This window comes from Staurois parvus, unplaced genomic scaffold (assembly GCF_062004578.1).
Source record: "Staurois parvus isolate SC_StPar_1 unplaced genomic scaffold, SC_StPar_1.0 ptg000071l, whole genome shotgun sequence".
NCBI classification, from domain to species: Eukaryota; Metazoa; Chordata; class Amphibia; order Anura; family Ranidae; genus Staurois; species Staurois parvus.
This window is the reverse complement of record NW_028317867.1, coordinates 770,072-1,923,504: the sequence shown is the minus strand read 5'-3', so window position 1 is coordinate 1,923,504 and position 1,153,433 is coordinate 770,072. Positions and strand designations below refer to the sequence as shown.

The window sequence follows — 1,153,433 nt, the reverse complement described above, 5'->3', positions numbered from 1 at the left end:
GAAGTTATAGGGGATATTTGCTTTCGCCGTCCCGGCCACGCACATGTGTGTGCGATCGCTGACCCCTTGCCAGTATGTTAACAGCGGTTGCACCATACATGTGAGGTATCGCCGCGAACGTCCGATCAAGGGCAGTAATTTTAGCACTAGACCTCCTCTGTAAATCTAAAATGGTAGCTTGTAAAGACTTTTAAAGCATTGTCTATGGATATTAAAAATGTATGCAGTGTGTCACCATTGCATGGGGCATGCTCAGTTTTAAAGCATGTCATGTTTGGTATCTATTTACTTGGAATACCATCATCTTTTATATTTTACCAGATAATTGGCCAATATATTGTGTTTTAGTAAAGTAAAGTAAAGTAAAAAAAGCTTTTTTTTTTTTTTTTTAAATTTGCGTTTGAAAAATTGCTGGGAAAGTACTATGTGACATAAAAAAATGCAGCACCCACTATTTTATTCACTAGGGCAGTGGTGGGCAACCTTTTTTTTCAACTGAGCCAAATCTCGCCAAAACCACGATTGAAATTTATTTTGAGAGCCACATTTTTAAAACTGAAAATACATCCTCCATATAGTAATTCATCCCCCATATAGTAATTCATCCCCCATAGTAATTAATCCCCCATATAGTAATTCATCCCCCATAGTAATTAATCCCCCATATAGTAATTCATCCCCCATAGTAATTCATCCCCCATAGTAATTCATCCCCCATATAGTAATTCATCCCCCATATAGTAATTCATCCCCCATAGTAATTCATCCCCCATATAGTAATTCATCCCCCATAGTAATTCATCCCCCATATAGTAATTCATCCCCCCTATAGTAATTCATTCCCCATATTGTGTCAATTCACTTACCGTTGCTCCGTGCGTTCCTCTCGCCGTGTTCCCGCGCCGTTCCGGTCTTCAGGGTGGACTGTGAGAGGAGAGGAGTTTGTCACACTGCCCCGCCTACATCCTGACAGCCAATGTTTGCCACGCTCCACAAGCCGGATTAAAAGGTCCGCAGGCCGTAGTTTGCCCATTGCTGGGCTAGCTGCAGAGTCCTGACTTTTGGGGCGGCCGCCCGAGAGGAGGGAGGGGAGCGGGCGCCCGGCACACAGAAGAGCCGCATTAAAATGTGTAAAGAGCCGCATGTGGCTCGCGAGCCGTGGCTTGCCGACCACTGCACTAGGGTGTTTGCTTTAAAAAAAATATATAATGTTTGGTGGTTCAAAGTAATTTTCTAGAAAAAACACAGTAGAGGTCCCAGGTTCAAGTCCAGGCCCTGACAGTCACGGCTAAAAGGGCTAAGGCCCTGGGCTGCCGATACTTCCTCGAAACAAAATTGGTGCAAGATACCCTTTGACGGACAGTCATTGTTCGGCAATAAATTGGACACAGCCATATTTAGGGTAATGGGAGGAAAGTTCAGTCTGCTCCTGCAGGACAGAAAACAGAGAAGGTCAAGGTTCTTCCCTTTATAGATTCCATTCCGCTCAGTCCAGAGAACCTAGATCCAGCAGTAAATCAAGTTCAAATAGAGGTTGGTAAGGTCCACAATTAGAAGTCCTTGAGTGTGCCGACTAAGCCCTTTTGATGGTTCACATATCCAGACTGTAGCGGTGGGGGCCAGATTGACATCTGAACAGCCACTTGTATGGATTCTTGGGTAAAGGCATTAGTCACTTATGGTCACTCTTGGAAAATCCTGCATGCTCCTCCAGACCATTTCTCTCCCACCAAACTTCTGGATTCTCCACAGAAGAAGGCAGTTCTGCAACAATACATATAGACACTGCAAGCCCAGGGGGCAGTGGTACCAGTTCCTTTCACATAAAAATATACAGGCTTCTATTCAACCCTGTTTATGGTCTATGGACAGAGGTTGGTGACCAGTTATAGATCTAAAGATGTTAAATCGATTCATCTACCTGGAGAAGTTCAAGAAGGAGTTCATCCAGACTACAATTCCTGTGGGGCCTCCCCAGGTTAGAATTCTTCACTTCCTTCATCATCTACAAGCTTTGGAGATATCTGTCTTGGTTCCCACATCCTGAGGGGATGGATGCACTGCTTTTCCCTTGGAACTGCAGTCTGGGTTCTGCGTTCCCTTAAACCGCACTCATAATGAAGTTTCTCTCAATGTTGCTGAGAGAAAACACTTTGGTCATCCTTCTGTATTGGCCAAGCAGACCTTGGTTTCCCCTCATCATCCACTTCAGCACTCAGAGGCCAATCCCTCTCCCGGTATTCCCATGTCTTCTGTTAGAGGACAGCTTAATCCATCCCAACTTGCTCAGGTTGGACCTGTGAGCATGGCTGTTGAAAGGAGGAGACTAGAGAACTTAGGGTGCTCTTCTAGCATGATCTCTGCTCTACTAAATGCTAGAAATCCCTCTACCAATTATATCTATGCAAGAGTCTGGGTCAAATTTGCAGATTTCTCAGCTGGTCGGGCCTTCGATCCCACTTCACCCCACTTTGGTGATTCTTCCGTATTGGCCGAACAGGCCTTGGTTTCCCCTCATCATCCACTTCAGAACTCAGAGGCCAATCCCTCTCCCAGCATTCCCAGATCTGTTGTTAGAGGACGGCTTAATTCATTCCAACTTGCTCCGGTTGGACCTGCGAGCATGGCTGTTGAAAGGAGAAGACTAGAGAACTTAGGGTGCTCTTCTAAAATGATCTCGGCTCTGCTAAATACTAGAAATCCTTCTACCAATTATATCTATGCAAGAATCTGGATCAAATTTGCAGCTTTCTCAGCTGCTCGGACCTTTGATCCCACTTCACCTTCAGTCACAGGCAGGGGCAGACTGACCATTTGGAAACTCGGGCACTGCCCGAGGGCCCAGGGTCAGTAGGGGGCCCCATGAGATGTCCCTGGTACCTTTTTCATAGGCTTTCTTGAGTTTGGGCAAGGACACAGGGGCCCCATGATCCCCTATTGCCCGGGGGCCCCATGACTTGTCAGTCCTCCCCTGGTCACAGGTATTCTGGATTTCCTCCAGACAGGATTGGATATGGGCCTTAGCCTAAGCTCCTTTAAAAGTTCAAGAAGGAGAATCTTTACTCAATGGGATTTATCTATTCTGCTAGAGTGCCTGTTGGCCCAGCCGTTTGCCCCAACAAAACAATCATCCATTTGGGACATTACATATGAAGCATTGTTTCTTACAACAATAACTTCAGGTAGAAGAGTGTCAGAATTGCAGGCCGTGTGGGCCTCGGATAGTTATATCGACTTCTTCCCGATTTCTTCCAAAGCAAAAAGTTAAGGTGTTAAGCTTTAAAATATGCACAAATGCACAAACCAGTAGGATTGAGAGTCCTCTTCCAATCTGAAAGATAATTCAGATACTGTCTTTCATCAGAGGTGGGTTAAAATGTTACTAAACCCACAACAGGAAAATCAGTCTGTATATGCAATAAATCATGCTGGTTATACTCACTGTGGAACCTAAGGGGTTAATCCTCCAAATTCTGTAAAAAGTCTGTTTGATCCTGACTTCTCTGATCCTCCCCTTCTTCCAGTGTCCCCCTCTTATCTCCTTGAGAGACATATCGTGTGTAGTCACACTGCACATGCTCAGTTTGGTGTGTGTTGCTACAGAATTTTTTTTTGCTTGGGAGAGTGCATGTGATCAGCACAGAGCCAATCAGCACTGTCCAGACAAAGGTCAGGGGTCCTGCATTCTCTTAGAGCAGAACTTCTCCTACAAGCTTTAGCTTAGCTGGACACTGATAGAAGTCACAAGACTGCTCTAACTGCTGATGAGAAAAGGTATTTAGCAGTTTACATTTACTAAAATAATTGCATTTCTATGTTGTGTGTACTGTGGGAGACCAGATATAGTGAATGCAGGGTCCGGGGTTTGGTAACATTTTAAGTTATAATTCATCTTTTTTTCAACTATATTACCTTAAATTAGATGTAACACCCTGCTATTATTCAGACTGCAGGATGTTAAAACAGGCACAAGGTGGTAGTGTTGTGCAACTCAGTGGCACACATCCTGGTGAAAAGCTTTATGGATTTTGTAGGCTGAACTGCAGGAATTTGTTAGAAGGCTGCTAATTGGGGGACTACAATTCCCAGGAGAGCTGGTGCATGGGCAGAGGCATATAAATGTAGAAGCCCAGGAACTGAGGCAGGAAGTGTGCAGGGGAGAGCTGGAAGGAAGGTGTGAGGAGAGAGCTGTGCGGAACACCAGAGCACCAGACCAGGTTACAGAGAGAGCAGAGAGAGAGGGAGGAACAGCTGACCACTGACATTGCCAAAGAATCTGGAGAACTACCCTGTCAACCGGTGACCCAGAGTGCTGCAGTCAGGAACAAACTCTACAGCAGAAACCGCTAAGGGCCCCCATTTACAGTGAAACCACCAGCGACTGGAATGATGGGGTGAGCCAATTAGGCTGTCACTGACATTCTCTTGCATCAGCCATTCTCATAGAAACATAGAAAAGTGATGGCAGAAAAAGACTGGTCCATCGAGTCTGCCTGTTTTTGTTTTTTTTTCTTGGGGGGGGTGTTTTTTGTTTTGTTTTTTTTGTTTGTTTTGTTGTTAACTTTTTTGTCTGAGTTTGGATCTATGTTTGTCCCAAGCATGTTTGCAGCTATTTACTGTTGAGTGGCTCAATACCTCTTCTGGAAATTCTACTTCTCTATCTAGTTACTGACATTGTTCACCAGTTACACACGTTGATGCCTAGTTCACCCAGCCTATTAGCAAAGACATCTTCAGCATAATCCAGTCATCAGAGCCTAATTCAGTGTCCACCCTTTGCGGGCCAAGCCACACCACTGTCTTCTCTGCAATTGGCTCACATCCATCACATCCATCAAGGTATACCAATCATTGTTGCCACTTGCTACTGTGGCTTAGAGAGGAATTAATTCTTTGTCATTAAGTGTTTCTGCCCACCCTTTAAACCTCTTGCCTAAAATCTGCATCTCATCTGGTTCTTTAATGATGGGAGCAAGGCATTTCTCTCGTTCTGGGAGGATGTCATATGACATCCTCCCACTCTAACTGCGCATGCTCTGCTCCAGGGGCATGCAGCGTGGCGATCGGTAGTGCGCTGTGTCCCTCGGACACAGTGCATCACCAGTCAGTGAAAAGAGCCGAAGATGTTGGCTCAGTCATGTGATCAGCTACGTCCAATCACAGCTGATCGCATTTAAATAGGGAAATGCCGGTTATCGGCATTTCTCTCCTCATGAGCTGTCACGCTGATAGCTCGAGAGGAGAGGAGAGCCGGTAATCGGCATTACTCAGAGGGGACATGGGCACTGATGATCAGTGTGCCCTCATGATCAATGTAGGCCCAGCAGTGCCACCTGTCAGTGTCCATCAATGCCAGCTGTCAATGCCCATTAATGCCACCTGCCAGTGCCCATCAGTGCCACATCAACGCTACATATCAGTGCCTACCAGTGCACATCAATGCCACATATCAGTGCCCATCTGAGCTGCCTTTCAGTGTTACCTATCAGTGCCAGTCAGTGCCACCTATCAATGCCAGTCAGTGCACCCATCAGTGCTGCCAATCAGTGCCGCCTATCAATGTCAGTCAGTGCCGCCTATCAGTGCCAGTCAGTGCCACCTATCAGTGCGCATCAGTGCTGCCTATCAGTGCCCGTCAGTGCTGCCTATCAGTGCCACCTAACAGTACCAGTCAGGGCCACCTACCAGTGCCAGTCAGTGCCACCTATCAGTGCCGCCTATCAGTGTCACCTATCAGTGCCATATATGAGTGCTGCCTTTCATTGCCCATCAGTGATGCCTGTCAATGCCCATCAGTGCCACCTACCAGTGCCTCCTCATTAATGCCCATCAGTGCCACCTATCAGTGCATCCTATCAGTGCCCATCACTCATCACCTCATTAGCGCACATCAGTGAAGGAGAAAAATCACTTATTTACAAAATTTTATAACAAAAACTAAGAAAAAAACTTTTTTTTCAACATTTTCAGTTGTTTTTGGTTTGTTTAGCAAATAAAAATCCCAGAGGTGATTAAATACCACCAAAAGAAAGCTCTGTCTGTCTCAAAAAAATGATAAACATTTCATATGGGTACAGTGTTGTTTGACTGCGCAATTGTCATTCAAAGTGTGACAGCGCTGAAAGCTGAAAATTAGCCTGGGCAGGAAGGGGGTAGTGCCCGGTAGGCAAGGGGTTAGAGGTACGGTCCAAGTTAAATATCACTTAACAAGATAGAGCTTGTGCTCGCATAAATCCTTTTGAGGAACTTCCACCTGTGGCAACCAAGGAGTTCTGAAGTCTTGTAGTACACCAATTGGGCCCCAGAAAGAGCACAGAAGATCTTTCACTGCAGTTAAAGGGCCACTAGACTTGCCAATTAAAGAGCTCTTTCCCTACCTCAGACTTGAACCTTGTCATCAGCTTCTGAGGGCTGAAAGTGAGCTAGACTCACTCTTTTGTAGTTTTCCTCTGCTCACTGGGGACATAAACATCTCAGAGTTGAGGCCTTTGGTTAAATTCTGAATTGCAGGACTTCCTGAACTGACTAAAATCTTTGTTATATATGTACTGACTGTTGCCTAAAGTTAGTAAGAGTGATAACTGTTATTATTTGCACGCCTATAATTTTGTGCTGTTTTACTCTGCTCATGCTTGACTCTAATATAAACAAAGTATCAGTTCACTGTAACCTGTGTGTGTCTTTTTCTGGTGATACTGGTGAGTTTACTCTGGTAAGAGGTGTACAGTGGTGTCAGCAGGGGCTGGGCTTTCATAGTGGGGCAGGAAGCCCAAAAATAATTTAGCGACCCTTAACCTTCTTAGCGGTTTTCCCGAGTGTAGCTCGGGGTAAAATTTGAGTACCAAGAGCGATAACCCCGAGCTACACTCGGGCTTACCATGCGGAGTTGCTCAGGGAGTCCCTGCAGCACTTACCTTGTCCTTCACTCCCGCGATGTGTCCCCTGCAGCGTCCCTGGCCATCTCCTCCGGCCGATGCCAGCATCCGGCTTCCGTGTTCCGGTCCCTGTGATGTCGGAACGTACGAGCGCCGGAACCGAAGGCAAATTTGAAATTTTAAAAAAATGTCATTTCTGTTTCAATGCATTTCACATATATTTTGTCCCTACTGCTTTGTCATGTGGCCTGCCTGCATTTTGATTGTTCTTTTTGCCTGGAAACTTAGAAAAGTCCATGGCATCCAAAAAGTGTCCCTTTAGGTCAAAAGTGGTTTTAGACCAGCTAGAGAACAGCGATAGTAAATCAGAACCACTTGCAGAATTGAGTGATAATGATTCGTGGGGAAATTCGTCATCAGACACTGAAAACGATTTTGCGACTTTGCTCAGCGATGTGTGAATTTGCCTCTGGATTTCACATTTCAGTGTTTTTGGTTTGATTATAATATTGAATTAAATTTATTATTATTATATTATTATTTTTTATGATTATTTATTAAATTATAATTTATGATTTCGTGTTTCAAGTTTTATCCTACCTGGGATGTTTAATAGTTGTTTGTACAGATTTAAGTGAGTTATTCCTAAAAATTACAGCCGACAATAAAAAACTACATATTTCCATGCAAAAAAATGGTACCGCTTTCAGCACAAAAAATCGGAAAGAATCATACCGCCGAGGAGGTTAAGGAAGTAGTGCTACATAGACAAAAAAAAATAAAAACTTGAAGTAGTTTTGAAGCCTACAACAAATAATAATAAAAGTGCACGAACAATATTGGCCCGGATTGTATACCGCAAGGTCTTTGCAGTGCACTCAAACAAATCGTAAAACTTCAATAAAAACCGTGTTGCTATGTTACTGAATAAGCTTGTCTATGTGCATGCCATATAATAGAAGCAGCATTTTTGGAATAATCTTTTTTAAACACAACGCTCGGGTACGGGTTTTCTGTGCTCTACAGAGCTGCTAGGACCTTTGTGTCTCTCTGTAAAGATGGCGGCGCCCATGGAGCTTTATCATTTTTAGAGCCTTGCCGCAATCCCGACTCCAGTCCATCCATCCAGAGAGGGAAGCACCTGTATACAGGCATCCATAGCCACCTATCCCTTAAAGGGACCTCTGGCTTGCTGGATCCATTCACATCCCTTGAGGGCACATACCCATATTCCTGGAGGGGGAATCATCTCATGTTCCAGCCCAGACCCAGACCTATGAAGGGGACCTTTGCTGATATATACACCGCGTAATTTTATTACGTTTCTGATGAGTGCGCAATTCTTACTTTACCACTGGGAGCACCACCACTGGATTGAAGATTCTATGTCATTCACACGACATAGACTGTCACGCTTTTACAATTTATTTAACATTTAGGACATTTTAATTGGTTTCATTTCGTATTAATCATAGTGCTGCACCATTTTTTACAGTTTGGAGAAATATGCAGCTTTTGTGAGTGCTCAGGATTTGTTGGTTTTGATGTTTCTACTGAGAAATGAACGTGTTTAAAATTTCAGAGCAGATTGTTTTACTTTAGGTGAAATGCCCTTATTAGATTGAAGGTTTTATGATGTAGCGTAAGGCCAAATGTTTCACAGTGCCATATGAGCTATAAAGGAACTATATTTGTTAGTTTTATAGGTCTGGGATTTCAGAATGTATAAACTTATTCTAGGAGTTTGTGAATCTTGCCTGTGTTTTGAAATGTATCTCATGCCGCTAAAATATGTGTTCAGAACTTTCTTTAGCCTACTGTGCCAGGGGGAAAAGCATATTTTCTGTACTTGAAGGCTCACTAAATCCAAGAACAAAAATGTAATATACTGCAGTTTACCAGATTAAATTGGTGGCTGCATTTGTTTTCTTTTTTTCAGGGTAAAGTGTTGCTAACTATTTATAGTGAATACTTGTGAGCTATTATGAATCGAGGTGTTCAATAAACATATAATGAAATCTTAAAGTGTATGGGGTGCGCTGGCACTTACACTGACTCACTTGCTAGTGTGTATGAATGGTAAAGGATGGATTGCGCCGCGCTCCTCTATATTTATATATTCAATTTATACTTCTAAAGTAAATATCAATATCAATTGCAATATCAACAATAGTGAATTGTGACTATAACACTAAACATATATATAAAATATACATATAAATAACATGCATAATGAATAATCCTAAAGTGATAGTGCCTTAATGGGTGCCATGGTGTAAACCCATAATGCACCTCTATATTGCTGTGTGCACTCTATACTTATAGTGCAAAAACATATACAGATGTGCACGTGCTTATAATAAACAAATAAAATGTTAATTAAAGTCTTTCAAAATAAATGTGCAAGTAAATTTTCTGTTCCTTCTTTCCGAGTGCTAGATGGTCTCCCTATATGCTCACCTCTATATTTGCCTGAATGAATCCAGGCAAATACGCTTTTTATCCTTCCAGGATAGATGAAATGGGATGATGACCTTGCTCTAGCCGTCCCAGAAGGTGGACATGCATAAAGATGGATCCTCCTGTTATTTCCTTTGTCTCCCTGTGTATCAATGAGTACACTGATCAGCTCTCTTGGGATCTCCCAATTCCCCTCCTGGGGTTATTTCCTCGTTCACTCCTCCTAATGCCAGCTCGTGGGGTGTTTGGTCAAAAAGAAAAAGCAGACCATAGTGTCTTATCCTTGTACACAAAATGGATTTATTTCTGCCAATTTAAGGTATTGCTCGATGGCATACAGCTCATATGTGATCCAAACAAGCATAGGTGGCAATCAACAGGTAAAAATAAACCACTCTGCAGCTGCCCCTGCAGTGCTGTCTGTCTGCGCTTGTGCTCGGATCAACTCGCTTCTCCAGTGCAATGTCGTGACGTCAGAGCCCCTCCCCTACGCGTTGCGTCACAGGGTCATGTGACTTCATCAGGGGGAATTTGATTGGAACTCAAATTCCAATCAAATTCCCCCTGATGAAGTCACATGACCCTGTGACGCAACGCGTAGGGGAGGGGCTCTGACGTCACGACATTGCACTGGAGAAGCGAGTTGATCCGAGCACAAGCGCAGACAGACAGCACTGCAGGGGCAGCTGCAGAGTGGTTTATTTTTACCTGTTGATTGCCACCTATGCTTGTTTGGATCACATATGAGCTGTATGCCATCGAGCAATACCTTAAATTGGCAGAAATAAATCCATTTTGTGTACAAGGATAAGACACTATGGTCTGCTTTTTCTTTTTGACCAAACACCCCACGAGCTGGCATTAGGAGGAGTGAACGAGGAAATAACCCCAGGAGGGGAATTGGGAGATCCCAAGAGAGCTGATCAGTGTACTCATTGATACACAGGGAGACAAAGGAAATAACAGGAGGATCCATCTTTATGCATGTCCACCTTCTGGGACGGCTAGAGCAAGGTCATCATCCCATTTCATCTATCCTGGAAGGATAAAAAGCGTATTTGCCTGGATTCATTCAGGCAAATATAGAGGTGAGCATATAGGGAGACCATCTAGCACTCGGAAAGAAGGAACAGAAAATTTACTTGCACATTTATTTTGAAAGACTTTAATTAACATTTTATTTGTTTATTATAAGCACGTGCACATCTGTATATGTTTTTGCACTATAAGTATAGAGTGCACACAGCAATATAGAGGTGCATTATGGGTTTACACCATGGCACCCATTAAGGCACTATCACTTTAGGATTATTCATTATGCATGTTATTTATATGTATATTTTATATATATGTTTAGTGTTATAGTCACAATTCACTATTGTTGATATTGCAATTGTTATTGATATTTACTTTAGAAGTATAAATTGAATATATAAATATAGAGGAGCGCGGCGCAATCCAAAGTGTTGCTAACACCACAAAAGTAAAATCAATCTGTATGTGTAGTAAAGCATACTTGTTATACTCACTGTGGAACCTAATTGGTTAATCCTCTGCACTGTGTAATAATACTGTTTAATCCGGTCTTCTCTGATCCTCCTCTTTTTCCACAGTCCCCAATCCTTCTGCTAATAGTACAGAGCCCTAGGAGGCACTCTGCACATGCTCTGTTTGGTGTGTATTGCTAGAGAGTTTTTTTATGTTGGTTTTTTTTTAGGGTGCATGTGATTGGCCCTGTGCCAATCAGCACTGTCCAGAAAGGGGTCAGGCAGCCTCATAGGACAGTCAGAGGAAAATGAAAATTCTTCCTACAAACTTTAACCAGTGCTCGGCTCATAGAAGTCATAAAACTGGAATATCCTGCTGATGAGAAAAGGTATTTAGCAGTTTATATTTATGTAAATAATTGCAGTCTATGTTCTGTGTACTGTAAGAGACCAGATAGAGTGAATGCAGGGTCCTGGGCTTAGTAACATTTTCCGCAAGTGCGCAAAACACCCGTTGGTCCTACCAGAAGTGCAAACTCCTTGTCACTTCCTAATAATTGACCTGAAACCATCTTTCTTGTGTAAACTACTAATCCTAACAACTTCTATGTAGTGAAGATAAACAAAGGCAGACATGTTTGAAGTCCAGCTCAGGTGTCAACCATGACTCCCTCCCAGGGGTGGACCGACAACTCATGGGGCCCCCAGGCAATAGGGGATCATGGGGCCCCTGTGTCCTTGCCCAAACTCAAAAAAGCCTATGAAAAAGGTACCAGGGGCATCTCATGGGGCCCCCTACTGACCCCGGGCCCTCGGGCACTGCCCGAGTTTCCAAATGGTCAGTCCGCCCCTGCTCCCTTCACAGATAACAGAGTAGCAGTGAGCATAGCCACCCTGGAAAAAAGTTATTTGCGGATCACCAGATGAATATAATGGAAAAAGCTTGAAAAAAAAAAGAAACTGAATGCAGCCACCACATCTAAGGAATGTAAGGTGCCATATATTTTTGTAGATTTAACAGTTTCAAAAATCAACCCATCAAGAGTGTGGAGTGTTATAGGGTAAAATTCAACTACATGTCAAAACATTTATTAACCTGTTGTCATCCATGTAACGCATTTGTACCGCGTCAAAAAAGGGTGGTCTGTAAAGTGCACATGCCACACATATGCATCTATGGGCAGCAGAGGTTTCTGTGCTGGGAGCGCAGACCCTTCTGCCCCCCTCCCAGTGAAAGGCAACGCACAGTGGAGCACTTTTTAGAGGGCAGTAGAGCAGCAGCTGCCAGACATTCAGGAGGTGATACACTTTCGCTTGAATGGGTTGCATTTGGGGTTGTACTGTTTGACATAATTTTTGCCAAGGTATGTGTACAACCCTGCTGGGCTGCATGCAATCATTTAGGTGGGAGGTTGGGAGCAGTAAAACGACCTGTTTTTACTTCCCACCCCATCCCCGGAACAAAATCAAATCCGATCAAGCTCTACACATTTGAGTGGCAGGCAGATGACGTTGCACCCTCCAATTCAGGCAGCAAATGGAAGCTTTGTATTCATGTACAGAATTCCCAGCACTTAGACCTACTCCGTTTTGTTCTGGGAGTGGGATGGGAAGTTCCCATCCCACTGCTTGGACACAGCGCTGTATACTGTATTTAGCTGAAGCTTCAGTCAGCTTATACAGCCCTCCCAGCTGCTGCATCTGCTAGTGAAAAAATAGTTCATGTGGATCAGCTTGGGCCAAACAAGCTATTTAAACTACACTATAATCTGCAGATCAGCTTTACTTTTAATGCATGCAAGTAACTTCATTCTCTTGAACAGCTGCAAAATCCTCAGCAACTGAAAAATATTCATTTTCAACACATTTCCAGGGACATAGATCTCCATTATTCCTTCAGCTGCCCTCTACATCTCTGCAGGAAACCGCAATGATGTGGAAGTCAGCAAGAGGAAACAGTGAGGGCTATAGGGGACCCAGAAGACTGAAATTCCCAGTGCACTTCAGAGGACCGTTGCTCACATAGCAGAGTGGGCAGCGTAACAAAATAAGTGTTTCCTCTCTTTACAGCTACATGCTTGATACAGGTAACTTATGTGACAGTGTTGCTTGGACCACAATTGAGACTTCTTAAAACTAGAGATATTTGCATGTTTTACTTCTGTCACCAATCCAAAAATAAGGAGTTTAATATATAACACCCTCCTAGGTAGCTCAGGGGAGCTCTAGCTGTGATTGCTAGTCATGAAGATGATCAGCCTGGGTGTGATAGCCAGGTGGGTCAAATTTAGGTCAGAAACCTAAATTTGGTCTCTGACCAACTCTCTGACCAGCTCTGCAGACCAACTCGCTGGGATTTCCCCCTGCTCTAGAACTTTGGAGAAAGATCTATAAGCAGTGGGCAGAGGTGAGGAGTGGCTGGTTTGTACTCTTAGAGGATCCTGGCCAATCCCCAAAAGGAGGCTTGGCAAGGGGCCAGGACAGCCTTTAAATGTAACTGAGCAGCAGGAGAGTTGGAGGATAATTCAGGTGGAAGATGAGGAAGTGAGGCTGGAAAGCAGAAGCCTGGGAGGGGGCCCAGATGGGAGAGTGGCTCACCTCCAGGCAGGAAACTTGGAAGGAAGAAAGCTTGGGAGTTTACTGACCCTCTGAAAGAGAACCCTCTGTGCAGCAGAGAAGGAGTGGCTCAGTTAGAAGGCCTGGAAGTAGCCACTGGCCCACCAGTAACACAGAAGAACTGAGTGAGGAAATCTGCACCCCCTGGGCCAGATAGAGGAAGGAACACTCTGTTGGGAAATCAGATTAGCGACTACCCGGGACTGTCTTACTTTGAAGTGAAAGGCACTGAATCCCCTGCTCAGGGATTCACCTAGATTGACTGGATTAAGAGAACCTAGGGGCTGGGGTGTTACAACTGGAGACACTAGCTAACTCTCCAAGAAGAGGATTTTGCTGTAAAAAAAAGTGTATAAAGTTCCAGAAAGTTGTCCTCGGTTTCAAAGTTCCATTGGGCATCCTGTACACCCCTAACCCTATCCCAGTTCAGTTCCCCTAGCTACTGTCTCCTGGTTACAAGTTAATGTGGAAATGCGTGTTGCCTAGCTCTGCAGGACTATAGGGGGATCCAAATTTCTAGCGACTCCTAAGGGGGTAGTGCTACAATGGGAAGCAGAAAGCATATTATCTGGCTTTGGAGCACTGGGCGGAATGGGAATTCATGAATTTAGAATTCCCTCACACCTCCACAGGAAAACTGTTGGTGTTTTCAAATTCATGTACTTGTCCGGAACAGGAACATGAATCTTTTTTGGGAGGTGGCAGCACTATGAGTGGAGTGTCCATAGTGGACACTGTCTTGAGTGCAGTTTAGTGTCACTCAGCTCCCTCCGTGGGCCACTGAGGTCAATACACAGACAGGGGCACAGGCAGGGAGTTTTGTACTGGAGTGGGCAGAGCCTGATAAGGAACAAAGACTTGTTACCCATCAGATCCACCTTGCCTGGTATTAAAGGCACATGGCAGTGTGGGCATGGAATTGCATGGAGGTCCACTTCCCATGTCACACATTGCCAAAGCATGAGATTTGCCATATTTAGTTAATTATGTTATCTAGCATCCCCCTTTGTTTACATTCAGGGTTAATCTGGGTAATCTCCTGAACTGCTGGATGGGGCCAAGGATGAGTCACAGAGAAGCCATGGTTGCTGGTGTCCTAGCATCCACAAGCTCTGTGCAAGAAGCTGTGACAATATTAAAAGCTTCCTAGCACAAAGTGCCGTATTGGAGCATTTGCATGAGTACAAATACAAATGCTCATGCAAATGCTCAGTATCGGCAGTGATACCGGTATCTGTACAACCCTAGTCACTACTATTGCCAAAACTGTTGCAAATGCTTCCTGAATTAGGCGCAGATAGGTTTTACAGTGACCTACTGTCGAAAAAGTGTTGTAAATGCTTTACGACGCTTGTAATTTTCCCACTGTGGTCTTAGTGCTATGTAGAAAACAAAAGAGAGAACAGCAGAGACCCACTAGTTTGTCAGTAAGCAGAGGCACTTTAAACAACTGAGAAAGACAGCACATTCTGTAGAATATCATATACCGAATTGCACTTTTAGAGCTCCCTCCTCTCTATTATTGTTTTATAACCTGAAATTCAGCTCTCTGGAGATCTTCAGTGTGCATTTTTCCAAACTACATATGGGTTTTTCATTGACATGGATGGAGTTTGGCCTACAAATGCACCTGGGACAGGGTGTAAGAAGATTGTGGAGAGTTACAAGTTGCAGAGCATTTGGCAGGGACCTGCATTTTAGGTATACTGCAAAACAATGGGATAACTGCACTAAATGATTACATATCTTTTAATTTGTATTAGTTATACAGTACATTTATCAGCTATAACATTATGACCACTGACAGATAAAGTGAATAACATTGGTTAGCTCATTACAGTGAACATGTTATCCCTGAAGTTGATGTGGTAAAAGCAGAAAAAAACAGGCAAGCATAACGATTTCAGTGACTTTGACAAGGGCCATAGTGTAACTGCTAGATGGCTGGGTAAGAGTAACTCTAAAAGGATTTACCAAAAGTGGTCCAGGGAGGATAACAGGTGAATCAGCAACACGATCATGTTCCACCAAAGCACATGGGAAGCGAAGGCTGGCTCATGTAGTCCAATCCAATAAGAGAGCCACTGTAGCTCAGATTGCTGTAAAAGCTAATACTGGTTGTGATAAAAAGGTGTCAAAACACACAGTCCATCTCAGTGTGTTGTGTACTGCATGGGACTGCAGAATGGTCAGGGTGTCCATGCTGACCCATATTCACAGCCAAAAGCACCTACAATGGGCTCGTGAGCATTAGGACTGGATCGCGGATCAGTTGAAGAAAATGGCCTGTTCTGATGAATTGTATTTTTTTTCTTTTTATATCATCTGGATGGCAAGCTGTGTGTGCGACACTTACCTGGGGAAGAGATGGCACCAGAATGCAGTATGGGTAGAAAGCAAGCCGGTAGAGGCAGTGTGATGCTTTGGGCAATGTTCTGCTAGAGAACCCTGGGTTTTAACATTCATTTGGCTGTTACTTTGGAATCAGTGCTTCAAGAGGTCAGGGCTGTTTTGGCAGCAAAAGCGGGACCTACTCTATAGTAGGTACTTGGTCATAATGTTATGGTGCATGATCATAATGTTATGGCTGATCAGTGTGTTTCTATAAATTAAAGCATACCTGTTCTCAAATCCCCCTTCCCTACTCAAAAAAAAAAAAAATCAAATATTTAGATTTACATTTTTGGCTTAAAGTGCAACTGGACTCTTAAAGCTATGCTCAAAAAGACATGGAAAGAAATAATCACCAGTTATGCCCTAAAGTTCAAGGGTGCTCAACCTGTGGCCCTCGGAACCCTCGACCTCAAACAGGGAAGCACACTTCTAATATATCTTGCGGGTTTGGTGCACTTTCTGAAAGCACACAAAACTTCTGAATTCAGGAGTTTTGGTGCACATTCAGAAAGTGCACCACACCCGCAAGATTTATTAGAAATCTATGCCAAAAGAGCAGCTAATCCGCAGGAAGCACAAGGTGTTCCAAAAAGTAATTTGCAATTCAAGCATCTGTGGAGGCATACATCTATATAGAATAATCAACACATGGACACTTAAGAGAAGTTTGTTTGATTTGGTTCAAACCATAGGTGAAGTGCAGCACTTGATTGATATTTTTGTTATTTTACACATTTTGTATGGAAATGTGAATAGTGTGAGCGATTCACAATTTTATAATTACAATTTTGTATCATTGGTTTTGTATAGCAGCTCACAAGATTTTGCACTTTAACCTGGAGGAAAGCTGCAGGTACGCTGTGCTGCACCTGCGGTGCAGGTAAACTGCAGCTCATCAGTGTGAAAGCAGCCTTAAAAGGGGGCTCAGGACTAGAGATGAGCGAATCGAACATGGCGAAGTGGAATTCGTTTCGAATATCAGGAAAAATTCGATTCGCGCCGAATCCGAAAATTAGCAAACTTCGGATGCACGAATCGAATTTTCCCAAAAATGGCGGCGACATGTGTGGCGACGGAGCGGGGATCTCTGGGAAGGCGCGCAGACAAGGCGCGCTGACCCATAATGCATTCATTCATGACATGTGATCGCATTAGCCAATCAGCAGCCAGCCAGCCAGCACTGTGTAATGGTGGAGCTATAAATTGCGGCCATCTTACAATTCTCCATTAGCCTCCGGTCATTCAAGAGAGACAGACCTGTCTGTATTAGGGACAGAGTTAGGGCCAGAGAGACTTTAGGGCCACAGAATCGTTACTTAGGGACACAGAATCGTTACTTAGGGACACAGAATCGTTACTCAGGGACACAGAATTGTTACTCAGGGACACAGAATTGTTACTTAGGGACAGACACAGAATTGTTACTCAGGGACACAGAATTGTTACTGAGGGACACAGAATCGTTACTGAGGGACACAGAATTGTTACTCAAGGACACAGAATTGTTACTCAGGGACACAGAATTGTTACTCAGGGACACAGAATTGTTACTCAGGGACAGACACAGAATTGTTACTGAGGGACACAGAATTGTTACTCAGGGACACAGAATTGTTACTGAGGGACACAGAATTGTTACTCAGGGACACAGAATTGTTACTCAGGGACACAGAATTGTTACTCAGGGACAGACACAGAATTGTTACTCAGGGACAGACACAGAATTGTTACTCAGGGACACTGAATTGTTACTGAGGGACACAGCATTGTTACTCAGGGACACAGAATTGTTACTCAGGGACACAGAATTGTTACTGGGGGACACAGAATCGTTACTCGGGGACACAGAATCGTTACTCAGGGACACAGAATTGTTACTCAGGGACACAGAATTGTTACTGAGGGACACAGAATCGTTACTCAGGGACACAGAATTGTTACTCAGGGACACAGAATTGTTACTCAGGGACACAGAATCGTTACTCAGGGACACAGCATTGTTACTCAGGGACACAGACTTGTTACTGAGGGACACAGAATCGTTACTCAGGGACACAGAATTGTTACTCAGGGACACAGAATTGTTACTCAGGGACAGACACAGAATTGTTACTCAGGGACACAGAATTGTTACTCAGGGACACAGAATCGTTACTGAGGGACACAGAATCGTTACTGAGGGACACAGAATTGTTACTCAGGGACACAGAATTGTTACTCAGGGACACAGAATTGTTACTCAGGGACAGACACAGAATTGTTACTCAGGGACACAGAATCGTTACTCAGGGACACAGAATCGTTACTCAGGGACACAGAATCGTTACTCAGGGACACAGAATTGTTACTCAGGGACACAGAATCGTTACTGAGGGACATAGAATCGTTACTCAGGGACACAGATTCGTTACTCAGGGACACAGAATCGTTACTCAGGGACACAGAATTGTTACTCAGGGACACAGAATCGTTACTCAGGGACACAGAATCGTTACTGAGGGACACAGAATCGTTACTGAGGGACACAGAATTGTTACTCAGGGACACAGAATTGTTACTCAGGGACACAGAATTGTTACTCAGGGACAGACACAGAATTGTTACTCAGGGACAGACACAGAATTGTTACTCAGGGACAGACACAGAATCGTTACTCAGGGACACAGAATCGTTACTGAGGGACACAGAATCGTTACTGAGGGACACAGAATCGTTACTCAGGGACACAGAATTGTTACTCAGGGACACAGAATCGTTACTCAGGGACACAGAATCGTTACTCAGGGACACAGAATCGTTACTGAGGGACACAGAATCGTTACTCAGGGACACAGAATCGTTACTCAGGGACAGAGAATCGTTACTCAGGGACACAGAATCGTTACTCAGGGACACAGAATCGTTACTCAGGGACACAGAATTTTTACTCAGGGACACAGAATCGTTACTGAGGGACACAGAATTGTTACTCAGGGACACAGAATTGTTACTCAGGGACACAGAATCGTTACTCAGGGACAGAGAATTGTTACTCAGGGACACAGAATCGTTACTCAGGGACACAGAATCGTTGAATTAAAGAGTATGTCAGACAACACGCAGAGGAGTGGCAGAGGAGGCAATGTTTCAGGAGCGAGCAGACGTGGCAGCAGAGGAAGGGGTCGAGGCAGCACTTGGTTGGCTCGGTCGTCTTCCTCTTCCCAGGTCACCTCTGACACCTACAGCCAACGGTCGGTGGGTACGTCAGACACAACCGTTAGTTGGCATGGCCCGGGAGCAAGCCCACTGAAATCACGTGTCCTCTACCTGCCCCTGTCCTTTGGTGTTCCCTCACCAAGCAAAGTATCGCATGCTGTGGGCTCAGCCCCACTGTACAGTGAGAAAGAGCTAACAGAGGGCGGTCAGGAACGGGAGGAGACATCCGCCTCTTCAGCAGCCAGGCGAAGAAGTAGTGGCGAGGAGAGTGGCTCGGTAGCCGGTCTAGAGACAGGTCTGTCTCCTGACCCACACGCAGCCGAGGGGGCTAGTAGTGAGGCGGAGACCCTAATTGATGATGATGAGGCTGATCGCACTTGGCAGCCTCGTCGTCATCTGCCAGGCCCGTAATCTGCCATGGGCCCCCGTACCGACTCCTCATGCTGCTGCCAGGCCCGTAATCTGTCATGGGCCCCTGTACCGCCTCCTCATGCTGCTGCCAGGTCCAGAGTGTGTCATGGGTCCCTGTACGGCCTCCCATTGCTGCTGTCTCCATCGCCACACTCTGCCATGTGCCACTTTCAGGTCTCCTCACACTGCTGGTGGGTTCCATTTTGTCATAGGGTGCTGGCAGATTACGGGCCTCCCATTGCTGCTGCCAGGCCCGTAATCTGCCATGGGCCCCCGTACCGACTCCTCATGCTGCTGCCAGGCCCGTAATCTGTCATGGGCCCCTGTACCGCCTCCTCATGCTGCTGCCAGGTCCAGAGTGTGTCATGGGTCCCTGTACGGCCTCCCATTGCTGCTGTCTCCATCGCCACACTCTGCCATGTGCCACTTTCAGGTCTCCTCACACTGCTGGTGGGTTCCATTTTGTCATAGGGTGCTGGCAGATTACGGGCCTCCCATTGCTGCTGCCAGGCCCGTATTCTGCCATGGGCCCCCGTACCGACTCCTCATGCTGCTGCCAGGCCCGTAATCTGTGATGGGCCCCTGTACCGCCTCCTCATGCTGCTGCCAGGTCCAGAGTGTGTCATGGGTCCCTGTACGGCCTCCCATTGCTGCTGTCTCCATCGCCACACTCTGCCATGTGCCACTTTCAGGTCTCCTCACACTGCTGGTGGGTTCCATTTTGTCATAGGGTGCTGGCAGATTACGGGCCTCCCATTGCTGCTGCCAGGCCCGTAATCTGTCATGGGCCCCCGTACCGACTCCTCATGCTGCTGCCAGGCCCGTAATCTGTCATGGGCCCCTGTACCGCCTCCCATTGCTGCTGTCTCCATCGCCACACTCTGCCATGTGCCACTTTCAGGTCTCCTCACACTGCTGGTGGGTTCCATTTTGTCATAGGGTGCTGGCAGATTACGGGCCTCCCATTGCTGCTGCCAGGCCCGTATTCTGCCATGGGCCCCCGTACCGACTCCTCATGCTGCTGCCAGGCCCGTAATCTGTGATGGGCCCCTGTACCGCCTCCTCATGCTGCTGCCAGGTCCAGAGTGTGTCATGGGTCCCTGTACGGCCTCCCATTGCTGCTGTCTCCATCGCCACACTCTGCCATGTGCCACTTTCAGGTCTCCTCACACTGCTGGTGGGTTCCATTTTGTCATAGGGTGCTGGCAGATTACGGGCCTCCCATTGCTGCTGCCAGGCCCGTAATCTGCCATGGGCCCCCGTACCGACTCCTCATGCTGCTGCCAGGCCCGTAATCTGTCATGGGCCCCTGTACCGCCTCCTCATGCTGCTGCCAGGTCCAGAGTGTGTCATGGGTCCCTGTACGGCCTCCCATTGCTGCTGCCAGGCCCGTAATCTGCCATGGGCCCCCGTACCGACTCCTCATGCTGCTGCCAGGCCCGTAATCTGTCATGGGCCCCTGTACCATCTCCTCATGCTGCTGCCAGGTCCAGAGTGTGTCATGGGTCCCTGTACGGCCTCCCATTGCTGCTGTCTCCATCGCCACACTCTGCCATGTGCCACTTTCAGGTCTCCTCACACTGCTGGTGGGTTCCATTTTGTCATAGGGTGCTTGCAGATTATGGGCCTCCCATTGCTGCTGCCAGGCCCGTAATCTGCCATGGGCCCCCGTACCGACTCCTCATGCTGCTGCCAGGCCTGTAATCTGTCATGGGCCCCTGTACCGCCTCCTCATGCTGCTGCCAGGTCCAGAGTGTGTCATGGGTCCCTGTACGGCCTCCCATTGCTGCTGTCTCCATCGCCACACTCTGCCATGTGCCACTTTCAGGTCTCCTCACACTGCTGGTGGGTTCCATTTTTTCATAGGGTGCTGTATGGCCTCCCATTGCTGCTGCCTCCACCGCCACACTGTGGCTCCACACTCTGGTTTTGGCCCCGTGACTGCCCAAATGAGTGAAGTGTGCGGTGATTCTAAGATCGACGGCACTCATCTGCATGTCATACTGACTGACAATATTATTTCTCTTCCCCAGCAGACTCCAAGGGCATTTAAATTAAAGGTACAGTGTTCTGCACTAATATAAAGGCTCTCTGAAGCCTAGAAACACCCTTTTTATAAGTTAAATTCGCAGCGAATATATTAGACTCAAATCTAATATATTCCGCGAATTCGCCGAATCAGCCGAATCGAATTTTTGAATAATTCGCTCATCTCTACTCAGGACAATAAGGGCTCATTTACATTTGTGGTTTTGAGTGTGGTAAAACCCCATAAATGAGATGTGTTTTTACCACACACCCCCAAAGCACTTGTGTAGTGTCATTGGTTTTCATGTTGACCCTGCCCTATGCTTCAGGGGACTTGTGCTTCCTCGCTGCCACATTCTGTTTCACACTTGGACAGGAGGGGCAGCATGGTGGCATATACAGGAATCAATCCTCCCTATTATCCTCCTGCAACCACTGAAATATGTCTTCCCGTCCTCTCCCTCTTTCAGCCAGTGCAGGAGGAAAATGTTCATTATGCCATTCAAAATTTAAAAAAAAATTGAAAATTCTGAACCATTTCATTTCATTGAGGCCCATGGTCGATTACCAAATCACTTAAGTGGCCATCGCTCTTCAAAAAGTTGAGCACCCTTGCTATAGTTGATCTTTTTTCCCCATGACTCACCATGTCTGGTCCTGTACTGCACCAGTCAGAGGCATCAGTACCTTAGCTCTCACATTGCAGATAGACAACTATGAAGCTGTATGCAAATGGATGCCTTGGCGCACTTACATGGCAGGAACTGAATTACTAATTTTCAGAAGGAATTACAGAGAAAAAATTTAGATTTTTCAGAATACATTTATACATGTCCTCTATGATGGCCAAGCTCTACTCTTGAGTTCAGTTTAACTTGTAAAATGTAAAATGTAGCTTGGTTTGATCTTTGTTATTTTTAGGCTGGATCCCAAATATACCAATCTAATTGTTAAGAAAAAAAAGTGTCTTAACAGGGCATCCACAAGTTCAGTAAATACGTTCCTTAATTATTGTGTAAAAAGAAGACATGTATCACATCGTGCAATGCCCAGTCATTGAATATATTTTTTTCCTTGCATAATCTTGCAGAACAGTGTTGGAGATGATTATGTCCTATCATGGTAATATCTAATAACAGACATCATACTTCACCAGTTACATGACCTGTACAGCACAGAGCTATGCTAGAAGAGCATGGGTGAGGAAAATTAATGGACCTTAAAAGCTTCAGTTTAAGTATAAATAATTATTCCAAGACCTTAGCAGTGGTTGTAGTCAATGCATAACTTACCACACTGAGCAGGTCAAGGATGTTCATATCCAGAGACCACCAAGAATATTTGTGTGAGGGCAAATGTTTAAAAAGGAGAGTATAGTCAATTCTTAGCAAGTACAGATTTAAATTATTACCCTTTTACCTGGCAACAGATTTTTAAAGCAACAGTCAGTTTTACTTGGTTGGTGTAGATTATTTTAACAGCTATGTTTTAAATATACATTTTCAGATTTCCTACTGTTGAATGTTATATAGATAGTAAGGGCTAAGGAGGTTGTGGTGGGGGGTGATTTTAACAAAGATGGAGCCATTTGCTGTTTGTATGTGGCAATACTGAGCTATAGTGAAGAGAAGCGGAGTGGTATGGAAGCATGGCCATTTTGTGTGATTTTGAAATTATGAAAACATTATGATGAAGAGAACAAATCTTCAGATAGTATGCTGGAAGATCATTATTTTCATTATTTTATTTGAGAAAACATAACAATTGCAGTAGAGGGTGCAAAAAAAAAATTAGGAAAAAATTAAAAAATAACTATATTTTAACTATTTCTTTAAATAGCCCCCTGCCCCCCACCCCCCACAACTTCCTCTTCAAATCCTACACTTACCAGTCCACGCTCCTCATAAAGTAGATTAGTCCCAATGGTGGATGGTCTTTCCATAAAATTGAGTGGGGAATACACCATGCATGTATGGCCTCTGCTTCCAGTTGGCTATACAGTAGAACTGAAGACAAAACGTTTTAAAAAAAATTTTTGATAGAGTAATGGAGGGTTATAACCGTATCCCATTAGGGAGATTTACCTTCACTTTCTGTCCTCTAGCCAAAATAGGAAGCAAGAGGAAATCTCTTCAAAGTGACATAATCCCTGTCAGTCACCAGAACTAGTGCCCCCATTGGAAAACTTCCCCTCTATTCATGTTCAGGCGACTAATCAAAGTTTGTGATTTTATTTCATTTCCACTTTTGGTGATAACAGTTGCAGAGACAAATAGTGTATTGGGTAGGTGCAGCGACAGTAATCACACAAAGGTCTGGAGTGCTGTAACTGATGTATTGAAGAAATTGCAAATAATACAACAGCCCAGTGGAGACCTCACCCGACCGGGAACTTACAGTCAATGCAGCAGAGAGTCAGCAGTAGTAGGCTCGAACTGAAGACAGCACTTGCCAAGGGAGGAGGAATGTGGCCTGGCAAGTCCAACCAAAGAGGGATCTTGCAGAAATGCAGATGTAGGCCCTGCTCTTTCCCTACTCCTCTGGAACCTCTCCCTACCGCTAGCGCTGTCCCTGACAGGCGGGTATGCTCTTCCTACGCTAGTCACTTCATAAATGCATACCAAAACCCTGGGAGCAGGGACTTAAAAAGACTCTGCACTACCCAACATGGCCACCAAGGTCTCCTGGATGTAATTAAGCCAACCAGATTGCTGCTCCAGGGAGCCGAAGGAACCATAGGAATCCGAGTTTCTATTGACTTCCCCCTTCAGCTGCAATACTGCTCCAAAAGAGGGCACCTACAGTGGAGAATACAGACTGCACCTGCCTACAAGTGGGATTAAATTACTAAAGATAAATATCCAGTTCACTTTGCAAGGGAAGTTGCCCTTTGCAGGGGAATTTCGCCCCAGAGCTTAGTGAATGTGGTGAACTTTTACTTTTTTAAAAATATCTAATCATGTGCAAGGAAATAAAAAGAAAACTGCATTTTTACTCACATATGATTGGATGATGGAAGTCAGCAGAGCTTCACCTGATTTACTAAGCTCTGGGGAAACTTCCCTTGCAAAGTGAAACTTCCCTTGCAAAGTTGACAGACTATTCAACTCCAGTGAAACTCCATAATGGATATTATAAAAAACCTTTGAGCTGTTCTATTGATGTGAGGTCTGCTAATCTTTCTCCACTCTATCTAAAAAAAAAAAAGTTTTGTCTTCAGGTATGCTTTAAAGTGGAATTAAACTGAGCACCACAAACTGCAAGCTCTGTTTAATTAATTTTAATATTGAAATCAAACTCACCCATCCATCCATATCTCCATATTTTAAAAAAACCAACCCCCTAGCATTTCTAACCACAGTCATCTTGAGTAAGGGAAGATAATGTAGAATTTACTTCCTGGAATCCAGCTGCCCTTAGCTTAGGCACTCAGGCCTCCAGATGAAAGAAACAAAAATGCCCATAAAGACTCCTGGGATGTTTGACATCATTTTGGCCTAGACCAGAAACCAGGAAACAACCAAAGCAATGTTAAAAAAAAAAAAAAGTTTAAAACAAGTAAATAAAATGTATAATATACCTTTCTGTCTATTTATGAATGCAAGCAGTATAGGGAATAAAAATAGTTAAATTTGATTGAGAGGATTTTGAAAAGTCCATTAATAGAAAAATAAGGGTTATGATAAATAAGGTTATAGTAGGAACACACAGAGTAACACATTTTGTTTAGTGAATTGACACCACTAGATCGTATCCTCAGCTATGTTTATTTGACTAGCAGTACTATTCTTGATCCAATCCACAGCTATTATGGAACTACATGTATCCATCATGTAAATGAATCCCTTATTAATATTGCCACACGTGTGCCATCTCTGAGGAATGGTGAGATGTTGCTTGGGTCCTAATATTAAAGTCTTGTTTGTGAACTAAGTAGGTTTTCTACGTGCCTACATAACAAGCCATTGGAATTGGTATAAATGAGTCAGCATAGTACTCCTAAACGCTGGCACAAGAGACGAAATTGATGACAACATCTAACAGAACATGTTGATTACAAAATTGGGAGCTTGCTGCTTTGCGTAATTAATCTGGTAATGCAGGAAAATCTTGCTTGTTCACAACATTAAGATCTAGAAATAGGATGTGGTTAATATTAAACATTGGTTTAGAAAACACATTGGCTAAACCAGTTCCCCATCTAGTTTTTTTTTTGGTGTATGTTTGTGTTCTTAATACCAAGACCAAGGTATTTTGCTAAATAAATAAAAAAAAAAAAAAAAGATCAAACTAAAAATAAAACTGGGATTCTTCATTTTATTAAGAAAAATGGCCTTTGTTTTAGGCAGTTTGCTAAAGAGCAACTCTAAAGATAAACAATAAGCAAACAACTAGTTCTATCTGGCCACCACAGTATCTGCCCTAAATATCTGACTGTTCACTCAGTTTCCCCTAACCTGGGAAGTCTGTGATTTACTGCAGCCAGCCCTTAGGGCTCGTTTACACTTGCTTCAAAATGTGGCAAAGGACACACTTTTTTTAAAGCACTTTGAATGTCAATCAAGGCCTCGGTCACTAAATAAAATGGTTAGCTTACAGTCCTGTACACACATTGTGTTTGCTTTGCTTCAAAAATTATAACCCATGTGTGACAGACCCAACTAGAAAAGGGGCTTTTGGAGGGGACTAGGGGCTAGCCTTCTAGCCACGGATTATGGCCCATGGAGAGAGCAGATCATTCTCTAATGATGGACAACAATGTGATGAACACTGAGAGCAAGACTTGGATGTATTATCTGAATAAAAGACAATACAGGTTACCTTCTGGAGTGGATGGAAAGGTGTAATATTAATCTTATACAGGTTAATGGTCGGAGGAAATATGGGGCCCTCCTGCTTTATCAACAATCTCCCTCAAGAAATCTATGAAGATAAATCAATTCCACTTTTTCAGACTGTTGGAATATTGTATGAGGTTTATCTTATGATGGACAGATTATACAAGTGAAAGCAAACACCTGAAGACAGGATGTGTAATGTACTTTGTATATTCAGGGTTGCAGGTTGCGAGCTGTCTGGGATGGGCTCCCTAGCTTGTCTAGGTGCTTGGCTGTTGATTAGCTTGCTGTTAATTAGATCACTGTTACATGTTAGTTGCTGGCTGTTGATTAGCTTACTGTAAATTAGATCACGGTTAGCTGTTGGCTGTACTGTTTACCGTTTGCACTGTTTAGGATAATTTTGATCAAGCTCTCACATAATAATTGTGGTATGTTTATCCCAATGTGTAATATTTGTTTTTTTTCTTCATGTGAGGACTGCCCCAATTTCTGAAGGGTATAAAAACCTGTATTTCTGCTCAATAAAGAGTGGGAGATCCAGTTTTGCACCTAAGCTAGTGTAGCCTAGTCTTGGGTGTGATGCCCAGCTATAATACCTTGGTCCTGTGTCCCAGCAGTGAGGAAGCAGTTCTCCGACAGAGGCACTCAAGCCGGGTGCCGGGCTGTCCATCACACCATGACGCTTTTATGGTGCTTCAAAGCGTCTTCAAAGCCTCGTAGAAGGCTATGACAAAGTTTGCTTACAGCACCTGCAGCTTTTAAGAGGCTTTTATTCAGCTTTAGCTTTACTTTTTTTTGGAGGTATTGTAGGTATGAGATATACCAGGATGAAATTAGAAACCAACAAGTGAAACAGACATCAGCAGCAGTCACTTTCTAATCATGTGTATATATTCTGGAAGTGTCTTGGGCAGACGTCATATCTGGTGTGCAACATGGAGCAGCAGGAAGGTGAGCTGGGTCCAGACTGGAGCAGAGCAACAAGCAGATGGCACACATTGTGTGCCACACGGGAATGCTATAGCGGAAGGTCAGCGGGCCCAGAGAGAGAGCGGACTGAGCGGCGAAGGATCAGCAGAGCAGGCGAACCAGAGCAGGAGATGCACAGCATGGGAGCAATATAGTGGGAGATGAGCAGGGACCAGCGAGAGAGGATGACCAACAAACCAGAGGATCAGCACAGCTGGGGGGCAATACTGAGTGGGGGATCAGCAGAGCTCGGGGGTTACTACTGAGTGGAGGATCAGCATAGCTGGAGGTTACTACTAAGTGGAAGAGGTTGAGCAGAGCTGGGAGTTAGTACACATTGTGCTTGATTAGCGGTTTCCCTGGCTACAGTAGCCAGGGAACAACAGCTCTGAACCTGGAAGTAATGTAGTACAAGTCGCTTCCTGGTTCATTCATTGCTAAGACTGAGGAATGGATCTTCTCCCGCTCCCGAGCGGCATCACCTTCAGAGTCCTCCAGAGACCTCAGATTAGTGCCCCGGTAGACAAGGGTTTAAGCTTTAAAAGACACTATACTCAGGTGTAAATGGGTATCATTGAATAATCCTAGTGTCAAGCATTGATATCAGCACTTTGGGTGAATCATCAAATCAATTTACCTCAGACGTGAACAGGGCCTTATATAGATGGTCACTGGAAGAATGTTTCTGGAAGATTTATTTAAATTGAGATCTGTGAGTGATATATTGTGCACCCCATGCCTAACATTGAATATACAGTGTGAAAATATATATATATATTAGAATGGAACTTTTAAGGTGTCTGATAGCTCTCAGGAATTAAACCACTACCTCATTTGATTAACAACATATAATTTATGCACATAGGTCAACATAACAATGTTAAAAAAGACTTTGCCTTAATCCAGAAAAAGTTTATTGAAAAATAAGATTCCATAAACCATAATATAGTGTAGCACTACCCACATGGGAATTGCTGGATTATTTTTGGGCACCGTGTTGCTCTGGACCCCCCCTCTGAAAGCCCACCTCCTGCTGACACCACCGTACACTCTTAAACAGAATAAATTACCACCAAAAAGTAAACTCAGACACTGATTGGAGTAAACTGGTAAGAGGTTTAGGTGTCCTTTTATCATGCAGTGGTAAATGACCGCTGCTCAATTCTCTGGCATTCTCGGAGAAGACAGTTCTCCTCTGAATGCCTTTTTATGAAGTGGTGTAGATCACTTCTCCAAATGAAGGGAGAAGCGATCTACAAACGCTTTCAATGCTGGAAAATGGCTGCTTTTACTATAATCTCGCAAGATTACTGTAAGAGATCAGTCAAACACTGCTTACTAAACAGCGGTAAATTATCGCTGCTTCGTTTGCGGTTCCTCCGATTCTACAGCCCTGAGCTGGAGAATCTGGAGGGAGAACACAGATCGCCATCGAAGGGCTGAGATCGCTCCTTCATATACTTGCCATCTGTGTGCTGAGATTATCAGCGGAGAACATGTTCTCCGCTGACCATCTCTGTTTCCTAAAAGTCAAACCGTTAATTCTCTTTGGTTTACTGTTTGTAAGAGCGGTGGCTGCTCTTCCTCCTATTCCCCCAACCACTGGTCTTGGCACATCCCTTCTGTAGTTCTTCCTCCAGGAAGCTGTGATCTATTTTCTCCCTGCTCACTGTAGTGGGAGGAGTCAGACTCCTGGTCTGTACCTACCACCAAGGCAGTGTCCCAAGAATGACAACTCAGGACACTCTGGGTCTGTCCCGCCTCCCATAGCTTCAGCTAGGAGTCTCTGCACCTCCTCTACTAGTAACAGTTTATATACAGTACTATACATACTAGGGATGCACCCAGATATCGGTGGCCCAAAATACTGTTATCAGCCTTTTGCCGATAGAAAAAAAGGTGCTGATAATGGCCACTGAAATGCAATTTTACCCATGATTTTGTCACGATATTGCCCACAATTTTACCCAGGATTTTGCTGTGATTTTACCTGCGATTTTACCTGGGATTTTAATCGGAATTTAGCTGCAATTTTTTCATGATTTTACCCGTGATCTTGCCGTGATTTTATCCACAATTTTGCCACACTTTTACCCACAATTTTTACCCGGAATTTTGTGGTGATTGTACCAGTAATTTTGTCACAATTTTACCAGGAATTTTGCCCCGATTTTACTCGCAATTTTGCCCCAATTTTACCCACAATTTTGCTGTGATTTTATCCACGATTTTACCCAGGATTTTGTGCAAAACACACTACAAAATCATGGTAAAACAGACAAAACACAAACTGCACTGGGGTGAACAAGGCCTGAAATGCATTGAAAACACAGCAAAAAGTTTTTAAAAACATACACTTCTTACGTTTTTAATGCATTTTGCATTCTTAATCTGCTCAGTACCAAGTTGGCAAAAAAACGATCAAAAAATGCATAAAAAACCGCATCAAAAACGTGCGTGCAAAAATGCACTGCAAAAACCACTGCAAAACGGACAAAATGCAAACTGCATTGGGGTGAACAAGGCATGAAATTAATTGAAAATGGAGAAAAAAAAGGAATAAAAAAAACACAATTGCTGTGGTTTTGATGGGTTTTTTTTAGTCACATGACCTATGAAAAATGCACCCTAAGCATGGTAAAATCACAGGTAAAATCTTGGTAAAATTGTGAGTAACATTGCGACAAAATTTCGGATAAACTTGCAGCAACATCGTGGGTAAAATCGTGGCAAATTTTCAAGTAAAATTGCAGCAAAATCGTGAGTAAAATCACAGCACAATTGCAGGTAAAATAGTAGAAAAATTCTGGGTGAAAGCACTGCAAAATTTTGGGTAAAATAGAAGCAAAATCGTGGATACAAAAGAAGCAAAACCGTGGGTAAAATTGCAGCAAAGTTTCGGATAAAATTGCGGAACAATCGTGGGTAGTCGTGGGTAATCAGCAAAATCTCATGTAATATTGCAGTAAAATTGCAGCAAAATTCCAGGTAAAATTCCAGGAAAATCGCAGCAAACTTTCAGGAAAAATCTCAGCAAAATCACAGGTAAAATCACGGGTAAAATTATAGCAAAATCTTGAGTAAAAACACGGTAAAATTGCAGAAAAATCCAGGTTAAAATTGCATGTGAAATAGTGGTACAATGTGTTTGTTGTGCAGAAAAACATGTCATAATCACGGCACATAAATACCCCACGTTTTCAGTTGCCACTGAAATCAATGGCACCTGAACGCGCGATTGTGCGTTTTCACATTTTCATATCGTGTTTTCAAACTGCGGGTCGAATCACGGTTTCATTTGAAACGCCCTAGTGTGAATGGAGCCTTATGTCCCAGTGCTTTGTTTCTGTTTTGTTGTGGCCAGCGGTGCGATCACATGGAAGCATACAAGCAGCTGCGACTGCTAGAAAAATAGGAAGAGGAATTCTAATATTTAATTCCAGCAGACAACAGTAGATAAACAATGTAATTCTGGGCACGTGGCCATTTTTATTCTGGATTAAAAACAGAATGTCTGGGAAATTAGTTCCTATTCTGTTGTTACTGAAGGGCAAGTGATCACATGTGAGGATAGCAGTGGCGGCTGGGGAATGTGTGGGCGTGCTTTCTGTTGCAGTGGGTGAGTACACATTCAACATGTACAGGTCTAGTGTACCCACCCACATTCACTACAATTCCCAAAGGTTGATGGGAAGTGTAGTTTCCCGAGAGGAGAGGATATGATGTAATCCCTGCTGTTACACTTCCTCTTTGGCAGAGCAGATGCTGTTATTTTTTGAATTACAGAGATGACTTCCTGAAAATTCAGTTAGACTTTTCTCTTCAATGGTTATGAATTTCACAAATGTATTAACTCTTTAGTGTGTAGGGTGGTGTAATAATGGGTGATTTTTTTGCCTACCCTGAAGCTCTTCTTGAAACAAAGAAAAGACAACACTTATCACAGAGTGTGTTAGCAGGCCTACTTTTCAGAAACTAACCCAATACTTTCAACCTGAGGTGGCTTTATAGTCCCCAGGACCTGATGACAGGGACGTAACCTAACATAAAAGAGCTCTTTACCCCTGCAGTAACCAATGTCTCTTTAAAGACAGTGACGAGTCTTCTGCGGATATGATGGGGCCCAGTTGGTGCACAGTGGGAGGAAGTGTGAATAGTGATTCTCTGAAGAACAATGCAATAAAGCAAAAGCGGAACAGCACTCCCCTTCAAAGTGGCAGTGGACTGGTGTAATATCCATTTTAAGTGCAGTGGTCACTAGTAGATTTGAAGAAAAAAGGATGTTGAGCTGACAGAAGTGATTGTTGATACAGGGTAGCTCCTCTCTGGACTCTAAGACTATTGCCACAATAGGAAAAGGTCTCTTTAAAAGGGTAAATTGATGATGATAGTAACGCGGCTGGGGTCCGGCCTGGGGGATGGCTATCCTGCTATTAGTGCTGGTGTCAAGGCTGTGTCAAGTATGGTTAATCAACAGTGACTGGAGGAAGTAGTAGTGATTGTATGCGAAGTCCACAATTGTGTGGAGGAAATTGCAACTATGGAGCAAGTGTCAGTATTCTTTTCTGCTATGCAAGTTTCGGCACTCTCTCACCCGAGGCATCTGGCTGATCCTTGCGATCTTTCTATCTCTCCAGATGGGGCCCACTCAAACTCTCTGATCTCACCTGCAGTGTTACGTCCGGTCTCCTGCTGGCAGATCAACTCTCTGGATCAAGCTGCAAGGTTAGCGATCAGCAGATTCTGTTTGCCTTCCTTCTCTCTCCTTCTGCGGCCTGGTCTGGTTTTCAGGCAATCAACACACTCCTCTCTCTAGATCTCTCCCCTCTCACTTCCTGTCATGTTTCCCAGGCTTTTACATATATATGCCCACACGCCAGCTCCTCTGGGAAATGTAGTTTCTAATTGCACTGCTCCTCAGCAAAGTCCTGCGATTCAGCATACAATTTCATAGAACTGTTCTTCAACATGAGAATGCCCCTGTTCTGCAGGACACTGCCTTCTTGTGTTGGCTTCAATATACTGCATCAAACATTTATAGCAGGGTGTTACTGTCAGGAAACTAGTGCAGCTAATGCTAATTCTTCTGCAGCTCATGTGAATTCCTCCAGCTAATGCTAATTCCCGTGCAGCTGATGCTCGTTCACGTGTAACAGCACACAGACAAGCCCAGGCTAATATCTAGCATTCACGTCTTCCCTCATTGGTGCCAAGCTGCCTATTTAAAGGAGACTCAGTTGTATACTAAGAGCTGGATGTTCTTCAGCTTCCTGTGACCTGTGTTCCTGTTTGTACTGACTGATCTTCCGTTGCTGACCTGGCTTGCTCTTGACCTTGTTCTGTGGATTCCGGATTCTGACCTCAGCTTGTCTTAGACTACTCTCTGCCTGCTCTCCTGGTGCTGACTCCCAGCTTGCTACTAGACATCACTCTGCTTGCTAACCTGGTACTGACCCTGGCCTGCCTCCTGACCACGCCGCTATCTCACGGTGTATGACTCTGGCACATCTTGATTACATTTCTGACCATGGCAATCACCTGCTATCAAGCTATCGGCACCTGTGCTTCTTTGAGCCTTGTACCTCTGTCACCACATTCAGGGGTGCTCGGACCAGAGCCCAAGGGCAGCCCTCTCATCAACTCGGCCTTCAACCAAGGTACTTGACAGTTACACACTCCACCCACTCAAAGTCTTTGGTCTCCCAAGGAACAAGGGAAGCAAACTGTTAACATTTGGCATAACATATTTACATTTGATAAAGAAATCAACCACATTAATCAGGAGGAACAACAATTGGTAAGTATTCATTGTTAATCAACTTTTGTAATAATGACTCCCACCCAAGGTTAGGAGACTCTAAGGGGTTTATTTACTAAAGCTGGAGAGTCCAAAATCAGACTCCCTTCTGCATAGAAACCGATCAGCTTCTAACCTCAGCTTGTTCAATGAAGCTTTGGCAATGAAACCTGGAAGCTGATTGGTTTCTATGCAGAAGGGAGTCTGATTTTGGACTCTCCAGCTTTAGTAAATAAACCCCTAAGTGTCATCAGAGGGGCTTACAGTTTCTTGGATTTGCTTCAATAAGCTGTAAATGGGAGCTTCTAGAATTCTTTTGCTGGAATGGAAGGTTTCTTCAGAGCTCTCTCCCAACACTTCTTCTTTTATAGACTCTGCTTGAGAACCCTTTGGGGAATCAATCTCTGGCTCAGAAAGCAAGAGGTCTTCAAGTGTGGGGTTTGGCAAAGAGGTAGGCTCAACCAAATTTGCAGGGCCTGTATCTGCAGTGGAAGTAATCTCTGGCAGGAAACTTGTCGAAGGAGTGGGTGAATCTGAAGCAGGGGTGAACATCAAGATATAGTTTTTTAATGATAGTTAGCAGAGGTCGCCAATCTATTGCAATTTCTACCACCCCCCCTCCTCATTGGTCCCCTCCTCCTCTTCTGGAACTACATAGGGCTAAAGAGGGGACAAGGGAGACCTGCATGGCTGAGTCTTCACAGTGGAAGGATTACTTGGCGGTGTTGGGATTCGCACAGCGTCAGACAATGGTAAATGGTGATTTCGGTGCCAAGACTTCACTGGACCTTTCTTCCCCTCCGGGCGGATCTGATAGATGGGCAAATCTGGCAGCTTCTAGCAGATGACATAAGGCAAAGATTTCCAATGAGCTGCTATTTTATGCTTCCCTGCAACCCCAAGCTTTCCTAACAGCCGATCCCCTGGCTATAAATCCTGCAGTTTCACCTTGGAATCATGGCTTTGTTTGTTTTTTTTGCTCTTGAGGACTGGGAAATTTCCTTGGCCTTCTCACATGCGGTCTCTAGCTGATGTTTCAGTCTCTCTACATACCACTGGTGAAATGAGGGGGCAAGGTGGTCAGGAATTGTGCCAAAGGCTAGATCCACTGGTAGCTTGGCTACGATAAGGGGAAAACCCTGTAGCATCATCCTCGGTGCTATTATAGGCATGCCCCACTGCAGCAATATGTTGGCTTCACTGCTGTTTCTTCTCTGATGGCAGCGTGCCAAGCATGTTCAGAAGTGTTCGATTGAACCGCTCTGGTTGAGGATCACCTTGAGGGTGATAGAGAGTGGACAAAGTTAGTAGTTCCTTTATTAATTTGCTTTCAAAGCCTCTCCCCTGATCCAAGTGAATTTTCTGTGGAAGTCCGTAATGCACAGAGAATGTTTCTACTAACACTTTGTCTACCATGGATGCCTGCTGATTTTTTTAAGGAAATTCCTGATCATATTTAGTGCAGTGTTCTATCACTACTAAGACATTCCCCAACCCGCTACAATCTGGTTCTAGACACAAGAAATCTATACACACTAGCTCCATTGGTCCTTGACTTTGAAGATGGCCTAAGGAGGCAGCTTGTTTAGGTAGAGTCTTTCTTTGTATACAATTCAGGCAGATGTGACAGTACTCCACTTCTGTCCTCATCCGCAGCCAGTAGAACCGATCTCTCTCCAGCAAATAGGTCCTCTCCTGGCCTAAGTGTCCATGCTCATCATGCAGTGACCTCAGCACCGTTCTTCTGAACTGGGTAGGCAAAAGGAGTTGCCATAAATCATCACGTTGGTCCGAGGGGCCCCTTTGGTAGACCACCCTGTTCCTCAGTTCTAATCCATGCCACTCCCTATGGATGATTTTGGCATCTGGAGGGTCTTCTACCCAAAGTAGATTAGGTTGCTGCTCCATAAGGATCCTGCTAATCAGTTGGCAGAGGAGATCTTGATCCTGGGATTCCTACATATCTTTAGAGGTGAACTGGAGTAGATGCTCACCCTTCAACTGTGACACATTGCAATAGTACAATGGGATGCAGGCACCTCTGATTCCCACTGCTCCCTGTGTAGGCTACTCCCTTGGCCACATACTCAGCACCCTGACTCATGGCCTGCACCAGTTTTGGGGACACTTGTAACCAGCTTGGTTCAGGGGCCCACTGACCATGGGGCCTCCTAGCCCAGGTCAGCCCTGTAGGCTGAAGCGGAATTGAGACAGGGCAGCCAGCCACCAATGCCCAGTGGTGTCTAGCTTGGCTGTACATAAGTTAGGGGGTTGTTGTCTGTCTTAACCAAGTACTCATCCCCATAGGGATAGTCCTTCAACTCATCCACCACAGCCCACTTCAAAGCAAGGAATTCCTGCTTGTACATCAGGTAACTCCTTTCAGAGGTTCCGGCTCACAAACGTTACAGGCCTTAGCAGCCCATCATGTTCTTGGAACAGAACTGCCCCAAGTCCCTCTCTGCTGGCATCTACATGGAGCTTGTAAGGCTTAAAAGGGCAAACACAGGAGCTTGCGTCAAGCATTGCTTCAGCTTAATAAAAGCTTACTCAAACTGATGAGTCCACTGCTCACTGATAGATTTCCGAGGTCTCTGGGATCCTTTCTTCAGAGGGCCCTTGTTTGATTCACTAGTGCCCCCTTCCATATACTTCAGAAGGTCAGTGAGGTCAGCGGTCATAGCTAATCCCTCCACAAACCAACGGTAGTATGAACAGAAGCCCAAGAACAACCTCAACTCAGTAATGTTGTTCGGTCAAGGCCAGGTAGTCACAGTTTCAATCTTGCTGGGATCAGTGGCCACCCCATCTGCAGAGACTACATGTCCCAGATAGGTGATGAATTTCAGGTAGAATTAGCACTTCTCCAATGACAATTTCAGGCCTTCCTCATGAAGTCTCTGGAACACCTTCTCCAAATCGCTCTTTATGCTTTTCAAGGGTTCTCCCGAACACTATTATGTCATCCAGATAAACTAAGCCCCCGATCAAATTCATGTCCCCCTACTGTACACTCCATAAACGTCTGGAAAGTGACAGGTGCCCCGGATGGACCCTGGGGCATGCGGTTGAATCTAAATAACCCGAATGGGCTGATGAAAGCGGTTTTCTCTCTATCTTCAGGGTGCATAGGGATTTGATAGTATCCGCTTTTCAAATTCAGTACACGAAACCACTTAGCCCTGGATAAGCACTGCAAGGCATCCTCAGTCCGTGGGGTTGCGTATAGATCTGGGAAAGTCCGCTTGTTCAAGGTTCTATATCGATGCACATCCATAGGGTGCCATTCTTCTTGCGTACCACTACAATAGGGGCAACATAGACACTTCTGAATTCCCAGATAATCCCGGCCCTCTTCAGCTCTGCCAACAGCTCTTTCGGGATCCTCCAGGTCCCTAAGAAGGACCCACCAGGCCCGCTACTGGAATGGTTTGTCTTCCTTGAGTCGAATTCGATGTTGGGCACTCTTGGCGCACCCGACATCATAGTCGCTTTTGGAAAACACTCTCTCCCAGTTTGTCAGTCTCTCTCGCTCTTCTCTTCCACACCTCTGACCTTCCTCTAATGGGGTCATCTGGTGACTCATTTGTGCTGACTGGTTTAGCTACATTCACTTGCCCCAACAGAGCCTGGGGTTTTAGGGTTATGGGGTTGGCAGTGTTGTTACAGACTCAAACAAGTACGTTACCCCTGCTTTGCTGCAGAGCCTTTGTAGCAATCACTTTGGGGATGATCTCTACCCCACTTGTCCCTCCTCTGTTTTCCATCTCCAGCACCACAAAGGGCCTGGGCTGATCCCAGCTCAATTTAACTCAGGCTTTCAAACAGGTGACTGCTCCCGACTGGAGCACTTTTGCTTCAGACCCATTCTTCCAAACCTTCCCCACTTACTCTTCTGGAACCCTCAGCTCTCTGACAACTCTTTGATAAACTTGAAGTAATTGTGGGTGGATGCTCTCTATGGGTACAGTGTTCTGCTTGGCCAGTGGAGCAAGTAGCTGCCGAACGCCGAAGTTGGTATTGGTCCCAATTAGTAAAGAAAACTGCTTTATACCCTAGGTCCTATGACAGACTATCAAAAGTCTCAGTTTTCCCTGTCAAGGTTGTGCAGAAAACTAGACGGATGGGTATGTGGGACATAGGGACATTTCTGCATCTCAATTCCCCAAATGTCTAGGTCTTCCTGCTTCCGTAGTGGCATGTGTTTTAAGTGCTTGTCATAGAAATCCCTTTAAAGTAGGGTAATTTCGCCTCCAGTATCCAGCAAAAGTTTCGTGCAGACTCCCTCCACTTGAATGCAGACCACTGGGGATGGGCCTATTAACTTATCTGGCAGTCTTTCTGGTTGAGGTTTTGCACTTCTGATTTGAGATTTCCCAGATTGAGTTGTTCGCTTCCTGGGATTTGGTATTTCTAGCTTTCTGGAGTGGTGTGTATCAATTTCCTGAATCAGAGTACCAGTCAACAGAGTTGGGAGCTGAATGGACTCTAAGGGACAACTGCTAGCGGAAGACTGAGTGGTTATAGTCTCTACAGTCTGTGTTCCCTGAGAATTGGAGCTAAAAATATTCTTTAGCCCATCAGCTGGCTTCTCCTCTGAGGGCCCCTGAAGTTTTCTGCCACATTTGTAAAGAATAATTTCTGTAAGGCTTGTATCACTTCGGCCATGAGATCAACCATTGGTTTAGTTTGTGGGCATTGGACCCGAAAGTGTCCTGGTTCTCTGTACTGAAAGCAACGTCTGTAGTGCCCAGAGCTAGATTCCCCTTGTCCAGATGCCATTGCTAATACTGCTTGTCCCATTTCTGCCATAGATTTCTGCATGGCAACATGAGCTTCCATAACCTACTGTCTTCTGGGCCTCACAGGACGACTGTTGCATCATGGCTTGGGCCTGAGCCAACTGAGACAGGGTCTGCACTATGCCTTCCATTGAGGCTTTGGCCTGCGCCTCATGTACTCCCTCCATGATTGGAATAGCTTGAATGGCACAACAGGAAGCCTTGTGCTGGGTTCTACCCTGGAATTCTGCCTTTCTAGCCTTCTGACTTCTTCAAGGCTTCTTCCTCCCTGATAGTCTTCAACAACTTGGAATATGTCACAGCACCATATGGGTAACAGACTCTGAGCGTTTGTGCAGTTTAATTGAGTGGTTGAGCCCCATTCTGTACTTGTGTCCAGAGAGCCTTGCTGGCACCTTCTGCCTTCACTCCCCTGGGCAACCACCTGATGCAGAATCTTGCCCAGCCTTTGCACACACTCCGATAAATTCTCTTCTTCTCGTTGATATGTGTGTTTGAACAGGTAGGTCAATTACATGCAGTTCTCGACTCACCCAAATACTTCTTGCTGGACCTCATGGCACTCATGGGTGGTACAGCCTGGCTTGTCCCATTTCAGGTTTTGTACAATGTCTGAAGCGGGAGCCCATAGGCTTTCCACGACCCTCTGTCTCTTCACAGAATCTGCTACTTCCCACTCCTCTATGGCCTGGAGGGCCTGTTAGACCCATGTATCGAAGTCATCCTCCCCCAAAGGAGTGGGGGTCCTGCCAGAGAAGGGTCTCAGTCTTCAGTAATTGTGACTAGCAATAGAGGTAGAGTTTTTCAACAGAGTCTCTTTGAACCTTCCCAGTTCAGCCAGTGGAGTAGCAGGTATGCCTCCCACTATGTCTGCTGAGGTGGCTCGGATTCCAGGGTTCCTTCCCTTGAACTCTCTGCACTGCCCTCAGGGAGGATTGGTTGATGCACCCAGGCCATTACTGTATCAGACAGATGTACATTCTCTTGTTCAAGTGGAGGTGGAATTCCTTTCTTCCACTCCATCAGTATCAACACATTAGGAACATCTGGATCACTTCTGATGTCGAGAATACTCACTCTCTGATCAGGGATACTGTCACGACCTATGGTATTGAGCTCTATAGATCTACAGCTTGGGGTTCCCCAGGGCGCGGAATCTAAGCCCCAACCTACTTGTTCACCAGGGCCCCTGATAGTGGGGATGGACTTGCAGCAGGCTGGGACCAGGTCACGGCCCCCAGGTACACCCAGCTGAGGTGGAGGAGACCGCTAGCAGGAGCAGGGTGAAAGGGAGAAGACACAGGGAATCCAATTGGCAAGCCGAGGTCAGGACAGGTGGAAAACTAGCAAGGTCAGGAACGAAGCCGGGGTCAGTACACAGACAATACAGGATTCACAGCGAGAACACACGGGAGCTCCAACAACACGAAGATGCACAGGCAGAGTGGGACAGACTGAGCATGTCTTAAATAAACAAGCCAGCTAGGAGGAGGCCCAGGAAGTGATGAAAGGGAAGGACATAAAACCCAGGGAATAGTAGACACACAGGTGAGCACAGACAAACACACATGTGAAGGAATCAAGAGCAGCAAGGAGGTAAGAGTAAACACACAATAGGCTGAAAGCTAACTTGTGACAGTACCTCCCTCTTATGAGGTCTCCCCACTTTTTTAGGGCCAGGCTTAAGGGGAAACTTCTGATGAAAAAATTCCACCAGACAGGGTGCAGAAACATCAGTAGAAGGAATCCAACACCTCTCCTCAGGACCATATCCCTTCCAGTCAATTCGATACAAGAGCTTCCCTCTGATGAATTTAGAATCCAAGATTTGCTTGACTTCATACTGATCCAAAGTACTCGCTATTGGGGAAGAATGATGATGACGAGAAAATCTGTTGATGATATATGGTCTCAGAAGAGAAACATGGAAAACATTAGGGATTCTCAGATGTGAAGGAAGGCGGAGTTTGAAAGCAACGGGATTGACCTGGTGAAGGATGGTAAGGGGACCAATGAACCGAGGAGTAAATTTTCTTGGTAGAGAGCCAAACCTTGTCACCCGGGAAATATTCGGGACTCACCCGGTGATGACAATCTGCAGCTACTTTGTGCTTAGAAGCTGACAGATGTAAGCTCTTGGAAACATTTGCCTCATGAGTAAGAATAGGAGAACATACGACAGGAAACTGGGCTGGAGCAGACACCAATAACCAGGATGAAGGGACTGATGAGGAGGCAGCCAGGGAGGGCACAGAAGGGTGTATGGGGGCAGGACAGGGGGCAGAAGGCACTGTAGGGTGTAGTGGGGCAGGACAGGGGACAGAGAGTACATTAGCTACTAATGTGGAAACCACGGCTGGGTCCAAAGCAGCTGAAGAGAGTTTTGGGGTCTCAGCATGCAGGGCTCATGAATCTGGGAACTCAGATGGTACAGAGGTCACAGATGTTGGGACCTCCACTCACCCAGAAGGTAGCGGCATAGCAGCTCTGAGCTGCAACATACGTAAAGGGACCGATGGTTTGGGCAGCAAAGAGGGCAAGGAACTAGAGGTAGACAGCACCGGAAGGGGGCCCGCAATTGGAGTAGGCAGGGGAGCAGCCTTACTACAAGAAACATCTTGTAAGGTCTGGCAATGTTGAAGGAGCATTGGAGAGGTGGTGGCCTCAGCCACTGGTACAGTGCGAGGTGGGCAGACAGAACAAGAATTATTTAGATGACCTTCAGCCCCACAGTAAAGGCATAGACCAAATCGTAGGCGACGCGATCGCTTTTGTGGAGTAAGGTGTGTTAGGCCTAACTGCATGGGCTCTTCAGACGTCGGTACAGTTGCAGAGGTAAGTTGATCAGGGACTTTCTGGAAAACAGGAGCAAAAGAACCCACTGGAGTGTGACGTGGATGAGCCCTTTCCATGTCTTGCTCCTGGAAGCAGATATTGATCTGGATGCTAAGAGCAATCAAGTCATCCAGGGAGGTGGGTATAGTTCTTCCAACTAGTTCATCCATAATACGGTCTACTAGACCCTGCCAAGAGGTTGAAGAGAGGGCCTCATTTTTCCATGCCAGTTCCGAGGCTAAGGTGTGAAACAGAACTGCATACTGTTCTGTAGTCCTGCTACCTTGACGAAGCCGAAGAAGAGCTTCTGCGGCAGATGAAATCCTGCCGAGCACATCAAATGTCTACGGAAAGCTTGCAGGAAGACCTGGAGGCTGCAAATGATTGGATCTCGTCGCTCCCACAGTGGCGAGCCCCAAGCCAGTGCTTCACCAGATAGGAGGGAAATCATATACGCCACCTTGGAACGATCAGTAGAAAAATGGTGGGCTGCTAGCTCGAAGTGAATTGAGCATTGATTGATGAAGCCCTGACAAGCCTTGGGATCACCAGAGAAGTGAGATGGTGGAGGCAGCTGGAGTCTCGAAAGACAGTGTTCCACTGGGGGAACAGCGGAAGGCGAAGCAGCTGGAGCCGGGGCCGAAACAGAGGGTGAGGAAGTGGACACACCTGTAGCTGATCCAACCGGGAGGAGAGTTCCTGCAGACAGTGTATGATTTGTTCTTGGAAGGCCTGCTGGACCTCGACTCTCAGCGCAAAAACCTGAAGTTGTTCCAGGACAGGCTGCGGTGTCTCCGAAGAGCTCATGGCCTGAGCAAACTGTCACAACCTATGGTAGTGAGCTCTATAGATCCACAGCTTGGGGTTCCCCAGGGCGCAGAATCTTGCAGCAGGCTGGGACCAGGTCGCGGCCCCCAGGTACACCCAGCTGAGGTGGAGGAGACCGCTAGCGGGAGCAGGGTGAAAGGGAGAAGACACAAGGAAGCTTTCTTTTGGTTGTATTTAACCACCTCTGTGGTTCTTACTTTTTGCTCTATAAACACAAAGACCAAACATTTTGAAAAAAAAGCAATATTTTTCACTTTTGGTTATCAAAAATATCCAATAAACTCAGATATAAATTTAGGCCAAAATGTATTCTGCTACATCTTTGGTAAAAAAAAATCTCAATACATGTATATTAATTGGTTTATGTAAAAGGTATAGCGTGTACAAACTATGGTATATATATTGGAAGTTACTTTCCTTTCCTTTCTGACTGCCTGTCACATTTCTTCAGGTGCTAAAATTCCAGGTCAGTACAACCCCCCCCCCCCACCCAAATTACCCCTTTTTGGAAAGCAGACACCCCCAGGATTTTTTCAGAGAGGCATGGTGAGTTGTTCTGTCTCTCCAATCTAAGCATTGATAGTGTGATCTCTGTAACTTACAGTTGTGATTAGAGATGAGCGAATCGAACATGACGAAGTGGAATTCGTTCCGAAGATTTGGAAAAATTCTATTCGCAACGAATCCGAAGATTAGCAAACTTCGGATGCACGAATCGAATTTTCCCAAAAATGGCGGCGACATGTGTGGCGACAGGAGAAAATGGACAGAGAAGATGGGGCGGGGATCTCTGGGAAGGCGCGCAGACAAGGCGCGCTGACCCATAATGCATTCATGAGTCATGAATCATGACATGTGATCGCATTAGCCAATCAGCAGCAAACCAGCACTGTGTAATGGTGGAGCTATAAATCGCGGCCATCTTAGAATTCTCCATTAGCCTCCGGTCATTCAAGAGAGACAGACCTGTCTGTATTAAGGGACAGAGTTAGGGCCACAGAGACTTTAGGGCCACAGAATCGTTACTCAGGGACACAGAATCGTTACTCAGGGACACAGAATCGTTACTCAGGGACACAGAATCGTTACTCAGGGACACAGAATCGTTACTCAGGGACACAGAATCGTTACTCAGGGCCACAGCTATCAAAGAATCGAAAATTTAAAGTGACATACACCCTTTTTTTTTTTGGTGGCTGTCGTGCACAGTTGGTGCTGCAGTTTGCCGATTGTGCAAAATAAACTGACTTTCTGCTTCACAACCACTATTGTACGTTCAAAGAGTTAAATCCATTTACACGCCGGCTGGCGGTAATATTTTTTGGGTGATTAGTGCATTCCAGTGACACAAACGTACAGTTTCCAGCCAACGGCAAGCTGCAATTGTCCGATTGTGTCCAATAAACTGACTTTCTGCTTCACAACCACTATTGTACGTTCAAAGAGTTAGATCCATTTACACGCCGGGTGGCGGTAATATTTTTTGGGTGATTAGTGCATTCCAGTGACATAAACGTACAGTTTCCAGCCAACGGCAAGCTGCAATTGACCGATTGTGCTAAATAAACTGACTTTCTGCTTCACAACCACTATTGTACGTTCAAAGAGTTAGATCCATTTACACGCCGGGTGGCGGTAATATTTTTTGGGTGATTAGTGCATTCCAGTGACATAAACGTACAGTTTCCAGCCAACGGCAAGCTGCAATTGACCGATTGTGCTAAATAAACTGACTTTCTGCTTCACAACCACTATTGTACGTTCAAAGAGTTAAATCCATATACACGCCGGGTGGCGGTAATATTTTTTGGGTGATTAGTGCATTCCAGTGACATAAACGTACAGTTACCAGCCAACGGCAAGCTGCAATTGACCGATTGTGCTAAATAAACTGACTTTCTGCTTCACAACCACTATTGTACGTTCAAAGAGTTAAATCCATTTACACGCCGGCTGGCGGTAATATTTTTTGGGTGATTAGTGCATTCCAGTGACATAAACGTACAGTTTCCAGCCAACGGCAAGCTGCAATTGACCGATTGTGCTAAATAAACTGACTTTCTGCTTCACAACCACTATTGTACGTTCAAAGAGTTAGATCCATTTACACGCCGGGTGGCGGTAATATTTTTGGGGGGATTAGTGCATTCCAGTGACATAAACGTACAGTTTCCAGCCAACGGCAAGCTGCAATTGACCGATTGTGCTAAATAAACTGACTTTCTGCTTCACAACCACTATTGTACGTTCAAAGAGTTAGATCCATTTACACGCCGGGTGGCGGTAATATTTTTTGGGTGATTAGTGCATTCCAGTGACATAAACGTACAGTTTACAGCCAACGGCAAGCTGCAATTGACCGATTGTGCTAAATAAACTGACTTTCTGCTTCACAACCACTATTGTACGTTCAAAGAGTTAAATCCATTTACACGCCGGCTGGCGGTAATGTTTTTTGGGTGATTAGTGCATTCCAGTGACATAAACGTACAGTTACCAGCCAACGGCAAGCTGCAATTGACCGATTGTGCTAAATAAACTGACTTTCTGCTTCACAACCACTATTGTACGTTCAAAGAGTTAAATCCATATACACGCCGGGTGGCGGTAATATTTTTTGGGTGATTAGTGCATTCCAGTGACATAAACGTACAGTTTCCAGCCAACGGCAAGCTGCAATTGACCGATTGTGCTAAATAAACTGACTTTCTGCTTCACAACCACTATTGTACGTTCAAAGAGTTAAATCCATATACACGCCGGGTGGCGGTAATATTTTTTGGGTGATTAGTGCATTCCAGTGACCTAAACGTACAGTTGCCAGCCAACGGCAAGCTGCAATTGACCGATTGTGCTAAATAAACTGACTTTCTGCTTCACAACCACTATTGTACGTTCAAAGAGTTAGATCCATTTACACGCCGGGTGGCGGTAATATTTTTGGGGGGATTAGTGCATTCCAGTGACATAAACGTACAGTTTCCAGCCAACGGCAAGCTGCAATTGACCGATTGTGCTAAATAAACTGACTTTCTGCTTCACAACCACTATTGTACGTTCAAAGAGTTAAATCCATATACACGCCGGGTGGCGGTAATATTTTTTGGGTGATTAGTGCATTCCAGTGACATAAACGTACAGTTTCCAGCCAACGGCAAGCTGCAATTGACCGATTGTGCTAAATAAACTGACTTTCTGCTTCACAACCACTATTGTACGTTCAAAGAGTTAAATCCATATACACGCCGGGTGGCGGTAATATTTTTTGGGTGATTAGTGCATTCCAGTGACCTAAACGTACAGTTGCCAGCCAACGGCAAGCTGCAATTGACCGATTGTGCTAAATAAACTGACTTTCTGCTTCACAACCACTATTGTACGTTCAAAGAGTTAGATCCATTTACACGCCGGGTGGCGGTAATATTTTTGGGGGGATTAGTGCATTCCAGTGACATAAACGTACAGTTTCCAGCCAACGGCAAGCTGCAATTGACCGATTGTGCTAAATAAACTGACTTTCTGCTTCACAACCACTATTGTACGTTCAAAGAGTTAAATCCATTTACACGCCGGCTGGCGGTAATATTTTTTGAGAGATTAGTGCATTCCAGTGACCTAAACGTACAGTTTCCAGCCAACGGCAAGCTGCAATTGACCGATTGTGCTAAATAAACTGACTTTCTGCTTCACAACCACTATTGTACGTTCAAAGAGTTAAATCCATATACACGCCGGGTGGCGGTAATATTTTTTGGGTGATTAGTGCATTCCAGTGACATAAACGTACAGTTTACAGCCAACGGCAAGCTGCAATTGACCGATTGTGCTAAATAAACTGACTTTCTGCTTCACAACCACTATTGTACGTTCAAAGAGTTAAATCCGTTTTTATTTTTGGGGTGCTTATTGAATTAAAGAGTATGTCAGACAACACGCAGAGGAGGCAATGTTTCAGCAGCGAGCAGACGTGGCAGCAGAGGAAGGGGTCGAGGCAGCACTAGTCGCAGCCAGAGGCCAGTGTTCCCGGTGTCATCCAGCGGTCGTGTCTCCACCGACAACCCTGCCGTCATCGATTGGTTGACTCGGTCATCTTCCTCTTCCAGGTCACCTCTGACACCTACAGCCAACGGTCGGTGGGTACGTCAGACACAACCGTTAGTTGGCATGGCCCGGGAGCAAGCCCACTGAAATCACGTGTCCTCGACCTGCCCCTGTCCTTTGGTGTTCCCTCACCAAGCGAAGTATCGCATGCTGTGGGCTCAGCCCCACTGTACAGTGAGGAAGAGCTAACAGAGGGCGGTCAGGAACGGGGTGAGACATCCGCCTCTTCAGCAGCCAGGCGAAGAAGTACTGGCGAGGATAGTGGCTCGGTAGCCGGTCTAGAGACAGGTCTGTCTCCTGACCCACACGCAACCGAGGGGGCTAGTAGTGACGCGGAGACCCTAATTGATGATGATGAGGCTGATCGCACTTGGCAGCCTCGTCGTCATCAGGCTATTGCTTCCGCATCATCAGGAGAAGAGGGTGCCAGCTTGCCAGCGAGCAAAACAGTCGGTGGGTTGCCCAGGAGGCAGCAGGGTCGCAGCAGTGTCAGTGGAGCCAAACGGCCACGGAGTAGAGCACCAGCTCCACTGCAGCCTACCACCACGGCCAGTAGTGGTGCCGGTGTGCACGGAGGAAGTAGCAGTCAGCCAGTGAGGAGTAGCGGGGGCAAAGTTTCCTACTCGGCGGTGTGGCAATTTTTCGTCAAGCCGCCCGAGGAAGTAAACGTAGCCGTATGTCGACTATGTGGCCAGAAAGTCAAGCGTGGCCAGGGGGCCAATGTTGGGACTACAGCGTTGCATCAGCATATGCAGCGTCGCCATTCGGTGGCCTGGGAAAACCGTGATAAAGATACGGTGGTTCTGCCTGCCCCAGCCCCCGCTCCATCACCCGCTCCGTTACTTGCTCCGTCACCCGACGTCAATCGCCCTCTATCAGCCAGTCAAGGCTCCAACACCTCTGCTGAGGGGAGTTGTCGCTCGTTGGCATCTTCCGCTCGTTCAGATGCTCCTTCTCCTGCTACTCCTCTTCACGGATTCCGTCAGCAGTCTTTCTTGGAATCCGTTTCCAAGAGACAACAGTTTGCGAGCACGCACCCGACGGTGCAGAAGCTGAACGTCCTCCTGTCCAAGTTGCTGGTGCTGCAGTCCCTCCCTTTCCAAGTGGTGGACTCAGCACCTTTCCGAGAAATGATGGCTTGTGCCGAGCCGCGGTGGAGAGTGCCAAGCCGGCATTTCTTCGCCAAAAAGGCAGTGCCAGCCCTGCATTCACATGTAGAAGAGATGGTGGGCCAGTCTTTGAGCATGTCGGTCTCTGCCAAAGTGCACGGCAGCGCCGACGTGTGGAGCTGTAACTACGGTCAGGGACAGTACATGTCATTTACGGCCCACTGGGTGAACGTGGTGCCGGCACAGCCGCACCAGCAACTTGGACAGGTCACGCCGCTTTTGCCTCCACGTTTGCACGTCCTTGGTCCAGCAAAGATGTCCGCCTCTGCCACCTCTTCTTCCGCCGTGTCCTCAGCCGCCACCCCCGTGCCAAGTCCCATTACCCGACCGGCATATCACATGTGCAGGGCGCAACGGTGTCACGCTGTGCTGCACCTGGTATACCTTGGCGAACGTAGTCACACAGGGGAGGAACTTCTGAGTGTAATGAACAGAGAAATCGACAGATGGCTGTCTCCGCGCAAACTGAAAATCTGAACCATGTTGACCGACAACGGAAAGAACATGGTGTCTGCTCTGCGTCAAGGAAGGTTGTGCCATGCGCCATGCATGGCTCACGTGTTCAATCTGGTTGTCAAGCGGTTCCTAAAATCCACCATCCCACTGCAAGACATCCTTAAAATGTCACGTAAACTTTGCATGCATTTCAGCCATTCCTACACCGCAAAGCACACCCTCCTTGAGCTGCAGCGGCAGAACGGAATTCCACAGCATCGCCTGATCTGCGACGTTGCAACAAGGTGGAATTCAACCCTACATATGTTAGACCGCCTTTACGAACAGCGAAAGGCCATCACCGATTTCCTGATGTTACAAGCGGATAAAGGTACTCCCCTGTGTAACTTAGATGTCAGCCATTGGCAGCTCATGCGTGACACCTGCCGCTTGCTCAGGCCCTTTGAGGAGGCCACGCTATTCGTGAGTCGGCAGGACTATGGGATGAACGACGGCATTCAACAAATGCTGTTAACAATGGCTGGTCAGGGTGCGGTAGACGTGGCGCACAGATCTCAACGCCACATGACCCCTGTGGGGGCAGGACAGGAAGAAGAGGAGGAGGTAGAGGAGGACATTGGTGCTCAGGAATTATTGAGTGAAATGGGTGGTTTTTCCACTCAGCGGACAGGAGTGGAGGAGCAGGAGCATCTGGTAGAGGAGGAGGAGGAGACAGAGGACCCAGACGCACCGTGGCAGTATGCTGTGGAGATGGAGGCAGGGAGTCCCTCGCATTCCTTGGCACAAATGGCCCATAGCATGCTCGGTTGCTTGCGTAGCGACAGCCGAATAATACCCATCAGACAGAGGGATGACTTTTGGCTGTCCACCTTGTTGGACCCTCGCTACCTTTCAAAAATGGTGGCCTTTTTCACACCTGCTGAGAGGGAGGCCAAAATAAAGTACTATAAAAACCACCTATGTAGTCAGTTGGTCTCTGCCTTTCTGCGCCAACGTCCATCCTCAGACACTGTGGGCCCTGTGCGCTCGCGTTCCGCTGCCATGGCAGCAGGGGAGGGGTGGGGTGGTAGGAGCAGTGGCAGCTCCACCAGCAGCGGCTGCCTCAGTCTGCAGTCGATGATGAGTAGCTTTCTTCACCAGCGCAGTGAGGAAACTACTAACCAGCCGCAGCAGCAGCAGCATCAGGTGGACCTGGAGCAGGACCTCAAACAACAGGCTTGGGCCTACTTGGACAGCACCCTGCCAACCGAGGTAGACAATCCCCTTGACTACTGGGCAACGAAACTTGACCTTTGGCCCCAACTAGCTGAATTTGCCCTTGAAAGGCTGTCATGCCCGGCCAGTAGCGTGGCATCGGAGCGCGTGTTTAGTGCGGCAGGAGGTATTGTAACTCCGCGGAGGACACGACTGTCCACCCAAAGTGTGGAGAGACTCACGTTTGTGAAAATGAATCAGGCGTGGATTAGTCTGGATTTCAAACCACCAGTTCCTGACACAACTGACCTAATAACCTAGCCGTTCAGGCCACTCCCTGAACACCTCGGGAATTGCTTTGTATATCTGTCGCCTTAGAGGCCGCTGTCTGAACAGCTCATGAATTGCTTTCTATATGTGTCGCCTTTGAGGCCGCTGGCTGGACAGCTGATGAATTGATTTGTATATATGTACTTATTGTCCGCTGTCCGGACAGCTCATGAATTACTTTTTGTATATAGCCTTCCAAACCACTCTCAGAATAAGTCATGATATTCATGCTGTGTATAGCCTTATAGGCCAATGGTCAATCAAGTCATGATTGTTATAGTGTGTATAGCCTTATAGGCCGCTGTCTTTACAACTTTATAATTCCATGCAGTATATAGCCCTATCGGCCACTTTCTGGCATCCAGTTGCTGTAGCCCCCATCACCACACTGTGCCACGGGCCCCTGTACCACCTTCTCATACTGCTGCCAGATCCATCCTCTGCCATGTGCGTCTTTGTCGTCTGCTCACGCTGCTGGGTTCCAGTTTTAAACCTAGGCCTGTGTATGGCTTCCGAATACTGCTGCCTCCACCGCCACCCTGCGCCATGTGTCTCTGTCATCTGCTCACGCTGCTGACGGCTTCCGCTTTTTAACCTAGGCCTGTGTATGGCTTCCGAATACTGCTGCCTCCACCGCCACCCTGCGCCATGTGCCTCTGTCGTCTGCTCACGCTGCTGACGGCTTCCGCTTTTTAAACTAGTCCTGTGTATGTCTTCCGAATACTGCTGCCTCCACCGCCACCCTGCGCCATGTGCCACTTTCAGGTCTCCTTACACTGTTGGTGGGTTCCATTTTGTGATAGGGTGCTGTATGGCCTTCCATTGCTGCTGCCTCCACCGCCACCCTGCGCCATGTGCCTCTGTTGTCTGCTCACGCTGCTGACGGCTTCCGCTTTTTAACCGAGGCCTGTGTTTGGCTTCCGAATACTGCTGCATCCACCGCCACCCTGCACCATGTGTCTCTGTCATCTGCTCACGCTGCTGACGGCTTCCGCTTTTTAACCGAGGCCTGTGTTTGGCTTCCGAATACTGCTGCATCCACCGCCACCCTGCGCCATGTGTCTCTGTCGTCTGCTCACGCTGCTGACGGCTTCCGCTTTTTAACCGAGGCCTGTGTTTGGCTTCCGAATACTGCTGCATCCACCGCCACCCTGCGCCATGTGTCTCTGTCGTCTGCTCACGCTGCTGACGGCTTCCGCTTTTTAACCGAGGCCTGTGTTTGGCTTCTGAATACTGCTGCATCCACCGCCACCCTGCGCCATGTGTCTCTGTCGTCTGCTCACGCTGCTGACGGCTTCCGCTTTTTAACCTAGGCCTGTGTATGGCTTCCGAATACTGCTGCCTCCACCGCCACCCTGCGCCATGTGCCACTTTCAGGTCTCCTTACACTGTTGGTGGGTTCCATTTTGTGATAGGGTGCTGTATGGCCTTCCATTGCTGCTGCCTCCACCGCCACCCTGCGCCATGTGCCTCTGTCGTCTGCTCACGCTGCTGACGGCTTCCGCTTTTTAACCGAGGCCTGTGTTTGGCTTCCGAATACTGCTGCATCCACCGCCACCCTGCGCCATGTGTCTCTGTCGTCTGCTCACGCTGCTGACGGCTTCCGCTTTTTAACCTAGGCCTGTGTATGGCTTCCGAATACTGCTGCCTCCACCGCCACCCTGCGCCATGTGCCTCTGTCGTCTGCTCACGCTGCTGACGGCTTCCGCTTTTTAAACTAGTCCTGTGTATGTCTTCCGAATACTGCTGCCTCCACCGCCACCCTGCGCCATGTGCCACTTTCAGGTCTCCTTACACTGTTGGTGGGTTCCATTTTGTGATAGGGTGCTGTATGGCCTTCCATTGCTGCTGCCTCCACCGCCACCCTGCGCCATGTGCCTCTGTCGTCTGCTCACGCTGCTGACGGCTTCCGCTTTTTAACCGAGGCCTGTGTTTGGCTTCCGAATACTGCTGCATCCACCGCCACCCTGCGCCATGTGTCTCTGTCATCTGCTCACGCTGCTGACGGCTTCCGCTTTTTAACCGAGGCCTGTGTTTGGCTTCCGAATACTGCTGCATCCACCGCCACCCTGCGCCATGTGTCTCTGTCGTCTGCTCACGCTGCTGACGGCTTCCGCTTTTTAACCGAGGCCTGTGTTTGGCTTCCGAATACTGCTGCATCCACCGCCACCCTGCGCCATGTGTCTCTGTCGTCTGCTCACGCTGCTGACGGCTTCCGCTTTTTAACCGAGGCCTGTGTTTGGCTTCCGAATACTGCTGCATCCACCGCCACCCTGCGCCATGTGTCTCTGTCGTCTGCTCACGCTGCTGACGGCTTCCGCTTTTTAACCTAGGCCTGTGTATGGCTTCCGAATACTGCTGCCTCCACCGCCACCCTGCGCCATGTGCCACTTTCAGGTCTCCTTACACTGTTGGTGGGTTCCATTTTGTGATAGGGTGCTGTATGGCCTTCCATTGCTGCTGCCTCCACCGCCACCCTGCGCCATGTGCCTCTGTCGTCTGCTCACGCTGCTGACGGCTTCCGCTTTTTAACCGAGGCCTGTGTTTGGCTTCCGAATACTGCTGCATCCACCGCCACCCTGCGCCATGTGTCTCTGTCGTCTGCTCACGCTGCTGACGGCTTCCGCTTTTTAACCTAGGCCTGTGTATGGCTTCCGAATACTGCTGCCTCCACCGCCACCCTGCGCCATGTGCCTCTGTCGTCTGCTCACGCTGCTGACGGCTTCCGCTTTTTAAACTAGTCCTGTGTATGTCTTCCGAATACTGCTGCCTCCACCGCCACCCTGCGCCATGTGCCACTTTCCGGTCTCCTTACACTGTTGGTGGGTTCCATTTTGTGATAGGGTGCTGTATGGCCTTCCATTGCTGCTGCCTCCACCGCCACCCTGCGCCATGTGCCTCTGTCGTCTGCTCACGCTGCTGACGGCTTCCGCTTTTTAACCGAGGCCTGTGTTTGGCTTCCGAATACTGCTGCATCCACCGCCACCCTGCGCCATGTGTCTCTGTCGTCTGCTCACGCTGCTGACGGCTTCCGCTTTTTAACCTAGGCCTGTGTATGGCCTTCAATTGAAGCTGCTTCTGCTCCGCCACTCTGCCATTGGACTCTTGATAGTCGTCTCCCCACGCTGCTGCTGGGGGGACTTTTTAACATAGGCCTCTGTATGGCCTTCAATTTTAGCTGCTTACGCTCCGCCACTCTGCCATGGGCCCCTGTACCGCCTCCTCATGCTGCTGCCAGGCCCGTAATCTGCCATGGGCCCCCGTACCGACTCCTCATGCTGCTGCCAGGCCCGTAATCTGTCATGGGCCCCTGTACCGCCTCCTCATGCTGCTGCCAGGTCCAGAGTGTGTCATGGGTCCCTGTACGGCCTCCCATTGCTGCTGTCTCCATCGCCACACTCTGCCATGTGCCACTTTCAGGTCTCCTCACACTGCTGGTGGGTTCCATTTTGTCATAGGGTGCTGTATGGCCTCCCATTGCTGCTGCCTCCACCGCCACACTGTGGCTCCACACTCTGGTTTTGGCCCCGTGACTGCCCAAATGAGTGAAGTGTGCGGTGATTCTAAGATCGACGGCACTCATCTGCATGTCATACTGACTGACAGTATTATTTCTCTTCCCCAGCAGACTCCAAGGGCATTTAAATTAAAGGTACAGTGTTCTGCACTAATATAAAGGCTCTCTGAAGCCTAGAAACACCCTTTTTATAAGTTAAATTCGCAGCAAATATATTTGGCACGAAGCGAATTTAATCGGCGAATTTGGCGAATCAGCCAAACCGAATTTTTGAATAATTCGCTCATCTCTAGTTGTGATGAAATAGCAACAACTTCAACCTCAGTTGGATACCACAGTCAGTGACTCAATGAGAATGACATCTTGTAGATCTTGTGAAGTTTATTCCATAAACTGAGAGAATCTTACAATAATGAACAATCCATAGGTCAAAAGATCATACTGTTTCTGCTCCATGCCATGAGGCTTGCTGCAATGCATCTCTGGGAAAGGGGGAGGGCTATCTATACAACATTAACTAAACCAAAGGAAAGGGAGGAGCAGAGACAGGATATAGAAAACATTTAAAGGCATATGACAGTCAATATGACAGTCATGTGAAACATGACATGAGTCCATGGAACATTTTATTTTTTGCCACAAATGTTTTGAAAATGACAAATGTTTTTTTTTTTTAGTTGTCACTTTAATGATATATTGCTCATGCATGCCATGGGTATGTGTGGAATAACACCCCAAAACACATCCTTCTATTTTTCCTGAGTATGGAGATACCATATATAGGAACTTTTTGGGAGCCTAGCTACAAGACCCCAAAATCCAATGACCACCTCCAGACTTTCAAATGACATATTTCCTCATATCACTTCCCCACTACCTATCACAATTTCGGAGGCTCTAAAATGCCAGGATAGGACAAACACAACACCCCCCCCCCAAAATGACCCCTTTTTGGAAAGAAGACATTCCAAGGAATTTGATAGGCATGGTGAGTATTTTACAGATATAATTTTTGTCACAGGGTTTTAAAAAAAAGAAAAGAAAAAATACATTTTTGTTTTCTTTCTTCGTTTTCCAAAAACATGTGGCAACAAATGAGATCTGCAAAATACTCACTATGCCTCTTAGCAAATACCTTGGAGTGTCTACTTTCCAAAAAGGGGTCATTTGGAAGGGTTGCTACTACTATCCTGGTATTTCAGAGTCATCATTAGAAACTTATGCCACACATCACCCACTCTTGAAAACCAAGTCTTTTCTGACACTTTTTGTTCACATGAAAAAAGTTTTTTGCTAGAAAATTACTTTGCACCCCAAACCTTATATATATTTTTTAAATCAGAGGCCCTAGAGAATAAAACGGTGGGTGTTGAAATTTTTTACATCACACATTATTGGCGCAACGATTTTTTGCAAATCTTTAGCAAAAATACACTTTTTGGAATTTTAATGCACAAAAACACAATATATTGCCCAATTGTTTGATAAATTATAAAAGATATGCCGAATAAATAGATACTAAACATGACATGCTTGAAAATTGCGCATGCCGGTGCAATGGCAACAAAGTACATACATTTTTATTATCAATAGGCAAAGCTTTAAAAGCCTTTACAGGTCACCAATTTATATTTACACAGAAGGTCTAGTGCTAGAATTACTGCCCTCGATCTGACGTTCATGGTGATACCTCACATGCATGGTGAAACCGCTGTTTACATACTATCACGGGGTCAACGCCTGAGAGCGCAGATGGGGCAAGGGTGCTTTTTTTTTTTTTGTTTCGTTATTTTGATTTTTTTAATTATTTTTACACTGTCCCTTTAATTTTTTTTTAATCACTTTTAATGCTATCACAGGGAATGCAAATATCCCCTATAACTTCAATGAGCATTGTCATCTCACCAAGATCAGCGTGATCAGATGCTTTCCCAGTTTACAAATGGCGCTGTTTATATCCTGCAAAACTGAAATGATGAAATGCTAGTAGCTTCCGATTTCTTAGACGATTGAAGTCATTCTGGTCTCTGATCAGCTCTATAGTCAGCCAGCGGATCTGTCGGCTGCATTCTCAGATTTCCCTGTGGGACAGGAGAGCCCAAGAAAACTGGAAAGCAGCAGTGGGGGGGATGACAATTCAGCAGCTAATTGGCCACTAGAATTGTTTTTGAATGAAAGCCGACTGCCAGCTGAAAAAAACGGTACCAGAATGATGCCTATAGCGGCAGATATAATCCCGGTATAACCACTCAAAGTCCAGCAACGTACCAGTACATTTCTTGTCCACATTGGACATATATGTAACAGCAGAGAACATGGGCATATGATGAATCAGGCCTGTGGACCAATATGACTGCAATTCATTCTTTTTTGTAATGCCCATGTTGAATGTAAGTCCCAAAAAAAGTTTTAAATTCAGAAACCATGATAGGTTTCCATGTAAATTGTCTGGCAGGAGCTGAATTTGGGTAGGCAGTATATTGTTGTGCGTATAAATTACCTTGGCCCACAATCAATTGGTACAAATCTTCAGTGAAAAACAGCAGAGGGCCTAAACGCTAGTGCTAGCAGCAAACGGGGCTGATTCTGCTAACACTGCGTTTTTGGGGACACTATACAAAGGAAGCACTAGTATAATTCTGTTCGTGATCAATATATTAATCTGTACAAACACTATACTAGTAATGGCGGTGTTCAGTGACCTATAGTGTGAGTGCGATAGTGTGCGGGCAATCTCACACTAGCTGACCCTGGCTGGGAGGGGTGCTAACTGACCCTGATGTTGTCTGATGTCGCTAGTGGCAGGAATATAGTGATCAGTGAAAAATTCTATATACTGACACTGTACTAATGGTACTGGCTGTGTGATGGGGCAATAAAAGAGTTAATAGGGGCAATTAAAGGATTAAATGTGCTAATCGAACGTATGTGTGTAAAGTGTAGTGTTTTTACTTGGTGCTGTGTTCTCTCTTCTCTCCCTGGACTGACCGGGGGGGGGGGGGCGCCAACGTGTTCACACCCCATATAAGGAGCGACGCAAGATTACGTCACTTTCCCAAGAGATGCTGCTTGTCCACAAAATGTGGGTAAGCGGTTGGCAAGTAGTTAAAACCCTTAAAATAATTCTCAATATGGTATTTTTTATTTTTAACATTTAAATTTTTTTTTAATACTTTTATCAGAATAGTACAATGTTACCATAGTAACACTGTACTACTGTGTGTGTGTGTTGATAAGGGATTTCTTTTTTGGCCCTTGCCATGACACTAAAAATTGAGCTCTAGTGCATCCTTTTTCCACTGATCATCCTTGAGATGTTTCCACAACTTGATTGGAGTCCACCTATGGGAAATTCAGTTGATTGGACATAATAAGGAAAGGCATAAACCTGTCTATATAAGGTCCCACAGTTAACAGTGCATGTCAGAGCACAAACCAAACCATGAAGTCCAAGGAATTGTCCATAGACCTCCGAGACAGGATTGTAGGCCGAAAGCCACTCCTGAGTAAAAGGCAAATGGCAGCCCACCTGGAGTTTGCCAAAAGGCACCTGAGGGACTCTCAGACCATGAGAAACAAAACTCTCTGGTCTGATGAACAAAGATTGAACTCTTTGGCCTGAATGCGAAGCGTCATGTCTGGAGGAAACCGGGCACCGCTCAGGACCTGGCCAATACCATGCCTACAGTGAAGCATGTTGGTGGCAGCATCATGCTGTGGGAATATTTTTCAGCGGCAGGAACTGGGAGACTAGTCAGGATCGAAGGAAAGATGAATTCAGCATCCTTGATGAAAACCTGTTCCAGAGCGCTCTGGACCTTAGACTGGGGCGACGGTTCTTCTTTCAACAGGACAACGACCCTAAGCACACAGCCCACATAACAAATGTGTGGCTACGGGCCAACTCTGTGAATGTCCTGGAGTGGCCTAGCCAGAGCCCAGACTTGAACCCGAGTGAACATCTCTGGAGAGATCTGAAAATGGCTGTGCACCGACGCTCCCCATCCAACCTGATGGAGCTTGAGAGGTACTGAAAAGAAGAATGGGAGAGATTGCCCAATAGGTGTGCCAAACTTGTAGCATCATACTCAAAACGACTTGAGGCTGCAATTGGTGCTAAAGGTGCTTCAACAAAGAATTTAGCAAAGGCTGTGAATACTTACTGTATGTACATGTGTTTTTTTTTTTTTTCGTTTTTTATTTTTAATAAATTTCAAAAGATTTCAAAACTAACTTGTTTCATGTTGTCATTATGGGGTATTGTTTTTAGAATGCTGAGGAAAAAAATGAATTTAATCCCTTGTGGAATAAGTCTGTAACATAACAAAATGTGGCAAACGTTAAGCACTGTGAATACTTTTTGGATGCACTGTATAATATTTAAACAACAATAATATGCCAACTAATAAAGTAAAATTATAATTTCAAAAAAGAAAACTTGAGTGAAGATATGTAGTCCAATGAGGCTTATTATACCTATTATACTTGAGCCTTTTATTACAAAAGTGGCTTTAAAATGGTGATCGGGTCACACACCCAAGTGTCATAACTCCCTCCCCCCAGAGCAGCCCAGTTCAGGGCACTTACTAAGTTATACAGTAATAATATAGTACATCATCTTAGGTGGTACATTACATTTTATAAGGGTAAACTATAGACCATTAGGGCATTGTTGGTTATTAACCAATTCAAAATGAACGGCTTGTTTAGGGAATATCATTGGATCCCACTGTTTTTTACAGAAATGGTTTGAAACTGATGGTTTCACTTAAGCCAGGAGGTCTTGTTGTATTAAACGTATGCATTCATTTAATCTCCAGCTGGAGCAATTGTTTGTCAATATCACCACCTCTTTTTGATCCCTCTATCTGTTTCAGAGAAAAAAACTTAAATATTGTGGCATCAAAGCTGTGGTAAAGCACTACATGTCTACTGATAGATGTGGTCATTTTCCCATTCGAGATCAGGTAAACATGTTCATATATACACATCGAAAGGGTCTTTTTGTCTTCCCTACATAAAAGGCTTTACATTAACATAACATCAAATAAACCACTCCAAATTTTTGACAGTTAATGTAGTGGTGCCATTAGGCAATCTATTTTCATTTGTTTTCAAGGATCCAAGGGCAGTGATTACATGCACCACATGCAAAAGTGCCTTCCCTCTCTCTTTGGGGTATCCCTTTGGAGTACAATATAACTCTGTGTAACACATTCTTGTATTGATCTAGCCCATCTAAATATAATTTCTGGCATTCTCCCTATGTGTTTGGCTACTAAAGGTTGAACCCTCAGTAGATGCCAATGTTTTCTGGGTTCGTATATTTTTGAGTTGTTTAGAATAACTTGTAATAATATGCGTGTCAGTAGAAATAGATCTTAATCTTTTCATGTATAAGAAAGAAATATGTCTTAATCTTAATCTTCATGTATAATAGATTCCCTGGTTTAATCTTTAATTTTTTTGAAAAGCTATCTTGAGAGATTTTTTGCTGCAACCCCCGGCCATAAGATGGTCACGTAGTTTTCTAGATTGGACCAGAAAGTCCTCCTCCTTGGTGCAATTTCTTTTGAGTCTTAAACATTGTCCGTATGGAATTATTTTATTCAATGACCTAGAATGGGCACTAGATGTATGGTAGATGGTAATGGCTAACTATATCTTCCTGTATAGATCCAAACATAGGCCAACCATCATCCTGCACCACAATTGGAATATCAAGAAATGTGACTTTTTCATTGTCCTGTTCCATTGTGAACCTTGGGTTATAATGATCATTTTGACTGATCCATACCATAAATTCTTTAAGTTCAGAAAGTATACCCATCTAGATCATCAAAACATAGTTGATGTACCTGTGCAATGACAGAATATGGCACAGGTTCATTGATGACCCTGTACCAAAAAAGAGCTATCGGTCCTACCCCCAGGTACAGGTTGATGTATGATGGGGCACAGCGTGTCCTCATAGCCACTCCCTGCACCTGCAGAAAGTGTAAGTTATTAAACAGATTCATTTCTGGTCCCAATATAATTCAACAGTTTATTTATTACAGGTACTTATATAGCGCCATCAATTTACGAAGTGCTTTACATATATATTGTACATTCACATCAGTCTCTAACCATCAAGGAGTGTACAATCTAAGGTCCCTAACTTACATTCATCCATATACATACTAGGGCCAATTTAGACAGGATCCAATTAACCTACCAACATGTCTTTGGAGTGTGGGAGGAAACTGGAGTACCCGGAGGAAACCCACACAGACACAGGGAGAACATACAAACTACAGGCAGGTGGTGCAGTGGTTGGAACACAAACCAACAACCCTAGTACTGCCAGGTGGAAGTGGTTACCATTTAGTCACTGTGCTGCCCCAATAGACATTTTACTGCATTGTAATATACCTTTCATCACAAGGGCACAAGGGCCCATTTGTTTATTGCAGTGCATTTTACAGAAGCACAGCACATCGTGCTACTGTACAGCCAAACCCATTGGAAATCACGTCATTCAGTGATGTAGATCCTTGTTAATCTAATCGTCCAGCAATGTAGATCCTTGTCAATTATATCTTCCAGCAATGCAGACCCTCGTCAACTACACCTTCCAGCAATGCAGATCATCCTTAATCTCATCATCCAACAATGTAGATCCTTGTCATTTACATGTTCCAGCAATGTAGATACTCATCATGATAAATGGTGCCCAGCAAAAAACACGCAGACACGTCTGATCCAATGACTGCTCACTGCGAATGACAAAAGCGGGGGGGGGGGTACGATTTATCTGGATATCTGGGTCCTCCTTATTTTAAAAAGGGCTTCCAGAATCCAGTAAGCCCCCTGCCCACAGATCCCCACAACCATGTGGCCTAGTATGATTCAGGAAGCGAACACGTGTTTGCCCCCTGGATGCTGCTGATGGAGTTATATACCCTTCCTCTGTTACCATCCATTCATAGAATGCTTGTATTCAAAAAATGCAAGGCCTTTTGTGAATGGATGAGGGGAGATGAAAAGGAGAGTGGGTGTGTCTATTCCTGCACTGTACAGGCTGACAGTAGTAGTTTTTAGCATCCCAGGGTATGTAACCTTTTGATCAGAGCCTTTTGGGTGATTTCTGATGTAGTATTAGAATTTAAAAAGGAGCCAAACAACTCTGTGATAATAAATGGTTTGATATGATCACGATCCATAACTAAAAGATCATTTTTTGGCATGATCAGTCATATTTTCAACATAAATGCCAAAATTGCACAATTTAAGCCAGGGTATGCAAACTTTTGAGCACAACTGTAAATGAATAATATGTAATAATACATATAAAAATAATTAACCCCTAACCTTAACCCTCCAATCCTAAAAAAAAAAAAGTATAATAAATAATAATAAAATAATAATAAACACCCTAGCAAAAAGTAATAATAAGAATAATCTCCTTTTTTTGTTAAAGTTGGGGTGTTTATTATGTTATTATCATTATAATAATATTTTTTTTTACGGTTAGGGGGTAAGGTTATGGGTTAATTATTATTTATTATTACATATTCTTCATTTATTTTATTTTACTAATCTCTATGATTATTTTTATTTGTGAAATGATTTAAAACATTTTATTCATTTTTTATTATTATTTTTATTCCTATATTATTTATTATTATCATCAACAACAGTTCAAGAATAAACTGATTATAGGGCCATAAGGGTTGTTTTTTCTCTTTTAGGAATTCAGCCATAACAGCAATGTTACACTGATGTGGAATAGAACTTTAGAGTGATTCTATATCAATAGTTATAAAGCAAGAACTACGAGGGATCTGAATATCCTCTACTATTCATATTTACATAGTTAGTCTGGCTGAAAAAAGACAAAAGTCCATCCAGTTCAACCATAGAAAAAAGTTATAATCCAATACCCACAGTTGATCCAGAAGAAGGCAATAAAACCCAGCAAAGCATGATGCAATTTGCTCCTGCAGGGGAAAAAATTCCTTCCTGATCCCCCGAGAGACAATTGGATATTCCCTGGATCAACTTCACCTATAAATAGTAACCAATTATATTTTTTGTATCCAAGAAAGAATCAAGGCCTTTTTTAAAGCAATCCACTGAGCAGGCCAGAACCAACTCTTGAGGGAGTCTATTCCACATTTTCACAGCTCTCACTGTGAAGAAACCTTTCCGTGTTTGGAGATTAAATTTATTTTCCTCTAGACGTAAAGAGTGCCCCCTTGTCCTCTGTGATGACTTCAGGGTGAATAGCTCTACACCGAGTTCACTATATGAACCACTGACGTATTTATACATGTTGATCATATCCCCCCTTAATCTCCTCTTCTCAAGAGAGAATAAATTCAGTTCCTCTAATCTTTCCTCATAGCTGAGCTCCTCCATACCTCGTATCAGTTTGGTTGCCCTTCTCTGTACTTTCTCCAGTTCCCCAATGTTATTTTTGTGAATTGGTGCCCAAAACTGAACTGCATATTCCAGATGAGGTCTTACTAATGATTTGTATCGGGGTAATATGATATCTCTCTCTCTGGAGTCTATACCTCTTTTAATACAAGAGAGGATTTTGCTCACTTTAGAAACCACAGCTTGGCATTGCATGCCATTATTAAGCTTGTGATCTACCAGAACCCCCAGATCCTTCTCCACCATTGATTCCCCCAGTTGTACTCCCCCTAGTATGTATGATGCATGCATATTCTTAGCCCCCAAGTGCATCACCTTACATTTATCAACATTAAACCTCATTTGCCACATAGTTGCCCAATTGATGTCAGCTTGTAAATTGGAGACATCCTGCAAGGACGTTATTCCACTGCACAGCTTGGTGTCATCTCTAAAGACTGAAATGGTATTTATAATCCCAGACCCTATATCATGTGTGTATATACAGTGAGGAACAGAAGTATTTGAACACCCTGCAATTTTTCAAGTTCTCCCACTTAGAAATCATGGAGGGGTCTGAAATTCACATTGTAGGTACATTCCCACTCTGAGAGACAGAATTTTTTAAAAAATTCAGAAAATCACATTGTATGATTTTTAAAGAATTTATTTGTCTTGGACTGCTGAACATAAGTATTTGAACACCTGAGAAAATCAGTGTTAATATTTGGTACAGAAGCCTTTGTTTGCAATTACAGAGGTCAAACATTTCCTGTAGTTCTTGACCAGGTTTGCACACACTGCAACAGGGATTTTGGCCCACTCCTCCACATAAATCTCTTCTAGATCTGTCAGGTTTCGGGGCTGTCACTGAGCAACACGGAGTTTCAGCTCCCTCCAAAGATGTTCTATTGGATTTAGGTCTGGAGACTGGCTAGGCCACTCCAGAACCTTGATATGCTTCTTACGGGGCCACTCCTTGGTTATCCTGGCTGTGTGCTTCGGGTCGTTCTCATGTTGGAAGACCCAGACACGACCCATCTTCAATGCTCTGTCTGAGGGAAGGAGGTTGTTGCTCAAAATCTCACAGTAACTGGCCCCATTCATCCTCTCCTTAATACAGTGCAGTCGTCCTGTCCCCTTTGCAGAAAAACACCCCCAAAGCATGATGTTACCACCCCCATGCTTCACAGTAGGGGTGGTGTTCTTGGGATTCAACTCATCCTTTTTCCTGCAAACACGACGAGTGAAGTTTAGACCAAAATGTTCTACTTTGGTCTCATCTGACCACATTACTTTCTCCCATGCCTCCTCTGGATCATCCAGATGGTCATTGGCAAACTTCAGACGGGCCTGGACATGTGATGACTTGAGCAGGGGAACCTTCCGTGCAATGCATGATTTGAAACCATGACGGCTTAGTGTTCTACCGACAGTGACCTTTGAAACTGTGGTCCCAGCTCTATTCATGTCATTGACCAGCTCCTCCCTTGTAGTTCTAGGCTGATTCCTCACCTTTCTTATCATCAGTGATACCCCACGAGGTGAGATCTTGCATGGAGCCCCAGTCCGAGGGAGACTGACAGTTATCTTTAGCCTCTTCCATTTTCTAACAATTGCTCCAACAGTTCATCTATTTTCACCAAGCTGCTTGGCAATTGCCCCATAGCCTTTTCCAGCCTTGTGGAGGTCCACAATTTTGTCTCTGGTGTCTTTTGACAGCTCTTTGGTCTTGCCCATGGTAGTTGTTGGCGTCTGACTGACTGTGGGGTAGACAGATGTCTTTAAAGAGCTCAGACAGGTGCTACTAAGTTAGATTAATGAGTGGAGTAGAGGTGGACTTTTTAAAGGCACAGTAACAGGTCTTTGAGAGCCAGAATTCTTGCTGTTTCTTAGGTGTTCAAATACTTATGTTCAGCAGTCCAAGACAAATAAATTCTTTAAAAATCATACAATGTGATTTGCTGAATTTTTTTTTCAATTCTGTCTCTCAGAGTGGGAATGCACCTACAATGAGAATTTCAGACCCCTCCATGATTTCTAAGTGGGAGAACTTGCAAAATCGCAGGGTGTTCAAATACTTCTGTTCCTCACTGTATATATATAAAAAGTAAGGGTCTCAACACTAATCTTGGGGTACACCACTAACAACCCTAGACCATTTAGCGTATGAATCATTAACCACTACTCTCTGTATACAATCTTTTAGCCAGTTTTCTATCCATTTACATATGGATTTTTCCAAGCCTGTAGACTTTACCTTACACATTAGCCGTGTGTGGGGAACTGTGTCAAACACTTTTGCAAAATCCAAGTATACCACGTCCACCACCACCCCTCTGTCCAAGGTTTTGCTCACCTTCTCATAAAAAGAAATCAGATTTGTTTGACAACTTCTGTCTTTCATGAATCCATTCTGTCTGTTGCTTAAAATATTTTTTTCCAGCAAGAGCTCATCTATGTGGTCTTTTATTAAACTCTCCAGTATCTTCCCAACTATAGAAGTTAAACTAACAGGTCTATAATTACTTGGTAAAAATTTTGACCCCTTTTTAAATATTGGCACCACATTGGCCTTACTCCAATCCAGTGGTACTATGCCAGTCATTAAAGAGTCCTAAATATTAGAAAGAATGGCTTTGAAATGACAGCGCTCAATTCTTTAAGGACCCGTGGGTGTATGCCATCCTGTCCAGGTGCTTTATTCACCTTTATTCTGTCTAAATATTTTTAGATCGTATCATTTGTGAGCCAATGTGGATCATCTGGAGCTGTGTCAATACCATGCCCGTTATGAACAAGAGCTCCCCCATACTCCTTTGTATACACAGAGCTGAAGAAGGTATTAATTAGTTTGCCTTCTCTTTGTCCCCAGTCACCCACTCTAGATTATTTTGTAAATGGTCTACATGCTCGGACCGGACCTTTTTACTATTAATAATTTTTTGGGGTTGGTCCTGCTATCTTTTGCAATCTGTCATTCATTTTCAATTTTTGCCACCGTTATTTCCTTTTTGCATATTCTGTTATATTCTTTGCAATGTTTAAACGATGATAGTGTTCCTTCATTTTCATATTTAATGAAAGCTCTTTTCTTATTATCTATAGCTTTTTTAACTTTGGTCGTAAGCCACATAGGCACACGGCATATAGTGGCGCATCTGCATGTGCAACGGCATGCAAAGCGCAATATCTGCTGGCGTCCAGTGGCCTTTATAAGGACTGCAGCTTCTCTCAGTAATTGCTGGATTAGCATCAGCCTTCTGTTCCTGTGAGAGTTGACTACCCATTACCAACCCGGCTGGCTACTCGGATCTGCTCCTGTCTATTCCTGATTGATGTCTTGTGTATGACCCTGGCTTGCTCCTGACTTCCAAATAATGAATACAAATACTCCTGCGCTTGGCGGTGAACTCGATGCAGTTTTGGATCCATTCTGGAGATCCTGGATGGTGTACGCCTTGCTGCCCTCAAAGGACTGGGGGACTCCAAACACTGAATGCAAAGAAAACAAACAGAGGGCGCAGCAGCCTAATGCATTACCTAAATAACATTTATTGATAAAAATAATAGGTGATATACTCACAAAGGACAAATGTATAAAAGTTCATCATAGAGAACAGCACTGTCCAGTCCGCCTGATACGACTTTCCACACCGGAACCCTGGACCTACAACAGGCTAATGCATTTAGAGGACTTGTATCAGAGACAGCGTACGCAGTGACTGTACCCTCTTTATAAATGGTCAGATATCGAGTCTAAGTGCTACAAATGGACCGTCACCTCCTCGCCCAACTCATATGAAGCGCCCTTCACAGAAATAAATTCAAGTGAACAAGGATAAATATACACAGATCCTTGCAATCCACGAAAGGATAAAACATATATAAAAATCCATATGAATATGTATGTATGTATATATGTGTGTATATATATATATATATATATATATATATATATATGTATATATATATATATACATACATACAAGTGGGGCAAAAAAGTATTTAGTCAGCCACGACTTGTGCAAGTTCTCCCACTTAAAAAGATGAGAGAGGCCTGTAATTGGCATCATAGGTAGACCTCAACTATGAGAAACAAAATGAGAAAAAAAATCCAGACAATCACATTGGCTGATTTGGAAAGAATTTATTTGCAAATTATGGTGGAAAATAAGTATTTGGTCACCTACAAACAAGCAAGATTTCTGGCTCTCACAGACCTGTACCTTCTTCTTTAAGAGGCTCCTCTGTCCTGCACTCATTACCTGTATCAATGGCACCTGTTTGAACTTGTTATCAGTATAAAAGACACCTGTCCACAACCTCAAACAGTCACACTCCAAACTCCACTATGGTGAAGACCAAAGAGCTGTCGAAGGACACCAGAAACAAAATTGTAGACCTGCACCAGGCTGGGAAGACTGAATCTGCAATAGGCAAGCAGCTTGGTGTGAACAAATCAACTGTGGGAGCAATAATTAGAAAATGGAAGACATACAAGACCACTGATAATCTCCCTCGATCTGGGGCTCCACGCAAGATCTCACCCCATGGGGTCAAAATGATCACAAGAACGGTGTGCAAAAATCCCAGGAACACATGGGGGACCTAGTGAATGACCTGCAGAGAGCTGGGACCAACGTAACAAAGGCTACCATCAGTAACACACTACGCCGCCAGGGACTCAGATCCTGCAGTGCCAGGCGTGTCCCCCTGCTTAAGCCAGTACATGTCCGGGCCCATCTGAAGTTTGCTAGAGAGCATTTGGATGATCCAGAAGAGGATTGGGAGAATGTCATATGGTCAGATGAAACCAAAATAGAACTGTTTGGTAGAAACATAACTGGTCGTGTTTGGAGGAGAGAGAATGCTGAGTTGCATCCAAAGAACACCATACCTACTGTGAAGCATGGGGGTGGCAACATCATGCTTTGGGGCTGTTTCTCCGCAAAGGGACCAGGACGACTGATCCATGTACAGGACAGAATGAATGGGGCCATGTATCGTGAGATTTTGAGTGCAAACCTCCTTCCATTAGCAAGGGCATTGAAGATGAAACGTGGCTGAGTCTTCCAACATGACAATGAAACAAACCGCCCGAGCAACGAAGGAGTGGCTTCGTAAGAAGCATTTCAAGGTACTGGAGTGGCCTAGCCAGTCTCCAGATCTCAACCCCATAGAAAACCTTAGGAGGGAGTTGAAAGTCCGTGTTGCCCAGTGACAGCCCCAAAACATCACTGCTCTAGAAGAGATCTGCATGGAGGAATGGGCCAACATACCAGCAACAGTGTGTGCCAACCTTGTGAAGACTTACAGGAAACGTTTGACCTCTGTCATTGCCAACAAAGGATATATAACAAAGTATTGAGATGAACTTTTGATATTGACCAAATACTAATTTTCCACCATAATTTGCAAATAAATTCTTTCCAAATCAGCCAATGTGATTGTCTGGATTTTGTTTCTCATTTTGTCTTTCATAGCTGAGGTCTACCTATGATGCCAATTACAGGCCTCTCTCATCTTTTTAAGTGGGAGAACTTGCACAATTGGTGGCTGACTAAATACTTTTTTGCCCCACTGTAATATATATATAATCTATAGCCAATAAGGTATTCCGCATATAATATGCCGCATATAATGTACCATATACCATGTATGGTTGTATCCCATGGTGCATCCATGCTGGCTACAATGTGTATAAACAGAGTCAATGAAAAACAATGATGTAAAAAGGGTGATAATACAAGAGGGATGAGGAGGAGAATTAATTACAGTAAACTCCCTCTGCTGTGGTGGATGTGATGGTGTGGTACCTCGTGTCTTCCGCAGTTTAAATTGCCAGCTGGAATGCACACCAGCTGGAAATATGGCCACCGTACGTTCCACATAGGATATGTGTGTGATTCTGGAACGCAAACAAGCATGGGAAAGCCTTGGACTGCTAGCCAGTCCCTCCCTCCCGGAAGAACAACCACTGAGAGTGCCCTGCCAGGGAAAGGAAGAGCTCCCCGGCTGCACCAAATGGCTGACTGGGTGTAGTGGCCCCTAGTGGTAGGGGGAGCATGGTAAAGGATACGAGGGATATTCACCCTATCTCCATGACACAGAGACATGCATGCTGAAGCTGCACTCTGTTAGCTGAAGGGGTGATGTGATGACAGAAATGCGGTCAAACAAGGGGAAAGAGATTTGTGTATCACACAGTGTGTGAATGGACAAAGCATGCAAAAGCATGAAATGGGCATGCCAGTACACATGTGAACGAGGATGTCACATACTGTGATAGCATACATGGTATCACAGGCACATTTATATCCACAGTCATGTAAATGCTGAAATATAATATAGATGGAAAATAAAAATATGTAAATCTAAAATAAAATAGATCAATAACAAGATCATTAAAGCCATGATTGGGCCGGACAGTTCACAACAATATAGAACTGTATATAGAAATGTATATGGAGATTATGTATGATAATAGGTGATAAATATATATACACCCATATACATACATTTACATATACACATATATACATACAGACATACATATACATACACATGTACACAAAAATGCACGTACATGGATGTATCAAAATGCACACATGCATACACACATACACAAAAAAGTGCACATGTGCGGAGCTGCACCTGCATGCAAGTTAGATCATAATAAAATCATAAATCTTGAGACTTACAGACTCAGATGTGGAAGACTTAATCATAATAAAAGTGGAATCATAATAAAATCATAAATCTTGAGACTTACAGACTCAGATGTGGAAGACTTAAAAGGCATATGGAAAAAGCGTATGAGTACAGGGCATTGCTGTCAATAGATCAATAAATGTTAGTTAGGTAATGCACTAGGTCGGTGCACCCTCTGTTTGTTTTCTTTGCTCCTGACTTCGCCTCTGCTTCTGTTCCTGATTGATACCCTGTGTTTGACCCCCAGCTCTGGCTTCTGACTACGCTTCCTGCTCTACCCATCTGTCAACATCCGCCAGTCTTCCAGAGAGTCATCTGTTGTATCCTTTCTGCCCATGGGTGTCGTCTCATCTGGAACCACCAAACACATCATTGGCAACACATGCTTCTTTGGGCTCTACACCTTCAGTTACCACCTCCAGGGGTACCTTGCACGTAGCCATAAGGGGAGCCCTCTCACCCTCTAGCCAGGTATGTGACATATTCTCAATAAAGCTCTTGTATTTTGTATATACAGGAAGATAACATGTTCTGTCTCTCTTTTGTAATGTACAGCGCTGAGCGAACTATTGGCGCTTTATAAATACTGTATAATAATAATAATAATAACAAGACTATAGAGCATCCTGGAGGGTCATGCTTTTATATATTTATGTCAGAGAATGTTGTCATTTTTGGGTGTACCATGTGCAAAAATTCAACAGGCGTCCTTGTCAATCAGGTTCTATGTATGTTCTTTCAAAAGGGTGCCATCAATGAGAAAAGTAAAATGCTTACTTCTGATCCTGGCTTCTGTCCACTTCCTGAAGTGTCAGTACTGTCACTGTACCTCGCCGCTGCCTCCCAGGAAAATGGGACATTTGAAATCTTATGAGAATAGTCTTCTCTTGGGTGGAAGTCAGGATCTAATATTACTTTTTCTACAATAACTAATTTCTGTATACTTTTGTAAAATATTTTTAATGGGAGATGAGTGCTGTCATGAAAAATGGACTATGTATTTTCATGCAAGGTCTGCTTTAGGAAACTTGATAGTTCATAACGTTAATAATGTATTGCAATCAGGATGCATTTAAAGAATACTATGATTACATAAATGGGTCATAAAGTTTTAAAAGTATTGCCTATAAGAAAGATCTGTCACATCTGTCAAATTCACTTCTTTATATGACAACACAGAACTTCAGAACAAGAACCAATATTGGACAAATGCCAATATTTAGGATTGATTAACCTCAACCATTTAATAAATTAATATAGGCAAAGAATGTATGTACCTATTCCATCAAGTCATCACTAGCTGTATTTAGCAAACATAGCTAGTAAAGATTTTGCAGATTGTTTTACTTTACCTAACTTGTTTTATAGGGTTCTCATCTCCAAAAATAGGCATCACTCTGTTCTACCTTTGTCAAGGTCCTACCTTTTCCCAGAGGTTATGCTGCTCCATGTGCTGGCATCCATCTTGGGTTTCTGCAAAGCATGGTGGGAGCCTTTTATGCTTTCAGGCCTCTGCGGTCCATCCCCCAGAGGGGTGTGGTTGATCACATTTAAGCCTGTTGTCTGCACTTGCTCTTTGCATTCGTGTCCTGTATGATTGTGTTGTTGCAAGCTCTTGTTCTACTCTCATGGCTGTCCTGGAAACTGACTCGGCTTTGACTAAGACTATTCTCAGCCTTATCCCTTTATCTGACCTCCCGTTGCTGAACCCGGCTTGTGACCTGTGTATTCTTGTCTACCGTTCAGTACTGTCTGTCCCGCTGTTATCGACCCGGCCTGTCCGACTACACTATCGTTCTTATCTGGTTCCTACCAGCTATACGCCATTGGCGGCGGCCATTACCGCAGCTGGGGTTACTCGGGGGCCACAACCTGGTCCCTGGCTGCGTCAAATCAATCCCCACCATCAGGGGCCCTGGTGAAGGGCAGCCTAGGGCTTAGACTCCGCGCCCTGAGGGACACCGGTCTGTGGGTGGTGGTTGCCATTAGGCCTGCCTGTCCATTCCACAGCTCCTGCCCTGACAACCTTGCCCTGCTGAGCTCTACAGATGCCAGAGGACTAGTAATGCTTTTATGATTTTATACAATTTGAGTGCAATTTTACCTTCTTTTTATGGTTTCAAATATATCTACACTTAGATAGCGGTGTCCGCTGTTTCTTTTGTTTTCCAAAAATAGAAAACCTAGCAGCATCTTCAGCTGGACCTTGGTTGTATATCCTGCTACCTGCTAATGTCTATGGCCAACTTAGCACATTGAACTTGGGACTATGGGGTTGGTTTACAAAAGTCAAATAGACTGTTAACCTCCTAAGGGAAGTTGAACTTTGCATGGAAGTTTTCCCTCAAAGCTTAATAAATTGAGATGAAGCTCTGCTGACTTCCATCATTCAGCCACGCACAAGCAAAAATGTTGTTTTTTTTTTTTTTCATTTTCCTTGCACTTGATTAAGTATTCTTAGCAAAGTTAAATTTGATCAAATCTCAAAGCTCAAATATCAAAGCTCTTGCGAAATTCCCCTTGCAAAGTGAACAGTCTATTTGCGTTTAGAAAAACCACCATTATGACTATAAAATTGCTTGTGATTGTGTAAATATTCAGACCTCCTATATGGTACACATTATAATATTTAATCATACATAGACAGTATCTATTGTGCAGGAGGTAAAATGTTAGTTGTCTGTCAGCATCCCAAAGGTGGAAACAGCTATACTGAACTATTCATAAAATATTTTGTGTTTCATTCTTATTCAAATAAACTTGCACATTGCCAACCTAACAAAACTGCTAGTGATTCATTTATTTCTCTACTGCTGAAAAGCAGGACTTGATGCTGCACAGGACTTGGTCACAAGTGTATTTTCTGCCTGGCTGGTATGTTGGAATAAATTGTTATAACTTATGTTAACACCTAAAACTGATGTCCAAAGAATTTCATGGAAAATGAATCCTTTTATTGTAGCTTATAGTTGATTTGTGTAAAACAGGTTTTAAATATGTTTATTGATATAAATCGAACTAAAAAGGTATCAGGAGCTTATCACAGCAACATTTTCCTAGTAAAGTCAGTTGATGCAATATAAATTTAATATTCTATAGAAGTGTACGCTAGTACCACAGAATAGTCTCAACCATCAACTGATCCATACGGTGACCTCCTGAATGAATTATATTTTTTGCTGTGTGTCTCCAATTAGTGAGGTTCACTCTCTCTATTTATCCTGGTGACCAATTTTGCCAAGAGTGAAAAAGAAAAGAAAATCCCAACGTTTGAGTTGTCTCTAATGGGCATACTAGTTCTGGTGACCCTGGTGGCAATCAGGAATTCTTCAGATTGGAAGGATTCCCCTCACTTCCGGTTGTGTCTATGGGACAGGAAGTGAAGGAAATCTCCCCAGTGGGTTAAATATTGAAAAACAACTGGCAGGGGATATAACTATCCCATATTTATCATAAAGCAGAAAAAGGTAGCGCTAACAAATTAAATGTTCAAATTATTTCACAGAGAGAGGAATATTTTGAAAAGCTGGACACTGCTGAGTCTGCCTGCAGAGTATTGCTCCCAGGGCAAAAAAGTGCAATTGCTGGTTTATAATTTAGCTGGCAGTTTGCTCTGGTGAGTTTATTCATTTCTGTTGGTGGTGGATTTGCACAAATCTGTTTTTGTGGTGATGGACACTGTTCACTGTTGATGAAAAAGAGAAAAAGAAAATTTCAAAGACTATTTTTTGTCACAATATCATTTTTCACTGTTTAATTTTATTTTATTATTCATTAATTTGAACATTTAATTTGTTAGCGCTACCTTTTTCTGTTTTATTATTGTAACCTTTATTTTAATGGTAAGGTTTAGCAGCTTATGTTAATTGATTAGATGAGAACACTATTTTGGCGCTATTTCCACTTAAAATTTTTATCCCATATTTATGCCTTTTTTTCTGTACATTTTTTCATGCAAGAGCATATGGCTGCCCTACGAGCATCATGTAGTTTCTGCACCTTTTTTTTCCAGTGAGCCTCACATGTTTTTGTAACGTCTGTTTTGTCACATAATAAAATGCATGTCTGGTAGTGTGTTTGGGGTATCATTAAGAAATAATTTGCCGTGTTTTCTGGAATGCCCATTTCTGGACATGTTCCCAGAAGGTGCTGGTATGAATGGGGCCAGATACAAAATGAAAAAAAAGTTTTGCTTTAGTTCTGCTTTAAATGACATTTTATATTTGCTAAAAATTAGCTGCAATTATTTAGAATGTATCTAAACCTTAAAGCTGTTCTTTAGCATGTTTGGCACCATGCTACAATGTTCACTGCAGTAAATCATTTTTGTGAATCTGTTACAACCAGTGACTGTGTCTGATAAGATGTAGCTACTGTTCAGCTGTTTATTTTCCACCCAACAACAGATGATGGTTGCATGGCCACCCGCAGCTCCATTTTCAGCCAATTCAGCAGGAATCAGCAGTAACTTAAGCCCTTCATGGGGACCTTTAGCCATCACCTCACAATTTGGGCCTGTTCACACATTTGCATTGGGCTGCACTGCTCGAAACAATGCAAAGACAAGGCAACTTACCTTGATTTCTATGAAGCTAGTTCACACCACTGCATTGTGCTGATGTGCGACAAATAATGGTCACTGTACTGTGGTGATGTGTGACAAATAATGGTCACTGCATTGTGGTGCAGTGCAACAAATAATGGTCATTGCATCGTGGAGATGTGTGACAAATAAATGTCACTGTATTTTGGTGTGCGACAAAAAAACTCGCACAACAACAGTAAACAATGCAATGCACTGGAATTGGCGAATTTCCATTGCTCCTCTCAGGACAAACTGGCAGCCATGTGTTTATGTGTCCAAGCTGGCTAAACACCAGTAGAATTTAGCTTGAAAAGAATGTTTCTTTGACTTTGTAATACCTAGTGGGGTCAAATCGACATTAAAAAGTTTGAAAGGGAAGAATGGAAATTTGTTTCTGAACAAATTTCTAACACTGATTGTGATTATCATTCTGGAAAGTCCATTCATTCCAAAATCAAATGCTGAAAGGAATTCAAATTTTGGAGTATTTTCGAAGGACATTTTCAAGTAATTAAATGTACTGGGAATTTTCGTGCGACTGTACATACTAACATTTGTTCATAAATCTACTAGTGTATTCCCAGCCTAAGCAACAGAATTGTCAGTGTTATCAGAGTGACCTGTTAAGAATTCAATGGCCAACTGAAGGAGTGCATATAGCAGGTAGATGATGCCACTGCTAACTGCTAAGAAGCAAAAAAGCTTATGGTTTGAAAAAGGGAATAAAACCGAACCGTTGCTGACAACTTTCTGTCTGCTTTGAATAAAGTTTTCATGTAGTGACTGCAGCCAATTTGCTTTAGAAATGAATGAAAATAATATTCAACATATATGTGAAGATTGTACATCATATCTAGATATGTAAAATTTCCAGACATTTTGAAGTCATGGGGAAAAACTATTTCTTTCCCTACTATTTTCCAGACAAAAATGGAAATTGTTTGAAAAATTAAACGAAATTCAGTTTGGAGCATTTTTAAAAATTGAAAGCCAATCTGTTACACTGGGAACATAAAATGCAGTGTATATAAAAGCATTATGCTTGAAGTAAAAGTACAGCTTGTTCAGTGAATAAACTAAACTTACTTTTTAACATTTGTGATGACGCAGAAGAAAGTGTTTCTAGAATGGAAACTGGATGAAAAATCTTCTTGCACTTCCATTGTGGTCCTAATAATTTAATTCCATAAAGTATTTTTAATGTCTTTAGGGCACCCCTGGCATGCAAGGATGTGTTTTGTCATCCTTGTAGCATTTGATAAAGAATATTTCTTCTCACAATATTTGCAAATTGCAGCTTTGCTCTCAGCAGAAATTGCATTGTAGAAATATTTCCAAACTCTAGATGTTGGTCTCACCATTTTACTGAGAGGAGGAAAAGAAAAAACTATTTACTGACCAGATTATAGACAAACATTAGGCTATGATGGTGGAGAAAATTTCATATGAATCATTCAAAAGTTATAAAGGTAAACTAATTTGTCAGAAAAATGTACCCTCTTACTTGTCGATTAAGGCCTGAGAAGAGGACAGAAATTGGCATCTACTGTATCACAACAAATCACAGAACTGTAGAAGGTACAAGATGGAGCAAACTAAACTGGAGCCTTTCCCATGCAGTGCCCCTTATTGGCAGAAATGAATATTTCTCTTATTCAAGAACTACATTAAGAAGTGCACTGCTACTTGAATTGTATTCCAGGATTTGATTGTCTTCAGCTGAGAGAACTAGCAGTAATTTAAGACTTTACATAAAGTCTCAGTTTTTTTTCATTAAGGTCTTCATGTTATATAGTTTGAATACAATGTCATAGATATAATATTTATCATTGTAAAAGAACAAATTCTACACTCCATTTTTTCAAATTTTTCTGGGAAAAAAAAAACTAACAAAAAATGACTTGGGTTTAAAAACAGAAGAAAAGTGTGTTTTTTTCTCAATTTTTCCATTCTTTTCAAAGCCTTCCCATCTCTAATCATATCTCATATTTTCAAAAACATAGAAACTATTGCTATGTTGTAAGAGAATTTGAAAAACTGAGTTATCTGTTTGTAACTGAACAAACCAGTTTGATTTATCAAAGGAAAAGCTAAAACTTATTTCAGAAAAAAACAGAATTGAGAGAATCATGATATATTTGTTTACATAGTTATAAAATACTACTAGCAGGAAGCAGAAAAATAACAAGCTGTCCCTCCTCCTGTTTTTCTTCCATTTCTAATTTAGCATCTGGTGCTGACTAGCCGGTATCTCTCAGGAAGTGCTAACAAATAAAGATGACCCTTTCATTAATTCCAAATACAATATTCCATAAAAAACATGACATTTCATCCTTAATCGACATTTAGAATCTAGGCAGGGTACCACACATACAGTGTAAACACCACAACTTGTATATCTTGCTGACTTATATCCTACACAGCTGGAATCCCCAGTGTGAACTTATGCTTTCAGCATTACCACCAGCATAAAATGAAATTCAGGATATCAGTTATATCTTACTCTGTATAATGCAATCAGTGAAAGTCAAGAACCAAGTATTTGCAGTTTCACGTTCTCTTTGGGACCACTGGTTTCAAAATTCCCCAAAAAAAAGAAGCACAAAAAAAAACTAAAATTAAAAAGGTGCACTGTGACATTCCATGGAAGTGACAGAATCCCTGTAAAGGGCTCCCTCCCACCTCCATTATATTCATCTTAGCACTGATCCCTCACCACTCCTTCTCCTGTCAATGAAATCACTAAAATCAATATTAGCTACCATGGGGAACAACGATATCAGGTGACATCTCTCAGGCCTATGATTGGCTATGAGACCCAAGCACAGTAATAGAGTAGGAGTTCATAGCTCCTCTATACCAGTACCAGGTATTGTCGCCAACTGCGAAGTAGGATGGTGTTTTTTGGCGTGTGCTGGCAAAGTAAGTATATGGTGGATGGGGGGAGCTAATTCCAAAACCATGGTCACTTTGACCTGCATGGTTACAGTGACAATGTAGTATATAAACAGCGCAAATCAACCTCCTCACCATATACAATATCAGTCAAAGATATGTTAATATCAATCAAAAAAATATAGTTCAATCAAAAAATATATATAAAAATATATATATAATAGTGAAATAAAGATAAAAATAATTAAATAATAAATAATTAATTAGTGTACAAAAAAAATTAATTTTGTGTGCAAAAACAAATTCTTTCTTCCCAAAACACAAGTAAAAAATCTTCTCCAAAAGAAATGCGCTTCCACCTTCACCAGTGTGAAATCAACATCAACCGCACTCACCAGATATTAGTGAGTATTGCGCCTTTTAGGATTTTAGGGATCCTACTCCCCCTCTATATCTTCCAAAGCTCCTTTCACCCTGTATGGCTTGATGTGCTCCTTCCATATACTCCTAATAAAAACTACATACCGGTGCAAAAGAGAAAACAACCATAGTGTAATACTGCTAGTAACATGTATGGTATTAAATAACACCAGGCCACTCACATGTTTATATATATATATATACACACACTATATTGCCAAAAGTAATGGGACGCCTCCGTTTACACACATATTAACTTTAATGGCATCCCAGTCTTAGTCCATTGGATTCAGTATTGACCTGGCCCACCCTTTGCAGCTATAACAACTTCAACTCTTCTGGGAAGTCTGTCTAAGGTTTAAAAGTGTGTCTATGGGAATGTTTGACCATTCTTCCAGAAGCGCATTTGTGAGGTCAAGAACTGTTTTCTTTTGGGGTTTTTTTAATCCGCGGAGGTGCGCAAAAACAAAAACACATTAAGTTTACTAAAAAAAAAGGAATAAGTGCAAGAACACCAACACAAAAAAGTGCACTTAGGGGGTGTGCTTTTAGTCCACCCCCCCCCCCCCCCGAAGGGGTAGGACCTTTACCCTGATCCCCCGGGGCACAACGCTCCTGACAGGGACAAAGGTTTCCAGCATGGTCCACCTAGCCAAAAGGACTGGCAGACCCCTTTTCTTGTGATCAGCCAAAGCCGACCACCAAGTACTTAGTCGAGGGGCTCTCCCAAAGAGAGACCCCTCAAGGATTGGGGACGGAGGGAACCTGAGGGCCACACATGCTCCCCCTGGACTTCAGGGTAGGCCCAAGGACCCACACCCTCCATCAAGTAAGGGAAAAAAAAGACAACCACACACATAAGTGAAAGTGAGACAAACATGAGGAAAAAAATAAATAAAATAAATAAGTGGCCATGCAATTGTGCACTGGCTAGGACCTGAGGCATGTAGCAAAAAAATTGCCCTGGACTTTGCCAAAAGGCCTAGCTCTAAAAGGCGCACTGCAGAAAAAGCGTCTGAAACAGTGCCCATGTGCACTTTTCACACGTGGGATCCCATCCCCATGTGTTACTAAGAGCACCCCTGGAGAGACTGCACCGCAGACTCTGCCTCCCAGGCCCCTGGCCAGACAAAGTAGATCTATTCAGATCAGGAGGAACTTGGAAACTCCGGTTTTCCCAGGGGAATTACTCCCAGGCCCCAACAGCCTGTGGGTGCTTCAGTTTCTCTTCCAGCCGGTAGTAGCCTTCAGAGTCCCATCATACTAGCAGTGGTACAATACAGCCAACCATCCTCACCAAAGAGCAAAAATGACAGTGGAGCACCCCTACTGGACACTGATAAGAACAGATACTACACTTGATCTTAGCCAAAGGCTGAGAAGCGATATTGGAAGAGAAGGCCTGGCTTGCAGTCTCCACCCGAATACATCCTAAAGGTGTTCTATTGGGTTGAGGTCAGGACTATGTGCAGGCCAGTCAAGTTCCTCCACCCCAAAATCGCTCATCCATATTTTTATGCACCTTGCTTTGTGCACTGGTGCACGGTCATGTTGAAACAGGAAGGGGCAATCCCCAAACTGTTCCAGCAAAGTTGGGAGCATGAAATTGTCCAAATTGTTTTGGTATGTTGATGTCTTAAGAGTTCCCTTCACTAGAACTAAGGGGCCAAACCCAACCCCTGAAAAACAACCCCAAACTATAATCCCCCTTCCACCAAACTTTACACTTGGCAAAATGCAGTCAGGCAAGCACCGTTCTCCTGGCAACCGGCAAACCCAGATGCATCCATTGGATTGCCAGACAGAGAAGCGTGATTCATCACTCCAGAGAACACGTCTCCACTGCTCTAGAGTCCAGAGGCGGCATGCTTTACACCACTGCATCTGACGCTTTGCATTGCACTTGGTGATGTAAGGCTTGGATGCAGCTGCTCGGCCATGGAAACCCATTCCATAAAGCTTTCTATGCACATTTGTACTAATCTGAAGGCCACACAAAGTTTGGAGGTCTTTAGCTATTGACTCTGCAGACCGTTGGCGGCTTCTGAACACTGTGCTCTTCAGCATGCGCTGACCCCGATCTGTCATTTTACATGGCCTACCACTTGATGGCTGAGTTGCTGTTGTTCCCAGTTGCTTCAACTTTGTTATAATACCACCAAAAGTTGACCGTGGAATATTTAGTAGCAAGGAAATTTCACGGATGGACTTATTGCATAGGTGGCAACCTATCACAGTACCACGCTTGAATTCACTGAGCTCTAAAAGTTAGTAGAAGCAGTCTGTATGCCTAGGTGCTTGATTTTATACACCTGTGGCCATGGAGGTGTTTGGAACACCTGAAGACAATGATTTGGAGGGACGTCCCAATACTTTCGGTACCGCGCTTCAATTCACTGAGCTACTGAGAGCAACCCACTCTTTCACAAATGTTTGTAGAAGCAGTCTGCATGCTCAGGTGCTTGATTTTGTACACCTGTGGCCATGGAGGTGATGGAATACCTCATTATAGTGTATGACATCCAACCTGATGCACCGGTTATGGTGCAGTGGCCATGCAAATGCTGCTTTCCCTTAAATTTGCATTTAATGGCAAGAGGATAACTTCAGTAGAACCATATATAAAGTACTTATCAGTCAATGTAAATAGCAGTTCTGGATGACTGTGGTTGTCAGAGTAGATTGAAAGCATCCTGACCTTTTTCACCAGTCACTCCCAACTGTATCAGAAGTAAGCGAATAAATGAGGGGATCTCTTTCCAGAAACACTGTCACTTCACCCTGCATGGGAAAGGTGGAAATGTTCCTTTAAGGAAACAGATGTATAAAATAGTAAGTCATTCTCCCTATCATTAATAATTAGGAAGAGAAAGAAATTAGTTTACCCAAAATAATATGATGAGTCAGAATGAGGCAGGCAAAGACAATGCATGACACCCTTGCAATGACCCCACAGAAACCTCACTGAACAACTGAAGCAGTCTCACAGTGAAATTCACCATCCAATCGGCTGCACACTGAAGATATTCCAACTCCTGCAATGGTTTATTGCAATATCAGCACACCCATGATTAAGCCCTGCTGTGAGGGAAACATGTTGGAAGCATGGCTTTGGGTGGAAGTGAACAGTGTGCTGTCATTGCAACAAACCTTGGCTGGAGTTGAATATCTTTGATAGATTTCAGTGGGGAAATAGTGGACTCTAGGGCCTTGGCACCCAGCTGATTGCAGGGAATCAAGGAGGACACAGGCTGGTCTGTGAGCAGTAAAAGGGGTTGGCCATCTCTAACATAGGTGTCTGTTTAAGAAAGATAGAAAAGCCAAGATCCTGATGATCACTGCTGATCTGTCAGGTGTGCCAGTTTATGAAGCTGAGATGAGGAGTGGAAAACATTTTCATCACTTCTCATCACAGGACACACCCTTCTGTCATTCACTTTTAGAGAGAAGGCCAATTTATGAAGGTAAGATCAGAAGATCTCACTGACCATCTCCATTCCAGATTATCCAGCCCAGTGCTGCTGTGATGTGAGGAGGAAGAAGGCTTCTTTCTTGTGAATATCAGCACCAGTGGGGTTAAACATTGACATAAATTACAACTATATATGTTTATGTATGCATATACTGTATGGATATTTGTGTTGTTATTTATAGTGTACATGTATATATACATATATACACACACATATGTATACACACACACAGTATAGTTATAGTGTATTGTCTTTTAGAACTGCTGTTAGCGACATGCATTTTGCTGCACATTTTGTAATTTGACAAATACACTATCAGCACATGAAAATGCGAATTGAAAAAACACACAACACTCCATGCCCAAAAAAGATTCAGTTTGGCTTTTTTGGGCCTTTTCAATGCACATGGTGCAATTTTTAACCACCTACCGCCCGTCATATAGGGACATGATAAGCGGGCAGCGGTTCTCTTGTTCTGGGAGGACGTCCTATGACATCCTCTCACTGTAACTGCGCATGCGTGCCCCCGGCGATCATTGGTGTGCTGTGTCCCTGAATAAAGAGCCAGTTGACGTTGGTTCTGTCATGTCCAATCACAGCTGATCGCATGTAAACAAGGAAATGCTGGTTATTGGCAGTTCTCTCCTCACACGCTGTCAGCATCTCTCAGAGGGGACATCTACACTGATCATCAGTGTAGCCCCATCAATGCCACCTGTACATGCCCATCAATGCCACATACCAGTGCACATCAATGCCACATATCAGTGCCTACCAGTGCACATCAATGCCACATATCAGTGCCCATCAGAGCTGCCTTTTAGTGCCGCCTATCAGTGCCACCTGTCAGTTTCAATCAGTCCTGTCTAACAGTGCCAGTCAGTGCTGCCAGTCAGTGCCACCTATCAGTGCCATATATGAGTGCTGCCTTTCAGTGCCCATCAGTGATGCCTTTCAATGCCCATCAATGCCACCTAACAGTGCTTCCTCATCAGTGCCCATCAGTGCAGCCTCATTAGCGCACATCAGTGAAGGAGAAACATTACTTATTTACAAAATTTTATAAGTGAAACTAAGAAAAAACTTTTTTTTTTTTAATTTCTGTCTTTTTTTAGTTTGTTTAGCAAAAAAATAAAAAAAAACAGTGGTGATTAAATACCACCAAAAGAAAGCTCTATCTATCTCAAAAAAATTATAAAAATTTTGTTTGTGTACAATGTTGCAAGACCGCGCAATTGTCATTCAAAGTGCCACAGAACTGAAAGCTGAAAATTGGCCTGGGCAGGAAGGGGGTAAAAGTGCCCAGTAGACAAGTTAACAAACATTTTGCTGCCTTTTTCAACACACATTTAAAAAAAAATTTTGACATTTTTATGTGCTTTTTTAACATGTATTTTGGCTCATTTTTTACCTGCGTTTGTGTGTGGGTTCTGGTAACGCACGCAAAATGCATGTCATGTTCACGGTGCCATTATTTGTTAATGGCACCCAAAAGTGGCTAGCAGATGTGCACTTTGCCAAAATATGCATGGAAACCAAATCAAAATGCTTTTTAAAAAAGTGCCAAAATACCTGCTAAGAAAAGTGCCAAAATGTGCATTACAAACCACACTGCATGTTAAAATAATCTGTGCCAAAATGTGCATTAAAGTGCCTAAATGTGTGTTTAGAAAAGTGCCAAAATGCACATATCGTTCTTTAAGGCAAAAATAAGCATATGTTGGATTTAAAGCACAAGCATCCGTGTGATTGCTGAAGGCACGTAAAGGACCGAATTCTAACAAAACAAGATATGTGCATATAATCATCAGCAATTCCTCTATACAAAAAAAAAAGTGCAAATACATATTCTTGATTGCATGGACTGCTGCCTATGAGTGCATGTTGTAATAAATGCCTTTATTTATGGTGTCTTATTTGCTATCTTCCACAGCTATTTGCATTTGTATGTCATTCAGAAACAATACAACATGAAGTGCACTTGACATCCCTAAAAGTGGCCAGAGCAAATACACATTCTTGATTGCATGCACTGTGGCCTGTGAATGTAATAAATACTCTCACTTATGGAGCCTTACATGCTTTGAAAGCACATTTTAAAAAATCTGTTGGGAGTTGCTCCTTTTTTGATGCATGTGCCTTTTACAGTGTGTCATTTTATTTTTTAAGTAAGTGATCTTGATTTTGTTGCATTCATTCTTTCTTTTATTTTTACATAGAGAATGTAAATACACATGCTACTGCATTGGGTTTCATAGGAAGTGAAATGTGTAGCACCCTCCTAGTCAGCTAAGGGGAGCAAGACCTCAACTGTTACCCAGGAAGACGGAGTAGCAGCCTGTGTGTGATAGCTAGCAGAGGTCAAACTTTGGTCAGAGCTGGGAGGCTCTGCAGGCTCACCCTCTGGAATTTCCCCCCTGCCCTAGAACTTTGGAGAAAGGTTTAGAAACAGTGGGTGGTTCTGAGGAGTGGCTGATCTGCACTTTTAAGGGAGCCTGGCAAATCTCCAACAGGAGGCTTGGCAAGGGGCCAGGACAACCCTTAAAATTGATTGAGCCTGCTTAGCTGCAGGAGAGTTTAGGGGAAAACAGAGTGAGAGAATGTGAGGCTGAAGGCAAGAACTTGGAAGGGGGCCCTGATAGACATGTGCAGTTCATTTCATTCCGAATCAAAATGATCCATTATTTGGAGATTTGAATGTATCCGAATGTCAATAGTAATGAATTTAAACGAATCTGAAATAACAAAATGAAATTTGGCCAAACTTCAGATCAATTCGAATTTGAAAACCAATTCAAATTTGAAAAACAATTTGAATTTGAAAACAAGAATAGAATAATAGAATAAAATAGAACAGAATATAGAGAAATAGAAAATAATAGAATGAAATATAAAATAAAAGACTAGAATAAAAAAGGATAGAGGAAAAAAGAACAGAATCAAAAATAAAAGAATAGAACAGATTACAGTAGAAATTATAGAATAAAACAGAACAAAATAGAATAGAAAATAAAGGAATAAAAAAATAATAGAATCCATTAGAATTGTAACGGAACGGACCCAGACTGCGCTTGAGTACTTCCGTTAGAATACTGCTTCCCCATCCGAACACCGACAACAGACACCACAGCCGACCATACAAGACTAGATGACACCAGTCTTGAAATAAGCCAGTAGGTAGACTACTATATTTGAACACAGATAAAAGATGTAAACACTCGGGGGACATTCCCTCCCTCCTCCCTGCATAATGACACAGGGAGGGCCAATCTATATTTAGTAACAAGAGACACACAGGCATTCAGACTTCACACCAGCAGACAGTCCCATCAGGAGGGAGGGCTGCTGGAGACACCCCCCCCCCAAGCTAATACACATAAACACATACATCCCATAATAGTTTGCTCCCAAGCCAGACACACAATAGAACAATGGGATGCAGCCACATAACATTAAACAATCAACAACCCCCACACAATATTAGGACAGATCACCCTGTACAGAGGGATATGGGGAGCTGAGACAAGGGTCTCCCCACCTCTCCAAAGTGAACTGGGTTCCAAGGGCCCTCCACCCAAAGTGACTCCCATCACAAGAATAAAATAGAAAAGATTAGAATAGAAAAACAAAGAATAGAATAGGAAAAAATACAATAGGTTAGAATAGAAAATCAAAGAATAGAATAGAAAAGAATAGAATCAATTAGAAATGAAAAGAAAAATACTAGAATAGAAAATCAAAGAATACTGTAGAATAGAAAATAATAGAGTAAAAAAGAACAGAAAATAAAGTAATCAATTAGAATAGAATAAAAAATCAAAGAATAGAATAGAAAAGATTAGACTAGAGAATCAAAGAATAGAATAGAATAAAATAGAATATAGCTACCTTCCGAAATTCAAATTTTAATTAGAATAATTTTGAATTTGAACAGACTACATTAGAATACAATGTAAAATAATAGAATAGTTTAGGCAAGACTAAAATACTTCAGTGACCTGAATAGTGATCAAAAGCACTGTGAAAATTTAGCTGAAATAGAAATTTCTGCAGCAACAGATCACTAGTGATTACAGTCAGTAATAGATCACCACAATTAATTATGTTGTAGTTAATGCAGAGCAGCATGGAGGAGAGGCTTGATCAGCTCTCCCTTCACCTGATCCTGAAGACCTATAGAAAAAAAAAGTTCTCCAAAATATTCCACAGATCCCAACAATTTAAGTTGGATGATCAGGATGACATTTGCTTTAGTGACCCTCAAATGCTCATGTAATCAAGCAATGTCATAGAGAATTTAAGCAATCGCAAACCTGTGAAAATGCCACCATTGTGCTCATTTGTGTTCAGGCACAACTCTGCTTGATTTCATAAGAAAATCCTAATGCTGCATGTGAGCTTTGGATAGTCCTGTAAAATAATGGAAATATTACTAAGTAACTGTAGTAAACATATATGTAAATCTGAGAGCTCTACAGATTGTAGGCTGTAATTGTTGATCACTGTATCTGCGGATACATTCAATGAGCCCTCCTCATAGAGAACCAGGTGTGAGCTTTCCTTACCCCATCTGCATATCAATAGCATTCTCCAGCAAGGCTTACCTGCCTGCAGAGGCGTGCCCTATGAGGTCATTGAATGCTCTGTGAGAATAACCTCCTAATTCATTTACAGGAAGAGTCCTGAGGTGTTTTCACCTTGTATCTGGAAAAAACACGTCAACTCCGAGGAAACTATATTCAGAAAAAATGGCTGTGCGAATCACAGGACCTAACAGCCCTGGATTTTGTACATGAAGGTAAAGTAGTACATTTTATTGATAGGTTTATAGGAGTTACTTTTTAATGCTGTGTTCACGTAATACTGTGTTATGAGCTAGTGAAACATTGTGATATAGGAACTGTGGTACAACTGGAGCAACCGGCATAGGCAGTGGCTGGGCTGTGTGTGTGATAGGTTCATCTACCTGTACTAGTTGTATTTTACACATTGTGATCAATTTGGCCATTACATATGACAGACACATAAGTGGTGATTTGCTGAACAAGGATACATTTCACTTGGATAAGTGAACCTGTGTTCATTTTGTACACCCAATGTGTACAAGAGGAACTAAAAAAAAGTTTGCACATGATTGAAGTGACAACAGCTTCACTGAACTAATTAATCAATGTATTCCATTTGTAAGTTAACCCCATAGGGTTTGGAACATGTAAGGAACCTGCCACAAACCACTAAAAACACAGTAACTGAAGATATTTTCAACTGTAAATATTCCATGATCTTCAGTGGTGCAAGTGCAGGTCTGTATTAATATAATGGCACTCATGGGCCAATGCCAAGGGCAGTAGGGTAAGGCTGGCCATACATGGATCAATATATTTTTGATCAGCCAGCAGGCTGATTGAAAAAAAAAAAACTGAACAGTTTTCCTCATCCACACAAGCGAGGTGGATGGAGGAATCCCTGATGTGTTAATGTGTTCTGACAGTGAGGACTCCGCTGTCAAAATACACTGATCAGCACTGTAGCCATTTGGCTGTAGCACTGGTCAAAGGAAAATTTTCCAACAAGCCAGTTTGAGAGAAGTCGATCATTAGATCAACCTCTCTGGAACTGATCAGTACTGTAGCCATTTGATTGTAGCGCTGGTCAAAGGAAAAACTTCCAACAAGCTAGTTTGAGAGAAGTCGATCATTAGACTAACCCCTCTGGCTCTATGGCTGACCGGCCATAGATAGAACGAAATTCAGCCAGTCCCTGCTCTACCAGCCAAATTTTTATCCATCTATAGCTAGCTTAACCCCTTGATGCCGACCGCATGCAAATATGCGGCCTCTCAGCGTCTGGGTCTTGACGCTGAACAGCCACATATTTGCGTGCCATTAGAAAATACGTATGTGCTAAGAGCACGCGGCCTACGTTCTCCCAGCACATATGTCTGTGACTCACAGAAAGGTCTCAATCTCCCCTTGCGATCGGGACCTTTTCCAATCATGTGACCGCCATGATGGCGAATCACGGCAGTCACTTGACCCTAAAACCCAGCCCACCTCCCGGCTTCTGAAACTTTTAAAGGGCCAGGAGGTGCCGGAACTGAGAGGTTAAGGACTTCGCCAAGCCTCGAAACAGACACGTTGTGATATTTTTGCTTTGGTTTGTTTTCCTTTTGTAAACATGTGTTTATAGATTCAAAAAGCATACTGTATGGTGGAAGGGGGTACAGGATTACATAAACCGAATTATTGCTACCGCCAGGGCGAGCGGCTGACGCATTCAACCTGCAGTGCTCTCTTTGGGGCTGCAGAACCTTGCCTGGTGCGATAGAGCTTCCAGCTCACAATCAAAGAATTTTATGAAAAGTATTTGGCATTCACAAACTTGCACCAAAACTGCTTTGATACCGTGAACTTGTCTCAATTTGCCAGAAGTGGGTACAAAAGTTGAATGGAGTCAGAAGGCTCTTTATAATTAAGGAAAACGCATACCACCTTCCTTTTCTTTATTTTGCAATACTCTGAGAGACAGTCAGCCGCTGCGGCTAGGTGGTGAACTAACGTGTACGGCAGTATGCACCCAGGGCTAAATACCAATGTGCATGAGGCCCAAGCAACTATAGTCAAAGCCTACCTAGTAGTAGTTAGCCACATTCAGCTTGACTTTTGTAGTGTTAAACAATGCTACAAAATACGTCCAGCTGAATGTGGCTACTACTACTAGCTATACCATGATCTGGATTACATTGCTTCACAGAATTAGCTGCTCTCATAGAAGCCTTCATGATCTGCTAGTCAATGGCCAGCCAAAACACTCCTATCCATTGTTACCTACACAGGCTATGGCCTGAGGGTTCTAATGAAAACTTGGTGATGTCCATGGTAACCCTCTAAGTTCACCCTTAGGAAGGTTACAAAAGAAAGCTTATAGGTTGCTATGGGCAGTGCCAGCAGTTTCGCTTTTACAAAATAGGACTTAGTCACTTAGAAAAAAAAATTATGTTGACTATTCAATGATCATAATATTATATTTATATACTGCATTCATTTGTTATTGTTACTTTTATTATGTTAGCACAGACAAAAGTCCATTTCTTACCTTGGTTTATAGATTTTATGACAAGGATCAGAGAAGTGCTGGGACATGTAGTTACTTGGGGTAAGAAACCACTAAGAACTAAGTAGATGTCCACTTGAGAAGCCATCTGTGCCACCCTTTCATTGTTGGCTTTTCCAAACACAGTGTAAAGATTAGCTCGTGAACTACTAAGATGGTTTGCACTGCAACCAGCAAACCATTCAAGAACACGGCAAGGCTGCTGCTCCTAAGGTTAAATTAACCACATAATCAATGGGGTACTATTCCAGCTATGGTGAATTCAGTTTGATGCAGGCATGGCCAAGAAGGCCAAACACCCATCTAAGGATACAAAGAAAACAAACAGAGGGCGCACCGGCCTAGTGAATTATCATAAAAAATATTTATTTAAAGGATAAAAAGTAAGTATCGTACCCACAATTGACATATGGGTCAAAGGAACAACACACTGAACAACAGTGTCCAATCCACAACTGGAACCCTGGACTTCCAACAGGCTAACGCTTTTCGAGGACTAAGGCTGGCCATACACTATACAATTTTCTGTCCAATTTCTGCCCAATTTCCTTTAGATTTACCTTCACCTATGTAGTGCAAGGGCCTGCCTAATTGGATACAATTGAAAGTGTTGTTAGGTTTGACCTCCTATTATATGGTTTTTGGTAAATCTAAACCAAAAATCTCAAGAAAATTGTATAATGTATGGCCAGCCTGAGCCTCTTCCTCAGAGCCAAGATGGCCAAACACCCATCTACACCTGCCCTTCATGAGTAGAGCTGTTAGTATATGCTGAGAAGCAAGTCAAACATGGAATGGGTTGCAATTACCATTAGTCAAAGTGAATAATTCATGGCAAGGGCAACACCAAACACAAGTGTATACTGCTCCATGCGATCCAAGCCAAAATTCACACACTGCTTCCCTGAAAATGCTCCATGGACCCATTTCTGAAGAACAATAGATATGTCCTTACTAAGCCTAACTGATGTCAGATGGGCACCTTGAAGGCAATTAGTGAAAGGTATGTAAGATAAAATGTCTCAAATGAAGTGCAGCCAATCGGCTTTTAAGATTTCATCTCTAAGCTGTGTGCAAAAAAATGAAAGATAGAACCTGATTTGTTGCTATAGCCACTAGTCCAGATAAAACATGTCTCAAAGACTTTTTATTAAGAAAGACACATTGAAGGCATGCAATGAATGATAACTTTCACAAGTGCTTGTGCTTTCAACCGAACTGTCAGGCCATCAAATGCCTGGTGTCATAGCTGATCACTTGTGCAGCAGCATTGCAAGTGCAGATTAAACAGAGGCTAAAATGACAGCTACCTTGGTTGAAAAGTATAGAAGGATTTGGTTCTGCTTTAGTCCCCCCCTTGTTGTGCACCACGTGTGAAAGCTAAAATGTCTGAATCATTTTAAGAAGTAGTTAACTTGCATTCTATGTCACTACAATCTATAATAAATGCTTCATGCAGGGTTTTCCTTTACGTAATCTGCCCATTTGCTCGTTTGGTACACGTTGAGTGAAATGGAACAATAAAACCATGCTAAATGCACCTTTAGATATCAGTCAGTAAGTGTAATTAAAGATCACAAAACTGTACCTATATGTGGACTATATTGAAAATTAAAATACCCCCTTCTTTTTTACAAAGGTGTGGTGGCAACTTCAGTTCCTCTCTGTATACATTATAAAGTCGGCTCTGGCTTTGAATATACATTTTCTGTTGTGATTCCTCTATGTCTGACTTCAATGGGGAAATACTAATACTATGTTAAAGTGTTACTAAACCCACAATAGTAAAATGAGTCTGTATATGCATTAAAGCATACTTGTTATATGTACTGTGGATACTAAGGGGTTAATCCTCCACACTGTAAAAAGGATGTTTGATCCTGTCTTCTCTGATCCTCGCCTTCTACTGTCCCCAATCCAACTGCTGATAGAACAGAGCCTTGGGGGCAAGCTGCACATGCTCTGTTTGGTATGTATTGCTAGATAGTTTGTTTTTCTTTCTTTTACTAAAATAGTTGCATATCCATGTTCTGTGTACTGTGGAAGACCAGATATAGTGAATGCAGGGTCCTGGGTGTAGTAACACTTTATCTGCTTTCAGAAAAGTCATTTGTAGAAGTTAAATGGCGTATTATAGTGTATTTGTTTATAAAAATACCGCAATTAGAGCAATAGACATATTAACCAATAAAGCCACATGCTGATGGGTTGATCACTGAAAGCTGCTAATATAACCTTGTTATTCTAGTACAGCACTGCAGCCATACAATAAGTGCAGGTAATGTGAATCAAAGTGCAGATAAATGATGCCTTTTATTTTTCAAAGTTCTGGTGAAACTACCTGCTATACATGGAGATAGCCTGGACAGGATCATTGATACATTTCTCATTGCAGCTCTAGAGGGTCATCCAGAGATCTAGGATGCTTTATGATAACCCGCTCTTTGACTACTGGCAGAAAGTGATTGCATCTGTAACAATTTGCTATTTAAATTATATTCAGCTTGGAAGCCAGCACTCAAATGTTATCAATATAGATGTATGCATGTTGTGCCTAGATATGTTCATGTACCAAAACATAGGAATATTTGCATAAATATGCAATATGCTGTGATCTTGGATAAGTGATCATAATGGACAAGAATCCCAATTTGGCGAGAATGATGTGATATGTTTTAGTTACCAAGCGAGCATTGATTCATGGACGTGTAGTTACAGTGGGGGTCAAAAGGCCAACATTGTCTAGCCTTTAAAACAGTATTAAACCCAAAAGCAAACATTTATTATATTGCAGTATACCAATTCTTAGATGTGATTCATTAGCTTTCTTTTTTAGGCTTGATTTCTCCTAGTTTAATCTGGTGATTCAGCCAGAAAGTCTGCTGTTTTTCAATAGCTCAAGCTCTCCAGCAGTGTGTATTAGTTTACAGGGATGAGACCATCCATTTACTGCTGACAGGGGTGATTAAAATGTTCAGCTTTTATTTGTTCATGTAAAGCAGACTTTCTCAACACAGAGGAACCCTTGAAATACTTTTCTGGTCTCTGGGAACCCCTGCTAAAAATTACTATATGTACAGCTCATGATGCACTAATGCAGGGGTCTCCAAACATTTTAAACAAAGGGCCAGTTTACTGTCTGTCAGACTTTAGGGGGCCGGACATTGGTATGAGTGGGAGGAATACCGCTTCATCATTGGTAGTGGGAGTAATAGTACTCCATTGTAGGTGTCAGTGGGAGGAATAGTGCCCCATTGTTGGTGTCCATGGGAGGAATAGCGCCCAATCATTGGTGTCAGTGGGAGGAATAGTGTCCCATCATTGGTGTCAGTGGGAGGAATAGTGTCCCATCATTGGTGTCAGTGGGAGGAATAGTGTCCCATCATTGGTGTCAGTGGGAGGAATAGTGCCCCATCATTGGTGTCAGTGGGAGGAATAGTGCCCCATCATTGGTGTCAGTGGGAGGAAGAGTGTCTCTAATCGTTGGTATCAGTGAGAGGAATAGTGCCCCATCATTGGTAGTGGGAGGAATAGTACACCATTGCTGGTGTCAGTGGGAGCAATAATGCCCCATCATTGGTGTCAGTGGGAGGAATATTACCCCATTGTTGATGTCAGTGGGGGGAATAGTGCCCCATCATTGGTGTCAGTGGGAGGAATAGTGTCCCATGATTGGTGTCAGTGGGAGGAATAACGTCCCATCATTGGTGTCAGTGGGAGGAATAGCGCCCCATCATTGGTGTCAGTGGGAGAAATAATGTCTCATTATTGGTATCAGTGAGAGGAATAGTGCCCCATCATTGTTGTCAGTGGGAGGAATATTACCCCATTGTTGGTGTCAGTAGGGGGAATAGTGCCCCATGATTGGTGTCAGTGGGAGGAATAGTGCCCCATGATTGGTGTCAGTGGGAGGAAAAATGTCCCATCATTGGTGTCAGTGGGAGGAATAGTCCCCCATCATTGGTATAAGTGCCAGGAATAGTGCCCCATCATTGGTATAAGTGCCAGGAATAGTGCCCCATCATTGGTAGTGGAAGGAATAGTGCCCATTCATTGGTGTCACTGGGAGGAATAGTGTCATGTACTAGTGAGAGGGCTAGATAAAGGCAAACAGAGGGCTGAATCTGGCCCTCGGGCCACAGTTTGGAGACCACTGCATTAATGTATTGGTCAGTGGGAAGAGTGCTCCTTACACTTGTGGTCATTGGGAAGGATTACTCATTTACAAGTAGTTAAAAATATCAACGGTGTTAGTAGGAACTTATCTAAGAGGCAAAAACTGGTCATTGTTCAAGGAATCCCTGGCATCCTTTTGAGGAACCTGAGGGTTGAGAAACCCTGATGTAAAGCTTTTAACCCAAAAGGAAAAAAAATGTTTGTTGTAACTGATTATAAATTGAGAGCTGAAGTTTGGCTTCAATTTTTTTTTGTATTCAAATCTGCTAATATGTTAACACTCCCCCCCTTCCCCCCCCCCCCCAAACTGACAATGCTGCTGTGTCCTGTGCCCATTGCTCCATAGTGGTGTCTCACTAATACAGAAGGTGTGTTACTGTCAACATCACCAGATGAAAACAGAGTGAAAAAAGCCAAAGAACACTGATGCAGCCACCACAGCTAATGATTGGCAAGCTGCAATATTTTACATTTTTGGGTTTAATATCATTTTTAAAATAGCCAATACTGATCCCACAAGCAGGATTTATCCTGATTCCTGTCACAACTGCTGGTATCTGGGTATATGCTTATTTTGTAAAGTGCTGTGCAAAGTGATAGCGCTATATAAAGTCTGTATAATAATTAAAAAAAATGATGCTAAAATGCCAACTGCGCTAACTAAAAACCTCCCAGTTGAATTTGATACTGGGATTCCAGTAAGAAGATTCTCCCGAAGGGTGGTAAGACTCAAGAGGGACTGAAGGCCCAAAGCCCAAAATTCCAGTACTGTGAAAGCAAACTAAAGGTTGGCTAAAGTAAGTATTGGTTGCAAGTAAGAGTCTTAGGCTTGGTTCACACTTGGGATCTGACTTGTGAGACCCCAAGTCACAAGACATGTGAAATCCCATGTTGGTTAATGAGAGCTGTCTTAATTAACACTGAAGTCTACTCTGACGTTAGAAAAGGTTGCTGTACTACTTCAAGGCGACTTGTGCCCATAGACTTTATTGGAAGTCGCCTCAAAGACAGATCCTCATCTATATTGACATTACAGGAAGATTACCCAGGCATTCCCTGAAAGTTCCTTCAAAGTTGCATCAAAGTAGTACTCAAGTCACCTGGAAAAGTCGCACTGTAAGTGGCACAACTTTCAGGTTGCTGTAGTGTGAACCGAGACTTAATCATGAAGCAAAAACTGATTTACCCAAATTGATTAGAATCTGTTGTGTGGTTGTTTAAACAAATCTCTGGTCGATCAATTGTTCATTGTTTATTCCAGGTACTTATATAGCGCCATCAATTTACGCAGTGCTTTACATATATATTGTACATTCACATCACTCCCTAACCCTCAAGGGGTGTACAAACTAAAGTCCCTGACTTACATTAATACATACTAGGACCAATTTAGACAGGATACAATTAACCTACCAGCATGTCTTTGGAGTGTGGGAGGAAACCGGATTACCCGGAGGAAACAAATGCAGGCACAGGGAGAACATGCAAACTCCAGGCAGGTGGTGACGTGGTTGGGATTCGAACCAACAACCTTAGTACTGCCAGGTGGAAAAATACTAACCATTAAAATGTCCTGGACTTGAAGTGGGTAAAAGTTCATGGCTGCAGCTGCAGCCATGAGTTTGTTGTCATATTTTTAAGCCGGCGGGTGGCTGCTCAGTAAAAATGATCTGGGCGGCTCCACAGCTGCATGATCGTTTTTATAGCGATGGAAAGAGCTGAAACTGCCAAGATTTTATTCTACAGCTTTTAGAAAATATATAGTATTTGGGGGTTATAAGTAATTTTCTAGCAAAAATGCTGATTCGTTTTTTTTAACATGCATGTGTAAAAATGTAAAATTGCCCCAGATGCCAAGTAGTTTAAGTATCTCTAAGCACTGGTCCAAGGCATTTAGCATCCTTATTATTTTCCTTAAAATGGTCAAAGATGAGACAAGACTATTGTCTATAGTTTGCAAATGTTCCTAGATGATGATTGCAGTCTAGTGTAGCACCCTCCTAGATAGGTTGCTAGGAAAGCTAGGTAAATCTAGTTCTTTTTGGTTCCACTGTAGTCAGCAGAACAGGCTGTGATTGCTTTGGGCTATTCTGTGCATTGCAGGTTGCAGGTTTAATTGCTTCCTCCTCTTTTCTAGGGGATTCCAGAATATAGTGGGTGGGGGGAGGCAGTTCAGCAGTCTTAATATTTATGTAGCTTCAGCCAATCCCTGGGGCAGGATACTCAGAAGGTTGTTGGGGAGTGCGTAAATAGTTTGCAGCCTGAGGCAGTCCTGTTTTCGTCCAGGAGACGTTCTCGGCAAGTGCCTTCTAGGCATCCCAGCTGAAAATTAAACCTGTGCTCATCGAGCTCCCAGTTGTGGCAGAGCTGGGGGGCCTGTTCTGCTAAACTCATCAAAGCTAAGCAAGGGATTTCACTGGGGATCTGGCCTGGTATATTCACTGAATTATCTGTCTGATATTGGAGGGAGGCATTCAAGTATCCAGGGACATTGTAAGTACAGACCTGAATGGTGGATCCTATTAACTGTTGCTGTTGATATCACCAGCATATCAATACTAGTGCTTGCCCGGCGTGGGACATTTCTGAAGGTGTCCCAGTGCTGTTCATTTTTTTGGTCTTTGCTGGATTGACTGTCATGAGAAGTAGTAGTACAGTAAAGAGCATCCTTAATTTGTTGCTCATGGAGTTCCCCACAGCTCCCTATGTTCTATCCAAGTTAACTGGCAATACATTTTAAAAAAGACAACCATCAGACTGTTCAGTGAGCCAGAAGAGTGGCTGCTGCTGTGTGCCTGGCTGCTATTGTATTATTCTGGGAAAGGAACCAGGGACATACACTATATTGCCAAAAGTATTGGGACGCCTGCCTTTACATGCACATGAACTTTAATAACATCCCAGTCTTAGTCTGTAGGGTTCAGTATTGAGTTGGCCCACCCTTTGCAGCTATAACAGCTTCAACTCTTCTGGGAAGGCTGTCCACAAGGTTTAACCTCCTTGGCGGTATGATTCCTTCTGATTTTTTGTGCTGAAAGCGGTACCATTTTTTCGCATGGAAATAGTTTTTTATTGTAGGCTGTAATTTTTAGGAAAATTTCCCCACAAATCATTATCACTCAATTCTGTAAGTGGTTCTGATTTACTATCGCTGTTCTCTAGCCGGTCTAAAACCGCTTTTGACGTAAAGGGACGCTTTTTGGACGCCATGGACTTTTCTAAGTTTCCAGGCAGAAAGAACAGACAAAATGCAGGCAGGGCACAGGGCAAAGCACTAGGGACAATATGTATGTGAAATGGGATGAAACAGCAATGTTTTACTATTTAAAATTGAAAAAAAAAAAATGACATTTTTTAAATTTTTTAAATTTCCCGCCGCCGGCGGCGCCCGTACGTCCCGACGTCACGGGAACCGGAACACAGAAGCCGGATGCCGGCATCGGCCGGAGGAGATGGCCGGGGACGCTGCAGGGGACACATCGCGGGAGCGAAGGACAAGGTAAGTGCTGCAGGGACCCCCAGATCAGTGCCGCATGGTAAGCCCGAGTGTAGCTCGGGGTTACCGCTTGTGGTATAGAAATTCTACCCCGGGCTACACTCGGGAAAACCGCCAGGGAGGTTAAGAGTGTGTCTATGGGAATGTTTGACCATTCTTCCAGAAGTGCATTTGTGAGGTCATGCAAAGATGTTGAACGAGACGGTCTGGCTCGCACTCTCTGCTGTAATTCATTCCAAAGGTGTTCTATCGAATTGAGGTCAGGCCAGTCAAGTTCCTCCACCCCAAACTCGCTCATCCATGTCTTTATGGACCTTGCTTTGTGCACTGGTGTGCAGTCATATTGGAACAGGGGGGCCATCCCCAAACTGTTCCCACAAAGTTGGGAGCATGAAATTATCTTAAGACTTCCCTTCACTGGAACTAAGGAGCTCAGCTCAACCCCTGAAAAACAACCCCTCACCATAACCCCTCCTCCACCAAACTTTACACTTGGCACAATGCAGTCAGGCAAGTACCGTTCTCCTTGCATCCGCCAGACCCAGACACATCCATCGGATTGCCAGACAGAGAAGCATGAATCGTCACTCCAGAGAACACGTCTCCAGTGCTCTAGAGTCCAGTGGCAGTGTGCTTTACACCACTTCATCCAACGCTTTGTATTGCACTTGGTGATGTAAAGCCATGAAAACCCATTCCATGAAGCTCTCTATGCACTGTTGTTGTAATCTGAAGGCCACAAGAAGTTTGGAGGTCTTTACCTAGTGACTCTGCAGACAGTTGGCAACTTCTGTGCAATGTGCGCATCAGCTGACCCTGTTCTGTCATTTTACATGGCCTACCACTTGATGGTTGAGCTTCTGTTGTTCCCAGCTGCTTCCACTTTGTTATACCACTAACAGTTGACCATGGAATATTTAGTAGCCAGGAAATTTCATGGATGGATTTATTGCAAAGGTGGCAACCTATCACGGTACCACGCTTGAATTCACCGAGCTCCTGAGAGTGATCCATTCTTTCACAAATGTTTGTAGAAGCAGTGTGCATGCCTAGGTGTTTGACTTTATACACATGTGGCCATGGAGGTGATTGGAACAACTGAATCCAATGATTTGGATGAGTATCCCAATACTTTGTGCAATATAGTGTATCATCAGCCTTTACGGTGCTGAACGCTACACTACTTCAGTGGACTAGAAGGTTTCTTGTGTCGTTTTTTGATGACAGAGTAGAGGGAGATACAGATAACCTAGTGCTTCTTTGTCGTCATAGGCTGTATTGGGGAATTATCCCAACCTACAGGGAATAGATTTGTATGCTAGCTGAATCTTTAAACGGTCTCATTATTAGTATCTGACATATCACATCCCTCAATCTATGACCTTTTTAAGATCAGGTTTCTTTCAGCCATGAAAGAATAAATACTAGTGGAGTGTAGATCACCTGTAGTTTACTGTAGGCCAAGTGTGACTTATAAATTGATGACCAAGAATGAGTCAGTGTGATCTTATTGTTTTACAAGAAAATCAAGAACATACTTTTAAAGGACATAAAATTATGAACACTCAACTCAGGGTTGCCAATGCATTGCTTTAATTAGTGACACCACTATTTATACAAGTTCTGTAGCTAAGTGGATTCAACAGAATCCATGTCATTTATGTATGTTTGTAATTATGGCAATACAATGGCAACACTGATACTCCTGAAGATAATTAACCTTTATAATTTCTTTAAGGGGATAACAGCATAGAGATTGAAGAAACTTGTTGTGTGGAAATCGAAACTATTTAGAACGGGTTGGGGCCTGTTGCAGACACATCGTCCTGTAAAATGACATTGACTAGAGGAGTCTGTAGCAGCATGTCTAAAAATGCACACATAGATACATTGGTCATGACATGTCAGCTAATTGTCCCACATACATTTGCTCTGCTTTTTATTTATTTTATCTGCTGTGTTCTCTTGATGAAGATAAGGCCTCTCCTTTGATACACATTATGATTACACAATCACTCATTATGAATGCTGTAGGCACTTCTGTGGAATATTCGTGAGGTTGTTAAATCTTACTATAAATACTCCCTCTGTACAACATGCATCAAACCCATGCAATGCATTTGTGATGTCAACACAGAGAATAAGATAAATAGAAAATTAAGATTTTTATTCTTATCGCTTTGATATGTTTCAGGTAAAGAGTACGTAGGAAAAATAATCTATCTGGTGTAGTCATGAAATGTATCCAGTTAAAGCTGAACTAAAGGCAAATTGTGAAATGCACAGCTAAATGAATGTTTTTTTACCAGTCAAATGTTTGTATTTCTGTTCAGCCAGGCTTCAGATTTACACACCCCTGCCAAACAGCACTGCTAAGCAGGTGGCCAGACTTTTTTTCTACTTCAGTTAGTGAGTGTTAACCTTAAAGTGATTATAAATTTTTTTTTTTAAATAACAAACATGTTATACTTACCTGCTTTGTGTAATGTTTTAGCACAGAACAGCCCCAATCCTCTTCTTTTGGGGTCCCCCCCCAGCAGTACTGGTTCCTTCCCCCTAGGGGGGCACTCGAGCAGGCTTGCTCCCAAGCCGCATTCCTGTTAATGAAAACTGTCTATTTACACACAGCACAACTTGGCCCCGCCCCCTGCTCTCCATTCACTGGCTCATTGGCTGTGATCGACAGGGGCTCTCATGCACATCATTGGATTGACATGGGGCTCGGCTAGGTATAAGGGGGGCTGAGGGGGGAGCCGCACCCAGAAGGTTTTTCTTTTACCTTCATGCATAGAATGTATGAAAACAAAGACCTTCTCTCTTTAGAACCACTTTATATTGCAGTTTACCAATTCTTAGAAGTGATGGCTTCATTAATTTTCTTTTTTTAGGCTTGTTTTCTTCTATTTTAATCTGGTGGTCCAGCCTTTAAGTTTTTGTTTTAAGAAAAAAAACAAGGTTTCTATCAGAATATATCAGTTACAGAGATTAGACAAACCATTTACCATTGATGGGTTGCTTACTATGATACTTACAATGATTAGCAGTTATTTATTATTACAAATGGTCTACAGTAGGTGCAGAGAAGAGACTTTGATGGAGTAGTTTGGCTGCTGTGACAGGGAGTTGACATTCTGGAGAGGTGTGTGAAGAATCTGAGGCATAAGATACAACTGAGTGTCTGGAACTGTTGTCTCTTTCGTTTTCACTAGCGGCTTGTTCTAAGACCCTTAATCTTGCCATGGCTGTGGCATGTTCACATTGTTTTTCCAAAACTTCAGTTTCTGCCTTTTGGTATGTGGCTTCAGCTTCTTTCTCTGCTTTCTGATGTGCAGCCTGAGCCTCCATTTCTGCGGCCTGAGCCTCCATTTGTTCTTTCTTCTGTGCGGCCTGAGCCTCCATTTGTGCTTTCTGATGTGCGGCCTGAGCCTCCATTTCTGCTTTCTGATGTGCGGCCTGAGCCTCCATTTCTGCTTTCTGATGTGCGGCCTGAGCCTCCATTTCTGCTTTCTTATGTGTGGCCTGAGCCTTCATTTCTGCTTTCTTATGTGCGGTCTGAGCCTCCATTTCTGCTTTCTGATGTGCGGCCTGAGCGTCCATTTCTTGCGGCCTGAGCCTCCATTTCTGCTTTCTTATCTGCGGCCTGAGCCTCCATTTGTGCTTTCTTATGTGCGGCCTGAGCCTCCATTTCTGCTTTCTGATGTGCGGCCTGAGCCTCCATTTCTGCAGCCTGAGCCTCCATTTCTGCTTTCTTATGTGCGGCCTGAGCCTCCATTTCTGCTTTCTGATGTGTGGCCTGAGCCTCCATTTGTGCTTTCTGATGTGCTGCCTGAGCCTCCATTTGTGCTTTCTTATGTGCGGCCTGAGCCTCCATTTCTGCTTTCTGATGTGCGGCCTGAGCCTCCATTTCTGCAGCCTGAGCCTCCATTTCTGCTTTCTTATGTGTGGCCTGAGCCTCCATTTCTGCTTTCTGATGTGCGGCCTGAGCCTCCATTTCTGCTTTCTGATGTGCGGCCTGAGCCTCCATTTCTGCTTTCTGATGTGCGGCCTGAGCCTCCATTTCTGCTTTCTGATGTGCGGCCTGAGCCTCCATTTCTGCTTTCTGATGTGTGGCCTGAGCCTCCATTTTTGCTTTCTGATGTGCGGCCTGAGCGTCCATTTCTGCGGCCTGAGCCTCCATTTGTGCTTTCTTATGTGCGGCCTGAGCCTCCATTTGTGCTTTCTTATGTGCGGCCTGAGCCTCCATTTGTGCTTTCTTATGTGCGGCCTGAACCTCCATTTCTGCTTTCTGATGTGCGGCCTGAGCGTCCATTTCTTGCGGCCTGAGCCTCCATTTCTGCTTTCTTATCTGCGGCCTGAGCCTCCATTTGTGCTTTCTTATGTGCGGCCTGAGCCTCCATTTCTACTTTCTGATGTGCAGCCTGAGCCTCCATTTCTGCAGCCTGAGCCTCCATTTCTGCTTTCTTATGTGCGGCCTGAGCCTCCATTTCTGCTTTCTGATGTGTGGCCTGAGCCTCCATTTCTGTGGCCTGAGCCTCCATTTGTGCTTTCTTATGTGCGGCCTGAGCCTCCATTTCTGCAGCCTGAGCCTCCATTTCTGCTTTCTTATGTGCGGCCTGAGCCTCCATTTCTGCTTTCTGATGTGTGGCCTGAGCCTCCATTTGTGCTTTCTGATGTGCTGCCTGAGCCTCCATTTGTGCTTTCTTATGTGCGGCCTGAGCCTCCATTTCTGCTTTCTGATGTGCGGCCTGAGCCTCCATTTCTGCAGCCTGAGCCTCCATTTCTGCTTTCTTATGTGTGGCCTGAGCCTCCATTTCTGCTTTCTGATGTGCGGCCTGAGCCTCCATTTCTGCTTTCTGATGTGCGGCCTGAGCCTCCATTTCTGCTTTCTGATGTGCGGCCTGAGCCTCCATTTCTGCTTTCTGATGTGCGGCCTGAGCCTCCATTTCTGCTTTCTGATGTGTGGCCTGAGCCTCCATTTTTGCTTTCTGATGTGCGGCCTGAGCGTCCATTTCTGCGGCCTGAGCCTCCATTTGTGCTTTCTTATGTGCGGCCTGAGCCTCCATTTGTGCTTTCTTATGTGCGGCCTGAGCCTCCATTTGTGCTTTCTTATGTGCGGCCTGAACCTCCATTTCTGCTTTCTGATGTGCGGCCTGAGCGTCCATTTCTTGCGGCCTGAGCCTCCATTTCTGCTTTCTTATCTGCGGCCTGAGCCTCCATTTGTGCTTTCTTATGTGCGGCCTGAGCCTCCATTTCTACTTTCTGATGTGCAGCCTGAGCCTCCATTTCTGCAGCCTGAGCCTCCATTTCTGCTTTCTTATGTGCGGCCTGAGCCTCCATTTCTGCTTTCTGATGTGTGGCCTGAGCCTCCATTTCTGTGGCCTGAGCCTCCATTTGTGCTTTCTTATGTGCGGCCTGAGCCTCCATTTCTGCTTTCTGATGTGTGGCCTGAGCCTCCATTTCTGCTTTCTGATGTGTGGCCTGAGCCTCCATTTCTGCTTTCTGATGTGCGGCCTGAGCCTCCATTTCTGCTTTCTGATGTGCGGCCTGAGCCTCCATTTCTGCTTTCTGATGTGTGGCCTGAGCCTCCATATCTGCTTTCTGATGTGCGGCCTGAGCCTCCATTTCTGCTTTCTGATGTGCGGCCTGAGCCTCCATTTCTGCTTTCTGATGTGTGGCCTGAGCCTCCATTTCTGCTTTCTGATGTGCGGCCTGAGCCTCCATTTCTGCGGCCTGAGCCTCCATTTCTGCGGCCTGAGCCTCCATTTCTGCTTTCTTATGTGTGGCCTGAGCCTTCATTTCTGCTTTCTTATGTGCGGCCTGAGCCTCCATTTCTGATTTCTGATGTGCGGCCTGAGCGTCCATTTCTTGCGGCCTGAGCCTCCATTTCTGCTTTCTTATCTGCGGCCTGAGCCTCCATTTGTGCTTTCTTATGTGCGGCCTGAGCCTCCATTTCTACTTTCTGATGTGCGGCCTGAGCCTCCATTTCTGCAGCCTGAGCCTCCATTTCTGCTTTCTTATGTGCGGCCTGAGCCTCCATTTCTGCTTTCTGATGTGTGGCCTGAGCCTCCATTTGTGCTTTCTGATGTGCTGCCTGAGCCTCCATTTGTGCTTTCTTATGTGCGGCCTGAGCCTCCATTTCTGCTTTCTGATGTGCGGCCTGAGCCTCCATTTCTGCAGCCTGAGCCTCCATTTCTGCTTTCTTATGTGCGGCCTGAGCCTCCATTTCTGCTTTTTGATGTGTGGCCTGAGCCTCCATTTCTGCTTTCTGATGTGTGGCCTGAGCCTCCATTTCTGCTTTCTGATGTGTGGCCTGAGCCTCCATTTCTGCTTTCTGATGTGTGGCCTGAGCCTCCATTTTTGCTTTCTGATGTGCGGCCTGAGCGTCCATTTCTGCGGCCTGAGCCTCCATTTGTGCTTTCTTATGTGCGGCCTGAGCCTCCATTTGTGCTTTCTTATGTGCGGCCTGAACCTCCATTTCTGCTTTCTTATGTGCGGCCTGAGCCTCCATTTCTGCTTTCTGATGTGCGGCCTGAGCCTCCATTTCTGCGACCTGAGCCTCCATTTCTGCTTTCTTATGTGCGGCCTGAGCCTCCATTTCTGCTTTCTGATGTGTGGCCTGAGCCTCCATTTCTGTGGCCTGAGCCTCCATTTGTGCTTTCTTATGTGCGGCCTGAGCCTCCATTTCTGCTTTCTGATGTGCGGCCTGAGCCTCCATTTCTGCTTTCTGATGTGCGGCCTGAGCCTCCATTTCTGCTTTCTTATGTGCGGCCTGAGCCTCCATTTCTGCTTTCTGATGTGTGGCCTGAGCCTCCATTTCTGCTTTCTGATGTGCGGCCTGAGCCTCCATTTCTGCTTTCTGATGTATGGCCTGAGCCTCCATTTCTGCTTTCTGATGTGTGGCCTGAGCCTCCATTTCTGCGGCCTGAGCCTCCATTTCTGCTTTCTTATATGCAGCCTGAGCCTCCATTTCTGCTTTCTTATGTGCGGCCTGAGCCTCCATTTCTGCTTTCTGATGTGTGGCCTGAGCCTCCATTTCTGCTTTCTGATGTGTGGCCTGAGCCTCCATTTCTGCGGCCTGAGCCTCCATTTCTGCTTTCTTATATGCAGCCTGAGCCTCCATTTCTGCTTTCCTTTGGGCAAAAGCTGCCTGAATTTTAGAAGCTTCAGTATCAGCACGGGCTTTTATTAGTTGTTGAATGAGTGTAGAAGACCTTGATTGTAGGCATTTAGAAGATCTTGAGGATAGTAGATGCAGAGTGATAAGATCTGCATTCATGGAGCTGTGTTATTCTCACTTCTGCCTTTGTCTTTGTTCGCACCACTAAATTGTCTCTTTCAAGATTGAGCTCCTCAAAACTCATTAATTCTTCCAATGACCTATGAGTGTTGTACCGCTTTAACAGAGCAATATATTTAACACAGTCTTTGATAATTCTCATAAGCAATATTCAATTGCTGGATAGCGCCCTCTAGTTGTATTAGCTCATGAGATTGTTGGGAGAGAGCAGACATGCATTTAACAGTATTAGACCATAAGTCATTGATATTAGACAGCAATTCCAACTTGTCAGTATCAAGATTTCTTGCACTTCTTAAGCGTTTTTCTCTTTTATCTAAGTCCTACTCTGGATGAAGCTCTGATTGTGGTTGTGTATTGGTTTCCCCAGACTGTATATTACTTTTCTGAAATATCATGTTAGCAAGGAGAGGGGTTGATAGAAAGTTTACATAGAAATGTATCACTTTTTCTGTGGGTGAGTTTAGGTTTCCTAGGCAATGATTGCACAAAGGTTTTCTTTTTCTTTCTTATAAATTCACAAACAATCCATATGGTAATGCATACACATGCAGTGTATAAACTTGCAGTTGTAAAATATTCATATCAATAATTTGTCCTGACACTGATGAGTGTTATGCTAGGATATACTTGGAGACATGTACAGACTTGTGTAGTGGTGGCTGCACTCTCTATAGCTGTTATATCCAGTATCCATATAACATCTCACTGTGTATTGTAGCTAGCAAGGACTCTATGAAGCATTCCACAGATCTTTTGACTAGCCAGGATCCTATGAAGCATTCCACTGATCTTTTGACTGTTCTGTGTCTCCAATCTAAGCATTGATAGTGTGATCTTTGTAACTTACAGTTGTGATGAGATAGCGATAACTTCAACTTCAGTTGGATACCACAGTCAGTGACTCAATTGATAAGACATCTAGTAGATCTTGTGAAGTTTATTCCATAAACTGAGAGAATCTTACAACAATGAACATTCGATAGGTCAAAAGATCATAATGTGATCTACTTCATGACATGAGGCTAGAGCTGCAATGCATTACTGGGAAGGGGGAGGGCTCTCTATACAGCATTAACTAAACCAAAGAAAAGGGAGGAGCAGAAACAAAATATAGAAACACTTAAAGGCATATGACAGTCAATATGACAGTCATGTGAAACATGACAGGAAGTTCCACTTTAATGCTTTGTCCCCTGCTTCCCATTAAGGATTGGCACCTTTGGGGACTGGGTACCCAAATTTGACAGGTACCCGTTCCCACTTTCGCTGCTATCGCCTAGGCAATTGGAAGTTGTCCTCCCTCCCCGTAGTCTTCTGGGACACATGACAGGTCCCAGAAGACTACGGGACCATTCACAAAGTGCAGCGCTTCTCACGCATGCTCAGTGGACACTTGGCTGTGAAGCCGCAAGCTGTCACAGCTGGGTTCCCACGCTAAAGATGTTGGCACCAGGGAAAGAAGATGGCTGGTGAAATCAGCGGTGGTGTGGACACCGCTGGACCGAGGGACGGGTAAGTGGGTGTATTTTAAGAGTCAGCAGCTACAGTTTTTGTAGCTGCTGACTTTTTTTTTTTTTCAGCTGGAACTCCGCTTTAACTAATTGCATTTCTTTTAAACAAATACATACTATAACTGTATTAAATGTTTAATTTCTTGAGCTCAGCTTTAATGTTTAAGCAGACTGAAAGCTTTATGTTTACTCACTGCATTATGCTTGTGTTATGTATTGTCTGCCACCTAACCACTTTCTGAGAATTCAAGGTTGTTCTGCTTGCTTGATAAGTTTAATGGATGAGTCTGCAAGGCAGATGGAAATACAAAGGTTTTCATTTAATAGGATGGTACAAAGAGCCCAGAGGTGCATACAACAAACCAGCTAAACTGCACCTTAATTAATATGCCTTCACTAAACTGCGAAATGGTTGCTATGGCATACATAGTTGTCAGCATTATACATTTCCAAGGTCACTTTACCAATACTCTCTTCCCAACATTGATTTTAATTAGCAGTAAACAGAAATGCATTATGCATTTTAATTGCTACTCCTGAATAAAATATTACCTTGAAAGAGACCCTGTTACTGTAATTGTTATAAATAAATAAATGAAGGACCTCTGTAAGAAGTGTTCATACCTAACTCTTTGACTTGGATAGCTCCTTTGCAGATTGAACCACAGCATACAACTCCAGGCAAACAGCAAAATACTGCCAGATAGCACAGCCAGGTTGGTGATCTTACTTTTCTCTACCTAAGTTAAGCAATACAGCTGATTACAGCTAGGTTATTTTTTATTAAATTGGGGGTATTGCAAGTGGAGCATTCACTTGTTGCTGATCATTTGTTCTTTAGACTGTCTTTTGTTATCAGCACACTGCTTTATTGCTTATCAAACATTTTGTTCCTAAACCACCTCACTTTGACTCACATTCAATACACCTCCTATCCTCACAGATAAATTAAAGTTAGGTATACACCATTTAAGCCTTTTATCCCTGATTAAAACAGTCCTGCTGCTGGCCAGTTTTGCCCAGCTGTATCTTGTGTAGCACTACCTGTACTTTTTTTCTCAAGTGCATTTCAGACAATTATCTTGTCTCAATTAAAATGTCCATGTTCAGGTTGCTGTGTCATCTTTGATCTCTTGATTCTTAATAAGAGCTTGAAAGAAAGTGGCCAGTGGCAGTACAGTTTTGCACTGGCAAAAACAAGGACAATCAAAGCAAACTACTGGTCAGTTTCTATTGGCCAGTCAAAATGATCCTTTTATCATTTGATGAAAGAGTATGAGTCATTGCTAAAGCTATTTTCAAAAGGCCTTTTTTTATTCAGCTTCTAGTGCTGCTGGTGTATGTAAGCCAAACTAGTGTACAGCCAGTGTAAAGTGCCACTGCATATTTCAGAAAAAGTTAAAGGATTTACGTTTTTAATGTCGACCTCAAAATCTCTTAAGAAGATCTTCTCCAGGTATTACTATTGTTTTTTAAATTTTTGCATTAGTACATTTCCCTCCTGGCAGTGCCCAGCCTCCCATTCCTTTTTTGTTGCTTCACTATTAGTCCTAAAAATGGTTAGAATTTAACAGTAAAATTTGCCACTAAAGACTTCAGTAGGATTCCCCTCTAAATTAGGGTTTGCTGAATTTTGAAGATTTGAAAAACCCACATTTGCCCAAGGCTATTAGTAACTATTAGGCCTTGTGCACATTGCAGCTAAAAAGTTCCCATTTTACAGGATTTTGAAAATGTTTTTTCTCTCCCTAAATGCCCATCTATGCTAGCCTTTGCACACGTAGGAGCTTACAGGCATTTAGAGGTAGAAGTGTTTTAGGGGAAAAAATCTGAACACACCAAAATTGCATTTAGGAGAGAAGGGACAGAAAAAAATCACCTGACGTGGCTAAACATGTGAATGCACCTGAATGTTAGGCATGTTTAGAGCTTGAGAGTTCATTTATTTCAATGGCCAGCATAAAACTATATTCTGGCCAATGAAATGAACACGCAAACGCTTAACGCTCCTGAACACTTCTAAACGCTCCTAAACAAATTTGAAAAAACACGGCTTTAGGTGTGTTTTTAATGCTGCTTTTTGTGCAAAGAAAACTGAGCCTGGTTCAAATATAGCAGAAGTAATAAAACTGCAGAATGTTTGAAGTGGACCTTCCAAGAAAATTAGCTTAAATTACACTACCTCTAATTAAAGGGGTAACCAGAAGCAAAAAAACCAATGCTCTTTGGAGGTGCATTTGATGTCACCATGCCACCAGCTACATGCTAGAAGAGTTGGGTGCTCATAAATTCTACACAAAATGCCTTTCTGCTCTGTGTTTACCACTGTAAATTCAACTTTTTTTTTAATACAGGTGATATTGGGTCATCTAAGCAGACCTTAGTACGCAAACAGAGGTCCTAAATGGGGTATTCATACTCCTTGGGGGTGTGAGAAGCAAATGATAGGTGTATGGGAATAGATCTCTGAATAATTAATGAAAACAAAAAATAAAACAGAGCTTTCTGCACTATTGAATTTGAAATAATACTAAAGAAATTGACTTGATTTATCAGATAATATGCAAGTAACATTGTCAATAACTATCCATGATTTGATTTCGCAAAAGCAACTGCTAAAATCTCACCAGCTTGTGTTTGTATTTTGCTGTTTTTATATCATTTAAATTCAAATTTTCATTTGTCTATTCTGTTCTGTTCCAAGCTAGCTATAATGTAGGACAAGGCACCTGACATATTTTAAAATCATACTAGTACCTAATCAACCTGATAATGATTTTGATGGTCTAGCAAAAGGGATATAGGGGCATATTTAAATAATAATAAGTCCAGCTGACTATTACAGCTCCTTATCCCCATAGTGTAAATATTGAAAACAAAAAGAAGAGTACTGGGATTTTAACGTGTTACTAAATCCAGGACCCGCTGGTCTCCCACAGTACACACTACATGGAAATGCAATTATTTTAATAACTATAAATTGCCAAATAACTTTTCTCATCAGCAGTTAGAGCAGTCTTGGAACTTCTATCAGTGTTCAGCAGAGCACTGGTTAAAGCTTGTAGGAGGAGTTTTCATTTTACTTTAGGAGGATGCAGAACTCCTGACCTCTGCCTGGACAGTGCTGAAAGGCCCTGTGCTGATCACATGCATTCTTCCAAGAAAAAAAAAACAACTCTCTAGCAATACACACTAAACTGAGCATATGCAGAGTGTCTCCACACGATATATCTTAACAGGAGATAAGAGGGGGATACTGGAAGAAGGGGAGGATCAGAGAAGTCCAAATCAAACAGCATATTTTAGCAATGCAGAGGATTAATTCCTAAGGTTTCCCCAGTGGGTATAACAAGCATGCTTTACTGCATATACAGACTGATTTTCATGTTGTGGGTTTAGTAACACTTTAACCGAGATTCTCCCTCTCATAAGAATTTAATCATAAAACACAGAAATGTTTGTTATCTTAAAATATTTTAGGGTACATAGCCCCTAAAAAGCATAATGATGAAACACATATAAACTCGTTTATAGATGATACATAATGTATAAAATGCAGCACAATCATATGACATAGGGGAAGGGAAGTGCACTTGATGTACGAGTTAATCCACACATTTCACATTAAGCTTCTTCAGGGGTGCAAAGCAAACTTTATTTCACTGCATCACCCATTCCTTAAGGTTACACTGGGCCTACCTTATGTTACATATGGACAACGTTTGATGTGCTTACTCCTATGGATGAGTTCTAATATATACTGTATGAAGAGCCCTATATCATACAGTATTTTGAAAGTACTACGAGGGGAGAGTGATCTATGGTCTCCTCCCCTCCTGTATTTGGACCGCCACTTCATTTGGGAAGGACTAATGGGCACTGTATCTGCCTCACATATTTTATCTGACCTTCAGTCTTACCAGTTGTGTTTTTTTTGGGCATCCACCAAATAGAAATTAGGCACCCTTTTGAGAGCTGTGATCAACCACAGTTAATCTCTGTCTCCTGAATCCCCGAAGAAGTTTAATGTGAAACGCGTTGGATTAAAGCCTACATCAAGTGCATTTTATGCATTATGTATCATCTATAAAAAAAGTTTATATATTATTATTATACAGTATTTATATAGCGCCAGAAGGTTTGCTCAGCGCTGTACATTATAGGGGGGACAGAACATGAGACAACACAGTAACAAAACAATACATGAGGGGTTCGAGGGCACTGCTCTTTCGAGCTTACAATCTATGTTTATACATGTGTAGGGGAAGTGGTTGTTTGGGTGGAGAAACTGTGATTTCCTCATTACTGTTTTTAAGGGCTATGCACCCCAAAATATTTTAATAAACATTTCTGTGTGTTATGATTTAGTTCTTATGGTTATTTTTCTGAGAGGGAGAATCTCGGTTCCATTAAAATCCCAGTACTCTTTTTGTTTTCAATAGGGGCATATTTGCCAATCCATTTGGGGGTCAGTAATCATAAAAAGGTTGAGCCCCTGGTCTAGGCATTTGTTCATTTAGTCTCTACTGAAGGGGAAGACTGGTCAATGTAAACGTAACCACCTAAGACATCCTAAGTGGAAGAGTAGAAACATAGGGAGGAGCAATGATAAGCCCTTCACAGCCTGGCACCTGGTCAATTTTTTAATTTCTAATTTTTTTCCCCCAAAAGCTTTATTGTAACTGTGTATAACTACTAGCATAGAATGATTTATGTTTTACTAATTTTCAAGCAAAATGGTGTACCCCCAACCCCCCATGCACAGCTACAGGTACTTGGTAATACAACGTATTTTTATCAGACATTCATAAGCACAAGCAATCAGCACTAGCTTTAGTCATCATGCACGCTGGATGTTGTTACAGCTGCTGTTTTTGGCTTTTGGCGTTTTTTTTACAGCCATTAAACTCCCCAGCATGTTATCCTATGTGTCCATGCACACACAGACTGTAATCAGTGTTTTTTGGCTGGAAAAAAAACCCAGAACTAGTGGGTTTCTAAGAGGGCTTTTTTAGCTGTAAAAATGCTCTAATGCTGAAAAATGCAGCAAAACACGGTAAATCGCGACAAACCAGCGTTTTTGGATTCTTTTTTGAGCAGAAAAAATATTTTTTTTTTGTAAAAAAAAAAAAAAGCTAAAAAAACACTGCTAAACGCGAATGCAAAAACAGTAAAAACTGCTGAAAAACGTTTTTAACATGACTTTACACAGGTAACACCAGCATTATTAAACGCCCAGTGTGCATGGAGCCTTAGTCTGCATTATGGAGTTAAAAATTTGCCTTTGCTCTTTTCAGACAAGTTCCCACACTACAGAACTGGCAAAGTCTTTTTCAAGATATGAGATAAGTTTGTCTTCCACTCACTGAAGGTCTCTTGTGTGTCTGGACTGGATGACAATGGCTTACACCCAGTATTTTTCCATTCAGACTAGTACATTAGAAAGGTTTTAAAAATGTACTTAAAAAGAAACTCTACACAACTGTGTTGAAAAGAGGAGAGTAAGGAAAGGTTGATGTGTTAATTTCACATGCTTTTTGAAAAGGCCCATTCACATAAAATGGAAGGTGGAAAGCATTGTAGAAACACCCATTCTTTTGTGGCGCTAGTGGATTCAGTAGACCACGCAAGGCAATATACTGAAATGTGGCATGCAAGACTTTTTCTGATGATCAAAACTCTACCAGTACTTAGAATTCCAGTAGAAAAGAATGGATCTTCACTTCTCCATACATTCTGCCTTCATGAATATATAAAAGTGGACAAACACTAGAACATCATGTATTCATTAACAAAACTTTAATGTATTTATAAAGCTAGGGTAGGTCTCTGAATTGGACTTGATATCACCCCCCTGCAATGTCCTGTACAGCAGCACTCAAATGGAAAAAAGGAAAGCAGCACATCAGGTGTTCTGCAGATGTGCTGACAAGGAAAACACTGACAGGAGGTGAAAGCAAAAGACAGAGGGTCATCTGCTGCTGCTCAATCATTGCCCAAACACATAGGATGGGGAGGTGGCCTAACTTTTTTTGTATATATAACCCCAAGAAAAAATATATTTTGCAGCTTGCTTGTCCTGAGATGTAGTGGTTGCATTAATTTTCTTTTTTCAGGCTAAGTATATTGTTTGTAAGTGCAGAAAAATACATGTTCTTATCAGAAATCTAATGTTCTTGTAGCTTCTTGTGCACTGAACTAAAATACCAAACAATGTAATCAGCCTTCTCAGCTATCTTGTGTGACATCACAATTAAAAGTAATGGGAGACTACCAGCTCCCACAGCTAATTGCAGCCTCTTGCATGTAATCTCTCATTTGACTGGATGCAGGCAGTCTGCTTCCAGGGCCAATCACTTGCATGCGATCACTGTGGGAGCCATCAGCCTCCCATTGCTTTTAATAGGGCTGCCTTCTGCATCTAAACTCGGGAACCCCCGCTGAAGTTCTGGCATCTAATCCTAGTGCCGGTGCATTCGTATATAAGCTGGCTGGCGAGTTGATTCTTAAACCCCTTTTTTTTTTATTTCCTTTTTTTACTGACATGCGTTGCCGGTTCACGTAGTCCTTGCTTCATAAGCCAGTTATAGACTGGAGCGGGTGCCATGTTTTATTTTATTATTGGTTTTAAGATGAGCGGGTGCACTAGACGCCCTGGCTGCCATTGTGCTACATGCTGGGTGTTCTTTGCACTCCTGTACCTTTTAAGAGGGGTGGGCTCCCTGATGTGCACCTGCCCTTTGTCTATCCTTTAAATACATGTGCCTCTACTATGGGGACTCTCAAATTTGTAGAGTTAGGACCACAGAATATCGGTGTGCCGTGATGTGGCTCTGTGGCTTACATATGTATTTGCAAATGTGTGCTAACTAAACCCCTGTTTTTAACGCATACTGTTAGACAGGCTAATTTGGTTGTTGGCAAGCTGGCTGGCGAGTTGATTCTTGAACCCCTTTTTTTTTTATTTTCCTTTTTTTACTGACATGTGTTGCCCGGTTTACGTAGTCCTTGCTTCATAAGCCAGTTATAGACTGGGGCGGGTGCCATGTTTTATGTTATTTTTTTTTGTTTTATTTTAGTATATGTGAATGTACCTTTTAAGCTTTAGCCAAGAAAAAAAAATCTTTGTTGAATTTTGTGTTGTACTAGATATCTCCAAATAGTGTTGGGTCCCTTCAGCTCACAATCTTGCTTGGGTAATTGCCTCTACACCTCTGCCTCTGTTCACATTTTATGTCTGTTCTGAAGTTTGTATCTGAAGCTCTGAAAAATGAAATTTTCGTCCAAAAAACAAAACCAAACGCACATGTCTATTGGCTGTTTTCTCTGAAATATAGGTTTGTATATCGGACGGTTTAGTCTTTGTGTTGGAGGACCTAATAAACATTTTCAAGGCTTTATACATAGTGAGTGGTTCCCTCGTCATTTTGGAGTCTTGTATGGTCCAGAATATGGCTGCTTCAGTTGTGTAATGATGCTAATTTTTGTATGCAGTTCATAAGCTCCCTGTCCATTCTTTTTTTCATTTCATAAAATCATATTTTCACCTTTGCACATCTTTTTAGATCATTGTAACAATACATTTTTTTATCCTTTTGTCATTTATATTCAGGCATAGAAATACAGGGATTTTAGGGAGCAGATGGTAGTGGAATTTTAAATGCAAGTAAAAGATGAAACATGTTGCTCTAGCATCCTGCACATGCAAGATGTCAGAACTTTCGGAAATACTCGGCTGTCATATTCCACTGCTGCTGGAAAATATGATCTGTTACTCAGGAGAAAAAGGATGATTATGTCATTGAAAGAATTATGATGATAGTTAAGAAATATGCCAGGATATTTTAATTCCCATCTAATGTTACAGGCTCCTGTCAATAATAACAGTAACCTTTTACATTTTCGCCTACTCTACATCAGATGCTCTGTCTTTTAGGGAATTCTTCTCTGGTATTAGGAGATGGAAATCTGCTTCTGAGGATTTTTATGTTCTTTATTTCTTATCTGTATTATGAAGCACTTGGTTTAGATGTTATTTCCTCTTTAGCGCAGATCCCTCTGGTGATTATTACTCTCTTTCTTATTGCTGAAATGGGAGCAATCCATTATTCTAGCTTTCACTATGACATACAGGGTAAATGTTTTACTGAATAAAATGTACATTTCTACCCTTTGTAGCTTCTGTACTGGTACATGTGTAACTCCTAAGTGATTTTTCGCAGTAGAATATCATGTAAGAACGTCAACATAAAAATACAACATGGATATACTGAATGGGCAGCTGTCATCTTTCATTATATTTTCTGAAATGACATATAATTAAGCTTTGAAATGCTGTACATTGCAACAAACAACATTCCCCAGCAGTGACTATACTGAATGGTATATTGTAAGAGCAAATAGAATATACAATGCCAGTAGCCTAAGGTTGTTGCTGGTGTTTCTGTAGTTCTGGTTTTCATGGACTAGTAATCTAACACCCTGTACAGAAGTGTTATGAAACAATATTGTGCATTTCATTTCACATGTCTCTTTCACCTTAATTCCCTGCACAAAAGCTGTGAGAATGGGAGAGGGAGAGTCAGCACTCTGCGCCAATAGGACTCATTGTACATTGATATCATCCTAACGCAATGGACAGGAGGGAAGAGCAAGAGTGATCTGACAAATATGCTGCTTATCCTTCATTGTCCAATCACAAGTAGGAGAAGGTCCTGGACCAGGCCATACTGCTTAACTGCTGTTTAATATGCAAGGAGATGCTGGATCTGGTTGTGCTCTCTGAATCACCAGGTAAATGGTAAAAGTTCCATTTCAGTCTTTGCAGATGACACCAAGCTGTGCAGTGGAATAACGTCCTTACAGGTCGTCTCCAACTTACAAGCCAACCAATGCACTATTTATTTGGGTAACTATGTGGCAAATGAGGTTTAATATTGTTAAATGTAAAGTTAGGCACTTGGGGGATAAAATACACATGCAACATACATGTTAGGAGGAGAAGGAAAATCAATGGTGTCAAAGGATCTTGGTGTTCTAGTAGATTGTAGGCTTAATAATAGCATGAAATGCCAAGCTGCGGTTTCCAAAGCGAGCAAAATCCTTTTTTGAGATATAATTTTACCCCTGTAGAAATCATTAGTAATACCTCATCTGGAATATGCAGTTCAGTTTTGGGCACCAATTCACAAAAAGGATATCGGGGATCTGAGGATGGTGCAGAGAAGGGCAACCAAACTGATACGAGGCATGGAGGAGCTCAGCTATGAGGAAATATTAGAGGAACTAAATTTATTCTCTCTTGACAAGAGGAGATTCAGGGGGGATATGTTCCACATTTCTAAATACATAAGTGTTCCATATAGTGAACTTGGTGTAGAGTTATTAACTTTAAGGTCATCACAGAGGACAAGGGGGCAAGCTTTACGTTTGGTGGAAAAAGATTTAATCTCTAAATACGGAAAGGTTTCTTCACAGTAAGAGCTGTGAAAATGTGGAATGGACTCCCTCAAGAGCTGGTTCCGGTCTACTCAGTAGATTGTTTTAAAAAAGGCCTGGATTCTTTCCTAAATGCACAAAATATACAGGCATACTAATATTTATAGGTAAAGTTGATGCAGGCAATATTCAATTGCCTCCCGGAGACCAAGAAGTGATTTTTTTCCCTGCTGGAGCAAATTGGATCATGCTTTATTAGGGTTTTTTGTCTTTCTCTGGAGCAACCGGGGCAATAGGACTGTGCATATGGGATTGTATATATATTTTTTCCCCCTTCTGTTGGTTGAACTGGATGGTCTTTTTTTCAGCCAGGCTAACTATGTAACCAGGTTGACTGAAGAGAAATACAAATCCGTTGAGAATAAAATTGTGGACATCATATTTTTCCTGAAGTTTCAATACCTGATATGCGGTGTATATACTGTGAAATTATCCACAAACAGAGAGGAGGGTGTTCATTAACTAAAGGCAAATAGACTGTTCACTTTGCAAGTGCATTTGCATTTTGCAAGAGAATTTTCTCAAGAGCTTAGTAAATGAGGGGAAGCTCTGCTGACTTCTATCATCAAATTATGTGCAAGCAGAAATGCTGTGTTTGCTAAATTTTTCTTGCATGTGATTGGACATTCTTTGCAAAATGCATAACTCATTTGCTAAGAACAATTTCCCTTTTAGAGTGCAACTGCACTTGCAAAGTACTCAGTTTATTTGCCTCAACCCAAAGGAATACCACAAGTGCACGTAAATGTCCATTTCATCTTACCCATCATTTTAGCCAGTAGCTTATCTATTTCCAATCTAAGTACGGGAATAGGGAATGAGCATGCATATCTGCAAGGGGTAAGGTAAGTGAGCGCAATCAGAAAGAGTGAGCAGCTAACATACAGGGTAATCCTCAACACCTTGAATCGTAAAAATATATAAATGGGGTATGTAGCGCTAGAGAGTATATAAATCAATCAAAAAAATGTATCACCATACATAATAAGTTACTATATAACACTTCTATTATAGAGGTATAAGGTCAAATAGACGTAAAATGTTCATATAGTATATCAGGAGAGGTATTGGATGTAATCCCAATGTGCTTCAAATCCAACTTGATAGAATGGAAAAAAATATAGTGAGGTTATGCGCTTACCACGTAGACATACAATTTTGGCATTGTATGTAAATCATCATAAGCTGGACATCAAGGTCTGGTCAGCAGCATGAGCAGCATCTGGTCACCATAGTGGACACTCAGGGATGGTGGTACACACACTCTCGAGGGTCCCCTCAGACTCACCAGCAGGTCCAACGTTGTCCAGGTATCTAATGGCCCTTCATTCCAGAACACCACCTTGCAAAGCTCATCATAAACGAGCCAGGAGGCAAGAAGGTACCAATAGTGAAGTACGTTTATTCAAAGTAGTGCAAACAAACAGAAAAGGAAGGAACTCACATAAGCATAAAAACATCCAGGTCTGATTCCCAGGCTACCTGGTGGCTAGTGGTTCCCTGGTGGTAAAAGGCGTCAATTGGGTGGATCCCCAAAAATGCATCTCTGTGTTAGCCAATGGAAAAAATTATTATCATTATTATACAGGATTTATATAGCGCCAACAGTTTGCTCAGCGCTTTACAATATAACGGGAGACAATACAGCAACAATACAGTTCAATACAAGAGGGAAAGGAGGGCCCTGCTCCTTGGAGCTTACAATCTAGGAGGGAGGGGCTAGTGGTACAAAAGGTAGTAACTGTGGGGGATGGACTGGTTGGAAGAGTAGAAGATTCCATTATTAGCTGAGGGCAGGATAGGCTTCCCTGTAGAGATAGGTTTTCAGAGATCGCCTAAAAGTGAGCAGAGTAGGTGATAGTCTGATAAATAGGGGTAGAGAGTTCCAGAGGATGGGGGAAGCTCTGGAAAAGTTCTGGAGATGAGCATGGGAGGAGGAGACAAGGGAGCTAGAGAGCAGGCGGTCTTGCGAGTTGCTTTAGACTTCTAATCACCATCCACTGTCTATGGCCACCTTAATACCACAGTGTTTTTTTAAACACAATGGATTCCCCCTGCAGGTGAAGTTTCATTTTATGTATTACATTGTTTTTCATTTCTGTTTTTCTTGTCTTCTTTCTCCTGTTTTGTAACACATTGATCTTCTGTTCTCATTGCAGTGGTAGCTTTGCCAGTAGTCATTTTGGAATATAAACCTTCAGTTGGACATCAGTAATGGAATTCTGTGACAGAATTGAAGTATTGGATAATGCCCTTCCTCAGTCACTATGTACTGTATGTGGACAGCAACATTCCACAGAAGAAAACCATTTTTACACATACACCGAAGAAGTGGATGATGATTTAACTTGCCACATTTGTCTTCATGCACTGATACAACCTCTGGATACCCCATGTGGTCACACATTCTGCACTCTCTGCCTCACAAACTTCCTTATACATGAGAACTTCTGTCCTATGGATAGGAAACATGTCATGCTGCAGTCCTGCAAAAAGTCCACTGTGCTAGTAAGGAACTTGCTGGATAAACTTTTGGTTGCTTGCCCCTTAAAGGAATATTGTAATGAAGTCCTTCAAAGATGTGACCTTGAAGATCACTTCCTGAACAGGTATGTTTCATCCCACAGGCAAGAGATCATTTTATTCTAACAGGTTTTTAACAAGCTCAATCATTTCATTCCTTTAGAGTTGCTGGGTCATCCTAGTACTCTAAGGCTCTATGCACACTAGCATTTTTTAAAGCTAAAAAAACACTGGTAATAGTGTTTTGTAGTAGCGTTTTAGTAACGTTTAGGAGCGTTAGCGTTTTATTAGCATTTTTACAGTACATGTAGAAAAAGGCGTTTAGGAGCATTTAGCTTTTTATTTCTGCTGGAAAAATGCTCCAAAACACTCTACAAAGACTATTTTTTTTCCTGTTTCTAGACGCTGAAGCTCAAAAATGCTAATACCCCAAAGTAGTGTGCATGAACACATAGGATAACACTATTTTAGCTTCTAAGAGCAGAAACAAATGCTAATAACAGCTTCTAGGAGCTTAAAAAAATTAAAAATACTGTGCATGGTGACTTAGAACCTTAGTCGTTATGCTTTTGATGGTGTGTGTACAAAGTGTCCAGAGAGATATGCCTCCTACTGCTGCCTCATTGTACTGTCCTTTTGGCTGGGTGAGTGGTCCCTGGGAGAGGAAAGTCTGACACATTGCTTCCTCCTGCCTGCAGCAGAGTGATGACATCATTCTTGGATAGTATTTTTCATGACCTTCTTAGGTAGCTTTGAGAGGTTGTGCCTTGGCGTGGTCATTTGGCTGGAGCTCAGGAACTGCTTTTTAAAGATAAATGGTGGCCTTTGTTATATGAGTGGTTGCTGTATATTTCATGACATGTCACTAATTTATCCATGCCGATGTATAAATGTACTCATAGGCCTGCCTTTACATGTTTTAATAGTTGCTGAGATCTGCTTTGTTTCTCTAGATCAAGAGACTCAAAACTATGGCCCTCGGTCACATCTGGTTTGCTACATGATTTTATCTGGCCTACAGCTAGGGTCACTGGCATATACTCAATGTCCACAGATTGAGGGTTAAGGTCAGAAGAGGCTGCATGTGGTCTCCACTTCTGATGTAAGGGGACCCTGATAAGGGGGTACTAGTAGGGTTCTTGATGTAAGGAAGGACTGAAGGGGACCCTAATGTAAGGGAGAACTCTGATGGGGACCCTAATGAAAGGGAGACTTGGTTGTAAGGAGTGGACTCTGATGAGGACCTTAATGTAATCTCTTAGATTGTAAGCTCCAAGACGCAGGGCCCTCCGAACTCTCTTGTATTGAACTGTATTGTTGCTCTATTGTTTCCCTTTTATATTGTAAAGCACTCAGCAAACTGCTGGCGCTAATGTAAGGAAGGACTCTGATGGGGACCCTGAAGTAAGGGGGGGATACTGACGGAGAGCCTAATGTAAGGGAGGACTCTATTGAGGACCCTCATATAAGGGTGAACTCTGATAAAGACCGTAAGGGTGGACTCTGATGGGGAAGCCTGATATCCGGATGGACTGTGATGTAAGTGGGACCCTGATGAAATGGGAACTGTAATTGGATGTATGTAATGGAGGTTCTAATCAGGATTTTTATTTATATTTGTAAAATATGCAATGTGGCCCCAAACTACCAAAATGTTTGGAGACCCATGATCTACATACAGGTACTGGTTTAAGAAACTGGATAAAATGGAGGAATTGCTCTAAGAAGCCAATTAAACTGTGTACTTTACTCAATGCAAATAGGAAGTGAACACTCTAGATTGGATACAGCGAGAATCACCTCTTTTATTGATTTTCACCATATTTCATAAATCAGCTACAGAGTACCATGTATCACAAAAGAGAATTTCTAGAAAAAGCTTCTAAATACTGGTAACAAAAAAAAATTGAAATAATTGTTTCCTGAAGCTCAGCATGTATTTTCCTGTGTAAAATACGCAGGTATGTCGGAAATAGGATCACTTATTTTGTGAGTTATTGCATAATATTACCTTTATCTTGTTTATGGTTGTAATTAACACTCATATAAGCAGACTCCTGGGAAATTTAAAATAAGCTGCTTCCTTACAGACAGTTTATTTGTGTTTATTGCATGTTCACTACCGACAGGATGCGAGCCTGCCAAACAGATAATGCAGCAATGTGTGTACTTGTAGTAAGGATTAGCTGTAAAGAGAAAGAATAGTGCTCACTAAATCCTTGTACCACAGAGGGATCTATGTGTGGTTTGCATGTGGTTACATTAGCGTGCTATGCAACACCTGCTTTGTGTTAGGTACGGATTCTACAATGGTGTATCTATTTTGCTTCAAAAATACCTACAACAAATAAAAATTGAGTAATGCTCGTAGGAATTGCGGTGGACTCTGGTATGAGCATAACTATAAAAGAAGCCCCCCTATAGAAAAGGATTCTACAGATTCATTCTAGTAAGACATTCTAGTACAATGGTTTGTATTGCATTATCCCTAAATATTTGACAAATACTATTGCTTCCTGGATTATGCATTATGCCGCAATCACAATGAATCAGTGCTGTCACATGGAAGGAAGAGTAGGGAGTCACATGATCCCCTATAACCAGGAATACTGTATATTTTTCTTCACTCCTGGCAGAAGAACAGACTAGTGGATAGGTGATTTGAAAGTAAGCAAAAGCAGCTGCTGGATCTGCCCTTAAAGCAGAGTTCCAGTGCAAATAAAAAAATAAGTCAGCAGTTACAAAAACTGTAGCTGCTGACTTTTAAAAAACGGACACTTAACTGTCCCTCAATCCCGCAGTGTCCTCCTCGCAGCCCGTTTCACCGGCCACCCCGTGTTCCCAGCATTGGCATGTTCAGTGTGGGCACCAGGCTGTGACATCTTGTGGCTTCAAAGCCGGGTGCTCACTGCACATGTGCGAGTAGCGCTGCACTTTGTGAATGGTTCCGTAGTCTTCTGGGACCTGTCACGTGTCCCAGAAGACTACGGGGAGGGAGGGGAGGGAGGACAATTTCCACTTCCAATCGCCTAGGTGATCAGTGAAAGCGGGTACCTGTCAATTTCGGGTACCCGCTCCACCAATAAGGATTGGTACCTTTAGGGAGTCCTTAAAGCGGTGCTTCCCCTTTTGGGTGGAGCTCCACTTTAAAGGACAGCTTGCCATTTAGTAAAGCTGTCCTTTATATTTCCCCACACTCTTAGGACCATAGTTGTACTTCTCTGGATGGCTGAGAACTTGCAGGACCTAGGTCAGGTCTTTTTCCCAAACTTACATTTGTCCAACTTGGACTGATGTAAGTATCCATATCTTATATCCGACGGGTAGGGATGCTGAAAATCGCTGTAGTAGTCCTACTTCAGTGGCTCCCCTCTGCAGACTGACCATAGGGAGTTGCTCACTTGGCACCACCGTTATGGGTTGTATATTTTTTTAAATTATTTAATCATATAATTTAATTAACCCCCCTGGCGGTATTCCCAAGTGTAGCTCGGGGTAAAGTTTCAGTACCACAAGCGGTAACCCCGAGCTACACTCGGCGCTGCTTCGGGATCCCTCGATCACTTACCTTGTCCTGCGCGCCCACGATGTCCCTCCTGCAGTGTCCCCAGCAATGTAATCCGGCGGATGCCGGCATATGTCATCTGGGTTCTGTCCCCTGCGAGCGTCGGGATGTATGGGGACGGAACGGCGGGAAATTTGAAAATTACATATTGTGATATTCACTCAATACACTAAAATAACATAGTAAAACACTACTGTATCAAACCATTTCACATACATTTGTCCCTAGTGCTGTGTCCTGTGCCCTGCCTGCATTTTTACCATTCTTTCTGCGTGGAAACTATGAAATGTCCATGACGTCCAAAAAGCGTCCCTTTACGTCAAAAGTGGTTTTAGACCAGCTAGAGAACAGCGAGAGTAAATTAGAACTACTTGCAGAATTGAATGATAATGATTCATGGAGAAATTCATCATCAGACACGGAAAATGATTCTGCGACTTTGCTCAGTGGTGTGCGAACTTGGCGCTATATTTCAAATTTCAGTGTTTTTGGTTTGATTATATTATTGAAATAAATGTATTATTATTATTTTTTATGATTATTTATTAAATTATAATTTATGATTTTGTGTTTCAAATTTTAACATACCCGGGATGTTTACTAGACTCTTGTTCAGACAGATTTCAGTGAGTTATTCCTGAAAATTACAGGCCTACAATAAAAAAATACATATTCCCATGCAAAAAAATGTACCGCTTTGAGCACAGAAATATGGACATAATCAGACCACTATGGAGGTTAATACAAGGCAATATTTTATTGGATAAGGTGGAGATCCACGTCATCCACCCTTCCACCTTATTCCTTCTGGGCAGTATGACAGTTTATCATAGTGATGGGCCAACAGAAATGTTCAGGGGAGTTGGAGGTATAAGCAAGCTCTGACACATCCTGGAAATATTGGAGTTGTACCTGTTAGAACAGCCCAGCATTCAGCCATAAAATAGTGATGCAGGTATGTGGACCTCTTGATACCTGCATTCAATATCTGCAGCAGCCTTTCTTAACTCAAAATATGCAGCTGTTTCATAAAAGGCACACTATTTTAAGATTTCTTATAGATGATTCATTATTATTACTAAACAGATAGTGTAACAATAACTGTTCAAATAACACAAATTTCTAATATAATTGTTGTAAACAATTGACAGTCATACAAGCATTGTCATAAATGGCATCACAGATCTTACTGGCAATTAATACTTGGTCAGTGTCCAAGGTTCCTTTGTAAACATACAAGCTGCTTTCATGCCTTTGAATGTGATTCAATGACATCATTGTGCATTGCATGCCAGTGCCACTGTTGGCATGCTCTCTCAAGGTAGGGCATTTAGTGGATCAGAATGATCAACAGTGATAAAATGTCAGGAATGGCTTTTACCTGCAGTTTAACTCTGGTAGCCTTGGTGGTCCAGGAGCCTTTATTCTCTTGCAAGATCCTGTGGATGTAAATTAAATGACTTGTTGTTATATCTAGGTTTGTTTATACAAACAACCAACACTAAAATATCCAGCTAAAAAGTGTTTTAAGTGTTAAAATGTAATTAAACCCAGACTATGAAAAACTGTCATTGCATGCTGTATAACAGACTGTGCATACTCAAAAAGCCACTAAAGCTTTCATTTTGTATAGAGTAAAATATAACTGATTGATCCTATCTCCAGCTGTCCCTCCCATCTTCTCTATGTCCCCATTGCAGCCTGAGATTGTGTAAACCAGCTGGTGTCCCCTACTGAGCATGCTCATATTTCAGTTCCCTTCTAAACTCTTAATTTGCCCCTATTTCTGTGCAGCCCGCATGACTATGGAGTAACACATGTGGGTGCATACACAGCAGGGCGGACTGACCATTCGAGCACTCGGGCACTGCCCGAGGGCCTGGGGTCAGTAGGGGGCCTCATGAAATGCCCCTGGTACCTTTTTTATAGGCTTTTTTGAGTGTGGGCAAGGACACAGGGGCCCCATGATCCCCTATTGCCCGGGGGCCCCATGAGTTGTCAGTCTGCCCCTGATACACAGTGGTAAATTATATAACATGCTGATTGATTACATTCATTAAAAAACTCATAAAAAGCTTAGCTTTAATATATAAAATAGAAGCCCCTCACAAGGATCTCCTTCTGCAGATGCCAAAGAACAGGGAAAGATCACTGCAGGAATAAGTTATTAGAGGATTAAAAAAATACAGTGGCATAATATACAGTATATGGTATATGTGAATGAATTATGGCAATTAACACTTCTGTTTAGTATCACTTTAAGCCAAATGGATGGAGTAGGAAAGATTAGTACTCCTATTAAGTTTTTACTGCTATCCAGGTCTCTGTTAGAAATGTTTCCCCAACAGCCAGCAATAATAACACTTCTGTTAGCATAGTAGGGGAAGAGGACAAGGAAGCACTCTTTACATCTGGAGGAAAAGAAATGTAATCTCCAAACACGGAAAGGTTTCTTCACAGTGAAAGCTGTGAAAATGTGGAATAGATTCCCTGAAGAGTTGGTTCTGGCCAGCTTAGTGGATTGCTTTAAAAAAGGCCTGGATTCTTTCTTAGATACACAGAATATAACTGGATACTAACATTTATAGGTAAGGTTGATCCAGGGAATATCTGATTGCACTTAAACGACATAAGTATGTTGTTCATTGACCACACACTGATGTACAGACTTGTCTAACGCTAACGTTTGCCCTACCTGCTTGTGGGGAGGTGCAGCATGGTGTAGTAAATATGCAGAGTCTTGGAAATTTTATTGAATAGAATGGCAATGTTACAAACACTCTAGTGGCAGGCTTTCAGTTCAATGCAGTCAGGTGTGGCTGAGGAGAGGTGTTCCAGAGGGAGAAGTGCAGCCTGGCCGATCCAGTCCCAAGGAGGGGGACTTCTCAGAATAGCAAGTCCCTAAACTTTCCTTCCTAATCAGGAAGCTTTCCCTACCATTAGTTACTCTCCCTAGCAAGCTGGGTCTCTCTCCCTACACTAGCCACTCTCAACAATGCCCGCTAAAACCCGGAGTCAGGGACCCTGCTGACCCAGGATGGCCGCTGGTGTAGCCAACCAGAATGCTGCTCCAACAATCCAGGAAACCATACAGACACCATGGGGTTTATTTACTAAAGCTGGAGAGTCCAAAATCAGACTCCCTTCTGCATAGAAGCTTCCAGGTTTCATTGCCAAAGCTTCATTGAACAAGCTGAGGTTAGAAGCTGATTGGTTTCTATGCAGAAGGGAGTCTGATTTTGGACTCTCCAGCTTTAGTAAATAAACCCCCATGTTTCCTTTGGACTTCTTCTCTAGGCTGTGGTGCCACTCAGGTTGAGCGCCACCTACAGTGGAGAAAACAGACTGCACCTGCCTGCATACCTCTTAGAGTCACTACTAATTCTACAAAGCACTTGGTCGGGTTAACACCCGTGCACTGCAGTTTGAGTGCAGCATGATTTAACCTTGTTTTACATGCAGTTTTACATGCACTCCCATTGACTTCTATTAGACCGTATGTTTTCTGAAAGCTTAATCAAAGATGCAGTATGCAGGACTTTGATGTGCTTTCATGATAATGTACGGTTTAATAGAAGTCAATGGGAGCGAACCTAAAGCTGTGTGTATTACAAAGAAAAATTGTGCTGCACCCAAACAACAGCACACTGGTGTGAACCGGCTCTTAACCACTTGCTAACCGCACTATAGCCAAATGACAGCTACAGCATGGTTATCCAGTTCTGGGAGGGCGTCATATGACACCCTCCTGCGCGCCCCCAGCGGCGCGCATCCGGCAATCTCTGTGATCACTGTGTCCTACGGACACAGCTGAGCATGTGATGAGGTAAAAGGTCAATCACAGTGGCATTTAACCATGTGATCAGCTGTGTCCAATGACACAGCAGATCACGGAGTAAATGCAGTTGCTGGTTATCAGCAGCACTTTCCTGATGCTGTCACCGCGTGAGGAAAGTACTGCCTGCAACCGGCAGCTGTTACAGAGCTGATCGGCACTGATGATCAGTGCCCTGATGATAAGTGCCCTGCAGTGCCACCCTTCAGTGCCACCCAGCAGTGCAACTCATCAGTGCTGCCTAGCAGTTGTTCCCATCAGTGCCGCCCATCAATGCCCAACAGTGCTGCCAGTCAGTGCCATCAGTCAGTGCTGCCAGTCATTGCTGTCAATCAGTGCTGTCAGTCAGCATCGCCCATCAGTGCCACCTATCAGTGACCATCATTGCTGCATATCAGTGCAGAATCATCAGTGCCTCCTCGTCAATGCCCACCAGTGCCCCCTCATCAGTGCCACCTCATCAGTGCAGCCTATCACTGCTGCCTATTCGTGCCCATCAGTGCTGCCTATCAGTGCAGCCTCATCAACACACATCAGGAAGGAGAAAAATTACCTGTTTGCAAACTTTTATAATAGAAACAAAGAAACATTTTTTTTTTTAAATGTTTTGCTATTTTTTGTTTATAGTGCAAAAAATAAAACTCCCAGCAGCGATTAAAAGAAAGCTCTATTTGTGTGAAACAAATGATAAAAATGTCATATGGGTGCAGTGTTGCATGACCACGCAATTGTCATTCAAAGTGCGACAGCACTGAAAGCTGACAATTGGCCTGGGCACAAAGGGAGTATAAGTGCCCGGTAGGCAAGATAACTGGCCCATAACTCATTTGCCAGCCTGCCGTGTAGTTCATCATGGAATCTCAACAGTCTTAAGCTTGGTGACACAAGTAGTTGTCAGATTGCAGACATTCAGCCTAGACTTCAGTGTTGTTTATGTGGACCAAAAACATGCAGTATAATAAATATCTGTCTTCTAACAATAACATCATGGTCATAGCAGACAATTCTACCATCTAAGATTTCCAATGGTACCATCCAGACTGAATACTAGCACAGCACTGCAGCATTACTGCCTACACATTGAAGCACTTGTTGGGAATCATGCTGTAACAATATTGCATTGTCATGCTGTTAAGACTGGTGGTGAAGTCGGATAAGATTATTTCTTGTAATCTCTTGTTTGCAGGTAATTATAGAAACCTGCATCACTGCTTCTGTTGTACCTTCCAGCCAATTCCCACTCCTCCAGTTTCAGATTGCTCAAGACATTTCCTGTACTTTTCAGATTCATATTCTGTTTTCATACCATACCCATGGCAACAACTGAGTAGTTATTATATCATCTGACCATCATTTAACATAAATTAAAGTAACTTAAAGCGTATGTTAGAAAAATAAATGCAGTACATCTCTATGGAAATGAACATGTTAATTTTAGCAACTCATAATAACCTTTTTTTTTTTTTTTTAAAAAGGTATTTTACAAAAGGGAAACACATTAATTGTTACAAACAGCATGGATATTGTTCTGTTTCAAATGTCACTTAGACCCTAGAGGGGAGATTTACTAATTCTGGTGCACAGAGAATTTGGTGCTGCTGGCTGTGCATAGTAACCAATCAGCTTCTAAGTTTTATCGTCAAAGCTTAATTGAACAAGCTGAAGTTAGAAGCTGATTGGTTACTATGTACAGTTGCACCAGAGTCTGTTTGCACTAGTTTTAGTAATTCTCCCCCTATCTGTCCAGACAGTATGGTTACCTGCTGACACCATTCACAGAAGGTTTAGCTCTTCAATAAGACACAGATGTCAGGCTTTAGACATGTGCAGTGCAGAGATTGTTTTTACAGTCTTTTGAAGTGTAAGAAGACAATGACTTTCATGAGCTTTGTGAAGAACTAACACTCACTGACAGAACATGGAAGAAACAGGGAGGGCCTAGCTAGAACTGAATTAACTAGCACTAAATAGGAGGGAATGACAAAGGGAGATACCAAATCACATAAATAAACAAATTGTAGTGGCCCTAAACCACTGCTAGATGTCAGCATACATCAGAATTATAGTTGCGTGAAACAGTTTCCAGAAAAATATATTTTAAATATATTTAAAAAATATTCTTCCCAAATATATTGTCATATATTTGAAATACAACAATTTTGGCCATATGCAATATATTTGCATGTCCTCAGAGGGGAGACCAACCTTCGCTCCCCTCCCCTCTGAGGACGTGCATGGCACAGAAAGCTATAGGAGGAGCCAACACACCGTGACGTCACGCCGCCGGAGCCTCATGTATGTCCGGCGGCCATCTTTGATTTTGGTCAGTGCTGCTCAAACTCTGCAATACTGTCATGTTTACTTGATTTTAAAACTCATATTTTCCATAGAATAAATTATTAAAATTTTAAAATACTGCACTATGGGCACTTTTTGTTTGGTTCCTATATGGAGCTACTGATTCACATAGCCAACTTCTGAGCCTGGCCCTTTCAAGTACCCAGAGGAGGGAGTCCCTGTAATACAGGCTGCAGACCCATCCATCCTTAAAGGGGACCCAAGAGTTTCTGCTGTGCTGTTTAACACCCTGAAGGAAGTTAACCACACACCTGGCATATCCCGTTCCCTAAAGTGGACTGTGTTGGATATATTTATATGTGCATATTCTCTGGTGAGTGCGCTTTTTTACTATACCTTCAAAGCACAAGCACTTAAATATCGCTGCGGTTGGGATCCTGTATCACTCCTTGTATATATTGTATAAAGTTGTTGAGGCTACATAGAATTGTTTTGGTGCATGGCTATTGGTAAGATAGTATAATCTACTGCATGTCAGCATCATTAGATAGTATTACATTTTATGATCAATTTAGAAAAATTCTTAGGTTTTGAGTAGATCTATACCCAATCGGTATAATATCATATATACGTACACTCACTGGCCACTTTATTAGATACACCTTGCTAATGCCAAGAAAATATCCCTCACACCATTACACCACCACCAGCCTGAACCGTTGATACAAGGCAGGATGGATCCATGCTTTCATGTTGTTTACACCAAATTCTGACCCTACCATCTGAAGGATGCATCAAGCAGTCTGCCCATTCTCCTCTGACCTCCGATATCAACAAGGCATTTTTGTCCACACAACTGCTGCTCACTGGATATTTTCTCTTTTTTGGACCATTCTCTGTAAACCATAGAGATGGTTGTGCGTGAAAATCCCAGTAGATCAGCAGTTTTTGAAATACTCAGACCAGCTTGTCTGGCACCAACAGCCATGCCATGCTCAAAGTCACTTAAATGTCCTTTCTTCCCCATTCTGATGCGCGGTTTGAACTTCAGCAAATTGTTTTCACGACGTCTAGATGCCTAAATGCATTGAGGTGTTTGGCTGATTAGCAATTTGTGTTACCAAGCAATTGAACAGGTGTACCTAATAAAGTGGTCAGTGACTTTGTTTACTATGTTAATATAATTTCCCAAGTCTTTCTTTTTTGTTCTATAAAAATTATACTTGATGATCCTGCCATTAAAGTGATTATAAAACAGCCCATTCAGTTTAAAATAGAGATGAAAGTAAAACATTTTTGTTTAGCTATTTATAAAAACATTCTAAATACCTTTTTCCCCTTTTTTATAAGTGATTACCCTCAGTTCTCAGTTGCATAAGCTGGGGCAGGAGAAACAGAAGTACACTGATCTTACTAGTGAAAGGCTGTGTGGGGGGTATCAGAACAAGTCTCATCAATGGAGGAGAGCAGGCTGAGTTCCCAGCACAGCTCTAGTAGTCAATCTATAATTGTCTACATTTAAAAGATTAGAAAAATATAGACTCGTTAGCATCTAAAAATGTGAGTCACTTCAAAATCTAAAGATCTAAACCCACTATATAAGCTTTGTAATAAAGTTTCAAGTAATTTTCAATATCAATATACAGCTTATTAAAATAATACATGGGGATCCCACCATGAAGGTCCTCGCTCAGGTACTCCCTCTCGTTTGGTGACCATGGTCTGTCCCCATCGCTCCTGTATGGTCACCCTACAGACTACAAGTGGTTGTTGCAACAAAGTCCACTGTTGTCACCATCAGGAAACCCATCCTGTGAAATGTTATGCAGCAATTGCTGGTATGCATGTAGTCAGAATGTGGCTGTAATAAGGCTGCAGGAGATCAGCAGCACTAAAACAAAAAAAAATTAAAATTAAAAAAAAGTGAAAATCGCATTTTATCTGCTTCTGCACTACCCTACTGCAGATATACTGCTACAGGGTGGCTAGGGTGCGCAAAATCACACATATATATGTGTGTGTGTGTGTGTGTGTGTGTGTGTGTGTGTGATTTTGCAGTTCTGGGTAGGGGGTGAATGCACCCTATCCGCGCCGCCATTCGTGGCTTCGGCTGTCAATCACCGGGTCCCAGCCGTTGATTCCCCGCTGGCACCCAGTGATCGCCGAGGATTTCCGAAGGGGAAGAGATCTGTATGTAAACATTACAGATCTGTCCCCTGTCAGCTCCTGCACAGTGCTTACAGTGAAGCACACACACAGCACCCATAGTAAAACAGCACACAGTTAACCCTTTGGTCGCCCCACATGTTAACCCCTTCCTGCCCAGTGCCATTAGTACAGTGTCAGTGCTTTTTATTAGCACTGATCACTGTATTGCTGTCACTGGGGATGTCAGTGACACCAAGTCAGTTCCTCCCAGTGTCAGAATGCCCGTCGCAGTCCCGCTATAAGTTGCTTATTGCCGCCATTACTAGTAAAAAATAAATAAATAAAATTCCAGTATATATACTACCATTTGTAAACGCTATAACTTCCACATAAACCAATTAATCTACACGTATTGGGATTTTTTTTTTAGCAAAGACATAGAAGAATACATTTTGGCCTAAATTTATGTCGAAATTTGATTTCTTTTTTATTTTTTACTGGACTTGTTTAATAGCAAAAAGTCAAAAATATTGGGGTTTTTTTTCAAAATTGTTGGTCTTTTTTTGTTTATAGCGCAAATAATAAAAAACGCACAGGTGATCAAATACCACCAAAAGAAAGCTCTATTTGTGGGGAAAAAGGACGTAAGTTTAATTTGGGTGCAGCATTGTATGACCACGCAATTGTCAGTTAAAGTAACGCAGCGCCGTATCGCAAAAAGTTGCCGGCCAGGAAGGGGGGTAAATCATGTGGAGGGCAAGTGGTTAAAAAAGCCATTTGTATATAATATAAAGTGCTTTAGCAAACTAAAGTTGGCTATAGATGGATCTTAATTTAGCTAGTTCAGCAGAAACTAGCTTGATTTCGATCCACGGTTGCCACTTCCGTTTTACAGAAGTCGATCTAGTAATTGACTTCTGTCAAATGGGCTTGTTGTGAAATTTTTCTTGATCAGTGGCTGCAACCAATGGGCTGCAGCCACTGATCAGTGTTGTCTGATAGCAGAGCATCCCCGCTGTCAGAGTACAATGTCACAGCGGGGAAGATTCCTCCATCCACCTCCACCTCCACTGTGTGGACTGCCAGCCTAAATGTCATTCAGTTATAGTTTACATATACTTGAAGCTATACATTGCAATAAAAATGTTACATATGTCTTCTCTGAAAATATGACTTTGCTTTACCACTCTGAGAATGCTTATTGAAGGTGTGTTCTCTCTGATAACGTGCCAATGCTAGCAATGTACAAAGCTTATCACATAAAATAATTGTCAGCGGCATCATGTGGTCTTGGTATTTGTCTTCTAATGAGCCATAACACATGTTAGCATAACGAACTGATCCGGAAAATGTAGAGTAGACATCCAGAACACGTGCAGGAACACAACTGGAAAAATATCTTCTAGCCTGAAGGCAAATGACGTTAAATTACTATCAATGAATGTAATCCTTGCTCTAAGAGCAGGGCAAAGCTTGGAAACGAGCTATTTTTAGTTGCTCAATAACCTAGCCAGATTATTGTTACAACTGTATGCCTGCAGATCCAAATACACAAAGAATGTCAATACCCTGCACATATCATTACACAAAACCTTAGCCAGAGACAAGTAGCAGTTCCCATCACCTAAAATGCATGGATGGAACTCTTCAAACAGCTGCTGGCTCCAACAGTTTCTATCTCCTTCTTTTTTTTTTTTACAGTATTTTTCTCCCCATAGCTTATCAAGGAATAAAAGCTTCCGGTGTATGTAAATTCACAGCTCTGTAGGACACCACTGGCTGTTTGCAAAAGAATGATTTCAGGATGGAGGGCTTTCACATCATACTATCTTTCTTAGTGAAAAGAATGTTCCCCAAAGACCAGTGCTGAGGTCATTGCCGAGGCAATCTGACTGCTTGTGTTTTCTTGACGATAACAAAAGAATTCTAAGATCATGTCCTTGTTTGTTAATATGAGCTATCCGCTTGCCTTTGGATGTTCCATAAAGCGTCTGGATTTTGCAGCCATCATTTTAAATAATAGGATATTTAAAGACAAACTCCTGGAAGATTCAGTTTTGATACAGTTAAAGTGTTTGTAAACCTCAGACATGACATATGAACAAAGCATATCCCTCTATAGTGTGTATTTGTGTCAATTAAGAGCACTAAGTGTTTTTTCTGTCTGCTGCGTAGTTCCTCTGCTATGAGCATGACTCACTTCTGACATGTTTTCCTGACACCAAGAGAAAATAGGTGACAGGGGAGGGGCCTCCAGCAGATAGACAGCCTCAGCTCTGTTCCTGTGTGCTGCGGGTGTGTCTCTTCCCTTCAATCAGCTCTCAGATGTCTCCTCACTGAGATCTGCAGAGTGAAATTTCAGCTCCCCACCCCCTTTTTTGAACTCTCAGACAAGCTTTATAAATTCTGGACTTTGAACGTATGTAAAGAAGAGAAGACTGCAGAAAGACAAGTACAACTTATGTAGGATTTATTTATTTCAGGTACTTATATAGTGCTGTCGATTTACGCAGCGCTTTACATATACATATTGTACATTCACATCAGTCCCTAACCCTCAACGGGTGTACAATCTAAGGTCCCTAACTCACATTCATACATACATATATTAGTGCCAATTTAGACAGGATCCAATTAACCTACCAGCATGTCTTTGGAGTGTGGGAGGAAACTAGAGTACCCGGAGGAAACCCACGCAGGCACAGGGAGAACATGCAAACTCCAGGCAGGGGGTGCCATGGTTGGTATTCGAACCAACGACCCTAGTACTGCCAGGCAGAAGTGCCAACCATTTACCCACTGTGCTGCTGATGTAGGATGATTTGTTTAATCTCTGTGTATCACCTGAGGCCAGTCATTTCACTGTGTAAATGTAAGGGTCAGGGGCGGACTGACCATTTAGAAACTCGGGCACTGCTCGAGGGCCCAGGGTCAGTAGGGGGCCCCATGAGATGCCCCTGGTACCTTTTTTGATAGACTTTTTTTGAGTTTGGGCAAGGACACAGGGGCCCCATGATCCCTATTGCCCGGGGGCCCCATGAGTTGTCAATCCGCCCCTGGTAAGGGTTTACAGCCACTTTAAAGGAAATCGATCATAGGACCCCTTCTCCTGAAACAGCTAATTGACTGGCTTTAATCCAGTTGCTTTGACTCTGCCAAGTCCCTGACCTTTAATAAGTATGGAAATTAGGGTTTCTGCCTTTTTCAGACACTCACTTATTGCATTTTGGTTTGTCTGTAGAGGTATTGAAGCCAGACGCAAACAGATAACTAGCATTTTCAAAAGACGTTAAGCAATGACAGCCACCATTTTTCATTAACGACACATACTTTATGTATTCATTAAAAAATCATTAAAGCCCAAAGGAACATTTAGTTTAAATCAACTAAATATATTCAAGGTGCATCAAAACAAATAGGGTGTGGAAAGTCTTACATTTTGTTTTCTTAACCACTTTAATACCATCTAACACAAACCGTATATGCAAAAAGGTGGACTTTAATGCCCACAGGCCGCACAAATGCGTAAATGGATGACTGATGTTTCTGTGCTGAGAGTGCACTCACTGCGCGTTCCCAGCACAGAAACCAAGCTATGAAAGACAGCTCTTGGTGCCCATGGTCAGCAGCTGGCAGGACCAGCTCCTGGTCATGTGACTACAGCTAGTCAATCTTTCCCGCCCTCCAGCATTCAGAACTTTAAAAGGGACACTGGGCTGGGTGGGAAAGGGTTATAAAAGCAAGAACCAAAAAAAAAAGGTATCAGTACAGCCTCACAGGTGTCTCAATTAGGTCAATGTTTCAACATCTCAAATGTACTACAGAAAATAACCAAAAAAAGGATTATTTTAAAAATGTGTAAAAAAAAAAAAAAAAAAAAGATATTTCATTGAGTGATATATGTAGTTCTTCAAAAGACTTTATTTGTTTTCTGTCCTTAAAAATAGCAATCACCAAAGCCTGTCCCCTGCCTTCATTCTGCAGAATGGGACCAGTAGCAGTTGAGGGGTTGAACAAGCTATCTTGGTGAATCCCTCCGTAAACCTTCTGTATTAGGAGCAGAAATTTCAACAATCTCAGCTCCATGATGGGCCTTGGCTAACAGGCGATGGTTTCTAATTTCTTGGGGACAGTGGCAACTCACTCACCAGAGACAACATACCGCAGATAAGTGACAGATGCTGGGCAGAACTGAAGGTTCTCTGGGCAAAGTTCCAATTTTTCTTCCTGAACTTGCATTAACACTTTCTCCAGCCATTCCTCATGCTCTTTCAGCACCCTTCTGAAGACAATTATATCATCCAGATATACCCGAACTTCTATTAGATTTATGGCTACCACTGTTTGCTTCATCAGAAATTGGAAGGTTGCAGGGAGCCCAGTCAGGCCTTGCGGCATCCTGTTGTACTCCTACAAACCCAGCAAACAATTTTCTGTCTGTCCTGAGGATGCATGAGATTCTAGTGGTATCCACTCCAACACACTAAGCCACTTAGCCCCAGTTAGACATTGTAGAGCATCTTCTTTCCATGGAATGGTATACTAGTCTGGAATGGTCCTCCAACTGAGGGTGCGATAGTCAGTGCACATCTAAAGACATTCTTCTTTGGGACAGCCACTATAGGATAGACATATGGGCTCCTGAACTTTCTGATAACCCTGGTTCTCTTCAACTGTCTGAGCTTTTAGATCCCCTAATTGGATTCAACAACACCTCATCCTGAATGGATTATCTTACTGCAGATGTATACAATGCTGGGTACTCTTTGCACATCCCACCATGTCAGTATCAGGGTTTGTAGTCTGTTTTTCCATTCTGATGACACAGGAGCATTCACTGGGTAGAAATTCTCTGCAGAGATCTCTCCTTTGACTCCCTCCACCAAAAACAGATGAAAGTGAGATGAGGGTAAATATGTTCACTAACCATAGTAGCAGTTGGGCTCATAACTTCACAGGACAGTCGGTGGTGCTGGACACTGACTGGGGCTTACTCTCAGGCCTACTGCAATACTCTTGCCAAGATTATTTTGGGGATCAATTCTATTCCAGAAACCACCTCACCATTTAGATTAGCTTCTAACACAATGTAAGGGCCCAGCAGGTCCAAACTCATCTTTATTGAAGCTCAAAGACAAACCACCTCTGTCTTTTTCAGCTGCCATATTCTTCCCACGATTCCGTCTGGGTCCTTCTGTTCCTTGACTAAACACTGGTACACTGATCTCAATATAGGATGCACACCTTCTGATATAAGGTCACTTTCTGAGGCATTAGAGGCCCAGAGTTATCTCAATGGTTCTGTGTTCATCTTTATGACAGAGGAGCTCCTGGTGCTGGAGGGGGCTGGAGGTTATTAAAGTGAATCTGTTGATTTGCCCTGCATGAGCAAATCACAAGTTAACCTTAAAGCATATACTCATCTTTTCTTTGTTTCCACATGGCTCCTTTCATCAGCAGAGAGCAGAAAAACCCACCCTATTAAAGCTATGATTCTCTCAAGTCATAGCTTACACTGGACTATGTATCTTAACATTTTGACTGCACTGGTGCATGACGATTGGCCCTACACTGTCACATGGAATGAGTGATATGCTCCACCATACCCAAACGTACTGTGTATTCCTTCATCATGGCCAATAAAAGGAGCAGAACCTTAAAGCAAACCTATATGGGCTTTAAGTGTCAGAAAATCCCCAAATTCTTTTTTGTGTCATTACCTGTAAAAGTATGGCCTATACCTGGCTGAGTAACCTTTCTATCATGCATATTTTTATTGTTAGTAAATACCTGGCTGATCCTGCTGTTTCAATGGAATTCCCTTTTCTGAGTGGCAACACTGTAGCAGCCAAATTTCTTTCTGCTCCTTTGCCATTTTTGAGCTCATTCCCACCCCCTGTTTAAAAGTATATCTAAAGGCAAAACATTGTTTTTGGTTTTTGGATACAGTGGAGATGGATTACAACACCTGTCATGTTTTTATTGCTTTCTGTGCCCCAGTTAGGGAGATTCACCCTCTCTATCTGTCTTGTCTACCATTATCAAAAGTGAAAGTAAAATAAAATCCTGAATTTTATTTTGTCCCGAGAACAGTAACAGAGAAGAAATCTCCCAATGGGGACAGTAGTTCTGGTGACCTGAGGGCCCCAGTGGTTTCTCTTAATTTGCAGGGATTTTCTCTCACTTTCTGTTGTGACTATGGGACAGAAAGTGAAGGTAAATCTTCTCAGTGGGACATATGTAATCAGGCTGCAATTTATGTGGTTAGGTGCTGCCCTGGACAGGAGGGTTAGGGTTAACTTTATTCCCAGGTATTTTGGTTTTCGCTGGATTTGTGGGTCTGATCCACTGGTCCTGTGTATACAAAGAGGACAATGGTTTGAAGCCAAGGGTCGCTGCCTGCTGGATGGAAGAGAGGGCACAGCAATCCCGCACGATGTAATCTCCAGCTGCTACAGAGAGCTTACACCTGAAGAATTCTGCCGATGAGCGGAGCAGCACCACACAGGGAAAGAACTGACCATTTGGAAACTCGGGTACTGCCCGAGGGCTCGGGGTCAGTAGGTGGCCCCACGAGATGCCCCTGGTACCTTTTCATAGGCTTTTTTCAGTTTGAGCAAGGACACAGGGGCCCCATGATCCCCTATTGTCCAGGGGCCCCCATGAGTTGTCAGTCCGCCCCTGGCACCACGTCTTCAATGTAGAATGATTCCTGGAACCTGTAGTCTGCCCTGGAGATGCCAGCTGCTGCATTATGCCAAAGCATGAACTTTGCCACTAATGGACCTGAACGCACACGGACTCTACCTTTGCAGGTACTCCGGGGTAAACTTTGCCTTCTGCTTGGTCTGAAGTTTTTTAAAAAGGGTGCACTGCAAGTAATAGGCACTATTGCACACTTACAGTAATCTACAGTTTGGATCACTGGCACATGGGATATGAAGAGTTAACATGCTTAAATTCACCTTAATGCAAGTTATACATGTGGTTGCTATGAGCAGCGAAGGTACGTAAGGTCATAAATGTGTATCTGTTATATGGGGAATTGCCTCTAGCCACGAGGGAAATGGTGTTGGCACTTCACTGCATTCTGTCTCCCAGAGCAACAGGAATGGAACTGCATGTTGGAGCCCGCGCACAGTGGGGTTCCATGATGTTACCGGGACCGATAGTGGGAAACGCTGGACAGGTGGCTGTAGTGTTCAGCATGGCCCGCCTAATTGCAAACTACAGTGGAAAGATGTACATTTACATGAGGATCAGAGAGTAACTGGAGGACACTTGTTCAAGTGTACATCTAAAATCAGACCTTAGCCTTGTCCCAGGACATTGATGAAACGGCACTAAAGCAAAGGTACCCCATGTGTAGGAGAGCAATCTTGTCTCAGGTGCCTAGTGTAGCCCAAAAGAACCCACCATGGGGATAGTCCTCTTATGTGACCCAGACTTGGAGCCCAACTAGTTAATTGGGAAGACATGGAGGAAGGTCCACTACAACACGCTTTTACCCCATGCTGGCCCACACACAGAGGGCAAAATAAAAAATAACTGACACAGGTTATAACCCTCCTTTACTCCATCTAAAATGAAAAAAAAAATGTTTTGCGTATAGTTCTGGTTTAACTCTACAGAGACTAAAGCACAGCATGGCAACCACTTGCATTGCATGTGGTTTCCGGGCAGTTGCCGTTGGCTCATATGCATAAAAGAACTGCATTTGACTGTAGTAATGCCCACTGAATGTGACATGGGGTTTCATTTTTTACACAACTGTGGAGCAATGCATCGTGGCCCTGGCATATTTACAACCCTGAGCAGCTGCATGCCTTTCTTTAGATGGGTGCTCAAGTGGTAGTAAAACCATTGCTCATCCATTTACTTTTACTGCTCCCCTGACCACCCGTGTGAACAAACCCTGCTCCTCTATGAATGTGCCTTGTTCTGTGTTAGGAAGCGGTTTACTTCCTCCTTTCTGCTCTGTAAGCTGCACCATGTGATACTTTTCTGTTTCTTATGGGGCAACTTTTGCTATCTGGTGTAAATTCTTGGAAATAAAATAGTGTGCTATTTTTTTTCCTCTGACAACATATGACCACAACAAACGCAACAGTTAATCTGTCATCACAGGATGCCTGTAGCTCCACCCACTGGTCTCACAGTGCGCGTAGAGCAAGGGCTGCAGAATTACGTCACCAAATAACAGATGGAAAAAAAGGTATTTGGCAACAATTTTATGTAGCAATCTATACATATTTGTTTACTTTGTTCGATTTACTGCTTTTACGGTATACTGGAACACTTTGTGATGAGCTTACTGACACTTTAAGCACGGTTTGTGCTTTGTGTTTAGCAGATTGGAAGAAAAGGACAGTTTGTAATATTCTTCTATAGCACAGGGCAGCCCTCTAGTTGTTGCCAAACTACAAGTCCCATGAGGCATTGCAAGATTAGCAGTTACAAGCATGACTCCCAAAGGCAGATGCATGATGGGACTTGTAGTTTCACAACAGTTGGAGGGCCACCAGTTTGACACCCCTGTTCTATAGTTACTTAACAGAAAGAAGGTCAGGTGTGTGTTGCAAAGTATAATTTTCTAAAGTTTTCTAAAGAACAAGTGATTCTAAAGGATTTTTTTAATATCAAACACCTCATACTAACCTGCTCTGTGAAATGGTTTTACACAGAGCAGCCCTGATCCCCCTCTTCAGGGGTACTATGGGTGCTATGGGGGCACTCATGCGGGCTCAACACAGAGCATGGCTCAGACCTGACAACCCGCTCTCTCCTCACTGGCTGTGATTGATGGCAGCAAGAGTCACTGGCCCCTGCTGCTGCCTCTCTGTCCAGTGAGGGGGGGGATCTGAGGGAGGGGGGAGCTGCACAGAGAAGGCACTGCTGAGGTGTTATGGAAGACCAGGATGCTTCAATAGCGGCCTTCAGCTCTTCTGCATTGTTTAGTCTCATGTCTCTCATCTTTCTCTTGGCAATGCCCCATAGATTCTCTATGGGGTTCAGGTCAGGCGAGTTTGCTGGCCAATCAAGCACAGTAATCCCACGGTCATTGAACCAGGTTTTGGTGCTTTTGGCAGTGTGAGCAAGTGCCAAGTCCTGCTGGAAGATGAAGTCCGCATGCCCATAAAGCTCATCTGCGAAAGGAAGCATGAAGTGCTCCAAAATCTCTTGGTAGACAGCTGCGTTGACCCTGGACTTAATGAAGCACAGTGGACCAACACCAGCAGATAACATGGCTCCCCAAATCAACACAGACTGTGGAAACTTCACACTGGACTTCAAACATCTTGCAGTGTGTGCCTCTCCATTCTTCCTCTATACTCTGGGTCCTTGGTTTCCAAATGAGATGCAAAAGTTGCTCTCATCAGTAAAGAGGACTTTGGACCACTGAGCAACAGACCAGGTCTGTTTTTCTTTAACCCAGATAAGATGCTTCTGACGTTGTTTGTTGTTCAGGAGCGGTTTGACAAGAGGAATATGACATTTGAAGCCCATGTCCAGGATCTGTCTGTGTGTGGTGGCTCTTGATGCACTGACTCCAGCCTCAGTCCACTCCTTGTGAAAGTCCCCAGCACTTTTGAATGGCCTTTTCCTGACAATCCTCTCCAGGCTGCGGTCATACCTGCTGCTTGTGCACCTTTTTCTTACACACTTTTCCCTTCCACATAACTTTCTATCAATGTGCTTTGATACAGCACTTTGGGAACATCCAACTTCTTTTGCAATTACCTTTTGAGGCTTTCCCTCCTTATGGAGGGTGTCAATGATGGTTTTCTGCACAACTGTCAGGTCAGCAGTCTTTCCCATGATTGTGATTCCTACTGAACCAGACTAAGAGACCATTTAAAGGCTCAGGAACCCTTTGCAGGTGTTATGGCTTAATTAGCTGATTAGAGTGGGACACTTTGAGCCTAGAATATTGCACCTTTTCACAATATTCTAATTTTCTGAGATTGTGGATTTGGGATTTTCATGAGCTGTAAGCCATAATCATCACAATTATGACAAATCACGGCTTGAACTATATTGCTTTGCATGTAATGAGTCTATCTCATATATTAGTTTCACCTTTTAAGTTGCATTATGAAATAAATGAACTTTTGCACAATATTCTAATTTTTTGAGTTTCACTTGTAAATATCTTATCTTTTGGGTGGATCTGAACCACTTGTCACATGTTTCCACGCTTTCCTTACATGTGTCCAGATACAGAAAGGTGCGTTAACCAGTAAGGACACTTGTATTCCTTACTAGGCTCAGAATTAGTAGCCCTAGGAGACAAAAATAATGCAAATTAAAGGGATTTAGATTGCAGGGTAGACTGGTTCAGAAAATTAATAGAGAATGGAAAGAACTGTTCAGTAGTTAGGATGCATTATTTGAGTCAGTGGAACAGGAGCGGACTGACCCTTTGGAAACTCGGGTACTGCCCGAGGGTCTGGGGTCAGTAGGGGGCCCCATGAGATGCCCCTGGTACCTTTTTCATAGGCTTTTTTGAGTTTGGGCAAGGAAACAGGAACCCCATGATCCCCTATTGCCCGGGGGCCCCATGAGTTGTCAGTCCGCCCCTGCAGTGGAAATACTTCATTTTAATATTTAACTGGGCTGTTCCTTGAAACTACTACCACATTTCTAATATTACAAAAGTATTATTATCGGATTGGCATGTATAATATGTTAGCTTAGCAATTCTGGTTTTCTGTTGTTGGTGTTCCTGCATAAAACATGCATCTAATAAAGTTTTACAAGACTTCGCAATCTAGCACTGAAATGTTCTAGTGTGAAAGCTAAGGCTTTGCCGTACAGAGTTCGAATTTTGGCTGCTTCCTACTGAATGGTCTGAAATGCAAACCATGGGTGGCCCTGTGGTTACCACCTGGCTCTACAAACCTTGATTGAAAAATTGAAAGAGCTGTCTGGAAAATTGTCCACCAAATAGTATATGCATCCAATCAGTCACACTCAACGTTCGGTTATTCAGAAAGCCGCAAGGGCTGAATACAATAACCAGCAGGGAAGATTCCTCCATCTTGCTGTTTAGCGTAGATGGAGAAATCTATTAGACATCCTTTGTTCTGCCCATGGATCAAATTAGGGAAATCTATGCATGTATGGCTAGCTTCAGATTTCACTTCTATTCAATAAATATTGTTATGACAGTTTCTATGTCACCCAAAGCCTATATTTCAGTTTTTGGTGGGCATCAGTTGGTTAACCCTCCTACCGGTTTCTTAGAGACTTCAGGCTTTTTCTTCTTCCTACAAGTCTATACAAAGAATTTACCCCCTTGAAGCTGGATTTCCCAGTGATCTCACTTTCTATAATGAAGATTCTGGCAGCATCGTTTCCCTTTGTCACCACAACAATGGGATAAGGCTATGAACCCCAGTGGGGATAGCTCTTCCTCCACTTCTGATTTTGGACAATGTCTGTAATATTCAGATAATTGCTAATGAATTACAGGGCAATATCAGTACCTTTGTTGTTTGATGAAGCTCATTATTGCTTTGGGAGATTTTCCAACGAGTGCATCTAATCCTTTAAACTCCTACGAAGAGGACCAAAGGATTAACAGTACTGCACATGTGTCATCAAGCAAGAATTGTGACCGGTCCCATGTCTATGGCTACCCTAGGAAATCAGCAGGTCATTCACCTTGTCAGAAACTAAACGGTTATATCAGTTGTGAGTGGAGCTGTTCACTTTAACAGTATGCAACAAAAAACTTTGAGGATTTTCCATGAACACATTATCATTTTCCTAAAATATTACAGAGCTCAGTAATATACACGGATTGCAAAGGTTCATGTATTGAAAGAGGTTGTACCACAGTACAGTATATATGTACATTGCACAGCATCAAGCAGTCAGAGCTTGTTGGTTGCCTAAGCTCTCACAACCCATCTGCTTCTAGCCAGTGATGTAAATGTACCAGCTGTTTATAAAGAACCACTCTGTGTCGTGCAGGAGGCTGGTCCCTTTACCTTACATCAGCCTTGTTTCCCAGCATAAGTCACTGTCTCGCCATCCATGCTGCATTGTCTCTAAACCGTCCACATCTCTAGCAATCTAGCATCCAAATGAACTAATCCTCTTACAGGTCAATGATTTTTTTTTTCCTGCTTTGCTTAGTTTGAAATTACAATCAGAACCATGATGTGCTACATCTGATATTACCAAGCAGCAAACCAACTGCAAAAAAATACTGGAAACCTCTTTTTTTGTTTAAAAGCTGTCAAGAAATTGGTCAGGAGGAAGCCATATCAACGTTGTGCTCAAAAATGAAGGCTCTTCTCTTATTGGTTCTACCTTGGCTAAGCCCTGCCAACTATATAGACAATATGGGCAATCTACATTTCCTGTATTCTGAACTGTGAGTACTCACAGTGAACCTATATGTGTGTCTGTGTGTGATGTCCACATATGTGTCCAAGACCTCCCTGTTGTGATCATTCAAGGTAAATGTGTTTTTTTGTGTACATTCAACAATGGTAATTTGCAATCAGAACTCTTGTGTTCATTAAAACATGTAATTTATTGTGTGCATTTTCCCCATTTGTCTTGGTGTTTTTAATGGCAGACCGTGCAAAGTATGTCAAAGCACAGCACAGGTTGGTGTGGAAGGAGTTAAAAGCTATTTGCAGTTTGCATTTATATTTACTATTATGTCAGGAAATGCTAAGGGTTATTGCTTTATCATTATTACTTTATTATTATTTAGATTATTATTTTGAATAATGTGGATATATATTGTATAGTGTGTGTTTATGTGTGTGTATACATACTGTATATTAATAATATTGCTACTACTAGAATGTTTAAGTGTTATATTACAGCATAGCCATTAACTTAAGGTCAATAGGAGACACTTCTTTTTATCAATACAGCTTATTATTGTAGTACTGTAGTAAATCAGTGACACGACGGTGTGAGAATTTTGCCCTCGTTAGCCACCATTCTCGTTCCTCACATTTGCCTGTCCCTTTAAGGGACCTGATTTGTATGCTTAGAGTACATAGTCAGTGTCCTCTTATACAAGAAGAATGTTCGCCTTTCCTCATGAATAAGCAATGAAAAAAAAAAAATCATGTGTTTGCTGACAAGGAAACAATCCCATTTCTTGAGAGATTAGCATACAGCAACAATAAAGTGACCGGGATGTGCATGAGTGTGAAATATTTATGTGATACATTGATATCTCCATGACCGTTTTACTTGAAAAATCATAAAAAAAATATAGACCACATGTGAAATGACCTCTCAACTGGTCAGTAAGTTCCGCCAGATGGATTAGCCTTGGTGACTGGAAGGATTGGGTTAAATTGACATTTCAAGAGCAGTTCAATCCAGCATCTACACTTGACAGCAAGTGAGACTGGCCCTGATCAAGCAGACCTAATAAATAGGGACAGGAACAAAGAGCTTGTTGTCGAATCCATCTCCATCCCTAAAGCACATCGTTAATCATTAATTAATAGCTGTGTAATTGCACATACTATGGCTGAAAAAGGTGCCACAGAAGCCATGCCTATTCCTCAATTAGCCCTGTGTGAAGTCTGAATCAACAGCTATTTTTTGTCACGTGTCCTTCTGTTTACGTTTAGTGATCTGTATTTGAGATATGGTTAGATGAAGACGTAAGTAGGTGGAATTGTTTTAATAGTCATAGCTCACTAGCACAGATGAGAGTTAATCCAGCACAGCGTAGACTCTGCAACGTCAACAGATTAATGTAAGAACTGGAAGTAAGTAGTACTGCCACTGACATTGTCATTAGTAATTTAAAAGGAAACTGTATGGAAACAATACAAAGACTGTAAATGCTGACATCTTCTTCTGGCAATCTGAGTTATTGGGCTGTCATGCTGATCCAGTGACTTCGGTACTTTCTGATGTGCAGACCTAGAACAAACCGGCAAAATGGGACCTTTAACTTTGTAGATCTGAATGCTTGTTCCAGGTCAGTGACTCAGAAAATAATAAAGCCAGAGACATCCAGGCAGGTCAGCAATGGCAGCCCCAGTATTTCCCATTATGTAACAGGGATGCTGCCATTACTGGGCACTGTGTAATAGATCAAAGATAGCGCCAAATGAAAAATCCTTAGGAGTCTAAAGTCTTTGTTGTTCAACTGGTTATAACAAGCAGGGCAAAGGACATCCAACACGTTTTGACGGCCACAAAATCCCCCTTCATCAGGGCTGGCTGAAATGGCAAAATGGTAAATGGACTCAAAAGTACTCCTAAGCAGACTGATCTGCAGGCAGAGTATGTTATAGACAACAGTCAGTGCTGGTGGTCACAGTCGAAATAGCAAGGTCCCTTTCGCTTTGTACGCCTAAGGATTTTTCGTTTGGTGTTCTCTTTGACCTATTACTTTTGGATTTCTCCATTCAGGTGAATATCCTCCCCTGGAGGATCTCCAGTCTCTGGTAAGCTGCTAAATATAGGCCAGTTGGGTTCAAGTAATGACTTTGTCCATGTTCTGAAAATCTGAGTCAAGCACCCCTATTCCACTACCTCTTGGACCATTGTTTGGTACTGTGTCAATTATACTCTTCAGTTGAATGTGAACATTTTGCTGGATGATTCTACTTTTCATCCCAAAAGGTATCTTGTATTCATATAGCTGACTGTCTTCCTAGCTAAATCCCTACTGTTTTCTTTCTTCCTGACCATGAATCTGTGTTCCCTGGTTCTCTACCCCTCCCTCTGTATTCCTCAGTGAAGGGTGGTTTAGAACAGGATCATGAAGTGACATGGGACTTCAGGAAACCTCCCCCCCCCCCCCTTCCTGAAGGACTGTGAAAGCTTTCTGAAGCTGACTGCAATGCCTCACATAAACCTTGGAATGAGTTATCACATTGGTTGTTGTGTGGTGTGCTCTGCCCAATGCACTACTGCAGACCAAAATTTATGCAAAGTGCGCTGAGAAGGTACATCAGGGTTCCTTTCAGAATGAACTCTGTGTTGCATTCACGCATGCATTGCCCCACCATAGTGGTGTGAACAGGCTCTGAGGGTAAACATAATGCACATTATAGCTATATCTACTGAAATTCATGAGCTTTTCCCTGACTGAAATCCATGCACATCTTGCATCAGGAATGTCCAGCTCTTTACAAGTTACCCTTACTCATATAATGCAACATTTTGTCACCAACAAATCTTGACTATTTTAGTAATATATTGCAAAAACTGTCTTCACACCATCAGGAATATACCATGCTCACCTACAAAATCCCCACTCCTTATTCCATTTGTTAAAAGTCAAGGACACAGCTTTATTGAAACTTACAAGCAAATCAACCAATAGTGATGTCCAACAGACTGAAAACTACCAGTTTACAACCCAAACTAGTGCCGTCCACAGATTCACTGAGGGCACCCAACTTAACATGTATTCAAAGTCTGTCCTAACCATAAGTTCAACACAGACATCCCAGCTAAACAAATCCCAAATAGGGGATCATGCAGATGTCTTTTATCGCTGGCAAGGTAAAAGCCCACTAATAAAGACATGTCAATGTTTATATTGGAAAGGAGGGAAGATCATCTGAGGCTGAAGAAGGTCCTTCGGCAGATGTGCATTCAGGTGAAAGTGATCATGCATGTGCACTGCTATAAGCTAAACCCTTTTTACAGACCCACGCCAATCACCTGCAACTTCTTTGATACCTAATAACACCTTCCTACCCACTGCCATGATCCCATTGGTCAAGAGCCCCTCTCACTAAAGCTTGTGGGCTCAAACATTATCAGTGGTGCTCATGTCTGGTCCTCAAAGCCAACTAATAGTGAATGTTTTATTCATTACCAATTGGGGGAACAGCTACATTAACTGGCACTTTCATCCCTTCCTTAGCAATAGAATCCTGGAAATTAATTTCTTATGATCACTAATGGAAGTCACTCTTTAGTACCTGTTGTGTGTATCCGTGGTAATCAGCATTTGCTATGCTGATTGTGCTATACCACAGAAATGAGAGTGGAATAGGGTAAACATGATCACTTGACTTATAGACCTTAGAATATTGTTGCCAAGCCAGACCACCAGCTTAAAATTAGAATTTTTGTTTTGGAGGTCTGTTGATAAATCAAAGAGGTCAGTTATTATCAAAAAATGTACTTATTTCTACTTTAACAATTTAATCAAATTTTCTGGGTTGTTTGGCTAAATAGAGAGCACACTCTCCCAATATCAGGTTTGATATTTTTGGAGCACTGATGAGCACAAGAGCACACAATTATTAATCCCTGTTACGGTTCTTCCAAAAGCTGGATGAAAATATGTGCTTGGCAAATAAAATAAATCTCAACACAACATCTCCCACAAATGCAACTGCCTGTGAATACACATAAAAATTAAATAAAAGGCATTCATCAATGGCAAATAAACCCTTTCTATACCAAGCATGCTACACAAAAATACTCTTTGCTGCTTCTTTTATATAGATAGATCATGCAGCTCGAGGTTAAAAAGGACTAACTTTATTGGCAAACAGTGGAACAATATTTAGGGATAAAAAATATGAATATCCTCGCGCTCACCTATTTGATTTATGTGAATGTAATAAAGCTGCAGCACAAAAAGTTACCAACCTTCTTCAAATAACAAATGCCACAAGTGCCGTGCTATTTTAGAGTGTAGATTCAACGCAAAGTCTCTACGCTACAAATAAATACATGTATGTGAAAATATTGATTGTAAATGCATGTATCAAATTTCAATATATATATATATCAGTGTTTCTCAACTCCAGTCCTCATGGACCCCCAACAGGTCATGTTTTCAGGATTTCCTTTATTTTGCACAGGTGATTTGATCAGTTTCACTGCCTTAGTAATTACCACAGCTGTTTCATCTGAGGGAAATCCTGAAAACATGACCTGTTGGGGGTCCATGAGGACTGGAGTTGAGAAACACTGATATATACAGTGGGGCAAAAAGTATTTAGTCAGCCACCAATTGTGCAAGTTCTCCCACTTAAAAAGATGAGAGAGGCCTGTAATTGGCATTATAGGTAGACCTCAACTATGAGAGACAAAATGAGAAAAAAAATCCAGACAATCACATTGGCTGATTTGGAAAGAATTTATTTGCAAATTATGGTGGAAAATAAGTATTTGGTCACCTACAAACAAGCAAGATTTCTGGCTCTCACAGACCTGTACCTTCTTCTTTAAGAGACTCCTCTGTCCTGCACTCATTACCTGTATCAATGGCACCTGTTTGAACTTGTTATCAGTATAAAAGACACCTGTCCACAACCTCAAACAGTCACACTCCAAACTCCACTATGGTGAAGACCAAAGAGCTGTCGAAGGACACCAGAAACAAAATTGTAGACCTGCACTAGGCTGGGAAGACTGAATCTGCAATAGGCAAGCAGCTTGGTGTGAACAAATCAACTGTGGGAGCAATAATTAGAAAATGGAAGACATACAAGACCACTGATAATCTCCCTCGATCTGGGGCTCCACGCAAGATCTCACCCCGTGGGGTCAAAATGATCACAAGAACGGTGAACAAAAATCCCAGGACCACACGGAGGGACCTAGTGAATGACCTGCAGAGACCTGGGACCAACGTAACAAAGGCTACCATCAGTAACACACTACGCCGCCAGGGACACAGATCCTGCAGTCCCAGACGTGTCCCCCTGCTTAAGCTAGTACATGTCCGGGCCCGTCTGAAGTTTGCTAGAGAGCATTTGGATGATCCAGAAGAGGATTGGGAGAATGTCATATGGTCAGATGAAACCAAAATAGAACTGTTTGCTAGAAACACAACTCGTCGTGTTTGGAGGAGAGAGAATGCTGAGTTGCATCCAAAGAACACCATACCTACTGTAAAGCATGGGGGTGGTGACATCTTGCTTTGGGGCTGTTTCTCCGCAAAGGGACCAGGAAAACTGATCCATGTACAGGACAGAATGAATGGGGCCATGTATCGTGAGATTTTGAGTGCAAACCTCCTTCCATCAGCAAGGGCATTGAAATGAAACGTGGCTGGGTCTTCCAACATGACAATGATCCCAAACATACCACCCAGGCAATGAAGGAGTGGCTTCGTAAGAAGCATTTCAAGGTCCTGAAGTGGCCTAGCCAGTCTCCAGATCCCAACCCCATAGAAAACCTTTGGAGGGAGTTGAAAGTCTGTGTTGCCACAGCCCCAAAACATCACTGCATGGAGGAATGGGCCAACATACCAGCAACAGTGTGTGCCAACCTTGTGAAGACTTACAGGAAACGTTTGACCTCTGTCATTGCCAACAAAGGATATATAACAAAGTATTGAGATGAACTTTTGATATTGACCAAATACTTATTTTCCACCATAATTTGCAAATAAATTCTTTCCAAATCAGCCAATGTGATTGTCTGGATTTTTTTTCTCATTTTGTCTCTCATAGTTGAGGTCTACCTATGATGCCAATTACAGGTCTCTCTCATCTTTTTAAGTGGGAGAACTTGCACAATTGGTGGCTGACTAAATACTTTTTTGCCCCACTGTGTGTGTGTGTGTATATATATATATATATATATATATATATATATATATATATATATATATATATAATTATCAGTCCATGACCAGTGGGTCTAATAATAAATCTTAACAAAAACAAGTGAAAATTGTGACCAGTCTTCACATGAACATCACCAAGAAGATGATGATTCCACCACCATGAACAAAAGATGGGTGCTCACCTTTAGTTATGGACCCTTAAAGAATAAAAGTCATCATGCATGCGTTTCCCTTTAATAACCGGGATAAATTCTGATAAACTCACAGCTGAAACTGGTAAAGACCGCCGTGTTAGTGAAAATGATCCACCACCTAGAAAAAATTAGCCTTAAATTCTATACCCTTAAAAATGAAGCCCCTGTTCACACCGGGTGTGACTTGTCATGTGACTTGACAGATCCAAGTCGCATGACAAGTCCCACCCTATTTGCCACTAAGGAACTGTTTGAATTGGTGCGATGATTTTTGTGCTTTGAAATTGCGACCCTGGCAGAAATTGTGACATTTTGGCAGTTATATTGAAAATATGACTGATCATGCCAAAAAAAACTGTCTTTTATTTAAGTATAGTGGTCATATGAAGCCATTTATTATCACATAGTTGTTTGGCTCCTTTTTAAATCATAATGATAACAGAAATCACCCGAATGGCCCTAATCAAAAGTTTACATACCCTGGAATGTTTGGCCTTGGTACAGACACACATGGGTTAAAATAGAAATTAAACTTTCATTTCCCACATCTGTGAATTTTTTAAACTGTTATTAGTGTCTGTGTATAAATAGTCAAGGAGTTTGTTAGCTCTCATGTGGATGCACTGAGCAGGCTAGATACTGAGCCATGGGGAGCAGAAAAGAATTGTCAAAAGACCTGCGCAACAAGGTAATGGAACTTTATAAAGATGGAAAAGGATATAAAAGATATCCAAAGCATTGAATATGCCAGTCAGTACTGATCGGTCACTTATTAAGAAGTGGAAAGTTAGGGGATCTCTTGATACCAAGCCACGGTCAGGTAGATCAAGAAAGATTGCAGCCATAACTGATAGAATAATTGTTTGAGATATAAAGAAAAACCCACAGGTAACTTCAGGAGAAATATAGGCTGTTCTTTAAAAAGAGCTGCATACTCAAGTTGCCAGAAAGAAGCCTTTACTGAACCAATGCCACAGAAAAGCATGGTGAGGCATGTCAAGGTGCTGTCGTTCATATTGTAACTGGGTTTTTTGTTGCATTGGCTCAGTAAAGGCTTCTTTGTGGCAACTCCACTATCCAGCTCATTTTTGTTCAAGTATTGTCATATTGTGCTCTTTAAAAAAAACAGTCTTTTTCAAGAGCACACTCTATTTGTCCTGAGTTTACCTGTAGGTTTTTCTTTGTATCTTGAACAATTCTTCTGGCGGTTGTGGCTGCAATCTTTCTTGGTCTAAAATGCATCAGTGTGAAAGAGCCCTTAAGCTGAAAAAAGAGCATCAAAAGCACATCATAGTGAAAGGGCCCCTTTCCTACAGGAAGGTTAGCACCATCTTTTCTTGGATAGTAGTAGTGTCTATTCTTGGCTGTGCACAGTTTATTCCAAACAATGCTGTCCTTCTGTTGTTGCCTCTCACCTGTTACAAGGTTACATCAGTCCCATGGAATGATCATTAGATGCAGGGAAACTGAGGAAATGCTTTCTTCCTGCCTGCAGCTAACTAATGTATTTATTACAGGTACTTATATAGTGCTGTCAATTTTCACAGTGCGATATATATATATATATATATATATATATATATATATATATATATATATATAAAATCATAAATGCGTTCACCTCCGCAGATTTGTCAGAAAACTTTCACTTTCCTTTCAGAATCAACATTTTCTATGGGACACTATACTACAAAATACTCCCAGAAATGCAGGCCATTTTTTGCAAACAAAATTTGTTAATTTGCACACACAAAGTATTTTTCCTAATAAATTAATTCAAGAGCATGTTGCAAAAATGAATACACCCCAATGAAAGTCTTAGGAGCAAAGCTAACTTTTAGACAATATCCTAATTAACAAGAATTCAAATACATATGAGTCTAATCATTCATTAAACAGGTGTCCAGCAGACAGTTGATTATAAAAGGGCGTTAATTAACAATGAAAACCCCTTCCTATTTTATGTAGTCGGCAATGGCACCACTTGGAAGAGAAATGTGACAAGGCCTGAGAAAGATAATACGTTCTTTACACAAGAAAGGTGAAGGCTACAAGAAGATCAGCAAAGCTTTACTTATCAGTCAGAATACTGTAGCAAAAGTGATACAAAAATTTAACAAAGATGGAACTGCAACCATCTCAGAGAGTCGTCCAGGTCAGCCATGGAAGTTAACAGGAGCGTCTTCTAATGAGAGGGGTTGAAGAAATTTGCTATGCAAGTTCACTGCAGTTAGCCTAAGAAGTAGAAAGCCAGACTGGGGTGATTGCTTCCCCTGACACAATACGGCTTACACTGTAGAGGAATGGCATGCATGGGTGTTGTCCAAGAAGGAACGTGTCCTAAAGCCTATGCACAACAAAGCCAGCCTAGAATTTGCCAGGGCCCATGCTGAAAAAGAAGACTACTGGGAATCTACTCTGGAGTGATGAAACCAAGATAAATATTTTTGGAACTGATGGCTTCAAAACTGTATGGTGTTGCAAAGCTGAGAAGTTCAAAGAAAAATTCATGGTGCCTACAGTGAAATATGGTGGTGGCAGTGTCCTTCTGTGGGGCTGCATGAGTTTTGCTGGTGTCGGGGAGCTGCATTTCATTAATGGTATCATGAATTCACAGATGTACTGCTCTATATTGAAAGAGAATATGCTACCATCACTCTGTGCCCCTGGTCGTCATTCATTTTTCCAACAGGACAATGATCCAAAACAGACATCTAAGCCTACTGTTGCATATCTGAAGAAGAACAGGGTGAAAGTGATTCAGTGGCCAAATATGTCTCGTGATCTGAACCCAATTGAACACCTATGAGGAATTCTGAAGAAGTAAATTGAACATCACTCTCCATGCAGCATCCAGGCTCTAAAAGAGGTCATTCTTGAAGAATGGAAAAAGGTAGATGTTGCAATAAGTCACCAACTTGTTCATTCCAGGCCTAGAAGACTTGGTGCTGTCCTTACAAATCATGGAGGTCATACAAAATACTAGATGTAGTAGTTTTTTTGTGGGGTGTATTTATTTTTGCATCAATTTGAGTAAAGCTGAAGATTTTGTGATCTAAGTTATATTATTAACCTTACCTTCATGTAATGAGCTAAACGAATGTTCTATAAAACTCAGTTTTAAATTGTGTAAATTGTTCTTGTATATTGTACATTCACATTAATCCCTAATCCTCAAGGAACATACAACCTAAGGTCCATAACTTACATTCATACATTCACTAGGGCCAATTTAGACAGGATCCAATTAACTTACCAGCATGTCTTTGGAGTGTGGTAGGAAACTGGAGTACCTGGAGGAAACCCACGCAGGCACAGAGAGAACATGCAAACTCCAGGCAGGTAATGCCGTGGTTTGGATTCATACCAATGACCGTAGTGCTGCCTAGGCGGAAGTGCTAACGATTTAGCCACTGTGCTGCCCAATTACATTTTTCTTAAAATTATACCAAGGCACAGTCACCTGACTTTAAAGTGGAACTAAACCCTTTTATCCTTTACAGACATGGAAGCTGCAATCTTAGCCTATGTTAGATCTGCAACTGTCATGGTGCTACACATATGATCAGTTATGAAACCAGTTATTTGATGGCTTGACAGTTCACTTGAGAGCAAAGGCAGCTTTGGCAGTTATCCTTCATTTAATGCCTTGAATGTAACTTTTTTGAGAAACGATTAAATCATTAGGTTTAGCTCCACTTTAAGGATTTCTTTTTAATGATAAAAGGAACATGACAAAAGGTAAATGTGATATGTTAGGTGTCTAAAGTCACCAAAGGTCCACTTTAGTTACTAATGGTCCAACTGTAACATTATACTTAATGATGTGACTGAAAAAGACATATCTATGCAAAAATAGGTAGACATACATAGACAGTATTTGTAAGTGCTTGTCTTATTTTTGCAGAATTCACCTTAATGTTTTGGTACACAAAGATCTGCTTCAGATCAACATGCAAATCAGGGTGATTCCAGTCAGAACCCCCCCCCCTTCCCCCCTAACTGATTTATTCCAAGTATTATCTATGCGTGCAGCTAAAAAAGCTTTTTAAGATCAATTCGTCCTCGTATAAACTGAGACAATGTAGAGTGATCATCCCACTCTATTTAATGAACAAGTAATTACTTGCTTGTATATGTTTAGCAAGGAAGATAACAAGAGATGTGCCTAGAATTATAGTAGGTTGTGGTATGACACAATGAACATAGAGAGGGAGATTTAATAAAATTTATGCACACTGAATCTGAGGCAGCTCTGCATAGTAACCAATCGGCTTCTAGGTTTTATTGTTAAAACTTAATTTGAACAAGCTGAAGTTAGTAGCTGACTAGTTTTATGCAGGCCATAGACGGGTCGATTATCGGCCGAAATTTTTGTCCGACCAAAAAATCGGCCGATACTCACACCGTTAGTGGGGCAATGCCGTCGGCCATTTTTCACGGATCTTCTCGTTTCTTTTTATCAGTCATGCTGAAAACTCCATAAAAAACGGCTGTTTTTCATAAGCATTGGTGGCAGCATCCATGGCAGCAACGACTGATTTTTTTCGTTTATCGGCCAACAATTCGGCCTATAAACGGCCCATCTATGGCCAGCCTAAGTGAGTCTACCCCAAAGTGTTGATACTAAGCAGTGGGTGTGCATTGTCTATTTACTTGTCACTGAGCACTGGAGCAATGGGTAGCATTTTCTAGTCATTTATAGAGATTTTCCTGCAAAAACTGGATGATTTTGGGAAAATTTCCCCACTTTGATCAAATGTAATACAGTCAAAAAGGAGGGCAAAACTAAGGTATTTTTGTGTTTTCTAAGGATGCAGTTGGTTTTACATTGCTTCTAAAGGTTACAGAAGATCCTTTCAACTATCTTTTACCTGTGTGTTAAAAAATGGTCCCTTGTTAAATTCAATATTTTACATTTTTCTTAACAAAAAGATGAAATAAAACATTTTATAGCATCGGTGCAGAAATAACCAAATTCACAAGTAAGATGGAAAGCACAAATTCAAACACTAAATTAACCTAAACACTTGCCCATTACAACAAGGTGGTGCCTGCTAGAACCTGTGTTAGTATTCAAATTATTCCCTGTGGAGTCCTGTTGTATTTAATACCAAACTGTACATGGTTTCTCACCTAACTCAGATTGGTTCTAAGACCCTGCCAGAGCCTATTCTGTCCACTATAGTTTTGCCATTTATCAGATAAATGAAGGAGGTGTTCCTTTGAGGGCAGGGATTAATCTGTACTTGAATAGAAGCCAAGATTCCATGCACAGCCTGAGCTTATGGCTCAAGAAGCTCTGCAAAACTGGTCTGAATACCAACAAAGGTACTTCACTGTTGATACCTATAAAACCCAGACCCATCCAGGTTAGGCTCACATTAGGCTTGGACCTGGTGATGTCCTGACTCCTGATTATTAAATGTTGTCATAAATACTTGACTACAGAAAAATGTATCCTTTAGAAAATTAACTAAATACATTGTTGTGTTTTTGTTTATGTGCTTTTACTTTTTTCTCTCCAAAATGATTTTGCATTCTATTACTGTTCAGTCACACATTCATCACTAGCCTGATATATCTCTATCATTGTGCAAAATAGCTTTCAATGCCCTATAGAAACCCATCAGATATGAAAGTTCTGGCAAGAGTCTTTCAGGTTTCACTCCACATCTGTGCTAGAACCTCTTAGCAAGCAAACTTAATTACCTTTTTGTAGGAAAGTAATCCCAGCTGTTAGTGTCATGGTAAATAAACCTCAATTGCGCAACAGTGTACGGTCTGTAATTACTTGGCCAGGCTTGTTACCATCTTTGTAGAGATATGGAAATGAAGATTTCATAAATATAATGCCATGGAAGAGAATATATTAAAGTTATTTGTAGGTTCTTAACAAGTGCACCTGTTGTGAGAGAAGTAGTGAGAATGCTATTGGTGGTCTCATTCTGAAAATGTTTCTTGTTTGGCTGTGTCTGGCTTCAAGACTCTGAACATGCATGCTGTAAATAAGTATCAAAAGTTAGAAACAATTAGAATTCCTTATCTCTATACTTGTCCCGGTTCTAAAAGCACTTGCATCAGCATGACAGTCAAGCAACAAGTGTATTTTAAGTATTGATTATAAAAATCCACTTTCTATCTTTTTTTCATTTTTCTTTGCTGTAAGTGTAGTATTTTTCCACACTCTGATCCTGCGCCCCATGGTTTACTCTCATTATAAAAACCCAGTATGATAAGTGTTACTTTTTCAATTCCACTTAAAGGGGACATATTTCAAAACAATGTGGATAAGTGCTTCAAAGTAGGCCAAGCCTCAACTTGAAACTTTCTTTAGGCTGGGACCAGTACCTGACTGGAGCAAAATGCATCCCAGGAATGTGGAAAACTAACCAATATTACTCAAGCACTTTAGAATCTGATTGAACAAGCTGTTTACAATATCATTATAAATCATTATAAATCTGCAAAAACTATGTAGTACAGGACCCTACCTAAACAATCTATTCAACTGTTATACCCTAACATTATACCATAGATGGATAAATCCATTGGAGACTTGGTAACACAAATTGCTGATCAGCCAATGGCATGGCAGTAACGCAATGCATGTAGGCATGTAGATGTAGCAAAGACAACTGAAATTCAAACTAAGCATCAGAATGGGGGAGAAAGGGGATTTAAGTGACTTTGAACATGACATAATATCCAGCAAATGGCAGTTGTGTGGACACAAATGCCTTATTGATGTCAGAGGAGAATGGGCAGTCTGGTTGCTGCGGCATTCAGATGTCATATGTTAGGGTCAGAATTTGGCATAAACAACAAGAAAGCATGGATCCATTCTGCCTTGTATCAACGGTTCAGACTGGTGGTGATGGTGTAATGGTGTGGGGGATATTTTCTTGCCACTAGTTATACCTAATAAAGTAGCCGTGAGTGTATATATACAGTGCCTTGAAAACGTTTTTATAATCCTTGACATTTTCCACTTTTTGTCATGTTGCAACCAAAAACATAAATGTATTTTTTGGGGATTTTATGTGATAGACCAACACAAAGTGGCACATAATTGTGAAGTGCAAGGATACTGATAAATGGTTTTCAAAATTTTTTACAAATATAAATATGTGAAAAGTGTGGCGTGCATTTGTATTCAGCCCCCCTGAGTCAATACTTTATAGAAGCACCTTTCACTGCAATTTGAGCTGCAAGCCTTTTTGGGGATGTCTCTACTAGCTATGCACATCTGACATTTTTGCCCATTTTTCTTTGCAAAATTGCTCAAGCTGTCAGATTGGATAGAGAGCATCTGTGAACAGCAATGTTCCAGTCTTGCCACAGATTTTCAATTATTATTATTATACAGTATTTATATAGCGCCGATAGTTTGCTCAGCGCTGTACATTATAGTGGGAGACAGTACAGTAACAATACAATGCGATACACCAGGGGATCGAGGGCCCTGCTCCTTGGAGCTTACAATCTAGGAGGGAGGGGAGAGTGGTACAGGAGGAAATAGCTGTGGGGGATGGAGTTGTGGGAAGAGCGGAGGAGATCAGCAATTAGGTGGGGGCTGGGTAGGCTTCTCTGAAGAGATGGGTTTTCAGGGTGCGCCTAAAGGTGAGGAGGGTAGGTGACAGTCTGATGGATTGGGGTAGCAAGTTCCAGAGGATGGGGGAAGCCCTGGATAAATCCTGGAGATGGGCATGGGAGGAGGAGACCAGGGAACTGGAGAGTAGGAGGTCTTGTGAGGAGCGGAGAGTGCGTTTTGGGTGGTAGATGGATATCAGGTTGGTGATATAGTTTGGGGCAGTGTTATGAACAGCTTTGCACGTCAATGTTAATATTTTCAATTTTATGCGTTGGGCAATCGGAAACCAGTGGAGGGATTGGCAGCGGGGGGAGGCGGATACGGAGCGGTTGGTGAGGTGGATGAGTCTGGCCGCAGAATTCAGGATAGACTGAAGCGAGGATAGCCTGTGTTGGGGTAGGCCGGCGAGGAGGGAGTTGCAGTAGTCAAGTTGTGATATGATAAGGGAGTGGATGAGTTGCTTTGTGGTTTCTGGAGTTAGGAACGTGCGTATTTTGGAGATGTTGCGGAGGTGGAGTCTGCATGAATTTGTCAGCGATTGGATCTGGGGCTGGAAAGACAGATTGGAGTCTAGAATGACACCTAGTACTTTGGTTTGTGGAGTGGGGCTGATGGTGGCGTTGTTGGTCGTGATTAGATTTAGGTCTGGACTTTGACTGGACCATTCTAACACATGAATATTCTGCCTTATATCAACGGTTCAGGCTAGTGGTGGTGGTGTAATGGTGTGGGGGATATTTTCTTGCCGCTAGGTATACCTAATAAAGTAGCCGGTGACTTAAACCATTCCATTGTAGCTCTGGCTGTATGTTTAGGGTCGTTGTCCTGCTGGATGTGAACCGCTGATCCAGTCTCTGTCTTTTGCAGACTCTAACAGGTTTTCTTCTAAGATTGCCCTGTATTTGGCTCCATCCATCTTCCCATCAACTGTGACCAGCTTCCCTGTCCCTGATGAAAAAAAGCATCCCCACAACATGATTCTGCCACCACCATGTTTCACGGTGGGAATGGTGTGTTCAGGGTGATGTGCAGTGTTAGATTTCCACCACACATAGCGTTTTGCTCTTAGGCCAAAAAGTTCAATTTTGGACTCATCTGACCAGAGCACCTTTTTCCACATGTTTGCTGTGTCCCCCACATGGCTTCTCGCAAACTCCAAATGAGACTTCGTATGGCTTTCTCTCGACAAAGGCTTTCTTCTTGCCACTCTTCCATATAGGCCAGATTTGTGGAGTGCACGACTAATAGTTGTCCTGTGCACAGATTCTCCCACCTGAGTTGTGGATCTCTGCAGTTCCTCAAGAGTTACCATGGGCTTCTTGGCTGCTTCTTTGATTAATGCTCTCTTTGCCCAGCCTGTCACCTGCATTAGGGGCTATGGAAGCAATTGGGCGGCTGCTTCCACCTGACAGCCACCAGATTGTGTATAAAGCTCCCCTGCTGTCAAGTCCATATGATGTACGGACCTGGTGGTGAAAGGGTTAATGCTAAACTCCAGACAAACACATACATCTTGGAAGCCTAAATCTTCTCTACTGCAGTCAAGTAATACAACTAAATATTGCCATTGCCTTCACCCTTTGACTGGATAGTGAAAGGAGAACCAGTAAAATCTTCTCCCTGTCATTTTATCAGCATATTTCTTATTAGCACATGAACACTGCAGCTTATTGGTCTGTCTCCCCATGTCCCAGTCTGAGCTCTGCTGTACAAGGACTGCAAGAGGATAACATTGAGTAAAATTAAGATACTTACACTAAAAATGGCCCTGGAAAGCTGGCAACCAGTGACAGTCATGAGCGGCCAAGGATCATTTATGCACATGGGGAGCGAAGGCTGGCTTGTGTAGTCCAATCCAGTAACAGAGCTACTACTGCAGCTCAAATTGCTGAAAAAGTTAATGCTGGTTCTAATAGAAAGGTGTCAGGACACACAGTGCATAACATTTTGTTGCATATGGGGCTGCGTAGCCGCAGATCGGTCAGGGCGCCCATGCTGGCCCCTTGGACACAGCCAAAAGCGCCTACAATGGGCATGTGAACATCAAGACTGGACCACAGAGCAATTAAAGATGGTGGCCTGCTTTGATGAATCACATTTTCTTTTACATCATGTGAATGGCCAGGTGCATATGCATTGCTTACCCGGGGAAGAGATAACATCAGAATGCACTATGGGAAGAAGGCAAGCTGGAGGAGGTAGTGTGGTTTGCAGGACATAAAGGATCTGCTACTGACAGGTTTTGTGTTCATGCCTCAATGAGTTAGGGCTGTTTTGGTGGCAAAAGAAGGGCCACGGCAAGAATATGAGATGGGTGATCCTAATGTTATGGCGGATGGGTGTATATCCCTTAATCCTGGGCCTCCATCATTTTACTTTGACTAACACACCCAGCACTCCCATCCACTGGAAGCAGCTGCAATCCACACAACCTGATTTCTATTCCTCTTCTTTCTAGAACCAGTCTTTACTCAATAATTTCAATAACTCAATAATATTTCAATAAAGTGTTTCAATATTTTCAATAAGTAATAATTAAAAAATAGATATATAATAATTATATAAAAAATACTTTTTTTACTGTACTTTTAGCCATAATTTATCTCACCTATAAGATAGCCATGAGTTCAAATACATCATATAAATCTGGGGAGATGTAGTAAAACAAAATTTCATACAGGATACTTAACAGTCACCATAGGAAGAAGGAGGGCAAGATGTATAAAATATTGAGGTCATAAAAAATAAATAAATAGACTGTTCCCAATGGGAAAGTAATGATGTTCCCATTCAAAGCAATGATGAAAAACATAAAAAATGAATGATTGTAATTGGTTAAAATTAATTGAAGGTCACTTTGAAGAATTAGCATTGAAGTGTATTCTTTGTATAAGGAGGAGCAAAATTCCATGTTTCTATTGGACCACCTACAGGTAAAATACAAAAAAAATAAATTATGATATAAAACCAACATTAATAATTATATTTTTTCTGAATGGCTACAATAACACTGAGAACAGGAAGCTATTTTTGCATTGATTTACAGCAAAACATAACCAATTCCCCACCTGGTTACTGTACAGTATACCCTTTCAGCACTCCTCACCAACCTATTAGCCTGATCACACTCTGTAGCTAACAGGGAGGGAAACAGAACAGCAAGGGGTGGACTACGTAGCAACCAAGAAATGACTCAACTTTGTGCGTTAACTGTGTATGCAGTTGCCATCACTTTTCTTAGACTAAGCTAGCTGAAAACAAGTCTGCAATTTCTTCTCTCGGCAGTACTTCAGCAAAATGCTAATTGCACGTTTGACATACAGGCAGTTGCTAAACAGAACACTTAAAACCTTTATATTAAATAACATCTAGAAAAAAATCAGCAACTTAAAAGGCAAATAAAAAATTGCTTTCAGGCACACATTTAAGTAATTACTCAAAACGACATATGGACATCAAGAGCAAATGGAGGTGTCAAATCAGTTGTCATTACTAGTTCCTACCCTATCCAGAACAACTGCAAGTCAGTTAAATGGCTTTGATGAGAATGTAAAGACTAACACCCCGGTCTCACGAATCCAGACTTTGAAATTGTGCAACTTACAGTAAAGTCGCACGATTTCAAAGTCAGGGACATGCCCATTTCAAGTGCAATTTGCAAGACATCTGACATAGATGTATATGCAAATCGCACATAAAGTAGTGCATGGCCCCAACCAAGTCGGGACCGCACTGATTTGACCGTTAATTGCGGGCAATAGGGTGCGACTTGGCATACGATTTGCATGCCAAGCTGCACCCAGTGCCACCGGGGTGTTAGGCTCCCTTAGGTTCACACCTAAGCAGTTTGCTTTTTGTCCATTCTGCAGTGCTTTTCGCAGTTCGTTTTGCGTTTTTCTACATGCGTTTTTGCAGCAATTTGGCTGCATTTTGTTCAGCTCTTTTTTTTTTTTTCTTAAAGTGGAATTTTTTTTGCTGGGCAGAATAAAAATGCAAAGCGCGGCAAGAACACACTACCATGCAGTTCAGCAGATTCTTCATTGAACTCTATTGTAGCAAACACATTGCTTTTAAAAAAGTCCCTGACCCTTTCCAAAGACGCAGCAGCTCAACAAAGCATGGATGTGAACATGTTCCATAGAAAACCATGTTAAATGGACTGTAGTGCGTTTCTGTAGAAAGCACTAAAAAACACATTGGTGTGAACGGAGCCTTCTAAGACACAGTCTGTCATACATAGAGATTTTCTTGTGTTCCTTTTAATGGTCCTCCATATCTCTGCCATAGAGCCTTTTCCATTTTGTCACAAGTTTCACTAGGTATATTATTTAAAGTGATACTAAACCTGAAACTGTTTTTTTACCTTAAAGCATTCCTTGCAATAAGGTAAAAAAAAAAAAAAGGTTTTCAGTTTCTCTGTCCTCCCCCTCCCCTGTGAGAAGGGGAAGAGAAGGGAAAAGAGATCAAGCACTGTGCACCACTGCATCTCTTCTTCCCTTGCTTCCTCTTCACACAGGGACTCCAGCTGCTGTCAATCAAATGCAGTGAAGTGAAAGTAGGGCTCAGTCCCACATTGTGTGTCTATGGAGTGTGGCACCGTAGATACAGAGCTTGGGAGTGAGCAGACACCGTGTGCCCCATAACAAACAGCTTGCTATGGGGACACACGAACAAGAGGAGATGCCAAGATCACCACAGAGGGTCCCAAGAAGAGGAGGATCTGGGCTCTGCATCACCACTGCATCGAGCAGGTATGATATGTTTGTTATTTTCATTTAAAAACAAATTCAGACTTTAGTAGCACTTTAATTTTTTTGCAGACTGTGTCAGATCACTCACAGAGATTGTCTTAGGAAAATTTGTACTAAAATTCTCAGGGTATTTGAATGATGTTTGAAAGATTTAGTTTGCTTTTAAAATTTGATTTTGGAATGAATGGACAATACTGAAGGAAAGCCACATACACTGTTATACTGTATATGGATCTTGAGGAAGGGCAGATGATTCATGTAGCATATACTTCCTGGAATCCACCTGCCCTTAGCTCATGCATGCAGGCAGGAGGTTGTGCTTAGCTGAGAAAGCCTCTCCTCCAAATGAAAGAAAAATGAAGACTCCTGGGATGTATGATGTTATCTTTCGTATTGCAAAAAATTTGTAAATCGAAACATGGTTTCCCATAGGAATGCATTGAAAACCAATTAATCCGTTCCGGAGATCAGAAAAAAGTAAAAAAAAAAGTATTTTATCTGTTCAAAACTCTTTATAGAGTGCACTTTAAAGGCATAAATACTGTACTGGGACATGATTAAAAATTTCCAGAATGGCTCCAAAACTCGATGAAAAAACCACTCCAACACCTCCACATTCGACGCCATGTGCTACCCACAGACTCCAGCATGCACGGGGTCGGCGCTATAAACCTCCCAGCCGCAATTCATCCTGGGGAAACTTGCTTTGTATTGCGAAAAAAAAATTGTGAATGCATTGAAAACCAATTAATCCGTTCCAGAGGTCAGAAAAAAGTAAGAAAAAAAGTCTTATCTGTTCAAAACCCTTTATAAAGTGCACTTTAAAAGCACGGGGCCGGCACTATAAACCTTGGATTTTCATTTGTAAACCGAAAATTACATTCGTAAACCGAGGTACTCCTGTACCTTACTACAGTATATATTTACTAATTATAGTTGGTGGTCAGGCACTATAGCTAGCTTCTGTGTTCTCTGCTGAAAGCAGCCCCCCTCCCATAAAATAAGCAGGCCTACCGGTACACAGTTGGCCCCAGGTCCTATACTCAGTGCTATAGTGCCTGGCTACCACACTGGGGCACAGGGGCAGGCACGAACTAAGCACAGTAAACAGGTACTTGCGTTTAGCAGACAGGCAGATTTGTCTAGTGGCAGTCCGGGTTCAGGCAATATTCACAGAGTAATCAGATCAAATCCGTGGTCAAAAGGCAGGCTCAGTTCAGAGAGTAGTCAAAAGTCCAATCTGAGGTCAATAACAAGGAAATCCAAGCTAGCTGGCAGGGCAAATCTCTGGAGAAGATGAGGGTCAAGGCGCTGGAGCAAGGCAGGGGAATCACCCTGCAGGTCAGACAGGGAGAGTGCAGCTCAGCCAGGACCAGAATGTTGGAATGAGACCAGCAGCTACCATGGGTCAGAAGCATTTCTTTCTCCTGACAAGCATAAGGATTAAAAATAGTTAATGTTGGTAGAGAAAGTTTAATTCCTCTTTAAGCAGACAGGATGGTAGGTATCCAGATAGGCAGTATAATCATAATCATAATTCTGAAATTTAAAGGATCTGTATATCTCCCAAAGAGTGAAGGACTTGTCAAAAGTGAAAGGGGTCTTTACAAATGTGGTCAAACTGGAAATGGGCTTTGTGAACATTAGGGAGTGGATTATATGCATCCTATTTTTGGATTACTTTATTCTGTACTCCAGAAGAGTCCCTCCTGCTCTGGGTCTCCCTAAGCCTCAGTTACCCTCGCCACGTACAGTGCAGGGCAAATGAAGACATCGAGAGACAGCTCACAGACTTCGGGGGACAGAGGGCAGCACCAAAGTGAGGAATAGGGTAAGTAATTCTTCCTGTTCCTCTACCCCTAGACATAGAGGATTTAACTCTTGCACTGTGGTGGTGATGGTGGTAGAGTTGCACTGTGGTGGTACAAGGGTAGACTTAATCTGATTCCTGGAGTTCGGCTTGAAGTAGTAAGTGCATTTTTCCCAGATAATAGGGCAGACAGAGGCGGACTGACAACTCATGGTGCCCCCGGGCAATAGGGGATCATGGGGCCCCTATGTCCTTGCCCAAACTCAAAAAAGCCTATGAAAAAGGTACCAGGGGCATCTCATGGGGCCCCCTACTGACCCCGGGCCCTCAGGTCGTGCCCAAATTTCCAAATGGTCAGTCCGCCCCTGAGGGCAGATAGACATTTGTATCTTTAATGGATAAGTTCACCTTTGGGAACATGTTATATGTTTCACTTCTACCCATTTTTAAGGTGGAACATGCAACATGTTCCCACTGCTGCCGCTCGTTGTCCTCTCTCCCTGTGAGAGCAGTATGGGGAAAAGTTCTCTGTATTAGCTGTCACCTTTTGAAACCAGTGCAGCCGTACTGGGTACCCACACGGCCGCATCATTCATTCACAGGGTTCCGTGAATGAATGAACTACAAGTCTCGACAGTCTTTGTGGTTCTTGGCTTGCAGTTCTCAGTGAAGTGCTGTTGAGTGCTGTGGTCGAGCCTTTCTGTCAGACTGTTTCTGCTTGCCCGTATGGGCACACAGATACAGTACACTGATAGGTTTGCAGGAATCCTGCACGGCACCGATCTGCTGATAACTGGTGCAATGCTTTCCAGGACCCCCTCCCCCCAAAAATAGTCAATTCACATTTTTTACCTGCAAAGTTTTCTTAAAGTGAACTTATGCTTTAATCATTGTAAAGAGGACTTTTCAATTCCCTAATCCTTTTAATAATGATAATATTATACATAGCTTAATCATGTTGTTTAGTCTGTGTCTTGTGGTTAACAACATCCTGTCTTAAATCTTCCATTTTAAGCAGTTGTTTTAAAGCTAGAATGAAAGGAATTTCCTACCATAGCTGTAAGAATATTACATTTTGGAAAGCTGGTCAATTTGACCAGATTAGACATCTGTAAAGGCATGCTGCGGCAGTCATATTTACGGAAAGTGGACTGGATTTTTTTCAGTATGTCTGGATTCAGTCTGTCAGCCTGCTTAATTCAAACTATTTGTTGCAACATGCAGGACACGAGCAGAAAAGTCCCATTAGGCGCCATAATGTTTACTACTGGTGTCTTGAGGTCACCAAAGTCCCTTTTTATGATGTGTGTGGCTTCTATAATACACACAAATACAGCAAATTAACATTGAAGGCCTAAAAACAAAGCTCTGAAATCTGAATTGATATATTGTGAGTTTGTTAAAAATACAAGCCTGCCCAACAGCTACAGTTACTTCCATATATATTTGGACACAGGCACAGTTTAGTTTTTTCAGGTATTTACTAAAACATATTCAAGCTATAGTTATATAATGGACTGAAAGGGCACAGTCTCAGGTTTAATTTGAGGGTATGTACATCCAAATTGGAGGAAGGGTTTAGGAGTTACAGCTCTTAAGAGTAGCTATCTCCCCTTTTTGAAGAGACCAAAAGTAATTGGACAATTGAATCAAAAGCTGTTTTATGGCCAGGTGTGGGCTACTCCATTATTTCTTCATCAATTAGGCAGTGAAAAGGTCTGGAGTTGATTCTAAGTGTGGTATTTGCATTTGGAATCTATTGCTGTGAACCTACATCATGTGTTCAAAGGATCTGTCCATGCAAATGAAACATACCATTGTAAGGCTTCAAAAACTAAACAAATCCATAAGAGAGACAGCAGCAACATTAGGAGTGGCCAAATAAACAGTTTGGTACATTCTGAGGAAAGAAGAAAGCACTGGTGAGCTCAGCAACATAGAAAGGCATGGACCTCCACGAAAGACAACAGTGGTAGATGATCACAGGATCCTCTCTATGGTAAAGAAAAGCTCATTTACAACATCCAGACAAGTGAAGGACACTTTCCAGGAGGTGGGCATATCATTGTCAAAGTCTACAATCAAGAGAAGACTTCACAAAAGCAAATACAGAGAGTTCACCACAAGGTGCAAACCATTCATAAGCCTGAAGAATAGAAAAGCCAGATTAGACTTTGCCAAAAACCATCTAAAAAAGTTAGACCAGTCTGTTTGGATTGAAAAAAAAAAGCCAGACCAGTTCTGGAAAAGCACTCTTTGGACTGATAAATATTAGATTAATCTGTACCAGAATGATGGGAAGAAAAAATTGTGGAGAAGGCTTGGAACAGCTCATGATCCAAAGCACACACCATCATCTGTAAAACATGGTGAAGGAAGTGTGATGGCATGGGCATGCATGGCTTCTAGTGGCACTGGGTCATTGGTGTTTATTGATGATGTGACAGAAGACAGAAGCAGCTGGATGAATCCTGTAGTGTTTAGAGTTATACTGTCAGCCAGGGGCGGACTGACAACTCATGGGGCCCCCGGGCAATAGGGGATAATGGGGCCCCTGTGTCCTTGCCCAAATTCAAAAAAGCCTATGAAAAAGGTACTAGGGGCATCTCATGGGGCCCCTTATGACCCCGGGCCCTCGGGCAGCGCCCGAGTTTCCAAATGGTCAGTCCGTCCCTGCTGTCAGCCCAGATTCAGCCAAATGCAGCAAAGTTGATTGGAGGGCGCTTCACAGTACAGATGGACAATGATCCAAAACACTGCAAAAGCAGCCCAGCAGCTTTTGAAGGAAAAGAAGTGGAATATTCTGCAATGGCTGAGTCAATCACCTGATCTCAACCAAATTGAGCATGCATTTCACTTGCTGAATGCAAAACTAAAGGCAGAAAGACCCACAAAGAACAACTGAAGACAGCTGCAGTTAGAGCCTGGCAAAGCATCAGAAAGGAGGAAACCCAGTCTTTGGTAATGTCCATGGGTTCCAGACTTCAGGCAGTCATTGGCAGTAAAGGATTCTCAACAAAATATTAAAAATGAACATTTTATTTATGATTATAGTCATTTGTTCAATTACATTTAAGCCCCTGAAAATGAATGGACTGTGTATAAAAATGGTTGCAGTTCCTACAATTTGTACTTGATATTTATGTTCAACCCCTTGAATTAAAGCTGAAATTCTGCATTTCAAATTCATTTGGATTGTTTAGTTTTTTTCATTATGGTGGCATACAGAGCCAAAAGTCTGAAAATGGTGCCTGTGTCCAAATATATATGGACATATCTGTATATCCCAGGGTGCCATAAGTAACTGCAAAGATAGGTCAAAATGATCATTACTTGTTATCACAGATATTGCTGATCTGTGCTGGTCTCTGGTCTGCAACACACAGAAACAAATGAAAGACAGATTTAAACCTTGTCCACTGCCAACTACTGGCATAGGTAAAGAAAACCCTGTAGCATGGCCAAATAGGGACATTCTGTATTGTACTATGTCCAAGTAGGGACATACATGAACTGTGCTAGTCCCAATTGGAGATTCATCTGAACTGTAGTATGCTCGATTACAGAACTACTCCAACTGTACTATACCCAATTATGGAAATACCCGAACTGTACTATGTCCATGTATGTAATTACCCGAACTGTACTATGTCCATGTATGTAATTACCCGAACTGTATTATGTCCAATTAGAGAAGTACCCGAACTGTATTGTGCCCAATTAGAGAAATACCCGAACTGTACTGTGCCCAATTAGAGAAATACTCAAACTGTACTGTGGCTGTTTAGGGAAATACACAAACAGTTCAATGCCCAATTATAGAAATACTCAAACTGTACTATACCTAATTAAGGAAATGCCCAAACTGTTCTATGCCCAGGTATGGAAATACCCAAACTGTACTATGCCCAGGTATGGAAATACCCAAACTGTACTATGCCCAATTACAGAAATGTCATACTATGCCTAGTTAAGGGCTTATCTGTACTATGCTATGCCCATTCATCCGCATCAGAGAAAAGATGTCACATTCTCCCTAGTACTTGGAAGTCTTGGTATCTCACTGTGCTCTGGTGGGCAAGTAGGGTGACAGGCAAGGATGGGAAAGATAAGTATCAGCAGCACAGGGAGCAAGCTATCAAGTGAACTTGTCACTTTGCCCTTATTGGGAAAAGTACAGATGTGCTTTAAGGGATCAGTACACCCCAAAAAAATGACATTTTAGATATAAGTGTATAGTAATATTCTAACAGCATTCTTTTTTTTTCCTATTGGTTGAACTGGATGGACTCGTGTCTCTTTTTTTCAACCTGTTACTATGTAATAAGCTCTATCTCAAACTGTTTACAGAGGTGCAGCACTCAGATTGATTTCTGTATTTTTAAGCACAACTGATTTTCGTTTTCTAGAATCTCTCTTTTCCTGCTGCATTCTCCATATCAAGATTAGATAGGATGTGGCTAATTCAGTCGGTCAGTTTTACTATATTTTATACATATATACACAGTATATGCATACAGTATACATACTTTCATCATATATGTATTATATATTTTTTTTTGCTTTTTCTATTTTCTTCAGCTTAAAGAACCAGAAATTGTATTCTAACATGCTGCCAATCCCAAAAAAGCAACCTATAATTAGGAAATGACAAGAAATAAAGGTGACTGACAGTTCCATTGACGTGTAGCTGATATTTTTCAGCAGCACTTGTCAAGGAGATGAAACCCATCCCTGTACATGACATCTTATTATTTTATACATTATAGTCTGCACACTCTGACTGCATTGGATAATGATCACTAAAAAATGTGGTATAAAAGAAATGCTTTGATATCTGGACAATTAGAAATCTCAACTTAATGAAATCTTTGAAAGAGTAAAAAACTAATTTTTAAAGGCAATCCCTATCCAAATACCAACATTTCAGCTTTGCTTGTTTGCTGGCAAGTTGAATAATGTCCTGGTGTATAATATCACTCAGAGCCTTTAGTGAAAGCAGATTCCCAGTGGAGATACCTTGTTCAGATGTGAGAGGAAAACAAATATTGTTTTATTCTGTACAGAATGCAATACGAGCAGGCATCTGAAGCAGTTCTAATTGAACATTGTCCCTGTTATTCCCCCCTCTATTGTCATATTGTAGGGGTTAACCACCGTCATTTTTCACAGTGCTGTAGAAAGGGAGGTTTTGGGGTCCATGCACCCTATTGTGCTATGGTAATGTGTGTTACATAAGTTGTCGCGATGCAGTACCATTCCTTCTGCCAATGGACGTGCTTGGTTATGCAGTCACCAAAAAATCCTGCGTGCACCTTTGTTGCTGTGTTAGGCAGCCCATTCAAAATGAAGGGGCTGTCTTAATGTACTACACATTGGCAAATTGCTCATATGGTTAACACACTGCAATGGTGTGAATGGGCAATAGCTATGTGGACCAGGCATTTAAACTTACATGTCACATGAATCAGTAGTCTGCATATCAAGATGGCCATACTACAAATCTGTACCTATTTGGTGCCCAAAAAAGCAGTTCCCAACCTTCCTTTTGTGACCTAAAACGTAGGTAATCACCTCATGGTCCTGAGGTTCTTGGGATTGTGTGTGTTTACATCATTACAGACTGAAGAGAGTCTAATGTTTATAATTAAAAAGACCCTGTCTGATTGACATGCACTAAAAGTATCGGCAAAGTACAAAACAGTTCTGCAGCAGGAAGCAGTCTGCACATGTAATATGGTGCCCTGTGTACATACTGTACAGTATATAGTTACAAATGATACATGGAAACGGCATCAAGTTTGGTAAATGTATATACCATATCTGGCTAACGCTCTTGGAAGCTGGAAATCCCTGAAGTAGACACGGCTAGTCCATTGATCTCAATTTGCTTCTTGGTCCAGTGCCAAGAAAAACCAGGAGGTCAGCTGCATAGCACGGGTGCCATTCAGAGAATTATCTTCTGGACGGTAAGAGCACAGTGTGAAAGCAAGAAAACACAGACACTTGGATTGCAATAAAAAGCTTTATTTGACCATGACATGAATTAAGGGTCACAAGATTCGGGGAGAGAGTTTAAAAAACCTTTTTAATGTAAGACTAGGATTGATGATATGAGACTCTATTATTGAGTTAATATTGAAGCTCTGGTGTACCCATGCTTACTGCCATTCGGAGTATTGCATATTCTGAATTAATCCAAAGTATTCTATAAATGTAAAATGTGGAGAGTGTGATGTCACGGGCCCCCCTTCTCCACCACATCCAATCAGTGAATGCTTTGCATTCATTCAAAAAATACAAAGCATTCTCTGAATGGTGACCGACCGTGCTGAGCGGTCAACCTCGTGTGTTCAGAATACAGCAGGGCAGCTGCTCGGCGTAGGACCCAGAAGCAAATGGAGATCACTGTAGAAGCAGTGTCTATTTCAGTAATTTCCAGCTTCTAAGGGTATGGCATACACAGTATATGGTTACATTGGTCCAAGCTAGACCACTGTAGCTATGCATAATATATCTATACCAGGAATTCATCATTAGTTTCTGAAGCTTTGTTTTTAGCACTTCCCTATGCTTTGATAAGACATCATGACTTCTCACTGACAATCATTTGTTGCAAGCTTGTCCTGGATGTGTAACTTAGAAATATTTTAAAAATGACGGCCAGGCCTTTGGTATTTTCAGCAGGAGAGGTCCGCAATGGGCTGCTCATGAAGGGTATAGTTTAAAAGAAAAGCTAGTACGTTCTCTTTTAAAATATACACAATTATTTATATGGAGATGCAATATATACAATATATAAATATACAGTACAAAATGATACTATTTATAAGGTCTATGAAATTTCTATATAAAAAAAAATATTCTGTTTGGCAGAACTGTCTCATTCAGTAACTGTATTTGGACACATCCGCTAAACGCTGTGTATTTGTTCCTTGGGAAACAAGAAGAATCATTGATATTGCAGGAGCAGAGCTCTCTTGATGGCAGAGAAATCCCCCTCGGCTGTAAAAGTGGGAGATTTAGTATCTTTCGTGCTGAAAAATGAACACAGAACACAAAACACCTTCCTCCAAGTTATAGTTAATGAATTCTGTAGCTACCCAGCATTTGAAGACTGCAGTATCTGACAGAAATACTGGTCATAGCAACCAATCAGATTGTTGCTTCCATTTCCCTTTCAGTAAGAAAATGTTAGCTGGAATCTAATTGGTTACGTGCCTTTCTTGCACTGCGTAAACATGAAGATTCTTCTTGCAGTTACTTTATGGATGATACTCACAATACTCCTGTAGTGCCCTCCTAGTTTGCAAGGGGGAGCTAGTTAGAGAGGAGGGCTGAGTAGCAGCCTGAGTGCAATAGTCAGGAGGTCAAATTGTGGTCAGGGCTGAGAAGCTCTGCAGGCCAGCCCCTCTGGCATTTCCCCCTGCTCTAGAGCATTGGAGGAAGGTCTATAGGCAGCAGGAGGATCTGAGAAGTGGCTGGCTTCTACTTTTGAGGGATTCTGGCCAATCCCCAACAGGAGGTTGGGACAACCCTTAAAGGTGTTTGAGCCTGCTCAGCGGAGGAGGAGAGGAGACATTGGGTGGAAGACAGTGAGGAAAATGTAAGGCTGAAGGCAGGAGCCTGGGAGAGGGCCAAGATGGAGAGAGGGGCCCACCTACATGCAGCTGAGCTGGAAAGGAAGAAATCTGAGAGCTTCACTGGGCCCTTGAGCGAGGACCACCTGTACAGCAGGGAAGGAGCGGCCCAGCTAAAAGGCCTGGTAGCAGCGACCAACCCATCAGCGGTACAGGAGATAATCTGAGTGACTACCCCTGCACTACCTCGGCAGATAGGGGAAGGATAACTCTGATGGAAAACTAGATTGGCCACCTACCTGGGACTGTCCATTTCTTAAAGTGACAGGAACTGGATCCCCTGTTCAAGGATACCTCCAGATTGCTGCGTGAAGGAAGAGGCATTCATCTAGGGTCTGAGGTGGTACTTTAGGAGATGCTGGCTAGTTCTTCAACAGAGACTGTGTTGCAGTGAAGGCTTGTAAATAGTTCCAGGACATTCTCAGTTCATCAGTTCCCTGGGGCATCCTGTGCACTCCTAATCCTATCCCAGTTCAAATCCCCTAAATAAAAATAACAAAACCAAAGTTCAAGGACTGATCTCTGACTCTGCTTGCAAGTCTATATGGAAATGTGTGTTTCCTGGCTGTGCAGGACTACAGGGGGACCAAAATCTCTTTGAAACTCCTAAGGGGGTAGTGCTACACTCTGTATGGGTATACTTTCTAGAGAAGGAAACTACAGAGATGAACAGTAGTTTGTCATTGCCACTCCTGTGTTATCACCATCTGAGTAGGGACTCATTAAATATTAGATATAAAGCCTTTTCTTAGGTATACCATTATTAGAAATGGCCTTATCATTTGCATGAAGTACTATTTATTTTCTAATGGACAATATTAATGTACGTACAGTATATCTATAAAATTAAATAGACATCCAGTCTTACGGTTGGATGTAAGGAAGGAATGAAGTATTAGTTATTACTGGTTAGGGATTCAACTTTAGTAGAATGACATTCCTACTGACTGTCTATCACTGATGCAACTAAATTCACTCCACTCAAATGCTCCAGGTCTGCTTATGCTACTTGTTGGACTCCAACTCTTTGGACTCATTTACATTTGTGATTGGGAATCGATGGTGTGGGTTTTTAGGTGAGGAGACAATATACAGCTTCCTTTCCGCCTGTTAAATATCCTCTGAAGAGCATTCCACTGTAGATTTCTCTTCAGAGGGCAACAAAAGGCTAAACAAGCCCATACACTGCCTGCTGGGCCTGCTATGGATTCAGGGTAGTCCCCACAAATATACAGGGTAGCAATATAAGATTCCTATGCTGTTCATACATATACTGCTCATCAATCAACTCATTTAGTCAACTGGATGTCAAAAATGATTGTTTGCTTATGAAAAAGTGTTAAATAGAATCTATCACTTTTTCCAGTTACAGGACCTGTTAAGACCTGCCCCACACCACTTCATCTGTTAGAGTCCTTAAAAATAGCCAGTATTTCAAGGAATGGGGTAGCATATGACCTTCTCCTCTTTCTTCCAGAAAGTCAATCACTAGGTCATGTGGAGGAGGGGACAATGTCATTAACCCAACACAGGCTAGCATGGATCTTAAACAGGGATTAGACTAAACCCAGACAAACATGAATCGAAATTTGGACAGTTCTGCAGGGACCGGCGGAATATTGTTCCATGTATGGGAAGGTTGATTGTGTCCAAGTCAATCCTTCAATCAACTTGGGTACAACCAGCCAGTTGGATTTTTTTTACATGTAATTTCTGCTGGCAGCTCTAGCCGCTAGCAGTAATCATTGTGTTCTGTCAGCCGGGAAGGCTTCCCATGCCCCCCTGCTGGCAGAACACAATAGAACTGCAAGAGACATTCCCCCACCAACACTGACTGCATTGATGGGGGAATTGAGTGATTTTTCTTTCCTGCAACCCATGGTGGAAGGAAAGAAAATCAAATCATCTATGGGCTACCTAAGTGCTTCCACAGGTGAAAGCAGGGGAATACAAGGAAGTATCAGTGGGTGGGGGTCCCTACCATGAGAATCTTTTACATTTTCATAACAGGGAAAAGTGAAATATCATCTTTAATAAGGCTAATAATAAACAAATTGATAAATGTTATTACATTGCATTTTTTTAATTTTTTATTTATGAAAAGAATTCAGAGTTCACAACCATAATGCAGGTATTACAACAATACACAGCAACATAAATTAGTGTACATGTCTGTACTGATAATGCATTTGGTGAGATTTGCAACAGGGAGAACAACAATACAGTTATGCCAAAGTACAGTATTCAAAGACCACCTAGATTGGCAGTGGATTGAGTATATGGCCAGTGAACCGGGGATAACAGCGCATACAAAAGAATAGTAGGTTGTACACGTGCCACAAAAAAAAAGAGTGACATACAGTTAGAATAAAGGGGGGGTTTAATTCTCATTTTTTTCATGTTTTCTATGGGGCTATAGAGAAGGGGAGTGATGGAGGGGAAGATCAGTAGTAGGAGAATCAAGAAAAAAAATGTAGGTGTGGAGGAGGGAGGTTATCGAGCTCCAGGATGGCAATAGGCATGCCTTCTTGGTCAGGCCCAAACAGATCCTTTCCCTCAACAGAATATTTGATAGTGTTCCAGTGAAACTAGGTTTTGGTGTAGGTTTCATGTTGGTTGTAAGAGGACGAGGTCTTCCATGTTGGTTATTTCTTCAACTTTAGAGACCCATAGTGATATGGAGGGAGGGTGCTAGTCTTTCCATGTTATTGAGATGCAAGATGATAGCATTGATTAAGTGACCCAGAAGCTATTTCTTATATGGTTTAGTTGGTGTCTCTAAAAAATGTAGGAGGACAAATGAGGGGTCCTCAGGAAGGATGTAGTCCATGAATTTTTGGGAAATCCTCCGTACTTCTCTCCAGAAATTTGTTACCTTCTGGTAGGATATCTCCTCTGTCCCCCTTTCACCCCCAGCAATGAGAACGAGTGAGAAAATGTATATTGGATGGAGGAGGTATGATACCACCTTGATAGGAGCTTGAAGTTGAATTCCTGCACTCTAGTGGATATGGAGGATTCCATGGAAAACCTAATGATTTGTCTCCATGGTTCTGAGTTAAAGGATTTATTCAGATCAACTTCCCATTTTTGAATGTTGGATGTTTTATAGTCTTTTCGTGGGGGGGTTGAGTATACATTTGAAAAAGAAAGTGTCTATCAAGCCTGTTTTCAAACATAGTTTTTTCTAAGGGGGATAAAGCTGGTTGGATCTCATGGGGTTGGGGTGAAATGATCCAAGGAAATACCTAATCTGATTCGCTCTCCAGGTCCAGTTTGAACTAGCCAGAGGTTTGCATGAGAGAAGTGACAGAAGGCCATTGGGAAGCTTCTAGTAATTGAGAGGCTTGGGAGCATTTAGAGCTTAGCAGAGATCGGAATGGGCCACCTAGTAAGCCTAAGCCTTGTGGATTCCCTATTATAGGGTAAAGGGGAGAATGGTTAGGAGTTGAGGGGGGATTGGGCAAGAGTCTTAGCACTCACTTTCAGGGTAGGGACGACTATTGGGTGTGATCTTAGAGGAAGCGAGAGGTAAGTGTAGCACTGAGGAGCACTGGGTAGTGGGCTGTTAAATTGGGTCTGTTTGATTTGAGGCCAGTGTTTAGAGTTTTGTATGTCTGCACCAATCGATTAATCTGATGAGGTGTGTGGCCTGGTAGTATTTTGTGCAGTCAGGCAGCGCAAGGCCACTGTACCATTTAGGTAATGTTAATAAGCATCAGGGAACTCTCTGCATCTTGCCTGCCCAGATGAAATGAGTAAAGAGAGCGTTAATTTGTTTAAAAATTGAGGGAGGCAAATAAATTTGTAAGGCCTGAAAGATGTAAGAGACGTTTGGATGGACAGACATTTTGTTACATCAGCTGAACCAAGAGAATAGGCCTGATTGCTATTTCTTGAGTAGCGTCCGGGCTGTCGAAAGGAGGGGGGGGGGGAATTGAGGTAGAAAACTTAGCTATATGCAGGTGCCTCAGTACTTCAGGGTGTGGGTCCATTTAAATTTGTAGGTACATTGCAAGTGAGTTGTTTGAGAAGGGTTCTTAGCTATCCCCATCACCTCAGGTTTGGAGAAATTAATCTTCAAGTTAGAAATGGCCCCATATTGATCAAATTCACTGAGGAGGTTTGACAGCAACATCATGGTATTAGTAAGGGAGTACAGCAAGTCCTCTGCGTAAACAGAGACTTTAACTTGGGAGGTCCCTGCAGGTATGCTGGAGATGTTGGGGTTGTGTCTAACCTTGCATAATAAGGATTCTAAAGAAAATGTGAAAAGGAGCCAGGAGTGGGGACAACCTTGTGTAGTTCTGTGTTATTAGATGTAGTGTTTCAGAAAAATAGTGCTCAAAATATTATAAAAAAAGCAAATTATTAGAAAAATCCAAAGCAAATCAGAATCGGTAATGCTATAGTTTTATTTCACTGAAATTCATTTTATAAGGATCTTGTTATGCATGAACTTTACATTGAAGATAAATATATTCAGAATGATTAGTAGCTGTGAGGTTCTTTCCCACCCACATAAATCACTAGCTGTGAAAAAAGAGATCTCCCACATGACAGTTACTGAATGCAGGCAAGTGAGAATATTTACCTATGGGTCTATCTATAGATGCATAGAACAGTCAGGTTTGAATATGACTGAATCACTCAGAAGGCACCCTAAATATAAAGAAAACAAAAGTTCTTATTGCATCATCGTTACATTCATTTTACATAATAAGGTGATTGTAAATCCTCACTTTGTAAAACAACCCATTCAGTCTAAAATAGAAATGAAAGGCAAAGCATGTGTGCATCTATATATAAAAAACACTTTTCTTCCCTTTTTTATAAGTGATTACATATCCTCTGTTCTCAGCTGGGGGGGATTTCACGCACAGGAAGCAATACAAATAAAACAGGATACTTTTTCACACAAGTATATGGTACAGCAGGCACATATCAGGAATATGAAATGTTGGGTTTACATATTCTTTAAGTCACTGAAAAGACTGTTCATTTTCCTTAACATTGGTCAATAACTAGAATGCAAGCAGTCTTGCGTGGCTTGATCCCCTGCCTGACAATGTCTGCATAGTTCCAGGACCAATTGTACTTGGCAGAGCCAGAAGCAATGGAGACTCTCTTCTCTTAAACAAGTAACCATTAACACCAATTAACTCTAACTGAGCTCCTATTGACCACCAATATAAGTGGACACCTTACCACTTATCACCAATATCTGGACTTCATCACTGACCACCAATTTAAAACAGTCACTTAACTTATTGCCAATGTAAAGAGATCCTTCAAGACTGATCTAATTTAAAGGGGACATGTCTCAACAAACCACCTATGTAAAGGGGAATATCCCCGCACAAATGTAAGTAAACATTTAGCAACTGACCCTCAAAGTAAGAAGATACTTCTCTGTTGTCCACCAATGTATTGAAAGCATTTTACCATTGACCAATGTATGGGAACACTTCTCCATTGATGGCCAAGACACAGAGGGACTTTCCATTGAACAACAGTATACAGAGACACTACACTGACCACCAATGTAAGGTCTACATTCTGTAGCTCTGTATCTTCGGCTACAATTTTGATAATCTGAATTCAAAATGTCCTGTTATTTAATTTTTATGCTTCAATTAAAGTGAATGTAAACCCCAACCTTGAATGTCTCTTATTTGGTCCCTTTTGGCATGGTAAAGAAAAAGTTACGGCGCTGTAACTATAAATAACTTATAAAGAATAATTAATTTTTTTGCTTCGTTTCTATGCGATCAAGTGACCACAAAGCCCCAGCCCCTCTGTGTGATGTGCAGCTGGTGGGAGGAGATTCTTTCCCGCTTCGATAATGCTTAGAGTAGTGAAAGTCAGTGGGTTACATCACTGCTCTAAGGAATTCCATTCCGTGGTTAGCTCCACACATTACATAGCGGGCCAAAGGGGAGCACTGTTCTGTGTTCTCTGCACACTTTCTCTGTTATCTCAAAGAGGATATTTAGCCCTCTTAATTGATATTATGGACTACACAATGATTAGCTTTTATGTTGTAGAGATCTGAGAGTAGGAGTGGTGTGTAGCTTAGCAAGTTAATCCACAAAAATGCTGTCTTGTCAGCACACAATAAGAAATTAAGAGCTACGTGCATTTTTGGAAGAACAGATATTTTATGTATTTATTTCAGGTATTTGTAAAGCGCTGTCAATTTACGCAGTGCTTTACATATAAATTGTACATTCACATCAGTCCCTAACTCTCAAGGGGCGTACATTCTAAGGTTCCTAACTCACATTCATACATACACATATTAGGGCCAATTTAGACAGCAGCCAATTAACCTACCAGCATGTCTTTGGAGTGTGATAGGAAACCAGAGTACCTAAATGAAACCCATGCAGGCACAGGGAGAACATGCAAACTCCAGGCAGGAGGTCAATCCAATGACCCTAGTACTGCCAGGCGGAAGTACTAACCATTTAGCCACTGTGCTGCCATTTTTATGTAGTTCTGCAGAGATGTACAATTTTTTTTTCTTCATTTTACTTTGAACTCCATATCCACTCATTCTGAAGAAATTTTGGATAGAACATAGAAAGTGTTAAACTGAGTTACATATTGCAGTAAAAAGTTCAGAAATTGATAGCCTTTCCTGCTGTATCCAAAACATAAAAAAGGGCCGTGGCTGGAGTCCCACTTTAATATCTCATAACTTTAGATAAACCCAGATACCTTGTGTTTGTTACTTAATAAAAATGAACATTCTTACCTCTAAGTCTTTTGCTAACTTTAGGCAACTCTAGCATGGTCGATTCTGGTCTCAGTGAGCAGTGCAACATTGCTGCACATTACTGGCATTTCCTCTTTTTCAGTGAGATGACATTTTAGAATTTAACCTGCTATAATTGTTTTCCAGTCCTGCTATTACTCTACTTTCTGAAAGGCAACATTAGTGAAAGTGCCAATTTTCAGCCAACTTTTTGTAACATTAGCAGTGTGTACACTCTCTCAATGTTACATATGAATTCTTTGCCATTCCTAAATTTAGAAACCCATTTTCTGGCACTGCTGGAAGAAAGAAGTTGCCCTGAATGGTTGCCAGCTCACAATGAGTGTCTGAAACTATTTCTTATAAAAAAAATAACCATTAATGACAGCATGTTCTATAGCAGTGTCAAAATACAGATAACAAGGATCACAGTGGCATGAATAGGTTAGATTTCTGGTGCCAACAACCCAGACTGTGAGAAATGCTACACTCCAAAGAACAGCCCAAGCAATAAATCCAAAATCTAGATCATTATTACTACATATGCAAACACATCATAAGCATCAAAAAGTTGTATTGAACAGGAGTGTTTCAAATCGGGCTAGATCTAAAGTGTTGTCAGCTTTCATGTGTCTTTACATTATGCTTCCCATTAGACACAATGCTGACTAGCCCTTTTTCATACATTGGATGAGAAGGTCTGCAATCTGAAGGACTAGGCCATTGCCATGCCAACAATTCCCTGCTAAGCTCATCAAGACCATTACAGCTCATACAATTGAGCTGGATGCTGAACTGCTATGGTTAAAACCCAACTTCAGTAAAGAAAATAGATATTCAATCAGATAGACAATGCACTAAGAACTTCCTTTTCATAGTCTTACTTTACTTTCCTGTTACACCAATTGTGATGGGTATCTAGCTAAAATTGTACTGTCCAATAGGCACCAGTATTAGACCAAGTCATCTTCGTAAACATCACTCTGTTAAAAACCTGGTCAGGCACAACTCCCTCTCTTCTTCTGCATCACTCCTCAGAGTGAGAACATCTATAATGAGGAGACGTGACTGTTACTAAACTATGCCAGCACAGAGCACTGGAGTAGGAGGGCCAGAAGTAGCAGAAAAAAAGGTATTTAAAGTGGTACTTCACCCTAGAAATAAAAATTTAAAAGTCAGCAGATACAAATACTGTAGCTTCTGACTTTTAATAATAGGACACTTACCTGTCCAAGGATCCAGCGCGGTCCTCTCCCATGCTGGCTCTTCGAGTTCCTAGTGCTGGTATGTTTACTTTGTGAAGCCGGTTGTGACTGCCTGTGGCTTCCTATAAAAAGAGTCAGGATACAGAGGTTCATTCGAAGATTATACTTAAAAGAGAAGAGTTAAAAGACCTATTGGAACAGGAATCAAGGAAGATTTTTAATAGGGTTTCAAAGGAAAGATATCAATTGGGGAATAAACCAGGAAAATATACGAGCCACACTGAGCTTTGTGAATGGTCCTGCAGCTTTCTGGGACCTGTAACATGTCCTAGAAGGCTGCAGAGGTAGGGGGGGGATAACATTTTTTATTATTATTATACAGGATTTATATAGCGCCAACAGTTTGCTCAGTGCTTTACAATATAAAGGGAGACAATACAGCAACAATACAGTTCAATACAAGAGGGTTAGGAGGGCCCTGCTCCTTGGAGCTTACAATCTAAGAGGGAGAGGCTGGTGGTACAAAAGGTAAAAACTGTGGGGAATGAACTGATAGGAGGAACTGAAGATTCCGTTACTAGCTGAAGGCAGGATAGGCTTCCCTGAAGAGAGGTTTTCAGAGATCGTCTAAAAGTGGGCAGAGTAGGCGATAGTCGGATAGATTGGGGTAGAGAGTTCCAGAGGATGGGGGAAGCTCTGGAGGAGTCCTGAAGATGACCATGGGAGGAGGAGACAAGGGAGCTAGAGAGCAGGAGGTCGTGGGAGGAGTGGAGAGGACGGTTTGGGTGATATTTGGAGACAAGATTGGTGATGTAATTTGGGACAGAGTTATAAATGGCTTTATATGTTATTGTTAATGTTTTGAATTTTATTCATTGGGCAATGGGAAGCCAGTGAAGGGATTGGCAGAGAGGGATGGCAGATATGGAACGGTTAGTAAGGTGGATGAATCTGGCAGAAGCATTCATGATAGACTGAAGTGGGGATAGCCTGCGATTAGGTAGACCAATGATTGGATCCATGCTGATATGTCACTTAGAAGGTTAGTAATGTGAGAGGAGACTGAAGGGGCGAGGTGAGGAGTAGAAAGATAGATCTCAGATCTGACCGGAAGTGGGAGCAGGTACCTGGCAAAACCAGGTAACTGCTCCCCATAAATAACATTATAAAAAGTGCCAATTCTGAAAGGAGGAGTGGAGGAGGCAGACAAAGGGAATTTCCTCTTTTGGGTGAAGTTCCGCTCTAAAGGCATTCTTATCTGAAAAAAGCCACAAAGCAGAACATGCAGATCAGTACTATAAAGAGATCAGAAGGTGTGAGACTTTAATTTGGCGTAAGCAATTTATGCAGACTCTTGCTGAACCCTGCATCAGATGCTACCTTGTGCAAATAAACAAGACTAAAAAGACAGACAGAAGCACCAATGGCTCCATGCGTTCCTTTCATTGAAGTGCAAGACACCTTCTACTGGGTTTGCTACTAAAGCCTACCATAGTAGCCAGCCTGTTTGTAAAATGGGGAAGCATGTGTGGACCTGATTAGTGTCAGTTGCCATCTGAGGCCTAAATTACTGTGACTTGCCTATAATTCCTGCCTTAAAGTGTAACTAAACCCAGGACCCTGCATTCACTATATCTGGTCTCCCACGGAACACAAAACATGGAAATGCAATTATTTTAATAAATATAAACTGCTAAATACCTTTTATCAGCAGTTAGAGCAGCCTTGTGACTTCTATCAGCGTTTAGCAGAGCACTGGTTAAAGCTTGTAGGAGGTGTTTTAGTTCTGCTCTAGGAGGATGCAGAACCCCTGACCTCTGTCTAGACAGTGCTGATTGGCCCTGTGCTGATCACATGCACTCTCCCAAGAAAGAAAAAAACCCTCTCTAGCAATACAAACTAAACTGAGCATGTGCAGAGTGACTCCACACTATATGTCTGATCAGGAGATAAGAGGAGGCCACTGGAAGAAGGGGACGACCAGAGAAGACAGGATCAAACATCAGTTTTACACAATGTGGAGGATTAACCTATTAGGTTTCACAGTGAGTATAACAAGCATGCTTTACTGCATATACAGACTGATTTTACTGTTGTGGGTTTAGTAACACTTTAACAATAACAGAATAGTTTGCATAGCAAGTAAAGAATTGTACTACAACATATTTAGTTTAGCCTCTTGGTCATTAGTCCTTTGCCTTCTGCTCTTTGTCATTGGATGTCATGGAGCAATGTAAAAATAAATTAACATATACAGAAGATCTATCATACATAGATGTGGACAGAATGCATATTGCCTAGCTTCTTTTGTACATTTTTCTTATAAAATATATTTTTTAGCCTATCCACAGACTATTTTCTTTCTTTTTCATTTCTTTTCATCCAAATATGAGCTGTTTCTGTAATATTCTTGATAAAAGGCAAACATATAACCAAAGTGAATGGAGTAGACCAACTACTTAAAATGGTCTATGGACAGTTTCCAAAATCATCTCATAACTAATTTCATGAACGTGTAATCTGTATGTCATCAGCTCCAAGTGATACTGCCCAGATGCAGCAGCTTCACTGCAAGGATGACAGTCCCATACCCTAGGAATCCGAAAAGATTTACACAGAAGCAGCCTCTCTATGAACATAGAGGGAAAACAGATGTGTATGAGACTACTGAAGATGACCAGGTTCTTTACTACCTTCCAGGGCCCCTGAAACAAGCAATGGGGCAGTGGCATAGCCATAATAACTCCTGATGTAGTGACATATAAATGGGCATTCCCTAAAATATTGAACTGGAACAACCTGGCAAGGGTGGCAAGCAACACTACAGTCTGGCTTCTGGTGATTACCTAGGAATGAGTCATGCAGCAAGAGAAATACCTATTATTCCTATTTATGGAGATGTGCTAAGATATTAACATGCATACAATATATGTTCTATGTAGCCAAAGTTATGTTATTGTTTTTAACTTTTTTTTTCTGCGCTGTTTTTGTCCCATTGGGGAGATTTCCACATTATGCTTGCAGTCCCAGGGTTACAATAGGAGGTCCTGAAAAGAAATCTCTATAAAGAGAGAGGAACTCCCATCTCAGTTGCCACCTTAAGAGGTGTTCCCATTGGAAGATAAACTCTAACATTCTTGCTCTCATGACAGTTATACAATTTTAGCTTTCCCATCAATTTCTGTCTTGGTGGCAATGGTAGGCAGTACAAAAAGGGAGGATGACAGAGACAGCAATACAACTTGACAGGAGTTTTAATTTTTCTCTTACTCTAGCCAAATCTAAAACTAAGGTTTTGGCTATATGTACACTTTAATATTTAAACTTAAAGTGGAACTGAACTCAAAAACTAAAGCTTTGCCATGTTGTAGGGAATCTCTAAAAGTGTTAAATGTGCATAAAAATACTCTTTTGTCCTTAATTTCTCATGAACAGTAGCAGTGCACTTCCTGGTATGTGAGTGTGCCTAGGCACTCCTGTTTTGTATCCTCATAGTTGTAAGTCAGTAACCAGAAAGAATCAGCTGCATAGAGACAGCAGATAGTATTGGTGGCTAGTAGGATGTTCTTGAGGTGTTTTTGGATCTCAGAAACAATGTTATTTCCTCCTCCTCTCTCTCTTTTCACCAGAGTCTGGCTCAGCTTTCCTTTTTTACTCTATTCTGGGTATTGTATTCCAGTATGTATTTCTGAACAGCAGCTCTTACACGGTTTAAGTATAGCTCTTAGCACCTATATGCATGCATATTCTTTGCTGTTATTCAACAATGGAATCTCTGTTGCATTATGCTTGATGTTAAATGACATACTTGGTTATTTGTACCTGGTAGGTGATTGTGTGTACTGTATATGCCTAATACAAACATATTGCTAAAGCAGTTTGGCTATGTGGTGTGTTTGCTTACTCTACACATTAAAAACAGATTTATACACTGTTGAGAAGTTTATGCACCCTAAATAATAATATATTGCTGTTTGTTGAATGATGTAGTTAGTAGTAGCATGCAGACCTTTATTGTTAATTGCATAGTCCTTTGCCCTCCCCTTGGCTTTTTCTGGCCAACTATAACCTGTAGTAATCATTTTTTTTATATAATATAGAAACCTGAATAGTCAGAAGTGACCATTAGGTCTTGAGATGTGTACAGGCAACACAATCTTCCTACCCCATCTTCCAGTTTTATGTAGATATTGCTGTAGTACCCCACCACATCCAACTCCATTTGTTGGTAATGTTGCAATCTAGAAATCTTTGCTTGTGATGCAGGACAAAAATTCCCAAACACACCCACTGCAGACTCCTTGCTATCTCTCACACTCATTAAAAGATGTCTCACAGCCTCCAATCAGATTCAAACCTGCCTTCCAAGTTGCAGAGAACTTGGACTAAGGTTAATTAAGTAAACTTTATTAGTTTCTTGCTTTTCAATGAACCATTCATATCAAGCTGAACCCACAAAAACCATAATAATTTTTCTAACACAGAATCACACACATGCTGATATCAGCAATTATCCTGCCCATTTGTTTTTGGATTGTGCATTTGGATTTAGAGATACAATCAGACCACCATGAAGAAACCCATACAAATAAAGCGAAAACATAAATGCTTTTTTGGCAATACCAAAAATAAATTACACTAAATTAGAAAAAACAGGTCATGTATGTTTGCTGTTACAAAAAATGACAGACAATCCAACATTCATCCAACCATACAGTATGGTACTTTAAAGGTACCAAATCATATTTACAGTATACGGCACTGTTACAAATCCAAACATTTATTCAAGTTCATATAAAACATTAAAATACCACATGATCTTAGCCATGCATGACTTCCTTTATGAATTACAATATATTCCACAATAAAGGAAAACGTTGTTCCACAGTGTACCATTGATCTTCCCGACCTACTGTGGAGCTAATTTACTAAAATTGGAGAGTGCAAAATGTGGTGCAGCTTTGCGTAGAAACCAGTCGACTTCCAGATTTTTTGTCAAAGCCTAATTGAAAAAATTGAATTTAGAAGCTGATTGGATACCATGCACAGCTGCACCAGATTTTGCACTCTCAAGTTTTAGTAAATCAACCCCTACATATTGTTTGAATCCTTTGTTTTAATCGAACCAATACTTTACAGGGTTCTTGATGTCAATCATAGGGGAAATTAACATTTTTTTGCAACGCATTTCATGGATGCCCATGTGTCACACTTCCTCAGGTTCTGTGAAACTATAAAATAGAAATGTAATCAATTCCCATTTAATAAAATAATTGGAATCCACAATTAATATACTTTAACATAAATTTAACACAAAATATTTTAATTACATTTACACAAACACAGGGATCAGGAGCTTGGGAAACCACCACTACACCAGACCAAAGGTGGTGGCTTTTTCCTTAAAGCAAATGTATTACTTTTAATACAATTGTTTTTTCACATGGGATCAATTAAAGGCAGTGGATAAAACATTTGGATAAAGAAACGCGAGTCAACCCGTCAGAAATCATGACTCATAGAGCTTCTCTAAACTGATTACTGAAGTCACACCTTTTATGTTATATGTTAGTAAATAATCCAAGTTAACATATTTGTAGGTAAGGTTGTAAGTTTTCCATAGAGCACATATCTATAATATGCATGAAAGTGTGTACAGAAATACCTATTTCAAAACAGATGGTATGTTATGTGAATTGCTACACATAAACCAGCAAAATATATAGTTCTCTGCAGGAGATGGACATTAACATGAGTACAGGTCAACAAATCAGTTGTTTGAACCACTAAGTGGGTTCTAGGCAGGAGATCATTCACTACTGCTTTTCATTAATAGCTCCAGGAATATATCTCCCCTGCAGGAAGAAAACATCACCTGGTCCCAGTTTATGAACTTTCACAAATTGTTGTCTTTGTTCATTTTCACTTCCACACACAATCACAAAACACAAATAAATATACTACTTTACAATATTCATTTCTAATGTCCCTGTCATCCACAGTTCGACAGCAGTAGTATTGAAGTCACTTCTAAACACTCTCAGAATTTCTAGTGCCTTTTCTTAAAGCAAAAAAGTAGCCAAATTTGTTGTTCTAGCTCTTGAGGGCATGGCCAAAATTTAGAACATGTAAGTTTTAACAGTTGTCTGGGTCCTTGCTAGTTGGAGTCACCATTTTTCCTTGTGACCATTGTCACTACAGCTGGCCATAATCTATTTGATTTTTTTCAGTCTGCCTGCAGTCTGAACAAAGGAAATCTAACGGATTCCTCCATCCACAATACACAGCACCTAAAGTTTGAGTGCAAAGTGTTTCTGTTGTATCGGAAAATTCAACAAGAAAAATAAGTTTTCCTTAGTGTCAAGCACACTCCTCTCCTTTATTTTTGTAATGGTTATAATTGAATCAAGAACTGTCTCCAGAGTTTATATGTTTAGATTTTTTTGTGAGTTAGTAATGAGCCAGATGTTGAAGTCCATTAAGAAATGGTCAGCCAGGAGCGACATGTAAAATTTACAATGCAGATACAGCATTTACGAAATTCTCAGCTAAACAGTAAAGGCTAATCAAGAAAATTGTTGTGACAACCTCAAGCGCCAAGAGCTGCATTTCCCTTGAGATCTGTAATTCTCAAAAAGAAGCTGTCCATTGCCCAACCACTTGATGCATGGTTGAGTTCTACTAGCTTGAAGGCATCTATAATTCATAACTAGATTGTGAACTAAGAGAAATGGTTTTCGCTGGAGATATGCTTAGTGAGACACTACATACCTTCTAAAATTCAAATCAAGTGTCCAGATATATGAAAACAGAGTTACATTAACTGAAGTTAGGTTATTGAAAAAATACAAAACAAAGTCCTTATTCACTAGTGCCAGAGTTCACAGTATTGCCTAGAAGTTCTCTAACTCTGGACTACATTTCTATAAAAGTGTATACAGTATAAACAGGTAGGGGTTATACAGTATTTGACAAAGTGACCAATATTGTTTAACCTCCAAACTGACCGTAAATGGAGGTTGTGCATTAACGTCTTTCACTTTACAATTCGAATTCTGCAATTAGCAAATCTCATGGCCCCCGCTGAATGGAGAACTCTAGTTTTGATTCAGTGGGGTGGGATAGGATGTGACACATTGAACCACATCAGAGTAATTCTTTGCTCTGTCTTTTGCATCAACTTGACACCTTGTTGCTACTTTCCTGTGCCGAGCTGTAGCAGTAATCATCCAGCTTCCAGTTTCCCACTGCCACCCTTGATAGCACATTCTACAGCAAAGTTTAAAAAATAGATTTGGACCACCTAGAATTTGCCACTGGTTCACCAGTGTTGAAAAGCAATGTTGTAGTGGGGTAGCCATAATATAGTAAACTCACTTTTGGCCCACCTTAAACCTATATAAAACCAATCAATAAAATTATTGGTGACAAAAACAACTTTGCTTTGAGCCAAGCAGAGAAGACCTAGCACAGGATCAAACTCTGAACCACTCATGTGAAATTAAAAAAAATATAATTTTGGGTTGTGTTCCTCTACGGTTTTAAGTGCAGTTGGTGTATTTGATCGTATCCTTACCCCTCAGGTGTATTGACATAGATGATTATTTTGACATATTTCCTTATCAAACACATTTATCTTTCTCAACACAATCTGCAGAAGATTATTTCTAGCAGAATCCCAATTCCATAGAAACTCTTCAATCTCCGCCTACATCACTATAAACAGTGGTTTTTCTGCTGATTGCTTCAGAAATGCTTCACTTGGGTAAAAGATACTTAAGACAAGCAGGGAAGTTGTGCCCATTCCTGATTCCACAGAATAAAGTATCTTGATACATTATTTCTATTTTGCACAAAGCCAGATACACTTAAAAGCCGCTTTCATTTTCAGATAATAAAGCGAGGAGTTTTCCTGACAGAGAAATTGTAATGATTATTGCAATGATTAGAGTTCCAATTCTTTCCACAGAAGACATAATGTTGTTATAAAAGCATGCATTGTTGTCAGCAATGGAGAAAGATATTGCAAAGGAGTCGCTGTATGTGTAATCTGCTTTGCAGCTAACTCAGGTATACTTATTAAGGCAGTGCTAAAAGCATTGGTTATTTGCAGAGTGCAATTGTCCTCAGTAACATTCATTTGTTCTGAGCAATTGGCTGCTGGGTGCTACTAAATGTTATGCATTGCTCTTTGCTCTCTTGTAAACTGAGGATATTTCGATTATTTAGGTACAGGGGTGGACTGACCATTTGGAAACTTGGGCATTGCCCGAGGGCCTGGAGTCAGTAGAGGGCCCCATGAGATGCCCCTGGTACCTTTTTCAGTTTTGAGTTTGGGCAAGGACACAGGGGCCCCATGATCCCCTATTGCCCGGGGGCACCCTTAGTTGTAAGTCCACCCCTGTTTGGGTAGGAAAAAAGTGAGAGATCAAAAATAAGTAGAATGCAATTTCATTATGAAAGTTCCAAAGTACAGGCGTACCTCGGTTTACAAATGTAATTAGTTCCGCGGGACTTTTCGTATTGCGAAAAATTCATAAACCGAAACGTGGTTTCCCATAGGAATGCATTGAAAACCAATTAATCCATTCCAGAAGTCAGGAAAAAGTAAAAAAAAGTATTTTATCTGTTCAAAACTCTTTTTACAGTGCACTTTAAAGGCATAAATACGGTACAGGGACATGATTAAAAATTAATTTGTAATAGCATTGAAAATCAATTAATCCGTTCGTATTGCAAAAACAATTCGTAAATGCATTGAAAACCAATTAATCCATTCCAGAGGTCAAAAAAAGTCTTATCTGTTCAAAACTCTTTATAAAATGAACTTTAAAGGCATAGTACTGTACAGGGACATGATAAAAAAAATTTTGTAACTTGAAACCAATTAATCTGTTTGTATTGCGGAAAACATTCATACACTGAGCAATTATTTTCAATGAATTTTTATTCGTAAACCAAAAATTCCATTAACCGAGGCGTTCGTAAACCGAGGTATTCCTGTACTACATAACTGTGTAGCTGGTCAGTGGGCTCCATGGCCCTGATTCACTATTGGGCGTGGGCGCATATTTATGGGCTTAAGCCCAATTTTCATGGGCGTCCGTCCATTTTTGACCCTGCAACCTAATTCACTATTGAGCAGAGCCCATAAGCAGACGCCCAATCTAATTCACAAAAAGACACACGCCCGGAATCAGACTCACAAAAGCAGACTTGCTAAGAAGCACGTCTAACACCATGAAAAATCACTGTAGAGACATGTTCACTTAGAAATTTGCTTTGCCAAATATCAGGACTTCACTTTAAACAATATCTGCTATTTCCAAAAAAATTAAGAATGTGTTAAAAATCGTTTTTCTCAAGGAAATCGACACAGTAAAAATCTAGATGCCCGTGCAGTGTCTTTGGCAGATAGAACTGAGCATGTGCAGAACACCTTTTAGTCCTCTGCCATGGGCGTTTGCTTTTTAGCCACTGACTAATAGTGAATCTGATTGTGGATTCCTCTGACAGCCGGCACTCGGTCGCGACTACTGTGTTTAATAAACAGCATTAAGCATATCTTCATGTAATCTAATTAGATTTCCTTCGTTTTAGTGATTATATTTTTGTTTCTTATCCTTTATAATTATTTCTGTTATGATTTTACTTATTTTGAAGGTCTAGATAAAATTTATTTTGAAAGCTGAATGTAAAAATAAAGGTCCGCAATAAAAAAAAAAAAAAAAAAAAACAGCGTGGGTCCCCCCTCTCATCCATACCAAGCCCTTCAGGTCTGGTATGGATATTAAGGGGGAACTCTATGCTGAAATTTAAAAAAAAAACAGCGTGGGTCCCCCTCAATATCCATACCAGACCTTTATCCGAGCATGCAGCCCGGCAGGTCAGGAAAGGGGGGGGGGACGAGCGAGCGCCCCCCCCCTCCTGAACCATACCAGGCCACATGCCCTCAACATGGGGGGGGTGCTTTGGGGCAGGGGGGCTCCCCCCCCCAAAGCACCTTGTCCCCATGTTGATGAGGACAAGGGCCTCTTCCCCACAACCCTGGCCGGTGGTTGTGGGGGTCTGCGGGCGGGGGGCTTATCAGAATCTGGAAGCCCCCTTTAACAAGGGGGCCCCCAGATCCCGGTCCCCCCCCCTACGTGAATGATTCTGCGGTACACGGTCCACAGACTCATTCACAAAAAAACTAAGTGTGGTGTAAAAAAAACACAGTACAGGGTCTTTGACAAGTCCTTTATTAAAACAATGTCCCCCGAAGTAGATCCAACGTCAATCGCGGCGGCGGCGACCCGAAAAAAGGAAAAAAAAAAAAAGGTTCCGCTCCCGTCCAAGGCTTCCAGCCTAGTGAAGAAAAGCCTAGCTGACAGTTCTTATATAGGTATGGGGCGGGGCCAGCCGGGAACAGCAAGCATGTGACATGGGGCGGGTCACTGGGATGATGTCCCCGGCTGGCCCCGCCCATACCTATATAAGAACTGTCAGCTAGGCTTTTCTTCACTAGGCTGGAAGCCTCGGACGGGAGCGGAACCTTTTTTTTTTTACCTTTTTTCGGGTCGCCGCCGCCGCGATTGACGTTGGATCTACTTCGGGGGACATTGTTTTAATAAAGGACTTGTCAAAGACCCTGTACTGTGTTTTTTTTACACCACACTTAGTTTTTTTGTGAATGAGTCTGCGGACCGTGTACCGCGGAATCATTCACGTAGGGGGGGGGACCGGGATCTGGGGGCCCCCTTGTTAAAGGGGGCTTCCAGATTCTGATAAGCCCCCCGCCCGCAGACCCCCACAACCACCGGCCAGGGTTGTGGGGAAGAGGCCCTTGTCCTCATCAACATGGGGACAAGGTGCTTTGGGGGGGGAGCCCCCCCTGCCCCAAAGCACCCCCCCCATGTTGAGGGCATGTGGCCTGGTATGGTTCAGGAGGGGGGGGCGCTCGCTCGTCCCCCCCCTTTCCTGACCTGCCGGGCTGCATGCTCGGATAAAGGTCTGGTATGGATATTGAGGGGGACCCACGCTGGTTTTTTTTTTAATTCCAGCGTGGAGTTCCCCCTTAATATTCATACCAGATCCGAAGGGCTTGGTACAGATGGGAGGGGGGACCCCACGCTTTTTTTTTTATTATTTATGCAATAAAGGGAATTATTTTACATTCAGCTGTCAGTGGGGAACCCCGCTGACAGATGAAACATTAACTCATGGCTGTCGCTCCTACAATCCCGCATGAGTTATGTTATCAACTCATGCAGCATTTTAGTAATGAAAACCAATGCAGCGCTCATGTTTCAGCTGTCGGCGGATTTCCCCACTGACAGTTGAATGTCAAAGTATTGCAGTGATTTATAAACTGTTCTTTAAATAACTGGCGTGGGGTCCCCCCTCCCATCCATACTAAGCCCTTCGGGTCTCGTATGGATGTTAAGGGGTAACTCCACGCTGAAATTAAATAAAAAACAGCATGGGGTACCCCCCTAAATCCATAACACATACTTATCCGAGCATGCAGCCCGGCAGGTCAGGAAAGGGGGGGACGACGACGAGCGAGTGCCTCCCCCCCTCCTGAACCATACCAGGCCACATGCCCATACCAAATTATTCAAACATTTGTAAACAGACCAATTAACTGAAATGGTTTGACATTTGTACCCCAAATATGACGTTCCCTGAGGCGTTGGTAAACCGAGGTACGCCTGTATTAGTATTGCAATCCTTTGTATTGGGATACATAGAACCAACATACATCTGAATTGGCAACATAGCACAACATTTGTGTCACATTGGAGATATCTGGCTAGTTAAACTGACCATGCCCAGGGACCTAGGATTGATTCACAGCACAGAAATACAGGCTGGGTTAGCAATGTAGCTCCGTGGATTAGTGGTTAGCACTGCTGCCTTACAACTCTAGGGTTGTCGGTTCGAATCCCACCCCCGGCGAGGTAGTAGCATGATCTCCGTGTGTGGCTGTCTTCACATACATGTTCTGGCAACATCTTTGCATTCTGTCTAAATGATCCCTAAAATGTGAATTAGAATGAGGCCTTGTCTGTTGAAACACCTTCAAAGCTGCACCTTATGTGAATGTCATACAATGGGATAAGATAAGGGCCTGAATTATTTGATAATGATGGTTTACACTCCACCCACTTTTGTGAAGGATTTGGCAAGCAAAGAGCTGACAGAGAGAGAGAAGAGTGAGACGAAGAAGAGTGAGCGAGAGATACATATGAAGAGTGATAAAGAGAGACATTCAGAAGAGTGAGCGAGAGAGAAGAGCGAGCCAGTGAGACAAAGAAGAGTGAGCAAGAGATACATACTGAAGAGTGATAAAGAGAGACATTCAGAAGAGTGAACGAGAGAGAAAAGACTTGGTTGGTGAATCCACACATCAAACTTGTCACAAATCCTGGCGTGCATTTTTCCCCCAAATGCATAGCAGACCCTTATCCCAGCAGGCAGGTACCGCACGCCTTCAAAGATTTATTTCCTTTGTTGATTTTCCTGCTTCGCTCACACTATATGCAATTGAAAATTACTCTTTAAGTTGCCAATTTTACTGTGTTTTCTAGAGAATTACTAACTAGTTGTGTTTTCAATTGTGTGTAGCATTGCGATTTCTATTTGAGTCTAGATGTTAAATTGCTAATAAATGGCCACAATTCTCAAATACCTTTGAACTCTCGCTGCAACAAATGGTGTATGTTAATACACTCACATTCATTATATCCAATATCAGGTACGATGTCAATGCACAAATCGCACCTGAAATTGCACACCCTGGATGTGACTTGTCATGTGATTGGCATGGCCAGCAGCTTGCTCTCTGCATGGCAAATTGCACCCAATGTTACTGGGGGCCAACACCACTGTCACATCTAATCCGATGCGGCAATTGTCCAACTTACAGTGAAGTTGCACGAGTTCACAATCCAATTGGATGTGAACAGAGCCTACAGTGGCCAATAGGGTGCGACTTGGTCTACGATTTGCAAGTCGCCTGTCATGCCAATTGCATGGCAATCGCAAACAATGTTACTGGGGGCTACCCGGTCACATTAAAGCAGATTTCTAAGTGGTGTTATTGACACCACAGTCACATCATGTGACTTGCATAGAAGATGCATGATTTCAAAGTCAGGGTACATGGTGATTTCAAGTGCAATTTGCAAGACATTCGACATCGATCTCTCAGCAAATTGCATGAAAAGTAGTGTATTCATTACTCTATTATTACTTGCGGCTCCTACCAAGTTTGAACCACAACAATATGAACGCTCCAATAGCGTGCTCATTGAGTGGGACTTGGCATGTGATTTGCACAACATGCAAGCTGTAAATCGTCTGCAAAGTCGCACCCTATTGTCTGCTATTAGAGTGACCACATGGGTGCATTTCAAACACTGATTTCTATAGTAGTACATGTACTACTTTAGTGGCAATTTGCATAGAGATCTGTGTCAGATGTCTTGAAAATTGCATTGAAATGGTCAACTTTACTGTAAGTCGCATGATTTGTAAATCAGCTTTGCCCAGAGTGTAATGTTTGGTGATGTTTGATTTCTGGAGTGTTTTACCAATTGATGGGAAATTCACCATACTAGTCAAATCGATTTGTCATTTTCAGTATTGCATGCAAGATGTGGTCATGTGACTGTCTTAACTCATGCGAGAATCTGGAGGGAATTGTGACCATAGTAGCAATAAAGGTTCCAATTGGGGTTCCCTTTCACATCCCTGCTCAATGTTCTGTTGTATGCTGCACACGTACATTTCACTGTATATTTCTTTCTGATTTGTGGGGCCTGTATACCAAGGGTTAATGCAGGTAGGAAGCCGATTCATCAGGTGAAAACACTTTCACTGACCAAACTAAGGTCAGTGGTGGGTGTGGCTTCATTGGGTGTGGGGCCTTGTTTGGCGTGCTCCAAATACAACCTAGCTTATATAAAGATGTGCAGTAGGGAGTGATTTGGCCTGTTACTAGGCCGGGTGGTTTGTGACTAAGTCCTTGCTTGTAGTGGTTTGGAGGAGGAAGAGATTTTGTGCTGAATTGCCCCAGACACCACTCAGGCTGTGTTTGGAAGTGGGCTGGAAATGTTTGCATATTTTTGGCCTTGTAAAGTGTGTTTGTGTGTTATTGCACAATGATTGTGTTTTTTCTTTTTGCATTGAAAGCCTCACACATGTCAATCGTTTTGTTTAAAATCTGCTCTTGTTTTAATTTTGCTTGCTTATTTAGACTCAAATGCATTTTTCTTACAAACCTGCTGACAAATGTATGTGTAGGGGGTTTGTAGAGGTGGGAGGGGTTTTTCACATATGTCTTGTTTTCTTTATATTTTGATGTGTAGACTTTTTTGTGAATGGATCTTTATACTAAATGATTGTGTAAGTAAACCTTATTTGCACGAAAATGTTACTTGATTCATCTTCCCCTTTGTTTCCTGCTATAACCTGAGCACACACAGTTCATTAGAAGTATCTTTAGATTGTAAGCTCTTATGAGCAGGAGTGTTTTATTTTTGCCACATCAATCCTATTTTTGTGACTCACCAAGATATTGACTGTACCTACTTGTTCCTGCTGACCAAATAAATGAAGATATATTTGATCAATAAATGTCTGACCGATGTTTTTGTGTTTATTTTATGTTCAATATATGAACAACCTTAATAGTTACTTTGTATACTTATATAATCTGCTCAAATGTAGCTTGTAAGAGCGTGAATATGCAAGTGGGTGCAAACTGGCTTTTTCAAAACCAAACAAAAAAATAAAAAACCTGCTTGCACCACAATATTATGTACTAATGAATATGTCACATTCACTGTGCAGCCAGCTACAGGTTTTCTACAATTTGATTTACAGTAATAAAATAGTCCCCACTGTATGTTGATTTTTGGCCTTTGGCAACAAAGATATATTAGCCAAGGTTTAAAAAGAAAAAAAATCACTAAAACACACATTCGCGAAAGCTATCATAGCCGTGCATAGAAATGAGCGATCGTGCATAGATATGCGCGATCGTGCACAAATAAACGCCAAACAGGTGTCCCCCATGGCGCACGAGCAGCTATCCTCCTGGAAGTCCGTCATCTGGTGCGCACGCACCCGGAAGTGGTTGTGGGGAGTGTAAGTGGATGACAAGTGGTTGGAGGTTTTGTGTTGGTTGAAAATTTTGATAACTTTATTGGCATTTGGACATGGCGAGAGCACAGTTCTCAACTGAGGAGATGATCCTTATATGTAAAGTAACTGTGGCCATTGCAAATATGTTTATAACATGTGAGGGACAAGTAATTGTAATTTTGTGGGTGGGGCCTAGCAGAATCTCACTTGGTGCACATGCTACTTATCTGTACATTAGCTCCTGGGTATTGATGGGTCAATTATATTAACCACTTGCCTACTGGGTACTCCTACCCCCTTCCTGTCCTGGCCAATTTTCATCTTTCTGCACTGTTACCCTTTGAATGACAATTGTGCGGTCATGCCACATTGTACCCATCTTAAATTTGTATCAGTTTTTTCAGACAAATAGAGCTTTCTTTGGGTGGTATTGACTTGCTGCTGTGAGTTTTACTTTTTGCTCGATAAACCACAAAATAGCTCATAATGAATAAAAGGCTGTTTATATTATAACATTTGGTAAACTGGTAATTTAGCAACACTGATGTGCGTTGATGAGGCGGCACTGCTGGCCACAGGTGGGCGGAACTGTTGGGTGGCACTGGTGGGCACTGATCATCGGGGCCGACCCCTGCTTTGATAACTGCTGGTTCTCGGCAGTACTTTCCACACATTCTGACAGCGTGATGAAAGTGCAGCCAAGACCCGGCAAATGCATTTCCCGGTGATCAGCGTGTCATTGGACATGGCTGATCACATGGTGAAAAGCCGCTGTGATTGGTCTTTACCACATCACGTGATCAGCTGTGTCCTTAGGACACAGCAATCACGGAGAGCGCGTTCTGCCAGGATGTCATATGACACCCTCCCAGAGCTGCCTGGATGCAGTGTAGCGTTATTCGGCTATCTGCGGTCGCCAAATAGGAAACCAGCTAGGCCTTCATGGCTAATCTTTGAATATCTGGACATGTATACTGCGTATAATGCATTACATTCTACAATGTGTTGGTGTACATGGTATAACAGTGTGCAATGCGTTGCTGGATTCTGCATGACAGTGGACAGCGTATCACAGTGTGCAATGCGTAGCTCCAGCCTGCATGACAGTGTACAGTGCATTACAGTCTACAATGTGTGGGTGTACACGGTATCACAGTGTGCAATGCGTTGCTCCATCCTGCATGACAGTGTACAGTGCATTACAGTCTACAATGTGTGGGTGTACACGGTATCACAGTGTGCAATGCGTAGCTCCAGCCTGCATGACAGTGTACAGTGCATTACAGTCTACAATGTGTGGGTGTACATGGTATCACAGTGTGCAATGCGTTGCTCCATCCTGCATGACAGTGTACAGTGCATTACAGTCTACAATGTGTGGGTGTACACGGTATTACTTTGTACAGAGTATTACAGTGTGCAATGCGTTGTACACTGCAGTGTGCACTAAAGCATTTTACACTCATGCACTGTACACACTAACGCATTTGACATTTCTAGTGTGCAATGCATTAGTGTGCAATGCCTTGGACAGTACAATGCATTTGCAGTATTGGTGTATGTTTATTAAGCACAGATAATTACTCTGATTTTAGTTATCAAGGAGAAGTCTTCTCTGTCCCCCTGTTTATGAGGTGGAGGACAATTGTTTTCCGAAGAGGAGAGGAGACATTTTTTCAAGGAGATCTGTATAGATTTCCAGAGATATGTGTAGATGGTTGAGGGGCTGCATGTGATCTCCGGAGATAATTGTGATTAATGATCACCTGAGTTAAACCAGTGAATGAAAAGTGTAAAAAAACATGGATTGAAAATAATCTGCACTGACCACTGTGCTTTGTCAAGCCACATATTGGCACATTCTGGTGTCACACAGATGCCATGTGAAATTTGCAGTGTTTTCTGTGCAAGCGCTGCACCGCATCACAACCGCAACCCCTTCATGCCACCTGCTGCGGCTTTCTAGGTGAAGTTACCAACACACCAATATTGGTACACAAAGCGTATTGCGATTTGCCAAATTGGATGGCATGCCTATTCACACCCATGTGCATACCCTGAAAAAGGGTCCTGCACATTTTTGGCCCGGATGCGGTGCAATTTGAGGTGTGCAAAATGTTTGTCTCTAATTGCAACGCACACAAATTGCATGTGATTTGCCCAGGAGTGCGGTGTTAGACCACAATGCATGTATGTGAAGCCAGAATAAAAGGATGTGGATTTTGTCTATTTTTACTTGCGCATGTTAACATTATGTAAGTGCATTTTTCTTCTGTTTAACATGCTATAGAAATGCAACATGCATTTGGATGGAGTGTTTTTGTATGTGCATTTTGGAAGTATTCTAAACACACATTGACCCTAGGGCCACACCATATCTTATGCAGGCCATAGATGGGTCGAAAATCGGCCGATTTTTCGTCCGAAAATAAAATCGGCCGATTTTCGGATCGTTGGTGGGCTATTTGTTCGGCTGTTTTTCGGTATTTTGGCAGATTTTTTTTTTCGGTAAAGTTGGAAAAAAACGGCCGAATTTGCCGATCGGCCGATTTTTGCGGCAATGATGGGCAAATCGGCCGATTTTTTTACTGATAAAAAATCTGCACATGAGCAGTGACCTGCAAGAGGAAGACAAAAAGAAGAAAAAGAAGAAGAGGATGATGATGATGAAGATGATGAAGAAGAGGATGATGATGAAGAAGAAGAAGAAGATGATGAAGAGGAAGAAGAGGATGATGATGAAGAAGAAGAGGAAGAAGAAGGATGAAAAATGAGAGGAATTCCAGTATGGCAAAAAGTGTCCCTGCAGAGAGCTCCGCTATTTCTTTGACAGTTCCTTGACATTTACAGCGGTTGCAACATTGTATCTATTTGTTTCCGAATAAAAACATCTGTATCCGAAATGGATACAAATACATTGTTGCAACCGCTATAAATGTCAAAGAACTGTCAAAGAAATAGCGGAGCTCTCTGCAGGGACACTTTTTGCCGGCTGTAGACGGGATGAAAATCGGCCGATTTTTTTTTTACCATTGCTGGTAACGTCGGCCGCTTGAACAACCGATTTTTCATTTTTTAAAAGAAAAATCGGCTGTTTTTCTCCCCGTCTATGGCCTGCATAAGCATTAGTGTGCCTGGGGGAGGGGGGGACCTTTGGCCTTTCCAAACACAGTAGATGCTCCAAGAATGTTTCCTTAAACTCTTGAAATGGTTAAAAAGGAAAGACACTCTAGATAGCCTGCACTGAGAATTGACTGTCATGATGACGTGTCAATGATTATTTGCTCTCATTTTTCAGGAGTGGTACTGCTTGCGGTTGAAGCTGGTAGAAATCCACCTTCACGTCCTCCACTCACCTTCACTTGTGGCTAGTGGATATTTTGTGGCCGCAGGCAAGAACTGGCATCGAGGACCTGCATAATGACCCTGGCATGCCAGAGGTGGTTTGGAAGCAGCACAGCAATTTGACCATCCCTTTCCTCTATGTTGGTTTTAGGGGTGCAGAATTGCTTCTCGTTCGTGAACGGACTGTCGCCGGATATCAGAGTCCCCATATTTTCAAGATATGTTTTAGCCATGTTGGCTTATTTTTATGTTATTTTCCAAGTGTGTCGCACCTAACCGCACAGTAGTGTGGTGCCATGCGTATTTGTGGCTGTGAATGGGGCTGTTTTTAATAGACGTGTGTAGGTGCAACAACGTTTTCATCATGGTACCTGCGCACATCTACACAGGGCATTGCATTTCTTTGCTGTGCTGGAAAATGTGTGTTCTTGCATGCGTTTCTGCACCACCAATGGTGTGAACAAGTCCTAAGGGCTGGTTCACACTATAGAAACAGTCTAGATGTGTTCCTGATGGGTTTTTTTCATGCCCTTTTGGCATGCATGTTTAGTGTGTTCCAGTACATTTTGGATGCGTTTTGGACATGTTTACATTGCATTTTTGTATCCCTTCCACTTATTTTTTTCTATTTTCTTTGTATTCAATGTAGTTAGGGACATGTGCGTTTTAGTACATTCAAGGACGTTTCAATGTGTTCCAGTACAGTTCTGTGCAGAAACAATGCAGCGTGGTCAACTTTGTTTACAGCACCTGCAATGCATTGAAAATGCAAGCGCTGGTGTGAACTATGACATTGACAACCATATAACCTTCTTTCTGTGCGTTTGTGATGCTGAAAAAGCAACTGAAACACATGTAGTGTGAACTGGCCCTAAAGGTTATTAGAGGTCAGGGAACAGGACTGACCAGGAATTGTGAATTCAATCAGACTAGTGGTGAGATACAATCAGCAATTGTATAATAATGTGAGATCTGAGCTGTAGCTGATAGAAAATGAGACACATTCACTTGATCAGTAAATAGATAGTTAAAGAGTGGGGCGGTGATCCATAGATTTGCATATGGGACAGGTGATGATGGGGTGGGGGAGGGGGTCAAGTTGTATAAGGAGACAGATTTAAAAGAGAAAAAAGTTACAATGAAATATACACGGCATGAAACTTGCACATGACCTAATTGGCAGAAGAACAGTACGCAAGTAACATTCATCCACTTTCTAGTCATTAGGCAAAATCATAATTGATTGATCAATATTCCTGCCACAACCCAGAAAATTGATCTCCATTTTTTTGGGATGTTGCCAAGACTGGGATTAGAACCCATGACCCAAGTGCTGTAAGTTCTGAGCTCTAACCACTAAACCACTGTGGGAAACACAGTTTGAGTTATAATGTAGAATAGTTACATTGTTTAAAAATGATAAAGCGAGCGCTGGTCAAATGATATAGACTAGTAAAATGGTCTTACACAAGATAAATATAACCACGAACAGTAGTGCATGAACTCGTGAAAGGTCATCCACCCCTGTGACAGTGTACTACACTATTGAGCACCTTTCTGGCTCCTGTGGCTGAGCTAATTCCTCCCCAGGACCATTTGGGCACCCACCCTGATGGATGGATGGATGGATGGATGGATGGAGCTGGATGACTAACCCATAGCTGCCAGCATACCGCTGCACCCCCAGATGTGCGATGTGTATAACCCATGCACATTAATACTTTTGTTCTGGTGAGTGTAGACCAGTCCCAAGGGTGGTTTACCTTTCACGAGTTCATGCACTACTGTCCGTCACGGAGAGAACACATGTGCCATTCATAGGCACTCTCTGAGTTGGTACTCTCACACCAAGGACATTCCATTATTCAGGAATAATTATATGAACTTATTTTAGCACGATTTACCAGTTTACATCATTATTGCAATTCTTTACACTTTTTGGTTTTTACATGCGTTCATTATTGATCACATGCATTTATAGCACTGCACTTGTCTTTAACATAGAATAGTTATGTGATTAAAGAGAATGAAGATATATAACTATATTGGGAAATTAGAAGTATATAAATTATTTGAGATATAAGTGTGAAAATGTTTAACATTTGAAAATAGAATGTATGACATTCATTAGTAAATGCAATACTTTCCTGAACATTTTGGAGAAACAGCAAAAAAAAAAAATAGCAAAAGAGAATTTTCAGAATGTAATAGTACAGCTGTATTAGAATTTTCTATCAGAAAAACGCCAATGTTAATAAAGCCCGCGCTTGTGCGCCATCTAGCGAATATATCCGGTATTGCACCTAAAAATGTGCCAGACAGGATACCTCATTCACTAATGGCAAAGTAGTCAGTAGACGCTCGTTAATGAGCTTGCTAGACGCTGGTCAGACCACTGATTGATTGACCGGAGTCTGCCTGAATGGTCAGTCTCTGCTATTACACTCACATCTTAGTGAATCAGGGCCCATGTGTCCCTGGACCCATAGCAGTTGTGTGGCTATAGAATCCTTTGGAAATTTAAACCACATGACAACTTCTTATATTTCTCAGAGATGTTACTAGAGAGAGTGCTGCACTTGTGTTACTATGTGTAAACACTTTCTATGGCCATTATAAAGGGTTTATCTTTCTCTGTGAGTTGTTTTATTTATTTTACAGTATATTCTAAACAATGTAACAGGAGGAGCTGGAGCACACAAAAAAAAAGTGGCCAGAAATACTCATAACTTCCAAGAGAGTTGGACATTATCACAGAGAGTTCTAGCTAAAATATCACTTTTAGGTGAACTGACCCTTTAAATGTCCTTTACTATGTAACTGACCAAATGTCATATTCTAACACTGGGGTTAGATGTTCATTTGGTATTAATAAGACATTTACCTCCTGTGTTACATCTACTATATATAGTACAAATAAAAGCTGACTTTTAATTGCATGCTGGGATACAGTAGTAATTTGACAAAATTACAATGTACATCTCCTCCCATTTTCTATATGCAACTCTTTGCAAAGCCATTAAAGCAGAACTTCACTCTCTCAATCAACACCGAGTATTTTAATCATTATGTTGCTAGGATTAATAAATAGATTGGAAAATATATCATATTTTCTCATTTTAATTTTTTTTTTTACATTTCTTCAATTACTTCCTGGTTTCCAGGCCTAGACAAATGATGGTATACATCCAATCAGTCTTCAGGAGGAAAGGAGTGGCTTTCTCAGCTAAGCACACCTTCCGGCCTGCGTGCCTGAGCTAAAGGCAGATGGATACCAGGAAGTAAGCGCTACATAAATCATCTGCCATTACTCAAGATGGCCATGGCCAGAAATGCTAAGAGGTGTTTTTCAAAGTGTGTTCCCACCAAAACAAAGCATGGAGACATGGATGGATGGATGGATGGATGGGTGAGTTTGCTTTGAATATTGAAAATGAATTAAATAGCATTTTGAGTTTGTGGTGCTCAGATACAGTGTAGTTCTGCTTTAAGGAGAAAGGAAAACCACATCTCTAGCCACATCTCCAGTTACTGATCTTTGCCATCCCAATCTTCTTAATAATAAATATGTTTAGAGACACAGTAATAAAATACTATTTAGGAGACAAAGAAATCATGCTGAGTCTGTTTTCTTATTATGATATATTTTTAACTATGTAGCTTTAAATGTATAAATATGTGTATATAGGTATTAGATCTCTTTTTGTCTCTCCTTATGCTACAATATAGTGTACAGTAAGACAAGTGGAGCTTGCCATATGTTTTCTTGTTTTCCTGCAGGAACATTTTGTGAAATAATAAGAACTACGAGAAGACTTTTTGCCTGTGCATTGTTCAGTAAGGTACAATTGGAATATCAATGAGCAGGATTTTGTCTGCTAGCTAATCTGTCATGTATTGTTTGGTATTTAGTGCCTTCTTACCTAGAAAAGCTTCCAGTGTGAATTTTTACAATATAAGGCTGGTAGTATATAAAGGCAATCTTTGATTTATTAGATGGGAATCTTTATCTGTTATAGCATGTAGTAACAATACCATAGGGGTTGCATCTGCTCATGGGCCCCAAGGGTTGAATATGGATCTACTTATCTCTACTTGACAGAGAGAAAAAATTAGAAGAACTGAACACATCATTTTCCTTCAATGCAAGGGCTGCTCACATCCCCCCAATCCTATACTGTATACACAATGAAATTAAAGTGATATTAAAGGCAATTATAATAAAAAATAATAAACATTATTTACCTGTTCTGTGCAGCGGTTTTGTACAGAGCAGCCCAATCCTCCTCTTCTTGGGTCCCTCGCCAGTACTCTTGACCCTTTCCTCCTGCCGAATGACCCCAGAACAGGCAGCTTGCTATAGGGGCACCCAAGCAGGCTCACTCCTTAGCCACTGCTCTGCATATACATTCACACACAAATCCCTGCCCCACCCCCTCTCTTCATTCTCTCACTGGCTGTGATTGACAGCAGCTGGAGCCAATGGCTATGTGGCTTAGGTAAATATTTGGGGGGGGATGGGGACTGCTGCACACAGAAGGTTTCTACCTTCGTGCATAGAATGTATGAAGGTAAAAAGACATTGAGACTTTACAACCACTTTAAACAGGGCACTCCCCATGTGCGTGCTTTATTTGCACATTTGTTGTGGTCTCAGTGCTGGATGCCCTTTTTGTACACCAACTACAACAAGGTCATCTCGTACATAAGCAGTATTTATGCCCATACAACTAAAAATCACATTAATGACTCATCATGTATACATTTCAGGGGGTTATCAGCACAGAAGCTATTTCAAATTAAGGGGGCAAAATGGCAGTGAAGACTACCAACTGTTTTGCTATTTTCTAAGAAGGCACAGAGGAGTGGGCTGTATCCAAGTCATATAATTGAGGTAGATGTAAACCCTAAATAAATGACATTTAGTTTTCTAAAGTACTGTTTATCATAAACAATTGCCATTTTTTAAGTAAAATAATTCTTTTTGTCCTTTTCATCCTTTGTTGCCACTGAAAAGCTGCACTCTTTGCAGTCACTTCTTACCTACATGCATGCATTACAGCGATTACCTCATGTCATTTTTCAGGATGGTCTCCCTGTTGGTGACAACAGTGGACTATGCCTACAAAATGTTTGTTGAAACCACCACTAGTAGTCTCTATTGGAAGCTCATATGGCACAGTGACTAAACGGGAACACCAATGGAAAACATAGCATTGCCACCTTGTAACAGGAAGTACCTAAATAAGGACTTTCATGGCAGGGTCACCAGGTATTATGTGAATGATTTTAGTGATTGGGTTTATATAGGTTTAAGGTGGGTCAATGTCCATGCTGATCACATAGACTTTAAGCAATATTAGCACTAAACACTACAGGATGCAACACTTGAATATTAGTACAAATTGGTTGTCCACTGTGTTGTCATTACCTAAGTCTCTGAGTTTTCAGTCAAAGAAAATCTTCCCCAATCTGTACAGTGAAGTCTCAGAATAATTACGTTTTTGTTTTTTGAGGGGCTGTTTACAACACTATAACTGTGTTTGCCCGCCTGTACAAATTTTTGACATTTATTAAGCCTTGTTTCACATTATGAACCACATACGAATCACACAGGAACCGCACCACATTTTAATGTGAACCTAGGCTTAGAGAGGACTGTGGGGGTGCAGAAGGCAGATTGGGGAGGATTCCGTGTTTGACTGGAAACTCTGAATCAGATTAAGTGTGATGTTTTGGGCAATGTTCTGATGGGAAAACTTGGGTCCTGCTATTTATGTGTTTGTTACTTGAGAAGTATCATTTACCTAAGCACTGTTGCTGACCAAGTACACGCCTTCATGGAAATGGTATTCTCTGATGGCAATATTTGACCCATGTGTACCCAGCTTTCTGGATTCTTCCCGCAAATTCAAGATTATTACAGCTCTCAAGTAGAAGCAATAGATGGGCGTTTCATTCCTGTGAGTCAATAAGATGACTGTTTCAGCTGTGTGTATAACCTTACACCATATTTTAAAGATAATAAAACATTTCTAAGCAAAGTACATTTATATTAGAATCCGATTTATTGGGTAAGTATGTACAGGCATACAAGGATTTTTCTTTTTTTCATTTTAAAGTTTGAAGATTTATAATGGCTCTCAGTGTACTTTGCACATAGCTGAACATTAATGCGTACGCGTATGCATACACACTCCTATTGAAACAACATCACAATATGCAAGACTTAGTTGCACACATTTACTATATATAGTACATTTTTGTAATAATCAATATTTCCCTAACTAAAAAGAAATTCAAAAATCAAAGTGTTATTTATTTATTTTTTGTTTAGTGGATATAATCATAAAATCAAATATATGGAGAGACCTATTCATCCCTGTAAGGCATTATCACACTTCGCTTTGAAATAAGTGTAAGGGGCAGCTTTAAATTTTAATTTGTAGTTAGCATTTTTCCCCTCTGGATTGCAGAAACCTCCGTAATGAAAGCAAGCCCAAGGAGCTGTATTTTAATCTGTTATCATTGTAGCTTACTGAGATTACATGACCAGATTGTAGCTTCAAGATTGTTTGATTAAAATTATAAGGCTTCATGTGTACTCTATTTCACTGTAATCTGAAGATTGTCATCCGACCAGAGAAATACAATTATACAAAGATATATCAAGTCATTCGAAAAGAGAAAAAAAGCATGCAGAGAAAGTAAAGCCAATGCTTAGGATTGCAATGGATGTATGTGACAAAGTGGATCTGTAATCATACTGGGTGGCTTTTCTGTGACCGCTACCATAGGATCTCCATAATAATCTTATATTTGTATACATTAATACATCTAAACAACCAAAATGCAGAAAGTAGGACAAGCTGTCTTTATGTGCGTTGTCTGGTTCGATTTATACGAATGGATTAAATGATCATATTAAACCAAAAGTACGGTATAGCCAGTATAGCTGCAACATATGAAGTTCTACAGGGTTCTTTCTATAAACACTTTACATAGCCTATCGCTTACCTACATACTGTATATACAGGGGTTGGAAAAAAATGTGCAAACACTACATGATTTGCAGGTGTGAAAAAGACGACATTTTGCATTGAAATTGGAAGTGATATAACATTCTTTTGCTTCCATTGTGTTATGAGACACCTAGTTAACAGGTGGGAAGCCTCACTTTCTCCATTTACTGCATGCGCTGATAGTAATACGGAGTTGTGTCAGAGCTTACTGAGCTTCAAAAAGGGCAAATTGTTGGTGCCTACTTAGCTGGTGCCTCTGTGACTGAAGTTGCAAATTTATTTGCTGTGTCACGGGGTACAGCATCAAAGGTTATGATGGCATATACAGTTTACGGGAAAACGTTGTCTAATAAGCATAAGCGTGTTTGACATGGTCAATTGACAGAATAAAAAAAACAGGTGCTGCAAAAGTCACTGCAGAGCTCAATCTCAGTCTTCTCAAGCCCAAGTCCGCAAAAACTGTGCAGAGGGAACTCCTTAAGCAAAAAGTTCACAGGCATGTTGCAATTGTTGAACCACAAGTGACTGACATTAATGCTCAGAAGAGGAGAAAGCGGTGCAATACCCATAAATCGTAAACTATCGATCAATGGGAGACTTTCAATGTGGTCTGATAAATCGAGCTTCACACTGTTCCCAATCACTGTATGTGTTTAAGTGTGGCGAACACCATCCCATGCTTAAGACCAGGACTGTCTTGTGCCAATGGTAAAGCATGGTGGAGGCACAATCATGGCTTGAGCAGCCATATCTTGGAATTTTGCAGGCCTCATCATCACCTTGAAAGGTAGAGTCACTGCCAGCGACCATATACAAATTCTGGCCGACCGCACCATTCACCAAGAAGATAATGCTCCAATTCACACATCTGGTGTTGTCAAATTGTGGTTTAACAAGCATGCAGATGAAGTCTCGCACCTCCATGGGCGCCGCAGTGCCAGACCTCAATATTATAGAGTCACTATGGTAAATTTTGGAGAACACGGTTCAGGCTCATTTTCCACCTCTGGCATTTCTGCGAGAACTGGAATGATTTTTGCGTGAAGAGTGCTATCAGATTACATTATCCACCATCCAAGACTTATATTTGTCAGTTGGACAAATCTGGCCATCTTGGATGCCAAAGGTAGTCTAACACTATATTAGGTAACATATTAGGTAACATAATTTTGCTCAACCCTTGCAAATATCTTTTTGCTGAGATGTACCTGTTGCAGGTGGTCATGGCCTTTGTTTTCAATGGCATTTCTGTCTTCTATTTGACGTTTTCTCCTCTCTTTCTGCTTTCTATATTTATGATATCTCCAAAATTGATGGACTTGAAGCCATGCCTTATAAAGCAATGGTGATCTGGACTGGAGGTCAGGGGGCATTTGCTGCTTAGGCCAGCAAAAGTAATATATTTAGGGTTGGTGGAGTGGAGATACTCCCCCATTCTGACCTTCATTAGTAAGTGATGACCGCTGGCCATCATATAGCCAACTACTCCCTGTTCAGACCTGTAATAGAAACGCCTGGCAGAGGGAAGTCTTCCATCATTGACTTCCTTTGTGACTCTGGGATGTTATGTGACCAAAAGTGGAGCAAAGGAGGTCAGTCTTTAAAAGATGCAAAACTGTGAGATGTGCTGCCATTCATTCAGGGAAGTGGAATGAAAAGGATTATTAGTGATGATGTCATGGAATTTTACACAGTATTTTGTTAAGGTAAGTCCATACAATTTTCCCTGAGCAGAGGTCATCTTGTTCAGCTCATAAAGTACAACATATTTTTAATGCAGCTCTCCACAAAAGGACCCAGAAAACAATGGATTTCTGTGTGCTATGTTTGTACTTCCAGACTGCTGGGCAGAGCAGTGCAGAAAAATGCAGACATGTTGCATTTTTCCACACTGCTCCGTAGCCATCTGCGTGACTGAGTATTTATGCATGGCAGTGGAGCTGCTGGGCAAAGAAATGAATGGAAAGACAATTTGTAACATTCCATTAAAGTTTACAAAAAAAAAAAAGGGAAACAGTGGCTTGCATTTTTCCCCTAGCTGTGATCACTACCCGCAGAGAAAAACAGAACATTATGTGGGTAATGTGATCCTGCCTTTACAGTTCAACCCTGAAAATCCCCTTTCTAACATATACTTCACATGTGAAAAACTGTGACAATAAACTAGGTTCATCAAAAAAACACCTACTTCTCACTATGGTCACCAGTCATCGTGGCACACTTTGTATGCTGAACTTTCTTTAGCTCACAAGAAGGGGCTAGTTGGTTGTGTTTGTTTTTCACGCCAAATGTTCTTAGTCCACCCATGTTTTAAAGAATTAAAGATGAATTCTGGGATAAGGAAGAACTGTCTATTGTCAGGGGTCTCCAAACTTTTTTAATCAAGGGACATTTTACTGTCTTTCAGACTCTAGGGGGGCCAAACTGTGGCCACTGGTAGTAGAAAATGCCCCAGCATTAATGAGAGTAGACAGTGTCTCAGACTTGGCTTTCAGTGGATTAAAAAAAAAATACATGGTATATGTGGTCAGTAGGAAGAGGAATAGTGCGCCTTCATTGGTGTCAGTGGGGAAAAATAGTGCCCCTTCATTGGTGTCAGTGGGAGGAATAGTGCTCCCTTATTGGTGTCAGCGAGAGGAATTATGTCCCATTGTTGGTGTCAATGGGAGGAATAATGACCCACTGTTGGTGTCAGCAAAAGGAATTGTGACTCATTTTTTATGTCAGTGGGAGGAACAGTACCTTGCATCAGTGAGAGGAAGAGTGTCCCAGGGGGCAGATAAAGTGAAGTAAAGGGCCGCCGTTTGGAAACCACAGGTCTAAATATAAGCAGCATGTGTGTTCTCACATGCATTTTGGTGTGCTTTATGTATTTCTCCCAGATCTGTGCAGTGATCCAGTGTGAAATTTTGTTTCTGTGCAGGAGCTTCCTGTAATAAAAGCTGGTCAATACTTCTCTCTCTCCTTGTGCATGGTGACTGACCTTTTCTCCATTTCTCACATAGTTTTCTTCCCTTACACAGCTCTGCCCTCTGCGCAGACTATGTGCTGCACTGTGCTGATGTCACTACCATTTTATAAGGCAATATCTGGGTTTACAAAGGCATTTGGTGCACATAAAGAGGATGTATATCCATTGTGGATGTTGAGGAATATATTTAAATTAGGTATTTCTGCCTGAAGTTCAGCTTTAAACTTCCTGATCAGCCAACTCTGCCCAATATGAGCCTTCCTGTCCTTTAGAGTTCCCGAACTGCAAACTAAACCATGTACAGTATGTATATCTGAAAATGAAACCTGTAAAACTCTGCTCCTTTTTCCCTGCTTATAAGATGACACAACAAAGAATTTGTATTAAAAAAAATGCATGAAACCTTTTACAGTCACCTTGGCTGAAGTACAAGGTGAAAAATTTCTAAAATCTTTTTGAAGCCCATTGACCATGTTTGGCATCCAGAAGAAGGCTGTTAGACTGCAGTGCACATTTATTTTTGTTCACATTTAGAGTACATGTAAATCCTAACTAAATAGTGTTTAGTTTGCTAACACACTGTATATGATAAACAATTGCCATTTTTATACTATTTTCATGTTTTTAACATCCTTTAATCTCCTGCATCCTCTTTGCTTCAACTTCTTACCTACTGTAATACCCTCCAACATGGTATTTCTCAGGGTGACAACAGTGGAAAATGCCTGTGCAATGTGCATCACTTTTAATATCCATTGGTGGGATGTATAACAGGGTAATAATGCAGGAGAACAATTGGGGCACAGGGGCAGAGCATTATCACACTATAACAGTGTATATCTACACAGAGACCTTCATGGTATCATTACTAGGCATTATTTTAATGAATAGGCTTACATTTAGTGATCAGTCTTATATATACATTAAGGCAGTTTTCTCCAAATTGAAGCCCGGGGACCAGATGTGTCACTTTGCTTGCTGTATCCAGCTCATGGGGCACTATATCTCCCACTGATAAGAAGTAATATTCCTCCCACTGACACCAACAATGGGGCAATAATTCCTGCACCCACGTATACAATGGGGCACTATAGCTTCCAGTGACACCATTGATGGGGCAATATTCCTCCCCCTTCTGTATCCACTGGCCACAGTCATTGTCCACCCCCCTCCCCCCCAAAGTTTGAAGGACAGAAAACGGAACTGGCCATTTGTTTAGAACATTTGGAGACCCCTGCATTAAGGCAATCCTTTCCTTTTCTAGTGTTTACAGAAACTGTTGCAAAAGATGAACAATCAATTTCATAACTCACTACTTATTCGGGACACAAAACCTCTGCTCCAGTGCTCCAGACTTTCCTCCAAGACCCAGTAATTGCCCCATTGGACGTCAGAATTGTCCCTCTTATATAGTATTGAGAGGTCAAAGTAGGCTGTCAATCAATATCCACACAAAAAAGACACCTCTGCCTTTCCAGTCACATTTTATTGCTTTCTGTAGGTCACTAGGCAAACATCAGCTGCTAAGGGGAATAGTCATAGGCAGAGATGAAGGCTTAAGCTGGCCATACATTAATCAAAATTCATCCAGCTCAGCAGGGACCAGCCGAATTTTGTCCTTGTATGGGCTAGATCAGGGGTCTCCAAACTTTTCAAGCAAAGGGCCAGTTTACTGTCCTTCAGACTTTAGAGGGGCTGGACTGTGTCCAGTGGGAGTAGAAAATGCCCCAGGCTCGGCATCAATGAGAATAAACATTGCCTCAGGGATGGAGGTCAGTTACAAGGTGCCTATTTTCAGTAGGAGAAGGAATAGAGACCCATCATTGTATCAGTTGGAGGAATAGTACCCCATCATTGTTATTACTGGGAGGAATAGTACCCATCATTGGTATTACTGGAAGGAACAGTGCCCCATCATTGATATTAGTGGGAGGAATGCTCCATCATTGGTGTCAGTGACAGAAATTATGCCACATTGTTGGTGTTAGTGGGAGAAATAGTGCCTCACATTTGTGGGAGGATTACTGCCCCAAGGGCTGGTTAAAGGCCTGCAAAGGGCTGCATCCGGCCCTCGGGCCACAGTTTGAAGACCACTGGGCTAGATGATTGTACGCAATTACATCTATCAATCAACTTGAATACAATCAGTCTGTCAAGTTTTTCCTGGCTGCTTAGTGCCGCTGACTATTGCCAGCAACACTGATCATTGTATTTTGCCAATGGGGAGAACACAATAGCACAGCAGGAAGGATTCCCTCATCAGCACTGAGTGTGTTGATAGGGGAATTGCCATATCAACCATATGGTTGAATATAAAAAGGTGTATAACGTATGGCCTGCCTTATTGGTTGACTTTTGACAAAATGTTGAAATGTTTATATCTTCAAGATTGCTCTTTAGTCTGCCTTGGATGTTTGGATAAAAAAGGAATGTAATTGAAACAGCTGATGGAGGGAATTATAGAGGTACTGCTAAGTTTGGTAACTGACCAGTAAAAAGGTTCACTTTAAAAGATTCATAGAATACTCAGTAGAAATTCACTCTGAGCTGCTGCAAATTTTTGACATACAAAATCTTTGCAGAGCTAACAGCAGTTGGAGCCAAACATAGGACAGGGTGAAATGATCACTGTATATTCACTAGTACATATACTTTATATTAATAATGCATGTTTTTTAAGAGTTGTTGCCGCTTTTGGCAGTGTGATAAAAGTGTTTTCTTAAAGTGTTACTTACATACTGCAGTTTGAACCTGTCTCCTCTTAGTATAACACATTTCACTTCAACATAATGCATAGTTACAAATGATATGCTAAAGACGTGATTTGTCAAATACAAGCTGTGATCAAAGTGCTGCAGCTCTGATCAGAAAACACATCACAGTCTGATATTAATGTGGACGCTTGCTGCCACATTAGTATTTTAGTCTTGTGACAAGTCTTTTGTGTTGGAAAACATCTATACCTTATATAGAAATGAAAATTGTCATCATACGGTAGTTCACGCAGAACTCCATGAGCCTGTCCAGGCTGCTGCATCAGCTGGATACCAAAAAAGACAGGAGAGATAAAACACCAGTTCCATCTTTCTGCAGCAAAACGTCAACATACATCTAAAAATGTGATATACATAAGTACTGTATTCAGAGCTAATAGCTACTGCTTTGATAGTTTGCAACTGGTGAACATGTGTTAACTGTAAAGAGATCCTTTTGAATACGTCTCATCAATCATATGACAGTAAAGGGCTCTGTTTGTTATTAGCCCAGCTCGGGATCTTTTGCAAGCCTCCACTGTGTGCAGATGATTTTATTGTAGGATTTATCTGATTACAGGAGTGCTACACACCTAACAACTATGTGGGAAAACTATGGCCTCTGGTTCCATGTTCCTTTGTCTTAGTGCATGTTTATGGATCAGGCCTGACTCGACTGAGAGCAGTAGACTTGCTACAAGAACAAAAATGTAGCATATTGCAGCTTACCAGTTCTTAGATGTGATGGATGCATACGTTTTCTTTTTTTAAGGCTTTTTTTCTTTTATTTTCACCTGGTGACCTGGCCAGTAAGTCTGTTAGTTTTCAACTTCCTTTACCAGACCAAGCTGTCCAGACAAAGTGTCAGCTACAGTCAAAATATTTAACTCTGACAGTGATGCTTACATTGGTTCATTGATGTAAAACCTTTATCCCAAAAGGAAAAAAAACAGTTGCTGTGATGGCTTAATAAGCATTAGCTTTAGTTTGTTAGTGCAGTGGTCTCCAGTGGTTTGTTAGTGCAGTGCTGCAGTGGTCTCCAAACTGGCCCAGGGACCGGATGCAGCCCTTTGCTTGCTTTTATCTGGCCCTTGGGGAATTATTTTCCCCACCATCAGCAACAGTGGGGTATAGTTCCCACCACTGACACCAACAATGGGGCACTATTCCTTCCACTAACCCCAATAATGGGGCATTATTCCTCCCACTGACACCAATGATGGGGCACTATTCCTCCCACTGGCACTAACAATGGGTAACTAATCCTCCCACTGATACCAGTGATGGGGCACTATGTCTCCCATTAATACCAATGATGAGGCATTGTTTACTCCCACTGATGCCAGGACATTTTCTTCTCCCACTGGCCACAGTCCGGCCCCCTAAAGTCTGAAGGACAGTAAAATGCCCTTTGTTCATAAAGCTTGGAGACCCCTGGTCTAGTGCATCTAACTCTACCCATCTCCTACAACAATACTGCTGTCTATGGGTGTCCATTTCTCTTCTATCCAGAGGGGAGATGCTCTAAAACCGGCCATAGATGGAAGGACTAGCTGAGATTTGATCCTTCTATGGGAATCTGATTGTACCCAAGTTGATCCATCAATCGACTTGGGTATAGCCAGCATGTTGGATCTTTAGCATGTGATTATTGCCAGGGGCAATACAATAAACGTTGTTTTCTCTCAGCAGGGATGGCTCCTCGTGCCCCCCGTCATGAGAACAAAATAGCTTTGCAGGAAGGATTCCTCCCATCAACACTGATTGTGTTGATGGGGGAATCCTAAATAAATGGGCCTAAAGCAGCCCATAAATTATGCAATTTTCATTCTTTCCACCACAGATCGTCAGCTGAAAATAAAGGAAAAAACTAAAATAGAAATAAATACAGCCACCACATTTAAGGATTGGTAAGCTACAATATATAACATTTTTGTTTCTGTGTGTATTATGGCTTTAAACTGCACCTAGGTTCAGATATTGTTTCTTATTCATGTGTATTCATACTGTAACTTGTAACATCCTTTATTTGTTCTTTTTGGTTGGGAAAATGTACCACTGAAAATGCTTTGTAACCAGAAAGCAAGAGGGTCATACGCCGAAGACATCACTAGGCTTATAACCAATTTTATTTAGGCCATGCTTACATGGTACTGAGTAATGCCTTGGAATCACCCCACACTGATGTGTATCACACATATGGACTTATTAGTAGAGAGGAGTGAAATGCGTCAAAGCAGGTTTTCAAGGCAGGACTCACCAGCATGTGTGGTATGTGTGGCCTGGATAAAGTTGGTGTTATGCCTAGATTGCCATCGGTATGCAGTCCTCCTGTTTTCTGGTTACATGATTCACCTGTGGCTGGAGAGGAAATGAACTTTTTGCACCGGTGTTATTTTCCTTTGATTAGACTAACTGAAAATGTTTTGTTATTTTGGACTAACACGCTATCTTTAAAATATTTGCATCATGTCTGCATCTCTTCATATGCCATTTGCCTTACACTGTAAGGTTTAGGCAGTACAAAGTCAATGTATTTAATTTGACAACATTCTTGTATAATTGTTGACTTTGGTGTCCACCAAGAGCAAGCACTATTTGGAGTATGCTATTCTGTTACCATGTAAATATTCCAGTGAATGATTATCTCCAAACCACAGTCCAGTGTATCCACTTGCCCTGGTTGACCAAGATCTCCAGAAAGTATGCAAAGAACGTAACCTGATGTTACGATTAGTCTGCACAGAAATAAACGGGTGGCAGAACACTCTTAAGGAATATCGAGCTTAAACTATGCATGAAGATCTCCTAAAATTCTACCTATTTGGCTGTTAAGTTGACCTACTGGCTTCATAACTGTTTATGTCAATGACTCAAAACAGCCATGCAGATAAGGATTCCCAATTTTTCTTTGACTTTCCTAATCCACATACTTGTTCTAGGTCAGAATGTATTGAATCCAGGGAGTCACAACCAACTACTGTTTAAAGAATAAGGTCAGCAATGGCAGACCCCATATTTTTCATGTCTGGTTTACTTTAATTTGATCTGCTCAAAATAGGATAAAAAACAGAAGATCCTAGGTCTCTCCATAGCTTGTGGATACTATGGGATTCATTTTCTAATGGCAAAGGGAAGAAAATTTTCACCACATTCACTAAGCTAAGGGAAATTTTCTTGGCAAAGTGAACAGCCTCAGGGCCCCCAAGCTGCCATTTTCAGGTCTCATATTAGAGAGGAATATGAATTGGCCATATCATAGCCAACATAACTCACATAAAAATCCTCTCAAAATTTTTTAAGATAATCGTGTTATTATTAATCAGGACACATCATGGCTAATATTTAATTTTGCCCCTCCCTAGAATCAATTATTGCATTCACCATAAACTCACTTTATTGGAAATATATCACCCTTATAGTTTGTTTTTGCTGGCACAAGGCATTTGCTGCTAAGTGACACCTGGATCTTTGATAGAGGCAACACAAGTTCTTACCTAATCTGTCCTCCCATAACTATTCCAGTGGTCATTGTGTTCTTGAATACTCTATAGAAAGAATGAAGGTCCAGTAAACTCCTAAGCTGGACACACACCTTTTAGATTTCTTTTGTTCAGCCTGTGGAATGAATGAAAGAAATCTAACAGATTCCTCAAATCGTGCTAAATAGTAGGGATTGACAGACCTACCACTGGTGATTATTGTATTTTGATAGCTGGCAACATCGTTCAGAATACTGGAACATTGTTTGCATCTGACTGGATGAAATTATTGTTCTGTTGACAATTTCCTTCCTGGCTTCTTCAATTTTTCAACTGAAGGACATTGGGTGGAGTGGTGCTGACAGCACCATCTTTTAATTGAATACAGGTATTTGGATAATGTTTTCGTACTTCCATATTCCTTTTTTTAATTTGTTGGTTTTTGTTTTGCTTGCTTCCAGTGTCCTTAGTTGTTCAAATAGCAAACAAATCATTGTGAGCATTTACCTCTCTACTGTCACACATTCATCCAAGATGTCGAAAAAAAGGGACAGAGTAAAAGTATTTATTTTACTTGGAAATAGTTTATTTTGTTTCATGTGATGATATAACATGCAGAAAAAACATCTGACAATCACAATGAGATGTTTACAAAGATTCTGCTTTTTGGAAAGACATAAAAGGATGAACTAGAAAAACACTTTTATGAAGAAAGGAAATAATACCAAAATGGAATCCGCAGTACACAAAACAGTGATTGATTTACTAAAGGAACAAAGAATCCTAAGCCAACCATGTGCAACAATCATGTGGTCCTCGTTTCCTTCACAAATGACAGGAAATTCAAATTGAACAAGTGGATATCATCTACTGCTTTACTAAGGATTTCGCATTGTCAAGGTGTATTTCATATGACAATGTGGGTAGTGATGATGTTCTGTAACTCATAGCAGACATTCAGGAATTGGCAGACCAGGGCTAATGGGACTTGGTCCTTTCATTATCCATCATATCAACCATCATTATTATTATTATACAGGATTCTTATAGTGCCAAGAGTTTGCACAGTGCTTTACAATGTTGAGGGCATACAGTACAATTACAATACAATGCAATACAGTAGGAAACAGAGGGCCCTTCTCGTAAGAGCTTAAAATCTAAAAGGGAGGGCCAATTGATACAAAAGGCAATTATGCAGAAAATAAAGTACAGATATTAGGTGGAGGCAGGAAAGGCGTGTTTGAAGAGCTGGCTTTTCAGGGATCGTCTAAATGTAGACAGAGAAGGAGACAGTCGGACAGATTTTGAATTCCATAAAGTGGGAGAGACTCGGGAGAAGTCCTGGAGGTAAGCATGGGAGGAGCATCAATATTATTATCCATCATATCAGTGAAAGAGAGAAAGATCCAGCACAATACACAGTAGCATCACATAAAGAAAAAATCTACTTTCCTAACTAATTTTGACTCTCCAGAGATGGGGAAAAAATGTCACTAAAACCACAGCTCTGAAGATTCTCCTGTCTCTGTTCATGCTGAGACCAGGGAACAAAGGATCCATTTTCTTATACAAAACTATTGTTCTTTTACCATAGTAATGATAACTTTGACTCTGACTTCTGCTAGAAAGCATGACAGGGGTGATGTGTGCTAAGTAATACTTGTGTGGCCGCAACATAAAGAAAACCTATGTTGGGAGAATTAGTCAGCCTGCCATTGTTGTCCTCTACTTCTACTTGTGTTCCTGTGGCTTCAAATCTTCCTGAGCCACTGACTTGGAACGTGTGCAGATCTAGAGTCCTGACTTTACTTGCTAAGTCCTGGTTTCAGGTAAGAGACTTAAAATATTGAAATAATTAGAATACTATGATCAGTGCCATTCCTTCTATGGTACGGAGGCTGGAGTGTCCACATCCATACTCCGGCCTCAGCACTGTTCTGTAAGGCTGAGTCTGGTAAAACCATAGGCTCAGTGTTACTGAGCTCCCTGCACAGCTGCTGCCCCTGTCACACAGTGACCAAGGCTCCTACGTAACACTGAGCCTGTTAAGAGTGCAGAATCAATGTCGCCATGAACAGCGCTGCTGGCCTCTTCACCTGCCTGTTTGAGTCTTTTACTTAGTGATGCAGTGATGCTGAGCCCACACTTTGTACGAGCTCAGTGCCAATGAGATGACCATTTTTGCTGCAGGGAATGGGGGGAGGTGCAGAAAAATGTTACCTTTGGTGGCCTCTGCCACCAGCATGACTAGAAATTAACAATTTCAAAAGACAGTTAGCAATGGCACACCTCCATACTTCTCTCAGTATGCAATTCCTTTAATACATTCTGATTGGTAACCATCAATTACTGGATACCATTGCAGTCTCACTGCTCTTGGCAGCACATAAGCTGATTATCCCATATAGTTTAATATATACAAGAGGGTCAGCCTGCATGAAATCAGTGAAATCAGTGAACTGCTGTTGTAATTTAGGAAGCATTGTAACTACATCTGAAAGCCATCGTAATTCACCGTTACATGTGACATAACTGTGCTTCTCATGCTGTTTGTGGGTAGAAATGTATCCTCTTGTCACATGACTCATGAATTTTAGCTCTGTGCTGGATGCAGCATCCCTTCCATGTTCCAATATTTGTGGGCGAAGTTTCAGAAAAAGGCAGATGCTGGAACCATGGAACACACTGATCAGCATTGTTGTAGGTTGAAACATAGGGCTTCCCACAAAATATGTTTGCCAGTAACATGGAATTAACTAGCTAAGTAGCCAGATATAGAATTAGAGTGGCAGGCTGACAGGTATATTGCATGAAAACATTTTGTGTATCATTAAGTGAACCTTTAAATAACCTATTTCCATAAACCTCACAAATTAAATCTTTCTGGTGTTGCATATATACTTGATTGTTCCAGCTGAACTATAACCACTAAAGCAGAATATTTTTTTTTTCTCACAGGTGTAAAGGTGCATCACACTATGGCCTTACCAAAGAGCGCAAAAGACGTTCACAGGATGGTTCCCCAGACTGCAGCTCTTCATTAGACTTAACCATAGCAGCAGTGTCGCCAGAACTATCAGCTGCGTCTGCAGCTGCAGCCTTAGTAAATGATGAAGCAGGTCAGGACAACCCTGTATATAGCTCACCCACAGGAGACAGCCATCTGGGAGTTGGATCTGAAGAACACTTTAGAATAAACCGGAATAGGAGTAAGTCATGATCACCTTGCTTAAGACTTATTGCTTTTAATATCAAAGCTATCACAGGTGCCATGTCCTATTAGCATTTATTTACAGTGCCATTAATTATGGCTTTTAAATGAGACCTGCTTCATATCAAAGTCCTAAAGGAAATGTACAGTCTTTACAAATATTTCTAGATTTGTATTTGAAATTGATCAGCTTGATGTTTTATAGTCACATCTATGTGTGTTAAGGTTTTTAAAAATCTTACTTCTGTGAATACAGAATGGAGGCTCTGCTTCCTTCTTTTGTTTTCACCCAGGATTCACATGTTTTTCCATTGCATCTAAGTAAAAGGATGTGTGTAACTTGTGTGAATCTTGGGTGAAAACATCTATAAAGAGACCTATAGGCTTTCATAGTGAGAAGGAATAATAGTATGCACTGCTGCAAAGCAGGAAGCAGAGCCCGTATATGTAATAAAACATCATGGCTGCTCTCATGTACATAATTGCAAACTACTGTATTCACAGAATGTCATCTGATCCTGAGGACAAACATCAGTGCAATGATAACACAAAATATTTGCTCATTGAAAATACACTATCATTTCCCTTTAAATAAGCTATGGTAGTAGCTCATGCTTTTAACGGAAGAAAATAGTAAAAATCCCCACCTGGCTGTGAATGAATTCTTCTTCAGCAATGATAATAGGGATAGTTTGTACCTGAAACATCAGAATTTAGGCCTGGATAACACCTTAGCTATGACTAAAGCCCCCCCGGGGCAGAAATGCGTCAGTCTTTTCCTTGTATCTTGGAAGCTTTTAACCGCTAGTACTCAATAAGGTACTTTTTATGCTGTTCATTTGCTTACTATATTTTTGGCTTTATTCATATCACCTATCTATTATTTTTAATATAAAGCATATGTAAGTCCTACCAGTAAACATTTCCATACCCCCCTTTGGTTTTCTAAATATGCGATTGAAAGTGTTTTGCTATGTCTACTCAATAAGTGCACAAGATTACCTAAAATGTAAAAAGCGATTAAGGATTGTTTATCATAATCGCCTTATTATTTATGTTGGTGGTGGAGTGATACAGTTGTAGTCATATATATACATATATATATATATATATATATCTTTATTTGTATTTTTATTTTATTTATTAATTTTATATATGTCTCTTGGTTTTCATCCCAAGTTGTATGGATATGTAAGGAGTTGTCACACAGGTCATGTGTTGGTTCACTTGATAACTACAGGGGCAGCGCTACACTATTCACTTTGTTTTTTTACATTACATGCCATACATTACATACATACTGTATTGTTCTTGGGTTTAAATGTACTGGAGTTTGAATTTAGTTTTGAATTTTCTTCAGCTTCATATACTGTACACAATGTACCCTAACATAAATACTTTTTTCTTTACAGGTCGTAATTTTGAACGTTCCACAGTCAGGAGTCTTTCATTTAAAAAGCTAAACCGAGCACTCAGTGTCCTTCGAAGAACAAAAAGTGGAAGTGCCGTCATACACTCCGCAGACCGAGAACGAGCAAGCCTGCAAAATGCAAATATTACAGAAGATTGTATAGGTTTGAACCATTGTTTTATACATCCAGTTAAAAGTCATAAATATGGTTAATAAAAAACAACAAAAAGGAGCTGATCAATGACAGTCTTGGAACGGGAAAGCATTTATGTTCCCTATTTTAGCAAATGAGCGTCTTCATTTCTTCATTTTATTTTACAATCTCATCACTATTAATCTGCCCTAGAAAGATGACACTTTGAGGACATGTTTACACCATAATACTTATAATGTGAGAATGTGTTCTGTTTAAAAGCATTGCCTTCTGCATTGCTTAGATTTTCACCTACATTGAAAAATAAAGGGTTTCTCTACTAGTGTGGGCAAGCCATCAAAGTTGACGTTTGTATAGTATTACTATACTGTAATGTTCTGAATTACAGGCATCCACTTTGGTGATATATTTCATATTTTTAGGCTTTTGTATCTTGGCATCCAGTTCCAGTTGTCATTGCAAGCATTTTAAATAATATTCCAGCTCTAAAGCATTCTTAATGCCCACTGCTAGGGAACACACAGGGTCAGAGGCGTCCATAGGGTTGATGTCACCCGGTGCGGTAACACTTGGTGACACCCCCTCTGATGATCCCCGCAGAATGGATTGGATCTGCGGATTGAGCATAATGGATTGGAATTTGATCCATTCTGCTCAATCCGCAGATCCGATCCATCCTGCGGGGATCGTCGGCTTTCTTTACAACTTACCTTTTCTTGGAGCGGGTTTGGTGTCACCCCGTATAGGTTGCATGCCGATGATCCCCGCAGGATGGTTCGGATCTGAGGATTGAGCATAATGGATCGGAGTCTGATCCATTATGCTCCCCAATTCGCAGATCCGATCCATCCTACGGGGATTGTCGGCATACAACCTATACGGGGGACACAAAACCCGCTCCAAGAAAAGGTAAGTTGTAAAGAAAGCCGACGATCCCCGCAGGATGGATCGGATCCATTCTGCGTTAATGGTTGGCTTGCTTTACAACTTACCTTTTCGTGGAGCGGGTCCAGTGTCACCCCGTGCGGTCGGTGTCACCCGTTGCGAGCTGCACCCCCCGCACCTGCCTTGGGACGCCACTGCACAGGGTGACATGCAAAGTCCAATTGTTGCAACTGATAAGTGCAATTCCAGGGTTGCTTGGGATGAGCAGGCAAGGTCTAGAACATGTGTTTTCATAGAGTGTTATAATAAAGTTGATTTACTAAACGAATATAGACTGCGTTCTGCAAGGGCACTTGCTCCAGAGCTTAGTAAATGAGGGTAGTTCTGCTGACATCTATTATTCACACATGTGCAAGCTAAATGCTGTTTATTTTTCTTGTTTCTATGTAATTGAGTATTCTTTGCAAAGTGAAGCTTCACTTTATTTACTAGGCTCTGGAGTAAATGCCTTTGCAGAGTGCAACTGTACTTGCGAAGTGCACAGTCTATTTGCCTTTAGAAAATCAACCCCTGTGAATGCTTTCAAAACAGTTCATTATCATACAAAGATGTTACTACTTGTTTTTCTGTAAAAAATTGAGAATAAAATATTCCTCCATGAACTGACTCAGGAAAAATATCACATTGGGTCTCATTGGCTTAGCTGTGTGTTTGAAGATCAGCAGACATTTCAACATCTGCTCTTCTTAGTGAGACATCTGTCTGTCTGTGGGTTACTTTAGATGTGCAGTGTTGGATGTCTGGGGAAGGTATTTAAACCTTGTTACAGAACTTACCAGTGTTAAAAGAAAAGTAAAAGGCCCAAATGCATTACTGTTTATGCAGTCCTGCTGCATTATTACAGTAATAAACATTGAGGGTTCAATTGGGTTTTAACATTTATGATTTACCACGGCTTACTAATCATTAGTTAATCCAGGAAGAGTGTGTTAAATGTTTTGGGTCACCTGACGTGGGTGGTCGAGCAATATATACACCCCCAGGGGTTCTGCTGCTTGCTGTATTCTCTGAAAAGCTTTATTGAAGGCCAAGATCCACAGAAAGCACACAAAGGCCATGCTGCAAGTAAATCTAGAAAGTATTTAATTTATTCTTATCTAAAGCTACAGACACAATTACAGTACAATCCTTATATATTGCATGAAAAAATGATTAAAATATTTAAGTTGTGTCACACAAGGACATATATTCAGATTTCTGTCCTAGAAAAACACAAGGTATCTTATTATTTTGAAGAAAAACAATATAGCAGACATCGAAGTCTCTGGAAATACTAAAAACAAAGCAATAAGGAATCTTCCAGCTATCACAATATAGTGTTATTACTTTATACATGGATGTTAGCGCAATAATGCAACGGAGGTCTGGTTATAAGTGTATAAAAAGGAGAAAAATCCATATTCTATAACCCATGACATGGTTACACATTTACACAAGTACTGAAAGGTCCTATACACAAAAGATGGTACCTGTAGGCTATTAGTGCCAAGTGCTTTTCTGATAGAAAAGAGGGTCCTATTTATCTTATATTCTATGCTTGGCAGATATTAATGCTGCAGCACAAGTGCTGGCTAATAGCTCCCAATGGGAATTCAAAGTTAGACTTTTTATAACCACAACACGTGGTATCAAAGAGTTATTGGGAAGAATCTGGAGGCAGAAGACATGATGGTTGTTACAATACCAAGTGCTGGTATCCTGCAAAAGCAGGTGTAGCTGGATCAGTGCAGCTGCACAGAGGAAACAGGATTCAAACTAAGTGCAAACCAGATTTATTAGGAACATAGCTTGTGGCAAAAAACCCACAATAGCTGAAACAAATACCAACAATAGTGAAACACATGTGATGAGTAAAACCTAGTGAGAAACTAACTATTCTAAATTATATACAAAGCAGAGGGAGAGATCAGGTAAGACTGGGTCAAGTGGGAGAGGGCATGGGGCACTGGGTAAGAAGTCAGGAATGGTGGCATAGCAAGGATCTGGTAGAAGTGGAATTTGTGGAGGCAACAGGATCAGGGTTACAGGTTCAAGTAGTGGGAATATGTACAAGGTAGTTGGGTTAGGGTGACAGGTATGAGGCAGCAATGGTCAGAGTAACAGATACAAGGCACAGGTAAAGGATCAGGATCACTGGATTCAAGGCAGCAATCAGGCAGTTTGGACACATATGAAAAATTATAAGGCATTGTGAAAACTTGGAGAGGGAGCTAAATACCCTTCCAGCAGCCAGCAGATCTTCTGTCTGCTGGGGGACGCTGGGACTACACCCTTCAGGTTTGGGAACCATACAGGTGATCCAAATCCTAACGATGGCCCACTAGATTTATTGAACAGGATACAGTATCATTATTTTTATTACTAATTTTTTTGCTATATTTTATTTATAAAGCACAAGACTCAAATCTGAGAAAAAATTATTTATATGGACTATATTGAAGTTCACTGAAATAGTGTCTACATGTATTAAAGGTGCAAGAAATTGTATATTTTAAATGTCTTGCTTGTGTTATGCTTGTGATTCAGCATCAATTCCAGTAGAAAATCCCCAGCCCCAGAAATAGGTTGCAAATTCAGACCGCTGTGCTGTGTGTGACATCAGAGGTCTATCTGCAGCTGGTCCAGCACTTGCATTCCTTACTATAAAAACCCTGAAAGCAGCAACATTCATGCTTCCTGCCCAGGAAAACACAACGAAGCAGAGGCAAAGACATAACAATGTCAGACTGGTTTCTCACAAAAGCACTGTGGTCTCTATCCGCAGCCTATTGCCAGGGCACAGGACATTGTAGTGGCACTGGAACTAAATTATAAACAAAACACAGGAAAGACATTTCAAATATCTTCCACCTTCAGTTTATCTAGATACAGCAGTCCTATATAATCATTGAGCAATTTATTAGGAACACTATACTAATACTGGGTAGGGCCTTATTTTCATCTCAAAACAATTTTGTTGCATGGATTCCACAAACATTCTTTTGTGATTATAGTCGATGTAATGGTCAAAAATACCTGAGATAACATAGTTTCCCCACTCCCAATAGGCCTCCTGTTATGGCTCCCTCACAGGGAGCGTCGGTCCATTTTGAGCCCCTCTTTGTCACATTCTCTACATCTCTGGGACACAGCGTGCAAACTATATCCTTTGAAATCACCTCACACTCTGGTGGCCCCTCTTTTTAATAATCCTTATTTCCCCCAGGGCAGAATCTCCATCAGTTTGCCTGGTGGGTCCATAAGGGACGCTATAGGATAGTGCATTTTATAGATCACAGAGGGATCAGACAGTCTTTCTACTTTTTACAAATGTTTCGGATGCCCGCCACACTTCCACTTGTGTTAAATTATTATTATTAGTATACAGGATTTATATAGCGCCAACAGTTTTCTCAGCGCTTTACAATATACGGGAGACAATACAGCAACAATACAGTTCAATACAAGAGGGAAAGGAGGGCCCTGTTCCTTGGAGCTTACAATCTAGGAGGGAGGGGCTAGTGGTACAAAAGGTAGTAACTGTGGGGGATGGACTGGTTGGAGGAGTAGAAGATTCCATTATTAGTTAAGGGCAGGATAGGCTTCCTTGAAGAGATAGGTTTTCAGAGATCGCCTAAAAGTGAGTAGAGTAGGTGATAGTCTAATAAATTGGGGTAGAGAGTTCCAGAGGATGGGGGAAGCTCTGGAAAAGTCCTGGAGACAAGCATGGGAAGAGGAGACAAGGGAGCTAGAGAGCAGGAGGTCTTGCGAGGAGCAGAGAGTACGGTTAGGGTGATATTTAGAGACAAGATCGTTGATGTAATTTGGGGCAGAATTATAAATGGCTTTATAGGTTATTGTTAATGTTTTAAATTTTATCCGTTGGGCAACGGGAAGCCAGTAGAGGGATTGGCAGAGAGGGGTGGCAGATACAGAATGGTTAGTAATGTGGATAAGTCTGGCAGCTGAAGAGGGGATAGCCTACGATGAGGTAGGCCAATGAGAAGGGAGTTGCAATAGTCAAGGTGAGATATAACAAGGGAGTGAATAAGTTGCTTAGTGGTTTCCGAGGTTAGGAACGGTCGTATCTTGGAGATGTTTTGGAGGTGAAGTCTACAAGATTTGGACAATGATTGGATTTGGGGGTGAAAGGACAGATGGGAGTCTAGGATTACATCTAATACCCTGGCATGAGGGGAGGGACTGATGATTGTGTTTTTGATCTTGATGGAGAAGTCAAGGGAGCTCAGTTTTGGAAATATTGAGTTTGAGGAAGTGGAGTGACATCCATGCTGATATGTCGCTTAGTAGGTTAGTAATGCGAGAGGAGACTGAAGGGGTGAGGTGAAGGGTAAAAAGATAGATTTGTGTGTCATCAGCATAGAGATGGTACTTAAAGCCATGGGAGTTTATCAAGTGACCAAGGGAGGAGGTGTAGATAGAGAAGAGAAAGGGTCCAAGGACAGAACATTGAGGGACCCCTACAGAAAGAGGGAGTAAAGAGGAGGAAGCAGCGTTATAGGTAACACTGAAGGAGCGCTGCGATAGGTAGGTGGAGAACCAGGAGAGAGCAGAGTCTCCGAGGCCAAGAGAGAGGAGTTTTTTCAGGAGGAGGGGATGGTCATCCGTATCAAAAGCCGCAGAGAGGTCAAGTAGTAAGAGTACAGAGTAGTGGCCATTGGTTTTAGCTGTTAGTAGATCATTAGTGAGTTTTAGTAGGGCAGTTTCAGTGGAGTGTAGTGAGCAAAAGCCAGACTGTAAAGGGTCAAGAAGGTTGTTGTCAATGAGGTGGGAGCTCAGGCGATTGTAGACTAAGCGTTCTAAGAGTTTAGAGGTAAATGGCAGCAGGGAGATGGGTCTTAAGTTGTTCAGGTTGGTGGGGTCCAGGGAGGGCTTTTTGAGTATGGGAGTGATGTGTGCATGCTATAGAGGGGAGGGGAAGGCACCAGTAGAGAGGGAAAGATTGAAGATGTGAGTGAGGGAGCATAGGATGGAAGAAGAGGGTTACCGTAGTAGTTGTGAGGGGACAGGATCCAGGGGGCAGGTAGTGAAACGGGCTTCTGAGACCTCTTCGGTAGTAGCAAGGTCAAAAGAGGAAAGTGTTGAGGGAGGTTTAGTATAAGGTATGCTAAGTGGGATGGATGTGTGTGCAGTGGCGATGCCCCTAAGAATTGCATCAATCTTGTTTTTGAAATGATTTGCAGTGAGTGAGGTACTGGGTGGAGGTGGAGAAAGTAGAGAGTTAAAAGAAGAGAAGAAACGACGAGGACTGGATGCCAAGGTATTAATAAGAGTGACAAAGTAGGCTTGTTTGGCAGCATGAAGGGAAGAATTGTATGTTAAGAAAGCAGATTTACATCAAGTGAATGCTTTCTGGGATTTGGTTTTACGCCACAATCGCTCCAGAGCACGACTATGTCGTTTAAGATTTCTGGTGTCGTCAGTCTGCCAAGGTTGTAACGGTCGGGGCCTGATGCTTCTTGTTGTTAGAGGAGCAAGTGAGTCTAATGCAGATGAAAGCAAATTGTTGTAGACAGCAGTGGCCAGGTCAGGGCAGGACAGGGGCGAGATTCTGTCATAGAGTTGGTCAGGTGCAGAGTGGAAAGGAGCAGGGTTCAAGTTGTGAAGGTTTCTGCGGTTAATTGTTTGCTGCTTGGAGGGATAGGTGTTTGAAGGCGAGGACACTGTGAAGGTGATAAGATTGTGATAAGAGAGAGGAGAGGGGGTGTTTGTGAGGTTGTAGGGAAGGCAGAGATGGGAGAAACCAAGGTCTAATGTATTCCCATCAGAGTGAGTGGAGGACTGTATACACTGCTAATGCAAAAGATGAGATTAGGTTGAGGAGTTGGGATGTAGCCGGGTTGTTGACATTAATAGGTATGTTAAAATCTCTGAGAATGATAGTGGGTAGTTCAGAGGAGAGAAAGTAGGGTAGCCAGGTGGCAAAATCATCAAAAAAGCGGGACACCAGTGCCTCCCATAAATCACTAATTTCTTACAAACACTACATAGGGACCAGGTGGATACTGTATGTCCACTAGGACTTTATTTGAAAAATCAAACAGCATGGGAGTCGAACCTGGGTGAAGCTATAGAGAATTGGATATATTGGTTGACCACAGTGCACAGGAGAATAAGGAGATTACCTCCCTAGTAGAACCAAATTACAAGGTGTTGTCCCATTGGTACCTTATTCCGACAATGTTGGAAAATATCTACCCTGCCACCTTGCCCCTGTGCTTTCAAGGATGCAGGCAATAGGGCAATTTGTTTCATGTCTGGTGGTCTTGTCTGAAGGTTCAGTGATTCTGGATCAGAATACTCAATCTTACCTATTCAGTGACAGGGATGAACATACCCAAAAATGCCAAAACAGTGTTGTTCACCAATCTGTCGGATGAGATCCCCAGACATCTCTGAACCCTCATCTTCTTCATTTTTCCAGCAGCTAAAATTACCATAGTGCGAACGTGGAAATCACCCATGGTTAATGTTGCATTGGTCAAACACAAAATTTCTTGGATTATGATCAATGAAAAATTGACCAATATCCTTATGGATAAACAAGTCAGGTTTGAAAAAGTGTAGAATCCCTGGATTAAATACCTTCAAGCTCCTTAGTAACCAGGAGTTAGATGCCTGGGTCGAGGGGACCCATCTCCATCTTTTTCTCTGTTTTTCCCCTCTTCTTTGCTCTTTTCTCATTTTCTTTATGACCTTGATAATTTTTATATGAATCCCATTGTGGAGGCCAATGTGGGGGCCATAGAGCCTTTCCCGACCTCACATATATTTAGGCTTTCAGTATAGCAGGGGCAATACTTGAATTGCAGTTTAATAACACACATCTGTGGAGTCATGACTTTATTCTATTGTAACTGGGTAATTACAATTGTTGAGCTCTGCACCCTTGGTATGCTACTGTTCAGTTTGGCAGAGCCTGCCTGTCTGGATTGGTTCTTTTATTGTCTATATGTAACTTGACTGAGACGTGCTGGCCCCTGACCATGCTTGAGGGCACATCCATCTTTTGACATCTATTTGATAAAGTTTGTACCTTTTTATATTTTGCAAAATTTCTTGAATGAAAATTTAATGAAAGGGAAATGTTAAACTAGTTTGATTGTAAATAGAGATGAGCGAATCGAACCTGGCGAAGTGGAATTCGTTTCGAATATCAGGAAAAATTCGATTCGCATCGAATCCGAATTTTAGCAAACTTCGGGTGCACGAATCAAATTTTTCCCGATCAGCCGGCAAAAGTGTCCCTGCAGAGAGCTCCACTATTTCTGACAGTTCTGACAGTTCATTTACAGCAGTTGAAACATTGTATCTATTTGTTTCCATTTAGGATACAGATGTTTTTATTTGGAATTAAATAGATACAATGTTTCAACCGCTGTAAATGTGAAGGAACTGTCAGAGAACTGTCAGAAATAGCGGAGCTCTCTGCAGATACACTTTTTGCTGTACTTTAATTCTTCTTCTTTTCATTCTTCTTCTTCTTTTCATTCTTCTTCTTCTTCTTTTCATTCTTCTTCTTCTTCTTTTCATTCTTCTTCTTCTTCTTTTCATTCTTCTTTTCATTCTTCTTCTTCTTCTTTTCATTCTTCTTCTTCTTCTTTTCATTCTTCTTTTCATTCTTCTTCTTCTTCTTTTCATTCTTCTTCTTCTTCTTTTCATTCTTCTTCTTCTTTTCATTCTTCTTTTCGTTCTTCTTCTTCTTCTTTTCATTCTTCTTCTTCTTCTTTTCATTCTTCTTTTCATTCTTCTTCTTCTTTTCATTCTACTTCTTCTTCTTTTCATTCTTCTTCTTCTTCTTTTCATTCTTCTTTTCATTCTTCTTCTTCTTTTCATTCTTCTTTTCATTCTTCTTCTTCTTCTTTTCATTCTTCTTTTCATTCTTCTTTTCATTCTTCTTTTCATTCTTCTTTTCATTCTTCTTCTCATTCTTCTTTTCATTCTTCTTCTTCTTCTTTTCATTCTTCTTCTTCTTCTTTTCATTCTTCTTCTTCTTCTTCTTCGTCGTGCCCCGTGACTGCCCAAATGAGTGAAGTGTGCGGTGATTCTAAGATCGACGGCACTCATCTGCATGTCATACTGACTGACAGTATTATTTCTCTTCCCCAGCAGACTCCAAGGGCATTTAAATTAAAGGTACAGTGTTCTGCACTAATATAAAGGCTCTCTGAAGCCTAGAAACCCGTTTAATAAGTTAAATTCGCGGCGAATAAATTTGCATCGAATCGAATTTCTCCCGCAAATTCGGCGAATCAGCCGAATCGAATTTTTGAATAAATCGCTCATCTCTAATTGTAAATATGATGTTGTAGAATTAATATTAAAAATTGATGCCAGATATTTTTTCTATATTGACTTAGCTACATGTAATTATGAGAAAAATCCTTCTGACTTAACTTTACCCTATATTTATGTCTCCCAGTTCTGCCGAATCTGTCACATCTTATTCCTGATGGAGAGATAACCTGCATTAAAATCAATCGCTCTGATCCCAATGAATGTCTTGGAATTAGGATTGTGGGTGGAAATGAAACCCCTCTGACTCAAATCATCATACAACATATCTATCAGGATGGTGTCATTGCTCGTGATGGGAGGCTCCTTCCTGGAGACATGATCTTAAAGGTGAGTTTCCTTTTGTACCTTATTTATAGACAAAACAGTGCTTCAAATTCAATGTTTTGAGACTTCTTTAATACTTCCTTTAGCCTGTGTTAAACAGAAAAATCCAAAATCAACTCAACATAGTTCTGCTATGATTAGCTCCCCTCCCCCTTCAAAAACTGCTAAACACAATATTTTTTAGATGACCAATACCCCCACATTTGTCTGAATGAAGAAAGGGAATGTCATTCACACCTATGCAAAGTGGATGCAACTTTTATCAGCTCCTCAAGAGAGAAGGAGAACCTGTAGCTAAAACTATTTGTGCCTCTGGACTGTTTTATTAGATAGTTTCGTATATTTTGTCTTATATTTGTTTGGCTGGGTTATGAAAAAGACAAAATCCTTACTTCTCTTATAAACAGTAAAATAATTTACACTCTAAAACAATAAAAATAGGAGCAGTCACCAAAAGCCATTGTTGTATGCCAGTCCCGCACCTTAGCCTTATTTTAACTTTTTGAAGACCATCACATTATTATTGCTTTTAATATAAAATGTCCCAGGTTACCACAGAAATCAGCCTTATTATTTTCTTCCACGTCTGGAGAGCATGTTTCTTTTGTGGAAGAAGCCAGGTAAATACTGTAACATCATTTTTATTCTGTATTTACAATAATGCAAATAAAGTAATAGTATAATTCACTGCTAGTACGTACATTTACAGTTTTCTGCTTGCATAAATATACCTACGGTTACATAAAAATTGTCAAAATCCATTGATGCCTCATAACACTAACCTCCAGTTGACTCAAGTCAGTTTTGCTCTTTTCTTGAATCAGTCATTCCTCATTTTGTGCCTATTTTAATGGGAAAAAAAATAAAAGGGTTATCTGCTAATTTCATACTATTTACTAAAATCAACATAGATGCTTTTACTATGCACTAATTTGTATCTATTGAAGGCAGAACTGATATCTGAGTTTTATCTGGTTGCAGGTAAGTTCAAGGACATGCTGGCTTCTTGGTTACCCTAGTCTTGAGATATCTATACTTGAATACCTGGTTTTACCCAACTCCATTACAATGCCATAATATGTAATCCATAATAAATAAAAATGAAAAATATTGTGGAATCCAGCAGCCATTTTGGTCTTGTAGAAGCAGGTTTAGACATAAACTGCTGTGGAATAGTCTTTCTATTGCAGTGTCCAAGAGATAAAAAGGTGAAGGGTGATCTGAATATCCAATTTCACCCAACTCCATTACAGAAATGGTGATATGCTGTCCTGGTGGATTCTCTGAAATGTAAAATATTGGAGAATACAGCTGCAAGAGAGTAACCCCATTGTTATGGCCTTGTAAGAGAAGGTGAGACATAACTACTGTATGGAAGTCTTCTTCCCAGTGGGGATGGTGGGTTGTGTGAGCAATGTCTGACAGCAACAATTTACTAAGTACCATCCACTGATGTCCAGTAACATTTATTGTTAAATACTACTTTATATAGCTGTGACTCTCACTCTCAAACCTCCCGTATTGTTTCTTCTTCTCAAGCCCCCTGCGTTGTTTAACTTGTGGAAGTACTATCATGCCTTTGTGTATACATCTGGCCATTTAAACTTTCTGGGGATAAGAAGGAATACAAGTTTGTATAAAGACAGTGTGTGCTATGCACATAGAATCAATACAAATGCTAGCTTTATTTATGCTGGTTCTAGCTCCAGGCACTCAACCCAGCAAGATGCCTTTCTCAACATCTCTCTCTGATCTCAAGATCTGTTGATGCCTTTAATGTTTCTTCAATCACGTATGCTGAGGACAAGGCTTAGGTATCATGCAGCTGCACAGCTGCTGGTTGACTACATACCCCAGCATTCCTTGACATCTCTTTATTATCATCACAGAACAGAAATAGGAATATATGTTTTTTTTTATTTTTGTACAATAAAACCACAATGACAATCTTTGAATTGGAGAACTCCTTTTCTGAACTTTTCTGAATAAAGTCATTTTAGGTAAATATCTATTTATAATTTATCGATGACAGGTATAAATATAGTGGTAACAGTCCCTGCCCTCAAGGAGCTTAAAATCTATAGTCCCTATTTAACATGCACACACATACACTCACATAGTAGAACTTATTAGGACAGGAGTCGATAAATCTACCGGCATGACTTTTGGAGTGTGGGAGGAAACCGGAGTACCCAGAGGAAACTTAGGCAAGCACAGGGAGAACATGCATACTTCTTGCAGATAAATATCGTATGTATTTATCTAAAATAATTCCAAAGCAAAATGTTCATATTAATATAAAACACCAATAAATATATTTAGCTGTTCTTTTTACTTTCTATGTGAACAGCTATTATAGTGTATATTACAGCTTACACTGGATCAGAAAAGAAGAAGCTCCCATTAACATTATATCACAAAATGGCTTGTGTAGCAATTGCATGTGTTTTTTTTTTTTTATTGCTAGATTTTTTCATTGATAGGAGAGTTATCCCTTAAGTAGGCTGGCATCACATGAATACTTGAATTAACTACTTTACTGAAAATTCTTAAACTGTATATAAATAAAAACTTTTTCAGTTTTGGGTAGAAAAGGGGAAAGGTTTGTTTGTTTGTTTTTTTACGCCCATGTCCTGCTGGGAAGATTTCTTATTACCTCCTATTCTGCAGATGCAACAGGAAATCTCCCCAATCTTAGAGAGTTGTTTTAAGAACAGGTGCCCCCACTGGAAGATTCCCACTCACCTCTTACTCTGGTACACTATAAGTGCAAAAACAATTACCTATCAAAGTGATTATTATCCCCTGCTGTCTCTGAAATCTCCTTCCCCTATGTTATGGAGATGAACAGTTGGGGAGATGTTCTGTAGCCCGAATAGATTTCCTGTTGTAGGGTGACAGCATTGTTCCTCCATAGATAGAGTACAGGAAGTGAAAGTTTTCACTCCTGAACAGGAAATGTGTTACTGGCAGGATCATCAGATGAAAATATAGCCTGGAATCCAGCTGTCCATAGCTCTGACATACAGGGGGGGGGAGGTGCTTAGCTGAGAAAACCCCTCCTCCAGATGAAAATGAAAAAAAAATGCCCATAAAGACTCCTGGGATGTATGACATCATTTTGGCCTAGGCTAGAAAACAGGAAGCAACTAAAAAAATGTAAAAGAAAGGCTTAAACAGGTAAATACAATATACTTTCCTATCTATTTTCTATCTATTTTCTAATGCTAGCAGCATAAGAATTAAAAATAGTTAATGATGATTGAGAGTGTAACGTTCTGCTAGAATAAGGCTTAAAATACCTCATCATAAAAGTGAAACTTAAGTCCTTTATTGGGAAATCTCTCTAAGTACTATTGGTGCCCCTGTTTAATTTACTTACACTCTGTATTGCTTAATTGATACGTTCATACATATGATACCACTAATGTAAGGAGTCCACATTTTATACACACATTCTAAACAAAAAACCTAGCATGTAGCCTTTGCCAAAAGACATTTAAATTACCAAAGAAGAAAATAGAGTTCATCTGGGTCTCCTGAAATATGTAATATTTGATCATATTTCATCATGTTTTCCATGGGATTTTCAGCCATAAAAACCTTCTTCTAATCATTCTAATATGCAAGGCATGAGTGGCTTTGTATCTTTACCCAAATAGCTGACTGCTCAGATTTTCTGTGATACAGTCATCTGAGAAATGAGAAGGACTTAGCTCATTTTAAAGTTAAATATATGTGGAAAGAATGACGGCATGGGGCAGGTGAGTGAAAAATTGATGTGATGTTTAACTGTTTAATGTCGAGAAGAGGGAACATCACTATACATAGATTGTAAGAGACATTATCCACGTCAATATAATAAAAAAAAAATGTAACTTATGTAAAAATAAAGTTATGAATTTATACTATAAAAAAGTGGAATTTAATATTTATAAAAGACAAAGAAACAAACAAAGCACCAAAAAAAAAGCCCAGTCCAATATTAAATAGAACAATTGTGTTAGCCTAGTGCAGCAAAATGTAAGGAAAACGGAACTGGAGATTGCAATGTGGATATTCACTATGCTGAAAGTGAATCTGTGTTTAGTCTATGTAGGGCAAATCAATAGAATCACGTTTTTGTGGACCTTCCCAGACTTTAATGTATACCTTTAACAATACAAAATGTATACTTTAAAGCTAAAGTGTTTTTTCTTTTTTTTGGGGGGGGGGGGTACAACACCAAACACATTAGGTATACTGTATATAATGAAGCATTTCCCATTAACTGCATACAGCTGCATACCTTCTGCCTCCTTCACATTGGTTTAATATTGTCCTGAGCAACTGTCTTCCAGTGCTATAAAAGGTTAACAGCAGCCACTGCTACTGAGAAAAGTTGCACCAATTGCCCGCCATTTTCATTCACAAAACTCATATTACTGTTCTCACACCATGCATTGCATTCTGTGAATGGAGGAGGAGCATTTGAATGACCGGATCTTCACCGGCCATTCACAGAAAATGATGCACGTTGGGAGAATAGTAATATCAGTTTTGTGAATGGCAGAGAGGGCAGAAAGGTGAGGGCAAGTGACACAACTTTTCTCAGTAGCAGCAACTGCTGTTAACTCTCATAAAGTCAGAATATAGACACTCAGGGTAGTATGTGGCAGCTATGAAGGGGACACTGCAGGGGAAAATGTTTACCAGAAGCAGCCACCTACAGGTAATGACATACACACCGTTACACTTAACTAATATGTTTGTTGCTGCAAGCTGAAACCAAAAAAAATAATGTTCAGCTTTAACGCTGTCAAATATTTAGTATTGTATATATTGTCAGTGATAAATAAATACCAGTCATAAATAAATCGGTATGAGCTCCTCTCAGCCACCAGCAAAGCCCTGTGTAAGTTTAATTTGGTGAAGCAGTAGCATACACACAGGGCTAGAAATGCACCTCTGATAGTGCTGATTAGCTAGTATTTTCAGAAAGAAATCATTAATGACAACTTTTGTACTCCTCTATCTTTTAAAGCAGGGGTCTCCAAACTTTCTAAACATAGGGCCAGTTTACTGTCCATCAGAATTTCGGGGGGCCAAACTGTTGCCATTGGGAGTAGAAATTGTCCCAGCATCAGTGGGGGTAAACAATGCATCTTTGTTATTAGGGGGAGGAATAGCGCCTCTTCATTTGTGTAAGTGGGAGGAATAGTGCCAAATTGTTGGTGTCAGTGGGAGGAATAGTGCCCCATCATTGGTGTCAGTTTAAGGAATAGTGTCCTATTGTTGGTGTAATTGGGGGGAAATAGTGCCCCATCATTGGTGTCGGTGGCAGGAATAGTGCCCAATCATTTGTGTCGGTGGGAGGAATAGTATCCTATTGTTGGTGACAGTGGAGGGAAATAGTGCCTCATCAATGGTGTCAGTGGGAGGAATAGTGCCCTATCGTTGGTGTCAGTGGGAGAATTAGTGCCTCACTGTTGACGTTAGTAGCAGTAATTATGCCCCATTGTTGGTGGGAGGAAAGAAATAGTATCTTGTATCAGTGGGAGGAAAAGTGCCCCGAGGGCCAGATAAAGGCAAGCAAAAGGACCACATCTGGGCTATGTGCTGCAGTTTGGAGACCAAAAAGGATGTTTTAATGATCGGTTCAGCCAAAACTTGATTTGGGCCATGGGCAGATGCTGGTAGGGTAGGTCACCAATCAGCTCCTCCTCAGTCATGCATTATATTTGTAGGTTTAGTATACACACTTTGTATGGCTCATTTTGTATGGCTCAAATTGCATCGCATTCGCACCATAGAGGTGCAGGACCCTTTTTTTTTTTTTACCCGCACCTGAATCGTTCTCACCCATGCAATGCAATTTCTGGCAATCACACTGTATTTTGCAATCTGTTTCGGGGTGTCATTAATTTAACATTGATGCCCGCACCAGATCTCGAATGCCATACGATTGCCATGCGGTGTGGGAAATGCACAGGATTTGCATTGTTTCCCACACCATATCAATGTGAGCCAGGTCTTAAGGTGATTTTTTGAAGTAAGTTTATATTGGATTGTCAAAAATAACTTGTTCCTATTGCTGTTGCAATCCTGATATTCTAAAATGAAAGTGTATGCTGTGATTGATCTCCTTTACCTTTTTTAAGTTGTATTTAGGTGACTGGTCTGCATAATTCTGCGCTGCAATCATTCTTAGCCATTTTTGTTTTCCTTTACAGCATATAAATCTTTTGATATTCCATGCATTAACTTATTATTATTCTCCACTAAAAAGCTCCTTCCTAAATCTATTTGCACTTTAGCTCGGAATTAGGCCAGCACTCAGTAACTGCTCTGTTATGAAGGTTTTTACTAACTCAAAATAATATGCTATAATAATTCTTCTTCCAATCTTGTGTTTTGTAGGTCAATGGCATCGACATCAGCAATGTACCTCACACTTATGCACTTTCCGTCCTCAGACAGCCCTGTCAGGTGTTGAAGCTTACAGTTCTCAGGGAGCAGAGATACAAATGTAGGAGTAATGGCATCAGTACAGAGTCACAAACCCCCCGGGATGACAGCATCCATGTTGTCCTAAGTAAAAGCAGTCAAGACGTGCAGCTTGGGATAAAGTTGGTCCGTAAACGGGATGAGCCAGGAATATTTATTTTTAACTTGCTGGAAGGAGGTGTTGCTGCTCGAGACGGTTACCTGCAGGAAAATGATCGAGTTTTAGCCATCAATGGTCATGATGTGCGCAATGGGACACCAGAGATTGCAGCTCAACTAATACAGGTTAGTAAGACTCCAATTATCTGATAGCAACTTATCAAACTGGTTTCTGAAAGTGAATTAGATTTTAAAAAATGGCTTGCTAAGAAATCTTACAATGTAAGGTAGAAGGTTCCCTATTTAGGTATATTTTTAAAGATATATGTTGTAGCGATCTTACAAATAAGGACACCAATGAAGCATACACCAAAATACTTATTAATTCTGGACTACACAGGTAAATGTTTATCAGGACTCCAGGACTTTTAACAGGATATTGTTAGGTAGTATTTAAAATAAATTACCTCTGTCAGCATAGGGATCCAACTGCATGCCTGTAAAACAAGAGTGAGTATGCTTACCCTACCGGTGGCCAATGTGCTCAAATGCTGGTGTGTGGACTACATGCTCCTCCATAGCATTGTAGTTTCACCCAGCTGCTAATACATCACTACAGGACATACGTGTTGGTTGGGGGGAACCATAGTGCTCTGCAGGATAAACAGGTATATGATCCACTCAAAGGATCGAATACTTGCAATAGCCAGAGAACAGCACTTTGCAACACATTGGCTGCCAGAATGGTAAGAATATATACTCTTCTTTTACAAGCCCCCACCGGTTGTAATTTGCAAATCTGGGTGATAGTTAGACATTTTATATAGTATGAAAGATCAAAATATATAACTGACTTTCAGATGAAAAGTTAATTTGCCAAGGATTTTTTTTTATTTATTTACACATTTTCCAGACTGCAAGTACAGGTGAAAAACCAGATTCCACATTAACAGTTTGTTATTTTATATTCATAGTTTATGGGTTAAGGTTGACACCAAAAGAAAAAAACAAGATCTTATGATGGTCAGTTTGTTTAGAAGTGACTGAATGTCACCTATTAAGCACCGATACCTTAATACAGTATATACTGTAAATATATAGCTACCCAGACTAGGCCTAATTTTTTAATTAGAAAAAAGGAGCCTAGCTAAATGCACAGCATATTCTAATGATTCTAAATGACTTTTGTTCAGTAACTGAACTGGGGCTAGAAAAGAAAACTGTGTATTTGGATGATTTTATCAGCTCTTTCATTTTGAGAATACTGTTAATACTAGAGGTCCTAGTAAATCAAAATGATTCATCCTATGTTTTAGAACCCCCATTCAGGTATAGTTCTACATTTTAGGACCAGAGCTTGCCATATTTGAACTTGCATTGAATATACGTATCAGTTAGGGTGTCCAGAATAGCAACAAAACTGAAACTTTGGACATCCCAGAGCAGTGACACACCTACACCTGGGGTTCTAACTTCGGATCAGCAACACTTGATTAAAGTATATCAATCATATAAGCCTTGTGTATTCTTGGAATGTTCTCTGCTGGCTCTATTTATCAGTATGTAATAACCATGATCATTTTTCTACCCTCCTTAACTTTGGTGTAGCCTTTATGGGGTGTTCTTCAAATTCATCTTTCTACATCATACTAAATTTCCAATTTAATTTTGTTAATGCATTACAGATCTCTAATATTACGCCCTTATTGTCTGCAAAATCTGCATTGAATCATTCTATGTGTAATGTAACATCTGCTCATCTCTTCAGTTATATCTAATAGTCTTTTTTATGTCAGATTTTGACTTTCTAAAATGTTGGCAGGATTACATTTACTTTCATACAGCATGTTGAGCATCTCACAATAATCAGTCTGCTGCTGTGTGTTTTCTTTTGTCTCAAGTTCGTGCTTTTGTCTGAATTACAATTATTCCCAAACTTTACTGCTTGTATGTCATGTTGGTTGGTCGTAAGCTTATAAATTGTGCATAGTGATTAGTGGATCAGTCACATCAACCTCAGACTTTATTGTAGAGGACTAAAAATTACTCTTCAAGAATTAAAATCAAGGGTTCATCAAAATAGTACTAAACCATCTCCATGACTATAGCACCAGGTTCAGTTTTTCCCATGAAAAGATCAGTGTCTCTACTGTATGTAGGAAAATTGATAGGATATCAATGACTCCGTCAACTCCGATTTTCCCAGAGTAAAAGAGCTAGAGAGTTTGGGAGGCCAGAGTGGCAGATAGCTGTTTTTATTATTTTTAATTATTAATGTTTATTATGAAGTCTTAGTGAAAATACTGATCAAATATAGTATGATATGTATTTTGCCATTGTTCTTTATTGTTATACATGTGTTGCTTTTGTGAGTGTTGCAGGGCAGTGATTTAAATAAGAACGTCGAAATAGGCAAACAAAATCACCCGTTAGTACACCCTTCTACACAAAACACTAAACAGTTAATACAAATTTTAAAATCTGTGCCATTTAGGAGAAAAGTCTAATTTAATTTTTATGACCTCACCTCTGTAATTAAAAAAATAACAGCATATGCTCTGGCAAGGAGGAGGCGTAACAGCCAGGGATTACATCATATCCTCTCCTCTCTCTCTGCAGTAAAAGGAAACTACAGCTCCCATTCACCGCAGGAAATTGTAGTGAATGTGGGCGGGTACTCTAGGCCTGTACATGTTTAATGTTTCTGAGAGTCTCAGTCTGGCCACCACTGCAAGTGGGGCTGAATTACATCACTGCTTCCTGGAGAAAGAACTACAGAAGGGTTGTGCCAAGATTAGTGGCTTAGGAATAGGAGGCATAGCAGCCACTGGTCTTACAAACAGGAAACCAAAGAGAATTACCGGTTTGATTTGAAAATGAATAGGCTATTTCATAGCACCTACTGAGTGAATCAGAAAATGGGTGGCATATTCACTGAAGGTAAGAAATCAGCAACATGGACATGTAAAGAAGTTTTTGCCCGGAGTTCTGTTTTAAGTCATTCCAATGGAGTTACAAGATGTAAAAATATTCTGCCAAAAACAGCATTTTGTTTAATGGAATTTATTGGTAATCCAAAGATAATGGATGATCAGTTGAGTTGTTGACATCACAAATTTTTAGAATATAGTTAGTCTCTGCTTATAAAACATGGCTTCACGTAAACAGCTGGGTCTCTTTCTGTGTCTATATATACATTTCCACATTGCAAGGCTAATCTTACTGTTATCCTGGCTTTAGGATCCAGACTACTTATTTAATATAAGACATTTAGAACTTTAACTCTGCCAAGTAGAGGGGAGAAATGAAATCTGGAAAACCATTGGGATCTGGTCTTCTGACACTTACTCAGCTATGCAATTATAAAATTCCTACTCTCATGAAAGCTGTCCAGGCAGCGACATAGAGCAGACCCAGTGGGGCTCTCTTGTAATATCTATCACTGCCATCACAGCCATTCATTCTGCTCACCATTGACTCCAGAAGTCTCTGACAAGTTGCCAAGAAGGCATTTGTAATTTGTAGAGTACAACACCTGAAAGTGATTATGCAGCTTATATGTGGTGCCTCTTTGCAGAGTCACTGAGGTTACCAAAAGGCCAGAGAGACTGTGCAGGCATTGGGGAAGTTTATATAGAAATCATGCTTTGCTTTAGGAGATTTTCCTAAAAGTGGGATTGCAGAAATGTCACCCCTGCAGAGTAGTATTCATATAAATGTATTTTATTGATGTAGTAATATACGGAATGTAATGGAGATTATAGGCTAACAAGGTTTTGCTGTAAATACAATGAGGTTTTGCTTAAGTACAATACAGTTTTATATGCTAAGTAGATGGACAAATCACTTTCTGAACTCCTTATGCCCCTTCATTACTTACTGTAATGCTTTAATATATTGGTTCCTGAAATATGCAAGAGATAGGAAGTCCTTAAAAATAAGACTAAACATTCATACCATTTCAACTGACTTTAAATGTTGGCCAAACAGTTGAATACACAAATAGTGTGTGATCTATTTTACCCACTAAAATGTTTGTAATTTTATTCAACCACTTTTGTAATTCACATACCCATATGACACTATATACATGATGAGGTGCTCCCTTTTGTCTTCACTCTCCTGTACTTTATAAACCACCCCTCCAGCTCCCAGTGGCTGGAATCTCACAATCTATTAGAACCTGACTTGCTTGAATTTAAAGTGTTCGTAAACCTGAAAAAATAATTTTACGGAGTCTTTAATGTATATTAATGTGCTCTTTAATGTCACTATTTTATTTGTGCCTGCCGGGGTTCTCCAATACCTGGTTGATCCTGCCTGTGACCCTCCTCCAGAGAGTAAAATGACCTAGACATGGCAGTTGATTCATGCTAGCATGGTCAGTTCACATTTTGTGTCATCCCATTGTTAGTGTGTCAGGTACATTTTTGTTTCATTGCCTTGGAAACGTGGACTCCTGGAGACAAGCGTCATTTTTTTCAATGACGTAGATGCCCCACTGCGTACATGCCCACTAGCAGGTCCATTAATTGCTTGGGAACATACAGCAATCATGCGACCTGCTCTTTAAAAGCTAGAAAACACATTATAGTTATAAGGTTTTTTTTTTTTGTTTTTTTTGTTTTTTTAAAGAAACATGGATGTGTTATATGATTATATTTATCTACTGAAAAAAGTTTTAACATTAATGAAGTTCGCAATTACTTTATGTTGCCTCAAGTGCAGCACCTGACATGATCAAAGGCCAGCTTCTTATATTTAGCATCTGACAGAGACTGCAGATATGTAGCAAGAGGCAGACAAGCACAACAGACATGCTGAAAGAGGCAGTCAGAGACTGTTGAGATGGTGAACATCCATAGGAGACCATCATAGATTTGGAACATGCTGCAGAAGACAATCAGGCTCTGTGAACACACTGTAGGAGATGGTCAGAGACTGTAGACGTACTGCAGGAGAGGGTCAGGGACTGTGTACAATACTGAAAGAGATGGTCAAAGACTGCAGACATTCTTCTGAAAGAAATGAACAGAGACTGTGGAGGTGCTGTAGGAAATGGTCAGGGACTGGGGATATGTAAAGCAGATGGATAGAGACTACGAACGTGCTGCAGCAGATGGTTAACATTCTGCAGAAATTGGTCATAGACTGTGCAGGTGCTGCAGTAGATGGCCAAGGACTGTGGATATGCAACAGGAGATGGTTAGGAACTGTACACATGTGCATTGGATGGTCAGAGACTGTGAACATTCTGCAAAAAAAGGTCGAGGGCTGTCACCATGCTGCAGGAGATGTCATAAACTCTGGTCATTCTTGAAGTAGGCAATCAGGGATAAAAAATGGGCTGCAAGGGATGTTTTTAGATCAAACCTTTACAAGAATCAAAGTTTACACAGTTTATTTACTGAATCGATCTTTTTTGCAAAATGTCATAGACATCAGTGTACAGTATCTGTATTTTCTTCCTATGTTCAGGCGCCCTGACTTCTATGTCTGCAGTACAGTTGACCATTATATACCACTTCAGTGGCACTGCTCTGCAGCAGGCATGGTGTCACATTCTTCTTCCTTCCGTGGGTCACCAGATGACATCCCAGCCATGGTACTGTAGCGGGACACAGGATGCAGCTATTATGACCAGTTCTGTAGTAATCAGGAGGTGCAGCAATGGTAGTGAGGATGTTTGAATGATGTGGGACCATGCAGTATACTGGCTGTGGGTTGTGCACCAGTTTACAACAGGAAAGTCCAGTTAAACACCCTAAAACAGGTCTGTGTCAAAAACTATGAGGATATATCATCTGATCAGTAGCTCATTGGCAAGAGCAATCATTCTCACCATAAAGATAAGGACAACTATCCTACCTGAATAGTGCTCAGTGTCATAAGCCAAATACATAAATAAAATACATAAATACCACTCCAGAACTCATGTCCCCTTAGTAAGGTTTCCCCTCTAACCCTGTTCTGGTGACCACTCAAATTTTGTGATTTTCTTTCACTTTTATTCTCTGTGATGACAGTAAACAAGAAAAACAGAGAAGATGAATATCCCTAATGGGGGGCACAGATAGCAATAAAATGTTGACAGGTGTTAGAATCTTTGTCCAATCTATCTGAAACAGAAAAAAAGGTTTGCTTTTAGTTATACGTAAAGCACAGGGTTTCCTCATGTTCTGATTGATCAGAAACTGCACTCACTAGAGTTCTTGCAAGGCCTGTAGTGCAGTGCTATGAACACTTTTAAGACAATGACAAGAACATGGTTTTGGATGTGCTTTAGGACATGATCATGAATCCGTTCCGGATGTAACATTAGAATTGGAAAGTTTTCTCTTCACTTTATAAATCATTTCCTACCTAGTATACTGAGTACAGCTATCTCCAGGTTTGTGATACATCAGAGCAGGAACAAAATCTTTAAGCAGGTCTTCTGGGATCTGGATTGTGTTGGAGCACTATTTTCCCAGAAAGTTAAATCTTCAGTTCAAACTTATGTTGTAAAATGATATATAAAGAGTTGATCTGTGTGATCCTGCAGGGAACCCAATTAAAGTAAAATGGGCCCTTGAAAAAGTAGCAGCTTGGGGCCCCCCTGGCTTGGATCACTATTTTCTGAGATACTTTTGCGCTCTCAAATATTACCTATCCATTATACTGTATGTTAATAATTATTTCATATAATACAGGCAATTATAAACTTCTATCAGGCAATCTATAATTATATAATACTAGGTATGTATTGTGCTTACCGCTGAAAATATACATGGGTCTCCCAATAAAGTACAGAGGTTGCCAGATACACAAGCTCAGTCCCATGCACACCAACAATTCATACTAAGTCTAAGGGATGTCTTTTTAGTATTTATTGCTGAAGAACTTTAACAGAAGAGGGGTTTAGGGTCACAAGATGCTCCAAATCGATCAGTAGCAAAATAGTGAAAGGACAAACTTCTCACTAATCTTCTAATAACCACTTTTCCTGGAGGTAACAAGGGATGGCTAATATGTTTTTGGACCCTAAAGTAGAAGTTCATATAGCACTTACACAATAGTCCCCAGCAAGATCTTTATTCACAATGTCCTAGAACCTTTAAGCCACCCAGCATCCACAGGTAGATCCTCAGTGAGGGAAATAACAAGATCCTTCCCCAGACCAGAATTTAACAGCAATGCCTTCCAGCAAGTATAATCCTTTGGCAATCTTCTTCAGGCCCTCAGCCCATAAGCTGCTGAGGCCCAGACTGCAGTTTCTTGTCTTGTCTCTTTCCCAAGGACAACAGCCCCCAGGAGAATGAAATGCTCCCTGAAGAGGAAAAACACCCTGCCAAAAGCTTCCAAAACATTTATCACTTCCTCATCCACCTTCTGGATACCTCCTTTAAGGGATTGGCTGGGAAATGAAAAATATTCACACTGATCATCTGAATCTCTTTGCCCTATACTCTAGAAATGTCTTTCAATGGCAGGTGGGATGAATCAAATTCTCAGCTCAGGAAACCCTGAACGGACCAAAACAATTGCTCCACTCACTACAATGGGGCCAAAAATTATCTATATCAGTGCAGGAGTTGTTGAGAAGTATGGAGGTGAACAAAAAGAATGATAATAGGAATTCACACATTTTTAAAGAGGACCTGAAATTATCCTCCCCCCACAAACTTCCATTTATGCATTTACGATTAGAATATGACCGTAAAAAGGGTTAGGTGGTAAACAATTAAGGTAAACCTGTATTATACTGCCAAAATGAAAAGTAACATACACCCCCATCAAACCTGGGTCATCACTGCCGTCCTGAGAAAATCCCAGTACTTCTGGGTATGGGGTACATGTATAGACTCCGCCCAGTCTCACGCAGTGCTTACTGACCTTCACATGGACCATCTTTTAAAGGTTGACATTTTCAACATTATAGCTGAGGCTGAGGGAACAGTATCTGCTATGCAGCATGTGTATTTTTTTGCATTCAAGCACAAAGTACAGATTCAAAGTTGTCAAAATTACAGATGTTAACCTGCAGCTCATTAAGGATGTTTCTTCCTAGATTTACACTATGTAGAGTAAGATGTTGCTTTTGGAAGATTGATAATGCTTAGCACAAGGTGGGGTTCTTTTACTCATGTCTAATATATACTTTATTTGTAAAGGGGCTGTAAAAGCAGTGATCTTTAGCAGTCCCATGTGACAGGTCCCCAGTCTCTGACTGTCTCCTGTAGCATGTCCCCACTCTCCAACTTCACTTTTAGTATGTCCACAGACTTTGACATCCATTCTGTTATGTCTGCAGTCTCTGAACATCTCTTGTGATCAGGGGCGGACTGACCGTTTAGCCATTCGGGCACTGCCCGAGGGCCCGGGGTCAGTATGGGGCCCCATGAGATGCCCCTGGTACCTTTTTTAGGCTTTTATGGGTGTGGTTTGAGTGTGGGCAAGGACACAGGGGCCCCATGATTTCCTATTGCCCGGGGGCCCCATGAGTTGTCAGTCCACCCCTGATTGTGATATGTCTGTACTCTCTGAAAGTCGTACATAGAATCACTTTTACTGAATATTGATGGTATTAGGGGCTGCACTTTTGAACCGCTATCTAGTATACTGATCAGGGCATTAGATCAGGGTGGTAGCCATAACACCCAGAAGAAATCCACGTACATGTGGACACAGGATCCCAGTCTAGCAAGGCGAAGTTCTAGACTTTCTAACCTCTTCGCTTCTGTGCATTATTGTACTTTTTAGTGATGATTATGTTTCTAAATAATAATACTGCCTTGAGTAAATACTTATGTAAGTGCCAATATCGCACAATAGCAAGCCACAGTATATGCTGATCAGGAAATAAGTTGAAAATCACTGGAAACCTGTATACTTCATATTAATTTGTGGCATTGTACTGGCATTCATATGCAGGGCTTTTTTCAGCAGGAATGAGGGAGAATGCACTTCTGACACCTCCAGCACTGACTATTTTTTAGTAAGGTCTATTGTTGCTGGGGGTGTTTTTTGTTGCTGGCGGGGGGGTCTTATGTTGCTGGGGGTTCCGTTTTTGCTGAGAGGTGTCTACTGTTGAGAGAAAGGTCTGTTGATGGTTGCTAGGAGAACTGTTGCATCTGGTGGGGGTCTATTGTTGCTGGGGTGGTAATTTCTTGTGGGGGGTCCACTGTTGCTTTGGGGGTCTATTGTTGTAAAGGGGATCTGTTGTTGCTGGAGGGGGTCTATTGTTGTTAGGGGATCTTTTCTTGCTGGAGTACCTATTGTTGCTGGCTGTAGGGTATCTATTTAAAAAAGATGTTTGTTATTTAAAATTCCATACAAATTACTTGGTATATACTTGATTCTATATTCTCTAAAAGGGGCAGTACTGAGAGGTGGTTAAGGGGTGGAACCAAGGGACTCTGCTGGGAGGTAGGTATGGGTCGGACAACAAGGGTTGATTCAGAAAGGGGGAGTTCCTGCACCTATTCTCTGAGAGGAAAAAAACCCTGCTCATCAGTCTGGTAAAGGTGAAATCCAGGCACTCAAAAGCCACAAAGGATATAAATTCACTTTGTGTGTACTAAATGCCTTTGCAAACCCAAATATTGCCTGATAATGTGACAGCGACATCATCAATGTGCTGTACATAGCCTGTGCAGAGTGCACAAGGAGAGAAAGCAGCAGTGACCAGTCTTTATTATAGGAAGCTTCTATACATAGTCAAAGTTTTACTCTGGATTACAGCTCAGAGCTGGAATAAATACACAAAGCACACAAAGACTGAAGTAAGAATATAAATTGTATTTAGATTATATTTGTTTATTCCGGAGTTCAGCTTTAAGGTGGTTCTAAAGGCTGAAAGTTTTTGTGCCTTAATGCATTCTATGCATTAAGGTAAAAAAAAAACCCTCTGCATGCACCCCCCCAGCCCCTTTTATATGGTCCTCTCTCTCCCTCTTCATTGGCTCAGAGACAGCAGTAGGAGCCATTGGCTCCCACTGCTGCCAATCACAGCCAGTGAGGAGGGAGCACGGGGTGGGACTGAGCCACGCTCTGTGTGTCTCCACAGCTGGCTTGGGAGTGAGTCTGCATGAATGTCCCCATAGCAAGTGGTTTGCTATGCGGGCACTCAACAGTGAGGAGGAGCCATGAGTGCCGGCAGGGGACCCCAGAAGAGGAGGATTGGGGCTGCTCTTCGCAAAACCATTGCAAAGAGCAGGTAGGTATGACATGTTTATTATTTAAAAAAATAAATAAAATTTGATCTTTTACATTCACTTTAAAATCACAAGCTCATCAGATAAAATTTGACATTAAAACTGAATGATGTCTTGAAGCAGAGCATCCATACTGAACTTCTTGCCCACATGCCTGGTCTACTAATCATTTCATTTTCTCTGCCTCTGATTTTTTTTTATCTTTTGATTTTTTAATATGCAAGCTTAGTTATGGAGTTTAAACACTCTAACTGCATTGCCTATTAAGTACATTCCATTTTTTATATGCTATTGTTTGATGTAAGAGTGGGACAGAATCCAGCGCGCCCGTTCATTTATTTATAATCAAAGTATGCGTCGCAGTTTACATTGTGTTGGCTTTTTTGTTTACCTCCTGTGACTTATGTGTTCATAGCTATAATGGAATGTGGGATTGCAGCTTGATGTTTACATACTTTTGTTGTACTCTTATCAGGGAAGTGATTCATGTTAATTATATAGGGTCAAGTTAGCAGTTACAGCATTCATATTAATTTCAGAGTCAGCCTATTGTCTTCAGAGAAGCACTAATTACTAAAAGGCTGTTTGGTAACATCACAACCCCTTCATCATAGCAGTCTACATTAAAGAACTTCACTGTGCTGTTTGGATCTGCAGCCACAAAACATATCCTCAATGCAGTTTAGGAATAACCACAATGTTGTCTGTAAAAAAAAAAAAACGTAATCTGCCAAACATTTGTTTCAGCGCCAGAGATCAAGTTTTTGGCACTGAAATCGGAGCCAGAGTCATGGTGAGGAAATTGGAAAATGACTCCACTAAAGCTATTCTTTGCCCTTACCGCCTACCTATTCTTCATATACAGTTGCAAGAAAAAGTATGTGAACCCCTTGGGAATATGTGGAGTTTTGCATGAATTGGGCATAAAATGTGCTCTGAACGTCATCTAAGTCACAACAATAGAAGAACACAGTCTGCTGAACATAATACTACACAAACATTAGATGTTGCCATGGTTTAATTGCACATAACATGGAAACATTCACAGTGCAGGGAGGAAAAAGTATGTGAGGCCCTAGCTTAATGACTTCTCTCAGAGCTAATTGGAGCCAGGAGTGAGCCAACCTTGACTCCAATCAGTGTGATGATATTGGATGTGTTGCTGACAGCTGTCCTACCCTTAAAAAACACACACCTGTTTTGGGTTTACTGGTTTCAAGAAGCACTGTCTGATGTGAACCATGCCTCGCAGAAAAGAGCTCTCAGAAGACCTACGATCAAGAATTGTTGACTTGCATGAAGCTGGAAAGGGTTACAAAAGTATCTCCAAAAGCCTTGATGTTCATGTGTCCACGGTAAGAAAGACTGTCTACAAATGGAGAAAGTTTAGCACTGTTGCTACTCTCCCTAGGCTTGGTCATCCTGTAAAAATGACTGCAAGAGCACAGCGCAGAATGCTGTAATGAGGCAAAGAAGAATCCCAGAGTGTCAGCTAAAGACCTACAGAAATCTCTGGCACATGCTAACATTTTTGTTGACACATCTACAATAAGGAAAACATTAAACAAGAATGGAGTACATGGGAGGACACCACGGAGGAAGCCATTGCTGTCCAAAAAGAATATTGCAGCACGTTTGAAGTTTGCAAAAGAGCACCTGGATGTCCCACAGCACTACTGGCAAAATATACTATGGACAGATGAAACCAAGATTGAGTTGTTTGGGAAGAACACACAACACTATGTGTGGAGAAAAAAAGGCACAGCACACCAACATCAAAACCTCATCCCCACTGTAAAACATGGCGGAGGGAGCATCATGGTTTGGGGCTGCTTTGCTGCCTCAGGGCCTGGACGGATTGTTGTCATTGATGGGAAAATGAATTCCAGAGTTTATCAAGACATTTTGCAGGAAAACATACGACCATCTGTCCGCCAACTGAAGCTCCGCAGAGGATGGGTGATGCAACAGGACAATGACCCAAAGCATACAAGTAATTCAACAAAACAATGGCTGCAACAGCACAGAATACGCCTTCTGGAGTGGCCCAGTCAGAGTCCTGACCTCAACCCGATTGAAATGCTGTGGCATGACCTTAAGAGAGCGATTCACACCAAACATCCCAAGAATATTGCTACACTGAAACAGTTTTGTGAAGAGGAGTGGTCCAAAATGACTCCAGATCATTGTGCAGGTCTGATCTGCAACTACAGGAAACGTTTGGTTGAGGTTATTGCTGCCAAAGGAGGGTCAACCAGTATTGAGTCCAAAGGTTTACATACTTTTTCCTCCCTGCACTGTGAATGTTTACATGTTATGTGCAATTAAACCATGGCAACATCTAATGTTTGTGTAGTATTATGTTCAGCAGACTGTGTTCTTCTATTGTTGTGACTTAGATGATGTTCAGAGCACATTTTATGCCCAATTCATGCAAAACTCCACGTAATCCCAAGGGGTTCACATACTTTTTCTTGCAACTGTAGCATTTACTCACACATTATAGATTCAGTGCCATCCCCTCTTTTGAATGTCTGCAGCCAGCTCTGTTAAATTTGTTGTCCTGAAATAGGTAAAGTGTATTACTAGATAAAACATTTTGATTTAATCTTGTATAGAGTAGGTAATAAATAGAGACCTCTTTCATATTTGTATTCTTCAAAAGAAATTATTAAATATATAAAAGATATTATTTCAAATTTTTTATCTATCTGCAATAGATCGGATGTACATTATAGGATAGTAGCAGTATACGGAAGGCTGGAACCAGATAACCATGGCCACAAAAACATGGCAAAACTACATTTACTGAGTCTATGACTTCCCTCTTTCAAATTTTTATTGTCATTTAGAAATAAAGTGAGGGAAATACCCAATTTTGGAGATTAATTTTGAGGGTGTCGCCAGTAGAAGAAGTAAAGTGAGATCTTTCAATGGGGACACCTGATTCAAGGACAACTGTCTAAGAAGGGAAATTCCAATTTTCCTAATTTTGGGAGAAATCCTCTAACATATTGTTGCATCTCTGGAACAGAAAGTAAATTTGGAATTTCTCCAATGGCACACAAAAAATAAACTATCAGGAATTTTAACTCCCTTCCCTACTTCTCTTCCCTACTCTGTCCATAAATTGAAAAACAAATGCGGTATACATACACCTTAAAGCTGTAGTTTTTAGTTTCATTTTTGTTTTTGCTATTCAACAGTAGAGACAGAATTCACCTCTAATGAAGCATGCCCATGACCAACTGGCTGCTGGATAGTGTAGAGATCTTCTACCCACTGCTGCCATGTCCTCCCAACAGCACTGATCTTCCCATGCTGATATGTGTACTGAACCATTTGGCTTGGTATATTTGATTTAAACCTACTGTTTGTGGTACATTTGGCAGGGGTTGGATCTGCCTGGCAATCACCCAACAACCATTATAAGTGCCTTGGAGATCTCTTGGAGATGACTTGGAGACCTCTTGCTGTCTCTAGCTGTGAGATCCCTGTGCTGAGATTATGGTTTTGTTCTTACCCACTTTCGGGTTCTTGGTGTTCCATTGTCTTTTGCTGTATTCTCCGCTGTAACAATAAATAAATACATTGTTATTTTAGTTAAATAATTGTATTTTTTATTTAAACTAGAGAGTAGAACCCTTCCATAATTGGCTTTGCAGGTCTATGGACCAAGAAAGTTAAGAGCAAAGATCTATGGCAAGCCTTCACTGTTTGCCTATACTAACTCAGGAAGCAATAGAAGTGAAAGCTGCAAATTTAGGGAAAAGTAAAAAAACAAACAATGCTTTGTTGTAATACTAAATGCCAATTATAAATAACCAAAAAGGAAATATTGAAACTTAGATTTGTAAGAACCTGTAGTAATTCACCTTTCGACCAAAGATTGCTTTACATCCTTCCATCGTTTGTCAGCTTGTATGTGAAGCATTGGCTGTCATTTTGATGAACCAGGTGCTCTGAAAATTTCCAACTGCTCCTACCATCTTAAATTACAACTTGATGATTTCCTTGAAGCATTTATGTTTTTTTTTACCAAATGAGAATTTGAGTAGAGATCTGTAAACGTCAACCGCTAGAAGTCAGAGCAGCTCTAATCACACGTAGGTTAAAGTTCCCCATCAATTTGTATTGCATGCTAAATCTCAGTAATAATGTAGACAAAATTGTTTAATCGGCCTGTGATCATTCCATGGAGATATGCCTAATAGTACATTTCTGTTCTTCTCAGCTAAACCTATTGTCCTTAAAAAAAAATGAATAATCGCTTTTGAATTTTTATTAGCTAATCCATTAGTTTTGATTACAAAGGTATACATAATTTAGAAATGTTTTTATTAAAAATAATTACATGTTTACGCAGAGCTGTAATCATTAGCTAATTGCCAATAAGATCATCATTTAACCCACTTGTATGTGTGAGCATTTGCTCTTAAGAAACTGGATACTTTAATCGCACAAAGGCATTTATTTATTTAATAGACCTGATGTACTAAAGTGGAGGAAAAGTAAACCTTTACGTGCTTGAAACGTCCAAACCTGCTGGGGAATTTCAAAAGCAATAGAGATTCTTCATCACGTAACTGGGTGTTTGAAGTGAACAGAGATTCACTTTAACCTAAGTAATACCATTGTAAATGAAGCCCATATTTAATTGGATCAGCTGTCTGTGGCTATGATTAGTTGCATACCTGTGTATACAGTAGTACTGACATTTATGTTATATTGTAGATAATCATATAATGATGTTTTTATATTATCCACAGTGTCAGTGGATTACTTTGAAGGGAACTATTTACAGTTAAAGCTGTAGAGGGTCCCCTGACCCTTTGCATATGGGGTGCATAGCATACGTGCACATTGAAGCAAACGTACCCCTTAGTTGTCTAATTCAGAAGATCACAAAATTTTCATATTAGCAGCCTTCCCAGGTTTGGAATCTGTGACAAATTTGTTAATACATTGGTGTGAAGAAGTCCAATTATTTTAGAATGGCACACCAGCACACCTACAGAAGACCCCTGCATTGCAACATACCACAATGCACAATGTGGGGTGCACTAAAAAAAATGAAGTGGGACCTATTTTTTGTACATTGCGGTGCACTGAAGCCAAATCATTTTGACGCAATGCAATTTGATGCAACATTTCATTGCAGTGCAGTGTGTGTGTGTGTGTGTGTGTGTGTGTGTGTGTGTGTGACCTTAGCTATCTAAATAGTTCAAAAATTGAAAACAAAATAACAGTTTCTGTTTTGAATTACCAAGTTATGTTAATTATACCCATAAATGTGTATGTTAAAAATTACAAACTGAATCACTTCCACTCTACAATTGGAAAACAAAATCCCAAAATATTGTAACATTTGAAGCTAATGAACTTGGTAAACGCTTATTTGATCTCTTAACTGGAACATTTCTGTAACTTTTTAAAATTTTTCTTTTAGATGTTTATTCTTACTTTAATTGTTTTATATAAGTGCCGCCACACATAATCTGTGTGCACTTTATTGCCATTGATTTGATCCCTTCTGTGAACTTGTATAATAGACTGACCAACAGTTTGGCTTTACTTTCTTGCCAAAACATTTAATTTCTGAAATTGGATAAGTTGAAATTGAACTCTTTCAAGTCAGTCTAAACTTATTAAAATGTTATTTTTTGGCTGAGAGACCATGGTTCTCCTGCTGCATGGTCCTCAAGAGACATCTTAAATTATAGGGTAGAGTTTAAAAAAAAATGGCTAAAAATATAAACTTTGATTCGGAGCAGTGCACCTTAAAGTCCCGTGCAGAGGCAAACAGAGATTGCCTTTGAATTTGCTTGTTTGTCTGAACTTTTAGGGTCAGCTCATGATAGATTGCTTACATTCACATCACTCTGCTTATGCCACAGTGCATTAGTGCATGGACTAGGTACACAGATGTGGCTGATTATTTCAAGTCAATTGTAAATCTTTAAGTGGAAGACATAACACATTTGTTGGGTGACAAATGAATACAGTTTCTGCTGCTGTTTCCCAGAAGACTTTACATGTTGCATTATCTCCAAAACTGCTTTAAGAGATAGGTGGACTACAGGTCTTCTGCCATCTTTGATCAAGACAGGATATATATTCTGTACTAAACTATCTACTGAAACATGATTCAGTCGCTTCTCGGCCTTTTGGCTAAGATCAAGTGTAGTATCTGTTCTTATCAGTGTCCAGTAGGGGTGCTCCACCATCATTCCTGCTTGCGGGGATGATTGGTTGTATAGTACCCCTGCTGGTAGGATGGGGGTCCTGATGGTTAATACAGGGCGGAACAGAAACTGAGGTGCCCACAGGCAGTTGGGGCCCGGGAGTAATCCCCCCCCCCCCAGGAACGCCAGAGGGGCCCAGTTCCTCCTGATTTGAGCGGATCTACCTTGTCTGGCCAGGGGCCGGGGAGGCAGAGAGTCCACGGAACAGTGCCCCCTGAGTGGTTGCCTCAGGGGTGCTCTTAGTAGCACATGGGGATGAGATCCCACGTGTGAAACGTGCACATGGTCACTGTTCTAAACACTTTTTCTGCACTGCGCCTTTTAGGGCTAGGCCTTTTGGCTGAGTCCAGGGCAATTTTTTATGCTACGGGCCTCAGGGCCTAGCCAGTGCACAATTACACGGCCACTTTTTTATTTTTTATTTATTTAACTTATTTTTCTCCCACGTTTTGTCATTTTTCACTTATGTGTGTGTTTTTTTTCCTCACGGATGGTAGGGTGTGGGTTCTCGGGCCTACCGTGAAGTCTAGGGGAGGATGTGTGGCCTTTTGGTTCCTTCCTCCCCTGTACCTAGGGTGGCTTCTCTTTGGGAGAGCCCCCTTACCAAGTACTTGGTGGCTAGTTTAGGCTAGCCACAAGGAAAGGGGTCCGCCAGGCCTTTTGGCTAGGTGGATCACATGGGAACCTTAGTCCCTGTCAGGAGCTTCGTGCCCCGGGGGATCAGGGTAGAGGTCCTACCCCTTCGGGGGTGGACAAAGCACACCCCTAAGTGCACCTTTTTGTGTTGGTTTTGCACTAGCACATTTTTTGTCCACTTACGGGTTTTCGTTTTTTCGCACTTCTGTGGACTTTAAAAAAAAAATGACTGAAATGATGAAAGAACGGGCTGCAATAAGTACCTACACATACGTTTAAATATATTCTACAGTGTCCTCAAGCATGTTAATGTAAAATATCTGTTTCTAGTTTTGATGCCATAGTTCTTTCATGTCCCCTCCCTTTGGCATCCCTCAGTAAAGTGCTTTGAGCCTTTTTACGCTTTCCATTGTAGCAGAGGTAGGGGGACATCTTGATAGAGAACTTCAACTTCAGAATCCCAAGCTAAGATTTGAATACAGAGCTCATGGACTTTACTAGAGGATGTATAAACGTGCTTGCTTATATGTAACAGAGTCAGCTTTAAGGCTCCATGCACACTTGCTTAGAAAACAATGCTCCTAGAAGAGTTTAGTAATTTTTCCCTGTAGATCCATCTAATGTTAACCTATATGTCCATGCATATTATGTACTCTAGAGGTGTTTTTTAGGCTAAGTGTTTAGAGCCAGAAGAAAAACCTTTCTGTTTGTTTTTTTAGAGCGTTTTTCTGGCAGAAGAATATGTTAAATGCTCCTAAACAATAGTACAAAAATGTTCAAAATTATTGTTTTTTTCTGCCAAGAGCACTGGCGTTTTTTTTAGATCAGTGTGCATGGTTCTTTAGCACATATACACTTTAAAAAAAAAGCTAAGAGCAAAAATAATTTTAAACAGAACACCAAAACAAATCAGATACACTTTAAACTAAATCACCAAACTGAATGCGGGGGGGCAAGAAAGAAAGTCACCTAGTAAAGACACAGAATGTACACCATAACAACAAACATATTTCAAATGGCTACCACAAATAAGTCATAAAATAAAAAATAAAAAAAATATTAATAGGGGATATATAGCCATACAGGTGGGACCATAAATTTATATAGTAAATACACTGGCTCTAGACATATCAAAAGTGATAGAAATGCCTTTTATGCAATATGCAGAATGCACAAAAATTAAACAATGTGAGATACAAGCAGAAGATGCTAGCATAACTATATCAGCAAAATCTGAACAAACTTAACAGTAATTTAAATAAGTCACAATATTAACCCCTCCTCGCAGATTGTACATAATATTTATTTATCTATTTTTATCTTTATTTTTACTATCACTATCATTCTCGGAGATTTTAACATCCTTATTAATGTCAATAACCCGGCTACATCCCAACTCTTCAACCTAACCTCATCTTTTGCATTAGCACAGTGTATACAGTCCTCCACTCACTCTGATGGGTATACATTAGACCTTGTTTTCTCCCATCTTTGCACTCCCTACAACCTCACAAACACCTCCTTTCCTCTCTCTGATCACAATCTCATCACCTTCACAGTGTCCTCGTCTTCAAACACCTATCCCTCCAAACAGCAAACAATTACCCACAGAAACCTTCACAACTTGAACCTTGCTCCTTTCCACTCTGCAACTGACCGACTCTATGACAGAATCTCTCCCCTGTCCTGCCCTAACCTAGCCACTGCTGTATAGAACAGTTCGCTTTCATCCGCATTAGACTCACTTGCTCCTCTAACAACACGAAGCATCAAGCCCCGACCGTTACAACCTTGGCAGACTGACGACACCAGGAATCTTAAACGACATAGTCATGCACTGGAGCGATTGTGGCGTAAAACCAAATCCCAGCAAGCATTCACCCTATATAAATCTGCTTTTTTAACATACAATTCCTCCCTCCATGCTGCAAAACAAGCCTACTTTGTCACTCTTATTAATACCTTGTCATCCAGTCCTCGTTGTCTCTTCTCTACTTTTAACTCTCTACTTTCTCCACCTCCACCTAGTACAGTTGTGTTCAAAATAATAGCAGTGTGTTGAAAAAAGTGAATAAAGCTCAAAATCCTTCTAATCGCTTTTATTTCCATGCACACAAATGCATTGGGAACACTAAATATTCTATTCCAAATCAAAACATGAAGAAAAATATATCACATTTGTGTTGTTAATCTAACAAAATTGAAGAAAAGTGAATATTAGACTCTTGAAAAAAATAGCAGTGTTTGTGTTCTTCTTTACAAACTCAAACATTCACTATATAAACTGAAAAATGTATGAAGATTTTGCTTTCCTTTGAATCACCTAATTAATATTTAGTTGTATAACCACTGTTTCTGTGAACTGGGAGATTGATCTTAAGTTGTTCAGGTTGGTGGGGTCCTGCAACTGGGAGATGGATCTTAAGTTGTTAAGGTTGGTGGGGTCCTGCATCCACACAAGTGATGTGGATGCTGGAATCTCCCCAGTCGCAACCCTGTATGCTAACAGTAGGGGTCCGTGCCCTGTCAGAATACACAGATCAGCTCCTCGGCCATTGGCTGCAAGCACTGATTGAATACTGGTTTTCCAGAATGACTTTTCAACAGAAGCCTTTCATTAGATTGGCTTCTGTTAAACAGAGAGGATTACATACTGTACATACTGAAAGTTTGCCAGTTCCTGCAGAGCCAGTGGAATTTCAGTAGGGGTTTACCTGGCTTAAGTTTGTAAATGAGACAACCATTTTGTCACAGGCAGTTCCAATGAAGGTGGACCTATCAACTAAGGCCCCTTTTTCACGGGTAGACCATTCATTGCACTCTATGGGATGGCGGATGTAAATGGACGTGTCCATTTACACCCGCCTGCATCTGATTGGATCCACTCAAAACAGGCAGATGGGGATCTGTTCCCATCCGTCTAGTGGATCAGATGAGAATCAGATGTAAACGGACAGGTGATCCGTTTACATCCAACCACCCATAGAGGAAAGCAGGCTGTGTCTGTGTCCACTCTGAATAAGCAGAGCGGACACAGACCTGTCATCTACCTGCTCAGCAGGGATCAGCGAACAAATTCCCCCCCCACTGAGCAGGCTGATCCGCTGGTGGAGGCTGCCCATGTGAAAGGGGCCTTAGCAAATAGTTTGAGAAAGGACATGCAGTATTCTCAGAGCACAAAATGTTGCAAAAATTCCTTTTATCTAGATTTATCTCAAAAGTATGATTCATATATAACTTTATACATCTTCTTAAATTCTGTTAGTATTTTTAGGCTATTAGTGATTGGAATTTAAGTCAGCAAAGGGGTGTGTGATGATGATCTAAATGGTCCGTATAAGTGCAGCAAAAACTAAAGTGGGCTGTGGAGGTATTAGACCGTTTTCCTTGTCAGCTCTTCCTTGTTAAGAAGCGCAGTGGATGTACACAAAGGGTCACAGGGCCTATTCCATTACTTGTTTTTCACATCCTCCAGTTGTCAAACTACTTTGTACTGTGTCTGCCTTGTCAGGACAAAGTATTACAACATTCCATGTTTCATGTGTCATGTCGTTGTTTAGCTCTGTGTTGTTGAAATAGCTGACCTTGTGTCATTGTTCTTTATGTTCAGTTGTCTTATTTGACATGGGCTGCCAGTAATTGTAAAGAGGATATAACCAATGATAGTATGTCTAAAAGATTCTTTTAGTTAAAGCAGATTTCAGTTTAGTTTAGTTTGCCTATTGTGCAATAATTTACACCCTACTGGAAATGATAAATATATTATGATTGCTTGGGTGCCATTTGAGGCTCTTTTTATACGAGTTCCAATATCCTCCCTTGGATTCTGGATATTCTGTGTCAGAATATCAAATCTTGGTACCTGTTTTCATTTACATAATTTTTTACATGACTAAACTTCATGCTAGTCCTAATTATCTCTGCGGCACACGAATTTGAAATTGTCTGGCAATGTTTTATTCTTTTTTCATCTACCATTCTTCATTTTTCCTCCAACACAATCTACAGATTTTGCATTCACTCACTGTATCTATTGATGATCTGAAATGCATTAATCTTAAAACATCCTAAAAACATTAATTTATTGTTAATACAATTGATTTCTTTGTCAAATGTTCTCAAAACGTACTGTGGTTCATTAATTATATAACCTCTTTTTCTTTTTCAGCTCTTCTTTATTAACACTTTTATTCTTTGCTTACTTGTGATTAATATTCGTTGGTGTGTGTTTACCTTTTTCATAGACATTTAGGACTGGAATCTGAATGGAGGTTTGTACTGGCTGAGGCTTGCACAGATTATGCATGTACATGATAAAGCTTCTTAGACAATCTTAGACAAATAACTGAAGTTCTTGATGATCTCTTTGCCATGGGTGTAACAGTGGAGGTGAATATTTAGTAAACTGTTTTTTAGTCCGTCATTTTGATTTGAACTCGGGTCATCACTCCATAAAGAGTTACAGAGGTTGATATACTATAGATAAATAGGCTGTTCACATTGCAAGGGAATTTTTCCTTAGTTTAGTATAAACATTCAGATTGCAAAGAATACCCAATCATGTGCAAGGAGAATGAAAAAAAAACTGTATTTATGCTTGCACACGAATGGATGATTGAAGTCAGCGGAACTCCCCTCATTCATTAAGCTTGGAGTAAATTCCTTGACAGACTGCAAAATCCCTTGCAATGGTACAGCCTATATGCCATTAGTAAATCAACCTCATATAGTTTTAGTGCCATTCTGTGCCACAGTAAGTGCTGCCTAAAAAAACAATGGGCTCATTCAGACCTCACTGTCCCAAATTACAGAATTTAACATCCCACCTTTGCACAGGAGCACCTGCCAATCCATGGGCCAGATAGTTTGATAATCTGTTGGGTTTCAGTTCTTGCCTTTACGCATAAAGTGAATATCCTGGAAAGGTCCAAAACTCTTTTTTTATGTTAATGGTAACCAGCCTGTGCAAGCCTCAGCAAGCTCTTCATGCTAGCTATTTCAAATTCAACCAAATTATGTTTCTGTTTTTATAATTAAAGGAATTCATAACTTGTCAAATATAACAGCTATGGGCTTAGTCTGTGTGTGTAAAACACTTTAAGAGCTGAATGTGTTTGAGATAAAGTTTCTGATTCTGAAGGATTTTTTTGTCCCACTACATGGCTGACTTTCTGTAATAAAGCACCTTCTTTAGTTCTAATGAGTGTCAGGAACATACCCTAGTATTCTTAGTCAGATGGGTACCATCACCTTAATCCAACCATCATGGACTGTGGCAAGGCAAATGTTGATTGTCCAAGAACATGATGGGGAGGAAACATTTGTGTTATAAGTACATAATCCATTCCCACAGATAATGAATGGTAAGCTTCAGGTGTAATATACCAAAACTGACCTTATGAAAGTGGGTATTTGCATAGGCCTGAGCACACACCTCCTTCTCTGCCCCCTTAATGACAGTGCTCAGGTTTAACAGGGGAGTGTGCACAATATACCAAAGGTTTTCAGGGGGCTGCATGGGTAGATGGGAAGGAAGATAGTACTATCAGGGTAGTTGCAGGCACATTATGGTGTCTGACTGTACACTGCAGGTTTTAATTTGATTAGTATTGCCTAATTACAGGTTTCCTTTAATACAAACTGTCCTCGAGTATGGGACTATTGCATATTTTTAATGTATTTAGAAACATTTTATTTGAGGTAACTTGAGTTTTTACTGGTGCGTGACCGAAATCTAACATTTGTAATGGTTCATTTTTTTAACAATGTAGTAAAGTGGATTTTAGCCTTATTCCACCATAGTAATTTAAGACAGCATTGCAGTAATGCTGTAAAGCATATTATCAGTGATAAAAAGGCCTACATTTCGATTGCTGGAAGCAATAGCCTTGTGCCCAGGAAATCCCTTATCAGTTTTTTCATTAACAAAGCAAAGGAGAGCAACCTTTTACACATCAGGGTCTTCTTACTTACTAAATTTGAATCAACCTATTTTACTGTGCAAAGGATGACAAGTTTTCATATGAATAAGAGAGCAACCTTTGATGGAAACTGAACAGTTTGCTCCTTTTTATTACAGAGCAAATGTCTATTCAAAAGCTTTAGGCAATGTAAAATGACTCTAACATATCTATGGCCACCTATACTGTAGGGCTATCCCTAGAAATCAGTTTAAACAATACAAACTATCCACTCATGGGACTTTTAAAGCACATTTACCAGACAGAATGATATAAAACATTATTTTATTTGAACATGTTTTTACATAAAAGAATATTGGCTGATAATGTTTTTTTAGTGTTAAAAAAATGTTATTAGGCTTTAAACATGTCAGCTTATGCATACACACTGTAAAGTAAAAAGGTGCCAAAAATCTGTGAGCGGAAAGTAGCTTGTAAAGAGTAGACCACTAGAATACAGACATCACTACTAGATCAGCCAAACAAAGTGCAACGTAAATAAAGTGCAACAATTGCATAGAAGATCTACTAGTAGAGAACACCCACAAACAGAGATCAGTAAAAGAAAAGTGTGGCTCAGTGGTAGCCATAGCTCCAGGACTAACTTTGAGCCAATCCATGCTGGGAGAATGTCCAGAGTGCAATGAAGGGGTCATCGAAGAAGAAGACAAAAGAGGAGGAGAGGAGGAGGGAGATGGTTCCAGGGGTCCTCCGGCAGCAATCTAGGGGTGTTATTGAAGGATATATGCAGTAGTGGGGTCACGGTTCCAAGAGTCACCAACGTTAGGGGGCAAGTATTTCTTGATCCAGGGCTGCCATACTTTAGAGTATCGTCTCAGCGTATTTTGCAGGGTTGCCTCTATTTGAGCATGTAATTTTTGGGTAATTTTTAGTAGCGCTAACACAAAGCAGTGATGTCTTCCAGGACCTGGCGATGGTCTATTTTGCAACGATCATGATATAAAAGAGGAGGGCTGATATAGTTTCTCATGCAATCACCAAGTCCATTCTCATCTCTATATTCACACATCTTAAAGTTAAATCTATTGCATTGCATTCATCTGTGGAAACAGAAGCCTAGTGCATTGCTAAAAACTCTTCCTCATGGAATTGAATGAGATCATGCCTATATATATATATATATATATATATACACACACACACTCTCTCACACACACACACCATCATCATCATAATTCAGGCCCCTGAGGAAGTGTTTTATAAAACGCATTGCACTTCTGTTTCCACAGATGCAAGCAATGCAACAGATTTAACTTAAAAATTTGGCAATATATTGTAGAGATGAGAGATGAACTTGATGATTCTATAAAAAAAACTACATCAGCCAATATTCTTTTTTTGGAAAAACATTTTATGACGTACAGTATTTTTAAATAAAATTATTTCTTAATATTATTCTGTCTGGTAAATATTCCTTCCCATTCAGCCATATTTTAGAATTTGGAGGGATATTGGCACATATCACAAGTTATTCATCACCTCTAGGTTAACTAAAATTACTAGAAAGAAGTTTGTGCAGCATTATAGCTGTACTTTCAAGTCTTGTACTGGCCAGGAATGCTCAAAAGTGCAAGATCTTAAATCTCTTCTTTATAATCATCTTCATATTTAGTTTTTTTGCCTTTAACCCTTTATTTGTACGTCTTGGACCACATCTTTTGATGATTGAGATTTAGAATGTCAGTCTTTACACGTTAAAGTGTATTTCCAATATGTTATTGCTTAAGATTATGGAAAAACATGTTAGCCCTTCTCCTCCAAATATTTACCTGTGAGAAAGTGTCCTCGATAGTAAAATTACGTGGCTGTAGGTCAAAGGACCATTACAACTCAAGTTGCCTCACATAAAAACAATATTTAGAATAATAATGTATACACAAGAAACCATACTCTGAAAGCATTGATATACAGTAGAAAAGTTTATGTTCTTTGCAGGAAATGGTGAGGAGTGGAATCTTAAATGGGATTATAATATCTGCCCCCACAATCTTACCTTTATCTCAAATACTTTCATATCTTATTAGCTTCTCAAGCTCTTATAAATGTTATTCATAGCTCTACTTTATAAGCGGGTTTGTATTTTGGTTTGATTGGCCCTTTCACTGACCTCTCTGAACTTGAAAGAAAGTTGCTGTCTGGGTCAGAAAAACAGCAGCATTGACATCTGTCTTTCATCACACAGGCCAGCGAGGAGGGGGTTTACTTAGTAGTTTCACGACAGACCAGACATCAGACCCCTGATATCTTGCAGGAGGCTGGTTGGCATAACAACAGCAGCCCGCCGCAATGTCCCAATGAGAGAAACCATTTTAACAAGGTATTTCACTTTTAGCAAAAAAACATTATTGTATGTTTGCATGATTCCCCTCTTTGATAGTTAAAGCGTACCTAAACCCAACAACAAACATTTTATGTATTACAGCTTATGAGTCACTAGATATAGTTTCTGCATTAGTTTTCTGTTCTCAGGCTTTCCTTTCCTTCATTTTTATCTGGTAACCCTGCTAATAACATATTTCATATCCTAGGATTGCTACACTGACTCAGTCCACTGTATCTATGGAGGAGCCATGGTTCTCACTAGGTGACTTTCCTAATTTGAGCTACTAACCCTAACTCCACTCTTCATCATTATTATTATTATTATTATACAGTATTTATAAAGCGCCAATAGTTCGCTCAGCGCTGTACATTACAAAGGGGGACAGAACATGTGACAGAACAATACCAATACAATGCAAAACATGAGGGGATTGAGGGCCCTGCTCTTTCGAGCTTACAATCTAGGAGGTTTAATCATGTGTTTAATACATCAGTTCATACACAGGATTTTACAAGGACATTTTAATTCTGGCAAGATAATACAGCTATTTTTCTGTACTTGCAGAAAATGTACTTAGCTTCCTAACAAAAAAAAATAAGGCAGCCACCACTTCTAAAAACTGGTAAGCTGCAATATATTCAGGGGCAGACTGACCATTTGGAAACTCGGGCACTGCCCGAGGGCCAGGGTCATTAGTGGGCCCCATGAGATGCCCCTGGTACCTTTTTCATAGACTTTTTTGAGTTTGGGCAAGGACACGGGGGCCCATTGATCCCCTATTGCCTGAGGGCCCCATGAGTTGTCAGTCCGCCCCTGAATATGTTACTTTCTTGTTTTGGGGTTTAGCTACCCTTTCATTTTGAACACTGTTATAAGAAACCTACGTACATCTGGGAGAAGTGGCATGAGAGAAATAAGTTACAAAGTGCTGGTGCCGTACAGCACCGATGTGAAGACCTGTATGTGAAGTGCTTTTCATCATCCCAATGGCAAATTTCTTCATTGTGTAGACAACCAAAACAATTTGACCACCAAGGGGAGCAAAAATCACACAGCAAAAAGGGTGACTATGATATCTATGGATAAGGAACAGGAACCATGGCTGTGACTCACTGGAGAGATTTCCCATCACTTCCTGTCCTGGAGACGTCAAAGGAAAGTAGAGGAAATCAATGGATTTTCCCATAACTTATGGTCTGTTGACAACTCAAAAGTTTTGGCTTTCTTCTCACTTTCTGTCCTGTGACATTGACAAACAATGGGGCGAATCACCCCAGCAGGGATATAGATCACAATGAAAACTTGAAAAAGGATCTAACCCTTTCCTACTCTAGCCAAAACTATTAAAATGTTTTTTAAATACACTTTAAATTTCATGGTTTCCATCTCCCATGGTCATATGTAGGTAGTGGTGAAGCTGGCTTCTATATATGTTGGCAGACACAATGTCTATACATGATTTAAATATATAAAAGTACCCAGCAGGCAGCTATTACTCACTGCTTATCTAGGTTTGTGGTGCTTCTCAGTAGATACTTTCTGATGCTGGTGGGGTGGTGCATACCGCAGTGTTATAGGGCTTAGGAGCTGTTCCTGAAAGGCAAATATCATTTTGCATACATGCAGCCCTCAGAACCATCCATTGACAGTGAAATGGTAGGGTTTATCTAAGAGAGAGTTACATTATTTCTGTTTTAGGGGAAGGCAATAGTTTAATGATTTACAACCTTCAGCTCATTACCTTTCACTAATGAACCACTTGGCGACATCTGAATCCAGCATTACATTTGCTACCTTACAATCATACTGGGAGAAGCTGTCTTAGATAATAATACAGTTATATAAATAGGTACACCAGCACCTCCCCTACCAACCTGTATATCTATTTACATTTGATTTTGGATTATGGCTTAAATGGGACTCTTATATGGGACTCTGGGTATTTATCAGAAATGAAGCAGACAGGACATGCAGCAGCTGTGCATGGCAACCAATCAGCTTCTATCTTTCATTTTCAAGGCTCACCTTAACAAGTTGAAGATAGACCCCGATTGGTAGTCATGCATAGCTGCTCCTGTTTTGATAAATTCCCCCCAGGGTGCTCCTGGATCTCTTGTGTAAGCTAATGGCCCTCTGATTTCTCTTGTATTGAATTGCATTTTAACTGTAATGTCTGCCATTTTGTAAAGTGCTGCCCAAACTGTTGGCACTATATAAATCTAGCACATCAATATTAATAATAATAATGAGCTGAGGGATGCAGATTACTAAGAAGCCCCCTCTGCCAAAGACTCTATTTCCTGGAGAACATTTTTAACAATTTTGGATGTATGTCTCCTAATGTTGTTTTTTTATGAAGAAGCTTATATCTTTATATAACTGACTTTTTGGGTGACTACCCTAATTTCTAAAGCATTAAGGATTATTAGTTTAGTATCTGGTAATCTTCTCTTTCTATGTCATGACAAGTACTTCTTAGCACGCCAAAGAATCCATGCATTTCCTGTGTAACTAGTCAAATTCCATGAGTGTTTGAGAAAAGCTCCTGCGTTCATCTTGTATTAGATGTTCATTAGGATAAAACAAAGTCTCATTCACTGGGAAGAGTATAATTTGCATATGATAAAATGGACCCGTTCTAGGTCTGCTTCTTCTGTCCTGGGTTCTGCAGATGTGAACCCAGGCTGAGCACAATGATAGTCCTGTCTCTTATATCAAAATGTAACGTGTTATGATAACAGCTGTAAGAGGCTTAACTTCTTTGCTGTGTCTGGATTAAAGCCTAGATCAAGAACCTTGTGACCACATCCCAGCATCTGGTTCATAGCACTCCAACTCCTCCAGCTATCATTCATCCCTATATTGAAGATGATTGGTCATTGAAGAAAACAAATGTTAGTGCAAGCCAGTGATTTGCATGCTGAGAAGTGGAGTGCACAGCTGGGTCACCAATCTGTCTGAGACAGGAGGAAGAAATGTCTCTCCCTAATGACGTGTTTAAGCAGCCATTCTTTAAACAAAGACACATCTGGGCAAACTGTTGATAGAAGGGAAATGTTACAGTTGAATCAAAGTGACTTTAATAAAGCAGCCGTGTAATCATTGTGGTCAAGCGTTTGTAAACAGGACAGATCCAAAAGTTCTTCAGGATAAGTCATTTTTTTTACCGTAAAATAGGTTTTAGTTAATGCAGAGACAGTAGCATTCCAGCATAGGTGAAATATGTTTATTGAAAGAGCCAGAGCCATTCCTTCAAGAGACAATATGAGAATCCTAGAATGTGCACACAAAACACCATTCTTCCCTCTTGCATTCATCGATCATCTGCCTTTCCAGAGAATGGGGAGACACTATTGAAGATTTCCCGATAGCAAGTACGGCTACAACAAAAAAGGACAAGGCATGGAGGAAAGGGATGGGGTTGTAGCATGGAAAGGTCTTAGCACCAGTGGGGGTATGTTATAAAATATATATAACCCCCCCACCGTGCTTTTTTCCGCTTTCTACTGCCCTAGACCCTTTCTTACCTACACCTATACCTGTTGCCCCCTCTCTCACCTCTCATTAAGACCTACAACCAAATTAGGGTTCCCCCTGTTCAACAGGTATTAAAAAATAAAAACACTCTCTTTTTGGGTCTTACAACTCTGTATACTTTATCCTACAAATTGACACCCACCCCACGGGCAACAGAACTCAAGGGGCACAGATATCAAGTAATGCAACTTTGTTGTCCTCTCAAATATGTGCATATCATTGTAGGATACCAGTGTTACATACTACTATTCACCTTTAAAAATAATAAATGCTCATATTTTTGTGCACTTATTGTTTTTTTTCCAGCAGCCTACAAAGCATTGCAACCATGATCAGTGGATCATAGCTGCAACATCAGACTTCTGCAAACTCTTCCTCCAGCTCCTCCCCTTACCTCTGTACAGGCTTGTCAGTTAGTGAGCTGGAGGAGTGTCAATGGACTATGAGTTCGGTGATCACCCCACCTGTATTCCACTGAGAGCTAAAAGTCTGTCTGTCTCGATGGCAGACAGGACTTGTAGATCACTCATTCACAGATTGTGATGAAATGTGAATGAATGCCATGACTGTGCGAGCAGAGCCACACACAGCCACACCAATTTCAAATTTGACAGCTGCTGCATGGGAGAAGATCCCCCGCATGCTGTCATGGATGGGGGGGGGGTGCGTAGGAGATGTTACACCCTAAATATGAGTGTAATATGTTTCTAAAGGTGGAGTTAGCCTTTATATAAAGAATTATAAAAAAAATTAAACAAAAAAAAGAGATATACTCTTATCACAAATCCACATATTGACTACCTATACCACACCAAGGCTGAAATTTGGGCAAGTGATCTGTGGTAGTACAATGTGATGACTGCATTGCCTTCCAATTATTGATAAATCTGCATATTGCTACATTCTTCAAATTCTCAGAAGGCAGTACAATAATAAAATTGCATGTCCAATGCCTTCCAACTATTGATAAATCTGCATATTGCTGCATCCTTCAAATCCTCAGAAGGCAGTACAATAATAAAATTGGAAGTCCAATGTCATTTCGTAGCCTGGAGTCAAGATAATATGCATATAACAAATAATCTTATAGGCTGGGGTGTGGGACGAGTCAATCCCCTGCCTCATTCATCTGTGTGTGTAATATGAGCTTTAGCTACTCAGCTCTGTAAACAGGCTTTTTTCTCTAAAGTAGTTATGGTCAGTCTAGTAGATGTGAAATTGGCCCTACGTGTCTAGGAACTGGAATAGTACATTTATTATTTCCTTTTAATCTTACTTCTACAATTTTCTAAAGCCCATCATTCAACGTGCCTCTCAATCACAAATCTATGTGCTGCATTATTTTATAATATTAGACCTGTCCTACATTGACACTGTACTGTGCTACCTCAGTATACATGAATTACAGATTGCACTGTGGCATTTATCTTGCAGAGATCTGCCTGCCCTACATTTTTCTATCCGCATACAAAAATATGTCTGTTTTTCACATTCAGCTCTGTTCAGTGGCTCATCCACGTGTGCGTTGTAACAGTGTTTCTAAACTTAGAGCAGCACACATGTTGGAAAAATAGAATAACATTTGCACTTACCAGCAGTGCCCTTTATTTGACATGAAAGGATACTTTCACTAAGAATTAGGAAAACATAAAAGTCTTTTAATCCATTTTGCAGAGTCACTTCATGGGATTTCATCTGAATTACAATGAATCAGTGCAATTGTCATCTAGGCAGTCTAATGACGTTATCCAAAATACTTCATATTCCCTTAAATATGTATTTCTGTATAAAATGTGTATTGCTGTTTTTATACACATTTCACAAGCAGCAAATAATTGCAAAAAAAACCCCTTATCAAAATAAATAATTGTAGTATTATTGAAGTATTGTTAATGGCTTTATTTTTGACAATTATGAATTTTAAACAAATAAAGAAAAAATCCTTTTGCACTGCCAAACCTAATATGATAACATAAGAGTGGCTGAAAACACTAAATTGTGTTCCTACACCACTAAAAAATAAATGAATGATAAATAGTGCTGCGCTACTCACTAAACCAAACCATAAAGCAAAAAGTAAACTACTGACAGAGCCCCCAACTAAGGTGATATAAGTGCATACCTAAAGAATAACCAAACACAAGTGAATAAAAATATCCAAACAGACTAGATGACCTGCTAGGCAATACCGAATATGAACAAATCAATAAGTGAAACTTCAACATATGTGCAAATAAACAATCTGAGTGATATATATCAAGGCATATATAAAAATAATAACAATACTAATGATAATTATATATAAAAATATATATAAAATAAAGCACACAAAATAAAAGAAAAATAAAATGATGAATAATAAACACCCGGCTCAGCCCTCAACCCAGTGACAATCTGTGAATAAATGTCTGTAAATGTAATAAAATTCAAGATCTGTAATGCAGACAAATCTTAAAATCAGCATATTGTCCACGTGTGACTTGAACAGTGATCACCCTTAAAAAATGCTCCCCCAGCTAGTGTGCACGTTCACTTCCCATTTTGACCTACAGGGAATATAGCTCAAATGCGCTTTAATAACAACCCAAAATCCAACCAGTTCTCCTCTGTAAGCGTACATTACTGGCTCCTTCTCCAATTCCTTATCAGAAATCCATGTTGAAACATCAAAACATCAAAGGACATCTTGTAGTGTAATATGTCCATGTTTAATGTAAAAATACCAGGTAAAGAATACTCAACTTTTAAAATCAGGCCAGGAGACCCAAACAAGCATTGGTAATAAAATAAATAGGAACAGGTGTACCAAGATGGCAGCTGCCGTCCATCCAGAAATTATGTCCGCACACTTCCTTCCTACATGTTACATCACGAATTATATGACTTTCTCAGGGATAGGTTTTATGCACATTTCACAAGCAGTAAATAATCACAAAAAAACCTTATCAAAATAAATAATTGTAGCATTATGGAAGTATTGCTAATGGCTTTATTTATGACATTTATGCATTTTAACTTCTTGCCAACCGCAGATAGCCGAATGACGGCTACACTGCAGCCGGCCAGTTCTAGGAGGGTGTCATATGACGTCCTCCCAGAACACGCTCTCCTGAACTGATGATCAGTGCCCTGATGATCAATGCCCAGCAGTGCCACCCACCAGTTCCGCCCACCTGTGCCCAGCAGTGCACCCTCCTGCGCCAAGCAGTGCATCCACCTGTGCCACAAAAGCAGTGCCACACACCTGTGCCCAGCAGTGCCACCTACCTGTGCCCAGCAGTGCCACCCACATGTGCCCACCAGTGCCACCCACCTGTGCCCACCAGTGCCACCCACCAGTGCCCATCAGTGCAGCCCAGCAGTGCTGCCAGTCAGTGCCACCAGTCAGTGCCCAGCGGTTGTGCCAGTCAGTGCCCAGCAGTTGCGCCAGTCAATGCCTAGCAGTGCCGCCAGTCAGTGCCCAGCAGTGATGCCAGTCAGTGCCACCTATCAGTGCCGCCTATCCGTGCCACCTCATTAGTGCTGCCTATCCGTGCTGCCTATCAGTGCCCATTAGTGCTGCCTATCAGTTCCCATCAGTGCCGTCTATTAGTGCCCATCAGTGCTGCCTCATCAATGCACATCAGTGAAGGAGAAAAATTACCTGTTTGAAAAATTTTATAATAGAAACGAAAAAAACTTTTTTTTTTTGTTTATAGCGCAAAAGTAAAGTGCCCAGCAGCGATTAAATATCACCAAAAGAAAGCTCTATTTGTGAGAAAAAAATGATAAAAATTTCATATGGGTACAATCTTGCATGACCGCGCAATTGTCAAAGTGCGGCAGCGCTGAAAGCTGAAAATTGGCCTGGTAAAGAAGGGGGTATAAGTGCCCGGTAGGCAAGTGGTTAAACAAATGCATTATAATTATTTTTTAGTATACCTACAAAATCCTAATTATTTTTCAAACTAACATTAAGTGCAAGGCGCATGGCACAGAATCGCAGATAATTATTGTTGCTCTGGACCTATTTGAACAGAACAGGCATGTAGGAAGCACATAAGCTTATGAATCATTGAATTGTGTGTGTAAATTGGAGCTTGAGCTGTTAAAGTAGAACTATAGGCAAAACATATTTTTCATTTTGAATATAGTAAAGATAGGTTATATCCCCTGTAAAGTTTATTTTTGCCATCTGTGTCCCATTGGGAGATTTCTCTTCACTTCCTGTCCCATAGCCAAACAGGAAGTGAGAGGAAATCTCTTCAAATTAAGGGAATCTCTTGGGGCCCCCAAGGTCACCAGAATGAATGTCCCCATAGGAACATTTCCTTTCTATTAATTTTCTGGGCACAACCCAAAATTTGGGATTTTCTTTTACTTTCAATGGTAAACAGAACAGAGAGGGTGAATCTCCCTAACGAGCGCACAAACAACAGGAAAAACTGATAGATTTTCTAATCCCTCTCCCCTCTATCCAAAACTTAAAAAAAGCTTTGCCTTTAGTTATACTTTAAGCGCTATAAAACAGTCTTTTTGTTAACAAAACAGCTAAGAATATACAGGTAAACACATGAAAATTTGAGATCCACCCACTAAAAGGAAATTTAAAAGTTTTAGCTGTATATTCATACAGAATATTTTTTATCTAACAAAATAATAATTAAAAAAAAGTTTAATTTCTGAATATATTACAGAAAATATATGAAAAAAGCACTAAATCTTTAAAAAAAAATATTGAGCAGTCTAGGGATGTTAACCTCCTTGGCGGTATTCCCGAGTGTAGCTCGGGGTAACATTTCAGTACCAAGAGCGGTAACCCCGAGCTACACTCGGGAATACCATGCGGCACTGCTCTGGCATCTGTTCTTCACTTACCTTACCCTGCGCTCCCACGATGTGTCCCCTGCAGCGTCCCCGGCCATCTCCTTCGGCCGATGCCGGCATCCGGCTTCTGTGTCCTGTCCCTGTGACGTCGGGACGTACGGGCGGGAAATTTAAAAATTTTAAAAAATGTCTTTTTTTTTTTTTTTTCATTTTACACAGTAAAACATTGCTGTTTCAACCTATTTCACATACATTTTGTCCCTACTGCTTTGTCCTGCCCCCCACCTGCATTTTGTCTGTTCTTTCTGCCTGGAAACTGAGAAACGTCCATGGAGTCCAAAAAGTGTCCCTTTAGGTCAAAAGCGGTTTAGATCAGCTAGAGAACAGCGATAGTAAATCAGAACCACTTGCAGAATTGAGTGATAATGATTTGTGGGGAAATTCGTCATCAGACACTGAAAACGATTTTGCGAATTTGCTCAGCGATGTGCGAACTTGGCGCTATATTTCAAATTTCAGTGTTTTTGGTTTGATTATATTATTGAATTAAATGTATTATTATTATATTATTATTTTTTATGATTATTTATTAAATTATAATTTATGATTTTGTGTTTCAAATTTTATCATACCCGGGATGTTTAATAGACTCTTGTTCGGACAGATTTCAGTGAGTTATTCCTAAATATTACAGCCTACAATAAAAAAACTATATATTTCCATGCAAAATAATGGTACCGCTTTCAGCACCAAAAATCTGAAATAATCATACCGCCAGGGAGGTTAAGCTAATATAAAAAGTACATCTACTGAATAATATAGATCAAGGGCGGACTGACCATTCGAGCACTCGGGCGCTGCCCGAGGGCCCGGGGTCAATAGGGGGCCCCATAAAATGCCCCTGGAACCTTTTATAGGCTTTTTTTGAGTGTGGGCAAGGACACAGGGGCCCCGTGATCCCCTATTGCCTGGGGGCCCCATGAGTTGTCAGTCCGCCCCTGATATAGATATTATTACATAGAAAACGTTTTTGGCTGGAAGCTTTAGAAAATAATTCTGTATTTTGGTTTAGTTTATTTTAGTACAAGTGAGTCCAATAGTAGAAAATAATCAATGTACAGAGCCCAAACACACCATCATAACTCATTCCCTGAGTGATATATACATGCTATTAATAAGCACATCATTTTGGCTGTGAAGAATGGAAGAATTCAGTATTTGAATACATAGGTATGATTAACTATCATAACTCATTTTATTGACAAAGCTATAAACAATTTGATAATGATGTCAAATAAAATATAGTTTTCATTGAGCGTTTTTAAATTGTTACCATATTTTACAAAGCATCTTAGTATGTTTGATTTCTTATGAAGGCAATAATAGCAAAAAAGCAATCTTAGATTCCCATGGAAAAAATATAGTTTACAAGTTTGGTAAGCTGAAAACTTTCTTCCAAAATGTCATTACTACTGGACTTAAACCATTTAAATACTTTTTCTGGTAAAGATAAATTTTGTCTAACAGAATAATGAGTCACCAGATTTTTCTTAAACCGTAATGTAGCTCTCATCCTAAATCACTTTTCCAGGTGCACGGCCCAATAAGATGACTTTTTAGTGTGTTCTGCAAGTGCTTTATTAAGCCCCCCACAGACTTGATCCTTTATGTACAAAGGTCCCCGTAGAAGCTTCAGCAAGTTAGCCTGAGAGATTTAGTGCCCTCTCACACCTATGCATATGCAGTAACACATGCTTTTAATAGATTCAAGTGCATTTTTATTTGATTTAAACACACATTTGTGTGTATGTGTTATGCAGACAAACAGAGGAGAATTCAAGAAAATAGATTTTCCATGGTGCAAGATATGCTTAAAAGCACAAAAAATGCATATAGCATTAAGTTCAATGGGCCTGTTGAAGGAAAATCCATATTTCTTTTCTGATTCTCCACTGAAGTCTTTCATGGATTATATATCCGATCTGCACCTTATAGTGGTTGTAAAGGCTCAATGTTTTTTATCTTCATGCATTCTATGCATGAAGGTAAAAAACCTTCTGTGTTTAGCTCCCCCTCCTTCCCAATACCTAAGGCTGCTCGGGTGCACCCATAGCAAGCTGCTTGATATGGAGGCACTAGGCAGGAGTGCCAGTGGGGGACCTGAGAAGAGGAGGATAAAAAACAAAGCACAGACCAAGTAAGTATAACTTGTTTGTTATTTGATAAAGAAATCTGCCTTTACAATCACTTTAAGTGGTATTTGGCAATTGTATATGTAATTGTCTACATTACTACATTAGTACATAACAAGGAAAAAAAGCTGTATATGTACCACCATCTTGCTCACTCTTCAGCCAGCTTGGGTACAGAGAAGTGTGTCCACAAGCTGGATCTTTGCAAGATATCCCTCTCAGAGAACCAGACAGCAAAAGGAGGATCTGTGCATCCACAATATGATTATTGGGAGCTTCTGTACAGAAAAGGGTGGGCTTACCTTCTGACTTTCCTAAAGTCATATAAGATGCAGCTTATAAAGCACTCAGACATAAGAAGGAGAAAGGGAAGCACTTTCAGTGGGCTAATTTCATGTCCTAATAAATCAAAAGAATGGAGCACAACATATATACTAAATAGTAAATACAGATACACTTGAAGCTCAACATGCGTATATACTAAATACAGATACACTTTAATACCCCGTAACATTACATTAAAAAAATATATAAGTTGCAGTGCTTAGATTTGAACTAACCATACAGCATTGAGTGGTATCTCCCATGATGTAAAATAAATGCCTTTTCATATGCTTCCCCCCAGCCCGCACACCACCCCCCATTGACTTCTCCATCACATCCAACAACGCCACCATCAAACCCGCCCCACAGGCCAGAGTACTTGGTGTCATTCTGGACTCCAACCTATCCTTCCAGCCCCAAGTCCAATCTTTAACAAACTTGTGCAGACTCCACCTCCGCAACATCGACAAAATCCGCACGTTCCTAACCCCAGAAAACACTAAACAGCTCATCCACTCCCTCATCAAATCACGACTCGACTACTGCAACTCCCTCCTTATTGGCCTGCCTCACCGCTGGCTATCCCCGCTTCAGTCGATCCTGAATACGGCTGCCAGACTCATTCACCTTTCCAACCGCTCCGTTTCCGCCAACCCCCTCTGCCAATCCCTCCACTGGCTTCCGATTGCGCAACGGATCAAATTCAAAATCCTAACACTGACGTACAAAGCTGTCCACCATACTGCCCCGAACTACATCACTGACCTATTATCCAAGTACCGCCCAGCACGCACACTCCGCTCCTCACAAGACCTCCTTCTCTCTAGTTCCCTGGTCTCCTCCTCCCATGCCCGCCACCAGGACTTCTCCAGGGTGTCACCCATCCTCTGGAACTCCCTGCCCCAACCCATCAGATTCTCACCTACTCTCCTCTCCTTTAGGTGCACCCTGAAAACCCATCTCTTCAGGGAAGCCTACCCCACCCCCTGCTAACTTGCTGACCTCCTCCACTCTTCCTACCACTCCATTCCCCACAGCTATCTCCTCCTGTGCCACCATCCCCTCCCTCCTAGATTGTAAGCTCGAAAGAGCCCTCAATCCCCTCATGTTTTGCATTGTATTGGTATTGTTCTGTCACATGTTCTGTCCCCCTTTGTAATGTACAGCGCTGAGCGAACTATTGGCGCTTTATAAATACTGTATAATAATAATAATAATAATATGCTAAAAATCTACCCATTAAGTCTTACTGTGGCCTGACAACACACAGCGTTTTTGTGGACAGAGTGTTGCCAGCCCTCCCCAGTGTATTTAACTGAACTACTCAACTCTGCACTGTTCTTCTCCTCCAGCACTCATTGGAGCACCAGGCAGCAGAAGCGGCAGGCACAATTGGCTCCAGCTCTCAGTCATGGGCCTAGAGATAGATCCTGACAATATTGTCGGGATCCTTCCAGAGCTTAGATTGGCTCTGCTCCATCAGCCAATAGCAGGCAATAGCTTTGGGTCACTATGTACAAAAGTACAGAAGTGTTCTCTTGTGACCCTAAAGAGAAGTGTAACCAAAAAAGCTTTGGCCATACTTCTCTTAAAGTAGCAACAACCTTTTTTTTTCTTTTTAATTAAACTTTAAAGTGGCTTGTGTTACAATTACACTCACCAGCCACTTCATCATTATTATTATTATTATACAGGATTTATATAGCGCAAACAGTGTGCTCAGCGCTTTACAATATGATTAGTTATAGCGGTTCAATTGCTTGATAACTCAAATTGCTAATCAGCCAATCAATGCAACAACTCAATGCATTTAGGCATGTAGACGTGGTGAAGATGACTTGCTGAAGTTCAAACCGAGCATCAAAATGGGAAAGAAAGGGGATTTAAGTGACTCTGAACATGGCATGGTTGTTGGTGCCAGACGGGCTGGTCTGAGTATTTCAAAATCTGTTGATCTACTGGGATTTTCACACACAACGATCTCTAGGGTTTACAGAGAATGGTCTGAAAAAGTGAAAAAATCCAGTGAGCGGAAGTTGTGTGGACAAAAATGCCTTGTTGATGTCAGAGGTCAGAGGAGAATGGGCAGACTGGTTGCTGTGACATTGAGATGGCAGGGTCAAAATTTAGCGTAAACAACATGAAAACATGGATCCATCCTGCCTTGTATCAATGGTTCAGGCTGGTGGTGGTGTAATGGTGTGGAGGATATTTTCTTGGCACTAGCAAAGGTGTACCTAATAAAGTGGCTGGTGAGCGTATATACTGTATGTTATATCACTTTGTTAATGTGTCACTTTACTGCTGTTCCACAGACCTACAAGATAAGAAAGAATAGGATATGATGAGAAAAGCTGGAGGAGAAACAACTTCTAAAGAGATAGACAAGCCTCTAATCACTTTCTATTTTCACTTTTCCCTCTGCAGCTCCAGGGCTTTTTCATCAATGTGTGACACTGCTGCCTCCATGAAACTAACATAAGATAAGAAACTCCATCTCCACTTTATCAGTTACACAATCTAGATTCAAGGAAATACATAGTGAAAGAAGAGTTGGCTGAAACTCACCTCCTTTGTTGAGAAAAGCATTCATAATTAACATTTTAAAATGTGTAATACATGCCCATTTAAAATAAAACGATAGACCGTTGAAGAAAGATAGAGCAACTAATGAACTGAAATAATGACTATTTCCAGACTCTAATGCATTGTTAAAAACTCATTATATTGAATTTGACAGAAATAGGTCAAAATCTGTATGAAGCCTTTTCTCTTTTGGGTCTTTAACCAAATCCTTGTAATGTGCAGATAAATATAAGAGAGGGAGAGTGATGTGCTGCCTTCCCTTCCATCCTTACATGTTGGGCTGCCTGTCCAGCAGCTGCAGGGAGTGGCTCCCTCTCCTTCTGCTCCTAGCTCACACGCAGCTGTGACATGTGTGTGCGACACGTGTTACAACTTTCACATTGTGTTTTTCCGATATAAATATTTATCTTACCATAAACATAAAAATTGTGTTGTTTGTCATGCTTTGAAGGGGTCTTTATGAAAGGACAGCGGGTTTAAAAACTGGAGATAAAGAATAAAATAATAATACTAAGATTGGTTTACATTTTAGAGGAAATGTCATTTTTTGTGTTTTCTATTTTTTTGCCAGCTTTTTGCATCTTAATAAAGTAGATTTGCAAACCTGGAAAAGCAGCCTTATGGTCATATTTTTTTTTAAATGTTCTTATGCTGATATTATTAAACAAATTTGTGTGTACATTACCCGAAAATTTAGGGGCTATATAAAGCAATCTTGTCCCATTAATGCAGGCCATAAATGGTTCCTTTATTGGCCGATTTTTCGTTCGAAAAACAAAACCTCATTCGTTCTGTAAACCAATGTTGCCACCAATGATTTCAAAAATCGGTCGTTTTTCACGAATTTTCCAGCCTGACCGATAAACGAAATGAGTAGGAACCACAAAATCAGCCAATGCCATTGCCCCACTAACAATGCAAAAAACAACCAATTATTCTTTCAGACGAAAAATCGTCTGATAAACAAACCATCTATGGCCTGCATAACACTGAACCATAAAATAACCATGAAGGGAAAACTATGGACCAGTAGATCAATGCTGCTCCCTATAAAACCACCACCAGGTACCTGTAGATCTGTGCTTATAATAAGCAAAGTTCTTGGCTACAATATATTTCCATTATCAGAAAAAATAGTTATATCATATAAATCATTTGAAAATTATTTCAATTTTAAGCCAGGTCAGGACAAGCAAAACAATGAATTTGTTATCATGATTGTGATTTTGTATAATTGAAAATATATAGCTGCATTGCATAATATATTTATATAATTAATATTATATTTTAAACCAATTCAACTGATTTTAAGTGCATTATTAATATTATTATTATTTATAATTATTATTTATTTCACATTAATTAGTTCATTCTATCCTTCAGCAAAGCCTATACTGTATGTTCTTATGCAGTTACTACTGTCTTCTTGCTGTTAATAAAACATAACTGCTGCTATCACCTAAAATGTACCTTTCTCTAGAGAAGTAGTTTAATGAACTGCATGGAGATTCCAGTTTGGAGACTCATCTAAAGATAATACTGCAGCAATAATTAATTTTTGGTGCTATCTTAACATTAGTATAAATATTCTTTGTGAATTAAGTGATATTTTGTACGTCCTATTTCATAGGATAATAGCACACTGAATTTGAGTGATCCTCCCCTGGTACTGTGTTCCTTTTGGTGTCACTGGTGCCCATTGTCATAGGGGGTAATTCTGCAATCTGTTGGAAAAATGCATATGAATGGGACCTGAAAAAAGGGAAGGATCAAAGTCATGTGGTGAACAAGAGAGGCAGCAGTCTGAAGTGGCCAATTCTATCGGCACTTTCTGTTCAAATTATGGAAATACATATGCACACTTACAAATACAACTTGTCAATCTGGATTTGAAATGTGTTAGAGGGTCATTTATCAATCCTGTCCCAGGGAAAAGCAATGTAGACTAGAAGCAGCGAGTCCTAAATTCCCTCTTTTGACTGGTCTAAAATCGCATTTGTGACTGAATGAAACCCATCCGTGGCGACTTCTTAATTATGCATTTGTTTAGGGTGTAAATCTGCCTTATCTTCAGTAATAAATCTGTTTTTGAACTTTGCAAACTGTCACACATGGCTGCTCAGGAATACAGATGCACAGGTCTGTAAACCTGCGCAGAGACTTTGCTGAATTGATTATTAGGAAATTGTGTCTCTAACTTGTGTGATAAATGATCCAGTTTATTAGGCCTCTTTCACACTGACGGTCCAATCGGGTCCACCTGTCAGTTTTTCAAGTGGACCAGATTGGACCATCCCTAGCCCACTATGGACCAGCGGGTGTCAGCAGACATGTGTCCACTGACACCTGCCGGCATCCAATCTGATCCTGTACGCTAAAAACAGACAGATGGGGTTCCCCATCCGTCTAGCAGGTGGGGTGATAGCTGGGTGGAAACGGACAAGGCTGTCCGTTTCCAGCTAACCGCCCCATAGAAAACAGCATGCTGTGTCTGTTCTGCAGCAGAGGAGCAGACACAGACCTGTCATCTGCCTGCTCAGTGGGGATCAGTGGAGAGATCCACTGCTGAGCAATCGGATCCACTGACAGGTCCACCCCATCTGAAAGGGGCCTTAGTGTCAATGCGTGGGCATAGGTGTTGAGTGTGGATGTGTCTAACAGTTTTACTTTTTAGTATTTGCTCTCCTTATTGTATCATCCCTATACAGTATGTAACAATTTATTTTATGTAACTCACATGACTGTTATTTCTGAACTTATAATTTAGGCTTCTTTCCTTTTATTTTCACATTATGTGTGTTCTAATACACAAGTTAATTACAGTATGTGTTGTTTTTACACAGAATGCTAATCGGACGATCCTGTGTGTGGAGAAAGTTGTGAATATTGTAAAGGACCATACAGAGTCCCTGGGAATGACAGTGGCTGGTGGTGTGTCAAATTGGGAATGGGACCTGCCTATCTTTGTCACAAGTGTAGATCCTGATGGAGTAATTGGGAAAGACAGCAGAGTAAAAACAGGTAAAATGTCTCATAAAATCCTGATGTTTATTTTAAAATGTGTAATTCATTTCTTTGTTATATTATCAAATGTTTTTAAGGATTAGTATTCCCTTTGGCAGTAAGTCTCTTTTCCTTTTGTGCTACAAACATAGAATTAGTAAGAAACGGGCAGCAACAAACAGGCCATTGTCAAAATTTATAGGAAAAAACTGGAAACCTTTACAATATGCTCTATTTGTTTTGAGGCTGAGGACCCTTTTTCGTACAAGGTCAGGTCCAGGATATTTGAAATGAGCTTAATGAACACAGGCATTAGATCAGTGGTCTCCAAACTGCGGCCTGTGGGCCAGATGTGGCCCTTTGCTTGCCTTTATCTGGCCCTTGGGGCACCCTTCCATCCACTGACACCAATAATGGGGGACCATTCCTTCCACAGGCACCAAAGATGGGGCACCAATAAGTAATATTGCAAAAAACTGTGAATAGTGCAGCGCTATAAACAAAATCTATCTAATAAGTAAAAATAAGTGTTAAATATTGCTTGCCATGCAAACACAATGGTGCTCAGTGAAAAATTATTGCAAACGAATTCATCTCATTCAACAAATATATAAGTGAAACATAACCTTATTATGGTGAAAAAATACAAATAGTAGTGAAGTGGTTCTTTAATGAGAGTAAAAAAAAAACAAAAACATCCAATGCTATATATCAATCTCTACAAATCAAATTCTGTGTTTTGAAAACATAAGGTCCATGCAAGTGAGACCGTGCTGATGTGACCTTCACTCCAGTGAAAATTAAACAGAAATCCTCAAATGGCAGCAATGCCTGCTCACCTCCACACATTGACCCACGCAGGGCCACAGGGCTATATTTAATAGTAACAGATCCTCTTCACTCCACTCCTCATCACAGGGACTTTGGAATAGGGTAAAGACCTCTGCCCAGCGCACCTTATTCACTCCACCTCCACTCAAGATTGCATATATAGGGTATAAAGCAAGAAACCTTCCATAGTGCAGTATCCTTTTATTTAAATTGCAGATAAAAGTAGGTAAAGCACTCACATGTATCCCCAGTAACAAAAACGCCTGTCACCACATTCTATGGGTGTACTGCATGGTATACTGGGTGCAGCAAGATGGCCGCTGCCGGAAGTGCGTCACCTCATACTGGAAATGGCGTACCGACGCGTTGCGTCACGTGACTCGTGACTTCATCAGGGTTAACGCCTACTGGTGCCATGATACTTATATATAGGAGCACTCAGGGGATGTACTAATGAAGGGGCGGGCTCGCGGCAGCCATTTTACCAGAGCCTGACGTCCATACCATGGAGTTAATATTTGTACATTCCCCTGGATAATCTTACATAGACAAAATGATTCATAGCTCCAAAAGCTGGCATATATGAACGAATATGGACATTATTATGGGGCATTATTCCTCAGATTAAAACCAACAATGGGGCATTGTTCCTCTGACTAAAACCAACAATGGGGCATTATTCCTCCCACTAAAAGCAAGACTGGGGCATTATTCCTCCCGCTAAAACCAAGGATGGGGCATTGTTTACTTCAACTGACGCTGGGGCTTTTTTTTACTCCCACTGGGAACAGTCCGGCCCCCCAAAGCCTAAAGGACAGTAAACTGGCCCTTTGTTTAAAAGGTTTGGAGACCCCTGCTGTAGATTATTCAATTTTCTTTCCTGTAACCACAGGTTGCAGGAAAGAAAGTTGTTCGATATCCCCATCAGCACAGAAAGTGTTGATGGGGGAATCCTTCCCCCAAAACTATTGTGTTCTTCCAGCGGAGGGAGGTGGTTGCAGGGAGCCGTCCCTGCCACGAGAGTACAGTGATTATTACTAGCCACTGCCAATAATGGCATGCTAGAAATCTGACATGCTGGTTTTTGCCCTAGTCGATCCAATCAGCCTGCCCACATGTGGATCAAATCTTGGCTGGTCTCTGCTGAACTCTTACAAGCAATTTAAAGAATTTCATAGGCTTCAGCCCTAATCAGTGATATGCTGATAATGAATTCTCATAGAGGGGCAAACATTCCAATTATTGCACACAGATCTGGAATTTAAAAGCATTAGCACTCCAAAGTACAGTTAGGCTGGTGTATTTTTTTATCTACTATGGTGTTGTGTTATATGCTATATGTACTTATCTCTGGAATCCCAGTAGTAAGCTCTCTTACTTAAAGTTGCTTTGCCAAATCACAGGGGCAACTACCATCTTATGGTAAAGCACACAGGCAAAGGGTAATTATAACTCTAGTAAACCATGCAAGTGCTACATGACCAGCAGCTCAAAGGTCCATATGCTGTTGCTGCATAATGGTTTACCCAGAAAGCAACTGCATTTACATCAAACTTGTTCAAACATAGTAAAGTGTCACAATGTATCCCTTAAAGAATAACTCCAATTTTGCTGAGAAAGAACAATCCCTCCTGAGTGATCAATGTACATTGCAGGGATTTAAACATCCTTTGTTACATATTCCCAATTGTTTATGCCCTGAAAAAAGCCATTTGTTCCACTTTTTGTCTTTAGATTCTGAATCTGAATGTGAGCCACTAATTAATTTTAATCAGCTGGTGCACTTCCATGGTCCTGATGTAAAAAAGCTGCAGTGTCTGCATCCCTGTAGAAGTGGTTAGCCTTTAGGGAATATCTAACTAAAAATGACATTTTTATTGGAGAGGATGACTTGTATCTTAGTACAGACTCCTTCACACAAGCCGGATGTGACATTTCTGGAGGCGTTCTATACACCAATTCTGTTGGGAACACCTCCAGGAGCCATACTGCATTGAATTTAGAAAATTACAGCAACCGCAGGAAAAAGTGTTTAATAATTACAATATGCATTTCCAGCAGCTGTATATGTTGTATTAATTTTTTAATTTCTATAATTTTTTCCAACAAAAGCAGAGTTATTCTTTAAATGCAACCTGTTATTTGTGCATAGAGTACAAAGCATCAGGTTTGCTTTAATACCCCCTCCGCAGTACCTTCTGTAAGTCACCAGGAGCAAGAAAAGAAGCAATGTGAAATCTAAAAATCACTCTTAATGTCCCCTCTTGATGTGACAGTACTGGACCAAACTCCAAGCACTAAATCTGTCACATGATAAGAGGAGGGGGCTGAGTCATGTTTTTTTACACTAGTAAGTACTGGGTATTTTTTTTTTGTTCACTGCTTACACTCCGATCACAGCAAGCCCGACTTTGAAATCGTGCGACTTACAGTGAACTCGCACAATTTCAAAGTCGGGTGAGATGCTGATTTCAGGTGCGATCTGCAAGACATCTGACACAGATGTCCATGCAAATCGCACCAAATGTAGTGCATATACTGCTTTAGAAATTGGTGTGCTCCGACCAAGTCAGAACTGCAGCGATATGACTGCAGTAATTGCGGACAATAGGGTGTGACTTGGCATGCGATTTGCAATTCGCATGGCATGCAAATTGCATGCCAAGTCACACCCAGTGTGACCGGGGTCTAATGGCTGAAGCAAAAGAAAAGGGAGTAAGTGCAGCTGGGGAGCTGTTATGGTATATATGTATTACACTATAACAGGATAGAGGCCAGGGCTCAGTAGAAGACATCAAAGTATATCTAAACCCAACATAAAAAAATGTATATATTGCAGCTTAGATGTAGTGGCTGCATTCGTTCGAGGATTGAAACAATTTATTGCTGACAGGGATGCTTACAATGATCAGCTTTTATTTATTTATGTAAAACCTTTATCCCAAAAGGAAAAACATGTTACTGTAACTAAATGGGTAAGAAACTCCTGCACCAACTCAATATAGTGCCTCAATGTGTCAATAAATGTGTGCTGCTGCTAACATCTGCATGTGTTCCCACATAGTGTGTGCAAAATATATTAAAAAATGATGTAGAGCTGCTTACTAAAGCGTAGAAAATAAATATATATCATTTTTGTGCAAAAAATAAATATAACCTTAACAAACAAGATGTGAATAATAAGTTTGACTTCATTAAATCAATCCATCATATCACATAAATGTCCAACACCAATGATATTCAAAGTGCTCGTGCTTAAAATCCACTTTGTGCAATCTTGTGCCAACAAAGTGCTCCCAGAACTCTTACCTCCAATAGCTACCGTAGTTGGAGGCAGACCACAACAGGAGGTGATACATGGAGGCTGGATATGGGAATACAAATGCTTTTTTATGCTGTTTTTATGTAAGAGCAATAAATTATATTGGTTTTAAAGTTTAATGCACCATATGAAGCGTTATTTCTTGCATGTGTGAATGAGTTGATACGGCTCATCAAAGGTAGAAGGGGTGCTTCTGATGTGGGCAGGCATTTAAGAGAAGAGGTGTATGGAGCATTCATGAGGAGTGGAGGAGAATAACGGAAATATATTCATATATGCTATTCCAAAGAGCTTTGGAGGTGAGAGTTCTGGGAGCACTTTGTTGGCACAAGATTGCACAAAGTGGATTTTAAGCACGAGCACTTTGAATATCATTGGTGTTGGATATTTATGTGATATGATGGACTGATTTAATGAAGTCAAACTTATTATTCACATCTTGTTTGTTAAAGTTATATTTATTTTTTGCACAAAAGTGACATATATATTTATTTTTCACCACCCCCCATTGACTTCTCCATCACATCCAACAACGCCACCATCAAACCCGCCCCGCAGGCCAGAGTACTTGGTGTCATTTTGGACTCCAACCTATCCTTCCAGCCCCAAGTCCAATCACTAACAAACTCATGTAGACTCCACCTCCGCAACATCACCAAAATCCGCACGTTCCTAACCCCAGAAACCACTAAACAGCTCATCCACTCCCTCATCATATCACGACTCGATTACTGCAACTCCCTCCTCACTGGCCTGCCTTGCCGCTGGCTATCCCCGCTTCAGTCGATCCTGAATACGGCTGCCAGACTCCTTCACTTTTCCAACCGCTCCATCTCCGCCACCCCCCTCTGCCAATCCCTCCACTGGCTTCCGATTGCGCAACGGATCAAATTCAAAATCCTAACACTGACGTACAAAGCTGTCCACCATACTGCCCCAAACTACATCACTGACCTATTATCCAAGTACCGCCCAGCACGCACACTCCGCTCCTCACAAGACCTCCTTCTCTCTAGTTCCCTGGTCTCCTCCTCCCATGCCTGCCTCCAGGACATCTCCAGGGTCTCACCCATTCTCTGGAACTCCCTGCCCCAACCCATCAGATTATCATCTACTCTCCTCTCCTTTAGGCGCACCCTGAAACCCCATCTCTTCAGGGAAGCCTACCCCACCCCCTGCTAACCTGCCGATCTCCTGCACTCTTCCTACCACTCCATCCCCCACAGCTATCTCCTCCTGTGCCACCATCCCCTCCCTCCTAGATTGTAAGCTCGAAAGAGCAGGGCCCTCAATCCCCTCATGTTTTGCATTGTATTGGTATTGTTCTGTCACATGTTCTGTCCCCCTTTGTAATGTACAGCGCTGAGCAAACTATTGGTGCTTTATAAATACTGTATAATAATAATAATAATTTTTCAGGCAGCACAGTGGCTACATGGTTAGCACTTAAACCTGGCAGTACTAGGGTTGTTGGTTCGAATCCCAACCATGGCACCACCTGCCTGAAATTTGTATGTTCTCCCTGTGCCTGCGTGGGTTTCCTCCAGGTACTCTAGTTTCCTCCCACACTCCAAAGACATGGTGGTAGGTTAATTGGATCCTGTCTAAATTGTCCCTAATATGTGCATGTATGAATGTAAATAAGGGACCTTAGATTGTACTCTCCTTGAGGGTTAGGGACTTGTGTGAATGTACAATATATATGTAAAATGCCACATAAATTGGCGGCACTATATGAGTACCTGTAATTTTTATATGCTTGAGTAAGAAGTGCTACATGATTAGTTTATATATGTTACTGTAACTGCTTAAAATGTTTTAACTGAAATTAAGCTTTAATATGTTAGTCACGTGTGTAAAGTTCATCTGAATCTACTAGTCTAGCTAACATTACCCTCTACAATGTTGTTAACCAAGGGTGGCTATGTTGCTGCTCCATAAATACAGTGAATGAGTGAGTGTAGCCATTCTAAGAAAGAAAGTGTGTTATAGGCCAGATCACCAGGTGAAAATGAAGAGGGAAAAGCCTAAAAACAGGGAAACTAATACAGTTACCACATCTAAGGATTGGCAAGCCTTGTATAACAGCCTTGTATAACAAATGAAAGGCAAAACATTTGTATACTGAGATACATAAATATACAAAATATTATAAATACCTTTTTTTTTTCCTTTTTTATGCGTGATCACATATGCTCTGTTCACAGCTGTATAAGAGCTGGGAGAGGAGAAACAGCAGTACCCTGATCTTCCCAGTGAATAGCTGTGTGGGCGAGGGGGAGACATGGTACAGCAGGCACATATCAGGAATATGAAATGTTGGGTTTACTTATTGTTTAATGTTCACTTTTCTCACTAGGTTTAGTTTTTTTTTTCACTTAAAGTGGAAGTAAACTTAATTTTTTTTTAAATTTGCTGACAAGCAGGGTATGTATGACAGAAGATACCCTATCAGTCTCTTCTGCCATAAATGCATCCTCCTACAAAATGATTAAAAGCGACAATCTAATCTACAATCAACTAGGGCTAAGAAGAAGCCCAATATGAAGTTACTAGGCGGACCAGGCATGCATAAATGTATCCTCCTGCCTGTCAGCTGTCATATTCACTGAGCAGCGCATGCACAGCTCAGCTAATATTTACAGCCCTGATCTGTGCCGGGGCAATGTGACTCTTGTGCGCATGCGCAGGAGTGATGTCATCGTGGCCAGACCTATCAAATGGCCAAAGATAGGGAACATGGAAGGAAGACTGTGCAAAGATGGATGCCTCTGAGCTCCGCTAGATCGATTCCTCCGCAGCTCTGGAGGGCACTGTTTGACAGTCAAGTCTGCCATAATGTACTAATATGCTGTGCATACTAGCACATTTTTGCATAACCCACCTGAGGGCCCCTACAAAGAAAATTACGTAGCAGAGATAAATACAGCTTTAAGATCTGTGTTGCTTTGTTACAGAAAGTTAATAATACATTTTAGCTATGGGTTAGCAACTGATACATTTCAGAATCCATAATGTTTGAAAGTTATAACAACTTCATGAGATGGGAGTCATACAGATTTCTGTGGCTTGGCAGCTCCCTAGCTGTTCTTCAGTATCAGAACTGTCTTCTTCTGGCTCTGGCCCCTGTGTTAAATCAGCAAAAGAGGACAAAAATGTGGACAAAGTACGTAAGTGGGCTTTGAGTTACTCACTTAGCCCTTATCGGTATTTTGTGCACATTCCATATTTCCCAAGACAGCCCCAGTCCCAAACGCAGTCTCCCACTTTCCTGTAAACCTTGTTAAACAAGATGTATCATCACTTTGTGGCATGTTACTGGAAGGGTCATGGATGCTCTGCAGTAACTACTTTGAAGCTGTTTTCTGCATTGGACTGACCTCTAATAGAGGGGAGGATGGCTGTGCTGTTTTTAGTCTCAGTGAAATGTTGCTGTAGTACATGTGGTCTATTGCCTGCTGTGCTAAAACTGAGAGGCACAAATGTATTGACACCTACTAGGGATTTTCAAGACTGACAGTGCAATCAGAAAATGAGCTTACAATAAAATGCAGAGAGGTATTCATTAAACACAAACAGACATATTCCATTTTTTATTCCTTGACCTATTTAATGCGTCTATATTTTTTAACACACATTTATGTGTGGACGCCTAACTAGGCAAATTGAAGACGTTTCTCTTTACAGTGCCTTACTGAATAATTTCAGGACTCTTTTATTTATTTCTATGTTTCACAGTGACATGGAGCATTCACACCAGAGACTGAGCGGATGAACTCATGCACAGACTCTGAGGCCAATTCTGGACACAATTAACCTTGACATATTTCTGGACTGTGGTAGAGAATATACTGTATATCTATAGTGTACAGTATACAGATAGAAAGGGGATGTGGATACAGGAAGAGGGGAAGGCAGAAGAAAGGAAGGACGGAACTGACTTGTGTGTTGGGAAGAAAACTAAAGCTGAAAACACATTAGAGCTTGTTCATACCACAATGCAGATACAAATGCACAAAAAAAATGTGTTAAAGCGTGTTGCCATGCATTTTTGATGTGTTGCACTGCTGCATTTTACTGTGTATTGGCCTGCATGTTTGATAAGTTGTGCTGCATTTTACTGTGTATTGGCCTGCATGTTTGATAAGTTGTGCTGCATTTTACTACGTATTGGCCTGCATGTTTTATAAGTTGTTCTGCATTTTACTGTGTGTTGGCCTGCATGTCTGATATGTTGTGCTGCATTTTACTGCGTATTGGCCTGCATGTTTGATCAATTGTGCTGCATTTTACTGCATATTGGCCTGCATGTTTGATAAGTTGTGCTGCATTTTACTGCGTATTGGCCTGCATGTTTGATAAGTTGTGCTGCATTTTACTGCGTATTGGCCTGCATGTTTGATCAATTGTGCTGCATTTTACTGCGTATTGGCCTGCATGTTTGATCAATTGTGTTGCATTTTACTGCGTATTGGCCTGCATGTTTGATAAATTGTGCTGCATTTTACTGCGTATTGGCCTGCATGTTTGATAAGTTGTGCTGCATTTTACTGCGTATTGGCCTGCATGTTTGATAAGTTGTGCTGCATTTTACTGTGTATTGGCCTGCATGTTTGCTAAATTGTGCTGCATTTTTCTGTGTATTGGCCTGCATGTTTGATAAGTTGTGCTGCATTTTACTGTGTATTGGCCTGCATGTTTGATAAGTTGTGCTGCATTTTACTGCGTATTGGCCTGCATGTTTGATAAGTTGTGCTGCATTTTACTGCGTATTGGCCTGCATTTTTGATACGTTGTGCTACATTTAACTGCATGTTGGCCTGCATTTTTTAACTGTTTTTTTTCTCTCTACAAGGCCTAAATTATTAAGATTTTTTTTGTATATTGATAGGCTTGCATTGACGCATGTTGACACACGTTTTTCTGCATTGTGCTGGGTAAAATGCAGCCTGCCTACATTTTTCCTCAACACACACCAACTCACTAGTGTGGCGTGAATGGGGCAAATACACAGCAATTGTTTTGGAGTGTCTTTCCGTTGAGCCTGTATTCATCAATGCAGATCACCGTAGCTCAAAGCACGTGGTGTGAACAAACCCTTGCTGTACCCATTAACTTATATGAGGCATGTCCACTGATGGCCTCCCAGCTTATTAGTTATCAGCAATGCAATGGCCCGTTCCAGATTAGGTGAATGTCACATACCTAGGACTTGGAAACCAGAGCACTCCGATAGTAGCGTTAGGTTTCCAGCTTTTATATTTGCCAAGCAGTATAGAACCTAATGTAGAGCCTTTTTTTTTTAGTTTTGGAGTAAGCCAATGTGGGTTAAAGTCACTGGCATTCAGTAGGGTAAGAGGTTAAAAGTTGCATATCTCAGTAAAACTCTGTGAGGAAGTGTATGATAGCCTCAGCTCGGACTCCAACCATCCCCATGATTAAGCTCTGGTGGTGAAGTGAAACGTGTTGGGGTTGTGTGGCCTGTTTGGAGCCTGGGCTGAGCCTGTCACAAATTTCCCCACAGGGTTTTGCTGTGATGTGTGACTTTTAGGACTGTCTTCCCCTACTGAATCATTTGAGCTGGATGAGCTCTGTCCTTGATGGTACTCCTAGCGGTTTGTCATGCAAGAGGACATGGTGGAGCCTTGAGCGGCATCTGTCATTTTTATTGTAGGTCAAGTCACTGGCAGTTATATGTATAGCTGTCCAGGTCCCTGTCAGGGCGATCTTACGAGGTCCCTTTTGCAACCACCACACAGGAAGTGAGGGCAATGTGAATGTGGACACCCTGACAGAGGTTCTAACTCTTCTCTATATTAGTAAAAGTAAGGGGAAAGCTCCCTATTGGGACCTAGAAAGTAGTTATTGTAATAGTGACTTATCCCTTCCTGAGACCTCTATGCTTGTGACCAGGGTTGTTGTTAGAAACCACGGGGCCCCATACAGCCAACCTGACCCCCTCCAAAAAAAAAAACGTTTACTATGCTTCAGTTATGAGTGAACACAGTGAGTAATTGGCACCGATCACTCATTGTGTTCATTCCGAAAACGAAAGGACTGGTAAAGCTGATACATTTACTGGACCCCTCCCCCACTCTCCATCCTGAAGAATCCTATTGTGTGCTTTCAACTTCTGGTGGGATGGAGAGAAAGACAGCCGGCAGCAATGCGGGGTGGAGGGCACAGGGGGGCACAGTGCATAAGGAAGGGTGATGGGGGGGGCAATTATGACTACCGATCCCCTGTATGGCTCTCTCTGCAGCAGGTGAAAGCCAGCGTGAGGGAGAGAAGAAGCCAGCTTTCTACTGCTGCAGAAAGAGCCATAAAGGGGATCGGTTCCAGAATTGTCCCACCCCCTGCTCACATCCGATTCACCCAGACATAGCCTCAAGTTGCTCCTCTGGACTGCATGTTTACGTTATATATATATATTTTTCATCTAACACGCATGTCCCCTTTGAAAGGCACATCACTACAATTCATGAATTGTCTTTTACAATGGGGGCTTCATTGGTTCTACCTTGCAATATGGAGCTGATATAGTTACTATGGAATGATACATATTTCAATGTTTGGTTCACTATGTTCCCCAACCTTAGGAGTTTAGTATGGGATCTGTGGAGTGTGGTGCTTTATTGTTTTGTTTTGAATGTTTTTAAAGATGTTTTTTCATTAAAGAAGCTGCTCACTGAATAACCTTTTTACCATCAGCCTGTGTATCTATGCCAGTACACTATGAACAAGTATTACATATATATAAAAAACCCATGAGTCCTGGTTGCATCCATAACCAATTTCTTCAGTTTGGTATGCATATGGATGCAGCACATACTGTATATACTAATTTGAAATGTAAAGCAGATTGACTCTTGCTCTCCTAGTACTCTCTTAGGTTATATCTGCACCAAGATTGTTTTTCACCTCATCCTGGCAAATGATACCGAACAATGCATTAACTTATTCAGTAAGGCAATGAATGGTGCAATGATGCAACCCAGAACAGATAATCAGAAATAATTATTGGTTCCTGTGAATGATTGTAATTATCTTTGCACTAACTTACTAAATAAGATGCAAAGGTATAGATGATATGCAGCCGAGTTGGGAGACAGGTAATGGAATTCTTGGAACTACTGCCAATGGTTTGATAACACTTGTCTTAGCACATATGTGAAAGAGTTATTGATCTGTGACTGACATAAACTCTCTTTATCTTGTTTGATCTTCAGGGGATATTTTATTAAACGTCAATGGCATAGATCTAACTGGAGTCAGCCGTAGTGAAGCTGTGTCGTTGTTAAAAAACCCTTCTTCCTCATGTGTGGTTCTGAGAGCCTTGGAAACAAAAGAATATGAGCCAGAGGAAGACTTAAGCAACAACTCCCTGTCAATGGAATTGGTCCAGAATAGCTTTGAGAGCAGAGAATGGTCACCAGTCTGGGTCATGTGGCTCAAGCTGCCTCGGTACGTTAAAACATCGCATCCCATCTCCTACAGGAGAGTAGGCGGAAAGATTTATGTTTCTTGGTCTGTTCCCTCTGCTGGGTTTATTATTCTCTATGGTGATGTGTCCTAATTAAAGCCAGATTTGGCTTTAGGACTTTGCAAAGAGTATGTTTTCTTTTTTCTAATTGGATGTATACAGGGCCTCAGTTAAGACCCTACACAGGAAACACTAGAGCTATTCATAAGAAGCTCTAAATTAATAAGACATTGATTGCATCCCTTTATCATCGTTCTTAGTTGTCAGTTCACTTACATGTGTCTGCATTGATTACTTCCTATGAAATAGTTTTTTATAGATCTAAAATAATTGGTAATCATTGATAACCATTGCATACTGTATATGGACATCCCCAGACTTTTGTATTTCTTCATTATTCGCAATCAATCGAGCACGATGCAAAATCAGATTACACAGTAATTGCATTGGCACCCCTGTGCAGTTATCTTGCACATTTTTTTTGTCCTTTAAAAGATGGTAGGTAAGGCTATATCTGTTAAAATTCAGGCAGCCTGAGACCCAGCCTGTGTTTTGATGGGTGACTTAATCATTCCTCCGACAGCTAGATTTAGGTCAATAACTGTCCTTGTAGTGACAATATTGTGCACATACATCCAGTGCTGCTGGTACATATAACCATGTAGCAAATTATTTATTACAGGTACTTATATAGCCATCAATTTACGCAGCACTTTACATATACATTGTACATTCACTTCAGTCCCTGCTCTCAAGCAGCTTACAATCTAAGGTTCCTAACTTTCATTCATACATATATACTAGGGCCAATTTGGATCCAATTAACCTACCAGCATGTCTTTGGAGTGTGGTAGGAAACCGGAGTACCCAGAGGAAACTCACGCAGGCACAGGGAGAACATGCAAACTGCAGGCAGGTAGTGTTATGGTTGGTTTTCGAACCAACGACCCTAGTGCTGCCATCCAGAAGTCTAATCACTTAGAGTATTTTTGCATGTTCTAAAACATATGCAGTTTCATTCAAAAAGCTGCAATCCCTCTTGGTTTCCTGGCTTATTTATGTTATATGTGAATAATATGTGCCATGTCTGCAACTCTCAAAGCCATTAAGCTCAGCTTCACCTCTGTGGTTAGAGGTCATTGCTCTAGGGATCGCTATTTAGGATAACTCTGAATGAACCCGTGGGTCGGTGCCGGTGATGTGTAGATTTATTATTTCATGAAAAGATGCCAGAGCAATGAATGGACAAAAAGTAACCTGTTGGATTAATAGTAGGACTAAGTGCTTAGGACTGGAGCTGCAGAACATTTTGCATCAAGCTGCAACATCACATACTACATGCTAAAAATAGGATATCAAACAATATATTACTTACGGTAGTTGTCAGAGGCAAATATTTCAAGAATTATTAAAGATCCTCACTATAGCTAGTATATAGCATTGTGTTTCTTAGGTATCATGCACACGGGGCATCTTAAAAAGGCCCTCTGAATGCCAGAACTGCTGGCAGGAAATTGTGGCAAAAAAAAAAGAAGTGATGATAGCTGCATATTGTATTGTTTATGTGTGTATAGCCTTTGAGCATAAATGCATTCTACTATCCAGAATATTAATTTTTTCTGGCCATTGGAATGCATTTATACACATACATTTTACACACTGCACATTTAAGCGTGTTTGGATGTGTTTAGGTGAATAGGCGTGTTTTTTCTGCTGAAATTCTTCTCTCATGAATGCACCTTTGGTGCTTTTTTCTCCCTGTAAATGCTCTTCTTCTAATACAACTGTAAACACCTGTGTGCATGGACACATAGACTTTCATGGAGATGCTGTTACAGGCTGAAAAAAAAAAAGCTCAACGCCTGTGTAAGCGTCATATTTTCAGCTCTGTGTGCATGAGGCCTAAACGTTCATTTTAAACTTGCATACATTTTATGGTAAAATAATGTGCATTACTTATGTTTATGTGTATTTGTATGCAAACAGAATCTGTGGGAGAATAATGCATCATATGAAAAGCAGAAGCAGTCCAAAGCAAAACCTTTTTTACACAGCATTTTTTACCTGTTGATGGTTATATCAATTCCATAGTGTCTGGGAGCTTAAACTCCCCTTTTTTTTGTGTAATTTAAAGGATAACTGAAACAAAAAAAAAACAAGAAAGTAATAGATTTTATCCTTATGGTGGCTGGCATATTTTTCTTTTTTTTAAGATAAGACCATTTTCAGCAAACACAGTTGATCTTGACAGAAATGGAGTATCGTTGTCAATTTTTGTGAGATGCACAAAAGAATATCTTGTTTTCTAGCCCTCTTCTATAAACTACCAATTGCCCAGGCCCCATATAATGGAGATGAAGATATGCAGATATTTCTGTAGGCCACATTGGGAAAGCAGCCTAGGGCAACAACCGTGGCTCCCTCCATAGATACAGTGGACTGACATAACCACCGACAGGCAGGAAGTGTGTTATTTGCAGGTGTCACGTACCTTGGCTGGAGGCCGAGTTGACAAGCAGGCTTCCCTTGCGGCTCCGGTCTGAGCACACCTGAATGTGGTGATAGAGGAGCAAAGAAGCACAGGTGCTGGTAACTATAGCAGGTGATAGATAGCAGGTAACTGCCATGGTTAAGGACGTAATCAAGAAGAGCCAGGGTCATACACGGTGAGACCGTGGCGTGGTCAGGAAGCAGGCCAAGGTCAGTACCATGGAATCAGACAGAGCAAGGTCCAGTAGCAGGCCGAGGTCAGCACCAGGGAAGCAGGCAGAGAATAGTCAGAGGCAAGCCAAGGTCAGAATCCACAAAGCAAGGTCAGGAACAACCTAGGTCAGCAATGGAAGACCAGTCAACAAAAGCAGGAACAAGCATCACAGGGAGGTGAAGAACATCCACCTATTAGCACACAGCAGGATCTCCTTTAAATAGGCAGCTTGGTACCAATGCATGAGGATGTGTGTGCTAATGTGCCCTGGGACACACAAATTCACCTAGGTGTCAGTGCATGCTGGATGTTAGCCCAAGCTTGTCTGTGTGCTAGTACATGTTCACAAGCATTAGCTGCACAAGAATGAGCAATAGCTGCATGAGAATTAGCATTAGCTGTATTAGTTTCCTGACAGTAGGATTGCCAGGAGAAACTAAAGCAAAAAAAAGCTTGAAAAGGCAACCACGACATCAAGGACTAGTAATCTGCAATATATTACATTTTATTACACTTTAACAAAGGCGTGGACCCCTGTTTGGGACCCAGTTGCAGTGATGTGGAACTGTGTTTGCAGGGGATGCAGCTGGGGGTGACTAGCTCCCTTCTCCAGGGAGGGCACAGAACAATAAACTTTCATGGCTGGGGATGTAGCAACCATAGCACACAAGGAAAGATGGTAAATGGCAGGGATGCAGGCAAAGGCATGGGCCTCCATTTTGTCACTACACCTTGTTAAAGGGACCTTTCACAATCCTGAAATGTTGGGATTTTCATTATGATGCCTTTGTTCATCTAATAAACATATTTCTTTGCTATAGAAAGGTTTGCTGGTGATGAATATTTTCTTGAATTTGGTCATGTGATATCAGATTAGGTCACATGCCCAAGTACAAGGAGCAAATGAGATGTGTCATTGTGCCCAAATTATACCTTCTCTGAAGAGATCTACATTGTGTTCATCTACTTTTGCACCCTCTGCTTGCTCTGTCCACAGTAGAATGGTTAAGTAGTAAAGGAGACAATACCTAACAAAGAAAGTTTCCAACGAAGCCATTAGACATTGGCAACAAGCTACTTCCTGCACCCCTTTAGCATGCGTTTTAGCCACAGTCTCGGGAATGAATCAGACATTTTCCTTGGGTCATACACCCTAAACCCCTCTGAGAAGGAAGTTGGGACAAACCATTCAATAGAACTGATGTTGCATTTGTTTATCTGCGTTCTTATACTGGATACATTACCTAATGCTCTTGTATTAACACATTCTGCTTAATTAACCCTTTTTAGCCCCTTTGTCTTGAAAGCTCCTACAGTCGTTAGAAGCACAGATCAAGCAACACTTATAGAGGTCTTTGTGTATGGGGCCGTATAAAGGGGTACATAAGTTGTAGACCTTATATGAGTATTCCAATGGGGAATGCTTTTGAAGGAAAACCTACATCAATGTAGTTTAAGTATTCATTTGCATAATCAGGCTAAATGTAAGAAATAGCGCCTCCAACAACCCTTTCCTGTAACATATTTAGTACATTATGATTAAAGCTCATTCAGTTATAATACTGTAAATTTTCACTAAAAGAAACTTTCATTACTAGAAAGGGATTCCATTCAACCAGCATCCAGCATAGAAAGAGTTGTACAGTAATTGCCTGACTGAGCCCAGATGTTCAGCACAAATTCCAGTAAAGAACTTGCTGTGTTCTTAGAACCTTTGGTTTTTATGCACTGTGTATATATTCTTTTTTTCATTCAGGAAGCAGCTGTGTGTTTGTAAATCAGATCCCACTCCAGTGAATTGTAAAAGTAAGCAATGTGTGTATGTGGAGAGGCTATGCTGCAAACTAAGCAGTTTAAAGCCTTTTTTGTGACCGGTCTAAGAAAAAATCATCAACGTATCACTTTCTCCTAACAGTGAGGAGTTGCTGATCAAAGGCATCACATTCTCAATGATCTCTGAAGCTTTTTTCTGTTCTTTCTGCACAAAGGTATATTTGCAAATGTATTGCAAATAGGCAAAGTTAAAGGAAATCTCCAGGAAACTTCTCTATGGAGTAAACTTTTTGGGGGGATAAGTGTACACTTACCTCCATTCTGTGCTTTCTGAGATACACCTCTCTGTAAACTGGAACTGGAGTGCAATGGTACTAATGGCTCAATGTCTTCAGCCCCTGCAATTTCTCTGACAGCATAGAGCTAATGGTGTTTCTGGGCTGTCTGCACAGTTTTCAGAAGAACATAACTTGCAAAAATGTAAGTGTATGTACAGCTGAAACTTATCTTTAATTGGACATAAAGTGGAAAAGGGTTAGACCTCATTTTTTATTGCTGCCCTGTTACCTAGATTGACTTTTAATTTATACTGATGACCACATTCATAGAGATAGCATCAGAAAGTGAGGGGAAATACATGGGGAGTTCAAGTCAATCTGGGACTTTTGAGTTTCAATAATAGAAGAACAAAGGAGTGGAAACAGCTTTTATTTATCAACATACTCCCCTGCTACATTTATGCACTTATCCCGGTGTTTAACTAATGCCTGGGAAGCTTCGACATAGAAAGATTTGTCAGTACGCCTGAACCATCCTAGGACAGCGTGCTTCACTTCGTCATGATTGTGTTCACCGTTCCCACAGAAAGATTTGTTTCTTGTAAAATTTGCACGGTAGGTTATGTGTCGATTATCCAGGATTAGGCGTTCCATGTGCTAAAAGTTCACAGGAATGACTGCTGTGGGCTGGGAATCACCACATCACTTATGGATGTACAGCCATCTTTGAAACGTTTGCACCATTCAAATGTCTTACTGTGGCTGAGCGCCTCATCACCATACTGTGCTTGATGTCTTCTGTAGATATCTGCGGGTTTTCGCCTTCATTCACAAGAAACTTCATCACCAAACACTGTTCAATGCATGCACTAACAATGTTGTCTGCCATCTTGAATAATGGTCTCTGGATTGGCCCGTGAAATGTGTGCCACCTATCAGTAATAGGACACACTTGCCACTTACTACTGCATGTACTACTGCCATGCTAGCATCCTTTTGATACCCGTAACATTAAAAGTCCCCGTTTGACTTACATGCCCCTTGTACATAATTTATTGGTGTCACCAGAATAAGAGGTGAAGGTAAAGTTTCCAATGGAGACACTTGCTCTGGTGACATCTGTCATATAAGGGAATTCCCCTCATTTTGTAGAAATTTCCTTTCACTTCCTGTTGGGGCAGAAAGTAAAAGGAAATCTCATAACGGCAATGAATGCAAATAAAATAAAAGCTGTTTTATTCCTTTACCTTCTGTCCAAAAGTAAAAAAATGGCCATTTTTTTGTGGAGTCACGTCTTTGTTCTGTCACTCCCACCTATGCAATATGCCAGGAAAATGTGACCACATTTTGTAAATCAACACCTGCTGTCTAAGGCATGCAGAATGATGTGTGTTGATAAATCTTCCAAGTGCCTGAAGCATGAGACTAACAGATCTCTGGTGCATTAAGTCCAGTTCACACAAGCAAGATGGCTCATAAGTCCTTTCCTCCATCTACTACAGTATAGTAGTTATATACAACATTCATTATTTATTAGTGCATTATTATACTATATTTTGGCTTATTAACATAGTCATATAAAGAAAGGTTGAATGAAAAACCAATTTTGATTAAATGTATTATGTTCTAAAAACTGTCCTACTGTTGATGTTGATCCCCAAGAAGGAAGAATGAGGGCCTCAATGGCAGTGTTTCAAATTTCTTAATCATTTCATTGTCTAATCCTGGGTTTTTTAGCTGTAAATGCCATTTCTAGTAAGAAAAAAAATCTATTCCACAATTTAATTCATTATACTAGTGGTCTCCAAACTGTGGCCCAGGGGCCACATGTGACCCCTTGCTTTTATCTGGCCCTTAGGGCAACTTTTCATCCTCTGACACCAACAATGGGGCATAATTCACCCACTAACACCAACAAAGGGGCACAATTCCTCCTAGTGACACCAATGATGGGGTATGATTCTTTCCACACAATGTCACCAACCATTTCTGTCACTGAAGATGGGGCATTGTTTACTCCGACTTGTGCCGGGACATTTTCTTCTTGCAATGACCACAGTCTGGCCCCCCTAAAGTCTGCAGGACAGTAAACTGGCCCTTTGTTTACTACGTTTGGAGACCCCTGCATTATACCATTGCCCATCACCCCTTTCCTTGGTAAAGAATTCAAAAGTGTGATCACTTTTATAATGAAGAATCCCAGTCTATGCTGGTTTATATTGTATCTACACAACCCACTTAATTAAATCTCATCTTTTTTTTGTTTTTGGTTGTGGTATGAGACTAGCATTTGTCTGAATTTCATGTTTTGGCAATACAATTACCTTAAAGTGGATCTTCACACATACAGCTAATAACACATTTGAAATGCATATACTGTATGTCTTATCCACCACTGGATTTGTCATTCAGTTTAGCAAGTCCTGTGATTCATGCATCTCTGCCTCACTGCATTGCCAAGCAGATAACGTGTCTGGCAATTTAGTTTTAAGGTTTAACCTAGTTCACCATCTCTAGCCTTTCATTTTAATCAGCACCATCAGCTCTGTCAAATAAGCAGAAAATTAAGTGAAAGTGCTTGTAAACCTCTGAAATGAAAAATGAACAGAGCCTGTACAGTGTATACTGCCTCAATCCAAAGCACCTAATGTGATTGCTGTCTACGTTTCCATTCCCCTGCTATGCGCATGACTCACTTCTGACAGATCATGCTGTCACTATGGAACCACAGAGGAGATGGCCCTGCTCCAGCACAGAGAAACTGATTGACAGCTTCAGCTGTGCTTGTTTCCCTATGAGACTGTGGGGGGGTCTATTCCCTCCATTTCTCATCTCAGATTGCAATCACCTTTCCTTTCTATGTTGTGCAGTGTGTGACGTCAGATTCCTTTTCCAAGTGTTTAGTGTATCGGCTGGAGTATATAGTCAAATTGGAATATCCTATGCGTATTTGACCTTCTTTGTGAAAAGAGGTCATTTTAGTCTGGTGAGTGTGGTATGATTTCGTTTGAGAAAAACACTTTTGTCCTATTGGGTGTTTTTCATAACTTTGCACGGCACGGCTGTGGACCATGAGCACAGAGCACTTTTTATGGACATTTGTTAAATACTAAGTTATGTTTACATGAATATTTTGCACAATAATATGTATGTTATTCTTACACTCGGTTTTTGTTGGAATCAGGCACTTTAGTATTAATATGTAGTCTTCATATATATATTTATCATATTTATTGATTTTGGGGATTGTTATATATTGTTTGCACATACACTGCACAAAAAAATAAAGGAACACTTAGAAAACATCAGATATTAATGGGGAAAAATATCATACTGCATATCTATACTGATGTGGACTGGGTAATGTGTTAGGAACATAAGGATGCCCCATCATTTGATGGAAATTAAAATTACTAGCCTACAGAGGACGAAATTCAAAGACACCCCGAAAATCAAAGCAAAAAAAATTATGCAGCAGGCTAGTCCATTTTGCTGAAATTTCATTGCAGCAACTCAAAATGGTTCTCAGTAGTTTGTATGGCCCCCACGTTCTTGTATGCATGCCTGACAATGTCGGGGCATGCTCCTAATGAGACGACGGATGGTGTGCTGGGGTATTTCCTCCCAGATCTGGACCAGGGCATCACTGAGCTCCTGGACAGTCTGAGGTGCAACCTGGTGGTGTTGGATGGTTTGAAACATGATATTCCAGAGATTTTCTATTGGATTTAGGTCAGGCGAGTGTGGGGGCCATTCAATGGTATCAATTCTTTCATCCTCCAGAAACTGCCTGCATACTCTCACCACATGAGGCCAGGCATTGTCGTACACCAGGAGGAACCCAGGACACACTGCACCAGCGTAGGGTCTGACAATGGCTCCAAGGATTTCATCCCGATACGTAATGGCAGTCAGGGTGCCATTGTCTAGCCTGTAGAGGTCTGTGCATCCCTCCGTGAATATGCCTCCCCAGACCATCACTGACCCACCACCAAAATGGTCATGCTGAACGATGTTTCAGGCAGCATAACATTCTCCATGGCTTCTCCAGACCCTTTCACGTCTGTCACATGTGCTCAGGGTGAACTTGCTCTCATCTGTGAAAAGCACAGGGCTCCAGTGGAGAACCTGACAATTCTGATGTTCTATGGCAAATGCCAATCGAGCGCTATGGTACTAGGCAGTGAGCACAGGGCTCACTAGAGGACGCCAGGCCCTCAGGCCACCCTCATGAAGTCTGTTTCTGATTGTTTGGTCAGAGACATTCACACCAGTGGCCTGCTGGACATCATTTTGTAGGAAGTGTGTGGTCCATTTTTGTTTGTGAATCTCGGTCTATATTTATGGGCTGATTGACGTGCTGCTCTTTAGCTTTAGTTTTATTTACACATATATTTATTTCATATATATATATATATATATATATATATATATACACATAGAGAGAGCACAGTCTTCTTTTTTCTATTCAATCAATTTCTAATAGTAGAGGAATAAAAGAAAGGCAAGCATGAAGAATCAAATACACAACGACAGGGAAACATATTTTATGATTAACGTTGCTTACAGACTTACAATGATCTGGCAGAGCAACACAAGAGGAGCATTTTGTCCCCTATCCGCAGTAAAATGTTTATTGCTATATACAGTCTGATTGAAGGGGTATGGTATAAATGATGCTGGGGATAAATATTGTTACAGCTTTCACTCCTCACATGTTCGTAGTGGTGGGGAGTGGAGCACTGTAACCACTGACCTACAGCAGTCCTTGTTATGTGTTTGTGAAAGGAAGTGACCCTGGAAGACTTTCATATGCACATTGTGTCTGTTTTACACCATCGCGTCATTTAAGTGTGTGATCTACTTTGACTTTACATATACTATTTTAATAAAGAAAATCTGTAGATGTTAAGCCAGTTTAAATAGTGCATCTTTTACACAGAAGTTTGAGTCCGACTGTATTGGCCTGTAACCCATCTACTTGGATGCAGAGCTGAAATTCAATGGCAAGTTTATAGCCAAGCCTCCTTTGGGCTTATTTAATGATGGAGCAAAAATAAGGGGGTGTTGTACAACACGACAACCAATGAGCTATGAGGGTCCGTACTTTATTCTTACTATAGATTTAAAGTGATTGTGAAACCTCACCTTTGAATAAACCCATTCAGTTTAAAATAGAAATAAAAGGCAAAACATTTGTGCATAGGTATAAAAACATAATGATTATTTATAAAATGTTTTCCTTTTTTTTATAAGTGATCACATACCCTCTGTTATCACCTGCATAAAAACTGGAGGAGGAGAAACAGCAGCACACTGATATTCCCAGTCACTGACTTGGCTTTGGGGGGGGGGGGGTTGTCAGGACAAGTCTGAGCATTGGAGGAGAACAGGCTGAGTTCCCAGCACAACTAGAGAACTGACCACGGTGTGTTCTCCTGCTTGTGGTCAGTTTTTAATAGGAAAGCAGAGGGACTGGCAGGAACACCAGGGATTTCACACAAAGGAAACAATAGAAAGATAACAGGATATTTTGTCAAACAAGTACATGGTACAGCAGGCACATATCAGGAATATGAAATGTTAGGTTTACACATTCTTTAACCCCTTGATGCTGACATAACACAAATATGCGGCCTCACAGAACTGGGCTTTTTTCCGTGGGGCCGCATATTTGAATACCTGTCTTTCTGCTGGGAGCGCGCTGCATGGCGTGCTCCCAGCACAAAGACCGCGGTATCACTGAGAGCACCGGGTCCCGTTCTAACGATCGGGACCCGGGACTCCAGATTCCGAGTCACATGATCGCTGTGATAGCCTCTGATTTGCTATCACAGCAATCAGTCACTGTACAGCCCGGCCCCCTTGTTTTTTCTTTCTCTCTATCAATGGAGGAGAGAGATACATACATTGTATCTTTCTAACTCCTGGCATAGAAGGGAAAAAAATATTTGTAAAAAAAAAGAAAGATAAATATTAAAAAATAAAATAAAAAATAAAGAAAAAATACCTAGATTAAGGTTTGATCTAGTTTAGTGCCAGGGTAAGTGTTTGGGACAAGGTCAGGTTCAAAGATCAAGGTCAAAAGGTCAGGGTCAAAGGTCAGGATTTAAAAAAAATTGGTGTCAGTGTGTTTTAGGTAAAAAAAAAAGGACAAAAACAAAATGCACACTATTATATCTTGGCTGTACTATGGGTACAAACAACAAATAACATATGCATATATGGTATCACTGCAATCGTCAAGAGCTTGAGAATTTATTTTGGGTTGTTCTTTGGTGGTAGGTTATGGTAGCAATGAGGAACACACAGCTAAATAAAAAAATTATTTTTTTTTACTATTTGGGCCAGTTTTCCTTTGATGATAAAAAAAAATCAGAAGATATCCGTTACCATTTACCACCAAAATAAAGCCCAATTTGTCCTGAAAAAAACAAAGTATAATTCACCTGGATGCACAAAGTAGTTGTGATGATATGTACGGTTTTACTAACACAAAGTTGCAAAATTGTGCTTAGGCATTTAGATTTGTTTTACCCTTAGGTGTGAAGGGGTTAAGATAGTCGTCAGACATGTGGGCTTATTATGACCAATCAGCGATCAGGATGTACCATATATTGCCCATTTCCCAAGCAAACTTGCCTTTTGACCTAGCTTTCAATACCCAGGGGCTTGTGTCTCTCGGTACCCTTTGTGTTGATAAGAGTATAAAGGTTATATATCCTGAAACCTGGCATCTAACAACATGAAGGTAGACTAGGGAGCACTTGACTTATGTTTGGAATTTTGGAGTCCATTGTGTCCCCATTTTTTTGCACCTATTCATACTTGTAGAGTTCTTTGAATTGCTGCACAGCAATGTTTTTTTAGCACTACCACTGGTGTTGAAATCTGTAGCCTGCTCCGCTCTAGGATGATAGGAAACTGTTACAAGACTTTGTGAAATGAATCTTCAAGAGGCAATTCATCCCAGAAGGGTTCAGCAACCTGGCTCAATTACAGCATTGCACAACTCTGCAGGTTTGATCTTAGAGAGACATGATTAACAATCTCCTGCCTTGACAGGCTGTATAGAGATTAGAGTGAGACAAACAAAGCAGAGGTTCACAGGAGGTTTTAGAAGCCTAATCCTAAATGACCGATATAAGGTTAGCCTGAAAATGGACTTCTGAAGAATTCTTCAACTAAACTACAACCACACTTTCATAGAGCTGTCAGTGGAATACAGACCAGGGTGGAAATTATTATCACATTCTTACTCCTCTTTTCCTCACCATTTATTCCAATTATAGATTCATCAATGCTCAACTAAAGGAAAGTGCTGTTCATTCATATTTTTAGATGTTAAAGCTGAACTCCAGATAGATATATAAACCCCACCAATAAATACAGTGGTGTGCTTATTGTAAAATCTGAAATGCATTTTTAAAAGCAGCCAGTGTAAGTGCCTGAATTGACCTTGGTGTCAGCCTCTTGCAACCCCCAGTATGGCTGCCCTAAGGCTGGTATTTAAAGGGGCAATACTAGGACCCAATTAGATGTACTGCATGCACAAGTGTTGGCTAGAGGCATGCACGAGCATGTGAGCAAAGGGGTGAACTGCTGCTGCTCCGTCATGGTCCAATCACAAGCCTGGGGTCCAGAGGGTCACCTAGTTTTATTGCATAATTGAAGTGCCCCTCTGTCCAGATCAGATCTGCCTCCCAACCGCTGCCCTGCTACTAGAGCTGTAAGCTGTAAATCCTCTGATGAGAAGAAGGGATTCTATGTTGGAGGCTGTCATGTCTAGGGGTGCCTCTAATGTATAGCAGGGACTTTGATGGGAAGGGAGGGGCTTCTGATCTGATGAAAGGATTCTGTGATGAGGGGACTCTGATGTAATGGGGGGACATCTAATAGGAAGGGGAGCTGCTAATGTGATGGAAAGATTCTGATGTCATGGAAAGACCTCTGATGTGATGAGGAGGCCTTTGATGAGATGGAGGGACTGAGATTTAGGGACTCTAATGTGACAGGGGGGACTCTGATGAGAAGGGGAACTCTGACATACCATAAGACTTGGGTGCCTTGACATTTGGCAAAATGTGCTTGATTTGCTCTTGAAGTGTGCTGTGAATTAACAAAATGTTGAGAAAGCTGAATCTGTGATTCTGGGTACGTAGTATGTCATCCACATCCACACATCTGCTATTCTGTTAGCAGCAAGCTTGAGATAAAAGTAGTTTAAATTTAAAATAAATGAAAATAATACAGAAAGCAGCAGGTTAGTTTTCCAGATTGATGATGAAAATATTCTCTGTGCTTGCACAGCACTTCTGCATCTATTGTCTATGTATAATTAGGTATGCAGAATTCAGTTTCCAAACATATTGGCTGCCAAGAATATGGAGACTTGATTATCTCATCCTATAAAGCAGATATAAAGCCCAGCTTTATAGCATTTTGGAACTGATCCAATTCATTTGTGGGTTTTTTTTTTTATTTATTTTTTTATAGAAAGCATTTTCCTACTCCAGATAAGAAGTATTGTCTGGAAATCCATCATGTTGTTTTAATCAGCATTACTGTAACACAATTATTTACTATAATATGCAGACCCTGTTAGGCAGCACTAGGTCACATGGGCTGCTGTGGTAATAATATTGTTGGTGCTGGCATCTGCAAAGAACTGCCACTTACCTGTCCCACGATCCCGCGGTGTCCTCACCACCACTGGTTTCACTGGCTATCTTCTCCCCCCGGCGCCGACATCTTGCGGCTTCACATCTGAGTGCCCTCTGCGCATGCGTGAGTAGTGCTGCAGCTTGTGAATGGTCCCATAGCCTTCTGGGCCTGTCACGTGTCCCAGAAGACTACGGGGGAGGGAGGGGGGGGAGACAACTTCCACTTCCAATCGCCTTAGTTGATCACACTGGAAGTGGAATCGGGTACCTGTCAAAATTTGGGTACCCACTATCCCTCTTGCACCCCAAAGGTGCCAATCCTTGACAAGGAGTGGGGAACAAAGCCTTAAAGCAGAACTTCTCCTTTTGGGTGGAGCCCCGCTTAAATATCCCTTTTTGTGCAAGGTCATTGGTTAAAGAAGTTATTTATAAACCACAGTTCCACTGCCTCATTTTGCCCTAGCTAACCAAAATCATCCATATACTCTATTGTTCATGCAAATTGGTTGATTAACTAAAGGAAAATAGGCTATTCAAATTGCAAGTGAATTTTCACTTTGCAAAGACTACCCAATCATGTTCAAGGAGAATTTTTAAAAAACTCTGTAGTTATACTGGCACGTGATTGGATGATGGACATCATCAGAGCTTCACCTCATTCACCAAACTCAGGGGAAAATTCCCTTGTAAAGTGCACTTTCATTGCAAAGTGATCAGTCTATTTAAAATCATCCCCATAGTCTCTAATGAGGTGCTGTTAGCTCACATTAGAGAAGAACAAGACAAACTGGAAATGAGCATTCACTCTGCTGGATAATGCTGGCCATATAAACAACAGTTTTCAAGATATGTTATCAAATTATATACTTATTACTATGTATACTTTTAAAAAAGTATATATAAAATATATACTTTTTCACAATACCAAACAAACATATTTAGGAAACATGTTTCCTTTGGTTTTAATGGTTTCACAGTTTTAATGGACACTATTGGTGGTAGGTTGCATTATTTATTTATTACAGTTACTTTTACGCAGCACTTTACAGTACATATAGTACATTCACATCAGTCCCTAACCCTCAAGGGGTGTACAATCTAAGGTCCCTAACTCACATTCATACATACACATACTAGGGCTGATTTAGACAGGAGCTAATTAACCTACCAGCATGTCTTCAGAATGTGGGAGGAAACCAGAGTACCTGGAGGAAACCCACGCAGACACAGGGAGAACATGCAAACTCCAGGCAGGTAGTGCCATGGTTGTGATTCAATCCGTCAACCCTAGTGCTGCTAGGCAGAAGTGTTAATCAACTAGCCACTGATCTGGTCAGCCAATTTTGTGACTGAAAACTGGTTGGAAGAGATTGCAGTTGCTTTAATATTAACGTATGTGCTCGGTATAAGGTTCAAAAATAGAAATAGAAATCCATCCCGGACAAAGTAATCTTGTGCCCAGGGCAAGGATGCTAAAATGATGTCTATCCCGGAAAAAAGACAGTTGTCATCTGAAATTCTTAATCTGATTAGTGTTTGTAGAGAAATACCAGGGTTGATTTACTAAAACTGGAGAGTGCAAAATCTGGTGCAGCTGTGCATGGTCGCCAGTCAGCTTCTAACTTCAGCTTGTTCAATTAAGTTTTGACTAAAAAAAACTGAAAGCTGATTGGTTTCTATGCAGAGCTGAACCAGATTTTGCACTCTCCAGTTTTAGTAAATCAACCTCTCCATGTCTTAGTACTGACACTTTGTTAGGTGAGACCCATGAGTGTCATCAGAATAGGTATAGTGATGAGATGGGAACTATTGGGTTCAACGGGCAGCACTGTAATTGTAATCTGAATAAGCACACAATCTGCACATGTTCCTAAATGTAAAATGTAAGATTAGTGCTTCCTTTGTATGCTGGCTGTTCTTGCTGTGAAAGGAATGACAAGCTTTTAAATGAATGTCCTATACAACAAAGAATTTAGAGTGTTACATGGCCTTTCCTGACTCAGAACACCAAAGGCGACCATAGGTTAATTTAAATCCCAAGTGGATGGCACACTGATTTGCAGACCTGCCATTTATGTATATGAAATGTACTCAGAAGTCTTTACTGTTCTTACAAGGGATTGTCTGTGAAGGATAGCACTAATCCAAGTCATAGTATATCTACTAGAGGTTGGTCATATTTAAACGGACTTGTTCTGCAATGTTAAAAAACATTGTATAGCTACGAAAGTGTAACTATGAAACATCTTCAACATTAGGAAACAAGTTCAGTTGAATGTAACTACTCCTAGATCTTGGAAGGGATTGTTTGCAAAGACTGCCCAGCAAGCTAACTACTACTAGATCTTGGACAAGATTGGAAAGATCTCCCAACAAGCTAATTAGATCTTGAAAGTGATTGTTTACATAGACCTCCCAGGATGGAGATCGTTTGGAAAAGATCTTCCAGCAAACTAACTACTACTAGATATTGGTAGAGATTGTTTGGAAGATCTCCTAGCAAGATAACTAGTACTAGATTATTGAATGGGTTGTTTGGAAAGATCTCCTAACAAACTTACTAGTACTAGACCATTGAAGGGGTTGTTTGCATAGACCTCCCAGGAAGCTAACTACTACCAGATCATAGAAGGGATTGTTTGCATAGATTCCCAGTGTGCTAACTATTGCTTGATCTTGGAAGAGATTGTTTGCATAGATCCCTCAACATGTTAACTACTGCTATACTTAGAAGTGATAGTTTGCACATACCTCCCTGCATGCTAACTATTGCTAGTTTATTTATTTATAACAGGTACTTATATAGCGCCGTCAAACAAGAAGTGCCTTACATATATATTGTACATTCACATCAGTCCCTAACCCTCAAGGGGTGTACAATCTAATGTCCCTAACTTACATTCATACATACACATATTAGGGCCAATTTAGACAGGATCCAATTAACCTCCCAGCATGTCTTTGGCGTGTGGGAGGAAACCCACGCAGGCACAGGGAGAACATGCAAACTCCAGGCAGGTGGTTCCGTGGTTGGGATTTGAACTGACAACCCTAGTACTGCCAGGCGGAAGTGCTAACCATTTAGCCGCTGTGCTGCCCGTCTTGGAAGGGATTGTTTGCATAGATCTCCCAGTTAGTTGACTACTATTACATCTTGGAAGGGATTGTATAGATCTGCCAGGAAACTAACTACTACTTAATTCTGGAAGAGATTTTTTTCATAGATCTCACAGCAAACATAGCCTGAAGTCTAGTTTCTTTTATTTATTACCCTAGTAAACTGATATAGGTTAGAAATGGGGCTGGATTGATGAAAAGTAGAACAAATGAAATTGGAGCAAAGGTGCATGTTTCCCACAACAGCTACTCGTATGCCATGTTATATTTAAATGAAGAAAGCTGAGTGGTAAACATGCAATATACAGTTGTGTTCAAAATAATAGCAGTGTGTTGAAAAAAGTGAATAAAGCTCAAAATCCTTCTAATAGCTTTTATTTTCATACACACAAATGCATTGGGAACACTACACATTCTATTCCAAATCAAAACATGAAGAAAAATATTTCAAATTTGTGTTGTTCCTCTAACAAAAATTAAACTCTAAAATAATTGAAGAAAAGTGAATATTAGACTGTTCAAAAAAATAGCAGTGTTTGTATTCTTCTTTACAAACTCAAACATTCACTATATAAACTGAAAAAAATGTTTGAAGATTTTGCTTTCCTTTCCTTTGAATCACTTAATTAATATTTAGTTGTAGTCGCACTGTTTCTGAGAACTGCTGTACATCTGTGTTGCATGGAGTCAACCAACTTCTGGCACCTGTGAACAGGTATTCCAGCCCAGGATGATTGGACTACATTCCACAGTTCTTCTTTATTTCTTGGTTTTGCCTCAGAAACTGCATGTTTGATGTCACCCCACAAGTTTTCTATTGGATTAAGATCCGGGGATTGGGCTGGCCACTCCATAACGTCAATCTTGTTGGTCTGGAACCAAGATGTTGCTCGTTTACTGGTGTGTTTGGGGTCGTTGTCTTGTTAGAACATCCATTTCAAGGGCATTTCCTCTTCAGCATAAGGCAGCATGACCTCTTCAAGTATTCTGATGTATTCAAACTGATCCATGATCCCTGGTATGCGATAAATAGGCCCAACACCATAGTATAATAAGCATCCCCATATCATGATGCTTGCACAACCATGCTTCACTGTCTTCACAGTGTACTGTGGTTTGAATTCAGTGTTTGGGGTCGTCTGACAAACTGTCTCCGGCCACTAGACCCAAAAAGAACAATCTTACTTTCATCAGTCCACAAAATGTTGCGCCATTTCTCTTTAGGCCAGTCAATGTGCTCTTTGGCAAATTGTAACCTCTTCAGCACATGTCTTTTTTTCAACAGTGGGACTTTGCGGGGGCTTCTTGCAGATAGCTTGGCTTCACATAGGCGTCTTCTAATTGTGACAGTACTCACAGGTAACTTTAGACCTTCTTTGATCTTCCTGGAGCTGATTGATGGCTGAGTCCTTGCCATTTTGGCTATTCTATCCATTCGAATGGTAGTTTTTAGCTTTCTTCCACGTCTTTCAGGTTTTGGTTGCCATTTTAAAGCATTTGCGATCATTTTAGCTTAGCAGCCTATCATTTTCTGCACTTCTTTATATGTTTTCCCCTCTCCAATCAACTTTGTAATCAATGTACACTGTTCTTCTGAACACTGTCTGGAACGACCCATTTTCCTCAGAATTTCGGAGAGAAATGCACTGTAACCAGCATGTACAACATTTGCTGCCTTCCTTAAATAAGGGCAATAATTGCCACCTGTTTTTCAAAGAATGAATGACCTCACTAATAGAACTCCACACTGCTATTATTTTGAACATGCCCCTTTCAATTAGTGATTCAATTACACAGAATCAGCAGCATGCATGTCATGACTGTTGGGTCTGTTGGATTTCTATTACTCTACTACACCTGCTAGTAAATTATTTGCCATGTAGAAATATCATTTCTACCAAAAACAGTGATTGATCAGGTTAGTGATGTCTGACTGCTATTATTTTGAACAGAACTGTAGCTCTTTATTTAGAGAGGATTTGCTATATTTTCTTGAAGCTCCACAATATGTGTCGTATTTAGGCAGCAAGACTCCTCTGCTTGATTTTAATTATGGTAGACTATATTAATATATTGCAGACATTCACTGAATAAGGCACGTTGGAAGCTAAAGGAGTCATTATAGCGTGAATGAGGCAGCATATAGGATGTGATAGTTCAGCTCCAGTAGCTTCCAGTGGAGAATTAACCAATAAGTGTCCCTTTTGAAGTGAATTGAATTTGAGATCTTTTTAGTTAAGTTACAGGAAAGCTGAATTTATAAGGATGGAGGAAACACAGATTTAACATTTTTTAGCATGGTAATACTACATTGGTCTAGCCAGTCAAAACATTCAGAGTTGTAGTTTGAGTTGTTACAACTTTTCAATTTAATTTGCAGACCTTTTTGATATTTGAAAATTATTGATTAATAGGAAACAATGGCTTGATGTAACAATCAATCTACTTTATTCAGTGTTTAAGAGGGGTTTTATTGTTTATCAACAGCTGCTCTGGGTATCACTGTGTAGCTTTTCCCTATCATCACCCTTTTTAACATGAATTAAATGAACTTGGTTATTATAGACCCTATTTATAAATGTATGGGAGGGAAAAATTGTCTACGGCAGGCAGACTCTGATTCCAAGGTATGAAAGGGTGACATTGAGAACCTGATTGTTTGCTATGTCGATTGCCTAAGAAAATAAATATTTCACTTCTATTTGTGAGGTCCAGTGTTGCTTACAGGTGTCCATCATCTCTTATCTCGTTGAAGTTCCATCCTAAGAACAAGCATAGGCAGCTACACAAAAAGCTGTAGAGAACTCCAACAGAATGTAATCCTATTTTACAATCCCAAGGAAAACCAGGATAGAGATATAGCAACTAAATGTACTGTATTTTAACAGTTTTGAAATCGCCTTTCCCAAGAGTAAACTGTACAAGAAAAAATGTTTCTTTGTTATATAATGTACAATATTCAGCATTTTCATGTCATTCTGACAGTCATAACCCTCACCCAACCCTAGAAAGTAACTAACCCTAGGACTTAACCTCCCTAGCAGTCTGATTATGTCAGTATTTTTGTGCTCAAAGCGGTACATTTTTTTGCATGGAAATATGTATTTTTTTTGTTGTAGGCCTGTAATTCTTAGGAATAACTCACTGAAATCTGTCCGAACAAGAGTCTATTAAACATTCCGGATATGATAAAATTTGAAACGCAAAATCATAAATTATAATTTAATAAATAATCATAAAAAATAATAATAATAAATTTAATTCAATAATATAATCAAACCAAAAACACTGAAATTTGAAATACAGCGCCAAGTTCGCACATTGCTGAGCAAAGTCGCAAAATCGTTTTCAGTGTCTGATGACGAATTTCCCCACGAATCATCACTCAATTCTGCAAGTGGTTCTGATTTACTATCGCTGTTCTCTAGCTGGTCTAAAATCACTTTTGACCTAAAGGGATGCTTTTTGGACGCCATGGACTTTTTTCAGTTTCCAGGCAGAAAGAACAGTAAAAATGCAGGCAGGGCACAGGACAAAGCAGTAGGGACAAAATGTATGTGAAATGCTTTGATACAGTAATGTTATACTTTGAGATTTTAGTATATTGAGTGAATGCCACTTTTTAAATTTTTGAATTTCCCGCCGGTTCCATCCCCCGTACGTACTGACGCTCGCAGGGAACGGAACCCGGAAAACAGATGCCGTAAGGATAGAGTAAGGGAGGGTTATAACCCCTGTCAGATTTTTTGTCACCATGTGTCCCATTGAGATTTTCCTTCACTTCCTGTTCCATAGCCAAACAGGAAGTAAGAGGAAATCTCTGCAAATTAAGGGAATTCCTTGAGGACCACCAGGTCACAAGTTGGAAGATTACTTTTCTGGGGACAACCCAAAATATGGGATTTTCTTTTACTTTCACTTTCAATGATAATGGTAAACAGGACAAATGGAGAGGGTGAATCTCCCTAAAAGGGGCACAGACAGCAATAAAAACCAAATAGGTGATCTAATTAACACGCAACACTACTTGAACAATTTCAGGCTAAAAATATGAAAGAGAGACCAAATTAATAGTGATTTAAGAGTCCAGATAATTTTTCCTTGCAGCTGTTACTATGGTGGACCCTAGACAACTTTGAAAAGTTGTTAAAATTAAAATTATTAATTGAATAAAATATATTTGTAGGAAATCAATTTGAGTTATAAATCTCCATTAGCATAGTTTACATTTCACATGTTTTACTGCAGTCAGTGTCTCCACTGGAGAGATTTTTCTCTTACTTCCCGTTAGGACAGGAAGCGATGGGAAATCTATTTAGTGGGGACAGAGACTGCAACAAAGCACTCCTTTTTCAGTAAAAAAATGAGAGTTACAACCTTATATATTATTACTATCTGTGCCCTGACTCAAGTGACAACCTCTCTCACAGGAACAAGAAGTAAGCTGAAATTTCCTTAATAAAGTCAGAAACAACATTACAAACTTGATGGACATGTTTACTTTTCCCATGTGTATGCTGTTGGGGGTCTAGCACATTGTACTTTTGAAAAGGTTCTTTAGAACCTCCTCTTTAATGTAATGTGTATAGTGCTCTAGACAAATTTACACCTATAAATTACACATACACATATCTTTTCTACACAAGTAAGTCTTGAGATGCATACAGGGAGTAGAGCTTTCCTACTCAGTACTTTAGTTTGTTTATATATATATATATATATATATATATATATATATATATATATATATGTGTCTTTATCTTAAAGGGTATGCATCGAAACAGACACATTGAAATTCACATCTATGAGGGTCAAAAGCCATCCTGGACAACGTAAACCAAAATTCAAATAATCGTCACAAGAAAAATAGATGACAAGCAGGGTATTAAAGAGAGTGACTGAATAGGTGAAATATCGGGTCATAGGAAATATGAAATATTATGATGCTACCCAGCTTTTTCCAACTTTTGGATACAGGGAGAGGGGCAGGCATAGGGTGTCTGAGGGGGTACCTCAAAATGGAAAGAAACAGAAACTAAATTGAGGGGAAGAAATAGAGAGCTACACAGCATTCTTCTCGAAGGAAACTGCCAGTAATGGGTGGAAGAGAAGAGAGAGAAAATGAAAAGAAAAAAGGAGAACGAAGGGGAAGGAGAGGGCTACACTAAAAATCAACAATGTCAAAGTACTTTAGTTTTTATTTATACTGTATTTGTCTTTTGTGAAAAATGCCAAGGTGAGAGTCTCATGCAAAAACTGGCAATTCAATATAGCACATAATTGGCATTAAAGAAGGGATTTCTCATTAACTCCCCTTAGGAGAGATCAAAAAGCTTCTCTTGTGCTAAGAGAACAATGTGAGCTGTCAGTTGAGGGACAACACTTACAGTATTTAAAGCTTTTGGCAAGTTCTCATTCTTTTTGTCCAGTACTTCAGTTTGTTGCAATCAGGTAGTCTGTGAGCCCTTTGTGATATAGTAGACTTATTCTTTAACACATGCACTGTAGGCACTTTGTTGTATCCAATATACACAAAGATGAAACATGTCAGCATTAACAAGCTCCTCAAAGTCACTAATCAAGTTCCAAAGTTTTAATGTGATTGTGATTGGAAAAAGACAGAAGGTGAAAATTACAATACATAGTTTTTAGGAAGTACACTCCCAGTGACCTTTCTGGTACTCTTTGGATTATTGTTGCTGGGAATTACAGAACAAAGATTAAACAAAACTGAGTGTATTTTTTTAATTTTTTAACATTTTTTTAGTGTTGGCTGGAGTGTGTTATTATCAACTGATTTCAGCTCTTGCCTGCAGTTTCTTTTAGAGTGGAACTCCATATGGCAAAAAAGTGATCTCACATATATAGGATATAATTAGAGATGAGCGAATCGAACTAGGCGAACCGGAATTCGAGTCGAATTTCAGGAAATATTCGATTCGTGTCGAAACCGAAATTTTGCCTACTTCGGGTGCGCGAATCGAACATTTCCCGATCAGCCGGCAAAAGTGTCCCTGCAGTGAGCTCCGCTATTTCTGACAGTTCTCTGACAGAAGGAACACATGTTTAGCGGTTGAAACATTGTATCTATTAGTTTACATTTAGGATACAGATGTTTCAACCACTGTACATGTGAAGAAGTTGTGAGAGAACTGTCAGAAATAGAGGAACTCTGCACATACACTTTTTGCCGGCTTGGAATTATTCTTCTTTTCATCCTACTTCTTCTTCTTCTTCATCCTCAGAAGAAGAGGATGAGGATGAGGATGAAGAAGAAGAAGAAGAAGAAGAAGAAGAAGAAGAAGTAGGATGAAAAGAAGAATAATTCCAAGCCGGCAAAAAGTGTATGTGCAGAGTTCCTCTATTTCTGACAGTTCTCTCACAGCTTCTTCACATGTACAGCGGTTGAAACATCTGTATCCTAAATGGAAACTAATAGATACAATTTGTATCTATTAGTTTCCATTTAGGATACAGATATTTCAACCGCTGTACATGTGAAGAAGCTGTGAGAGAACTGTCAGAAATAGAGGAACTCTGCACATACACTTTTTGCCGGCTTGGAATTATTCTTCTTTTCATTCTTCTTCTTCTTCCTCATCCTCATCCTCATCCTCATCCTCTTCTTCTGAGGATGAGGATGAAGAAGAAGAAGAAGAAGAAGTAGGATGAAAAGAAGAATAATTCCAAGCCGGCAAAAAGTGTATGTGCAGAGTTCCTCTATTCTGCAGATACACTTAGAGGAGCTCTGCAGATACACTTAGAGGAGCTCTGCACATACACTTTTTGCCGGCTTGGAATTAATCTTATTTTCATCCTACTTCTTCTTCTTCTTCTTCTTCTTCTTCATCCTCATCCTCAGAAGAAGAAGAGGATGAGGATGAGGATGAAGAAGAAGAAGAAGAAGTAGGATGAAAATAAGAATAATTCCAAACCGGAAAAAAGTGTATGTGCAGAGCTCCTCTAAGTGTATCTGCAGAGCTCCTCTAAGTGTATCTGCAGAATAGAGGAACTCTGCACATACACTTTTTGCCGGAATGGATCCATTTATGGAAACAAATACATACAATGTTTCAACCGCTGCATGGAAGGACAGTCCCAGAACTGTCATTAATAGTCTATTTCTGACAGTTCCATGACATTCCCTCCATACAGCGGTTAAAACAGCTGTATGGAGTGAATGTCCCAGATCTATCAGAAATAGACTATTTATGACAGTTCTGGGACATTCACTGCATACAGCTGTTTTAACCGCTGTATGGAGGGAATGTCATGGAACTGTCAGAAATAGACTATTAATGACAGTTCTGGGACTGTCCTTCCATGCAGCGGTTGAAACATTGTATGTATTTGTTTCCATAAATGGATCCATTTATGGAAACAAATACATACAATGTTTCAACCGCTGTATGGAAGGACAGTCCCACAACTGTCATTAATAGTCTATTTCTGACAGTTCCATGACATTCCCTCCATACAGCGGTTAAAACAGCTGTATGGAGTGAATGTCCCAGATCTATCAGAAATAGACTATTTATGACAGTTCTGGGACATTCACTGCATACAGCTGTTTTAACCGCTGTATGGAGGGAATGTCATGGAACTGTCAGAAATAGACTATTAATGACAGTTCTGGGACTGTCCTTCAATGCAGCGGTTGAAACATTGTATGTATTTGTTTCCATAAATGGATCCATTTATGGAAACAAATACATACAATGTTTCAACCGCTGCATGGAAGGACAGTCCCAGAACTGTCATTAATAGTCTATTTCTGACAGTTCCATGACATTCCCTCCATACAGCGGTTAAAACAGCTGTATGGAGTGAATGTCCCAGATCTATCAGAAATAGACTATTTATGACAGTTCTGGGACATTCACTGCATACAGCTGTTTTAACCGCTGTATGGAGGGAATGTCATGGAACTGTCAGAAATAGACTATTAATGACAGTTCTGGGACTGTCCTTCAATGCAGCGGTTGAAACATTGTATGTATTTGTTTCCATAAATGGATCCATTTATGGAAACAAATACATACAATGTTTCAACCGCTGCATGGAAGGACAGTCCCAGAACTGTCATTAATAGTCTATTTCTGACAGTTCCATGACATTCCCTCCATACAGCGGTTAAAACAGCTGTATGCAGTGAATGTCCCAGATCTATCAGAAATAGACTATTTATGACAGTTCTGGGACATTCACTGCATACAGCTGTTTTAACCGCTGTATGGAGGGAATGTCATGGAACTGTCAGAAATAGACTATTAATGACAGTTCTGGGACTGTCCTTCAATGCAGCGGTTGAAACATTGTATGTATTTGTTTCCATAAATGGATCCATTTATGGAAACAAATACATACAATGTTTCAACCGCTGTATGGAAGGACAGTCCCACAACTGTCATTAATAGTCTATTTCTGACAGTTCCATGACATTCCCTCCATACAGCGGTTAAAACAGCTGTATGGAGTGAATGTCCCAGATCTATCAGAAATAGACTATTTATGACAGTTCTGGGACATTCACTGCATACAGCTGTTTTAACCGCTGTATGGAGGGAATGTCATGGAACTGTCAGAAATAGACTATTAATGACAGTTCTGGGACTGTCCTTCAATGCAGCGGTTGAAACATTGTATGTATTTGTTTCCATAAATGGATCCATTTATGGAAACAAATACATACAATGTTTCAACCGCTGCATGGAAGGACAGTCCCAGAACTGTCATTAATAGTCTATTTCTGACAGTTCCATGACATTCCCTCCATACAGCGGTTAAAACAGCTGTATGGAGTGAATGTCCCAGATCTATCAGAAATAGACTATTTATGACAGTTCTGGGACATTCACTGCATACAGCTGTTTTAACCGCTGTATGGAGGGAATGTCATGGAACTGTCAGAAATAGACTATTAATGACAGTTCTGGGACTGTCCTTCAATGCAGCGGTTGAAACATTGTATGTATTTGTTTCCATAAATGGATCCATTTATGGAAACAAATACATACAATGTTTCAACCGCTGCATGGAAGGACAGTCCCAGAACTGTCATTAATAGTCTATTTCTGACAGTTCCATGACATTCCCTCCATACAGCGGTTAAAACAGCTGTATGGAGTGAATGTCCCAGATCTATCAGAAATAGACTATTTATGACAGTTCTGGGACATTCACTGCATACAGCTGTTTTAACCGCTGTATGGAGGGAATGTCATGGAACTGTCAGAAATAGACTATTAATGACAGTTCTGGGACTGTCCTTCAATGCAGCGGTTGAAACATTGTATGTATTTGTTTCCATAAATGGATCCATTTATGGAAACAAATACATACAATGTTTCAACCGCTGCATGGAAGGACAGTCCCAGAACTGTCATTAATAGTCTATTTCTGACAGTTCCATGACATTCCCTCCATACAGCGGTTAAAACAGCTGTATGCAGTGAATGTCCCAGATCTATCAGAAATAGACTATTTATGACAGTTCTGGGACATTCACTGCATACAGCTGTTTTAACCGCTGTATGGAGGGAATGTCATGGAACTGTCAGAAATAGACTATTAATGACAGTTCTGGGACTGTCCTTCAATGCAGCGGTTGAAACATTGTATGTATTTGTTTCCATAAATGGATCCATTTATGGAAACAAATACATACAATGTTTCAACCGCTGTATGGAAGGACAGTCCCACAACTGTCATTAATAGTCTATTTCTGACAGTTCCATGACATTCCCTCCATACAGCGGTTAAAACAGCTGTATGGAGTGAATGTCCCAGATCTATCAGAAATAGACTATTTATGACAGTTCTGGGACATTCACTGCATACAGCTGTTTTAACCGCTGTATGGAGGGAATGTCATGGAACTGTCAGAAATAGACTATTAATGACAGTTCTGGGACTGTCCTTCAATGCAGCGGTTGAAACATTGTATGTATTTGTTTCCATAAATGGATCCATTTATGGAAACAAATACATACAATGTTTCAACCGCTGCATGGAAGGACAGTCCCAGAACTGTCATTAATAGTCTATTTCTGACAGTTCCATGACATTCCCTCCATACAGCGGTTAAAACAGCTGTATGGAGTGAATGTCCCAGATCTATCAGAAATAGACTATTTATGACAGTTCTGGGACATTCACTGCATACAGCTGTTTTAACCGCTGTATGGAGGGAATGTCATGGAACTGTCAGAAATAGACTATTAATGACAGTTCTGGGACTGTCCTTCCATGCAGCGGTTGAAACATTGTATGTATTTGTTTCCATAAATGGATCCATTTATGGAAACAAATACATACAATGTTTCAACCGCTGCATGGAAGGACAGTCCCAGAACTGTCATTAATAGTCTATTTCTGACAGTTCTATGACATTCCCTCCATACAGCGGTTGAAACCGCTGTATGGAGTGAATGTCCCAGAACTGTCAGAAATAGACAGAAACTGTCACAGAACTGTCCTTCTTCTCATCCTTCTCCTTCTTCTCATCCTTCTTCTCATCCTTCTTCTCATCCTTCTCCTTCTTCTCATCCTTCTCCTTCTGCTCATCCTTCTTCTCATCCTTCTCCTTCTTCTCATCCTTCTCCTTCTCCTTCTTCTCATCCTTCTCCTTCTCCTTCTTCTCATCCTTCTCCTTCTCATCCTTCTCCTTCTCCTTCTCATCCTTCTCCTTCTTCTCATCCTTCTCCTTCTTCTCATCCTTCTCCTTCTCCTTCTTCTCATCCTTCTCCTTCTCCTTCTCATCCTTCTCCTTCTTCTCATCCTTCTCCTTCTCCTCATCCTTTTTCTTCTCATCCTTCTCCTTCTCCTTCTTCTCATCCTTCTCCTTCTTCTCATCCTTCTCCTTCTTCTCATCCTTCTCCTTCTTCTCATCCTTCTCCTTCTTCTCCTTCTTCTCATCATTCTCCTTCTTCTCATCCTTCTCCTTCTTCTCATCCTTCTCATCCTTCTTCTCATCCTTCTTCTTCTCATCCTTCTCCTTCTTCTCATCCTTCTCCTTCTCCTTCTTCTCATCCTTCTCCTTCTTCTCATCCTTCTCCTTCTTCTCATCCTTCTCCTTCTCATCCTTCTCCTTCTCCTTCTTCTCTTCCTTCTCCTTCTTCTCATCCTTCTCCTTCTTCTCATCCTTCTTCTTCTCATCCTTCTCCTCCTTCTTCTCATCCTTCTTCTCATCCTTCTTCTTCTCATCCTTCTCCTTCTTCTCATCCTTCTCCTTCTCCTTCTTCTCATCCTTCTCCTTCTTCTCATCCTTCTCCTTCTTCTCATCCTTCTCCTTCTTCTCATCCTTCTCCTTCTTCTCATCCTTCTCCTTCTCCTTCTTCTCTTCCTTCTCCTTCTTATCATCCTTCTCCTTCTTCTCATCATTCTCCTTCTTCTCATCCTTCTCCTTCTTCTCATCCTTCTTCTTCTCATCCTTTTCCTTCTTCTCATCCTTCTTCTTCTCATCCTTCTTCTTCTCATCCTTCTCCTTCTCATCCTTCTCTTTCTTCTCATCCTTCTCCTTCTCCTTCTTCTCATCCTTCTCCTTCTTCTCATCCTTCTCCTTCTCCTTCTTCTCATCCTTCTCCTTATTCTCAGCCTTCTTCTTCTCATCCTTCTCCTTCTCATCCTTCTCCTTCTCATCCTTCTCCTTCTTCTCATCCTTCTCCTTCTTCTCATCCTTCTCCTTCTCCTTCTTCTCATCCTTCTCCTTCTCCTTCTTCTCATCCTTCTCCTTCTCCTTCTTCTCATCCTTCTCCTTCTTCTCATCCTTCTCCTTCTTCTCATCCTTCTCCTTCTCCTTCTTCTCATCCTTCTCCTTCTCCTCATCCTTTTTCTTCTCATCCTTCTCCTTCTCCTTCTTCTCATCCTTCTCCTTCTTCTCATCCTTCTCCTTCTTCTCATCCTTCTCCTTCTTCTCATCCTTCTCCTTCTTCTCATCCTTCTCCTTCTCCTTCTTCTCTTCCTTCTCCTTCTTATCATCCTTCTCCTTCTTCTCATCATTCTCCTTCTTCTCATCCTTCTTCTTCTTCTCATCCTTCTTCTTCTCATCCTTTTCCTTCTTCTCATCCTTCTTCTTCTCATCCTTCTTCTTCTCATCCTTCTCCTTCTCATCCTTCTCTTTCTTCTCATCCTTCTCCTTCTCCTTCTTCTCATCCTTCTCCTTCTTCTCATCCTTCTCCTTCTTCTCATCCTTCTCCTTATTCTCAGCCTTCTTCTTCTCATCCTTCTCCTTCTCATCCTTCTCCTTCTCATCCTTCTCCTTCTTCTCATCCTTCTCCTTCTTCTCATCCTTCTCCTTCTCCTTCTTCTCATCCTTCTCCTTCTCCTTCTTCTCATCCTTCTCCTTCTCCTTCTTCTCATCCTTCTCCTTCTTCTCATCCTTCTCCTTCTTCTCATCCTTCTCCTTCTCCTTCTTCTCATCCTTCTCCTTCTCCTCATCCTTTTTCTTCTCATCCTTCTCCTTCTCCTTCTTCTCATCCTTCTCCTTCTTCTCATCCTTCTCCTTCTTCTCATCCTTCTCCTTCTTCTCATCCTTCTCCTTCTTCTCCTTCTTCTCATCATTCTCCTTCTTCTCATCCTTCTCCTTCTTCTCATCCTTCTCATCCTTCTTCTCATCCTTCTTCTTCTCATCCTTCTCCTTCTTCTCATCCTTCTCCTTCTCCTTCTTCTCATCCTTCTCCTTCTTCTCATCCTTCTCCTTCTCATCCTTCTCCTTCTCCTTCTTCTCTTCCTTCTCCTTCTTCTCATCCTTCTCCTTCTTCTCATCCTTCTTCTTCTCATCCTTCTCCTCCTTCTTCTCATCCTTCTTCTCATCCTTCTTCTTCTCATCCTTCTCCTTCTTCTCATCCTTCTCCTTCTCCTTCTTCTCATCCTTCTCCTTCTTCTCATCCTTCTCCTTCTTCTCATCCTTCTCCTTCTTCTCATCCTTCTCCTTCTTCTCATCCTTCTCCTTCTCCTTCTTCTCTTCCTTGTCCTTCTTATCATCCTTCTCCTTCTTCTCATCATTCTCCTTCTTCTCATCCTTCTCCTTCTTCTCATCCTTCTTCTTCTCATCCTTTTCCTTCTTCTCATCCTTCTTCTTCTCATCCTTCTTCTTCTCATCCTTCTCCTTCTCATCCTTCTCTTTCTTCTCATCCTTCTCCTTCTCCTTCTTCTCATCCTTCTCCTTCTTCTCATCCTTCTCCTTCTCCTTCTTCTCATCCTTCTCCTTATTCTCAGCCTTCTTCTTCTCATCCTTCTCCTTCTCATCCTTCTCCTTCTCATCCTTCTCCTTCTTCTCATCCTTCTCCTTCTTCTCATCCTTCTCCTTCTCCTTCTTCTCATCCTTCTCCTTCTCCTTCTTCTCATCCTTCTCCTTCTCCTTCTTCTCATCCTTCTCCTTCTTCTCATCCTTCTCCTTCTTCTCACCCTTCTCCTTCTCCTTCTTCTCATCCTTCTCCTTCTCCTTCTTCTCATCCTTCTCCTTCTCCTTCTCCTTCCTCATCTCCAAGGGCATTTAAATTAAAGGTACAGTGTTCTGCACTAATTTAAAGGCTCTCTGAAGCCTAGAAACCCTTTAAATAAGTCATCTTCGTAGCGGAGAAATTCGCATCGAATCGAATTTCACACTGGAATTCGCCGAATCAGCCGAATCGAATTTTTCATTTCTTCGCTCATCTCTAGATATAATGCTCTTTTTTCTGGGGGCTTTAATAGAGCTTCTTCCCCCCAATTCTGATAGTGACAATCAGTCCCCGAAAGCCTCTCCTCTTCTTCATTTGTGGCAACATCATCCTGTACATATTATTATATTATTATTATTATACGGGATTTATTTAGTGCCAACAGTTTGCTCAGCGCTTTACAATATAACGGGAGACAATACAGCAACAACACAGTTCAAAACAAGAGGGATAGGAGGGCCCTGCTCCTTGGCGCTTACAATCTAGGATACAGGATAAGAATTTTTATTTTTTGGACCAGCCCAGAGATGGGCTTTGAAATACTGCAGATAACTATATATAGGTCACTGATTTATAACATATCTTATATATGTCTTATAACCTCATTTGCATAATGGCAAATACATTAGAAAGTAAATGTTTTGGAACTTTTCTATTGTCTTTAAAACCAAAACTTGATCTCTCCTTATAACTAGCCTCAGGGTAAATGAAATGTTCAACACAATTCAGATCCATGTAGTATTTATGTTGTAGACACCTATTAGACTACATTAATCAAAAGTGTCCCATCACAACTAGGATTGCTGTCTCCTCCTATTTTATCATCACCAAATGTATGTGACTCACTTTGGTGCCTGGTGACCTTGAGTGTTAACTTATGCGACCTTGCAGGCCTCAGATTCCACATCTGGAATTCCTTTCAGTGTCCCTGCCAAAATGTGCATTACACAGTGAAAGCAAGTCATTTCTCCATAACCTCAACTCATCATCTCTCCTTTAACACACATCCTTTTGGGACCACTTATCAGAGGTTCCAAGCTGTAAATATGGTGTCCTGAATTTATAAGGGAGGAAAGTTATATGTTGTTTTTGCTGGAATGGTTGTGATACATATGATACAATTAGTATCTGTGCATTTTTAGCTGTAATACTTGGACAAGTAACATCTTAGCCCCACTGCGAGTTATAAGATGAAACAAAGGAGCCATTCACAAGATGGATGTCCCATACTGTTCATTTATGGTGTTCCGAGCACTGCTGAAGTCACGTTCTACTGGAAAATAGTTTCTGCTTTTAGTATGTAACATGAAACCTTTTATTGTCTTTCACTTTCTAATGATTAAACATTCAGGAGCTCTTTAATTTACCAATTTACCACTACCAGGAAAAATTGCTGGATTGAGCCACAAAGAAAATTATTCAACATAAATACATGTTCATCTGAGAATATCCAAACCTAAAGGGAAAAAGTATTATAGCCAAACGTTTTATTTCTGGATAAAATGAGTAAAGTTTTGAACCTTGTTCAAAATCGTACAGCTGAGAAATTAGACATTTACCCTCATTCCCTGTCTTAGTGACACCATGCATGACATTGGGGTTGACTTTGTAAAACTGAAGAGTATGAAATCTGGTGCAGCTGTGCATAGAAACCAATTATCTCCCAGGTTTATTTGTCAATTGAACATGGTCCAGTTTTAGTATTCAACGCCATTGTGTCAGTGGGACAACAACTGAGACTAAAGCCTACTAGGCAGGGAAAACAGCCTGCTTATGTAATATGTAATAATGGATGGTGCCATGTACATCTAAATTTAAAAACACATGAAAACAAGGTATTTAAAGAATTAACATATACCCCGTGGGTTGTATTTGATTCTTCTAGTTGTTCTGTAGTAAATAACAAATTATACATAGAAACAGTATTAACATACTTTGCTAAACATACTTTAAGTGTGTGTGAGCTCCAAGCAAATCCCAGACAATCCTTTTTATACATCTGTGTAGCCAGTTTTGTGATCCAGTCACCCCTGCCAGACAGCACATCCTTATCCTTGACCTCTGCTGCAGCAGCACAGGTTGGTCAAGAACACCCCCCCCATTCTGCTTATTAGAAAAACAGCCCCCCAATGTCTTCATTCTGCTCACTTCTCTCCTCATGGTCACTCATCATGTGCACTGCACAGTTCCTAGTGTTGCCCTCCTTCTCCCAGTCCTGCTGTACAAGATACTAAAATAGACAACTCCAAATGTACTTACACTCATTTACCTGATCGGCCATTTATTTTTTTAAAGAATGTATAACTGCATTAGTTGGTGTTTTCTAATACTTGGAACTTCAGCTTGAAGGCTAGGTTCACAGTAGTGTGGGCAGTGCGGCACGCGTTTGCACGTGCACTTTAGCCTATTCATTTGCATGGGCTGCTGTGCCTGCGTTTCACAGTGCATGCACCTTTTCAAAAATGCATCTGCAGGGAAACCACATGATCTTTTTGACAATGCAGTTTCACTGCAGTTCCCATACCCGCGATTGTGCTCCTGGCTAAAATGCTTAGGGATGTAATTCAGAATGAATGCAGCCTCGCACACCACGCAAGAGCATCGAAATTCGGCTGCTAGTGGTTGCGGATGCAGGAACAGATGCGATTCCTGCACCCACAACCAGCCTGTGGGCTGGCGTGAACGAGGACTAAGGGAGGGCACTTTTAATAAAGTCTTTGCAAATGGTGTATGGTGCTAGGAGGGACTACACAAGTAAGATCACTGGAATGGGGAGGAAGGTAAGTCTTTCAATAAAGGGCAACATTACTAAAAGTACAGTTGCCCATTAAGTAGAACCTGTTTCTGATTATATCTGTGTGCCTTCTAAAGAATACTAGAAACACAAATCATTATTAGTTCTCATATGGATAGCATTAGTAGTAGTGGTCATATGGACAATGTTATCCTTTTTTCCTATGACATCCTTAATATATATTTCTATAGACAATTCCTGAAAATGGCACTTGGTTGCCAACATTCAGGAATCCCATCTCTCTGGAGATCTATGTGTGTGTTATTTTAGTACTGCTGCTTGATGAAGACCACAGGAGGTTAGAGGCTGGAGGTCAGGCTCCTTGTCATGCCTTCAACGCCTAACAGGTTGCATATGTAAAATGCATATTAAATTATTATATAGTAAAACACTCTTAGAAGTTCATCTGTGCACATCATAAATAACTGATAGACTTGGTTTTATTGATGACTGCTTGTTGGCTATAAAGAAAATTAAGCGAATACATTGAAGCAGAAGTCACACATTGTATTGGCATTAGCCTTGTAATATAATCCCATTTAAATTGTAGAAACACATGAGACCTTTCCTCTAATTGTATGATGCATGTGCAGAAATGTTGTGGTCAATCTTCCACCTTTCGTATTCCACACCTTTGCACGTCTGGACCAGAAACAAAAGATCACCTAATATTTTTCAGTGGGATGCTCTGTACAGTGATCCTGCATTAGCTTTGCTTTTATCAGTATATAGGGACCTGGTGGGCATCATTTGGGAACAGTTATGAAAAAGTTGGTAATTTGCCTTTTAGTTGTACTGTAAAGAAAACTGCTAAAAGTGTTTAATTGTTATAGCTGATTATTCATCAGGTTCATATTTCTAGGCAATATTCTATATCTAGTTAGATCATAGTTTTTATTTTTCCATTTATCCAATGAGATTTATATTTAAGATGGTACAACATTCATAACATATAACATTGCAGGGGTAGTTGTTTCATTTCTAATGGCTTGATGTTGGTAAAAAAATAGTTCTATTTGCTGCTAGTGCTTTGCCCTTGCTTTTGTTATAATGACAACCCAAGTCTGCCACCTAGTGCTAATATATTGTAAAATACCATGTTGGGTCCTGTGCCTTTAAATATTTTACAGAATGGTGACTCAACAAAATTACTGAAAGTTCTGCAGTGAGATAAGAATTCTCCCTTCTATTGCATGAAGATAAGTTCATAAAAAGATGAAAAAGTAAAATATGTGAATTCTGCATAAAAGATAAAACAAAGTGCCAAGTAAAAAGACTCTCCTCAGAAGCTTTTGCAGTACAAAACTAGAATTGTTTTACCCTTCTTGATAGTAAAAGCGATTTGCAATGTTCTTATTGCATTATTTTGAGCCATGCTTAAATTTGCATGTACTGCTGCTACAAAATATTCCAATATTTATGGAAACCACGAGGACTGTGCTTGACTGGCACCTGGCATCCCACAGTGTGATGACAACCGGCATTTACATTGCTTCTATGACACATTAGGGGGTGGGGGATTTATAAAACTGGTGCACACAGAGTCTAGAAACAGCTGTGCATAGTAACCAATCAGCTTCTAACTTTAGCTTGTTCAATTAAACTTTGAAAATAAAGCCTGGAAGCTGATTGGATACAACTCCAGATTCTGTGTGCGCCATGTTTTGTAAATCTCCCCTTCTGTATTTAACCACTTCAACCCCTTTTGGCCCAGAGAAATGTTCACACCCCTCCTACTATGGGCCTGTTTATTCAGTTATAATTTTGTCACTACTTAGGCCCTATGCACAGTGGTTGTTTAGCTCTGGTGCATGAGACTCCAGCGTTTAGGTGTGGGCAGAAGGACCAGGTACACAATCCAGCTCTGTCGCTGGCAGCTTGCTAAAGAGTGACTCCACTTTCGTTGTGAAAAAAAATCCTCCTCTGGGTGATTGCGTTATATTACATAGTTACATAGTTATCATTGTATGGCTGAAAAAAGACAAAAGTCCATCCAGTTCAACCTTAGAAAAAAAAAAGTTATAATCCTATACCCACAGTTGATCCAGAGGAAGGCAAAAAAAACCCAGCAAAGCATGATCCAATTTGCTCCTGCTGGGAAAAAAAATCCTTCCTGATCCCCCGAGAGGCAATCGGATATTCCCTGAATCAACGTTACCTATAAATGTTAGTAACCAGTTATATTCTGTGTATCTAGGAAGGAATCCAGGCCTTTTTTGAAGCAATCCACTGAGCTGGCCAGAACCAACTCTTGAGGGAGTCTATTCAACATTTTCACAGCTTTCACTGTGAAGAAACCTTTCCGTGTTTGGAGATTACATTTCTTTTCTTACATACGTAAAGAGTGCCCCCTTGTCCTCTGTGATGACCTCAGGGTGAATAACTGTACACCGAGTTCACTATATGAACCACTGATGTATTTATACATGTTGATCATATCCACCCTTAATCTCCTCTTCTCAAGAGAGAATAAATGCAGTTCCTCTAATCTTTCCTCATAGCTGAGCTCATCCATGCCTCTTATCCGTTTGGTTGCCCTTCTCTGTACTTTCTCAAGTTCCCCAATGTTCTTTTTGTGAATTGGTGCCCAAAACTGAACTGCATATTCCAGATGAGGTCTTACTAATAATTTGTACAGGGGTAAAATTATCTCTCTCTCTGGAGTCTATACCTCTTTTAATACAAGAGAGGATTTTGCTTGCTTTAGAAACCGCAGCTTGGCATTGCATGCCATTATTAAGCTTGTGATCTACCAGAACTTCCAGATCCTTCTCCACCATTGATTCCCCCAGTTGTACCCCCCCTAGTATGTATGATGCATGCATATTCTTAGCCCTTAAGTGCATAACCTTACATTTATCAACATTACACCTCATTTGCCACATAGTTGCCCAATTAAACAGTGCATTGAGGTCGGCTTGTAAGTTGGAGACATCCTGTAAGGACGTTATTCCACTGCACAGCTTGGTGTCATCTGCAAAGACTGAAATGGGATTTCTAATCCCAGACCCTATATCGTTTATAAATGTATTAAAAAGTAAGGGTCCCAACACTGAGCCTTGGGGTACACCACTGATGACCCTAGACCATTCAGAGTATGAATCATTAACCACTACTCTCTGAATACGATCTTTTAGCCAGTTTTCTATCCATTTACATACAGATTTTTCCAAGCCTGTAGACTTTACCTTACACATTAGCCGTGTGTGGGGAACTGTTGCAAACACTTTTGCAAAATCCAAGTATACCACGTCCACCGCCACCCCTCTGTCCAAGGTTTTGCTCAGCCCCTCATAAAAAGAAATCAGATTTGTTTGACAACTTCTGTCTTTCATGAATCCATGCTGTCTGTTGCTTAAAATATTTTTTTCCAGCAAAAACTCATCTACAAGAACTCATCTATGTTGTCTTTTATTAAACTCTCCAGTATCTTTACAACTATAGAAGTTAAACTAACAGGTCTATAATTACTTGGTAAAGATTTTGACCCCTTTTTAAATATTGGCACCACATTGGCCTTACGCCAATCCAGTGGTACTATGCCAGTCATTAAAGCAATTAAAACAATGGCTTTGAAATGACAGAGCTCAATTCTTTAAGGACCCGTGGGTATATGCCATCCAGTCCAGGTGCTTTATTCACCTTTATATTGTCTAAATATTTTTGGATCATATCAGACGTGAGCCAATGTGGATCATCTGGAGCTGTTTCAATACCATGCCCATTATGGACAAGAGCTCCCCCATGCTCCTTTGTATACACAGAGCTGAAGAAGGTATTAATTAGTTTGCCTTCTCTTTGTCCCCAGTCACCCACTTTAGATTATTTTGTAAAGGGCCTACATGCTCGGACCGGACCTTTTTACTATTAATATATTTGAAGAATTTTTTGGGGTTGGTCCTGCTATCTTTTGCAATCTGTCAATCTTTTTCAATTTTTGCGGCCTTTATTTCCTTTTCGCATATTCTGTTATATTCGTTGTAATGTTTAAACGATGATAGCGTTCCTTCATTTTTATATTGAATAAAAGCTCTTTTCTTATTATCTATAGCCTTTTTAACTTTGGCCGTAAGCCACATAGGTTTGATTTTTAGCCTTTTAAACTTGTTTCCCATGGGAATATATTTTGCAGTGTGTTTACACACAGTCTTTTTGAATAACTCCCATTTCTGTGTTGTGTTTATCAATGCCAATATTCCCTCCCAGTCTAAGTCTTGGAGAGCAGCTCTCAGCCTTGGAAAAATAGCTCTCTTGAAATTGAGCGTTTTTATTTTTCCCATATGTGCTTGCTGTTTACAGCTAACAATAAATTAAATCATGTTATGGTCACTGCTACCCAGATGTTCTTTTATATGGACATTCATAATAAGCTATGCATGGTTTGAGATTACCAGGTCCAGCAGAGCATCATTCTTAGTAGGGGCCTCTATGAACTGTACCATAAAATTGTCCTGTAGCAGGTTTAAATATTTTTGCCCTTTAACTGTTCCTGCAGTACTATTACTCCAGTCAATTTCCAGGTAGTCAAAATCCCCCATTATTATCACTGTCCCAGCCCTTGCAGCCCTTTCGATCTGTGCAAGGAGCTGAGTTTCCACCTCCTCATTAACACTGGGAGGCTTATACCAAACTCCAATGATTACCTTTGTAGTACACACCCCCAAGGATGTGAACAAACTTTGTTGCAGATTACTACTATTTATTTTCTGAAGTAATAGCTGTTTGTATCTAACCATAACTGAAATGTTGCAGAGGATGCCCAAAATCTGATTTGTATCTTAGTGCATACTTGTGGGAAAACCAGTGAGCCAATCACACAAGCAGGAAATCACATTTCTGGGGGCATTCCATACACCCATCTGTGTACAGAACTCCTTCAGGTTGCCATATTGCACTGCATTTTACAGAAAATGGCAGCACAAATTACAGTACAGATTGAAAAGGAAAGGTACTTTTTTATAACATTTATATTACAATAAGGCTTGTATCACAATTGTATATGCTAGACTATTTTTTTTATTTGCAATATCTTTCCCCCACGAAAGTGGAGTTACCCTTTAAAGCTCTATGTCAGGATGAAAGCTACAATGGCTGTACAGTGCACCAAGTAGTTTCTCCAAGAGCAAATAGTGCCCTAAACATCACTACCACTCAGTGCACTGCCCAGCTCTGTACAGTCGTAGCAGCAGCAGCTTTCAGCCTCTCATAGAGTTGAACATCAGGGCTAAATGCCCAGTGGCATGAGGAATTAAAATAACAATGCAATACATTGTACATGAGGAGTTTTTGTGAATAAACAAGGCTTTCTTTTGATGATATTATCTTGCAAAACAACTATGAGCCAGGTGGCAAAGGCAGCAGAAATTGGGTAGGTGTTAACAGACCCTGGCCTGGAAGACAGCAGACTGGCTGCTGCTTGGTTGGCAGATGACAGGTTGCCGGTGCTGGGCAGTCTGGGGAGAACCAATCAATGGGCAATTGGTAGACAGGATAGAGCAGGATTCAGAGTCAGGCACGCCAAGTCAGTAACCAATGGTCAGATCAGACATAAGCATCAGACAGAAGAATAGTCAGGACACAGGCCAAGGTCAACAGTGGTGAAGCAGATCAGGTAGGGCAGGAGGTAGAGGCAGGTTCCAGAGGTAAGCTGGGGTTGGGGTAGGTAGTGTTCAGGCAGAGTCAGAGGCAAGCAACAAGGAGTCAACTACAGGAACTGGTAACAGGTTACACAGAAACACTGTAGATCAGGCAGCAATGAGCCACTAGAGCAGCCCCATTTAAATAGTCCATTTGGGGGCCAGTGTTTGTGACAGATGTGCACACGTCCAGGCCTGTGCACATTCGTGTACATAAGCACATGCCTGCGCATACCTGCATGGCTACCCGCTGGCCAGCACACCCGTATCTGTCTCGGAGCTCCTGTATCAGCTTCAGACAGACACAACACCATTAAAAACACTTTTCTATTTTAATAATGTCTAGAGCATCTGTATGCTTTTTATTGCTGGTGAAGTGACATCATGGATTAATTTCCTCTTTATCTTCACCCTAAATGCTGTAGAGAACAGTGTCATGTAATGATGTGGCAGGTGTGTCCTTCTTGTCCTAGGTTTACAGGCAGTGTCATGTACCTGGTGAAGACAGGAATGTAGTGGAGGCCTCTTTTGCACCTCCTGCCAAAAAACTCCAGAGGATGGAGACAGAGAGTGTGAGGACACAGAGTGGTATGAATGACTATGTAGCTGGCTGGTGGTGTCTGCTCTTCAGGTGGATAGGGTTGGAAGTTACAGTCCTTAGGACAGGATGCTGGAACAGCATGTCACCAGAGCAGGAAATGGAAGCAAAGCCAGCAAGCAGTCAGTGACAACTGGGCTGCATGGAACTGAATCGGCAGACAGAGCAAGTCCAGGAGGCAGGCCGGGGTCAGTATCACAAGTCTGGTAAATAGGCCGATGTCAGAGTAATGAGATGACCAAGGTTGAGGCAAAGAGCAGAAGCGAAGTCCAGGGATATCCCAGGTAATACACAGGCAGGCAAATATAGATCAGGTCTCACACACAGGACAAGCTGAAGACCATTCAGCTACTTCAACCAGTGGCACATCCATTTAAATAGGCTACTGGGCACCAAGTGTGCACACCAATTGCTACGTGCACATGCACACGCACACCAGGTCAACACTGCACATCTGGGGTTGCTCTTCCACCCAGAAGTACAAGCAGAGCAATCACGGGCATGAGCATAAGTCCACACTGGTTTCCTGAGAATTCAGTTTATCTTACAGGCAGTAAGGACCAGTGCTAGAACCCACAATGAGTCTCCAGGAACAGTGCTGATAATATGGCAAGTATTGTTTTTTTTATTGTAACTAGTTCAGGGAACTGCTTTTTTTAAAATATATAATGGGGTTTAGCTTTAAGAAAATGGATATACAGCCTGAACAGTTGCCTAAGGCCAGGAGTTTGTTGAGTCCATCTGCCCTTACTCAGATTTATAAAAGCACATATCTTCCTGGAGATCACCAAAGGTTTGCTACTCCTCGCTTGGAGAGTCCAACTTCTACCAGTCTCTGTATCTCTCCTCCCAAAAACTGGTTCTCACAGTGCCTCTGAATAGTATCCAAACAGTAAACACCATGCTCACCATGCTCACATGCTGTATATGTCCGTTGTACAATTCAAATCACCACTTTAATTGAATAACAGTTTGAGATGAACTATGGATATATGTGTGGGCTGGATTGAAAGTATACTGTTTTTATATTTGTTTTTGTAGAAGAGGGTTGCACTTCCGACACATTCAGCAAGCACTTCATAAACTTGTTTCATTTACCAGCAGACATTGTCTGTAATATAGCCAATTCAATCATATGAATGAAAGTCAGGGAACTGGCACCTTCTAATCAAATCAGAAATGTGGCCTGTTCTTGCCATTTACTGTTAGCAAAGGTGTTTTTTATGTATTTGGTTCTTTGTCTCCTGTGGAGGTCTGCTGCACCAAAAAGTACATTTTTAAAACCTGTATCTTTCTGTTTGCAAAAATGCATGTGTTATATTATTATATCATGTATTTACTGAAACCATGATGACCGTGTGATGTGATGTCCCTCATTGATGACCATGTCCTCATATTCTGCACATATAACACTGTTCAACAAATTTTTATTTTTTGCCAGTTTTGAAAACAAAAGGATCCATTTCTTAATGAATTTCACATTCTGAGTTCAAATATAACAATGAAATTTGTCAATTGGCTCTAGTTTTTCTGTAAACGGAAAGTTTTCTACTATAGGCGTAATGACTACATAATGCACAATAATTATATAGATAGATGTCTTTCCACAAATATAAAGCAAGTGATATTGACTACATAACAAAGCCTAAATGGCATAATATATTGCATAGGATTACCAAGAAAAATTATAGCCATAAGCTAAGTTGAATCATTTTAATACTTAGGATTCTCACTAGTTTTGTCTTCAGTTTGTGTCGGTTTTGCTTCTCTTGGCTTTTCTCTTGTATTCGAGGAAAGGGCTATCTCTTACAACTGCACGTGACTACACGCTTCAGGTTCTTCCTCACTTGACTCAACCACGAAGGATTCTGGTGCTTTAGGAATTGGTAGCCCCTCTCCATGAGGAACTGGACGTATTGCCGATGGAATATTTGGATAGTGCACAGATAACTTTTTCTTCTTATTTAGCCCTTTTACAATTGGAGGCACCATACAAAAGTAACAATTACTAACATGATCTGTTGGCTCTCTCCAAATCATTGGCACAGCGAAGGGCATAGATGCCTTTTTTCCATTCAACCATTGCTCCAGTGCCGTCCCACAAGAATTGCAGCATATATGTGGTGCCCAGCTCTTGTCCTGGTCTCCTACAGTCATGGCCGAAATTGTTGGCACCCTTGATATTTTTCCTGAAAATCAAGTATTTCACACAAAAAAGGTATTGCATTAACACATGTTTTGCTATACACATGTTTATTCCCTTTGTATGTATTGGAACAAATATAAAACAGAGGCAGAAAAGCAAATATGACATAATGTCACACAAAACCCCAAAAATGGGCTGGACAAAAGTATTGGCACCCTTAACTTAATATTTGGTTGCACACCCTTTGGAAAACATAACTGAAATCAGTCGCTTCCTATAACCATCAATAAGCTTCTGACACCTCTCACCCGGAATTTTGGACCACTCTTCCTTTGCAAACAGCTCCAGGTCTCTCTTATTGGAAGGACACCTTTTCCCAACAGCAATTTTAAGATCTCTCCACAGGTGTTCAATGGGATTTAGATCTGGGCTCATTGCTGGCCACTTCAGAACTCTCCAGCGCTTCTTTGCCATCCATTTCTGAGTGCTTTTTGACGTATGTTTGGGGTCATTGTCCTGCTGGAAGACCCAGGATCTTGGACGCAAACCCAGCTTTCTGACACTGGGCCCTACAGTGCGACCCAAAATCCTTTGGTAATCCTCAGATTTCATGATGCCTTGCACACAGTCAAGGCACCCAGTGCCAGAGGCAGCAAAACAACCCCAAAACATCATTGAACCTCCACCATATTTTACCGTAGGTACTGTGTTTTGTTCTTTGTAGGCCTCATTCCGTTTTCGGTAAACAGTAGAATGATGTGCTTTACCGAAAAGCTCTATCTTGGTCTCATCTGTCCACAAGACGTTTTCCCAGAAGGCTTTTGGCTTACTCAAGTACATTTTGGCAAACTGTAGTCTTGCTTTTTTATGTCTCTGTGTCAGCAGTGGGGTCCTCCTGGGTCTCCTGCCATAGCGTTTCATTTCATTTAAATGTCGACGGATAGTTCGCGCTGACACTGATGCTCCCTGAGCCTGCAGGACAGCTTGAATGTCTTTGGAACATGTTTGGGGCTGCTTATCCACCATCCGGACTATTCTGCGTTGCAATCTTTCATCAATTTTCCTCATCCGTCCACGACCAGGGAGATTAGCTACAGTGCCATGGGTTGCAAACTTCTTGATAATGTTGCGCACTGTGGACAAAGGCAAATCTAGTTCTCTGGAGATGGACTTGTAACCTTGAGATTGTTGATATTTTGCCACAATTTTGGTTCTCAGGTCCTCAGACAGTTCTCGTCTCCTCTTTCTGTTGTCCATGCTTAGTGTGGCACAGACAGACACACAATGCAAAGGTTAAGTGAACGTCTCTCCTTTTTATCTGCTTTCAGGTGTGATTTCTATATTGCCCACACCTGTTACTTGCCCCAGGTGAGTTTACAGGAGCATCACATGCTTGTAACATTCTTATTTATCCGCAGTTGTGAAAGGGTGCCAATACTTTTGTCCAGCCCATTTTTGGAGGTTTGTGTGACATTATGTCGAATTTGCTTTCTTTCCTCCCTTTTTTTGTTTTGTCCCAATACACACAAAGGGAATAAACATGTGTATAGCAAAACATGTGTTAATGCAATACGTTTCGTGAGAAATACATGATTTCCTGGAGAAATATCAAGGGTGCCAACAATTTCGGCCATGACTGTATCTTGCAGCCAAAATACAAGTTGTAGGCTTTCTTAATCATTCCTGTTATCCTCCTTTTTTGTGAGATAAAAGTTATTTCACCGCAGATATAGCAGAAATTATCTGCTTTATTCACACAAGTTCGAGGCATTACTGAGTAGCCTATATAAGCATAAAACGAAATGTAAAGACGCTGTCGAACTACAATCAGCTACAGATACTGCAGCTTTTATGCAGTGAAGTGATGCAATTAAAGGCTAATATTGCATCATCTCAGTATACATGCAATTTTCTATTGGTCACCAGTATCAATTGCGCAATATGCAGCTGAAGTTGCATCATAATTTTGAATGGCTTACGTCATTAGATGGGTGAATATATCATGGAAACTAGAGCCAATCAACATTTTTTAGGGACATTTTCGTTTTCAGCACCCCAAAATTATGTAAGATTAGCTAATTTTATGCCCAAAACTTTTTACCTGTTGAACAGTGAATCAGAAGGCTCATTGTTATTGTAGGAAGTTATGAACAGAACATGTAATAGAAGATATACTTTGGTCCAATCAAAACAGTAACACAATAAAGAAAGATTTGAGTGTGATTAAGAGATGAATAAAAACTTCCATTTCTCCATGTTTAGGTATTTATACAGCTGCAGAGAAATAGTGCTGAGGAGGAATACAGCAGGGAGCCTGGGCTTTAGCATTGTAGGAGGTTCTGAGGACTGCAACCGGAACAAACCATTCTTTATTAAATCCATACTAGAGGGCACCCCCGCTTACAATGATGGAAGAATCAGGTAATTCATGTTGGTTCCTTCTTTACATGACTTTGTAAGTGGTATTCGTTACAGTCACCTTTCAGCAGAAGGTTTCTTCAGAATTTTAATTCTTAAAAATTCTTAAGAATACCCAGTCATGCTTGAATGATTCTGCTTCTTAACAATTGGTTTATAACATGTTTTTATTATTAATATGAATACAGTAAACTTACATGTGTAATTAGGTTGAATTAATATAAACCAGAAAGAAATGTTCTTAAAATCTTAAACAGATTTTAATTTTTGGTTTGGTTCCATTATCTCAAAACATGTTGAAATTGTATCCTTTAACTGCTTTGACACCAGAGCCTACATGATGGGACAAATTTGGGGCTGAACCTTCTGTATGAAGAAGGCTTTTTGGGCCAGTAAAACAAAATAGACAGGCCTTTAAATTCGGGATGTGCCAATACTGAGTATTTGCACAAGTCAATTGCACCGCAAAGTTTAGCCTGCGATTTGAACAGGAATCTGATTCCTGTTCAAATTACATGCAGTTTCCCTACTGCTCTTGTGTAAATCCAGCCTTGTTCACACAGGAGTGGTGCAGGAAACCTTCCTGTAGGCATCCCATGCTTAGCAGAGAGTGGGCGTGTGGGGATGTATACTGAAGCACACTGTCCATATTCTCAGCGGTAGGAGAGGAGAGAAAGCAGCGGGGATTTTAAATCCATGACACTTTCGCTCCTCTCCTTGCAGGGATGACAGTTCAGGCCAGAGGGCTTTTGATTGATCAGCACCATCACATAGACGGTGCTGACCAATCAGATGCCGTCTAGCCCATACTGTCATCGCTGCAAGGAGAGGAGAGAAAGCCACAGGTATTTGAAATCCTCAGACCTGTAAAGCGGCTTTCTCTCCTCTCCTTGCAGGGATGACTGTACGGGCTAGACGGCATCTGATTGGTCAGCACTGTCCATGTGACGGTGCTGACCAACCAAAAGTGCTCTAGCCCGAACTGTCATACTGAGTGTTTGAAGAAATGGCTGTTTATTGGTAGTAGGTAAAAAACGCCATGGTTATGTTTTTATGGCTCTCAAATGTCCACTTCATCAGGACATGTGTGTACAATACACTTCAAAAGGGTGGGCATTTTTCTCCTTTCTGTGGCTAGCAGTGTACTGTATTGACAGTGTGATCTACCTTCTGCAGTTGTCAATAAACATCCATTTCTTGACAAGATAAGTCTTGGACAAGATAAGTCTTGTCAATTTCCTCTGATAAGGGCACCTCTGTTGATTCCGTTCTGGATTTCCTTTTTGTGGCCTAAATTTTCCATACCATCCTTTATAATTAAGCCATTTTGGTTAAAGTCATCATGAGTCTAAATCATTCTCATTTATGTCTTTTGTTCGAATTTTAATTTGTTTCCCCTACACCATGTCCTATAACCCTGTTTTTTGCCTGCAGGTGTGGGGATATGCTTCTGGCTGTAAATGGAAGATGCACATCTGTAATGACCTATTCCCACCTAGTAAGGATGCTGAAGGAATTGAAAGGAAGAGTGGTACTTACAATAGTGTCATGGCCTGGATCCTTCTCATAGCCAATGAGACACTGTCACTTCTTCTACATTCCACACCACTTCTCACGTGTTCTTACAGCTGGTATTAGTTTTCTAACACTTGCATTTGTCTGTCAGTATTGGGTATAAATGGCTACCAATGTTATCATGCATGCCAGAAAATGAGCTCTTTAAAATTCAGACATCAAGCACTTCTACACCAACCTTATGTGGAATATAACTGCATAGATGTTGTCTGTTTTATTCTGTCTGACAGAATTATCTGTGTTTTGCTCCCAGTATTGACTCTGTTTAAGCTGAGTGTGTTGTGTATTACATGGACATGATGTGTACATCATTCAGCTTGTACTGTCTGTAAAGTGTAGCAGTGTGAACAATAATGTGGAAAGGCAGTCACTATAGCCATGGCTATCACTAGCAGAGATGAACTTTGTCATTTGTCATTGTTATTTTGTCAGTTCTTCATGAATCCATCTTATCTGCAAGGTAATGCAGTCAAATACTATAATTATGGTACGCTTTTGCTGTGCAGTCAAAATATAGATAGGATTGATTGTTTTTTTATGGGACAAATGAAAACTAGGTTGGATGAAGCTTGCAGTCTCCGTGTATGGGGGTTATTGTATAACCACATGATTGCAAGAGGTTTGAAATAATGAACAGATTGAACAGACGTCTCCACTTATCACATTAATTTTTCATCCTCATATTTTGGTTGGATTCCTATTGTGCTTGTACTTTTCAGTAGAGTCTCCGTGTTTGTATTAGTCTGGATGTTTTACTTGTCAGATGTTGAAGTCCATTTTGTGCTCTAAAGAAGGGTTGAATCCAATGCACTTAATCCTAAGAATGACAGGTGGCTTTTGATTGGACAAGAACTCATCCACCTATTCTGGTGCTCTTTATAGAAAACATAGTGTTGAAGCCTATACGTTTCAGCTGCACCAGCAACACTACCGCAGTTAGCTTCCAGCAGGGACAATGGAAGATGATACCGAGTGATCAGCGCTGATTGGAATATGTTTCAATGGGTAGAGTGAAAAGCCTGGAGGCAGAAACCCTTCACAGCATGTAATGCCTAAAGTATGATAAAAGCACCTTTAATTACTGTGACATGTATTCACCTCTTAGACCTGTAAGGTGAAGCAAGATTCAGAACAAATTAACAAATATATGACAGTGGCTATGCAGATCTGTTTTGAATTTCTTGTTATGTGTGGTTTTGTTAGCAATTGAAGATCATATGATGATGAAGCAGTGCAGTGAAATCATATCTTATGTCATAGTAATGCTCCTTCATTTGTATTCAACACACAACAGTCAAACTCCAAAGCGATTAAGCTGCCGTCCTTTGGATGGATTTGTGCACACAGTATACTGTTAGGAGAATTAATAATGGTGCAAACCAGTTCAGGCTCCTATACAGAGAAAAGCTGTCTTACATCCACCAAGGGATTTGTCATAGTTGTGTGTTTGAGAGCCTGGATGCCTGTAGTCCTTGACAGTCAAGTGCTCAACACTTTGCATACATTTGGGCCAAAGTTATCATTATGCATACATCTTTCAATGAAAATGGGTCCACATATAAAGTGTAATACAAGTTTTTATTAATGCATTGCTACTTTTAAAGGGGAATCAATCTAACTATAATTATACTGTAAATCTGTCTCCTTTTCTTTTATTCCGTGTTTTTCATCAGAGCTCAAATCATGGAGCATTATCTACTGTGTGTGGCACGCTATCTATACAAGAGAATTGTCAGGTCCTCAAACTCCTCTAGCTATATCAGACACAGATGATGATGTTATACTGTAGCTACACTTCATGTAGAATACACAAAATGTTTCTGTTTTACAATCCAATTGTCCAGTCTGTAGAAACTCATACCATTTGAAACATATCTATGGACAAATCATATATTAAAAGATAAGTATGCTCTTTTTTTTAATTCATTCTTACCTAGGTTGGATCAATGCTGCATCTGTCCCCTGCTGGTTCTAAGGGTGAGAACTGAGTGACCAGGCACCACTGATTGCTCAGTTCTGAGCAGAGAATGATGACTGTCGGTCACCGCTGTCTGCTCTGCCCCTCCTTCAATGCTCACTGGAGAACTGGACTGTGGAAGGGATGGGATCGGCTGGCTCAGGCGATACTGATCCAGGTGCCAGTCTAGACATCTGGGTGGACCCTGACCATATGGTCACAATCCTTCCCCAGGCTGGTCCAGCTGAGTGACATAAACCGCCAGGGAATTTTAGCCCGCTGTCAGCTGAAAACAGGTCAAAGGAGTGCAGAATGAGAAAGAGTGCACTGTGATCCACAGGACAAGTACAGCCAATCGAGCTTTGCCTGCAATTCTCCCTTAATTTCCACATTGTATTTGTTATTTCTAGCTTTCTCCTATTAATATGAATTATCTTGGAAATTTGTAAACATACTTTTTCAAGATTCTGTGACATGTAATCGCTATGTCCTGTGAGCAGTCACTGCTGTGTCACACATTTCACAGAGCCTACCTTCTGAACTACAGAGGTGCTGGGAGGAGGAGTTTCAGAAGGTGGAGTCAGTACAGGAATCACTGCTTGCAGGAAGCAAGGTGCCATGGGATATGTAGTTTTTAGAGACTGAACTAGCAGAGAAGAAGCTGCAGAGCATGCAGGGAATACAAGAAGCCAGCACTAATAACATGAAAGGATATTATGAAAGTGTATGCTGTGACCAGAGAACTGTTTTGACACAGAGCAGACACATCTGCGTTTATCTAGACCTATTAACAATGGGTCAATCAAGGTTTTTCTTGATTTGATCATTGTGAGATTCTGTGTTAACATCATTTCCACAACCAGAGACCTTTCTTTTACTTTCATCAGCATTACCTATTCACAGCACATTCATCCAGCTGTGCCAACCTACTAGGAACAAAATTCAAAGATGGTTTAATAGAATGACCATGGGTTACCTATACTTGTATGGGATTCTAAATGATCAAACATTCCTTGGTGAACTATACTTTAACATTCCTTTAAAAAGTATTAAGACATTCAGGGATACAATGGACCAAACGTTCATCAAACAATCTCAAGTAATGCAAAGGTGTGTGTTTATATGTATGTTTTTCATGGTCATAATTCCAGTAATAAAGAACACCAGCATGTTTAATCTTGCCAATAAAGTTTTTGTTGCACTTTATATTGACGCTAATCAATCCAGTAAAAATGTTAAAGGAGAACTCTGTTAAGCACTGTTTATGCCTAAATTAATCATTGGCATGTGAGAAGGCTGTTTTAAAGGAACCTTCTACCAAGTAAGGATTTTCTGCCTGAAGGAGAAGATCCTAATGCTTACAACCTGTATTCATTCTGCTCTTGGCTCAGATAGTAGCTCTTAAATAGCCATGGTGCCAAGGTATAAACATAACAGAACTACGTGGTCAAGAACAGTTGATCATAAACATAAGTGTAGGCTGCTGCTCTATATGCCTGGGATGATTTGCAATTCCAGTCCACTATTGGTTGCTGCTTGCACTGCAACCTAAAATGAGGTAGTATACTTCCCACCATTGCACCATAGAGGACAAATCACTGTAAGGAGATGTCCAAAATATCTTAAAAAATCTGTCACTCATACCTTGTGGTAATGTTATTTGCTCACCCCTGTACAGTGCCCTAATTCAGTTGTACAGATATTCTATCCATTTGCCCTACAGAGGCATTGTTCATGTTGTTTGGTCAGGGATGTTCTTTCATGAACACTGAAATATCTTTTGGCTATCTGTTGCCAAGAGGGGATATTTGCTCTGTTTATTCTGTAACATAAAGATTTGTATGGTGAATGGTATGATAAAGCCACATAGTGTGTTGTACTAGTAAAGAAGTGAAATGTTTTTGGTGAATATTATTAAGTTAGTTAATTTGACTCATTACCAATCAGACTTGGATTGAATTTAGGCTAGGTTTATACAGGGACAATCAATCACAGTCAAAGAAGAAAGTAAAAGTACTCTAGGATAAAAAGCTGTAATCTGTGTTTATTGATGGATCTGACGTACAGCAGACCACCTTAACTCTTCCCTCTGACGCATTTCACTGGTAATGATCTTATTCATAGAGCTGTGCTATCAGGTGAAGGGATCTCTTTGTACTTACATCAATCAAACCATTAAAACAAATTAATAACATTATAGAAAACAGCCCAGTTAGACAACATCTTAATAATCTTAAAGGGTACAAAATGTATCCAACTGATCTCTAAACAAACAAGATACTAAATAACAACCACACTATAAGATGAAGCCACTGTTAGGCACAGAGATAAACATCTCATTCATATTTCTGTGATAACGAAACAGACAGTAAACAATATTTATCAATGCAAAACCTGCAGGCTAGGTTCATAGTATAGTGGCTCTGTGAGCCCCGTTTTGCGCGGACACACCAGCCCATTCATTTGAATGGGCTGTTGTGCCTCCTGAAACACAGAGAAAAAGGTCCCTGCTCCATTTTTTATATCGCAGCCTGCACAGAAACCGCATGTGCAGTGCGGGAGTGATTTTCGTTACGCGTGAGAGCCATTAGGACTAGGATTATTGACAACTGCACACATCTCTTGCATTTTTCTGAGTGGGTGGTTGAGGCTGCGGGAACAGGAGCAATCACCCACACAGATGTAAACCTAGCCTTAGAATTATTAATGCTCATTTAAATGCTCCCCATTGTTATAGATAGTACTTTCTTTCCTTGACGGTTGCTCTGTCAGTTCATGCACTGTATACAGGGCTGCTGTTAGAAATCATGGGGCCCCATACAGCCAACCTCACAGCCCCCCCCCCCCCCCCCCCCCCAAAAAAAAGTTCACTATGCATCAGTTATGAACACAGTGATCTGTATCAATCACTCATTGTGTTCATTCAGGAGAGAAAGGGCTGGTAAATGTGACATATTTACCAGAACTTTCCCCCACTCTCCATCCTGCAGGATCCTATTGTGTGCTTGCAGCTGCCAGTGGGAAGGAGAAGAGAGAAACTGGCAGCACTGCAGGGGTGGGGGCACACAGGGAGCCTAGGCAGCAGGGGGAAATGTATGGTGCACAAGGAGAGTGATGGGTGAGGGGCAATTACTGGAATTGATCCCCTGTAAGGCTGTCAGCTGCTGCAGAGGCATAGATATTTAATATTGTGTGTTTTTGTGTCTAGCTGGGCTGTTTTCTATAATGTTGCTAATTTGGTATAATGTCTTGATTAATACGAGTGCAAAGAGATCCCCTCAACTGATAGCTCCTACTCTATAACTAAGCTCATTATGAGTGATGCATCCAAAGGAGGAGCTCAGGTGGTCTGCTGTACATCAGATCCATCCATTAATCAACACAGATTACAGCTTTTTTTAATCTGGAGTGCTGCTTTCTTCTTTGGCTGAAATGTATTATAGAGTGGAGGGCAAATCACATAGGTGCCAGAACCTGGGGATAGGTTTATGTGTGGGCGTTTGTATCTGCAGTGGAGCATTCAAATTCTTCTGATGTTTGACATTATTCAGGGGACAGTCTCATGGAAAACCATTCTTGTGGTTGGCAGGGCTGCATATCCATGATTAATCTGTCAGAATAGGTACAGTACAGCATGATACGAAAGACTAACATTTTTAGCGCCAAACGTTTTAAAAATATTTTTTGCCTGCTATATCTTGTATGACAAAAGAGCAGCTATAAGATATCTCCAAATACAAACAAATATTTGCAGCTCAGTCCACATCTGACTGCTTAGTTTGTCTTTCATGAACCCGTCAATACAGAGTATATAGAGAGGAGGTGGAGTACTCTACACAGCAAACTATCTTCAGCATATCTATAACACCCAAGACATGCAGTGGGGGTTGATATACTAAAGGCAAATACACTGTGTGTTGCTCTAGATCAGAGGGGAAGCTCTGCTGATTTCTATCTTCCAATCATGTGCCAACAAAAATATTTTTTTTTTTTTAATTTTCCATGCATGTGATTGGGAATTCTTTGCAAAGTGAAGCTTTACCCTATTTACTAAGCTTTGGCGCAAGTGCACTTGCAGTACATAGTATATTTGCCTTAGGAAATCAACCCTATAGTCTTTGGTTCATTGTTCAAGGAGGCATCAAATTACTATAAAACTATGGTGCCTATACAACCTTTAATTAACCTAGCACATGTGAACAGCCATCACCCAAACGTCTATAACTGTTTGCCTAGGCAACTCTGGCATCATAGGAACCAGAGAAAAGGTTGTGAAGGTTAGTGTTAATGCCCAATTGGTTCACATTCCCAGATTTCCCAGGGTTGAGGCAAATGTAACTACTCCACTTTCCAAGCCATCGTATATAAACAAGGCTACGTATGCCAAACAATGCACATAAGCAACTGGTGAAACATTATTTCTTCTGTTTCTACTTTCCATTCCGGGTTGTGGGTCTCCAATTATCTCTGTACCATGAATTATCACAACTTACCTAAAGACTTTACATTATGGAAGAAGAGGTCTGAATATAGTGAGGATACAGTTCAAGGATGGGTGCACTTTCAAATAATGATCCCTAGTCAATGATAGCGATTGACCAATGGACACCCCAGTGCACCATGGATTGCAAAGTCTGGTTGATGTTTACAGCCGGCTGTTTTATTCTAATAAATTGTACATGCTGGCAATAGATTATAATAACCCGTTCATATGGGGGGGGGGGGGGGTGGTATGCTAGGTGCCTTTATTTGACCTGTACCTATTCCCGAAGGCTGACTTCACAAATTTGCATTTGGGATTATAATGCATTTTTTAAATTTTGTGTTACGTGAACTCACCCCATTGAAAACATGCATGGGATTGAATGAGCCCTAAAGGTAACCTGTTAAAAAGAAAAAAGGGTCTACCATTAGTGAGCTCATTAAAAAAAAAAATGGTAAGTTGTCTTGCTGTTGTGCTGATCCCCACTGCAGCTCTGATCTGAAACAAGCATATGCAGGTGAGTTTGGACATTTCTGATCTGGAAAAAGCATTGAAGCCAGTGAGGTGGAATAAACAGCCAGGAAACTAGTATCTTCTAGTAGGTAGCAGTATCAGACCCTTTATTTTTCCCATGACAGGTTTACTTTATGGGACAAAAGCAATCATGACCATGGAACACTGTATGCAGCTTTACTTGAGCATTTATATATTTTGTGGCTAATGTCTGAACAGAGATAGGCCCATCACAGATGTAATAGTACTCTATGCTGGATATCAGTGTTAGAGGTCAGTGATACTTTTGATAAGGGCTGTAGATGCTTAGAAAAGAAACAAATAGCCTCCGATGTGCTTGTAGAAGTCAAAGACCACTGTTCCTGAGTGCTTACACCCTCTTCTAACTGCCTCTATTGTACATACAACTCTAATACTGAAACTGCCAGGGCAAAATTGGATATGAAGAAGAAGGGAACAGTGTCAGAAGCTTATGAACATGAGACCTTAGAGGGTATATGTTGAGGGATACTTGGAGAAGTTTGGCTGAACAATACCTGACTTAGCTGGAGGACAGTGACTACACCACTGTTTACAAACGTAATATTGAACATTGCGCATTACTTCTCTTTCTTGACTAATATTAAATACAAAATTCCCAATATCACAAAATGTGCCTGATAGTGTTTTCAATACAGATCTAAAGGAAACTCCTTTCTGTCTAACACTTTTTTTGTCTTTGCCGTTGTATTTTTAAAAGTCAGTCTTACATTGTTATTTACAGACGAACCGTTTTGTATTGTGCCGTGTAAATTTTAAATAAAAGTGATTTTTTTCGGACTGGTAACTGCATGTCATAAACCATTTAAACTATTTTTCTAATCTAGATAATGGGTTTCTACAAATGTAACTGTTGAATATTTTTTTCTCATGTGTCAACAAGATTATTTTTTTGTAAAGTAATGTTTCTTAAAATGTGGAAAAGTGAATAAAATTATATTTGCTGTCAATAAAAGTCAACGTCATATTTTATATCGATCGCATGATTAATAGAATTACAACATTAAAAATATCAAATTGTATTACGGATTTGGGTGGAACAGACTAGATGAACGATTAGGAGAACAAGAAGTTAAAAGAAAGTTAACTTCTTTCTTCCAGAGCTTATAAACAAGCCTCACAGTAAGACATCTAACATCCGCACACATGAAGATGCTGCATTTTCTACATGAAATGCTCCTACTTTTCTTGCCCTGTTGTGATACTTTTTCCACTCACCGTGGGGAAGGCCATGGGAGGACTCAAAATTTCTTTCCTGCAGCCATGTGTTCCAGGAAAGAAAATTGCTCGATTCCCCCAACAACACAGTCAGCATTGACGAGGAAATCCCTTCCGCAGTGCTATTGTGTTCTGCAGAACACAATGCTTACTGCTAACGGCAATAGCCTCCAGCAGTAATCGCATACAAAAATATCCAACAGACTGGTTGGATCGACTTTAGTACAACCAGCTTGCTCATACATGGATGGAATCTCTGCCGAGCTTGGCCTTCCTGAACCGGCTGAGCTTCAATCAATTTATGGCCAGCTTTGGACTGTATTTGATTTACAAACGGATGAAAAAGCATAAGAGCAACAAATACTTTATTTTGAAGTCTCACAAGCAGGGGTGACTGCTCCACTTAGTCAAATTGTTTTTAAACTAGTCCCACTTGGGAGAGCTTTACAGTGCCACTATTACCAGCACAGTGCACAGTGGTAAAATAACACCCATCTAAACTGATTGCCATGAAGGAGCTCAGACATAATGAAATGACATCTGTTTCTGATGCCTGTCAGCTTGGATTCAGGAATAAGAGTACCTTCTTTTCAAGTCATCATTCCTCATCCATGGCCTCAAGAATTCTCCTGCTGCACCTACATATAGAACTCTCCTCTACAAAATATTCAGCACCCAATAAGCCATCATTCTTAAAGGAAAAGGGCATCCTAGCTCCACACTGCCTGTAACTGGAATCTTATGAACAGTTCCCAAACCTTAAATCACTTCAATGCAAAGCCTTACTGAAGGCCAGCAGGGCAAAAGACAGGCTTTCCGTTAAAGTAAATGAAGGCCCCACACATGTATAAGTGCAGCTTTGAATATTTCCAATGATTATGGACAAAGACTATGATGTTGGGCAGGCCACACAGTGAAATTCTCCAGATAGGTGTGTTGAAAGTATCATACACAGAGAATGCTGGCAAAGGGGAGGGAGGTAGAAAGGGCAAGTGCTCTTTTTCCTTTAATGACCATCCATGGACAAAAAGAACAGTTCCTTGTGTATTTTTTTATCTTGAGCCCCATTGTCCCAATCCATTGCAACAGAGGCTTTAAATGTTCAACACACTGTATAGCATGGTCACCTTCATACAGCATCCACTTGTATAGACAAATATACTGTTAGTACAACTATAATATAAAAGACACCCCCCAGCATCTTATACTTATGTCCTCGTTCCTGCTAGACCTTTGCTATGTGGCCCATGGGAAGCTGCACAACTGCTGCTGCAAAGTGTTCTGGCTAGGCAGCTTCTTTTCCACAAGTGTAGAAAAAAAGCTCCATTCCCTTCCTTTGGAAAGGTGGTCTTTCCTATGGGATGCATAACAACATCTCCATGGGAATACACATATATTTTTCCACATGTGCTCAGAAGATGCTGCCCAAGGAGACGATTGCTGTGTTGCTCCCACACAGAGAATATCTGGAAGCAGAAAGGACAGCAGTGCTGGGAGGCCAGTTATAGAACAACTTCACTAAAAATTATTGTTATCAAAAGGAACCTGCCATTGACAAGTTCTCCTAAAAGTGTAATTGCCGAGCTATTGAGCTGACCCTTTGCATCACTTTGCAGGTATTTTCCTGATCTTCGTACTGTTCTAGATTAGTGATGTAAAAGGCAGTAGATCAGCAAAATAGCCAGGTAGCATTTCCAGGTGGAAAATGGCAATGGCATCTTCTGTTCTTCTCTTTCAACATATTTTAACATAGATTCGCCTATATGCTAGGTGAAAGTGCTAACAAACAAGTTGCTGTGTAAGATCCGTCCTAGTCCTGAAGGATTACAGATTAATACACAAGCTGAACCAATATTTGTACGAAGAATTATGACCAAACTTGGTTGTAAAGACAAGCAATTAATCAGCACAATATAAGCAGGTTTGCCATAAGATTTAGGAATAACTCTAGACTTGGCACAAGAATAAAGGGATGTACACGCGCTAAAATCCCTAAACACCATTACTATTTTCCTTATGAGTTCATGAACTGGCCTCCAAGATTGTGACAAACAGAAAGAACCATAAAAGACTTGTACAAAAACATGGAAAAAAAAAAATCACTCTTTATTTTCCCCAGAAAAATACAAAAAGAAAATTTCAAACAAAAGACATGCTAACAAACATTTTTAAGAGTAATTTTTTTTTTAATACCCTGGAAAAAAACATTCCTAGCAATGTATCCTGGCCCATAAATCAAGCAGGTAAAACTTGTTGTGATCCCCACACATTAATTTGGGGGTATTAATCAGCAGATGCCTCAACACTCTCAGGTTCGGGGGCAGGCTCGCTTCCCGCATCTTTCCCTTCCTTGCTTCGTTTGGATTTTTTGTGCTTGTGTCTCCTGTGACTGTCACCTTCTTCACTGTCATGGCGCCGCCTGCTGCTGCTAACAGAATGGACAAAGATTAGTGCATTAAACCAATTAAAGTACACAAGCCATTTTAAAAGGCAATCTGTAGCATAAAAGATCTTTTTGATAACATTGATATACCTGTTATGTTTGCTGGCTTTAATTATTTTTAATGATTTATTTTGCAAGTTGTATACGTGAATCAATCGGTTGATGTGCCTGTTGCTTTAGCCGGCCATAGATGGATTAAAACTCAACTCGTTCAGCAGGAACCAGCCAAGATTCAATCTATGGGCAGGCTGGTTGTACTGAAGTCAACCCATCAATCCACTTTAGTACAACCAGCCTGTCTAATTATTTTCATGCGATTGCTGCTGGCAGGTACAGTTGCTAGCAGTGACCATTGTGTTCTGCCCGAAGAGAAGGCTTCCCACCAGCAGAAAACAGCACTGCAGGAGGGATTCCCTCATCAACACTTTGGTAATCAAGCAATTTTCTTTCCTGCCACCTGTGGTGGCAGGAAAGAAAATTGCATAATCTATGGGCTGCTGCACCACAATTTCATAGAGGGATTTTGTGCAACTGCAGAGGCCAGCCATACAGACACAGAGGAGGAAGTATGTCTTGTCACAGGCCCTTCCCTCTTTATATAGCCTATTTGTGACATTAGGGATGGTGCTGGGAAAAACCACACCAGCTCCAAGCACTAGTTGTCCTCATCATCCCCTTTGTCTAAACAGTAAACCCGGTTTGCGTGTCCTACTGTAATCAGGCTCCGATGCACAATATGGTGGCCACTGGCGTGTGCATGGCTGATAAGCCCCCTATGTGATAGTAAATTTTGTGGTGACACATCCTCTTTAAAATGAGACATCAGAGTTCTACTAAACCCCAAATGTCACCTCTACATTCCACTGCAGCTAATCAATCACAGATTAGCCTCAATTAGCTGCCTCTTGGGCCATGGCAGCTACAATATGACATCTCTGAACTTAGGGTTCATACAGTAAAGTGAGGATCAGCAAGTGGTATGTCATTGAACTCAATCCACTTTACCTGCCATGGCTGCCTCAGACTCACAGAAGGGACATTAAAACATAATGAATCCATTCTTCTACCTCTACTCACAGAAATACTTATGATAAACATTTCTAGGTTTGAGTCCAAATATCAGGTAATCACATATCACCTACATACTACAACTCTCAGGTAACCGGGTATTTGAGCATTTTATATGCAGTTTCAAATGGATTTTCTCATTCAGTTGCAAATGTTTCTTCTTCGTTGTGTTTTTGTTGTGTGGAAGAGTAAGGCAGCCCGTACATTATAAATAACTCAGCAGGAAGGATTTCGACAGTGGGGAGGCTTCGCCGCCATCATTCTACAATGATCAGTGCTGCCACCTTCAGCCGGCGGTACTGATCCATCAGGAAAAACCCTGAAGGCTGGTTGTCCAGAAGTTGATTGGTTGATCAATTTCTGTACAACCAGCCTGTTGATACATGGATCGACAGCCACTTCGTGCTAAAGAGAGCATATGGGTCAGTACAGTGAGACTATGAGAACATATAGGGGGCAGCAGTGTGAGAGAGCATTCAGTTAGTACTGTAAGGGAACATATGGGTCAGTACTGTGAATGTAAGAACATATGGGTCAGTATTGAAGGAGGAAGTGACAGGACATATGACTCAGTAGTGTGAGATTGAGGAACATATGGGTCAGTACTATGAAACTACATATGGATCAGTACTGTGATTGTAAGAAACACATCGGTTAGAACCATGAGTGGGCACATGGGTTGGAACCGTGAGTGGGCACATGGGTCGGAACCGTGAGTGGGCACATGGGTCGGAACCGTGAGAGGGCACATGGGTTGGACCCGTGAAAGAATACATGGGTCGGAACCGCGAGAGTAAGAAACACATAGGTTTCGAGTAGGAGTCAGTACTGCACGTGTGTGCAAGTATGGAACAGTATTGTGTGTGGGATTGACAAAATAAATAACATAGCAGAAGCAGCCAGGATGTGTCTGGGTCAGTTTTCCTGATATTTACACACACTACTTTGTGTTTGTGGATTTGTGTAAATATTTCAGTAAAATGAGACTGGGAAATGCCAAACTAACTGGCGGCCAGCTGTAGTTTTCAATCTCCTAACTTGTTGAGCTGGCTACTAGATCTCTGCGAGATTTGTTCGGGCCGATTGTAAAGTCACCAATGTTTCAGGAACATGTAGGGTCAAGCTTTGTCATGCAGACAAACTTATTTACATTCCTCACCTTTGGTACAAATTTCCTTTAAAGTCCAACTCTGGCCACAGAGATTCTGGTGTGCTTGGGTGTAATACATGGCCAAATCACATCAACGTACTTTAACAATCAATGCTTTTCTTTCTGGGTTGTACAGCGGTGTGCCCAGTGGTGGACACACTTTTGCCCAGTGGTGGGCACATTTTAAGAAAATTTTGGTGTGCTGATGAAACACAATCTACTATTTGAAGTAAATGGCAAAATCTTCTGAAAGCAGTACCCTCATTACTGAAACCAGGTCACCAGTACCATTTTTTGTGCATCTGGAACTTTTCTTAAATAACTGTTTTGACCACTTAATAAAAAGCCCAATAGTTAAAAAGAACACATATACCTAGACAAAACATATACCATCACACCTCACTACAACACTAATACCTGCCATGCAAACAGTCACTTCCAGAAAATCACAACCAGCTCTCAATGAAAAACAAAATGACCAAATAGATAAAGGAAACCTACCAATAACAATTTCTATCAACCCCTTGAAAATATCCAAAATGTTGGTGGCAGGCTGCAATTAAAAACTGGCTAACAATGGCTGAAACTTAGTAAAACTTGCATGCATAAGACCAGCATAATACTTAGCCTCTGAATTCTAGTTGACCTTAGGGATAAGTTCACTCAGGTGCTGGAGGGCAAAGAGTGCACGTGTTTTCTTCTGTGTGGCCTACACTGCCATCAATAGGCAGAGAAAGCATCAATATAAAGGCTTAGTGTGGCTGAAACAAGGTTCATAAGGCAGAAAGTTGGCCAAAGACTTAGTGTTCTGTTTTTTAGCCCACTGGCTGAATTCAAAAACACTAAGATTTATCTATTCACAAAAACAAGGTAGAGGACTCCATCCCACCAGACATTGCATTCTGTATTGTACTGCTGTCAGAATACACTGATGAGTAGCTGCTGTTTAAGAAAAGTTATCCAACTTGTCCATTGGACAGACGTCAATCGAACCATCAATTTCTGTTGAAAAGGGACGTCCACACACTGAATCTTACCGTGTGCACTAAGCAACAACTTTTGTACATCCTTTAGTCCCTGGTGGTTTAGGGGTGCACAGCAGGCACTGAAAACCCATTCTAAGAACCCACTTTTAGCAAGTGTGAACTTCGTCCTTAAAGCCTCATTGTGCCTTTTTGTTTACTACTGTTAGGAATTCTGGCTGCATGAAAAGTTAAAGTGGAACTTTAGGTAAGGATTAAAAATGGGCACACAGCCAGGATTTTTAATGCAAAAGGGACATGCTTTGCTTCCTACCTGTCCAACCCGCACAGGCGCAGCTCACTGTACAAATTTGGCAATGCTGAATTTAAAGAAACTCCTGTGCATGCACGGGAGTGACGTCATCCCTGCCCAGCCAATGACAGCGGCCGGCGTTTGAGACCCGGAAGCTGGCCGCCCAAAAAGGTCAGTGGCCAGGTTGGGAGCTCAATAACATTAAAAAAAAAAGTAAACTGGCAATATCAGGCACTTTTTACCCCCTTCCTGCCCAGGCCAATTTTCAGGTTTCAGCGCTCTCACACTTTGAATGACAATTGCGCGGTCATGCAACACTGTACCCAAACTAAATTTTTATCATTTTGTTCACACAACTAGAGCTTTTTTTTTTTTTTTTACACGATTTAATTGCTTATAGCAAAGAATCTCTTTGCTATAAGCAAGCATTTAACTGAATTAAATCAAACAGTTCAGGATTCTTTGTTGTGATTAGCTGTGGCCAATCACAGCTAATCACATGACACAGATGGGCTGTGATTGGCCCAGCCTGTGCATGTGAACACTGTGGCCATTCGCAGCTACACACACTTGTATACAATGGATGGCAGGAAAGGAAGCCATCCATTGTTTATAACTGTCATGTGACCTGATGCGATTGGTCACGGCAGGTCGCATGGTACTGGCAATGAGGACGGTACACAAAATTTGTCTTTGGCTGTGTCCAAGGTACACAGCTGGTGGCAGATCTCGCCACAGCGCAGCCCTGCAGGCACGCAAAAGGTGCGATCCAGGAAGGAAGTCATAGGACGCCTTCCCAGATCGAGGAGAGTCCTGCCCAGCCATCATTTTCCTATAGGCTAGGCAGGAAGTGGTTAATAGGTTACCATTAAAAAAAATTAACACCCATTAACTTAAAACCTTAAAGGATAAGTTAACCTTTTCAAGCAGAATTTCACTTTTCATAATAAATAGAAGCCTTTTTTAACATTTTTTTTGCCCAAGTAATCCCAAATCATCATGTGAAAAAAAAGCATTCTGATTCCATTATTTCCTGTATCATCATGTGAAAATCCAGGAAGCTTTATCTTCCATCGTGCACAGCCTTAGTGCATCTCGGAATACTGGGTGTATTACCACTCTGGGCCACATCTCCATCATTACTATACCACCTCCTGTTTTATTTCCACCCATTTCCCTACTTCATCCTTTAAGGTGGCCATACACTATACAATCTGATTGTAAAATCTCCTTTAGATCTACCATTAGCTATATAGTGAAAGGGCCTGTCTGATTCAATACAAATCAAATGGATTGTTCAGGTGTATCCTCCTATTCCATAGTTTGGCTAAATATAAGAGAAACTGTAAAGAGATTGTACAGTGCTCAGCATAAATGAGTACGCCCCAACAGATTTGTCAGAAAACCTTTACTTTTCTTTCAGAATCAACATTTTCTATAGGATACTATACTGCAAAATAATCCCACAAATGCAGGTCATTGATTGCAAACAAGATTTGTTAATTTGCACACACAAAAAAGTATTTTTCCTAACAAATTCATTAAAGACCATGTTGCAAAAATTAAAACACCCCAAACAACAAAATTCTAATTAACAGGAATTCAACTACAGGTAAGTCTAATTATTCATTATACAGGTTTCCAGCAGACAGTTGATTATAAAAGGGCATTAAAGAAAACCCCTCCCATTTCATGTTGTCAGCAAAGGCACAACATGGAAGAGAAATGTCACAAGGCCTGAGAACGAAAATAATTTTACACAATAAAGGTGAAGGCTACAAGAAGATCAGCAAAGCTTTACTTATCAGTGAGAAAACTGTAGCAAAAGTGATACAAAAATTTAACAAAGAAGGAACTGGAACCATCTCACAGAGATGTCCAGGCTGTCCATGGAAGTTAATACCTCGACAGGAGTGTCTTCTGATGAGAAGGGTTGAAGAAAATCTCCCTCCATGCCAGTTCACTGCAGTTAGCTAAAGAAGTAGAAAGCCAAACTGGACTTATTGTTTAGTGTGGCACGGGAATACGGCGTACACTGCAGAGGAATGGCATTGGCATGCACGGGTGTTGTCCATGAAGGAACACTCTCCTAAAGCCCATGCAGAAAAAAGCCCATCTAGAATTTGCTAGGACCCATGCTGAAAAAGAAGGCAACTACTGGGACTCTGTACTCTAGAGTGATGAGACCAAGATAAATGTTTTTGGAACTGATGGATTCAAAATTATATGGCGTCACAAAAGTGAAGAGTACAAAGAAAAATGCATGGTGCCTACAGTAAACATAGTGGTGGCAGTGTCCTTCTGTGGGGCTGCATGGGTGCTTCTGATGTCAGGGAGCTGCATTTCATAGATGGTATCATGAATTCACAGATGTACTGCTCTATAATGAAAGAGAAGATGCTACCATCACTCTGTGCCCTTGGTCGTCGTGCACTTTTCCAGCATGACGATGATCCAAAACACACACTGCTGCATTTCTGAAGAACAGAGTGAAAGTGATTCAGTGGCCAAGTATGTCTCCTGATCTGAACCCAATCGAACACCTATGGGGAATTCTGAACAGACAAGTTGACCATCACTCTCCATCCAGCATCCAGGCTGTAAAAGAGGTCGTTCTTGAAGAATGGAAAAAGATAGATGTTGCAATATGTCGCCAACTTGTTCATTCCATGCCTAGAAGACTTGGTGCTGTCCTTACAAATCATGGAGGTCATACATAATACTAGATGGAATAGTTGTTGTTGGGGGGTGTATTCATTTTTGCATCAACTAATTTGAGTAAAACTGAAGATTTTGTAATCTAAATTATATTATGAACCTTACTTTCATGTAATGAGATAAACAAATGTTCTATAAAACTCTAAAAAATCTTACTCTTTAAAAGGGGTTTACTCATTTATGCTGGGTACTGTACAATCAGATTGCATAGTGTATGGTCAGCTTTATTCAAGTACATAGGAGGGAGTGGACAGAGACACTTAGCTGTCAGGCCCCATTGACATCTCTGTGAATTTGCATTTCCTGCATACGTTTTTTTTTGGGAGCGTTTCTGCTCGTTGCACATAGGACAGCCCACTCACTTGAATGGGCTGCTCTATGTGCGACAAACGCTAGCAATGTTTTTATGGAGTGGAGTGTGGCACTTTTTATTACTGCGCTTGCAGCATGTTTGTCACACTGCAGATTTGCACCTGCTACCCACGCTTGGGGCGTCATGAGCATTTAATTGTAACACAAGTGTAATGTACATTTGCAGCGTGTTTCCAAAACGTGAGTCAACGCATGCGGTTTCTATGTGGTTTGTCATTCATTCAGAAACACACAGATGTGTAAGGAGCCTCATTGTTCTTATGTAAACACACCAATTTCACTTTCAGGCCCCAATCACATCTAGCGTAGTGGGAGCGCACATTATTTTGGCTCGTTTTTCCCGTAATACACATAGGGCAGCCTATTGATTTCAATGGGCTCCCCTACATGTGGCAAAGTAGCCTATGGGACATTTTGGTGTGTTATGGTTTGCACCTCTTTGCTGCTTTACACGTGGCAAAATGTGTGTTTTCTTCTGCATTTGAAGTGCCATTAACAATTACAGCCACCAGAAGCGCAAGTAGTTTATTTTAGGTGTATAAAGGTGGCCATACACTATACAATCTGATTGTACAATCTCTGTACATCCTTCTTTAGATTTGCCAAAACTATATAGGACACACCTATATATCCAATCAGACAGGCCCTTGCACTACTACTATGGTGGATCTAAAGGAGACTGTACAATCAGATTGTAGAACGTATGATGAGCTTCTGTTTTCGATACTACTGCTCTGCTCCACATAGGCTGTTATATGATCGATCTATGCAAGAAAAAGGTAAGGCACAAAGAGGCAGACCCTGGCTGTGTATTCAGTGAGAAAGTTGTTCATTGACAATATCTGTACGTGAGTACAGAGGTGGGTGGATGGGAGCAATCTCCTGAAGGGGGAGGGCAGCTACAGGGTGTGTTAATGAGGTCAGCTGGTGAACTACTTCATTTTAATGGCTTTTCTGTCCCAAATACCAAATTCCAGGACGGGTAATGTAGGAGTTTTCAATAAGAACTGGAGGCTGAGGTAAAGGCTGTCCTAGGACACAGAAAACATTTTGTTTTCTGCAACAGTGGTACATTAACGGTATACTGGTACACCGGAAAGTGGGAATTTAGAAAAAAAAAAAAAAGTGAACTTAGCCTTTAAGGATCATACTTTGTCAGGTGCATGAAGTAGCAGAACTGAAACATACCACTCCTATGTCGAGATATAATTGCCAAAACCGTCATTAATAAGCTAAAATGCTATTAAGATGATCCCCAGAAACGGCTATAGCTGTGCACTAAACTAGTTAAAACATTCATCCACCCCCCAAGCTGTCCATATACAAGAGAGCTGTCATTTTATCCTTCCAGTTTCCCCAAGAACGCAAGATAACATTTGTACAATAATAAACTCATTGCTTTCACTTGATACATATTTCCTCTACATTACCTTCTGGATGATTTGTGGCGTGAGGACTCTTCCTTTTCTCGATGCCTCCTTTCCCTATGCCGTTCTTCCTTCTCTCTGCTGATCCTCTCCCTATGGCGCTCATAGCCCCTTTCTGTTCTATCCGCATACTCCTTATACCGGTATCGTTCTTCTTCACTGTGAAGCAAACATTGGCAAAACGTAAGATTTATTAAAAGAAAAAAAAAAAGAGAACTGCATGATTGCACATTAGCACTCGGTGTAGTCATATATACATTTACACACACACTATAACAAACACAACTTTGCACAATCGTACTGACTAGTATGCCGATGTTTCTCTTCTGCCTCAGTTTCTCTCCATTATGCAGCTAATGTGACCCCAGTGCTGACTGAGAGGGGCAAATAAGGATGCTGTGCAGGAACCTTCCTTACCAATCAATGATGTCACTGGTTGTTAGGATGCCGGTAAGCTAGAAGGTTGTAATGGTGCACAATGAAAACCTAAGGCTTTGTGTAACTAAAAGGCAGGCTCTTCATGCACCAGCTGGCTTGTATACAGTATTTGGGCAATTTTTAGGCAACATTGAAGAAACCTGAAGGCATTCCAGGGTGGTTGAAAAAGGTTGGTTTAAAAGAACAAAGAATTCCAGAGACAACCAATCCAGATAGTTTACCTTAGCAACATCCCCCCACCCACCAGATTAGCTACTATGAGAATTTGTCCAGTCCTGAAAGAACAACATAAATTGGTCATATTAGTTTGACTATAGTAGCGTAAAAACTGTTTAGATGTGTAGTAACTGAAATTCCAGTTCCATAAAAAAGCGTATATCAGTAAGTAAAATAAAATACAAAATAGCCATTTACGGTTTGTACAAAAAAAAAAGTGTCCATCAAAGAATGAGTGCAAACTCATCAAGGTGCTGAGTGAATCTTTGACAAGCTTCAGTGTTCCACCACCAAGATCACACCAGAGCATCTTACCAAAAGTTCAGACCCCAAACAGGAGGTCCAACGAGGCTCAATGGCACCCACACACTCCAGAAATATCGTACACATGTATCTCAGCTGCTTACCACCAGCAACCACCGCTCGATCACAACAAATGTCTGATGAAATGCACTGGATGAGCTAAGCAGTGACGTCAGTACGCCCGATCGATTTTCACTGGTAGTCTGTTTCATATACATCTATATGTGAGAACTTTCCTTAATGAATAAATTGTTTATCATACATATTACACCATGGATTTCATATGTTTTATTCCTTATGGTGGCCTTCTTATGAAACTACATGTTTAAAAGGGATGCTACAGCACATCTTTATTCTTTTGTATTTTGATTTATTGTAGTATTCAGACACCAGTGAGTGCTGCTGCCTTCTGTATTATCTTTAAAGAGGTTTTTAGTTTATTTAGCACTTCGTGCTGATTTTTTTCTATCTATAATCCTACAGCTCAGCCCACATCACTAGGTCATTTCCAGGTCTCCAAGGTGCAAGGGGGCTTCTGGCATACCGAGTGTCATTTTGAATCTCTCACATAAGCCCTGTAACAGTGGCAAACAGGGGAACAATCCATGTCTTTTCAACATAAATGTGCAGCTATATATTATTATTACTACTACTACAGGTACTTAATATACAGTTGCAAGAAAAAGTATGTGTTCTTCTATTGTTGTGACTTAGATGACGTTCAGAGCACATTTTATGCCCAATTCATGCAAAACTCCACGTAATCCCAAGGGGTTCACATACTTTTTCTTGCAACTGTAGTGCTGTCAATTTACACAGCGCTTTACATATATATTAAACATTCACATCAGTCCCCAACCCTCAAGCAGCATACAATCTAAGGTCCTTAACTTACATTCATACATACACATACTAGGGCCAATTTAGACAGGAGCCAATTAACCTACCAGCATGTCTTTAGAGTGTGGGAGAAAACCGGAGTACCCAGAGGAAACCCACGCAGGCACTGGGAGAACATGCAAACTCCAAGCAGGTGGTGCCGTGGCTCGGATTCGAACCAACGACCCGAGTACTGTCAGGTGGAAGTGCTAACCATTTAGCCATATATGCATAGACTAAAACTTTACAGATACTTTAAATCTCTAGAGAACCATTAAAAGCTAAATCTTTTAAGAGTTCATGCTTTCACAAGGATGCTAAGCAGTGTCAGCATGCATAATCATATTAGAAACAATGAATATACAGTTTCTTCTTCCAGATTTCTTTCAAAAGTGACAAATGTTGATCTTCTAAAGAGTATTAGACTGAGTGATGGTGCTTCAGAAGGTCTTTCATGAAAGGGAGTACAAAATGATAGCCACGGAATAGGTATACCCATTTCCCACATGTACAATTGCTTGGTCTTTTCCTACCAATAATAAGGGTCCTAAACTAGACAAAATGAATAGGAGGGAAGAGGTAAAAGCACAAAACCAACAAGGCTTCTTTTTCTCAAATTCAGAAAGATAAAAAAAGATTTATTTTCCCATTTTCAAATTTACATCTCAAGGTGTTTGAGGAACACTGCTGTATAGACAAAACTGAAGGAATGATTTGCTAAAAACTGTAGCTAAAGTGTGAGTCATTTATAATATTACAATGTGGTGTAAACCGATCCATCAGACTTAATCCAACATTCTCAGAAAAAATGAAACGTGGAATCCTATTGGTTGTGTGGTCAAGATTTCTATTTTGGTGCTGCTTTTGAAAGACGCGCAGGGTTGCCATTCTTTCTGAATGTTACCTCCACAAATCTCACCCCGCACAGTGAGGAACTGCAGGGAAACCGCATGGTCAAAAAGACCCGCACTTGCTCAATCCATGGTCTTAAGACTGCTAGTACCACAATGTGTTAGCACATCTAATCAGTGTTCAACCATCTAATCTTCTAACATAAATGTCTGCCAAACATATCCTCACTTCTTAGGACATCACAAATGACATACAACAAAATTCAAGAACTAGAATTATTTTTTTAATGCTCAAAAACCAAGAAACATATTTACTTAACCCTACACAGCAGCTCTGCCAGTGATATTTATCAAATTTTGTAATAATTTCCAGAACTATACTGAGACAAATGCAAATTTGTATGCTGCAGATATTTTACTTGGTGCCCAAATTTTGTAAAGGAATTCCGTAGAACAGATATATACTGTAGGTGCTACTATTTAAAGGCAAAATCACGTAAGCTCTTCAGTGACTCAATTCTGCAGTGTTTTGGACTGTTAAATCAATCTGCGAATTGCCAAGCTGCAAATAACATGGAGTGGGTAGTACCAGCATCCATAACTGAAGACAGTAGACTGTAAAACAGGTATCTTTTGCTATACACATCTCATTTATATTACAAAGCCGAGAAAGCAATGTAGATGATAGTGTTAGAGGGTAATAGTGTTCCTCTTTAATTAGGCATGAATCTTTGGCACCCATGAGCTCTCATTTGCTATGCCCATGCTGTCATAGTATTGCATAATGCAAACTGTAAACATTTTGTACTGAATCCTAAGCTGTCACATCCTGGAAATTGAATTGCAGCCCTCTGGCTACATACAGTTCAGAGCAGTGAAGTCTTGGAGATGGAGACTGAAATGTCTGCTTTATTTCGACTCCTGAAAACTCATTATTGAATCTTGATCTGAATCGTCACACTAAGCAAATAGAAAAGAAGCCTGTAAAAAAAGCCTTGTATAACAATTAACCAATTATGAGGAGTGTACATGACAGCTATAAAATAGCATTGAATGACTGTGTGTCTGCCACAATTCTAACACAAACAAGGTAGGTGATCCATACTGGAAGCATTCAATATTTCCATACATCCTGTAAGATCACTTTGCATGCATTTCTGAAGAGAACTCCTAAATAAAGTACAGCTACACTGCACTCTTTAGTCCTCATGCATACTTGATGTTTTTACAGCAGCTGTTTTTGGCTTTTGACATTTTTTTCTACAGTAAACTCCCCAGCATGTTATCGTATGTGTCCATGCACACATAGAATGTAATCAACATTTTTTGGCTGGTACATTTTTTGGCTGGAAAAAAACCCAGGACTAGTGGGTTTCTAGGGAGGTTTTTAGCTGTAAAAACGCACTAATGCTGAAAAACGCGGTAAAAACTGCAAAAATAATTTTTTTTTGGTGAAAAAAAACACTCGCAAATGAGGAGAAACGCCGCTAGATGTGGCAAAACACCATTAAACGCTAATGCAAAAACGCTAAAAAAAACTTCAGTTTTTAACGTGACTTTACACAGCTAACGTTACCAGCATTATCAAAACGTCCCGTATGCATGAGGACTAAGTGGCATTCCAGAAAGGCAGAAAATTGGTGGAGAGACAGCAATGGGTGGATCATCTACATGTGAACAAATGCTCACAAACTAAAAGTCCTGCAAAAGTGGCTAAATACCGCAGACTACAGTACAGATGGAGCACCTAATACAGGTACCTATGGCTGTCAAAATGAATGCTACAATCTCATGCATTCCAATTTTTTCATAAAATCCAGACCTGAAAGAGGAACAAGATAAAACCAGAAGTAAGCATATTTGGTTCATTTACATTTGGTATTTTTAATATCTCGCAGGGTTTTTGCAGCAGCTGCATGGACTGCATGGAATATTTTATTTAATGGAAACTATGTCTCTGGCCTATGTTATTTTTTTTTTTTTTACATAGTTAGTCTGGCTGAAAAAAGACAAGTATCCAGCTATAATCCTACTCCCGCAGCTGATTCAGAGGAAGGCAAAAAAACCCAGCAAAGCATGATCCAATTCGCTCCTGATCCCCAGAGAGACAATCGGATATTCCCTGGATCAATTTTACCTATAAATGTTAGTATTCTGTGTATCTAGAAAAAAATCCAGGCCTTTTTTTAAAGCAATCCACTCAGCTGACCAGAACCAACTTCTGAGGGAGTTTATTACACATTTTCACAGCTCTTACTGTGAAGAAACCTTTCCATATTTGGAGATTAAATTTCTTTTCCTTCAGACGTAAAGAGTGCCCCCTTGTCCTCTGATGACCTCAAGGTGAATAACTCTACACTGAGTTCACTATATGAACCACTGATGTATTTATAATGTTGATCATATCCCCCCTTAATTTCCTATTCTCAAGAGAGAATAAATTCAGTTCTTCTAATCCTTCCTCATAGCTGAGCTCCTCCATGCCTCTTATCAGTCTGGTTGCTCTTCTCTGTACTTTTTCCAGTTCCCCAATGTCCTTTTTGTGAATTGGTGACCAAAATTGAACTGCATATTCCAGATGGGATTTTACTAATGATTTGTAGAGGGGTAAAATCTCTCTCTGAAGTCTATACCTCTGAATACAAGAGAGGATTTTGCTTGCTTTAAAAACCGCAGCGTGGCATTGCATTCCATTATTAAGCTTGTGATCTACCAGAACCCCCAGATCCTTCTCCACCATTGATTCCCCCAGTTGTACTCCCCCTAGTATGTATGATGCATGTATATTCTTAGCCCCCAAGTGCATAACCTTACATTTATCGACATTAAACCTCATTTGCCACATAGTTGCCCAATTAAACAGTGCATTGAGGTCAGCTTGAGACATCCTGTAAGGACGTTATTCCACTGCACAGCTTGGGGTCATGTGCAAAGACTGAAATTGTATTTTTAATCCAAGACCCTATATAATTTATAAATATATTAAAAATTAAGGGTCCCAACACTGAACCTTGGGGTACACTACTAACAACCCCAGGTATTTAAACTGATTGTTAATCACTTTTCAAAAAATATTACCATCTCATCTGTAGAGGGACATAAAAGTGTTTAACCTTGGTGACATTCAAAGCAGTCTGAGGGTTTTGAAACAGTAAACAAACACTAACAGACCCAAGAAAAAAAAAAAAAAGAGAATTGGGGACTGCCTGCAGCTCAAAAAGCCACCTGAAATATCTTTACACACCCAAAGCTGGCATCAGATTAGGCCTAAATAACCACTTGGTACAACTTAAGGAAATGTGAACAGAAGGCAAGGTGGCAGTCTGGCAAATTTGGGGAACAGCAGTCTGATGCCAAAAACCCGAGGAGGCACTCACAGATTTAATAGAGTATACCTTGATGGGAAGCAGTGGAATCCAATCCTTCAGACCATACTGTTGAATAAATGAGTTGCCTCCTAAGGATGGTGCTTGCTGGGACCATCTCAAAAGCTAAAAACATAGTCAATCTTTCTGAAGGAAACAGTGGTTGAGAAATAGACTCTCACAGCCCCCACCGCATCAAGGAAATGAAGAGAAATCATCTTATGATGAACTGGACAGAGGGAAGAAAGAATGAGGTTTTCCTTAAGATGAAAAGGCAGAAACTAGGATGTTCTGGGTTTCAACACCATCTTGTCTTTGTGTGAGACCAGAAAAGGTTCTCCACAGGATAAGGCTGCCAGCTCAGACTCTCACCTCACAGAGATGTCTACAAGAAACACTACCCTGGGGATGAGAGTGGTAAGGAGAATGTCTCCCACTTGGTTTCAGATGGTGGCTTTTGAAGAGCTGAGAGCACCAGATTCAGTTGCCACAGGGTTAAGAACTGGGGAAGTCACATAGGAGACACCTTGAGCAAAGGTTTTAATCACAGAATGAGAAGCCAAGGTCTCTGAAATAAAAAGCCTAATGCTGGTCTAGGCCAAGCTGCAGGAAGGAAAGAATATGTCACATTGAGAATCTTCTAGGGTGGAAACTTTGAGGCTCACAACAAATGAAGCATGTCTTCCACTTACAATGGTAGACCTTACAGGATGTAGACTTCCTAGCTTTTAGCATTGTGGGAATAATCAGTTCTGAGATGTCCCGGTTTCTTAGACCCTGGGCTTCAGCAATCAGTCCACTAAAGCCAGAGACCATGAAGCAGGATGGTAAATTGATCTTTGAGAGACAGAGGATCTGGAAAATCTGGAAGAGGCCATGATGCCTGCAACTGAAGACAAACGTGTCAAGGTTATTGTTAGAACAAGAAGAAGGGTCAGCCGCACACCAGAGGATTTATGAATATAGTGTGTATTTATTGATCCATATGACACACAAAACACCAGGACATGAATACAGGACCTGTTAACTCGTTTCACACGATCTAGTGCTTAATCATAAGTTAATCACAGGCTGCTAGGAAGGTCTGTCAAAGTATAATTCAAGGCCATGAGACATAAGGAACATGTACTGGTCAGGGAGAGAATAAGCAGTACGGGGGAAACAGCATAACAAAGGAATTAGGATCAAGGAGCAAAGGCATAGGTCTGTGGTTTAAAAAAAAGCAAACACACAATTTTACTGTTTATACAAATAGTATTAATTATTAACTGACATGAAGAACTTCACATCCATGTACAGATATCAGGGCATGAGCCAGGCTGAATATAAGAAGGCACCTGTAATATGTAAACTATTGCCTTTTGCTAGGAAAATCAGATTCCAGTTCAGCTCTGGAAAATACATTGCTCTATTTTTTTTGAAATTCTCAGCCAACTCTTAAAATAAAGCCATTGATGTGGAAAATATATGTACCCAACACTAGAAACCAGCATACAGCTGAGCAGTGGATAAGACCAAAATTGTGTTCCACAACCCTATGGCTGTCTTTAATCATGGGCTTGTTCATTCGGGAAAAGCCATATGGCAGTGGTGAAGAGAGTGGACAATTTAAACAGAGAAAGGAAAAAAAACAAAAAACTGAGGCCTCCCCTTGGATGCCTCAGTGTTTTCATAGCTGGCTGAAGCACAGAGACTTGGCATTGTCTGGAACCGATTAAGTCCGCTAAGCTTAACCATTTCAGAGCAAAATGCTTTACAAGTAACACAACTGAGTTATGAAGCAATGTTCTTTACATTCTGGATGGGAGTCAAGGTGTCTGTTCAACATATGTGGAGATGGTTCCTTAACTTCAAAACACTCATCCTGTAATTTGTAACACAAGACGCACGCCATTTACAGGACCATAACACTGAGACTACACAGCTAAAACAAAAACGTACTAGTTAAGAGCATTTAATCTGCATGTTGATATGCTGCATTTACCCAACACCACAATGTATTTAAAAGAAAAACAAAAACCTCATAAACACTGTAAACAATTTCTAGAAAAGGCAACACTGACTCCTAGTGCTTCCACTCAGCAATGTGCTAGAAATCCTAGACACTCATAGCAGAGTTAATGACTACCATATGGACACTTCCAAGGAGGGGGGGGGGGATAGGGGCAAGAAGAAGGTGGGGGGGGGGGGGGGAACAATCTGTTTCTGCAACCTTTGAGAAAAGGAGGGATTCTGGGTAGGGGCTGGCTTAGTACATGAAATCTCTCTTGCTGTCCTTCAGTAATGATGCACAGAAAACACACTTAACATAAGTATATCAAAATATTCATAATCACATGTCTAACGATTCCTACACAATGTGATTGTTTCCATATGTAATTTTGTTATCCATTGAGTTGTTTTGGCTATGTCACTCTATTCTAATATTCTTCAAAATAAAGAATATCAGCTTGTCATGTTTGCATAAAAAGAGAAAAAACAATATGTAAAATAAAAACTGGTCTAAACAATCAGTTTCCAAATTTTCTAAACATAACTGTAATAATTTTGTCTCAGTTCCATTAACAGACTTGGCTGTTATGCCTATTTAACAACCCTTAAGCCAATACCTGGAAAAATATGTTGTATGTGTCTACTCCGCTTTTAGATACATGGCAGAACATGGAACCTATACTACTATATATGTGCCCAACCCACTTTTTACAATTCTGGCGTGCATTTAAAGTGGTTGTAAATGCTTATATATACACCCAGTTAAGTGATTGACCTCAGGTGATACACAGAGATGAAATAAATCCTCCTCCATAAGTTGTATCTGTTAAATCTACAGCTGTCTTTCCCCTATATCCAAAGTGCAGACTTTACACAGTATCTCTCAGCTTTGAACAGCAGGGACGGAGAGCTGAAGTTACACCAGTGAGGAGAGCTCTGAGAGCTGATTGGAGCAAAGAGACACACTCCCCTCCAAACAGCAACAGAGCGGAGACTGTCGATCACAGGGTGGGAGGGCGTGGGCCCTCCCCCTCACCATTTTTCTCTTGGTGTCAGGAAAACTGGTCAGAAATGACTCATGCTGATAGCAGAGAAAACAGAGAAATGACACTTTGTGTTCTGGATTGAGACAAGTATACACTATAAGGGATGTGTTTTATTCTTATTTCAGGTCAGAAGTTCACAACTGCTTTAAGTAGGGCACTGCAGGTTCCACAGCAAGAACCACACACTTTTTAATGAAAGCACCTTCCATCTGGTATGAAATGCCTTATCCGCATGGGCACAGTCCCTGTACAGATTCTCTTCAGAACGAGAATGCAACAGAAAAGACTTTCCCCAAAACCTGATACCTTGGGCCCAGAGAGTTTTGGTAGTGACAGTTTTAAGTTCCTATGGACAACTCTGTGTAAACGCTCGCTGAGGACTGTTGAGATGGAGGAATATGAAAGTCCTTGGTGTCCTCAGAGTTTACAGAGTACGGGTGTCAAATTGACGGCCCTCCAGCTGTTGCCAAACTACAAGTCCCATGAGGCAATGCAAGATTGACAGTTACAAGCATAACTCCCAAAGGTAGAGGCATGATGGGACTTGTAGTTTTGCAACAGCTGGAGGGCTGCTAGTTTGACACCCCTGCTGTAGAGGGATATGCTTTGTTCATATCTCATGTCTGAGGTTTACAACCACTTTAAATCTGAAATCCAGACTAAGTAAAAATTGTCTAAATGCAAGAGGCATGAGTGTTCTTCCTTTAATCTTGATGTGCTGTGTGTATCTCTTCTAGATCTGCAAAGTAATCCAGTGCCTCAACTTTGCTGGTCTCCACTGCTCTCTCCTTCTGCAGGGTGACTGGTCTGGTCTTTGACCGCCTGTAGTTGTTTACAGGAAACCTATAGTGGTTGGGCCCCCCACAGCTCTGCTCTTTGCACAGACTGTGTGCAGCACAGTGATGATGTCACCACTACTTTTACAAAGTTATAACCAGGTGTACATAGGCATTTGGTGCACAAAAAGTGGGTTTTTGTCTTTCGTGGCTATTGAGATATATATATATATATCCACACACACGTTTTTTGTGCCTTGAGTTTAGCTTTAAGTGCTCTAGAGTGCTCTAATACAACACCACCTTCTACTAGCAATTGCACCATTAGACACACGAGGTTGGTAATAGCTCCTGAATAGAAGTTAGTGTTTGCTTATTAGGTTTAGGAGTTCTAAAGACCCACTAAAAAATATTACAATTCTGGTGCCAATTGTGGATGAGTGCAATTACTCTTCAGTGAATTCTGAAGGATGATTTCAGGCTAAAATTAATTGGTAAATATTGTTGTTTTGTTTGTTTTTTTACATCAGCAGACATCCATTTGAAATATTACCTTCTAGTTCAGTTTCAAACAAGATCAATTAACCACTTGCCTACCGTGCACTTATACCCCCTTCCTTACAAGGCCAATTTTCAGCTTTCAGCGCTGTTGCACTTTGAATGACAATTGCGCAGTCATACAACATTGTACCCATATGAAATTTTTATCAATTTTTTTCTCACAAATAGAGCTTTCTTTCGGTGTTATTTACTTTCTGCTGGGTGTTTTACTTTTTGCGCTATAAACAAAAAAACAAGAGCAAAAAATTTGAAAGAAAAAAAAAAGTTTCTTTGTTTCTATTATAAAATTTTGCAAACAGGTAATTTTTCTCCTTCACTGATGTGTGTTGATGAGGCTGCACTGATAGGGAGCACTGATGGGCACTTATAGGCGGCACTGATAGGCAGCATTAATGAGGTGGCACTGATAGGCGGCACTGATGATGGGTACTGATAGTCAGCACTGACAGGTGGCACTGCTGAGCACTGACTGGCGGTACTGCTGGGCAAAGGTGGGTGGCACTGCGGGGCGGCACTGCTGGGCACAGGTGGGCGGAGCTGGTGGGTGCCCTGATGATCGATGCTGATCCCTGCTCTGACAACTGCCGGTTCTCGGCAGTACTTTCCTCATGCTCTGACAGCGTGAGGAAAGTGCAGCCGAAAACTGGCAATTGCATTTCCCTGTGATCAGTGTGTCATTGGACATGGCTGATAACGTGGTAAAAGGCTGCTGTGATTGGCCTTTTACCACATCACATGATCAGCTGTGTCCGTAGGACAAAGCGATCACGGAGATCTCCGGGGGCACGCAGGAGAGCGCGTTCTGGGAGGACGTCATATGACACCCTACCAGAGCTGGCCGGCCGCAGTGTAGCCGTCATTCGGCTATCTGCGGTCGGCAACTAGTTAAACCACACACAGTTAAACGGAGAGGATTGACCACATTTGACCAATCAGAAGCAGGATAACAAGATAAGCCATATATTTTGTGTAAGCAAGTTTTTTTTCTCAACAATGACATGAGGTTGGGGATGGGATAGTTGGCTGCACAAGCAGAGCAAAAATAAGGGTCCCTAGAAGATGACTCTTGAGGAGCACACACCCTGAGATTGTGTATTTTTTTTTCACCAATAACTCCCATTTTCACAAAGTTCACTTTGACATCACAATTTCTCATTATTTTACCAGAAAAAAAAAATCAGCTTTTAAAAGTGCATGACATAACAAAAAGCAATTTTTTACCCAACCTTTACAAATAGGCCCCTAACTGTTTATAGATCTGTTGGAAGCTCTTATGAAATTCAAATGGGGTTATGTTATGAGAGCAAAAGATAACAATAGTGCTTACTGGAGTTTGTTATGCTGGTAGCCGAATGCACTATTACTGGCAGAAATTGAAGCACAAACTGTAGTCAGTCCTTGGGCTTTGCAATAAACCAGATATGTAATATTGCACAAAAGACCTTTACCTGTTGTAGGCTCCCACACTGGGACTATGATCACGATCTCTCTCTCTTTCTCGATCCCTTTCCCGTGGACGCTCTCGTTCTCGTTCCCTATCGCGATCCCTTTCACGTTCGCGATCTCTGTCACGGTCTCTATCTTTATCTCTTCGAGGATAGTAGTCCCAAGGTTTGGATGTCTCTACCATACTCGACCATGGTCCGCCAGAACCAGGCATGTGTGGGAAAGACACTATATGAATATAAAAAAAGAAAGAACATTGAACTGGACTATATGATGCAAAATCACAGATTTTATATTTGCCGTTACATAAATGGACCTGGTTAAACACTAAAAATGTTAATTGTAGCAACCCAGGTTGACACCAGACCAGTACAAGAGATTTTAATTGGTTGCTATAAATATTCACTTTGCACTTAACTTGCTACACTGTTTTACTGATTAGGGCGTTGAATATAAGTCCTATCTAGTGATGTACTATTGAGAGACCTTACAGTATATACAAAGCACCTAATCAACATGATACGCACAATCCTCTGTATAACAATAATCATAAGCTTGGGTGCTTAATTTCTGCTCTGATTCATTGTGCTAATATTAATCAGAGGACCAATGCCAAGTGGAGACTGGGAACAAGTCCAGAAGTGCCATTAAATGTAAAACAACTAAACTGTGAGATATTTTATTATACAGAAGGATTTGTGTCATGAAAGAATGTTACTACTTCTTATACTTTAATTGCTTTGCACAATGGCCAAACTGTCCACGGTTAGCTTCACTGTTTTGTTCATCTATCTCTGGATTGGTACATCATCTAGCACTAAAAGATAAATTGCTAAAAAAAAAAAAAAAAATTAGTACGGTGGATAAATGCCAATGAACAGTTTAAAAAATGGTGTCGAGAAGTGAGTATAAAAGTGTCCATTATATTCCAGTACAGATTGGGGGGGAAGAAAAGAAAATCACACACCAGATTGGCTACTCTGGGCATACCCTTCTGACAGCTGTAGTCTGTGTACTAGTAGTATTCGCTGGAACAACAAAAATGGCAACACATTGCAGTTGTAGACCAAAGCTATCGCTTAGACCAGGGTTCTGTGGTTCCTCCAGAGGTTGCCAACTCCCAGTAATCGCTGATATCAAATAAAATGCAGCGCTTTACATTCATACAGTATATAGGAAAAACTACATAAGTGAATACTGTAAATGCTAAAAGCCCAAGTAGAGTCCAAAAAATCATTAACACCCCAAACGTGACCAAAGAGACTGACTTTAGCACTATCCATCCACATCATTCACCAGTAATGAGCACACAGAGCCTCTTACCAAGGAATATTGACCCTATGCGCCTTTACCACATTACATCAAAGTGGAACTAAATTTCACTTTACTTAACTCCAACACTACAACATAAGTAAGCTCCCTCATTGCAGCAGTCTTGACATCTTCTTATGGGTTTTAAATCTTTAGACATTTTGATTGACCAGCCCAGGGTGGTCATTCAGGAACCAAAGAAGATTGTACAGTGCACAAGGCTGTGTAAGCGTACCATCTTTAAAAGGACTTGCTTGCGTGCAGTGCATATGGAAGCCGGATACTTGTGGATTGCTGGTGCGAAGTGAGTTCCAATTTTCTAAGGAAAGGTCTAGCTGAACGTGTGCGAACGGATCAGATTGGGTGGAGGCAATGGAACCTTGGAGGTTTATTTTAAAGTGCTATTTGACCACTTCTTATGACGATGGTCAATATTCTTTGGTAAGAGGCTCTGCGTGCTCACTAATGATGGACGTTGTTGTGTGTCGACAGCACTACAGTCTGTCTCTTTGGGCGTATTTAAGGTGCTCATGATTTTTTTTGGACTGTTTACTTGGACTTTTAGAATTCACAGCATTTATTAACTTAGGTTGTTTTTCCTATATATGCATGTAAAGCGTAGCACTATATTTTTTATTTGCTGTTGGAATTTGTTGCAAAAAATTGTGTAAGCTTTTTTTTTTTTCTCTTATAAGAATCAAGGTGCGGGTGTGTTTTGAACTTTTCTGGATATTAATCGCTGATATTAATCATCTTTTAAGCGGTTTGTATGGGGGCACTTTTCCCAGAAGTCAACAATGTGAGAGTGTTCTCTTCCCATTAGCCCCCAATGTATGGGACCACTGAACTGACTACCAATGTAAGTGGGCACTTTTCCATTGACCACTAATGTAAGGGGCACTACAATTTTCACTGTTGGTGTTTTTATGGCCATTATTATTTTTCCCATTTCATGATTGTTACTGAAACTATTTTTTCTTATACAGTAGGTGTTCTGGGTGTAAAATATGCTAGCTACGCTACAATCTTTATTCTTTTAAATATCATTACATTTACAACCAACTGCCCATGAACTAGAGATGTACTAATTTAACAGGGCTTCTGTATTAAAACAGTTGAGAAAGGTTGGCTTAGAGACATAAAGTTGACTATAGACCATTTGGATTTTTTTTGATTCTTGATTTTGACTGAGCCAGGTGAACAATTATCAGCCAAACAGTGATTGCATCTTATCAGATGCAGTCACTGTTCAGCATTGCCACTGTATTCAGGCAGCTATGGTTGTGGCAGCTGCCTAAATACAAGTGGAGCATCCTCCTATTATTAATAAGGTCACACATTTGAAATATCAGTCTTTTCGATACAATCCCTAAGTTCCTGAATGTCTGGAATCCCTGGGTAGAGTGTTTCCTCCCGCAAAATTTTGATGAATCCCTCCTTCTACCCTGATTCATAAGCAACAAATCTTCCGCTTTTTCCAGATACCATCCCTAGCCAGGCAAACAACCTAACTTCACTCTTCCCCACAAATCATGGAGCCACCTTCCTCACCACCCTTCTCCCTCCCTCCCTCCCTTTTCCTTGGTCGTTCCCTGTCTCCCCCTAATTCCCCACGTAGCTCTGGAGAGTCCTTATCCCCTTTTTTTTTTCTCTTCTTACTAATATATTTAACAATATAAGTTATGCTACATTGTTACCTTGACTCTCTCTCCCTCTTTATTTGAAGACAGTAATACTGTCCATTCATTTTCCCGATACTCTGTTGTCAATATGCTGTCTATTGCCTACAATTATTGTCTTTACCCTTATGTTTTGATACCAATAAAAAGTTTGAACAAGAAATATCAGTCTTTAACCACTTGAGCTCCTGAGGATTTACCCCCCTTAATGACCAGGCCTCTTTTTACTACTCGGCGCTGCAGTAATTCAACTAATAATTGCGCGGTCATGCAATGCTGCACCTAAACGAAATTTACGTCCTTTTTTTCACACAAATAGAGATTTCTTTCGGTGGTATTTGATCACCTGTGCGCTTTTTATTTTTCACGCTATAAACAAAAAAAGACCAAATATTTTGAAGAAAAACGATATTTTTTACTTTCAGCTATAAAAAATATATAGTAAACTCAAAGTTAGTTATAAATTTAGGCCAAAATGTATTCTGCTACATGTTTTTGGTAAAAAAAAATCCCAAAAAGTGTATATTGATTGCTTTGTGTGAAAGTTATAGCGTCTACAAACTATGGTATAGATACTGCAATTTACGACATTTTTTTGCTATACAGCGCTGCGCTAGTTTAATGGACAATTGCACGGTCATGCAATACGGTACATAAATTAAATTTATGTCCTTTTTTTAACACAAATAGAGCATTCATTTGGTGGTATTTGATCACCTGTGCACGTTTTATTTTTGGCGCTATAACCAGAAAAATTTTGAAGAAAAAGGTTTTTTTTTGAAAAAAACTATATTTTCTCATTTTGGTCATAAAAAATATCTAAACAAACTAAAATTTCATCATAAATTTAGGCCAAAATGTATTCTGCTACATGTTCTTGGTTAAACAAATCCTAATAAGTGTATATTGATTGCTTTGTGTGAAAGTTATAGCATCTACAAACTATGGTATAGATCAGGGGTCTGCAACCTTTAAGACATAAAGAGCCACTTGGACCCGTTTCCGAGAGGGAAAAAAAGACTGGGAGCCGCAAAACCATTGCAACATTTAAAACAAATCTGACACTGCATGTATTGCAAAAAGCGCTCTGGTCATGAAGGGGGTTTAAGGGCCCAGTAAGCAAAGGGTTAATCAGGGCCACAGTGTATCGTCATAATCACAATCATAGCCTGGTGGGCAACCTTTTTTTTCAACTGAGCCAAATCTCGCCAAAACCACGATTGAAATTTATTTTGAGAGCCACATTTTTAAAACTGAAAATACATCCCCCATATAGTAATTCATCCCCCATAGTAATTCATCCCCCCTATAGTAATTCATCCCCCATATAGTAATTAATCCCCCATATAGTAATTCATCCCCCATATTAAGTCCCCCCTGTGTCAATTCACTTACCTTTGCTCCGCGCGTTCCTCTCGCCGTGTTCCCGCGCCGTTCCGGTGTAGCATGAAAATCTGTCTCCTATGAGGATCTGTCCCCCTCGACGTATCTGCGCATGTGCCAGTTTCAGGCATTAGCAGCCGATCGGCGATCTCCGGCACATGCGCAGATACGTCGAGGGGGACAGATCCTCATAGGAGACAGATTTTCATGCTACACCGGTCTTCAGGGCGGACTGTGAGAGGAGCCTAACGGGAGCCTAGCTCCGCGGGCCGGATTAAAAGGTCCGCCAGGCCGTAGTTTGCCCATTGCTGCCCTATTGCCTGTCACCTGGTGGGCAGTGTGCTCCGGAGCCGCAGCCAAGGTGAAAAAGAGCCCCATGCGGCTCTGGAGCTGCGGGTTGCCGACACCCGGTATAGATAATGGAATTTACATAGGTTTTACTTTGACTGCCCATCACATTTCTTGAGGTGCTAAAATACCAGAATAGTACAAACACCCTCAAATGACCCCTTTTCGGAAATTAGACACCCTAAGCTATCTGCTGAGAGGCATATTGAGTCCATGGAAGATTAATTTTTTTCCATAAGTTTCTGGAAAATGACAAAAACTTTTTTTTTTTTTTTACACGAAGTTGTCATTTAAATAATTTATTTCTCGCACAAGCCATGGGTATATGTGGAATTACACCCCAAAATACATTCTGCTACTTCTACTGAGTATGGGGATACCACGTGTGTGAGATGTTTTGGGAGCCTAGCCACATACAGGAGCCTGAAATCCAATGACCACTTTGAAAGCCTGAAGGTGCGTAACTTCCTCATTACACTTCCTCACTACCTATCACAGTTTTGAAGGCCCTGACATGCCAGGATAGCCCCAAACCCCCCCCCAAATGACCCCTTTCTGGAAAGTAGACACCCCAAGGAATTTAAAAAGAGGCATGGTGAGTATTTTGCAGATCTCATTTTTTCTCACAAGGTTTTGAAATATAAAAAAAATAGAAAAAAATATGTTTTTGTTTTTTGTCTTCATTTTCCAAAAACTTGTGGCAACAAATGAGATCGGCAAAATACTCACCATGCTTCTTATCAAATTCCTTGGGGTGTCTACTTTCCAAAAAGGGGTAATTTAGGGGGGTTAGGTGCTACCCTGGCATTTCAGGGCCTCCGAAACTGTGATAGGTAGTCTGGAATTGTAATGAGGAAATAAAGCCCTTTAAAAGCCTGAAGGTGCTTATTGGATTTTGGGGTCCTGTACTTGGCTAGACTGCCAAAAAGTCTCTCACATGTGGTACCCCCATACTCGGGAGAAGTGGCAAAATATATTTTGGGGAGTAATTCCACATATACCCATGGCATGTGTGAGCAGTAAATCATTTAAGTGACAATTGTGTGTAAAAAAAAAAAAAAAAAATATTTATTTGTCATTTTCCAAAAACTTGTGGTAAAAAAATTAATTCTTCTATTGATTCAACATTCCTCTCAGCAAATAGTTTGGGGTGACTACTTTCCAAAAAGGGGTGGTTTTGGGTGGTGGGGGCGTTTTATGCCCAGCATTAAAAGTTTATGCCACACATCATTCACTCTTCTAACCACCTGAAGACCAAGCCTTTTTGTTCACATGAAAAAAATCAGTATTTTTTGCTAGTAAATTAATTTAAACCCCCAAACATTATATATTTATTTAAAGCAGGCACCCTAGTGAATAAAATGGTGGGTACTATAATTTTTTATGGCACATAGTACTCGCGCAGCGATTTTTCAAAAGCAATTTTTAAAAAAAAAATACACTTTTTTTACTTTTAATGCACAAAAACACAATATATTGGCCAATTGTTTGGTAAAATATAAAAGATAACGGTATGCTGAGTAAATAGATACCAAACATGACATGCTTTAAAACTGCGCATGCCCCGTGCAATGGCGACAAACTGCAAACATTTTTAATATCCATAGGCAGCGCTTTAAAAGCCTTTAAAAGCTACCATTTTGGATTTACAGAGGAGGTCTAGTGTTAGAATTACTGCCCTTGATCTGACGTTCACGGCAATACCTCACATGCATGGTGCAACCGCTGTTTACATAACGGCACAGGTTCAAGGCTTGTGCACAGAGGTGTGCGCGCATGGGAGGGTCAATTAATTTTTTTTTTTTTTTTTAATTATTTTGATTTTTTTTTTTTAGTTATTTTGATTTTTTTTAAATTATTTTTACATTGTACCTTTCATTTTTTTTTATCACTTTTAATGCTATAACAGGGAATGCAAATAACCCCTATAACTTCAAGGGAATTGTCATAAATTTTTTTTTTGAGAAACCTGGGGTCTATCAGACTCTGGATATCTTCTCTGCCCTTACATTATCTAATCAAACCAAAATCGGTGTGATCAAATGCTTTCCTAAATTACAAATGGCGCTGTTTATATCCTGCGAAACTGAAGTGATGAAATGCTTGTAGCTTCCGAATTCTTAGACTATAGAGATGATTGTCACCATTCTGGTCTCCAATCAGCTCTATGATCAGCTGGCAGAAACACCAGCTGCATTCTCAGGTTCCCCTGATGGCACGGGACTGCCTGAGAAGGTCGTGGGAAGGCAGCAGGGGAGGGGGGACATCATCTCCCACTGCTTGTAAAAGCAATCTTGCAGCTAATTAGCCACTAGGATTGCACTTACATGGAAGCCGATCGCCGGCTGAAAAAAACAATACCAGGATGATGCCTGCAGCTGTAGGCATCATCCTGGTATAACCATTCAAATCCAGTGATGTACCAGTACATCGCTGGTCCTTGTTGGTTATTATATATGCTATGTTCTGACTGAATGAAAAAATGAGAAGAAATCTCTGGCAGAAAAAGTGTGTGGTATGCCCACCATTAGAATATACCACCTGCATCCACCCACTTCTCATGGTGGGCACACATTAGGTCACACTTTGCCACAAGTGCCAGTTCCAAGATTGAATAAATGTCTAAATAGTGGCACGCTTGAATAAAAATTGTCCACGTATAAGTGGTACCCCATATGGAGAAATGATGACACCAAGGCCCAAACTATCTTGCCACCGCTCCCCATGTAGTCTGGGCATCCAGGGGGCTCCACATGACTATCTTTTCCCTTGTAAATCCGAAACTTATAAGTATAGCCTGTTGTCCTCTCACAGGTCTTCTACATCTTGACCCCATATCTGGCACGCTTGCAGGGGAGAAATTGTTTGAATGCAAGGCGGCCAGAAAAATGAATGAGGGACTCCTCAATGCAGATGTTTTGCTGGGGAGCATAGACATCTGCAAATTTTAGGTTAAGGTGATTTGCAAGGGGCTGAATTTTGTGCAGCCGTCAAATTCAGAGTTACCCGAGGATGACAGAGTGTATTGTCGCTGAAATGCATAAAACACATTATACTCTCATATCTATGCCTGGCCGTGGCAGCAGAGAACACGGGCATATGATGAATGGTGTCTATGGACCAATACAACCGCAATTCATTTCTTTTAGTAATGTCCATGTTGAGGGTTAGGCCCAAAAAAAATGTAAATTTGAAAACCGTAATGAGTTTCCATGCGAATGGTCTGGCAAGGTTTGAATTTGGGTTGGCGGCAATAAATTGTTGTGCATATAAACTGCTTTGATCCACAATCAACGCATACAGATATTCTGTGAAAAACAGCTTAAAAAATCAAGGAGGTATGTGAAAGACCAAGATGTACTAGACCGCTGGTACTCGCCAGTTCACCAAAAGGTAGTGTGGCACTAGTACTGGCACTCTGCTGCATATGAGAGTCATCAAAATTTACCAGCAAGTGCTAACAGAGATCAGGCCTGATTCTGCGAACACTGCGGTTTTGTGTGCAATGTATCAAGTGACAGTGACCTACTGACACTGCACTTGCTGGGGGAGAAGGGGGGTAAGCGTAGGGGCTAAACGCAGGTGTTGGCAGGTACAGGGGCTGATCTCGCTAATGCTGCATTTTTGGGGATGCTATACTAATGTGAACGCTGGTATAGTGCTGACCTGATGAAAGATATTGACCCGTTCAGACACTATACTAGCAATGGAGGTTTATTGTACATGAGCGTGCTCCTGTCAATCAAGGGGTTAAATGTGATGACTGGTGTACTGACGGGCAATCTGACGCTATCTGGGAGGGGTGTGACAACCACGGGAGCGCGAATCACGTATATACATATATATATATATATATATATATATATATATATATGTGTGTGATTTTGCATACCCATGCCGCCCTGTAGCAGTATTTCTGCAGTAGGGTGGTCAGGAAGCGGTTACAGAAGTGGTTTGTGTTACGGCGATGCGTTACTTTAACTGACAATTGCGCGGTCATGCAACACTGCACCCAAATTAAATTTACATCCTTTTTATCCCACAAATTGAGCTTTCTTTCGGTGGTATTTGATCGCCTGTGCGCTTTTAATTTTTTGCGCTATAAAAAAAAAAAGGCTGACAATTTTGAGGAAAAAAAACAATATTTTGGACTTTTTGCTATAAAACATGTCCAGTAAAAAAAATTAAAAAAATCACATTTTGTCACAAATTTCATCCAAAATGCATTCTGCAACATGTCTTTGCTAAAAAAAAATCCCAATACGTGTAAATTAATTGGTTTACATGAAAATTATAGCGTTTACAAATGGCGGGAAAGATACTGGGATTTTTAATTTTTTTTTATACTAATAATGGCGGCGATCAGCGACCTATGGCAGGACTGCGGCGGACATTTTGACACTGGGTGGGAACTGACTTGGGGTCACTGACATCCCCAGTGACACCAATACAGTGATCAGTGAAAAAAAAACCCCACTGACACTGTACTAATGGCACTGGGGAGGAAGGGGTTAACATTTTTTTTCACTGAAAGGGTTAACTGTGTGAGGGGAGTGTTTTAATAGGGAGCGGGGGGGGGGGGTGTGCGGGGCGGGGGCAGGCTGATCAGGAGAGATAAACTCTTCTCTCCCTCTTCAGCTTGTCAGGAGCTGACAGGCAACTGACAGAGAGCAGGGCTGTGTGTAAACAATGCAGCTGTGCTCTCTGTCAGCGATTTCCGCTAATCGCGGGGAAACGGCCGGTAATGACAGGCCGTGACCCGGCGGCTGAGACCCGCTGCAACCGTTTTAATGCAGTGGCTGGGGCTCAAGCAGTTAATAGGTCAAGCAAAGTAAAAAGAAATCATTAAAAAACATCAACAAAACGTAGTAGTAAAAATAGATGCATCACAAGCAGAAACACACTTCTTGTTGACAGACAGCCACCCTTACACTTTAAACAAGACAAAGAAAAGAACAGGAAAACCATCCCTCCTCTTCTCCACTATAAGCTCATACATACAGTATCTCACAGAAGTGAGTACAGCCCTCACATTTGTGTAAATATTTTATTCTATCTTTTCATGTGACAACACTGAAGAAATGAGACTTTGGTACAATGTAATGTAGTGACTGTACAGCTTGTATAACAGTGTAAATTTGCTGTCCCCTCAAAATAACTCAACACACAGCCATTAATGTCTAAACCGCTGGCAACAAAAGTGAGTACACCCCTAAGTGAAAATGTCCAAAATGGGCCCCATTTTCCCTCCCCGATGTCATGTGACTCATTAGTGTTACAAGGTTTCAGGTGTGAATGGGGAGCAGGTGTGTTAAATTTGGTGTTATCGCTCTCACTCTCTCAAACTGGTCACTGGAGGTTCAACATTTACATTGCTACATTACATTGTAGCAAAGTGTCATTTCTTCAGTGTTGTCACATGAAAAAATAGAATAAAATAATTACACAAATGTGAGGGGTGTACTCACTTCTGTGAGATACTGTATATGTAAATATTTTTTCTTCTTTCTTTTCTATTAGAGCAGGTTATACACAAAACCCCTAAACAATACACACACTATCTAGTGTATGAAATTATGAAAAATATACAATCTTGAAATATTCCCAAGCATGGATGTAAAAATATATCTAATCAACCTGACTTATAAGGGTTAAAGTGGAGTTTAATATCCTATAGTGTACATCTGCCAATAGACAAATTCTCCACACAGGAAAAAGAGCCAGAAATATAATGAAGCAGCTGGATTTGCAGGCCCAATAATTTCCTTGACTTGCCATGATGTCAACAAGATGTGCAGTGTCTTATGGGGATTTACATTTAATATGCAATCTAATAGATTTGTTTCAATCTAGGAGTCGGCTTTCATCCTAATGGTTTCAAGTTTGCAGTTTTTACTTCAGAAACCCAGGTAATTATTTTACTTGCAAGGCACAATAATTTGCCGTGCTATATTGGGATTACTTAGTTCTGCCTCTGTGGTACGCTACTGGGAAGCCACAGTAAAAGATTTTAGAATGTCATTCCAACACAGAGATTTTAAACCCGATTAGAGGCAAATAAAAACCCATCAGTGTACTAATACAGCAACCAAAAAGTAAAAAACCAAAACCAAACCAAACGAGGAGTATTAAATATTGAAGGGACAATTACCATTAAGGAAATAAGGCTGGGGGTGGGAGAGTATATAGTCTAAACCAGTGGTCTCCAAATTGCAACCCTTTGCTTGCCTATATCTGCCCCTTGTGGCACTGTTCCTTCTGCTGATACAAGACACCATTCCTTTAACACCAATGACGGGGCACTATTACACACACTGAAAACAATTGGGGCACCCTTTCGTCCACAGATACCAATGATGGGACACTATTCCTTCAACGGACAACAATATTTCTCTTTCCAACACCAATGATTGAGCACTTTCCCTCCTACTGACCACAGGTGCAGCAAAGGCACTGGTAGGACCTCTCGATCTACAAAACGGAAGGAAGTACGGATCTGTAAATGTGTACAAGCTTGCCTGGAGGGTATTTTTGCTTTTCAATGAAACTAGAGTTTAACTTTAAATTGCAACTCAAGGAATTACAACAAAAAAAAAAACCTAGCCTTACAGTGGGGCTCCTTCTCAAATGCTCATTAACTCTAGAGGATAAGGAACCAAATGTAATTCTTATTTTCCTTGCTCCTGGAGACTCTGGCTCTTGCCAATGCTACAGGTTATAAGCTGTCCCTAGGCGTCCCCACATATAATGAAGGGCTTTTAATCCGTCCTTGTTGACATCACTCTGCAACTACTAGCTGGAGTCTCTTATCAAAGACGTTTTGGGGGATGGTCACACAAGATGGAGGGAGCCTACCAGAGTGAGAAATAGGGAAAGTATCTTATTCCTCATTCCCCAGACTTAACAAGCATTTGACCCTTGGAGGAGGGTCTACTGCAAGGGTAGATTTTTTTTTTTTCTGTAATTCCCAGGAATTTAAGTAAATTAAGTCATACAGTATGGCTATAAAAGCACCATTATTTTATTTTGTTGGGAAGCAGTTGTGCAATTTATGTTGTAAACAAGTGATAGGAAATACACCATATACAAGCCATGTACTGGAAGCTGCTAATGCTCAGAGTTTAATTTGTACTTATCTTCCCTTCAGCAAGGACAATGCAGACAGCATCAGTGTTCTTAGCCTGATCTACTCCCTTAAAACCAATGACACCCAGAGCACTCAAGAGAGAGGCCAGATAAAGCGCTTTCCGAGCTCTTGGAAAAAACAATGCAGAGGCAGCTGGTGGCAATCTAAAAACATTGCTCAACAAGTTGGACGTTTTTCTGCACATTTCGTGCTTACTATTCAAAGCTGTTCTGAATATTCGAAGTAGAGGAATTTATCATTTTTAGCTTATTATGTCTAGAAATTTTTAGAAAATTATACGCATTTATATACGGACCAGTCATTTTCTTTTTTGGTACAAAGTGACTCAGCCGTTCCTCTACGCCAGATCATATAAAAATTACACTTACTAAAGTAAGAGAATACTATTTTCCCGTGAAAAAGAAAGCAACTATTTCCTGAGCTGAGCATATGGTCACTATTAGCTTATGCAAAGTTGTAATGACATTTTAAGAATAATCATGTATAATTACATTATTAATCTGACAGAATGTATATTCAGCTGCACAATAAAACACGTAAAATATACAATGGAAAATATACAGTGCACATTTAAAAAATCCATGCATATTGAACAAAAAAATTATCAAAACACAGATAAAGGTCACATGTAAAAGGACATGAGAGTTTTAGAAAGTCAAATGCAACAGATTTAAACAGTCACAGACTTGCCAATTTGAGTAAGCTTATACTTTTCAAAGACCCCCCTTATTTATTCAGCACTTAGTTGTTAAACGCCGCAGTCTGAATGTGCCTATACAAATTAGCCTTAAAGCTCAACTTCAAGCAAGCAGCTAAATACACAGATGAAAAACATAACAGGGCCTTTTAACCTTTCAAAGAATATTTATTACGGTCTATCCAGTTCTAAGGTTTACAAAGCTCCACCCCACCATACAGCCCTACCTGGCAGATCAACAACACTGTGTGCTCATTGGCGGCCTCAGCTGTCGATCACTGGGTCCCGCCCGGTGATACCCCGCCAGCACCAGGCGATCGCTGTGTATTTTTTTTTTTTTGTTTGTTTGTACACCTTATGATTATAGGGCGGATTTTGCAGCTGGTAAAATAGATATTGGTTATTTAGCTAATAAGTTTAAGTTTTTTTTCTGCGGCGCCATTTATATTTACTTATCATAATCGCTGTGTATCACCAGCGGGGGAGAGACATGTATTTAAACAATACAAATATCTCACCTGTCAGCTCCTGCACACTGCTGTCTATGGCTCTGCATATCAGAGCCATACAAAGCACTGTGCTTACACAGTAAAAACACAACACAGCACACAGTTAACCCTTTGATCGCCCCAGATGGTAACCCCCTTCCTGCCCAGTGTCATTAGTACAGTATCGGTGCTTTTTATTAACACTGATCACTGTATTGGTGTCACTGGGGATGTCAGGGACAGTTAGTCCTCCCCCAGTGTCAGAATGCCTGCCGCAGTCCCACTATAAGTCGCCACCATTACTAGTATAAAGAAAAAAAAATCCAGTATCTATATCGCCATTTGTAGACGCTACAACTGCCATGTAAACCAATTACTTTACACGTATTAGGATTTTTTTTTTTTTTTTTTAGCAAAGACATGTAGCAGAATACATTTTGTCCTAAATTTATGATGAAATTTGATTTAAAAAAATTTTTTTACTGGACATGTTTAATAGCAAAAAAATCTAAAATATTGTTTTTTTCTCAAACTTGTCAATCTTTTTTTTTTTTGCTTTAGCACAAAAAATAAAAAACCGCAGAGGAGATCAAATACCACTGAAAGAAAGCTCTATTTGTGGGGAAAAAAGGAAACATTTTATCTGGGTGCAGTGTTGCATGACTGCGCAATTGTCATTTAAAATAACCCAGCCCTGTATTGCAAAAAATGGCCTGGTCAGGCAGGGGGGGTAAGTCCTCTGGAGGACAAGTGGTTAAGCTGTTAAGCTGCATTCGCATGAGCACCTAGCCACTCGGCTAATCCCAAAGGCAACAATCTTCTGATTCCTGCAACTGGAATTGTATTGTATACCTTCTTTATTGCTAATTAGACAAGGAACAACTGAGAAGACCCCCCACAGGGACACCTGTAGGACTTTTGGTCAAGGCCTAGACATTCGCCTGGTAAAACTTATCAAAAGTATAAGCAAAAAAAGACAAGTGGCTGCCTTACAGACCTGGGAAACTGAGGCATGATGTTGAAAAGCCCACAAAGAGCCAATACTTCTGGGAAAGTAAGCCTTTACTGGAAAGAAGAATCCTGGCTTTCATAACTTAAGCCTGAACAATGATTTGACAAATCTACCTAGCAATTGTGAATCAAGAGGCAGCCTGTGCCTTCTGGAAGCTTTCAGGTAGGCTTACACAGCCATATCGACATCCAGGCAGTGGAGAGCAATCTCCTTCGGATGTTTTGGAGGCGGACAAAACGAAGGCAATATTATGTCTTATTTAAATGAAACAAGGCTATCTTAGGCAGGAAGGAGTTTTATAGTCTCAAAATAACCTTGACCTTGTGAAGCACATGAAAAGATTCTTTACAAGTTAAAGCTGCAAGCTCAGACACCTTCCTAACCAAGGTGGTAGTCACATGAAAGGCAACCTTGCATGAGAGAGAGAAATATCCCAAATGCGTTCAAACGGTAGCCTCTGAGGGATCAACACCACCATATTGAGGTTCCACAGAGTAAGAGGGGAGCATAAATGGTGCAGCAATGTGACCCACCCCTTGCACAAAGGCTCTGACCAAGGAGTGTGAAGCACATGGTCTCTGAAAGAGCACTACCAAGGTGGAAACCTGACCTTTTATAATCCTCAGGGCTAAAGGACTTGTCCAGTCCCAACTGAAGGAAGCAAAAATGAAAAAACAAAAACAACATGTCATGGGGTATTTTCTGGGATTAAACATTTCCTTTTCGCATTAAACAAAGTATGCTTTCAACATACAGTGGTAAAAGGGCTTTCTGGCCTTCAGCAAAGTGGGAACAAGTGCTCAGGGCTTGGGCTTCAACAGCCAAGCCGCCAAAGCCAGCTTTTTGCAACAGAATGGAACCTGATAAAGTCCGGGTGGTCCAGTAGGGCCCACTAAGAGTCCTGCCAGATATGAGTCCATGTCCGAAAACCACGCCCTCTATAAGAATCTCTAGAATGCCCTGAGGCACCCACCCCGAAGGCCTGAGGTCGACACAAACCTGTAGTCTGTGGTTGAGTTTAAAGGTCATTAGATCTACACCTGGGGATCACCACTGGAGAGAGAGTTGGTAAACCCCTCTGTGTGGAGGGACTGCTTGGTGGGATACAGCTGCTGGCGTGGTTCCCACACCTTGGACCAAAAGATCTGAAGCTTTTCCTGGTGAAGAAAAAAACCTGTGCCAATCGTGTGAAAACTTCTTGGTTAACTTCTTAAGATTAAGGACCCAGTTGAAGTCCTGCAGGATTCAAACTCGCTGCTGCACATTTGCCCAGAGGCCTTCTCACAATTGCTCCCGAATGAGTAGATCATCTAGATATTCCAGAATGGGATATCCCCCTGGCTCAGATAAGAGCCAAAACCTTGGCCACCACCATGTGAACACTTGTGCTGCTGTTCCTAGCCCAAAGGACAGAGTCACACACACAAAAAATATTGTACCCCCACTGCAAAGCAAACGTAATGCGAGTGAATCAGAAAAGTTAGGGATATGTAAGCAAGCATCCTTGATGTCTACTGAGGCAAGGAAATCCCCTAAATGAAGGGTAACTATCACTGACATCACAAATTTCACACAGAATTTCTGAACCTGTTCAAGCGTTTCATGTCCAAAACTGGCCACACCTCACCATTTAGCTTGGGCACTGTGAATAGGTTGGAATTAGTATCGAAACCTGATACTAGAATCTGCAATCACCCCGAGAACGCAACTGATCCAGTGCAGCAAAAAAGGCTATTTTTTTGTTGGTGCAGTAGGCAAGTAGGCATGTTTGGCAGCATGAACTGTGGAGGAGGCAAGATGCAAAACTGCAGTCTGTAGCCTCTGGACACAACTGCCAAAAGTCTCTTTAGTGGGAAGGAGGTCTGTTGCTTATCTTGGAAGGCTTGAGGCTTCAGGACTTTTTTCAAAAGGAAAGTTTCTGTTGTGTCCCCCAGTTCTGAAGGAACCTTTCTGGGATCTAGAGAAAGACCACTAATGATTTGGAGGTTTGTTCTGATTTGGGACTTCACCAAAGAGGCATTCCCCTTTAAAAGACAGACATACATTCCAATGGTTTCTTGCAGGAGAGCTCAGCTAAGCAGCATTTAAGCCACAGCAATTACCTCATGTGCACTGATGTATAAGGGGGTGGGGGGTCGGTGAGAGGGAGAAGAAAAAAGGTACAATGGGGTGGGGGGGGGGGGATTGTTAGGGGGTAAGAGGGAGGGAAGTGTACTGAGAGCAAGTGACCCACAAAAGGGCCTGCATTGAAGTAATTTAATCTAGCCCATTGCGTCGGAGCAGGCCAAACGTGATTGGAAAATGAAGCCAACTTGCCCATAGATTATAAAAATGAGAAATCCTATCTTGGGAGATGTCAATCCGTTCCTCCAGGTTCATAATTTTGTTGATATGCCAAAACCAGTCCACTATGGTCAGTGTATGCGTCATACATCAGTGGATGGGAATGTACATTCTGGTTGCATTTACCATGTGCATGGCCAAAAATGTATAATTTAGGCATTTAGACATTCCATGACTGCGACTGTTATGTGATGAACCTCTTTCCAGAACTCTGTCGGGGTCGGGCACTGCCACCATATGTGCAGCAGCGACCAAGGCCCCAATAGTCACCACCAACATTGATGGGCAACTTCCCGGCACAGTTTATGAACTACAGTTTGGGTACGGTACTACTGAGTTTGCAGCTTATATCATTTTCCTGAATGTTGATATTCAGGGCTCCTTTGTGCATAGTCACATATTTGTTCCCAGTCCTCGTCCGAAAGAGCAGACCCTAAATATCTTTACCAATTCGTGTGCAGGTTTGACCAGGAAGATAACGTGAGGCGGAATAAAAACAGATAAATGGAGAAGATCAAGTGTGCTTGAGCAAGCAATTTCAAAAGCTGTCGTAGTTCCAATGTAAAGAGAAAAGCCCAGGGGGGCATTAAGGAAGTTCCCAATTTGGAAAAAAGCCCAAATAGGGGATATGCTGATCTAGGGACAAGGTTAAAAAGTGCTATGCAAACCATGGGAAGTGCTATAAGAGCCACCTCTGTCACCTTTTTACCTCCTGGTCTTGGGGAAACTTGTCAAAAGGTGACTCATGCAGATAGAGAATAAGACAGCAGACACTTAGCTACTTAGTGCTCTGGATTGCACACTATGGAGGCTATGTTTTGTTCGTATTTCATGTTAAATTTACGACCACATTAAGTAGGGCACTGCAGGCTCCAAAACAGGGCTTGCCCACTTTTTTGATGCAAGTGCCTTCTATCTGGTATGAAATACCTTATCTAAATGTGCCCAGTCCCTGTACAGATCCTCTTCAAAACCAGGATGCAACAGAAAGGACTTCCCAAGACCTCAAACCTGATACCTTGGGCCCAGGAAGTTTTAATAGTGACCATTTTAAGTTCCAATGGACATCTTTCTGAGAATGCTCACTATGGACTATTGAGATGGAGGCATATGAGAGTCTTCTGTGTCCTCAGAAGATATGTCTGTCTCATAGGAGTTAGTCTGTTTCCTCAGACCGTCCCTCTAACAGCCAAAAAAGGTTGGTAAAGAAGAGTCACAAGGTAGTAACTCTGGGACATTCACGGTCATCTCTCTGTAAATTCCTACTGATATCGACCAGCTGTTCCAACAGTGAAAAAGGTAATGGAGAATTCCTCTGTGGACAAGAAGGTTCCTGAGGATAGAGCTCCTGAAGAAGTTTTGAGAAATCTGATGTTGCCTTATTACACACAGTTCTGGGTGCTGGAAATGTGTGTAAATACGACAGGCCAACTGTCAGATGGAAGGATTACTTCCACACACCCCCATGAGCATCTGTTTGCTTATCTCCCCTTTCTACTATGAACCCAAATGCAATCTGCACTTCATTAGCTTCACTAGAGGGCAAGTGACCCCTGATGACTCATTAACGAGAACCTATCAAAAAGAAAGAAAAATCGCATATCAGATACTATGTCTGCCCCCACATACACACACAAGGAGCTGGAATATGTGAGAGGAAATTGGCCATGTTTGTGTCGGTATGTGGGGGGAGACAGTGTACAATATATGATTTTTTTTTTTTTTTTGTAATCCTCAAAAAATCAATTGTACTACATGTTGCATATCACTGAGAATGCTGGAGTGAGAATAACTCTAGGCCCTTTATTTATAGTTACAGTGGTTATAAAGCCTAAACATTTTTACCTTAATGCATTCCTTGCATAACAGTAAAAAATATTTAGGCATTAGTAGTCCCCCTGACCTCCACCCCCCTTTTTACTTACCGGAGCCCTCATTTGATCCAGTGATGTGCATTTCTGCAGCTCTTTTCTCCCATCACTTCCTAGATGCAGATAGCGAGGCTCAGGAGAGAGCCTGCACGAGTGCCCCCAAAGAAAAGGGCTTTCTTTGGGGGCACTCGGAGGGGAGGAGCCAGGAGCGCCGGTAAAGGACCCGAAAAGAGGGTATAAAAAAAAAAGGCATAAACCGGTTTGTAAATGTTTATTTTTTTTTGTTACTTAAACACTAACTCCAAACTGATAACCTGTAGGGGCTTTCGAAGTGTATCCTATGAAAAATTTAGAGTTTGTCAAAGTTTCGTGGTGGCACATAATTTGAGAGTTTGGCATGTTGGGTATCTAATAAACAAAACAATGGCATGAATGGGTATTAGAAACACCACATCCCTGGATATACCTAAGAATATGTATATGTAGAGAGATGGGACTTTTAAGGTGCTGGTAACCTCAGGAATGAACACCAACAATTACTTTGTTAAAAATATCATTTTATCAGATAGAGACATTAAAAAAAATTGAACATTAAAAAGGTATAAATTAGAGCTTCATTTAGTTAGTTATACCAGTATGTCAACTCAAAAGCATTTACTGTGTGTCAATGCATGCTAAACGCAATTCGAGTGGTTTGCACGTAAAACACATTTTGCTCATTCAGGGCAAAGCAATTGGTTTATTTCAAAAGGCAGCCCCAGAAGCATCGTACACTTATCTTACATTTACTTCTCCCACAGTTCCATTCACCATCAAAAGTGAGGAAAAGAAGGCCTGTGAAAGTGCCAAGTAGAACGCAGTCGAACCATGTCTCCATGTGTTAGAGCTGGTGGCTGAGCAGTCAACTGCCATGTACCAGCACTGTCACATGGAAAGGAGAAAAGTGAGCAACATGATCCACTATACCAAGAACTACCAGTTAAAACCAACAAGAGACAGATCATATCAATAAAACAGTCACTATGATCACGTGGCGAGTTCATCATTATCATTAAGTTATAAAAACAAATGTTTGCTTACCACTACCATAAGGGAAAGCAGGCGTTGACCGTCCATCATACCCAGACGAATGACCACTAGAAGAAAGAATAATCAATACATCTATGTCTTATGTCTGGTATACAACTTTGTGTTAAAATCCTGCAGTGAGCATGACAAAAAGCACACAATAGAGTGTTGTGTATGTTTTAACAAAAGCAAAGCCAAGAGCTTTATTCAAAACCTTCAGAAATGTACCTTCCTAGATTTAGGCAACCAATAGACCATTCATAATGTGTGTCTACCACCTCACCTTCCCTGACAGAGCTAACAACCCACACACTCAGATGCATGCTTGAGCCTCAGAATTACAAGCAGTTTTTGTAGCAGCCTTGTGACATGCATTGGATCATGGATATTATGGGAGGAGGTGCAAATGTGTACCTGCCCAGTGACATCCCTCAGCTCTAATTGAAAAGCTAGGAATGTATAATTGGGCAGGCAACCTTCTACACTACTACCCTTACTTGCTTTCCTGCCCATAATATGGATCCATCTTGACAAACACTGGAATATATAGCTATGAAGCAGCCCTTGCATCACTGCCTTGTGGCATAAGCTGTGTGGACTCTTACAAGGAGATGAGTTCACACAGCAATATTTGAGATCCTCTTCTGCAGAAAAACATACCTGGAAACATGATTCAATGTCACCCCACAATGGGAAAACCACAGGTCCTCAAACAATTCCAGACCTTAGTAAACACTCTTGGGGCCATAAAACAGGTGAAAGCCAATGCCATAAGCTGATAGTGGCGATGAAAAATTGTTGGCAATTCTGGAAAATTGTGATGTGAAGGTAAGCATCCTTGATATCTGCCAGAACCAGGAAGTACCCATTATGAAGCAAACCAATCACTGACCAAGTAGACTCCATCCAGAATTTCTGTACTTTTAGGAACTTGTAGAAACTTTCAAGGTCCTGAATAGGCCAGACATCTCTGTCTGGCTTAGGAAATGAACAGGTTGGAACAGAAGCCGTAAGACTCCTCCTCATCAGAGCTTGTGGACCTGAGGTCCAATTCTTTTATGGAACTGGGGCATGGGATTCTGCTTAGAGCCCAAGACTGGTTACTTATGAAAGAAACTCTTCTTGGATTAAGGTGGCATCACCAATTTTTTAAATGTTACCTTCCTTAGTGGTAAGAACATCTTTTTTACCCAATCTTCTGGATGAAGGCGTCTCCAAGGATGGCAAAATAAGTTTTCACCTTCAAAAGGGCAGCCTATTTGCTTTGCAGAGACGTTCTTCTGACCAACACTTGAGCCAAAGGATCCTTCTCATGTGGACTGACATAGCCCTTTACCCATGAAAACGGTCTTCCAAGGCATCCTCAGAGAAACATCACAGCAGAGCCACTCCTAGCAGAGAGGACAACGCACTAATGTGGGACTGCAACCTCATACCTGTGGCATCTTTAAAGAGAGAGATCTCATGCACCAGGATGGTCAGAGTGTTATTTAAGTAGACAATAACTGGGTCAGCAGAGAACCCCATTTTTTTTTTTTTTTTGCAGAATGCCTCCTCCATGGCAAATCGGGGAGTGTAATGAGGATTCAAGTAGTGGTAACTTAAGGTTAGTGTGTATCACATCCCCTTGGAGGTCAACCATGGTCTTCTGTGTTTGAGGCAACCCCCTGGACCCCAAGATTCCTCCCGAGAGGACTCATCCATAAACGATTACTCAACAGTCTTCTACCTCTTCATGGATTTTCTTTGATGACTCACCACTGAGATCCCCCAAGAGCTGATCACGAAATCCACACATGGCTGCAATGAAACAAAGGAAGTGGAGGATTGTGCTCCTGAAATCCTGCCCTTATCTGGTAATTCCACTGGTTCAGAACTAAGCTGACCCTTTGGGAAGCCATTGCAGGGCAAACTATGCAGGGGGTCCTCCGTACCAAATTGAGGGATGTGACAGCTGACCCCATCGTCCATATCCCCACCTCTGCCTGCACAAGGTCATGGCTGGCTGAGGGTTACATCAACCTATAAACCCCCGGAAGGAAGCAGCCACACAGCTAACCGTGTCAGCTCAGTCACGTCCAGTAGCCTAACAAGTGTCCCAGTACTGAGAGCTGTCAGAGAGAGCTGTCAGAGATGAATGCAGAAACGCTGTATCTGGCTGTCTCTCAGAGCAATGCCATCTGATCCCCCACAGACAGTAAGCTCAGGCAGCTTTAACATATGTTGTGGGCTGACTTAAACTGGTGTCTGCATGGCATACTGGACTGCCCCCATAAGCTCCGCCAAAGCTGCTGCAGTCCCATACAGCAAAAACTGTTCAGATGTTCCAATGTACCACAAAAAAAAAAAAAAAAAACAAAACACTCTGAGGGAACTGCTATCTGCTCCACTATACACAGAGGTACTTGTTATTCCTGCTGCAGTCTTCACCCACCAAGGGAGGTGTGTGGGTCCTTTAGGGACTTGACTTCCATCCAAGGGTATATAACTGCCTTGAAACTGTAGAGTACAATGCCAGTGGGGTCCCCAGGTACACTGTACATCAGAGATCACTGCCTGCTGCATCTAGTACTGGCCAGCAGATAGTACAGGCTGTCCTTGCTTATTCATTTGGGGTTTGGGTATTGGCCGATAAGGCCCACCTCTGACCCAAGAGGAGTGTAAGGAACAGGCCAAGAGTAATGGGAACACAGCCCTACAAAAGGATCAGCAGAGAAACTCAGGGATGTACTCTATGTTCATCACAACTTTAAACTTCAGCACAAAACTGAGCTGAACAAAAATAGAGAGGGGGGAGGTTATGCCTGGGTGGGGATTCCTGACTTTTTTGGCCAGTGTCCACTCACCTGAAGGTGGCAACATAAACATGTAGTCATGAATATTAATTCTTCTGTGTCTTGTGATGTACAATTAAGAAATAACATTTTTAACATGCCTGGACCCAAGCTTAAATTATACTACAAAGCAAAACAATAAAAGGTTATAGGCAAGTGTAACACAATGAACAAGATGGAAACAAATGCAGTTCAGGCAAAGATATTCTACCGATTACTACAGGCTACTATTCTCTATACTCCATTATGGGAAAAACTTCTCTATTGTACACTTCATAGCACAAATTCTGCTGAGAGAAACTGAATGAACCCAGAAAATCTAGAAACCAGGTGTCTCATGTATGTAACAAAGCTGAAAAGAGGATACAGGAAAAGCTCAAATACTGTCAGCAAACACTCTGAAGACTGGCACTTATGTCAGTATTAAAATGCGGTGAAAATTGCAGAATATCTACTTTTCAATGTTTTCTGGCATCACTTTTTGCTCTCACGATGACTCTTCTATCATGGGAGTTTGTATTCTGTTCCAGAGAACATGGAGAGTGTAAGCTGCACTTGCTTTACTGTGAGCTTTCAGCAGCTGATTTAAATCAGAATATTGGTGCCTATTCCAATTTCTTCTACCAATACCTGTTAACATCTGTTTGGTTTCTACATTGGCAGGAAAACATTAACCGTCACCAGGCTTCTCTTTCCATTGACAGCAGATTCAATCCAAATGTCACATTTTTCTATTTTGATTACGGAAATGTAGGCAAGTATCTGTTATGTTATGATAGGGAACACATCCACTGTACTCTAACTCCATTCTTTAAAATACCTTTGTAAGTTTCACTTCATTAATGTAAAGCTACTACTTACATGTACAGGATTGCTTATATGAATTAAACGTGTAACACATATTCCAGCTGTCACTTTTGCAGGCCAAGTTAAACAATGAAAGCAAGAATCTGAAGCATTGCTAAAGAAATATTCCTCACCTCTGCTATTCAAGAATGCCTCTGTGAGCTATATTTTGTGTAGTTTAAATATTCTTGAATAAGTGATTACATGGACTGTGCTTTAAAGTGGTTGTAAATCTCATACTTAAAATATGAACAAAGCACATCCCTGTATAGTGTGTACTTGTCTCAATTAAAAAGCACTAAGTGTCATTTATGTCTGTTGCTTTGTTCCTTTGCTATCCGCATGAATCTCTTCCGACAACTTTTTCTGACACCAAGAGTAAAATGGTGCCAGGGAAGGGACCTCCAGCAGACTGACAGCTGTGTGGAGAGGGAGAGTTCCTGTGAGCTGTTTGGAGAGGGGTGTGTCTCTTCCCTCCAATCAACTCTCACAGCTGTCCACTGAGCTCTGCAGAGTGTAATTTCAGCTCTCCTATCCCTTTTTTCTGAACGCTCAGACAAGCTTATAAATTCAGCACTTTGAACAGATATAGAAAAGACTACAGATAAACGGGTACACCTTCCATAGGAGGATTTGTTTAATCTCTGTGTATCACCGGAGGCTAGTCACTTCACTTGGTATATGTAAGGGTTTACAACCACTTTAAAAATATCTACTGCAGTAAACAGTATGGACAAGCAGGGATCACCATATGTTTCTGGAGAGAACGTCCTCCCCCAAAACACACAACAGTACACCATCATTTAGCTATCACACACTACTGTCAGCGAGTAGTCACCATATGAAAATCGTGCTGGAGACAGTGCCTCTCTCATATACACACAATGGTACGGGTGATTTAGTAAACCTTCAAACGCATTGACATCCTCTATTTTTATGCCTATTTAAATTGTCCACCTATGTAGTTTGCGTTTGATCTGTTTCTGCAGTGCTTTTTGCGGTGTGTTTTTACACATGCGTTTGCCTAGTAACAAAAAAAAAAAAAAAAAACGCAAAACGTGTCAGATTAAAATGCATCAAAAACTCACTACATGCTTTTCTGCAGCATCTCCATTAAAGTCTATGGAACCAAAAATGCAACGTTTTGCGTTTAAAAAAGTCCCTGACCCTTTCCAAAAAATGCACTGGGTGAAAACGTGGAGATGTGAACTTATCCCATAGGACAGTGTTTCTCAACCTTTTTTCAGTCAAGAAAAATTATGGACAATTTCAAGGCACCCTCTAAAATTTTGTACAGTCCCGAGGCACCCTATAAAATTATGGACAGTCCCGAGGCATCCCATTCTAAAATGCAAAAAAATATTTTAACAGTTTTATATAATGCAGCAACATCTACACATGGACACCCATTGCTAGAGGTGATTTATTCTTCCAAATCAAATACACTGGTCCTGACTAGTATTACAGTGTTTCTCTCAGTTTTACTCCATCACTGAACAAAAATTGCCGTGCAGGCAACTGACATCTTATCAACTGATGTTATTGGTTGTAAGGACGCCAGTGGCTAGAAGGTCGTAATGGCATATAATGAAAGTCTGTGGCTTTGTGTAACTAAAAGTCAGGCTTCTTCCATCCGCTGGCTTGTATACAAGTTTTGTGCAACTTTTAGACATTTTGCCAAGGCACCCTGGTTGAGAAAGGCTGCCATAGGAAATCATGTTAAATGGACTGTAGTGCGTTTCTACAAAACGCTGCAGAAAACGCTTAGGTGTGAACCTACACTAAGGCAGTGTTATTGAAAGTGACTGTAAACCCTCACCTTGTAAAACAACCCAATCAGTTTAAAATATGAATGAAAGGTAAAACACTTGTGTATAGATATAAAAAAAACATTTTAAATACCCTTTATCCCTTTTTTATAATTGATTACATTTTCTGTTCTCCGCTGCATAGAGAGGTGGGGGAGGAGAAACAGCAGTACACTTATTATCCCAGTAAAACGTCTGGGGGAAGGTGATTCAGGAGGGTGTGATCATTGGAGGAAAGCAGGCAGAGTTCCCAGCACAGCTAGAAAACTGACTGCACTGTGCTCTCCTGCCTAGTGTGTTCAGTTTTTAAAAAGCACTGGCAAGAACACCTGGGATTTCAGACAAAGAAAGCAATACAAAGAGAACAAGATGCTTTTTTCATATAAGTATACAGTGCCTTGAAAAAGTATTCATAACCCTTGAAATTTTCCACATTTTTTCATGTTACAACCAAAAATGTAAATGTATTTTATTGAGATTTTATGTGATAGACCAACACAAAGTGGCACATAATTGTGAAGTGGAAGGAAAATGATAAATCGTTTTCAAATATTTTTATTCATTTGTATTCAGTCCCTTTTACTCTGATTACCCCTAACTAAAATCTAGTGGAGCCAATTGCCTTCAGAAGTCACCTAATTAGTAAATAGAGTCCACCTGTGTGTAATTTATTCTCAGTATAAATACAGCTGTTCTGTGAAGCCCTCAGAGGTTTGTTAGAGAACATTAGTGAACAAACAGCATCATGAAGGCCAAGGAACACACAAGACAGGTCAGGGATAAAGTTGTGGAAAAGTTTAAAGCAGAGTTAGGTTATAAAAATATATCCCAAGCTTTGAACATCTCACGAAGCACTGTTCAATCCATTATCCGAAAATGGAAAGGGTATGGCACAACTGCAAACCTACCAAGACATGGCTGTCCACCTAAACTGACAGGCCGGGCAAGGAGAGCATTATTTAAAGAAGCAGCCAAGAGACCCATGGTAACTCTGGAGGAGCTGCAAAGATCCACAGCTCAGGTGGGAGAATCTGTTCACAGGACAACTATTAGTCGTGCACTCCACAAATATGGACTTTATGGAAGAGTGGCAAAAATTAAGTCATTGTTGAACGAAAGCCATAAGAAGTCCCGTTTGCAGTTTGCTAGAAGCCATGTGGGGGACATAGCAAACGTGGAAGAAGGTGCTCTGGTCAGATGAGACCAAAATTGAACTTTTTGGCCTAAAAGCAAAACGCTATGTGTGGCGGAAAACTAACACTGCACATCACCCTGAACACACCATGCCCATCGTGAAACATGGTGGTGGCAGCATCATGTTGTGGGGATGCTTTTCTTCAGCAGAGACAGGGAAGCTGGTCAGAGTTGATGGGAAGATGGATGGAGCCAAATACAGGGCAATCTTAAAAGAAATATGTTAGAGTCTGCAAAAGACTTGAGACTGGGGCAGAGGTTTACCTTCCAGCAGGACAATGAACATACAGCCAGAGCTACAATGGAATGGTTTAGATCAAAGCATATTCATATGTTAGAATGGCCCAGTCAAAGTCCAGACCTAAATCCAATTGAGAATCTGTGCCAAGACTTGAAAATTGCTGTTCACAGATGCTCTCCATTCAATCTAACAGAGTTAGTTTGCAAAGAAGAATGGGCAAAAAAATTAGCTCTCTAGATGTGCAAAGCTGGTAGAGACATACCCAAAAAGACTTGCAGCTGTAATTGCAGCGAAAAATGGTTCTACAAAGTATTGACTCAGGGGGGCTGAATACAAATGCACACCACACTTTTCAGGTATTTATTTGTAAAAAAATTTTGAAAACCAATTATTTTCCTTCCCCTTCACAATTATGTGCCACTTTGTGTTGGTCTATCACATAAAATCCCAATAAAATACATTTAGGTTTTTGGTTGTAACATGACAAAATGTGGAAAATTTCAAGGGGTATGAGTACTTTTTTCAAGACACTGTATGGTACAGCATGCACATAGATTAAGTATTCAAGATATTGCAAATTCTGTAAAACTGCATGATATACCTCTCTATGGTTGGTATCAGTGATGGTGGTGGTCCGCCATGAGGAGGAGGAAAACCTGGAATTGACAAAAACAGGATCACAGTTCAATAAACATACACATATACATATATATATACAGTGGGGATAGAAAGTTTGGGCACCCCAGCTAAACATTTGTATTAATGTGCATAGAGAAGCCAAGGAAAGATGGAAAAATCTCCAAAAGGCATCAAATTACAGATTAGACATTCTTATAATATGTCAACAAAAGTTAGATTTTATTTCCATCATTTACACTTTCAAAATAACAGAAAACAAAAAAATGGCGTCTGCAAAAGTTTGGGCACCCTGCAAAATTTATAGCATGCACTGCCCCCTTTGCAGAGCTGAGACCTGCCAGTGTCATGGATTGTTCTCAATCATCGTCTGGGAAGACCAGGTGATGTCAATCTCAAAGGTTTTAAATGCCCAGACTCATCTGACCTTGCCCCAACAATCAGCACCATGGGTTCTTCTAAGCAGTTGTCTAGAAAACTGAAACTGAAAATAGTTGACGCTCACAAAGCTGGAAAAGGCTATAAGAAGATAGCAAAGCGTTTTCAGATGTCAATATCCTCTGTTCGGAATGTAATTAAGAAATGTCAGTCATCAGGAACAGTGGAAGTTAAAGCAAGATCTGGAAGACCAAGAAAAATATCAGACAGAACAGCTCACAGGATTGTGAGAAAAACAATTCAAAACCCACGTTTGACTGCACGATCCCTCCAGAAAGATCTGGCAGACACTGGAGTTGTGGTACACTATTCCACTATAAAGAGATACTTGTACAAATATGGTCTTCATGGAAGAGTCATCAGAAGAAAACCTCTTCTACGTCCTCACCACAAAAATCATCGTTTGAACTTTGCAAATGAACATATAGACAAGCCTGATGCATTTTGGAAACAAGTTCTGTGGACCGATGAGGTTAAAATTGAACTTTAGCCGGAATAAGCAAAGGTACGTTTGGAGAAGAAGGGGCACAGAATTTAATGAAAAGAACCTCTGTCCAACTGTTAAGCATGGGGTTGGATCAATCATGCTTTGGGGTTGTGTTGCAGCCAGTGGCACAGGGAACATCTCATGAGTAGAAGGAAAAATGGATTCAATAAAATTTCAGCAAATTTTGGATGGTAACTTGATGCCATCTGTGAAAAAGCTAAAGTTAAAGAGAGGATGGCTTCTACAAATGGATAATGATCCTAAACACACCTTGAAATCCACGGGGGATTACATCAAGAGGCGTAAACTGAAGGTTTTGCCATGGCCTTCACAATCTCCTGACCTCAACATAATTGAAAATCTATGGATAGACCTTAAAAGAGCAGTGCGTGACAGACAGCCCAGAAATCTCAAAGAACTGGAAGACTTTTGTAAGGAAGAATGGGCAAAGATACCCCAAACAAGAATTGAAAGACTTGGCTGGCTACAAAAAGCGTTTACAAGCTGTGATACTTGCCAAAGGGGGCACTACAAGATATTAACTCTGCAGGGTGCCCAAACTTTTGCAGACAACATTTTTTTGTTTTCTGTTATTTAGAAAGTGTAAATGATGGAAATAAAATCTAACTTTTGTTGACATGTTATAAGAATGTCTAATCTGTAATTTGATACCTTTTGGAGATTTTTCCATCTTTCCTTGGCTTCTTTATGCACATTAATACAAATTTTTAGCTGGGGTGCCCAAACTTTCGATCCCCACTGTATATGTAATGAATGTCTTTAATGCAGTGAAGTACCCTACACTAAACCAGAGGAGCAGGTGTCCTGTGCACATGATTGTCTCTTGTTTGCACCCGGATTCCTTTCTTTCACCAGTCTTCAATATATGCATGGCAGGAATTGCTTTAAAGTAAAAGCTTTACAAATACATATTCATATGGTACTACATTTCATAACTATTTGCAGGCCCTAAGGTTTCTTCTAAATAGGAGGAAAAATTGAGCACTCCACCAAAGGAATTGGAATGGGATAAAATATTGAAATGTAACCACAAAATGTCCAACTCTGCACTACATTAGGAAGTAATTATCAGATCCTGTCACAGTGGTATCGCTGCTCTACAATGGATCATTTTATACCAAACACATGATCAAGATGCCAAGTGACCACTGAAACGATGACCCAAATTTGGGGAACACGTCCATTAATTATTCCCTTCTGGGATAAAATGTCAATATATCATATGCTAATAGGTGACAGGATTCCAAACAGACCACAAATTACCTTTCTTTACATAATTGGCTCTTAAAACGGAGTTCATCTCAAAAGCGGAAGCGCTGCTCATTTGCCTACTCCCCCCTCTACTGCCATATTTGGCACCTTTTGAGGGGGGAGCAGATACCTGGTTTTGACAGGTACTTGCTCCCACATCCGGTTCAATTCGCCGCGGCGAAGTGAGCCAAAAATGCAACCCCTCCTTCCTCCCGCAGTCTCCTGGGAACCTTCATAGGTCCCAGAAGGCTGCTGGACCAATGAGAATGCGCAGCGGGACTTGTGCAAGCGAAGTGGGCACCCGACTGTGAAGCCGCAGGCTGTCACAGCCCGGTGCCCACAGTTGTGATGCCGGTGTCGGGGAGAGAAGAGGCAGAGAAGGGACTGCGCGGGTGAGTACATTGCTGGACCCTGGGACAGGTGTGTGTTTATTAAAAGTCAGCAGCTACAGTTTTTGTAGCTGCTGACTTAATAAACACAGAACTGACTGTAACTCCGCTTTAACAAATTTAAAACAGTATACTTTGCCTTAGTTTGGTTTCTGCTCACACTATTTGTAGATGTTGGTGTAAACTAGGTACTCCTCCCGCTGTCGGAATGGACTTGCAAGATGGATTCCACCTACCACCTGGAGAGGATGCTCTCCAGGTATAGAGGCACTTCTTATTCTTTTACATGTACAAGATCCATATAGGTTAATTTTAACCCCCTCATGACCAAAGGCAAAAAAAACCTTAAAGTGGAACTTGACTCTCTCAATCAACATGGACTATTTTTAATCCTTATGCTGCTAGCATTAGTAAATAGATTGGAAAGTACATCATATTTACTTGTTTTAAACTTTTTTTTTTAAACCTTTCTTCAGTTATTTCCTGGTTTCCTGCCTAGGCAAATAATGACATACATCCCAGCAGTCTTCAGGAGGGCAGGGAGGGTTCTCAGCTCAGCCAAAGCCTGAGTTAAGGACAAATGGATTCCATGAAGTAAATGCTATCTGAATCATCTGTCCCTACTCAAGATGGCTACTGCCAGAAATGCTAGCGGGTGTTCAATTTTTTTAACATTAACAATGAATTAAAGATCATTTTTGGTTTGTGGTGCTCAGATGCAGTGCAGTTCCACTTTAAGGTGTTAAAGTCTGTTTTTTTTGTTTTGTCTTTTTTTAAATTAAAATGCCAAACATGTTCTACTCACCTGCGCTGTGCTGGATCTATTCTCTCTCTTCCTCTTCACACAGGGAAGGGAGAGGACAGAAATAAAAATATATGTTTTACCTTGATGCAAGGAATGCATTAAAGTAAAAAATATTTTTAGGTTTAGTGTCACATGTTCAGATCCAATTTTGCAACTTTGATATGTGTTAATATAACTGTACATATCATTGCAATAACTTAGTGTAGACAAGTGAATTAAACTTTTTTTTTTTTTTTTTTTTTTTTAAGACAGACTGCCCTTTCATTCAGTGGTTAATATTAATGGATATCTTCTGATTTTGTTTTATGAAAAGAAAAAGATAAAAAAAAAAAAAATTTATCTTAGAAAAGGTTACTTCCAGCAAAACATTCACCAACAAGACAGCATCTCCCTTATAGGTTTAGAAAGATGAGCTTATCATCACTGACATGTCTATACTACATAGGAGAAGGCTGCTAACTGCTGACCAAAATCTATTGCATTCTTGTCAGGAATATCAGACAATCGGAGTGCAAAATCACTGACAATTTCTGCCTGTGTGTACCGTCTTTTAAATACACTGCTCAAAAAAAATGAAAGAAACACTTTGAAAACACATCAGATCTCAATGGGGAAAAATCACATGATGGAAATTAAATTTATCAACCTACAGAAGACTGAATTCAAAGACATCCCAAAAATCAAAGTGAAAAAATGATGCAGCAGGCTAGTCCATTTTGCTGAAATTTCATTGTAGCAACTCAAAATGGTACTCCGTTTGTATGGCCCCCACGTGCTTGTATGCATGTCTGACAACGTCGGGGCATGCTCCTAATGAGACAACGTATTTCCTCCCAGATCTGGGCCACGGCATCACTGAGCTCCTGGACAGTCTGAGGTGCAAACTGGTGGCGTCAGATGGACTGAAACATGATATCCCAGAGGTTTTCTATTGGATTTAGGTCAGCCGAGTGTGGAGGCCATGCAATGGTATCAATTCCTGCATACTCTCGCCACATGAGGTTGGGCATTGTCATGCACCAGGACCAACCCAGAAACCACTGCACCAGTGGGTCTGACAATGGGTCCAAGGACTTCATCCCGATACCTAATGGCAGTCAGGGTGCCATTGTCTAGCCTGTAGAGGTCTGTGCGTCCCTCCATGGATATGCATCCCCAGACCATCACTGACCCACCACCAAAATGGTCATGCTGAACGATGTTACAGGCAGCATAACGTTCTCCAAGGCTTCTCCAGACCCTTTCACATCTGTCTCATGCTCAGGGTGAACCTGCTGTCATCTGTGAAAAGCACAGGGTGCCAGTGGTAGACCTGCCATTCAATAGCAAATGCCAATCGAGCTCTAAGGTGCCGGGCAGTGAGAACAGGGCCCACTAGAGGACATCGGGGCCTCAGGCTAGCCTCATGAAGTCTGTTTCTGATTGTTTGGTCAGAGACATTCACACCAGTGGCCTGCTGGAGATCATTTTGTAGGGCTCTGGCAGTGCTCATCCTGTTCCTCCTTGCACAAAGAAGCAGATACCGGTCCTGCTGATGGCTTAAGGACCTTCTATGGCCCTGTCCCACTCTCGTAGAGTAATTGCCTGTCTCTTGAAATCTCCTCCATGCTCTTGAGACTGTGCTGGGAGATACAGCAAACCTTCTGGCAATGGCACGTATTGATGTGCTCTCCTGGAGGAGTTGGACTGCCTGTGCAACCTCTGTAGGGTCCAGGTATCGCCTCATTCTACCAGTAGTGACACTGAAAAACTGGTGAGAAACAGTCAGAAAAGATGAGTAGGGAAAAAAATGTCAGTGGCCTCCACCTGTAAAACCATTACGGTGTTGGGGGACATCTCATTGTTGCCCATCTAGTGCACCTGTTGTAAATTTCAATAACACCAAAGCAGCTGAAACTGAGTAACAACCCAACTGCTACTAAACTGACCAGATCAATATCCCAGGAGTTTGACTTGATGCTATACTCTGATTGAAAAGTGTTACTTTAATTTTTTTGAGCAGTGTATATGAAATATACCCAACATCTCTAGAAGTTTTTTTTAGCCCACTTCAATATTGCAGTATTTCATTTACTGAGCTCCTGCTGTTGGGTACAAATGGCATGGTCAGTCTACATATGAAACAACAGATTCTCTGAAACTTCTCAAATTCCTACATGAAGGTAAAGCGTTACTAAACCCACAACAGTAAAATCAGTCTGCATATGCAGTAAAGCATGCTTGTTATACTCACTGTAAAGCCTAAGAGGTTAATCCTCTGCATTGTGTAAAAGGGATGTTTGTCTTCTCTGATCCTCCCCCCTTCTTCTACTGTCCTCAATCCATCTTCTGATAAAACAGAGCCTTGGGAACAAGCTGCACATGCTCAGTTTGGGGTATAATGCTACAGTATTTTTTTTCTTGGGAGAGTGCATGTGACAACCACAGGACCAATCACCACTGTCCAGAGGGTCAGAGGTCATTTAGCCTTATAGGACAATCAGGGGAGAATGAAAACTAAAAGCTTTAACCAGTGCTCAGCTGGACACTGATAGAAGTCATAGGACTGCCATATACTGCTGATGAGAAAAGGTATTTAGCAATTTATATTTACTAAAATAATTGCATTGCCATGTTCTGTGTAACGTGGGAGACCAGATATAGTGAATGCAGGGTCCTGGGTTTAGTGACACTTTAAGATACCATACATAATGCAGGCTGAAAAACAGAATCATAAACGTTCAAGGAGCCAGACACAATGTGCTTTAAGTACATGGATGGCTGCTACACTGGGCTGATTATCTTCTGCTTTCCTTTTCATATGGTTACCATCAATCTGAATGATATACTATCTATTTCACAAATAAAAATACTGTCAATAAGAACATATAACGAACTGTTAGCACACTACACAATCTTTGAAATACTTGCCTGGTGGCGGCACTGTGATCGGTATTCCTAGAAAAAGAAGGTAAATCTTAGCGTCTGTTTTTTTTAACTTATATAAAAACAATTTTGCTAGATTCAAGTTTTAATTTAAAAATGATTTCCCCTGAAAATCAGGTGATTGACAATATTTATTAATAGCCAGCTAATCTAAAAAAATTTTTTTTTTTGTTACACAGGATTCTAAGTGGAACTCTATCTGTTTCTGCCTCATAATGCAAGCAAACAAACGGTACATAGATTTAAAGTGCACCTATACATAAATAGTGGCAAATCCTTTATAAAAACTTAGTCATAACATTGACATTATAGTAGCATTAAGTACATACTTACCTCTGCACCCTTAGATGTAATGGACCCTGCACCCTTAGATGTAATGGGACACACTATGTCTGTTGTAAGGTAAACTACTGCACAAGAGATGAAAGGCAAACATGCTGCAATAGGGGGAGAGGATGTGCTGTCTCACAGATATATTCCTTACCTTCCTGAGCTTTTGGCAAGAGATAAGAAGCCAGTCTTGAGTTGATGAATGTGAAATGTGAGGGTGGGGAATGGTAGTCTGATGCTAAAAAGCCAAATAAGTGTTCACAGATCTAGTAGAGTATGCCTTGATAGAATTGGATCACTCTACTAGGGAATCAGTCATTCTGAAAGGTACAGTGGAGGGAAAGACTCTTACAAGCCTTCTTGCAGCATGGACCACATTAAAGCAATGGAGGGGAATCTCCTTTTGATAGCTGAAGCAAGAGAGAGGGAATGTTGAATGGGTGAAAGGGAGGTAAAAGGACTAAACTACAATAGGTGGGAAGGAAGCTCTGGTCCTCAGCAACACCTTGTCTGTTCTAAACCAGAAAAGATTCTACGCAGAAGTGATAGCTATGAGGAAGACCACCTTGTGAGAATACGGAGGTGAATGACAAGATAGCAATAGCAGAACAGCTGACCCTTAATGGTGCAGAGGGCCAAATGCTGGTCTAGACCCAGCTTTAGCAGGAAGATGATCTGTCCCCACAGGGAATCTCCCAGGATGGAAGCCCCTGAGACTCACACTAGGTGATGTATGCCTTTTATGTATGAAGATAAACCCTGCGAGAAGCAGACTTCCTAGTTTTTATCATCATTGAAATCTTAGATTTAGAGATGCCCCCATCACTCAGAAACTGGGTTTCAACAGTAATGTAGTTTAAGTCACTTTCAAGTGTATGGTAAATCAGTCCTTGAGACAGAAGGCCTGGACAATCTGGAAGAGCCCACAGAGCGTCCGTCAGAAGCTGGAGTGCCTCATCTGACTGATCCAATGAGGATCACCAGGAACGCCTTCCATCTTGATCCTGCAAAGCAGACGAGGAAGACATTTCAGAGAAGGGATAGCATAGCACATAGTGTACAGATTCCAGACAGAATCTGCTTCTCCTCCCTGATGGGATGCCACTGCTGTGGCATTATTCAACTGAACCAGGATAGGATGACCCTCCAAGCAGGATGGTCAAATGCTGCAAGGAAAGCTAAATTGTTCGATACACTAGGATGTTAATCAGATTCCTCTGATGTCCATGTCCCCAAGACTCCTCCTCAGCCCAAAAATCTGTCAACCATTAGAAGGCTCTTCCAAAAGATGGGAAGGAATGATTTTCTCAATTCCAGGACCATATTAAGAAGTCACTAGACCAAGGATAACCTGGTCCTCAGTACCAAACAAACCAGTCTGTCCAGGGACTGGACAGAGTTGTCCCACAACAAAATATTACATTGTACAGTCCTGGAGTGAAAATGGGTAAATGGGGAGTGTCTAGAAAGAGACTACCATTAGGCCAAGAACTTTCACACAAACACAGGGAGTCAAACGACTCCTGGAAGGAATAGCACGAGTCTGAGAGCTGGGCAGAAAAACTCTGGCCTCAGCTGTGTCTAGGACTAGATCCAGGTACTACAAGCGATGGGTTGATTTCAGCATCAAATTTTGAAGGTTCAGGAACCATCTGAACCGCTGTAATGTCTGGGACAGTCGAGGCCACATTATCCATCAGATCTTGTACTGACTGTTCACTCAGCAGGAAAGCCAAGAATCCCACAGGGTAGTACTTGAGCCAGCACCTTGTGAACACCCAAGGTGCAGAAGAGAAGCAGAATGGAAGGGCCATAAACAAAGTGCAGGGGACGCAAAGGAAATGCTGGTGCACTGAAAATATGGGAATATGAAGGTAGGCGTTATTTATATTCACAAAAGTCCGGAAGTCTCCCTGGTAAAGGGAGGCTATGACAGACAGATCCCAAGCAGAATTTATGAACTTAACTGAAGACATTCAGTGCTTTGAAATCCAAGGTGGGACAGAATTCTCCTTTGAGTTTGGGAACCGTGACCAGGTTACACAAATTAGCGTTAAAACCTGTGAAACAAGATAGCAGCCCCTGGAAAACAAAGAGTTTGCAAAGGTTAATAGACTCCACTCCCATTTCGGAAAGTGGGGCACACCTTCATGCCAAGAAAACAGTCTGAGGGTTTCACAGACTGAGATCCAGGCTTTGTGGATGGACTGGATTTGACTTTTGTTAACCTCCAGTGAAGGATGATCATTCCCAGGCTGCCTTAGGCTTCTTTGGCTGAGGAAGATGGGTGCTTTTGCCACCAGCAGTGTAATTAATAATAGTATACAGAAGAGAACCAAAGAGCCTTTGTCCTTTGAAGACCATGGAGAGAAAGAATTTCCTAGATGCGTATTCTGCAGTTCAAACACTTTAACCAAAGTATTCTACACATGTGTACTGATAGAAACCCATGCAGGAGATGAGATCGGTAACTTCCAATAGCCCATCAGAAGTGTAGCTTAAAGTTACAATAATTTGTTTCAAATGTTCTATGATCAAGAGACCAACTGCAGTAGTGACCAGATCCCTTTTAATAGAAATTAACTAGTCAGCCAGAGTTTGATAAAGCAAATAGGGAAAACAGGGTGAAGAGCAGAATGTGCCAGTGAACATTGCTCTATAGTGGAATTCCAACCACATATCAGTTGGGTCTTTAAAGACAGACTCCACCAGAAAGGTGGTCAATTCATTAAAGCAAAACACTGACAGATCCAGAGTGGGGAATTTAATGTCCTCTTCAAATGGATACAAAGATAATAAGTGCTTAAGGAGAGCAAACCTCTTGTTAAGGTGTTTCCAATCTCCATAGAGATAGACTTGGAACAGCGAGGGAACCAGAAAAGTCTAGGTAATCTTAGGGTCTCTAAATGACCCCAGACAAACTAAAAGATCAACCTGGTGCTTCTAACACCACTGTTCCTAGAGTGATGAATGTAGGAACTGAAACACTCTTAATTTGGGATTAATGGCAGAAGACCGGCAGGCAGGCTCATCCTGCAAAGACTGGAGTGACTTAGAATCAGAGAGTCAACAACAGATGGCTCAGAGGCTGTGGGCAGATCAGAGTCTGCCGGGGAAGGTCCTGGTTCACACTCGTAGCCTCTGCATTATGAGTCTGTAAATAACCGTGTAATTTGGGCCAGAAAGTAATGCAAGACTGCAGTAAAAACCTGTTGTGAAAGGGCAGAAGAGCCAGCCACACCCAGTTCCATGGAGTTCTATGTGGCTCTTTGCAATATAAGAGCAGCAATGGGAATTGCTTTCTCTGAATTTTGGGAGTGAGGCGCATGTGTGACACTTGGTCCTGGGGTCAACTCAGTCCCCCAGCATTAACCCCCCTCTACCACAGGAACTGTCCAAAAGCATGAACTTTAAAGGTGCCAAAAGGTCTGTGCAAATAAGGTAGCTTCCAATGCTTAGCTGTTGGGCCTATTCTTAAGGTTAGTTCTCAGAGAGGATAAGCACAGAGACAATTCCAATAGCTCTGGAACTTGAAAGTTCTGTGGCTTGTTACTAGAATGGGGGGGTCTGGAAAGCGTCTTACATGGAACCCTGTGTCTGAAGGTCACTTCCAGGCTATTCCCACAATGTTCAGTCCAGCCGAACTGGATAGCTGCAAAGAGAGGAAATTTGTAACTGAAGAAAAATGCTAGCAAAAAATAGGTAGTCTTAACAGCAGTGCTAACAAGATCCTCCTAGGACACTAGCATGCTAGTATAGTAGTATGAGGGGTTATCCCAGGCTGGCCGACAATTTTTTTTTTTTTTTTAACCAGTGTATAGTCCCTCCTGTAGACAGCAGCATAACCAGAAAAGGTTTAAAGTGGTTGTAAAGGCTGAAGGTTTTCTTGTACCTTCATAAATTCCATGTATGAAGGTATATAACCTTCAGTGTGCCGTTCCCCCCAGGCCTGGTTCACACCAATACAGTTTGCTTTTGATCTGTTTTTGCGATGCTTTTTGCTTTGCATTTTTACACACGCAATTCAATTGCTTTTTTTGTTAAAGGGGAAATGTATTTTTGCTGGGCAGAATAAAAACGCGGCAAAAATGCACTACATGCATTTCAGCAGCATCTACTGTACATTGAACTCTATTGTAACAAAAATGCTTTCTGCATTTAAAAAGTCCCTGACTCTTTCTGAAAACGCAGCTGCTCAAAAAGGCATCGATGTGAACGTGTCCCGTAGGAAACCACGTTAAATAGAATGTAGTGCAGTTCTGTAAAAAGCACTAAGAAACGCAGTGGTATGAACCAGGTCTAATACTTACCAAAGTCCAATCTTGATCCAGCGATGAGCAGCGGCTCTCCCAAGTCTCTCCCTCCTCACTGGTTGAGACACAGCAGTAGAAGCCATTGGCTCCAGCTGCTGTCTATCACAACCAGTGAGCAGGGGCAGGACCCAAGCCATGCTGTGTGTTTTATGGACACACAGAATGCCCCAGAGCAAGCAGCTTGCTCTAAGGGCACTCAGCAGGTGGGAGGAGCCAGGGGTGTTTGCAGGGGACCCCAAAAGAGGAGGATCTGGGTTGCTCTGTGCAAAACCATTGCACAGAGCAGGTGAAATATGACAGGTTTGTTATTTATAAAAAAAAAAACAAACAAAAAACTGAACCTTTAGAAATACTTTAAGATTTCATGCGTCCATCAAAGACACAGAAAAGTAATAAATGCAATTCATGGCATGCTTTTTGTAGCTCTATTACACTATACCATAGCGATTGTTGGTTGAATGTACAGAAGTCATCCAAATCAAATAATGATCATATTTTATCTACAGATCCCTCAAGAGCAGCTTTTGTACTAAAGTTGATACAATTTTCACGTCAGAAAGCCTCCAAAAAATCTTTACTGCAAAAAGGATTTAAAATCTTCATGGGTTGCTTATGTATTTTGTACAGCTAAATTCTTAAATATTGAACAGCAAGATTAAATGAATTTTATGGGGAATTTTTATAAAGCAATGAATCCAACATTCACCAAAAGCATCACTTTAAGTAAATCTTCATGGAGCAGGAGTTTTAAATGACAGTGACTGATTCACCACATAGACCTTTCACTGCTATATAAATATGCCCCAAAAAATATGTCCAGCTAAATCAGAGACCCTGTCCAGGTTTTACTGATATCAGGTTCCTACTACCATTTTAAATGTTATTATAAATCATCATTATAGGTGCGCTTTAACTGATGAAATAAAACCGTTGTTAGCTTTCATAAAAAAAGCAGAATTCAGAGCGATATCCAATTTCCAGTGTTTACTCATGCACATTGCAATAACATATCATGAAGTGAGATGAAAGATCAGGTTAGATCAGGAATAGTGTAAAATCAAAATATTAACATCTTCCAAGCAGCATGAGTTTACAAGACTTTTGAGTCACTTTTCCATGAGCTTAAAACAAATGATTGAAGAACTCTATGGTCACTTATAAATTGAAGTCTCCAAGACACAGTGGAAATGTGCCATACACTGTTCAGAAACTCTACCTGTCCTATGTAGGTCCTCTAAATGATAAAAGTCTGGCAATAAGGCAAAGACACATTACAGCTCAATGTTCAGTTTGACATATTTTCATCAAACTGAACTGATGTTGCTCAATATGCAAACTCCAAAAGTTATCAAAACAAGGCAGGCAATGAGGGATTTAAAAGGATCAGCAAACCTAAAGTACAAGCTAGGTTCATAAACAGCTATAAAAACAATCCTTGCACTCATATAAAAAGTTAATATTTATAGAAAGCAGGTTTTTACCAAAACTAAATAAGATTCTGGGAAAATAAATTGAACTACACACACTACCATCCTATTTACTATTTTTGTTAAGGGCACCTTCCTTTTCTCTAATATGGCTGAAAAAGTCACCGAGAGCTTCACATAAAATGTTATGCCTCAAGTTCTGGTACATTTACATGTTTTTTCTTTGAAAAGTAAAGCTGTAGGTGCTTTTTGTTGGTATACATTTCCTTATACAATTTATGTTTAGTGCCAGTACTTTGGAAATAATTTGGAAATATTCACCATAAGCAATAGCAAATACAGCATCTATAAGCTAGCCCACTCCCTGGACACCAACAGACTAAAATGTGTCTTTTTAGATGTTCACAAACAAAGAGAAACATGAGTTACCAACATTCCTGGTGTTGAATACAACACAGTCACATTTATACTTTTGAAACCGTCGCTGACCGTGGAACATCTCAGCAAGCAAATATTAGACCATCAAAGTCACAATGGTCATACACAAGTATTATACATTTCAGCCTCACTGTTCTAAAGAAGACTCAACAGAGGATGAAACAGCTTCCTAAACCTAGTGCAGTAGCTGGTATGGGTAGCTGTGGGCTTGTGTTTTTGTAAACGACCGGGCTGCTCTCCAGAGTAGTCATTCACAGCACAAGCTGCCAACATTTACAACCTTAAATATAATAGCATGCTGTCAACAGGCAATTTGGTTTGTAATCAGCATTTGAGTGCTCTTCTTTCCAGGCTGCTGCTGGAGGGGCTTGGAGATAGCTATGAGAACTTTTTCCTTATGACACCTACCATTCTTTTTCTGAAACCCTACCCCATTCTGTGGTTCCTCTGTAAGCCCTGCATGTGTGGATTCTGGACCCTTCCACAACTCCTGGACTAAACTTCTTTGATGGAGACATCCCACTGCACCCAAATGTCCAACCGATGTTCCTGTCTAGTTTGATGATTTTCAGTTGGTGTATATATGATCAGCATAAATAAAATATCTCCTGAAGAAGCGAACGGTGCTTTTTGAAACGCATCAAGATTTGTGGCATTGCTGATCATCCCTGCCTTGCTTTTAATGTTGCTATATAGCACTTGTGTATATGAATTTCTGAAAAACATACTTCTGCAACATTTTAATGGTTTTGTATACTAACATTAATGTTCAATACTTATAGTCTGCTTTTGAATAAAAATTGGAAGATATTTTATACAGTCGAGGCACTGGGCTTTACTATTAAAATGGCAGAACTGCAGATTTTGCCTTCTCATTTGGCAGCTTTCAGAGGAAGAAGGGGCTGGGATTGTACAAGCTGTATGCACACTGTAGAGCAAGGGTTCATTGTTGTAGCTCCTCCACAGGAATGCCCATGATTTGGGCTTCAGCATGGAGCAGAGCCACATACTTCATAGACAGGAAAAATAATATTTTTTTATTTGAAAATGCCTGCACAAATTGGAAATGGCCCAAGAAAGATATGCACTGGGTCCCGTCGGGGGTTTAAAAAGCATATTCATCTTTTGTTGAGAGTTCTTTAAGCTGGCAAAAGTCAGATATAAAAATATATGCTATCTTCAAATTTTTACCAACAGAAAATTCTATCCAGGTAGATCTTGTATGTCGAAAGTGTCCCAAACATAACTCAAAAGGAAACCATGACTACTCAATGACATCCAAACTATTGCCCAACCAAAACATTTTATGTAGGTCTCAAACAATACTATTATCCATGCATGGGTAATGGTAAATGAAACCTTAGAAAGTAGCAGCTGGTATCTAGCAAGATTTCAGCAATGAGTAGTCAATACCTTAGTGAAAGCACAAAAACATGCTAGCAACCTGGCAGAGCAAAAATGGCCTTTATTATGCATTTTCAGACCCAAATATATATAATTCAGAAATAGAAATTAATAACTCCGTATTTTAAACCACAAGCAAAAAACAATAGCCTTCACTGTACTGTCAACACATAAGTATGAAAAAATAATTTAGGAAAGAAAAATAACTTAGCAGGTAAACTGATGATACTTGGAATCTTGATTCATTTGGCTTACACAACACACACACTCACTCACAAGTCAACAACACAATCACTATGCATCACCCTTATCTGTATGATCGACAGCCATTTCTATTCCCATGTCAAATCAAGATAACTCTATAAATTCATTAGTATTAGCAAAATCCACTATACCATATCTAGATGGTTTTTGCATGGAGAAAGATAGCTGCAATCCAGATCCTAGAAGAAGGGGAAATAATGGCATGATTTACATAGTCACTTGGTACCCATCATTACATAATTGCTGGCAAGATAACATTGACGGCTGCAAGTAGCCTGGAATAAAAGCACATTCCAGACTCTGGGGCAGGAATTGGTTCCTGGGATACTCAGTGGATGCTCTGATAATAGGCAAAAGGATGACTAAGTTATTAAAATACCATTAAGTTCTAGTACAGATGCCACATCTGCATCCATTTTTAAAACAATCACACAATTAGAGAGGCGATGCAGCTTGGGAACGGTTTGCTTCTATTAATGCTTTAATCAGAGCAATGCTCAACAAAACCACACATTACAAAGTTAGACATGTTCCTGCCAGCACAGCAAAATGCATACAATGTTTATACTACTCATATTAAGAAAGCCCAGATGTTAGAGGCTTGGGTGACCCAAAAACAGCTGCATGGCAAGGAAGGTGTTAAATGGAAACCCTAGGTCACCTTGCTGGGACGAATCAAGGAGAATTTCTCTTGCAATGAGCTTCAGAAGGAAGAAAATACAGTCAATGATGCAGACTTCAAAGCAGCTTCTGCTTTCCAAAGAACTTCCACAGGATGTTTTATATTTGCAATTCTTGATTTTTGGCGAAGTCTTCTAGCTAATATGCAGTACAACTGTGCCTTCCTCCCCCCACCCCAACTGAACAGGGGAGGTATGGCACAGTGCTATTTTTGTAACGGCTTTGAAGATAAAGCCATGGCTGCGGCACAAATAAAACAGGGCCCATAGGGAGCCAAAGCCTCAGGCCTGCATGGTTTGTTACAGATGTACAGCAGTACTGTACTGATTTATATGAATAGTAGAATGTCAGAAACCTGCTCTTACTCTTACATGGGGGTCTGTAGATCATGAGGTGCTGACACAAGTAGGAACATAAAGGAGTTTCTTCTGAATGCAATCATGTTTCAGAACAATCAAAGGGATGCTATACACAGCAAAATTTCAAATGGACATTCACCACAAATATGGCAGCCAGTGATATCTGCAGCACAGGTTAGCAAATGAACATAGGAATCAAAGATGTGCCAGGTAATATGAGCCGCCTGTACTATAGTTGTTATACAGTATCTGTTCATAATCAAATATACTAGCAAAGCAACTGTAAAGTAATGTGGAAAGATTAAGCTGCATGGGGTACAAGTAAAGATTAAGGGTAATGGGGGGTACAAGACTTTTCTGAAAATTGCTTAGCCAAAATTACATTTTAAATAATGACTAGCACAGTAGCTCTGGAAGGGCTGGTTTGAGCAATCCAGTCCTAATCCAGGTGAGGTAAAAGTATTTTGCATGCCTCTGCAAACCCCAAAAATATCCTTACAAAAAGGCATGTTTCCTATCAGGAGCAGACTAATCATTGTTTAACCTTAAAATTCCATCAATCCTGCTAGTTACTGACCAAAAAGTAGCCCTTCTATGAGCATTATGCTTTCAAGATGATAAAACCAGATAGAACATTCAGTTTACTTAGTAGTGCAGTATCCAGAGCAAACAACTTTACATTTTTTGAGGTTTAACAAAGACTATTTCTCTTTGGTTCTTATAGGCTAATGTACTTTAATTACTCTTTGCATTACCAAAGAAGCCTGAAAGTTCCCTTACAGGATTGGCCAGGCAACTAGGAATTTCATGATGTTTTTAGATAGATTCCACATGTAATATAAAGATAGTTGGGGGTTTGAAAGATAACCAAAAAACATGATTAAAACACTTTGATGTGCATTAGAGGCATACATGTCGATCTTACCTGGTGGAGGGATTAGTGGAGGGGCAGTGCTGACATTTGGGGGAGGTGGGAATAATGGAGGTGGTGGGAGATGAGTGGGAGGAGCACCAGGAGGGAAAAATGGTGGAGGCGGCTTAATGAAATTATCCACTTCTGAAGGAGACTGCTCTGTAACTACCTGCAATGTAAAAAAAAAAAAAAGTTAGAACTATGAATGATGATGAATAAAAAAACAAAAACAAAAAAAAAAAAAGACAAAATATCTAAATGCAATAGAAAGAACATTGTCTCTTTATCTAGTGCCTTTGTAGTGCAAAAAGTAACTCTTTCTACCAACTGATACTACCTTCCATCTACTGGCCTTCCATCTACAAGGTCACAAAGCTAAATGCTCTGCATTGCAATCACCACAGCACTGTAACCCTATGCAGGCATAGAAACCACAGCACTGGGTTGTTACCACAGTCGAGCAGGAGGGTTTTCAGTAACCCTTTTCCTAACTTATGAGGCACCCAACACTGATCTGATTACACGCTTACAAGTGTATTGATAAGCATGTCACCATGGGCAGGAGGAACCATAGTGGCTGGGGGAAAAGAGTGTGTGTGTGTGCGAGAGTGTGTGTGTGAGGGTGTGTGTGTGAGTGTGAGTGTGTGTGTGTGTTGTAGTCAGGGTGATACATGCTATTCCACATACCCCCACTATAGCATGAACTGCCAAACTGTTTTGTACTACACTATTTACTTCAAGACTTTTGTTATTTTGTTGACCCCCTGACAATGTTGCTTTCAGACTACAAATCCTTCTTAACCGCCTCCTGCCCGCGATATAGTCCAATGACGGGCGCAAGGTGGCTCTCTCGTTTTGGGAGGACGTCATATGATGTCCTCCCATTCTCGCCGCACATGCACAGCTCCGGGAGCGCGCTATTGTTATCGTTTTGTCACATGTTCTGTCCCCCTTTGTAATGTACAGCGCTGAGCGAACTATTGGCGCTTTTTAAATACTGAATAATAATAATATGGGTACAGTGTTGCATGACCACGCAATTGTCATTCAAAGTGTGACAGCGCTGAAAGCTGGAAATTGGCCTGGGCAAGAAGGGGGTATAAGTGCCCTGTAGGCTAGTGGTTAAAGCAGGTCAACATTAAATGGTCCCCACTAGGCCAGAAAAACTGCCGGTATGATGTGATCCAACCAAAAAAGCATATATGTTTTTAAAGGCTTACCCCTGCTTCATGCCAATGCTTTTAGTGCTTTTTGCAGAAACACACTACAGTCCATTTAACATTGTTTCCTAAGGGACATGTTCACATCTATGCTTTTTGAGCTGCTACGTTTTTGGAAAGGGTCAGGGGACTTTTTTTAAACGCAAAAAGCAGCATTTTTGCTACAATTGAGTTCAATGGAGAAGCTGCTGAAATGCATTTTTACTGCGTTTTGCATTTTTTACTTCTGCCCAGTAAAAAAAAAACATTACCACTTTAACAAAAAAAATGTGGTAAAAAAAAGCGGCAAAAAACGTGTGAGTAAAAAACGCAAAGAACAATGTAAAAAGCATTATAAAACAGATCAAAAGCAAACAGCATAGGTGTGAACCAAGCCCAAATTCGGAACTTTCTGAACGTCACACGTTACACCCGTATTTAGGAAGTGACATGTTCAGCATCCACCCTTTCCTCCCCGCTTTCCCTGAGACAGTTGGCAGGGGACCTTCTCCCAGCACCTGCTGTCACAATTTGAAACCCGTGTGGCCTTGTGATTTATTTAATGAGTTCTGTGAATGAATGAACTTAAATCTCCTAGATTGTAAGCTCGAAAGAGCAGGGCCCACGATCCCCTTATGTTTTGCATTGTATTGTATTGTTATTGTTCTGTCCCCCATTGTAATGTACAGCGCTGAGCGAACTATTGGCGCTTTATAAATACTGTATAATAATAATAACTACAGTCAGCCATTGCGGCTGACAGCTTGCAGTTCTCAATGAACTAAGAGGGCACTGGTGAGAGCTCTTGTAGTTCATTGATCATCCTGCTCTCAGGTAACAGCCTGCTTGTACGGGAAGGCAACTATCCCAGGAGTCTGCAGGTGCCTGACATTGCAATGCTTTACAGGCTCCTTTGAAAAAATACATGCACGTTTTTCAACCTGCATTTTCTTTTTTTTTTTTTTTAAAGTGAAATTATCCGTCAAGGGAATTTCTTTATATTATTTTGTACAGGGGTGTCGAAATTTTTTTTAGAAACTACTATTCCAGCAGAGTAAATTGGGTTCCCAATCTATTTGTCCTGATAAAAAAACATAATTTTTAAAGCATAGACCCTAGAGAATAAATTGGTGGGTGTTGCAATTTTTTATGTCTCACAGCATTTTCGCAGCAGTTTTTCAAGCGCAATTTTTTTGGGAAAAAAAATACTTTATTTTAATGCAAACAATACATAAACCCAATTTTTTTGTAAGGTATAAAAGATGATGTTATGCCAAGTAAATAAACATGTCACACTTTAAAATTGTGCACCCCCAAGCAACAGCAACAAACAACATAAATTTTACTACCCATAGGCGATGCTTTAAAAGCCTTTACAGATTACCACTTTAGATATACACAGGAGGTCTAGTTCTAGAATTACTTCCCATGATCTGTCATTAGCGATGATACTTTCACATGTGTGGGACGATCGCTGTCTGCATGCATGTGGGACCGAAGCATTCCTGGTGACGGAGATGCTTAAACTATTTAATTATGCTTTAATTATTTGTATTTTTACACTGTTGCACTTTTATTGCTGCCACAAGGAATGTAAACATCCCTTGTGAAAGCAATAGGCAGTGAAGGGTACTCTTATGTAGAGATCTGGGGTCAAAAAGACCTCAGATCCCTCCTCTGCCCTTAAAAGCATTTGATCACACCAAGATCAGTGTGATCAAATGCTTTTCATTTGAAAAAAAAAAGGTGGTGTTACATCCAGGGAAACAGGAAGTGAATTATGCTCATCGCTTCCTGTTTCCTATATCATAGAGGTGGACAGAGCAGTACTGGTCTCAGTCCGCCTCTATGATCAGCCGGAGGAAGCGCCTGCTGGTTGATTGGGTGTCGTCAAGATGCGACAGGCGGCGGAAGGCACATGTCCTGGTGTTGGGTGATAGGAACTGCACATCCCTGTTTGCAGCAGATAAATATTAAAATGACTACTCAGTTTTATTAACCAATATAAATTTTTGAAGATTTTGCAAATTCATTTTACATATAAAAAGGCAAACAAAGGTTTCTTATAAAACCATTCAATGTTTAAACAAATATGAACACACTTATGTTTCACAATTTAAACATTTGCCATTACTCTGCCAACAAAATTTGCCTTGTCATTTGAATATCAGAAATGAGAAAACAAAGATCCTTTTGCTCATAATGCTGAATGTGCTGCGATCACACAAAGAAAAGAGGCCGCTTCATTTGTAAGTTATGAGCACACCATGGAAAGCCGCCAAAGGAAACACTTCCCCCAGTATCGAAATTCACAAGAGCAAGCAGTTCCCTCTCATTTTAAGGTTAATTGTACCACACTTGCAAAAGGAAATTCTCATATATCAGAGAGCACTTGCAAATCAAGAACATTATTTCCTTCCCTTTGCTTTCTCTGCTTTCTTTCTTTAGAATTTTTTGAACAGGTAACAGACTACTGACTGAGTAACCCATAAAAATTATAGAATAAAACGCACAAGTAAAATTATATTTGATATGATAGCATAACTGATTGTGAGTTTCATGTATAAAGCAAATAAAGCACAAAAGGCCAAGAATAGGCGGTAACTGGCGCTTTTTTTTTTTAGAAATTAATTAACAAGGCCTAACCAAATATTAAGAAAAATATAATTTAATAAATAACAATTTAGCCTACCTTAAAAGTAAAGTGTCAGTCAGTAGAGCAGTGGACAGTGTCAGTAGGGCAATGGATGGTGTCAGTAGGTGAGAGGGCGGTGTCCAGCGGAGCAGTGAACGGTGTCCGTAGAACAGTGGATGGTGTCAGTAGGGTAGTAATGACGTCAGTTTTAAATATTTTTTTTAATTTATTATTTTTTACAAAAGTTTCTTTAGCAGCCCTGTTGGGGCTTTACTAACACTGGTGCAAGCAGGATCTGGTGCAGCTATGCATGGTAGCCAATCAGCTCCTAACTTCAGCTTGTTCAATTAAGCTTTTGATAAAAACCTGGAAGATAGATTTTGCACTCTCCAGTTTGAGTGACTGGTATCGATCGCGTTCATTCAGAAAATGGCATTTAACGGACCCTTCCGCTGCTCTCCATCCTGAAACATTACCCGCAGCAGCCAGCTGGAGAGAAGAGCTGGCAGCGCTGCTGCTGGACCAGGGGAGCACAAGGGGGACCGAGCAGCAGAAAGAAGGGGAACTTGGACAGGAGGGGCGGCATTCATTAGAACCAATCCTGCAGCAACTGAATGCTAGTTGGAGGGAGAGGAGGAGAAGCCGGTTTCATCTGCTGCAGGATCAGTTCCAGGAAATGACACCGCCTCTCCCGTTCAGGTTCCTGGGGTCAGCAAGAAAGAATCTCCATCTGTCACCTGCCCACAATCAACAGGTTGCCAACCCCTGGACTAGACTAGTCTCAAGCCACACATTTCAGTCAAGAAACATTTGGTACTTTTAAATTTCAAACAGGACCAGTCTTAGTCATCTGATACACAATACTGCACAATGCACAGCATTCTGAGTTCAGCACAATTCTTCCACTTGGGACAGAGGGCTGTAAAGCTGAGAGAATGTATGGAAATTATCCCTGTGATATCTGCAGGATATCAACACATGAAAAAAAAAAAAAAAAAACCCACAACTGAACACTTTCATTATCTACAGTTTAGCCACTTCCAGTCCGGACACTTTTACCCCCTTCCTGACCGGGGCAATTTTCAGCGCTATCACACTTTGAATGACAATTGCGCGGTCATGCAACACTATACCCATATGAATTTTTTACCATTTTTTTGAGACAGATAAAAACTTTATTTTGGTGGTATTTATTCACCGCTGGGGTTTTTATTTTTTTTGTTATGTAAATGAAAATGTCCAAAAATTTTGAAAAAAAAAAAGTGTTTTTCTTATAAAATTTTGCAAATAAATAATATTTCATCATAAATCTTGGCCAAAATGTATTCCGTTATCTTTTTAGTAAAAAAAAATAAATAAAATAAGCCAAATTAGTTTATAACCAAAAATTATAAATTTTAAACTTTTTTACATTTTTATTTTTTTTTTATTTTATTATTATTTTTTTTTTACATACGGTCACCCTAGCAGTACAGTGTCACCATGGTGACACTGTAGTACTTTTGGGGGGTGATGAAGATTTTTTTTTTTTTTACACCGATTGCTTTTACACCCATATAGGATGGGTTTCTGTCTGCATTCTTGCAGCCATTGAGAAGTACTGAGTGAGCTGTGATTGGTCACAGCTTGTCACATGGTACAAGGCTGTTGTGAATAGCCTTGTACCATGTGACCTCTGTGATCATTCACAGATTTCACATGTAGTAAGCAATGATGTCACGGGTGACATCGGTCGCCCGTCCGACGATCGGTGTTTCACTGTGTCCAAAGGACACAGTGGGCACCGGATCGCGGTGCTGCGCGCTCCTCGGTAGCGCACGCAAGCAGGGTGCGGGGAGGCCGTTTATAAACAGCCACCCGACCCTGCAGTTCCACTGTCTGGCCGTTTATATACAACGGCCGGTCGGGAAGTGGTTAAGCACTGGCTAACACCTACGTAAGTTGGGGGCATTTACTTATACGAAACCCGTGTCTAGACATACCTGCTTGCATTCTCTGGGGGACTCTTAGGCTGATATTGATTATATTAAAACTTGAACACCCAAGGCACCCTCTCCTCCCTTTCCTATGCAACACACTGGGAGTGAGACTTATCAATAACTCTGGACATGGAAGACTGGAGTAAGTCGCGGTCATATATTGATAAATGCTCCTTTAACCTCCCTAGTGGTATGATGTCAAAATTTCTGTACTCAGAGGTAAATTTTTTTGCATGGAAATATGTCGTTTTTTTTTTATTGTAGGCCTGTAATTCTTAGGAAGAACTCACTGAAATCTGTCTGAACAAGAGTCTAGTAAACATCCCGGGTATGATAAAATTTGAAACACGAAATCATAAATTATAATATAATAATCATAAAAAACAACAAAAAATTTAATTCAATAATGTAATCAAACCAAAAACACTGAAATTTGAAATATAGCGCCGAGTTCGCACATCACTGAGCTTAGTCACAAAATCGTTTTCAGCGTCTGATGACGAATTTCCCCACAAATCATCACTCAATTCTGCAAGTGGTTCTGATTTACTATCGCTTTTCTCTAGCTGGTCTAAAACCGCTTTTGACCTAAAGGGACGCTTTTTGGACGCCATGGACTTTTCTCAGTTTCCAGGCAGAAAGAACAGAAAAATTGCAGGCAGGGCACAGGACAAAGCACTAGGGACAAAATGTATGTGAAATGGTTTGATACAGTAATGTTATAGATTTTAGTGTATTGAGTGAATGTCACATTTTAAAATTTTTTAATTACCCACCGGTTCCATCCCCTCGTACGTCCTGACGCTCGCAGGGAACGGATGCGGGGGGGGGGGGGTGTTAATACCTCAGTTTGAGTTCGCTTACATGGTCCTCTTTTGGCAGTATTGGGTGCCAGCTCGGATTGCCTTAGCGAATCCAGCCTATAATGACAGATGTTTTCGAGGCAGTGGTCTAAGGGGAGAAGTAGACCATACATAGTATTCCTATCCAAAATTAATTGCGTATTGGTCCAGAGTCTTTTTTACAATCACTCTTTCACCTCATCGTTCCCACAGATGCTCGCTTGACTTTTCTACATTTACCATTCCGGGCCTACACCCAATGCAGCAGAAAGTGGCTGGATATCGGTTTCTAGAAAATAAACAAGTGATAGCAAGAGCCTGGAAAAAACCCACGGTTCCACTTCAATAGGTGAAACAAATTTCTGAAAATTTCTGAAAAACCACTCCATATGCATATTCGGGTAGCCTGACTGCTCTGATTTTTTTCTGCCAGATCTTCCAAGCTGCATCAGAGCTGGACTCTGACCCTTTCTCCCCACTCTTTTTTTCTTCTCTTCCCACTCCCACCTCCTATTTCTCTTCTCCTGGGATTTTTGGCACTACTGTCATAGGCAGTTTCTGGGTGCTTTGTGTTTGATGATTTACAGGTTGCTGTGTTTGTTGTGTTCTGGCATCTTGCTGAGGAACCCCATTCCATGCTTACTATACCATGTGTTTTACTTTTTGGTGTAGAATTTCTTGTTCATTACTGTGCCCATGCGTGGGCAGAACTTCCACTGTTGTTTCTTTATTTTAAAAACCAATAAAAAGAATTACACTGAAAAAAAACAAACTGTATATAGGGCTATAAAAACGTTATCCAAACCAAAGCGATCTATGCTTTTGATTTACTGAAGAATGATTGCCTGTTCTGAGTTACTTTAGTAAATTAGCATCTTTAAACAAGACAAAGACAATATGATGACCCAGGATAAGCAGAGAATAACACCACTTTCCATGCCAGACTCAATTAAAGTCATGCGTAGGTCTGGTAATCTACACTAGAGAGTGCGATGATAATGAGGTCTGTGGGGGAAATGGGGACCAAACAATATTACCCTATTTTATCCTTCACAGTCCAAAATCAGTAACAAGATGGTCTGATGAAAATTGTCTGTGCTCAGCAACTGAAGAAAGCACATTTGAGAAAAAACAGTCCAGTTAGAAGTAATGCAAAAACATAAACCTCTACTAGCCCAGGGCCTTTACAGGACTTCTGATGAGGCCCTGTTGTAAACTGTCAAGTCATAAGTGGTCCAGTCTACAGTTTACAGCACTTTATATCTGATTGTAGTAACTAAATAGCTGAATGGCACCCTTATGTTTACCTTGGCATAGGCATTCAAAGCCGCTGCTCTCATTCGCATCACCGTAATTGTCAATGTAAGCAGGGTTGTACTGTTTACAATGTGTAACCCTCCCCTTTCATGTAGCATTTACTTCCTAGAATCCATTTACCCTCCATACAGACAGGAGGTGGTTAAAGCGCATTCCACCCAAAAGGAAAGTTCCGTTTTAAAGACTGGTCCCCCACTCCCCAGTAAGGATTGGCACCTTCGGTAGAAGTTGTCCTCCTACCCTCCCTTCCCACAGTCTTCTGGGACACATGACAGGTCCCAGAAGACTACAGGGCCATTAAGGAAGCGCAGCACTAGATGCGTATGCACAGTGGGCATCCAGCTGTGAAGTCGCAAGCTGTCACAGCCAGGTGCCCACACTGAAGATGCCGGCGCCAGGAACACAGGACGGCCAGTGAAACTGGCTGCGGGGAGGACACCGCGGGATCATGGGACAGGTGAGTGGTTGTTTTTTTTTTAAAAGTCAGCAGCTACGGTTTTTGTAGCTCCTGACTTATTTTTTTTAGTGTGAGTGGAACTCCACTTTAAGGAATACAAATCTGTAAGATTGGTAAATTGACTTACAGCTCAACTCTTCATAGCCAAACTCCATACACATTCCAGTTCCTACTGTGTCAAAGTTATTTCTAAAAGTACCTCCCGTGAGATAAATACATCAGTTATATCATGTTTGATACCTAATGCCCCCTAATATGTGCCTGCCGTGCCATATACTTGTATGAAAAAGTATCCTGTTCTCTTTGTATTGCTTCCTTTGTGTGAAATCCCTGGTGTTCCTGCCAGTCCCTCTGCTTTCCTAATAGAAAACTGACCACATTAAGCAGAACACACCATGGTCAGTTCTACAGAATTGCTGGGAGCTTCGCCTGCTCTCCTTCAATGATCAGATGTGTCCTGACACACCTCCCTGCACAGCTACTAAGAAGTTTGGTGTGATGCCGTTTCTCCTCCCCCACATCTTATGCAGCTGAGAACAGATGTGATCACTTATTAAAAAAAAAATAAAATAAAAAGTATATAGATATAATTATACATGATATAAATATATTTATATCTACACACCAAAGTTTTGCCTTTCATTTCTATTTTAAACTGAATGGGTTGTTTTCCAAGGTGAAGGTTTACATATACTTTTATTTCAGATTGTGAAATCTTATATGGAAAAATATATGTTTCCAGGAGTTGGCAATAGGGGTGTGTCTGTAGAGTATTATAAAACACTCCATTACCCCTACAACACACCCTCAGACCTTTTGTTTTGTTGGAGTTAACGCAGGACCATCCTGGCCAGGGCACAAGCAGAAGAAGCTGCCACAGCTCTCGTTTGACCATCAAAACTATTAAAGGATACGTTCACCATTTCACCTTTCACATAATTTTGCAGGTAGGAAAAAAAAAAATCAGCATTATTTTATTTGGATCCTGTAAAGCACTGCAATGCAGGACTCCTGCAGACATGTCAGTGTACCTGTCTGCTCGTACCTTGTATGGATAGGCAGATACACACTGACAGGAAGAGACAATGAACTACCAGAAAGCTAAAAATAGTGACAGAGCGGGGGGAGAAGATCCCCACTTGATGTCACTAGAGGCAGCGGCTGCAGAAGTGGGAACATGTAACATATTCCAAAAGGTGAACATATCCTTTAAGGAATAATAAGACTAATTTATGACAGTCAGCGACTCTTTCAACATCAGACTGGGCTTAGTCTTCAAGTGACCTGAACAAAGTAAAACTGTTCCATGCATGTGCACTAAACAATGTAGGTGGCCCACTTAGTGAAGCTTTTAAAAGCTAGAAAAACCTAAAGGGGGTAGTTACATCTAGCACATGGGCCTACCTAGCCAGGCACTCAACCAGGAGGGGAGTCTCCATAACAATTCTTATATCAGAAATATTTCACCCAACTCTTTCTGGGGATTCTTAAAAATGAGAACACAAAACTCAAAAACAAAAGAAACAAAAAGATGAGAATATGTTGACCAGTCAAATGTTATGTTTTATGAAAATAAAAGAAACTGATCATTTTAGGCAACCTTCACATTGCTCATAGTGTTTTCCTAAACATATTTTTCTAAATAGCTTCTTTACTTGTCAAGCTAAGAATAGCTACAACAGTGTGGACATTGCCTATATAACGGATTCCCTTAAAACGTTTCCTGTGATGTGGAAAGATAAAATTCAAAGCCTCAGATATGGGTTTTTGCCAAAGAGGACTGTTCACACAACCCTTATAGGAACGGAAATTTTAGATTTTTATTATTGCATTTTAACTATAAAATACGCTTTTTGTATGGAAATCCATCAGTACAGATATTCTATCATTAGCAAAAAATTGTAAAGATTGCATGTACGGTATTTCACAGAAAAAAATTTATAACATATTTATTATTGCTATTTTAGGCATTTTTATAGTGGACAGTTTACACAGTGTTTTACATGCTGTACATTCAAATCAATTTCTGCCCTCAAGGAGGCTAAGGTACCTATTTCACATGCATAGAGATACATGCACACACATACTAGGACCAATTCCGACAGGAGCCAATTAACCCACCAGCATGTCATTGGAGGGTAGGAGTACTCAGAAGTAACCTACACAAGAGACATGTAAACTCCATGCAAACAGTGTCTTGGACAGGACTCGATGAGAGACCCCCAGTGCTACAAGGCAGAAGTGCGTAAGCCATTTTACAAATTACCCCTAAATTTACAAAACAAATGCAGATAATAAAAATAACCCAATATTTATTTGATTTAGATCAAAGCAAAACACATACTTTAAAATAATATGCCAAAGCTTTCATCATGTACAAAAAAAGTATGTCTATTTGCACCGAAAACCTGAAGTCAATGATAAAACTGACTATATTTAGTCTGAAAAAGAATGAAAATTTAGAAAAGTAAGACCCCTCCTAAAAAAAAAAAAAAAAAAAAAAAATACTTAGATTTCTTGCACAAGGAGTAAGTCAAGAGGCTTTGGGAAAATGGGTTCATCACACCTGGCCTGGCCCCTGTGCAAACACTGCAAAATCTCCTCTAGACCTACCAATAATTACAGTGATTCGACTGACCAAAACAGCCCAGTTTATATCCAGTCAGTAAAGCTGGGTATAAACTAGTAGAATTTAATTCACTATTATTGATTTTAAGAATGTTAATTTTTCTAATCATATACCGTATTTTCCGGCATATAAGACGACTTTTTACCCCTTGAAAATCTTCTCAAAAGTCGGGAGTCGTCTTATACGCAGGTATACGGCATGCTGACACTTTTTAGGGACACTAAGTACAGGGGTGGGCAGGGGCTGCTGTTTCTTACCTGGCTCTGGTCCCACGACGATCTGGTCCAGGAAGCGCGGCTGCTCCTTCATTCGGTTCAGCTACTGGATGTTCACGCAGCTGCTCGGCTCCGCCTCCTCACCGGTGATTGGCCGCCAGGCACACAGGCGGCCAATCACCGGCCAAGAGGCGGAGCCGAGCGGCCCTGCGAAAATTGAGTGAAGGAGCGGCCAGGAAAGTGTGCCGTACAGAGGTGCTGCTGCAACCACATATGCTGGCTGCAGCAGCACCATACTGGAACAGGGGTCAGCAAGTGTCATTGGTGTCAGTGGGAGGAACAGTGCCCCATCATTGGGGCATTATTCCTCCCACTGACACCAACGATGGGGCACTTTTCCTCCCCCCCACTGACACCAACGATGGGGCACTATCCCCCCCCCCCCACTGACACCAATGATGGGGCACTATTCCCCCCCCCCCACTGACACCAATGATGGAGCACTATTCCTCCCATCCCCACTGACACCAATGATGGGGCACTATTCCTCCACCCCCCACTGACACCAATGATGGGATACTATTCCTCCCACTGACACCAACGATGGGGCACTTTTCCTCCCCCCCACTGACACCAACGATGGGGCACTATTCCCCCCCCCCCCCCCACTGACACCAATGATGGGGCACTATTCTCCCCCCCCCACTGACACCAATGATGGGGCACTATTCCTCCCATCCCCACTGACACCAATGATGGGGCACTATTCCTCCACCCCCCACTGACACCAATGATGGGATACTATTCCTCCCACTGACACCAATGTTGGGATACTATTCCTCCCACTGACACCAATGATGGGGCACGATTCCTCCCACTGACACCAAAGATGGGGCACTATTCCCCCCACTGATACTAATGATGGGGCACTATTCCTGCCACTGATACCAATGATGGGGCACTATTCCTCCCACTAATACCAATGATGGGGCACTATTCCTCCCACTAATACCAATGATGGGGCACTATTCCTCCCACTAATACCAATGATGGGGGACTATTCCTCTCACGAATACCAATGATGGGGCACTATTCCTCCCACTGACACCAATGATGGGGCACGATTCTTCCAACTGGTGTGCATTGGAAGAGGGGTAGACTTATACGGCGAGTATAGCCCAAACACTACATTTTAACAGGAAAAGTAGGGGGTCGTCTTATACGCCCAGTCGTCTTATACGCCGGAAAATACGGTATTTGTTTTCGAGAGCAATGACAAAAAAAATAAATTGAAGACGTAGGACGAAAAAAATTGTCAAAAGTATGAATTTCTAATAGTGTATGCTGTTATTCAGTAAAGCCCATTCATTCCAAAATCAAATGTTAAAAGCAAATTAAACCTTGAACTATTTTTGAACGTTCAAAAGGTACTGGGAATTTTTTCCTAAGAAATTGTGTATAAATTTTTGTTCGCAATTTTACTAGTGTACACCCAGCTGTAGGTCCTTGCACTACATTGTCGGTAAATCATCACAATCAGTTTAGAACATAATTGGTTAGTTTAATGTCCTCGATCAACTGACTAGATAATTTCCGCTTAGAAAAATAGGGACGAGGCCAAAAAAAAAAGAGAAAAAAATTAAACAAGGAACCACATGATGCACACACCTGGATATTGCTTTCATTAGCACCTCGCCGCCGCCCTTCAACACGTGTGATGGTGGTTGTTTGTCCAATAACATCAATTGTACCTGAGAGTTTTCTACTGTAAATTAAGAGTAAAAAATTATTTAAGAAAAATACTGCATATAATATATAAGGTGTAATGATTAATCCAAATAAATTGTTGAAAGCTGATACGTAGATTCACTCATGAAAAATACTCTGTGCACAAATTAACAATAATTCTTCAGAATAATTCAGGGATACATATATAAACAATTGATTACTGATGTGATACTTTTTTTATTTGCACTAACATACAATTTTGAGTACTGCCTGGACCTTGAAGAGAACATACCAGGAAAGCTTGTCCTCAAAATTGTATGGTAGTGCAAATAAAAAAAAGTATCACATCAGTACTCAATTGTTTCTGTCGCAAGTGCACTAATATGGCTACAATCACCTCAGGGATACATATACACATTCTTCAAATCACAGACATGCCCCTGTCTATTAAAAAACAAAAAACAAAAATGTAGGGAGGATCAGAAGGAGGATCAGAGCTGCTCAGAGCAGGTGGTATAACAAGTTTTTGTTTTTTTTTTAATAACAAAGGATTCTTTGTAATGAGACTCATTCACATCTATGCAGTGTTCTTTTGTGTCTAATCAAGCACCAATCACACATGGACATCACAATGTATTGTAAGCAACTGATCAAGTGTGTTTAGGTTTAAAACACCCCATTGAACATCTGGATAAAAGAGGCGCCACCCTGCTCTGTTCACCATGTGTTCCTTATGAGAGGGATAAAATCGTGCCTCATGAAATATCCATCAGATCATCACTTGTTGAGGCTGCTGTTTCAGCAGAGTGGGGCTCTTCAACATATGTATGTGATGATCTCAAGCAGGTACATTCAATAACAATGTATTTTTCTTTATAAAACAGTATATTGTCTATTTCGTTTGATACAATCATGATACACAGACGCCCCTTAACTACAGGATGACCTCCAGCCTGCTTGTACATATACTTTTCAGGAAGCTGGAGTGTAAAAAAAACAAAAAAAAACAAAAAGGTTGTCAGAGTCGTAATTTGAAAACAAAATCTAGCACAGACACAGTATATAAGTATATATAAGCAATGGCTACTGAACACAAGCCAGAAATGCGCACAAAGGAATGACACTTCTAATGTGAACTCATGGAAAAGACACTGCAACAATTTGAATACTGTATTAGGCATTACAAAACTCTAAAAATAAACACATTTGTCTTCCAAAATCATGTCAAAGAAGTGGCATATGCAATCACTCCGTCCTGGGTGCTGGAATCAGCATCAGATTGGGTAAAGCCATCTATTTTGACATATGGTAAAAAGTAAATTAAGCTTGCTAATTTTATGGCAACAGCAATTGCTGAGACATTACTACATAATGAACCCAGGCTCATCAACAGGAGTTAACAACAACTGTGAATGCAATCTCCCACAGTACTTCAGTGCAGCACAGTAATGGAATATCCTTACAACAAAACTATAGATTTCTATTAGTCTGTGGATTTTACTGCAGTAAAAAACTGTTTCACATCCATGAAATGGGTAAAGCTGAAACCTGGTTACTTATGTTGTTTGGATATAGAAACTCATTACCAACCCACCTGGGAGGTGCAACATTAGATTTAAATAACGTTGTGGGGGATGTGAACTCTGGCTTTGTCGTCTGTAACACAGTCTCTTTCTCTGAGTTTCCAGTTCTGCCCTGCTGTACCTGTTTGTACAAAAAAGGAAAAAAATTATACAAAAAAGAACTAGAACCAAAGAAGAAGATCACAGCAATGTGACCACACAGAAGGCAATTTCTGTGAATACATCCAAATAAGAGATACAAATTACTATCAATGTATTACATTTCATTTAGAATATACAACACAAAATCATTTTACAGGAATTTGAAAAAAGGAGCCCTTCCAAATGGCAAAAAATACAACATAAAAAAAAATATAACCACCTGATAAAATTACATTCATTAGGCAGAAAGCTGCCTTACCAGCATTGCTGTATATAATGATATTGCATTACTGAGAAGTCACCTGTTTTAAAGACATACAGCTTAAAGGTTAAGAGTGGTAAAAGTAGCCGTTTTCCGACCTAAACAGAGGCAATTAGATGGAAGACGGCTAATTTTCTTTTTTGTTTCCAAAAATAATGAATGCCCTTTAGCTTTCAAGTATAATTAAAGGCAAAGAATTCTAGTGTTTTTGTAGTTTCCTGTGCAATGAAGTGAAATCCGCTGTTTACTCTAAACTACAAAGCAACTTTTCTTATGTAATAGAGGCATAGGGGTGTTTGTAGTTCAATTCAGGAGAGCAGTCTACGGTGACAGGTTGTTCCTCCATAGATACGATGCAGTCAGTGAACATTGTCACCTTAAAGTGGTTCTAAAGGGTCAAGGTTTTTTACCTTCAAGTATTCTTTGCATGAAAGTAAAAAATCTTCTGTTTGCAGTGGCCCTCCCAACAATTACCTGAGCCCCCTCCGATCCAGCAATGTTCTCGACAGCTTCTGCTGTCTTTGAACTCTTCCTCCTCATTGGCTGAGACAGCCAATGGGCTCTCGCTGCTGTCAATCACAGCCAGTGAGCCAATAAGGCACAGGTGTCAAACTGGCAGCCCTCCAGCTGTTGTCAAACTACAAGTCCCATGAGGCATTGCAAGATCGACAGTTACAAGCATGACTCCCAAAGGCAGAGGCATGATCGGACTTGTAGTTTCTCAACAGCTGGAGGGCCGCCAGTTTGACACCCCTGCAATAAGGAGAGAGCGAGGGGGTGGGGCCGAGCCGCTGCTGTGTGTCTATCTCTGACCCGCGTCATCTCTAAGACCGAGAACTAAGCGATCAATGACCGCCGATCACTCAGTTCTTGGTCTTAACTGAGCAGAGAGATGGTGGCTGTCAGTCACCGGCTCTCTGCTCCGCTCCTCCAGCACCCATTGGAGCTTCAGGCTGTGGAGAGGGCGGGAGTGGATGGCTCAGGCTTGCTGAGAGACTGAGCCAACTGCCTGTCCAGGCATATAGGTGGATCCAACCTTTAAAGTCATGATCTTTCCTGAGTCTGGACAGGCTGAGTGATGTCAGCCGACTGTGGACTTTAGTCTGCTGTTGGCTGAAATTGAGGCAAAGGAGTGCAGAATGAAGTGCACTCCTGTGACCCATAGGGGACGTATATCCAAAACATCTTTGCCTATACTTTTCCTTTAAGAAATTGTCCTCATAAAGACGGTAACAAATGATCATCATATTTGTACTAGTTTAAAAAAATTGAACAATTTTTTAAGCCACTAGATCAGCACCACAGCCAGGGAACTAGCATGTTCAGCAGAAGACATCAAAAGAAAAGTGGAAGCTTGCACAGTTCTCTCAAAACAGTTCTGTGTGCACAGGCTTTAAATTTACGTACAAATTAATCTTAGCACTAGTTCTCTGTATGAAATATATTTAAGATGCATTCAAATTACCTATGTATGGAGGGAATGAAGGCGAAGCAACAACAAAGTCAAATCTGCTCTGCTCCCTAAAAGTTCACATCAAACCCTGCATTCCAAATCATCCAAAAATGCTTCACTAACCAACATTAAAAACACAAATGCTTGTGTATTCTCAAGCAATAAGTTGGAATGGCTAAAGATAAAATCAATGTGCAATCAAAATTGTTCTAGAAATATCTATAAATGTAAAATGTCATGAAACATGAGCTTGTCGAGTTATTGATTGTATTGATGTAGCAGTGACAGGGTAAAGGGTGAGTTGGACCTCTGCAGAGACTGCTGTTCTCACACAGAACACAGCACTGAATTCTAAAAGTAAGATCTGCTGATTCATTTTTGGCTGCACAAGAATTTTGTCTTCAGCATTTCCCAAAAAAACAAAAAAAAAAACTTTAGTTTGGATTTACAGTTGAAGTCCAGCAAAAATATTTTGTCTTTTGGATAGTGGGGAAGAGTCAAAACCCCTGAACCATAAAGTGCTCAGGGCTGAACGCTTTTAAGTACATTCTTCACAGGGAAAATCTTGCATCTTCCATAGCATTTAGCCCTGGTTCACACCAGTGTAGCTTTGAAGTTGCACTACTTCAGCGTGATTTAAAGGCCAATGACTAATGCAATTTTAATGTGCGATTCATTGAGGCTTGCGACATTATTAAACAGATGTTAATGCAAGTCGCAATGAAATCACACAAACAGTGCAGGAACCTTTTCCAAAGTCGCAATAATTTGAACAGTTCCATTGCCGCAAATGGGGTGCGACTTGGCATGCGGTTTTGACCTGTCAAATCGCACAGATATGAACCAGGGCTTAGAAGCGATTGCATCAGATCTACTACAAGACCAGCAGAAAAGAGATCTAAGCAAGCTCTAACCTGCTTGTTTACATGCTGCATTGATGAATGCAAAAGCAGCTTGATACTCAGCCCTGATTCACACCAAATGCGGCTTTGAAATCGCGGTACTTCAGCAGAAAACTCATTACCAACCCACCTGGGAGGTGCAACATTAGATTAGATGCTGGTCAGTGCGATTTCATGTGCGGCTTGCTGACATCGGTGCAATTTCATGCATAGATGTCATTGCAAGTAACACAAGAAATCACCAACAACTAAGCAGGAACCTTTTTCAAAAGTGATGTCAGAGTCACAACAATTTGAACGGTTCCATAGGCACAAATCGGATATGAATTGTCATGCGATTTTGAACTGTCAAATCGCATTGGTGAGAATGGGGGCTCACTCATACAACACGGGATCTAAGAATATTAGTACCTGAAGTGGAGGAAAGCAAGGAGAACAGATGTGAGACACCACCAGAAGGCTGAAGACAGAGTGGAAGTGAATGATCCCCCTTCTTAAAGAGGAAAATGAAATTTGACCTATTATTTATAGGTTATAAAAAATAAACGAAGGTGAGCAGTTAGGGTAAATGGCGGACACAAAGGTGATCACGATCCAATATGTGAAGAATTGGGTAGGAGTCACAAGGAAGAGTCACTAGTGGTGGTGGTGGGGATTTACTAAAACTGGTTAACTGGTTAACACAAAACCCGGTGCAGCTGTACATAGAAACCAATCAGCTTTCAGGTTTTATAGTCAAAGCTTAATTGAACAAGCTGAAGTTAGAAGCCGATTGGCTACCATGCACAGCAGCACCAGATTCTGAGTGCACCAATTTTAGTAAATCTCCCCCTAAGAGACCGTACATATCTGTGGAACAATCTTATCACGAGCGCATGTGAAGATATCACTTATATTGATGTCATATTTTTAAGTCTTGTATTGTATTACGTAGGAATTTTTCAATATACAGGATACTTTTTTGTTCAGTAATTATACATGTAGAGAGCATGTTTTTTATTACTTGCTTTTATGGCAGCATGCCTATGCGGACCACACACGTGAGACATTGCTCCCCCCGCAGATAAGCAAAATCGTGTATTGTTTCAACCCATGTGGGTGCAACAAACATAAGTGTTCTATTTAGTGATCCTGTTGCTGGTTAGCTGATGTACTGTATATAGAGTAGATGTCTGTCTGTCTATTGAGCCTTCTAGAGTGAAGTGCGGTAGGGGGGGGAGTGCTAGGGCGGGGACAGTCATTGCAATGTGGTCATTGATCTTTCCAGAGTGGGGCAGTTCCTTTTCCTTCCAAGGAGTTTGTGAGTGTGGAGTACTCCGTTTGCCTCCGGCATCCAGAGTTTGGCAGTGTGAAGGAGCAGCAAGCCACCTTTTAAATGTTATCTTATTGTTTAATATAACGCTGAGAGATTTAAATGGAGGTTTTACATGTCATATGCACCCATGTCTCATTGGCTACCTGAGTACGTCAATATTACAAAAAATAAATAAGAATTTATATACATACATACAAACAAAAACTGAAGTTAGAAGCTGATTGGCTGCCATACACAACTGACCAGACTCTCCAAAGCGAAGACAATGTTACTTTCAGTATAGTGCCTAAGGGTCCGTACATAATGGCCTCTTTCAGATAATTGCACATCTCTAATTTTTTAACAACTGCCATTATAAAACACCAACATCTTGTGACCAGCTTTGTGTTCAACATAAAAGAACATTAATGTTGATGGCTTGTTGACATTCTATTATTATTCTTGCTAGGATTTCAGTATTGGAATGTTGCAGCTGGAGAAAAAAAATGCTATAAATATATTCCCCTGATTTATTCAAACATACTGTAATTTTATTTGTAGTTGAAGAGACTGGGAGCGCTTCTAGGCCCATCCGTAGTCGCTTCTGTTTTTCACAGTACGCCTTCCAAGTGTCTTCATTAAAACCATAATTGAAGTAATCTGAAAGGTCAGCACCTATAGTTGGAAGGAAAAAAAAAAACACAACATTTACCAAAAACAGAGTCTAATTTGCTAATTCCACCATTAAACATGGTTACTTTGCTTAGAAGACTCTATTAAAACGGGTTTAAAGGGTTGCTATCTTCACTTTTGTGGCCATTTAGAAAATGTTAGAACCTCCGTGAGATTTTGACTACTGTATGTGTACCCTAACAAGCTTTGACCAAAATTAATCTTTAATGTCTGAGTGTCCTGATACAGACAATTAACTAAGAATTCTTGACCTACACACTTGTGCTGGGTCAATGATTTGTTATAAAAGGGAGGCAATGGTAATGGGCACAAAACTCATACTCCCATTCTCATAGGTTCCCCTTCACATTGGACATTATATATCAATTCATTCCCTTCTGGACAACTTATAGGGAGAATCCCCAGTAGATTTACATGTTTCCCTTGTAGCTTCTGGGTGGGTTCTTGGCATCTAGAACAGTGTTTCTAAAACAGGGTTCCGCCGCAAATTCACCATTGTGGCGGATGTATATCCGCCCAATGGTGAATTCAATGTGCACTGACAGTGAGCACTGCTGTCTGTGACATCACTGCAGAGGGCAGATAAGGACAAAAGGAGAGCGTATGTTTTCCTCCCTCATCAGCAGCTAACCCTAACTGAACTCCACTGATCCCCACCAACTCACCTCTTCTGTCCATCCCAGGCACTTGACACCACCAGGAATGATCAGCGTACTAAAACCGTCATGTACCAGCAACTGCCCTCAGCAGCTCTGAATGAGGAAGAAACTAAACAGTACTACAACAGACCCCCTGTGCCCTGATCTGGTAACCCTCCTTCCGTGCTCTGCCCTGTTGATACCCTTGCTCCCTTCCCTGGTGACCCCTCTGCACCCTGACCTGGTGGATCCCCCCCCCCCAATGCCCTGACGACTCTGCTGTGCCCTGACCTGGTGACACCCCTGTGCCCTGACCTGATGATTCCTCCATGCTTTATACCTGGTGGACCCCCCCGTGCCCTGACCTGGTGACACTCTCCCCATGAACTGACCTGGTGACCCTCCTTGTGCCCTAACCTGGTGACCCCCCATCCATGCCCTGGGTCCCCCCCATGCCCTGATCTGGTGACACTCCCCGTGCCCCCTGACCTGGTGACTCCCCTGTGCTTTATACTTGGTGACACTCCCCCCATGCCCTGACCTAGTGACGACAACCCTGTGCCCTGACCTGGTAACCCCCCCGTGCCCTGCCCTGGTGACTTCCCCCTGACCTGGTGACTCCCCTATGCTCTGCCCTGGTGACACCCCTCTGCCCTGACCTGATGATTCCTCCGTGCTTTATACCTGGTGGACCCCCCCCGTGCCCTGACCTGGTGACACTCTCCCCATGAACTGACCTGGTGACCCTCCTTGTGCCCTAACCTGGTGACCCCCCATCCGTGCCCTGGGTCCCCCCCCATGCCCTGATCTGGTGACACTCCCCCTGTGCCCCCTGAACTGGTGACTCCCCTGTGCTTTATACTTGGTGACACTCCCCCCATGCCCTGACCTAGTGACGACAACCCTGTGCCCTGACCTGGTGACTCCCCTATGCTCTGCCCTGGTGACACCCCTGTGCCCTGACCTGATGATTCCTCGTGCTTTATACCTGGTGGACCCCCCATTCCCTGACCTGGTGACACTCTCCCCATGAACTGACCTGGCGACCTTCCTTCTGCCCTAACCTGGTGACCCCCCATCCGTGCCCTGGTTGCCCCCCCATGCCCTGACCTGGTGACACTCCCCCTGTGCTTTCTGACCTGGTGACTCCCCTGTGCTTCATACTTGGTGACACTCCCCCCATGCCCTGACCTAGTGACGACTACCCTGTGCCCTGATCTGGTGACACTCCCCCAGTGCCCCCTGACCTGGTGACTCAGCTGTGCTCTGCCCTGGTGACACCCCTGTGCCCTGACCTGATGATTCCTCCGTGCTTTATACCTGGTGGACCCCCCGTTCCCTGACCTGGTGACACTCTCCCCATGAACTGACCTGGCGACCTTCCTTGTGCCCTAACCTGGTGACCCCCCCATCTGTGCCCTGGTAGCCCCCCCCATGCCCTGACCTGGTGACACTCCCCCTGTGCCCCCTGACCTGGTGACTCCCCTGTGCTTTATACCTGGTGACACTCCCCCCATGCCCTGACCTAGTGACGACTACCCTGTGCCCTGATCTGGTGACTCCCCTGTGCTTTATACCTGGTGACACTCCCCCCATGCCCTGACCTAGTGACGACAACCCTGTGCTCTGACCTGGTAACCCCCCCCCCCCCCCCTGCCCTGATGACCCCCCCCCCCATGCCCTGACCTGGTGACACTCCCCCTGTGCCCCCTGACCTGGTGACTCCCCTGTGCTTTATACCTGGTGACACTCCCCCCATGCCCTGACCTAGTGACGACAACCCTGTGCCCTGACCTGGTAACCCCCCCTGCCCTGATGACCCCCCCCCCCGTGCCCTGCCCTGGGGACTTCCCCCTGACCTGGTGACTCCCGTGTGCCCTGCCCTGGTGACTCCCCTATGCTCTGCCCTGGTGACACCCCTGTGCCCTGACCTGATGATTCCTCCGTGCTTTATACCTGGTGGACCCCCCGTTCCCTGACCTGGTGACACTCTCCCCATGAACTGACCTGGCGACCTTCCTTGTGCCCTAACCTGGTGACCCCCCATCCGTGCCCTGGTTGCCCCCCCCATGCCCTGACCTGGTGACACTCCCCCTGTGCCCCCTGACCTGGTGACTCCCCTGTGCTTTATACTTGGTGACACTCCCCCCATGCCCTGACCTAGTGACGACTACCCTGTGCCCTGACCTGGTGACCCCCCCTCTGTGCCCTGCCCTGGTGACACCCTTGTTTAGTTTGTTGAAATTCATGTGTGCATATCCCAAATTCGACCAAAGCATCTGTGCAGAAAAAAAAAACAGCCCAAATTTCATGCTATTTCTAAAAATAATCATTGTTATATCAACAGCTTGCTGATCACACCGATGTTCCGTGAGCTGTAGATCTGAAAATCATTTCAGGGGTTCCCTGATTTTGCCAGGGGTTCCTCGAAGGCAAAAAGGTTGAGAAACACTGATTTAGAGTCAACCCTGTTTCCCTGAATAAGAGTGGTGAGATAGAGGTAAAAAAAAAAAGGGGGTAATGGATTTACAAGAATGATGAGCAGAGGGTGATGTTTTATCAGTATCATCTGTGGACACCATGGGGTTTATTCACTAAAGCTGGAGGGTGCAAAATCAGGCTCACTTCTGCATAGAAACCAATCAGCTTCCAGGTTTTATTACCAAAGCTTAATTAAGCAAGCTGAGATTAGAAGCTGATTGGTTTCTATGCAGAAGTGAGCCCGATTTTGGACTCTTCAGTGTTAGTAAATAAACCCTTCTGTAGATGACGTGCTAGTTAGGTGGTGTGCAATGTATTTCAAGTAATTTTAGTAGCCCCATTCTCAAAAATAACTATAATCAAAAACGTAAAACAAATGAAGTCCAACTAAATCATAGTGAATAAAAAAAAAAATGTCTGTTACGACTACACACAACTACAGAAATTTGTAAACAAGCATAAGCATGGCCACATACAACAATAGATCATTACCTGGTTTTCTCCAAGGCTTGTCCTCAAAGGAATCCAAGTCCACCTCCACTAGAGGAACACCATTAATACTGCCTGGGGCATCCAAATCTACTCCTTTGACCTTCCCACCTACAAAACAGAAAACAAAACAGTCTAATATATTTAATAAATTCTACCTGCCTACACAGTTGAATCTACAATGTTGTATTTTTGCAAACATATTTTGTAAATGAAACACATCAAAGTGGCACTAAAGGCTATACATTTTACCTTAATTCACAGCATTAGGTGGGAAAAACACTGCAGTACATTTCCTTTTTTAACAGTATGTACATAAAAGGAAACAGGAGTTACATTTCTGGATACTGGCATTTCCACCTTAACCACTAAAGCTCCAGAAGGTTTTACCCCCTTCATGACCAGGCCATTTTTTTCTATTCAGCACTGTGCTACTTTAACTGGCAATTGTGTGATCATGCAACACTGTACACAAATGAAATTTATATAATTTTTTTTCACACAAATAGAGCTTTCTTTTGGTGGTATTTGTTCACCACTGGGTATTTTACTTTTTATTATATAAATGCAAAATGACCTAAAATCTTAAAAAAAATACTTTCTACTGTTATAAAACATATCCAATGAAAAAAAAAATTCTTCATAATTTTATGCCAAAGTGTATTCTGCTATATGTCTGGTAAAATAAAAATCCCAATAAGTGTATATTAATTGGTCTGTGTGATAGCGTCTGAGGTCTGTAGGTTTAGTGTCTACATGGTATATATACTGGAATTTAAGCAGCTCTGATGCTATAATGGTAATGGCGGTGATCAGTAACTTATAATGGGACTGTGTTACTATGGCAGGCAATATGGCGCTAGCTGATGATGACTGGGAGGGACACTGACTGACACTGATATCAATAGTGACACTAATAACCATGGCCAATACCGTACACTGTCATTGTACTGACACTGGTTGGGAAGGGGTTAACATCTAGGGGCAACCAAAGGGTTAACTGTGTACCTAACAATATGTAATATGTGCTGCTTTTAGGAATAGATGTGGCTGTTTTTTTCTCCCTGCTTTCAGAGAGAAAAAACAGCCACATTGCTGCTTTCTGTACAGAGCCGTGTGTTGTTAGTAAACGCAGGGCTCTGGGCTGTGACTGGCTAAGACGATCACCAGGCCGCGACCATAAATCATTGGCCGGGACTTGCTGACTGACTTGTGCTGTACTGAATAACAGCACAGATCGGGTGGGGTCCCACGCCCCATATACCCGTAAATGCTGGATCCAGTATAGAAGGGCCGCCCACAGTAAAAGTACAGTGAGCGGTCCTTAAAGCGGAGCTCCAAACAAAAAGGGGAAGTTCATCTTTAAACATTGGTCCCCCACTCCCCATTAAGGATTGGCACCTTCAGGGAGCGGGTACCCGAAATTGGCAGGTACCCGCTCCCACTTCCGCTGTGATCACCTAGCTGATCGGAAGTTGTCCTCCTACCCTCCCTCCCTGTAGTCTTCTGGGACACGAGAGGTCACAGAAGACGATGGGGCCATTCAGGAAGCGCAGCGCTACTCGCGCATGCGCAGTGGCCCCCCGGCTGTGAAGCCGCAAACTGTCACAGCCCACACTGAAGATGCCGACACCTGGAACACAGGACGGCCGGTGAAACAGGCTGCGGGGAGGACACCATGGGATCGTGAGACAGGTGAGTGGCTGTTTTTTTTAAAAGTCAGCAGCTACAGTTTTTGTAGCTGCTGACTTATTTTTTTACAGTGTGAGTGGAAGATTCTAAAGGTTCTTTTTATTTGTAAAATAACAAGCATGTCTATACTTATCTGCTGTGTACAGTGGTTTTGCACAGAGCAGCCTGGATCCTCCTCAGGTCCCCCGCAGGCTCTCCTGGCACCTCCTGTTTGTAGGGTGCCCCCACAGCAAGCAGCTTGCTATGGGGGCAACCACTGCTCTGTGTGTCCATTCACACACGGAGCAGTGGCTTGGCCCCACCCCTTCTCTCTCCTCACTCACTGACTGGCTATGATTAACAGCAGCGGGAGCCAATTTGCTGTATCAGCCAATGAAGAAGCAGAGACCTAGGAAAGCTGAGGCTGTCATTCACATAGCTGGATCACGACGAGGCTCAGGTAAGTATTGAGGGAGCTGGGGGCACTGCTGCACACAAAAAGGTTTTTTTACAAACCTTCAGCCTTTACAATGACTTTATTTGGTCAAAAATTAATGTCAGGCAGCTAGTGGGAAAAAAAAACAAAAAAACAAAAAAAAAAAAAAACACAGAAAGAAACAAATACTGTCAAGTAAATACTGCAATTGAGCTAAAACGGGGAACTTTCTTCAGTTAATGTTCTTCCGTGTTCTTTGTAATGAAAGCAAGATTTTCAGAGATAAGCTAACAAGGTCATTAGACGTAAACTTCAGGTTTTGTAACTGAGAAAGTTTAAAAAAAAGATGTTTTTACATCTGGCTGTATAATAGACATTGTGAGAAGAGGTTGAAGAGAGTTGAGAGGTTACAGAAGTTTCCATGCAAAAGTAGAAAGAGGAGAGAAGGGTAAGTGCTAGTAGGAAACACTGGAATCTACTTTCCTGTGTATTTTTCACTAGTAGTTAAACGAGCAGGACATTAGGATTAAAAATTCCTATGACAGGCATCATCCATGACAGAAACTTTAAAAAAACCAATCTAGTATAGGCTTATATAAAAATATTAATATACAGTCTTAAGGGTCAATCCACTCAAAGTGCTATTTTGGTTAGGTGGAGCCTGATGTGATGATTCAGACAATGAATTGCGACAGTGAGAACTCCCTTAGAACTTTAGCTGGAAGTTTGGGGGTTTTTCAGCTCCTTCTTTTGCATTCACTATAACATAAAATAAAGAAAATCCATAAAGGACAAGGGGAACCCCCATAACGGCCACATCACGAGTGCACACTTTGGAACTCAAGCACATAAACTTCTTGAGAGGTATAAGAAACTCTCAGATGTTTGATTCTCCAGCACCAACAAAAAAGGGAAATATTAGTTCTGAATCAAATTGCTCTTGAACTAGTTTACTGGCACATCCAAAGTGAAGAAGTTAAAAAACTGATGTCTGCAGTGACAGCCTAGAGCTTGTTTCTGTTTTTTATTAGCTGACTTAGTTCTGTACTGTAAAACCGATCCTACAAGGATCATGGCTGCCATAATTCCATGCAGCAGCACAATAAATAACGACTGGATGATGAGTGGCAAGAGCTCAGGGAACATCCATTCTCTAGTCTCCTCCACAGGAGTGTGCTTAGTGCTTCCAATTCAGAGCTGTCAGAATACTGGCTAGAAAGCCAGGTAAAAAGCATATGGATCACAGTCCTGTGCTTGGTTGGCTGTAGCAGAGGACGGGGAGACTTTGTGGGCACAAAAGACCCTGAAAAAAAATAAAAAAGACCTTTCAATTGTTCAGTTGCCCAATGCTATCAAACGGGGGTTGTTTTAGTAATAAAGTTCTAAAAAAAAAAAAAATTAAAAATGTTTTTTTAAATAGAAATAAATAAAAATAGCAAAAACGTTAAGCACCCACTGATGGCTGCATAGAAAAAGAAAGAAAAAATATACACTGTAGAAACGATCAGGCAGATGTATAGATATCAGCAGACGACAACTATTGTAACATCCCTTCTGTACGTTACAGAGAACCAACAAGAAAAAAAACATCACACAGAGCACACCACAACTTTCATATACAATTTTTAATCCTTGAAAATAGCTTACCGGCTGGTCCATAAATTCTACCTCCAGTTTTAATGTTCAAGTTAACAGGGGCAGTACCATAGCTCCTAAAACATAAAAAAAGCCATAAGAACAGATGTCCTACACATGTCTGCAATGAACACCAGCTATCTAGAATGGTTGGTAATGTGTTACCTACCCATACTGAGGTGCTGTTTTAATATCTCCAATAGTAACATGAACATCGTCATCATCATCATCACTATCACTGTCACTGTCATCTTCGGTCTCTGTCACCTTGAACAATTATCAAAACAAATAAGATTAAACACATTTCTCTTTGTACAATATAGAATGCTGTGTAAGACTATGCCCTGGTTCACACCAGTGCAACTTGCGATCTGACAGTTAAAAATTGCATGACAAGTCGCACCCTATTGTCAGCAATGGAACCATTCAAATCAGTGCCACGCCAATTTGAAAAAAAAAAAAAAAAAAAAAAAAAAAAAAAAAAAGGTTCCTGCTCTGTTTTTTTAAATGAGGCTGCACAGATGTCAGCCAAGTCACACCTGATATAGCACTGATCTGCAGCTTTGAAATCATGTATCTATTTGATATGTACCTATTTCTTTTTGTTTTTAAAAGTGTAACTATAGTCAGAAAATTAAGTCCTGATAGATCACTTTATGTTGGCCTGCTTTGCAGGTATGGCTATGTAAAATATGAAAAAAAACGGCCTATGCTGTTTAAAATCCATTAATGCATTGTCTCGCCCTGTTCTCTACATGCTCATTCTTGGCACTGTGCATAAAATCAAAGCCACGAGAGGCCGATCAGCTGACAGCTTTAAGATTTACAGTTGCTGAAGGGGGAAGAAAGCAACCAGGAGCAATGCTGGAGTCAACTTACAGCACACACTAATATTGGTAGCATAATTATTAATGTGGAATGTATGTTTTTTGGTTACAGAAAATGACACAGAATTAAGAGAAGTTTTTGTTTTTTTTTCTTTTAAGAAATCATACTTACCTAGGTGGATGCAGCACTGGTCCAATGCTGCATGTGTCTCGCACTGGCTCTAAGACTGAGAACTGAGCGATCAAATACCACTCCCTCAGTTCTCAGTAAGTAGAGAGCTGGTGTGTGTCAGTCACAGCTGTCTACTTACTGTGCCCCTGCAATGCTCACTGGAAAGCTGAGCTGTGGAGGGGGTGGAAGAAGCTGGCTCAGACGCTCAGCGGATCACTGAGAGGCTCTGCCAGGTGCTGGTCCAGGATCCTGGGTGGATCTCGACCATACAGCTTTCCCCAGCCTGGACTGGTTTTGTGACGGCTGAAAAACGGGACACAAGAGTGCAGAACAAAATGCATTTCTGTGATCCACAGTAGATGTACAGCCAAACAAACTTTAAGGACCCAAAATGATCCAATAAGAGCAATTCTCATCAATACTTTCATACTGCAATTTGTGTCCCTTATGTTTTTCCTTTGAACACAGTGCAAGTGAGAATGTCCTTCAAAGCACAATAATGCAATGCATCTTCCTGTATGAATTTTGGGAGAACAAGCTCTATACCTTGAACGCTACTCCCTCCTTGAACCAATCAATCACCATATAGGCTGCAGTCATCTATGCAAGTACTTTTTTCATAACGACTATCACTACAAGCTTGCTTCCCAGAAAACACCAAACTTAACATTACTTGTTAATTGGGACATTACCGGTTTTGCAACACCATTTTCAGTAGTTTCAGCTTCAACACTGGTTACTGGATGAGAGCTAAAGAATATAAACACAACAAAACAGAATGTGATAAAACAGGAGGATTACACAAATTAACTTACAAAGAGAAAAAAACTAATATTGCAAAATGCACTAACAAAGGACAACCAGAGTTCACATTTCTTCACTGCAGAGTAGAAGGTAATGGCATGTTTGTTGTTATAATTACTGTCAAACAGAAATGCTCCTGCGCTTGGGGATGGACTCGATGCAGGCTACAACCACATTAAGAATGTCCTGGAACATGCACACCTTGCTGCCCTCAGGGCACTGAGGAAAGAGGCAAGTCCTCAAAACGCGTCAGTCTATTGGATGTCTACACTCCCTATTGCGGACTGTTACTCAGCGTAGTGTTGACCAAGCTGTTCTTTTATGATGTGCCTTGACTTTATTGTCGTTTGTGAGTACAACACCTACTTTTATTTCTTATTAAACATTTTTTATGGTAATGTACTAGGCCTGTGCGCCCTCTATTTGTTCTTTCCTCGTTCATTAAAATTACTGTGCCTGCTCTTTGCTTATCAAGTCAAAAGACATGACAACACATATAATTAAAGTGAAGTCCAGGATTTTTTTTTTCTCTGTTTGGTTCAGATAATTTACCTTTAAAAGTAGATGTAAAGCCTTAATTTTTACTTTAATGCATTCTGTGCGCTAAAGGTTAAAATCCTTCTGTGACTGGAATCCTCCCATTCCCCCCATACTTACCTGAGCCCCTATGGGGGCACTGGATGAAGAAGAGGAACATGGAGAGCCAGCAGGGGGACTGAGAAAAGGAGGATTGGGGCTACTCTGTGCAAAACCATTGCACAGAGCAGGCAAGTATGACATGTTTGTTATTTAAAAAAAATAAATGAAGCTTTACAATCACTTTAATGCTGGTTATACTATGTTTGGGAGATTGCTGGGGATCCTAAAAGTCTAGTTGTATTAATTCAAGACACTACCATCAACTTTGACCTTGTGACTCCGCTGGTGTTAGTTCCAGCACTTGTACAATAAAGGATAAGGTCACTTATTCTCCCCCTCATTAATATATAATGACTTATGCTAGAGTAGTACATCGAGCACTGGAAGTTAGCTGCACCAATCATTTGTACGAAACATTCTTTTCTAGAGCTCCACTCTAATGTGAGGGTCCCTTAAAAGTTCAATTTAGTTATAAACAAATGAATACAATTCTCACCTTGTTATATCCTCTTCATCATCATCGGGCCCTGCAGCTTCATTTTCATCTACAAAAGAATACAAAATAAAAGCATACCAGTCACCTTCAATGGACGTGAAACATTTTTGTACAAAGTAAACCTCATTAGACCTAGTGTGAAAAATAGAAGGGGACAAGTTTCTTCAAGCAACATAACTATTTTCAGATTCTTCCATCTCCTGCACTACAAGCTCATCCATTTCTGGTATCTACAGGCAACACAGACCTGTTCCTCTGGATCTCATATCAAATGCTTATGTACAGCATAGATGGGAAATAAGAAAGAATACATTATTAGTCAAACACTGGGTTAATATTTTGATTCAGAGGAAGTATTATTAGATATAACAAATAATAAAGGATGGTTTAGAGTTGTCTAACTGTAGTTACAGTGAAAATGGTATAATGGTTAATTCTGGCCCAAATATTTTCTTTAGAATAAGTGGGGAAGGATAAGAAACAGGAAGGAAGTGAGAAGAACCCTGCACCCCCACATGACAGCAATAAATACCTGACTGAGGTTGTAACCCTTTGCCACGCTACTAGAAAAATGTTTAATGCTGTATCCCCTTGGGGCAACTACCCCTCACTTTTATTCTGTCACACACCGGACAGAATTTCCACATATGGGATCCGTGCTTTATAAAGTCAGGGAAAATTGCTTTTATAGTACGATTCAAGTGTTTAACTGGAACAGAGGGATTCTACAACTTTCACACCTCCCATCCTGTTCTTGGATGATTAACATTATAAACTAAATGGAGACTGGATAAAGGGTGTCAGTGCCAGCTAAGGGGGTTGATATACTAAAGGCAATTAGTCTGTGCACTCTACAAATGCAGTTGCTCCAGAGCTTAGCAAATGAGCAGAAGCTCTGCTGACTTCCATCATCCAATCATGTGCAGGCAAAAATGCGGTTTTTAATTTTCCTTGCATGTGACTGGGTATTCTTGGCAAAGGGAAGCTTTACCTCATTTACTATGCTAGGAGCAACTGCCCTTGCAGAGTGCAATTGCACTTTCCAAAGTGCACAGTCTATTTGCCTTTAGTAAATCAACCCCTACGTGTATATAAATGCTTGGTGTATCGTCCTGACAATCCTTGGAATTGAAGATGTGGCTTGCAGAAGTTAAAAACAAACATCTCCAACATTACAGAACAAGTCCAGTTCAACATAACTAACCACTACTGGATATACCATGACCGAGATCTCCAACATTACAGGGCAAGTCCAGTTCAATGTGAATAACTACTACTAGATAAAGGAGAACTTTCATAGACATACAAAGCTTATGGTGGTCATACAAGGTGCGATAAAACTGAACCATTCTGACACGCCTCAAAAATTACAGATGTGGCATGCAAAAGTTAAAAAACAACATCTCTGACATAATAGAACAAGTTCATTGCAATGCGATTAACCACTCCTGGATATACCAGGGCCTGGATCTTCAACATTACAGGACAGGTCCAACTGAGTGTGACTACTACCAGATAAATGAGAGCCTTCACAGACATTCAAAGCTTATGGAGGCCATACACGTGTGCTAAAACTGTTGATGTCCAAAGCAACTGAACACCGATTGAACACAACAAAAATTACATGGCTGAAAAAAAAAAAAAAATCTAACTGGGTCAATTCATGTATTTTTCAAATCCTTGCAAATCATCTATTACTGATCCACGTGTATGTATAAGGGCACAAAAACACCATCTATCAACCCTGAATGATCATTTTATTTTGCAGTCACAAGCAATCAACTTGGGTTGATCAAAGCTGTCACTATGTTGCTTATTGCTCATCAATGCCATTTTTGTCTTGCTCAGGGATGTCCAAATTTGCTAATTTTGGTAAATTGAACATTGATCATTCAGTATACACTATATGGCCACTACAAGCCAATCAAAAGAACAAAGTAACACATTGCATAAACACAAGATATTTTCATTTACATGAGCAACCCTGTTCAGTGATCACAGTTGGCTGTATTTACCTATAGGTCTGTCCGCGCGCCCCCCCCCCCCCCCCAACAACCAGATTCACACCTTCACTGAGAATTAGAAGAATTTGGATGGCAGTTGTATGAGAAAATAAAAGTTAGCAAATATTACTCTGGGATTCCAGAACACTGACAAACAACATATCATTTCCATGAGAGAAAATTGAAGCCGTGTGCTACATACAGTCATGGCCAAAAATACTGGCACCCCTGCATTTCTGTTAGACAATTCCCCACTTCGCCCAGAAAATTGTTGCAATTACAAATGTTTAGGCATTCTCATGTTTATTCCTTTTGTTTGTATTGGTATGAGACAAAAAAGTGGGAACAAAAAGCCAAATCTGACATATTCCTTCCAAGACTCCAAAAATGGACTGGACAAAATTATTGGCACCTTCTCAAAACTGTAAGAAATAATCTATTTCAAAGTTTGTTACAGTTGAGCTTTTATTTACAAATTACAGGAGAATTACATTTAGCAGGTGCTGACAATATAGAAATCACACGGGCAACCAGTTAAAATGGTGAAACATTGACTCAACTTTTCTGTTGTCTGTCTGTGTGTCACATGGAGCATGGAGCAGAGAAAAGAGAAGCAAATAATTGTCTGAGGATTTGAGAACAAAATTTGTGGAAAAGGATGGACAATCTCAAGGTTACAAGTCCATCTCCAGAGATCTATATGTTTCTGTGTCCACTGTGAGCAACATTGTCAAGAAGTTTACAGCCCACGGCACTGTAACTAATCTTCATGGACAAAAGAAAAAGAAAATGATCAAAGATTGCAATCAGGGCTTGTTCGAATGGTGAATAAAGAACTTTGATCAACATCCAGACAAATTCGAGCTGACCTTCAGGCACAAGGTACAACTGTGTCAGCTCACACTATACATCTCCATCTGAATGAAAAGGAACGCTATGGTAGGAGACCCAGGAGGACCCCACTGCGGACATAGAAACATAAAAAAGGCAGAGGCGGAGTTTACCAAAACATACCTAAGGAAGCCAAAATCCTTTTGGGAGAATGTGATGTAGACAGAAAAAACAAAATTTTAGCTTTTTGGTAAAGCCCATCATTCTACGGTTTTCAGAAAAAGCAATGAGTGCTTTTAAAAAAAATAAAAGTAAAGAATACTGTCCCTATAGTCAAAGATGGTGGAGGTTCACTGACGATTTTGGGTTGCTTTGCTTCTCCAGGCACTTGATGTCTTGACCGTCTGCATGATATTAGAAAATCTGAAGACTACCAGAGAATTCTGGGGTGCAATGTAGGACCCAGTGTCAGAAAGCTGGGTCTCTGTCAGAGGTCATGGGTCTTATAGCAGGACAATGACCCAAAGCACATGACAAAAAGCACCCAGAAATGGTTTCAATCACTGGAGAATACTGAACTGGCCAGCAATGAGTCCATATCTCAATCCCATAGAGCACCTGTGGAGAGATCCCAAAACAGCAGCTGGGTAAAGGAACCCTTCCAATCTGAGAGACTTGGAAAAGTGGCCTAAGATTCCAGTTTAGAGGTGTAAGATACTCATTGATGGTTACAGGAAGCAATTGATTTTAGTTATTTCTCCAAGGGGTGTGCTACCAAATATTACATTTAGATTCCAATAATTTTGCCCAGTTTATTTCTGGAGTTTTGGATGGAATGTGTCAGATTTGGCTTTTTGTTTCTACACTTTGTGTCATACCAATACAACCAAAATAAAGAAACAAGAGAATGCCTAAACATTTGTAAATGCAACAATTTTCTGGGCGAAGTGGTGCATTATCTGACAAAAATGTAGGGGTGACAATATTTTTGGCAATGACTGTAGTTGTATAGTATAGTTGTTGGTATAGCTATATAGTTCTGTCTATACCAATTCCATTGATAAAAGTATCTGACAACACATTTTAATTTCTAGTCATAAAATAGCACATGAACTGCTTTTGTACACAAGTGTATTATGTTTGCTGTGGAGCGCCATGGTAGTTCATTGATTCTTCCTGTCAGTATATCTGCTTGCTAGTACATCCCTTACAAGCAAGTAGATATTCTGACAGATCTGCAGGAGACCTGCATGGCACCAGCGATCTGCAGATTGCTGGTGCAATGCTTTACATGCTCCTGCAGACAATAATAATAATAAATGAATAAATGTATTTAAAAAAAATGAATAAATCATTTATTTTTACTAAAAGTTGAACTTATCCTTTAAAGATTTTATATCTTGTGATAGGGGGTAGTATATGCCCTCAAATGTCCACTGTATATATATATACATATATATATACACACACACACAGTCAGGTCCATAAATATTGGGACATCAACACAATTCTAACATTTTTGGCTCTATACACCACCACAATGGATTTGAAATGAAATAAACAAGATGTGCTTTAGCTGCAGACTGTCAGCTTTAATTTGAGGGTATTTACATCCAAATCAGGTGAACGGTGTAGGAATTACAACAGTTTGCATATGTGCCTCCCACTTGTTAAGGGACCAAAAGTAATGGGACAATTGGCTTCTCAGCTGTTCCATGGCCAGGTGTGTGTTATTCCCTCATTATCCCAATTACATTGAGCAGATAAAAGGTCCAGAGTTCATTTCAAGTATGCTATTTGCATTTGGAATCTGTTGCTGTCAACTCTCAAGATGAGATCCAAAGAGCTGTCACTATCAGTGAAGCAAGCCATCATTAGGCTGAAAAAACAAAACAAACCCATCAGAGAGATAACAAAAACATTAGGCGTGGCCAAAATAACTGTTTGGAACATTCTTAAAAAGAAGGAATGCACCGGTGAGCTCAGCAACACCAAAAGACCCGGAAGACCACGGAAAACAACTGTGGTGGATGACCGAAGAATTCTTTCCCAGGTGAAGAAATCACCCTTCACAACGGTTGGCCAGATCAAGAACACTCTCCAGGAGGTAGGTGTATGTGTGTCAAAGTCAACAATCAAGAGAAGACTTCACCAGAGTGAATACAGAGGGTTCACCACAAGATGGAAACCATTGGTGAGCCTCAAAAACAGGAAGGCCAGATTAGAGTTTGCCAAACGACATCTAAAAAAGCCTTCACAGTTCTGGAACAACATCCTATGGACAGATGAGACCAACATCAACTTGTACCAGAGTGATGGGAAGAGAAGAGTATGGAGAAGGAAAGGAACTGCTCATGTTCCTAAGCATACCACCTCATCAGTAAAGCATGGTGGTGGTAGTGTCATGGCGTGGGCATGTATGGCTGCCAATGGAACTGGTTCTCTTGTATTTATTGATGATGTGACTGCTGACAAAAGCAGCAGGATGAATTCTGAAGTGTTTCGGGCGATATTATCTGCTCATATTCAGCCAAATGCTTCACAACTCATTGGACGCTGCTTCACAGTGCAGATGGACAATGACCCAAAGTATACTGCAAAAGCAACCAAAGAGTTTTTTAAGGGAAAGAAGTGGAATGTTATGCAATGGCCAAGTCAATCACCTGACCTAAAACCGATTGAGCATGCATTTCACTTGCTGAAGACAAAACTGAAGGGAAAATGCCCCAAGAACAAGCAGGAACTGAAGACAGTTGCAGTAGAGGCCTGGCAGAGCATCACCAGGGATGAAAGCCAGCGTCTGGTGATGTCTATGCGTTCCAGACTTCAGGCTGTAATTGACTGCAAAGGATTTGCAACCAAGTATTAAAAAGTGAAAGTTTGATTTATAATTATTCTGTCCCATTACTTTTGGTCCCTTAACAAGTGGGAGGCACATATGTAAACTGTTGTAATTCCTACACCATTCACCTGATTTGGATGAAATACCCTCAAATTAAAGGTGACAGTCTGCAGTTAAAGCACATCTTGTTCGTTTCATTTCAAATCCATTGTGGTGGTGTATAGAGCCAAAAATGTTAGAATTGTGTCGATGTCCCAATATTTACGGACCTGACATACACACACACACACATATTATATATATATATATATATATATATATATATATATATATATAGACAAAGTGGGCTCAGATAGGATTAAAGAGCATTTATATAAGATTAGTGTGTGGTATGAAAAACATTTTTTCAACAATACATTTCCAAAATGTACACAATAAGGACTATTGAGGTCTTCAATTCTAGGGAATAGAAGTGTATAAAAATCATTAGAGGGGCAGTAATAAAGTAAGAGAACTCAGTAAAAAAGAATAATGGTGGATCCATGAGCTTGGATCTTTGGCCCCTACAGGTCTTAATAAAAAATTTGATGTCACTTGTTTTCTTAGTAACTATTAAATACAAAGATATATGGTAGTTAGTATTATGACCAATAGAAAATGGAGGGACAGTTTCATTAAATTAGTGTAGGATGGTGGTACTAATAGGGATGTATAGATATATAATCCTAGATATATAAATATACATGTACAGAGGATTTAGATATGCATATCATTTTATTTAATTGCATTAATTTTATTATTATTAATAGAATTAATTTGTCAGTTATAATATAGCTCACATTTACATAAGAGCAATATTTTTTAAAAGAGTAATTAAATATTTTAGTACATAATTATTACTATTTTATTTTCATTTGTATATAATGGCATTCCATAACACCTTACAGCACGGGGGTCAAACTGGTGGCCCCTCCAGCTGTTGCCAAACTACAAGTCCCATGAGGCATTGGAAGGCTGGCAGCTACAAGTACGACTCCCAAAGACAGAAGCATGATGGGACTTGTTTTGCAACAGCTGGACGGCTGCCAGTTTGACATCCCCGCCTTACCAGTTATGTGCATGGTATGAATTTATTAATGATGGATATACATTAAAGACCAGTTATATGTATAGAGTGCACATCGGCATCAGTAGTTTCCAATTACACCCCGGTATACACCGGGGTGTAGTTAAATAAGTACCAGTTTAGTAGATAGGAGTATGGTACTATTAAATTATAGCAGGCATTCTTACCCAAGGAAAATGGCACATTCAGATGTGGGGGAGATGTGGACTACAATAAAATGGCGCCAATGTATCCCTATATGTATGAAGAGCAAGTTGACATCCAAAAGAATCCCCCTGAGGAAGCCTCGTGACCCTGCGGCATAACGTGTAGGGGAGGGGCATATGACATCACAATGCTCTACACGTGAATAGGAGTGATCCATGCATGGAGTGAGGATACATGATTGAATACTCAAATGGAGGAGAGGAGTAATTGGAGAGATTTGGAGCAATTTATCCTTTTGGAGTATCATATTTGGTGCCTGAGGGACAGGCGCTTAGTGATTATACTATAATAGTAAGGTCAGTTGATCCCAGGCAAGAGGACATCCAGTAGAGGGTGACCACACTGGCATCAAGTATTGGAGCACTTAATGGTGATGACAGTAAGGGATACTAAGAAAAGATTAAGATTTGAAGATTGGACTGTTGTTTTCAGACTATAATTGTCTGCCCACTGTAATTATTTAAAGAAATGCAGAAGTTTTTTTAAGGATTATAATTTTCTATGATGAAATAAGATGGTTGTATGCACGTTGATTTATTTATACACAGTGGATATAAAAAGTCTACACACCCGTTAAAATGTCAGGTTTCTGTGATGTCAAAAAATGAGACAAGGAAATAAATTAAGAACTTTTTCCACCTTTAACCACCTCCCGTCCGGCCATTGCAAATAAATGGCCAGACGGTGGCAGTGCAGGGGCAGGTGGCCATTTATAAACGGCCTCTCCGCCCCCTGCTTGTGCACGCTTCCTGGGAGCGCGGAGCACAGCGATCCGGTGCCCGCTGTGTCCTCCGTACACAGTGGAACACTTGATCGTCGTACGGGACATCTGTGAGAGTTCCTGATCATGCGATCACCGATTGGCCAATCACATGCACAGTAGTAAGCAAGATGTCACTTGTGACATCATTGCTTACTACGTGTGAAATCTGTGAATGATCACAGAGGTCTTATGGTACAAGGCTATTCACAACAGCCTTGTACCATGTGACAAGCTGTGACCAATCACTGCTCACACAGTATTTCTCAATGGCTGCAAGAACGCAGCCAGAGAGGAGTAATGATTGCTTTTACAGCCTTTATGGGTGTAAAAGCAATCAGTGTAAAAAAAAAAATCTTCATCACCCCCCCTTAAGTAGTACAGTGTCCCCATGGTGACACTGTACTGCTAGGGTGACAGTATGTAAAAAAAAAAACAAATATAAAAATAATAAAAATGTAAAAAAAAAAATTTTTAAAAATGTTTTGGTAATAAACTAATTGGGTTTTTTTTTTTTTACTGAAAAGGTAACTCAATAAATTTTGGCAAAGATTTATGATGAAATATTATTTATTTGCAAAATTTTATAAGAGAAAAAACTTTTTTTCAAAATATTTGGACGTTTTCATTTATATAGCAAAAAAAAATAAAAATACCTGTGGTGAATAAATACCACCAAAATAAAGCTTTATCTGTCTCAAAAAAAATGCTAAAAAATTCATATGGGTACAGTGTTGCATGACCGCGCAATTGTCATTCAAAATGTTATAGCACTGAAAGCTGAAAATTGGCCTGGACAGGAAAGGGGTAAAAGTGTCCGGACAGGAAGTGGTTAATGTAACCTATAAACTGTACAACTCAGTTAAACAACAAACTGAAATCTTTCAGGTGGAGGGGAGTCAAAATAAAAAACGAATATAATATGGTTACATAAGTGTGCACACCCTTAAACTAATACTGTGTTAAAGCACCTATTGATTTTCTTACAGCACTCAGTCTTTTTGGATATGAGTCTATCAGTATGGCACATCATGACTTGGCAATATTTGCCCACTCTTCCTTGCAAAAACACTCCAAATCTGTCAGATTGCGAGGGCATCTCCTGTGCACAACCCCTCTTCAGATCACCCCACAGATTTTCCATCGGATTCAGGTCTGGGCTTTGGCTGGGCCATTCCACAACTTTAATCTTCTTCTGGTGAAGCCATTCCTTTGTTGATTTGGATGTATGCTTTGGGTCCTTGTCATGCTGAAAGATGAAGTTCCTCTTCATGTTCAGGTTTCTAGCAGAAGCTTGAAGGTTTTGTGCCAATATTGACTGGTAATTGGAACGGTTCATAATTCCCTCTACCTTGACTAAGGCCCCAGTTCCAGCTGAAGAATAACATCCCCAAAGCATGATGCTGCCACCACCATGCTTCACTGTAGGTATGGTGTTCTTTTGGTGATGTGCAGTGTTGTTTTTAAGCCAAACATATCTTTTTGGAATTATGGCCAAAAGGTTCAACTTTGGTTTCATCAGACCAAAACACATTTTCCCACATGCTTTTGGGAGACTTCAGATGTGATTTTGCAAAATTTAGCCGGGCTTGGATGTTTTTCTTTGGAAGAAAAAGCATCCATCTCGCCACTCTACCCCATAGCCCAGACATATGAAGAATACGGGAGATTGTTGTCACATGTACCACACAGCCAGTACTTGCCAGATATTCCTGCAGCTCCTTTAATATTGCTGTAGGCCTCTTGGCAGTTCTCACCAGTTTTCTTCTCGTCTTTTCATCAATTTTGGAGGGACGTCCAGTTCTTGGTAATGTCACTGTTGCACCATATTTTCTCCACTTGATGATGACTGTCTTCACTGTGTTCCATGGTATATCTAATGCCTTGGAAATTATTTTGCATCCTTCTCCTGATACCCTTTAACAATGAGATCCCTCTGATGCTTTGGAAGCTCTCTGCAGACCATGGCTTTTACTGTAGGACGGGACTAAGAAAATGTCAGGAAAGACCTACTAGAACAGCTGAACTTTATTTGGGGTTAATAAGAGGTACTTTAAATGATGGCAGGTGTGTACTGACTCCTATTTAACATGATTTTGAGTGTGATCATTTAATTCTGAACACAGCTACATCCCCAGTTATAAGAAGGTGTGGTTATGCAACCACATTTTATTTTTTTACATTTACTGCCCCCCCCCCCAAAGATTTCAGTTTGTTTTTCAATTGAGTTGTACAGTTTATAGGTTACATTAAAGGTGGAAAAAGTTCTGAAATGATTTATCTTTGACTCGTTTTCTTTACAACACAGAAACCTAACATTTTAACAGGGGTGTGTAAACTTTTTATATCCACTATATGTTTAGGTATATTAGAGCGACACAGTGTTATTGATCTATTATAGGCGCACGCAAATTTATGGGATTGTGTTTTGGATCAGCAGCTTATAATTTAATTGAGACTAGCACATATAGCAAAATTACACAAATATTTATTTTATACAGGGATTATAAATCTCCCTTACGTCCAAAATGAAAAACACATAAAACGTTTTCCTATAGTTCTACATTAAGGTTAGGTTCATACTGTAGTGGGCCTGTGCGTCGCGGTTCTGGTGAGCATGGCAGCAGACCAATTGTTTGAATGGGCTGCTGTGCTGCCGGAATTGCAGGGAAAAGGTTCATGCGCCATTTTTTTTAAATTGCAGCCTGCACGAGAACTGCAGTGCGGTTGCCAGTACTGCTGCAATTTCCAGTGCGCGCGGGTACCATGGCACCAGCACACATTCAGCTGGCTATTCTGTGCGGTTGCAGGAACAGGTGCGGTAATGCACCAGCAAAAACCTGCACAGATGTGAACCTAGCCTAAGGGTCCATTCAAACCAGCCACCTCTTTATAAAGTGGAGGCTGGTGTGCAGTCCGACACGTATCACCACTGTTTTGTTTTTTTTTTTAAATCAAACTTTATTAAAATGTCACACAGACATGATCAATTGGCTGCCTGTGATGTGAGGCATTGCCTTGTGCTGCGCTGATACAGAGTAGTGCATGCAGTGGTTTGATTCGGGCACACGAGAGAGAAGGCATTTTGCCTTGTCATGCGGTGGGACAGTGCTGGAATAACCAATCAGTGCAGTCTCACAGCATCTGGTGTGAATGAACCCTAAAATTCACCCGATACCGTGTTTGTAGCTGCTGATTTTTTACTATTTTTTTTTAAACCTGTAGTTCCGTAGTTTACGGCGGGTGTGTTTACTTCATGAGGTGGACTGAGCCTTTAAGCACTAAAAGATGAATGATGTCAAAGGACACATTAGTAGCCCTTATCCAGCCTCTGTGGGAAGTGCACTTAGTGCTCGGATATAAGGAGACCCCCACCCCGGGAACCTGACCTCTGACCCTCATATATATATATATATATATATATATATATACACACACACTTGCTGTGAGGTGACCAGGTGCCCCCTCCCCCGCACAAACCCGTACCCCCATACAGCCACTCTTCCTCATCATCCCCGCCGCCTCCTCCTCCTCCTTCGGTCACGGTGCTCGTGGCGGCGGCAGCTGTAGAGGAGGTGGTTGAGGAAGGAACAGCTGCAGCAGCACCGTTGCCGCTCATTTCCGCCGACACCACCATCCGCTCCAACACTTCTCCGCCGGCAGACATCTTTCCTCCAGGGGCTGAGAGACACAGCTATCGCGAGACCTGGCCAGCCTGTGACGGCCAGTGCCTGGTATTACCTTCCAGCGATTGGAGGACCCGAATTGCATCACATGACAGAGTAGTTACAACGCAGGCAGCCATGTTAGCTGAGGGCAAAGGAAACGGTTCCCGGGGAGCTATATGCGCATTGAAGGCAAACAACGTGTTGCCTTTCCTTACATGCTGGGAATCAAAGTACAAACATAAACAATATTTAGACAGCACTGGGTATCATAAATCATGTGTTTTCAATACAATGCTTGTTTTCGTGTTGTTTTATTGCTTTGTTGTGTTTAATTGCAATAGGAATAGCTTCCTGTCCTAATACAATGGGCATTCTGGGCTCCAGACTTTTATTTTAGGTACTTATATTACGTTGTCAATTTACGCAGCGCTTTACATTTATATTGTACATTCACATCAGTCCCTAACCCTCAAGAGGCCTACAATCTAAGGTCCCTAACTTACATCCAGACTTCAATGGCTATTATTATTATTATACAGGATTTATATAGCACCAACAGTTTGCACAGTACTTTACAATATAAGGGAGACAGTACAATTACAATACATTTCAGTACAGAAGGAATAGGAGGGCCCTGCTCACGGAGCTTACAATCTAAAGGAAGCGGGAGGTGATACAAAAGGTGATAGTTGCGGGGGATGATCTGATGGAGGTGGCTCAAGTACAGTTCTTAGGTGGTGGTGGGGTAGGCTTCCCAGAATAAGTGAGTTTTCAAAGATCACCTAAAGGCAGACAGGGTGGGGGCTGACCGGACATACTGGGGTAGGGAGTTTCAGAAGATGAGAGAGGATCTGGAGAAGTCCTGGAGGCGAGCGTGGGAAGAGGTGACGAGGGCGCTAGAGAGCAAGATGTCTTGCCCATAAATGCTTGAATCCAGCTTTTCTCAGCGTTTTTCAGGCATTTTTTTAGTCTGTAAGAACTGGTCTCCTGCCTCTAGTGGTTTAAATTGGGTAAAAAAATGCCTGAAGCTTGAATGCACATGTAAACACTTGAAATACGCTTCTAAACCGCTTGTATACGTGCACAGAAACGCTAAATTAAAAACGCTTCAATAATGACTCTGCTCAGGTGGGAATGCAGCCTGAGGACCAACCTCACACTAACCCCAATGGTAAGTCACTAAGCTCCGCCCACTGCCACCTGGTCACCATGGCAACCGTGTGACATCACAGGGTTCCAGAGGCTTCACGCTTCAGTCTTTCACAGACCTTCCCACTAGCAGCAGCACTTGGTTTGGCTCTGCGACTTTGTGCTTCAGCTTGTGGATATTCTCTGTGCTACCATGGTGAGATTTGAAATCTACAGGATTTTCATGAAGAAGGAGGAGGAGGAGAGGAGAGAAGGACAGAAGGAGAAGATGAAGAATGAAGATGGTCAGAAATGCTCGGATAAACTCAGAGCTTTTCTCGGGATGAAGAAGTCCCAGACACCCAGAAAGTCACTACAGGAGACAACAGCGTCTCCTAAGAATGATGTGATCTCCATAAAGGTAGGTACCTTTGTTTACTGCACACCAGCCATATATTTAGACCAAAATGTATTCTGATACACGACTTTGCTAAAACAAAATCCCAATACAGGTAAATTAATTAGTTTACATGAAATTTATAGCATTTACAAATGGTGGTATATATACTGGAATTTTTTTTTTATATACATAAATACCACTAATGGCGGCGATCAGCGACTCATAGTGGAACTGTGAGACTGCGGCGGGCATTCTGACACTGGGTGGGAACTGACTAACTGCCACTGACATCCCAATGACACTAATACAGTGATCAGTGCTAATAAAAAGCACTGACACTGTACTAATGACACTAGGCAGGAATGGGTTAACATCTGGGGCAATCAAAAGGTTAACTGTGTGTTGTTTTACATCATGTACTGTGTGTGTTTTAAAAGGGAAACATGCTGCTGTGTATTTCTCTGCTCTGCAGAGCTGTGCAGCCCCCTTTACTCTTAATACCCCTAATTACAATGTAGTGGAACCAATTGCCTTCAGATGTCACCTAATTAGTAAATAGTCCACCTGTGTGTAATTTAATCTCAGTATAAATACAGCTGTTCTGTGAAGCCCTTAGAGTTTTTTTTAGAGAACATTAGTGAACAAACAGCATCATGAAGGCCAAGGAACACACCAGACAGGTCAGGGATAAAGTTGCGGGGAGGTGTAAAGTAGGGTTAGGCTAAAAAAAAAATCCCAGAAAGGACTGCCCCTCTGAAAAACAGTTCATGCTCAGATTGCTTTTCAGAGGCATTTGACAGGAGGTGAAGAGGCACTATGTTGCCTCTGTAGGGCGTTGCAGCGGTGGCCCTGTTCTCCGGGGGGTATACTTATTGCCAGGGCCACAGTATGTCTACGACCTATGCAGGTAAAAAAAGAGCAGTTGGGGGTGGTAAAAACTTGGCTGAAACACATGGCTTTTACTATCCCCTAACCTCACGTTTGAACGAGCACTTGGTTCAGAGCTGTATGCTGCAGGTAGGGCACCCTATTCATTTCAGAAGCCCCTTACCCTTTTTTTTTTTTAAGGTCATGCTGCACGGCATCTGACAATGCGCGGGAGTTCTATTAAGAATTAATGGCACCCCTTCGCATCTGCTTAGGAGCAGGTGTGTGTACGTGTCAAGAACGTGTTCGTGTTCCCGACATGCAGTAATGTGAACCAAGGCTTAGACTGGGGTGCCTCAAGACTAAATATACTTTTCAAGGATGCGCTGCTCCAGACAACAGGCTCCACGCAACTTACCCTCCTGAGGATTTACCCCCCTTCCTGACCAGGCCATTTTTTGTGTTACGGCGCTGTGTTATTTTAACTGAAAATTGTGTGGTCATGCAATGCTGCATCCAAATGAAATTTACATCCTTTTTTCCCCACAAATGGAGCTTTCTTTTGGTGGTATTTGATCGCCTGTGCATTTTTAATGTTTTGCTCTATAAAAAAAAAAAGACCGACAATTTTGAGGAAAAAACATGTTTTGGAATTTTTGCTATTAAAATAGTCCAGTAAAAAAAATTTCAAAATCAAGTTTCGTCATAAATTTAGGCCAAAATGTATTCTGCTACATGTTATCTAAGAAAAAATCCCAAGTGTAAGTGTAAGTTAATTGGTTTACGTGAAAATTATAGAGTTTACAAATGGCGGTATAGATACTGGGATTTTTTTTTTCTACTAGCAATGGTGGCGATCAGCGACTTTTAGCGGGACTGCGGCGCACATTCTGACACTGGGGGGGAACTAATTTGGTGTCACCGACGCCCCAGTGACACCAATACAGTGATCAGTGCTAAAACTAAGCACTGACGCTGTACTAATGACACTGAGCAGGAAGGGGTTTACATGAGAGGTAATCAAAGGGTTAACTATATGTAGGGAGTGTTTTACTAGGGGGCAGGGGTGGGGCTTCACTTTAATAATAATACAGGATTTATATAGCGCCAACAGTTTGCTCAGCGCTTTACAATGTAAACTATATGTAGGGAGTGTTTTACTAGGGGGTGGGGCTTCACTTTAAGCACACTGATCAGCAATGTGTCTGAGCTGACAGGGAGGAAGTCTGTAAACAAAATAGTTTTCCTCCCCATCAGTGATGGTCGGTAATCACCGGGCGCTGGCGGGTACTTACCAGCCAGGACCCAGTGATTGACAGCCGCGGACACGAATGGCGGCGCGGATAGGACTCACGCGCCCCCTACCTGAAAATGCAAAATCACGTATATATACGTGATTTTGCACACCCGTGCCGCCCTGTAGCAGTATTTCTGCTATAGGGCGGTTGGGAAGCAGTTAATTAATGGCACCCCAGATTGCAAAATGCAGTGTGATTACAAGAATCAGATCTCATGGGTGTGAACAGCCATGCCATCCAATTCTGGTGCGGCAAAATGAAAAGGCTCTAATTGCACTGCAAAGAATTGCGTGTGATTTGAACAGGAATGTGGTGCGATTCCGGCCTGAATCACATGCGATTTCCCTTACTGCTATAATGTGAATCTACTCTTATAGTCTTGTGACTGTCACTTTTAAAGTGATTGTAAAGGCTGAAGGTTTTTTACCGTCATGCATTCTATGCAAAAAGGTAAACAAACCTGTGTGCTGCTCTCCCCACAGCACCCCCCATCCCCCACAGCTGTGTATTCAATAATACATCATGAACTACTTTGCATATATGCGGCTCTTCGGTGGGTGAGCTTTAACACTGAGCGGCTGCATACATACATGCCTATGTAAACACTTTGCTGTTTTGAGTGTGCTCCCAGGTACCAGAAAGCTCCCGATGGGGGAGCTTTCCGATCATGTGAACGCTGTGACTGCCAATCACAGCAGTCACATGATTGGAATGCCCTTTTCCGTCCCCCAGTATTTACAACCTCATAAAGGGCAAGGAGGCAGCGGCAGGAAGGGGTTAAATGTATTTCTTTAACCGCTAGCCTACAGGGCACTTATACCCCCTTCCTGCCCAGGCCAATTTCCAGCTTTCAGCGCTGTCGCACTTTGAATGACAATTGCGCAGTTATACAAAACTGTACCCATATGAAATTTTTATCATTTTTTTTGTGACAGATAGAACTTTCTTTTGGTGGTATGTAATCACCTCTGGATTTTTTATTTTTTCTTAAACTAAAAACCACTGAAAATTTTGGAAAAAAAAGTTTTTTCTTAGTTTTTATTATAAAATTTTGTAAATAAGTGATTTTTCTCCTTCACTGATATGCGCTAATGAGGCTGCAGTGGTGGGCACTGATAGGCTGCACTGATGGACATTGATAGGTGGCACTGATGGGCACTGATGAGGAGGCAGATTCTGCTCTCTCTTGGCTCTCGTCCTACCTATCACAACGCTCCTTCAGTGTTACCTATAACGCTACCACCTCCCCCTCGCTCCCCCTCTCTGTTGGGGTCCCTCAAGGCTCCGTCCTCAGGCCCCTTCTCTTCTCCATCTACACCTCCTCCCTTGGCCAACTCATACACTCTCACGGTTTCAACTACCAGCTCTATGCCGACGACACACAAATCTATCTCTCTACCCCTCGCCTCACCAGCTCTGTCTCCGCCCGAATCACAAACCTACGAAATGACATATCAGACTGGAAGTCGCTCCACTTCCTTAAACTGAACCTCTCCAAAACCCAGCTCCTAGTCTTCCCCCCAGCTTGCACACCACACCCCACTGACTTCTCCATCACGTCGAACAATGCCACTATCAGGCCCGCCCCACAGGCCAGAGTACTTGGTGTCATTCTGGACTCCAACCTATCCTTCCAGCCCCAAGTCCAATCACTAACAAACTCATGCAGACTCCACCTCCACAACATCGCCAAAATCCGCACGTTCCTAACCCTAGAAACCACTAAACAGCTCATCCACTCCCTCATCATATCACGACTCGATTATTGCAACTCCCTCCTCACTGGCCTGCCTCGCCACAGGCTATCCCCGTTTCAGTCGATCCTGAACACGAACATGGTGTATATACCAATAATTACATCACAATGCATATATTTTTACTCTTTCACTTTCTGTACATTCAAAAGACTTTCTAAACTGTGCAAAACATAGCCTTGAATACCAGCTACAGATAAGAATGCCAGCTACAGGCTGGAACACATTACTTCACAGGAAATAAGGGAGGGGGAAGTGAGCTGATAACTTTGCTTTTCAAACAGATGCTGTTAGAAATGTTAAAACTTATGGGGAACTCTACAATATTTGGGTGCTGCCACAGTATCTAAACCACACATTTTATTGTGCGTTTGGATGTAGTAAAGAAGTGTTAGAACCTCCTATTGGAGAGACTTTCCTTCACTTCTTGTACAGGAGACACAACAAGAAGAGGGGAGATATTTCGCCAAAATGAGGAAAACTGCATCCTGTTCTGGTGGCAACTGTAATGCAATATATCTCTCACCATATTGCCTTCAAGTTCTCTCTCAGTGACAAGGGTTGGCCTAGTGCTGTCACACATGCCATAATGAAAGAGTACTGCATGGCTTTGAAATATTGATCACATTCTGGTGTGATTTGATCAGGTAGTAAATATGAATTTACTATTAGAAGTTTGGTGCACTGGTGACATATTCTACTGATGTCAATGCCAGTTGCTGGTCTATTACAGCACAATGGTGGATTTGGTATAGTGTGCAACAGAAATATGAGTATTTATTGTCACATGGAGTAAGTCGCATGTGCCTCCATAAACGGGTATTTCCTTTTGCACCTGGAGCTGAATGGGATCAGTGGAGGAGAGGAAAGCTAAATACATGTTGGGAGGGGGATATTAAAACATATGGACAGTGTGGCACAAGCTTGCATTAAAGTATCTTTTATAGATTGTTGTTCTGAATATTGAAAACAATGCTGTTCAACTTTATTGATCAAAAAATACTAACAAATCTCTGCAATCCAAAACAGGTGAAATCAGCAACCAGTAACATTGAAAGACTCTTGGAAGATCCAGGGGAGAGCTGCAATAAGCTCCAGTCAAGGAAGCATTTGAAGAAAATGCGCAGCCCATTCTGGAGGAAGATTCAAAATCTTTTCAGGACACAGAAACAGAAAAAAGAAGAACCGGAGATCAAACAGCCTGAAAAATCTGCAGTTCTCAATGTCCAAGAAGATAAAGAACCAACAGACGAACATACATATAGACTAACACAGGGTGCAAAGAATGAGATCTGCATTAAGACACTTTGCATGACCCAGTGCAAAAAGAGATTCAGGTCCGAGGAAGACATTGGCTTCCTTTCTGAACCATTTCATAAGAAATGCAGGTCTGGAAAGATACACAAAACAACTGTAGAGAAGGTAGAAGACAAAGACCTTTTTGAAAAATCAACCACCGCAATCCCTGAACCGGAAATCGTGATTCGCGAAGATGGCGATAAGCTGGGTCCCAGACAGTCCTTCATTACCTGTATGTCAGACCCGGTTGAAATGAAGGCTGAAAACTTCAATTTCCATAGTGTCCTTGGAGAAGGGGGCTTTGCTAAGGTAATATTAGCAACAGATCATGTGCGAGGGAAAGAAGTGGCCATAAAAATATCAAAAAAGCCACTATTCAGATGTAAACACCTCATGGTTGAGCAGAGGGTCCTGCAGCTGTCACATGAATGCCCCTTCCTCATCCATGGCTATGGAGCATTCCAGACACACAAGTATGTATGTTATGTGATGGAGCTGGCCAGGCGTGGGACCCTGTTTGACCTCTTTTGTGAGATTGCATCCCTGAAGACTGAGGTGACAATGCATATTACTGCGGAATTAATCTGTGGTATCCAGTTTTTACATGGAAAAGGGATAATCCATAGAGACCTGAAACTCGAAAATGTTTTATTCCTCAGTGATGGCCATGTCAAAATCGCAGATTTTGGAATTGCTGTGGAAAATGTTTTTGGAAGAGAGAAAAAGTACGGAAGAATTGGGACATTGGGATATATGGCCCCTGAGGTCCTAAGAGGCCGGCCCTACAATGAGGGCGCAGATTGGTTTTCATTAGGTGTGATGGTATACGAATTGCTCACCCTATGTAGTCCCTTTGAGGGAAATGCAATGAAAACAATAATCAGTACCCTTAACACAGAGCCATGTTACAAGGCTCTTGACCAAGTAAAGGCCGATTTTTTGAAGGGGCTGTTGTGTAAAGACCCATCTCAGCGATTAGGAGTCCATGGAGATATAAGGGGGCACCCATTTTTTGAGCGCATTCAGTGGAGGGAACTGGAGGCTGGCCATGTTCCCCTCCCCCTAGCACTCCAGAAACTACCAAGAGACACCATCAATAACCATTTGCATGAAAGGATAGATGTAGCTCTTGGCACAGCCCAACAGAAATGTCTCTTTAAAAGGAAAGATCTGAGGTTTAAGGAATTTGGCTTTGTTTCTCCAGCCTGGGCTGCTGATTACTACATCCCCTCCCTTGTAGAAGAGTGATCATCTACAAATTCTCATGCACAATATTAGGTCAACGCTACAATCAAAAAAACTATCTTAGGCCCCATTTACAAAGCCATATAGGGCCATACACCACCCAGATCAGAGTATTTATGGGACAGGTATGGCCTGCTGTTTGTAATCAGTTGTGGCTACTCAGCCTGTCACAGGAAGGTGTCAGGGTCCTGTCCACAGCAGGAGTTCTGGCATTTCTGCCAATACTCTACATGTCCGCAGAAGGAAAGCCTCAGTCTGGTGCCAGACGGCCTTTATAAGGAGACTCATCACTCATCTGTTCTGTTCCCCACCCGGTACCTGACCTTGGCTCGAACTGACAAACCAGCAAACATCCAAATCCCGGAAGGCTTGCATACCACGCACAGGCGCCTCCAGTCTGCAAACCTATCCCCGTGCACCAGCTGTGCTCCTGAGTGGACCACGAACCAGCACTCCTACAGGCGACCTGTGCAACTTTGGGCCTGACTCCTGCTGTCCTACTCTCAGGGGAGTCCGGAACTTAGCCGCAAGGGAAGCCCTGTCTCCATTGGCCTCCATCACCAGGTACGTGATAAAGGGGGCAGTAGGACAGGAGGAGGGCAGTGTCACAAGAGGGGGCTGGAGGGCAGGGGGAAGTGTCAGCAGCTGATTCTCTTTTATGTAAAAGCAATTCTAGCCGCTAATTAGCAATGGATTGCTTTTACTGCAGGCGGAAGGAGGCCCTCCCCCCCCACTGCCGCAACCTTCTGGTGCTTCTCCGGGCTGTCCCATCCCGGCTGGGAACCTGGCCCTGAAGCCAGCATCTGGAACATCCCCGATCATCTCTATGGTATAGGAAATGTACATGTATGTCGCCAGTTCGGAAGCTTATACTAGGATCATCTCTATGGTATAGAAAACTGGAAGCAACAAGGGTTTTGTCACTTCCGGTATCACCAGATGCCAACAAAGCCATTTTTGACTTGGGAAAGCATCTGATCACACCGATCTTGGTGTGAGCAGATGCTATTAAAGAGTAGAGAAGAGATCTAGGGTTTAATAGTCCCCAGATCTCTTCATAAAGAGGACCTATTACTGCTTGCTTACATTCCTTGTGATAACAATAAATGTGATCAAACAAATTAAAGAGACAGTGTAAATTAATAAAATACAAATAAAATAAATAATATATATATTTTTTTAAAGCACCCCTGTCCCGCAGTGCTGGTACACAAAGGCGAAAACAATGCTGCATCAGTCCCCCGCCCCCTCTAAGACTGAGAATGGAGTGATCAAAGACCACTGATTGCTAAGTTCTCGGTCTTCAGTTCGCATATAGGCTCTGTGCTCTGCCCCTCCAGCATTCACAGGAGTGCCGGGCTGTGCAGGGAGCAGGAGTAAAAAAGGGGATTGGAGTCAGACATAATGGTTGGAGGGGTGGGGGTCAGGTGTGGTGGTTAGAGGGGTGGGTGGGGCTGGGGCTTGGGTGTCGTGGTTAGGGGAGGGGTTACATTAATAAAGGCCGAATTTCCTAACAACCTTCAGAAGAAGGATCTGTGGACTGGAGCCAGGGTGAGAAGGGACTAGTGAATGGGATCTGGTGTCATCTGGGACACAACCAGAGTGAGAATAAGTCTTGGTGAGTGGAGAACAGATGCTGAATTCCACTGGGGGTTAGTCAGGTAATGACTGTGCTGTCACAGTGAGATCTGAGGCAGAGGGGACTTACTATTATTCACTGGGGGAAACGTTCTACCACTAATGAATGTCAGAGGTTCTGTTCCTTTCTTTTTTGGGCACTTCTGGAAAGGTGCTGGATGACATTATTCACATAAACATTTGATATAAGGAGCAATATCAGTGAGAGGAGCCTTCTGTCTGCTACTCTGATTTGTGGTCTTGGCTTAAACAAAGATGCTACAAGAATTTTTTTTAATGAAATGATTGTTCTAATATTGCACATGATAATTTGTGAGAGTAATCGCTCGGTGGAGAGTGTGAGTGAGGTGCTTTACTGAACAGATTTTGGATCACTGTCCACACTGACATTATTATTATTATTATTATTATACAGGATTTATATAGCGCCAATGTTTGCTCAGTACTTTACAATATAAAAGGAGACAATACAGCAACAATACAGTTTAATACAAGAGGGTTAGGAGGGCCCTGCTCCTTGGAGCTTACAATCTAAGATGGAGGGGCTGGTGGTACAAAAGGTAATGGGGGATGGACTAGTAGGAAGAATAGAAGATTCAGTTGTTAGCTGAAGACAGGATAGGCTTCCCTGAAGAGATAGGTTTTCAGAGATCGCCTAAAAGTGGGCAGAGTAGGCGATAGTCTGATAGATTGGGGTAGAGAGTTCCAGAGGATGTGGAAAGCTCTGCAGAAGTCCTGGAGATGAGCATGGGAGGAGGAGACAAGGGCAAGAGCAGGAGGTCGTGGGAGAAGAGGAGAGGACGGTTTGGGTGATATTTGGAGACAAGATTGGTGATGTAATTTGGGAAAGAGTTATAAATGGTTTTATATGTTATTGTTAATGTTTTGAATTTTATTCATTGGGCAATGGTAAGCCAGTGGAGGGATTGGCAGAGAGGGATGGCAGATCTGGAACGGTTGGTAAGGTGGATGAGTCTGGCAACAGCATTCATGATAGACTGAAGAGGGGATAGCCTGCGATTAGGTGGGCCAATGAGGAGGGAGTTACCAGAGAGATAACCAGGGAGTGAATAAGTTGCTTAGTAGTTTCAGAGGTTAAGAACGGGTGTATCTTGGACATGTTGCAGAGGTGAAGTCTACAAGATTTGGACAGTGATTGGATTTGGGGCTAAAAGGACAAATGGGAGTCTAGGACTACACCTAGTACCCTCGCATGAGGGGAGGGACTGATGGTTGCATTATTGATCTTGATGGAGAAGTCAGGGGAGGGGGCACGGGACGGAGGGAATAGTATGAGCTCCGTTTTATAAAGATTTAGTTTGAGGAAATGGAGTGACATCCATGCAGATATGTCACTTAGTAGGTTAGTAATGTGAGAGGAGACTGAAGGGGTGAGGTGAGGAGTAGAAAGATAGATTTGTGTGTCATCAACATAGAGATGGTACTTAAAGCCATGGGAGTTTATCAAATGGAGGTGTAGATGGAGAAGAGAAGGGGTCCAAAGACAGAACCTTGAGTGACCCCTACAGAAAGAAGAAGTAGAGAGGAGGAGACAAACTTATAGGTAACGCTGAAGGAGCGTTGAGATAGGTAGGAGGAGAACAGAGTCTCGGAGGCCAAGAGAGTGGAGTTTTTTTGAGGAGGAGGGGATGGTCAACCGTATCAAAAGCCGCAGAGAGGTCAAGTAGTAAGAGTATGGAGTAATGGCCATTGGTTTTAGCAGTTAGCAAATCATTAGTGAGTTTTAGTAGGACAGTTTCAGTGGAGTGTAGTGAGCGAAAGCCAGACTGTAAAGGGTCAAGAAGGTCGTTGTCAGAGAGGCAGAAGCTCAGGCGATTATAGACTAAGCGTTCTAAGAGTTTAGAGGTAAACGGGAACAGGGAGATGGGTCTTAAGTTGATCAGGTTGATGGGGTCCAGCGAGGGCTTTTTAAGTATGTTAGTGATGTGTGCATGCTTTAGAGGGGTGAGGAAGGTACCATTAGAGAGGGAGAGATTGAAGATGTGAGGGAGGGAGTGTAGGATAGAAGAAGAGGGTGACCATAGTAGTTGTGAGGGGACAGGATCCAGGGGGCAGGTGGTAAGACAGGCTTCTGAGAAACTGTAGTGACCTCTTCAGTAGTAGCAAGGCCAAAAGAGGTTAGTGTTGAGGGAGGTTTAGTATAAGGTATGATAAGTGCAATAGATAACTGGAAAAAAAGGCGCTGTGGAAAATGCTCTCAGACAAGCACCTTAGTGGAGGTGCATCTTTATTGGGTGAGATAAAGTAGCAAGTATAATAAAATTAACCAGCCTGAAGTGGACAGTGTGACTCCAATGGACGGCCCGTCTGCTCTGAGGGGAGCTGAGATCAAAGAATGCTCCTGTCGGCTTCAAATCACGTGGTGTCAGCGTACCAGCGTCCTGGGTGGTGTCACCATGGCAAACGAAGGCAGTGTCCGGCGTTGGCTTCAGCTGGGAGCATATGTGGGGTTACCAAGACGACATGTTTCACGCAGTTGCGCTTTGTCAAGACCAATAATGGCATAGAATTAATTGAAGGGCCAATAATCTATCGCAAATCTCAATTTAAGATCCCAAACTAGTCGTAATTTAAAAAGAATACGATAGTAACAAACAACCAGATAATATAAGGTAATAAAACCTATAAACGGATATATTAAAAGGATATTAAAATCTAAAATCTAACTATATATATATATATATATATAATACCATAATAGTAACGTCAAATACATATGCGATGCGATTAGACAGATATAGTAAGATATTATAAGGTTAAAACAACCTATAAACGGATATTATAAACGGATATTAAATCCATCTACATATCTATTAGTATTACCGAATACATAGGTGGACCAATAATATATAGCACCCCCAATCTAGGCTAAACATAGCTATAGCTAAAAACAAATATAATAAACAGCCAGATAATGGTGATATCGAATACATAGGAGGACCAATTTAATTTATAGCAAACCCCAATCTAACATATTAAGCTAGTCATAGATAGAGAAAAAAGTCGAATATAATCAACAGCCAGATGATCTATGGTAGTGAAAAACTATAAACGGATATTGTAAACGGATATTAATCCATCTACTTATCTAATACCAAATTAATTCTAACAAAGAATGTATCATTCAACTATAGTACAGAAAAAAAACATTCAAAAATTAGTCAGAAAACAGATTAAATCGATGTCAATATTCAAACCGTTTGGTTTTAAGGAGTTTAATTCATATATCCAGAATGTTTCCCTTCTGGAGATCTCATTAATCATATTGGTACCTCTCCAACATCTTTTGACCTTATCTATTCCATAGAAAGTCAACAGACTAAGATCACTGTTATGTTTAAATTTAAAGTGCCCGGAAACACTATGTTTATCATAGCCCTTTTTTATATTATTTAAATGTTCACCTATTCTGGTTCTCAATAATCTCCCTGTCCTTCCTACATACTGAAAATGACATGGGCATTCTAACACGTATACCACGTGTGAAGAATTGCAGGAAATCAATGAATCTATCTTGTAATCTTTATTCGTGGATGCTGAATGAAAGTGTTTTCTCTTTATTTTCGAATCTCTTTTAACTATTTTACATGCCTTACATTTATTGCAATGAAAAAAGCCTTGTAGGTTGGGGAAAAGGTTAATCTCTTTGGGCGGATCTATGACATTATGTGCTATTATAGTACGCAACGATCAATTCTTCCTATAGATAAACTTAGGTCTTGAAGGGATAACTTGTTTGAGGGTCTCATCTTTCAACAAAATTGGCCAGTATTTTTTAAAAATAGCTTCAATATTTAGATATTGGTTATTATAATCAGTAATGAAAGCTGTATTATCCATATTCCTTTTTTCTTTCCTATTTATTAAAAGAGAATCTCTATCTTTTTGATTAATCAGTTCCCTTTCCAATTCCAAAAAAAGGCCTATCGTAACCCTTTTCTAAGAATCTATTGATCAAAACGTCAATCTGATCCATAAAATCAGTATGTGTGCTACAATTTCTTTTGATCCTCGTGAATTGGCTTCTCGGAGTGGAAAAGAACCACCTGGGATGATGCCCACTAGACTTTGGGTTGTAGCTATTCTTGTCTACATTCTTAAAAAAGGTTTTGGTAAAGATAAGTTCATTGTGTTTATATAGTGTTAAATCTAAAAAATTCACTGTTTCAGGATCACTAAAAACGGTAAACTTCAATCCATAAACATTATCATTTATACACTTTGTAAATCTGTCAAGATCTGTTTCTGAACCTTTCCAAATCATTATAATATCATCAATATATCGCCTATACATTAACATTTCTGGCCATTTATCAAAAATGCATTCCTCTTCCCATTTGTCTAAGACCAAATTGGCCATACTGGGAGCATACTTGGCCCCCATTACAACACCTCTGCATTGTTGAAAGAAGGTATTCTTATACCAAAAGAAATTGTTTGACATAGCAAATTCTAATATCTCTGTAATAAAACTTCTCTGGACCTTTTTAAGTTTAGATTTGTGTTTTAATGCCCACTTAACCGCTTTAATACCATCCTTCTGATTGATGCTGGCGTATAAAGATTCTACATCAATAGTAACCAATATACAATTAGCGATATCTCCTACTGATTTTAAAATATTAATAAGTTCACCACTATCTCTTAGAAAAGATTGGTTGGCCCTAACTATAGTCTGTAGAAAAAAATCTACATATTCACCAATGCGGGAAAAAATGGAATTGATCCCGCTGACAATGGGCCTTCCGGGAGGATTTAATTTGTCTTTATGTACCTTGGGTAGATAATAAATGGTTGGAATTCTGGGATGTTTTTTATACAAATATCTAGCCTCTTTTTCATTTAAGACACCCAAATCCTTTCCTTTTTTAATCAGTTGTTTTAAATGGCATTTCAATTTTCTTGTTGGATTAGATGTCAATATTTTGTAGGCGTCTTTAACATTCAAAAGCCTATCCATTTCTCTTTCATAGTCGATCTTATTCAAAATGAAAATACTACCTCCTTTATCTTCACTTCTAATAATGATATTTTTTCTATTTTCTAAATCTTTAATCCCTTGTGTGATGTCCTTGGGGGTATAATCTTTCTTTTTGACAATGTTTTTAATATCGGCTTCCACCGTTCTTTTAAAGACATCCAAAAATTCATTACCAACATTATTCGGATTGAAAGTGGAAGAGTTTTTAAGCGAACTATGTTCATAAATACTTGGCGGTTTTCGCGGTTCGGGGGGGCGCACACACGCCCCCGCTAACTCACAGGTGTCCCGATTCGATCCCCGAGAGATCAACCATTTGATTTTGGCCAGTGATGTCCGGCCTAAGTCGGATGATCGATCCCTGACCTATCCTGTCCTGTGTTGACAGTTACACAGGATAGGAAATGATGTTAATCTTCTCTGCCTGGGCACATTCAGTCCCAGAGAGAGAAGAAAGAACACCAACTATGGTTACAAGCACTACACAAATCCAGTTAGAACACACTAGGACACATTTAACCCCTTGATTGCCCCCCCCAGTTAACCCCTTCACTGCCCTTTCACCAGTGTCATTATTTACAGTGTAAAGATATTTTGCTGATCACTGTATTAGTGTCGCTGGCGACTTCAGATAGTGTTAGCGTCAGCGCCCCTCCCAGGCAGCGTCACATTGCCCGTTAGTACACCAATAATCACATTTAATCCCTTGATTGCCAGGAACACACTCACTTTCACAATAAACCTCCATTGCTAATATAGTGTCTGAACAGATAAATATCTTTGACCAGATCAGAACTATACCAGCGTTCACATTAGTATAGTGTCCCCAAAAACGCAGTGTTAGCGGGATCAGTCCCAGCACCTGCGTTTAGTCCCTACATTTACCCCCCACTGCTGCTCCAGGAAGTGCAGTGTCAGTAGATCACTGTCACTTGGTACATTGCACACAAAACTGGTGTTCACAGAATCAGGCTTGATCTCTGTTAGCAGTTGTCAGTAAATTTTTTGTAGCAGTTGAAGCAGTCCCTGACAGCCAGGCGCTCTTTTTCCCGTGAGTCACACTAGGTACCTATAAATTTAGTGGCCAAAATGTCCAATGAAAGGTACACTAGTGAAGAGGCCTACAGGATTCTGAGCATGTCAGGTGGATGCCCAGACTACATGGGGATCAGTGGCAAGATAGTTTGGGACTTGGTGTCATCCTTTTTCCCTATGGGGTACCACTTATACGTGGACAATTTTTATCCAAGCATGCCACTATTTAGACATTTGTACAATCTGGAATTGGCGCATTCCCCCAACGGCTTGTAAATACCCGTCTTAGAAAAGGGGAATTGCTTGCAGTGAAGTAGAAGGACAAACGGGATGTTTATTTATTTCAATTGACTCTATATAACGCTTTTGTGCTTTACAAAGCAACTGGATGAAGTGGATCCTTCCTAAAATTCCAGGAAGAGATCATCACGGCCCTTTTGTATCCAGAAGGTGCTGTGGCCCAAACCCCCAACCCAGTTGCAGTTAGCCGGTTGCATGAGAGGCATTTTCCTGATGCCATTCCTGGTACCCTAACACAAAAGGCACCCCAAAGAAGATGTTGTGTTTGTAGCAGACATGGAATTAGGTGTGACACCCGCTTTTTTTGTTCCCCCTGTCCTGACTAACCTGGTCTCTGCCTCAAGGACTGCTTCCATCGCTTCCACACACTAGTGGAGTATTAGTATAGGGTACAGCACGGCACAGTTCAGGGCACATATTTACACAGGGTCTCAAAAGATGTTAGGTAGTCAAGAAAAAAAAATAAAAAGTACAAATTCCAAAAAAAAACAAAAATAGTTATAGTTTTTCTTGTTGTCATTGTTGTTACTGTTCTACTTTTACTGTTTTATTGTCACTGTTTTATTATTAACCATTGCTGTTGTCTTTGCAGGAATGCTTTCAGCTGCAGCGCCAACCCGTTTATTATGACAGCAACAGGAACTTGCTCTCAGAATATATATAAGTGTGGGCAGCGCTGTTGGATGAGATTTTTCATCCGCAGTTAAAAAACAGCATATATGCCAAAGCATGGGGGCCTGGGGTGGCCAGTGGGTGGATGGCCCCTATTCTTCGGCATATATATTTTATAATATTTGTTGGCACATTTCATGTGTGTCCACCATTAGAAGTGGGTGGATGCAGGGAGGTATATTCTGATGGTGGGCATACCACACACTTTTTCTCACAGAGATTTCCTCTCTGTTTTTCATTCAGCCCACAGGCTGCATAAAAAAAAAGAAAATAGAGTATACATCCAACAAGGACCAGCGACGTACTAAGGGGCGTATTTGCCACGAGACAAACAAGGCGTTTGCCTAGGGCGGCACTTTTCAAGAGGCGGTGCGGTGGTGGCACCGCCCCCCCCCCCCTTTCCCCACGAAAGGGACACGTCCATAGGAAAGGGACAGTAGCTTCTGTGTCTTACCTGTGTCCGTGACTCCGTGCCCACTTCGATCCGGTCCACAAGGCGCTGCTAGAGGAGTGGTGCAGAGGGTGTCCGTCCGGTGTCTTCATCTTTCTGGATCTTGATCACGATGTGAGCCGGATGACAAGCCACCCCTCTCAGCTGGCCACACCCCCGGGATCACTGGGCAGCCTATGGAAGCCTGTCCCTCTCTCTGCAAGCTCCGAGTTGACACTCCACGAGGTGAGATCTTGCATGGTGCACCAGGCCTATGTAGACTGACAGTTGTTTTGTATTTCTTCCATTTGCAAATGATTGCACCAACTGTTGCCACCTTCTCACCAAGCTGCTTGGTGATAGTTTGGTAGCCCAGTCCAGCCTTGTGTATGTCTACTATCTTGTCCCTGACATCCCTGGACAGGTCTTTGCCATGGTGGAGAGTTTGGAATCTAATTGATTGCTCCTGTGGACAGGTGACTTTTATACAGGTAACCAAATGAGAATAGCAGCACTCCCTTTATAAGACTGCTTCTAATCTCAGCTTGTTACCTGTATGAGACACCTGGTAGCCAGAAAACCTGCTGAATGATAGGGGATCAAATACTTATTTCCTTCACTGTACCTATTTGTTGCTGCAGTATGTGTTGAATTTACAGGCTTTTATACTCCAGAGCTGTGACAATTCTCCTTGTGTACCCTATTTGCTGCATAGCATTTTGCCATTGTATTGGCTTGACAAGTATAATTTGTATGTGCAATTTTTTTCAATAAACTAAGTTTAAAAAAAAAAAAAAAAGAACCAACGCCATTGGCTCTTTGCCGTGATCGGTGATGCTCTGCGTCCAAGGGACACTGATCACCATGCTGCATGCCAATGAATGTGAGGACATCGTATGATGTATTTCCAGAAAGAGAGCGGTCCCGCCTGATGGTCATTTTCCTATACTGCAGGCGGGAAGCTGCTAAAGTATAACTAAAAGCAACTTTTCATTTATTTATTTTTACTTTTTGCATATAGAGTGGAGAGGGATTAGAATCGGTCAGGTTTTGTTTCCATCTGTACCCCTTGTCAGGGAGATTCAGCCTGTTTTCATCCTGTTTATTATTCTCATTTAAAGTGAAAGAAAATCACACATATTGGGTTGTCTCCAGAACAGAAATAGAAGGGAAATCTTCCAATGGGGACACTAGCGATTCCCTCACTTTGGAGAGCTTTCCTCACTTCCTGTTTTGGCTATGGGACAGGAAGTGAAGGGAAGTTTCCCCATTTTGACACAGAGGGCAAAAATAAAACTGACAGGAGTTATAACCCTCCATTTTGCTCTCCAAAATGAAGAAAAAAAAGTATTGCCTTTAGCTCTACTTTAATGCTTGTATTCTCAGGTTTAATTTGTTTGTTTTTTTACTTCTGTGTTGTAAATACATTTGGAAATCAGGAGGTGTAAAGATAATTGCAATGAAAAAAAATATTACCTAATGGTATTTACTTGTCAACATAGTAATTCACCGGATTGATTCACTTGTCAATATAGTTAACATAGTTTAAAAGTTTTATTTAAATATATATAAAAATATATATATATTTTTTTTATATATATATTTAAATAAAATTTTTAAACTATGTTAACTATATTGACAAGTGAATCAATCCAGTGAATTAACAGACAAGTACCTAATGGAGAATGATTCAGAAGCTACCGTTGTCACTACAAAGCTGTGAACAGGTCCCAGTTCCTGCATGGCTTCAGGTCTGGTCCCTCATCAGGTCCTCAGTGACTACCAACCCACCACCTAGCAGTGAGCTCCGCCTGTGTTTTGTGATGATGTGTAATGTGCGCGCCGTCCACGTGGTGACACGTCACGTGTTGTCATTGCCGGCTGTCACTATGGCGAGTGGAGCGGGGCTGGCGGCGTTTGCGGTGAAGGTGTGGGAGCCGGTGGTGGCCAAGTCCCGGCGGGCGGTGGTGTTCATGGACGATCCGTGTGCGGAGGTCCTGCACTGGTGTGGCGGTCCCGAGCTCTTCCTGGCGGCCGGGGCTCTGAACGTCAAGGAGTTCTCCAGCTTCGAGTCCGGAGCCTCCAACCAGCCCAAAGCCGTGTTCGTGGTGAGCGGGCCTGTGCGGAGCCGAGCCCTGGAGGTCATCCGAGATGTGGTGAGCCAGAGCTCCTTCCAGTACTGCATTGTGGTGAGTGCAGTGAGCCCCGGGGAGGCTGAGGCCCGGCCAGCGCAGGAACAGCTGGAGGAGAAGCTGTGTCAGTGGATGGGGAACATGGGCTACACCGCCGAGGTCCTCTGGGCCCCCCTACTGCTGGCCCCGCTCAGCCCTCATCTTCTTCTCACTCCGGCCTTCCATGACCTCTTCCCCCTCCTGCCGGATCTGGACCTACACGCCCTGAACCGCAGCCGGCCCGACAAGAAGAGGTTCCCGGCCCTGGCCGACGTAGACTTCCCTTCCCTACCCCCCGAGTTTCAGACCCGTATACGGAGCCTGGTGTGTGAGCTCAGCATGATCATGGAGGGCATCGGAGTACGGGAGGAATGCTTTTCTGTGGGTCATCTCAGCAGGATCATTGCAGGAGAACTGGCCGGCTACCCTCAGGCCAAGAACCGACGGAAGCTGGCACAGAACAAGGCCTCGCTGGTCTTCATAGACCGGAGTCTGGATATGACGGGTATGAGGAATACCTTCTAGCATTGTGTGGGGTGAGTGCTGGACACAGGCCCCGCGGTAGTCTGGTTTCCTGTGGATGATGTCATCAGAACTTTAAGCGATCCCCAGAGTCGGACTAGGACAGTGGATCTGTAGGTCAACGTATGACTGACATCACCTATAACACGGTGTCACTGGATACGATCAACGTTGTTCAATGTATCATATCTCAGTCTGATGAAGAGCTCCGGGGGGCACATTCACACCATCCACACAATAAATGCTACCTTTTAGTGTAGGTAGCTGTCAGTTTTGCCCTGCGGTGAAGGGGCGGCACGATGCTCTGGTTTTTTTACTTTTTTTTTTGAAGAGTTACTTCATTCATGGTGTCGCACAGCATGAAATGTGTGGTAGCTTCCTCTGCACTGCATTTAAATAAGTTCACCTTTACAAATAAAATAAAACATGCATTTTTTTTTTTTTTGCGGGTAAAACAATATGCATTTGTTTTTTTGTTAGGAGCCTGTAAAGTTTTGTACCCACAATTATGGTTGCAAGGCCACAGTCCTGCAGACTGTGTAGCTGTCTGTCCGTCCCGCCGATGTGGGCAGGCAGTTACGCAATGACAGGAAGCTCAATGAGCTATCTAGGGAGCTCAACAGCACTCTGGTAGTTCATTGAGAACTGCAAGCCGACAGCCACAAAGGCTGGCAGAACTTGCAGTTTTAAATACTTTAAATAAATGATGCAGCCAGGTGGGTGCAGCATGTGAACATATATCCACTTTTGCAGCCTCTCCCCAATCTGCCAAAAAGAAACAGTAAACTACGAAAGTACTCACTAGCACCCTCAAAGTTCATTGAGAACTACAAACCATCTGCCTCAATAGCAGATGGTACTTGTAGTGAATTCATTCACAGAACTGTGTGAATGAATGATGCAGCTGTGTGGGCAGAGCCCCGCATGACTGCGCTGTATTTTAACTGTTACAGCAGGTGTAGGGAGAAGATCCCCTGCCTACTGTGACAATGTGGGATTAGGTCGGGGTGCCTGCAGGTGCTTTAATAATATGTTACACCCTGAATATGGGTGTAACATATTATTAAAAGTGAACTTATCTCTTCATTGTTTTTTTATGTGCCCTCGTGGTGACTTGTGTTTATCCAGCACAGAAAAACACTGGTCACCACATTATGTGTAAACGATCTCCAAAGGAAACCAGGTTACCACGGGTGTCCTGATAACATGTCACAAACCTTCACAAAATGACTTTTTATGTAACTTGCTCTGAAATATGTCAAACAAATCTCGGGTTATTTTATTGAGAGAAAATTAATTGTTGAAATGCATTTATTAATGCCGAGCAACATTTCAGTCTTCGGGCTAATGCCCACAGACACAAAAAGCTGCATTTTTAATAGTACTTCATTTATTTTATGGTTCTGAGTACAGTTCTATTATAGACCTATACACAGGGATCAGTAAATTTGTGCTGCATTCAGATCTCTAAAATCAAAGGTCTCCTTCACATGGGCACTGTGATCTGTATGCCCATGCAATGGGCATATGTGTTATGTGCAGGGTCATGCAGGTAGCCTGTCACAATCAGTGACAACCGGCCTGCTGCACTGACCTGAACACACATCTTGGAGTGTAAATCTGTGTGGGTCCGCTGCATGGATCTGGATACAGACAGATTACGATTGGATCCGTACAGCTGGCCCGTTTTTATGATTTTAATAGGCTGCCTGCACAGAACACCTGTGCAGTCCTGGGCGACTGAAAACAGCCCTTTGCATGGGTGTACGGATTGCTACGCCTGCATTAATGAGGCCAAAATAGAAATAAATCTGCACCCAAGGGCAGTAAACTATGCATGTACACATATGAACCCATGTACATGTGTATAAGCCTACGTATTTAAATTTCACAAAGTGGAAGTAGAATTTGACACTTCTAGATGCTATACGGATCTTTCTGCATCTAAATGCAAGCATATTATGAACTACTTTGTGCCATTTTTAAGCAGGATCTTTCTGCAAGCCACTTCTTACATAGATGGGCATTCATTTTATTTCAATGCATGTACCCTTAAGTAAAAATGATTTTTTTAAGTTAGGTACGGGAAGCTTTTTTACTGTCTGTTTCACTGGTGCAGAGTTTCCTCTTTTCCTGTCTAATAAAAGGCTTGTTCTCAGAACAATAAGTGAAGGAAAATCTGGATAGTAGTAAAACCTGACAGGGGTTGTAACCTTTCCTCATTCTATCCAAAATGTAAAAAGTGGCCTCAAAATGATTTGGCTTAAAACAGTATTAAACCCCAAAGCAAACATTTATTATATTGCAGCTTACCAATTCATAGATGAGATGGCTGCATTAGTTTTCTTTAATTTAGGCTTTCTTTCTTCTAGTTTAATCTGGTGATCCAGCCAGTAAGCCTGTTTTTCCAAAAGAACAAGTTCTCTTCTAGATGTTTCAGTTTACAGGGATGAGACAAACTATTTTCCACTGGCAGGGGTGCTTACAGTGATCCACTTTTTTGGGGTAAAACCTTTATCCTAAAAGGACAAAAACTGTTTGCTGCAACTGAAAATAAAGTTTGAGCTGGAGTTTGGCTTTCGTTTGTTAGTGTATCTAAATCTACTAGTACATTTAACACTTGCTTACCCTAGAAGACAATGCTGGTGTCTGCTGTACCCCCTGTGCTCATTCATCCAGAGCAGGGGCACTCTAATACAGGAGGTATGTTAGTGGCCACATCACCAGGAGAAAATAAAGGGGGAAAAGCATTAAAGAAAAGGAATGCAGCTATCACATTAAATGACTGGTAAGCTGCAATATATTACAGTTTTGGGATTTTATAGTGCTCAGCACGATGAGGAAAGAGTTGAAAACTGGTTTGTGAAAAATGTTGTCAAAGAGCAATATTTAGTATTTACAGAAGAAGCCGAATACAGTCTAAAGGAAGATTTGTTTGATAACTAGCTTGCAGATTGCTAAGTAAATCTGTTTGCCCTTACTGTGCAGCTGAAATAAACAATATTTGCACCTTTTAGGTGTATTTTGTGGTCACTATGTGACACTAGAGTATTTATGTAGTTTAATAAACATATTACTATTTTACATGTGTTTGGACATTGTCTTTTTTTTATGTGTTAGGCTGTGTTCATTTACTAATGAAGAGCTCAAATGCCAGTATATATTTTTTGTGTGCATGTATGCAATTTAAATCAGTATTAAACCCAAAAGCAAACATTTTTCTATAGCAGCTTGCCAATTCTTAGATGTGGTGGCTGCATTTGTTTTATATTTTTTTGGCTTTCTTCTGTTTTCATCTGGTGTTCTGGCCAGTAAGTCTGTTCTTTTTCAATAAAACAAGCTCTCTGGCAAATGTTAGGAGTGTTGCAACAACCATTTGCCACTGACAGGGGTGCTAAAAAGATCAGCTTTTATTGATGTAAAACATTTATTCCAAAAGGGATAAGCTATTTTTTTGTGGCAGTGCAGCATTTTGCTATAATGCTACATAAGAGTCTATTAACCACCCTTAAAATGCAAATTCCCCCACGGTTCAGTGTATCCTATGATCAGTGCTACTAATGGTAGTGGGTACATTGGCATTTAGCACTGGCTTAGCACATTAGCTTTTCCCACAATGCCTACACATCACCTTTATCAGGATCAATTCTGATTATCGCTATAGTCAAGGCTGTGAGGCTTTGAGGGAGATTTACTACATGCAATCAGAATCTGGTGCATTGTAGCCAATCAGCTTCTAACTTCAGCTTGTCCAATTAAGCTTTGGAAGATGATTGGTTTCTATGCAGAGCTGCCCTAGATTTCAGTAAACAACCCCATTGTCTAATAGTGCGCATCTGATCTGATTAGCCTACTTTAGAAAATCTGGAGAAAAGCAAAGAATAATATATATAATCTAAACAGTAGAAGATGTTTGTTTTGTTTTTTTCTTGTCTACATTGTGTTAGAGAGATTTCCACTCACTTCTTGTCACAGAGTCTGAACAGGAACTGAGAGGAAGCTTTATTTCCTTTAAAGTGTTATTCAACCCACATCATAAAAACTATGAATAAATGCTGTATTACATGCTGTTCATACTCATTTACTATGGGATTTTTTTTCTGTGTTCTGCAAAAAACTTGAAGACCCCTTAGGGACTGTGCCCATCGAGAGGGCATGGATTGGGCTTGATCCTACACATTCTGTTTTGCTGACTAGGAAAAGCTGCAGGCATCAGTGGTAACTCTGGGCTGTACCGTATTTGAAACCCAGTATGCTGTCACTTCTGTCCCTAAAAGGTTAGCATGTGCAACACTGGCTGAGACCCATTCAGCCACAGCCAGCAGCAAAAATAGTTGTCACCCTCTCAAGCTGCCAGGGCTCTCAAGGTACACAAATACGTCAATATTTGATTTAGTTCTTACACAGTGAAGACAATTAAGCCTTAAAGTGGTTCTAAAGCCTCAAGGTTTTTTACCTTTATGCATGAAGGTAAAAAACCTGTGTGTAGCAACACCCCCCCCCAATATTTACCTGAGCCTCATCTTGATCCAGTGATGTCCATGAGAGCCTCAGTGCTCCTGGGACTCTCATTGGCAGAGGCAACAGTGGGAGCCATTGGCTCCCACTGCTGTCAATCGGCGCCAGTGAGCCAATCAGGAGTGTAAGGGGTCAGGGCCGAGCCATGACTCTTTTTGTGAATGGACACGCAGAGCCATGGATCAGGAGCATGCCTGCTCGGGTGCCCCCATAGCAAGCTGCTACCTGTGGGGGCACCCTACAGGAGGGAGGGGCCAGGAGGGCTGGTTGGGGAACCGAGAAGAGGAGAATCTGGGTTACTCTGTGCTAAACCACCTCACAGAGCAGGTACGTATACTATGTTTGTACTAATGTTTTTAAATTTTATATCACTTTAAAGATAGTTGCAACTGCCACTATGAAATCATTTTAATCCCCTCAGAGGCTGACTCCAATAGGGCAGCCTGTGCATTGTGGTTTATTTATTTTTTTTTCATTCAACCAGTGCCTCGATTTTCCCATGCACATATTTGAGGTGAATCAGGGAATCTCTCCTGCTCTGCTATTGTATTCTGTCACCCGGGAACCTTTCCTACCATCAAAATACGATCTTTGTTGCCCAGGGCACTGATTGTTTGGGAAATCAGCTAAATTTAGATCTATGTATGGTTTAATGCTCAGTGCAGACAACTCATTTAACACTGACAGGGGTCTTTACAATGGTCAGCTTCTGTTAATTTATGTACAACCTTTATCCCAATGGAAAAAAAAATGTTGCTGTAACAGTTAAAAAAAGAAAAGTGTTAGCTGGAGGTTTAATTTGTTCCTACACAGTGGGGACAGCCTAAGAGAAGGAAGTGTGTTACTGGCCAGATTGGTAGATCTGCAGTGATAGTTGTGAGTACCCATAGTGGGATAATCACGAGGAGGACAATTTGGCTCATATGTTGGTTTGTGAAACTTCCTTGCAAGAAGAGTTTTTCTGTGAATGCCCTTTTAAGGGGGCCACCTTTTTAGAAAATCTATGGATCAACAGATCAAGGGAGGGAAGTGTACCCTTTAGCCCCTGAAGAAGTATACCAAAGCTCCTGCTAATAAGCTTTGGACCCAAGCATTGAAATAGAGTTCCATTCTTTTGTCTCAGGCATTGGGGTCCAAAACCAGGCCCTGAATGCAGTTCCACAGCAGTAACTGGATCTCCAAACCTACTTAGTCCAAGAACAAATCCTCTTCTCACTTGTCAAAGTGGGGGGATGTCTGCCGGCCTTCACAGCTATGAGGTCCTGCACATTTCAGCTGCTTGGGTTCAGACTAGAGTTTCATTCTCTGCCACACCGAAAAACCTTTCAGAACTTCACGTCCCAGCTCTGACTGTTATGCACATCCCAGATGTGGAAAATTGGCAGGCAGACTTCCTGAGTCCTCGCCTTCTGGACCTCGGAGGTATTTCAAGCTCTCTGTCACAGGTGGGAATGTCAGACATGGACATTTTGACTTCCAAATTCAATGACAAACTGGACAGATATGTCACTAGAAGCAGGTATCCTCTGGGCTTTGTAGTGAATGCTCTGGTGACTCTGTGTGATCAGTTCACCCTGACCTATGTCTTTCATTGAAGCTCCTTCCTCTTCTGGTTTACACGGTTGATCTAGATGTTTCCGATGGTCCTCATTGTACCGAACTGGCCCAGGATGATGTGGTAATCGGACATAGGCTTTTGGAAGACTCCCCATGGGCTGTCTTGGATTGTTTGGATCTTCTGTCCCAAGCATCGGCTACTAGGTCACTAGCTTTAATAGCTTGGCTGTTGAAGCCCTGATTCTGAGAAATGGGCCTATCTGACTTGGTCATCCCTATGCTCTTAAAGGCTAGGAAGTTGACTTCTCATAAAGAAAATTCCATTCCAAGATGTTCTCCATGGGATGAATCCTTATGTTTCTCCAGTCTGGTCTAGAACAGCATTTGGCCTTGCATACGCTTATAGTTAAGGTTTTGGCCTTAGCCAATCTTTTCCAAACACAGCTTGTCTGTCATTCTTAGTTGTGATGGACAGCAGAAATATTATTTTATTTTGTGTTTTGTTGAACTCAACAGTGTGTCAAGCAGTCAGCTTGTTTGCCCAATTAAATCTAGAAGTTCCTGTGCCCCACGGGGTGTGAGATGAGGTTAATATCAGCAGGAGGCACAGACATCAGTGTCCTGTAGCTGGATAAAGTCAGACGTGATGGCACCGGGTGCTTGAGGTTTGCTTGAATTGAAAGGACAATATAATGTCCCTATGCTGGCAGAAAAAGGCTCAAACCTTTTTCTGAGTTTACTCCTGTGATGGACACACAGGAGGGCTGCATGTCTTCCTAGAAGGAAGTTAGAAGATGAGCAGAACTGCTGAGAAAGATAGTCTTGTATGAGCTGTGCTTCGCTTTCTAAACTGCTGGGACTAGTAGTTTCATATTGTCTGTGGCCTCCTGGACACTGGATCTCTCTCCCCCCTGCTCACTCTATTCCTCCCGTGCTGTTGTGCGGTGAGAGATTTTGTGCTGCGTCCATATCCTACAGCCCCCTCTCCATCCGTGGACCTCTGAGGAGCCTGGCTGGCCTCCCACTGCTACCGGCTCTCTCCACCACTCGCCAGAGTTCTGCTTTCTTGCTCTGTGCCAACCCCTGCGCTGAGGATTTAACCCGGACATAAACCTTGCCCACCAGAGTTCTGCCTCCTTGCTGTGTGCCAACCTCTGCGCTGAGGATTTAACCTGGACTTAACCCTTGCCTGCAAGACTTCTGTTTCCTTGCCATGTGCCAACCCCTGTGCTACATAAGTGGATTAATAGCTCATATAAATAAAAAAAAATTAAATTTTTTTATTTTTGGTCTGATCCTTTTAATCCATATAATATTTTTTTTTTATTATGTTATATTTTTTAATTTTTTTTTATGAGTTATTAATCTTCTTATATAAAAGGCAAGATAAATATCATGCATAGTACATATTTTGTTTTATACATGTTATTTATTCTTCTGTTGCTCCCTTTATGTATTGTTCCAACAGATGATGTTTTACTCAGTATGATTATTACACCGTCCCTTTAATCCTTGCTGGGCATTGTTGTTCCCACGACGATGGCATTTTTCTATTTAAGTAGTTCCTATCACAAGTACCATTAGGCCTGTAGAAGGAGCTAGAGGATCTGAGCGTGTAGCCTGTTTCTCTGTCTGTGTTCCTGGTATCCTTCACATCTGACCCTCCACCTCTTCTGGTGATGGCACTTCCGCCAGTGCACTCCACGTTAGTGTGGACTCTTCCGGGTGTAAGACGCCATCAGATCTGCTCCACCATACTCTTACACACCAGGAAGATCTCCCCTACTGCACCAATGGCTCCATGCCACCTAGCCGACATCTATGGCATGACCGGTGGTACCTGCAGGACGGATAGGAGTGATCATATCCCCATACACAGATGAGCGTCTTTATTGTTTCTTGTGAGTGTTTTTAATCCTACAAAATTAAATATAACATTTGCCACTGCACTTAGATTGGCGCCTCCTGTTTTCTTTCCAAGATTTCCCTTCAACTTTCTGGTGACATCTGTAATTGTGTTTTCTGTTGCTTACTGTCCTTGTGACTATGGTCACCAGGACAAATGGAAAAGGTAAATCTCCCCAATGAAAACACAGAGAGAACTAAAAATCCAACAGACGTTCCAACACTCCTCTAATTTTTGTTAGCAAAATGTTTAACGTTTAATTTTCCTTGTCTTGATTCTGAGTAGTGCTGTGCAAAATGGCTCCACATTTCCTAGTTCTAGTTTGAAGAAATCAATTCCTAAGTGTTTTTACCTCTCAGTACATTGACACCACATCTATTTTCGTGCTGAGGGAATGCTGGATGTTCGGCTTCTCTGCATGTTGTGAGAACAGCGTAGAGATGCATTTTATCAACTAGTGATCTTCTTTGGCAATCTTAGAATTGTCATGCAGGTCATACAGGCCTCTCATATCTCTGCTGTGCAGTGCAATATGTTACAAAAAACATAAGGCTGGGAATAACACATCATTACACCAGCTACTACAGAGGAGGAATGGAACATGTTTTCCAGCTACCTGGGTGCATTTCTTATTCATTATGTGGTCCTGGCAAGAGGCATCTGTTTAGTCTGGGTATACAATGATGAGTGTCTGTTCATGTTGATTACAAATTGTCAAATTGCCTTCCTAATAGCACAGGTTGCAAAATTAAAGCAGACAACTGTTTACTCAGTTAAAATTTGTTTTCTTTTGCTAAATTTCTTGCAAATTAGTTGACACTGTGTAACAGTAGCCTTATGGCATCTGTCTGTGCATTTAAAACACATTAGCTCTTTCAATGCAGCCAAGAACAACAAGCAACTTCACAAAACATAGCTTCTTAACTCTTTGATTCCTATTTGAGAGATGTAATAACAGGCCAGTTTACACCTCTCTATGTGCATTAATACAAGCGCTTAACACTTTTTTTTTTACATGCCCACCCCCCTCCATATAGTAATACATGTGGTATTTTGTCAGAATTTAAAGTTACTAAAGCCATGACCCTGCATTCACTATATCTGGTTTTCCACAGTACACAGAACTTGAAAGTGCAATTGTTTTAGTAAATATAAACTGCTAAATACCTTTTTCTCATCAGCAGTTAGAGCAGTCTTGTGACTTCTGTCAGTGTTCAGAAGAGCACTGGTTAAAGCTTGTAGGAGGAGTTTTATTTCTGCTCTTGCAGGATGCAAACCCCTGACCTTTCTGGACAGTGCTGATCACATGCACTCTCCCTAGAAAAAAAAAACCTCTAGCAATACACACTAAACTAAGCATGTGCAGAATGGCTACTGTTCAGTCTGTCTTATCAGGAGATAAAATGTGGACATTTGAACAAGAGGAGGAGCAGAGAAGACAGGATCAAATGGCCTTTTTACACAATGCAGAGGATTAACCCCTTAGGTTCCACAGTGAGTATACCAAGCATGCTTTACTGCATATATAGACTGATTTTACTGTTGTGGGTTTAGTAACACCTTAACAACAATATATAGATAATGACTTGAGCTCACCTAAAACAGGTCTGATATTCTAAAAAGCACACACAGTCCCCCCCCCCCCATACATTCTTTGCTATAATACACTTATCACTTTTGTTTTAGGGGCTGTTGGGCATCATGGAGACAGTTTAGTGGAGAAGATCTTGTCTGTTCTTCCCTGTATTCCTGGACAAGCAAGCGATGTGATGATTAACATGGATGAGCTCACAGACCTGCGAATTGATGGTGAAAATGAGGGCATAATTGCTCCTGGATGCTTGTCACAGCCACAGTAAGTACCTAGATTATACACTTTCATAATGGGTAAACCTGAGGATTTTAGAGTAGAAAGCATTGAGGTGTGATGGTCATCCACACCTCCTCCAGTCACAACACACATTGCATTCTATGAACAGAATGAAAGCAATGCTGAATGAGCTACCTACTATGATCCATGTACTACAGCTGGATCTGTAAGTTTCAACAGCGAACGTTTAGCGCTTAATGTACTGTATAGACTAGATGAAAGTGAATTTTTTACCTAATAAAGCAGCAGCCACACATCAAACCGCTCATTAGTAGTATATTTTTACAGTGCAATGTCCAAAAATCATTTTCAGACAGAGTTTGGCATTAACAAATTGCCGCTCAGCCACTGCCTCCCTGTTTTGGGCACTTCTCCTTGGCCTCGGGGCTGCACGGGGGCACGATCTGTGGCTACTGTCATGGATATAAAGAAATCCTAATCACCCCACCCCACAGTGTTATTTTGGTGACACTGCACTGCTCTGGGGACAGTATGTAAAATAAAGATAAAAAATATATATTGTGGAAGGTCTAGGTACTGTCACTGTGAGAATCAAGGATATATCCCAGGATTCTCAACTAAACAGGTTGAGGGACTCCAGAGGGTTTACTTAATGCAGAGGAAACTGGCTTTTCATTTCCTCATTTGTTCATAAAGTCCATTTTGGGATCTGGAGCCTGGAGATTTCAAAGTGATCTGGGAGGGACGAAATCTCCAATCCTGGGTCCATGTTTTATGAACCCCCAGCACACTAATTGTACAGGTGTGTGCAGGGCTTTAAGTAATAACCTGATTGGGGTTCTGGGCTCCACCCCGGCAGATAGGAGGTCATTGCCCAGGAGTCAGGAGAGCACCATCTAGGAGAGGTGGGAGCCAGAGCAGCAAGTGGCTGCTAGTTGTGTGCAAAACAGCCATTTAGGAAGGAGTGTGCAGGAGACAGCTGTGAGCCTGAAGTGGAAGGCCAGAGCGGCAGAATTGTGTGTACAAGCCAGGAGGCTAAATATCTGTGTGTTTGGGTTTTTTTTTGAAGAGTGAAATGCTGAAAGCCCCTGTGAGGGAATTGTATGGAACTTTCTTTTAAATAAAATTGGGCAAAAAATGAGCTTAAAACAAAGAAGAAAACGAGTGGCTGTGTGCTTTAAAGCTCTACCATTGCTGTTCTCTCTCTTTTTTACAAATTGTCACTAGAGCAAGTGCAGTATCACTATAGTAAGTTCATACTGCTGTGGCGGTGATGATGTACAATGTCTGGTTACTCTGATATCTCCTAGATTGTAAGCTCGAAAGAGCAGGGCCATCAATCCCCTCATGTTTTGCATTGTATTGGTATTGTTCTGTCACATGTTCTGTCCCCCTTTGTAATGTACAGTGATGAGCGAACCATTGGCGCTTTATAAATACTGTATAATAATAATAATATCACTGTATGTTGGAGCCACCAGCCTTTGTCTCTGATTACCAGACCACTGCAGCAAGCCAGCATCCCTAATCACCCCCACCCACTCACAGGGTCCCTGATCACCACCACACCAATCACAGTGTTCCTGATCACATCACACAGGTTACAGTGTCCCTGTGCACCGCCACCCCAGTCATATTGTCACCATAAAGACTTGTTCACATGTGTCATGCTCTCTGAAGAGCCCTCTGTGTTTGGATGGCTATTCGGAGAGTATTTGACAGGCAGTAAGAAGGTGTTGTATCGCCTCCTCACCACCTTTAACCACTTGGACCCCCCCCCACAATTTACTTGAATGGGTTGCAATTGACGGGTGTACAGGGGGTATAATTCCTTATGCAAAAGTGCAGTGCTAATCAAACAAAACAACCACCACCAAAAAGTAAATATAAGTGAGCCCTAAAATAAAGTGCAAAATTATAAACTCCCAAAATGACAGGAGTGGGAATTTGCATCAACAGAATGCAATGGCTCTTTCTTTAATTAACCACCTTAGTGATCTGCCACCACATGCTCTTACAAACCCGATTACCAGAATATATTAACTCTCTGCATCAGCAGAGTCAAAAGCGCATCTGTGTCTGTAAGGTCCCACATGGGATAGTATAACCCTCCTCCGGTCTGGCTACTTCATCAACAGTCATCCTTCTCCAACATCCAAAACTCTGCCTCAAATCATAAGCTTATGTATAAGTTTATATGTGTCAAGTTGTATCAATTGATGTGCTTGCTCTTCTAATTTTTTTTATTTGGGCTATAGATGTCTACAGATGTGATGAAGCAAATCATCACATCTGTGGTATGTGCATACCTCTGTCCACTGCCTCTGCAGCTAAAGGGGGTAGCAGTTGAGCGATAAAGCTGCAGCTCAACTGCAAGTTTTTATCTCCCGCCCCCCCCCCCCCCAACCTCACATATGAATGAGCCCTAATAGTGCAGCCAGTCACAGTTCTTCGATCCCCCCCACACCAGCCATAGTGTCACCAGACCAGTATCTAGAATCTGTTTCTGATTGCCACCACACCAGACTAGTGCAGCAAACAGTACTCTTCATCATCGTCACACCAGTTCTAGTGTCAGCAGACCAGTGTGTGCCAGCAACAGAGTTCCTTATCTCCGGCACACCAGTTGCAGTATTGTCACACAATGTAAGCAAGCACCAGTGCCCCTGATTGTCGCCACACCATTCCCTGTGTCACCAGACCACTGTAAGTCAGCAGCAGTATTCCTGATTGCTGCCACACCAGACCAGTTCAGCCAGCAACCGTTTTCTTGATCACCACTGCAGTATTGCATCAGCCTGTCGCCTGTACTAACCCTGGGTCTGTTTATTGACCATGTGTCTGCCTGCTGCCTGGACCAACCTCTTGCCTGTTTGTTAAACATGTCTCTGCCTGAACTTGACCCACCTGCACATCCTACTACCAAAAAATATGACATTTTCAAAAGACTTGCTATGCCTTTCAGAAAATACCTTGGAGTGTTTGCTTAACAAAATGTGGGTATTTTTGGGTGTTTCTCCTGTCCTGGCAAATCAGGGACTCAAGAAATCTGATCGGTAGTTAGAAAATTAGATGCATATTTTATGCTCCATGAAAACCCAAACATGCTCATTGGGTTTTGGGCCCCTCTATGCATCCAGGCTGTGAAAAAGTCTCTCTCACTTGTGTGGTATCCCTATAGTCTGGAGGAGTAGCAGAATGTATGTTGGAGGGTAATTGTAAGTATGTCTGTGCTGTGTGTTAGACATCATTTGTTAACAAAACAACTTTGTGGGAAAAAAACACATTTTATTTAATTTCTTAATTTTTTAAAAAATTGGGACAAAAAAATTACAACTTCAAAAAACTCACTATGCCTCTTACTAAATATCTTGGACTGTCAACATTTGGGGGATATTTGTATTGTCCTGGCATTTTGGAACCAGAAGCATTGAGGCAGTCAGTACATCCTGCATCAATGCCACAAAAAAGCCCAGTTACAATATGCCTGACAACACCTTGACATGCCTAACCAGGCCTTTTTGTGTCATTGATGCAGTAAAGGCTTCTTTCTAGCACCTCGACCATGCAGCTCATTTTTGTTTAAGTCTCATCATATTGTGCTCCTTCAAAACAACCACACTGTCTTTTTCCAGAGCAGCCTGTATTTTTCTTGTGCTCTTTTATTGATCAGTCATATTTTCAATATCAATGCCCAAATTTCACAATTTCTGCCAGGGTATGCAAACTTTTGAGCTCAACTGTATATGAATTCAGATTATTTGCAAAATTTTATAACCGAAACTAAGAAAAATGTTTTTCCCCAAAAAATGTTAAGGAAATGACTGACAGGCGGTGGTTCTCTCGCTCTGGGAGGATGTCATATGATGTCCGCGCAGTGATCAGTGGTGCGCTGTGTCCCTGGAAAGCGGACAGAGCCGATGACTTCGGCTCTGTCATGTGATCAGCTGTGTCCAATCACAGCTGATCGCATGTAAGTAAGGAAATGTCAGTTATCGGCATTCCTCTCCTCACGCTGACAGCTCGTGAGGAGAAGACAGCCGGTAATTGGTTCAGTGTAGCCCCGTCAGTGCCACCTGTCAGTGCACATCAAGGCTCTGTCCTCGGGCCCCTTCTCTTCTCCATCTACACCTCCTCCCTTAGCCAACTGATACACTTTCATGTCTTCAACTACCATCTCTATGCCGACGACACGCAAATCTATCTCTCGACCCCTCGCCTCACCCCCTCTGTCTCTGCCCGAATCACTAGCCTGCTGAACGACATATCAGATTGGATGTCGCTCCACTTCCTTAAACTGAACCTCTCCAAAATCGAGCTCCTAGTTTTCCCCCCAGCCCGCGCACCCCCCCCCCCCCCACTGACTTCTCCATCACGTCCAAAAATGCCACCATCAAGCCCACCCCGGAAGCCAGAGTACTTGGTGTCATTCTGGACTCCAATCTATCCTTCCTGCCCCAAGTCCAATCGTTAACAAACTCGTGCAGACTCCACCTCCACAACATCGCCAAAATACGCCCATTCCTAACCCCAGAAACCACTAAACAGCTCATCCACTCCCTCATCATATCACGACTCGACTACTGCAACTCCCTCCTCGCTGGCCTCCCTCACCGCAGACTATCCCCGCTTCAGTGGATCCTGAATACGGCAGCCAGACTCATCCACCTTACCAACCGCTCCGTTTCCGCCACCCCCCTCTGCCAATCCCTCCACTGGCTTCCGATTGCCCAACGGATCAAATTCAAAATGCTTACACTGACGTACAAAGCTGTCAATAATAGTGCCCCAAATTACATAACCGATCTGATATCCAAATACCACCCAACACGTACTCTTCGCTCCTCACAAGACCTCCTACTCTCCAGTTCCCTGGTCTCCTCCTCCCATGCCCGCCTCCAGGGCATCTCCCATCCTCTGGAACTCCCTACCCCAATCCATCAGACTATCACCTACTCTCCTCTCCTTTAGGCGCACCCTGAAAACCCACCTCTTCAGGGAAGCCTACCCCGCCCCCTGCTAATTGCCGATCTCCTCCACTCTTCCTACCACTCCATCCCCCACAGCTTTTCCTCCCGTTCCACTATCCCCTCCCTCCCTAGATTGTAAGCTCCAAGGAGCAGGGCCCTCGAACCGCTCGTGTATTGCACTGTATTGTTATTGTACTGTCTCATGTATTGTCTCCCATTGTAATGTACAGCGCTGAGCAAACTATTGGCGCTTTATAAATACTGTATAATAATAATAAATGCCACATGTGAGTGCCTACCAGTGCACATCAATGCCACTTATCAGTTCCCATCTGATCTGCCTTTCAGTGCCACCTAACAGTGCCTGTCAGTGCCCCCCTTTCAGTGCTGCCTAACAGTTCCAGTCAGTGCCACCTAACAGTGCAATATGAGTACTGCCTTTACGTGCCCATCAATGATGTCTGTCAATGCCCACCAAAGATGCCTATCAATGCTCAGCATTGCACATCCGTGCAGCCTCATTAGTGCACATCAGTGAAGGAGGAAAATTACTCATTTACAAAATTTTATAACAGAAACTAAGAAAAAAAAACTTTTTCTTTTTTTAAAATTTTCAGTTTTTGGTTTGTTCAGCAAAAATTAAAAAACTCAGTGGTGATTAAATACCACTAAAAGAAAGCTCTATCTGTCTCAAAAAATGATAAAAATTTAGTATGGGTACAGTGTTGCATGACTGCGCAATTGTCATTCGAAGTGTGACAGCGCTGAAAGCTGAAAATTGGCCTGGGCAGGAAGGGAGTAAAAGGGCCCGGTAGGCAAGTGGTTAAATACCACTAAAAGAAAGTTCTTTCTGTCTCCAGCAATGACAAAAATGTATTTTGGGTACGGTGTTGTAAGCTTGAGTATCTGTCATTCAAAGTGTGACAGTGCTGAAAACTGGCCTGTGCAGATTGGAGTAAACAGTGTGGTCTTGAGTTGTTAGTATATGGAGCACATTAAAATAAACCTACCCTAATAAACTAATTGTAAAATTCTTACTGCAGCACTTGGAGTTTACAACTTTCAATGCTTGCTGGATCCTGTTCTCTCAGTGCTGCTTCCCATGCTTTCTCGAACGTCTGGCCTTCACATGACAGTCCACAGTGGACAGTTCCATTTCCAGTCAGTCTGTTAAGTAGGAGAAGGTGGGGGAAGGGGAGAAAGGAAAACCATGGGAGTGCCTTGGAATCGGGGGCTATGGGACTGTATTTCTATTGTCAGTAGCTGGACTCACAAAGTCCCGCCCACTGCTCTGACAGCACTCCCTCTGCTGCTGAAACCCTCCCCCTGTGAGCTGCAGTGTCTGGTAAGGGGGAACATATGAGATATAATTGAAGGAGGAGTCGCTAGTCATCTCTGACACACCTGGCTGTCAGATACTAGGAAGGGTTTATGATTTATTAGCGCATTTAAAATGCAGGTACTACACCTCACTTGTACAAACATCCCTGTTCAGTTAGTTTGTTTTGTCCAACTGATGGGTGTTTTATTTCTGCTCTGTGTATAATAATGATGACTATGTTGTAAGTTTTCCATGGCTTTTCAGTCTGAATGCTGGCTCATGTGTGGTCTACAAAAACTGAAAATAAAGAATTTAAATTATTATTCTTAAAAAAAGTAAATAAATGAAGGAGGAATTGGCTTAGTCAGGGAAGGTAAGGGAAGTTTGTTGTATACTTTGAGACTTGTGCATCACATAGTATCTTAATTTGGTACTTGTTTAGACTGTCATAGGAAATGTTACTTGTACTTTAGAGGCAGCTACAGTGCCATGAAAAAGTATTTATTTCCTTTGAAATTTTCCACATTTTCATGTTACAACCAAAAAGTAAATGTATTTTATTGGGATTTTATGTGATAGACCAGCACAAAGTGGCACATATCATCATCGGGAATAAAAAAGCGCTGTCTTTAGCGTGAAATGCATTTACCTGCCAGTCCCCCGCTGTATTTCCACTGTCTAGATTGGTTTTATCCTGGTTCAATAAAGTGGATTATTTGGAGTGCAGCCAATCGGATTTCCTTTATCTATGCAGCACACAAGCTGGGCTAGCACCTACAGGAGTAGTTGTGCTTGGAGATTGGGAGTCTCTCTACCATGACCAGCGGCAAACATATATGTGACAAAGTGGCACATAATTGTGAAGTGAAAGGAAAATGATTTCCAAAATTTTTTACAAATAAAAAAAATGAAAAGTGTGGCATGCATTTGTATTCAGCCCCCTTTACTTTTGTACCCCTAACTAAAATCTAGTGGAACCAATTGCCTTCAGAAGTCACCTAATTAGTACAGGCCAGGGATAAAGTTGTGGAGTAGTTTAAAGCAGGGTTAGGTTATAAAAAAAAACAAAAAAAACAGGCTTTGAACATCTCATGGAGCACTGTTCAATCCATCATCTGAAAATGGAAAGAGTATGGAAAAACTACAAACCTACCAAGACATGGCCGTCCACCTAAACTGACAGGCCAGGCAAGGAGAGCATTAATCAGAGAAGCAGCCAAGAGGCCCATGGTAACTCTGGAGGAGCTGCAGAGCTCAGGTGGGAGACTCTGTCCACAGGACAACTATTAGCTGTGCACTCCACAAATCTGGCCTTTATGGAAGAATGACAAGAAGAAAGCCATTGTTGAAAGAGCCACAAGAAGTCCCATTTGCAGTGTGTGAGAAGTCATATGGGGGACACAGCAAACATGTGGAAGAAGGTGCTCTGGTCAGATGGGACCAAAATTGAACTTTTTGGCCTAAAAGCAAAACGCTATGTGTGGCGAAAATCTAACACTGCACATCACCCTGAACACACCATTCCCACCGTGAAACATGGTGGTGGTGGCCTCATGTTGTGGAGATGGATCATAAAAGGCCTTTATGAATAAGTCAAGTGACGAAACGCGTCAAAGGGAAGTGACGTCAGGACGCACAGCAAAGCTGGAAGTTACAGGATGGCCATCTTGGATCTTGGAATTCTCATTCAGTACACAGAAGGAGCGCTCCTGAGGATCCGCAGAGGGTCTGGCTTATTTTCTATTATTTCCTTTATGATGGTAATCCATTTTATTTAATAAAGATATTTTGGCTTCACTTGGACTGGATCATTGCCTAGTCCTATATGGTGGCACGGTTCAGAGTATATGCATATAGAGGATCATTTATCTATTGGTTGAGCCTATCATGGACTGAAACATTATCTAGCCCTATATGGTGGCATTGTGTGAAGTTTAATGTGGCCGGAGGAGCATTGATTCATTGCCTGAGCCTACCAGGCTGTTGTTTTCTTATTTGGATGATTACATGCTGGTTTATATTCACGCTCTGGTCCGATCTCAGGAATCGCTTTGAAAGCATCTCCTTGCTGGAAGGTTTTTTTTGGATTTTCTTTGTATGACTATTTTTGGAAAGACTTTTTTTGAAAGACTATTATTTTCAAGGATTTTATTTTATTTATTTTTGTACCTTTTTATTTACCTTCATTTATTTATATATTTCAGCATATACTTTATATGATTGTGAATAAAGGATCTTATTTTGTTTCCATAAAAACTTTTTAGTGATTGTTTTTTCTTTTATGTATAGTCACTGATTAATGTTTTGAGCGAGGGTGGTTTTATATTATATTTTCTCAGCGATTATAATGTTTTATGTTTTCTACCAATATCAAAGCTTGGCCACTTTTTCTATGACAGTTGAATTTTATCTTCTGTTCACACACAGATAAATGTTCAGTGTCACATGTTTTTTATCTAAAGACTCATGGAATCCTTCTAAAATGACATATGGATATTTGTGAGCCGAGCTATATATGCATGTCCGAGAGTTCTGGATAGACATTTACTTTATATGGTATAAATGAAGTAGTCTTGGCCTCTGGAGTCTTTCTACGTGTTCTAAAATGATTTTAATTCCTTGGGGATATAGATAGCGAAACTTGTGGTTACCAGAAAGAAGGGACCCATGCTAACAGACTTGGTTTGTCATTTTGATATTTTATTTACTATCTTGAAAGCACAATCTACCCAAAACTGCTGTTCTACATTTGAGCTTAATGATGCAGGACTTTTTATTGTGCTTTTTATTGGAGTTTTGCTGCTGCTTAGCAGATGGCTCTGATACCCACCATGCACCTAGGAAATTCTGGTTTCTAAATGTGTATACTGAGACAAGTAGTTCAGGTCCTTTGCAGATGGGGATGTGGCATTGTGGCAAGCTTAAAATGTTCAATTGATCAAACTATGGCTTCTATCGACAAGAGAGATACAGGCTAAGTGCTTATTATCTCTTTCTCATGTATGGTCTCTCTCACATCCGATTAGATCATTCTTAGTGGTTCAAACAGATCCATCTGTTATGTACATGACTGGCCCTTTAAATTAGTAATCTCTGGTCTATGGTAAAAACTCTCACAAAAGAGGGGCCCCCCTGATGTAGTATATAAAGGAATCCCATTTATTGAATAAAAAATTTACTTGCAAACTGTTAAGACAATTCGCATGACTGTGAGTCACAGAGCTAGAGCTCACGCATCACTTCCAATGCGATTTAGACTTTGAAACATGGGAATTTGTTGATTGTATGTAATGTATGCATTTGCTCTTTGTAATCATCAGCACTTTTCCGTAGAATATTTTTCAGTTTGCATAATAATTGAAAGTTTTTTTGGTACTCAGGGAGGAGTGGCAATGCACATATTTAAATACTGATTTTTGGTGGGAACAGTTTTTGTTGCAAGCAGCCACCCATATTGAGAGAAAAAATAGACACATAGGTTTTGTGGTGCGGGATTAATATACACATTCTCTAGTCTTGAGAATTGGCGTAGTATTTCTCTGTTGATCTTTATGCTGGGTACACACTGGCTGAATACTGGCCAAAATCAGACGGTACTGTAGAAACTGACTAACGTTTGTCCTTGTTTATAGCTGCCTGTGGGACAGAAGTCAATCTCACGACTGGCTTCTGTCGAAAGAGCATGCTGAAAAACCAAAAGGTGGCGGTAAGCGCTGATCAGTTTTTTACTGGTTAGGGGTGCAGTCCCCCTGTTAAAACACAATAGCACAACGGGGAAGATCGCTGCACTAACATCTCATGTGTTAATACAGCAATCTGTCAATTTTCTTTGGTTCAGCTTGCCAGGTTGAACGAAAAAAAAAAATTATAGTGCATATGAGGATTTAGAGTGGTTAGTTATTTTCTTCCCTCTGGTTATTCTCTGGGAGCTCTGGCATATGTGTTCAGCAACAACCTCTACATGTTGTGTCTGTTGCCAAAGTACATTTGGGGAACTGAGTTTGCAAGAAGAATTTCTCCAAACAACTTGAGGTTTTGGAACCAAGTTGGGATGATCTGATAATGCTTGTTAAACTCTGTGTACATTATGTGATCTTTAGTCAAGACATCATTATTGTGCAATATTTTATGTCAAGGAACCATGGTGATCACAATACTGTTATTCCAAAATATCTGCGGGAGCTAAAATAATTGACAGCTCTCTGAAATTTCCCTCATAGACTACAGTGACAAAACTGAAACTCATAGCAGAGAATCACAGGCTAACTTTCACTACATTCGTTTGACAAATAAGATTTAATTTGTCCTTGATACAATGGATAATGCATGTAAGGCATGTTTATTTTTGGGGCACATGGAAAGGCGAAACTCAACTACCGTATTTTTCGCTCCAGAAGACGCACCTGACTGTAAGACGCACCTAGGTTTTAGAGGAGGAAAACAAGAAAAAAAATATTCTGAATCAAGACTACAGACATACTACAGGAGATGACCAGAGACTGCGGACATACTACAGGAGATGACCAGAGACTGCGGACATACTACAGGAGATGACCAGAGACTGCGGACATAGTACAGGAGATGACCAGAGACTGCCGACATAGTACAGACGATGATCAGAGACTGCAAGCATAGTACGGGAGATGATCAGACTGCGGACATATTACAGGAGATGATCAGACTGCGGACATATTACGGGAGATGATCAGAGACTGCGGACACAGTACGGGAGATGATCAGATACTGCGGACACAGTACGGGAGATGATCAGAGACTGCGGACACAGTACGGGAGATGATCAGAGACTGCGGACACAGTACGGGAGATGACCAGAGACTGCGGACACAGTACGGGAGATGACCAGAGACTGCGGACACAGTATGGGAGATGACCAGAGACTGCGGACACAGTATGGGAGATGACCAGAGACTGCGGACACAGTACGGGAGATGACCAGAGACTGCGGACACAGTACGGGAGATGACCAGAGACTGCGGACACAGTACGGGAGATGATCAGAGACTGTCAACCACATCACATGTGCATTCCATATTCCAGTACACACAGTTCATTCCCAAGTATCCCAGCAAACACAGAGGCCTGATCCTCAGTACACACAGTTCATTCCTCAGTGTCCATTTCTGCACAGAGGTCTGCTCCTCAATACACGCAGCTTACTTTCCAGTATCCATGCCAGCAAAAAGGCCAGCTCTCCAGTACACACACTTCACTCCCCAGTACCCATGCCAGCGTGAGGGCTACTCATTGATATTCAATGCTGAACTCCAGTATCCTTGCCATAAAAGAGGTTGGCTCCTTAGTTTGGCCATACATTATACAATTGTCTGTACAATTTCCTTTAGATTTACATTCAACTATGTAGTGCACCCAGTACACACAGCTCACTTACCAATATCCATATGAGCAGACAGGTCTGTGCTCCAGTACCCACAACTCACTTACCATTATCTATTTACCACCCACTCTCCTTCATGTCTAACAAGGAAATCGTGCATACATTTACATAAGTCCACCTTTGGAACATGTTTCACTCATATTTAAGGTTGAACACATGAAGTGTTCCAGCTTCTCCCTCCTCTCCCCCTGATCCCCCCACCCTATGACAGCAGGCGGGGGGTCTCCACTCCGCATCCGCTGTCACAATTTAAAAACAACGCAGCTGAGTGGGGCTCCACCCACAAGGCTGAATCATTCATTCACTGAGTTTTATCAGTGAAAGAACTACAAGTACTGTCAGCCATTGCAGCAGGCAAATTGCAGTTCTTAACCCCTTGATGCCAACGTCACACAAATATGCAGCCTCACGGAACTGGGATTTTTTCCGTGGGGCCGCATATTTGCGTACCTGTCTTTGTGCTGGGAGCGTGGAGCACAGAGACCGTGGTGTCACTGAGAGCCCCGGGTCCCATTCTAACGATCGGGACCCGGGACTCCAGATTACGGGTCACATGATCGCTGTGATAGCCTCTGATTGGCTATCACAGTGATCAGTAACTGTACAGCCCGGCCCCCTTGCTTTTTTTCTCTCTCTATGAATGGAGAAGAGAGATACATTGTATCTCTCTAACTCCTGGCATAGAGAGAAAAAAAAAATGTTTGTAAAAAATAAAATAAAGAAATAAATATTAAAAAATAAAGAAAAATAGCTAGATCAAGGTTTGATCTAATTCAGTGCCAAGGTAATTGTTTGGGTCAGGGTCAAAGGTCAGGATTTAAAAAAAAAATTGGTATCAGTGTCAGAGTTAGTGTCAGTTTAGGAGAAAAAAAAGACAAAAACAAAATGCGCACTATTGTTTCTGGGCTGTACTAAGGGTAACAAACAGCAAATAACATACACATATATAGTATCGCTGTGATCGTCAAGAGCTGGAGAATTTTTTTTGGTTGTTCTTTGGTGGTAGGTTATGGTAGTAACAAGAAATGCACAGCTAAATAAAAAAAATGATTTTTTTTTTTACTATTGGGCCAGTTTTCCTTTTGATAATAAATAAAAATCAGGAGCTATCCATTACCATTTACCACCAAATGAAAGCCCAATTCATCCTGAAAAAACCAAGGTATAATCCACCTGTATATACAAAATAGTTGTGGTGATATGTACGGTTTTACTATCACATGTCAACGTTGCAGAATTGTGCTTAGGCATTTAGATTTGTTTTACCCTTAGGCGTGAAGGGGTTAATGAACTGTGAGGGCACAGGTGAGCGCTCTCATAGTTAATTGATTCTTCCTGCAATTCAGTAACTGCTTCTCATACAGGAGATATGGGCAGACAGTGTACTGAGAGTCTGCAGGAGCCTGCCATTGTGCTCGCTATCTGCTGATCATGTGTGCAATGCTTTACAGGCTCCAGTGTACAAAAATAATAAATGCGCGTTTTTTTTTACCTGCAAAAAGATGTGCATTTATTATTTTTTCATAAAAAGTGAACTTATCCTATTAAACTGCCCAAACACTTTACATTTGGATTGTACAAACTACTAGAGTTAGGTAGAATGGTACAAAAATGAAAAAAAAAAAATTAATTCAAGAAAACTGGTTAAAGAAGAGATTTAATACTAGATGGCCACACTATTACAGTGCAATATCAATGCAATCTCTATAGATTTACAACTTTGTAGCATGAATTCTTAAAGCGGAGTCCCAGCCATTTTTGTGTTTAATAAAAGTCAGCAGATACAAAAACTGTAGCTTACTGACTTTTAATAAACACACACTTACCTGTCCCAGGGTCCAGTGATGTACTCACCCGCTCTGTCCCTTCTCTTCTTCTCTCCTCCACAGCACCGGCATCTCAAATGTGGGCACCAGGCTGTGGCAGCTTGTGGATTCACAGCCTGGTGCCCACTGTGCATGCGTAAGTCGCTCTGCGCCTCCTGATTGGTACAGCAGTCTTCTGGGACCTGTGAAAGTTCCCAGGAGACTGGGGGGAGAAAGGAGGGGGCTGAACTTCCGGCTGACTTCGCCGCGCTGAACTGAGCCGGAAGTGGGATCGGGTACCTGTCAAAAACAGGTATCCGCTCCCCCCCAAAAGGTGCCAAATATGGCAGTGGAGGGGGGGGATGAGTCAAATAAGTGGAGCTTCCGCTTTTGAGTGGAATTCCATTTTAACTAAACAATCTATTATATTTGTATTCAATCAGGTAAACCCTTGCACTACATAATCTTATTGTAACATCTTTGATCTGACTTACCTATGTTCTAACATGGACAATTAGGGGTTTATTTACTAAAGCTGGAAAGTCCAAAATCAGACTCCCTTCTGCATAGAAACCAATCCGCTTCCAGGTTTCATTGCCAAAGCTTCATTGAACAAGCTGAGGTTAGAAGCTGATTGGTTTCTATGCAGAAGGGAGTCTGATTTTGGACTCTCCAGCTTTAGTAAATAAACCACTTCGTGTCTTCTACTACTCAATCCTAAATTCATGGATGTATTTAATCCAATGTGAGCCCACACACCTTTACATGTTTGTACTATCCCATCTAAAAGTTCGAAAATTGCAAAAACAATTTCTATATGTATGGCACATTCTTAAACAAAAAAAAAAAAATCAATGTTTTTACCTGACCCATTGTCACAGAAACCGGAAGTAAAGGTCCTTAAGGGGACAAAGACAGCAATTAAAACTTGATAGAGATTTTTACCCTTACTCATTCAATTCAAAACTAAAAGGTTTTGGCTTAAAGCGGTTCTTCAGTCATTCTTAGAAAAATTAAAAATCAGCAGCTACAAAAACTGCAGCTGCTGACTTTTAAAAATAGGATACCTATCCCAGGAACCAGCACTGTCCTCACCTTGCCGGTTTATTCACCCGGGTTCAGTCCTTGGTGCTGGCATACTAACTGTGGTCAGCCAGCTGTGACTGCTTGCAGCTTCACAGGCGGCTGCCCACTGCACATGTTCAAACCATTTCCCAGAAGGCTGCAGGGGGAAAAAGGGGGGGGGGGGGCAATACCATGTACCCCCAAAAAATATAAAAGGTCCATAGTGAAGGAGGGGGTGTGGAGAGGAGGAGGAAGAACCAAATTTCCCCTTTTGGGTGAAGTTCTGCTTTAAAGCAGAATTAAGAAAAAAAATAACTCCGACAGGAGAGATCCTATAAAGCTGACCATAGATGGATTGAAATTTGTCTGGTTCAGCAGAGACTGGATGTATTTTGATCCATTTATGGCCGTTCCCTCCAATGATCGTCTTATGTCAATCAGCACTGTTCGAAAACTTTAATTCGATCAATTTATTTTGAGAGTGAAGGCATTCCTGCTGTTAGAATACAATAGCACAGTGGAGAGGATTCCTCCATCCAACTTGCTTGTGTGGATGGGGGAATGCGTTCTTTTTTTTGTGCCTCTAGCTGATGACCAAAAAAATGAATTATCGATGGCCAACCTTAGTCTTTTTGTCAAAGACCCTACTCCCTGCCTGTCCGCATTTGTGTTCACTGAGCCGCACATGCTCAACGCAGCATACAGGACTGGCTGTGCCGTAATGAAGTGACTCCTGTGTACATGCGCAGGAATAACATCATCATGGTCTGGCGAACCAAGCAGTCGAAGAGTCAAAACCTGAAAGGAAAACTGGAAAAAGATGGCAGTGCCTGCCACTGATGGGAGCATAGACATCGGGCCTCTAGTCATTTTCAGATTGGTACTTTTTCCTATGGAAATTGTAAGCTATGGGTAGTTGATAGTACCTAGTAGGTCTAATTCTAGTAGTTATACTTAGAAGTTAGAACTTCAAGAGCAGGAAAATTGTTGCAGTTGCAGGGTCAGCAACAAGAGAACCTAGCAAATATTACTGGCAGACACAACAGACTGCAGCTGGACCATGGAGCTCTGGCTTATAATGTGCGGTTGAAAAGTTTCAGCAACTCGTTGTAATTATCTAATGTGGTGCTGAAAGCCTGCATCTGACCCCCTTGTATGTCAATGTACACTTGCATTTAGTTACAGTGCTGCAATTTTTTTTTTAATGGAGTAACCACTGATTTCAAAGTGATGCTTTCCATCTGCAGTTGGGCGTAAGATGGTCAGATGTATTTACCTTTTGATCGTTTTGCGGCCCGCACAGCATTGTGAAGTTCTGTCTTTTTTTCTTGTTGATTTTCCAGCACTTGAATAAACTCCAACAAATAAACAGTGTTAGAAATGTGTTCTGTTCTAAATTTGACTGATTCATTCATAGCTGGCCTAATATTCGAGAAACTCTGCTATTTCCAAACACATTTATGCAATTAGCATTTCCTGTTGGCTGATAATCACAAACATATTGTGAGACTTCCGAGCCATTGCTGGGATTTTAACAAATGCAAATATAATTTGGTGTCTAAAGTTTTGAAAATTGCAGAACCATTAAAACTAGATTTGTAACTAGTGGTTATAAATATTTATTTTGTGGATGCACTAAGGCTATGTGCCTGATCGTTGATGTATGTCATTCGGAATTGTGTGTGTTCTAGATTTATTTTGCTCTGGAACTGATCACTGAACTACTTAATTCTGTGCAATTTTCTTCTTAGAACTACAGGGGGCAATGCTGAGGCACATATGAGACTTAGAGTCTATTCACACTTGTGCGACTTGCCTTGCGACTTTGAACATGTCACACCTCATGTTTCCCAATTAGTACCATTCAAGTCACAGTGACTTGAAAGTAGTTCCTACACTACTTTGGTACGACTTTTTATGTGACTTTAGTCCAGCGAATGTAAATTCGGATCAGAGGTGCACCAAAAGTCGCATTGGAAATGGCGCGACTTTGGAGACATGCTTATCCTAATTATTTCTAAGGGTCAGATTTAATTTTTATATTGCCATAATTCCTTCCAAGAGCCAGCCCACTGCTTGCATTAGGACTTAGGATTCTTGAGAGGAGTACTGAGGCAGAGTACTGTAATGCACCCTGCCTGCCCATCCCACCAGATATGATCTGCCTGCATTGCATAGAGTAGCACAGAGAACCAATGATGAAACAGAATAGTTTTGATTAAAAATGTTATTAGCTTGTTAATAAAGGGAGAGGCAGCTTGCACATTTTCAGAAGGATGTAAGCAATGGGGCTTACAAGTTATTCAGTTTATAGCTGAATATCTAAATATATAGATAACACTACATAAGGAAGCTTTCCTTTTCATTTCTATCCATTTATACCTGAGAGTTACACAACCCTGGCAGACAACATAGCTGGGTGGATAACACTTCTTTCTCTGGTTCAATAGAGGAATAAACTATTGACACCACCCTTCCTTCAGCCTGTGATAGGACAGTGAGGGAGCAACAGCAGACTGATTGGGTCATCTTGTAGGAGCGTTCAAGTCAAACTGGTCGTTTATATAATATAATATAATAACAAATTACAAGGAGTGGAAACTGCATTTATTTTTTTACATACTCCCCTGCTACATTTTTACACTTATCCCAGCATTTATCTCATATGTGGAAAGCTTCATCATAGAAAGCTTTGTCAGTATGCTTGAACAATCCTAGGACAGCCTGCTTCACTACGGTATCATTGTGTTCAACATTCCCACAGAAAGATTTGTCTCTTGTGCAATTTCACGACAGGTTATGTGTTGATTATCAAGGATCAGGCGTTCCACTTGCTGAAAGTTCACAGGAATGACTGCTGTGGGCTGGGAACCACTACAGCCGGGATTGCCACTGATGGATGTACAGCCATCTTTGAAACAATTACATCATTCAAATGTCTTACTGCGGCTGAGCATCTCATCACCGTTCTGCGCTCGAAGTCTTCTGTAGATATCCGTGTGTTTTTTGCCTTCGTCTCTGTACTGGTCTGCAACATGTGGGTTACCTTTCAGTAATAGGACACACTTGCCACCTACTATTGCATGTAGTACTACCACTCTAGCATCACTTTTTTACCTGTAAAATTAAAAGTCCCGGTTTGACTTGAATGCCCCTCATAGGTATATTAGTAATACATCTACTAAAACACACTAATGATTTAATAACTGCTAAAACCAATGGGCACTACTCTGTACTCTTACTACTTGACCTCTCTGCGGCTTTTGATACTGTTCACCATCCCCTCCTAAAAAAAACTCCACTCTCTTGGCCTCAGAGACTCTGCTCTCTCCTGGTTCTCCTACCTATCGCAGCGCTCCTTCAGCGTTACCTATAACTCTGTCTCCTCTCCTCCACTTCCTCTTTCTGTAGGGGTCCCTCAAGGTTCTGTCCTTGGACCCCTTCTCTTCTCTATCTACACCTCCTCCCTTGGTCACTTGATAAACTCCCATGGCTTTAAGTACCATCTCTATGCTGATGACACACAAATCTATCTTTCTATTCCTCACCTCACGTCTTCAGTCTCCTCTCGCATTACTAACCTACTAAGTGACATATTGCCATGGATGTCACTCCACTTCCTCAAACTCAATCTTTCGAAAACTGAGCTCTTGCTATTCCCTCCAGCCCATGCCCCTCCCTTGACTTCTCCATCAAGATCAATAATACAACTATCAGTCCCTCCCCTCATGCCAGGGTACTAGGTGTAATCCTCGATTCCCATCTGTCCTTTCAGCCCCAAATCCAATTACTGTCCAAATCATGTAGACTTCACCTCCGCAACATCTCCAAGATTCACCCATTCTTAACCTTTGAAACTACTAAGCAACTTATTCACTCGCTTGTTATCTCTTTCCTTGACTATTGTAACTCCCTCCTCATTGGCCTACCTAATCGCAAGCTATCCCCTCTTTAGTCTATCATGAATGCTGTTGCCAGACTCATCCACCTTACCAGCCATTCCATATCTGCCATCCCTCTCTGCCAATCTCTCCACTGGCTTCCCATTGCCCAACAAATAAAATTCAAAACATTAACAATCACATATAAAACCATTTATAACTCTGCTCCAAATTACATCACCAATCTTGTCTCCAAATATCACCCACACTGTCCTCTCCACTCCACCCACAACCTCCCTGCTCTCTAGCTCCCATGCTCATCTCCAGGACTTCTCCAGAGCCTCCCCCATCCTCTGGAACTCTCTACCCCAATCTATCAGACTATCGCCTACTCTGCCCACTTTTAGGCAATCTCTGAAAACCTATCTCTTCAGGAAAGCCTATCCTGCCTTCAGCTAATACGGAATCTTCTATTCCTTCTACCAGTCCACCTCCCACAGTTATTACCTTTTGTACCACCAGCCCTTTCCTCTTAGATTGTAAGCTTCGAGGAGCAGGGCCCTCCTAATCCTCTTGTATAGAACTGTATCGTGGCTGTATTGTCTCCCTTTATATTGTAAAATGCTAAGCAAAACTGTTGGCACTATATAAATCCTGTATAATAATAATCTAATATACTAGTGAATACAGAGATGCATTAATGCTGTCTCCAATATCTGACTTTGAAGTCTCACACATTTCTATCTCTTTATAATCCTGCAGCTCATCGTGTTATGATTTATGTCTGATTTTAACTTGGAAATACTTTAAAGCCTAGCTCCAAGATAAAGATAAAAACCCCTCAGCATTGCAGGGGTTAAATTCTTGTTAACTCTAGAAGCGTATTTAGAATATTCAGTAAATCCCTGACCTTTTGGGTTTACAAACCAAACACAATAAACAATATTATGCTATTATGCATTATGGAAAAGTGTCTTTTCCATAATGTTGATATACATATGCTATATCTTTTCCACTAACCATAAAGGGGAGACTCTTGAGCTTCAGAAGGAAGGGAGGGGGTGGGGAAGTGGGTGCAGGAAACTTTCTCTTCTATCCTCCTAATCAGAAGCCAGTTGTAATTATCAATTTCTTTATTATCCTAATGCACCCTACATAACAAAATAGTTATTGGAGCCTTAAATTCTAACTCCATGTTTAATTTCCCTTTATTTCATTTGGACCAAGGTGGCCCAAACAAACTATTTACTGCAACAGATGAACTTGCTAGGTGTGCTTTATTAACTGTGTTTACAGCTACATACAGTATACAGCGTTGTGTTCCAGCATTGGGACTGGAACTTCCAGTCCCACTCCCAGAACAAAATAGAGTCGAGCCATTCAAAAGAAGCTTTGTATTCTGTGGATGAATACAAAGCTTCCTCTGGCTGTGGCGGAGAGGTGGGTGGATGACTCCATGATCGCCACCTCAGCCAATCAGAGGAGGTTTTGTGATTACTTTGCACCACCACATATGCTTTCTCTTTATCTACACTGTGATTGTTTAAACCATTTTTCTTTGTAGCCTCTTCCACAGAATCTCAATCCATCTGCTTCTTTTTTTAAACGGCTGAAAATGGGTACAGTTCCTGTGAGTATGAGGGTACTTTCATGCTGGTAAATGCTAATTAGGGGTTCTGTGAAAACTGTCAGCACAGCACATAGTTTGAAGCTGTGTGTTTCCTAAACATCCTGGTATTGATTACTCCACCCATTTCAACTTCTGTTCTGAAGTCCAAAAAAATTAACTGTAATCTTACTAAATACTAGACTACTTGTAAATTTCATATGTAAAGAGTTTTTAAATAAAAGATGCCACCTCCTCCTTATTCTCCATCCACAGGATGAGAACATCATCAATGTACCTGTACCAAGCTGAAATCTTGGACAGGTACACCAAAACTCCATGATAATCTGGTGTTTCTTTTCCCAAAGGTAAAGATATATGCTGGAGCAGTTTTTGCGCCCATGGCTGTTCCTTGAGTGTAGCAGTGATGGCTTTTATTTATCAAAATGGTGCATTTAGGAGTGGCATGGACACTGTAATTTATACCTAGTTTGCCAACTATTTGCTTGCATATTGGTGGCTTAATATTTGTAAGGTCAACTCTTTAAAGTGACCGTAAATATATTTTTTTGGTGTGTAAAAAAAAAAAGTTATATTTACCTGCTCAGAGTGATCCTTTATCTCCTCTACTGGAGTCCACTGTCCACCAGGTTGTGTGCTTCAATAGACACAAACAGGGCCTGTGAGCAATGCTCCTGGTCTCTTCTCACAGGAATTTGACAGACAACAGCAGGAGCCTGTTGTTCTCTCTGTTCTCAGTGTCTCCCGTGAAACAAGGAGGTGAGGGAACAGTGCAGCAGCTGGGACAGTGCTGGATCGCTGAGAGGAGCCAGGAAAGTGTTTTAGGGATGAGATCAAGTAGTGGGCAATATCTTACTTTAATGCAGTAAATGCATTTAGGGTTTAAAAAAAAAACCTTTTTGACTTTAAAACCACTTTAAGGCCTAATAATTGTTTTGTTATGTATGATGAATTAGAACAATTAGGAAATTGATCATTACAACTCTCTTCCTGTTATGAGGATATGAGTATGTTTATCCCCTTTACATTAGGCGGGATTAGGTGATACATTGAAGCTCAATGGCCCTCTTTAATGGTTAAGGCAGTGGTGGTCAACTGGACAGGCAACCTCCAGCATCACCAAAGGACCACATGTAAAATTCAGTGAATTATAATTATCAGAGACAGCAGATATGCAACAGGATGAAGTAATGTTACAGGAGACGGGCATGTTATAAAAGATGGTCAGAGACTGTGGACATGATAAAAGAGATTGTCACAGACTGCAGACATGATACCAGAGATTGCAGATATGATACCAGAGATGGTCAGAGACTGCAGACATTCTGCAGGAATTGGTCAGAATGTGAACATGCTATATGAGTTCCAGGAGACTGGGGACCTACTCTAGGAGACAGTCATAGATTGTAGACATATTACATGAGGCTGCTAGAGTTCAGTATAATAGGGCAATAGGAAAACACAGATTAGTTTTTGCAGGGGCCCCAAGGTCACACAAAAAGTTCCAAGGGGCCACAGGTTGGGCACCAAGGGGTTAGAGGAAAGGTTAGAGAATATGTATATCACCATTATGGAAAAGGTACCTTGACAAATACATAAACATTTACAATATCGGATGGTGTAAATTCCATGTCTCAGCTGGATAAGTACCCATTTGTCTGGAATATTTTAATGTAACATGATACATATTTTTAAAGTTTTGTATGAATAAAACATTTTTTTCAAATGGGATAAAGTCTGTTGTTTTTCCGTATTTATATCTTCGATCATTTTTTCTTTATTGTGTTTGGTCCATAAAAGTTCAGAAGGAGTTGAGTGCTAACTCAGAAGAGGCTGATGGTCTATGCTGTGGGCAGTTCCTTAGTGTCATCAAGCTCAGTGCAGGACTATCAGTCCTGCATTGTATGCGAGGAGGTAAACATGCAGGTTGAGGCACCTTAGAAAGGAGCCTACAGGGGACTGGTCGTACAGATGGAGGGAACCTGCCAGAGTGACAAATAAGACAATGATTACACCTTATTACTCTGTCCCTAGACTTAACAGGCATTGAACTCTTGCAGTGTGGTAGGAGGCCCACTGCAAGGGTAATTTTTTTTCTTATGTCCAGAGTTTGGCTTTAAAATACCTTATTTTTCTCTTATTGAAAATGCTGCTTCCTGCTCTCTCACTCCAGTGCTCCATACTGACATAGCTGAGTAATATCCACACCTCTCATCACAATTGCCTTCACACAGACTTGTGTTGCAAGAAAAAGAGGGTTACGTCTCTGACCATTTCTGTTACTGAGTGCTGATTACCAAGAACACTAGGTCTGTTAGACTGCACAGTCATATTTAGGCAACATGTACAACTGCTGTAATAGGAAAGTGGAGGTGAGATTGTGAAAACTGAGGTTGTTAATGCAATGTCTATTTAACTGAATATTTTTAATGTGGCTTCACTTGGACTAGGCCCACCCTTTAAATTGGAGAGAAAAGCTTGAATCAGACATGTTATTCAGCAGGCTTCCAAGGTTGGGGCAGCATTGCTATGAGCAAGTTATGATCTACACAAACTCAGCCAAAACTGCATCCAAATGCACTTGTTAGAGTTTCACTCAGCTATTCTCAGACAGCAGTATACCTTCATGTTTCTTGCTGAAATAGACATCCATTTTAAATTTCTCTGTCTACGTCCAATGGTGTTTTCACACATTAGGCAGAATTCCAGGGTTTGGATATTTTCTGCAATAAATACAACAGCTGCAGATAGTCACTATAGACAAATGTAATATTTATGTTATATGTGGTATTTGAACACCAGAAGATATTTTTGCTCTTGTCATATGCATGCATCTGCACAACCTTTTACTTTTGTATCATTTCATACAATCTCTTTTATTTAGAGTAATATTAATCCTGCCAAAAGAACATAAACTGTATGTAAATGTATAACCATGTGGGTTTAGGATGAGTTATTTATTTCTAAGAGTTTTTAATGAAATCATGTGGTTTATTCTGCATCTGTTGCCCAGATGAGTACTGTATGTACATAAAGGAGCTCAATATTTCATTTATTATGAGAATATTCATAAGTTTGTTTGTTGCGTGCTGCTAGAAAACTTTCGGATGAAAACAATTAATTTTACATAACAGTTGTTTTTTGTTATTGTTATTGTTGTATTATATTTCTTGCCCTCATTTGTAGTGAGCCTGCTGCCAAGGCATTGTGGGAGTCCATGATGAACATGAAACAGAAGGAAGCAGTGATGGAAGTGCGAAGGTGTCTTGTAGACACAGCCAGCAGAGAGAAACTGCCAATTAAGATGAGCATGGGTGAGTAGAGTGACTGTTACAGTATAGCTGGTCATACACTAGTAGATTTTCAAAAGAATATTTATACAAACATAAATAGAAAAAGTTTAGGAATACTCAATGCATTGGCGAATGTCATTTGAAAGTACATTTTGTTTGATTTTAAGATTCGATTTTAGAACAAATGGACTTTACCAAACAAAAACCACATATACTGTTACAAATTCATTTGTTGGAGAAAAAATGTCCTATCCACTCCTTTGAACGAAATTTTAGGAGTCTATAGGCAGCTTAAAGTAGTTGTAAAGGTTGAAGGTTTTTGACCTTCATGCAGTGTCTATACATGAAGGTAAAAAACTTTCTGTGTGCTGCTCTCCCCACAGCCCCCCCCCCATACTTATCTGCGCCCAATCTTGATCCACTGTGCACGGGAGCCTCGACTCTCCTGGGTTTCGTTCACCTCATTGGCTGAGGCACAGCAGTGGGAGCCATTGGCTCCCGCAGCTGTCAAAGAGGGGGCGGGTCTGAGCCACACTCTGTGTGTCTTATAGACACAAAGAGCGGCGTTTGGTAGTGAGCACGCAAAAGTGCCCCCAGAGCAAGGGGCATGGACCAGGAGAGCCAGACCAGAGAAGAGGAGGATCAGGGCAGATAAGTATGACATCTTTATTTTTTTATTCAATCCGAGCCTTTAATATCACTTAAATATTTACCTGTCCATAATGGGTGCTGCTTTATAATGCAGAGACGAGGCTTACTGATTTGAAGTTGTGATTTTTCTGGACATAGATGTGGCAGAGTGATCTGGAAATTATATGCGATAAACACAAATGCTTTTCTGGGGCGTGTATCCATTGATATACCTTTTTCCTGCAAAAATATCTAGACTTTTTCTGTTTTTTCATTTGGCTTCAACTTTCAGTCATCCTCCTATCTATGAGCCCTTTCTCTCCCACCTCCTACTTTTTTAAAAGGTCCCGCATTTATACCTTAGAGCTGTTGAGTAGATGTTTGCATTGACCACCAACTGCTTATTTGGTGTGTTTAAAAATAGTAATTTGCAACAACAAGGCAGTAAATGCTCTAGATATGAGGAAAAATTAGCAGACCTACACCTTTGCGTATTATTTGAGGCAAGTTTTTATTATCAAACATGGACAAGAAGGACAGAGGAAAACACAAAGCAGTAGAAGGACTAAGACATTATTCTGGATGTATTTAAAGCTTACCTGGAAACAAACTGTTACAAGGCCATTGTTATTTGAGGAGACCTGGAATAAAACTGCAAAAGTGAAGAAAAAAATGTCAGGTATAAAACACATATCATGAGGAAGATACTGTTGGACATCAGACAGAAAATAAAAAAAAGGTTATTAAATGCAGTACCAGGCATGATAAATGAAGAAGAGGAGCTTCCCCAAGCAGTTGGGACATCAGCTTATAATATTATAATACAGCTAATTATATTAAAATATGAAAATGCCTGATCAACACACAAAGCAAAGGAAACTCTTCTGTAGAAAAGACACAATTAAATTAAGATAACGGCACTGTTAATGCATCACAGTAGTGCAGCTTAGGAGAAGAAACAACATTATCAACATTGATCCCCCAAGACGTGGGTATCCACATATCCCAGAACCTGAAATATACAGGTGAAACTCAAAAAATTAGAATATCGTTCAAAAGTACATTTATTTCAGTAATGCTAAAAGAGCTAATACCGAGAAATGTTTGGCAAAAATTGGCTGCCCATACCGAAGACCTTAAAGGCTTGGTATACATCATTCTATCTGAAAAGCAGATCTTGGAACCTGCACTGCACTTATGAAAGGTATCCTTTCAAGAAGTACAGGTGAAACTCGAAAAATTAGAATATCGTGCAAAAGTTAATTTATTTCAGTAATGCAGCTTAATAGGTGAAACTAATATATGAGATAGACTCATTACATGCAAAGCAAGATAGTTCAAGCCGTGATTTGTCATAATTGGGATGATTATGGCTTACAGTTCATGAAAACCCCAAATCCACAATCTCAGAAAATTAGAATATTACATGCAATCAATAAAACAAGGATTGTACATAGAACAATATCGGACCTCTGAAAAGTATAAGCATGCATTTGTACTAAGTACTTGGTTTGGGCCCCTTTTGCAGCAATTACTGCCTCAAAGCATGGAAGCTATCAGCCTGTGGTACTACTGAGGTGTTATAGAAGACCAGGATGCTTCAATAGCGGCCTTCAGCTCTTCTGCATTGTTCGGTCTCATGTCTCTCATCTTTCTCTTGGCAATGCCCCATAGACTCTCTATGGGGTTCAGGTCTGGCGAGTTTCTGGCCAATCAAGCACAGTAATCCCACGGTCATTGAACCAGGTTTTGGTGCTCTTGACAGTGTGGGCAGGTGCCAAGTCCTGCTGGAAAATGAAGTCCGCATCCCATAAAGCTCATCTGCGGAAGGAAGCATGAAGTGCTCCAAAATCTCCTGGTAGACGGCTGTGTTGACTCTGGACTTAATGAAGCACAGTGGACCAACACCAGCAGATGACATGGCTCCCCAAATCAACACAGACTGTGGAAACTTCACACTGGATTTCAAGCATCTTGCAGTGTGTGCCTCTCCATTCTTCCTCCATACTCTGGGTCCTTGGTTTTCAAATGACATGCAAACGTTGCTCTCATCAGAAAAGAGGACTTTGGACCACTGAGCAACAGACCAGGTCTGTTTTTCTTTAGCCCAGGTAAGACGCTTCTGACGTTGTTTGTTGTTCAGGAGCGGCTTGACAAGAGGAATATGACATTTGAAGCCCATGTCCAGGATCCGTCTGTGTGTTGTGGCTCTTGATGCACTGACTCCAGCCTCAGTCCACTCCTTGTGAAAGTCCCCAACACTTTTGAATGGCCTTTTCCTGACAATCCTCTCCAGGCTGCGGTCATCCCTGCTGCTTGTGCACCTTTTTCTTCCACACTTTTCCTTTCCACATAACTTTCTATTAATGTGCTTTGATACAGCACTTTGGAAACATCCAATTTCTTTTGCAATTACCTTTTGAGGCTTTCCCTCCTTATGGATGGTGTCAGTGATGGTTTTCTGCACAACTGTCAGGTCAGCAGCCTTTCCCATGATTGTGATTCCTACTGAACCAGACTGAGAGACCATTTAAAGGCTCAGGAACCCTTTGCAGGTGTTATGGCTTAATTAGCTGATTAGAGTGGGACACTTTGAGCCTAGAATATTGCACCTTTTCACAATATTCTAATTTTCTGAGATTGTGGATTTGGGGTTTTCATGAGCTGTAATCCATAATCATCACAATTATGACAAATCACAGCTTGAACTATCTTGTTTTGCTTGTAATGAGTCTATCTCATATATTCGTTTCACCTTTTAAGTTGCATTACTGAAATAAATGAACTTTTTTACAATATTCTAATTTTTCGAGTTTCACATGTATACAACCTATACATGAATCCTGCTTCATGGAAGACTATAGCTAGTAAAAAGAGTTACGGAACCTGACAGTATTGCATCTAACCAAGTTCCCATACCACCTTCTTACTTCCATCATTAAAACTGTTGTGAAAGCATTTTAGAGGAATGCAAAGAATGCAATGCCATTCACCAGCCTAAAGAAGACCTATCTGAAAGTCACACTTAGCGTAGTATTCTTAAAGAATACACTACCCCAACATTTCATATTCCTGATATGTGTCTGCTGTACCATGTACCTTTGTTAAAATGTCTCCTGTTCTCTATGTATTGCTTCCGTTGTGTAAAGTACCTGGTGATCCTGCCTGACCTTTTTGCTTTCCTATTTCAAACTATCCACGCTAGGCATGAGAGCACATCCATACCAGTGTGGTCAGTTTTCTGGCTGTGCTGGGAGAACAGCCTGCCTGTCCTCCAATATGCCCCCACTTCACAGCCATTCACCGGGAAGACCAGTGTATAGCAGAATCTCAACCTCCTCCTCTCCAAACCCCTTATGCAACTAAGATCAGAATTTATGTGATCACTTATAAAAAAAAAAGAAAAAAAGGCATTTATAATGTTATATATACATACAGTACTTTAATGTTAATTAAATTGTAGCCCCCAAAATGCATTAAAAAATAAAAGCCACTAGGGTGTGTCCAGAAAGTATTGAGAATGATGTTTCAATAAAATTATTTTATTGAAAAATGTTACAATTGAACATTGTCTCCTTCAAAGTATGCACCTTGTGAGTGTACACAAGCTCCAAGTGATTTTTCCATTCTTCATAGCATCCCTGGAAGTCTTCAAGAGGGATGGCGTTCAGAGCCTGTGTAGTGGCTGTTTGAACATTATCTACACTACCAAAATGGTGTCCCTTCAAACACTTTTTCATCTTTGGGAATATGATTTTGTTTGAAGCAGCCAAGTCGGGTCTGTAGGGTGTATGGGGAAGTACAATGTGTTTTTCAGCCAAAAACTCTCTGACAGCCAAAGCACTATGACTCGCTGCATTGTCACGATGAAGGATCCAAGCCAATCAAAGGACGCACATTAAAAACTCTTTGTTTAAGCGACCAAGAACTTCCAGGTAAAATCTTTGATTCACAGTTTGACCAGTAGGTACAAATTCCTTATGGACAATTCCACATGAATAAAAAAAAAAAGAAACAATGACCATTGATTTGACTTTTGATTTGCTCATTCTGAACTTTGTTTCTTTGTCTCGGGTTCATACTCAAACACCCAGGATTCATCTCCCGTGATCACTTGACTTAAAAAAATCAGGCTCTCTTTCCAAGTGGGCTAACAGGTTTTGGCAAACAAGTTGACAGTGTTCCTTCTGATCAGGTGACAAGTTCTTTGGAAAAAGTTCTGCACACACCTTTCTCATATTCAAACCCCAAGTCACTTTTTCATGAACAATTAACTTAATAATTCCTATTTAATTTGCATTCATTCTGATAGTGAGTCGTCAGTCATGGTTGAGACTCGCTGTTGCAGACTCGCTTGCATTTTTTTAATATGAGGCACTTGAACAGAATGTCACAAAAAATAATATCTCTGTAGCAATTGTGCACACAGATATGGACGCAGTCATCCATCTTGCTCAAGATTCCCCATCTTGTATCATTCTCTCTCCCTCCAATCCCCCTCCCTCAGGAATGTGGTGTGTGTGTGCTGGGTTCACAAAAGATATCAGGCACAGCTGGATACACTTCATGGTTGTAATCGCAATTAACTGGTGCCCGGGTGTCTGTTAGCTTCTTGATCTGAGATGATCATAAAGCTATAAACCAGTCCTTCATTGGACATGAAATACATTCCAGAATAGCCGTAAAACATATGTCCCATTTAAAAACCACTTTTCATAACTTAAAATAGGAAATACATACAATCGAACAAAGCATATATTCGGATAGCTCAGTTTAATGTGAGCCGCCTGATATCTTACACCCCTAGATTAAGTCTACCCGAGAGCAGAAAGGGATATCTCTTTAACCGTCAGAGGTAGATATGTCATATCTGGTATATAGACGTTCAGCAGATGATTCTGCATATTATCCTACTAGTGGATAGGATGCTCCACGTACCTATGGAAGATTATTGACCATGGTATAAACGTGTGAGGGATTTGATCATAGCAGAGTTCCCCGCCTAAACATCCTCCCCAAATGAGGCGATTGGTTCTCTGCTTTAAGGAGACACCCTGCTGGTGGACTAGAAAATAGGCTTTCAGGCCTGAGAGAGATAAGTTGAAGAATTCTCCCTTTTTAACATCAGGAACCAACTTCGGGAGAAAAGGCACCCTTTTGCTCAGGACCCTTGAAGCTGCTTGAACCAGGATTTCTGCAAGTATTCTACCTCTCTAAACTTCTTTCTGTTATCTCTCTGTTGTGGTATTGCTCTCTGTATGTATGTGTGTGTGTGTGTGTGTATATATATATATATATATATATATATATATATATATATATATATATGCTATATCTTTTGCTGTAAATATTTTTATTGCACCATTTTTACCTTTTTAGTAATAAATCCTATTATCTGAAAAGTGTTGAACTGTTTCTAAAGCTCTTTAATGCAAACTAAGAATCCCTGTCTCTGAAGAGCTCTACTCTGTGTTTTAAACTTCTGAATACATCTGCCTGTGGTGACAGTGTGTATACAGACGCTTATTCAAACATCATAGTGTTACTGCTAAGATTGGCGAGTTTCCTCTTTCTACGTACAAAAAGGCGGTGGTGGCAGTGCGAAGGATTAATTGCATAATTAACCTGACTCAGTAACAATCGCTCTCAGGCTGCGGTACATAGATTGTGGTCCATTAGCTGGAAAATCTTTGTGCAGGGTGCAGCTGAGCGTGGTATTGTTAGGCACGTGACAGCGCGGTTTTAGATTGGCTAGTGCTTTGGTCACGAGTTGGTGAGAAGGGCTGGGGGTCTGATGCCGTGACCGTCACAGTCTCGACTCTGACAGGGCTGGAATGCTACTGATCAATGTTCTAAAGTATACCTGGCACCCCACCCCAAATTACCTTGGCCAGCTTCTCCTTTCACAGAGCCCTTCTTGAGTGTAGGAACTTTATTCTAATTAAATTCTGGACACACCTTATATTGCTCCTTCTCTGACAAAAACAGGCTGAATTTCTACCTCAAAATTTTGTATTGACCAAATGTACACACCCTGTATAATCGTTTTCACCTTAATCACACTTTCCACTCATTATTCTGATAGACTTGAGTACATAAAACCATTACTCAACTCATAACTGGAAGAAAATATCTCAAAATATCATCTTATGTATGATTGTACATACTGTATATATAATGAATGGAAAATGGAGCATGCTGATTATGCAGGGTCAGCATTTCTTTGGTTCCCTATTTGTTAAGCATCATAAAGATCGAACCTGGTGAACTTGAAATGAAGCAATCAAAGCGAAAACCATGGGCAAAACGAAGGAAATCTTGCATCATGACCGATTATCAAGAGTATACATTTTGTCAAAAGGGGCACAGATGGCAATTAAAATCCTGATAGAGGGTCTGGCCACACTATCCAAAATGAAAAATAAAAATAGCTGGAGGTTTAATTTAACTGTTCCAATATAGTTACCCTTTTTTAGTGCTGAAGGCTCTCAATACTAAAGACGCTGCAATAGTTATACACAAAAGAACAAAATTTAGGAAACCCTGCTCTGTACATTTTTATTCTCACCTAAATCCACTTTTTGTGCATTTGTAAAAGTAGCCTAGTGGTTTTGTCTTCTCATCTTTTAAGAAAAGTTCAGCGGTAACAAGCAAAACATATTGTAAATATGCATTCCTATTCAGGGAATGTGCAAGCAATACATTCTCATAAAACTATTTATGTAGTTTTCTGTATTTGTGGACATAGGAGGTTTGTGCGGGAAACTTTAGATAATTTTTGTTTTGGTGGGCATGCTGGACTCTAGGGAGAATTTGTCTACTGCTTCCACTCTGGTCCTCTCTTTGTGTCGGCAGGGTGTCCTCTCCACATTCCGGAAGAGAACTGCATATTATAGTACCTCCTGGATTAAAGGGAGTTAGGAGATTCTGTTAAAGAATTGATATAAACAGGAAGCCGGTTTCCAACACATCAAAAGAATTATTATTTAAATGTTCTGTGATAGAAATTCTGTTAGTCAGCATCAATAATTCAAATTACCATCACTGGATATTTTTTGTGAAATTTTGTTCTTAGCCACATAAAATACTATACATTCTCAATTATTTCACCTATTATCCAGCTTAATCAATTTGTGGAAGAATACAATTACAATAGAATTCAAGCGCCGTAGTGACGATAAGTTATGTTGTATTTCTGCACAGCTTAACAATTTTGATATTGAATGAACCTACCTCAGGGAGTACTGGAGAATTGTTTCCTTCATTTCTGGCAAAATTGTATGATGGGTTACTGACTCAGACTTCATTGCACACCCAGCCAAACATGAATTTAAAGTATAGAAAAAATGAAAGTGCAGCGCTAAGAAAAATTGCCCGTGTGCAAAATTAGCAATAAGTAATCATGAATAAATAATGACCAATATCTTAAAAATAAAGGTGACAGTCTGTGCAGATATAAATTCTCTGTAAGAATCCAGTGGTGGTGCTCCGAATAGTGTAGTAAAATTATGCACTCACCAGATGCGTAATGTAAGTACGCATTATATAAACAAGCAGAAGTCTCCTTTAAAGGTCTGGTCTGGGGCAGAGATAATCCTCCCCCTGGATGGGTGGTGTTGTCTGGAGCACACAGGGAAGTGTAAGGATCCAGCTGACCAGAGGTCCCTTTAAGGGATGGATGGGTGCAGATGCCTGTGTACAGGAACTCCCTTCTCTGGAAACTTAGGTTGGCTGGATCAGGCAGGCTCTATGGATAAATAGCTCCTCCTTGCTGCAGTGCTGCTCACAGGTGAGCACAGACAAACACACATGTGAAAGGGATCAGGAACAGCACTGCAGCAAGGAGGAGCTATTTATCCATAGATTTTCAATCTGTAGCTTTTAATAAAATTGCTGTTATGGGTTGACAGCTGTCTCCCAACTGTGCTCCTGTATTGTCACCAAGAGCACAGTGTCAGGGGCACCCTTGGTGGGGACTACAAATGGAAGTGTCAACATAAAATAGCACATAATTACTATATACAAAATGCTCTCCAATGATATTGCTACAATATACAGTATTTATGAATAGTCAGCAAGCACTGCTTGGAACCCTTAACTGTAAAGTCTTGATTATTTTTCAGTTCAAGTAATGAACATGTTGTATTTACCTGCTCTGTGCAATAGATTTGCACAGAGCAGCCCTGAACCTCCTCTTCTCAGGTCCCCTGCCTGTGGTCCTGGCTCCTCCTTCTCTGTGTGCCCCCATAGAAAGCCGTTTAGTGAGTGCTTGCTCCTGAGCTGTCTGTGTTCATATACATACACAGCTTGGCTCAGTCCCGACCCCCGATCCCTCCTCACGGCAACATTTGATTAACAGCCAAATCCCTGTGTAAAGTCCAAGTCCCTTTGAGAGGAGGAAGAGAAGGGAGAGAAGACTGCAACTGCTGGATCCTTTTTTTTTTTTTTTGGGGGGGGGCGGGGTTAGTAGGGTATTTTTGATTTTAATGCAGGGAATGCATTAAGGTAAAAAACACCCCGCCTTTAGAGCCACTTTAATAACACAGTCAGCCGCTGTCAGATTTCTGGGGTGTACCTCATCCTCATTGGGTATCAATGTATCCTATTTTTAAACTAAGCCACCTTATAGAGTTGGTGGTCAGACAGCTCAAGCAGTGTAGTATTTCTTCTGCCTTCATTCTCAAGAGTTTAGCTCCAGAAACATTTAAATGATCATGATGTGGTTTCTCACACATCAGCAACAGACCATATTACTGATTTGTTAATAACTGCCAGTTTAATAAACCCAGCTGTGATGGAAGGTAGGCAGGACAGAACACACAGAATAGATGGCAAATGCACGAAGCTTTATTGAGGCAAACAGATGAGTCACTGAATAGGTGAGTTAGCAGGGAGGGTGAATACATCAGTAAAGGGTAGCAAGGAGGGGCCAACACACATAAAGTCCAACACCGAGAGCCAAGGAAGAGTCTCTGTAGCAATTGTAATCCAACAGGGGGAGTGGGGGGCCAGGACAGGAAAAGTTCAAGTGAAGCAGGGAGAGAGCATGTACTCACGGATCCGACAGGGTGCCTTGTCTCCCACTGGGGATCTCTGGCAGCTGGTAGGCAACTTGCAATTTCTCCCCTAGCCTGGGGGTATCTGGATCCCTGGCAGCTAGCAGGCAGTCCCGCACTCTCTCCCCTAGGCTGGGGGTCTCTGGATCCCTGGTGGCTCACAGGCAGTCTTCCCCTGCTCTGGGGGTCTCTGGATCCCTGGTGGTTAGCAGGCAGTCTTCCCCTGCTCTGGGGGTCTCTGGATCCCTGGTGGTTAGCAGGCAGTATTCCCCTGCTCTAGGGGTCTCTGGATCCCTGGTGGCTAGCAGGCAGTCTTCCCCTGCTCTGGGGGGGGGGTCTTAGGCAGGCTGGGGTCTCTGCAGAGTCTGGCCACAAAGGTCCCGCCGCAGCTGGGGCTCCTTCAGTGGCTGCACAGCGGTGAATACCCCGGGAGCGCCCGGCATCAGCTTCTTAAGCTGATGTCGGATGCCCCCTAGTCGCCTAGGCAACCGGGGCGGTCCAGAGCTGGCGTGCCTCTTTGCCCGGCAATGAGGCAAGCCCCCTGGGCAGGGGCCGCGCCTCTGTGAACGGAGCCTTTGTCCAGGGACATCCGCAAATGCGGCAATTTCCCGCGCTGCGGATGTCAGGGCTTGCGCGGCTCCAGCCTGTTGCAGGGATGCCTTTCATCTCTGCAGGAGGTGAGAGGGGCCGCACCTCTCGTCCTGAGGCTCGGCTTCAAAGAGCCGCGCCGGGACAGCAGGGGGGGACTGAGGGGAAGGAGGAGGGATGGCAGAGACAGCAGGGGAGCCTGAGGGGAAGGACGAGGGATGGCAGGGACAGCAGCTGTGACACTAGCCATAGATGAATCTAAATTTGGCTGGTTCAGCAGGGACCAGCCAAATTTTAATCCATCTTTGGGCAGTCTGATTCATTGATCGACTGCAGTACAATCAGCCTCTGGGGGTTTTTTGTTCGATCATTGCTGGTGGCTATACCTGGCAGTGATCATTGTATTCTTATGGCTGGGAAACCTCCCTCTATCAGAATACAAAAGCTCAGTAGGAGAGATTCCCCCATCAACAATGAATGTGCTGATGGGGGGAATTGAGGCATTTTCTTTCCTGTAACCCGTGGTTGCTGGAAAGAAAATTGCTTAAACTGGAATTTTAGGCTAGAAAATGACTGGCAAGGCAGAATTTTTATAACAGAAGAGACCTGCTTCTGCATTAAGCCCTGGTTCACACTGGATGTGACTTGGCATGTGATTTGCACCAATGAGACTTGCAAATTGCATGCCTAGTCACACAGAATTGTCCGCAATTGGAGTGGTCATATTGGTGCGGTTCCAACTTGGTCGGAGCCGCACCAATTTCAAAAGTAGTACATGCACTATTTTTGGCACAGTTTGCATAGACATCTCTATCAGATGTCTTGCAAATCGCACCTGAAATCGACGGGTCCTCCAACTTTGAAATCGTGCAACTTCACTGTAAGTCACACAATTTCAAAGTCGGGCTTGATGTGAACGGAGGGTAAAGCTACTTACCTGCCTGTCCACCCCTGTTCAGTAATCTACGCAGGTGTAGCTAACTGCACTAATTCGGCAATGTCGAAGCTGACAGAACCACCACACATTCATTAGTGACAGCTGCTGGCGATCAAGCCCCGGAAGCCAGCTGCCCGAAAATGTCAGCAGCCAGCAGGGAGTTCTGGGGATGGTGTATCGTGGGATCCAAGGTGAGAACAGTTCCACTTTAATGTATAGCCTGCCTAAGATTACTCAGTGTATAAATTATCTTATATTTTCTTACAGTTTACTTTGCCTAATGATATACAGTACTTTTATATATTATAAAGCAACAGTTTTCCCATATATGTATTAATGGAAAATAAAATCTCTTTAATAGATCAATTTGTATTAAGTAAAACAAGATGGAAGGTGACTTCTTCATTTAAAAAGCATATGGAAAGGAAGCTGATGCCAGGGCACTATTTTATGTGTTTTGGAAAGCCAGTACACCTACTGCCAAATCTCAGCATGTGTCATGGCTAGAACTGCCAACTGTCAGATGCTGAAATAGAGTGTGGGTGGACCACCGTGTTTGCTGGAAGGATTGACTGTACTCTGCCATCCTGTCCACAAATCAGAAAAGGTGGAATGTCACTTTTCACCATTCATTATGGGGCTGGAGAAAGCAATCTACTATAAATATTGATGAACATAATTTTAACTCCTGAGCCATGCAGACTGTTATGATTTGACATGACTGCTCATTGTGCCAGTGTTTCAGTTGTATTTAAATTTTGTATTAAAATCATTAAGATAAATCAAGTCCTGTCTTTCATTATTCACTATAACATTGTGTTTTATTGTGTTTATTTTGGCTAGCATGTTATATATGCATTGTCTGTTTGTCTTTAATAATTTGTCATTCCTTCACTCCATGGCTTGGGGATGCTGTAGTTAGTTCCATCCTTTTTCTTCATGCTTTAGCCTCCACTCACCACATGTACTGCATTCTGCTAGAGCTAGACACACTATGATTTCTTTTACCTATGTGATGTTCATCTGATATGATCTGAACAAGTTTTTGGATTAAAAGGTTCTACGATCTGCAAAATTTCATTTGGATCGAGTCACTATCTGCCAAGAGTCTGTAAATTAATCCAATCTCACCACAACTGAGTCAGATCACACTTTCAATGCTTAGATTATGAAAGCAGAACAGTCAAAAATATCATTTAGCTCCAGTAGAAAATAATTTAACTCTAGGAAAAAATAATTTACCTCCAATCAAAACCATCAATATATCAATCAATCAAATCAAATATAAGTTAAGACAGTACAGCCATTGTCATTCAAGCCTGTACATGTCTGCAAGCTTATCACAGCAGCCCACAGCCTACAGGAGGGCAACAATGCAAGGACAGACTGATAGTTGTGCCATCAATCTTGACAGAGAAGTCAATAGAAGAGACGGAATAGAGAAGAAAAGGGTTAAAGCAGCTAAGGTTTCTATAGGTAACTGTTAGGCGGTTGGGGGTAGAGGAGGTGGAAGACAGGGAGAGAGTGAAACTATTAAGGTAGTGATCAGAGAGAGGAAAAGGATTGTTGGAGAGGTTGCATGGAGTGCATAGGTAGGAGAACATAAGGCCAAGGGTGTTGCCATTGGAGTGAGTAGAAGTATCTATCTATTGCTTCCAGTCAAAATAGGACGTTAGAGTGAGAATTTACCTAAAAGATTGTTATGTAAAATGGATGTATCATTTTCTTCAAATTGGATAGGTTGTTTTGTGTCAGAAATTGTTGAACACGTTTTTATTGCATCTCTCCCACATGAAAAAATGTATTCCACTCAAAAATATAACATGCTCTGATTATTCAATTACAGCACAAGAGGTGTGCTAAATTTTCTTCCCAGTTGGTAATACAGTTTATATCTTAAAGCTGAATTGCTGCCAGCGCAAATATACTACAGTGACAAGCCAAAGACTTACCTTTACATATATAGCTTAGCGATATCTGGCAGCATTGTCTATGTACAGAATCCTCAAACTTGTACATCTAACAGTTTCAGGAGAGCAGTTTCTGGTCATGATAACCATTTGCCGCTTCTTGCCCCTACTCAGCAAGATGACTATTCTTCCTACCTTCCTTGTGGGGACTTTGTTTCAGGTGCATGTTCATCGATAGGATGTGACATTGGGTGCCTTACAATATCCTGCTTTCACAGCCAGACCTAGGCAGGAATGGGAATTTAGCATTGATATCATAGACAAAAAAAGTAGAGTATTCTGGCCACAGAAGCAGTAAAATGATGAAATCTGGTGTTTTGCCTGTGCAAAAAGCGAGAAGATTTTAATGAAAGCTGCAGATTTACAAATAATGAGTTAAGCCTCCAGTGTTATCACAGGTTGATGAATCAGGACCTTTATAAACTGACTGGCAATGTCAAATCTATCTCCTAAGTATGTCTCAGCCTTAACCTTCCATCTAACCTGTAATCTGTACCTAACATTTAAAAAATCTTAATATGGTATTATTAATGGCAATCAGGTACTAAAAATACCAGCCAGTGGCTTCTTGATAAAGCTAGAGACTTGAAACCTGGAAAGGTTTTTTACGCTTACTGTATGTTGGCTTTGCTTTCTAAAGTCATAGTCGGATAGATAGTAGTTATTGACCTGGATTGTAGTATTCGTTGTAGTAGATAGTGGGGTCGTGGTGGTCCAGGGACTCTCCAGAAGGCATTGATAGGTACAGTATGTGCAGCCAGTTGAGGGTTCCTGTATCTCTTTATCTACAATTTCTGTTTTCCTACCTATTTCATTAACCCATAACCTTAACTTAAAACTGTCCTAAAGAATCTGGAGACATTTATGTTATTATGGTGATAAATACTTTGTGATCATAGATATAATTATAGTCCTATCAAATTAGTGGTGAAAATCCACTATGACCACCTTCCAAAGCTCAAATGACAATCTTTGACGCCTATTTACAGCGAACCAGATTATCAGTGCTTACATTTGTTTGCCAAAACCTGCAATGTCAAATGATGTAACATTTTTCTACTTCCTTTTAAATAAATAGAGTGAAGCTGGCATTTGCTTTGCTTGTTAGTAACTATTATGATGGTCTTAAGTCCTTAATATTCTCACAGCCTAAATAGTAAGTCATGGTCTTTCCAGGCTGTCTTGGTTTTCAGTGTCTGAATGTGTCAGCATTAGGTCCCTGTTCTCCATGAAGAAACTGATGCTTGCACAGCACAGCGTGGAGTACCTTTCATGTGGCAAAATCTTTCTTTTAATCTTATTTCAAATATTTCCCTTCTTGGCCACAGAAAACCATGGCAAAACAAAGGCTTTATTAACTAAACATGTCTGGAAATCGTCAGAAATTCTGCATTCACTTTTTGTTAAAGGTATGTTTTTCTAGGCATCGTCATTCAGCAGAATTACTTAGGTCAACAATGTTACCTTATAGGACCTTACTGTCCAAAGTAGTATTTATATGTTTATAGGTCCATGATGGTACCTTTTAGAACTCTATTGTCCCATCTAGTTTTTATATGTTTATATGTCTGCAGTGTTACCCTATAGGATTCTACTGTCCAGCCTAGATTTGACAGGTTTTTAGGTCCAGAATATTACCTTATAAGACTCTACTGTCCCACCTTGTTTTTATGTTTATACGGTCATGATATTACCTTATAGGACTGTCCCAACTAGTTTTTTAATTCTTGAAAATTATTCTTGAAATTAAGTTTTTGAAAAGGACAGGAAAGTGAGCACAGACCCACTAATATATTGCATAGATACAAGTAATAAAAGAAATATATGCAAATGGCACAAGTTAAATGGAATATTCCAGAAATGTGACACAGGAAATATATCAAAACAACAACAATAGTTTGGTTGGTTGGTGGCATGGCACCTTTCTAGTTCTATTATTAAAGAAAATGAACCAAAAAGCAGAACTGGAGAAAAATTAAAGGAGCACAGATGGAAATATCAGACATTGCAGGCTGATGTCTGAAAATGCATTGACCACATTTGTTGAAATCTTGAATCACCTCATAGCTGGATACAATTGTTGATGTAGACATGTAATTTAGTAATTTTACAAAGTTTACAAAAGCCCGTTGATCGCAGTATCCTGTTGCAGTATAGTAGTGCAGATCTCAGATGCCTGGTCAAAGGTCTGTCCATTTTACAACTTCTTTGATTGTTTAGTATCTGCTCACAAACTGATAACTGTGAGATTAAAACCATGTATATTTTGCATAAACTCTGGCAACATTTGCAATTCCAGTATTTTGAGTGAATACTTTTATCACCTCCATAGTGGGAAATCTTATCAGATACAGGGTTTCATTACTTGTGACATGGCATTCTGTGGGTACCTGTTACGTTCTTCAAGCTCTCTGGTCTATATAAGTTAAACTATTGGCCTCCTTAACCACTTTCCTACTGGGCACTTTTACCCCCTTCCTACCCAGGCCAATTTCCATCTTTCAATTGCAATTTAAATGACAATTGTGCGGTCATGTAGCACTGTACCCAGATTACATTATTTTTTTCACACAAATAGAGATTTCTTTTGGTGGTATTTAATCATCACTGGGTTTTTTTATGTTTTGCGCTATAAACAAAAAAAGACAGAAAATTTTGAAAAAAAGCGTTTTTTTTTTCATTTCGATTGTTATAACATTTTTCAAAAAAATCATCTTTCTACACAGATTTAGGCCAAAATGTATTCTGTTACAAGTCTTTGGTGAAAATAACCCAAATTAGTATTTGTCATTCAGTTGGTAAGAAAGTTATAGAGTCCACAAACTATGATATATATCTAAAAATTGGTACAGTGCCTTGAAAATGTCAGGGACATATTGGCCATGGCATAGCTGAGGCTCGTAGCCGAACGCACGGGCCTGCGGATGCTCGTACTGTTGTGTGTGGCCGTACACATATGCGCATGCGTGGGCATACACGCACGGAAATGTGCATTGGCTAAATCTGGCGCCCACTGGCCTATAAAGCTGCATCAGTTGCACTAGTGAATTGCTGTCTGATCTGCAGCTCCCCCTCCTGTATTCCTGTGCCTGTTCCTGTGATTACCTGTGATTGACCCCAGCTTGTTTCTTGGACTCCGCCTCTGTCTTCTGACTCTGCCTGATCTGCTCCCACCATCACTGACCCTGGCTTGTGACCCGACCATTCTTCTGCCTGCCGTTCATGTCTGATCTGCTTATCTGTTACCGACCCGGCTTGTCTGACCCTGCATACAGTCTGCTACCAGCCTGCTCCACTGCCTGCTTGCTCTGCTACCAGTCTGTTGCCAGCCAATCCAGCCATCCCATCGGCCAGCGAAGTGCTAGCAATCCCCGCACAGACTACAGGACTGACCAGGCACTCATACCCCACCGTGCTCTTGTGGTTGCTCTCCCACTTTCAGTGGCCCTTGAGCCGGAGCCGTACGAGAGGCCTTCCTCTGCCTTCAGGCTCACGAGTAAGGTACGTGACAGAAAAAGTATTCATACCCCTTGAAATTTTGAACATTTTATCATGTTATAAGCAATAAATGAATTTTAGTGGGATTTTATGTGATAGACCAACTCAAAATGGCACATAATTGTGAAGGGGAAGAAAAATAAATGGTTTTCAAATTTTTTTACAAATATCTGAAAAGTGTGGCATTTGTATTCAGCCCCCTTTATAATGGTACCCCTAACTAAAATCTAGTGGAGCCAATTGCCTTCAGAAGTCACCTAATTAGTTAAGTGTCCAACTGTGTCTAATTTAACCTCAGTATGAATACAGCTGTTCTGTGAAGCCCTCAGAGGTTTGTTAGAGAACATTCGTGAACAAACAGCATCATGAAGGCCAAGGAACACACCAGACACATCAGTAATGTGCTGGAGAGGTTTAAAGCAGGGTTAGGTTTTAAAAAAAAAAAAAAAAATATCTCAGGCTTTGAACATCTCACGGAGCAAATAAAAAAAATGAAAAGTGTGGCATGCATTTGTATTCAGCCCCCTTTACTTTTGTACCCCTAACTAAAATCTAGTGGAACCAATTGCCTTCAGAAGTCACCTAATTAGTACAGGCCAGGGATAAAGTTGTGGAGTAGTTTAAAGCAGGGTTAGGTTATAAAAAAAAAACAAAAAACAGGCTTTGAACATCTCATGGAGCACTGTTCAATCCACATCTGAAAATGAAAGGAGTATTGCACAACTGCAAACCTACCAAGACATGGCCGTCCACCTAAACTGACAGGCAGGGCAAGGAGAGCATTAATCAGAGAAGCAGCCAAGAGGCCCATGGTAACTCTGGAAGAGCTGCAGAGATCCACAGCTGAGGTGGGAGAATCTATCCACAGGAAAACTATTAGTCGTACACTCCACAAATCTGACCTTTATGAAAGAGTGGCAAAAAGAAAGCCATTGTTAAAAGAAAACCATAAGAAGTTTCGAGAAGCCATGTGAGGGACACAGCAATGATGTGGAATGGCCCAGTCAAAGTTCAGACCTAAATCCAATTAGGAATCTGTGGCAAGATATGAAAATTGCTGTTCACAGATGCTCTCCATCCAATCTGACAGAGCTTGAGCTATTTTGCAAAGAAGAATGGGCAAAAATGTCACTCTCTAGATGTGCAAAGCTGATAGAGACATCCCCGAAAGACTTGCAGCTGTAATTGCAGCAAAAGGTGGTCCTACAAAGTATTGACTCAGGGGGGCTGAATACAAATGCACGCCACACTTTTAAAATATTTATTTGTAAAAAATTGAAAACCATTTTTCAGTTGACTTCCACTGCACAATTATGTGCCACTTTGTGTTGATCTATCACATGAAATCCCAATAATACACATTTACATCTTTGGTTGTAACATGACAAAATGTGGAAAATGTCAAATGGTATGAATGCTTTTTCAAGGCACTTTAAATCCTGATGTACTGACGGCTGATCTCAATTCTTGAGGTCCAAAGACACCAGGACAGTACAAATACCCCCAAAATGACTGTTTTTCGGAAAGCAGACAGTCGACAGTCTGAGGTATTTAGTAAGAGGCATGGCGAGTTTTTTAAAGTTACCATTTTTGTGATAATTTTGTGGAAAATGAAAAAAAAAGTCGCTTTTTTTTTTTTACATACTGTCACCAATGCAGTACAGCGTCATCCATATAACTGGCACGGCGGTGATCAGGGACACTGACTGGTGACAGTGTAAAAATAATAATTATAATAATTTATTACATCTTTAAAAAATGTTTTACTTTTTTTTTCTACACCTGTGACCATTGTACTAGTCTGGGCAAGTGATCAGGATTTTTTTCTTTTTTTTTCTACATATTATGCTTGCTTATGCCTACAAATTACATTGGTATAAGCAAGCATTTTTACTGAATGAAACTAATTCAGTAGCTTTTGTTGTGATCAGCTGTGATTGGACATAGCTGATCACATGCTACAGATGGGCTGTGATTGGCCCAGTCTGTACATGTGATCATTGTGACCAATCACAGCTCGCAGCACATATGTAAGCAATAAATGGTGTGTAAGGTAGCCATTCATTGTTTATAACTGTCATGTGATCAGCTGTGATTGGACATAGCTGATCACATGCTACAGATGGGCTGTGATTGGCCCAGTCTGTACATGTGATCATTGTGACCAATCACAGCTCGCAGCACATATGTAAGCAATAAATGGTGTGTAAGGTAGCCATTCATTGTTTATAACGGTCATGTGATCAGCTGTGATTGGTCACAGCGATCACATGACATTGGCAGTGGGCTGATGTAGTGATCTGTCATCAGTGTGTCCCGTGGACACAACGCAGCCCTGGAGGTCATCATATGACGTCCTCCCAGGATAATAGGCTTTCTTCTCGGCCGTCATTGTACAATAGACCTGGTGGGAAGGAGTTAAGAAATGCTTCCAGAAACACTGTTCATACATTTGGTTAGCACACTGTTAGAAAGCAATCACTGAACACATGGGACTATCTATTTTAAAGGATAATTTTACCTTTGCAACATATTATATGTTACACCTCATGGGTGTGGAAATTTTTTGTCCAAAGGACTAAATCAGGGTCACAATCTGCTTGTCTTTCATGACAATCTATTTGTCCTGATAAAAAAAAAATAAAATTTTGCCAGGATGGAAAAAATTAAGGGTTTGATTTTTTTTTTCATTAGACAGAGGTGCTTATAGGAATGTATGGGGCTTTTAAAAATGAAAGGCATTTTATGCGTCTTAAACTTTTAATGTTTTTAACGTTGCACTGTTTATCTCCTACTCATTTCCCTCCCTGTCTCCAGCACTGCACCCGGGGACTAGCAGGGAGGGGAGAGACTGTGCGGTGTGTTGAGCAATGCTTTAAAATATTTTTTAATTATTTGTTAATTTTTTTTTTAAATCTCTTTTATTACTGTCAGAAGGAACATAAACATCCCTTGTGACAGCAATAGGCAGTGACAGCTACTCTTTATGTAGAGATCTGGTGTCAATAAGACCCAAGATTGGTGTGATCAAATGCTTTCCATTTTTAAAAATGGAGCTGTTTACATCTGGGGAAACCAGAAGTGATGTATGGTCATCACTTCCTGTTTCCTATATCAGAGGAGGACAGAGCAGTTGCAGTCATTGTCTCCCTCTATAATCGGGTGTCCTGGTGGGACAGGACAGGACAGCCCGAGAAAGCCACGGGAGGGGGGGTGGGGCAGCCACTCCCACTGCTCCTAAAAGCAGTCCAGCTGCTTGTTAGTTGCTCAGATTGTTTATACAAAAGAGCTGACATCATATCTAAAAATAGTTTTAAAAAAATCGACCTACCTGGAGCCCAGAACTGCATGTCCAGGTGTCGGGTTATATGATTTGCGCATCCCTGCACCTGTATTTAGACTGTAACATGCATCACGTTCAAGCTGGTGCTCTGCTCACACCCCCCCCCATCCCAGTCCACTGTGACAGAGGATGGGGATCCTCTTCCTGCACTCACTGTCACATTTTAAAAACAGTGCAGAGGTCTGTAAATGAAAAACTACAAGTTCCATCTTCTACTGCAGACAGACTTGTAATTCTCAATTGACTATGAGGGCTCTGATGAGCGCCTTTTATTCATTCATGCTTTCTTCAGCTTTGCAATTGAAAGCCCGTACGGAGGAAGGGCCACAAAGCTGGAGTGAGTGTGCAGGAGCCTGACATGAAACCTGTGATCTGCTGATCTCAGGTATGAAGCTTTGCAGGCTCTTGTAGTAAACAATAAATTAACATTGTTTCTGCAAAAAAAGCTTTTAGCCTTTAAATATGGCCCATTCTTATCCATTCTTTATGGATGAGACGTAAATATGGTCATTTAATGGTAGTATGCCAGTGTACTAAAACTGTGAAATACATGGATTCAGGAGCCACTGATTAATGTTAGGTAATATGTATCCGAAGTCTGGGCAAATGCCCTCCATGAATTACAGACTATACCAAAATGCTTGTACAAAAAGGGTAGAGTTTAGGGGACGTGCCCAACCCTCCAGGTACAAGTTGGACAACTTATTTAATGGGAGGAGTGTGTGTGTGTGTTTTTTTTCTTATCATATAAGAGTTCAGTGATGATTTGAAATCGTATATGGACCGTTAATATATTGTTTTGTATTTTTTTTTGTGTACTCTCAAATGCTAGTTATATTGTCACTAGCTTGCTCTTCCTCCTGGACCAAAGTAACTATGCAGTGCTTAAAGCGGAACTCCATTTTTAAAATAAACAGCCAGGCATATTAGAAAATATAAAAAAAACAGCTGCATATACCTACAGCAGAATCTCTGCCCCATTGCAAGTCCTTTCTGGCTGAACCATGGCCATCTTTATGAAGTATCCTTTGTGTGAGCCCAGTCTTCTAGACACCCCCCTGATGGTGCATCACTACGTTGGCCTGCTTCACAGAGCAATACTTCAGAGAAAAGTGCTGATCTAATAACGTCAGCGCTGCTTCCTGCAGTACTGAAAACCACTCGCCACAAATGCAAGGAGGAGGACACAAGAACATCATTTCAGCTAGGGATGCACCGATACCAATTTTTTTACAGCGAGTACAAACACTGTTACTTTTTTTTTTTGTACTTGCCGATACCAATTACTGATTCCTGCCAGCAACTGTATTGTTTACATTTAAACTGTCAGCAGGGAAACCCCCACTTCAGCTCTCACACCTATTCACCCCTTATGGACCAAAGCAATTTTTAAATTTCTAATATGGACCTGTTTATTTGGCAATAACTTTGTCATTACTTAAGATAACAATGTAATACATATATTGTTTTTTTTTAAGGACAAACAAGGCTTTCTTTTCATTAATATTGTCTTGCAACATTGAGGCTGGGTTCACACTGATCTGGTGCAGAATTCGCAGCGTTTTCTGTGTGAATTCGCACTGCATCAGAATCGCACCCTGTTCATGTGAACCGATGCGGTGTGTATGTTAACAACATTCCTAAATTGGTCCGCAAAACGCTGTGCGATGTGCAGAATCGGATCGCATAGACATGAATACCCATGCGATCCAATTCTAGTGCGGATCCAAAAAAGGGTCCTGCACCTTTTTGGTGTGGGTGCAGCGCAATTTGAGCTATACATAATGTATGGCTCCAATTGCACCGCACACAAATCGCATGTATTTGCACAGGAATGCGGTGCGGTTCCTGTGCGAATCACATGCGATATACCGCACCGCATATATGTGAGCCAAGGATGATATTTTTTTCACAATCCTTAGACCATTAAATCTAACAAAACTAATAAAAATGCTTTTTTTTGAGCAGTGTTAGTTTAAAAATAAATAGTGTTACTGAACATAAAAAGTGTGCATTTTATTCTGTAATTTGTCCTTTTTAAAATGACACTAAAATTATGATTCTGGTACAAAGCATTGAAAAGTTATTTACAAATAAAAATGTTTTTTTTCAATTTTGCACTTTTTTCTATGTGAAACATGTCAATTAATATTATTATATTATTATTATTATACAGGATTTATATAGCACCCACAGTTTGCTCAGCGCTTTACAATATAAAGGGAGACAATACAGCAACGATACAGTTCAATACAAGAGGGTTAGGAGGGCCCTGCTCCTTGGAGCTTACAATCTAAGAGGGAGGGGCTGGTGGTACAAAAGGTAATAACTGGTGGGGATTAACTGATAGGAGAAATATAAAATTCGGTTATTAGCTGGTGGCAGGACAGGCTTCCCTGAAGAGAGAGGTTTTTAGAGGTCTCCTAAAAGTGGGCAGAGTAGGCGATAGTCAGATTGGGGTAGAGAGTTCCAGAGGATGGGGGAGGCTCTGGAGATTCCTGGAGACGAGCATGGGAGGAGGAGACAAGGGAGCTCAAGAGTAGGAGGTCGTGGGAGGAGTGGAGAGGACAGTTTGGGTGATATTTGGAGACAAGATTGATGTAATTTGGGGCAAAGTTATAAATGGCTTCATATGTTATTGTTAATGTTTTGAATTTTATTTGTTGGGCAATGGGAAGCCAATGAAGGGATTGGCAGAGACGGATTGCAGATATGGAACGGTTGGTAAGGTGGATGAGTCTGGCAGCAGCATTCACGATAGTCTGAAGAGGGGATAACCTGCGATTAGGCGGGCCAATAAGGAGGGAGTTACAATAGTCAAGGCAAGAGATAACAAGGAAGTGAATAAGTTGCTTAGTGGTTCCAGAGGTTAAGAATGAGCGTATCTTGGAGATGTTGTGAAGGGGATGTCTACAAGATTTGGACAGTATTTGGATTTGGGGCTGAAAGGACAGATGGGAGTCCAGGATCAAACCCAGTACCCTGGCATGAGTGGAGGGACTGATGGTTGTAATATTGATCTTGATGGAGGGGAGGGGGCAGGGGCTGGAGGGAATAGTGTGAGCTCAGTTTTAGAAAGATTTCGTTTGAGGAAGTGGAGTGACATCCATGCTGATATGTCACTTAATAGGTTAGTAATATGCGAGGAGACTGAAGGGGCGAGGTGAGGAGTAGAAGGATAGATTTGTGTGTCATCAGCATAGAGAGGGTACTCAAAGCTATGGAAGCTTGTCAAGTGACCAAGGGAGGAGGTGTAGATGGAAAAGAGAAGGGGTCCAAGGACAGAACCTTGAGGTACCCCTACAGAAAGAGGAAGTAGAGAGGAGGAGGCAGCGTTATCGGTAACGCTGAAGAAGCGCTGCGATAGGTAGGAGGAGAACCAGGAGAGAGCAGAGTCTCGGAGGCCAAGAGAGTGGAGTTTTTGAGGAGGAGGGGATGGTCAACAGTATCAAAATCCGCAGAGAGGTCAAGTAGTAAGAGTATGGAGTAGTGGCCATTGGTTTTTGCAGTTAGTAAATGATTAGTGAGTATTAGTTTGGCAGTTTCAATGGAGTGTAGTGAGCGAAAGCCAGACTGTAAAGGGTCAAGAAGGTCATTGTCAGTGATGTAAGAGCTCAGGTGTTTGTAGACTAAGCATTCTAACAGTTTAGAGGTCAATGCTTGTTAAAGGTGTAAAAATATTAATGAACAAAGCAAACAAAAACAAAAAAAGTTTTAATTATTAATAGTTTATAAAAAAGAAATTAACAAAAAAAATCAGCAGGAAAATAATTAAATGGAGAAGGAGAATAAGGAGTTAATTAGGACGAATTAAAGTAAATTAAAGGTTAATAAGGGGTTAAACAGAAGAACATTTAATTAAAACAAAAAAGCACTTTTTTAACTTGACAGATTGCTTTTAACTGACTTCATCCCTTTGATCTGTAGATGAATAAACAGAAAGATACAAAAAGAAACGATGTTTCTTTTATTCTTTCTGTTTTAGGCTGTGCAATGTTGGTAAACATTGTAAGGTTGCTTTTTTCCCCACAGTTCCAATTGCCAGAACTTGTTTACATATCAGCTGTCAGCAGGAAACCCTCTGACAGCTGAATGAGTCATCAGTGGTTAAGAGCCCTGCAGCCTGCTCCTTAACCTTTTTTAAATTTACATTTCAGCTGCAAGTGGGGAATCCCTGCAGACAGCTGAAAGAACCAAGTCTGAAGGTATCAATTTCAGGTATTGGAGCATTTAAAAAAAAGTACTGATACTCATGCAAATGCTTAGTTTCGGCACTGATACCAATACTTGTATCAGTATCAGTGCAACCCTAATGTCAACTGAAGTAAGACAGCTCAGTTTAATATCTTTAAGGATAATTAAAAACAAACTATGGGAGGGAGGAAAAGTTTTTTTGTTTTGTTTTTTTAATCTATAATATTGAGAAAATGCCCAGATGTTATGCACAAATCTTGTCTGTATACCAGGGGTTGGCAACCAGTCGATTGCGGTCTACCTGACTGCAGGCAGGTGACAGGTCGACCGTAAACAAGAGAAAATGTCACCAGCCACCGGGGATCTCCAACATGGGTCCAAAAGTTTTAATGAATGATCACATAGTTACAGCAAGGTGACGTTTTGGAGTCTCGCAGGTCACATACCTGATGAAGGGGTCCTGCGAGAGTCCCAAACGTCGCCTTGCTGTAACTATGTGATCGTTCATTAAAACTTTTGGACTCATATTGGTGATCCTCGGTGTGCTGGTGACATTTTCCCTTGCTGATTCTGTTCGGTTCCAGCCGATGGTCGCTGCACCACCACACAGCCATTTTTAATGCAGGAACGTGTGCATTTGGATTGTACACTCACAGGTAGACTGTAAACAGGTCCCTCTCCTCCCTTTCCCCCAGCCTCCTCAGCTGCTGCTGTCATCCTCAGTGCACAGCGGAGAGCGGAAGACAGCAGGGCTCAGGAAGAGGGTGAAAGGAGGAGCTGGCCAAATGAACTTTTCATATTAACCTGCAGATGATTGATTGCTAGGTTGGTCCTAGCTGGGGATGGAGGGGGCCAGAGGTCACTGCTATGGGGGAAAGGGGGGGCAGAGGATACTACTGGGGGGTGATATGCAGAGGACACTGCTATGGGCAGGGCCACCCCCATAGCAGTGTCCTCTACCTCCCTTCATATCACCCGCCCCCCCCACAGTAGTGTCCTGCCCCCCTTTCCCCCATAGCACTGACCTTTGGCCCCCTTCTCCCCCCTCCAGTAGTGTCCTCTGCCCTCTTTCTCCCATACCAGTGACCTCCAGCCCCCCTTCTCCCTCACTAGCAATAAGAAAAAAAAAATCCTGAATGAATCGATTTCATTCAAGTAAATGCTTGCTTATAGCAAAGTAATTCTTTGCTATAAGCAAATTGTGTAAAAAAAAAACCAAAATATAGATCGCTTCCCCAAAGTAGTACAATGTTACTATGGTAACATTATACTACTTTGGTCATGGTGAAATATGAAAAAAAAAACCTTAAAAAAGAGAAATAATAAATGTAATGAAAAAAATTATAATTTTTTTTTCGTACTGTCACCAGTCAGTGTCCCTGATCACCACCATGCCAGTTATATGATGACACTGTACTGCACTGGTGACAGTATGTAAAAAAAACCTGAAATAGTGAAAATCATTTTTTTTTTAATTATTTCCAAAAACTTATGACAAAAAAATTACAACTTCAAAAAACTCGCCATGCCTGTTATGAAATATGTCGGACTGTCTACTTTGCAAAAAGGGGTCATTTGGGGGTATCTGTACTGTTCTGACATTCTTGGACCTCAAGAAATGAGATTGGCTGTTAGTACTTCAGGATTGATCAATTTTCAGATACATACCATAGTTTATGAACTCTATAACTTTCCTACAGACTAAATAATAAATAATAATTTGGGTTATTTTCACCAAATAAATGTAGTAGAATACATTTTGGCCTAAATTTATGAAGAATAATTATTTATTTGCAAACTTTTATAACAGAAACAAAGAAAAAAACTTGTTTTTTTTCAAAATGTTTTGTGTTTTTTTTTGTTAATTTAGCAAAAAATAAAAACCCCAGCGGTGATTAAATACCACCAAAAGAAAGCTCTAATTGTGTGAAGAAAATGATAAAATTTTAGTTTGGGTACAGTGTTGTATGACCGCGCAATTGTCATTCAGAGTGTGAGAGCGCTGAAACCTGAAAACTGGCCTGGGCAGGAAGGGAGTAAAAGTGCCCTGTATGGAAGTGGTTAAAAATCTGAATTCCCAGAAAGTGGCTGTGGATTGGGATTTGTCTTCCCCCCCAGCTACCCTGGTGCCCTAAGGCAGCTGCCTAAGTAGGCTTATGCTGCTTAGGGCACCAGGGTAGCGGGGGGCATAAAAATCCCGATCCCCAGCCACTTGCTGGGAATTCAGATTTTTAAAATACCTGCCTTCTGACTGTCCCCTTTATTGTCGTCCTGGAGCAGCTGAAAGCTAGCATCTCTTCTTCGCCCTCCCACCAGCGTGTACAGCTGCCGCAGGAGGAAAATCCAGGGGATCAGTTCTAGTAAACACCTCCCCTGCTGCCCTTCCCATTCTTGTTCCTCCTTTTTTCTGCTGCCTGGACCCTCCTCCAAGTGCTCCCCTTACAACAGGGCTCCTATAAAATTGTGAAAAATATTAAAAAATAAAAATCTAAAAATAAAAACTACTGACACCAACCTCTGCCCTACTGACACTGTCTACTGCTCTACTGACACAGTCCACTGCCCTACTGACTGACACTGTGCATTTTTAAGGTAGGCTGAGTTTGTATTTTTGACATTTGTTTTATTATATTTTTCTCCATTTTCCTTTCTATTTACTTAGGCCTTGCTAGTTTTTCTTGTTTTTTTTTAAATGGTGCTGCACCCTGGTGATCTTTGATCTCTTTCATGCTGTTTAGGTAGCTCTCCACCACTCAAAGGTTGCCTACCCCTTCTACATACAGTATGTGTGTGTCTGTAAATGTACACCCCCCAACTCTTTAGAGACTACATAGTTCAGATGTGCCAGCCATATTACAAATAACCTATAATCTCATTATATATATAGCAAGTGACCAAAACAGCTGGAATTACTTCCAGCCACTGTGGGATCTAGCATTATGCTTGTGATGAGTCTTTCCTCTAATCTCACACTGTCATCAGGCTAGTTTAATGGATTCAAGTGGGCAATGAAAAGTGGTACTTTGAGGGCTGCATTTTATGTCTTAATTGCATCTGAGGCTAAATATAAATTCTGTTCTTGTCTTTCAACAGAAAGCCCTCAAGAAAGCAAGCCATCTTAATGTGGGAATTTGCAGTGATGCGTGCATAGAAAATGTAAAATATGTTCTAGGAATTTTTTCCTCTTCCTTATCCCCCCTCCCCCAATCCCTTTTTGTTTCTGCCTTTTTCTGTATCATACACTGCATACTCCAAAAACTCCAAAACTTGTGCTCACCTTGTTTGCATCATTAGGTTTCCCTGATGCAGCAGCTCATATTTTTCTGCTTTTCATAGGTTTATCGGATTATTTTAAATCACCCTAAACATATATAAAGTTTTATTTTCAATAGAGAGAGGCAGGAAAACAAACTTTCCTTGGGATAGTGCAATTTATTTTACAGCTGTTTGAATGGTCAGCCCGTGATGATGTCTCAAACATGGCACATCGCTCTCTGCATTGATGGCATACTCCATGTACATTGCAGGGAGCACTGACATAATTGGCTCCTGCCAATGGGAATATCTACCTAACGGTGCAAGTTTAACAAATATTCACTGTAGCTATGGGTAAGTCTTGTTAAAGGGTTAAACTGTAGGTATAAGTGAAAAATCTGACTTTACTACTGCTTTCATTTCCATGGCTTCTGGGCGACCTGGGAACTTAGAGATTTCCTTGCAAATGCTTCCCAGAAATATGCAAAGCCAGTAAGTAACAGGGGCGGACTGACAACTCATGGGGCCCCCTGGCAATAGGGGATCATGGGGTCCCTGTGTCCTTGCCCAAACTCAAAAAAGCCTATGAAAAAGGTACCAGGGGCATCTCATGGGGCCCCCTATTGACCCCGGGCCCTCGGGCAGTGTCCGAGTTTCCAAATAGTCAGTCTGCCCCTGGTAAGTAATTCAGTCTACTAGTATCACCCAAAAATGAATGACCAGTTTTAGGTAGGCTGACCTTTTAAGGAGAAGGTGTTGGACTGAAACTATAATTCTTCATATTTTTTCTTAAGCAGCTAAGTTGCATACCAGCCACCCAGAAATAAAAGCCATGCTTTTTGGTAACAGCACAATTATCATGTTACATAAGGCTCAGAACTCAGATGTGGTATTTTACATTACACCTCAGCAGAATTTAAGACTTTTTACGTTACACCATATTTTTCTTTTTAGAGAAATTATGCTTACTTTGAACAAAATTGCTTTTTTTTTTGCTTTTTCTTATGTTTGTAAAAGAGATATTACAGAACTTAGATTTGAAAGCATTCTTGTACCACATGTTCATTTTTCTTTATGCTGGCTGCAGGGAGGGAATTAAAATAATTGAGCTAATCATTGTAATTGAGTGCCTTAATGCAGCTAATTACGTACTTACTGTGGACCTGAACTCATGGAGTGTTCTTATACGAAACATATAGAAATGTTAAACTGTGGTTGTAAAGGCTCAAGGTTTTTTACCTTCATGCATTCTATGCATGAAGATAGAAAACCTTCAGTGTGCAGTCCCCAGGTTAAGAACAAAATAGGTTCTGTAGGTTCATTCTTAACTTGAATTTGTGTGCAAGTTGGAACATTTTTTAAGTGTAACTCCAGCCAAAAAACTATTTTTACATTTTGGATAGCATAGGGAAGGGTTTAGTGGCCATGCAGTGATGTGGGATTGCTGACAGGTCTGTGGGACAGTATGTGGCAGCATGCGGTGAGCAGCAAGATGGATGCCTGGCTGTTTCCGGGACCAGAGTGACCTTACGCTCTGTCTGCTCTTAAAGCGGAGTTCCACCCAAAAGGGGTAGCTCCGCTTGTCTGCCTCCTCCCCCTCCACTGTTACATTTGGCACTTTTCGCCCTCCTCCTTCCCCCCGCAGTCCTCTGGACACTTCATAGGTTCGAGAAGACTGCCTGCCAATCAGGAGGTGCAACATGACTCGCACATGCGCGAGTTGGCCACCCTTTGCAGCTATAACAGCTTCAACTCTTCTTGGAAGGCTGTCCACAAGGTTTAGGAGTGTCTACGGGAATGTTTGACCATTCTTCCAGAAGTGCATTTGTGAGGTCAGGCACTGACTTCAGACAAAGAACCAGAAAACACAAATGCTCCTGCGCTTGGGAATGGATTCAATGCAGGTTACAACCACATTAAGAATGTCCTGGAACATGCACACCTTGCTGCCCTCAAATAGACCGGGGGAATACAAATATACTGAATGAGAAAAGAACAAACAGAGGGCGCACAGGCCTAGTGCACTACCATAAAAATTGTTTAATAAGAAATAAAGTAGGTGTTGTACTCACAAACGACAAAGGCACATCATAAAAGAACAGCTGGGTCAACACCACGCTGAGTAACAGTCCGCAATAGGGAGTGTAGACATCCAATAGGCTGACACGTTTCGAGGACTTGCCTCTTTCTCAGAGCCAGTGACTGTATATTGATGCTGCTGGTGTAAAATAAGTGTCTGCACCTGTCACAGACACTTGTTATAAGTGTGGACTATGCCTGCCTTCTCTGCCCCCCTGTGTTTCTTTCATAGAAGCTATAATATCAGTTCCCACAATGAAAAGCGACCTATGAATGAAGGAAAAGTGAACAAATGAAAGGTCCACCTCTATTCATAGACAGCTTTTCATTATGTGAACGGCGTCTATGAAGGGAAGAGGGGGGCAGAAAGAGCAGGCATAGTGTGCACTTTCTACAAGTACCTGTAAAGGGCACAGCTGCTCATATTAACCCCCTCACCTCTAGAAGATCACAGCTGCGGGGTTGTTTGGGCACACAGAGCTGAAGATTTAGACCAGATACAGCAGCCACCGCAGGACACTTTTTGTTCATTGTAAGTACGGTCCCTGATGCTTAAAAAAAATTATATGTAATATATTCACAAAATTTCAGCTTTAACAATAATAAAATTACACTGCACTCAGTGTGTATAAAGTTCCAGCAATTTTTTTGCAGGCAGCGCCCTCTAGGCTTTCTATCTGCCTAGCTAGATACATTTTACAAGTGACATGTTTGCTTATGTTTCATAAAGGAAATGAAAAGCATATGCTGAAATGCCTAAGGATTTCATTCATTTTTTTTTCATGGGTCTAAAGGCTGCTGCCTTGTAACTTATCAGTTACCTTCTATCCCAACTTATTGTCCTAGGCCTTGTTTATCCATATAGTTTTTTTCATTATAATTATAAGACAGCCTTGCAAATTATTTCTGTCAACCATTAAAGGCTGAACCACACTGTGTATTTCCCAGGGTGTTTTTTTTTTTTGTTTGTAAGTGGCATAAAACATTGAGCCCACTGGTTAGACCCCCCCTTCACTCTGTGCCCTATGGTTTATTAACCCACCAGCTCGGAGTTCCTCTTACTGAGGTCTGAGTGTTTTGGCTGAATGCAGCCTCAGACCAGTGTGTTATTTCAGGTGTTGATTCATGTTTGCTTTAAAGATTTTTTTTTTTTTGCACTATAATTTGACTGATTAATGTTGAACGCTTTTGAAGAATGTTATTTGTTAGACCACAATTTGCTTTAAAATATGTGTTTTGTTTTTTAGCAATTTTCTCCTTCCAAAAACATTTTATACCAATTTGTCTCAGAGACAAGAGAAATGCATAGTTATTTGTGGTCGATATAATTTAAAGACATGGCTTTTGCAAATTAGTAATGTCGGCCCAGTAGATTCCTGTTTATCTTCTTTCTTCACTAAAACAATAAATGAAATCAGCAGAATTTCCATTGCTATTCAAGTAGTCTTTTAGGAATGTGTGTACTTTTTTATTTTGTTGTTTCTATTTGAGACTCATAACAAGGTTTCCCCTACTCCCTAGAACTATCATGGTGACTCTGATACTGCTAGATATTATGGAGTATTTACTGTTAAAATCCCAGCCCATTGCTGTTGTTTAACGCCTTGGCGCCGACGCCTCCCAGCCCTTCAAGGGGTTTCTCATGCCTGAAGGCAGGGCTGTGTTTAGGGTCATGTGATTGCCATGATTGACTGTCACAGCGATCACATGATTGGAAGCTTTCCGTGAGGTACTGGTAATTGTGCCTGGAGCACGCAGAGCGAGTGCTTTCGGAACACGTTTGTTTACATTGGGTACGCAAATATGTGGCCCCTCGGCGTCAAGGCCCAGTCGCCAAGAGGCCACATATTTGCATACCGCCGGTGTGAAGGAGTTAAGGTATACATTTAACTTTGACAATGTAGGGATGTGGTGCTTTGGTGTAAGGGAATTCCAGTAAGGCGATTGGTAAATAGATGTGCACATGTTCATAGCATTAGCTCAATGAACTGAGCATAGGTACACATACGTGCAGGAGCGTGTCCACAGTTTCTGGTGCCAGACTGGCTTTTTAAGGGATGCTCTTGCTCATTGCCAGTACTGACTAGTCTTCAGCTTTTCCTGTGTCCTGAGTGTATCCTGTATCTGATTTCCGTTGATGACCTGGCTTATTACAAACCTGATTCTGGATTTTGCTTGTACCTTTGCCAACCTGTTCCTGAACTTGGCTTCGTTCCTGACCATGCTTCTGTACCTCGTTGCCTGCCTGCTACTGACCTTGGCTATCTCTGTGACCTCGCTTTTGTCTCTGACTTGGCTTCATAATACATTTGAGTGTCTGGTGCGGCTGTCCTTCCTAACTGATCCAGTCTTCGCAGCGTGTTCCTGCCTAAAGCCTGCTGAAAGCTTCGACAAGACACTCTTCCAGAACCTACAGTACATGTGGAGTGCCCCTTTAGCCTTGGCTGGTCCAGCATACATAATTTCTGTTCTTGGCCTGATGTCCTGCCTGACTTCTCAAGCCTGCATTACTTGCTGCAAGTTCTGCTATCAACCCCTGCCAGCACTTGAGTTCCTCCTTTTGCTTGGCACGATCTGTTCCACCTTCAGTGGGTCCTGGGCTGGACATACAAGAGAGACCAACCTTGTCAATCCAGTCTCCTACCAGGCACGTGACACTTTGTCAGCCCCTATAATATCTGAGGCTTTTAACATTTACATTTTCTTCCTCTTTATTACTCATACAATAGTAAGCAATAGTAACTCATAGAAACACTATGAGAGAGTCATTGTATTTAAAGCCCAAATGAATCCTAATCTAATGAATATACCTCTTGTTTACCTTTTTATTTTCTAAGTGTTACAGCAAAGGTATAGATTTCTCTTGTTCAGTCTGCAGGCTGAAAGTGAGAAATCTAGTAGATACCCTTATCCACACTCCACCTTCATCTGGTGGGGACATTGAATTTGCTCTGCCAGCTATTGTATTCTGACAGCTTGCACCAGCGGCTGTCCGAATACGTGACAAGTAACTGGATCTGACTGGATAGTGTCACTCTTCGGCCAACATTTTTCCACCCAGCTGCTTCTGTTTTTCATTTGAAGTCAGGTGAAACAGGTGTTGCCATGAAGCCATGTATGGTGGGCTACATGGGACCAAGACCAGAGTGATTAGAGCAGTGTTCAGGTGAATGTGTTATACCATGATAGAACCAGGTGTGTGAGATCCACAGTCCAAATCTTCTAAGGTTGTTTCACTCATCTAAATCCCAAAGTGCATATAGCACTGAGTACCATGATTTAGGTGTAGCAAAGGCTGAAATCCAGAGGCTGACAATGTGCTTCCTCCTATTTCCATCAATGCTATATAAAGGAAAAATACATTTTGATGGATGGCTCTTGTCTCCCTTTCCCTGCACTTTCTTGAGACAAGTGCATTCACAGAAATTCAAGTGTGCCATCACAGGAACACAGTCAGTGGAAAGGGCTATCTTGGTAAAGGACAACCCAGGTGCGCTCACATCAGAGCTCTGTCTTTGCTGCTCACACTTGCTTGCTATGTGTACATAGGTTAAAAGAACAAGGCTTCTCATCCTAATACACTACACAGACCATTGCTGATAAAGATAATGTGTTTTTTTTTTATAGAAAATGAATGTGCTTTTCAGAACAAATAATACAAGGTAATTCTACCTATAATTCATTTTTAAATGTATCATGAAATTTTTGTTTTAATCCTTGCTGATATAAGAAAAAATAAAGGTAGAGATATGTAATTCTGTATATACAGTAATAAATTAAGAGGGCTCAGTTAAGCTTAAAGTGGTTGTAAACTTCAGACAAGAAATTTGAACAAAGCATATCCTTCTATAGTGTGTGCTTGTCTCAATCCAGAGCACTGAGTGTCATTTCTGGCTGCTGCCTTGTTCCTCTGCTATAAGCATGAGTCACTTCTGATGAGTTTTCTAGACACCAAGAGACAAATGGTGACAGGGTAGGGCACAGCCTGTGATTGACAGCCTCAGCTCTGTTCCTTTGTGCTGTGCGAAGGAGAGTGTTAATGGATGTTGGGGAAAGACAACGGTAGATAAACAGGTACAACTTATGTAGGAGGATTTGTTTCTTCTCTGTGTATCATCTGAGGCAAGTCACTTCACTGGGTAGATGTCAGGGTTTGCAACCACTTTAATAGGAAGGAGGTCATAAGGTGGGCATTTGTTCTAGAAAAGTGACAGTGACAGACCTGCTTATTAAGCATGCATAAATATTAATGGATATTATGAAAAATGGATTGTTAGTCTCTTGTATGAATGTAGGTTACCCAGGAAATTCTTAAAGACCCAAAACATTACTTTCCTAAGTCGTCCTCCAGGATGGACACAAGAGAAATAGATTCCCCCTCCTACAGGATACAAAAGTACATAAAGGTTAAAAACTCCCTACCATTTGATGCCACTCAGTTCTTGTGTTTCATTTTATCGTTTTTTTCTCCTTTTCTTTTTTTAATTCTCCTTTTCTTTTTTGCTTTGTTGAAGCACCTTTGGCAGCAATTACAGCTTCAAGTCTTTTTGGGTATGACTCGACAAGCTTTGCACACCTGGATTCGGTGATTTTCTGCCATTCTTTGCAAATCCTCTCAAGCTCAGTCAGCTTGCATGAGGACCATCAGTGGACAGCTATTTTCAAGTCTCTCCAGAGATGTTCAATAGGGTTCAAGTCAGTGCTCTGGTAGGGCCACAGAGTTGTCCCTAAGCCTTACCTGTGGTGTCTTGGCTGTGTGCTTAGGATCGTTGTCATGTTGGAAGGTGAACCTTCGGCCCAATCTGAGGTCCTGAGTGCTGTGGAATAGGTTTTAATTGAGGATATCTCTGTACTTTGCTTCATTCAGCTCTCCCTCGAACCTTTGTCCAGTCTCCCAGTCCCTGCTGCTGAAAAACATCCCCACTGCGTAGGCTGCCACCACCATGATTCACTGTGGGGATGGTATTGGACAGGTGATGAGCAACACCCGGCTTTCTCCAGACATATCCTTTAGAATTGAGGCCTAACAGTTCAATCTTGGTTTTATCAGACCAGAGAATCTTGTTCCTCACAGTCTGAGAGTCTTTCAGGTGCTTTTTTTTTTTGCAAACTCCAAGCGGGCCTTCATGTGTTTTGCACTGAGGAGAGGCTTCTGTCTAGCCACTCTGCTACAAAGCCCAAATCAGTGGAGGGCTGCAGTGGTGGTTGTCCTTCTGGAACTTTGTTCCATCTCCACACAGGATCTCTGGAACTTAGTCACAAGTCACCATGGGGTTCTTGGTCACCTCTGTTACTAAGGCCCTTCTCCCCTGATTGCTGTTTGGTTGGGCAACCAGCTCTTGGAAGAGTCCTGGCTGTGCAAAACGTCTTCCATTTGAGAATTATAGAGGCCACTTTGCCCTTGGGAGACTTCAGTGCTGCAGAATGTTTTTGCAGCCTTCCCCAAATCTATGCTGTGCAGTAATCCTGTCTCTGAGCTCTGCAGGCAGTTCCTTTTGGCCTCTTGGCTTTTGCTCTGACACGGTATACATTGTCAGCTGTGAGGCCTTTTATAGAGAAGTGTGTGCCTTTCCAAATCATGTCCAGTCAATTTAATTTACTACAGGTGGACTCCAATCAAGGTGTAGAATTATCTCAGCAACGATCAAGAGAAATGGGAGGCACCTGAGCTAAATTTCTAGTGTTGTTGCAAAGGGTCAGAATACTTATGCCAATGTGATAGTTCAGTTTTTCCTTTTTCATACATTTGCAAACATTTTTAAAATTATATTTTGTTTTGTCATTATGGGGTACTGAGTGTAGATTGACGGGAAAAAAAAAAAGAATTTAAACAACTATAGTATCGAGCTGCAACATAACAAAATTGAAAAAATGAAGGGGGTCTGAATACTTTTTGAATGCACTGTAAGCCCCTTTTTTTACATTAATTTTCTATGCAACATATTTTTTTAGTCTTTAATAGTAAGGGTTAATGTTTATCATTTGCAGGAAGAGTCACACCTGAGCAGCTTCGATCATATATCATGCTGTTTAAAGAAAAGCAAGAAGCTCTAGAAAACCACTGCGGCCTACTCCAGTTAGCCTGCGCCACAGTCCAGACACTAAAAAATCCACAGTGTGCCAAGTGGGACAATTTCCTTGCATTTGAAAGAGCCATCTTACAGGTAAGGACTTTGTGTTTCAAACATAATGCAATTAAGGCTGAAGTTTTAATCTGATTTTATTTAGCTTTACTTGGTTCCTTCTCCCCCTACATTAATATGACATTTGTTCTTTAAATATTTATTTTAGAGCCAGTAACATCTTTGTGCTTCCATATGCAATGCAGGCAGATCAAGGCTGGTGTGAGGGGTCACTATGGTGCTGTACAGAGCTTTCAGTAAAAAAAAAAGGCAGTTAAGATTAACCCAACAAAGCAGCTGAAAGAAAGGGGCTGTACAAATGCCACAGCAAAACTATTTTGCCTGTCACTGAACGAGACCCATTCAAGTGATCCATTCCAGCGCTGCAGGATTACGGGATTAAAACAGGTGGTGTGGAGGTGATGTATCACTTCCCAGCTAGCTGCCAAATGCCTTCTGAAAAGAATTCTACTATGGATCACTTTTTAGAGGGGTAGCATGGGCTGTCACAAGTGTAATCTAATCATTGCTGCACTCAGAATGTCAGCATCTGTGCTGATCCATTGATCTACTGATCTTTGGTACAGCTACATGTTTATGCAGCAAACAATTAAACCTTGATTGTGTCATTTTACAGTCCTCCAATCCCTCAACTTAACTCAAACTCTAGAGAAGACAAAGATCTTTTTGAGTTCCCCTCAATGCATTGGGTGTTGATTACTTCTTGTAAGCAAATATCGATGTTAAAAGCTTTTAGACTCTTTGACCTTCCGTTTGGTGCTGTCATTGGACTTCTTTATCTTTGATGGGCACATCAACTAGGACGAGCCAGTATAGAGCTCTTAATGTAGAAGTTTTAAAGAGTTTACCTATGCCAATGGGCAGTTAAGTCAGAATCCACCCAGAACTGAAATTACCATTTTGGGTGTTTTAATTCAACAAAATGTCTGACCAGTTTATTGTTCTATGTGACCTCTTGGAATATTTGTGCCACGAAGTATTGCTTCACAATGTTTTAACTTTAGAATTTCTAGACACTGATGCTTGTTATAAAATAATATGTTGTGATGTTGTTTTGTAACCAGAGCAAACCACAAATTAGACTGTTAGCAAACAAATATTTAACATTTTACACCATGACCGGTTTGTGTTACCACAGTCTATGGTCTGGAAGGTTGCGTAATATATGTTTGTTATTTTTTAGTTTCACAGGCAATAAATGGATGGCAGTTTTTGTCCTAGAGCATCTCTTCTGTGTACACTATGTTAATTGTTGTAGAGATAGGCTTGATTAAATTTGGCATATTCATACAGATGCTTTTTTATATGGCGCACACTTTATTATTAGAGCAGCATGGTGTAAAGTGTTACTAAACCCACAACAGTAAAATCAGTCTGTATATGCAGTAAAGCATGCTTGCTATATTCACTGTGGAACCTAAGGGGTTAATCCTCCGCACTGTGTAAAAAGGATGTTTGATCCTGTCTGCTCTGTTCCTCCCCTTCTTCCACAGTCCCTAGTCCATCTGCTGATAAACAGAGCCTTGGGGCAAGCTGCACACACTCTGTTTGGTGTGTATTGCTAGGGAGTTTTTTTTACTTGGGAGAATGCATGTGATCACCACAGGGTCTTGTAGCCTCGTAGGACAATCAGGGCAGAATGAAATCTCCTCCTACAAGCTTTATCCAGTGCTCTGCTGGAAACTGATAGAAGTCACAAGACTGCTATATACTGCTGATAAGAAAAGGTATTTAGCATTTTATATTTATAAAATAATTGCTTTTCCATGTTCTGTGTACTGTGGGAGACTAGATATGGCAAATGCAAGGTCATGAGTTTAGAAGCACTTGTAAGTAAGCACATTTGCCTTGCAGATTTGGGAGTCTCAGTTTTAGTTGCAACAAAGGACACAATTTGCATGGCATGTAGAGACACTATATTGCCAAGTATTGGTTCACCCCTTCAAGTCATTGGATTCAGGTGTTCCAATTACCTCCATGGCCACAGGTGTATAAAATCAAGCACCTAGGCATGCAGACTGCTTCTACAAATATCTGTGGAAGAATGGTTCACTCTCAGGAGCTCAGTGAATTCAAGTGTGGTACGGCGATAGGTTGCCACCTGTGCAATAAATCCATCCATGAAATTTCCTTGCTACTAAATATTCCACGGTCACCTGTTAGTGGTATTATAACAAAGTGGAAGCAACCTCAAACATTAGCAACTCAGCCACCAAGTGGTTGGCCACATAAAATGACAGATCGGGGTCAGCGTATGCTGAAGCGCACAGACTGCAGAAGTCACCAACTGTCTGCAGAGTCAATAGCTAAAGAGCTCCAAACTTCATGTGGCTTTCAGATTAGCACAACAGTGCATAGAGAGCTTCATGGAATGGGTTTCCATGGCCGAGCAGCTGCATCCAAGCCTTACATCACCAAATGCAATGCAAAGCATCGGATGCAGTGATGTACAGCACAGCACCACTGGACTCTAGAACAGCGGAGATGTGTTCTCTGGAGTGATGAATCACGCTTCTCTGTCTGGCAATCTGATAGATACGTCTGGGTTTGGCGGTTACCAGGAGAACGGTACTTGGTTGACAGCATTGTCCCATGTGTACAGATTGGTGGGATTGTGCCGTGAGGTTGTTTTTCAGGGGTTGGGCTTGGCCCCTTAGTTCCAGTGAAGGGAACTCTTGAGGCGTCAGCATACCAAGACATTTTTGACAATCTCCTGCTGCCAACTTTGTGGGAACAGTTTGGGGATGGCCCCTTCCTGTTCCAACATGACTGCGCACCAGTGTACCAAGCAAGGTTCATAAAGACATGGATGAGTGAGTTTGCGGTGGAGAAACTTGACTGGCCTGACCTCAATCTGATAGAACACTTTTGGGATGAATTAGAGTGGAGACTGTGAGCCAGGCATTCTCGTGCAACATCAGTGACTGACATCACAAATGTGCTTCTGGAAGAATGGTCAAACATTCCCATAGACACACTCCTAAACCTTGTGGACAGCCTTCCCAGAAGAGTTGAAGCTGTTATAGCTGCAAAGGGGGGGCCAACTCAATATTAAACTCTACGGACTAAGACTGGGATGCCATTAAAGTTCATGTGCGTGTAAAGGCAGGCCGACCAATACTTTTGGCAATATAGCGTATGTTTTAGTATAAAGAAAAACAAAGACTGTAGGCCTATCTATATGACATATTGGTTAACTCAGTGAGAGACTAATTTTTCCCGTTTTTACAAGTGGGTATTTACCTACCCATTAAAGAAAATGTAAACCTAACTTTTTTTCACATTTCTGATATGTGCCTGCTGTACCATATACTTGTATGAAAAAGAATCCTATTCTCTTTGTATTGCTTCGTCTTGTGTGAAATCCCTGGTTGTCCTACCAGTCCCTCTGCTTTTGTTTTAAAAACTGACCACACTAGACAGGAGAGCACATGAGAGCACTGCGTGGTCAGTTTTAAGCCTGCTTTCCTCCAATCATCAGACTTGTCCTGACACCCCCCCCCCCCCCAACCACCACCATCACCACTGCACAGCTATTCACCGAGAAGATCAGTGTAGTGCTCTTTCTCCTCCCCCAGCTCTCTGAGCTCCTTATGCAGCTGAGAACAGAGGGTGTGTGACCACTTATTAAAAAAAGGGGGAAATAAGATATTTACAATGTTTTTATATGTACTCGAATGTTTTGCCCTTCCTTTCTATTTTAAACTAAGTGGTCTGCTTTACAAGGTGAGGGTTTGCATATACTTTAATTCAGCCATAAAAACCAAAAAGGAAAAAAAGTTGGTAGGTAGTTGAGTGCAATCAAAAAATATAAATGTACTTTATTTTTAATCCAATAAATACACAAATCCACACAAAAAAACATACTTAATGCTAACGTGTACAGTGTCACCATTAAATGTCATTGTATCTAAAACAGCATTTCTCAACTAGGGTTCTTCTAGAAGTCGCTGGGGGTTCCTTTGAGAAATGCACAATTTCTTCTCTAAAATCAGTAATCACTGACACCAATTAAAGGATAAGTTCAACTTTGGAACATGTTATATGATCCCCTCATTTTTAGAGTGGAACATGTAACTTGTTCCCATAGCTGCAGCCGTGCCCCACCTCCTCTAACAGATAATACGGGGAGAAGTTTCCCCGTACTGTCGGTCATATTTGAAAACCGCGCGGCTATGTGGGGCTCTGCCCACACGGCCGCATCATTCATTCACAGACTTCTGTGAATGAATGAACTGCAAGTCCCGACAGCTTTAGCTGTGGTAGTTCATTGAAGCTTCCTGTCAGAATATCTGCTTAGCAGTACATCCCGTATGGCAAGCAGATATTCTGATTGGTCTGCAGGAGGCAAGTATGGCATCAGCAATCTACTGATCACTGGTACAATGTTTTGGAGGCTCCTTTGGGCAAAAATATTAAATGCACATTTTTTTACCTGCAAAAAATGTGCATTTATTATTTTTGTCCAAAAGGTGAACTTATCCGTTAACTTTTGAGCTCTCTGAGGGAGGGATATGCTTCCCATTGACTACCAATGTAAATAGCATTCTTCTCAAATGGGGCTATTCTCTCACTACCAGTGTAACTGACTACTAGTGTAAGAGTCCGTTTCTCAATGATCACAAATGTAAAGGGAGTCCTTTTCCCTCTGACCACCAATCTAAGGAGTCCATTCTCTACTGACTACTAATAGAAGGAGAGATCTTCAATGATCACCAATGTGTAAAGGGAGTCGTTATCCCACTGACCACTAATCTAAAGGGTCCCATCTCTACTGTCCACCAATATAAGGGAGCTCCTCAATGATTACCAATATAAAGGGGCACTTTTCCACAGACCACAAATGTAAGGGCTCGTTTATACTTGTGGTACCTTCTGAAGAGTGATCCATGGTAGAAGACTTTTCAGAGGGTGTTTGGTGGTAAGGACGCAGTATGTCACCTCACTGCCTGTTTTAAACCCTACAGTCCTGCACCATCATGCTGCAACCACATGCATTGCATGCAGCTGTGCAGCCCTATTTAGTTGAGTGGTTCACGTTCGTAAGGTGCTACTGCCCTCTGAGTACTACAGAGGGGATACGTTTTGCTACCTAACGAAGCAAAGCATCCCAGCGCAGCATGTGTACACCCCCATTCGCTGTCTTGGAGGGCAGCAAAAACGTTGCTGAACCCTGTGTATTTACCACCCCCAAATGCTTAATATATAATTTACAAAGTCCTGCATGATCATATCATTCGGATCCCTCGAGGTTCTTTTACTAAAGCCAAAAAAAGCTCTTTGCAAAGGAAGTTACATTTTGCAAGGGAATTTTCCCTAGAACTAGGTGAATGTGGTGACATTTAATTTTCAAAGAACCAAATCATGTGCAAGGAAAAAAACAACATTTTTTGCTTATTCCTGATTGAATGTTGGAATTTAGCAGAGCTTTACCGCTGCCACTAAGCTCTGGGGAAAATTCCCTTGCAAAGGGTAACTTTCCTTGCAAATTGAACAGTCTGATTCACTTTAGTAAATCCAACCCACTTGTCCCTTCAATGATGTTGACTCAGAACAAATGTGATACAACCCAGCTTTTATACAGCCTGCTGAAGTGCTTTACACAGCCTGCTGAAGTACTTCACACATAACATTTGACATATATCAGTGGTATCGTTGTAAATCAATCATTTTTTCCAACTTCCTTTAACCACCTTCCACACGCACCAGCAGTATCTGTGTGATCAATATTTAGCTTTCACTTAAAGAGTTACTAAACTCGCAACAGTAAAATCAGTCTGTATATGCAGTAAAGCATGCTTGTTATACTCACTGTGGAACCTAAGGGGTTAATCCTCCGCATTGTGTAAAAACGCTGTTTGATCCTGACTTCTCTGATCCTCCCCTTCTTCCAGTATCCCCCTGTTATCTCCTGATAAGACATATTGTGTGGAGTCACTCTGCACAGGCTCAGTTTGGTGTGCATTGCTAGAGAGTTTTTTTTTTTTTCTTCAGCACTTTCCAGACACAGGTCAGGGGTTCTGCATCTTCCTAGAGCATAATAAAAACTCCTCCTACAAGGTTTAACCAGTGCTCTGCTGGACGCTATTAGAAGTCACAAGACTGCTCTAACTGCTGATGAGAAAACACATTTAGCAGTTTATATTTTCTAAAATAATTTCATTTCCATGTTCTGTGTACTGTGGGAGACCAGATGTAGTGAATGCAGAGTCCTGGGTTTAGTAAAACTTTAAGAAAACTTTAATCTAAAATCCTGTTTTTCTATGGCTATAGAGTCAACCTTGTTGTAAGAGTCATAATCACCCAGTAACCTGCTGGCCATGGTCCCAGAGGCCCTGATTGTACTCCTGCTCCTTCCTCCACAAAGTCTAGACTAATCTTTCCACTGCCTTAGAGGCAGCTGGCCCCTTTTTTGCAATGACCATTTCTAACTATGAATCACTCTAATCTCTCGGTGCAGGGACCATCTTTGGGGATCCACAGTCTTCTGCAATGGCATAGCTCCCAACTCTCCCTGCTTTGGAGAGACTGTCCCTGATTTGGAAAAAAGTCCCTAGTTTCTCCTCATTTGTTCCTCATTTTGATCTGATGTATAGATCTGTATATAAAATTCTCTATTTATTTAACATAAAGCATTTTACAGTGCTAAACCTTTGATCCAATTTTTAAATTGTTGTTTTTGTAAATTACAGAAGCCCATATAAAGGCTAAGTAATGGTGTAAAAAGCACTTGTGGGTTTAACAAATAATTTTTCATGTATTCTCCATGCAATGGGGCGTGGCAGGCTGTGTCCTATGCCTATATATGTTTGCTAATATGTGTCCCTCTTTGGGAAGTATGCTATTGTCTCAGATTTAGACTAGCCTATTTTGGCTTTTATTAATGTATTATGGAGTGCACTGCCTCCAGGAAATCAGCCTGCTGTCTCATGCCTTGGATCTTTTGCAGAATCCCTACAGCTGCAAACATCTTCCCATTACATCTGCTCTTTCAGGTATTCCTGGATACTCCCTGAGCAATTACTGGATTTGTACCCCTTTGCAAAAGATTTTGTCATCTATACCAACTGAGGATCTGCCAGTGACCCACCTAAACAAGGATACTACTAGGTCAGTATAGGGTGTTCTTACATTCAGGAATTCTACAGACCAACAGTTGGAATCGCTCTTTAAAACCCAGTTCCCAGTGATGGGCCTGGCCTTTCTCCCTTGTCTAGCTCTGACCTTAATTTTTCAAACTGTGGCAGAATGGTCTAAATCCCTCAAAAAGGATCTATCCACCACGGCACTTGATTCTTTTCTGACTGAACCTGTGGAGAATATGTAAGAAGCTTTACATTTCAACTGCTGTAGTATGCTGGAAGCATTTCAACTTGTCTCCCATATGGGTCTGTTTTCCATACAAATTGCAGGGCACTCTTGTTCAAAAAAGCTGAAATGCAGACACTGTGTCCAAGGAGCACTTGACTCTTCTGGTCTTTGAAGGATCTTCAGACCTATCCTTGACACAACTATGAAGGACTTTACTAGAGGCTAAAGCATACACCTGCTTCAGGTAAAGAATTCTAGAGAAAGATCAATTAAATCCCTTTCCCTTTTTTTTCCTTTGTTGGCAAACCCAGGTGTTTCTAGCCTGGTTCTCTGGCCATCAGACAAGGTTGGGAGTAAGAAGTCCACTTAACTCTCAGGTAAGCTTTTATTAACATGAAGATACACGGTTACTTTTCTAAGTAAGTCACTCATTACAGACTCCAGGGTAATTTACCCTTCAGGCATTTAGGTGTAGAGCAGGGTGTTCAACCTTTGAAGAGCGAGGGCCACTTAATTGATTTGGTAACCAGTCGCGGGCCACAATGAAATGGTTCACAATTACATTTTTATTTTGAATATCATAATGAACATTTTCCTCCTGCAGCTGCTAAATGCTGGCGGGAGGGAGAAGAGGAGAAGTTGGCGTTCAGCGGTTGCAAGAGGAAAATGGAGAGGATCAGTTCCTCTATATGGCACTTCTCCTGTCCAAGTGTAAAACAGAATGTGACATGGAGCAAGGGTTTCCATTGCGACCCCTGAAACTACACCAGTGGTTGTGTGGGTGTGGTAAAACACATCTCAGCTATGGGATTCCCCCCCCCCCCCAAATGTAAATGAGCCCTTACTGTCCCGAGCCCCCCATAAGTCTTTCACACTGATGTGCTGCAGTTTACCCAGGATATAATAGAAGTGTGCTTCCCTGGTTTGAGGTCGAGGGCCACATTAGAGAGCTCTTTGGGCCACAGGTTAAGCACCCCTGGTATAGAGCGTGCCCTCTCAAGATTACTGACTGAACCCTCACAAACAGTGCCCTCTTCGGCTTCTCACCTTCTACATTTCTCTGCTACTGCACAGATAAACAGACCTACCTTTGCTTCTTTATGGTCTCCTAGACCTAAATATGCTTGTTCTAGTTCCTGTGCCAATGTAGCCTTAGGTGCTGTATCCCAACCTGTCTCAGAGTAGACATTTATTTCCTTTGGGATATGTAAGTCCAGCAGTTTTTTATGATACGCATCAGATCTTTCATCCTCCTTTCCTCCCAAAGAGACTCTGACTTTTGTGGTCACCTTAGACATGTTCAGATTGATCACTGTCCTCTTGAGGCTCTAATTGTTCAATTCCAATGTTTCTCCAGAGTGCTAGCCCTAGTGTTTCGCATAATGCCTTCTCATGGCATCCACATTTGCCATCCAGATAGGTCTCTTGATTGTGGCTACACAGTCTCTGATGCATTGTTGGAACTAAGCAGTCAGGAGTATCTCTAGCTCTGTATCGCTTTGAGGTTCAAGGATAGGCAGGATATTCAGGGTGATTATCCTTTAGGGCTTCATCCCAGGAGTGTCACCTCCTTGCTGATGGGAGTGTTGAGCTTGGGCTCCAGCTATATCAAGATGTAGGCTTTCTTACAGTTTTATGGTGAGAAAATCCACCTTTACACGTACCTTAGCCTGTTAGGCATGCTGACTTTGTGGAATTGAATCCTTGGTTACCCAGGTAATTTCAGGAGTCAAAGGTTCACTCCTTTTTTTTTTTTTTTTGTAGTAAAAATTTTTATTGTGTGCTTCAGCAAGACAAGACATCTTACAGAAACAAAAAATCAAATAAGGAAAAAAGAAGGTGCAATATATCCAAACAAGGAATAACAACCAATGTCACTAGTCAGACACAACAATAATCCGACATATTACCAGATATAGGACAGTAAATAAAGAGAACTGTTATACAGTATGTAAGTAAAAGTGGTGCTGACTAGATCAGAATTTGCTATCCATCTGATTGATACCCTCGAACTTAAAGAACCAATTAGTGCTATGTGTTATGTAAACATATCATTACAACACTTCTCCCGTATAGTCTTGCTATCGTACATTTTCCTTTTTTCGTACAAAAAAAAGAGAAAGAAAGAAGAGGCAATTAAAGAAAGAGAGTGAGAAGAAGAGGAGAGAGAGAGGGGAAAAAAAGGGGGGGGGGGCAGGGGGGCAGGTGGGATTGGATCTGCAGGGAATACCCCTGTCAAAAATGTATGGGGGGGGGGGGGGGGCACGATGGTTCCCTGCTTTGAAGGTTTTTCTGAACTGAGCAATTCTCGGGGTCTGTTCTGACAGTCATTCCAGGTATACAGTTACTTGTTTCTCTGATGCTTTTGGGATCAAGTGAGTTGAGGCTTAGGGCCTTTCCTTCTTAGACCACCTATGGTCTTCCATCTACTAGGACATAGTTCTTAGTCTCTTGTATCTGATACTAGTTTTTACAAGAAAGCTCTCTCTTCTTGTTGACCACATTAATGTTGTAAGTCTTTTCCCTATAGGGAAATTGTCGTTTGTTTTACCTTTCTGGTTGGATCAAATTCAGTAACATGCTTATAATCTATGATCCAGTGTTTCTCTGAAACCTCCTTTACTGATTGTGTGAGCATTCTTCTTGCTCCTTAATCCTGATCTTCCCTTCCCTTCAGTCTAATCTTAGGGGATTTGGCCCTTTCATGGATGCAATTGAGGGACACAGGTCCTACCCCTCTTTTTGTGATCATGTTCTTGGTACTGGTTGGTATAACTGAGGTATGCTTGTTGTAGAGGGGGCTATCCTGGGCTGGCTTATTGTTTTGTTTGCCAGTGTCTAATTGCCCTGTAGGTGGCAGTATAACCCAACAGTTTATGATTTTCCTGTGTCCCTCAATGATGTCAAGAAAAGGATTTTATGGTAAATGCAGAAATCCTATTATGTAGTGCAAGAGTTTAACAAAGTAATGTATTCATAAATATTAATAATAGATGTGTTGATTCAGTAGGTTCTTGCAGTACACTGTTGTTGGTAAATGTAACAGTTTGCACAGTCAAACTGTTGTGTATGTGACCAGAGATTTAGATATAAAAACATAAATCACTTATTAGGTTGGTAAGAGGTTTCTATTAAACATGCCATCAAAGGAACAGGTTCACCTAACAGCTGGAATAGTAAGCAACCTGCATTTACCTTTCCATTGACCCTGCTGTCTGATCTACCACCAAAGCCTGGTATGAAGAAACACATGGCAGTACTGCTGGAATCCCACAATATATTGCTCAGTGTTTGAAATGCCAACCATTAGTCGTGAGTACTTACATATGTTGGCTGGGGGCATGTATGTTTGTGTAAGTTTTGACTTCTCAATAAGTTTCTTAGGGGTTCTGCTAGCAAATCATGGGAGTTTAGGGCAGGTAATGTTTATATGAGTCTTGCTCTTAGCATCTATTTATAAAGGTTTTTAATGCAAGATTCCCTTAACGTTCACTCAGGATTCACACATTTTCCCACTGAATTATGTTGGATAACATTTTGAATCTTGGGTTGAAGTTCTATAGTTGTATATCTTCTCTACAAATTAAATCTTACCTTCAGTGGGCAAAAGTACAAGCTCAGATTAAGTTCATAGCAGAAAATCTATTTTTATACATTATTCTTTGATTTGCCCTTTTTAAAATAAATAATTCTATTTGCATATTTTCATAAATCAGTCCCTGGGACTTAAGATAACCATACATTAGCAAATCTGAATGTGTATCTAAAGATTTTGATGAACTTACACATGCTAACAAAAACATTTTGTAAAAATCCCAATCAAAATTATGGCAAAAGTAAAGCAATTGTAATGCTCTAGTATTAATCCACTAAAAAATTACTGTTGGTGTGTATCATTTCTGCAGTTATGATTTGTAGTGGGAATCCCTTTCAAAATAATTATGTCATCTAACAGCTTTGTTTTCCTCTATCAGTTTTTAATAGCATCACTTTTTTCTAATAGCAGCACATTAAAACTTCTATATTTTTTAGAAATACATTAGGACAAAAGCTGTGTTTATCTAACGTATAAGGTCATTGCTCATACATGACTCCTACATTTCCTGTTTTGGGGCAGATTTTTTTTTTTTACTTTCCTCTTCTTTTTTTTTACTTTTCCTAGAAATGATTTTTTAGGAAGGTGGGCACATCATCTTATAAGGATTATTTTAGAAAGAAATGACAAAGTACACATGGATTTATCATGCAGATGTGTTCCACACTATTGGACCACTTCCCAGAAATAACCATTAGGAACATCTCATTAATTCTTTTTATCATTAGTTTTATTTTATATGTGTAATGTGAAAGATCAGGATGCTGGGGCAATGAACTGAGCAATTCTGTAGGGTAACATTTAAGCTGTTCAGTTTGGTAAGGGTAAGCATAACCAGAGCTGAGTCAGTGAATAAATAAGTTTAGTGCTCCCTCTACTACAACAAATTAATGCTAATCCTTTAATTCTTATATATTTTTTTCTATATAACCACGCAATGTGTGCAAATAAACACATTAATATATAAACAATAAATAGACAATATGTAAAAAAAAACAAAGCTGAGACACTCTATATTCTAAGCATCTCAAAAATACACTAAAAAAATGCAGATAATACAAACTTGCTGGCATTACACAGATAATTGTGATGTCTTTTAAATGCAATACAATAAACCTTTAAAATTCAACTCCTTCCAATTGGCCAGTGTTGGGTTGAATTTGTATGTCTTTTAGAGACTTTATTGTCTATACTGCATTGATGTAGTTAAGTCATCACTTTCTTCTGCTGGACTATCAGTTATTTGCTTATTTTATGTCACTCTAGCCTGAGACTATTATTAGGCTTTATCTTAAGCACAGCTGTTAGGTGGAGCTGGGAATTAGTTGAGACATCCCTATCAATAGAGTTAGCTTTGTTCTCAGAAGAAACAAAGGAAGATTGACTGTGGTTCAGCTTGCTAAGAACCACCTAAAACTGATATATTGGTGATGAATTTCCACTTGAGAAATCTATAAATGACCACAGAATAAGCTGGCATATACTGCGTATACAGAAGAAACAGATTTCCTGTGTTTCCAAACTATGTTCTGTTCCAAAAAGTAACACATACCCGACTTCTCATCATTCTACTATAGCATTGGAAGAATTCCAGAAGGCAGGTAGGTAATACAGCATGCATCCAAATTGATGTGTTGCTTCTTTTGTTTGGTTAGTGGAGACACACCCCACATACTAATCCAGATATTGGAAGCAGTGAGGCTGAAATGCAGTTTGCCGCATGTGTTAATATATCTAGAACATGGGAGGCAAGGTTAGAGAGGCGGATATTTACTTTAAGTACACTGAAACAACTAAAGATCTACCATTACAATTTTAGTTATTATACTCTTTGGAGTATGAAAATAAATAAAAACAGAGCAGAAGTAACGGTAACCTGTTATAAGGGATAGTAGTATGCCAACATCCAATTGTATTCTTGTATATATGTCTTTTCCCCCTGTGCATGCATTCTGTAGCTTTTTTCCATTAATGTAAATATAGGTTGCAGCCCCCAAAGCTGACCAAACTAAACATGCAATTTTTTTTAAACTTGTTTTTCCTGCAGTTTAAACCTCTCTTTATTCCCAGATATCTTCTAGTTAGTAGAGCAAAATTTGAGTCCCAGAGTGTGCACACTGTAAGCATTCAGTACACTCTTCCATCAGCAAATGCAGGCATGGGCAGTTAATGATTCATAATGTTGTGTTACTAACAGCAGCACAATGTGGGGTGGCTGGGTGCCCCCCTTGGCTGCCCCTCCAATTTAAGTGATTGTAAAGGGTTTTTTTAATAACAAACATGGTATACTTACCTGTTTTGTGCAATTGTGTTGCACACAGCAGCCCCCATCCTCCTGTTCTGGGGTCCTCCACCAGCGCCTCCCTTCTGCTGAGTACCTCCCTAGCAAGTCGCTTGCTAGGGGTGCACTCATGCTGTCTCGATCCTGAGCGTCTATTGACACACACAGCGTGGCTCAGCCCTGCCACCACTCCCTCATTACTGGATTTGTTTGACAGCAGCAGGAGCCAATGGCTATTGGTGATCTCACTGAGCCCAGTGAGGAGGGAGAGAGAGCAGCTCTGCTGCTCTTGGGCAGAGCGCTGGATGGAGCTTGGGCTCAGGTAAGTATTTACGGGGGGAGGGGGTTGGATGCAGAGAATGCATTAAGGTAAAAAGTCTTTAGCCTTTACAACCACTTTTAGGCAACATTCTATGCAAGAATTCAGCTTTAAACATAAAAATATCTTATGTTTAAAAGGGGTATATATATTTGCCCTACATCCCTTTATATATTCATATAAGCAATCCTAAAGCATTGATAGTGGGATATCTTTAAAGCAATACAGCACCAGCTCAGGTATACTTCTATAATTTAAGCTGCACATACAGTATGTACTGTATAGTTAGGCTAATGTGTACCAGCATATACTGCACTTCATCCAGGTTAATGTCGGTGGTATACTCAAAGGACTTTTACATCTGAAAATTATTTTCACTACACATCTTTGAACTTCTGACAAGGTAATGTTAATGTAATTGGTCAATTTCTTTGTTCATACTTAATCAAATGACTTCAAAGCTACCACCGTCTTAATCAGGGAAGAACATTTCAAGGACAGCATTAAAGGAGTGATAAAAGTCTGTTGGAAGATACTGCACAAGTTGTTGTACATGCTTTCTAAGCTTAAGTCTAATTGGTTTTGGGAGTATAGTAATTGCTTAGTTCGTTGATCATTCTGTAAATGGTAACCTGTTGCTCTTTCCTGTTTCAATTGACTAAAATTTAGTTTGTTTTAAGGGTGAGCTATTGTATTTTACAGTTTTTAAGCCTAAATATAATGTTAGCAGCTTTATGTAAATTATCTTATCACTAAACGTAACAGCCTACTCACACTTGTCCATTTTTCTGCATAGAAGTCCATGTACATTTCCTAGCTTGCTACAGAGTAGTGATAGGACCAGAATCATGTCAAGCAATAATAAGCATTATAATAAAAACTCATATGTGCACACTCAAGTTGAAAAGCAGATATGAAAGACACAAATGAATGGTGCCCTGTGATCATTTAAATGTATTTTTTTAATGCAGGCAGTGTTAGTACCTTAATTTGACTATCACGTACCTGGTGATGGAGGCCAATGGAGAGAGGGCTTCCCTTGCGGCTTAGTTCCGGACTCTCCTGAGACTGGGACAGCAGGAGTCGGGCCCAAAGTCACACAGTTCGCCTGTAGGAGTGCTGGTTGGTGGTCTGTTCAGAAGCACAGCTGGTGCACGGAGATAGGTCTGCAGACAGGAGGCGCCTATGCGTGGTATGCAAGCCCTTTTGGGATTTAGATGTTTACTGGGTAGTCGGTTCAAGTCAAGGTCAGGTACCAAGTGGGAATCAGAGCAGTTGTAGTCAGATGGGATAGCCGAGGTCATACACGGAAGAGTGAGAGAAAGAGATTATCTGTAAGCCAGGCCGAGGTCAGATCAGGGGTAAGGCAGAGCAGACAGGTCCAGGAGCAAGCCGAGTCGGTAACAGGAAATCACGGGTCAAAGTCACAGGGAACAGAGCTAGAGATCATCCAGCAACTTGAGGAAGTGATGAGCCTCCTTATAAAGTCTGTCTGGCACTAAACTGAGGCTGATGTGTCCTTCTGCGTCCATGCAGAGTACTGGCAGAAGCGCCAGATCTTCCAGAACTTCTGCCGTGGACAGGACCCTGACATTGACCAAGTATCAGCCCCTCTTAGTGGCAAGCTCTGACACTACCCAGAAATGTAAGAGCTTTACTCTTCAAAAGGCCCAGTATTTGACTGTAGAATTGTAGTTTTAGAGGTAGCTGCAGGTCTGTCCAGGCATAGCTAGGTGTCTATAAATTTTATTCCATACCCATTGGGTAAAACTACATTCCTGACCGATGCGTTCCATCCTACCTGGGACACATTGGATGTTAAAAATGCCTCCAGCTTCACTAGGAGTGAGCATTCTCCATTTTTCACAAACTGGGCCATGAACAGTGCGCTCTTCTTCCCCCAGTTCCAGCAGAGCTTGCCTATGTACAGTATATTAAAGTGGAAGAAAAGCCTAACACTATTCCTAAAAACGTTCCCTGTTTCCTCCTTCTCCGTACCCTGCATACCCTGTATATAAAAAAAATGTATACTTACCTTTTTGTTTTAATTTGGTACAGTCACATGATCCTGCAGCTCCGGCATCCATGGTTCAGCCAATGTTGGTGCTCTCTCCTTTTCCTTGCAGCAGCTGTTTACTTACGTGGGAGCTGGAGCTACAAAATCAAGTGACCAGACCATAGCAAATTAAAAAGAGGTAAGTACACGGTATGCAGGATAGGTAGGAGTAGGGGGGAGGGAACATTTTTAAAGACTAAGTTCACCTTTTACAAGAAAATAATAAATGCACATCTTTTTGCAGGTAAAAAAAAATGTGCATTTATCATTTTTTTTTTACGATGCAGCCTGTAAGGCATTGCATCTGCGATCAGCAGATCATGGGTGCAGCACCTGGATCCTGCACACACTCAGCTGTCTGTCTGTACCTCATACATGCATGCAGTTAATGAATGTCAGGAAGAATCAATGGACTAAGAGTGCTTACCAGTGCCCTCACAGTTCATTGAGAATTACCACCTGTCGGCTATAGAGACTGATGGCAGATGTAGTTTAGTTCATTCACAGAGCTCTGTGAATGGATGATGTAGCCACATGGGCAGAGCCCCGTGCATCTGTGTTGGTTTAAATTGTGACAGTAGGTGCGGGGCGAAGATCCTCTGCCCGCTGTCACAGGGAAGGGGGGTTAAGGGGAGAGGAGTTAGGAGCTCAAACATGTTATGTGTTCCACAATAAATAAGGGTGGAACATGTAATATTTTTTAAAGGTGAACTTACAGTTGTGTCCAAAATTATTCAACCCCCACTGAAATTGAGTGTTTTGGCCAGTTTGACATTGCTTTTGATCATTCAGTCATCTTGCTTACATTTACATTAAAGAGGCACTTGTAGGTCAGACAAATATAACATAACAGTTATAATGAAATAACCACAAATGTCTTTTCTGTGCTCACAGCATTATCAGTTTTATTCAACCCCCAAGTGACATTCAATCTTAGTACTTAGTACAGCATCCTTTTACAGTTATAACAGCTTTTAAACGTGAAGCATAGCTTGACACAAGTGTCTTGCAGCGATCTACGGGTATCTTCGCCCATTCTTCATGGGCAAAGGCCTCCAGTTCAGTCACATTCTTAGGCTTGCGCACTGCAACTGCTTTCTTTAAGTCCCACCAGAGGTTCTCAATCGGATTTAAGTCTGGTGACTGCGATGGCCACTCCAAAATGTTCCAGCCTTTCCTCTGCAACCATGCTCTAGTGGACTTGGAGGTATGCTTGGGATCATTGTCCTGTTGAAAGGTCCAACGTCTCCCAAGCCTCAGGTGTGTGACGGACTGCATCACGTTTCCATCCAATATCTCCTGGTACTGAAGAGAATTCATGGTACCTTGCACACGCTGAAGCTTCCCTGTACCTGCAGAAGCAAAACAGCCCCAAAGCATGATTGACCCTCCACCATGCTTCACAGTAGGCAAGGTGTTCTTTTCATCATAGGCCTTGTTCTTCCTCCTCCAAACATAGCGTTGATCCATGGGCCCAAACAGTTCTAATTTTGTTTCATCAGTCCACAGAACACTATCCCACAACTTTTGTGGTTTGTCCACATGGCTTTTGGCATACTGCAGTCGACTCTTCTTATTCTTTGGAGACAGCAAGGGGGTACGCCTGGGAGTTCTGGCACGGAGGCCTTCATTACGCAGTGTGCGTCTTATTGTCTGGGCTGAAACTTCTGTACCCACATCTGACAAATCTTTTCTCAGTTCCTCAGCAGTCACACGGGGACTTCTCTCCACTCTACGCTTCAGGTAGCGCACAGCAGTCGAAGTCAGCATCTTCTTTCTGCCACGACCAGGTAGCGTTTCAACAGTGCCCTTTGCCTTGAATTTGCGAATGATGCTTCCTAAGGTGTCTCTTGGTATGTTTAACATCTTTGCAATCTTCTTATAGCCATTGCCCTTCCTGTGAAGAGAAATCACCTCTTCTCTTGTCTTCCTGGACCATTCTCTTGCCTTCACCATGTTTGTAACCACACCAGTAAATGTCTAGAAGGAGCTGAGTATCACAGTCATTTTAAAGCTGCCTAATTGGTGCTTATTATGCTTGATTGCTGCTCGGTGACATCCACAGGTGTTTTCAATACCTGATGGAAAGCACCTGTATGAACCTCTGTTCTTCAGAGTGGTAGTCTTTAAGGGGTTGAATAATTGTGGCAATGAAGAAACCACATAAGAACCATTTACTACTGTATTACATAAACAATTGATGTCATTTTAGTTGCATTTGGGTAGTTACAACGTCCTTGCAGGATTTGATTCTGAATACAATTCCAAATGTACACTATAGTCCCTAAACCCCTTTACAGCATTGGGGGTTGAATAATTTTGGACACAACTGTATCCTTTAACCCCTTGGCGCCAGCACCTCCTGGCCCTTTAAGGGGTTTCAGATGCCAAGAGGCGGGATTTATGATCAGGTGACTGTCGTGATTGGCTGTCACAGCACAGTAGCTAAATGGTTAGCGCTTCCGCCTGGCAGTACTCGGGTCATTGGCTCGAATCCCAACCACGGCACCACCTGCCTTGAGTTTGCATGTTCTCCCTGTGCCTGCGTGGGTTTCCTCCGGGTACTCCGGTTTCCTCCCACACTCCAAAGACATGTTGGTAGTTGAATTGGCTCCTGTCTAAATTGGCCCTAGTATGTGTATGTATGAATGTGAGTTAGGGACCTTAGATTGTACGCCCCTTGAGGGTTAGGGACTGATGTGAATGTACAATATATATGTAAAGTGCTGCGTAAATTGACAGCGCTATGTAAGTACCTGTAATAAGTAAATAAATTAAATAAATAAATAACCTGATCTGAAAACTCGCAAGTAGCTATCGGGAGCTGCCTGTAAATGTGCTGGGAGCTCGTAGGGGGCACGCTTTTGGCTCAGCAATATTTCCATATTGGTAAGCATATATGCAACCTCTTGGTATTAAGGCCCACCTGCCGGGAGGTCGCATATATGCGTTCTGTTGGTGTTCAGGAGTTAAGCATAGTTAGTGTTAGGCTTTTCTTCCATTCTAAGCCTAGAACATTTGGCATAGGCAAGCAAAATTAAGTGGGAGGTTCACCAAACCAATATGTACCTAAAATTGAAATATCACTTTTTGCCAGACTAATCTTTTATTTCTGTGTCTGTTAATTTGTGCCGTACTGTCAGAACGCATGCTAACCTGAAACCTAAGCAGACCCTGCAGCTTTGTTAGTTTTGGTGGGGCAGTGCTCATTTGCCCTCGTGAACTCCTTTTTGTTATTGAGTATATCTCATTTATTACACTTAACTTTTCAGTTAGTGAATGAAACAAAACAGCACATAATGACCTCATAAGGGAGAGATTGGAAACAACTGGGTGCGGTTCCTCATTTAAAATAACAACTCTAAACTCCTTATGGACGCTGAACTGGATGCAAATAGTCCAGCATATGAAGAGACACAAAAGCAGTTGCATTTTTACAGTGTCCAAAACACGATCCCAAAATGATATTTATTTAGAGTTTCTGGTAATTGTGCAATGAGGAATTTCTCAGCATTTGCCATAGTTATAGGTAATGTCTCCTTTCTGGCTTACATATGTTCAACACTTTTAGGCGCAAGCGGCTACTATTCATCTACAAGTGGAAAATTACTTTGTGTGACCAATGTGGTTTTATGTACAGACATAAAAAAGCTTCCTGAGACACATAGGAAAAAATGTGGACAGTTACTAAGTCACAGACTCCACTTCAAGGCAAACTGCTGAAGTAGCAGCAGATTTGTGTGAAAGCTACTGGTGACACAGGCAAGTGTCTAGAAATGCATGGGGGACATGGAACATTGCTTCTTCCATTGTTTTGAAAGCCAAATTAAACCCTCAGCTCTGTCAAATGAGTGAAATATGTAAATTTACATCAGTTGGTGTTACAGAGTAGTCCTGTTCAGACTGGGCTGCAAAATGGAACACACTGTGGCACTTTTCACACAATGAATGCTACTCTGCTGGTCCGTGGCCCTTGCGATGTAAAGTAAGTATACAAAGGACAGTAGAGATTTCAGCCCTGAAGTTATGAGAATTGGAGACTATCCTGTATACAATAGAAATAAGGGACTGTCCCCTTAAATAGAAACAACATTCCAGTTTTAGATTATTTGTATAACAATCTAAAATTAATAAGATGCTCATTATTCTTCATTCATACCACGTTTTTAGCCATTTTTGAACTTTGGCGTTTTTTTATTAGCCAATAGAGAAAAATATCATCTGTTGTATCATTTGTTGCTAGGTTTTTCAGTTTTTTTTTTATCAGCTTTTAGTTTTTTTATTATTATTATTCATTTTTTATTATTTTGTTTTTTGTTAGGGTATGGGGTTAGCGTTAAAGTTAGGTTAGAGTTAGGGTTTGGGTTGGAGTTAGTATTTTATTTATTATTTTCTTATTTTTAGTATTTTATTTTCTTATTTATTTTTGTTACGATTAGGGAGATGATGATGATAATGTAAAATAAAAAAAAATCATAAATGAATACTTGTATTAATAAATTAATAATTAACCTATAACCTTAACCCCCTAAAACCTAAAAAAGTAATAAAATAATTCCAATGTATTTTTATTATTATTATTATTATTATTATTATTAATAATAATAATAATAATAATAATAATAATGTACTTTTTTTGTTCAGGTGTTTATTATTATTATTATTATTATTAATAATAATAATAATAATAATATTTTTTAAGTTTAGGGGTTAATTATTTATTTATGATTTATTTATCATGATTTTTTAGTTGTGTATTTATTTTACATTTATTTATTCATATATTATTACTATTTTTTTTTTTTCAATTTTCATTTGAGCAGAAAATCACTCAAAACATGCATTAAAAAATACACCAGTTGTGCGTTTCTATTCTTTTCTAGAAAAAAACATGTGAATCTGTCCAATTTGAGCTGCAAAAGTAGCTTCAAAACTTTTTTGAGATTCAGGTGTTCTGCTTCAGGTGACTCGGAGTAAAGATGTGAACCATCTCCATAGAGTAATATTGATTTTTTTTTTTTCTCCCCCTGAGCATTTTGGAGCTTTGAGCTACAAAACGCTCAGGTGTGAATGGGGTCTTATTGTCAAAGATTAATTGAACAACTTGAAGTTAGAAGCTGACTGGTCACCATGCACAGCTGCACCAGGTTCTGTGTGCACCAGTTTTAGTAAATTTTCCCATTTGCAGTTTACCAATCCTTAAGCAGACCATACATTGTGCAATTTTTTTTTTCATTCACCTCAGGTGAAAGGAAAGAAAATTGCTCAACTCCCCCACCACCACTGTCAATGTTAATAGAGAATTCCTCCCACAGCGCTATTGTCTTCTGCTTGCAGAATACAGTGATCACAGCTAATGGCTATACTGTAGCTGTTGGCAGGAGTCGGTTTACTGAAGTTGACTGACGGATCGACTTCAGGACAACTAGCCTGCCCATAGATGGATTGAATCTTGGCCTGTCCCTGTTGAACCAGCCATGATTCAATCCTATGGATGACTTTAGATGTGGTGGCTGTATTGATTTTTTTTTTTCCCTTTATTTTCACTTACTGATCTGATCTGTAACTCACCTCCTGTCTTTTGGGTATCGTCATTCCGGATGGAAATGACGATGAAAAACCTTTGGACAGCAGCATTCTCAGTTTGGAGAGAGGGCTGTGTTAGATTAACTAGCAAATTTAGATGGACTTGACTAACAAATTATAACCAAACTCCAGCTAACACTTTTTGACCAGTTTTAGCAACAGTTTTTCCTTTTGGGATAGTTTTACATAAATTAATTAAAAGCTGATCATTGTAGGCACTCCTGTCAGTGTTAAATAGTTTGTCTTATCCCTCTAAATGCTACTTTTGCTGGACTGCTTGGTCTGTTAAAGGAAATTGAAAAATAACAGACTGAATGGCTGGATCGCCAGGTGACAATAAAGCAAAAAAGCCTAAAATAAAAGAATGCAGCCATCACATCTAAGGATTGTAAGCTGCAACAGGATACATTTTTGCTTTTGGGTTTAGATACACTTCAAACAACTGTCATTTACTTTAGTTAAAGTGGATGTAAACCAAACTGAATGACATTTAGTTTGCTAAATTGCTGTGTATCACTAATCTGAATAAAAGAATAAAAACAGAAAATGTGTTACTTTGCTGTACACAATCTTTGATTGTTTCGCTGCCATATGAATTCATATGTCACTGTCACATTTGCTAGTATTTCCTGCTGTCTAGCAGTGCACAGAATGGAACAGATTACATTTAACTTTATCATCTTTGGCAAAGATATTCTTTATTCGGCACCAAGGATTATTTTTGTGGTTTGGTCAAAGTTTCCCATGCTGGCTCTCTTGAAAATCTAGCGTATTCTCCTGTGTATCAAATGTGGCAGATTGAAAAATATTTGGGCCAACAATTAGAAAAAGTCATTGTGAAATCCAAATTGATAATTACCTGGCCTCTCAAGGCATAAAGTAAATAAATAATGTGAGCAGTGTTCTTAATTACTGTTCTCAGCATCAGTGTGTAAATGAATGTGAGTCAAAGCAAAGTCATGGACTTCGTGGAGTCATGGAGTATTGGGTATCAACAGCACCTTGGAATGTTTCCGACCCACATACACAAACATTTCATTTTATATTATGTTGTGAGCGTCAGCTTTCTTTCCATACATGTGTTCAGGAATATCTCATGTGTGACTATATTTTGCTTTTCACTTATTATCCTGAATCCTTTCTGTGTTTTGGGTTATGACCAATATAATTTATTTCCATATATCTATAAAGTTTTATAGTAACATTCTAAAAATTACAAATATATGCTTATTGTGTTACATATTGTACAGAACAAAATTTGACATTTGCCTTTCCTTCACCTGACATGTTTTGTTTGACCTTTTGGTTTATGGCATGCCATTTTATGCGCTTAATGTGTTTAGTGATCTGAGCAATGAATGACATGTCTTCCCAACAAGAAGTGACATGATACATTTTGGGAAAACAATGCTCTGTAATTATCTATTGATGTTAAAGCAGAAGTGCAGCCAAAGCTCTTTTGGCTGTATTTCTGTGGATTACAGGAGTGCAGTTTGTTCTGCACTCCTGTGACCTGTTTTCAGCTGACAGTGGACTGAAGTCCGCTGTCTGCTGACATCACTCAATTGGTCCAGGCTGGGGAAAGATCCCGACTTCAAAGTCGGGATTCACCCCAGTGTCTGAAGTGGCACCTGGCTCAGCCTTTCAGTAAAGAGCTGAGAGCCTGAGCCAGCCGCTCCCTCCCCCTGTATAGCCCAGTGCTCCAGTGAGTGTTTGGGGGAGCTGGACAGACAGTGGTGACTGACAGCTCCTGTGAGAACTCAACGATCAGCGGTCATGAGCCGGCGGGAGGACAGATGCAGCATCAGACCGATGCTGCATTCACCTAGGCAAGTATACATGGGGGGAAAAAAAGCCCTATTTTTCTTTTTAAAAGTAATAGATCATCCAAAAGCCATGTGCAATAACTAATCACAACAAAATATTGGCTGTTGGAGATATATCTTGAACATGGATACTTTCACTTTTTCAGATTTTTTAATTTGATTTTTATTATACCATTACAAAAATAAGCAGGGTGTTCAGTTTTAAAGTGGGAGCTCAGCCTCATGGCAAGTTATTTGTGCTGTGCGGCCTTCATGAATGAATAATTCTTCTCTAAATGATCAGAGGAGTGCAAAACAGAATTGTGGCGCAAATGTAAAAAGAGTGGGTTTACATATTGGGATATATGCTGGCACTGCACTTGCAGGTGGAGGAAACTGGGAATTTGGAGCTCCCCAACCTACATATTTGTATACTTGTGGACAGAATTGCAGGTTTCGATGTCTTCTTTGTGATGAAAAGGTAAATACTGTATGAACAAACACATTTTTGGGATTTTAACGAAAAAAAAAGCATTACTATATATGCCTATGTGTTATGCAGCATTGTACATTAGATCAGTGTTTCTCAACCTTTTTTCAGTCAAGGCACCCTTTAAAATTATGGACAATCTCAAGGCAACCTATTCTAAAATATAAAAAATTATTCTAATAGTTTTACATAATGCACCAACATCCACACATGTAGGACACCCAACATTAGAGGTGATTTATTCTTCCAAAGCAAATACACTTTTTCACACTGGTACTGACTAGTATTTCAATGTTCCTCTTCTTACTGAGCTAATGTGATCCCAGTGCTGATGGAGAGGGGCAAACAAGGATGCTGTGCAGGTGCCCAATGTCCTCCTTATCAACTAATGATGTCATTGGTTGTTAAGATGCCGGCAGCTGGCAGGTTGTAAAAGTTCACAATGAAAACCTGTGACTTTGTGTAACTAAAAGGAAGGCTTGATCCAGCTGCTGGCTTGTATACAATTTTTGGGCAGTTTCTAAGCATTTTGCCAAGCACCCCTGAAAAAGCCTAAAGGCACCCTGGTTGAGAAAGGCTGCATTAGATAACAACATTATATAACGAGGTTTGAAATTAGAGAATCTTGACAAAAACAAATACAAAGATATAATACAGAAAGAGAAGACAAGCCTTCCCCTACAAGTTAAGTGGTAAGAAAACATTAAGCCAACCATAGATGGATCAAATCTTGGCCGGTTCAGCAGGGACCGGATGAGATTTGATCCATCTATGGACAGACTGGTTGTATCGAAGTTGATCCATTGCTCGACTTTAGTACAACCTGTCTGTCAGATTTTTGCACGTGATTACTGCCACTGGCTATAGTTACTAGCAGTGATCATTGTTTTCTGCTGGCAGAACACAGTAGCCCTGCAGGATAGATTCCCCCATCAACACTGACTGTATTGATGGGGGAATCGAGCAATTTCCTTTCCTGCAACTTGTGGTTGCAGGAAATAAAATTGCATCATCAGTGTCTTGCCTTACACACAAAAGGTAAAATAGATAAAAATGGCTTCAGGATGTTGGAGTTGATTGCATAGTTTTTAATGTTTTAGAGGCATTTATTAATCGAGGGCTTTAAAGAACTGTTTAAAGATATGAAAGTGGAGGCCCATATAATAGGACCATCTAAGGAGTCGGCCCATCGAAGGAGTCCTGCATAGGAAAATGTTGTATGTGAGGAGGCCACTATTAGGTCAGAGAAGGAGTGGAAAAAGCGGTTTAGAGAGAGGTTAGATATACAGGAAGTACTGTGACTTATTAGCACTTCTGCCTTGCATCATTAGGGTAATAAGCCAGTTTAAGTTCAGACAACCATATTGATATACAGAATTGTGAAAAAGTAAGTACACCCCATAGGAATTGACTTTTTTAGCATGTTTGAACATGCAAGCATTAGATCTTCATCCAGAGGGTGCCTGCAGATACAAGTGTAATATACACATGATACATAAAATTGGCATGGGGAATGAACTGTCATAATCTAAATAACAAAAAATCTGATTTGTCACATGGAAAAAAGTAAGTACATCCCGACATTTGCATCCATTTTGAATCTATGTAAATAGAAATTAGGTGTTTCAGGTTAGGTGCCAATGATTAGAACCTTCTTAACAAGTATGGAGGTGGAGCCTGTCTTATATAAACTAGATATCTGGGGTCTGTTGCACTCTTTGCTATTGACATGTGTGGTATCATCATGCCAGGGTCAAAAGAGCTCTCTGAGGCTTTCAGAAAGAAGGATATGGATACCTATAAGCTTGCCTAGTAATTTAAAAAAGAACCACAAATTGTTTGAAATTGTTCATTCCACTATAAGGTAAATGATCTGCAAGTGGCATAGATTTCAGATGACTGATGACCATTTAATGCTAAAAGAAAACTCCAAGAACCCCAAAATGTTTTTGGAAGATCTTAAGGTAACTCCTACAACAGTTGGTGTCAAAGTGTATGCATCTGTAATCAAAAAGAGATTGCACCAAATTAACTTGCAGGGGAAGCATGTCAGAAAAAAAGCCTTTTCTGTCCAAAAAGAACTTTACAGCAAGACAACAGTTTGCCATCTAGCATATAGACAAATACCAGGCCTTCTGAGATAATGTGCTGTGGGCTGATGAATCTAAAAAAAGAGTTTGGCACAAACACAGCATTTTAGGAGTAGAACCTCATGCCAACTGTGAAGCAAAGTGGTGTAAAAATGATGGGGTTACTTTGCTGTCTCAGAGCCTGAGAATGTAGGACTATCTGTCTGAAAATTGAAGTTAAACCAAAATTGGATATTTTAACATGATAATGATCTGAGGGACACTAGAAAATCCACAAACGGTGGTTATGGACTGGCCTAGTGAAATATAGTATACAGTATACATATATTTTAAGTTTAATGATATCAAGTATCAATGTAATTAATATTAAATTGACATTGCATAGCAGGCAGCTTCACAAATTCTTTGGCACTCTACAAATATCATGTAAGTTGCTGTAGCTGAGAGTTCTAATGCACACCTTTCTGCCTTCAGCCCAACATTATTGATTGGTGAGGCCACTCATTTCAGTAATGAGTCAATAGTGTGCTGAGCCATGCATGTTACAACAGAAGCTCTTTGCTTAACAAAGTGTCCTAGTTTTGAGTCATCCGGAATACACTAGATCAGTGGTTCTTAAAAACTAGGCCATGGTCCACTGTCGAGTCTCCAGCTAACTACAGATCCCTTAACCTCCTGCATTGCCCCCCCCCCAGCTACCAAAGTGCCCACCAACCTCCTATATTGGCCCATAGTGCCTGCAGTCATTCTTTGGGCTCTTGGCCTTCACAATGATCCTCAACCTCCAACATTATCATCCAACATCCCACATTGTCCCACAGCCTGCTGCAGAAACCTCATCTCATACATGACCACCAAGTCTGCTACAGATTCACCTAACCCACTCCACAACACCCACCCTTCTACAGTGACACCGAGAACCATCCAGAGCCTTCCAGCATTTCAATACTTGTTTTGCATTCCCATGCTTTTTCTTGTGTGAGTATAATACATTTTAGTTCCATATAGACAGACCTTCATTGAAAACAGTCAACTCTTTTGCATTAATGTAAGAGAACAAGCAAGGCACAACCAAGAAGTAGACGAGCCTGTATGTGCAAGAAGAAAGTATGGATACCCCTTATACATACATACATACTTGAAAGTGATGCATGTTTTAGAATGCACACATTAGTTGTAGATATGTGTTTGTTCCACTAATCTCTTTGACATGTATATATAAAGAAATATCAAAAAGACAATAGTTCCCTTTTAGGAGATGCTTGAAGTTGTGGTGGTTTGTGTACACATGCACACATCCTCCATCTGTATAACATGTGTCTTAACATGCTTTATCGTTTTTCTGTGTTCCATACACAATTGTATTGTTCTGTAGTGCATTGCAGATGTTGCTGTTCCCCAAAGATAGTGTGAAATAAAAAGCCCACAGTGCTGATTGTATGAGAAAATGATTGTATTTAATCTTTGTGCAACACCTACATTTATGATTTATTACATAAAAACAAACAGTATATGTTGTCCTGCAGCATTAACATAGATGGAATGATCTACATGTCTATATTCTAGAATTAAATGTTACAAAATTTGTTAGTCTGAAAATTACCTACATTGTACAAAACCCTGTGTTTACAAAGAAATAACTGATGAAGAAAATATAACACAAAATACCTTCCCACCTAGCCTCCCTCCCACCATAACCCCAGCAACTCTCCCCTCCTCTGACCTCGCAACCGCCCTACCCCCCACCACACCTAACGTCCCGCACACTATAACCTCCCCAACACTCCGCTCCTTCAGCCCTGCTACCACTGAGGAGGTCACTAAGGTCTTCTCAGAAGCCCGCCTCACCACTTGCCCCCTTGACCCTGTTCCCACACAACTCCTCCAGTCACCCTCCTCCTCTATCCTACGCTCCCTCACCCACATCTTCAATCTCTCTCTCTCTACTGGCGCATTCCCTTCCCCCCCTAAAGCACGCGCACATCACCCCCATACTCAAAAAACCCTCCCTGGACCCCACCGACCTGAACAACCTTAGACCCATCTCCCTGCTGCCATTTACTTCCAAGCTCCTTGAGCGCTTAGTCTACAATCGCCTATGTGCCCACCTCACTGACAACAACCTCCTCGATCCACTACATTCTGGCTTCCGTCCCCTACACTCCACCAAAACCGCCCTGCTCAAAATCACTAATGACCTGCAAACCGCCAAAGCTAATGGCCACTACTCAGTCGTCTTACTCCTCGACCTTTCTGCGGCCTTCGACACAGTCGACCACCCCCTCTTCCTTAACAAACTACACTCCCTCGGCATCAGAGACTCCGCTCTCTCCTGGCTCTCCTATCTATCCCAACGCTCCTTCAGCGTTACCTATAACGCTACCACCTGCCCCTCTCTCCCCTCTCTTTTGGGGTCCCCCAAGGCTCGGTCCTTGGGCCCCTTCTCTTCTCCATCTACACCTCCTCCCTCGGCAAACTGATACACTCCCACGGCTTCAACTATCACTTCTACGCCGATGACACACAAATTTTCCTCTCCACCCCTCGCCTCACCCCTTCAGTCTCCGCCCGTTTCACCCACCTACTGAACGACATATCAGACTGGATGTCGCTCCATTTCCTCAAATTGAACCTTTCCAAAACCGAGCTCCTGATTTTCTCCCCAGCACGTGCCCCCCTCCCCCCCACCCTCTCGTAACAAAGGCTACCATCAGTAACACACTACGCCGCCAGGGACTCAGATCCTGCAGTGCCAGACGTGTCCCCCTGCTTATGCCAGTACATGTCCGGGCCTGTCTGAAGTTTGCTAGAGAGCATTTGGATGATCCAGAAGAGGATTGGGAGAATGTCATATAGTCAGGTGAAACCAAAAGAGAACTGTTTGGTAGCAACACAACTCGTCGTGTTTGGAGGAAAAAGAATGCTGAGTTGCATCCAAAGAACACCATACCTACTGTGAAGCATGCGGGTGGCAACATCATGCTTTGGGACTGTTTCCCCGCAAAGGGACCAGGACAAGTGATCCATGTACAGGACAGAATGAATGGGGCTATGTATCGTGAGATTGAGTGCAAACCTCCTTCCATCAGCAAGGGCATTGAAGATGAAACGTGGCTGGGTCTTCCAACATGACAATGATCCCAAACATACCGCCCGGGCAACGAAGGAGTGGCTTCGTAAGAAGCATTTCAAGGTCCTGGAGTGCCCAACGACAGCCCCAAAACATTACTGCTCTAGAGGAGATCTGCATGGAGGAATGGGCCAACATACCAGCAACAGTGTATGCCAACCTTGTGAATACTTACAGGAAACATTTGACCTCTGTCATTGCCATCAGAATTTGTGAAGAACTGGTTACTTGATAGAACTTACAAATTGTTAATTGCCTGGCTGTCATACTGACCTTCTAGCCTTAGAACAACAAGCATACTGATAAAGACTTCCAACTTTTCACTGATGTGCATTTGTTGTCCTATATTCAGTGAAAAATTACCAAAGTGGAGGATAACAGACAAATAGCATGTTCAGAAGTAGGTCAATGACAATCGCTGATTTATTTTATGATAGGTTTACTTCTGCTAAAAAGTTGCCACTAGGACAGGAAGTAAGGTTAAATCTGTCTGGCAGAGCACCTGTAACAGTAAAAACTGAAAATATGGTTTAAAAGGGTTTTTCATGGACTACAATGGCTGTGTCTGTGATATTCAGTGTTTCTCACTCCAAAAACTGGTGTTACATACTATTCATATTCCTGATCCCCTGCAATTCTCATATTTTTGCTTGGGTTTCTACTCTATTGACTTTTTTAAAAAAAAATAGTGAAAATCAGTGTTCTAGACACCAGGGTTGCATCGGTGACAACTATCACTGGGCCTTTGCTGTAGGGTACTGGATCCTACTCCCCTCCACTGCCCTGCCATCCAACATATCCCCTTCTTATTCATAACTGCAGCTCCACAATTAATGGGTTTTGTAAGCTATGCTGATTGTAGAGCTGTAGTTGTCTTACCACGCAAGCATGTATATCAATCAACTGCAGAGAGGCCGCTGCTTCCAGAAAGAGTGCCGTGGTGTGTGTGTACAGTGCTCAGCATAACTGACTACACCCCTTTTTGAAAAGCAAGATTTTTATCAATATCTCAATGAACAAAAGAACAATTTCCAAAATTTGACAAAACTGGGTTTTATAGAACATTTGTTTAGCTCATTACATGAAAGCAAGGTTAATAATATAACTAAGATTAAAAAGGCTTCAGTTTTACTCAAATTAGTTGATGCAAAAATGACTACACCCCACAACAAAAACTACTACATCTAGTATTTCGTATGACCTCCATGATTTACAAGGACAGCACCAAGTCTTCTAGGCATGGAATGAACAAGTTGGCGACATTTTACAATATCTATCTTTTTTCATTCTTCAAGAAAGACCTTTTTTAGAGCCTGGATGCTGGATGGAGAGCGATGCTCGACTTGTCTCTTCAGAATTCCCCATAGGTGTTCGAGATCAGGATACATACTTGGTCATTGAATTACTTTCATCTTGTTCTTCAGAAATGCAACATGTGTGTTTTGGATCATTGTCATGTTGGAAAAGTACAGGACAACCAAGGACATGGAGTGATTGTAGCATCTTTTCTTTCAGTATAGAGAAGTATATCTGTGAGTTCATGATACCATCAATGAAATGCAGCTCCCTGACACCAGCAGTACTCATGCAGCCCCACAGAAGGACACTGCCACCACCATGTTTCACTCCAGGCACCATGCATTTTTCTTTGTACTCCTCACCTTTGCGGCACCATACAGTTTTGAAGTCATCAGTTCCAAAAACATTTATTTTGGTCTCATCACTCCAGAGTACAGACTCCCAGTGTCTTATTCTTTTTCAGCATGGGCCCTGGCAAGTGCTAGGTGGGCTTTTTGTACATGGACTTTAGGAGAGGCTTCCTTCATGGATGACACCCTTGCATGATAATCCTCAGCTGTGTATGCTGTATTGTGTAACCGGAAACAGTCACCGTACTTTGGCTTTCTGCTTCTTTAGCTAACTTAAGTAAACTTACATGGTGATTTTCTTCAACCCTTCTCATCAGAAGATGCTCCCGTCGAGGTGTTAACGTCCGTGGATGGGTGGGACAAAGCCTCTACCCCTGTGCTCCGCTCCTACCTGACCAAGGCCCTAAGCCTGATGTACCTGCCTGCTACCTAGACCAATACTTTGGCTGTGCTGACCATATATCTACCTACTGCCTGTACTGACCCAGGACCTTTTTATGAGCCATGTTCCTGCTTTCTGCCTGGACAAAAACTTTGGCTGTGCTGACCATATCTCTGCCTGATGCCTGTAATGACCCATGACATTTTATGGACCATATTCCTACCTGCTGCCTGGACAAATACTTTGGCTGTGATGACCATATCTCTGCCTGCTGCTTGTAATGACCCAGGATATTCTACGGACCATGTCCCTGCCTGCTGCCTGTACTGACCTGGACCAATGCTGCCTTCAAATTACAGGTAATCATTTGTTTACATAGTTTTCTTTTGTGTTACACTTCTTGCAATGTTGGGCACATAATCTGTTCAGACATTGAAAAGAATCTTGCACATGTGATATCCCCATAATCAGGAGTAGTTGCAGAATGTATTTTGGGGTGTAATTCTTGGTATGTCCATGCTGTTTGTTAAAAATATCTTATAGATTGACAACTTTGTGTTAAAAAATAAATGATCATTTTCTTTCCACATATTCCGAAAACTTGTGGAAAAAAAATTAAACGTTCACAAGACTCATTATGCCTTACAAAAAATATGTTGGAGTGTTTGCTTTCCAAAATGGGGTCATTTTGTGGCTTTTTCCACTGTCCTGGTGATCCAGGGCCTTCAAAAATGTGATAGGTTGTCAGGAAATTAGGTGTGTAATTTTTGCTCCTAGAGCACCTAAAGTTGCTACTTGGATGTTGGGGCTCTCTATGTGGCCAAGCTATAGAAAAGTCTCATACGTGGTATCCCCATATACAGGAGGAGTAGCAGAATGTATTTTGGGGTGTAATTTTTGGTATGTACGTGCTATGTGTTGAAAATATCTTAGAAATGGACAACTTTGTGTAAAAAAAAAAAAAAAAAAAGAAATATAATAATTGACTGATAAATGACTGAGTGATTGTCAGTCAAAGTATGACAGCTCTGAAAATTGGTCTGACCAGGAAGGGGAAGTGGGTCTAAGTGCACAGTACGCAAGTGGTTAAAAACAATTAGCCTTTAGAATCACTTTAAATATAAATGCAATATGATGATTCTTTTTGTTGCATTAGTGTCCCAATGTATACTTAGATCCATCTCAGATCAGAAGAGAATGCATGTTTATGCACTAAGGCAGTCCATAGATGAGTCGAATACCAAACATTCTGTTGATTGAACAACAAAATGGTGCATATGATTGCGCATCATTTGTTTCTTTTTCTAAACAAAATCCAGCATGTTGGATCCAGGTGCTTTAGATTGTGACACGAAAATTGCATGTCGCAGCCGACACTAACATTGTGAAAAATGAACAACCAAGAATTTTCATTCAGTTTTTCACTGGTCTATAGCCTGCTCGAGCAAACAGCCCTAATTATCTGTATCTTGGAAGTACAATAGTGAAAGGGCAGAGATACCAGACCTGGTCAATGGATTTTCCCTCTTTGCCTTACTCAGCCTGCAAATATACTTTAATACCAACCATTCTGTCTCTGGTTCAGCACCCTAAGCATTTAAAAGTAAATCTGAATATAACTGCATGTGCTTGTTGGAATATTATACCTGTATTCCATTGGTGAACTTTGATCTCTTTGAATGTGTTATGAATGTGAAGATAGCCTCAAGAAAAGTCTCTGTGAATGTGTTGAACACATCTGTTCTTCTTTGTCTGAATGTGTGTGATACACCAAGAAATAAGTGACTTTCAGCTTTGGTGTGGGACCAGTATTGAGTTTACAGGCTTTTGAACTAAGGATGAGTGTATGACTACCACTAATTGTTCTATGAGTTGACTTTGACTGCAGGGCCTAATCAGAGATAGACATTATGTTGTTATACAAGCTTTACATCTTTCTGTTAATGATTATAATGTCGTCAAATCTAATATATCCTTTATATTTATTCTATTAATCATTGAAGCATTACCAATTGAAACATATGGTGTCCATATAGATTGCTTAAGTAGACCACAGGAACGGGGGTGGTACATAACTGTTCACAGAATTTCTCTGTTCTTCATCTATTCTTTTAGTTTTTAAACATGTTTTCTTGTCTCGGTACTCAAGTAAAAGGATAAGCCATTGTTTGGTTGCTTTACTCTCTGTAAAATACTACTTAGAACTTTAGGCTGATATATTGAGAGACCTTCTGATTCTGATAATGTTTTAGCTTATTATGATCCATATGAGAATTATGACAAATCGCATTCCTAATAAGGCTACAAACAAGCTGACATGTGAAAAGTGTCCTTATTGTTTGTCCTTATTCTAAGTTGGTATTGTCCACACCATTGCACTACAGTGAGATCCTCTGAAAGAAGTCTTGCCTGCTACAGTTTATTGACCCAAAACAGATCTACAATTTGCTTAAAACTCATGCATCTAGTGTTAACATAATTTTTGTGAAATGGTTGTGGTTTACCATTTCATCAGTTGTTGTGGTGGTCAGGCAACAGAAAAGTGTAGGTGAAGATTGAAAAAAAACAAATCAGCACAAGGTACACGACTTACATTTCATGGGAAGTGTCTAGTTGAAATCTTAAGTCCTCTGCCATACGCCCCCCCTCCCCCCATACCCCTGCAGTCAAAGTCTTTCAGTGCTGCTGGGGTTAATACGAGTGGGGGACCACTCATCAAAAATGCTGACTATGCCCCAGGGGCGGACTGACAACTCATGGTGCCCACGGGCACTAGGGGATCATGGGGCCCCTGTGTCCTCGTCCACACTCAAACCACAACCAAAAAAAACTATGAAAAGGTACCAGGGGCATCTCATGGGGCCCCTTACTGACCCCGGGCCCTCGGGCAGTGCCCGAGTTTCTGAATGGTCAGTCCGCCCCTGCTATGCCCACCCTTTCTCCCTACCTCCTCCATTCATAGAAGCTGTACTTTAGCTTCTATTAATGAAAAGCTATCTATGAATGAAGGGGGTGGAGCTTTCATCTGCCCATCCCTTGTGCTGATTTTTTTTTTAACGTTTAGCTACATACATACTTAAGAAGAAAACATTATTTTTTACATTTTTTTAATTTTGTAAAACTATAAAGAGCTATACCTTTTTTTTATTGCCATCTCTATTCCTGTTGGGGAGATTTTATGAGGTTGCACAGAGAAAGTAAGGGGAACCTAACCAAACAGAGACCAAGACTGCAGCAAACTTCTTGGAAGTTAGGTGAAATTTCTCCAGTGAGGTCACAACAAAAAAATTTGGTTAGAAATTGACATGATAAAGTCATACAAAGACCAACCACATCTTTACTAGGGGATATACGCTTTCTGGAAATATGACAATAGTACTGGGTTTTCTTTTAGAAACTCAGGATGCTTCTCAAATAAAGGGTTATGAGTGTCCCTTGTAAAAAAATTTATTTGCTGAAATAAAGGTCTGATACAATTAAAAACATGATAGAATAGATATAAACTTCCAATGGAAAAACCTTTCCCTTTACATTAATGCATAAGACATTACAAAGCTATTTGTCAAAGTCAAAACATAGGCACATTTGTGTTTCGTTACGTCTAGGACCTTCTATAAGCCAGCTTGGGGGTGTTTTTGTTTTATAGGACTCTGCTGGAATATAAAAGTTATATTGCGAACGTTTTTTTTTTATGGTTTGAATATTACTTCTTTAACAGCAACAGTGTTGTAATTACTGCAAATATAATGCAGTGCTAACTAGACAAGCAGCCAGATTTATATTAAATGTTTATATATAGATATAGCTGAAGTGATTTTGGCAGTAAAAAATGTTTGACAGACTGATTAGAAAACGTTATTAAAATCATAAATCCTTGGGTGATTTCTTTGTTGAAGCTGAATCATAAATACAGTGTATTAGAGTTTTCACCAAGTAGTTTCTTTCTGGTGGGACATGAACCAATTTGTTTTTTGTGTTGAATTATTTATTCATCAGACCATTGACATTCTAAACAGATGGGACTAAAAAATTATTCTCAGAAAATTACGAACCTGATTGTTTCATGTATCTCAATGGTAAACATATATTCCTCGAATATTACATCATTGTCCTTTTATATAAACAAATTCATTTTTCAATTTTCAAAGCATAATACCCATTCCTGGCCTCATTCAGGTTATTTTGAAGGGTCATTTGTGATATCTGTAATTACAAGTATTGCTTATCTTTGATAGAGACTTTGTTAATCATCCAGTCCTCATCACTAACATATACATAACAAAGGGAAATCAATGTCATCATTGAGTGATGACCTTAAGGGGATTGATTGTTTGCTTGTGAAAGTTGATATACCTTTTTTCTTTTTTTTTGTGGATTCGATTTTAAACAGCTACTTCATATACAGTGGTCGCTTAGTATGGTGTGGAGCTCTAATGCCTCTAACTGCCATGACCCATGGGGGGACCCATGGGGGAAGGGTCAGGTAAATATGCCGCATTTACCAGCCCCTTTACTTGTCACCATGTCACAGCTACATATGGCTGAATATACAAACAGAAAAAAAGCTTGGCTTCCAACATGCATTACAAGCATTCATTGGTTTGCTTTATGTAAGTTGTGCTGTCTATGTGATGTTATTAATGGGGACAAGAGTCATAAGAAAAGATGGAAAAACTGTTTTTGATATTATTTATTTACAAATAAAATTTAACATGAATTTTCTATATGAAAAATAATAATTTTCGTTCTGCTTTACCATCCCCAATTCTTTTAATACCCTGACACTTTGCTGCAATGTAAAGTAGTGAGCGTACAGCCTGTATAACAGTGTAAATTTGCTGTCCCCTCAAAATAACTCAGCACACAGCCAATAATGTCTAAACCGCTGGCAACAAAAGTGGGTACACCACTAAGTGAAAATGTGTAGGCTGAATGTTTTTTCCCATGATACATATTGCACTGATATGCATTAATACAGAATCAGAAAATAGTGTAAGGTCATTGTGGTTGGGGAAGAGGTTATAAGATGCTGATCATGGACTTTGAGGGAAAAAAGGCAAGGCATAATAGCAACTGAAAATGGAACTGAAGTGCTATGAGAAGACTGAGGACAACTATTTGTGGGCAGGGGACATAGAAGTGAAAGTTGTTCATGACATAGTAAAGGAGAGCGACAGCTGACCATTATTAACCACATGCCGCCCAGCCACTGTAGAAATACATTGGCAGGGCGGCACGGCTGGGCAAAACCACGTTTTAAAACGTGTGTTTGCAAAACAGGTAGGGGGCGCGCACGCGAGGCACGCCACCACCCTACCTGTCTTGCCGATCATGGCCGCGGATGTCAGTCGCCGGGTCACAGCCGGTCATTACCGGCTGTGTCCCACCGATTAGCGGCAATAACTGACAGAGAGCAGGGCTGCAGTAGCTCTGCTTTCTGTCAGTTCCCTGTCAGCTCCTGACATGCTGAGCCGGAGAGAAGAGTTTATCTCTCCCGATCAACTGTCCCCCGCCCCCTAGAAAAACACTCCCCTCACACAGTTAACCCTTTCAGTAAATAAAAGTTAACCCCTTCCTCCCCAGTGCCATTAGTACAGTGTCTGTTTTTTTTTTTTTGCACTGATCACTGTATTGGTGTCACTGGGGATGTCAGTGACCCCAAGTCAGTTCCCCCCCAGTGTCAGAATGTCCGCCGCAGTCTCGCAGTCCCGCCATAAGTCACTGATCACCGCCATAAGTCACTGATCACCGCCATAAGTCGTTGATCGCCGCCATTATTAGTATAAAAAAAAATTCAAAATCCCAGTATCTTTACTGCCATTTGTAAATGCTATAGCTTTACCGTAAACCAATTAATTTACACGTATTGGGGTTTTTTTTTTAGCAAAGACATGTCGCAGAATACATTTTGGCCGAAATTTGTGCCGAAATTTGATTTTTAAATTTTTTTACTGGACATGTTTTATAGCAAAAAGTATAAAATATTTTCTTTTTTCAAAATTGTCAGCCTTTTTTTTTTTTTTTTTTTTTTTATAGCGCAAAAAATAAAAAATGCACAGGCAATCAAATACCACCGAAAAAAGTTCTATTTGTGTGAAAAAAAGGACATAAATTTCATTTATGTACCGTATTGCATGACCGCACAATTGTCCGTTAAACTAGCGCAGCGCTGTATAGCAAAAAAATGGCGTAAATTGCAGTATCTATACTATAGTTTGTAGACGCTATAACTTTCACACAAAGCAATCAATATACACTTATTGGGATTTTTTTTTACCAAAAACATGTAGCAGAATACATTTTGGCCTAAATTTATAACTAACTTTGAGTTTACTATATATTTTCTATAGCTGAAAGTAAAAAATATTGTTTTTCTTCAAAATTTTGGGGTTTTTTTGTTTATAGCGTGAAAAATAAAAAGCGCGACAGTACAGTTACAATACAATTAAAGATAAGGGGTTAAGGACAACCTTGCTTTTGAGAGCTTACAATCTAAAAGGAGGGGCAAGTTAGACGAAAGGCAATAACTGTCAGGTATGACCAGTTAGAGGAAGTAAAATTCTATTTGCGCGGTAAAGACCGGATAAGCTTAGTGAGATGATTTTTTTCAAGAATCGCCTAAGGGCAGACAGCAGGAGATAGTCATACCGGTGGTGGTATGGAGTTCTGGAGAATAGGAGAGGCTCTGGAGAATCATACTCCAGTAAATGGATTGGCAGACAGAAGTGACGAAAACTGAGCAGTTGGTAAGGTAATTGAATCTGGCAACATAATTAATGAAATGGGGTGGTCTATGTACAGGTAAGCCAATGACGATAGATAACACGTGATTGAATTAGTAGCTTAGTTATGTTATTAGTTAAGAAGAGGTGTATTTTAGAAACGTTACAGAGAGGAAGGTGGTAAGATGGGGATAGTGATTGGATGTGGGGCTGAATGGAGAGTTCAGAATTTAGGATAATACTTCGTACCCTGGCATGAGTGAAGGGAAGGGTGGCTGTTTTTTTTTCTGATGGAAAAGTCTGGGAAGGGGCCTTGAGGGGAACATTGGTCGAGGCAGAAACGGCAGAGTATAAAATGATTGGTGCAGAAAGAGACGAGGTAGAAAATGAGTTGAATAAGTAAGGAGAGTGAGTAAATAATACAGTAAGTAGATGATGCATGTGGGAGAAGAGAAGGGAGGCAGAGTGTGAACTCAAGTACTGGAAAGAGAGAAAGCAAGTGAATGTTCATGGATAGGGGAAGATTGAGGTGACAGGGGGATCTGCTTGTAAACACGGAATGGAGGAGTGTGATAGGTTCATGCACCAATGAGAGAATAGGTAAAATGGAGCAAAGTTAGAGTGCAAAGGGGAATATGATTGTGCCTGTAAGGAAAGTGAGGTAAAAACTTGGAGCTGACAGTGGACACAGGAGACAGTGTGAGAACTAATTATTGTTGATGGCTGAAGTGAAGGGAGGACTGGCAGCTGATTATGTTCTGCTGGGAAAGGATGCAAATCAGAGACTAGTTGTGTAATAGAGGGTGAATAGAGAGGAATATGGACTGATTTGAAAAGTAATATAAAAACTGTGTCTCTTCATTTAACTGGAGGACAAACAACAATTCATACTTTTTTGGAAGGTGTGAAATCTTGTATCAGCTGCTTACACCAGCCATGTTACACATCTGGTATAGGTAAGGCTAATTGGGAATGGGTTGTATCTCATATCTGCTTAAAAGTTGTTGCCAGTGTAACAGCCAGGGGACAGTGGTAAATTTTCATGTAATCTTGGCAGCAGTGGGAGAACTGCCAGGGAAATGAGAGCAGACAGTGCTGGGAGAGCTGCTACAGAGGTGAATGCAGCCACTGGGGAAAGAGTTGCAACACAGTGGTTTGCATAGTTTGTAGTGTTGTGGACACTGGTTAGGGAATGACGTGTGGTGTGATTGTGGACACTGACAATAGGGCAGCAACAATACTAGTGCGCTCTACCGAGCGAACAATGTGCTGGGAGTTTATCAGCACTGCAAAACTCTGGAAAGGACATAAAATGAGGCACACATTTTTGCCTGCTATATCCATTCTTGATAGAAGATTCCTCCATCTAAGATATTAAACATGAAATCCTCTCTTCATATCAAACTAAGTAATGAAATCCACATGTCCTTTAAGCACTTGGACAGACGTTCAACATGTGCTGTGAACAGCTTGGTCAGAAATGATCGCACAGTTTAGAGCTGTGCTCTGTGAACTGAGCAATCAAAGGAAAATAGTGGCAGAAGTCCCACTGATAAGAGGAAATGTCAATCCCTTTTAAATTATATATATTTTGTAGCTCTTCTAGAAACCAGTGTTTACCAAGAACTCCATGGTGAGGTTCACCCTTTCTTGAGTGCTTCATGATAGACCTGCATTTATTTTTCAGTAGAAAAAAGACCAATGGTAACTCTAAATGGACTTTAGACCGCCAATAAAAAAAAAAGAAAAAGAAAGCTTTGGAAATTCCAGTGTAATGTGCCAAAGTTTGTAGAAAACCCAGTGTGCCAAAATTTTACAGTGCCTTGAAAAAGTATTCATACCCCTTGACATTTTCCACATTTTGTCATGTTACAACCAAAAATGTAAATGTATTTTATGGGTTTTTATGTGATAGACCAACACAGTCGCACATAATTGTGAAATGGAAGTAAAATAATAAATAGTTTTCAAATTTTTTTACAAATAAATATCTGAAAAGTGTGGCGTGCAATTGTATTCAACCCCCTGAGTCAATACTTTTGTAAAACCATCTTTCACTCCAATTACAGCTGCAAGTCTTTTTGGGGATGTCTCCACCAGCTTTGTATTCAGCCCCCTTTACTCTGATACCCCTAAATAAAATCTAGTGGAACCAGTTGCCTTCAGAAGTCACCTAATTAGTAAATAGAGTCCACCTGTGTGTAATTTAATCTCAGTATAAATACAGCTGTTCTGTGAAGCCCTCAGAGGTTTGTTAGAGAACATTAGTGAACAAACAGCATCATAAAGGCCAAGGAACACACCAGACAGGTCAAGGATAGAGTTGTGGAGAAGTTTAAAACAGGGTTAGGTTATAAAAAAAATATAAGCTTTGAACATCTCACGGAGCACTGTTCAATCCATCATCCAAAAATGAAAAAAATGTGGCACAACTGCAAACCTACCAAGACATGGCCGTCCACCGAAACTGCCAGGCAAGGATTGCATTAGTCGGAGAAGCAGCCAAGAGGCCCATGGTAACTCTGGAGGAGCTGCAGAGACCCACAGCTCAGGTGGGAGTCCACAGGACAACTATTAGTCATGCAGTCCACAAATCTGGCCTTTATGGAAGAGTGGCAAGAAGAAAGCAAGAAGTCCAGTTTGTGAGAAGCCATGAGGGGGACACAGCAAACATGTGGAAGAAGGTGCTCTGGTCAGATGAGACCAAAATTGAATGACCCAGACCTAAATCCAATTGAGCATCTGTGGCAAGACTTGAAAATTGCTGTTCACAGACGCTCTCCATCCAATCTGACAGAGCTTGAGCTATTTTGCAAAGAGGAATGGGCAAAAAGTTCACTCTCTAGATGTGCAGATCTGGTAGAGACATACTCAAAAAGACTTGCAGCTGTAATTGAAGCGAAAGGTGGTTCTACAAAGTATTGAGTCAGGGGGACTAAATACAAATGCACGCCACATTTTTCAGATATTTATTTGTAACAAATTTTGAAAATCATTTATCATTTTCGTTCCACTTCACAATTACTGTATGTGCCACTTTCTGCTGGTCTATCACATAAAATCCCAATAAAATACATTTACATTTTTGGTTGTAACATGACAAAATATGGAACATTTTAAGGGGTATGAATACTTTTTCATGGCACTGTATGACTAAGAAACAGAATTACTGTATATGAGAAGAAAAGGGATTTTTTTGGTGCTCAACAAATTTTACACTTAGCATGTACTAAAATCAATACAAAGCTTTATTCCATATTAACATAGAAAAAACTGCATCACATTAGTAGTTTTGAAAAATATCAAATCAACATGATACTTCATATGGCTTGAAGTTCACAATGTATCAATTCCAACTCGACATGTTTCGCCTAATTTCTGGCTTCTTCAGGAGTTTTACAGGTAGTTGCATGTAATTGCCACTAGAAAACTAAAATGCAAACAATAAACAATTTTGACTTTACAGAATTACAAAAAATAGTAACAGAATTCATCCATACAATACATATAAAATCAATGTCTATTAAATGTGGGTTTTTATGGGGTTTACCAGCCGAGGCTGTTCTTACCAGGTGTGTCTTGATATATGGAAAACGCAGCAAACAAGCATCCACTTCTATATCCTCAAAAGAGTCCAAGATGAGCCAAAAGAGGGAAAAAGCTGCGACCCACCAATGCGGACCTCTCTACTAACAAACATAACATCTCAATACAGCAAAAAAAATAAAAAAAATTTATATATATATATATATACACACATATATACAGGGGCGGACTGACAACTCATGGGGCCCCCGGGCAATAGGGGATCATGGGGCCCCTGTGTCTTTGCAAACACTCAAACTACACCCAAAAAAAGCCTATGAAAGGTACCAAGGGCATCTAATGGGGCCCACTGCTGACCCCGGGCCCTCGGGCAGTGCCCGAGTGCCCAAATGGTCAGTCCGCCCCTGTGTGTGTGTATATATATATATATATATGTACACACACATGCATATATATCCCCATATCCAACTAGGTAAAATATCCAACACCTACCACAAAAACTGTAGAGCCCAAAACCCCCTATTGCAAGCTTATTCACCTCAGGGAATCCAGCAATAAAAGTCAGCAACAAAATACTTTTAAGGATGCAGGAGAAACCCCACCATACAGTCATAGAGACCTTCAAATTAAAGATAGAAAAAAAGGATCAAAAATAAGTATTTAACTAAACACAACCTCGGTGGTTTAACCCCATAAAAACCCACAATTAGTAGACATTGATTTTGTATGTATTGTATGGATGATTCTGTTACTATTTTTTGTAATAATGTAAAGTCAAAATTGTTTTTTGTTTGTATTTTAGTTTTCTAGTGGCAATTACATGCAACTACCTGTAAAACTGAAGCCAGAAATTTGGCGAAACATGTCGAGTTGGAATCCCTTTTCTTCTCATATAATGCTGGATATTCACAATATGGGATATGGTACTAGCTGATCTCTAGCCCACCTGAAATAAACATAGAATTTATAACTAAGAAACAGCAAAAACTTTGAGGTTCTCTTGTACATGAGATCTTATTTAAACTCTTGACTTTTGCACAAACCACTGTGTGTGGTGGAAAGCCAATTCTGAAAATGCTATCCACACAAGGCTGCAAGGATTGGGAAAATGATAATGACATCCTAACAGAATAATAACCCTAATGCAGGCCAAATATGGGTCGAATTCAGAACTAATTTTATTTAGAAAATCAGAAATGTTGTGCTTTTTGTAATCTGATGGTGCCACCATTGATTTGGAGATTTGACCAAGCCTTCAATTTCACATGTTGCTACAGAAAAGATTTTTTGTGGTTGGGAATCTTCTTTTCTTTCCAAGTTACAGCTCATGCTCATTTCTTTTTCAAATATTTATGTCGCACGATTCTCCCATCATTAATTAGAAATTAGTTTGTTTTATCCAAAAATTTCCCACACGCCTGATCACCCGTATCTGATGGCTGGACGAAAATTGGCTGATGCTGCAACCTACTAATGGTGCGAAATTTGATAGAAAATTCTTAGTTACGATTTTCGAAAGAAAATTCTTTTAGAATTTGACCCATGTATGGCCTGCATTAATCCAAAACTAATCTGGAGTAATTTAGGGCTGGCTTCACACTATTGTCCTGTGGATGGTAACACCTGTGTGAGGCACTTCACAACCCTAAAAAAAAGGGTATGGCTCCTGTTTTCTGTTCTGTTCCAGTGTGTTGCCATTTCATGTTAACATGTGTGCAGTAGTGTGAAGGGACTATTAAGCCAACATCCATGCATGTGGCTCAAGGCCCAAATAGGAATTTGTAACAAGAATTGCTGTACATCTATGATCTTTATTCTGCCTTATGGCTAGAGCAGTTTTTCCAAGATGGATGGGTAAAATTGCAAGATTTAGATGTGCAGAGCTGATAAAAACTAACCCAAAAATAAACACTGCTATAGTTATAGCCAAAGGTTGTTATACTATATATGGAAACTATTGGGAGGGGCAAAGATACGTATTCAACCAATAAATGCCTGTTTTTTTTTTTAATAGAAATTTACTTTTTTGCTCTAATAAAAATATTTGCTACCAACATGTTATGTACTGTATACTGTTATACAAATCAAATGCTAAAAGTCTAAATTCATTTAATTTTAATTCTACTTGTAACTGTAAAAATGTTCAAAAAAGTCCAAGAAACTGTATATGTATCCACAGGCTTAGGCCATAAGCAGCTAGAGCATTGAAGCTCTGTACACACCTATCATTAGCAGCCATACAAGATTTGTTCTGCAGATAATACTGTACAGTATTTGGGTGACAAGCACCTGATGTATAACATGATCACAGAGCTCAGATAGTAGCACAAACGTTTGTATCAGACAGGGACAGCTGTGCCAATTATTCTGCCCTAACGCTTGGCAAATTACAGTCACTATTAGGTTGTCATTAACCCCATGCACCCACACTCAATCATACCCACCAGTGTTCAATTGGCAGTACGTGTAATGCTTTATTTGTTCAAGGTTTAACATTTCACATGTGTAATTATCAGTAATTACGGCTAGGTGCGTGGCACTGTTTACACACGTGGCTGACCAGAAGGTTAAACTGGTAAACAATTTGCCACCTTGCTCATTAGCTCATCTGCATATATATGTATATAAAAACATGTCTTTTTCATGTTCAAGGGCCAAAAGTCAAAGAGCAGTACTTAGCCAACAATAAGTTCTGGTAGTAGTCTGGATTCAGTAAAGTAAATTCTGGCTGGGTGGATAATTTACATTTTTGGGGTGTGTTAATGTGCATTATGTCAAGGCAGCTTGTTTAAAAAATAAAATTGGCTGCCAACAAACATGAACATACTTCACTACTGGCCTATCAGGCACTTATACCGCCTTCCTTATCAGGCCAATTTTCAGCTTTCAGATTTGTCGCACTTTGAATGATAATTGCGTGGTCATGCAACACTGCACCCATATGGAATTTTTATCATTTTTTTCACACAAAGAGCTTTCTTTTGGTGGTATTTACCCACTGTGTTTTATTTTTTGTGCTAAAACAAAAAAAAAAGCAAAAAATTTGAAAAAAAAGTTTATTTCTATTATATAATTTTGCAAACAGGTAATTTTTCTCCTTCACTGATGTGCGTTGATGAGGCTGCACGTATAGGCGGCACTGATGAGGTGGCACGGATAGGTGGCACTGATGAGGTGACATGGATAGGCGGCACTGATGGGCAGCACTGATGATGGTCACTGACTGGCGGCACTGCTGGGCATTGATAGATGGCACTGCTGGGTTGCACTGATGGGCACGGGTGGGTGGCACTGCTGGGCATAGGTGGGTGGCACTGCTGGGCACTGATTATCAGGGCACTCAGCACTGTGACAGTGTGAGGAAAGTGCAGCCGATAACCGGCAATTGCATTTCCCGGTGATCAGTGTGTCATTGGACACGGCTGATCACGTGGTAAAAGGCGGCTGTGATTTGCCTTTTACCATATCACGCTGGGTGCGTGCCCTTGGGGGCGCGCAGGAGAGCTTGTTCTGGGAGGACATCATATGATATCCACCCAGAACTGGCCGGCCACAGCGAAGCCGTCATTTGGCTATCTGCGGTCGGCAAGAGGTTAAAATTGCACATGACTTTTTTTTTTTTTCTAATGTAATGCACAACTCATTGCCATGTGATGTGGTACACTGCAACACAGATGTATTGCCTTAGTGCTTGAAGTGCCATTTATTATCAGACACTGCAGTGCATTTTATGTATACACCCTGTTCCAAGTTATTATGCAAATGATATTTTTCTCATTTACTTAAATAATTGATGTAACAAAACAGTCAGCATAATTCTCATGTTATCAACTATTAAAAGTAAAATTCAAATTTTATTGAACAAACCTCCTAATGATAACAGTATTTTTTTTTTTAACATAAAAAACTTACAATGCACTGTTCCAAATTATTACGCACAGTAAGTTTCAAAACACATTCTAGGTTGTAAAGAACTGAAAATTTGTTGCGTTTGCAGCATATTTACTGAAATCAAAAGCTATTTCAATCTAACTTTTAACAACATTTTAACATAGGACCCCTTATTTGATAGCAGCTTCACAAGTCTTGCATCCATTCAACTTGTGAGTTTTTGGACAGTTTCTGCTTGAATTTGTTTGCAAGATGTCAGAATAGCCTCCCAGAGCTGCTGTTTGGATGTAAACTGCCTCCCACTCTCATAGATCTTTTGCTTGAGGATGCTCCAAAGGTTCGCAATAGGATTGAGGTCAAGGGAGGATGGAGGCCACACCATGACTTTCTCTCCTTTTATCCCCATAGCAGCCATTGATGCAGAGGTATTTTTTGCAGCATGAGATGGTACATTGTCATGCATGAAGATGATTTTATTATGGAAAGCATAGTTCTTCCTTCTGTACCAGGGAAGAAAGTGGTCAGTCATAAACTCCACATACTTTTCAGAGGTCATCTTTACACCTTCGGGGACCCTAAAGGGGCCGACCAGCTCTGTTCCCATGATTCCTGCCCAAAACATGACTCCACCACCGCCTTGCGGACGTCTCAGCCTTGTTGGAACAGGGTGGCCGTCCACCAACCATCCACTACTCCATCCATCTGGACCATCCAGGGTTGCACAGCACTCATCAGTGCACAGGACTGTTTAAAAATTAGTCTTCATGTATTTTTCTGCCCAATGCAGCCATTTCTGCTTGTAAGCATTGGTTAGTGGTGGCCGAATAGAAGGTTTATGCACAGTTGCAAGGCTCTGGAGGACTCTACACCTTGATGTCCGTGGGACTCCAGAGGCACCAGCAGCTTCAAATATCTGTTTGCTGCTATGTAATGGTATTTTAGCAGCTGCTCTCTTGATCCGATGCATGGATCTGGCAGAAATCTTCCTCAATGTGCCTTTATCTGCACAAACCCGTCTGTGCTCTGAATCAGCCACAAATCTCTGTGTGATGATCATGCTTAAGTTTTTGTGAAATATCTAATGTTTTCATACCTCGTCCAAGGCATTGAACTATTTCACTCTTTTCGGCAGCAGAGAGATCCTTTTTCATCCCCATATTGCTTGAAAATGGTGCTCTGCTTAATAATGTGGAACACCCTCCTTTAGCAGTTTTTGCCTTAAATTGAGCTCATCTGCCAATCTAATTATCAGAGATGTCCGAGATTGTTTTCAGTGATCAAAAGAGCCCTGAGACACAATGCCATCCACGTGTTAAACTGAAAAACAAAATATTTAATCTTTGTGACACTTAAATAGAATTTGCATAATAATTTGGAACAGGGTGTAAACAATGCTGGAATGTGAATCTGAAGTCTTTAATGATCAGTTACATTATTTTCAAAGACCTCACTTACTTTACCAGACATTGTAGAATGTATGGGGAGAAGGGCACCCATTGATACAGTACATATATTAGGGACTGCAACATCAGAGCCTATACATTGATGGTATACTAATAAAATTATGTGGTTCTTGTGATTAGGGGCATATAACTGCAAACTAAAATCTAATTAACGTGAAAGAGGTTTCAAAATGAAACATAAGTACGTTCAACAGTCTTTTGTTTTTTGGAATTAAGTCTCATGCCCCTGGCTGTTAAAACGATAAACGTCTTCCAGCATATTAATACTTTACTTACAGTTGCAAGCAGTTTATTATAAAGAAAGCGTATTATATAATCAGATATTTAGTAGTACTCTAATTTGAGCATGTGGTCTTTATTTAATAACAATTATTTTGGAAAGGAATGGTTCCCACTGTCATGGTCTGGCATGGTATGTACCCATGAGGATGGTTGTTTATAAAATCTAGGCATTTAGTGCACACAGCTTCTTTTTCCAATTTGCTCTTATTAAGTTTAACAGAAATGCTGAGCATGTAAGCTGTTCTTTATACAACTTAATTGCATTTACTGTAACTAGTATTTTATAGGGCTGTTTATTTTTTAGGCAGTAATTAGATAAAATATAATGCAAATAAAAAAACAATGTTGTAGTCTATGCTAATTTTGTTGCACAAACATTACAGCTATTTGCAAATCACTGCGTATGCAAGAGAAACTCTGTCCAATCACCTGCTATGTCCTCGCTGCTCTCTGTAACCCCAACAGAGAGTGGGCACATGGTATCCTCAACGCAGCCAGGACAGTCTCTTAGGGGAATGGTTTTTTCATTTGTCTTGTGTACCCTTTAGTAGATTCTCCATATATATACAGGGTGATTGAAAAGTAACTCCTTATTTTAAAATTCGTATAATTTATTTTTTAATCATTACTTTTCCAAAAAATGAATATGAGAAGAACACACATAACATGGAGTTTTATTTAAAATTCGATATGTGCACCAGCGTTCGCCTGCAGCTTCTGAAGCCGCTCGGGAATCGCATCAACTGATCTTCACAGGAACTCTTGTGGGATGGCAGAAATAACTTCTCGTAGTCGTCCTTCAAGTTCTTCTAAAGTCTTTGGTTTCTTAGATTAAACTTGTTCCTTCAACCAACACCAAAGAAAAAAGTTGCAAGGTGTTAAATCAGGGCTTCTGGCCGGCCACTCATGCGGACCACGTCGACCCAACCATCTCCCAGGAAAATGTTCATTCAGCCATTCACGAACAATAATAGCAAAATGTGGAGGAGCACCATCTTGCATAAAAATCAAGTCTTCAATATTCTCCCAGGTTTTGACAACTGGCCAGATTTCATCTTGCAGCATAGTGAGATACCTTTCGGCATTCATGGTATCGCAAATTTAATTGTCATAGATTGAGGAATATATATTAAAGAATTGAGAAAAAAGTAACTTCATAAAAAAAATGTATAAATAGTTTAAAATAGGGAGTTAGTTTTCAATCACCTGTAGAATATGACAATCAAAGTCAAGTTTTCAGTTGTTTTTGTAAAATATGTGAAGTTTGATAACTTATTTTAAAAAAGGTGCTTGGTCTTCTGGCATTTAGATCCAAAGACCATAGACACATGGTGGGGTGGATTGCTGGAACAACATACAGAGCTAACAACCCAACCCCACCAATTGATTTTAGCTCTAGGTCAAGATAATGCAGTCTGAATTGAATTCAACTATGTATTTTACTGTATACCTGTGACTATGGAAAATGATATCCTTGTATTGGATTTATTGTGGATGCAATTAGACAGCGTTTTCTCTTTATGTATTGATTTTACATGTGTACAGTCTATGACCCCTAAGCTTGGCTCTATAATGACAATTTCACAGGGGTCATGTTAATTTGGGTGGCGTTCACTTGGTTTCAGTTAAAAGTGGGTCTCTCAATTAAAACACTAGCCCATAGCAAGTGCTGGTAAGTTCCTACCCTCACCCCAGAAAAGTGGTATAATGGTAAGTAGGTCCTAAAAATTATTATTTGTTTATCCAATGTGCATTAAAGTAAAAAAAAATGAAAACTTTCTCCCTTCACCTTTTTATTTAGAGAGGTGAGGTAAAAATAATTGACAGCCTATAAACTCTGTGCTGAAGTGCAATTGAATCTCAATAGACATCTCAATAGACATTGCACCTTAGCACAGAGTTGTGGTGTAAACATGGCACATAGAAATCTTTGCTTTGAGACTGCAGGCCAATGGACATGGTAAGAAGGACCCCATAGAGAAAGAGAAGATTTGAAACAGTGTACCAAACTTATGCAGTACTTTCATTTTAACAAAGATTAAAATAATTCTAAAGGCGGAAGAACCTTTTTTCCCTTAATGCATTCTATGCATTAAGGTAAAAAAAAACCTTCCCTGTCCCCCAGCCCTACCTTATTCCTACCTGAGCCTGATCTCAATCCAGTGCTGTACCTGAGAGCAGCAGCTCTCTCCTCATTGGACATGGAGGAAACAGCGGGAGACATTTGCTCCTGCTCTGTCACTTAAAGCTAGTGAGGTGATAAAGGGGGGGGGGGGGGGGGGTTGAGCCACACAGTACCCGACTCAGGAGCGAACCAGCACGAGTGGCTCCTTAGCAAGAAGCTTGCTATGGTGCACTCGGAATGGGGGAAGAGCCAGGAGAACCAGCGAGGCGAGGGACCCTATAACGGTCTACTATCTGAACGTTCTGCGCAACTTCCGGTGCGGTGAGTGGAACGTACACCGAGCGGTGCGTTCCAAGTGGCCATATTGGGATCTGCCTGTATCATGCATTGTCATCTTCTGCTAGCCAAACTGTGAGGTTTCTGAGAGCTATTTCTGGATGGTGATGGTCTTTATTGGTCGATGGAGGATAATAAAACCTACTTTTATTAAATTTGGAAAATGTGAGTGGCCTGGTATATATCTATATGTTTTGATGATCATTGGCAATATTACACTATATGATATTTTTTCTTTGATACAACGTTGGAGGGAGCTGGTTTGGAGGTCCTGATCTAGGAGGGAGTGGAAGGACTACGCTAGCCCTGTATGGTGGAATGGAGGTCTGGAGACTATGGAGGGGGTGTAGGATCCCTGAAAATCCTAAAAGGCAGAAGATCATTTCTTTTGTCTAAGTACTTTGTCTAAGTACTTTGAAGGCTGGGAAAAAGGATTTTGGACTTATTTTTATTAAAAATTTATTTATATATTTTATTTTTTAAATGAATTGAGTTGTTTTGGGCACATTTATTCATTTATTAATATATATTTTTTTATTTATTTTTCTGATTTGAGTGTGTTACACTTATATATACATAATTTTTGCACATTTATGTATCCAGTTTGGAATATTGAATTGGTTTAGGTATTATTTGCGCTGTTTATTTTTGTTTTTTTCTTAATCCCTCTATATAACCAGTTCACTTCTGCAAAAAATTCTGAAGTGTAAACTCTGGCACTGCTGTGTTGATACATGTAGGATAAGTCTGTCAAGCAGTAACTGCAATTTTCTCTCTACTTAAAACAAAAAAAGCAGTTACACAATTTTGAAAAGCAATTAGAAAGGAGATTACAGATGTTGACATTTTCAACAAGACATTCTATATTACTGTAGGAGTACCTAGAACAGAAAGATCTTTATTAATGGGAATAGATTCATGTGACATTGCCAATAACATAACCCACTTATGAACTCCCCCCCCCCCCCTTTTTACTAGGGTGTTGCCTCTTTTCATTACTGATATATCAGTTTTTTTGTTTTAGTAATCCCATTCTAAAGAACAAGGACCTTCTTTCTGTCCTGCTGGCTGATGTTTTTGTTATTAAAAGAGAAGTATGGCCAAAGTTTATTTGGTCATATTTCTCTTCTGAGTCACAGGAGTATACTTATCGTATTTTTCGCTCCATAAGATGCACCTGACCATAAGACGCATCTAGGTTTTAGAGGAGGAAAACAAGAAAAAAATATTTTGAACCAATGAAATGCAGACATAGTTCAGGAAATGACCAGAGACTGCGGATGTACTACAGGAGATGACAAGAGACTGCAGACATAGTACAGGAGATGACCAGAGACTGCGGACACAGTACAGGAAATGACCAGAGACTTTGGACATAGTACAGGAAATGACTAGAGACTGCGGACATAGTACAGGAAATGACCAGAGACTGCGGACATAGTACAGGAGATGACCAGAGACTGCGGACATAGTACAGGAGATGACCAGAGACTGCGGACATAGTACAGGAGATGACCAGAGACTGCGGACATAGTACAGGAGATGACCAGAGACTGCGGACATAGTACAGGAGATGACCAGAGACTGCGGACATAGTACAGGAGATGACCAGAGACTGCGGACATAGTTCAGGAAATGACCAGAGACTGCGGACATAGTTCAGGAAATGACCAGAGACTGCGGACATAGTTCAGGAAATGACCATAGACTGCAGATCTTTGGGGAGCGAGGGGGGGCCTAGGCGATCAGAAGCGGAAGTTGTCCTCTCTCCCTCCCCACCCGTAGTCTTCAGGGACACGTGACAGGTACCAGAAGACTACAGGACCATCAACAAAGCACAGCGCTGCTCGCGCATGCGCAGTGGGCACTCGGCTATGAAGCCACAAGCTATCACAGCCGGGTGCCCACATTAAAGATGCCGGTGCCAGGGAGAGAAGACAGCCGGTGAAACCAGTGGTGGTGAGGACACCGCTGGACCGAGGAACAGGTAAGTGACTATACAGTTTTTGCAGCTGCTGACTTTTTTTTTTCTGCTGGAACTCTGTTTTAAGGGGCAGCTGCTTCACTGCTGATTCGGACTCCTCTCTTTTACCACAGAAGATCCGAGTGACCAGCCCGGTATTCTAACACGGCGGCAGGGAGGGGAGTCCTGGTCAATATTCGTTCCATAAGATGCACATACATTTCCCCCCATTTTTTGGGGGGAAAGAAGTGTGTCTTATGGAGCAAAAAATACGGTACTTTTGCACTCTTGTGTCCTAGAATCAGCCAACAGTGGGCTAAAGCCCACTGTTGGCTAAAAGCACAGAGCTGCTTCAGGCTCTGGAAGGATCAGGGCCATATTGTCACTGAGAGCCTGAGCCAGCTGCTCCCACCCCCTGTAGAGCCTGGCACTCCAGCACTCCAGTCACCGCTCTCTGCTCAGAGCAGACCGACAACTGAGCAAGCAGCAGACTTGTGATTGATCAGTTTTTGGGCTTAGAGCCTGCCGAGGACGGCTGAAGCATTGGACCAATGCTGCATCTATATAGGAGAGTAAGTATGTTTGTTTTTTTGTAATCCTGCACTTCTCCTTTATGATCAATGTGTGTATTTTTTAATTCCCATATACCAAAAATGTAATTTTGGAATACGGGAATAAATGTAAACAATTATAAGTGTTTATTGTTTTTGGATTCCAAAATGGGATTCTTGTTGGGGCACATGCACACTTGGTGTTTAGCCCATATGCTTCTAATCCCTGCATTTTCATGCGCCTGGGAGGCACAGTTGCAGGATCCAGCTCTGCTGTCTGCAGTCTGTCAAAGTGTAATATAGACTGAGTTACATTGCGGCTGTACCAAGTGGTACTTGCGTATAGGGCTGTATGCTTTCACAGGAGAGTAGGTATTTTTCATTCTGCACATATATCCATGAAGCATAGGGCTCTAAGCATGAGTAGAAAAAACTGGCAAAGAAAAAACTGGTCACCTACCCAGGTCTATAACTGGCTTTTTAAACAGTGAACATGGAAGGCGTCACAAAGTAAAAAATAGGACTATCCAGTTCAACTTGCCAGCCTACCCCAGTCTAATAATGGCTATTGTCGGAAAGGAACATGGATAAGTATAACTTATCAAAAGAGGGGAATAAGAAAGCCAGTTCAAACTGCCAGCCAGTTAGCCAACTATCAAAAACCAAATTAACCTGTCTAAGAACATGTGTTTAAAAACGGGTTTAGTTAGCACACATTTGCAAATACATACGCAAGCCACAGAGCCATATCACGGCACCCTGAGTACCACTTGGTACAGCATCCAGTGACGGCATATTTTAGCCTGTCCTAGACTTTGAACAGGCTGCAAGTTGCAGGACTAGACGCTACAGAAAAATTGGACACGGGCTAAACGCCCAGTGTGCATTAGGTTTAAAACCAAGGAAAACTATACAATTGTATTCACTATATGACTATGTTTTGGTAAACACCCGCATTGTGCCCCCTCATGTGTTGTCCCCAAAGTACAGTTGTGCACCCAACCAGCTACCTGCATCTACAATGTTGAATGCACAGTATTAGTATTTTTTTTTATTCTATGTGGTTTGTCCTCTTTACCCTTAGCTTAACAGCAATTTGTAATGAGAAAAATACTTGCATTGCCATTTTGAACCTATTTCAGAAACAAACTTGGTTGTATTTAGGCAAGACCAAAATATGTATCACATCTTAGCCATGTGTAGTATCTAAACTAGAGAAAGTAGGTTGTGGAATATAATTCACCATCAGGGTTTAGCAAAAGTTTTTATTTTGCCAGAATTTTGGTGTAAATCAGGAGGTTTTAAGGTTTCAAAGAACTTTATTAACAAAAAAAGTTAAAGAAGGTACAGTTGCACAACAGATTGCACAGTAAGTGATACACGCTATACAACAGGGATAAATCCAATAAACTTTTGAGAGTGCAAAAAAAAAAAAAAAAAAAAAACAGACAATGGGCACAGCATTGTTCAAGCAAGATTACAACGGAATCGGACACTCCACACCAGGATGTAGGCTGGTGAAATAATTCTGTTAGGAGGGACAGGGGAAAACTGGTCACAAGTACACCTGCTCAATTAAGTCACACCAGTAGTAGGTGCATCAAGCCATCTATCCAATATTTTGTTATATTTCATGGGGCAATCCCTATGTATATAAATCAATTTCTTACATGAAAGTGGAATTAACTTCAATCAACCATGCTTGAGGGGTAAGAGGTGTCGCCTGCATCCAATGGCGCGCAACTAATTTCCTGGCACTAAAGAGGGTCTCATGTAGAAGGGTAACAAGGAACTTGTTTTCAGGTAAGTCCGGGAGGAGACCAAGCAGACACGACTTGGGATCTAATTGTAGAGGAGAGCCCATGTGATCATGCAAGAACTTGTTAATTTGTTCCCAGTATGCCTGAATAACTGGACAGGACCATAATAGATGAAAAAAGGTACCTGTTTCCCTTAGACTTCGTGGGCACAAGGGGCTCTGCTTAGAGCAAAATCTGGAGACTCTAAGTGGGGTGAGGTAAGCTCGGTGCACTATATAGAGCTGGATAAGCCTATTAGGTAGTCTCAGTGAGACCAGCTTGGTGCCATCCAACAACTCGTCCCAGTCCTCTGCTTCCAATGGCCCAACATTGAACTCCCAACGGGGTTTGGCCCTATCTACTAATCGGGCCACCGTAGAGGTGCGCAACGCAGTGTGTAGAGCTGAAATCAGTTTGGTGGGCTCAGTACCTGTAACAAAGAGAGGGACTGCAGAGAATGGGGGCAGCCTGCAGGGCGTGCCATAACTGTAGATATCTGAATAGCATATAATTGGGAAGATCAGATTCCTCTTTTAGGGTTTGAAATGGCTTGGGCCTGGAGGGCAGAAGTACCTGATATAGATACATGACCCCCCTAGAGGTCCATATCTCAGGATTAGGAATAGTAATGAGTTCAGGCAGCTGGGGGTTGTGCCAGAGGGGAACATGGGAATGATAGGAAGGGGCATACATTCTTCTAAGAGTTAGCTCCCAAATGCGTTTATGATGGTGTAATAACGGTTCGCATGTTGCAAGGACACTGGAGTGCCCGCTGCCCCTTAAAACCAATTGTAGAGGGGAAAATTATGTGTGACCTACAAACCAAGGCCCAATACCGGGGGCCTCAGATTGATCTAAGTGGTAAAAATGAGACAGCTGTGCTCCCATCGTGGTGGGATTTTTAAGTGTGAGTCAGTGGAGCTTATGCCTACCCGAACCCCAAATAAACAAATTGAGGATTCCGTCAAGCGTTTTGAAGTTTTTCAAAGGTAGTATTACAGGGGAATGCCAAAACATATACAGGAATTTGGGCAGAAGGATCAGTTTAACTAGGTTAATTCTCCCCATGACCCCTGGTGGGAGTCTTTCCCAGTATTCAGTGCGTGCCTTCTGGATGGTAAACAGCTCAATGTTGAGATTAGGATAATCCCAGAGATTCCTGTTTACATGAACCCCTAAATACTGAATTGCAGAGAGACTGCGCAGAGGCAGGGAACCAGAAATATATGACAGAGGATGGACATCTAGAGGGAGGATCTGTGACTTACTCCAATTGATACGCAGCCCAGAGTGCGCTCCAAAGTCCTCAATGACCTGTAAAGCGGCCTGCATCCTCCAGGTAGAATATCATATGATCCGTGTACATTCCTATGGTTTCCACTAGGGGGGCCCACCTAGAGGTCCCTAATATCAGGATGCAGTCTGAGCAAAATGGCTAAGGTTTTTGACGTGAGTGCATACAGTAATGGGGACAAGGGGCAACCCTGTCATGTCCCTCAAACCAAGGGGAAAGGAGTCTTGAGATCCACCCGTTTACAGCTACCTTGGCAATAGGGGAGTACCCATTTAATGAAATTGGGACAAAAACCAAATCCCCCTAGGCATTCCCAGGGGTACCCCTACTCCACGGAGTCAAACGCCTTTGTGGCAACCAGTGCCACCACTGCTCTGGTACCCACTGCGTCATGAGAAGCTTAAATATCCATATATAATCAGCGAATATTCATGGCAGTATTTTTACCTGGCATGAATCCTGTTTGGTCAGGGTGTATAAGATATATGATAACCTGATTGAGGCGTAAGGCCAGAATTTTAAGATCTTAATATCTACCTGTAATAGGGAGATAGGACTATAGGATTCTGGGAGGGAAAGGTACTTGCCAGATTTGGGAATCTCTATAATCAGGGCTTCTCTCATAGAATCTTGCAGGACTCCCTCTTTGAAAATGCATTCATAGTGGGACTGCAGTTCCAGAATTAGGACTTCCGATTATCTGGAATAGAAATCCAGGGGGAGACTGTCCCGGCCGGGAGCTTTAGGGGGGGCCAGGATAGAAATAGCAGTGGGGATTTCCTCTGTGGAGATGGGGGCGTGAAGGATGTCCCTTTGGGAAGCAGTCAACTGAGTCACAGCTCGGGAAACCCATTCTTTCTTGCAAGGTATATCTCTCACCTTGCAAGGAAGAATGGGTTTCCTGAGCTGTGATCGCTACATGGGAGGAATATAAAGAGGCATAGTATGTACAAAATTCTGAGACGTGATGGGTCAGTAATTCGGGTATCTCTGGAGTCCAACAAGGTGATGACCACCAGTGGCCATGAATCCTCATGGGCAAAATAGGCCAACAATAGTATAGAGATGATCCTCCTGTGCTGCCTACCTACCCTAAGTGCCCCCCCCCCCCAAAAAAAAGAAGTGGCCGTTTACACTTAACTATATTCCAAATAATGACAAATAATAATGACTAACAGGGTGTTGCGCTACTAAGTGGTTGATAAGTGGAAAAATAAATAAATCGCATAAACGAAGTAAAAATGAATCTACACTCAACCAGGTGTGAGCGTGACATAAATGTGTACATCTAGGGTGATCAAAGTGTTAAGTGTGTGCATAGCTATGTGCTTGGTGTACACTAGGTGGTACTGCCACAAGGGGAAGTGATGGATTGTGTTATTGCTCTGCAAGTACACACAATCAATCACCCCCTGTCAGAAACAGAGCTGTGCCTATGTAAACATAGGCAGGGCTCTGTTCTTCCTCCCTGCCCAGCAATCTGTGGGTGCCGGTGAACATCTGTCAATAGGGTCTAGCAGATTGGTTTCTGCTGTGACAGTTCACAGCAAAAGCAATCTGCCAGCGATGCACATGCCCCGTGTGGCAGAAGTGCAAAATCATGTATATATACATGATTTTGCACAGGAGGACCACACTGTAGTTGTAAAAACTGCTATTGGATGGTTTTAACTTTAGCTAATTTCATCTAGTAGTGTTGCACTGAAAATTTAGTGAAATTAGAGGCTAATTCTCAAGGATGATTACTTAATTATATGTTTGTTTTTTTGTATATACAGTACATACGATATTTTGGCATTTCTGGACAGTTTCCTGTTCACCCAATATCCAGAGGACAGAGAGATCTAAAGTTCATTTGCACATTGTGCTTGGTATCCTGGAAAAAATTCCACAAAACAAAGCACTTCTCACATAAACTAGAGCCAATCTCCAGCTTCCAGTTTTGTTTTTTGTTTTTATTTTTTATGCCCTCCCTGTCCATCTAAAGTAAAAAAAAAAAAAGAAAACTGTTTGCAAAGCTATACACAATTTCCCTATGGTGCAGCACTGCCCCACACACCCTCCTCCGCCTTGCTCTCTTTCAAGGTTGAGTGATGCTCAACATCATTCAGCCCATGTTTATTAAGCTCAGAGCATCAGACACCCTCTACCCAGGGGTATGTCATCAAGCCATACCGGGCCCACAGTATAATGCTGCAGAGAGCAGCATCACATTACATGGTTAAGAACCCATTGTCTGCCAGAGGAAGGGAACACATGACATTGTGATTGGGCCCATGGAAGAACAATATTTATTCTAAAATGTATAACAATTCCATGCTGAGGGAAAGGGTTGGGCGACGGCACTGAAGTTGTATATAAAATCTTTATCTCTCCAGTCATTTTTGCATTTGGACTTATATTTAGACCTTGATTCTTAAAAAGCACCATTAAGCCCAGAGAACTAAAACAGTTGTGTAAGCTGGCAAAAAACTAAGTCCGTTGAGTATAATTTCTCCTCTTAAATGTCTCTAGTATTCTCCTTTTTAAATCCCTAACATTCTTACTTTTCAATTCCAGTTCTGTTGGCTAACTGACTTGAATAGAGTCCCCTCCTACTATTCCCTTTTCATCTCTTCTCGACTTAAATGTTCTGTTACTTATATAAGTACATTTTAAGAATCTGTCTCTGCCCTTTTTATGCCAATGTCAGTTATTTTTGCCTTAGGTTTTGCCCTTTGTGTAATGAATGGAAGTATAACAAGCATCAAGAGATGAAATTTATGAACTACTAATCAAAATGGCTGTATGGAGAGAAACTCGTTCAGAGATTCTCAGAATCTATCTAGGTCCACACCCTGCTACTTTTAGCTGAATCCAAAACTACATCCAGGAAAATATTTTGACTCCCTTGTTGACTTTCACATGATATTTTGTTTTTGGATCTTTTTCTTAGACATGCTAAGGCTCCTGCCAGACAGAAATACAGCCTGCCTAGTCATAAATAAACTTCTACACTCTCTTACAGAAGTCTACCCAAAATATTGTCTATTGTTTCTAAGGATGGTGAACCCCCTTAATATAAATAAGAAATAGTAATTGTAACAGTTTTTAAGCACTGTTTCACCTGGTAAGGTGTCAAATGGGAAAGTGAATGACGTGGTTGAGACTAAATTCCTGGTGAGTGTTCCAACCAGGTATGAGCAGAACATGAAAATATTTTTCTGCATTCGGGAATGTGTTTTCTGAATTCGGGAATGTGTTTTCAGCTACTAGATATATTAACCTTTGGGAGCTTACCAAATGGACAAATTCTCAGAACAACATAGTCCTCAATGCTGGAGAAACTGTGGTCAGATTGGTACTCTATTACATATATTATTGACATGTAAAAATATTAGAAGCTATTGGTATAAAGTCTTCCACATGATATCGGAAATTACTGGGATATTAAAACAACCAGATCCTACCCTAGTCATTCTGAATATAAATATAGATACATATCCAATCCATTATCTACTCTTAGTGACACACATTCTTCTAGCGCAGTGGTTCTCAACCTTTCTAATGCCGCGACCCCTTAATACAGTTCCTCATGTTGTGGTGACCCCCAAACATAAAATTATTTTCGTTGCTACTTCATAACTGTAATTTTGCAGTGGGAGGAATAGTGCCTCATCATTGGTATCAGTGGGAGGAATAGTGCCCCATCACTGATGTCAATGGGAGGAATAGTGCCCCATCATTGGTGTCAGTGGTAGGAATAGTGCCCCCATCATTGGTGTCAGTGGTAGGAATAGTGCCCCATCATTGGTGTCAGTGGGAGGAATAGTGCCCCATCATTGGTGTCAGTGGGAGGAATAGTGCCCCATCGTTGGTGTCAGTGGGAGGAATAGTGCCCCATCGTTGGTGTCAGTGGGAGGAATAGTGCCCCATCGTTGGTGTCAGTGGGAGGAATAGTGCCCCATCGTTGGTGTCAGTGGGGGGAGGAATAGTGCCCCATCGTTGGTGTCAATGGGAGGAATAGTGCCCCATCATAGGTGTCAGTGGGGGGAATAGTGCCCCATCATTGGTGTCAGTGGGGGGAATAGTGCCCCATCATTGGTGTCAGTGGGGGGAATAGTGCCCCATCATTGGTGTCAGTGGGGGGAATAGTGCCCCATCATTGGTGTCAGTGGGGGGAATAGTGCCCCATCATTGGTGTCAGTGGGGGGAATAGTGCCCCATCATTGGTGTCAGTGGGGGGAATAGTGCCCCATCATTGGTGTCAGTGGGAGGAATAGTGCCCCATCACTGGTGTCAGTGGGAGGAATAGTGTCACATCACTGGTGTCAGTGGGAGGAATAGTGTCCCATCACTGGTGTCAGTGGGAGGAATAGTGCCCCATCACTGGTGTCAGTGGGAGGAATAGTGCCCCATCACTGGTGTCAGTGGGAGGAATAGTGCCCCATCACTGGTGTCAGTGGGAGGAATAGTGCCCCATCACTGGTGTCAGTGGGAGGAATAGTGCCCCATCACTGGTGTCAGTGGGAGGAATAGTGCCCCATCATTGGTGTCAATGGGGGGAATACGGCCCCATTATTGGTGTCAGTGGGAGGAATAGTGCCCCATCATTGGTGTCAGTGGGAGGAATAGTGCCCCATCATTGGTATCAGTGGGAGGAATAGTGCCCCCATCATTGGTGTCAGTGGGAGGAATAGTGCCCCATCGCTAGCATCAGGGGGAGCAATAGTGCCCCAACATTGGTGTCAGTGGGAGGAATAGTGCCCCATCGTTGGTATCAGAGGGAAGTATAGTGCCACATCGTTGGTGTCAGTGGATGGAATAGTGCCCCATCGTTGGTGTCAGTGGGAGGAATAGTGCCCCATCGTTGGTGTCAGTTGGAGGAATAGTGCCCCATCGTTGGTGTCAGTGGGAGGAATAGTGCCCCATCGTTGGTGTCAGTGGGAGGAATAGTGCCCCATCGTTGGTGTCAGTGGGAGGAATAGTGCCCCATCGTTGGTGTCAGTGGGGGGAGGAATAGTGCCCCATCGTTGGTGTCAGTGGGGGGAGGAATAGTGCCCCATCATAGGTGTCAGTGGGAGGAATAGTGCCCCATCATTGGTGTCAGTGGGGGGAATAGTGCCCCATCATTGGTGTCAGTGGGGGGAATAGTGCCCCATCATTGGTGTCAGTGGGGGGAATAGTGCCCCATCATTGGTGTCAGTGGGGGGAATAGTGCCCCATCATTGGTGTCAGTGGGGGGACTAGTGCCCCATCACTGGTGTCAGTGGGGGGAATAGTGCCCCATCACTGGTGTCAGTGGGAGGAATAGTGTCCCATCATTGGTGTCAGTGGGAGGAAAAGTGCCCCGTCATTGGTGTCAGTGGGAGGAATAGTGCCCCATCATTGGTATCAGAGGGAAGTATAGTGCCCCATCGTTGGTGTCAGTGGGAGGAATAGTGCCCCATCGTTGGTGTCAGTGGGAGGAATAGTGCCCCATCGTTGGTGTCAGTGGGAGGAATAGTGCCCCATCGTTGGTGTCAGTGGGAGGAATAGTGCCCCATCGTTGGTGTCAGTGGGAGGAATAGTGCCCCATCGTTGGTGTCAGTGGGAGGAATAGTGCCCCATCATTGGTGTCAGTGGGAGGAATAGTGCCCCATCGTTGGTGTCAGTGGGAGGAATAGTGCCCCATCGTTGGTGTCAGTGGGGGGAGGAATAGTGCCCCATCATTGGTAATAGTGACACCAATGATTGGGCACTATTCCTCCCACTGACACCAATGATACTTACCTTGCTGACCCCTGCTCCAGCCTGGGCTCGCTCCCTCCCTCTCCCATGGTACAAACACTTACCAGTCAGATGGCTTCCTTCTCCGACCGCTTTCCTCCTCTTCACTCGCTCGTGCTTCGCGGTGCCGCTCGGCTCCTCCTTTCCAAGCTCCACCTCCTTGCCGGTGATTGGCCGCCTGTGTGCCTCTCTTGAGCTACAGTTCCGGCGGCCAATCACCGACGAGGAAGGATTGATCCCGGGGGTGTGTCCAGATGACAGAGACGGCATGTCATCCCGCCCACACCTGCAGACGGATCAAAGAGCGGTGTCTCGGTTCCTAAGGCCATCGGAAATATGTGTTTTCCGATGGTCTTAGGCGACCCCTGGGAAAGTGTCGTTCGACCCCCAAAGGGGTCGCGACCCCCAGGTTGAGAACCGCTGTTCTAGCATCAAGACTTACCATTACTAGACACTGGAAATAAGACTTAGCCCCTGCTCTAAAAGAAGTCATTGAGCTAGTCCAGACCCACTTCATCTATGAGAAATCTTTAGCTTACCTAAACGATAGATTTACTATATTTGACAAAGCTTGGAACCCTGGTCCGACTGGTTCAGAACTGTAACCTAAGATATTATTATGTTTAACCTTTTTTCGGATGCTCTAAAATGATTATTTCGTGGAATTAGTAGGACTGTTAGGAATTATTCAATATTTCCTTTTTTCTCTTTGTTAAACTTTACAGCAACACCTATACTGTGATATTGTGTAGCTTTTCACTGTCCTAGTTTTGTTTTTGTTGTTGTTGTAACTATATTTGTACAACCAAATAAATATTTATTATGGAAAAAATATATATTTTTCCAATGCCTAACGTTTGGAAGCCTAGGAAATCTTTCAGTTTAAGGCCAGTAAATGGAAACATTGTATTCATATGTAAGTCTTTTCAACATTTTTTTTTTTTAAATGTATCATGCAAACATATAAGGTCTACACTGTGCATAGCCACTCTAAACTGTGTATACCACTCTTATGGTACAGCTAAAGTCCGCTATGACTATTTCCTTCTAATCCAGTAGAGGAACCATAGGGTTCCCAGTGAATGAAGTTGAGCCAGACTCCATGGGCTGGATTTGGTCTTTTAGCTTTCAGTAGTCTGACACTTGGCACTTTTACCTTTGCAGAGCTCTTTGCGAACATACTTAAGCATAGTTGTAAGCAGGACACTGCCAGTAATAGAACCACATTCGAATATTATCTACTTCAGAGAAGGGAAAAATAGGAAAAAGGAAAAACAGACTTTACAGGTACCAGGAAAACCACAACAATTAAAAATGACAAAGCTTATACATAACATATCCCTAGTATGTGGTCACATCTCTCATGATTACAAACATGGTGTAAATATTTCAACACGTAACTTTAAAGTATGGCAGTCCAAAAAAGGTCAACGCATTTCACGTGGGTACTTCTCAGGACCTTTTTTTACATGTTCATGAGGGAGTAACCTATCTAAGAAAATACATATTAGATAGTCACATTACAACTTGCATTTTATTATGAACAATCATGTGGTTCCTTTTATGTAGGAAAGACTATACCCAATTTTTGGCACAGAATTTATGACCACATCTACTACGTTTGGAAAAACTTTCTTTACACACCAATTGGTAAACATGTAGCGCTAAAGCATACCCATGCTTCCTCCATGATTTGTTGTGCGGCTCTTAATAAAGTCTATGAAGACCCTAGAGGGGGAGATCTTGATAAAAGGATATTAGAGAGGAGCCAGATGGATATATAATCTAAAGGCCATGACCCCCTTTGGGTTTAAATAAAGTACTCAGTTTCAAATCATTTCTCTAAAATTGGTGTGTTTATACTCTCCCTGCCTGGCAGTAGAAAAAATATGGTCCTAGTTGAGGAATTTGGTGTGGAACTGTATACACTCTTTTTATAAATGTATCTGGGTTCAGAACATCTATCTAAGCTTCTTCATTGATAATTTCTATGTTTAATTTTTCCCTTTTCTGATGTACACTTAAGCATAGAAAATACCAAAATGGTTTCAGTCATACAATAATGTTGAGTGATCCGGACTGGCCAGGGCTCCCATTTTGGGTGATAGGAATATACTGTGATTTAGATTAACCATTCAGATGAAGAATTTACTAGAATTTACTGGATCATCAGTAAAAAATAGAGTGTACCAGAGCAATGCATGAGCAGCCTGGGCTTTACAGGAGTGAATTGCATACTATAGATTGATCAGACATTATTTATTTTATTTATTACATGTACTTATATAGCTCCATCAATATTATGCATCGCCTTACATATATATTGTACATTCACATTAGTCCCTAACCCTCGATCTAAGATCCCTAACTTATATTCATACTGTACATACACATACTGGGGCCAATTTAGAAAGGAGCCAAGTCACCTACCAGCATGTCTTTGAAGTGTGGGAGGAAACCCACGCAGGCACAGGGAGAACATGCAAACTCCTGGAAGGTGGTGCCGTGGTTGAGATTCGAACCAACGACCCTTGTACTACCATGCAAAAGTGTTAACCATTTAGTCACCATGCTGTACTAATAATTCAAAAGTGAATCTCGACTCTAGAAATAATGAATCTGAAGCTAGTTAGCCAAGGTACGTCTTTCACACACAGGGTTTGGGAGTTACATTTTATTGCAGGTAGTGGAAGGCTGTGGTATGCAGCACTTTAAGAAGAGAATTCATGCATATAGGGTAATAGTAGTGACCTGCAATAAGGGTCCCATCTGTTTTTCTGCACAGAGTCAATGTCCATCTATGATTGCTTTTACTATAATGAATCAAATCAGGCTGTAAACCAGTGGAGTACAGTTCTGATTATTGCCAGAAATGACATTAATGTTTACTAATCTCACTTAACAGAAAAAGAGCTAGTGTTTTCTTTCTCGCAAGCATCCAAGTACATACTGTATATTGTGAGAGGGAATCTGGCTCAGTTGTGTATTCGGAATTGGCATGGTTTAGAGTGTAACTTCCCTGGTGAATGACTTCTCAGTTATCTTTATTGCTTACAATGTGTGTTCCAAAAAATCATGCCACGTTTCTTCTGCGCATAAAGAGTCCTGAAATATTGTAGGGAGGGATTCTCTCTGAAAGACTGTTATTTTCCGGCCTTGAAGATCAGAGACAATACTAGTGCAACAGTGACATCTATTGGTTTGACTGGTCATTTATACCCGCAAAAAAGCCAAAAGACAAATCTCGCTACCACATAACATGTTAAGACCCCATAACCCTAATGTATTTTCAGAACAATCATCCTGTAAAAAAACAAAATGGATAACTTTAAAAATGAGAACAGAAACCACGTGGGTGCAGCATATCTGAGCAGAAGTGAGCCATCAGAATTTTTGCTGACTGTATTTTTCTTTATGATAAAAGCACTATAATGTTGACACAGAATGCCCCCCCCCCCCCCCACTGGCAATTGAATCAAAAAATTCTCCTTTCATTAAAATAGCCTGCTGCTATCATCGTTCCGTGTCAGTTTCCTGCACCTTATTCTAATTGCACAGCTATGATCTGCAGTGAGTGTCCGTGCAAAGTTAATAAAACAAACAATTTCTTGTTCAGAATTTTTAGTGCAAAGTTAATAACACCTCAAATGCAGGTCACAAACGCAGTGTTTACCTGCAACGGATCGCATGCTTGAAAAAAACGTTGCAGTGCGTTTCTAAAAGTAGTGAATGCAATACTTTTGGTGCAGTGCTGTGTGACTTCAACCCATTCAAACGCTGTGTGTTTGCCTGCAAACGATTGCATGGTTGAAAAAAAAGTTGCAGTGCGTTTCTAAAAGTAGTGAATGCAATACTTTTGGTGCCGTGCGACTTCAACCCATTCAAATTTAATGAGCTGAAATATCGCACTGAACTGCACCGCATGTGTATCATACAGGAACTGCTGCGGTTCCTGTGCAATTTACATGCAGTTCCTAGTGTGAATGGGCCCTAAATGCAAGGCTGGCATTTTTGAATGTAACTGCATGGCTCTTCAAACCTCTACTAAGGCATGTCTTCTCCAAAAAATACAATACTGTACAGGTGTGCCTCAGTGCGTATTTAAATAGGGCATTTATTTATATAAATTAAAAAATGGAAGGATTTGGATCTAAAAGAGGTTTGGTTAGGAGTACTGACTATAGGAAATACATCTTCTGCCCCCTGTGTTTAAGAAGATTTTCCTGTTCTATATTCCAGGTATTTCTATTCTCCTCACCACCATATTGTGTACAAAGTAAGGTGGGCATCTTCAGCAGCCACAAGAGAGGTAGGCAAGGAGGGTATATAATGCAGCAAGCATGATAGAGTTGGTAGTCTTTCGCCTAATACAGCACCAGCTAATTTAATGTTTCTTGGGCACTTGGCAGAAAACTGTCTCTGCATACCCACAACTGTCTTGCTGGCATTGGTTTGTCTGCTGCCAGAAATAAAAAATTTTTTAAAAGCAAAAGTAAAGTTTTCCTTTAAGCCCATCTAACTAAAACATAATACGTCAGCCAATTAAATGTTTATAGATTTAGCAGAGATGCATTCAAAATAGTTTATTTGTGTGCGATAATATAATGCTTTTTCTTTTATAGATCATTTTTACAGAATAAAAAGTATGTAAAAGAGAATGTACAGCATGTAGACTATATCAAAATAGTTCTTTGTGTTTCTTGCTTGAGGCATAGCTTTGGAGTCCTTAGAGACCAACAGGGCTGCCGGAGTGTCCTCAGGTAGCCTAGCTAACTAGTTCAAAATTGCTGCTCTGCTGAGCAGAGAGAGGCAGCAAATTAATGATTCAGTGACAAATGAAGGATTTTGAAAGGAAAAGCATTAGAAGAAGCCTACAGCAATCTCTTCCGTCTCTATATGTTTCTTCCCTGGGAAGATCTCTGATTTGAACAGACGCTGCTTTTGTGTTGACGTAGCTACATCGTTCTTGATTTTCAGCTTGATTCCGAGAAACTTCATTCGTCTGCAATGTTGAACTTGGCAAAACCTGGACCACAAGGCTAAGCTGAATCATTTTACCTCATCCCCAGGCTGAGAAAAGAGCTTTACAGAGAGTACAAAAATGACAAATGCAGCAATGATTAGACTAGGCCTGTAAACTATTATTTGAGGTGATATTTGGTTCAGGGTCCTGACAAAAAGAAATTAAAACTAAAAACAGAAATGAAACATGGGAGCTTCTGTTTTATCATTGTCAACAAATTGCTTTTTTCGTGGGTTCCTTACAGCAAAATGAACAAATAGTTCTCCGCAGCATGGGTGCAGCGCAGTGTAGTTGCAGGTTAGCTGTAGACTTCTATTAGATCGGGTGTTTTTGGTGCGTTTTCTGAAGGTACACCCAAAGTCCTGCATGCTGTAGAAAACGCACCAAAAATACCAGATAGAAGTCTGGGAAAGTGCGGGTAACCTGCAAGAATACCACACTGATCTGCAAACATGCTGTGATGAAACCACAACGGGGTAGTGTGAAAGGCGCCGCCTTTTTTTTTTTACAGCGAAAATAAAACTGTTGCTTTATTTTTAAAAAGTCGCCAATGCTTACATTTTTTTTTCCAAAAAATATTTTTATTAGAAGAAAGCAGGCATAACAATACATATACAAACGTAAATCCAAAATCGGACAGATTCCTGTATGTCGGCAATACAAAACATAACGTTGTAAAACATTTAGTCAACATAATATTACAATCCAGGAAATGTACCACAAATAAGAAATGAGTTAGGAGATATATTGTCTTTTGACCGTTAAGCAGGATTTTCTGTCAGGGAAGTGTGTGATATCGAATATGAACAGCATCTATGGAAGCCTTAGATCCATTTCACGTGTCCAAGAATTGGAAGTGTAAGTGTTATGGAGCGTAATACGTCTATTTGAGGTACAGCATTCCGTATTGGTTATGGTACGAAGATAAGAGTAGAACACAGGCGAGAGCTAAAGATCAGGTAGAAAGAGGGTTAGTTAGAAAGTAGAGTAACTTGGTGTTAACGTAAGTATATAGAAAGGGAGAAGGAAGAAAGAGAGAAAAAAAAAAGGGGGGGGGGAGAGATAGGGAGGGGAGGGAAGGGCTTATGGTATGGTAAAACGAAAAAAAGGAGTATATTCTTGTGGGTAGGTGGCTTTCAACATGTGAAACACGTCACAATAGAAATATCAGCTTATAGTTGAAGCCATGGTGCAAATCAAGACAGTCAACCGGGTAATATGCGGATACAAGTTCCAAAGGAGCAAGCCTTGGTGAAGGACAAAGGTATATCTAAGCATAGATCGCGAGGTATCTCAGACATTCTCCAATATCAGAATAGGTCTAGTCAATCATTGCTGCTGTCAGGGATCGCGGCGTCCTGTAGGCCGGCGCATGCGCGCTGGCAACGGCTCACGCCGGGACACAAGCACCAGGTCCCGGCGAGCCGCGGATGACAGGACGCCGCGCATGCGCAGTGGGAGCCACGGGCGTGCCTCGGGCGGCCAATGACAGCCCGGGGGCGCGTCCTGGGCGGCCAATGACAGTGCAGGGCGCGATATTTAAAGATGCCCTGCACTGTCACTGATCGCCGCAAGGTCTTTTGAGTTCCTGAGTCCTGTACCTGTGTTTTTGATCCTGATTGACCCTGACTACGCTGCCTTCTCCTGCATTTTACCCGGATTGTCCTGACTACTCTGCCTTCTCCTGCATTTGACCCGGATTGTCCCTGACTACTCTGCCTTCTCCCATCCTGACCCTTGTTGAACCTATCTACGGACTGACTTATCCTGCTGACCCTGCGTGTGACCTGCCGATTCTCCGCCTGCCGATTCTGTACCTCGCCTACCCCACGGACCACTGCTCGCGATCTATCCTGCTAGGCCCTGCCGTCCTCCTCACATCTGGCTCTCCCGGTACCAATACATCCCCGGAGGTTCCCCCTGCCACTGGTGGGCCTGCTCAGAGGTCGTGACCTGGTCCTGGTCTGTTTCAAGTCCATCCCCACCATCAGGGGCCCCGGTGAAAGCACAGACCGGGACTTAGACTCCACGCTTCGGGTAGGTCTGTCAAGTGGGCAGCCAGAGGCACCACCTGGCGGATCATAACAGCTGCATTAGTAGGTGGTAGGTAGGGGTGGTTTTAAAATGATACACCCTTCGCTTTTATCTCTGTATTGACTGAATGATATGCTGTTGGGTAGTAAAAATTGGAGAATTTAGGAATATGATCCGCATGAAAGTGAGTTTCTTGAATGAAGAGCACATCTGCACGGAGATGTTTCATATATTTCAGGAGTTGTGAGCGTTTTTCAGGTATATTTAGGCCTCTTGCGTTCAGAGATGCCACGGAAAGCATACGGTGCGCACGTCAGGGTGCGTGATTGGTAGACATTGTCAAGTATTAGGGAAACTTAATTGCTTAGACTCCTAATCCGTAGACAGGGGAAGCGAAAAAAAAAAAGAAGAAAAGAAGAGGGGGGGGGAATGGGTGAGCGGAGAAGGGGAAAACAGAAAAAAAAGAGTTAGGTTAGGAAAGAGATGAGAGGTAGAGTCAGAAAGTCAGGAATTAGGAAAGTTAGAGAGTGTTAATGGTGTACACTCAAGAATGGGCGTGTAAGGCGAGAAAGAACCTTAACACTACTCTAGGAGAGCAAAATCCGGTGACTAAGTTCCAGCTACACAGTCCTGTGTCGCATACCTAAGTTATCAATAAGATAAATGACGTATTTGGTATAATTGTATAAGTAAAATCGGAAATGTGTCGGACCCAGAGATGGATGCAGTGAGGGAGGACAAAACAATCCTAGCAAGATCGTCAGGGATCTACCAGGTGTCGCATGGGTAAAAAGAGTGTGATGGAAAGGATCCAGTACAAGATGGTGGAGATACACGGAGTCGAATATATGTCAGCGAATTGTAAGGAGAGATATTCAAGTCAGAGTAGGGTGCATCTCAAAAGGTAGTATAAAGGAAAGGATGTGTTAGCAGTAGTGTTATGGGTCAGCAAGTGCATATAGCTATAGGGGTGTTATATCTGGAAAGATAGTAGTAATATATCTATAAGGATGTAGTGCCTTCTCGGGAAGACAGTGTGGTATTGTTATGTAGTAGAAAGTAACATAGGTATAAGGCAAACATACAATAATGGCAATAGGGAAATCAAGAGCATGAATGATAGATTACATTTTATAATCATACAGAAATCCTGTAATGCAATCAAGGAGGAACAATTGCAAGTAAAACTCATTCCTACTATGTCGGGTCAATCAGAAAATATCAGCCCTGCAGGTACTCAAGCGGTGCAAACAAAGATATATAGGGCTCCAGTGAGTGAAAGTGCAGGTCGCGGTCTGACCGCATAGCGGAGCCACGTTCCTACAGTCCCAATCCAAGGGGTTTAGTAGTCCCAACTAAGACTCGATACGCTATACAACAGGTCACTTCCACGATTATAGGTTAACCTACACGTACAAGGGGTTGGAAGCAGTCACTGAAGAAGTGTCGTGGAACTGTGGCCTGTTGAAAGCGCATTTCTAAGAGAATCAGATATATATAAATAGGACAACCATAAAAGAACAGCAAACCTGCAATTAACCGAAGGTTATGAAGGTCACCTGCCTTAGATAGAATTCAACACTTCGTCCAAGGTCAGTGAGTAAATAAGCCAGCAAAGTAGTCTACACCCAATTTGGGAGTAATACAGAGGCAAATTAAAGTATACAGGGAGGGGGAGGAAATGCCCAATGGGGGATGTTGTAATGGGAAAACTGGAATTAATACATTGCGTCTGATATATCAAGCTATGCCACCCAAATCATAGAATGCTCACGGCTGTTGTGGGAAGCTGTATCATTAATAAGGGGTCTCTGTGTGGTCATAGGTGCTCAAAAAGCTCATGGTGAACCGTTATGTGTAGTATAAGAATCGAAATTCTACGTGGCAGCCCAGTACCGACCCTCAAGAACAGTGACAGAAACCAGCAAACGAAAATATAAAGCTCATACTGAAGGAGCTAGTGGGGTATACACTGTGTGTTTTAGGTGACCAATTTAGGAAGGCCTCAATAGATTACCCTGTCATAGATGCAAGATTGTGGTCATGGGAAAGTTCTCATACAGGGGTACTATCGTTTGTAAGTACCAAGCTTCAACGATACGGGTCAACCTGGCGGTGAACTGGCAGCCTACATCACTAAAACCCAGGCTAATAAAGATTCTAGGCTCACTTATGGCTATCAGGAAGGTGTATTAGGCCACCACGAACTAGAAAACCAAGTGTTAAAGTTGGTGAGGTTATGGGCCAGAGCTCTAGGGATGTCAATACCATGCAGCTCGGTTATAGCAAAAATTGGTACGGTCTCAGTATCTATTTGCAACGGTGGTAAACCCATATAACAAACATGCAATGAGTGTAAGGAGAGAGACCCTATAATGCACACACCCACATTTCCCACCCCATGGCGGGCTTTACTCTATTCGAGGTGCCTTAAGATCCCTATTCAGATAGAGGCCGTGAGACATGAATGTGTGTGCGAACAACCAAACAAATAAAGGGATGGCAATGCAGAAATATGGAAAAGCAGGGGAACTTAGCAAAGTCAATCATGACATGGCTTATGGTGGGCTGGTGAGGGTGGAAGACAGTCCCCGGTGATGAGTCTTCTTCGGACAGCAGAGGACGAGAGGCGTAGAGACGGTCTGCGTCTTCTTGCTCCTCCAGGATGTCCAGCCGATTGAGCTTCCATTGGACTTTCTTCTGGCGAGGGAGGCAGGTGAGGATTACTTGACCAGTTAGGTATGTCTATAATAGGAATATCAAGAGCTTCACAAAACGGTGCAATATCTTCCAATAATTTCAGAAGGGCTGAACGTCCCGTAGGTGTTGCTGAGAGACCAAAAGGAAATATCCAGCGGTAAGCAATCCCTCTGGAGCGGAGTAGCTCCAACAGAGGGCGCAATTTCTTTCTGCGTTGCAAAGTGAGATGAGAGAGGTCCTGAAAAAGCTTGATTTCTGCTCCATTATATAGCACGTGATTGCGACCTCTTGCTCTGTGTGATATTTCTTCTTTAAGTTGAAAGTCGACTAAGCAGCATATTATATCTCTCGATGGATCAGCGTCTCTGCCTCTCGGACGCAGTGCCCTATAGTTGCGTTCCAACTCAATTTGAAGATTCTAGTGGTCTCTCTAAAAGGTCATTGAAGATGGACAGTACCGTTTGGGTGAGATGGCCGGACTCAATCGCTTCAGGGACACCACGCACCCTGAGATTATGTCTCTGTCCCCTGTTGTGTGCGTATCCACCAGTTTGTGCATATTATGAATGGCAAGTTCCTGAATGGATACTCTATCCTCTACTGCTTCAAGCCTTTGGGCCACTGCCTGCATGTCAATATGTAACTCAGCGATTGCAGCAGAGAGGGTCTCCTTAATATCTGATGCTACTGCTTTCAAATCCCCTATAGTGAGAGGGGAGGTTTCAGGATGGCCAGCGGCGGAAGTCGCGGTCGAATTTTTGCTGTGAGAGCCGGACACTCTGGGAGGCTGATGTGGGGGAGAGGCTGCGTTGTCAGACTCAGAGTGTTCCGGGGTCTGAGACCGAAATAATTCCGGGATGCTATGACTGGTAGGGCCACTCGGCCGGCGAGGAGATCTGGACCGTGGGGTGGTTATTCTCTTATCTGTTTTCCCCATCTCAGCTGCGTCCCTCCTTCCTTGTATTATGTGTATCCGCCTCCGTGTATCAGGGCTGTAGTAATTAGGTTGTCATTTGCCTGGGCTTAAGGTAGGCCCCCCAGTAGTTGTAAACTTATGAACTAACAAATACAGGTTGTAGAGGGTACGGGGGATCAGAAGCAGGCGTCTGAGATTGTGAGGATGATACTAGGTGCAGAATTGAAGAATGTATAGGCTCCTTTTGTGAGATGTAAGCTGTATCAGATTCCCCCAGACCCTGCAAGGGGGGAGGAAGAGGGGGGGCTGCAACCAGCACTGCTCCATCTCCAAGGCATCTGCTTTTTGGTACTGAGCAGCTGCAGGCCCAATGGGGGCCTCAGGCTTATAAATGTGCCTCAGAGCCTTTATAGCAGGTTTTGTCTCTGGGTCTGGGTGGGGGAAGCCCAGTAGGCTGTGCGGGCATTCGGAGGACCGGGTGAGGGAGGTGTGGTGCCAGCGCTCACCTCCCTCCTCCACGGTCTGCACTCACCCTGCTGCTGGGTCCCGGATCGGGGCGGCGTGAGTCCTGCGGCTTCAAAAGGCCACAACTCTCCGATGCCGCGGAGGGGGGCCAAAACGACCCCACACCCCTCCGCTGTGTCATCGCTGTCTCGGCGGGACCTCCGCACTGCCGATCACGGCTGCTGCTACCCGGATGGCCTCGGATGGTGAACGACTCGGCCGGAGCTCCGAATTAAGCAGCCGGCCCGGTCGCCATCTTGGACACGCCCCAACCATGCTTACATTTTTTAAAAGAGCTTTTTTTTTTAAATCATACCTACCTAGGTGGGTGCAGTATCGATCTGATGCTGCATCTGTTCCCCAGCTCTAAGAGTGAGAACTGAGCAAACAGACACAACTGATCGTTCAGTTCTCCTCGCCGCTCTGAGCAAAGAGCGGTGACTGGAGCGCTGGGCTGTGGAGCGGGTAGGAGCGGCTGACTCAGGCTCTCAACGGCTTGCTGAAAGGCTGAGCCATTGGCTGGTCCAGGCTCCTGGATCCCAACAAAATGGTTACTATCCTTCCCCAGCCTGGACTGGCACTGTGACGTCAGTCGACAGTGGGCTTTAGTCCTTTGTCAGCTGAAAACAGGTCACAGGAGTGCAGAACAAACTGCACTCCTGTGATCCACAGGGGAAGTACAACAAAACAAGCTTTGGCTGTACTTCTCCTTTAAAGGAATAAAAACATTATTACAGATTTTTTTCTTACTAATTTCCAGCGATACAGTTTGGAGTCTTGGATTCCTGTTATCAGGGCCGTGGATAAGGGGGTACCACTGGTCCTCCTGTACGGGGGCCCAAGCCAGCAGGGTTCTGGAGGAATTGAATGTGGGCAGGGAGGGTGATTGGCACAGCAGGGGGGCAATTACTGGAATCAATCCCCTGTATGGCTCTCTCTGCAGCAGCTGAAAGCTGGCTTCTTTTCCTTCCCTTCCCACCAGCTTTTAGCTGCTGCAGAGAACCATACCGGGAATCAGTTCCAGTAACTGCCGCACTGATCACCCTTGCTGTGCACCATACATTTTCCCCTGTGTCCCCCCTTACCCCCACAGTGCTGCTGGCTTCCCTCCTCTTCTTTCCACCGGCAGTTGCAAGAACACAATAGGATCCTTTAGGATGGAGAGTGGGGGCAGGGTCCTGTAGATATGTCACATTTACAGCCCCTTCCTTATCCTAATGAACACAATGAGAGATTGGCACCAGTCACTCACTGTGTACATTCATAACTGATGCATAGTAAACTGTGCTTATTGGGGGGGGCTGTCAGGTTGGCTGTATGGGGCCCCGTGGTTTCCAACAGCAGCCCTGCCTGTTACTGAAATGTTTCCAGCTTCAAGCAGGAGGTGCTGTATTTATATTAACACACATTCTGTGTCATTATTTCATCTGTGGTTGGACTTCTAGTACTGTAGTGTATAGTGAACTTTTTTTCTGAAAACAATATGAGAAGGAAAATACAGTGCAAACCACCAGATTGTAGTATCATTAATAAAAGTGCTTTATTAAAAGACAAATTCCTACTGACAGGCTATGTGACATAGCACACATGGGGATTGCCAAGCAGGGGATTGAAAGACCATACACCATCTACAAGACCCGGGCATGTAAACTGGGAAAGCAGTTTCTGGGAAGTCTGCACAGACAGGCTCGGCTTGGCAATGCAGAAACCTTATTGGAATCATTCTTGTCCCAGAGCCTGGCCCCTGTATGACATCACTCCACGTGTATGTGCAGTATTCTCTTCAAGGTGGCTGCCTCATCATCAGCTGCAACTTTTTCTGATGAACTTGGCTTCCTACACTAAAATAGGATTCATTTAGGATAACTAGTTCATTGTAAGGTTTTATGGAACTTGGACTTTCAACTTTATTCACCGCTAAGGAAATGCTGAAGGTGCTTGCAAGGAAATGCTGGGCCAGTTACAGAAGCAGAACAGAATTCTGGGAACTACTTTAAGCCAGCAGATGAAGCTTTCAGCTACTTTTCCAGTGCTTCCCACTTTCTCCTTACTTTTTGTTGATCTTTTGGAATCCTTTCCCAGGGCCCCATTAAGAACTATAGTATATCTTCATTTTCAAAACAAAAATGTGTGTATATATACACACAAACAGGTTTTATCCATGTATACATTTAAGAAAAAAAAAGCTTAATATATTTTGGCTGTGAAAGAGGAGTATGTGGTTTCAAATAAACAGTTATACTTATGTAGGTGTTCCCCGCTACATCTAAGACTTAGAACTGAACGATCAAGACCACTGATTGCTCAGTTCCCAGTCTTCAATGAGCAGAAAGCCAGTGACTATCAGTCACTGGCTCTCTGCTTTGACCCTCCAGGGCTCACTGGAGCTCTGGGTTGTAGAGGGGGTGGGAATGGCTGTCTCAGGCTTTAAGCGGCTCACTGAGAGGCTGAACCAGCTGCCGATTCAGGTATCTGGGTGAATCTCGATTGTAAAGCTGGGATTGATCCAGAGCCTGGAGCGGCTGCAAATGGGTAACAGCAGTGCAGAACGAATTGCACTCCTGTGATCCATAGGAGAAGTAGGGCCAAAAAAGCTTTGGCCCCACTTCAAGGTAAACCTTTAAAAACATATATTCAAACAACACCCACCCCCTTCCCCCTCAGTTGTGTACAATACACCGGCTGCTTCTATCTGCTGCCGTGGTCACTACTGTTGACCCTGCAAAGATCTTATGCAAATACCAGCAATATCATACTTTTGGTATATGCATTTAAAGTGATATTAAAGGATTTTTTTCCCTTTAAAATACCACATGTTATACTTACCTGATCTGTGCAATGGTTTTGCACAGAGCAGCTCCCGCTGCTGTATCTAAGCCAATGAGGCACAAGAAGATCTAGCTCAGGCAGGCCCCTGGGCAATAGGAGATCATGGGGCCCCTGTGTCCTTGCCCAAACTCAAAAAAGCCTATGAAAAAGGTACCAGGGGCATCTCATGGGGCCCTCTACTGACCCCGAGCCCTCGGGCAGTGCCTGAGTTTCCAAATGGTCAGTCTGCCCCTGAGCTCAGGTATATTTAGGGGGGTCTGCGGGGGAAGCTGCAGTAGGGTAAAAAACCTTCTGCCTTTACAACCACTTTAAAATAAGCATACTCTCCCACCGTGAGAGCACTCATTGGAGGCTGGGCAGATAGGCACCAAGCACAGCATTGTGAGGAGATTGGAGAAGCTTGGTTGGGTTAGCAACTAAGTTGAAAAAGGAAGTAACTGGAGGGTAACTTGTACATGGAGTGTATGCGTGAGGATTTTTTTTTTTTTTTTTTAACTATGTTTTAAGTACAACAGTATTTCATGTTCAGTCCTTTGGAAATTGATGTTCCAGAGCTTGATGGATCCTTCTTTGAATATACAGAAATATTTATTCTATACATTTCTAAAATGCTCCAGTGACCCTATACCCTTATCACAGTTCCTGTTTCATATTACTACCGGTAGAAACTAAATATATTGGTTCCAACCAGTAGTGAGAGTGAAATCATGGAAGTGAAAATTGTAAACTGCTTTTAGTAAAATGTGATAGTTGCTTCTCATGTCTTCTGAGAAATTGGTAGCAAAATATTACAATGCCTACATTTCTAGTATAAATTTTCCGTCTCAAAAGTCATTTTATTGCATGTATTACAGATGTATATAGATGGAAAAGAGCAGTTAAATTTGGTTGCTATGGGTTACTGCACTTTGCATTCCATCTCAACTCTTATACTGCAATAATATTAAAACCTTTATTTATATTAAGAGTGCTGCCACCAGAAGCAATTACAATTTAAAGTTTGTAGAATTACTGATGAGAAAATTATAATGTGATGTTTCCATGCAGTGGTATCGTCATTAATTCTCCTTGTACCTGCTTCTCTGCTTCCGTCTTTGCATGTTATTTTCTTCCTGTGCTCTTGTGGCTCCTTAAAAACTTACAAACAAGCACTTAGTATTTCTGTGGAGAAAGCATTATGGTGCACGCAGGCATAAAATACATCTATCATCCTTTCCAGTGCATGAGTGAATGTTCAGCTTTTATGATGGGCATCTGAGCCATGGCTCCTAATTGTGGTTTACAGGATGTAGCTAATTAGACCTGAGTGACTACTTCTGTAGTTATTCTCACTAGCAATTAAACCCTATGTCCCAGTGACTCCGGCAGCAATAATAATACATACTGCTATTAATTCAGGAATAAAGCAGATTAAATAGTTGGGGGTAGAACAGCAATTAGCCTCTAAACGTGACTCAGTGTCTTGTAATTGGCTCCTTCCTGCTTCTAACAGCAAACCTGCAAGATCATAGATTTTGCTTTGGAATAGGCTGTTTGCAGCTCCCCAGCTACTGATATGAGGCTGGGCTCGCTGCAGATTTAGGTCCCATAGAAGCCAACAGTATCTTGCAAGGTGCCCGGTTTCAGTGCCCATGTGTTTTCGAATGTTATAGATTTTTTTATTATTACAGGTATTTATTATATGGCGCCAAAGCTTAAGTTTGTGAATTCACTTCAGCCCCTGCCCTCACGGAGCTTGGAGTCTAAGATGTCTAGCATGTAAATATCAATTTAGACAGGAGCCAATTATCCTACCAGCATGTCATTGGAATGTGGGAGAAAGAAACCCACGCAGGCACAGGGAGAACATACAAACTCCATGTAGATAGTGTGCTGGCTGGGATTCAACCCAGGACCTTGGCGCTGCAAGGTAGGAGTGCTAAGTGCTAAGCCACTCTGCTGCCCCACGTATTGATATTATTTACCTTAGAAAAAGAAGCTTGCAAGCCCTGCCCCATCTTATTACTCCTTACCTAAAACACATTAAGAACCCAAATGTTCTTTTCTGTTGGCAATAGAGGGTTCCCACTAAGTCTCATTGGAATGCGAAATCTGGTATTCTTTTGGATCTGTCTGTGATGAGATCTGTGTGAGGGAGAGCCTCACTGATTGGATACCCTACTACTGCTATAACCAAGTTTCTGCTCCTGGCCTTAAAGCGGAGTTCCAGTCTCCTAGCCAACATTGCAGTAATAGCATTGCAGGGGTCATTGTAATTCCTCATAAGCATAATGAATAATGTTGCCCATGTACACATTGTAACTACTTACAGACTGCTTATTTTTCTTTTGTCGCCCCCGATTCTGGCTGTGGCAATGCAGGATGTGGGCAGCTGAAGCCAGCCTGGCTTCATTTCCTGGATTTCGTGCAGCTGGCTACCCAGCATGCACCTCAGGATCTTGTGCCTGCGCAGTAATGACACTGTGAGGCACGCTTTGTGTACCTGCATTAGATGCCCAAAGACTCCTGGGATCGATGACATAGATATCCCAGGAGTCAGTGACACAATCGCCTAGGTGGCCACGACTAGAAGTCACAGGGAGCACTATTAAAAAAGGTACTTTCAGCAAGAAATTTCTACATTTCAATATCCAAACCTTAATTCACTAGTGGTGTAAGTTACAATGTGGGTAATTCTTAAAAATTACTGGAACTCTGCTTTACCTAGTTTAAGGGCACACACAGAATAGGTGTGATATTAAGACCTCATTCCAATTATTAGGAACATAAATTAAAAAATAAGTAGCATGGGCATTACAATTTTTTTCTATAGAGTTTAGTCATACTTTATCATCAAAGGAATACCTATATTAAAAAAATGTTTTGAAATTGACAGCAGAAAAATGCAAGTACTTTTGTTTGGCTGCCCTCTTGGGAATGTAATTCCAATAGGAATGTGTGTCAGAATGAAGTTGGCGGACGTATTCTCTCACTTAAATAACAGGGATGGAGCTTTGCCTGTTCAAAATGGCCAACATTTGATTTAAATCCTGTTATGTACAGTTACTCTAAAGTAGAGCTTCATGCACAAGGGGAAGTTTGGCTTTAAGGTTGCTCCCTGATAAGGATTGGCGCCTTTGGGGAGCGGGTACCCGATTGTGACAGGTACCCTCTCCCACTTCTGCTGTGATCGCCTAGGCGATTAGAAGCGGAGGTTGTCCTCCCATCAACCCCCCCATAGTCTTCTGGGACATGTGACAGGTCCCAGAAGACTACGGGACCATTCACAAGGCGCAGCGCTACTCGCGCATGCATAGTGAGCACCCGAGTGTGAAGCCGCAAGCTGTCACAGCCGAGTGCCCACATTTACGATGCCGGCGCCTGGGAGAGAGGACGACCGGTGAAACCGGCTGCGGTGAGGACATCGCTGGATCGAGGGACAGGTGTCTGTTTTTTAAAAGTCAGCAGCTACTATTTTTGTAGCTGCTGACTTTTATTTTTTTACATTTTGACTGGACAACTGCTTTACATTTCCTGCACTTTACACCTACTAGCAACTCTCATCAGAGACATCACCCGTTCACTTAAACCACAGAAAACCTTTAATGCTTATTAATGTATACAGTGCACTTATAAATTATTAAAAACCCCTTCACTTTTTTAAATGTACTTATGTTGCAGCCTGATACTGCAGTTGTTTAGATTCATTTTGTTTTCTTAATCTACACTCAGTATCCCATAATGACATAGTGAAAACAAAATTTTTGAAGTGTCTGTGAGTTTATTAAAAAGAAAACCTGAAATATCACATGTACTTTAGTATTCAGACCCTTTACTCTTACCCTTTTACTGAATGCACTGTATTTAAACCCTCACCTTGTAAAACAACCTGTGCAGTTTAAAATAGAAATGCAAGGCAAAATATTTGTTTATACATATAAAAAAAAAATTATGAATACATTTTTTTCCTGTTTTATAAGTAAACACATATCCTCTAAGCTTCTTATGCAGCTTAGAACAGAGAGCTAGGGAGGAGAAACAGCAGTATACTAATCTTTCCAGTGAATGACTGTGCAGGGGGGGGGATGCATGTGAGCAGAAGTCTAATCATTGGAAGAGAGAACACTGAGTTCCCAGCACAGCTAGAACTGACCATACTGTCCTCTCATGTCTAGAGTACTCACTTGTAATAGGAAAGCAGAGGTACTGGCGGAAACACCAGGAGTTGCACACAAAGGAAACAATACAAAGAGAACAGGATACTTTTTCATACAAGCACATGGTACAGCAGGCACATATCAGGAATATGAAATGTTGGGTTTATATACTCTTTACCTGGCATCTTTAAATATATTATACAAAATTTATACAGTACCAACAGTTTGTGCAGTGCTTTACAAAATAAAGGGAGAAAGTACAGTTACAATACAAGTCAAGACAAAAGGGATAGGAGGGGGCTTATCATGAAAGCTTACAATCTAAAGGAAAGAGCATGTAATAGAGAAGGTATTAACTGTGGGGGAATGAGTTGTGTGAAAAAGTAAAATTCAGTTGATAGATAGAGGTGGGACTTTCTTCCATGAAGAAATGAGTTTTCAGGGATCGCCTAAAGGCGTACAGAGTAGAAGATAGCTGTACATAGATAACATACATCATAAATACATGAAAACAAAACCTGAACAAAACATAAAATTAAGCAAACTTTGTAGAATGACAGTTTACTTTCACAAACGTTTTTTTCTGGTTTAGTGTAATTTGTTGTGAAGCAGCTTTGTTAATAGGAAATATGTAAATAAATATGTTTCCCATGAAAATTTTTCAATGTATACATTTTGACCATTTAAGAGACCCCTTAAATAGAATTCTCTTCCCACAAAACACTTGTTCTGGCATCCCTCCGTAGCTGTATCTATATTACAGAGTCTCTATAATGAGGTGATACAGGGGTAGGCAGTTCTTACATTCCTGCCTGGGAAAACAAATCAAAATCCACTTAACACATGAATCATTGATTGGGTCGCTAGTGATCTGGAGCATTAAACTTGCTCGTAAAAAACCAAGGAGAGGACAGGACGTCAAACCCAGATTTAAAATTAGTTCCAGCCTGGCTCATACAGCAGACAGAAAAGGAAACAGGTTATTTATTATCCTCAGAATAGTTGGAAAAGTCAGTATTGTGTTCAGAGTATTTAAATTCTGTGTATGTGGGCTGCGTCTCTTGGAACTTTTTTACTAACTGCTGGTCTAGTCTGTAGATTGATTGGGACAAATTTATACATTTTTGTAGAGCACACCGCGATCATTGTAATTACCATAATATAATGTTAGGATTTTGCTTTTTTGTGTTAATATTTAAAATGTTTTGTTTACATTAGGAGAAATGTGGGATTTTTTTGCCCATTCTATGCATGAAGGTAAAAAAACCTTCTTTGTGTAGTCCCCTTCCTTCTTTGTTCTTTCTGGTGATATGGAGTCATCTTCCTTCTACCCAGGACCTTTTCCAAACTCCCTTATGTACTGTATTAGTTAGCCGCAAAGCACTCTTCAAGTTTTGGAGTGTGGTAGGTCTCTAAGGGCTCCCCTGTCTATGTTTGAGTAATGGTTTCTTCTAGTGAAAGGGTTCATGTACTGCAGAATTTCATGCTGCATCACTAACTACAGCATCGTGCACACACTGTATATATTGGGCTCCCAGGTTTTTCAGCATGAGGCAGCATCTTTCCACCATAGCTCTAGTTACAAGGGACACGTGGTTTTCACCCCAGTTATTCCTTGCTGCCACCTACAGTGATCATGTCTCCTCTGACCATTAACTTCTCCTGCTTTCAACAGCTAGTTTTAGAATTCCTAGTTCTCTTGCTGTTTTCAATTGAGTTGCCTCAGTCAAGTGTTGTCCCTCTACAATGATCCACTATCAGCTTTGGGGCATCCTACTGTGTCCCTCCATAAGGGAGGAAACAGAAGTCTTGCCACAGCAGAAGAGGCAGAAAGGATTCTAGCCTGGGTAGAATTTAGTGTTCCATAATTGTCTGTTGTTTACATCTCAGGTGTAGCCAGTTGGCAGGAAGTCTACCTCAGTTGGCAATGCCTAGACTTGGGAGAATGGTCTCTTCATCCAGGGGTTTTTCTGGACTTTTTTTGCAAGTGGGGGACAGCAGATAAAGACCTCCTGGTCTCCAGATTTAACACCGAACTGCACAGGTTTGTCTCCTGATGCAGAGATCTTCTTGCAGAAGCAGCAAATGCCTTTTGGGATCAGTACATCCTTATCTTTGCCTTTCCTTTTCTAAAACTTCTACCTCATCTGGCCTGCAGGATCTAGATGGAGGGCATTCCTGCGATACTCATAGCACTCAATTGGTCCAGACAGATGTGGTACATAAACCTTTTCTGACTCCTAGTTTTTTATGTCATGGCTGTTGAAACCTAAAACCTTGGTCTTGAGATACAGGGTTCTTTCTGAACTGGTGATTCCTTTGCTGTTAATCTAGAAAGCCTACATCTTGCAAGGTCTATCAGCGTACATGAAGAAAAAGGTTTTCAGCCCATGAAGCACTCAATGGCTAGAATCCTGATCTTTCTGCAGTCTGGCCTGGACATTTGGACCTGCGTGCCATCAAGACACAAATTTGGGCCATTACAATCATGTTCCAAAGACCACTAGCTTTCCCTTCTTTGGGTGACTTTAGTACAACCACCAGAGAGAACTTAATGGATGGATGAATCTTAATGGATATTCTCCTTTCTACTCTTGCTCACAAGGTTATCATTCTTATTGCCATCACCTCAGTAAGGAATGTGTCCGAGCAAGCTGCCATTGTAAAAATAATTTTTTGACCCTATACAAAGACAAAGTTTTGTTCCTTCCTTCCTGAAGTGGTTTTGACTTTTCACCTCAACCCAGGACATTGTACTTCCATCCCTCTGTCCTGACCCTGTACATCTAAAGGAGATTTCTCTACTTGGATGTGTTTTATGCTGTTCGTGCCTATCTTGCAGCTACTGCTTCTATTAGAAAGTTTGATGAATTTTTTTTTTTTATCATTCCGTCACCCATTTCTCGGTGACAGATCATTGTTTAAGCATACCACCTGAAGACAAGGTTCTGCCTTTCCTTTTAAAGCAAACTCCACAAGGTTTGTATGCGCTTCTTCGGCCTTTTGGCAACAAGTAGCTGTTTCTCAAATTTGAAAGGCCACTGCCTGAACTTCTGTTCAAACGTTCTGTAAGTTTTACTAGCTTTACGTACGGGAATTGGTAGATGCCAGCTTTAAGCGTAAGGTCCATTATACAGGTCTTTGACTTGCAGGCTGCCTTTAAGTTTTTTACTTCTTTTATTATGTGGACCTGTTAGTGTTTTGTTGTTGTTGCCCACCTGTCAGTTGGACTGTCTTTTTAATTTCTGCAGATGCTGTGTCCCATAAAGTGTTACTAAACCCATGACCCTACATTCACTATATTTGGTCTACCACAGTATACAGAAAATCGAAATACAATTATTTTAGTAAATATAAACTGCTAAATACCTTTTCTTATCAGCAGTTAGAACAGTCATGTGACGTCTATTAATGTCCAGCTGAGCACTGGTTAAAGCTTGTAGGAGAAGTTTTCATTCTGCTCTAGGAGGATGCAGTACCCCTGACCTCTGTCTTAAGAGGCTGCATGACCCCGACCCTCTGTCTAGACAGTGCTGATTGGCCCTGTGTTGATCATATGCACCCTCCCAAAGAAATAAAAAACTTTGTGGCAATACACGCTAAACCCCCTAGGTTTCACAGTAAGTTTAACAAGCATGCTTTAATGCACATACAGACTGATTTGTGGGTTGACTGACTGTTGTGGGTTTGGTTGAAAAGACTGACTGTTTTGGGTTTAGTAACACTTTAATAAGGGATAAAAAAAACAGGATTTTTGAACTTACCATAAAATTAATTTACTTAAGGAACACAGGTTCCACCCCTTTTTGTTTGTGATCTACCCCTACTAAGGCTGTTCATTGGCTATTTTTTTGTGATTGTGCAATTCCTCCTGAAGGCAGCAGTATAACCTAATTGTCAAATGGCCGGTTCATACCATGCCCACACAAGAATGTGCTGTGCGTTCCTGTGCAATTCAGACCACATGCAAAAAGCACTCAATTTGTGATCTACAGCAGGTGTCAATAGAAAGCTAACAACACCCTATACGCAGATTTCAAACCTAGTGCATTTGCCCACACCAGATCGCATGGTGCTTTGGTACCATGCGATCCGGTTACAGTGAATTTTAAAAAGTTGTACATGCACTACTTTGAGTACGGTGTGATTTTAGCCCATTTAACCACTTTACAACCATGCAGTAGCTGAATGACGGCTACAGAGCGGTCGTTCAGTTCTGGGAAGGCGTCCTATGACATTCTCCCAGAACGTGCCCCCCACACCCCCAGCAGCGCCCACCCGGCGCTGTCAGTGATCGCTGTGTCCTACGGACACAACTGATCACGTGACTAGGTAAAAGACCAATCACAGCGGCCTTTTACCACATGATCAGCTGTATACAATGACACAGCAGATCACAAAGTAAATACAGTTGCTGGTTATCGGCAGCACTTTCCTCACGTTGTCACAGTGTGAGGAAAGTACTGCCGATAATCAGCAAATGTTTCAGAGGACACCTGCACTGATAATCAGGGCACTGATGATCAGTGTCCTGATCATCAGTGCTGCCCATCAGTGCCACCCAGCAGTGCAGCCTATCAGTGCCTCCTCATCAATGCCTACCAGTAAGGCCTCATCAGTGCAGCCTATCAGTGCTCCCTATCTGTGCCGCCTCATCAGTGCCCATCAGTGTTGCCTGTCAGTGCAGCCTCATCAACGTGCATTGGTGAAGGAGACAAATTACCTGTTTGTAAAATTTTATAATAGAAACAAAGAAAAACTTTTTTTTTCACGTTTTGCTCCTTTTTTGTTTATAGCGCAAACAATAAAAACCCCAGTGGGAAGTAAATACCACCAAAAGAAAGTTCTGTTTGTATGAAAAAGATGATAAAAATGTCATATGGGTACATTGTTGCATGACCGCGCAATTGCCATTCAAAGTGCAACAGCACTGAAAGCTGAAAATTGGCCTGGGCACAAAGGGGGTAAAAGTGACCAGTAGGCAAGTGGTTAAAATGAATGGGCTGAAATCGCACCAAACAGAACCGCATGTGGAACACACAGCAGGCATAATGTGAAATGGTCCTAAAAGTTTCTACTGATATTGTGTCCTTTAATGAATTTCAAGAAACAGATTTTTATGGGGTTTATATATTTCCTTTTTACCTGACTAAAAAAAAAGAAAATATATCTTTTTTTAAAATGTGTAAATGCTACTTATAGTCCTGATCATACAGGAATAAATAACATGGAGATGTCTATTCATGTCTTAGATTGTAAGCTCCAAGGAGCAGGGCCCTCCTAACCCTCATGTAATGAACTATATTGTTGCTGTATTGTCTCCCTTTATATTGTAAAGCGCTGAGAAAACTGTTGGCGCTATATAAATCCTGTATAATAATAATATAATAATGTCTTATATATGAAAATTAAATAAATTAAAGCAAAACTCCAATATCTGTTAATGCCTGTTTATGCGATAAACGCTGTCAGCAATACGCTGTGAACGAGTTAACTATATGTTTTTTTATTGCAAAGAGGAACTTTGTTTACGTAGAAATCAAGTCAAATTTTCCTTTCAGCTCAACACCACCTTATAATCCTGTTTAAAGAGCTTTTCCACCCTGGCAGAATAACCCAATTACATGCCAACTTTTTTCCTTCACTGGTAAAAAAAAAAAAAAGAACTGCTTGTGTAGTTCCGGCTGTCCAACTGGATACTGCATACAGAGTAGCATAACACACAACAGTGCACCATGCACCTCGCAGTGCTTCGCAGTGCCATTTATTTTGAAAGGCACTGCATGACTGGCACCCCATCACATCCCTAAAATGCAGTTGCATTAGAGCACACCATGGTGCGCTGCAAAAAAAATGCAGCCATACCTATTTTAATATGAGATGAAGTGCAATGACAACCCAATAATTGTGAATAGGTGCCTAATGCAGCACACCTCAATGTGCATTGTGGCACACTTCATTTTGGGGTCAATGGGCTCTAAAGGAGAGTAATGTGCTTAGGTCTATCGAAAGACTTCTTATAATATAAGGCAGCATGCAGTGTGCAATGTGATATGTTTGTTTTTCTGTGCATCTACTGTAGTAGTTTGTGATTATTTATTTTGCTTCTAGACTATACAGCTGTTTTCAGTTGACCTTTTTGCAAGTTTGAGTTCCTTTCAGCCACAGGAATGCAGCAAAGCAAATGTTTTGCAGTATCTTCAGTAAACACTGATGCTGTAGTAGAAATGGTGGCTGTTTCTGGGACGGGGGAACTGACTACCCTAGCACCAGAAATCATGCCACACTCCAACTCATGTGTAATCCTGCCACCCAGAGCAGTGCCCCACTCAGGGGCGGACTGACAGCTTATGGGGCCCCCAGGCAATAGGGGATCATGGGGCCCCTGTGTTCTCACCCACACTCAAAACCACACCCAAAAAAGCCTATGAAAGGTATTAGGGGCATCTCATGGGGCCCTCTACTGACCCTGGGCCCTCGGGCAGTGCCCTAGTGCCCAAATGGTCAGCCCGCCCCGGCCAGCCTGGCCACACTGAAATGTAAGCCTTCAGACTAATACAGGGAGCACCGTCTACATAATCAGCAGTTTAGTCATTTATCCAGGCTTATCTATAGGTTGCTGTTCCACCTCACTTCATTTTGTTGGTAATTTGGTGAGCTGGAAACGCATATTGTTTTTCTTTTTTTTAAGTAGGACTCACCCAGTGGAGGCTGTTTCTAACCAACAGAATGCCTAATAATTCCAACAACCAACATTTAGATTCAGACCTGTTATGGAAATTTGAATTACAGCACACAAAGTGAGAGGAAGTACCTAATGGTCCTCTCACTGAACATGTTAGGAGCTGTGTATTGATCTAATTGCAGCAATATATGATAAGAAATTAACTTCAGCGCAGTTGTAGTGTTTACGAGATAGCATTACTGGTCCACAATTTGTCCAGAACTGCACTTAGTGTTACTAAACCCACAACAGTAAAATCAGTCTGTATATGCAGTAAAGCATGCTTATTATACTCACTGTGGAACCTAAGGGGTTAATCCTCTGCATTGTGTAATAAAGCCTTTTGATCCTGACTTCTCTGCTCCATCTCTTGTTCAAATGTCCACACCTTATCTCCTGATAAGACAGACTGAACCGTAGCCATTCTGCACATGCTTAACTTAATGTGTATTGCTAGAGGGGGTTATTTTTTCTTGGGAGAGTACATGTGATCAACACAGGGCCCATCAGCACTGTCCAGACAGAGGTCAGGGGCTTTGCATCCTCCTAGAGCAGAAAGGAAACTCCTCCTACAAGCTTTAACCAGTGCTCTGCTGAACACTGATAGTAGTCACAAGACTGTTCTAACTGCTGATGAGAAAAGGTATTTAGTAGTTTATATTTACTAAAATAATTGCACTTCTGTGTACTGTGGGGGGAATAGTGAATGCAGGGTCTTGGGTTTTAGTAACACGTTAACCCTTTTGCTGCCAGAGCCGGTTTTGCATCTTTTTTTTTTGTACACATGTTTAAAAAATAATTTTAGGCTTGAAGATTACACAAAACCCCTAAACATTATGTAGTTTCTGAAAGCAGACACCCTAGAGCGGTTCCAATTTTTTATGTCACAAGATATTATTGCAAAGGTCTAGGAAACAAAGCATTTCATTAGAAATCACACTAAAGTGAATTTTAGAGCAAACAAACAAAATAAATTACCCAATTTTTTGGTAAAATATAAAAGATGAGGTTGTGCCAAGTAAATAGGTACCCAACATGTCAAACCTTAAATTTGTGTGCGCCTATGAAATTGCATCAAAGTTCAGTGCCCTATATTTTCTATAGGTCATCAGTTTAGCGTTACAGAGGAGGTCTGGTGCTAGAATTATTGCTCTCATTCCACCGTGTGTGGCGATATGTAACGCAATGTATCGCAATCGACGGTTTCACATGTAGGTGCCCTGATCGGTGCGGCTAAGTTCGTATGTGCGTATAAGTAGGGGTGGGGGGGCCTCAAAAAAATATTTTTTTTTTTTGGTGGGAAGGTTTGGATGTTATGCACTTGGGTGTAACTTTATTTTTATTTTTACAAAAAAAAAAATTAATGTTTTTTTTTTACTTTTTCTTGTTTCATTATGATTTTTTGGTGATAGGTTCTCTTTGAGACATGCAGGTTCTAAAAGACCCTGCATGTCTGCTCTGTGATCCATGAGATGTATTGTAATGCCAACCACAGTGCAATACATCTTTCCCCGGCTATTCTAGCTGGGAAAGTGACAGCCATGAACCAGAAGTGACATCATGGATGTTGCCTTCCAGGTCACACAAAGAAGGGGAAGGGAGCTGATGCTTGTCCGCTCTCCTCTCTCCCCTGCACCCGCCATGGCTCTCCCGGGCCTGCAGATGGGCAATCGGAGCCCAGCTACATGGCAGGAGCGCACCCACGGGGGGGGCACACTGGAACCGAGGGCTGTGGAAGCAATCATCGACAGCAGAGCCACCTGACTGCTTTTCACACAACAGGCAGGTGCCTGTCAGCTGGAGTCTGTTAGCTGCAGCCACTGGATTATGGGCAGCACAGTGGCTTAATGTTAGCACTTCCGCCTGGCAGTACTAGGGTCGTTGGTTCGAATTCCAACCACGGCACCTCCTGCCTGGAGTTTGCATGTTCTCCCTGTGCCTGCGTGGGTTTCCTCCAGGTACTCCGGTTTCCTCCCACACTCCAAAAGACATGCTGGTAGGTTAACTGGACCCTGTCTAAATTGGCCCTTGTATATGAATGTGAGTTAGGGACCTTAGATTGTACACCCCTTGAGGGTTAGGAACTGATGTGAATGTACAATATATATGTAAAGTGCTGCGTAAATTGACGGAGCTATACAAGTACCTGAAATAAATAAATTGTGTATAGAATCCCCTACTGTCAGGCAGCTTCCCAACTCTTAAAAATGATGGCTGCATTAGTTTTCTTTTCTTAGGCTTTCATTTATTTTCACTTGGTTATCCAGCAAATAAGTTTGTTGTTTTTCAACAGAACAAGCCATCCTGCAGTTGTAGTAGTGGTTGAGACAAACCACTTACCACTGACAGGGGTGCTTACAATGATCAGCTTTTATTTATTTATGTAAAACCTTTATCTCAGAAGAAAAAAAAACAGTTTGCTGTAACTGATTATAAAGTGTTAGCTGGAGCTTGGCTTCAATAAGTTTAGTGTATTTAAATCTGCAAGTCCATCTAACACTCCCCCTAGGTTAACAATGCTGCTGTCCAAAGGTACTCCCTTGGATCCTTCATCCAAAGTGGGGGCACCCTAATATATGTGTTACAGGCCAGATCACCAGATGAAAACCGAGAGGAAAAAGCCTAAAAAAAGAAGAAAACTAATGAAGTTACCACATCAAGTGATTGGTAAGCTGCAATATATTTCACTTTTAGTTTGGGGTCTAATACCATTTTAACTGCCAGAGGAACTGATCTGTGAACAAGATTCACTAACTTGACTGGGGGTGGAGGTCTACTTAAGCAGTTGTTGACCATGCACTGCACGTAAATGTTGACAGTGCGGGCCCACTGTGCTGGATCATGTACAGTGGATATAAAAAGCCTACACACCCCTGTTAAAATATCAGGTTTCTGTGATGTAAAAAAATGATTCATTTCAGAAATTTTTTCACCTTTAATGTGAACTATTAACTGTACAACAAAATTGAAATACAAACTGAAATCTTTTAGGGGGGGGAGTAAAAGTAAAAAACTAAAATAATGTGGTTGCATAAGTGTGCACACCCTCTTATAACTGGGGATGTAGCTGTGTTCAGAATTAAGCACTCACATTCAAAATCATGTTAAATAGGAGTCAGTACACACCTGCCATCATTTAAAGTGCCTCTGATTAACCCCAAATAAAGTTCAGCTGTTCTAGTAGGTCTTTCCTCACATTTTCTTAGTTACATCCTACAGCAAAAGCCATGGTCCGCAGAGAGCTTCCAAAACATCAGAGGGATCTCATTGTTAAAAGGGATCAGTCAGGAGAAGGGTACAAAAGAATTTCCAAGGCATTAGATATATCATGGAACACAGTGAAGACAGTCATTATCAAGTGGAGAAAATATGGCACAACAGTGACACAACCAAGAACTGGATGTCCCTCCAAAATTGAAGAATAGACAAGAAGAAAACTGGGTTGGGAGGCTGCCAAGAGGCCTACAGCAATATTAAAGAGGCTGCAGGAATATCTGGCAAGTATTGGCTATGTGGTACATGTGACAACAATCTCCCGTATTCTTCATATTTCTGGGTTATGGGGTAGAGTGGCAAGACAGAAGCCTTTTCTTATGAGGAAAAACATCCAAGCCCAGCTAAATTTTGCAAAAACACATCTGAAGTCTCCCAAAAGCATGTGGGAAAATGTGTTATGGTCTGATGAAACCAAGGTTGAACGTTTTGGCCACAGTGAAGCATGGTGGTGGCAGCATCATGCTTTGGGGCTGTTTTTCTTCAGCTGGAACTGGGGCCTTAGTCAAGGTAGAGGGAATTATGAACAGTTCCATATACCAGTCAGTATTGGCACAAAACCTTCAGGCTTCTGCTAGAAAGGTGAACATGAAGAGGAACTTCATCTGTCAGTATGACAAGGACCCAAAGCATACATCCAAATCAACAAAGGAATGGCTTCACCAGAAGAAGGTTAAAGTTTTGGAATGGCCCAGCCAGAGCCCAGACCTGAATCTGATGTAAAATCTGTGGGGTGATCTGAAGAGGGCTGTGCATAGGAGATGTCCTCACAATCTGACAGATTTGGAGTATTTTTCCAAGGAAGAGTGCTGTAATAAAATCAAAAGGTGCTTCAACAAAGTATTAGTTTAAGGGTGTGCACACTTAGGCAACCATATTATTTATTTATTTATTTTATTTTACTTCCCTCCACCTAAAATATTTCAATTTGTTGTTCAACTGAGTTGTACAGTATATAGGTTACATTAAAGGTGGAAATCGTTCTGAAATGGTTTCTTTGTCTCATTTTTTTACATCACAAAAACCTGACATTTTAACAGGGGTGTGTAGACTTTTTATATTCACTGTATGTGATCCTGCATTTCCGGGTAGGGGGCACATGTGCCGCCACCCTGGCACCCGCTGATTGGGGGAGTAAATAATAGAAGAGAGCTCTGTGTTGTTAAACAACACAGAGCTCTCTATAGACAGCAGTGATGTGCCATTTTTTTTCTCACTGCATAGCAGGAAGTAAAAACCAGCGCATTCCTTAGTAAGAGCACCTCACAGTAAACACAATAAACATTGTTAGGCACACAGGTAACCATTTGATTGCCTCTAAATGTTAACCCCTTAACAGCCAGGGTTATTAGTACAGTGGCAGTGCACACTCACCAGCCACTTTATTTTACATCTTGCTAGTGCCAAAAAAATATCCCCCACACTATTACACCACCACCACCACCATTCTTTCATGTTGCTTACGCCAACTTCTGACCCTACCATCTGAATGTCGCAGCAACCAGTCTGCCCATTCTCCTCTGACATCAACAAGGCTTTTTCGTCCACACATCTGCCACTCACTGGATATTTTCTCTTTTTCGGATCATTCTCTGTAAACCCTAGAGATGGTTGTGCGTGAAAATCCCAGTAGATCAGCAGTTTTTGAAATACTCAGACCAGCCCGTGTGGCACCAACAACCATGCTACGTTCAAATTCACTTAAATCCCCTTTCTTCCCTATTCTGATGCTCAATTTGAACTTCAGCAAGTTGTCTTCACCATGTGTAGCTGCCATGTGATCGGCTGATTAGCAATTTGTGTTACCAAGAAATTGAACAGGTGTGCCTAGTAAAGTGGCCGGTGAGTGTATATTAGTATCACTGATCACTGTATTAGTGTCACTGGAGATGTCAGTGGCAGTTCCCAGAAAGTGTCAGTTAGTGTCAGGATGCACAGGCCCACTATAAGTCTCTGATTGCCACCATTACTGCTATAAAAAAGTTTGTGGACACTATAATATTCACACAAACCAATTAATATACATTTATTGGGATTTTTTTTTACCAAAGACGTGGTAGAATACATTTTGGCGTACATTTGCTTATTAGATGTTTTATAGCAAAAAGTAAAAATAAAAATGTCAGTCTTTTTTTCGTTCATATAATAAAAAAATAAAAGCCCAGCGGTGATGAAATACCACCAAAAGAAAGCTCTATTTGTGTGAAAAAAAATGATATAAATTTAATTTGGGTATAGCACTGCATGACCGCACAATTGCCAGTTAAAGTAACACAGTGCCGAATGCAAAAAATGGCTTGGAGGAGCGTAAATTCTTCTAGGTTTTAAATGGTTAATCATGTTGAACTAGGTGAACGTATAAAAACCATATAACAAAACAAGAACCTTTTTTTCCATATGTTTGCAGTTACAACCTTAGAAAATGTGGAATTGGAAAAAAAACAAAAAGGTGGAAGAACGTGTTTATTCCAGAACAGGTGGACTTCAGTTTACTAGTTTGAAATGAAGTGAAGGAAGCCAAAGTAGCTATCTTATTTCTTGTTTTTTCTTGTTGTCAGATCTTAATACGCCAGTTAGAAAGAATCCTTGCATACCCATCGATAAAATCAGGGATTAACATTTGGCGCACACTCATTATGGACTCTTTGTACTCCAATCAGTAAACAGTCAGATATTTCCTCGTGATAAACACGCTGCTTGATGTTTTTAACTAACCACAAGTCGTAAGAACGGATGTTATGGATGCTGCTCGTTTCTGGTAGTACTCCAACAAAAATAAATACATAATGCACATGGGGGATGAAGTTTGGTCATTAATTCATTTTTTTTTTTTTCGTTAAATAATTTTGTTTTATAAATGATCATTATCACTGTGGACCGAATCCACATCCTTCCTATAAAAAGCTTTTTGTAAACTGTTCATTTTCACATACAAACAATACATGTAAGTACTTTTGGTACCACAGACAATACAGGTTTTATTTTCCTGGCCTAATATTGTTTTCATTGGACAATTATGTCACAAACTATAAAGAAAAAATACCGTACATATACTCTAAACCCAGCACACTGGAATTGCAGATGATTGTCAAAGATTATCACATCATGGGTACAATTGAAACCTGGCTGGATAAGTCTTCAGTGCATGATTGATTTGAAAGGCTTCAGTGTGTCAGGGAAGTCAGGTAAAACAATTTAAAGTGTTGCTAAACCCCCAAAAACATTTAAATCAGTCTAGATATGCAGTAAGGCATGCTTGTTAGACTCACTGTGGAACCGAAGAGGTTAATCCTCTGCATTGTGTAAAAAGGCTGTTTGATCCTGACTGCTCTGATCCTCCCCTTCTTCTACTGTCCTCAATCAGCTGTCATAATAAAGAGCAGCAGTGGCAAGTCTGCACATGATCTGTTTGGTGTGTATGGCTATAGAGGGTTTTTTTTTTTTTGGGAGGGTGAACGTGATCAGCACAGGGCCAATCAGTGATGCCTGAAATAGAGGGTCAGAGGTCATGCAGCCTCATAGAACAATCAGGGGAGAATGACAACTCCTCCTACAAGATTAAGCAGTGCTCGGCCAGACACTGATAGAAATTACAAGACTGCTCTAACTGCTGATGTTAATAATTGCATTTCCATGTTCTGTGTACTGTGGGAGACCAGATATAGTGAATGCAGGGTCCGGGGTTTAGTATCTTTAATGCAGTTCTGTATGTACACATCATTACATGTACTTTTTTTATTAAATACAAACAGTGTTAAAGCGGAACTAAACTGTACCTAAGCATCACAAACTGAAATACTTTTAAAATAATTTCTAATATTCAAAGCAAACGTGCCCATTCATCGATGTCTCCATGTGTTATTTTGTTGAGAAATCACTTTAACAAATACCCCCCTAATGTTTCTAGCTGTGCCCATCTTGAGTAAGGGCAGATGATTCGTGTAGGATTTCCTTCCTAGAATCCATCTACCCTTAGCTCAGGCATGCATTCAGGAGGGTGTGCTTAGCTGAGAAAACTCCTCCAAGTGCATAAAATATACAGGGGGTGCGCAAAGTTATGGAAACACCAGGTAAAAGAACGACATTACTAGTACTGCATGCAGTGAATGACAAAAGTGAGGCTTCACACCTATTAGCTGGGTGTCTCATCATACAGCAGAAGCAAAAGTATGTTACATCTCTTTGCTTTCAATGCAATACATGTTGTCACTTTCACACATGCAAATCCTGTAGTGTTTCCATATTTTTATCCAACCCCTTTACCTTCCTATTTACTAGAGCTAGCAGCATAAGGATTAAAAATAGTTAAAGTGGATATAAAGGCTGAAGCTTTCTTACCTTCATGCATTTTATTCATGAAGGTAAAAAACCTTCTGTGTGCTGCAGTGCCCCCAGCCCCCTCAATACTTACCTGAGCCTCAACGTGATCCAGCAGTAAATGTAAAATGGCGGAGAAGCAAGTGGTTAAACATGAATGTTTATCAGAATGCTCCTCAACAGCAAACTGAGTGGCTACTTTTTTCTCTCCCACCCTGAGTTTTGCTGTACAGTGGGTTACAAAAAGTCAAATTCAGGGTCAAATTAAGAAAGCTGAACTTAATGCTCTCAATTAACATTAAAGTGATTCTAAAGGTGCTTTATATTTTTTTGTAAAATACCAAACATGTCTATACTTACCTACTGTGTGCAGCGGTTTTGCACAGAGCAGCCTGGATCCTCCTCTTCTTGGGTCCCCTGCAGTATCTCCTGGGCCCTCACTCCTGTTGGGAGCCCCCAGAGCAAGCAGCTTGCTATGGGGGCACCCACTGCTCCATGTGGCCATTCACACACGGAGCCGTGGCTTGGCCCACTTCCTCTCTCCCCTCATTGGTTGACTGGCTGTGATTGACAGTAGCGGGAGCCAATGGATCCCGCTTGCTGTCTCAGCCATTGAGGAGACAACCTGAGACAACCGAGCCTGTCATTCATATCGCTGGATCGCGATGAGGCTCAGGTAAGTATTGAGGGGGCTGGGGGCACTGCTGCACACAGAAGGTTTTTTTTTTATCTTTGTGCATAGAATGCATGAAGGTAAAAAACCTTCAGCCTTTACAACCACTTTAATGTGTTATTAAACCTAAAAACAGCTTGCTATGGGGACACACAAAGAAATCGAGGCGGTTCGGAGCTGCTCTGTGCAATACCACTGCACAGAGCAGGTGAGTAGAACATGTTTGTTGTTTAAATTTTTTTTTAATTCTGCCTTTAGTATCACTTTATATTTTCGACCATAGATACATTTTAAATTGATGTACTTACATTGCCTACACATTAAGCCTGGGTTCACACTGATGCGGTGTGGAATTCGCACCGGTTTCTGTGCGACTTCTGCACCGCATCATAGTTGCACCCCGTTCATATGGACCACTGCGGGTGTGTACTTTAAGTTTATAACACCCCAAAATCAGTTCACAAAACGCAGTCACCTTCTCATCAAGCTGCTAACTACAAGAAACATCTGACCTCTGTGATTGCCAACAAGGGATTTGCCACCAAGTACTAAGTCATGTTTTATGAAGGGGATCAAATACTTATTTTCCTCATGAATATGCAAATCAGTGCATAATTATTTAGACATGCATTTCTTTCTCAGTGTTTCAGTACACCTACCATTTGATTTTTAGACTGATCATTTCTTTGTGAGTGGGCAAACATTCAAAAACAGCAGGGGATCAAATACTTATTTCCTTCACTGTATATTATTTATGTCCTGTATATCTTTGTATTATAAGTTTTTATATATTATTTTATTTTTTGTGCTGTTATGGTAAATTTTATTAGTGTGTTTTCACAGAATGAAATAATCCCTATATTCCTATCCAGCTGTAGTTCTCTTGTCCATATGATGTTTCATCATCTGCTTGTAAAAACCTAAAACATGTCTCCAAACAAAAGGAAAGTCACATTGCTCGCTATACTATATGATCTTCCACTGGCTGGCGGCTTGTTTTATGGTCACAAGAGGTATGTGTCTCTTTTCAGGAGGATCAGCTCATTGTTCTATTTCCAGTAAAAGCTGCAAGTTGTCATTATAACACATAAACAGCAGGCCAATAGCTGTATATTTCCAGTTGCAATGCGAGACTTGTTTCCTGTTTATGATGGATGGTGCGGGGTCAGCCAACTTGATACTTATTTATAAGTGGAACAGCGGTCAACAGGACTCTGAGCGAATATTTCATAAATTATATTTTACTCTAGTGGTTGAGGGACTTCCAAAACAAATGCAGAGTTCTGTATATTGTAACAGTCATAATAGTTTTTTTTATTTTAGGAGAATAGGTGAGAAACTGTTTGGTGCTTGATATGAAAAATGATCAATGTATGGAATTAAGGCACTCTTCTGTTAACCCCTAGATGCCCAGTGCACGCAAATATGCGGCCTCTCTGTGTCTGGGCCTTGACATATGTAGTGAGAGCGCACGCCCTGCGCACTCCCAACACGTGTCCGTGACTCACAGAAAGGTCCCGATCTCCCCTTGCGATCGGGACCTTTTCGGATCATGTGACCGCCGTGACAGCGAATCATGGTGGTCACATGGCCCTAAAATCCCACCCCGTCTCCCGGCTTCTGAAACTTTTAAAGGGTCGGGAGGCCCCCGTGCAAAGGGGTTAAAGTGGCATTATACCTACAACTAAAATTGTAATATATTGTGGCTTACCAGTCATTAGATGTCGTGACTGCTTAAGTTTTTTCTTTTTGAAGGTTTTTCCCTCTGATTTCACCTCCTGTAGGCCTACATTCTGGTTGAAGGAGCAACAGAGACACCTTTGGACAGCAGCAATGTTAATATGGGGGGAGGGGAGCGTTAGATGTACTAGCAGATTTCGATACACTAACAAATTGCAGCCAAACTCCACTTATTCTTTATAACCAGTTACAGCAACAGTTTTTTCCCTTTGGGATAAAGGTTTTACATAAATAAAAGCTGACAATTGTAAGCACCCCTGTCAGTGTTAAATAGTTATGTCAACTCTCTAACTGCTACAACTGCAGCACAGCTTGAAAAACAACAGATTCACTGGCCGAATCACCAGGTAAAAATAAAAGAAAGCAAGTCTAAAAAAGAAAACTAATACAACAATTACATCTAAGAATTGGTAAGCTGCAATTGAATACACTTTTGATTTTGGATTTAATACCATTTTAAAGTGATTCTAAAGGGAGAAGGTATTTTACCTCAATGCATTCTGTGCATTAAAGTAAAAAACCTTCTGCAAGCAGCTTCCCCCCAGCCCCATAAACACTTACATGAGGCCTATCTCAATCCAGTACTGTGCACGAGAGCAGAGGCTCTTATGGATCTCTCTCTCCTCATTGGCTCAGACACAGCAGTGGGAGCCATTGGCTCCTGCTGTTGTCAATCAAAGCCAGTGGGCGTGGGACCAAGTCACGTTCCGTGTGTCTTATGTCTATGGACACGGAGTCAGCTCAGGAGCGAGCATGCACGAGTGCCGTCATAGCAGCTACCTTGGAAACCAAGAAGGGGTGGTTCGGGGCTTTCAGGAAGCTTTCTGAGGACACACTCAGCGCAAAATGCATTGAGGCTTGAGCCACACACATCAGTTTTGGTTTCCTCTGACATCACATCTGGTTGCTGGAATGCATACTGGCTGTGGGAATAGCGGCAGTGTGAGGAGAGGGATCCCCCGAGTGAGCTGTTTGGGTTGCTGCTCCTTGTGGCACCAGTAATATGTGAGCGCATTATATTTATTCCTCAATGTATCGGTTTTTGATAAAAATTACTACAATATGAATATTTCTGTGGGCTTTTTACTGAGAGTTATGCTGGTGATGGAGGAGATCCTATAGTGGTGCTTGTTTGGATGGGCTCGGAAGGATTCGGCTAAACTGGGCATGCCTGCTAACACACAAGATCTGACCGTATATGCTTGCTGGCTACTCCGTTGACCTACAGTGAGGAACAGAAGTATTTGAACACCCTTCAATTTTGCAAGTTCTCCCACTTAGAAATCATGGAGGGGTCTGAAATTCACATTGTAGGTGCATTCCCACTCTGAGAGACAGAATTAAAAAAAAAAAAATTCAGGAAATCACATTGTATGATTTTTAAAGATTTTGAGAGAAGGATGAGAAGGCGGGAATTGGCTGGGGAAGATGAAGGTCCCCTTTAGCTGTTTCAACTGCACTTTGTCAATGGGGCTTCCATGGAAAAGTTTAATCTGGAGGTTCCTATATGGGGACAACTAAAGGCAACTTAGAACGTGACTGCCTGCTAATTTAGCTAGAACTATTATTATAGGTTACTTTTAAATAGAATCAAGCACACATAACAGTCCACTTAGAGATGACCACATTTATGTAAGAAATATACTTATAAGCCATGCCTACTATAAAATGTAAAGTGTTTATTGTGTTTGTCAGGAATGGTTGTATCATGTTGATCTTGCCATCACTGGTTTAAATCAACCCAAGCAGAGCTGGGGATTAAACGAGTCATTACGGAATGGTGCAGGAAAACGTACAACTTTTTACTCATTTCTTCACGACGACGTGATGGAATTTCTCTGAAAGCTGACTCGCTTTGTGTTTTAAACATTTGAAATGGTCCAGAGCTTTTTAATTTATTCTCATCACAGAATAAAGTTTTTCTACTTTAAATGATGGAAGCTAGGGGTTTAATGATATGTACATTCTTTGAACAATCTTCAGTATATAAGAGCATACGTGAATTTATTTTATTTGTGCAGGGTGTACAATTTGTTACAGAATTTAAAACCTACATACACATTCTATATGTCAAAGGCATAGGGTTTGATTTACTTTAACTGGAGAGTGCAAACCCTGGTACAGCTGTGCGTGGTAGCCAATCAGCTTCTAACTTCAGCCTGTTCAATGAAAGTGGTAGTGAAGTCACAGTGTTGATTTTTACCTAAAGGTAAGCTTATAATAAGGTTTGCCTGCAGGTAAAAGGAATAGCTCCTAAATGTGCACCGTTTAGGAGAAATTGTAGCAAGCAGCAGTCTGTGATATCACCAGCGCATGCACTGTGAAGGAACGGCATACCCATGCTGTTCCTTCAGAGCTGTGTGCCATGGCCAAGACTCCTGCGCACATACACGGGAGTGACATCGTCGCAGCTCGGCCATTCAAGCGGCTGCAGCCCTTGAACCCGGAAGGAAAACAGAGTGAAGATAGATGCCCTGTCAATGGTGACAGCTTACAGCTGGAGGGCTTCATTTCAAGGTAAATCTTCCATAATGTGCTAGAATGAGATGCATACTAGCACATTATATTCCCTTGCAGAAGAAAACTTTTTTTTTAAGAGTTTACTACTGTTTTAAGCGTTGAGAAAAAAAACTGGAAGCTGGTTGGTTTCTGTGCAGAGCTGCACCAGATTTTGCACTCTCCAATTTTAACTCAACCCCATTGTGTTCATCTCTGCACTGGAATTGAAAACTGGGTAGAGGTTTCAAGCGTTATCTCTTAAAATAAGTAAAAACAGAGGACCCATAGGTAACAGTCAGAGTTCCTGGGGCAGAATGGCCATACTGTCGTTCAGATACAATACAACATTTGCAACTGCCATCAATCACTGGATTTTCTAAGTTTAAACTAGTAGAGGGTCAGCTTTCTTGATATGGAGGGCTCAAGTGCAGTCTCAAGAGAATAAGGACATGCTCCTGGAGGCAGTCATAAACTAGAAACATATTACATGAGACTGCTATTACAGCCCCTATACAGATTAATACTTCCACGTCCTTGCTCCCTACTGCCCCCTCTTAAAAAATACTTAGTCACATTTTATATTTCTCTCATCATGATTAATTATAAAAATCAGAGGTTAAAAAAACAGAAGATCACAGATGACCAGCACAGAAAAATAAGACAGTGTGAAAGAAATACACCAAACTATTAGGACCTATTCTAAATAATACTTTTACGGCCAGTTATTATTATTATACAGGATTTATATAGCACCAACAGTTTGCTCAGCGCTTATAATATAACATTGCTCACATATATAATATTGCTCACAATATAACGGGAGACAATACAGCAACAATACAGTTCAATACAATAGGGATAGGAGGGTCCTGCTCCTTGGAGCTTACAATCTAGGAGGGAGGGGCTAGTGGTACAAAAGGTAGTAACTGTGGGGGATGGACTGGTTGGAAGAGTAGAAGATTCCATTATTAGTTGAGGACAGGATAGGCTTCCTTGAAGAGATAGGTTTTCAGAGATCGCCTAAAAGTGAGCAGAGTAGGCGATAGTCTGATAAATTGGGGTAGAGAGTTCCAGAGGATGAGGGAAGCTCTGGAGAAGTCCTGGAGGTGAGCATAGTAGGAGGAGACAATGGAGCTAGAGAGTAGGACGTTTTGCGAGGAGCGGAGAGTACAGTTTGGGTGATATTTAGAGACAAGATCGATGATGTAATTTTGGGCAGTGTTATAAATGGCTTTATATGTTATTGTTAATGTTTTGAATTTTTATCCGTTGGGCAATGGGAAGCCAGTGGAGGAATTGGCAGAGAGGGGTGGCAGATACAGAACAGTTAGTAAGGTGGATGAGTCTGGCAGCAGCATTCATGATAGACTGCGATTAGGTAGGCCAATGAGGAGGGAGCTACAATAGTCAAGGCGAGATATAACAAGGGAGTGAATAAGTTGCTTATTGGTTTCCAAGGTTAGGAACTGGCATATCTTCGAGATGTTGCATAGGTGAAGTCTACAAGATTTGGACAGCGATTGGATTTGGGGCTGAAAGGACAGATGGGAGTCAAGGATTACACCTAGTACCCCAGCATGAGGGGAGGTACTGATGATTGTGTTATTGATCTTGATGGATAAGTCAGGGAAGGGGGCATGGGCTGGGGGGAATACTAAGAGCTCAGTTTTGGAAAGATTTAGTTTGAGGAAGTTGAGTGACATCCATGCCGATATGTTACTTAGTAAGTTAGTAATGCGAGAGGAGACTGAAGGGGTGAGGTGGGGGGTAGAAAGATATATTTGTGTGTCATCAGCATAGAGATGGTACTTAAAGCCATGGGAGTTTATCAAGTGACCAAGGGAGGAGGTGTAGATGGAGAAGAGAAAGGGTCCAAGGGCAGAACCTTGAGGGACCCCTACAGAAATAGGGAGTGAAGAGGAGGAGCAGCGTTATAGGTAATGCTGAAGGAGCGCTGCGATAGGTAGGAGGAGAACCAGGAGAGAGGAGAGTCTCGGAGGCCAATAGAGTGGAGTTTTTTGAGGAGGGGATGGTCAACCATATCAAAAGCCACAGAGAGGTCAAGTAGTAAGAGTATGGAGTAGTGGCCATTGGTTTTAGCAGTTAGTAGATTATTAGTGAGTTTTAGTAGGGCAGTTTCAGTGGAGTGGAGTGAGCGAAAGCCAGACTGTAAAGGGTCAAGAAGGTTGTTGTCAGCAGGGAGATGGGTCTTAAATTGTTCAGGTTGGTGGGGTCCAGCGAGGGCTTTTTAAGTATGGGAGTGATGTGTGCATGCTTTAGAGGGGAGGGGAAGGCACCAGTAGAGAGGGAAAGATTGAAGATGTGAGTGAGGGAGCATAGGATGCAAGAAGAGGGTGACCGTAGTAGTTGTGAGGGGACAGGATCCAGGGGGCAGGTAGTGAGACGGGCTTCTGAGAAAACCTTAGTGACCTCTTCGGTAGTAGCAAGGTCGAAAGAGGAAAGTGTTGAGGGAGGTTTAGTATAAGGTATGCTAAGTTGGATGGATGTCTGTACAGGGGCGATGCCCCTACGAATTGCGTCAATCTTGTTTTTGAAATGATTTGCAATCTCGTGAGCAGTAAGTGAGGTACTGGGTGGAGGTGGAGAAAGTAAAGAATTAAAAGTAGAGAAGAGATGACGAGGACTGGATGACAAGGTATTAATAAGAGTGACAGTGGCCAGTTGATATCTTTATGTATTAGATGCTTGAGGTGAGATTTACGAAAGCTGGAGCACTCAGAATCAGGTGCAGCTTTGCGTGGTAGCCAATCAGCTTCTAACTTCAGCTTGTTCAATTGAGCTTTGGCAATAAAACCTGGAAGCTGATTGGTTTCTATGCAGAGTTGCACCAGATTTTGCACTCTCCAGATTTAGTAAATAATCCCATTGGGGTCTGTTTATTCAATTTGTTACACAAGAATCACATGTTTGCAATTGGATTCAATTTGAAAATTGTGCTAATCCTTGGTAAAAATTGTGTGAATCTTGTATGGAAAAATAAATAGACCCCTCGGTACCTGGTTTTGACTCTTGCAAAGAACACATGCTTTAACATACCCTGCATTAAATTGCATTGGGTTAGTACTTTTCAGATGTGCTGTGCTTTTGAAGGCCATTATTTCATGTCATTTGACTGGAAAATTGTGTACACCACAATTTGCTAAGTGATTGTCAGCTAAGGGCTTGTGTACCAACAAATGTAGATAGTGAATGTAGCCAATAAGTGAGCAAATGATTAAGCAACCTGACTTGAAGACATTACCATTCCAGTGTCAACAGGAGTCTGCAAAGCTTTGTCACTAAAATGCACCTGGCAAAACTAAGTGGAGAGGTTAGTTGAAGTGTCCAGCCATCCAGCACACAGCTAATCAAGGAAATGCTGCCACTACAACAGTTAATAGGCAGCATTTCCTATGAAATTAAAAGCAAATGGAACAGGTTGCTGGATCACTTACTTCAATATTTTTCTGCCTGGAAAACAACTTTAATGCCTGGTTCACACTAGTGTGGGCTGCTTTGTCACGTATCCTGCACAAAAAAGGTGCATGCACCTTTTTAAATATGCGACCACAGGGAAAGTGCATGTTTTTTTTTATGATGCGGTTTCTGTGCGGTTCACGTGCCCCAGGAGTGGAATAACAACTCATGGGGCCCCTGGGCAATAAGAGATAATGGGGCCCTCGGTGTCTCCGCCTACACTCAAGCCAAAACCACACCCACACAACACCCCACCTACATATTGCAGCTCAGCTGCATAGAAAGGGCATTAAAATAATAAAACGTTGTGGGGTCCCCCCTCCATTCATACCAAGCCCTTCGGGTCTGGTATGGGTTTTGAGGGGAACTTCCATGCCAAAATTTAAAAAAAATGGCATGGCCCCCCCCCTCCAAGATCCATACCAGCCCGGCAGGTCTGTTGATGGGCACAAAGGCCTCTTCCCCACAACCCTGGGCTGTGGTTGCTGGGGTCTGTGGGTGGGGGGCTTATCGGAATCTGGAAGATTCCCAGATCCCCCCTCACATGTGAATGAATATGAGTAAAAAAAAGTGTACTGTGAAAAAAAGACAGGAGACAGTCTTTGACAAGTCCTTTATTAAAAGAAGAAAAATAAAAGAATGTCCCCAAAGTAGATCCAACATCAATCACGATGCCCGCCGCCGCTACCTGAAAAAAGAAAAAAAATGTCTTCGCTCCCGACGCCGGCTCCTGGCCATCTGCCTGCTCCGCTGGCTTGATAGTTCCTCTGCCCCAAAGCACCCCCCCATGTTGAGGGCATGTGGCCTGGTATGGTTCAGGAGTGGAGCCCCTCGTTTCCTGACCTGCCAGGCTGCATGCTCGGATAAGTGTCTGGTATGGATCTTGGGAGGACCACGCCGTTTTTTTTTTTAAATTGCCGGCAATTCGTTCTTTTACATTCAGCTGTCAGTGAGGAACTCCTGCTGACAGCTGAAACATTAAGGCATGGTTTCCACTACTAAAATACTGCATGACTTAATAAAATAACTCATGCGGTATTTTAGTAGCGTTTTTTGGTGAATTCAAACTTTTTTTTTTTTTTTAAATGCTATCTGGTAAGATACCGCTTAATGAATTGTGCCCAGTCCAGGAAAGCCCCAAATGGTCAGTTTGTCCCTGCCGTGCCCGCAATCACACTGCGGGCTGAGATGTGTGGGGGTGCCATTCAGAATGAATGACAGCCCCACACATCTCACAAGAGCAGCTGCAGGTGGTGCGGATTCTTGAACAGATGCGATTCCTACACCCACAACCAGCCCCCAGCCTGTGAGCTATTGTGAACCTAACATACCAATGACACATCTTTATGTTATTTTCGTGCTGAATCAAAAACTGATTTATGGCTGGTTAACACCCTAATTTCTGCATTCCAGATGCATTTTTGAATGAGGGTTTTTGATGCATTATGGTGCATTTTTGATGTGTTATTCCATGCGTTCTAGTGTGCTTTTCCTCTTTTTTTTCATCTCAGTTGAGGACGTGCTTTACAGTGTATTTGCTGCGGTTTGCTGCGTTCCATACAGAAAAAAATGCAGCATGTTCTATTTTTGTTGACTGCACCGGAACACACTGCACTGGTGTAAACTAAGGCCATTGGAATCCATGTTAAACACTGTCCTTGTGTTTTTGATGCAGAATAAAAATGCACTGGGCTACATCTGGTGTGAATTAGCACTTAAGGAAGCCATAGATGGATCGAATGTTGGCTGGTTCAGAAAAAAAAGTGCAAGATTCATTCCATCTATGGACAGGCTGGTTGTACTAAAGTCGATCCATTGATCGACTTCAGTACAACCAGCCTGTCTGATTTTTTCATGTGATCACTGCCAATGGCTATAGCTGCCAGCAGTAATCATTATGCTCCCCCGACGAGAGAACACAATAGCGCTGCGGAAGGGATGAAAGAAAATTGCTTGTTTCTCCCATCAATGTTGATGGGGGAGTCAAGCAATTTTCTTTCATTCAACCCATGGTGGAAGGAAAAAAAATTGTGTAATCTTCGGGCTGCTTTAGATTTGAAGAACATAACCTGCAGGAATCATGAATGTAACTGAAGCAATTGCTAGCAGTGGGAGAGTATGAGGCCCACCTGGAGTTCTGCAGTCAGAGAAGGAAAATTTCTGGACTCTGCCAACAGTAGACACGTCATCAGAAGCAAGACCAGATCTAGGGGGTTGCTGGGGTGGTCTGTGCCCCCCCAGATTTTAGATGTATCCCCCAAAGCCAACCCTAACCTGCCACTATACTGCTAGTATACTACCCTAACCTGCCACTATGCTGTCCTAAATTAACACAATACCACCCTACTCTGATACTTTACCGCTCTAGTTTGAAATTATACTGCCCTAGCCTAAAACTATACTGTCCTTGACTGACCCTATACTGATCTCAGTGTGCATTGTGTGGGGAGGAGGAGCTCTGCTGCCTGTGCCCAGGCTGTGTGCAGTGCAGGGATGGGAGAAAGGGCTGTCCTTTGCTTTGCCAGCCGTGACCCCTGTCTTCTTCCCTGCCAGCCGTGACCCTGCCTTCTGTCCTGCCAGCATTGACCCCTGTCCTCTGCCCTGCTGACCTCCCATTTGTGACAAACGCCGTGCCAGACCTCATGCCCTTCTCACCAACTCATGACAAAGGACCTGGCAATCTCACACCGTGCTGTCACTTGCGCAAGAATGCCACTTTCAGCTGCACCCTGCACAAAGATTTTCCAGCTCGCGGGACCACATTCTATGTGCCAGCAGCCTGAGAGCGACTGTCACTGGGTTAGGTTAATTACGCAATTAACCCTTCACACTGCCACCAGATAGCTTTGAGCCTATCAATCTTTCACAATGTTAGCAAGAACAAATGTGAAAAATAAACGTCTGTAACACACACTCTCACCACAGACATATATATTTACACATTCAACATTTTTCAAAATAGGGTTTATTACTAAAAAGGTCAAAATGGTGCAATTAAAATATTTACAGAAAGGTATGTTACAAAGACATAAATAGAACAATAAAGCAACAAAGAGATAAAAGAAAGGAGTTAAGAAGGCAAAATACTTGCAGAGTCCTTGGTGTTAGCAGAGTCCAATTGTCCGAGCAAAAACATTGCCTTGGCTCTCAAGTCCGTTAAGATGTTCCTTGGTTGATTTTAAATGAGAGTTCCATCTTAACAAGTCCTGTCATCCACTTTTCTATGATATCAAAGGGGTGTGGACAGAGACCAACTGACCAATAATCCGGTTTAGGGGATGGGTGCTAGGAGGTCACCAAATTTATGACCAAGTCCCAACTACAGTTTCATACTAATATTAACAACTTCCAATATGTGCAGGTGGTATTCTAGCAACTGGCATATTATTATTCAGAATTATATTTCGAACCCAGGGATACCAAATACAGTGCACCTTTGTCACCCAGTTGGGAAGAGACTATTTTCTCCCCTTTCCTATGTGCTAACAGAGTCATGTATGACCTTGATTTGTTCGGTATGATATCCCCTATTCAAATATATACCTACTATTAATGTGCCCTGTTCCTGTTGCATTCTATGAATTGTATGTGGAATTATTACATGTGGAATAGACGTTTTATAGCATGCTCTGCATTCCTAGAGCTCTAGTGGCCTTACAGGTCATGTGTGACTGCTTTGACTGAGTTATTATTGTTTTACAATAGGGCAGAGGAAAGTGTTTTTCATGGTTCATGGAAACAGACATCTTGCCAAGACTAATTAGCTGTTTACAGCCCTGGACACTAGCGTCTATTTGTGTTTTTATTAAGATAAGAGGCTCTTTTGAAGTGCGTTAAAAGTTACAGCTACAAATTTAATAGTTTACAAAGGAAGAAGGGAAGAATAGGATCACTGCTCATGAAACCAAAATGTTGAGACCTTAACAAGATGGCTGTCATGTACAGCATCCATGTCTCTATTGCGCCCAATTGTTACACCATCCTCTGCCCTCCTGACATTTTTTACTGCACCCCCACATCGGACAGGCTAGATCCAGCCCTGATTAGAAGCACCTGAGTCTGGAAAGCCCATCTCCAGAACAACTGATAGTTTGTTTTAAACTTGGCTGCAGGGTATCTTCCCAGTATTCACTCAAATGTTCCTCTTGATGAGGAAAATATTTAGTAGGCGGGTGCAGATTGTGAAGCACAATAAGACAGGCTGATAGTGAGAACAGTCACATGATATTCCAAACATAACATCAAGATAAGAGGCAAATTGTAGTAAACAGCCAGACCAGAAATAAATCTCAAGACAGAAGTAGTGACAAAACAGAAGTCCGCTTGTAATCGGGAAATGGTATGTGGTCAGCAAAGGAGGAAACACAAACAGGCATGGTGCCAGAGCAAACAGCAAATTTGTGGCCAAGAGCTGGGCCAAGTTCAGCAATGTCACACATAATGTCATGACAATGATAAGTGGCTAAGCCATGTTGTGTCCAGGTAAACAATAGCATTATGGTAATTAGAACCAGGACAGTGGTTAGAGTAGAGGCAATGAGCAAGTCATTTCAATGGCTAGTGCTTGGTTGATGGTGCACAAATACGTCAATGTTTATGCAACACATGGCCAACACATATGTTCCTGCAAAAGCCCAATTTACCATCTAGTTTCCCAGTACATGTGTTGATGCTTAGATTGCTTTTTGTGCTTTTTATGACAGTAAGCTGGGGTGTTATAGTCCAAACCAGTGCCAGAATTTGTCGTCTAAAAATAATTGTGTTCAAAGTTTCAAGTACCATATGAATTGGTCAATGTACCCATGCTGTTGGTTTTATAATATCACATCTGTGTTTAGTAAAGTCTTGAGTAACTGAAATGCCAGCAAGAGGGAAAAACATTTCCTAGACATGATTGCTTAATATGGTGGAAGGGCTTTGTTTGTGGAAACTTGTCAGATGAACTCCATGATCGAGCTGCATTGCTCATTACAGCTGTTGACAATAAGGGTTCAAGGTTGTTCATAACCACATACAACTTGAATGCTCGCAGTTTAGGAGACAAACCATTTTGGCTCTCAATTACTTTAAAGGCTGATTCACATCCTTTGTTCATGCAGATTTGTTTTTTCTTTTGGAATTGTCCAGGTTTTTGATACACACTTAACATCCTGTTACTATCGCTGCTTTAAAATCCATTAGATGAGTTGCTGTACAGCTGTAAACCTGTACTGTCCCCACGATAACATGTAGCAGTGGACTTTGAAGTTTATAAATCATACAGGATCTCTGTTTGTTTCTGCTTTATATCACTATACAGATTGCAGCATCTGTGTTTATTTAAAAGGTGTGATGACTGGTCACTAGTAGCCACAAATGTTTTTTTCATTTCTCACTGAGGTGCACCTAAGTTACTTAGGAAAATGGTACATTTAAAGTGTATCAAAACTATAAAAAAATATATATTAGTTTACCGATCCTTAAAGGCTTTTTTGCACTTTTGGTCAGACGGAGGTAAAAATTGGCAGTTGAGCCAAAATTAGGGTCACTCCGCTCTATGGATGAGCCTTTGGATAGCAGTATTGTCAACGTGTGGAGAGGATAGAGGATGCACTAACAAATTTAGATAGACTTGTCTAAAAAATTAAAGCTGAACTCCAGTTAACACTTCTAAGGAGTTACAGAAACATTTTTTACTTTTTGGAATAAAGGTTTTCCATTTGCTACTTTTGCTGGACAGCTTGGTCTGTTAAAGGAAATTGAAAAATAACAGACTTATGCAGGCCATACATGGGTCGAATTCCGAATTAATTTTCTTTAGAAAATCAGAAATTTCATGTGTTTTTGTAATCTGATGGTGCCACCATTGATTTTGAAATTCAACCATCCAAGCCTTTAATTTCACCTCATGTTGCTACAGAAAAGAATTTTCGTGGCCAAGAATTTTCTTTTCTTTCTTTTTTTCTTTTTCAGTTACATTTATTGCACAATTCTTCCATCACTGATTAAACATTTTTTTTTCAAAAAATTTCCAACAAGCCCGATCTCTCCAATTCTATGGTCGCTCGAAAATTGGCCGTTGATGTGGCCCACTAATGGAAATCAAACAAATTTTAAACAAATTTCTTTTGAAATTCGACCCATGTATGGCCTGCTTTACTGATTGGTTACCACACCAGGTGAAAATAAAGGAAAGAAAACCTAAAAAGAACACAAATGCAGCCACCACATATGTAAGCAGAATTATATTAAATTGTTTTGCTATTTGGTTTAGATACACTTTAGGCTCCATGCACACTGGCTTAAAAAAACGCTGCTTCTAGAGGAGTTTCGCTTTTTGCCTGTAGAAGCAGCTAATGTTATCCTATGTGTCCATGCACATTAGGACATTTAGAGGCATTTTTTAAGCTCTGCATTTAGAGAAAGGAAAAAAAACCTTCCATGATGTGTTTTTAATTTTCACTCAAAATTACCTTTATCTTTTTCTGCTAAGAGCACTGGGTTTTTATTAAGCTAGCATGCACAGACCCTTAAAATGCAACTATGGCCAAAATAAAAAATGACATACAATCTGTCAGTAGCATTATACATGGTGATCTAGCCAGCAAATCTGTTGCTTTTCAACTCCCTTCAACAGTCCAAACTGTCCAGCAAAGGTGGCAGTTAGAGGGTTGAGACAAAACATTTCACACTGACAGGGATGCTTATAATAGTTTAATAAAAACAATAATTTCACAAACTACCTGCATCTGCCACATGTGTCAGTAAAGCTACTGAAATGGGCACATACCGCCAGAAAGTGTTGTTAATGCGTCATTGACTGAATGTCAATTTTTTATTTCAGATCTTCTTTACTTTACAGAAGTAATTATGTGCTTGTGGTTTAAAAAAAAACAAAAAGTTGTGCAAATAGTTATTCCACAAAAAATGATTACCAATTAATTCTTAGAGGTCCCACATGTCTCTGTCATGGATATGAAGAGAGTGAGAACAGGGTGGAGAACATATTCTGGCTTCTGTTGGCTGTTACTTTCCTCTCATTTGTCATCTTTGTCTGGATAACTGTTCCTTACTTCCTTTTACTTTTTATTCCAGATGTAAGGGTGGGGTTCTATTTTTATAATAAAAAATTATTTAATTAGGATGCCCTGGCCATGACTTTTAAATGACACCTGAACAAGAGTTAAAAACACGCTTTGGGTCAGGAGATGATTATTTATTTTCTGTATTTATTTCAGATACTTATATAGCTCAATATAATAATAAATATAATTGATATAGATCAATTTATGCAGCGCTTTACATATATATTGTACATTCACATCAATCCCTAACCCTCAAAGGGTGTACAATCTAAAGTCCCTAACTTACATTCATACATACACATACTAGGGACAATTTAGATCCAATTAACCTACCAGCATGTCTTTGGAGTGACTATCTAGTGAATAGGTACATGAAAGTATAAGCAAATTAATTTGGTTAACTGTCTTTGCGTCTTAAAATGGTTCTATAGCCTGGACATTGTATACTATAACACATTCCCTGCATTAAGGTAAAAAATGTCCCAGTGTTTGTGTCGCCCTCTCACCCTCTTCTATACACACCTGAGTTCTGTCTCGATCCATCACTGTGCCCATCTGCATCATCTCCTTCGTCTCTCTTTCTGCTCACAGAGACAACAGTGGGAGCCATTGGCTCCTGCAGCTGTCAATTAAATCCTGTGCGGAGAGCAGGGGGGGGGGGGGAATTGGAGATCTGAACAGCGCTGTATGTGGCAATAGACGCACACAGTCTTGCCAGGGATTAGTTTGCCGGTGTGCCCCCATAGCAGGTGGCTTGCTATGGGGGCACACAAAAGAGGAGGAGCAAAGAGCCTTGACGGGGGACCTAAGAAAACCATTGCACAGAGAAGGTAAGTATAACATGTTTGTTATTTTAATAGTAATTAGAAAAAATACCTTTTATAAACAATTTCAGGAAGGCCTATTCTTAAATTAAGGTTAATAATAACAGTTTTGATTGGATGCATAACTAGAGAGTTAAAGGACAGAAACACTTATATGTCCTCGGGAAATGTTGCACTAGGCTCTTCCCATAAACAAAAGCTTGGGTGTTTGATCAGATGATCTCTGCTGAATAAAAGTACCAAACAGTTCTGAACCCTGACCCTCTCCTTTAGCAAGTATCACCTGAATAAATGCCTAGGATCTTGGTCATGTGAGCCTGGAGCAGCATTTTCTCCAAGAGACTAAACACTTTAGTCCTTCTGCTACTATTACTCTTAATCTAAGTAACATTGCTTGTGAGTATAGGTCCTTTCTACAATAGTATGTGTAGGTATCAGAGAGTGAGTATATTTTTTTCTTAGCTTCTTGGCTTTGTTTTTTTTTAACGACTAGCTGTTATTGCTACTTTGTGTAGATTCTGAGAATGCGGCTTTAATTTATCCATTTTGTAATTTATTTACTCCTGACTTTTGTATTAGTCACCAGTCACTGGTTTTAATATCACACGATTTGTGTGCAATTTCAGGTGCGATTTCTGAAGACTTTATTGCTACTTGTGAACATTTTCAATGATTTTGCAATTTGCAGTGTGATTTCCATTATATTCTATGTATGTGAAATCGCAACAAAACTGCAGAAAAAGTCACGCAAGAACTACTTTAGAAATCGCACTGCAGCAAATCGCACATTTTAAGACACTGACATTCACATTTATTAGATGCAATTTCAGGTGCCATTTCAATTCCAAAATCGCACCTGAAATCTCACCGGTATGACCGGGCACTTACAATTATTTCCATAACTGAATGTTTTCTGGGTTCAGGCCCCATTCACATGTGTGATTGGGGCAATTTGCGATTAGATGCAGGAGCTGTAGCTTCCCACAGCTAATTGCAAAAAACCCTCCATTGGGTCTAATCACAAATGGCGCCATTCGCAGTTGTGAATAGGACCTTAAAGAGAACCTTTACCCAGAATATTCAAATGAAATTAATTACATATTATGAACAAATCTTTGTTTTGATCTTTGAGGATTTCTGAAAATTAATTACTTCACATTATATTACAAGCAGCTAGAGAGATAAGTGAGGGGCTTGTTTTAACATTTGGATTGTTTTTGATGAATATGTTAATACTTTAAGGGCTTGTTCACACTTGACTTGAATTTCTAACTCTTACCAAATGCTCCTATAGCATTGGTATAGACATTAAGGTGTTAGGCTTTAATGAGCTTTAGTAGGGGCATTAGGCTGGCTTTTTACAAGCGTCAAAAATGCTTCTCAAACGTATGTGCAGTTTTCAAGCGTTTTATAAGCGTTTCACAAGCATTAAAACCACAGCACAAACCAAATAAACAGTAATGTTACTGATGTTCTGCAAATGCCCCGCAAACGCCTGCCAGTGCATTTGAGGAGCATAACCATAGACTTCAATGGGAGGCGCTTGAAAGGCTTCAAACTCCTCCTGACTTGACATGAGGCTTCAAATCTGAAGCCTCGCGATGCTAATGCTTCATGATTTGATAATGTGAACAGTGCTGTGTACTGCTTTCAATGCCAGTGTGAACTAAGGCCTAATGTCCATAGTTTTGGTACAGGCTGTGGTAGCTGAATTAGTTTTCTTTTTTTTCAGGCTAATTACACGTTCAAGTGAAGGAAAAATCCTATTACACCTGCTAGAAATATGTTGTAACCTTGTAACTTTCTCTGCATTGAAATTAATTCGCTTTCCCAGCTGTTCCCTGTGAGCTACAAAAACATCTTCCCTCTATGTAATGGAGATGAGGAAGGGTGTGGGGGTTGTATTTGTATCTTAGGGTGACAATGCTGCTGCTCCTTAGATACAGTATGGCAAGTGAGTGCTGTCCCACCAGGGTAGTAATGGCAGTATCACCAGAAAACAAAAGGAGAAAACCTGAAAAAAGAAACCTAATGCAGCCAACACATCTAAAGTCTGGTAAGCTGCAAATCATATATTAACTATTTTTGTGGTTTAGATGACCCTTAACATCAAACACACTGACTTTTTTTTATAAAAGATTTGTGAACACAGGAGTTATCAAGATCAAGATATTTCTACTGTCACCTTGTTGTCGATTGTACAGGTTGTCTTTCTTCTGTTATTTGTAAGACAAAGATGAGCATTTATTAATTGAAAAGAAAACAAAGCAGTCCTAAACAGGAGCAGATTATGAATCCGTTACTATGAGTTCAACCTATTTCATGAACTCCAACAGTTTCTCTAAAGTAACTCTGCAACAGAATAAATCATGTCCCCCATTCCTTATTGTGATTCTGTTTAGACTGAACATCTGTCTTATCTTTAGTGCTAAATCTCTCCATACATTAGTAGAATTTAGTTTAAAAATTGTCTTCTTGTTTGATTTCTTTAATTAGTGGGTTCCAGTCAAAGTTTGTTTTTGAACACAGTGATGAGAACATTTAAAGGTCCAGGATCAAAGATTTTTTAACAAATCTTTATGTGGTTTTTGCATTAATTCTGAAGTTAAAAGCCAACAAAATTACAAAGTATGTTAGAACAACATTCGTTAAGCCATTGAATATACAAAGCATTTTTGTATAAAATTTGTACACATTTTCGTACTAACCCCTGTTCAAGAATCTACTAGTCCAGTGGTGGGCAACCTTTTTTTTCAACTGAGCCAAATCTCGCCAAAACCACGATTGAAATTTATTTTGAGAGCCACATTTTTAAAACTGAAAATACATCCCCCATATAGTAATTCATCCCCCATAGTAATTCATCCCCCATATAGTAATTCATCCCCCATAGTAATTCATCCCCCATATAGTAATTCATCCCCCATAGTAATTCATCCTCCATAGTAATTCATCCCCCATATAGTAATTCATCCCCCATATAGTAATTCATCCCCCATATAGTAATTCATCCCCCATAGTAATTCATCCCCCATATAGTAATTCATCCCCCATATAGTAATTCATCCCCCATATAGTAATTCATCCCCCATAGTAATTCATCCCCCATATAGTAATTCATCCCCCCTATAGTAATTCATCCCCCATATAGTAATTCATCCCCCATAGTAATTCATCCCCCATATAGTAATTCACCCCCCCTATAGTAATTCATTCCCCATATTGTGTCAATTCACTTACCTTCGCTCCGCGCGTTCCTCTCGCCGTGTTCCCGCGCCGTTCCGGTCTTCAGGGCGGACTGTGAGAGGAGAGGAGTTCGTCACGCTGCCCCGCCTACATCCTGACAGCCAATGTTTGCCACGCTCCGCGGGCCGGATTAAAAGGTCCGCCGGGCCGTAGTTTGCCCATTGCTGGGCTAGCTGCAGAGTCCTGACTTTTGGGGCGGCCGCCCGAGAGGAGGGAGGGGAGCGGGCGCCCGGCACACAGAAGAGCCGCATTAAAGTGTGTAAAGAGCCGCATGTGGCTCGCGAGCCGCGGTTTGCCGACCACTGTACTAGTCTATTGCCAGCTTTAGCCTGTCTCAGACCTTTGTAAAACTGTCTTTGTGTGCTGCTCGGGATTCCAACTGCAGTAGTTTCAAATCCACCTGAAACGTCTTACGTAGACATTTCTAAATGAGAAGCAGCCTAATTTGGGTCTAATGTTGCGCACAAATTTCTTGATAAATATAATTCCTAGAATACCAGTGGTACTGAATGTTATTCATTTATAAAATCAGATTGTAGACTGATGTAGTTTTAGGAACAAAAAATAATAATTTGCGCTAGTAAGTAAAAAATATACACCCCAAATGCACAAATGTGAATCTAACCAAAAATAAATAAAAAAAAAAAATGTAATAAATAAATAAAGTGTCCCAAAAAAAAGTCCAAAATTAATATCTTTAAAGTTCAAAAAAAGTGTGAAAAAAAAGTTTTTTCCTGACAGTCCATCACCAAATTGCACTAAATAAACTCACCAGAGCTGAATGATAAATCAGCATAAAACACTAATTTCTCAGATCCGCGCCGTGAGGACGTCGATGACGAAACGCGTAGGACGGGGTCTGATTGATGTGACGTCATTACGTTTCCCAGCGATCTACTGCGCATGTGCCGAGTGGCTGGGTTCGTTTATTGTGGGTTTTACATGCTGATAACGCTGGTGTCGGCTGGGACACCTTTTGAGTTAAGTGCAATGAGTACATAATAAATGAAGTTGTTTTAAAGTACTGCACTATGAAGTTGTTATTGTTCTTTTCTGAGTGCCTGGCCTAATACCCTTTGGATATGAATAAGGTGGAGTCTGGGAGAAGTGGATTTCCTTAGTGGTACTTTTCAATACAGATCATTGCTTCCTTCATTTTGGTTTGCTTCTGCTGAACATCACCCTCTGGAAGTGGCTCATCATCCTGCAGAGTATTGCTCCCAGGGAAATTAGTGTTTTATGCTGATTTATCATTCAGCTCTGGTGGGTTTATTTAGTGCAATTTGGTGGTGGACTGTCAGGAAAAAAAAATTTTTTCACACTTTTTTTGGACTTTAAAGATATTAATTTTGGACTTTTTTTGGGACACTTATTCATTTATTTATTACATTTTTTGTTTTTTTTTTGTTGTATTTATTTTTGGTTAGATTCACCTTTGTGCATTTGGGGTGTATATTTTTTACTTACTAGTGCAAATTATTATTTTTTGTTCCTTGTTACACACTATATTTATTAGGGTGGAGTTTGCAGCTGGTAGATTAGGTTATATCTCATTTATACCCTTTCCTAGGCGCCATTATATTCACCTTTTATTGATGTAGTTTTAGGCCTTTAGAAACCCTTTTAGAATTTGGAAATGATAAACTTCAGTAGCTTTGTTTCTTTTGTTCTTCTGTGTCTCCCAAACATCTTTTGATTGGCCCACCATTGCACTGAAACAGAATTTCACCAAAAAGTTTTTATTACTTTTTTAACTCTTAGGACTCATGTACACTACAGCTGCTAAACTCACATTTAGGAGCTTTTCAGCGTTTTTTTCAGCAGCCCCTGAACTCACCCTAATGTTTTTCTATGTGTCCATGTACACTATGTCGTTTACAGGCAGTTGAGTTTACAGTCCTTTTTTTGAATGCAGAAAACTTGAGTTCAGCAGTAGATTTTATCAGTGTTTCAAACGCCAAACGCTTCTAAACTCGGCTGACCGCGTTTATAAGCGTTTGCATTTGAAATTTTTTTTTACTTTTCCATTTCCAGATGCTGTCCAGAGCCTTTTTCATCATGAAAAATGCATGCAAAGCATTTTCCCAATACTCAAATGGACCTGGTACACCATACTTTGAGATTTTGCATGAAAGAAAATATGTTAGACACTGCTGCAATAATTTCTGCACAGAAATGAGCTGGAACATATCCAAACACCACGAAACAAAAAGACAGCTAATCTCAACAAATACTGCTCTCTGTGCTTCTGCTCTCTCTATTTCTCTCAAAATGTTTGAAATTGTTTATTTTTTACTGTTTTTCAGTGCATTTTGGGCATTTTGGAAGTTCTCCTGAGGTTATGTATAAAAAATGCTCATAAACGCGGTATGCAAACGCTGCTAAACAGACGTTTTTTAACCTACACTTTCCAGCAGTCAGTTTCCATTGTTCAGAAGTGTCCCGTGTACAAGGGGCCTTAGTGGGCAGGTTAAACTCACAGTTAAACCCATCAGAACACCTGACTCAATAACTTTTAATACCTGGCTCTAATTACCCTCATTTAAGTTGTCATTTTAAAGATTCACATTTATAAATGTTTATTATAAATCCTAGCGACACTAGTGGAACTAAGTGAAGGGATTTGAAGTAGCAGATTGAGCTGTCATTCACATTGACAGCTTCTTTCTACAACAGGGGTGTTCAACATTTTGAAGAGCCACTTTGTAACCAGTCACGGGCCTTAATGAACTGCAAACGTAAATGAGCCCTTACTGTCCTGAGTGCCCTACAAGACTGCTTTCACACTGATATACTGCACTTTACCCGCACTGTGGGTGCAGCACAGTGCACTTTTGACTTCTCTGTAGGTTAGCTGCACTTTGCCATAGACATCTATTACATCTTGAGGGAGTGGTGCACTTTCAGAAAGTACAGTATCACAGGATATAATAGAAATCTCATCACTCATTGCAGATAACCCCCCAGGAAAGCTGCAGGTACACTGTGCTGTACTTGTGGATCAGTGTGAAAACAGCCTAATAGTTGTTAACCCTTTTATAGTCGCTTATATGTCCATTGTAAAAGTTATTATGCCCAGTGTATGTGTTGCTTAATACGCTGACCTTTTCCTCTTGCAGCTGCTGCTGGCATCACTCTTTAGGCTGCTAGAAAGGGCCCAAGCAAAATGCAGTTGGTATCACTCTACATGGGACAGGAGCCAGCGCTACAGAGAATGCATCAGCTTATGCGGCTCCTGATCCCTCCGCTGCTGGCGCCGGCTACCTGCACTCTGATTCTCTGGGATGGCAGGTCAGCCAGCTTAGGTCATGATCAATTGATTGCCAACCCCAAGCATACACTTCCCTGGCTTGAGGTTGCGGCCCACATCAGAGGACTCCATGGGCCACGAGTTGAGAACCTCTGCTCTACAAGAACCTGTTGGGGGCATTCCCGCACACTGAGATACATTGGAGGGAGGAAACTTCACAAACTACAAAGCATTATGTTCTATCATTTTTTTATTGGCTAAATTTAATAATATAACTTTAAATGAAAACAATTGATTTAGAGATTCAAACATTTCCCAAGGGTTTTCAAACATTTTCCTACAACTGTTTGTGTAGTATGATATTTGTAGACCTGAGACCGTCACTTAAAATAATATAGAAAACCGCAGATATGAAGACTTTCATCTCCCAGTAGATGTTGAGGTTTGGCGGAAATATAATTTGGCTTGTTCTTAAGATTGTTTTCATGTCCCCGATTTGAGTGCTGTCTGTTATAGTAATGAAACCTCATTTAAGTACAAGGATGTTTTCATGTATTTCACACCACACAACCTCAGCCTCTTGTCACATATTCCAGTGCAAAGCACACAACTCTGAGTAGGCCACAGAAATGATAGAAAAACCATCAGCAGAGGAAAGTGTGAAAAAATGAGATGCAACCTTATGGACTAAAGATGTTCTCCAGAAAACCAGCCATATTATTATCTTCCATGGCTGAAAGTTCTCTGACTATACATCTGTAATCCTCACGGGGCCATACACTGTACAACATTGTCATTTTAAAGCAAGATAGCTGAACAACCTCATTGTAGCTTTTTCTAGTTGTTTGCATTTTTAATTGGCATAAATAATTATGTTCATACTTTTATTGAATAATTCTAGCCAAATGATATGTGTGCACGCACTCTGTTTCTGCTGTGGCAGTTTACCCAATGCTAGGCCTCTATTGCAGCCATCCTGTGTGCTAATGCAAGGATTCTGCCATAGAAATCAGTGGAATACCCATCTCCTTATGGGTTTTACAAATGTAACTTCTAGATAAATGCAGTTTCGCTCTTCAATGATCCACTTCTCTTTTTTTTGGTGAAGAAAATCTGTTTGATATTTGAATGCTATAAAACCATATTGATGTTTTTCCATGTCTGGTTTTACTTGACTATTGAATACAGGCTACGCAGCACATACTTTTATGTCTCTGTTTGATTTCTCCCCCTCTGTCCTAAAGTAACTTCACACCCCTGGGGAGACCTTGGAACATTTACAACAACTACATGTTGTTCATGCACACAAGAAGTTGATCGTTATCTCAGTTCATGAAATATGTTCCCTGTTTATCACTGTATTGTCTTTTGTGTCAAATATTGATGGTATATGCCTGTCGCATTTTATGCAAGATAGGCAAAATAATCTTTTTTTTTTTTTTTTTTTTTATCCAGTAGTTGCATGTATAATGTAAGAGTGTAAAGCAGCGCTAGCTGTTGACTTCAGTGGTTATTCCACATTTAAGATATCTATACTGCATATAAAAATAAATAAATATATACAGTGAGGAAAAGAAGTATTTGAACACCCTGCGATTTTGCAAGTTCTCCCACTTAGAAATCATGGAGGGGTCTGAAATTCACATTGCAGGTGCATTCCCCCTCTGAGAGACAGAATTAAAAAAAAAATTCAGGAAATCACATTGTATGATTTTTAAAGAATTTATTTGTCTTGCACTGCTGAACATAAGTATTTGAACACCTAAGAAACAGCAAGAATTCTGGCTCTCAAAGACCTGTTACTGTGCCTTTAAAAAGTCCACCTCTACTCCACTCATTAATCTAACTTAGTAGCACCTGTCTGAGCTCTTTAAAGACACCTGGCCACCCCACAGTCAGTCAGACGCCACCTACTACCATGGGCAAGACCGAAAAGCTGTCAAAAGACACCAGAGACAAAATTGTGGACCTCCACAAGGGTGGAAAGGGCTACGGGGCAATTGCCAAGCAGCTTGGTGAAAATAGATCAACTGTTGGAGCAATTGTTAGAAAATGGAAGAGACTAAAGACGACTGTCAGTCTCCCTCAGACTGGGGCTCCATGCAAGATCTCACCTCGTGGGGTATCACTGATAAGAAAGGTGAGGAATCAGCCCAGAACTACAAGGGAGGAGCTGGTCAATAACATGAAGAGAGCTGGGACAACAGTTTCAAAGGTCACTGTCTGTAGAACACTACGCCATCATGGTTTCAAATCATGCATTGCACGGAACATTCCCCTGCTCAAGTCATCACATGTCCAAGCCCGTCTGAAGTTTGCCAATGACTATCTGGATGATCCAGAGGAGGCATGGGAGAAAGTCATGTGGTCAGATGAGACCAAAGTAGAACTTTTTGGTCTAAACTTCACTCATGTTTGGAGGAAAAAGGATGAGTTGCATCCCAAGAACACCATCCCTACTGTGAAGCATGGGGGTGGTAACATCATGCTTTGGTGGTGCTTTTCTGTGAAGGGGACAGGACGACTGCACTGTATTAAGGAGAGGGTGAATGGGGCCATTTATTGTGAGATTTTGAGCAACAACCTCCTTCCCTCAGTCAGAGCATTGAAGATGGGTCGTGGCTGGGTCTTCCAACATGACATCGACCCGAAGCACACAGCCAGGATAACCAAGAAGTGGCTCCATAAGAAGCATATCAAGGTTCTGGAGTGGCCTAGCCAGTCTCCAGACCTAAATCCAATAGAACATCTTTAGAGGGAGCTGAAACTCCGTGTTGCTTAGCGACAGCCGCAAAACCTGACAGATCTAGAGGAGAACTGTGTGGAGGAGTGGGCCAAAATCCCTGTTGCAGTGTGCAAACCTGGTCAAGAACTACAGGAAACATTTGACCTCTGTAATTGCAAACAAAGGCTTCTGTACCAAATATTAACACTGATTTTCTTAGGTGTTCAAATACTTATGTTCTGCAATGCAAGACCAATAAATTCTTTAAAAATCATACAATTTGATTTCCTGATTTTTTTTTTTAAATTCTGTCTCTCAGAGTGGGAATGCACCTACAATGTGAATTTCAGATCCCTCCATGATTTCTAAGTGGGAGAACTTGCAAAATCGCAGGGTGTTCAAATACTTCTGTTCCTCACTGTATGTCATTAAGCAAATGTCACAAAATGCTAAAACTTGATTTACTGGTGAGGCACCCATTTGTTATTGATTTCAAATCATCTATTTTGTCCCTTGGGAAAAGCCTTTCTGTGGCAATAGAACTGAATGTTGAGACACAGAATGGTGAGGTGGGCTAAAAAGAACCAAAAAACTCCCCTAAAACTAACCTGACGCATTTCTTAAGGGGAAGTGATGAAACGCGTCAGTGACACGTGACGTCTGACGCATCGACATCCACTGGAAGTGCGATTGCGGCCATTTTGGAAGTGGGAACATGCGGTTGTTCCCTTGCTTCACAAACACATAGTGGAATTGTCTCTGTCATGAAGAGCTGTTTTCTCCAATTTTTAATGTAAGTTGCTGAATAAATAAGTATTATATTTTATCCACCATATCTAATTGCGGATTTATTTATGAGGGAAATGGAGGAGAAATCTAAGGACTGAGTTGGATCCTGGAGAAAGATGTCATCTTAGCTTACGATATGCCCTTCTGATATACTTATAGGATAATTATTCACTGCTACACGAGTTTGGGTGTTTATATTGTGATTTTGTGGGTCTAAGGTGATCACTCTTTTGTATATAGTGTGGCTATACACATTATTTGAGTGAGTCACTGATTTGTTGCAGTGGACACAATTGGAGTGATTTCAGGTTTGGAGGATTTATATAATATATATGTAGATATAATATATATATATATATATATATATATATATTTTATTTTTTTTTTTTGCACTAGTTATGTGTTTTGCATGATTCACAGTGAGTGGCACATATTTATTTTATAAAGGGTATGACACTATCTTGAGTTGTTTTTTCAAGGTATATGATCATTGGAAACTTCACGAATTGAGATAGAGATTCATTTTGAAAGAAGAAAAAAATACTTTATTATATGGAATTACATATGGTGATTTAGGACATTGGGGACATTATTGGTATGGGTATTTGATTTAGTATTTGTATAAGAAAAGGTGTTTATATATTGCGATTAACTTTCGAGGGTGGAAGTGAGTGACTTTTCTTTAAGAGTGGGATTTATATGGTTAGTTTTGTGCTGATTGATAAGTATATACTTAAAGTGGTTGTAAACCTCAGACATGAAATCTGAACAAAGCATATATTTCTGTGTTTCTGTAGTGTTTACTTGCTTCTCTCCAAAGCGTTGTCATTTCTCTCTGCTGCCTAGTTCCTCAGTTATTACCTTCATTCACTTCTGACAAGTTTTCCTGACTGCAAGAGCTAAAAAAGTGACAGGGGAGGGATCTCCAGCTGATTTACAGTCTCAGCACAGTTCCTGTGTGCTGTATGAAGGGGGGTGTGTCTCTTCTCTCCAATCAGCTCTTAGAGTTCTTGTACAGTGTTTAACTGCAGCTCCCTGCTTACTTGCTTTGTGAGTGTCAGGGACCCCAGATCTGGCCGCGATCGCGCACAGAGATTTGCGCATGCGCGGTGTGCCCGGCCGCACTAGGGTTGTCAGGAACCATCGCGACGCATGGGTCTACACATGCGTAGGTGTCTGCCGAGACGTATAGGTGGCAGGGCACTAGGACCCAGGCGTACCTGTCGTCTGGACAGTACTAGACAGGCACTAGGACCCAGGCTACGCCTGTCAGGTGCAGGGCGGCCTATTTAAGCTAGCCCTGCACAGACACTTGTTGCCGAATGGTCTTTGTATCCTGTTACCTGTGTGTGAGTACTTCTGATCTGGATTGTTTTGACCTTGTTGCCTTCTCCCGTCCTGACCCCTTGGCTTGCCTGACTCTGCTCCCGGATGTTCCCGTTTAGATCTGACCTCCTGGTATTGACCCTGCGTGTGACCCGACTATCCTTTGCCTACCGTTTTGTACCTTACCGATCCTCTAGTTATTGTCCCGGCCTGCATGACTCTGATTTAGCTCATCCATCCATCCACCCCGCAGGGATCACTAGGCTCCCTTACATCAGACTCCTAGCTCTCTGGAGCCCCTGTCAGACTCCTCTACCCCTGTTGGAGATACCTGGTAGTTGCGACCTGGTACCGGAGCGCTCCAAGTCCATCCCCACCATCAGGGGCCCTGGTGAACAAGTGCTCCGGTGCTTAGACTCCGCACGCTGGGAAGGCTCTACCGGGGGACTGATAGAGGTGCTGTCAGGCGGTCCCTTACAGTACCATTCGGCCATGTCTGAGTCTGGAGGGTCGCCTTCTCCATGGGATGAGATGTGCCAACATTTGTCCGGACTGACCCAGGCAGTAACTAACCTGCAGGACAAGTGTAGTCGGTTAGAAAATCAATTTGACACCCTAACGTTATCTGGAGTGTCCCCTCAGAGTCAGGCCTCAGCTATTGACACTAGGGCGGTTTCTGAATCTCCCAGTGGGGCTGCGGCTGCAGCTCCACCAGCCGAACCCCGCGTTCCCATGCCTGAACATTTTCAGGGAGATCGAGCACGTTTTAGAACGTTCAAAAACGCATGTTACTTGTTTTTTGAACTGCAACCACGTGCGTTTACCACAGAGTCGGTCAAGGTGGGATTTGTAATTTCTCTTCTACAGGATGAGCCCCAGGACTGGGCCCTTAGACTAAGGGAAACGCAGGACCCTCAGTTACAGACCTTAGACGCATTTTTTAAGGCCATGTCAGTTCTGTACGATGACCCCCAGCGGGCGGTTTCGGCTGAAACCACCCTTTATGCCCTACGACAGGGTCGTCGAGCTGCGGAGGAATACGCCTCCGAGTTCAGGCGATGGATGGGGGACACACACTGGAATGACGCCGCCCTACGTCACCAATTTAGGGTCGGACTCTCGGAGGGCCTAAAAGATGAGTTAGCTCGGGTTGGCCTCCCCGGGTCTCTAAAGGACTTGATCGACCTGGCGATTCAGATTGATCGCAGGTTAAGGGAACGCCGGTCTGAGAGGACAGGTCAAGGCCAGGGTCAAGGAGTTACCTGGATACCCCCCAAAGGCACAGGTCATTCTGTCCCTGCTACTGTTCCACCAGTTGTCTCCACTGATGTGCCAGAACCGATGCAGCTGGGTTTGGCGCGGCAGACCCTTACTCCAGAAGAACGCCAGAGACGGCGGGCCAAGAACCTGTGTTTCTATTGCGGGGGAGCTGGACATGCAGTGCGAAACTGTCCAGTGAAGACATGTAAGTCTCGATCTTTGGTTCCTGTTTCCTTGAGTAATATAAGTCAGTCCAATTACTTAGCGGTACCCCTTTTGTTTCAGCTGCCAGAGAAAACCGTGGTAACCACTGCAATCATTGATTCAGGGGCCTGCAGTTGCTTCCTGGACCTTGACTTTGCCCGCCAGCAGGAGATACCATTACAGGCCAGGAAATGGGGGCTCAATTTGTTCTTGGCTGATGGTTCCCAAATAAAATCAGGTTTAGTGGACCAAGAGACCCCTCCCATACTCACCACCGTAATGGGCTCCCATCGGGAATTACTACACTTTGACGCCATTGCGTCACCCCTTTTTCCAGTGATCCTGGGGCTTCCGTGGCTGCAGGCCCACAACCCCCAGATCGACTGGAAAACCGGGTCCCTTAGTTTTTCTTCAGACTATTGTCAGAAAAACTGCCAGGCCTCTGGGCCCCGGGCCCCCCAGATCCTCTTATGTGCAGAAGAGGACGCTAACCTAAGACAGATTGTACCAACCGTATATCATGAATATTTAGACGTGTTCAGTAGACGAGGGGCTGATACACTACCACCACATCGACCATATGATTGTCCCATTGACTTATTGCCAGGTTCTGAGATTCCTTTTGGCCGTATCTTCCCGCTATCAGAAAAGGAATTAGGGGTACTGAAGGACTATATTGAGGAGAACCTCCAGAAAAAGTTTATTCGCCCTTCCACATCTCCGGCAGGGGCGGGTATCTTCTTTGTGGAGAAGAAAGATAAAACCTTGAGACCCTGTATTGACTATAGGGAATTAAATCGGGTGACCATCAAGAACCGCTACCCTCTACCTCTGGTCCCAGAGTTATTCCAGAGTCTGGGGACAGCGGTCTGCTTTACGAAGCTGGATCTGCGTGGGGCATACAATCTGGTCCGCATCCGGGAGGGGGATGAGTGGAAAACAGCTTTCCGTACTCGATTTGGGCACTTCGAGTACCTGGTCATGCCGTTTGGACTTTGCAATGCCCCAGCCACGTTCCAACACTTCATAAATGACGTGTTGCGTGATTTCTTGGACATTTTCGTTATCGTCTACCTAGACGATATTCTGATCTTTTTTCCATCTCTAGATGTCCACAGAAACCATGTAATCAAGGTTCTGGAACGGCTGCGCCTGCACGGCCTATATGCCAAGGCAGAAAAATGCAGCTTTGAGCAGCAAAGCATTGCGTTTTTAGGAATGATTATCTCCCCTGCGGGGATCGCAATGGATCCCCAAAAGATCTCGGCAATTCTTGATTGGCCAATTCCAGCCGATAAGAAAGGCGTCCAAAGGTTCATTGGATTTGCCAATTTTTACCGTAAATTCATCAGGAATTTTTCAGGTCTGGTTTCCCCCATAACGCAGTTAACCAAGTCAGGAAATCGCTTCAAGTGGACACCAGGAGCTCAAGAAGCATTTGAGACTCTGAAGCGACTGTTCACCACCGCTCCCATTTTGGGCCACCCGGATACGGCTCTGCCTTTTGTGCTAGAGGTAGACGCATCCGAAAACGCGGTTGGATCCATCCTCTCCCAAAGAAAGGGTCCCAAGGAACTTCTACACCCAGTGGCGTTCTTTTCCAGAAAACTAACCCCGGCAGAACGCAATTATGACATCGGGGACCGGGAACTATTGACCATCAAGACGGCATTGGCAGAATGGAGATATTTACTGGAAGGAGCTGCTCACCCAATCCTGATCTTCACAGACCACAAGAACCTTGAGTACTTGAAAACAGCTAAACGCCTAAGACCACGCCAAGCCAGGTGGGCCCTGTTTTTCTCGCGGTTCACCTTTCACATTACATATAGGCCCGGTTCAAAGAATACAAAGCCTGACGCCCTGTCTCGCATGTTTGAGGACCCTGAGGAGGAACTCAAACCGGATACCATCCTGTCTGCTGGTAATTTTTTGGCTCTGCAAACGGAACTAAGGGCTAGGTTGCAGGACGCATCTGAAACTTGTTCCACAATGCCAGACATGCCACTCTCCCGCCAGGAAGGGTTAATACGGAAAGAAGGACTGATTGTGGTTCCAAAGGAGGTGCAGACACAGGTGTTAGGGCACTGCCATGATCACCCCATGGCAGGGCACTTCGGAACGGCAAAGACTCTGGAGTTACTCAAACGCACCTTTTGGTGGCCTAAGATGAACCAGGATTGCAAAAGATACGTGGAATCTTGCGAGATCTGCCAGAGGAATAAACCGACCAGAAACAAGGCCTGGGGGCTGCTACGCCCACTACCCATACCTACACGATGCTGGCAAAAAATTGCCATGGATTTTATAGTGGAGCTACCCCCATCCCAGGGTCATACGGCAATTTTTGTTATCGTGGACAGATTGTCAAAAATGGCCCACTTCATACCGCTAAGGGGGACCCCTTCAGCAGAAGAAACGGCCAGGATCTTCATCAAAGAAGTAGTTAGACTACATGGGGTTCCTGAAGATGTGGTATCCGACCGTGGGGTGCAATTCACCTCAAGATTCTAGAGAGCCCTGTGCAAAGCTCTGGACATTAAGCTTTCGCTTTCCTCCGCCTTCCATCCTCAGACGAACGGGCAGACAGAGAGAACCAATCAGACGCTGGAACAATACCTGAGGTGTTATACATCTTTTGTACAGGACGACTGGCTGACACTCTTACCCATGGCGGAATTCGCATTCAATAACGCGAATCACTCGGCTACAGGGCAGTCTCCGTTTTTTTCAAATTACGGGTTCCATCCCACGTTCATGCCTGACCTGTTGGCAGAAAGTACGGTGCCAGCCACTCAAAGCATGTTGGAGTTCTTCTCGGACAACAACAAACGGCTAGAAGAAGCTATGACTAAAGCCCAGGAGGACAACAAGGAGGCATTCGATAAGAAACGAAGGGGAGACTTAATTTTGCAGCCCGGAGACAAGGTCTGGTTGGCAACAACTAACCTGAAACTACAGTGTCCATCCAAGAAATTAGGACCAAAATTCTTAGGTCCCTTCCCGGTGAAACGCATGATTAATGAGGTTGCTTATGAGCTGATCCTTCCTGAAACATTTAAGATCCATCCTGTGTTTCACGTCTCCTTGTTGAAACCAGTAGCCACAGACCCATTTCCAGATCGAGAAGCCAGACCCCCAGAGGCTATTACAGTAGGGGATCAGGAAGAGTTTGAGGTGGAAGCAATCCTGAACTGTCGTAGAAGGGGGGGCCAGACCCAAGTCCTGATAAAGTGGAAAGGTTATGGTCCTGAGGAAAATTCTTGGGAACCTGTTCAAAATGTTCATGCTCCTAGACTTATGCGGGAATTCGTGCGTGGTCACCCGCAGTGGAGAGATCAATTGGGCACCCGGAGGGTACCCATAGGGGGGGGGCAATGTCAGGAACCATCGCGACGCATGGGTCTACACATGCGTAGGTGTCTGCCGAGACGTATAGGTGGCAGGGCACTAGGACCCAGGCGTACCTGTCGTCTGGACAGTACTAGACAGGCACTAGGACCCAGGCTACGCCTTTCAGGTGCAGGGCGGCCTATTTAAGCTAGCCCTGCACAGACACTTGTTGCCGAATGGTCTTTGTATCCTGTTACCTGTGTGTGAGTACTTCTGATCTGGATTGTTTTGACCTTGTTGCCTTCTCCCGTCCTGACCCCTTGGCTTGCCTGACTCTGCTCCCGGATGTTCCCGTTTAGATCTGACCTCCTGGTATTGACCCTGCGTGTGACCCGACTATCCTTTGCCTACCGTTTTGTACCTTACCGATCCTCTAGTTATCGTCCCGGCCTGCATGACTCTGATTTAGCTCATCCATCCATCCACCCCGCAGGGATCACTAGGCTCCCTTACATCAGACTCCTAGCTCTCTGGAGCCCCTGTCAGACTCCTCTACCCCTGTTGGAGATACCTGGTAGTTGCGACCTGGTACCGGAGCGCTCCAAGTCCATCCCCACCATCAGGGGCCCTGGTGAACAAGTGCTCCGGTGCTTAGACTCCGCACGCTGGGAAGGCTCTACCGGGGGACTGATAGAGGTGCTGTCAGGCGGTCCCTTACAAGGGTGCGAGCATTGGGACCTGGGCACCCGCAACGGCAGCAGCGTGCACGCATGCGCAATCGCAGATGCGCACCTGGCACCAATCAGGGCGCGGGGCGCCCTATTTAAAGCAGGTCAGGTCTGGCTCTAATTGCCGTATGGTCTTACCTGTATCCTGTGTTCCTGTATTTGAGATTGCCTTGTTGCCGACCCTGCCTGACCCTGATTTGCTGTCTGCCTCCTGTTCTGATCCCTGGCTTGTCTGACCATTCTCCTGTTTAATCCTGCACGTCTGATCTCCTGTTACCGAACCCGGCTTGTGACCTGTTTATTCTTCTGTCTGCTGTTTTGGTACCGTTCTGCCTCCACCGTTACTGACCTGGCCTGCCCGACTCTGCTCTCGCTACCTCCTCACATCGGGCTCTCACCTGCCATATACCTCCGATGGTGCTTCTACGACAGCTGGGCGAACCCAGGGGTCGCGACCTGGTCTCGGCCTGCTCCAAGTCCATCCCCACCATCAGGGGCCCTGGTGAACAAGCAGGTTGGGACTTAGATTCCGCGCCTTGGACGAGTCTGGTCTGTGGAATGCTAGAGGCTACCGCCGGCAGGGACATAACAGTGAGTCTGTGAAGATTTCTTTTTATCTCTGAGTTTTACAAGGATGTAGAGGACAAATGGCTGCAAATAAGTACTTAACTTACGTGAGGGGATATCAATATCTTCAACAGATTCCAAGAATCTGGAAAAATCTCTGTACGCAAGGGACCAGGCCAAAATGCAATATTGGATGTCTGTGATCTTCATGCCCTCAGACTGCACTGTATTCTGTGATGGACATCACTACATGGGATCAGGAGTACATCCAAAAATCACTGTCTGTGAACAATGTGCCATCCAACAATGCAAGGTAAAGCTCCTTTTTACACAATGCAGAGGAATAACCCCTTAGGTTCCACAGTGAGTATAACTTTACTGCACATACAGACTGATTTAATTGCTGTGGTTTTAGTATCACTTTAACTGGCCTGCCTGCAGTCCAGAGCTTTCACCAATGGAAAATATGTCAAAAAGATCCAGGACTATTGAGCAATTTGAATCCTACTTCAGGCAAGAATTGGATATGAATTACAAGCTGTGTGCTGGAGCTCCCTCCACATCGCCTTTTTCTCTCTTGGTGTCAGTAAAACCTATCAGAAGTGACTCATGCTGATAGCAGAGGAACTAAACAAAGAAATGACACTATTGTATTGTGAACTTAACTGAGGGTTCAGAAGTGTATACAGTGCATTCATAAAGTATGCAGACCCCCTTCATTTTTTTCACTTTTGTTATGTTGCAGCCTGATAATACAGTTTTTTAAATTCATGTATGTTTTCATTAATCTGCACTCAGTACCCTATAATGACAAAGTGAAAACAGAATTTTAGAAGTGTCTGAATTTATGATAAAGGAAAAACTGAAATATCACATTGACATGTACTCAGACCCTTTGCTACAACACTTAAAATTCAGGTCAGGTGTCTCCCATTATCGTTGCTGAGATGTTTCTACCCTGATTGAGGTCCAACTGTGGTAAATTAAATTGGTTGGACATTTGGAAAGGCACACACCTCACAGCTGATAATGCATACGGTATCAAAGCAAAAGCCATGAGGTCAAAGGAACTGCCTGCAGAGCTCAGAGACAGGATTATTGTAAGGCACAGATCTGGGGAAGGCTACACAAAATTAATCTGCTGCACCAAAGGTTCCCAACACCACAGTGACCTCCATAATTTGCAAATGAAAAAAGTTTGGCACAGCCATGATTTGATCACCTGGCCAAACTGAGCAATTAGGGGAGAAGGGCCTTGGTAAGAGAGATGGCCAAGAACCTGATGGTCACTGTGACTGAGCTCCAGAGATCCTGTGTGGAGATGGGACAAAGTTCCAGAAGGACAACCATCACTGCAGCCCTCCACTGATCTATTTTCTATTTAATAAATTCACAGACATTTCTAAAATTTTATTTTCAGTTGTTATTATGAAGTAGATTAATGTAGATCGTGGGTCGGCAACCGCTTCATCACGGTCTACCTGTTGACCACAGGCAGGTGACAGGTAAACCGCGAACAGGTCCCTCTCCCCCCTTTTCCCAGTCCCCTCTGCTGCTGCTGTCATCCTCCATGCACAACGGAGAGTGGAATACAGCACAGCTCAGGACGTAGGGCGGGAGGAGGAGCTGGCCAAATTAACTTTTCATGTTAACAAGCTGGTAACTGGCTGCTAGGACTGAGCTAGCAACCAATCCCCTGCGGGTTAATTTGAAAAGTTCATTTAGCCAGCTCCTTCTCCTACCCTCCGTCCTGAGCTGTGTTGTCTTTCACTCTCCGTTGTGCACTGAGGATGACAGCAGCAGCAGAGGAGACTGGGGAAAAGGGGTGCTAAGACACTGCTGGGAGGGGCAGAGGTCACTGCTATGGGGGAAAGGGGGGTCAGAGGACACTACTGGGGGGGGAGGTGGTGTGCAGAGGAAACTGCTATGGGCAGGGTGACCCCCATAGCAATGCCCTCTACCTCCCTTCATATCACCCCCCTTCCACAGTAGTGACCTGTGGCCTCGCTTTCCACCATAGCAGTGACCTCTGGCCCCCTTCTCCCCCTAAAGCAATGTCCTCTTCCCCCTTTCCCCTCATAGCAGTGACCTCTAGCCCCCCTTCCCCCCACCAGCAGTGTCCTCTCCCCCCCTTCCCCCTCCCATGGACAGGTATTTTAAAAATCTGAACTCCCAGCAAGTAGCAGCTGCCTAGACAACTGCCTTAGGGCACCAGGGTAGCTGGGGGGCAGAAAAATCCCAATCCCCAGCCACTTGCTGGGAGTTCAGATTTTTAAAATACCTGCCTTTCAATGATCCCCTTTATTGTCGTCTGGAGCAGCTGAAAGCCAGCATCTCCTCCTCGCCCTCCCACCAGTGTACAGCTGTCCTTTTTTCTGCTGCCTGGCCTTTCCCCCAAATGAAAAATAGTGAAAAATATAAAAAAATGATAATGTAAAAATAAAAACTACTGACACCAACTTCTGCCCTACTGACATTGTCCACTGCCCTGCTGACTGACACCATCCACTGCCCTGCTGACTGACACCATCCACTGCCCTGCTGACTGACACCATCCACTGCTCTGCTGACTGACGACAACCTCTGCCCTACTGACACTGTCCACTGCCTTGCTGACTAACACTGTCCATTTTTAAAGTAGGCTAAGATTGCATTTTTACAGTGACCTTTTTTTTTTTCCATATATATATATATATATATATATATATATATATATATATTTCTTCATTTTCCTTACTATTTAGTTAGGCCTTGCTAGTTAATTATTTTTAAATAGCGCTGAACCCTGGTGATCTTTGATATCTTTCATGTTGTCTCAATGCTTCAGGTATGGGAAATGTAGTTTGGCCACTGTTTGATTAGAATACGTTTCATATAAATTGATTGTAGTATTTACAATGGAACATTTTCATAATTTCATCTGCTCACAAATACAGTGCCTTGAAAAAGTATTCATACCCCTTGAAATTTTCCAGATTTTGTCATGTTACAACCCAAAACGTAATTTATTTTATTAGGATTTTATGGGATAGGCCAACACAAAGTAGCACATAATTGTGAAGTGCAAGGAAAATGATAAATGGTTTTCAAAATTTTTTTTACAAATACATAACTGAAAAGTTATTTGCTGCAATTACAGCTAAAAGTCTTTTTGGGGATGTCTCTACCAGCTTTTCTCATCACAGTGAGTGACATTTTGCCCATTCTTCTTTGCAAAATAGCCTAAGCTCTGTCAGGTTGGATTGAGAGCATCTGTGAACAGCAATTTTCAAGTCTTGCCACAGATTCTCAATTGGATTTAGGTCTGGACTTTGACTGGGCCATTCTAAGACATGAATATGCTTTGATCTAAACCATTCCCTTGTAGCTCTGGCTGTATGTTTAGGGTTGTTGTCCTGCTGGAAGGTAAACCTTCGCCCCAGTCCCAAGTCTTTTGCAGAATCTAACAGATTTTCTTCTAAGATTGCCCTGTATTTGGCTCCATCCATCTTCGCATTAACTCTGACCAGCTTCCCTGTCCCTGCTGAAGAGAAGCATCCCCACATGACGCTGCCACCATCATGTTTCAAGGTGGGGATGGTGTGTTCAGGGTGACGTGCAGTGTTAGTTTTCCACCACACATAGCGTTTTGCTTTTAGTCCAAAAAGTTCAATTTTGGTCTCATCTGACCAGAGCACCTTCTTCCACGTTTGCTGTGTCCCCCAAGTGGCTTTTCACAAACTGCAAATTTGAATTCTTATGGCTTTCTTTCAACAATGACTTTTGTCTTGCTACTCTTCCATAAAGGCCAGATTTGTGGAGTGCACCACTAATAGTTGTCCTGTGGACAATCTCTTCCATCTGAGATGTGGATCTTTGCAGCTCCTCCAGAGTTACCATGGGCCTCTTGGTTGCTTCTCTACTTAATGCTCTCCTTGCACAGCCTATCAGTTTCGGTGGAAGGCCCTGTCTTGTTAGGTTTGCAGTTGTGCTATATCCTTTCCATTTTCGGATGATGGATTGAACAGTGCTCCATGAGATGTTCAAAGCTTGAGGTAATTTTTTATAACCTAACCGTGCTTTAAACTTCTCCACAAATTTATCCCTGACCTTTCTGGTTTGTTCCTTGGCCTTCATGATGCTGTTTGTTCACTAATATTCTCTAACAAACCTCTGAACAGCTGTATTTATACTGAGATTAAATTACACACAGGTGGACTCTATTTACTAATTAGGTGACTTCTGAAGGTGATTGGTTCCACTAGATTTTAGTTAAAGGAATTAGAGTAAAGAGGGCTGAATACAATTGCACGCCACACTTTTCACATATTTATTTGTAAAAACATTTTGAAAACCATTTATCATGTTCCTTCCACTTCTCAATTATGTTCCACTTTGTGTTGGTCTATCACATAATATCCCAATAAAATACATTTACGTTTTTGGTTGTAACATGACAAAATGTGGAAAATTTCAAGGGGTATGAATACTTTTTCAAGGCAATGTAATAGCCAGCCTGAAACCATTATCTTATTTCGTTGTTATTCTTACAGTGTCTCAGCAGGCATGATTAGAAAGGAGATTAACAAAACAAATAAAACTTCATAGCACACTTTAGCTGATTGCATGACTTAATATATCTATCATGCTAGCACATCATGTATTACACGTGGGGACGGCTTACTCCTTTATTGTGCAGTATATTCTGGAATCAATTATCAGGTCACATACAGTGTAATCCTCTTGTATGTGCATTGGACACATTCTTTGATAATTTACTTGTAACAAGATTATAGTGCCAATAATTCCTATGTTTTTTTTATCCTACAGTATTATTAAAAGAACAGAGGTTCATAAAGTCTCTTTTCTGTTTCTCAGGTTTCATTGATGTCACATATGAAATATTAAACATTTTGGACCATCTGGTTTAAAGCGTGTCTGGGCAAAAAAAGAAAAAAAGACAAAACAAACATATTTACTACATATCTGCAATACATGGACATTTCAATGTTTTTTTCTTTTTAAAACTGCTGTAGAAAGAACACTGGTTGAACTTGCCAGAAATCCAGTGGGCTCCTAACTTCCTGTAGTGAGCTAACAACACTGGCTTTGCTGGACTGAAGAATACCTCCCCTGTGTACTGTTTGGATGAGGAGAGGTGAGGTGTTCTGCAGTCCAGCAGAAGAGAACTTTGCACATTATGCAAGACATTTTCACAAATCGCAGAGCTCCCATGTGTGCATGGTTATGCCTATTTATTTATTTCAGGTACTTGTATAGCGACGTCAATTTACACAGCACTTTTACATATGTATATTGTACATACAATTTAAGGTCCCTAACTCGCATTCATACATACACATACCAGGGCCAATTTAGACAGGATCCAATGAACCTACCAGTATGTCTTATGAGTGTGGGAGGAAACCAGAGTACCTGGAGGAAACCCACGCAGGCACAGGGAGAACATGCAAACTCCAGGCAGGTGGTGCCATATCAATTAGGGAGGAGATCCCCAAGGTACAACTGGTGTTTGTTTTATTAAGGGGAAACCAGTAGGGATTGGTGGATAAATACAACTTATCTGATTGATTGATTCTTCAATGTTTGGAGCAGACGGGGAAATAATACAGCTCTAAATCATTACATTATATAACCATAAACATCCCAATCATTAGAAGACCACTTTATATAATTAATAACCTTTTTTGAATTATTTTAATGGGTTGTCTTTATTCAAGATAACAACGTAAAGTTCATGCTGGACCTTTTTGAATTCAACAAAACATGCTATTTTGTATGCTGTTTTAAACTCCTCCCCCACCACCAGTGCTCAATAATCTCAGTTAAGTACAGTTTCAAGACATAGTGTATGTGGCATGTATATATGAACATATTAGCAGTTATTGTTCTGTGCACAGTTTAGTACAATGTTTGTGTAGATCAGCAGTTTCAATGATGAGTATGTCTCTAAAAAAACAGCGCCATTAAAGCTGGTCGTAGACTTGGCAATAAGATTAGCTATCAAAGATTGTCAAAATTGTGAAGTAATTAAATATATAAAATGGTGATTTTAATTGAACACAGGGTGATAGGATTGAAATTGCCCAAATGAAACCCGACAGAGAAATATGATCACTTTCTATTAAATTGGCATAGTTTTTTTTTTTTTTAAACATTTTGGATTTCATCTTTCAACAACTGTTTTGAAGCTTTCAATTTATTGCCTAGTTTTGACTTTGCAACCATTTGAATTCTGGTGGTTGATCGATCTTGTGAGTGGTAGATTGCTTTCTTTCCAATGATTACTCGTGATGGTAAGTGTGATTCCTCTCAGATGGAATATGGCTGAAATTGACTGAAAATTGCCTTGTCTATGCCCAGCTGAAGAACTGTGAGAGGTGAAGATCTCAATGTGTAAACTATACAGGGGGCTGGTCACATAGAGCATTTCTATTTTTATTTCCTCTGCTTTGTCTTTTTAAAATATCTAGTGAGTCTGTGCTATGCTCTAAAATAGAGTTTAGCATAACTGCCATTATTCATTTGACACAATTGCTACATTACTGTAACCTGAAAGCAACCAATGTAAGCTTTATAACAGCCCGTGGGCTAGATTTATGTTACTTAAATGGCTAATAAAAAGTCCAGATAAATTACAGTCAGCAAGCCAGAAATTGCTCTATATCATATAACATATGCATCAGGTTTCATTGGCGTAAACTTTTCCTCATCCTGATCAGGCCCTATTCTCCTTAGTGCTTCCAAGCAGAGTGTGATCAATCCCATCACTCTCCTTCAATGTTTATTTTACTTTTGTGACCATGGAGGATAACATTCCTTGGAATGGTCAACAGCAAGCACTGATAGCTGCCTAATTGAGTATTTCATCTAAATACCATGTTTTATTTAACTGGCGTATCATGAGCATAAGGTATATAGTTTTTAAATGAATCTCATTATTTGCAGAAGTAGAAATTAGAGATCTGTGTTGTAGAACTTTTGTTTTTCGATAAAGCAAAGCAAATATGTTCATTTCTAAATGGCCGAACTATAACTTGAGCAGAGATCATGTAGGCAATTTCTAAGCTTTTTCATTGGGAACCCTTAAAATGATACTAAAAACACTGTTTAATTTACATTGTCCCTTCTATTTCTGTATATGGATGATGGCACTGTAATTATTGTAATAAAAAAAATAAAAAATCTGAGTACCTTATTCCTAATTGATATACAACTGTCACATGACCCAGATCTTTCCCAGCCTTTCTGCAGGGAAACAGTGGCAGGAGGAGCTTATAGTCCTCTCTACTGATCACATGTTCAAAATAAAAAATCAGTCTTTGGAACACACAGTAAAAATAAATATCAATAAACTGTTTAAATCATCATACAAACATATATTTGAAATCCAAATTATTTTTGGCAGTAACACGATATGGGTGGATTTCTGCCAGTCACAAGCTGCGTCACATCCCTCCAGCCTGTGTCTGAGAATAAGAGAGAGGTGAAGCCTCCAAAAATCTACATGTAATATCCCAACCTCATTGTGTTTAGCTGGTTAGCATGCAGGAGGAGGAAGGGAGTGTGCTGTCATTTACTACTGTGTATACGCCCACATGTGTGACTGCATGGTCACATGGGCTGCTCAGATGTGAAAAGGAGCAAATGCTCAGCATAGAAACTCACTGAAAACTGAGCATGTGCAAAGCTTCCAACACTGTTCTGCAAAATCCCCAACTGCACTGGGGACATGGACAGAAGGGGAGATAGAGAACAGCAGGATCAACCAGGTTTTTTGCAGAATAAAAAAAAAAAATCTCATAGTAACTGTGAGTATGAACAGCATGTAATACAGCATTTATGAGTTTTTTGATGTGGGTTTAGTGACACTTTAAAGAAGTGCGTTTTTTTTAGTTGACATATTTATGCCCTCCTCCCACCAAGTATGGTATGCCTATCATGCAGCGATGCCAGAGTCGCAGAATGGTAAGGTGTGAACCGATAAAGGGAATTGTGTGCCGCTCAGGCTATAATGTATAGTAATCCTGTGGCCATTGCTGGCCAGGGAAGGGGCTTGTCTTGGCTCCAAACATCGGTTTGACAAAAGGTGTATCCCATTTGCTACACATCAATGCAGACCCACTTGAATGGAGGTAAATGGCAGTCTCAGCCTGGGTTCCCACCAGGCTATGCTCCCAACATGTTTCCCCCCCACTCCTCAGAGCTTAGTCATGGGGCAAACCGCGTTATAATCAGCTGGGGATCAGTCCGTGGATAAGAGCAGAGCGTGTGAATGACAGGTCTGTCTGATCAGTTTCTGCAGAGCGGACATAGAACCTGCTCCCTGCTATGGACCTGCAGGTCTAAACGGACAGTGGAGTCCTTGAATCCGATCTGCCTAGATGAAAGGGGACAGATCCCTTTCCATTTTTTGTTAATGACTGGATCAGACCAGGCCATAGGAGTGAATGGAGAGATCAGGTCTGCCTTAAAAACTGACAGGCAGACCTGATCGGACCCTTCGTGTGAAAGGGGCCTTATGCTTTGAGAGGACATGACCAATAAAGAAAAAGGAAATTAAACTGAAAAATGCATTGTTTAGCATTGCTTCCAATGGCCACTCTAGTGTTGATGCTGCATTTATTCTGCAGCCTCACTAATATCACTTTGTACAAGAGTCCTGAAATATTTTTTATCTTTGTTGCTTTCTAAAGTAAATGTGTTTAGTTCTTGTGAGTGCGATTCTCCAATATGAGTTTTTTTCAATTGCCTTTTCATGAAAAAAATAATGTAACCAAAAAAGTTCTTAGTAGAAATGTTTGGGAGTTGTATTGGATTGAATATGTCTGAGCAACCTTTAGACTTTGGTCAAAATGCAGAATCTAAAATTAATTTCCACATTGGCTATCAGTTATTTCTAGCCTACTCCTATTAATCTGAATGATCTTGAAGTTCAAAATTTTCTTTTTGAAGAACCCCAAACATTTATGCAGTGACACATATTCATTACGCCTTTTGAGTAGGCACTGCTGTGTCACACATTTCACAGACCCAACCTTCTGAACTACAGCGATGCTGAGAGTAGAAGTTTCAGGAGGCAGAGTCAGTACAGGAATCACTGTCTGCAGACAAGGTACCATGGGATATGTAGTTCTTAAAAGCTGAATGTAAGCAGCAGAGGAGAAGCTGCAAAGCATGCAGGGAATCCAGGAAGTCATGGAATAGATGGTCAACCAACAGGCAGCACTCACAACATGAAAGGAGACTTTTCAAGTAAGCTTATATTGGATTGTCAAAAATAACTAGATTTTATATTTCTGTTACAATGCTGATGTTGTAAAATGAAAGTGTATTGTGTGACTTTAGATTTCCTTTCAGTAAGAATACAAAGAATACAGTTACACTGTGTTGTCTGTTGACCATTGGGTTTTTTTTTAGGCGAAGCACTGTTTTATTGCATTAATGTATTTTTGGAAACCATTTGTGCAGAAGCATATTGTACTATTGTTTGTTTTATTTTTCCCATTAGGGATCGTTAATTGTTCTTTCCTAATTCACTGAAGATCATGTCTAAACACTACAGCAATAAAACAGAGAACAGCTGGGTAACTAAGCTTTTAGCTGGCACAGGTTTGAGTAGTGTGTAAATGTAGTTTAGTTCTTTGAAAGCTCTCCAGTTCATTTTTGGTTTATAGGTCCCTTTGACAGTAGATAAACAATAGTATAACTAGCAGATGATATACTTGGCAGGAAATGTGGTCTAAATGAACTACTTAGAAACAAAGACACAAATATAGACATGTTAATTGACAATATTAAGGCAAAGGATGATTAACCGACATAAATAATTAAAAGATGACAAACCAGTTAACTTGTACAAACTTGAATAATGTGTTTCAGTTTGTCCAAATCACAGAGGTTGTCCACCTAAAGCTTTTAACATTCCTTGATATTGGTAGCAGAGTGCCCATGTCACTGTTTCTGTGGGTATCTGTGAGTGCACCTGAAGTCTAGAGGTCTATTTGAACTCCACTTGGAACTGACTTGGAATTGTTTAATATTATGTCACAAATGTTATGCTTATAGACAGAAAAAATGGTTATGGTAAAAAAGGGAGACTTGAAACTTTTTGGATTTTGGGTTAAACCAAGGTATGTGACCAACCACGCTTTAGTCAATAGCTCATAAATGAAGCTATGGTAAAAAGGAAGTAGTCAAAGTATGTTAGGCCAATGCTTCAAAGCTTGCAAGGAGTAATTTTTCCCTTTCATTGCGGCCCTTGACCAGCTTTGTTTAAAGTGTCTGTAAACACCATGCCATTAAATGGTCTCTTTCTGCAATTTATATGTATCACTAGCAGGGCAGGGATGATCTGCAGGGCACAATTCCACCATCAATTTAAGGCTAACAACAGTTAAAGCTTGCGTGGAGTATGAAGGCCAGGGAGGGTTTCCAAGGGGAAGAATCTGTGGGCCCAAATGAGAGGAAATGTATGTGCAGAACACTTGGTCCTAGATTTCCAGCAGAAAGACTACAAAGAGGGGAAGTGTGTGACAAAGTAGTAGATGTATCAGTCAGACCCAGGGAAGGCACTCAAGGCGTATAAGTGTAGAATGCTGCTCCATAAATGCCCACAGTTTAGTACGGGTATGGAAGAAACCAGCCTCTGATACAGTTTAGGACAACTGCTGTACAGTAGAGTTCAAAATGAGGCAGTCCAGTCCTACCCTTCTGTTTGAGGAGCCCAGTGGTAAAGAAGTAGGGATGAACACAGTGCAAAAAGGGTGAAGGATCCCAACATGTAGGAATCATTGCAACTGCACGAAGAGGTCAGCTGACATATGGGTGCCTATAAAGGTAGATAATTAAGGTTGAAAAGCTTTGCCTTTGTTTGCCAGAATATGAACACCAAGGTATTTGATGAAGGGGGGGCACCAAGCGGAAGGGAAATGTGTCCTGTAGTAAGGATTGTTCATGAAGTTGCAGGGAGATATCTAGGCATTCTGATTTTTGTGGCATTAATGTTAAAGTTTCTAAGATGACCAAAGAGCTCTAGTTCCTGAATAGGAAAGGGAAAGCCATTCTTGCGTTAAAAACATATAGAAGCAAGTCATTCAAGAGATTCAATTTATGAGTGGTGTTCTCAAACATTATATGATGAATTGAGCTGTTAAAGCAGTAATAAACTCAGAAGCAAACCTTTATTATATTGCAGTTTATGAATTCTTAGATGTGAGGACTGTATTCATTTTCCTTTTATTAAATTTATTTTTTAGTCTTTCTTTCTTTTATTTCTAATTGGTGATCTAGCCAGTATGTCAAAACAAGCTGTCCTGCGGAATTAGCAGTTGGAGGGTTGAGACAAACTATTCAACAATGACAGTGGTACTTACAATGAGCATCTTTTATTTATTTATGTAAAACCTTTATCCCAAAGGAGCAAAACTGTATTCTGTAAATTCTTTAACCACCTCCCGCCATATAGTAATATGACGGGCGCAAGGTGGTTTTCTCGTTCTGGGAGGACGTCATATGACGTCCTCCCATTCTCACTGCGCATGCGCGGCTTAGGGAGCGCGCAGCGATCGGTGGTGCGCTGTGTCCCTCGGACACAGCGGATCACCGATCACGGAAAGAGCCGAAGATGTCGGCTCGGTCATGTGAACAGCTGTGTCCCAATCACAGCTGATCACATGTAAACAGGGATATGCCGGTTATCAGCATTTCTCTCCTCTCGAGCTGTCACGCTGACAGCTCAAGAGGAGAGGAGAGCCGGTAATCAGCTTTCCGTGGAGGGGACGTGTACACTGATCATCAGGGCACCACTGATCATCAGCAGTGACACCTGTCAGTGTCCATCAGTGCCAGATGTCAGTGCTGAACAGTGCCACGTATCAGTGCCACATCAATGCCACATATCAGTGCCCATCTGAGCTGCCTTTTAGTGTCACCCATCAGTGCCAGTAAGTGGCACCTATCAGTGCCAGTCAGTGCCGCCTGTCAGTGCCACCTAACAGTACCAGTCAGTGCCGCCTAACAATGCCAGTCAGTGCCGCCTGTCAGTGCCGCCTATTAGTGCCAGTCAGTGCTGCCCTTCAGTGCCCATCAGTGATGCCTGTCAATGCCCATCAGTGCCACCTACCAGTGCCTCCTCATCAGTGCCCATCAGTGCCACCTATCAGTGTCCATCAGTGCAGCCTATCAGTGCCCATCAGTGCAGCCTCATTAGCGGACATCAGTGAAGGAGAAAAATCACTTATTTACAAAATTGTATTACAAAAACTAAGAAAAAACATTTTCTTTTCAAAATTTTCAGTGGTTTTTGGTTTGTTTAAGAAAAAATATAAAACCCAGAGGTGATTAAATACCACCAAAATAAAGCTCTATCTGTCACAAAAAAAATGATAAAAGTTTCATATGGGTACAGTGTTGTTTGACCGCGCAATTGTCATTCAAAGTGTGACAGCGCTGAAAGCTGGAAATTGGCCTGGGCAGGAAGGGGGTATAGGTGCCCTGTAGGCTAGCGGTTAAACATGTCAGCTGGAGTTCAGCTTTCAGCTTTTGAGGCTAAATGGTTAGCACTTCCACCTGACAGTATTAGGGTCATTGGTTTGAATCCCAACCACGGCACCACCTGCCTGGAGTTTGCCTCTGGAGTGTGGGAGGAAACCGTAATACCTGAAGGAAACCCACACAGGCAAAGACATGCTGGTAGGTGAATTGGCTCCTGTCTAAATTGGTCCTAGTATGTGTATGAATGTAAGTTAGGGATTTGGATTGTACGCCCCTTGAGGGTTAGGGACTGATGTGAATGTACAATATATATATATAAGTAAAAGCGCAGCATAAATTGATGGCGCTATATAAGTACCTGTAATAAATAATTTGTTAGCGTATCTAAATCTGCTAGTGCATCTAACAATACCTTTCCCCCAATCTGACAATGCTGCTGTCAAAATATCTCTGTTGCTCTTTCATCCAGAGCGTAAGCACCCTAATACAGAAAGTATGTTAATGGCCAGATCACCAGATGAAAACAGAGGGGAAAAGCTTAAAAAAAGAAAACAAATGCTGCCACCACATCTAATAATTGGTAAACTGCAATATATTACCTTTTTGGTTTAGGGTTTAATACTGCTTTAAGGCATTGCAGAGATGTTCCAAGGCTAAGATATACAGATATGGGATAGGGGGCAGCCCTGATGTCTCATTGGATATGGGTGCTGAATCAGAGAAAAGCCCACTGAACCTAATCCTGGCAATGGGAGGTATAAAGTGCCATTATTTTGTTTATGAAGACAGTGGCCAAGTCTATTTGGGTTAAAATCTGCAGACTTCAAAGTGAAGGGGTCTGTTTGTAAGCTTGTATTATTACAAATGCGTACTAATACTGTTGAGAAACACTGCCTCATTCTAAAATAGAAGTTTACATTTTGTACAGATGTAAATCCAAAAACAGTTTTTTTTTGTTTTTTCTCAAAACAAAATATTTGTTTCTTTGTGAATATTGCATCATCTGTTATGAGCAGAAAACTGCACATACAGCAAATGTTGATTTTTGTTATTCTGGGAATAATAGTAATATTGCCTAATTTATAGGTCCTGCCTATAGATATTCCATATGTTTAATGTCTTTTAAAGGTGCTAAGATCCAGCTGTGAGCAGAGGCCTGACACTGGCTGTAGTCCAGGCTTTTGTCTGTTTTACCACTTTTTATTATTAGTGGTGGAACCTTATGACTGGTATGCTGCAAGCACTTTCAGGGTCTATATTAAAAATCCAGTATAGGTTAATTAAAGGAGAATTCCAGCATAGCACAGTGGTTGACTTTAAGTTGTGACAGTCAAAAAAATTATGATTTCCACGTTGTTTTGTTACCTTTTGCAGCCTTTAAAATTATGTACTGCCCAAAGAAAATTCCCGAATACCACTGTTTTGTAAACATTGGTTAACCTTTTGGCCTTGGATTGTATTTGATGACCACCAGCCTGAGTGTCTTAAGCCAGCCATACATGGATCATAATTCGGCCAGTTCATCAGAGAGCGGCTGAGATTCAATCCATGTATGGGCAGGCTGACTGCACCCAAGTCAATCCATTCATCAACTTGGGTACAACCAACCTGTCGTATTTTTTAACATGCAATTACATCCAGCAGCTATAGCTGATAGCAGTAATCATTGAGTTCTTGGGGCCAGGAAGGTGCCCCCCCCACCGGCAGAACACAATAGCGCTGCAGGAGGCATGATGGGGGAATTGAGCGATTTTCTTTCCTTCCACTTATGATGGAAGGAAAGAAAATCAAATCATCTATGGGCTGTCTTAGAGCAGAGGCTGCAAGGGACTTGTCACATAGAGGAAGAAAGTACTACACCTCATTAATCTACCCCTAGACTTAACGAGCATTTAACCCTTGCAGTGCAGTGACCCCCCCCTACAAAGGCAGTGTTTGTGTAATACTGCGAGTGGGCCACGCAAAGATGTTTCACTTTCAGATTTGACAGGAGGTGGCAGGAAGAAGAACCCCACAAAGCTGTGGGGGGGCCAGTTTGTTGTCAGGGGTCTGTACATTCTGACTATGTTTCATGTTACCCCCTAAATGTGTCATTACATGAAACGTGGTATAAATGATAGAGTTAGCATTTGAAAGGGTGACATGGGCAAAATAAAAGAATGCTCCCCTGAGACGAGTTTGTGATTTATACTTATTATTGCAATTTTTTTCAGGATACATAGCTCTTCCCATCTGTTCATCACAAGCCTTGTACCCTTTTAGTGTAGCCAGAGTAGTAGCACACTATTGAAGAAGGTGGGAGAAGCTGCAGTGTAGGATGAAGATGAAGGAAGGCATTTTATTCCAGTAATGGAAAAGCCACACAGAAGCCTTTTTAAGGATTTGACAGCTGTCTACTTTGCAGCCATGAAAAATATACACAGATCAGCCATAACATGATGATCACCCACATAATATTGATTAGGTCCTCTATTTGCCACTAAGACAGCCCTGTTGATGCATGGACTCCACTAGACCTCTGAATGTATGCTGTGGTATCTGTCAGCAAGCCGTCAGTAGTAGATCCTTTAAGTCCTGTAAGTTGTGAGGTGGTACCTCTGTGAATCTGACTTTTTTTCCAGCACATTCCAAAGATGCTTGTTTCGATTGAGATCTGAAGAATTTGAAGGCCAGGTCAACACCCCAAACTCTTTGTTGTGCTCCTTAAACCATTCTTGAAGCATTTTTGTAGTATGGTAGGGTGCATTATCCTGCTGAAAGAGACCACTGCCATCAGAGAATACTGTTTCCATGAAGGAGTGTACTTGGTCAGCAACAATGTTTAGATAGGTGGTATGTGTCAAGTAACATCTACATGAATGTCAGAACCCAAGATTTCTCAACAGAACATTGCCCAAAGCTCCTTGCCACCTTGCTTTCTTCCCATAGTGCATCCTGGTGCCATATCTTGCCCAGGTTAGTGACACACACACACACTGAGCCATCTACATGAAGTAAACAAAAAATGTATTTCATCACCTTCTTCCATTGCTCTATGGTGCAGTTCTGATGCTCACCTGCCCAATGTAGGCACTTATGGCTGTGGACACAGGTCAGCATGGGTACCCTGACCAGTCTGCAATTACATAGCACCATACACAACAAACTGTGATGCCCATTTTTTCTGCTTTCAACACATCATCTTCAGGAACAACATGTTTACTTGCTGCCTAATATATCCCATTGACTTTCAGATGCCATCGTACCAAGATAATCAATATTATTCACTTAACTTGTCAGTACTCATAAAGTTATGGCCAAGCAGTGTATTACACTAGTGTGAATTGATACTTCAACTGCCCTTTTTTTTTATTTTCAATAGTTTTTATTAAAGTGGAAGTCCAGGATTTTCCTATGTTCAAACCTGCTCCCACCACATTCTAACTCCTATTCTAACTGCCCTGTGAATATATGTATACTTACCTATTCTGACGGTGCTCCAGTCCAGTCACATGATTGGCTCCCAGTGGCAGCTACAGGGGAGAGGAGGGACAGCTGACAACAGATGCCCCCTAATAAGCCTATGAGTGACATCACTGCACAGGCATTTCAGCCTTTGTGGGTGATCTCTTCTCTTCTTTGAAGCCTGCTGCTGGGCAGATCATGTGAGGTAGTTCCTTTCACAGGGTAGTTAGAATAGGTGTTTTAATTGGTGGGTGGGAGGTGGGAGCAGGTTTAAGCATAGTTAGGAATAGCCTGGACATCCACATTAAAGTTAAAATTATGCAATACGGTTGTATACAACATATACAAAAATATGTGTCTTCATTTCTTAAGGATATTAAGTTACATGGTACATACATATGATTTTGAAATTAAAAGTCATTTTGACATTAGACATCTAGCACAGAATTTTCAGGCAGGAAAAGAACAGTACATCTCAAAATATGTAGGGGCTTTTTGTATTCATCCCAACAGCTCCAAAGGTAATGACCAAAATTAGAGTAGATTAGAAATAAACTATCATGACATTTCTGCTAAACTCAAATACTAAGGTCTGACCATATCTTTATCTTAGGAGAAAAGGGGATATTATATATACAGAAAGACACTCTCCAGAGGGTTCAGTCCAGTGAACAACATCTAGTCCTCTCATAGAATAATGCTTGGGTTTTTGTTGTGTCAACCTGTTTGTTGTTTGGAGATAGTGACACTAGGGATAGTAATTTCAGGATCTCCCCCATTGATTTTCCAAAATATCGCTCAAATCCTCCAACCATCTGCACTTACATTGCAAATAAAATTTAACTTGTTAGGAAGGAGATGAGAGTATAAAAATGAAATTAGACCTTTAGAATTGTCTGCTTTGCCAAGTTTATCTGTTATAGGGGTTGTGTAAAAGTTAGAGGATTTTACTTGAATTTGGAGGGACAAAACAAATATTGAGGGCCTGAACTGTGGAGGATGTGCCCAAAAAAGGCAAACAGAGGGCAAAGGACACCAGTACTGCCTGTGAGCTCTTTGCAGCTGGTCATTTCCCCATGTTTGAAGCTATTCTCTGTTGACTGTCTCATTACCACTGCTGGAAGTGTATTCCAAGCATCAACTAGTCTTTCTGTAAAGTAGTACTTTCTGAGATTACTTTTGAACCTTCCTCCAGTTAGTTTAAGGTCATGTCCCCATGCTCTTGATTTTGGTTTCGTGTTGAAAATACTGCCCTCCTTAACCTTATTCACACCCTTGATGTATTTAAAGGTTCAATCATGTTTCCTCTTTCCCCTTATTTCCTCTATACTGTACAAGTTAAGTTCCTGAAGTTGCTCTTGATATGTTTTATCCACCAGACCTTTCACCATTTTTCTTACCCGTCTCTGGACTCGTTCTATCTTATCAATATCTTTTTATAAGTGAGGTCTCCAGAACTGGACACAGTATTCTAAATGAGGTCTCACTAAAGATCTATATAGGGGTATCAGGAACTCCTTCCTTCTGCTGGTGGCCCCTCTAGTGATGCATCCTAGAATTTTTTTTGCTTTCCTCACTGTCTGGCCATACTGTTTTCTCATTTTAGAATCGTCTGAAATAAGTACCTTCAAGTCTTTTTCCTCTGAAGTGCTGGTCAACATTGTACCCACAATATTGTACTTTCTCAAGCGATTCTTTTCCCCCAGGAGCAGTTCTGACATGAGGAAACTTTGTTTCCTCATGTCAGAACTGCTCCATGCTGCAATGATGAGTGGTGGGAGAATATTAAAAAATGCATGGGTGCAGCCTCAATTTGAATCTGCCTTTAGTTCCTTAATGCAGACACAGGACTCATACTACTGCTCTGCCAAAACCTGAGAAAGATCCTTCTCTCTACACAAGCTACAGGCCAATCTCTCTTTTCAATGTGGACTTGAAGTTGTTTACAGAAATATTAGCGTCAAGACTTTTACCTTACAAGTTATCCACCTGGATCAGTCCAATTTTATGCTAGAGAGAAAGGCATGGGATATTACTACCAGAGCCCTCAATCTTATTTATTTTTGCAATTCTACCCAACTTCCTACACTTCTCTTTTCTACAGATGCTGAGAAGGCATTTGATAGGGTGATTTGGAGATTTATCAGGTGTACTCTTTTGCCCCTCATATTTACACTCACTCTAGAGCCGCTGTTTTTACACGTAAGACCTACTACAGGTATGCAGGTCGGAAAGACATCTAACAAAGTATCTGCACTTGCAGATGGCTTGCTCTTTTTTGTGATCATCCCAGAAACATCAATACCCAATTTAATCAAAGAACTGAATTTTTATTCACAATTATTAAATTATAAAATAAACTTTGCTAAATCTGAAGTACTGAATCTCACAGTCCCTGCGACCAATGTATCTATTTTGAAATCAAGCTTCCCATTCAAATGGGCGATGGGGAAACTTAATTACTTAGGGATTTTTTATTACATATTCCTTAAAGGACAAATACCAGAGTAATTTTCCACAGCTGCTTTTTAGTATTAGATGGGATCTTCGGTGTTGGCGACATCTTACATAAACCTGGTTAGTTGTTCCTCCGGACTCTTTTATTCCCTCTTTTGTTACAGCATGGGGAAGAGATCTAAATATGGCATTATCTGTGGACCAAAGAGACTTTATATTTTACTTTATACACAAATCATCTTTGTCATTGGAACTGCAGGAATCCGGATATACACTATATTGCCAAAAGTATTGGAATGCCTGCTTTTACACGCACATGAACTTTAATGGCATCCCAGTCTTAGTCTGCAGGGATCAATATTGAGTTGGCCCACCCTTTGCAGCTATAACCACTTCAACTCTTCTGAGAAGGGTGTCCACAAGGTTTAGGAGTGTGTCTATGGGAATGTTTAACCATTCTTCCAGAATTGCATTTTTAAGGTCAGGCACTGATGTCGAATGAGAAGGCCTGGCTCACAGTCTCCACTCTAATTCATCCCAAAGGTGTTCTATCGGGTTGAGGTCAGGACTTTGTGCAGGCCAGTTAAGTTCCTCCACCCCAAACTCGGTCATCCATGTCTTTATGGACCTTGCTTTGTGCACTGGTGTGCAGTCATGTTGGAACAGGAAGGGACCAAGCCCAACTCCTGAAAAATCCTGGCAACCACCAAACCCAGACACATCCATCAATTTGCCAGACAGAGAAGCGTGATTCGGCACTTCAGAGAACATGTCTCCACTGCTCTAGTGTCCAGTGCCGGTGTGCTTTACGCCACTGCATCCAACGTTTTGCATTGTACTTGATGATTTAAGGCTTGGATGCAGCTGCTTGGCCATGGAAATCCATTCCATGAAGCTCTCTATGTACTGTTGTGCTAATCTGAAGGCCACATGAAGTTTGGAGGTCTTTAGCTATTGACTCTGCAGACAATTGGCGACTTCTGCTTAGTATGTGCTTCAGCATGCGCAGACCCCGCTCTGTCATTTTATGTGGCCTACCACTTCATGGCTGAGTGGCTGTTGTTCCCATTTGCTTCCACTTTATTATAATACCACTAACAGTTGACCGTGGAATATTTAGTAGCAAGGAAATTTTACGGATGGACTTAGTGCACAGGTGGCAACCTATCACGGTACCATGCTTGAATTTGCTGTGCTCCTGAGAGCAACCCATTCTTTCACAAATGTTTGTAGAAGCAATCTGCATGCCTATTGGAACACCTGAATCCAATGATTTGGAGGGGGGGGTCCAAATACTTTTGGCAATATAGTGTAAGCTGCTGACTAGATGGTATAAAATTTCAGAGAGACTACATAGAGTGTTTCCTACTGTCGACCCCACCTGCTGGTGAGGGGAAGACAGGGGAAAGCTCTATCATATTTTTTGGACTTGCCCTTAGTTTGATCTTACTGGCAGGATGTATGTACTTTGATTGAAGATCTTATGGACCTTTCCCTTATCCATATAAAAACATTTTTTACTTGTGAGCCAATAAGGTGTATAGTAAACGGCTTCTATCAATAAGATCGCAGGCTATCTTGCTCACCCTCATAAATGTGAGTTATCAGTGCATACAAATGAAGAAAATATAGATGCCGTGCTCTATCAAGACCTATTACCTGTATATAGTATAAAAACTGTATTTGCATTAAATCTCTAATAGCTGCATGATCTATAATGTGTAACCATACATGATTGTAATGCCAATCAATACCCAAACATGTGTTGATAATAGTGAATAAATGAATTTGAAAAATATATAACAAAGTTGGTGATAAAAATTTTTTTTAAGTCTGTGCAAAATTATTCAAATTTGTGTCCTTCGATGATTAAATAAATAATCCAATTAATAAATAAATATCAAAAATAAAAAGTGAGAAATATGGAAAATAAATAAAAGGTAAAAATTCAATGAATTTTGTGCAAAAACGCAAAACAAACTTGGTGCAGAGTTCAGCAGGGATGAAATATCTGTGTGCTCTCCTTCCAATCAGCCTGAGGTGATGCAGGTGAAGGTTGCAGATAGAGGGCTACTATGTAAGCCTGAATGGTCATATGGATCTCTACCTCCTCAGATCTTTCCTTGATCCAGCCCCTTAAGTATTCCTCATACGGATCATGTAAATAGAGAAAAGTGCATAGTGCTTTATCGTTGATAAAAATAAACACTTTAATATGCGCTCAATATGCACTCACTATGCACTCACATTGATTAAAAACAATCTGCACTTTGTATAATAGCCGCTTAAAGCGGTGAAGACCAGCCTCTCGGGTGTGCTCGCATACACTACCAGTGCTCGCCGTGTAAGGATGTGTGGTGATGTCACTGCCACTCCCCAACGCGTATCTCCACTGGGATTCGTGGCTTTGTTCCTTCATCCTCCAGGAACTGCGTGCATACTTTTGCTATATGAGGCTAGGCATTGTCGTGCACCAGGAGGAACCCAGGACACACTGCACCAGTGTAGGGTCTGACAGTGGGTCCAAGGATTTCATCCTGATACCTAATGGCAGTCAGGGTGCCATTGTCTAGCCTGCAGAGGTCTGTGCGTCCCTCCATGAATATGCCTCTCAGGACCATCACTGACCCACCACCAAAATGGTCATGCTGAAGGATGTTACAGGCAGCATAACATTCTCCACGGCTTCTCCAGACCCTTTCACGTCTGTCACATGTGCTCAGGGTGAGCCAGCTCTCAAAGGGCACCAGTGGCAGACCTGCCAATTCTAATGTTCAATGGCAAATGCCAATCGAGCTCTATGGTGCCGGGGAGTGAACACAGGGCCCACTAGAGGACGTCTGGCCCTCAGGCCATCCTCATGAAGTCTGTTTCTGATTGTTTGGTCAGAGACATTCACACCAGTGGCCTGCTTGAGTTAATTTTGTAAGGCTCTGGCAGTGCTCATCTTGTTCCTCCTTGCACAAAGGAGCAGATACTGATTCTGATGGGTTAAGGACCTTCTACAGCCCTGTCCAGCTCTCCTAGAGTAACTGCCTGTCTCCTGGAATCTCTACCATGCTCTTGAGACTGTGCTGGGAGACACAGCAAACCTTCTGACGATGGCACTTATTAATGTGCCATCCTGGAGGAGTTGGACTGCCTGTGCAACCTCTGTAGGGTCCAGGTATCCCCTCGCTACCAGTAGTGACACTGACCCTAGCCAAATGAAAAAATAGTAAAAAACAGTCAGAAAAGATGTGTAGGGAAAAAATATCAGTGTCCTCCACCTGTAAAACCATTCTTGTTTTGGTCATTGTTGCCCATCTAGTGCACCTGTTGTTAATTTCATTAACGCCAAAGCAGCTGAAACTGATTAGCAACCCCCTGTGCTATTTAACATACCAGATCAATATCCCAGCAGTTTAATTGACTTGATGCTTTACTCTGTAAATGATTCCAAAGCATTGAACTGAGCAGACTCACTGGATATATAACTTAATTTGCTTTTTCTTTTATTTTGGCTTATTTTTGTATTATGTAATAATGATGCATTAATGGACAATCATATCGTATACATTATAAATCTGGATAAGTGGGCATTTTTGTGTATTAAGGAATGTGATTGTGTGTACTTAATATAATTTGTCATTTTAAATAAAGAATAAAAAAAATGGGGTGCAGGAAGAACAGATCTTACACTGTAGATTATACTGTACATCTATGAGGCTGAGGTCACAGGAAAGAAGTAGACTGCTATTTTTTAGGGGGTTTTCAGGACAAAATAAAAAAAATTATGAATATTATAATTTCCATGGGGTTTCCTTGCCTCTACACTCAGACACTCAAAAATAAAATAAAAAAAACAAGGTTTTGGTCACTCTTCCCCCTCAGAATGTCATTGTTCACATACACAGCTCTTGCTGACTCTACTATACCTTATCATATTATTTCATACGACACTTGTACTAGATTAACTTTAACAAAGGGATTAGTACTAATGATATGATTTCATACAGAATGCTATCAAAAACACAAGCTGTGCACTGTTTGGGTACTCTTAACTACTTGTCATTCCAGTTCCTGGCTGCAGAGCTGATTTTGGTTTTTACAATTGCTTGCAGGGTTTAGTGTATTTGAAGAATTAGCTCCAGGCACATGAATATACTGCTGGGATTCATGACATCTTAAGTGTTATCCTTGGAGAAAGACACATACTGTTCTTGTACTGTTTTTTTTGTATTTTTTTTATATTATTCAGGGCAGTAATTATCACAGGACATTTGTGAACCAGTTGTGCAGGGCAGAGAAGTAACACAGAACTGCAGAGACATAAGGTATTTAATTCTCACACTTTTTTGTATTTATGCCTTTCTGGCAACCTCTGAACTATAATTCATCTGCAAGGGGTATGGTGCTCCTGGGTGGAATTACAGGAAGCCATAATTTAATTAACATGTAGCTCATGTTAGATGGTTGATACAATTAATTTGCAGCCCTGTCTATGAAGCAGACTGCATTCTACCTTCAGTAGAATGGAGTCATATCTGTATAGATTTGTGTTGTTGCCCACGTTTCTCCAAGGGCATCATAATTTATAAAAACAGCCTTACACATTTTTATATATATTTTTCATATTTTGTTTTTTTATTTGATTCATAAAGATCAATTCCAGGCAAGCTTTCAAACCAGTCAGAGAACTAGACAATACATAATATGTAAACATTAACAATACTCATAACAGCAACCTACCCGGCATTATCGTTTAAAGTGTGTGCGTGTGAGGGGGGTCAGGCTCACCTACAGGAAGGCTGGGAGCAAAAGTTTGAAGATGCCTTCTGTGGCGAAGACCTGTCTACTAGCCATTTTCTTTCCCAGGCAAGGTACAATTAGTATGGAGGAGGGCAGGGACTTTACCCCCAAAATATTTTACATTTCACATGATGTCCAATTCAACAGCAAAGGACCATCAAGCAAACAACTTGGTAGCCAGTGTCTGTACTCCAGCATAATGTCTCCTGGGCCCATATCACATCTGTGTTGTGTCTTCTCCGATTCTAATCTGGTTTCTGTGCTGGAGACCGGGACAAGTTATAGCCCCCATTGGCTGAGGAGGCAGTGGAATTCCGGGCAGCTGTAGCTATAGTTATTTTTTGAATCCCTCTGTCCTACTAATGCTGGGTGATGTTATATACACTATATTGCCAAAGGTATTGGGACACCTCTCCAAATCATTGGATTCAGGTGTTCCAATCACCTCCATGGCCTCAGGTGTATAAAATCAAGCACCTAGGCATGCAGACTGCTTCTACAAACATTTGTGAAAGAATGGGTCACTTTCAAAAGCTTAGTGAATTCAAGCATGGTACTGTGATAGGTTGCCACCTGTGCAATTTGTGCAAGTCCATCTATGAAATTTCCTTTCTACTAAATATTCCACGGTCAACTGTTAGTGGTATTATAACAAAGCGGAAGCAACTGGATACAACAGCAACTCAGCCATGAAGTGGTAGGCCACGTAAAATGTCAGCAGGGTCAGCACATGCTGAAGCGCACAGTGTGCAGAAGTCGCCAACTGTCTGCAGAGTCAATAGCTAAAGACCTCCAAACTTCATGTGGCCTTCAGATTAGAACAACAACCGTGCATAGAGAGCTTCATGGAATGGGTTTCCATGGCCGAGCAGCTGCATCCAAACCTTACATCACCAAGTGCAATGCAAAGCACCAGATGTAGTGGTGTAAAGCATGACGCCACTGGACTCTAGAGCAGTGGAGATGAGTTCTCTGGAGTAAGGAATCATGCTTCTCTGGCAATCTGATGGATGTGTCTGGGTTTGGAAATTGCCAGGAGAACGGTACTTGCCTGACTGCATTGTGTTTAGTGTAAAGTTTTTTGGGGGGATTATGGTGTGGGGTTATTTTTCAGGAGTTGGGCTTGGCCCCTTAGTTCCAGTGAAGGGAACTCTTAAGGTGTCGGCATAACAAGACATTTTAGACAATTTCATGCTCCCAACTTTGTGGTAACAGTTTGGGGATGGCCCCTTCCTGTTCCAACATGACTGCACACTGTTGCACAAAGCAAGGTCCATAAAGACATGGATGAGTGAGTTTGGGGTGGAGGAACTTGACTGGCCTGCACCCGATAGAACACCTTTGGAATTAGAGCAGAGACTGTGAGCCAGGCCTTCTCGTCCAACATCAGTGCCTGACCTCACAAATGTGCTTCTAGAAGAATGGTCAAACATTCCCATAGGCTAATCCTTGTGGACAGCCTTCCTGGAAGAGTTGAAGCTGTTATAGCTGCCAAGGGTGGGCCGGCCAACTCAATATCGAACCTTATGGATTAAGACTTTGATACCATTAAAGTTCATGTGCGTGTAAAGGCAGGTGGCCCAATACTTTTGGCAATATTGTGTATGTGATGTAAGCCTGTTTGCTACTTTTCGCTGCCATATCTACTGGCTCTGGATACTGAAAGATTCTATATTATTTTGAACACTTGTTCTCTTCTTGGACATTTACAGAAGGGAGCAAAAAAAAAAAACAGGGATATTTTTTACAAACTATCTGTCCATTAAAAGACAGTTGGCAGCCCTGCCATGCAGAGTTTTTCTGGTTCAAAAGAGCAACCTGCAGCATGTTTACCAATCAATGAATCAGCATCATCATCTATGCCCAACTATTCAGGAAGCAGCTGAACTAGAAAGTAGTGGATTTATCTCCTCATCTGTGCAGTTTGACAGAGCTATCAATATCACAATAGTGGATAAACAGAATTACAGATTTTTGGCAAGTAAAATAAGGATGTATATTTATGTCAGTCTTGCATTTAACTGTTTGTCTGCGGTTCCATTTTAATTTGAGTTTTCTGTAATTCTCTTAAACCCTCCCCATCAAGCTTACTAGGAGTGTACTTCTGGAAACCTGATCTATGTAACATCTTTGTTATGTCCAAAATGTCACTTTTTGCAAAAAAGGCATAGCTCCTGAGACCTAATGTATACAGACAGTATTACAACTTTCTGACTTGAAAAGATCCACAGCAAGCATCCCAACTGACCAAGAAGACTCAGAGTAGAATCATATATAGTTCTTTCAGGCTTAGAAATGAGAGGATCTGAAATGTGGAAAGAGATTTTGTTTTCAAAAAGCCTTGTTACACCATAACTGCCGTCTCATAATAGTGAGAGTGAAAGTAAACTTAACTCCACATGGGGAAGCAATGGGGATGCCAACTAGGCACTTATTCTATAAGTTGAAAGGGGAAAACCGTAAAATGTACCAAGGTACAAAAATCAAACAATAATCCAGCAATAGCAGCCACATTCATATTTCCACAAGAGGTTTAAACATAGAGGCTTTGGAGAGCGGAAGACTGCAGTACATGTGTTTGCGAATTCCTCTCCAGTATCTCAATCTAGGGTTCTTAAGTAAATAGATTGCCCAGGACACAGAATAGGATGAATTGTGCACTATAGTAATGTCTGGATAAAACCTATAGTACCAATAATGTAAAATGTGCTCTCCATATGCTACTCAAGATTTCATTCTTATTTTTTTTTTTTTTAATTGTTATAGTTGTAAGTGATCATTAGACCATTAAATTCATCCAAATGTCAAATTCCAGATATTTTTCATTAATCCCCAGACTGACAGTCTGGCAACTCTAGCTACCTAGAGGATTGATGTGCCTAAGACTCTATGTAGACTGGCATGAGTTCCAATGGACTGTTTATTGCAGCCTTCTCACTCTCTGATCCCAAAAGTTTTGCAGAGTGGATAATGTGGACAGTGTGTGAATATTACCTATCATTGTACTGTCTTTGGAAATTTTCTCACTTACATGATGTGAGCTACTGTGTTAGAAATGCTAGGACGTCTTTGTATTCCAATCCTGATACTGTGGGCTACTATTCACTTTGAAGCTTTTGTTGTGTATGAACTGGGCTGCCAGTGTAAGAGCTTAATACGTACATGTACAGTTGCAAGAAAAAGTATGTGAACCCCTTGGGATTACGTGGAGTTTTGCATGAATTGGGCATAAAATGTGCTCTGAACATCATCTAAGTCACAACAATAGAAGAACACAGTCTGCTGAACATAATACTACACAAACATTAGATGTTGCCATGGTTTAATTGCACATAACATGTAAACATTCACACTGCACAACGATCTGGAGTAATTTTGGACCACTCCTCTTCACAAAACTGTTTCAATGTAGCAATATTCTTGGGATGTTTGGTGTGAATCGCTCTCTTAAGGTCATGCCACGGCATTTCAATCGGGTTGAGGTCAGGACTCTGACTGGGCCACTCCAGAAGGCGTATTCTGTGCTGTTGCAGCCATTGTTTTGTTGAATTACTTGTATGCTTTGGGTCATTGTCCTGTTGCATCACCCATCCTCTGCGGAGCTTCAGTTGGTGGACAGATGGTCGTATGTTTTCCTGCAAAATGTCTTGATAAACTCTGGAATTCATTTTCCCATCAATGACAACAATCCGTCCAGGCCCTGAGGCAGCAAAGCAGCCCCAAACCATGATGCTCCCTCCGCCATGTTTTACAGTGGGGATGAGGTTTTGATGTTGGTGTGCTGTGCCTTTTTTTCTCCACACATAGTGTTGTGTGTTCTTCCCAAACAACTCAATCTTGGTTTCATCTGTCCAACAGTATATTTTGCCAGTAGTGCTGTGGAACATCCAGGTGCTCTTTTGCAAACTTCGAACGTGCTGCAATATTCTTTTTGGGCAGCAATGGCTTTCTCCGTGGTGTCCTCCCATGTACTCCATTCTTGTTTAATGTTTTCCTTATTGTAGAGGGAGAGTAGCAACAGTGCTAAACTTTCTCCATTTGTAGACAGTCTGTCTTACCGTGGACACATGAACATCAAGACTTTTAGAGATACTTTTGTAACCCTTTCCAGCTTCATGCAAGTCAACAATTCTTGATCGTAGGTCTTCTGAGAGCTCTTTTCTGCGAGGCATGGTTCACATCAGACAGTGCTTCTTGAAACCAGTAAACCCAAAACAGGTGTGTGTTTTTTAAGGGCAGGACATCTGTCAGCAACACATCCAATATCACACTGATTGGAGTCAAGGTTGGCTCACTCCTGGCTCCAATTAGCTCTGGGAGAAGTCATTAAGCTAGGGCCTCACATACTTTTTTCCTCCCTGCACTGTGAATGTTTACATGTTATGTGCAATTAAACCATGGCAACATCTAATGTTTGTGTAGTATTATGTTCAGCAGACTGTGTACTTCTATTGTTGTGACTTAGATGACGTTCAGAGCACATTTTATGCCCAATTCATGCAAAACTCCACGTAATCCCAAGGGGTTCACATACTTTTTCTTGCAACTGTACTTGCAGTATCTGTAATAAACACTCCAATCTGCCATCATGTTTCTCCAGAGCATAGGCTCTGATTACATTTACCTTCGGTTGGGTAATGTTGGATATTATGGACAGTGTAGAAGTTCATTCTTTGTGGAGAAAAGCTTTGGCATGTTTTTGCTAAATAATGAGTAAAATACTTTGTAGCTTGGACAGTAAATTGTTTCTTATATTTTCATGAGATAAACATAAAGGATGCTTTGCAGATTTCTGCGTGTGAAAAATGCTTGTTGTCTGGTTGTTATCCAGATCCTCTTACCTTAATACTTGCAACAAGCAACTTTTGTATGATTTTCCAAATCTGTATATTTGTTCATGGTTGATGCCTCAAAGTACTTAAGCCAGATTGTCAGCATGGCACCAGGCAATGAGCATCTTTAAAATTTGGGCAACAAAGGCAGCCCTTGTATTTCTATCATCTTATATGAAACAGACAAACATAACGGTGATGTGTATATTTATTAATTGTGCTGTGTTATTTTGTATGCACCATTAATTTTCAGATAGACATTTTAAGTTGTGGTATTAATCTATTTGTATATCTGAAACAAATGGAACCCAGTGATGCTTGCTAGCATTAATAGAATCAAGCTTTTATACTGGCACATGAAAATGGAAATTCCAATCTTCTTTTGGCGGTCATAAGCGCAGATATTTCTTAGCATCGTTAAATATTTGTACATATAATTTCATCAATTCACTCTGCTGCATCCTGTTTGTTTTTTATGGCTTCTTCTGTCATGGCATTTGAAAATGCATTGTTTTACCATTTGTTTTTCTGTTTTTTTATTGCAGAGTACTGGGAAATCAGAACTACCAGCAGTCCTCAACCAGCTATACCCTATGATTAAATCTTATAAGGAAAGAAATGCTGATGACTATAGTATAGAGGACATTCTTGTCCTTTTGGTCTATATCTACTCTGTGACTGGAGAGATCCAGCAGAATAATGAGCTGGAAATCTTGGAAAGGGAAGTAAGGAAAGTTCTCATTCAGAGTTTATGTGATGAGCCCAAGCTGAGCCCTCTGCTACAGAATATAACAGGTTAGTCTATTATATAAACACTTTGAAGAAAACAATTTTTTTAATGAAACTCCTATTACAGATGAATGTGCTATACAGTATTCAGGTTCTTGTTAACATAGAAGCTTCCAAGTTCCCTAACCTATTCTAAGCCTATCCCTTCTCACCCAGGTACCTACTTACCTTTTTTTTTACAGCTGTGGTTGCTCATGCTGCAGAAATTATGTTCTATGTAGTCTGCACTTGTAGGGTTCTATTGACTCAAATGAACCTATACCCTAGGAGTCAGGCTTCATTTAAGTCTATAGAAAGTCAATACCCACAGGAACTCACGTACAAAAATAATTGTTCAGTTATTGCCTTTTATCTGACACCAGTTCCCCCCAGCCCCTGAATTTTATCTTCATCCTTTCTCTTTGGTGGTTTCCTGTTTTTTTTTTTTTTTTTTCTTTTTGTTACCATTAATTTTTATTAGCAAGTATTAAAGGTTTCAGAGAAATATTAAAGGTTACAGACATTACAATTTCAAACAGATGTAAAGCCATAATCAAAATGAGAAAGAAGAATAGTGTAAACTGTGTGATTCAAAAGCTCGATATCAAGATTCCAGGAGCACTTATGGAATCAGAGTACTTCCTGAAAGATAGATGATCCAAAGTTCCCAAATCTTTTCAAACTGAGGTATTTTATCATTAAGGATAGCTGACAGTTTCTGTCAGGGCTCCAGGTATGACCAGAGGTGTGTGGCCCGACACAGGGAAACACAGACTTCAGGTATAGCATGTAAAACAATATATTTTATTAAGGCAACACAGACATAAACGCAGTGCAACAAACCAAACCCAAAACTAACACAAATACGTACAACAAGGTGCAACAAACCCAAACCTTAACTGATATATACAGTTGTGGCCAAAATTATTCAACCCCCAATGCTGTAAAGGGGTTTAGGGACTATAGTGTACATTTGGAATTGTATTCAGAATCAAATCCTACAAGGACGTTGTAACTACCCAAATGCAACTAAAATGACATCAATTGTTTATGTAATACAGTAGTAAATGGTTCTTATGTGGTTTCTTCATTGCCACAATTATTCAACCCCTTAAAGACTACCACTCTGAAGAACAGAGGTTCATACAGGTGCTTTCCATCAGGTATTGAAAACACCTGTGGATGTCACCGAGCAGCAATCAAGCATAATAAGCACCAATTAGGCAGCTTTAAAATGACTGTGATACTCAGCTCCTTCTAGACATTTACTGGTGTGGTTACAAACATGGTGAAGGCAAGAGAATGGTCCAGGAAGACAAGAGAAGAGGTGATTTCTCTTCACAGGAAGGGCAATGGCTATAAGAAGATTGCAAAGATGTTAAACATACCAAGAGACACCTTAGGAAGCATCATTCGCAAATTCAAGGCAAAGGGCACTGTTGAAACGCTACCTGGTCGTGGCAGAAAGAAGATGCTGACTTCGACTGCTGTGCGCTACCTGAAGCGTAGAGTGGAGAGAAGTCCCCGTGTGACTGCTGAGGAACTGAGAAAAGATTTGTCAGATGTGGGTACAGAAGTTTCAGCCCAGACAATAAGACGCACACTGCGTAATGAAGGCCTCCGTGCCAGAACTCCCAGGCGTACCCCCTTGCTGTCTCCAAAGAATAAGAAGAGTCGACTGCAGTATGCCAAAAGCCATGTGGACAAACCACAAAAGTTGTGGGATAGTGTTCTGTGGACTGATGAAACAAAATTAGAACTGTTTGGGCCCATGGATCAACGCTATGTTTGGAGGAGGAAGAACAAGGCCTATGATGAAAAGAACACCTTGCCTACTGTGAAGCATGGTGGAGGGTCAATCATGCTTTGGGGCTGTTTTGCTTCTGCAGGTACAGGGAAGCTTCAGCGTGTGCAAGGTACCATGAATTCTCTTCAGTACCAGGAGATATTGGATGGAAACGTGATGCAGTCCGTCACACACCTGAGGCTTGGGAGACGTTGGACCTTTCAACAGGACAATGATCCCAAGCATACCTCCAAGTCCACTAGAGCATGGTTGCAGAGGAAAGGCTGGAACATTTTGGAGTGGCCATCGCAGTCACCAGACTTAAATCCGATTGAGAACCTCTGGTGGGACTTAAAGAAAGCAGTTGCAGTGCGCAAGCCTAAGAATGTGACTGAACTGGAGGCCTTTGCCCATGAAGAATGGGCGAAGATACCCGTAGATCGCTGCAAGACACTTGTGTCAAGCTATGCTTCACGTTTAAAAGCTGTTATAACTGTAAAAGGATGCTGTACTAAGTACTAAGATTGAATGTCACTTGGGGGTTGAATAAAACTGATAATGCTGTGAGCACAGAAAAGACATTTGTGGTTATTTCATTATAACTGTTATGTTATATTTGTCTGACCTACAAGTGCCTCTTTAATGTAAATGTAAGCAAGATGACTGAATGATCAAAAGCAATGTCAAACTGGCCAAAACACTCAATTTCAGTGGGGGTTGAATAATTTTGGCCACAACTGTATGGAGCACAACGTAGTCAGCCAGGCCGGTTTGGTAGCAAACGGGCAGACAAGGCACAAGGGGTAGGCAGAAGATTGGTCAGGAGTAGCCGAGGTCGGTGCAGGCAGAGTTCAAGCAGAGTCAGGATCAAGCAGAGTCAGGATCAGGCAGGAAGCAGACAGGATGCAGGTACAGGGGCTCATGGGAACAATACACCAAGGCCCTGACTGCAGGCCTGGCCATTCCTTAAATACACCTCCAGCAATCAGCCTCAGGTGATGGCTTGTTTGCAGGAGTGAGCTTCTGGCTGCTGAGAGCACCCGCTGGCCAGCCCTGGTACTGCAGCCCACAAGGCAGGTGAGTCCCACCACCAATGGCGAGTCCATTCCTGGCAGTTTCTCATTGACCATTATCCAGGAGAGTTTGGTCTTAATCACATCAAACAATATGGTGGGAGATTTCCACAACCTAGCTTTCGCTATACGAGCTGCTAATAGTCCAAAGAGATGTATTTCCAGGCAAAAAACACCTATTTAGTACTGTAAATCTCTGGAATGCACACATATTTCCCCATGTATTATCTCCTTAAGCATGCTTCAAGTACAGAACAATATCTGAGCCAGAAATATAGTATGCTCCTTCCTTACTCTTTGACATGAAAAAAATGGCTTTGAATTCCTAATGACATGGTGTCAGCCCTTCCTATTTCATTTCTGATTAATTACAAAGAATATGGACTTGTCCTCACCCCCTCCCCCCAATCTCATCTCTATGACCCCTTCTTGCATACAAGCAGAGAGCACAGAGAGTTATTAGATCACAAAGTTTCTGGCAAAATCAACTGGTATTTTTTTTTACTTATTGAACAGATAGGGATGTAAAATTTCCAGAAATGTTGAAGCCATGAGAAATTTTTCCCCTCTGTTTTTTTCTGGAAAAACTGGAAATTTTGGAAAATTTTAAAAAATACAGTGTGGAGTTTTACAAATTGAAAGTCATTTTGTTACACTGGGAATGTAGAATACAGTGTATAAACGTATTACGCTTGAAATTAAAGTACAGATTATTCAGTAAAACTAAACTTGCTTTTTAAAATTGTATTTTTTATTACAATTGGAATAACAAGGAGTGTACAGTTCATTTACAAAGTATTCAGATCCCTTCACTTTTTTCAATTTTGTTATGTTGCAGCCTGATACTACAGTTGTTTAAATTATTTTTTTTCTCTAATTAATCTACACTCAGTACCCCATAATGACAAAGTGAAAACAGAATTTTAGAAATGTCTGTGAATTTATTAAAAAGTAAAGCATGAAATATCACATGTTCTTAAGTATTCAGACCCTTTACTCGGCACTTTGTTGAAGCTAATTTGTCATCAATCACAGCCTTGAGTATTTTTGGGTATGACACGACACACCTGGATTAGGGGATTTTATTCCATTCTTCTTTGCAAATACCTCAGTCAGGTTGGATAGGGACCATCCGTGGACAGCCGTTTTCAGGTTTTTCCAGAGAATTTCAGTAGGGTTCAAGTCAGGGCTCTGGCTTAGCCATTTTAGGACATTCATAGAATTTTCCCTAATCCACTCCTGTGTTGTCTTAGTTGTGTGCTTAGGATCGTTGTCATGCTGCAAGGTGAACCTTTGGATCAGTCTGAGGTCCAGAGCACTGTGGAACAGGTTTTCACTGAGGATATCTATGTATTTTGCGCCATTCAGCTTACCCTCAACCCTGACCAGTCTCCTAGTCCCTGTTGTTGTAAAACACCTCCACAGCATGATGCTGCCACCACTATGATTCACTGTTGTAATGGTATTGGGCAGGTGATGAGCGGTGCCTGGTTTCCTCAAGATATAACATTTAGAATTGAGGCCAAACAGTCCAATCTTGGTTCCATCAGACCAGACAATCTTGTTCCTCAGTCTGAGAGTTCTTCAGGCGCTTTTTTGCAAACTCCAAGTGGGATTTCAGTATTTGTGAATAATACACAAAAAAAACACCCGCGCCTAATAGCAAATAATAGCAATTAATGAGAAATAAATTTATGACTGCAGCTGCTATCCCTTATCTTAAAAGATATCTTAGTTACCATATACAGCCAATAGCGTTTGCTAAATAATGCTCAATATAATGTCAAAAACTTGTAAGATAAATGTGCTCTAAAAAACATATTTCATATATCCACTTATGAGTACAAAGTCCATAATAAATCCACAAAACAATTTTATGTGCAAATTTCCAAATTAAGTGTGCTTGCATCAATTTAAAAATCATAAATTATATAGAATGTTCATAAAAGGAGTGCTCTATCCACCGATCCCACTGTTAAGTGTTCCACCACCAGTGAATGTAAACTCTCCTCACTCACCAGATTCCATTAACCTCCTTGTTCTACAACAAGAAAAGTCACATTGCACTTTGTGGCCCCCCAGGGGCCTGCTTGGTTCTCCTGCCCGGCACCTCTCTGCTCTGTTACCTCCTCAGCAAGTTATGTTTCAAAAAAGAGAGAAGAGCAACTCTTGAAACTCTGGAGGGAAAAGCTACGTGCACTATCATTATGGTCCTCATTTAATTCCATAAAGTAATTTTTAATTTATTTAGGTCACTTCTGGCATGCAAGGTGTGTTTGTCATCCTAGTAGCATTTGGAAAAAATTTTTCTTTTCAGAATATTTGCAAATTGCAGCTTTGCTGTTAGCAGAATTTACAATGTGGAAATGTTTCCAAACTCTAGATGTTGGCTCACCGTTTTACTGAGAGGAGGGGAAAAAAAAACAGTTTACTAACCAGACTATAGGTAAACATTATGGTGTGATAGTAGAGAACATTATTAGGAATCATTTAAAGGTTAAAAAAGATAAACTAAATTGTCAGACAAATCTACCCTCTAACCATTCCAAAATTTAGTGCTTCTTAACCATTTCGCGCCGGCGCCTCCCATCCCTTTAAGAGTTTCAGAAGCCGGGAGGTGGGCTGGGTTTTAGGGTCACGGCGGTCACATGATCAGAAAAGGTCCTGATCGAAAGGGGAGATCAGGACCTTTCCGTGAGTCACGGACATATGTGGTGGGAGCACGCAGGGCACGTGCTCTTAGCACATATGTATTTTCTAATTGCACGCTAATATGCGGCTGCTCGGCGTCAAGGCCCAGGCGCTGAGAGGCTGCATATTTGTGTGCGCTCGGCATCAAGGGGTTAAAATTCTTCCTTTACAAGTGTATCATACCAATAACTGCTTTACACGCACCCCCGTTTCTGACCTCTCTATATGTAACACAGCCATGGTGTTATACTCTTTAATTCTAGAGTTCTGTGCACTCTACCAATAATTGGCTAAAAACAAACCCCAAACTGACCTATCTTATCAAAAATTCAATGTGTAATGCAGCCATTCTGTTGTCATACTCTTTAATTCTAGATTTCTGTAGGTCCGTAGCTTAGCCTCTGCTGGGAGAAAGCTGTATTTGGAGCATATGACAGATGACCCCAGGTTCAGTCAATGCAGCTTCCCAGCTTTCTACATGGAACAGCTTCATACTCCCAGGGCTCGATAATTTTCCTTCCACAAATGTAACAGCCTGTAGACTATACAACTATGCAGGTGGAACAAAACTTCCACAGTTGTGATTGGTTCAAAAAATGTACAAAAGGAGGAGATACCTTGTGTAGTAAGTTTACTCAAAATTAAAATCACATTTTAAAGAAATGAAAAAATTAGTCCAGCTGTATTCTGACATGTTTCTTCAGTCAAAAGTTGTCAGAATCCTTCTAGTATGTCATTAATTGTATAAAATTATTTTAGCCCTCATTCTGCCCCTGGATTACTTGCGGTGTAAACCCATGAGTGGGTAAAAAGACTACAACCCTCACTCTGCCCTTGGATTACTTGCTGTGTAAACTCATGAGTGGGTAAAAAGACTACAGCCCTCACTCTGCCCTTGGATTACTTGCTGTGAAAACCCATGAGTGGATAAAAAGACTACAGCCCTCACTCTGCCCTTGGAATACTTGCTGTGTAAACCCATGAGTGGGTAAAAAGACTACAGCCCTCACTCTGCCCTTGGATTACTTGCTGTGTAAACCCATGAGTGGGTAAAAAGACTACAGCCAGAAGGAAAGTCAGGAAGGTCAATTTTGCTTAATTGAGCTCCAGAATGCTGATAAACCTTTAATCTTTCTAACTCTCTACACATTCAAGAACACTATTGTAATATATTCATAGACTAACAGTGTAGCAATCATTTTAAATATTTCAAAACATTTGTGTTGTGCATTCCATAAACCTTTAAAAATCAAATAATACAATCTACATTGTAGCCTACCTCATATAACATTGTTATTACATTAATTAAAGGGAAAATACAAACTTCAATCAATTATTTGTAAATTTAGGTTTCCAAATTTATCGTTCTCATGACATAATACATATACAGTATAATGGGGTTGAATTTATCAAAACTGGAGCAGCTGTGCATAGTAACCAGTTAGCTTCTATCTTTAGCCTGTTCAGTTAGGTTTGGAAAATGAAAGATAGAAGTTGATTGGTTGCTGTGTACAGCTGCTCCAGATTTTGTCTGCTCCAGTTTTGATAAATTCCTTGTTTTACAAAGAAATATTTAATACATGAGAAAAAGGTTTCCAAAAACGTATCCCATTGGAAATCCCATTTTAGGTACCTCTTAGCTGTTGTATGTTGAGAAGCTGGGGTTCATGCTACTTAGCAAATCACATTTGTTTCAGCATGGCTAAAGTACATTATCATAGTTATGTGTTTCTGCACAAGCATCATGTGGCAAATGAAGTGAGAGCATACTTTGGCTGTGAGAACTCCACCTGCATTATTTTGTATTTACCGTCCAGGAATTTTTTTATGCTTGCTACTATACATTCACTTTCATTTAGGTCTGTTCCAAGGCACTTTTTGTAAGGTTTATTTAATCCATTGTGATGTTATTTCTGTTGGAATACAATGTTCATGTATTTTTGCATTCTAGATTTTCAAAATCTGCTTTTAAATGTCCTTGTTTCTTGCACACAAGACATCCACATGTTTCTTGTTGCATGTTACTGTTTCTATTTTTCATCTTTAAAGCAGACTCTGTGATGGAGGCACCATCGCTGTTAATTCTTTTCGTTTTACGCTTATATTCATCAATGAGCTTACCTTTAACAAATCTAATATCAGTTGGGTGTGCATCACGTGCTGAGACAAGCATTTCATAACTTTTAAAGCACAAGTAATAGTGCTGTAATAGTGCTGTGACATGAAAGTCTTTTTTTTTCTTCTCCTATACCTCTCAGGTGTTTAACCATTTCCAAGGTGTGCCTTATGTAATCCTGCATATCATGGCCTTTCACCAGCTTGGTTAGGTATAGTTTTCTATTCAAATACAGTTTATTGCTGAAATTAGCTCTTTCATGCACCTTTTGTAATCTGTCACACATTTCTTGAGCAATTTCACACTTACAGTGTATGTATGTGTGTGTGTGTAGTGTATACAGTGGGGATCGAAAGTTTGGGCACCCCAGCTAGAAGTTTGTATTAATGTGCATAAAGAAGCCAAGGAAAGATGGAAAAATCTCCAAAAGGCATCAAATTACAGATGAGACATTCTTATAATATGTCAACAAAAGTCAGATTTTATTTCCATCATTTACACTTTCAAAATAACAGAAAACAAAAAAATGGCATCTGCAAAAGTTTGGGCACCCTGAAGAGTTAATATCTTGTACTGCCCCCTTTGGCAAGTATCACAGCTTGTTGTAGCCAGCCTAGAGTCTTTCAATTCTTGTTTGAGGTATCTTTGCCCATTCTTCCTTACAAAAGTCTTCCAGTTCTTTGAGATTTCTGGGCTGTCTGTCAAGCACTGCTCTTTTAAGGTCTATCCATAGATTTTCACTTATGTTGAGGTCAGGAGATTGTGAAGGCCATGGCAAAACCTTCAGTTTACACCTCTTGATGTAATCCCCCGTGGATTTTGAGGTGTGTTTAGGATCATTATCTATTTGTAGAAGCCATCCTCTCTTTAATTTCAGCTTACAAAATATTGACACTTTGGGCCCAATTTGGACATTTTCACTTAGGGGTGTACCCACTTTTGTTGCCTGCGGTTTAGACATTAATGGCTGTGTGTTGAGTTATTTTGAGTGGACAGCAAATTTACACTGTTATACAGGCTGTACACTCACTACTTTACATTGTAGCAAAGTGTAATTTCTTCTGTGTTGTCACATGAAAAGATATAATAAAATATTTACAAAAATGTGAGGGGTGGACTCACTTCTGGGAGATACTGTATATATATGCATGATTTGGTTATCTTCTATGCTAAGAAAGACAGATTGTGCTCTGAGTTTTCTGATCCTTCTGTATCCACTCATCTGTAGGGTGTTCTAGCTTGACTTAATTTATACATTTCTACGGTACCTTCTCTTATTAGCAGCATCTTGAATTTCCAAGACTGGTAGTTCTGGTTTGTCAGGTTTGCAAAGAAAAACTTTGTTGTGTTACTTTCCATTTTCTTTTATTCTGTTGCAGTCTTCTTTCTGTTGCTGTATCTTGCACTTCTTTGCTGTAGCTGGCTACAACTGTGTGTCTGGGCACATAACCTGTTAGAGATTCTGTATATAGCCCTACAGAACAGAGGGACAGCAAACCTATGTGGACTGTGCACTGTCTGTAGGGCTATATACAACAGCAAGAAACAGCAAGAAACTCTACTGCATGCTGGACAGACTGCAAGCAAACACCCTGGGAAACATCTCTTACATGCCTGAGTCCCACTCTGTGTACCTTTTATATAATACACTCCTCTTCATATTACTATCCTCTGTTCCCAAATCTCATTTCTTTACCCCTCTGCTCCACCCCAAAACTTGCACGTCTCCCCCTCATTGCTATCATCTCCCTACTACTGCTCTCATCACCCCCCAAAATGCCTCTTCTACTCCTCCTTCTCATTTTCCTCTCCTCCATTCCCAAAATCCATTCACTATATCCCTCTGCTCCTCCTAAACATTTGTATATTGTGTCCTCACTGCTTCCTTCGCCCCTCTATGGCACCCACCACCTCCTCCTATTATTCCACTCTCCCGCTGACCCCAACACCTCCACTAGGAGTTTCTCACGCTCCTGCACATCCCGCTCCCATGCCACCTTTCTCACCCTTCTCCTCCTCCTAGCCGCGGGAGACATCTCCCCGAATCCTGGCCCTCCACCACCTCCCTCACCCGCACAACACCCTCCCGCCTCCATGTCCTACCGCAACCCCCGCAACCTAGTATCTGTCCCCCTGCTCCCTAAAATCTCCCCCCGTTTTCATGTGCACTCCTGAACTCCCGATCGGTGTGCAACAAGCTTACCGCCATCCACGACCTCTTTGTTTCCCGCTCCCTCAACCTCCTGGCAATTACGGAAACCTGGATCCAGCCCACTGACTCTACCTCCCCTGCTGCACTCTCCTATGGAGGTCTCACCTGGACCCACTCACCCAGACCTAACGGTCGTAAAGGTGGTGGGGTTGGTCTGCTCCTGTCACCGCAGAGCACCTTCCGAGTCCTCCCAAACCCCCCTCCCTATCCTTCTCCTCCTTCGAGGCCCACTGCGTCCGACTATTCTCCCCAACCCCCCTGAAGATTGCTGTGATATACCGGCCTCCTGGATTCATACCCCGCTTCCTGGATGACTTTTCCTCCTGGCTACCCTTCTTCCTCTCCTCTGAGCTACCCACCATCATTCTTGGGGATTTCAACATCCCTGTCAACCTTGACAACCCAGACACAGCCCGTCTCCTCCACTTAACCTCCTCCTTTGCACTTGCACAGTGCATACAATCCACCACCCACTCCGACGGTAATATCCTTGATCTTGTCTTCTCCAACCACTGCGCTCCCCACAACCTCACTAACACCCCCTTCCCTCTCTCTGACCACAACCTGATCACCTTCTCTATCTCCTCGTCCTCCAACGCCTACCCCTCCAAATGTCACACTACTACCAGCCGTAACCTCCGCAACCTTAACCCTGCCCCCCTCCACTCTGCAGCTGATCAACTCCATGACAGCATCCTCCCCCTGTCCTGCCCCGACTTGGCTATGACTGCCTACAACAACGCGCTGTCAGCAGCCCTTGACTCACTAGCGCCTTTAACCACACGCAACATCAGAACCCGACCGCTCCAGCCCTGGCAGACTGATCACACCAAATCCCTCAAACGACGCAGTCGTGCCCTGTAGCGACTATGGCGCAAAACCAAATCCCAACAAGCTTTCACCCGCTACAAATCTGCCTTCCACACCTACACCTCCTCCCTCCACGCAGCCAAACAAGCCTACTTCCTGACCCTCATCAAGACCCTCTCCTCCAACCCTCGCCGACTCTTCTCCACCTTCAACTCTCTACTCTCTCCACCCCCACCTCCACCCAGCACCTCACTCACTGCCCTTGAGATTGCCAATCACTTCAAAAACAAGATTGACACAATTCGCAAGGACATTGCCGCAACTCACACGCCCTCTCAACCCGTCCCCTCTCACACAGCTACCCCCTCATCCCCCCTCCCCCTCGACATTACCCACAGGGACTTCGTCACTGCTCAAACTCCCTCCAACCCCGTTCCCCCTCACTCAGCTACCCCCTCATCACCCCTCTCCCACGGCCCCACCACTGCTCTGACTCCCACCCCACCCTACATTCCTCATACTGAAGCTCCCCCAACACTCCACACCTTTGACCTTACTACCATCGAGGAAGTCTCCAAGATCCTCTCTGATGCCCGCCTCACCACCTGCCCCCTCGACCCTATCCCCTCACAATTCCTACGACCTCCCTCCCCCTCCATCCTACGCTCCCTCACCCACATCTTTAATCTCTCCCTCTCCTCCGGCACTTTCCCCTCCCCACTGAAGCATGCGCACATCACCCCCATACTTAAAAAGCCCTCCCTGGACCCCAATGACCCGAACAACCTCAGACCCATCTCCCTGCTCCCACTTACATCTAAACTCCTCGAGCGCCTCGTCTACACCCGCCTATGCTCTCACCTCAACAACAACAACCTCCTCGATCCCCTACAGTCTGGCTTCCGCCCCCTACACTCCACCGAAACCGCCTTACTCAAACTCTCCAACGACCTTCTAACCGCCAAAGCTAATGGCCACTATTCAGTGCTCCTACTCCTTGACCTCTCTGCGGCCTTCGACACAGTTGACCACCCCCTCCTCCTCAAAATACTACACTCCCTCGGCCTCAGAGATTCTGCTCTCTCCTGGCTCTCATCCTACCTGTCACAACGCTCTTTCAGCGTTACCTATAATGCTACCACCTCCCCCTCACTCCCCCTCTCTGTTGGGGTCCCTCAAGGCTCTGTCCTTGGGCCCCTTCTCTTCTCCATCTACACCTCCTCCCTTGGCCAACTCATACACTCTCACGGCTTCAACTACCACCTCTATGCCGACGACACACAAATCTATCTCTCAACCCCCCACCTCACCCCCTCGGTCTCTGTCCAAATCACACACCTACTGAGCGACATATCAGATTGGATGTCGCTCCACTTCCTTAAACTGAATCTCTCCAAAACCGAGCTCCTTGTCTTCCCCCCAGCCCGAACCCCACCCCCCATTGACTTCTACATCACATCCAACAACGCCAATATCAAACCCGCTCTGCAGGCCAGAGTACTTGGTGTCATTCTGGACTCCAACCTATCCTTCCAGCCCCAAGTCCAATCTTTAACAAACTCGTGCAGACTCCACCTCCGCAACATTGCCAAAATCCGCACGTTCCTAACCCCAGAAACCACTAAACAGCTCATCCACTCCCTCATCATATCACGACTCGACTACTGCAACTCCCTCCTCATTGGCCTGCCTCGCCGCTGGCTATCCCCGCTTCAGTCGATCCTGAATACAGCTGCCAGACTCATTCACCTTTCCAACCGCTCCATTTCCGCCACCCCCCTCTGCCAATCCCTCCACTGGCTTCCGATTGCGCAACGGATCAAATTTAAAATCCTAACACTGACGTACAAAGCTGTCCACCATACTGCCCCGAACTACATTACTGACCTAATATCCAAGTACCGCCCAGCACGCACACTCCGCTCCTCACAAGACCTCCTTCTCTCTAGTTCCCTGGTCTCCTCCTCCCATGCCCGCCTCCAGGACTTCTCCAGGGTGTCACCCATCCTCTGGAACTCCCTTCCCCAACCCATCAGATTATCACCTACTCTCCTCTCCTTTAGGCGCACCCTGAAAACCCATCTCTTCAGGGAAGCCTACCTCACCCCCTGCTAACTTGCTGACCTCCTCTACTCTTCCTACCACTCCATCCCCCACAGCTATCTCCTCCTGTACCACTATCCCGTCCCTTCTAGATTGTAAGCTCGAAAGAGCAGGGCCCTCGATCTCCTCATGTTTTGCATTGTATTGGTATTGTTCTGTCACATGTTCTGTCCCCCTTTGTAATGTACAGCGCTGAGTGAACTATTGGCGCTTTATAAATACTTTATAATAATAATAATAATAATATACAGAATCTCTAACAATTTCTAAGCAAGAATCTCCTATTTCTCTATCCTGCTTTCTCTCTTTTTCGCCCTCTGAGACAGTTTGTCGATCATAAATTGGTTATCAGTAACTGTCAGGTGATTGCAGGAAACCAATAGAATATTGCCCATCATTGTCATCCTCCTGGCTATATTGGTTCACTGCTCTCTTACAATACTCAAGAGATTTTGCAAGCATTGTTTTCTGACACATCATTTATTCTAAGCTGCCTGCTTTACCTTTCTCAAACATCATCTCTTAGTCGATGGAGATTCATGCTATGTCAATTTTCTTCTCTATAATATATTGTGAATGTTTTACTTCTCCCAGAACTTTGATGCATTACGTCAACCATTCACTGATGTGTTTGATGGGTTTTAAACACAATGGTCCTTGCTTAAGTTGATGCATGTCTTTTTGACGCATCTGGAATTTTACTTAAACCTTCTTAAAATTAATACGATCTCTCTTGCCTGGTAATCCTCAAGGGTAGAGTTTAGGCTCAAGCTGTGGATTTATTTCTTTTGTTTCTCTTTCTTCAAAAAATAAATTGTAAAACAATTCTTTACCTGTAATCATAACTTCTACATTTCCTGCATGCAGATTTTAAAGGAGCAGCAACAAACTAGTTTTAACTGTTACTGTAAAGTGTTCCTAAACCCATAACAGTAAAATCAATCTGTATATGAAGTAAAGCATGCTTGGTAAACCCACTGTAAAACCCATGGGGTTAATCTTCTGCATTGTGTAAAAATGCTGTTTGATCCTGACTTCTCTGATCCTCCCTTTCTTCCAGTGTCCCCCTCTTATCTCCTGATAAGACATATCCTGTGGAGTCACTCTGCACATGCTCAGTTTGGTGTGTATTGCTAGAGAGGTTTTTTTTTTTTTATTGGGAGAGTGCTTTTGATCAGCACAGAGCAGAAAGCAAAATCCTCCTGCAAGCTTTAACCAGTGCTCTGCTGAGCACTGATTGAAGTCACAAGACTGCTCTGACTGCTGATGAGAAAAGGTATTTAGCAGTTATAATTGCTAAAATAATTGCATTTCCATGTAGTGTGTACTGTGGGAGACCAGATAGAATGCAGGGTTCTGGGTTTAGTAACACTTTAAAGCATAACTAAAGGCAAAACCTTTTTTTTTAGTTTTGGATAGAGTGGAGAGGGATTAGAATTCTTGTAAGTTTTTATTGTTGTCTGTGTCCTCATTAAGGAAACTCACCTTCTCTATTTGTCCTGTTTACCATTATCATTGAAAGTAAAAAAAAATCTAAAAGTTTGTGTTTTCCCCAGAAAAGTAATAGAGGGGGACTCTTCAAATGGGGACACTAGTTCTGGTGACCTGGGGGTCCCCATAGAATTCCCTTAATTTGCAGGGATTTCCTTTCACTTCTTGTTTGACAGGAAGTGAAGGGAAATCTCCACAAGGGTCACAGATGGCAAAAAAATCTGCCAGGGGTTATAACCCTACCTTTCTCTATCCAAAATGAAAAAAGGTTTTGCCTATAGCTCTACTTTAAATGGACAAAGTGTGTTGTTCAAAAAAGTTCTGTGGTCACGGTATAAAAAAAGAATGAAAAGGATTTAAACATTGTGATTCTAAAGCTGCATACTTACTGTTCTTTGTAAGACTTGGGGTGGCTACAATTCCACTTGATCTTGCCCATTTTGTTGTTTGGGCTGTTTTAAAAAATTGTCTGTTTAGGAATATTCTAGCAAGCTCTTACCAGTTCTGAGCTGAAAATTTTACAGAGTTTAAAGGGACTCATCTTTCATTCTTCTCAGTGCCAGCACAAAAGTAGAGTTATGTCTCTGCATGTGTCACCTCTGTTTATTGGTCAAGTCACAAACAAAACAGAGATGGGCTGTAGAACATCAGTTCTCAACCTTTGTATGACCAGCGCCCAGTAAAGATTTCAAAAAGCTTTGATTCCCCAACCGTAAATATTTCAAGATACTTTAATGCCCCAAAAGTACAAAAAAGTTTATACTCATAGAATAAAAATATGGGAATGCAAAACATGTATTATTGTTCATTTTTATGTATTTCTATGGTTTCATTTGTATCTCAATCTACCCTAGTGATCCCATCACTGGCCATTTGATGCCAGCAACAGGATTGTAACAACTGCATTTTTGTAATTCAACAGCATATTTTACAATAAAATTATTTTTAAATTAGGTAATCAGACTATCACCCAATAGCATACAATCTTTTCAATTCCATTCTCCAGTAATTCCCAATCCATACAAACGTGCTATAAGTGTAATCTCTAGCAACCCAGTAATTTGTAATTCATATCAGAAACCATACTTCTTCCATTCCATGTATCACTGCTGAGCAACCCCATTCATTACCTTTCTCCAGTGATCCCCAACCTCAACACGAGTACCTTGAATTTAATCGGAGCAAATTGTAACCAACTGCAGAACCGCCTTTCCCCCCCTCCCACCCAAAACTTCAGTGCTTCAGCCCTTAACTTGCTAGCTGCTTCTCCCATCCACCTGCTGTTCAACAGGTCAGTGTTCCATTCACACAGCACTTCAGACCTTCTCATGCTGTATTCTGCATCCTGTAAGGTAGGTTTGCCTACCTACCAGGCAACAACAAATTTAAACCGCACCAAATAGAAAGACTGTTCAGAGAGCAGGTAAGAGAGACTCTGCAGAAATTGTGATAGCAGTAGATGTCCAGCTGTAGTCCAGCAGGGGGGAACCAGTCAATGCTTGCACACAGAAATAAAAATGTCAAGTTTGCAAAGACTGATAAAAATAGTGTGACAGCTATCAATCCGCAGCCTGGCAGGAGAGAGGCTGCGGTCCGCTTGTTTAAAAACAGTGCTATAGAGTATAGGCAGATTTCTCTCTGCTTGTGGTCCCTGGAGACATCTGGCTGTTTAAACCCAGCCTTGGTTTTTCCCATAGACTGCATTGTATTTTCCTTCTGTCCTTGATTGATGATTGTGTAATACATTCTATCCTTGTCAAACGTAATACCAACTGAATGTGATCCCAGTGACTGACAGCATGGAGAGCTTTGTAAATGATCATAAATGGAGCACTAATGGTTAAAACAAACACTTATTTTTTTGGAATTGTTTTGTAGTCCATTTAATATACCCACAAAAATAGACCCTTGACTTCTCAACAATTATAAAAAGAATCAGAGTCGGATCAGTACCAGATATGCAAATGTACCGTATTTAGCAAGACGTGTCCAAGAAATCAGACATATTTGTAAAAAAAATATGAAAAAAGTCGGCTCTTCGTGGTAAAAAGGTCAGCTGCTGGCACGTACAGGTAAATATGCCTAAATCTTGAGATAAAATTAAGTGTGAAAAAATGAAAAAAGTACAGTGCTCAAAATACATAAAGAAGTTCCATAACATTAGCACACATATACAAAGAGTTTATCCAGTTCATGTAGTCATAAATTCAGTGAAATATCAGTTTTCATTAAATCCTCCACCAAAAAGTCCTCAGTGAGTCCCACTACCACTCAAATGCACTCACCAGAGAGAGTTGCTGCACAAATTATAGGCAGCAAATTGAGCTCAACCACATTCCCAGTAGATGGGCAAAGATACCTCAAACAAGAACTGAAAGACTATTGGCTGGCTACAAAAAGCGTTTACAAGCTGTGATACTTGCCAAAGGGGGCAGTACAAGATATTAACTCTGCAGGGTGCCCAAACTTTTGCAGATGCCATTTTTTGGTTTTCTGTTATTTTGAAAGTGTAAATGATGGAAATAAAATCTAACTTTTGTTGACATATTATAAGAATGTCTAATCTGTAATTTGATGCCTTTTGGAGATTTTTCCATCTTTCCTTGGCTTCTTTATGCACATTAATACAAATTTTTAGCTGGGGTGCCCAAACTTTCGATCCCCACTGTAGATGGTGAGACTAGAAGCAGGGGGACAAATGCTCCCCAAAGGTAAAATTACATATATAGTATAGTAGGTTGTTTATAAAAAGAGTGAGTAAAGTGAACCAACTTAAAACTAACTATGAATCTCTACGTGTTGTACCACCACCAATCCAATGCACTCACCATACAAAATGGCTGTACATCATGTGAACAGCAAATGGGCACAATATCAATCGCCAGAACTTCACAACAAACACTTTTAAGGAGAAAGCATCTTGGTGCAGCATCGGCCAGAGTTGATGTCACATATGAGCATCCAAACGATCAGTAGAACTGTATGGAACAAAGAGCAGAACCAAAATGGAGGTATATAGTGTAGTATTTATTAAAATATTAAAAGCAAGCAGGATAAAAAAAACATATAGCGTTCAGAACTTACAACTATACCCGCCACAAGCAGACATGCGGTGTCGATGACGTTGGCACTCTAACTCCACCCAAGGCATTTCATGCTCTAGCACATCTTCAGGGGTCGAACATATTTTTATATTTAAGCTTCTCATATTGTGCTAGTAAAATGATTATCTACTCATTACTGTTTAGTGTGACCTGCCTAACAAGAGCTTTACACAGAATGGCCACCAGTCCTGGTACATATATTATTAAATGCCTAGTGCCCTTAAGAGGTCATTAGCACTACCAAATGATATTGTTCCCATCTCAGTAGCTGCCTGAAATTTGGCCAAATTTTTGCAATGTGTGTGTTTCTGTTTGTTTAGTTTTATTTTTGTTGGATGCAAAATTAGATTCATTTAGTTCTCTCCTGACTAAGCTCTTTTTAATGGAGTGAAACATGTTGACTTTTTGGCACTCTTTTATTTTTTTGTTTGGGGGACACACATGATTCAGTAGGATGGAGACATACCACTCTAATGTGTCCTTTGGTCAGTAATGAAGCAGTTTTTTTTTTTTAGAGGTTTTTCAGTCAGTTTATCTTCTTGGCTTTATTTTGAAACAGGCAAGGTGGGGGCTGTGAGAGTTGAGAGGATCGTTAATTTTACCACTCTAACAGTTTCTTTTTTCCACGTGCTTGTTTTGTTTGTACCTGCCTTGTGGTATCTGTTATAGGTCATTTGTTCTCCCGGTGGATTTTGGTGCGCTAGTATACGCATTTCTACTTCCAGTTTAAATATATGTACAAGCCATATTTGGGGAGTTTTGGAGTTGTTCAATATAGTAGGCAATAGTTCAAATACAATTTAATAATTTCAGACTGTAATACTTCCTGTTGTGTTGGAATAGTAGTGTAAAGGCAGTGGCAGAGAGGTTGGGACCAGTGATGTGGCAGTACACCCAGCAACACACCAGTTTTTACCTAAAAATCTTTTAAGCCCTTTTTGAGAGTTCAAGTTGCTCAATGCTTGATGAGTTTACAGTTTTCATTTTGAAAAGTCAGAAAAAGGTTTTGTTTCTTTTTTTTTTTTTTTTTAACTTTTGCTATTCCCTGTTTTCATTCCAAAGTAAATGTGTTTTGTGGATTTTGAGGACAAGTCAAAGTACAAGGAAACTGCATGAAACCACATATTTATGGGAGACAGCAATACTTTATTCCCATTTTTATTTTTTTTATATAACATCAGCTATCTAGCACATTGCTTTGTAAGTTTAAATCTCAGAGGCACTGAAAGGGAGAACTTTGCCTAGTTTCCCTGTAGAGAACTCAGCCTTTGTTTATCCAGTCTTAACTACACATACATTGGATAGACAGTATGTAGACTGCAGTTTGTGGTTTCAGAAAATGTTTTCAAATAACTTTCTATTAAACTAAGCATGATATAGTACATTGTGACCTTGTAAATCTCATTTTCATTAAAGACTGGAGACTTGACTTTGAATCTCTTGTTGGCTTTTTTGGCCTTGTGCCGACATCTGCCCCCCTATTAACTATACTAATAGCTCACGGTAACATTATCCTTTGCAGTAGACACTTCTCCCATCTGTCATTCATGAGATTTACCATAAAGTATGTTTTATGAGGTACTTATGAGTCATGTCAAGTGCTGTTAGAAATAGTATGCATATCAATACTACTACTATCCAAAGCTTGGGTCAGGAGGTGGCCATGCTGGACTGGGGCAAAGATTGTGATACAATAATATTGTTGGGATATTTTTTTTTTCCTACATGACATACACATCACCAGTTCACTACATGTTGAATGATTTCCCTGTAGTCCCAATGGGGGAACATAGGGTTATCACTACTGAACCTGTGTAGCAGTCAAGCAGAGCTTTCCAGCCTTGTACTTCACTCCTATCAGTGATATTAGTATCTTGAGTCACCCAGGCTTGTACAGGCAAGAGTACAATGAAGCATATATAGTAGACCTACCCAAGAGGTGCAATTACTATAGATTAGAATTTACTATTTCATCATGGGAGGCTCTCCTAAAATGGAAAACTTTTGAGAAACTCGACCCTATGGTTATGTTATTCCCATTTTGGGGAAATTACTTGGTCTCTCCTTTTGGTCTGGCCTGCCTCTTTAAACTCTACATTTTTTCTTGTGTTTTCTTTACTCTTTTTTGCATGTTTTTTAAAATTTGTGTTTTATCTTTTATCTATTGATATTTTACTAAAATAATTCCTTCTGGACTTCCCTTCCAGACCCTCCAGTGTCTGATTTAAAAGAGAAATGTCGTCAAGTTTTGTTAACGTTTTGATGCTTGACATCAATGTATCAAATGTATTAATGATTGTTCATTCCTATAAACAACCATTAACTGCCGGATGTTGCTTATTTCATGTTAGACTGTATTTCATTCTCTGTTTATGCCCATCGCTGCTGTGATATGAAAAGCTCAGCTCTGGATGAATCCTTTATTTGAATATATGGAAAAAAAATTTTCTTGTTAAATCATTCTGCCAATGACAATGGTATACCATAGTGATGTGTAGGTAATCTAGAATCTTCTTACTGAGATTATGAAGATGTTTGAATAAAACTGATAGGTATCAGCCTTCACCATACATGTCAATAAATATTTAAGAAAAAGTACAATGGTTGTGGGTGAATATTTTATATATATATATATATATATATATATATATATATATATATATATAAATATAAAATATATATATTTTTTTAATTACTTAAGGTCCAGAAGGTTTTATCCCCTTCATAATAAGGGCATTTTTTGCTATTTAGCACTGCGCTAAACTGGTAATTGCACAGTCATGCAACACTCAACCCAAATTAAATTTATATAATTTTTCCACTCAAATAGAACTTACTTTTGGTGGTATTTGATCACCGCTGGGTTTTTAACTCTGTTTCATCCTTTTCCCTGCTTTGCAGAGAGAAGAAACACACAGGTTGTTCCTTCTGTACAGAGCCCTGTGCTGTTTGTCAACACAGGGCTCTGGACTGTGATTGGACACAGCTGTTAAGCAGGTGTCAACCATGAATCATTGGCTGAAATTTGCTGACAAAATCCTGCTGTACTCAATTACAGTGGGAGTCGATGGGGGGCGCACGCACTGAACTTGGAAGAAGGTGCCAGCCTACAGGTATGTGACTGTGCCTGTACGAGCCGCCCACCCACAGTAAAATTACTGTGGGTGGTCAGCAAGTGGTTAAAGTAGAACCAAAGGCAAATCTTTTTTTTTAGCTTTGGATAGAGTGGGGAGGGATTAGAAGACCTATTGGGTTTTTATATCTTTCTGTGCCCCTGTTAGGGAGATTCACTCTCTCTAATGTTTTCTGCTATCACCAAGAGTGAAACTGAAAGAAAATCTCAAATTATGGGTTGTCACCAGAAAAGGAATAAAAGTGTATTCTACTTTACAGCTGGCTTCCTCTGACTGAAAATTCAAACTGAACCATCCCATCAGGGTGGGTCACTTTTGATGAGTTTTTCAGTTCTGTGTGTGAGTTTCAGCTTGATTTACTGATTTCTGTAAACAAGAGGCTACTTATAATTGACTACTAGGCAATGTCTGGAGGACCTATATATATAACATAGATAAAAGCTCCACCTGCTGGTTAAAATGATTGGTTTTTTTTCCCTGATTATTTATGTCTTTATTTATTTCAGGTGCTTATATAGTGCCGTCAATTTACAGAGCGCTTTACATATATATATTATACATTCACATCAGTCCCTAACCCTCAAGGGGTGTACAATTTAAGGTCCCTAGCTTACATTCATACATACACATACTAGGGACAATTTTAGTCCGGAGCCAATTCACCTACAGCATGTCTTTGGAGTGTGGGAGGAAACCCGAGTATCCGGAGGAAACCCACGCAGTCACAGGGAGAACATGCAAACTCCAGGCAGGAGGTGCCATGGCTGGGATTCGAACCAACGACCCTAGTACTGCCAGGCGGAAGTGATAACCATTTAGCCACTGTGCTGCCCATGATTATAATAATAGATAAAAGAAATATGTACAAAAATCTATATGTTCCTATTTTAACTCACAGCCACTGGTGCACTTGGTAAACTTTTGTTGGAATACAGTGTTCATGTATTCCAACTACATCAGTATTCAGGAGAGACATATTCTTTAACCAGTAGATGGCAGTGTTTGTAGCTGTATCTATGGAAAACTATATGTCTTTTCTCTGAATAAAGTTTCCTGTTTCCTGGTTGCAGTGGAGTAGAAAAACACATGTGGACTGTGCACTGTCTGTTCTGTAGGGCTATATGCAGAATTTCTAATATTTTTAAGATGATGGGTCTCTTTGTTGATGGCCAACCTGAGGAACCGTTATAAAAAATGTAAGCAGGATTGTGTAGTTTGTGCTTTTTTTCACTGCATTTTTTAATTTTCCTTGGAACAACCATGAAATAAGTTGCAGACTCATGTGGCTTTAACAGGCCTGATGGATTTATTCTGCTTTGTGTGTTCATACCCTGGACGCTTTCCAACACCAGTTTACTAGCCTGCTCTGCACAGTACAACTTTCCAAATTAGTTCTTCATCCAGTGCTCGGATGAATATCTATATAATCTCCGTTCTCTTTTTTCCCTCCCTCTTCTTTCTGAGTTCATATGTTACCTATTTATTCTTCATTCAGCACCTGGTCTGAATTGGCCTTAAACTGAATGGTAATTTTCATTGAAGTGTTTATAACATGCAGTCTTTCTTAACATGAGACATATGCCTGGAGCTGTGCAGGCCCCCTGTACCTCTGCCAACTTTTCAAGTCCGCCAACTAGAGCAGGAAATCAATATACTGCTACATTCATTAGTCTGACATTATTATTTTAATTTTTTTTTCTTTTCTTGAACATGCAAACGTCCAAGGGATTTTTTTTTCCAGAACCTTAATGTCTTGCAAGACAAAAAAAGATTATGGGAAATTATGTTTGGTCTTGAACTTGGGTAAACCTGTTACACACATACAATACACCTGTTTTCATTTGTGTTTCTCAACATATATAACAATAACCAGCAAACAATGCCCACAAATTGGCAAACACTGTTGGATGCCCAAAATCAGTTTGAGATATCAAGTCTCATTTCTAAATGGGTCTAACATTATATTTGCATTAGACTTTAGGTGAAGGCCAGATGTGAGATATTACCTGAGTGCCAAGTTCATCTTTTTAAAGTTTTTATATGATGTAGGAGTCAAAGCAGGACAAGAGGTAGGCCCTATTTTGTAAAAGATAATAGAATTCAATTGAAGGAATTCATTCTAGGCAGTCAAGGGTTGTCTTCTTTTCCAATAGACACAACAACAATAATAACTATCAATTTTTTGAGCCAAAACCAACTTCAGGATCCCTGCTCTGGCATTTCTGTCCCCCATTCAGTATATTCCATGGAGCGTGCAGGTCAGGCTAGGTGTCCATCCTGACTCCATATAATCCACAGAACAAGGAGAGAAATCTCAGCCACTGCACGCTATGCAAGCTCACATGTAATAGGCGATAGCAGCCTCAGCCTACCTCCATCCAGTCCTTGGCCCCCGACATGTTTTGCCCCACCCATGGGACTTAGCCATGGAGGTCCATTGACACAGACAGTGACAGTGACACAGACTCGGCCCCACCCCCACGGCTCCCTCGTCACTAGCTATGATTGACAGCAGTGGGAGCCAATGGCTCCTGCTGTCTCAACAAAGCCTGTGAAGCCCAGACATGAAGGGAAAGAAGAGCTGCAGATGTGCACAGTGCTGGATTGAATGAGGGATCAGGTAAGTATAAGTATAGGTGAGGGGCCAATACCGATGTCTAAACATTTTTTACCTTAATGCAAGGAATGCATTAAGGTAAAAAAAACTTCCTGTTTTGGCTATGGGACAGGAAGTGAACGTAAATCTCCCTTACCCCCTTTTCATCTAAAATGAAAAAAAAACGTTTTGCCTATAGTTCTACTTTAATACTAGTACAAGTACATATTTTCTTTGTAGGGTGTCAAAAGTGGGATGCTGCAGTGCACATGATGCTGTGTAAAATACACTGCTGCAGTCTACATGTGGTGTCCTTTCCAGTACTGCAGACCTGAGCCCTATCTGCTTGTTCTGTGAGGGGAAAAGGATGCATGTTTTTCTTTATTCATCACTTCTTCTGCCCAAGACTTACTCCAGCCTGACTAATAACTGAGGAAATTGCTTGTTTCCCAAAGTCAGAAGCCCACTTGGGGTCTCTTACATAGTTCTGGTCCTGCCCACCCCAGCAGTAAAGGTCTTACTGTAATTGGATGCAGCTCTGTTCCCTGGGGTGGTCACATTTTGCCGTAGTTCTTTTATTTATGGTTTATAGCAGTAATCTCCAAACTGAAGCCCAGGAGCCGGATACAGCCCTTTCCTTGCCACTGACATCAACAATGGGGTATAATTCATGGTAATGACACCAACAACAGAGTACTTTTCCTCCCACTGACACAAACAATCGGACATAATTCCCTCCACTGACACCAACAGTCAGGCACTATTCCTCCCACTGAAACCAATGATGGGGCAGTATTTCTTTCCCTAATACTAAACACGGGACAAACAAAATAAACAAACATAGTGTAGTAAATTCGGATATGCTATAATTCGTGATACACCCGTGTGCCAACTGTACACCGCCAAAAAAGTGTTCAGACTAAAAAAAAACACACTCCGTAATTAGTAATCACTAATTACTCTTACCCTCACAGGGTGAATTATGTGCATATAGTCAGGATATCACTCCCCATCAATATATCTTAAACTCTTGATTGAAGTATAATCGTGCACCATCCACCTCCATCCACATGTTCTTCCCTTCCACTTTTAGATATTCACCTTACCCTGCATACCTCGATATGTGCCTTCAGTCCATAATACAATCTTCACTCTACTCCTCTCCTGAACGAGTTTTCATATACTCTCAATCGCCATATAAAATCAAATATACAAGTCCATAGTGCAGTAGTAATGTAAAATGACATATTTATTATTAAAATTGCGTTTACATGGATGAAGAATGTAAACAACCTGTTCCAAAATGGCCACCGTGGCACTTCCAGTTATGTCTGACGTCACTTATGTCTGACGTCACTTATGTCTGACGCATTTCATCATCAAACTGACTTTCTTCAACTGCACCATTGCTATAGCAACCTGCAATACACATAGTGTGCTGCGATTAGCTCCCACTGCACATGTGCATGATAGGGAGGTGCATGCTTGAAAGTCAGCTGCACATAACCCCAGAAGAAATTCCTAGCAGGCTTCAGATGCCCACACTCTTAATGGCCGTTTACATGATCCAGAGGATGCCGTAAGTAATGCTATATTTTTTGGAAAAAAAAAAAAAGATTACAAATATACAGTACGCTGGTTTAGTGTATAGTTGCAGCCACAATTGCAGGGGTGATTTAAAAAAAACTTACAAGATGGCTGGAGTATTTGGGGGGGGAGTGTCTTGAAGCCAAACATGCTATATGTAGTTTATATTAACAAGTGACAGAGTATTACTTTTTTCGTGGCTCATGAAATCTTTTAACTATGATTCATTACATGAAAAACATAAGTTGACTTGCCTACAATTGTAATTCACAGTTGAGTCAGGAAACCTAAACCTATGGCAGTCAGTAGACTAACAACACATCTGCTATTGATTTATTACCTGGCATACAAGTGTGGTCTACATTCTTCAATTGTCATCTCATCAGATGAGCTCTATGGTAAGTTATTTGGTATGTCAGATTTATATATAACTACTAGTATGGTGCAATTGTCTATTGCTTTAATAAAACAAACAACTAAATACAACTGAAAACAAAATACCTTTCTAAAACCTGTGCCAGCAAAACGTGGAGTCAATTTATAAAAAATGCTCTGTGATTTCACTTCTGTTTGTCCTGTTGTAGAATTTTTGAATATATCAGTAGTCTGGCTACTTCCCTAATCAAAAGGCTGGAATACTTTAGGAGTCACCGATTCAAAATAAGTAAACAGATTAGGATTTTTTTGCTTCCTTCTGACTTTAGTAACTACATGCTTGCATGGCCACCTTAACAAAATTCACATTGACAAACAATATAACATGCATTTTACGCAATGGAGGTCAGCATTGGCAGCCTACGTATTTCACTTTGTGTGTGTCCAGCAATTCCTTATAGCGTGTCTACAAGACCATGACACAGCTAGTGCCATGATAAAAAAGTCAACTGACTCCAAATATCCTGGCCACCCCTCCGAACCTCTCTGCAAATAGCAGCCGTGATACTGTGTGCTATCAGTATAGATGTTTGTACACTGCAATATACAGCCTCAGCGTAAGTATCCATCAAAATGCTCACAATGGCAAGCGCTTGTTGGTCAGTGTGACCATGTTCTAATTGCAGCAAAGTATGGAGGGCATTTTGAAGTTAGTTCAACTTTTCATTTTTCCTGAAAAAGTAAACTTACCCTGTAAAGCCAAATCGAACCTTCAGTTTAAATTTGCTAAATACATTCCAGGTGCATCAAAATTACAAGTGGTTTAATGCCTTACAGTTTTCAGACTGAGGAAAAAGCCAGAGGGACCTTCTGGGTAGAAGCAGTGGACTAAAATTTTGACTAAACTCTGCAATCAGCAAAACTCAGCAGGGAACCTGTCAGACCCCTGCAACAAGACCATTGCTTTCCCACAGAGTGCAAGGATACTACTCTGCACATCCTAGCAGGACACTTGCTTTTCTTCATAGTCAGTGGCTGCTCAGAAAAAATAGTAAGATTTTGAACGTCCTTTGTTTTTGACTACTTCAAGTCCAGACACTTTCACCCACCAATTTTCAGCTTTCAGCATTATCACACTTTGAGTGACAAATACTCAGTCATGCAATGCTGTAACCATATGAAATCTTTATAATTTTTTCATGATATTTGACCAGCACTGGGTTTTAAATGTTTTGCTATATAAATTTAAAAAATACCAAAAATTTTTAAACAAAATCATTTTTATGTTTTAAAATTTTACAAGTTATTTTTCTTCAGAAATTTAAGCCAAGAAGTATTCTGCTACATTTTCTTGGTACAAATAACCGAAAACAGTGTATATTTTTTAGTCTGTGTGAAAGCTATAAAGTCTACAAACTATGGGATATATATTTGAAAACTGATCAGTTGAGACCCTAAAACGCTGGTATGACGTATGGCAGTGATAAGGATGCTGGTATGGTGGTGATCTGGATGTTAGCATGAGGTATGGCGGTATTCAGGAAGCTGGTATGGCATATGGGGAGATCAGGATGCTGGTATAGGATATTGTGATGATTAGAACGCTGGTATTGGGTATGGTGGTGATCAGGATGCTGGTATGCCATATTGGGTGATCAGGATGCTGGTATGGGGCATTGTGATGATCAGAACGCTGGTATGGGGTATGGTGGTGATCAGGATGCTGGTATGCCATATTGGGTGATCAGGATGCTGGTATGGGGCATGGTGGTGATCAGAATGCTGGTTTGGCATATGGGGTAATCAGGATGCTGGTATGGGGCTTGGTGGTGATCAGAATGCTGGTATGGCATATGGGGTAATCAGGATGCTGGTATGGGGCTTGGTGGTGATCAGAATGCTGGTATGGCATATGGGGTAATCAGGATGCTGGTATGGGGTATGGTGGTGATCAGGATGCTGGTATGCCATATTGGGTGATCAGGATGCTGGTATGGGGCATGGTGGTGATCAGAATGCTGGTTTGGCATATGGGGTAATCAGGATGCTGGTATGGGGCTTGATGGTGATCAGAATGCTGGTATGGCATATGGGGTAATCAGGATGCTGGTATGGGGCTTGGTGGTGATCAGGATGCTGGTATTGTGTATGACAGTGATCAGGGTGCTGGTATGGGGTATGGCGATGATCAGGACACTGGTATGGCGGTGAGCAGGACATTGAGTATACAAGCAGCCTAACAGGCTGCTGTGCACTCTCAGGCTACTGCATCTGTTCTCTTTGCTCTCACAGAGAGTAAAACACCATGTGATTGCCCGGACACAGCGGTAATGTGATCTGCTGTGTCCAGGCGACATACTGAACACTGGGGCTCCGGGTGCACGCTCTGTGGGCCGCACAGGAGCCGCTAATGCGGGTTGATGTAGAGGTACGTTAGCCCGCACCAGCACTTTCTATAGACTATGGGCAGACGGGAAGCAGTTACAATGGATTTGGCTAAAGTAGTCTGAAGGTTAAATTGGGATTTAGGTTAGAGTTTGTTGTTACTGCGTTTATGAGAGGATACGCATATTGCAACCTGTGTTTTTAGTGACTCTTTGCCCTCAGATGCTGTAGAAGGTGCATCTGTGAGACAGATGTGAGTGCAGCGTGTCCTCCAGTGACACCCACAAGTGCCATTGTGGACTGTTGTTGACAGCTGGATCGCGGAGTGTTCATTGTCAGTGGAAAGCGAATGACTGAACATTAAAGAACACATCATCCTCTGTCAGCTCTCTGAAGTGCGATATAAACAGTATTTATTTGTGAGCATTCAAACAAGTAAGGATGATGTATTTTCTCTTGTCAACAACACAACACGACAGCAATCCAGACGTACAGCCTGCTGTTCAAAGACATTTCCAGCAATAACATCAGATGTATTACAGTTATAACATCAGATGTATTACAGTTATAAAAATAACACTGTAAAGGGGACAGATATAATGGATATATCATTTTGTTTGACTGAAGCCATGCTGCTAACAATAACGCATAGATGGCATTGTTGTGATGTTTACACATTTTGAAGGTTATAAAGGATAAAACCCTGACTTATTATGACTTTTACATTCATGATAGCCAAGTCAAGGTGCATTTGTTTGTATAGTATTAATATATTAAAAAGTGCCTAAATGTAACTTTGGCTGAAATCTTTGCCACAATTAAAATTTCCCATCAGCGGATGAAGAGAGTGTGGATTTTAGGTTAAAATCCTGATGTGCAGGACAATTGAATTGATTGGCCATTACAAAGCTGCAAACTTGTGACACCATTTGAGGCTGGCAGCTGTAACATTTATTGCTTTATAAACATTGCAAATATTTCTGTAGCCTAGATCTTTCATTGAAAAATTACAGATCCAAGCTTTACTTTCTGTTCAAGCTCCTCCCTTGAAATTAATAGGTAATACATTTATTTCACAACCTTACTGGATATTCAAAATGTAAATTTATGTTTACTGGTATGTTTGTAGATCAGCTTTGCTTTAGAGTTATTGGCATTTGTTACAAATAATTTATGTAGCAGATCTCATGTTTGTCCTTGTATGTATCTGTTTTCAGCCGTTTTAGACTCCATTCACCATATCATGTAGCAGGAATGCTCGTTCCAGTTACGTGATTTTAAAAGAGCTATTCTCACTCGATTTTGCATGTCGCTTAGGGCCTGTACATTCACTTAAATGTGCTGCCCTATGCACGTTTGAAGCCTGGTGAGAATCTCCTGCTCCTTTTCAAGTGACATGCCATTTTTAGACATGGTTTGCCACGATCGCTGCATGATCCTGTCACATTATGATCACATTATGATCGTGGCAGAATCGCGTTGCGTTTGGAGTGCCATTAAAATATGACACCTAAACGTGCATATTGTGTTGTGCAGCAATTAATAAATTCAAGTAGCTTTTTAAATGGAGAGTCAGGGTTTCGTACATAATGTCTATCTTTGGATGTGGAGCATGAGTTATTATTTTTATTTCTGATAAGAGCTTAAATATGTATCTGTAAAGCTGCAATTTCCATTTTCTTTACTTTAAAAATAAATGATGTCATGTTTCTGTGTGTGATCAGATATAGGTTATGTATTCAGCATGGGCCAATGACTTGATAGGTATAATGTGACGCTGCATGGGCCAGTTCAACTAGAACTTGTATTATAGGTATTGGTACTTAGGAGATATTTTGAAAGATTTACTGACATTTTTATTTATCAAGTCCTCCAGTGATTTTTTTTTTAGTAGTTTTGAATTAATTAGGAAACGATTGAAACTCTGACATTTTATTTTTTGCTGTCTCTGACTCTTTTGGGAGATTTTCATACAAGTCCTGTCCCTCCTCTATACTTGCTGTTCCTGAGACACAACTGGATATGAGAGGAAATTGCTAAAATGAAGTGAAATTGCCCTTTTATTTGTCAATTAAACAGGTATGTGTCCCCATTGGAAGATTTACCTTTACTTCCCTTCTTTTTCTTGTAACAATTGTAGAATTTGGATTTCTTGTTGCTTTTTTTTAGATAAGAATAGTTACCAGTATAAATGAAGGGAGTGACATGGGCAGCTATAAAAATTGACAGGGGTTCAAACCTGCCCCTACTTCATTCAAGTTTGGGCTGTACATTCACTTTGAGTTCCCAACTCTGCCCAGTAAGCTGGAAAATGTGGTAAGGAGGTCTAGCTAAAGAGTTCCCAAAGCCTATTAATTATTCAGCTTAACAACCACCTGTTATAGCAGTTTTAGATGAACAGTCTTTATAATATCCTTAATAGTGAAATAACCAGAACAGCCATGTTACTGCTCATCAGTATGAGTAATACAAAGAGGACTGGCATCACTGTGTACAAGTACTAAAATTCCATATAATCTTTATTGTAAATTCATCAAAACATAGAAAGGAAGCAGCCCTCAGCCTATTCCTGGACCTTAGTCGTAATGATGACTGGCCTTAGTGGTTATAACTGAGGCCCATGAAAGGGCTGAAACGTGTCAACCTTGTTTTGTATTGGATTCCTTTCCATGATCTACAATAAAGATTATATCGAATTTTAGTACTTGTATACCGTGATACTTTTTCTTGCTCTGGGCAGTGTGTGCAGAGGCTGTCCAGGCACAGGTGTTTTACTTCATCCAGTCAAGTATACTCATTATCTGGTTAGTAGCATCACACTTGTCTAGTCTGATGTTACTGTTCAGGTACTAAATCTGAGGATGTAACTGTCAGTAAAAGCACTTTGAGCACTTAACCCCTTCATGCCTAAGGCAAAAACAAATCGTAATGCCTAAGCACAATTTTGCAACGTTGACATGTGTTAGTAAAACCTTACATATCATCGCAACTACTTTGTACATCCAGGTGAATTATACCTTGTTTTTTCAGGACAAATTGGGCTTTCATTTGGTGGTAAATGGCTATGGATGTCTCCTGATTTTTTTTTTTATCAAAGGAAAACTGTCCCAAAATAGTAAAAAAAAAAAATAAATTTTTTTAAATTTTGCTGTGTGCCTCTTGTTACTACCATAACCTACCACCAAAGAACAACCCAAAACAATTTTTCCAGCTCTTGACGATAGCAGCGATACTATATATGTGTATGTTATTTGTTGTTTGTACCCATAGTACAGCCCAGAAACTATAGTGCGTGTTTTTTTTTTTTTTTTAAAACACACTGACACTAACTGACACTGATACCAATTTAAAAAAAAAAAATCCTGACCCTGACCTTGCCCTTTGACCCTGACCTTGACCCAAACACTAACCCTGGCACTGAACTAGACCAAACCTTGATCTAGGTATTTTTTCTTTATTTTTTAATTTTATCTTTTTTTTTTTTAAACAAACATTTTTTTTCTCTATGCAAAGAGTTAGAGAGATACAATGTATCTCCTCCATTCATAGAGAAAAACAAACAAGAGGGGTGGGCTATACAGTGGTTGATCACTGTGATAGCCAATCAGATACTATCACAGCAATCATATGACCCGGAATCAGAAGTCCCGGGTCCCGATCGTTAGAACGGAACCCGGGGCTCTCAGTGACACCCCAGTCTTTGTGTTGGGAGCGTGCTGTGTAGCGCGCTCCCAGCTGAAAGCCAGGTATGCAAATATGCGGCCCCACAGAAAAAGGCCCAGTTCTGTGAAGCTGCATATTTGTGTGACGTCTGCGTCAAGGGGTTAACCCCTTCACGCCGACGCCTCCTGGCCCTTTAAGTGTTTCAGAAGCCGGGAGGCGGGGCAGGGTTTAGGGTCATGTGACACGCCGTCTTGGCGGTCACATGATCGGGAAAGGTCCCAATCGAAACAGGAGATTGGGACCTTTCCGTGAGTACTGGACATGTGTGCTGGGAGCACGCAGGGTGCGTGCTCCCAGCACATATGTTCTTTTTTAATAGAACGCAAATTGCGGCCGCTCAGCCGCCGGGAGGCTGCACATTTGTGTTCAGCCGGCGTGAAGAGGTTAAACACCAACCTTTTTGGGTTGACTCGTGAGTGATTTACTAAAGGCAAATAGGCTGTTCCAGGGGTGGACTGACAACTCATGGGGCCCCCATGCAATAGGGGATCATGGGGCACCTGTGTCCTTGCCCAAACTCAAAAAAGCCTATGAAAAAGGTACCAGGGGCATCTCATGGGGCCCCCTACTGACACCAGGCCCTCGGGCAGCGCCCGAGTTTCCAAATGGTCAGTCCGCCCCTGGGCTGTACCCTTTGCAAAGGAATTTCCCCTTAACTCATTGAATGAGGTGAAGCTCTGCTCAATTCCATCATCCAACCATGTGTAAACAAAAGCAGTTTTTTAAAATATTTCCTTGCAGGTGATTGGTTTTTCTCTGCAAAGTGAATTTTCACCGAAATCACTAAGCTAAGTATAATTCCCTTGCAAAATTGAACACCCTATTTGCTTTTAATAAATCAACCCCATTGACCAGTTTAATGCAAAACAATAAATGCTTGAATTATTCATCACAACAAAAAAATAGAGACAAATTTGGTAAAATGCACCTGGACTTTCCATCCTACCCAATCAATTTGCTGAAAAATGTATCTGAAAATGACGTCACATTGCGTTTATTTTTGATATTCGCTTTTCCCAACCAGATGTGTTTAGAAAACTATTACACCATCATACCTGAAACTAAGATTCCTCCTGCTGCAAAATAATTCACTGCAGAAGTCTTAGAGTTAACAGGAAATCATTAGACGATATCACTTAAAAATAATATATACAAATGCTGCTTTTATTCTCTCTCAAGCCTACGCATCCCCACAGATATGATAAAGAACATGACTAACCTCCTCAGAAGCCCCATTAATTTAGCGAGACTGTTTTCTCTGTCATTGGGCCGCCCCTCTAGTTAACAGAGCAGACAGAATAACATTAGTGCAGTGTTATCTGGTCTAACAAGAAGGCTGTTGTGGCAGGGACTGCAGCTGTGTGCGCTCCTTTCACTCGGGCGGATCAATGCTGCACTTTGTATGTGCCATTTGTATGTGGGAGATGGGTCTTCCTGAGGAAACAGATGCTTTGTGAACATCCATTGTGAAAGCTGCTAATTAATAGGGCTGGAATAAAACATGTCTTCAGCCATGTGAATTAATGGATGAAGCGCAGGAGATGCTAATGTGTGGGAAGAGAAAAGGTGATCGAGACAGATACACACAGAGGCTAGAAAGAGGGCCAAGATTCACGTGCAGGTCCATGGTGGCAGCCAGTCACCACAGCTGTGCAGGGCTTGGCCTGACTGGTCATCTTATATACATAATAAGGGCAATTCACTCATGTGTTCCTAAATACACCCTCTGTGGGTATCATTTCCCTTCATTTCCATTATTCTCAGGGAAAGATGTTCTGTTGAGAAAGAAAAATGCCACCAACCCAAAAGATATTATAAATACGTAGCTTCCATGGCTATCATTTCCTTCACTGACCTTGTGCTGCAATAAAATAAACCTTGGAAACAAAACATAAGATGCATTTAGTGCAAACACAACTAAAGTAAAGTATTATCGTAAATATTTCAAATAGCATGGTTGAGAAGGAAATTTGGAAGATACATTCCAGGCAAACATAAACTCACTGAAGACAAGATCAACTGAATGGCCCTAATTTTCAGCTTGCTTGCTGAATCTCTACCTTTGCCATATCTTTATTTTCAGAATGTCCCTAAATTTGAGCTAATGTAAATACAAATCTAGGGCTAAAACAACTAATCGACAATCGATTTTAATCAATTAAATAAATAGTTGTCAACTATTTTCATAATCTATTAGTTGGTCAGTTGATTAGTTGTCCTGTACACAGAATGCATTATTCGCCTACCTATCAGAAAATACAGTGCAGCACACGTGCAGCTCAGTACACCATTCATACATGTTAGTATACACAGCGCAGCACACATACAGCTCAGTACACTGTCCATACATTATTATTATTATTATACAGTATTTATAAAGTGCCAATGGTTCGCTCAGCGCTGTACATTACAAAGGGGGACAGAACATGTGACAGAACAATACCAATACAATGCAAAACATGAGGGTATCGAGGGCCCTGCTCTTTCGAGCTTACAATCTAGGAGGGAGGGGATAGTGGTACAGGAGGAGATAGCTGGGGGGGGATGGAGTGGTAGGAAGAGTGGAGGAGGTCGGCAGGTTAGCAGGGGGTGGGGTAGGCTTCCCTGAAGAGATGGGTTTTCAAGGTGCGCCTAAAGGAGAGGAGAGTAGGTGATAATCTGATGGGTTGGGGCAGGGAGTTCCAGAGGATGGGTGACACCCTGGAGAAGTCTTGGAGGCGGGCATTGGAGGAGGAGACCAGGGAACTAGAGAGAAGGAGGTCTTGTGAGGAGCGGAGTGCGTGTGCTGGGCGGTACTTGGATATTAGGTCAGTGATGTAGTACGGGGCAGTATGGTGGACAGCTTTGAATGTCAGTGTTAGGATTTTGAATTTGATCTGTTGCACAATCGAAAGCCAGTGGAGGGATTGGCAGAGGGGGGTGGCGGAGATGGAGCGGTTGGAAAGGTGAATGAATCTGGCAGCTGTATTCAGGATCGACTGAAGCGGGGATAGCCAGCGGCGAGGCAGGCCATTGAGGAGGGAGTTGCAGTAGTCGAGTCGTGATATGATGAGGGAGTGGATGAGCTGTTTAGTGGTTTCTGGGGTTAGGAACATGCGTATTTTGGCGATATTGCGGAGGTGGAGTCTGCACGAGTTTGTTAAAAATTGGATTTGGGGCTGGAAGGATAGGTTGGAGTCCAGAATGACACCAAGTACTCTGGCCTGCGGGGCGGGTTTGATGGTGGCGTTGTTGGATGTGACGGAGAAGTCAATGGGGGGTGATGTCCGGGCTGGAGGGAAGACAAGAAACTCTGTTTTGGAGAGGTTCAGTTTAAGGAAGTGGAGCGACATCCAGTCTGATATGTTGCTCAGTAGGTGTGTGATTAGGGCGGAGACCGAGGGGGTGAGGTGGGGGGTTGAGAGATAGATTTGTGTGTCGTCGGCATAGAGGTGGTAGTTGAAGCCGTGAGAGTGTATGAGTTGGCCAAGGGAGGAGGTGTAGATGGAGAAGAGAAGGGACCTGAGGACAGAGCCTTGAGGGACCCCAACAGAGAGGGGGAGTGAGGGGGAGGTGGTAGCATTATAGGTAATGCTGAAAGAGCGTTGTGACAGGTAGGATGAGAGCCAGGAGAGAGCAGAATCTCTGAGGCCAAGGGAGTGTAGTTTTTTGAGGAGAAGGGGGTGGTCGACTGTGTTGAAGGCCGCAGAGAGGTCAAGGAGTAGGAGCACTGAATAGTGGCCATTAGCTTTGGCGGTTAGCAGGTCGTTGGAGAGTTTGAGTAAGGTAGTTTCGGTGGAGTGTAGGGGACTGAAGCCAGACTGTAGGGGATCGAGGAGGTTGTTGTTGTTGAGGTGAGAGCTTAGGCGGGTGTAGACTAGGCACTCGAGGAGTTTAGATGTAAATGGGAGCAGGGAGATGGGTCTGAGGTTGTTCGGGTCATTGGGGTCCAGGGAGGGCTTTTTAAGTATGGGGGTGATGTGTGCATGTTTCAGAGGGGAGGGGAAAGTGCCGGAGGAGAGGGAGAGATTAAAGATGTGGGTGAGGGAGCCTAGGATGGAGGGGGAGGGAGGTCGTAGGAGTTGTGAGGGGATAGGGTTGAGGGGGCAGGTGGTGAGGCGGGCATCAGAGAGGATCTTGGAGACTTCCTCGATGGTAGTAAGGTCAAAGGTGCGGAGTGTTGGGGGGGCTTCAGTATGAGGAATGTAGGGTGGGGTGGAAGTGGAGGTCAGAGCAGTGGTGGGGCCGTGGGAGTGTCAGTAAGTGCTTGAGAATTTGTGAATTTGAATATGTGAGAAGTGATGCCTCATGGAACATGTAGTCCTTGGTAGGAGCAGTAAGTGATTTAAAGTGATTCTGTAGGCAGAAGTTTTTCTTTTTACTTTGCTATAGGGGCACTCTCTGCTATACTTTGCAGCTTGCTATAGGGGCACTCTGATGGCAGGAGGAGCCAGTAGCGCTGGTGTGGGACCCCAAAAGAGGAGAATCGAGGCTGCTCTGTGCAAAACCATTACACAGATCAGGTAAGTATAACATATTTGCTGCACAGCCCAGCCATCCAGAGCGATGTGCGTACAGTGAAGCACCAACACACTGCCCCCCAGTAAAACACTCCCAGCACACAGTTAACCCTTTGATTGCCCTTCATGTTAAGCCCTTCCTGCACAGTGCCATTAGTACAGTGTCAGTGTTTTTTTCTAGTACTGATCACTGTATTGGTGTCAATGGGGATGTCAGTGACACCAAGTCGGTTCCCCCCAGTGTCAGAATGCCTCCCGCAGTCCCACTATAAGTCGCTGATCGCCGCCATTACTAGTAAAAAAAAAAAAAGTGGCATAAAATTTAATTTTTTTAATTTTTTTTGCTGGACATGTTTAATAGCAAAAAGTCAAAAATATTGTTTTTTTTCTCAAAATTGACAGTATTTTTTTTGTATAGCGTAAAAATTAAAAATGCACAGGTGATCAAATACCACCAAAAGAAAGCTCAATTCATGGGAAAATAAGGATGTAAATGTCATTTGAGTGCAGCATTGCATGACCGCGCAATTGTCCGTTAAAGTAACACAGCGCCGTAACACAAAAAAATGGCCTGGTCGGGAAGGGGGGTAAATCCTCAGGAGGGCAAGTGGTTAAAGGGCTCTGTGCAGGGAAGATCAGCATCTGAACCCAGAGAAGCTGGGGGCTGAAAGGCTGGAGGTAATGTAAGACATTACAATTAAATTTAGAGTAAAACTATAGGCAAAACTTTTTTTTTTTCATTTTGGATAGAGCAGTGGTTCTCAGCCTTCCTAATGCCGCAACCCTTTAATACAGTTCCTCATGTTGTGGTGACCCCCAACCATAAGATTATTTTTGTTGCTACTTCATAACTGTAATTTTGCTACTATTATGAATCGTAATGTAAATATTTGATATGCAGTTCTATATTTTAGGCGATGACTAGAGTGTGGTTTGCGATCACTCCCACTGGGATCATTACGTGTATCACCACCATACAGGAGATCGCACAATCAGATTGTACCAGGTGTGATTGGACGATTCCATTGCAGACACCATACAATAGATCGGATACAATGATCCCCTCCAATATAAGAAGCTCCTCTATACATAACCCCAGCTTGGATGACTGATCGTACGATGACCGCACACACACATGCAATGACTGGCCATGAACGATAGATATATATATGTACACACACACACTGACTGGTGCTCCCCATTCTACAGGTTGCCGCTCAGTACCTGCACTGGAGGACTGGTCTCCGCACACATCTGCCCACCTTGTCCATCCAACGATCTCCGATCCTCCCGCGCTAGATCTCTGGGGTGACAGCCGTACACAGCCCGCCAGCCATTAGCTCCCGAGTGGCCGCCCACAGCAGTGAGCACAGAGCCGCCAGAGCAGCAGGACAGCTCAGAGGCTCCGAGATATCTCCTAGGAGACAGGCCCCACCCTCCGCACATGCCTCTGCCTTCCTCCCAGTGCCTTGCCACCTCCTCCTGGAGACTGATAGTGGAGCGGTGTCTCGGTTCCTAAGACCATCGGAAATATGTGCTTTCCGATGGTCTTAGGCGACCCCTGTGAAAGGGTCCTTTGACCACCAAATGGGTCGCGACCCACAGGTTGAGAACCGCTGGGATAGAGTAAGGGGGGGTAATAACCCCTGTAAGTTTTTTTTTTTTTTTTGCCATCTGTGTCCCATTGAGGATATTTCACTTCCTGTCCCATAGCCAAAGAGGAAGTGAAAGGAAATCCTTGCAAGATTTATTGGGGTTCACAGGTCACCAGAACTACATTGGAAGATTTCCCCTCTATTACTTTTCTGGGGACAACGCAACATTTGAGATTTTCTCTTACTTTCACTTTCAATGATATTGATAAACAGGACAAATAGAGAGGGGGAATTTCCCTAATGGGGGAACAGACAGCAATAAAAACCTGACAAGCGTTCTGATCCCTCTCCAGTTTTGCCTTTCGTTACACTTTAAAGTAAAAGGTTACCAGTATTTTGTATTATATCTATAATGATTATATCCTTGAAAAAAAAAGTCTCAACCTGTAGTGCTTTTATTACAAAATATTTACATATTTTCATTATAGCTTCATGGCTGACTCCAAATTAAAATACCCTGTATATCCTACTTTTGGTACAGTGAGGAACAGAAGTATTTGAACATCCTGCGATTTGGCAAGTTCTCCCACTTAGAAATCATGTAGGGGTCTGAAATTCACATTGTAGGTGCATTCCCACTCTGAGAGACAGAATTTAATAAAAAGAATTCAGGAAATCACATTGTATGATTTTTAAAGAATGTATTTGTCTTGCACTGCTGAACATAAGTATTTGAACACCTAAGAAACAGCAAGAATTCTGGCTCTCAAATACCTGTTACTGGGCCTTTAAAAAGTTCACCTCTACTCCACTCATTAATCTAACTTAGTAGCACCTGTCTGAGCTCTTTAAAGACTACTGTCCACCCCACAGTCAGCCAGATGCCAACTACTACCATGGGCAAGACTAAAAAGCTGTCAAAAGACACCAGAGACAAAATTGTGGACCTCCACAAGGCTGGAAAGGGCTACGGGGCAATTGCCAAGCAGCTTGGTGAAAATAGATCAACTGTTGGAGCAATTGTTAGGAAATGGAAGAGGCTAAAGACGACTGTCAGTCTCCCTCGGACTGGGGCTCCATGCAAGATCTCACCTCGTGGGGTATCACTGATGATAAGAAAGGTGAGGAATCAGCTCAGAACTACAAGGGAGGAGCTGGTCAATGACATGAAGAGAGCTGGTACCACAGTTTTAAAGGTCACTGTCGGTAGAACACTACGCCGTCATGGTTTCAAATCATTCATTGCACGGAAGGTTCCCCTGCTCAAGTCATCACATGTCCAGGCCCGTCTGAAGTTTGCCAATGACCATCTGGATGATCCAGAGGAGGCATGGGAGAAAGTCATGTGGTCAGATGAGACCAAAGTAGAGCTTTTTGGTCTAAACTTCACTTGTCGTGTTTGGAGGAAAAAGGATGAGTTGCATCCCAAGAACACCATCCCTACTGTGAAGCATGGGGGTGGTAACATCATGCTTTGGGGGTGCTTTTCTGCGAAGGGGACAGGACGACTGCACTGTATTAAGGAGAGGATGAATGGGGCCATTTATTGTGAGATTTTGAGCAACAACCTCCTTCCCTCAGTCAGAGCATTGAAGATGGGTCATAGCTGGGTCTTCCAACATGACAACGACCCGAAGCACACAGCCAGAATAACCAAGGAGTGGCTCCGTAAGAAGCATATCAAGGTTCTGGAGTGGCCTAACCAGTCTCCAGACCTAAATCCAATAGTACATCTTTGGAAGGAGCTGAAACTCCGTGTTGCTCAGCGACAGCCCCGAAACCTGACAGATCTAGAGGAGATCTGTGTGGAGGAGTGGGCCAAAATCCCTGTTGCAGTGTGTGCAAACCTGGTCAGGAACTACAGGAAACGTTTGACCTCTGTAATTGCAAACAAAGGCTTCTGTACCAAATACTGTACCAAATGTTCAAATACTTATGTTCAGCAGTGCAAGACAAATAAATTCTTTAAAAATCATACAATGTGATTTCCTGATTTTTTTTTTAAATTCTGTCTCTCAGAGTGGGAATGCGCCTACAATGTGAATTTCAGACCCCTCCATGATTTCTAAGTGGGAGAACTTGCAAAATCGCAGGGTGTTCAAATACTTCTGTTCCTCACTGATCGATTTTCGTACAAGAATATTCGTACAACAAACTTTCTTAAAACAAAAATTTTCGAACAAAAAATTTGTGTATGGCCAACATAAGTGACAGCAGGCGCAGGTAGCTTGTAACAAGCTATCTGCCTATGACAAGGGAGTCTGCCATGCATACAATTATATTACAATCCAGTCTGAAAATCTGAAAAACATTGTTTCTTTAAATAAAAATTTTTGATCTTTGAGTCTGATGGTACCAGATTCAACCTCTAATAGATCTAATACATCTCTTCTGTCTGTTATTCTCAGACTGGATTAGATATTTTGTTCCCTAACCATATAGCTGGTTATTTATATTTACCAGTACATATGGGTATTTAAGAAAAAATTTTCTTTTTTTTACATTTTGCATATTAACTAGATTATAAACCACACTGTTTTGAAAATTGTTATCAGATTAATGGATTCATCAAAATGATAATTGGCCAATTAATTTATTATGAAAGTAATCGTTAGTTGCAGCCCTAAACAGGTCAGTATATCTGGCTCAAGTACTGCCTTAACTCTGAGCCTTTTGGAGCATATGGGAGAGGCTGTAGATACTCAGACCATCTAGGACAGTGTTTCTCAACCTTTTTTCAGTCAAGACACCCTTTAAAATTCTGCACAATCTCAAGGCACCCTTTAAATTTCTGCACAATCTCAAGGCATCCCAATCTAAAATGTGAAAAACTATTCTACACACATCCAGTACACACAACATTAGAGGCAATGTATTCTTCCAAAGCAAATACACCTTTGTACACTGGTACCGACTATTCCAGTGTGTCTCTCTCATTTTCTCTCCTTCACTCTGCTAATGTGACCCCAGTGCTGACAGAGAGGGGCAGGGGAGGGCCAAAAAAAGATGATGTGCGGGCACCCGATGTCCTCATCAGCTGATGATGTCATTAGTTGTTAGGATGCTGGCAGCTAAAAATTCATAAAAGTGCACAATGAAAACCTGTGGCTTTTTGTACTAGAAGGCAGGATTGATCCACCTGCTAGCTTGTATACAATTTTTGGGCATTTTGTCAAGGCACCCCTGAGGAAGCCTGAAGACACCCCAGGGTGCCTGGGCACCCCGGTTGAGAAAGGCTGGTCTAGGATTCTGCAGGTTGAAACAGAAAATATATGACTATGACAGTACACATAAATAGATGTTGGCCAACTTCACGGCGCTACCAAAAGCAGAAAGAATATTGTGTGATAAGTTAGGGAAGGAAAACGTAACAATGAACTGATCCATTTTAGTGATTGGTACTCCCATTAGCAATTAAAAAAAAACAGTGGTTATATATGTACTGTATATACAGTATATATCATACACAGTGGGTGTGATGACCTAGGAGCACAGAGAGAGAGCACATGGAGGCCAATAACATGAAACCCAACATGCAGGCATTTATTGGGGAAACTCAGTGTCCAGACAATAGAAAAACTAGTCCACAGAACAACACAAGACACAGCAATGCAGAATGATCATCAGGGTGGCAATATGGGGCAGCAGAGGGCAGGTAGTCCACAGCACAGGCAGGGTGCAGGGGTTTAAGCCCTTGGGCAAAGGTTTCAGGCAGAACAGGGTTAAGTCCAGCACACAGGGCAAAGTCCTTGGCACAGGGTAGCAATTCAAGGACTCGCCAGCCAGCAGTGGCCTCAGAAGAGGAAGTCTAGGCAGATAGGCATGAAGAAGAAAGTCCAGCAGGTAGGGGTCTTTCACCAACTCCTCACAGGTCTTTGGAGGACTGTGTGTCCTTGTCGCAGCTTCAAGACCCCACATGCAACTGTTGACAGAAGAGCAGAAGGCAGAATAAAGTCCCAGTGTCTGGAAAGCCACACAGACAATATAGAACTACAAGTCCCAGCACTGCAAAAAGCAAAGTACAGTTCAATGCATCTCCTAGCGAGGCCTGCAGCCATGAGCTGCTCTGTCCATCCTGACTTAAGCTCTGCATGTTCTGAGAGTTTTCTCCCAGCATAGGGACATTATATTGTACTTGACCAAGCCTCAAGCTCCCCGATGCCAACACATCTGTTTTTTTCAGCTGCAGGACACCCTGCTGTCTGTGCCTCCTGCTGAGATCAACCTCATCTCTCACCCCCTGTGGGGCACAGGAACTCATAGATTTAATTAAGCAGACAAGCTGACTGCTTGACACACTTGTTGATTTCAACAAAACAACACTAAAATAAAATAATATTGATGATCTCCGTCACAGTGGGTAAAATAAGTATTGAACATGTCACCATTTTTCTCAGTAAGCATATTTCTAAAGGTGCTATTGATATAAAATTTTCACCATATGTCGGTAAAACCCCATGCAATCCGTACATACAAAGAAACCAAAACAAATAAGTTCAGAAATTAAGTTATGTGTAATTAAATGGAATGACACAGGGAAAAAGTGCTGAATGCGCTAAATGAAATTTATGTAATATTTTGTACAAAATCCTTTGTTCGTAATGACAGCTTCAAGACACCTCCTGTTGTATGGAGGAACTAGTCGCATGCATTGCTCAGAAGTGATTTCGGCCCATTCTTCCACACAAACAGTCCTCAATTGTTGAAGGTTATGTTGACCTTGTCTATGAACTCTGATCTTTAGTTCTTTCAATAGATTTTCTGTTGGATTCAAGTCAGGTGATTGGCCATTCTAGCAGCTTTATTTTCTTTCTTTGAAACCTTTTGAGAATTTCCTTGGCTTTGTGTTTGGGATCATTGTCTTGCTGAAATGTCCACCCTCATTTCATCTTCACCATCCTGGGAGATGTCAGCAAATTTTTATCAAGAATGTCTTGGTACATTTTTTAATTCATCCCTCCTTCAATTACATCAGATTTTCCATTACCATATGCTGAAAAACAGCCCCACACCATGATGTTCCCACCTCCATGCTTCACTGTTGGTATGGTGTTTCTGAGGTAATGTGCAGTGCCATTTGACCTCCAAACATGGTGTGTATTATGGCATACAAAGAGTTCAATTTTGATCTTATCTGACCAGACTACGTTCTCCAAGTATTTCACAGGCTTGTCTAAATGTTGTGCAGCAAACTTTAAACAAGCTTCAACATGCTTTTGCTTCAGCAATGGAGTCTTGCGTAGTGAGCGTGCATACAGGCCATGGTGGTTGAGTGCACTACTTATTGTTTTCTTTGAAACAACTGCACCTGATAATTCCAGGTCTTTCTGAAGGTTTCCACAGGTGGTCCTTGGCTCTTGGACAAATCTTCTGATAATTATTTTCACTCCTCTGTTAGAAATCTTGTGAGGAGCACCTGGTCATGACAGGTTTATGGTGAAATAATGTTCTTTCCACTTCCGGATTATGGTCCCAACAGTACTCCCTGGAACATTCAGAAGTGTAGAAATCTTTATGTAACCAATGCCATCAGTATTTTTGCAACAATAGGTTTGTGAAGGTCTTGAAAGAGCTTTTTACTTTTAGCCATAATGAGATGTTACTTGTGTGGCACCTTGGTAATGAGACATCTTTTTATAGGCCATCAGTTGAGACTGAACCAGCTGACGTTAATTTGCACTGAGAAGGGGCAGGTTTGCTTTCGAATTACTGATAGATTTTAGCTGGTGTCATGCCTTTTGGCACTTCCCTTTCTTCATGTATTCAATACTTTTTCCCTGTTTCATTCCATTTTATTACACATAACTTAATTTCTGAACTTATTTGTTTTGGTTTCTTTACATGTATGGTTTGCATGGGTTGTTACCGACGTGGTGAAAATATCATCTCAATAGCACCTTTAGAAAAATATTTACCTAGAAAAATAGTCACGTGTTAAATACTTATTTTACCCGCTGTATATATATATGAAAACACTTTATTTCAATTGCTAATGGGAGTACCAATTGAAATAATTGCTACTCCAATAATTTCAATTGCTAGTACTGCCTATAGGAACCAAGTTCATTGGTTCCTATAGGCAGTACTATGTTCATATTGCTCATATCGCACTTTCATCCTCATAAAACAATTTGCCCTTAGTAAAGTTCTTTCATATAATATTCTCCCACATTAAGATGATGTTGACTGATTTAATGTCTGTCATGTGGTAAGCATTGTTGATTAATATTATACAAACATGACAAGGATATTGTAGTATGAAGAATTACCTTGTGGAGATGCAGGTCTCTAGGGTCTGAACGTTAGCAGGTCTATAATTAGACTCTAGTTGTTTCTAGAGAGTGACTCACATAATGTATGAAGTGTAGAAACCAAATCTGGAAAATGTTCTACACAGGTATGTTGTTTCATGCTTCTAATTCTGGGAGAGGGATTTATGCTGAAGACTTTTCACCTTCAGGTGCTCCATTATACAGTCCCAGAGCATTGCTCAGGCATCCCTGTGGGAATAACCGCTACAAAAAAGACATTTATATTCCTACAGTTTCACAGAATGTAGAAGTTTGTTCCTCTGTCTGCTATGACTTACCAACACCTTCACAAAGTAAATGAAAGCGTTTTCATCTTTTGTGACTAAAAATTTACTAATAGTCTGTTATATTTCCTGTAATGAACTTACGGTATGTATTTTCACTGTAAAAAAAAGTCCCAATGAGTTGAGTCTTAAAGTGTCTGGTGGAAGTGATGTGCTTAATGCTTATAGTTTATCAGTGGTTGAAATACATAATATGGGAACTGTTTTCCTAGCCAAGAATTTGTAAGTCTGTGCAATCAGTGTTGTGATCTACCCAAGCCTTCAAGTCTTCACAGTCTGATCTTCAACCTTTTGCTGCAGCTGAGTTTGGTCAGGAGCATTAAATAAGAGATGCCACCAGCTTGCTGGACAGTGGCAGGGAGGCCACATACTAATGAGGTTATCTTTCTGCTGACTTTGTTCTCATCTCTTATAGCTGCAAAGTCTTTTCGTTTTTGTTGATGGAACAGTATGGAGTTTTTTTTACTTTGGATCTGACATGTACAATACAACCAAACTACTAACAATGTAGGAGAGCAGTTTGCCCTGCTGTAGATTCAGGGTAGGCAGCTCATCATTGTAATATACCAATCTCCAACATCTACCTAGTAGTTCTCAAGGCAGTAGGAGCTGAAGCTTTAATGAAGATGGAAAACTTGCAAGTTTAAGGAAATGACAAACTCTACCTTCTGGCCAATAGTAATGCATTACAGCCTTCATTTTTTTAAGTGGGAAATAGAGCACAAGGAGGTTTCACAGAGTGACGAAAGACATGCATAAATGAAAGGCAGCACACCAAACAGCTTAGTGTTAACCATTCATTTTTATTTTATATACTACAGGTACTTATATAATGCTATCAATATATATAGTAAATTCACACCAGTCTCCAACCTCAAGGAGCTTACAATCTAAGGTCCCTATTGGAGACCAGTGGCTGAGAACGTCAGGCTAAAGAGGTTGAACTGTGTGAACCTCTAGACAAATGATCAGTGTCAAAGTCACTAGCCAAGGTTGATGCAGGAGAACAGTTTTGTAGTCAGGGTCACAAGCAAAGGTCAATGCAGGAGAAGAGTTTCATAGTCGGGGGTCACAAACCAAGGTCGATTCCAAGTAGTAATAGAGGTAGCTCAAGGCTGCCGGTAAAAATACTGAGAGGAGCATAATAATCTGGCAACAGGAAGTGCAGAGGCATGGCTTAAATCAGGAAGTGAATAGGAGAAAAGAGTTTAAGGTTCAAGAAATACAAGGTTCATAACAGAATCATCCAAGGATTTGTTCAGGGAACTGTCCAGCATTCAAGGTGGCTCAACAAGAAGAGACCCTGCCTGACACAGCAGGTTCAAACCCAGTCCCTGACAGCCAATTTAGACAAGAGCCTACTGACCTACCAGCATGTCTTTGTAGTGTGTGAGGAAACCGGAGTACCCTGAGGAAACCCACATAGGCACAGGGAGAACATGCAGACTCCAGGCAGGTAGTGCCATTTTTCTTTTATACAGACTGTTATATCGTGGTGATTAAATTCAGTGGTGGTGGTCATATTAATGAGTTCACATCAGTACAAAACTGTATTTTCGAGCATGACAGCTCACTTTTATTTCAACAAACAAAACTCCACAAACAGTAGTTTGGCCAAACCATAAATTCTCTCCAGCAAAACAACTGAAAATACTAAGCCACCTGGCACTCTTATTAGCAGGGCCTCTATCGCTTCTGGTCTCGCACACCATGAGCTCTTCAGGCTCACTTAGCATTGGTTACAGCAACTCGGTGCACATGCCCACCCCTGGCCTCTAGATATTGCACTCCTAGCCCTAAGCTTGCTCACTCTTCCAGAGACTTACAGACTGGCTGCCAACCTCAGCTTTCTCAGTCTCCATAGACTCGTGCAGTAGTCCCGATTCTTCTAATCCTGTGGCAAGGAGTCCCCCCAATGTTGAGTCTCTTGGCTGGAACACACAGCTCTCTCCTGATGGTGCTCTGTCTCCAAAATGAAAGCCCTGAGCTTTGCTTAGGCTTGGCTTTTAACAAACCTGCACACCTGTGCATTCACATGGCCTGAAGATTCCCAGTAAAACCTGGACAAAATATGAAGAATGCTTAAAACACAGCTTTTCTCATCAAACATAAACAAGCTTCTTAAACTTTTACTTTGAATACCTTGTGTCATGTCTATATCCATTTCCTAAACTGACAGTGTAACAGAACCTAGAACTATAACAAGACGGAATACAGTTAACAACATCACCATCGAGATCATGAAACTAGACATAAGCAAATCTTGCCACATAGTACAACAGTGCATTATCCAGTGTCAGGGTGGCAAGGTTCTGAGTGTCCATAAATGTGCATAAAGATGGTAACAGAAAGGTACCAGAGATAAAGTGGCTCACTGGTATGTTGACACCTGGATACCAAGATGGAGGAAGCCAACAATATTTCAGGGAGAACCCCTTTCTCAAGTCAGACATGTACAGTACAGGAATGCTATTTAGATACTGCCAAACATGATCCCAGAAAACAGGTCACTTCCTTGATTTTTAGGAAATAAGGAGTCTTCTTTAATTTACAACTATTGTCTTTATTGCTTACCGCAGCCGAGTCTGGTCAGGAGCACTAAATAAGACACGCCACCAGTTTGTTAATTGAATAGTGACAGGGAAGCAGTCCTGGAGCTGCTTTACATTAACTGCTCACAGGACCATTACAGACTGACTTGTCTGTTCTTACGAATCCTTGCTTTATTTCTGATTTAAAAGAGAAGTTTGGAAATAGAAAAAAATAAGCAATCATACTCACCTAGATAACTGCAGCACCGATCCTAGCTGCAGCTGTGTCCCGCCGGCTCTACACAGGGAACTGAGTGACCAAAGACTGCTGATCGCTCAGTTCTAGGTATTCAAATTGCAGAGAGTCCATCTCTGAGAGGCTGAGTGAGCTGCAGGCATCTGGGTGGATCCCAACTTTAAAGTCGGAATCTTTCCAGAGCCTGATCCAGCTAAGTGACGTAAGCCAACAGTGAGCTTTAGCATGCTTTTGGCTGAAAATGGGTCACAGGGGTGCAGAACAAAGTGCAAGTATGATCCATAGGAGAAGTTGGGCCACAATAGCTTTGACCATACTTCTCCTTTAAGTCTGTCTACTATGTACTATCTTCCCAATCTACCAAACGGTACTTGATTACTTTTTAACGAGTCCTGTTTGCTTAATTGCCAAATATCTGCTCAATTTCTTATTAAAAATGTCAGGTAAACCAACTGAGATATTGAAGATGGCTTATCTTTAGTAAAATTTTTGAACAATATTGCTTCTAAAGAGGTTTTCCAAATTTCAAGCAGAACCTTGGAAATCTGGGTCCATGCACCTGATTGCTGCTTGGCAAATGTCTCAGATTTTTAAGCAGCACCATAAATGCAACCGTGGACCTTGAATTAGCTTTCTTCAGTTCAGCTTAGCTAAGCCTCGGTTTTTCAGTGAAATGCTTAGCTGTGTGTACATGGCTGAAACTGTGCACTTGATTTACTAAAGGTGTAGAGACTGTTTACTTAGAAAATGTATATTCACTTTGAAATTATATTCCCTTTAGTGTGATACTGTCTATCTTGGTCAACGTCACACAGAAAGCAAAGCATTTTTCCAAGTAGTAGTAGCCTGGGATCTTAATTACAGCACCTGAAACTATAATATAATGTACAGTGTATTCCTATATTTCCAGCTTAACATTACTATTTGCTAAGAATCTAAAATCATACATAATTTTTCTTACAGTATAATTTGAGTATTTCAGTTTTGTTAGGATAGACTTCCGCCTCTCTGTGGCTTCTTATTGCTAGTCATGATGTACAGAGGCTGAGTGGGCAAATTTTGTATTACAGCCTCTAAACCTCCATCTATAGCATGGTAGGATGGAGTGGCACAAGACAACTGACTTAGGAGAGCTGCAGTATAATTCATCCTTGTTCCTTTTCTGTTCTTTCATCCTACTAAATGAGTTGAATCATTGTCCCGAATATGTCTGTGCATGTTAGCAAAGTCACTAAATAGTGAAGAAAGTATAAGGATGAACGTCCTGGAGCCTCCACCTCAGAAATAAGGTGGTGGCATCTCCCAAATTTTATAAGTTAGCTGGGTCATGGCTTCAGTGGTGGAATAAGAAGAAATTTTGGCATGAGATCTTGTTGAAATCTACAGATTTAAGAAATCAGCAAAAGCTGTTTCTGCTTTGTGTGGACTAAAGGTACACTACAGTCAATCATAAGAATACTTTATTTACTTGTAGACTCACTTGGTAGACACCACCTTTATAACTGTATAGTTATAATTTTATTTTGGCATTCATTCAATGCAGCTATCTTCCCTACTAGCTGAATCTGCATAATTTCTCATATCTTCATTTTTAATGGGCACCAAATTGAGCTTGTTAAACTGCAGACTTTTTTTCTGTTAATGCATTCACAATAGAGAATCATATAATAAAGGTCTGCAGTTACAATTAGAAGCATTTGTAAATGTAATACATATTTAAAGTGATATTAAAGCTTTGGTTTGGTTTTTGGTTTTTTTAATACCAAAGATGTCATATTTACCTGGATTTGCACAGAGCAGCCCCCATCCTCTTCTTCTCAGGTCTTCCGCCACTCCTGGCTCCTCCCACTCAACCCGTGCCCCCAATAGAAAGCTAATTGCTATGGGGGCACTGGTGTATGCTCACTTCCGAGCCCCGCTGTATGTGTCCATAAGGCACAAAGAGCGATGTTTCGGCCCTGCTCTCTCTTCATTGGCTCAGTGACTGTGATTGACAGCAGTGTGAACCAATGGCTCCCGCTGCTGTATCTTAGCCAATGAAGAGAGAGAAACCTAGGACAGCTGAAGCTCCTGTGCACATCGCCAGATTGAAAGGGGGCTCAGGTGAATATGGGGGGCGGGGGCTGTGGGGTAAAAAAAACCTTCAGCCTTTGCAATCACTTAAACCTAGGACAGCTGAAGCTCCTGTGCACATCGCCAGATTGAAAGGGGGCTCAGGTGAATATGGGGGGCGGGGGCTGTGGGGTAAAAAAAACCTTCAGCCTTTGCAATCACTTTAATTTAAACAAATCACCCTATATATTAAATTCATTTGATGTTTTAAGGCTGGAATTGAATGTAACGACAGACACCAGGATGGGCTTTCAGTAAAGGCTGCACTAAGAGGGTGTTTTCTTTAGTCACATATCATTTCATCTAACTGCTAACTCTTAAGTGGTGCTCACACAAGGAATACAGATTTAGCATGTGAAAAAAGTTTGATTTTTTACTTCTAGATCTGTCCATTGTACATGTTACTCTTTTCTCTAGGCATTGGCCAATACCACATAGTAAACACAGCCACTGCTGTGTTTGGGTATGTTTAATGTAATGTTTTTAATTCACATGTTTTTAACTCACATATAATCTCTGTTTTACAAATAAATGTTTAATATGGGGCAACAAAGCAGGTTTTTCGAAAGAGAGAACACAGCAGTAGCTATTTGCTTCACTCTATTTAAATGAAATGTTGAAAAGTGCAACATTGAAAACAGAACGAGGGACCTGGAGGTAGTGGTATGAATCAGTACTATGACTAGCTTGAGCTATTCAGCTCTGTAAACAATGGGTATCTATCAGCAAAACAGAAAAGGGTTGACAAGTGAGCATGTAAATAGCAGAAGAGAGCTCCACATGCAGCCTGCATATAAAAATACTAAATATTTGTGGCTTTGTTTCATATTTATTTTTTAATCCTTACCAGAATAAATAGAGAAGTAATATATGCTGAACCAGAAAATACAGCAGAAAATCGTGTTTTATAAAAGCAAAAAAAGAGTGGATTTGTGTACCCAAATGAACAAGTGTCCATGTGTTAGTGGTACATTTATACTCTTGGTTACTGCGTACGTTATCTGACCTTCTCTATTCATTAAACTTTTCAAGTATGACTATCAAAGCTTTACTACCATGCAACAGTTAACTCACTCGGCAGTGATTAAGAGATTACCACAAACATGATGTTCTTACAAGTATTTTTCTTGAGTGACAGGAATGTGTTTTCTGGGCCACAAGGAAGGTTTTGAGTTGTGTATGACTGGTTTCCTTCCCGTTCTCTTTCTGGCGCTAACACAGAGCTCTAATTATTAAAGACATGACTAGCATTCTTTGTTGTACAAGAGCTCAGCCATGTTTCTCGCCTCTTCACAAATGTTTAAATTCACATTTTCTAAATCCCCAGTGAAAGCTGGCCCGTACAAACCTCGGTAAGACTGCATATTACAATTCAAAACATAAATATTCTGAAACAGTTCATTAAGTGACTGATGCCATGTACATTGTACTATCTTAGTCCTATTTTTTTTTTTAGACAATTAATATGTTCTGACTTCTGTCATCAATAATTGTTGGGTTTAGAAAGATCACTCTAGATTTTTTATGTTCAGAATTTGTTGATTTTTTTTTCAAAAACTCATATCGGTAAAGGGTTTTAGTTTTGTTTCATTAGATATGGAATTGGGAATCTTGGCGGATATGTGCAATTTAATATAAAGTGCACTTATCCTTTTTGCTTCCTTTCCTAACCTAAATTATCCCACTCTACCCATCCTCAGATAAAAACTCCCTGATTTGGCTGTGGCCACCAACGTTTGACATCCTGACACAAAAATCTTCTGTGAGCTGACTGCACCAGTGCAGTAGCTCTCCATAGACCTCTATAGGGCCTTGTCTTAATGCTAGAGGTGCTTGGGGTACAGTCCCATAGAAGTATATTTAGAGCTACTGTGCAGGCTCAGCCAGAACACCGAAAGTTGGATTGGGTTGTAAACAAATGCTGAAGCTTTTGGCCACTGGATCAAGTGTGCATTTGGGGAAGGTGGGCTAGTATAGGTCAGGGAAGGAGACAAATAGTATAACTTTGTTTTACAATGCACTCATTCTTTAAATTTAAAAACTAGGCAGATATAATACAAATTACTGCAATTTATTTGCATAATTCAATGTATTTCTTTTGCAAGTAGCTTTAAGTGGATGTAAAGGCCCTAGGTTTTTTACCTTCATGCATTCTATGTATGAAGGTAAAAAACCTTCTGTGTGCAGCTCCCCCCACAGCCCCCTAATATTCACCTGAGCCCCATCTCAATCCAGCAATGTGCATGAGAGCAGCGGCTCTCCGGGGACTCTTCCTCATTGGCTGAGACAGTAGCAAATGGCTTCCGCTACTGTCAATCACAGCCAGTGAGCCAATAAGGAGGGAGTGGGGTCTGAGTAATGTGTGAATGGACACACACAGAGTAATGGCTCAGGAGCCTCCATAGCAATCTCTTTGCTATGGGAGCACTCGGCAGAAAGGGGTGGCCGGGAGCGCTGGCGGGGGACCCGAGAAGAGGAGGATTGGGGCTGCTCTGTGCAAAACCACTGCACAGAGCAGGTAAATATAACATGTTTGTTGTTTAAAAAAAGTCTGCCTTTAATATCACTTTAAGTACCTGAATTTCACCTGGTATCTTGCAGTCTCTGTACAGCAGGGCTGGTGTGTGGTAAAGAAGCAGCAGAATGAGCCACTCAGTTCATGTGCTGACCACAAACATGCTCATAGAAGGAGAAAGCAGAGTGACAGAGATTAGCTCATCAATGTGTTCCTTCTGCTTTCACTGTCCAGCAACAGGTCCATGACAGTTTGAGCTCAAAGGAAATGGGTTAAATAATGCTGGCCATCAGATGGCATTTTATGGTGGCAAAGAAGTACAGCTGAGTAAAGCTTAAAAATAAATATTGCATCAAAAGCTGGTTTTTATTCCTTATATCTTATAATGGGCTATTACCTTTTGTGAAGAATATAGTGCTGTACTACTGCGGAAGTCATGTTTGAGTGGTGGTTTATTCAAAGAATGGATATATCTCCCAGAGGATGTAGGCTCTGCCCCCGGCATTCTTTGCCCATAATTGGGTTTAGTTGTAGAGGAATGATTCTTCATTCTTGGGAGAGGGATGTTGAGAGCATTGGCACCTGCTGTTGGTCTTTGTAGGTTATATGAGCCTGGAGCAGTACCTTCAGCACACAGCTAGCCTTCAGTTTGTACTATTAATTTTATCTGGTTATTTTTGGCTGGAGTTCTGCTTTAAAGGAATTGGGCATGGCATAAAGTTGGGTATTCATATTTTTCAAAATGATTTAAGTTCGCTAGCAGACTGCATCTTACAAAGTAGTAGAGTATCACATTTTCTTTGTTTGAAACTAAGATTTTGTAGAATGAGCTCCTATTTAATACTATGTTAGAGGCCTTTTTCAACATTAAAAAATCTCTAGCCATTAAAGTAAATATGTCTTTCGTAAATGGGATTCATTATCGCAGTAGAGAGATAATGCATTCAGGCCCCTGTGAATTAGAACAAGATGTGCAGATTCATATTTCAGTGATATTTGATTCTTCCGACATTTGTATAATGATTTGAGGTTCATGCAGTCTGAGCTGTATAAAATATGAACAATGCAGATTAGGTTTAGTTTTCCTAAAATGACATTTCACTCTGCTGAATATATATTATGTATTATTAAAGCTGAATATTATATTATAAAATTCTAAACTAACGTAAAAACTAAGCAAAGTTGTAAGCTTCTAGCCAACAAAATATACAGATTTTACAGTGGAAATTGCAGTATTAAATATGAGATTTAGCCGTCATGCACACTTAACGTTTTTATAACTCTAGTAACGTTAGCTGTGTAAAGTCACATTTAAAACGTTTTTTGCAGGTTTTTTTACCAAAAATAAACATTTTTCTAGTAACAAAAAGTCCAAAATGCCAGGTTTGCAGTGTTTTACCATGTTTTTCAGTGTTAGAGGGTTCTTATAGCTAAAAAACAACTCTAGAAACCCACTAGTATTGGGGTCTTTTTCCAGCAAAAAAACGTCCCAGCCAAAAAACGTTGATTACAGTCTATGTGTGCATGGACACATAGGATAACATGCTGATGAGTTTATTGACTGTAGAAAAAAATTTCAAACAACAAAAACAACAGCTGTAAAAAGTCAAATGTTCATAAGGGCTTAAATTTTACAGGGATCATAAAATGTATCTATCCTGTATATCAAGATTGATTGCTAACTGACTTTAGAGCACTTCACATAAAATGTATTTTTTTATTTAATGTTATGGATAGGTAATGGTGTTTGATTGTCTTCAAGCATCTTATGTCTCTTCAACACTTCAGTGGCAAGATACCCTTCTATTAGTTTTTACTTTTCTTTTCCCTTTTATGAGATCAAAACGATGGTGTCGCCTTCATGCACCTGGAATTCACAATTATATGTTTACTGTATGTTACTGCAATACATTGGGACATGAGTGGTACTGTTAATTTATATTTTAATGGTTGTGCATTTGGGCAGACTTGGGAATTCCAATGGAGATATCTTGCCACTGTAGTAACTGTGATATATAACATGCTGATGTAATGTGATTCAGTTTGCCAGGAGCCATGCTATTTAATGGTAAGACCACCCAAACGTATGTTATTGATTATTGGTCGAGATTAGAGAGTTAAACCACCTAACTTGTTCTTATACAGTATCTTATTAAGTACTTTGTTGGCAAGATTTGTATACTTAAGTTTCCAAGCTTGTACAGCTGACTTTACAAGGAGGTCTCACTCTCCCTGTTGGTTTTTTCATTTGCTGCAGAAAGAGAAGTATAACACCCAAAGATCCAAGGTGGGTGGGAACAGATCCAAGATTTTGAGTCTCCATTGGATTTAAAAAGCCAAAGGGTGACTCAGCCCAGGACACCCGTTTACTATTAGAATTATAATCTTTAAAAAAAACATTACCACTGTTGTTTAACCATTTCTTTGTTTCATGAAATTATCTAACTTATTTCTAGCTTGTCTTTGTTGGTAAGATTACCCAAGCAACAGGTGAAGTCTGAGTTAATAACTGGTTTCATCCCACAGATAATACATTCAGAAAATTTACCAACATAAAGTCTAACGCCTTTTCCACTTACCTTGGACTGGTTCTTTCCAGGAGTTCACACTCCCATTTTGGCATTGTTTATAATATAAAATTCATTACAGTGGTTGTAAACTAATACATATACCCACTGAAGTGACTAGCCTTACTCTAGGTGATACACGTGATCAAACAAATCTTACTTTATAAGTTGCATCTGTTTATCTCTCTCTTTTCCAGCACCAATTAACGTACACAAATTCATAAGCTTTTTTGAGCTCCAGGAGTAAGGGTACAGAGATTTGACATCACATACTGCACAGTATAGAGCAGGGAGCTGGGTGTAATCTGAGACCTGAGTGGAGGAAAAGGACACACCCTCCTCTACACAGTCTCATAGGGAAACATGCACAGCTGAAGTTGTCAATCTCCTGCTGCTGTGTGCTGGAGGCAGCATGGGCATCCCTCAGGGTTTTATGCTGTCGGCATAACCTGCTAGAAGTGATTTATGCAGATAGCAGTGGGAAGCCAAAGCACACACTATAGAGGGATATACTGTGTTCATTTGTCATTTCAAAGGTTTAAAGCCACTTGAAATACCAACAGGAAAAGAGTGGACTATGTAGGGTAAAGCAACAGGGTCACTTAAAGCGGAGTTCCAGCTGAAAAAAAAAAAATAAAAGTTAGCAGCTACAAAAACTGTAGCTGGTAACTTTTAAAATACACCCACTTACCCGTCCCTCGGTCCAGTGGTGTCCTCACCATGGCTGGTTTCACTGACCATCTTCTCTCCCTGGTGCCAGCATGTTTAGTGTGGACACCCGGATGTGACAGCTTGTGGCTTCACAGCCGGGTGCCCACTGCACATGCACGAGAAGCACTGCGTATAGTGAATGGCCCTGTAGTCTTCTGGGACCTGTCGCGTGTCCCAGAAGACTACAGGGAGGGATGGGGGGAGGACAACTTCCGTTTCCAATCGCCTTGGCGATCGCACTGGAAGTGGGAGCGGGCACCTGTTAAATTCAGGTACCTGCTCCCCAAAGGTGCCAATTCTTTGTGGGGAGCAGATGACAAAGCATTAAAGTGGAACTTCCCTTTATAAGTGAAGCTTCGCTTTATATATGTTCTACACTTTTTTTCCCCAGACCCTGACCGCTGATACTTACCTTTCCTTTGTTTCCCACTGCTCTTTTTAAAGCAGGGAGAGGCAGCTTTGTGTAAGATCTAAGTCGCATTCAAGACTGTTCAGATTAATAGAAGTAGGCTAGAAATAATTGAAATTCAAGGTGGAAATGAATATATGATTTAAAATTTTCACCATAGATGCACTTTAAGCTTCATTAACATGAAGTGGGCACTTGGCATGACTTTTCATCATCTGCACCTAAAAAGGGTGTATTAAGCCAACCCAAAAATTACATGCAATATTTACTCCATGCTCTCCCCTTCATTTCCATTGCTTCAGCTAATCTCAACTTGGAGAACATTGTCAGGCAGGCCAGATTGTGCCTTCAAAATACAGGTGGTGGATGCTGGTCTGGAAGTTTAGTCTTTTGTGTTCAATGATTTCACTGAGACCAACATGACCAACCATAATCAATTACTGCCTCAGCAACATCAGTGCCTAGGCCCCTGGATGTCTTTGTAGATTGTATTTTATATCTGTAACTTGTTTTAAATTTGGCAATAAACAAAATGAGGTTGATTTATTAAAGACAAATTGATTGTGGAGTTGCATTCTTTTTCCGCAGAGCTTAATGAATGTGGTGAATATTCACTTTGTAAGGAATACCCAATCAGATGCAAGGAAAAGAAAAAAAAACACATTTTTGCTTGCACATAAAATCAGCAGTGCTTTACCATATTCAGTAAGTGGAAAATGGGTGCAACTGCACTTGCAAAGTGCACAGTCTGCACAGTCTGTTTGCCTTTAGTAAATCAACCCCTATGCTTTTAAGGAGGAGGGTAGGGATAGATAGTGCTTTGACTCTTACAAGGGTGAAAATGTTGGCATATTTTGGAAATGTCCTGTTTTAGGCACATTCTGGACCCCATGGTTGTTTTGGGAGGTTAGGTAGGATTGATTCAACTTTTAATAGGTCACAGATGTCTGCAAGTCACACTAAACACCACTCATTAAAGCTGGTGTTGTACTTTGCATATACAACAGTATAGCTTTATAGCAAGCCTTCCAATCTATTCTTAAAAAGTTTCAGAATGTAAACCTCCTCTTTCATCTCTTATCACTTGCTACAAAATAAATGTTGCATTTGAATCTTTTTGTGTTCTATTTTGAGAAGTTAAACTTTCCTTTACATTCATACTTTTCTGTATTTAATATTTTTTCTGCTTATTTGTTACTTTCACAAACAAAACGTCACATTGATTTTTCTATGTTTATATAAGAGCTGAACTTCAGATCTAGTTACATAAATGAAACACTTGAAAAGTAGACAGATATATAACAAACTGGAAACACATGCTTTCACCGACACAAGTTCATCAAACTGCTATTTCCCATTATGCTCTGATTCTTGAAAAAAAGAGTTGGTTATAGCTCGGTATTTGGTCTGTCAAATGAACCCAATTAACTGAATTTTACAGAGGGGGATGGGGGCATCTAATGTGATTGTGGAATTGAAGCAAAATTAAATTATGGGGCCAAACAGTGGGGTTGAGGAGTAGAGGTTGTTAACTCAGCAAAGGGAATGTTCGTAAATTATTATTATTATTATACATTATTTATATAGCGCCAAAAGGTTTGCTCAGCGCTGTACATTATAGTGGGGGACAGTACATGAGACAATACAGTAACAAGACAAAACACGAGGGGTTCGAGGGCCCTACTCTTTCGAGCTTACAATCTAGGAGTAAATAAGGCGAACCTGTATTCAAATTGAATACCCAATCACGTCAGGGAAAAACCAGGTATTTGTTTTGTTAGCATGTGGTATTGAAAGTGAGCATTGCTGCACCTTAGTCACTTAACTTTGCAAACTATCCCTTTAGTAAATCAACCCCAGTGTGTTTATTGACTTTGATGTTTGATGTTGCATCAACAGGAAACAATACAGATGAGCAATTCTGAATCAGAAAATTCTAAACAATAATCCAGGATGTGATTATGGCTGTCATCAAGACATATTCCTGAAGACAGAATTCTTTTCATTTAACGCCTTGCACTGCCTGGAATCTAGTTATTATGGGAAGACTGAGTTTTTATTTCTTTCTATCCTTTTGGCACAGGAGGTCCATTGTATTATTTAGATCAGTGTTTCTCAACCTTTTTTCAGTCAAGGCACCCCGGGGTGCCTCAAGACTGTCCATAATTTTAAAAGGGCACTACATTCTAAAATGTGAAAAACTAATCTAGTTTTATATAACGCAGCAACATCAACACATGTAGGACACCCAACATTAGAGGTGATTTATTCTTCCAAAGCAAATACACTTTTGCACACTGGTACTGACTAGTATTCCAGTGTTTCTCTTCTCCCTCAGTTTTCCCCCAGCACTGATGGTGAGGGGCAGGGGAGGGTAAAACTAGGACGCTGTGCAAGCAGCTGGCATCCTCCTTATCAACTGATGCTGTCATTGGTTGTCAGGACGCCGGTGGCTAGAAGGTCGTAATGGTGCATAATGAAAACCTGTGGCTTTGTGTAACTAAAAGGCAGGCTTGTTGTACCCGCTGGCTTGTATACAAGTTTTGGGCAATTTTTAGACATTTTGCCAAGGCACCCCTGAAGAAACCTCAAGGCAACCCAGGGTGCCTGGGCACCCTAGTTGAGCAAGGCTGATTTACATTACTTGTCATATTAGTGGCCAGTGATGATACCAAGCTGACAAGCAGGTCTTGTATGATCTGGTAACCTTCCTATACTGTTCACCTCCTAGATTGTAAGCTCAAAGGAGCAGGGCCCTCCTATCCCTCTTGTATTGAACTGTATTGTTGCTGTATTGTCTCCCGTTATATTGTAAAGCGCTGAGCAAACTGTTGTGCTATATAAATCCTGTATTATAATAATTTTGAAAGATGTGGCTTCCAATTTTTTCTGATTAGAAAGAAATATGTGTTTCAAATAGAGCTGGAATGTGTGAGAAATGATAAGCTACCATGTACTGTTTATGCAAACGAGAGTATCCCAACAAAAGATAAAATCTAGGATTTAGTATTAGGCTGTATATCCCCCGGAGACGTTGTTCCAACAAAACATGTTGGGCGTGGCTTGTGTGTGACATCATCATGCAGAGATGATGGTCCATGCGGTTGCCGGTTTGACTTGGCGTTCTAAATGAAGGAGCTATCAGCCTGTCAGATTGCTGTATTTATGTAAGAAAGTCTTTTTACCATTACTTCACTTTTGCTTATTTGTGGATGTGAACATTTTTTTTTAATAGATGAGAGGGTTTTAAATGTACTTCACCATGGAGGAATGTTTATTTTTTTATCCACTGGTGACATCGATTACTAAGTATATTGGTTTGCCATGGAAGCGCTGTTTCCGTTTATGATGTGCTGAGCATATCATGACCATTTATAATCTGATGGTCCACCTTTTCTGGTAAGAGGCCTTTTCTTATCATGGTAAAAGGTGGTGGATGCTGAAAGTGATTCTTCAATGCTGACGCACTATACTGCACCAAGTGGTAGAATTTATTTTTTCACCTTCACTTGATGGATTGATTTACCCTTCGAAAAAAGGCGGTCTATTTTTTTATTTATATATTTCATTTAGTGTATGGACACTTTATTGTAATTTGGCACATTCTGAGAGTTTATTTTCACATTGTGTATTATTATCACTTGATTACTGCTACTTTGTTATATATTTTGTTTAATTGGTATCACAGGTTTAAAGTGGCTGCTTATACACATGTATTGTTGACCTAGCGTGAATTTAATCTGGTTATATTTAAAGTGGTTCTAAAGGCTCAAGGCTTTTTTTTACTTTCATGCATTCTGTGCATAAATGTAGAAAAACTTTCTGTATGTAGCAGCCCCCTAACACTTACCTGAGCTTCATCCTGATCCAGGCATGTACATGAGAGCCTTGGTTCTCCGGGGACTTTCACTCCTGAATAGCTGAAGCAACAGTGGGAGCCATTGGTTCCGGGGGCTGTCATTCACAAGTACTGAGCCAATCAGGAGAGGGATGGGGCGGGGTCAAGCCACGGCTCTGTGTGTGAATGGACACTCAGAGCCGCAGAGCAGGAGTGTGCCTGCTCGGGTGCACCCATAGCAAACTGTTTGCTATGGGGGCACCCAACAGGAGGGAGGGGCCAGGAGTGCCAGTCAGGGACCTGAGAAGCGGAGGTTCTGGGCTGCTCTGTGCAAAACCACTGCACACAGCAGGTAGGTATGACATGTTTGTTGTTTATTTAAAAAAAGAAACAACCCAAGACTTTAGTATTACTTTCATCATATAACTCAAACAAAGGCATAACAATATAGCAGATAAAATGACATGTACAATATTAGTCATATTTTCCATATAGATAATGGTGTTGCAGCTGCACAAGATGAAGACTATTAAAATCTGTCTTGGCCTTTTGCTGAGATGCAGGGAGTAGAGCTGTGTATTATTTTTCTGCTGATTTATCAGAGGTATTAGGTTTATGAAAGTTTAATCCAAATTTGAGCTTCCCAACTTTTTTTGTGCTTTAACAAAAGATGATCAGTATTGTATAGAAAAACTATGCGCTGTTAGCAAAGACAACTGGATCAGCAAATGCCCCCCTAGTGACCCTTTAGCAGTAACCATGATCCTCTTGATGAGCCCCCATGGGTAAGGAAACAGAGATTTCATGGTCATGGAGCAGGCGTAGGCTCGGCATCCGGAATCATTCTTCTAATGCATATTTTCACGTGATGCATACTAAGTCAGCACTTAAATATTTAACCAGTTTTGATCCAGAAAACGGTTTCTAGTATTAAAAAATGTTAATGTGTATTACATCACAACTCTCCAAGTGTGTACTCTGGGAGGGGTGCACATAGAGCTTTGGAATTCTGTTAGGCTGTGTCCCCATGAGGGCCAGCACACATTTGTACAGTGCCTTTTTAGGCGCATTTTACATGCATTTTAGCTTCACTTGGGGCCCAAGTTAAATTGTAAATGTGGTAATTGTCCCTCAAACCATCACTGCAAAATCCTGATTTAACAGATTGACCTTTTAAATTTTGTGGTACCCCTGTTGGCCTAGTTTCATAAACTAGTTATTTTTAGGCTACTTTCATGTCTTTGGACTTTGGCAAAGAACTTTGCTAGGGATACCCTTAGTACAAGCTAATGAAACACTCTGTGGAATCCAGTTTTGGCTAGTGTCCTTAGGATGGACCTCCTGTCCTTTGGAGAAGTTTTTTTTTCTTTTTAAACTATTCCTTTTTTCTTCAGACTCTTTAATCAAGGTTTGACTGTTTATTGCCCTGGGCTATCTAGCCATTTCCTGGATCCCTCTGTGTTTACTTTGGGGACACCTAGACTCGTCACTGTAGTGGGGCCTGTAATGTTTGCTTCAGGCACTGGATCCTGCATTAGGATATGTATATGTAAGCCTTTACAACTACTTTAATAGGCCCAGCAACATGGACAATGTAAGAGAAGGGTTTCTCCATAATTTGATATGTTCCTGGCTATATACAACCTGCAGTGCTGAGTGCAGGTGAGGTTTTTTTTTACCTAATTTTAAATTTGGTGCTCTTTTCCCACCATGCTTTGTCTCAGGATGGTAACATAGTTGGCCTCCTGTCTGATGCACTTTCACCTCCACATCAGGCAAACCAACCTGTTCTGCTAGTAGATCTTTCTGCCCAAAATCCTTCTCCTGCTTTGCTGTGGAGGATGCTTGATACATGATGGCTACTCTTTATGTGTGTATTAAAGAGAAGTATAGTTAAAGCTTTTTTGGCTATTTCTTCTATGGATCACAGGAGTGCAGTTAGTTCACTCAGTGCGCTGCGCTTTGTGAATGGGCCACAGTCGTCTGTGAAATGTCACAGTGGCGAACTGAGCTGGCAGTGGGAGCAGATACCTGTCAAAACCAAGTACACCTCCCCCCAAAAGGTGGCAAATGTGGTAGAGGGGGGGAGGGCAGATTAGTGGAGCTTCCACTTTTGCATCAGTAATTCAATGCCTAGGAGTCACAGGTGTAACATACATACTCTGCTAGCAGTCTGACAAAATCGATGACAGGCTGAAATATGCAATGGATGCTTGCGGTCGGGTCAGTGCAAAAGTCTCTGTATTCAAGTAGCACTTGGACATATCTGCATACAGCTGCTGTGTATTTCAGCCTGTCATTGACTTTGACAAGCTGCTGGCAGCAGGCTGTATATGGCACCAATGACTCCCAGATAGAGAATTATGGTCAAAAATATGCTGTACGTCCCTCTTGCCGCTTGTGATTGAAGTGTATCTCTAGGCAAAACATTTTTTAATTTCATTTGAATGTTTGGAGAGTAGTGAAGGGTTAGATACTCTGTCAACTTTTTCTTGTCCCAACTGGGGAAACTCACCACTCTTTGTCCTGCTGACCATTTTTGCTGAAAAAGATAGTGAAGGTGGAAAGATTGTCCCCAGAACAAGATGTAAGGGTAAATCTTTAAATAGGGGAACCTGCATTGGGGACAGATGGTTGAGGTGGGAAATCCCCTCACTTTGGGAGATTTCTTCTGACTTCTTGTTGCATTTCTGGAGCAGTGGAAAGAAAATTTCCTCAATGGTACATGGACAGCAAAAAATAAACTGCTTGATTTTAACCCTTCCTTATTCAATCTAAAACTAAATAAAAAATTATGGGTACGTTTATACCTTAGGGTGGATTTAGACGTGCATCTAAATCTCCCTTGCCTCTGAAGCTTGATCCACTCCTGAATCAAGCTCCAGAGGCTACTGACAGGAGGTGAGGAAGCGATGCGATGCCTCCTCACATTTTAGTGCCATTTGTGCAGACAATCACACCCCAACCATTAGCATTGTGAGTGACTGCAGGGTGTTTGCGGTGCTTCCCCATGGACTTGAATATGTAGCGATCGTTACATGTTGGGCCAACTTAGCCACGGTCACAAAACAAAGCATCGCAGCCACAGCATGTAAACCTCCCTCTCTGCTGCCTATTGCAGATTAAGGGGGTGGGGGGTGTTGGTTGATGGGTGCCAAAAATGAGGCTCAACAACACATTCTTGCTGCCTGCCTGCCAACCGCAAGTCTAAATGAGGCCTTAAAGAATATGTAAGCCCAACATTTCACATTCATGGCATGTACCTGCTGTACTTGTATGAAAAAGTATATTGTTCTCTTTATGTTGCTTCATTTATGTGAAATCCCTGGTGTTCCTGCCAGTCCCTCTACGTTCCTATTAGAAACTGAAAACACCAGGCATGAGAGCACAGCATAGTCAATTTTCTGTATGTATTAGGAACTCGGCCTGCTCTCTTCCAATGATCAGACTTGTCCTGACATGCCCCCCTGCACAGCCATTCACTGTGAAGATCAGTGTGCTGCTGTTTCTCCTCCATGAACTCTTTATGCAGCTGAGAACAGAGGGAATGTGGTCACTTATAAAAAAAAAGGGGAAAAAAGGATATTTGTATTGGGTTTTTTTTTATTACACTGCTCAAAAAAATTAAAGGAAGACTTTGAAAACACATCAGATCTCAATGGGGAAAAATCTAATGCTGGATATCTATACTGATATGTACTGGGTATTGTGTTAGGAACACAAAGATGCCCCATCGTTTGATGGAAATGAAAATTATCATTCTACAGAGGACTGAATTCAAAGACAACCCAAAAATCAAAGTGAAAAAATGATGCAGCACGCTAATCCATTTTGCTGAAATTTCATTTCTGTAACTCAAAATGGTACTCAGTAGTAGTTTGTATGGCCCCCACGTGCTTGTATGCATGCCTGACCACGTCGGGCATGCTCCTAATGAGATGATGGATGGTGTCCTGGGGTACTTCCTCCCAGATCTGAACTAGGGCATCACTGTGCAACCTAGCGGCGTCGGATGGACCAAAACAAAGTATTGACTAAGGGGGGCTAAATACAAATACACGCCACACTTTTCAGATATTTATTTGTAAAAAAAAGTGAAAACCATTTATCATTTTCCTTCCACTTCACAATTATGTGCCACTTTGTGTTGGTTTATCACATAAAATCCCAATAAAATACATCTATGGTTGTAACATGACAAAGTATGGAAAATTTCAAGGGCTATGACTACTTTTTCAAGGCACTGTAGCTTTAAATGTTTCAGTTAGCACAGGCAAGTTCTAATTCCAGGTATAGGATATCATTAATGCTCCAGGTTGTCCTTTTCTGGGTTAACTAATAAAGCCTATAATCAGTAGTATATAAACAGTTTGTTATTCTTTGTTTAATGTCACTGGAGGTCACATTGTCACACAATTCCAGCTTTTTAGAACTGGATGCTTTCTGTATCATTCTAAATCACTTAAATTATTCTGTAACGTAATCATAAACCATAATAGTGAAATGAAGTTGTTGCCTTGGGTTAGAATTTGTATTATGCTGGAGACTTCAAAAACCACAAATTGAATTACTTTGTACAAATTTACATTACATATTTTAAGTGAGGATAGTAATTTCGAAGTACAAAAATAAGTTTTGTTTCTAATGATTTCATGTGTTCAGCAGAGTAAAAAAGTTGATAAAACACTAAAGAAGCGTCTCTGGCCAAAACTTTTTTTTTATAAGTCAGTATAAGGTTTTGGCTTTTACTCTTGTACATTATGTAGAGGGCAATAAAAACAACCATGTAAAGACCCTATTATTGGAGAATTTCTAATTGACATAAATAGCCCTCACACCAGATTCTAACAATCAGCAGTAATAGCAGGAGTGAGGGTAGGGGCTCATCCAACTTGCTTGCTTTATCTAAATTGCTGGACTGCAATCATAAATATATATATTTGTCTACATAATTCTAGCTACATGAAGCTCTATTTTCCCTCCAGTGTGGACTGGCTGTCTCAGATCTATAGTACTTGAGCTATTTTTCCTGATGATGCCCTGGATCAGAAACCCATTAGGTTTTTGCTTTGTTTTTAAAAAGGTTGATTTTAAAACCGTGCAGGCTGATTTTTTTTAAAGCCCAAGAGGAGCTGATTGATGGGGATTTACCATTACTGAGTTTTCTGCTGATCTAAACTATAAGGGCCAGATCACATTACATGTGTTTCAGTTGCTTTTTTTCTGCATCCAAAACGCACAGGAAGTAGGTTATATGGTTGTCAATGTCATAGTTCACATCAGTGCTTGCAGTTCAAGCGTGTTCTGGATTCAGCAAAAAAAGTAGAACATGCTACATTTTTTCTGCACAGAACTGCACTGGAACGTGGTAAAATGCATCAAAAACGCACTGGAATGCACCAAAAACTCACTGGAATGTCCCTATTTCAATTGAAGAAAAAGAGAGGGGAAAAATGAATTGGAATGCATAAAAAATGCATTGGAATGCATCAAAAATTCAAAATGTGGCAAAGCCTTGCATGCAATAACGCATCCGGACGGCATAGTGTGAACCGGTCCTAAGCCAATACAGAGATTATCCACCTTCTTATGTAAATCAGAGTTAAAGCTAGTGTTTAACTGTGCATAGGATAAAAAAAAAAATTCTGCCTGAACTTATAAAAAAAACTTATACTTGCCTGAGCCCGATGTTGATCCCCCACTGTGCTCAAAAGCCAAGGCTCTTCTTTGACTCTCCCTCCTCATTGGCTCAGAGACAGGAGTGGTAGCTTTCACTGCTGCCCATCACAGCCACACGGAGTGTCGGGCAGAGCCGACCCACATTCTGTGCGTCTATGGACACACAGAGAGCAACTTGGGAGTGAGTTCGCTAAGGGCTTGCTATGGGGGCATTTGGTAGGGCAGAGGAGCCAGGAGCAACGGTGAAGGACCCAAGAAGAAGAGGATCGGGTCTCATAGCTCCCAAAAACATAGCTCCCAATGGCCAGGTATCTGGAAACTTTTTGATTCATGTGAATAAGAACACTTCAATTCCTTTCTGGCCAAGACCTCACAATGTCTAAAATTTGAATATCCATCTCCCTACCTCATCTCTTTGTACACAGGCAGGGAGCACAGGAAGTTGCAGCTCACAAGATTTATGGCAACTTTTTTGCACTTGTTGAACAGATAGCTACACATTTTCAATGGTATATTTAGCAAACCAAAAGGGAGCAAAAAAGTAAAGTTCTTTTTTAGAGTATATATTTTAAAATTTTACATTTTAAATGTAATGGATTTAAATTTAAAGTACCAGGGTTTGAAGAGGTCTTACACCAAAGGCCCCATGCACACGGGACACTTCTGAACTATGGAAACTGACTGCTGGAAAACGTAGGTTAAAAAAAGTCTGTTTAGCCTCATTTGCATACCGCGTTATGCACGTTTGCATTTAGAAACGTTTTTTAAAGATAAGCACAGGAGAACGTCCTAAATGCCCAGAATGCACTGAAAAGTGGTAAATTATTAACTATTTCAAACTGTTTCAGAGAAATACAGAGAGTAGAAGCAGAGAGAGCAGTATGTGTTGAGATTAGCTTAGGTGTGAGTTGCTCATTAACATTTCTTTTGTTTCCAAGGGTGGGAAAGGTGTCTGGTGGAGTGAGTCATTAAGGGCACCTGGCAGGAGGTCTTCATGAGGAATTTGAGGTGTGAATGGTCATTACCATATCTTTTGTTTCCGAGGGTGGGAGAAGTCTGAGGTATGAATTGGTCATTACAATGTGTGAAAAGCTTGGTAGGAACATCCTCTGTTCAGTGTTTTGTCCATTTGAGTACCTTGCAAACGCATTCCATGCATTTTTCATGATGAAAAAAGGCTCTGGACAGCAGAAGAGTTAGAAAAAATTTCCAGACACTTATAAACACGATTTGCTGCGTTTAGCTGCTTTTACAAGCATTTTCTATTTGAAACACTGATAAAATCAACTGCTGAACACAAGTTTTCTGCGTTCAAAAAAAGACTGTAAATTCATATGCCTGTAAACGACTGTAAACCAAGATGTGCACATGGACACATAGGAAAACATTAGGGTGAGTTCAGGGGCTGCTGAAAAAAACGCTGAACAGCTTCTAAGCATAAATTTATCAGCTGCAGTGTACATGAGCCCAAAGGCCCTAAAAAGTGGTGAAGCATAGTTCAGCCCCAAGGTGGAAATTTTCTACGGTTGGAAAAGTGACAAAGCTTCTCATATCTTAAATACCCCTTTAGTGGCGACTGAGAGAACACACATCAGGATCACATTTTCTGTGTCAGTACATAGGAGGATGCTTGTTTTTTTTACAAATATTAATGATTAATCTAAATTCCAATAGCCAAGTAGCCAGAGCCTTTTCAATTGTTGTAAATGATAGCAAATTTGTTCTGGCTTAGTGTTGGACTACCTAAAAAATTCCATATTCCAAACCTTACAACAATTTAAATCAGAATTATTAAAAGGAACCAACGTTACCTTCTGTTTATTTCTGCCTAAGTGTATAAAAATTTAAACTAAAGTCTAAAGATCTGTTAACCCTAATTTAGGAAGATAAGGTGCAGTTTTATTTATATATATATATATATATATATATATATATATATATATATAAAATACTGTATTTTTTTTATTATACAGTATTTTTTATATTTGTAACATTATTTTTTAGCTGAAAAACAACAAAAGGTACATTTTAACGTATTAGATATTTAGCTTTTCTCCATTTCTCATCCATGTGAATTAATTGCTTTGCTGGCATTGCGGTTTTGCTCCTCATAAAATAATGCTGTTTTTCATTTGCTATGAAAATACTTATGTTGGTTTAAAAGAATTTGCACATTGAGAAGGGCAATGTTTTCGTACAACACATTACAGAAAAGATCTGTTTATGAGTCGCTCTTGTTAATTAGAATATTCATTTGCATATGCCCGTTGAAATCTGTGAGGTCAACTAATCAGGATCTGCGGCAATGAATCAGTACATCATTGTGCACTATGATCCAGTGAATAAACCATTTATTTCAGCACAAGCATTTGCTTTCTCATTACTAATCAGATCTGCGAGGATGACTCTATCCCTCTGTAAAAAAAAAAGCTACTTTTTGTATAGCTGTGAATGTATTGTGCTGTTATCAGAATTATGAGCATAGTCTTATTGATTCAAAAATAGTTTCCTCTCCATCGAACATTGAATAGTTAGGACTGGAAAATTTCCTGCTTATGGAAGAGATGAACGGTCTGAATCAGGTACCTTACCAATGCAAATGATTTCTATGGCATATCGAAGCAAATTTGTGCATTTTTTTTTTTGTATTTGAACCTTGTAACATGGTGATTAGTGAGGGTCTGGAAAATTGTCAGTTCCAAATTTATTGTTTGAGCTGAAATATTTTTCCATTTTAAACATGAGTACATAATCAACTGGCTATAGACTAGTAGAATAACATTTTAACATTTTTCACTTTAAGAATGTTCATTTGATTTTGAAACTTTTTAAGTGTAAGTGGTTTTCATTTAAGAAAGTCCATTCTCATAATCGAATGTCAACCACTTGCCACCTTGCCACAATACATTTACTGTGGCGGGGCAGCACGTGCAGGCTCAGTCACATATATTTTTATCATATCCAATCATTTGGTTGCCATTAATTCTTAATGGCAACCAAAATGCGGCCAGCAGACAAACATGCAACAAATGCACCAAAATGTGTGATGCTCAATGCCTGAAAAGGCGCAGGAGCTACTTTGGTGCATTTGTTGTGCGTAGGGCAGTCCATACAAGAGAATGGGGCCTTAAAACTGTCCCCTCCCCCCTCCTAACACCTATGCTTAGTATCCTGTGTAAGAGAGATGTATATACTTACATTTTTAAAGAAGCGCCCCCTTTATTCTCATTACTTGTACAATCAAATTAGTATACTGTTGCAAGTGTAATCAATTTTTTTATTTCTAAATATGTCATTACTCACAGAATCCCCTCAGGCAGGCAGCAGCCAATTATGATGTGGGCATCTGAAGCCCTCTCCTATTTGTTTCCGGAATTCGATGCAGCTGGACACCCAGCATGCACCTCCAGATCTTGTGCCTGCGCAGTAATGGCACTGACGATTACAGGTTGCCATAGCAATGACAGCGTTGGCAGAAGTTCCCGCCCCATTGTTATGGCAACCTGTCAATCAATTAATCCAGCGGTGTCCTAAACACAGCGTCTGTACTTCCTCCCAGCAGATCCTATTTTTCAAAAATGGCACCTAACTCCTCCCCATCGCGTCATTTCCGGTCTCTAAATACCTTGAGATTTCATTATTAGGCTTCACAAGGACTGCTGGGATAGATGGCGCTGATATCCTAGGAGACCTCGGGAATTGCCTAATGATGAAAACTCCTAGGCAGCTGGGACTGGAAGTGCTGCCTCAATACAGGAATAAAAGTTATTTATAAAAAAAAAAAGATATCCATTTATATGGGTACTATGGGTGGGCTTTCTAAAATCAACTACATGTAAAAATGGGTGGAACTCTGCTTGGTCTGGACATATGATACAGCTCCCCTGTGCCATCCAGCACAGCTGCAGGGGAGACAAGGAAGTGCGACAACAGATAGGCCATGATAGCCTATGGGTGATGTCAGTGACCCAGGCTTTACCAGCCATTATCAGAGCTCCCTCTTCTCTCCCCTGAAGCTGGTGCTGGCTGACACGGTGGGAAGGGGGGGGGGTGTATACAGAATATACATACATCATCCAGGTGTAAGCTGGAATTTCTTTTCTATTTGTAAGCTGGAATTCTACTTTAACTATTATTCTTTTCTATATTACTGGGTGTTATAATGAGCAATATCATCTTCTTTTAAACATTCTCTGGTTTGAATTTTAGTTATAATATTAGGAGGATATGGTTATTATAGGCAGCATACTATTTAGAATTGAACTATAGGTATGATTTTTATTGCATTGTTACATTGGTCCAGTTTGTACCAATGTAAGTGTACAAAGCTCCTTCCTGAGTGTTTGTTGTGAAAGCTGCAAATCACTGTAGTAGTTGGTGCTACTGCATTCATAGCAGCGATCTTCAGGGTTCCTCTTCTGCTCACTGACCACAGTTGTTCACTCACTTGGCACTGTCATCATTCACAGAACACCTTATATATTTTTTTCATTGATGCAAGGTAATCACGCAGTGGAGAGGAGAGGCTGTGATGTCACAATTTCTGCCTTGTCCATTCAGAGTACATTCATTGAAAAAAATATAAGGTGTTCTGTGAATAACCGTAATACCAAGTGACTGACCCCCCGGGTGGTTACTATGCAGAAGGGACACTGCCCAGCCCAAGCCCTGGAAGATCCCTGCTAGCACTGCTTTAGTGCCGACTACTACAGTGGATGTCAGCCTGATGGCTCAGGTATGAGATATACTTACTTCCCATGGTCCAAGCTTGACCAAAGCAATCAAATCATACCTAGAGTTCAGCTTGAAGCCTTCTGTGGTTATGGTAGAACCTCTGTATGGTTCTTTATTGCTGTGTTCTATTAAATGTTGTGAATGCGTGGGCAGTCAGGGTATGTAACCTTTTTTAAGGAAACATTAAAAGCATATGTGGGAGATTGTTTTTATCTTTAATTGTGGAAACTTGGCTTTTTGATATTACACAGCTTCATTATGCCAAAGAAGCGTGGTTTGCTTTAGTTGTTTCCAGACAAAACTTCACTGAAGGTTAAGTGAATGATTAAGAAGCATGTTTGTGAACGTTTTACTTTTAAAGAGGCATACTGCAATAAATTTTAGCTGATTCTATTGCTGTCTAGAGTGCCATATAGGCAAAATAGTCATCTTCCTAAGACAGCAGCACTGGTATCTTAAAGTGTTATTAAGCTCAGAAACAAAAATGTAATGTATGGCAGCTTAGCAACTCTTACATTTGATCGCTGCATTAGTTTTCATTTTTAGGCTTTTTGTCCTTAATTTTCACCTAGTGACCTGGCCAATAACACAGTCTTGGGGTAGCTCTACTCCACTGGAGGAGCAATGGAGACAACTTTGGACAACCACATTGTCAGTCTGTGCAGAGGGTGGTTTTAGATGGCCTTGACTAACAAATTATAGCGGTTATAAAGGTTAGGTTTTTTTAAATAACAAACATGGTATACTTACAGTACCTGCTCTGTGAAAGATAGCCCTGAATTAGGTCTCTCTGTTTGTAAATGTTGAGCATGCTGCTCCTGATCGTTTCCTGCAGGATGTTTCTTACGGTCTTTGCACTTGGTACTGTTGTATGAATGCTGGATTTTGTAAGCTGAAAGCTTCTGTGCAAAAATGGCAAGTATGGTCCATATAGTGTGCTCGTTTACACGCATAAAGATTCTTCTAGATATAATATAGTCCATTATTCAGTAGGAGGTGTGATATATGTGCATAAAATACTGACTAATAGGAATGAGCGCGGGGCCCAGTCCAAACCCACCAGTAAGCCACAACTGCAAACCACCAATAGTAAGCAGCCGAGGCATTCCCCGTCCCATAGCTGCACATATACAAGGGGAGTGTGTATGTATGGCTGTGGGGTACACACTGATTGGTGGTGTACAGTTCTCAGTTTCCTGACAGGATAGCTCAAGTGAGTTGGGACTAGGATCTCAACATGCCTAAGGTCATCACTGCTGACCATTAATGTAAGTTTTATATTGATATAAATATGAGGTCAGTTTAGTGAGGACTGGCTGTCTCATTTTTGAGGCAGAGAAACAGAATGAAGACATAGATTTCTCAGTCCCCTTCCTGCAGCCTTAGTTGCACTAGAGATGAATGAATAGGAAATGCTCTGAGGCTTCCTGTTCAGTCAGAAACTGAATCATAGTAAACACAGTTTACTATGCCTGAGTGATGAATGAACACAGTTGGGACTGACATATTTACTGCTCCCCCACTCTCCAACCTAAAATGACCCCCCTGTGTGCCCTCAGCAGCTGCTGTCAGGAGGAAGAGGAGGGAAGCCAACAGCCCTGTGAAGGAAAGGGCACACAAGGGAGCCTGGATAGCAGGCGAAAGGGGGGCCTGGACAACAGGGGGGTGGGGGTGATCAGAGCGGTTGGGGGAGGTGCAAATACTAGAACCGATTCCCCTTCAGTGCAGCTGGAGTGAGAGGAGGAGAAGCCAGAAACACTGCAGGGGGAGCCACAAGAGGACCAGTGTCAGCAATAAAGCAGTACAGCCAGTCCTCCTGTCCAGTAGAGGCCTAGGCCCCCTTTTGAAATGATGGGGCGTGGAATCGGGGCGTGGAATCGGTTCAGGATGGCTAGCTGTGCTGTCTTATCAGTGACCCTGTAAATTATCTGCCATTACTCAGGATAGCCATATCCAGAAATACTAGGGGGAGTTTTTCAAGGTGGTTTCTCAGCAAAATAAAGCATGAAGACATGGAAGGATGGGTGAGTTTGCTTTAAATATTAAAAATGAATTGGATAGCGGTTTTGGTGCATAGATGCAGTGTAGTTCCTCTTTAAGTCTGTGTTTTACTGCCTTTCACATGCTTGTAGTGAAGATACAGGGCTTAGGGAGATGCTCAGCACGAATACCTGAAGAGACCCACTCACTGGCCACTTTTTTTTTATGTACACCCTGCTAGTACCATGTTGTACCCCCTTTTGCATTCAGAACTGCCTTAATTCTTCATGGCATAGATTCAACAAGGTGTTGATATTCCTCAGATATTTTGGTCCATATTGACATGAGTTACTGTTGCCCTTCTATCATCTCGAACCAGTCTGCCCATTCTCCTCTGACATCAACAAGGCATTTTTGTCCACACAGCTGCCACTCACTGGATATTGTCTCTTTTTCAGACCATTCTCTGTAAACCCTAGAGATGGTTATGCGTGAAAATCCCAGTAGATCAGCAGTTTTTTGAAGTATTCAGACCAGCCTGTCTGGCACCAACATCTGTGCCACGTTCAAAGTCACTTAGACCCACTTTCTTTCCCATTCTGATGTTTGGTTTAAACTTCATCAAGTCATTTTTACCACATCTAGATGCCTAAATGCATTGAGTTTCTGCCATGTGATTGTCTGATTAGCAATTTGAGCTCCCAAACAATTGAAGTGTACATATTAAAGTGGCCGGAGAGTGTGCATTGATGGAGGCAGATATTCAGGGCCATTCAGAAAATAAGGATACTGACAACCATAGAAATCTAGTAAGCCGATGAATTTGCAGGACGAAAATTAGAAACACTCAACAAGTAATGCCTTGTCATGTGGTTTCAATAAAAAAACTTTTATATTTGACAATAGGCTTACCTTTTAAAAGGCATATATATCTTTTGCACACTTTATGTCAAAACTAAACTAAGAAGTGAAAACTTAGTCCTAAAAGGGACATGGAGGTCCCTCTAGGTAAATGTAGCAGCTGGAATATGTCTCTCTCTTGTCATGCTGCTGACAAATGCTGGAGCTGGAAACAGGGCTGCAGCGGCAAATATATGTGAAGGCCAAAGGTCAGACATTAGGCTGTCTGATTTACGAAGCATATTCTACAATGTAGTGGGAAGAACATATTTCTCTTTGAGATATTTATTTTTCTGTCATGTGTGCAGCAGTCATTTTTCACCCTTGTCCAAAGGGCCAAGATTTCCTGCAAAGTGTTGGGTGAAGTATTGTTTGACAGTCCGACATGGCAAGTTGTCTGCATGTGATGTTTTAGTTTGCTGTGTGTCACAATAGATATATTGTATCTTGAATCTGAGATTATATGGTGGTCGAGGTTTTGGTAATTTCAATTTTTAAAAAATTGAAACCGTAAGAAAACATACTGAAAAAGCAACTCCAACTAATACTGACCATTTCAATAGGGAGGAGGTGAGTGTGCTATGGGGAACATTTGTCAGTTTTATGGCACAGCTTCATTCACAAATTCCCCTCTTAGTTTCTGTAAGGTCTCACAGAGTATAACCTGCCCCTGAACATTTCTTAGTTGTGCATCAGTTTGGAGTGCAGATCTCACAAAGTAGATACTGTCATTCATCTGCCCCCCCCCCCCATTGCATTCTGAGATGAGAATACTAGTTGTGTGAATGGTCAAGGGGACAGGAAGGGGAGAGCGAGTGGCAAGATCCTTTACAGTCACAGACGCTACTGTTAACCCCCACAGCGCTGGAAGATCACTGGTGTGGGTAGTATCTAGTGGCATTGGGAGGGAGGATTTTTTCAGTAGCCAGCAGAACATGTCACTTTATTAGAAGTAACTTTTGTGTCTGGGTTGTAAGCATTTTAATGGAGTTCAGCTTTAGCCCTGGTTCACACTTGTGTAACTTGCCATGTGATTTGATAGTTCCAAATTGCATGTCGAGTTGCATCCTGTTGTCAGCAATGGAACCAAATTAGTGTGACTCAGTCTTTGCCGTGCTGCACCGATTTAAAAAAAAAGGTTCCTGCACTATTTTTTATGATTTTAGATGTGACTTGCATAGACATCTGTGCATGAAGTTGCAAATCGCACCTGAAATCATACTGACCTGTGGATTTGAAATCGTGCGACTTCCAGTAAAGTTACATGATTTCAAAGTTGGATTAAGTGTGAAAAAGCAGTCCTTCACTCAAAACATAAAGTGCTGCTTATCCTTTACCTCCCCCCAGCTCCCAACTAATTTCCAGACATTTTTTTATTTTTTTTTTTTTTAATTTTTGGCTAGCTAGTACTTTTTTTTCTTGACAGATCCACTTCCTTAATTCTGGCCTTGGCAAGGATAATATCAGTTTGGCCCTCCCATCCCTGCCTGCCCGGATGAAGGACTAATCAATATCACACATGTGCAGGGTAGAGCCGGCTGTGAGACCCCTCACACCCAAGACAGTGGATCTGGGCATCCGAAGCCTAACTAAGAATCAACTCCCGACAAGACATTGTTGGATTTCATGGGCTGGTAAGTAGTTTGTTAAAAGTCAGCAGAAAAAAAAAAAGCTTTATAAGAATCTTATAACTTGGCTTAGGCACATTTATGTAGCTGCTTTTCTCCCACCAGGAGAAAACCATTTATAAAAACCCCAGTGTGTGTGAAACCTAATGCTCAACAAGATTGCCAGGTGATGAACAAGTATACCTTGGACACCTAACAACCAAATTCCAAAGCTCCCAACTGTCCCTGATTTGGAACAAAGTCCCTCTGTCCCTCTTTGCTTTTTATTTGTCCCTCTTTTTGGTCTGATCTATATAATTGCATATAAAATGCACTGTTTAGCTATCAAAACGTGTTACAGCACTAAACCTTTCATCCAGTTTCTAAATTGCTGCATTTTAAATTTCAACAGCCAATATAAAGGAATAGTAGTGGTTAAAAAAAAAAGCACTTGTGGGTTTAAACCAATCATTTTTTTCTATAATTCTCCTTTAAGGGGGCGTGGCAGGGTGTGTCCTTTGCATACATACTTTTGCTAATAGGGGTCTCTCATTCCCATCTCAAAAAGCTGGGATGTATGCAATTCTTCACTTACAGTGAATAGGACATACAGTATATCTATTGCGGGAATTTCTTATAACAATGTCTGCATAGCCATTGAAATCGTTCTGTTTCTTTAGAGGTAGAAGCAAATGAAATAGCTCCTATAAATAGCAATTTGCTAAGTCATAGAACAGTTATTTCACTTCTCAGGCATTCATAAATAAATAGAAAGTGGAAACATAGACAAGATCTGAAATGGAACCCTTGGCAAAAAGCTTGATATACAGTTTAATTGCATGTTGATTGTTTTACTTGCCAAAGGATTTGTAATCCTGTGCAGCCAGTTATTTTCTCACTTTTGCTACACATTGTATAGGTAGGATGGGGTCATGGCTACATTCTGTTTTGGCTTTGTACCTGTCTGTATTATACATTTGTGCATTAGACAGCAAAGCCTTTTGGCCATGGTTATTTACATGCTGACAAATCTTCTAGTGTAAAATTCTCAGTGCTTTCCTGCACCCAGGGAGCCACATGCACCACATACAGCCACCATTACAAGTGAATGACTGTATGAGGTTGTATTCATGTAAACACCAATGTCGAAAGCAGTATATTTGCAGAAACACCCTGTACGTGAATGCACGGGTAAGCACTGATGCCATCTGATACACATCAAATACTCATATGCACTATTTGATAGTAATTTAATGAAAAAAAATTGAAAATTTTTTTTTGTTGGTCCTGTAGGTTGACCATGGACCTAATCCTTGTCATATCTATATGGAAACATGCATGGTTAGATCACTTGAGCCTGTTATTTTACGTCACTCAATGAGGGTTCTGTGGTACCCTACTGTTCCTTCAGAGTTTGCTAAGGGTTCTTTGAGCTGTGGCTGACTGACTTCACATTTGATGCTGCCTGCATAGTTCTGGGGTTAATGCCACTTGACAGAGCCAGCGACATTGCACCAATGATCTCTTACTTCTAAGGCTCGATTCACACTGCCGTGACTTGGGATCCCACTTGTGAGATCCCAAGTTGCATGACGTGTAATCCCATGTAAGTCAATGAGAGCTGTGTTAATTAGCACTACTGAAGTCACTCCGAGTTTAGAAAAGGTTCCTGTACTACTTCAAGGCGACCTCTATCCAACTTGTGCCCATAGACTATAATGGAAAAGGCCTCCAAGTCGGATCCTCATCTATTTTGATGTGATTTGGATCTGACATTACAGGAAGATTACCAAGGCATTCCCTGAAAGTTGCTTCAAAGTAGTACTCAAGTCACCTGGCAAAGTCGCATGACTTTCAGGTCAGGTCGCAGTAGTGTGAACCGAGATTTAGGGTGGCATTCCTACCATCGCTGTAAGAGAGACATTCTTCCACTAACCATCAACGTAATATGTATTTTTCCCACTGACCCCGATGAATTGGTTTTATCTGAGTTCCCGAATACCGGAAATTTATTTCAAGGTTTCCTCTAGCGTAAAAAGGTTGGGAAAGGCTGGTTCACATTAATACATGCTGACCCTGACACCTAAGGTGTCTACACATTTTAGAGAAAACAATGATTTCCTGAAAATATGCTGATTACAGTATCTCCCAAGGTCAGTCCACTGGAGGTGACTGATGCGGTCTGATAGCACTCAGAAACATAAGGATCAACACCCAGTCCTGCCACAATGAATCATCTCATATATAAATACTTATTTTTTTGTGCTAGTTTTATTTCTAATTATGTCAATTAGGATGTGCATATTTTGTTGTGTTGTCTCATTTGTGCTGTGAACACTTTGTTAGTCATGGCTAAAATCTCTTTGTGTAACAAAGTGTTCATTATTGGCTAAATGAATTCATCATACAGAGTATCATGTCATGGCTTTATAACTAAAGGAGGTAAGGAGACATGCTGAAAAGATTGAGTAACATTAAAGACACATGTAGACCCGTCTACTATAGAATGAGTTTAGACATAACAGCCCTATAATACTGCGATCTAATATACGGTGACTGTTTCATCTAGATGGACAACTAGATTGCAGTATCTATAGATCTTCATGGAAGAGAGTTGGTAAAGATTGATTTATAACAACTGACAGAAGGGCAAATATCTGTGTTGCTCATCTGTCATAGTTTTAATAGAAACTAGAAGATGAAAAAGAAAATAGGACTGGTTTCTATGGATTAAAAATAAGTATATTTCGTCCAGTTTTTATTAAAAAGCCCCAATGTTTTTACACAAGCTGTGAATTGTGCCTTCACTGTCTCAAGTCTTCATAAATAGATAGCCAAAATAAATTATAGATAATATTTAAGAACAGAGAAATTTGTAAGAGGGACCTTACATTGTTGAATAGTAAGTAAAAAATGTAGAGGCTAGCATTAAATTCCATATTATGATAATAAGTTATAATAAGTGCCTGTACATGAAAAGTCTTGTTTGATGCAGCAAAAGATCAGATTTTGGTAATCCTCTATGCTTTAGGGTTTGCACACACATCCAGAATTGAGTTTCTGCCATCTTTAATATTGCAACAACCAATTCTGCTGTCTTAAATAACTTGTCACCACGTTATTTTCCTAAAAGATCAACTGAAGGTGTCCATAGACAGGATGGGCAATCCAGCATCTATGGGGCAGTGCTCAAGAGCCTTAACCAATTGTACAAGCTTGAAGACCATGCTCAATCTGTTTTTTTCCTCATTGCCAGGACTGGCATGCAGCTTCCCCTCCCTCCTCCAATACCCTAAACAGGAGTGCTCATATAACTTCAGTACATCTTAATACTGTTGGAGTGCACATGGAAGTCTGACCGTTCACTAATGCATAAGTATGCATACTTTATTATACTTGCATTTTAAAGTTTGCTAAAGTAAATGACTTCTGTCCAGGACATTGCAGGATGCTGCTTATCTCTATTCCTCCACTAAAGTCCATTCTGGGTCCACCTTGCTTAAAGTGGAACTCCAGTCAAACTGCTAAATGCATTGTTAAGATACATTTGTTTACCTGCCAAATCATTGTAGTTTAGTCTAGCCAGTCTTGAGATTTACAGAAACCAGACAGCAGTAGCAGACTACTGATATGCCATTCTTCTGCTTTCTCCCCCTCATTTCAGTGTTTTCTTTTTTTGTACATTTACATGTAACACATCTGATTGGTTTATGGTTCTGCCCCCCCCCCTCCCCCAGTCTGAGCTCTATGCATAGGGGGCTGCAAGAGGCTGATACTAAGTGAAATTCAGCTACTTAAACTGCTTACATTTAAAAAAAATATATTTGTTAATGTTTTAACAAATACCTGAATTAATTGGTGTATTTTTAAAATAACCTGCCTGGAGTTCAGCATTAGCAATAATGTTAAAGAGAGGTATGTGCAGTCATTGGTGAAATTCAAGTGTTCCTGGCATTTGGTTAATGGGCCCCATAGCTTCTTGAGGGATTAAAGGCAAAGAGTGTTTCCTCAGCATTATGCCATTGGCTGGTGTGTTCCTTTCATAGTTCTAATTAATTGTTTTGAAATATTTAAGGCTTTCTTCTAGTCCTTAATGCAGAATCACTGGGAAAAAATGGGTTCGGAATCACAATGATGTACACTGTATTAAAGGATAAGGGAAAAAACTATTTTTAAAAAAAAAATGTGCTCTGTACAAACAAGTCACCTTTAATTATGATAAGGTTTAATTATTGATTCTGGAAAGTACACTCAGCACCATACTTCTGGCACTGTGGCTGAGAGCAGTGGCTCTCATACAGGAAAGCTGTACTGTTCTTTGTCCACCCCCTCCTCTCCCCTTGCTCATTCACAAAACACTCCACTGTTCACAGAATGCTAGGTGTTCTGTGAATTAACAAGGGGAGAGAAGGAATAGGTAAGTAATAGGATTTCCCCTTGTCCATTCACAGAATGCCTCATATTTTGTGTAGAGAGTACAAGGTGTTTTGTTAATGGACAAGGGGAGACAAAAGGGGAGCGTAAATGATACAATCTCTTTATTGTTACAACGCAGCTCTCACTCCCACAGCACTGAAAGTGCAGCTGGCTGTATTTTCTGGTATCGGTGAAACTAAGATTTTTACACTACACATCAGTGATCAAGACCTAGGATTACCAGCATTAGAGGTAACTTGTTTGTACAGAGCACAATTACAAGAAGAACTTTTCCTGGAGTTCCACTTTATTACAGTGTACATCATGTGTACTTTCACGCAATGACTCATGCATTACTGTTAAACAGTGCATGCTCAATACCATATGTGAGACAATCTTGTACTTCTCAACAATCTGAAACACTCAGCAATGTTTAAAGCATTTTTTTTTTTGCATTTTTCATATAACCATGGTGACTCAGGTCAGAGGATTTTCCAAATTTTCCCCATCTGAGATTTTGTAGCTACATCTGGAAGTTATCTATACCTTTTCTGGGAAAACATTAGCATTAAACAATGGCTCATTTAACAAAAAAATAAGTCTATGGTGCACTTGGCTAGGTAAGGCAGTATGTGTACATAACATGGTAAATGAGCTTCATAAATAATGATGATCATTTGCCTTTGATACTGGAATTAGTAGTTGTGAAGTGCTCGTCGAAAGGCTGTAAGAGTACTACTTGGATTGTTTTTTTCTGAGGACACGTGAAGGTTTTCCTTAGTTGCAAACTAGTGCTGCACTCTCCAGCCTGGTTGCAAATTCACTAGAAGCTCTTGGGCTCCTCAGATGTGGTTCACATCAGTCCTTAAGTGGACGATAGCTTTATTGTTTCAGTTAAATACATGATGGCTTATACAACCATATTGTCCTCAACAAGATTTTTCAATTAGTGCAAATTCATAAAAACATTCAGAATGATTGCATTCTAGAGTTAGAAACATAGAGACAAATCACGCAAACTGTATATGGTGCTCAAAGAACTCAATCACCAAAACTCCATCTAAACTTATTTATTGACATTAATTTTCTGCATTAAAACCACATCCTGCAATTATATTTACAAAAAGATGTTTCCTCTGCCCTTAAAAGCTTCAGATCATACCAAGATCGATATGATCCAATGCTTTTTACAAACCAACTTACAACTGGCCAAACCGGAAATGCCAACATACTCATCACATCTGTTTTCTTAGACCATGCAGATGATTGGGGCTGCCAGCTTCAATTCGGTTCCCCTGTGGGATGGAAGAGCCCACGAATGTGGCAGGAGAGGGGTGACCCCCTCCTGCCACTTGCAAGAGGAATCCAATGGCTATTTAGCTGCTAGGATTGCTTTTACAAGAAAGTGTTCTGACAACTGTAAAAAAAAATACCGTAATGATGCCTACAGCTGCAGTCGTTATCCCTGTATAGCCAATCAAAGTCAGGCAAAATATGGACATGATGCCTGGAATTAAGTAGTAAATATTCAGAGCAAACTCACCCATCCATCCATTTGTCCATGATTTTTTTTGTTGAGAAATCACTTTGAAGATCCCACCCCTAGAATTTCTAGCCGTGGCCATCTTGAGTAAGGGCAAATGATTCATGTAGCATATACTTCCTGGAATCCATCTGCCCTTAGCTCAGACATGCAGGCAGGAGAGGGTACCTAGTCGAGAAATCCCCTCCTCGTGATAAAAGAAAAAAAATGCCCGTGAAGACTCCTGGGATGTATGACGTCATTTTAGCCTAGGCCAGAAACCAGTAAGCAACTGAAGAAATGTAAAACTAGTAAAAGACAAAAAAGTAAATATAATATACCTTCCTATCTGTGTACTAATGCTAACAGCATAAGGATTAAAAATCATTATTGTTGATTGAGAGAGTTTAGGTCCTCTTTAAACCAGCATTCAGGCTATGGCTTGGACTAAGAAACCAAATAAGGAGAAACTGAATTTAAAATATCAACATTTGCTATGTTATAGGGAACACCTGGAAATATTAATTGTCCCTAAGCTGTACCGTGAAAGATTTACCTTTTGTCTGGATTTTTTTCTGGTATGTGAGTGTGTACTGCTTTTCCTAAAGCCTTGTAACTGTATATCTGCAATATAAGATGTAACACCCAACCCTGGGCAAAACTCAAAACTTCAGCATTCTATATTTGACGTTACTGTTCCATGCTCCTTTCACTTGCCCATTTGTAGCCCATTCCACAGTGCACTGACACAAAGCTGAAGATTCCTTCTGCCCTAAATAATATATTCTGTCCTTGTTTTCAGATAATTGGGAGTCCTATATTTCCCTGTCTCCACCATCCCAGCAACTGATAGCTGTAGCATGCTGTATAGTAATAGTTGTACACAAATGTACAGGTATTTTAGAGACCCGGTGTATTTTCCTGGCACTTTCCCATGCCCAGTGAGCCACACTTACCGCTTACAGCTTGCTATGCAAGTGAATGGCTGTATCCAATTGTGCTCCTGAAAATGTCAATGCTTCTCTGCTTTCACACATGCCTGTGTATGCCCCATGTGCATGGACCCATAATGTTTTTCTAAAGAAGACAGTTGGAATTTAATTGATACCCTTTATTGACTAAATGTCAATGAACCCAATTGTAAAAGTATGGTCTGAGTGGCAGCACTGTAGCAGACAATCCTTTGTCTGCACTGTTGTCAATTTCAGTGTGCATGCTCTGCCAGCTCCCCGGTAAAAAGCAAATCGGTTTCCATCAGTTTTCTGCACTTATGGTGTGAAAGAAGCCTTAAAGTTATACATTTTGAAGTCATGATAACAGTACAATTTGAGTTCAGTTTACTAAGTTTTTATAGAAGGAAATGGATCTTTATTTCAGTCATGTGACTATAATTATCAAATCTCATTGGACTCTGCTGGATATAACTGTCACTTTTTGATAATAAAGATCATTATCTTGGTATGTTGTGCCCTCTGGAATATCAATCACTTTGACACTATAAGATATTGAATGGTTCAATCAAAAAACATTGGACTGTCTATAGGCACCTCAAGAAACCCCTGAGCGCCAACAATAAACTTTTCTATCAAAAGCTGGGATAGAGGATTAAGCTCAAACTCTACTACTATTCCTATTTTGGAAGGTAACTAAGTATTCCAGAAGGACTTAATCAGTGCAGCTTACAGATCTACCTGCTCCAAGTTTGTATTCCCAAGTCAGATGTACACATGTTGGAAGCAATCGTGAAACACAAAAACACATTACACCCATAAAACCTCCAGGCCTGCAGATTTAGAAGCACTATGGGATGTTGTCCTGAATTTTTATGAGTCTTTGGTGTTGCGCGTTTGTATCTGGTAAATAAAGAATCAAGACATGTTTTATGTAGTTGCTGTCACTTATACTGAAAGCACTTGAAGCTGGAAGATGCCTTTTGGCTTAGCATTTGTTTGATTACCACACTTGTCTTAAACATGTGTCTTCCCATAATGATAATGATTACATGCTTTGACTTTATGTTCTTCTACTTTTATAGTTGGTCCAAGTTTGTTGAAACACACGTAGTAATCACTAGCTAGAGATATACAGTTTACATAAAGTAATGTTTGTACAGTTGTGGCCAAAATTATTCAACCCCCACTGAAATTGAGTGTTTTGGCCAGTTTGACATTGCTTTTGATCATTCAGTCATCTTGCTTACATTTACATTAAAGAGGCACTTGTAGGTCAGACAAATATAACATAACAGTTATAATGAAATAACCACAAATGTCTTTTCTGTGCTCACAGCATTATCAGTTTTATTCAACCCCCAAGTGACATTCAATCTTAGTACTTAGTACAGCATCCTTTTACAGTTATAACAGCTTTTAAACGTGAAGCATAGCTTGACACAAGTGTCTTGCAGCGATCTACGGGTATCTTCGCCCATTCTTCATGGGCAAAGGCCTCCAGTTCAGTCACATTCTTAGGCTTGCGCACTGCAACTGCTTTCTTTAAGTCCCACCAGAGGTTCTCAATCGGATTTAAGTCTGGTGACTGCGATGGCCACTCCAAAATGTTCCAGCCTTTCCTCTGCAACCATGCTCTAGTGGACTTGGAGGTATGCTTGGGATCATTGTCCTGTTGAAAGGTCCAACGTCTCCCAAGCCTCAGGTGTGTGACGGACTGCATCACGTTTCCATCCAATATCTCCTGGTACTGAAGAGAATTCATGGTACCTTGCACACGCTGAAGCTTCCCTGTACCTGCAGAAGCAAAACAGCCCCAAAGCATGATTGACCCTCCACCATGCTTCACAGTAGGCAAGGTGTTCTTTTCATCATAGGCCTTGTTCTTCCTCCTCCAAACATAGCGTTGATCCATGGGCCCAAACAGTTCTAATTTTGTTTCATCAGTCCACAGAACACTATCCCACAACTTTTGTGGTTTGTCCACATGGCTTTTGGCATACTGCAGTCGACTCTTCTTATTCTTTGGAGACAGCAAGGGGGTACGCCTGGGAGTTCTGGCACGGAGGCCTTCATTACGCAGTGTGCGTCTTATTGTCTGGGCTGAAACTTCTGTACCCACATCTGACAAATCTTTTCTCAGTTCCTCAGCAGTCACACGGGGACTTCTCTCCACTCTACGCTTCAGGTAGCGCACAGCAGTCGAAGTCAGCATCTTCTTTCTGCCACGACCAGGTAGCGTTTCAACAGTGCCCTTTGCCTTGAATTTGCGAATGATGCTTCCTAAGGTGTCTCTTGGTATGTTTAACATCTTTGCAATCTTCTTATAGCCATTGCCCTTCCTGTGAAGAGAAATCACCTCTTCTCTTGTCTTCCTGGACCATTCTCTTGCCTTCACCATGTTTGTAACCACACCAGTAAATGTCTAGAAGGAGCTGAGTATCACAGTCATTTTAAAGCTGCCTAATTGGTGCTTATTATGCTTGATTGCTGCTCGGTGACATCCACAGGTGTTTTCAATACCTGATGGAAAGCACCTGTATGAACCTCTGTTCTTCAGAGTGGTAGTCTTTAAGGGGTTGAATAATTGTGGCAATGAAGAAACCACATAAGAACCATTTACTACTGTATTACATAAACAATTGATGTCATTTTAGTTGCATTTGGGTAGTTACAACGTCCTTGTAGGATTTGATTCTGAATACAATTCCAAATGTACACTATAGTCCCTAAACCCCTTTACAGCATTGGGGGTTGAATAATTTTGGACACAACTGTAAATGCTGCCCCAGTTGCAGCTGTAGCTGTTAAATTGGAAACAAACATTAACCATTATTATACGGTAAGCCAGTGGTGAATATGTGTAGTAGTAGATCGCTAGGTTATTCTAGACTTGTGGTGTTGGACATTAGTCATTTTACCCATATCTATATAACGTAATGTCCTTTACACACAGCAAACTGACACATAGATACATTTATCCCATGCAGAAAAAAGAATTTCAGATCTGCCCTGCAACGCCCTTGGCATTTTCCACGCACAAATGTGGAGACTGAAAGGTCCGATGTTATACTCTAATCTAAAAATACTAACAACATGTTAATATTGTGAAAGGCAGACTGAATAGAAACACATGTTTTTGTAGCATGACTCATGTAGAAAAGTCTGTGAGTTGTCAAATCTTGGTGAAAATTTCATGCATTGACTGGGTGAAACCTACCCCTGCCAGTTTAACTGGAAGATGATTGCTAGCATATTCCATAATGATTGCACCTTAATCTTTCAGTGTTTTCACACTCTTATTCTTGACTTACTTTGTGTGGATGGAAATGTCCTTCTAATGTCTTCCACATGTTGACTTGATTCATTGAAGGTTTGGGAAGATCTTGATTTCTGAGTGACTGTTGCACAGAAAAATCTAAGTGGCAGAACATTAGGGATGAGCATTAGTTTATGTAAAATTTTGATGAAGTTTTTCATTTTGTCAAAATGCATTATGCCAGTGGGCAAGAAAAAATTAAGGTGGTTTTGGTGTTTTCTTAAGGATTCTATAGGCTTTAAAGCATATCTAAACCCCAAAGCAAAAATGTAATGCATTGAAACTTACCGATCCTTCAATGTATTGCAAGCATTAGTTTTCTTTTTAATGCTTTTTTTCCCCTTCATTTTCACCTGATGAACTGGCCAATCCTGTGATATCTTGTCTTAGTGTAGCTCCACTCTATGGAGGAGCAATGGAACCACCTTTGGACAGCAGCATTGTTAACCTATGGACAGGGCAGTGTTACATAGACTTGACTAACAAAAAGAAGCCAAACTCTAGCTAACACTTTATAAGCAGTTAAAGCCACAGTTTTTTCTTTTTGGGATAAAGGTTTTACATAAATGAATAGAATCTGGCCATTGTAATCACCCATGTCAGTGTTAAATGGTTTGTGTCAACCCTTTAACTGCCACTTTTGGAGGACTTCTTTCTTTGGAAAAAAAAAAGTAAACTAATGAGGCTTGCTTGGAATCATTTTTGGAACAAGAACAGGTCCAGGATAGCTGAAAAGAGTTTGTGTAATCTTTATGAGCTATTTAAAGCGTATCTAAACTCAAAAGCATAATTGTAACATTTAAAGAACATTATTTAAGATAAATGAAACAACCCTAAATACACCAAAACAATAAAAAGCATATGCTCTACATAGAGGAAAACAACATTTTTCTTCAAGGAAATTTCATCTAAGCAATGAAATTACAGTTTCCTCTTTGGTGAAACCTCGCATATGAGCAAAATTCAATTTTAACAAATCAGTCCAATTCACCTTTAGCCTAGACTTCCTAACGCTTTAAACACTGATACCCCATAGTCACCTAAGCCCCCTGTTTGTCTCCTTCACTAGAGGTCACTATTGGGGTGTCCCAAGTTAAGGAAAATGTCCTAGCATAGTGACACCTAAGCCATTTCTCCCTTCTCCATTCTTCTCTCTCCCTTCTCTTTTCCCTTCTTCTCTTCTTTTCCTTCACCTTTACAGTATGTGGTTATAACTGCACACCTTGGTTACTTTTGCTTTTACTATATTCTGGTATTGTTTCTGCTATATTCTTGATAATAGCTTATGCTATTATAGGTCACATATATTGGGGGGGGGGGTTTGCTAAATCTAAAACGGTTTGTTGATTTTTATACGCCAACATATCCTACAGCATTGAGCAAAGTGAGAACATTGAGAAGATTTGTGCTAACTTGGGTGGCTCTGGCAGGGTTAGAAATGTGTTTTCCCTGTGTCCTCGGGTTACAAGGGTTGGACAAAATTATGAAAACAGCCAGTAAAAGAACAAAATATTACCTAATTTGGTGTTGGACCACCTTTGGCATTTAAAAGACATCCTGCATTCTCTGGGAATTGACAAATAGTCTTGGATGGTGGATAATGGAATCTGATACCACTCTTCATGTAAAAATTGTTCCAGTTCTCACAGAGATGCTGGAGGTGGAAAACGAGCCCGAACCTTGTTCTCCAAAGTTGACCATAGTAGCTTTATAATATTGAGGTCCAGCAATTGCGGCTCCCAGGGAAGGTGTGAGACTTCGTCGGCATGCTCGTCTAACCACAATTTGAAGCTCAATTCATCAGACCATATTACAGTCTTTCATTGATCGTTAGTCATTGATTTGTGGGTGTTGCACCACTCTCTCCTCTTCTGAGCATTAATATTGGTCACTAGTGGTTTGGCAATTGCAGCTCGCCTGTGAATGTTTTGCTTAGCAATTCCCTCCGTACAGTTTTTGTGGACATGGGCTTTGGAAGACTGAGATTGAACTCTGAAGTCACCATGTCATCCACGCTTATGCTTATCAGATGATGTTTTCCCGGAAACTGTATGTGCTGTCATAACCTTTGATACTGTATCTCATGACATGGCAATTAAATTGCAACTTAAGTCACAGAAGCACCAGCTAAGCAGCCTTAACGAGTTGCCCTCTTTGAAACTCAGTAAGCTCTCCATATTACTAGCTGCGCATGCAGTGAATGACGAAAGTGAGGATTCCCACCCATTAGCTAGGTGTCTCATCACACAGTAAAAGCCAAAAAATGTTACACCACTTCCGCTTTCAACATAAGACGTCATCACTTTCACACTTGCAAGTCATGTAGTGTTTCCATATTTTGTCCAACCCCCTGTATGCTATATTTACTACACCTGTCTAAGCCTCTGGCAAACTTGAGTTTCGATCTGTGAGAGCCAAAATGGTTGGATCTTGAGCTTCCTCTATTCTTCATCTATGGACCCATTACACAAGAAAACAATGCACTGCTGGGGCAACCCCACCAAAAGGGAGGAATGATACTTTTCCCAAATCAGGCTTTACGGGCTAAGTCCACCTTCTAGAAAAAAATAACTTCATATACTGTGTATTTGCAGGACAAATTTGCACTTTTATTATTATTTTTGCATAGGAGCCTGCAAAGCATTGCACCTGTAATCAGTGAATGAATGACACTGCTGTGTAAATGTAACATGGTTTGAAAGGTGGAGTTAGCATTTAAGATTTAGGGTAATAAGGGATAGAATTAAGGTTAAAGCGGAACTATACTTACCTTGGCTATAGTGACATCTCTGGCCAGCTGGCTTCTGGGTTTCAATCACTGGCTGCTGTCATTGGCCAGGCGGGGATGACGTCACTGGGAGTTCATTCAGATTCGCCATTGCCAAATTGCTCACTGTACAAGGGCGGACAGGCTGGTAAGTATTTTTAATGCAGAAGAAACAAAGCATGTCTCTTCTGCATTAACATTCCTGCCTCTTCGCCCTTTTTAATTTTTGTTCTGTTCTGTAAAGTTCCACTTTAAGGGAAAATAATAAGCTATGTAGAAATTGTCAGTGTGTATTGTCAGCTGATAGTTGTTTAAATAGTGGTAACTAAAGAAAATATTTTAAGCCAGATCATATTCTTTTCTGAAAATCTGAGCTTTAAGGGTGCAGTAGACACTTTGATTTTTGTAATAAAAAAAATGGTTGCAAAAAAATGTCAACTGTAGCTATCTGCAAATCATGAGAGAAAATGAGCTGAGAGATTTGTAAATGTTACAAATCTCTACTACAAAGTTTCTGGTGTTCCATTGCTGTACTAAACTGAATTCTAGAAACTTTGCTCCCCTACACAAAAAACAAACAATACTAAAACAGAGGGCTGTGTCTCTGAATAGAGGCAGCTATCTTGATAGAGGCAGGGTTTTTCTTTCTTATGTCAGAACCTCCAGGAGGGAGAACAGTAAGCAGAACAGTAATAATGTCACAAAATCTCACTCTAAATCTCCTGATACTAGCGATACGTGGCAGCAGTGTCTTACTTGTGCACTGCATTATATTCACACTGCAGATATACAGCTATAAGGCACTGGATGGGCCTAGATACACACATACCAGAAAAAACATGGATTTTTAAAAATGTTTTTAGGACAAAGGGTACAGTTTTTAGGGTACTTCTTAGGCACAATTCATACTTTTTGGTGTTTACTTTCCTTCAGCATTTTTGAGCTCAGGTCCGCTTAAAGTTGCTAGAGTTGGGTTACATCTAAATTTTAAGGGTATGGTGTGAGGTTTAAGGTTAATTTTTAGCCATATAGTCATCTGTCATCATTCCCTATTGTACATCTGCTACACAGACAAATCTGTACAATTTGGCGTCCACATCTGGCTTAATAAGAGATACATGTTGTCGGTTACGTCAGACAGCATTATCTGTGGGCAGTACGCTTACATGATACAGTTAGATTTTGTTTACAATCTAACAAGAGAACACATATTGTTCCACAGTTTATATACAGTATTTGTAAGTAGAAAGTCATAAAGCATTATTGTAAGATGGAGACTGCATAGTTATGTAGACTCCCAATAACTTAAGGAAAATGACTGTTTTATTCTTCAACAAAGTATAGAAAAATCATTAAAGAAACTGATACTAATGACATTATAATTGATGGAGGAATCTGTAGTAGCACATTAATCTTGATTTTCATCAACACAAATGACATCCATGGACTTATTCGTGCATTTGAAAAGAATGGCATCAAGCCACCACAACAGCACAAATGTTTCTCAAAATCCAAAGCAGATGTTAATAAACCACACCTAAATTTATCCCCGAATGGGCGCGCAGCTGCCTAAAAGTGTGTTCAGGAGACTTATTATGTATTCCAAGGAGCAAGGCAACACTTCCATGTGAACTCAATAAGCAAGATCATTATCCAGTGTTTTCCAGCTGTTGTGCTATAGCCTCCACCACACTCAGCCAAAACATGTATCTTCCATTAGGTGTTAATTTACAATGTATATGCTCTAGTTTATATTGTAAAGGGGTGAAGACAAGATATAACTGTGCTAGTTATTTAACAGTGGCTAGTGGCAGCTATCATTCTGTATTTCAAATATAGAGTTTCTTCTCAGAATCAAAGGGGAGCAAGTATTACAGAGTTCAGGAGCTAAAAAGTCTACATTAGGCTTTATTCACATGAGCATACTTAGGTGTAAATGCACGCGATGAGCTATGAATGCAGACAGTGTGTGTTCGGGGACACACACTTGCGCAGCCATCAAATCAGGGCCAGCGACTGCATCAGTACAGCCGCTGAACCCCAGTGGTAATAAATGACTGCCTGCACGCAAAGGCATGGAACACCCAGCAGCGGACTGACAACTCATGGGGCCCCCGGGCAATAGGGGATCATGGGGCCCCTGTGTCCTTGCCCAAACTCAAAAAAGCCTATGAAAAAGGTACCAGGGGCATCTCATGGGGCCCCCTACTGACCCTGGGACCTCGGGCAGTGCCCGAGTTTCCAAATGGTCAGTCCGCCCCTGGGAACACCTGTGCATCGCATACGGAGAAACACAGCCTTTCGTCGAAATGTTCGCTTAATTACACTTGTGCGAATGAAGCCTTAGAAGCCAACATGCAGTTTTACTGAGGCAAGGTTCCTCCGGAATAGTTGAAAATAAATAGACTTTAAAGCAAAAGTCTCACTAAACAAATCTTTATTACCTCCTGTCACCTATGGGATATAGTGCATGTAAACTGTATCCCATTTTAATAGGATGCTGAGATAATGTGACTGGCTTAGCTCATTTCCTCTTTCCATTGAAAGCAAATACAGCTGATGCTTGGTCAGAGCAGTGTATTAGCAACAAAGCTTGTCTGGAGGTACAAAATAGAAATGCCCACAAATCGGACTTCTGACACGGGAGGATCTGATAGGCAGTAATTGGAAAGAAAAATAATGGATTTACTGCACAATTATACAGATTTTCTTTACACAAACAGATAAGCCTTCCTATTAGGGATGCACCGATACCATTTTTTGTTACAGCGAGTAGGAGTACCAATTTTTTTTTAGTACTTGCGATACCAATTACAGATACCTGCTGGCAACGCTTTTGTTTATACTTCATCTGTCAGCTGCGAAACCCCACTGACAGCTGAATGAGTGATCGGTTGTTAAGGACATGGTGGACCCACTCCTTAACCACCTGCAGTGCAGGGGTGGGTGGCAATTTATCAACGGCCTCCCCGCCCTCTGCTTGTGCACGCTCCCTGGGAGCGCGAAGCACCGCAATCCAGTGCCCGCTGTGTCCTCCGGACACAGTGGAACATCAATTATCGTACGGGACCTCTGTGTGAGGTCCCGATCATGTGATCACTGATTGGCCAATCAGTGATCACATGCAGAGTAGTAAGCAAGATGTCACTTCTGACATCATTGCTTACTACGTGTAAAATCTGTGAATGATCACAGAGGTCACATGGTACAAGGCTTTTCACATCAGCCTTGTACCATGTGACAGTCTGTGACCAATCACAGCTCACACAGTATTTCTCCATGGCTGCAAGAATGCAGCCAGAAAGAAGGACAGATGATTGCTTTTCCAGCCTTTATGGGTGTAAATGCAATCAGTGTAAAAAAAAAAAAAAATCTTCATCACCCCCCCACAAGTAGTACAGTGTCACACTGTACTGCTAGGGTGACAGTATCTAAAACAAAAAAATATATAAAAAATTAAAATAAAAATGTAAAATACATTTTTTAAAAAATTATAATTTTTGGTTATAAACTAATTTGGGTTATTTTTTTTTACTAAAAAGATAACTGAATAAATTTTGGCCAAGATTTATGATGAAATATTATTTATTTGCAAAATTTTATAAGAGAAACACTTTTTTTCAAAATTTTGGGACATTTTCATTTATATGGCAAAAAGAATTAAAATCCCAGTAGTGAATAAAAACCACCAAATTAAAGCTTTATCTGTCTCAAAAAAATACTAAAAATTTAATATGGGTACAGTGTTGCATGACCACGCAATTGTCATTCAAAGTGTGATAGCGCTGAAAGCTGAAAATTGGCCTGGACAGGCAGGGGGTAAAAGTGTCCAGACTTGAAGTGGTTAACCACTTCAGCTTTCATACCTGTTCACCCCTATGGACCAGAGCAATTTTTTGCATTTCTGCTATGAACTTGTTTATTCGCTGATAACTTTGTCATTACTTAAGATAACATAATACATATATTCTTTTTTAAGGACAAACAAGGCTTTCTTTTGGTGAATATTGTCTTGCAACAGTTTTATTTTTTCACAATCCTTAGACAATTAAATGTAACAAAACTAAAAAAAAAAACCATTCACTTTTGCTTTTTTTGAGCCATGTTAGTTTAAAAATAAATAGTGTTACTGCAAATGACAAGTGTGCATTGTATTCTGTAATTTGTCCTGTTTAAAACTGCACTAAAATTCTGATTTACAAATTAATTTATTTTTTTTTAAATTGTGCGCTTTTTTTCAATGTGAAACATGTAAATATATGTTAAAGGTATAAAAAAGATTACCGAACAAAGCAAACAAAAAAAAGTTTTGATTAATAGTAGTTTATAAAATATAAATGAGCAAAAAATATCAGCAGGAAAATGAAAATTAAATGAAGAATGAGAATTAGGGCTGATTAGAGTAAATTATTTAAGGATTAATAACAGGTTAAACAGAGAAACATTTAATTAAAAAAACAAAACCCTTTTTTTTTTTTTTTTTTTTTTTTACTTGACAGGTTGCCTTTAACTGACTTCATCTATTTCATCCCATTTAATCTGTGGATAAATAAACAGATACAAAATGAAACAATGTTTCTTTTTATCGTTATGTTTTAGCTGAGCCAAATTGTTGATCAACCCCTCTGACAGCTGAATGAGCCATTGGTTGTTAAGGACGCGGTGGCCCCACTCCTTAACAACCAGTAATTGCCAGCATTTTTTAAATTTCCCGAGCCTGACGCTTACTGTTTCATGTATTGGAGCATTTGCATGAGTTGTAATACTTTTTTAAGATCACTGATTCCACAGGCAATGTTTAGCACATCTGAACATATTTATCTCTGCTTTTAAATGGATCTCAGCCTTTAAGATGGCTATGCTCTTTCTGCTTTAACAATGTTGTTGGAGATCAAGTGACCTGCCAAGACTTACGTTTTTCGCTGTAACATGACCAGGCTTGGATCATAATTTGAAATCTCTCCATCTAATTTACCAGGCAGCAGCTCTTTAGGTCGGCTTTCAATCTGCAGCCAACTCTAGCAGACTGGGTATCACTTAACATTGTGGGGCAGCGAGGTAATTTATCATCTGGTTAGCATTTAGTTAAATGGCTTCAACTGTGATTTCTCTATTGTATAGCAGTGTGCCTTGATTCGTCAAGCTCAGTCATTTCCACTGTAATAAGTGTCAGAAAAATTTGCATGGAAGATTGAGCCTCCAACTCTTGGCTTTGTAGTGCCCAAATCAAACTTATGGGCAAGTGCCACAGGGCAAACTCTTCCAGTCAACTGAATGTGTCTGGAAGATGGTTGCACTGCTTTATATGGCATGCTCATTAGACTGCACTCTGTACTACTGCGGCTTTGTAAATAAAGCTTGCAAGTATTAAAATGTCAGTGATCCCAAGGCAGACTATATAAATAACCAATAGAGGAGGGTTTGCTGTACGGTGCTGGATAAACATACTGGAAAATGCCTCTCAACTCTATTGAGTCATGTTATAATCCAATGTTCAAGTGCTGCCTACAGCAATGTCAAATATGTAAGGAAAAAACTCAGGGAAATTTTAAAGCTACTCGTATAGATATTCAAAAAGCAATAAATATTTTTTTCATCTAATACATCTACCTTGAATATGTTTTTCTGTTAAGTTGAATTTGGGTTTCTAGAGGGCACCTACTGTTACAAATGATAGAAGGGCAAAATAATTATATGGACTTACAGTAGGGATAGAGCCCATGATGAATGGCGTGATAACGTGCACAAGTAGGTCAAAGTGAGGTGGTAGTATAGAGTTTGCTGAATTCCAGGGATGGGGAAGGATGGTGAGGAAATGCAGTAATGCAAAAGTGGCCACACTTGCAGTGTGTCTCCTGCAAATCTTAGGGGATTATTTTGGTTCAAATGCTTTTAACATCTATATGACATAATGGGGTTGATTTACTAAAACTTCATGGTGTAAAATCTGGTGCAGCCTGCATAGTAACCAATCAGCTTCCAGGTTTTATTGTCAAAGTTTAATTGAACAAGCTGAATTTAGAAGCTGATTGGCTACCGTGCACAGTTACACCAGGTTTTGCACTCTCCAGTTTTAGTAAATCAACCCAACAGAGGGAGATTTACTAAAACTGGTGCACACAGAATCTGGTGCAGCTGTGCATAGTAACCAATCAGCTTTTACCTTCAGCTTGTTCAATTAAGCTTTGACAATTAAACCTGGAAGCTGATTGGTTACTATGCACTGCTGCAGATTCTGTGTGCACCAGTTTTAGTAAATCTCCCCCCATGTGTTATTAGTGTATCTGGTACTTTACAGTTATACATGGTGCAATTAGGTAGGTGAGTTGCAGTGGATATGCACAGATTTTGCAGGGGTGAGTGTTCAGGCTCCTGGAACTTGGGAGGAGCAGACTGTGTTCACAAATGTTGTGATTACAAACTCAGCTTCTGCAGCGTAAAGGCTGCATGATGAAAGTGCACAGATTCTGTAGGACAAGTGTGGGAAATTGATGTTATGCCAGGATTCTGATAGGATAGGAGTGGAGGATATGTACTGGATATGCACAGAATCTGTTAAAATGATTAAAGGATAAGTGAGAGTACCTTGTGACAGTGGGTGGGGGTTCCTCTCTCTGCACCCGCTGATACAATTTTAAAACAGAGCAGCTGTGTGGGGCTTCTCCCACACAAATGCATCATTCATTCACAGAGATCTGTGAATGAATGAACAAGTCCCATCTGCTACTGTGATACTTATCAAGGAACTACCAGGCCGCTCATCAGCACCCTTGTAGTCCATACAATTCCTGCAGCTGAGTAACTATCTGCTTGTACGGAGGTATGGGCAGACAGCTGTCAGGGTTTTCTGCAAGAGTCTGACGTTGCACCCATGGTCTACTGATGGAGGTGTGCAATGCTTTGCAGGCACCATGGTAAAAAAATAATAAATACACATTATTTTAGATGCAAAGTTATGTGCATTTTTTTTTTTTAACAAAAGGTGAACTTTTAAATGCTGGTGAAGTAGCATGGATGTGTCGGGGTTCTGAAAGACTTGGGAGTCCCAGGGCAGGGTATAAGATAGAGGGGTTCAATAGGAGGGAGGGTAGATTGCCTGTTCATGTTCCGTGGGGTGGAGATTTTAATGGAAGAATTGAGGATGGAGAATACAAGCGCAAAGGAATTATTTATTACAGGTATTATCTGTATATTATGCCAACAATTTACACAGAGCTGTACAAATGATACATTCACATTCCTTGCCCTCGAGGAGTATTCAGTCTAAGGCTCATATGTTACATCCATAAACACAAACTAAAACCAACTTGGAAAGGATCTGAGAACTTACTTAGCATGCCTTTGGAGTGTGGAAGGAAACGGGAGTAGCCAGAGGAAACCCACGCAAGCAAAGGGAGAACAAGCCAACTCCATGCAAACATTGTCCTAATTAGCACTTGAACCAGATGAGGGTGTATTCAGGTTCTATGGGAGTGGACAATCATAGGACAGGGGCAGTATAGAATATATATTCAGGTTCTGGGGGGGTGGACAATCGTAGGACAGGGGCAGTATAGAATATTTATTCAGGTTCTGTGGGGGTGGCCAATCGTAGGACAGGGGCAGTATAGAATATATATTCAGGTTCTGTGGGGGTGGACAATCGTAGGACAGGGGCAGTATAGAATATTTATTCAGGTTCTGTGGGGGTGGCCAATCGTAGGACAGGGGCAGTATAGAATATATATTCAGGTTCTGTGGGGGTGGACAATCGTAGGACAGGGGCAGTATAGAATATATATTCAGGTTCTGTGGGGGTGGACAATCGTAGGACAGGGGCAGTATAGAATATATATTCAGGTTCTGTGGGGGTGGACAATCGTAGGAGAGGGGCAGTATAGAATATTTATTCAGGTTCTGTGGGGGTGGACAATCGTAGGACAGGGGCAGTATAGAATATATATTCAGGTTCTGTGGGGGTGGGGAACCCTAGTGCTGGGCATAGAGGATTTTTTTAGGTTCTGTAAGAGTGAAAAGTTTTAGGCATGTTTGATTGGGATCTTGGCTCATCCCTTGTAAAGCTGGTGGGTGTTGCTTCGGTTTTGTTTGATTGTATGTATATTGCACATATGCCTCTCTTAGGCAGACAGCAGAACTTACAACACACTGTAGAAAAGTCTTAAAAGACAGCTGTACCGTTATATAAAAATTCTTCTGTGGTACCCTAACCTCCGCTTAGCATACAAAGCATCAGGCTTCAGATGTAGTGCACTTCCCCCTACATTCTCCGACTTTGGGTGGTGCTGGGCATTGTTCCCATCAATGGGTCTCCAATTCCATAGAGATGAATGTGAGAGCCCAGCTCTATCAAAGTGGGAGGAGGGAAGTGGGGGTACATAGAGGGATTTTATAAGGTACAGCTGCACTTTAATAATTGCAGCAATTAAAAGGTTTTGCACCACTGCTCCATCTGTACACATTCTCACTTTGCTGATGTATGTACAGTATATCTGTCATTTTATGTTGTATAATATTTATATTACAACTAAGTAGGTGGGTCCTATTACATATTATGATGTATTAAATCCTTTTAATGGGCTTTTATTTTTTGGCTGTTAACTGATCTACCTAGAGCCCATACAGTACCAAAGAAACAGAAAGTCCTATAAAATATGGATAGATCAGCTGGGGTAACATTTCAGGGTTACTCCAGCACTTCCTACCAATAACAATCCAAGACAGCTAGAAAAGATTTAATCCAGCCTATGTCAATAACATTTCTATCCCGCGTATTCCCCCAACTGCTCTACAGATATTTCCTGTGAATTTCTATCTGATTAATCTGTTATGTAGATCATAAATAAACCTTACAAAGAATGTACAGGAAATATAAGCAGAACGCATCATGTGCTGGCATGACTTTGCGTCTTAACATACAATAGATACCAAAATAATATAGCAAGACATAAAGTATATAGTCAATCTTGTATGCATCATGCATCTGGATTCTGCTATGAGGCTGACAGAGGAGACATTATTCATTTCACATCTGCAGATTTTTGTGTATTGATGTATGTATGTGTATATAGTATATTTTTTTTCCACTATCTTTTTTCAATTATCCAACCTTAAAGCCCATCTACAGGGAGAACAAATATGCAGGTTTAGGTATAGGGGACCAGGACCATCAGTTTAACTTACCTGACACTCCACTCCCTGGCAGCCACTACTCTACTCTCTGCACTCCAGCTGTGGACTGTCCCTTTGCATTCTCACGTCCAGTGCAGGGCTATGGACTCTGTATTGGTCTTGATAACATCAGAGGGCATACGACCACCAGAGTGTATGGCAGAAGAGCTTGGGGAGGACCTGTCTTATAATTCAGTAGAGCCTTTGATATTGGATTTGATGTGAAAGTTTTTTTTATTTGCCATTTTGCTTACTTTTCCACATTAATTTATATCAACTTTGAAAATGCAGTATTCTGTGTATAATGTTTATATCAAGAAGGGGAAACATCACAAATGTGCTCTCTTTGCCGGTGACCTGCTTCTTTTTGTCACTTCACCCCATATCATTCTCCCAAGTTCGATGGCTCTTCTCAATAGTTTTGAAGCGATATCTGCCCCTAAGTGAATCCTGAGAAATCAGAGGCTTTGAATGTTAATTTGGAGGACAGAAACATGGAGAGTCTCAAGTCTCAATTTTCCTTTTTGTGGCAACCACACACTCTGCCTTACTTGGGGGTCAAATTGATGTCTTCAGTTTCTATGTACAAGTTGAATTACCCACCCTTATTTGCTAAACTTTTAGAGGAGGTTGAACTATGGTCGATTAAGTCCCTATCATGGTTAGGTAGAATTGCAGCAGTTAAGATAGTAGGCTTGCCAAGGCTATTATCTTACTTTGCACTCTACCAATTCAAATCCCTCTTACCGATCTCGTGAAATTTCAGTATTATGTGCTGAAGTTTATTTGGGGTACTAGCAGGGGTGGACTGACAACTCATGGGGCCCCCAGGCAATAGGGGATCACGGGGCCCCTGTGCCTTTGCCCAAACTCAAAAAAGCCTATGAAAAAGGTAACAGGGGCATCTCATGGGGCCCCCTACTGACCCCGGGCCCTCGGGCAGCGCCCGAGTTTCCAAATTGTCAGTCTGCCCCTGGGTACTAGGGGGTGTAGATTTGTCTGTAGCACATTTTATGATCTTAATTTTGTTGAATAAAATAATTATTTTGCTGCATAATCACCAGGTTACCAACTATGGTGTCCTTTTATCATGCAGCGGTAAATAACCGCTGCTCAGTTCTCCGGCATTCTCAGAGGAGACAGTTCTCCTCTTAATGCCTGTTCATGAAGCGGTGTAGATCACTTCTCCTAATGAGGAGAGAAGCGATCTACAAATGCTGTGAACTCTAGAAAACAGCTGCTGTTACTGTAATTTTGCGAGATTACAGTAAGAGATCAGTCAAACACACAGTTTACTAAGCAGCAGTAAATTACCGCTGCTTCATTTTCAGCTCCCCCGATTCTCCACCTCTGGGCTGGAGAATATGGAGGGATAAATTTCAGACATATCGCAAGTGAAGGGCTGACATCGCTCCTTCATACACTGGCCGTTTCTGACAGATTCTCTGTGTGCTGAAATGATCAGTGGAGAACATGTTCTCTGCTGATCATCTTTGTTTCCTAAACCACTAATGATCTGAGATCAGCAACGATCCTTAGGATCACCACTGATCTCAGTTTCAGAAAAAGACACCATTATTCTTATTGGGATTTTGTACACAAGTGGCTTGTGGAAAGCTTGAGTCAGGCACTGGTGCTGTGTTAACCTCCTCAGGTCTGGATTACAGGCTAAGCAGCACCTGGCATTTTTTTTGTATATTTTCATATATTTTTTCATGGTCAGTATATTATTCTATAAATATAAAACAGTTTTTACATTGTCACATAGATGTAGTGAGAGAAAGCATAACTTGGGTAATAAAGCGTTCTAACGCAAATCAATCCTCATGATGTTTCCACATCCCAGGTACTGGGTACACATATGGCTTCCTAAAATTGTCAGTGTGGATGAAGTTTTCAGTTATTGAATAGGAAATTATTTTTAGAATTTTTTGACCCCTCCTTAACATGGCATGGAAAGGTCTTGTCTCCTGCAGATCCCTGTGATCTCAATAATGGCATATCTGTAATTCACCTGCCATGCCACCTGCTGGTAAAATTTGTAATCACAAATCCTCTTCTACAATCCTCTAGTCTGCGATGTGTAATTGGGTAAATTTTATTCCCTTGAGTATATACTGTACAAATATGGGTGAGGCAAGATTCACGGATTGTTTACAAAGGATGTGCTGGATTTGGAAACCCTTCATCTTACATCATTGTTTCACATGGACAACCCTTTTAAAAGCTCATACTTTGCTTAGGTATACTTTGTTTTAAATGGAAATCACAGCTTGAATAGAAAGTCTGAAAAGTGTCTGGAAAGAGTAGTGTTAGCCTGCCCGCCTTGCTGGTAGAAGACAGAGGATTCCAGATGTGTGCTGGAAGAGCTTTACAAAAACACACAGATCTTTCATCACACAACCTCCCCATCAATGGACTATGTGCACCAAAGCTAGACTGTGATTTATGTTCATTCTACAAGTGGAGGTGGCTTTTACCAAAGAAAATGCTACAGTGCCAGAGCAAAAAAATACTACAGGAAAAATATAGTGAAAGTTTAAATTCTATGAACATCCAGGCAAGCATTCATGACTGAATGTGGGATGTATAATAATAAATACCGATGATAACACATGGAAGAACTTGTTCAGTATACACATAAAAAAATAGAATAAACCCACATTGGTTCAAGAAATTTACATAGCACGATAATATCTTTTTTACATTTTATATGAATTTAAAATTATGCATTGGCTAGTAAACCTGCAAAGTGCCCCACATTTTCCATCCTGTAAGTGTAATTAGCAGGTTTTTGTGGGCTGCGAGACTGAAATTACAATCTTTCAAGTGTTTCTAATTATAACTGAAACAAAATACAGCGAAGGAATTTTTTTATTTCAATGAGAACCTTTTCTTTTAATTTAAATGAAAACTTTGTCACTGTAAACCTATACAGTCAAGCAGACCGTTACTGTAAAGTCTTGTTCCATTACAAGTCCTTATCTCCTCATTGTGGTCAAGCGTCTAACCTGACAAACATCTGCATTCCAACAAAAGCAGCTGTCTTATTTTATTTATATATATATATATATATATATATATATATATATATATATATATTTTTAGAAAAGTACTCTTTGTACATTATGAATAGAATGAGGCCTTTTAGAGCAAAGCAAAGCTTGTTTGAAAGGACGGGTACATGCTGCCACCTAGTGGTATTATATATGCACTACTGTTTGTCCAGTACTACAGTTTGAGATCTGTAAGGGGAATGATTGTTAATCATTTGCTATGGCAAGAAATCAGTTCATTGCTTCTGTAGCAGTTTCAATAAAAGGTTTCAAAGAAATGTTTTTTCTGATAAACAATATTTGTTTATATTAGCTGGACTGAGATATTAAAGTGTTACTAAACCCACAACAGTAGAATCTGTCTGTATATGAAGTAAAGCATGCCTGTTATACTTACTGTGGAACCTATGGGGTTAATCCTCTACATTGTGTAAAAATGCTGTCTGATCCTTACTACTCTGATACTCCCCTTCTTTCAGTGTCCCCCTCTTATCTCCTGATAAGACATATCGTGTGGAGTCATGCTCAGTTTGGTGTGTATTGCTAGAGAGTTTTTTTTTTTTCTTGGTAGAGTGCATGTGATCAGCACGGGGCCAATCAGCACTGTCCAGACAGAGGTCAGGGGTTTTGCATTCTCCTAGAGCAGAAAGAAAAATCCTCCTACAATCTTTAACCAGTGCTCTGCTGAAGTCACAAGACTGCTCTAACTGCTGATGAGAAAAGGTATTTAGCAGTTTATATTTAGTAAAATAATTGCACTTCCATGTTCTGTGTACTGTGGGAGACCAGATATAGTGAATGCAGGGTCCTGGTTTTAGTAACACTTTAAAATAGAACTACATAAATATTTTAGATAGCATAAGGTTTTTGTTTTGTTTTTTTTTCCAACCAACTGTGTCACATTTGGAAGATTTCCATTTACTTCCCATCCCATAGCTACAACAGAAAGTTAGGGAAAGTCCCTTTAAAGTGCGGGTATCCCTGGTTGTCACCAAAAATAGTGTCTCTTTGGAAGATTTCCCCTCTGCTCCTTTTCCGATGACATTCTGAAATTTATTATTTTATTTCACTTTCACTCTTTGTCTTTTTTGTGTGTCTGATTACAGTTTCTTATCAGTTCTCCTTGGCGCCTTGTTATTGTCTTTCTCTGATGCCTCTATGTCCTTTTCCTCCATCATTTATTTTATTACAGGTACTTATATAGTGCCGTCAATTTGCGCAGCGCTTTTTATATATATTGTACATTCACATCAGTCCCTGTCCTCAAAGAGCTTACAATCTAAGATCCCTAACTCACATTCATAAACATACTAAGGCCAATTAAGACAGGAGCCATTTAACCTACCAACATGTCTTTGGAGTGTAGGAGGAACTGGAGTAACGAAGGAAACCCACACAGGCACAGGGAGAACATGCAAACTCCAGGCAAGTAGTGCCGTGGTTGGGATTTGAATCAATGACCCTAGTGATGCTAGGCAGAAGGGATGACCACTTAGCCACTGTGCTGTTCTTATATTGTACAGTTTCAGAGCTGCAGCTCTACTTATGTTCAATGCGTGACAAGATGTGAAGGACCGAATGTTGTCCTATTTGTAGAGCAGGTTAGAAACTTGTTGTCTGACATGCTTAGGTGACATCCCTGAAATGGTGGCAGGGTTAAAGTAACTTCACCGTTTGTTTATGTAAAGGTGGCAGATTCTTGAGTTTTGATATTGAATGCCTTGTCTGGATATTTCTATCAGGGTAAGGTCAGCTGTGACATACTAAAAAAATAATTTTAGGTTGTGATTTACTCTGAATGTATAGAAACACTACCAATAATGTATTTTTTTTTTCATCTTTCTGAGTTGCATAAGGCAGTTTTTTTAATCAGGCCCTGTCACTATTTTCGAATCCCGAGCCAAAGCCAAGCCTCCCACTGCTCACATCACCAATATCCATTGTCTTCCGAAGCTGCACTGGCTGAAAAATCATCTGAATCTGACTCTTCTGAGAGTGTCAGGTGCTAGGCCCCTTGTCCAAGCTGTGGTTCTTTCCTATGAATTCTAAATTACAGGATGCAGTTGTGGGATCAGAAACCACTGTCAGAGTGTTATGTAACACTCTGATAGTGGTCACATGATCACTGATCCTTCTTGCCACCCAGGTGTTCCAAACTGTTTAAAAGATCAGAGGAATAAAATTTTGTCAATTTTTTATGGTGTATGATATTTATGCTTATCCAAAATATAGATATTTATAAGATGGGGTTGTTTTGAGTAAATAGATACCAAACATGTCAAGTCTCAAAATTGCATGTGCCTGTTAAATGGCAAAAAACTAAAGTACCCAATATTGTCCATAGGCGAAGCTTTAAAGGTTATCTTGTTAATGAAGCATGATCATGATGTCATTGTTTGGCTTCTTCACCTCATCCAATCAGAGAATGCCCTGTATTTATTGATAAGATACAAGGTGTTCTGTGAATAGCAGCAGAACCGAGTGAAGCAACCCCCTGTGGTCAGTATGCAGTGGTGCAGCTGGTGAGCACTGAACCTGGAAGATCATGGTAATCGATTTAGTAGCGCTGATTACTACAGTGATTGTGAGCTTCTACAATAGTCCACCGGGTATGAAAAACGATATGCATTTTTACATTGATCCAAACTGGACCATTGTAACTTTGCAATTAAGATCATACCTGGAGTTGAGCTTTAAGCTTGAATGAATTATACCTTTAAGGATCAGAGTGTATAAATTAGGCAAAACATTCCATTATAACTTATAAAATATGACTACCTTGAGGACAGATCATGGAATGTCTTGATTTTATATTAGTTTGATGATAAACTATATTATAAGACCCAAATAAATTATTTTCCACAGGCAACAAAGGTTATGTTTCTTTAGATCATTTTTTTTCAACCAGGGTGCCTTCAAATTTCTTCAGGGGTGCCTTGGAAAAAAGAAAATATGACCATCTTGAGGACAGATCATGGAATGCCTTGATTTTATTTCAGTTTGCTGATAAACTATATTAAAAGACCCAAATAAATTATTTTCCACAGGCAACAAAGGTTGTGTTTCCTTAGATCATCCTTTTTCAACAAGGGTGCCTTCAGATTTCTTCAGGGGTGCCTTGGAAAAAAGAAAATATGACCACCTTGACAGATTATGGAACGTATTGATTTTATTTCAGTTTGCTGATAAACTATATTAAAAGACCCCAATAAATTATTTTCCACAGGCAACAGATCATCCTTTTTCAACAAGGGTGCCTTCAGATTTCTTCAGAGGTGCCTTGGAAAAATGCCTAAAAAGTGTATACTAGCCAGCAGGTGGCTGGCCTCTTCTTTTAGTTACACGAAGCCACAGGTTTTCATTGTGCACCATTACAACATTCTAGCCGCCAGTGTCCTGACAACCAATGGCGTCATCTGTTGGTAAGGAAGGCATTGGGGAGTGCCTGCACAGCATCCTTGTTTACGCCTACCCTGCCCCTCTCTACCAGCACTGGGGTAACATTAGCTGAGTGAGGGAGAGAAACTGATGGAGAAGAGAAACATTGGAATGCTAGTTGGCACCAGTGTGCAAAAGTGTTTTTGCTTTGGAAGAATAAATCACCTCTCTTGGGTGTCCTATGTGTGTGGATATTGCTGCGATATGTAAAACTATTAGTTTTTTTTTTTACATTTTAGAATGGGGTGCCTTGAAGTTGTGCATCAGTTTAAAGGGTGCCTTATCTGGTAAAAAGTTGAGAAACCCTGCCTTAGATGCTGTTGAGGTGAAGTATATGGGGAGGGCTAGAAGTTTTCAGTGGTAGCTGTTCCATGTTTAGTTTCTATCAGCCGGACTGTGTCGGGGTACTGTGCCGAGAAGGCCCCTTCCTGCCATAAATAAGATTACTTTCATTTCGCTTGTGGAGTGGACCATTCCTCTGAGTAATGAATTTCCTCTGTGCCTCTGAGTAGATAAACATGGTTCTCATTAAATTTTTTTTCCAGACTCTGTCACAGTTAAATTATTAAGCAGACTGTTAACTCTGCAAAGGCATTTGAATTTTGAACTTTATGTCCCAAAAAGTCTCACAACGTGTGTCTGACCAGCGCTGCACATAACAGAAAACAGAACACGCTAGCCACAACTCTGTCCCAGGAGAGCAATGGAGTTAGAAAGAAAAACACACACATGTTGAGTGTGTTTACTGATCAGCATGTGCCTTCACTTCTGCATAGATGTGTTTATTTTTAACAACTTGTTGTCCTCTCCTATGCATTGAAGTCCCACATTTAGCTGTCTTTTGCTGTGTCATTCTTCAATGATGTCACAGCACCCAATGGACTGGGAATGTGTGCTTTTACGTTTTCAAAGAAACTTCCTTTTTTTTTTTTTTTTTGTTACGTTTATACAAACCTTCCAAATTTTGAAGATGAGGGACACGCTGGCTAGGCAAAAAAAAAAAGAATGTGGCCTAATTTGCACTGAATTTTAAGTGTGACTTAAAAGAAGAGGGGTGCATTGCTAAAGTGGTTGTAAACCCAAATATACCAAAAAAATTACTTATTGCCAATGAATACATTTTAATGTAAACATACATACAGCTGTGAGTGCACCTCAGAAAAATCCTCCCTTAGCTTGTCTCAGCCTTCAAAAAACTGCTGGTCTGTGGGCGTGACCTAGGACCAGAGAATAGTAGGTGGAGATGTGATGTCACACAATCCCTCAGTTATACTCACCCTCGGCTCAAGAACGTGCACAGCTATCTGACATCTCTATGCCTGCGAGCATATCTCCTGAGTTATTCAGGGGAATACACAGGTGCCAGTGACTATGTCAGCTCAGCTTAAAGCCTAGGATCTGTGCTAAGCAAGAGAAAGCTGGTAGGAAGGGGTTAATGTTAAAAATCCTAGGAATCCTGCAGCATAAAGTGGCAATGTGGACCAGGAAACATTCTCATGTAAAACTCTGTAAACAGCAATTCACAAGCTAGGTGCTGTGAATAGAGCAGGACAATAATCGGCTGCCAGCAGACTTACCTGTCTGTGCGTGAGTCAATGGTGGAGAAGGATCTGGGAGTTCTGGTAGATCACAAGCTTAATAATGGCATGCAATGCCAAGCTGCAGTTTGTAAAGCGAGCAAAATCCTCTCTTGTATTAAAAGAGGTATAGACTCCAGAGAGACTCCATATTACCACTGTACAAATCATTAGTAATACCTCATCTGGAATATGCAGTTCAGTTTTGGGCACCAATTCACAAAAAGAACATTGGGGAACTGGAGAAAGTACAGAGAAGGGCAACCAAATTGATAAGAGGCATGGAGGAACTCAACTATGAGGAAAGATTAGAGGAACTGAATTTATTCTCTCTTGAGAAGAGGATATTAAGGGGGAATATGATCAACATGTATAAATACTGTACATCAGTGGTTCATATAGTGAACTCGGTGTAGAGTTATTCACACTTAGGTCATCACAGAGGACAAGGGGTCACTACGTCTGGAGGAAAAGAGATTTACTCCCCAAATATGGAAAGGTTTCTTCACAGTAAGAGCTGTGAAAATGTGGAATAGACGCCCTCAAAAGTTGGTTCTGTTACAATGAGATTAAAAATGAGTGGGGTGCAGAACAAAGCATATGCATGGAAATTAAATTACACACTTATTCAAGATCAAGAGATAGAAAGGAGAATACGAGAGGAAATAGAACAATATTTCCTAGCAAATGAAACGGGTGGAATCTTGGCAGCCACAGTATGGGAGGCACACAAGGCGTATATAAGGGGTATTCTGATCGCTATAGGAGTGGAAAAAAAAGGTCAGAAAGGCTAAAAAGGTTAATAGAGGAATTATTTACACTGGAGCAATCACATAAAAAGAGAAAAGAAATAGAGGTACAACATAAGATTGTTATAAAAAGAGAGGAACTAAGTAATTTGCTAGAAAGAGAAACAAATAACTGTAATAGGGTGCTTAGAAAGATATCAGTGGGGAAATAGACCGGGAAAATTCTTGGCAAGGTTAGTAAGAAAAAAGAAATCAGTAAATTGTATAGAGAAAATCAGAAATGAAATCGGAGAATTGGTGTATCCAACTAAAATAATTGCTAGTGTATTTCAAAACTATTATAGCTCCTTATATACAGTTAAATCAAAAAAAGAAAGATTTGGAAGGATAGAGAAATAAAAAAATTCATACATATTTGAAAGAGGCGGGATTACCTAGAATATCAAGATCAAGAAAGATGAATTATGTTAGAGAGACCAATAACACAAGAGGAAGTACAAGCTGCAGTAGGGAATACAGCAGCAGGTAAGAGCCCTGGACCAGATGTATTCACAGTAAGATATTACAGGAAATTTAAAGAGCTATTATTGCCAACAATTGTTATTCATATGGACGCACTGGGAGGAGGAGGACAGATGAGAGTGTCATTGATGACACATATTACAATATTACCAAAGGAAGGCAAAGATTTGTTGCTATGTGCCAGCTACAGACCAATCTCACTATTAAATGTAGATGTGAAATTATATGCTAAAATTATTACTAATGGGTTGAAGGATTTAATGCCGGAACTGATGCATTTAAATCAGGTTGGGTTTATACTGGGGAGGGAAGGCAGAGATAATGGACTGAGATCGCTGTTACAAAAAGCAAGAAAGAGAAATCGCCAGTGGTACTCCTGTCGATAGATGCTGAAAAAGCTTTCGACAGGGTAGATTGGGGATTTATGATGCGTACCCTAGAGGTAATAGGGCTTGGGCGCAAAATGTTTCAATGGATAAAATCTTTATACAGTCACCCATCAGCAGCAGTAAAGATCAATGGTACATTGTCAGAACCCTTTGAAATGTACAATGGAACAAGGCAGGGCTGTCCACTTTCACCTCTTTTGTTCGTTTTAACTTTGGAACCACTGTTAGCAAGGATAAGGAAAAGTGTAGACATTAAAGGGATCCGCTTGGGGGAGGGGGAACATAAAGTGGCAGCGTATGACGACATGCTATTTTATGTGGTTATCCCTAGAATAATGCTGCAAAATTGAATACAAACGTTAAAAAGGTATGGAGAACTATCAAATTTGAAAATCAATCTCACAAAATTGGAGATCCTAGATATTAATACAGTGGAACCTCAACTTACGAGTTTAATTAGTTCCGTGGCCGAGCTCGTAACTTAATATGCTCGCTCGTTAAATCAGTTTTCCCCATAAGAAATAATGGAAACGGCCGTAATCCGTTCCAACCCTCAAAATGGCACCTCATATTTTTCATTTTTCTTGTTATTTCATAAGGAAAAAAGCTTTTTACATAACTAATATTATATAAAAACAAAATAGAAAGAAAATATGAAGATATAACAAGGTTGTATACAATTTACTTACCTTGGAGATGATTTTTGTTTTCGCCTAATTCTCATTACTCTCTTCACTTTCACTAGTTCTTGGCCTTTTTGCCACACTTTGCTCACTTCGAGCTGAAGGCCTTTTCTTAAGAAACATGTCTAAGGAAGTCTGTTTCATTCTCCCTTTGAGAATGTTTCTGAAACGACGTAGGCACGTGTCGTTGAAAAGCTCTGTCGCACGACTCGTTGCAATTTTTTCAGGATGGTTCTTTTCAACAAAACCTGCCACCCTCTCCCACATTGCCAAAATATCCTTGAGGTCTTTTGTACTGATTATCTCCGGCTCTGTCTCCTCTCCCTCCGAAGTAGCTTCAGTTAATGCTTCTGTGTGCCGTTGCTCTTGTAACTCCTTTAACTCGTCAGTCGTAAGTTCCTCGGAGTGCTCCTCAACGAGTTCCTCGATGTCTCTTTCATCCACCTCCAGACCTATAGTCTTGCCAATGGACACGATCTCTTCCTCCACTGGCTCCTCTTCTTCCTCAATCTCAAACCCTTCAAAATCTCTTTCAGCCACATTTTCAGGCCACAGCTTCTTCCAAGCAGAGGTCAAGGTCCTTTTCGTAACCCCCTGCCAGGCAATATCGATGATTTTGAGGCCTATTGCTATGTTAAAATGCTCCTTCCAAAACTCTCGAAGGGTGAGGTTTGTGTTCTCCGTCACCTCAAAGCAACGGCGAAACAGGTGCTTGGTGTAGAGTTTCTTGAAATTTGATATTACCTGTTGGTCCATTGGCTGGAGGATAGGGGTGGTGTTTGGAGGAAGGTAGAGAACCTTCACAAAATTATACTCGTCGAGTATTTCTTCCTTGATCTGTGGTGGATGTGCAGGAGCATTGTCGAGTACGAGAAGGGCTCGCAGGGGCAGGTTGTTGTTCTTCAAATATTTCTTCACCGAAGGACCAAACACAAGGTTTACCCAGTCGATAAAGAACTGCCTGGTGACCCACGCCTTAGGGTTTGCCCTCCACATAACATGGAGTTTCTCCTTTATTATCTTGTGTGTTTTAAAGGCTCTGGGGTTCTCCGAATGGTATACGAGTAGCGGCTTTATTTTGCAGTCGCCACTCGCATTGGCACACAGGGCGAGGGTCAACCTATCCTTCATAGGTTTGTGTCCTGGCATCCTCTTCTCCTCTTCGGTGATGTATGTTCTCCTCGGCATCTTCTTCCAGAACAGCCCTGTCTCGTCACAGTTGAAGATTTGCTGGGGGATGTATCCTTCTTCCTCGACGAATTCTGTGAACGTTTTCACGAACTCCTCTGCTGCCTTTACATCAGCACTTGCTGCCTCACCATGCCTAACAACGGAGTGAATCCCCGTCCTTTTCTTAAAATTATCAAACCAGCCCCGACTGGCTTTAAAGGATTCCTCCTCCGTTGAAGTGCCTGGGGTTTGCTGTTGTAAATCTGAAAAAATACTGCGCGCCTCCTCGCAGATTATTCCCTCGGTGACGGTATCTCCGGCAAGTTGTTTTTCCGTCAGCCACACCAACAGCAGATTCTCCATCTTCTCATGCACATCTGTACGGCACTTTGAAATAATCTTGACACCTTTGGCTGGCTTAATTTTCTTTAGGGACTCCTTCTGCTTTAAGATGGTGCAGATCGTTGACGTTGTACGGTCGTAGTGCTTGGCCAGTTCCTTTACTCGCATGCCTTGCTCATGCTTCTCGACGATTTCAAGCTTTATTTCGAGGGACATCATCCTCCTCTTCTCGGTACTACCACTTGCTTTCTTTGGTGCCATAGTTACAACAAAGTTAGAAGTTGGGATTTCAATCACATGTAGACAGCGAGAGAGAGAGGCTCGGAGATGGGATGCTGTGACTCATACCCTCTGAGCTGCGCGCGCCTCGAAAATATACACTTAGAGCTGCGCGCGCCTCGAACTTGTATCTTAAAATTCTGCTCGCGTGCTGAAGCAAAAAATCGTCCGAGCGACTGCTCGTATCTCGGAAAACTCGCACGTTAGTTCGCTCGTAGGTTGAGGTTCCACTGTATACGGAAAGTGGACATACAAGTACTACAAGAAAAATTTCCCTTTAAATAGCAAGGTAAAAAGTTAAAGTGCCCAGGAGTAACGTTAACCCCATCAATTAAGAGTATTTATCAAACGAACAATATACCATTACTGAATTAAATAAAAGAGGAGTTGAAGAAAATATCAAAAGGCTCTTTTTCCTGGATAGGCTGAATTAATATGGTTAAAATGGTGATACTTCCTAAAATCCTGTATAAATTCCAAATGCTTCCAATTTATCTGCCGCAAGAGTTTCTTAGGGTATTAAAAAGAATAATAATAGGATACGTATGGATGAATAATAAACTAATAATAATAATAAAATAATAAAGAGTGAAATTTGAGATTTTATGTAAAGATAAAATAAATGGGGGATTAAATACGCCAGAGATTAAAAGATATTACTAAGCAGTAATTTTGTCACAGATAATGGATTGGGTGTATAAGGGAAGGGAAAAGTTGGGTTGGGATTGAACAGACACTGAGTGATGCACAGTTAGGTAAAGTAATTTGTGTTCCACAACAACACCAAAGGCTTTCTGTAAATATGAGCGATTTAATAATACCTAATGATCCCACCATTAAGGTCCTTGTTCAGGCATTTCCTGCTATAGTGTGACAACACTCTTTATATTTCTATCAATTGTTCTCCTGGGTGACAAGCTCTTCCAACGGAGACAATAAGCAGCCATTTAGATGTGCCTTGCACAGCCATTATTCACTGTTGTTACCATCAAGAAATCCACCCTGAGAAATGCCATGCAATAATTACTGAAGTGCTTGCATGTAAACCGAAAGCCATTCCGGACTGGAATTCAATAACACAGGGCTGCAAAAAAATGATGAAATTAGTATTTTATTTTAAAAAATGGCAGTTGTTTTTGATGGACAGCAATTAGCAAACTAAAGGTCAATTATGTAGGGTTTGCATTTACTTTAATTATTAGTATATACATGGTTTATGATAATATTATAGAAATACTATAAGACAGATGAACAGATTAATGGTTAAAACAGAATTGTGGAATTTAAATTTCACAGACTGTTGGAGTATTTTTTTCCTGTTACTCAAATATATCAAAAAGATTTACACTGACTGCACAATATTTACAGTATACCTGCTATGGCCAGATTAGGGCAATCTTAGGTTTTCTGGGATCCCTTGGTCTCTATATTGCAAACAAAATGAGTGATGTCACTAGGGAGCTGAAAAGTTTTTGGATTGTAGATTGCCCAACAATGTCCAGTACTGGCATGCTTTTCTGAAAAAAAAAAGAGGCACATAAAGCATTAGGTAGCTAATCTTGATCCAAGTTTAATGATTTATTAATATAAACTGTAGAACAAGAACATGATTTCTTATTGCAGGAGTATTTCGTTTTTGTTTTTCCTGGCTTTCTTTTAGGAAGCTGTTATGAAGATCACATTCCAGCCACTGCTTTGTCAGAAAGGAAAATAAACTTTAATACATTTGTCCACAAGCATTAAAAAGTCTACGTGTCAACTCACAGAAAAGTGTTTAGCATCGCCAGTAAAGTCCTAATACTGTGTAAAGTAACCACTGTTTTTGAAACTGAGGTACCATATAGGCTAGTAGAACAGAAAAGATAATAGCAATGTTATAGGGAGGTTGAGTTCTTCTTTTGTGACCCTGGCTGAATACAAGGAGATATTAGTCCATTTAGGAACCAAATAAAGGCTCAAGAAGGCAGTTTGTGGTGCCTGCTCGTAAACATTGTTATTAGACTTGTACCTTTTTGACATTTCTCTGTTCATCATTAATGAGCTGAAATATGTTTCAGTTACCTGAATAATGTTGCTAATTTTTTCTTCCAGTTACCTGAACCAAGTTGTTAATTTTTTCTTCCTGTGTCCTGGAACTCCCCCTTACATTGGTAGTCTGCGTAAAAGTGTTCCTTTGCACTGGTTCTCTTCTCGCAATTGTTCATCCCCTATGGACCAGAGTAGTTTTTCAATTCTGCCATGGACCTATTTATTCAGTAAAACCTTTGTAAATACTTAACATTATAAGGTAATACAGTGCCTTGAAAAAGTATTCATAACCCTTGAAATTTTCCACAATTTGTCATGTTACATCCAAAAATGTAAATCTATTTTATTTGGGATTTTATGTGATAGACCAACACAAAGTGGCACATAATTGTGAAGTGAAATGAAAATGATAAATGGTTTTCTGAAAAGAGAGGTGTGCATTTGTATTCAGCTCCCTTTACTCTGATACCCCTAACTAAAATTGCCTTCAGAAGTCACTTAATTGGTAAATAGAGTCCACCTGTGTGTAATTTAATCTCAGTATAAATACAGCGGTTCTGAGAACATTAGTGGATAAACAGCATCATGAAGGCCAAGGAACACACCGGGCAGGTCAGGGATAAAATTGTGGAGAGGTTTAAAGCAGAGTTAGGTTATAAAAAAATATCTCAAGCTTTGAACATCTCAGGGCCTCGAAACTCTGATAGGTAGCCAGGAAGTGTACTGAGGAAATAACACCCTTTAACCACTTGCCTACCAGGCACCTATACCCCTTTCCTTACCAGGCCAATTTTCAACTTTCAGTGTTATCGCACTTTGAATGGCAATTGCGCGGTCATGCAACATTACACCCATATGAAATTTATTTCATTTTTTTCTCAGAAATAGAGCTTTCTTTTGGTGGTATTTACTTGTCGTTGGGTGTTTTACTTTTTGCGCTATAAACAAAAAACAAGAGCAAAAAAATGTGAACTAAAAAAAGTTTCTTTGTTTCTATTATAAAATTTTGCAAACGGGTAATTTTTGCCCTTCACTGATGTGCATTGATGAGGCTGCACTGATAGGCAGTACTGATAGGCAGCACTAATGAGGCGGCACTGCTGGGCGGCAATGACTGGCAACACAGGTGGGTGGCACTGCTGGGCACAGGTGGGTGGCACTGCTGGGCACTTGTGGGCGGAACTGGTGGGTGGCACTGCTGGGTATCAATCATCTGGGCACTGATCATCAGTGCCCTGATGATCGGTGCTGATCCCTGCTCTGACAACTGCCGGTTCTTGGCAGTACTTTCCTCACGCTCTGACAGCATGAGGAAAGTGCAGCCGAGAACCGGCAATTGCAGTTCACGGTGATAAGCGTGTCATTGAACACGGCTCATCACGTGGTAAAAGGCCGCTGTGATTGGCCTTTTACCACATCACGTGATCAGCTGTGTCCATAGGATACAGCGATCACGAAGATCGCCGGGTGCGTGCCCCCGGCGGCATGCAGAAGAGCGCGTTCTGGGAGGATGTCATATGATGGCCTCCCAGAACTAGCCAGCCGCAGTGCAGCCGTCATTCGGCTATCTGCGGTCAGCAACTAGTTAAAAGCCCAAAGGTGCTTATTTGATTTTGGGGTCCTGTACGTGGCTAGACTTCCGAAAAGTATCTCATGGTATCCTCATACTCAATAGAAGTAGATGTTTTTTGCCGTGTAATTCCACATATACCTACGGCATGTGTGAGAAATATCTTATTAAACTGACAACTTTGTGTAAAAAAAAAATTAAATAAAATTGTCATTTTCCAAACATTTTTAAAATATTTCACATTCATAGTGGGATTTTAAAGGCAACCCTTTGACACAAAATTGTTTCTTTAAAATGACAATGACAATATTTGTACAAATTAAAAAAAAAGAATGTACCAAATATAAAAAACTCAATTGTTCACTCCAAATAATACTAGAGAATTGTCAAAGTTACTTATTGAATTTTAACAATGTAACATAACATGGGTCCAGTGGTATCCCCGTAGTTGACTTTCGTCATACAACCATTTCTTGTTCAAACATTTTATTGGCATTATAACATATGGAGAAAAACATTAACAGTAGGCATTGGACATTATATTGACAGCAAGATACAGGGGAAAAGTATGTACAGTGTCGATGTCCTTATATAGAGGGGGAGAGAAAGGGTCAAGAAAACAATGCTGCACAACTTATGGTGTCAGGTAAGCAAAAGTTATTAACAAGAGGAATTAACATATCGCAATGAGAATGATCAGCGGGGGTAATGACTCTCCCGTGCTGCATGGGGAGTTAGGGGCAGACAGAGGAGGACCAAGGAGGGGAGGGGGGTGGGAGGAGGGTGACGGGGTGTGTCACGACCCGCGGTCGCTGCCACCAACAGGGCGACAATCGCACAGCCGCGACTAACAGTAATACGTCACGCCCACGGCGTCAGACCCCAGACCTTCTCACCAAACTCGTGACCGAAGGGCCGGCCGATCCAAAACCGCGGTGTGACGCGCGTAACAAGGCCCCACCCAGCTGCACCCTACACAGCGATTGCCCAGCTAATGGACTACAATCGGTGCCTGCAGCCTGAATGCGCTTGTTACTGGGTCGGGTTAGTTACGCAACTAACCCTCTACTGCCACCACCACTTTTGTCGGAGACTGGGAAACTCCCGTTATCAAATATACACTATAATGATTGAAATATTGATCTATATAGCACGGCCCGCGGACCTACTATACAGAAATATAACCACAGTAGCGTCTCTTCAAAGGCAGGGATTCGTGAATTGCAAGTAAGCGCTTAGAAACAGTTTAACACTTTCAGAAAGAAAGATTTATTACTAAAAGCGTTGGATGCAAAATAAATATGTACAAAGAGATATCACAAAAATATATATATATGTATATAAAGACACAGCAAACATAGAATAGCGAGGGAATTAAACGCTATGAACATGAAAACGAGGGTTGAGGGGGAACTCCGCTCCAATTCTGATGAGCAAGTTTGCCACACCTCCCTCTTAAGTGGTTGCCAAGGAGTGAGCTACAAGTTCTCTCCTGACGCAACCGACCTCTGTCCAGAGGTTCCTCTTGGGACGTCCTGGTACCGCTGTACTGCGGGAGAACCGAATTCCATCTGAACAGGAAGCCGTTCTCTCCAGCAGCACTGCTGGGCCGACCAAGTGAGTGGTCACGGGTGGGTACCAGTCGGCTGTGGCTATCCGAATCCCGTGGCAACTGCCGGGGTGCCCACCTGTTCACAAAACACTTCGGCTCAGGGGTGTCCTTTGCTAACATATTAATATGTAGCTTCTTGTCGAGGTAGAGAAGAAGATTTCCCTCTCCTACCTTCTTCCTCAGGCTTAGGACTACATCTGGCCTGAAGGTAGTAGCGTCCGTGTGCACCGGAACCAGACAGGCGAATTCTGGGCCTCGCCTCCTAGTGGTGATCACAGGTACCTTCAGCCAAGATGGACAATCCTCGTTACCTGCTAGCATCCAGGACACCAGTTCCTCCAGTTTCCTGTCTGCTAGGTCAGTCACAGGTCCAGCTGAGCCATGATCATCGCATCCAGGCATCTTACCGTAGCCAGCTGTACCCGCGACTGACGTAACCTGCTTTTTGGCCTGGGGAGCAGACCAGGCCTCAACTGCCTCAGTCTCCCCACGCCCAGACCTCTGGGGGTCTCTTTTTACTGATGGGTTCTTAAACTGAACCAATGACATGCCCCTCTGACAGTTACCCTTCTTGGCTGTCAGACTGGGCACAGGCGGTTTGTTCCAGCCTAGTGACAGGGGCCCAAGTGGCTCTTCCCAGACAGGGCCGAGCACCGCGAGGTCCCTATAGTGGACAACTGCACCCAGGTCCACTGCGCATTGCGGGCCACTCCTGACCGCGGGAGTGGCGGTCAGTGCCTTCTCAACCCCAACTAGCTTTCCAATGGATTCAGGCAAGCCACATGGGGTAGTGAAGGCTGGCTCGTCTGGAGCTTGCTGGGTTAGAGATGGTGGCCCATGCTCCTTGCTCAGGCCCATGATGGCAAAACAGTAGGCACCTTCCGGATGCTCCATTGCCTCATGGCTCCTGGGCATGGGGTAGGCCACAAACCCAGGGCTGGTGTTCAGTTTCCCAAGGTTCTCAGAAAACCTGGTCATCATATCCTGCTGGAGGACCGTGACCACTAGGACAGCCCAGACTCTAGCTGATCCCTGGATTCCTGACTGTGCCATTCCCTTTGCCTCTGTGGCCCAATCAGCCAGCACCTTCTGAATCCAGACACCATCTATCAGAGGCCTGGGCAGCTGCTCCGGACCCCAAGTGCTAGGGAAGGGTGATTGGGTCTGGGCCCGGAGGCCCTCTCCCTGTAACCCAAGCATCAACCTTCCTTCCACTCGTAATCCAGGCCTGCTGCCTCTGACCTCTGTCTGTCTGCCTGTGAACACACCTTGACAAGTGGGATTAACTGACCGGCTTTCAGGCTCCCAGCCCCCACTGACTAGGCCAGTCATTCTAGCCTCCTTGCTCTTTTGTTTACTCTTCCCAGCAGGGGGGCTCACACCTAGCCCTGGAATAAAATTTCCATCTGAATGGCTTTCCAGAGCAGTCTTCCCTGTGGGACTACAAAGCTTGGTTAGCTTATCTCTGAAGGTCCTTTGAGACTCACTTTTCAGGGCTGCCTGAAGTGTGGAACTACAAGTACCCGCCAGCTTACCTCTGAAGGTCCTTTGGGACTCACTTTTCAGGGCCGCCTGAAGTGTGAAACTGCAAGTCCCAGCCAGCTTACCTTTGAAGGTCCTTTGGGACTCACTTTTCAGGGCTGCCTGAAGTGTGAAACTGCAAGTCCCAGCCAGCTTACCTCTGAAGGTCTTTTGGGACTCACTTTTCAGGGCCGCCTGAGGTGTGAAACTACAAGTCCCAGCCAGCTGTGGTGTGCCTTCCTTAGCAGGGCAACTCACAGTTAGCGGACCTCTGAAGCTCCTTTGGGAATTGCTTTTCAGTGCTGCCGGAGGCGTGGAACTACAAGTCCCAGCCAGCTGCCTAGTCCTATGCAAGGCCAACGGCTGGGCACTTATCAAGGCACAATGTTCTGAGCCTGGGCAAGGGATAGGCCTATCCAGACAATCCCCTTGCTCAGCCCCCAGAGACTGTACCTCAGCCCCCAACACTGAAAATGCATCCTTTGTTTCATCACAAATCTCATTGTTAGCATTACCAACATTGCCGTCAACAATACAAACATTATCAATGACATTACCATCAATGCTACTGATATGATCCATGACATTCCTATCAATGCTACTGATATTATTACTGACATTCCAGACTGTATTCCCAATGTTACTAACATTAGTAAGATCACCCTCAGTGTCACCACAACGATCCTCAACAGTCATGTTCATAATATCAGTGACACATGAGTTCAATACCTCCCCAGGCAAGGGGATTTCTTCTGGTTCTCCAGCTAATGGAGACTCCTGTAGCCCCACACCATTCCCAGCCCCCTCCCTCTGTCCATCCACAGGTTGCCCAGACATTACCCCAATATCTGTCCACAGTACCTTGGCTTGTCCAGAGAGTTCCAGAGGGCCCTTCCGGGTCTTCTCGGCAGGAGCATAATACGAAAGAAGAGTGCCTAGGTCAGCACCCAACAAAACAGGGGTGGGCAGTTCATCCGAGACCCCCACCTCTCTCATCCCCCTCCCCGCACCCCAATCTAGGAATACCTTTGCACAGGGTATGTGTGAACGGGTCCCCCCAACTCCTGTGAGGGTCAGGAACTTTCCTGGGATGAGGTTCTGTTGCTCAATCAGCTCTGGTCGGATCAAAGTGACGTCTGCCCCGGTGTCCCGGAAACCAGTTGCAGACCGGTTGCCCACGGTAACGGGCTGCAAGTTGTCGGGGGTTACCCGCATCTTCCTGCGAACGAACAGCACAGAAGAAGAGTTGCTGGCCGGCTGGCCAGGTGATGTCGTCTGCTTCTGCTCAGGACACTGCGTCCTGAGATGTCCGGCTTTCCCACAGGTGAAACATCTGCGGGTGTCAGGCAGGAATGGCTTGGCTTCAAGCGCTGCAGGGTTGGGCGGAGGTGAAGCTTGACTCACCAAAGTAGGAGAGGTTGCTAGGGACGATTTCCCCCTTTTCCAGCTGTTTGGAGGAGCCTTGCGAGGTTCAGGCACTCGCGTGTGGACGAAGGTATCGGCCAGATCTGCTGCAACTGTAGTAGATGCCGGCTCCCTCTCCAAGACGAACTGTCTGACGTCTGCTGGACAAATGTGCAGGAGTTGATCTCTGATCATGAGATCCTCCAAAGATTCATAAGAATCAACTTTCGGTCCCTTAGTCCACTGTCGGAATGTGGTACGTAAGCGACTTGCCACATCCGTGTAAGAGTCCCCAGGTCCTTTCTGCATGGACCTGAACCGCTTGCGGTACACTTCCGGGGTCATCTGGTACTTCCGGATAATGGCATCTTTTAAACGTTCATAGTCATCATCTTGCCCCTCTGGCAATTCAACAAACGCTTCCAGGGCCTTGCTTTGTAGCCCTGGTGTCAGGTACCGAACCCATTGAGCTTGGGGCACATGGTACTGACGGCACGTTTTTTCAAAGGACAGTAAGTAAGTGTCAATGTCACTGTCCTTTTCCATCACTGGAAACTTGGCTGCGCCCACGGAAAGAGTGCCGTCCCTGTGATCTAGGGCCCCGAGGTTCTGACCCGGTCGCTGCTGGAGCCTTGCCATCTCCAGCTCATGCCGACGATCAGCTTCCCTCTGCACTGCCTCCCTCTCAGCTTGGCGTTCCTCTCGCTCAGCTTGGCGCACTGCAGTTTCTCTGTCAGCCGCTGCTTGGCGCTCTGCAGTCTCTCTGTCAGCCTGGCGTTCCATGAACCGCAGGTATGCCTCCAGATCTGTCTCCATGAGGCGTTTCAAGGCCTCCTGCATCTGAGAAGAGTCTCTGCTGGTTCCAGGCACCACGGTGTTAGCGCACTCAGGCGGTGGTGTGACGTTAACCTTTGGTGATCCTCCAGTGTCAGTCTCTGTATGCCCATCCTGTGAGGCCGTCTCTGAGCCACTGGCAATGTGGGTAACGGGAACCCCTCCATGTTCAAGTTCCCCCGAGTTCTGATTTGCTCGGATATCATACTCCACTAGATCACTAATCAAATCTTCACGAGTTTTGCGACCGACGTCCAATCCTCGTGAGGCACATTCAACTTTCAAATCACCTTTGCTCATTTTCTCGTAATCTGCTTCACCAGGCATAATTGCAAGCAAAGATAGAAGAGAAAAGTAGGAAAGAAAATAGCTGTTGCTATGTGTCTCTATATATATACACACATATATATAAACTAAAATATGCACCGCTGGTTTCTAAGGACTGTTTCCATAAAGGTTACAATCCTTCAGTGCAGAGCCAACTTTTAACACTGCACTGAAGCTCTTAATGCAATTATCCCACGTACGTTGCCAACAATATGTCACGACCCGCGGTCGCCGCCACCAACAGGGCGACAATTGCACAGCCGCGACTAACAGTAATACGTCACGCCCACGGCGTCAGACCCCAGACCTTCTCACCAAACTCGTGACCGAAGGGCCGGCCGATCCAAAACCGCGGTGTGACGCGCGTAACAAGGCCCCACCCAGCTGCACCCTACACAGCGATTGCCCAGCTAATGGACTACAATCGGTGCCTGCAGCCTGAATGCGCTTGTTACTGGGTCGGGTTAGTTACGCAACTAACCCTCTACTGCCACCACCACTTTTGTCGGAGACTGGGAAACTCCCGTTATCAAATATACACTATAATGATTGAAATATTGATCTATATAGCACGGCCCGCGGACCTACTATACAGAAATATAACCACAGTAGCGTCTCTTCAAAGGCAGGGATTCGTGAATTGCAAGTAAGCGCTTAGAAACAGTTTAACACTTTCAGAAAGAAAGATTTATTACTAAAAGCATTGGATGCAAAATAAATATGTACAACAAAGAGATATCACAAAAATATATATATATGTATATAAAGACACAGCAAACATAGAATAGCGAGGAAATTACAGGGTAAGTTACTTGCCTTGCCTGGTTTTAGCAAATTCAAGATGCAGAGCAGAAAGGTTCTTTGATCTCCCCTTGTTACGATGTTGCTGGGAGATCCCTGTGAGTGAGTCTAACTCACTTACTCTCTTAAAAGGTCCCTCTCAAAGGGGAGGGGGGCTCTGACTTGGGAGTGGTCATTGGGAAACTCTACACTAAATTACTAGCTTCATATCCCGTGATATGACCTCAGGACTGTGCACTTATTCTGGTCGGTTTGATAATGAGTGGGCTTATATAGTTTTGGGTGATAAAAGTGACACCTTTGCAGACTGGCCGGCTCCACTTCTCATGTCTTAGGTTGTTCCACACCATTTGCCAGGAGATAAAGTCTGCCTCACAGGAATGCAGGGGGGATGTGAGGATTCCAGGAAGACCTCAAATACACAGACAGAACATGAAAACGAGGGTTGAGGGGGAACTCCGCTCCAATTCTGATGAGCAAGTTTGCCACAGGGTGATTCCATGGTTGTCAGGGAAGGATATAGTAATTTGTGTGTTCAGTTAGAAGTGGTACCAGATTAGTGCTGAAAATATACAGTTTGCATATCAGGGAAGAAGAAGGGATTCATCAAAATTTTGCGGGAGGAAACACTCTACCCAGGGATTCCAAACATTCAGGAACTTAGGGACTGTATCAAGGATTGTGGCTTGCACCTTTGTGTGTATCATGGCTTGTGTTACTCTAGTTTTAACAGCAGCAATGCTTAGAGTGGGGGATTTCCAGGATTTTGCTATAACCTGCTTAGCTGCTGTGGTTACTTGCAGGATGAGTTTGAATTGCGATACAGTTACGCCAGGGGGACGTAGATTGTGAAGAGCAGTTGGGGTAGGTTGAAGCGGGTGTGCGCAAAGTTTGGATATCATATTAAAGACATCAGCCCAGAAGGTTTGGGCTATTTAGCAGTCCCAACATATGTGATAGTGTGTTCCCGAGTCTGCACAGCCTCTAAAACAGTTAGGGGAGTAGTTAGGGTGTATTTTGCGATTCTCGCTGGAACCAAGTACCATCGAGTTAAAACTTTATAGTTGGTTTCCAAGGCTATAATATTCTGTGAAGATGATTTCGTGCTGGCCCAGATGTGGTCCCAATCAGATGGATCTAATTGTCTGTTTAGGTCTGTTTCCCATCTGTGGGTTTATGGAGGGGGGGATGCGGTGGCCGAAGTTGTGAGAAGGGAATACAGGCATGAAATGAGGCCGCGTATATGGGGATCTTTATGACAGACCCGTTCAAAGGGAGGCATGGCATTAGTTTGGTTAGATGTTATAGTGTAGGGGCCGTAAAAGTGTTGTAATTGTAAGGATCTGAATATTTCAGATGCTGGGAGGCTATGTGTTTCTTGTAAGGAGGCGAAGGATTTGAATTTGTTTCTTTGCAGGAAATGATGGGTGCGGAGAAGGTTTGCAGAGGTCCATATTTTGAATGAGGTTGGCGATGACCATGCTGGGGGAAAAGCTGGGTTCTTGAGATGCGAAAGTAAGGGGTTATGTAATTACTGGAGAAGGTAGCGAGTCTTCAGTTTGTCCCACAATGATAGAAAGTGGGAGGTGATGGGATTTGTTACTGAGCGGCGGTCAATTGGTCTTAGCCAAAGTAAATTAGCTGTGGACAGGGGGTCACATTCTATGCATTCAAGAACAACCCATTGAGGAATTTCATAGGTCGCATGGTATTTTGGTAACTGTGCTAAGTGTGCCGCCTGGTAATATTTACTGATATCGGGAAGACCAAGACCGCCGCTGAGTTTGGATCGGTAAAGCGTGGAGCGGGGTACGCGGGGGCGGACAGTGCCCCATACGTAGGAGAAAATATGATGCTGTAGTATGCGAAGATAATGGGAGGGTACTGGGATTGGGAGTACTCTGAATAAATATAAAATTTTTAGAAGGATTGACATCTTTATGACTGCTATTCTGCCTAGCCATGTGAGTGGTAAAGAGGACCATTTAATCATAAGAGCAGTTAGATGAGTTGGCATAGGAGTATAGTTAGCTGCATAAAGATCTGATATGTTGGGGGTCAGTTTGATTCCCAAGAAAGGAATATGATGCTGTGACCAAGAAAATGGGAGGATCTGCTTCAGATGGGCCAACGCTTTAGGGGGGAGGGAAATATTACGTGCCGTAGATTTATGGGAATTGATTACAAGGCCAGAGAGTGAGCCAAACCTCTCGAGAAGCCGGAGGAGGGAGGGAGAGGAAGTCAAGGGAGAAGTGAGAAAAAGTAGAACGTCATCTGCAAATAGGCATAATTTGTTGTGAGAGCCACCTAGTTCGAGTCCCGGACACCCGGATTAGCTCTGATTAGGAGGGCTAGCGGTTCTATGGCCAATGCAAAGAGTAAGGGGGAAAGAGGGCAGCCTTGTCTTGTGCCACGGGAGATTGGGAAATGAGCAGACCTGTGTCCCAGATATCTAACTCTGGCCGAGGGCTCTCGATATAGTGAGAAAACCAAGGTTAAAAAGTGAGGGCCAAAGCCCCAACGGTGCAGAATGTAGTGCAGATATGGCCATGATACCGTATCAAATGCCTTCCGGATGTTCAAGGACAGGAAACAGTCAGGAATGTTGCGGGATTTAGCAATATGTGCCAGGAGGGTTGCGCGTCTGACGTTATCTCCGGCCTGTCGAGTTGGAATAAAGCCCACTTGGTCATTATGGATTAGAGAACCTATACACATGTTAAGGCGTGTGGAAAGGATTTTGGCTAGTAGTTTGATGTCAATGTTGAGGAGAGAGATCAGCCTGTAGTTAGACCACTGCGTGTCATCCGAGTTGGGTTTTGGGATCATTGAGATGTTAGCTTGGAGTGTTTCTAGGTTGTGTCAAGGTCCTACCTTTCCTCAGGGCTGTGCTGCTCCATGTGCTGGCATCCATCTTAGGTGTCTGCAAAGCATTGTGGGATCCTTTATGCTTTCAGTCCTCTGCTGCATCTCCCCCCAGGAGGTGGCAGCTTATCACATATAAGTCTGCTATTTGTAGCTGTCCATTGCATTCGTGTCCTGTCTCTTGCACAGCAACAAGCTCCTGTTTAGCTACTCTTTGCTTTCCTGGATACCGACTCGGCTTTGGCTAAGACTCCTCCTGGCTTCTGACCCCGGCTCTAGCGACCATTCTTCCTGGCTCCTGATCCCGACTCTGTTGACGATTCTTCCTGGCTCCTGATCCCGGCTCTGGTGACGATTCTTCCTGGCTCCTGATCCCGGCTCTGGCGACGATTCTTCCTGGCTCTTGATCCCGGCTTTGGCTACGATTTACGCTGTTGGACTTGCATAGACTCTTGTCTTATTTTTATATTAATAAACCTACCTTTAATTGCACCTCCTTGTGTGTCTAGCTCCTCGCTTCCTGACAGGTTGAAGGTATGGCCCGACAGTATCGCGTTAAAAGCATTAGTAAGGATGGGCGATAGAAGGTGGGCAAATTTTTTGTAATATGTGGCGTAAAAACCATCAGGTCCTGGGGGTTTACGAGGCTATAAATTTTTAATAGCGTTTAAGGTTTCGGTTGGGGTGATGGGTTGTTTTAACGCTGCTAGGTGGTGTTCAGAAAGTGTCGGGAATGAGATGGAGGCCAGGAGAGTGTCAGCCTGGGTGGGGTCAAAGGGTGTGGAGTGAGAGTAAAGTCGTGAAAGATGTTTGTGAAAGATTTGCAGAATGCGTTCCGGATTACTAGTGAGGTTGCCAGAGGAGGTGCGTAATCGAATAGGTCTAATAATCTGATCAGGCCTATGAAGCGAAAGAGCAAGGAAAGTATTGGGTTTATTAGCTTTCGTATAATATTTGTGCCTAGATTTGCGAAGTGAAAGCTCCTCCTGGTCCGTGATAAAAAGATCCAGAGCTAATCGAGCTCGCTCTAGAGCTTCACGGTTGGCCGGTGTGGTGGTCGCTTGGAAGGCTTGATGGGATTGGTTGTAGGTTCATTCCAGAGAGAGGCATTGCTGTCTTCTCACTTTATTTAAAAAGGATTCTTTGCTAATACAGAAGCCTCGTAGAACCGGTTTATGTGCTTCCCAGAGGAGTTAAGAGCGGCTTCGACTTCCGCGCAGTGGGTTGGGTTTGCTAGTAGGTTGTCATTAATGATCCAAGTAGGATCAGAAGGGGATTGGGCTAGGGAGGCCATGGAAGTAAATACGACGCTATGGTCTTACCAAGGGATTGTAAGTATTTCAGAGGTCAGAAGCTGGGAGGAGGAGCTGGCAGTTATAAGAATGTGATCTATCCTAGAGAAGGTCTTATGGGGGTGAGAGTAGAAAGTGTATTGGCGTTTAGTTGGGTTAAGTTCCCTCCAGGTGTCTATCATGGAATGACACTGCAGCACAGCTTGAAGGGTTTGCTTAGAGGTAGGGAGGGGGGAAGGATGAGGAGATTTGTCAAGGAAGGGTCATAAAGTGCAGTTTGAGTCTCCGCAAACAGAGTACCTCGCTTGTGGTGGTCAATTACCGATAACAGGTGGGAAAGGAATGGTAAGGGACCTTAGTTCGGGGCATAATATGTAGCAATGGTGACGTCTACATCTAAGAGTTGTCCTATTAGCAGGAGATAGCGACCCTCTGGGTCTTTGATTTCATTACATAGCGTAAAGGGTGTTGTGCGGTGGAAGGCGATTAGTACCCCTCTGCATTTGGTTGTGGCTGAGGCCGTGTAGATCTGCGGGTAACGGGGGCCGAAGAACTTGGGTGTAGAGTTGGGAGTGTAGTGTGTTTCTTGCAGGCAAACCACATTAAGTGATGCAAAAGAGCTTTGTTGCGTTTCTACGGCGTATTGAGGCACTGAATGTTTAGGGTGAGGATATTTAACGAGCCCATAGGGAGAGTGTATGGTGTATTGCTTAATAAAGAATTGCCTGTTGGGAGAGGGTCTGGCAGTCACTATGTGAGATAGTCTGATTGAATAGGAGGTTGGGTGAGGTCATGGAGCCATATGAAGGGGAGGGTGGGGGGATATAATTAGGGGAAGGTATCAGGAAAAGGGTGTAAGGGGCCATTCTAGGCCTAAGGAGTGGTCTCCAGGGGCACCCAGAATTGGGGTGGACCGGGGAGCAGTAATAGCCCAGGTGCTATTAAATAGACAATAGCACAGGGGCTAGTGGAGAGTGCACAGGTACGCGGGCTGTGGGGATGACAGCGTTTTAATAAATGCACAATAAGGTGATCCCGGAAAAGAGTAAGTAAATGCATACCCAAACAATTCGAGGGGTCCTGAGCTCGGGTGGCATCGGTTATGGAGGCAGACCAATAAGAGTGGAGAGGAGTGGTATCCTACGCCACCAGAGCTGAGGTCCCCATACACAACCTAAGATATAACCTAGGTAAAATAATGCCAAAAGCAGTATATACGGTTCAACAGGCTCTCAAAAATAAAGGAGAGACAAAAAGGTAAAGTAATCATCAACTTGTGGGAAAAACCAGAAGGAAAGGGTTTTCCAAGAATATATATAAACAAAGGGGAGAAAAAAGGGAGGTTAAACAAGCCCAGGGGGGCTTGCATAGGGGTACACAGCGCCTGCATCAGAGCGTGAGGCAGGGAAAGTAGGCACCATGGGCAGTAACTTCAATACTGGCTAGATGATACGTAGTCTGGTGTACATGGTAAAGTAGAATTTGAAGGACGTGGTTCAGTCCATGGCATCTTGTGGAGATGGGCCTGGTGATGAGAAATGCCCTCGCTTGTGGATGCTGAGCTGACCATCGGCGGAGTGTGAGGGATAGGATTTCTGCGATGCGGTCAGAGGTTTGCTTCAGTGCTTTGTGTAGCATCCTCTCAAAGCGTGCCAGAAGGTCTGGGGGTGTAAAGTCAGGTGTTGAAGCGTGAGCGGGGGTGTCTGGGTCAATATCTGACTCGCCCTCCGATGCACAGGGGTGGCTGGGCTGTGTATCCTGCAGGGCTTCATAAGGTTTTGCAGCCTGCTTGCTGCCACGTACTGGAGCGGAGGCCATCTTGGAGGAGGCCTTTGCCAGTGCCTCCTTAATAGTTTTAGTCTGCAGTGGGGCCTGATGGCGGGGTGCTCCCCTAACTATCTCCACTTTGCCAGGGGGGTTGCCACTGTGATCAGGGCTCGATCTTTTTGCCCTGTGATACTATATGGGTGCAGACCTGAGGGCGGTGGGCAGGTCTTTACTCAGCCAGCGGTGGAGACAGAGCTGCAGCTCCCTGTCACTGTCCCCGCTGGCCGCCGATCGAACCAGAACGGGTCTGGGCGGGGTTGTCTAGGCAACAGGTATCTCCCGATACCTCTCCTGCAGTTGCGCTGGCCGGGATCCGCGGACGGACTGCTGTGTCACCCGACGGGGCGATGGAGCTCTATCCCGGCATGTCCATTACCCCATAGTGGAATGACCGTTTTGGTATGCAAGGGCCGCCAGACTCATCACTACATAACTGCCGTAATAAAGAATGAGGTTTAATATATCTTTCTAATAATAATATTCATCACCATAATGTACTAAAATGGTAAAAATTATGAAAAGATCCCAAGGATCTCCTCCAGCAGAGACTATAACAAGTTCTATATGAGGCTAAGGCTAATTTTTATAATTTGTACAAATAAATATTGTCATTTTAAAGAAACAATTTTGTGTCAGAATGTTGCTTTTAAAGTCCCACTATGAGTGTAGAAAATCTTTGATGTTATGTAAATAAGGATGATGGCAACCACCAAATTATACACTAAATTATTTATACAGTATTTGCAAAAATTTGTGGCAAAAAATAAAATCTTCCATGCACTCAACATATCTGTTTTCCAAAAAGGGGTCATTTTTGGGGGTGTTTGAACTGTCCTGGCATTTTGTACCCACCATAAGAAGATTATGCCACACATCGCCAACTCTTCTAATCACTTAAAGACCAAGCCTTTTCTGACACTTTTTTACTTGAAAAAAATTGGGGTTTTTTTGCTAGAAAATTACTTTGAACCCTCAAACATTAGATATTTTTTTAAAGCAGAGGCCCTAGAGAACAAAATGGTGGGTGTTGCAATTTTTTATGTCACACATAAATGTGCAGTGATTTTTCAAACGCAAATATTTTATAAAAAATACACTTTTTGAATTTTAACGCACAAAAACACAACATATTGCCCAACTGTTTAGTAGCATATAAAAGATGTTTCAAATTGCGCACGCCCATGCAACGGCGACAAACTACATACATTTTAATATCCATTGGTGACACTTTAAAAGTCTTTACAGGTTTCCACTTTAGATTTACATAGGGCGTCTAGTGCTAGAATCACTCCCCTCGATCTGATGTCAGCTCACATGCATGGTGCAGTTGCTGTTTACATAACGGCACGTGACTGATGCTTGCATTAGTTTTTGTACAGGAGGGACAGGATGCTTTAATGGAAAATTAATTTAATTAATAGAAAATTATCTTCTTATATTGGTGAGCAGAGTAGTGGTCCCTTATACTGCTGTTCAGTGTAAAAGAAGTGTTCTCAGTGGAGAAGTGTTCCATCACATTGGTGGTCAGCAGGAACAAAAATGTCCTGCTAATTGGTGTACAGTTGAATGAGAAATGGCTGCTTGTTTTGGTGGCCATTGTAGTGCCCCCATTCTCACACTGGTGGCCAGCAGCAGGAAGAACATCCCATTACACCAGTAGTCAGTGGAGGAGACACATCCCTTTCATTTGGTGATCAGAACAGAAGCCTCATAACATTGGTGGTCAGTGGGAGGAAAAATGCCTCATTACATTGGAGATCAGTGAGATTAAGGTTCCACCAAATTATTCCAGGGGTTACTTACCCAAGAGAGGAGAAGAGATGAGACCCTCTGCTGAATAATGTCAGTGCTGAACCTATGCAGGTGGCATTGACAGAAGAACAATGTGCCCATGTACTGCATGTAGTGTGCAGACAGGCAGTCCACAGCAATGATGTGTAGCAGAAGCTGATGCAAGTGTATGGAGATAGTAAGTAGCTCAAACAGGCTGGAAATTAGCTGCACTGAGATGTAAACCAAGAATGAAAAAAGGTGAAAATAGCATTTTATTAATAAAAGGAGTGAGTTGCTTATGAAATATATTCCCCTTTAATAAAAGTACTTATGCACAATAAATTTCATCCAGTTAGGGTTTAGATCTACTTTAGCGGACCAGTATATTGATGCAGATTCCTTATTATTGCACTTATTCCTCACTTTAGAAAGGATCCGGGCTACATTTACCACAATGCAATAGTGTGTTAGTGCTTAGGGAAGAAGGAGCAGTACCAGAACTCAAATTGTTAATGTTTTAATAAATGTTACAGCTTTTATCCACCTCAGCAAGATAACTCTAGGGGGTACAGGGAATGTTAAAAGGAAGAGAGGGAGGTGTTTCAAACCAGTTATGTTTCTGAGTGCTGATTATTGACAGCACTGGGTCTAATTGGTGCCTATTGAACTGCACAGTCATATTTAGACACACTACACCACAATTGTAACAGGAAAAAGGGGTTACGACTATGATAATGGAAGGTGTTAGTACAATGTATACCTGTTTCTGTGACTTTAATTGGGCTTTAACCAAAAGCACAGGTTCCTTTACTGTTAACAAGTTCTCTTCTGTTTCTCCTGAATGCAGAGAATTGTTTCCAATGATGAAGCAGAGCTTTTCTTCTATAGCCATTTCTGACCTCCATTTGACTGGTCAATGGTGAGCTGTATCTGAAAGAGAGTTGTATTTTGTCACATGGAGCTGTGAAAATTTAAAAGGGTAAAAAAGACACTTACAAACCTGTCTATTCGTCATACCCATTATAGCCTAATGGCTGAATCTATGGCGAAAAGTCTCTATACCGTCTAGAGTGAGAGGCATTGGCAGGCCTCCATATAGGGCTTGCCGTTCCTATGGACTGCTGTGCCATTTTCACTTTATTTTTAGCATTCAGCAGGTTATGTTTCTTCAATTTCATAGTATGACTGTGTGGGTCTGCATCTCTTGTCCATTATATCACTGTTTGGATTGGATGAGAGAATGGCTCTGCTGAAATCCCCAGGCACGGTACAGTTCTGCAGCTGTGGAAAGTTGGAACCATTCGCGTGTACTTTGCTTGTAACGCTATAGTGTAATTCATCAGGTGAGCGGGGACGTGCTGTGACAGTTTTATTGCCAGCGTGACCCACAACAATACAGCATTATAAAAAGGAATCAAATTATTTCAATTGTCAGAGGAAATAATATGAAATAATGGCCTGTACAAAAGAAACAGCAATAGCCTAGTCAGTGATGAGAGAGTATAATGTTCCATCATGGCTCGTTACAGGTTATATTGTGTACAGAGTACACAGGGACCATACTGTGTATTTCATTGAAGCTTTTAGATTCAGAAAAATGGTGTGACCTGAGAAAAGGTTCATGTTGTAGACATTTTATTAAGTTACCAATATGACAAGCCCATTGTTAAATAACATACAGTATGTCTCAGTATGTGAGCAAGTAGTCAGATTAATTTGTACATGTAGTTTTATTTATTTTTTTTTTTTTATTGAAAAAATCAGAATAGAATTGTGGAATCTTCATTTGTTTTAAAATGTTTTATTAAGTAATAAGTGAATCCTGCTTGCCATGCCATTAAGCCCTGTCCATAACAACTAAACCTTGCCTAATGTGCCATTAAACTCAGTCCATAACAAAAAAAAAACATCCTCCCATGCCATTAAATCTTACCCATAACAACTAATTCCTGCTTCCCATGTGATTAAAAGAGAAGTTTGTGAATTAAAAAAAAAACACTCATGTTCACCTACTGTAGGTGGATGCAGCATTGATCCATGCTGCATCTTTCTCCCGCCATCTCTAAGACTGAGAAATGAGTGACTAAACACCGCTGATCACTCAGCTCTCGGTCTTCAGTCTGCAGAGAAACAATGACTGTCAGTCACCAGCTCTCTGCCCTGCCCCTCCTTTCACTGGAGACCAGGCAGTAGAGGGGGGCAGGAGCAACTTGTTCTTTCAGAGGCTGAGCCATCTACCAGTCCAGGCATCTGGGTGGATCCTGACTTTAATGTTGGGATCTTTCCTGAGCCTTGACCTGCTGAGTGACACCAAACGTGTCACAGGAGTGCAGAACGAAGTGCACTCTTGTGACCCATAGGGGAAGTAATTCCAAAATAGCTTTGGCCATCCTTTAAGCCCTGCCAATAACAAATAAACCCTGCCTCTCCTGCCAATAATTCCTGCACTTAAAGAAAATCTATCATTATAATTGTTATTTTACAGTTCTGTCCCCCTATGGGACAAAGTAGATGTAGTAATTTGTCCCATATTTCTAAGTACTTTCTAACCCTAAATAGAAGTACCAACCTGCCCCCCTATTTTTCCTGACATGACATATCGGAAAGCAGCTATGAAGGAGACAGTGGCAACAGGAATTCATAGGCTGATATGTCCCCCCTCCCTCTGCATTTCTTTTGTCATTGCTTGTCTCAGTAAAGTTCTCACAGCTGAGACAAGCTGTAGCTATGAATCAACTGTCTCCTTCAAAGCTGTTGTCAGATCATCCATGGCTGGAGGGAGTGGGGCAAGTCGGACCTCATAACTAGGGTTAGAAAGTAATTAGAAACATGGGACAGAATACTACATGTACTTTGTCCCATAGGGGAAATATCCCATGGAAGTATGGGTTAAGTAACAAAAAAACATTCATGCTTACCTAGGTGGATGCAGCATTGATCCTTCCCCGTCGGCTCTAAGACTAAGAACTGAGAGATCAAATGCTGCTGATCGCTCAGTTCTCAGTGTTCAATGAGCAAAGAGCCAGTGACTGTCAGTCTCCAGCTCTGTGCTCTGCCCCTCCAGTGCTCACTGGAGCACAGGGCTGTGGAGGGGGCTGGAGCGCCAGGTTCTGGGCCAGGCTCCTAGGCTCATCCCAACCATATGGTCGGGATCTTTTCAGAGCCTGGACCAGCTCTGTGATAGCCGACAGCAGGCTTCAGCTCGCTGTTGACTGACAACGTGTCACAGCAGTGCAGCAGAACGCATTGCACTCCTGTGATCCTCAGGAAAAGTATAGCCAAAAAAAGTTTTGACTATACTTCTCCTTTAAACCTGCTAAAACATTTAACACTACCTTTGTCCCCAGACTGACAATGCTGCTGTCTGCTGTGCCTCCAGTGCTCATTCATCCAGTCTGATATCTCACTAATAGAGAAGGTGTGCTATTGGCCAGATCACCGTGGGGAAAAAAACAAAGAAAAGAAAACTGATGCAGCCACCACATCTTATGATTGGTAAGCTGCAATAAAATATATTTTTGGTTTAATATTGCTTCAAGCCCTACTATACATGGACTGAAAGAGGCTGATACCAAGTCACATTGAGGTACTTGCACTGCTCGCATTTAAATTAATATATGTAATGATTCATTAATGACTACAGAGCCTTTGTTTCTTTAATATCTGACTAGAGTTCAGCTTTACGTCCTACCCACAACTAAACCCTGCCTCCCATGCCAGCTTTGCCCATAAATAAGAAGTTGTATTGTATCTGCTGCACAGATTGCAGGATTTCCCACGTTTTTTTAGTTAATGTAGGGTGCTGTAGGGGATTGGTCGATGGTACTGGTGTCATACATTCATAAGAAAACACAAATCTTCACCAGCGCACCTTGGTATAGTGGTAGTTGTGTCCTTTATTTACATAAACCAGCAAGCATCACAAGCCATGATGCATCTTTGATGCCTTGGGCTCACAGAAAGTGGGTTGATTGATGATGGGCATCTTTTAGAGGCAAATACTGTATGCCTTTAATAATAATATATATTGAAACTGTACAAGAGAAGAAAAAAAACATCAAATTGGTACAAGGTACACTGTCTAGAGAAAAGTTCTAATAACATTGACATAGAGGTATCACATAACATGGTACAATCAAGGATTGTACCATGGGTTCAGGGGCCTGAACCCATAGGACGATGGGCATCTTTTAATCCAGAAGAGCAGCACTACTGGATTGGAGTCTGCAGGGGACATCTCCAGAGATCTGGTGAGTGTAGCAGCTGAAGCTACCTTTGTTATTTTTAATTACTGCTAAGGACTGAACATTTTTTTATTTTCTGCCAAAGCTGGAGCTAAAGTTCAATTGCAGGCCAGCCTCAGCCATGTAGTCTAACTGGCTAGAGCGCAAGCGAAAATACGTATCTGCATAATGTAATGATTTGGATTTCGAGGCTCCTGAGATGCAAAGGGGAAAATTTAAAGCTAGTAATCCACTTGGCTACAACCAGTTTATCACATGTGTAACACTTCCTCCTTAGGAGTCGCTGAGATTTGGGTCTCCCTATAGTTCTATATAGACAGTAACCAGTCCCTGAACTTGTTTATTTTTATTTTATTAGGGGATGAATAACTTGAATGAGGTAAGGGGTGTATGGGATGCCCAAGAAGATGGCAGCTGAGGACAATCTTCCCAGAACTATGTACAAGTCTCTTTAACCTCCCTAGCGGTATTCCCGAGTGTAGCTCAGGGTAAAATGTCTGTACCAAAAGCGGTAATCCCGAGCTACACTCGGGCTTACCATGCGGCGCTGCATAGGGAGTCCCTGCAGAGCTTACCTTGTTCTTCGCTCTCGCGATGTATCCCCTGCAGCGTCCCCAGCCATCTCCTCCAGCTGCTGCCGGCATCCGGCTTCTGTGTTCCGTCCCCTGTGACGTCGGGACATACGGGCGGCAGCGGGAAATTTGAAAATTTAAAAAAAATGTAATTTTTTTCAAAACGAATTTTACATAGTAAAACATTGCTGTTTCAAACCATTTCACATACATTTTGTCCCTAGTGCTTTGTCCTGTCCCCTGTCTGCATTTTGACTGTTTTTTCTGCCTGGAAACTTAGAAAAGTCCATGGCGTCCAAAAAGCGTCCCTTTAGGTCAAAAGCGGGTTTAGATCAGCTAGAGAACAGCGATAGTAAATCAGAACCACTTGCAGAATTGAGTGATAATGATTCGTGGAGAAATTCGTCATCAGACACTGAAAACGATTTTGCGACTTTGCTCAGCAATGTGCGAACTTGGCGCTGTATTTCAAATTTCAGTGTTTTTGGTTTGATTATATTATTGAATTAAATGTATTATTATTATTTTTTATGATTATTTATTAAATTATAATTTATGATTTTGCGTTTCAAATTTTATCATACCCGGGATGTTTAATAGACTCTTGTTCGGACAGATTTCAGTGAGTTATTCCTAAATATTACAGCCTACAATAAAAAAAACTACATATTTCCATGCAAAATAATGGTACCGCTTTCAGCACCAAAAATCTGAAATAATCATACCGCTAGGGAGGTTAAACAGCAAAAGAAAATATTCTCTTCTTGGAGAGATAGCCAACTTCTCCTAGTGTACCACCCCAGACCCCAGATACTCCTTTATCCAGCTGTCTGAAGAAATTTTTGTACAGAGGATCCAGTGCCTGGCACTTTAAATGTAAGATAGTCTCAGGTAGAAAGCTAATCCATTTTCCCACTAGAGTGTTCCTTCCCCTTACTGGCCCGCGGGGTGTAGGTCTACTCACTCAGTCCTCTGCCTATGAGTTGGTGGGTCGGTAGGTGCTCCTAGGCCTTCTGCTGGGCTGCTCCTTCCCTGCTGCCTAGGTGGTCCTTGCTCTGGGGGCCAGTGAGGTCCTGAGCTTTCCTCCTTTCTAGTGCCACTGTCTGAAGGTGAGCCCCTTCCCATCTGGGGCCCCTCCCAAGACTCCTGCTCTTCAGCCTCTCACTTTATCTTCCACCTGGGCTCTGCTGCTGCTGAGCAGGCTCCAGCACATTTAAAGTCTTCCCTGGCCCCATGCCAAGCCTCCTGTTTGGGGATTGGCCAGGGTCTCCTAAGTGTGCAGGCAAGCCCCTTTCCACTCCCGCCCACTACTTCTAGAATCTTTTCCAGGATTCTAGAGCAGGGGGAGGTGTTAAAGAACTGACCTGCAGAGCCTCTCAGCTCTGACCTGAAATAACCCTCTTGCTCAGCCCAGGCTGCTATTCAGTCTTTCTAGCTGAAAAATCTACCGTAGCTCCCCCTAGCTATCTAGGAGTGTGCTACACATGTACGGCAATTCATCTGATAACATTTTCTGAGTAATGGGGGGTATATTGGTGCATTGACGGATTCTGAAAATGGACCCACCTCAACATATAGAACTGCCATTCCTAACAAGCAAAAGCCAAGAATGCATTTAGGTTAGGTGATCCTGCCTTGATACAAGTGCAGCTTTTCCTACATTTTTATAAAGTCTTCTATCTCTGGCTATCATACAGATCATGAAGTATCTCTGGCTATCATACAGATCATGAAGTATACAGGTCTTATTCTGGTTAATGACTATATAATAAAGTCGGGGAATGACATTGATAGCCAAGTAGAAATCACATATAAAAAAAAAGCAGTGCCTGCATTTCTGACTTGACAGGTTCACTTTATAGTGAATAATATTTTTTATGAGCATGTTTGATCTAGCATGTGAACTGCAATCCATCTTTGTATTATGCGGTATCTGTGCGCCTAAACTAATTTTCGAATGACAGATGATAATCCATGTAACCTTATAGAGCTTACAAAACCTGTATGCTTATACATTGGAGGTTTTTACTGGGATAAGAGGCAGGAAATTATTTTTAGATTTATTTCAAGGTAATCCAATATAGAACATCTGTTCAATTCCACTATACATAAATTCAGATTTTATTCCATTTTTACAATTTATTTAGGAATAGGATATTGCCCAATAAATACTGTACATTTCATTATATTTCTCCCAAGACACAGAGCTATTTCAGTAAAGAAGTTTAAAAAAACAATAGTGATGTGCGAAGCATAGTAACTGTAGTACCCTGCATCTTTGACTGCAGTAAACTAAAATGTAGTTGCAATAGATCCTGCACTTTGCACCCTCCTGCTGAATACACTTGGCAGGCATCTAGCAGGGAAGACATTATGAAAATGTAAATTCAGAGTACATATCTACCAACTGTTTTGTCTTGTATTAACAGGCAAATTGTTGGTAATGATTTAGTCTAAACTGGGAAGCTTGGACTAAGTGTAAGGGGATGGTAATCTAGTATAATGTAAACCTATGGTTATTAGGTATTTATTATTACCGGTACTTATATAGCACTATTAATTTACAGTGGTCCCTAACTTACATTCATACATACACATACTAGGGCCAATTTAAACAGGATCCAATTAACCTAACAGCATGTCTTTGGAGTGTTGGAGGAAACCGGAGTACACTGAGGAAACCCACGAAGGCACAGGGAGAACATGCAAACTCCAGGCAGGTGGTGCAGTGGTTGGCATTCGAACCAACGACCCTAGTCCTGCCAGGTGGAAGTGCTAACCATTTAGCCACTGTGCTGCCCCACCACGGCACCACCTGCCTGGAGTTTGCATGTTCTCCCTGGGCCTGCATGGGTTTTCTCTGGGTACTCTGGTTTCCTCCCACACTCCATAGACATGCTGGTAGGTGAATTGGTATGTGTATGTGTGAATGTAAGTTAGGAACTTTAGATTGTACACCCCTTGAGGGTTAGGGACTGATGTAAATGTACAATATTTACATGTAAGCGCTGAGTAAATTGACGGCGCTATATGGGTCCATATTTATTTGGACACAGGCACAATTTTAGTTTAGTCTGAAACCCATGGACATTACCAAAGACTGGGCTTCCTCCTTTCTGATGCTATGCTAGACTCTAACTGTAGCGGTCTTCAGTTGTTCTTTGTTTGTGGGTCTTTCTGCCCTTAGTTTTGCCTTCAGCCAGTGAAATTTATGCTCAATTGGGTTGAGATCAGGTGATTGACTCGGCCATTGCAGAATATTTCACTTCTTTTCCTTCAAAAGCTCATGGGTTGCTTTTGCAGTGTGTTTTGGATCATTGTCCATCTGTACTATGAAGCAGCGTCCAATCAACCATGCTGCATTTGGCTGAATCTGGGCTGACAGTATATCTCTAAACACTGCAGAATTCATCCAGCTGCTTCTGTCTTCTGTCACATCATCAATAAACTCCAATGACGCAGTGCTACTGGAAGCCATGAATGCCCATGCCACCACACTGCCTCCACCATGTTTTACAGATGACGTTGTGTGCTTTGGATCATGAGCTGTTCTATGCCTTCTCCACACTTTTCTTCCCATCATTCTGGTACAGATTAACCACTTGCCGTCCGGCCGCTGTATATAAACGGCCGGACGGTGGCAGTCCAGGGGCAGGTTGCCGTTCATAAACAGCACCCGCCATTATGGACTGTGCGCACTCCCCGGGAGTGCGCAGCACCGCGATCCGGTGCCCACTGTGTCCGGAGGACACAGTGGAAGATCGATCGCCGTACGGGAGGTCCTGATCATGTGATCACTGATTGGCCAATCAATGATCACTTGCAGAGTAGTAAGCAAGATGTCACTTCTGACAACACTTTTTAGGTGTTTTTTTGGCAAAGTCTAATCTGGCTTTTCTATTCTTCAGGCTTATGAATGGTTTGCACCTTGTGGTGAACCCTCTGTATTTGCTCTTGTGACGTCTTCTCTTGATTGTAGACTTTGACAAGGATACGCCCACCTCCTGGAGAGTGTCCTTCACTTGTCTGGATGTTGTGAATGGGTTTTTCTTTACCATAGAGAAGATCCTGCGATCATCCACCACTGTTGTCTTCCGTGGACATTCATGCCTTTTTATGTTGCTGAGCTCACTGGTGCGTTGTTCTTTCCTCAGAATGTACCAAACTGTTGATTTGGCCACTCCTAATGTTGCTGTTATCTCTCTGATGGATTTGTTTTGTTTTTGAAGCCTTACAATGGCCTGTTTCAGTTGCATGGACAGCTCCTTTGAACACATGATGTAGGTTCACAGCAATAGATTCCAAATGCAAATACCACACTTAGAATCAGCTCCAGACCTTTTACCTGCTTAATAGATGAAGAATTAATGAAGGAGCAGCCCACACTTGGCCATGAAACAGCTTTTGATTCACTTGTCCAATTACTTTTGGTCCTTTGAAAAAAGGGGAGATGGCTACTCTTAAGAGCTGTAATTCCTAAACCCTTCCTCCAATTTGGATATACATACCCTCAAAGTAAACCTGAGAGTGTGCACTTTCAGTTCATATCATTATATACAGTGGGGATCGAAAGTTTGGGCACCCGAGCTAAAAATTTGTATTAATGTGCATAAAGAAGCCAAGGAAAGATGGAAAAATCTCCAAAAGGCATCAAATTACAGATTAGACATTCTTATAATATGTCAACAAAAGTTAGATTTTATTTCCATCATTTACACTTTCAAAATAACAGAAAACAAAAAAATGGCGTCTGCAAAAGTTTGGGCACCCTGCAGAGTTAATATCTTGTACTGCCCCCTTTGACAAGTATCACAGCTTGTAAACGCTTTTTGTAGCCAGCCAAGAGTCTTTCAATTCTTGTCTGAGGTATCTTTGCCCATTCTTTCTTACAAAAGTCTTCCAGTTCTTTGAGATTTCTGGGCTGTCTGTCACGTGCTGCTCTTTTAAGGTCTATCCATAGATTTTCAATTATGTTGAGGTCAGGAGATTGTGAAGGCCATGGCAAAACCTTCAGTTTACGCCTCTTGATGTAATCCCCTGTGGATTTCGAGGTGTGTTTAGGATCATTATCCATTTGTAGAAGCCATCCTCTCTTTAACTTCAGCTTTTTCACAGATGGCATCAAGTTACCATCCAAAATTTGCTGAAATTTTATTGAATCCATTTTTCCTTCTACTCGTGAGATGTTCCCTGTGCCACTGGCTGCAACACAACCCCAAAGCATGATTGATCCAACCCCATGCTTAACAGTTGGACAGAGGTTCTTTTCATTAAATTCTGTGCCCCTTCTTCTCCAAACGTACCTTTGCTCATTCCGGCCAAAACGTTCAATTTTAACCTCATCGGTCCACAGAACTTGTTTCCAAAATGTATCAGGCTTGTCTATATGTTCATTTGCAAAGTTCAAATGATGATTTTTGTGGTGAGGACGTAGAAGAGGTTTTCTTCTGATGACTCTTCCATGAAGACCATATTTGTACAAGTATCTCTTTATAGTGGAATAGTGTACCACAACTCCAGTGTCTGCCAGATCTTTCTGGAGGGATCGTGCAGTCAAACGTGGGTTTTGAATTGTTTTTCTCACAATCCTGTGAGCTGTTCTGTCTGATATTTTTCTTGGTCTTAAAGATCTTGTTTTAACTTTCACTGTTCCTGATGACTGCCATTTCTTAATTACATTCCGAACAGAGGATATTGACATCTGAAAACGCTTTGCTATCTTCTTATAGCCTTCTCCAGCTTTGTGAGTGTCAACTATTTTCAGTTTCAGTTTTCTAGACAACTGCTTAGAAGAACCCATGGTGCTGATTGTTGGGGCAAGGTCAGATGAGTCTGGGCATTTAAAACCTTTGAGATTGACATCACCTGGTCTTCCCAGACGATGATTGAGAACAATCCATGACACTGGCAGGTCTCAACTTTGCAAAGGGGGCAGTGCATGCTATAAATTCTGCAGGGTGCCCAAACTTTTGCAGACGCTATTTTTTTGTTTTCTGTTATTTTGAAAGTGTAAATGATGGAAATAAAATCTAACTTTTGTTGACATATTATAAGAATGTCTGATCTGTAATTTGATGCCTTTTGGAGATTTTTCAATCTTTCCTTGGTTTCTTTATGCACATTAATACACATTTTTAGCTGGGGTGCCCAAACTTTCGATCCCCACTGTAACTATAGCTTGAATCTGTTTTGGTAAATACCTGAAAATAACTAAAGTTGTGCCCGTGTCCAGATTAATATGGACCTAATTGTAAGTACCTGTGATAATAAATACCTAATAACCATAGGTTTGCATTATACTAGGTTACCATCCCCTTACACCTAGTCCAAGCCAGGGGCAGACTGACCATTTGGAAACTCGGGCACTGGCCGGGGGTCAGTAGGGGGCCCCATGAGATGCCCCTGGTACCTTTTTCATAGGCTTTTTTGAGTTTGGGCAAGGACACAGGGGCCCCATGATCCCCTATTGCCCGGGGGCCCCATAAGTTCTCAGTCTGCCCCTGGTCCAAGCTTCCCAGTTTAGACAAAATATGGTAGTTTTTGCGTAAAGTAGGGAAGGGTTAGACTGTTTGTCAGGTTTTCATTTCTGTCTGTGTCCCCACTGGGGAGCATCACCCCTCCATTATGGGCTGTTGTCAGAACAAGACCAGAGGGAAAACTGATCCTATGACAACTCTCTAAGACGGGAATTCCACTGAAGAAGAAATAAAGTTCTGTTGTCACAAACTGCGATCAGGATGGCTCTTTATTGCAAAAGAGATATCCAATATCTCTTCTGCAATAAAATAAACCGAACTGCGTGCTTGTAGTGATCTCTGGAATGTAAACGGAGCTACAGTAGGAACACTGTACATTACATATTCGCCACACGTTGTATATTATGCTGTATATTCCATACTCCTGACAGCTGCACTTTAAATGTAGTGGAGTACATTGTATACTCCTGATTGCTGTGCTCCCAGCATGCAGAGTTTAGTAGGCAGCTACTTAACACACAGCACAGAGTGTAGCATACAGATGTATGTAACTTACAACTCAGTTGTAAGTTCATTTATTGCAAAGTTCAAGAGTAATTCCCCTGCACCTGTTCAGCCACCACACAAGCAAAATTTCCTCTCTATTCTCACCCCAAGTGAAATATTTTACCCACCAGAGCACCATTTTCCTTAAAAAAAATATATATATACCCCCTACACCTCTGTCCAAGAAAAACTCCCTTTCCCCTACAAGCAAAAATTCCCCCTCTGTCACCCCCATATTGCTGGCAAAAACACCACCACAAGCAAAGTTTTGACCCTCAGCAAAAATCCTTGCTCATTTCCCTCCCTTTCCCCCCAAGGAAAAATTCCCACACCCAAAAAATAATCTCCATTTCATGATCTTCTCAACAACACCAAGCAAAAATCCCTTACCCAGAGAAAAATAGGAGTGTTTCCTTCAGCTCTGGGCTGCAGCTTTAACGGGTAAGTGAGTGGAACTGGAGCCTCTTCTCAGGTACTTGCCGAGAAGGAAGTGCACTGGTGTGGTATCCCATTCATGTCTAAAACTAACCCAATCCCCCCATCCACACCTTCAAGGGTTTTGTTGTGATTTCACATTCATAGAATATAATGGAAATCGCACTGCAAATTGCAGGAAATCATTGAAAATCTTCACAAGTAGCAATAAAGTCTTCAAAAATCACACCTGAAATTGCCCACAAATCGCACGGTTTAAAATCACAGCGGTGTGACTTGTGGCTTAGCGTTTGATCTGAAGTCGCCATTGTGCTGCACACGTGATCGGCTATGACACCAACCATTTGATGGTTTGACAGATTGGTTGAGAGCTGACATAAGCAGACTAGTAACTGTAGCATTTATCATTCAAAGCATGCCTTGAATTCAACTGCTTTAGGAGACAGTTAAATCTGTGGTTTTAATTCCAATTTAAATTGTTACTTTGCAGACATGGATTTATGTACTATAAACTGACAGCAATATGATTTGTGTTTTAACTGAAAGTTTAATTTTGTACTGTATACATTAAGTGGTTGTAAACCCTTATATATACCCAGTGAAATGATTGGCTGCAGATGATGCACAGAGATTAACTAAATCCTCCTACATAAGTTGCACCTGTTTATCTGCTGTCTTCTCTATATATTTTCAAAGTGTTCAGAAAAAAAGGGGCAGAGAGCTGAAATTCTACATTGCAGAGAGAACTCTGAGAAATGATTGGAAGGAAGAGACTGCCCCCCCCCCCCCCCCCACACACACACACAGATCACAGGGACAGAGCTTAGGCTGTCAATCTGCTGGAGGTCCCTTCCTCTGTCACCATTTTTCTCTTGGTGTCAGGAAAAGTTATTAGAAGTGATTAATGCTGATAGTAGAGGAATGAGTACGCAGACAGAAACGGCACTTAGTGCTTTTAATTGAGACAAGTGCATATTATAGAGGGATATGCTTTGTTCATATTTCATGTCTAAAATCTGCAACCAATTTAATGAATAATAAAAAATAATGTTTAAAATAATATTAATAATAATAAAATGCAGAAAATGAGTAAGTTTTATTAGTATCCTTGCCCAGTACATTGCATAATTTAAAGAATAAGTTCACCTTTGGGAACATGTTACATATTTCGCCCGTTTGCAATGCTTTACAGGCTCCTGCAACAAAACATAATAAATGTACATTTTTTACCTGCAAAAAAATATGCATTTTTTTTTCAAAAGGTGAACTTGTCCTTTAAAAACTGTAATGCTACTATTTCTAAAACCATACATTACAATATTAAAATTATAGTATATTATCACACTATACCTATAGCCAGGGATATTTGTTTCCAAAAGATTAGTAATGTTTTGTGTTTCTGATTTGTTTATAATAAATATTTATGGATCAGAAGCATCATTTGATATAAATAAAGGGCTAATAAAAGTCTGTTGTCATTGTTAAATGTGTACAGCAGAGGTCGCCCTTCCTCCAGAATGAAGAATTGATTTCTACATGCTGGTGGAGCTGGCGGTGTTCTCCATAGCAGTCTATTCTGTTTTCTGTATAATACAGTCTGGGTGCCTCTACACATTTACTTCAGGCTATATAAGGGCAGCAATATACTGGTGATTAGATCACCTGAATCCTATGACCAGTGCGCTCTCTCTTATGCAAGCCTTTCAATATAAAATATTCCTACTGGGATGTTTTGCACTACATTAAGTAAAACACTTCATACGGTTTGGGACCAAGAAGAGTGGTTTCTTCTAAATTATTTTTGCAGTGAAGTTACCAATATTGCCCTCAAATAATTTTTTTTGGTTTAGATGGGTTGTTTTTAATTTAATGTATTTTCCTTTAACTTATTTAGTGTTCTTTTGTATTTTTTTTTCTTTTTGTTGTGTAAGTAATCATTATTTGTGTTATTTAACATTATTATGTATTTATTTATTTTACTACAGACTCTATACTCCTTTAAAAAAAACACAAAGTAAGGGTAATTGAGGGGGTTAGGTTTGGGGGCACACAAACAGGTTCAAAATAGTTGAAAGGAGCTTCCATAACCCTCAGGAGCCATTTGAAGCCTATTGCATTCTTCAAAAGCACTAAAAAAACACCCAAAGGATATCTAAACCTAAGAATAAAATTGTTATGTATTTCAGCATACAAGTCCTTAGTTGTTGTGGGCTGCATTTATTTAAGTTTTTCAGGCTAAAAGGATTTTTAAGTGCAAAAAACAGCTGCTGACCCTGCCAGAAATGCAGAATTCTTGTCACTCCCTGTGAGATGAACAGAAAGCACAAACAATCTTATTACTGTATATTCCTTCCGATCCCCCATGTAATGTAGATGAAGAGATGAAGGTGTTTGTAGTCCAGATCATCCAGGGTGCCAACCATGGCTCTCTTTATAAATACAGTGATGTGTAGCCACAACAGGACAGGAAGCGTGTTGTTTACAGGATTACCATGTGAAAAAAAAGGGAAAAAAAGAAATTAAATGCAGCCATCAGATCAAATTACTTTTTGTTTATGGGTTTAGATAGCTATAATTTCCCTTTCCCCATTAACTCCAAAGTAGCCAAAATGGTGAAGTTGCACTATTATTTTAAGAAACTAACGCCCTCATATCCATTGATTCGTAGTAGGGATCAGTGAATCAAACAGCATTCATAGCTATCTGGAAGTAAAATATTTTATTGTTCTCATTGAACTCTTTCCATTTCTTAGATGATGCTCATTAAAATGTAAATAATGCATTTCACCATAAATTGGTTGTGTATAGATAAACTTCTGAAAATATCACTTAATGTTTTTCTTGCACAATTATAATGTATTTATCCAGCAGACAGCAGATGTATTTTAAATTCATGTGTAATTTATATTTTGGCCACGCAGGGGCACTGTATGTCCATCATATTATATATTATATATCATATTGTAGCTGATTTGCACAGGCAAAGAGTGAATTAGAGCTCAATGTACACTGCAGCTGTTAAACTGACGTTCAGGAGCTTTTGAGCATTTGTTTTCAGCAGCTCCTGCATCCTCCTTTATGTTTTCCTATGTGTCCATGTACACATAGTCGTTTACAGTTGTTTACAGGCAGTTGAGTTTACAGTTGCTTTTTTGAAAGCACCAAAATTGCATTCAGTAGATTTTTCCGGCGTTTCAAACACCAAATGTTTGTAACCGCAGTTAACCGCATTTACAAGCATTTGCATTTAGACGCGTTTTTTTTGACAGGTCCATATCCAGTTGCTGTCCAGAGCTTTTTTTTCTTCTTCAAAAATGCATGCAAAGCATGTATTCAAATGGACCCGGTACACCAGTGCAGTCAGTTCCAGGTTTATACCCACTTCCTGTGATCCCCGGCTGTCATGGACACACCCACTGAGTACGTCATCATAAAAGCCAGGATAATAACATACTTCCCATGTGCCCGGGCGTGAAGGAAAAAATTGTAGAATGTGCTGCATTATGCTCATGATGGGATCCATAGTGAATACGAAGAAAAGGCAGGTAATCTCAACATATACTGCTCTCCTCTCTACTTCTGCTCTCTCTATTTCTCTCAAAATGTCTGAAATTGTAAATTATTTACTATTTTGTGGTGCATTCTAGGCATTTGGGAGGGTCTCCTGAGGTTATCTTTTTAAAATACTTCTAAACGTAAACATGCATAAACGCAGTATGCAAACGTGGCTAAACAGATGTTTTTTTAACCTACGTTTTCTAGCAGTCAGTTTCCAGCGGTCAAAAGAGTTTTCCAAATGCCCCGTGTACATGAGCCCTTAGTGTTGGTATCAAATATTGCTCTGAAGGTGATTAATTTGTGAAAATAATATTATTGGTATGTTTTGAGCTCTGTTACAAGTTACATAAGATAGTTAAAGTGGAATTCCACCCAAAAGTGGAAGTTCTGCTTATCTAGCTCCTCCCCCCCTTCACTGCCACAACTGTCACCTTTTTGGGGGAGCTGGCATCTGGTTTTGTCTGAGCCAGAAGTACGCCCCCCCCCCTTTCTGGGAAACTCAACAGGTCCCAGAGGACTGCGGCCCATTCTCAAAGCACAGCAAGCTTTGAGCATGCGCAGTAGGAAACCGCTAGATCCCTGGACAGGAAAGTGCCTTACTACAGTATTTGTAGCTGCTGACTTTTAATTTTTTTTTTTGGGGGGGGGGTGGCAGGACTGGAACACCACTTTAAGAGACAAAAGGGGCCCAATTCTCAATGTATTTTTTTCATCAATTTATATAGAGCTGACCTAGTACACGCTGTTTAAATGTAGTACCATTCACATCATCGTCAGTATCCGATTATCCTATCATAGTCACAGTCCTTCCAGCTAGATCCTGGTAATGCTGAGTAGCCTAAATATCATGGAAAATTTCTTCAGAATAGTCTTCTTGTGAGATTTGAGAGCCTCAAGTTAGTTTCAGAGATTCTAACTAGTTGAAGAGTAGGCTTTTTAAAATAGAATTCCAGGAAGAAATAAGCATTTAGGAATGAAAAATCAGTTCTTGCTGAAACAATCAACTTTAATCTAGAGCTGTCACAACCCTACCAGCAGAAAGTACTTTTCTTCTGTAGATGATGCTCCTCTTCCAGGTAGAAGAACTGTCAGCGTAATACCCACTTTCTGTGATCCCCGGCTGTCATGGACACACCCACTGAGTACGTCATCATAAAAGCCAGGATAATAACATACTTCCCATGTGCCCGGTCTGTCAGGAACAGAGCCCCTGCTTTACTCTGTAGTATAAAATGCTGATCACACTATTACATGAGTGAAATTCTTGTGATCAGGAGCTTTCCGATCATGTGACTGACAGCAGTTACAAGATTGGAATGCCCGCCTCCGCCTCTTGGCATTTAGATCCTGTTAGAGGGCAGGGTTTTGGCAAAGGAAGGGGCTAAAGACAGCTAAAAATATAATTGTGTCATGATACTGGTTTTGCCATGAAGTGTTGGACCTAGACCTGATCAGATAGGAGGTCATCTAGACACAGCTCAAGGAGAGGTGTTCCTCTGGAGGAACTCTAGGGTTTCACTAAACTCTGGATGAGAACGACTTCTCTATTTTATGCAGTAGCAAAAATATGGAGGAGTAAGTATTCAAAAATGTAAAAGGACAAAGTATTCTAAGCTTCAATAATAATATGCTCACTGGAAATACTTTCCCTTTATGCATTGGAGCAAAAAAGTTCGTATAGTAGTGGAGCTACTGATACTGAATTTATAATGGATAATGCTATTAGTTTTGGTGTTTAGAATTTTGCTATGAGCATGAGATTAATGTGGTTAAAGCTTGGACATAAAAAAATGAACAAAACATATCCTTCTATACTATGTACTTGCCTCAATCCAAAGCAATTAGTGTGATTTCTGTTTTCTGCCTCCCTGCTCTGCTATCTGCATGAGTCATTTTCGAGAGCTAATATCGACTCCAATGGATGGAGAGGGGAGGGCGAGATCCAGCACACAGCCTGTGATTGACAGCCTCAGCTGTGCATGTTTGTGTGGAGGGGGTGTGTCCATTCCTTTCACTCAGGGTGGATTTTCACATGTGCATTGCGAATTGAAGCTCTTTTTTCACAGCTAATTGACACAGTAGTTGTTCAGCGGTTCAGGTCAAGTTTAGATCAGGATCAAAAAGGTATCAAAATGTAGTGAGTGCAAAGGAAAAAAGAAACTAATTAACAAGCAGCTAGCACAAAATGGTGAACCCACTTCATCCACAAAAACAATGAAAATATACAGAAAAGTGCAGTGCTGGTGCCTAGATCATATAGTGAAGACATGTAAACACAAAAATATATACCTATACAATCCTGACAAAGATGCGGTCAAAAATGTATATAAAACGTGTTAGTGTGGCTGTTCTGTTTTTATGTGCTCCACGTGGATGTAACTGCGTTTTTACAGAATAAAAATACTACACTCTATGCTACCTTTCCTGGGCTCCGGTCCGTGAGCTCTTTTCTCTAGGATCCACCACCATCAGACTCTTAGTTTATTCATGCACTGAAGAATTCATACATTCTTCAGAGGGATTTCTATACAGAGCCCAGCTGCATCTGTTATCTGATACACTTCCATTCCTGCAGTGGAGAGGTCACATCTTCTGGAGGGATTTCTGTATAGAGCTCAGTTGTTTCTGGCTTCTGGTGAGTGCATTGTCGTGGAGGATTGCCATGGATGTACTCTTCACAGATGTCACTCCATTCCATTGGTTATGATTGATTTAAGCAACACTGTTGAACACTTCACTTTTGGAATTTTTCATATTTTTCTAATTATTATGTAAATTATAAGTTCGCACAGGAATATTTTTGTGTTTTCACGTCTTCACTATATGGTCTAGGCACCAGAGCTGCACTTTTATGTATATGTTTAGATCAGGATCAGGTCAGGTCAGGTTTAGATCACAATCAAGAGAGAAAACTGGCCTGAAATCTTGTTCACAAATTGATGATGTGCAATTCAGAAGCAATTCCCATAGAAGTCAATGAGCCTGTAATCCGCTCCTGAACCAGACGGCACTGCTCAGAAATCAGACAGGACTCTTTTTTCAATCTGCAGTTTATCCACACTGCCAGTGCATCATATGTATTTGAACAGGCACCATAGGAAGCAATGTTATTTAGCATGTCATGTGGATTGGATGTGGGTCATATACAGTGCTCAGCATAAATGAGTACACCCCAACAGATTTGTCAGAAAACTTTTACTTTCCTTTCAAAATTAACATTTTCTATGGGACACTATACTACAAAATACTGCCACAAATGCGGGTCATTGATTGCAAACAAGATTTGTTAATTTGCACACACAAAAAAGTATTTTTCCTAACAAATTCATTCAAGACCATGTTGCAAAATTGAATACACCCCAACGAAAGTCTTAGGAGCAAAACTAAATTTTAGACAACAAAATTTTAATTATCAAGAATTCAACTACAGGTGAGTATAATTATTCATTATACAGGTGTCCAGCAGACATTTAATTATAAAAGGGCGTTTCTTAACAAAGAAAACCCCTTCCCATTTCATGCTGTCAGCAATGGCACCACATGGAAGAGAAATGTCACAAGGCCTGAGAAAAAAATTATTTCTTTACACAAGAAAGGTGAAGGCTACAAGAAGATCAGCAAAGTTTTACTTATCAGTCAGAATACTGTAGTAAAAGTGAAACAAAAATTTAACAAAGATGGAACTGCAACCACCTCACAGAAATGTCCAGGCCGTCCATGGAAGTTAACACCTCGACAGGTGTGTCTTACGATGAGAAGGGTTGAAGAAAATCGCCATGCAAGTTTACTGCATTCAGTTAAAGAAGTATAAAGACAAACTGGGGTGATTGTTTCCCATACACTGCAGAAGAATGGCATGCAAGGGTGTTGTCCACGAAGGAAATCTCTACTAAAGCCCATGCACAAAAGAGCCTGCCTAGAATTTGTCATGGGCCCATGCTGAAAAAGAAGAAGACTATTGGGACTCTTTACTGTGGAGTGATGAGACCAAGATAAATGTTTTTGGAACTGATGGCTTCAAAACTGTATGGTGCCGCAAAGGTGAGTAGTACAAAGAAAAATGCATGGTGCCTACAGTAAACATGGCGGTGGCAGTGTCCTTCTGTGGGGCTGCATGAGTGCTGCTGGTGTCAGGGAGCTGTATTTCATTGATGGTATCCCGAATTCACAGATATACTACTTTATAATGAAAGATAGGATGCTACCATCACTCCATGCCCTTGGCCATCTTGCACTTTACCAACATGACAATGATTCAAAACACATCTAAGACCACTGTTTCATTTCTGAAGAAGAACCGGGTGAAAGTGATTCCGTGACCAAGTATGTCTCGTGATCTAAACCCAATCAAACACCTATGGAGAATTCTGAAGAGACAAGCTGAGCGTCACTCTCCATCCAGCATCCAGGCTTTAAAAGAGGTAATTCTTGAATGGAAAAAGATAGATGTTGCAATATGTAGCCAACTTGTTCATTCCATGCCTAGAATACTTGGTGCTGTCCTTACAAATCATAGAGATCATACAAAATACTAGATGCAGTAGGTTTTGTTGGGGGGTGTATTCATTTTTGCATCAACTAATTTGAGTAGAACTGAAGATTTTGTTATCTAAGTTATATTATGAACCTTATTTTCATGTAATGAGCTAAACAAATGTTCTATAAAACTGAATTTTGTCAAAATTTTGGATATTGATCTTGTGTTCATTGAGATATTGATTAAAATCTTACTTTTCAAAAGGGGTGTACTCATTTAAGCTGAGCACTGTATTTGAACCGGCTCTTGAGTTTCAGGTTACAGTCAGCTCCCTGCTATGTGCTCTGCAGTGCGTGATGTCTGATCCCCACCCCCTGCCAGCTAGAGCTCAGAGATGCTTTGTAAAATATGTGCTTTAGGAGGCTGTAGAGGATAGATTGGCTACAGATAAAAAAGTACAATGTATGTAGGTGGATTTATTTATTCATTGTGTTATCACCTGAGGCTGGTCTCACACTGAGTATATTATGTAAGGGTTTAAAACCACTTTAAAAGAGATCAAGTTATCCACAGTGCTAGCCACAAGCCCTTAGAGCAGCCATGGCATGTGCTAGTGGTATAGATTATCAGTTTGGTGTTGAAATCATCACTGGATTGCTATTGAACCTTGTAGGTTAGCCCTTCTACCTCATAGATATGAAGATTAAATGGCAGTTCTTAGTTAAATGAAGATGACAAATGTAAATAGCATGGCACCCAGATTCATCATTTCATTTGTACATTATACATAAAGTCTGAAAATAATATAGGAAGGCTGAAAAAGTGGGCAAAGCAGATTATTAATTAAAAGTCACAAAGTTCACTGTGTTAGCTGTTTATCAATGAGGGAGAGGAGACAGCCTGGGGCGAAGGTGTTTCTCTGATTTTCCACAGTATAGATGGTAAAGGGAAGATGAGTTCAGTAATTATTTCTTCCAAGTGCATTTCTAAAGGTTATGTAACAAAATAGCCCCAGATTTTCAATTTGACTTGACGCCTTATTTACATAAAATTACAGCTTGTGATCAACAAATATTCAGCTCGCTAGACTTACATGTCTTGATCTATATATTGCATCCACATTCCTGAAAGAAAATGCATTCATCTTTTTTTCATTTGAAAACAGGCAGCAGCGGCAGTTTAATAGAAAGATGTCTTTTTCTGGTTTAAAGGATACGTTTTTAAAATAATAAATGCACGTTTTTTACAGGTAGCAAAATGTGCATCTATTATTTTTTCAATTAGAAACCTGCAGAGCATTACACCCACGATCAATATATAGTGAATGCAATGCCAGGCTCCTGCAGGCTCTCAATACAGCTTTGTCCATACCCCCCATATGGGCAGACTGAATGGAAGTCCAGGAAGAATCAATGAACTACAAAAGTACTCACCAGCGCCTTCTTAGTTCATTGAGAACTAAAAACCATCTGCCGCAGTGGCAGACGGTGCTTGTAATTCATTCATTCGCAGAACACTGTGAATGAATGAATCGGCTGTGTAGGTGGAGCCCCTCACAGCCATGTTGCTTTTAAATTGTGACAGCGGGTGTTGGGAGAAGATCCCCCCCTGCTGTCCCAATGGAGGATTGGGTCGGGGTGTAGTCAGGTGCTTTAGTAACATGTGACATGTTAATTAAGGTGAACTTTTACTTTAGAGAGTTTCTTTTTCCAACTTTCAGTCACGTCCTGCTACATGGTATGTTGAAACAGGTGCAAGTAGTTCCTTGACAGCTCATCATAATTCATGTTCTGTGCCTTTAAAAAGATGTAACTTTGCCCATTCAATCTTTTAGTGGCGTAGGAGTACTGAACCTTATGGTAACATGTTATAATGTGTAATGGGTGATGTGTGGTCCTAGAGGCTGCTCATCAGCAAATGTGGTGTCCTTGTGGACCTTCAGAAGAGTTCACTAAAGTGTTGAAAGGATGGGAGCACCACACTACCTTGCACTTTCCTTTGAAAGGTTTTATTTTGCACAGCAAATGTGTTTTTGGGTGCTCAGCACTTCTCCTTCATCAGGTCTAAAGATCTTGCAGACACCAAAATTGAAAAAGCTTTTTTAATCCAGGCGCCTGCATGATCTGTTTCGTATCCCTGATGAAGCCTTGTTGGCTGTTGCAAAATGAAATCTTTTTGTACAAGCTAATGTGGTGCCGCCATTCCTTCAAAAATGTGCCCATTCAGTGCAGTCTTCTGATAGCCCATTCCTCAGCAAGGTATACTCACGGATCCGTGCTTCCTTGTTGCCGTCCCACAGCAGGAGTCCACTGGTAGGCCTAGTGTTGGATTGTGTCATAGCTTACCTGGGTGGATGATCTCACTGCCCCTCACTACATGACCATATTTGATCTGAGCTGTTGGCTACTCAGTCCCATGTACTCCCATGTGGAGGTGGCCGCATGCTAACCTATAGCTGTATACCATGTTTCATGAGTGCAGTGGCATGATGGCTCTGGTGTAGTGGGGAAGTAGCAATGGAGTATGGATTGGTGAGTATATCTTGCTTGGGATTGGGCAAAATAAAAGTGTTTTCTTTAATTTTTGTGAGTGGCTGTCTCATTTGGTCTTCAAAAGCAATTGACAATAGGGGAAATTATCAAGAGATACCTTGCACTTGAGAAAATCTAGCTGAAAGAAAACTAGATTGCTGAAGAAAACCTAAAAAAAGAAATATTTCAAGGATTTGGAGCATGGTTGTTGCATGTATTAGACCCTATGTACAAAGGAACAGCAATGCCTTCATAAACACATGCTCATTATAGCTCAGAGATGCAATGTGCTTGGCTCTCAGGTGCATACAGTATACAGATTGACAGTCATGTTTTATTCCTTTAACTTTTGAACTTTTATGTAAGAGTAGTAACAGATCTGCCCTTCCAACACCGTGCTACTCTTAGATTTTAAGAACTAAAGGCTCAATCTGAATTATTCTGTTTTGATGGAGTAGTGTATCCACTAGTATGATCCCCAACAGGTGGTGAAAAGGCTCTGCCACCCCAACAGTGTAATCTGTTACCACCCTTGCTGTACAGGTGAAAGGCTCTGCTTTAATCTGCGAAGCAATGTCATATTAAACGATCTAGATTGGAGTAAGAGACATCACTGTTTTATCACCTGCCCTCCGTTGGATTTAACATATGAATATATAGTGAATTTTCTTTTTACCAGGTGACAGTGACATTACTCTAAATCTAAGCAGAGCTTTTAATGGGCACAATAGGAGTATAGGCATATCCCCTGGTTCAGGACCTAGAGTATTTACATAAGTAGGGCCAAAGCTCTTTTGGCCCTACTTCTCTTGGGGATCACAGGAGTGCACTTAGTTCTGCACTATGCTCATACGCTGTTGGCTGACAACACAGAGCCAATCCAGACTCTGGAGGGATCCTGACTTTAATGTCGGGATCTACACAGTTGCCTGACTGGCAGCTGGCTCAGCCTCCCAGCGCTCCACTGAGAATCTTAGCCAGCCATTCTTGCCCCCTTCACAGCCCAGAGTTAAAGGGAGCAATGAAGGGGCAGAGCAAAGAGCCGGTGACTGACAATCACTGAAGATCTATAACTGAGCAATCAACGTCTTAGAGCTGGTAGGGGACAGATGCAGCATTTGACCGATGCTGCATCACCTAGGTGAGCATGATTGTTTCTTTTTTATTCCCATGCTTCTCTTTTAACCGCTTCTCGACTGCCCTATAGCAGATATACTTCAACAGGGCGGCAAGGGTGTGCAAAATCACGTATATTATTATTATTACATCTAGTTTATATAGCGCCAAAGGGTTTGCTCAGCGCTGTACAATAGAGGGGTGGACAATACATGAAACATTACAGCACCTACAAACAGCACACGAGGGGTTATAGGGCCCTACTCTTTCGAGCTTACAATCTAGGAGGGAGGGGGTAGTGGTACAGGAGGAAGTGGCTGTGGGGGATGGAGTGGTAGGAGGAATGAAGGAGAGCAGCAGTTAGGTGAGGGTGGGGTAGGCTTCCCTGAAGAGGTGGGTTTTCAGGGAGCGCCTGAAGGTGAGGAGGGAAGGTGACAGTCTGATGGATTGGGGTAGTGAGTTCCAGAGGATGGGGGAGGACCTGGAGAAGTCTTGCAGACGTGCGTGTGAGGAGGAGACCAGGGAGCAAGATAGGAGGTCCTGTGAAGAGCGAAGGGTACGGGTAGGGTGGTACTTGGGAATCAGGTTGGTGAGGTAGTTAGGGGCAGTGTTGTGAAGGGCTTTGTAGGTCAGAGTGAGTAGTTTGAATTTGATGCGCTGGGCGATAGGGAGCCAGTGGAGGGATAGGCAGAGGGGGGTGGCAGAGGTGGAGCGGGTGGTGAGGTGGATGAGTCTGGCCGCTGAGTTCAGGATGGTCTGAAGCGGGGAGAGCCTGCACTGGGGTAGGCCGGTGAGGAGGGAGTTGCAGTAGTCAAGGCGTGAGATAATCAGGGAGTGTACGAGTAGTTTAGTGGTGTCTGGGGTAAGGACGGAGCGTATTTTGGCGATGTTCCGGAGGTGGAGCCTGCATGTGTTTGTAAGTGATTTGACATGAGGTTGGAAGGAGAGGTTAGAGTCCAGAATGACTCCAAGGACTTTGGCTTGCGGGGCGGGATTGATGGTGGTGATGTTAGTAGTGATGGATAGGATGGGGGGGGGGGGGGGCGCGGGCAGGAGGGAAGACGAGAAGCTCGGTTTTGGAGAGGTTAAGCTTGAGGAAATGGAGCGACATGCAGTCAGAGATGTCGTTTAGGAGGTGAGTGATGCGGGCGGAGAATGTGGGGGTGAGGTGGGGGGTGGAGAGGTAAATTTGAGTGTCATCAGCGTAGAGGTGGTAGTTGAAGCTGTGGGAGTGTATGAGTTTGCCAAGGGAGGAGGTGTAGATGGAGAAGAGAAGGGGTCCAAGGACAGATCCCTGGGGGACCCCAACAGAGAGCGGGAGGGAAGGGGAGGTGGCACCATTGTAGGAAGCGCTGAAGGAGCGTCGGGATAGGTAAGAGGAGAACCAGGAGAGAGCGGTGTCTCTGATGCCAAGGGAGAGTAGTTTATTAAGGAGGAGGGGGTGGTCAACTGTGTTGAAGGCTGCGGAGAGGTCCAGGAGGAGGAGGACAGAGTAGTCGCCTTTGGCTTTGGCGGTTAGTAGGTCGTTGGTGATTTTGAGGAGGGCGGTTTCGGTGGAGTGTAGGGGACGGAAGCCGGACTGTAGTGGATCAAGGAGGTTGTTGTCAGTTAGGTGGGCGCTTAGGCGGTCGTAGACTAAGCGCTTCAGGAGTTTGGAAGTGAGTGGCAGCAGGGAGATGGGTCTGAGGTTGTTTGGGTCAGAGGGGTCCAGGGAGGGCTTTTTGAGTATGGGGGTGATGTGCGCATGCTTTAGGGGGGAGGGGAATACGCCAGTAGAGAGGGAGAGATTGAAGATGTGGGTGAGGGAGCAGATGAGGGAAGAGGGGGGTGACTGGAGGAGTCGAGAGGGGATAGGGTCCAGGGGGTAGGTAGTGAGGCGGGCTTCTGAGAAGACCCTGGTGACTTCCTCAGTGGTAGCGGGGCTGAAGGAATGCAGAGCTGGGGGGGTTACGGTAAGCGGGGTCTTGGGTGTGGAGGGGGGCAGTGCGGTTGTGAGGTCAGAGGAGGGAAGAGATGAGGGGGAGATGGGGGGGGGGGCTAGGTGGGGAGGTAGATTGCGAGTTGACTATGTCCTGACGGATTGCATCAATCTTGTTGTGGAAATGAGTGGCAATTTCGTGGGCGGTGAGTGAGGTACTGAGTGGAGGGGGGGGGGGGAGAGTAGGGAGTTGAAGGTGGAGAAGAGTCAGCGAGGGCAGGAGGAGAGGGTGTTGATCAGGTTTACGATCTATATATATATATACGTGATTTAGCATTTCCGGGCAGGGGGCACGCGCGCGAGCTGCCTACGTACCCTACACGCGTCGCCATGCGCAGCCGTCAATCACCGGGTGATTACCCACCGGTGCCCGGTGATTACCGAGCATCCCTGATGGAGAAGAGGACTGTTTTGTTTATGAACAGCTCTCCTGTCAGTTCGGGCACACTGCTTTGGATGGCTGTGCACAGCAAAGCTATCCAAAGCCGTGTTCTTACAGTGCAGCACACTGACACGGTTCCCTAGTAAATCACTCCCAGCACACGGTTAACCCTTTGATTGCCGCTCATTTAACCCCTTCCTGCCCAGTGCCATTAATACAGTGTCAGTGCTTTTTTTTTTTAGCACTGATCACTGTATTGGTGTCACTGGGGATGTCAGTGACACCAATACAGTGTCAGAATGTCTGCCGCAGTCCTGCTATAAGCTGTTGATCGCCACCATTACTAGTAGAAAAAAAAATTCCAGTATTTATACAGCCATTTGTAAACGCTATAACTTTCACATAAACCTATTAACCACTTCCAGACCGGACACTTTTACCCCCTTCCTGACCAGGGCAATTTTCAGCTTTTAGCGCTATCACACTTTGAATGACAATTGCGCGGTCATGCAACACTGTACCCAAATGAATTTTTTACCATTTTTTTTAGATAGATAAAGCTTTATTTTGGTGGTATTTATTCACCACTGGGATTTGTACTTTTTTTGCTATGTAAATGAAATATCCAAAAAATTTTAAAAAAGTGTTTTTTTTATAAAATTTTGCAAATAAATAATATTTCATCATAAATCTTAGCCAAAATTTATTCTGTTATCTTTTTAGTAAAAAAAAAAAATTCACATTAGTTTATAAGCAAAAATTATAATTTTTAAACATTTTTTTTTACATTTTTATTTTATTTTTTTATATTATTATTTTTTATTTTTATTTTATTTTTTTACATACTGTCACCCTAGCAGTACAGCGTACAGGGAGGGGTACACTTCACAAACACGCAGTCACCTTGATCTGAATGTCTCTTTAAAGACCCTTTCAGACAGGGCGGGCTCCGTCAAGGGGATCCGCCTGCTTAGCTGGGGATCTGTCCACTGATCCCCACTGAGCAGGAGGATGACAGGTCCATGTCCGCTCTGCTAGGCAGAGCAGACACAGCCCACTGTTTTCTATGGGGTGGTCTGATGGAAACGGACCACCTGTCCATTGCCATCCGACTGTCATCCGATCCGATCGAATCCGATCTGCAATCTATCTGTTTTTAGCTTACAGGTTTGGACCGGATGCCGGCGGATGTCAGCTGTCACCTGCCGCTCCATAGAGAGCTATGGATAGTCCAATCGGGTCTGCCTGAAAAATTGACAGGCAAATCTGATTGGACCATCAGTGTGAAAGGGGCCTTAGCCTTTCTTATTTCACACCAATTTAGCAATCTCTTATTTCCAGGATGCTCTCATTTCCATAATGCTCAAATTCCAGAAGTTACAGCGTTTGTGCTCGTGTCAGTTCAGATATGTACCACACTGTTTCCCAATGCTCCTTGATGCTATACAAAGAAATCAAAAGGCTCCCTACGTTCTACAAATGGCAACAGTGCCGAGTGAGCATACTATTCTGGTCCGTGTGCCGCGGGGCAGCCTCTAGTCGCAGGATCCAGAAGATTGTGACTTTATAAGCTTTTCTGAGCTGGACCAATGTAACTATGCAATTAAGATCATACCTGGAGTTCAGCATAAAGATGAGCATACACTATACAATCTGATTGTACACTCTCCTTTTTATCTACTACTATGTAGTACAATGGCCTGCTTTATTTGATAGTATTTTGGGTTGTTTTACTAAAGGCAAATAGACAGTGCACTTTGCAAGTTCAGTTGCACTTTGCTTAGTAAATGAGGAGAAGCTCGTCTGACTTCTATTATCCAATTACAGTTGCAAGAAAAAGTATGTGAACCCCTTGGGATTACATGGAGTTTTGCATGAATTGGGCATAAAATGTGCTCTGAACGTCATCTAAGTCAAAACAATAGAAGAACACAGTCTGCTGAACATAATACTACACAAACATTAGATGTTGCCATGGTTTAATTGCACATAACATGTAAACATTCACAGTGCAGGGAGGAAAAAGTATGTGAACCGTTGGACTAAATAACTAGTTGACTCTCCTTTGGCAGCAATAACCTCAACCAAACGTTTCCTGTAGTTGCAGATCAGACCTGCACAATGATCTGGAGTAATTTTGGACCACTCCTCTTCACAAAACTGTTTCAGTGTAGCAATTTTCTTGGGATGTCTGGTGTGAATCGCTCTCTTAAGGTCATGCCACAGCATTTCAATCGGGTTGAGGTCAGGACTCTGACTGGGCCACTCCAGAAGGCGTATTCTGTGCTGTTGCAGCCATTGTTTTGTTGAATTACTTGTATGCTTTGGGTCATTGTCCTGTTGCATCACCCATCCTCTGCGGAGCTTCAGTTGGCGGACAGATGGTCGTACGTTTTCCTGCAAAATGTCTTGATAAACTCTAGAATTCATTTTCCCATCAATGACAACAATCCGTCCAGGCCCTGAGGCAGCAAAGAAGCCCCAAACCATGATGCTCCCTCCGCCATGTTTTACAGTGGGGATAAGGTTTTGATGTTGGTGTGCTGTGCCTTTTTTTCTCCACACATAGTGTTGTGTGTTCTTCCCAAACAACTCAATCTTGGTTTTATCTGTCCACAGTATATTTTGCCAGTAGTGCTGTGGAACATCCAGGTGCTCTTTTGCAAACTTCAAACGTGCTGCAATATTCTTTTTGGACAGCAATGGCTTCCTCCGTGGTGTCCTCCCATGTACTCCATTCTTGTTTAATGTGTTCCTTATTGTAGATGTGTCAACAAAAATGTTAGCATGTGCCAGAGATTTCTGTAGGTCTTTAGCTGACACTCTGGGATTCTTCTTTACCTCATGCAGCATTCTGCGCTGTGCTCTTGCAGTCATTTTTACAGGACGACCACGCCTAGGGAGAGTAGCAACAGTGCTAAACTTTCTCCATTTGTAGACAATCTGTCTTACCGTGGACACATGAACATCAAGGCTTTTGGAGATACTTTTGTAACCCTTTCCAGCTTCATGCAAGTCAACAATTCTTGATCGTAGGTCTTCTGAGAGCTCTTTTCTGCGAGGCATGGTTCACATCAGACAGTTCTTCTTGAAACCAGTAAACCCAAAACAGGTGTATGTTTTTTAAGGGCAGGACAGCTGTCAGCAACACATCCAATATCATCACACTGATTGGAGTCAAGGTTGGCTCACTCCTGGCTCCAATTAGCTCTGGGAGAAGTCATTAAGCTAGGGCCTCACATACTTTTTCCTCCCTGCACTGTGAATGTTTACATGTTATGTGCAATTAAACCATGGCAACATCTAATGTTTGTGTAGTATTATGTTCAGCAGACTGTGTTCTTCTATTGTTGTGACTTAGATGATGTTCAGAACACATTTTATGCCCAATTCATGCAAAACTCCACGTAATCCCAAGGGGTTCACATACTTTTTCTTGCAACTGTATGTGCAAGAAAAAATGTTTTGTTTTATTTTCCATGCATGTGATTGCTTATTCTTTGCAAAGTGAAGCTGAATTTATTTTCTCGAGAAGAGGAGATTAAGGGGGGATATGATCAACATGTATAAATACATCAGTGGTTCATATAGTGAACTCGGTGTAGAGCTATTCACCCTGAGGTCATCACAGAGGACAAGGGGGCACGCTTTACGTCTGGAGGAAAAGAAATGTAATCCCCAAACACGGAAAGGTTTCTTCATGGTAAGAGCTGAGAAAATGTGGAATAGACTCCCTCAAGAGTTGATTCTGTCCAGCTCAGTGGATTGCTTTAAAAAAAGGCCTGGATAATTTCTTGGATACACAGAATATAACTGGATACTAACATTTATAAGTAAAGTTGATCCAGGGAATATCCAATTACTTCTCAGGTATCAGAAAGGAATATTTTCCCAGCAGGAGCAGATTAGATCATACTTTGTTTGGTTTTTATGCCTTCCTCTGGATCAACTATCGGTGTAGGATTATAACGCTTTTTTTTTTTTTTTTTTTTGAGCTGGATGGACTTTTGTCTTTTTTCAGCCAGACTAACTATGTAACCTCATTTACTAAGTTCTGGAGCAACTGCACAGTCTATTTCTCTTTAGTTAATCAACCCAGTTGAATGACTTGTTTAGGTTTTTCTTTCTATCACATGGTTTTTGCTAAATATAAAGGGGAATTTTATGTATTACCTGTCTTTCCTGGCCTACTGTGATTTAAGCATATATCTGACTTATTCCTATATCCATTTAATGAGCAAGAAAACCAAGAAAAATGGCATTATTTAATGAGAAAAAGGGAAAAATTGTGGAATCCATAGGAAATTTATCACAACTAAAATTTCACTGATGTGGTCTGGAACCTGAATGTATGCTGTGGGTTACAGCACTGATATCATCTCCATGCCTTCTAATTAAAGTGTACATGTGAAAACAGTGACAACACACAGATCCAGACTTTGTACTGATGAGAAACTAATGCAAAAAATACTTCCGCTCTTATACATAAACACCCCAGGTACTTTTGCATAAATTCCTTGATAAAATTAAATAAAAGTGACCGGTGCTCATTGAATGGAGATGGCTCTATTCATGTTAATGAAAGGAAGAGCGAACATTGATGAATGAAGGCTGTGGATGCTAAATTTAGATGAGGGTCACGTTGTACTGTCAACACAAAGAGGATTTCAGCAATGATTTGCAATTCTGTTCTGTTTTATATATATATATATATATAAGTACCACTTACAGTATGTCACTATGACATACTTATGTCCGTGTAAAACAATGAATAGCCCAGCAACAATGACGATTTCCCTGCCATCAGCAAGTATTGTACATGAGGCAGTGAATCTCTCTGCCCCTTAGTAGGCCATCTGTTCAGATATTTAACTTTACTAAAAGTAGAATTCAATGAAAAAAGAACTGTAATCCACTAAATGTATTTTAAATACTGTCAGGCTCCGTTCACACTTGTGCAACTTCAAAATCGTGCGATTTTCATTCCGACTTTACAGTGCGACTTGATGCGACTTTGATGCAACCTTGGATGAGTACAACTTTGGCTTTGACCAAGGATGATTGTACTGTACAAAGTCACATGTATATCATACAGTTGTGACTTTCATGTGACTTTGGAGGGTTTACATTGAAGTTTATGGCCTTCAAGTCGCATGAAAGTAGGACCAAAGTAATGCAGGAACTACTTTCAAGTCACTGTGACTTGAAGTCACACATAAATGAATGGGAAACTTGGGCTGCGACTTGTCATATGACTTTGGTTCTTAAAGTTGCATGACAAATCACACAAGTGTGAAGGTGCTCTAAATAAAAGTTATGTTTATGACCTTCTCACAGTGCTCCAAGGCACAAAGGCTCGGTTCACACTGCTGTGACCTAAAAGTTGTGCGACTTATGGTGCTACTTTGCCAGACGAGTTCCTGGCAATTTGCTGGCGACTTGATGCAACTTGAGTACAACTTTGATGCAACTTTCATGCCATGTGACTTTGCCTGGGTAATCTTCCTTTAATGTCGGATCCAAATCACGTCGATATAGATGAGGATCTGACTTGGAGGTGTGGGAGGTGATACATTTCAGTTAGAGTTTGTTACCTTGTACCAGGCTGCCAATCTTAACATATGTACTGAAAGCTGGGATAGGTTTGATGTGAGGTTTTTGGGAGGGTGCATGTGATCAACACAGGGCAAATCAGCGCTGTCCAGACAGACGGTCAGGGGTTATGCAGCTTCATAGGACAGTCAGAGGAGAATGAAAACTCCTCCTACAAGATTAACCAGTACTCGGCCAGACACTGATAGAAGTCACAAGACTGCTCTAACTGCTGATAAGAAAAGGTATTTAGCAATTTATATTTACTAAAATAATTGCATTCCATGTTCTGTGTACTATGGGAGACCAGATATAGAGAATGCAGGTTCCTGGGTTTAGTAACACTTTCATATTTACAGCAATGTCATGCATTGTGCTGATCTAGTTTTTTAAAAGTACTCTACTGTTAAAGTGATTCTAAAGGCTTATTTTTTTTTTAAGAAAAAATAACAAACATGTCTATACTTACCTGCTGTGTGCAGTGGTTTTGCACAGAGCAGCCTGGAACCTCCTCTTCTCGAGTCCCCCTCTGGCACTCCTGGCCCCTCTCTCCTGTTGGGTGCACCCAGAGCAAGCAGCTTGCTATGGGGGCACACACTGTTCCATGTGTCCATTCACACATGGAGCTGTGGCTCGACCCCGCCTCCCCCCTTCTTCTCACTGGCACAGCCAGAGAGGAGAGGGAGTCCCGGGATAGCTGAGACTCCAGTGCACATCACTGGATTGAGAGGGGGCTTAGGTGAGTATTAGCAGGGGGCTGGGGGGGATGCTGCACAGAGAAGATTTTTTTTTACCTTCATGCATAGAATGCATGATGGTAAAAAAAACTTGAACCTTTAGAACCACTTTAAGCCATTCTAAACAGAAGTCAATATACTTTTTAATGTTTTGTGGTCAGATCTTCCCAAACCATTCAGCTCCTCTTCAGACATTTCATTTTTCCATTAGCTGAAATGTCTAAAATCTGATATGTACAGGCCAATAGATTAGAGCACTTATCTATCATCAGGTTCCCACAAAATTAAATAATACCATGGCAGGGGGTATTATTCTTCTAGACGTAATCCATCTAAAATGGCACTTGTGGAAATCAAAGGGAAATAAATGACCAGAAGTAAATCATTTTTACTTTACAATGAAATATGCATTTAATCAATGGACCATTAGTCATCCTGGAGGAAATAGCAGGCAATTTATACATTCCCGGGACTGCTAAAACACATAAGCAAATATGTCCAGATAGCAGCACATAGCAGATAACACTGACAATGTGTCTCAGCTGTAGTGGCCAAAAGTGCAATCTGTCACTGTGAGGCTGCAACACTGCAGCACTAATGTGTTATTTAATCATAAATACTGTTTTCACAAGCCTTAACACCTTTATGTCTTTCCAGGATAATAAAATCTTAAGATCAGAACAAACAACAGATAAGTGAATTCTTGGAGGAATGTACAGTTTTAAAATGTCAGCCTATTAATTGATGGCGCATCTTAGAAGCACCGTCCGTTGACATTCATTGATTTTCATAATGGATAAGGATGCTGCTGTGATTTAACCATTAATCTGTAAGGCAAGTCATGAACCCCCCCCCCCCCTTCCGCCCCAGAGAATGATATTCCATGGGAATGATATTCCGTATTATTCTCGTCTTCCTGACAAAGTGCCGCAGAAATGCTGTTGTAGTCTGCCAGCTGACAAATGATGAACCATTAGTTTGGTGAACTTTCACATAGCCCAGAGTCAGCCATATTTTGCACATAATGATCGCATTGCGATTTAAAAACATTGTCCCGAGGGATTGTTTTTAAAATTTTTCACCTCAATGAAACTCCAAACTTTCCAGTTTGTACAATACTATGGGAGATCTTGTTGCCATATATTTGCTTTTTGATTTTAATCATGAGAAATAAAATGTACATATTTACATGAGGAGGAAGTCTTTGTGTTGGCTTCCCATTAAACCTAACCTTGAAATAGGTTTCAGGTCTCAGGAAACGCCCACTAAAATGATTAGAACTGCAGTTTATGGTACATTGGTGCGATCAGTAGGTTTTAGAGATTGTTCAATAAAACATATATTTACTGGATAATTATGAAATTAGATGAATAACAATAATGTCCAGAAAAACAAAACAGTGGCAGTGAAAATTGTAGTAACCTGTTACAATGGTAATCAGTGTAGAAGTGACCTCTACATTCTACATTGGTGGACAGTGTAGAAGGGTAGAGGTGATAAATTGATCCCTTACATTGGTGGACAGTGTAGAGGTGATCCCTTACATTGGTGGACAGTGTAGAGGTGACCCCTTACATTGGTGACCCCATGAAGTGGAATTTACTGACAGGATGCCCAAAATTTACAAGCAGGACAAAATATATTTTTTTTTCTGACAGAGCCACATTTTTTACTGACACTCCAAAAAATAGTACATAACATGGCCATTTTAAGTGCAAAACAGTGCAAATATCAATACTTAGGCTATAAATGTATAGCTAGTGCTATTAGTAATGTGTTTAAGTTATAAGAAAAGTAAAAAAACATATTTCTCCATTTCAGTGAATGTCAGGCTAATATAACCCAGCAGTTTTGTCACCTTTGTCCACCTGGAGAGATTTCCCTTCAATTTTAGTCCCATAGACAATTAGCCACCAATACAGAAATTGAGGGGAAATCCCAGGTAGCCACCAGGATCAATAGAATAGAGGTCCCCTCAATTTCTGTTCTAGATTTGGTGGAATGGTAAACAGGGCAAGTGGAGGGTGAATCCTCCCAGCTGGAGAACAGAGACGTCATTAAAAACTGACATAGCAGTTACCAAAGAGATAGTAATGTTTAAATAACAATTTGTTAAGCGTGCTTGCAGCAGTTTTCAGTCGAACATGTGTCCCCGTGTGTGGGTTTCTCCTCACCACCTGTTCCAGTGAAAACTACTGCAAGAGATATATAGAAAACCATTTAGACTTGGAGTGGCCATAACTGTAACCAATATTTTCAGAAGTCAAACTGTTTTCAGTGGAACAGGTGTCACCACCTGTTCCACTGAAAACTGTTGCAACAGAACATCTTCCGCAGAGTGAATACACTATGATAAAAGGGTGGTTACTGATATAAGGGGGAACCTTTATATCAGTGTCCCCCTTACATCAGTGACCCCCCCCAAACTGGCTTAGCGGCACTGTCACTGTCCTCCTCTCGGGTGCACCGTGCAGGGCTCAGTCATACTGTCCTTCCCGGGTTCCAGCTTGGCGGCTTTGGTTTTATCCCATACAAATTCTCCTCTCCAAACTCCACATACGTCTGAGTCCTCCGGTGACCCCCGCTCTTGACTCCACTGCAGTCTCCCCCTTAGATACTGCAGACATGATACAAGAGATGGTCAGTGACTGCAGACATGTTACAAGAGATGGTCAGAGACTGCAGACATGATACAAGAGATGGTTAGAGATTGTGGACATGTTACAAGAGATGGTCAGAGACTTCAGACATGATACAAGAGATGGTTAGAGATTGTGGACATGTTATAAGAGATGGCCAGAGACTGCAGACATGATACAAGAAATGGTTAGATATTGTGGACATGATAGAAGAGATGGTCAGAGATTGTGGACATGATACAAGAGATTTTTAGATTTTGTGGACTTGATACAAGAGATGGTTAGAGATTGTGGACATGATACAAGAAATGGTCAGAGATTGTGAACATGATACAAGAGATGGTTAGAGATTGCGGACAGGGTACAAGAGATTGTTAGAGGCCATGGAGAGGATACAGGAAATGGTTAGAGGCTGTGAAAATGGTACAGGAGATAGTTAGAGGCTGTGCACATGGTACAGGAGATGGTTACAGGCTGCAGACAGGATACAGGAGATGGTTAGAGGCTGTGGAGTGCAGACATAATACAGGAGATGGTTAGAGGCTGGGGGCAGGATACAAGACATGGTTAGGGGCTGTGAACATGGTACGGTTGAAATCTCACCACTGTGCCTGGCTGCCGTGTCCATGCTTGCTCTCTTTTGCAGCAGCATGTAATACCTATTCCTTCTGTCTGGTGCTGCCACTGACAGAGAGTCCCCACTGAGACCCCCCGCGGGCGGCTCTCCCGCCTCCCTATCCAGTTCTCCCAAGTCCTGCTGAGACTCCGGTGTCGAAGGGCAACTCTCCCGCCTTCCCATCCAGTCCTTCTACCCTAGTCTGGCTGTTGTGGACTCGGAGATGATTCAAAAATGCACCTATGACGTCACTGGCCATGCACCTTTTTCCACTGCTTGAGTCCAGCCGAGTTTACCTGGGCCGGCTTCAGAACTGCGCGCATGCGCAATGACAGACTCGGCCAAAGGAGGCTTTTTTTTTTTTTTTTTTAAGGGACAGCCACCACCTGTAAATGGACATTTACGGATGGGACATAAACGATTAAAATTTACAGACTGTCCGTAAATTTATGGACAGATGGCAGCTCTGCTTGGTGGACAGTATAGAGGTGACCCTTTACATTGGTGGCCAGTGTGGGAATGTCCCCTTACATTGGTGGACAGTGTAGATGTGACCCCTTACATTGGTGAACAGTGTAGAGGTGACCCTTTACAATTGTGAACAATGTAGAGAAGACCCTATACTTTGGTGGTAAGTGTAGAGGTGACCCCTTACTTTGGTGGTAAGTGTAGAGGTGTCCCCTAATGTAAGGGGTCACCTCTACACTGTCTACCAATGTAAGGGCTCACCTCTACACTGTCTACCAATGTAAGGGGTCACCTCTAAACTGTCTACCAATGTAAGGGGTCACCTCTACACTGTCTACCAAGGTAAGGGGTCACCTCTACACTGTCCATCAACGTAAGGGGCCATTTCTTCAAGGACCAACAATATAAAGAGTCACCTCTACACTCTCCACCAATGTAAGGGGACATTTACACAGTTTGGAGGTGACCCCTTACATTGGTAGACAGTGTAGAGGTGACCCTTTACATTGGTAGACAGTGTAGAGGTGACCCTTTACATTTGTGGACAATGTAGAGGTGACCTTTTACTTTGGTGGTCAGTGTAAAAGTGACCCCTTATATCGGTGGTCAATGTATGTAGGAGGTTAATCAGCCACTGCACTCTTTTCAAGAAGCCTTTAGCAAATTCTGGTGGAACCTTGGTTGACAAAGGCTGGCATAACAGTGACCACTTCAAGCTGTTTGCCTAAGGGAAGTACATGTTTGAGCTTCAAAATGTCTTATATCTTATGATTAATAACGTGCTGGCTATTCGTACAATATCTTCACAGGTTTTTGTTAACATCAGAACTACTTCTGTCCCTATGCAGGACCAAAGTCAGAAAGTCAAACTGCACCTGTCATTTAATTCCAAATTATCTCAGAAGCTTCTCAAAAGGCTCATTAGCATAGGCCAAAAGACATCGACAATGCCCTGAAAAAGTTCACAGAAGTTCTAGTCTACTCTTATAAAAAAATTAAAAAAATAGTCTCTGTGTTGTAGATTTTCCCTCACTACGCGTCTGTTGAAAATGTTGCCACAATGACAGCAAAGGGAAACATATTTCACCCGAGATTGCAGGAAAACCTGGCAGAGGTTCTGATCCTTCTCCACTGTATCCAAAAGGTTTTGGTTGGACATACAAATTAAGGCCTGCTTCTCCTTTCAAGTACACATGGTTTAAGCCTGCTGCAGAGTTTGCCCAACCTTCTACCTAGACCACACATGTTCAAAGAATAGAGGATGCATTCCACATTCTAGAAGGAGGGAACTGACAACCTGTTGCTTGCTGGTGGATCAATATGGGGTGAGGCCTCTGTTATTTCTGTTTGAACACACAGGACTCAAATGAACAAGGTATAAGAACATTTGTTGCATAAGGATCGCATACATTGACTTTTGATATGATGGGCATTTGATATGGGTCACTTTTTGGAAAACTTGGTCACACTCGTTCCTTGTATGTGTAATAACTCAGAATTTATTATAATTTTTAATATAGGATAATATGAGGGAAGAGTCATTGTATTTGTTTGGCAGGTTACTACTGATCAAGTTTATTACAGTGCTGAAAAATATGCTGCCCACATCAAACAATTGTTTACGTAGTAGTGCCTCAAACAATAAAGGCTTGTTTTATTGCTCACAGACCACATTTATGCTATATGAAGTGGTTTGGCACAGGTTCTAGGTCACATTTACGATAGAAGTATAAATAAAAACTGCTGCTCACCACACAGTCAGGTGTTATTACTCTACAATTCTGAGGTTTGGGATGCAGCCATATTAAATTCCAAGTGTGTCTACAGTCACGTTGGCCTTACAAATACAGTAAATGTCTAAGAAGTATACCTGGTCCTTATGGTGATCATAAATTGTTGCCTTTTGTGAAAGTTAAATGAGGTAAAGTTAACATTAATGTTAACATTTTTTTTCCAAGACAGGATTGCCTACATGCACCTTGAAAAGATCTGACCTGACAACCCCTGTCCCAGTGGTAGGTTAAAGTGGAACAATCTGATAAAAAAAAATATATATATTCTTTAGCAAGGAACATGCATTCCACATTAATAATTACGCTACCAAAGTGAGTGTGTGCTGTAAATTCCCTCCTGCATTGTTCCTGTTTCTTCTTGCTGGAGGCTGCCATTTTCCTGAAGCCCAGTAAATTAGGCTGTCAGCAGATTGGCCTCTACATTTTTGGCACAGTGCCCAAAAATAGAGGGCAAATGAGCATGTGCAGAGCAGGGTGAAACAGTGTATTACTAGATTTTAACACTACAGGCACTTATTTTTAATGTTTTAATAGCTATACCTGCAAAGGGGGCCACCCTGAAGTGATCTAACAGGACTAAAGTGCCACTTTAAATGATAGTACCAACTCGACAGTCACTAAAAAAATATGTCTGACAACAACTCCTCTATAGCTCCTAGTGACAGAGCTGTTTAAAACATGGATTGTATTTTTTTCAGTTCCTAAAGCTAGAATGGTACTCATTTTCAAATGAGCTTATTTATAAACCAGACAAAAACTGGTCAGTTTCTGCCTGATTTCAAAGATTGAGTTTCTGCTTCCTAACAGTAAATTGCATATGGGAAAATTCTGAAAATCAGAACTATTGTGTTGTCACACTTCCTTCTCAGCATTGTATTGCTATGTCAACCCTACCATTGACAGCTGTGACATACTGAGAAGAAAGTGTTGCCATACACAAGTCCTGATTCTGAATATGTTCCATATGCTTGTAGCTATTGGAGCCATGGTAACCCAATACACAGTAACTACTTTTTGTCACAGAAAAACTTGAATTTTCCCTAACATTACATTAGGTTTATATTAAAGAGACTCATTGAAATATGAATTGGAAACAAAAACACCTGGAAAAAGAAGAGGCTTCAAACTTTCCTGTCCCAGCACTCATTGCCTGAAACTTCACACTCTTGATGAGCAAAGTCACATTAAAGCCAGCCATAGATGAATCGAATCTCAGACGGTTTAGCAGGGACCAGCCGAGATTCAATCCATCTATGGGCAGACTGATTGTACCCAAGTCAATCCAGCGGTCGACTTGGGTAAAACCAGTGTGTCGGATTTTAAGCATGCAATTATTGCTATTGGCTATAGCAGCTAGCAATATTCATTGTATTGTCCTAGCAGGGATGGCTTCCTGTGGGCCCACCCCCCTGCTGGGAGCACACAATAGCTTCATGAGAGGGATTTCCCTTTCAACACTGACTGTGTTGATGGGGAAATCGAGTGATTTTCTTTCCTGTAACCACAGAAAATCAAATAATCTATGGCTTGCCTACGATTGTTCACCCTGCAGCCCCTATATGTCACCACTGTGTCTTATAGTAACGTATAGCCTTTGTAACGGTAAGGTTGCTCAGTTTTGCCGTTTTATCTTACTATCATTCAAAGCAGTTCAAAGCAAAAGGGGGGTGGCCAATTTTTGTGTTGCCTACTGCAGCTCACAGACGAAATACACCAATGACTGTAATATCATTAAGCAAGTGCAACATCATGGAATGTTTTGTTTGTTTTTCTTTTGTGCTGAATAAAACCATGGAATGTTTTAATGGGGCTCATCTCTTTAAGTGGTCCATTCCCTTAAAAGGTTTACATGAAATCGCTAAAATACTTTCCTAGAATGTAGCTTATAAATTAATACCTCTAATAACAAATGACTGTATTAATATTTGAGCAGAAAGCGTAAGAACACAAATACAGAATTTCGGCACAAAAACCAGGTCAGCTTAGAGACACACATGCATTTTATTTTGAGGGCAAAGTTCCCTTGTCTTTGAAGTTGTTGGTAACACAGTAAAATGGATAAAATGAGATGTAAACATATAATTAATGCAAAGTTATGCACCCCTGCGACATATGCAACTACACTTTCAGGAAATAACATGATTATGTGCATGTAAAATATAATTTTTGTATTGGGTAATAATACCATTACTTTTATTTTGAGATGACTGATGTCATTTATCTAAATTACAACTTTTTTTAAGTAAACCTGTCACAGACATGGGTCATTCAAACTGAGCGTATGATACAAAATTGCATAAGCAGAGGTTACCTTCAGTGAAAACCGTATGCTGAAACATTTAGTAGATCCAGGCCTATAGAGAGCTGAAGTTCACTTTTCCTGTTGAAGTCAAGCTTCACTTTTCCCCTATTGGTCCTTTAAAATGGTGGGTAGTCTCATGGACAAGTAGAAAGGCTCAGGGAATAGGATAGGTTGGGGTCAAACTGGACGTCTTCTGGGAATGTTGTATCTAAAGTTTTTTGTAGTTTTAGGATAGAATAGGAAGGGGTCTGATCCCCTGTCTGAATTTTTTAATGTCTGTATCCCTGCTAGGGAGTCATCGCTAAAAATGAATAATGGGGAAACCTTCCAATGTGATCACTAAATGTATACAGTGGATATAAAAAGTCTACACACCCCTGTTAAAATGTCAGGTTTCTGTGATGTAAAACAATGAGACAAAGATAAATAATTTCAGAACCTTTTCCATCTTTTAATGTGACCTATGAACTGTACAACTCAATTGAAAAACAAACTGAAATCTTTTAAGTAAGTAAACATAAAGAACTAAAATAATGTGGTTGCATAAGTGTGCACATCCTCTTATAACTGGGGATGTAGCTGTGTTCAGAATTTAGCAATCACATTCAAAATCATGTTAAATAGGAGTCAGTACACACCTGCCATCATTTAAAGTGCCTCTGATTAACCCCAAATAAAGTTCAGCTGTTCTAGTAGGTCTTTCCTGACATTTTCTTAATCGCATCCTACAGCAAAAGCCATGGTCCGCAGAGAGCTTCCAAAGCATCAGAGGGATCTCATTGTTAAAAGGTATCAGTCAGGAGAAGGGTACAAAAGAATTTCCAAGATAATAGATATACCATTGAACACAGTGAAGACAGTTATCATCAAGTGAAGCATGGTGGTGGCAGCATCATGCTTTGGAGCTGTTTTTCTTCAGCTGGAACTGGGGCCTTAGTCAAGGTAGAGGGAATTATGAACAGTTCCAAATACCAGTCAATATTGGCACAAAACCTTCAGGCTTCACTAGAAAGGTGAACATGAAGAGGAACTTTATCTTTCAGCATGACAACGACCCAAAGCATACATCCAAATCAACAAAGGAATGGCTTCACCAGAAGATTAAAGTTTTGGAATGGCCCAGCCCGAGCCCAGACCTGAATCCGATCGAAAATCGGTGGGGTGATCTGAAGAGGGCTGTACACAGAAGATGCCCTTGCAATCTGACAGATTTGGAGTGTTTTTGAAAGAAAGACTAGGAAAATAGGAAGAGTTGCCAAGTCAAGATGTGCCATGCTGATAGACTCATACCCAAAAGACTGAGTGCTGTAAGAAAATCAAAAGGTGCTTCAACAAAGTATTAGTTTAAGGGTGTGCACACGTATGCAACCATATTATTTTAGTTTTTTATTTTTACTTCCCTCCACCTAAAAGATTTCAGTTTGTTTTTCAACTGAGCTGTACAGTTTATAGGTTACATTAAAGGTGGAAAAAGTTCTGAAATAATTTATCTTCGTCTCATTTTTTTACATCACAGAAACCTGACATTTTAACAGGGGTGTGTAGAATTTTTATACCCACTGTATGTAACAGGTGAAGTGACAGTGGGACCCCGATGGCAAATACAATTCTTCCCTGCTTTATCCTCTTGTTGTAATATGTGTTTTCAGTTAAGGTAACCTCTGTTTTAGCCTTTAGCATTTTTGGGGTACACTCAGACAGGTGGCAAGTTTATTTAAATAAGTTCACTTTTTGGAACATGTTTCACTTACCGTCAGGTTACTCTCAGTGTGACACTGGGGATCTTCTCCTGAAACAGTGCAGCTGTGCAGGACTCAACCCGCATGGCCACACCATTCATTCACAGTTTCCTATGAATTAATGAACTACAAGTACCATCAGCCACCACGGCAGATGGCTTGTAGTTCTGAATGATCTGTGAGGGTGCTGATGAGCACCCTTGTAGTTCATTCACAAACCCTGCAGCTTTCAAACTGAGAGACCATATGGAGGTTCAGACTGAAAACTGCAGGGCTTGTCTGCAGAAGCCTGACATTGCACCCATGATCCACTGATCTCGTGCAGAAAAAAATAATAAATGCACATTTTTTTCTGCAAAAATTTTTGATTGTATTATTTTTTCCTAAAAAGGTGAACGTAGCCTTTAAATTCTTCCCTTTTTTGTTTTCAGCATTTCATTAGATAAAATGTGCATCAATCAGCATCTGTACTTTCCGACCTTCTTCCAAACCTCAGATACAACCTCATTCACCTAATGAAACATGAATTTAACTTAAAAGAGAAGTATGGACTTTGAAAAAAAAGAAAACCAAACATTTATACTCGCCTAGACTTGGGCCAGCTCTGTGACATCAGCCAACAGCGGGCTTTAGCCATTGTTGGCTGAAACCGCGTAATAGGAGTGCAGAACGAAATACAGTCCTGTGATCCATAGAAGTACAGCCTAAAAAGCTTTGGCCATACTTCTCCTTGAATATGTATTTGCTACACTACAAGAGATTTCTCATTTCTTTTTATGATTCATATTGTCCTGTGCTGATCTTTGGATTATTTTTTAAACAAGATGTTTTAACTCACGGAGTTTGATGTTAAGTGTAATTAATCTTGCTGATCATTGCAGGTCTGTAAGTGTTGTGAGTTCATTTATGATACTTTTGGTGAGTTGTTGGTTGAACACGTGATAACGGAGAAGATTTATTTATTCTTCACTGGCTGCATTGAGAAAAGTACTTTCACTGATTACACTGCCTGTAAACAGTCTGTGAATGAGGAGAGAAGGAGCAGGGCCCTCCTAACCAGGGGCGGACTGGCCATTTGGAAACTCGGGCACTGCCCGAGGGCCCGGGGTCAGTAGGGGGCCCCATGAAATGCCCCTGGTACCTTTTTCATAGGCTTTTTTGAGTTTGGGCAAGGACACAGGGGCCCCATGATCCCCTATTGCCCGGGGGCCTCATGAGTTGTCAGTCCGCCCCTGCTCCTAACCCTCTTGTATTGAACTGTATTGTTGCTGTATTGTCTCCCTTTGTTTTGTAAAGTGCTGAGCAAACTGTTGGCGCTATATAAATCCTGTATAATAATAATAATCCTGTGACTGATTAGACTCTCACCCATTCACAGATTGTGTTAGAGGCATTGTAATCCATGAAAGAACTCTTCTCAATGGAGGAGAGGGCAGGAGCGGGCGAGTCTCAGAGAGATCATCTTTAGTGCAGCTGAGCCTGGAAACCAAAACTGTAAACATGACTGTAGACAGTGCAGCCCTGCATTGAACATGTCTACAGAATCCAGAAACCTGCACATTGTGGGACACAGCTTTAAAGTGGTTCTAAAGTCTAAACATTTTCTACTCTAATGCATTCCCTGCATTAAGGTGCAAAAAATGTTTAGGAACAGGGGAGGTAGAAAAGGTAGCTAAACACTAAAGTAGGCCATACATTGGGCATTTTTGATGTGTTGATGGGGGAATAGAGCAATTTTCTTTTCTGCAGGCCCTCCCACAGAGCTTTTGTATTCTGAAAATCAAATCTGTGAGGAGAGAATGGGGGTGTGACTGAGCTGCGCTGTGTGTGTCTTTAGACACACACAGTCCAGTTTGGAAGAGCACCTGTACAGGTGCCCCAATAGCACATGGCTTGCTAAGGGGGCACTTGTGGGAAGCAGACGGGGGACTGAAAAGAAGAGGTAAGGGACCGCTCTGTGCAATATTGTTGCACAGGGCAGGTACTGTAAGTATAAACCTCTTTTTTTATTTTAATTTAAAAAAAGATAAGCGTTAATATCACTTTAAGGTATCTGAGGGGCAAAGCTTTAAGTATCTGAGCTAGTTATTCATCTATGAGTATATTTATCCTAATTTGATTTCCTGTCTCTCCACAACTCTTCTTAGAAAACAAGAAGGGACCAGCAATTAAACCATCAGTTAAGGAAGATATACTGTATAGGCACATGTGTGTGCAGGTATTTTACAAATCTCTCATTGTGTAAGGTATGCCAGTGTGTTTACACCGTACGTTACTCACATGCTTTCTAGACAGCAGGTCTTGGTGCCAGCATAACTCACACTGCCAGGTAAATTTGATTCATATGAGTTCTTAAAGGTTTTTATGATGTCTTTAAGAATGGTGGGATTGTTACTTGGTTTGTACAGTATAGTTGCATAAATACTAGCATTTACCATTTGCCAAGAAGCTGGATTTATTGGCAGGTTAATGTAGGTAACTGTTTTTTTTTTATTATATCTTTTATTAAATTTAATTTCAGTACAAAATAAATCACAATAACATTAGCCAATTCCAAAACATTCATGGAACCTCATTCCCACCCACCTACCCTCCCCCAACCCTCCCTTCCCAGTACTTAACCCTGTCCATTAAGATCTTCCTTATTTCTTCTCTAAGGCTGTCTACATCACTCATTCAGAGCTATAAGTTCTATTTCACCAATACTACTTTCCCAGCTAATCATTTTCTTTCTCCACCTCAACTTCCGGATCTCTCATATCTCATAATATTTTTCTGAGGCCTTAAAAGCATCCCACTTTCTTCAATCCTTTCTAAATGTTTCCACTCCGTTATCATCTATATGGAATAACTCCTCCATCCTGTATATATATTCTATCCTGTTGATCCATTCTCTCATCCTTGGGGGGTCCTGTGCCTTCCATAATTTAGGGATCAAAACTTTAGCAGCGCTAATTAAACTGTTTCACTGATACATCTGTACTATAAAATAAACATACCCATGGATCTTTTTGGATACTCGCTCCCACAATCTCCTGTATACAAACAATTACATCCTGCCAATATTTCTGGATTTTTATACACTCCCACCAAATGTGCGACATAGTCCCTCTTTCTCTACAATCCCTCCAACATAATGACGAAACTTCTTCCCTTAATTTATGTGCAATATTCGGTGTACAATACCATCTTGTCAAACATTTATAGTTAATTTCCACCGTGTTCAAGTTTACAATCCCGTGCACCAATTTAAACACTTTATCCTTCTGTTGCTCATCCATCTTTGTGCCCAATTCTCTTTCCCAGTTCTCTAAGAATCTTGGAGGCTCTGATTCCATCAACTCGTTGAGCATCTTGTATATTCTAGTACAGTACATGTTTACAAGCTGTATCCTGGCTCAACATTGTAGGTAACTGTTTTGATGTATAAACTTCCCTATGGCCCAAATATAAAGCTGGCAGAGATGTGAAGATTCAAATGCTTTGTGGCTAATTTTTTATACTCAACTGAACCGTGGTTTGTTTTTATTCCAAGTGGCTCCTTTTCACCAGTATTGAGAGCTCTCGATAGAAAAAGGCATTCAAAATCTTTCACTTCAAGCATTGGTGAATTTGCAGTGATTTGAACTATAAACCCAGCAGGGAATATTGAACTAAATACAACATGATTTTCAGAGCTAGAACTGAATTGGGGCAGTAGTCAGTTGTCACACAACACAGACCAGGTAATCACTGGCTGCCAGATACAAAGTGGATTGTGTACCACAGCATGCAAGCGCTGTGCATAGAAAACGGCACAGTAGCCATATGCAACAAGGATTTTTGAGCTTGCATATTACATGGGTTCTGTTGTACAGGATGGGGTTTAAAAAGCAAGCAATCTGTGATATAGACCTTGTGACCTCCATCTGTGGCTATGTTCCAATACCCCAAGAACTCTTGATCTACATTTTTTCTCTGGGTCAGTAACTCAAAGTAATTTAGCCAGTGGATCAGCATAGAAAGTAACCATTTGATGCCCGGCCTATGGCAAAATGGCGTCCGCAAAAATGTATTAGCTTTCTGTGAGGCCGCCATATGGCGTCCTCCCACACATGCGCAGTTCGCGCGCTTGCAGAGCCGCGCAGTGGCCCGATCTGTCACCGGCCGTGTACCTCGGATACGGCCGATGACAGATCTGAGTACCGGCCCCCGTTGCCGGTACTATGTGACCTGCTGTGACCAATCACAGCAGGTCACATGACAGTTGTATACAATGGATGGCTTCATTCATGCCATCCATTGTATACTAGTGTCTAGCTGTGAATGGTCACAGCTAATCACATGCACATGTCATGTGATTAGCTGTGGCCAAATCACAGCTAAGCACAAAAAAAAAAAAACCCTGAATGAATCAGTCATTCAGGTAAATGCTTGCTTATAGCAAAGTAATTCTTTGCTATAAGCAAATTGTGTAAAAAAAAAAATACTGATCACTTCCCCAAAGTAGTACAATGTTACTATGGTAACATTGTACTACTGTGGACATAGTGAAATATGAAAAAAAAAATCTTAAAAAGAGAAAAAAAATGTAATAAGAAATGTAAAATAAAAAAAAATATACATACATTTTTTTTTTCACACTGTCACCAGTCAGTGTCCCTGATCACCGCCATGCCAGTTATATGATGACGCTGTACTGCACTGGTGACAGTATGTAAAAAAAAAATAGTGAAAATAATTTTTTTTATTTTTTCATTTTCCGAAAAATTATGACAAAAAAACAAAACAACTTCAAAAAACTCGCCATGCCTCTTATGAAGTACGTCGGACTGTCTACTCTGCAAAAAGTGGTCATTTGGGGATATCTGTACTATTCTGACATTCTTGGACCTCAAGAAATTAGATTGGCTGTCAGTACTTCAGGATTGATCAATATTCAGATCTATACCATAGTTTGTGAACTCTATAACTTTCCTACAACCTAAAAAATACATCCTAATTTGGGTTATTTTCACCAAAGACATGTAGTAGAATACATCTCGGCCTAAATTTATGAAGAACAATTATTTATTTGCAAACTTTTATAACAGAAACAAAGAAAAACGTGGGTTTTTTTTTCAAAATTTTCGGTCTTTTTTGTTAATTTAGCAAAAAATAAAAACCCCAGCGGTGATTAAATACCACCAAAAGAAAGCTCTAGTTGTGTGAAGAAAATGATAAAATTTTAGTTTGGGTACAATGTTGTATGACTGCACAATTGTCATTCAAAGTGTGAGAGCGCTGAAACCTGAAAAATGGCCTGGGCAGGAAGGGGGTAAAATTGCTCGGTATTGAATTGGTTAACAGGTTAGAAATGGGGTAGAAATGGTAGTCTATAAATTTTTGTTATGACAGGGGTGCTCTAAAGCTAAATTTCAGGCAGATACCTGCATAAAAGACACATATGAATGCAGCTCTGTATTAGGAATACACCATGAAATATATTTATTTAAATGCATGCTCTGTAAGTAGCTAAATATGAGCCACATGTATTCGTCTGAACAGCAATGCTTAGAGTGCGAGACGGGGAAAGCAGCACAAGGAGCCATTTAGTTATGGTGCAGGGGTACTAACAAGGAACATGATGTAAGGAAGAGAGAGCAATGGCAAATAAAGGAGCTCATCAGTCTGCTCCTCTTCCTTTCACTGGCAATCACAGGCAGAGGGATAGACAAGACCTGTAAGTATTTATTAGCTACAGCAGAGAAAAATCATGTTTCCTTCCCTACCAGACATGGCTGAGCTGTGTAAATCTCAGAACTGGATAGACAAAAATAAAAATCCTTAGGCAGGTAGGACAACTTCCTTATATGTATTTCATCTGTGTGTTTAGCTCTTTGCGTCAAGTTCATCTATAATGGTTTCAGGGTCCCTGCTGAACAGACTAAAAAATTAGTTATATTTGTCATGATACAGATGTTAATGTTTATATCTGTCTCATAAAGAAAAAAAATACTTAGCTTGTAAAATAGTATTGTCTTTTCTAATTTTCTTGAAATAACAAGATTCTTCTTTAAAAGTAGCACACATTTTGTATCTTCCTTCCATCCTTTTCATTCAGCCATTTCACACACGCACAGTTTTCCAAATAGTAACATTCATATGTTCAATTACATTCCATGGTATGTTGATTGGTGATCACTTCTGATGAATATCTGGAAAGCGGCCATGCTTAGTTTTTGTGGATAAAGGAGTCACCAGATGTCTTGGTCTTGCCCTGGGAAGATCCAGTATCACATTAGTATTAATGGTACATGAAAACCATGTTGGTTTTTCTTTTGAGGCATGTGCCATCTTTTAACCTCAGGCTTGATTTGGTTCTTTAGAATTTTAATTGGAAAAAGGTTTATTTGTTCATATTTCATCATCGATTTCCTGCTTTTCATCGGCTGGTTTTTGTCTTCTGTATGACAGTTGTCTATTGACTGCCATGGTTGTAGTCATTATTATTAAGGATAATGATTCAGACTTCTGGAGGTCAAGGACTGCCAACTCTGAGGTATAATGTATCTGCAGTCTGGGTTTGATTAGGGGAATTATGGTGATTTATAGTTGAATGTGTCCCCAGGGGACCCACCACTTAGGTAAATTGGGGTACATCTTAAATATCTCACTTGTTTTCCTTCACTTCACTAGGGATGAGAAAGATGCATCTTTTTTCCTTTTACAAAACCGGAGCCCTCACTGTGCAAACAGACTTTCAGGACAAACGCAGTACACTGGGGGCCTTTCTTTAGAAATTAGGAATTTGCATTGTGGGATACAAGGAGAATTGTAAAACAATGACTACTGGCTGCAATTTTCATTTTAAGCATCATAGGTTCAGATGCAACCAGGAGGAAATTTAGGACAAAAAAAAAGTATCCATAAAGCTGTCTTATGTGTATTTTGCTGATTGATAGGTTTACGTTAAAGAGGAACTGAACTCTGGAAGATGTGGCAATAAAAAGACAGACAGAAGACTAAGGACTACTCACAAGCATTGTACTTGGTTTTTCTGCTGTTGATCTATCTCCCAGTACTGACATACCATGCCCTTTTCTGCTGCTTGTCTTTGTGTAAAGCTGGATATTTGGTAGAAGCAGGGCTTTGTTTCTTCATGTCAAAACCTCCAGCAAGGAGAACAGTGAACAGCACAGAAGTGAAATGAAATCACCAAAAACTAGCATTCAGAGGTAGCAATGCCTTAAAGATTAACTCCACTTTTGTGGTAAAAAAAAAAGCAAATAAAAAAAATATACATTATAGCAAATACAATTGCTGTACACAAGCCATATTGTAATTGGATGGTATTGAAAATGTAATTTCCTTTTCAATCTGCAGCACTGTAATTTTCTGTAAAATGCAATATGGCACCCTGGAGCATCTTGTACACAAATGGTGTAAGGAACACCTCCCAGAAATGCCATTTCCTGCTTGTGTGATTGAGTAACTGGTTTTCCTAGAAGTCTGCACTAAGATACAAGTCAGTTTTTGGGCATTCTCTGCAACAAACAGTTGCTTCTAAAGGGATCCAGACCCTGCCACTTTCCGAAGTAGAATTTTGCAAATACATCATCTGCTTGATAATTATAAAGTCATTCCCATTCAAATTCAGTTTGCACATGGACACAGATAAGCAAACAGCTATTTCTTCAGACTGACAAAAGGTAGGAATCTGCAAAAACGTTTTTAAAATCTCTGCAATGTACATAGATCACCAAGAAGAGAATGTTTTTTCAACAAAAGTGGAGTTATTTCCAGGATATACCTAACTAATCTAAAAAATGCTCCTTTCCTTCTCCTATCCTCTATGCCAGTGGTGGGCAACCTTTTTTTTCAACTGAGCCAAATCTCGCCAAAACCACGATTGAAATTTATTTTGAGAGCCACATTTTTAAAACTGAAAATACATAGGATGGTACACTGTTTTTAGTTTCAATAAGTTTTTATAGTAATTCATCCCCCATAGTAATTCATCCCCCATATAGTAATTCATCCCCCATATAGTAATTCATCCCCCATATTAATTCATCCCCCATATAGTAATTCATCCCCCATAGTAATTCATCCCCCATAGTAATTCATCCCCCATAGTAATTCATCCCCCATAGTAATTCATCCCCCATATAGTAATTCATCCCCCATAGTAATTCATCCCCCATAGTAATTCATCCCCCATAGTAATTCATCCCCCATATAGTAATTCATCCCCCATATAGTAATTCATTCCCCATAGTAATTCATCCCCCATATAGTAATTCATCCCCCATAGTAATTCATCCACCATATAGTAATTCATCCCCCATATAGTAATTCATCCCCCCTATAGTAATTCATCCCCCATATTAATTCATCCCCCATATTAATTCATCCCCCATATAGTAATTCATCCCCCATATTAATTCATCCCCCATAGTAATTCATCCCCCCTATAGTAATTCATCCCCCATATTAATTCATCCCCCCTATAGTAATTCATCCCCCATATTAATTCATCCCTCATATAGTAGTAGTAAGTAAGTAGCAAGTAGTAAGCCAAGTCCCCCCTGTGTCAATTCACTTACCTTTGCTCCGCGCGTTCCTCTCGCCGTGTTCCCTCGCCTTTCCGGTCTTCAGGGCGGACTGTGAGAGGAGCCTAGCTCCTCTCACGTTCGTCACGCTGCCCCGCCTACACACATCCTGACAGCCAATCACTGGCTATCAGGATGTGAGTGGCAGCGAGACTGGCCAATCATTGCATTTGAGCGCGCTGCCCTGGCTGTTTTTTTTTTGGATCACGCTGCAGAGTCCCTGCCGCCAGAGAGGAGGGAGGGGAGCGGGCGCCCGGCACACAAGAGCCGCATTAAAGTGTGTAAAGAGCCGCATGTGGCTCGCGAGCCACGGCTTGCCGACCACTGCTCTATGCTAACTAAGCTCTGTAAGAAAGTTCTATATACTTATCTGTTTTCAAGTCGCTCCAGTCCAGTCACACTATTCAGATCCCCTGTGTCAGCCAGTGGCAGACGGATGGGCTATAGTAGGTCTATGGGTGATTTCATTTCTCACTGGCATTGCCTGGTTCATGCTTACAAAATGCTGCTACAAAATAATAATAGTCCTGCAGATATATAGCTATAATACTGTAGGTCCAGGGGTGCATAGGCCTGCTCACATACCAAGAAGGGCACTGTTATTGTCTAGGCAAAATGCAAGGCATTGGTCAGGGAACTGCTTAGGGACATTTTTAATTTTTTTAAGTTCTTTTTAACATAACATATCTACTTTTTTTAGTTTAGGTCCAATTTAAGCACTTAAACCACTGGAAAGCGTTTTTGGTTTTAATTACCATACCACATTGCTCTTTGCACTTTAATGCCTTACACAGTTTATATGTGATACCCTTAAAATAATTTTCCCGTCTCAGGGAATCCTTACTAAAAATGACTATATCTACAGTTCATGATACATTACTGTGATGGTCATTGGGAGGAATGTTCCTTTCAGTTTTGGTCTTTGGGAAGAACCACCCCATTACAGATAGCTAAAAATATCAATGGTGGAACCCCAAGCAACCCTAAGGTTCCATGGAACCCTGATTGAGAAACTCTGATTCAGACTTAAGCTATTGGGCTTAGTCTAAATGCAGCTATGTTTTTGAGCACATTTGAGCTTTATATCAGCTTTATTATTATTATACAGGATTATATAGCACCAACAGTTTACGCAGCACTTTACAACATATGGGCAGGCAGTACAATTACAATACAAATTAATACAGGAGGGCTCAGATCCCTGCTCGTTAGATCTTACAATCTAAGAGCTTTAGATAAATAATTCCTTCTAGTACATCACACACTAAATCTACTTTTAAGAAAACTAGGTAACAGAAATAACGCTTAAAAGTTATGTTACTTAACAGTTTATGTTCTCTGTTTATATAAAATGTTCTTGAGCATTCTTTCTGTTCTCAAGATAGAACAGTCACTGATCTGTCCAGCAGAGATGCTCTAACTAGCTGTTCCTGCAGCAAAGAAATGAGTCCTTACTATTACTCATTATTCAATAATCAGGTGTTGAGAGCATTGAAAGACAGCAGCAACATTACATAATGTTGGAAGAGTCAGCTGAATCATTTGTGGTTCTTGCTAGCTTTTGATAAATGATCAGCAGGTAACAGCTTTATTTCATTCATGTTTTTAGAGTGCTTGAGTGATAGAGAGCCATTCTCAAAGACAGCATTACAAAAGGGTTTCAATGCACCGTCCAATCCTTGTAAAGCCGTATTGTAGTAATGTACAGAATGACTCTTCAAGCTGCCAGTAATCCTGTGATACAAGTTTGCTTATATAAAACTGTAATATTGGTGCTTGGCTAAAATACAAAGGAAGCATCTTGAAAGTAATTGCAACATAAAAAAGAGAGCAAACTACACACCTGGGTATACTTATTCATAGTCTGCATCCTTTATGCCTCTTTGGTGGGGGAGGACATTTTGGGCCGAACAAAAGGCTGGAATTACTTGAATTTTGGTCATACTTTGCAAGTTCAGATACTCAACTATGGAAAAATGTATTTTTTCCCTTTTGAAGCGTCCTAATTTACCTCAATAACTGTTCTGTGTTTAGTCAAATTTACTTTAAAGTAATTTTGTGCAGCAAAAATGTGCCCATTCCAGAACAGACAGGGTTATGGTGTGAAGAGTGTGCAGTGGTGAAAGCAGGGGATTGGGAATGAGGTTCAGGGGCAGGAGTAGGTGACAGCATGCAGGCATAGAGTAAGAGTGGGTTTGGGGCATGGACAGGCCTAGTGAGACAGCAGGAACAAGCACAGTGGTGAAGGGGGAGGGGAGCAGGCATGGTAGTAAGCAGGGAAGGTGAAGATACAGTATCTCACAGAAGTGAGTACACCCATCACATTTTTGTAAACATTTTATTATATCTTTTCATGTGACAACACTGAAGAAATTATGCTTTGCTACAATGTAAAGTGGTGAGTGTACAGCTTGTATAACATGTAAATTTGCTGTCCCCTCAAAATAACTCAACACACAGCCATTAATGTCTAAACGGTTGGCAACAAAAGTGAGTGCTCTGTGGGTTCTCTATGGGTGCATCATATTTTGCTTTCCCTAGAAATTGCTACTGGAGGCAGAATCTGACTATATTATTAAGGAGAACAGATAGGGATATACAGATTTGTAGACTAGCCTCAATAAAAGGTACTAGATCGCACATTGTTTTCAGTTTATCAGACCTGAATAAAGCAGCTTATAGAAATTACATGGCTACCAGTGGAGCATGCATGATCCACCTACTGAATAGTCTTCCTAAAGATAGATCCTGGTACAAACATGCATGTTCACATTGGCTTAAACATACATTTGTACCTATGTAGAGGTGAGATAGAGCAGCTACCAGATATCTCCATCACTTAAGAAAACATTAGCAATCAAATGGAAAGAATCCATACACCCGAGAATGTGTGGGCAGGGGATATCAGAAACAGTCAGTTACTGCTGCAATCTGCTACTTCAAGTTTTCCTAGATACCGTATGACCAAAAAATCCAGATCGGACAAACATTTCTCAATGTCTTAAGGCACCTCGATATATTAGAGAAATGAACAGTAAGCACAACCTCATTACATAATTTTAAAACAGAAAACATAGTCAGCATATGCAGTCAGCAAATGTGACTTATACTGTTTACATATATATTTAAAAATGATACACAGAAATAAATTCTGTTAGCACAGTTGTGAAATCATTCTTGCACCATTGAATGTATATTTTTTAAATTCAAGCAGTGTAAGTCCTTAGTTTTGACTTGAATAATCATTTTTTAGTCTACTGCACATCAGAGCTCCAACAGGGGGAGGCAGAAGAAGCATAAAGTGCCAATCAGGTGTGCTGCACTACAAGAAGCATTCTGATAGGAGCAGATTGACCGAGTGATGTCATCAATGCACTGCTTCTTCTTTCACTGTCTGGTTATCGGGTGGTGGTTGGGAAGAGACCTGTAAGTAAAAGTGAAACTTCAGCAGAGTAAGCTCAGGTCACCTTCCCTGCCAGCTTAGATGGTGCTGTGTTGGCTGAACTGTGAAAATATGGGTGTAAAGAATTACATTTGTATTTGTGAGCTTTAAATACTAACAGATACAGTGCTCAGCATAAACGAGTACACCCCAACAGATTTGTTAGAAAAGCTTTACTTTCCTTTCATAATCAACAATTTCTATGGGGCACTATACTACAAAATACTCCCACAAATGCAGGACATTGATCGCAAACAGGATTTGTTAATTTTCACACACAAAAAAGTATTTTTCTTAACAAATTAATTCAAGACCATGTTGCAAAAATGAATGCACCCCAATGAAAGTCTTAGGAGGAAAACTAAATTTTAGACAACAAAATTTTAATTAACAAGAATTCAACTAGGGGTGAGTCTAATTATTCATTAAACAGGTGTCCAGCAGACAGCTGATTATAAAAGGGTGTTACTTAACAAGGAAAGCCCCTTCCCATTCCATGCTGTCAGCAATGGCACCACATGAAAGAGAAATATGACAAGGCCTAAGAAAGAAAATAATTTCTTTACACAAGAAAGGTGAAGGCTGCAAGATCACCAAAGCTTTACTTATCAGTTAAAATACTGTAGCAAAAGTGACACAAATACAAAAATGTAACAAAGATGGAACTGTAACCATTTCACAGAGATGTCCAGGCTATCCACAGAAGATAACACCTTGGCAGGGTGTCCTCTGATGAGAAGGGTTGAAGAAAATCGCTATGCAAGTTCACTGCAGTTAGCTTAAGAAGTAGAAAGCTAAACTGGGGTGATTGTTTCCCGTGACATAATATGGTGTACACTGAAAAGGAGTGGCATGCATGGGTGCCGTCCAGGAAGGAAGCCTCTCCTAAAGTCCATGCACAAAAAAGCCAGCCTAGAATTTGCAAGGGCCCATGCTGAAAAAGAAGAAGACTACTGGGACTCTGTACTCTGAAGTGATGAGACCAAGATAAATGTTTTTGGAACTGATGGCTTCAAAACTGTATGGCATCACAAAGGTGAGAAGTACAAAGAAAAATGCATGGTGCCTACAGTGAACATGGTGTTGACCGTGTCCTTCTGTGGGGCTGCAGGTGTCGGGGAGCGTTGCATTTTATTGATGTTACCATGAATGCACAGATATACTGCTCTATACTGAAAGAGAAGATGCTACCATTACTCCGTGCCCTTGGTCATCATGCACTTTTCCAACATAATGATCCAAAACACACATCTAAAGCCACTGCTGCATTTCTGAAGAAGAACAGGGTGAAAGTGATTTAGTGGCCAAGTATGGCTCCTGATCTGAACCCAGTTGAACACCTATGGGGAATTCTGAATGGACAAGTTGAGCATCACTCTCCATCCAGTATCCAGGCTCTAAAAGAAGTTGTTCTTGAAGAATGGAAAAAGATAGTTGTTGCAATACGTCACCAACTTGTTCATTCCATGCCTAGAAGACTTGGTGTTGTCTTTACAAATCATGAAGGTCATACAAAATACTACATGTAGTAGTTTTTGTTGTATGGTGTATTCATTTTTGCATCAACTATTTTGAGTAAAACTGAAGATTTTGTATTCTAAGTTATATTATTAACCTTACTTTCTTGTAATGAGCTAAACAGATGTTCTATGAAACTCAGTTTTGTCAAAATTTTGGAAATTGTTCATTTGTTCATTGAGATATTGATTAAAATCTTACTTTTCAAAATGGGTGTTCTTATTTATGCTGAGAACTGTAATGAGATCACCATATATATTAGGCAAATCAATTTTACATGTACATCTTAAAAACAGTGATAAAAAATGATTGAAGATTTGGATATTGAAAGTGAGGGTTAGAGAAACAATTTTTTATTCTTCTGTGTGTCCCCTGTTGGAGACATTTCCATTGTTTCCTGTCCTATAGACACAAGAAGCAGTGGGGGAATATCACTTTAACCACTTCTATTCCAGGCCAATTCTGACATTTCTTTCCTACATGTAAAAAAACATAATTTTTTGCTTGGAAACTATATACAGCCCCCAAACGTATATTTTTAAGCAGAGGTCTTAGAGAATAAAATGGTGGGCTTTGCAATTTTTATTTATCTCACATGGTATTTGAGCAGCAGTTTTTCAAATGCAATTTTTTGGGTTTGAAAAAATACAATTTAATGATTTTTTTAATACACAAAATTCTATATAATTCCCAGTTTTTTTGGTAAAATATTAAAGATGATGTTACACCGAGTAAATAGATACCTAACATGTCACTCTTTAAAATTGTGCATGCTTGTGGAATGGTGCCAAACTACAGTACTTAAAAAATCTCCATAGGTGAAGCTTTAAAAACCTTTACTGTTTAAAAATTTAGAGTTACACGGGAGGTTTGGTGCTAAAATTATTGCTCTTGCTCTAACATTCGCAGCGATACCTCACGTGTGGTGCGATTGGTGTTTACATATGTGTGCGGGACTGAAGCGTGCACTCACCATTGCACGTGAGGGCTGGGGCACTTAATTTTTTTTTCTCCATAATATTTTTATTCGTAAGTACCAACAGAAAAACACAACATAATACCACAGTGGGACCCTTTCAGGGTACTGGCACAAGTACGAGAGTCCTCAAGACAATCAATGGGCTGTCATCGACCTAGAAAGATCAGCCAGAAATGTAGGGTGCAACCCACAGTACATACCAGTTGTTACAGAACAAAGTCAAAATAAGTAAACAAAAGTAAAAGCAGAAACAGAAACCACATTAGTGACATAAAATTAACAAATATTCAAGGTTGAGATCCCGAAGTATCCGCTGGGAAACAGTAACGACACAATCTCAAAATAATACATAGCCCCGACAACAATGCACATATTTGGGGTCCAGGAAACTTCTTTGAGCCCACAGAAAAAAAGTGGGGTGGACTGAGAGGGGTAGGAGGAGAGCAGAAAGAGAATGGTATAGTACGCAACTGAAAGGAAGGTGAGTAAAAATGATTGTCATGGTCGGTCGGGCGCCTGCGCGCATCAGAGAACAAACATTCCCCTGCCATACCCATCCATCAACTGTGTGCACAGGTGGAGCAATGCAAAGAAAAACCTAGTATTGAGATCATGGGCAACCCCAGCATGAACCTCAGCTCCATAAACTACCTAAATCAAGGACATAGGATGTTTGAAGGTGTCTGTGGTTTTATAATGTATCCAGCATGCCCAAGTTGTGGTAAATTATGAGATCCTGTCTTGGGCTGTCAGGATCAGCTCCTCCATTAACTGCAATCTGTTCACATGGATAAACCATTCCTTCACGCTTGGAGGTGAAATGTCCATCCAGTGCACCAGAACACACAATCTTGCAGCGTTAATTATGTGGATCTGAAAGGACTTTTGCATGTTTCCACCAAAAGGGCCAAATGTTGGAGCGGGTATTGGCTTGGCACGAAGTCTATTGCCATTCCCATTCCTGGTTGTAATGTCATGTACCATGGTCCAAAAAAGGATCAGTCCAGGACAGGTCCACCAAATGTAGAGAAATGTGCCTCCAGCCGTGAGGCATCGGCAGCAATGGTCTGTAACCGCGGGGGAGATTTTATGTGGTAGGTGCAGTACCTTGTACCAGCGGGTACAACTTTTGTATGGGCGTATGGGCATTGAGTGGGCCCTTGTGTACCTACATATTAATACACTCCCAGTCCTGTGCCCGTAACTGACAATCCAGGTCCTTTTTCCAAGCCTAACATGCACCTCCACTATTGGGAGAAAGCGCGGCAAAAAACAGGGCATAAATATCAGATGCTAAATGTTGTTGGGGAGATGATCGCATACAGATGGAATCAAAGGCAGTGCAGTCTCTTGAAAATCTTCCCCAACCTCTTGAGCCATTGAGGTAATGCCGGACTTGTAAATAAGTCCACTGAGAAACATTTATATCAGGGACTCGGCTGCCAAGGGCCACCCAGTCAATCAAACGACCCCTGTGAAAAAACTGATAGGCCCTGCTTACAAATGTTTTAATATTATTATTTAATTTATTAGAATTTTTTATTTTCACACTGTCTCTTTAATTTTTTTTGTATCACTTTTATTGTTATCACAAGGAATGTAAACATTCCTTGTGATAACAATAAGCAGTGACAGGTCCTCTTACTGAGACATCTAGGGTCTATTAGACCACAAATGTCTCCTGTGCCCTTGAAAGCTTCAAATGAAACTCAGATTGGTTTGATATGAAGCTTTCCCAAGCTGGTAATGGCTGGTAAACAAAAGAGCAAGTCTGGAAGTAACTAAATCCTCATCGCTTCCAGTTTCTGACATCACACAGTGGGAGGAACAACATCCATTACTCTTACAGTGTGCCCAGAGTCAGATGTTGCCAGCTGTATCCTTACTAAGCTCCTCAATCATATAAGAGAACCCAGTAAAAGGGGACCCTCTTCCAAAGCCTGTAAAAGTAATCCAACAGCTCTTTAGCCATTTCAATTACTTTTACTTTGTACAGAATCGCTGGCTGGAAAGAATATTATCTTGGTCATCACTGCAGCTGCAATGATGACCAAGATATCATCCTTCCTATCCAAGGATGTTTAAACCGTTTCTCACTCTGGAACAAGAAAAAAAGGTTTTGGTTCTAGTTCCACTTTTAAAACAAAAATCTAAAGGTTTATTTAGAGTTTTACAATTTTGAGTCTCAAGCTCTACAAGACAGGATCTATGTGCATGTAGCCGCTGTGCTACCCCGTTGAATCTAGTCACCAAACATTGAGTAGATACAAATTACTTACAAAGTGAAGACAACTTTTGGTGAGATATGTTTTATAACTCTGAGTTCTGAGGGAGCTGATGTCCATTTTATGCATTAACAACATTGGGAAAGTTTCATTAAAAAAATTCAGTAAAAAATATGAGGGCTGATTTCAAGTCACTGATCAAGAGCAAGTATTCAGCAAAAGAAAACTGGAAAAGTAGTTGGAATTTTTTGCCTTTTTGTTCAAGGTCAAGTGACTCAGAAGTATTGAAGCCAAAACATCAGCAGAAAAGATAAGTAGCATTTTCAGTAGAAGAGTTTAGCAATGGCAGCCTAGATGGTTTCTTTTAAAATGTTTAGAGTAGGAGTGGTATACATTCTCAAAGAAAATCTAGCAAGAAATGTTTTACATAATTGTCTTCCTAAATTTGAGACATCCTGGATAGCCAATTTCCAGATAAGAGATCTGTGCATGTAGTTTTCAGTTAGAATGACCGGTGCATACCTCCGTGGAGAGTTGTGAGTGTATTGTGGGCAGTATTTCCTTGGAATGACCCTTGGGCTACTGAATGGAAATGTACAACCTGGAAACAGAAATTAATTAAAATACTTGGCATTGTTCATATGAAAACAGTCCTTTCTTTCCTTACATATTAGAAAAAAAAAACTTTGAATAGAGACTCTCTTTAGAGGATCATTTAAAGGTCATTTAGCGAATGAGTAGTGCTTGCACATAAAATATATAGAAGGAGGTTTTACAGAGCCATACAAGCAGCTATTCTTTTCAGCTAGCAAGAGAATGTGTATTGTTACTGGGAAGAGTACTGGGTCTGTCAGCTGGTTAGTATCCTTGGTTTGTGTGATATGCTGTAGCTGTTCACGTTCATTCAGATATGAGGGGATGGAGCACACAGAATCTGGTGCAGCAGGGCATAGGTAACCTGTCATCTTCTAGGTTTTATTGTCAATGCTTAATTGAACAAGCTAAAGTGAAAAGCTGATTGGTTAATATGCACAGCTGCACCAGATTCTGTGTGCACCAGTTTTAGCAAATCCCCCATAGTGTTTTATTGCTAGTGTAGCACTACCCCTGTAGGAGCTTCTAAATAGGATGGGTTCTCTGTTCTTTGCCTCAACCTTCTCAAGAACCTCAGCCCACCTGACACACCAGGTTGGATGTACAGACATACAACATCACAGGAATTCAGTGAAAGTAATTCTTGGTACCCAATAGTAGCTCTATATCAAAGAAAACAGGCGCCAAATTAGGTAGTAAAGGCAAACTTAACATATGTCACCCAATATGGCTGGTAACCAGAGAAGCATAAAATGGATTAACAATGGTTATACTACAATATAGTATGCAAAGGGGTTAACAGTAAGGGCTAGTCATAAGATGATATTTGGCTTTCAGAGCAGCATAGGCAGTAGCAAGGCCACCTCAAGTGCAGCAGTGAGCAGTAGTAAAGTTTAATCTACTGAGTGCTGGAACTATACTGCCGGAGTGCATTTGTGGCAGCAATTCTAGTCCTGGACCGACTGGGTATGCACTATCCAAAAGAAAAGGAGGAAGGCAGCAAAATGGCAGGGGAATGAAGAGGAAGAGAATAAATATTACAGGAGGGGCAGCCCTTTGAGATGTTCTTCTGCTGCCCATCATTGGAGCCATTTAAGAGAATCGGTGCACTTAATGACAGTCCAAGTTAACCTGCATGCAGTATACATACAGTATAGTCTCAGAATAGGTGCAAGGTAGATGTGGTTCAGATGCGGTGAAGGTTCAGCATATGTGCAATCTAGGTTTGGAATAAGTGCAGTAGAGTGTTCAGTATGGGTGCGGTATGCATTGGGTACACTTGGTGTCCAGATCTCAGTGGCTCAGTCCCTGCTAGCAGTATCAGCAGAGGGTGAATAGCCCTCTCACCAGTCCCCAGGATGCTGCAGTGACCTCTCACTGTAGAATATGGGGGACCCCTCATTCTCCCAAAAAAGCGTCCAGTAATCAGCAGTGGAAAGCAGAGGGTGATGTGGGTGCTGCTGCGCTGCCCCCGAGTGTCCTCACTCCCAGTCTTAGACTTGGATCTGTGCTGGCATTGTCTCCAGCTGGCAGGCAAATAATCAGACAGAGGTGCTCTCTCTATAACTCCCTTGGTGCCAAGAGGAAGAACTTTCCCAGGCAGTTTAATAAAAAATCATCTCTACACACCACCTACTGCACAGTGCATATTGGAATCTGCAGTCTATTTGTCCCTTTATATAACTACGATCTCAATCTACAACTCCCAGGATTTTCAGCTCTCTGCATAGAAGTCTTTTGGCTTGCTTGGCTTTAGCTCTCCCCCTGCTGGCTGGAGGAGAATGGTGCAGCATAACATCAGTTTTTCATTAGAGAAAGAGAAGAATACACAGCAATGTTTCCTTCTCCATGTTGCTGTAACCCAGCACCTGGCTACACTAGGTGGTTATACATCATTCAATACCAAAAACAAACGATTAGGCGCTAATGCCCTCAAACAGCAGCGGGTAAACAAGAGTGAAGGAAAGGCAGGCAATCCCACAGCTACTCCAATGACCATTGAGAGTATGTAGTCAAAAGAAAAGCATAAAAAATCAAATACTTATATTAAAAGGGGACGAAAAATAAAGAGAGGGGGGAGAAAACAGAATAGAGTATAATGGATACACCCCTTTTAATCTATTCTGTTCCCCCACCCCCTCTCTTTTTTTTTTCTCATCCCCTTTTAATATAAGTATTTGCATTGTGATTATATAATTATTATGTAAATTAGATTTGACCATGATTATGATTGTTTTTATTATTTTTAATAGTGGTATATAATAGTGCTCTATAGAGACATAAGTTATCTGTAACTCTTTTTATTGTGTTTTTTGGTTTATCTTATTCATCCATGTTGTATTTTTTATAATTATTGAATTACTTATAACAATAGGTATTTTGCATGAGGCTTGTGGGACCGGCTTACATTGTTAAAAATTAGGTACTTGTGCCTTTAAATTTCTGGTCCCTTCTTTCCTGGGGCCTGCCCCACTTTACTAGTTCATTATATATTCCTCCTTATCCTGGTTACCAATTGACTGTGATAAAGCACTATATAGTGCGAAACGCGTTGGCAACTGGGACTTGTTGAGATTGGTCTCCTTTCTACTGAGGATTTCCGATGGTTGTTCCTGGCTTCTTTGTGTTCTACTAAGGTCACTTCCGGTGTGCTGTGACATCACTTCCGGTGCACAATCTCCGGCAACCAAGGAGGTCCATCCTGCTCCTCTCATCCCTCCTGTGGGGTTTCCTTTAGACCACTGGCCTTGGACACCTGTACACCATCTATTGTGGCTCTCTCACCTTCCATCTACAGAGCTCACCATCCAGGCTCTCCATTTCTAGGTCTACAAAACAGTAAGCCGCTCCTGTCATTCCTTCAGTCTATGGTTTGCACTGATCCCTGTTTGACATCCATTCCTGGATACATCCTTTTGGTGATTCTTGCTTTTATTGCTCCACTGTTTTATATTGTCTGCTGGTCATGAGCATTATTGTTTTTTATTCTGGACATTCGCCACTAGCGCTCTGATTTTTTATGCTTATACATCATTCAAACCTTTTCCTAAACTAATGTTTTTAAGTGATAGTAATTCAGTCTGAGAAGTATAGCAGCTGTTATTTTCTGTGGGTTAAATATTACATCCCAGAAGGAGGACAGTGTTTCACTTACAGTTACAAATTACATTTCTAAGATAAATTATAAATGAATTATACAGTACTAATTTTAAAACATGCTCAATTGTTTGCTGCAAGAATCTGTTCTTAAAGAGTAACTTCACCCCTTGATCCCAGATGGAAAAGGCTAGGTTTTAAGCTAAGCATTTACTTCTGTGACAGGTAAAGCTTGGATTTTCAGTTGTGCTGACCTTAGTCACCATTCTCATTATTTGTTCCTGATATTCCTAGAGAGAATGTACCAGATGATAGACAATGCCACTTCTCAGTGTTCTTAACTGTCTTTAGTGCTTTGTTACCTACTGGTATTGAGCTGCACAGAGATGCATAGGATGAATTAAACACCAGTATTTTATCCAGACCCTTGGAACCCCCCCTGCCTGCTGCTGTCCAGATCTGTTTAGTGTGAGAGGTGACAGATCAGTAATTATCACAATCAATATGATATTTATTTTTGCTAGTGAGCATCTGTACATTGGAGAGCAAAAAAAGACCAGTTTCTTAATGGCCAGAATTTAACATGATGTGCCTGACTTTTTTCAACACAAAGAAAAGGAGGACAGCTCAAGGCATATCATTACATTGCAGAAACAGCATCCCACTTTATTTTTTTTAAGGTGGGATAGACTGTATCTAAAAGCCCCCCATCAAAAAGAGAAAAAAGTTGTCTTTAGTAACTAATCAGAAGTATTTCAGCTTCTGTAGAGGAAAACATGAACCAGACAGATTGCTAGCTAAAACAAGCATTTCCACTTTTGCTCCACCTTTTCACAGCTCCAGTTTTAACACTGATCTCCAGATGAAAAGGGAATCTATCCCACCCCATTCAAATTTTCTTAATAAACACTTATGATCCTTTCTGGTGAAGTAGATGCTTCCCATTTATGATTGATTAGAAGAATACTTAAGTAGGGTCCTCACAGGGTCTTAAAGAATGATACGGATGTGACATCACAATGCAAAGGGAAGGCAACACAACATGTCAGTGGACCTGTACTGTAGTGACAGATCACCATTCTCCACTATAGCACAGTAAAGCAAGTAAAAAAGGGTGTTATAAGGATTTTTCACATTTGTGACTAGATGGAGGGGTGAATGATGGAGGTTTGATTTTGCCTGGAGATGGGATATAATAATGTCATTATTGTTGCTGTGCGATGGCAGCAAGCAGGAGGTGGCATGTGGTGGCTGCCTTTGAGATGGGGCATGCATGAAAATGGTAAAATAAAAAGAACATATGAAAGGTAAGCCAAGAGAAAAATGTTATATGTTACATACATTCTTCAAGAAAGCTTTGGTAACCTCACTAGTAAAGGACAGCTGACATCCATAACCTCTTTTCCCGCTTTCCATTATTTTCTATAATTTCTACATACCTTATGAAATGTTTTTGGTGTACAGCACTGCATAGTATGCTGACAGTTTATAAATCATGGATGATTCTAAGTAGCTGGATGGGGAAGGAGTCAGGGTTACTCCACTAGCAAAGAATTTCTATATTTCATGCGCAGCATGACTTTGTTGTGAAATCTGTATGCTGAAGTTCAAGGTGTAAGTTATTTACAAGTGTTTCTATTAATTTCTGTTGATTTGTTAATAAACACAGTTGGCATGCATTTGTTTCTAAATATAAGGAATAGATCTCCAATAATCCTTCTCAGCATTTTTTTCTCCTTTCAGTGTAGGTAGCAAAGAATTCTACGAATGATGTTCTATTGATGTCAGAGGCAGAGTGAAGGTCGTTTCTATAAAACGGCTCATTAGCTTTTAAAGGGATTGAGGCAGCAACTCTGAAATAAACATGTTGTGATGAGACCTGTTACAGCTCTGAAACATGCTTTCCGTTTCTTAAGAAATCTTTGTTTCAGAACTATTCTATATGCTATATTATAGTTGTTCTAAAGGCAGATGGTTTTTTATGCATTAAGATAGAAAAACCTTCTGCGTTCAGCCCCCCATAACCCCCTCATACTTAACTGAGCCCAATCCTTGGTCCAGCGCTGTGCCTGAGACCAGCGTGTCTCCTCTCTCTCCCTCCTCACTGGACATGGAGGAAGCAGGGGGAGCTATTGCCTCCTGCTGTCACTCAGCCTGTGAGGAGGGAGAGGGGGGGGGTTAGCCACGCTGTATGTGTCAATGGAAACACAGAGCCTTGCTCAGGATTGAGCCCGCATGTGTGCCCCATAGCAAGCTCCTTACTATGGGGGCACTCAGAAGGGGGAAGAGCTAGGACTACTGGCAGCAGACTCCAGAATAGGAGGATCAGGACTGCTCTGTGCAAAACCATTGCACAGAAGAGGTAAGTATGATATGTTTATTATTTAAAAATATAATTATTTTTTCCTTTACAATCGCTTTAAGACATTTATATAGCCATGTGCTTCATGCATCTATAGTATCTAGAAGAACAGCAATGTCTGTCTTTCTTTAACTCATTCATGCTGCCTCCCCACGTCCTATTATAATACATGGATACAATGCGACTTCTTTATTTTGTGACCACTGTCACAGCAGTCACATAATTGGAAGCCTGTTGTGCTGGCTTCCCATCAGAAGCCATGACCAAGAGCTGTCTATGATGAGTAAACATTCTGAGAATGAGAATTCATTGAGAATGTTGTCAGCACACAGCCTCAGACTGTCATAGATGCATATGTGTAATGGCTGGGCGATGAGGCCCACCCTATCTGCCACTGCACATATGCATTACATGCTCGATACACACAGAAAAAAAAAAACTAGGTTCCTTAACCATTCCCCACTGTGTCTAAATCAAACAAAAATATGGCTTTACATATACTTTAAAACATGAAACCAAAAATTTGACTAATTACAGTGGGCAACAAGTTCTTCCCTTTCTTTCAAAACATGGGTCTAACAGTGTCAATCAAATTTCAGCTTTGCAATTAGTCATAGAGTCGTCAAGGCAATTTTTCATCTGTAGCAATTCCTACAACTAATTAATGTGCCCTACCTGTTATGTTTTTGTGCTGCACCAAGAACTCTTGATATATTAGACACTATAACACAATAAAATGCCAAGTGTGCCACTTTGGGCGCCACCATAGCTCAGACAGTGTACTGAAGGTTGAATCCTCCAGTGACATCAGTGATTCCCCCAGCATAATACCTCTTTGTGTAATTCCCATTCTGAACATCTCTTCCCATATTCATGTGATTGTATCACATGCCCATATAGTGCCTTTAAAGCAACCATTCCTCCTGGGCTGTATCTTTTGAAATTAGGACACCAGAAGGATCATGTGACCTGACTTTGGAAAATGATTTTATTACACCTTCACAATTAATTTTTATTAATGCATGTATGAAGAGCTTCTTGACTATGACTATTCTGAATTATTCTGAAATTTCTATGACAACCTGAGGTTACTTTAAGCGTACCTTTGTCCAAAGCACCATGATGTCAGCAATGTTGAGGGCTGAACCAATACTCAACTACTAGTTTGGTAAAAGTAATTATGAGATAGTATATAGTATATATATATATATATCATACTACTATAGCTTTTTTTTCTTGAATTTTTCACTGGAAAGATGAAATCTGAAGTACCACCAAAGGGAACTCTGCATTCCTCTGAAACATTTCTTTCCTGAGATGCTTTATTAAATTATTTTTACTTTATCATTGATGTAGCAGTTCTCTTCAAATATTTGAATTCTGACATGAGAACATGTCCATATAGATAACACAGGAACATAAATAGAACACACTTTCCAGTGCTTTAACATTTTCCACACCATAGTGCTAACAAGCAGATGGCCCAGTTAGAGCAAAAAATGTGCTCATCATACAGAAGTAGTTAAGGAGTATTTCCTGCTGTAGGCAGGGTTCCAAAAACTGCCCATAGTTTATTGACTGACTGCAATGTTTTAAGAATTTTGGTGTCTCTCGACTGTTCTCAGAGCTATTTATTAAGAGACTATGTTATGGACTTAAGCTGTTCTGTAACCGCCGCAAGCTGGTCTGAACCAGATTATTCTAAATTCTATGAGTAACATTCTTCTCAATCCTTAGGAACAGAGAGAGGGCTATGTTGAATTTTGTGGGATTAAGGCACTGGTGACATTTTATTTATTTTTGGCAGTTGTCACTATACCAAGTGATTAATTAGGTACTTTAGCATCTTATTCAGACTAGTTTACCAAAACACCATACTTTATTTTTAGTGTAATTTTGACATGACCTGAAGGAAGATGGAGAATTGTTCTTAGCCTGTATTCCTAAAATCCACATTAGTGCTTTGCAGCTTAGCATGATGAGCATTAGGAAATATATAATTAAAGCAAATCAGGATGAAAACACAGGAACAGCCACTAATGACATGTTTATGAAGGTTCAAGCTCTTGGGCTCTCTTCCCTGTTCTTGCATCACTCCTTAGTAAGTGACTCATCAGGAGTAAGCTTGTGTTTATCACAGGTTCCAACACCTAGTATATACAGTGCCTAGTTTTTTTTTGTTCAATATATTTATCAAAAAAGTACAAATACAACAAGGCGCTTCAGGTGTGAACATTGGAAACATATAAGTTCACAGCTCTGATCACTAAAGCATGCAATAACAGATAATAAAATACAAAAGGAGAAGACTCATCAAACATCGTAAACATCTGTATGAAAATCAATAACAGACAGGTAAATGGTATCAGGCCATGTTGGTAATGCTATAACAAGGATCCTAGGTGAGAACCTGGCCCTAGTAAGAATTCTGCCAATGAGCACTAAAAGTAGAAGAAATAGGAAAGGAGGGGAAAAAGAACAAAGTGGCGGTGGAGGGAAGGGGAGGGGGGAAAGACGGTCGAGGGGTAACCTCAGTTCAGCCTACAGACCCAAACCAAGGCTGCTTCAAAAATTAAGGTTCAAGAAGCCGATGGTCGAAGACCCTCAGGGGAAAATAAGAGACCCAGGAATCTCAAATTCTGTTAAATGTTTCCATGATTCTTTGCATTTTAGCAGTTAGCCTTGGTTGACTAAGGCCCATTGCATGCGAGAGTTAACTTTGGATATCAATAATGTATCAGATAACTATGCCTTTGCTGCCGCCTGTTTCGCTGCTGTCAAGACATGGCTGATTGAGGCGTTTTGCTGCTCAGTAATCTCTGCTGGACATAGATTAAGAAGACCTTCTTGTGGATGCAAAGGGATTGCTTTTTTCAATAATTTGTGCAAGATTTTGTAAACTGAAGCCCAAAACATTTGTTTCACTGGGCAGGACCACCAGATATTGAAATATGACCTCATATCCAGATTTAATACAGTGATTTATAAATATATCTATATATATATATATATATATAGGCAAAAAAATCACAGATCCTCCTGGCTTCACAGTTCTGTATTTCTCCTCTAATTGATTTCAAATAAAAGGTTAATTTCTTATGTTTTTCTTATGACTTACCTAAAATACAAAGATGATAAAATAATGAAACAAGCAACAGACTGCTACTTTCCCTAAAATGTCACCACCATAGGTCACAGCCTAGCTTTCCCACAAGTCTGCAACCTGGATGGGTGGTCCAGGTTGTTTCCTATGTTACCTTTTAGCCCAGCCATAAGCTGTTTGAGCAAGCTATAAAAATATTTAAGTCTGTGGTTTACACCAGGAATTAAATATATTGCTTGGTATTTTGATGCGGATCCTTTGACCACCCGCAGCTGCCTCACTTTCCTGAATACATTCCTAATTAAACCATACCTTGAATGAAAATAATGGTTCTGCATATCTTGTAGAACCCCATTCCCCATGGTAAAAAATAGCAGCGTTTAAAAAAAAATAAATCAAACATTAAGAAAAATATACATTTAACTAACACCCAGGTTCCAGCTGCTGCAAGGGTGACATCATTTGGCCTTCTAAAGGGATCTTGGGAGATCTGAGGACCCCAAATCTCAAAAGAATGTCCTCCAGCACTGCAAAGGAGAGTCTTCTCAAGAAATTTCTGCCCTCTGCTCTCCAGAGATCCTGAGATGAAAGACAACAGCTAGAAGCTGGATGCATACGTTTTACATTTAATTTTCTTGTTTTTTTTCTCCTAATTTAATTTTTTTTAAATATGTATTTTACATGGTGTGATGAGGATCAGCAAGATAAGTGGACCTTGTATTTTCATGCAAGGTGTGCTTTACTGCTTTTCAGCCCTTGCCGCTGCCTTAATGGCTACCTTTCCATCACAGCTGATAGCACTCTCTTGCACTTATGGGTATAGAAGAACTTGTAACCTGCTCTCCTGTGATAGTGCATGGGCCTCACAACTGATCGCTAGGCCTGAGCACTGTCACATGAGTGTGACATCACCCTTCGCCAAATTGCTGACACAGATGATTTCAGTGCCAACAGCGATGGAGAAAGAATTGGCAAGGAGCAAACAAGGTGAGTATAATAGGGTTGGAGGGTGTGACAGACTCAACCAGGAGAGGGGCTTTTGGAGGGTACTAGGGGCTAGCCTTCTACCCACTGATTATGGCCCATGGAGAGAGCAGATCATTCTCTAATGATGGACAACAATGTGATGAATGCTGAGATCTAGGCTTGGAATAATTCTCTGAATGAAGATAATACAGCTTCCCTTCTGGAGTGGATGGAAAGGTGTAATATTATTATTATTATTATACAGTATTTATAAAGCGCCAATAGTTCACTCAGCGCTGTACATTACAAAGGGGGACAGAACATGTGACAGAACAATACCAATACAATGCAAAACATGAGGGGATTGAGGGCCCTGCTCTTTCGAGCTTACAATCTAGGAGAATTAACCTTGTACAGGTTAATGGTCAGATGAAATATGGGGCCCTCTTGCTGACTGGGTTTGAAAAGCTCTTCAACTTGAGACAGAAATATTTATCAACAATCTCCCTCAAGAAATCTATAAAGATAAATTATTTCCACTTTTTAAGACTGTTGGAATATTGTATAAGTTTGTCTTATGATGGACAGATTATATAAGTGAAAGCAAACACCTAAAAGACAGCATGTGTAATGGACATGGTGTATTCAGGGTTCAGGTTGGAGGTGTCGGGCTGTCTGGAGTGGTCTCCCTAGCTTGTCTAGGTGCTTGACTGTTGATTTTCTTACTGTTAATTAGATCACCGTTAACTGTTGGCTGTACTGTTTACCCAAGCATATAGGAGAGAACCTCACTCCTTCAAAATAGGACTTTATGGGTGTAGGCCATTCAAACACTACACAATTGTTAGGGTAAAACCAATGAAGATTTTATTACAAATGTAGAATTAAAAATCCACATGAAGAAATATTAAAAACAATGCAAGACATAACGTTCAATGGGTCTCACAGGTTAATGGTTCCAACCAATTAAGTATATTGTGTGATAAATCCCGACTTTTTTACCAATTGGGCTTCTTCAGGGGCTACAGCTGTATCAAACTGTGGCGGAACTAAAAAATTATAATTAATAATCTATAAATACACAGCAGTACGACACACATTACAACAGTTTTTATGTGGGTTCAAATACACATCTTACTGTACTGTTTACCATTTGCACTCTTTAGGATAGTGTGATCAAGCTTTTACCTAATCAGTCTGGGATGTTTATCCCAATGTATAATATTTGTTTTATTGGTCATGCGGGGACTTCCCATATTTCTAAAGTGTATAAAAACCTGTATTTCTGTTCAACTAGTGTCGCCTAGTCGTGGGTGTGATGCCCATCTATAATACCTTGGTCCTGTGTCCCAGCAGCAAGGAAGCAGTTTTCTTACAGAGGCACTCAAGCAGTGTTCCAGACGGTTTATCACAGGGGGCCTTTGCAGAGACACTGCCACTTGTTTTCTGCATGGACTTGGTGACGGAGTCTATTTATGACAAGTGCTACTATAGAAAGAAGGGGAGAGAGATTTCTGGGCTCCATTACGGAATGTAGACACTACCATACTTGTGGCTCCTGGGAATATATATGGAAATGTAAGACTGGCAAACTCTGTGTTTATGAAGGGGCTCAATTCAACTGCCCACTTGGCAGATACTCTGTGTGTAATCTTTCAAATAGGTCATCTCTAGTTTGGAATGATCATGGTCTCTTAGCTGTTTCATGAATAACCAGATGCTGTCTCCTGAGATGTGTGTTAAATCTCCCTGAGGAAGCAGGCTTTTGTCCTGCAAAATGCGTTGGAGAAATCCAAAAAGAAACATATGCTTTATACACATATCTGTTAAGTTATATATGGAATGTTTGGAGCGATCTACAAAGGCTTGATGTGCTGTATAGCTACAATATGTAATAGTTACATGTTTTTATCAATGGGGCTGTTTTGATGCTCAATATCTTTATCACAATCATGTTTTTTTTTCAAATAGTTTTTACTCAAAATTTTCCAAGTTTACAAAAATCCAAAAAGAATACAGTATAAAACTCCAAGCAGATCATGATATACAGTAGCAAACATACAATTTCACAGTACCAGCATGTCATGCGTTTAGCACTGTGTGTGAGAATAGGGATAGAGACAATATTACTCTTAGATTGTAAGCTCCAAGGAGCAGGGCCCTCCTAACCATCTTGTATTGAACTGTATTGTTGCTGTATTGTCTCTTGTTATATTGTAAAGCATTGAGAAAACTGTTGGCGCTATATAAATCCTGTATTATAATAATAATAATATTACCTTAAAACAGTAAAACATAAAACTTTGGGAAATCATCACCACATCCTTCAAACTTACATTGCATCTAAGAACACAAATAGAATTCATGATCGCAGATGAAGAAACCACATATTGCCCCCAGCACCATCTGATAATATATATTGACCCATTATCAGACACCATTCTCATCCTGCCCTGTATCCCCGGCTACTGTTATCAATTTTAGCATTGGAAAATTCATATGGATATTAGGGACTGAGGGGCTAACCCTGGTACTTGCAGCCAGGGGTCCCAAAACTTAATAAATTGGTGAGGAATACCTCACTACTGCAAGATTTGTCGCTCCTTGAGCAAATTGATATTAACCTGTTCTCTCCAGAACTCAAATGTTGGACAAGAAGGAGAGATCCATTTCAGTAAAATACATTTGCGGGCTATAATAGTCTGGAGATAGAAGTCCAGGTATGAGGGGTAAAAATCTCCTCATCCAGGAATCTGAGTATGCAAATTAGTGGATCATTATGTAGTTGTGTCTGAAATGCTTGATTAATTATATCGATTATATTGCGCCAATATCTAACTAGTTTTGGGCATTTCCAAGTATGTGGAGGAGGTCCGCAGTGGAACCTCTACATCTAGACCATTCCGGAGTCTCCCTGCGATGCCATTGGTATAACGTATATGGTGGTCGGTATATTCTGTGTATAATAAAAAGCTGGGACAATCTTTGGGACAGTGAAAGGGACACCAGTGTAACCTGCTGCAGAATAGCCTTCCAAATCTCCTCATCCAGAAAATCAATATCCTTAGCCCCCCCTGACCTACCATTTAGCTGAATATTTCCAATGGAATTGTGCAGTAGTGATTGATATGGAGACTAGATAGGCCCCCTATTGTTGTTGAAGCTAAATGATCTAGCTTGTACAGATAGGGCGTGACTAAGCTGGAGAAACTGATAGAACCTTTGGGGTGGAAGACCAAATTCTCTCTGTATGTCTTTGAATTATTTTAATTGATTTTTTATGTATAACTGATGGAGAAAGAGAATGCCCTTGGCATACTATCCTTCAAAACCTTGCAATTTCTGTAACTCGGCTAACCGCCCCCTCTCCCACAGAGGTAAGTGGCTAGTCCTTCCCTCATACCTCATAATCCTCTTAATTTCCTCCCAGACTGTAAAAATAAGAATTAAGGTGGGATATTGGGAATCATCCCAAAATCTCCCTGTTTCTAATTGAGCCATTAACAAATATTTATCTTCCCAAAAGTATGGCTTGTATAGAGTCTCGTATGTTAATAGCACCCCAGCCAGAAAGGCCTGAAGCTGAGCTGCCAGGAAATATAGTCTCGCTGAAGGAATGGACAGGCCTCCACTATCTTTGAGCAACTGGAAAATAGGTAAGCGAATTCTTGGGTTCTTACCCCTCCATATTAATGCCCTACAAATGGAGTCTATACTTTTAAACCATTTCTGGCTAATCCAAATTGTAGAGTTATGCAGCACACAGAGCAATTGTGGGGCACAAATCATTTTAATAAGATTTTACCTGCCTACAACGGATAGGGGAAGTTTACTCCAAGCCTTACTTTTCAGATTAAATTTATCCAGTAGGGGCTGTAAATTGTAATGTAAGTAATTGTCAGGAATGGACTGGCCAGCAATGGTGGGACTCACCTGCCTTTTGATCTGCAGTACCAGGGCTGGCCAGCGGATGCTCCCAGCAATCAGAGACTCAACTTTGCAGCCAGCTAACACCTGGAACTGATTATGCTGGGGTATTTAAGGGATGGCCAGACCCACAGACTCTGCCTTGGTGTTGTGTTTGTCCTGGGCCCTGTATCCTGTTTCTGTCCTGCATCCTGTTTCTGAACCGCTGCTGACTTCTCCTGCTCCGATCCCGGCTCGCTCCTGACCATCCCTCTGCCTGACCCTCTGTACCACGCTGCTTGCTATCTGTTCTGATCCCTGGCTTGTGACCCTGACCATCCCTCTGCCTGACCCTCTGTACTACGCTGCTTGCTACCTGCTGAACCTGGCCTGTGACCCCGACCAATCTCCGCTTGCTCCCCCTGTACCTACCTGCCCTATTGATATTGACCCGGCCTGCCTGACGACGCTTGCTTGTATGTACTCTTATCTGTGGGTGGTTGGTTTGGTTTGGTTGCACTGTATTATGTTTTAGTATTGCACTGCGTTTATGTTTGTATGGTTAGTGTTAATAAATTATATTGTTTATAACATATCTGAGGTCTGCGTTTCCCTGCGTCAGCCACACACCTCTGGTCACACCTGGGAGCCCTGACATTACACCAAGGCCAATCCTGACCAGAAGTGGCTGCACAGGGAAGCCATCTTGGCTTGTTGCTGGGAAGGATGGATCTGGATGAGGTTGTGTATTTATATCTGCTAGTGTTTGATGACAGGGAGTATGCTTATCAAACTCTGAAGGAGTATCCCAGGGATCAACTACTAGAATGTATACGGCTCGCTCATGTTCTAGTAGATCAGGGCACAGAGTTCTCTGAGGTGCAGCCTTTGATTGAGGTTTGTGCTGAGTTGGTTTCATCTGGTTCCCCCGAATGCAGGGATGAATTTTTGCCACCATTTAGTGCAGACCAGGTAGAGTCCCTGGTGTGGTTATTAGAGGATGATGTGGGTTACTTTCTGGAGCGTTATTCCACATGTTCACCACAGACACTAAGAGATTGTATAAATGCAGTGCAGTCATTGACCAGACAGGCTTTGTGTAAGCTCAGCTTTGTTCAACCCCTACTGCAGACATGGACAGACTTGTTGCACCCAGCCTCAGTCAGCTTACAAAAACCCAGTCCTGCTTCTAACTCTACTCCAGTATTCCCACCAGCTCCTCCAGTTACAGCCCAGTATACTTGGCTATCTACCGCATGTCAGTACCCTGTTCCCACTCGCTGCACCTATCCTGCCTTTAACCCTGTAAAAAAGCCCTCTGTAGCAACTGCTCCCTCTCCTGTTCCATCCTCCAGTTTTTCTCTGTCTCCAGCTGCTCCATTCGTTTGCAGACCTGCGTTTACTTGCAGTGCTCCAGTAGTTAAAACCAGAAAAAAGCGAAAATTCTTTCCAACCAATACCATCCTGCCAGTATCCAAACCGGTGAACCTGCCTTCCGTGACTCAGCCTGAAGCCTCTACTCAGCCTGAAGCCTCTACTCAGCCTGAAGCCTCTCTTCAGCCGGATGCCTCTCTTCAGCCGGATGCCTCTCTTCAGCCGGATGCCTCTCTTCAGCCTGAAGCCTCTCCTCAGCCGGATGCCTCTCCTCAGCCTGAAGCCTCTCCTCAGCCTGAAGCCTCTCCTCAGCCTGAAGCCTCTCCTCAGTCTGAAGCCTCTCCTCAGCCTGAAGCCTCCACTCAGCCTGATGCCTGCATTCAGCCTGATGCCGCTACTCAGCATGATGAACTGATCCAGCCCGACGATCCTATTAGGCCAGTTGACTCGATGCCCGCTGTTGATCCAGATGATCCGGTACCTGACCCAGTGCCCGCTGTCGTGCCAATTGACTCAGAGCCCGCTGTCATACCTGGTGACCCGGTGCCCACTGCCTTGCCAGATGACGCGGTGCCCGCTGGCAAGCCAAATGACCTGATGCCTGGTGACCCAGTGCCCGCTGTCATACCTGGTGACCCGATGCCCGCTGTCGAGCCAGACAATCCGATACCTGATGACCCGGTGCTCACTGTCGTGCCTGTTGACTCGGAGCCCACTGTCTTGCCAGACGACTCGGTGCCCGCTGTTCCGCCAGTCGACTCGGTGCCCGCAGTCTTGCCAGACCACTCGGTGCCCGCAGTCTTGCCAGACGACTCGGTGCCCGCAGTCTTGCCAGACGACTCGATGCCCGCTGTTCCGCCAGTTGACTCGGGGGCCCGAGGCCTGTCGCCCCGCCCGGGGCCCGAGGCCTGTCGCCCTGCCTGGGGGTCCGATGCCTGTCGCCCCGCCTGGGGGTCCGATGCCTGTCGCCCCGCCTGGGGGTCCGATGCCTGTCGCCCCGCCTGGGGGTCCTGCGCCCGCCGCTCCGCCTGAGGGCCCGAGGCCTGTCGCTCCATCTGGGGGTCCGGAGCCCGCCTCTCCGCCTGAGGGCCCGAGACCTGTCGCTCCATCTGGGGGTCCGGCGCCCGCCGCTCCGCCTGAGGGCCCGAGGCCTGTCGCTCCTTCTGGGGGTCCGGCGCCCGCCGCTCCGCCTGAGGGCCCGAGACCTGTAGTTCCGCCTGGGGGTCCGGCGCCCGCCGCCCCGCCTGGGGGCCCGAGGCCTGTCGCCCCGCCCGGGGGCCCAAGGCCTGTCGCCCCGCCCGGGGGCCCGAGGCCTGTCGCCCCGCCCGGGGGCCCGGTGCCTGCCGCTCCACCCGGGGCCCGGTGCCTGCCGCTCCGCCTGGTGGCCCGCTGCCTGCTGCTTCTCCTGTTAGCCCGATGTGCCTCTGCCCGGAGTCCTGCCCGATGTGCCTCTGCCCGGAGTCCAGCCCGATGTGCCTCCATCTGGGGGTCCGGCGCCCGCCTCTCCGCCTGAGGGCCCGAGACCTGTCGCTCCATCTGGGGGTCCGGCGCCCGCCGCCCCGCCCGGGGGCCCGAGGCCCGCCGCCCCGCCCGGGGGCCCGAGGCCCGCCGCCCCGCCCGAGGCCCGCCGCCCCGCCCGGGGGCCCGAGGCCCGCCGCCCCGCCCGGGGGCTCGAGGCCCGCCGCCCCGCCCGGGGGCCCGGTGCCTGTCGCCCCGCCCGGGGGCCCGGTGCCTGTCGCCCCGCCCGGGGGTCCGGTGCCTGCCGCCCCGCCCGGGGGCCCGGTGCCTGCCGCTCCGCCTGGTGGCCCGCTGCCTGCCGCTTCTCCTGGTAGCCCGATGTGCCTCTGCCCGGAGTCCTGCCCGATGTGCCTCTGCCCGATGTGCCTCTGCCCGGAGTCCAGCCCGATGTGCCTCTGCCTGGAGTCCAGCCCGATGTGCCTCTGCCCGGAGTCCAGCCCGATGTGCCTCTGCCCGGAGTCCAGCCCGATGTGCCTCTGCCCGGAGTCCAGCCCGATGTGCCTCTGCCCGGAGTCCAGCCCGATGTGCCTCTGCCCGGAGTCCAGCCCGATGTGCCTCTGCCCGGAGTCCAGCCCGGTGTGCCTCTGCCCGGTGTGCCTCTGCCCGGAGTCCTGCCCGGTGTGCCAGTCTTTGATATCCCGCCAGTTACCAGACCCGGGCGGTGGAACATTTTTCCCAGCTAGGACTGTTTGGAGCGTCCTGAGGCCGCTCCTTGAGGGGGGGGTACTGTCAGGAATGGACTGGCCAGCAATGGTGGGACTCACCTGCCTTTTGATCTGCAGTACCAGGGCTGGCCAGCGAATGCTCCCAGCAATCAGAGACTCAACTTTGCAGCCAGCTAACACCTGGAACTGATTATGCTGGGGTATTTAAGGGATGGCCAGACCCACAGACTCTGCCTTGGTGTTGTGTTTGTCCTGGGCCCTGTATCCTGTTTCTGTCCTGCATCCTGTTTCTGAACCGCTGCTGACTTCTCCTGCTCTGATCCCGGCTCGCTCCTGACCATCCCTCTGCCTGACCCTCTGTACCACGCTGCTTGCTACCTGTTCTGATCCCTGGCTTGTGACCCTGACCATCCCTCTGCCTGACCCTCTGTACTACGCTGCTTGCTACCTGCTGAACCTGGCCTGTGACCCCGACCAATCTCCGCTTGCTCCCCCTGTACCTACCTGCCCTATTGATATTGACCCGGCCTGCCTGACGACGCTTGCTTGTATGTACTCTTATCTGTGGGTGGTTGGTTTGGTTTGGTTTGGTTGCACTGTATTATGTTTTAGTATTGCACTGCGTTTATGTTTGTATGGTTAGTGTTAATAAATTATATTGTTTATAACATATCTGAGGTCTGCGTTTCCCTGCGTCAGCCACACACCTCTGGTCACACCTGGGAGCCCTGACAGTAATCCTCCACAGTGGGATGGATCCAGACTATTTGAATTTGGACACAATTTTAATCTGCCTAGCACATGGGGGACAACATTATATTTTGTGAGTCTAAGGAAAGTAAGACAGATTTGTCCCAATTTATTACAAAGCCATAAAAGGATCAAAATCTCACTATAGTAAACATAAGAGCAGACAAGGATGAGCCCATGTCTCCCAGAAACAGTAAGGCATCGTCAGCATACAGGGTAAGCTTCTCTTCCCTGTCTTCCCTCCTAAAGCCAACAATAGATAGCAACTGAGGAATAGTCTCGGCAACAGATTCTATCGCCAAAGCGGAGGAGAGGAAACAACCCTGTCGTGTGTCCCTGTGTAGAGAAAAGGAGGCAGATAGGGACCTGTTAATCAACATTGTGGCTCGGGGTGCAGAGTATAATAGTTTCACCCAGCCTATAAATCTAGCTCCCAGACAAAAGAGGTCCAGTACCTTCCAAAGATAGGGCCACTCCACACTATCAGGGTGCACCAATTTCTGCATAACCTTGCTAAATCTATTGACCAGCACCTTAGCTAGTAATTTAACATCAGAGTTTCGAAGAGAGATAGGGTGATAGGATTCTGGAAGCAAATTTATCCTTTACCCAGTTTTGAAAGAACAATAAAATGATAACAATAGGCCGAGTTCAATACTGCCAGCAGTTCTGGTAGCAAAACTTCCCCAAACGTCTTGTAGATCTCTGACTGGGGGTCGTCCAGGTCTGATGCTTTGTAAGTAGGGGCCGCATCTGCCACTGCACTCAGTTCCTCTAAGGTGATAGAGGAGTTTAATAATTTCCTATCTGCAGCCATCAAGACTGGCAATCGAATTGGGCTTAGGAAATCAATCAAGTGTTGCTTGGCGTAATGCACTTTGCTACAGTATAAGTCGCTATAAAACTTTAGGAAGGTATCACAGATCACACCAGAGTCATGAGCCTCCTGTAGCAGTGGTAATAGAAGCTACGTGGTGTGGCTGGTCTTTGGAGCTGGCTATAACTGCCAGGACAAGTAATAAATCGATCCTCCTGCGCTTAAATGGAGCCCTAACCCTAAGCTGCTGACACTAGAACTTAAACCCAATTAAGTTCAAATGATAAAATATATAAACACAGCGTAGCGCTTAATAAATAATATACTCAAATGAAATAATCATATAACATGATATGATCTTCATACAATCAATCAGTGCAATAAAATGATAAAAGTGAATAAGTATCAATAAGTGCACATACACTCAATCCTCTCTTAATCCACAATTGAGGGATCCAATATTCTTATATGCGTTAGTGCAAAACGTGAATCCCCACTATGGAGATATAAATAATACAAAACGTGCTGTCACACAAATATATACATATAATAAAAAAACCCCAAATAAAGATAATAATAAGTCCAAAATAATTATATATGACACGTGTTCCAACTTCAATTACATGCAAGTGATGATATGTGTAGGTGGTCACAGCAATAGTGTCAATCCTTCAGTGGCCACAATGCCCCCCCCTTCTCCTTGCATTGACCACAAAGGACCAGCTCACTTTTGGGATCACACCGATCCTTGCAGGTATTAATTCCTCACAGGATCCCCCTCAATGATGGTATATGCTCCTCTTAAAAAGCCTCCTCCACATAGATGTCAGTAAAACCGCTCTCCCATAAAGGATCATAATGAGACAAAAAGATCCTCCATAGTGCAATTATGTTTAATAATTATATGTAATTCACATAAACAAATGCCCACTCATGTTTTGTTCATATAATGACAGCTTTCTACCTCATGCTATGGGTGCACTGCATGGGTATTCAAAAGGTGAGTAAAAAATTGTTTGCTCTCCACCTTGTCCTGCGCCTTCTGTTTATTATTATTATACAGGATTTATATAGTGTCAACAGTTTCCTCAGTGCTTTACAATATAAAGGGAGACAATACAGCAACAATACAGTTCAATACAAGAGGGTTATGAGGGCCCTGCTCCTTGGAGCTTAGAATCTAAGGGAGGTGCTGGTGGTACAAAAGGTAATAACTGTGGGGGATGAACTGATAGGGGAAATAGAGGATTTGGTTATTAGCTGAAGGCAGGATAGGCTTCCCTGAAGAGATAGGTTTTCAGGAATCGCCTAAAAGTGGGCAGAATAGGCGATAGATTGGGGTAGAGAGTTCCAGAGGATGGGGAGGCTCTGGAAAAGTCCTGGAGATGAGCATGTGAGGAGGAGACAAGGGAGCTAAAGAGCAGGAGGTCGTGGGAGGAGTGGAGAGGACGGTTTGGGTGATATTTGGAGACAAGATGATTGGGGGCAGAGTTATAAATGGCTTTATATATTATTGTTAATGGTTTAAATTTTTTTCGTTAGGCAATGGGAAGCCAGTGAAGGGATTGGCAGAGAGGGGTGGCAGATATGGAATGGTTGATAAGGTGGATGAGTCTGGCAGCAGCATTCATGATAGACTGAAGAGGGGATAGCCTGCGATTAGGTAGGCCAATGAGGAGGGAGTTACAACAGTCAAGGCGAGAGATAACAAGGGAGTTAATAAGTTGCTTAATGGTTTCAGTGGTTAAAATGGGCATATCTTTGAGATGTTACAGAGGTGAAGTCTACAAGATTTGGACAGTGATTGGATTTGGGGCTGAAAGGACAGATGGGAGTCTAGGATTACACCTAGTACCCAGGCATGAGGGGAGGGACTGATCGTTGTGTTATTGATCTTGATGGTGAAGTCAGGGGAGGGGGCATAGGCTGGAGGGAATATTATGAGCTTAGTTTTAGAAAGACTGAGTTTGAGGAAGTGGAGTGACATTTATGCTGATATGTCACTTAGTAGGTTAGTAATTTCAGAGGAGACTGAAGGGGTGAGGTGAGGAAATATAGATTTGTGTGTCATCAGCATAGAGATGGTACTTGAAACCATGGGAGTTTATCAAGTGACCAAAGCAGGAGATATAGATGGAGAAGAGAAGAGGTGCAAGGACAGAACCTTGAGGTACCCCTACAGAAAGTTATAAGCAATAGTTCTCAAATAGGTAGGAGGATAACCAGGAGAGAGCAGAGTCTTGGAGGCCGAGAGAATGGAGTTTTTTGAGGAGGAGGGGATGGTCAACTGTATCAAAAGCCACAGAGAGGTCAAGTAGTAAGAATATAGAGCAGTGGCCATTGGTTTTAGCAGTTAGTAAATCATTAGTGAGTTTTAGTAGGGCAGTTTCAGTGAAGTGTAGTGAGTGAAAGCCAGACTGTAAGGGGTCAAGAAGGTCGTTGTCAGTGAGGTAGGAACTCAGGCAATTGTAGACTAGTTGTTATAAGAGTTTAGAGATAAACGGGAGCAGGGAGATGGGTCTTAAGTTGTTAAGGTTGGTGGAGTCCAGTGAAGACTTTTTAAGTATGGGAGTAATCTGAGGGGAGGGGAAGGTATCAGTAGAGAGGGAGAGATTGAAGATGTGAGTGAGGGAGCACAGGATAGAAGAGGGTGACCATAGTAGTTGTGAGGGAACAGAATCCAGGGGGCAGGTGGTGAGCCGGACTTCTGAGAAAACTTTAGTGACCTCTTCAGTAGTAGCAAGGTCAAAAGAGGAAATTGTTGAGGGAGGTTTAGATAAGGTATGCTACATGTGAGAGGTGTCTTTGCAGTGGAAATGCCCCCACGAATTGCATCAATCTTGTTTTTGAAATGATTGGCAATCTTGTAAGCAGTAAGTGAGTTACTGGGTGGAGGTGGCTGTGCAGAAAGTATAGAGTTAAAAGTAGAGAAGAGACGATGAGGACTGGATGACAAGGTATTAATAAGAGTGACAAAGTAGGCTTGTTTGGCAGCATGGAGGGGGAATTGTATTTTAAGAAAGCAGATTTATATAGGTTGAATGCTTGCTGGGATCTGGTTTTTATGGCACAATCGCTCCAGTGCACAGCTGATTTCTGGTGTCGTCAGTCTGCCAAGGTTGTAATGGTCGGGGCCTGATACTTCGTGTAGTTAGAGGAGCAAGTGAGTCTAGTGGGCAGCACAGTGGCTAAGTGGTTAGCAGTTCCACCTGGCAGTACTAGGGTCGTTGGTTCAAATTCCAACCACAGCACCACCTGCCTGGAGTTTGCATGTTCTCACTGTGCCTGTGTGGGTTTCCTCCAGGTACTCAGGTTTCCTCCCACGCTCCAAAGACATGCTGGTAGGTTAATTGGCTCCTGTCTAAATTGGCCCTAGTAATTGTATATATGAATGTGAGTTAGGGACCTTAGATTGTATGCCCCTTGTGGGTTAGGGACGGATATGAATGTACAATATATATGTAAAGTGCTGCGTAAATTGACAGCACTATATAATTGCCTGGAATAAATAAATAATAAATAATAGTGTGCATGAAAGTGAACTGTTGTAAAAATAAGAGGTCAGGGCAGGACAGAGGAGAGATTCTGTCATATAGGTGGTCAGTTGCAGAGTATAAAACAGAAAGGTTAAGGTTGTGAAGGTTTCTGCGGGTAATTGTTTGCTGTTTGGAGGGATAAGTGTTTGAAGACGAGGACACTGTGAAGGTGATGAGATTGTGATCAAAAAGAGGAAAGGGGGTGTTTGTGAGGTTGTAGGGAGTGCAAATATGGGAGAAAACAAGGTCTAATGTATTCCCATCAGAGTGATGTGAGGACTGCGTCCATTGTGTTAAGGCAAAAGATGAGGTTGGGTTGAAGAGTTGGGATGTAGCTGGGTTGCTAACATTAATGGAATGTTAAAATCACCACAATGATAGTGGGTATTTCAGAGGAGAGAAAGTAGGGTAGCCAGGCAGAGAAGTCATCAAGAAAGTGCAGCACCGGTCCAGGAGGCCGATAGATCACTGCAATCCTCAGAGAAATGGGAGAAAACAGCCGAATATAGTCAGTCTGGAAAGAAGAGAAGGATAAAGAGGGAGGGGTAAGGAGAACTTGAAAGGTGCTCAGTGTGGATAGAAGCAAACCAACTCCACCTCCTTTCCGATCACTGGGTCTGTATGAGTGAGTCCAGTGGAGACCTCCATAGGAAAGTGCTGCCGGAGAAGCAGAATTTGATGTTTGAAGCCAGGTTTCTGTAATTGATAGTAGGCTGAGGGAGTGGGAGACAAAAAGGTCATGGACAGAGGTGAGCTTGTTGCAGACAGAGCGCACATGAACAAGGGAGGGTGGTTTTTAGGAGCAAGAGCATTGAGATTAAATTGAGTAGATTGTGGATTTTGTTATATCTGTTGGAGTTGGAGCTGTTTGTCTCCATGAAATACACATCCACAGATTGACATTTTTACACTTTGGAGTCGGTTCACTATCTTATTTCCTGTCATGTTTGCAATAATAAATGTTAAAAATGAATAAATGTATTTAACAGGTTGATTTGTGACTTGGCTATTTTTATGTAGCAGCTTAATTTGACATAACACACAGTTAAACCATGATTATGTTTCAAATACTGTTTGATGCCTTGAAGTTTAGCTTGTAAGGGAGTCTTGCTTATTTAGTTTTTTATGTTGTTGATGACTATTGTAGATGTCTGATAATATAGGAAAAAAAATATTTTACAGGTGAAGTATTGATGATAAATCTGGTGTGAGTGGTTGACTGATCACTTAGGATATTATGTGAAGATTTTTGTCATCATTTAGCCCTCATGCACACTTGACATTTTTACAGCTGCTGTTTTTGGCTTTTGACATTTTTTTCTACAGCCAGTAAACCCCTCAGCATGTTATCCTATGTGTGCATGCACACATAGACTGTAATCAGCGTTTTTTGACTGGAAAAAAAAAACCAGGACTAGTGGGTTTCTAGAGTAGTATTTTAGCTGTAAAAACGCTCTAATGCTAAAAAACGCGATAAAACTCCACAAAACAGCATTTGTGGACTTTTTTTGACCACAAAAATAATTTTAAAAAACTGCAAAAAATGCAAACACTAAAAAATGTGGGAACACGCAGCTAATCCTGGCTAAACGCTAATGTAAAAACACAAAAAAAGCTGAAAACTCACGTTTTTAACGTGACTTTAAACAGCTAACGTTACCAGCATTATCAAAACGTCCAGTGTGCATGAGGGCTTAAAGTAGAAGGAAAGGCAGCCCATATATAGTAGTCCAAATGGTACCACTTTCCTAGTTTTGTGGCTTTACTAAAGGACTGTCCAGCCTGCGACCCTCAGGCTCCATGCTTTTCCCCTATATTGGCATTGTGTCCACAGTAGCATTTACGTAGGCAGAGCAGAGTAGGATTGGCCATAGAGGGATTACTTTAATACAGTTGGCCAGCTTAAACATGTATTGCAATATGTGTGAACCAAATATCCCTATTCTTTATTGAAAGGTCTGCTTGAAAGGGTATATACCAGTGTGCAGAGGGTCCTTATGAATTCTTCGGGCTCCATGTGACCCAAGATGGCAATAGATGCGGCCCAACACAAAATCATCAACTTACATAAAAATGTTGATTTTTGGGGGGAATTTTTTGTAAAATTGCGTATCCCACTCATCACAACTACACGTTATTCATGTCATCGTTTTTCAGTAGCACCTTGTGAGCAATTATTTTCAAGGGTGAAGCACACGAAGGGCAAAATTAGAACTAAAATATCCGGTGAGCACCTTGAGAATTCATTGAGAATTGCTACGAGCGCTCCGTGAGGACGTTGATGACGAAACGAGTAGGATGGAGCCTTTGGATGTGACGTCAGCACGCTCCCAGGTCGTTGGTACAGCGCATGCGCAGCCAGGCTGGGTCCATGTTTATATTACAGATCACACTGTTTGTGCTGGTGTCGGCATAGACACCGCTTCTTGGAAGTGCAATAGTTTTTATTAAATTGGAAGTTTTATGATGTACTGCACCATGAGTCTTTATTTCTTTATATCCCGAGTGGAGGTCTGATCATCCTAAGGATTTGGTGGCTGATTTCTTGAAGTGGATCTTTATGGTACACAGTCCTGCAGAGTATTGCTCCCTGGAGACCAGATTCAAAGTTCCTAGTGTTGCCTCAACCATTTGCAGATTATTGCTCCCAGAGCAGAAAGTGCTATATGCTGATTTATAACATGATCAGCATATTGCTCTGGTGAGTTTATTTAACCGTTTTTGGTGGCGGATTCACTTTGGTGGAATTTGTTTGAACACTTTTTCAAATATTATGTATTATATCACTCTGGACTTTTGCTTTGGACTTTATATTATTCCTGTGATTTAATTGAGATATATTTATTTGGATATATTTTTATTAGCGCAACCTGATTTTTCACATATTATCTATATTGGTGATCGTCAACTTGTGATCTGCTTGACTTTTTCTGCTCATCAGCTATCCTAATTGTTAGTTTATTTTATGTGTAGTCCAAGAAAATTCCTCTGCTTCCAGTGTGACCCAGGAAGGTCAAAAGGTTGGACACCCCTTCTCTACTATGTTACAATTTTAGAAACCATCTTTGAAATACCTTATGTTCCTTTGTTTCACATGACTGCTAACCGGCCAACTAGGTCTTTTTAAAGAGGGAGTGGCAGGTGGAGCTTTCTTTGAAGCTTGATGTCAGAACTGGAACTGAAGTCGCCACTGGCCTAAAATTGTCTATGTTAGTGAATACTGGTACATAGATATATAGTATGTCTGTGATCACTGAGCATTCTTATAAGATACCAACGCATGTGCAATAGTGACAAAGTCTGAGTGGTATAGAAAAGATTATGCAGTAATAAAGTGCTGATACTTCGGGTCCCGACAACGTTTAGGAAATCAACCATTAGACTACTGGCTGAGGAGGGTTGTTGGGCCGGCACAGGAATCCAGATAAATGTAAGGGGGAGAACAGGATCTTGAGGTAATAAACATACAGTTACATTGTCAGTCTGTTTAAAAAAAGTCACAAGTCCATCTAGTTCAACCGACAGAAAAAAAAAACACCTATAAAAAATCGTATAATACCATTGTTAAGAGATAGTGAAAACATTGCTTATGATTTTTTTTTTTCCAATTTTGCCCTGAGAGACACTTTGAGTGGCCTATACCAAAACAAACTCTACTGACACATGTTTACTGTGCTATTATGTATAGCTAGTTCTGTACAATTATTTTGTTATTTTGGTTTTTTTTTGCAAACAAGGCTGCTTCTGAAAGTTTATGAAAGTATAGAATTCTATTGTAATTATCCTTGGCCCTGTAGATTTGTGAACAGAAAACCATTATACCACTAGTTCTCGAAAGAGAACATAGCCTGAGTTTTTGTGTGTACAGAAAGGCTGGCTTGTGCAGTATGAGCTGTGGTGGGAGGCATTCTGTAAGCTCTACACTGACTTGTACAGATTTGTTTGGATCCATACAAAAGATAATCTTCACATGGGTTTATAAATAGCAGTAACTGGGTAGTGTTGGAAAAATAAAAGATGTTAGAGGAAAAATATAGCAGTGTGAACATTTGTGTCAGAAGTTCCAACAGGAACAGCTACTGTTTTTCTTTTGGGCCTTTGCCTGTAAAATGCTGAAACTAAAAAGGATGGAACTTTCCAAGATTTTACACCTTTTCCAGACAACTCCATAGACACATTCTTTTGTGCAAAAAAGTTCAGTGTTGGGAAACATATGGCATACCATCTTGTGAGGAACTACAATCAGAGCAGTAGTGGGCTGAGGTGTTAGGGAAACTTGATAAAATATGCGCCTGCTTTCCTCTCATATAATGGCTGCCTCTTAGCTCTTTGCAGATTTTACTGCATCAGTAAGCAGCAAAATCTTCTCCTTCTCTCCTTATTTTAGCAGTCTGACTAGTATTTCCTTCTAGTAAGGGGAAATGGAATGTGTATGACTGGCTCCTGATCGATCAATGCCAACAGCTTCACCCTGCAGTTTAAGTGCCCAAAGCTGAGAAGCTTCTAGAAAACTATGCAAGTGCCTTACTTGCTTGCAGATCTAAAGTTTGCTATATAAAAAAAATGTTATTAATTTTGTGATATGATTGTAACCGCTGAGCAGCCCAATAAATGATACTTTAACCATACACAGATGTAAGGATTGGCAAAAAAAATTACAATAATTTTTCCATTATCAGGAGTCTGTAACTTATTTTGATTTCATGATTATAATATGATTTGAAGACATGATTTTAGTCAGGGCTGGGACAAGGGGAGGGCAGGACAGACAGCTGCCCTGGGCGCAGTGGTATCATGTGATGTGGGGGGGAGCACTGCATGGAGAGTTCCTACCTACATGCTGGCAGGATTAGTGGCAGCAGTTTCAGAGTAACAAACACTAGTGCTGGGGATGAGGGTATTTGTGCTCGGTAGGGAAGGGAGATGATGATTAGTGCTAGGAGGGAGTTTGGGGGGGGAAGGGGAGAGGATATGTACTAGGAGGGAGGAATAATGGGGGGGGGGGATTTGTACTGGGAGAAGGAAATTTGGTGACGGCAGTGGTGTACAAATTATTTTAGGAGGCAAAATTGTGGGGGGGGGGGGGGGTGCTAAAGAGGAGATTTTGGAGGGAGGATTTGTGTTAGGAAGGGGGATTTGGGAGGATGATTTTGTGCTAGTAGGGATGATTGGGGAGGATTTGTGCTAGGAGGGGAAATAGTGTGGGGGGGGGATCTGTACTAGGAGGAGGGATTTGGAGAGGGGGAGAGGATTATGATCAGAGGGGAAATTTGAGGGGTCGAGGATTTGTGCAAGGAGGAAGGGATTTGGGGAGAGAGGATTTAAGCTGGGAGGGGTGATGGTAGGGGCAAAGATTTGTGCTGGGTTGGTGATTTCAGTGGGGAGGATGATTTGTACTGGAAGAGGGTATTTTTTGTTTGGGGAGAATTTTGGCTTGTAAAGGGAATAGAGTGCAGATTAGTGCTCACTTTTTTTGGTGGGGAGGATTATTGCTGACACATAATGCTCGTAATTTTTTTCTAGTGGATGGTTGGCATCTTCGCCCTGGGCACTAGATGAACTTGTTCTGGCACTGATTGTAGTATTAAAGGATCTTTTTATCTATGTATCGATAAATGAGCAGTACAGTCAGTACATAGTGCAATCATAGCACCTACTGAACTAATTCTAGGGAAAGATAGAAAAAATTGAGAATCTGGTACCAGGGCTGAATATGTAAATGCAAGGAGTGGATTTGCAGTCACTGATTGCTTGAATATATGCTTGAAAATATGTATGTTAGGTGACGTTAATAATGAGTAGTTATTGTAATGATTTGCTTTAGGTTTTGAATTCTGCATCAGTTTATACTTTATGAAAGTCATTGTCCTATTAGATTACTGAGACCAATTTAGTTGTTCGATTAAACCCAATGTAGATACTCCATTTTCTTCTTGCCACTTATTATAGCCTTAGTTTTAATGCCTTAGGTCTAGTGCCTCTAACTGGTGCTCTTGGTATTTTATGGAAGGAAATATCTTGTACGGTAGGTACCCTGTGCAATGGAGTTTTCTCAATAAACAGAGTGTCTCAAGGAAACATTTTAAAGTGCCTAAAATTGGTAATTCCGTTTGAGTCATGTCAGTGAGTTGAAGGACCAAATGACTTGTATCCTATCTGAGATTAAATTAAATTACCTGAAAAGAACATTTTTTTAAATGCTAAAATGAATTAGAATGCGGGGCTGTATGTAAGAAAAATTAATAAGTTTCACAGCCACAATATGTACTGCCAGAGTAAGCTGTTGCTGTGACTATCCATGAGACTTGTACAGTTCCAAAAAGCCACATACAGCTTTAAGGCATTCCCAAACGTATAATTTAAAGGATTTTTTTTTGCATGTTGCCCTTGAAGATGCATGAAAGGAATCCTCTTCCAACTGTACAGTATTATTAAAGATTTGATTTGCCACGTGTTCCCTATGGCATTGCCAAGCTGTCCAAGCATTTTTCTGACAATAACTTGGCAATTAGACCTAAAAATGGCAAGACTTGATTAACAAGATTGCATATGGGATTCACATCTACAGTATGTATGGGTTCTCCAGATTTCAAACGGTATTTATCAAACCCAGACAGATTTGTTCATCACTAACTGCTGTATGAATAAATGCTTTATGTCTAGTATTCTTTATCATTTTCATACGTTTTGTCCCACAGGACTGGAAGCCCTATTCCTTCATCTTGCTTCATAGCAGCACTGAACAGGCCAGACCATGTTGGGGAAGTTATGTTATAACATCATTTAAAGTATCCTATTCCAGTGCTGAGGCCTAGGAGGGTGGTTTTTGACTTTTAGTATAAAAGTACAGTGATCATTGTGTTTGAGGATTGAAGTTTAGTGGAAGCAGCCATTCACTGACTAATATGTCCAATATTTCTTCCAAATGGCTATTTAGTGAACGTTTCTTCACTCAGAACCAATATGCAGCACACAACTCAGAGTGTGGCTGCTCCCATTAAGCTTAGTCACAATTATGTTGTCTTGGTTTTAAAGTGTATCTCTGGGCAAACCCTTCTTTATAGTGTTGAACCAACACATGAACAAAATGTAAGGATTTGAAGGGTGCCAAGCATATTCACCAGATAATAAATATCCCAAAACTATTTTATTATATATATTTAAAATTAATATTTATTAACATTACTTCATGTCAGGGCAGGAGCTGAGGAACGGACAGGCAGGCCTAACAATGTAACGCACTGGCTGACGACAACCACCACCCACAGACCGAAGTCCCTCAGGGCGCGGAGTCTAAGTCCCAGGCTGCCCTTCACCAGGGCCCCTGATGGTGGGGATGGACTTGACGCAGCCAGGAACCAGGTCGCGGCCCCCGAGACACCTCAGCTGCGGTAATGGCCGCCGCCAATGGCGTGTAGCTGGTGGAAGAGACAAAAGAGTAGTCAGACAAGCCGGGGTCAACAACAACAGGACAAAACAGTACAGTACAGCAGACGAGAATCACAGGTCACGAGCCGGGTTCAGCAACAGAGGGTCAGATCAAAGGAGAATACAAAGAATAGTCAAGTCACAAGCCGAATCAGATACCAGGAGAGTCACGAGAGTCAGAACAGAGTAATAGCAACACAAAGACACAAGCCACAAGTGCAAAGAGCATGTGCGGGCCACAGGCTTATATGTCATCAGCCACACCCCTCTGGGGGATGGACCACAGAAACCTGAAGGCATAAAAGGATTCCCATAATGCACAGCAGAATCCAAGATGGACGCCAGCACATGGAGTAACATAACCTCAGGGAAAAGGTAGGACCTTGACACTTCATAAACATTAGTGAGGGGGCGACATCTCCAACCCTGTGTACGCTCCAACACAGAGCTTACACAGGCTTAGGACCAGGGGCGGACTGACAACTCATGGGGCCCCCGGGTAATAGGGGATCATGGGGCCCCTGTGTCCTTGCCCAAACTCAAAAAAGCCTACGAAAAAGGTACCAGGGGCATCTCATGGGGCCACCTACTGACCCCGGGCCCTCGGGCAGTGCCGAGTTTACAAATGGTCAGTCCAACCCTGCTTAGGACTATAGAGAACTGAAGTAGCAACTTTGTGCAGGAAATGTGAGAATACATGTGTCAAGGGGTTAAGGAAAGGGTAAAATGACAGACTCTATTTAACCTGTTGCCACCCGCATAACAAATATGTGCAGCAACAAAAGAGTGGGCTTTGACGACTACACGCCGCACATATATGTCACTGTGCGTTTTACGTTTCTGTGCTGACAGCACACTCACTGTGTGCCCCCAGCACAGGTATTAAGCTGTCCAAGACAGCTCCTGGTCCCCACTAATGATCCGATCAAAATCCAATCACAGTAGTCACATGATTGCTGATCCTTTCCTCCCCCTGGGCATTCAGAACCTTTTAAGGGGCAGGTGGGAATGGGTCATTGAGAAAGTAGTATAAGAATTGAGATCCTTTTGCCTAGTATTTATTTATTACAGATACTTATATAGCACCATCAATCTACACAGCTCTTTACACATATACTGTATTGTACATTCACATCAGTCCCTGCCCTTAAGGAGCTTACAATCCAAGAGCAATCTATACATAGGCGTACTAAGGCAAATTTAGACAGGAGCCAGTTAACCTACCAGCATGTTTTTGGAGTGTGGGAGGAAAGCGGAGTACCTGCACAAGAAAAGGGAGAACATGCAAACTCCAGGCAGGTAGTGACTTGGTTGGGATTCAAACTGATGACCCTAATGTTACTAGGTAGAAGTGCTAACCACTTAGCCATTGTGCTGCCTGCCTAGTATCATGATTGCAGTGAAAGATGAATTCTGGTTGTGTGCATTCCTACGCTTTTAACACATCCCTTTTATACTCCGATCATCCATAAATATGACTGCATTAAATACTCTATATAAAATACTTGCATAGCATTCTGTCAAAAATAAACATTTATGTTCTACCGTTTGAAGCAAGCCTTTATAGTAAATATTTTAGTTTCAGAAGAAATGCCATAAAAATGCTTGAAATGAGCTTGTATATTTTACAGTCTCCACTCCACACTCCATTGACTGCTCTCACCTTGCTAGTCTTATCTGTAACAACACTACGCCCCCCTCTTCCTACAAAACCTTATTAGGAGACATATCCGTCTTTATCACAGACACCAAAGCTGTTCTAGTATTTACGCCTCTACTGAATGTACAAGATGTTACAGTCTTTTTTTTCTGGTATTGTGACACAAAATAAACTCAGTGATTCAAAAGAAAATGTTTAGACCAAAAACAGACATGTAACAAATAAATATACAGCCAATAGGAACACACACTTAGACTTTCTGCTCACTTTTTTGTTTTTAATTCAAGTCACAGTTATTTAAAGTGATATTAAAGGCATTTTTTTTAAATAATAACATGTCATACTTACCTGCTCTGTGCAGTGGTTTTGCACAGAGCAGCCCTGATCCTCCTCTTCCCAGGTCCCCTGCCAGCGCTCCTGGCCCCTCCCTCCTGCCAAATGCCCCCGTTGCAAGCAGCTTGCTATGGGGGCACCCAAGCAGGCTCGCTCCTGAGTTGCTGCTCTGCATGTCTATTCACACACAGAGCCGTGGCTCTGCCCAGACCCCACTCTCTCTCTCATCATTGGCTCACTGGCTGTGATTGACAGTAGCCTCCCGCTGCTCTCTCAGCCAATGAGGAGGTAGAGTCCCCGGAGAGCTGAGGCTCTTGTGTATATCACTGGATTGCGATGGGTCTCAGGTAAGTATTAGGGACATAGAAGATTTTTTCTATTTTCTTAATTCTGTGCATAAAGGAAAAAAGCCTTTACAACCACTTTAAAGGAATCTTCAGAAATGTAGTTGAGTAGGAAAGAGTTATAACCTGTGTTAGGCTTTTGTTGTTGGTGTAGCACCATAAGGAACATTTCTATTAATTTCCTCTCCTTCTAACACTTTGTCAGGGTGTGACATTATGTCACAGGGACAGAAGGCAATGTAGTGACAAATAAAATCTGAAAAAGGTTCTAAATATTTCCATCTCTATCCCAAAAACAAATGTCTGGATTAGAGTTAGGCTTTATTCTCTTGATGGTGTAATGCATTTCTGCAGGAGTAAGAAGAGTGGGCTTTGACACCCGGTCAGTGTAAATATGAGTCCACAGCAGACTGAGGTTGTGTGCTGGGAGTGGGCTCATTGTGCGCTCCCTGCACACTGACTCAGCTGTGGCCAACAGGTCTTGGTCACAGCTTCTGATCAGGGCCAGTGAGACAAGCTCCTAATCAGGTGACTGCTGTAGGAGCCAATCATAGTTTCCACAAAATACAGAAGCCTAGCAGCCCTAGGCATTAAAGCCCACTTAAAGGGCCATCGGGAGGTGGTGTTAAAGGGCGCCGATATTTTCACAGCTAAAGTTTACGCAACGGCAACACTTTCTTTTTGAGTAAAGTGGGGCATACTTGTACCCACTGCTAATGTTTTATTAATGTCTGTGTCCCTGCTTCGGAAATCACCCCTCTGTCATCCTGCTGAAAATTTTCAACAAAACAAAGTAAGGGGAAATCCTAAATTTTACAGTTGCCACAAGACTTAAAGGTGAGGGGAAATCGTCCATTGAGGACAAATGTTTTGAAAACAGCTTATCTAAGAGGGAAACTCCTCTAACTTTGGAGAAAAATTTTCTCACTTCCTATTGAGTCTTCTAGACAGGAAGTGAAGAGAAATCTCCCCAAAAAACAGCAAGATATAACCTCAAAGGGGTTTAACCCTTCCCTGCTTTGTCCAAAACGTTTTGGCTATTGTGAGAACTAGCATCAAGGGTAGAGCTTTAACCACTTGTCTACAGGGCACTTTTACCCCCTTCCTGCCCAGGCCAATTTCCAGCTTTCAGCGCTGTCACACTTTGAATGACAATTGCGCGGTCATGCAACACTGTACCCATATGAAATTTTTATCATTTTTTTGTGACATTTAGAGCTTTATTTTGGTGCTATTTAATCACCTCTGGGTTTTTTATTTTTTCTTAAACCAAAAACCGCTGAAAATTTTGAGAAAAAAAAAACGTTTTTTCCTAGTTTTTGTTATAAAATTTTGGAAATAAGTGAATTTTCTCCTTCACTGATGTGCACTAATGAGGCTGTAGTGATGGGCACTGATAGGCTGCACTGATGAGGAGGCACTTGTAGGTGGCACTGATGGGCATTGACAGGCATCACTGATGGTCACTGAAAGGCAGCACTCATATATGTCACTGATAGGCGGCACTAACTGGCACTGTTAGGTGGCACTGATAGGCAGCACTGACGGGCACTGATAGGTGGCACTGATGCACACTGATAGACGGCACTGACTGGCACTGATAGGCGGCACTGACTGGCATTGATAGGTGGCACTGATGGGTGACACTGAAAGGCAGCTCAGATGGGCACTGATATGTGGTATTGATGTGCACTGAAATGTGGCACTGATGGGCACTGGCAGGTGGCATGGATGAGCACTGACAGCTGGCACTGATGGACACTGATAGGTGGCACTGCTGGGGCTACACAGATCATCAGGGCACACTGATCATCAGTGCTCTGATGATCAGTGTACATGTCCCCTCCGAAGAATGCCGATTACGGCTCTCCTCTCCTCTTGAACTCTCAGTGTGACAGCTCGTGAGGAGAGAAATGCCGATAACCGGCATTTCCCTGTTTACATGTAATCAGCTGTGATTGGACACAGCTGATCACTTGACCGAGCCGACATCTTTGGCTCTTTCCGTTGATCGGTGATGCGCTCCCGGAGCCGCGCATGCACGGTTAGAATGGGACGACGTCATATCACGTCCTCCCAGAACGAGAGAACCACCTTGCGCCCGTCATTGTACTATATGGCGGGCGGCAGGTGGTTAAAGTACACTGCAACTCACTTTCTTCTTTTTTAAGGGCCGTTCTTGCTCAATTTTATTTAAAAGAAAGTTCCATAAACCCCTCACAGGGGTTTTCAGCATTTCTCTCTTTCAAACACATAGACATTTAGTCTCCTGGCTTATACATACAATCCTGCCGCTCTGGCCTTCCACTTCAGGCTCACATCTGTCTCCTGCAGACTCTTTTCTACACAGCTAGCAACCCCTTGCTGCTTTGGCTCCCACCTCTCCTCGGTTGAGCTCTCCTGACTTCTAGGCAACGACCTCCTGTCTGCCGGGGTGGATCCCAGAACCCTAGTCAGGTTATTACTTAAAGCCCTGCACACACCTGTACAATTAGTGTGCTGGGGGTTCTCAAAACATGGACCTAGGATTGGAGATTTCATCCCTCCCAAATCACTTTAAAATGTCCAGGCTCCAGATCCCAAAACGGACTTTATGAACAAATAAGGAAAGTGAAAAGCCAGTTTCCTCTGCATTAAGCAAACCCCCTGGAGCCCCTCAACCTGTTTAGTTGAGAATCCTGGGATATAAGCTTGATTCACGTTGTGGGAGTGCCCAGAACTGCCACACTATACATACACACTCTCTATTACACAGATAAATTATAGTGATGGAAAGTGATTATTGCCATCAATCAAAGGCTACCAAAGTGAAAGATGAAAATGAGCAGGAACTGTTTTCCTATAATCGTTTTATTCATTCACCAGGCAAAAGGGCACAGTATATTAATATAATTAAAAATCACGGACATTTGATGGGTTTATGTTGGTAATCAGTGATATCCCGTCTATAGACTGTTAAATCCTTGCAGAATAACTGACATATGTACAAAATAATTGTGTTGAGGCAGAAAAGGAAATTTGCTGGCCAAGACACACTGAGATGTGGTTTCGAGGAAAATCATTGTTGGATGTCGATAGCTATTCCACAGTAGTCAGCTTCAAGTAATGCCAGCACCATAATACTGTATGTCTAGTAAGTCTATATTATATAACTATATACGTACAAATAGTCAGGAAATACTTTTGTTTCTGGAAAGATGGAATAAGGTCAAATTCTTTATATTCCAATTTTACAGTCAGAGTTCTAATACCACACAGTTGTTATGCTGTAGCTACATTGGGAAACAAGGTTTTGGAAATGTTATGTAGGTTAAATGTGTTAAAGTAATTGAAAGGCTATACTGTGGCCCTCCCTGCCTTCATTATTGTTAACATGAGTGATTTTGCCTTAATACTCGCATGCCACTGGCAAGTTTGGTTTGGTATAGCCTGTGGAATTATGATGTATGTTCATGTTTCTTCTCCACAGTCTACACCTGTTTTGAAAAAATATATCTCCCATTTAAAATCTCTTCTTGTGGCACTTGGATTACTGATGTGTGCTTAGTGGCATACTACTATTAGGTGTTCTTGGTTAAATTGCTTTTATTACTTGCAGTGGGTTATTGTAGCTTCTACACTGAGGTGGTTGGACATGGGCTTCTGCCCCTCACCCATGACCTCTCCTCTGTAGACATCGTACCTTTATTCTAGAAATTACTTTTCAGTATTCAGACATGCAGTCATACTGTTACACAGAGTATGACCAGAAGAGAGGATCTGCCATTTGCAATAAAACTATTTTTGCCAAAGTTGATATTTTTATTACCTTCCTATAACTCCCTTTCCAGTAGCTCTAAAATGTAGTGAGGATTGGCCTACACTTACAGAATAAAGCATGGAAATGGCCTTATTAGTGTGCTGCTGATCCTTAGAACCCATTCACTTGCGTGGCTACCGGCAAGAATCACAGATTCAGGCAGGGAATCCAATGCCCACTGTGTGTGAACAGCCCCTGGCAGCAGCAGCAAGATCAGATGTGTGCCCCATACAAATCAATTGCTGTTTACATGTAAACGCTTGTAACAAATTTCCTTTAGTTATACTTTAACTCTTTTCTTTGCAGTTAAAGAATATGTAAAATATATATTCATTGACTTAAACCCAAAAAGATTTTGTTTTTTGAGGTATTTGAAGAGCACCTGTGATTGATTTGCATCTTCTTCAGTGGAGTAGGAAGCGTCTTCCTATCAAGAAATTGATCTTTGTTTGGACACATTATTTGGACACTTTGCATATTGGGACTTTATTTATTTTTGTTCTTTTATATATATTTGATATTTTTTATTTTTTGGGTAATCTCTTTGGGTTTTGATCTTTTCACTATAATTGTGGGTTTTTGGGTTTAAGTCAATGAATATATATTTTATTAGTACTTCAGGGGAAGGATATTGATATGACTTTAAGGGATTCTTGAGGATTTTATATATATATGTGTGCTGATTTATATTTATTCTAAAGAATATGTAAACCCAACATTTCATATTCCTGATGTGTCTGCTGTACCATGTACTTGTATGAAAAAGTATCCTGTTCTCTTTGTATCAGACTTGACCTGACATGCTCTCTAACCCCACCCCAAACAAACAAACACACACACACCTACCTTTCATTGGGACCAGGGGTGGACTGACAACTCATGGGGTTCCCGGGCAATAGGGGATCATGGGGCCCCTGTGTCCTTGCCCACAATCAAACCACACCCAAAAAAGCCTATCAAAAGGTACTAGGGGCATCTCATGGGGCCCCCTACTGACCCAGGGCCCTCGGGTAGTGCCCGAGTTCCCAACTGGTCAGTCCGGCCCTGATTGGGACTATTGGTGTACTGCTGTTTCCCTTCCCCTAGCTCTTATGCAGCTGAGAACAGCAGGAATGTGACCATTTATAAAAAAGGGAAACAGTATTTGTTATGTTTTTTATATCTATATACAAATGTTTTTCCTTTAATTTCTGTTTTAAACTGAATGGGTTGTTTTACAAGGTGAGAGTTCACAATCACTTTAAGCTTTTCAAAAACTTTTTTTAAACTGGGGACAGGATCACTTTATTAATATTATAGTTGCATAAAATATCATTTTAATACATAGTATATTATTAACAGATTTTCTTTTTAGAAAGCAATTACTATATGAGCCATTTAGCTCTACCCACAATTGACACTGATATTGTGTCTCTGTGAATGACATCTGTATTGTTTCTGAAATATGAATGGATGATTGGGGAAAAATATGGGGGAAGTTTTTGTGTACCTAGAAAATAATTTCCTTTTTCCTTGTTGCATTCCAGAATTTATCATTTTAAGATTCAGCTTGGCAAGTCTGAACAGTTATAGCTTCTGAAATGACCAGTTCTAGTAATATAATGTATTTTCTTATCTGCGGGAAAGTCCCTGTAATGTAGATAATATAACAGCACACATATGCTTTCAGCTAGGGCTGTCAGGCTGAGATCTGAGACGAATGCCCCAGCTGAATGGTATCAGAGAGAAAGTCAGCCATTGGAAGATTTTCTGATAATGGTCACATTCTTCACATTTTATTGCAAGCCAGAAGATAATCAGGTGGAACAAAATGTGCAGTGTTGTTTAACTATGGCCACCTTGAAGCAGACAAATATGACATTGTAGGTGTATAATATGCTACAGGCACTCATGTAAAAAGTAAATGAAATGAGTTAGAGAATGACCTGCATAACATGGTTCCTACTGGCATTGCCAAAAGATTACTCATGCACCCTTGCCGGCATACAAGTCATGTGATCCATGATGTCAGCAATCTCCTTCCTTCCTAGGTCTTTCTGCTCAAAGTTTTGTCTATGTAGCATGAGATCACTATGCAAGGTGTTAAGTCAAGTGAGGTTAGAAAAACCTATTTTTACCCCCCCCCCCCCCAATCCTAGGCCAGACATCTTGTTCCCTCGCCATCTCCCTTCCAACCTCAAAGAAGTGTTTTGGAACACTGTCCTCCGCTTTCCTCAACACATACACAGCACATACCTGTATTGAAATCTAAGTTACCTAAGTAATTTTCATTAAATATATAAGAAATAATGTTTAAATATTAAAACCAAATGAACACAGCCACAGTCAGAAACTTGCACAGTGATACAGTCAGTATGTTCTGACAAAACCAGAAACATGCCCATAGAGACACACAATCAGTACCATACTGACACAGCCAGAAACAACTTCCACAGAGACACAATCAGTATGTGCTGACACAATCAGTATGTGCTGACACAACTAGAAATTTGTCCACTGAGACACAACCAGTACCGTACTGAAACAGCCAGAAACACATCCACATAGACACAATCAGTTCTGTACTGACAAAGTCAGAAACATGTCCACAGAGACACAATTAGTACCCTATGGGCACAACCAGATACACATCCAAAGAGACCCAATCAGTATGTACTGACACAACCAGAAGCATGTCCACAGAGATGATATCTGAATTTACTGACACAACCAGCAAAACATCCACTGCGACACAACCAGTACCGTACTGACACAGCCAGAAACACGTCCACAGAGACACAATCAGTATGTGCTGATACAACCAGAAATGTGCACATAGACATTATTAGTATTATATTGACAGAGGGAGAAACACATCCACAAAGACACAATCAGTACTGTGCTGACATTGCCAGAAACGTGACCATATAGGCACAATCAGTGCCATACTGACGCAACCAAAAACAAGTCCACATAGATACAGTTATTACTCTACTGATAAAGGCAGAAACATATCCATACAGACACAATCAATACCATATGGACAATGCAAGAGACACATACCCAGATACACATTCGGTAGTCAGTAGACACAGCCAGAAACACATCCACAGAGACCCAATCAGTATGTACTAACACAACCAACAACACAACAACTGACACAATCTGTATGTACTGACACAACCAGAAACATGTCCACAGAGACACAATCAGTATATAATATCATTCAATATAATATCAATATAAAACCAGAAACATGTTCACTAAGACTATTATTGGATACTGAAACAAACAGAAACACATGAGCTGACACAATCAGTATGTACTGATGCAACATGTCCACAGAGATACAATCAGTACCGTACTGACACAACCAGAAATACACTATATTGCTAAAAGTATTGGGACGTCTGCCTTTACACGCACATGAACTTTAATGGCATCCCGGTCTTGGTCCGTAGGGTTCAGTATTGAGTTGGCCCACCTTTTGCAGCTATAACAGTTTCAACTCTTCTGGGAAGGCTGCCTACAAGGTTTAGGAGTGTGTCTATGGGAATGTTTGACCGTTCTTCCAGAAGCTCATTTGTGGGGTCAGGCACTGATGTCGGACGAGAAGGCCTGGCTCGCAGTCTCCGCTCTAATTCATGCCGAAGGTGTTCTTTAGGGTTGAGGTCAGGACTCTGTGCAGGCCAGTCAAGTTCCTCCACCCCAAACTCGCTCATCCATGTCTTTTTTTACCTTGCTTTGTGCACTGGTGAGCAGTAATGTTGGAACAGGAAGGGGCCAACCTCAAACTGTTCCCACAAAGTTGGGAGTATGAAATTGTCCAAAATGTTTTGATATGCTAAAGCCTTAAGGGTTCCCTTCACTGGAACTAAGGGGCCAAGTCCAAGCCCGGAAAAACAACCCCACACCATAATCCCCTCTCCACCAAACTTTATACTTGGCGCAATGCAGTCAGGCAAGTACCGTTCTGGCAACTGCCAAACCCAGACACATCCATCAGATTGCCAGATAGAGAAGCATGATTCATCACTCCAGAGAACACATCTCTACTGCTCTAGAGTCCAGTAGCGGCGTGTTTTATACCACTGCATCCAGCGCTAATGGGTGTCCATGGCGGAGCAGCTGCATCCAAGCCTTACATCACCATGAAGCTCTCTACGTACTGTTTTGCTAATCTGAAGGACACAAGAAGTTTGGAGGTCTTTAGCTATTGACACTGCAGACAGTTGTCGACTTCTGCGCACTGTACACTTCAGCATGCGCTGACCCCGCTCTGTCATTTTACATGGCCTGGAGTTGCTGTTGATCCCAGCTGCTTCCACTTTGTAATAATACCACTAACAGTTGACCGTGGAATATTTAGTAGCAAGCAAATTTCATGGATGGACTTATTGCACAGGTGGCAACCTATCACAGTACCACGCTTGAGTCCTGAGAGCAGCCCACAAATGTTTGTAGAAGCAGTCTGCATGCCTAGGTTCTTGATTTATACACCTGTGGCCATGGAGGTGATTAGATAGTGTATGACCACAGTGACACAATCCGTACTGTACCGATAGAGGCACAGAAACATGTCTACAGAGACACAATCTGTACTGTACTGACATGGCCATAAATATGTCCACAGAGACACAATCAGTGTCATACTGACAAAACCATAAACGTGTTTACATAGGCACAATACGTACTGTACTGATAGAGGCAGAAACATGTCCACAGAGCCACAATCAATACTGTACTGACATAACCAGAAAAACAACCACAGTAATACAATCATTACTGTACTGCCACAGCAGTTGAATATGGTTGAAAATGTAGAGGCATTTATTGGAGACTATGAGTTTTTATTAACTACGTTTATACAATAGTATATTGGACCCCTTTGTTATCCTAAAGAGACCCTTTCACCAACTAGATAAGATAATGACAATGACATCTAAAAAATATGTTTTTGCTCTTAGGTACACTTTAAAGGAGTTTCTGTATAAAGCTGAACATAATAGATTAGCCATATGTTGTCTAAATACAACAGTCGTGTATTTCTACTTGAATCTTGGTGTGCTGGGTGTATTTCTTCTAGATCTGTGCAGTAAGTAGGCGTGAACCTTTTTCAGAAACTTCTGTAATATAGACTGCTCATCACTACTCTCTCTCCTTGTGCAGGGTGATTGGTCTTGTCTCTCTTATATTAATAAATGTTTTGGGACCAAAATTCAGCTTTAAGAATGTCACAAGGCCCACTGGTAAAATTCAAGGTCAGTTTAGAGGGCAGTCCACCAAAAGCTAATTTTCATTTTGGAGAATCACCTAACCTAAGTTTCTCTTTTAGCATCCAAGTGCACACATCTGTTAACACCTATGTTAATTTTGAGGGGTTCTCACTCTCTGTTTATGTTTTTCACGTGCATTTCAAAAATAATTGTGTACATTTTAGATTTAGAAAGAAAGAGTTAAAACCTTTGGTAGTTTATTTTTTGCTGCCTGTGTGCCATTGAGAAGATATCCCATCACTTCTATACTTGAAATGCAGGAGGTAAAAAGAAAAAAATATTACAAAGTGAAGGAAATTCCTCATCAGTTTTCTTCAGAACAGATATTCCCAATGGAAGATTTACAGTCATGTCTTGTTCCTGAGACAACTAAAATTTTGGATTCCCCATCACTTCATGTTTCAGTCACAATGGTCACCAGGACAAAGTGAATGGGTAAATCTAGAAAGTGGGGACTCAGACATCAATAAAAACTTGACAAGGGTTCAATGCCATTCCTTGTCTATGCAAAACTAATATAAAATAAAAGGTTTTAAATATACACTTTAAATGGAGAGGAAGCAATACCCAAGGGCAGACAAGAACACCCCAAGATGAACAGAAAAACAGGCAGAACTAGAAAAGCAACAATTTCTGTGGAAATTGTGTGAAGTGTTCTTGCCTCCACGACCCAGACCTACATTTTGATGCATAGTATGTCTCTGAAATATTAAAAATGAAGGCACAGTCGCAGTTTAGAAATTGCCCTTCAAACTTGAGGTGGCTAGAGTGGAGTTTCAATGAATGTCAATGGGCGGCGTGAGTTGCAAACAAATGGTCATATTGTTAAAACTATCAGGACTATGGCTTAGCTGTGGACATTTTTAGTGGCAGCAGGGATAGCTGAACGTTTTGATATAAGATTTGTGTAGGTGGGCTTGAAAATGAGGGAGTGATGGCAGTTTAGAAATCATGTCCTGATTTTTCAGCTCACACTCTAGCTTTTGTCACCTCCCACTCTAGTTTTGAACATTCCGCCATTCATTCCTATGGGACCAATTTCACCACAAAAACGCAGATATTTCGTGAACCATTCGGCGAAACCTTCCACAAAGTAATAGCACACCAATCGGGAACAATCCGTATGTTTCAGTATATTACTGTCTATGTAGTGTAAAAACTGTGGGAGGAGTTAGGGTGGTAAATTTGGCTATAATAATAAGAATATATATGTGAGATAACAGTAAGTGGTCTTGCCATGCAAGAACACTTAATAATGGCATTTGGAGTTTTTCATCATTTCAATCCTAGATAGCTATAGGGAACCAAAGAGTGAATTATTCCAAAAGTCTCCAACTTGTTAAATAATGGAAAGCTGTAGAACATAAACATAGCACAACAGGTAATGTTACTGTTTTTCTTTCTGGTGGAATCAGGCAGCAGCTTTGTTATTTGCACAGAAGCCAGTTTAGAAAGCCCTGCCAGATTTTTAAAGAATGGCTCCTTTCTTAATTAAATGCTCTGCCATTGCTTGAAGATAAATGCATTTCACCACTATATTCTCTATGTCAGGTTAGGATCTCATGCACACAAAGCCTCTGTTAAAGTAAAATTGAAATGGGTACAGTGAGCAGTTGGGATGGACGGCCTGAGGTTGTGCAGTGATGAAAAGCAGCTTTCTAATCAGCCTGCCAGTGAATGTGATCCTTAGTGCTGTGCTCGGGCTGGCAGGCATTACTGCTCTGGACCAGAGGCTTTGTCTTTTGTAAGATATATTAGAGATTGGAGTAGCTACTTTCCTCTAACATGTAAACTGCACAGAGCTCCCAAAAAAAGAATAAATATTATGCCGTATACATGTTCTTTATTATAGTTAGTGATTAAGACTAAATATATATTTTTTTATTTTAGTCAAGTAAATATGAAATGTATCTGAATATATCATATTCACCACTTTTAAGCAGCAGATGACCTATGCATAGCCCAGGTAGCAGGAGATCAAAGTACATAACACTGGCAGACTCAGAGGAGGGACTCCTTTGTTTCCTGGCAACAATGTCTCCTGCCAAGATTATCAAGCGCGGGTATATAATAGACCCCTATTGCACTACACATGTATCTTCCCGCACAACATTTTGTATAATGCTAAATATGGCAAGCAGTAAAGGATTTTAACATAAGTCACTTATTTAGTTTTCACAATTTCACAAAAAGGCACAATTTTACATTTACAAATGTTTGTTATTTTATCAATCAGTTTATCGTTTGGAATTAGTTGGAGTTTTTTAAATTTTATCAAGTATGTCTGCCCTAATAATTTTCTGATAAACACTTGGGCAACTATTATAAGACTTAAAAAAAATCAATAACTCCATTTTGTATTCCTAAAGGTCTTTCTCATGTAGCACCCTCTTAGTCAGGTGCTATGATAGGTAACTTTAGTTTGGGCCCATTGTAGTCAATGGGTTTAATCTGTTCTGTTAGGCAAATTTAGTTTAGTTGTCTGTACCCAGTGAGGCTGGAATTCTATTTGAGGTTTATAGATAAGTGTTAGTGTAGGTAAATTTAGTTTAGCCCACTGTAACCAGTGGAGCTGGGTTTAATTATTTTGGTCTGGTCTGTGCTCCAAAGACTGCATGATTGTTTGCTTTCGCTTTTTCACCTGGAAGAGCTCTGGTACTAGAGGCAGGAGCGTATCAATCAGTAACTTAATATTTATGTAGCCCCATCCAATCCCTGGGAGGCTTGGCTCAATTCATTCTGAGAGAATGCATAAATACTTTGGAGCAGAGAGCAGCCTCATCTTCTTCCGGAGGGAGAGATCATCACCTAGGGGGCTTAGCGTAATATGTTTATTAAACATCAAGAAGTAAAGTAAAATTGCCCACTCACATGATATAATAGTTAAAATAGCATTGCCACCACTTAGTATGGGTGTACTGCATGAATCTTCATACCAAGCCCAAAATGGCGTCCAACCGGAAGTGCATCACCGGAACGGACGTACCGATGCATTGCGGCACGACCACGTGACTTCCTCAGAGTATACCTTTTTTTGTTTTTTCCATCAGTAAAAAGGTTCCACTTTTATGGCTACAGGTTTTACCTGTTTCATTTTTAGCAGCACTTTATGAGATCCGATTGGATCAGCACACTGAGTGTTTACTGTACTGTTCTATATGTCACGTGATGTACCTATTTTTGTTTTTTATATGCTTTATTTTATATGTTATTTCCTGTATTTGGCAGAATATTGCTAGCGCTTCACCATTTCTTTAAGAATTGTATTTTGCCTAGTGAAGTCAGGTCAGGTGATAGCAGCTTCTCGGTAGTTTTCCATTTAAGCGCAGGAGGTTTTATATATCAACAACCCTAGACTGTTTCCTAAACCAAAAGAGTGAAAGTGCATGTGAGCCTGGCTGTGGGGCAACTACTATGAAAAGGAACAAGTATATATACCAGAATATTACCAGTGACTCTTTCGGGGATTAGCACTACACTCGTTCAAAAATAAATGGGTTTTTTTGGACAGTTAGGGGCATGTGTTTTTGGAGAAATTCAATAACGGCACAAGCATTTGGGGTGCAAAAAGGAAGACAGGGCTTGGTGTTGAAAGGTTAAAATGGTATTATGGTTTATGGAATCAGGGCCGGTATTTCTCGCCATATTGAGACTGAGCTCCCATCCCTGACCACAATCCTGCAAGTACAGACATAAACTTAGGAAGACTCCAAAGAAATGAAACAGTTTGCATATCCTCATTCGCTAGCAGCTAGAATACGACCTTTTACATTTTTTGTCTGCTGTGGCTTTTTCTTAGCATACTATTAATAATAAACTGGTTCCTGTTACAATACATAATCATTTAGACCAGTATCCTCACTGTTGATATTCAAATGTTTCACTTCTAAAGAGGCACCCTGTCTGTATTTGTCTTTTGACATCTTGCCAGTTACATGAGGAGACTATAAAGAACAGAGAGGAAGACAGATGTGTGAAATTCTAATGTATTTCCACTATATGAATCACAGTTATATAAACATGTCCTCCAGAAAAAAAATTAGACATCTGACGATGGTATAAATATTGATGTTTTACCCTTTTGATCTACTTTGTTATATGCTGGAGACATTTTCTAAGGTGAGCCCACACAGCAAATCTTGTTGCATAACTGTGAGCTAAGGTCATGAAGGATATCCAGCACAGTCCATCATGTTCATCCCTACATCTCTGCTGGTGGCAATGGGCTATTGCAGAGTTGAACATATCCCAGTAACAAAGGTTCCTGTAATGTTTGAGCTTGTTGTGTTGTCAATGGAAAACACATATCCTGGTTTCTTAATGCAAACCTGTCAGACATTTAAACTTTTAAAGATAAAAATTGTGTCTTATATCTTAGCTTTTACATTTATTAACCAGAAAAGCCCTCTTGTGTGCACCTTTCTGGTCCTGGATTCATAGGTATTACATGCTGGATTTCCTTGACTTGGGGAGATGAGACTTATCCTCCTTGATCTAAGCTCTGACTTCCCAACATCCTTTTGTCTATTACGAGAAGCCTTACTGACCACTTAGATAGCCTTCAGAATTTTGGATGGGTGTAATAATGCCAGGATGCATGACTTAACGCCAGAGTTGGGCAGTTCATCTCTTGGTAACGAAGTATAACCAGGATCATATGATTGCAGAGAAAGAGCTTAAAGTGATACCAAAGTTTTTGTTTTTTTTTCCCTTTCATAGAAATAACAAACATGTCATACTTACCTGCTCTGTGCAGTGGTTTTGCACAGAGCAGCCCGGATCCTCCTCTTCTGGGGGCTCCCATCAGTGCTCCTGGCCCCTCCCTCCTGTCAGGTGCCCCATTGCAAACAGCTTGCTATGGGGACATTCGAGCAGGTACGCTCCCAAATCATGGCTTTGCGTGTCCATTCACACACAAAGCCACATCTTGGCCCTGTCTCCTCCCTCTCCTTATTGACTCACTGGCTGTGACTGACAGCAGTCAAAGCCAATGGCTCCCGCTGCTACCTCAGCTAATCAGGAGTGAGACTCCCCAGAGAACTGAGGTTCTTGTGGACATTGCTGGATCAAGAGGGGGCTCAGGTAAGTGTTAGGGGGAGCTGTTACATACAGAAGGTTTTTTACCTTCATGCATAGAATGCATGAAGGTAAAAAACCTTGACACTTTAGAATCACTTTAAAATTATTTAAAATTGCCACTTTTTTAATTACCTGTTGGCTAGTGGATTGTACATAAAATCTCCACTTGAGAGCTGATGAAACTGCTTACTCCTGTCCGTCAGAAAGATCTAGCACTAGTGGAAAGTAATAACTCATAGGGATTGATTTACTAAAGGCAAATAGGCTCTTCACTTTGCAGCTGAATTGTCACTTTGCAGAGGAATTTCTCCTTAGCTTAGTGAATAAGGTGAAGCTTTTCTGAATCCCATCATCTGATCATGTTCAAGCAAAAATATTGTGTTTTTTATTTTCTTTGCACATTAATAAATTTTGTCTGCAAAGTGAATTTTCCCAGCCTTCACTAAACTAAGGAAAAATTCACTTTCAAAGTGAACGCCTTTAGTAAATCAACCCCATAGGCTACATACACTATATTGCCAAAAGTATAGAGATGCCTGTCTTTACATGCACATGAGCTTTAATGACATTCCAGTCTTAGTCCGTAGGGTTCAATATTGAGTTGGCCCACCCTTTGCAGCTATAACAGCTTCAACTCTTCTGGGAAGGCTGTCCACAAGGTTTAGGAGTGTGTCTATGGGAATGTTTGACCATTCTTTCAGAAGCGCATTTGTGAGGTCAGGCACTGATGTCAGACAAGACGGCCTGGCTCACTGTCTCCGCTCTAATTCATCCCAAAGATGTTCTTTGGGGATGAGGTCAGGACTCTGTGCAGGCCAGTCAAGTTCCTCCACCCCAAGCTGTCTCATCCATGTCTTTATGGACCTTGCTTTGTGCACTGGTGCACAGTCATGTGGGAACAGGGAGGGGCAATCCCCAAACTGTTCCCAGAAAGTTGGGAGCATGAAATTGTCAAAAATGTCTTGGTATATTGACGCCTCAAGAGTTCCCTTCACTGGAACTAAGGGGCCGAGCCCAACCCCTGAAAAACAACTGCACACCATAATCCCCCTTCCACCAAACTTTACACTTGGCATGATGCTGTCTGGCAAGTACCGTTCTCCTGGCAACCGCCAAACTTAAACACATCCATCGGATTGTCAGAGAATTATGATTTGTCACTCCAGAGAACACTTCTTCACTGCTCTAGAGTCCAATGGCGGCGTGCTTTACACCACTGCACCTGAAGCTTTGCATTGCACTTGGTGATGTAAGGCTTGGATGCAGCTGCTTGGCCATGGAAACCTATTTAATGAAGCTCTTTACACACTATTGTTATGCTAATCTGAGGCCACATGAAGCTTGGAGGTCTTTAGATATTGACTCTGCAGTCAGTTGGTGACTTCTGCACTGGCCTTGCTCTGTCATTTTACGTGGCCTACCATTTGGTGGCTGAGCTGCTGTTGTTCCCAGTTGCTTCCACTTTGTTATAATATCACTAACAGTTGCCTGGGGAATATTTAGTAGCAAGGAAATTTCACGGATGGACCTATTGCACATGTGGCAACCTATCACGGTACCACGCTTTAATTCACTGAGCTCCTGAGAGTGACCCATTGCTTGATTTTATGAACCTATGCCCATGGAGATGATTGGAACACCTGAATGCAATGATTTGAAGGGTTGTCTTAATACTTTTGGCAATATAGTGTACATAACTCTTGATTTGCTAAAGGAAAATCAACTGTTCGCTTTGCAGGCAAGTTGCACTATGCAAGGGAATTTGTCTCTCAGCTTAGTGAAAAAGTTGAACTTTGCTGACTTCTGTGACCCAATCATGTGCAAGCAAAAATGCTGTTTTTATTTTTCTCGCACATGATTGGGTATTTTATGCACAGTGAAATTTGACCACATTCATTAAACTTTGGGGCAAATCCCTTTGCAAAGTTGCAATTTCCCTTGCATAGTAAAGAGCCTGTTTGCCTTTATTAAATCAACCCCATAGTGTCAGCAGGTGAGGTTTAGAGATACAGAAGTCAAGTGCTTCTAGGTGGGAGGATCTCCACCCTTCACTCACTGGGGTTGGTTTACTAAAGACACATAGGTTGTTCATTTTGCAAGGACAATTTAAATTTGAAAGAGAATTTGCTCCAGAGCCTAATGAATGAGGTGAAGCCCTGCTGGCTTCCATAATCCAATCATATACAAGCAAAAACAATGTTTTTTTCCCTGAACATGGTTGGATATTCTTTGCAAAATGAAACTTCACCACAGTCACTACGCTCTGGGACAAATTATTTTGCAAAGTGCAACTTCCTTTGCAAAGTAAACAGACTATTTTCCTTTGTAAATCAACCAGTATATGTATTTGGCAATTTTCCAGGAGCTCCAATTTCCTCCTGCAATTTAGAAACCTACATACAAGATTGCCCCTGCCAGTACTGGGACAAAATACTCTGGTATCCAAGGCTCAAGATACCAAAATGCCCTCCATTCATTGGGTTACCACCTATTTTCATTGTATGATATGTCCTTTAAATTGCCTATACTGTATACTAAATTTCTTACAAATTAAGTAAAGGGTTTTTAATAACTTTGCATATCTTTTTTGCAGTTCTAAATAAATAAACATACAAACAGTAAAATAAATTACTAGAGAGAGAAGGGGAGGGAGGAATTCTTAAAAATGAATTAGGGTTAAAGCTAAATTGAAGCTTCCTCAAAAACCTGGTAATTCAACTCAGAGGGGTAAAAAAAATATTTCTCAATCTCCAAAGTTGATGCTCCTTGCTGATTGCTTACTTTTAGCTGTGAGCCTGGTAGGAGGTTTTTGGACTGCGACTGAGATTTTGCTGCCCAAACACACATCTCATGGCCATTACATTCCTGTTCAGAAGGAGCACCTCTTCAAAGAAAATGTTCGAGTTATAAGACTGGTAGAATGGTGTATGTTATCTGAATATGAATATATGAACTCTGCTTAACTGCTTTATCTCTGTTGTGCAACTTCACATATTCTTATTGACTAATTTCTAACATAGTGCTGTCCGGAAGTGGCACATGCAATCATAGGTACAGCAGGTCAAGCTTACTTTGGTCGAGAAGACATTCAGGTGGTTTTGTGGTAGTTTAGTCATTTCCTTGCATCCTTTAAGGATCTGGAGCTGCTCACTGAATAAGGTGGGTTCATATGGTTTGGTGCCATGTAAAACACATCCAGATATAACGAATAAAAGGCCATTTTGTTCTGAAATTTACCAGGCAAACTTTCTTAATAGTTGAACTGTTTTGGTTCTTCATATTTTCCTTTTTTTTTTTTAATTTGACGTTTTTTACGATGTCTGTAAGAGAAAGACACAAGTGAACTGGCAGCGAGTTCAGAGACTCCCAGTCCGCGTTCCTTCCGCTGTGGCATACACTTCCGAAATATTCTTAGAATATATAAATATATTTCAAAATGTAAACAGTAAGCCATCGCCTCACAGCTAGAAGGGGATAGCTGTCCTGCTAATGCGAACACAGCAACTAATTCAACTCTGCTTAACACAAACACATGAAGAAATGAAACACCCCACTTCCTTTCTTGGCCTGAAACACAGACACTGCTGGATTTTTATTTATTTTTATTCTTAGGTCCAAGTTCATTTTCCTACGAATGGAGAGGGACATTACTCTTAAACTCACTGTGTGTAAGATTGAAGACTAAATAGACAAAATGGAGTTTATTTAGAAAATACATTATGGCTATCTGAAGGTGTCCCAAGCATTGGCTCTGCTTCTTGATTTACTTGGATCCCTTGTAAAACCATTGTGTTTTAGATTTCCTTGCCCAGAGTTATTCTGGGAGCTCAGTCATTTCAGGTAGAAAGGAGAGTGCCATGTTCCCTTTTACCATTCTGTGTAATTAAAGCAGGTGGCTGGAAAGTCACTGTGACTCTCATTTATTGTATATGAATTATCTTACATCCCACCATCCAGGGTTCAGAACAATTGACACAAAGGGGCATTTTTAGAAAATGAAATATCCAGCTCAGTGTATGAAACTAGTTTGTAATATGGAGTATACAGCACAACATTCAGAGTTCAGCAATGTGATATATGCAACATAAAAGGACATCTCTTTATCCTTCTATTAACTTATTTTATGTTCCCTGCAAACTGGGTGGGGAGATGGGAGCTCAACTAGGGTGTGTCTAAATACAGAGTAGTAGCCAAAAAGTCATCAGAAAACATCTAAAACAATATTAAGAAATGTTTCAGAGGCAAGAATTGGTGGTATTTGCCGATCAGTAACATGCCTCTTGTTCATGGTTAATTGCTTTGCACAGCCCTCAGTCTTTCAGCATTAGTGCCTCCTATTGCAATTGAGTGAGAAACATGGGTTTGGTCATTGACCTCTATTGGTTAGGCTCTAATGTGTCAACACAGGATTTATGATCAATTGTAGTATCTGTTCTTTGCAGGGTCCAGTAGGGGTGCTCTACAGTCCTCCAGTTCTTGCAAATAAAATGGCTGTTTGTATAGCACTTCTGCTGGTATGATGGGGGTCCTGAGGGACCTTTCCAATGACAAAACTGAAAAGACCATGCACTATATAAGGTGTGAGTCAGGAGTGCTTCCCTGGTGCTGAGGGTTATGAGGGGCCCAATGCTTCCTGATTTGAACAGAGCTAAATGGTCTGCTCATGAGCTTGGAAGGCAGAGAGCCTGTGCTGTTAATTACTCCTGAGAATGATGCCCTGGAGGTGCTCTTAATATCATTATGGGTTTGGGACCCCACTGTGAGAATGAGCACTAGGCCACAATACCGTTGCTTTTTTCTGCACTACATCTCATGGGTTGAGACTGGGGCAATTTTTGTTACCAGTCAGTAAAGCCTAGCCATTGCACTGCACTGACACTTCTATACTTGCATATATATTTATCTCTCCACGTGTGTCACCTGCACTTATGTTTGTGTTGTCTTTTCATGCAGGATGGAGGGTGTGGGTCATTGGGCCTACCCTGAAGTCTAGGGGGGGGATGTATGGCCATTAGGTTTCTTCCTCCCCTGCTCTTGGGAGTCTCTCTTTGGGAGAGCTCCTCACCTAGTACTCGGTGGTTGGCTTGGGCTGATCTTGAAGAAGGGGTCCGCTAGGCACTTTGGCTAGGTGGACCTGAGTGTGCTTTACTCTCGTCAGGAGCCTTGCACCCCCGGGGGGGGGCAGGGAGGGGGGCCTATTTTTTGGAAAGTGGACCAGAGCAACACCGTAAGTGCACTTTTTTGTGTATGTTTACTTCCATTTTTTATGTTCACTTACCAGTGGTTTGTTTTTGCGTACCACCATGGGTTTCAAGAAAAAAAAAAACACAGGATTTTTATCAAAATATATATATCTACTGTATTCAGTATATTAAAGAAGATTACCCAATAATTAGGCTGCAGTGAATGTTTTATGGTGGACACTGACTTGAACTTTACATTATGGCAAACTGAGTGGTTTTTAAATAAAAATAAATCCAACATCCCAAAAAAAACGGAAGGACAGGATAGAGGACCTGGTAATACTAATAGGGGTACTCCCAGGCCCCCTAATTCCCCATACCAAATATTTAATGTTCCTACTCAGAATAGGTTCCAACCCCTATCAGGGGGTAAGAATGGATACCATAATAATTATAACAACTATAGAGGAAGAGGTGGCCCTCAGAGAACCGAGAGGTCGTCCTCCGGGTCCACCCCAGAGGGAATTCTATTATCCCAACCAATGGGAGTATCAAGGATATTGGAATCCCCCTTACAGGAGAGAAGGGGAGTATCAGGGAAGAGAAGACGAGGTACAACCACAAGTTTGGAGACCAGAGGACTCTGTTCCCCAGAAAGAAAATTTGAACAAAAAGAAAAGAAAAGAAACATAGGGGAGGGGATTTACAATTTAAGCTCTACGAAACTTACTGAAAATTAAATTAAATTATTGGATAAAGGCCTAAAATATGCACCAAAAGGTAATATTGGTAAATTTGGAGTATTTATTGATATTAATAAATATGTTAGAAGGCTTAATATAAAGAAATATTTCTCTTCCCTACCTGGCCCTACTAAAATGGCAAATCCGGTGAATAATCTGAGATTTCTACATAGCGATCTTAAAAATAGATCAACGTTTAATCCTTTAAATTCTAGGAATCAATTTATTGAAGTGTTCAAGCGGATGACCATAGATGAATTATATGAGTTAGAAAGTAAAAAAGTGTATGAAGAGCAAGCGTTATATCAGGGCTTAAGAAGTATGAAGGATAGGAAGGATATTGTAATTAGGCCAGCGGACAAAGGAGGGGGAGTGGTTATTATGAATAGAACACAATATGAGGAAGAAATGCAAAATATTCTGGGTGACACAGATACCTATTGTAAAATCCCAAAAGATCCAACACTAGTATATCGAAAGATCTTAAAAAAGTTAATTAACACTGCCAGAGAAAATCTCATTCTCAATGAAAAAGAAGCAAAATTTCTAGTTCCATCATATTGTCGTATTCCATTTATGTATTTTCTTCCTAAGATACATAAAAGTATCACCAATCCCCCAGGTAGACCCATTATTAATGGGATAGGTTCGGTACATTCTAGAATAGGACAGTATGTTGACTTCTATTTGCAACCCATTGTAAAACAAATGCCCTCATACCTGAAAGACAGTCAGGATGTAATAAATTTATTGGAAGGAATGGAAGTAACTAAAGATACAATATTATCCACTATTGATGTTAATTCCCTGTATACCAATATAAAGCATGAAGATGGGCTTGAGGCCATAAAATGGGGTTTACAGAACCATTCGGAGCTCCATAGAAAACAGCGTAAACTCATTATACAGCTTCTAGATTTTAGTATGAGTAATAATTACTTTTGGTATAAGGGAGAATTTTACATCCAACAAAAGGGCGTGGCAATGGGTGCCAAATTCGCTCCCAGCTTGGCCAATATTTTTTTGGCCAAGTGGGAGGAGTCTGAGATTTTTGGCAAAAATTGGATGGGTCTAAAAGTCTGGAGGCGCTATATTGATGACATCTTGATAGTGTGGGAAGGAGATAAATCTGACTTTGAGATCTTTTTGGAAAATATTTATAATAACAAATTGGGATTGAGTTTCACCACTAGTAGTAGTACGGAATGGGCCAATTTTTTGGATTTACATGTTTTCAAGTATGAGAATAGATTGTGCTTCAAAACGTTCTTTAAGGATACCGACAAGAATGGATTTATCCCGACTAGTAGTTGTCACCATCCTTTGTGGATTCAAGGGATTCCTAAAGGCCAATTTATTCGTATTATGAGAAACTGCACAAGATTGGAAGACTATATTGTACAGTCGGAATATATTAAGGAACGTTTTGTTGCTAAAGGGTATGATCAGGATTCTCTAGAGAAGATGAGATATGCAGTAAGTAGAAAGTATTTAGGAGATGGGAAGGAGAAGAGAGATATTAAGAAAAAAAGGAGGGAGGGGAAAAGTTCAATGGAATATGCTTTTATCTCCAAATTTAGTTGCCAGTATAGGGAAGTGGAGAATGTCATTAGAAAATATTGGCCGATGTTACATAAAGATGATATTCTAGCCAAGACGCTACCTGAGAAACCTTCGTTTATATATAGAAAAAGTGATAACTTGAGGGGCCTATTAGTAAAAGGGATTATCTCCCCCCCTAGAAAATCACGGATGTTTGGATTAACAGGTTTCTTCCCATGTAGGAGTGTAGGATATGTAAAACGACTGGTATTAAAGTGAAAAAGATCTCCACGTTTAAATCTACAGTTACGGGGGAGGAGTTTATGATCAAGAAGTTTATAACATGCAATATGAAGTATGTCACCTACTTGTTGGAATGTCCCTGTAAAATCCAATACGTGGGTAGAACGAAAAGAGATCTTAAAATTCGACTTAAAGAACATGTGGGGAATATAAAAAAAGGAAGGAAGGAAGGAACATAGTGTTTCAAAGCATTTCCGTGATTTTCACAATTCGGATCCTAGTGTTCTGAGTTTTTGTGGTATTGATATTCTTGATACTCATTGGAGGGGATGTAATAAAGTACAGGAAATATCCCGTAATGAAACTTTTTGGATCTTTAAACTTAATACCTTGAAACCTAGGGGTCTTAATATTGATTTGGATTTAAATTGTTTTATTTCTGATTTGTAATTTTAATTTTTAATTTTTTTTTTTTTTTATTTTATTTTATTTTTATTTTAATTTAGATTTTTAGCATGTACTTCTTATATTCTTTAATATTTTATAATTTTTGTGAATGATTTTATTATTTGTAGATTTTTGTAATCAATGGTGAAAGGGTGGTGTTACCCCCGACCTTATGGTTATTTAAAATTGTTCTTTCAGTTTCCAAAATGGCTGCAGGTGGTTTAATTATCCTTGGGACTGAAGTATGGCTTGAGGTTAACTTAGGGATGAGAGCTATGGGGTGGGGATGACTATCTAGCATGGTATATCAGCTGTGGTAGTCATTCATCTCAATTTTCCACTTTGTAAGATGGCCGCTGAGGTATTTCCGCCAGGTTAGGAGTGGGTACTTAAAGAACTGGAACCTTATGTCCGTATCCTTGTTGACAAAGTCCAGAAGAGACGAAACGCGTCCAGGGCACGTGACGTTCCCGGAAGTGCTGCGGCAGCCATTTTGGATTCTGGAATCCCTGTGTGTTGGAGGTCTGGAGAGTAACGGTGCACTTCAGGTGTCCCCCAGAGCTACAAAGTGATAGTGCTGGATAGGAGTAGCAAGGGGGAATTACCTGGTGATCGGGAGACCCTCTACACACGGAAAGGGGATCGCATACTGGGCATGAGGAGTTGGATGCTGTCTTGCTGATCTTATCGTTTTTATATGTAAGTGGCTACAATAAATTTTATATATGATTATAATTCACATACTGATTCCTGGTCTGTTTGTGAGGTCCTGAGGAACAAGAGGATACCAATCTAAGGACACTCTGTACATATGTGGTTGATTACAAACTGGAATTTGTTTGTTTTAGGGTAATTATGCACTTTATATATAGTTTGCAGTGATATTTATAAAATTTAAATTTTTTTTTTTTTTGCTCTCACATGAGTGCTGTGACACTGGAGTGTTTTTTTTTGCATGATACACGTGTGGCACTTTAGTTCTGGGATTTAAAAGGTAATATACTATGTTGAGATTTTGTTTTTTGAGGTATTTGAAGAGCACCTGTGATTGATTTGCATCTTCTTCAGTGGAGTAGGAAGCGTCTTCCTATCAAGAAATTGATCTTTGTTTGGACACATTATTTGGACACTTTGCATATTGGGACTTTATTTATTTTTGTTCTTTTATATATATTTGATATTTTTTATTTTTTGGGTAATCTCTTTGGGTTTTGATCTTTTCACTATAATTGTGGGTTTTTGGGTTTAAGTCAATGAATATATATTTTAAAGGAACAGCCCATAGTTCAAGGTTCATATCCTTTTTATAATGCAGACCCTTATACCCAAATCTAGCCAAACCTTTTTTTTCCTGTACAGGGAAAGAACCTCTGTCAAGTTTCTGTTTGCAGTCATTGTTATACTGGTGTTTTTACCTCTACTTCCTGGTGGAACTAGAAAATCTCTTCAATGGGGACAATGACTGCAAAACACACCTTTGTTTTATTAAATTTGGGAAGGATTATAACCTCTGTCAGGTTATTACATCTGGCTGTGTCTTCCTATCCCAGTGACAACTACTCCCATCTTTTCTTGTCCTGTTATTACAGACTGTTACAAGAACAGGAAGTGAGGTAAAATCTGGCACAGACAGTAAACATATTAACTCTTACCGAGTCTAGCCACAGCTAACAAAAACGTTTTGGTGGTATCTTGGTTCCTTTGGCTTTCTACCTGTTTTCGCTCCTTTCTTTACTACAAATGTTAAAAGAGATCAACTAATTACTATTTGTAGGGTGACAAAGCTGAAATGGTTTCTTTGCATTTCTGTAGTAGAAGACTTTATGGAGCAAGGACCTATGTCTAGTGAGCGACATTTGTTTGAAGCAGGGTGGATTTGATTTAAATCAAGTTGATTTGAATCATGGTTTGAAGGCAACCAATTTACCAGTAGGTAGTATCACTTGAAAGCAGAGAGTATCACTTGAGACTGGTCATGCTGCCAGCCCTTTCAAATGTAAATGTTTTCTCTGCCACTGACCTAGCTTATCCTGGCACAACTTTGTAAATACAGGTCAGCCCACAGGTATGTAATTACTTAGTAAAGAAAGGTTACCATGTGACAAAAGATATGATCCTTTTTGGTATCGTTGTAATCTGAATTACCTTGCTTTCCCTTTGCTGAACCTAGGATGTCATCAGCAGCCCAGACATTTTAAGCATAATGATCTACTATGTTGTGGCTGCATCTAGCCTGAATATTTGTGCGAGTGAGCATAAATAGAAAAGATTATTATTATTATTATACAGGATATATATAGCGCCAACAGTTTGTTCAGCGCTTTACAATATAACGGGAGACAATACAGCAACAATACAGTTTAATACAAGAGGGATAGGAGGGCCCTGCTCCTTGGAGCTTACAATCTAGGAGGATCATAGACCTTGTAATAAAGGGATTAAAGGAAACATTCAGCTTAAAAAAATAAAAATAATAATTAGCTGCACATTTTTTTGCAGGTTAAAAAATAAGCATTTATTATTTATTTTTATAGGAGCCTGTAAAGCATTGCATCCACAATCAGCAAATTATGGGTGCACTGTCAGGCTCCTGCAGACTGTGTAGCCATCTGCCCATACCTCCGATATGGGCAGGAAGTTATTGAATGACAGGAAAATCAATTAACTACCTACGGTGTGATCTAGGCCTAGGCCTACCTCCAAGACTACTGCAGCACCCGGCCTGGCGGGGCCTGCTGCGTCCTACCACGGCACACGCCCCTGACATCTGAGGGGAGCCTGCAGCAGGCCTTAAAGGAACATCACACACACTTCCCCATCCACACCTGAAAGAGGGAACTGGAGCAGGCCTACCTCCACTTAATTGAGCCCAACAGATGAACTCGGCCTGACGAGGCCTACCACCGCCTACCACGACGTGTCCATGACCGGACCTGAAGGCCATCTGTCTACCCCCCGTGAGTACAGCCAGCGTGGGAGAGGGCCCGGGGCTTGCGGAGGCCAGCAGATACCTGGGAGTCAGGCACCTGGTCTCACTACACATGCACACATGCCAACTCCGGGTCCCTAGAACCTGGGAGACCCTATACATTGTAGTCCCACGTGCCTTACTTGACCCCATCACAGCAGTTGGGCCAGCCTCTGGTTCCTTGGTCCCCTAGCTCCTACTACACTCAACTGCAGATATCAACCCCTCACAGCCTTATGCTAAATTTCATCTCTACAATCTGGGAAACACATCTACAGCAGACGTCCATCCCTCATCTCCTCAAGTCAAACTTCATCTTAACAATCTGGGACTTGCACAAATTGGAACTTGTAGCCTGATTACAACTATGCTACTACCCCTCTGCACCGACACCGGGCGCCATAGATCCCCTGGGGCCTGTGCTACCCTTGGCCACAAGATATTTAACTGAACTCAACCTATCCTGAACTTAAGCACGAGATCTCTAGCTGCAGGGAGTTACAACAATGAGATACTCTACTGCATGCTGGACTATCTGCAATCAAGCACCCTGGAAAACATTTCACCACACCTGACTGCCACTCCGTATACCTTCTAAAATGTCTCCTCTACTCCTCCTTTTCATATTCCTCTCCTACGTTCCCAAAATCTCTTTTCTCTCTCCCTCTGCTCCACCCAAACAACTGTACATCTCACCTTCACTGCGTCTATCTCCCTACTACTGCTCTCATCACCTCTTGTTGATACTCCACTCTCCTACTGACCCGAACGCCAGAACTGGTAGACATACGCGCTCATGTACATCCCGCTCCCATGCCACCTTTCTCACCCTTCTTCTTCTCCTAACCTCTGGGGATATCTCCCCGAACCCTGGTCCTCCACTACCTTGCCCACACACAAGACATCCTCTTTCTTCCGTGAACTGCCGCAACGCCCTCAACCTAATATCTGTCCCCGTGCTCCCCAAAACCACCCTTCCGTTTTCATGTGCATTCTGGAATGCCTGCTCGGTCTGCAACAAGCTCACCGCCATCCATGACTTCTTTGTCTCCCGCTCCCTTAACCCTCTAGCAATCACCGAAACATGGATCCAAGCAGCAGATTCTGCCTCCCCCGTGGCATTCTCCTATGGAAGTCCCATCTGGACCCACTCACCCAGACCCAGCGGTCGGAAAGGTGGTGGGGTTGGTATGCTCGTGTTACCACAGAGCACCTTCCAAGTCCTCCCAAACCCCCCTCTCTATCCTTCTCTTCCTTCGAGACCCACTGCATCCGGATATTCTCTCCAATCTCTCTGAGGATCGCAGTGATCTATCGGCCCCCTGGACCTGTGTCCTGCTTTTTTGACAACTTCTCCGCCTGGCTACCCTTCTTTCTCTCCTCTGAGCTACCCACTATCATCCTTGGAGACTTCAACATCCCTATCAATATCAATACCGCGGCTATATCCCAACTTGTCCACATAACCTCTTCTTTTGCACTTGCACAGTGTATACAGTCCTCCACTCACTCCGACGGGAACACTGTAGACCTTGTCTTCTCTTATCTTTGCACTCCCTACAACCTCACAAACTCTCCCTTTCCTCTCTCTGATCACAACCTCATCACCTTCTCCATCTCCTCGTCCTGAAACACCTATCCCTCTAAACGGGCAACCAATCAACAGCAGAAACCTCCGTAACTTGAACCCTGCTCCCTTCCAATCTGCAGCTGACTAACTTTACAACAGTATCCATCCCCTGTCCTGCCCTGACCTGGCCACTACTGTCTACAACAATTCGCTATCAGCCACTCTAGATTCGCTTGCATCCCCAACAATACAAAGCATTAGGCCCGACCGCTACAACCCTGGCAGACTGACCACACCAAAAATCTCAAATGACGTAGTCGTGCGCTGGAGCGACTATGACGTAAAACCAAATCAAAACAAGCATTCGCCCGATATAAATCTGCCTTCCTAACATACACTTCCTCCCTTCACGCTGCCAAACAAGCCTACTTTGTTACCCTCAGTAATACTTTCTCCTCCAGTCCTCGTCAGCTCTTCTCTACTTTTAACTCTACTTTCTCCGCCCCCACCTCCACCCAGTACCTCACTCACTGCCCACGAGATTGCTAACCACTTCAAAAACAAGATTGACGCAATTCGTAGGGACATCGCCACTGCTCAGATTTCCACCCCACCTAGCATTCCTCACACTAAAACCCCCTCAACACTTCGCTCCTTCGACCTCGCTACTACCGAAGAGGTCACTAAGGTCTTCTCAGAAGCCCGCCTCACCACCTGCCCCCTGGACCCTGTCCCCTCACAACTCCTATGGTCACCTTCTTCTTCCATCCTACGCTCCCTCACTCACATCTTCAATCTTTCCCTCTCTACTGGCACCTTCCCCTCCCCTCTAAAGCACACGCACATCACTCCCATACTTAAAAAACCCTCCCTTGACCCCACCGACCTGAACAACTTAAGACCCATCTCCCTACTGCCATTTACCGCTAAACTCCTAGAGCGCTTAATGTATAATCGCCTGAGCTCCCACCTCACCGACAACAACCTTCTTGATTCTCTACAGTCTGGCTTTCGCCCCCTACACTCCACTGAAACTGCCCTACTCAAACTCACCAACAACCTACTACCCACCAAAACCAATGGCCACTTTACAGTACTCCTACTCCTTGACCTCTCTGCGGCTTTTGACACAGTTGACCACCCTTTCCTACTCCAAAAACTACACTCTCTTGGCCTCAGAGACTCCGCTCTCTCCTGGCTCTCCTCCTATCACAGCGCTCCTTCAGTGTTACCTATAACGCTGCCACCTCATCTTCACTCCCTCTCTCTGTTGGGGTCCCTCAAGGTTCTGTCCTCGGACCCCTTCTCTTCTCCATCTACACCTCCTCCCTTGACCAATTGATAAATTCCCATGACTTCAATTACCATCTCTATGCTGATGACACACAAATCTATCTCTCTACTCCGCTTCCTCAAACTCGATCTTTCCAAAACTGAGCTCCTAGTTTCCCCCCAGCCCGCGCCCCTCCCCCCCGACTTCTCCATCAAAATCAACAACACTATCATCAGTCCCACCCCTCAAGCCAGGTTACTAGGTTTCATCCTAGACTCCAATCTGTCCTTTAAGCCCCAGGTCCACTCGCTGACAAACTCATGTAGACTTCTCCTCCGCAACATCTCCAAGATACGACCGTTCCTAACCTCGGAAACCACTAAGCAACTCATTCACTCCCTTATTATATCATGCCTCGACTACTGTAACTCCCTCCTCATTGGCCTACCTCATTGCAGGCTATCCCCACTTCAGTCTATCATGAATGCTGCTGCCAGACTCATCCACCTTACTAACCGTTCTGTATCTGCCACCCCTCTCTGCCAATCCCTCCACTGGCTTCCAATTGCCCAACAGATAAAATTCAAAACACTAACACTGACGTATAAAGCCTTTCATAACACTGCCCCAAATTACATCACCGATCTTGTCTCCAAATATCACCCAAACTGTACTCTCCGCTCCTCACAAGACCTCCTACTCTCTGGCTCCCTTGTCTCCTCCCCCCATGCCCATCTCCAGGACTTCTCCAGGGCTTTCCCCATCCTCTGGAACTCCCTACCACAATCTATCAGACTATCACCTACTCTGCTCACTTTCAGGCGCACTCTGAAAACCTATCTTTTCAGGGAAGCCTACCTCGCCCTCAGCTAATACTGGAATCCTCTACTCTTCCAACCACTCCATCCCCCACAGTTATTACCTTCTGTACCACTATCCCCTCCCTCCTAGATTGTAAGCTCCAAGGAGCAGGGCCATCGAATCCCTCTTGTATTGAATTGTATTGTGACTGTACTGTCTCCCACCATAATGTGAAGCGCTGAACAAACTGTCGGCGCTATATAAATCCTGTATAATAATAATACTCATCAGCGCCCTGGTAGTTCATTGAAAACTACAAGCTATCACCCGCAAAGGCTGACAGTACTTGTAGTTCATTCATTTACAGAACTCTGTGAATGAATGACATGGCCATGTGTGCAGAGCCCCGCACAGCTGCGCTCTTTCTGAACTGTGATAGCGGGTGCAGGGAAAGGATTACCGGCCCGCTGTCACAGGGGGGTGAGAACGGGGGAGAGCAGGCAGACGCTGAACATGTTACATGTTAAACCCTAAATATCGGTGTAACATGTTCACAAAGTTGAACTTATTCTTTAAAGCACATTTATTACTAGAAATGATTTATGTGCTGCCATAACTGAATCATTTTTATTTTATGAGGTTTCATCTTGACATACTTTATACAACAAAGTAAGTTTCTCTTAGCACAGGCCTGTCACCTACAAAAAACAGACGGTAAATATTTGACTGAATGTAGACACTCTTTAAAAATTGAGAAAAATGTAAGTTGTGTCCAATTAAATTTATTCAATAAATTGAAGAAACAAAGTCTGACTGGCTTGAACAGTGGTTTCACCTTCATAATGTTGATTAGCTATCTTCTGTAGAAATCTTAAAAAAACGTGCAGCATAGTTAATGTAGTGATACTATTTTGGGTTTTTTTTTAGAGATATACCATTGAATTATATTTTACAGACAGGACTGAGTATATTGCTTAAAATATGAAAGCTCATGACCCTCATTATAAGTTTGGAAGTCAGTTTTCAATAGGATTTTAAACAATTTTGAATGTTAGTATATTGGGAGATAAGATTCTCTCTTAATAATAAAATGATCATGTATAACTTTTATGTCAGCCATTGATATACCAAGCCATATAAAAAGTGAAATCCAGTTCATTAGTAAGGAAGCGCAAAGGCAATTTTGAAGGTTTCCATAGGCTACTGTTTTAGGTATATCTATACATTTATCCTTCTGCAGTTACTGTATACTGCACATATATATTTCCTCATGAATATCAGCAATCTTATACCCTGACAAACAAACTGCTTCTAACAAGCATTAGGCGCACACTTTCCTAGGAAATATGTTTTCACACTTTTCTACTAAGTATTTATATCTGATTATAAATGGCAATTTCCGATAGGTGTGAAAAAAAATCAGTAATGTACAATCTGCATAACAAATTATGCTTTGTATGTCTAGAGCACCCATATATTGCCTGATTTATGAAAGTTGTAGCCTTGATTCCAGCCCTATATGTAGTACCTGGGGGAGTTTAAGGTTATATAAGGATTCTTTAAGCCGGCCATAGATGGTTTGAATGTTGGCCGGTTCAGCAGGGACCAGCTGAGATTTGAACCATCTATGGGCAGACTGATTGTACCCAATTTATTTGTTGTACGACTTGGGTTCAAACAGCCTGTTGGATTTTACATGTGAATATTGCTAGTGGCTATTATAGCTGCTAGCAATAATCACTGTGTTCTCCTGGCTGGGACAGCTCCCCTAGGCGCCCCACCGCCAGGAGAACAGAATAGCTCTGCAGGAGGGATTCCACCATCAACACTGACAGTGTTGATGGGGAAATCAAGAAGATCGCACCATCTATGGCCAGCTTGACTACCCACTTAGTTGTGTTCTGAATTAATTTGTGATGGGCTATTGTAACTGTAATTTGTGATGAGTTGCCTGCTTGTCTGTTGCTTGTTCACCTTGCAGTTGTTGTGGTACTTTGTGGTATTGTTAGTCCTACATAAAGAGTCTATTCATTTCAACAAAAATCATCCCTTCACAGGGGAGTATTATGAGATCAGTGAGCCTGTTTGCATGATATTAAGTTGGGCCCCTTTGCTTGATTTAAAGAAAAAATTGGGTGTGCCTAGTGCATTGTGATACCTTTGAGCACCTGTGATAGAGTAGGAATGTGGGTGAATTGGGGATGGGGCCACATTGCATTTAACAGTAGGAGGAGCTTAAATGGGCATAGTTAAATAAAACAAAAGCCTTCTTGCACTCATAAAATGAGCTGAAATTGCTGTCCCGCAAGCCAGAGTCTCACAAACATATACAAACCTCAGCCCAATCATTTATTTTTAAAATGAAACACTGCCATTACATGTGATTTTGTGTACACTGAAAATAGATAGAGAGCTAACACTTTTTCTGAGCCTACCTTAAAGAAGAACTTCATTAAAATAGTCAGGGGCTGTTTCAACAAGCAACTGTTGAGATAATGAGCACTTTGATGAGAAGTTCTGTATGTAACATACAATATTGTGTATATATAGTGCAGGAGTGTGTAATGTAAAATATAGTGTGTATATACTGCAGGAGTGAGTAATGTACAATACAGTGTATATAATGCGGCATTCTGTGATGTACAATATAGTATATATATTGCAGGAGTGTGTAATGTACAATATAGTATATATAGTGCAGGAGTGTTTAATGTACAATATAGTGTATATAGTGCAGGAGTGTGTAATGTACAATATAGTGTATATAGTGCAGGAGTGTGTAATGTACAATATAGTGTATATAGTGGAGGAGTGTGTAATGTACAATATAGTGCAGGAGTGTGTAATGTAGAATATAGTGTATATAGTGCAGGAGTGTGTAATGTACAATACAGTGTATATAATGCGGCATTCTGTGATGTAAAATATAGTATATATATTGCAGGAGTGTGTAACGTACAATATAGTGTATATAGTGCAGGAGTGTTTAATGTACAATATAGTGTATATAGTGCAGGAGTGTGTAATGTACAATATAGTGCAGGAGTGTGTAATGTACAATATAGTGCAAGAGTGTGTAATGTACAATATAGTGTATATATACTGCAGGAGTGAGTAATGTACAATACAGTGTATATAATGCGGCATTCTGTGATGTACAATATAGTATATATATATTGCAGGAGTGTGTAATGTACAATATAGTGTATATAGTGCAGGAGTGTTTAATGTACAATATAGTGTATATATACTGCAGGAGTGAGTAATGTACAATACAGTGTATATAATGCGGCATTCTGTGATGTACAATATAGTATATATATTGCAGGAGTGTGTAATGTACAATATAGTGTATATAGTGCAGGAGTGTTTAATGTACAATATAGTGTATATAGTGCAGGAGTGTGTAATGTACAATATAGTGTATATAGTGCAGGAATGTGTAATGTACAATATAGTGCAGGAGTGTGTAATGTAGAATATAGTGTATATAGTGCAGGAGTGTGTAATGTACAATACAGTGTATATAATGCGGCATTCTGTGATGTAAAATATAGTATATATATTGCAGGAGTGTGTAACGTACAATATAGTGTATATAGTGCAGGAGTGTGTAATGTACAATATAGTGCAGGAGTGTGTAATGTACAATATAGTGCAAGAGTGTGTAATGTACAATATAGTGTATATATACTGCAGGAGTTAGTAATGTACAATACAGTGTATATAATGCGGCATTCTGTGATGTACAATATAGTATATATATATTGCAGGAGTGTGTAATGTACAATATAGTGTATATAGTGCAGGAGTGTTTAATGTACAATATAGTGTATATATACTGCAGGAGTGAGTAATGTACAATACAGTGTATATAATGCGGCATTCTGTGATGTACAATATAGTATATATATTGCAGGAGTGTGTAATGTACAATATAGTGTATATAGTGCAGGAGTGTTTAATGTACAATATAGTGCAGGAGTGTGTAATGTACAATATAGTGTATATAGTGCAGGAGTGTGTAATGTACAATATAGTGCAGGAGTGTGTAATGTAGAATATAGTGTATATAGTGCAGGAGTGTGTAATGTACAATACAGTGTATATAATGCGGCATTCTGTGATGTACAATATAGTATATATATTGCAGGAGTGTGTAATGTACAATATAGTGTATATAGTGCAGGAGTGTTTAATGTACAATATAGTGTATATAGTGCAGGAGTGTGTAATGTACAATATAGTGCAGGAGTGTGTAATGTACAATATAGTGTATATATACTGCAGGAGTGAGTAATGTACAATACAGTGTATATAATGCGGCATTCTGTGATGTACAATATAGTATATATTTGCAGGAGTGTGTAATGTACAATATAGTGTATATAGTGCAGGAGTGTTTAATGTGCAATATAGTGTATATAGTGCAGGAGTGTGTAATGTACAATTTAGTGTATATAGTGCAGGAGTGTGTAATGTACAATATAGTGTATATATACTGCAGGAGTGAGTAATGTACAATACAGTGTATATAATGCGGCATTCTGTGATGTACAATATAGTATATATATATTGCAGGAGTGTGTAATGTACAATATAGTGTATATAGTGCAGGAGTGTTTAATGTACAATATAGTGTATATAGTGCAGGAGTGTGTAATGTACAATATAGTGTATATAGTGCAGGAGTGTGTAATGTACAATATAGTGTATATAGTGCAGGAGTGTGTAATGTACAATATAGTGTATATAGTGGAGGAGTGTGTAATGTACAATATAGTGTATATAGTGGAGGAGTGTGTAATGTACAATATAGTGTATATAGTGCAGGAGTGTGTAATGTACAATATAGTGGAGGAGTGTGTAATGTAGAATATAGTGTATATATTGCAGGAGTGTGTAATGTACAATATAGTGTATATAGTGCAGGAGTGTGTAATGTAGAATATAGTGTGTATATATACTGCACGAGTGTGTAATGTACAATATAGTGTATATAGTGCAGGAGTGTGTAATGTCCAATACAGTGTATATAGTGCAGGAGTGTGTAATGTCCAATACAGTGTATATAGTGCAGGAAGCTGTAATGTACAATATAGTGTGTATATAGTGCAGAAGTGTGTAATGTAGTTTGTGCAGGAGAGGAGTGTGGAGTGCATGGCGGTGGATAGTATGTACAGAAGAGGGGTGCGGAGTGTATGGCAGTTGGTAATATGTACAGAAGAGGGGTGCGGAGTGTATGGCAGTGGGTAATATGTACAGAAGAGGGGTGCGGAGTGTATGGCAGTTGGTAATATGTACAGAAGAGGGGTGCGGAGTGTATGGAAGTGGGTAATATGTACAGAAGAGGGGTGCGGCATGTATGGCAGTGGGTAATATGTACAGAAGAGGGGTGCGGAGTGTATGGCAGTGGGTAATATGTACAGAAGAGGGGTGCGGAGTGTATGGCAGTGGGTAATATGTACAGAAGAGGGGTGCGGAGTGTATGGCAGTGGGTAATATGTACAGAAGAGGGGTGCGGAGTGTATGGCAGTTGATAATATATACAGAAGAGGGGTGCGGAGTGTATGGCGGTGGATAGCAGGTACAAAAGAGGGGTGCGGAGTGTATGGCGGTGGGTAGTATGTACAGAAGAGGGGTGCAGAGTGTATAGCGGTGGATAGTATGTACAAAAGAGGGGTGCGGAGTGTATGGCAGTGGGTAATATGTACAAAAGAGGGGTGCGGAGTGTATGGCGGTGGGTAGTATGTACAGAAGAGGAGTGCAGCGTGTATGGCGGTGGGTAGTATGTAAAGGAGAGGGTTGCAGAGTGTATGATGATATATAGTATATGCAGAGAGAGGACTGTAGATGGGTTGAAAGTATATGGTGTGAAAAAAACCCACTTCATTGCTCCAACACTGCAGAGGACACTGGACAGTGGCATAAATAGAGCAACTGAAGCAAGCTGCAGGCCCAAGCACCAGTACTGGTCTCCCACCCCCCTGCTGACACTGCTGTCACCACCCCCGCCGACCCTCCATGCCATCTCAACCCCCTTCCTCAAGTCCTTACACACAAGTCCTTGCCGACAGCTTGCAAAACTGGCCAACTTACCTCCCCCACACATTCCTTACAATGAGCTCCTTTAGCCTGCATCCAACCTGGCTGGTGGATCTCTGAACTGGTGCAATGAGCGCTCATCCTGCCAGCACTTGTCAGCAGATGCCAGCAGCTCCGCCTCCTCCCCTACAAGCTTTCTGCCAGCAGTGCAGGAGCACACTGAGCAGGAGCACCGGAGAGGGAGAGAGACGGAGGGGGCAGGATACATGCCGGCAGTGTATGTATTTAGCATCGCTGGTTTTCAGTAGTGGCATTAGGAAATATAAGAAGTGTGACAGGCCAGACAAAGGACAGTGACAGGTTTGGCTGCAGACTTGTATCGTCCATGGGTGCACTGTGGGTCGAGTACTGTGGGGCCTATACCCCTCTGGGCCCGTGTGTAGTGCACACATTGCACCCATGAGTGATACGCCACGGCCCTTTAATATTATATGTGCATTTAACATATTTTATTCAAGTTATTTACCTGTAAATGCCTCCCCTGTGTAGACATTCAAAAGCCCTGAGACTGCTTCTGGGCACTGCCATCTTTGATTTGACATCAGCAGCCCCTGCAGACTTAAGGATACTCTATACCAGCCATTCTCTGCTAGGGTTCCTCCAGAGGTTGCTAGAGATTCCTCGAGCTGTAGCTGATTGACCTCCTATTTGATGGTGCCTGAATAGTTTCAAGGCCTGGCAGAGACAACAGCATGACGCCAAAGATTTTTAAGCTGTTTTTAAGGGCGGTATTATGACCATCACTGTTGCATGCTTCTCCCTGACCACCAATGTAAGGGGCACTTTCCCCATTGATCCCTTTATGAAATTGATTTAATAAGGGTTCCCTGAGACCTGAAGATTATTTTAGGCGTTCTTCTGAGATAAAAAGGTTGAGAAAGATCCCCACAGATCCAATGATCTGCAACTCACGGATTGTCATCCAACTTTATCTGTACAGAGCTTAACCACTTTAGCAAGATTGCTAAGAATCCCGTACATCAAGCCTCTCCTCTCATCCCTCCCCCTCTGCTTCACTGACCCTAGCTACAAATCCCCCTCTCATCATCCAGTGATTCTTCTCTTTTCCCCTTCTTTTACCTTAAAGTGGTTCTAAAGGTTGAAGGTTTTTTTTTACCTTCATGCATTCTATGCATGAAGGTAAAAAACCTTCACTGTGCAGCTTCCCCCTCAGCCCCCAAAATAAGTACCTAAGCCCCATCTCGATCCAGCGCTGTGCACAAGAGCAGGTCTCTCCCACATTGGCTGAAACACAGTAGTGGGAGCAATTGGCTCCCACTGCTGTCAGTCACAGCCAGTGAGGAGAGAATGGGAGGGGCAGGACTGAGCCACGCTCTCTGTGTCTCATAGATGCACAGAGGTGGCTTGGGAGTGAGCATGCATGAGTACCACCAGAGCAGACAGCTTGCTTGGGAGCATTTAGCAGGGAGGTAGCAGCCAGGAGTGCCAGCAGGGGACTCAAGTGGAGGAGGATTGGGGCTGCTCTGTGCAAAACCATTACACAGCAGGTAAGTATGATGTTTTTATTATTTTAGATAAGAAAAAAAACAATACTTTAGAACAACTTTAACTCTTCTCTCAAAGCCTATTAATTGGAATACGTGTCAATACCACATTCTCCAGCCCTATATGCTCTATAGCAGTGATGGCGAACCCGTGGCACGCGTGCCACAGCCGGCACGCCGAGCCTTATCTGTGGGCACGCCAGGAGAATACCGTATTTTTCGCTCCATAAGACGCACTTTTTTTCCCCCAAAAAAGGGGGGAAAATGTCAGTGCGTCTTATGGAGCGAATATAGAGCGGCCGGTCCGGTATTTCCACCGCCGCCGTGTCAGAATACCGGGCCGGCCGCTCAGCTCTGTAGTGGGACCGTACCTGTCCCTCTATCCAGCGGCGCGCTGTCTTCCCGGCTTCTGTAGTGTGCGTGACAGCCGGGTCCCAAGTGCGCATGCGCAAGAAGCAGTGCTCTTTGTGAATGGTAAGGCGGTACCTGGGACACATGACAGATCCCAGAAGCCGCCGGACCAATCACAAAGCGCAGCGCTTCTCGCGCATGCGCACTGGGCATCCGGCTGTCTGACGAGCGCCCACACTACAGAAGCCAGGAAGACAGCGCGCGGCTGGATAAAGGAACAGGTAAGATAAAAAAAAAACTCTGCGGAAGTAAGAGCGGGTACCTGTCAAATTCAGGTACCCGCTCCCCCTCCCTCCCCAAAGGTCAGCAGTCATCTGTACTGTCCGCAGTCTCTGGTCATCCCTGTACTGTCTGCAGTCTCTGGTCATCCCTGTGCTTTCCGCAGTCTCTGGTCATCTCCTGTACTGTCCGCAGTCTCTGGTCATCCCTGTACTGTCCGCAGTCTCTGGTCATCCCTGTACTGTCCGCAGTCTCTGGTCATCCCTGTACTGTCCGCAGTCTCTGGTCATCCCTGTACTGTCCGCAGTCTCTGGTCATCCCTGTACTGTGTCCGCAGTCTCTGGTCATCCCTGTACTGTCCACAGTCTCTGGTCATCCCCTGTACTGTCCGCAGTCTCTGGTCATCTCCTGTACTGTGTCTGCAGTCTCTGGTCATCTCCTGTACTGTGTCCGCAGTCTCTGGTCATCTCCTGTACTGTGTCTGCAGTCTCTGGTCATCTCCTGTACTGTGTCTGCAGTCTCTGGTCATCTCCTGTACTGTGTCCGCAGTCTCTGGTCATCCCTGTACTGTGTCCGCAGTCTCTGGTCATCCCTGTACTGTGTCCGCAGTCTCTGGTCATCCCTGTACTGTGTCCGCAGTCTCTGGTCATCCCTGTACTGTGTCCGCAGTCTCTGGTCATCCCTGTACTGTTAATTAGTTTGCACTACTGTACGAGTTGTTTTTTCTAAACCAAAAGCTCGATATTCAGGTTTCATTGCAGTGTTGGCACTTTGAAAGAAATAAGTTGGTTTTGGGTTGCAGTTTGGGCACTCGGGCTCAAAAAGGTTCGCCATCACTGCTCTATAGCTTGGCTTACAATGCTGCTTGTATTTTATATGTCCGATACTTAAATATACATAAACGATGACATATCTCTGTCTGTATTGAATTCCATTTCGTTTAATGACCACTTGCCTTTTCTAAAACTGGTTTATGGAAACATTTTTTACATATACCACCTGTTTTTCTATGATACATTAAATAAATATATTGAAATGAAAAAGGTTTAAAAATGCTGCTCCATATGACTCCCCTTTGCTCATAACCCAGCAGCTACATAAAAGGTTATGTAGAGAGGCGAAGGGAATGGTATAGGAGCTGGATCAGCACATACAGTAATCAGACACGCCCTAAAGAGGAGAGGGCTATGGTACAGTATGTATGGAGGGAGTTGGCTCTTTCTGTAGTGGTCAAATTTTCTAGTATGTTTAATGGCACATTGCCAGTAAATACAAGATTATTTACTGCAAGTAAGCATTTAAAATACATAATTCATCTGTAATTTTTACGTTAATGACAGGGTCTTTTTAAGGGAAAATAATTCACAGATATCACAAACAACATCTCATCTAGAAAAGCTGTGTAATTTTCTCTATAAACTTCTGAGATTACATTTCCTCATACCTTCTATTATACACAAGTCAAAGCCGGCAGTGAGATATCAGATAAATACTGTCTGACATTCATTGAAACTCTTTGGCTGATAGCTTATCATCCAGAGAAACATTGATAAACATATATAGAAAATCCTGCATAGTAGATGTGTACCTTTCCCAACATCTCAAGCAAATGCATTATAAATAGACCATTCATTGTGTAGTGTACTGTTAGTGAGTGCATATTTACAGATATTATTGGAATGTTAAACTCAAAGTCATTTTTAATACGGCCAGATTTTCTCATCCTACGCACATTTCAAAGCTTGCATAGGTGTGAATAGGACTCAACACTTTCTCTCTTTTGTAAAAAGAAAAAGGAATAATGAGCTCAGAGAATCTTTCTGGATATCCTTTGACACATTCAATTTATATTATATTATTTATTTTTGCAAACATTAAAGCTGAACTCCAGCCTTACCTTCCATCTTGCACAGTAAGCCCCCGTTCACAGTAATGCAATTTGTCATGTGATTTGTCATGCGATACCCTATTTGTAGAGAAGAGAGACAGCAGCACCACTCTAAGTGTAGACAGTTAAAATCAGGCAGATTTAATGGTAAAATTGCACTCACATAGATAGGTAACAGGTAGGCATGTCAAGTGGTGGAGGTCCAGTGGGAGCATCAGGTCCTTTGGTCGTGCTCTGTAGCAGAGGAGCACAGGGAGGCTCGCAGAGATGATGTCACCGCATGGACCGGGTTTCCAAGATGGCGTGCGTTCGGAGCATGCTCACTCCTTCGTCAGGCCAATCAGAGTAAGCTGGAGTAAGATTAGAGTAAGATCAGAGTAAGTTGGAAATCTCTATCTGCATTAGGAGTATCTACAAGCTCTTACAGCCGTCTGCCTCCTCGGTCAAGTCCATATTACTACAAGCCCCTCACTACAGATGGACTTGGACACCACCTCCTCATGGACCTTCTACTTACCCCCATTGCTGATGGTCCTTCCCCAAACGCACACAGGGTGGATGCGTCTTACCAGATACCCTATTTGTACCTATGCAATGGTTCAAATCAGCGTGACTACGACCTGCACCGATTTTGAAAAAGGTTCCTGCACTAGTTTTGGCGATTTCATGTGCGACTTGCATTTACATTTGTGCATGAAGTCACACAGATGTCAGCAAGCCACACATGAAATCGCAATGACCTGCAGCTTTGAAATCAGCTGCAGTAGCATGATTTCAAAGCAGCATTCAGTGTGAACCAGGGCTTATACAAGATCCTCTCCTGTGCTGTAATTTGTTTTCTTTTATTCTCACAATGTACATTAGAAGCTTCAGCAGGTCAGCTAGAGTCCACCCCATTAAGTGGCTGGAGAACATTGCTTATCATCTAGCACTTTCTTCCCCAGCCTTATTGTCCCTGGCCTGCCCCTTTTGTTCATTAGATTTCAGTATACTGCAGTCTACATACTCATATCAGCCCAGTAAGACATTTTTAACTTTGTATTATTCCTCCCAAGAGCAAGTCAACATCTTGTATCAGGGCTGAAAATGTTTGGGAGGAGTACTGAGGCAGGGTATTGTGTCTGACTGCATTGCATAGAGAAGCACAGAGACCCAGCAACGATATCTCTGGGTTTAAAATATAGGACATATTCCAAACAAAAAGGTGTTGTGGCATGGGGTAGTTGGCTCTCATGGTAGATGCATTATTTTAGTGAGTCCATGGCAGAAAGGAACTATTTTTAAGGGCCTGGTAGCCCACCTTTATTTAAAACAAGACAAAAGTTCACAACAGAAAGACTTCCCAGGTAGGGGATCTTCTTCATCTTCAGCAAAAAAAAAAAAAAATACTGGAAAGTGCCAAGCCACCTGGCTCATTAGCTCACTCAGCTTCAATTGCAGTACTTTCCTAGATTACTGGCTCTCTAGCCTTTAGTCACAGCGCCATACTGCATGGTCCACCTCTGGCCTATGGATAGGGGTTCTCCTGGTAGCCTGATAGGAGCCGACCTGACTCCTGGAACTGAGAGCTCTGTCTTCTGGCTTCCAGCTGGGTCCTCTGGCCCCTCGATGAGAATTTCAATCTCCCCCACTTTGAGTCCTGAGCTATCCTCAGACCTGAATATTTAACGACACCTCACAGAGCGGTAGCAGGTGTCTAGAAAAATCTTCTAACAGTGAACGAGTCTGCTCCAGTCACAATGCTGTTTAAAATTTTTATTAGCATGTTAATGAGGGGGGAAATGAGGAACCAGGAATCCTATAGAGAGTGTGAATCTCCTCATTGGTGACATAGATAAAAATATAAAAATCAAACCTTTCTCCACTTTAAAAAGCCATTCTCCACTTTAAAAAGCCCTTCTCCTCTCCATTAGCCCTTATCCACTTGGGAAAAAAAAGGTTTATCTTTAGATACATTTTGGCTTCATGCACACAGGTGCCTGGGGCCATACTATGTAAAATGTGGGTGTATTTCCTCAACTACCATGTCTGTACCAATGTGCATTTAGGCAAATACCTCTATAAAACCACATACCACCATTGATTTCTATGGACGACTGCATGCAGCACCTGTAGCTCCAAATTTGACATTGTATGGCCCAAAGATTTCAAAGTGAATGGGTTTGTAGGTACTTCTCCTTAGCATGACAGATGTCCTAAAAGTATTGAATAATCCCTGAGTAAATCCCATCTGCAGTGTACACAGGTCCAAAGGGAATATACACCAGAGTTTAGATTGCCCCTCCGCCATCATGCACTATTTGTATTGCTGAAAAACCAGCAAAGTGATAACCAGTTTGGAGCATCTCTTATATTAACACACAAATGTTTACCTTATTATCACATACAGCACAGCATTCACTGTAAAAATAGGGAAATACCTTCCCACATTTATAATTAAACGGGGAGTATGAAGAACGTAGCATTGGTAAGAAGTGAAGCAGAATGGTATGCAGGTCACACACAATGGGATGAATCTGTCTGGTCAGGAAAATGCATTTAAAACATTCAGTTACAGTCATTCCCCATCATTTAACAGAACTCCATTGTCTACAGCTTGGACACAGTTGTCAGTGTCTGGAAAATATTCCCCAGTTATCAGCTCATTCTGTTTGACATGTTCTATAGACTAGAGGTGCTCCCTCTTTTTATGTTGTGGCCCTGTTAAATAAGTAAACGAGATAAACTGTGGGGTCCCGGACCCTTGAACAAGCCTCAGGGTGGTCTGAGCATATCTACAGTTGTGTCCAAAATTATTCAACCCCCACTGAAATTGAGTGTTTTGGCCAGTTTGACATTGCTTTTGATCATTCAGTCATCTTGCTTACATTTACATTAAAGAGGCACTTGTAGGTCAGACAAATATAACATAACAGTTATAATGAAATAACCACAAATGTCTTTTCTGTGCTCACAGCATTATCAGTTTTATTCAACCCCCAAGTGACATTCAATCTTAGTACTTAGTACAGCATCCTTTTACAGTTATAACAGCTTTTAAACGTGAAGCATAGCTTGACACAAGTGTCTTGCAGCGATCTACGGGTATCTTCGCCCATTCTTCATGGGCAAAGGCCTCCAGTTCAGTCACATTCTTAGGCTTGCGCACTGCAACTGCTTTCTTTAAGTCCCACCAGAGGTTCTCAATCGGATTTAAGTCTGGTGACTGCGATGGCCACTCCAAAATGTTCCAGCCTTTCCTCTGCAACCATGCTCTAGTGGACTTGGAGGTATGCTTGGGATCATTGTCCTGTTGAAAGGTCCAACGTCTCCCAAGCCTCAGGTGTGTGACGGACTGCATCACGTTTCCATCCAATATCTCCTGGTACTGAAGAGAATTCATGGTACCTTGCACACGCTGAAGCTTCCCTGTACCTGCAGAAGCAAAACAGCCCCAAAGCATGATTGACCCTCCACCATGCTTCACAGTAGGCAAGGTGTTCTTTTCATCATAGGCCTTGTTCTTCCTCCTCCAAACATAGCGTTGATCCATGGGCCCAAACAGTTCTAATTTTGTTTCATCAGTCCACAGAACACTATCCCACAACTTTTGTGGTTTGTCCACATGGCTTTTGGCATACTGCAGTCGACTCTTCTTATTCTTTGGAGACAGCAAGGGGGTACGCCTGGGAGTTCTGGCACGGAGGCCTTCATTACGCAGTGTGCGTCTTATTGTCTGGGCTGAAACTTCTGTACCCACATCTGACAAATCTTTTCTCAGTTCCTCAGCAGTCACACGGGGACTTCTCTCCACTCTACGCTTCAGGTAGCGCACAGCAGTCGAAGTCAGCATCTTCTTTCTGCCACGACCAGGTAGCGTTTCAACAGTGCCCTTTGCCTTGAATTTGCGAATGATGCTTCCTAAGGTGTCTCTTGGTATGTTTAACATCTTTGCAATCTTCTTATAGCCATTGCCCTTCCTGTGAAGAGAAATCACCTCTTCTCTTGTCTTCCTGGACCATTCTCTTGCCTTCACCATGTTTGTAACCACACCAGTAAATGTCTAGAAGGAGCTGAGTATCACAGTCATTTTAAAGCTGCCTAATTGGTGCTTATTATGCTTGATTGCTGCTCGGTGACATCCACAGGTGTTTTCAATACCTGATGGAAAGCACCTGTATGAACCTCTGTTCTTCAGAGTGGTAGTCTTTAAGGGGTTGAATAATTGTGGCAATGAAGAAACCACATAAGAACCATTTACTACTGTATTACATAAACAATTGATGTCATTTTAGTTGCATTTGGGTAGTTACAACGTCCTTGTAGGATTTGATTCTGAATACAATTCCAAATGTACACTATAGTCCCTAAACCCCTTTACAGCATTGGGGGTTGAATAATTTTGGACACAACTGTACATTATGTGATTCGATGGATAATGGCTGTCCTGAGCATCTCCATTGATTTGAAATTGACATCCTCTTATTCCTTTGCCAAAGTTACAAAACCACTGGCAAATAAATCTGGAAAAAAATGTATATATACAGTATGTTTCTTGTCATTGCTCTCTGCAAGGAACCAGAAAGATTGATTTGAGATGGAGAATAAGGGCTTATCTTTTGATTTTTTTTTTTTTTTTTTTTAATAAAAAATGTGAACTTTTACTATGAGCGTCAGTGCTGTTCAGTCTTGTTTGGCCACATGTTTTGGGGACAATATCTGATAAAGTGGATTTTAAAGATGCCACTAGGTTTACATCGTGCAAAATTGAATGAATCGCCTACATTTCTACTGGTGACCACAGTGCACATAATTCTCTTCATTAGATGAAGGCTATGGGAGCTTTTATAGTTTAAAAAACAAAGGAGAATGATGTGTTTTCCACCAAATAATAGACATAACAAAACTAAATGAGGACACCTGCTTAGTCTTGTGGCCTAATTAGCAAGTAATTTGTGTTCTGCCAGGATTTGTCAAATATAATTACATTGGTTATGATGTAGACCTGTTATGATACAAACGTCAGCTTTATAACATTGCCTAGATACTGCAAATATTCTATGACAGCGACATAATAAAAATTAATAGACAATTCTCTAAACTAAGCGTCATTTTCAGGAAAAGGTAAATGTTTTTCATAGTCACATCTGTGCTTTACAAGTTCATCAGAAACTGCTAAAGTAAACTTAAAACTGACGTTTATCCAAAATTAGAGTAAAACACTAAAAACAGCAGTAAATCTAATCTAAGGTTTCCAAGCAAGTTATAGAGAAACACAATGAGGCCCTAATATAAATATTGTCCAACTTTTTGGAAACAAAACATTATCCACACCATTATTCAGAACTATAACTTGCGTAGTTAAATATTTTTCTTTCTTCTTTTTTTTTTATTTCACTTGCAAAACTTTACAAAAGAGTATTGAAGGTTTGCTACTAATCCCTGGCCAGAGAAGTTTACAATCTAATTACCCTATAAGAGGGAGATACCAATTTTGAGTGGAAGTTTTTTTACCTAAGCAGCACCTTATGTTATTCAACTTTCAAATGGTAGAACTTTTGGGACCTTGGCATTTAGCACTTGGTTTGGTTGGGTTAGGTGGGAAAAAAACAGAAGTGCATAATTTAAGATTGCAGCTTGACCCAGTTGTTACTGCAGTTGCTTACCCATTGCCCAACTACTGCCCTTTGTGATACTTTGTATGTTACCTCTGAAATATCTGAGGTAAGAAGGTAGGACTCCTTTCGACACAAGTATTTAGACAAAGAAAACAGCTCCTGCTACTTGTCTAAACAAGTGCCTTTTCTCTACTTTCTGTCCCTTATACCAGGGGTCTTTAATTAAAATTCACGGAGGACCAGTCAACAAAATTTCCTTTCAGGTGAGGTCGGAATCTCATTGGCTCTATAACACATCAGGGTCTCCCCATACAATATTGTCTTCAGCGTACCTTTCACATTGTCGTCCCTTTTACATCACAGTCCCCTCTTTAAAGCAGTTTTAGGCTCCATGTACAGAAGACATTTGAAAAACACTTCTGAACGATGGAAACTGACTGCTGAAAAACGTAGGTTAAAAAAAACCTGTTTAGCCACATTTGCATACTGCGTTTATGTGCGTTTACGTTTAGAAGAAGTTTTTAAAGATAGCATTAGGAGACCTTCCAAAATGCCCAGAATACACTGAAGAACAGTAAAAAATTAACTATTTCAGACATTTTGAGAGAAAGAGAGAGCAGTATTTGTTGAGATTACCTATCTATTCTGGTTGTATTCACTATGGATCCCATCTTGTGCATAATGCAGCACGTTTTAACATTTTTTCCTTCACGCAAAACTTGGAACTGACTGCCTTGGTGTACTGGGTCCATTTGAATACATGGAAAACACTTTGCATTCATTTCTGATGATGAAAAAAGGCTCTGGAATGCATCTGGATATGGAACAGTTAAAAAACGCTTCTAAACGCAAACGCTTATAAATGCGATTAGCCACGTTTACAAGCATTTGACATTTGAAACGCTGATAAAATCTACTCCTGAACACAAGTTTGGTGTGTTAAAAAAACGACTGTAAACTCAACTGCCTGTAAACGACTGTAAATCACATAGTGTACATGGACACATAGGAAAACATTAGGGGGAGTTCAGGGGCTGCTAAAAAAAAAAAAACGCAGAAAAGCTCCTGAACGTGAGTTTATCAGCTGCGGTGTACATGATCCCTTACAGTGTCCTCAGTCCCCCTTCACATCACTGGCCCCCTTTACATCTCAGTGCCCTTTTACACATCACAGTGCCCCTTAACATAACACAGTGCTCCTTAACCCCTTGGTGCCGGCGCCTCCTGGCCCTTTAAGGGTTTCAGAAGCTGGGAGGCGAGGCGTGGTTTTAGGGTCATGTGATCACAGTGATTCGCTGTCACGGCGGTCACATGATCGGGAAATGTCCCGATCGAAAGAGGAGATCGGGACCTTTCCGTGAGTACCGAACATGTGTGCAGAGAGCGTGGAGGGCGCACGCTCTCAGCACATATGTTTTTCTTAATTGCACGCAAATGTGCAGCCGCTCAGCGTCTAGGCCCAGACGCCGGTAGGCCGCACATTTGCATGTGGCCGGCGCCAAGAGGTTAACATAGCACAGTGCCCCTAACACAACACAGAGCCCCTTTTAATGCAAACTACCCAGCTTGTTAATATGAAAAGACTCATGCTCTCTGTCTAAATCTGCAGAGAACGGAAGTCCTTTCATTTTAACAAGCCTGGTAATCACCCATTTGTTAACATAATAACTTTGGCAGCTCTCGCCCCTCAGTCCTGATCAGCAGCTCCTTGCGCTCCCGGCCACTGTGAGGATGACATCAGTGGGGAAATGAACAGCATTAGCGTTAACTTTTTATTGACAACCGATGCAGATCACAAAAGCAGTGCATTTTGCATGCTGGTTGAATTGTACAGGATTGCAGATATGGGCATGGTATGAACCAGCCCTCAGTCCAATGGGCATGGAACCTCTTCAACATGGAGTACAGTCTTCTCCAGTAGATCACCTCTGTCTCCAGACAGGAACACACACCTGTCTTACCATGGGAACACACCTCCCTCCTGGCTGGAGATCTATTCCCAGTCCTTCATACAGCAGATACTGTATGTAATGTGTAATGACAAACTGTCGTAGCCCACTTTCGGGGGGGAAGTTATGAGAAATGGTCCTTTCCAAACAGGATATTACACTAAACCTGTAGGTAAATAAGAGAACCATAACCTTTGCTATGTGGAAGAGTGGGATTGCTAATATTGTTGGCAGTGCCGCCACCCAAAACAGGGCCTCTGTGAACAGAGGAGACTCCCTTTCTGAGAAATTTACCAAAAGTAATCGGAAGCAGAAGATCTACTGCAATCAGCGTATAACATTACCATAATCATAGAGTCACACCAGTATAGAAATAATACAAGCATCATATAAGAAAAGATTAATAATAGTACATACAATTAATACACAAACCTTTATTATCACCAAAGGGCCTGACAGGAGTCCTAGTGGAATTGTACACATATACCCGGGTATATACAGTCATGGCCGAAATTGTTGGCACCCTTGATATTTTTCCTGAAAATCAAGTATTTCACACAAAAAAGGTATTGCATTAACACATGTTTTGCTATACACATGTTTATTCCCTTTGTATGTATTGGAACAAATATAAAACAGAGGCAGAAAAGCAAATATGACATAATGTCACACAAAACCCCAAAAATGGGCTGGACAAAAGTATTGGCACCCTTAACTTAATATTTGGTTGCACACCCTTTGGAAAACATAACTGAAATCAGTCGCTTCCTATAACCATCAATAAGCTTCTGACACCTCTCACCCGGAATTTTGGACCACTCTTCCTTTGCAAACAGCTCCAGGTCTCTCTTATTGGAAGGACACCTTTTCCCAACAGCAATTTTAAGATCTCTCCACAGGTGTTCAATGGGATTTAGATCTGGGCTCATTGCTGGCCACTTCAGAACTCTCCAGCGCTTCTTTGCCATCCATTTCTGAGTGCTTTTTGACGTATGTTTGGGGTCATTGTCCTGCTGGAAGACCCAGGATCTTGGACGCAAACCCAGCTTTCTGACACTGGGCCCTACAGTGCGACCCAAAATCCTTTGGTAATCCTCAGATTTCATGATGCCTTGCACACAGTCAAGGCACCCAGTGCCAGAGGCAGCAAAACAACCCCAAAACATCATTGAACCTCCACCATATTTTACCGTAGGTACTGTGTTTTGTTCTTTGTAGGCCTCATTCCGTTTTCGGTAAACAGTAGAATGATGTGCTTTACCGAAAAGCTCTATCTTGGTCTCATCTGTCCACAAGACGTTTTCCCAGAAGGCTTTTGGCTTACTCAAGTACATTTTGGCAAACTGTAGTCTTGCTTTTTTATGTCTCTGTGTCAGCAGTGGGGTCCTCCTGGGTCTCCTGCCATAGCGTTTCATTTCATTTAAATGTCGACGGATAGTTCGCGCTGACACTGATGCTCCCTGAGCCTGCAGGACAGCTTGAATGTCTTTGGAACATGTTTGGGGCTGCTTATCCACCATCCGGACTATTCTGCGTTGCAATCTTTCATCAATTTTCCTCATCCGTCCACGACCAGGGAGATTAGCTACAGTGCCATGGGTTGCAAACTTCTTGATAATGTTGCGCACTGTGGACAAAGGCAAATCTAGTTCTCTGGAGATGGACTTGTAACCTTGAGATTGTTGATATTTTGCCACAATTTTGGTTCTCAGGTCCTCAGACAGTTCTCGTCTCCTCTTTCTGTTGTCCATGCTTAGTGTGGCACAGACAGACACACAATGCAAAGGTTAAGTGAACGTCTCTCCTTTTTATCTGCTTTCAGGTGTGATTTCTATATTGCCCACACCTGTTACTTGCCCCAGGTGAGTTTACAGGAGCATCACATGCTTGTAACATTCTTATTTATCCGCAGTTGTGAAAGGGTGCCAATACTTTTGTCCAGCCCATTTTTGGAGGTTTGTGTGACATTATGTCGAATTTGCTTTCTTTCCTCCCTTTTTTTGTTTTGTCCCAATACACACAAAGGGAATAAACATGTGTATAGCAAAACATGTGTTAATGCAATACGTTTCGTGAGAAATACATGATTTCCTGGAGAAATATCAAGGGTGCCAACAATTTCGGCCATGACTGTACAGTATACAGTCATGGCCAAAAATATTGGCACCCCTGCATTTCTGCCAGATAATGTACCACTTCGCCCAGAAAATTGTTGCATTTACAAATGTTTAGGCATTCTCATGTTTATTCCTTTTGTTTGTATTGGTATGACGCAAAAAAGTGAAGAAACCAAAGCCAAATATGACACATTACATGCAAACCCCAAAAATGGACTGGATTAAATTATTGGCACCCTTAATTTAATATTTGATAGCAAATCTCTTGTAAAAAATAACTGAAATCAATCGCTGCCTGTAACTATCAATGAGAGTCTTACACCTCTCTACTGGAATTTTGGGCCACTGTTCTTGCGCCAACTGCTCCTGGTCTCTCAGACTGGAAGAGTTCCTTTTCCCAACTGCTGATTTGAGGTCTCTCCACAGGTGCTCTATGGGACTAAGATCTCGACTCTTTGCAAGCCAGTTCAGTACTCTCCAGTGCTTTTTCTGAAACCATTTCTGGGTGCTTTTTGACGTGTGCTTTGGGTCATTGTCCTACTGAAACACCGCCAGTACTAGTAAAAATTAAATTTAAAAAATCCCTATATACCTCCATTTGTAAATGCTATAACTTTCACGTAAACCTTTGTTAGGAAATTACTATGAACCCCCAAACATATATTTTTTAAAGCAGACACCCTAGTGAATAAAATGGTGGGTGTCACATAGTATTCGCACAGCGATTTTTCAAATGCAAATGTTTTGGAAAAAATACACTTTGTTTACTTTTAATGCACAAAAACACAATATATTGGCCAATTATTTGGTAAAATATAAAATATGATGCTATGCCAAGTAAATATATACCAAACATGGCATGCTTTAAAACTGTGCATGCCCCGTGCAATGGCAACAAACTGCATACATTTTTAATATCCATAGGCAACAATTTAAAAGCCTTTACACGCTACCATTTTAGATTTACAGAGGAGGTCTAGTGCTAGGATTATTGTCCTTGATCTGACATTTGCGGCAACACCTCACATGCATGGTGCAACCGCTGTTTACATACTGGCACAGGGTCAGAACTCTCACCCGCAGGTGTGCACGGGGGGGAGGGGAGGCAAGGGTGATTTTTTTTTAAAGTTATTTTGATTTTTTAAATCATTCTTACACTGTGCCTTTCATTGTATTTTTTTTTTTATCACTTTTAATGATATCACAGCGAATGCAAATATCCCCTATAACCTCAATGGGCATTGTCATATATTCTTTTTTGAGAAATCTGGGGTCTATCAGACTCTAGATATCTCTTCTGCCCTTACATTATCTAATCAAACCAAGATCAGTGTGATCAGATGCTTTCCCAATTTACAAATGGTGCTGTTTATATCTTGCAAAACTGAAGTGATGAAATACTAGTAGCTTCCGATTTCTTAGACTATAGAGATGATTCCATGGCACCATTCCAGTCTTCAATCAGCTCTATGATCAGCTGGCAGAAACACCGGCTGCATTCTCAGGTTCCCGCAATGGCACAGGACTGCCCAAGAAGGCTGTGGAAGGCAGAGAGGGAGGGGGGGGGGGCGGCATCTTCTCCCACTGCTTGTAAAAGCAATCCTGCAGCTAATTAGCCATTAGGATTGCTTTTTCATATAAGGCGATTGCCGGCAGAAAAAAGTGATACCAGGATGATGCCTGCAACTATAGGCATCATCCTGGTATAACCATTCAAAGTCCAGTGATGTACCAGTACATTGCTGGTCCTTGTTGGGTATATATGCTTTGTTCTTTTTTTTTTTTTATGCAGCCTGTGGGCTGAATGAAAAAAAGAGAAGAAATCTCTGCCAGAAAAAGTGTGTGGTATGCCCACCATGAGAATATACAACCCTGCATCCACCCACTTCTAATGGTGGGCACACATTAGGTCGCACGGTGCCACATGTGCCAATTCTAAGATTGCACAAACGTCTAAATAGTGGCACGCTTGAATAAAAATTGAACACATGTAAGTGGTACCCCCCCCAAAAAGCATGACACCAATTCCCAAACTATCTTTCCACTGTTCCCCATGTAGTCTGGGCATTTGGGGGGCTTCACGTGACTCTTTTCCCTCGTAAATCTGAATATGTATAGCCTGTTGCCCTCTCACAGGTCTTATACATCTTGACCCCATATCTGGCACGCTTGCTGGGGAGTAATTGTTTGAATGCATGGCGGCTTAGTAAGGGACTCATCAACACAGATTTTTTGCTGGCCTATGCCTGGCCATGGCAGCAGAGAACACGGGGCATATGATGAATTGGGCGGCACAGTGGCTAAATGGTTAGCACTTCTGCCTGGCAGTACTAGGGGTCGCTGGTTCAAATCCCAACCACAGCACCACCTGCCTGGAGTTTGCATGTTCTCCCTGTGCCTGCGTGGGTTTCCTCCGAGTACTCCAGTTTCCTCCCACTCTCCAAAGACATGCTGGTAGGTTACTTGGATCCTGTCTAAATTGGCCCATGTATGTACAGTTGCAAGAAAACGTATGTGAACCCCTTGGGATTACGTGGAGTTTTGCATGAATTTGGCATAAAATGTGCTCTGAACGTCATCTAAATCACAACAATAGAAGAACACAGTCTGCTGAACATAATACTACACAAACATTAGATGTTGCCATGGTTTAATAGCACATAACATGTAAACATTCACAGTGCAGGGAGGAAAAAGTATGTGAACCTTTGGACATAATAACTGGTTGACCCTCCTTTGGCAGCAATAACCTCAACCAAACGTTTCCTGTAGTTGCAAATCAGACCTGCACAAAGATCTGGAGTAATTTTGGAGCACTCCTTTTCACAAAACTGTTTCAGTGTAGAAATATTCTTGGGATGTCTGGTGTGAATCGCTCTCTTAAGGTCATGCCACAGCATTTCAATCGGGTTGAGGTCAGGGCTCTGACTGGGCCACTCCAGAAGGCGTATTCTGTGCTGTTGCAGCCATTGTTTTGTTGAATTACTTGTATGCTTTGGGTCATTGTCCTGTTGCATCACCCATCCTCTGCGGAGCTTCAGTTGGCGGACAGATGGTCATACGTTTTCCTGCAAAATGTCTTGATAAACTCTGGAATTCATTTTCCCATCAATGACAACAATCCGTCCAGGCCCTGAGGCAGCAAAGCAGCCCCAAACCATGATGCTCCCTCTGCCATGTTTTACAGTGGGGATGAGGTTTTGATGTTGGTGTGCTGTGCCTTTTTTTCTCCACACATAGTGTTGTGTGTTCTTCCCAAACAACTCAATCTTGGTTTCATCTGTCCACAGTATATTTTGCCAGTAGTGCTGTGGAACATCCAGGTGCTCTTTTGCAAACTTCAAACGTGCTGCAATATTCTTTTTGGACAGCAATGGCTTCCTCCATGGTGTCCTCCCATGTACTCCATTCTTGTTTAATGTTTTCCTTATTGTAGATGTGTCAACAAAAATGTTAGCATGTGCCAGAGATTTCTGTAGGTCTTTAGCTGACACTCTGGGATTCTTCTTTACCTCATGCAGCATTCTGTGCTATGCTCTTGCAGTCATTTTTACAGGACGACCACGCCTAGGGAGAGTAGCAACAGTGCTAAACTTTCTCCATTTGTAGACAGTCTGTCTTACCGTGGACACATGAACATCAAGGCTTTTGGAGATACTTTTGTAACCCTTTCCAGCTTCATGCAAGTCAACAATTCTTGATCGTAGGTCTTCTGAGAGCTCTTTTCTGCACGGCATGATTCACATCAGACAGTGCTTCTTGAAACCAGTAAACCCAAAACAGGTGTGTGTTTTTTAAGGGCAGGACAGCTGTCAGCAACACATCCAATATCATCACACTGATTGGAGTCAAGGTTGGCTCACTCCTGGCTCCAATTAGCTCTGGGAGAAGTCATTAAGCTAGGGCCTCACATACTTTTTCCTCCCTGCACTGTGAATGTTTACATGTTATGTGCAATTAAACCATGGCAACATCTAATGTTTGTGTAGTATTATGTTCAGCAGACTGTGTTCTTCTATTGTTGTGACTAAGATGACGTTCAGAGCACATTTTATGCCCAATTCATGCAAAACTCCACGTAATCCCAAGGGGTTCACATACTTTTTCTTGCAACTGTATGAATGTAAGTTAGGGACCTTAGATTGTACACCTCTTGAGGGTTAGGGACTGATGTGAATGTACAATATATATGTAAAAGCGCTGCGTAAAATTGACGGCGCTATATAAGAACCTGAAATAAATAAATAAAAAATGGGGTCCGTGGACCAATACAACCGCAATTAATTTTTTTTAGTAATGCCCATGTTGAGGGTTAGGCCCAAAAAAAAATGAAAATTCGGAAATCGTAATGGGTTTCCATGCCGAAGGTCTGAATTTGGATTGGAGGCGATAAATTGCTTTAATCCACAATCAATGTATACAGATCTTTTGTGAAAAACAGCTCCAAATAAATCAAGGGGAGTAGTTAAATTTGCTGTTTCCACCAGAATTCCGGGTTGGGCAGTGAATGGGGGATGTATTGGTGCTGCAGAATTTGTGGGCTGCCAATCGGGATTTGCAAGCACATCCGGAAGGATACTAGGGGCTCTTCAGGCCTGTGTGCGAATTCTTGGTGGTTGCGGGACAATACTGGTGCTCGCCACCGCACCGTCTTGTACTGCACTTATGGGACTCGCCATGTCACCAAGTGATACTGCAGTGCTGGTATGTGAAAGACCAGGATGTACTAGGCCGCTGGTGCTCGCCAGTCCACTAAAAGGTAGAGCAGCACTAGTACTGGCACTCTACTGCATAGGCATCAAATTTTACCGGCAAGTGCTAGCAGAGATCAGGCCTGATTCTGTGGTTTTGTGTGCAATGTATCAAGTGACAGTGACCTACTGACACTGCACTTGCGGGGGAGAAGGGGGGGTAAGCGTAGGGGCTAAACGCAGGTGCTGAAAGGTGTCGGGGCCGATCCCACTAACGCTGCATATTTGGGGACGCTATACTAATATGAACGCTGGTATAGTGCTGATCTGATCAAAGATATTGATCCATTCAGACAATGTACTAGCAATGGAGGTTTATTGTGTATGAGCGTGTTCCTGGCAATCAACGGGTTAAATGTGATTATTGGTGTACTGACAGGCAATCTAATGCTATCTGGGAGGGGCGTGAAAAGCATGAAAGTGCGAATCACTGATATATACGTGATTTTGTGCACCCGTGCCACCCTGTAGCAGTATTTCTACTATAGGACGGTCAGGAAGCATTAAAGAAGTGGTTTGTGTTACGGCGCTGCGTTACTTTAACTGACAATTGTACGGTCATGCAATGCTGCACCCATATGAAATTTACGTCCTTTTTTTCTCACTAATTGAGTTTTCTTTTGGTGGTATTTGATCACCTGTGTGATCGATAATTTTGAGAAAAAAAACAATATTTTGGACTTTTTGCTATTAAACATGTCCAGTAAAAAAATTTAAAAATCAAGTTTCTTCATAAATTTAGGCCAAAATGTATTCTGCGACATCTTTGCTACATAAAAATCCCAGTACGTGTAAATTAATTGATTTACATGAAAGTTACAGCATTCACAAATGGCGGTATAGATACTGGAATTTTTTTTTCTTATACTAATAAAGGTGGCAATCAGCGACTTATGGCGGCGATCATCGATTTACTGTGGGACTGCAGCAGGCATTCTGACACTGGGGGGAACTGACTTGGTGCCACTGACATCCCCAGTGACACCAATACAGTGATCAGTGCTAAAAAAAAAGCACTTACACTGTACTAATGGCACTGGGCAGGAAGGGGTTAACATGAGGTGCAATCAAAGGGTTACCTTTATGATGGAAGTGTTTTACTAGGTTGTGGGGGTGTTCTTCACTGTAAGCACACTGCTCTGGATGTCTGTGCACAGCCAACCAGAGCAGTGTGCCTAAACTGAAAGGGAGGAGGACTGTTGGTAAACAAAGTAGCCCTCCTCCCTGTTGGTGATCGCCGGTAATCACCGACCTGGATTCGGTGATTGAGACCCGCAGCTCCTACCCAGAAATGCAAAATATATATACATGATTTTGTGCACAGGGGTTGCCCTGTAGCAGTATATCTACTATAGGGCGGTCCTTACATGGTTAAGGAATCATCTAACATCTACATTAAGGAATCATCTAACATCTACATTATGTATGAAATATATCTTTATAGAGGCTGCAGGTAGAGTTTTATCAAAGATTATTGACAGTGTTCATGAAAACAGCGTATCGTAATAGGGGCTGTTAGAGAGAATTCTTGAGATGCAGTTTCATTGTGTAAGACACACACCTGGCTTAACATGCATAGTCTGCGCTGCAATCGAATCATAGTGCTTTCGTAGGTCACGCTACCAGGCCGAGCTGTGACTGTGTGTGTTTTGGCATTGATTCAATCAGACCTAGTCAGTCTCACGCTACTTTCCTCCTCCTCCAGTCTTGGGAGTTGTATGTTTTAATTTGACTCCTCTAATAGCTCTTACTGGCTTGTAGTAGCACATTTTCTGTTTCTCTCCTCTGTGTGCCAGATAGTCTGGAAAGAGAGTCATTTATAACAGGGTGTGGCTGTCTTTCATCACCTTGTGGCATTTAAGTGGAGGCTTTTGATTTCTTTAGAAGTTAAAATTCAGTTGCAGATTTATACTCATATTTTCTAAGCCAGGCTCAGGCTGAAGGCCCATTAGTTACAAATATGTCTGCAAAAAAATATCTTCTGGGCAAAGCCTTTTTTTCCCTGCTCTTTAGTTTCACACTGAGCTCTTGATGAACTGGGAAAGCTGGTCTGAAGACTGATCCCCTTGTCCTTACCATTACATTAACAGCCATGGGTTGGTTTTAATTTAAATTCTTCAATTGTGCACTATCCAGGCTCTGCACTGTACATAGTGTACTCTGCTTTGATCAGTTCCGTGACAGAACTCATATATCTAGATTGCAGAACACTTGTATAATGGGCAAGTGTGGAACAAAACGTGGACACGTGAAATTCTGTGTTGTAAACAATACTGGAGCTAAGGAATAAAAAAAAATGTAAAAGTTTAAATTGGTCAAACCTGTTCTAAATTGTCTCGCGGTTTGAGACAAAATGTATGAAATTGGCACATGTGCTCAAGAAATCACAATCCTAAAATGCATCACTGCATTTAATTATCCCACAAATGTCAGTGTTCTGGCTTTCATTACTTTTGGCTTCTGAACTGTGATTGGTGCATATACATTGTGACCTAGATTGGTGGTCAACACAACACCAAGGACACTTGCTTGTGGGTCAACTTGTTATTGGCAAAAATAACACAATGCAGTTTCACAATAACATAGGTAACATGAAAATGTGATGCATAATGGTTAGTGACTAGGGATGCACTAATGTTTTGGCGGCTGAAACGTTTTGGTCGAAAATACTCTTTATCGGCTTTTGGCCAATATGAAAATCAGCACCGATACAGGTGCCGAAAATAACCCCGCCGCCAGGTGGTTCTCAGGCTCACCTGACAACCCATTCCAACAATCCTGGTGGCTGGGCATAGAGATCAGTAAAAGAAAGATGCGTCCACTCATCTCTATGCCCTTGGAGGACCGGAGCAACGTCATTATGTCACTTTTGGTTCTGGCGGCATGTAAACAAAACCATTTTTCTTAAAGGTACTACATTGATGCTTTTTTTTTTTTTTATTTAATGCTTTACATTGTAGAGGAGAGATGTGCGCTCTTATTGACCCCAGATCTCTCCATAAAGAGGACCTGTCACTGCCTATTTCTATCACAAGGGATGTTTGCATTCCTTGTGATAGGAATAAAACTCATTAAAAACATTTTAAAGGGACAGTGTAAAAAAAAGTAATACAAAAAAATTTTTTCTTAATTTATTTTAACATGCCCCCGTCCCACCGTGCTCATGCGCAGTGGTGAGCACATACTTAGGCCATGCCCACGTATAAAAAAAATAATAAACCACACATGCGAGGTATCGCTGCGAACGTCAAAGCGGGAACAATAATTCTAGCACTAGACCTCCTCTGTAACTTTAAACTGGTAACCTGTAGACATTTTTAAATCATCACCCATGGAGATCTTTAAGTACTGTAGTTTATTGCAATTTCACGAGTGTGCGCAATTTTTAAGCATGAAATCTTGGGTATCTATTTACTCGGCGTAACATCATCTTTCATATTTTACAAAAAAATTGGTTGTATATATTGCGTTTTTTTTTTATTCATTAAAGGGTATTTTTTTCCAGAAAAAAATTGTATTTGAAAAATATATACTGTACATTTTTAAAAACCATCCATTTTGGTTTCGGTTTTCGGCTAAGTGCATCCTGAATTTTTGGTTTCGGCAGGGGAATTTGCATTTTGGTGCAACACTATTAGTAACATATGTCAGAACTACTCGATGGCTTGAACACCACAACTCTTCGTAACCTATCTAGTAACAGTTGCAGGAACCTCTTTAGAAGGTTTTAGAAAATACAATACAGTCTCTTTTAAGGGTCCATGCACACAAGGTGGCTGAAAAAATGCCATAACCTCTGAAAGAAAAAATCAGCATAAAAAACGCTCTTAGTGGCTTGTATTGCACAAGAGTTTATGGGCATTTGCTTTTATAAGCAGTTTATGAGCGAAAAAGCACCTCTCAAAACGCACTTGTGATTTTGTTTTTAGCCTGAAAAAGCTCCACTGCAAATATATCTGTAAAATGCTGGTAGTTGTCTGAGATGGCAGCTACAGTTGTGTCCAAAATTATTCAACCCCCAATGCTGTAAAGGGGTTTAGGGACTATAGTGTACATTTGGAATTGTATTCAGAATCAAATCCTACAAGGACGTTGTAACTACCCAAATGCAACTAAAATGACATCAATTGTTTATGTAATACAGTAGTAAATGGTTCTTATGTGGTTTCTTCATTGCCACAATTATTCAACCCCTTAAAGACTACCACTCTGAAGAACAGAGGTTCATACAGGTGCTTTCCATCAGGTATTGAAAACACCTGTGGATGTCACCGAGCAGCAATCAAGCATAATAAGCACCAATTAGGCAGCTTTAAAATGACTGTGATACTCAGCTCCTTCTAGACATTTACTGGTGTGGTTACAAACATGGTGAAGGCAAGAGAATGGTCCAGGAAGACAAGAGAAGAGGTGATTTCTCTTCACAGGAAGGGCAATGGCTATAAGAAGATTGCAAAGATGTTAAACATACCAAGAGACACCTTAGGAAGCATCATTCGCAAATTCAAGGCAAAGGGCACTGTTGAAACGCTACCTGGTCGTGGCAGAAAGAAGATGCTGACTTCGACTGCTGTGCGCTACCTGAAGCGTAGAGTGGAGAGAAGTCCCCGTGTGACTGCTGAGGAACTGAGAAAAGATTTGTCAGATGTGGGTACAGAAGTTTCAGCCCAGACAATAAGACGCACACTGCGTAATGAAGGCCTCCGTGCCAGAACTCCCAGGCGTACCCCCTTGCTGTCTCCAAAGAATAAGAAGAGTCGACTGCAGTATGCCAAAAGCCATGTGGACAAACCACAAAAGTTGTGGGATAGTGTTCTGTGGACTGATGAAACAAAATTAGAACTGTTTGGGCCCATGGATCAACGCTATGTTTGGAGGAGGAAGAACAAGGCCTATGATGAAAAGAACACCTTGCCTACTGTGAAGCATGGTGGAGGGTCAATCATGCTTTGGGGCTGTTTTGCTTCTGCAGGTACAGGGAAGCTTCAGCGTGTGCAAGGTACCATGAATTCTCTTCAGTACCAGGAGATATTGGATGGAAACGTGATGCAGTCCGTCACACACCTGAGGCTTGGGAGACGTTGGACCTTTCAACAGGACAATGATCCCAAGCATACCTCCAAGTCCACTAGAGCATGGTTGCAGAGGAAAGGCTGGAACATTTTGGAGTGGCCATCGCAGTCACCAGACTTAAATCCGATTGAGAACCTCTGGTGGGACTTAAAGAAAGCAGTTGCAGTGCGCAAGCCTAAGAATGTGACTGAACTGGAGGCCTTTGCCCATGAAGAATGGGCGAAGATACCCGTAGATCGCTGCAAGACACTTGTGTCAAGCTATGCTTCACGTTTAAAAGCTGTTATAACTGTAAAAGGATGCTGTACTAAGTACTAAGATTGAATGTCACTTGGGGGTTGAATAAAACTGATAATGCTGTGAGCACAGAAAAGACATTTGTGGTTATTTCATTATAACTGTTATGTTATATTTGTCTGACCTACAAGTGCCTCTTTAATGTAAATGTAAGCAAGATGACTGAATGATCAAAAGCAATGTCAAACTGGCCAAAACACTCAATTTCAGTGGGGGTTGAATAATTTTGGACACAACTGTATGTAATTGCCCCTGAGCTTGTTTTCCTGCCACCAGATGCAGCATGTCACTTGCCACTAGCCTGTCACCAGATGCAACATGTCGCTTGCCACTAGCCTGTCACCAGATGCAACATGTCGCTTGCCACTAGCCTGTCACCAGATGCAGCATGTCACTTGCCACTAAAGCCTGCTACCAGGTGCAGCTTATCACTGTTGTGGACTGCCACCAGATGCAGCTTGTCACTGTAGCCTGCCACCACAGCCACCAGATACAGCTTGTCATTAGGCTACCATCACACCCACCAGATGCAGCTTGTCATTAGCCTGCCATCACACCCACCAGATGCAGCTTGTCATTAGCCTGCCACAGCAGCCATCAGATACAGCTTGTCATTAGCCTGCCACCAGATGCAGCTTGTCATTAGCCTGTCACCGCAGCCATCAGATGCAGCTTGTCATTAGCCTGCCACCGCAGCCATCAGATGCAGCTTGTCATTATCCTGCCACCGCAGCCATCAGATGCAGCTTGTCATTAGCCTGCCACCGCAGCCATCAGATGCAGCTTGTCATTATTCTGCCACCGCAGCCATCAGATGCAGCTTGTCATTAGCCTGCCACCGCAGCCATCAGATGCAGCTTGTCATTAGCCTGCCACCGCAGCCATCAGATGCAGCTTGTCATTAGCCTGCCACCGCAGCCATCAGATGCAGCTTGTCATTAGCCTGCCACCGCAGCCATCAGATACAGCTTGTCATTAGCCTGCCACCACAGCCACCAGATGCAGCTTGTCATTAGCCTGGCACCACAGCCACCAGATGCAGCTTGTCATTAGCCTGGCACCACACCCACCAGATGCAGCTTGTCAGCCTGTCACCACAGCCATCAGATGCAGCTTGTCATTAGCCTGGCACCACAGCCACCAGATGCAGCTTGTCATTAGCCTGGCACCACAGCCACCAGATGCAGCTTGTCAGCCTGCCACCACAGCCACCAGATACAGCTTGTCATTAGCCTGGCACCACAGCCACCAGATGCAGCTTGTCATTAGCCTGGCACCACAGCCACCAGATGCAGCTTGTCAGCCTGTCACCACAGCCACCAGATACAGCTTATCATTAGCCTGTCACCACAGCCACCAGATGCAGCTTGTCATTAGCCTGGCACCACAGCCACCAGTTGCAGCAGTCCCATTCAACTGAAGCTGTTCATTAAATTCAGGAATCAGGAGGCCTACACACTTGTACTTATATGTGTACCCAGATTTAAAGGAAGCTTGTCCTAAGAGAAATATGGAGACTGCCTGGTTGTAATGCCCTTTCACTGACCCATAACAAGTGTGCAGCAAGTGACATGCTATGATATGACCTCAAGTCATTTTTTCATACAGAATCCAGTACATTTGAAACTCTAGGAGAGGCCATTTCTTAAAGGTTGTGGCTGCATTAGTTTTCTTTTTTAATCTTTTTTTTTCCTTTATTTTCATCTGGTGATTTAGCAGGTAAATGTGTTATTTTCATCTTCCTTTAGCATACTAAGTTGTCCAACAAAAGTGTCAATTAAAGAGTTGAAGCAAACCATTTAAAAATGACAGGGGTGCTCACAATGGTCAGATTGTATTCATTTATGTAAAACCTTTATTCCAAACAGAAAACAAAACTGTAACTGCCTTAAATGTGTACGTTCAGCTGTAATAAATCAAATCCATCTAAATCTGCTAGTCTAAAACTACCCTCCCTCAAGACTAACAATGCTGCTGTCCTAAGGTGTCTCCTTTGCTTCTTCATCCAGAGTGGAGACACCCTAAGACAGGAAGTGTACTACTGATCATTCACTAGGTGAAAATAAAGAAAAAAACATTATAAATGAAAAACAATGTAGCCAGAACACCTAAAAATCAGTCAGCTACTATATTTAAGATTTTTGTTTTTTGGGTTTAATTCTGCTTTAAAGCATATATCTAGGCATATAAAAAAAAGCCACAATTGAATGTAGCTCTGTAATCATTAGTACATCATTAAATGTATTTTTTAATTGGCTATTTTACTTGTATTTTGACCAAAATTTCTGCTTTAGGCTTTAGGGTGGAATCTGCTTTGCTGATCATGGAATCTTTCCACTGATCCCCTGCTGAGCAGAGCAGAGTGGACAGATGACAGGTTCATGTCTGCTCAGTTTAATCAGAGTGAACACGGACAGTCCTTTACACCCGACAGCCCTCCAATCCACCTAGATGGAATGGGATCAATCCCCTTCCATTTTTGTTCAGTAGACTGGATCAGATCAAAGGTAGGCAGGTGTAAGTGGACACAAGTTCATTTATACCCACCAGTCCATAAGGATACATGGACTATCCGATCAGGTCTGCCTGAAAAACTGACAGGAGGACCTGAATGGGTCGCCTATGTGAAAGGGGCCTTAAATATAGTTTTGGAAGATTTAAATTAAAGATTGGAACTACGTTGCATCTGAGCACGACAAACCAAAAACACTATTTAATTTGTTTTTATTATTCAAAGCAAACTCACTTTCCCAACCATCCATGTCTCCATGCTTTTTTTTTTTTTTTTTTTACTGAAAAATCACTTATTTTACTGAGAAAAACACCTGCTAGCATTTTTAGCCATAGCCATCTTGAGTAAGGGCAGATGATTCATGTAGCATTTACTTCCTGGAATCCATCTGCCCTTAGCTCAGGCTGGCAGGCAGGAGGGTGTGTTTAGGTGATAAAACCCTTTCTCCCTTTCTGAAGACTCCTGAGATATATCACATCCTTTACCTAGTCCTGAAAACCAGGAAGTAATCACAGAAATGTTTAAAAAAAAAGTTTAAAACCAATAAATATGGTATACTTTCCTATCTATTTACTAATGCTAGCAGCATAAGGATTAAAATAGTCCGTGTCACTTTAAATATTCTGCTTTACATTGGAAGGCTGAAGGAAAAATGCAAGAGAAACACTTGATACATTTTTTTGTAAGTTTGTGCTTGTTTCAGGGAGTGATGCCTGTCCTGTCACCTACTTGTAAATGTTAACAATCAGAGATGTATTTACCATAAGGCACTGTATGGAAAACAGACTTCTTGCTGTCTTTTGTAGTGTCTTTTAGCATTATTTTTTATTGAAGTAATCAGTTGACACAATTCCAAAGCACGTACAAGAAGACATCAACATTCAGCCTAGGTTCACACTGCCGTGATCTGATTTTGATCAGACTTTTAGTGCGATTATGTAGTTCTTTTTGGATGCAAAGTAAGGTTTGTATATGTTATGGGGCCAAACGTGTACTGGAATCACACCAAATTTGTACAGGAACCTTTTTCTAAATCGTTTGAGTCACATTGATGTGAATGGACACCATTGAAAACAATGTGATTTCCTTTGTGCATGCAATTCTGTGCGACTGATATCACACTAGTGTGGGCTTGAGGTCACATGTCTAAATACAACTTTGGTTATGACCCCATACTAAGTATTACTACTGCTGCTTGATTTATCACCCATTTCTTCCATTATCCCATCAACTCATTGCTTTATTAAAGAAGTACAGCCAAAGCTCTTCTGTGGATCACAGGGGTGCAGTTCGTTCTGCCCTCCTGTGACGCATTTTCAGCTGACATTGGCTGACGTCACTCAGCCAGTCAAGGCTGAGGAAAGATCCCAACTTCAATGTCGGGATCCACCCCAGAGTCTGGAGCGGCACCTGACAGCCCAGCACTCCAGTTAGTGGGGGGGCAGAGCAGATAGCGGCAGTGAGAACTCAGCGATCATGTGATTACTTTGAGCCGGCGGGGGACAGATGCAGCATCTGACTGCTGCTGGATCCACCTAGGAACTGTAAGTATAATTTGGGGAAAACCAAACTTCTCCTTTAAGGAACGAGCACTCAGCTGGAACCTTCAGCTCAGGAGCCCCACTGCAGCTCAATATAAAACAGTCTAAACTATGGCAATATAAGTACTAATAACATTTATTCTGACTGTTTTTCTTTTGTACAAATGCACTGCAAATATACTTGCAGGTAAGAAGATAATGTTTGACTTTAATGTCTGGAGTTGACACTGAATTTTGTCCTGTTACAGGATGTGAATCTCCCCCTGAGCTGACACTGGACAAGGCCACAGCTGCAGTGGATAAAATCTTTGCTTCCTTGCGGGATCTCACAAAGGTTCGAGCACACCTGAAATTGTTCAATTCTGTCTATGTGCCTGGGAGCAATATCCAACAGGTGAGAAAAAAATGGTTTTGTTTTTTTTTTTAAGCTGTGGCAGAAGAGCCAAATGTTTATGTATAAGTCCTCATACACACTGGACGTTTTTACAGCGGCTGTTTTTGGCTTTTGACTTTTTTTTTTCTACAGCTAGTAAACTCCCCAGCAAGCTATCCTATGTGTTCATGCACACACAGTCTGTAATCAGCATTTTTTGGCAGGGGCGTTTTTTGGCTGGAAAAAACCCAGAACTAGTTGGTTTCTAGAGAAGTTTTTTTTAGCTGTAAAAACGCTCTAACACTGAAAAACACGGTAAATCACTGCAAAACAGTGTTTTTGAATGTTTTTTTGACCCCCCCAAAAATTTTGGGGGGTAAAAAAAATCGCGAAAAGATGTCGCTAAACTCTAATACAAAAATGCTGAAAAACTCATGTTTTTAACGTGATTTTACACAGCTAACGTTACCAGCGTTCTATAAAAACACCCAGTGTGCATGGAGCCTTAATCACGCTTTTCTAACCAGTGATATGTTTGCCCTTTATTGGTATTTTAGAAATGGTCAGGTTGTGCTTCTGTTTTCTAAAGTATTTTTAAGTAACAGTTTAAATTTGTAGCAAGCAAAAGACCCCACTAACACTACACATTTTTCCTATGTGAAAACATTGTCTTGGAAACAGGCATTACATTTACAAGTTGTTGGGGTGAAGGAGGGTACTATAGATAAACATCTAGGGGCACTTTACAGATATCTAATATTATAAAGGGTAAGAAATGTAATAGTCATTTTAAAAAGTAAATACACCCATGAAAATTGTGAAGTTTTCAACATTTTTAATTTAAACTTGTTCTAAAGCCTAAAGATATTTTTACCTTAATGCATACTTTGCATCAAGGGTAAATTATCTAGGTTAAATTATCGCCCCCTCAACTCACGAATACTTACTGGAGTCTCCACTCGATCCAGCTATATGCCTGTCTGCAGTGGCTCTCTCCTCTTCTCCCTGCTCTCACAGGCTTTGCTGGTTCCCACTGCTGTCAGTCAAATCCTGTGGCTGGGTGTGGAGCTGAGCTGTGTTGTCTGTGTCAAAGGCAGCGGGGCTCGGAACTGAGCCCACGGGTGTGCCAAAAAAGGAAGCGGCTTCCTATGGTGGCTCACCGAGAAGAGGAAGAGCCAGGGGCAATGACAGGGACCGAGAAGTTGAGGTTCAGGGCCACTCTGTGCAAATCCATTTCACAAAGCAGGTAAATATAAACCTTTTTGTTATATAACCTGTTTGCGCCGACATTACACATATATGCGTCCTCTTGGCAGATGGGCCTCAACAGCGAGAGGCCGCACATACTGAATGTGTACCAGAATGTAAACACAGCTGTGCCGAGAGCGCACTCCCTTTCCCTCCCGGCACAGATAGCGGTTGGGAGCTTTCTGATCATGTGACTGCTGTGAGAGCCAATCACGGCAGTCACATGATCAGAAATCCAGCCTCCTGGCATCAGAAGCTCCTTAAAGGGCCGGGAGGCACCGGCCTTAAAAAAAAAAAAAAAAAATCTAAGACTTTACAATCACTTAAAGATCTTTATCCAAACAATTCCTACATATTAAGGTGATATGCCTAAAGTGATATTAAAGGATTGTGTTGTTTTACCTAAAATAAAAGAAGAGGTTTATACTTACCTGCTCTGTGCAATGGTTTTGCACAGAGCAGCTGCTTACCTTCTCTTCTGGGGTCTCTCCGCTCTCCTCCTCTTCTTTGTATATCCCCATAGTAAATCGCATGCTATGGGGGCACATGTGGGGGTGAACCCCCAAGCCAGGCTGTGTGCATCCATAAACGCACAGCATAGCTTGCCCCCACTCCTTTCTTGCCTCACTGGATTTGACTGACAGCAACAAGAGCCAATAGCTCCTGTTGCTGTCTCTGTGCCTGTGAGAGAACCAGCACTGCTGCAAATGGGACAGCACTGATCGTTACAGGACTCGGGTAAATATTTAGGTTGACTCAGTGAGTGCAAGCTACCCAGGCCTTGAAGCAGCAAAGAAACTAAAAACCACAGAATTTCCCCGCCATGCTTCACAGTTGTTATGAATTTCTTCTCCTGAAATGTCCTCTTCGGTTTGCATACACTTTGACCTGAACTGTTACAAAAGTTATTGAACACCCTGTCATGAAATTTTGTGATTCTTAGAGGCTTCCTTTAGCATAAATTTGCTGGGCCAGTCAGACCTGGACAAAATAGCAGTTGTTTGAAATCTCGCTGATATATTATTTTCCTTACAGTGAAATGATTGCTTTGGTATTCTTTTTAAATTCCTTGCCAGACTCATAGGCATCAGCAGCTTTCCTTTTGAGGTCCTTAGGGAGCTCTATTGATCTTGGCATGATGGCATCACACACATCAATAGCAGGGAACACCAGACCCTAGATATCTGAGGTTTAAATTGGACTTGTTTTACCAACATACTCCCTAAGGAGATTCTAATAATTGGCATCTAATCCGGGACACCTATTTCTAATTTCATGGATTTGAGGTGGTGGTGAATGTAAGAGTGTACATACTTGTTGCATGTGTCTGTAGGCACTATTTGAATTAAGATCTAACGTATGCCTGTTAAAATACTGTGTGTTGAAAAAGTCACTTTTTCACATGATGGTAGTTATGAGAAACCTGGGTCTATATAATGTAGGTTAGGGAAAGCAGGCCCATTTTGAGGTTGACCATACATGGCCAAATCTTTGCCTTCTACATTTAAGTGACAGTCTGATCATTTAGAGTTTCCCTATGGGTGGTAGCAATCTGAAAGATCTGGGGGCACTAAAAGAAGAACATTTTCAAATTGCATGGTGCATTCATCTATTGGTTGAGATGGAGAGAAGGATGTGGGGGGTCCTAGCAGAGCAATTATTCTTTTGGGGTTGGGCATGCATCTCACCATCAGTCATTCTGATCAAGAGCTCTGTCTACAGTCTGAATTAGACACAAGTGGATCCAAGGCAAAAATCATCTCTACCACCTTTGTGAAACATGATGCATATTTCAGAAAAAATGTATTTTGCTTATCAAACATTTTAAATTTTGGGGGTTCAGGCATGTTTGTCTCCATGACAGTATTAATGTAAATTCATGAATAGTGGGTTGAATTAGAGGTAAGTATATTGTGTGTATTTTTATCTGATCAAGCTTGTAAGTGTTCATATTATTCTCATAAAATGATTTTCCTCTTGAAAGAGAATGTATAATCTGTTTCATATACAGATAGATATACAAAAAAAAGTATAAATAAATGTATCAGTGTGTATTTTTTAAACATCTTGTTACTTTGTATAGCTCCTGACTATATCTTTTGTGTACACATGCAGCCTCTATTGCAGGATCGGGCTGCTACACAAGGATTGTGCTTTTAAAGGATAAGTTCACCTTTTGGACACTTTAGTAACACAGCGCTCTATCGCAAGAAATGGCTCGGTCATGAAGGGGATAAATATTCCGGAGGACATGTGGTTAATGTATAGAACAAGCTTGTAAAAATTTGATAGTAATATCAAACATTTTAATAACTTCCAAAATTGAAAATACAGTATACTTTCCCTTTGATCTACAGGTGAAACTCGAAAAATTAGAATATCGTGCAAAAGTTCATTTATTTCAGTAATGCAACTTAAAAGGTGAAACTAATATGTGAGATAGACTCATTACATGCAAAGCAAGATAGTTCAAGCCGTGATTTGTCATAATTGTGATGATTATGGCTTACAGCTCATGAAAACCCCAAATCCACAATCTCAGAAAATTAGAATATTACATGCAATCAATAAAACAAGGATTGTACATAGAACAATATCGGGCCTCTGAAAAGTATAAGCATGCATATGTACTCAGTACTTGGTTTGGGCCCCTTTTGCAGCAATTACTGCCTTAATGTGGCGTGGCATGGAAGCTATCAGCCTTTGGCACTGCTGAGGTGTTATGGAAAACTAGGATGCTTCAATAGCGGCCTACAGCTCTTCTGCATTGTTTGGTCTCATGTCTTTCATCTTTCTCTTGGCGATGCCCCATAGATTCTCTATGGAGTTCAGGTCAGGCGAATTTGCTGGCCAATCAAGTACAGTAATCCCATGGTCATTGAACCAGGTTTTGGTGCTCTTGACAGTGTGGGCAGGTGCCAAGTCCTGCTGGAAAATGAAGTCCGCATCCCATAAAGCTCATCTGCGGAAGGAAGCATGAAGTGCTCCAAAATATCCTGGTAGACGGCTGTGTTGACTCTGGACTTAATGAAGCACAGTGGACCAACACCAGCAGATGACATGGCTCCCCAAATCAACACAGACTGTGGAAACTTCACACTGGATTTCAAGCATCTTGCAGTGTGTGCCTCTCCATTCTTCCTCCACACTCTGGGTCCTTGGTTTCCAAATGAGATGCAAAAGTTGCTCTCATCAGAAAAGAGGACTTTGGACCACTGAGCAACAGACCAGGTCTGTTTTTCTTTAGCCCAGGTAAGCCGCTTCTGACATTGTTTGTTGTTCAGGAGCGGCTTGACAAGAGGAATACGACATTTGAAGCCCATGTCCAGGATCCGTCTGTGTGTGGTGGCTCTTGATTCACTGACTCCAGCCTCAGTCCACTCCTTGTGAAAGACCCCAACACTTTTGAATGGTCTTTTCCTGACAATCCTCTCAGGCTGCGGTCATCCCTGTTGCTTGTGCACCTTTTTCTTCCACACTTTTCCTTCCACATAACTATCTATTCATGTGCTTTGATACAGCACTTTGGGAACATCCAACTTCTTTTGCAATTACTTTTTGAGGCTTTCCCTCCTTATGGAGGGTGTCAGTGATGGTTTTCTGCACAACTGTCAGGTCAGCAGTCTTTCCCATGATTGTAATTCCTACTGAACCAGACTGAGAGACCATTTAAAGGCTCAGGAACCGTTTGGAGGTGTTATGGCTTAATTAGCTGATTAGAATGGGACACTTTGAGCCTAGAATATTGCACCTTTTCACAATATTCTAATTTTCTGAGATTGTGGATTTGGGGTTTTCATGAGCTGTAAGCCATAATCATCACATTTCTGACAAATCACGGCTTGAACTATCTTGCTTTGCATGTAATGAGTCTATCTCATATATTAGTTTCACCTTTTAAGCTGCATTACTGAAATAAATGAACTTTTGCACGATATTCTAATTTTTCGAGTTTCACCTGTACTTCTTGAAAGGATACCTTTCATAAGTGCATTGCAGGTTCCAAGATCTGCTTTTCATATAGAATGATGTATACCAAGCCTTTAAGGTCTTTGGTATGGGCAGCCAATTTTTGCCAAACATTTCTCGGTATTAGACCTTTTAGCACAGTGCCTGCTGTTTGTAATGTGGCCAACATGTAAAGGCTTTGTACTGTCTTGCCTTTTGTCTTTGGTAGGTACAAGTATTTTCATTTTCCCAGTCAGACTGCAATTTCCTGCAACTTCTTTGCCATCAAATCCATTGTAAATAAATGAGTCTTAGATGTGTAACTGGAGATATCTTCACATGTGATTAAATAAGCATAATATCCTAATATTTGGATTTCCTGGATAAAGATGTTTATGGGATCAAATTATGTATGCGGAAAATAGGCCTAAAAGCAGGAGATTTATACAGAACAGCACCTATCAAAACCTGTTTTATATTGTCAGCAGGAAAAGTATATTTTTTTCTTGTTATTGCTATGTGCAGCTGCCTATAGCTGTGTTCAGTCTGTGCGGGCGCAAAGGGCGCCATTCAAGAGAGGGAAACCCACAGCTTTGTTTTCAACACTCCTAACCATTTGCTAAAGTGAACTATTATTTTCATATTTTCTGTAACCCCTCGTTCCTCTGTAAACAACTTCTCTCCTAATCCTTACATCTTTTGGTAGTGAGTATGGTGTGACAGACTGACAATGTTTCTCCTCTAGTGTGCAATATAAACTGAACACTAGAACCTTTCACTTACAGCCATCAGTGACAAATCGCAAGTCAGTAGAGGTAGAGTTAACATTGCTTCTTTTGTGTACTGCTTCACAATATCAGGGTAGAGGAAGATTTCATGCAGTCCACTCCTTAATAAATCTCCAGAATGGTATCATGAGTTTTACAAATATAAGGAAAGGTTGAGAAAGAGATGAGGGGATTAAGCTAGGGTTCTTCAAACACTAAAAAAACCAATTTCTTTTGATTATGACACCAGTCTGGCAGCATGGATTTACTGTCTATGGTGCCACTGCACTGCTATTTTGATATGGCATCTTTTGGTACCAAGTGCAAAATGTATGACGTTATGAGAGATCAGGAAGGGGTTTAAGGCACAAGTCTGCTTTTATTAATGCAGCATCAGTCAGAATAGTTTTAAAAGTTGTTTTTTTTCCTGAGGAACCCCAGACAACAGCTTTGCAATGGGTGTTTGAAAACCAAAGGCTTTCCCTGTCTTAGTGTCATATACAGTAACGTCCAGGTATGTTTTTATGGTTTTCCTCAGGTTTTTGTTTTTAGACCATCTGTGGTCTTTTTTCTATTCATATCCAAGTTTAGCATCACATTTGACATGTTTATATAATTTTGACCTTATAAAATGGTAATAGTCTAGAAATGAACAGTTAGTTATATACACAAGTATATTCTGGCTTGTATACAGATCTCAATAGAGTACAGCCTGAATTGGACTCAAAGCAATGTAGATGGGTGGCTGGATGGAACTAGTGTTATGGGGCCAAGCACTATTTTTCTGACAACAGCAAATAACTGTCAGTGATCATTATACATGAACCTGCCCCACTTAAGCCAAAATAGTGAAACCCGTTAAGGGGTAGTTATTTTTTAGGGATCCGGTAAGGAGAAAATATGAAATACAGAATATGAAAATATGGGAGCTGGCACTGCTGACCTAAAATGCTTTGGGTCATCTTTAACCAAGCTTTACTACTTAGTGACTATTAACATGTTTCCATGATGCTGGCCTTGAGATCAGACATTGTTTTTAAACTCAGAAAATAGATTTTATTGAAAGAAATTCCAAAATTGCATTCTAGATCACACAGTATGCATTGCAACATATAGAAATAATGATGTAAATAGATATCCATAAAAGAGCAGCATATTGCCACTCATGCATGTATATACATTCATATAAATTAATATATTACCGCAAGAGCAGATACACTTTATATTAATCTAAAATCCGGATACAGACATCTTTATAATGAAATTTTGGCAATAACTAAATCAATGGGACTGAGGCCTGGGGTATCAAACCATGGAGCCCATAAAGTCATAGAAACTCTCCCATCTGCTTCAAACATTCTGAAACTGTAGGTGGATCAGTTGATTTCCAGTACACTGTTATGAGCCAACGTGCTTGAAACAGGGCTTTTGTAATGGACTCCCAGGTGATGCTTTGCAATTGTAAAGTATCTGGGATACTTAACACACTATTAAGGGTCCATTTGTAGTGATACTTGGAATACCCTAATAGAAGGGTTTACCATGCCTGCCCAGCAAATATGCAATTTGGGGCAACACCACAGGAGATGGATGAAGTGATTGTAATCTCTCTGGAACTTAGTATATATTAGGGGAATACAATAAAGCTACCGTGCATCTTTTCTGGCATTAGTCCCTGTTGTTAATATATTGTGCCAAATTCATGAAGCATTTGCAACATTTTTGGTTCTGACAGCGACAGTGCACCAACTGAAGGTTGTGGTAAAATGTACCACTTTTACATTTTGTTGTGTTGAAGGTACCACTTTTTATTGTGTTTTATTGCATGTACCAAATGTAAAAGTGGAGCTAATTAAGTCCAACTCTCTTTTGGCAGGCAGAGAGAAAAACTGTAAACAAAATGGTAAAATAAGTGAGCGCTACAACAATTATAAGCAGCCAAAGCACCAAAAGACAGACCAAAAACCTCCAGAATAATCAAGGAAAAACAAAAAGGGACGGCGCTGTAATCCCTAAAATCCAATATAAATATGCATACATATAAATTGCACTTAACCAAGATGTGAATATAAAGTGACAAACGTGCAAAATGCAAGGTAAAGTGCTATTGGTGAGCACTTATCAGTGTGCTAGGTGTTCATGATCATAAACAGTCCTAAAAACAGTTCATAAAGTGCTTTAGAAGTGATGATCCATCTGAGAGGATCTCAGACAAGTGCTCCTTACAACATTCTGGTGACGTGCCGTGAAACTGATAGGAATACGCACTTACCAGATGCGCAACCTTTATGCACATATATGTAAATCTCAAGGATGTCTGCTGGAAAACTTCCTTCAGAACCGGGTCAGCCTGGTCTGGTCACAAACCGTTATGGATCCCCTTCCCCTGGGTAGTTTGCAGCACCTAAGGCCTCACTCCGGATTGGGCTCTGTACAGGTATCACTGTCACTTACTCAGTGACAGTTAAACCATTGGTTTTCATCCAATCAAAAACTGCAGACCAGACCAAGCTGTAAAGTTTTACAGCTTGGTCTGGCCTGCAGTTTTTGATTGGATGAAACCAATGGTGACATCTTACAAAAAACCATTAACTGTCACTGAGTAAGTGAAAGGATACCTGTACAGAGCCCAATCCAGAGTGAGGCCTTAGGTGCTGCAAACTACCCAGGGGAAGGGGATCCATAACGGTTTGTGACCAGACCAGGCTGACCCGGTTCTGAAGGAGGTTTTCCAGCAGACATCCTTGAGCTTTACATTTACATATATGCGCATAAAGGTTGTGCATCTGGTGAGTGCGTATTCCTATAGGTTTCACGGCACGTCACCAGAATGTTGTAAGGAGCACTTGTCTGAGACCCTCTCAGATGGATCATCAATTCTAATGCACTTTATGAACTGTTTTTAGGACTGTTTATGATCATGAACACCTAGCACACTGATAAGTGCTCACTAATATCACTTTACCTTGCATTTTGCACGTTTGTCACTTATATCCACGTCTTGGTTAAGTGCAATTTATATGTATGCATATTTATATTGGATTTTAGGGATTACAGCACTGCACCTTTTTGTTTTTCCTAGAGAGAAAAACTGGCTCAACCAGGCATTTGAATTTGCCGCATTCTTCACCAATTTTAGAGTGCACGAGAGACAATACGCAAAATCTGCCTGCTCCAGTGTTTAGGAATTCCAGGGATTGGGTCTGCGAGAACTCTCGTTTTAAAATGTTTTCCTGTAGTAAAATATAAACTTGCATTTGCGGAGGGAGCATGTTTCTGCTGCCTGAAGAACCTCCTCCCATTGCACTTCCTCAAAAGGTCCAACATTAGTTTCCCACAGTTTCATTGCCCTAAGGGGGTGTTCTTTCAGAAAAGTAACCAGTATCAAAGCATAGCATCTAGAGATGAAGCCTTTCACATTAGCAGTATTCTGCATTAGATTGAATAAAGGAGTAAGAGACTGTCGCCATATTGTATCACTGCCTTGTGCCTTTAAGATACAGTATCTGTTAACTGCAAGTTATAAAAATATGTAGATTGTGGGAGATGAAAAGTGGTCTGTAACTCTAAAAATGGCTGTTATGGCTCATTACCAAAAATGTGATGTAAATGGGTCACACCAAATCCCCTCCATATATGCCCATATTGAAGTTTAGCTAGCTTAGGGTACACATTATTACCCCATATGGAACAGGACAAAATATATCCTAAAACTTGTTGTAGCTGTTTAGCCGTAGCCTTACTCCAGATTTTTTTAATTAGAATTTAGGTAGGGAAAAGTTTATTTGATCTAGTAAATGTTAGTGCCTCAAGGCCTGATGGCACATCTTCCACCACAGTAGTATATAAAATAATGGATAGTGTAGGATCCAGCTTAAAAGGGTTATCCAAAAAGTTGTGGAATACATCCCACCAGATGTTGTAGTTGTGCCACCACATGGTATAGCCATGGGTTTGGGAGGGCTAGTTCCCCCTCGTCCTTAGGTCTCTGTAGATATTCAAACTTTATCCTCTGTGGCTTGTGATGCCATAGCAAGGTACGGAATATAGTGTTGACAACTCAAAAAATTTGTAAAGGGATGACTGCAGGTGTATTATGGAGAACATATAGACGTTGGGGCATGAAAATCATCATTATAAGGTTAATTGTGCCTACCACAGTCTCTACAGTCTATTCCAAATCTTAATTTTGTCTCTAAAGTATTAGAATAGGAGACATATTAAGCCAGCAGAAATCAGTGAGTTTTTGGAGTAACTACAATTCCCAAATATTTGAAAGACATGGTAACTGGTATGCAGTATAGCTCAGTGTTGGTGTACATGCTGGTGCTCATTGTTCCATCCAACAACATTAAGGCAAATGTGGTCCAGTTAATCGTAAGGTCTGAATATACTCCATACTCAGCGATAGTCTCCATCACCGCCTTTTCTCCTTCCATTACTTCACTGGAAGGAGAACAGGGAAGGGGGGGTGGGGTGTCAGGTTAGTAGCACAAGGCAGCTGGTCTAGGGGAACAGAAAGTAAAAATCCTTCTTTGTATTTGAGAGGTCTGTGGGTCCCTTGCATACAGGCTCCCAGCTATTTCCAGTATTTCCAAGTTGAGCCCATTTCAGTCCACCATCCACAGCCATCTGCTTATAGACCCTTATGTTATTTCCACATAATCTTCCAACTTCATGGAGACCAGCATGTGTCTCTCTGTTAGAAAATCAGACTTTAAAGAAAATCAAAGGGAATGTGCAGTATAACAAAAGACGCAGGTGTGAAAATACAGTGCAGCTGATATGAATATTTAGATACACATAAAAGATCCTGTCCTGAGTGGGAAGGAATTTGTCTGAAAAAGGTGTAATGTAAGGCATGTGCATAGGACTTGTTTATATAAGTATGCCCTTAGTTCTGGTTATCACTAGTTCCTTGGTTATGAATTTTAAACCCTAATCACAATAACAACAATTTTAGCTCTCAAAAGACCTCCCTCAATCACTCTCCCACAACCTTGTGAAGAACAGAGTTATAAAGGGGCAGGGTAGTGATTCTTATGGGGGTTTTTTATCAGAATGTAGACAAGAAGACTGTCATGAACAAAACAAATCATATTCTGAAATATCACATTCTGAAAATATCATATGCTTTACAGTAACTGAATGTGTTTGTATTTTTAATAATAAGCCAGACTCCAGACTTTTTCATTTTGAGTAGAGCTGGAAAAGGTCTTTAACTTTAAATTTACTTTATAAAAATACATATGTCTATTGAGTTCAACCAAAACACAAAAACAAATACACAAAAAAACTGCATTATCATAAGTCTAATCCCACAGTTGACCAAGAGGAAGGCATATCAGTTTTAGTCTTGATGACACCAAGACAACCAAATAGAAGTTCTGACAATTCCTTGCATTACTTAAAATGGGGTTTTGTTGGTTTCTATGTCCCATTAAGAATACTTACCAAAATGTTTTGTTCCTGTGGTTGCAATAAAAATAGGACAGAATTTTTAATTCGTCCTCCATTCCCCAGTTAGTCTTTAAAGGATATGCCAGCCAAAATGAATATTAGTTTTCAGTACATGCTGTAGTGTTTTGTGTCTTACGGACTTCAGGGGAAAGGTGTCTGCACTTGAGTAAATTAACTTTGTATATCTTCACACAAACATTGGTTATTTTCAAGTCAGTTCCACTCTTCCTTATAGATTTTTAATGCATTTTATATTATGGGAATACAACATGAAGAGTGGAAACACGTGTGGAATGGTATGGATCCTCTTTGGGCAAAAATTATAGTAAGGAGAACTAACTTAAGAAAGTCAGCTCAGCTCACTGAGTAACTCCACCTACAGTATATGGGATATATCAGCCCAGTATTACCAAGCTAGTTTTTAATTACCTTATTTACAACATGGTGTCACAACACGATTTTGCGTACTGTTTAGTTTCTTAGACCAGTGTTTCTCAAACCTTTTTCAGTCAAGGCACTTGTGAGATACCCCATTCTGAAATTAAAAAGAAAAACTAAACTAATATTTTTACATAAAGTAACAACAGTCACACATGTAGGAACATGTAGGACACCCAACATTAGAGGTGACTTGCTCTTCCAAAGCAAATACACTTTTGCACACTGGTACTGACTAGTATTCCAATGTTTCTCTCCCTCTCTCAGCTAATGTGACCCCTGTGCTGACAGTAAGGGGTGGGGGAGGGCAAACAAGGATGCTGTGCAGGCGCCTGACGTCCTCCTTCTCAACTGATGACGTCATTGGTTGTTAGGATGCCTGCAGCTGGAAGATTATAATGGTGCACAATAAAAACCTGTGGTTTTACATGATTAAGAGGCAGGCTTCACCCACTTACCATCTTATATACAGTTTTTGGGCAATTTTAGGCATTTTGTCAAGGTACTTCTCAAGAAACCTGAAGGCACCCTGGTTGAAAAAGAGTGTCTTAGACTACTGCATATTATATTTGTTTTATCATTAGCCACATCTTTATGATGTCTCAAAATCATGGCAAACTAACAAAGAGTGTGAATCTTGAGTCAACAACATCTGGTTTTGGAGCTGTATATTTGGAAACCATAGGAGGTACAGTATATGCCTGCAGTATGTCAGATGCAGTAGCCAATGGCAATCAATGAAATTTTTTTTTTTTTAACTGTTCTACATGGATGACAACTGGCTGGTCAGGTTTGCTATACTTTTGCTATACTTTACGCATTATTAAATCATTTTTATTAATTATTTCCAATTTTAAAATTTTAAAAGTTTCATAATACTGCAACTCAGAAGAATTTATACACCTGGTCTATTATAAGGTAGTAATAAACTAGTATCATTCATCTCAGTAGCAGTAGGCAAATAAGGTATAGACAGTTTGACGAGTGATAAGAGCTTCATCCACTTGATTTTGGAATGTCTCGTTGTAAACCATTTATAAGTGAGGACTGTATGAAACACCTGCAGCTTGTTGAAAGGCAGACATGTGATGATGTTTCACTGCTACCTCCCGTATCCAGATGATTTGCCCATGCCATATTCCATTCAGTTCCTAAACAGCAGAATACAAGAGTATTGTCAGAGAGTGATCATGCAGAGAAATATGTGGCAAGATGCTGGTGCTGGAGGATTACTATTCAGGGTCACACAAGAATGGTGTAAATGTTTTCTCATTATCTGTATGGAAGGAGCAATACATATATTTTGCTGTTTTCTTTCTATACACAACATCTGCAGCTACAGAGGGCTGACCCATTCTCATGATGCCCCTATTCATGGCTTCCTTAATTAAAATTGTTTTATTTATGCTGGGTCCTGGCAGGGTGAGGATATTTAACAGATGGGACTTAAAGGCTGCATTTCAAGCAAGCAAACTAAAGTTCAGGCTTTTAAATATTGCGTGACTGGATTTGAGACAGGCCGTGGAATTCTGTATTACACAAACTCATAGGCAGTCTCCTTGTGTTCGCTGGATGCTAAGCACATGTGCAAGGACGACCTTCAATCAACTTCAAAGACCTGCTTCCCGCACAAATGTACACAAGAATACGGTTTTATTCTGCCGTTTATATTTCTTGTAATGTTTGCATTTTTCAAAGGATGCTTTGTTTTGGTAAAGCTGTTAACCCTTTTTGGCTGGTACAGCACTTTGTACTCTATGCTGCAATCTAGTTTCTTTGTGTTGTACATATGTACTTGCGTCTTTACATACACAAGTGAATGTTAGTAGAATTCCAGAACAATTAAATGAATAGATAACACTTTCACCATATGCTCATACAATAGATTGAATCATTCTTACTGGCCTTGTTATTTTTCCACTAACATATGATATCATAACTGCAATTTAAGCTTTGATCTTATACAAGTGATCACATACTTTTATTTAATTCTATATACAAGTTATGTCTTCTAGGCATTTTGCCTACTAGGCTTTACAAAAAGACGTAAACTGTCTAAGTATACCTCATTTGAGCCCAATTCATTACCTTATTTGTACCAAATTGTCTACACAGTATAGATTACAAATTGTGTCTTACTGAACCCAGAGGAAGAAGGGCCAGGTATGGCCTGTGTTATCACACTTGCATGAAATAATTGTTTGAGATTTTAAGCAAGGCTTGTTGCATTCCTAACCTGTAATCATGAGCTATGAATAATTACTTATAAGGCAGCTGTGGGTGCACACTAGGGAAATTAGGTCTCTATGTAATATTGCTGGCTTACACTAAGTAATACTTTCTAGTGCAGACGCAGAAGAAACTGGTAGGAGTCTTTTCTTGGCTTGGGAACTCCTCAGGATCCCCCAGGAGAAGTGGGATTGGCCAGGCAAATGGACGTCTGGGCTGGTCTGTTTAGCTTGTTTCCCCAGTAATGTAATTAAGACTAGTCATAGAGGAGTAATTTTTTTTTCCATTCGACCAGCGGGTTGAATGAAAAAAAAAAAAATAATTATTCCCCCATCTACACATTTGAGGTGGACGGGGGAATCTTCCCTGCTGATCTATTGTATTCTGTCAGCGGGGATACTTCACCATCATCAGAATACAATGATCAGAGCTGCCATCTATAGTTAGCGCCGCTGATCATGTGGCAAAAATCTGACTAGGTGGTTTTATGGAAGTCGATTGATCGACTTCTGTACAACCACCCTACCCATGCATGGATCAAACTCAGCTGGTCCTTGCTGAACTAGATGACTTTCGATTCATGTATGCCTAGCTTAAGCAGCCTGAAACAATGATGCTACCTTTTCTTTTTCCAGGGTGGACAACATAATCAAAAATGTAATCTAATTGACTTCTTTATTAAACTCCTTTACTGTTTTTTACATTTTCTGTTAATCAGATCTATTTTAATTCTTCATCATTCTTGGAATTAAAGTAGAGCTATAGGCAAAAAATTTTTTTTTTTCATTTTCAAAAGAGTAAGGGAGGGTTTTAACCCCTATTAGGATAGGATTGTGGATATTTCAAAATTTAAAAAATAAGTTTTGCCTTTGTATTAGCCATATTATATTGTGTTAGCATGCTTCTGATGACAGTAATAATACAGCAGATAAACTATATGGCTAAAAGAATGTGAGATGACCTGATCAGTCTTCTGCTAATCCTTCCACATTCAGTCTTCAGGCTGTGGTAAGAGAGAGGACACCACTGCATTCCTTAACTATATGCACTGCTATCCTCCTGGTTGTATTGTGTGTCAGGGGATTGTAAAACTAAGGACTGGATGGGCAGAAATACAAATCAGTTAGCAGCTAAATCAGCTCCCTTACAGTATATCTGCAGTATTTTATCTGTGTATTTAGCTGATGCCTGGAGTTCAGCTTTAAGCTGGACTGCGCTACCATGTATCAATGGAATTATAGTAGGTGAGAGGAACGGCTGAATGTACAGCAAATATGTAGCAAGCTGAAAAAATACAAAGTTGAATTTTTTGCTTTAGTCAGCTTGATATATTTAGAGGTTGCGGAAACATTGCAACTGTAGTGACTTTTCCAAAACTATTAATGTTATAATAGTTGTATCACCCAGGAGGTAGCTGGGCAACTGATGTTTTTATTAAAGTGTGTGTATAGCCCAAACTTTTTCTTTATATTTAGTCTTGGATAGAATCATTTTTGTCTCTGTCCCATTGGGGATATTTGCATTCACTTCCTGTCCAGGAGATACAACAGGAGGTAAAAGAAATTCTCTTACTAAACAGTTTTAACAAAACAGGCGTCCCGATAAGATTTACCCTTACTTCCCATTACAGTGACAAGCCTAAAATGTGGGTTTTCCAGCCACTTTCTGTTTTTGTGACTATGGTCCCTAGGTCAAATAGAGAGGGTGAAACTCTCCAGTGGGAACAATAGCAGTAATAAAGGCTTGCGATCATGAAGAGACTTGAAACGTTGCTCCAAGCTGAGGCTAGAGTGTCTCCCTACTGGTGTTCAGAAGATGGGAGAAGGCATAAAATTCACTAATCCAGAAGTGTCAAACTGTATGGTATAGTACACCGTTTAGTCTGACCCAGGGCTGATGAAGTGTATTGAGATATGTGGCATCAGCCCACACTACCACAGCTATCCCCCCCCCCCGGCGCGTTTGCCCCGCCCACCAGGGGCTTGGGCACACATGTCAGCAATAAAAGCTTAACAGAAACTTTCTCTCTTCCCCATGCTATCCAACATTTATTCTATGGCAAGGTTGTTGGTAAGTTGTCTTCATCCTTTCAACCTATAATACAGGCAGAAAAGTGAGCGCCAAAAACCGTAAGCTGCTCGTGCACCAAAAAGGGATGCTTCTAGTTGCCCTCCTTATTTCTCCATGTTTCTGTTATAGAGTAAGGCTCTTTATGAGCTAATACAACTACAGAGCCTATTCTGCAGGACTGCAGAGGGGCTGAAGATAACCCAGGGGAAGGGGATCTCTCTGACCAGACCAGGCTGCTTATATTCTTAAGGGGACCTCCGGCTGACAACCATATAAACAAATGCGTATTATGATTATGCATTTGGTGAGTGCACAATCTTAACATATACTCTCGGCACATCACCTGATGACCATTAGAGTCATACGGATCACTTACCAGAGACCATTTTTGATGGATCTTCACTATTAATATTCTGTGGACATTTATATGTCATAGTTTGGAGTGGTGTTTTCCAGCACTATTACGTGCTCACAATTGTCATGTCAGTAGCACTGTATTGTGGATATACTATTTTTACACTTGATTTGCACTATGTCACCTGATATGAGTACACCATTAACCAATTAACTTTATACATGGATTTATATATTTTTTATAAATTTTTTGCATAAAGTGCATTATATAGTTTTATTTCAACAGTTTATTTTAGCGCTGCACCTTTCTTTATCCTTTCAACCTATTTTACAATCAAAAGCTGGTTGGAATTGCTTGAGATTTGTTTTTTATGAAGACTAGGCATACTAAAGTGACGTAACATTGGATAGTATTTCATGTTAAAGTGGTTCTAAATATCCAAAGTTTTTTTTCTTCATGCATTCTATGCATGAAGTTAAAAAACCTTCTTTGTGCAGTGGTCCCTCCAGCCCCCCCCCCCCCCCCCAATCCTTACCTGAGCTTCCTCTGATCCAGTGATGTTCTCGACAGCCTCTGCTGTTTTGGGACTCTTCCTCTTCATTGGCTGAGACAGCAGCTGCTGTCAATCACAGACAATGAGGAGAGAGGGGGGACGTACAGACGCATAGAGTAGTGGAGGGGACCAGAAAAGAAGAGGATTGGGGCAGCTCTGTGCAAAACCACTGCATAAGTAAGTATAGACATGTTTTTTATTTTAGAAAAGAAATGAAGCTTTAGTGTCACTTTAAGTGCATGATAAGTAATGTGTAAATGTAATGTTTACAGGTATTTGTTCCCTTTTGTAGAGATCCCATCCATGGCACTACCTGCTTTGAGTTTGCATGTTCTCCCTGTGCCTGTATGGGTTTCTTCCGGGTACTCTGGTTTGCTTCCACACTGCAAAGACATGCTGGTAGGCTAATTTGCTCCTGTTTAAATCGGCCTAGTATGTGTTTCTATGAATCAGAGTTAGTGACCTTAGGTTGTAAGCTCTTTGAAGACAGGGATTTACGTGAATGTTAAATATATATGTAAAGCACTGTGTAAATTGTCAGTGCTATATAAATACCTATAAAAATAAATAAATACATAAATAAAATATATTACAGTGCTTGCCCTGACAGCACTGTCATCTCTCCTGAAGGATGGTGATGTCTTTTGTTCAGATATCACCCAGGGTCAGATTCTACTTCCAGGCTTTAGATGCTGCAACGGACATGACATGATCATGGAAATCCTAGCATTGCACAGTTCATATTATGAATCTCCACAGAAAGACAAAAACAAAACTTGACAGGGGATTTAACCTTTCCCTACTATATCCAAACTAAAACAAATGTTTTGGCTGTACATACACTTTAATGCCTAGTCTGGCTATTATTGCCGTGCTGCAGGCTTTTCTCTCTGTTTTGGTGGCAGGTATCCAGTTTGGCCCCGTGGTCTACCCAAAACAGTCCTGGGCTTCAGACACGTGGCAGACTGCTCACTGTATTGAGCTGAAAGTCACATGGAACAGAACCTATTTTATTTTTTGGCTGTTTATGCACATCATTTGCTAACCCACTACTAATTGGTTTTTCAGAAAGATAACATTGATTTTTTTTAAGGCAAGCTTCAAGGATGTTTGATTTTGTATATACATGAATCATGTCTAATTGTGCCTTCCTACGTCCTGGCAGAAAAGCAAAAGATTTCTAATATGTGCCATTTCAAGTACACTTAAATTGAATTATAAATGGCATAAATGTAGTAGTAATTTTTTAAATTCAAAAGCAAACTAATAAAAGACTTGTAATGAAAGAGGTAAAAAGGGAAGTGTGAACAAATCTGCTGGGCTTACAAAAATACTAAAATACAAAAATAATGTAATGACGTTGGAACCGTACTGAATTTAACGTATACTGGTGCGTCTCAATAAATTAGAATATCATCAAAAAGTTAATTTATTTCACTAATTCAATTCAAAAAGTGAAACTCATAAATTATATAGATTCATTATACACAGAGTGATAAATTTTAAGCATTTCTTTCTTTTAATTTTGATGATTATGGTTTACAGCTACTGAAAACCCAAAATTCAGTATCTCAGAAAATTAGAATATTACTAAAGACCAATAAAAAAAATAATTTTCATTACAGAAATGTTGGCTTACTGAAAAGTATGTCCATTCAGTACTTTGTCGGGCTTCTTTTGCATGAATTACTGCATCAATATGGCGTGGCATAGAGGCGATCAGCCTGTGGCACTGCTGAGGTGTTATGGAAGCCCAGGTTGCTTTGCTAGTGGCCTTCGGGTCACCTGCATTGTTGGATCTGGTGTCTCTCATCTTCCTCTTGACAATATCCACAGATTCTCCATGTGGTTTAGGTCAGGCAAGTTTGCTGGCCAATCAAGCAGAGTTATACCATGATCACTAAACCAGGTATTGATATTGTTGGCAGTGTGGGCAGGTGCCAAATCCTGCTGGAAAATGAAATCAGCATCTCCATAAAGCTGGAGAGCTGATTTCATTGTAGCCCTTGTAGAGGGCTGTGCTGACTTTGGATTTGATAAAACTCAGTGGACCAACACCAGCAGATAACATGGCTTCCCAAATCATCCCTGACTGTGGAAACTTCACACTGGACCTCATGCAACTTGGATTCTGTGCCTCTCCACTCTTCCTCCAGACTCTGGACCTTGATTTCCAAATGAAATGCAAACTTTACTTTCATCTGAAAAGAGGACTTTGGACCATTGAGCAACAAGTTCAGTCCTTTATCTCCTTAGCCCAGGTAAAACAAGGAATGTGACAGTTGTAGCCCATGTCCTGGACACGTCTGTGTGGTGGCTCTTGAAACACTGACACCAGCCATAGTCCACTCCTTGTGAATCTACCCCAAATTCTTGAATGTCCTTTGGTTCACAATCCTCTCAAGGGTGAGGTTATCCCTGTTGCTTGTGCACCTTTTTCTACCACACTTTTTCCTTCCACTCAACTTTCCATTAATATGCTTGGATACAGCACTCCGTGGACAGCCAGCCTCTTTAGAAATGACTATTTGTGACTTACCCTCCCTGTGGAGGGTGTCAATAACTGTCTTCTGGACAATTGTCAAGTCAGCAATCTTCCTCATAATTGTGTAACCTACTGAACCAGACTGAGACCATTTAGAGGCTCACTAAACATTTATAGGTGTTTTGAGGTAATTAGCTAATTAGAGAGTGACACTGTGAAACTACATTATTGAACTTTTTCACAATATTCTAATTTTCTGAGATACAGAATTTTGTGTTTTCACTAGCTGTAGGCCATATTCATCAAAATTAAAGAAATAAATGCTTGAAATATATCACTCTGTGTGTAATGAATCTATATAATATATGAGTTTCACTGTTTGATTTGAATTACTGAAATAAATGAACTTTTTGAATGATATTCAAATTTATTGAGGTGCACCTGTACCTAAACTGAGAGAACTACAGAGGCTGATATTGTTGACCTCCTTCTGAAAATGCTGCATTCCTGTTTGTCACACTGATCCTTAGATTTTAGTACTGCTCAATGACTGACCAGAAAAAGTGTGCAGATCAGGAAAGTCAGAGAACAGTAGGTTACTTGCATTTTCATAACGAGGGAGAGCAATGGCAGCTTCCATTCTAGGCTGAGATTCACACAAGCTTATTATAAAGTGAACCTGTCACATGTAAGTATAGTATTATCCAGGAGGCTAAAGCAATGTTAGAATGTCTTTTAAATTCATGCTGTTATTGTTAGGTTTGTATTATTTTATTTATTTATTTCAGGTACTTATATAGCGCCGTCCACTTACGCAGCGCTTTTACATATATATTGTACATTCACATCAGTCCATAACCCTCAAGGGGCGTACAATCTAAGGTCCCTACTTCACATTCATACATACACATACTAGGGACAATTTAGACAGGATCCAATTAACCTACCAGCATGTCTTTGGAGTGTGGAAGGAAACCGGAGTACCCACAGGAAACCCACGCAAGCACAGGGAGAACATGCAAACTCCATGCAGGAGGCACCATGGTTGGGAATCAAACCCATGACCCATTTACTGCAAGGCAGACATGCTAACCACTAAGCCACTGTGCTGGTTTGTAGCAGTGAAAGGTCAGTAGTTCTTGATTCCAGCAATTCCCATCTCTGCAGTTAAAGGTACATAGAGTCAGAGCAACACTGCTCTGTATCTGGCCAATTGAGATGTGGCCCATGAGCTGAAACTGGCTAGAGATCTCTTTACCGTAGCTTTTTAAATAATTACCTTTGCACTAGTTTTCACAAAGATATTTCTTTATTATAGCAATAGAATAAGTATTTGCCATTTGGCAGAAACTTAGTTTAAATTAGCTTATCTAGGTATACTCTCTATAAAATATATAAATAATATAAAAAACAGCGCAAAAATTAAATAAATAAAAATAATCACAAATAAATAAATGTCCGTGCAAAAAAAAAAAAAAAAAAAAAATATATATATATATATATATATATATATATATATATATATATATAATATTTCAAACATAAGTCCTTATTTTCCCAAAAGGATTTTCAAGACAATGTTCCAAAAATGTGCTTCCACCTAATCACCACGTGAAAAATAATATTGACCGCACTCACCAGATGGAGGTGAGTAATAAGCCTCATAGGATATAAGGGATCCTACAGCCCCTCAGGAGGAACTCAAATCACCTTCTTCACCCTGCTTAGATACAGCAATCGACTCCACTCTACTTCTCCATGGAATCCTCAATAATGTGCAAGGAAAGAAAGGCTACATAGTGTAATACTGCCACTCAATACCATATAGAATAAGGACACTCACATGTTTTAATAAAATAACAGGCCTTGTTTAATAGCCTCAAAGGCTTCAAAGGAACAAGTTTCCAAATTGTAAATATAGGAATCTCACACTTTAAGAATCACTGTAGAGGATGACCAGCTTTCCACCTCTAAAATGGCCGCTTGAACCGCAAAAGTCGGCGTGCGTTCCAAATACTGGAAGTGACGTAGGCCAAGGTGACAGCAGACCGGAAGTGCGTCGACGCGTTTCACCCCACCCACAGGGCGTTTTCAAGACACCGCCTTCAGTCTCCAGCCGTCTTTTATACCACTTAGGGAGAGCTCTCATCCATCTCCTATGCAAAATAATAGAAACTACCTCTCACTACCACACCTGATCATTAAACCATTAAAATTACCATACAAAGTACCCGCCCTCTGCCCTTACCTCATCCTCTATATACTCAGCGTGAGAACCCTTCACAACTTAAATACAAGACAATGATCCGCAATTATATTATTATCTCTATAAAATATGTACGCAAACTAAATATTTGCTATGTGTGAAATAGCAGAAAACTCAGTACTGTGAAAACTTAGCCAGATTAACCACTATACACAACCCAGACATACATCCTTTAGGTACCTCTTTACATAATGCAAGTGTACTTTTATGAAAATTCTACTTTATAGAATCCCTAATGTCTTCATCTTAGCGTCTGAAAAAATATATATTGGCTGCCATTGATGACCTGAACCAGGGATGAGTGAATCTGCCTGCGTTTTGTTTGCTAAGGGGTTTGGAGAATCCATTTTAACCATTTGAATACAAGCCTCTAATACCCCATTTTTTCCAGGCCATTTTTCAGTTTTCAGTACCATGATCATTTGACTTACAATTACTTAGTTATACAACAATGTACCTACAGTAAATAAGTTGATATGATTTTTTGAGACAGATAGAGCTTTTGTTTGATGGTATTTAGTAACCACTGCATTCCTATTTATCTACTATGTAAGAAATATACTATATAAAAAAAGGGCAAAAAATATGAAAAAAAATATTTTCTTACTTTCTGCTGTAAACTTTTTTTTAAATAAAATGCCAGAAAAGTCCCAACATCCTCAGAATAATCCCTTTTTGAAAAGTAGGTACCAAAAGGTGATCTAATTATTTGCCAAAACTTTTGAAAAAGAGGAAACATGCTAGTGTTGAGGTGGGTAACAGTGGTAACAGTGCACTAGATACAAATAATGTAAAGGTCATACATAGAGGAGGAGGAGATGACGGGATTCATGTACAAGTCACAGACTGGAAATGCGATTATGTTGCCTAGTTTAAATACTACTACTTATGCCACAATTGTGATAAACATACATTGTGGTTAGACAATAACAGCAACTTTATAGCACCTGCAGGTTCCATATAAAATGATCACTTGGTAACTGTTAAAGTCACAAGTATGATCTTTTTTATTATCTTTTTTTAACAGAAATAACTATACTCCTATGTTTGTCTTATCTACGTCTTAAAACGTTCTCAATACTAAATGATCCTAATTCTCTAAATTCTGGAGAGGGTTCTGGCAACAAGCCATAGTAAAGTTCCCATCTATAGAACGATTAAATTCCAAGGATGAATGGAGAATACCATTACATTTTGAATAATTTACTACACACACCTGTTTTACAGTATTTTGGAAAATCTCTGTGGTTATTACTCTTCCCTGTAGATAAGAATAAACCAATCTCATGTTGATTGTATTCTGATTGTTATCTGTGGTATCAGTCATTTTTGGGAGTGGGTAGATCTCTCATGGCCTGTCAGTGAAATATTTGGCATTTTTTTGCTACCTGTAGGCCCAGGTTATACCATTTTAATCTGTTGCTACAAAGTGATTCCAAAGGTACATTAAAAAAACAAAAACAAACATGTTTTACATACCTGCTCAGTGCAATGCTTTTGCACAGAGCAGCCCTGTACCTCCTCTTCTCACATCCCCCACCGGCGCTCCTGGCTTCTTCCCCCACCAAATGCTCACCATAGCAAGCCACAAGACACACACAGTGCGGTTTGGCCCTGCCCCCCACTCCCTCATCACTGGATTTGTTTGAGGGCAGCAGGAGCCAATGGCTTCTGCCTCTCTCACAGGGAGTAGATTTACGAAAACAAGAGTATGCAAAATCTGGTGCAGCTCTGCATAGAAACCAATCAGCTTCTGGGTTTTATTAACAAAATTTTACAGAACAAGCTAAAGTTAGAAGCTGATTGGCTACCATGCACAGCTGCACCAGATTCTAAGTGCACCAGTTTTAGTAAATCTCCCCTACCGAATAACAGATCTAAACAGATGATTACCAGCTGATGTAAAATTGTTGTAAAAACCATCTTTATCATTTTCTTTAAAAAAAACCTGAAACAAATAGAATGCCAGTGCAAAAGGACTCTTATGCAGAGAATGCAATAAGGTAAAAAAAAACCTTTAGCCTTTACAATCACTTTAAAGTGGAACTTCACTCTCTCAGTCAACATTGACTATTTTTAATGCTTATGCTGCTAGCATTAGTAAGTAGACAAGAAAGTACACCATTTTTACGTGCATTAACTTTTTCTTTTTATTTAGGAAGGAAGCAGTTTCCAGTATATTCATACAATAAAAGAGAATGAAATATAGCCATAGATAGAAAATACAACCATTAACATCTGGTAGTCCATTACTGCCAAACAAAGTAGTAAATCGGGGGCAGTGATGTGTATAGACCTGGTGAAGTGAAGTGTTCACTATTATAGCCAAAAGTAGATCCATTTTGTGAAAGCGTATAAGCAAGGCCTAAAACAACAGAAAGGTCTAGAGACCAACCGTGGACCACATAAAATGGTTGCAAGAAGGGCAGATAGAAGACCTATCCATGACAGGAGAAGAACTGCTAGAATTTTTTTTTATAATAAGGGAAGGAGGGAGTAAGAAAAGGGATAAGTGAAGCAGAAAGGAGAAAAGAAGGGAAAAAGAAACAAAAAGTGTGTGGCGGGGGAGGGGTGGGGTTCAAGGTTTACCTGTTAGATGGGGAGGATCCACCCACACCCATCATCCCATGGAACTCATGGCAAAGAGGGCACTACCCTCCTCAGAGTAGACAAACATGTTCCACAAAGTCCAGGTTTTGAAAAATGGTTCTCTTCTATGCACAGAGAGTACCAGATCTTCCATCTGGTTTAGCTCTTCAACCTTATTGAGTCAGAGTCCAATAGATGGTGGCTGCGGATTTTACCAGGTAAGAGGAATGGCTGATTTGGTGGTGTTCAGGAGATGACGTAGTACTGATTTTTTTTGTAGGTTTTGGCAGGTATGTTTGTGACGTGAAGGAGAAAAATGCAGAGTCTTCTGGGATAACGAAATCAGTAACTGTTTGGTTAATCCCGCTGATCTCTTTCCAGTAATTGCTAAGCTTCGGACAGGACCAGCAGATGTGCAGTAGCGTCCCCTGCTCCTCCTGGCCTCCCACAGCAATCAGTAACAATCGGGAACTGATAGCATCCAGAATCAATTAAAGTGTGGAGCATCTTGTCCCTATGACCTGGGGGTAAACGTGAGTTGCCGAAGTGGAGAGGCATCGGGAGACAACGTGGTGGTGTAGAAAAGTGCGAACCTTAGGTCCTTTCAAAGGGTGAGCTTTGAGAGAAGAGAGTAAATCAACATAGCAGCACTGTGTTCCATGTAGTGGTATCCAGATTTGGGCCAGTTCCAGTTGGGGCCAGAGTTTAATGTCCGCGTGGTGGCACCAGATGATGACTCTACTCACGTGAGCTGCCTGTATTTTTGTAGATCCGGAACGGCCAAACCTCCAAATTGTTTAGGCAAGGTTAATAAACGACAGCAGATCCAGAGATGTTTATGAAGTCAGTGAAAAGACAATGAATTTATTTAAAATAATGAGTAAGAATGGCATAAAAATGTTGGCAATATGCTAATTTTGACAATGTTGCAGCGTCAGAGACGCTCCACACTTTGTGTTAAAAGTCTACAATACAAAGGCCCATAATGTCGGAGCAGATCTTGAAAAGGAATGGCTTGAGTGTTAGGGCAAAGATAAGGGGCGATAAGGGACACCGCTGTGTAGTCCCATTAGTGATGGAGAAGGGTTTCTGAGAAGACCCAATTCTCCTTTACCAGTGCGGTCAGTGAAGAGTGTACACTCAGAATCCATTGGAGCATATGGTCTCTGAGCCCAATGTAATGGAAAACTTTCTCAGTGTTCGTTTCCACAAACACACATGGAGTATGAGTCTGGTTGGCAACATGGATCAAATTCAGGATTTTAATGGTACTGTGCTGGGCCTCGCGAGTCAGGATAAACCCGACTTGATCTAGATGGACCAATTGCGGGATATGCTGTTGGAGGCGTGAATCCAAAATCTTAGTAAACAACTTCAGGCCAACATCTAATATCGATATCGTCCTGTAGCTGCAACAGAATGTAGGATCCTTGCCCTCTTTAGGAAGAACTGGGATATGAGCTTTTAAGGTCTCAGGAGGGAAGGACGCTTTCTTCAGTTACTTCCTGGTTTCCATGCCTAGGCAAATGATGCCATACATCCCAGGAGTCTTCAACAGGGGAGGAGGGGCTTTTTCAGCTAAGGAGAACCTCCTGCCTACCTGTCTGAGCTAAGGGCAGATGGATTCCAGTAAGTAACTGCTACATGAATCATCTGCCCTTACTCAAGATGGCCATGGCCAGAAATGCTAGTGGGTGTTTTTCAAAGTGGTCTCTCAGCAAAATAAAGCATGGATATGTGGATGGATGTGTGAATTTGCTTTGAATATTAAAAATGAATTAAATAGTGCTTTGGTTTGTGGTGCTCAGATGCAGTGTACTGTAGTTCCTCTTTAACCGCCTCCCACCTGCCATATAAGGAAATGATGGGCACAAGGTGGCTCTCTCATTCGGGGACGCACAACGCAGCGATCACTGGTGCGCTGTATCCCTGGGACACAGCAGATCACCGATCAGCGGAAAAAGCCGATGACTTCAGCTGTGTCCAATCACAGCTGATCGCATGTAAATAAGGAAATGCCGTTTATAGGCATTTCTCTCCTCACAAGCTGTCACGCTGACAGCTTGTAAGGAGAGGAGAGCCGGTAATTGGCATTCCTCAGAGGGGACATCTACACTGACCATTAGGGCACTGATGTGTAGCCCCATCAATGCCACCTGACAGTGCCCATCAGTGCACATCAATGCCACATATCAGTGCCTACCAGTGCACATCAATGCCACATATCAGTGCTCATCTGAGCTGCCTTTCAGTGCCACCTATCAGTGCCAGTCAGTGCCGCCTATGAGTGCTGCCAATCAGTGCCACCTATCAGTGCCAGTCAGTGCTGCCAATCAGTACCATATATGAGTACTGCCTTTCAGTGTCCATCAGTGATGTGTGTGAATGCCCACCAGTGATGCCTGTTAATGCCCACCAGTGATGCCTGTCAATGCCCATCAGTGATGTCTGTGAATGCCCACCAGTGATGGCTGTCAATGCCCATCAGTGCCACCTACCAGTGCCTCCTCATCAGTGCCCATCAGTGCAGCCTATCAGTGCCCATCAGTGCAGCCTCAGCGCACATCAGTGAAGGAGAAAAATTACTAATTTACAAAATTTTATAACAGAAACTAAGAAAAGAACTTAAAAAAATGTTTCAGTTGTTTTTGGTTTGTTTATCAAAAAATAAAAAACCCAGTGGTGATTAAATACCACCAAAAGAAAACTCTGTCCCAAAAAAATGCTAAAAATTTCATATGGGTACAGTGTTTCATGACCACGCAATTGTCATTCAAAGTGCGACAGCGCTGAAAGATGAAAATTGGCCTGGGCAGGAAGGGGGTGAAAGTGCCTGGTAGACAAGTGGTTAATGTACACTCACCGGCCACTTTATTATGTACACCTTGCTAGTACCAGCTTGGACCCCCTTTTTCCTTCAGAACTGCCTTAATTCTTCTTGGCATAGATTCAACAAGGTGTTGAAAACATTCCTCAGAGATTTTGGTCCATATTGACATGATAGCATCAGCCAGTTGCTGCAGATTTGTTGGCTGCGCATCAATGATGCGAATCTCCCATTCCACCACATCCCAAAGGTGCTCTATTGGATTGAGATCTGGTGACTGTGGAGGCCATTGGACTACAGTGAACTCATTTTCACGTTCAAGAAACCAGTTTGAGATGATTTGAGCTTTGTGACATGGTGCATTATCCTGCTGGAAGTAGTCATCAGAAGATGGTTACACTGTAGTCATAAAAGAATTGGACATGGTCAGCAACACTACTCAGGTAGGCTGTGGCATTTAAACAATGCTCATTTGGTACTAAGGGGCCCAAAGTGTGGCAAGAAAATATCCCCCACACCATTACACCACCAGCATGATCCATTGAGGCAGGATGGATCCATGTTTTCATATTGTTTATGCCAAATCCTGACCTTACCATCTGAATGTCGTAGCTGAAATCGATACTCATCAGACTTAACATTTGTTTTTCCAGTCTTCTACTGTTCAATTTTGGTGAGCCTGTGTGAATCATAGCCACCATTTCCTGTTCTTAGCTGACAGGAGTGGCACCCGGTGTGGTCTTTTGCTGCTGTAGCTCATCTGCTTCAATGTTCACATTCAGAGATGGTGTTCTGCACCTTGGTTGTGACGAGTGGTTATTTGAGTTACTGTTGCTTTTCTATCATCTCAAAATAGTCTGCCCATTCTCCTCTGACTTCTGACATCAACAAGGCATTTTTGTCCACACGACTGCTGCTCACTGGATATTTTCTCTTTTTCCGACCATTCTCTGTAAACCATAGAGATGTTTGTGTGTGGAAATCCCAGTAGATCAGCAGTTTTTTAAATACTCAGACCAGCCTGTCTGGCACTAACAACCATGCCATGTTCAAAGTCAAATGCCCTTTCTTCTTCATTCTGATGCTCAGTTTGAACTTCAGCAAATTGTCTTCACCACGTCTAGATACCTAAATGCATTGAGTTGCTGCCATTTGACTGGCTGATTAGCAATTTGTGCTACCAAGAAATTGAATAGGTGTACCTAATAAAGAGGTTGGTGAGTGTATAAACTGCTATATCTCTGAAGTATAAAAACACAAATGGGTACACAATCAGTACAGCTTAGTTGTGCTCAGATGTTTCTATATTAACCACTTTCCGTCCGCCTGCCCCCAATGTACAGCAGATGGGCAGCAGCTACAGGACCATGGACCTACCTGTACGCCGCTGGGGTTGTTCTGCGACTGCTGTGTCTACTGAACACAGCTGAATGAAAATCCCTGTGAACGGGACCCGGTGATCATGTGATCGCTGTGCGATCACACAATCACAATGACAACAAAGCTGTTATGAATCAGTCTAATTCATGATAGCTCTGCTTCTCTGCCTGGTAAGCTGTGATTGTCCCACAGCTGTCACGTGATACATGGGGCCTATCACAGCACCCTGTACCATGTGGCCAGCTGGAGCCAATCACAGATCACTGTATTTTGAGCATAACAGTTCAAAGCAAACATTACATTGCAGGTGCAATAATCTTTATTGCAATGCAACGCAAAGTGTTAAAAAAAATCCCTGATATCTCCCCTCCCTCCAGAGTAGTACAATGTTACTATGGTAACATTGCACTACTCTGATGAAAGTATTTTTTTTTAAATAGTAAAAAAAAAATGTTTTTCTTTTTTTTTGTTTTAAACTACTTGCTTGCCCGCAATGTGCGGGCGAGCGGCGGCGGCTCTTGGCAAAACGACGTACTCTTATGTTGCTTTCTATTTCTAGGTGTGCGTGCGCCCCCTATGCCAGTATGGGGAGAAAGAACACAGCACTGAGTAAAAGCACTACATTTTACACATTACACACACATTATATTAGCACATTTAACCCTTTGATTGCCCTTATTAACACTTTGATCACCCTATCACCAAGCTAGTGCCATTAGTACAGTGTCATTATATATAATTTTTCACTAATGACTGTATTACTGCCACTAGCAACATCAGATAACGTCCGCACACTATTGCACTCAGGTCGCTGATCACCACACAAAAACAGTGTTAGCAGGATCAGCCCCGTTCGCTGTCAGCACTAGCGTTTAGCCCCTCTGCTATTTTTCACTGAAGATTTGTATGAATTGATTGTGGGCCAAAGCAATTTATAACAATACATGGCTGCTCCCCCATATTCAGCTCTTACCAGACAATTTGCATGGAGACCTATCACGGTTTCTGAATTTTACATTTATTTAGGCCTAACCCTCAACATGAGCATTACAAAGAAGAATTGCAGTCATATTGGTCCACAAATCCGATTCATCATATGTCAGCTTTCATGTAAAAACAATCCTAGTGGCCACTGGATGGCTTTTACAAGCAGCAGGAAGGGACATAACCCCCCCCCCCCCTCCAATGCCGCCTTCCATGGTTTTCTTGGGGTCTCCCGTCCCACAGGGGAATGCGAGAATGCAGCCAGCAGTTCCGTGGCTGACCATAGAGCAAATCGGAGACCGGAATACCTCCAGTCATCTCTATGGTCTAAAAGAATAGAAGTTATGAGCATTTCATCATTTCCATTTCGCCGGATATAAACAGCACCATTTTAAAATTGGAAAAGCATCTGATCACACCGATCTTGGTGTGATCAGATGCTTTCAGGGCAGAGGAGAGATCTAGAGTCTAATAGACCCCAGATTTCTCAGAAAAGAGTACCTGTCACTGCCTATTGCTATTACAGGGGATATTTACATTCCCTGTGATAATAATAAAAGTGCTAAAAAGAAATGAAAGGGAAAGTGTAAAAATAAAAAAAAAGCAAAATAAATAATACCGTATTTTTCACTCCAGATTTTAGAGAAGGAAAACAAGAAAATAAATATTTTGAACCAATGGACTGCAGACAGAGTACAGGAGATGACCAGAGACTGCGGACATAGTACAAGAGATGACCAGAGACTGCGGACATAGTACAAGAGATGACCAGAGTGTCAGGGATCTCCTCGATCCCTGCCGCGATGGTCCCGGCGCAGGCGCACTGCTCCGCCCTGTACACGGGCACTGGGTCCGGGCCGGCCGCGGCGTTCGAGTTCGCGCATGCGCAGTAGAAGCCGCGGCCGCCCGCTGGGCACCAATGGCAGCGCAGGGCGGGATATTTAAAGGTCCCTGAGCTGTCATTTCTTTGCCTTCTGGTCTTACCTGCTTCCTGTGATCCTGTACCTGTGCCTAGTAAGTTTTTTGACCCGGATTGTTTATTGACCTGCTGATTTCTCCTGCCCAGACCCTTGCTTGCCTGACCTCTCTCCCTGGATGCCCCTCATTAGATCTGACCTCCTGTTGCTGACCTGGCGTGTGACCCGACGATTCTCTGCCTGCTCCCTTGTACCTTACCGTCCTCTACCTTACCGACTCGGCCTGTCTGACTACGCACTTGCTCAGCCATCCATCCATCCCATCGGGGTCACCCGACCTCCTCACATCTGGCTCTCCCTGGTTGGAGCCCCTGGCGAACACCCCTACCACTGACAGGTGTGCCCAGTAGAGGCGACCTGGTCTCGGGGTACTACAAGTCCATCCCCACCATCAGGGGCCCTGGTGAACAAGTGCCCTGGGGCTTAGACTCCGCGCTCTGGGCACGCCTGACCAGTGGAGTGCTAGTGGTGCCGCTCGGCGGTACCTCACAGTACCAGAAGGCCATGACTGAGCCTCGAGGAGGACTCTCCCCGTTGGACGAGGTTTGCAGGCACCTGGCTACCCTGACGCAAGCAGTAAACACATTACAGGACAGATGTCTGCAGATCGAGAATCGGTTTCAGGCCTGCACCATATCTGTTCCTGTTTCACAGGCCCCGGCTCCTGCACCACCGGTCGCAGCAGCCCACGAGCCGGCTCCTGGGCCTTCCACATCACTCCCTATGGCGGAACCCCGAGTACCCTTACCCGAGCGCTTCCATGGGGATCGCACACGCTTTCGGTCATTCCGTGACTCCTGTCTGCTCTATTTTGAACTGCAGCCACGGACCTTTTTGACAGAATCGGTGAAAGTGGGGTTTGTTGTCTCCCTGTTGCAGGGTGAACCCCAAGACTGGGCCCACCGACTAAGGGGAAACAATGATCCTCACCTGGTTACGGTCGACAGCTTCTTTAACGCCATGGCCATCTTATATGATGACCCACAACGGGCGGCCTCGGCCGAGGCCACATTATACGCACTCCGACAAGGTCGGCGGGCGGCTGAGGAATATGCCTCTGACTTTAGGCGCTGGATGGGTGACACTCGTTGGAACGAGTTCGCACTTTTGCACCAGTTTCGTATGGGCCTTTCTGAGGCTATGAAAGACGAGCTCGCCCGGGTGGAGGTGCCCGAGACATTAGAGGACTTGATTGCACTCACCATTAAAATTGACCGTAGGCTACGGGAGCGCAGATTGGAGAGGTCTGGTCAGGGTCGCGGAAATCCCTGGGGGTCTTTTCAGGGATCCAGTCAACATACTAGGCCAAGCATCCAGAACCTGCCGTTTGAAGATGCTCCCGAACCCATGCAGCTAGGCCTGGCACGGCCTAAACTATCGCCTGAGGAACGCCAGCGCAGACGCTCCCAGAATCTGTGTCTGTACTGCGGCGAAGCTGGTCACATGGTGCGTTCCTGCCCGCAGAAACTGAGTAAGTTCACCTCATCTTCTTTATCTGTTGCCCGGTTCTGAAATTCCGTTCGGGCGAATTTTTCCCCTTTCTGAGCTAGAATTAGGGGCCCTGAAGGACTATATTGAGGACAGCCTCCGAAAGGGATTCATCCGTCCCTCCACTTCCCCAGCAGGTGCAGGGATCTTCTTTGTAGAAAAGAAGGACAAGACTTTGAGGCCATGTATTGACTATCGGGAGCTGAATAGGGTCACCATTAAAAATCGTTACCCGTTACCACTGGTACCTGAATTATTCCAGAGCTTAAAAGCTGTAGTAGTATTTACCAAGCTGGACTTAAGGGGAGCCTACAATTTGGTTCGCATAAGGGAGGGGGATGAGTGGAAGACGGCCTTCCGCACCCGTTTCGGCCATTTTGAATACCTGGTCATGCCTTTCGGGTTGTGCAATGTGCCAGCCACCTTCCAGCACTTTGTAAACGACATCTTTAGGGACTTCCTGGACATCTTTGTCATCGTCTACTTAGACGACATTTTGATTTTCTCATCCTCCCTGGGGGAGCACAGGGTACATGTAACAAAGGTGTTGGGGCGGTTGCGGCAGCACGGGTTGTACGCTAAAGCAGAGAAATGCTGCTTTGAACAGGCTAGCGTTACATTTCTGGGTCTGATTATCTCCACCACGGGGGTCGCAATGGACCCTCAGAAGGTCTCTGCGATCCTAGATTGGCCTGAACCCACAGACAGGAAAAGCGTCCAACGTTTTATTGGGTTCGCAAATTTCTACCGGAAGTTCATCAAGAACTTCTCGGGTCTGGTCTCCCCCATCACTCAGTTAACTAAGCTTGGGACGCGATTCAGATGGACGCCCGAGGCACAGGAAGCTTTTGAAGCACTAGAAAGGTTATTTACCTCGGCACCCATTCTGGGTCATCCCGACGCCTCCCTGCCCTACATCTTAGAAGTAGATGCATCAGAAAACGCGGTTGGCTCCATCCTTTCCCAGCGGAAGGGCGCCAAGGAATTACTTCACCCAGTAGCATTCTTCTCACGGAAACTTACCCCTGCGGAGAGGAACTACGACATTGGGGATCGCGAACTACTGGCTATCAAAACCGCTTTAGAAGAATGGAGGTACCTGCTGGAAGGTGCCTCCCATCCCATCCTGATATTCACGGACCACAAGAACCTGGAATATCTGAGGACGGCCAAACGTCTACGCCCACGACAAGCAAGATGGGCATTGTTTTTCTCGAGGTTCCAGTTCCACATCACATACAGGCCCGGCTCGAAAAACACGAAGCCTGACGCGTTGTCGCGCATGTACGAGGACACCAAGGAGATCCCAGTACCCGACACTATTCTTCCTGCAGGAAATTTCTTGGCCCTCCAGACGAACCTTCGCTCCGAGATCCTGAGAGCGTCCACAGCGATGTCTACCTCCGATGGGGCCCCCCTCCAGAACAAGGAGGGACTCCTATGGAGGGAGGACCGGATTGTGGTGCCGGAGGATGCCCGAACCTTAGTCTTGGGACATTGTCATGACCATCCACTGGCAGGACATTTTGGGTCGGTCAAGACCCTGGAACTTCTCCGACGTTCCTTCTGGTGGCCGGACATGGCCAAGGATTGTAAGAACTACGTGGGCTCCTGTGCCATCTGCCAGCGGAACAAGCCTTCAAGAAATAAGGCGTGGGGCCTGCTACGTCCATTGCCCATCCCTGAACGGCCCTGGCAGAAAATCTCTATGGACTTCATAGTCGAGCTTCCACCTTCACTGGACCACACAGCAATTCTCGTGGTCGTGGACCGCTTATCCAAGATGGCCCATTTCATCCCTTTACGGAAGACTCCATCAGCAGCCGAGACGGCGCAAGTCTTTATTCGAGAGATCGTTAGACTGCATGGGGTTCCCAAAGACATCGTCTCGGACCGAGGGGTGCAGTTTACCTCGCGGTTTTGGAGGGCGTTGTGCAAAGCCCTGGATATCAAGCTGTCCCTTTCCTCGGCATTTCACCCTCAGACCAATGGTCAGACCGAAAGGACCAATCAGACCCTGGAGCAATACCTGCGATGCTACACATCATTCTCTCAGGACGACTGGGTGCCACTTCTCCCTTTGGCAGAATTCACGTACAACAACGCTTGCCATTCAGCAACTGGGCAGTCCCCGTTCTTCGCCAACTATGGGTTTCATCCTGTCTTCCTCCCGGACTTAGTCCCGGAATGCCCGATTCCAGCGACACAGGATGCACTGACCTTCTTCACCTCCAACAATAAGAAACTACAGGAAGCCATCCGTCAAGCCCAAGAAGACTATAAGAGGGCTTTTAATAGGAAGCGAAGAGGGGACCTGGTGTTGCAGCCCGGAGAGAAGGTTTGGCTGGCTACGTCAAACTTGAAGATGCTCTGCCCGTCAAAAAAGTTGGGACCTGGTCTCGGGGTACTACAAGTCCATCCCCACCATCAGGGGCCCTGGTGAACAAGTGCCCTGGGGCTTAGACTCTGCGCTCTGGGCACGCCTGACCAGTGGAGTGCTAGTGGTGCCGCTCGGCGGTCCCTCACACAGAGACTGCGGACAAAGTACAGGAGATGACCAGAAACTGTGGACAAAGTACAGGAGATGAACAGAGACTGTGGACAAAGTACAGGAGGTGACCAGAGAATGCTAACGCAGTACAGGGGATGACCAGAGACGCGGACGCAGTACAGGGGATGACCAGAGACTGTGGACACAGTACAGGAGATGACCAGAGACTGTGGACACAGTACAGGAGATGACCAGGGACTGCGGACACAGTACAGGAGATGACCAGAGACTGCGGATATAGTACAGGAGATGACCAGAGACTGTGGACCTTTGGGGAGCAGAGGAGGGGGGGAGCGGTTACCCAAATTTGACAGGTAGCCACTCCCTCTTTCATGGAGTTGTCCTCCCTCCCCATCTTCTGGGACACGTGACAAGTCCCAGAAAACTGCTGGACCTTTCACAAAGCGCAGCGCTTCTCGCACATGCGCAGTGGGCACCCGGCTGTGAAGCCACAAGCTGTCACAGCCGCGTGCCCACACTAAAGATGCTGGTGCTGGGGAGAGAAGACGTGAGGACAGCTCTGGACCAAGGAACAGGTAGGACTGAGGAGCACAGAAAAACCGAGCGGCCAGCCCGGTATTCTAACACAACGATGGCGGGAATTCCGGGCCAGCTGCTCCATATTTGCTCCATAAGACGCACATACATTTCCCAACCATTTTCTGGGGGAAAAAAGTGCATCTTATGGAGCAATAAATACGGTCATTTAAAAAAAGCACCCCCATCCCCCTGCTCACACACAAAGGTAAATGTAAGCGGTGGTTTTGTGTTGGTATGTGAAGTATCACCGCGAACATCAGATCGAGGGAGGTAATTCTAGCACTAGACCTCCTATGTAAATCTAAAGTTAGTGACCTGTAAAGGCTTTTAAAGTGTCGCCTAAGGATATAAAAAATGTACGTTGTTTGTCACCGTTGCATGTACCTGAACAGTTTTAAATCATGTCATGTTTGGTATCCATTTACTTGGCATAACATCATCTTTTATATCTTATCAAACAATTGGGTAATATAAATAAAAAGTATTTTTTTTTTTAAAAATGCATTTGAAAATTCGATGCACAAATACTGTGTGACATAAAAAATTTCAACACCCACCATTTTATTCTCTAGGGCCTCTACTTTAACCCCTTCCCGCCGGCGCCTCCCAGCCCTTTAAGAGTTTCAGACACCGGGAGGATGGGTGGGTGGGGCGTGGTTTAGGGACCATGTGATGCGTCCTCACAGCGGTCACATGATCGGGAAAGGTCCCGATCAAAAGAGTGGACCGGGACCTTTCCATGAGTACCGCACATGTGTGCTGGGAGCGCACAGGGTGTGCGCTGTCAGCACATATGTTTTTTCTTACATGAACGCAAATGTGCAGCCGCTCGGCATCTAGGCCCAGACGCCGGGAGGCCGCACATTTGTGAGCGGCCGGCGTAAAGGGGTTAAAAAAATATATAATGTTTGGGGGTTCAAAGTAATTTTTTAGCCACAAAAAAAAACTTTTTTTCATGTAAACAAAAACTGTCAGGAAAGGCTTGGTCTTCAAGTGGTTAGAAGAGTGAGTGCTGTGTGGCATAAGCTTCTAATGTTGGCCCTGAAATGCCAGGATAGTAGAAGCTCCCCCCCCCCCCCAAACGACCCTTTTCTGGAAAGCAGACACGCCAAGGTATTTGCTAAGGGGCATGATGAGTATTTTTCAGATCTCATTTGTTGCCACTAGTTTTTGAAACAAAGGAAGAAAACAAGGCCTCTGAAATTGTGAAAGGTAGTGAGGAAGTGACATGAGCAAATATGCCCTTTGAAAGCCTGGAGGTGGTCATTGGATTTTCAGGGCCTGTATGTAGCTAGACTGCCAAAAAGTCCCATGTGGTATCTCCATACTCGAGAGAAGTAACAGAATGCATCTTGGGGTGTTATTCCACATGTACCAAAAATTCCAGAAATGTGTAGCAAAAAATAAAATCTTCTACGGACTCTCAGCAAATTCCTTGAGGTGTCTACTTTCTAAAAAGGGTCATTTGGGAGGGGGGGGGTTGCACTGTCCTTGTATTTTAGCACCTCGAGAACTGTGATAGGCAGTCAGAAAGTAAAAGCTGCGTAAAATCCAATATATATACCATAGTTTGTAGACACTATAACGTTCACACAAACAAATTCATATACACGTGTTGGGATTTTTTTTACCAAAGACATGTAGCAGAATACATTTTAGCCTAAATTTATGACTAACTTTGAATTTACTGGACATTTTTTGTAACCGAAAGAAGAAAATATTGTAGGGTTTTTTCTAATTTTTTTATATTTTTCATTTATATCACAAAAAATAAAAAAAACCCAGTGGTGATCAATTACCACTAAAAGAAAGCTCTATTTGTGTGAAAAAAGGACATAAATGTTGTTTGGGTACAGCGTTGCATGACCATGCAATTACCAGTTTAACTAGCGCAGTGCCGAATAGAAAAAAATGGCCTGGTTATTAAGGGGGATAAATCTTCCAGGGGGGCAAGTGGTTAAGGTTAATTGTTTGTATCCAGAATAAAAATGGCCCCTGCTTTTTGTTGTCAGCATGATAATGAAAGCACAGTGAGGATATGAATGAAAGCTATTATTTTCATAATATATGATTATATACTGTCAGTTGTCATGTCAGCTGTTCTAGTGTACGTGCATTAAGTATTATTTAGCTTTCTGCCTCCAAATAAGCAGATTTGTTATTTGCAGGAAAATATGTGGTTCTAGTAATGAGAACTAATTCTATTCAGGGAACTGCTTGCTGAGATTAAAGCGGCATTAACAAATGTATTGTTGCTGTGAATGTTTTGAAGGCATCATAAGCCTTTTTAGAAAGCAGCGATATATTTGTCCCACATCTAGAGAAGATTTGTTATTTTTACCCTCTAATAATAAAAAACAATGTAGACCCTTGTAAGCTGGCCCCCTACTTACGAGGGAATTAACAAGTACTGTGGATGTTTAAAGGAGTTCTATAGTCACAGCATAGATTTTCATTTTATAACATCAGCATTGTGATAGCAATAAAATATGGTTGATATCTATCCCCATTTTGAGGTGTGTGTCCCCTGCATCATTCATGGCCGGTGCAGTGCAGAGGCATCACTAGCACCAAGCTGATTTGGGTCCCCATACTGTGGCAGCATTACTTTGCATTGCATATAAAGTTTATTCAGATCTCAGATAAAGCAGCTTTAATAGAAATATAGTGCAATGTCACATGATACGTCCATGGACTACCTCCTCAGTGTGCTCTGCCGTCGCATGTGAGGTCTGTTAAATGAACTTCAGTGGACTGGGGAATGGTTTCCACTGTGGGAGTCTGTGGTCTGTACTGGGAGGATGGGAAGGTCTGCACTGGGGCATCTGTAAATGAAAGGGGGGAAGAGGTCTGTACTGGGGAGGGGGGGTCTCTGGTCTGTACTGGAGGGAGGTCTGTACTGGGGGGTTAGTGGACTGTATTGGCAAGGCAAGATATGTATTGGAGGTCTGTACTGGTAGGGGGCAGAGGTCTCTTCTGAGGTCTGTACTGAGAGCAAAGGTTGAACTTGGAGGAGTAGTCTGTACTGATGTGGGGGGAGATCTGTACTGGGAGGGGGGTGGTCTGGTTTTTGTGTGTCCTATGGATTAATAAATATACACTATATTCATCTATCCTCTGGTGTGCGGCTGACCCTTCTTCCTATTGCAGGGGGGTGGTCTGTGCTAGTGAGTAAAGGTCTGTATGGGAGGGACGAGAAATATTTGTGGTTCGCATTAGGGGAGGGCTCTGTATTAGGAGGTGGGATCTGTACTGATGGGGGAATGAAGTCTGCACTGCCAAGGAAAGGACTGTACTGGGATAGAGGTCTGTACAAGGGATGTCTGTGGTCTGTATTGGGGGGAGGGGTCTGTACTTACTGGTGGTGGGGGAGTGCATAGTACTCCATGCATTACACACACCTTTATGCCTGCACCCAGGGGTGTATTTACCACAAGGTAAACAAGGCATTTGCCTAGGGCGGCATTTTTCAGGGGGGGGCAGCACTGCCCCTTGGAAGAAGAGATGGAGGAAGGGACACACGCGGCATGGGGACCTGGTGGGTTCCGAGAGATGCCGTGGGTTTCATGATGTGTATGCACAGCCTAACTCTCGTCTTGGGGATGTCTGGAGCTGTGAAGGTGAGTGTCTTTCTCTCTCTTGCCATGGGGGATGGTGGCTGGTATATGGGGGGGCAGTGGTAGTGGAAGGCTCAGGTGGAGGGCAAAAGTGTTCTAGGTCAATATCAGGCTCTTTCTTCAGAGGGGGGCGTCAATTTTTGTGTTGCCTAGGGGAGCGCAAAACCTAAATACACCACTGCCTGCACCCCATGCGTTACACACATCTGACCCCTGGATTTTATTTAACCATGACACTTTAGGACTCTCCCACTGTTACTGCAATTTTGCAACACCAAATAGCAGCACAATGAACTGTGTAAAAAGTGGAGCGTGGTATTATGGGTGTAACTACTACGGGGGTATGGTTTGTGGGTGTGGTTTAAAAGTGGGCATGGTCAGTAGGGTGTCCCCAGATTTCATTTTGAGAACCTGGTAAGCTTACAATAGGGACATCTGTTATATTTGTCTTTCTTACCTGTCTGCTGGCCATCTCTTTCCATGAGTCCCGGAATTCTTTCCATGCTTCGCAGCTTCTCCTCTTCTCTTTACTCCCAATTTCTAAGGACTACATATCCCATGGTGCCTTTCTACTCGCAATCAATGATTTCTGTACTGACTCCGCCTCCTGACACTCCTCTTCTTAGCACTTCTATGGTAAAGAAGGCAGGCTCTATGAAATGTGTGTCACATCAGTGTCTGTACACAGAGCATAGAGAATACATGTCACATGTCAATTTAGAAATGTTATAAGCCAATACATATCTAGTTTATTCTTACTTAAACGATGGTGTAAAATGTGTTGATAGAAAAGCTACTGCTCTTGTTAATGTGTTGTCACCTAGTTTGTTCTGCAAACTATGGTGAAATGAGAACAGTTGGCTGTCAAGGAAAAGTTTGTATAGGAGGATTGAGGTGCTCATGTTGTAAAAGCACTGGACATCTCTGTGAACTTAGATCTACTTCCACAAATAAAACATAATCTGTTGAGCAATGAGTGAAATGTAATACTAGATTTGTTGTGTATGTAAACACTTGTGACATTTGCCAGATTTAGAATGTAGATTGCACATCCAGGAGGGTTTGTGACAGACAAAAGCTGGGCATTCATGGATTTTTTTTTGATCAGCCAGTGTGCTGAGCAAAAAAATAACTGAACAGATTCCTTCATCCACAGAAGCAAGATGGACAGGGAGAATCCTTTCCGCTGTGCCATTCTATTCTTACAGTGTGGGCTCCTCCACTGTCGGAATACAGAGATCAGCGCTGCAGCGCTAATCAAACATTTTCCAACAAGCCCATTTATGAGAAGTTGATCATTAGACCAACTTGTCATAAACAGGAATGCACATAGGTGGATTGAAATTCGGCCAGTCCCTGCTGAACTGGCAGAATTTGGATCCATCTATTGCCAGCTTAAAGGATCATCTTTATGACATAAAAGCAAATAAAAGTACAGATCTGGCTAAACACTCTACTGATTTACATGGTACTGACATTAGGCCTTCGAAAATACAAAGTAATTGAGTGGGTGGACAGGGCGGTGAGAGGGATATTTACACTGTATACATATTTAAATTTTGAATTGCATCCTATATCGTATATTACTTCTATAGACTATGGGAATAGTTAGCATACAGTGCCTTGAAAAAGTATTCATACCCCTTGAAATTTTCCACAGTTTGTCATATTACAACCAAAAACGTAAATGTATTTTATTGGGATTTTATGTGATAGACCAACACAAAGTGGCACATAATTTTGAAGTGGATAGAAAATGATAAATGGTTTTCAAATTTTTTTACAAATAAATATGTGAAAAGTTTGGCATGCATTTGTATTCAGGCCCCCTGAGTCAAAACTTTGTAGAACCACCTCTCATTGCAATTACAACTGCAAGTCTTTGCACATCTAGAGAGTGAGATTTTTGCCCATTCTTCTTTGAATACCTCAAGCTTTGTCAGATTGGATGGAGAGCATCCGTGAACAGCAATTCTCAAGTGTTGCCACAGATTCTCAGTTGGATTTAGGTCTGGACTTTGACTGGGCAATTCTAACACATGAATATGCTTTAATCTAAACAATTCCATTGTACCTCTGGCTGTATGTTTAGGGTCGTTGTCCTGCTGGAAGATGAACCTCTGCCCCAGTCTCAAGTCTTTTGCAGACTCTAACAGGTATTGTATTTGGCTCCATCCATCTTCCCATCAACTCTGATCAGATTCCCTGTCCCTGCTGAAGAAAAGCATCCCCACAACATGATGCTGCCACCACCATGTTTCACGGTGGGGATGGTGTGTTTAGGGTGATATGCAGTGTTCGTTTTCAACCACACATAGCATTTTGCTTTTGAGTCAAACAGTTTAATTTTGGTCTCTTCTGACCAGAGCATCTTCTTCCACACATTTTTTGTGTCCCCCACATGGCTTCTTGCAAACTGTAAACCAGACTTCTTATGGCTTTCTTTCAACAATGACTTTCTTCTTGCCACTCTTTTATAAAGGCCAGACTTGTGGAGTGCACGACTAATAGTTGTTCTGTGAACAGATTCTCCCACCTGAGCTGTGAATCTCTGCTGCTCCTCCAGAGTTACCATGGGCCTCTTGGCTGCTTCTCTGATTAATGCACTCCTTGCCTGGCCTGTCAGTTTAGGTGGACGGCCATGTCTTGGTAGGTTTGCAGTTGTGCCATAAGCTTTCCATTTCTGGATGATGCTTTGAACAGTGCTCTGTGAGATGCTCAAAGCTTAAGATATTGTTTTATAACCTAACCCTGCTTTAAACTTCACAACGTTATCCCTGACCTGTCTGGTGTGTTCCTTGGCCTTCATGATGCTGTTTGTTCACTGCTGTTCTCTAACAAACCTCTGAGGGCTTCACAGAACAGCTGTATTTATACTGAGATTAAATTGCACACATGTGGACCCTATTTACTAATTAGGTGACTTCTGAAGGCAATTGGATCCAATAGCTTTTATTTGGTATCAACGTAAAGGGGGCTGAATACAAATGCACGCCACAGTTTTCAGATATTTAATTGTAAAATATTTTGAAAACCATTTATTATTTTCCTTCCACTTCACAATTATGTGCCACTTTGTGTTGGTCTATCACATAAAATCCCAATAAAATACATTTTCGTTTTCGGTTATCACATGACAAAATGTGGAAAATTTAAAAGGGTATGAATACTTTTTCAAGGCACTGTATCGGTTTGATTTTTATTGCAGTCTGTGTCACAGTTGAGGGAATATCCCTCTTTTACTCTATCTAAAACTACTGTAAAATGTGGTTTTGGGTTGTGTTCAATGAACGCCCCAACTGCATCACCATAAGACAATACAATGATCTTGTGGAAAAGCTTACTCAGAGGCACAACTAATCTATGAAACTGGGCACCATGGATGTGACCAAAGTACAGAAGTGTAAATCTTTTCTTAAGGAAACAGGTCCTTCGTGAAGTGTCTACTCAGCAACTGCCATATCCCCCAGGCTGATATTCCAGGCCAAGTTTCTGAAGCATTGTTTATATTTAGCTAACATATTCCCATAGTCTTCTTCACTTACAACACTAATTCCAAAAGAGTTGTCACCCTGTGTAAAATTTGCATAAAAACAGAATGCAATGAAAATCTCGTAAACCCATATATTATTCACACTAGAAAATAAAAAATGTATCAAATGTTTAAACTCAGAAAATGTCCTATTTTAAGAAAAAAAATGATTGAAATTGATGGCAGCACAGCATCTCAAATAAGCAGGGACAGGGCCATGTTTACCATGGTGTAGCATCCCCTCTTCTAAGAAGTCTTGGAACTGAGAAGACCAGTTGCTGGAGTTTTGGGAAAGACTGTTGTCCCATTCTTGCCTGATATAGGATTCTAACTGCTCAACAGTCCTGGGTCGTCTTTGATGTATTTTTAATTTCAAGATGCACCAAATATTTTTGATTGGTGAAAGGTCTGGACTGCAGGAAGGCAAGTTAAGCACCTGGACTCATCTACTACTAAGTCATGCTATTATCATAGATGCAGTATGTGCTTTAACATTGTCCTGCTGAATTATGCAAGGCCTTCCCTGAAAATGACATTGTCTGGATGGGAATATGAGCTGCTCTTAATCCTGCATATATTTTTCTGCATATATTTTTCTGCATTGATGGTGCCTTTCCAGATTTAAAAGCTGCACATTCCATATGCACTAATGCACCCCCATATCATCAGAGATGCAAGCTTTTGAACTGAGTATTGTTAACAAGCCGAAAGATCTCTTTCCTCTTTAGTCAGGAGGACATGGCGCACATGGTTGCCAAAAAGGATGTCAGATTTCCATTCGTCTGACTACAGAACAGTTTTTCACTTTGTAATAGACCATTTTAAATGAGCTTTGGCCTAGAGAAGACAGTGGCGTTTCTGGTTCAGATATGGGTTCTTCTCTGCGTGATAGAGCTTTACCTTGCATTTTTGGATGGTTTGGCAAACTGTGTTCACATACAGTGGCTTTTACAAGTATTCCTAACCCCATTCAGTGATGTCCATCACAGAATCATGCCTGTTTTTAATGCAGTGCCATCTCAGTGCCGAAGATTACGTGCATCCAATACAGAGATTTCTCCAGATTCTCAAAATCTTTTGATGATATTATGTATTGTAGATGATTATACTGTATATTTAAAGTCTTCGCAATCTTATGTTGAAGAACATTATTCTGAAATTGTTTGACAATTTTTAGATGCGGCTTTTCACAGATCAGTGAAGCTCTTCCCATCTTTGCTTCTGAGACACTCTGACTCTCTAAGATGCTCTTTTTTTACCCAATCATGTTACTGACCTGTTGCCAATTAACCTAATTAGTTGCAAAACGTTCACCCTGCTCATCCTTATTAGTACCACTTACAGTGGGGATCGAAAGTTTGGGCACCCCAGCTAAAAGTTTGTATTAATGTGCATAAAGAAGCCACGGAAAGATGGAAAAATCTCCAAAAGGCATCAAATTACAGATTAGACATTCTTATAATATGTCAACAAAAGTTAGATTTTATTTCCATCATTTACACTTTCAAAATAACAGAAAACAAAAAAATGGCATCTGCAAAAGTTTGGGCACCCTGCAGAGTTAATATCTTGTACTGCCCCCTTTGGCAAGTATCACAGCTTGTAAACACTTTTTCTAGCCAGCCAAGAGTCTTTCAATTCTTGTTTGAGGTATCTTTGCCCATTCTTCCTTACAAAAGTCTTCCAGTTCTTTGAGATTTCTGGGCTGTCTGTCACGCGCTGCTCTTTTAAGGTCTATCCATAGATTTTCAATTATGTTGAGGTCAGGAGATTGTGAAGGCCATGGCAAAACCTTCAGTTTACGCCTCTTGATGTAATCCTCTGTGGATTTCGAGGTGTGTTTAGGATCATTATCCATTTGTAGAAGCCATCCTCTCTTTAACTTCAGCTTTTTCACAGATGGCATCAAGTTACCATCCAAAATTTGCTGAAATTTTATTGAATCCATTTTTCCTTCTACTCGTGAGATGTTCCCTGTGCCACTGGCTGCAACACAACCCCAAAGCATGATTGATCCAACCCCATGCTTAACAGTTGGACAGAGGTTCTTTTCATTAAATTCTGTGCCCCTTCTTCTCCAAACATACCTTTGCTCATTCCGGCCAAAAAGTTCAATTTTAACCTCATCGGTCCACAGAACATGTTTCCAAAATGCATCAGGCTTGTCTATATGTTCATTTGCAAAGTTCAAACGATGATTTTTGTGGTGAGGACGTAGAAGAGGTTTTCTTCTGATGACTCTTCCATGAAGACCATATTTGTACAAGTATCTCTTTATAGTGGAATAGTGTACCACAACTCCAGTGTCTGCCAAATCTTTCTGGAGGGATCGTGCAGTCAAACGTGGGTTTTGAATTGTTTTTCTCACAATCCTGCGAGCTGTTCTGTCTGATATTTTTCTTGGTCTTCCAGATCTTGCTTTAACTTCCACTGTTCCTGATGACTGCCATTTCTTAATTACATTCCAAACAGAGGATATTGACATCTGAAAACGCTTTGCTATCTTCTTATAGCCTTCTCCAGCTTTGTGAGCGTCAACTATTTTCAGTTTCAGTTTTCTAGACAACTGCTTAGAAGAACCCATGGTGCTGATTGTTGGGGCAAGGTCAGATGAGTCTGGGCATTTAAAACCTTTGAGATTGACATCACCTGGTCTTCACAGACGATGATTGAGAACAATCCATGACACTGGCAGGTCTCAGCTTTGCAAAGGGGGCAGTGCATGCTATAAATTCTGCAGGGTGCCCAAACTTTTGCAGACGCCATTTTTTTGTTTTCTGTTATTTTGAAAGTGTAAATGATGGAAATAAAATCTAACTTTTGTTGATATATTATAAGAATGTCTAATCTGTAATTTGATGCCTTTTGGAGATTTTTCCATCTTTCCTTGGCTTCTTTATGCACATTAATACAAATTTTTAGCTGGGGTGCCCAAACTTTCGATCCCCACTGTACTTTGCCAGCTTTTTGTTGTCCTGTCCCAACTTTTTTGAAATGTGTTTCTGCCATCAATTTCAAAATTACCTTATTTTTTTCTTAAAATGGTAAATTTTCTAAATGTGAACATTTTTATTATTATTATTATTGTTCTACAGGATTTATATAGCACCAATAGTTTGTGCAGTGCTTTGCAACATGAGGGTAGACAATACAGTACAACTCAGTACAGGCGGAATTAGAAGGCCCTGCTCGTTAGATAATCTAAAAGGGAGAGTATGATATGTTTTCTATTTCGATTGTGAATAAAGAGTGGGTTTGTGAGATTTGAAAGTCATTGCATACTGTCTTTATGTAGATTTTATACAGTTTCCTAACTTTTTTGGAATTGGGATTGTACATGGAAGAGGGAAGAATTGTCTCAAACACTATGGGGCATGTTTATAAAGAAGTAAATATGACATTTATCAACCATTCACTGATGGTGAATGTTGTGCATGTGATTTATTTACCAGCAGTGAATGTTTGGTGCCCCTACATGTCAGCCAGTGAGATTGTTTCTTTCCTTTTCCCATTGTAATATTAGACAATGAATGAAAGGTTGTCATTGCTATGAGCAACATTTGTCATCTTTACCCTTCACACATGTTAACAAGTAAGTACAGACCTCTTCTACAATCTAGCTACTCTTCCAATCTTTGCTAAACATCCATAGACCATTATCCACCTTGTCATGAAAATAATTTGTGTGTTTTGAATTATTCATTTTGAGCTATTTACCAGAAAGAGGAGGTGGATTCAGATTAAGAAAAAGTCTTTAAATAAAAAATGTTTCTATAGACTTTTTAAAAGTTCCAGGAAGCCATTGTTGATTTGTTGTTTTGGGAAAGGCACTCGAATGAGGCCCTTGTAGAGCTCAATGCATTGTAGTGTTGATTCTCTCCAATTATTGAATAAATTATTATTCATGATAAATTCACACAGTTTAAACAAAAGGCCAATTATAATTCTTTACTTTTGACATGAGAATAACATTTTTAATGTTTTGCTTTGTCTTCAATCTGAGTAACTGGCATCATTCCCTGAGAAAAATATTATTGAAGCTAATATTTAGGAGGAGATATAATGCAAATTTACTAAAATAAAAAGAAAGTTGAGTTAATAAGTTTTCCTTTCTTGTTATTTTTATCTTGTATTTTTATCACAATGTAAATGCAGCTTGAAACTTTGTCACTGGTTAGCAAAATGCTGCATTCCACATACAACAGTAAAGATTATAGAAGAGTTGAAATTGGTTATTACAGATATCTGGGTTCTCATTGATTAAAGATGGGCAGTGCTTAAAGTGGAAGTAAAGGCAATATCTAACTAACTCTAAACCTACTCTCAACCACATTTGAAGCCTAATCTATCTAGCCCTGTAAAGAAACAAAATCACTATACTTGCCTTTTTTTTCCCACGAATTGAGCTTTCTTTTGGTAGTATTTGATCATCTGTGCGTTTTTTATTTTTTGCGCTATAAAAAAAAAAAAGACTGACAATTTTGAGAAAAAAAAACAATATTTTGGACTTTTTGCTATTAAACATATCCAGTAAAAAAATGTAAAAAAATCTAATTTCGTCATAAATTTAGGCCAAAATGTATTCTGCTACATGTCTTTGCTAAAAAAAATTCCCTATACATGTAAATTAATTGGAGTACGTGAAAGTTATAGCATCTACAAATGGCGGTGTATATATACTGGGATTTTTTTTTTTCTATATAGTAATGGCGGTGATCAGCGACTTATAGTGGGACTGCGGAGGGCATTCTGGCACTGGGGGGAACTGACTTGGTGTCACTGACCTCCCCAGTGACACCAATACAGTGGTCAGTGCTAATAAAAAGCACTGACACTGTACTAATGGCACTGGGCAGGAAGGGGCTAACATGAGGGGTGATCAAAGGGTTAACTGTGTGCAGGGAGTGTTTTACTGGGGGGCGTTGTGTTGGTGCTTCACTGTAAGCACACTGCTGTGAATGGCTGTGATGTGCACAGCCATCTACAGCAATGTGCCTCAACCAACAGGGAGGAGGACTGTTAGTAAACAAAGCAGTCCTCCTCCCCGTTGGAGATCCTCAGTAATCACCGGATGCCGGTGGGTAGTCACTGGCTGGGACCCGGTGATTGACAGCCACGGCCATGAAAGGCGGAAGGCCCTACCTGGAAATACAATATATATGTATATATATATATATATATATATATATATATATACAGTTGCAAGAAAAAGTATGTGAACCCCTTGGGATTACGTGGAGTTTTGCATGAATTGGGCATAAAATGTGCTCTGAACGTCATCTAAGTCACAACAATAGAAGAACACAGTCTGCTGAACATAATACTACACAAGCATTAGATGTTGCCATGGTTTAATTGCACATAACATGTAAACATTCACAGTGCAGGGAGGAAAAAGTATGTGAGGCCCTAGCTTAATGACTTCTCCCAGAGCTAATTGGAGCCAGGAGTGAGCCAACCTTGACTCCAATCAGTGTGATGATATTGGATGTGTTGCTGACAGCTATCCTGCCCTTAAAAAACACACACCTGTTTTGGGTTTACTGGTTTCAAGAAGCACTGTCTGATGTGAACCATGCCTCGCAGAAAAGAGCTCTCAGAAGACCTACTATCAAGAATTGTTGACTTGCATGAAGCTGGAAAGGGTTACAAAAGTATCTCCAAAAGCCTTGATGTTCATGTGTCCACGGTAAGACAGACTGTCTACAAATGGAGAAAGTTTAGCACTGTTGCTACTCTCCCTAGGTGTGGTTGTCCTGTAAAAATGACTGCAAGAGCACAGCGCAGAATGCTGCATGAGGTAAAGAAGAATCCCAGAGTGTCAGCTAAAGACCTACAGAAATCTCTGGCACATGCTAACATTTTTGTTGACACATCTACAATAAGGAAAACATTAAACAAGAATGGAGTACATGGGAGGACACCACGGAGGAAGCCATTGCTGTCCAAAAAGAATATTGCAGCACGTTTGAAGTTTGCAAAAGAGCACCTGGATGTTCCACAGCACTACTGGCAGAATATACTGTGGATAGATGAAACCAAGATTGAGTTGTTTGGGAAGAACACACAACACTATGTGTGGAGAAAAAAAGGCACAGCACACCAACATCAAAACCTCATCCCCACTGTAAAACATGGCGGAGGGAGCATCATGGTTTGGGGCTGCTTTGCTGCCTCAGGGCCTGGACGGATTGATGTCATTGATGGGAAAATGAATTCCAGAGTTTATCAAGACATTTTGTAGGAAAACGTACGACCGTCTGTCCGCCAACTGAAGCTCCGCAGAGGATGGGTGATGCAACAGGACAATGACCCAAAGCATACAAGTAATTCAACAAAACAATGGCTGCAACAGCACAGAATACGCCTTCTGGAGTGGCCCAGTCAGAGTCCTGACCTCAACCCGAATGAAATGCTGTGGCATGACCTTAAGAGAGCGATTCACACCAGACATCCCAAGAATATTGCTACACTGAAACAGTTTTGTGAAGAGGAGTGGTCCAAAATTACTCCAGATCATTGTGCAGGTCTGATCTGCAACTACAGGAAACGTTTGGTTGAGGTTATTGCTGGCAAAGGAGGGTCAACCAGTTATGAAGTCCAAAGGTTCACATACTTTTTCCTCCCTGCACTGTGAATGTTTACATATTATGCACAATTAAACCATGGCAACATCTAATGTTTGTGTAGTATTATGTTCAGCAGTCTGTGTTCTTCTATTGTTGTGACTTAGATGACGTTCAGAGCACATTTTATGCCCAACTCATGCAAAACTCCACGTAATCCCAAGGGGTTCACATACTTTTTCTTGCAACTGTATATATGTGTGTGATTTTGTGCACCCCTGTCACCCTGTAGCAGTATGTCTGGTATAGGGCGGTCGGGATCTAACACTAGATCATTTCCCTTTCCCCCCAAGTTTTCAATACAGTGGAAAAGAGTTAAAACCTCTGTTTGTTTTTCCCTGACCTGTGACCTCATGGAGATATTGTCCCTCACTTCCTTTTCCTGTGACACTAATATAAAATGGGAGTCATGGGCAGCGATAAAGTCACTGCCACAAGTGCTAATACTCCCTATCCTAAAAATGTGTGTTCTTACTTCTGCCAGAGGGGTAGTGAGGGTAAATATTCCCAGTAAGGTTACAGACGGCTTTACTTTACCTTTAAACATTCTAATCTCAAGAGGTGGTGCAAGGTACAGTAACACATAGAAAAAAAAAAAACAGAATGCATCATGGCATCATTTTAGGTCCAAATTCCTAATTTCGACAGAAATAATGAGGAAAAACTAGAACAAATAAAGAAGGCAACATATAAAGGCGGAGCAATTGCTGTAATGGGTTTAGCAGCTGGTCAAATTTGAAGTGCAACTATAGGCAAAACTTTTTTTTTTTTCATTTTGGATAGAGTAAGGGAGGGTTATAACCCCTGACAGATTTTTTTTCAACATTTTTGTCCCACTGCGTTGATTTCCCTTCACTTCCTGTCCCATAGCTGAAAGGAAGTTGAGAAAATTCCTGCAAACTAAGGGAATTCCTTGGGGGACCCCCAGGTCATCAGAACAAGTGTCTCCATTGGAAGATTTCCTCGCTATTACTTTTCTGGGGACAACCCAAAATTTGGGATTTTCTTTTACTTTCAATTTCAGTGATAACAGTACAGGACACAGAAGGCAATAAAAACTGACAGGGGATCTAATCCCTCTCTAGTCTATTCAAAACTGATACAAAAGTTTTGCCTTTAGTTATACTTTAATGTCTGCAATGATTCAGGAAGTTCTAGTTCTTGGGAATCATTTATTCAGAGGTAAACTACAATAATTATTAAAGGATATCTGTTATTTTAACTTTTTGGATACGAACGTCAGATTTTCAGAAAGAAAACACAGAAAGGTGACACGCCATAATAATAAACTGTATTCTGAATAATGATAATCCCTTGTTTTTCTGGAATTCAATGCTGGATCTGTTCTGTGACACTCAACACAAGTGTTTTTAATACCGTGAGACGGTTTCCAGATCAAACTGGGTTAGTAATTACAAACATAAATAATTATGACCCTTTTCTGCATCTCTCTAACAACATGTCTGGTGAAGCACTTTTTTCACAGGGTTGTCCTCTGGTCCATATCTTGTTGTTTTTGTCAAAAATGTATGAGAAATAGAAAGGGATTGACGCAGAGCTATAGGTACCATAATTCAGAGTGAGGATTTTGAGCTTGGACATTCTCTAGCTGTGTTATGTAAATGTAGCACTACCCTCCCAAGACACAGGTCTCCAAAGCTTGGCCTGACCTTGCAAGCCGCCCGATGACACCTCTGACACCTCTGACACCTCTGACACCCTGGGTTTAGACATAATGCACAAAGGAAACAATTACACAGACAACTGAATGCAGTAAAGCAATAGAGTATTTACTAAGAATTGTTCAGTTAGCAGACAGTAAATAATGTTTATGCAAATACTATATGTAATTATGTAACCACCTTGTTGGACTCCAAGTGTGAACACAGGTGGACTTGGCAGAGATGAACACAATGATTCAAACAGTGTTTCAGATATGTTCAGTGGAAGCCTTCGACCCTAGGTATGAAAGGGAAAAGAAAGACTTCTCAGTGTCAGCCTGCTCCCTTAGAATCCTGATGCCACAGATCCAGAATTACACTTTGTAAGAGCTAAATGTTTGAGCTATGCCATAAACAAATTCTAAACAAAGTCCCCCTTTAACATATGCACAGATATAGGCACTGAGTCCTTGGTTTGAGGAGTGTTAGAGTGTCCGGGTGGAAAGAGTGTCCCGAATCTTCAGCTAGCTCAGTAAGGGCCCAAAGAGATTGCTGTGCAATGGCGACCAGTAGTGATGGATAATACTGTATATATTCATGGTTCCTGATAGAGACTGCTAATTTATGAGTGGACATGGGGTAGAAGATGTCTGCATGCAGTGTCCCTTAGTGAGGAGTGTACAACAGGGTGGGTGTCTGCCCGTGCACCAATCCTGATGACACAGCGGCTCAAGGGAATCAGGATGTCCTGGAAGAGCTTTTGAAGCATCTGCAACCAATGTAGGGGGCACCTGGCTGAGCCCCTTGTAACACTGGGATAGCACTGTGACTGTGGTGGTGAAGAAGCACACGTCTCTGGTCAGTCATTCTGCCAACAGGAAGCTGGGGATGGACAATCTGCTTGCAGGTCTGTAGTTCACCCATCAAAGACTCTCCACACTGTCCAGACCGCGTGGTCTACTTGACTCTGCACCACAGCTGGGTCCCTCTTTGCAGCTTCAGCCCATAGTTCTAGGAGGAAGAGCTTTCCCCAGAGTCCGAAATATATATCTTCTCCCAGCATTCTACTTCTTTTCCTCCAGCCGGCTGGAACTTGTAGTTCACAAAACTATTGGCTCCTAGCAAATCTCAGCTTTGTGGACTATATGTCCCACAATCCCCAGCTCTTTGTTGGGTCCTCCTCTCTTTCTCGGTGCCTGTGAATACAATGTCACTATTACAACTAAACCCTAGAGGGAGCCTTAGCTCAACATAGTTCCTATTATGAATGTCTTGCGATGGCACAGGTAGATTAGCCAGCACTGGGCTACATAATGAAATTCTTTATGACCACCAAGCTGCTTTCTGCTGCAGTAGACACCAGAGAAATAGCACATATATGTAGAATGTTAAAAATAGAATTTACGCTCAGTTCACACTAGTGCAGGCCTTGTGGCCCGCATTTGCTCGGGCATGGCAGCTCATTCATTTCATTCAGCCCATTTAAAAACATGGCCACATGGAAACCGCATGGTCTTTTTGAGGTTTTCCCTGCGGTACCCTCACCCAGGATCGTGCTGTGGGCTGAGATGTGTGGGGATACCACTCAGAATGAATGGCAGCCCCGCACATCTCACAAGAGCAGAGCAATTCGGCTGCAGGTGGTTGTTGGTGTGGGAATCAATACGCAACTGGAACGCACAATGTGGGCTACCTACCTTAATCCCTCAGCAGTTGCAGTTTACAACTTTCAGGGTCCATGCTGTTTTTTCTGCCAGAAAATCACTCTCAAAATGCAAAACAGGAAAGTTTTTTTTTTTTCTGCCTCTAAACGCTGAGCTTAAAATATGCCTCTAAAGGACCTAATGTGCATGGACACATAGGATAACACTGCTGCTTCTACAAGCAAAACACTAAACTCCTTTAGGAGCAGCATTTTTTTAATTCAGTGTACATGGTCCTTCAATACTGCTGGCTCCTGCTCTCTCAGAACTGCTTCTCTGAACTTCCAGTCTTGAGAGTTAACCATGGACAGTGCAGGTTCCAATCTATTAACTTAGAGAAGGGAGGGGGAAGTGAGGAGCAGGAGAGCGCCTTGCCATCCTAGCCTATAGGACTATGTGTTTCTGTTGATGAACACAGTGTAGGGAGGCACAACTTTAGTCCCTGCATACAAAGTTGTCTCAATAGGAGCCACCCTGAAACTGGAAATCTGGGACAGAAGATAAAGAAGCAGCATTTTCAAAAAAAGGAAATAAATCAGCTGCTAAAGGGCTTAATAAAACTGAGGGTTTAATATCAATTTAAACTGTCCATACACGGATATGATTTTTGAAGTTTCCTGCTGAATTGGTCAAAACAAAAAAAAATGGCATTAGATACAATTTAAAGAGTAACTCCAATTTTGTTGAGAAAAAACATTTCCATCTGGGTGACCTATGTGCACTGCAATGATTTAACAAACTTTGTTGCAGATTCCTCCATTTTGTTTTTCTGAAGAAATAGCTGTTTGTCTGTGACCATGTGCAATGTGCATGTGAATGGCAGTGACTTTTCCATTATTGATCAGATGCTGCATTTGCAGGACTCTAATGAGCAAAGTGGCAGGGCATTTTACAGAAAATTACAGAGCTGCAGATTGAAAAGGAAAGGTGATTTTTAATAACTTTTTATTACAATATGGCTTGTGTTGCAATTGTGTATGCTAGTTATTTTTTTTATTTGTGATACTTTTTCACAGGAAAGTTGAGTTACCCTTTAAAGCAGTAATGAACCTAAAAACAAGAAAGTTATATATTGCAGCATACCAGTCCTTAAAGTGTTACTAAACCCAGGACCCTGCATTCATTATATCTAGTCTCCCACAGAACATGGTAGTGCAATTATTTTAGTAAATATCAACTGTAAATACCTTTTCTCATCAACAGTTAGAGCAGTCTTGTGACTTCAGCAGACCACTGGTTAAAGCTTGTAGGAGGAGTTTTCTTTCTGCTCCTTATAGCAGCAGCTTCTGTTTTCTTTTTGGGATAAAGGTTTTATATCATTAATAAAAGCTGATTATTATAATTACCCCTATCAGGTTTAAATAAAAGGGTCAGGGTTAAAAAAATAACAGACTTACTTGCTGGATAAACATGTGAAAATAGAAAGAAAAACCTTAAAAGAGAAGTATGGGAATTGAAAAAAAAAAAAAAAACACCATACTCACCTAGGTAGATACAGCATCAGTCCAATGCTGCAGCTGTCTCCCGTTGTGTCTAAGACTGCGAAATGAGTGATCAAAGACTACTAATCACTCAGTTCTCAGTCTTCAGCAAGCAGAGAGCTAGTGATTGTCACTCTCCAGCTCTGTGCTCTTCCCCTCTAGCGCTCACTGGAGTGCTGGGCTGTGGAGGGGGCATGAGCTGCTGGCTCAGGCTCTCAGTAGCTTGCTGAGAGGTGGAGCCAGCTGCCTGTTGCAAGCAACTGGGTGGATTCTGACATTAAAGTCGGGATCTCTCCAGAGTCTGGACCGGCTCAGTGACGTCAGCTGGCAGCGGACTTTCGCTCACTGTCAGCTGAATGCAGATAAAAGGAGGTCAGAACTAAGTGCACTCCTATGACCCACAGGAGAGGTAAGATAAAAGAACTTTGGACTTACTTCTCCCTTAAAATGGAAGCTAAAGCAGCCGCCACATCTAAGAATTTGTAATCTGCAATATATAAATTTTTTACTTTGGATCCATCACAGCTTTAAAGGATAAAATCACCTGTTGCACAAAAATAACAAATGCACATATTTTGCTGCATGTAAAAAAATGTGCAGTTATTATTTTTTGTCTGCAGGATCCTGCAAAGCATTGCACCAGCGTTTAGCAAATCACTGGTGCCATGCAGGTCTCCTGCAGACCTGTCAGTATATCTGGTTGCTGTACGGGATGTACGGGCAAGCAGATATACTGACAGGAAGGTTCAATGAACTACCACAGCACTCTACAGCACCCTGGTAGTTTATTGAAAATGACAAGCCAACAGCTGCTAAGGCTGTTGGGACCTGCAGTTCATTCATTCACAGAATTCTGTTTTTAAATCTGACAGCTTGTACGTGGGAACTTCTCCCTGTATTTCTGTCCGGGAAGGGGGGAGGGGCAAAGAGTAGCGGCTGGCACCCGTTTTTACGGTGGAACATTTAACATGCTCCCAAAGGAAGGTGAACTTATTCTTTAAGCATTGGTATTTGGTTGTTTTTAGACTTTAAAGCTGGTTGAAAGTGGCAAATAAATCATAGAAAATAGTTATGTGTATATCCAGCATTACTTTGATTAGACCATAGCGTTGGCACTAGCTAGTGTATTTTGTCTGACTGTGCATGCCATATTAACTGTACTGGAATAACCTAACATAGCATTTCACATGACAGACTGCTTTGATAGTCATGACATCGCAATTCTGCAGCATGTGTGTGTGTGTGTTTTTATTTAAGCAGACTTGAACTTAAAAGCCTCATCAACATGTACAGCCCTATATTAGCTTCCTTGTAGTGTAGGTGTGATCTGCTCTAGACTAAAGGGCAGAATGGAATGCTATGCTATCTTGAATCAAAAGACATGTAAAACCATAGCAAATCTGGAGTATTTAAATCTCTTATCTTTGTGCAGATGGAAATGCTAATTGTGCAATAGAGAAATTCTGATTTCACAAGGATAATTATTTAATCATGGCACACATTCTTGCTATATTTTTATCTCTTTGTTATAATGATTTCAGCATATGTTTTATTAACCAGGGAGATTTGATTAATATAAATGCAGCTTATAAGGTATATATATTCGTTGATAATTTTCATTTCTTCAAAATATGACACATAGGAGACGTCATAAATGCTTGTATAAAATAATCCATGTATTGGTCTTTGCTAGGAATACTCAGAGCCTGGAGTCTATTCATTTTACCTTGCTGGTCTGGATGGGAAATCCAAATGAAGGTGAATCATTCTGGCGACAAATTAACTATTTGTCATGGTAGCATAACAAATCATTTAACAGCCATGTCTTTTCAGAACTGACTTGTGCACGGAAAATTGTCACATTTTTGGCTTGCCATTGACAAATAACATACAAAATAATTGGTATTATACCACAATTATTATTGGTCTATTAGGCTAAAGATACCTGTGTACTGGACACCTTTGTCATACTGGCACCACCTGGCATGTGCTGATAACGATCTCCCATTGGGGACCAACTGAAATAAGTAGGATAGTAGGCACAGCAGAAGCAATGCCCAATGAATTCACAAACATGTACTGAGCCATTCCACTCTTTTAGTTGGCTGGAAGTGCACAGATCAAGCTAAACAGCAAAAGCAAGCGGGTAGGGCCAAATTAAATGAAAGAGTAGCTCCACTTTTGTAGAGAAGAAAACCTTCCCCTCTGGGTGATCTATGTACATCGCATGGATTTTAACAAACTTAGCTGCAGATTCTTACCTTTTATTATTCTGAAGAAATAGCTGTGTGTGTCCACATGCAGAGTGCTTCTGCACTTTCAATCAGCTGCTGCATTTACTGGGCTCTAATGAGGAAAGTGGCAGGGTCTGCATCCCTTTAGCCGTGATTTCCCTTTGGGAGTATCTTACCAAAAAGTAAATTTTTGCTGCAGGAGAATCCCAAAATCTGATTTGTATCTTAGTGCAGACGTCTGGGAAAAACAGTAAGCTAATCACACAAGCAGGAAATGACCATGAATGAATTTCTGGGGGGGTGTTCTGTACACCATCTGTGTACACAACGCCTCCAGGCTGCCATATTGCATTACATTTTACAGAAAATTACAGCCCTGCAGATTGAAAAGAAAAGGCAATTTTATAACAGTCAATGACATCATGACTAGTGTTGCAAATGTATACGTTATATATTTTTTATTTGCTATTTTTTCCCACAAACGTGAAGTTACTGTTTACAATAAAGCCCATTTAAAATGACAGAAATAGATATGCAGTCACTTTGACAATGTACAAGCAATCTCTGTTTCTATAGTCCTACTTCCACTTTCCTGTTACTTCAACTGTTCAGCGTTCCTGAATATGACTATGCAGTCTGATAGGCACCAGAGTTGGACCAAGTGCTCTCAGTAATTAACACAAACCTGGTTAGACACCCCCCTCTTCTTTTCTTCAATACAAGTCTGTGGGGACACTTGTGCTAAAGGGCGTGGCTGTTACTCAGCTCAGAAAATGTGAACAATGGGAATAAGGGTGAATATAGCAAGCAGCCATGGAAGTGTAATAACAAAATAAAATACATATACTGAGTGGTATAATTACATGTAGTAACCAAGTACAATTATTGAAATACAATTTTTTTTTCTGTAGTGGTCCATCATATAACTGTTCTGCTATCTCATGTGTAGAATGCATTCCATGATATTTTGTATGGTCTAAGTAAATATATCAATATTTTTTATGGTCTAGCAATATATTCAGGTAACTAGGGCATGGATGTTTTGGAAGCAGATACCTGTATTGCGCCAGAGAAATGTCCAACCACAAATAAAATACTTGTGGTTGATTTGTGCTTTGCCTCATCTGTATTGTTTGTTATGATGATGCGGTTATCACAATGGGTATAATAATTTTATAGCTCACAGTATAGTATTTTTTGTTAGGGTGTGTTGATGTGACTCAGTAAGTGGGTTGAGAACCAGATCATTACTAAAGATGATGTGATCATATGGTGTTTGTTCCTTTTCAGCATGAATGATGGAAGAATTCTGGCAAATCATAATAGATAGATACATGGATATATTCATAGATAGTTAGATCCATAGATAGATAGACAGACAGGTACATCCATAGAAGGCCCTTGAGACATAAATGTGTTTAGTTTATTATGTATATTCTCTTCTCCATATGTAGTTGCTTTATGTAAACCTATATCTCTCCACCAGATGGGGTATGAACAGGTGGGCTTCCTTCAAGGACAGGAGGTCATCAGGCTTGGGTGTAGTAATAATCTGCTGAATCCAGAGGTCTCCTTTAGGATATCTGGGTGTACAGCGTGGATACAGGGCTCCCTCCTCTAGCACTCCATTTGAATTGCTGTCAGCTGAAACCCATCAATAGTTCCAATAGACAAAAAAGATACAAAGTAGCTGCACCACTCTGCGTGTGCTGCAAAATGCTGAAAAGTGCGGCTATCCGGATTTTTATGAGCGTTTTTGAGCCTCAAGCTTTTCTGGGAGTATAGGTTTGCCAAAAAAATCCCAAAACTAGTGTGCACTTTGAATTGCCTTCAGCATTGCTCCTGTTTCTTCTTTCCAGAGGTGGCCATTTTGCAAAATGGCCGCCTCCGGAAAGAAGAAACAGGAGCAATGCTGAAGGCAATTTAAAGCCGCACTTTTCAGCATTTTTCAGTACACGCAGAGTGGTGCAGCTACTTTGTATCTATTTTGTCTATTGGAACTATTGATGGGTTACAGCTGACAGCAATTCAAATGGAGTGCTAGGGGAGGGAGACCTGTATCCAGGCTGTACACCCAGATATCCTAAAGGAGACCTCTGGATTCAGCAGATTATTACTACACCCAAGCCTGATGACCTTCTGTCCTTGAAGGAAGCCCACCATCTGCATGCTGTTCATACCCCATCTGGTGGAGAGATATATATTTATATGCGCATACCCTATGTGCAGTGGTGAGTGTGCATTTTTTCCATTTATTCCCTGTCACTGGCTTTGGAAATATCTGCTGTTGTGGAAGTTACTTTTGGTGCCATATACCATATTCAGTCAAGTGGACGATTATATACTGAACGAACTTTCTATGTGTAATTTATTTTAATAATTTATTTATTATCCATATCCTTTTAGCACTGCACTTTATGTTACTTATTTGCATTTTAAGGTTCGTGTGATTTCCTTTAGTGTACTAGCTGCTATCTGTTCATAGAGCACTCGTTGAATTACCATAAATTTATGTAAACCTCATTTTACATCCCGAGCAAAGGGTACTATAGAGCCGTACTACTGCTTACATTCATACATACACATACTAGGGCCATTTTAGACAGGATCCAATTCACATTATGCTGATTTATTCTTTAAGGAAACATAGGCTTTAACATACAGTAGAATGGCTAATTTATGATGAATAACTGGGGAAGCAGCGAAAAAAAGCTATCTGGAGAGGTAAATGTGTTATAAGATAGTCCACACATATTTGTGATTTCATCTGTAGGTGAAAATGTCATTTTTTTTTTTAGACACTTAAGATTTTACTGCCATGGTCCCAGGCCTATTCTTGCCCATGGATTTTCACTGTCCCTTTTAGAAATGGATTCTTTAAAATACTTTGTAATTAATGGAAATCTGTACTGGGAGCAAAATGTAAGCTGCCATTGCTGACCTCTCCCTCTGTTGTCTGACTGTCAAGATGATCCAAAGGCTTCAATGCTTTCTAATTACTAACCAGGAAAATGTACGCAGCCAGCAACTAAGGTGAATACAGTACTCCTAAACTGCACGCGTTATCCAGGTCATCAATTGGAAGAGCCTGACAGGCAGTCCACTAGCATTATCAGAAAGAGAAGTCAGCATTAACAGTCTAGGCCAGGGGTGGGCAAACTTTTTGACTTGAGGGCCGCAATGGGTTCATATATTGGACCCGGGGGCCAGACCAAGAGTAGATGAATGATGTGTATGTGTCATCCATAGTAAGTATAGTAATATTCCCCCATAGTAAGCATAGTAATTCATCCCCCATATAGTAATTCATCCCCCATATAGTAATTCATCCCCCATATAGTAATTCATCCCCCATAGTAATTCATCCCCCATAGTAATTCATCCCCCATATAGTAATTCATCCCCCATATAGTAATTCATCCCCCATAGTAATTCATCCCCCATATAGTAATTCATCCCCCATATAGTAATTCATCCCCCATAGTAATTCATCCCCCATAGTAATTCATCCACCATATAGTAATTCATCCACCATATAGTAATTAATCCCCCATATAGTAATTCATCCCCCATAGTAATTCATCCCCCCTATAGTAATTCATCCCCCATAGTAATTCATCCCACATAGTAATTCATCCCCCATATAGTAATTCATCCCCCATAGTAATTCATCCCCCATATAGTAATTCATCCCCCATATAGTAATTCATCCCCCATAGTAATTCATCCTACATAGTAATTCATCCCCCCTATAGTAATTCATCCCCCATAGTAATTCATCCCCCATATAGTAATTCATCCCCCATATAGTAATTCATCCCCCATAGTAATTCATCCCCCATAGTAATTCATCCCCCATATAGTAATTCATCCCCCATAGTAATTCATCCCCATATAGTAATTCATGCCCCATAGTAATTCATCCCCCATATAGTAATTCATCCCCCATATAGTAATTCATCCCCCCTATAGTAATTCATTCCCCATTATAATTCATCCCCCATATTAATTCATCCCCCATATTAAGTCCCCAAGTCCCCCCTGTGTCAATTCACTTACCTTTGCTCCGCTCGTTCCTCTCGCCGTGTTCCCGCGCCGTTCCGGTGTAGCATGAAAATCTGTCTCCTATGAGGATCTGCCCCCCTCGACGTATCTGCGCATGTGCCAGTTTCAGGCATTAGCAGCCGATCGGCGATCTCCGGCACATGCGCAGATACGTCGAGGGGGACAGATCCTCCTAGGAGACAGATTTTCATGCTACACTGGTCTTCAGGGCGGACTGTGAGAGGAGCCTAGCGGGAGCCTAGCTCCGCGGGCCGGATTAAAAGGTCAGCCGGGCCGTATACGGCCCGCGGGCCGTAGTTTGCCCATTATGGCCTAGGCCCACTAGGTTGGTGCACAAACCAGGGAACTCGAGCACAGATCTCTCTGCTTATTCAGAAACACAACCATTAGGCTCCATACCATCTACCAAATATTAAAATAACAGTGTGAACTGACTGACCCTTAACAGAAGCTGAAGCAAAGGAAAAGTAACAGAGTCAATGAACACCTGGAGCTTATCCTAGAAAGTGTTATAATATTTGAATACATTTTTTCTAGGCCTCCTACAAGCCACTGCTGAAACAAATCATTGAAGAGATCTTTCATCCTGATCGTGCGGAGCCTGTGGACATTGAACACATGTCTTCTGGTCTCACCGACCTGCTGAAGACAGGATTTAGCATGTTCATGAAGGTAGGTATGACCAGTGGTGAGTAAAGCCTGCAAAGAGCCCATACATACTAAAAGTGTATCTCCTGGAGGACAGCTATATACACAAATATAATGACATGCATTTTGTCCGTTTTGAAATTTTGTACAAACAAGCATGTGCAGCAGGTGACAATTATTTCTTGTTTCCGTAATCAGCATGTTATGTCACCTCTCCACCTTCAACCTGCTCACTGGATGGTGAATCAGAATCATAACTTCTGTCCATTTAGCTGCAAGGTGGTCCAAAGTGCCAAAAGATCATTGGCATATATATTCACACAAGTTGGCTTTGATCTGGTGCTTAGCCTGGATACATACTTAGAGTGGTATCATCTCTGTTTCTGTCATGTGACCTATAATGCCACTTTCAGAGCCATAGTATTCCTAGAAATTACAGGCCAGGGAAGAGAAAAAGGGGTTAAAAAACAGAGAAGAAAGGAAAGATTTTTGTGGAGGCTAGAGGGGGAAGAAAGATGAAACTTACTTTTTGACCTGAGGCAACAGTATTGTCATCCTTATACTACCAATGAAGTTATGAAACGTTCTCAAACATGGCCATCCAACATAACACACTCAAAGCTTGAAAGTCTGGCTAACATGGCAGTTTTTTTGATAACATTTCATTCCAGCACATTTTGCTCTGTACCATGATAGTTCTCTGATAATGGCATAAATAATATGGGTTTTTCTCTAAGAAAATGTACTACTATATTTGCTGGCATAAAGTTCATAGTAGCATTTTCTAGTTCTTCTCCGTCCATTGGACAATTTGTTTATGTATGTAAAAAGTACCCTTTTTTCAGCATTTGCTAAGTCAGTCCCAAATATTGGCATGTATGCAATTTATTCACGAAATGAAGCACTCACGTCCATTATGGTGCCTGATCTGGCACTATCCCTCATGCCCCCTAATTCCTTAAACCCCAAACACAGTCTTAGCCCCTCACTGTGATGCTTTAGCTATCTTTATGTTATGGACATAACATTAAGTGCATCCCTGAATGGCTTCCCAGATATACAGCAGGTATAGAAAAGTATCACCCTCCTTTAAAATAAGCAAATTTTGTTGCTTTGCAGCCTGAAATGGAGACAGACACAGTTTTTGTTTTATCCAGCTGTATTTGCTCAGTGCAAGTTTCTTTTTCCAAGTTGTGTAATTACTCAAGGTTTACACAACTGTAATATTGTATGACAGGGTAGGGAATGAAAATGTATGTCCACCTAAAATTGTTTCCCCAGTTTTGGATAGAGGGGGAAAGCATTATAACCCGTTGGGTATTCACTTCCATCCTGGGCTCCATTAGAAAGATTTCTCCTCTCTTCCTGTCCTGCTGACAATGTTTTACCACACAGGAAATGAGGGATAGTCTTCAAAAACAACACAGATAGAAAAAAAATGTTTTTCTTTCATAGAATAGGGGATGCTTAGAATCCCAATCAGATGTGTACTTCTGTCTGTGTCCCTGTTGTAGATCCCCCCACTTTCTGGTACAAACCTTTGTCAGCTGATCCAAAAGTGAGAGAATATAGAACATAGCGTTGAGGCCAGACAGAGGTTCTGATCCCCACTCTATCCAAAATAAAAAACATCATACTTTTTGCTAGCCTTACACTTTCTTCATCTTAGTATACAGTATAATTAATATGTCTTATTTCCTTTTGCTTGTCTTTCTGCATTATTGTAGTCAATATTCGTGTTAATAGTCTTAATATATAGACACATGGGGGTTGGTTTACTAAAGGCAAATTGGATGTTCACTTTGCAAGGGAAGTTTCCACAAAGCATAGTGAATATGGTGACATTTCACTTTGAAAAGAATACCCAATCACAGCATTTTTTCTTGCACATGATTGGATGATTCACTTAGCTCTGGGGCTTGATTCCCTTGCAAAGTGAACATCCAATTAGCCTTTAGTAAATCAACCCCATGGATTGTTGTGCCATTGCAAATTGTTTGTAGAAAACTGTAAATGACTGTAGTCTTCTGTGCAGAAGTACATAACAGTGCAGAGAGGGCTAATGATACTGTATAGCAGCATAAGGCAGTTGATGGAACAGGCAGAAGACAGGCCCTTAATGTACCTACCTCAAGAGGACGTCAACTGTAACTTGGATCATACCCAGTTCATGGCAGGATTAGCCCTACTCATAAATGTCAACCATTCTGATCCCTCTTATATTGAATTGTATTGCAACTGTACTGTCCCACTCCATTTTGTAAAGTGCTGTGCAATGTGTTGGTGCCAGGGATTTTTTTCAGTAGGAATGCAGTGGAAAGCAGTTCTGGCACCTCCCACACTGAATCTATGTAATGGTTAAGGGCGATGGGATGTGCTGGAGGGTCTATTGAGGCTGGCTGCTGGGAGATCTGTTGTCACTTGAGGAGTCTATTGTTTGCCTAGGAGGTCTATTGTTGCTGGTGGGGGATTTGTTGTTGCTGAGGAGGGATCTTATGTTGCTGGGGGTTGATTACTGTTGGGAGCGATCTACTATTGAGGGAGCGATCTATTGATACTGGCTTCTGGGAGACCTGTTGTTGGTGACAGGGGTCTGTCGTTGCTTGGGTGGATTTATTGTTGTGGGGCGGATGGATTTTGTTGCAGAGGATCTATTATTGCTGGGAGGTATATTGTTCCTGGCTGCAGAGAATCTATTTTACTGCCCTTCTTGTTATCAGTAAAAAATTATACAAAATATGTAGCCCAACAAAATGATACTTGGTTCTGTTTTCTCTAAATGGGGCAGAGAAAATTTGGTGACTCAGAAAGGGGGAGTACCTGCACCTATTCTCTGAGAAAAAAAGCCCTGGTTGGCGCTATATGAATTCTGTGTAGTAATAATAATGTATATTGCAACAATTGTATAAAGCTGTCTTTTCAATTTTTGTCCCCGCCATCCTTTTTCAGCTACGTTTTCTTAAGGAGAGAGCAGTGCCCACACTGACAACTGTTTTAAGGAGTCACATCTGTAATGGCCACCGTTGTCAGGTGTCAGTACAATTTTAACTGTATTTCTTTTCTGGCCAAATGGAAAAGCAAGCAGGCAAAGGGGAAATTAAAGTGCATCTGTGCCTAGACTGTGGACATGAAAGTATTTGCATATTCTTAACAAGCAATAAAAGAGCTTAAGAGAACATTCCTTGACATCTCTAGCTACTTGCATAGTGAAGTAATTAATTCCTAAAGATTTAAATTAAGAGACTCTAATGGCCCTATATTACATAATGCACTCCATATACACCATGTTATTTTTTAGTGGGGATTTGCTGAGCCCTAAAAAGTATTTGAGAGATTCCTCTATGGTCTTGTCACCAAAATAACAGTGCATACCCCTGTGGCTCACTATGCTGATGTACAAGTTTACATTTTTTCTAAATTTAATTAATGTTAACTGAACATAAAGTTCATAACTTTTCTTCAAGCAGCTGCAGGATGTAAGCAGTATTATCACTGCTTACATCCAGTACTACTTTAAAAAAATATAAAATATCCCTACAAACTTGATATGATAGGTCAGTATAGAACATTATACAAATTTTCCATTTTCATTCTGGTATTATCTTGTGTTTTTTGATCATCTACTCTATAATCTTTGCGAATCAAGCTTTCAATAGTAGTCCCAATAGCACATGTGTCTGCATGTGTTATAACAAGACAAGGCCAACAATAACCATTCTTAAATCAGAGTGCCAGGGCTAGAGAAGGCGCAGTGCTGTGACAGCAGCAACAGCTGAGGAAATTCGAGGCTTGTATTTAGTTGACTTACATGGCTATTATGTTTTAACATTGTAGGAGTAAATTATTTGTTCTTTTTGGTTGTGAAACATCTAAATAAGAATAGTCTTGCATTAGTACACGTGCTTCGTTCTTGTATCTCTAGCCTCGTGAGTCTGCAAGTGATAAAGTAATAATCCTTCTGTTATTGTTAACCTTTTGATACCTTACAGAGTAGTAAATTCTGAAAAGGCAGGCTCGTCAAAGGTGGTGACTAAACACTGTCTTTCATCTTTTACATATGAAGCTGTGTTATGTAATTCTAGTCAGTTCTAATACTCTATTATGCTTGAAATAGATCCAGCAGTTTCTTTTTGCCTTATGTGCAAGCAAAGTTGGTTTTGAATCATATTTATTTAGCTTAAATGTATATGTTTTTCATACCCAGTTCAGGAGATTCACTTTATGTTTTAATACATTCCATTAACTTACAGTAAAAGGTCAGTAGTTTTTTTTCCACTATTCACCCCTTTTTCCTTCCTTATGACATTGATCCCCCACTTTCCTGTCATAGACACCCAAGAGAGATGAGGGAGGCTTCTCCTATGCCACTGATTTTGCTGGACGTATGGAGGCATGATCAAGCTCAATGCCAATCTGTCACTCAAAAACATAAGGATTACCATGCGTTTTCTAAAGGGAAAGCACAGCAGTGGTTGTTTCCTTTCTGGCACTCTGTCTTTAAAGTGGTATCAAAGCCTAACACTAAAGCCTAGTACACACTATTAGAATATCGGACAAATTATCGTTCACATTTTTCTGTGTCGTTGTCCCACGTTGAAAACGAGAATTCCCTTAAATGATACAAAAATTCTTGAATAACAGAGGACAACTTCTCGTGTACGTAGCTATGGTCTATGTCTAGCCTATGGTCGTACTTTGTTTTCAGTCATTCGTAGACTTGCTCATTCAATTTTCATAAAACAAATGCTGTGCTATAACTAACGAGAAGCATTTCCTTCTGTAATTTTCATTTGAGCTGTCCATATCAGCTCTTGAACGCAGTGCACTAAAAAACAGAATATCGAATAATCGTTCAGAATACTGATATTTTCGTCTGATTTTCCGATAGTGTGTACTAGGCTTAACTATTTTTAAAATGTTCCTTCCCCCTCCTACCTATCCTGCTTAACCTGTATAAAAAGATCTGTACACTTACCTTTTTTAGTTTGCTATGATTTGCTCATGTGATCCTGCAGCTCTCACTCCCCTGTATCAGTGAGCGGTGGTTGCAGGGGAGAGGCGAGAGCACCATCAATGGCTGGGCCATGGGAGCCCATGTGTGATGTCATCGCTCTTGGAATTCCCAGTTGTTGTCATGCTCCATGACACAAGGGAGCCAACGCAGTAGGATCCATGTGACCATACTGTACTGTTCTGGGTAGATAAGAAGTTGGTGGGTGGAACATTTTTAGGAATAGTTAATGTTAGGCTTTAATTCCACTTTACTGAAACATTGAAAGGAGCTGCACAGATGTGTGGGGGGAGATAAAGATGAGTCACTGTTTGTACACATTGGGGTAAACTTTCTAAAGGCAAATAGATTGTGCAGTTTGGAAGTGCAATTGCTCCAGAGCTTAGCAAATGACGGGAAACTCTTCTGACTTCCATCATCCAATCATTTGCAAGCAAGAATGCTGGGTTTTTTTCTTGCATGCGATTGGGTATTCTTTCCAAAGTGAAGCTTCATCTTATTTACTTAGCTCTAGAGCACTTGCAAAGTGCACGGTCTATCTGCCTTAGGTAAACCCACCCCATTCACTCCTGTTAGTACATTTCAGCTTAAGCTGAAGCAGTGAGGTTTGTAAATAACAGGCTTTTTACAGTAGGTGGTAGTAATAAACATGAGAAAAGGAGTCTTAAGTTCCACTTGCTGGCTGGGTATGATAATGCATTGAATTTATATGCAATATTTCAGAATTACCTGATTAAAAAAAAAACAAGCATTTTAATATTTCATGGCTGACCATAATGAATACATAAAGAAAACTTGTTAAAAAACACATTACATCTCCTTTAATAATACAATCCACCCAAAAGGAATCTTTCCTCAAAGACCTCTAACATATTTTAGGAAACTAACAGTGATGTCTACCTGACAATCATTGGCTTTTCCTTTTCCAATATGGAGCCCACTTCCTCTTATGTAGTTCAAGCAGGGTGAGAAAGAACTCACTAATAATCATGTGCTGAAAGGTCAGTTGCCTCTCTCCGGGGATAGTAATCAGCCCGGAAAACTTCAGACTGGCCAATTGACTCTTCCAAGAGACAGCATTTAAGCACCACAGAATGTCTTGTTCTTCCCCTCTCTATCCAAAACTAAAAAAAAAAAAAGGTTTTGGCTGGAATTTGGCCTCAATTTTTTGATAACTTTGTAGAGTGGGGAAATGGGCAATGAAAATGGAAATGCATCCAACCCCTGTGCATGAAGTGTGCTCTACCCTTTCTATAAACTTCTTTTGGTTCCAGAAGGGAGGAGATGTCCATGAGGCTTGCAGTAAAGCAGGTGGTATTATATATTGAACATATATTTATTGTCATTATTTTTATTTCATGACTAGCAATAGTAGAACAGGAAAGTTTGTGGAGTAGAACAGAGTATAGGGAGCAGATTGGATCGCAGAAAGCCACTGGGACCCGGGGTTGGTAGATGGATGGGAGAGAGGTATTGTGACTTGGGGAAAAGAGGTGGATGGCACAGAAGTGCTGTTGCCAGGGTAAAGAGGAGGATGAGGGGGGTGGGCGCCTTGATTTGTGGTGGCACAAAGACGTGGAGAGAGGTGGGTGTGAAAGAGGTGCTGTGACTGGGCAAAGGGGAGTTAGGGTGGGGCGGGGTTGACGGGGGAAAGCAACAAGGGATGTAGGTGTGAGGAGCAGGGGACTGCAGCATGATATAAGGGATGGGTAGACATGCACTGCAGCATAAGATGGAGTGGTGGGAAGCAGAGCACCACAGTGTTCAGTGGCATAGTAAGTAGCAGAAGATGGCAGCATTAGCTAAGGGGGTTGTAGAGCAAGAGACCGCAATTTTGAAAGGGGGTAATGAGCAGGGGACCACAGAGTTGGATAGAGGTGTAAGCAGCAGAGGGACAACAGTGTGGTATGTGAAGTGGGAGGGAGCACATTGATAGGTTTGCAGAGTGGAATTGAGGGGTTTAAGAGGAGATCAGAGTGTTAGAGTAAGGTGTGAGGAGTGGTAGATCGCAGTGGGAAGGGGGGTGAGGAAGCAAGGGGCCGTAGTGTTGATTGGAGGGGTGGAGAATGGAGGACTTCAGTGTGCAAAGGGGGAGCTAGAAGTGCGGGGACCACAGCGTTAGATGGGTAAGGAAAGAGCAAGGGACTATAGTGTTGGTTGGTGGGGTGAGGAGTGGGAGACTACAGCAATGAATGAGGGGGGCAGCAGCATCAAATAGGGGGTGAGCAATGGGGGGGCGTGGTGTAGGGCAGCAGCATCTGATAGGGGGATGAGGAGTAGTGGGGGCAGCAGCATTTGATAAGAGGCAAGGAGCTGGGAGCAGTATGAGCTTGGACCTCAGAGTTGGATAGAGTTGGGAGCAGTAGGAGCATGAGTGTGAATGGTAGTGGCACTATACTATTCTGGAGGTAGTGTGGGAGATGGTGCGGTGTAATGTGGTAAACTAAGCAGCTTATGGGGGAGTAACAGAGTCAGGAAGAGTAGTGGGTGGAAGGGACAGCCAGAACACCCTGAATGCTCAGTCTTTTTTTGTTCAGCACAGTGGAGAGAATAGCAGCCAGCCATATTTAAAGTCTTTAACAGCAGCCACAGCCTGCTGCTGTTTTCTCCTCTGTGCTGAACAACAGTTATAATGCATTATATACAATACAGGACAATCCCGGAGCTTCTTAGAAAATGAGCAGCCCTAAGGTAATCATTTTACCACCTTTGCCAGTGGCAGGTGGTTTTCAGACTGTTAGGGTGTAATAGTACAGAGCAGTTAGTGGTACTGTAACCTAGATACAGGTTCAGTCTACCCAATACCTGTGTACACTACACCTGGTCCTACTACCCAAGCATTGGCCCTGAGGCTTTCCTACACTTCCAACCATTTTTTTCCCCAACAGCAAAATGTTGGACTGCTTTGAAAAATGTGTCATTGATCAGAAATGTTTCCATTGTTCTCGAGCCCAGGGGAATGAAATTCTAATTCTAAATGACCGTGTAGTGAAAACAATTCGTAAAGATCTGTTAGATGTTTAGAATAATATTGTAGATAAAGATCCAAAATCTGTCCCGGAAACCATGATGAAAATTCAGCCAACTTGGAATGAAAAATTCTCTGTGTATATCTATTAATCTATATTAATTTGGAGAATGTCCATGTTTGTTCAGATTACTGGAAAAAAGATTGCACATGGAAAACACTGCAATTCTAGCGATTCTGTAAATTATAAAATATTTACAGAGTTCCAGCTTATAGTTTACTGCTGTCAGATAGTTGCAAATTTTGGCTTTATTAGTTAAGCATTAACTAAAAGAGTTCAAAATAAAATGACTATATGAGGATATAGTTACCTAAAGCAACCAACCATATTTCACTTCAATAGAGTCAGGCAACTAAAAAGTGAAATGTGATTGGTAGCTTTAAGTATTGCACTTTATTAATGGAAATTGAACTTTGCATTACGATATTAAATTATCTTTTTATGCCTCCAGGTTTGGGAATCTGAGCAGTAGCACTAAATGATGGTCAAGGTGTAGCTGAGAATGGACTCTGAATATAGAAAATGATGCTCTTCTCAAGACTAAGTTTCTATGCAGATGGTTGTTATTACACTTGTAGTGCTCAGCTCTGGACTTGTGGCATTTCTGTCTTTTTGTACAAAGACTAGAGTCCATTATAACCCATGGTTATGCAGTAGTTTGCAGTGCTTAAAGTATAATTAAAGGCAAATCCTCTTTTTTTTTTTTTAGTTTTGTATAGAGTGGGGAGGGATTAGAACCCCTGTCAGTTTTTATTGCTGTCTGTGCCCCCGTTAAGGAGACTCACCCTCTCTGTTTGTCCTGTTTACCATTATATTGAAAGTGAAAGTAAAAGAAAACCCAAATTTTGGGTTGTCCCCAGAAAAGGAATAGAGGGAACAATGGAGACACTAGATCTGGTGACCTGGGGTTCCTCAACGAATTCCCTTAATTTGCAAGTATTTCCTCTCACTTCCTGTTTGGCTATGGGACACGAAGTGAAGGGAAATCTCCACAATGGGACACAGATGGCGAAAATAAATCTGACAGGTGTAATGACCCTTCCTTACTCTATCCAAAATAAAAAAAAAAAAAAAAAAAAAAAAAGTTTGCCTATAGTTCTACTTTAAAGTATATGTAAACCCTGACCTTGTAAAGCAACCCATTCAGTTTAAAATAGAAAGGAAAGGCAACACATTTGTGTATAGATATAAAACATTATAAATACCTTTTTCCCCTTTTATATAAGTGATCACATACTCTCTTTTCTCAGCTGCATTAGGATCTGGGGGAACTGGGGGGGAGGAGTAGCAGCAACACAATACTCTTCCCAGTGAATGGCTGCGCACGTGTGGGGGGGGGGGGCGTGCTGTCAGCACAAGTCTAATCATTAGAGGAGGGCAGGCTGAGTTCCCAGCACAGCTAGAGAACTGACCACACTGTGCTCTCATGCCTAATGTGGTCAGTTTTTAATAGGAAAGAAAAGGGACTGAAAGGAACACCAAGTATTTCACACAAAGGAAGCAATACTAAGAGAACAGGATACTTTTTCATACACAAGTACAGCAGGCACATACCAGGAATATGAAGGCTGGGTTGAGATATTCTTTAAAGTGTATTTAAAACTGGAAACAAAAAGGTATTTCAGCTCATCAATCCTTAGGTGTTTTAGGTGCATTAGTTTTTTTTTTAAATTAGGCCTTCTTTCTCTTTATTTTTACCTGGTGCTCTTCTCAGTGTATACCTGTTTTTTTTTTTCGACTTCCTTAACCACTTTAGCGCCACCCCATAGCAGAAATAATGCTACAGGGCAGCAGCTGTGCGCAAAATCACGTATATATACATGATTTTGCATTTCCAGAAAGGGGGCGCGTGTGAGCCCTACCCGCGCCGCTATTCGCGGCTTCGGCTGTCAATCACCAGGTCCTGGCCGGTGATTACTCGCCAGCACCTGGTGATTGCCGAGCATCTCCGACAGGGAGAACTGTTTCTCTCCCCTGTCAGCTGCTGCACACTGCTTTGCATGGCTGTGCATAGCACAGTCATGCAAAGCAGTGTGCTTACAGTGAAGCACAAACACAGCACACAGTTATAAACGGCAGACAGCACAGTTAGCCCTTGGATCGCCCCACATGTTAACTCCTTCCTGCCCAGTGCCATCAGTACAGTGTCAGGTTTTAATTTCAAAAAGATCACATCACAAAGGAAAGTGCAAAGTTTTGGAGCCACGCAGGACCCCTCACATGCCCGATGAAGGGGTCCTGCGTGGCTCCGAAATGTTGCATGTTCCTTTGTGATGTGATCTTTTTGGAATAAAAACCTTTTTTTGGACTATATTGAGATCCGTAGCATGCTGCTGAATATGTACGTTTGCACCTGAAAGTGTGTCGGATCTGGAGACTTTGCTGAAAGACTGTATTGCTTGAACACAGCTGAGTTTGAACTCTCCACTCACCAGAGAGGCAAGTATTCATTCTTCAACTGTAGTGATCGTCCTTTAGGTTCTCTTTTGAAAACAACAGTGTTCTTTACTTCTATATCCTAAACTAAAAAAAAAGATTTTGGTTGCACTTTAAAAGAGAAGTTTTAGTTAAAATAAAAACTATACTCACCTAGGTGAATGCAGCATCAGTCAGATGCTGCATCTGTTTCCCGCTTGCTCCAGATCAAGAACTGAGTAATCAAACACCACTGATCACTCAGCTCTCAGTCTTCAGGCTGCAGAGAGTTGGTGATTATAAGTCACTGGCTCTCTGCCCTGCCCCTCCAGCACTCACTGGAGCACTGGGCTGTGGAGGGGGCAGATCGGCTGCCTCAGCCTTTTGGCGGAACGCTGAGAGGCTGAGCCAGCTGTCGGTCCAGGCATATGGGTGTATTCCAAATATTATCTGGATCTTTTCAAAGCCTGGACCATCTATGTGGCTTCAGCCAGCAGTGGACTTTAGCCTGTTGTCAGCTGAAAATGGGTCACAGGAGTGCAGAACAAACTGCACTCCTGTGACCCTTCGGAGAAGTATACCTCAAAAAGCTTTGGTTATACTTCTGTTTTAATTGTCATATGAATGGTGCATAAACAGTAATATGGCACTGCATTCTGATAGTAGCTTTCAGAATAAATGTTGTGTGTGTACAGGCCATCTTGTCCAGGATATTGTGAATTTCTTGAGTTAAGAATAATAACAGTAATGATTGTAACAGTGAATATATTCCTGGCAGACTCTATTACTTTTTACTTAGCCAATGAACTAGTATGAAAGAACTGGCTTTCTGAAAACCCCATTCTCTAACCAAATTGCATGTTTCCAAAACATTTCACTGAAAGCATAATTTAATTGAAAATCCATTCACATAACAAGTGACAGTCGGAATGAGTGGTATAGCAATTTGTGGTTTGGAATCTGAACTGTGTCCGATGAAGACACGTCTTGCAGAATCCGTTTTCCACACAGACTTGTTTTGACTGAAAGGAAAATTAGGGCTTCTACTTTTTTTTTTACCGTAAAAGATTCCTGAAGAAAAACACAGCTAGCTGTGTGACCTTTACATTTCTATGTTCCAAAATCATATGTTCTGTGTAAACATGGCTAAATCCAAAAAGAACTAATTTAGGAATTATTTAACATAACAACAGTTTAACTTTTATATTCACGTATCTACATTCCTAGTGTCTAGTTTGATTTCTTTTTTTTTTTTGTAAACTAGATCTTCTCTTCACTTCTTACCATAATGCCATACCATAATAGATGTGTTAATCTTGAAAAGGTAAATTGCCAGTAAGTATTTTTGCAGGGGAGACAGCAAGCTCAGATACAGTTAGTCCCCTATATACGAATGTTCAACTTGTGAACTTTCAAAGGTCACACACTCAGTCTTTTTTTCATTCAACCCAGGGAGCTGAACGAAAAAAAAAAACAACAGATCGTCCTACCAACACAAGCAATGTTGGTATGGTAATATTCCTCACTGTGCCTTTTGTTCTGATAGGGGGATTCCCCCCAACCAGAACACACTGATCAGTGCTCACAGCCATTGTCTGCAAGCGATGATCTCTGTTGAACTTACAAACAATTTGGACTTACGAATGAGCTCCCAGAATGGAACTCGTTCATAAGTAGGGGACTTACTGTACCTAGTTTGTCAGGTCTTTTACTGGCTACTAATTATTCTCTATGTAGGAAAGTAAGAAAATGTAGAAAAGTGTTTTACAGTCAATTTTGCAAATGGCTTCACCTGATTAAACCCCAACTATGCAATGGACTATATTATATATTCCGGATGTGGATCTCTGGAGTCATTCTTTTGGCCAAACTAAAAACATACAGATAAAAGTGGCAATGGGTAATCTGTAGGGAATATGATGTACCCAAAGGACCTAGTATCTTGTATGTTTTAGGACATCTACTAACATCTCCTCAACAATACTACCATGCTAAGCACACATGCTTTTCTCCAACCTATGTTGTCTCATATCTGTCATGCAAAAATGGCACCGACAAGTGGGGTAATTTACTAACGTCAAGTGATCAAATATCCAATAATGTGAGGAAATTTAAAACACAAGACCTTCACTTTCATGGATGGATGTTCAACACAAATATAGGGCTTCACTTCAATTTCACATCCAAAATATATCATAGGTAACAGCCCAAATAAGTGTGAAGAGAATGTAGTTGTGTTGCTGTATGACTGGTATATAGCTATAATAAATGCTGTATCTATTTAGGATACTGAACCATTCAGACATGTTCCTTCCTCGTGAAGATCGTATTACCTACCTTTGGTAGAAATTACTAGTGGATCCTACCTTTGGGCAGTAAATAAAATATCCTACAAGTATTTTTTTGGATTATTGGCTCATTTCACTAAACAATAACCTATACCATAATATTTATTATTTCAGCTCTCATTGAGGAAAATAATGATCATTACAGCTTAATGAACTAAGCCAAAGTTCAGGAAACCAGGGTAACTCAGTCACTAGATGAACCTTAACACAGAACCACAATAAAAGATATCTAACAAAGATTGACAATCAAAGTAGAACTGTAGGCAAAACGTTTTTTCTTTCATTTTGGAAACAGCAAAGGAGGGTTATAACCCCTGTAAGATTTTTTTTTTTTTCGCTATCAGTGTCCCATGGCAGAGATTTCCCTTCACTTCCTGTCCCATAGCCAGACTGGAAGTGAGAGGAAATCCCTGCAAATAAGGGAATACCTTGGGGACCTCCAGGTCACCAGAACTAGTGTCCCCATTGGAAGATTTTCACTCCATCATTTTTCTGGGTACAACCCAAAATGTGGGATTTTCTTTTCCTTTCACTTTCTATGATAATGGTAAACAGGACAAATAGAGAGGGTGAATCTTCCTAACAGGGACATAGACAGCTATATAAACTGAGAAGCATTCTAATTCCTCTGCACTCTATTCAAAAAAGTTTTGCCTTTAGTTATACTTTAGGGAATATAAAATTGACTGTATTATGTTGTTACATTCTGCCATTTCTATATTACAAATTTTGACTTACATTTTACAGCCATTTAGTGAAAACAATCTAGTCATTCAAAGGGAAGCAGGGACATAACTGGTCTATAGTGTACTGATTGGCTGTACAGGAAATATCAGATCACCTCACAAAATGCCTACCAAAACAATGAGCAGAGAATGGATATACATTCATTGTAATCAATGGTTGCAATTATTGTGTTGTTCAGGCAATCTGTGGCTTGTTTGTGCTTGTCAGATGTTTACCCACCCACGCGTTTCAGTGGCAGTAATGAGAATTGCATTGGTCATATCGGTTTGACAAAGGAGCATTTTTCCTCAGATACAGGTAGTACTACATAGATGAGAAGATAATTTGGCAGTTCACTTTGCCTGGGCAGCTTGCAGTCATTTAACTGAACATCAAACATACTTGGTTTTTGATGGCAGTATGCATTTACACATAAAATCACATAAGTGGGTAATGTGAAACCAGTGTAACATTATTCTGTCAGCTTTTTCTGAAATGCCAAATATGTTCTATCCATCTAAATTCTTAGCTACTCTCATACACGCATGCCACAAGATCTGTCACGTACACACAGTCTTGTGTAGGGTCAGCTAATATATAGCTCTTGAGCTGCTATGAAGCTACAAGTCATCCTAGTCTTATGAACATTGCCATATTAGCATACTCTGTTTCTAATCACAATTATTTATTAGCCATATTCAGGCAAAGCATAGTAAGAGAATGCAACTTCTATATCGACCTAAAATCTAAATGGATGCTAGGGGTTATTGCACTTTGCATGTTATTGGTGTTTTATTGAAAAGGAAATTTGTAACTAGGCTTCTCACAGATTTTACTAACAATACTTGTACACTAAAGATGTCTTTAAAATGCAAAAGAGCAATGTGCAAAGTCTAGTGACGCTAGTTAGATGTCCAATAGAGAAGGAATTTGTACCACAGGATAAACATCTTTTAGCTGTAGGTTCTGTATTCGGCTACACCTTTAGGAATAGGTCGATGTCATATTCTCACATCCATACTCCTTGATGGACAGTTCTCACTGCTATAGACCTGATTTATAGACTTCACTTCTATAACTAGAGATGTAGCTACCGACCATCGGGCCCATAGCAAAATGTTTAGTGGGGCTTCTGACATCCTTCCTACTGTCATTAATCTTAAAAAGTATGTCTAAATCAAGGAAAGATAGCAGAAATGCTGTCAGCATAAGTCTGCACACTAGTAGGGACCAGAGCCATGGACAGAAGATATCTGGGAACAGAGGATACATCATTGCATGGAATTAACTTGCTTCCACGAGGCAAACTAGGTGGTCACCTAGGGCACACTGCCACCTAGGGGCGCCTGGGCACAGCACAGGCCGGCACTCTTTCTGTGTGGGACACTGCCATGTCATGAATGATCCTACAGCTGAGAGGAGGGGCAGCAGAGGGGAGGAAGAAAGGATAGAGGAAGATACCATGTTTCTGAGGCCAGTGTAGCAGCTGAGCTGTCACTCCTTCCAGTGTTCCTCTTAAACTCAGTCCCTTACTGCAAGCTAGCTGGTGGCTGCTGATCACTGAAGGTGATCACAGAGGTCCAGCCCTTCGCTTCCCATTTATCGGCAGAGCTGCGCCTGCGGAGGAAGGTAATGTCTGATTCTGATGTCTCGTGTCTGTGTGAGTGTGACCCAGCTGGCCGGACATCCATCATATGTTCAGTGTGTCAGCGGGTGATGACAGCATCACGATCCCACAGCCTGCTCTTCTAGTGCCTGCTGATCTGTATCAATGTTGGTGTGTTGTGTTCGATCTGTCACTGTGTGGGATCGCTCAGTTCAGGTGTCGTGTGTGTGTGTGTGTGTGTGTGTGCGTGCGTGTGAGCTGGGCTGGGCTGCCTCCTGCCCCAGCGGTTTATCTCCCCCCATGGCCTGCGGAATTACAGCCTGGGATCTGTCAGAGTGTGAGTCTATCATCATCCACTCACTGCAACTGTCACCCTGCCACTGCCAGATACAGTCCATCCATGACACTGATTTTGTCTTAATATTGGTGCTGGTGGCATCTTATGGCACTTATTTTTGCAAATTAAAAGAAATTTAGCAGTTTAATGTTTTGTTGATTTAATATTTTCTACTGTTTTTAAAATTATTTATTTATTTATTGGGGAGAGCGCAAGTACCTGGCCTTGCCTAGGGTGTAAAATAGTCTAGTACCGGCCTTGCTTATAACCTTCACTTTTCAGCTGTCTTGTGCTCAATAGCTCACTAGTCTTTTTCAGCATCTCAGAATCCACAGCCTAAGTGTGAGTTCCTTCCATCACTACCACTGCCGCAAAAAAAAAGAAAAAATGTTTAGTGGCAATAATAATGACCATCACAATATTTTATGTTATGACACAATTGTTAGTATTCCTGCACACAAATACTGAATAATACTTTTACAAACCTATTTAAATTGTAGCTTATTTTGAAGAATTACAAAGTTTTTTCTTGTCAGTTTTTACCCAAGAAGACACTCTGGGATTTATTACAGAAAGATTGTGTTAGGCATACAGGGATAATTTCATTGCTGGCTGGGATGGCCAGAATCTTTGAGGGTAATAAATGTACACTTCTAATACGGATAAGCACCTTCTGCTTACTACACAGCCTGCAGAGGGGGATCTGTGACAAGCCAGAACAATTCTGAGGTCTCCTGTGGTCATCTGAAATTAGCTGTTCTCGATTAGAAATGTCACGGGGGGTATAGGGTCAGTGTCAACCTCTGCAATCCTTATTAATACAGTATTGGATGGGTGTTATCTTCAAATGCACACTGATTTTTCATGTTTAATTTACCCCAGGAGCTGACTAAATGGGGCCCTTTCCACCCCAAAATTCTATAGCAGCCACACTATTGTTAAGTTATCTGGCCATAACAAATCAAAATATATTACTGCTATTGTCCCTGATAGAGCATACTGCCATAGTTCCTGACTTACAGATCTCACTACCATAATCCATGAAAGGTAGAATTTATTGCCATATTCGTGACAGACAGACCTCACTGCCGTAGTCCCTGACATAAGATCTCACTTCCATAGTTCGTGATAGGTAGAGCTCATTCTGCTAATCACTGATAGAAAAAGTTTATTGCCAAAGTCCCTTATAGGCAGATCTCACTGTCATAGTCCCTGATAGGTAGAGCTCATTCTCTTCATCACTGATAGACAGATCTCACTTCCAAAGTCCCTGATGGACAGATCTTACTGCCATAGTCCCTGATGGACAGATCTTACTTCCATAGTCCCTGATGGACAGATCTTACTGCCATAGTCCCTGATGGACAGATCTTACTGCCATAGTCCCTGATGGACAGATCTTACTGCCATAGTCCCTGATGGACAGATCTTACTGCCATAGTCCCTGATGGACAGATCTTACTGCCATAGTCCCTGATGGACAGATCTTACTGCCATAGTCCCTGATGGACAGATCTTACTGCCCTAGTCCCTGATGGACAGATCTTACTGCCATAGTCCCTGATGGACAGATCTTACTGCCATAGTCCCTGATGGACAGATCTTACTGCCATAGTCCCTGATGGGTAGATCTCACTGTCATAGTCCTGAATAGACAGATGTCACTACCATACCCCCCGAAAGATGGATGTCACTACCATATTTTCTGATAGATGGATGTCTCTATCATAATCCTTTAAAGAAAGATCTCACTGCCATAGGTCTTGATAGACAAATCACACTGCCATAGTCCTCATAAATTTTTATTTATTTATTTCAGGTACTTGTATAGCGCCGTCAATTTATGCAGCACTTTACATATATATTGTACATTCACATCAGCCCCTAACCCTCAAGGGGTGTACAATCTAAGGTCCCTAACTTACATTCATACACATACAAGGGCCAATTTAGACAGGATCCAATGAACCTACCAGCATGTCTTTGGAGTGTGGGAGGGCACCCAGAGGAAACTCATGCAGGCACAGAGAGAACATGCATCCCATGGTTGGGATTTGAACCAAAGACCCTAGTACTGCCAGCCAGATATACTTCATTGCCATAATCCCTAAAGGGATTGTATGAATATTTTATGCCTACCTATTCTCTACAATAGTTTTTCACAGAGCGGCCCTGAACCCCCTATTCTGAGGTTCCCCAGTGGCGCTTTTGGCTCCTCCTCTTCTCCGTGTGCCAACATAGGAAGCCACTTCCTATGGTGGCACACTTGTGGCTCAATCCTGTGTCAGGCTGTGTGCCTATTGGCATACACAGCGCAACTAGACCTTGCCCCCCCCCCCCCCCAGCTCCCTCCTCGCAGGATTTGACGGACAGCAGCAGGAGCCAATGGCTCCCAATACGTCCGAGTCTCCTGTGAGAAGAGTGAGAGCGGAGAACAGCTGCTGCAGACTGGCACAGTGCTGGATCAAGATTGGCCTCAGGTAAATGTTTTAGGGGGGGGCTGGCGGGAGCAACGTTTTTTACCTTAATGCAGAGAATACATTAAGGTAAAAAAAAACCTTTTTCCTTTAAACCACTGATAGACCTCACTGACAGATCTTGCTGCCATAGTGCCTGACATAGAGATCTTACTGCTATACTCCCTGATACCTTGCTGCCATAACCTTGATAGATAGATCTGAGTGCCATAGTCCCTGTTATGTACAGCTCATTGCCATTGTCACTGATATACAGATCCCACTGCCATAGCTCTGATTAGAAGAGTTCATTGCTATAGTCACTCATAAACAGATTTTACTGCCATGGCCCCTGATGGACAGATCTCAGTTCCATAGTATCTGATAGACAGATCTCGATGCCATTATCCCTGTTTGACAGATATCACTGCCAGAGCTGTGACAGATAGACCTCAATGTCATTGTTCCTAATAGACAGACCTCACTGATATAGTCCCTGATAGACCTTGCATTATAGTAAATACAGCCCTAGTATAGTCCCTGATAGGCAGACTTTGCTGCCATAGCCATTGGCTCTGCAGTGCCACAATGGTAAATTCAGCCCTACTACAGACCCTGATAGGCAGCCCTCACTCCCATAGTGTCTGACCTCTCTGCCTAGATATATCGAAGAAGCAGGCATGTGATTCAAACCTAAAGCATATTTCCATATATGAAACATCAACTTGGCCTCCAAGACACAAACCACGCCATTTGGTGTTATGTAACGCTTTTCATTGTTCTGCATGTATCATTTTATAAGGCAATTTGCACCTCTGGTGATAAATGCAGCAAGTATTGAAGAAAAATCTGAAAACAAAATCAATTCTGCTATAAGTAATTTATGAAAGCGATTTGTTTATGTGGTCTGTACTATTAAAATATTTGTTGCTTTGGAAAAAAGACATGGCACCATCATTGTCATATTTCAGCCATTCTGCTAGTACATAATGTACTAGGACTAAGGCACCCCAGGCCAGCACATGGTCCTCATTAGCATACATTTGATCAGTGGGAGGAGCATCATGCTAATCACTGTGATAATTATTCCAGCTGCTAAAGAGAAGACAGTTCAAACATCCCACTTTGCAGCTATGCAGATTTGGATTTCTGCCACTTTACTTTCTATACTTTAGTTATAGTCTGTCTTTGGCTTACAACTTCCAGCTTGCCTGTGTTATGATAAGCACTGGATGTTCCAGATTTTTTTTTTTTTTCAAAAATATGTTTTGCAATACTTATCCAAAAAAAAATAACACGTGTTTGACTGTACTAGCAATGTACACTATGCCCACAGGCTTCATCTGAATGGAGAAGCCGAGTGTGTTCATCACGTAACAGAAGTTGTTAAAGCAATGGAGAATGAGCAAATATACGTGAAGAGAGAGAACTGTGCCTTGTGTGGATAGCTGTACGCTACATTATGGTATTGTTTCTCAAACTGTGGGGCTGATGGTGGTACCTGTCCACAGTGTGGGTAGTATGTATCTCCCAGTGCAGAGTATGGTCATATAAGTGTTATCTGGTATTGGCAGGCGCTAAAGAGAGCATGTAAATTGAACCCCCTTAAGTGTATATCCATTTTATGTTTTTGAGAAGAAAATGATTAGTGGTAGAGATGGAGTTTTCAGTTGTTGAAAGACTTGCCATGTTTTCTTGGCATTGTCATATGGAAACTTATTGCTTACCAAAAATAACTTAAACAAGGCTTAGACTCATGAATGGGTAAACAGTTGTAGTTAGGTCCACACCATTTGCTGTGGAAGCATAATATTATTGTGTTAAGAATGAAGTGGTCTACCTTTCCACTCAGGGATAATAAAGCCATAATGAGGTTAGTTCTTAAAGGCACTGTACACCTTCAAATGTTTTTGTTCTTGTAATTAGATATAGCTTAGTTATATTCCCTGTGCCACTTCTTTCCCTTAGTGTCATGGCTGGTCAATGTCCCTATATTTGTGGTTTGCTACAGCTAACCTGCCCCTATTTTTCAAAGTCACACTAAATCCAATGCATGTGTTGTCATCCACCCTGTGCTGCATCACAAATGTGGGAGTGCCAATGTAGTATAAAAAATATCTTCAAGATTCATGGTCAGCTCTCTGTGTGTCTGTGAATGCTCTGCCTGCTTTCTCTGTGTCAGATCTAACTACAGAGCAGCTCTCTCCTGAACTAGACTAAGAGAGCCCAGAGATTGTGGGATATATAGTTTCTTCACAAGAAATGTTAGTTCTCAGACTACAGAGGTCATGCATTAACCTGAGCAGTGCCATGCTGCATGCTTCATGTTGGAACACAAACAGAAACTTCTGACACAGCAATGTGAAGATCTACTTTACTATAGGCTGTGCAAACAGGGCAACAAATGACACCATGAAACTATGTATATCCTATGCAGGTGGAAACATACGGTGTAGATAGGGAGGTTTATAATGCCTTTAAGATCCCACTTCAAAGGCAGGTCAACTTCTTTGACATGGTATGGTCTGACTTGGTTAAGAGGAAGCGCGTAACCCTGGATTTAGTCTGTCCATTTGTTTGTACATGAATTGTCTATAGTTAAGAGGTGGGAATCACCCAAAAGACCAAACTTTCATACTCCAGTTTTTTGGGTTTTTTTAAATCCTATTTTTCACTGTGTCGCAGTTATAAACTGGTTTGAAGGAATCTCTACAGCAAGAGTTGCAAAAAGAGTCACAAGAAACACAACCAGTGCGTTAGGTTGATTCTACCCATTATTCATTGTGGTTATACAGGAATAACAACAGTTAATATTCAGTGTATGAATGTTTTGGCTCTATATATTGGAATGTTAATTTCACAGCATTTCAGCAGTTTTTCTTTTATGTGTGAAGTATCCACCAGTAGTTAAATTTTAAACAATGTTGATAGTTTTAGCTTTTGTAGGAAAAGTACCCTAAAGTGAATATGTTGTTAAATTAACATTTTTAAATAAAGCTAACCTATAAAGAAAATGATTAATACTTACCTACAACACAATCTGCAGTACTGATCTTTGTTCTGTTGCAGAGTTAAGGGATAAGTTCACCTTTTTACTAAAAATAATAAACGCACATTTTTTTGCAGGTAAAAAAAATGTGCATTTATTATTTTTTGTTTCTGGAGCCTCTAAAGCATTACACCAGCAATCAGCAGATCGCTGGTGCCATGCAGGTCTCCTGCTGACCTGCCAGTATGTCTGCTTGCCCACACAGGATGCAAGGACAAGCAGATATACTGAGAGATCAATGAAATACCATGGCACTCCACAGTGCCATGGTAGTTCATTGAGAACTACAAGCCGTCAGCTGCAAAGGCTGTCGGGACTTGTAGTTCATTCATTCACAGAACACCGTAAGTAAATGATGTGGCCAGGCGGACGGAACCCTGCGCGGCCACACTTTTGTAACATTGTCATAGCTAGCGGGGAGGAGAAGATGTTACATGTTACACCCTCAATATGGGTGTAACATGTTATGAAGGGTGAACTTATCTTTTAAGCTGGCTAAGAAATCTGCATCTGACACACTTCTAAGTGTGTAGACGCCTGAACCCCCTGTCTACTATGTGGTTCCATCAACCGGCCACTACATTACTACAGAGTCCTGCTGGCAGAAGGAACCTCAACGCGAAGAGTGAAAGTCATCCAACACGCCCGGAAATGTGCCGAATTCAGAAGATTTTTTAGCCAACTTAGTTTTGCTACAGAGCATAGAACAGTCTGCATAGCTCTTGCTCCCATTGCTAAATTTGTGTGCAACATATTCCCAGTGTATAAGGCTAATTTTGATTTTTGTTGGTAATAACTGTGTAGAAACCATAGCAAACTTTCAGGATACCAGGCTTATGTGACATCTAAAGGATATATTCTTTGAAAGCTTGAAATTATATCCTTCTTAGCAAAGATACACTCTTAAATGTATGTTTACTTTGATTTACAAAACCGTAGGTCATACTTCCACCTAATTATAATCATTCAGGGTTTCTATAGCGCAGCGCTTTACATTATAAAGGGACAGTGCAGTTACAATATAATTCAATACAAGCTTACAATTATGCACTGTAGCTAAGGAGAATAGGAAAGAGTCACAGCTGTAACAAGCTAGCCTTTTATTTCAGATTATTACACTGAAATTAGTTGTCAAGGAATAATTCTAATTTCTAAAGTCCTCACTATTGCAGATGACAATGTCCATTGAAAGGGACTGGTATCGGGAATAGTTGCTACCCAACCACCTGGATCTGCCTTCCCTGACAGTTGGACATCATCTTTGATGATCAATAGTAAGGACAGATAAATGGTAAACATCTGCACATACATTTTTATAACTTATGCAGTGCTTAGTTCAGAATTAACTATATTTTTTCTAGTGTGATAATATTTTATCATCGCAATATGGAAATATGCATTCTATTTGTCTGTTTAAATGGTAGAAATATACTTCTAGTTGACTAAACTGGTAAACGGATTGGAAGGGATTTATTAAACAAAAGTATAGACTTATAGAAAATACTAAGTGTCAAATAGTTTACCTGTTCATAAAAAATATTTGCAATAATTTTTTGGTTATATAAACAATACTGCAGAGAACACAAATGAACAATGGCAGTGTGGATGGCCTTGTTCAGTTCAGCTATGTATGTAGTGGGTTTGAGGATAGGCAAGGGGGCAGTTACAGAGTAGGAAAACCACTGTCAGGAACCATTTACCAAGTCAAGAATCTGAGTAGATATTAAACTGAGGCAAAGGTCAAATACAGGAAAGGAAATCACAATAACATACACAAGGATTACCTGGCATTTAGGAAGGGGTGTCATGTTTTAAGTGAGTTCTTCTACCCATAGTAGTCTCAGTTCCCTGAAACCAAATAGGTTCACTCACAATGAAAACAGGCATTTGACAGAGACAGAAAGTAGGTTGAATGAGAACGTTTAATAGATACCAGGCTAGAAAACCAGGAAGGAGGACTAAACAAAAAAAGTGAACAAGGTATTGGATCAGGGGCCAGTAGAAGAAGGGGAAGAATTCTAAGCAGCAGCTTAGAAATACAAAGGAGGACAAGACAAATAATATTCAGAAGACAAGCTAACATACAAAACCAGGATCAAGAGTATAGAAGCCAAATGCTTAAGCCAAAACATAAAATTCTGGAACAAAAGGTCAAATCCCTAATTGGATACTTTGAGTTCCTGAGAAATATTAATGGGCACTGCAGATCACAAAAACAGACAGATGTCCTTATACATTGTTACTCAAGCAAAGATTAGGTAAGGCGTAGAGACACAGAGTGACAGACAGATGCAGGCTAATAGGTTTTAAGGATATGTCAAGGGAAGCCAATGGTTTAGTCAACACTGAGTTGCAAAGACCCAGTTAGAACCTTACAGGTGTCTAAATGGAATTTGTTTGATCCAAGTGTGGCTCTTAAAGCTTATATGACTTGACAAGCTAAGACTAACATAAAATGATTGTTTTAGTTTGTGTGAATGACACATAAGGAATCTCAATATTAAGTTTTTGTACTGATGCTCACTGGTTTATTCAGTCATTTTGGTTGGCAGGAAGGTTTACGAGTTTTAAATGATTTTTCTTTTTTTTAAGATGACATACAACATAAGAACAGTATTGTAAATGTTAGGTTTTTTAAATTTCCTGTCTTGACCTTTTCCAGCTCTCACATTTCTCCAAATGTGCCCCAAGCCCTTACCTGGGACAACCTTGACCATTTTTTCTGCCCTTTGGCTCTTAGTCCAGACTTGTAGAGACTTCATTGATGCTGTAAATTGTTTGTATTCCATCATCATTATAAATATTTCTTTCTCTCATATTAAGCATTTGTGCTTCTGTTGATTCTGAAGTTGATGTGTTAAGCTACATAACCTCAAGAGGGTCTTGAAGTTTTCTGCTGATTAGAGGAGAAGAAAAACACAGCAAGCATGATGAAAACAGCATAAACATTGTCTTATTTGTACTTCTTAATTGATTTTAATCTAGCTGTTGGTATGGTTAAACGATGTCCTTTTCTGGGTGACCTAACAGCCATCTTTATGACATTAGAGGAACATGTTGGGTTTATATACACTTTAACAATTATTGACAATGAGATGCTAAAATGAATTCATCCTAAATATGTCACAAAATTGTGAGACATCAATGGTACCAGTAGTTCTGATCAGGGTATGATCTGTATTGCCTGAAGCCTGTGTTCATTCTCAGTATTTTAGTAAAGTCAGTTCTGTTGAGCTTTACATTCTGAACAGCCACACCTTGTGTGACTAGAGCCCAGAACGTCAAAGCATGCTGTTTGCAGGTGGGCTTTTTCAGTCAGCAAAAGACAATGATATTTGAATAGCCTAGTAAGTGAAGCATTCACTTACAAGTCTTCAATAAATATACTCTATGTAATTTCTCCTTATAAGTGGCCATTGTTCCTATACTTTTTTTAATGGAACTATTATGCATCTCAGTGCACACATTCCAAAGAAAGGCACAGTAAAAAATGTCTGAACAATCTGAAGGGGGGGGGGGGGGGTCAGTGTTACCTAGATCAAAGCTACTTAAAAAGTATTTCAATTGCTGTCTCTTCGCACAAAATACATTGACACCAGCACCTCAGCAAGGGTTTTCTTTCTATAAAACCAAAGATCTATGAGAAGAGTCACAAATGAAAGGGGCTCAAGACAATGTATGATTTCCATGTGTGGCCCCCTACACTTCACTGTAAGGACTAAAATGAATACTTTTGTTAAAAATTACCTAGTAGGCTAGTAGGCAGGTTCAGTTCACCCTCCCCTTTGGGGGATGAGAGGAACATTATTCCTACGCATCCTTGGTAAATGTCATTAGGAGAGCAAAGGTCCAGTTGCAACACTGGATGACCCCGTGGCCATCTTTAGTAAGGGCAATGCTAATAGCAGTGCTCAAGTGTAGTTGGTGCACAGTTGTGAAGTGGATAGTGTAGGGACAGGATCAATGCTAGATAGGGACAGCTCATTTAGCCTAGTGGGAGGTTCCTGACTAGGAGGGTTCTGATAATATCCGGGCTCCTGTGCGGTGATTAAGAACCAACATCACTCTGATATTTGTCAATACTGTGTCACCTGCCTACAGCCACTTCTCTACTCAGATGTTGCTCCGGTCACATAAGCCTGTCAAAGTAACAATCCATGCAGAGTCTTGCTGATGTGACACTAACATTTCTGGAACTTTTGCAACTGTGTTCTTGTAATAGTTTTCTCCTGGTGTTTCATATTTTATGAAACTGTTAAGTCAAGACATTTGGCACTGTACCCCACTTGTTGTTTGCCTACCTACAATTTAAACAAATAAAAATTGACCCAGTTTCTTATTGTCTCTGTGTGCTGTTCTTCCACATCTGGTACCAACTCCTTGGCCCCGTCCACATGCTTTCCAGAGTATTAATTATTCCTTGTCATTTATCACTAGTGAAAACAGTAGGGCCAGTTGTTTTTTTCGAATACCTGTTTGCTAGATGATTTATGGAAAGGCCAACAGAGACAAGCTCTCTTCATATTTACCTATAGGATAGTGAAAACCTAGCCCTTGACAGGTACCCATAAATCAGAATCTTTCTGCCTGAAAGGTGCTTACAAAACACCTGGTTTCATTCTAGGTCTTTCAGTTCCATAAATCCAGTGAAGAAAATATAGCTGTGAGGCTGTGCTTCCTTTAAAGTGGTTTTAAAGGCAGGAGGGTTTTTTTTACCTTTAGCATTCTTTACATTAAGGTAAAAAACCTGCTATGTTCAGCTCCCCAGCCCAAATACTTACCTGAGCCCATTCTCGTTACAGCACTGTGCTTGAGAGTAGCAGCTCTCTTATCTCTCTCTTCTCACAGGCTTAGAGACAGCAGTAGGAGCCATTGGCTCCTGCTATTGTCAATCAAATCCTATACGGAGGGACCGGAGGGCAGGGCAGAGCCATGCCGTGTGTGTCAGTAGACACATCCCAGCTTAGGATCGGTTTTTGCATTAGTGTCCCATAGCAAGCAGTTGCTATGGGGGAACTGGGAAGGGAGGAGGAGCCAAGAGCGCCTGTGAGTAGACCCCAGAAGCGGAAGTTTGGGGCTGCTTTGTGTGAAACAATTGCTTAGAGCTGGTAAGTATAACATGTTTATTATTTAAATTTTTAAAAATACAGCTTTCCAATCACTTTAATATCTGCAGATTCCTTGTTTTGTTTTCTAGAACGTTAGAAAATGAAAGCAGAAAACTGATTGGCTCTTACATAAAATTGCTAGATTTGATTTGCTATGCTTTATGTTCCCGAATCAGAACACAAAATACTAAAGTGATCATACCCACAACAAGTGCAACAAAGTTAGGAAAAACGCTGCTTTTCCTTTATAATGATTAGTTCTGGAAGCTGCTCTGACTTTTAAAAAAAAATCTCAATGTATTTTGGCCAATGAGATGACATTATGCTACTAACTGCCTAGGGGTAGTGGTAGCAAAGATTCTATATTCTGCTAAACTTGTGTCACCCAAATGTGAATTGTTGTTCTGTTACTTGTCTCATTGCACACAACCTGCATAGTCCCATTGGTGTACCAGCTCACAAAAACAACACAGTGTGCCACACTTTCAAAGTCGGGCATCGGGTGACAACTGCTAGTGGAATAGGGTATACATGCTGCCTACTACTCTAGGTGTACTGATGTAGAGTGGACTCATGGTCTCTTTTAGTCTCTCTGCCCCTAGTCTCAATTTGCCTTGTTTAGTGATGATATCTGCTCTGGCTAGTGCAATACTGATAATAGCCAGTCAGTTGGGGTAGGAAGAAGGCCTGCACAAGACTATTGGTCTAGCAAATAGAAGTATTAATCCAACCCTGCCTACAGTATTTGGTGTCATCCTTTTGTGTCCTCATTATGGCTTCTCAACAGCACCATTATGACAACACAGAGCGCCATCGGGATGCTACCTAAAAGACTTGGCACAGGAGACACTTATAAACCCATGTAGGATGGAACTATTATCTGAAAATTAGGGTTAAAGCTGGAAACTAGTATGTAGCATAAGTTTTGCAATGCCACAAAAATGTATAATATGTGGTTGTGAAAGAATACCAACAGTTAATGAAGGCAATCTTGGCTTAATGTATACCTCATATAATATAAGTAACTATTTGCAGAGACTTGTATTTCAGTGTGCACTACTGTCTGATGGATTGGTAAGCAATGCATTGCTAAATGGGTGTACTCTTCCTAACATTTTTCGAGCATAGTTTAATATTTTGTGTAGGCAAAAATAGTAAAGGGAAACTTCAATATTGGCATAAATACCAAACTGAAACTTATTATTTTATATTTCCAGGTGAGCCGTCCACATCCAGCAGACTCCCCTCTACTTATCCTGTTTGTCATTGGTGGAGTCACCGTCTCAGAAGTCCGAATGGTGAAAGATCTTGTATCAACGCTCAAACCAGGTGTCCAGGTACGAACACATTGGGTACATACACAAAGTTCCCCAAAAATCTCTTGACTGAACAAGAGATTTGTGTGGAGGTCAGAAAATCACCTTGAACTTTTAGTTTCTTTTGATTTGAAGGTTATGGGGGTAAAATGTTAGCAACACTACAATTGCATTTAAAAATATACTGTTCATAATGAGTACTCCAAGCTTCCTCTGGAAATATTTGTGGGTGTAGATTCCCATTGAAGTTTTTGTAAATTGATGTACATATGTTTTGTTTAATTTCTCTAGTTTATAGAATCTTTGTTTAACAAATAAACATTCAATACAGGATTTTTAGGAAGTTAGCTAAAAAGAGAGCAGAGTAGATTCTTCCTGCCTAAAGGTTTGCTTTTCTGAAATTTTGGACTGAGCCTTAGATAAGGGAGGAGTCAGTCTGATGACACATTCAGCTAGAGCTATTGAGTTCTGTAAGGAAAAAGCAAATCAGAAAGCTAAAGTAGCAAGATTTATTAAGAGAGTTAGAACATCATCTGTTGACTTTAAAGGAGAACACAAAATATTAGCCATACTTTTTATTTGCCTGACCAAAAAAAAAATATATTTTTAACATTATTTAAAAATGTTTTTTACATCCTGAATACAATAAAGAAAATGTTTACAGAACCACATTTCATTAAGCAAAACTGTCTTGACCCTGGACATATCAAAATGAGCATTTGCTGAAAGAGTCAAGGCTTGACCTCTGTCCACTCTCACATCCTAAGCCCCTTAACTATTGAGTCTGTCTGTTATATTATTAAAAGGGGTTGGGAGAGATGGGGTCAGTCTCAACTTTTCATTGTCAAAATGCACATGCATCTGAATATACATTTTTTTTTTTATTTATGTTTACATTTCCCAGATTAGTGACAGGTATACATGAATGTTCTCAGATGGGAACAGTGGTAAAGAAGGATAAGAGATCACTAGCACTGCACTGCACTGCACAATCAAATATTGGGGCTTCAACAATAAGCATAATTTTACATACAGCTTTTTAACACAAACTTCAATCCAAATGGAAATAAGCTTTTTTTTTTTTTTTCTTTGGACACCACTCTTACTGTGTACTCTGTGTACATTTTTTAAGTCTATATAAAAATGCAGATAAACTATTTCTTCTCATTGCTTTAGACACTCCTCTATAGGGGGTGTCTAAATAGACAGCGCTGTGGTAGTTGATTGAAAATTACAAGCCCACAGCCAGTAAGGCTGTTGGGACTTGCAGTTCATTAATTCACGGAAGTCTGTGAATAATGATGTGGCCGTGTGGGCCGAGCACCGCATGGCCACGCTGTTTTCAAATTTGACAGATAGTACGGGGAGACTTCTCCCCGTACTATTTGTCAGAGGGAGAGGGGGCGGCGGCTGCTATGGGAACATGTTACATGTTCCACCCTAAAAAACGGGTGCAACATGTAACATGTTCCCAAAGGTGAACTTATCCTTTAACCCCTTTCCGAGCCAGTGTCTTTAGTGCAGTGACAGTGTATAGTATTATCACTGATCACTGTATTTTTGTCACTAGTAATGTCAGTGGCAGTTAGTCATTTTCTTCCGGTGTCAGTGTCAAATTTCCTTCTGCACTATCGCAGTTCTAATATTAGTCGCTGATTGCCGCCATTATTAGTATTATTAGTACTTATTAGTAAAAAAAACGCCATTATTAGTAAAAAAACCAGATTCCAGTATATATACCATACTTTGTAGGCGCTATAACTTTCACACAAACCAATCAATTTACACTTATTGGGATTTTTTTTTTCCAAAGACATGTAGCAGAATCCATATTGGGTGAAACCTTAGAAAGAATTTTCATTTCTTTTTATTGGATATGTTTTATAGCAGAAATTAAAAAATATTTTTTTTAATTTTCAGTGTTTTTTCATTTCTATTGCACAAATAAAAAAAAAACAGTGGTGATCCAATACAACCAAAAGAAAACTCTATTTGTGTGAAAAAAATTATATAAATTTTGTTTGGGTAGAGCATTGCATGACCATACAATTACCAGTTAAAGTAGCGTACTGCCATATATAAAACAAAAAGGCCTAGTCATGAACTGGTAAAATCTTCCAGATCTGAAGTAGTTACCTTTCAATATAATTCCTTGTAGGAAAGATGGAAACAAATCCGCATTTGCTTTCATAAATCAGCCCTATTGTCTTTATTACAAATGTCTACTTTATTTAAAAATATCACTTATTATCCTCCTTCTGGGATGTTTTTGAAGGGAAGGATTGTGAAATATAAGACTACAATGATACATGTAATTAAGGAGTATTTTTAAGTTTAGTTTTTAAGATACAAATGTGTAAAGAGAAATAGGTTATTGAGCTGTAAATGTGATCACGTTCCCTGGCAAACAGTTTATAATCCGCTCGACTATGTTAATCACTGCAACGGACATTGCTGATGGGGGAGTGTAAATCCTCCAACCTCTGATAGGATTATAAAATGAATTTTGTTTTATTTCATAGAATTTCTGGCAAAATGTAGTTCAAAAACTACTCATTTAAAGATTTACTTGACTGAGTTGAATAAAAAGAGTACTGTTAGCTCTTTTTTGTTAATCCTCCTGATGGAAGGTGTTTAGAAAGATGGTGGCTTATCCATTTATGTGTGTGACACTTTAACACGTCTACCAGTTGGTATCATGATATGTACTCTGGAAGTAAAAATCAGCTTTAGAAAAGCCATTTTTGTCTGTCAGCTTGGTCTGTAATTCCTATCATCATGTCTAATGGAATGAACTAGATATATTTTAATGCTCTTAGTCTGCTTTAAGATATGAAACCCCATTAGCTTTATCATGAATGCAGGAAGTTTGAAGTAATGAAGATAGTTGCATAGTTAGCAAATATAAAAACAGACACAAGTCTATCACTTTTAGATGATTCTTACAAATTTCGACAATGATGATCCTCATACCACTTTTTCATTGTATTACTTTTTGTGCAGCCCTAACTCCTCAAAATCATCTACAGTTTTAAATATTATATGTTTGTAAAAATAAATGGCAACTATGCCAAAGAAAACAATAAGAGTGTAAAAGGTATAGTGATACAACCCAGCAGATTGGAATCTTCTCATGCAGAAAAGTGTGAAAGTAAGAAAAATCACGATTAGAGAATTTTTTTTCTCCTTTTACTTGGAAAAACCAGTCATGCCAAGAAAATTTCATTCATTTACAAGCCACCAGTACCGCATGAGGAATGCTAGATGTCAGTTCAAAAAATCTCTTGTCTGAATTGAACCTTTGAGTAGTCATTAGATCTACCAGTGGGAATATTCTATATTAGAACTAGCAGGGGCGTCCCTAGGGTTGGTGTCACCCGGTGCAATAACACTTGGTGACACCCCCTCCGATGATCCCTGCAGAATGGTTCGGATCTGCGGATTGAGCATAATGAATCAGACTCCGATCCATTATGCTCCCCAATCCGCAGATCCGATCCATCCTGCGGGGATCGTCGGCTTGCTTTACAACTTACCTTTTCGTGGAGCGGGTCCGATGTCACCCCGTGCGGTAGGTTCACCCGGTGCAGCGCGCAGCCCCGGCACCTGCCTAGGGACGCCACTGAGAACTAGCCTAATACACATAAGCTGTACAGTACTATTGCTGCACCAACCCACATTACCTGTGTGGCCTGGGCTCAGATAGAGACCTGCCTCAGATCCTCCAAGCTAAGCACCTCCATGGTGCCATTGACCACTAGCCTACAGGGCACTTATACCCCCTTCCTGCCCAGGCCAATTTCCAGCTTTCAGCGCTCTCACACTTTGAATGACAATTGCACGGTCATGCAACACTGTACCCATAGCAAATTTTTATAATATTTTTGTGACAGATAGAGCTTTATTTTGGTGGTATTTAATCACCTCTGGGATTTTTATTTTTTCTTAAACAAACCAAAAACCACTGAAAATTTTGAAAATAAGTTTTTTCTTAGTTTTTGTTATAAAATTTTGTAAATAAGTGATTTTTCTCCTTCACTGATGTGCGCTAATGAGGCTGCACTGATGGACACTGATAGGTGGCACTGATGGGCACTGATGAGGAGGCACTGGTAGGTGGCACAGATGGGCATTGACAGGCATCACTGATGGGCACTGAAAGGCAGCACTCACATATGGCACTGATAGGTGGCACTGACTGGCACTGATAGGCGGCACTGACTGGCACTGATAGGCAGCACTGACTGGCACTGATAGGCGGCACTGACGGGCACTGATAGGCGGCACTGATTGGCAGCATTGATAAGTGGCACTTACTGGCATTGATAGGTGGCACTGATGGGTGACACTGAAAGGCAGCTCAGATGGGCACTGATATGTGGCACTGATGGGCACTGAAATGTGGCACTGATGGGCACTGGCAGGTGGCATGGATGAGCACTGAGAGCTGGCACTGATGGACACTGACAGGTGGCGCTGCTGGGGCTACACTGATCATCAGGGCACATTGATCAGTGCTCTGATGATCTGTATACATGTCCCCTCCGAGGAATGCCGATTACCGGCTCTCCTCTCCTCACGAGCTGTCAGCGTGACAGCTCGTGAGGAGAGAAATGCCGATAACCAGCATTTCTCTGTTTACATGTGATCAGCTGTGATTGGACACAGCTGATCACATGACCGAGCCGACATCTTCGGCTCTTTCCGTGGATTGGTGATCCGCTGTGTCCAAGGGTGTGCAAGGGACACAGCGCACCGCCGATCGCCGAGCTGCACGCTCCGGGAGCAGCGCAGCCTCGGTTAGAATGGGAGGACATCATATGACGTCCTCCCAGAACGAGGGAACCACCTTGCGTCCATCATATTACTACATGGCAGGCGGGAGGCGGTTAAAGTAATATCTGTAGAGAATGTCCAGCTTATTATTCTTCTATTAAAGGAGAAGTGCAGCCAAAGAGCATTTGGCTGTACTTCTCCTGTGGATCACAGGAGTGCAGTTTGTTCCGCACTTCTGTGACCTGTTTTCAGATAACAACAAGCTGAAGTCCACTTTCAGCTGACGTCGCTCATATGGTCAGGATACACCCAGCAGCCTGGACTGGCACCTGGCTCAGCCTCTCAGTGATCTGCTGAGAGCCTGAGCCAGCTGCTTCCACGCCCTCCACAGCCCAGCACTCTAGTGAGCACTGGGGGGGGTGAGCAGAGCAGAACTGAGCAATCGGCAATTGTCTGATCACTCAGTTCTCACCCTTAGAGGCGGTGGGGGACAGATGGAGCATGGGATCGATGCTTCATCTACTTTGGTAAGTATGATTTTAAAAAATTAATGAGATATATATATATATATATATATATATATATATACACACTTCTCTTTTAAATGCTCCTGCTAAAACATGTACAGAGAGTTCATAGGCTACAGGCAACATCAGTAGTAATCTCAGAATTGCGGATGCTGTTGACTGGTCAGAGAGGTCAAGGAACACAGAAATACGAGCACATCAAATGGAGGTAAAGAAGCCCATAAATACGAGTACATCAAATGGAAGTCAAGAAGCACAGAAATATGAGCACAGAAATATGAGCACATCAAATGGAGGTCAGAAAGCACAGAAATATGAGCACATCAAATGGAGGTCAAGAACAGAAATGTATGCACATTAAAGAACACTTCTCCAAAGGCCTAGATGTTTGCATACATGGGGCTCAATATGGGGCATAAGACAAAGTTGTTGCACCTTTAGTTATAGCTTGTTTTGGATTGAATAGGGAATGGATAAACCTCTGTCAGGGTTTCTTTGTCATGTAGTCCCATTGTGGAGATTTGCCTTAGTTTCTTGTACTGTAGACACAACAGGAAGTGAGTGGATATCTCTCCAAAGAGAGGGAAATCCCCTTAGACAGTTGTCACCAGAACACATTACCCCCCCCCCCCATTCCTGTTTTAGTGGCAACTCAAAATGTTTCCTGTCTCAGTGATAATGATCATCAGGACAAATGAAGAGGAGGATGAATGGTCCCCCATATAAGTTCAAACCTTTTCAAATTCTAACAGTTCAAATCTGCACACATTCAAACCACAATGTAGTCTCAACATGGTCTAACACTGATGTGTCAGTCCCCATTTCAAAATTTCAGGTATAACCCTTACTGTTTGTGTGAATGTAATATAGGGAGAGACTGCATACAGTTATACTAACAATGTTTTAAAAGGCAAATAATGAATGTGATCAAATGAACGGAACTATATGTTTGATGGGTCCATTGTCTGCCAAATGTTGCTGAAGTCTATAAATAGTACAGAAAGCTACTAAAGCCAATATCTGTCCAATTTAGATCTGACAAAATTATGTGGGAAATTGCATTAGTGATTCATGAATTGTAAAAGTTTACTGTTTACTTTAGTTGTATTCTCCTTTTTTGACTATTTTTAGTTTCCTGCATGCCACTGGTCTATTCCTGTCTTACAGTCCATTTTAAGAAATATCATGTAATGCAGTGTTGGGGGGAGAAGTGTCTTTATGAATGTGTTATTTATGCATTCTTAGGCCCTGTGGCTTCCTATGCACTTGAATGAGGTGTGCATGACATGCTGACAATGTATGGCACCATTCCTGTGATCTCAGAGCTAAGTTTAGAATTATATGTAATAAAGAATAAACTATAAAATCCAAAATTAGATAGCAGTCAATTCAGTTTCAGCTGTAGTTTTACTAGAATAGTTTAGAATAGGAGTATCTGATTAGTAGCCATGGGTAACACAGTTATTTTACCTTTCATCCAGATAAAACGACAACCTTCAAAAAGCTTCAGTATAGTTTGAGGATATTTATATTAACATAAAATAATTATTCCTTTAGTCCTGAGAAAATACAAAGTTGAAATACATGTACAGTGCCTTGAAAAAGTATTCATACCTCTAGAATTTTTCCACACTTTGTCATCTTACACCCAAAAACGTAAATGTATTTTATTGGGATTTTATGTGATAGACCAACACAAAGTGGCACATAATTGTGAAGTGGAAGGAAAATAATAAATGGTTTTAAAATTTGTTTACAAATAAATATCTGAAAAGTATGGTGTTCATTTTTATTCAGCCCCCCTGAGTCAATACTTTGTAGAACCTCCTTTCGTTGCAATTACAGCTGCAAGTCTTATTGGGTATGTCTCTACCAGCTTTGCACATCTAGAGAGTGACATTTTGCCCATTCTTTGCAAAGCTCTGTCAGGTTGGATGGAGAGCTTTTAGAGAGAGTGAGGACTTAACCCGGTCATGTTACAGTGCTAGGTTCTGACAGTTGGCTGCTACAGTGGGGGAAAAAAAATATATGATCTCCTGCAGATTGTGTAGGTTTGCCCACTTACAAAGAAATGAAGGGTCTATCATTTTTATCATAGGTATATTTTAAATAATAGAGACAGAATGTCAACTAAAAATCCAGTAAAAACACATGATCCAAATGTTATAAATTGAGTTGCAGTTCAGTGAGTAAAGTAAGTATTTGATCCCCAAGCAAAATACGACTTAGTACTTGGTGGGAAAACTTGTTGGCAAGCACAGAGGTAAGACATTTCTTGTAGTTGGTTACCAGGTTTGCACACCTCAGGAGGGATTATGGTCCACTCTTCTTTACAGATCTTCTCTAAATCCTTAAGGTTTCTTGGCTGTCGCCAAGTTTTATCTCCCTCTATAACTTTTCTATAGGATTAAGGTGTGGAGGCTGGCTAGGCCACTCCATGACCTTCATGTGCTTCTTCTTGAGCCACTGTTTTGTTGCCTTGGCCGTGTGTTTTGAGTTATTGTCATGCTTGAAGACCCATCCACGACCCATCTTCAGTGTTCTGGCTGAGGGAAAAAAGTTCTCCGATATTTTACAATGCATGGCCCCGTCCATTGACCCCTCAATGCAGCAAAGTCAGCCTGTACCTTTAGCAGAGAAACAGCCCCATAGCATAATGTTTCCACCTCCGTGCTTGACTGTAGGAATGGTGTTCTTAGGGTCATAGTCAGAATTTTCTTCCTCCAAACAAGGCGAGTCAAGTTAATGCCAAAGAGCTAAATTTTTTGTCTTATCTGTCCACAGCACTTTCTTCCAATCCTTCTCTGAATAATTTAGATGTTTACTGGCTAACTTCAGATGGGCCTGTACTTGTGCCTTCTTGAGGAGGGGGACCTTGTGGGCACTGCAGGATTTCAATCCATGGCTACGTATTGTGTTACCAATGGTTTGTTTGGTGACTGTGGTCGCAACTGCCTTGAGATCATTTGTAAGCTCCTCCCGTGTAGTTCTGGGCTGATCCCTCACTTTTCTCATGATCATCCTTACCCCATGAGGCAAAATCTTGCATGGAGCTTCAGAATGAGGGTGAATGATGGTTATTTTGTATTTCTCCAATTTGCGAATAATTACAATAAACAGTTGTCTCCTCTCTAAGCTTCTTGCTGATGGTCTTGTAGCCCATTGCAGCCTTGTGCAGGTCTACAATCTTGTCCCTTATGTCTTATGACAGCTCTTTGGTCTTGCCCATAATGATGGTGAGGTTTGAATGGAAGAAAGATTCTGTGGACAGGTGTCTTTTGTACACATAACAAGTTGTCATTAGGAGCACCTTCTTAAATTGACAGGACTAATCTGTGTATCACATGAGCACATAGCCAGTCTGTGGGAGCCACAATTATTGTTGGTTGGTAGGGGATCCAATACTTATTTTACTTACTGAACTGCAACTCAAATTATAACAGTTGTATCATGTGTTCTTTCTGGATTTTTGGTTGATATTCTGTCTCCATCATTTAAAATACACCTATGATAAAAATTATAGACCCTTCATTTCTTTGTAAGTGGACAAACTTACAAAATCTGCAGGGGATCAATAATTATTTTCGCCACTGTAGATCCAAACACTGCATCATGGGTGGAAGTCACATGCTCCCACATACATCGAAGAGCAGCCACAGCAGAAGAAGCAGTGAGGGAGCACTGTGAAAGATATCACAAGGTGATCAGAAGGTATGGGGTGTTGGATGTACTAGCAGATTTAGATACACTAACAAACTGAAGCTAAACTCCAGCTAATACTTTATAAGCAGTTACAGCAAACAGTTTTCCTTTTGGAATAAAGGTTTTATTTAAATAAAAGCTTATCATTGTAAGTACCCATGTCAGTGGTAAATGGTTTGTCTCAACCCTCTAACTGCTAGATCTGGAAGACAGCTTGTTCTGCTGAAAAACAACAGACTTACTGGCCAGATCACCAGGTGAAAATAAAAGAGAGCCTAAGAAAACCAATACAGCTATCACATCTAATAATTTGTAAGCTACAATATAATACATGTTTGCTTTGGGGCTTAAAGTGGTTGTAAAAGCAGAAGTTTTGTTCTTTACCTTAATGCATTCTATGGATTAAGGTAAAAAACCTTCTGCATGCTTCTCCCCACACAGACCCCCCTTACTTGATCCCAATCCAAATCCAGCAATGTGCATGAGGGCAGTGGCTCTGTTGGCTATCTCCCTCCTTATTGGCCCAGAGACAGTAGCAGGAGCCATTGACAGTCACAGCCAGTGAGGAGGGGTGGGGCTAAGTCATGCACAGTATGTCTGTTGACAAACCGGAACAAGCCTGTACGAGTGCCACCACAACAAGTGGCTTTCAAGGAGCGCTGGCGGGGGACCCCAGAAGACTTAATTATAACATGCTTATTATTTTTATAAAAATTGAAAATTGAGCATTTACAATCACTTTAATACCACTTTAAGACTGACGTCAGAGGGACGATTTTTTTTTCATGGCGATTACCTCTATTTTGTTTATAGTGATATCTTGCTCAGAAATCTATAATGTTTTTCTTTTGGAATTGTTAACTCTGAGATCCAGTAACATATCATGACAGCGGCAAAATCACTAAAGGCAAACACTCTTAGTCTGTATGAAATGTTTCTCAAATCACTGAAAAAGAGTGATTTGTAGCAGAGCAAACCCCAGTGCTGTAGCACGATCATTTGCAACTGTAACAATTGAATTGCTAGCTGCATCACTGGCATTAGCGAATTTAGCAGTGATGAATCTCCGCTACAAAATCATGTACAGTATCTGGCATCAGCCTAACTGTAGTTGAGAAATGTGAGGTCACCAACTTTCCTGGGCTGGATTTGTTAATATCAGGACCTGCTGAACTGAATTACCAACCCATTGGCTGGTATAACATTCCCTTATATGTGTTTTAGCTGTGTATTTAGCTGTTTGCCACTTGCTGGTAAACTTTCTTCCTTGGTAGACCTATAGTTAATTTGCACCCGTGCCCTTTTTCAAGTCCTTCTGTTAGAACTGCCCAGTAATACTACTGACATCAAGCTTGGGGTGACCATTCTCATTGCCTCTGCTTGCTGATCACAATATCTTGTTGTTTTGACCAGTTTGTTAAGAGGATTAGGCTTGTCAGTGGTGAAAGTGTTAAGAATTATTTTCTGCCCACTTTAGTGCTCAGTTGAGCATTGTACTCTGTCAATAGCTGCACTAAGTGAAAGACTTCATTCTGCTGATTTCAGATCCTTTTACCTATTTCTCGTCTCTTTCATCGCTTTCAAATAGAACACCAAAAATGTTCTTGCTGGTTTCATCGCCAGCTCAATTGTTGCGTATTGATAGATGGGACTAGTGCAGCTTCTCAAAAAAAAAAAAAAAAAAAATAATGAAGCCCGAAAATAACAGGGCATCATTAGTGAGAGGGATATTTTAAAACTATGTGGATGGAATGTTGGCTGACTTTCCAGAACGCATTGAGTTTTGACAGCAGTGACACTCCATTTGGCAGACTACCAGCTTCAGGTTGACCTAGGTGACAGGTCACTTTCTAATGAAGAATGATGGTCTGCTAACTTGGCAACAACAATTGCATGAAAATTGTGCACTGCTGTGCTCTTTTAAAAACATGCATGTAGTGATTACAGGGTTAATAGAAACCGTAATGATCTTTGCATGCATTCCTCACTCAGGAGCAACATAGTGGGGGATAATAATTGCTGAATTAGGAAAGGTAATTGAACTTTCACTGCAGCAGTGCAAACCAGTTCAGTTTGTTGGTTGAAGTTTCATAGTTCAGTTCAACATAGCAAACATTTGTGGTTCTATGTATACGGGACTATTAAAGCTATTACTATTGCTCTCAGTTCAATTTTTAAAAGAGTTATTGTAACTAAAGAACTAATAATGTTTTCTTCTTATTTTGGTTGTCTGTAGAGCAGGGGTGTCAAACTCCATTTCATTGCGGGCCTCATCAGCATTATAGTTGCTTTTAAAGGGCCGGTTGTATCCGTAAGACTGTATAGAAAGTCAGTGAGCGCTCAGAGAAGATGATTATGTATAAGTAAGCTGCTAGCACTAAAGGACTTGGTATCCTCAGTAATAATAAATACAGAAAATGTGCAGCGCTTATGATATGAGCCAGTAAATTATATATAAATGCATATAGTGAACATATATCTGAATGACAAAAATAATGGAATAGACAGCAATACCCAATATGATCACAGTGAGGCGCTCTAATCAGCTCTATGGTGAGAAGAATATATAAATATATTTTTATATATATATATATATATATATATATATATATATATCTCAATAATTCAAAAGGAACTGTTAGGCAATGAACATGGTAAGAATAACATGACACTAAAAGGTCAGTGTAAAGGTGATGATGAAATTAGTGACTGTAGTGGAATGGGTACATAAATAACAATAACAGATAAAGTCCAATCATGAATGAATCTGTGAATAATTGGTGACTTCCAGTGATGGTGAATCCATGAAAAAGATTCCTTTATATGCACTCACCAGAAGCTCATATTATAATACGCAAATACAGCAATAAAGCACACTCCTCCACAGGCAGGTCAGGCTATGTTGCAATCAGACACAGGACCATGAAATTTAGATATATCAGAATGGAGGGGTATCTTCAATTCGGCAAACAATCCTCAAGAAGAACCAGGCAGGGATCCCGAAGGATAAGCTCACAAAAGATCCCAGAGAGAAATCGGCTAATAGTATTTTATTAAAGGATTCGTAAAACATCCATGTGGAGTAAGCAAATAACATGGAAACCACTCACAAAGATGGCCGCTGAAGCATCATACGGACATGGTGGCGTGACGTCAATATGCAGGCTCCTCCCTAGGAAATTGCGTATTGACGTCATACCGCTGTGTCCATATGATGGGGCGGAGACGAGGGAGTGCTGCTCAGCTGCACAGAGAGGCACAGGATCTGTATGAGGAGTTCTGTCTGTCTTTCTGCTGAGACCAGGATTGGGGGGGGTAGCAGAGACAAGCTCCTATGCGGTTGAAAGAATCACAGGATCTGGTGGAGTTCTGCTTGTTGACTGCTAAGACCAGGAGGGGAGGGAAGGGTAGCAGCGACAAGCCTCTCTGCAGCTGCAAGGAGAAGCATAGAATCTGGCAGAGGAGTTCTGTCCTCTCTGCTGCCAACTGCTGAGACAAGGTGGGGGCAGTGACAAGGGGATGTTACAGCTGCATGAGAGCTGTGAGGTCACATGAAATAGTCTGGTGGGCTGCATTCAGCCCACAAGCGTTGTGCTTGACACATATAATGTAGAGTAAGGGATGATTAAAACCCCCATCAGGTTTTTTGCAGTCTGTGTCCAATTAGGAAGCTTTTCCTTCACTCTCTGTCTTGGAGACACAACATGAAGTAAGAGGAAATCTGTTCAAAGTGGGGAGAGCTTTCCATACATGGACCCTGCTGAACCAGGAAACAATGTCAATCAATGTAGGGGCAGTGTGAATGTACAGAAGTTGACCTACCGTTCGTCTGTACAACTGCAATGTTGGAACATTTCCACTCCATCAGCGCCACGGGCTATAGCCAGCAGTGCTGATCAGTGTATTTCCCGCCATCAAAATATAAAGGCACAGTGGAAGTATTTCCCCATCCGCCTCAAACATGTGGATGGGGGAATCAAGTCCATTTTTTTCTGTTCAACCAACTGGTTGAATGGAAAGAAAACCCAAAAAAATTCTATTTGCTGGCTTAGCCAGTTGTCACTGAAAAAGGTATTCTCATCGGAAGATTTCTCCTCCAGTAAAATTTGGGATTTTGATAATGGTCACCAGGAAAAATAGAGAGAGTGAATCTCCACAGTGGAGAGCAGGGACAGTTATCAACAAAAACCTGGAAGGTATAAGTGAAAGGTGTGGAATCCAGAGTCTATTGTGTGCCGTACAGTAACTCCGATTAGGCAGGTCTTTCATGTATAGGGGCCTCTACAGGGCTCTTCAGATGAAATCCAGGAAATGTTGCAGAAAGGTAGTAGAGCACCACATCAGTATATACAGGTTTAGCAGCCTGTTGCTGTAGCCTACAACAAGACTGGCTGTAGCAACCACCTGCTGAAGCCTGCACTTCTACTTTTGAACTTTTTTTTTAACACATTTGAGTCTGTCATCCCATTTTTAACAGAATTTTGAGGCCTGAAAGTGGTGGCATTTTGAAACCCCCAAAAGCCATTGGTCTGATTTTTTGTTTTATTTTGATGCCAAAATAAACACTTTTGAACTGCTATTTATTGTAACATCTATACCTTATGCAATATAAACCAGACATGAATATTTTGGCACTTCTTCACGCAAGTGAGGCGAAACCCTTAATCCCTGGATTAGTCATCCCCATTTTCCCCATCTGTTCTGGTAACAACTTTAACATTCTGGATTTCCATTCATTTTAACTCCCAGTTAAAGGACGAATATGGAAAGTGGATTTCTCCAGTGGGGACACAGACAGAAGTAAAAAAAAAAAAAAAAAACACCTCCCCCACTCTATCCAAATGTATTGACTTTAAATGTACAACCGTACCTCGGTTTACGAACGCCTCGGTTAACGTAATTTTCAGCTTACGAATGAAAATCCATTGAAAATTATGCCTCGGTTTAAACATTTTTTTCGTAATATGAAGCAAGTTTCCTCAGGATGCATTGCACCTGGGAGGTTTATAGTGCCGGCCCCGTGCCTTTAAAGTGCACTGTTAAAAGAGTTTTGAACAGCTAAGACTTTTTTTTTACTTTTTCCTGACCTTCAGAATGGATTAATTGGTTTTCAATGCATTTACAAAATTTTTTCGCAATACGAAGCAAGTTTCCCCAGGATGAATTTGCGGCTGGGAGGTTTATAGTGCCAGCCCCATGCATGCTGGAGTCTGTGGGTAGCATGTTGCGTCGAGTGTGGAGGTGTTGGAGCGGTTTTGGATCCATTCTGGAAATTTTTAATCATGTCCCTGTACAGTATTTACGCCTTTTAAGTGCATTTTATAAAGAGTTTTGAACAGATAAAATACTTTTTTTTTACTTTTTTCTGGCCTCCAGAATGGATTAATTGGTCTTCAATGCATTCCTATGGGAAATCGCGTTTTTGTTTACGAATTTTTCGCAATACGAAACGTCCCGGAGAACGCATTAAATTTGTAAACCGAGGTACGCCTGTACTTTGAATTGCAATAAATCAGCAAGACAGAGGTCAGCTGGAAGATCTCACATCATGTGACAAAGCAGCCAAATATAAAAAATACCTTTTGGCATATAATTCCCAATTAGATGCAGCAGAGCACTTCTCCTGTGTTAATGCCCTGGCTCCTTCCATTGTTCTCGCTTCACAGGTAAATGTCAGGTCTTTGTTATTACATACATACTGGACTTCTTTTAATTGCTGGAATGGGAAGAGCTGCTTAGTGATTACTGGAATCTACTGTTCCCTGAAAGAAGAACCTTGGTTTACAGGTTTAGCTTTGCTCAGCTATGACATCCTGTGAATAAGGAGTGTCCTCTCATGGGTCCTTCTGTAATAATTTTGTTCTGCCTGACTCCTAATAGGATCCCTTGGATTGCTGTCAGTTCATTCTTTCCTTCTGTTCTATGCTATGTCTCCTTAGCGCTGCAGATTGGAGATGAGACATTCCCTCACGCCCTGCTGTGCTTTGTGCATTCATTAAGGCTGCCAATGCCACTGGGGACACAGAGTGCTGTTTCTTTAATTTTTTATGACCACACAGGTCAACTTTATAGGATAAACACTTTTCTAGAAAATTGCAGAGGCATGACAGAACAGAGCATCTTACAAAAAAATAAATGTAACTTTGTAGCTCCATTGATGAAAATTCTCAATCACACTGCAAGGCCTGTATGGGTCATTATAGTCAGTACTCTTTATGACTTATCCCAATCATCTTCATCCCTGTGTAGGTGGTTCCTTCCTCCTGGAGGATTAACATCTGTAGCAACCGAGAACCACGCCATATTCTCCCCACGTGGACCGCTGAGCCACAGCTACCATTGCCAGCAGTAATGTTAGTACGCATGCTCGATTTGCGGCAAAATGTATACAATTCACATTCAGCTAGCAGTACTCCTGTCAAAGGTGACCTATTAAAGTGAATAGGATAGCACTGCAACCGCATGTAATGCACACAGTCGTAGTGCAGTGTGCTGGGCTTTTATTGGTTAACACAGGCATTGAGCTCTTATGAGGTCACATTTAATTATTTGTTGACCTGCAGTTTTCAATAAAGTACAGCCATCCTTTACATCCCATTCACACCTGTGTGACTTGTCATGCGACTTTGGACACCAAAGTCACATGACAAGTCATACCCCATGTTTTCCAATGATATCCATTGATATGTGCGACTTAAATTTGTAGCAACTTCAAAGTAGTTCATGCAATACTTTGGTCCAACTTTCATGCAACTTGAGGGCCATAGACTTCAATGTTAACCCTCAAAAGTTGTAAGAAAGTTGTACCTGAATGTTTTACATGCAACAGTGGTTCAACAGTGGGTAGACTTTGCAGAAGGACAACAAGTCATTTTCAAGTTGCACTCCAAAGTTGTGCCACTTTGGAATTGTACAAGTATGAATGGAGCCTTAAAGTGTTACTAAACCCACAACAGTAAAATCAGTCTATATATGCAGTGAAGCATGCTTGATATACGCACTGTGGAACCTAAGGGGTTAATCCTCTGCACTGTGTAAAAAGGCAGTTTGATCCTTTCTTCTCTGCCCCTCCTCTTGTTGAAATGTCCACCTGATGCAGACTGAACCCATGGTCACATGCACATGCTCAGTTTGGTGTGTATTGCTAGAGAGGTTTTTTTTTTTTCGTTGGGAGGGTGCATGGGATCAGCACAGGGCCAATCAGTACTGTACAGACAGAGGGTCAGGGGTTTCACATCCTCCTAGAGCAGAATGAAAACTCCTCCTCTAAGCTTTAACCAGTGCTCTGCTGAAGTCACAAGACTGCTCTAACTGCTGATGAGAAAAGGTATTTAGCAGTTTAAAATAAAATAATTGCATTTCCATGTTGTGTGTACTGTGGGATACCAGATAGAGTGAATGCAGGGTCCTGGGTTTAGTAACACTTTAAGAAGCATGTTTATGATCCTGTTCAATAACTTAATAGTATTCAGCACTCCTTATGGATGCCATAATAGATTTATTTTGCAAAATAAAATAAGGAAAAGTTGGATAGGCAGCTTTGCATGACACCACATACATTTCCACTAAGTATAATGCTACAAATGTTAGAAAACACTGTCCCGTTGTCTGCTGCCAGATAAGTACATTTGTGAGGGTCAAAATCACTTTCCAGCTTCTTATTTCAATAGCTCTAAAGAATACAATCAGGTAAGTGCAGCAGTTTCCAGGCAATGTGTTAGACTCAGCAATCCAGTCACGAATGTCTGTTGTCAAGTTGTTCTGTACTCATACAAAGCATATTCTCAGAGTGATCCTACTTTGGTGATTGTTGTAAGAGAATGGCATAGCAGGTAGAGTTTTCTCATATAGTGCTTTGTTGATATTTAATGCAATCAATGAAAATGGTGAGACTATTATTAGAACAGAGAAGTTATGAAAAGACTTTGACCTAATTATTCATACATACAATATATGATACACTTGAACTTCATGGTACTTAAGAACTGAATACGTAAAATACATTAGCATCAAAGTAATGTAATGTGTAAGCCACCAATAAACTGGGCTGCCTTTGTTGTTAGGCCCATTAATGTACTGTCTGTGGCCCACAAAGTAGGGAAAGGGTATATGACCGAGTACATGAGTCATTTGTACCCTTATCAGTTTACTACAAGGGTCTGCTCTTCCGGAGAAATGGAATAATATCCCTGTTTCAATTACCCTATTCCGAGGCTGTATCTCATTGGCACGCAGGTTTTCCTAAAATGATCACCAGGAGATACCGCAGTGGTGGACACTTTATTTCCAAATATTACCCCTAGTGCTGCAAAATCAGCACCTTAAGTGATTCTGCCTCTTTGGAGGTAAACCTCGCATTTCTTTACCCCAAATGAACAATGTAGACTGCAGTCACTGGCACCTTTTCTGTGTGTTGGGGCTCATATTAATTTTGATTAGTTCTGTTACCTGTACCATTAAAGAAGAGGCTACACTCTGCTGTTGCTAACCAACAGCTTTATATGTGGTGATACTGCTGGACAGTGGGAAGTATTGCTGTGAGGATGAAACACAATGGGGAGAATGCCTAGCACACGACAGGGAATATACACTCACTGGCCATTTTATTAGGTACACCTGTTCACTTGCATGGTAACACAAATTGCTGATCAGCCAATCACATGGCAGCAATGGGGAAGAAAAGGGATTTAAGTGATTTTGAACATGGCATGGTTGCTGGTGCCAGACAGTCTGGTTTGAGTATTTCAAAAACTGCTGATCTACTGGGATTTTCACGTACAACCATCTCTAGGGAAATCGAGACTCATCAGACCCGGCAACGTTTTTTCAATCTTCTATTGTCCAATTTTGGTGAGCCCGTAGCCTCCATTTTATGTTCTTAGCTGACAGGAGAACTTCAGCAAGTCGTCTTCACCACATCTAGATGCATAGACCAAAATGTCCAATTTTGGTGAGCCTGTAGTCTCTATTTTATGTTCTTAGCTGACAGGAGAACTTCAGCAAGTTGTCTTCACCACGTCTAGATGCCTAAATGCATTGAGTTGCTGCCATTTGGTTGGCTGATTAGCAATTTGTTTTACCAAGCAATTGAACAGGTGTACGTAATAAAGTGGCTGGTGAGTGTATGTCCCCGCTTATAAAAGCGGGATATTTGGAGTGGTTAATGTAAGGTGAAATTTTGTTATGCAGTGTATGTAATCTCCCTCCCCTACTTTTTCCCCAGTGGGCAGAACGCTGGATGCTGCCAAACAATAATCCGTGCAGATATCTTGCATCTTTATCCAACTCGCTTACTTATTAGAGGACTCTACAGCGTTTGTATTTGATATTTCATGTGACATGATCCCATTCAATTTCTATAGACACTATACTCGTCATTGAATAAATGTTTATTGTTTGGGTAGTTTTGGATAGAGCAGGGAAGGGTTAGAGCCCCTGTCAAGTTTTTATTGCTGTTAGGGAAGATTTAACTTCTCTTTTCGGTCTGTTGGATATTGTCAGTGAAATAGAAAATGATGGGAAAAGCAACATTTTACAGTTGTTCCCAGAACAGGAATAGAGGTGAAATCTTAGAATGCAAATGTGTTCTGGAGACAACCGTCTAAGAGAATTCCTCTCACTTTGTAGAAATGTCTAAATGTCTCCATCACATGAAGTATCCCCAATAGGACACAGACAACAAAAAATAAACTGACAAGCATTTTAACTCTTCCCTACTCCGTATCCAAAACTAAGACTTTTTGGTATACATACATTTTAAGTTGAACAATAACCTATGCAGCAATGGTAGTATAAAAAAATCACTACAAAGAGAGTAACAAGAAAGATACAATTCAACATAGCGATCAATATATTATACTTCTGTGGTGTCCTCATGCCTCAAACAATCTTGGTAAATGTGTGGAAATTTGAATTTATGTTCTTTTTCATCCTGGGATGTCAGAGTAATTGTCAACAGCAAACATGTTCATGTTCCATAATGCAGTGGGAACTTCCCTTACAGTGGTTTTTGTTGAGCTGTGTGGTCCAGCACCATGAGGCAGTAAAGGAAGTGAACACAGATATAATTGGCTTTATTCATTAAGAAGGTCAAAGAATAGTAATTAACCAAACAACAGACAAAAGCATTGTGTGGACAAGCCAGGTAGGAGGAGAAAGTGTAACTGTAAGGCCCCTCCTCTCTGAGTAATAGATTCACCAGCTCATCAGTATATGGCTCAGGCCTTGTAACGTAAACACAATGCACCAAAATAATTAGACTAAAGATAGTCCAGAAAGAGGTTACCTCCATAGGACCATTGAAAATAGTTTACAAAAATTGTATAGTTTTTGGTACCAAAGCTAAAAAAAACACCTCCATCATACACCCATTACAATATGACAATGTTGTCATGAGAAGTTCAGACAGTGACTAGCAAGGCACATCTACTCTATCTTTAAGGCACCACAAATTCTCAAGGAATACTGCACACATTAAAGGGGTCGTAAATCAAATCCATGGGTGCTCAACCTGTGGCCCTCCAGTTGTTGCATAACTGCAAGTCCCATCATGCCTTTGCCTTTGAGAGTCATGCTTGTAACTGTCAGCCTTGCAGTTCCTCATGGTACTTGTAGTTCCGCAACAGCTGGAGTGCCACAGGTTGAACACCCAGGATCTCTTCTATCCACAACCGAAATTATGGGCTGCAAACAGGGCTACACAGCCTCTGGCTATTTAATTTAAAAACTGTAAAGCAGCCCAAAAATATGCTTGGATGTATGAACTAGGCTGCAGCCGAAAAATAAAATAACCTAGCTCTTGTTGATAATAACCATACTCCTATTTAAAAATAAATTGCACAAGTTGGAAATGGGAAAATCTAGATCAAAGTCCTTTCAAACGTGTAGGACCGCACAGCTTTTTAGCCATAAATTCCATTTGGGACAAAGGATCAAGCCCATCCAGTCACATCAATACGTGTAAAGCAGGAGCTAAAGATAGCAAAGAGCAGTATTGGCGACACAGAAAATAAAGCACGGCCAAGCAAAGTAGAAAGTGGTACAGGACAGTTCAACAGGTAGGCAGTAGGAGTCAAACACTATGGATAGCATATATAGATATCGGCCCATATATAGAATAAGAATAGCCCATGGGAGCTAGTTAGGTTTCGGTTTATTGTAGTAATTGGGCGTGCATAAGTGTACTTTTAAATTGTTTAATTGCACATTAGCTGCTCTGTCAGATGAAACTAAGTGACATTTTTTTGTTGGTTACATTTGTTAAGCTTGACAGATGTTCAGTATACAAAACCACACATTTTAATTATTATGCACTACATCTTTAAGCAGACAGATGATAGAAAACAAATCTTTTTCTTCTTTTACAATTTTTTTTTTGTTTTTGTAGGTGGTGGTGCTGTCCACAAGACTTCTGAAGCCTTCTGACATTCTTGAACTGTTGTTTGCGGCAGATCGTCTATATCCAGACACCGGCATCTAATTGTCTTATTTCCTTTCATCAGATGAGTGATGGTCCCGGGTTAAAAACACATCAAGTTTTGCTCTGATTTTCTAATGTCTAAAACACGTTCCAGAGCTCCAGAGTTTTCAATCTGAGTTTGTTTATTTGTATTCCCTAAAAATGTATATTTGTTCAGGAAATTGCTGGGAGAAGAAATGGTCTGCAAATGTGCCTTGTTAGTATTCCATTCCTTGTTATCTCTGTCATCTGTGCACATGTTTTATCGTAGATATTAGAAGATTGTTGACTTACCCTACCTCAGTCCTGCAGTACAACATCTACCCATAATCTATGGTTGGCTTCAGATAAAGTAGAACTCAGAAGCCAGATATCCTTTAGCCTGAGAGTCTATTGTTTCACTGAGACAAGAATGGCATTGATAAAGCTAGCCACAGACATTAGATAACTGTCAGATTTCATAGCATTGGGGGCCAATGGTCATGTCTGTGGCCACACAAACAGACATCCGCAGGAAGTTATTCATTGTCATGACAAATTTGTTCTTCCATGTGATTAGGCTGTGATAAGCTGATGCTGGAGGAGGAGGAATGGGGGGGAGAGGTGTGACTGCCTAAGGTATAGACATTTATGCTCTCATGCTCAGTTGAAGGGCCAATACTGTCTATGCAAGTATCTTTGTAACATTTTCATAGATTAAATTGACACGAAACTATATCCTTATACTTCAAAAGTAATCCAGACACATCCACTACCTAATAGCCCTGTGATGTATTTTTCATGAAATTGTTTCTTCCTGTGTTTTTCTGCCTCTTTATAACATCCTCCTTGAGCTGCCAAACCTTTCCTTTTTCCTCTGAATTCCGTTTGTTTGCAATGACCGGTGCACATTAGTTGTGGTCATGTGCACTGCTCTGTGCACACTAAAAATGCCATAGTCCCCAGTTCATCTTGGGTGAGCAAGAGAGGATGGCTCCATTCCTACATACAGTGGGACCATGGGGAACGAATATAGCCACCATCTAACAGGAATTGGATCACAGCAGCAAAACAAAGAGGAGGTTTGGAGACCTTGAAGAGTTTGAGAGCAATGGAAGGAACGTTTTTTGAGTTAAGAATACATACTTGAATAGATTTTTTTTTCTTTTTAAACCAGAGCTTAGTGTCACTTTATATTTTGCCAACATGATTGACTATGGTCTAATGTCTGTATCTAACTAAATACTGCATGCAAGAATTGCAAACTAAGTACAAGTTCTCTTTAAGCATTTTTGTGCATATCAGACTTAGTTGGAGGTCAAGTCAGAATAAATGGCTATCAATGGTCTGGTGTCTGTGGCCACCTACGAACAGGTATTGCTTCATCATTTGAAGACTTACAAGTCCCATTATACCCTTCCAGGCAGAATCTGACATAGCATACTGGAACTTGTAGATCTCAACTGGAGATCAGTTAATTTTCTGTAGGTGTAATGACTAAGATTCTTTAGCTGCCAGTTATTATACATTATATCTTCTTTTCCTGCAATAAGCTTTAACATGTTGCTCATTATCTACTCTTCCCTTATGATGGCAAGTTCTGACAATAATAAAATTCACTTTAATTGTATGTGTTGGCTCCTTTATTAGCTAATAAGCATGTCTGTGAATGGATTAATAATGTTTCACAAGATGCTGTTCTAGTAGATGTTGTAAGGTAAGTACATTAAGATCTTGGCATTTGATGCCTCTGCATAGTAAATTGCTCCATATCTGTAGCTGTCTAAAGGAACAGCTATTGCTCATAGCTTTTTGAATTTCATTTTTTTGTAGACTACGAATTAATCATTGCAGTATATACCAGTATATATTAGTGATGATCCACAGCTGGGAACACATTAGCATGAAAGTTCCTGCTACATTTAAGAAAAAAACTTCAACTGCATAGGATTTTCTAATCACGGTCTGATGAAGACAGCAAGTCCCTCCAGCTGTGTTTGACACAATACTGTATTTATCTTGTAGGCAAATTAGACCCAAGCATAGAGCAGCTCAGTTTATATCAAACATAACGCATTGTCAGAGGTATAGCAAGAAATTCACAGCACCCCATAGCAAAGTTTCTAGGGAACTTATTAGTGGTAGGTGGCCTAAAATGCACCTCCCTTAACATTGTCAGATGGTGCTGGACTTTAAATTCCAGCTAAAGCCTAACTAGTTCTAAAAATGCTCTCCCCCAACACCTATACTAACTAACTTCTGTAAGAAAGATGCAGATACTTACCTATTTTTCAAGTTGCTCCAGTCCAGTCATGTGATCCAGCCCCCTGTGTCAGCCAGTGGCAGCTGCAGGGAAGAGGAGGGATTGCCAAGAATGGCTGCACAACAGGAGCCTATGGGTGATGTCATCACTTCTGGCTTTCCCAGCCGTTGGCTGACACAGTGGGGTTTATTTACTAAAGCTAGAGAGTGCAAAATCAGGCTCACTTCTGCATGGAAACCAATCAGCTTCCAGGTTTTATTGCCAAAGCTTAACTGAACCAGATGAGGTTAGAAGCTGATTGGCTACTTTGCAGAAGTGAGCCTGATTTTGTACTTTCCAGCTTTAGTAAATAAACCCCAGTGGATCATGTGACTGAACTGAAACAGGCTGACAATGGGTAAGCATATCATCTTTTTTTTTTACACAGGTTAGTTAGTATAGGTGTTGGGAGGGGGAAGGAAGCATTTTAGGTCTAATTAGGCTAGAGCTGGAATTCTCCATTTTTGCACCTCTAGATGTCTTTTATTTTTATTCCTTAGGGGAGGGGACCTCATGGGTTCCCATGGCTGTAATTACTACCGTTGTTTTTATTATATTTAAACTTTCGTAAACAACTTTCTGCCAACCATGACCCAATATTATTTCTTCCTACATATATAATGCACAGTACTGTAGAGTAGGTAATATAGTAATTGGTAGCACAGTGGTTGGCTTGGAGATGAGCACTGTCGCCTTGTTACGCTGTGGTCTTAGATTCAGACCCCTTCAGAGTTCTATTTTCACAGACTTTGCTCAGCCAGTGTTTTGTGTGGGTTTCTTCTGTGGGTTTCTAGCCAAACTGCCCAAGGTGCATACTGTATGTGTACTTATGTATGTTATAGTAGGGACACTAAAATAAAGAATGAAGTACTCAACAGTAATATGAAGCTGTGTACTGGATATTCCAAATTAGTGTATTCTCCGCTAACAAAATTATCCCTAACATAGTATGCATTAGTCACTAATCCATACATAATGTTCATATACAGCTTCTTCTTTCATAGCCGAAAAAAAAGTTTACAGATGGAAATAAATTGGGAGGTTCCTGTGTTCTAGAAAAAGTTGTAACAATGTTAACCTGCACAACTGTCATCTCCATTTTCCTCCTTCAATTGGGCCTCATTCATAAAGACTGGTGGTTAAAAAAGTGGAGGCATCCACTATGACAACCAGATTGCAGCTCTCTTCTTTTGAGCATAATTAAGGAAAAAAAAAAGAAAAAATATTCAGTTTGTAATACCTTCCCTTTTCTTTTCTTCCATTCTTATGCATGAAATACTTTGTTTCTTCTCGTGTGAAGGTAAAGATGCTGGTGTTGAATGTCATCCCAGATCTACACTTGGTTGTCATTATTTGCATTCCTTATCTCTTACTGGTGACATCATCACTGTACAATCAACTTTGTTTTCCTAATCCGATAAAAGAGAAATAATACATTCACGAACATTTCTTTGGAATTCATTGCAATTTTTAAATTCTTGTTTCTTTGTTTACAAATGTAACACAAGTCAATAGTTACAGTATTTTATAACAAGAAAGGCATGTAGTATGTTGTCTGCAATTCATTAGGCAGCTTTGTTGTTACGTTGTACTGCCAATATTCTGAGTTGAAAAAAAATAGTTTTAACACATTTTTTAGGAAGACAGAGGAAAGAGAAAAATAACTATGAAAAATAATGGAAAGCTAGAGAATAGACATAGGTGCTGATGTGTACATGTAACTCTTATGGGGAATGCAGAGCTGCCCACAACAATATAGGTGATTGCTTAGTTGCAATGTAGGCATAATGTATTGTGTCTCATTGTGTGAAGAACCATCAATGGAAACAATGCTATAGGTTTCTGAAATGCTCCACCATTGTAAGACTTTTGGAAGCCCATCCCATCTTTTATATTAAAAGATGAAGTAAAATAGAGTTTTAGTTTCCTTCATTGCAGTGTCATCCATTTAGAATGGCACCCCAATGTGCAAGTGCAGCAGGTGCCAAATTATACCAGTGCACCATAACACGTGCCATGTATTCTGGTGCACTACATGAAACAAAAAAGGCGTGGGTCCTTTTATTTTCTCATTGGCAGTCTGTGAAGGTTCTCATTTATCCAGGGCATGGTATGTCTAGTTATAGTTAATTGTATTCAGCTAGACTTGTTCTGTAATATGAAGACATTCTAATGAGTTTCAGGAAAATACCTCTCCATTTATATCCTCACAGGTAGCACAGACACCTTAATCCAATCACCATTGAAAGGCAGATGTTATTGTCACGAACAGGATAGGAGGTGTGAAAGTTGTGGAATTACCTTGTTCTAGTTACATTATCCTATCCTTGGTGTTAGGAAGACTTCATAGGTGTCAATCCTTTGATTTACATGATTGAAGGTGTGAATTGTTTTCAAAACACTGAGGTAGAGATGTTAAAATGGTATTATATGTAGTGCTGGGAGGTTCAGAGTCAACTAGTTTGCAGTAGCACACTGCAATGGAACAGCATAGTGTAAATGGGGACTTAGTAATTTGATTTGCATTGCTGGCCCTGTAATGTTTGGATTTAGGAGAAGGCTTCCCAAAATGACAGGGAGTATCTTCTTTTATATGTTTTAAGAAACTTTCAATTTAATAAATATCAGTTGTTTAAATATATGTTTGAGATCTTAGAAGATATGTTTTAAAGCAGTTGGATGCTTTTGTTGTTAAAAGAATAATCATGCAATATATTAAAAAAAATATAATTGTCTTATGATTGATTTTAACTTAAAAAGTAAGGGAAGTTTCCTCTCTGCTATATACTCATACTTTTCTGGTAAGTAGTCCACCAATGATTCATCGTCATGCTTACCTTTGGATGGTACAGTCTTCTACTTCCTATTGCCTGTGGGTGTGCAGTAGAACCCTATAGATTTCTCTGGGGATCTACTGCACATAGATCCGAAGATCAGGACTCAGACCCAGCATTTAGTTAAAGTGCTGCTGATCTCTACTAACCTCTAGCAGTCCCCACACAGGCCAACAATCAGCTTAAAGCACAAGAAGTCTCCCATCCCTAATATGTTTTTTGTGACCCCCTTCACTGGATCATGTGACACTAAGGAACCACAAATTAATTGCTAGTAATGGGAGACTTTCTGTGCTAGGAGCTTATAGCCAGTTCCTGAGAAGAACCCTGCAGATTAGAGATTAGCAGCACTGCCAGTAGATACCAGGACTGTTCTGAGCATAGTGTAGAGCCTAAAATGGTGCCAATACCTGGCACATGCATTGTAGTGGCAGGTAAGTAATACCATTGTGTGACTACTACACATGCATGGCAACATCTACAGTTAATTTAGACCAACACAATTCACAACAGTCATACTCGGTGAGAAGCCTATCCAGAATGGTTCCTGCAGCGGGTCAGTCTGTGTTGCAATGGCACGTGGCCCTCTAATTTCTGGCCCTATCAGCTCACATTGCCATCCTCCTGCCCAACCTCTGCTGCTGTCCAGAGGACTGCATCACGAGTTACAGCTCACAGCTACTTGCAGAGGTGCTATTCACAACCATGCCAGAATTCCCCACCTGTTATCACCACCGTGGCTACACCTGTCTTTTCACCACTATGCCCGTACCCCCTCACTGCACTGTCACACCAACTCCCGATGCATTTACCACCCCAACTGACCTCCAACCTTCTCTCAATACACATGGGGTTCCTTCTCTTCACTATAATGGGCCAACAGAGTGACAGGCAAGCAAGCCGAAAGTCTATATTCTCACATCTTGAGTACTTGTTGTTTTGCCTTGCACGGCTATTCAGGCAGTTTACAGCTTGCCAATTACTGAAAGGGATCCCTTGTATAGTTCTCTCTGCAGCAGCTGAAAGATGGCTTCTCTCCTTCAGCCAGATTTTAGCTGCTTCAGAGAGAGCCATACAGGGGAACGGTTCCAGTAATTACCCCTTGCTACACCGATCACTGTCCCTGAGCACGATACATTTCCCCCTGCTGCCCAAACCCCTCTGTGTACCCCCTCACCCCTGCAGTGCTGCCGGATTCCCTCCTCTCTTCCCCTCTGGCAGCTGCAAGCACACAGTAGGATCCTTCAGGATGGAGAGTGGGGGAAGGGTCTGGTAAATATGTCACATTTACCAGCCCCTTCCTTTCCTGAATGAACACAATGAGTAATTGATACCAATCACTCACTGTGTTCATAACAGAAGCATAGTATACTGTATTTATTTGGGGGGCCCTGTCAAGTTGGCTGTATTGGGCCCTGTGGTTTCTAACAGCAGCCTTGGCTACCATGCACAGCTGCTATAGATTTTGTGTGCATCAGTTTTATTAAATCAACACCAATGTGTGATAGAAGTACACTTTAACGGTTCCAAAATAGACATCATACAAGTAAGCTAAACTATGTTTTAAGTTAAAGCATTTTATTTAAAATCTCTACAAACAAAATATTTGCAAAATTAAATCAGCTTTATTAAAAAGTAGGGATATTTTATTGTATGGTAATATTGATGTTGTTCGCCAAAATTCTGACACTCTTTCATACCTGCCATCAAAAACTTTAAACATTTTCCAGCTACATCCTTTTAAAGCTAAGGGACATTTCACCATAATAAGTCAAACATGCGTGCTGAAAGCCACAGTACTGGCAGACGGATTAATTGGGAAGCATCACACCGAAAGATGTTAGGATACAAAAGTCCTATTCTAGGTTCCTGCAGCTTGGCCTTTATGATGGTGACATAGGAGTGTGCCATGGTTTAATACTCAGTTGACATGAAAAGATGTATATATGCTGAAACTGCAGATTTTTGACCTTTTTGACCCCCTGGGTGAGAAAAAGAAAAGAACAGCATTGTGCTCTTGTTTTCACTGGGGCATAATTGCTTGACAGACGTGAATTTACTTGCAAAAGGTCAACACAGGTAGAATTTATGCAGACAGCTGTATTAATGTATCACCTTTGCAAATGTCAAGCATGTGACAAGGAGGTGTTAACTTGTCACACAGGCCGTGTTTGTCTATACTGTCATATTCTTTGGAGTGTCTGCCAAGTATGCGTAGAATAATCTTGATCCAAATCTTACATTGGTGAATTACAGACATATAATAGTTCTAAGACTAAACCTATTTAGAAGTGAAAGGATTCTCCCTCTCTCTCTCTCTCTATATATATATATATATATATATATATATATATATATATATATATATTACAGTCAGTGAAGTAGATAAGTATTTGATCCCCTGCTGATTTTGAATGTTTGCACACTCACAAAGAAATGATCAGTCTAAAAATCGAATGGTAGGTGTACTGTAACACTGAGAGACAGAATAGCAACAAAAAATTCAAAAGAAATGCATGTCTAACAAATGATGCACTGATTTGCATGTTCATGAGGGAAATAAGTATTTGATCCCCTTCACAAAACATGACTTAGTACTTGCTGGCAAATCCCTTGTTGGCAATCAGAGGTCAGACGTTTCCTGTAGTTGGCCACCAAGTTTGCACACATCTCAGGAGGGATTTTGGCCCACTCCTCTTGGCAGATCCTCTCCAAGTCTTTAAGGTTTGGTGGCTGACGTTTGGAAACTTGAACTTTCAGCTCCCTCCACAGATTTTCAATCGGATTAAGGTCTGGAGACTGGTTAGGCCACTGCAGGACCTTAATGTGCTCCTCCTTTGTTGCATTGGCCGTGTGTTTTAGGTCATTGTCATGCTGGAACACCCATCCACGACCCATTTTCAATGCCCTGGCTGAGGGAAAAAGGTTCTCACCAAGATTTGACGTTACATTGCCCCGTCCATCGTCCCTTTGATGCGGTGCAGTTGTCCTGTCCCCTTAGCAGAAAAACACCCCCAAAGCAGAATGTTTCCACCACCATGTTTGACAGTTGGGATGGTGTTCTTGGGGTCATAGGCAGCATTCCTCCTCCTCCAAACATGGCGAGTTGAGTTGATGCCAAATAGCTTTTGGTCTCATCTGACCTCAATACTTTCAACTAGTCCTCCTCTGCATCATTCAGATGTTCAGTGACAAACTTCAGATGGGCCTGGGCATGTGCTTTCTTGAGCAGAGGGACCTTGCGGGCAATGCAGGATTTCAATCCTTGTCGGTGTAGTGTGTTACCAATTGTTTTCTTGGTGACTGTGGTTCCAGCTGCCTGGAGATCATTGACAAGATCCTCGTGTAGTTCTGGAATGATTCCTCACTGTTCTCATGATCATTGACACTCCACGAGGTGAGATCTTGCATGGTGCACCAGACCTAGGGAGATTGACAGTTGTTTTGTCTTTCTTCCATTTGCGAATGATTGCACCAACTGCTGAAACCTTCTCACCAAGTTGCTTGCTGATAGTTTGGTCGCCCAGTCCAGCCTTCTGTAGGTCTACAATCTTGTCCCTGACATCCTTGGACAGCTCTTTGGTCTTTGCCATGGTGGAGAGTTTGGAATCTGATTGTTTGATTGCTCCTGTAGACAGGTGTCTTATACAGTGAGAAACTGAAGTATTTGAACACCCTGCGATTTTGCAAGTTCTCCCACTTAGAAATTATGGAGAGGTCTGAAATTCACATTGTAGGTGCATTCCCACTCTGAGAGACAGAATTTAAAAAAAAATTCAGGAAATCACATTGTATGATTTTTAAAGAATTTATTTGTCTTGCACTGCTGAACATAAGTATTTGAACACCTAAGAAACAGCAAGAATTCTGGCTTTCAAAGACCTGTTACTGTGCCTTTAAAAAGTCCACTTCTACTCCACTCATTAATCTAACTTAGTAGCACCTGTCTGAGCTCTTTAAAGACACCTGTCCACCCCACAGTCAGTCAGACGCCAACTACTACCATGGGCAAGACCGAAGAGCTGTCAAAAGACACCAGAGACAAAATTGTGGACTTTCACAAGGCTGGAAAGGGCTACGGGGCAATTACCAAGCAGCTTGGTGAAAATAGATCAACTGTTGGAGCAATTGTTGGAAAATGGAAGAGGCTAAAGACGACTGTCAGTCTCCCTCGGACTGGGGCTCCATGCAAGATCTCACCTCGTGGAGTATCACTGATGATAAGAAAGGTGAGGAATCAGCCCAGAACTACAAGGGAGGAGCTGGTCAATGACATGAAGAGAGCTGGGACCACAGTTTCAAAGGTCACTGTCGATAGAACACTACGCCGTCATGGTTTCAAATCATGCATTGCACGGAGGGTTCCCCTGATCAAGTCATCACATGTCCAGGCCCATTTGAAGTTTGCCAATGACCATCTGGATGATCCAGAGGAGGCATGGGAGAAAGTCATGTGGTCAGATGAGACCAAAGTAGAGCTTTTTGGTCTAAACTTCATTCGTCGTGTTTGGAGGAAAAAGGATGAGTTGCATCCCAAGAACACCATCCCTACTGTGAAGCATGGGGGTGGTAACATCATGCTTTGGGGGTGCTTTTCTGCGAAGGGGACAGGATGACTGCACTGTATTAAGGAGAGGATGAATGGGGCCATTTATTGTGAGATGTTGAGCAACAACCTCCTTCCCTCAGTCATAGCATTGAAGATGGGTCGTGGCTGGGTCTTCCAACATGACAACGACCCGAAGCACACAGCCAGGATAACCAAGGAGTGGCTCTGTAAGAAGCATATCAAGGTCCTGGAGTGGCCTAGCCAGTCTCCAGACCTAAATCTGATAGAACATCTTTGGAGGGAGCTGAAACTCCGTGTTGCTCAGCGACAGCCCCGAAACCTGACAGATCTAGAGGAGATCTGTGTGGAGGAGTGGCCCAAAATCCTTGTTGCAGTGTGTGCAAACCTGGTCAAGGACTACAGGAAACGTTTGACCTCTGTAATTGCAAACAAAGGCTTCTGTACCAAATATTAACACTGATTTTCTCAGGTGTTCAAATACTTAAAAATCATACAATGTGATTTCCTGAATTTCTTTTTTAAATTCTGTCTCTCAGAGTGGGAATGCACCTACAATGTGAATTTCAGACCCCTCCATGATTTCTAAGTGGAAGAACTTGCAAAATCGCAGGGTGTTCAAATACTTCTGTTCCTCACTGTATACAGGTAACAAAATGAGATTAGTAGCACTCCCTTTAAGAGACTGCTTCTAATCTCAGCTTGTTACCTGTATGGAAGACACCTGGTAGCCAGGAACTCCTGCTGAACGATAGGGGATGAAATACTTATTTCCCTCATGAACATGTAAATCAGTGCATAATTTGTTAGACATGCATTTCTTTTGAATTTTTTGCTGCTATTCTGTCTCTCAGTGTTACAATACACCTACCATTCGATTTTTAGACTGATCATTTCTTTGTGAGTGGGCAAACATTCAAAATCAGCAGGGGATCAAATACTTATTTCCTTCACTGTAGGACCAGGGTAATTGCCCCTTGTATTTCCCATTCCAAGCCATTTCTCTCTGATGTATGTATAGATCCAATATGATGCATACACTGTTTACATTTTAACAAGTCCAACAAAGCCAAAGACACCAGGTGCCATGCAAACACTGTATGGTCACCTGCCTGAAAATTAATTAAAAACTCCTTTAAACTTCACAGATTTGAAGAACACCTATATAGTGAAAGATACACGTTGCCATACTAGCCTCCTTTGAAATATACTAATAAATGTAATATCCCTGGCTTCAGTACTTAACAGGGGCGGACTGACAACTCATGGGGCCCCCGGGCAATAGGGGATCATGGGGCCCCTGTGTCCTTGCCCAAACTCAAAAAAGCCTATGAAAGAGGTACCAGGGGCATCTCATGGCGCCCCCTACTGACCCCGGGCCCTCGGGCGGTGCCTGACTTTCCAAATGGTCAATCCGCCCCTGGTACTTAACCACTTGACCTCCATAAGATTTAACTCTCTTCATGACCAGGCCATTTTTTTTTGCTTATTGGCACTGTTACTTCAACTGACAATTTCACGGTCATGGAACGCTGTACACAAACAAAATCTATATCATTTTTTTCCACAAATAGAGCTTTCTTTTGGGGGTATTTGATCACCACTGGGTTTTTTATTTTTTCAGCTATAAATGAAGAGAGACCAAAACATTTTGAAAAACAAACAATATTTTTTTTACTTTTTGCTAAAAAAAATCCTAAAAAAACATTTCTTCATAAATTTAGGCCAATATATATTCTGCTACATATTTTTGATAGAAAATTCCAACAGGCTGGTTAAAGCAAATGTTATAGTGTCTACAAACTATGGTGTATATATACTGGAATTTTTTTTTTCATACTAGCAATGGCAGTGATCAGCGACTTATAGCAGTACTGTGATAGTATGGCAGGCAGTCTGACACTAACTGACACTTTGCGGAAACCCGTGACACTAATACAGTGATCAGTGTTAACAAGTTGCACTTCCATTGTACTAATGACACTGGCTGGGAAGGAGTTACCATCTAGGGTGATCAAAGGGTTTAATGTGTGCCTAACCAGTGTTTATGTGTGTGCTGCTTTTACTAAGAGATGTAACATTTTTTTTATTCCCTTTGCAGGGAAACAAAAACTGCCATATCCCCACTGACAGGACAGAGCTTACATATGCAGAGCTCTGTTCTGTGTTCCTCCTCACCGATTAGCTAGTGTCATCGGTTATCCATTGGTGCACGCGAGTCCCCTACCTGGAAGTGCCAGGTTACATAGTAGGTACGTGATCTGGCACAGAAAATACACTTTGTTGGCATATAACGGATGTTATGTGGTTGGCAACTTTATAACCCAGAACAAGCATGCCAGCTAGAGAGGTCAGGGAAAGGTCCGTGCACCTAATTTGCTGATGTCACCAACCTGCCTCACCACCTTGTCCAATCAGAAAGTAAAGCATTCTCTGAATGGTGCCCAGGCTGAGTGGCCAGCCTGCTGTGTGGCCAGCCTGCTGTGTTCACAATGCCTAAGGCCAGCCACTCTGCACAGGAACCAGAAGCAAGTGGAGATCACTGGAGTAGTGGTGTCTACTTGGGTGATTTCCAGCTTCCAGGGGCATTGGCCAGGTATAGAACATGAATAGTTACATTGGTCAAAACTGGACCAATGTAAATATGAATAAAATATCTAAACCTGGAATTCATCTTTAAAATATCAAAGCAGCAGGATCATCATGACAGCCAGGTAAATAGCAATTTTCAGACCAGGAGGTAAGTAACAGCAGCACTGTCGGGCATCGTTCACAGCAGACCACATGGCTGGTGTTGGACCTAGAATGGTTGTTCTCAGAGGCTATGAAGGGGGATGGGCAAATAGCTCCGCATAGCTCTATGTACCAGCCCAGTCCAACCTGCTGAATTAGCACCTTGCCCTGAGGCTCTGCTGGCTTCCATGCTGCAGGCTGTTCCACAGTGAATGCATACAAAATCCCTAAATGAGTTGATATCACTCAGCAGAGTCAGCAATAGGGCCAATGAAAATATCAAGCCCTCCCCCAGGTAAAGTACCACTGACACAAATGTTATTCCATTAGCTGACTCTTTGTCCCACTGACCACCTTTGTAGCAGGAAAATTTACACTGATCACCAATATAAGGAGCTTTTATTAGGGGATTCCATAATTATGTATTTCCACCTATACACAGGGGTTGGGGGTGTTTTAGGGGAGGCATCCACTGGCTTTCAGTGTTAGAGAAATGAAAATAAGGATGCATACACCACAGAGCACCATAGCATAGGCCACTGACCAGTATTGGTAAAAGATACTGTTTTTAGGGGTGTAAAATGCAAGGACCCCAGCGATTTCAATGAAAAGATGGTATGTTGAGAGGGCAGACCCCATTAAATTTTGTATGGTGTCCTGTTGTTTGTAGTTACACCACAAAATAGGAGTCTTTATACTTGTGTTAGGTATATTATTAGTTCCTAATAAAGGTAAAGGTTGCGTTGGTTTTAGCTTAAATATCGCTCAATGGCATTGTAAGGATCCTTCTACTTAAACTGCAGTGATGGAAAGAAAATTCAGGTCCATGTTGTTAAAGTCTGGGCTCTGCATAGGGGTTCCTCTGCCAGGAGACATAACCTCTGGAGTACAGAACACTTTCATATGTGGTATTGCCAGATATGTTCTGCTGGAAAGCAGCAGTAGATACATTCTGATCTATCATAGAACACATGACTGTGCCAGCTTTAGAAAGTTTGGCTACATTTTTAGAAGCCTGTCCATTGATTCTGTAATAGTAATTAACGTAGGAGCCACAGAGATCCCCGGAGAAAAATTTGCAGAGGAACTTGAGGATATCTGTCTGACAAAACTGTCAAAAAACAATCAGTTTAATATCCCGACCATAGTTTAACTAGAGGAGATAGTACAGCATTGTCTGTACATGTCAAAGCTCAAATTTTACCAAAACTTTTTGCACCTGTAAATGATATGAGTATTACATAATGAATATGGCTAGAGAAAAATTCATAAATATCAATTACTGTATGTGTCATCAAGTGTTTTATGTGTTTTAATATACACACAAACATATACAGACACTCTAACACAAAGTAGAAGAGAAGAAAAAATCCAAAGTTAGACTACAGCACATTTGACATTGAACACAAAGGAGTTTAACAAAAGAATATATGCTGTGCACTTTAATAGGTGAAAGTAATGTAAACCTGTGTTCACTTTAATGCTAAGTTCACACTGTTGCATTACAGGAACATGCACACAATCATGCGTGTTCCTGACATGCATGGGAAACACACTGCTGTTTAACAGACATGCGAGGGTCACACATCAGCAAAACACCCATGGTTTGACATGCAGGAAACCACATGGTTCCACAGCACCATGCAAATCTGGCGCAATTTCCAAAAAGGATCTGGGACTTCCCTGTGTTTCTGTGAGTAGGGAAATCCATTGAAATGAACGCAGAACGTAGCCCACACAAGTGTGAACTGGGCCTATATACACAATTGTGTGAGGAAAGTGAATTTATTTATTTTTTGTATTGATAGGATTGCTGCTACTCCTTTAGTTAATCGACCTCTCACAACACTATAAACATGATTAGTCGTAAATGCAGTACGTAGGGCAATCTTTGCTCTTTCTCAAGTCATACAATACAAAATAACAATTATAGATCTTAGAAAAATTAACAGGAACTATGCAAACTAGTCACTTTGGTAGGTAATGTATGTATACAGTTGGTGCATGATTTTTTTTGTTCTTTTTTTTTTTTTTTGCTCCAGGAGGTTGTTGCTGGTGCATTGCTGGGCCATTAATTTTGAAAGGCAACCACAATATATCTGCACTAAATTATTGTGTTTTTTAAAAAAACATAGATGTGCAGGGCTCCCTCCACCCAGCCGCTTCATTCATTCACAGAGTTCTGTGAATGGGAGAGCTACAACTACCATCGGCCATTGCAGCTGACGGCTTGTAGTTCTCAATGAACTACCAGGGCACTGATGAGTGTTCTAGGTTGTTCATTGATCCTTCTTGTCATTCAGTAACTGCCTGCCTCAACGATGTTCGGGCAGACAGCTACACTGACAGTCTGCAGGGGCCTGAGATTGGACCTGTGATCTGCTGATCAGGATGCAATGCTTTATATGCTCCTAATAACACCTAATCTACTACATAAAAATTTAATGGCGTTTTCCCTAGCCCCAAAACCTCACTCTTATCTGATCCCCAACACCTAATCTTAACATCTCCCCTAAAATTTTTATCCAAAAGTCTAACCATAAATGCATTTCTCAAACATAGCACTAACCTTAACCTCTGACCCATAACCTTTCTCTAGTATTAAATAACCCAACAAATTCCCTACTTGTTAGGCATCTAAATAGTGATGCTAAACTGATGTAAAATACAATGCCTGTTTTTGCAATATACTCTATATGAAATAGAGAACCAAAAAAAGTTAAAAGAAAGTAACTTATTTCAAAACATTTAAAAAAACTGCAACATTTAGGACCGTACATGAATTTGACAAGGCAAATTAATTGTATTTATATACCAGCATTTGTTATACAGTATCCCCCTTTCCAAAGCATTTGACAATATAGGGAAATGACCAAATTGCATTTGGCCTGCATTTTCACACAATGTCTTAATTTTCACACAAATTTCTTCAAGTTGTCTGAAATTCAAAAAAGTGAAGATTTGCTAACTTACATGGAAGATCTAGAAATGTTAATTGTGCCTAAAAACAATCCACCTTATGTTTAAAATGTCTTAAAAAAAAATAGAAGTGGTGTATAAGTGTGCCTATACTCACAGGGACTGATTTAGTAAAACTGGAGAGTGCAAAATCTGGTGAAGCTATGCATGGTAGCCAATCAACTTCTAACTTTAGCTTGTTCAATTAGGCTTTGGCAAAAACCCTGGAAGCTGATTGGTTTCTATGCAGAGCTGCACTAGATTTTGCACCTGCCAGCTTCAGTAAATAAACCCTATAGCTATATATTGGTAGTGTGGGCACTGCTTCTTCTGTCAGGCAGGCCATAGATGATGCAATTTTCTTTCCTGCAACCACAGGGGCAGGGGCGATTGACTTGGGCACAATCAGCCTGCCCACACATGGATTGAATCTTGACCGGTCCCTTCTGAACCGGCCAAGAGTCAAACCATCTATGGCTGGATTTGGTCTCTCAAGATATGGAGTAAGATTTGGTGATGCCAGTGTCGCACTGCTCGTTGTTTTCCTTGCTGGAGTGGAAGCTGTACCTTTGGATCTGCACTGTATGCTTCTTCCTGCCTCTACTTCATTCAATCTGCCTCTTATTTCATTCATTCTATGCTTCCTACACCTCTCTTGCTGCTTCTTGATCATTCACCAACCAGAGACACAGTGTGGGAAACAAAGTAATTAATGGGGAAAAGATCAGTTGCAGAGAGCCTATAGATAATACTTGTGACTAGTCCTATGACTTCTGCTTGCCTTTTTGAGCTTTCACAAAAGCTGTGAGTTCAGATCCTCCCAACAATAGTATGATGTAGACCCATATACTGCATCTTAGATTCCTGATGTCCTATACTTGACATTTTTGTCAATATTACATGCCCAATAGATATAAATGGGGGCCGCCGATCAGCCCAAAGGACTTTAGTGGGAAGAATTAAAGAGGAACTTCACCTGGCCTTTATAAAACAGAAAGTCAACAGCTACAAATATAGAAATACATACTTTAAAAAAAAAAAGGCAATTTTTCACATTGATTCTGTTCTTCTACACTGCCATCTTTGATTTATGAGCAGGCTCTGACTACGTAATCATTGAGCTGCCCTCTGCTGCTGCATATGCATTGGATGGCGGACTGTGGGGAGGCTGGTCCTGTAGCCTCCCAGAATGTGAGATGTGTACCCCAAGAGATTATAGGAACCAAGGGCTAGTCATCCTCCTTGACCTGGTGAACAAATAGGATGTGGGAGCAAGTACTGTGAAATAAAGCGCTTGGATTTTTTTTTTTTTAACAGTGACAGGGGAGGAAGCAAACAGGAGAAATATATTTTAAGTGAGAAGATCTGCTTTAGGTCTAGCTGTATGGGATGGCAATCAGAAGATCCAGACATGTAAATCAATGTTTTATGAATGAACTTTGCATGAATTTCTGTTTTTTATTTCTTGTAATGTTATGCTGAGACACAGCCACACTGAGGGAAATGATCACTTTCTTATCTTGAGTCTTCTGTGTATTATGCAGGTCTGCCTGATCTGAAGGCAGCTCCATCTAGTGGCTAGAACTCCACCCCTGTAGAACATACTGAGCATTGCTGAAATTTCATCTGATTGGGATTATACTAGAATTATTGCCTGCTGTACATTAATCACATTTCAGTATATTTATGCTCATGTTCTAATGCTCCTCAGCTATTATAATAGTTCACCTGAGCCACTCCTTTTAAAAACTCTACATAAAAGGGTGGAACTTGGAGGCACTGACAATTCAAGTGGAACTAAAGTCTGCAGTACGTGCCCAAGTACCAAGGTTCCAATGCATGTGATATCTCTTGTCAGCGCTGGTACCTTCTTCCTTGTGCCAGTCTTCAGCCATGAATGTCCGAATTGATTGGTTTATTTCTCCCAGAAGCCTTTTGGAAAGCCAAACTGCCAATAATCACACTGGAATTCTGGAGTGTGGCTTTAAGGTGTCTGTATTATCTACGTGGATAAAAAAGTTGGGGTATTTTCCTGACACTCACTAGAACTGATACAGTGGCTTGAATAAAATGCCTTCAGCATTACAAATCAAGACCAGTTTAATGTACCTACTACTAGCTATGCTACACTAAACTTTGTAAAAAAAATTTCAAAAGTCATTTTTAATGTTTAGAAAAGTGCAGCTTTAAAATAATACCTGGTGATTCTGCCATAAAGGTCTGGTTAGCACTTTTGCCTGACAGTACTAGGGTCATTGGTTCTAATCCCAACCACGTCACCCCCTGCCTGGAGTTTGCATGTTCTCCCTGTGCCTGTTTGGGTTTCTTCCCACACTCCAAAGACATGCTGGTAGGTTAATTGGCTCCTGTCTAAATTGGCCCTAGTATGTGTATGTATGTGAGTTAGGGACCTAGATTGTACGCCCCTTGAGGGTTAGGGACTGATGTGAATGTACAATATATATATATGTAAAGCGCTGTATAAATTGATGGCGCTATATAAGTACCTGAAATAAATAAATAAATAAACACTTCTTGCTATAGGGTGACAATTCTCTGTCTCCCAGTTGCTCTTCTTTTTGTCACTCTGTTGCATGCAGCCATGTTTACACGCATTGTGCAGGCATTTTCCATTGTTGTCACTCTCAGGAAGGTGGTCCAGAGCAATGTTGTGCAGTTTATGCTGGATTGAGTGCATGGATACAGGAATTGGGCGAAAAGTAAAAAAAAAAAAAAAAAAAGGCAAAAACAGTATTTTCTGAAAGAAAAATGTAAATGTGTATAATACAGTGTTTAAGTAAACTAAGCAATTTTAATAGTTAGTTGGTTGTATCTAGAAAAAGGTCAGTGCTCTGAAAGTGTCTATAGATTCTGTATTATAATTCATGTATCTGTAGATTCAGCTCCACTGCCTCTATTATCTGTATGTATACCTGTCTCTCCTATACCTTGTGCTTTGGGTCATAAACCTGCCAGACAATATGATGTGGATAAGTGTAACTTTTTAAAGCAACATTTTGATCATTTTAGTGTGAGCTGATCAAAGAGAAAGAAAAGCTAAACTCTATTGCATGCATGAACTCTGAAGATGTGCTGGGCCTTCTACAGCCACATGGAGGAGATCACCTGCTTCACAGATGTTACCATGAAAGCCTTAAAGTGTATTCTGCATAGTATTGATTACTGGATATTTAATGTTCTCATTAATCATAGTGTGTATAATGGCTAAATTGTATGTCTGCATTCCACACCCACCACAAAGAGGCTGTTTTACAGCTCACCCTACTTCTGTACAAATGAGCACTCAGAAAGCAGGGCTCACCAAATATTGACTGATTCATTAACAAGGTATGGACTGTGCACTTTTCTTCTGCAAATTAGGCGTGTTAGGTATGATCACCTGCTTTGGTAAAGGACAACTTTTTTGTTTTGGATATTTAGGTAGGGATCATACTTTTACCTACTGGGACACAGACTACAACAATAGACTTTATTATTGAAACAGAGTAAGTGTTAGAACTACTGTCAGCTCACTATTACTGTCTGTGTCTCCGGGCTCTTTCAGACCCTCTGAAAAGCAATCAAGGTGGACCACAGTATAGCAAGGGCTGCCAGACACTCAGGAGGCGATCCTGCAACTACCTGAATGCCTGTTTTTAGTTTTAATTAATCCCAAGGGGGATTTTGTATTAGCCAAGCATTTGGCTTATGGTTTTGGCACGCTTCCATTGACTTTAATGGGTGTGTACAGCCCCGCCCAACTGTAATAATAAAATTTTGGTAAGCAGTAAGGCCCCTTTCACACGGATGGTCCAGTTGGGTTTGTCTGTCTGTTTTTCAGGTGGACCTGACCAGACCCTCCATTCTCTCCTAAGGGCAATCACATGTAAATGGACTTGTGTCCATTTAAACAGACCACTGATCTGGCAAAAACAAACGGAAGGAAGATTTGTTCTTTTTCTCCATCTGATTGGATGGCAGTTGGGTGTAAAAGGCTAGCTGGTCCCTTCACATCCGACTGCCCATAGAAGAGAACAAGCTGTCTTATTCAGAGCAGACATGGACCTGTCATCTGGCAGCTCCGGTCAGCTCAGCAGTTGATCAGCAGACAGATCCCCTGCTGAGCAAAACCAGATCTGACCCGTGTGAAAGTGGCATAAAACCATGGCTCAGTCACCTGTTTTTACTGCTCCCCAGCTGCCTTGTGAAAGAGCCCTTACTGTTCCAGTGCCAACCACATTATTCCTGTCGCCACAGGGACAAAAATAAAAAGATTAAATCTCCACCACAGGGACACAGTACATTCACTGAAGTCTTTACGCTGCTTGACCTTACTGAAAAAAAAAACCTGTAAATACATGGGCTGGAGTTGGACCTTAGTTTACTGTATATGCACCTATAAATATGTAGTGTACTAGGTAGCTGACATTACTCGGTTCTTCTGTACACCAGACCAAAATAGGACCAGAATGGAAGCCAAATCCGAAGAAGTGATGAGACTACAATGTCACATTTCATTAGTAGACTTTTTGATAAGGGATACAGAGCTGGTGAGGGTGATGGACAAAAAGGAATGCTCAGTGGTGCTATTGATTTATCATTTCTTTGGCATCACACAGATAATGGAGGATGGGCTTCTGATATGTGCTCATGTGCTTGAATCCTTTCTTTTCTAGACTAGGAAGCTTTTAATGAATCACTGATAAGAGAAAAAGAAACTCTAGTGATGTGAGGGGTTATTTAATGTGAACCTGTACCCAAGTGAACCTTTGATCACCTTACTTCACCTATACCAAAGGTGCCCTCATGCAAGATTAGATACCTTGATCAAATACCTGAGTGCTAAAGCCTGGGGGGCTCAAATTTACAAATGATTCCTGAAGGAGAACATATCAGGTTACGATTCTGAAAACTTTCCTGACCATTTTTGAAGGCACATGATCTGGGACCATTTTCCTGGCCTGCAATTCTGGCAGAACAGAAAATCCTGTTTCGTGTGGTGTGGTCAATGTGCAGCTTTTTGTTAACCAGAGATTCAACAGAATTGATGAATAAGTGGATTGGACAGACTATGGTCACATTTGTTAAAGGCCACCTCAATTGACATGAACTTATGTATGCTGCTAATGCAAGCATATAAAGCTATGGAATATTCTGTGGTTTACCCTGATGGAAGACAGGTCACCTCTAAAGTAAATAGGTGGCTTTATAGTGTGTTATACCAGGGGTGATCTTAGTCTCAGAGCTAAATATGTTTGAAAAAAGAAGGGACCCATGACTTGAGCATTGCCTGGAGCCCTCAATTTGTCACTTATGATAAAATATGAAAGGCCAAAAAAAACAACAGTTTCAGTTTGGCTGTGTGCTTATCATGTCTTGAGTCACGGACACTGGCAATAGAGCCTAGCAGAAACCCAGTAACCTTAGAAGAAATGTTTTATGAAGGTCATACTGTAGCCATCAACAAGTATGCACTTGATACTTTTGTGTATGGATATTTCTGTGCCTAAAGATACTTTGTTCACAAAGGGAAAGAAATTGGACAAACTGCACTAAATCATAAAAACTAACCATAAATTATGTTTTATTGGTGTTACTTCAACAGACAAGTGTTGATTGTACTTGTATAAAACCCATAATAGATTTTAGACTGATGGTTGTAATCTTTGCTTAGATATGCTGAGTAATATTTGGGATTCCAGGATGTTAAAAAATATCTGAATATCCAGTGGTAGCCACTTTTTTAGCTCACTGTGTCATTAAAAGGGGCATTATATTCACTGTGTGGGCTATTTACTAAAACTAGAGAGCGCAAAAGAGTTGGAGAGTGCAACCAGCTTCCAGGATTTATTGTCAAAGCTTAATTGAACAAGCTGAAGTTAGAAGCTGATTAGCTCCCATGCAGAACTGCACCAGATTCTGTTTGCTCCAGTTTTAGTAAATCTCCCCGTGTCTTGTAGATTTGTTTAATATATAATGTATTTTTTCTATATAAGCAAGAAGGCAATGGCATCATATACAAATATGAATTTCAGTTTCACCCCATTTAATCAATAATCATTCAAAGTTAACAATAAAAATAAAGGAAGCGTTGGTTAAAAAGTTAGCCCTGTGGGCATTTATTGTACACAAAAATAAATAAGTTACAATTTACAAAGCAAAAAGCACAAATGGCTTTTAAAGTGCAATTCATAAATCTGTCAGCCTCAACCTTGATCTTCACTGGCTAACTCAGAGACACCGATGATTCATCGGTCACATATCTCCTGTAGTAAAATCAAAATGAAACATAGCGCCCCCAAATGTCTGAAGATGAAAGCCCCCCAGAACACGACTTTTACCACAAGGAAGGAAAGTGCAGATACAAAGCACATTTACATAATGCCTTACAGACAGACTGCCCTGAAGACTCTGCATGTGGTGCCACATAAATATGCCCACACTTATAGCAGGCATGTTATGAGTCAAAGCCACATCTGTCCACTGTCATAGTACCACAGCCAGACAGAATATCTTCCTATGGACATTGCGACATTCATCCACTGAAAACAGCACTTTGCTGGACATATGAATACAGGTATGACATTTACATTGTGGTAAAATGAAAAAGGGGGGTGTTTTCCTACTCCATCTTCCCACAACAATAGTATTTAGTGTGAATCCCATTTATGAGTCCACAAAATGTTCATTGCATTTCATCCCACATTTTAGGTAGCCATGCCACTGCAACCGGTCATCTTCCTGAAACGTTTTCATTAATGTCCATATGCCACTTAATCCATTGTTCAGCTTGGCTCCTCCATGCCACTTTAACACTCTTTCTCCTTATGTCTGTACTGCCTCACAGATAGCAATGTCAAAGTTAATCCATGTTAGCACCTTCACAAGCTCTCTTTTATTCTCTGGAAGAACAAATAACAACAGCTGCCGCAGACGTTCTTCAGACAGATGTAGCAGTCCTCACTTTGGCAGACAGGACTTGTTTAAAGCGTCTTTTCAAGTCCTGCATGTTTGGAGACTTTGGCCGTGGGATGAGAGAATTTTTCCTCTTCTCCGGCGTGCTTGTGGCCTGGTGCTTGCTGATCTCTTTACAGAGTACTTGAAAAGCATTGTATACGTCAATATAGTTCTCACTGACGCTGACTTCGTAAAATGTGCAGCCCAGCATGTTGGCCAGCTGTAGTCCATGCTGTGGTTCCACCTGCTTGAGGTGCAGCAGGTCCGCTTTGTTGGCTACAATAACAATAGGAACTCTGTTGTCAGGGTGGAGCTGGCGCACGTACTGGTGGAGGTGGCTAATAAGTTCATAGCTCTTACAGTCTGTGATTGAGAAAACTATAACAACAGCATCTGCCCATCTGATAGACCTGTTAAGCTGCTCGTTGCACTCCAGGCTTTGCTCATGTATCTGGAGAAGGAAAAAAAAAACATAAAATAAGGTGACCTGGTAAAACAATTTGGAGGAAACAGTTTTTCTAATGTGCCACTGAGACACCATTTCCAAAAGTACTTAAGTGCTGTAGAAGATGTATGCAATATCAATCTGTCTACTCCTTCACTCTCCTAACCCAATGTATGTTGATGCAGCTGCAGAATCTGGAATCAGATACAGCCGAGTTTTCTATTCTCAGGAGGAATGTACAGCAAGGAGAGTGAAAGACTTTGTAGTGGGGCAGGAAGGGAAATGAGCTGGCTAGACAGCAAGTCTGGAAAGTAAGAAGATATAAGCTGGAAGCAGTTACATCTGGACAGCTGCCCATTCTCAACTGCTGTAACTAGACAAATTTCTGTGAGCGCACATAGCCATCCTGGGAGGACTAGACAGAATGGCAAAGAAATGAGCCTATACGTGTCCCCAGTTCCAGACCATTTACAGCAGTTGGATTCAGTTCAAGAGTTCAGCGAGTCACCTATAGTACTCTCACGCAGAGGCTTGCAACTCCTTGAACTGTTTTCTTAGGACACCTAACACATAGCTCAGCAACCCGCTGTAGCAATAAAGCTCTCTTTTATGTGTTCTGCTAAAATAATAGAACAGCAGCCAAGCCAACCTTATTCCACCAACAGGCTGACACTGAATGACTGATGGAACTAATTACAAGTTTGTGCCCCATGAACAGCTGAGGGATTAGCAGGGATTGTGACATTGGAGATCAGAAAGTGGATTTACCTGAACACCTGGTGTGTCCTGCACCTGGATGGCGAGATTCATTCCATCGATCTGCACTTGTCGGCTGTACAGGTTTCCTAAGAAAACAAAGGCACAGTTCATTAGAGAAGGTGAAATGGATGGGGGGGACATACAGAGCTGTCAGACATATGTTAGCTTGCATTCTATGTTCTGATCATGATGTGAACAGCAGCAAGTCAATCCATAAATCCACAGTCCTTACCTGCATTTCTTTCGTAGTCGCCAATAAAGCGCTTGGTGAGAAATCTGACCACAAGAGCTGCAAGGAAAGAAACAAGAGAATGGTAAGCTGATTGGAAAACATTGCTTCCCCCTCCTCTACCCCATCAACAGATTCCTTCTAGAAGTGGGCGAGCTGCAGGTGGTGTCTCTCCATACAGCCATTGTTTTACATGACAATACCCCAGCACAGGCACTGCCACAATTAGCAGGGCACTCACATAGAAATGGCTGGGGTGATGCCATTAACGTCAAACAATTCCACTGACACGAGTACAACCTATGTCATTATCTAGGCAATTATTGAACAAATCGCCATCACCTTCATGCTGGGCATAAATGAGTGATCTTATTATTTACATCTGCTGAAGAATGCATTCTGAATGTGAATGAAAAAAAAAAAAAACTAACAACACTCGGTGTTATAATACTAAGCTGGACAGAATGGGCAGATTCATTGAAAAATTCTGCTGCAAAGGCTATTTCATTCAGGAAAAGGTTTCCTGGGATTTGTATGTGCTGGCACCCTTCAATGGGGCGCAGAACAATCAGAAGCAGAGGGGGGATGTAGAATTTAAAAAAAATGTATATATATATATATATATATATATATATATAAATAAATGTTAAATAATAAATGAATGACAATAAATATATATATATGCAACTATCTAGATGGCATCAGGGAATGTATTGCTCATAGATCAGATTTCTGAGCACTTTTTCTATACAAATATATATTAGAGGGAGCTACACAAACATCATTGCAGCAATAACAGTGACTCACCTGTCTTGCCCACTCCGCTGCCCCCGATCACAGCGATCTTGATGACTCTGCTGGTGCCCGCAGAGTCGGTGCTGGCGGTCGGTGGGCACTCGGTTATGGTGCACATGTTCTGGATCAGACGCATCCTGCCAGTCTCTAGTAGTGGAATCTTGCAGAGATGGGGGAAGGGTGCCGTTCCTACAGACTTGTGCTGGCTGCAGATGGGATGGCTGTGCCTGCTGATGGTGTGACTGAGTATGGTGTGTGTGAGGACGGTGTGCCTATGATTGCCCCCAAGTCCTCCTCTCCTCCCAGCTCTAGGATCATCTGAGCTACACGCCGCACAGCCGCTTGTTTTGTTCCAGCACGGGCAGCAGCACGGCCCCTCCTCTTCTGTCCTGACAGCCAATCGGAGTCCTCCGCAGCTCTCCTGGCCCGCCCCCTCTCCTGGGTCTGTATGTTGTGTAATGTTGACATGCACAGTCAGTGGGGGACATGGTTGTGTACAATGGGATTCCTGATCAGTACATCGCATGACTGCCATCAACACTCCCCGCAGCCTTTGATCGCTCATTGTTCTCCAGTCTTTGTGACGAATGATCCACACACAACATGCAGCTGCCAGACCCCTGAGTGGGATATGTATGTACTGAGGGGAGGGTGACCCCATCAATGTCATATGCACTTAGAGGGTGACCCCAATAATGTGAAACGTACTAAGGGGAGGGTGACCCCAATAATGTGATATGTACTAAGAGGAGGGTGACCTCATCAGTGTGATATGTACTAAGGGGAGGGTGACACCATCAATGATATGTACTAAGGGGAGGGTGACCTCATCAATGTGATATATACTAAGGGGAGGGTGACCCCATCAATGTCATATGTTCTAAGGGAAGGGTAACCCAAATAATGTCATCTGTACTAAGAGGTGGGTGACCTCAATAGTGTGATATGTACTAAGGGGAGGGTGACCCCAATAGTGTGATATGTACTAAGGGGAGGGTGACCCCATCAATGTCATATGCACTTAGAGGAGGGTGACCCCATTAGTATGATGTGTACTAAGGGGAGGGTGACCCCAATAATGTGATATGTACTAAGAGGAGGGTGACCCCATCAATGACATATGTACTAAGAGAAGGGTGACCCCAATAATGTCATATGTACTAAGAGGAGGGTGACCCCATCAGTGTGATATGTACTAAGGGGAGGGTGACCCCATTAATGTGATATGTACTAAGGGGAGGGTGACCCCATCAGTGTGATATGTACTAAGAGGAGGGTAACCCCATCAGTGTGATATGTACTAGGTGACACCATGATTGGGATTTGTGCTAAGGGGCTGACAATGCACTTTGTCCCACCAAAAGAAGAACCTGCGCCTTTTTCAAAGTGATGCAGAAGCATGTTCCATATATGTGGATGAGTCCCATAGACAATAATTGGATTCCTCTTGTTGTGTGTATTGTGGTGGAATGGATGAAGCGTGACAAATCACACAGGTGATCACACTATAGCACAGGTCACATGTTGTGATTGATCCCTCGCTGTAATTTAGTAATATCATAATTATTTTTATTACAGAGGATTTATGTAGCGGTTACATATAGTTACATAGTTGATAAGGTTGAATAAAGACACTGGTCCATCTTGTCCAACCTGTGTGTGTTCATGTCATAGTGCTTTACAAAACTTAGTTCCATAGATTGAAATAAGACACTAGTTCATCTAGTAAAACCAATCTAAAAAACACACATAAAGAGAAAACCTCCATATATATACAACACTTTACCCATAGTTGATCCAGAAGAAGGAAAAAAAACAATAAAGCATGATCCAATTCACCCCAGTGGGGGAAAATATTCCTTCCTGATCCCCATGAGACAATCAGATATTCCCTGAATCAACTACCCCTGTTGTTATTACCTCTAATAATTAAATCCCGTTATATTTTGTGTATTTAGGAAATTACCCAGCTCTCTTTTTAACAATCCACTGAGCTGGCCACAACCAGCTCTTGAGGGAGTCTATTCCATATTTTCACAGCTCTTACTGTTAAGAAACCTTTCCGTATGTGAAGGTTTTTCTCTTTTCCACCAGACGTAAACAGTGCCACTTGTCCTCTGTGATGATCTTAAGTGGACGGACCACTTATGTATTTATACATGTTTATCATATTCCCCTTAAAGTGGTTGTAAAGGTTCAAGTTCTTTTTGCCTTCATGCATTACATGCATAAAGGGAAAAAAACTTCTGTGGTGCAGTCAATATTTCTGTGCTCAAAGTGGTACTTTTTTTGCATGGAAATATGTTGTTTTTTTATTGTAGGCCTGTAATTTTTAGGAATAACTCACTGAAATCTGTCCGAACAAGAGTCTAGTAAACATCCCGGGTATGATAAAATTTGAAACACGAAATCATAAATTATAATATAATAAATAATCATAAAAAAAATAATATAATAATAAATTTATTTCAATAATATAATCAAACCAAAAACACTGAAATGTGAAATATAGCGCCAAGTTCGCACATCCCTGAGCAAAGTCGCAGAATCGTTTTCAGTGTCTGATGATGAATTTCCCCACGAATCATTATCACTCAATTCTGCAAGTGGTTCTGATTTACCTAATTTACTATCACTGTTCTCTAGCTGGTCTAAAACCACTTTTGACCTAAAGGGACGCTTTTTGGACGCCATGGACGTTTCTCAGTTTCCAGGCAGAAAGAACAGTAAAAGTGCAGGCAGAGCACAGGACAAAGCACTCGAGACAAAATGTATGTGAAATGCTTTGAAACAGTAATTTTTTACTATGTGATTTTAGTGTGTTCAGTGAATGTAATTTTTTAAAATTTCCCACCGGTTGCGGCCCCCGTACGTCCTGTTTGTCCCGAAGCTCGCAGGGACCGGAACCCGGAAGACGGATGCCGGCATCAGCCGGAGGAGATGGCTGCAGGAGGGACATCGCAGGAGCGCAGGACAAGGTAAGTGAAACAGGGATCCCGGAGCAATGCTGCAGGGTAATCCCGAGTGTAGCTCAGGGTTACCGCTTTTGGTACTGATTACCCTGAGCTACACTCAGGAATACCGACAGGGAGTTTAATACAAGAGAGGATTTTGCTCGCTTTAGAAACCGCAGCTTGGCATTGCATGCCATTATTAAGCTTGTGATCTACCAGAACCCCCAGATCCTTCTCCACCATTGATTCCCCCAGTTGTACCCCCCCTAGTATGTATGATGCATGCATATTCTTAGCCCCCAAGTGCAGAACCTTACATTTATCAACATTAAACCTCATTTGCCACATAGTTGCCCAATTAAACAGTGCATTGAGGTTGGCTTGTAAATTGAAGACATCCTGTAAGGACGTTATTCCACTGCACAGCTTGGTGTCATCTGCAAAGACTTTTAATCCCAGACCCCAAATCATTTATAAATATGCTAAAAGAGAAGACAGTACCATTACAGTACAATTCAATACAAGATGGTAGGGAGGGTCCTGATCCTGAGAGCTGACAATCTAAAATGGAAATATTGACAATTAATCTCCCCTCCTTATAGACCCCAATAGCAGGAGTAGGCTCGTCACTCATTCATGAGATTTCCCATTTATTCTCATGACACTAAACGTTCATAGACGTGTGTGTCCACCATTAGAAGCGACAAAGTGATTCATTATTGGTTGCTATGGGTTACGGCATAGCAATGCTCTTTACGCCTGCCCTGGTTTTCCGTCATAAAGCTTGTATTTCTTTCCCTCAGGAGAGCTGGGAGAAAAAGAAATTTCCCACACTGCTGTTGCCAAGCTGTAAGTCTTCTGTCCTCAATTCTTGTAGACCGTGCAGCCTGGATACTAAGTGGATTATCATGATCCTCGGTCACCTGAATGTGACATATCACAGGCTGGTTCTGGTTTCCAAGTGACATATTTTCATTCCAGTCACCTGAAGAGCATAATAAATAAACAGTTATGTTTATTATAATACAATTCTTGATTCTTTCAGCCCCATGGACATCGCAGTCATCCTCGTTTATATCTATTAGAATACAGCACTGACATATGTCAGGCCAACAGCCATCAAAGTCTCCCTATCAGACTGCGAAGAAGTGAGGAAAAGTCTCCCTGTCAGCCTGTGAAGAAATGAGGAGAAGTCTCCCTATCAGGCTGCGAAGAAGTGAGGAAAAGTCTCCCTGTCAGCCTGTGAAGAAGTGAGGAGAAGTCTCCCTATCAGGCTGCGAAGAAGTGAGGAAAAGTCTCCCTATCAGGCTGCGAAGAAGTGAGGAGAAGTCTCCCTGTCAGCCTGTGAAGAAGTGAGGAAAAGTCTCCCTATCAGGCTGCAAAGAAGTGAGGAAAAGTCTCCCTATCAGGCTGCAAAGAAGTGAGGAGAAGTCTCCCTATCAGGCTGCAAAGAAGTGAGGAGAAGTCTCCCTGTCAGGCTGCGAAGAAGTGAGGAGAAGTCTCCCTATCAGGCTGCGAAGAAGTGAGGAGAAGTCTCCCTGTCAGCCTGTGAAGAAGTGAGGAAAAGTCTCCCTATCAGGCTGCGAAGAAGTGAGAAGTCTCCCTATTAGGCTGCGAAGAAGTGAGGAGAAGCCTCCCTGTCAGGCTGTGAAGAAGTGAGGAAAAGTCTCCCTATTAGGCTGCGAAGAAGTGAGGAAAAGTCTCCCTATTAGGCTGCGAAGAAGTGAGGAAAAGTCTCCCTATTAGGCTGCGAAGAAGTGAGGAAAAGTCTCCCTATCAGGCTGCGAAGAAGTGAGAAGTCTCCCTATAAGGCTGCGAAGAAGTGAGGAGAAGTCTCCCTGTCAGGCTGTGAAGAAGTGAGGAGAAGTCTCCCTATCAGGCTGCGAAGAAGTGAGGAGAAGTCTCCCTATCAGGCTGCGAAGAAGTGAGGAGAAGTCTCCCTATCAGGCTGCGAAGAAGTGAGAACTCTCCCTATCAGGCTGCGAAGAAGTGAAGAGAAGTCTCCCTGTCAGGCTTCGAAGAAGTGAGGAAAAGTCTCCCTATTAGGCTGCGAAGAAGTGAGGAAAAGTCTCCCTGTCAGGCTGCGAAGAAGTGAGAAGTGAGGAGAAGTCTCCCCCACTGCCACTAGAGGGATAAAATGTCCGCTGACACCTCTCCTCTCAGCTGTGTGCTGCCCTAGCTGTTTATTGTTGGCAGGCCTCCATGTGTTTGCATGAAATTCACTTGGCAGCTGCTTCCCTCTGTACACATTCATCAGACAGAAATTCCTTTTTCAGATTCCAAGTCTGCCAAGCTTTTCAGGCGGGAAAACATCTTATGTTCCACCTGGTGGATGAAATGTGCTCCATCAAGGGGACAGGGAGAAGCTCACTCAGTGCTCTGTTTTTAAAATGAAGTGACAGGGGCAGCCATTCTGCTCTATTGCTTTGACTATATACTAAATATCCTTGCCGATGCGGCCTCTGTCACCTCATCTAAATGTTCTTGTTTGTTGTGGATTTAGCAATCTGTCTTCTTTGATGCCCACAGTATATACATTGCTCAAAAAAATTAAAGGAACACTTTTTTTTATCAGAGTAGAGCATCAGGACGGCATATGACAATTGCTCTCTACTTGCATCTATGATCAAGGCCATGGTGGTCTTGCTACTCAAGCCGGACAAGATGGTCACTGACCCTAGCTCCTACAGACCCATACCCCTATTACAATCTGACGTAAAGATTCTGGACAAAGTACTAGCGCTTTGCTTAAATAAAGTCATTACCACTATCATCAACCCTGATCAGGCAGGTTTCATGCCACTGCTGTTATTCTACGCAGACTGTTTATTAATATGCAGACACCAACTGACAACGGGGGCTCTAGAGTGCTTCTGTCTTTGGATGCCACTAAGGCGTTTGATAGTGTGGAATGGGATTACCTGTGGTGGATTCTAGCGAGATTCCGTTTTGGCGACAGGTTTATAAATTGGGTGAAGCTTCTATATCACTCTCCCTGTGCTGCGATTAGACAGGGTGGAGCAATTTCCTCAACTTTTCACTTGGCCAGAGGCACCCGTCAGGGATGCCCCCTTTCCCCGCATTTGTTCGCATTGGCCATCGAGCCTTTGGCGGCACGAATTAGGGCTAGTATAGATGTGGTGGGTTTCAAGTATGGTACTCATCAAGAAAAAATTTTGCTATATGCTGATGACGTCTTGTTTTTACTTGGTGACACTGGACCTTCTTTCCGTTCCGTTATGCATACCAATTCACAATTTGGCCATTATTCGGGTCTAGTCATTAACTGGTCTAAGTCGGCTTTGTTGCCACTGGATGGGGCCGTGAATCCCATGGTGCCTACTTTCTGTCCAGTGGTGATTACAGCCTCTTTCAAATATTTAGGTATCCTCATTAGTGGTGATCTATTAGATTATTGTCGCCTTAATATAACTCCCTTGTTGAATCGCTTTAAAGGTAAGGTCAAGATATGGTCCAAATTCTGGTTATCTCTGGCAGGTAGAGCTAATCTTATAAAATTGATATTTATGCCTCAATTGTTAAATTTCCTATATAACTGCCCAGTCATGATTCCTTTGAAAACCTTTGCTATTATAAATACCATTTTTCGCTTGGTGCTTGGGGGGGGGGGGGAGTGCAGGATTCAGCTGGAATAATTGCAGCATCCCAAGGATAGAGGGGGGATAGCTTTACCTAACCCATTGTTGTACTACCTTGCTAGTCAGCTGAAGCCTTTTTATTAAGGCATTGCGCAGGGAGGGGTTGACCAGGCTCCGGTTGCTGACTCTACTATAAAACTGATGTTGTATTGCACTGACTCTGGCTCTTTTCTTGAGGGTCTTGAGGCCTAATCTTTTAGTAAACCTAATAAATCCTTCCCTACATATCGCCTAAGGCGAAAAAATTTGGCTTAAGGTTAAACAATTGCAACAGATTACGGGCCATACGGTTTATAGTCCCATATGGAACAATGCGACAGTACCAGAATTGGCCAAATTACAATATGTTGCTAAATGGAAAGCTTATGGCATCACTCACCTGAAATATATATTTTGCAATGGTAAGATTCTCTCCTTTGATGTTTTGCAGTCTAGGTATAACCTCCCATCCAAGATGCTATTTTACTATTTGCAATTGAAACATGCAGTCACTGCTCAGGGCCCATTTCTCAATTGTATATTCTGCTTAGGGTTCATTACACCCCTGCAAAATTGTACAAGATGGGGCTTCATTAGGACCCCCTTTATGGTAGATGCAAGCGGGACCACAGGGATCTGATCCATATGCTGTGGAGATGTCCAAAACGTCATAGGTATTGGGAGGAGGTGGTGACTACCCTTAACTTGGTGTTTCAAACTAATTTAATGTTTGATTCTAAGCAGTGCCTTTTGGGTATTTTAGATTTGGTAAGGCAGGATACATTTATATTGGAGGCCCTTTACATGGCCTTATTTCAGGCGCACAAGGCTCTTCTTGTGCGCTGGACCTCGGATACTCCTTGTCTCTTGTCTAATTGATGGCACTGGAAGGTTTTATTTATTATGTTGTTCGGTTTATTAATGATTGAATTTTTGATATCATTCTGTATTTGCTTTGTCATTTTGAGATTTGTATGACTTCAACGTTAATAAACGTAATTTCTGATTTAAAAAAAAAAAAAAGATTATAGTATCAGGTCACATAAACTCCTGGCATATTGATCTGGTCAGTTAAGTAGCAGAGGAGGTTGTTACTCAGTTTCAGCTGCTTTGGTGTTAATGAAATTAACAACAGGTGCACTAGATGGGCAACAATGAGACGACCCCCGAAACAGGAATGGTTTTCCAGGTGGAAGCCACTGACATTTTTTTCCACTACTCATCTTTTCTGACTGTTTTTAACTAATTTTGCATTTGGCTAGGGTCATTATCACTACTGGTAGAATGAGGTGATACCTGGACCCTACAGAGGCTGCACAGACAGTCCAAATCCTCCAGGATGGCACATCAATAGGTACCATTGCCAGAATGTTTGCTGTGTCTCCCAGCACAGTCTCAAGAGCATGGAGGAGATTCCAGGAGAAAGGCAGTTACTCTAAGAGAGCTGGACAGGGCCGTAGAAGGTCCTTAACCCATCAGCAGGACCAGTATCTACTCCTTTGTGCAAGGAGGAACAGGATGAGCACTGTCAGAGCCCTACAAAATGACCTCCAGCAGGCCACTAGTGTGAATGACTCTGGCCAAACAATCAGAAACAGACTTCATGAGGGTGGCCTGAGGGCCCCGATGTCCTCTAGTGCGTCCTGTGCTCACTGCCCGGCACCATAGAGCTCGATTGGCATTTGCCATTAAACACCAGAATTGGCAGGTCCGCAGCTGGCACCCTGTGCTTTTCACAGATGAGAGCAGGTTCACCCTGAGCACATGTGACAGATGTGAAAGGGTCTGGAGAAGCCATGGAGAATGTTATGTTGCCTGTAACATCGTTCAGCATGACCGTTTTGGTGGTGGGTCAGTGATGGTCTGGGGAGGCATATCCATGGAGGGACGCACAGACCTCTACAGGCTAGACAATGGCACCCTGACTGCCATTAGGTATCAGGATGAAATCCTTGGTCCCATTGTCAGACCCTACGCTGGTGCAGAGTTTCCTGGGTTCCTCTTGGTGCACAACAATGCCCAGAGGATGACGGAATTGATACCATTGAATGGCCCCCATGCTCATCTGACCTAAATTCAATAGAACACCTCTGGAATGTCATGTTTCGGTCCATCCGACGCCGCCAGGTTGCACCTCAGACTGTCCAGGAGCTCAGTGATGCCCTGGTCCAGATTTGGGAGGAAATACCTCAGGACACCATCCGTCATCTCATTATGACATTGTCAGGCATGCATACAAGCATGTGGGGGCCATACAAAGTACTGAGTATCATTTTGAGCTGCTGCAATGCAATTTCAGCAAAATGGACTAGCCTGCTGCATCATTTTTTCACTTTGATTTTCAGGCTGTCTTTGAATTCAGTCCTCTGTAAGTCAATCATTTTCATTTCCATCAAACAACGGGGCATCCTAACGCTCCTAACACATTACCCAGTCCATATCAGTATAGATATCCAGCATGTGATTTTTCCCCATTGAGATCTGATGTGTTTTCAAAGTGTTTCTTTAATTTTTTGGAGCAGTGTACATAAATCACCAGCATTCTGACACATATAAAGAGACTACATGACCTTGTCTCTTCTCTGTCTGTCTTCTAAAGAAGCCCTTGAGTCCTCCCACTTCATTATCTTCCAAGGGAGCATAGTGCCTAAGTTATTTGATTGGATGATATAGGGTAATACTGACAGTTCGTATTTTAGACACTGAGACCTGCTGTTTCTACAGAAAACAATGGTAAAATATTCAATGTGCACAATGTGCAATGTACAGTAATTCACCAAATGCAGTCAGTCATTATCCTTAACTGGTTTGACTTCAGCAAGTAAGTATGTTATTGGTTCCTGTAGATTACTGCGTAATGTACAATGCTTAGTAGACATGGGAACGCCGGAAATTTTCGTTACGGATGCATTTGTTCATTGAAGAATATTGTTTCGTCATATTCTTTATGTTGAACTGATTTTTTTTTCAGAGTTGGTTTTGTATCTTCAACATTCGTTTAGTATATTTGTTGATCCAGGTGGATTAAAAATAATTTAGCAGTTTTTTCGAAAGATCGCCATTTATAGTTTTCGGTTTTGATATTGTGGGTGGGTTCTTATTTCATATATCTAAACTATTCAATATTTGGAATTAGGCATTAGACTGTGAAACTGAACTGACTGATTGTGACAATTACAAATTGAAATCACAAATTTACTCAAATTTGAATTATTGAACAAATTTGAAAATTTAATTCATTTCCCCATGGCTCTTAACTGCTATCTCATCATGTGGTGTCATCCAAATGAAACAAATGCATTTGTTAACTTCGTTATAAATTTTTTTCAGATTCGTTGACATTCATTACTATGTCCATTCAGAAATGCTCATACATCTTAATCTCAGAAAATCTCAATTTCGTCAGAAAATCTATTTTTACAAAACAAAAAGCACATGTCTAATGCTTGGTGCATTTATTTATGGAATAATGCATTTCATGGTAAACTGTTGGACTTACAAGGTGGTCAGCTTGGGTTGATTGATCAGCTGTAGGGAGACTATCATTCATGTGTCTGATTAACTACTTTATCACCATTTGTGGCATGTTATGTGCACCCTGATGACCTCTTGATTTCTTACTTTCAGCTATTTTGCTGCTAGGCACTTCAGTCTAAATAAACTCTCTTTACACCTTTACACCTACAACAATGAGGACTCGATTCACCTAAAGGTCATAAAGCAGGGCCTCTCGTGTTACTGCCACACTTCAGTTTATAAAGCAATACTGTACATTTCAAACTGATTGTGGGGCTAACATAGTTGAATAAACCTCACAACCTCTGAAGTAGAGAAAGAAGGACAACTTGGAAACGAAATAACGTGGCACATGGAGTGCGCCACAGGGAAAAGTGGGTGTGGCTAAATGGCGCTAGATATTGAGCATGGCCTAAAGGAATACAGTAAATTTAGTCTAAGCCTACTCACAGTCCACACTGCATATATATGCCGCAGTCCTTGTATCCACAAAATACTTCCAACTACTGTACCACAAGTGAGAGTTTTACAGTCACACATAAACCGAAAGGATCATCTTTTTAAATAAAACAGAACATGGACAAAGGACTAACACTTTGTCTGGGTCTATTAAAGGAGACCTTGATTAAAATAGTTAGAAACTACTTAGCAACCAACAACTGCTGATACAGTAAGCACTTTGGTTAATTTAATGTATAGCACTAAGCACTTTGTTATGTACAACACTAAGGGGGACATTTATTAAAACTGGTGCATACAAAATCTGGTGCAGCTGTGCATGATAGCCAATCAGCTTCAAACTTCAACTCATTCAAATAAGCTTTGGCAATAAACATGGAAGCTGATTGGTTTCTATGCAGAGCTGCACCAGATTTTGCACTCTCCAGCTTTAGTAAATAACCCCCTGTGTTTAGAATGCAGTGGTCAGCAGTACATGTCATAGTGCCCCATGTATTACTGGTCAGCAGGAGGAAAAGATGACCAACATTTGTGGTCAATGAGAGAAAAAATTGCCTGGTGGCGGTGATCAGCTGTAGAAAAAATGTTCAAAGAGAAGAAAAATAGCCCCATATTGGTGGTCAGGAGAGGAAAAAAGGCCAGCATGGCGTGGTCATTGTACACCAACTGTGTTATCCAACCCCTGTAGGGGGCTGGCTCTGGGCATCTTCTGACTCTGACAAAGAACTGCAGACCATGAACATAACGCTTTAGCAATGTCTTCACAGATGCCATTTATTAGAGCACGTTCTGTAGATAGACAAGTGGCTGCCCTGTTTATACAACTCATGAAGACATTTTTGAGGATCACCAGGTCATGCTGCTTCTTGATCAGTACAGCCTGATATAAGAAGCCCCCACCCATTGTATAAAACCCCTTGAAGTATGCTGCCCCGTGCAGCATTAGACCTGTTGCCACTGCCCTGTTTCCCCTGCCTAAGGTCACCATAGTTGCCATTCACTAGAATCTCACCTGTATGTAGCCTTCTCCGAAAGCCTCTCCAACACTTGGTATACAGTGACAAGTCATTCTGTTCTGCTGGGGTGTGGACTGGGAGTGTCCACTGAGCTGGTGGCTGCCACCAGGCAGCTGCATGACACAGAGTGTGTCTGAGACAACTGCCTGCTACTTCAGGGCCAATATCAAGAATGAATGACTGATCTCAGCCTACAAAGTGACATCATGTAGGCAGAGTCTAAAGGTAGCATTGGTAAGTAGGAGTGTAGGCTTTGCTACTAGTACATGTCAAGTGGTGGACAGAGTTCTGTAGGCAGAGTCTCACTCTATGGATGGGTAGAAGGACTTAATCAAGACATAGAGGGATTATCCTGGGGTTCACAGGACCTCTGAAATTTACGTCACATTATGGGACAGTCTCACACAATTCGGGACTGTTGGGAAGTATAGTTGAACGATGAAGTAAAAAAATTGTGAATATTATTCTGTACCTGTTTTTGAAACACTGTTTAGGATTGCTGAGTCAATACAGACCCAGTGTATTGTTCACATCCTTCAGGTCAACCTACTATAGCTCTCATCACTAGTGTTGTATACGCAGTGCTGCAAATTGGGGTGGGAGAGGGGATTGAGCTTTGTATTAGCCTAACCTGTGATGCATCAGCCTTACATAGCCTATACCTGCATTGCCTTCAGCTAGCTGCCACTGTGCAAGTACAAATATAGGAACAATCTATCAGAATTGCATTTTTTACATTTACGGCAGTCACAACTGTAGGCCTTGTTTAAAAGTCTAATCTGCTTATTATTTGCTTTTCCTGGTTTCACCCTTCATTACCAAGCTAACTGATTGTTTAATAAAACCTTTCAATTTTCATTACATACCATATTTTAGACCCAATAGCATCATTAGTTCCTGTGCCTCTCTAGGCAATGCAGGCAGAGTGAGATGGGTGTGAGGGACCAGCAGCATGGAGTACATAGCTTGCTGAAAACATCACAGCACCCTGCCTCAGTACCCTTCTCAAGAGCCTTGAGCCCTGATACAAGAAAAGGGCCGGCTCATGAGTGAAAACTGTGAAAATTTTAGAATGCCTTCATGGGTGAATATCAGTATAGAGAAGGGGGCAATATTAGGCAGACTATGTTTTTATGCAGACATGTGGTGCTCAGCCTGCATGATTAAAACATTTGAAATCAAATGAATGAAAGGAGTGGGCCAGGAACAATAAGACCAGGGAGGAAAGAGCGCAACGGATCAAATTCAAAATCCTAACACTGACGTACAAAGCCGTCCACCACACTGCCCCAAACTACATCACTGACCTAATATCCAAGTACCGCCCAGCACACACACTCCGCTCCTCACAAGACCTCCTTCTCTCTAGTTCCCTGGTCTCCTCCTCCCATGCCCGCCTCCAGGACTTCTTCAGGGTGTCACCCATCCTCTGGAACTCCCTGCCCCAACCCATCAGATTATCACCTACTCTCCTCTCCTTTAGGCGCACCCTGAAAACCCATCTCTTCAGGGAAGCCTACCCCACCCCCTGCTAACTTGCCGACCTCCTCCACTCTTCCTACCACTCCATCCCCCACAGCTATCTCCTCCTGTGCCGCCATCCCCTCCCTCCTAGATTGTAAGCTCGAAAGAGCAGGGCCCTCAATCCCCTCATGTTTTGCATTGTATTGGTATTGTTCTGTCCCCCTTTGTAATGTACAGCGCTGAGCGAACTATTGGCGCTTTATAAATACTGTATAATAATAATAAAATAATAATATGATGCTGGATCTACTGTAGCCAAGAAATGAGGCAGGCACTGCCTAAATTGCTGTAGGTTCTCAGGCCTCGTCCAGACAGGCGCTGGCACCCATACTGTCTTTGGTTTGGTGTCTGCATCAGCCCTGAACTATGTGCAGGTAGCCTATGGAGGTGGATGGAGACACAGCGGCTGCATGAACATAGCTGCAGACAAAATTTGACAGCTGTATAAAAGCAGCTGTACAGTCCTGCAGGAACAATATTTCAGTGCAGTAGAGGCAAGATCAGCAAATATTTTTTGCACAAAAAAAAAAAAATAAAAGGCTTTTGTTGATATATTTAACAAATTAAAAGGGAAATAAGGGTTCAATGTTAGGGTTTAGAAGTAAAAGTGTTTCTAAACCCAGGACCCTGCATTCACTATATCTGGTCTCCCCCAGTACACACAACATGGAAATGCAATTATTTTAGTAGATATAAACTGCTAAATACCTTTTATCATCAGCATTTAGAGCAGTCTTGTCACTTCTATCAGTGTCCAGCAGAACACTGGTTACAGCTTGCAGGAGGAGTTTTCATTCTCCTGTAGGAGAATGCAGGACCCCTGACCTCTGTCTGGACAGTGCTGATCGGCCCTGTGCTGCTCACATGCACTCTCCCAAGAAAAAAAAAACCTCTGTAGCAATACACACCAAACTGAGCATGTGAAGAGTGATTCCACACCATATGTCTTATCAAAAGATAAGAGAAGGGGAGGATCAGAGAAGTCAGGATCAAACAGCCTTTTTACACAATGCAGTGGATTAACTCCTAAGGTTCCACAGTGAGTATAACAAGCATGCTTTACTGCATATACAGACTAGTATTACTGTTGTGGTTTTATAACACTTTAAGTTTCAAAGTTAGTATTTAGGGGAGGCTAAGCATTAAATATTTTTTATAGGTAAGGTTACGTTTAAAGGTTTGGGTAGTTAAAGTTTGAGATCAGCCAGTGACAAGAGGAGACAAACAACCCTTAGCACCCCAACCCAAAAAGCTAAAGTGTGTTTCCACTCCCCCATGATCTGTGAACTACGTACTACAGAAGGGTAGGTTCAAGGTCCTGTCTTTTTTTCTCCCCCCTCCTGTTAAAGTGCTCAAGGTGGCTGTCTCCAAGGTTTCTCAACTAGGGTTCCATGGAACCCTAAGGTTCCTCCAGAGGTTGCTGTGGGTTCCTTGTGCAATGAGCAGTATTTACCTCTCCCTGACGCTAATGATCCTTTTAGATATCTGTAAGGGGTAATTCTTCCCATTGTCCACAAATGTAAAGAGTATTTTTCCTACTGACCATCACACTAACGTATCATGTGTTCTAGTCATCTTTAGTAGGGGTTCCCTGAGACTGCAACATTATTTCAAGGGTTCCTTTGTGCTGAGAAAGGCTGGCCGTCTCTGTTGCCTACCCCTCGGACTGATTATACTTCTCTAGATGAATGTTACCTACCTTTTTTGAGAAAAATGATATGTGGATCTACAACATCTGCATTGTACCTAATTGTGAGTGTTATTCCTGGCACAATAGTTACAGCTCATGTTATCTACTCCTCCCCTTCGCTGCCATCCTCAGTACAATTCCAAACCAGTGATTCAATTCAGCTATTTTAATAGTTTTGTTCTTTCTTACAAAATTACGCTAAGATTTGTATTTTTTCCTCTCATCATCCTTACTATTTTTAGATTTGGCACTGTTCACTGGATTTAATCATAACAACCTTTCAGTTATAAAAAGGTGTTTGTGAAAAAGGCTAACTGCATACATTTTAACCGCTGCCCCCTCATCCTACATAATAAATTACTTAAAGATATACACTATAGTGTACAAGTGCTGGTGGGCATCATAAAAAGCTGAGAATTAGTATAATTGATTATAACCCCCCCCCCCCCAATCAGATTTTAACTTTCTTTTTTTTTTTTTTTAAATCTAAGTATAACTCAGAACTGACTGATTTACATTTACATTCTTGAAGCATGTTTTATTCTGTTTTTTTGTCTGTGTTTTTCCATCTCTTTTTCCATCAAGATTCGTGGTATATGTGCTTTTTAGGTTATTATAATAATTCAGGGTAAAGCAGTCAAGTTTGCAGTATGAAGGGTTCTTAGAAGACAGTGCAATGCAGTGCTATGAGCTACTGTCACTGACTCAGATTCCCTTTATCAGTGTCTTTCCCCCACCCAGCACATGTGTGAAAACTGCTGTGAAAAGGCCATTTGTATCTAAAAAAAACACTAAAAAACATACAGTTAGTGGTTCAGCACAGTGGCAGAACTAGTTCCATAACAGTAAAAACAGCGCCATGGGGCCCGGGGCAGCAAGGTGCCTGGTAGAAAATGAAGGTTGAACTGTCCTTCCAGGTCCAGGAATGTTGACTTGCCCGCTTGCCTGCTTCACTACTTACATCAATGTTTCCATGTCTGCTGAGTCCCTCATTCTTCTGCCCTGCTTGCCAACATTCTTTTCTCCCCTGCCACTATGTTCCAGATGAACCTCGGCAGAGTGATCTCCCATTGACCACCCTAAATATCCAGCTTTGACAATAATGGGAGAAGATTGGAGTGTCTGAACGTGGACAGAGGTAAGTACATAGTTACATAGTTAGTCTGGCTGAAAAAAGACAAAAGTCCATCCAGTTAAACCATTAAAAAAAAAAAAAGTTATAATTCTATACCCACAGTTGATCCAGAGGATGGCAAAAAAACCCAGCAAAGCACGATCCAATTTGCTCCTGCAGGGAAAAAAATTCCTTCCTGATCCCCCGAGAGGCAATTGGATATTCCCTGGATCAACTTTACCTATAAATGTTAGTATCCAGTTATATTCTGTGTATCTAAGAAAGAATCCAGGACTTTTTTAAAGCAATCCACTGAGCTAGCCAGAACCAACTCTTGAGGGAGTCTATTCCACATTTTCACTGTGAAGAAACCTTTCCATATTTGGAGATTAAATTTCTTTTCCTCCTGACGTAAAGAGTGCCCCCTTGTCCTCTGTGATGACCTCAGGGTGAATAGCTCTACACCGAGTTCACTATATGAACCACTGATGTATTTATACATGTTGATCATATCCCCCCTTATTCTCCTCTTCTCAAGAGAGCATAAATTCAGTTCCTCTAATCTTTCCTCATAGCTGAGGTCCTCCATGCCTCTTATCAGTTTGGTTGCCCTTCTCTGTACTTTCCCCAGTTCTCCAATGTTCTTTTTTTGAATTAGAGCCCAAAACTGAACTGCATATTCCAGATGCGGTCTAACTAATGATTTGTACCGGGGTAATATGATATCTCTCTCTTTCTGGAGTCTATACCTCTTTTAATACAAGAGAGGATTTTGCTCGCTTTAGAAACCGCAGCTTGGCATTGCATGCCATTATTAAGCTTGTGATCTACCAGAACCCCCAGATCCTTCTCCACCATTGATTCCCCCAGTTGTACCCCCTCTAGTATGTATGGTGCATGCATATTCTTAGCCCCCAAGTGCATCACCTTACATTTATCAACATTAAACCTAATTTGCCACATAGTTGCCCAATTAAACAGTGCATTGAGGTCGGCTTGTAAGTTGGAGACATCCTGTAAGGACGTTATTCTACTGCACAGCTTGGTGTCATCTGCAAAGACTGAAATGGGATTTGTAATATCAGACCCTATATCGTTTATAAATATATTAAAAAGTAAGGGTCCCAACACTGAACTTTGGGGTAAGTACTAACTGACTTTCCAGTGTGGCTTACCTGGGAAAGGGGGTTCTTCTAATTCTATTCTATTGTTTCAATGCAGCATATTTGGGGGTTCTAATCAATGACATCAATGACATTTTTGGGGCAGGTGATAATTGTGCACTCTTGCACCTTTTTTTCTTTCACTCTAACGGGCCCCATAAGTGCCCCTCGCTTAACATCCTTTTTTAAATAGATTCTACACTTCAAATTAGAATTTAGAAATTTACCTGACCTCAAGATGACAATGAAGTATATACTCACCTGTGACAGATGACATGAAGGATCATTTCTAATACATAAGACACATATTATGGGCTATCTCAGCCCCTTTGAAAACAGCTTACTGCTGTCAGATGTGTAGAAATCTGTACGCCCCCTGTTTTGTCTGCTGGCAGTAAGCTCCCAGACATGTCTATACAGCTACCACATCTACCCACACTCTTGTCACTATGACGGTCCCCTGTCTGTGATTAATCACCGTATAAGCCCTGACCTGAGGTGTTTTCTAGCCGGCTCCCAGCTGATTGTCTACAGAACGTACAGGTGATTCCCTGACAACTCTGAACTGAAGAAATTTCCACCCTGTCAGAAACTGCCCTCTTCATGAAACACATGGAGGGGAAAGCACCTTCTGGAGAGGATACAAAACCTGGATCAGAGGAAACAGAAGCAAAAATGAGAAGTGATACCCATAGCGGCCACATTGCTTGTTTTATTTCTCCAATTAAAGATTGCACATTTTTGGCTGCTATGGGCTACATCCCAGACTTTTACTCCGGTTGTAATAAATTGTAGGTGGTTTATACACACACACGTGCACATATGAACGCACAAACATAAAACGAATGGCCAAAATATACGTCATCGCAAGAAGCATTTATACTTTAGCTAACCTTGTAGGGTAGTTTCACTCAGGGCTGGTTCACACCAAATGCAGTCCAGTGTGTTTTTTTCTGCATTAAAATACATGCACAGTGTTTTCTAGTTCACACCAGTGTGGTCAGTTCCAGTGGTGCATTCTGGTTCAGAAAGAAAAGTAGAACATGCTGCATTTTTTCTGCACAGAACTGTACTGGAATACAGCAAAACGCATCAAAAACGCACTGGAATGGTGGTGTGAACTGTAACCATTTTTGTGGGGTGCATTTTTGTGGTGTAAACTGGTCCTTAACCTTTTCCTGATGGCGCTATAGCCAAAAGACGGCTACAATGTGGCCTTCCAGTTTTGGGTGGACATCCCGGGACGCCCTCCCAGAATCGTGCTCCCTGGCGAGCGCACCTGGCGGATACAGCAGATCACGGTAAAGGGCCAATCACAGCTGATCACATTGTAAACAGACTTGCCAGTTATCGGCAGTCCTATCCTCATGCACCGTCACAGCGTGAGGAGAGGAGAGCCGGCAACCAGCAATTTACACAGTGGACATTTACACTGATAATTATCAGATTATCAGCACAGACCCATCAGTGCACATCAGTACTGCCTATCAGTGCCCATACGTGCTGCCTATTAGTGCCTCCTTATCAATGCCGCCTTTCAGTGCCTATCAGTTCTGAATATCAGTGCAGCCTCATCAGTGCCTATCAATGCAGCCTATCAGTACCCATTAGTGCAGCCTCATCAGTGCACATCAGTGAAGGAGAAAAATTACTTATTTGCTAAATTTTATAACAGAAAAAAAGAAAAACTTTTTTTTTTTTAATTTTTGGTCTTTTTTTGTTTGTTAAGCAAAAAAATTAAAAACCCAGTGGCGAGTAAATACCACCAAAAAAAGCTCTATCTGTCTTAAAAAAAAATTATAAACATTTTAATATGGGCACAGTGTTACGTTATTCTTCCCAAATATATTGCCATATATATTGGAAATGCTACAATTTTAGCCATATTCAATCGATTTAAAATTATATTTAAATATATACCGTATTTTCCGGCGTATAAGACGACTTTTTGACCCTTGAAAATCTTCTCAAAAGTCGGGGGTCGTCTTATACGCCGGTATACGGCATGCTGACACTTTTTAGGGGGGCGGTGCGGTGCCGCCGCCGCCCCCCCTTCCAACAGAAGTGAAACTAAGTACAGGCGTGGGCAGGGGCTTCTGTTTCTTACCTGGCTCCGGTCCCACGACGATCCGGTCCAGGAAGTGCAGCTGCTCCTTCCTTCAGTTCGGCCACTGGATATTCGTGCGGCTGCTCAGCTCCGCCTCCTCACCGGTGATTGGCCGCCAGAACTGTAGCTCAGGAAAGGCACACAGGCGGCCAATCACCGGGGAGGAGGCGGAGCCGAGCGGCCCCGCGAAAATCAAGTGAAGGTAAGTGTGCCGTGCACAGGTGCTGCTGCAACCATATATGCTTGCTGCAGCAGCACCATACTGAACAGGGGTCAGCAAGTGTCAGTGGGAGGAATAGTGCCCCATCATTGGTGTCACTGATACCAATGATGGGGCATTATTCCTCCCACTGACACCGACGATGGGGCACTTTTCCTCCCCCCCACTGACACCAACGATGGGTCACTATTCCCCCCCCCCCACTGACACCAATGATGGGGCACTATTCCACCCCCCACTGACACCACTGATGGGACACTATTCCTCCCACTGACACCAATGATGGGGCATGATTCCTCACACTGACACCAATGATGGGGCACTATTCCTCCCACTGACGCCAATGATGGGGTGCTATTCCTCCCACTGACACCAATGATGGGGTGCTATTCCTCCCACTGACACCAATGATGGGACACTATTCCTCCCACTGACACCAATGATGGGGTGCTATTCCTCCCACTGACACCAATGATGGGGTGCTATTCCTCCCACTGACACCAATGATGGGACACTATTCCTCCCACTGACACCAATGATGGGGCACGATTCCTCACACTGACGCCAATGATGGGGTGCTATTCCTCCCACTGACACCAATGATGGGGTGCTATTCCTCCCACTGACACCAATGATGGGACACTATTCCTCCCACTGACACCAATGATGGGGTGCTATTCCTCCCACTGACACCAATGATGGGGTGCTATTCCTGCCACTGACACCAATGACTGGGCACTATTCCTCCCACTGATACTAATGATGGGGCACGATTCTTCCCACTGGTGTGCATTGGAAGAGGGGTAGTCTTATACGGCGAGTATAGCCCAAACACTACATTTTAACAGGAAAAGTAGGGGGGTCGTCTTATACGCCCAGTCGTCTTATACGCCGGAAAATACGGTATATATATATATATATATATATATATATATAAATAAAATGCATGTTGAAATGTGTTTTTATTACAAAATATATGAAAAATATTTTTAAAAATAGATTTCAGATATGCTGCGTCTTTAAAAATACAAATCTATATTTTTGGAATGCATTTACAAATACATGTAGAATATATGTTAAAATGACTTTTTAAAAATATATATTTTTGAAATATATTCTTCAGATTTTTTGTAACATACAAAAATGTCATTTTAACATATATTTTTACATATATTTGTAAATGCATTCCAAAAATGTAGATTTGTATTTTTAAAGACATTCAGTATATTTGAAATGTATTTTTAAAATTATTTTTCATATATTCTGTAATAAAAACGCATTTCAACATGCAGTATATATATATATATATATATATATATATATATATATATATATATATATATTTATTAAAATATATTTTGAATTATATTGAATATTGCCAAAATTGTAGCATTTCAAATATTTGGGAGGAATATTTTTAAAATATATTTTTCTTCCAAGTGGGTAAGGGGGTATCACCAGTCCCTTGTAAGGGGCCCAGGCAGCTGGGTGAATCAGATGTGTGCAGGGAGGGTGATTGGCCTGGTGGGGGGCAATTACTGCAACTGATGCTCTGTATGGTTTTCTCTGCAGCATCTGAAAGCTGGATTCTTCTCCTCTCCCTCCTGTTGGTTTTCAGCTGCTGCAGAGAGAGCTATACAGGGAATCAATTTTGGTAATTGACCCCCACCCACCATGCCAATCGCCCTCCCTGTGCACATCTGATTCACCTAGCTGCCTGGGCCCCCACAGTGCCATCTGCCCTCCTCTCCTTCCCACCGGCAGCTGCAAAAACACAATAGGATCCTTCAGGATGGAGAGAGGGGGAAGGGTCCGGTAAATATGTCATAATAACCAGACCCTTCCTCTCCAGAATGAACACAATGAATGATCGGTACTGATCACTCACTGTGTTCATTCATAACTGAAGCATAGTAAACTGTGTTTTTTTTTTGTTTTTTTGAAGGGGGCCCTGTCAGGATGGCTGTATGGGGCCCCATGGTTTTTAACAGCAGCCCTGTTGGTGAGTGCTCAGGTAGTTCATTGATTCTTCTTGCTCTCAGCTAACTGCCTGCCCATACAGATACATATAGCAGACAGCTATTCTGAGAGTCTGCAGGAGCCTGAGATTGCACCCACAATCTGCTGTTCATGGTTGCAATGCTCTGTAGGCTCCTTGAAAAAAAAATGTGTATTTATTTATTTTATTTTTTTTTTGCAAAAGGTGAACTTATCCTTTAAAGTTAACTTGTCACAGGAAAAACATGGAGGCTGTCATTGCTGACCTTTTTCTGGCCTATCTATTATACTGTCCACCTGCCGAAAAATGTAACTGCTTGCTGTAAAAGGTCTTGTTTCTACCAAGATGCTAGTAGCCTAGCAGATATATGGTCCCTGTTCTTGCTCCTATAGAACCTTTATTCCATCTGCAAGCTATAGCAGGGTGTTGGGGATAAGAGAGAGCCCAGAAATGCATTCAAGCTGCTCCCCAGGAAGTGTAGTGAAAATGTGCCCTGTTTGGCAGAGTCTGTGTACCTTAAACATTATTTTTAAAACACAAGATAAGCAAAGGCATGCCTTGACTTGATCATCGGTTAACAATTCCTGCATTGCATATCTGATTTCCTTTAAAATATCCGAATATCATTACACATGAACACACACAAAGAGATAGTCATAAAGGTTGATACTGCTAGAATGCACATGTGTGTGGTCAGAATCACTCACCAAAAAATCCCTCTAGATCCCCCAACCTGATCCTTTGTTCCTCTTACAATGTTCTTTTTTACACGGGGAAGTAGCAGGAAATTTTACTGTAAAGTGAAAACATTCACTGCAGTTCCTGGTAACAAGAATTCATTCAGTAAAATGACCTGTTCTATACTGTTTTCCTTGTAGGCCACTGAGGGATTAATATACATTTATTTATTACATCCTCTCTACATTACAATAATGTTACTATAGAGGTGACTTATTCATGGAAATTCTGTGAACGCTCACCAAGACAAAGGCGGATGTGATGCTAGGCTTCACATTTTAATGGCAGCATAAATTGAAACTGTTCATGTACACTGCACTGCATTGCTAGGCCATCAGGCGGATTTAATGGCTGCTCACACCTCACAACTTGCTTTCTGTAGTAAGGTGTTAAAACTCCTCACCTAGATATGTAGCCACCATTGCTGGAAATAACATTTGTCTGAGATAAAGGTGTGAAGGGAACATTTCTCACACAGCACAGGAATGTAGACTGTGGGCTTTCTCATGAGATGTTCAGGGGCCAGTAAACCTAAATAACAACATGGTTTGCATAATACAGCTCTTAATAAAATTCATAAATATGGGTATAAATGTTAAGATTGACAGATCTGGTTATTTGTAATCCTTGATGCTGAGACATGATATGTTCCTACACATTATTAATGTTTGTTAATCCTAATAAAACATATGGGTGGCCATACGCAGCTGGCTTCATTTTTACAACTAAGCATGCCTAAGGATTTTTGTAAGCTTTAACTGCTTTAACCTCCCTAGCGGTCTGATTATGTCCATATTTCTGTGCTCAAAGCAGTACATTTTTTACATGGAAATATGTATTTTTTTTATTGTAGGCCTGTAATTCTTAGGAATAACTCACTGAAATCTGTCCGAACAAGAGTCTAGTAAACATCCCGGGTATGTTAAAATTTGAAACACGAAATCATAAATTATAATTTAATAAATAATCATAAAAATAATAAATTTAATTCAATAATATAATCATACCAAAAACACTGAAATTTGAAATATAGCGCCAAGTTCGCACATCACTGAGCAAAGTCGCAAAATCGTTTTCAGTGTCTGATGATGAATTTCCCCACGAATCATTATCACTCAATTCTGCAAGTGGTTCTGATTTACTATCATTGTTCTCTAGCTGGTCTAAAACCGATTTTGACCTAAAGGGAAGCTTTTTGGATGCCATGGAATTTTCTCAGCTTCCAGGCAGAAAGAACAGTAAAAATGCAGGCAGGGCACAGGACAAAGCACTGGGGACAAAATGTATGTGAAATGGTTTGATACAGTAATGTTTTACTATGTGATTTTAATGAATGTCACTTTTTGTCATTTTCAAATTTCCCGCCGTTCCGTCCCCGTATGTCCCGATGTTGCAGGGGACAGAACCCAGACGACAGATGCCGGCATCTGCCGGAGGACATTACAGGGGACACTGCAGGGGGGACATCGCGGGAGCGCAGGACAAGGTAAGAGAAGAACAGATCCTGGAGCAGCGCCACATGGTAAGCCCGAGTGTAGCTCGGGGTTACAGCTTGTGGTACTGAAACTTTACCCCGAGCTACACTCGGGAATACCGCCAGGGAGGCTACTACAGCTTTTTGTTTGACTTGTATTTTCAGGTTTTACTATGGTCAAATACGTGAGGATTCCACCGACCAATGCACCCAGCATTCCACATGGATAGAGGATGTTCTACAGTGGGTGAGCCACCCTCGGCTTTCAAATGGGCCCCCGATAATAGTACATTTGTGATTAGCTTGTGCAACTACATATTTATGTGAGATTATTTAATGCTTCTGGTTGCAAATGTTATGGAAAGTTTTACTACAGGAGAAAGTATGACATTGGAGAATGTCCACACTGGAAATTTTCATTTCGGATGCATTAGTTCATTAAAGAATTTTGTTTCATGATATTCGTTGTGTTGAACCGATTTGTTTTTCGGAATTCATTTCATATCTTTGGCATTCATTTTGTATATTCGTTGATCCAGGTTGCAGTTTTTCCAGAAGATTGCTATATATTCAATATATTATTGAACCAGATGGAAGGATTCAATATTTTCAGATGCTAGTCCGATCCACCAAGAGAAATGGCCTGAGCTGATTAGACAATATTGACTGGCATCATATGTATCCGAATTACAAATGGAACAAAAATTGGATCCGAATTATCGAATTCGAATTTGAAAATTGAATTAATTTCCTCATGGGCCTGAACTACTATCGCATCATGTGACGGTATCCAAATGAAATGAAGGAAACAAATGCATTCGTTCATTTCGTTATAACTTTTTTCGGGTTTGTTGACATTCGTTACTATGTCTATTTAGAGATTCATATACATCCAAATCTCCAAAATGTTAATTGTCATCCGAAAAACAAATCGTAAGGAAACAAAACGCACATGTCTATTGACCACCTCAATATGTCCATCTGTCTGATATCAAGCATAAACATACATGGGGTCACTTGAGATCATCCCAGTTTAAAAGCACATTGGAATTCAGGTATATATATTCAATATATATATATATTCAATAAATTATTGAACCAGATGGAAGGATTTAATATTTTCAGATGGTAGTTCGATCCACCAAGAGAAATGAACTGAGCTGATTGGACAATATTGACTGGCATCATATGTATCCAAATTACAAATGGAACAAAAATTGGATCCAAATTATCGAATTCGAATTTGAAAATTGAATTATTTCCCCATGGGCCCAAACTGCTATCGCATCATGTGACGTCATCCGAATGAAATGAAGGAAACAAATGCATTTGTTAATTTCATTATAACTTTTTTTCGGATTTGTTGACATTCGTTACTATGTCCATTTAGAGATTCATATACATCCAAATCTCCAAAATTTTAATTTTCGTCCCAAAAACAAATCGTAAGGAAACAAACGCACATGTCTATTGACCACCTCAATATGTCCATCTGTCTGATTTCAGGCATAAACATAGATGGGGTCACTTGAGATCATCCCAATTTACAAGCACATTGGAATTGAGGTTTGGAGAGGTTCATGAATACATAGATGCCCTTGTAAAACACAAGTAGTTTAAGTTGACCTAAACTGTAGTTAGGTCTGTGTAATAGTACAGGCCGGTTTTAGGGTTGCAGAGAAGGGGTGGAGAAGACAGTACAATCTTTCATGTAGCCTGGTGAGGTACTCCAACTACATGTGTAGCCAGGAGGCCAAGGGCAGGACTGAAGTCAGAACCTCAGAAACATTGACAGGGCAATGGTGTAATAACAGGTAAATAACTGTGCAAAAACCCAGCATTGGGCTCAACTTTTGTAGGGTTTAGATGAGTCATGGTTTTGGTCTGATGTCCAACAGTTGGCTAGCATGTATGTCCATATAAAGTGCATGCCGGGCATATATGTACCCGTATAGAAGTGCCAGAGACGTGAGTCATTACAGTCTCCCCATGAATGGGTGGTTTTCCCTCTGCATGTGCTGATGTTCTCATATAGGTTTTTCAGTTTATAATTTGCCCTTGTGTGTGTTAGGAAACTAGACTGTGAGCTCCTTATGGGAAAAGGGACACGTGAATGGATTTATTAGTACTGTGTATTATGTTGATGCTATATAAACATGACATATAAATAAGTAACATGGCGGTCATGGAAATAAATTGATAGTTTTAATATAGGACGTATACTGCCTAAAGTGGAAATTGCAACCCCTATATGTATATTAGAATGATGGCATATATTTACGATCGGTTTGAAATGTTTTGCTTTATATTACAAGTGACTTAGTGATTGGTGTGTCTGAGGCCTGTACTGCCATGATATAACCTGGAAAACTAAGAGGAGCATGTCAGCTGTTCACCAGACAGTTATTGGGCAAGCAAGGTCTCAGGTTCCAGAAACAGATTAGTGGTCCTATCAGAAGCTTGATAGAGAACGAAGAATTGAGATACTGAAATTAAAACAGATGTAAGCCTGTAGCTACTACTCTAAACAAATGTTATTATCTCTGTACTACTTAAAGATAACCTCCAGGTATAATTTGTATTGCATAATTACATTGTTCCAGCTTGGACTAGTGTAAGTATGCATATCTCTCAATGAATACAAGACATTTTCTGATTGGACAAGACAGGGTGGCAACATCAAGAAATCTACCTCATCCAATCAGAGAACACCTTACAGTCATTAAAACCAATACAAGGCATTATGTGAATGGTGGTAGTGCCAATCGAGCAACCCCCTGTGGTCAGTGTGCAGAAGGGAAGCTGTTCACACAGGGTTCCTCAAGAGGTTGCTAGGGGTTGATTGCCAACCCTTTTATGATGTCTGCATAGTTCCAGGGCCATAGTGAGGGGCATGACACTAGTGATCTTTAGTGGTGGCATTCTGACTACTAATGTTTTTCTGGCCACCAGGGGCATCTGGCCATTTCAGGGGCATCTTTCCGACTGACATTTTAGAAGGGATTCCCCAAGACCTAAATATTGTTTCAAGGGTCTCTGTAGAGTAAAAAGGTTGAGAAAGACTGATGTAGATCATGTAAAGTGACATCCCTTGAAGCTGTTTTAGGAAGAGCTAGGGAAATACATAAGAGTGGCTAAGTAGCCGAGTTCCATAAGAAAGTAGTTACAAATTAGTCGCCATTATCCAGTGATCAAATAAAAAAAATAAAATCCAGTTTGGAAATCACATACTGTTGTCAGCTACATAGAAAAAAAATTGACATATGAAACTGCTCAGGTCCTGAAGAGGCCACAGTGCTGGCTAATACATAAGTTTCAAGTGTGGATTCCATAAAACTACGCAGTGAATGTGTACACCAATCACCTGCATACTGTACTAAACAAAACAGTCTACTTTCTCTGCCTGTCCATGAAACCAGCTGAACACACAGAGACAGCTTACAGCACACTTCATTCTATTTTACACAGGCGCCTTTTATGTATAGAATGTTTTTCTGCAGATCTTCCATCTGTACACGTGTTGACATGTCTAGGTTTAATGGATCCAGAAGGCTGAGACTAATTTTTACAAATGAATAGACTTCTAGTGTTGGTTTTACATGCTCATCTCTTGTGGGTGTGTTTGGGTGGCAGGGTGAGTCTAGAAGTTACCAAGTATTTATGGCTTTGTGTGCGAATTTACAACACTTTCCAGACAGGTGTAGCCTGTGTCTGCTGAAAACAATACCCACCATATGAGCAGGATTGCAAGTCTCTGTGTTATATACCATCCCAGGGGCGGACTGACAAGTCATGGGGCCCCCGGGCAATAGGGGATCATGGGGCCCCTGTGTCTTTGCCCAAACTCAAAAAAGCCTATGAAAAAGGTACCAGGGGCATCTCATGGGGCCCCCTACTGACCCAAGACCCTTGGGCATTGCCCAAGTTCCCAAATGGTCAGTCTGCCCCTGCACCATCCATTCGAGAATGTTATTTATACATTGATAAATCATTATTTGTGGTGTACATTTACTAAACAAATACAGTTATTATTACCACAGCAAAGTCCAAACAGTGCAATACGTGAGAGGTTAAATTTTAAGACAGAAATAGCCAGATTTTTTTTTGCAAAAAAGCTGACAAGAAGCATTTTTATGACAAAAGAGACTCTGTATGTCTTTTCTGTCATAAAAGCTTTTTCCTGCCTGCTGGCATATTTTTTGAACGTGTACACTGAACCACGCATGCACAAATCAGGGTACAGTCGCAGCACTGCTCTGTGCTGGGATGAAGTTACTCTGTTGTGTTTTCCTGGGCAACGAAGATAAAATGGAGGACCAGGTGAAGATGAAAGCTCCAGCTATGGAGGGAAACGTGGGTATGGCAACGCGGGAAGGGATCACTTTGTTTAACAGATGTGCCGAAGGCATCAATTCACTAAAGATTACCACAAGCGATATGATGGTCACCCATTTTCAGAAATATTGCATGAGATGATAAGAGTCAGTTCATCAAAGTAAACTATCGAATGTGAGCTAAATACTGCTCATTTGTTAAAAATGTGAGGTAAATATCGCAAAAAAAAAGATAAGTCATTAACCGCTTACCCGCTGCTGTATAGCAGATATACTGCTACACGGCGGCACGGGTACGCAAAATCACTTTTATATACATGATTTTGCATTTCCAGGTATGGGGCGCGTGCGAGCCGCATGTGCATCCTACCCGTGCTGTCATTCGCGGCCATGGATGTCAATCACTGGGTCCCAGCCGGTGATTACCCGCTGGCTCCCGGTGATTACTGACAATCACAGACGGGGAGGAAGACTGTTTTGTTTACAAACAGTCTTCCTCCCTGTCAGCTCGGGCACACTGCTTGGGATGGCTGTGCACAGTACAGCCATCCCAATCAGTGTGCTTACAGTGAAGCACACCCCCCCGCCCCCTAGTAAAACACTCCCAGTACATAGTTAACCCTTTGATCGTCCCTCACATTAACCCCTTCCTGCCCAGTGTCATTAGTACAGTGTCAGTGCTGTTTTTTAGCACTGATCACTGTATTGGTGTCACTGGGGATGTCAGTGACACCAAATTAGTTCCCCCCCAGTGTCAGAATGCCCGTCGTAGTCCCACTGAAAGCCGCTGATCGCCGCCATTACTAGTAGAAAAAAAAATCCTAGTATCTATACCGCCATTTGTAAACGTTATAACTTTCACATAAACCAATTAATTTACATGTATTGGGATTTGTTTTAGGTAAGACATGTAGCAGAATACATTTTGGCCTAAATTTATGATGAAATTAGATTTTTAAAAATTTTTTACTGGACATGTTTAATAGCAAAAAGTCCAAAATATTGTTTTTTTTCTCAAAATTGTCGATTTTTTTTTTCTTACAGCGCAAAAAATTAAAAATGCACAGGTGATCAAATACCACCGAAAGAAAAGCTCAATTTGTGGAAAAAAAAGGATGTAAATTTAATCTGGGTGCGGCGTTGCATGACCGCGCAATTGTCAGTTAAAATAACTCAGCTCTGTAATGCAAATAATGGCCTGGTCAGGACGGACTCCTCTGGAGTCAATTCACTCAGAACACACACATTCGTTATTTATCACCTGCCAGTAGGCAGTCAGTACGTAGCAATGTACAAAATAACAATGAGGGGAACCCTGCACTGGCCAGGAAATTAAAAGTATACAATGTATCAATATGGAAATGTTGTCCTCTGACCTCAGGAATGAAAGTAAATCACCAGAGGGAGATCATTCTGTGAATGAAAGCACAGCAGAATGTTTTTATAGTTTCATAATATTTCTGTGTACATTTATTTCTTCCTCTCTTGCAGTGTTAACATGCAAAAATGTGAAAAAAATGCCCAAAATAACGCTAAATTTAAGTGATAAATATCGCAAACCATAAAAAGTGAACGCATTTGGTAACTAATGCATGTTTTTAGTAAATTGACTACTTTTGAGATAAATACAGTTATTTTAACTCAAACATTCTTGCAGTATTTTTGAATTTTTGAATTGAATTGATCCTATAATGTGCAAATAGGCTTAACCCCCAAATTTCTCCTAAAGTGGTATTAAACCCTAAAGAAAACATTTATTATATTGCAGCCAGGGGCGGACTGACAACTCATAGGGCCCCCGGGCAATAGGGGATCATGGGGCCCCTGTGTCCTTGCCCAAACTCAAAAAAGCCTATGAAAAAGGTACCTGGGGCATCTCATGGGGCCCCTACTGACCCCGGGCCCTCAGGCAGTGCCCGAGTTTCCAAATGGCCAATCCGCCCCTGATTGCAGCTTACCAATTCTTGGATGTGATGGCTTCATTCATTTTCTTTTTTAGTCCTCATGCACTCTGGACATTTTGCGGCATTTATTTTACCAATAAAAAAATTAAATTTTGGTCAAAAAACATCCAAAAATGCTGATTTGCACCGTTTTACTGTGTTTTGACGCGTTTTTCAGCCTTAGAGCATTTTTACAGCTAAAAACTCCTATAGAAACCCACTAGTCCTGGGTTTTTTTCCAGCCAAAACACGTCCCAGCTACAAAACATTGATTACAGTCTATGTGTATGGACACATAGGATAACATTCTGGGGGGTTTACTAGCTGTAAAAAAAAAAGTCAAAAGCCAAAAACAGCAGCTGTAAAAACGTCAAGTGTGCATGAGGACTTGGGCTTTCTTTCTTCTATTTTCATTTGGTGATCCAGCTAGCAAGTCTGTTATTTTTCAGAAGCACAAGCCTTTCAGCAGAATGTATTGGTTTACTTATATGAAACAGACTATTTATCACTGGCAGGGATGACTAAAAGGATCAGCTTTTATTTATTCATGTAAAACCTTTATCTCAAAAGGAAAAAAAAAAGCTGTTTGTAACTGATTACAAAGTGTGAGCTGGAGTTTGGCTTTGATTTGTTATTATATTTAAATCTGCTGGCACATTTAACACTCCCCCCCTCCCCAGACTGACAATGCTGCCTTCTGCTATGCCTCCTGTGCTCATTCTTCCAGAGTTGTGTTGCACTAATACAGGAGGTGTGTTACTGGCCAGATCACCAGGTGAAAACAGAGGGGAAAAAGCCTAAGAAAAGAAAACTGATGCAGCCACTACATCTAATGATTGGTAAGATTTGTTATATTATATTTTTGGTTTTGGGTTTATTACTGCTTTAATTGGTCTGCTACAGTTGAAAGCATCTTGTTATATTATTATTATTATTACACAGGATTTATATAGCGCCAACAGTTTGCTCAGAGCTTTACAATATAACGGGAGACAATACAGCAACAATACAGTTCAATACAAGAGGGATAGGAGGGCCCTGCTCCTTGGAGCTTACATTCTAAGAGAAATTTGTTAATAATAATTAACCGCTAGCCTACAGGGCACTTATACCTTATGCCCAGGCCAATTTCCAGCTTTCAGCGCTGTCACACTTTGAACGACAATTGCGCGGTCATGCAACACTGTACCCATATGAAAATGTTATCATGTTTTTGTGACAGATAGAGCTTTATTTTGGTGGTATTTAATCAACTCTGGGTTTTTTATTTTTTCTTAAACAAACCAAAAACCACTAAATAGTTTGAAAAAAAAAGTTTTTTCTTAGTTTTTGTTATAAAATTTTGTAAATAAGTGATTTTTCTCCTTCACTGATGTGCGCTAATGAGGCTGCACTGATAGGCTGCACTGATAGGCCGCACTGATGGACACTGATAGGTGGCACTGATGGGCACTGATGAGGAGGCACTGGTAGGTGGCACTGATGGGCATTGACAGGCATTACTGATGAGCACTGAAAGGCAGCACTGATATATGGCACTGATAGGCGGCACTGACTGGAACTGATAGGTGGCACTGACTGGCACTATTAGGCGACACTGACGGGCACTGATGCGCACTGATAGGTGGCACTGACTGGCGCTGATCACCACGCTGCACGCTTCGGGAGCTGCGCATGCGCGGTTAGAATGGGAGGACGTCATATGATGTCCTCCCAGAACGAGAGAACCACCTTGCATCCGTAATATTACTATATAGCGGGCGGGAGGTGGTTAATAACTGTAAAAATGTCTGTTGATCCTGCCAGAAATCTGGGCTGATAACTTTCTGCACTTTCTGTCTTTGCTGCATATCAGTTATATCAGCTATCTCTGTGGATTAAAGAGGGTTAGGCTTAGAGTAGTTGGACCTAGTTACTAAGTGTTACTAAACCCAGGACCCTGCATTCACTATATCTGGTCTCCCACAGTACACAGAACATGGAAATGCAATTATTTTAATAAATATAAACTGCTAAATACCTTTTCTCATCAGCAATATATAGCAGTCTTGTGACTTCTATCAGTGCCTGGTCAAATACTGGTTAATCTTGCATGAGGAGTTTTCATTCTGATTGTCCTATGAGGCTGCATAGCCCCTGACCCTATGTCTGAACAGTGCTGATTGACCCTGTGTCGATCACGTGCACCTTCCCAAAAAAAACCCCCATCACTTGCAATACACACCAAACTGAGCATGTGCAGACTTGCCACTGCTGCTCTGTACTATGGCAAATGGATTGGGGTCAGTAAAAGAAGGGGAAGACCAAAAAAGACAGGATCAAACAGCCTTTTTACACAATGCCGAGGATTAACCCCTTAGGTTCCACAGTGAATATAACAATCATGCTTTATATACAGACTGATATTACTGCTGTGGGTTTAGTAACATTTTAAGTAGTCTCAAAAGTTTTTCTCTTTAAAATCTTGTATCTTAAAATATGTGTGGATTTCTAAACAATTGTCACCGGAAACACCTTCAGATATTTTCTCCCTTACTGGAAATGCACTTTTCATCTCTTTGATTTCAATGCTCAGTGCTAGAATAGTTTAATAACTGCCACAAGAGGATTTATTAGATTACAGAAATCAATGGCCAGCATAGTCACACTCTGGTGCCTATTGGACTGCACAGTCATATTTAGACTCCCAGCAAGGGATTATATAAGAAAATGGAGATAAAACTATAAAAATAGAGGCTGCTGGTACAATTTCTATCTGACTGGATATTCATATCTGATAATTCAACTGGCTTTCAATATTGGACTATACTGTGGGCAGTATGTAATTTGTTTTCCCTAAATTATTCAAAATAAAAATCCACTCTCCCTGGTATCACACCCCTGCCTTTCTGTTGTTGGAGGTGCATGCAACACATGGAGACATTGGGGTTGGTTTACTAAAACTGCATGGTGCAACATTTGGTTCATAGAAACCAATCAGCTTCCAGGTTTTTTAGTCAAAGCTTAATTGAACAAGCTGAAGTCAGAAGCTGATTGGCTACTATGCACAGCTGCACCAGATTTTGTAAATTTTAGTAAATCAATCCCCATTGTTCCACATATTCTGGACCTGTCTTAGACTACACTCATTTTGGCAGGAAGTAAAAGGTCTCATTCATACTCTCCTACAAATGTGTGTCAACCTAGCCAAATACATACTGGATCTTCTACTACCCAAGGCGCTTAAAGATGCCAGAAAATTACTCCTGAATATCTTAATGATTACAGGATGCTTAATTGCCTCTCATTGGTGGTAGGCATGCAGGAAAACTGCTCTCACAGCCAGAATGAATGATCCTATGAACTAGTGGTGGGCCAAAGGGTTTACTTTGATGCTGACATTTTAGACGACCTTTAAAGATGTTTCTTGTAGGGATGCCCGGTCGTCTTTCTGCTTTCTACTGTTCCTTTATATACCCCTCCTACCCCTCCACTCCTCTGCTTTCCTGCCTTCATTCTATATTTCCTCTATCTACTCTGATGGAGAACACTTCTCCATTCAGTATCTTCCTTGGTATGTTGACAAGACTCAGATGCTGGGCTCTCACTCATCAGATCAGTGGCCTCAATGGACTGATCTCCCTGTAGCATAATATGAGATTTTGATGGCTATTGCTCCTTTAATGTTGGTATACTGTATACTACCAGAATATCGACTACCTTTCATTTTGTTTTCTGTCATACGTAAAGTGGAACTTACCCCCCCCCCAATTTCCTCCTCATCACCCCCACCTTGCTTGTTTTATTATGTTCATGTAAAAAAATACTCACCTTCCCAGCAGATCCAGCACTAGCTTGCAGCTGCTCACTTTTTGAATGTCTGAGCATTCATCTCTTGTAGCCTAGCACCCAATGATGTGGAAGCTCTGCCATCCTGGCTGTTCTGTGAATTGGCTTCCACAGCCTCCTGGTTATCCCAGGGGTATTTGGAGCAGGACAAGTCAATCTGGTCTAGGCCAAAATGGTGGCAGGGGGAAGTGCCACCATAAAAAAAGCCACAAGAACTACCCCTTTCCCCCCATAAAACAGCTATCTATTGTGAAGGTGGGGAATGAGGCAGAGACTTCAAGTCATTTTGCAGAGTAAAGTTCTACTTGCCGTCATACCTGTTGTAACCTGTATTTTTGAGGATGTCTATCAATCGACTGTGTATTTGGTGATCTCGTGTATGAGAGCCAAATGACACACACTTCACTGTATTGTACTCCTACAATTAAACAAAAAAATGGCATGTGCAACTCCCCTGCTTTGATGAATGCCATCATTTGCTTTGTATAAATTTAATTTAGTTATTATTTCATTTACTGCATTAGTTCACAACACCTTTTGATGGAGGTCACTTTATGTATCAGCCGTTCTATATGTATTTGAACTTTGTTTACTTTGTCATTTGCCTTTTTTTCATTGAGGAACCTAATGAGAGGTGTTTTTAGTTTTCTCATTGTTTAGCTTTGATTCTTATAAATTACAGAAAATAATGACAATTTTAACTCTAATGGAATTATAAATGACTAAGCAAATCTGCCTTTCATTATTCCTGTTAAATGGCTGCCCTTAAAGCCATTAGCAATGAAAAATGCTGACTTGTATTGAGCGTCTGCCAAGAACAACAATCTTAATTTATTCATCAGATACCAGGTTTGAAAATTAACACTCCATTATTCTGTTCTAAAGGAGGGAGAAGTAGCATAATGGGGGTTTCTGCTATGTGTTTATGCATATTTTCCTGAAAGGTCAAGCAAGTGGTTGTTATTTAATTTGGACTGGATGCTTGACTTTCTGTATGTCATGTAAGCTATATGAATTTGGCATTTAAAAGCCTAGTCCAGCCAGGGCTGTATTTATCGCAATGGCAGTTCTGGACTAGTGCCTAGAAAGACACGGTTGGAAGGGGCAACTATTGGCATCAAACTTTACATACTGTTATCATTTTTTTTTTCCTTGGGCTCATTCGCATGGGAGCTTACCGCCGGACAATATGGAGAGCCCTTTGTTTACTTTTCTGTCCCAGCACTGGCCTGAGTGCAGGCAGACCATTATAATGAAAAGACATGTATTGGCGGACCCACTCACACAGTTTGACAGGTACACAGGGATGTGTGAATGGACCCCAACACAGAGATTGTGCATTCAGGGCTGTGCACCTATCCCCAAGTACCTGTCAAGATGTGTCCATGCAGCTGATGCGTGTCCATTCACTAGTATGGGCAGCTCAGCACCAGGAAGCTATATGAGTCTGATAATAAGCCCTTATTTGTTTCCTTTCTCTTCAGTCTATCTTTGGACATTTATGGATCCAACAAATGAACTGTAGTGGGAAATGTATGCAGGAGATGTTGAAAAAAGTCAGACTCACTATAGTTCAAGCCAGGGGCGGACTGACCATTTGGAAACTCAGGCACTGCCCGAGGGCCCGGGTCAATAGGGGGCCCCATGAGATGCCCCTGGTACCTTTTTCATAGGCTTTTTTGAGTTTGGGCAAGGACACAGGGGCCCCATGATCCCCTATTGCCCGGGGGCCCCATGAGTTGTCAGTCCACCCCTGGTTCAAGCATCATGTTTGTGTGCTTTTTCAGTGACAAATAGCTGTGAATATATGTACAGGGATGATGTGGCAATAGAGCCACATACTTATAAGGGTAAACCACTCCACTGGGCCTCCCACAAGACCACGGGAGTTTATACAAATGTAGGCAGAGCCTTCAACTGTAGCTGCCATCATGCTCAGTGTCCCTTTTTAAATTTGGGTCCCCTTCCCTTATAAGCCCCCATGATTAGTAATGTTGGGATGAGGATCACTAGCTTGTCATTCTTCCAGTGTAGGGCTGGGTGAATCAGCTTGGGTTTGATTCTCAGGAGGTTCGTCCAATTCTTTTTGAAATTTGTGAAACCCAAACTTAGCTGAAAGTCCCATTGAAGGTAGAAAGGTGGCAAGCCCTGTTAGTATATTCTGTCCATTTTTAGGACTAATAGACATAGGAGGATGATCACTGTTATGGGGAGTTTGGGCTGATGCCAACATTTAATTTTTTTTGTTTGCGTAGCTTTAAGGGCGACATGGAAAATACACAAATCTTCCACATAACATGCCTTAAAGCTGTATGTTGTGTTTTTTTGCCACCCCACTAGTGGTTCATCATTTAGGACACAGATTGATGGGTTGATAGTGATTTACCTGATGATTGCAGCTCTGTGACGGGTACAGTATATGGCTACCCAACAACATTGTCTTAATATAAAATATTGTAGACAGCTGAGGAACAGGCTTGTGTTCCTGTACCCACTCTACGTGGCCCTACCGCAATTGTCCTGCTGGCTGGAGGAGCGCTGGGCTTTATGATTGCAGTGCGGCTGTGTCAGCTGCTGGCTGTAGTCTTTTTCTCCCTCCTTCCACAGCTGTTGAAATGAGGATCAGAGTGGCTCTGTGTGATCCGCTGCTTGCTCCTCCTTCCTGGCAGCAGTTTTTGAGGCAATCAACAGTGGCAGAGGAGATTTCCTGTGCAGCTGTGGAGGATCATGGGATATATAGTTCTTAAAGGAGCGCTGTACAATGGAGGCCATCGCATGGTGACTCGGACTTCTCCAGGGTTTGGGAGAGAAAACTGGGTCTTTTGCAGGAGGAAGCCAAGCAATACGCACCTGTTACTGGTGCCTGAGCATAGCACTAGTGAGAATGAGCCACTGAGAGATTGTTTACTGAGCTGGGACTATAGCTGGAAGGACCTGTTGCAATGTGTGTCTACAGCAAGGGTGAACCAGTGAAGACCAGAGCTGAGAGACTGAGCCTCATGAGGACCTGTTCATGAGGACTGAGTCACCGGGTCCTGTGTAATTGAGGACAGCAGACTGCCAAATGTTCTGGATAGGATTCCAGTAGTGGTGGGCAGAACTACCAAGTAACACCTTACTGCCCACAGTTAATGATAACAGAGCCTGCTCCCTACTTAGCAGCCCATCAGCCAACCATGGTACGGAGACAGCTTCATGTGCACCACCTCACAGAAGGGCCCCAACAATAGCCAGCTAACACTGACAATTCAGCTCCAAGTACTTGTAGTCACCTCCAGGGGCATCTCTTTGACAGGAGCGAATACACCCACCCACTGTTGAAGCTGTATGTGTAGCGTGCACACCAGGACATTTATTGTTGAATTTGTTAATGCTGATACTTTTAACCATCTTTGCATCAGTAAAAAATTGGTTTACCGTTACTACAGTTTAGTTGATTGCCATCTTGTGGGTCAGTGTTCACATTAGCTAGTACAGCATCTTTATACATGTTCAAATGCCTGTTTACTGATTCTTGAATTAATTGCCTTGCCATAATACACTTATTTTATTTACCATCAAGTTGCTTGTGGCCTTTTTTCTGTACACTGTTAGAGTGGTAACATTTAGGTTACACAGGTGTGAGCAACTTTCTACCTATAACCAGGTGTGTCAGTGTGGACTGAGCAGCTTAAAGAGTTGTGGCAAAACAGAGAACCCGTTATATCCAGTGGCTGCTGTCTGTGTCCAGCATGTGAGAAGTTAAAACATTAGTTGAATTGCCTAATTTGCAATTAAATCTCTGAGTGGTTTCATCAGGGTACGCAACCGAAAGGATCGATAACTGACAAGTTCTGAAAACCAGAAAGGACTATCCAGCTGTTCTCCGCAAATGCCTGACAACATCAGGCACAGTTAGTAAAGACAGATCTTAGTGGTTTCACATTATGGTTACAGCGTATGCCAATTATCTAGTGATCTTCATGCCTGCATGTTGTTGTACACAAGTACTGGCACGTGCAGTGTAATGGATATGTGAAAAAAAAGTATATAACTGTTCTGCATACAATATGCTTGACGGAACTGTTCACAAACAATGGCTTTATTCAATAAAAATATTACCAGCAATGTGTCTGCCACTGGACTTTGCCTATGTACATCATACTATGATATGTACTTCCATATGTTTACTTTCTACCTCTGTTTATTGTCTAGGAAAATTATTTTAAATAGAAATGTACAATGAAATGAAAAAAAAAAAAAAAAGAAATACTAACAGCATTAATGATGTGAAATATCTTCATCAAACCAAGTTTATGTTTCTTGAAGTCAGTGACAGATGAATTTTGACTGGCTATGGGATCTGGTGCCCATAAAGATTAGATGGCAGTTTGCTTGATCTGGTTGTTTTTGGCCATGTCAGGTAACAATCTGTTGTTTCTAAGCTACCTTCGTATACTGCTGGCTCAGATGTATTGAAGGCAACAGTGAATGATCAGGCAGGCTGCATACATTGGACAAGTCATGGAGGTGAACACAAATTTATGAATATTCCTTTATCTGATCATAAAACTTGTATTAGAGCAAATATTCTCCAATGTCTGTAGCACCTCTAAGGCTTGTTTACACTTGTTGTGCCCTCTGAAGCGTGATCCATGGTGGATCGCTCTTCAGAGAGTGTATGACAGATGGTGCTGAGGAGTTATGTCACTTCCTCACCACCTGTTTTAACCCCAAAATGCTGTGGAATGCATTGCACACAGTTGTGGAGCTGTTACAGTGCAATCCTATTCAGGTAAAAAGGTCACGTTGGATGGGTAACACTTCCCGTCAAACAAGAAAAGGGACATCATTTTTTCCACATGTATACTCCTGTCCACTGCCTTTGCAGTTTAGAGGGAGGAGGTGGGAGGGGCAGTAAAAGTTGTAGCTCAACCCTGTGTTTTTTCCAACCCCCCAACCACAAGTTTAAATGAGGCCTTAGAAAACCTTGTCTCAGCCCTGGTTCACATCAACGTGACTTGTCATGTGACTTGACAGTTCCAAATCGCATGATTCGCACCCTATTTGTGCCTGTGGAACCATTCAAATTGGTGCCAATCTTGTGGTGCGGCACTGATTTTGAAAAAAGGTTCCTGTATTATTTTTGGAGATTACATGTGCCACTTACATAGACGTGTGCATGAAGTCACAGAGATGTCAGGCACATAAAATCACACTGACCAGCGGCTTTGAAATCACATTGCTTCAAGTGAAGCAGCACGCGTTCAAAGCTGCATTCAGTGTGAAACAGGACTAATTGTTTTTGTTTCCACTTATTAAACCACTGCTGGAGATGTCAGCAGCTTGTCTCCCGTGTCCTCATAAACCTCAACACGAACAATTGACCTAAGGCAGCCCATAGATGCCAGTTTTCATCGATCAGTCAGCGAGTTGAATGAAAAAAACTGATTTGATTCCCCCATCCACACACTCGAGATGGAGGAAGGAATCCTTCCCGCTGAGATATTGTATTTCTGACAGCTGGGAGACCTCCCTGCCATCAGAATCCACTGATCAGTGTTGTGGACTGTAGTGCTGATCAAGCAGGTAAAAATCCGTCAGGATGGTTGTACAGAAGTTAGTCCGTAGATTGACTTTTTTGCAACCTCTGTGAGATGGGGAAACAGCTTTAATTGTTTGAACACTGAGTGAAGTAAATTAAAAACGTTCTGACTGACATTCTGCAGTTTAGCCACAAGATGTCACTGTTTTTTTTCTAACACAGCCTCAGACTGCATAGAGATTTCTATATTCATGAAGGGGTGGGGTTTTGGGACTTGGAGAGTGAACAGGAAAAAGAAGGGTAGCCATGCTTGAGAGAGAAGATGGCTGAGTGATCTGAGAATCCGTCACCATCCAGTTGTGAGGACGGCCCTCCGTAATCAGAAATTCACTTGAGTGAAGCTGATGGTGTTGAAGACGCTAACCCTGTTCAAAGAAAGGAAGATTTGCTGCCAGGAAGCTGATGAGGAGAGAGGAGCAAAGCAACATATACTGTTGATGACATCGCATGCTTAGCGGAGAGACATCTGTTTTGTTCAGAGTCACCAGCGGATGCAAAGCAGACCCGGGTCGGTAAGATCGTGCACACACCTCATTTCAGTGTTGGTGCCTATAGGACTGAGACAGGCCTATAGTTAGTTAGTTAGGGTCTCTGTTTGTGTCAGGCCACAAGTGTTGTTACTGATCATTGGAAGGACTCCACAACTTAAAGTGACATTTCACATTGGAGAGCTGATAAAATCCTACAAACTCAAGCCAGACTGGCGTTTTGCTCAGAAGGAATACTGAGGCACGTGCCACAGGACCAGTTATGGGAGAGGGAATACTGTAGATTTGTGTAAGATTGTAAGCTGTTGTGCTGCATCGCAGGCTAGCCCATACCATACACCCATACACTGATTCCTGCTCTTTTAGGGTAATAACAGGTAAGGTGTGGCAGCTTAGTTGTGCCCGCCAGTAGGTAAATTACAATACTTTCTACCTTCATCCATCAGAAGGCACCGTGCTGCGCAGCACAAGGGTCTCAGCCTTTGGGCTGAGTGTATGCAAATTTATTATATATTCCAGCATTTGTGGTTTTGTTTATTTGCCACATCTAAGTCAAATTCTGTTGTGACAAAAGCTGGTGTTGGGGTTGATTTCCTCGTTCGTGACTTCACTGTATCCTGGGGAGCCCACCCCGGTACACGGCTTACACCTCCCTGGCCATACATGGATCAAAATTTGTCCAGTCCCTGCCAGGGACGGACTGACAACTCATGGGGCCCCTGGGCGATAGGGGATCATGGGGCCCCTGTGTCCTTGCCCAAACTCAAAAAAGCCTATGAAAAAGGTACCAGGGGCATCTCATGGGGCCCCCTACTGACCCCGGGCCCTCGGGCAGTGCCCGAGTTTCCAAATGGTCAGTCGGCCCCTGGTCCCTGCTGAACTGGTTGAATTTCAATGTATGTATGGCTAGCTTACGACATCTGTTTGTCTTTAGGGACATTTTGGCTGGCACAGAGACTGGCGACCTGTTGGACTGTTAATGAATAACACACATATCCTGGGGCTCAAGCCAGATTGTGTCTGTATATCTGAAAACCCACTGATGTCTATGGCGAGCTTTGGGATAGCCGAGTTTTATATGAATGAACAGCGGAGATGAGGGGTGGGCAGAGTGGCTGGACATGGCTCTGCAGCTGCATAGCTAATATTGTGGGTGAAAGCAGCATTTGTTCTGTCAGAGTGATGGGAGTGTAGCAATAGCTGTACTGCTGGTGCTCAATAAACATTTAAAATGTAAATAAACAAGTTAAGGCCACAGGGTAAAATAAGCCTTGTTGGATTTAATCTATTGTAAGCCAGGACATTTTAAAAAGTAGTCTTGAGTTCAGTTTTAAAGTGATTGTAAACTTATTTTTTTTAAACACTTCAATACAGGGCACGTTTACCCTCTTCCTGCCCAGGCCAATTTTCAGCTTTCAGCTCTGTCACACTTTGAATGACAATTTTGCGGGCATGCAACACTGTACCCATATGAACTTTTTATAATTTTTTTTTCACACAGAGCTTTCTTTTGGTGGTACGTAATCACCTTTTTTTTGCTAAATAAATTAAAAAAGATAGAAAATTGCATTATTCTTCATTTCTGTTATAAAATTTTGCAAATAATCTTTCTTCATTAATATAGGTCAAAATCTATTCTGCTACATTTATTTGGTAAAAATAAGCCAAATCAGTGTATTTTATTTTGTCTGTAGGAAAGTTATAGAGTCCACAAACTATGGTATCTATATATCTGAATATTGGTCAGTTCTGACAGACAGTACAAATACCCCCAAATGACCGCTTTTTGGAGTGTAGGTAGTCTGAGGTATTTAGTAATAGGCATGGTGAGTTTTTTGAAGTTGCCATTTTTGTCAAAATGTTTTAGAAAATGAAGAAATTAAAAAAAAAATGTTTCACTTTTTTTTAACATACTGGGCAAAATTCACTAAAGCTTATCGCATGAATTAAGTCAGTTACATGACCACATCTCAAATGCGATACTGAAAATGTCAATTCACTATTGCTAGTATGTGGTATTTACCAAAAATAGCAAGAGCACTCCGCAAATACCACATAAAAAGATCTTAAAGTCAATTCACAAAAGGAAATAAATAATTAAATGTATGCGGTAATTAGGTAGTGGTCCAGGCTTGCGGTATGTACTGTTATCTGTCAGTACGGTCATGGGTTGTTAAGGAATGGGTGGCCGCCGAGTCCCTAACAACCTATGAGTCATCAGCTGTTAGTGCGGTTCCTCACTGACAGCAGAATGTGAAAAAAAAAATTGCCGGCAATTAAAAAATAATTTAAAAAACAACATGGTGTCCCCCCCTCTATCCATACCAAGCCAAATTGTTTTAAAAAATGGTGTGGGGTCCCCCCTAAAATCCATATCAGACCCTTATCCGAGCATGCAGCCCAGCAGGTCAGGAAAGGGAGGGGATGAGCAAGCGCCTCCCTCCTGAACCATACCAGGCCACATGCCCTCAACATGGCCTCAACATGGGGGGGTGCTTTGGGGCAGGGGGGCTCCCCCCAAAACACCTTTTCCCCATGTTGATGGGGACAAGGACCACCTCTGTGGCTGTGGGGGTCTGCGGGCGCGGGGCTTATCGGAATGTGGAAGCCCCCTTTAGCAAGGGGGCCCCCAGATCCCACGGCCCTGCCCCTTACATATTTCAGAACTGTCAAGCCAGTGGAACAGTCAGATGGCCGGGAGCCAGCGTCGGGAGCGGAGCATTTTTTTTCTCTTTTTTCAGGTAGCGGCAGCGACGGGCATCGTGATTGATGTTGAATCTACTTCGGAGGACATTCTTTTATTTTCCTTCTTTTAATAAAGGACTTGTCAAAGCCTGTCTCCTGTCTTTTTTCACACTACAGGTTTTTTTTGTGAATGGGTAGCGGTACCATGTACCCCATACTCATTCACATGGGGGGGAGGCAGGATCTTGGGGCCCCCTTGTTAAAGGGTGCTTCCAGATTCCGATAAGCCCCCCAACCACAGACCCCCACAACCAGCTGCCAGGGTTGTGGAGAAGAGGCCCTTGTTCCCGTTAACATGGGGACAAGGTGCTTGGGGGGGAGCCCCCCAGCCTCAAAGCACCCCCCCTTGTTCGGGGCATGTGGCCTGGTATGGTTCGGGGGGGGGGGGTGCTCGCTTGTAGGGTCTGATATGCATTTTAGGGGAGACCTCCAAGCCATTTTTTTAAATATTTTGGTGTGGGGGTTCCCCTCCATCCATACCAGACCCAAAGGGCTTGGTATGGATGGGGGAGCTCACGCTGTTTTTTAAATAATTTTTTGATTGTAGGTAATTCTTTCTTTTACATTCAGCTGTCAGAGGGGAACACCCATTGACAGCTGAAACATTAACGCATGGTTTTCACTACTAAAATACCACATGACTTGTAAAATAACTCATGCTGTGTTTTAGTAGCATTTTTTAGTGAATTTAAACGTGTTTTTTTTATATTTTGTGCGGTGAATTGTGCCCACTGTCACCAGTCCAGTACAGCATCCTCATATAGTGCGGTGGTGATCAAGGACACTGACTGGCGACATTACATTTAAAAAGAAAAAAATATATTTTTTATAACCAGATCAATACAGTGTTACCACAGTAACACTGTACTACTCTGGGGAGGTGATCAGGATTTTTTTTTCTAACACTATGATCGCTTATAGCAGTGATACTCAATTTTTACGAAATCTATTTATTCAGTGTGTACTATTGTCATTAGCTGTGATTAGCCACAGTTAATCACATGGTACAGATGGGCTGTCTGTACCATGTGATCACTGTGACCAATCACAGAGATCAACACAATAGTGCACAATGAATGGCATTAATGGACACCATCCATTGTGTACAATTGTCCTGTGATCTGCTGTGATCAGACACAGCGATCACATGGTGCCAGCGGCCTGGTACATTGATCTGTCATCGGCTTTGTCTTTGTCCAGTGGACACAACTGGTGACTGATCGCGCCGCAGAGCGAAGCATGTCATATAATGTCAACCCTGAACTTAGAGCAGTCTCGCCCGGCCATCACTTGACTATAAACTGGTTAAATAACAAATTATACTTACCTGCTCCATTTAATAGTTTTGCACAGACCAGCCCTCTTCTGGGGTCTCCGCCAGGACTCCTGGCTCCTCCCCCCTCCTGAGTGCCCCCATAGCATGCCTTTGTTTTCACCTGGTGATCTGGCCAGTAACACACCTCCTGTATTAGAGTGCCTCCACTCTGGATGAAGGAGCACGGGGGGCACCTTTGGACAACAGCATTGTCAGTCTGGTTGGAGGGGAGTGTTAAATTAACTATCAAAGTTAGATACACTAACAAATTGAAGCAAAACTCCAGCTCACACTGCAGTTACACAAGCAGTTGCAGGAACAATTTATTTTCCTTTGGGATAAAGATTTACATAGATAAATAAAAGCTGATCATTCTAAGCACCCCTGTCAGTTGTAAATGGTTTGTGTCAAAATGCTTAACTGATACATCTGCAGGACAGATTGTTCTGTTGAAAAACAACAGACATACTGGCTGGATTACCAGGTGAAAATAAAAGAAAGAAAGCCAAGAAAAAGAAAACGAATGTAGCCATCACATCTAAGAATTGGTAAACTGCAATATAATAAATGTTTGCCTTTGGGATTTATGCCACTTTAAAGATGAACTCCAGGCAAACAGCTAACTAGACAGATGAAATACATATATGAACTGCCTTCATTTGTGTTTTATTTCTGCCCAGAGTTTAGTTATAAGAGCAGGGGTCAGATTGTTATGTCATTTCTTGATGTTTTCTTTAATGAAAGCAAATCACGCCCTCAAAAATCAATGCCAGCATCAGCTGTAATATCCATGTGTGTTGTATAGTTTATCAGCAAAATGATGTAATTTAGTTATGCAATAAAGTCATTTTTAGCAATACTTTACAATGACATGTGACAGCACTGCCAGGGAAAAGTGCTTTACAGAGAACACAGCCTGTGTGTATGCGGTATAATAGGAATAATTAATTTTATTCTGTTAATTACTTGAGTGACAGACCAAAGCGCAGAGCAGGGTAATGTTCTCATGACTGCTACGTAGGTATAAATCTTTAGGGTGAAGTCATCTGTTTTTGTTTCTTTTATATCATTTCAGTTTGATCCAGCATATTTAAAGATTAACTCTGCATTTGTTGATAGAAAAAATCCCCTCTGGGTGATCAATGTATATTGCAAGGATTTGAGCAAACTTTGTTGTAGATTCCTACCTGCTTCTGCTCTGAAGGAATAGCTCTTTGGCCATGCCTATTGCACACTGATTCTTAATAGGAGTGACTGGTTTGTTATAATGATTTGATGCACTTTCAGTGTCCTGATAAGAAAAGTTGCAGAGTCTGCATCTGATTTAGAAGTGATTAACACTTGGGGAGTAAATCACCAAAAATGAAATTTATGTTGCAGAGGATGCCTAAAGTTTGACTTGTATTTTAGTGCAGACTTCTGGGAAAATCAGTGAGCCAGTCACACAAGCAGGAAATTGCATTTTTGAAGCTGTTTTGTACACAAGTGGTGTCCGGAATGCCTCCAGGTTGTCATATTGCATTGAATTTTACAGAAATTTACAGAACTGCAGACTGAAAAGGAAAGGTAATTTTGAATACACTCCAACTACATAATGGTTTATGTAGCCATTGCATGTACTATATTATTTTATTTGCTTTTTTCTCCACGAAAGTGAAGTTACCCTTTAAAAAGGCAAGCAGCCTAATTTTTTTTTTCCAATAAAACCTAATTTTATTTCAGGGTACCATTTATTGGTTTTCTACAGTTCTAGAACCCAAAAGCTCAACAGAAAGTAAAAGATTTAAAGCTGTAATCATTTTGGGATCACAGTGACTGAATGTTAAATTCTATTTAAGCTGGTCGTAAACACAGCAAATTGTGGTTGGCCCTTGATGAACCAGCCCAAACATTTGCTCTGTGGGTGGCCTTGTCTGCACCCTCCTATTTAACATCCTTCAATTGAATAATTGAAGGAGCTAGGTGGCAACTTTTTGACCGAACTACACCTGCATCAAATCAGATGCAGGCATTGTTTAGGTATTTTGACAGCTAGCAGTCCTCTCAGAACACAGTAGCAGATTTGTTTGAATGCACTATACTGTACGCAGGGCTGGTGCTAGACTATTTTGCTCCCTAGGCAAGACCAGCTGCTTGCACCTTCCCCCTCCTCTCTGGTAGGTATATCATGAGTATCTTTCTGTCCTCTCCTCTATTATTAGTACCTCTCTCTCCTCTCTAGTAGGTATACTATAAGTATCCCTGTCTCCTCTCCTCTAGGTGTATTATGAGCATCACTCTCTCCTCTATTATGAGAAACCCCTGGTCTCCTCTCCTCCAGGTATGCGTATCACTTTCTTCTCTCCTCTGCTCTCCTCTCATCCCTCTCCCTTCCTCCCTGTGACAGGTTCTTCTCCCTCTTCCCTTACCTTCCTCCAGTCTCCTGGATGCAGACTCAGCACAGGCACACATGCTAATAAAAAGGGGGATGCAGCCTGACGTCTCCAGAGATGGATGCCACCAGGGTACCTGCACTGTCAGAGCCCACTATCCTCCTCTCCCCCTCCAGTGCAGAGGCTGGGTGGACCAGCAATGCTCCTGGTGAGTGTACCGGGACTGGGGGATGGTGGGCTCCGGGGGCTGTGTGTGCCCCGGGGCTCTGTGTAGTAGTGGGCTGTGTGTTTAGCTGGCTGCTGTAGGATTTAGACCATGCTCCCTTCTGCTCCCTGTTTCTCTGAGCTTGTCTAGTTGCTGGATGGGGGCAGGGTCAGGAGCGTCACAGTCAGGAGGGGGCTTCAATTACATGGGTGTGAGGCGCACAGACAGAAGGGAGGATGGTACTGGACACTTTAGAAGGACCAGGGGCGGACTGACCATTTGGAAACTCGGGCACTGCCCAAGGGGCCGGGGTCAGTAGGGGGCCCCATGAGATGCCCCTGGTACCTTTTTTATAGGCTTTTTTGAGTTTGGGCAAGGACACAGGGGCCCCAGGATCCCCTATTGCCCAGGGGCCCCATGAGTTGTCAGTCTGCCCCTGGTGGGGACAGACTGTGGTCAGTGGTAGTAGAAAATGCCCTGGCATCAGTAAGAGTAACCATGACTCAGAGTTAGAAGCAAGAATATTACATAGCACCTGTGGTTAGTTAGGAGGAGGAATAGTACCCCATCACTGATGTTAGATGAAAGAATAGTGCCCTATCTTTGGTGTCAGTGGAAGAAATAGTGCCTTATCATTGGTGTCAATGGGAGGAATAGTGCCCCATCATTGGTGTCAATGGGAGGAATAGTGCCCCATCATTGGTGTCAATGGGAGGAATAGTGCCTCAACATTGGTGTCAATTGGAGAACTTTTGCCCCATTGTTAGTGTCAGTGGAAGTGGGAAGAATTATGTGCCACTGTTGGTGTAAGTAGGAGAAATAGTACCTTGTATTAGTGGGAGGAATGGTGCCATAAGGTCTTCATAAAGGCAAGCAAAGGGCTGCAGTTTGGAAACCACTGGATTATGGGATTTGTAGTCTGCATAGAGCAGTGCACATGACCTCAACTAATGTGCACTGCTTTTTGCAAACATACAGAAGTGAGGGGGGAAAGGGGAAGTTCTGGAGCTTATGGGGGACATTACAAGGAGGCAGAAAAACAAACATTTTCATAAAAAATAGATTACAGTACCATTAAGTACTGGATGTGTATGAATTATTTTTGGAAAATAAGGATATTGTTGTCCCTTTAATTATGATGGAGCTTAACATGCTAAGATTTTGGACTTTGTTATTTTGTACTTAAAATTTTAAATAAACCAAAATTTGTAGAAGAGGATCATCCCTTGTGCTTACTTATAAGGGTCTTCCCTGTATCCTGAAATTCCTAAGTAGTCAGGCTCCCTTTAGAAATTCTTCTTATATCCATAAGGGGAATTAAGCAAGAAAACCTGAACTAGTGATCTTAAGAAATGTAATTAAGAATTTCCTTTAAATGTGAACTTTTAACCTAAAGACTTCATTAAGAAAAAAATGTAATAGTTGCTGTCCTGTTATGTAAAAATGTTTCTATCAACCAGCATCCATTTGGGATGTTAAAGATGTTTCACTTAGCTGGAAAATAACATCTACTCTGCCCTGAAAAGACAACCCATTAGAAATCATGTACAATGTGTAATTACATCAGACAGCACACCCATTAGCCTGTATCTGCTGGAGGCAAAGGGTGTTATTTTTTATACAGGAGTTACATAACATTCTGAAAGCAAAGATAGCTGAATCAGCTCTTTCATATATTAATGGAAGAGTATGCCACATAATTTCAATACAGTGATATAAGGTTTCTAAACTTTTAATCAGTCCTATATACATAATGGACATACACTATATTGCCAAAAGTACTGGGGCGCCTGCCTTTACACGCACATGAACTTTAATGGCATCCTAGTCTTAGTCCATAGGGTTCAATATTGAGTTGGCCGACCCTTTGCAGCTATAACAGCTTCAACTCTTCTGGGAAGGCCGTCCACAAGGTTCAGGAGTGTGTCTATGGGAATGTTTGACCATTCTTCCAGAAGCACATTTGTGAGGTCAGGCACTGATGTCGGATGAGAAGGCCTGGCTTGCACTCTATGCTCTAATTCACCCCAAACTCACTCATCCATGTCTTTATGGACCTTGCTTTGTGCACTGGTGCGCAGTCATGTTGGAACAGGAAGGTTGGAACAGGAAGGGGCCATCCCCAAACTGTTCCCACAAAGTTGGGAGCATGAAATTGTCCACAACATCTTGGTATGCTGATGCCTTAAGTGTTCCCTTCACTGGAGCTAAGGGGCCAAGCCCAACCCATGAAAAACAACCCCACACCACCAAACTTACACTTGGAATAATGCAGTCAGGTAAGTACCGTTCTTCTGGCAACTGTCAAACCCAGACACGTCCATCGGATTACCAGACAGAGAAGTGTGATTCGTCACTCCAGAGAACACATTTAAAACTGCTATAGACTCCAGTGGTGGCGTGCTTTACACTACTGAATCCGACACTTTGCATTGTACTTGGTGATGTAAGGCTTGGATACAGCTGCTCAGCCATGGAAACCCATTCCATGAAGCTCTCTATGCACTATTGATGTAGTAATTTGAAAACCACATGAAATTTGCATGTCTTTAGCTATTAACTTTGCAGACAGTTGGCGACATCTGCACACTGTGAGCTTCAGCATGCGCTGACCCCGCTCTGTTATTTTACATGGCCTACCACGTCATGGCTGAGTTGTTGTTGTTCCCAGTTGCTTCCACTTTGTTATAATACCACTAACAGTTGACTGTGGAATATTTAGTAGCAAGGAAATTTCACGGATGGACTTATTGCATAGGTGGCAACCTATCACGGTACCATGCTTCAATTCACTGAGATCATGAGAGCGATCCATTCTTTCACAAATGTTTGTAGAAGCAGTCTGCATGCATAGGTGCCTGATTTTATACACCTGTGGCCATGCAGGTTATTGGAACACCTGAATACAATGATTTGGAGGGGTGTCCCAATACTTTTGGTAATATAGTGTATATAATATATACACACACACCAGGTTCACTATATGAATCACTTACAGTATATGAATCCTGTGCAAATCACATGCAATCCAGGTGCAGTGTGATTCATTTGAATGGGCTGAAATCACACTGGATTACACCAAAAGTAGTGCATACATTATTTTTAAATACGAACTACAACTAGATCGCATGGCACTTCTGTACCATGAGATCAGGTGCAGGCAAACGCACTGTGTTTGGGGTGTCATTAAGTTAACACTGACATCTACTGCAGATCATGAGTGCAGTGCATTTTGAACGCAGCGCGGGAAATGAGTACGGAACACAGGTTTCCCTACATCACCTCTTCTCAAGAGAGAATAAATTCAGTTCACCTTTATCTTTCCTCATAGCTAAGCTTGTGGTACTGTTGGGAGTTGGTGGGTGGCATTTCCTTTATGTTCCCCTCCTCACTGGGCACCAAGTGTGGGTCACATAAGAGGACTACCCCCAAGGTGGGTTCTTCTGGGTTATGCTAGGCACCTTAGACAGAGTCACTCACCTTGCACATGGGGTACCTTTACTGTGCCGTGCTCATCAATGCCCAGGACAAGGAAGGGGGTGACTTTCAGGGAAAGCTTAAACTTTAAAGTGATAGTAAACTCATTTTTGTGATTATTAACTATTAATTATTAACTATAATAAAGCTTACCTCCCTTAACTCTTCTTCTTCTGTAGCTGTGCACAGGCTAGGGACCTTTGAACACTGATCTACTCGCAATGCTATGGGAGATTGACCACCAGAAGAAATAATGCTAACAACAACTCCCTCCCTGTAAGAGGATGTCCCACCTTTCACAGGTACACACTTCACAATAGGCTGTTGGCTAGACCTTTGTTACCCCTGGTAACCCCTTGCTGTACACAACATGCTTTCGCACGAAACACATCAGGGAGGAGCCTTGCCACGTTGACGTCATGCCGCCGAGGCCGCATGGTAGGCCGGCGGCCATTTTTACTACTGATCTGTACCACTTATTATGTTTTTTGCTGCATACCTAGAATTTTTTGCCAATGATAATTAAAATACTACACTATCAAAAATGCTTTTGTTTGGTGGCTTGTTTATGAACCATTTAAGGTGGAGTAGTACCAGTTTGGCAATCTATTTCCCTCGTGGAGATGCATAGAATAAGCTGTCCCTGTATGCTGTGAGGGTCTGGTTTGTGAGGTCTGGAGTGCCTTTCCTGTGTGCTGTGTGTGTACCAGTGGAGCCCCCTGTCCCTGACCAGAACCCTGGTGACCACCAGTGATTCACGGATATTATTATATGCGCATTAATATTGCGCTTCCGGTGAGTGCAAGCATACTTCAATCCTTTATCACAGAAGTCATGAGCACGGAAATTTGATGCATCACTTTTTGGACTACCGTACTTATATCTCAAGATATCTCCAATTGTCCTCTAATTTATTGCAAGATATCTCCATTTGTCATCTAATTTATTTCAAGATATCTCCAATTGTCATCTAATTTATTTCAAGATATCTCCAATTGTCATCTAATTTATTGCTATATACATTGTACCATTTTATATATTTGCCATGTGATATATATCATTTAATGTGATACTGTTCACTTATTTATTATTCATTCACTTTTTATCTCGTCACTCACTGACGACGCTTATGTTACACTTTCCTAGAGCATTTATTAGCATTTTTTTATGCACTTGTCACTTTCTCATAATTTTCAGTATTTAGTGCTGCATTTTATATTACCAGTCTATTTGAGGATATAGGGGTTCATCCTTTATGCTAGCAGGTGATTTGAATTGAGCTCTCGCTTGCTACATATTTTAACCCCTTGCTGTACACAACGCTGCATTAATCCTTGCAGAGCTCTTCGTACCTCAGTGTGCTCACTGATCCATGCTGTGGACTAGATGTAAAGTACTGGATATTTTCATACACCCTTTGAATAACTTCAGACCAGGCAGAATAACATTCCAAAGCTTTACTGAAGAATCTTCAGTGCAACAGCTTCATAGCAAACAGTCTTACCCTGACCATGACTGAACCTAACTATAGCAGCTTTCCCAGCATACCTGCACGGGTAAGAGTCCAAAACTTGTAAGTCCTTTAAGGTGGTGCTATGAGTCATCGGTGGCTGCGGGATGGCCTGCAGGTCCCTACAATATCCTTTACATGTGTAAGGCTCCTGAAGACAGACGGGTGGAAGATGGGATGCTCTCCCTCTTCTTCCTCACTGCTCTCCGCAGCTTTCGCTGTGCAGTTCTGGCTTTGGCTCAGCTTTGCTCAGCTTTCTCTGAGCAAAGACCCTTGTCCAATTTTTATGTATTTACAGAACCAGTGGGTTGGATCCAGGGGTGGACTGACAACTCATGGGGCCCCCGGACAATAGGGGATCATGGGGCCCCTGTGTCCTTACCCA

At 41.4% G+C, this 1,153,433-nt stretch overlaps 5 protein-coding genes and 2 pseudogenes across 11 annotated transcripts; 4 read left to right on the top strand and 3 right to left on the bottom strand.

The window, feature by feature from the left end:
- Positions 1-76,589: 76,589 nt before the first annotated feature.
- Positions 76,590-76,709, bottom strand: LOC149469399 (U2 spliceosomal RNA; annotated as a pseudogene).
- A 6,765-nt stretch (positions 76,710-83,474) lies between these two features.
- LNX1 (ligand of numb-protein X 1) lies at positions 83,475-333,798 on the top strand. Of its 4 annotated transcripts, XM_089669250.1 has the most exons (11): positions 83,475-83,593; positions 114,049-114,498; positions 212,420-212,670; positions 214,085-214,246; positions 223,605-223,807; positions 230,204-230,575; positions 255,630-255,764; positions 272,059-272,236; positions 283,601-283,835; positions 327,268-327,426; positions 328,858-333,798. In XM_089669250.1, exons 2-11 carry the CDS (start codon positions 114,104-114,106, stop codon positions 328,991-328,993), a joined length of 2,226 nt encoding a protein of 741 aa, XP_089525376.1. In that variant the 5' UTR covers positions 83,475-83,593; positions 114,049-114,103; the 3' UTR covers positions 328,994-333,798. The 4 variants fall into 4 exon arrangements, with proteins under 4 accessions (XP_089525376.1, XP_089525377.1, XP_089525378.1 ...); XM_089669251.1 differs by lacking the exon at positions 255,630-255,764; XM_089669252.1 differs by lacking the exons at positions 83,475-83,593; positions 114,049-114,498 and adding an exon at positions 138,173-138,643.
- On the top strand, positions 246,737-246,898 carry LOC149469398 (U2 spliceosomal RNA; annotated as a pseudogene).
- A 5,495-nt stretch (positions 333,799-339,293) lies between the features above and the next one.
- FIP1L1 (factor interacting with PAPOLA and CPSF1) lies at positions 339,294-443,965 on the bottom strand. 3 transcript variants are annotated; one of them, XM_089669247.1, is made up of 17 exons: positions 443,758-443,965; positions 432,503-432,551; positions 431,256-431,313; positions 429,734-429,831; positions 429,577-429,641; positions 425,826-425,933; positions 422,066-422,196; positions 417,481-417,590; positions 415,827-415,923; positions 402,898-403,054; positions 401,064-401,111; positions 392,742-392,768; positions 386,406-386,460; positions 378,894-378,949; positions 359,537-359,762; positions 347,665-347,820; positions 339,294-339,636 (listed from the first exon to the last, which is right to left on the bottom strand). In XM_089669247.1, exons 1-17 carry the CDS (start codon positions 443,936-443,938, stop codon positions 339,492-339,494), a joined length of 1,767 nt encoding a protein of 588 aa, XP_089525373.1. In that variant the 5' UTR covers positions 443,939-443,965; the 3' UTR covers positions 339,294-339,491. The 3 variants fall into 3 exon arrangements, with proteins under 3 accessions (XP_089525373.1, XP_089525374.1, XP_089525375.1); XM_089669248.1 differs by having other exon boundaries at positions 339,294-339,633; positions 443,758-443,964; XM_089669249.1 differs by lacking the exon at positions 401,064-401,111.
- Positions 443,966-450,358: 6,393 nt separating this feature from the next.
- LOC149469395 (protein kinase C delta type-like) lies at positions 450,359-451,933 on the top strand. The gene has a single exon (XM_089669319.1). It carries the CDS (start codon positions 450,359-450,361, stop codon positions 451,931-451,933), a length of 1,575 nt encoding a protein of 524 aa, XP_089525445.1.
- A 10,921-nt stretch (positions 451,934-462,854) lies between these two features.
- SCFD2 (sec1 family domain containing 2) lies at positions 462,855-1,078,686 on the top strand. 2 transcript variants are annotated; one of them, XM_089669242.1, is made up of 9 exons: positions 462,857-463,683; positions 473,368-473,536; positions 496,784-496,911; positions 532,429-532,604; positions 687,723-687,972; positions 968,367-968,512; positions 1,029,103-1,029,237; positions 1,056,516-1,056,635; positions 1,077,006-1,078,686. In XM_089669242.1, exons 1-9 carry the CDS (start codon positions 462,897-462,899, stop codon positions 1,077,096-1,077,098), a joined length of 2,004 nt encoding a protein of 667 aa, XP_089525368.1. In that variant the 5' UTR covers positions 462,857-462,896; the 3' UTR covers positions 1,077,099-1,078,686. The 2 variants fall into 2 exon arrangements, with proteins under 2 accessions (XP_089525369.1, XP_089525368.1); XM_089669243.1 differs by lacking the exon at positions 1,029,103-1,029,237 and having other exon boundaries at positions 462,855-463,683.
- A 19,859-nt stretch (positions 1,078,687-1,098,545) lies between these two features.
- On the bottom strand, positions 1,098,546-1,101,904 carry RASL11B (RAS like family 11 member B). The gene is made up of 4 exons (XM_089669241.1): positions 1,101,648-1,101,904; positions 1,100,844-1,100,900; positions 1,100,621-1,100,697; positions 1,098,546-1,099,858 (listed from the first exon to the last, which is right to left on the bottom strand). Exons 1-4 carry the CDS (start codon positions 1,101,769-1,101,771, stop codon positions 1,099,391-1,099,393), a joined length of 726 nt encoding a protein of 241 aa, XP_089525367.1. The 5' UTR covers positions 1,101,772-1,101,904; the 3' UTR covers positions 1,098,546-1,099,390.
- Positions 1,101,905-1,153,433: the final 51,529 nt, after the last annotated feature.

Coding starts and splice junctions, on each gene's coding strand:
- FIP1L1 (XM_089669247.1), bottom strand. CDS start 443,938: ATGTCTGCCGGCGGAGAAGTGTTGGAGCGGATGGTGGTGTCGGCGGAA. Junction 429,642..429,733: donor AAAACAGCACCTCAGTATGG/GTAGGTAACACA, acceptor TTTATGTTTTAG/GAGCTATGGTACTGCCCCTG. Junction 359,763..378,893: donor TGCTTTCCCTTATGGTAGTG/GTAAGCAAACAT, acceptor ATATTCATATAG/TGTCTTTCCCACACATGCCT.
- LOC149469395 (XM_089669319.1), top strand. CDS start 450,359: ATGCTGTTCAACTTTATTGATCAAAAAATACTAACAAATCTCTGCAAT.
- LNX1 (XM_089669250.1), top strand. CDS start 114,104: ATGGAATTCTGTGACAGAATTGAAGTATTGGATAATGCCCTTCCTCAG. Junction 212,671..214,084: donor TAGAATAAACCGGAATAGGA/GTAAGTCATGAT, acceptor TTTTCTTTACAG/GTCGTAATTTTGAACGTTCC. Junction 230,576..255,629: donor TTGCAGCTCAACTAATACAG/GTTAGTAAGACT, acceptor TTCATCACACAG/GCCAGCGAGGAGGGGGTTTA.
- RASL11B (XM_089669241.1), bottom strand. CDS start 1,101,771: ATGCGTCTGATCCAGAACATGTGCACCATAACCGAGTGCCCACCGACC. Junction 1,100,698..1,100,843: donor CGACTACGAAAGAAATGCAG/GTAAGGACTGTG, acceptor TTGTTTTCTTAG/GAAACCTGTACAGCCGACAA. Junction 1,099,859..1,100,620: donor AGGACACACCAGGTGTTCAG/GTAAATCCACTT, acceptor TTCCTTCTCCAG/ATACATGAGCAAAGCCTGGA.
- SCFD2 (XM_089669242.1), top strand. CDS start 462,897: ATGGCGAGTGGAGCGGGGCTGGCGGCGTTTGCGGTGAAGGTGTGGGAG. Junction 463,684..473,367: donor CCGGAGTCTGGATATGACGG/GTATGAGGAATA, acceptor CTTTTGTTTTAG/GGGCTGTTGGGCATCATGGA. Junction 532,605..687,722: donor TTGAAAGAGCCATCTTACAG/GTAAGGACTTTG, acceptor TTTTTATTGCAG/AGTACTGGGAAATCAGAACT.